This window comes from Prionailurus viverrinus, chromosome B2, assembly GCF_022837055.1.
Source record: "Prionailurus viverrinus isolate Anna chromosome B2, UM_Priviv_1.0, whole genome shotgun sequence".
NCBI lineage: Eukaryota > Metazoa > Chordata > Mammalia > Carnivora > Felidae > Prionailurus > Prionailurus viverrinus.
Genome location: NC_062565.1, coordinates 7972001 through 9125433, shown reverse-complemented (window position 1 = coordinate 9125433; position 1153433 = coordinate 7972001). Strand labels below are relative to the sequence as shown.

General features: G+C 42.0%; 3 protein-coding genes, 1 long non-coding RNA gene, 1 other non-coding gene and 1 pseudogene across 15 annotated transcripts; 2 read left to right on the top strand and 4 right to left on the bottom strand.

Annotated features, from left to right (window-relative positions):
* Window positions 1-30114: 30114 nt before the first annotated feature.
* MBOAT1 (membrane bound O-acyltransferase domain containing 1) lies at window positions 30115-142889 on the bottom strand. Of its 3 annotated transcripts, XR_007152088.1 has the most exons (14): window positions 142615-142889; window positions 83563-83708; window positions 82286-82363; window positions 76554-76649; window positions 63541-63596; window positions 61036-61090; window positions 59364-59547; window positions 56798-56990; window positions 51069-51172; window positions 48379-48443; window positions 45783-45915; window positions 43485-43636; window positions 37741-38537; window positions 30115-30125 (listed from the first exon to the last, which is right to left on the bottom strand). XR_007152088.1 is itself a non-coding variant. In XM_047858253.1 (13 exons), exons 1-13 carry the CDS (start codon window positions 142708-142710, stop codon window positions 38411-38413), a joined length of 1485 nt encoding a protein of 494 aa, XP_047714209.1. In that variant the 5' UTR covers window positions 142711-142889; the 3' UTR covers window positions 37366-38410. The 3 variants fall into 3 exon arrangements, 2 of the variants coding, with proteins under 2 accessions (XP_047714209.1, XP_047714210.1); XM_047858253.1 differs by lacking the exon at window positions 30115-30125 and having other exon boundaries at window positions 37366-38537; XM_047858254.1 differs by lacking the exons at window positions 30115-30125; window positions 142615-142889 and adding an exon at window positions 84671-84691 and having other exon boundaries at window positions 37366-38537.
* Window positions 142890-319931: 177042 nt separating this feature from the next.
* Window positions 319932-322984, bottom strand: LOC125166007 (uncharacterized). Its single transcript, XR_007152310.1, has 3 exons — window positions 322863-322984; window positions 321906-322755; window positions 319932-320326 (listed from the first exon to the last, which is right to left on the bottom strand). It is a non-coding gene; the product is annotated as an uncharacterized LOC125166007 (long non-coding RNA).
* On the top strand, window positions 322747-400691 carry E2F3 (E2F transcription factor 3). Of its 2 annotated transcripts, none has more exons than XM_047859591.1 (7): window positions 322747-323216; window positions 386840-386951; window positions 388683-388884; window positions 390400-390558; window positions 393810-393924; window positions 395628-395763; window positions 397044-400691. In XM_047859591.1, exons 1-7 carry the CDS (start codon window positions 322827-322829, stop codon window positions 397304-397306), a joined length of 1377 nt encoding a protein of 458 aa, XP_047715547.1. In that variant the 5' UTR covers window positions 322747-322826; the 3' UTR covers window positions 397307-400691. The 2 variants fall into 2 exon arrangements, with proteins under 2 accessions (XP_047715547.1, XP_047715546.1); XM_047859590.1 differs by having other exon boundaries at window positions 388665-388884.
* A 40148-nt stretch (window positions 400692-440839) lies between these two features.
* Window positions 440840-1152937, top strand: CDKAL1 (CDK5 regulatory subunit associated protein 1 like 1). Of its 8 annotated transcripts, none has more exons than XM_047858501.1 (16): window positions 440840-440935; window positions 441703-441746; window positions 460770-460944; window positions 462321-462433; window positions 554136-554220; window positions 618753-618903; window positions 635082-635130; window positions 669211-669331; window positions 748459-748562; window positions 844405-844571; window positions 878619-878764; window positions 939091-939271; window positions 980677-980739; window positions 1067215-1067298; window positions 1070208-1070372; window positions 1152739-1152937. In XM_047858501.1, exons 3-16 carry the CDS (start codon window positions 460775-460777, stop codon window positions 1152754-1152756), a joined length of 1617 nt encoding a protein of 538 aa, XP_047714457.1. In that variant the 5' UTR covers window positions 440840-440935; window positions 441703-441746; window positions 460770-460774; the 3' UTR covers window positions 1152757-1152937. The 8 variants fall into 8 exon arrangements, with proteins under 8 accessions (XP_047714457.1, XP_047714455.1, XP_047714449.1 ...); XM_047858499.1 differs by lacking the exon at window positions 1152739-1152937 and adding an exon at window positions 1101842-1102954 and having other exon boundaries at window positions 618753-618849; XM_047858493.1 differs by lacking the exon at window positions 1152739-1152937 and adding an exon at window positions 1101842-1102954.
* On the bottom strand, window positions 639474-640700 carry LOC125165220 (40S ribosomal protein S3a-like; annotated as a pseudogene).
* Window positions 717583-717694, bottom strand: LOC125166872 (U6 spliceosomal RNA). The gene has a single exon (XR_007152581.1). It is a non-coding gene; the product is annotated as a U6 spliceosomal RNA (small nuclear RNA).
* Window positions 1152938-1153433: the final 496 nt, after the last annotated feature.

Here is a 1153433-nt window from a genome sequence, read left to right as displayed (position 1 = left end):
TGCCTGAATTAATCTATTAGTTCTGATAGCATTTAGTGGAATCTTTAGGGGTTTCTGTATATAGTATGATGGCATCTGCAAATGGTGATAGTTTTACTTCTTTGTTACCAATTTAAATGTCTTTTATTTCTTGTCTGATTGCTGTGGGTAGGGCTTCCAATAAATCTTAGTGTTGAATAAAAGTGGTGAGAGTACCCACCCTACTCTTATTCCTATCCTAGAACAAAAATTTTTTGGTTTTTCACCATTGAGTATGATGTTAGCTGTGGGTTTGTCATATATGGTCTGTATTATGTTGAGGTATGATCCCTCCAGATCCACTTTGTCGGGCATTTTTTTTTTTTGCCATGAATATATGTTATACTTTAAAACCCTTTTTCTGCCTCTATTGAGATGATCATATGGTTTTCATCTTTCCTTTTGTTAATCAGATGTATCACATTGACTGATTTGTAATTATTGAACCATCCTTGCATCCCTGGAATAAATCCCTTTGATCATTGTACATGATCCTTTTAATATATTGGCCTGTAGTTTGTTTTCTTTCTTTCTTTTCTTTCTCTTTTCTTTTCTTTCTTTCTTTCTTTTCTTCTTCTTCTTCTTCTTCTTCTTCTTCTTCTTCTTCTGTAGTGTCTTTGTCTGGTTTTGGTATTTGGGTAATTCTGGCCTCATAGAATGAATCTGGAATTTTTTCCTTCTTCTGTTTTTGGAGTAATTTGAGAAGAATAGGTAGTAATTCCTCTTTAAATATTAGGTAGAATTTATCTATAAAGCCATCTGGTCCTGGACATTTTTTTTTGGTATTTTTTTAGTATCAATTCAATTTCATTACTAGTAAGTGGTCTGTTTAAATTTTGTTTCTTTATGATTAAGTTTTGAATATTGTATGTTTCCAGGAATTTATCAGTTTCCAGGTTGTTAAGTTTGTTGGCATATAATTTTTCATTCTATTCTCTTATAATTATTTGCATTTTTGTAGGTTGTTATTTCTTTTTTTCATTTGTGGTTATATTTGAGTCCTCTCTTTTGTTTTTCTTGATGAGTCTGGCTAAAGTTTCATCAATTTTGTTTATCTTTCAAAGAATCAGCTCTTGGTTTCATTGATCTTTTGTAACTTTGTAAGAGTCCATTTCATTTATTTCCACTATAATCTGCATTATTGCCTTCCTTCTACTAATGTTGGACTTTGTTCTTTACTAGTCCTTTAGGTATAAGATTAAATCATTTATTTGAGATTTTTCTTGTTTCCTGAAGTAGTTCTGCATTGCTATAAACTTCCCTCTTAGTACTGTTTTTTTTGTGTGTGTCCCAAAGATTTTGGAGTATGTGTTTCCATTTTCAGTTCTCTCCAGGTATTTTTTATTTCCCCTTTGATTTCTTCATTAAACCATTCAATTTCAATATCATGTTTTAAGCCTCTGCTTGTTTGTGTATTAGTTTTTTTCTTATATCTATTTTTATACCATTGTGGTCAGAAAAAAATGTTTGATGTGATTTCAGTATTCTTAAATTTATTAAGACTTGTTTTGTGACCTACCATGTGATCTATCCTGGAGAATGTGCTATGTGCACCTGAAAAGAATGTGTATTCTGCTGTATGGAGAAGAAATGTTCTGTGTATATCCATTAAGTCCATCTAGTCTAATGTGTCATTCAAAACCTGTTTCCTTGTTGATTTTCTATCAGGATGATCTATCCATTGATGTAAGTAAGGTGTTAAAGTCCCATACCATTATTATATCACTGTCAATTTCTGCCTTTGTATCTATTAATATTTGCTTTATATATTTAGGTGCTCCTATGTTGAGTGCATAGATATTCATAATTGTTATATCCTCTTATTGGATTGATCCCTTTATGATTATGTAATACCTTCTTTGTCTCTTGCTACAGTCTTTGCCTTAAAGTCTATCTTGTCTGATATAATATTGCTACCCTCGCTTTTTTTCCCACTTGCATTTGCATGGAATATCTTTTTTCATCCCTTCCCTTTAAATTTGAATGTGTCTTTAGATCTGTAGTGTCTGGTATGCAGCATTATAGAAGGATCTTGTTTTGTTTTTCGTTTTTTACCCGTTCAGTCACCCTATGTCTTTTGGTTGAAGCATTTAGTTCACTTACATTCAAAGTAATTATTGATAGGTATATACTTATTGTCGTTTTGTTAATCATTTTTTGCTTGTTTTGTCATTCTTCTCTGTTCTTTTCTTGCTCTTTTTTCTTGTGGTTTTTTGCCTTTCTTTAACGTTAGGTTTTGATTTCTTTCTCTTTATTTTCTTGTATATCAAAGGGTTTTCATTTTGGGTTATCATGGGGTTTATACGTGTATAGCAGTCTATATTAAGCTGATGGTCACTTAAGTTCAAACACATTCTGAAAGCACTAGGATGTGCCTCCCTTCATGTTTTTTGTAAATGATGTCATATTTTAAATCTTTTTATTGTTTGTTTCCCTTGACTAATTTTTGTAGACTAATTAACTTTACTACTTTTGTTTTTTCACCTCCATACCAGGTTTATTAATGATTAATCTACCTTTACTGTATATTTGCTTTTTTTAACGTATGAATTTTTTCCTAATTTTATGCTAGTTATAGCCTTTTCTTTCCAGTTATAGAATTCCTTTTAACATTTTTAAAAGGCCAACTTAGTGGTGATGAACTCCTGTAGTGTTTGTTTGGGAAACTATCTCTCCTTCAATTCTGAATGATATTCTTGGTGGAAAAAGTATTTTGGGTTGCAAATTTTTTCTTTCAGCTCTTTGAGTGTATCATGTCACTCCCTTCTGGCCTGTGAAGTTTCTGCTGAAAAATCAGCTGATACCCTTATGGGGTTTCCCTTGTTTGTAACTGTTTTCTTTTCTCTTACAGCTTTTAAGATTCTCTCTTTATCTTTAGTTCTTTCATTTTAATTGTTATGTGTCTCGGTACGAACCTCCTTGGCTTTATCTACTGGGCCCTTTGGTGGAGCGGGCTTTCTGGGGAACATCAGAGCAGGGCATATGGTGCTAGCAAGGTAGTTGGAGAATATTAGAACTGGTTCTCACAAGCATCTGACTATTTAGGCTGAGGAAGGCAGGAAAAATTGCACCCACTAGTACTGTTGTTCCTAGAGAAATCTGTAGTTCCTTGCCCTTGTGGCACATGTCCCAACATTAGTCCATAAATCTAAATCTCTTGCATGTATACTCCAGGCACTTTTCAAACGGTGCTTCTGGCCTGTGTCTTCTGCAATTACTTAGCATGCCGGCTCTCTAAGGGCAGAAACTTGATTTCCTATAGCCCTCCAGCTCACCTGGAGTTAAGCCCTGCTGAGTTTCAAAGCTGGACATTATGTGGACTTGTCTTTCCAACGCAAGTCCCTAGGGCCAGGGATGCCCCATGTGGGGTCAGATCCCCTTGCTCTTCTGTACTTGTGATGTCTCTCCAGTTTGTGGTTAGTCAGTCTTGGGGTTTGGTTCCTAAGTATCAACACTCCTGCTCTTTTTGATATGGGCTTCTCTGCAAGTTTTCCATGGACTAGCTGTTCTAATAGCCTTCGGGTCATTTTCAGAGTGAGTTATAATACGTGAGTACTTGTTTTGGTGTGTCTTTCGGGTGAAATGAGTTCAGGATCCTTTCACTGTACCATCTTCGCTCTATTTTAACTCTTAAATGTTTGATCAGAATTTACCTGTTATCTCTGTTGCTTTCAGGTAAATAAAAATAAAACTTTTAAATAAAAAGGATTTATCTGTGAAGCCATCTGGTCCTGGACTTTTGTTTCTTGGGAGATTTTGACCACTGATTCAATTCTGTTATTAGTAACACGTCGGTTCATATTTTGTCTTTCTTTTTAATTCAGTCTTGGAAGATAGTATGTTTCCAAAAATGTACCCAGTTCCATTTTTCATACTATTGTCTTATAATCCTTCAAATTTTTGTGGTCAGTTGTAACTTCGGTTTCATTTTTAATTTTCTTAGAGTTCTCTTTTTTTTTTTTTCTTGACAAGTCTGGCTTCAGGTTTATTAATTTTGTTTATCTTTATAAAAAACTAGCTCTTAGTTTCACTGGTCTTTATTCTGTTTAGTCTTTTATTAATTGCCACTCTAATCTTTATTATTTTCTTCTACGAACATTGGGCTTTCTTTTTCTAGTTTCTTTAGGTGTAGGGTTAGATTGTTTGATATTTTTCTTGGTTCTTGAAGTAGTTCTGCATTCCTATAAATTCCCCTCTTAGAATTGCCTTTGTTGCATCCTAATGATTTGGAACCATTGTTTTTCCATTTTCTTTTGTCTCCAGGGATCTTTAAAAATTCTCCTTTGATTTTTTCATTGACTCACTTGTTGTTAATAGCATATTGTTTAGCTTCCATGTGTTTGTGGTTTTTCCAGCTTCTCTCTTGATTGATTTCTACTTTCATACCGTTGTGATTGAAAAAGATGCTTGAGGGGTGCAGTGTGCTTAAATTTTTGCGACTTATTTTGTGGCCTAACAGCTGATATATCCTCGAGAAATGTTTCATGTGCACTTACCTACACTTTTTCTTCAGTCTCACCTTACCCCTTCATTCTCCCTGCCCAAATCCACCATTCCTTGGAGTTCTTCCTCAGAGAGGCTTTCTGATGTCTCCCTTCTCTGAACTTACAGTGGTTGATATCTTTCTTACTCATTTTGACAGTTGCTAACAAACTTAGTGTTACCTTTTTCAAGTTACTTTTTTCAACCTTTTCAAGTTACCTTTTTCAAGTATGTATGTATTTTCAGTTAGCCTATTGTAATATCTGGAGATCTCATATGTTTAAACTTATTTTTATGGCTCTCAGCATGTTGTATGGTGCCAGAAATGTGAATCACAGATACAGAAAGAGCAGGAGTATCTGTGTGGAGGATATGGCAACTGCCCACCCACCTCCTCTCAACACTCACTTCCCTTGGGCCCTGTATGGCTATGTCCAGGGCCCTGTATGGCTATTAAGGGCCCTGTATGGCTATTGAGCAGGACATGCCATTGTGCTGGGGAGTTGTCTCAATGACAAATGACATTTGGTCCACCAATACTCCAACTTCTTTTCTCAGGTGGGACAACTCTGGGGTGTGCTCTACATAGTCTCCCAGAGATCCCCAGCAGACCGTGCCCCATTTGCCCACAGTGGTAGTCTACTAATTAATGCATGTTGTATTATCTTCTATCCTTTCCCTGTCTCCCACATTCCAGGTCCTTCCTCTATCAATTCCCAAACAGATTTCTTTTACTTAAAGTGAAATCCCCATCTTAGGTGTGTTTCTGGGAGATGCCACCCATGCCCGTTTACGGACATTTCTTTGTCTCTAAACGGATCATTCTTCATTCAGAAATTAACAAGGCTTAAAAAACCAAATAATTACAATTTATTCAAACTAATAGCACAAGAAGATTTGTTTCATATAATTCTCAAAATTAGCTTACACAGTCTGGTGATACAGACTTCAGTCTAAGAAGGCAGCTCAGTGTTCCAGTGCTGACGTCATCACTCCCTGGGTGTGTAGCCATGGGAAAGTCGCTCGGCTTCTTCAGATATCAGGTTCCTAACTTAAAAATGGGTGGTAATACCTTGCTTTTGTTTGTTTTTTCTAAGGTAGAGGACAGTGCAGCATTTGACCCTGCAGGAACACAGTCATCAATATCTGACCTTTACTCCAACAGACTGTCATTTACTCTTTAAAAAACAAACACCAGATAGGTTAAAGTAGCAACTATTAAGTATTAAGAGTGTGAATGAATGAACTAACCTACCAAGGAAGGAACAGTAGGAGGGAAAAAAAATGAATGAAAACTTGGCTTTGCAATGCAATATGAGCTCCCTGCAATTACCTGAAATGTCCACAAGATGTCATTACTTTCCACCAATTCAGAAAAACCATCCTCATTCAAGTCACTTTTAGATCTTTGAACAGATATAATTGATCACTTGTAATTGAAAGAGGTTCTGTCATTTCTAATGTCTTTTGACTGCTTCCCTAAATCTACCTCAAGAAATACTGTAAAACCTAGACTAAGGTTTGAGACTGAATGCTCTAATGCTGGGAAACATGAAGAGATCACCCTAGTGGGGTCCCCATGTGACTGAGTGTAAACAACAGAAAGACGGGAGACCTTGCATCAAGCCCTTAACCTGCTCAGTTGCAAAGCTTCTCTCTGCACTTTCTTGTAATTTTACCACCTTCGCTGCTTCTGACTCATGGGAAACAGTGATTCTGCAACATCCAAAAGGCAACACATTGGAATTGTAAATTGTGCTTTCTTCTTGAAATACTTCTCGCACTTTCCCTCACCAGGACTAGTGTTCAAATCACCGTAGTGAGTTTATGTGTGTGGTGTATGCGTTCATCCAGTTTGGAGCAGTTCTATGCTTATTGGGTTTTTTTCCCGTAACATAAGCATTGTGTTTGCAAATCATTATTGCAAGTTTTTACACATTTCAAAAACACCAAAATCATGTTAACCAGGCTCAATATTTTAACTTCAGCTATGTTTAGTATTGACATACCTTAAGTCCAATTGAAATACTGTATTCATGCAAGATCTAATGCAAAATATGCTTATGGATTGAAGGTTTTTAAAGGTCCCAGATAATTCTGAGGTTTTGTATCCTTTATTACTGTTCTCTACTGAGATTCTTTCTCCTAATCTTTTTTATGGACATTGGGGTAAATTATCTTTATTAATGGCAATTCAAATCTGGTGAGGCAGAGAAGGCAGGGAACTCACTCTGTTATAACAAAGAAGTTTCTTGGTAGCTTTTCAGAAGATCATTCAACTTTATAGACCAAAAGAGTAGTTTTGCTTTAAAGGACCGTATTTCCTATACAGACACATCCAACTTACCAAGAGGCCAAATCAAGTCACTTAGGAAGGTGGCAGGTTAAATGGGGCCTCGGAGAAGCAGACCTTAGCCTTGTGTTCTAATGGATTGTGAGATATAACTAAGTAATCTAATGTAGTTATTATCGAAGTATAATTGATATGCAATGTTGTATTAGTTTCAGGTGTCCAACATATTAATTTGACGATTCTGTATGTTACTCAGTCCTCACCACGATAAGTATAGTTACCATCCATCACTGTACAACATTATTATGGTATTATTGACTGTATTCCTTATGCTGTGCTTTTCATCTCTGTGAATTAATTTTATAACTGGATGTTTGTAGCTCTTAATCCCCTTTACCTAATTCACACATTCCCCCAATCCACCTTCTTTCTGGCAACCACCAGTTTGTTCTCTGAGTCTGTTTCTGTTTCATTTTGTTCATTTGTTTTGGTTTTTAGGGTTCCCATGTAGTGAAATCATATGATATTTGTCCTTCTGTCTCTGAATTATTTAACTTAGCATGATACCACAATACCCTCTAGGTCCATCTATGTTATTGTAAATGACAAATTTCATATTTTATGTGGCTGAATAAAGTTCCATTATGTAAATGTGTGTGTGTGTGGTGTGTGTATATCACATCTTCTTTATCTGTTTATCTATCATTGGATACTTAGGTTGCTTCCATATCTTGATTATTGTAAATAATGCTACAATGAACAGAGGGGTGTATATATCTTTTCAAATTAGTGTTTTTATTTTCTTGGGCTAAATAGCTAGAAGTGCAATTGATAATATGGTATTTCTATTTTTAATTTTTTTTACACCTCCATATTTTCCATAGTGCTTATACCAATTAAGTTTCCCACCAACAGTACATGAGTGTTCCTTTTTGTCCAAATCCTCATCAACTCTTGATGTTTCTTGTCCTTCTGATTCTAGCCATTCTGATGGGTGTGAGGGGATAGCTCATGGTGATTTTGATGTGCATTCCATGATGATTAGTGATGGTGAGCATCTTTTCGTGTGTCTGTTGGCCATCTGTATTTCTTCTTTGGAAAAGGGTCTTTAGACATTTTTAATGACCATTTTTAATTTTTTTTTTTCAACGTTTATTTATTTTTGGGACAGAGAGAGACAGAGCATGAACGGGGGAGGGGCAGAGAGAGAGGGAGACACAGAATCGGAAACAGGCTCCAGGCTCTGAGCCATCGGCCCAGAGCCCGACGCGGGGCTCGAACTCACGGACCGCGAGATCGTGACCTGGCTGAAGTCGGACACTTAACCGACTGCGCCACCCAGGCGCCCCTTAATGCCCATTTTTAATCAAATTATTTAGGGGGCTCTTTTTGGTATTGATTTGTACAATTTCTTTACATATTTTGGATACTAATCCTTTACAGATATATTATTTGCAAATACACTTTCCCATTTAGTGGCTTGCCTTTTTTGTTGTGTTAATGGTTTCCTTTGCGCAAAAGCTTTTTATTTTGGTGTAGTCCCAATAGTTTATTTTTGCTTTCGTTTTGCTTTCTTCAGGAGGAATAAATAAATAATATATAAATAAATAAATATATTACTAAGCCAGATGTCCAAGAGATTACTGTCTCTGTTTTCTTTTAAGAGTTTTATGGGTTCCATTCTCACATTTAGGCCTTTAATCCATTTTGAGTTTATTTTAAAATGTGTATAGTGTGAGAAAGTGGTCCGGTTGTATTCTTTTACATGCAATTGTTCAGTTTTCCCAATGCTATCTTTGAAAAGACATTCTTATCCTTACTGTGTATTTGTGCTTCCTTTGCCATAGGTTAATTGATCATGTAAGTGTGGGTTCATTTCTGGGCTCTCTATCCTTTTCCATTGATTTATATGTCTATTTTTATGCCAGTACATTCCTGTTTTGGTTACTACAGATTTGTAGTATATCTTGATATCTGGGATTGTATAACTCCAGCTTTATTCTTCTGTCTCAAGATTGCTTTTGCTATTTGGACTCTTTTGTCATTCCATGCAAATTTTAGTATTATTTGTCCTAGTTCTGTGAGAAACGCTGTTGGTATTTTGATGGGGATTATGCTGAAACTGCTGATTGCTTTGGGTAGTATAGACATTCTGACAATACTAATTTTTCCAATCCCTGAGCATGGTATGTTTTTCATTTTTTGTTATCTTCAGTGTCTTTCATCAATGTCATAATTTTCAGAGTACAGGTTTTATCTCTTGGGTTAAATTTATTCCTAGGTATGTATTTTACTTTTTGGTGCAACTTTAATGGGATTGTTAACTTATCTTTCTGCTTTGTTGGTATTAAAAAAAATGCAGCAGAATTCTGTGTATGAATTTTGTATCCTGTCACTTTACTGAATTAATTTATCAATTCTAATAGTTTTTTGGTAGCATCTTTAGGATTTTCTATAATAGTATTATGTCATCTGCAAGTAGTAACAGTTTTACTTCTTCCTTACCAATTTGGATGCTTTGTATTTGTCTGTCTTCTCCAATTGCTATGGCTAGGACTTCCAGTACTATTTTGAATAAAAATGGAGAATGGATCTGTATTTTGTTCCTGATCTTACAGGAAGTGTTTTTCAGTTTTTCATCATTGAGTATGATGTTTGTTGTGGGTTTTCATATATGGCCCTGGTTATGTTGAGGTATGTTCCTCTAAATTCACTTTATTGAATGTTTTTAACATGAACGGATGTCCTATTTTTTCAAATATTTTTTCTGCATCTGTAGAAATTGTATAATGTTTATCTTTTCTCTTATTAGTGTCTATTAAATTGATTTGCAAGTGTTGAGCCATCCTGCAACCTTAGAATAAAGCCCACTTGATCCTGGTGAATTATTTTTTTAATGTATTGTTGAATTTCCTGTGTTAATATTTTGTTGAGGATTTTTACATCTATGTTCATCAGGGATATTGGTTTGTAGTTTTATTTTTTTTGTAGTGTTTTTGTCTGGTTTTGATATTTTGGGTAATGCTAGCCTTGTGGAACAAATCTGGCAGTTTTTCTGTCTCTTGCATATTTTGGAATAGTTTGAGAAGTAATAATTCTTCTTTAAATGCTCAGTTGAATTCACCTGTAAAGTCATCTGGTCCTGGACTTTTGTTTGTTGGGAGTTTCTTGATCACTGATTCTATTTCATTACTGGGAATCTGTCAAATCAAATTTTCTATTTCTTCCTGATTCTGTTTTGAAAGAGTGTATGTTTCTAGGAATTTATCTACTGCTTCCAGGTTGCCCAATTTGTTGGCATATAATTTTTCATACTATTTTATAATGTTTTTACTTATGTGTGTTGTTATTTCTCCTTGATTTCTCACTTTGAGTCCCCTCTCTCCTACTTGATAAGTCTGGCTAAACGTTTATCAGTTTTATCTTTTCAAAGAACCAGCTCTTGGTTTCATTTGATGTTCTTTTAGACTGTGTTTATTTCTGTTCTCTTCTTTAGTATTAACTTCCTTCTACTAACTTTGGGCTTTTCTGTTTGCTCTTCTTTCTAGTTCCTTTAGGTATGAGGTTAGATTACTTATTAGATATTTTTTTTGTTTCTTGAGGTGGGCCTGTATCACTAAATCTTACTTCTTAGTACTGCTTTTGCTGCATCCCAAAGATTTTGTATCTTTGTGTTTCTATTTTCATTTGTCTTCATGTATTTTTTTTATTCCTCTTTGATTTTTTTCATTAAACCATTGGTTGTTTAGTAGTTTGTGTTTTCTATTTTGTTTTTTTTTTCCTTGTAATTGATTTTTAGTCTTACATCATTGTGGTCATAAACCATACTTGATACAATTTCAGTCTTCTTAAAGTTATTGAGACTTGTGGCCTACCATGATCTATCCTGGAAAATAGTCCATGTACACTGAAAAAGAATGTATATTCTGATTTTGGGGGAGATGGAATATTCTGTATTTATTGGTTAGGTCCATCAGGTCTAATGTGCCACTCAAAGCCTGTTTCTTTGTTGATTTTCTGTCAAAATGATCTATTTGTTGATGTACATGGGATGTTAAAGTCTCCTATTATTGTATCACTGTCAATATCTCCCTTTGCATCTATTAATATTTGCTTTATGTATTTAGGTGCTCCACTGTTGAGTGCAAAGAAGTTTATAATTATTATATTCTCTTGTTGGATTGCTCCCTTTATTGCACTATTGTTTATTGCTCCCTTTATCCTCACATAATGCCTTTGTCTTTTGGTGCTTTTGTTTTAAAGTGTATTTTTTTCTGATATAAGGATAACTACTCTGGCTTTTTTCCCCACATTTATTTATATGTAATTTTTTTTTCATCCCTTCAATTTCAGTCTGTAGGTGCTTTAAGTTAAAGTGAATCTCTTACAGGAAGCATATAGATGGGTCTTGTTTTTTCATCTATTCAGTCACCCTTATCGTTTGATTAGAGTATTTAGTCCATTTACATTTAATATAATCACTGGTCCATATTAATTTGTTGCTTTTTTCTTTTTTCTTTCATGTTTTCTGGTTGTTTTTGTAGCTCTTCTTGGTTTCTTTGTTCTTCTCTTGCTCTCTTCCCTTGTGGTTGAATGTCTTTACATAGTGAAATGCTTGCATTACTTTCTTTTTATTTTTTGTATATCAATTGCAGGTTTTTGTTTGTGATTACCACTGGGTTCATATATAACATCTTGTGTGTACAGTGGTCTATATTAAGTTGATGATCTCTTAAGTGCACATATAATCTAAGAGTCTATATTTTTACCCCTTTCCATGTTTTGGGTATATGATGTCATATTTTGCATCTTTTTATTATTTGTATCCCTTGACTAACTTTGGTAGATATAATTGCTTTGGCTACTTTTGTGACTTGACCTTCATACTGGCTCTATAAGTGATTAATCTACTACTTTAACTTTATGTTTGCTTTTACCAGTGAAAATTTCTCCTTTCATAATTTTATTCTAGTTATTGCCTTTACTTTCCACTTAATTCCCTTTAAAATTTCTTGTAAACTGGCTTAATACTGATAAACTCCTTTAACTTTTGTCTGGGAAACTTTTTATCTCTCCTTCAGTTCTGAATGATAATCTTGCTAGGTTGAGTATTCTTGGTTGTGGGTGGTTGTTTTTTGTTTTTCCTTTCAGCAGTTTCAATATATCATGCCACTTCCTTCTGGTCCACAAAGTTTCTGCTGAAACATTACCTGGTAGCCTTATGGAATTTCTCTTATATGTAACTGTTTCCCTTTCTCTTACAGCTTTTAAGATTCTGTCTTTAATTTTTAAGATTTTCATTATTATATGATTTGGTGTGTGTACCTCCTTGAATTTATATTGTCGGGAGCCCTCTGCTTCCTAGACCTGGATGTTTATTTCTCCTAAAGATTAGGGAAGTTTTCTGCTATTATTTCTTCAAATAATTTTCTGCTCCCTTCTTTCTCTTTTCTCCTTCAAGTGTCCCTATAATGTGAATGTTATACTTGATGATGTCACAGTGGTTCCTTAACCCATTCTCACTTTTTTTATTATTTTTTGTTTTTGGTGTTCAGCTTGGTTGCTTTCCATTATCTTATCTTCCAGACCACTAATCTGTTATTTTTCATCCTCTAATCTGATTTTTTTTATTCTCTTGATGTATTTTACATTCTACTTACTGTATTCTTTACCTCTGACTCGTTTCTTTTTATATTATCTATCTCTTTTTTGAAATTCTGAGTTTATCTACTCTTTTCTTTAGTCCAGTGAGTATTTTTACAATGGTTACTTCAAACTGTTTATCAGGTATATTTTTTTATATCTGTTATGCTTAGCTCTTTTTCTCTGATTTTTGCCTTGTTCTTTCATTTGGGACCTATTTTCTGTCTCCTCATTTTGTCTACTTCTCTCTGTTTTTCTCTTTGTATTAGGTATGTTATCAAAGTCTCCTGGTCTTCAAAGTAGTGGTCTGTTGAAAAAGGGGTCCTGTGGTGTCTTGTAGAGCAATCCCCCTGGGTCACTAGGACCAGACATCCAAAGGTGTTCTCTATGTGGGCTCTGTGCCCACTACTGTTGTGGCGTAGACACAATTGCCACGGGCATGGTGGTGGATGGGTCTGGCCTTCAGCCCAGCTGGCTGCTGTAACCCACCTCATATTCTATGGGCACATTGGCATGGTTTGCTCCTTGTTATAGTGTGAGGCCTGGATGCAGCCACCATGAGCTCACTGGTGGGTGGGCTGGCATTCAGCCTAGCTGTTTGCACTTAGTCTCTGTGACAGCTGCATGTACCCCACAGGGTAGGACTTCCTCCTTGCACAGCCTGCTAAGGCTCTGCTGCAGGAACTGAAGTCATGCCGTGTGGTGTTATCCCATCACCTCCTCAGTACAGGACTTGCTTTGGAGTGATGCTGATTTTGGTTGGAGCTACCTGCTTTGGCAGGATGACTAGCTGGGGTAGGAATTGCTTTGGAACGATGCCTGCCCCAGTGGCTAGCTTGGGTTGGGACAGTTCTGCAGGGAAATGCCAGAGTGGAGCACGCAGTGCCAAAAACTTAGATGGAGGGTGTTAGAATTGGCTTCTGCAAGCAACTGACTAAGCTGGGGGTGATGCAAGATAAATGACACCCACTAGCACTTTTGTTCCCAGAGAAATATGCAGACCCCCCACCCTTCCAGCACATGCCTTAAGATTAGTCAATAAATCTCCTTCACACATATGCCACATATTTTTCAAACTGCTGCTCTATGTTGTATCTCCCACTAAGTTATTTATGATGCTGCCTCTTGAAGGGTGCAGACTCAGTTTCGTATCACCTCCAGCTCTCCTGGAGTTAAGTCCTGCTGATTTCCAAAGTTCCCAAAATTAAGGCCCACTGATTTTCAAAGCCAGTGTTTTCCCAGTGAGGATCCCCACAGCCAGGGGTACTTCATGTGGATTCTCTTCCATGCTTGTGGTGTCCCTCCTGTTTATGGTTCATTGTGCTGAGGGTTTGGATCCCAATGGCATCTCCACTCCTCCTACCCTTTTTAATGTGCTCTTTTCTCTATGGAAGATCTGTTGGGCCAGTCTTCAGGTTGTTTTCAGAGTTGTTGCAGAGAATGTAACTGTTGCCTCAGGGTGTCCAGGTGAGCTCAGCATCCTCATATTCTGTCATCTTCTCCCTCTCCTGTCAATGTAATTTCTTACTGATAGTAATTTTAAAAGATAAAGTTGACGATAGACTTTTAAACATTTTAAAAAATTATATACCATGTCCAAGCCAACCCCCATCATGGCCTCACTGGTTTTCGTTCCTCGATGTACTCACGGGAGCAGAAGAGAAAGGTATGGAAGATTTTGATCACTTGGGGCATCCTCACACTGCAAAGTTAAATAAGAAAAAAAAAAATTCGAACTCTGTAGGAAGTATTAGATTTTTGTAAAAATAAGTGCCTATATAAGGAACTAGAAAACCTCTTAAACTGCAAAAGAAAAACTAGAAATACAATAAAGTGTTAACAGTTACTGAGATTAAGGATGCCTTATCCTCCTCATGAACTTAAAACTTTCTAAAAGGATTTTTTTTAACTGAAGCGACAATCCACGTCCAACAATTAGAAGGGGGTGTTTTTCAAAACTATGGCACATTATTTACAAAATAGAATGCAGCTATTAAAAAAAAAAACTTTTGGAAGATGGCGGCGTAGGAGGACGCTGGGCTCACCGTGCATCCTGCTGAGCACTTAGATTCCACCTACACCTGCCTAAATAACCCAGAAAACCACCAGAAGACCAGCAGAACAGAGTCTCTGGAGCCAAGCACAGAGGAGAGGCCCACGGAAGAGGGTAGGAAGGGCGGCGAGGTGGTGCCCGCTCCACGGACTGGCGGGAGGGAGCCGGGGCGGAGGGGCGGCCCACCGGCCAAGCAGAGCCTCCAAGTCTGGCTGGCAAAAGCGGAGGGGCCAGACGGAGTGTGTTCAGACACCAAGTGGGACTTGACATCTGGAAGGTTATAAGCTAACAGCTCTGCTCGGAGAATGGGAGGGCTGGAGGACAACGGGAGGGAGAGTCCTTGAGCCCCAGACGACAGAGCTCAGCTTGGCGGGGAACAAAGGCGCTCGCCACCACCATCTCCTTTGCGCATCCCATAGCCAAAATCCCAAAGGGAACCAGTTCCTGCCAGGGAACTTACTTGCACCGCACAAACACCCAACGCTGTGCTGTGGAACCATCCCTCCGCCTGGCTGCGGGTCTGACTCCCTCTCAGTGCTGCAGGGCCCCTCCAGAAGCGGATCACCAAGGATAAGCAAGCTTGAGCCTGCCCCTCCCACCCCCGTGCACCTGGCCAATCCACCCCAGCTAATACGCCAGATCCCCAGCGCCACAAGCCTGGCAGTGGGCAAGTAGCCCACAGGGGCCACGCCACCCCACAGTGAATCAAGCCCCTAGGAGAGGGGAAGAGAAGGTATACACCAGTCTGACTGTGGCCCCACGGTGGGCTGGGGGCAGACATCAGGTCTGAGGCCCCGCCCACCAATGCAAGCTATTGGAGACAGCACAGGGGATGTGCCCTGCAGTTCTATCCAAAATGACGAAACAGAAGAATTCCCCTCAAAAGAATCTCCAGGAAATAACAACAGCTAACGAACTGATCAAAAAGGATTTAAACAATATAGCAGAAAGTGAATTTAGAATAATAGTCATAAAATTAATCGCTGGGCTTGAAAACAGTATACAGGACAGAGAATCTATTACAGTGATCAAGGGACTAAGGAACTGTCAGGAGGAGCTAAAAAATGCTATAAATTAACTGCAAAATAAAATGGAGACGACCACGGCTCCGATTGAAGAGGCAGAGGAAAGAATAGGTGAACTAGAAGATAAAATTATGGAAAAAGAGGAAGCTGAGAAAGATAAAAAAAATCCAGGAGTATGAGGGGAAAATTAGAGAACTAAGTGATGCACTAAAGACAAATAATCTATGCATAATTGGTATCCCAGAGGAGGAAGAGAGAGAGAAAGGTGCTGAAGGTGTCCTTGAAGAAATAATAGCTGAGAACTTCCCTGATCTGGGGAAGGAAAAAGACACTGAAACCCAAGAGGCACAGAGAACTCCCTTCAGACGTAACTTGAATTGATCTTCTGCACGACATATCATAGTGAAACTGGCAAAATACAAGGATAAAGAGAAAATTCTGAAAGCAGCTAGGGATAAACGTGCTCTAACATATAAAGGGAGACCTATAAGGCTCGTGACTGATCCCTCTACTGAAACTTGGCAGGCCAGAAAGGAATGGCAGGATATCTTCCATGTGATGAACAGAAAAAATATGCAGCCGAGAATCCTTTATCCAGCAAGTCTGTCATTTAGAATAGAAGGAGAGATAAAGGTCTTCCCAAACAAAAACTGAAGGAATTCGTCACCACTAAACCAGCTCTACAAGAGATCCTAAGGGGGATCCTGTGAGACAAAGTACCAGAGACATCGCTACAAGCATGAAACCTACAGACATCACAATGACTCTAAACCCATATCTTTCTATATAACACTGATTGTAAATGGACTAAATGTGCCAACCAAAAGACATAGGGTATCAGAATGGATAAAAAAAAAAACAAGACCCATCTATTTGCTGTCTACAAGAGACTCATTTTAGACCTGAGGACACCTTCAGATTGAAAGTGAGGGGATGGATAACTATTTATCATTCTACTGGAAGTCAAAAGAAAGCTGGAGTAGCCATACTTATATCAGAGAAACTAGTTAAATTAAAGGCTGTAACAAGAGATGAAGAAGGGCATTATATAATAATTACAGAGTCTATCCATCAAGAAGCACTAACAATTATAAATGTCTATGTGCCGAATACAGGAGCCCCCAAATATATAAAACAATCGCAAACATAAGCAACCTTATTGATAAGAACGTGGTAATTGCAGGGGGCTTTAATACTCCACTTACAGAAATGGATAGATCATCTAGACACATGGTCAATAAAGAAACAAGGGCCCTGAATGATACATTGGATCAAATGGACTTGACAGATATATTTAGTACTCTGCATCCCAGAGCAACAGAATATACTTTCTTCTCGAGTTCACATGGAACATTCTCCAAGATAGATCACATACTGGGTCACAAAACAGCCCTTGATAAGTATACAAGAATTGAGATCATACCATGCATACTTTCAGACCACAATGCTATGAAGATTGAAATCAACCACAGGAAAAAGTCTTGAAAACCTCCAGAAGCATGGGGGTTAAAGAACACCCTACTAAACAATGAATGGGTCAACCTGGCAATTAGAGAAGAAATTTAAAAAATATATGGAAACAAACGGAAATGAAAATACAACAATCCAAATGCTTTGGGATGCAGTGAAGGCAGTCCTGAGAGGAAAATACATTGCAATCCAGGCCAATCTCAAGAAACAAGAAAAATCCCAAACACAAAATCTAACAACACACCTAAAGGAAATAGAAGCAGAACAGCAAAGGCAGCCTAAACCCAGCAGAAGAAGAGAAATAATAAAGATCAGAGCAGAAATAAAAAATACAGAATCTAAAAAAACTGTAGGGCAGATCAATGAAACCAAGAGTTGGTTTTTTGAAAAAATAAACAATATTGATAAACCTCTAGCCAGGCTTCTCAAAAAGAAAAGGGAGATGACCCAAGTAGATAAAATCATGAATGAAAATGGAATTATTACAACCAATCCCTCAGAGATACAAACAATTATCAGGGAATACTATGAAAAATTATATGCCAACAAACTGGACAACCTGGAAGAAATGGACAAATTCCTAAACCCACATGCTTCCAAAACTCAACCAGGAGGAAATATAAAGCTTGAACAGGCCCATAACCAGCAAAGAAATTGAATCAGTTATCCAAAATCTCCCAACAAATAAGAGTCCAGGACCAGATGGCTTCCCAGGGGAGTTCTACCAGACGTTTAAAGCAGAGATAATACCTATCTTTCTCAAGCTATTCCAAAAAATAGAAAGGAAAGGAAAACTTCCAGACTCATTCTATAAAGCCAGTATTACTTTGATTCCCAAACCACACAGAGACCCAGTAAAAAAAGAGAACTACAGGCTAATATCCCTGATGAATATGGATGCAAAAATTCTCAATAAGATACTAGCACATCGAATTCAACAGCATATAAAAAGAATTATTCACCATGATCAAGTGGGATTCATTCCTGGGATGCAGGGCTGGTTCAACATTCACAAATCAATCAACGTGATACATCACATTAATAAAAGAGAAGAACCATATGATCCTGTCAATCGATGCAGAAAAGGCATTTGACAAAATTCAGCAACGTTTCTTTTTTTTTTTAATTTTTTTAATGTTTATTTTTATTTTTGACAGAGATGGAGACAGAGCATGAGCAGGGGAGGAGCAGAGAGAGAGAGGGAGACACAGAATCGGAAGCAGGCTCCAGGCTCTGAGCTGTGGGCACAGAGCCCGACACGGGGCTCAAACTCACAGACTGTGAGATCATGACCTGAGCCGAAGTCAGACACTCAACCGACTGAGCCACCCAGGAGCCCCTCAGCAACCTTTCTTAATAAAAACCCTCGAGAATGTCGGGATAGAAGGAACATACTTAAACATCATAAAAGCCATTTATGAAAAGCCCACAGCTAACATCATCCTCAATGGGGAAAAACTGAGAGCTTTTTCCCTGAGATCAGGAACACGACAGGGATGCCCACTCTCACCGCTGTTGTTTAACGTAGTGTTGGAAGTTCTAGCATCAGCAATCAGACAACAAAAGGAAATCAAAGGCATCAAAATTGGCAAGGATGAAGTTAAGCTTTCACTTTTTGCAGATGACATGATATTATACATGGAAACCCGATAGACTCCACCAAAAGTCTGCTAGAACTGACACGTGAATTTAGGAAAGTTGCAGGATACAAAATCAATGTACAGAAATCAGTTGCATTCTTATACACTAATAATGAAGCAACAAATAAAGAAGCTGATCCCATTCACAATTGCACCAAGAAGCATAAAATACCTAGGGATAAATCTAACCAAAGATGTAAAAGATCTGTATGCTGAAAACTATAGAAAGCTTATGAAGGAAATTGAAGAAGATATAAAGAAATGGAAAAACATTCCGTGCCCATAGATTGGAAAAATAAATATTGTCAAAATGTCAATACTACCCAAAGCTATCTACACATTCAATGCAATCCCAATCAAAATTGCCCCAGCATTCTTCTCGAAGCTAGACCAAGCAATCCTAGAATTCATATGGAACCACAAAAGGCCCCGAATAGCCAAAGTAATTTTGAAGAAGAAGACCAAAGCAGGAGGCATCACAATCCCAGACTTTAGCCTCTACTACAAAGCTGTGACCATCAAGACAACATGGTATTAGCACAAAAACAGACACATAGACCAATGGAATAGAATAGAAACCCCAGAACTAGACCCACAAACGTATGGCCAACTCATCTTTGACAAAGCAGGAAAGAACATCCAATGGAAAAAAGTCTCTTTAACAAATGGTGCTGGGAGAACTGGACAGCAACATGCAGAAGGTTGAAACTAGACCACTTTCTTACACCATTCACAAAAATAAACTCAAACTGGATAAAGGACCTGAATGTGAGACAGGAAACCATCAAAACCCTAGAGGAGAAAGCAGGAAAAGACCTCTGTGACATCAGTTGTAGCAATTTCTTACTTGACACATCCCCAAAGGCAAGGGAATTAAAAGCAAAAATGAACTACTGAGACCTTATGAAGATAAAAAGCTTCTGCACAGCAAAGGAAACAACCAACAAAACTAAAAGGCAACCAACGGAATGGGAAAAGATATTTGCAAGTGACATATCGGACAAAAGGCTAGTATCCAAAATCTATAAAGAGCTCACCAAACTCCACACCCAAAAAACAAATAATCCAGTGAAGAAATGGGCAGAAAACATGAATAGACACTTCTCTAAAGAAGACATCCAGATGGCCAGCAGGCACATGAAAAGATGCTCAACGTCGCTCCTCATCAGGGAAATACAAATCAAAACCACACTCAGATATCACCTCACGCCAGTCAAGAGTGGCCAAAATGAACAAATCAGGAGACTATAGATGCTGGAGAGGATGTGGAGAAATGGGAACCCTCTTGCACTGTTGGTGGGAATGCAAACTGGTGTAGCCACTCTGGAAAACAGTGTGGAGGTTCCTCAGGAAATTAAAAATAGACCTACCCTATGACCCAGCAATAGCACTGCTAGGAATTTACCCAAGGGATACAGGAGTACTGATGCATAGGGGCACTTGTACCCCAATGTTTAGGCAGCACTCTCAACAATAGCCAAATGATGGAAAGAGCCTAAATGTCCATCAACTGATGAATGGATAAAGAAATTGTGGTTTATATACACAATAGAGTACTACATGGCAATGAGAAAGAATGAAATATGGCCCTTTGTAGCAACGTGGATGGAACTGGAGAGTGTGATGCTAAGTGAAATAAGCCATACAGAGAAAGATACCGTATGTTTTCACTCTTACGTGGATCCTGAGAAACTTAACAGAAACCCATGGAGGAGGGGAAGGAAAAAAAAAAAGAGGTTAGAGTGGGAGAGAGCCAAAGCATAAGAGACTCTTAAAAACTGAGAACAAACTGAGGGTTGATGGGGGGTGGGAGGGAGGGGAGGGTGGGTGATGGGTATTGAGGAGGCACCTTTTAGGATGAGCACTGGGTGTTGTATGCAAACCAATTTGACAATAAATTTCAAAAATAAATAAACTTTTAGAAAGTTTATTTAATAACATGGGAAATGCTTATAACATTTCTGAAGGTCCAGATGCAGGGTACAGAATTTCTCTGAAAGACTGCACACAAAGAAGATAAAAGTGACTGCCTCCAGGGAATGAACCAAGATTGCTGAAGACAGACCTAGGAGGCAGAATTACTTTTCTCTGCATATCTTTTAACACTGATCAGACTGGCAAAAACAAAAGTCTGGTAACACCAAGTACTGATGACAATGTGGAGAAAGAACTGTTACACATTGCTGGGCAAAGGGGAAATTCCTATATTCATTTGGAGAGCAATCACAGCCAGGCAAGCTGAAAAATCCATTCCTTTATTGAGATCCTGCAATTCCACTTCCCCACATGTAGCTTATCACCCCTGTGTGCAGAGAAATACAAAGGGTGTTCTTGCTGCCTGGCTTAATACCATGGAAACAGTGACAACAACCTAAAGGTCTGTTGTGGACTAAATCATGTGCCCCCCAAATTGTTATGTTGATGTCCTAAATCCCAGTACCTCAGAATGTGACTATATTTGGAAATAGGGTCTTTAAAGAGGTAATTAAAATGAAGTCATTGGGGTGAGCTCTAATCCAATATGGTATCCTTACAAGAAGAAGAGATTAGGACACAGGCACGTACAGAAAGGAGACCGTGTGAAGATGGAGAGAGATGGCCATTGACAAGCCAATAAGAGGGGCGTCAGAAGAAATCAACCCTGCCAATGCCTGATCTCACACTTCGAGCTTCCGCAACTGTGAGACAATGACTTTCTGTTGTTGAGGCCACCCAGTCTGCGGTGCTTTTCTGTGGCAGCCTGAGCAGATGAATGCGAAGTCCATCAGTAGAAAATGGGTAAATAAAGCCTTGGTTATGCAGACAGTAGTCCCACTAACCACCAAAAGTGGTAAAAGATGAGGGTCCCAGCAATATGGAGTCCTGTGAGTAGACAACCCCCAGGAATTTAGTTGAAGCATGTTGATCTTATCCAACCTGAACTCCAGTGGCCAGGAGAGTTTGATCTAGCATCATATCCAAAGGAAAGCCTAGATGGTAGAGGAAAAGGCAACATGGTGCCTTTGGTCATTACAAAGGAGATTTATAGGGCTGATCTCTAAAGACAGAGGACGGAATCCCAAAGCCAGCCTGCGTCTCCGGTATGCCCCCTCTAGCTCATTCCAGAGGAATGATCCTGCCAGGGCGAATGGAATTTATTCCTTCGGTCATTTGTTCCACCAGCACTGACTCAAGTACCCCTTTGAGCCCAGTGCCTTGCTAGGTATGAAAATATAAAGCTAAACACAGTTTATAGTTGTCAGGTAGCTGGCTGGGGAGAGACAAATGAAGTCAAGTCACTACACAAGGTATTACTGGGGACCTATGAGCAGAACCCAGAGGTGAGTGAAGATGTCACAGTGAAAACGGCGCCTTGCACATTGTATTTTCTCTGCCGGAAAGGCCTGTCTCTTTCACTTTGGGAAGTGTCTGTTCAAAAAAGACAGGCCTTGCAGGCAGCAGCAAAAAGTGCAAGGGCAAAAAGTCACAAATGCCCCAGGCTGGCTGGGGCAGGGCTCTAAGCAGGGCAGCTGCATTGCCTGGCATGCGGCATAGGAACCAGGCTGGTCAGGGTAAGAGGGGAAGGAGGTGGGTTTTAAGCTGTAGATAGTAGGAGTTAGACAGATTTTTTCTGAAGAAGTCTGGCCTGATGGGCTGTCCAGGAAGACTCTCTGGCAGTAGTTTGCGGAAGGACTGGAGGGAGAAGGGACTGGTGGCCAGGCAGAAAACCTGTCCCGGCATCTGGGGCTTTTCCAGGCTGGTGCACACAGAGATAGTTGTGACTCAGGACTGCAGCTGGAATCGCTGAAAGGTTATTGTGCCCGTGAAACACAAGACAATAGACAGAGGGCCCAGAATGAATGGATGTGTGTAGCTGGCAATTGCTTAGACCGTGTATATTTTAATGTCAAAAGTGCTTATTCCGTATGAATTTTCTTTGAGAACAAAAGGGCCATTTGATCCTCGGGGCTATGTGGATCCAGAAAGGCATAGAGAAAAGTGCTGTGCTATCCAGAAAAGTGTTCCCCATCTGCCTCCACTGGTTGGATCAGCAGTTCTGAAAAAACTGAGAGGTTGACATGATGCTGCAGCATGTAGAAACCAGCTGGTACCCAGGTCATGCAGGTGTCCAGGCCACTGGAAAACCCAACCACTCACCTGTGCTCCCATTCTCAGGCCTTAGAAGGGCATGCTCATCTGAGAAGGTGTCATTAAGATTTAGGAGGCACATCATAGACCCGTGTGTCCATGAGGTGCACTCTGCCGGGTCAAAGAATTTGTTTCTACCCTCAACTCCCCTACAGAAGAGCTCTGTGATACGTGGGGCCTCAGTTTCCTCAGATGTGAAAATATGAGATGAAGCCAATTGTTACCAAACATGGCCACACGTCAGAATTACAAGGGGAGTCAGTTAAGACTAATGGTCCCTAGGCATAACTCTAGACCAATGGAATCGAGGTATGTGGGGAGGGGAACTCTGGAGACTGTTCACGACCAAATATTTTTTAAGGCACCTGTTACCTGCCTATCTCCAAGGTCCCTCACTTTATAAGATATTCTTGTACTTACAAATTCAAATTATAGGAAGCATAGCACCACCCCTAACCCTATGGCCAATATTTTGGCCAGAATTCAGGGCAGTTCTCACAGGAGGCTTAGGTGACTCCTGGACATACCTGCTCCAACCTCTAGCACTTACTATATTCTCTATCTTGCTGGGTCTGTTGCTTTCTCTTTTCCAATGCCAGTCAAACTTGAACTGAGCCCACTGTCATTAAGATTGAGTGTCTAGGGGCGCCTGGGTGGCGCAGTCGGTTAAGCGTCCGACTTCAGCCAGGTCACGATCTTGCGGTCCGTGAGTTCGAGCCCCTCGTCAGGCTCTGGGCTGATGGCTCAGAGCCTGGAGCCTGTTTCCGATTCTGTGTCTCCCTCTCTCTCTGCCCCTCCCCCGTTCATGCTCTGTCTCTCTCTGTCTCAAAAATAAATAAAACGTTGAGAAAAAAAAAATTTTTTTAAAAAAAAGTGTCTCCAGCCATGGTGGTAAAAGACAAATAGTCCATAACAATTCAGCTGACCAGTTCACCCATGGGGATTTCCCCTTCCCCACAGGTCCCAAAGTTGTCTCTTGTCACTCTTCTCCTGAGCAGTGTGTACCTAATTCCCCCCAAGTCCTGTCCATTTCCCCCATGAGGCAGTTTGCCCCACACAACCTGCATCAAATGCTGAAAATCTCGGCCAACCTTTGCTTATTTCAAAATGCACTAAAGAGATTGCATTAAACCAAAGGTCTTTGAGGACCACAAACACTGACAGAAGATTCAAAACACCTCTTGAACAGAATCAAATGATTTACTTTGACTCTCACCTCATGGGTTTGTTCCTTCCCCTAAGCAGCAGAGAGTAATGGCAAGGTAACATTACCTTCCCTTGATATTAATTCTGCTGCTTCCCTTAGAAGATGGGAATAGTGGCAGTTGGCACTTTCTCTTCAAGAGCAAATCAGTCTGTCTCCCCACTCCTTGCATGTTTACTAACTCCCTAAGTGTCCAGTTCCAATACTGTATTTGGAAACCGCTGGACCAGGTGAATGATACAGTTACCTTCAACTTTAAAATTCCTGGTCTCTCTGAAAACAGAGGTGCTTCTGCACTTGTGAGATGGATTTGGAAGATCCACTAACTAGCTGGGCGATCTTGGGCAAGTTACTTCAAGTCTCTGAGCTTTGGCTTCCACATTTGCAAAAAAGAGAATGAGAATACCAAGTTCATGGAACTGCAGGAGGTGACATTAGATGGGATGGGAACCCACAGTACTGCTAGCTTTCATCTTCCTAGCATCTGGTAGGCAAACTTGCAGAAGTTTAGGAATTAGACAAAAGCTTAGGTGGGATGAGTTTTCTCTTTGTCAATACATCTTCTCCCGGACCTCATGAGGTCATTTACTGAGTGTGGGACCTTTACCAAATATCCTTCCAGATGGGGACTAGATACCCCACTACGCTCTGGACAACTGTGAAAGTACAGCCTGCTGCCCTGGGTGGTCACTGCATTAACAAGTACTGATATGCTGCAAGGTCAACATCTAATTTCAGGACAAGGGCAAGCTCGATTCTGATAGACAGGACAAGACTCCTGGACATGAGGCTGGAAAACAGCAATGTTGCTGTGCTGGGCGGCCATCAGGCACCATGAAATGATGTGCTCCAAACTTCTAGGAAAACAAGGGTGGAAGGCAACCAATCACTGAATAATTGTGGATGCTGGGGTTTTCCTGGACACTCTTACCTGCAGCCTTTTTTACCTGCCATACCTAACAGAGTACCAAGCCCATAGCAGACATAATAATAGTTAAGAAATTAAGTGAATGCTAGGACACCTGGGTGGCTCAGTTGATTGAACTTCTGACTCTTGATTTTGGCTCAGGTCATGATCCCAGAGTCATGGGATCGAAACCCATGTCGGGTTCCATGCTCAGGATGGAGCCTACTTAAGATTCTCTCTCTTTCTCCCTCTCCCTCAGCCCCTCTCCCCTGCTCACACTCTCTCTCACTCCCTCGTAAAAAAAAAAAAGAAAAAGGAAAGAAGTGAACGTGTTCATTAATGGATCAGATAGATGGATGGATGAGGGAGTTTTAGGCTATGTAAACTGCCTGAGTGGTTATTTCACGTAACAGACTTTCTGAATCCCCTGAGAACACAAACCTTTATTTCAAAAACTCGTTCTGAAAACCAGAAAATATGTTTCCCAGTGTAAAAGGGACTCCATCAAAACTGTCAGTTGCAATGATGCATTAAACTAATTCATTCGATACTTCATTCATTCAACAAACTTACTAAATCATTACATAGCAGGCATTATGCCAAGTGCTGAAGGCAAAAAGAGAAATAAAATGTGGTACCTTGAAGGGGCTGAGCACCTGGTCATTTTTTTTTTTTTTTTTTTTTTTTTTACTTCCTATGTGGTTCTGTGCAGCCAGGGTGGACAAATGTTGCCTGGGATAGCTGTCTTCCCAGAGCCTGCACAATAATGGAGGGTGCACCCACACCAGTTCTCAGACCACCTGCCAACCCCTCTTTCCTCCTCCCCATTTCCCAGTCTTCCCAATTTCCATCTTTTTCTCCCTTAAACTGTAAAAATGTCACTGAATTATTTATTGCTTTTTGCAACTATTGAATAATGGTTACCTTAAAGAGAAAAAGAACCCCCCCCCAAAAAAAACACTTTAGACTTGGCTTTTTGAAAAACAAACTATGAAATGGATTTTTTTAAATTTTAATTCCAGTGTAGTTAACATACAGTGTTATATCAGTTTCAGGTGTATAGTATAGTGATTCAACAATTCCATACGTTACTTAGTGCTCATCATGATCAGTGTCTTTTTTAATTCCCTTCACCTATTTCACCCATCTCTCCACTCACCTCCCATCTGGCAACCATCAGTTTATTCTCTCTAGTGAAGAGTCTGTTCCCTGGGTTATCTCTTTCCTTTGTTCATTTGTTTCTTAAATTCCACATACGAATGAAATCATATAGTATTTGTCTTTCTCTGACCTATTTCACTTAGCATTATACACTCTAGATCCGTCCATGGTATTGCAAATGGCAAGATTTTACTATTTTTATAGCTGGATAATATCCCATTGTATAAACATACTACATCTTCTTTATCCATTCATCAATTGATGTACACTTGGGCTGCTTCCATAATTTGGTTATTGTAAATAATGCTGCTATCAACATAGGGGAGCATGTATCCCTTTGAATTAGTGTCCCTGTATTCTTTGAGTAAATACCCAGTAATGCCATTGCTGGATTGTAAGGTAGTTCTATTTTTAATTTTTTGAAGAACCGCCATACTGTTTTCCACAGTAGCTGTACCAGTTTGCATTCCCACCAACAGTTCATGAGGGTTCCTTTATCTCCATATCCTCATCAACTCTTATTTCCTGTGTTTCATCAGGACTAAAATCTGTCAGATTTTAGCCATTCTGATAGGCGTGAAGTGATATCTTATTGTGGCTTTGATATGCTTTTCCCTGATGATGAACGATGTTGAGCATATTTTTGTATGTCTGTTAGCTATCTGGATGTCTTCTTTGGAGAAATGTCCGTTCATGTGTTCTTCCCATTTTAAATTGGATTATTTGCTTTTTGGGTGTTGAGTTGTATCAGTTTTTTATATATGTTGGAGATTAATCCTTTGTTGGATATGTCATTTGAAAAGATCTTCCATTCAGTAGGTTGCCTTTTAGTTTTGTTGATTGTTCCCTTTGCTATGCAAAAGATTTTTATTTTGATGTAGTCCCAATAGATTGTTTTTGCATTGGTGGTTCAGTGGTAGAATTCTCACCTGCCAATAGATTGTTTTTGCTTTTGTTTCTCTTCCCTCAGGAGACATATCTAGAAAGATGTTGATACAGCCAGCATCAGAGAAATCATTGCCCGTGTTCTCTTCTAGGATTTTTATGGTTTCAGGTCTCACACACACACAAAAAACTGGAAGTATCACAATCCCAAATTTCAAGTTATATTACAAAGCTGTAGTAACCAAAACAATGTGGTGCTGACACAGAAATAGACACACAATGTGTAATGGAACAGAATCAAAAGTCCAGAAATAACCCCACAAATATACGGTCAATTAATCTTTGACAAAGGAGGCAAGAATAAACAATGGGAAGAAAGACAGTATCTTCAAGAAATGGTGCTGGGAAACTGTATAGCAACATGAAATAGAATCAAACCTGACTACTTTCTTACACCATATACAAAAATAAACCTGAATTACTCGGCAATCAAAAAGAATGAAATCTTGCCATTTGCAACTACATGGATGGAACTGGAGGGTATTATGCTAAGTGAAATTAGTCAGCCAGAGAAAGACAAAAATCATATGACTTCACTCATATGAGGACTTTAAGAGAAAAAACAGATGAACATAAGGGAAGGGAAACAAAAATAATATAAAAGCGAGGTGGACAAAACAGAAGAGACTCATAAATATGGAGAACAAACTGAGGGTTACGGGAGGGGTTGTGGGAGGGGGGATGGGCTAAATGGGTAAGGGGCACTAAGGAATCTACTCCTGAAATCATTGTTGCACTATATACTAACTAATTTGGATATAAATTTTAAAAAATAAAATTAAAAAAATACTTAAAATGTATGTCTTTTAAACTGAAAGCTCATTGATCCAAAACTGTTTAATGTATTTTTAGGACAACTTGGATCTATAAGGCAATAAAAATAGTTCCAACTTTCCATCTAAACTTTGGTCCTAAATTGAAACTTTTTCTATGTATGAATCGTTCTCATGGGGAAAATGCTGCTATTCACCCTTCTAGGAGTTGTCTGTTTAGTACAAGAACACCTCAGAGATATTTCAGATTTAGTTCTAGACCACTGCAATAAATACTCTAATATCTATTGCAAATATTGCAATAAAGTGAGTCAAATGAATTTTTTTGGTTTCCCAGTGCATATAAAAGTTACATCTACATATGCTGTCATCTATTAAGTGTGCAATATTATGTAAAAAAAAAATGCATACCCCTTAATTAAAAATATTTTATTGCTTAAAAATGCTAACCATCATCTGACCTTTCAGCAAGTCTTAATCTTTTTGCTGGTGGAGGGTCTTGCCTCAATGTCTTTGGCTCTGGACCGATCAAGGTGGTGGTTGCTGAGGTCAGAGTGGCTGTGGCAATTTCTTAAAATTAGTCATCAGTTAAGACTGCTGCATAGATTGCTTTTTCATGAACACTTTCTCTGTAGCTTGAGATGCTGCCTCATGGCATCTCACCCACAGTAGAACTTCTTTCAAAATCAGGGTCAATCCTCTCAGAACCTACACCAGGCGTAGATTTCATTTCAAGAAATCAAATTACGTTGCTCCATCCCAAGAAGCCAACTCTCTGTCCATTCAAGTTTTATCATGAGATCGCAGCAAGTTTATCACATTTTCAGGCTCCGCTTCTAACTCTAGTTCTCTTCATGTTTCCACCACATCTGCAGTTACCTCCTCTACAGAAGTCTCAAACCCCTCAAGGTCATCCATGAGGGTTGGGATCAACTGCTTCTGAACTCCTGTTCATACTGATTGTTTTGATCACATCTCATGAATCACAAGGGTTCTTCATGGTGAGTCCTTTCCAGGTGGGTTTTTTTTTTTTTAACTGATTAATTTTTTGTTGAAGTATAGGTGGCATAAAATGTTACATTAGTTTTCACAAATGTAACATAGTGATTCAACAAGTGTATACAGTATACAATGCTCACCACCAGTGTAGCTACCCTCTGTCACCATACAATGTTATTACCATTGACTCTACTCCCTGTGCTGTATCTTTCTTATCTCCATGGTTTATTCATTCCATAACTGGAAACCTGTGTCTCCCACTTACCATCACTCATTTTGCTTATCCCCCCACCTGTTCCATTCCTAAAACCTTAAGTTTATTCTCTGTACTTATGGGTTCTTTTCTGATTTTTGTTTTGCTTTTTAGATTCCCACATAAGTAAAATCATATAGCATTTGTTTTTTTCTGACTTATTTCACGCAACATATACTCTGTATACATAGCCATCCATGTTGTTGCAAATGGCAAGAGTTCACTCATTTTTATGACCAAGTCATTCCATTGTATATATTCATCCATTCAGGGTATATAGCCATATTTTATCCATTCATCTATTGATGGGCATTTGGGTTGCTCCCATATCTTGGCTTTTGTAAATAATAGGGGTGTACATCCTTTTTTTTTTACGTTAGTGTTTTCATTTTCCTTGGGTAAATACCCAAAAGTGGAATTACTAGATCATATGGTATTTTTATTTTTAATTTTTTGAGGAATCCCAATGGCTGCAGCAATTTACATTCCTACCAACAGTGTACAAGGGTTCTTTTCTCTCCTCATTCTTGCCAACACTTGTCATTTCTTGCTTTTTTTTATTCTAGTCATTCTAACTTGTGTAAGATGCTATCTCATTGTTGTTTTGATTTGCATTTCCCTGGTGACTAGTGATGTTGAGCAGCTTTTCATATGTCTGCAGGCCAGCTATAAATATTCTTTGGAAAAACGTCTACTTGGGTCCTCTGCCCATTTTTAAATCAGATTATTTGGGTTTGGGGTATTGATTTGTATAATGTTTTAATATAATTTGGATATTAACCTCATCAAATATATCATTTGCAAATATCTTCTCCCATTCCGTTGGTTGTCTTTTTGGGTTTTTGATGGTTCCTTTGCTGTGCAAAAGCTTTTTGTTTTCATGTAGTTCCAATAGTTTATTTTTGCTTTTGTTTTGCTTTCCTGAGAAGACATAGCTAGAAAAATGGTGCTAAGGCTGAAATCAAAGAAATTACTGCCTATGTTTTCTTCTAAGAGTTTTAGATTTTCAGGTTTCACACTAGGTCTTTAATCATTTTGAGTTCATTTCTGTGTGTAAGAAAGTGGTCCAGTTTTCATTCTTTTGCAGGTAGCTGTTCATTTTTCCCACCACAATTTACTGAAGAGACTGTCCTTTCCCTGTTGTATATTTTTGCCTCCTTTGTTATTGATAATATAAGCATGAATTTATTTCTGGCTGTCTATTCTGTTTCATAGATCTGTGTATTTGTTTTTCTGCCAGTAAAATCTGGACTATGATGCTTCCAGCTTTTTTCTTCTTTCTCAAGATTGCTTTGACTATTTGGAGTCTTTTGTGGTTCCATACAAGTTTTAGTATTGTTTTTCCTAGTTCTATGAGAAATGCTGTTTATATTTTGATAGGGATTACAGTGACTCCATAGATTGCTTTGGGCAGTATAGACATTTTAACAATACTAGTTCTTCTAATCCATGAACATGGTATATATTTTTATTTGCTTGTATCAACTTTCATTTACTTACTCAGTGTCTTATAGTTTTTAGAGTATAGGTCTTTCACCACCTTCATTAAGTTTCTTCCTAGATATTTTATTCTTTTTGGTGCAATTACAAATGGAATTGTTTTCTTAATTTCCCTTTCTCCTACTTCATTATTAGTGTAATGAGATGCAACAGATTTCTTTATGTTAATTTTATATCCTGCAACTTTACTGAATTCATTTATTCCAATAGTCTTCAGATGGAGTCTTAGGGTTTTCTAAGTGTAGTATCATGTCATCTGCAAATAGTGGCCATTAGTAACATTTTTCTTACTAACTGGTATGACTTACATTTCCTTTTCATCTCTGATTGCTGTGAATGTAACTTCCAGTACTGTGTCGAATAAAAATAGTGAAAGTAGTAGACCTTTTTCCATTGTTTCTGATCTTAGGTGAAAGACTGTTTTTCACCACTACGATGTTAGCTGTGGGTTTTTGTATATGGCCTTTATTATGTTGAGGTATGTTCCCTCTAAACCCACTTTAGTGAGAGTTTCTAACATGAATGGTTGTTGCATTTAGTTAAATGCTTTTTCATTGATTATATTTTTATCCTTCATTTTGTTAATATTGTGTATCACGTTGTTTTGCAAATGTTTAGTCACGCTTGCATCACAAGAGGTGAATAATCCATTGAATGTGGCTTGCTAATATTCTGTTGAGAATTTTTGCATCTATGTTCATAAGGGATATTGGTCTACAGTTCTTTTTTTTGGTTGTGTCTTTGTCTAGTTTTGATATTGGGGTAATGCTGGCCTCAAAGAATGTATTTGGAAACTTTCTTCCATCTTCTATTTTTTTGGAATAGCTTGAGGAGAATAAGTATTACATCTTCTTTATTAAAAACATTTTTTTAATGTTTTATTTATGGTTGACAGAGAGACAGAGCATGAGCGGGGGAGGGGAAGAGAGTGAGGGAGACACAATCCAAAGCAGGCTCCAGGCTCTGAGCTGTCAGCACAGAGCCCAATGCAGGGCTCGAACTCACAGACCCTGAGATCATGACCTGAGCCAAAGTCGGATGCTCAACCGACTGAGCCACCCAGGGGCCCCTAAATCTTCTTTAAATACTTGGTAGAACTCACCTGTGATGCCATCTGGTCCTGGACTTTTGTTTGTTGGGAGTTTTTAGGTTACTGACTTAATAGGGTTATGACTAACTGGTCTGTTCCAATTTTCCATTTCTTCCTGATTCAGTTTTGGAAGATTGTATATTTCTAGAAATTTATCTGTTTCTTCTACATTGTTCAATTTGTTGGCATATCATTTTCCTTACCAGTTTATTAAAATCCTTTTTACTTCTGTAGTGTCAGCTGTCATTTCTTTTGTATCTGAATTTATTTGGGTCCTCTCTCTTTTTTTTTCTTGATGAGTCTGGCTAAAGGTTTATCTATTTTAAGCTTATTTATTTTTGAGAGAGAGAGAGCACAAGCAGGAGAGGGACACAGAGAGGAGACAGAGAATCACAAGCAGGCTGTGCGCTGTCAGCACAGAGCCCAACATGGGGCTCAAACTCATGAACCCGTAAAAGCATGACCTGAGCTCAAATCAAGACACTTAACCAACTGAGAAGCCCAGGCACCCCTTTTCTTGTTCCTTGAGGTAGGCCTGTATCACTATAAATTTCCTTTTTAAAATGGCGTTTGCCGTGTCTCAGATTTTGGCCATTGTGTTTTCATTGACCCATTGGTTGTTCAGTAGCATGTTGTTTAGACTCTACATGTTTGTATTTTTTCCAGTTTTTTCCCATGATTGATTTCTAGTCCAATCCCATTGTGGTCCGAAAAGAGGAATACGATGTCAATCTTTCAAAATTTATCAAGGCTTGTTTTGTGGCGTAACACGTGATCTGTCCTGGAGAATGTTGCATGTGCACTTGAAAAGAACGTGTATTCTGTTGGTATTTTGGGGATGGAACATTCATACGTATCTGTTAAGTCCATGTGGTCTGTTTCATTCAAAGATACTATTGTTTTTTTATTTTCTGCCTGGATGATCTATCCACTGATTTAAGTGAGGTGTTAAAGTCCCTGTCAGTTTCTCCCTTTTTGTCTATTAATATTTGCTTTATGTATTTAGGTGTTCCAATGTTTTGTACATAGATATTCACAATTGTTATATCCTCTTGTTGGACTGATCCCTTTATCATTACATAATGTCCTTCATGGTCCCTCATTACAGACTTTGTTTTAAAGTCCATTTTTTCTGATATAAATATTGCTACATTGGTTTTTTACTTTGTGTCTTTAAATCTGAAGTGAGTCTCTTCTAGGCAACATATAGAAGGTCTTGTTTTTCTATCCATTTAGTCACCCTATGTCTTTTAAGTGAACCATTTAGGCCATTTACATTTAAAGTAATGTCTTTTAAGTGGACCATTTAGGCCATTTACATTTAAAGTAATTATTGGTAGATATGTACTTGCTACATTTTGCTCACTCTTTCATTTTTTTGTAGTTTTTCTAAGTTTCTTGCTCTCTCCTTATGACTGCTGACTTTCTGTAGGTGTTATGTTTTTACTACTTTCTCTGTATTTTTTGTATATATATTCTAGGGTACCATGTGGTTCACATGTAACATCCTAAGTACATAGCAATCTATATTAAGTTGATAATCCCTTTCTCACTCCCCACTCTACATTTTATGTATATGTTGTTCCATTTTACATCTTTTTATTTATAGTTTTCTCCTAATTATGTCCTTTTATTTTCCATTTAAAGACGTACCTTTAACATTTCACCTAAGGCCAACTGAGTTGTGATGAACATTTAAAATTGCGGTCTGTCTAAGAAACTCTACCTCTCCTTCAATTCTGAATAACTTTGCCAGGTAGAGTATTCTTGGTTGTAGGTAGGGTTGTTTTTTGTTTTTTTTTCCCTTTCAGATAGGCTTGGATTGTTCTGGGATGCTTTGTGACTGTATTACCTTGGTGAGATGGCTAAAGCTGTAGTTTGCGTGGACTAGGGGTGTCCTGGTATGTACCATGCTGGAGCCACCTTGGTGGGATGGCTGGGGCTGGTGTGGGCTAGGTGCCTGGGGCTCACTGAGGCAGTAGGCTGGCTAGGGTGGTCCAGAACGCTGCTCCTACCCATGCTATCAGGGTGGAGAAGGAAAGTTAACCAAGGTGCTCATCAGCCTCTGTGACCTCAAGAAAGTTCCATCAGCTCCCCTTCCATTTGGCAGTGTTCTAGGGCTAGCTCCTTTATATTCTAGTTGATCCTTCAAGCCATGGCTTTTTTTTCTGTGCCGAAGGGTATCTGCGGCTGGTATGAACTAGGCACCCAGGGCTCACTGAGGTGGCTGGCCAGTTGTGGTGCCCAGAACCTTCCCTCCATCTACACTATCATGGTACATGGTAAACATAAACCATGGTGCTCCCCAGCCCCTCTAACCTGGATAGAGTTCCAGAAGATCTGCTGTTTGGAAAAGGTCTAGGGCTGGATCTCCTCCATTCTAGTTGATCCTTCAAGCCATGGCTTTTTTTCTGTGCCCCAGAGCATCTGGGGCTGGTGTGGGCTAGGGTCCCAGGGCTTTGAGTCGGTGGGCCAGCTATGGTACCAGAACCCTGTTGTCATCTGCACTATCAAGAAGGAAGGAAAACAGTAGTGCCGGGTGGCTCTCTCAGTTAAGCATCTGACTCTCGATTTTGGCTCAGGTCCTGATCTCACAGTTCATGAGTTTGAGCCCCGCGTCGGGCCCCTCACTGGCAGTGCAGAGCCTGTTTGGGATTCTCTCTCTCTGCCTCTCTCTTGCTCATGCTTGCTTGCTCACTTGCTCTCAAAAATAAACTTATTTAAAAAACTTAAAAAAAAAAAAAAGGAAGGCGAACATGAACCATGGTATTCGTCAGCCCCTGCAACCCGGAGAAAGTTCCAGAAACTCGCCAGCCATTTGCAGGGTTCTAGAGCAGTTCCTTTATATTCTTATTCTAGTTGCCCTTTTAAACCATGGCTTTTTTTTCTGTGCCCCACATCCCATCAGATGAATCTGCTCACGATCCCTCAATACTATTCCTCCCCACTGCTGTCTGCACCATTGGGGATGGGGGGTTCCCTTCATTGCCATGTCTCCCATCTCTCTTGCTGTTCTCTACATGGCTTCTCTTTACCTGTGCAAAACCTGCTTAGCCCCTAGTTCTTCTTCAGGAGGAACTACTCTGTAAATAGGTGTAGATTTGCTGTATCCATGGAGGAGGGGAGGAAGGGGGTCTTCCTAGGTCACCATCTTGGACGAGAACCCCAGAAAGTTTTCAGTTTACTTTGCCTGGATCCTTCAGAAGAATCATTATCTATAGCAGCTATACCTTAGCGGATGTATTAATAAAACGTAAAAATCAAAATTACCCCTTAATCCATGGGCTACAGAATGGATGTTGCGTCAGCAGGCATGAAAACACCATTCATCTCTGTCCATCTCTATCAGAACTCTTGGGTGACCAGGGGCACTGTCAATGAGCAGTAATATTTTGAAAGGGATCGTTTTTTCCCCAAGCACTAGGTCTCAACTGTGGGCCTAAAAAATTCAGGAAACCATGTTGTAAACAGATGTGCTGTCATTCAGACTCTGTTCTTCCATTTATAGAGGGCAGGCAGAGTAGATCTAGCGTCATTCTTAAGGGACCTAGTATTGGCTTCAGCTTGAAGTCACCCACTGCATTAGCCCCTAACAAGAGCCAGCCGTGCTTTGAAGCCATGCATTGACTTCTCTCCAGCTCTGAAAGCCTTACATGGCATCTTCTTCCAGTAAAAGACTGTTTAGCATAGCCACCTTCATTAACTACCTCAGCTAGAACTTCTGGAGAACTTGCCGAAGCTTCTACATCAGCACCTGCTGCTTCACCGTGAACTTTGATGTCATGGAGATGGCTTCTTCCCTTAAACCTCACGAACCAACCTCTCCTGGCTTCAAACTTTCCTTCTGTAGCTCCTCACCTCTTTCAGCTTTCATAGAACTGAAGAGAGTTAGGGCCTTGCTCTGGATGAAGCTTTGACGTAAGGGATGCTGTGGCTGGTTTGGTTTATCCAGACCACTAAAACTGTCTCCAAACTGGCAACCGGGCTCTTTTGCTTTGTTATCATTCCTGTTTCACCGGAGTAACACTTTGAATTTCGTGCAAGAACTTTTTTCTTTGAAACACAGCTTGGCTGTTTGACGTAAGGGGCCTAGCTTTTAGCCTGTTTTCAACATGCCTTTCTCACCATGTCTAATCGTTTCTAGTTTTTGATTTAAAGTGATAGATGTGTGATTATTGCTGTCACTTGAACACTCAGAGGCCATTGTGGGGTGATTAATGGGCCTAGTTTCAATATTGTGTCTCAGGAATAGGGAGGCCTGAGGAGAGGGGGAGTTGGGGGAACAACTGGTTGGTGGAGAGGTCCGAACACACACAGTTCTCAATTAAGTTTGTTGTCTTATATGGGTGTGCTTCATGGCACCCTAAAACAGTCACAATAGTAACATCAAAGATCACCATAAGAAATATAAAATAACAAAGATGTTTGGAATATTGTGAGAATCACCAAGCTGAGACAGACACGAAGTAAGCAAATGGTGTTGGAGAAATGTTGCCAACAGACTTGCTCAACACAGAGTTGCCATTAATCTTCAAATCGTAAAAACAACAACAAAAAACGCAGTATCTGCAAAGCACAATAAAGTGCCTGCACTGAATAAAGTCCCACAATAAGAAAAATGTGCCTAAGAGCCCAGCACTGTCTGACATAAGGCCTCGATGAGCCCAGATTCCAAAGGCCTGACTTTGACTCCATTCTGTAATGAATACTTGATTCTCAGCAAACACTGGAGGGACCAAATGGTCCAAGTTTGCCCACGACTGAGGGGTCAGTAAAGTCACTGGTACAACAGGATGGTCACCCTGGTGATCACCCCTCCTCTTGTTACCAAAATTCTTCTCTCAGAAATGAAGATATTTAGATACAGTGAAACTTGAATATAAATCATATTGCCAAGTTCAAAGACTTTACTGTAATATGGATTACTCCAAAGACTTTGGGCCCACGGTGACCTATATCATTTTTACTGGTGTGCATTTTTCTTGGTCTTGCACCTCTAAATGTTCCTGTTGGAAAAAGACTCTGATAGATTGTAAGTACCCATATCCCCTCTCCCCTAACATTCCTTGTGGACCAGCAAGGTGGTATTGCCCCAAGGTTACCTGGTTAAATTGGGGTGAGCCTCAAACACCGGCCAAAATGTGCTATTTCTTAACTTCCATTATCTTACATATAAGGCCTAGAGTTTAAGTTCTAGTATTCTCCATGAACACCATACAAACTCTTCAAGGGACAAGCACATCATTTCACATTTCATTGCCCTAAGCAGCAGCAGGGTACCTCCTGGAAATTACAAACTGTCCAAAGCTTTGGAATTTGGATTTTAATCTCTGCTCCTTCACTAACTCTGTGGCTGTGGGGGCACTTAGCAAACCTCTCCCTGATTCTCTGTTTCCTCGTCTGGGAAAGAGGGTTAATCCTACCTGCAAAGTTGGGAATGAAGATAGGAAATCAAACCAAAAACCAAAACCTTCCAAGTACCTGATGTAGAGGACAAATTGAACAGGTCATAAAAGGTCAAATTTTAAACAAGTAAAAACTGGAACTTTGTGCATTTGTTAAAACTTAAGAGAAAAATCTGAACTGTGTGCATTTGTTAAAACTTAGAGAAACACACAAATATAAGGCACGTGCTTCAGAAGGCTGAGTCACCCCTCACAGAAACAAAAAGCAATCATTCCATTCAGGAATGCTTCCTTTATATAGAAACACAGCATTCATTTGGTAAAAAACCAATTGGGGGCCATGTGATTGGAACAAATTCTCTATTACTTTAGGGTACACTGTTGTAACATATAATTTATTATTATCAGTTTCATCATTTTGCACATTTAATACCATGTTTCTTTCTCCCACATAGAATATTATCCAATAGAAGTCCCCGAAAGGAACCACAGCACATTCATAACAAGGATAGAAAACGGTCCTCCATTTCTGCTCTCCGATACGATGATTCAACTAAAATCGTCAAATTTAATCAACCGCAAAACCAGAAAAGTGAAAATCAGCTGGTGTGTGTATCATAACCAAGATCATGAACACCTCCACGAAATGAGGTGAGAAAAATGCTGCTTCTTAACAAGCTTCTACGGAACTTTACTTTTTTAAAACAAATTACTTATTTAGAAGGCTTATTTATTCTGCCTTTGATGGTACAAACATTTGGGTATTTTCTCAGGGCCATCCCTGGGCAAACAGATGGCGTGTGTGAAATGGAAAACAGTAGCCCTTCCTAGACTCCTGGAGTACAGGAGACTGATTTCCAATCTTGGCTCAGCTTAGAAGGAAAAAAGGGAAGAGTTCTATCTCTTGGGGAAAAAAATGCAGCCTACTTTAGGGCATGCCTGACTTTCCATCCACTCAAGTGTTCACGGCAAGTCCTCCTGGTTCTTTCGTGCCGGCTCCTTCTCCTCCGTGGTCTTCTGAGTGTCGTCACTGTGGTCAAAGGGTCTGGGGCTTCCCAAGGAACAACCATATCTGGGTATATTCTGGAAGATCAGCTCTGTCAGCAACCACCTTCTGCCTTCCGGAGCAGATGTATGGGCTCCCGTGGCTGGAAATGGTGCCAGAGAAGCAAAGACCCAGCAGCCCAGACTGCACGGTCTCTGGCACATTCTGCACATACCTCCACACCACTCAAATGTCCCAGGAAATACTAAATCAATTGGACATGGCTGACTTAAAAAGGCTTGATAAAAATTCTCCCTGCACTTAAAAAAAAATGCACGTAAACATTGCTTCTAAGTCACTGGAGAACCCTTGAGCCTTTTGGTCTCAACTTTCCGATGTTTTGCAGTTTTACAAGCTCAGCTTTTTCTTGGAGGTATCAATCTTTTTTCTTCTTATTAACGGAGTTCAGAGTCTGAGGCTGCCTCTGAATATGAGCATGGGGTTTGACTGGCAGAAATAGTATTATCAGAAGACTTATGATGTGTAAATAAAAGTACATGGACCTAAAATAAAACACAAAAATTATATTTCGCACAAGGATGCAAATGGGAAAAGTCACATGGGTGTGATTATGTCACCTGCAGGCCAGCAAGTGAAGGCACAATTTTGGGCAGTAGCCAACCCGTCTGTATTCCAGTTTGCCTTGATCCACCCCAAGGTGGGGGGGTGGGGGGGGCTCCTTCGGTAGGTGAGCAGGCCAGGGATGGACCAAAAGCATAGAACTGAACACAGCAAACCCATCAGCCCATCTACAGATAGATACACAGTACTGTCCCCCTGCCCTGATCAGACTAAGAGCATTAATCCCGTAACAGCCAGAAACCCCTAATGATTTGAAATCTAAGAACACACAGGACCCAATTCAAACCCTATACTCTGTTCCCTAGACACAAACGCACCTTACACTTTAACTGATACGCTCAAGTGTAAAGAGTTGTTCTTGTGTGTGTTAGGAGCCAGACGAATCCAGATTTTCAAAACCTGCTCTATAACTCTGAAAATCGCTTTCACCCAAACTAGTAACAACAAGTGCTGCTTTTTCAGTCCGTGCATTTCTATTGTGTAAACGTGGCATTCAGCACACTGAGCACAATGTAGACAATAAATATCTGTAAATGCAAGTAATTAGAAACAGCTCACATTTCTACAACTGTTCTATAGCCTTTTGGAAAGGCTGAACTTAAACGTTCTCCAATGCTTCTGGAAGATCAAAGGAAAATAATATCAAGAAACCCAGAACGGATTCATGTATCCTTCTCAGACACGTTGGAATCAGGTTAATTCACATATCCCCTAAATAAGTTTCCCTGAAAGCATCTACAGAATAGTCAAGAGTTCTAACAGAAGCAAATACATCTTCACTTATTCTTTCAATAAGCATTTACTGCTTAGGATGTACAAAGCATTAAACCAGGACCTAAAAAAAGGCAAAGCCCTTCCTTCCTTCAGGGGAATGGGGAACAACAGGACTATAGGAGTGAGGGTACCACAGATACCTCCCTCCCACCTTAGCTGGAGGACTCGGTCCAAAAGCCCCAAGTAGATGTCTGAAACTGTGAACAGTACTGAAACCTATATATACTGTTTCTCCCTATACAGACCTATGACAGTTTAATTCATAAATTAGGCAAAGTAAGAAATTAATAGAACTACAACCATGTACTTTAATAAAAGTCATGAGAATATGGTCTCTCCTCTCTCAAAATACAGTACAATAGTACTGTACTCACCCTTGTGATGATGGGAGGTGATAAAATTAGTAACATTAGGCTACTACTGACCTTTTGATCACACATCAGGAGGCGGATCATTTGCTCCCAGAGAGTAATTGTGGGTAACTGAAACCATGTAAAGCAAAACCGGGGATAAGGTGGCTCCTATAATTTAACCAGCCCCGGGCAAGTAAACAATTAGTTTATTGTCTAAACCAGGACACTGAGAGTGAAAAAGAGTTCTATAGATAGACACACTGGCTCAACAGGCACTCCAGCCACGCTTTGTTCTTGCAATTTCTTTAATCTTTCACATGTGGCCGTATCTACACTGGAACAGTTATGTTAGATAAAAGCCAATTATTTTGGAAGTCAAAAGGAAAATATTTCAATCCCCTCCCAAAGTTTAGTGACCTATTCTGCCACTCCATATTTTTCTAAAATTTTAAGAAACACTTCATCTCTTTATTATGGAAAAACTCAACATCTGTTGAGCACCCTAGTTCCGAACCAGGTACCCCAGATACACCGATGAATGAGGCATAGTCCTCACTCTCAAGGAGATGCTATCTGCAAAAGATGTCTCTACCTGGCATCCTTACACACTGAATTTAAGAAAGTGTCACTGGGGCACCTGGGTGGCTCAGTCAGTTAAGCGTCCGACTTCAGCTCAGGTCACAATCTCGCGGTCCGTGAGTTCGAGCCCCGCGTCGGGCTCTGGGCTGATGGCTCAGAGCCTGGAGCCTGCTTCCGATTCTGTGTCTCCCTCTTTCTCTGACCCTCCCCCGTTCATGCTCTTTCTCTGTCTCAAAAATAAACTTAAAAAAAATTAAAAAAAAGTGTCACTACTGGGGAACCTGGGTGGCTCAGTCAGTCAAGCGTCGGACTTCGGCTCAGGTCATGATCTTGCAGTTCATGGGTTCGAGCCCCTGTGCTGACAGCTTGGAGCCTGCTTCAGATTCTGTGTCTCCTTCTCTGTCTGCCCCTCCACTGCTTGCTCTATGTCTCTCTCTCAATAAGTAAATGTTAAAAAATATTTTTTAAGTGTCTTCTACTTAAAGAGAAGTTCGTGGATAAGGATTTGCCTTTCAAAAGGAGTTCCCAAAAAGGTCGAGCCATGGACCAAAGGTGCCCCAACCTTCCAATTCATGTATTGAAGCCCTAACTTCCCAAGGGATGGTATTTGGAGAAGTGGAGCTTTGGGAGGTAATCTGGTTGGGGGGTGGGCCCCGTGATGGGATTAGTACCTTTATAGGAAGATAAAGTGAAACCAGAGTGTGAGCTGCCTCTCCCTGTGTGGCTCTGCCACCCTGTGAGGACACGGAGAGAAGGCAGCTTCCGTAAACTTGGAAGATAGCACTCACCAGAAACCAAATCTGCCAGCACCTTGATCTTGGGACTTCCCAGCCTCCACAACGAGGAAAATGTTTGTGGCAGAACTCACTCGGGCTATATTTAGTCATAGTATCCTGAGCTCAGACAGGTTCTTTCATAATACATTTAAGTGTTTACTTGGGATTCACAACTTAAAGATTAGACGGGAATTTAAAGCTGAGATGGGAAGTCACCATAGATTGAAAACCGACTAGACCTAAAAATTTAAATGTTAAGCAGTGATGGAAGTGCGGGGAAGTGATTTGCATACAACTGCCATTCATTGCCAGTCACCGAAATTAGCCCCAAGTGAGGAACAGATCTGGAATGCAACCAGACCCACCTCCGCTAAAAAAAAAAAAAACAAAAAAACAAAAAACAAAAAACAAAAACAAACCAAAAAAAACCGCACAATTTTCATTTCTTTCATCAGGTTCAGTGATTCTCTTAAGAGATGCTGAAAACACTTTGTGAGATGCAATCTATGATAGCCGTTGGCAACACGTGGCTGTTACAATTCAAATTAATTAAAAGTAGATAAAATTGAAAATTCAGTTCCTCAGTCACCGCAGCCACATTGCAAATGCTCAACGGCCACAGGTGCCAATGACTAACACACCGGATAGCATTTCTATCCTGTAGAAACTTCTGGACAGAGCTGATCTGGGCAGGGAATTATTGTTTTTGTAAATACGTGGAAATCTACTTGGGTGATCTGGCTTGGTAGCTATTTGCTTTTCTTCCTCTAGAGCCCCTGAGTGTAGGAATCAGCACACTTTAGTCGGTTAAACGCACGTTACCTCCAACACATCGCTATTTAGCATGATCTCCAACCAGTAACATTCTGCCCGAATAGCTTGTAAAGACATTTTTCGTGACTGCGCTACTGTTCTTGCTATAAAGGAACTCCAGGTCTGAAACTCAGGTCGAGGTGTGTGAGTTTTGTTCAATCACCCTCTCTGAGCTTCCACTTCCTCTTACGACAAACAGGGATACTGATAGCTACTCTCTCCCCTCAGCTCACCGCTATTTACCATGGATTCTCGGTTCTGCCAACACTCAGGTCATTTGGGGCTTCAGTGCCCAGAACCTCCTCCTAGCACAGGGGGCCTTTTCAGTGCTGTTCCCTGTGTCTGGAGCACAGTCCCTAGGGTGCTCCACCCGGACCATCACCCTCACATCCCCACACACACTATGTTTCGCTGCCCCCCATGCAGCCTCCAGGTCTTAGCTCGAACGCCACTGTCACCCAAAAGCTACCCTTGATGTCCGGTCTGAGTCCGATTCCTGTTACGTGCCCTCCTAAGTCTCGGTACCGGTGAGGGAGCATTAAGGCAAGCTGAGGGCAAAGTGCAAGCCAGCACCCCCGCCCCGCCCCCAGGTGGGATATGTGCCATATTCCTCAGACACTCCTGGCCGCCCAAGGACCAAGGAAAGGAAACAAGCAGTTAATAGAGATCCCAGTCATGCGGGACGGGAGTCCCCCTCAGTTCACAAATATCGTAAGATGGCCTTTTTTTGGTAATTTATTATCAACAGACTCCTCTCCAGTTATCTCTAGACTCCGTTTCCTGGAGCCCCTGGTATCACCTTCCTCTCCATAGGGATATGGGGAACAAAGGCAAGAAAGAAATAGCAGGTAAAATTAAATTTCTTTACAACCTGCAGCCCATTGATAAATACTTGAGGCAAATACGGAGTCGAACATTTCCTCCAGGAACCCCTTCCCATCCTAACGTAAATGCCTTACTAGAGGAAAAACAACCTTTGCTTCACAATAGCAAGGCCTCAGGTATCCTAGGAGTCCTCTTTAGCAGACCAAAGGCCTTCTGGAGGCCTCCTTTTGACTCTACCTCCCCCAACTCCAGGGTATATAACTAGTCACTCTTCACAACCCCAGTAGAGCTGTTCCTGCCCACCAGTCCTGTCCATGTGCTTTGATAAAATCACATCTTGCAGCAAAGACATCAACAATTCTTTCTTGGCCATCAGCTAGCAACCCCCACCAGTCCAAAACCTCATCAGTATCATTCACTCTGAGTACATTCTTAATGCCTGCTGCCTCTATCAAGCTATCCCCTCCATGGGACCAGGAAGGATTTCTTTGATTTTTCTCACCATTTTATCCCTAACTTCTAGGACAGTGCCCAGCAACCAGAAGGTATTAAATGGTTTTGAGCTGAATGCAGACATTCCTGCTGTAAGTTGACACATATTTCACATTTTGGCAGTTTCCGCCACTTAAGATACGTGGAAGCCATATTTAGAAATTCTTAATACTGATGGATTCAATTTGCCAACTCCCAAGCCAAACGCAGAGAAGACAAGTTTATGAAGCGGCAATGGAGAACGACAGAAACTTACTTGTATAAGCTGATGGTTGGTTCAACTGCTAACATAACGAAGGGAGCAACGGTGTAGGACACGGCCAGCTGAGTGACCGCCCAGGTGACCACATCATATGCAACCTTGAGGGCTTTCGAGGAAAGGAAGTAATGTCTGTAGTTGTTCCTCATCTGCAAGCCAAGGAAGGCAGAGCCAGGGATAAAAAAATAAAAACAGTTTTTATTCCATGCATGGGGGGCAGTATACCTTGGGAACACAGGTGATCAAAAATGCCATTATGATTTTTATTATTGTAAAAACATATTTATGTCCACTGTTGACAAGTGTTCAAAGAACTAAGCAAAAAAGAATTTTATCTTTTGATATCTCCCAGCGAAAAGCACTGTTTATAACCTTGGCACATATCCTCCCAAGCCTCTCGCTATGCATACACATCCACATTTATATTTTCACTGATGGCACGGATTTATTTTCTAGGCTATTTTTTTTTTTTAGGATTCTATCGAAAACCATATTCCATGCTGAAAATATTAATCTGTGATATAATATGGAAGAGCTAACTTTTCCATAATTAATTTGTAGGTCTTTTAATAAATGGGACTAGATTTGCCTCCAGAAAGACATGTAATTCCCAGATCCAAGAACCAAAGGCACAGCTGGGACAGTGACTGGCTTACAGGTAGCTTAGCCCCAAAGCAGGAGAGGCTTCCTGGGGGCCTCTGGGTAAGCTAAAGACTCGTTCTTGGCGAGTTCAAGACAGTCAGAGCTCCACCCCCTGGGGAGCGTAAGCAGTATCAGAAAGCAAACTCCTGAGTTCCTTCTCCTGGGAATACTGTTCTATCAACCCTCTCTACCCCCTACCTACCTCATTTGTGAAAAATGTGTCCAGGCCACCCAAAAGAAAGGCTTTCCATAAATCAATGCTTTGATACCAGTTGAAATCACAGAGCTAAAGGCATTTTCAGGAATAATACTTTGGATATATAAACGAGCACAATTCCGGTCTTTGTTTTAGCTTGTCCTGGCCATCTGTTCTGTGCTTTTATAATATAAGGGGTATGTGAATGGGAGAAAAGACACGGCGTTCCTTGTTTTCCACTTACAGATATGTGGCATATAGACGTTACTACTCATGCTGATTAGTGCACTTTTAAAATAATCAATTATTCTTGTTCACACGCATATTCCAACCCACATTCATCGAACTAAAACAGGTATTCTGCAGGGAAAGGACTCTTGCTCACTGCGGGATTCCAGTGCCTGAAACACTCACAGGATACATGAATTAAAGAAAGCGTGAATAGCTATGCTGGGGCTCCTGAATTCACATCCAAAATACAGTTTAACAAATGTCATTAAAAATCCATGGCACCAGGGGCACCTGGGTGGCTCAGTCGGTTGAGCATCTGACTTCAGCTCAGGTCACGATCTCACGGTTCATGGGTTCGAGCCCCGCGTCGGGCTCTGTGCCGACAGCTCGGTGCCTGGAGCCTGCTTCGGATTCTGTGTCTCCCTCTCTCTCTGCCCCTCCCCTGTTCATGCTCTGTCTCCGTCTCAAGAATAAATAAACATTAAAAAAATTTTTTTTCTTTTTAATCCCTGGCACCTAAATATGGAAGGCCACAATCATTATCAAAGGTTGCGATTAAATCAAATGCAAAACTCTACTGCACAATCAGCACACCCTGATTTACAATTACTCACATACGTGTTCATTTCGTTCTTTACGGGCAGGCAGGGTTTGTGTTTCTTTAGCATCCTACTCTACAACCAGCACAGAGTAGGAACAGTCCAGGACGAACTGGAGGCTACCCAAACAAATTCACAAAGAATTTCACACAAACTAACTTAATCGGATCAGGCATGAGCATGTGAAAAGTTAGAGTGATCTCTAACAACACGACTTTACTGGCTGCACAGACTTGGTGGATTGTTTCTCAGCTTACGGTAATGAAATGAGAAAATGAGTTGGGTACAAGCAGAACGAAGCCTGTGGGGCCTCAATTACGAAGGCATCGTAATTGGGAGACAGCTTAATGATTAAAAATGTTTTCATCTCTTAAGGTACGAAACATTCATTACTCCTAAAATTCCTTGTTTTGCAAATACCATCTGTAAATAACAGAAAAAGAGTTAATCACTTGGCCAAAAATTCCTATATATTAACGTATTTCTCTAAGAGGAAGACTTCTGTTGTGTGGTGAGTTTTCAAAGTATCGCTCCCATCTCCCCCACCTACTTCTGAGACCGGAAGGTAACACACATAACGGGCATCAGATTATTGGGGAAAAGATCCTACAACCAAAGGAAGCTTACCGTTCTGGCTGCTACTGTGACAAGGGTTCCAGTTAAGAAGGTAAAATAGTATCCAGGGTAGACACCATGCCACAAGGCAGACAGGACAAAGGTTAGCACCGTGGGGTACCAGGGAACCCGCTCATAGCACACTCTATGAAAAGAGGAAGGTACAACAAAGCCATCAGTCAGAGGAGCAGGAACGTCTAACTACACTTGGGCCTTCAGACCACACAGAAATCATCTGACCCATGACGGATGGCGAACATGCCTACCCCTATCAGGGCTTTTCAATGCATTGCCAGCTGCCTGAGCTCCGTTTCCTGAATGCTACCAGACAGGGAATTCGTAGTCCAATCGTCTGGGGAGTAGAATAGGAAGTTTTAAACTGCACGGAACTCAATGATCTGGGCCCCGTCATACGAGATCTAATAAAAGTCCAAGCGGTCACTCCACCCAGCAAGAGCTCCTGCCTCATAGAAGCACACTCCACCAGTGCCCTGATCTACCGGGAACACTTATGGATCAGTGCCACTGGCACTAGAACTTTTCAGATCAGGATAGCGTCTTTCAAAGTGGGTATCTTCCTTCGGTCAAAATGAATCCCAACCTGGCCTCCGTGCCATCTACCCAGCCAACGCTGCAAACCTTTTCATCTCTCTTGGCAAGGACTCCAGCACAAAATCAAGGTGTCGGTTACACGACTTTTCAGCACTTCCAGTGTCCCTTTGGATTTCAATCCACGAATTCGCTTTAAAGAGGGACACTGAGAGGACTTAGAAACTGTCAGCAAATACCCTGGAGATCTCGGACTTCTTGGTTGATTAAAACAAAGTGATGGGGGGCGCCTGGGTGGCTCAGTCGGTTAAGCGTCCAACTTCGGCTCAGGTCATGATCTCGCGGTTCGTGAGTTCAAGCCCCGCGTCGGGCTCTGGGCTGACAGCTCAGAGCCTGGAGCCTGCTTCACATTCTGTGTCTCCCTCTCTCTCTCTGACCCTCCCCGTTCATGCTCTGTCTCTCTCTGTCTCAAAAATAAATAAAAACGTTAAAAAAAAAAACAAACAAAGTGATGGGGACTTTCTCCCAAATCCAATCTATAAATCGCCAGTGGCAGTATAAGGAAACCACTATGTGCTTTACTAAACAATAGAACCCCCCCCAAAAAATAAAATAGAAATTCAAACAGTTAACACCAATCCAGCTCTGTATGGATTGTCAAACGCAACAGAAGTGAACCCAAACTAAGGACTATGGCTTCCTTGTCACACAAAGAAAGAGAATGCATTTGGGGAAAGAGACATAGAACCTATGTTTCTTTGAAATGGGCTAGTCTTCACAGGTATTTGTTTCTTACCCTCTGTATCTTTTTGTATGAATAAGATACTTTGTTTTCTAAAATGATTTTTTAATATTTGTTACATTTTTTATGTGCTCATTATGTATGTTCAGTCATCTTAGAACATAAATTCCCAATGGAGATATTGGGATTACCTGACATACAGAAATAGAGGTTTAGGGGCACCTGGGTGGCTCAGGTGGTTGAGCATCCGACTCTTGATTTCAGCTCAGGTCATGATCTCGCGGTTCATGGGATCAAGCCCTGTGTCACGTTCTGTGCTGACAGTGCGGAGCCTACTTGGGACTCTCTTTCCCTCTCTCTCTGTCCCTCCCCAACTCGTACTCTGTCTCTCTCTCAAAATAAATAAACATTAGAACAAAAAAAGAAAGAGGTTTATGCTAAGTTTACTGGTAAAATTAATAGCAGCAGTAAGTACAAATTCCCAAAATTTGCATGTTCAGGTCAATTCTCAGATGGTGCTGCTTGAGTTTACTTTGGAGTGTTACCGTATATTGTCTCTTACCCCGATGTTGGGACCTACGAAAAATGCTACGTATCGGAAACAGAATCTACAGCTTGATAGTTTCACACTCTTCTTGCACTCACATGATCGGAGTATTCGCTAGCTAGGGTTTTTTGCTTCAAGGATAGCACGTTACTAATTCCATATTAAGTAACGTTTCCAGTTTTGGAACGTGTGGGGAAATAAACGACAGAGAAATATGAACAAAAATGTGAGGTTAAAAAAACATAAATCTTCAAGGTGCCATCAAGCTGTTAATGCTAGGGATGAATGGAGATCTTCAGTGGTTTGATGCTGACATTGACCTTCCTTGACCTAATCTCCTATAGGTAAGAGGCAGCAAAACACAGAGGTTTAAGAGCCTGGCTCTGGAGAGAGTCTCTTTGGGCTCTTATCAAGTACTCATTAGCTGTGTGACTTTAAGCGAGTGTCCTAACCTCTCTGTCTCACTTTCCACATCTGTAAAGTGGAGATAACCACCATCTCCTATGGAACTGCCCTGAGAACTGCACGAGTGGCTGCTGGACAAGAAGGGCACTATTAGGTGTCTGATACACTAAAATAACCATGCTACGCCGTGACCCTCTCACATTATCTCTACTTTTCCATTTACAGGGCAGAGATGTTAATACAAAACAAAAGTGTCAGATGACCCGTTACTCCCGGCAGACTACTGCTCATCTGGCGACGCCCATCTAAACATATCCCAGTGCCACGAGCAATGAGGTCATTTTTTTTTTTTTTATTTTTCTTACCGCTTTAGCCAAGTAGCTGTCTGAATATTCCAGTTTTCTAAGTACATTTTGAAACTTGTGGCAGTCTAGAAAGAAGAAAATAACACCTATCATTAGCTTCAAAAATTCCCCAAGTAATGGAAAGTCCTCCCCAGAATTTCCCTGGCGGCAGATTAGATGTGCATAGAGACGACTCCATCCAGAGATCAGTGGTTCCATCCTACACAGTACAATTTCCTGGTGCTTAGACAGTTCGCTTTGCACTAAAACTTGGCTTGCAAAGTCTTCATTTCCCTCAAAACTTATTTTCAAATTATAGGAAAATTGAAGGAATGTCTTACAGGTTTTTCTCCCACTCTGGTTAAAAAAAAATTTTTTTAAGTCATCTGAGTTTAAAAACTAAACACTCTAAAGGGGGATTTGCCATAGGAAAAGTTTCATCATGTCGATTTAGGCTTTTCTGGAGACAACCTAAATTTAACTGTCATCTTTCCCTATGTGGCCATCGATACACTAGGTCAGTCTTGTGAAGTGATTCTGCCAAGAGCTGCACAGGTTCAAGGGCTTCCAGCTGGATTTAGAATAGGGAGAGATTTCACGCATGAAGGAGTCTCCATACAAAAAAAGAAAACAAACATCACCCAACTGGCAACGACACAGGTGCCAAGGAGAGAGATTCCAAAATACTCCATCAATTGGGTTTTCTCATTAAAAAAAAAAAAGAAAGAAAAAAGTCCTATCAAAGGCTGGTAGTAGAAACCATGAAGCAAACTTTCAAGAACCAGAATTCTTGGGGTGCCTGGGTAGCTCAGTTGGGTAAGTGTCTCTTGATCTCAGTTTAGGGCTTGATCTCAGAGTTGTGAGTTCAAGCCCCACATCATGATGCCTACTTTAAAACAAAACAAAAAACCAGAATTCCTAATAAAGGCAGAGTATAAGTGGCACTTTTTTCTACGCCAGCCCTAAGGACATCTTGGGCCACACATTGGCCTAATGTAGTATGTTTGGAGGGAAGGTGAGAGATGGTAGGTAGATAGATTAGACAGAAAGATAATTAAATACATAAGTAGATATTATAACTTTTTAATTCAAAGCCCTAAGGGGTTTTATTTATGTTGTCTTTGGCTAATACAATGCTATATGTACAGCTTCGAAGTGCCTTAACTAAATCAGACTTCCTTGGGTTTCTTCAGCTCTTTGCTCTAGATCAACTCTACTGAGAATGCAAACTTCTGCTTTCTGGTTTTCTAATAAAGATGTGACTTAACAACTTAGCGCTTCACCCTGACCACACACCCACAACAGGAGGGCTGTGTTTTGGGCATACGGCTGAGGGGACTGGTGAGCAGGCCAAAGGGAGCTGCTATAAAGGACGTGCACCCGTAGCACCCCAAGGCAACCAGCAGTGATCTGAGATTTTTGAGGAAGCCAAGAACTTGAGTGGGAAAAGGGAATGAAGTCCCGATGCGACTCTCTCGGACGTCATCTGTATAGAAATGGGAAGCTTGCAGATGATCTACGCTGCTTTTCCAAGCATGACAAAGGTCGTACTGGAGGCTGCTGCTTGTCCATTAAGAAGAAGAGAAGCCTCGGGCATTAAGAAGGTGGAGAACATCGGCCATGTCCCCTTTTGTCCCCTGGTGTCCACCTAACAGGGAGCAGGCGGTCAGTCTCCACATCCCTGGTTTCTTGCTCTACACGCACATCCTCTTCTGCTCAGACTCTCCCGTGGCACCCTGCCTGCCCTGTGGTGGGTGGGAAACCAGAACCGACAGCAAATATGAGTCACCCGGCTAGAGGACCAACCCTTCTGTAGGTCGAGAACCGAGCCCTTACTCCCACTCAGCAGCCAGGAGGAAAGGCTGCTCTGACCGCTCACACAATGCCAGGAAAACCAGGAATCTCATGGCCCCAACAAGACCACCTCTGAAGATAAGGACATGTCGAGAACCGAACCGTGATCCAAGAACAGAGCCAGGGAAAGACCAAAAACAAACAAACAAACAACAACAAAAACCCACGCTGATTCGAGTGGCCTAAAAGCCACGTGCCATGACAACGCTTCTTAAAAGCAAATGTATTAGAAATGTTTCAAAAGGAACCACAGAGAATGCCTGCCATACAACAACCTAAACGCAGGAACTTCCAGTCTGTATTCTTGACTGAAGAAAGCAGAATGTGAAATGAGAGAAAATGACATCTGTACTTTCTGGTAGAAAGAACAGGACTGTAAACAACAAAACGATTTTCCTGGTTCCTTTTCAGATTTCTACACGTCATTCCTTGAGCCATGCACACTGTCAAGAAAGTAGGTTATCTTAAAAAAAAAAAAAAAAAGTCCAAGGGGCTGCTCGACTTAGAATTCCCTGATCCCTGGGGCGCCTGGGTGGCGCAGTCGGTGAAGCGTCCGACTTCAGCCAGGTCACGATCTCGCGGTCTGTGAGTTCGAGCCCCGCGTCAGGCTCTGGGCTGATGGCTCGGAGCCTGGAGCCTGTTTCCGATTCTGTGTCTCCCTCTCTCTCTGCCCCTCTCCCGTTCATGCTCTGTCTCTCTCTGTCCCCCAAAAAATAAATAAACGTTGGAAAAAAAAAAAAAAGAATTCCCTGATCCCTCGGAAACTCTGAGGAAGAACTTCCAGGGACACCACACTCAAAGCAAATCATTTGCTCTATTTGCGACGGAAGCTTGATGCAAAAGCATAATAGACTCACCTCAATTTTCCAGATGTTTAGGTTAGAAAGCAGATCCCAACAGAAATTTCCATTCTTATCCACTCCGCTGAACCCAAAGCCCGCTGCATTATTCACCGCATCAGCTATGGTTTTTAAAACAACACATTAGGATATGGAACAAAAGTCACGTTGCTGCTTTATAAGATATTAAATGTCTGTCTAGCTTTAAGATTGAGAGAGAGGCAGTGGTCTCTCCTTTGGGAAAGAAACCAACACAATTTAAAGGACCTGGTACCTTCATAAATCACAGAAACATCAGTGGTTCTTTGGTGGCCTTAACATTCACGGACTCATTTTTATTCATTCGCTAGCATTTAGTGAGCACCTGCGAATAATAAGAAGGCACTAGACGCTCACAGAACACAAAATGGAAGTAAAAGAGAAATGAATCAGAACAAAGCAGCAAGGATTTAGTGACCAACTTGATAGAAGGCGAGACAGGGAAGAAGGTAAACACACATCTAAGCTCAGAAGCAGAGGCCAGAAGAAACCGAGGACCCAGGGGACTCAGGCCCGAGAGTTGTCATTCAAGATGGCACAACGTGAACTGACAGCGTTAGTTCTGAAAGAGAAACCGGAGCTCATTCTGGACACATTCAGGGTGACGTGCCAGTAGGTTTCAGCCAGAGCTGCTGAGATACAGTTAGAAAAGCTCAGAACACAAGACAAAGAGCTGAGACAGAGAGACATGAACCTGGGGCCAGCAGCCACGGAGACCACACGTGGACCCCATTACCAAAGCGTCCTACCCACAAAGTCAGTCTGAGAAAACGCCCGTTTCCATCTTTATTTCACTTCACTGAACTGTAAGAAGATGTCCCCCTGCGGTGAGTGCAACATTTCTGATTCCTTAATTATGCAATTTTGTAATCAGATAGAGACCTGATGAAATCAACGTAGATGCCGACCAAGAGGCTGGTTTTCTCTTTTCACTTAGTTCAATTCTGTCAGACTATTTTCTTTAAAAAAAGAAACTTCAACACCCCGCCCCCCCCCAAAATAATAGTCCAGATAAAAAATGGGCAGAAGACACAGATATTTCTCCAAAGACAACATCTAGATGGCCAACAGACACATGGAAAGATGCTCAACATCACTCATCAGGGAAATGCAAATCAACACTATAATGAGATATCTATCACCTTATTACTTGTCAGAGCGGTTAAAAAACACAACAAACACCAAGAGTTGGCAAGGATGTGGAGAAAAAGGAATCCTCATAGACTCCTGGTGGGAATGCAAACTGGTGCAGCCACTGTGGAAAACAGTATGGAGGTTGCTTAAAAAGTTTTTAAAAAGGCCTACCCTATGATCCAGTAATTTCAATACTGAGTATTTACCCAAAAAATACAAGAATACTGCTTCAAAGAGATACAGCATTATTTACCATAGCCAAACTATGGACACAGTCCCAGTATTCATCATTGATGAATGGATAAAGATGTGATATGTGTGTGTGTCTGTATACACACATACACACAATGGAATATGATTTATCCATAAAAATGAAACCTTGCCATTTGTAACAATATGGATAGAACTAGAGAGTATCATGCTAAGTGAAATAAGTCAGAGAAAGACAAGTACCATATGACTTCGCTCATATGTATTTAAAAAACAAAACAAATGAGCAAAGGGGGAAAAACACAAACCAAGAAACGTACTCTTACTTAACTCTAGAGAACAAACTGATGGTTACCAGAAGGGAGGTGCATAGGGGGATGGGTGAAAAAGGGTCTGGAGATTAAGGAGGGCACTTGCTGATGTATGGAAGTGTGGAATCACTATCACACACCTGAAACCAAATACAATGCCGTATGTTAACTCTACTGAAGTTAAAATAAAAAATAAGTCACAGCGCCGTCTTAAGATCTGGGGAGATCTTAGAAAAATCTTTCTTGTAGCTCTACTCATTCTTTTCTATAGGAGTTCAAGGCCAGCTCCAGAGTGACTTCTGAAGAGTTACTCTAAAGAAAAACAGCCCGTTCTGGGTTCGTCTCCTTTCCTTTTGGCAGGGCTGATGACTGCTTTACCACCTCCAGGTTGGTCCTCTAGCCGGGTGACTGTGTTTGGCCTCACTGGGAAACGATCTGGCTTCTTTTAGAAGGAGGGAAGAGAAGTACTGAGCGCTGATAGGTCACTCTCCCAAGCTGACTGGATGGATACTCAGCGGACAAGGAGAAGAACAACAAAGCAAGGGTGTGCCAGTTAAGAAACAACTGGGTGTGCCAGTTTAAACGGGCGGGAAGACACTGAACGACAAGACAAAGAGAAGAGGGGCAGTTGGGGTCGGTATTGGAGACTAAAACAAGGGCTGGGACCCGCAAGGCAGCCCCTCACTCAGTTCCTCCGCCCCCTCCGGTCTCATCTAAAACGCAGATTAACAACTTCTCTTTCTGGTTCTCGCTACCTTTCCAGGATTGTAGAAAGCTCTCTCTCTACAGGTGTTCTCCGTCAGTGTTCCCAGCGGTGCGAAGATAGTGGCAAGGGTGAGCTCCAAAGGCAGAGCCCCTGGCTTCCTGCCCCCCATCGAGCAACACCCTGAGCGTATGGCCTCAGGAGAGCTGTCTGACATCTAGACACCCATTCCCTTGGGAGGAAACTGGGTAGAAGAATGGTATCGAATTTAAAGCCATGTGGAAAGAATTAAACAAGATATGAGTGAGCACAAAGCACGGTGCCTTGCCTGTGGGCGCTCAAGAAATGTTAGCTGTTGGGGCGCCTGGGTGGCGCAGTCGGTTAAGCGTCCGACTTCAGCCAGGTCACGATCTCACGGTCCGTGAGTTCGAGCCCCGCGTCAGGCTCTGGGCTGATGGCTTGGAGCCTGGAGCCTGTTTCCGAGTCTGTGTCTCCCTCTCTCTCTGCCCCTCCCCCGTTCATGCTCTGTCTCTCTCTGTCCCAAAAATAAATAAAAACGTTGAAGAAAAAAAAAAAATTTAAAAAAAGAAATGTTAGCTGTTATCACAGTGTCCGTCTTGCCCAGGCTTAGTGATGCTAACATTCTCATCACGCAGGTGGTCAACAATGCCAGACTCCGAATGCTAGAAGAAATTCTGATCCCACAGCCTGAGCGGCTACGAGCCACCCCGCCAAGACAAATGAAGGACCAGAAATAGCGACTCTCGGATGCTACGTCTCTATAGAGGATGGGGGGACCTACCGGGTCCCCCTAGTGCATTCCGCCTCCTCTTAACCGAAGACTTGTTTTTGTCTCCAAGCGGAGGTGGGTGCTAAATTCACCAGCCCCAAACTGGCTTTACTTGTATTGCCTACTGTATGATCATAGATAAGTTGGATACCCATATTTTGGAGGTCGTGATCCTTGGAACACAGCCTGGGCTGAAGTTGAGTCTCGCTAATTAGTACTAATTAGCAAGGGAAAAACAACCAGGATCGTACATGAAGTCCAAAGAAAACAGCTTTAATTATTTCACTGTAAACAGTAACGAGAAAACGAGGCTAACACAGTGCAGCTCAGCTGAGATCCATCAAGAGGCCAGCTTTAAGGATTAAATTTATAATCACGTATAATTAGTGCATCAATTATATGTAAATGACGTTTTAAGGAGCTGGATAAAACAATTATTTGGTAAAGCAATTTAAGCATTCCCTGTTACATTCTTCATTGCTTTTTTATTCGTAACACAAAGGTTAATTTCAGACCAGCCCAAGCAATCTAAACTAACAAGGTTCAAATTGAGGCCATACAAATTAATGAAGTGTTTCTACTGAAGCTATCAAAACCAGATAAAGGGAAGAGGGTATAGAAAAGAGCCAAGTCCAAAGAAAAAGCTGCCCACGGGAAAGACTACTTCTATACTCCCAGTATCTGGGGCACTCCCGAAAGGGCAGAATGACACCAGACACCCCGTTCCCTAGAACCCCCTCCCCACCCACAGCCCCACCAGCACAACCCACCTCGTGTTAGACTTTCCCCTATGAGGCCACGGACTGGCCTTTCTTTCCTCCTAAAGCAGGAGCTCATTTAGTCCAGAAGCCAGCCCGTAAGCCCTAGGATACAGAATACAGGAGAGGGAAAAGTAGGGAGGGGAGAGAGAAAAGGAAAGTAAGTGAACAAGCAGAAGGCAGAAGAGGGCGTGAAAGAGTATTAGCTCTTCCTCTCTCACTCATTCTCTTACACGCCCACGTGCACACACACACACACACACACACACACACAGACACACCCGCAGGCTAGAGCAAAGTGAAGACATTAAGTAATTCACGTAGAAAACTAAGCCTGGTACTCCGAGCAGGGTTCACCATAGTATGCGTCACGCCTACCTACAAGAAATTCTCCTTCTCAAGTAACCAAACGACTACAGAAAGAGGAATAGGACTTTTGAAGCCCCAGCCCATATTCCTCGTCCCCTCTGTACTCCTCGCCTGGGGACAGCTCTCTCTGTGTCCTGCCTGGATGGGGTGCACAATTCTGTGCCCACACAACGTAACCATCTTGACCACAGACCAGGGCTCTTGTCCCCCCTTTGCGTTCCCCCGAGCACAGCACCCGGTCCTCGACAAAAACTCCCTGAAGTAACCAAATAGGACAGACACAATTTCCCATGCTGCAAACTTGTTTAAGAGCCTTAAGTCAGATCTTTCTGGCCAAGTATTACATCAATACTGCACCGGACTGAACTTATCCCTGAACATCTCGACCTATGAAAATCATGTAGACCAGGGGCCGGGGAGAGGGAGGAATGAGGAGAATATTACTTTTTCTAACGGGTACAGCATTCCTGTTTGGGGTGACGGAAAACGTCCTGGAGACAGATGGTGGTGATGGGCGCCCAACACCGTGTATTTACTTAAGTCCAGTCTATTGGACGCATAGAGATGGTTAAAATCATAAATTCTACGCTATGTCTATTTTACCACAAAAAATAAAAATTCAGTAGCTACCAGCTTTAATTTGGAGATAAAAACTTGGGAGCATGAAATGAGAAAAAAGGAACTCAATTAAGTGCTATGCCTTCACCACGGAATATGGGCGAAGCACCAGGCACTGAGTTTAATCATCTGTTTCGCTTAATAAACCAAATCACCGCTCCCTGACATCAAGCCCCAGGTCACCCTCAGCTAAGAAGTCAAATTTCCCTTCCTGAAAGGGTCCCAAATGTGAACTAGACACAGCCGCCGTGCCTTATCAAAATCCCTTACCATGCCTGGTAAGTAAATAGGACTCACGGCTCACTCCAGCAAAGCTTTAAACTTTTCCAGTCTAAAATTGTTTGAAAGGAAAGACAGCAAAATCAAAGTAAGTTGAATTTTCTACCTTAAAAAAAAAAACACACTTGAAAAAAGTCTTAACCAACCATTAAAGCAGCATAACCTCAATCAGCACGTGCATCGGTAAATTATTCAAGCATGTATCCTCTATTATGTACAACCCAGAAAAACGGCCCGATGACCAGCTCATTCTGGAATTTTCCCCTAACTTTCCGCTGTACTGAAGGCCAGTTCTGACTGGTGGAGGAAGCTTCCAGATTTGGACATCTGTTAATAGCATTGAGTTTAAACGAGAGGCAGGATTGCTTTTCTCTTATCACGGGTGATTGAGTTTATGGATGGCAGGAGACAGAAGTGCTGCGCGATAAAATACAAAATGATACTGGCTCAGCCACCCCCATTACGTATTGAACTCTGTTTTGATTAGGTGATCCCAAATGCTGTTCTGTCATGCAGGGCCATTCCATCGAACGTACCCAATGTCCAGGCAAAGTAATACTTGGGCTTCGAGGCTTGCATGACGATATACAAGTAGCACAGTCGAGTCAGAAAGTTCGCTTTATGAACAAACCAGTCATCAACCAGGCAGGTGACAGGGAAGGTCTTCGTGAGTGTCAAAAACAGAAGGAGAGACACCAAGGTCATGTACAACTTGCGGATCACAGCTCCCTGAAACAGTGGAAAAGAATCGGTGTAACCATTCAAGATTCCAGTATGAAGAAAAACAATTTGAGCAAGGGCACATTAAGAACAAAGCTGTTCCAAGAGCCGCTTTGGCAATAGGCCCTAGAAGGAGAGGCACGCCTAGGACACAAATTGGATGCTGGGCATATGGGCTACAAGTGAAGAAAGAACATACCTCTGACCCTTGAGGATTGAATGTATCTAAAATGGAAGACCATGATTACCAGCACATTCTACTAATAAAAAGTAGGCATCTTATTACCCAAAACATAAGGGAAATAACATTATAGGGTGGCAGTCTTCTATCAGAAAGAACCATTTCGCTTGTCTTCTACTTCTGTCACCAGCAGAGCCGAGGAAATGGGTTTCAGTCACCACAAGGACAGAGGCTTAGGTAGGAAGGATTCTGTGCCAGTTTTCAAGGGCCTGAGCCAGGACGTGAGCAGGTAATGGAAAGCTTTAGGAAGCCTTCCAGGATGGTTTACATGTGGTCTGCTCTGGCCTTGAGATGTGCTAGTGGTTTTTTGGCTTTTTTGACGTTTATGTATTTTTGAGAGACGGAGAGCATGAGTGAGGGAGGGGCAGAGAGAGAGGGAGACCCAGAATCCGAAGCGGGCTCCAGGCTCTGGGCTGTCAGCACAGAGCCCGATGCGGGGCTCAAACTCAAAAACCGTGAGATCATGACCTGAGCCGAAGTCGGTCGCTTAACCTACTGAGCCACACAGGGGCCCCATGATGTGCTAGTGTTCTAAATGCCTCTGGACCAAGTGATTTCTGTTCAGTTTCCCTGACATTCCAGGCAATGTCAGTGAACACCAATAGGATTCTGGTTCCCAACTTAAAAAAAAAAAAACAAAAGGGGGCCACTTTCTCTTTGTAATATGGGGACAGCAGGACAGCAACAGCACCTCCCTCAGCTTGAGGGTTAGGTGAGTGAGTGTCTGCAAGGCATCCAACGGCACCTGGCTCCCAGTCGAGTGCACGCCACACTTAGCCAAGATGATGCCAACACACTGGGGAAGCACCAGCTCGTGAGGGCCACCCTCTCCCACCGATGTGTCTTCAGCCAAAATACCACCTCCCTGCTTCATGCTCTCCGTGCACAAACATGCAAGAGGCTCCCTGGAGAGTGATGTTAAGACTCTCTGAGAATATTCTCTACGAGCACGTGCAACATAAAAGCAGTACTGTGCCAGACCCTGCCAAGAAACACCCGCGGGCACCCTGATGTCTCGTGGCCACGGTGACCTCACTGCTATGTTGTTTCGATGCCGCAGCGAGAGCGGAGACAGTGGACGGACCATAAACTGTCAAAGACCCGACAGCACCGAAACTCTCTGAAAACGCATGCTCCAGAAGTCACTTAAATTTTCAAATAATTAACTTTGCCTAGGTTGTAGCATTTACAAAATATTTAACTCCAATCTCCCGGTTTTCTCCTCTTTCCAATGTTCCCTATTCCTTCAGCTAATTACAAACGTCCCTTAAATACAGGCCATGTGATCTGAATAAATGCAGCGTTTTTGTAAAGTTCAAGAAGCGATCCTATTGTTGACCACTTTGAAATGAGCAAAATGCAAATTAAAATGAAAGTATTTAAAAAAAAAATTTTTTTAACGTTCTATTTATTTTTGAGACAGAGAGAGACAGAGCATGAACAGGGTGGGGCAGAGAGAGAGGGAGACACAGAATCGGAAGCAGGCTCCAGGCTCTGAGCCATCAGCCCAGAGCCCGACATGGGGCTCGAACTCATGGACCGCGAGATTGCTGAAGTCGGACGCTTAACCGACTGAGCCACCCAGGTGCCCCTGAAAGTATTTTTTAAAAAGCCATCTTAAACTCTCTCGAAGTCAATAAAACCAAGCTTTAAGCGTGCCCACGTAAAACTGGTTTCCCACATAAGAAGTGGGCTCTGAAATAAAAATCGCATTTATTCTGGTTCCCACCCCTTCCCATCCCCCCTTTCCCGATATTATCTTTGGGCTGGATATGAATTTCTATCCCTAAAGACAAAACACTCATAAATCCGAACGTGTTAACTAGCACAGGGCCGAGCACACTGTAAGCATTAAATATTGGCTGACTGACTAATGGACGAATTGCCTTAATATTTCCAGCCAATGAGCTCCTCTGTGCAATAAACATGTGGTGTTCCAACATGGAAAACTGCTGTAAATAAATACCAATACCGGTATTTTCAGTGCATAGGGGTGGTGGGGGGGGGGGGGTTATTGGCCACGCTTTTTGGTGAACTGTTTGGCTTTTTAATTAGAACAATTACCAGTGAGAGTCAGCCCTGGAAGCAGAGCTCTATTTTTCTGGAGCTCTGCGTAAACACTCTCGGCACTAAAAACTTACAGTGGGAGAAGGCTCTGGCAGGCTCTGGAAACCTCTCTGCTTCCAGTTCACTTCCAGCAACTTCATGTGCGTATGTCTCCCCTCAATAAAGGCTATGTAATCCTTGAAATTGTTGCAAGGGCCAGCTATGACACTCATGAAGTTGAGAAGATAGCTTAAGTATTGCAAAAAGGAGGGCTTTACCCTGTGAAAATAAACAACAAGTTGAAGTCTTCGGTCTTTGGATTTTTCTTTTAGATCCGCAAGCAGGCCAATCCTAAACACAGGGGTTGTCTTTGTAGATTACCAGACGTGAGGTGGTCTTTCTGGGTTCCGTTTCTCTAAAAATCCACCCAAGCTAGAAACCTGGTTTGAAAGGGCAGGTTAAATCGGGGAGTGGCTCGGGGAAGGCGCAGCGCTCCGTGGCGCCCTCTCCTGGCCGGCTGCGGCTATGGACATGGAGGGTGAGGTCCAGGGTAAAGGAGGCTCTGAGGCTGGGAAATGCGCTTTCTCATCACCCTTGGTCGCCCAACAAGAGAAGAAGGAAGGTAATAAACATCAGGCAGGGTGGGAACCTGACCTAATGTTAGCTGCTCGAGATGCACTGAAATGGGAAAACTCCCTCCCGACTGCCAAAATAAATACAAAACAAATGATGGGTGGAACCAGTTTCCACTAGAAGAGGACACACAAAACCACCCCTGTGCAGCCTCTTGTCTGCTCTGGCATCCAGGCACGAGGTCCTGAACAACAGACAGAAGTAGCGGCAGGGAACAATTCTGTAGAGACCAGTTCTGGGTAGTGTTTTAATGGCATTTAAAAGGGCACGATGGTATTGTGGGGACAAGGCTCCCTAAAATGCCCCTGGTAACCCGTCACTGGAATATACCCTACAGCACCTATGCCCTCATAACACTGAGGGCATCCAGAGAGTTGGATTCATCAGTCTCTTGCAATGGGTCTCCATTTCTTCCAAGTCCCGATCCCTTCGTGTGAAAATGGGGCACTCCGTCTCCTGACCACCCAGGACCCTCTCTTCCTTACCCTGCCTCCTACAAGTCTCTGGCAGGAACCCTCCACCACCATGGCTGCACCACCTTCCCCGACGTGCTACGCCACGGGCTCTTTCCACTCCCCATCAATGCTACTCTCCTCCGTCAGTCTCCCTTCCTCTCCAACACCCACACCAGCCACAATCTGTCTTCAGCCTGCTTCCTGCCACCTGCCTCCCATCCCCCAGCCCCCAGTCCTCTCTGTCCAGCCCTTTGAGTCCGTTTCGTGCCAGCATTTAATCCTACTGACGGGCACCGACAACTCTTTCTTGAGGACCCTCTGACACAGGCCCCGTAAAAATAACTCGGTAATAACGGACATAACAACCTCCGTGAAGGAGAATCTTGCGAAACAAACAAAACTACAGATCCATTTACTCTCCGGCCCAGCAGCCCCGCTTCCGGGAATCTGTCCCACCATTATACCCAAACTTGTTTAAAATGACCAAGGAACAGGGTCATGCATCACTGACTTGTAAAAGCCACAGACTGACAGACAACCCCAAGTATCCATCAACAGCAGATTCATTAAACAGACAGTATTACCTCCATATAATGCAGTGAATATGCAGACACTGAAAAGAGGGGGATTTCTGGACACTGATACACCAAGGCCTAGAGAACATACTGTGAAAACTTACTTCACAGCAAGTCGATGTTGCTCAGCAGAGAGGTCTTCAGCTCTTCGACCTAATCCTATAAAAAAGAAAAAAGTTAGAAAGAAGATGTGTGAAGCAGAGAACTCACTCTAAAAGAGGCTTACAAAATTCATTTGAAGAAAGTGATTTATGTCATATTTCACTAATGTTGCTTCAGAAATCATAAAAGGGTCCTCCTCTTCCTTTTTTTTTTTTTTTTTTTTTTTTTTTTAATGTCCCGGATTCAAGAGCTACCCACAAATACGTGTGTGAGGAGGAAAGTCTCTATATGTTCTTGTGAAGAGGGGAGGATTCAAGGACTACTATTGAATCTGCAGTCTGTCATGGATCCCAGAGAAGCCCCACATCTCCTCCACTCCTTGCCAAAGTGCCTCTGGTTTCACCGGCACACGAGAGAGAGAAGCCGGCCTTTGCTGCCCGCACCAGCTTAAGTACCTCCCTGAGTGCACTGGGTGCAGACACCCAGTATTGGCTGAGAACATGGGTGTGGAATGGGGAAAGGAACAGGGGACTTTCCTCTTCCAAAAAACAGGAAATGGAAGCCTGAATGCGGGGAAAACAGAGAAGAATTATCAGGTGATTATTCTTTTAAAACTCATCCAGGGGCGCCTGGGTGAGTCAAGTCGGTTAAGCATCCAACTTCGGCTCAGGTCACGGTCCCACGGTTCATGGGTTGGAGCCCCGCGTCGGGCTCTGCGCTGACAGCTCAGAGCCTGGAGCCTGCTTTAGATTCTGTGCCTCCCTCTCTCTTTGCCCTTCCCCTGCTCGTGTTCTATCTCTGTCTCTCTCAAAAATAAATAAACATTACGAAGAATTTTTAATAAAATAAAATTCTTCCATGCCAGAAAATCACCTTAGTGCTTCTCATAAAATTTAGATGTTAACTTATACTCAAACTGAAGTGTCATAAGTTGACTTTAAAACTGTATATTCAACTAAGACTGATGACCACCGATCACAGAGGCAATTCAGAGACATGTCTAAAGGCAGGCAGAGTGTTTCTGAATTTTACTTGTTGCTCCCACGCACAAGAAAAAAAGAAACGGCAAACAAACATCTTGCTGCATATAAGGGTTGTTCCAGAAAATCGGGTATACTGAGAATGCTTTAAGTAGTAAATGTAGGCAAAAAGCCTATTAAAAAAAACAAAAAGGCAGTATTTAAAAAAAAAAATCACACTTTCTTCTAAGATCTCAACAATACATCTCTGGCAATCCTAGAAATTAAATTGATTTTAGTTATTGGTTTATGGTGCTAATATTAGTCTATAACCACTACCAAGTAGACTTTTAGGTACAAAAACATTCAGCAACTCACCCCCGTTTGCCCAGGACTTACCCAGTTTGGGTCCTAAAAGTCTCATGTCCTGGGAAAGCACTCAGTCCTGGGCAAACCAGGACAGATGGTCTCCCTAGAAAGACCCCATCCTTGGTATGAAATTACCCAGTTCTCTACACAGTGATTAAATTGCCAAGTATGAACTCGGAATACCCAGGGTCAAAATGAAATTAAATCGGTTCCCAAGCTTTAAAGAAAAATAAGACTAGCTGACAGAGATTGTAAATCTACTCAACTTGTTGGCACATAAAGAAGCTTCAACCGTCCGAAAGCGTTTGCCAGAGCAGTACAAATCCGTAGAATATACTTTTACTAATTGTACCTGACACCTCTTAAGCCCATATTAAAATCTTCCACCCGGCTGAAAGTGCTGTACTCATCCCCTGGAACCAGGTTTTAATCATGTAAATCACACTTTCTTGGCCATTTGCAGGAAGGGCATGAGCAAAGAAAATGTTCAGTTTTATACAATCAGAAGGTTCTTCCTTCTTCTAGGACAAGGGTCACGCTAATCTCATTAGATAATTTTCCAAGCCAAGCAAAAACAAAAACACTAAGCTAACAAAACAAATTCAGCATGAAAAACGATTAGCCAAGGGCACCTGGGTGGCTCAGTTGGTTGAGCGCCCGACTTTGGTTCAGCTCATGATCTTACGGGTTTGTGACTTCGAGCTCTGCGTCGGGCTCTGTGCTGACGGCTCAGAACCTGGAGCCTGTTTCGGGTTCTGTGTCTCCCCCTCTCTCTGCCCGCCTCACCCCCCACTCACTCTCGCTCTCTCTCAAAAATTAAATAAACATTTTTTTAAAAAGATTAATCAGCCAATACTATTTTTTATTACCTTATGAGCACCTCAGATTAAACCAAAGAAAAAATCAACAGATTTAGAAATGAAGGGCAGAGCGCACCATACATTTAAAATGTGGTATAAACAAACAAACAAAAAAAAATCTTCTCGGTATAAAGACTTCAAATGTAGACGGCAGATTCAGCAGGAAAAGTGGTAAATAATAGCCGAGAAAGTAAAAAGCTTTGATTAAAGAAGCTTGCAAATTTCTGACAAGTTATAATAAGACCTGGACTGTGGATATAGTCTAAACGAAGGTCTCTGTCAGGCTCACTCTCAGAACCAAAAGGAGAGTTCTTCTCACCATCATGAACTTGGAATGCCAAGGTCGTGATCTTCTGTGTGACAATCATCAGAGGCCTAAAAGGAAGACAGAAGATAATCCATTGGCAGAAGGGCCACTAGAAGAAACTTTCATTCTATTTCCCTGAATGGTGGTGTTTTATCCTGAAGGTTATTCAATAAAATACGAACGCACTGGATATGAAGAACACATTTTTTATTTCCTTTCCAAATCACTTTAAGTAAGTAGATACAACAACACTGAACGAGATCACACCAGAAAGCCTCTCTTGCACTGTTACTCAAAGCCTAGAATTCCAGTACCGGCACCGACTACGTTGTCTGGAACTCGTTAAAAATGCAGACTCGTACACTTCGTTCCAGAACCAGAGAATGGAAACCTGCATCTTACCAAGATCTCCAGGGAACTCAGATGCACAGTAACATATGAGCAGCATCAGTTTGGGGGATACCTAAATCCAGTGCCCTGCTTCCGCCTGGATGAGGTACATATTCTGGCTTCTTCATTCTAGTATCTTCTGCCATGTGTTGTTCTAGTAAAGGCAATTCTTGCACGTACTTTTTCCGTAGTAAAAGATTCATTTGTAAAACGCAGCCACCTGTCCATAAACCGTTTAGTGACAAAAATAACACCAATCCTAATCTGAAAAAAGACCTCAAACAAAAACTTGCCTAAGAAGTGGCGTCATGTCAACAAGGATGCCAAGATAATTCAATAGAGGCAAGAACAATTTTCTTAATTAGTGATGGCACAACTAGTCACATAAAAAAAGATACAAAAGTAATTAAAACTGCATCGAATACCTAAATGCAGGCTAAAACCATAAATCTCTTAGAAGGAAACACAGGCATAAATCTTTATGACCTTAGATTGGGTGATGGTTTCTTTTTTTTTAATAATTTTTTGAGACAGAGAGAGAGAGAGAGACAGAGTGTGAGCAGGGGACGGGCAGAGAGAGAGGGAGACAGAATCCAAAACGGTTGCCAGGCTCCAGCTGTCAGCACAGAGCCTGGCGCGAGGCTCAAACTCATGAACCAGGAAATCATGACCTGAGCCGAAGTCAGATGCTTAACCGACTGGGCCACCCAGGTGCCCCTGGGTGATGGTTTCTTAAATGCAACGCCAATAACCTGTAACTTCACAGGTAACAAAAGAAAATTATAGATTAAATGGGTATCATTAAAACTTAAAATCCTGTGCTTCAAATGACACACACCATCAAGAAAGTGAGAAGATAGTTCACAGAATGTTTTGACTACATGCGTAAATCACACATCTGATAAGGGACTTGGCACTAGAATATATAAAGAACTCTTACAACTCAATAAGAATAAGACAGTAATATAATTTAAAAATGGCCAAAGGATCTGCATGGACATTTCTCTAGAAAGGATATACAAATGGTAAGAAGTTGCTCTGGCCGAGGTATAAGCAGATGAAAAGATGCTCAACAATAAACAGCCATCAAAGAAATGCAAATCAAATCATGTACCCCTTCTCAACCACCAGGATGACTAGAATCAAAAAGACAGATAACAAGTATTGGCCAGGAGTTGGAGAACCCTCATACACTGCCAGTGGGAATATTAAATGGTACCTGCTACTTTATTTTTTATTTTTAATGTTTATTTATTTTTGAGACAGAGACAGAGTGTGAGCAGGGGAGGGGCCGAGTGAGAGGGAGACAGACTCTGAAGCAGGCTGCAGGCTCTGAGCTGTCAGCACAGAGCCCGATGCGGGGCTCGAACTCACAAACCATGAGATCATGGCCTGAACCAAGGTCGGACGCTTAACTGACTGAGCCACCCAGGCGCCCTGGTATAAGCTACTTGAGACAGTCTGGCAGTTTCTCAAAAGGTTAAACGTAGAATCGCCATATAACCAAGCAATCCCACGCCTAGGAACATACCCATGAAAAATAAAAATACACTTACACAAAAACTTGGGCACACATGTTCAGAGCGACATTATTCGTAATAGCCCAAAGGGAAATAACCCAAATGTCCACCAACTGATGAATGAGTAAATGAAATGTGGTATGTCTACCCAATAGAGTATTATTCAGCAATTAAAACAGTGAAGTCCTGACACATGCTATAATACAAATGGTCCTTAAAAACATTATGCTAAATGAAAGAAGCCAGACACAAAAGTCATATATTGCACGGTTCCACTGACATGAAATACCTAGGACAGGCAAATCCATAGAGAAAGGAAGTGTTGCCCAAGGCTGGGGCAGTTGGGAGGAAATGAGGACTGAGGGCTAATGCATACCGGTGTCTCTGGGAGGGTGATGAAAATGTCATATAATTAATTATGGTAACGGTTGCACTCTGTAAGTCTACTCTGTGACCACATTCAAAATCACTCAATTGTATTCTTCAAATGTTTTTTTAATCTTTAATTTTCTAAAGTTTATGTATTTATTTTGGAGAAGGTGTGCATGGGCGGGGCAGAGAGAGAGAGGCAGAAAGAGAGAATCCCAAGCAGGCTCCACACTGTCAGCGCTGGGCTCAGGCTCCAATGGTGAGATCATGACCTGAGCTGAAATCAAGAGTCGGACACTTAACTGACCGAGCCAGGCAGGCATCCCTGAATCGTACTCTTGAAATGAGTGAACTGTAGGATATGTGAATTAGATCTCACCAAGAGGAAGTGGAGTTAGAATCCTCCCACATACTCACTCTTCTATGCATGTAAGGAGGCGTGCCATATGCTCTTGCTCAGAAGCCTTCCTGTCTCAACATTTTTCATTGATCCATTTATTTAAACTTATGAGTAGATGAGATGCCAAATTCAGAATGCCCAAGTTATGAGATTTGAGAGTCAAATCCGTAAAGTTACTGACTTAAAAGATGAAACTCAAATACCATCCATGTTGTATTTCAGTCAAAACCCAAAATAGTCCAAGACATGTCTGATGATGATTGGAACTCATGCTTACTTTTTGCAAAAATGCAAAACGCGGCACACACGAGCAACTACAAGTACAGGAAGGACGCAAAAAGGCTCCTTGATGCAGCCAACGAACTTCCGCAGAACAACGAGGCCTTAAAACTTGAGTTGTACTCGGATTTTCCACCGCTGAGAAGTGCGCCTTGTGCTGGGGTTTGCACGCACTCACCAGTAGCAGGCGCTGCCCTTGCATCCATGGGAACCATCCGGTCAACCTGAAATCAAGGTTTGAGTCCAGCGTGGTGGAGGCAGGGCCATTTCTCTTTTGTCCGATAACATTTTTCATGATTAAGAAATAAAAAAGATAAACAGGCCAACTTCTGGGGAAGATGCTAAAATAGGAGGATCCTAAGCTCACCTCATCCCATGGATACAGCCAGACAACAGCCACATCGGTGTAGAGGACCGAAACAAGGACCTGAAGACTGACAGAACTGGGTCACCACAGCTAAACGGAGAGAAGAGGCCACACTGAAAAGAGTAGGAAGTGTGCAAACACGGCTGGGAACCAAACTGACCCATGAGACTATCTGTGGGAAGGAGGGTCACTGCGAGCATGGAGAAGAGCGGACCCCACACCAGACACCGGGAAAATAAATCCCCCTCACATTCTGCTTTGAAAACCACAGTGGCTTAACGCCAGCAGTCCTTAAAACCAGCGGCACGTAACACCTAGAACCTTAAAAACCAGCAGGCTCAGCTCTGGGACAGCTGGAGCTTGATAGGAAACGGAGTACTGGACCCTAAAGAGACAGCATGACAAACAGGCGTGCTGAGATACAGCACAGAAGCAGCAATTTGAAAAATACCTGGGGTATACTGTGGTATACAGGAAGGAGATTTACTAATCTCAGAGCATGTGCTTAAGAGGCAGGGATCTTTAGGAGTCTTCTCCAAACACAAAACAGCTGGCGGGCACCATTTCTCTCCCCTACATCCCTGCCTAAATAGGACACCGGTGGGAACCGGCTCAAATACTCTCCAATTAGCTTGGTAATACCGCACAACCCCCACTCTCCTGCCCCATCTAATCTGCCCTTGGCAGGAGTCCATCCAAAGCAGCCCCACAAGCTGGCATTGTGCAAGCAACTGCCACAGGGGCCAGCGCCACTCTAAGTGACTCCTGCCTTGGGGAGGCAGGTAGAAGAAGATAACCAGACACACCAGTTAGACTCTGGCCCCAGCAGTGGGCTGGGGCAGACATCGGGTCTGACTGCAGACCCCACACACCAACTAGAGCCTGTCAGGGGACAAAACAGGAAGAGCACCCTGCAGTTCAGTGTGACCACAGCTCTGAAAAATTCCTGGTCTGACCTGACTCAAGCCCGAGGTAGCCCAACTGGCCCATTAGACACATAGGGACCAAATCCTGCCCACAACGGGCAAAGAGAGCCATTGCAGACAACTGGTCTGAAGGCAAATGCAGCTCAGTCACAACAATAGGGTGCACTCAACACACAGAGGAAGCAAAACCATAAAGCACCAGGTTCTGGTGAACATGGGACACTGCACTGTAGGGCACTAAGGGACCCATTCTTCATAATGCCACTGCTTTCAACAGCAGGAGACACTGCTGACTTTCCTAGCACAGAGAAACAGACACAGAGAGTTAGACAAAATGAGACAGAGGACTATGTTCCAAATGAAAGAACAGGACAAAAATCACAGCAAGAGAGCCAAATGAAACAGAGGTAAGTAATATGCCTGAGAGAGAACTTAAAGTAATGTTCATAAAGATACTCATGGGACTGGAGAAAAGAGTGGAGGATCTCAGTGATATGTTCAACAAAGAGAAAACATAGAAATGAGCCAATCAGAGATAAAGAACTCAGTAACTAAAATTTATACAGGAAGGAATAAATAGTAGACTAGACTAGAGAAAGCAGAAGAATGGGTCAGTGAACTGGAGGACAGAGTAATGGAAGCAATCAAGCTGAACAGGAGAGAGAAAAAAGAATAATAAAAAATAAGAATAGACTAAGGGAACTCAGTGACACCATAAAACATAAAAACACTCACATTATAGGGGTCCTGGAAGGAGAAGAAAGAGAAGAGGGGGAAGAAAATTTATGTCAAGAAATACTGGGTGAAAACTTTCCTAATCTGGGAAAGGAAACAGAACTCCAAATCCAGGAAGCCAGAGAGCACCACCCAAAAATCAACCCAAGGAGGTCCACACCAAGACATTAAAAATTAAAATGGAAAAACATAGTGGTAAAGAGAAACATTTTACAACAGCAAAAGAAAATTATTACATACACAGAAACCCCACAAGGCTATCAACAGATTTTTCAGCAGAAACTTTGCAGGCCAGAAGGGAGTAGTACAATATATTCAAATGCTGCAAGGAAAAAATCTGCGGTTCAAAATACTCCATCCAGCAAGGTTATCATTCATAATAGAAGGAGAGATAAATAATTCCACAGATAACATCAATAAAATTGATAAACCATTAGCCACACTCATCAAAAAAGAAAGAGAATTCAAATAAACAAAATCAGAATTGAATGAGAAGAAATAACAACCAACACCACAGAAATACAAAGGACTATAACAGAATATTATGAAAAATCATATGTCAACAAAATGGACAACTTAGAAGAAATGGATAAATTACTAGAAACATACAACCTCCCAAAAATGAATCAGGAAGAAATAGGAATTTTGAACAGACCACTTACCAACAATAAAATTGAATCTCAAGTCCAGGACCAGACAGCTTCATAGGTTAATTCCACCAAAGATTTAAAGAAGAGTTAATACCTATTATTCTCAAATAATCCAAAAAAATACAAGAGGAAAGAAAACTTCCAAATTTCTTCTATGAGGCCTGCACTACCTTGATACCAAAATCAGATAAAGTCACTACAAACAAAGAAAAAAAAAAAAAGACACTACAAAAAAAAAGAGAACTACAGGCCAATATCTCTGATAAACACAGATGCAAAAAGCCTCAACAAAATATTAGCAAACTACATCCAACAACATGTTAAAAAAATCATTTACCACAATCAAGTGGCATTTATTCCCAGAATGCAAGGGTAGTTCAATACTCACAAATCCATCAGATCAATAAGAGGATAAAAGTCATGTGATCATTTCAAGATGCAGAAAAAACATTTCACAGAGTACTATATCCATTCATGATAAAAAACTCTTAAACAAAGTAGGCTAAGAGGGAACGTACCTCAACATAATAAAGGCCACATATAAAAAACCCACAACTAACATCATATTCAATGGTGAAAAACTGAGTTTTCCCCCTAAGATCAGGAACAAGCCATGGATGTCCACAAAAGGGTCCTACCACTTTTATTCAACATAATACAGAAGGTCCCAGTCACAGCAATCAGACAAAAAAAAAAAAAAAAAAAAAAAGGAATAAAAGGCATATAAACCAGTAACCAAGATGTAAAACTTCCACTATTTGCATATGTCATGATACCATATATAGAAAACTTGAAAGAGTCTACCAAAAAACTATTTGAACTGATAAGGAAATTCAGGAAGATCGCAGGATCCAAAATCAATGTACAGAAATCCGTTGCATTTCTATACACTAATAATGAAGTAGCAGAAAGAAAATTTAAAAATACAATCCCATTTACAACTGCACCAAAAATAACAGAATACCTAGGAAGAAATTAACCAAGGAGGTGAAAGACCTGTGCTTTGTAAACTATAAAATATTAATGAAAGAAATTGAAGACAACAGAAACAAATGGAAAAATATTCCATGCTCACAGATTGGAAAAACAAATATTGGTAAAATGTCCATACTATCCAAAGCAATCCAGAGATTTACTGTACTCCCTATCAAAATACCAACATTTTCACAGAACTAGAATAAAGAATCTAAAATTTGTGTGGAACCACAAAAGGACCTAAATTTCAAAGAGAAATCTTGAAAAAAGAAAAAGCTGGAGGTATCACTATTCTAGACTTCAAGTTATATTACTAAGCTGTAATAATCAAAATAGTACGGTACTGCCACAAAAATAGACACATATTTCAATAGAACACAAAGGAGCCCAGAAGAAACCCGCAATTTTATGTTCAATTAATCTTTGAGAAAAGAAGAAAGAATATGCAATGGGAAAAAGTCTCTTCAGCAACTGGTGTTGGGAAAACTGGAGAGCTACATCCAAAAGAATGACACTGGACCATTTTCTCACATCATACACAAAAATAAACTCAAAATGAATTAAAGACCTAAATATGAGACCCAAAACCATCAAAATCCTAGAAGAGAGTACAGGCAGTAATTTCTGTGACATTTTTCTAGACAGGTCTCCTGAGGCAAGGGAAACAAAAGCAAAAATAAACTAGTGGGACTATATCAAAATAAAAAGCTTCTTCACAGCGAAGGAAACCATCACCAAAACTAAAAGACAACCTACAGAATGGCAGAGAATATTTTCAAATGACATATCCAATAAAGGGTTAATATCCAAAACGTATAAAGAACGGATACAACGCCACACCCAAAAAACAAATAACCCAATTAAAAATGGGCAAAAGACACGAACAGACATTTCTCCACAGAAGACGTGCAGATGGCCAACAGACACATAAAATGATGCTCAAAATCACTCATCATCAGGGAAATGCAAATCAAAACCACAATGAAATATCACTTCACACTTATGAACGTGGCTAAAATCCAAAACACAAGAAATAACAAGTGTTGCCGAGGATGTGAAAAAAAAAGGAACCCTAGTGCACTATCGGTGGGAATGCAAACTGGTGCAGCCACTGTGGAAAATCATATGGAGGTTCCTCAAAAAGTGAAAAGTAAAATTACCATATGATCCAGGAATTCAACTACTAGGTATTTAACCAAGGAATGTAAAAACACTAATTCAAAACAATATATGCACCCCTGTTTATTGCAGAATTATTTACCATGGCCAAAATATTAAAGCAGCCCAGCGTCCATCAATAGATGAATGAATAAAGAAGATGTGGTATGTACATATACATGCAATGGAATATTGCTCAGCTAGAAGAACGAATGAAATCTTGCCATTTGCAACAACATGGATGGATCTAGGGAGTATAATGCTAAGTGAAATAAGTCAGTCAGAAAAAGACAAATACCGTATGACCTCACTCCTATTTGGACTTTAAGAAAGAAAACAAACGAACAAAAACTTAAAAAGAGACAAACAAAAAACAGACCCTTAAGTACAAAGAACAAACTGATGGTTATCAGAGGGAGGTGGGTGTGGGGACGGGTAAAATAGGTGAAGGAAATTAAGACTATACTAATCATGATAAGCCCAGAGTAATGTATAAAATTATTGATTCAGTATACTGTACACCTGAAACTAATATGACACTCTACGTTAATTATACTGAAATTTTAAAAGTCAACAGAAGGAAAAATTTATACATGTATAAGGAAAGAAAATCACTTTTTTTTCTGATTATGGTTCCAATTTGGAGACAGACATATAGGGAAAAATGAATAAGGGAAAACAGGCAGATGGAGATGTGATTAGGGTAGAAAGAACAATGCCACTCCCTCCAACACACACACACACACACACACACACACGCGCGCACGCGCGCACACACACACACACACACACACACACACACACACACACACACAGAAAATCAGTGACTTCCTACAAACTCCGGGCAATTTACCAGAAGTGGTACCCATTCGTCCATGTCTATTTTCCATATCAACTCCCACCAGAAAATAACCTGTCTTCTAAAACATTAAACAGAAACTCAATTTTGAACAACATTCCAACAAAACCTACCTAGTTTACCTCACTCTTTGGAGCTAAGGTGGTTAAGTTCTCTGTCCTGGAAAAACTGAGATGGGGCAATGATATAAAGTTAGCTGGCCAGCATCACGCCAGATCTGACATTCAAGCATCTTATTTCCTCCAACAGGTAATTTTAGATCCAAAAGAGTGTATTTTGCATTTTCATTACTCTTTTCTTTATAATAAAAGTCCTCTTTTATTGTAATATTGTAATACTAATATATTAGGAAAGCAAAGAGTCAGGCAAGCCTAAGTTAGACAGGGTGGGAGAATAGGAATATGACAAACTTTCAATCAACGGCAACCTAGGCTGGGACTGCCATCTTGTACAACCAGGGGCTCCAAATGCAACGTGAACTATGCAACTAGTAGCCTTAACTCAGCAGCTGAGGAGCACAGGAGGCTCGGACAGTACTCCCTCATCTCTGTTGCTTCTGCCCCACTGGTAACCCCCACTCCCTGGATTACCAAAGAAGGAGGTGATGATATGACAACTTCAGTAGAATGTTACCAAACTCCTATCAACTCTTCCAGCATCAGGAAGAATATGGAGGGCTCCAGAAGTCACAGCAAACAAAACAGATGGTTCCATCAGCTCCCCAGGACTACAACCAAGGGTAGCGGGAACTCTTCTCCACTTAGTTCAAAGTTCACCGAGTATCTGTTGGGAACCATCCAGTGGTCAATCAGAGTAGAATAGGCTTACCCTTCACATTAATCTTTCCAAAGTTGTAATCTCCACACTCTCGCACTCAACAATAACAGAATCATCAGTTCTCCATTCTGATAGGCACCCACCAAATATACTTACTTGGTAGAATTTATACTCATGTCTGGGAATTAAATTCCAAGTGACTATACTAGTTATCAAAGAGCTGACAGAAGCCCGAAGAAGCACGAAATAAGCAAATCTCCCTGCAGACATCACTTCTTTGCCCATATTATAAAACCCAATTATTTGCACATACTGAGTCGGTCAGGTGGAGGGGCCAGGACGTCATAAACCAAGAGAAGAAAACATTTCCCAGACAAATGATCATCTCTAGCAGCAAGGGGTGCAGACAAGTGATATTTCTATTATGCCCCAGTAAGGTAAAAGGAACACAAAGGCTATTGTTCTACTCCTCTAGACCATTTCACCATAATATGCATGCATATGCATACTTGCAAATATATTTAAGTATTATTTATGATTTCTCATTATAATCATATAAAAGAATAAAACAATTATTAAAATCACCAATAAAGACCTCCCAACAGAACTACTGTCTCAGCATTTTGATTATTTCCTTCCAGGCCTTAGTACGCATGTCCACGTTCATAAAAATGGGAATCTTTTTTTTTCTTTTATTTTTGAATGTTTATTTTTATTTTGAGAAAGAGCACCAGCAGGGGAGGGGCAGAGAGGGGAAGACAGAATCCCAAGCAGGCTCCATGCTGTTAGCACAGAACCCGAGGTGGGGCTTGATCCCATGAACTGTGAGACCATGACCTGAGCCAAAACCAAGAGTCAGATGCTTAACTGACTGAGCGACCCAGGCAGGGACTGAGCGCCCCTAAAAGTGGGAGTCTTAAGTCACGTATTAGTTTTGTGGATTTGATTTTCCATTGTATTGTAAGCATTTTCCAGTGTCCTTAAACATTCTTTGAAGACAACATTTTCAGTGGACACGTATTAGTACCATGATTTAATCATTCACCTCTTTTGGACCATTTAGGATGCTAACAGCTTTTCACTATTGACAACAGCTGAACACCCTTAGGAATACATTTGATTTCCTTAAGGTGATTCAATTCCTAGGAATTTCTCCTATCATAGAATATGAGCTTAAAAAAAAAAATTCCTGCTTGAAATTTTATGGCTAAATTGCCTTCCAGAAGGGGACGGTACCAATTTGTACTCCCACTATCAGTGTATAAGCGTTCTTGTTTCAGACTGTTCTCAAAAACACACGGGCAACTCAAATTGCCAACATGATGGGAGAGCAATTAGCTGCCTGAATCGGCCGAGCCTGCAAAGAGGAAATGAGGGTTCTTCTTTCTGCTTCCCTCAGAAATATCCATTTGTACCCTTCTGGGAGCAAGACAGAAGAATGAGCTCACTTCCACACACTTCAAAGGAATCAAGTACCCGCTTTATTACCAGCCAACTGTTGAGCGTCCTGCAGGGGAACAGTAAATGTTCTGGTATTTTTAACAGCCCACATTCACAGAGAAAACACAAGGATATTCGCCACTAATAAAAGCGTGTCGTCTGTGGTATCCTCGCCATTAACAACAGTCCAGCCCACAAAAACCTGATTACTTTCAGAAAGTCAAATAAAATGCCACGCCCCAGAATAATTTAAAGTATGAGTTTAGCTGTTACTCCCAAGTTAAAAACATATACATGTTGTTTGGCACAAATGCTGATCTCCTCTAATCCCACTCAATTCCTGTCTGTGCTCTTATCCTAAAGACGTTTATAGGGGTGCCTGAGTGGCTCAGTTAAGGTGTCAGCTCAGGTCATGATCTCACAGTCCCTGGGTTCAAGCCCCGGGTCGGGCTCTGACAGTGTGGAGCCTGTTTGGGATTCTCTGTCTCCCTCTCTCTCTGCCCCTCTTCTACTCATGGCCATGCACTTACACTCCCTCTCTCTCTCTCTCCCAAAAAAAAAAAAAAAAAAAAATTAAACAAAGATGTAATAAAGTATGTTAAGCTCTTCAGTTTGGAAGCATGCTACAAAGGGAACAGCTATCTCGTTAGGCTGTTTTAAAACACCAGGTTCAACTTCAAGACAGAACTTTAGGAGCACCTGGGTGGCTCAGTCAGTTGAGCATCCGACTTCGGCTCAGGTCATGATCTCACGGTTCACGGGTTCGAGCCCTGCATCAGGCTCTGTGCTGACAGCTCGGAGCCTGGAGCCTGCTTCGGCTTGTGTCTCCCTCTCTCTGCCCCTTCCCCGCTCATGTGCTCTCTCGCTCTCTCCCTCTCTCTCAAAAATAAACATTAAAATAAATTAAAAATTACGTTTAATGCTGTAACTTCCTGGCTGTATCATTATCTTTGTTGCTCCCGTATTTTCCACATGTTGCTAACGTGTCATTAAAAAGTAAAAAGTTGTGAACTTGTTTCAGAAAAACTCAACAACAACCGTGCTCCACAACATACAGGGAGGGAAATGCAGAAAGGAGACAAGTCAGAGAGAAACGTAAAATCCCAGGAACCCAAGGATAAGAAGAACCAATGCATGAAAGACCAAACCACAGTCACAGAAACTTCAGGACACCGGTCTTTGTGGCCAAAACCAACACTTCTGGCTTCCCGAGCCTCTTCAAGGTGGGACAGTTAAGTCGCAAAATTTGCAAAGTTCGCAGAACTGAGCTGTGAGTTGCAACACCTTTATTTCACTACCTCCCCTCCAATAACTCATGAAAGGAAGTGCAATTCAACCGGAGGGGAGACCCCAGGCTCTGCCTGACCTCACGCTGCTGCAGAGAACAGACCCAAATTCCCCAGGAAGGAACATGGTGAATATATAATGTGTTAGGAGGAATCACCCTGCTTCAGTGGCCGTTCCTCAAGATTCATAAACAGCTGTTCCTAAACAAACAGCGACAGAGTATAGAATTTTCACTTATCTGCCCACAGTCATCACCAGGTGACCATCAGGAGAGGGGTGGCCCAGCAGGTTAAGGCCAAGAAAAAACTTTTGCAGCCCAGCGTGGAGACCCTTGCTGTGCTGGGTATTACCTTCAAGTCACTAGAAGCCTAGGGAATCTGGGGGAAGGGTCAGGACGGGAACCATTTATCAGCTGGGAGCGAAAATTTTCTGTATTATTAATTAGTAGGAGATAAACACCAAGTCCATGTTAAGAGCATTGTACCAGAGGACTGGAAACGTTTCCTTTAAAGAGGAAGACAGTAAATACTGTAGGTTTTGCAGGCGACATGGTTTTGTCATGACTATGCAACTCCACCGCTGTAGTGCAAGAGAGGCCAGAGACAACACGTAATGACCCGGTGCCCAGTTGTGTTCCATTGAGACTCTACAGAAACAAGCGGCAGGACAGACATGGCCCACGGGCCATCGGCTGCCACCCCAACCTTACAACACAGCAGGGCCAACAGTCCTGCAGAGCAATCAAACCTTCAGCCCCAACCTCATTAGCACAGTCTTACCAACCGACTGAACCAGCACCAAGGAGTCTCCTGTGCAGCCTTGATCTTTACAGACCCCGAGAGACGGAGTGCAAGTCTGCAGTCGGGCCCTCCCCCCCAAATTAATACACTCACCCAGAAAAGTCTGTAGTGAGAATTCCATAGTGGAAGATGTATATCCGGCTGATGTGGCATATTGTAAGGTATCCCATTGCTACAAAGAAGGAGTATCTGAAAGCAGAAGAGAGAAGATCGGATGATTACGCGTGGCAGTAACACGATCGGCTTTCTCCTCTTCCTCTCCCTCCCTCCCCACATATCGTCAGTCACAAAGTCCTCTCTGCTTGTCTGCAACCCAGCTGATCCCCTCCGCTCACTTTTGCATTTCTGCCTGGGACCCTTCATCTTTTCTTACCTGCACACAGCACCATGGAGTCACCCAGAGGGCTTTACAAATTGCCGATGCCTGGGCCTCACCCCTGCTATTCTGGCTTAACTGGTACAGGATACACCCAGCAGGTGTTAATTTCATCGTGCAGCCAGAGCTGCGAAGCAAGAACCTGCAAGATCTTGCGCTCAGATTCTCCTCCTCAGAAACCATCGTGCCTACACAACGATCTTTGTAAAATACAAACCGAACCAGCATGATGCCGCCGACCCCTCCCTTCCTGAAATACTTTGTTCTCTTGGCTTCTCTTCTCCGTGACTGCTTCCCGCCTCTCTGGTTAATGCTTCCAAGGTTCTTGCTCAGCTTGTCTTCCTCCACTTACTCCTTAGGTGTGAGCATTCCCAGTGCCCTGCTGGGCACACCCCTGCCCAAGCCTGAGGCTTCAGTTACCACACACCAAGATCACGGCCTGGCTTCCTTCCGACACCTGCCACGACCACCGGGGTACGAACCAGCAACACAAAGACAGACACACACACACACACACAAACACACACACACACACACACACACACACACGTGCATCATTCAGAACATTCATCAATTTGTAATCACACATACGTGACATTAAAGAACAAAAATTCAACTGAGTAAACTTTGAAGATCGAATTATCTTTATTAAGCGATTTGTTGACCTGGCTGCACCCCACTTAGCAAATAGAGGGGTGCTCCGAGGAGTTGCACAAAATGGAAGGTTTTTACAGGAAGGAGGGTGGCACAGGGAGATGACTAGGAAAAGAAGGGATTGTTTCAGGCAAGGCCACTTTCTCTTAGGAGGAAGGGTCTCCTCACGCAGATGACCTCATGTTCCCTTTGGGGGATGGAGAGGGCCCATGGGATAGACTCCAGAGGCCAACAGTGCTGACCAGAAAATTCCTGGCTGACTGGTTAAGACTTACATTTCTGGGGCAGTTTGAAACTGCCCTAAGCCCTAGTTTGGTGAGTTGGCCTACGTGACTCCATTTTGGGTCTGTGGTCTTCTTTTTCATCATGATCATCAAATTAACTGTTGTCTCCCTTACTAGACCATGAAGGCAAGAACGTCTTGTGTGTTTCACTCACAAGAGTGGCCTCCTGGGTGCTAAGTGAACAAAAACCAAATAAATATTATTTGTCTTAAAAGTCTCCAATGGCTCCCACTGTCCAGTCACATCAAAACTCCTAAACGCAGCAGGCGATGTGCTCCTGGACGGAGCTCTACCTTTCCCTCGTGGACTCCTCTCTGAGCACACCCCACGTCCACTTATGCTCAGACGACACCGGCCGCTCTCTCTCCACAATTACAGCTCCAGGCCAGATGTCTTCTGCACACCCCTTCCTCTGCCTGCAACTCCCTCCTCCGTCCTCCAGCCTACCTAGGAACTGTCTAATTACCAGGTAAGGCCGGGCTCCGGGTCAGTTCCCCCCCCCCCCCCCCCCCGCACCGGCTTGCTCCACCCCTCCCCTCCTACCCCCAGCACAATTCACTGTTCCGCTCCTGGTATATCTCCAGTGCTCCATGCCAACCTCATCATTATGATGCTGAAATTATATGCATGTGTCTGTTACGCCAACTCACCATGACCTGGAGCACCCCAACCCTTGGCCATAGAGGGGGTTCATGTATGGTTAGCTGAAAGGCACTGAAAGGAGCACATTCAACATTTTAAATGGTGCAGGAGCCCATTAGAAACAGACATAAATTTAGAAGGTATAACACTGAAACATGGGTCATAAAACAGAGATGAAGCATATTCTCAAATTATATTGAAATTCATGAGTTCATGTTAAAATAACTCATGGAGACCGAATGGTGAGGGAAGAATCATAAAAATGCACTTGGTAGCAAGAGAGAGCCAGCTAGTGGGCGTGAAGCAGTTCTGTAAACTCTAAAGCACTACATAACTTTACGTTCTCTTTGCAAACAAAGACGTCCTGACACAAAATAAGACTTTCCCTGCCTCGGGTTCATCCTTAACCCTTTCCCAAACAGAAAGACGATGAACAAAGCAGGACTGAGAGAAAACAACTCCCTGAAGGGCTGAGCAGAAGCAGAATGGTGCTAGTTAGGCCCTTCTGCCTCCAGCCTCTGTGTTCTCTCTCCAGCCAGTTCGTGAAGGTCAAGGCAAAAGCACGAGGCAGATACAAAAGACAAATTCTCCCACGGCCCCCTTGAATGCAACCATACCTGCTTCCTCTTTCTCCTTCACAAGAGCTAGACCCATACCTTCCCCTGCCCCCCAGCCCAGCGAAGAAAGGGACTTCAGCTCAGTAGTTATAACAAGTACTGTGTCCCGAGACAACAGCACAATGCATTCATGCTCTGGACGCACCTGAAAAATCTAAGGAATCCAGGAGTGGTAGAGAGACTACGCATCATGTTCTGGAGACAGACCAACAGGACTTCAAAGCCCAGCAATGGCAAAGCTAATGTGGGAAGTTTAAATACTAGCTATTTTTTGAAGGAAGGATGTGGCAGAGACTGGGGCATGAGTGATGGTAACATTCCCCTGCTGACCTGGGTGGTGGTAACATGGATGTATTCATTTATGAAAATTCCCTATCTGTATACCTATTTACCTCTCTGAGCATTCATTTCTTCAACCTGTGGGGAGGGGGGGAGTCTGTATCCCAATTAATTGTCCTAGAGAGAATATATTTGTAATAATGACGTGAAGTATTAAATATATTACATGATATACTAAGTAAGAGTTTATAGATTCAAAATAATGAAACAGAACTATTTTCTGTAATGTTTTTGTTCTTATTTATGAGAGAGAGAGCGAGAGCATGAGCAGGGGAGGGGCAAAGAGGGGGAGGGCACGGACAGAGGATCAGAAGCAGGCTGTGCACTGATAGCAGGGAGCCCGACGCGGGGCTCAAACTCACAAACTGTGAGATCATGGCCTGAGCCGAAGTCGGACGCTCAACCGACTGAGCCACCCACACACCCTGAAACATATCTATTTAAAAGAGCATGGCTTGGCACCTGGCACAAAGCAGGTACCCCAAAATTGGCAACTTATCATCATGTTCTCACAGAGGCGGTCTATCCTAGGAGATACAAACTATATTCTGCTCCAGTCGGTCTGGATATGATCAATTAACACCTGTGATTTCTGCCCAACACAGTGGCTTAGGAAGGAAACAGTTGGCACCCCAAGAAATCTGTAGACAAAGAGAAAACAGTATGTCTAGAAATCGGTTAACTCCCCATAGCGGCAAAGCCTGACCCTCCCCGACTCTCCCCAGCCATGTGACGGAACTCTTGTAACTGGCTCGGCAAGGGGAAGAAAACGATTCACAAAGAATCACGAAACCCTGATCCTGAAGAAACCTTAAGTTCAAACTATCACACACGCCACATTTTATAGGTGGGAAATCTGATGTACAGAGAGGCTGCATGACCCTTCTGAACTCACACTGCCAGAGAGAGCCAGATTTCCAGTCTCATGTTCTTTCCCTGCATCAATAGGAAGCAATTTCCCTCCGTCAGGAACCATGAACCACTCCCTCCTTCCGCAGTCCTGGCAAAGAAAGAGCTTGTGCTGGAGTCCTTTTTGGTCTTATGACCCGGGCCTCTGCTACCACAATATTACTGTGGTGGGACAGACACAGCCTGTCCGTAAACTGCTCGGCTCAGCCAAGGCTGGAGTGTTCCATTCCTGGCCAGAGGCTGACACTGGGCCCCGCACAGAACAAGCATGTGCATGCAGGTTCTTGACTCTCTGAAAAATGGTCCACACCGATCGGGATCACACGAGTGTGGAGAGAGCTGACAAATCACAATTTGTAAGGTAGTTAAAAATATGCTACAGAGATATACCCAATTCTTACTAACTGTTGAATGGCTTCCAAACTCAAGTTTGGGGAAAGCCAGACATTTTCACCGCCCACTGACAACGGCATTTTGTCATAATATGGAGCATTCCCAAAGCCCATTCTTACCAAATCAGAAATACAGATTTCCTATTTCCCTTCTGAAGGAGTGACACTATCCCTTTCAAGGAGGGCATTCAGAAGGAAGAGGATGGCCATTCAATTTTTCAGAACTCATCCAGACACTAAGTTGGGTGAAAATAAAATTTTAAAGCATACAAAAGTATTTTCCCTTAAAATTTTTTTCCCTCGGAAACAGGAAATTTATCGTAAGTAATTTACAAGATTATACATTAAAAAGTGAAATTTCAATGATTTGCAGAAGGAAAACTATTGTGCTAATAGTCTTATTAATCAGAGTTTTCAGGGAGCCTGGGTGGCTCACTTGGTTGAGCCTCTAGGGCTCAGAGACTCTTGATTTCAGCTCAGATCACGATCTCAGGCTCATGAGATCGAGCCCTGTGTTGGGCTCTACACTGGGCTCTATGCTGGGCATGGAACTTGCTTGAGATTCTCTCTCCCTCTCCCTCTGCCCCACCCCCACTTGCACATGAACTCTCTCTCTCTCTCTCTCTCTATTCTCTCTCTAAAAAAAAAAATCAAAGAGCTTTCTGAAACTAAAATAAGGCATCTGCTTTTTCAGGGAAGCCATCAGAAAAGAACTTACAACAGGACAAATGTCTTTTCAAAGGTATTCATTCATTCCGTAAATATTTATGGAGACTTTACTTGTGACAAATACCGTTCTAGGCTCTGTGGACACAACAGTGGACTGTGTTTTCACGTTTCAGTGTTACAGAAAGACAGAACGAATGCTGGGGTTTCACAAAGACCACAGGAAACACAGACAATGCTAAACAGATACCCAGGTGTCTGAATCGATTATCCAAGCACGTTGCCTTCAAGGCAGAATTAAGTTACTTCTCTACTTTCAAATCAAAATAGCACAGTAAGAATATTTCTTCCTCTTTTGACCGTTTTAGTATACATATTTGAAGTACACAAAGTTTTGACACGGGTCCACGCCTGGAAAGCCACAGCCAAATTCAAGATAACAGACATATCCGTCACCCCCCAAGTGTCTTCCTGCCTCTCCGATCCCTGTCACATCTCCCTGTGCCGCCCCACCCCGGGGAGCCTCTGATCTGTTCTCTGTCACTTCAGATTAGTCTGCATTTTCAAGAATAGAAATGTGTGTGGCTTCCTTCCTTCAGCACATTTACTTTGAAGATTCATCCATACCATCGTGTGCTATTAATCCTTCGTTCCCTTTTCCTGCTGAGTAGTATTCCACTGCGGTGACCATCTGGGCGGTTTCCAATTTGTGGCTACCATACAGCTGCTGCTCTTCTGACACGAGGGGCTTGCCACCCTTTTCACAAAGCTTCCTCTGACTGCTCCCAGCACTTAGGGCCCCCATGTCTCCTTCTGATATCCCAGAGAACTTAGGATACGCCACTTGTGACGGGCACGTGGGGCAAGTGCCCCTTGACCCTAGAAACACATTTCACAGGTCATGGGAAAAAACCTCACCTTGCACGGCTCACTCCCAGAATCTTACCTGTGGATAGTGGATACGCTTGCCGTGACCATGATCCCGTAGCACATTAACACCAGCACAAAAAGATGCACAGAGTACCTTTAAGACATCAGGGAGAGAGAAGGAGGAGCGTTGAGTATATTCCAAATGAACATGCCTACTGGACACGCACACTGTGCTCCGCCTATGCCCCCACCAGAAAGCACATGATCTGCTAAGTCATGTTTATGCAACAGAAAATACATCAAAGAGTTTTGCTCTGTGTGATTAAGGTACTAGACTAGATCTTGAAGCAGCAGGAGGAAGTCATGACACAGTCTGTCACCTGTGGTGCCAGTAATGTCAGGATCCATAAATGGAAGGCTTGCACTTTGGCACACATACAACTGAGAGTCCAGAAGAGTTCTTTCTCTCTTTAGAACTTTTTTTTTTTTTTTTAATTTTAAAGCACCAGGACCAAAACTGATCCTCACCAGATACCAAGACTTTTACCTGGTAGTTGATTCAACATACTCATCATCTTTTCTCAAATTTTTACTGAAGGAAGAACAGCAGTATTATAGTATCCTGAATGAATTCACAAAAGTCCTTAAGTTGTATTTCTCGAAATGTTGGTTCCTAAAACTCTTTCCCCGAGAAGTGCCACTCCCAGGGTACTTGGCCAGCTTATCTGGTAGAGAAAAGAGTCATCCGCAGGCTCTCGCTGTTGAGCAACGACTCACACTTCCTAAGACCAGCACTAAAACTCTTCTACTTTACGCACAGGACTAACATCAATTATTATTGTCATGCAAGAAAAACACCAATATCTACAACAGGTAAGAAAGGTTCCTCATCCGGAAAATGAAACCTTATAGCATTCCACTTGCTTGACCCAGGGTAACATCAATGGAAGCACAATTTCTAGAAAAAATTCACCGAACTGACTTCTAATGGATAGTCAGTTTATTGGTTCTAGGTTCTTTACAATAAATGAGATTCCTAGAATATACAATAGTAGTGTGTGTGTATGTGTGTGTGTATACACATGTAATTGTGTATGTGTGTGTATATATATGTATGTGTATATATATATATGTGTGCATATATATATGCGTGTTTATATATATGTGTGTATATATATGCGTGTGTTTATATATGTATATATGTATATATATCTATTAAAAAAACAATAGGAGTATATATATATATTTTTTACAATAGGAGTATATATTTCATTTCCTGCCTGGGAAATGCCAAGAATGTTGCCCCAACACACCCAAATGATAAATACTAGAATTTCTGAGGCTCATACTCACCAGCCAAAACAAAAGATGACAAAATAGATGCCAAAAATGGTGGCAAATGCGTGCCGGACATCGGGACTGGTTTTACCAGGACTTAAGTAGATGCGGAACCAGAAAGCGGCGAACAGGGCAAAGAGCTGACATGCTACAAAATTCACCTGTTTGGGGGGAAGAGAGAGAGAGAGACTCAAAACCTTTATTTATCCTTCTGCCTGTGTGCGAATTCTCTCCGGTCTTTTTGGATTTCCGCATCTGGGTGCATCTGCAACTTGGACTTTTTCCTCAGCACAGTGTTTGTTTAGAAAAGGTTCAGGAGACTGACCGGGTAACCAGGCACTCATCTGATGTGAGAAGTGAGAAACCTGAGTTTCGTTCTCAAATTTTTTTTCATTTTTTATATACATATAATTTGTCAAGTTAGCCACCATACCATATAGTGTATACAGTAGGCTCTTGATTCTGGGGGTAGATTTCACGTCTAATTTTTCAAGACTAGCCAAGCTTGCTTTCTCACCCACAACACAGAGGGCTTTTCAATGTAGAGGGCCTGTGAGGTCAGTTTGCCGGGTCTCTTTCCACCGCATCCCCAGCGCTATCCTAAGATAAAGCACGTGTTCTGTAAGAGGCACAAATGAACTAAATCCGTGACGCGTCCCTCATGAAATACCTGAGAAACTAAAGGCTTCTCTCCAAAGTCATCATCAACTGTTTGACTCTAATTTTTCTCATTTTAACTTAACACCAAATGAAAAAAATAAAATAAAAACACATGAACACCAAATGAACAAGAGGACAGCTCAAGTTCAAGGACTGGCACTAAAAAGCCACACACAAAAAAGAAACACCCCCACCTTACACTTCCAACGCCACCCTATCCAATTATTTAAAATAGGCAACAAATTTCCTTAGAAAAGTCTCATTCATCTATCTCTCAAAAATATAAAATAACTCCCTGATACCCCGGGGAAAGACCGGCTGATGTAACACAAAACCCAAATGCATCAAGTGATGTAACCATTAATTACAACAGGAAGAGCGGTTCAAACTTTTCAGAGTGTTCGGAGGGAAAACTTAGCTTCTAGAAGACACTTAACGGAAAAAGGATCGAGGATATAAATACCTGAATAGAGCCTCAAATTCAGCCTCCACAGTTTCTCACACGACAAAAAACTGTAGCTGCTGGTGAAATTCATTAGGGCTGTCTCCCGGCGGGGGCGGAGGCAGCAACATTAGCTCCTCCTGAGCTCACTTTGTTTTCCCGATAAAAACCAAGATGACTTGGGGCCCCTGGTAATTCACAGGAAGACTTTTCAGAGAATCTTCTGTTTCGTTTTGGAAAACTGTGCTGAGTTTCCCCTCTGTTTGGAGACCACTCTTCGCGGACCTTTCCAAACACCGATCCCCGCTACTGCCTGCCCTGGCTTTCTACCCTGGAAGACAGAGAGGAGGTGAACCGTGATTCTGGTCTGCATGACGCGGTCCTATCATTTCGTGTAGCCTAAACACGCCACCGCCAACTCTCTCTCTCTCACACACACACAATGGAGAGAAGAATAATCACCTTAGTGAGGGTCCAAATGTAAAAGAATTGGCAACTGGAAAGTCAAAGTTATGATCATCTGTAGGTGATCAATCACACGTTCTTTCATTCTCTCGGCCACAGCAGAATACGGTCCCCCAGGCAGCAGAGCAGCTCAGGGGAAATTGGTTCCATTCCTTGAGGTTTGCCGGTAATTACCGAGCACCCCTGCACGTGAGGAATGATCCAAAGGGTAGATCGTGTTCTCACGTGCAGTCACGGGACCAGCAGCCGCAGCTGGAAAACCATCAGAAATGCAAATTCTCGGGGCACCTGGGTGGCTCAGCCGGTTCGGCGTCCAACTTAGGCTCAGGTCATGATCTCGGAAAAATTTTTTAGAAAAGAAATGCAAACTCTCGTGCCCCACCTGAGACTTAACTAAATTAGACCTTCCCAAGGTGGGTCCAGCAATCTGTGCTTTAACAGCCCCCCAAGAAATGGGGGTGCACAGTCACTTTGAGAAGCCCTGGGATACAGGAGAAAGGAGGCACGCTGCCTGCCTAGCAGACCTTATACTCTGAGAAAGGAACACAAGAACCCACAAGTAATTGTAAAGTAACATTAACATGGCTCGAAGTTAGTACATGATTATTATTCTCTTACGTTACACCCTCTTTAGATCCGAAGTAAATAATGAGAAGTTTCACAGTTAAGGAGGGATGAGACTCAGGCTGACAACTAGGAAAAAAACTGTTGAACTAGGTAAAAACTGAGGCGCGGGAGCAGTTAAAGACATGAAAAATACTGCTGCCTGGGGCACCTGGGTGGTGCAGTTAAGTGTCAGGCTTCGGCTCAGGTCATGATCTCGCGGTTCGTGAGTCTGATTGAGCCCCGCGTCGGGCTCTGTACTGACAGTGTGGAGCCTGCTTAGGATTCTCTCTCTCTTTCTTCCTCTCTTTCTCTCAAAATAAATTAAAAAACGTTAAAAAAAATACTGCTGCCTGGATCCTATCCCCAACCATTCTGACATAACTGGCCTGACATCAGGACTTTCCAAGGCGTTCAGGTGGTTCTGATATTCAGGCAAGATGGAAAGCACCTGGTTTAGAAGTATAATAAGAAAGACCCTCAGAGGCACCCAGGAGGAACTAGACTTTCTCATAAAGAAGAAAAGCACAAATAAACGAGAAGGAGATTGGTGAAGGTCGTGCGGCAGGGATGAGACAACAGATTTAAGCTCAATGGTCGTCACTCAGCCGGCCCAGGCATCCTCAGCCTGCTGAGAGTCTCATCAGCTTGGCTTGTCTTAAGGAAGGTGGGTCCTTCTAACCCACCTCCAAGGAAGAATAAGGGTCACTGTGGGGAAACTACCTCTGATCTCGTCACCCTCGTGATCGATAAGGAGGAAACAAAGACTCACTGGGCCACTGAAGCAATCTGCCCTTTTTCAGCCACCATGATCTCAGGTGTAACGAACTGGATATCCTAGTTCTGACTCTCGGGTGTCAGCTGGGTGAGCTTTGGTAATTCATTGATTAATTCTACAAACATTGACTGGCTGGTGCTCTATGCCAGATACTGGGTACAGCGGGCAAGATATTGTCACTACCAGCAAGTTAAGAAAAGAAGACGCACATGCTCTGGGTGTCAATTGCTTTTTTCGGGGGGCGGAGGGGGGTTCCAAAACATGTGCTTTGGGAGACCTAGTCTGTAACGGTCTCTGATCCTAATCTAACTCAAATCCTTTCCCTTAACTGGTAGTGGTTAATGCCTAAATGCAAGACCCTTGGGACTAAAAGCTTCCTCCTACACACAGACACAACCCACACCCCCATCCTCTTCCCGGGAGTGAGTCATGGATGGCTGGATGAATGTTCCCTGGCAAACCGTTCCAAGGCAAAAGTGGAAACACACACACACACACACACACACACGGAAACACACACACACACACACACACACACACACACACACACACAGCAACACCACTCAGTTCTCGCAGGAGGCTCCTAGCAGGATTGCTTTTCAGCCACCAGATGTACATCTTAAAAGGCACAAGCTGAACCACAGTTAGCCACCTCTTCACATCCATTAGGATGGCTATTTTAAAAACAAAATAATAAGTGTTGGCAAGAATCAGGAGAAATCAGAACCCTTGTATGCTGCTGGTAAGAATGTAAGATGGTACAGCCACTGTGGAAAACAATATGGCGGTTCAAAAAATTAAAAATATAAGTACATATGATCCAGCCATCCCACTTCTGGGTATTTACCCAAAAGAACTGAAAAAAGGGTCTTGAAGAAAGATCTCTCCACCCACGTTTGTAGCAGCTTTATTCACAATAGCCAAAAGGTGGAAGCAACCCAAGTGTCTACCAATAGATGAATGGGTTAAAAAAAAATGTGGCAAATAAATACAGTGGGATATTATTCAGCCTTAAAATGGGGGAAATTCTGGCATATGCTACAACATGGATGAACTTCAAGGGCATTATGCTAAGTGAATAAGTCAGTCACAAAAGGACAACTATTCTATGATTCCACTTAAATGAGGTACCTAGAATACAGTAGTTAAATTCATAGAGACTCAAAGTAGGACAGTGATTTCCAGAGACTGAGGGGTAGAGGGAACCGGCTTATTATTTAGTGGATACAGAGTTTCAGTTTTGCAAGATGAAAAGAGTTCTGGAGATGGGTGGTGGCATGGTTGCACAACAACGTGAATGTTCTTAATGCCACTGAACTATCCTATATGCTTAAAAATGGTTAAAATGGTTGTGTCTCCCTCTCTCTCTGCCCCTCCCCAACTCTCACTTTGTCTCACTCTCTCTCTCAAAAATAAATACACGTAAAAGGAAATGTTTTTAATGGTTAAAATGGAAAATTTCATATTTTGTGTATTTTATCACAATTTTTTTTTTAAGTATAGGCAGAAGCATGACACCAATTTCTTTGCATTTGCTACTTCTGCGGCCAACGGTGACGGGCTGCCATGACAACAGTTCTTACAGGAACAGAATGAGATCTTGGCTCCTTTCCTCTCTATAGGGCCAACAAAATTGGAGGCATTGTTTTTCAGAAATGCATCCCAAAGTGGATTGTATTTGATGTATAGGATCTGCTTCCAAATAACCTTGAAGGGATGGGTAGAGTGGACTGAGTAGAAATCAGTGCTTCTCAACTGGGGACGACTTGCCCCCCTCCCGGGAGACATTTTTGGTTGTTATAACCAGAAATGGTGGTGGGGGTATGCTCCTGCTATCTACTGGGTAGAGGCCAGGAATACCGCAAAACATCCTAAAAGGCAGAGGACAGCCTCCCACAACAAAGAATTTCCCGGCCCAAAATGTCGGTAGAGCCGCTATGAACAAATCATGGTATAGACGAAACAAGATTGGCCATGAGTTGAAAACTGAGTGCTGGGCACATGAAAGAGGTCATTCTACTAATCTCTCCACTTGTGTGTATGTTTGAACTTTTCCATAATAAACCGGTTTTAAAAATTATACAACTCTGGAAAGCAAATCACTGGCCTGGGATGATACAGATATTAAACTTTGGTGACTACAAGCAGCTGAAACTGAGAAGGCCTCTTTATCCAAACTGGAGAAACACTAAGTTAATAAAGTAATATACATAAGTACAGAAACAAACTAAAACAATAAAGGGATCGCATCTTCCTAAATGGGGGGGGAGGGGGGGGGATAAAGCCTTTTAGGAAATGATCGAACCCCTGTTAAGAAGAGAATCAAATTACAATTACAAGAGAACAAAAGACCTACCTTCAATAATAATAATCAAATGCAGTACTTGATCCCATCCCACAACCAAGAATGGACTTTGTGGTTCCAAGAGTCAACACAGAGCCAGAATACCCTGCTACACAACCAGGATCCACCACTTACTGGTTGAAGAGTTACACCAGCTTGCTGCATTTTGGCTCTTAGCTCATGTGACAGGGGTAGGAACAGTGGTACCATTTGACAGGGTTGTTGGGACAAAAGAATATATAAGACTATTTGAAACAGTGCCTGGCACTGATAAGCACTTACTATTAATATCATTCTACATCTACTAAGTTAACATGCAGACTGTGGGTAGAATAACTCCATACACCGCAACTACTGTTGAGCTATTAAGAGCCGGCGTCCCCAGTCTCCTCCTTGCTGCCTTTGTACCGATTCCCTTTCCCACCCAACGTTCAGGCAGCCGCCAGAATTTTCCATGTGTCCTTTCTTCCACAGGGAGAGGCAATGCAGCTTCTGACAAAGAGCCAATCTCTGGGTTTTCCAGCTCCCAAGCGGGGTTTTATAAACTAAAAGCAGAGATCAATCTGAATAAATCAAAGCGGTCTACCAATGTTGAAAAGATAGGTTTTTTTTCTTTTTAAAATTCTAAAAACTTGTCTTTATATAGATCAAGAGCAAAATGGAAGAATTTAAAGCACGAAGTTTCTACTACAATCGTGGAGGGAAGAAAAGTTCTTAATGATGAAAGGGTTATTTTTCTGCCCAAAAAAAGGAGATCGAGTTTGGCCAGTGCGTTGAAGGAGGGATTCAGCGGAGCGGGACTAGCAACTTGACATGGGGTGGGAGTGGGGGGGGGGGGGGGGGGTTGACAGCAGAGGCGGTGGGACCTCAAATCTTGATGGGATCCTGGAGAAGTCCGGAGGAATGACACAGGTTATCACTGTTGGGAGATTGGCTGTCTGGCTTCCCAGGATGCAGCCCTGGGAGATGGGCCAGCATTGCTTCCAGAAGGCCCAGAGGGTGATGAAATACATGGGTCCAGGGCATCTCTCAGGCCCCTCTCCCAGGCTCCAGAACAGCAGACAGGCCAGCTGAGAACTGGTAGGCCCGAGAAGGTCTTGCGGTTGCATTCAGGAGAATGTTGAGTGTGAACCTGCTACCAGGAGCCATGGAAGATGCTGCAGCGAACAGCAGATAAACCAGCAGCAAGAGCCTAATGCCCAAGACCACAGGGAGGGGCTCCACTCAAGCAGAAGCCAGCAAGACCCCAACGGCACAGGGACCTGAGGCCCTCACCCAGGCTACAGAGGTCTGTAGACCCCTCAGGGCTTACCTGCTTCCCAGCCGTAGAGGGAGACAAACCTCTACCATAACCGGCCCAAACAGAAGGAAGCCGCTTATAACTGGCAATGTAGCGCGAAAGCTAAATTAAGTTTAGTAGGGACAAACTTAAAAGTTACAGTTTTTGCACATCTATCTCTGGCTGAAAATTTTCAGCCCGTCATTATCACCACGATTAGAGATGTGCACAAAAAATCTCCACAAAAAAATATTTAACTCTGTGTTAACTTCTCGAAGCAAGAAGAAGGGACCTAAAAGTTCAACAAAATTAGTAAAGACATTGGTTAACACATGAACAACTCAAGGACACACCCTGAATTATAATCCTTTTTGAAACGACTGTGGTACTATTTGCCGTAAGCCACACTTCCAACCGAATGGAAATCTTTTCGTTGGATGACCAAAAAGCAGAATGCTAAAAAAAAATGTTAAGGCATTATTTACAAGACAGAATGACATAAGATTTACCTAATCCTAGGACAAGAGGATAGTAATTAATGGTAAACCTATGCAACAGAACAGTATTCCAGGGGTGCCTCGGTCGGTTAAGCCACATCATGACTTAGGCTCAAGTCATGATCTCGCGGGTCATGAGGTTGAGACTTACATCAGGGCCTGTACTGATGGCTCAGAGCCTGGAGCCTGCTTCGGATTCTGTGTCTCCCTCTCTCTCTGCCCCTCCCCGGTTCATGCGCACATTCTCTCTCTCTCTCTCTCCCTCTCTCTCTCTCTCTCTCAAAAAGAAATAAACATTTAAAAAATAATAATAAAATAAAAAAAAAAATAAAAGTGTATGTATGCCTACACCTGTGTTAAAAAAAAAAACAACAGTGGCATTAGGAAAAAGGCAAACATAACACGTGAGATGGAATTCGGAGGTTTTGTCAGGGTGACGGGAATCTGAGCAAATTTTTTGCAAAAATTCTTTTACAATTTATAGTTGTAAATGCCACGTGGAATTTCTCACACACACCACACACACACGCGCGCGCGCACACGAGCACAACCATGGCAATCTAAGAAACTCTAAAAAATCTGTATTTAATTCTACTTATGCTAGCCTCAAGGCTGCATTTATTAGCACCTACCACAGCTAACTTTTAGGAAGGAGTTAGGCATAAATAAAAAAAAAAATTAACCTGTAAAAAGTTTCCTCTTAAAGAAAAACATGTCTTACAGGCAGTAAAATGTCAAGGGTAACAGTGTGGACAGCCAAAGAGAATAGAAATTATGTCCCATGATGCTCTTGAATAAACCCTTCACATTTAGAAGGAACATGTGCGGATGTCTTGACTTTGGGGCTGGCGTACCCCCTCCCGAGCAGAAAAGAAAGCTGTGCTTTCATCTGTGATACACAACAATATGCTGTGCACAATTAGAGTATTGTGTGGGTCCTATGCCTAAGGAAACAGCAGAGCACAGCGGTTTTGATCAGACTCTCAAAACGCAAGCCTGGCGTACCTCACGTTAACAAGAGCTCGGTTTCCACGGCTCTTGCAAGATTTCAAAGTCACGACAAGCAAATAAAACACATGCCCAAGGCTGTGATTCCCTATTTCACCAAAGCACAGTGAAACCGTACTGCAATGTTCAAGCGCACGTCTTCAATCTTTCTGCTGTAACGTGCTGCTGGAAAGGGGGTTTATTTGGGGATTTCTGTGCCTCGGTCTTCATATTCTTGCAACGAGCAACGAACTCTGCCAGGGGCGAGAAAGCACTGCCTTCCTCCTAATGAAGAGATGTAAGCAGTCTATTTTTAACAAACAGCAAATATTAACGGTCCAAAATTATTTCCTCCATGACAGTGGCTCAGCAATGAGGTGCAGGCGACTGTCCAGGCCTGGAATGTTTCTCTCAGCAACAGTGCCTTATATGTTCCCAGACAAAACCGATCTAATTAAACAATTCCTTATTTAAAGGCAAGCCATTCCCTCCTCCACAAACAGTGCTCTTTTGCATTGCCTCCTACGAATAAATGTGGCTGGGGGAGACTACAAGAAATGCTATTCCCTTCTGCACCACGGAACAAAAAGTGTTTGTGCCACACTCTTCAGCTACTTTGCACTTTCAAAGAGAGCCTTGTTACACTTCTGTTCCAACCTCCTTGGAATGTCAACAAGAAATGCTTTTTTTTTTTCTTACTTGTTTTTTAATGTTTATTTATTTTTGAGAGAGAGAGACAGGGCGTGAGCAGGAGAGGGGCAGAGAGAGAGGGAGACACAGAATCGGAAGCAGGGTCCATCCAGGCTCTGAGCTGTCAGCATAGAGTCCGACACGGGGCTGGAACCCACAGACCAAGAGACCATGACCTGTGTCCAAGTGGGACACTTAACTGACTGAGCCACCCAGGCGCCCCATAACATACAAGTTTTAAGTAATAATAATAGGGATGTATTGTGCATGTATATTTACTGAGCTCAACAAAACCCTGGCTGTTACTCTACATGCTTCACATCCATTACCGCATTTAGTCTTCTCAAAGAGCCTCACTGTCCCACTGAGGAACCTCAGACACAAGGCGAAGGGCCCCAGAGCCGTCAACCGCTGGGCAGCACCACGACTGGTTTAGAGACACTCAGCCGGGGGCGCCTACATGGCTCAGTCCATTAAGCATCCGACTTCGGCTCAGGTCATGATCTCGCGTTTGTGAGTTCGAGCCCTGCGTCAGGCTCTGTGCTGACAGCTCAGAGCCTGGAACCTGCTTCGGATTCTGGGTCTCCCTCTCTCTCTGCCCCCTCCCCTGCTCACGCTCTGTCTCTCTCTCTCACTCACTCTCTCTCTCTCTCAAAAATGAATAAAACATTTAAAAAAATATTTAGAGATGCTCAGCCATTGCCTACGATTGTCTCTCAAGACCTCGATCTTGTAGGGTGGTGGGGCTGGGGGTAGGGGCGGACCTGAATCAGGCTGCCAGGCTCAACATCCTGTCCAACAACTGTTCTCTGAGGCTCACCCAGACCTTTTCTCTGGAGTTTGTATACTCACATCAGAAGCTTCCTTCCCTCAGTTCAGAGTATGTCATCCAGTTCCTCTGGAGTGAGATAATGCCTCTATTAATTCTCAGGGGAAAAAATCCTGCATTTTGGTTAGTTTAGACTTGTGGCTACCCTATGCTGTAAATATCATGTCATGTATTAGTTATGATTTAGAATGAAAACCCTTTAAAAATGAATTCCAGAAGATACAAGGGCAAAAAAATGTTTATGCTGTTTAGCCATGGCAGACTGAAACCTTAAAATATGTGGGTGACATGTTTTATAAGGGTCTGCCTCCAGCTTGCCTCCCAGCCCACAAATCATTTCCTTCTAATCCTCGGCCAAGGAGGCAGGGAAGACTGAATAGAATCTGGGACCATTTGAGGAGTGCTGAAAACACTGTCCACAAACACCCACCCGTGTCCTCTGGAGATGTGATCTCCCCACGAAAACCACCTCCGTCGTTAGCCACTTGAAAGCGACAACAAAGGGGTTCCTGGGTGGCTCGCCACAAAGCGTCCAACTTTGGCTCAGGTCAGGGTCTTGCGGTTTACGGGTTCAAGCCCCACATTGGGCTCTCTGCTGTCAGCACAGAGCCCACTTCAAATCCTCTGCGTCCCCTCTCTCTCTGCCCTTCCCCTGCTTGCTTGTTCTCTCTCTCTCTCAAAAATAAATATTTATTAAAAGAAAGTGACAATAATAACACAATAATAATAACTAACAGCAGGACGCATACATCACAGGCACTGCTCTAGGTCCTTCTGAGTAACTTCTTCAACATTCACAACTCTCTGAGGCTCTTCGAGGCATTCATTTTAGAAAAGAGGAAATTTTTTTTTTTAATTTTTTTTCAACATTTATTTATTTTTGGGACAGAGAGAGACAGAGCATGAACGGGGGAGGGGCAGAGAGAGAGGGAGACACAGAATCGGAAACAGGCTCCAGGCTCTGAGCCATCAGCCCAGAGCCTGACGCGGGGCTCGAACTCACGGGCCGCGAGATCGTGACCTGGCTGAAGTCGGACGCTTAACCGACTGCGCCACCCAGGCGCCCCATAGAAAAGAGGAAATTAAGTCGCAGAGAGGTTAAGAAATTTTCCCAAACGTCACATACCTCCCGGATCCTGCTTCCAGAGCCCATCTGCTTAGCCAACCATGCATGATTCATCTAAATCTTCACCTGTAATTCCAACATCTCATTCTCCAGGCAAGGAAAGGTGGAGACCAGAGATTGGCAGTGACTTGGCCGGGGTCACACAGCCACGGAATGTCAGAGCTGGGACGAGAACTAAGGTGTCTTGACCCTGGTCCAGTGCACCTGCCTGCAATCCTTTACCAGCCGTGGAGGTGGGATGGAAGTAAGACAGGATGCAGGTCAGAGAGGACCATGCCAGGGTGAGGTCTGAGGGAGGAGTCCCAGACGGCCAGCGGGAGGAAGGGACACACACGGCAGGAGAAAGCACCACCACACAAGGAAGTGCAAGGTTTGGAGCGACTTTATCACCTTTGGTTTTCTTCTTATTAAGATATAATTGACATGTAACATATTAGTTTCCGGTGTACAAAAGAATGACATCTGTATATGTTATGAAATGATTACAATAAGTCCAGTTAATACCCATCACCACACATAATTACACACTTTTTTTTGGTGATAACTTTTTTATAAGTTTGTTGTGAGAGACAGAGAGAGAGAGAGAGAAAGAGCAGGGGAGGGGCAGAGAGAGAGGGAGAGAGAATCTCAAGCAGGCACTACATCGCAACACAGAGCCTAACGTGGAGCTTGAACTCACGAACTGTGAGATCATGACCCAAACCGAAATCAAGAGTGAGCACTGAACCGACCGAGCCACCCAGGCACCACTTTTGGCGATAAGAGCTTTTAAGATCTATCTCTTAGCAACTTTCAAATACACAATACAGTACTGTTAACTACAGTCACCACGCTGGGTATTACATTCCCATGACTTACTTATTTTATAACTGGAAGTATGTACCTTTTAACACCTACACCCATTATGCCCAAGCCCCAGCCCCCACTTCTGGCCACCACCAATCTGTTCTCTGTTTCTATGAGTTCTGGGGTTTTTTTAGATTCCGCGTATAAGTGAGATCACATGGTATTTGTCCTTCATCTTATTTCATTTAGAATAAAACCCTCAAAGTCCATTCATATTGTCACAAATGGCAAGTTTCCTTTTTTTCCTGAAGTTTACTGATTTATTTTGAGAGAGAGAGAAAGCGTGAGGGAGAGACGGGCAGGGAGAGAGGGTGAGAGAAAGAATCCCAAGCAGGCTCCACGATGTCAGCACAGAGCCCAACATGGGGCTCAACCCCATGAAATGTGAGATCGTGACCTGAACCAAAGTCAGATGCCCAACTGAATAGGCCACCCAGGTGCCCCTATTTTCCTTTTTTTATGGCTGAATAATATTCCATTGCATGCACACACACACACACACACAATTTTTTTTTAGTTTATTTATTTTTAAGAGAGAGCACAAGCAGACTCCACACAGAGAGCAGAGAGAGAAGAGAGAGAATCCCAAGCAGACTCCACACTGTCACCACAGAGCCCAGTGCAGGGCTTGAAATCACAAACCATGAAATCATAACCTGAGCCAAAACCAAGAGTCAAATGCTTAACCAACTGGGCCACCCAGGCGCCCCCACACACACTTTATCTATTCAACCACCAGTGGACATTGAGGTTCCTTCTACGTACTGGCTACAGAAAATGCTGCTACAACGAATATAGGGGGGCACGTATCTTTTCCAGTTAAGAGTTTTCATTTCTTTTGGATAAATACCCAGAAGGGGAATTGCTAGTTCTATTTCTAATTTTTTGAGGAAGGTGCATACTGTTTTCCCCAGTGTCTGCACCAATTTACATTCCCACCAGTAAGGCACAAGGGTTCCCTTGTCTCCACAGCCTTGCCAACACTTATTATCTCTTATCCTTTTGATTCTAGCCATTATGACAGGTGTGAGGTAGTATCTCATTGTGCTTCTGATTTGCATTTCCCTGATAATCAATGATGTCAAACACCTTTTCATGTGTCTGTTGGCCACCTGTAGGTCTTCTTTGGAAAAATGTTTATTTCGGCTCCTCTGCCGAATTTTTAATCAGACTGTTTCTTGCTATTGGGTTGTATGTGTTCTTTATACATTTGGGATACTAACCCCTCATGAGATTTGCGGTCTGTAAATATCTTCTATTCCACAGGCTGCCTTTCGTTTTGTTGTGCAGCTTTTTAGTTTGTTATAGTCCTACTTATTTATTTTTGCTTTTGTTGCCTTTGCTTTGGGTCTCAAATCCAAAAGATCATTGCCAGACCTACGTCAAGGAGCTAACTGCCTACGTTTTCTTCCAGGAGTTCTATGGTTTCAGGTCTTAGAGTCAAGTCTTTAATCCATTTTGAGTTAATTTTTGTGTATGGTGAAAGCTAGTGGTCAAGTTTCATTCTTTTGCATGTGGCTGTCCAGTTTTCCCCCACCATCTATTGAAAAAACTGTCCTTACCCATTACATACTTTTGACTCCTTTGTTATACGTTAATTGACCATATCCGCAAGTGTTTATTTCTGGGCTCTGTAGTCTGTCCCATTATTCTGTTTTATACCAATACAACAGTATTTATGATTACTACAGCTTTGTAATATGCTTCGAAATCAGGAAGCATGATGCCTCAAGCTTTGTTCTTCTTACTCAAGATTGCTTTCGCTATTCAGGGTCTTTTGCCGCTCCGTACAAATTTTAAGACTGTTCGATTTCTGTGGAAAATGCCATTGACATTTTGATAGGGATTGTACTAAATTTGCAGGTTGCTTTGGGTAGTATGGGCATTTTAACAATATTCATTTTTCTAATCCATGAACATAGAATATCTTTCCATTTACTTATGTCCTCTTCAGTCTTTCTCATCAGTGTCTTACAGTTTTCAATGTACAGGTCTTTAACTTCTTTGGTTAAATATATTCCTAAGTATTGTAAATTATATAATTATGGAATTATAAATGAATTATTTTAATACATCTTTCTGCTAGCTCATTTTTTGTGTACAGTAATATAACAGATTTTTGTACATTGATCTCATATCTTGCAACTTACTGAATTTGTGTACTAGTTCTAAGTTTTTTGGTTCAGTCTTTAGGGTTTCCTATATATGATATCATGTCATCTGCAAATAGAGACAGTTTTACTTTGTTCTTTCCGATTCTAATGCCTTTGTATCTTTTTCTTGCCTAATTGCTTTAGCTAGGACTTCCAGTACTATGTTGAGTAAAAGTAGTGAGAGTGGGTACCCCTTGCTTTGTTCCTGACTTAAGAGGAAAAGCTTTTACCTCTTTGTCACTGAACATGATATTAACTGTGGTGTTATTATATTAAATAGCCTTTATTATTCTGAGGAATGTTCTCTCTATACCTACTTTGTCAATTTTATCATAAATGGATATTGAATTTTGTCAAATGCTTCTTCTGCATCTATCAAGATGACCATATGATTTTTATCCTTCATTTCGTTAACATGTTGATTGGTTTGCAGATGGTGAACCGTCCCTGCATCCCTGGGATGAATCTTACATGATCACGGTGTCTGATTTTTGTCATATTGTTGAATTGGGTTTGCTAATATTTGTTGAAGATGTTTGCATCTCTGTTCACCAAGAATACTGGCCTATAGTTTTCTTTTCTTGTGGTGTCCTTGTCTGGTTTTGGTTTCAGGGTAACGCCGGCCTCATGACATGAGTTTGGAAGTGTTCTCGCCTTTCTTTTTTTTTTTTGGAAGAACGTAAGAAGAACTGTTATTAATTCTCCTTTTCAATGTTCAGTAGAATTCACCAGTGAAACCATCTGGTCCGGGACTTTTATTTGTGGGAAGGTTTTTGGTTACTGATTTTGGTTATGGCTTTATAATCTCGACCAGGGCCTGGGTATAGACAGAGATCATCACCAGAAGCAGGTATGGGGGGGGTGGGGTGGGGCGGGGTGTACATGTATAACATACATTCAATATATAATCTACGTAAGTGTGTTTATATGTACACATGTGTGTGCACGTGCGTGTGTGTGTGTGTGTGTGTGTGTAATTTTTCACGTGACCCAAATCACCCAGCTGGGTCTGCAGCTGCCTTCTCTCAACTGGGTTCCAGAGTGAAAAGTAACCTCCACTAAGAGTCTCCCACCACCTACAAGGTTATAGGACACAATAACAACATCTGCTTCACAAGATTGTAACGGGCACTAAATAAGAGGTGAAAGAACCTTGTGTATTAGGTGAGCTACAAACTGTCCGGCCAGCTAACGAACTGCCACACAGACCACTTGCTGCTGTGCTGCCCACGACTCAACTACCGCACAAGACCCCTCTTCAGTCAGTGACTCTCAACACTAAACACTGGAATCAACCAGGGAGCGATTTTTTAAAAAACAAAAAATAGAAAGGACTGATTCTAAGGCCCCACTCTGACTCTGGGGCGACAGGTGTGGGGGAAGGCCAGTCATTTTAGTTTTTTTAAGGTTCCTGGCTGATTCTAATGTGTCGCCCAGGTCTGAGAATGAATCACAGCTTCAACTTATCATATTGCTCACAGGGAGGGAACAAGCAGTTTAATAAGCGTACTTTAGGGGCACCTGGCTGACTCTGTCCGTTAAGCATCTGACTTCAGCTCAGGTCATGATCTCACGGCTCGTGAGTTGGAGCCTCGCGTCTGGCTCTGTGCTGACAGCTCGGTGCAGCCTGAAGCCCGCTTCAGATTCTGTGTCTCCCTCTCTCTCTCTACCCCTCCCCAGCTCGCACTCTGTCTCTCTCTCAAAAATAAATAAACATTTTTAAAAGTTTTTTTAAATAAAAATAAGTGTATTTTAGAGTAACCAAAGATTTAAAATCAGGCATAAAATAGACAAGAAAATTTTAGGCTATTAACAATTATCTGGTGCAAGCTTCTCATTTGGTGGATAAGGAAACTGGCTCGTGGGGGGAAGAAATGGGGGGACTATGGCTGGAGGTTCCTAACTCTCTAGGCAGATCTCCTTCCGCCTTATAAATGGATTCAGAACCCCATGCCCTGTGCGACTTATGACATCCTTATTGATACGTCATTGACCTATGCGCTGGCTGACTAACTCTGCCTATGTTTTGGCTCCTGGCACTCACCACCCCATCACAGAAGAGCTTTCTCAACTGGCAAAAGAACTACTCAAAAGGTCCAGCGCACTGTATACCTCACTCTTCTCGGAAGGTTTAAAAATGAACAGGAAAACCAACTGGTTCATACAAAAGGAATGAAAGGCATCCAAACGAGTCAAACTACTATCCTCCATTGTGAGGACTCAATGAAACACATCAAAAGAGCTTTAGATCCTTCTTCCAGGCATCCAGCAAAACTACACCTGAATGAAGTCAACTGAAAGATGTCATGGTGGTTCCTTTTCATCCAATTTTATATTCCTATAAAAATTAACAAATGCTCATTTTAACAACTGAAAGATACAGAAATATACAGTGAGAAAAGTTCATGGTCCCCCCATCCCCAAGCTTCTACACACAACACCCACCATTCTCCATTTTTTAACACTTTTTTCTATATTTATAAAGCATACTCATACACATTGGTTTCTCCTTTCGTTTAATACAATCGTGGCATAAAAATTACCCTGTAACTCAATGTTTCATTTCACAAAATACCATCGACATCTTTCCAAGTCCATTCACGTTGAGCTAGTATGTACTTTTCAAAGCTGCGTGATATTCTATAACATGAGTTGGGGTGAGAATGTTTTCTATTTTCCACAGAATGACTTCCATAGAAATAAGATGATTTCCACAGAAGTAAGATAATTTCCACCCCATTCCCTCAGAGGGAAAATATGAAAGGTCTCCACCCTGACCGGCTCAGTCCCTCCTCCCCCGGGAAGAAGGAATGACTTAGCCACCTGCTGAATTTGAGAAGAGACACTGAGCATGGCTAGTCAGGCCTTCTGGGATCTCTCTGTGGGGGCAGGTCTGCATTTAGAAAGAGCCTTTCCTGCTCCATGCTCTCTGCCTTGTCCTTCCCCGGGGGTCTTGTATGGTTGCCCCGCTCCCAGTGATTGCGGGGGGGGGGGGGGGGTAAGTCAGTCAAGGGTAAAGAGATAGGGAATCTGTTGTGGTTAATCAGCTTTATCATTAATAAAGATAATATTCTGATCTCCCTCTGGCTGTCTCTTGGGTTTTCTTTCCAAGTTGGTCCACATCCAGGAGGGAAGCAAAGGGTCTTCTTAAGCTTTCCAAAACTTCAATATTATGTACGTGACATAATTTCCTCAAGCACTTTCCAACTTCCAAGTGGTTTCCAGGGTTTTTTGGGGGTTTTTTGGGGGGGCGGGGGGAGGGGGGCACTGCAAATAGCACCATAAAAAAAAAGTCCTTGTACATATACTTTATGTACTGGGTATTTTATGTTTGTAAGATAAATTCCCAGGAGTTCAGTCAAGTGGCATATTTATTTAAAATTTTAATAAAGATGACCAGAGATTTTCTCTAAAAGTTGAAGCCATGTTTTACTCCCACCATCATATATGTGTATGTGTCCTTCACCCCTCACCCTTGCCAGCCAGCACTGAATGCTGTCAATCTGTTTAATTTTTTCAATCAGATGGAAAAACACTGGTATCGTAGTAACTCAATTTACACTTTCCTGACTACTAGTTCAGCACCTTTTCATTTATTATTGATCTTTGGCCAATGACTTTATTGGCCAACAGATTAATATTTTTAGGTTATTTGCTATAAAAAGGGAGAGTACAGATGAATTCATACAGATGAATTAAGCACCCAGATTTAATCAATAGTGACGAGAGCCAGAACAGAGTTATAAAGAGCACAAGCTGTGAAGTCAGACTGCTGGAGACAGATCCCACCCTAACTCTAACCTCTACCTGGACCACCTTAGCCAAGTTACTTAACCTGTGTCTTAAATTCTTCCAAAAACTAAGGATGATAATACAGATACCCTCATACAATTAAGTGAGTTAATACATGTAAAGTGATTTAGCACAACGCCTGTCCAGCATGAAATGCTCAGTGCGTACTAATCATCTCTTTTTTTTTCCCATCAAGCTGTTTTCAAACAGTAGCAAGGAGAAAAGCTCAAACGTACTAATTATAGCTGACCAATTTCTCTACACATCCTTTAGTAGAAAGCATATAAATGATGAAACACCCCCACCCAAAAAATCGCTGCTGGCCTATGAAATGCATAATATGCTCCTATATAGTCAAAGACCTTTCCCAGATGAAAAACACAATTAGCCCATTCTTTTGGGGCGCCTGGGTGGCCCAGTCAGTTAAACATCCCACTTCGGCTCAGGTCACGATCTCACAGTTCGTGGGTTCCAGCCCCGCATCGGGCCCTGTGCTGACAGCTTGGAGCCTGGAGCCTGCTTCGGATTCTGTGTCTCCCTCTCTCTCTACCCCACCCCTGCTCATGCTCTGTCTCTCTCTCTCTCTCTCTCTCAATCTCTCTCTCTCTCAAAAAAAAAGAATCGAATTTACATTTTTTTCAAATTTCATTATTTATTTTAAAATTCTTAGGCATACATTCAAAATAGAATTAAGAGACATAAGCCCAATCAGCATGAAGCATGAGTCAATCATAGGATACCATCGTGTCACCTTTCTTAGAAAACAGTAACTGTACCCACACGCATGCACGCGTACACGCACATGTTGCATTTGGTTGTTTCACGTCACTAAGGAGGCAGTAAGTACAAACAGCATCAGTGTTTTCCCAGTGGGCAAAGTGGGGAGGTTAAATAAGGTTATTTAACGCGAGAGAAGGAAACAGATTCCCAACTTGCCTCTCTCCCCAACAACCTATGTTGCCTCCTACACACACACAAAAAAATCTGACTTGAACAACTTCTTTCCTGGTGGACTTAAGTAACAACTTTACCACTCTAAAGACGATACCCTCCATAGACATGGACACTTTGCTGTCACCCATAATATTACTTGCTATTTAAGATGCTACTCTGAGCGAGATCTATGGGGACAATGGAAAATGCAGAACCAGGACTGTATGTATTTTCTTATGCAATACCCTAGGGTGTGACCAATTGTCTGAGCGTGTTATGCAATTCTCCAAAGTCGCACGACAGAATTAATTTTTTTCATTTAGTTTACACCGAAAATAGAAGACATCACCATTTACCTTTTACAAAACAGAGACCTTGTGGGGCCACAGGGGATACGACACAGATATCACAATTCCAAGAGTGGAGAGCCGCAAGGGCTGCTGGCCCTTGTATAACGGGGGACCGTGATAAGAGGAAAATCTGTGATTTTGCCTGGTCCCCAGGAATGAAGCTATTTTCAGCTCCTATTATGTAATCATGTTCTCTAGAATATGTGTTTGTAACAAAAGGGAAACTCTGATGTGGACTGAGAGTCAAAGAAACCATGCATCCTACTTAAAAAACAACAGCAATACCTAAGCCTACTCAACAGCAAACTATACACAGTTTTCAAAGGTAGGAAACAAATCGCCAGCTGTAAGTTAAAAAATATTTTTCAAGTAGTCAGCAAGCTTTTTTTTTTTTTGGTGCCTATTAATTCTTCCACCTATACATTCATAGAAGTAAAGGAGGGGAAAGGGAATTTATTTTAAAAATTAAACTCCAAAGAATCCTTAAAATCACCCTCCAATTGTAACCTCCCCATCATGCCATAAACCAGGCCATATCCCTAACACTCCACAACTGCTTGCCCAAGTCACCACCATGTCCTTGTTTGTCAAAGCCAAGGAACCACATCCAGTCTTTGTCTACCTGGAGTACATTTGGCACTTGTACTTTATGGCCTTTCTTCTTTTTTTATTTTTTTATTTTTTTCAATGTTTGTTTATTTTTGAGAGACGGAGAGACAGAGTGCAAGCTGGGGAGGGGCAGAGAGAGAGGGAGACACAGAATCTGAAGCAGGCTCCAGGCTCTGAGCTGTCAGCACAGAGCATGACGTGGGGCTCGAACCCACAAACCACAAGATCATGACCTGAGCTGAGGTCGGAGGCTCAACTGACTGAGCCACCCACATGCCCCTCTATGCTCTTTCTTCTTGACTCCCTACCACCACATTCTCTTGGTTGTCTGTACCTTTCTGATCACTCCTTACCTCCTTCCTGAGAGCTGCTCCCCTGTTGCCCATTCCTGCTAAAATGGTGCCCTTCGGGGGGCCATCCCAGGCCAGCTTTTCTTCTCATGCCACATTATATGCCAAGGGGCCGCTCTCATTCCTGTGCCTCCAATACCAGCTGATGACTTCCAAATCTTTTTCTCCCGCCCAGATGTGCCCCCCTGAAATCACAACCATCCCACGCCTACTGGAATCAATGCTTAGATAAGCCACAAACACCTAAATTTCCATAAGCTCCCAACAGAGCTCATCACCTGCCCCCTCCATCAATTCCTCTTGCTAGGTCTCTGATCTAAGGGTGGGACCCTTCGACCACCCAACCGTTCAGGCCAGAAACCAGAGAACTCCACCTCTCTCTTGCATACCCTCCAAATAGAATCAATCTCCTCACTCTATTAATTCTACCTCATAAATCTATCTTTAATCCATTCGTTCCCCTCTCCACATCCACCTTAATTCAGACTACCATTCATTTCACCTGGACAACTTCAACAGCCATTTACTAATCTCCCTGCCTCTGACCTTGCCCAATTCTCCCTCCCCTCCTCCTCAGTCCTTCGGATCTCAGCTTAGAGGTCACCTCCTCCAGAAAGCCTTCCCTTCTGCTGCTCCCACGGCACCTTCAGCTTCTGCAATCACATCACTCCTCGTGCTCTGTTATTACTGGACCAATAGCTTCGAGAAGGCCACATCTATCCTTTTGATCAATGTACACACAGCGCCTGCTATATATTAGGTTCTCTATAGTGCAATGAATGAATGAATGAATGGCATGCTAAGGGCAAGGAGTTAAGTGGTCAGCATGTCAGGAGAATAAGAAAAGGTGGATAAAGAAACGCAGGGCAGAGAAGAGGTAAGAGAAGGCTCTGGAGACTATGTTTACTCTTTATTCTATAAGGAACATAGTTTCAGACCTCTGCTAGGCATTCAGAAAATGTTTACTGAAAGACATTTTCAGATGCAAGAACAGACTGTTTTGGAGCCTTCAAGGATTCCAAGTGTTACTTCTTTAAATAATCGAAGTTATTTCATGTACAGCGATTTAGATGTGATTGATACAATCCACACCCAATGGTCTCTCCCGAATCTAACCTTCACCCCCAACTGCAATGGGAAACAATGCAGTTAAACCTCTTAATCCAAACCCAGCAGCATCACCGACAGCAGGAAACTCTTTTACATTCTTTCACACAAGAAAAACAAAAGAGAAGATAATAAATATGCTGTGGTCTCAACTACTACGAAAAACTGATTCCTAAAGATGGCTGTTCTACCTACGAAAATCGAAGAAATGTCTATGGCCTTGCCTTCTCCACTTTTGCTCTTACTACCAAACAGAACGTGAAGTCAGCCTTATTCACCTTTCTAAATCCTAGTTAGCAAGTGCCCTCTGCGCCTAAGTTTCAGTTCCAAAAAAAGTCAAAGGCAAACGACAATAAAAAGTCCTGTAAACACCTAAGTGTAAAATACACATATGCATATATGACCTTGATATATGCATACAGATCATCAGTAGTGTATTAAACAAACATTTCAACATAAAAAGATACATAAAAACATAGGAGGGGGCAGGCAAAAAGGGCAGAAATATATGAACACGGTTTAGCTTCCTCAGAGGGACTCTGAAGAAAACACACGTTCCTCCCCACGTCACACAAAAGTGGAACTTTAGAGTCTCTGAGTATAGAAAGCTAGTATTTTCTAGACCTCGGCTCCCACAGGAGCAAAATACTTCTGAAAGTTCATCTAAAATTTAAATCTTAAAATTCCATAAAATAATCACGGAGACTGAAACAGGTTTTTACAACATACTACGACTTAATGGAAACATGTCACCCGAAATGATTAATGACTGATTTTGGAAAATATCTGAAAGAGTCAAAATACATTTGGCTGTTCACAAACAGGAGGACACGAGGGAGATTTAAAACTCCGCTTGACTTAGAAAGAGACAGACCAGAGATCAGACAACTGTTGAAGCCTAAGTACTCTGCACAGAGCTAGGCAGCGCCAGTAAATATTTTGGAAATCCTGGGTTTAAAATACAGAGAAATGATAAAGACAAAAATGTTGGGGAAAGGAAATAAATAAGAAGGGAAAAGACACAAAGGATACCGTAACAGTCGCTTCTTACGATGCCACTACAGAACTCGGATGAGATATCAGAATCGATGGCACAATTGAGACTCTGGACCAAAATCTCTAATTGTTCTTCCAATAGAATGTGAGGGTCTCGTGGACAGAAACCTACTGCCTTGTTACCCCTTGGATCCTGGCACCCAGTACAGTGCCTGGCACGTAAGTATTTAATCTCTGTAGAATACGTGAATGGAAAAATACATAAAGAAGAAAACTGAAATAAATCTAAGGGAGAAAGGGGGACTGCTCAGCTGCAACAGGCATCGCTCGGTGGCACCCACAACTGGGGGCTCCAAAGAACGATCCCAGCTAGTTCCTGTTGCTTTACGGTAGGTCACGTGCTATTTGGGCAACGGCAAAATTATATCCGGGCTTTACTGACTGGAAGACTGTTTCTTTTTTTCTTTTTTTTTTCTCTAGAGTTGAAAAGCCAAGACAATTCTACCCTGGTGCTCTTACCATTCCAGCCACCTCTTCTCAATGCCCAAGGGACAGCCCTCCGCAAACACAGCGTGGACCAGACAGAGGTGAAGCCACTGCCTTCCTCATCCCGTGGGCCAAGCTCCAGAGGCTGCCTGGCTGACCCCAATGACCTTGAGCCAGGCATTACTGGGGCCTCAATGAACTCTGATGAAAAGCACGACTAATAGTAACTGTTGGGTTTTCTGTAAAGGTTTATATGTTTTACATAAAATACAGAGTTTGAAGGAACCTTTAAAAATGATAACACACTGGGGCGTGTGGGTGGCTCAGTCAGTTAAGCGTCCGACTTCGGCTCCGGTCATGATCTCGTGGTTCATGGGTTTGAGCCCCGCGTCGGGCTCTGTGCTGACAGCTTGGAGCCTGGAGCCCGGATTCTGTGTCTCCCTCTCTCTCTCTGCCCCTCTCCCACTTGAGCTCTGTCTCTCTCTCTGTCTCAACAATAAATGTTAAAAAAATACATTTTAAAAAATGCTAGCACACTAACTGAACAAATCTGTGATGGCACCAACTGCAACTCTTACGGTACATTCCAGATCCATCGTGGTCCAAGGACTACGTATATGTGTGTGCAGCACGCCTGGATGTCAGGGGACCACGTCCTCCAGGTGGTGGGGTTACACTTGCTCTTGTCACAGATAAAAGGTGACCTTCAGGATACAGTGCAAAGTTGGTGGGTATGTGTGGAGACAAACGAAGACACCAGAGGGGAAGTGGGGAAAATAAAGTATCAGGCGCCCGGTGCCCAGGCCACCAATCTACAGACACTCCAGACAGCCACTGCTGTGGCTGGACTCGCGCACAGCACAACTACACTGCTGCGGGCAGCCTGGTGAATCGGGCTCAGGAAGGAAGAGCTCCTTCTCATGAGTCGCTTCAAGAAATCACGGGTACCTGCAAACAGTTCCACTCACAGGACCCACACAGAATAAAAATAATATCAAGGGCACCGGGGTGGCTCAGTCAAACATCTGACTCTTGATCTCGGCTCAGGTCACGATCTCACAGTTGGTGGGATCAAGCCCCGCGTCAGGCTCCTTGCTGACAGTGTAGAGCCTGCTTGGGATCCTGTCTCTCCCTCTGTCTCTCTGTCCCTCCCCCTGCTTGCACGCACTCTCTCTCTCCAAATAAATAAACTTTAAAAAATTAAAATAAAATAAAAGTCCTTGAATTTCCATTTTCCTGTCTGACATGATGGGTGCATGGCAGGAAAGAGGTGGTAATATCCAAGAGAGGCAAATTAGTTCACCCTGGATAGATTATTTACTAAGACAGTCGAGAGAGTTATAGCAAAACCACTGGCTGTTAAGTTCTGAAACACAGAAGGAAGACTTCCATAGGCAAGCAGGGGAAACAGAGTATCAAAACACCTTCCCCTCCCCTAACAGCCGGCTCCCTTTAAGAGGCCCCAAAACACTTTTCCTTAATTAATGAAAGTAATATAGTGAGAAAGGCCCAAGGCGAGAAACGATCTTTAGCACAAGACACTGTTTGTTTCCTCTTAAGTGGAGAATTTTAAGTTTAGGCTCTTCCATGAAATTTTTATTTTCCTTTATAAAAGAAAGTCTAGAAAAAAATACTACCTGCTGGAAAATACATATTCACTTGCAACACATTTTAAGCAGCCCTACAGCACTGTAAGGGTTGTCTGCAAAGAGTTCTTCGGAACTGGGTTGTGAGGGCGTGTGAATTTTTGGTTTTGTTTTAGGATTAATACACTGCAGTGTTGGGGCACCTGGGTGGCTCAGCTGGTTCAATGTCCGCCTTCGGCTCAGGTCATCATCTCACGGTTCATGGGCTCGAGCCCCGCCTCGGGCTCTGTGCTGACTGCTCGGAGCCTGGAGCCCGCTTTAGATTCTGTGTCTCCCTCTCTCTGACCCTCCCCCAATCACACTCGCTCTCTCTCTCTCTCTCAAGTATAAATAAACATTAAAAAAATTGCTGTTAAGTAAAAAATTTTTTCAAAACTATGCTGCAGTACTGTGGTAGAAAGCACAGCCAAGATCCAAATTTTGGACTCACACACTGCTTACTACTGTCTTCATCTACGTAATAGACATAACCCTACCACTTAGGGTAATTGTGAGGTTTTAATGAATTAATATATGTAAAAATCAATACTTAGAATAGCTCTGACAAAAGCTATCTAAGGACTAAGGGCTTATTATTAATTATTTTTACTTCAGAAATAGCTTTATTTATTTTTTTAGAAACAGGTAATTTTTTCAAAGGTGAGGATTTAAACAGAAAATACAACCTGAAGGACATGAGAGCTTTTACTATCAGCTTTTACTCCATTTCAAAGATGATAAGGAGGCCTGGCCTCATAATTACTAATTTTAAAAATGGGCTGAACTGGACAGTTTAACCAACAGTTAAATATCCAACAGTTATTTCATACATATTAGAAACACTAAAAAATTTTTAACCGTCGAACCTGCCATCAAGAATTACCTGCCCACAGTCACCATCCAGATGAAAACACTAATAAAGACCCAAACAGCTGGTCTTTCAACAATTAAAAAGTCACCTTTCTCCAGGGCGGCTGGCCTCTGAACTTCAGGAACTTAAATATTTTCTCCCGCTTCATTATTTTAAGTGGCAAACAGTATCCCTGCCTTGGGATACTCTAAAAACCAATACATCTATTTAAATTTCTTTGTTAATGTTTCTTTATTTTGAGGAGAAAGAGACAGAGCATGAGCAGGGGGAGGGGAAGAGAGAGAGGGAGACACAGAATCCCAAGCAGGCTCCAGGCTCGGAGCTGTCAGCACAGAGCCAGACGCAGGGCTTGAACTCACCAACCATGACCTGAGCTGAAGTCGGATGCTTAAGAGACTGAGCCACCCAGAAGCTCCCAAATACATCTATTTAAAAAAATCCACCACGCTATGTAGATATGGACAATAAAGGAACCACAATGGTTTTTCACAAAACTTGGCAAATGTTTCTAATTACCCTAAAATGCCTGCTATCGCTAAAACTTCACATTTTCTCATTTTTGTTTTGTTCCCTCCAAGTGCAACTGACCTCCCCCCACCTCTACCATGCCACCTCACTTCCCTCCTTCCCTTCCCTCTGATACCAGATTCTCTAAGTCCCCGATGGCAGGAATGACAGCTGGGCAGATTAGCTGGCATGGAGTGCCACTCAGGAGACTCATGTCCTGCGAGCGCACAGTTAAGCATTAAAGGGATTCTATCTCAATATGGAGGGAAATGTCCTCTGGGTTTTATGTATAACCTCCCAGTCCTATAGAGTATATACTTTAGTTTTTGCAATGGTGTAAACTTTAAAAAGGAAATCTACTCACTTTGCAACCCCATTAAGCCAAGATGCCACTTCCTTTCACCTGTTGTGGTTTTTCTGTTCTGTTTCCCATGTGAATTGCACCATTCCACACTACAAGGCAGAAGTTACTGCCTGTTGCCACCAGTTCTCGAGGGTATAAATTCTATGGGGAAGAGGAGGCTGAAGGGTACCCACGCATAATGAAACAGGGAAGTTCCTAAAATCTGTACATAACGTGCACATAGTCATGACTTGCTTATTCGATGAATCGACTTCTAGGCCACCTCAAATGACACCATCTGCCTCTAGAGAAAAAGCTGGTCTTGCTCTGGCTACCTACTACTATGAAGAGTCCATCGCTGCAATCTTTAGCAAGTAGCTAATGCCACAAAAACATGCCAGGGTTAGAAAAGCATCACAGAATTCTGGGAAGTAAGTATTTAAAACTTAATAGTCATTTTAGATGTGATGGCCCTTCCAAGTGCACCTGGCATCAGAGTCAGGTTGTCCATTCCCCAACCCTGGGCTGAACGCTGCCTAGCTCTGTGACAGGTTCAACGTGGGATACAGCAACATCTGTTACCTGTGGAACATCAGGCAACTCCTGTCATCACTGAGGACCTAATAAGGTTTCTAACTGGTGCCATCGGGAGGTCATATCAATGATCCATGAGTTCCCTTCTAACTCAGAAATTCTTTTTTTTTTTTAGGATCTAACTCAGAAATTCTTATAAACATTAATAGTGCCTTGGCTGTGACCAAATGACTTAGCCAAAGAGAGCAGGCAGATTGGCACCTGCCAGCTAATGATGAACTGATTTACTTCATGTGAACTCACTGGTAACCACACAAGACAGCATGGGAAATTCATAAATGGTACTGGGTGGTGCAAGGTTATCCCACCAGCCACTCTTCCTCCAAGTTCAGCTCACCAAACATACACTGGGTGTCCAGTTGGTAAAAGACACCTGCCAAGAGTTGGATTAAAAAAAAAATTATTATAGATACATAGATATAGATACAGATATAGATATAGATACAGATATAGATACAGATATAGACATAGATAGATATAGGATCTCACCCTCCCTCTGGCAGTCACGGCAATCGGCTCATGCTGGCCAACTGCACCCACCACAGCGTGTGATGTGGCCAAAGTATCTGTGGACGGGTCATCTCTGCTAGTAGACTGTGTCCTCCTTGAACAAAGGAGCCCTACCCAGTTGACCTCTGCATTGCCCAGAAAACACACTCCTTGGGCTGTCTCAACAAACCTCCGAGGTAAACTGATGTCCTCCAACCCACTTCAGTTTTCCCCCATAGTCCTCTCCCAACCACATCCCACTACCCTTGGTCTCCCCATCTCCCCAGATGACCTGTCCATCATTCCCCACACGGCCCTGCAATATTCCATCTTTGTTCACTCCCATCATCTCTCTGAGACACCCCAGCACACACTCTCTGACACACCCTCAGGGGCAGCTCCCTAACCTCTTCCTGCTCCAATGAACACCACTGGCTGTGGATTGTGTACACCCCACTCTCCCACCGTCACAGAATCGGCTCCTCTAGTTTTTTGGCTAACGAAACTCAAGAGTTGTCTGTACTTGGTGTATCTGCCAACAAAATTCCACCCTGAATTGTCTTAAACATGGTGTGAATTTCTGGCCTTTAAATATGGCACCCACTCTCCCTCCTACCATTTAACAAATACCAATTATTTGGGTTGGTTTTTTTTCCCATTTCAAAGCATAGAGTATATCCATGGACAAGTGAATTTAATGAAAACTTCATTTAATAAATGGCATCTCTTATTTTGTAAACTCATAAAAGGTTTTCAAATTAGAGGTATAGAAAGGCTTCATTAGAACTTTTTTTTTTTTTTTTTTTTTTTTTTTGCAGTGAAGAAAGGTAATTTATTGGTATGGCACCACCCAGGAGAATGGGGAGCTAATGCTCAAAAGTCCCAGAATCCCTGATGGCTTGCAAGTGAGGGTTTTGGTTTTTTTTGTTTTTCTTTTTGGTTTTGTTTTTTTGCGGTTGTGGTGGTTGTTGTCTCTCATCATGATAAGTGTACTCTTTACTCCCCATCCCCTATTTCATCCATCCCCCTACCCACCTCCCCTCTGGTAACCATCAGTTTGTTCTCTAGAGTTAAGAGTCTGTTTCTTGGTTTGTCCCTTTTTTTTCCTTTGCTCATTTTTTTTGTTTCTTAAATTCTACCCAAGAGTGAAATCATAGGGTATTTGTCTTTCTCTGACTGACTTATTTCACTGAGCAGAATACTCTCTAGCTCCATACATGTTGTTGCAAATGGCAAGATTTCATTCTTTTTTATGGCTACGTAACATTCCATTATTATATGTCACTTGTTTTTTGTTTTTTTTGTTTTTTTTAGAGAGAGCAAGCAGAGGAGAAGGGCAGAGGGAGAGAGAGAATCTGAAGCAGGCTACACACTTAGTGCGGAGCCCAGAGCACAATCCCACGACCCTGGGATCATGTCCTGAGCTGAAATCAAGAGTCAGATGCTCAACTGACTGAGCCACCCAGGCACATAAATTAATTATTCCATTAATTTATGTGTCCATTTTTATGACAGTACCACACTGTTTTAATTACTACCATTTTGTAATACAACTTGAAATCTGGAATTGTGATACCTCCAGTTGTGTTTTTCTTTTTCAAGATTGCTTGAAGGTCTTTCAAGGTCTTTTTTCATTCCACACAAAATTTCCAATTGCTTGTTCTAGTTCTGTGAAGAATGCTGTTGGCATTTTGATAGGGATTCCATTAAATGTGTAGGCTGCTTTGAGTAGTATAGACATTTTAACAATATTTGTTCTTCCAACCCATGAGCATGGAATGTCTTTCCATTTCTTTGCATCATCTTGAATTTTTTACATCAGTGTTTTATAGTTTTCAGAGTAGACATCTTTCACCTCTTTGGCTTATTCCTATGTATCTTTTCTGACCATAATGCTATGAAACTAGAAATCAACCCCAAGAAAAATTCTGGAAAGAGCACAAATACATGGAGGTTAAATAATATGCTACTAAACAATGGATGGGTCAACCAAGAAATCACAGAAGAAATAAAAAATTACATGGAAACAAATGAAAATCAAAACACACCAGTCCAAAATCTTTGGGATGCAGCAAACGTGGTTCTAAGAGGGAAGTTTATAGCAATACAGGCCTACCTCAAGAAGCAAGAAAAATCTCAAACAACCTTACATCTAAAGGAGCTACAAAAAGAATAAACAAAACCAAGCCCAGCAAAAGGAAGGAAAAAGTAAGGATCAGAGCAGAAAGAAATGATACAGAAACTAAAAAAATAACAGAGTAGATCGATGAAACCAGGAGATGGTTCTTGGAAAAGATCAACAAAATTGATAAATCTCTATCCAGACTCATCAAAAGAGAGAGAGAGAGACTGCGCACAACAGAGGACCCAAATAAACAAAACTGCTAATGAAAGAGAAGAAATAACAACCAACACCACAGAAATACAAACAAATGTAACAGAATATTATGAAAACCTATGTACCAACAAATTGGACAACTTAGAAGAAATGGATAAATTCCTAGGAACATATAACCTACCAAAACTAAAGCAGGAAGAATAGAAAATTCTAACATACCCATTACCAGCAATGAAATTGAGTCAGTTATCAAAAAAACTCCCAAAATACAAAAGTCCAGGACCAAATGGCTTCACAGGTAAATTTTACTAAACATTTAAAGAGTAAATACTTATTCTTCTCAAACTGTTCCAAAAAATAAAAGAGGAAAGAAAACTCCCAAATTGATTTTATGAGGCCAACATTACCCTAATACCAAAACAAGACAAAGACGCCACACAAAAAAAGAGAACTACGGGACGGTATCTCTCATAAATATAGACACAAAAATCCTCAATAAGATATCAGGAAACCAAATCCAACAATGCATTTTAAAAAACCATACACCACAATCAAGTGGAATTTGTTCCTGGGATACGAGGATGGTTTAATATTTGCAAAACAATCAACGTGATACATCACATCAATAAGAGAAGGGATAAAAGCCATTTATCAATCACTCCAATAGATTCAGAAACAGCATTTGACAAAGCTCCTGAGCAAAGTAGGTTTGGAGAGAACTTATCTCAACATAATAAAAGCCATACATGAAAAACCCACAGCAAACATCATACTCAATGGTGAAAAACTGAGTCTTTCCTCTGACATCAGGAACAAGGCTACTCTCACCACTTTTACTCAACATGGTGTTGGAAGTCCTAACCATAGCAATCAGACAACAGAAAGAAATAAAAGGCATCCAGACTGGTAAGGAAGACGTAAAACGGTCACTACTTGCAAATGACATACTATTATATATAGAAAACCCTAAAGACTCCACCAAAAAACTATTAGAATTGATAAATGAACTCAGTAAGATCACAAGATATGAAATCAATGTACAGAAACCTGTCACACGCCCACACGCTAATAATGAAACAGCAGAAAGAGAAATTACGAAAACAATCCCGCTTACAGGTACACCGAAAACGATAAAATATCTGGAACTTAAAATTTAAGAATTAAAGTTTAATGTAGCCAAAACTGAGTTTAATGAGACCTATAATTAAAAGAGAATAAAGTAGCAAATGATTACCTTGGGCCAATCAGCTTTAGGCAGTGCTAACAGCATGCTAAAAATAGAAACCAGGTGGATTTATTAACCTTGCCTCTTGCCTACCTGTCAGCCGCCAAAGTACTTGCCTGTTGAGGGCATTTCCCACCTGGGTGGCTGCTGCAGATGAATTATGAGTGACACTCTGGCGACAAAAGAGGCCTCCCTGGCCACTGTTGTGGTGACGCCTTCCTCAAGTTCCGCCAAAGACAAGTGTTGTCAGAGCCTCCAAAAAGGGAGAGGACCGTCTCAGCTAGAGGAGGCATAATATCCTGGCCCGTGTCAAATGCCCACCATGCAACCTCTCCTTTCCTCTTCTTTTTAAAATGTATTTTCCTGGGGCACCCGGATGGCTCAGTCAGTTGAGCATCCAACTCTTGATTTTGGCTCAGATCATAATCCCAGGGTCATGGGATCAAGCCCCACATCTGGCTCCGTGCTGAGTATGGAACCTGCTTGAGATTCTCTCTCTCTCTCTCTCTCTCTCTCTCTCTCTCTCTCTCTCTCTCCTCTCTCTGCCCCTCTCCCCTGCTTTTGTTCTCTCTCTCTCTCAAAAAAAACCCAATAATAAATAACTAAATAAAATGTATTTCTTATCGCCTCCCTTCTGTCCTCTCCTTCTTCCCACCCCACTTAATTCTACTTTCTCTTTCTGGCCTTCTCTCTCCATCTAGTCCTCCTCTCTTGCACGCTAAAGTGGATCCAGACATTTATTCAATTGAACAAATAATCCCACAGAGCTTGTGTGGGTTCAGGCATTGTGCTACATGCTACACTTGGTAGGAAAACAGCAAGTGCCTTGGCCCCCGCCTTCTTGAGAAAGGGGTGAAGCGAGGCCAACAGACAACTCAAGCAAGAGGCATCGCTGATCCTCACACATGGGAGACACAAACCTTATGAGCATCAGAGAGAGCTCACATCTGCATGGGAACGAGAAGTTAAAGAAGCAGTCATGCTAAGAGGACACTGAGCATGTAGAGCACAATTAAAGGGCACAGGTACATATATTTACCATCTCGTGCCTTGGATTACTAGGAGATTAGTTTACAGCCACAGTGAATTTAAGGAAGGGATAGCAGCACAGGCAACTTCTCATAAACAAGTTGGTGTGATAGGATATAGCCTAGATTTTGAGTCAAAGGGACGTGGATTTAAGTCCCTGCTCTCTTCCACAGACCTGGGTGACCCTGAACAAATTACTCCAATTCCTCAGTCATAAGACGGTAGTATCGACCTACTTTTAGGGTTGCTACAAGAATTTGAGTATTTACTCAAACCAAAGGTTATTCAAACCTTTCCAGGCCAATAACCTTTCCCCCTGGGCCCACACATAATCAAAGACTTTTCCTTGCTAGAACACTGGGCAGAAACCCTCTCCATTTTCTCCTCCCCTCACTCAGTCTGCCCAAGGGAGGGTATGATTGACACTAGGGGGACCCTTGCTTCCTAGAAGGGAGGGAGCAGTGCCTTCAGAGTCTGGACTCTCTCCTGAGATGCCTTCCCGAAGGCTGCTCAGTCTTCCACTCCTCTTCCCACCATGGGGCAAGCCCCCCAGGCAGCTGCTCAACCTGCCACTGGGATAGATCAGCTCAATCCAGTTTTGTGGGAGCTTTTCGTTAGCCCCAGAGCCATACTGACATCTCCAGTTTAGCTTTCCCGGTATCAAAGCTGATATCCAGCAGCCTGAGACCTAGGAGTATTTCTCAATTGATTCACAGCCCATAGGAAGGGGTGAAAATGGAACGAACCCTCACATCCCAACCGTTATTGTAACTCTGGAACATAATGGAGAAGTTATCATTGATGGAGGAAAAACTCAGAAAACACAATGGAAAGGACTGGTGCGACATTTACCAAAACAAGTCGACATACAGCACTCTTCAGTCGTTAAAAGTCCCCTGGCCTTATCATTCGCTCCTCTCCAGAGAGGTGAGGCTATGACTACAGCCAAAGAGAATTCCCTGTCCTTGCTCCCCTTCGTTACTCTCTCACTCAAGGTATCTGGCAGGCAGCCCTGTCCTTGAGGCTGGAATGTAACTAAAATAAACGATAATTTAATCCACGGTACTATGACCTACCCGGAAAAGATAATGTGTTTACAGAAAGGGGAGGTCTGCAAGGATTCTACTAAACAACAAAAGAAAAAGAAAAAAATTTTTGAGTACGTGAATACGCTATGGGTGAACAGGTACCACAAGTAGGTGGCCGAGGTACCAAGTATGATGCAACTGGGTCCATCTGACTAACATGGCTCGATCACCATGACCATGATGCCCACCCAACTGACTCCCTTTACTTCTGATTATACTTGCCATTTGTAGGAAAAGTTTCCTACATGGGATGTGAATGGAATGACTACCCAACATCAGGATTTCTGCCCTGCGTGTCAATTGTATTAGCCACAGTGAACGAATAAAAAGGTATTCTGTTTGGTTGGCGTCCATCCCTGAGTCCCATAAAGTCTAAGTACCCCAACAAAAATCAAGACTCTAGACTAACTAGCAAAGTTAAGAACAGGACCCTGAAGAGCTGTGACTCCACCAAGTTATTGCTGTTCCCCAAAAGGCTTGCCACCCGGCTCCAAAACCTTTGCCATTACTTGCCCTAAAATCAAAAGGTACTTTAGGAACGCCGGGGGTCTCCAACCAGTAACTCACAGCAAGATGTGCAGGAAGAGGGCCACCGGTGAGGGCATGCTAGGGGGCTGTTCAGGTGCTGGCACTGACAGGAAGTCCAGCCTGGCCGGCAAAAGCCAGGTCTGATGATCACAGCATCCCCGGTCATCCTGCAGATGGTCATCTTGCAGGGACAGGAGGAGGATGGGACACTGTCTGCAGTGAAGCCATCCACAAGAAGTGGACAGAGACAGGGTTAGAAGCCCATGCTGGCAGAAAGGCAGACAAGGCAACGCCCCCCCCTGGAAAGCAGGACCCTCGTCACTTAGCCAAGGCTGATGGCCGGGCCTCAATCGCTAGATGGTAAGCAGCCCCCACGTGTCTGTAATTATTTGTTTGTGGGCCCATATTCTGGCTAAGTTTGAGTTCTCTACAGGCAAAGAGGAAGTTTTACTCATCTTTGTAAGCCTAGCACCTAGGACAGTGCCCAACAGAGAAAGAGGGGTAACCTGCCCAAGGCGTCCCAGGCAGTTAATCCCAGCTCAGTCCTGGCTCCCTGTCTTCACCTGCTGCTTCACATCCATAAGTGATTGGGAGGAAGGAAATGGGGGTGAGAGGGCTGGCATTGGTGGAAGCTTCAGCACCCACAGGTACTCTATCTTCACCACACCCCTCCCTGCCCCCAGAACAAGAGTCAAAAGCTTTTCCATGTGATTGAAGACAAAATCAGCTTTTCTTGATTTGCATATGAGACCATACAGTATTCGTCTTTGTCCGACTCATCTCCCCTAGCAGAGTGTTCTCAACATTCATCCATGTTGTCACAAATGGCAGGATTTCCTTCTCTTTTGGGGGGATGATATTCCACTGTATGTATCTTTACAGTGGAATATATATATATATATATATATATATATATATATACACACACATGTATGTGTGTGTGTGTGTGTATATATATATATATAATCATTATCCATTCATCCATCAATGGACACCTTGGTTGTTTCCATGTCTTGGCTATTATGAATCACGCCACAAAGAACATGGGGGTGCAGTTATCTCTTCCAGACAGTGGTTTGATTTCCTCTGTGTATATACTTGGAAAAGGGATTGCTGGATCACAGAGTAGTTCTACTTTTAGGATTCTGAGAAATCTCCATACTGCTCTCCACAGTGGCTGCACAAGCAGGTAGTCCATTTTCAGTGGTGCTTCCGGTCCCATTCCTATTGTCCTCACCCTCCAGTCCTAAGCACTTAAAAACCCATGTGCGCTGATTTTCGTCACCATTCCTAAAACCCAGGGTGAGGGAATGAGAAACAGAAAGAGAGGCTAAGGAGGGGAGGGGAGGGGAGGGGAGGGGAGGGGAGGGGAGGGGAGGGGAGGGGAGGGGGGAGTAAAGGAGGAGGGAAGACAGAGAGGGAGGGAGGCAGGCTGTAGTGGGACTATGTGGAAAGATAAGAGCTTGATGTTTGGAATAAGTTTACTGCACAAGCTCTTCCCCGGCTGGCCACTGGCCTGAATCAGGACTCACAGACACCAGCCTAAACTCCCATGGCTTTGAGGCAGGGCCTGGGGCAGCCCTTGAAGAAGGAGCACAAACAAGAATATTCTATCAAAGGCACATCGTAAAGGGGTTTAAACTCTAACTGGGTCTGGGACTTAAGAAAACCACATGAGAAAAAAGTCACTGACTTCTGAAAGTACATAAACTAACCAGAAATTGAGAAGAAAACCACAGAGACTAGAGTTATTCCCAATGATCGATTTCTAGTTAATGAACAAGTTCCACATTTGGAAATGTGGAAAGAAAGGAGAAGCCATTCAGCTTTAAGCAAAACCTTGCGACGTGTAAACATGGTTATAAAACTATTTACCAAGTTGTTTGGAAACACTGACTTCAAACTTAAACATCTTCCGGATAAAAATAACCTATGTTTATTCCTCTGAAACATCTCTGGCCATCACGATTTGCTCATTTCAGATATCAACCATAAAGTCCTCCCAAGGACATAAGACAGGATTCCTAGGGCGTCTGGAATGTTTCAACACCAGCAACTCCATTTGCAATAACCATTTAATTCAAAGGCCTAGCCTTCTTATCGTGGGCACATCTTATTAATTCTGAAGCCGCGAACAAGCTAGTAAGCATGCCACAGGGGAAACTGGAGACATTGGTATGAGACAACCAGTTCTGCCACTAGCTAGCTGGGTGTCCTTGGGCAAGTGATCTAATCTCAATGAGCCTAGCTCTGGTCTACCAAATGAGGACGGGAATAAGATTGTCATTAGGATAATTCTGAAAATCCCATGACAAAATTATATGTAACATATTTTTTGCACACGGCCAAATGGCTCCTCCATGCACACTTAATGGGGAGTGTTCTCCAGGTTGAGTCTCTGCTCTGGGGTCCTGCAGAGCACCCCTCTCCTTCTCACTTCTCCTGTGAAAACAGTTCCAGATTCCTATTTTTACAAATTTAAAATAACGTACAGGGGCGCCTGGGTGGCGCAGTCGGTTAAACGTCCGACTTCAACCAGGTCACGATCTCACGGTCCGTGAGTTCGAGCCCCGCGTCAGGCTCTGGGCTGATGGCTCAGAGCCTGGAGCCTGTTTCCGATTCTGTGTCTCCCTCTCTCTCTGCCCCTCCCCCGTTCATGCTCTTTCTCTGTCCCAAAAATAAATAAACGTTGAAAAAAAAAAAATTTAAAATAACGTACAAAACCAGAAGAGACTCAGCAACCTCCATCTCCAACGCAGACGAGAAGAAAGAAAAGAGAGTCACATCACTAAGAGGGAGACTCCTGGATTAATTCATACAAAGCAATAAGCAGAAGCAGAATCATTTCCATTGGTCAGGGCAAGAAAGGAAGAAACTTAACAGAACGCTGGTTTTCTTCCTACATTTAAAAGTGAAATGGGAACACCATATGGAGCATAAGAGGCCACCCTGAGAACCTGAAGAACACCCAGAGAAAAAGGACGCGGGGGGTATTCAGACACGCCTTGGAGTTGAGTTGGAAGGAGACATGGCAGGCTAAGAACAGTAAACACACGCATACCCGCACACACGAAGGCTGGCTCTGCCTGAGAAATAGTAAGTTGCCCGATCACCAGGGGAGACTGAAATTCCCAAGTGCGCAAAACTTCACAAGTCCCTCAAGGAGCCAATGCTCAGACGAGCCTTCACACAGTACTCAAGGCTATTTACGCTCTGGAAAGTCACGCTTCCTCCTCAAGGCAGCCAGCATATCCCCAGCAGCTCCTGAACGGTACATGGAATCTTTAAATTCCTAAGAGTCCCAGACGAGGACTTCTTAGGAAATTCTGACTCCGAAGGATCAAGGGTGGGACCCAGGCATCCCTGGGTTTCAAAAGCCACCCAGATGGTTCTGATGGTGACTGCTGGTTAGGAAAGAGTGCCGTAGACCACGGACACTCTGGACCACCGCGGATGCCTTAGGCTCGTTGGATGTGCCTTTCGGACACACTGAGCCCAATCCCAACCTTTTGAAGCTCCCATCCACTTCACTCTTTCTGAACAATAAACACCGATAAATTAGTTTCCACATTTTCACCCAAAATCCAAAGCCAAGGCTATTCAGCAGGAGCACCCCACCTTCTTCCCATCTCCACGCTGAAGCAAGTCAAGTCCATCCCTACCTCCTGGGTGGAGGGCGGACCTTCTCTCGGGGTCCTCAGCTGACCAGGGGTTTGACCTCATCCCTCCCGACATTCAGTCCACTCTGCACCACCACGTCTGTCAGCTTCTTCTCCCCAGGTTTCAACTTCACTGCTGTCTTCAAACAAGGACAACTCCCCTCTGTCTTAAAAAACAAAACCAAACTCCCCTTGATCCTTCCCGCCATTGTTTCTTGCCTCTCTTCTTCAAAGTCCCCAGATTTCTCTCTTGAGTGGTCTACACAGACATCCATTTCCTCCCACCTCGGGCCCCTGTAACACCCTCCCCCGCCCCTCCCCCATCTCCAAGCTACTTGGCTCAATTACCTTTTCCTGGCTCCCCAATGTGCACGGTGCTCAGCAGGATCACTCGCCAGGGCAAACTGGGTCTCTGTGGTCTCAGGTCACCCCCTCTGCCCTCCCCCAAGTTCACACCTTTTCTGGCTTCATCTGCCCCCAGATGCCAGTGATCTCCAAACCTCCAACTTCTCAGCTCTGATGGCTCACAGCTCGTTTTCCCTTCAGGACATGTCCATTTTGAAATCCTGCTCTCATCTCAACGTGGCCCAAGCAGAAGTCACATTGTAAGTCAACCTCTATTTCCAGTTTCCTCATTCCTGTCAAAAGTAGTCCCATTTGCCAAGATACTCAAAACTCCAAGTGCATAACAGCCCCGTCTTCTTCCTCTTCTGACATCTTCCTCTGCAACCCTATTGGGTTCACAACTGGGTGAGCCACAAAGTAACCGCCACATCACCCGTCATCTTGCACAACTACGTCATCCCTATGGGTCTTGAAGCTCTTTCCTTTTATAGATTTTAAATGCCAAAATACTAGGGCTGTTAAAACACACACACACATACAGATGTAAAATTTTAAAGTTTCCTTCACCCTTCCCAATAATCTGGATGATTATTGTGAGGGTCAAGGCCACTGGGATGAGACCACTAGCTACATTTTGGTAACTATCATTCCAGAACTAAAGACAGAGAGAAAGAAAGAGCATATTGATTTTTTTTTTAATTTAAATGGGAGATGGGATCATAATATACATGCTGTTCAGCAACTTGCTTTTACTCAGTGTGATAGATATCTTTCAATCTGCCTTCCTTCTAATATTTGTATATGGTTCCATTAAATAGCATAATTTAATCTGTTCCTCTACTGCTTAACATTTAGAGATCTTATGATTTTTTTTTTAATTTTATTTTAAAAAGAGAACACAAGTGGGAGAGAGGGTAAGAGCTGGAGAAAGGAAGAGAGAGAGAGAAAGAGAGTCTCGGGCAGGCTCCACACTCGGCACAGTGCCTGACACGGAGCTCTAACCCACGACCCTGTGATCATGACCTTGAGCCAAAATCAAGGTTCAGATGCTCAACCAACTGAGCCCCAGACATCCTGGGCTCTCATGATCTTTAAATGCCTACTGACGGGGTGCCTGGGTGGCGCAGTCGGTTAAGCGTCCGACTTCAGCCAGGTCACGATCTCGCGGTCCGTGAGTTCGAGCCCCGCGTCAGGCTCTGGGCTGATGGCTCAGAGCCTGGAGCCTGTTTCCGATTCTGTGTCTCCCTCTCTCTCTGCCCCTCCCCCGTTCATGCTCTGTCTCTCTCTGTCCCAAAAATAAATAAACGTTGAAAAAAAAAATTTTAAAAAAAATAAATAAATAAATGCCTACTGAGAAACTTTGCTCCTCAAACCACTGACTTATTTGGCAATTAATACTAAAACAAGAATCACGTGGAGTGGCAGCTGGACATGAAACAGAACTCAGGACATGCATGTAGGGACGTCAGGAAAGGAAGGGTGTAGTTCCTGAAGACAGGCACCATCATCATACAGCCTCTGCTTGAATCCTGCCAGGGATGGGGACTCATGAACTCCACTGGTCATCAATTCTTTTATCTACGCAACTCACAGCAATAAGGAATTTTTGATGAATTGAAACCCACCTCCCTAAAGCTTCTGTCCCATGAGTTTAACTCTGCTAAGGACACAGAATAACTATATTCTTCAAATATCTGAAAACTGCTATCCTATCATTCCTAAGGCTTTTAACTTAAACACCCTGCTCACCTTCCGTCAGCTATGCCTCAGTTTTCCAGTATCCTTCTTAAAAGCTAACAGCCTTGGGGAGCTGTGACTACACCACACAACATGATCTGCTGTGACCACCTGCTCTTGCACAGGAGAGCAAGACATGTCTCCTGGGTCACTGTACCCCACTGCACAAGCCAAATGGGGCAGCTGCAAAATTGCTTTGTATTCTATCTAGTTCATTCCCAGATTTACCAAATATTCCCCTAATGATTCCTGCTTTGAGGCTGTGCTCCATACCCTTAGACATAAAATACAAGAGTGGATAAGAGTCCAGGGTTGGAACCCTAAATTCCTGCATCAAAATCCATGGGATCTTACACAAGTCACATACCCTTCTGTTTTTTTCTGGGAAAATATTATCTACCACATAGGGTTGTGGTGTGGCTTACACGAGATCGCTCGTGCCGAGTGTTTAGCACAGCATATAGGAAGCACTCACTGTAAAAAGTTTTATTTAACGCTAGATAAGCATGACGACCAGAAGCTGAAAGGAGAAATAATGCCATAAGTTGGAGTAAGTATACCTATGGCCCACACTCCCTCGGGAATCAAGCTGCATTTTCCTTTCTATCAGAAGAGAAAGAACTTGTATCTTTTATATACCCAGCTGTCTGATAAATAAGCAAAAAAACTGCGTCTCACTGTCTGCTTTAGAAGACAGCTGATTTTCTTAATATTCCCACATGCAAAGCCATGCTGGTGGCTGTGAACACACCCCAACTAACAACCCCAGCATTTTCAGATGATAAGTAATGTTTACCAGATAAGAAGTTCTTTCACACTTCCTAGGTACACGAAACCTACTCACATATCAGCTTAGATCTCACGGTCAAAAAAAAAAAAAAAAAAAGCTTTCCTTCCACCCGTCACTGTATCTTTACTCACTCCTCCCTCCGCCCCATCTTTTCTGCCTTGAAGTACCCTAAATTCCTTCCTCCCCAGCACCTGCAACGGCAGGTCTTTTCTTCCATTCACCGGATATTAGCCGAACACCACCCACACCCATCTCGCCAAAGTTCTGTGCTGTGACACTGGCATCCCTATTAGATTCAGAAGTGTGATGGAGCTGGCGATGGGGAAATGACAGCAAATGACACCTACCTGTTTCCTGACCGGTCTGCAAACCCGTTCCCAGGGGATCACCTACCTCACCTGATATTCACAACAACCCCTCACTGTAGATATTATTGGCTTGTTTTACAAACCAGGAATCAGGCTCGGAACGTCTAAATAGCTTGTCCAATACGTGTCTAATAAATACTGGCTCTCAGCTTAGAACCCAGCTCCCCCACCTGCTATTCCACCTTTGTTTCTACTCCCCTAGAGCCAGGTGAGTTCACAGGACAGATCTCAGAGGCAACCCCAAACGTCAATTGCACAGCATGTGTCTAAACTCCAGTCTCCTTTTATACAGCTAGCATTCCATCGTTCCTTATAAGATTTTTGCATGGATTCTTGTGGCTTCATCGATATGTGCTGTTTGCATGGAGAAGTGAGTAGCAGAACAGCATTTCCAAGCAGGAACTATCTCAGTGAGCAATGGGCGAGTGCATGGAGAGCTAGGTTTGGGGTGGTTCTATTGTCTGATGTTACAAGAGAAATATTTATCTTATGAAACAACTATTCATTCGCTAAAGTCACCTGATTTGGAGCCTGAGGAGTCAGGATGAACCAAAAATCCATCCCACCTTTACTGAAAGTGACTTAGACACATGCAAAGATGTTCATAAATCGAACCTTACAGTAAAAAGTAATTCTAAAGCACGAACATGGACCAGCAGAACTGCACGTTTTCTTTCCATGTTTCTGACTAGGAAATTTTCTAAAAACATACTGGTCCCAACTTCCATTTCTGACAATATGAGGAGTTCAACGTTCGCAGTGACAGCACAACTAACAATCCTACTTTAAATACAAAAAGCATCCGGGTGGGGGGATGGGTAAAAAAGATGAAGGGGATTAAGGGTACACTTATGATGAGCACCGAGGAATGTACAGAACTGGTGAATCACTATACTGCACACCTGAAACGAATACAACGCTGTATATTAGTAAGTAAAAAAAATGAAAAGCTGGGGTACCCGGGTGGCTCAGCTGGTTAAGCCCCCAACTCTTGACTTCAGCTCAGGTCATGATCTCACAGTTCATGGGATGGAGTCCCGAATAGGGCTCTGTGCTGACAGCAGATTCTCTCTCTCCTTCTCTCTCTGCCCCTCCCCCACACTTTCTTTCTCTCTCTCTCTTTCTCTCTCTCTCTCTCTCTCCCTCCTTCTCCCTCTCTCCTTCCCTCCCTCTCTGTTTCTTCCTAACTCTCAAAATAAATAAAAACTTTTAAAAAACCTGATTTTGTTTAATGTTTATTTATTTTTGATAGAGAGCGTGAACAAGCAGGGGAGGGGCACAGAGAGCGGGGGACAGAGGATCTGAAGCGGGCTCTACGCTGACAGCTTCAAGGCTGATAGTAGTGAGCCCAACGCGGGGCTTGAACCCACAAATCACGAAATCGTGACCTGAGCTGAAGCTGGATGCCCGACTGACTGAGCTACCCAGGCACCCCGAAAAAAAGCATCAGTTTTTAAATAGACCTTATTTTTTTAGAACAGTTTTAGATTTACACAAAATTACAAAGACAGTACAGAGAGATCCCACACACCCCGCAGTTTCCCCTAACATCTTACATCGTATGGCAATTTGCCACAGTTAACGAACCAATGATGATACACTAGTATTAACTAAAATACATACTTCATTCAGATTCCCTTAGTTTTTACGTAATGCTCGTTTTCTGTCCCAGGATCCCATCCAGGAAACCACATGACATTTCATTGTCACGTCTCCTTAGGCTCCTCTTGGTTATGACAGTTTCTCAAACTTTCCTTGTTTTTGATGACCTTGACACTTTGAGGAGTACTAGTCTGGTATTTTGTGAACTCCCCCAACTCATGTTTGTCTGAGGTTTTTCTCATAATTAGAAGAGGGTTATGGGTTTTGGAAAGGAAGATCGCAGAAATAAAGTGTCACTTTCCCCACACTGTATTAAGGGGAACATGCTACCAGTAAAATTATCACTGTGGATCCTGACCTTTGTCACATGGCTGAGGTCATGTTTGTTAGGTTCCTGCACTGTACATTTACTCTGCCCCACCTTCCCTTTCTACACCATCCTTTTGGAAGGAAGTCACAACGCACAGCCCACACTTGCAGAGTGGAAAGTTACACCACCAGTATCATCTGGAATTCTTCCGCAAGGAGATTTGTCTATTTTCCCCCATGTATTCACTTATTCAATTATTTTATATCAGTAGGAACTCACTGATGCTCATTCTATACTTTGGCTTATCATCGACAGATGATAGACCTATAACTTCTACTTCTTGATACTCCTACAATTGAAGCCTTCTTTACTTTGTTGCTCAAATCTTTCCACCTCTAGTCATTCGGACCTCTTTCAGTGGGCTCCTATGTCAATTTGACACATTCTCACCACGAGCTTTTATTCTGGTTTTGGAGAAAAGTACCAGAAACCAACATGTGGGTACAGGTGTCCTCACCGCTAATGGAGTGTCACTGCCTGCAGACCCTTTCAGCTGAAAGCACAAGGAACTATGTGTATACACTAACTCTGGAATATACACACATCTATAAATACTCCTACGTGCAGCCATCTATATTTGTTAAGCTAAACATGAGCTCATATTGCCACGCTTGATCATTTTCATGCACAGCTGAACTGGTGGGAAAATTCCTCAGAAGCCAGAAATGCAAGAAAGCAGAAATCAGACGTGTAGGATATCTGGCATGTGCTCCAGACAGTCCAGAGCTTGGGCACCAGAGACCAGGCAGGCAGGCTGAGAACGGAGAGACGGGAGGAAGAACTGGAGACTCGGCAAAAGGTGAAGACGCGTCTTGAAGTCAGGACTGCTCCGTAAGTCCTGAAAGGCAACGGCTAACTAGGGAAAACCGCCCTCCCCACAGCCAAGACAGTGGGGTGTGTGTTCATAGGGGTGCGACTCCCGGTGGAGAGCCGAAACGTGCAAAGACTCCCGTGAGAATGAGAGTTTGGAGGCCTAAATTTACATGCCCTGTATGGCCAAAAAAAAAAAAAAAAAAAGTCCAAAGCAGAAAGTACAATTTAAGTGAGCCTGGATTGGGAATACTCCCAGGTGTCCCGGCAGAAGGGGAACCCAAATGTTTTTTAAAAGGGCTGCACTCTAAATCCGGGTCTCAAAATATTCCCACAGTTAAAGTACAACAGGGCAACGACGCATGAGCACCCAATCAAAAATCACCAAAGACCCTTGAAAAGTGAAGAAGCCAATCACAAAGACACATATTATATGACTCCATTTACAGGAAACAGCCAGGATAGGTCAGTCTATAGAGAGAGAATGTAGGTTAGGGGTTGCCAGGGACTGGGAGGGGCAGACACGGAGAGGCAGGATTTAGGAAGAAACAGGAACTGCTAATGACATGGGCCTTTCTCTGGGGTGGGGGACAGAAATGTTCCAAAATTAGCTTGTGACAATGGTTACACAACTCTGTGACTATACTAAAAAACATTTTGAACCGTATACGTTAAATGAGGGAACTGTAAGGTACAGGACCCTGGAATAAAAAGAGCGCGTGAATGGAAAATTTGGTGAAATTCAAAAACTCTGGAATTTATTTAATAGTTATATATTCGTGTTGGCTTTTTGTCATTTTGACAGATGTACCACGTACGATGTTGACGCTGGGGAAAACTGGGTGAGGCATACATAAAAACGCCCTGTGCTATCGTTACAACTTTTCTATAAATCTAAAATTATTCCAAAACGGTAAGTTTTTTTTTTTGTAATTACCAAAGAATGTGACCCATCTATTACGAAGCAAAGGGCCATCTTTAAAAGATGTGCAAGTCTTTTCTTAAAATACTGCTAAGACCTTGGTACCTTTCACTTGAGTTTATGAGGGCTGATTACAAAATAATCCAACAAAGGCCACCGCATTCAAGGCCTTTGTGGGGAAACGAGGTGCCTTAGTGGTACACCCCACTTATCGTCACCTACCCTGCATTTTAAGGTCTTCACTGATGGCCCTCCATGATCTGTGGCTTTGGCTATCCTTAGTCACTTTTTCACCTGAGGTTATTTCCTTCTGTGTAGCAAACTTCACGTGATTGTCAAGTTCAATTGTTCTTAGAACCATTTTCGTTGCTCTTTTCTACCTTCTCCAATTCTTCTGGAAACTGCAACAGAGGACCAAAGCTAGACACGCATTAGTCTAATAAAAGTTTCAAGGCTGCCAAGTACACAAGCTCTGGCTTTCCAGCTCTCATGCAAACTTATAAGGGGTCAGTTTCGAAATAGTTTCATAGCCTACTACCTGCCTTAAAATTCTCTCCGCGGTTTCAGCTCTCAAAGGGGCACACTCATAATTCCTCATTCGTTGGTATGAAGAAATTGAGCCCCAACCTAAATCCTGAGGAAATGATTTTTAGTTTACGGCCACATTCTGCCCTTCCTTTAACCTAAGATAGCAGAACTGGCAATCAGATAAAGATATGTCTAAAGATGCTCTAAATGCTTCAGTAGAAAGATAAACACCACATAAGTCAACTTCAGTTTTGCGGCTTAGTAAAGCGAACTATAAAACTGAGGTAAATGTTAGCTCAATGAGGCTGAGATTACAAAAATAAATGTGAAATAGTCTACCACTATACTCTTTTGTAAACTCCACCATTACATTAAAAACAAAAAATTAAAAATCATTTTGTCCTTTCCTCCACATAAACGGACTCTCGGAATATAGTTTCATAGAAATGTTGGTTTTCTCCCCTTCCGTTAAATAATCTGCAGGCAAATGAACATGCATTGTTTGGAGAAGAATGGAGAAGGGAAGAAAAACAGCTCAACAAGCCCTAGTAGACAAGAAATAGCCACGCTGCTTTACATGATCTTTTTTTCTAGAGTAAAGCACCCCAATTCCTAAATTCTGATTTTACACTAAAAAGGGGTGCAGTGGTCAGGGTCAGGCCACCCCAAGATGGGGCCACTTTGGTATAAAGACTGTTTTGACTTAAAAGCAATCCAAACTGCAGATGCAGAAAAATCTCCTTCCCTCCCCCTCCACTGTGTAAATTTACATTGGAAAAGACAGCTAGCATGAGAAAGAGAGCTATGAACAGAGATTCCTCTTTACTGAAGAAATTTATTTGCATAGCAGGACAACCTTTGTTTTCTAAACATCTCCTCACCTTCCTGCTAATGGTCATCCTCCCCTTTGTATCTCCAGATCTTACCCCTCTCCTTAGCTCAGGAGGTCAGAAAATAAGCTTTATGTGGCCTGAGTGTCTTCGGAATTTTCATGTCTGTGCGGATTCCTCATACATATGCTATTAGATTTGATTTTCTCCCGTTAATCTGTCTCATGTCAATTTCATTCTTAGTCCAGCTAGAAGGACTCTGAAAGTCATAGAAAATTTCCTCCACCTCAACAGATGAAAGAAGAGAGATGATTCCAGAACCCCAAAGGCTAACTCAATTCAGCCAACATTCACCAAAAGGCACACATTACATTTGCAGAAATAAAAAAGGAAAATATACATGTAGAATCCTATTACCTACAGCCACCAAAAAGTGGAAAATAAAGAGTCTTGGTTTGTGGGCTTTATCTTCAAAAAGTGTTTCTTTACAGGGCACCTGGGTGGCTCACTCAGCTGAGTGTCTGACTTCGGCTCAGGTCACAATCTCACTGTTCATGAGTTCGAGCCCCATGTCGGGCCCTGTACCGACAGCTCAGAGCCTGGGGCCGGCTTCAGATTCTGTGTCGCTCTCTCTCCCTACCCCTCCCCCACTTGCACTCTGTCTGTCTCTCTTTCAAAAATAAATAAACATTTAAAAAAAAATTTTTAATAAAAAATTTTAAAAAACAAAAAACAAGCCTTCCTTGCTATTATTGAAGATTCTGGAAAAACAGAATTTTAGGGCTGAACAGGTTTTCAGCAGATGGGCATACCAAGAGTTCTGACGAGGTACAGCTGACACCAGTTAGAGACAGAGCCATTTTCATCCCTGGGACTTGAGTATTGCAGGGGTCTTTAATATTCTTATACCTCAGTCCAGAGTGGATTTCTCTCCATGTGAGGGGAAACTGGAAACAAACCCCAATTTCTCTCCCCACCATGTGTGCTACTGGAAAGGGACCTCGGTGCTCCCCATTGTTAAGCAGAAGAGAGCAGACCCAAATTGGGAGTCACTTATGCTAAGCCCCAATCGGCAAAGACTTAATACCTAGCCTAGCTGTAGTTTTGATTACCCAGGAACGTAAAAAAATTTTTTTAAGTTTATTTATTTCAAGAAAGAGAGAAAGCGAGCAAGCAGGGGAGGAGCAGAGAGAGAGAGGGAGAGTGAGAATCCCAAGCAGGTTCTGCACTATCAGCACAGACCCCAATGCGAGGCTCAAACTCATGGGGCTTGAACTCATGAACCATGAGATCATGACCTGAGCTGAAATTCAGTCAGGTACTTAGCTGACCAAGCCACCCAAGCGCCCCCCGCCCCCAGGAATATAAGCTTTAACTAATCAGCTCAGAATTACCTGGTCAGCACCAGTGCAATAATCCCACCAGAGAGACTGTTCAAGTCCCCTTAGGAAGGGGACCTTGCCTGGAACAATGCATTCTTTGCTAATAATTTCCTTTTTCCGCACCCTTTTTGCATTTAAAAGTCTTCCCTTGGGTAGCCAGTTGCGTGACTCTTGATATCAGCTCAGGTCATAATCTCACAGTTCACGGTGTCAAGCCCCCTGTTGGGCTCTGCACAGCCTGCTTGGGATTCTTTCTCTCCCCCTCTGTCTCTCCTCTCTCTCTCTCAAAATAAATACGTAAACATTTAAAAAATTTTTCCTTTTCTACAGCTTGTCAGAGCTCCTTCCAATTGCTAAATGGGGTGCTGCCCAATTCATGAAAGGCTGCATAAAGCCAATTTGATCTTTAAGTTTACCCAGTTGAATGTGTGCTGTTTAATACCACAGTCCTCGGGAATGAGAACATAGGAGGGGGCGCCAGCGTGGGAAGCCCCGTCCCCGACCTCCTCTCCCACCATGACTGGCACCCCATGCTCTTGCTAAGGGGCAAGGCAGTTCCTGGAAACAGAAACAGAACTCTCAGAAAAGGCGGAAAGCAAGTCGAATGTCACAGGAGCTCTGTATATACAGATACAAATCACTCCTAGGAGACACTGCTAAGTTAAAAAAAAAAAAAAAGGCAAGGAGTGGAAGAACTGTCTACTCTCAGAAAAACAGACAGAGATTCTGCACACACGTATGCACAGCCCATCTCTGAAAGGACGTCACTGGCTGCCAGTGGGGAGGCGATCCGGGCAGCTGCAAAGGGGCAGGGGGAGTGTGGGAAGGGACCCTTCATTATATCCTCTTTTCTGCCTTGTGCTTTTGATACTAAGCATATAAGCTACCTAGGCAGAAAACTAATTTTTTTTACTGTACTTTTACAATATAAAAACCACAGGGGCGCCTAGGTGGCTCAACTGGTTAAGCGTCCGACTTCGGCTCAGGTCATGATCTCACAGTTTGTGGGTTCGAGCCCCGCGTCGCGTTCTGTGCTGACAGCTCAGAGCCTGGAGCGTGCTTCGGATTCTGGGTCTCCCTCTGCCCCTCCCCCGCTCATGCTCTGTCTCTGTCTCTAAAAATCAACATTTAAAAAATTTTAAAAATGAAGTAACATAAAAGCCACAAAATTAATTTCAAATAACTTTTAAAATTTAAACAAATAAATAAAATTAAATAAAAACAAAGGGTAAAACATAATGCCAGAAAAAAAACACAAAAAAAAACAAAGAAGTTTTAACTCTATGACATTCATAATGAAACCACTTCATGAAATTTCACAGAAGGACTTTTGAATTTAGCCAAAGTTCCTCTAGACCTAGTTCCTCTAGGCCTTAGCAACCTTCTGTTGTCTACCTTTGCTGACAAATTAGAGCTACAGAATGATGAATGCGACAAATCAGGGGCTGGGAGGAGATGAACTACAGTCTTTGTGATTTTAATTACTTGTTTGACCTCAGAATTTAGAACCACGGGGACAAAAACTGTTCAAAGGTTACCCCTCCCTCGATCTTTCTCACGTTAGACCTGAGTTCTGTGCTGGTGTTTGGTAAACAAGCCTGCGAATGGACTCTTTGTAATAATAAGATGGTTGGGAAACCCCCAGCACTATCAGCCCAGAAATCTGAATTCAACACTTAAAACCGCTTTCATGCTGTTATGGGCTTTGAAAACCAATTTGGAGTCCGATTGATTACTAACGCATAAGAGATGAACCGCTGACAACTTGAGGAAGTTGTAACCACAGCCCCACTGTCACAAGGAACTGGATATCTGATTCACCAAGGGCACGTCTTCGGGAGAACCAGAAAGCACATTACAAAGAGGTCAAAGAGTTCATCGTGGGGGAGATGGTCACATTTCTTAAGCCCAAAGGGACAGAGGTCTTTTCATAAAGCACATTTTTCAGCTGTACAAACTACCTGAAGGTAACTTTTCCCACCGAGTATTACACTGATCCTTGGCAAAATTGCTAGAAATAGCCATTAATACGACCACAGCAAGTTTCTCCTTTATCTTGTTTACTGAAAGGGTTGACTTACTTAAAATAGAAAGCTTCTGGAAGGCACACAACCAAGTTCTGTTATTAAATTACACATACTGAATTCCTTTTACAAGTTGCTACTACAAAACATAATTCCAGATTGTCTCTCCTTAGAATCTTTTTCAGAAACCTTTCTTTATAAATGTGATTCGGAGGCCATGCTGCAAAACACTTGGGTATAGGGCATCTTTTACACACGACACCTGATTGTAGGCTACTGCGGGAAACTTCCACATTTTGCCCACACAAATCTGAGAAAACGGGCCCAAAACTGATATTAATAATCCCAAGGAATGCATACCTCAACCCCACATAATACAACTGGGAAGGGAGAATTTAAACAAGCCAAGGCTAATTTCAAACTATCAGCAACCGGGCCCTTCATTAACTTTCCAATCAGATATCAGGCCTACGAATCTGAAATGCAGGTTCCAAGTAACAAACAGACCTAACCAGTTGGTAAAAAGAGCTGGCTCCCAAGTCCCACTGAATTTACTCATTCGTTCCGATGCAAGAACGTAAATAAAATTCCGGTTCAACAAACATTTATGAAGTTCCTGCATTGTACTCAGCACACCGAGATGACGAAGGTTCACCCTCAGTCACTGCCCACCAAGAATGCTGGTCTTTTCTCCAATCGAGTCTCAGTAGCTTTGCTCAAACAGCTTCCTCTTCCTGGAAGATTCTGCAGGGCCCATCTGGCCCCAGCCCAGCACATTCCCCTTCTTGTCCTAAGGCCGCAGCTCACAGGGCGGCTGCAGAGGCCTGGTGGCCCCCGGGTAGTGGCACGTGCAGGGACTCCTTGAAGCATGCAGCACGTTGTATTACAAGGGTTCACATGCAATACAGTGGTTGAACAAGCGCGTATGGGTTTGTCGCTTGATTAAGGTACACCCTAACCAATCTCCACAGCCCCATTCCAACCCAGTTATTTGGCCTCCCACAGTCAGGCAGGGCAGAAAGACCAATTAATATCTAAGACGTAAGGTAAGCCCCGCAATATGGTATGCAAAATCCCGGGGAGAAACAGAAAAAATGAAGGGACCTGTTTGCCCCTGGAGCGGAGGGAGACAGCAAGGCCAAGGTTACAGAGAGCAGGTGGAGATGAAACAGGAAATGAGAACTGGGAAGAGGACGAGGTTCAGACAGAGAAGGAAGAGTGTAGGCGGAAGCTGGCAGGTGCGAAAGGCACACGGCATTTGAGGCATAGGAAATAAACAGTCCCCTGGGATGACAGCACGGTGCACAGGGAAGCAAGTGGTGGCTGCCATACTTCCTGGAAGCACAACAATCAGACAGTCCTGGGCTCAAGTCCTGCCTCTGCCCCTTTCCAGCCTCTGGGCTGCCGGCAAGGCACTAAAGCCCCGTAGGCCCACTGCTTACATTGAAATTTGCGGCATAAATTTCAATGTTGTCACACCCGTTAAATGAGATAATGTACGCAGAGCAGCTGACTGAAGGCCTGAGAGCACATGCACTCAATATAGAGAGCCGCCGGTATCATTAAGCCAGAAAGGTAAACTGAGGCCAAGCTGGGAAGAATCCACTCTTGTTCCATGACAGAAAGGTTAAAGCTCCAGAACCCACTGGGCCTCTGCTTAAAATGGCAGGAAGTATGTGGTCACGCCTGCACATTCTCTGTCCTCTCTTCAATTATTGTCAAGTTAAGCCACCAGATTGCGACACCAGTCAGCATTTTCCAGACGGGCCAGCCTACCTCCTGGACTCACCCAGAGTCCCCCCAGATGGAGACAGCTCATTCTCCTGCTCTGTGTGCACAGGCTCCCTCAGGGCCACGCCATGGGGCAGTCCCCAACTCCACCAGCCCTGCCCTCTCGACTCTATGGAATTCACAGCCTTGCCCTCAACACATCTTATCGCTTGGTATTCGCACACTGTTTCTGCAAGTTGAGCAATCTCTTCGGAACCACAAAGGAACTTTCCACCACGTTTCTGTGCAGCCCCAGGAAACACTGCACTCCATGTTCAAGGTCGGTCACTGGCCACAGGCTTATCAGGACTCCGGGACCCCAGGGGCCCACGCCCACTGCCCAGAACCCTGCCATTCATTCTGATTCCCATGCCCAGCCACCAAGCTCCCCTTTGTCAACTTGCAGCCATGTGCCGCTCGGACTTCCTCCTCCTCCGTGACTCATCGTCCCATGCAGACCTCCTTCCCTCTGCCGACCTCCTCAAAGCCCTCCCTCTGCTCTACCCCAAACCCCAAACTGCCTTCCCAGCTCTCTCCCTTCCCTCCCAGCCTTGGTGGAGAACTATGTGCCAACAGGTGAGCAGAGACAGGAGCATCACTACTTTTCCAAATTCCCCTCCCCTTTGCTGCCTCAGCCCACTTCTCTTCCACCATCCTTCTAGAAAAGCTGTGCTCCCTCCAGACTCAGCCCAAACTCCTCCTTTTATGAAGTGAGATGGTACGGGGATGGGCGGGGGACGGGGGGAGAGGGGAGAGGGAGGCTCAGTCGGTTAAGTGTCTGACTCCTGATTTCGACTCAGGTCATGATCTCACGTTGGTGGGATTGAGCCCCATGTCAGGCTCTGCACTGGCAGCACAGAGTCTGCTTGGGATTCTCTCTCCTCTGTCTGCCCCTCCCCTGCTCGCACATGCGTGCATGCTGTCTCTCTCTCTCTCTCTCAAAATAAACAAACAAAAAAATGAAGTGAGATCATGCACGCAGAGCAGCTGACTGAGTGCCTGACAGAGGGTGGGTCTACCCTCTCCGGTCTAGCCATATGCTCTCGGAATCTACCAGCCTAGAGAGCTCAGTTACTGCCCAGCCTTTTCCTCCGCCTCCGGCTCACGTCCCAAGTCCACCTGCTTCAAACTTTGGGAGGAAGTCTGCCAGATCCCCCCCCCCCCCAGTCCACGGGGGTGGCTGGCTAAACCCAACTGTCACCCCTACCATACAACCACACCCGGACTGTCATCACTGCCCCGAACAGCTTCTCTAGGAATCTTCCACTCACTAGGCCAGCCCCCACCCGCCTCCTTTCCTCGGCACCTACCCCTCAGTCCCTCCAAAACTCTGGGTGTGTCCCCTGCCTCTCCCATCACTTCCAAGTACTTGTCGGCATCTTTCAACACCCCTTCTTCTTAACTGCCTAGCAACCCTCTCTGCAAACGCCCAACGGTTTTACTTCTGCTCCTAAAAGGAGCTGCTCGAAGACAAAAATCGCATATTGGCACAAACTCGTGCCTCTCAAAATTTGTGGTTTTCAGCCCGTCGATTACACTCAGCAGCCCGTTAAATGGACCGTGCACACCCCCTTCTCCACATCCCAGAAAGACAACGCTACGCCTTCTCCCATCCTCAAAGGCCCGCCCTCCTCCATCCCTGCAACCTGCGGCCGTATGACTCCTGCCCTGCTCCACAAAATTAAAATCTTCCCACACCTTATGTCCGTCACTGTCTTCCCTTTGATGGTAGCACTGGTGCCCAGCTTCAGCTGGCCGGAGAATCACCTGGGGAGCCCCTCCACCCCAACATTTGATTCACCAGTTGGGGCCGGATTCCTGAAACACACATGTCAGTAGATTCTGAAGAATGTCCAGGCATCAAATTTTATGGAAAACTCATCTCTGGCAAGGGTCTACAAAATCCAATCCTCGGCCAATCCCAGCCCACTGCCCGTTTTCTGTGTGGCCTGCCGGCTAAAACAACGTTTTTTCTCTTTTTTAAGGATTGAAAATAATCGAAAGAAGAAAATTTCCGGACACGTGAAAAATTATACAAAACTCAATTTAAAACTTTTTTTAAACGTTTATTAATTTTTGAGAGACAGGGACAGAACAGGGGGGAGAGAGAGAGACAGCGAGAGAGAGAATGAATCCGAAGCAGGCTCCAGGCTCTGACTTGTCAGCACGGAGCCCGACATGGGGCTCAGGCTCATGAGTTACGACATCATGACCTGAGCCGAAGTTGGACACTTAACCGACTGAGCCACCCAGGTGCCCTCGAAACTCCAGTTTACAAGTATCCGTAAATGAAGTTTCCTGACAATGCGGCCACACCCAATTATGGATTCACTATGTATTATGTTATTTATTCTACTTTCATGCAATGGCAGAGCTGAGTAGATGTGATGGGCTGCAGGGCCTGAGGCCGAAGATACTGACCGCGTGGCCCTTTATAGAAAACGTCCGCAGAGCTCCAGTCTGTAGGATGAGGTACAGACACGCCAGAGCCCATCGGCTGCCTCGTGACGTGACCCCTGCTCTCTTCCCCAGCCTGGACCCTGCGGTCCACTCACAACCTGCAGCCCACAACCCACTTCAGCGGGTTCTCAGCTCCCAGAACTGAGCGGTTTCACTCGTCCACACCTATGCGTGTGTTCTTTCTACCCACTTTGCCTGCTAAACTCCTCCTCATCCTGCAAGACCGAACACGTGCTACTCCTCACCTGCCAGAGGCTGACAACCACGCCTTGTCCCCTCGCAAAGAATAGATCTTCCCCTCCACTCTGCTTGATTAATTGGGATCCCAGTGTGCCGTGCGGAGCAGTGGTTCTCAGACTTCGGGGTGCCTCAGCACCCCAGGGAGCTCATTAAACCACCCAGGGCTGTGCCTGTCCCCCGAGCAGCAGATGGGGACACTAGGCAGAGAACGGACATTACTTTTTATTTTCTCGTTTATTTTTGAGACAGAGACAGCATGAGTGGGGGAAGGGCAGAGAGAGAGAGAAGCGGACAGAGGGTCCGAAGCAGGCTCTGCACTGACAGCAGCAAGCCTGGGGCTCCGACTCACGAACCGTGAGATCACGACCCGAGCCAAAGTCGGACGCTCAATGGACTGAGCCACCCAGGCGCTCCTGAGAATGTACATTTCTCACCAGTTTCCAGGCTGATACCGTTGGTCCAGGTCACTGCACATGAGCAACACCGGTTGACGTATGTGTCCCTGCCTCACCCAACAAGATTTTTGAGGATGGGCCCTATTTTATTGCTGTTTGAATCATCACAGCCCAACAAACCCCAAGGAATTCTTGGGGAACACGGGAGAAACTCAATACTTGTTGTCTGCAGTCTAACCAAATTATTTTCCTCCTGTTTGCCAATCATTTTCGACATCAGAAGAAGGGGGTATCAAGGGGAGTGCAGACCTGACTTTGCAGGAACTACTGAGGCCAAAAAAGAAAACTAAAGTAGCACTCTGCAGGGCTGATGTTCTCTGGCCTGCCATATGCCCACACCCATCCTGAGCTGGGATGAACTGGAAAGTCCCAAGGTGAAGAGCAGATTGTTCAAGTTAGAGACCCAAGGGTACAGCCTGGAGGCGGCATCAGTGGGGGGTGTGGAGGGGGTGGGCCAAGCAAAGGACCCTTCTCCCAACAAAGGCTGATCTGCTGTCCACTTGGTTGTAAACCATGTTAAAGGTAAATAGTAACTTCTACAGGAATCCAACATCTCCTATGGCTTTGCCTTCTCTGTTCCACCAGGGCACCGTCTACAAACTTCTGTCAGCACCTGCACAAGTCAGTGAGTACACAGTACTTGTATACTTACATGGGTCCTTTGTCTCCTCTACTGGTGTGCAAGCCCTTCCAGGACAGGGGCCTTGATGCTTTTTAGCCTTGTATTTGTACCACCTGGCCAGGTACCAGGCACTAACAGCATTAAATAAATATTTAATTGGTTTAATACTGACTATGGAATGTGAGCTGAGCTTTTAACCAAGGGCAAGATCTAGATAAGAAGAGACTTGCAGGTTGGGCTTTCCAAGATTGGACAAGGGAAACAACGGGTGACTAAAAGCTCCAGGCAAGTAAAGAAACCTCGCGGTCAGAGGCCCCGGTGGAATAATCGAAACTCACTACTGGAATCACCATTCATCAAGAATGCCAGGTCTTTAGAGCTGGTCTTCATTCACCCAGCCTTTTAAACTATAACACAAGCTTATGTTAATTGTCCTAAACCTTTCCTGCTTTAATCTCAAAATCATTTCCTGGATTCTTATGTCCTGGTCTATTTTTCCCTTGACCCTTTTTCTGATTAGGTTGGGGTTTGGGAGGGGAATGAAAGCCAGGCAAGGACTTCTAATTCAACAAAGAATTGCTACTTTATGCAAAAGTATACAAAGTCTGGTAGGACAATCGATAAAAACAGCCTTGGCCCCCAGAGCTCCCCACCACCAGAATGGAAATTCCTTATAGTCAGGAAACCATTTCTTGCTCAGCTTTCAAAACTCCTTTCAAAACAGGCGTTTTAACAATTAACAACATTGATATCCAATGCATCACGCAATTAACAACATTGATATCCATCCATCATGGTGGTTAAATCAGTCTTACAAACTGTGACAGTTATGTTTAGTTTAGGGGCACCTGGGTGTCTCAGTTGGTTAAGCATCGACTCTTCACTTTGGCTCAGGTCATGATCTCTGGTTCTTGAGTTCAAGCCCCACATCAGGGGGAGGGGGGAGGTGACAGCATTGAGTCTGCTTGGAATTTTCTCTCTCTCTGTCTCTTTCTCTCTCTCAAAAAATAAATAAATAAGCATTTAGAAAGAAAGAAAGAAAGAAAGAAAGAAAGAAAGAAAGAAAGAAAGAAAGAAAGAGGGGTGTCTGAATGGTTCAGTTGGTTAAGTGTCCGACTTTGGCTCAGGTCATGATCTCACCGTTCGTGAGTTCGAGCCCCGCATTGGGCTCTGTGCTGACAGCTCACAGCCTGGAACCTGCTTCAGATTCTTTGTCTCCCTCTCTCTCTGCCACTCCCCTGCTTACATTCTGTCTCTCTCTCTGTCTCTCAAAAATAAATAAACATTAAAAATTTAAAAAGAAAAGAAAAAAAAGGAAAGGAAAGGAAAGGAAAGGAAGAAAGGAAGAAAGGAAGAAAGAAAGAAAGAAAGAAAGAAAGAAAGAAAGAAAGGAAAGCCACCCTTAGTTTAAAGGCAGATCAGGTCACATTCCACAACCAAAACCAAGTGAAAAAGAAACAAGCAGATGACTTAAAAAATAAGACAAATACTCATCCTTTGTTCCCTGATTCACTCTAAATGAGGAAGAAAAGTTCTTACCTAATTTATCCCGGGCAAGTGAAGCTTTATATCTAAATAATCCTACTAGCTGTCGGTGCTCCACACTTGCTATACACAGTGACCCACTGTTTTAGAAATCCAATTTTCACACACTCACCTGTGACACACCTGTGGAGGGTCCTACATCATCATCCATTTCCTACCCTCTGCATCTGAATTCTTCTGTACTCTACTTGTTTCTAATTAAGTAAGATGATTTTACATTTAACATCTCTAGGAAGATGTCAGACTAGTAAAGTCCCTGGAAATTAAAATAATAGACGTTTCCTCACGATCGATCGCCCGCAAGCTTCCCTGGGGAGTTAACAGAACAGATAAATGAAAGAATCAAATGAAAAATGAGTTCTTCACTCGCACAGTAGAATGCTCAACAGATATTTTAGGTTTTTTGCAAGTAATAAAATACCTGACACAGGGACACCCAGAAGCCAAAGACATTCTCAGATGTACGTTCAATGCAGAAATTACGAATACAAGCATGAAATGCTATGAAATGCTAACACGGGGAGGGGGGAAGAGTCAACGTCTTCAGGTGGCCTATAAGGAGCTATTTAAGTAACACAAGGGACATGTTTTGTCACCTCTAGCATATTGCAGGCCAATAAAAAGCCACTCTCCGGTGGGACGAAGCAAACATTTATTGAGGACTATTCTCTTATTCCTGGATTGTCCTCCACCTCTGGCTCTACCTTTCTCTTCCAAGTTCTGTGCCCAGAGTGGAGCCCCTGCAGACCGCATCACCCAGGCACCCCAGGCCGTCACCCTTAGATGTGATCTGACCACTGCGGAGATGGGCAAGAGACGGAAGGACTGTGGGTGGAGGGAAGGAAGGCTGAGGCTCTCTCTCTCTCTGTTTCCGCCTGCGGGGGTGGATACAGCTCTCACTGGGCAACAGTAACAACACATCCTCCCCCTTCCCCTTCCCCTTCTGCATCCAGGTCTTAGTACCTGAACCTCCGCATGTGGGTCCCTTAATGCTGCCCACATCCCTCCATGTAGTTCATTAAAGTGTCTCCACCGCAACCCACTGAGTTGAGTTTCCTGCCAGGACCCTGTGTGAATGAAGGACCTTCCTGATGTAGAGCATGTTATATCTGCCTAAACTTTCTCCACTCTAAAATGCAGATTTTTTTTTTTTTTAAAGAGAGAGAGAGCGCACAAGCAGGAGAGAAGGGCAGAGAGAGAGAGAAAGAAAGAGAGAGAATCCTAAACAGGCTCCATTCTCAGCACACGTGGGACTCAATCCCACGGGCCTGACATCATGACCTGAACTGATCTCAAGAGTCACACAGTCAACTGACTGAGCCCCCCGGGTGCCCCCAGAATGCAGAACATATTGCCATTTCCCCTTTTACCCATGGGGGCATTTGGAGCTCTAGGAGGCTGAATGCCAGCCAGCGGTCACAGAAGCACTCACAAAAGAAGTCTGCTGGCAGAGTAGGTCAAGTCTGACATCTAAGACCTTAAAAAGGCCTTGAAAGGGTGAGGGAGAGGGGTGCCCGGGTGGCTCAGTCGGTTAAGGCCCGGACTTCAGCTCAGGTCATGATCTCACAGTCCGTGAGTTCGAGCCCCGCGTCTGGCTCAGTGCTGACAGCTCAGGGCCTGGAGCCTGCTTCGGGTTCTGTGTGTGTGTGTCTCACTCTCTGCCCCTCCCCCACTCCCTCTCTCTCTCTCTCTCTCTCTCTCTCTCTCTCTCTCTCGTGCGCTCTCTCTTAAAAATAAATAAAAAATAAACATTAGAAAGTGTGAGGGAGAAAAACACACCAAGCTTCCAAATTCTCAAGCCACAACTTAGCCTCAAACCACATTATTTATGGTTTGCGATTTTCATCAGGCCTTAAATAAGTGAGCTGGGGCATTGCCCTATATGTAGTTCTTCCAGCAAGAGTCACTCAGATGTGACCCTGCTGGAAGGTGGCGGGGCCATCCAAAGATCAAAGACATCATGGGGGGGGGGGGTCCCTCCTTGCCCATGGCCCACTTTTCTTTTTCAGTTTATCCCAGAAATCCCCTTCTCCCAGCCTTAAACATCCTTAAGCCTCTTTTATTCTTGTTTATAAATTAAAAACAGGGTTCCTCTGACAAACCCAGGAGGCTGGGGATGGAGGCAGATGAGTTAAAAAGCACCTAATATCGTACCAGCACCTCTCAGTCGTAACTTGTCAGGGTTCCTTAACTATCCCTTTCCATACGAAAATGCTCCCCAGATTCCTCTCTCTAGCAATGCCAAATAACTTAAAACAGAAAATGCAACTAAAATAAATTCTGACGGGGGTTGGGGCTGGGGCTGAAGGGTAAGTACAAAACACATTCCGCTTAAGGAAAGTCAGCTATGAGTTATATAGCAGTTTCAGGGCAAAAGAATCTGTTAGTATCTCTGCCTTTGCCTAAGTCCCTGGGACTCTCCCATCTTCATTACAAATCGAAGACTGATTTACAAAAGCACAAGTTAGCATCTAATACCGCCCCCGATTTGTTAACTTTCTGGATTTTGCAACTGATGAGAAGGCAAATGGCCACAGGAGGTGGAGCTCTGAATCAGATCTTTGGAGGCAGCCAGGTAGAAGGGTGGCTCAGTAAACAGTATGTGAATAAGGCAAATGTCCAGGTCTCACTTCCTCATTGCAGAAGGAATGTGAGTGGAGAGGGCAGCAGGTATACTCCCGTTTGAAGAAGAAAAAAAAAAAAAGAAGAAGGGGAAATAAAAAAAGATCAGTAGTGAAAAACAGAGGAAGAAACCTGGGGCAAACCTCGGTATGAAACTAAACTAAGGTGAATGGGCGGTCCCCCAACACACTTCATTCCACTTAAATCAACATATATTTACTGACTCTCCACGAAAGACACGGCAGATCTAGCCTGCAGCACCTGCAGACACAAGAAAATGAGTAAGGCAGCCTCAACCCTCAGGCAGATTTCCTACGAGGAATTATATTGTTCTTTATTGCCATTTTCAGTTTTAACGGGAGCAGACAGTTCCTGGACAGTCCAAGTAACTTCTCTGAGCCTCTCTTCTCCCACTATCCTAACTCACTCGGGAGCCTAGAACCTCAAGAATGAACCCATTGGATAAACTGGAGCCCCTTGGGAAACCATGGCAACCTTGTGTAACTCCTCCCTTTCCGATGGACATCACACCTGGCACAAAATAACTGTCCCTCTGATCAGGCAAGTCTCACCACCCAAGTCTAAAACCCAGGTGTCTGTTCAAGCAACAGGCTGCAGAAACAGACCAATCCGGCTTATCTTTTAAGGACAGAAATCTAAATTAAAAATAATCAAGCTTCGACTACACGGATGGGAAAAAAAAACAAAACAAACACCTGATTCATTTATCAGAATACCTTAGAACTTCGTGACAGGAAACGAGGCAACCCAAAACCTCAAGAAGAAAAAATATATGTAGCATCTGAACCCGTCTTTCAGGGTATACCGATTTTTTTCACACTTCGAGGACAAAAACGTTGTCAGTAAAAAAGCCCACCTGTCGAGTCTGTGGCTGTGAAATCTGCTATAGGGGCTGGGGGGTGGGGGGGAGGACCGTCGGTGGCTAACGCATGCCCGCAGCCCGCACCCCCCGCGGTGGCCCGGGAGGAGGGTCCCTCGCTGCGCCCACGCCCCGGCCGCCCGTTACCTGGTCCAGCGGGATGCCCAGGAGCTCGCTGAGCGGGTGCAGGCAGGTGGAGCCCGTGGTGCGGTACGAGAGGCTGGACGGCGGCTCCGCTGCCATCCTGCATCTTCGGGAGGCGGCTGCCCCGGCCCCAGCCCGCGCCACCCCGCTCCCCGTCCCGCAGCCCGAGCGCTCGCGGGCCGCTGCCCCAGGCGCGCGCGCGCGCACGGCCGCCTCGCCCGCGGGGACCGAGCCACCAGGCCGGGGGCCGCGCGAACTCCCGGGGCGCAACCTCGGCGTTGGCGCGGCGGCCCCGGGGCGCGGTGGGAGGGCCGCGCCGGGCGCGCTCCGCTTCCCGCTGCCCTCCTCTCGGCGCTCATTGGCCCGGCCGCCCGGGACGGCCCCGGGAGGAGGGAGGGACGGAGGGAAAGTGGGGAAGCGGAGCGCGGCCCCGAGCGCCGCCCGGCCCGCCCACCGGGCCAGAGCCCGGGCCGACCCGGGCGAGGGAGAGCGACGCCGGCGGGCGCCGCCGCCCTGCCCTGCGGCCGCTGGCGGGCAGCCCCGGGGGCGGGAGGCGCCCGTCCGCTTCCTTCTCCCGAGCTCGCCGGCCTGCCTCCCCGCACCCCGCAGAGATCTCCATCCCGGCCACCCGGGCGGGCGCCTCTCCCCGGGGAGCACCCCGCGCCCCACCCTGTTTTGGTCTCGCTGCAGTCTCGGCTTCCTCCCCGCCCCCCTCCCAGTCCGCGCGCTGGCTAACATTTCCTTTGGAGCCTTCTCGTTCCCAGTCCTTGCTGCAAAGGGTTAATCTGCTAGGGGCTGGAGGCCCAAGGAGACACCACCCCCCGCCCCCCCCCCCCACCGGGCTGCAAACCAGCGCCCCGGAACCCAGGCTCCCTCTCTTCTCGTTCCTCTGCGCGAGACCCCGAGCCGTGTCACATCAGCAAATGGAGGGATCCTTTCCCCCCCATCCCTTTGGCTGGGGAATTCTTTTACCTCTGTAAGAAGCGGTGCTTCTGTTACGTTAGTGCATTCTGATACACGTTTTCACGCACGTGTTCTCAAAAGGGAGACACTTCGTCTCTGTCCCCAGAGGGAGCCAAACGTATCACGGGCACTCAGAGAATGGTTTCAGTTGATTAATCGGTTTGGAGAGTCCGGAAAGCCTTGAACTGCTGTATGCCAGCTGATGAAGCAAGCTTTACAGGAAAGCAGCGCTCTGAGCTGATGGGCATAATAAATCCAGGGAAAAGGGAGCTGATGCGGACCCCCAGGATACACGGGGAAACCAAGCCCAAACTTTTGCATCAGCAGTTTACCTGGGAGTTGTTACTGAGCCAAGGAGAATCCAAACGGGCGGGCAGGGACGTTCAGGCAGACGTAATATTGTTGTCAATGTGGCCTCCATCTTCAAATTCACCCGCAGGCCTGCCTGACAGACACTGGTAACAACTTCTCCCCAGCTCAGCCCTCACGCTTGCGTTCTCCAGGGGTTTAATCACCAAAGAGCCACCCCAAACTTTGTAATGCCACGCCAGAGTTTCTCAACCTATGATCCCCCATTCAGGGGTGGGAAAAAAAAAAAGTCTCTACCTCCACTCCCCTGCCCCACGGAGATGTTATAGGAGGTCATTAACAGCAGATGACAATCTCTGCTTTATTCACACCACACCCACATTCACACTCACAGAGGCACTAGGCTAGACAGGTTCAACGGATATCACACGGTTCTGGAAACTGACCAGAACTGAAGCTGTGTTCCTCTTACCCTGAGCAGGATGACAGCCTAAGGGAGGTGGTTGAGGGCAGAAGGGGCTTGGAAGCCTGTTTAAAAAATAAAGTAAAATCAAAAAAATCAATACTTAGATGTGAACTCCCAGGAAGGAAGAGGAGGCCAGTTTGGGTGGTATTTATGAAGCGAGTACTCAGACCACTCATAATCTTCTACAAACAAATCCATGCTCCTCAAGTTCAGAAAATGGGTCTTTGCACTGGCATAGATTTAAAAAGAAGAGTAGGGGTGCTGGGGTGGCTCAGTCGGTTAAGCAGCCGACTTGGGCTCAGGTCATGATCTCACAGTCTGTGAGTTCGAGCCCCACGCTGGGCTCTGTGCTGACAGCTCAGAGCCTGGAGCCTGCTTCGGATTCTGTGTCTCCCTCTCTCTGCCCCTCCCCCGCTCACACTCTGTCTCTCTCAAAAATAAATAAAATTTAAAAATTTTAATAAAAAATTAAAATAAAATGACAAGAGTAGCCATCTACAGATTTTCTTCTGCTCAGCAAAACACAGGTTATAATCTAGTCTAAAATTTTCCCTTAAAAATGCAGTAACTATGCTCAGATCTTGAAAACAAAATGTTACAGGACTTAAATCTTAACAGTTCTATTCTAGTGATACTGTAGTACAATTAATGCTAAAAGAACGATCAGGTGCAATATCAAGAGAATGGAATAGCTCCATGATTGATTAATCAAACAGGCTACTAAAGAATGGACTATAGGGGCGCCTGGGTGGCGCAGTCGGTTAAGCGTCCGACTTCAGCCAGGTCACGATCTCGCGGTCCGTGAGTTCGAGCCCCGCGTCGGGCTCTGGGCTGATGGCTCGGAGCCTGGAGCCTGTTTCTGATTCTGTGTCTCCCTCTCTCTCTGCCCCTCCCCCATTCATGCTCTGTCTCTCTCTGTCCCAAAAATAAATAAACGTTGAAAAAAAAAATTTTTTTTAAAAAAAAAGAATGGACTATAATTCTAAGACGTATGAGAGATTCACCATAGACACGTCACTCCCCTTTCCTTCCCATTTATCTCTGTTCACATCCTCTGTCAACTGTAGATTTGTAATAATTATTATTTGATATATTAGCTACAACTTTACAAAAGTTGTTTCATTTATCAGTGACAATAGCCCATGTGGCAGTTACTATAATCAATATTTTACAGAGGAGAAAACTGGAGTTTATTTTTCTTTAATATTTATTTTTTGGGAGAGAGAGAGAGAGAGTCTGAGCACGGGAGGGGCAGAGAGAGAGGGAGACCCAGAATCCTAAGCAGGCTCCAGGCTCCTAGCTGTCAGCACAGAGCCCAATGTGGGGCTTGAATTCATGGGCTGCGAGATCACGATCTGAGTCAGCGTCAGACGCTTAACTGACAGAGCCACCCAGGTGCCCCGAGAAAACTGGAGTTTAGAAAGTTAAGCATCATAGTTGTGTTAAGGGAGGTTAAGCCAAAAAAAAAAAAAAAAAAAAAAAAAAAAAAAAGTCTATCTGATCCAGAACCTGGGCTTTCAGTCATTATCCACATTGCCTTCTCTAAAACAAAGCATTTCTCTATCAAGAGGCCCGCCCACACATGTGACACGGGCCTGTCATTCCTGTGGACAGAAATTACCTTTACTGTTCAAAAATGAGATGGCAGGGGTGGTGCTACAGGCAGTCAGCCTTGCCTGTGTTCTGTCTGCAGAAGAATGAGTCTTGATGTCGAGATCACTTGTTTAATCTCCCATACAGAGCCATGCTCAAATGGTGAAGGCCAGACAAAAAGACCTGGAAATCTTTCTGGCATGTTTCAGGAAGGCAGCATGATACTATGGACTGATAGAAACTCAAGACCAGTCACATGAGTGGCCAGAACCAACCAATGCTTCTCAAACAACAAAACTGAATTCAAACAGTCCTCATGGGGCACCTGGGTGGCTCAGTCGGTTAAGTATCCACTCTTGATTTCAGCGAGGGTCATGATCTCATGGTTCATGAGTTCAAGCTCCACATCAGGTTCTGCAATGACAGCACAGAGCCTGCTTGGGATTCTCTCTCTCCCTCTCTCTCTCTGCCCCTCCCCCTGCTCTCTCTCTCTCTCTCTCTCTCCCCCTCAAAATAAATAAATAAAACTTAAAAAAAAGAAATTAGTCACTGATAACTGAATGCAGAAATAAAGCCTGCTGACAAAACTCCATCAGCTAAAAATACTCAGAACGATATTTATAAACATGATTTTGTACGACTTCTAAATGTCAGGACTGGAGCCTAAAACCTAGAGGAGGCACAGATTAATTAACAAACTAATTAACTCTTCTCAGCTGAAGCTTCCCTTTTACGAGCTGACATTTTATTTTTAACTTTAGTCTTTTGGGAATGAGAGCTTCCCCAAATGCATCCCTGCATACTTAAGTGGACTTAGCGATCACAACTGAATTTTTATTGGTGAGTCGGGCATTACGGTGAATATGAACCCATTCCAAAATGCAGCAATGTCTCTGAGTCCAATGATGCATCAAGGGTTTGTCCTCACCCTACATTATACCCAAAGAAGTAAACTTTCTCAATTATTGTGTCTACTTTCTAGTTTTTCAGTCTTCTCTTCTGCTCTCATATTCTGGTTGTCGCTGCCTCAACCTGCCATTTTGATTCTCCTGTGATCTTGTGAACTCCATAGATTGCCTTCACGAGGCTTTGGCTGAGTGCCAAAGGAGTTCTTGAAGAAGTGAAGTATTTCAATTTTAAGCAAACCCATACTGTCTATCTTGGATATTCAAAGTCTCCCCCCCCCCTTATTTCCTGCATCTTTGGCTATGTTCCAAATACTCCTGCCAAAGAAGTGTTCTAAGAATGATAAAGTGTGATTGAAGACAATACTTGAGGCTATCTGGTTATGGTAATGCTGTCAGGATTCTCTGGTTGGCTGCAGTAATAAATAAATAAATACATACATACATAAATACATAAATGAATGAATAAATAAATAAATAAACAAATGCCAAGTAGGACCTAGCCCAATGGCTGGAGCCCTTGGGTGTGCTGAGATGCTTGGCTCCCACTCTCTCCATCCCCCACCTCAGCCTCACTGTGGGTGTCGCTGCTCAGGCTACTGTCATCTCAGGCCTCAGAGAACTCCACAGCATTAACCCATGTGTTAACCATGAGCCCTTGTGTTCATCTTGGAGACCATTTGGAATATCCCTCAACTCTTGAATTTTTCACCTTCCTCTTCCCCTTTCTGTTCTGTGCCTGACCCAATGATAGTGCCAAGCATAACCATATTTTGGAATGAGCGGATAGATGGTTCCCTGGCAGTCAGTGCAGCCAGCGGGACTCATGACTATCTCTTTTCTTCCAGTTGAAGTCCTCATGACCCAGCTTGTTGTTTGGAGCCTCTGAAGCCTTTGATCAGCACATTAGGCTGGCCAGCCCTAAATGCTGACAGTACAGTGAAGTTTGTTATTTATAGAACCGAAGTAGGTATTTGCCCCTGTCCCCCTAGTTCTATTCCTGTACTCCTAATGTGCCATTTCTGCAACTTGAATTTATTTCTAAACATTTTCCCATCATTATTGGTCACTTCTCACAGAATAGCCTGTAAAACAAGCTTAGATTTTCGCAAAAATATACTAGTAGGCCATCAAGTCAATTGTCTGTCTCCAAGAAAAGGACACCAAGCTTAGTTGACCACAGGATATCTTTTGTGTACAAGATGCAACCTTCCATATTAGCACTCCCCAGATTCACGTGGGAAACAGTGCTTTCTCTTGTGAAGACTGATTCAACATTCAGCAACTATTTATTAAGGAGCCATTATTTATAAAGCACTATTCTAGGTGCCTGGAATACACATCAACTACACACAGACAAAAATCACTCCCCCCAATAGAGCTTACATTCTAGCAGGGGAAGACATTAAAAATATTTAAAAAATAATATGAATATTCCAGAAGATGATGAGTACATAGAATAAGAGTACAGCAGGGTAAACAGAGTCTACACATTGACGTATTTAATGGGGTGGTCAAGGTAGGCCACGTTGAGAAAGTCACATCTGAACAAAGATTTGAAGGAATCTAAGGATTTCTGGGCACAGAACATTCCAGAAAGAGGAACTGTCTAGAGCAAAGACACTAAGATACGAATAGGCCTTGCAGGGTGGAGAAACATCAGGCTGGCCAGGAACTCTGGAGCAGAGTGAGTGAAAGGAGAGAGAGAAAGGAGATGGGCCAGCACAGTGTAGGGAACAGGCTATGGGGACCTTGGAGGCCATTATCACAACTTCAGCTGTTTCTTTGTTGCAATGGGGAGCCATTGCAGGGATTTGAGCAGAGGAGTGTCTATACTCTTTAAATAACCATTCCTGGGGTGCCTGGGTGGCTCAGTCAATTGAGCATCCAACTTTGTCTCAGGTCATGATCTCACGATTCGTGAGTTGGAGCCCCGCGTCGGGCCCTGTGCTGACAGCTCAGAGCCTGGAGCCTGTTTTGGATTCTGTGTCTCCCTCCCTCTCTCTCTGTTGCTCCCCGGTTCGCTCTCTGTCTCTCAAAAAATGAGTGAACCCTACTCATTTAAAAAAAAAAAAATTAAATAACCATTCCCTTTTCCCCCTCCCTCTAGCCCTTGGTAATCACCATTCTACTTTCTATTTCTGTGAATTTGACTGCTTTAGGTATCTCATACGAGTGCAATCACACCATGTTTGTCTTTTGGTTACTGGCTTATTTCACATGGCATAATGTCCTCAATATTCATGCATGTAATAGCATGTGACAAGATTTCCTTCCTTCTTAAGGCTGAACAATATTCTATTGTATGTAAAGACCACATTTTTCTTTTCATCCATAAGTGGACACCTGTTTCCTTTGCTATCGTGAATAGCGCTGCTGTGGAAGTGGGCATGCAAATACTCTGAGATCCTACTTTCAATTCTTTAGTGTATATACCCAGAAGTAGAGTTGCTGGATCATGTAATAATTCTATGCTTAATTTTTTGAGGAACCATCATACTGTATTCCATAGTAGTTGGGCCACCTTACATTCCCACCAACAATGCACAAGGCTTCCACTTTCTACACGTCCTCGCCAACACTTGTTACTTTCTGTAGGGTTTTTTTTTAATGTTTTTATTTAGTTTTGAGAGAATGCAAGTTCGGGAGGGGCACGGGGTGGGGGGGCGGACAGAGGATCTGAACCAGGCTCTGTGCCAACGACGGTGAGCCTGATGTGGGGCTTGAATTCATGAACCATGAGATCATAACCTAAGGCCGAAGTCAGATGCTTAACCGACTGAGCCACCCAGGTGCCCCAGTAGTTGTTTTTTTTTTTTTTTTTTTTAACGTTTATTTATTTTTGAGACAGAGACAGAGCATGAACGGGGGAGGGCCAGAGAGAGGGAGACACAGAATCCGAAACAGGCTCCAGGCTCTGAGCTGTCAGCACAGAGCCCGACGCGGGGCCCGAACCCACGGACTTCGAGATCGTGACCTGAGCCGAGGTCGGCCGCCCAACCGATTGAGCCACCCAGGCGCCCCTGTAGTTGTTTTTTTTTAATAGTAGTCATCCTAATGGGTATAAGATGATAGCTCGTTGTGGCCTTGATTTGCATTTCTCTGATGATGAGTGATGTTGAGCATCTTTTCATGTGGTTGTTGGCCATCTGTGTATCATCTTTACAGAAATGGCTGTTCAAGTCCTTTGCCCATTTTTAAGTCAGGTTATTTGCTTTTCTCATTGTTGAATTATAGGTGTTCTTTATCTACTCTGGATATTAACCCCTTCCTTTTCAGATATATGATTTGCAGTTATTTTCTCCCATTCCATAGGTTGCTTTTTCACTCTGTCGATTGTGTCCTTTGATGCACATAAGTGTTTAAGTTTGATGTGGTTCCACTCATCTCTTTTTACTTTGTTGCATGTGCTTTGGATGTTATATCCAAGAAATCATTGCCAAGTTCAATGTCATTAAGTTTTTACCTTATGTCTCCTTCTAGGAGTTTTTCAGTTTCATGTTTCAGTCTGTAATTCATTTTGAATTAATTTTTGGTTATGGTGTCAGATAAGGGTCCAGTTTCATTCTTTTGCATGTGACTATCTAGTTTTCCCAACACCATTTGTTGAAGAGACTGCCATTTCCCCACTGAGTGGTCTTGACACCCATGTGGAAGATCATTTGATCATATATGCAAGGGTTTATCCAAATCCCTTTATTTTGAATGTAAAATACTGAATTTTCTCTTTGCTTACCAAGTTCTTTAAAATCTAGACCATAAAGGGGCTTAATTATTTTCCTACATAAAGATAGTTCTCTCTCTGAGATGAATTCTCCTGCCAGCTATGAAAATGTTATGTTCTTTCCCGCTGTCACACTGTGTGAACCAGACTACCATCATCTTGGACAAATCTACCATGATGGCCTTTCTGTGACCTGAAAACTTCTTGAGCGCAGCGCCCCTCACCCCACATTCTTTCCTTTTGTTTAACCACATCCTTAAGCGCTCCCTAGGGGCAAAATGTCCTCCATCCACCTCGGAGATACACTATGACATGCACCTGTTCTCAAACATTCTCCTCCTGGATGCTCCCCGCATGTATTTCCAGCTTCTAGGGCTATAAAAGTAGGTCGAGCAGGGGGTGGTCTTGTGAAGATCTACTCCTGTTGCACAGCCCAAGACATTCTTCTGTCCGTAAGTCCCCTTAAAAAACCATTTCTCGGGGCGCCTGGGTGGCGCAGTTGGTTAAGCGTCCGACTTCAGCCAGGTCACCATCTCGCGGTCCGGGAGTTTGAGCCCCGCGTCAGGCTCTGGGCTGATGGCTCGGAGCCTGGAGCCTGTTTCTGATTCTGTGTCTCCCTCTCTCTCTGCCCCTTCCCCGTTCATGCTCTGTCTCTCTCTGTCCCAATAAATAAATAAAAAACGTTGAAAAAAAAATTAAAAAAAAAAAAAAACCATTTCTCACAAAGCTAGACTTATTGACTTTGTCCTTCAGTCTTCCAGCTCCTTTGGAGGTCATTTTGCACATATCTCCCGTTCAGGGAACACACGCCTATTGATGGCAGGCAGGCCAGGTCTGAGGACCCGGGGGGGGGGGGGGGGGGTCCCATAGGACCAACCAAGAGGGTCCTTGGCTTCGCACAGGATGGAAATCAAGCACGAGCCAGGAGGAGGCAAAAGAGTTTGTTGAAGGAATAGAGAGAATACAGGTACAAAGAGAGTGGGAGACTCATAAAGGAAAGAAGGGAGTCTCATCTTTGGGGTCTGGGTGTTTTTCCTGAGGACAGTGATCTGGTGTCTGTATCACCTCAGGCATCCAGGAACCAGAGGCCCAGGGGGCCTTTGTCCTTGGAGCCAGGGTACCTCGGAGTGAAGATGTCCCGTGTCAGTGGTCTAGAATATGCATATGATGGCTTCATCCAGTCATTCTCACCTGATCCTTCTTTGGATGTCATCTGTTTTAAAGACATCATTAACCCCTTGCCCCTTATAAGGAGGACATACACTGTTTGCATTATGAGGCATATTTAAAGTGGGGTAGGGGTGCAGGTCCTAGCAAAAATGGAAGCAGAAAAAGGAGCCAAAAGCAGATTTTTACGGAGTCCTTCAGCTTCCTTGTGTCACTATGAACCCAATCTTCCTGGGCTGCAGTTTCCCTGTGTTTGGGGGGGGGGGGGGAGTGGAGGGGGGGAGGAGGGAAATAAAACTGCCTGAAAACATGGTAGATTTCCAAAACTACATTTATAGAAAGATATATCAAATGTATAAATGTAATTATATATATATATATATATACATATATATATATATAATTTAAATAAAAATAGTCAAGTAAAGCAGGTATGCACGTTCCCTCAACCCATTTTAAGAAACAGAACACCAGGAATACCATCAACACTGCTCTTCAAATGGAGACGCAACCCCCCCACCCTTCGCCTTACCCCTCCACCCCCACTCAGGTACATAAGGAGTTTCTGGGGGTACTTAAGCACCTACCAGTTTCAGGAAGTCTATTTCTCGATACCCAAATCCCATATATACTCTTCCTAAAGCCAATTTGCCTGAGAACTCTTGAGTTCACAATAATCCTTCCACGTGACCAGAGCACCCGTGGCAAATCTCACAGTGGACCACTGTCCAGGGGTGTGAACCCTCTCATTCCAGATAGCCAGGTCTCCTGAAGGATTAAGCAAGGTACTGTAAACCCACAGAGCTTGTGTTGTTTCCCATTTTGTACGTATTTCTGTTAAGAGTAAAGCATACATTTTAGAAATGAGTATTTTAGCTCCTGTGGAGATGTGCTGAAACCAGATCTATGACGGTAATAAGGAAGGGGAAGAAGCAATGGTGATTTTTACCTCTTTCTTCCCTGACCCATTTTCAAAGAATGGGGAAAGGTCCCAGGAGGCCAAAACAAAGAGAACGTGGACGAGCAACATTCAACACTAAAAACTTGGGCTTTTTTTTTTCATATTTAAAAAATAAGCATTTATTTTCAGCTATTCTCAATATTCTCTCCTAGGCTGTGTCATTTGTTGGAAATAAAAACATGTGGATCAGCTGAAGAAGTAGAATGATTCTGATTCTTTTCAATGTAACTGGAATGTTTTCTAGGACTGCCAAAATTTTCAGGATAACTCTGGGAAAGATCCAAAGATAAAACTTTTATATAATTTTGTTCCATTTTGGTATGTGGTACTGAATGCAGTAATTAAAATCTATTTTAATGATTATATTATTAATTTCCTCCTCTTATTTCATCCCATAAAATGCCTATAATTTTTTATCTCCTGTTTTTTTTTGTAGCAACCTTTACAGCCAACATAGGGCTCAAACTCACCACCCTGAGATCAAGGGTCACATAATCCACCGACTGAGCCTGGCAGGTGTTCCTCTATCTTCTATTCATAAAAATTTTTTTAATTTTTTTAAATATTTATTTATTTTTGAGAGAGAGACAGAGTGTGAGCAGGGGAGGAGCAGAGAGAGAGGGAGACCCAGAATCCGAAGCAGGCTCCAGGCTCTGAGCTGTCAGCACAGAGCCTGACGCGGCATTCGAACTCAAGAACCGTGAGATCATGACCTGAGCTGAAGTCGGACGCTCAACCGACTGAGCCACCCAGGCGCCCCAATTAATAAAAATTTTTAAATAAATGAACTGGTAGTCCTACCAGCTCTTACCAGTATAAACCCTTGTCTTCACTAAAAGCATAGAAATAAGATCATGATTCTTATAAACAGATGTATTTCTAGGAAATTTCGCTTTTTATATTAAATGATTATCAATATTTATAACACACTTGAGTTTGATCAAGTGTATAGTAACAATTGTAAAACATAACTCCATCTAGAAGAATTTTTTATCTTAGAGCCTTATAATTTCAGGAAATTAGATGCATGTCAAGAATTACCTTTATATGCGTTTTGTTTGGGAAAATCTGAAAGGTAATCAGTAGAGGACTTTCAAGCATACAAATGTATCAGGACAAAGGTTTGTGAAAGAAATAGAGGAGAAATAGGATTCAAAGAGACAAAAGGGAAGATTTACACCTTTTTTTAATGTTAAGAGCTTGTTCACGTGTGTTTGAAACCGTTGGTTGGTGACAATATCAAATTATTACCATTTTATATTCCACTGAGTACTTTTAAAAGCAAGATATAGCAGTTTTATTTTAAAATGTCACTGTTTACCACATGCTCTTTGCAACTCTCTCAACTTATAATGGAAAACTTTTGACGTTCACTTTAAAATGGAGTAAATGCATGGTTTTTCAAAATTCTTTTCGGAAAAAAGTGAACAAAATATTTGAAAGCCAATGCCTTAAGAAGCCCCGTGTGCCCCCTTCTCAGTGCATCACAAAGGTAACAATTATTTGAATTTTATTTGTTTTAGTTTTATAGCTTTATCTTTTTTTAAAAATTTTTTTTTAAAGTTTATTTTTGAGAGAGAGAGAGAGCACAAGCGGGGAAGGGGCAGAGAGAGAGGGGGACACAGAATCCGAAGCAGGTTCCAGGCTCTGAGCTGTCAGCCCAGAGCCTGATGCAGGGCCTGAACTCACAGACTGCGAGATCATGACCTGAGCAGAAGTTGGACGCTCAACCAACTGAGCCATCCAGGCACCCCTATAGCTTTATGATTATTATTTTTTAATTTGAGTATAGTTGACACACACTTAGTTCCAGGGGTAAAACGGGTGATTCCACAACTCTGTATGTTTTCTGCTGCACTTGTAAATCTTTCTTCCTTCCTTCCTTCCTTCTTTCCTTCTCTCTTTTAAGTAGGCTCCTCACTCAGCACAGAGCTCAATGCAGGGCTTGCACTCACGACCCTGAGACCGTGACTCACTCAAGACCTGAGCTGAGATCAAGAATTGGACGCTTAACCCACTGAGCCACCCAGGTGCCCTGCAAATTTTCCTTTTTTACATTACCTGCCCTGTTTGCTGCAATTTACTCTTGGAATTGATTCATCATCTGACAAATGGCAACCTTTAAAATTTTTATTATTAATTTGATTTATTTGTATGAAGATTCTTTTGAGTTTTCTATATAGATAATCACATCATCTTCCTAAAAAAGTTACAGTGTTTTCCTCCTTTCTTAGTGTGCTATTTCTATTTTTTATTATCCTATTGAGCAGGCTAGAACATCCCGGTACCTGCATATGGGGTTTGATAAGACAAAGTCCTCCATGAAGTGCCTTTGGGGGGTAGTTAACACATCAAGATGACACAGTAGGACAGGACATATGACATATGATGGGATAGTTCGTATAAAGTATATGGAAACTACACGAGGCCACATTTAATTCCTTCTTAGTAGAGTCTAGGTCCTGCTAAGCGCATACCATTGCAGCAGAAAAGTATAAATTATATTCTGCTGACTTAAGTCAATTATATAAATTCACAAAGTCTTAAGGCAGGTAGAACGTTGTTTTTGATGTGAGCGCTTTAAAAAACCAACAACCATTTTACCCATACATTTATTCAATGTATATCATAACACTCTTACCCAACATTGTCTCAGATCACGCAGATATAATGAAGCACAGATCGACACAGTCTACTCTCAGTCATCAACTGGAGGAGGGAGAGGAACTGTGCTTAAACAGTGAAAACATGGGGCACACCTGGGTGGCTCAGTCAGTTGAGCATCCGATTCTTGGTTTCGGCTCAGGTCGTGATCTCAAGGTTCCAAGGATCAAGCCCTGTGTTGGGCTCTGAGCTGACAGCAAGGAACCTGCTTGGGCTTCTCTTTCTCTCTCTCTCTCTGCCCCACCCCCACTCACATGTGCACGTGTTCTCTCTCTCAAAATAAATAAATGAACTTAAGAAAAAAAAAACAGCAAAAACACTGTGTCAACTGATTCTTCTAAGAAAATAACCAACATATGGGGTTCACATGTAGCCCACAACAGACAAAATGGAAAAAACACATTGTCTAAAAATGTTGCTCATGTTGAGTTAAAACCTGCCTTTCTGAAACTCTTAACCACTATTCCTAGTTCTACCAAAGGAAAGAAAATGATAAAATATATTTTCTTCCAACTGACCTCAGTTAAGGTCTGTGTAAAGTTCCCCTCTGCCCCCCCCCTCCTCTAAGCCTTTACTTTCTTGGCTAAACTTCCATTCCTTCAATAATGTTGTGATTTTAAGATCTCAACCTATCCTAGCCCCCTTCCTCTTGAGACCGTGTTCTTTGTCCCTGTGTTATTTAAAACCCATTTCGCAAAACTGAAAATAATCTTCTAAGTGAGACATGGCCAGTTCAGTGTAGATGGGACCTATCATCAGCTTTTTCTAGGGGTTAATAATATCCCTGCCGTATAGAAGTAAATTTACATTTCATTTGGTTCCTCAGTATAGAACTAAGACTTAATATTATGTATTTCAGGAAACCAGATCTCAACTAAATATGAGTAAGAATGTCCACTAAGATCCTTTTCCATGCAAATAGCCGTAGGCCCTGTGTCCCAATCCTATACCGATCAACTGGCTTTTTTAAATCATATTTTCATTTGTTTCTTTTAGTTGCAAGGGCCAGAAATCTCATTTCAAGTATCCTTTCTCAATGAAAACACACAAACAAAAAACAGGTCAGAGATTTATTGTCTCACATAACTAATTAGTCACATAACTGAGAAAAATCTAACAGTAGTCGCCCGGCAGACACATCTAGATCTAGGGTCTCCGTGTTTTCAGGACTGCTCTTCTGCATTGTCTAAGCTTTGCTTTTCTCTAGGACGGCTCCAATTCTTGGGCAAAGTTCCCTTAAGATGGCAAGATGGACATCCTCTCGGTAACCCCAGTGATTCTGTCCTAACAGTAATCCCAGGACTGAGTCTCACCGGCTCCGGAAGAGTCACTTGGTCTCCCCTGCACCCAGCAAGGAATGCACCACTCTGATTGGCCAGGCCTGTACCACGTGCACATCCGTGGAGTTGAGGCTGCATTCACTGCACTCAACACAGATTGAAAGTGGAGGTTAGGGGGTGGGGTGGGGTGGGGTGGGAGGAGAAAAAAAAAGTGGGAAGAGTAATTTTCCAAGAAAAAAAATTAGGGTTCTCTTACCAAAAGAAGGGACAATGGATATCAGACTCTTAATAAAAACAAATGCCCACTTTAGCTCTAAACTTCAGATGTATTTATCCCTGTTAAGTTGAACTCATTTTTGTCATTCTCAAATTCATGTCTCTTCACCAACTAGCTGCCCAGGTTTGGTTTAATTACTCAACCCCTTTGAGTTAATTTGTTGATTGCAAAATGAGGGAGAGGAGGAGGTGACAAAAATCACTGAAACTAATTCCCTCATTTCCTGAGACCTATGTTAAGTGACTGGAGGAAAACAACACTTTAAAATGTATTGTGGGGAGAGGGGGCACCTGGGTGACTCAGCCGGTTGAGCGTCCGACTACGGCTCAGGTCATGATCTCCCGGTCTGTGAGTTCAAGCCCCGCGTTGGGCTCTGTGCTGACAGCTCAGAGCCTGGAGCCTGCTTCGGATTCTGTGTCTCCCTCTCTCTCTACCCCTCCCCACTCGTGCTCTGTCTCTCTCTGTCTCTGTCTCTCTCTCTCTCTCAAAAATAAATAAACATTAAAGAAATTTTAAAAAATAAATAAATAAAATAAAATGTACTGTCAGGGTGTCTGGGTGGCTCAGTGGATTAAGTGTCCGGCATCAGCTCAGGTCATGATCTCGCGGTCCGTGGGTTCGAGCCCCGCGTCAGGCTCTGTGCTGACAGCTCAGAGCCTGGAGCCTGCTTTGGATTCTGTGTCTCCCTCTCTCTCTCCCTCCCCCCCCAAAAGTAAATAAGCATTAAAAAAACTTTTTTTTTTAATTTTTTTTTCAACGTTTATTTATTTTTGGGACAGAGAGAGACAGAGCATGAACGGAGGAGGGGTAGAGAGAGAGGGAGACACAGAATCGGAAACAGGCTCCAGGCTCTGAGCCATCAGCCCAGAGCCCAACGCGGGGCTCGAACTCACGGACCGCGAGATCGTGACCTGGCTGAAGTCGGACGCTTAACCGACTGCGCCACCCAGGCGCCCCAAAAAACTTTTTTAATAAATAAAATATATTGTCAAATGAAAGCAACGATAAAATTAAAATTCCTGTGGCTATACGGTTTGTCAAATATGCTGGCTCCCTAGGAATCCCTAAATTAAATTCCAAAAATCTTCATCAACTGTCTACTATCAATTAATCAGCAAGTACTCCTCTGAATGCAAAAAGGCTCTTGGGATATGTTCAAGAGAGGAATTCTGATTTCATAATTGCAAATGATTGCCAAAAGAGGTAGAGATGGGAGGTGGCGGGTGCAGTGGGGGGGGGGGGGGGGGGGTTGGTCTAAAGAAATGGTTTCAATTGCAGGCTCTATTTAACTCAAATTTTGTAAACGATATTCAGGAAAGGTGAATGAAGGAAGCAACCAAGCACAAACAAAATCTGACATTGACCTGTAAGAGGTAACAGGAAGTCCAAAATCCAGAATCATTTGAGGCCTGCCCTGTGAGACATGGCGTGGGGTGGAGAAGGAAAACATGGGCCCTTGGATTCAGACAGAACTGGAGGCAAAGACCAGCTTTGTACTTACTATTTGCTGGTTTCAGGCATTTGAGCAACTTGCTGACCTATCTATTTCCTTATCTGTAAAATGGATATAATGATCTTTTTCTCAAGAGAATGGGATTATATCAAATAAAGCTGCTGGCACCAAGAATCCCTCAGTAGGTTTCCCTTCTTTGTCCAACAGGCCTGACCTTAAGAACACTGTTACCAATCGCTTGTCCGAATTCATGGAGACATTCACTTGATATCACAAAGGACATGAAATGAAAAGAATAGGAACTGGATGAAAGTCGGAGGCCAGAAAGGTTTCTCACTACCTTGCTATGTGATCTTTGGCATTTATTAAACATTTGAATCTGTTTCCCCACTTGTAAAAGCATCGTTTAAACCAGTGGTCACTCAAGGGTGCCATGATTAGATGTGCAAGTGGTGAACTCCACCTAGGGCTGCTTTGAAGGGGGCGCCCTTCACTTGGGAGACATCCCGGATCCTTCAGACATGGTGAACAATTTTGTGAACCGTGGCAACAAAGTGCCTAGTGCTACCAAACTGGCACACTGTCGTGACGATTTTCCAACCGAGGAAAGTAAAGTACAAACCTTGAAAAGAGGTAGTCTTTTTTCCCATTTGCACAAAAGCACTTTATAGGCTAGCAGGGTTCGTGTGGCTATTTATTCCAATTAACTCCAAAGACAGACTAAAACTAGTACATAGAAACCGGGGGGACGACTGTAACAACAATCGTTTGGAAGACGAAATGAGTGGAGTGAGCTCTCTGTCACTCAGGGTATTCAGGAAAAGGCTGACTCACCATGAATGATCTACCAGAAATCCTTAGATCAAGTACAAGCTACGAACGAGCATTTCTATAGGAAAGAGAATTCACGTTCACTAAGCATCAGCTATGTGTGGGTACTGTGCCCCAAGTACACATACTGTTGTCTCACTAAAGCCTGATGAGAGTCCTTCAAAGTTTGTGTCATTATGCCTGTTTTGAAGATGAGGAGGTCACGTAGCTTGCCGAAATTCTACAAAACTCCTAAGTGGCGATAAAGAAACTGTCAGATTCTATTAGTTTTCTATCGTGGCTGTAACAAATTACCCTAAGCTTTGTGGCTTTGAGCAACAGATATCTTTATCTTACAATTCTGGAGTTCAGAAGTCCAAAATGAGTTTCACCCAGCTAAAATGAGAATGTCAGCAGGGCGGCCCTCCTTTCTGGAGACTCCAGAACATCTACCTGCTTGCCTTTTCCATCTTTTAGAAGCTTCTCACATTGGCCATGATCCGTGGGTCCCCTCCGTCTTCAAAGTCAGCAATGGCCGGTCAGGTCTTTTTGACATCTGGTCACTCTGACACTGACGCTTTTGCCTCTGTATGTCGAGGGATCCTTGTGAGTATATGAAGCCCACCCGACTAATACTTTTCAGCACACCCGACTAATAACCTTAATTCCAGCTGCAATCTTAATTCACAGGTTCTGGGAGTTAGGATGTGCACCTAACGTCCTAGGTTTGGGGAGGCCATTATTCTATCTGTACAGACTCCCAAGCCCATGCTCTTTCCTTTACATTATACCTCTTCCTGCTGTTATCTGTAACATCCTTCTCCATTCTCTCTTTTTTAAATAAACTCTACCCCCAACGTGGGGCTCAAACTCACCATCCCGAGATCAAGAATCGCGTGCTCTACCGACTCAGCCAGCCAGGCGCCCCCATCCTTCTCAAATCTCAACGAAGCTTATGGAAAATAGGGTGAAAAAAAAAAAATAGAAGACGCGGTCCCTGCTCTTCAGGAGCTTCCGGTGAAGTTGGGACAAGACCGACTTGCATAAAGTGCAACGGCCAGTTTGGGCCTGTGAGTGACAAAGCCCACAGCTGTAACTCAGTTTCCCAAATCTCTGGCCGTGGAAGTCCCTGTGCTGCTGTTTAGTCCTGTCACGGCTGTGCTCATAAAAACAACTCTCTAAATGTCTTGAAGGTAAATGGCGAGGGCATGGAACTGATTCTGGGGCTGGGCAGCACAGAGAAAGGGATGTCCCATCACTGCTGAAGAAGTGGCAGGGGGGAGCCACAGAGGCAGGTGGAGGGGGCGGCAGAAGAGGAGGAGCAGAAGAGGCAGAACGACATATGTGTCGGGGAAGAACCATCTCTTAGTGGGGACGCCTCCTGGGCCGGCCAGAACCTGGAGCCCCTCTAGTGACATTTCAGACGAGAAGCCGGCTTCCGTCTCATTCGTTGTGAGGGTGGCAAGTCCAGAAGAGGGGGGACATCCATGGGCACCGAAGCGGTCCGCCACACTCTCAGTGAAGTCGTGAGAAGTGAGAAAGGAGGATTGTTAGGGCAGCTGAGAGAACAGAGAAGTTTCCATAGGACAAGCAGCTGGAGAGAGAATGGGCAGCCAGGAGAGACTCTCACCACTGTCTTCCGTAAAGGAGGACATGCGGTGACATATGGTAGAGGCCCTCAAAGCCACAGGACGAGCAGGACACATTATCAGACCGGGGCTACTTCAATGGAAGATTCGGGAGAAAGGCGCTGTGAACCGAGCCAATACGAATATGTTGTGACTTAAGATGATATAAACTGCAGAGAAGCACTTTTAAATAAAACTTCAAAGAAGTTTTGTTTTCCAGGTAAACATTTGGGCCTACACTACCAGCTACCTCATAAATAATTATGTTTCTTTAAAAAAAGAAAAAAAAAAAAAAAGAACAACAACGCGGACTTGAGGTCTTTGTGTCAGAAAGGCTGGAATTGGGGACCAGGCATCTTGGTCTTGAACAAGGTTCTCTGCGGGCGTGAAAGTGAGGCCTGTGCTGGCAGGTGGCCTCGTTTCCTTGGCCGTGAGAGAGAGTCACCAGCAGGGGAAGGTAATGAACTGGGGCAAGAGGAAGGAACCGTGAAGAAAAAGACTTCTGTTTGCCCTCCTGGGGCCACTGCAGAAAGCAGCCTGGAGAAATGGATGTGTTGTCACAAACATCAACTTTCCCCAACTGTTTTCACACCCAAACTCTGGTGGTGCCAGCTACGCGGTAAGCTGTTGGAGGTAGACAAAGGGCTGTAATGTGCTCTGAAATGGTATTACTTTAATATTTCTGTCATTTCTATCGGTACGAATACGTATTCATTGTAGGGGTGGCTAGAACCTTTAAAGAGAGCAGATATCCCCTCAAGCATATATTCACTAGTCACCGGTGGCCGCTCTAAATTATAGGGAGATTGTAAGAAATGTAATAACGGCAATGCTCACTGGACACAGCTAAAACGTTTTTCGGTTAAAATAACAAAAACATGGTGGCTCAGTCGGTTAAGCGTCCCACTCTTGATTTCAGCTCAGGTCATGATCTCACGGTTTGTGGGTTCAGGCCCCACATCGGGCTCTGTGCTGACAGTTCAGAGCCTGAAGCCTGCTCGGATTCTCTGTCTCCCTCTCTCTGCCCCTCCTCCACTCATGCTCTGTCTCTTAAAAACTGAATAAAGGTTAAAATAAATAAATAAAATCCTTTAAACCTTCAACACGTCTTCTCATCACCACCCGCATGGAGGGAATACTTTCACATTCTTACACTGCACCACGCCTGTCTAGAGTATTTGCCTCAAGCAGGTATAGCCACAGCAGCACCAAAGTCTTGTGTGTGTGTGTGTGTGTGTGTGTGTGTGTTGAAACCAAGTGAGAATGCTGTAGCCAGAGAGCAATTCTTTCCATTCTTTGGAGCTTCATCAAGATTAGTTGAGATACTTTTTCAAACCGAGGCTTCCACCTCCTTGGATGAGCGTTTATTCATATAATTTATTTATTTATTTTGAGATAGAGAAAAAGAGAGCCTGAGTGGAGGAGGGGCAGAGGGAGAGAGAGAGAGAGAGAGAGAGAGAGAGAATCTTGAGCAGGCTCCACGTTCAAGGCAGAGGCTGATGCTACTCTGACACGGGGCTCCATCCCACGACCACGAGATCATGACCTGAGCCAAAATCAGAGTCAGATGCTTAACCGACTGAGCCACCCAGGCGCCCCAAGGATGGGCATTTAATAGAGACTACTGTACCAGGCCACTAAGTGATTCCTATTTCTCATTTCACTGCTGTACATTTCATTTCATGATCCATTTCCTTCGAAGATCCCACCTATTCTTCAAACTTTTAAGCCAATGCTTGCTTGAGTTACACACTGTCCAAGAATAATTTTTGTTTAGATGTGTCTAGCTTTAAACCAAAGTTCACAACCTTGGCTATGCATCAGAATCACCTGGCCGGGGGGGAGGGGGGGTGGTGGTGTGGGTGTCGCTTTTATAAATTACTGAGGCCAGGGCTCTATTAAAGACGAAGTGAATCAAAATTTCCTGAGGTGATCTCTAGGAAGACATAAACAAGCTTATTCTAAAACTTATATGGAGGGGCGCCTGGGTGGCTCAGCAGCTTTATCATCCAACTCCTGATGTCAGCTCATGGTTGGTTTGTGAGTTCGAGTTCCACATCCGGCTCTGCCCTGACAGTGCGGAGCTTGCTTGGGACTCTGTCTCCCTCTCTCTCTCTCTCTCTGTACCTCCCCTGCTCACTCTCTATCTCTCGCTCAAAAAATAAATAAAAATGAACCTTAAAAATAAAATGTACACGGGAAAGGCAAAGGCCCTAGAATAAGACAATTTTGGAAAAGAAGAATAAAATGGTAGGACTCACTCTACCTGATATTAACGCTTCCATAGCTACAGTAATCGATCAGTGTGGTGCTGATGCAGGGATGGGGAACAGAAAAGAAAACCTAGAAAAGAGGCCCACATAAATATGCCCAACTGGTTTTTGACAAAGATGTTAGAACCACTCAGTTGAGAAAGGACAGCCTTTTCAAGAAACGGTGTTGTAGCAGCTGGACGTGCATAGGCAGAAAACAAATCTCAGGCTACATGTCATACCTAATACACAAACTAACTCGAGATCCATCACAGATGTAAATATAAAATACAAAACTATACAACTTTTAGCAAAAAAAAAAAAAAAAAAAAAAAAAAAAAAAAACAAGACCAGAATCTCTTTAGGACCTAGGTCTCAGTGAAGAATTCTTAGAGTTGATGCCAAAAGCATGATCCATAAAGGAAAAATTGAAAAATTGGGTCTCATCGAAATCTAAAACTTTTACTCTGTGAAAGACACACATGGGAGAATAAAAAGACAAGCTACAGAGTGAGAGAAAATATTTGCAAGCCATAGATCTGACAAAGGAGTTGTTTCTAGAAGGTACAAAGAACTCTCAAAAATTCGTGATAAAATCTAAATTTGAATTTAACAATCCACATTAAAAAGTGGGCAAAAGCCATGAAGGGACATTTCGCCCAAGAAGATATAAAGGTAGTGAATAAGCACATGAAAGGATGTTCAGTATCATTAGTGATTAGGGAACTGCAACTTAAAACCATAAAATTGTGCTACACACTTATCAGAATGGCTAAAAAAAAAAAAATAGCGACACCACCAAATGCTGGCAAGGATGAGGAGAATCTGGATTACTCATACATTGCTGGTGGAAATGTACAGCCACTCTGGAAGAGCGTTGGCAGCTTCTTATAAAACTAAACACACACTTGTCAAATGACCCAGCAATGCCACATTTGGTCATTTGTGCCAGAGAAATGAAAATCTAGCTCCACACAAAAACCTGTTACGTGAATGTTTACGGCAGCTTTATTCGTAACGGGCCCAAACTGGAAACTACCCAAATACACCCTCCATGGCTGAGCGGTTAAATAAACCGGGGTACAGCCATTCCATGCACCGCTAGGGAACAAATGTTGATACGTGCAACAGTTTATATGATTCTCAAGGGAATTATGCTAATCTCAAGATGTTACGTACTGTATGATCCCATTTACATAACATTCTTGAAATACCAAATTATAGGAATAGAGAACAGATCAGTGGTTGCCAGATGTTGGGGGGGGTGGCGGGGAGTGAGGCTTGTAGGGACGGCACAGTTCTGTATGTTGATTGTGGTGGTGGTCACATGAATCTACACCTGTGGTAAAACTGCATAAATACATACACACACACACACACACACACACACACACACACACGAGCGTGTGTAAACCTGAAATCTGAATATAGTCTGCAGAGTGACATTTTCTCGGAATTGATATTGTTCTACGGTGATGCAAGATAATCACTGGGGGACGCCGGGTGAAGGGCACCTGGGCTTCCCTGTACTTTTTTCTTTTATTTTTTGTGCAGTTTCTTTTATTTTTGTGCAGTTTCTTGTGACTTTATAATTATTTCAAAGTGAAGCTTGGAAGCAAAAAATACATAAAAGCACACTAATAAAATACTGATGCCTGGGCCCTGTCCCAGACCAATTAGATAAAAAATCTCCTGGGGCGCCTGGGTGGCGCAGTCGGTTAAGCGTCCGACTTCAGCCAGGTCACGATCTCGCGGTTCGTGAGTTCGAGCCCCGCGTCAGGCTCTGGGCTGATGGCTCGGAGCCTGGAGCCTGTTTCTGATTCTGTGTCTCCCTCTCTCTCTGCCCCTCCCCCGTTCATGCTCTGTCTCTCTCTGTCCCAAAAATAAAATAAACGTTGAAAAAAATTAAAAAAAAAAAAATCTCCTGGGGTGGGACAGTACATCAAAATTTTTAAACCCACTCCAGATGATTCTAATGGGTGTTCAGGGCTGAACCATCACTTAAAGCAAGCACAGATTTCAAAAAATATGTAAATTAGAAGGTGATAACTTGCTTTATAAAGAATATTTGCTCTAAAATACAAAACTGGGGACACCTGGGTGGCTCAGTCAGTTGAGCATCCAACTCATGATTTCAGCTCAGGTCATGGGATCGAGCCCCATGTCTCAGCTCTGTGCTGAGTGTGGAGCCTGCTTAAGACTCCCTCTCCTTTTCCTTCTCCTTATGACCCTCCCTTTCTCGTGCTCTCTCTCTCCCATCTCTCTCTCTAAAATAAAAATTTTTTAATCAATTAAAAAAATAAAAGATACAAATAAAGTAAAAAACAAAATTGACCAACCGTGAGTCCTGTAAATCACTCAGGAAGTCCAATTTGCACATTACCTTTTAGGAACACATCTATCTATTGTTCAGGCTGAACACGTGACCGGTGATAAGGAAATACTGCCATAAAGACAAATGAGTAGTTTTAAATAGATATGTCTCTGCAAGTGAGTGTTGTCCTTAGTGGTCATCTTTGGAAGCATCACCATTATGATGGCAGTACTCCAAACAGGATTAGAATCTGTTTGCTCTAAAGCCCCAGACCATGCCTACCATTCACAGAGCCTGGGGCAAGAGTTTAAGTTGAGACGCACATATCGTATGGCTAAATAATTAAAACTTATAAATCAAACTTACGGTTGAATAAAGTATGTCCCATCCTTCTCACTTGACAAATATACCTTCATAATAAAAGGCGGGGGGTGGGGGGGAACACTATGTGAAAGTTTTGGATTTTGTATGGCTGGAAGTCAGCAAAATATCAAAGGCAACTGAGTTTAATTATTATTTCATAAGCTTGGATATTTTGCTGATGGGTTGGCAAACTTGGACGGGTAAAACATTAAAACATATAATTTATAAATTATTTATTTCAGAACATTTCTTTTTCTTCCTATCAGTAAAAATCACTGGTTATGTTGTACTAATCAAGATTTGCACATCATTTGTGCTGTATTGATGGTAACAACTTAAAAGATTAAAAAACGAAGTGAATTTGTAATCGAGGTATATGTAATTTAAATGCATTTTCATAAAAATGTAAAGTAACAAATTTAAAAACTAAAGTTATTTATATATATACTTTCCAAAGAAGTCATTTTTTCCCCAAACTTTTAAAATCATCTTTTGATATAAACGGCAGATTACAAATTATAATTAGCGAATACTAAAATTTAAAGCAAATATTTGAAGTTGCAAATTTTTTTTGAGATTTTCATTAAACGTTATTAAATATTTCTAAAAATAAAGCTACTCACAGTGTTAGTCTTCAATGTCCATTTGTAGCTACTATCAAACATTAGAATCATACTTCACACACGTTACATCGAGACCTACACATACATTTAAAAGTAACACGGGGCACCTGGATGGCACAGTCAGTCAAGCATCCAACTCTCGATTTCGGCTCAGGTCATAATCTCAGGGTTGCAGGATCAAGCCCCACACTGGGCTCTGTACTGGGTGTGCAGCCTGCTTAAGATTCTCTCTCTCCCTCTACCCCTGCCCTGCTTGTGTGCATGCGCTCTCTCTATAAAAACAAAGAAAGAAAAATTAAAAAAAATAAGAGTAACGTGAATCGCTTAATACTTAATATTGCAAAATCATTCTCAGGCACCATGAACTGCCTCCTCGATCACAAGTAGTAACATGAAGACATGGGTGAAATAGACAGACGCTAACTGGGAGATGATACTTCCTGGAGTAAGAAACCATTGCATTCAGCTCTCCAAGACAACGCATTGGACTTGCTTATTGATCTCTGTTTTCTTGTATTGAGCACATCTCCTGCTCCAAACCCGCTGTCTCCAGAGCAGTGCAGGCAGCAGTATAAACCCACAGCATTGGCGTTTGTCTTTGGTTTCAAGGACATCAAGGGTATTGCACAGAAATTGTCCAGAAGTACTTCCCTGGGGCCAGAACAGAATAACTCGTGAGGGCAGATGCTTTAAGGATGTGAGTTGTACTGCACTGTGCTTGCTCTAGACCCCGAGTGATCGACGGTCCACCTGCTCTTTTCTTTTTTAATGCGTGTGTCATCTATGCAGGGCCCTCTAAGTCATGGGCCAATATCGGGACACTCCCTTACCTGGGACTAAGGGCAGTATGGCACCCATCGCATAATATAAATCTCACTTTATTGTTTTTAATCTCAATTGTGCGTGTGACCCATATGATTACCAAACTTAGTTACCATTCTGGGCTCAAAGTAATTTTTACTCTAAAAATTACGCCTGCCCACAAACGGTGGTCTTTTACCATGGAAAGATTTCCAAAGAATATGCCGGAGACTCAAAAGGAGAATCCCAAACAGTTTGAACAAGGGGAAGCGTCCCTGGAATATCGGTATAAATCCTCAAGGTAAAGTGTCACAAAATTAAAATAGGGATGCATTTATTATTACACACCGCGCACGCGTAATCTGAAAACCTTATCTTGAAAGCTCACAAGTGCCCAGCCACTGCCTTGCAAAAACCGGATGAGGCTCAGAAAGCTTTGGAGGAGACAGGGAGGTCTGAAGGTTATTACAAACTGGGGCTTGAGGATAAAGAGAAGGAAACAGAGCTCTGAGAGATCTAACCACAGACACAAAGCCCATCAGAGAGGCATTCAGAAGCAGGGGAGGGGATTTGTATGGTGGTGGCTTGGGGTGACCAAGTGCCCTCACTGAGAGACGGACAAGCAGGTCAGACGAATGGACCACAGCCTGAGGTGTCCACGCATGCTAGAAAACAGCCCTCTCAGGAGAAGGCAAACACGAGGACAAGATAGATTACACCCAAGTTGGCAGGGACTAGGGCTGAGCTCACCGAGAGGCTGACAGTCACGCTGGAAAAGACGACTGATTCAGAAGCCGAGCTGAAATGCACCACAGAGTCGTGTCTAAATGCAGAATGCCGGGCCAGACTTAACCCCACCTCCTTCCAGCACTCAGCTGCCCTCTGCAGACTTCCCCTGAGCCTACACGCCCAACACTGCTCTTTCAAGCGAAGGCTGACCTTTACCTGGAAGGCTGCTTTCTTCTCCTCTGGTCCCAAATTGTCTGTGCCGCCCTCCTCAGAGATCCCAGCTGGGGTCTGGGCCGAACACGCCTGGGAATAACATGTAAGGGAATGTGAGCAGCAGAGAAGTGTCTTTAAAAACACGTGATGTGCACATTTGCAGTTACCTTTATTGACGTTCTGTGTAAAACGTTCCAGATCATTCTACAGCTCTTAAACTGTATCTAAGCACTTCTTCAATTTAAGAAGGTAACTTGGGGCGCCTGGGTGGCGCAGTCGGTTAAGCGTCCGACTTCAGCCAGGTCACGATCTCGCGGTCCGTGAGTTCGAGCCCCGCATCGGGCCCTGGGCTGATGGCTCAGAGTCTGGAGCCTGTTTCCGATTCTGTGTCTCCCTCTCTCTCTGCCCCTCCCCCGTTCATGCTCTGTCTCTCTCTGTCTCAAAAATAAATAAACATTAAAAAAAAAATTTTTATAAAAAAAAAAAAAGAAGAAGGTAACTTTCCAGCCCTAATGCATGCTGGCACCTCTCTCCTTATCAGAGCCGAACATAGAAATTCCATTGTTTCATACCAAGCACCACCCAAACCAGGAAGATGATTCCAGAAGGAGTCTGCACACCTCAGAAAGAAAATCCCCAGGCTTACAGCATCTGAGGGCACGTTTTTAAATTGTTGGTTATCCTCCAGAATCACTGTCACCTCCAAGTGACTCAGCCAAAAGCAATCCACATAGTCTCAACTTCCTGGAGCCTTATTTGTTTAGTTTGAATTGTATTCATTCTTCGGTTCACATCACATCAAAGGCCAGACAATCTGCCTGCATTATTTAGAAGGGGGCAAGCCCAGTTTCTGCCAGTGCACCAGCCAAGAACCCCTGGCCCAGAGCTTTACTGCATGAGAATAAGAGTCACCAAACTTGGCTGCGATAACAGTATCGTTCTTCAGCAGGTGATCTGAATAGATAAAACAAAATAGAACATAATTTTAAATGGTAATGTAGGTTCAGGAGACACTGGGTTAAATCAAGTTAAAAAAAAATTTTTTTTCAGGGAGCCTGGATGGCTCAGTCAGTTAGACCTCTGAATTTGGCTGAGGTCATGATCTCATAGCTCGTGGGTTCAAGCCCTGCATCAGGCCCTGTGCTGATGGCTCAGAGCCCGGAGCCTGCTTTGGATTCTGTGACTCCCTCTCTCTCTGCCCCTCCCCAACTTGCACTCTGTCTCTCTCTCTCTCTCAAAATAAATGAAAATTTAAAAAATTTTTTTTCTTACCACATATTGCAATGCTTTCATTTTTTTTAATTTTTTAAGTTTATTTATTTTGAGAGAGGGAGTGAGTGCATGCAAGCAGGGGAGGGGCAGAGAGAGAGAGGGAGAGAGAGAGAACCCCAAGCAGGCTCCACGCTGTCAGCACAGAGCCTGACATGGGGCTCGAACTCATGGACCGTGAGATGATGACCCGGGCAGAAATCAAGAATCAGATGCTTAACCAACTGAGCCACCTGGGTGCCCCTGCAATGCTTTCAATATGCTAAGTTACATTGTGAATCTCCAATAAAGAAATAAAATACTCATCACCTCCAAAACTTATTGGACCACAAACGCTTTTTTTTTCTTTTAGAAACACCTGATTCATATTCTCTGGAACTCACTTTCGAAAGTACTTCTCAATAGTCGTACGATGGAGACAACACACGTGCATTTTGTTTCACGTAACCGCTTTTTCATTTTTCTCTGCCTCAGCAAATTGTAATGACCGTTCGCTGTGAAATTGGTGATCTACCTCTTTCCAATATGCTTTTCAGCCCTGTTCCAGTTTTAACACTAGCTTCTATGGCTCTACTCCATTTTGCATCAGTACTATGTCTTCATTTTATTTCATTTTATTTTTTAAAGTTTATTCATTTATTGGGGGGGGGAGGGGGAGGGGGAGAGGGAGAGAATCTTAAGCAGATTCTCTTCTCTAGCAACATGGAGCCCCACGCCAGGTTCGATCCCACAACCCTGAGATCATGACCTGAGCCAAAAATCAGAGTCAGACGCTTAACTGACTGAGCCACCCAGGTGCCCCAATGCTTTCATTTTACACTTAAAAGTTTTCCATACTTAAAGATCTGCTTCTTAAGATTCTCAATGTTTAATAGAGGGTGTAAGATTTATACACAAGTAACTATAACATCGACTGCGAGAAAAAAATGATTTAAAGATATTGTAATTAAAATAATAATATTTGAAGGTACTGACCAATTATGATTCACTTAAGCATCACTGTAACTTGGGCTTTCTGCATAAAATATTCAAATAAACACATTGCAGTGTTACACTGTACAGGTAAAAAGGAATTCAGCTTGACTCCATCCACTGACCAATTAGATAGGTGATGTATTTATGTTAACATTAGATGATACATACTCACACAATGCATGCACAACAACACAACGGTAACCTACGTAATGCAATGTTTAAAGTGAAATACAGATCTGCCAAAAACGGTAGACTTGCATTTAATAGGAAAATAGTTTATACTGCTTCAGTTTTTTACGGTAAAATGAAACTTAATTAAAATTCATTCTGGCTTAGGTCGCCTGAGTGGCTTAGTCAGTTAAGCATCCGACTTTGGCTCAGGTCATCATCTCACCGTTTGTGGGTTTGAGTCCCACATTGGGCTTCGTGCTGACAGCTCAGAGCCTGGAGCCTGCTTCGGATTCTCTGTCTCTCTGTCTCTCTGTCTCTCTCAAAAATAAATAAGATTTAAAAATTTTAAAAAATTCATTCTGGCTGGCTCAGTCAGAAGAACATGAGATTCTTGATCTCAGGGTCATGAGTTTGAGCCTGTACATTGGGTGTAGAGATCACTTAAATAAATAAAACTCAAAAAAAAAAAGGATGACAAATACACTTCCTCCATTACACTGACCTTATGCCACGTACACACCAGCTAGTAGATGCCGTATCGGGTGGCAGGTAAAGGGGGGCTTCTCGAAAGATAAGGGAGACCTGCACACCTGAGGCGACGCTTGTACACTGATGTGGATGGAGAGTGGGTTCCACACAATGATGCACAGTGTCCCCAAATGTCCCCAAGGAGATATGAGGACATAGGATCCAGAGGGACCAACTTGGAGAAGAGGAGGGACATCTTACTCCAGCCCTGAAGCTGCCGCTATGGTCTTCTGCTATGTTTCCATATACCCCACCCCCATCTCTAAAGAAAGTCCTTAGGGCGCCTGGGTGGCTCAGTCGGTTAAGCGTCCGACTTCGGCTCATAGCTCATGAGTTCGAGCCCCATGTCAGGCTCTGTGCTGACAGCTCAGAGCCTAGAGCCTGCTTCGGATTTTGTGTCTCCCTCTCTCCCTGTCCCTCCCCTGCTTGTACTCTATTCTCTCTCTCAAAAATAAATAAACATTAAAAAAAATTTTAAGAAAGTACATAAAGTAAGATTAAAGTCTCCAAGGATGAGCATGAAGAAAGGGGAGGCAGTCTGGGTTATTTTAAGAGATCATAACCTATGACAGCAGACAGATCGGGGTTCAAATCCTGTCTCTACTGTGGACCAAGTGACTGTTGTCAGGTTACTTGAACATCTTAGCCTATTTCCTCATAATCAAAACACGGAAGAAACTCTGTATCTTAAAGAAAGGTGCGAGTTAAATAAAATAATGCACACAAGGAAGGAAACGCTTAGCATAGTAACTATCTCATTAGAAGCACCCAGTGTTCGGATATCAAGAACACTCCTCACCTAGATTACAAATTTCGCTGAAACTATACCTGACAGCTATGAGGACACCCAAGCCTGGCCCACAATAAATCGTATTCAGCAGAATCAACTCACAGAATACTAGTGTTGGGCTGAGAACATCCTGGAAGATTTGGACACTTTCTGACGTGCTTTCCCTCCACCACCATGTTTTTAGGCAAGGCCGTCTTCAGCTCAGTCTCCTGCCCTCACACCTAAACCACACTATGAGACAGAAGAAGGCAGTTATAAGCGAAAGAGGGTCAGGGATCCTAGTTTAGGATCCTACAGGGCTTCCTTCCCTGTATCTCTGAAAATCTAAACTCGACGTGAAATTTCACACAGTAATTGAGAGGTCTGGCGGGTGGGACACCTTTCCGAGACCCTTGGAAAGGCATTCTTTGGTTCCCTCAGAAGGGGCCCAGCAACTCCCAGCAGTGAGGAAACCCACTCTGAGGGCGGGGGAGGACCCCCATCTTTCTCTGCCCCGCCCCCACAGCGTGCCTGCCCACAGCACTGCCACCAGCAGCAGAGGCCTTCCTGCCTCTCCAAATTTTCCACTCCCACTGGCCGCTTTCCTTACCTCCACTAAGTGGTGGGAAGTTCTAGTCACTCTCCGGTGTCACTTCTGTGGTGTGGTATCCCCAGCGGTGACTCAAAACGCCCCTATCAGAGTGGGTGTGCGGAACGATCTGGTGACTTATAAAAATGATCACGTCTTCCTAAAGCCCGTGGGCAGGGGTTTTATCCTGAGACGTTCCCAACAGACAATAAAAGAGGGAGAGCAAAATACCGGGCTCTTCGTCACCACGATCGTCATTGTTCTCATCTCCCCCACGTTTACTTCGGATGTTTCGGAAGCAATATAATATCGCAGATGCGGCTGAAGTCCTCTGTGTGCCTTTTCTCGAAGTTGTGGTTATTATGATTATTCTTTTAACTTAGACACGAGGCTGTGAGCACAGTGATAATACATCTGAAGAAGGCCTTCAAAAGTAACAATTTTCTTCTCATGTTGCTACCGGCTTTAACCTAGTTGGTCTTAGAGCCTATTTCCCTTCTCACTCGTAGTGCATTTCTTTTTCATTGTTCCAAGAAACTCAAAACCAGAATTAGAATTCTCCAGGGTGTTGGGTTGTGAACAACAACAACAAAAACATCTAAAATTGCTTTGAAATTCTGACCTGCCTTCAGTCTAAGTAATTTACGTTTAAAACGCGCAAAGACGTCATGAAGATCGAATTTCACCAGATATTTGATTCTATATTTTATGTTCCCATAGGACAGCCATTTAGAGCTGTAAATATCCCGGCAAAAACAGTGTGGCCCTGGGGCACCTGGGTGGCTCAGTCAGTTAGTTGAGCGTGCGACTTCGGCTCAGGTCACAATCTCATGGTTGGTGAGTTCGAGCCCTGCATCGGGCTCTGTGCTGACACCTCACAGCCTAGACCCTGCTTGGGTTTTGTGTCTCCCTCTCTCACTCTGCCCCTCCCCTGCTCGCACTCTCCCTCTCTCAAAAATAAATAAACATTAAAAATTTTTTTTAAAAAACAGGGTGGCCCTTGCTCAATTGAATCTCTTCCTATTCAACTAACTTTTCATTCATTTCCATAAAAATTTGAATGTTTACTTATGTACCAATTCATTCAGATTTACATAACGCAAGGCGCAAGCTCAGCAAATGTAATAACTATATATTTTTAGTTATTAATTACATTTTAGTTAGCTTATAAAAATTTTTACAGGTGAGAAGCCTGGACCAGAAATTCAAAAGTTTTTTTGTTATTTTCCAAGGGCCCATTTGGAAAATCCAATTTTCCTCATCTTTCCTGCTCATTAATTCAAATTAGTCTTTGATAAAGCGCTACCCCCCTTCTCAAAGAAGAAAACCTCCAGGAGCATGTGCTCTTTTCCCCCACCTACAGGCCAAAAAGTGAAACAGCTCATGATCTTTGCAAGTTATTTTTTCTCCCCAGAACTCTTAAACCTCTTAAACTGTACTAAATTCTCTTATTTTCTTCCAATACAGGAGTGCCTGTAACACTTTGTACTCCTGGTCATTTCTTATGACATTCTATCTTCTACGACAGTTACTTGTGAGCAAGTGCTATACCCCCTTTTAGGCTCTGGCTATCTTAGGGGCAGGTCTGATTGTCACCCATTTATCTTTGATAGCACTCACTCCGTGTTTTTACACAGAGAAGAATGAATGAAGAAACAAATGACCACGGAGGCAAACTTATCAACTTGGGGCCAGATTGTCATTCATCCCCATCGGGTCTTGGTTATACAAGCAAAGACGGCAATTGTAAGAAAATGCTCCCTGGCAGCACGGGGTGCAGAAAGGTGGTGGAAGGTATGGCGGGAGTATGGGACAAATGTGACCTTCGGGATCAGAGTCTGGCTTTTCCAAACCCTAGTCAGGAAATCATTGGCCAAGTGGCATTTTCTCTTAGCCTTGTTCTCTCTTTCTCTAAAGATAACAATACCTACCTCACAAAGATGTGTGAGTATCAAGCGGCATAGCATAAGAGAAAGTGCCTTGCTCTCGTAATCAATCAGTAGTAACCACCATGATTGTTCCTGGGGAGGGCGCTTGCCCGTGGAAAGACGGAAGATTGAGACTCCAGGTCTGATTCCTCCACAGGCTGAGTATGTCATTCACCCTCTCTGAGATTCCCTTTTCTCATTAGTCAGATTGAAAAGTTGTATGTATAATCTGTGAGGTCTCTCCCGGCTCTGAGACTTAGAAAATACATATTGGACATATGAACTCATTATCATGCTATATCTGAGTTAAGGAACTCCATAATTCCCTTTTTTAAGAAAAATAGCAGCATCGTTGACAAGTTTATAGTAACTACAACTTCTAAGTTTTGTTTCCCCATGAGAAAATTAAGGATCTGACTTAACAAAAACAAACTTACCCATTCAGAAAACAGTACTTAATTGTCTTTATATACGACACCACCATCCATTAAGCATATTTTTGCTTCAAAATGAATGGATGAGTAATGCCTTAGTGGGTGTTTGCCAAAAGTTCCATGAATAATAATACATATTCACTACTAGGTTGGATGCTCTATAGACAGCCAGCTTAGCCTTTTCTTTTTCTCCCCAAATTGGATTTGAGTCACTTACATGATTCATACCTTGAAAAAAACAGGTTGAACCTGAAATTGCCCCAGCAGGAAATGATCTAAGTAAGGAGCACAGTACAAATGGAAGGGAGATGTCCCCCTCCAGAAAAAAAAGAAAAGAAGATAGTTCTTCTTATCACTTGCTAGTTCCCAAGATGAAATGAGAAAATGCCAGCAAGTAGCTTTATTCTCATCTCTCTGATTACATTAGTAGAAACAGTAAAATCGGATGCGAAGTCCAGAGTAACTAAATCCCCAGGATCCACGGGGCACATTTTTTTAGGCATGGCTGGCCTCCCCACTCCACCCTCAGATGAGTCATTCAACAGGAGATAAGCCCAGGGGGATGAGTTGACATTCTGTGGGCAAAAAGGCACATACCAGGATTCGGGGAGATCCAGACCACGTCTTGACCCACAAAGAAACACTGATGTCAGACAGGGTGATACCAAGGGCAACAGCTAAGAGAACCATTGGTTGAAGGTCAAGGTGATACGGGGCGAGCAGGCCTGCTGGCATCCTTCACAAGGAGGAGCACAATGTATGGGCGACATTGAGGAGGGAGGCCTGACATAAGGAGTCGATGGGTTTGCTTGTTGCAGAAAGTTTGCCAAGTTGAAGAAATATCCTGAAAGGTAAGAAGATGGTTTCAGTTCCCTGCTTCCAATATCCTCTCTGCAGCCCAAACTTCCAGTAACATCTGGCAGCCACTTGGGCTATTTTCCTGTGGATGATGGCATAGCCCGTGTTTGTCCAGAAGCTTATAAATACAATTATTCTAGGGAGGTAGACAAGACACTCTGGGAGAGAACACTGTTAAATAGGAGTGGGGTGGTCTCAGCCTTCGTCAAGTGCAAAGAAGTAGCCTAGTACTCACCCTATGATGTGGGCCAGATAGGCTCCTATCCTGGATCCCATACTTTAGAGCGTCCACTCTTGCTCTTCTCTAGACATGCCCTCCCTTCACGGCCAAAGGGATATACCAAACGGGTACCCGTGACCTCTCATCTAGATAACACTCCAGGTACCCAAGATCCTGGAATTCCCTTAGGACCCTGAGCCCCCTTCCAGGGCCTGTACCGGCCTCTTCTCTGGGTCTGGCCCAAAGGTGGAAACCCCACTCCTAGCCCTGCAGGTGGCCGTGGCCAGCTATTGGGGAGGTGGCAGAGGGCGGATAGAGCTCGTAAGTGCAAGGCGAGGGTGTCCACATGCGCCATGTTCCACAAAGCCCTGCCGTCCAGGATGGAGCTGCTGGTGGGAAGAGAAGAGGGGTGGCCCGGGAGAGGGCCTGGCCCGGGAGTTGTGGGCATACAATACTAAGTGGTCCAAGAATTCTACATTTGACCTTGCCTTCTGATCATGAAAGTACACTTGTCGATATAGAAGGATAGAACATACTTTGTTTAGCAAGTTGTTAGCCTGGCTTATCACTTCCAGCCCTATGGCATGTGGGCCTCTATTTGTATGCTTTTCTGGGCCCTGCAAATGTTGGAAGTGGGGTGAGTACAACATGTATTTCAATCCAAGGTAGATTACTTATTGCTTTTATGATAACAAGAGCAGTATGACTTTGGTCACTGGTGGAGGGTTGTTTTGTGTGTGTGTGTGTGTGTGTGTGTTTTTGATACATATCAGTTTTTCAGTCTGTCAAAGAGATTGCTGTGTTCTATATCCTAGAGTAATTTTTAGCCTCATGTCAATAAATCTTGACAACACCAGAATTTGAGGCTATAGTTTTTAGTGCAAAGGAAAATTAAGGCGTCAGGTTGGATTATGGTTTCAAAAAGTTACTCCAGTGACGGCTGCTCATTTTATTTAAATCTGTAAACATTTTTTTCCTAAGAGTCTTTATAAAAGGAACTCATGAAATCTGAGTGTTTAGCAAATTAATTAATTTTCTGTATTTTGATTTATTTTAGAGAGAGCCCTATCAGAATATTTAAACATCTTTAATTTTAAAAAAATGTTTAGTAGATCTACGTTGGGCTGTCAGGCTCACTTGCCTTGCTGCCTTGAGAATCATAAAAATACCAAATAGACGCTGAAGTCTTGTCAAATGCATCCTGACACAGTACAGAATTCTGGTTTATAGTCTGTTTCTAACACCGTTTAAGGTGCTTAGTTGCCAGGAAACCTTGTTATCACAGGATCCTGCCTGTGCTCCCGTCCCAACAGCAATCTTGGGCAAAGGCATCCTTGTCAATGTCAGCAACCATGAATACAGATGTTTCAAAAGTCTTTGTAAAAAGGGGGTAGAATATATTTGACTTTTCTTAGTTGCATCATCATATTATTTGGGCTTTGTACATTCCATTAATGATTTGAAACAAATATTAAATTCCATCGTCTTATTGGTTTGATCATACCAAGTATGATGGTAAAAGAACATCCTAAAAAGAACACAAGTTCAGGGGCGCCTGGGTGGCGCAGTCGGTTAAGCGTCCGACTTCAGCCAGGTCACGATCTCGCGGTCGGTGAGTTCGAGCCCCGCGTCAGGCTCTGGGCTGATGGCTCAGAGCCTGGAGCCTGTTTCCGATTCTGTGTCTCCCTCTCTCTCTGCCCCTCCCCCGTTCGTGCTCTGTCTCTCTCTGTCCCAAAAATAAAAAAATTAAAAAAATAAAAAAACGTTGAAAAAAAAGAACACAAGTTCACTCACTATCCAGAGGAGATGCTTTAAGGACAATTCCTTTCCAGTAACAAACATCCACAGCCCAATCCAAAGTCTTCGGACGGAGGGGACAGATCCCCGCTCGCTTGTCCCCTTCCAGAGGAGTGCATGTACCCTCGGTAAATCATTCCATTCAGGCTGTTCTTCGTTGGCCTCAGGTGCTACGTTGCTTTTATTCTCTCTGCAGCCTCCCTTGGCTGCTAGTTGCCTTGCCTCACCAGTGTCATGGCAAGCTGGCACTTACTTCCTGACTGATGGAACACAGTCATCACTGTCACAGCAGCACAACAGACGCTTCCCTGACAATGACATTTCTCACCCTGACCCTGCCGGCCGTCACTGATTCCACCACCACTGCCTCTGTTTGTTCTCTCACCATATTAGTTATGTGGAGAAGCTGGGAAAAGCAGGAATATCTGGGCTCTAGACTCCCTGTTGCCCAGTGCAGATCCTTGACATGACTCTTTCTCTGGAGCAGAAGGAGTCAAGGCAGCTGTCTATCTATCCTTCTACACAGATGGGCTGGACGCTTCCATTCACTTTCTCTGGTCGGGAAGCTACATATTATCCTCTCCTTCAGGATGGGTTGGTATTTTTTTTAGCATCTTCAAGTCCCTTACCATGAGACTTGTCTTTATCTCCTTATTTCTTGTCCACAAGGGCAAGGGACTTGCGCACCCACGAGGGTGGGGATCATCTCTCTCTTGCCAACTGTTATGTTTCTAGCACCTGTTCCTGCCACATGATAAATACCCTTTACATGTTCCTTAAACCAAACTGAACCTGAAAGGCTTAAAGCAAAAACTGTGCAGGTACCTTTCAACACTACGGTGTCTGCCCACTGACCGTCTTCCCCAGGCTTCTGCCATCTTCCCAGCCCAACCGCCCCAAGTGATGATCAAAGAAAACCTCTTATCACCCAGGTCTTCAGGCTCAGCCTGCCAGGGCATATGCAGCTTGTTCTGGGAGGCTGGGTTGTATTTTAGTCTTCGTGCCTGAGATTTTAAAACAGCTACTCTCAGGGTGTGACTAGGAGAGGAAAGGAAAGCATGTTCTGTTTGGATTCCCAAGGGACACGGCACACCCTCCCTGCTGGGGAAGCCAGCCTTCCCATTGTAAGGGTTTCAGCCTTTAAACTACGGTCCCACTGCATCTACTCACCTGATATGGTTGGCCGGTAAAAACAGAACCAGGAGAGACAGGGTTACTACAGAAATGGTATAGAAGAACAAAACACAGGAGAAGTATGCGTCCACGCTCGTTCTTAACTCTTATTCCAATGAAGACATAATTAACTACGCTACAACTTTATTATCCTCTAACAGAGGATAATTCTAACTTTCCTTCTGACATTTGGCATTTATAGGTAATACTACTCAGAAAAATTCTTATCTGGGCATAAGATACGACTCTACCCACCAAGGCAAGCCCAGCCATCCTGCCACTCTAAGGAGATATAGACAGGTCCTTGTTTGGGGCCACAACTGCCATTGGCCAAATCATCATGATTGTTTATAAATTAGCCTCTTTGACAAAGAGCCTCTGTGGGTCAGGCTGCCCCCTCCTAACAACCTCAGGCTCAGCCTTCCCTACGGGGCTTAGAAACCAACAAGTTGCACCATTTAAAAGATTTCGTAAGAGGGTACTTCAAGTTTTTCTTTTGCGATTCAACTTGATGTACTATAGTTCACAAGAAGGAAACTAATGATATTTCCTCACTGACAATTCATTTCGATATAATTCAGCGTTGTGATGAAGCCAGAGAAAATGGATGAGATTCTACTGAGATAGATGGAAAGACAGGGACCCTCAGGTTGTAGTTCCACCAATACTTCCAGAGTATATGGCTGGCCTGATGCTAGGTGGTAAGAATATAAAATCACATAGATCGTAAGAAGACATGCACCCTGGTCTCCAGTGGCTAATAGTTTAATGTGGGGAAAAGGCTCGAGTAAGCCAGCAAGTACAGCAAGTTTATCTGGCAAATGTTCTGACAGAGCTACATTTGGGTAGAGACGAATAGTCGCAGCACAAAAAAAGACATCCAATCAGATGGGGAGGTGGTGTCAGGAAATACTTCCAACATAAAAAACAATTTTTTTTAAAGGGGGGGCACCTGGGTGGCTCAGTCGGTTGAGCGTCCGACTTCGGCTCGGGTCATGATCTCGCGGTCCGTGGGTTCGAGCCCCGCGTCGGGCTCTGTGCTGACGGCTCAGAGCCTGGAGCCTGCTTCGGATTCTGTGTCTCCCTCTCTCTCTCTGCCCCTCCCCTATTCGTGCTCGCTCAGTCTCTCTCTCGCTCTCTCTCTCTCTCGAAAATGAATAAACATTAAAACAATATTAAAAAAGGGAATACTTCCAAGATTTATGCTTAAACTGAATCTTGAAGGCCAAGTATGATATGGAGAAAGTGAGGGAGGAAGGAGAGAGCAAGGGCATTCTGGGGAGAGGCCCCTGTACATGCAAAGGCACGGAGGTACAGAAGCTTGGATATGTCTTCAGAACTGCAAATACGGCTAGAGAAATGGGCAGGTTGGGGATGGTGGAAGGTGGGACTAAGGACATGTCTGAAACTGGACCATGAAGGACAAGTAGATTAAGCTCAGTTTAGAGGATCGCAGGTTGGATTAAGCTGCCCATTGTACTATAGACGCCAAAGAGGACAGAAAACATATCCTCCTTGTGTACTTCTGTTTCCTCAGTGCCTGGTACATGGTAGACTCAACACATGTGTGTTGAATATTAGATTAATTAATTAAATAAATCCTATCACTGGGAAGGGAATATATTTTTATCAATGACAAGAATAACTTGTTTATAGTAGCATATAGTTACTGATGAATGAAGACAAATGATTTAAAATAGAAAAGAGGGGCGCCTGGGTGGCTCAGTCGGTTAAGCGTCTGACTTCGGCTCAGGTCATGATCTCGTGGTTTGTGGGTTCGAGCCCCATGTCGGGCTCTGTGCTGACAGCTTGGAGCCTGGAGCCTGCTTCAGATTCTGTGTCTCCCTCTCTTTCTGCTCCTCCCCTGCTCACGCTCTGTCTCTGTCTCTCAATAATAAATAAGCGTTAAAAAAAATATTTTTAAGTAAATAAAATACGAAAGAGACATTAAAGATAAAAATTTTTTTTCTTTTTTAAAAGATGAACAAAATTGACCAACCTTTAGCCAGACACACCAAGAAAAAAAAGAGAGAGAATGCAAATAAAGAAAATGAGAAATGAACGAGGGGACATTACAACTGATACCTCAGAAACACAAAGGATAAGAGACTACCATAAAACAATTATATGCCAAAAAATTGGATGACCTAAAAGAAATGGATACATTCTTAGAAATATACAATCTTTCAAGACTGAATGATGAAGAAATAGAAAATCTGAAGAGGCGGGGCGCCTGGGTGGCACAGTCGGTTAAGCGTCCGACTTCAGCCAGGTCACGATCTCGCGGTCCGTGAGTTCGAGCCCCGCGTCGGGCTCTGGGCTGATGGCTCAGAGCCTGGAGCCTGTTTCCGATTCTGTGTCTCCCTCTCTCTCTTCCCCTCCCCCGTTCATGCTCTGTCTCTCTCTGTCCCAAAAATAAATAAACGTTGAAAAAAAAAAAAAATTTAAAAAAAAAAAAATAAAAAAAATAAAAAAAAAAAAGAAAATCTGAAGAGGCAATAACTAGTAAGGACATTGAATCAGTAATCCAAAAGACGCCCAACAAACAAAAGTCTAGGACCACTGGTAAATTCTACCAAACATTTAAGGAGGATGAAAACCAGCTCTTCTCAAACTCCTTCCAAAAACTGAAGAAGACAGAACACTTCAGAATTCATTTTACAAGGCCAGCATTATGACCTTAGCCGGCCGGTCAGGAAATGTTTCTTGCCACCAGCTCCAATGAGTCTGTCACCTGGGTCCTCTCCATCCCCCAAAGAAAGATGAGGTCATCTGCATGATAAGACACCTTGCTTTTGGCCTAGCAAACAGCCTTCTCTGGAACAATCCTTTTCTTGTACTGATAACCTTCTTGCGCCTGTGCCCTGTCTATAAGAACCTTCCATTGTGTACAACTCCTTGGGGTCCCTCTCTACTTGCTAGATGGGGTGCTGCCCGATTCAGGAATCATTTAATAAAGCCCGTTAGATCATCAAACTTACTTGTTTGAATTTTGTTATTTCACTGATTTAGTGGCAGTGACGGCATTGGAAGCAAACTTCCAAGAAGCATTGGCGACAGTGAGAAACACAAGAATGGTACCTGCACACTCTGAGTGCCCTGTCTTTCTCACACTTTCTGGGAACTAGTCTTAAGCTCCTCTCTGTCTGAATTCTCCTTTTTGGCATTTGAGCTCCCAATCTCATTGGCTTTCCTTTACAGAGTAGGTCAGCTTAAGCCTCAGTAAAGTCCCATGGGAATTGGTGGTGGTGCGTGTAGGGTCTACTTGGGTCAGGATGCAGTGCTGCTAATATATTAAGGTGCATAACTGTTTGTCTTGTTTTTGTTTCTTTGTTTTTTAAAATTTTTTGTAGCATTTATTTTCAAGAGACAGAGAGAGACAGAGCATGAGCGGGGGAGGGACAGAGAGAGAGAGAGGGAGACACAGAATCCGAAGCAGGCTCCAGGCTCTGTGCTGTCAGCACAGAACTGGATTGGGGCTCAAACCCATGAGCCATGAAATCATGACCTGAGCTGAAGTCGGACGCTTAACCGACGGAGCCACCCAGGCGCCCCATCGTTTCTTTGTGTTTTTAAAGTAGGCTTCACGCCCAGTGCAGAGCCCAATGCGGGGCTTGAACTCACGACCCTGAGATCAACACCTGAGCTGAGATCAAGAGTTGGACATCCAACCGACTGAGCCACCCAGGCGCCCCTGTGTGTCTTGTTTTGTGTAAATAACAGGCTATTGCTAGCAGGATCTCGGAAGCCAAAAAGCACAAAATCCGTAGGCACAGATCAAGCATTTAAAGGCTGTTATGGTGCTCCCCACCTCAAGAAGATTCCTGTGATAGGATAAATTGGTCACACACCAGGTTAGATTGATACTCCTTCACCTGCCAAACTCAAGAAAACTTCTTTACAGGGTACACTGTAATATGTGCACATCCCCAATCATGAGGCATACCCCTTTTAGGTTATTCGTTGAGCTTGGAGAAACCCAAAGCCTTAGCTAATGGGATCTTTAAGTTCTAAACAGCACACAGCTTTCCAGCACACCTACTTATTTTATGTCTAAGAACCAAAATCCCTGAAATTAAATATCTTTAGCGATAGAAAAGAAATTATTAAAAATAACTTAGAATTACAGTGGCCATTATAGGGAATGTTCCAATTAGACAAGATTGTTCATTTAAGAAGTGCACTTAAAAGCGAAGGCTCTTAAATAAACAGAATGAGATGCCTACCTTAATTGGTATGCAGAAACTCCCAAAAAGCTTCCAGATGCCAAAATAGTCTCATCGAAAGATTCATAACAAAAGGCTAATGAAAGAATTAAAACATAAGAGGTACCTAAGACAAAAGGCTCTAAGACTGCTGGGTCCCAACTCCCCTCCATCCTTCTTGCCTGAGTACTCGGCGTACTTTCTGTCTGAAAGGCCTTTCCACTTGTTAGAGACAATTGACCTTTTAAAATAAAATCACCTGACGTTACAGGTGACCCTCCTCAGATATCTTTCCCTCCCTAGTCAAAAACTAACTAAGGGCCATAGTTAATTCCTTAAACCTAAGGAGAATCCTCAAAAGTTTCTTTAAAGATAGATTACCGCCTGAGCCCAAATGAGAAAGATAAATAAAAATTCACGTCATTGCTGGGACATCTGGGTGGCTCAGTTGGTTAAGCGTCTGGCTCTTGATTCAGCTCAAGTCATGATCTCAGAGTTCATGGGATCAAGCCTCATGGGATAAGGCTCATGGAGCCTGCTTGGGATTCTCTCTCTCCCTTGCTCTCTGCCCCTCCCCCACTCACTCACTCTCTCAGAATAAACTTTAAAAAAATTCACATTATTCCTTCCTTTCCAAATCAAGACCCAATGGCTATTGATCTTTTTCTCTTGGGAATAGCTGTTTCTTCATTGCTCATCTTGTTGTACATTCTGAGAACATGGCTTGGCTTTCTGCCTGCCTCGGTTCTTTCTTTGGCTCTCTTTGGGAGTGGTTCTAGATCTTATAAAAATAGTATCTTTTACACCCTCTTTGAGGATGCCTCTTGGGTCCATGAGGTTGTTATATACTGCCAGAAATCTTTACTGTTTGTCCCAGCTAAAACCTAACAAGATATTTTTAAAAGAGTTCAAAACTCTGTAATCAAAAATCTGGCCATTTTAAAAGCTGACATTCAGAGCCTGATAAAAACAATTTTAGGCCTCTTCCCCCAAACTAAGTGTACCCAGAAAAAAAGAAGACTTTCTCATTGGAAGATGGATATATGAGTCATTTGATATGTTTCAGGCAACGGCCCAATTTTTTGAGAAACCAAAAACAGCCATCCATGTTTTACAAATCTAGTCTTTACAGGACCAGAGGTGTAGTTACAAAAATAAGTCAAAGACCAATCCTCTTTACCAATTCCAAAACCTCCCTTATATATCTCAAAAAGCTTATAAACATTGTAAAAGTTCTGTCCTTAAGAGAATAAAAGTCCTTCTAGAAAGTGCTTGCTTGGGGTGCCTGGGTGGCTCAGTCGGTTGAGTGTCTGACTTCGGCTCAGGTCATGATCTCGCGGTCTGTGAGTTCGAGCCCCGCGTCGGGCTCTGTGCTGACAGCTCAGAGCCTGGAGCCTGTTTCAGATTCTGTGTCTCCCTCTCTCTGACCCTCCCCCGTTCATGCTCTGTCTCAAAAATAAATAAACGTTAAAAAAAAAATTTTTTTAGAAAGTGCTTGCTTTTCCTCCCCCTCCCCCCCCATGCCTTTATAATGTAAATATACATACAGTGTTTTGCCAGCGTTTGGTCATCTACAGGAATTCTTTATCTAGCCCGTCTTTTTAAAATTCAAATTCCCGGGAGATAAATCTTATCAAGTAAAAAAAGGGGGGAAAGGCTTTTTAAAACTTGACCTGCCAAGAAAAAATACAAATCTTAAATGTTTTTGCACATTTTTTTAAAAGCATTAGCCATCTAGATCAATAACCTTAACTTATTCCATCTACCAGAAAAACAAACTCAGATTTGGCATTCATAACTCGTAAATTCTGTACCTATTTCATGGCAGTAATTTTAAAATAGAAGCACAGAAGTAAAATAGAAGTATTTTTAAAATAAGGGGCACCTGGCTGGCGCAGTTGGTAAAGCACACAACTTTTGATCTTGTTGTTGTAAGTTCAAGTCCCACGGTGGGCACAGAGACTACTTTAAAAATAAAATCTTTTAGTAAACAAACACATAAAATAGAAGCTATAAATTCTGCACCTATCTGTATGTGTGTCTATGTGTGTAAATGTGTTTTCACCTCTGGATGGTATTGCTAAAATTAATTTTGAAAAGCATTCTATTTAGTTTGTTTCATGGCAAATGCTTGTAAGGATTGGGCATTCAAAAACTCAAAAAGATACAAACTAACCCAACTGCTTGTCAAATTCATGTGATCTGGAAAAATATTTGATACAAAAGCTAGCTTGAGATTGACGGTTTAATCAAAATGTTGGTGGGGGGAGAATCTCATCTGTTCTTCAAGACTCTTCTAGCTGAACTTAGAATCACATTGACATGAGACAGATTTACAGGAGAAAATAAAAATTAATAGTGTATGTCCAGGAAATCCACACAGACATGGATATTCTGAAAACAGGCAACAAGGCTTATGTGAGATAAAGAGAGGATTAGGGGGTCCGAGGATACAAAGGGGAGAAAGACCACTAGCAAGAAGGTGAAAGCAGGTGTTTGGAAAACAAAGGTGCCATATTATGCAGATAAGTTTCTTAGGTAAAGAAGAATCTTTGTTAATAGCTCTCTACCTAGGAAAGCAGGTAGTTGAAGAAGAGGTAAGAACTCCTTCTGAACTTACAGGTTTTGACTGCTTCTAACTCAAAGTGATCTTTATGCCAAAGTGGTCCATCTTGGGGCTGCCTGCCCTTGGCCCCTACACAAATAAATATGCCTTCAGAGTTATTGACACTAAATATAAAGCTTTCATTCTACGTGAGTTTACTAGCCAAATAAGTTTCTGTTATCTCTTACAAGATTTATCAACAAAAAATAATAGCTTAGAATGATGACTTTGTTTCATGTTTAATAAAGTTTTCCTAAGTAACCTAACAATAGTTGTCAAAAACAAGTACATTAAAAAACAAAGTTGTAGGTAAATTTTCCAAAGTGTGTAGAGGCCAAGGGTAGACCACTTCAAGATGGGCCACTTTGGCATGAACAATACTTTGAGTTAAAAGCAGTCAAAACCCAGCAGATTCAGGAAGAGTTCTTTATCTCCACCATCAACTGCCTGCCTGTACCAGAAAAAGAGATATTAACAGAGACTCTTCTTTAAGAAACTTACCTGCATAGCAGCACAACGTTTTGTTTTCCAAATTCTTTTCACCTTCCTCCTCATGGTCCTCCTTCCCTGTGTATCCTCAGACTCCTACTCCTCTCTCTGGCCCAAGATGTCCTATTAGCCTCATGTTGCCTGACTTTAATGTTTCATATCTATGTAGAGTCTCCACATGCAGGAAACTAAATTTGATTTTCTCCTGTAAATCTGTCTCATGTCAAATTGATTCTGAGTACAGCTAGAAGGACCTTAAACAGAAGGTACAATTTCTTCCTCCCCAACACTAGTTTTCCCAAATCTTTTTAGTAACTTAAAATCTTAGAAGTTTTGCTAAGTTAAATAATGAGTTGAGTTAAATTCATTAAATATCAAAATCATTTCCAAATAAGACAGAATACTAGAAGACTAATTACTAAATATAGGTTGATCTACTTTTGGCTTCTTATTACAGAGAAACTAAAACTATTTGGATATGCTAATGTTACATTAAAATAAATTAAAAAGACATATGCTTCTAAATATTTTTACATGCATTCTTAAATTTGCAATTTTAAAAAATATTGATATAACAGACTGTTCCCAATTGCTTAGTTTTCCCTAGAAATCAAGATTACTAAGGGTTAAAAATTCTAATTAATATGTAATCAAAACTACTAAAAGTAGTAAGAGAAATATCTCCATATGCCAGGAAAATGAGAAATGATAGATGTAGAATAATAGTAATAACAATTTTGCCTTAAAATAAAGCTGGCTTAAAGTGAAAACAGGGCACCTGGGTGGTTCAGTCAGTTGAGCATCCAACTCTTGATTTCAATGTGAGTCATGAGCCCAAGGTCATGAGCCCGAGGTCACCTGGTTTCTCACCATTAAGTATGATGCTAGCTAGGGGAACCTGGATGGCTCAGTCAGTTAAGCGTCCGACTTTGGCTCAGGTCATGATCTCACAGTTCATGGGATGAAGCCCCGCATCGGGCTTTGTGCTGACAGCATGGAGCCTGCTTGAGATTCTCTCTCTCTTTCTCTTTCTCTCTCTCTCTCTCCCCCCCTCTGCCCTTCTCACTTGTTCATGCCCTCTCTTAAAAAAAAAAAAAAGTGAAAACAGAGGACAAAATCAGAATATAGAAAAAAAATTTGAGATTTATAAAAAATGTTTTAAATTGTAATGTTTGGTCGAGCTGGCTAAAATTAAAGTAAGTTTTAATATCCAAATGAAGCTGGTGCAAATGTTAGCTAGGGTGTACTCAAATCAGAGGGCTGAAAAAATTATGAGCAGAAGGGAGGAGGAGGAAGAGACAGAGGCAGGGAAAGAATGTGCTTTCTTTGGCAAAACCAGCATTTCCCATCAAGGAGATGCCCAGTGAGGCTGGTTCATCGGATAGTGCCTCGCTAGGTGTGTCTTGCCTGGCAGCCCCTTAGGTGAGCCCGTGTGACTCAGTTTGGAGCTGGGGACCCATGCAGAAGCCCCCCTGAGTCGTCCTGAAGTTACTTTAGCTCGGTATAATACTAAGTTTCTGCTCCTTTGGGCTGGGCTTTCTGCCATTCTTTGAACAGGTGATGTACGCACTGGCATGTTGACACATAGGCATGTCCAATTGAGCTGAAGTGCCCAAGTAATAGAATACGTGTCACTTCCTAAATATAGATGCGAGCCCCCATCCTTGATACACTGAATAAAAGCTGCGAGGGCTAACTTTGTGGGGAGACAGTGTTTTGAGAGCCATCTCCTGTCTTCCTACTTGTAATAAGTAATAAAAAGTTCTTTGCTTCCAACATTTCCTTGGGTTGTGTTCAATTTAAACCACCCTAAGCAGCCAATTCCTTGAGTTCAGTCGACAAAATTCAAGTTTGGTGTTCTCTTTGTTAAAAGAACAAAGTTTTCTTGGACGTTTGGTCTGCTTTTACTAAGGTTATATAAGTTTCTTTATCTTTTAAATATTAATTTTTATAATGATCTATGATCCTATTTAGATAAGTGATTTAAAACCTTTTCTGATATTTTCGACAAACTTCCCAAAATCAAATCCTAACAACAACAACAAAATGTCTTTTGCATCTGGAATATTCCAAAAGATTTGTTAAACTAGTTAGGCTTATTTGATATGTAAATTACATTGAAAATATTATCAAAGAAATAATATTAAGCCTTTTAAATGTTTTTTTTTAATTTTTAAAAATGTTTATTTATTTTGAGAGAGAGAGAGAGCATACACATGAGCAGGGGAGGAGCAGAGAGAGAGGGAGAGAGAGAATCCCAAGCAGACTCTAGACTATCAGTGGGGGAGCCTGCCGTGAGATCGTGACCTGAGCCAAAATCAAGAGTCAGACACTTAACCGACTGAGCCACCTAGGCGCCTTTCTATTAAACCTTTTTCAAATTATATTTGTAAAATCATGGTACATATACACAAAGTCTATTCCGCTTCTACAAAAAACTGGCTTCTCATTAGCAGACTTTTGTTATCCTAAAACCACTGTGACATGGCAACAGTCCGTTTCGGGGAAAAAAATAATATAGACAAATATTGGTTGTAAGTTCAATAAACAGAGCCGTGAGAAGCCCGAGATCATCACTTGGTTCTTCTTGGCTCCCTGACAAACCTCATTTATTGGTTTTTGCATTCCTTCCCTCACCAGAGCACACTTAAGACGACTCCAATTATGAATAGACATTGGTGTAGAGACGTCTACGAAATTTTAACACCTGCATCTGAACTTAATTAAACTGCCATTTAGTATGAGTTGTTAATATGTTCCTGTTATTGTACATGCATTTTCTGGATGGGTTAAAGCCTTTCCTTGTCATTAGGTAGGTTGATGTCCTCACAGTAAAAAAAAAAAAAAGAAACAAAGAAAGAAAAGAAAAGAAAAGATCGAAAATATTGTTTCCCAGTTGGGGTGTACTTTCTACCATCTCCAGTGATCAAGGCAGCACACCCACCCCACTGGATAAATCATGTGAGTCTTAACAAAAACCTTGCAAAACTCTTGTAATTCTACCGGTATACAACCTTCTGCTGATCCGTTATTGTCCCCTGCTAGCATGATGAGCTACTATAGGTCTCTAAGGTTTTATGCTCAAGGTTGTCACCAACAGGTTAAGAAGCCTTCCCGGATCCTAATTCAAAGGAATCTGTCGGTCACAGTCTAGAGCCTGGTGACTAGTATTCTAAACTATCATCAGAGATGGCATTAAAAGGGAGCTTACAATGTGCTCCTGACCACTGACACTGGCTGCAGAACTAAAAGATGCTGGAAGCTTCCAAATTTAACTGACAAGGGAGAGAAGTGACTGACATGGAGGTAGCCTGCTTCTGTCAAGATGCCAGATCAAGACTTTATCCTTTAACTCACCATAAAATCCTTTCTCCTTTTCCTTTTCTTTACTCTGACATTTGCCTAGAAGGATGGCTTCCTCATCTCCTAGGCCACTGCTAAGCAGAGGTAACCTCTTTTATTTCAGGCTAGGAAAAATTCTAATTGTGTCTCTTAACTTTTCACAAGCAAAATAAGACATCTCATTGGTCCCTCCCCTAAATTCCCATTGTAGAGTCCTTAGACTCTCTGGCCAAAGTTGTTCTTGGTAATAGAATGTCTCTTGATTATCTGTTTTTTTAATGTTTTAATGCTTATTTATTTTTGAGAGAGAGACAGAGTGTGAGTAGGAGAGGGGCAGGGAGAGAGGGAGAGACAGAATCCAAAGCAGGGTCCAGGCTCTGAGCCATCAGCACAGAGCCCAATGCAAGTCTCACACCCACAAAACACGAGACCATGACCTGAGCCGAAGTCAGACACTTAACCAACTGAGCCACCCAGGCACCCCATGATTATCTTTTAACTGAGCAAGGAGGTGTCTGTTCTGTGCCTGACACCACGTGCTATGCCTAGATTAATGCTTCTGGGGAAGTTAAAATTCAATTACATAAGAACAACCTGCTTGGTTTTAAAAAGTGACTCCTTCCAGGAGGCATTTCTTTGACTTATCTGATTTTGAAAGGTTTAAGTCTTGGGGACCATGGCTCTAAAGTGCACTCCAAAATAAATAAATAAATAAATAAATAAATAAATAAATAAAGTGCACTCCAAATATTTGAAGTTATCCTGCTTAAAGTAATCATAATAATCTCCCTGGTGCATTGCATTCTCTCAAAAGCTTTAAATGCAATTTTAGTCACTAACCCCCAAGCAAGTGATCTCCCTAAGACTGGAACATCAAAAGAATGAAAAAATAATAATGATAATAATAATAATAATAACCAACTTAAAGAATGTGAGCCAGAAGCCATGACTTATGAATATCACAGAAGCTAAGTAAAAACCCATAGATACCACAGAAAGGAACAACAAAACCGAACTAGAGTGGTATCTGAGAGTGGTCTTAATGCTTTAAAATTTGATCACATCTCTCAGTTAAGCTGAGAATCTGGTCAAAAGGAGGGAATTGTTAAGAAAGAAAGAAAGAAAGAAAGAAAGAAAGAAAGAAAGCAAGCAAGCTGTGGGCCAAATTGGTGTCACTTAGACTGAGTCCCAAACATCGACTTAACACCCAATGTAACTACAGTTTCAACCACCCCCACCCCCCCAAGAAATGTGTCCTTAACTGGTCAGGCAGGAAACTTGTCTTTCCATCAGCACCGATGAGTCTGTCACCTGGGTCCTCTCCATCCCCCAAAGAAAGATGAAGTCATCTGCATGATAAGACACCTTGCTTTTCCCCTAGCAAATAGCTTTCTCTGGAACAATCCTTTTCTTGTCCCCACCCCCTGTCTATAAAAACCTTCCATTGCGTACAACACCTTGGGGTCCCTCTCTACTTGCTAGATGGGGTGCCACTTGATTCATGAATCATTTAATAAAGCCAATTAGATCTTCAAATTTACTTGTTTGAATTTTGTTCTTTAGCAGCAGTTAGTCAAGAAAAGAAATAAAAGGCATCGGAATTGGAAAGAAGGAAGTAAAACTGTCTCTATTTGTAGATGACAAAATATTTTATACAGAAAACCCTGAAGACTCTGTCAAAAAACTATTAGGACTAATAAATGAATTCAGTAAAGTCGCAGGGAACAAAATCAACATACAAAAATCAGTTGCATTTCTATACGCTAACAATGAACTATCAGAAAGAAAAGTTAAAAAAAATCCCATTTACAATTGCATCAAAAAGAATAAAATACTTAGGAATATATTTAGTCAAAGAGGTGAAAGATCTGTACACTGAAAACTCTAAGACATTGATGAAAGAAATTAAAGAAGAGGCAAATAAACGGAAAGATATTCCATGCTAATGGATTAGAAGGACGAATATTGTTAAAATGGGCATACTACTCAAAGCAATGGACAGACTTGATGCAATCCCTATCAAAATTCCAATGGCATTTTTCACAGGAATAGAGCAAACACCGTTAAAGTTTGCATGGAGCCACAAAAGACCCTGAGTAGCCAAAGCAACCTTGAGGAAGACAAGCAAAGCTGGAGACATCATCCTTCCTGACTTCAAACTATATTACAAAACTATAATAATCACAGTAGTATGGCATTATATGACTTCACTCGTGTGTAGAATCTAAAAAACGAATAAACCAACAAAAAGCAGCATCAGACCTGTAAATATAAAGAAAATTGATGGTAGCCAGAGGGAAAGGGAGCAGGGGTATGGGCAAAATGGGTGAAGGGGAGTGGGAGATACAGGCTTCCGGAAATGGAATGAATAATCCCTAGAATGAAGAGGCGCAGCAGAGGGAATCTAGTCAGTGATGTTGTAACAGCTGTATGTCGATACAGGTTGCTACACGTGTGGGGAGCACAGCATGATGTATAAACTTGCTGCATGTTTATAAGCTGTACATCTGAAACTAATAATGTTGTGAGTCAAAAAAAATTAGAATATAAAACAGAAATAAAAGGATTAACAGAGACACCTGGGTGGCTCAGCTGATTGAGCATCTGGCTTCGGCTCAGGTCATGACCTCATGGTTGGTGCGTTCGAGCCCCACGTTGGGCTGACAGTGCAGAGCCTGCTTAGGGTTCTCTGTCTCCTTTCTCTCTCCCCCCTCCCCTGCTCACGCTTGCCCTCCCCCCTCAAAAATAAATATACATTTTTAAAATTTTTTTAAAGAAAAAAGGAATAACAATACATTTCTATGAGATTTCAAAAAAAAAAAACCAACAGTATGGTATTGGCATAAAATAGACACATAAATCAATAGAATAGAATCAGGAGCCCAGCAAAAAAAATCTACATACATATGGTCAATTAATCTATGACAAAGGAGACAGGAGTATTCAATGGTGAAAGGACAGTCTCTCCCACAAATGGTGTTGGGAAAACTGGGCAGCTACATGCGAAAGAATGAAACCAGACCACTTAAACCATACATAAAAATTAACTCAGAATAAAGATTTAACCACAAAAGGTGAAATCAAAACTCTTAGAAAAAAGCATAGGCAATAAGCTCCCTGACATAGGTTTTGGTGATGATTGTTTTGGATTTGAGACCAAAAGCAAAGTCAACAAAAGCAAAAACAAAACAAACAAACAAACAAAAAAACAAGTGGGACTACAGCAAACTTAAAAAAGTCTTCCTTCATAGCACGACATAACAATAGGCCCTCTTTAGGGATTACTCTGTTCTTGACTGATTTAACTGCCTTCAGCAACTAATTACAGACCCTAAATGCTGAGAGGTTTATCTGATTCATATATCTCTCATTTAAAAGTATATGAAGAATTACTTGAAAACTCATGACTACAAATGCAACAAAAAGATTAGTTGAGAATAATGAAGCCATACCATGGAATTATTAACTATAGACATATAAATAGATAGACACATAGATAGATAGATAGATAGATAGATGATAGATAGATAGATAGATAGATAGATAGAGTCAAATACATATAATCCCTTCCCAATTGTAATTTGCTCCCACACAAAGTTTTAATGCATGGAGATTTATTTATTTATGAACACATTTTCAACTAAGATAATTTTATTTCCAGTGTTAAAATGTGTATTAAAAGTTGTGATTCCTAGGGCACCCGGCTGGCTCAATCAGTGGAGCATGTGACTCTTGATCTCAGGGTTGTGAGTTTGAGCACCACGCTAGGTGTAGAGATTACTTTAAAAAAAAAATCTTGGGGCGCCTGGGTGGCGCAGTCGGTTAAGTGTCTGACTTCAGCCAGGTCACGATCTCGCGGTCCGTGAGTTCGAGCCCCGCGTCAGGCTCTGGGCTGATGGCTCAGAGCCTGGAGCCTGCTTCCGATTCTGTGTCTCCCTCTCTCTCTCTGCCTCTCCCCCGTTCATGCTCTGTCTCTCTCTGTCCCAAAAATAAATAAACGTTGAAAAAAAAAATTAAAAAAAAAATCTTAAAAAAAAATGATTCCCTCTATCAAGGAAGCTTACAAAGAGAGAATTAAAGGCAGAGAAAAGAAAAAGGAAATAAAATGAGTGACACCGAGCATAATACCTGGTATAGAGAAGAACAACAAACAGTGTTTGCTGAGTTGGACCAAGATTTGTTGGACATAAAGATTTGTGTGATGAAATGAAGAAAAACATTAAGAAAGAAGAAAGAGAAAAGAAGAAAGAAAGAAAGAAAGAAAGAAAGAGAAAGAAAAGGTTAAGGAAAAGTGAACACACTATTAGGCTTTAGAAATGTATTGTTAGGAATGAGAACTCTGATGGGTAAAAGAGTGTCTGATGGCAAATTGATTAACATGAAGCCAAGCCACCAAGGGCAAGAGGAGCCATTGTTTCAACATGGAGGGAGGCTGTTCAGAATTATGGACCCAACCAGGTCAAGTAAGCTAAGCAAAGGTCACACAGCTTTGTCCACTGTGGGCTTTCAAGTGAGGCTTTATCTCTGATAAAGGACTCTACAGTAAGTTTATTTATTTGAGATAAGAGGTATTGGATCATAAAAGAAGGAAGTGAGGAAAACACTCAGATTTGGAAGCCTGGAAAGACCCAGGGAAGCCTCAGAGCCCCACTGAGCATCTTCTAGTGAGCAAGATAATGAACAGAAAACAACTTCACAGACCTCGTGGTCTATAAAGGGCATGGAAGATATTATGAAAGGTGCCCTTGTTTAGTGAGTTGTCTTTATGGTTTTATTGTGTTAGTAATAGTGACAACTAAGCATTCACATTCCAGGCTTGTGTTAAGGGTTTTACATATCAGTCATGTAATCCTGTCAACAAACCTATGGAGTTGGTCCTATTATTTTTTTCATTTTATAAACAAGGAACCTGATGCATACAAAGATGGCTTGGCCAGTAAATGGTGGAGTAGCCATTTGAACCTAGTCGTCTGACTACACGTGCACACTCACATACTCCAGGGTGGGGTTCTCATGGTAAATGACCATCCCTCCTGAAAGGTTGTGTGACTGTCAGAGACTCGACGTAAGGGCTGTCTAACGGAAACACATCCGTGGTCACGTCTGTGCTAAGCCACTATCTGGTACAGAAACTATTCACTCTCACCCAAACAAGAGAACATGATCCAAGCTGGGTCAACAGAGAGCCCACCTCCCAACTACAGTGACAGTCCAGGAGGTAGGAGTCAGAATCCAATCTGGACAGTCTGAGCTCTTTCCTAGGATCTTTCCAACTGCAATCCAGTGATGAAAGACATCTCTGGTTACCAATCTTTCAGGATGTGACTCTGGCACCTGCTGAAGGCCACTGTTCCTACTAAATAGAGAATGCCCATTGTCATCAGCAGAGAAGGAAGCTTAAGTGGAGAAGATCAGAGAGAGACAGAGAGAGAGAGAGGAAGAATGCACTGGGTTCTTCAGATAGGTCACTCTGTTCAACCTTATTTGGGTTCATTTTCTGTCACTTGTTGCTCCAGGTGTCCTACCTGAACACTCATTCCTCATTATCCAACTCCATCCACCTCCGTCCGGGTTCTTGGTCAGCCGCTGAGGTGCTTCTGAACCCCACACAGACCACAGGCTATGCCAATCCACATCCCGTGCTGATTCTCATCTGTCTACACCACACTATCTGCATTCTGATCCCTGTATCGGAGAGGAGATTCCACTCACTTGTACCTGCTGTTTTCAGAGTTTGGCCTTTCCAGCACACATGTTTTGTATTCATATGGCCCTATCTCTAGATATCCCCATTTGAATCGCCACCGCACAAGGCCAAGGAAATGGGGAAGGGCAGGACATGCTCCAAAACTTGGGTGCTTTTTCTTTCCAATGATGAAAAGCCTTAGTCCTTGTCTTTAAGCAGAAAATGAGTATGTTACAAGTAAAAGGTAGCAGGGAAAATGTTTCCCTGGCAGTGTGTCCCTCTCTGATTGATAGTCTCTGATTGTCATAGCTGGGGTTAAAAACTAGCTACCTTCTTCAGAATTTTGTTTTTTAACTCTTCTGTCTCCACCACTTGGGAGCCACAGTGTGAATAAATATTTCACCTACAACACACGATTGATTAGCATATAAGCAGGTCTTCTTACCCTCAGTTTATGTGCTGGTAGAAACACTCTCTCTCAACATATACACAAAAATCAAGGTCTCGAAAGTATAAATTAGTGAGTCGAAGACAACAACCAAGAAAAGTTGAAGCTTAACTTACCAGTATTATTTCTCACTGTAGTTTTGAACTAAGAGCTAAATCTTAGATGTCAGCCAAGTTCCATCTCATTCGGTTTTGACTCTTTCTTGTATGGCTTTGAACACAGTGGCCTTCTCATAATGGAGACCATGTCTTTAGCTCAAGGTGCAGGGTTCTCCACAGGAACACAGCAAGCTCCCAGTCCTTCCCTCTCCTGGGGGCTCTGAGGACAAGCCTGCCCATCAGTCTGGAGAGTGATTCCATTTTCTGGGTGATCCAGGAGAAAACCTCTTCTAATAACTTAGTTAAGCTCTAAGTCAAGAAGTCTTTAGTGAGAGCCACCTTCAGGACCTTCAGGAAAGAAACTAATGCCAGTGGCAACAGAGGAGGCCAATGTCATGAGGGTTAGCTGCATGAAAAGCTTTAAGTAAAATTGCACAATGGGAGAGATTTATCTACCCTCTTCTCTTCTTATGGTCTCTTCTCCACTCCACCTATTTTATTCTAATATCACCAGTTATGGCACCCCTAGACCTGCCATTCATTCATTCCTACATGTTCATATTTATTCACTCAATAAGCACATATCTTGGGTACCCACTACGTACTAGGTGCTGTTCTAGGCAGTGATGATATAGCAGTGAATAAACAAAGTTCCTGACCCTTACGGAGCTTAGATCCTGGCCTTCAGGGAGCTTATATCCTAGTGGTGGTAGATGGGAAGACAAATACATAACAGATCAAATGTTGACTAGTGCTGTGGAGAAGTATAACTAGGTTAAGGGCGACAGCGGGTAAGTCTGTGTGTGCTATTTTTAACTTTATTTTGACTTATTTATTATTTATATTCTTAAATTTCATTTTTGGTTAAAGGAGGTCCTACTGAAAATGGGATATTTGGGCAGAGATACAACAGAAGTGAGAGGGCAAGCCATGTGGATACGGGGTCCTGGGGTAGGAAGTCTTGGCCAGAGGAAATCACAGAAGCAAAGACTGTAAGGCAGGAGAGTGCTTGGAATATTGTGGAAACAGCAGGGAATCAGTGTGGCTGTGGTCCCACGGGTGGGGGGGGTGGGGAGAGATGGGAGAGGAGGAGCAGGTCAGATCCTGATGGCAGGGGAGGAGAGTTTCAGCTCTCTTTGTTTGAGATGGTAGTTGCCTGAGGATTCTGAGCAGAAGAGTGACAGGAGGTGACATCCGCTTTAGCAGAATCACCTGGTCTGTGGTGTTGAGGAGAGACAGAAGCGCCCAAAGACAGGAGCCAGGAGATCAGGGGGAGGTCACTACCTAATCCAGGCACAAGATGGAGATCATGTTGAAGATCTTGAGAAGTAGTCAGATTTTGGTTACATTTTGAAGGTAGAGCCCATGGGATGGGCTAATGGAGGAGAGAACCATGCATGCATTATTCTGGTGAGATAATAATTACTATGGAGGAGGTTTACAGCACACAGAAGAACCATGAGAGAATTTGTGCCTAGATCTTGCTAACATATTAAGTTCTACACTGGAATAGAAACTCTACTTAACACTGTGACCTAAACTTCTAGGGAATGGCCTGGTATGTAAAAGGTGCTCAATAAACGTATATTGAATTGAATTCAGTTGAGGAAGTCAGGAAAGCTTCGGAGGAGAACGTTTTTGAACCGAGACTGAAAGAATAAAGGAGGTTTGTAGGTGACGCATGTGCCATGGGCTAAATTTATTAACAATCCTGACACCTCTCCCCTCTCCCAAATTAAAATCATCTCTCTCTACGTAGTATAAATTTGGGGAAGGGGCAGAGGATTTAAATCACAGATCTCAAAAAAATTAAGTACGTATCCAAGAAAGCGTTAAGAGAAAATGGCAGAATATATTTTTTACCTCGGGTTTAGGAAGAAGTCCATGGACAAAACCCAAAGTCATAACCATAAAGAAGAAAGTAATCTCTTGGGTATATGGAACAAAATGGCCAAAGGGAAAAGATATTTAGACTCTAACTGAAAAGGGATATATAAAGATGTCTAATAAATCAATGAGAAAAAAATAACTACATATAAAACGAGCAAAGGATATACCATGTCAGTACCCAAGAAGGAATTCCAAATGGTAAATAAATAGGGACAGATGCTCAGTTATTGGTCCTCAGGCAGATGCAAATTTATACAGCGCCATTTCCCACCCATCAGACAGGCAAACATTAGTTTGGTCGTACCAAGTTTTGGCAACAACCCCCAACAGCAGAGACTCATGATTCGTTACTGATAGTGTGCCACGGGAATTCTGGAACCCAGTTTGGCAAAATCTCTCATAAAGCCGAATAAGTCACCCCTGTGCTCCAGCACTCATATAACCTTCGAGAAATTCTACAAAGATTTGCACAAGGAGACACGACCCATAATGCTGGTAACAGTATTAAGAAAAAAATGAATCTGAAATGCCCGGAATATCCAATAGTTAAATGTGTAAATAAACTGTAGAGTTTCTAGGGGCGCCCGGGTGGCGCAGTCGGTTAAGCGTCCGACTTCAGCCAGGTCACGATCTCGCGGTCCGTGAGTTCGAGCCCCGCGTCGGGCTCTGGGCTGATGGCTCAGAGCCTGGAGCCTGCTTCCGATTCTGTGTCTCCCTCTCTCTCTGTCCCTCCCCCGTTCAGTCTCTGTCTCAAAAATAAAAAATAAATAAATAAACTGTAGAGTTTCTATTTACAGGAGGGTAGCCATCTAGATGTTCTAAAAAGTCATCGCACTGAAAAACACTCAGATACTGGGTCGATTACCAAAAATACTTTTTAAATGCACTGCTAAGTCGTGAAACCTAAAAGTAATCTCCAGCCCCCGCCCCCATCCCAGAAAATAAAATGCACAAGTTTCTGAAACTGGAGAAGTATGAGAATACAAAAGTTGGGACTTGCTTGGGGACAAATGTTAATTCCAGAAATGTAAAGCTTTGAGGATCGGCCAACAGCCAGCAGCCTCGGGCCCAGGATGCTAGGCCACGGTCTCTCAAAGGTAGCTTGAAGGGTTCTGAACCTGGGACCCTCCACACAAATAAATCTGGGACCTTGAGCAGTCCCTGCGCTCTGTGAAAGTGCAGACCAGAAGAAACACTACTCATAGCAAGGAGAGTCGACAAGAAAATCTATCTCCTAAGAAAAAGGGGGAAAAAACAAAAACAAACCCTCCCATAAGCTTATCTACATGCAGATCTGGGCTTTTCATTTAAATATTTGTACAGATGCTAAATCACAAGTTGAAGAATGAAAGGAAATGGTCCCAGGTTATACTACCACCCAAAATCAAACTAAACAAATGCAGATCCTCTTGGAAGGAAAACATCCTCCTACCAAGCCTCCCCAAATTCCCACAGATTAATTTCGGTCAAATATGAGTTCAGAGTCAAAATGCATGAAACACCTGAGGGAGGGAACCCCACAAACAAGAGTCAGTGGAAACAACAAACGAGGGGCGCCTGGGTGGCTCAGTCAGTTAAGCGTCCGAGTTCGGCTCAGGTCATGATCTCGTGGTTCATGGGTTCAAGCCCCAAGTAGGGCTCTGTGCTGACAGCTCAGAGCCTGGAACCTGCTTCGGATTCTGTGTCTCCCTCTCTCTCTGCCCCTCCCCTGCTCACATTCTGTCTCTCTCTCAAAAGTAAATAAACATTAAAAAAATATATAAACAACAACATGGATATGTCTTAAAACAATATGCTAAATGAAATAAACCAGACTGAAGGACTCCATACAGTTTGATTCCGTTTATATAATATCCGGGAAAGAGCAAAAGAAGAAGGACACATCAGTGTGTGCAGAGAATGTGAATGAAGGGAAGAAATTTAACTGCAAAGAGGACTAAGGAATTCTTGGAGATGATGAAAACATTCTATACCTAGATTGTGGATGGCTGATGAATTATGCATATTTGCCAAAATCCATAGAACTTCATTTTTTAAAATTCTTTTTAACATTTATTTATTTTTGAGAAACAGAGAGAGACAGAGTGTGAGCGGGGGAGGAGCAGAGAGAGAGGGAGACACAGAATCCGAAGCGGGTTCCAGGCTCTGAGCGGTCAGCACAGAGCCCGACACGGGGCTCGAAGCCATGAACTGTGAGATCATGACCTGAGCTGAAATCAAGAGTCAGACACTTAACTGAGCCACCCAGGCACCCCACCTAAATTCATAGAACTTTAAATATAAAAAGGGTTTTATTGCATTTATATATTATATATAATATTATATATAATATTATATATATTATATTATATCATATTACATTAATTATATTATATTATACCTGACTTTATTTTTTTAATGTTTATAGAAGGTGGAGAAAACATCCAGAGATAAAAGACAGATCACTGTGAAGGAATTAAAATTATACTGATGGCAGACTTCTTAACAACAGGAAAATCCAGAAGACCGTGGGGAAAAAAAATGCTCAGAGAAAATAACTGTCAGCTAGAATTATGTATTACCCCCTAAAAAAATATGTTTTGCAACTGAAGGTAAAATAATTTTCAGATTTAAAAAGTACCACATGATGTGGTATATATATATATACAATAGGATATTACTCAGTGATCAAAAAGAATGAAATGTTGCCATTTTCAACAATGTGGATGGAACTAGAGAGCATTATACTAAACGAAAGAAGTCAGAGAAAGATAAATATCATATGATTTCATTCATATGTGGAATTTAAGAAGCAAAACAGATGAACATGAAGGAGGGAAGGAAAAATAAGATAAAAATGACACATTCCCTGCACAAAAGACAGAGGGAGATTCTTAAATATAGAGAACAAAGCGAGGGTTGCTGGAGGAGAGGTGGGTGGGGGATGGGCTAGATGGGTGATGGGCATTTAGGAGGGCACTTGTGGGGATGCGTACTGGGTGTTACATGTAAGTTTTGAATTACTAAATTCTACTCCTGAAGTCATTATTACATTCTATGTTAACTAACTTGGGTTTAAATAAAGTTTAAAAATTAAAAATAATACAATAAAATGTTAAAATAAAATAAAAATAAATAAATAAAAAGTACTAGAAGGAATTGAGAGATACATGTGAGCAACTCCGCAGGCCGACGCCCCCCCCCCCCCCCCAGCCAGCAAAATTCGTTGTTTTTTTTTTAAACTAACCATTTAAAATCTCTAGAAATGGACCAAAGAGGTACAGCAACAAACAAACAAACAAAGACAAAAAAAAAAAAAAACCCATATACTCAAGAAAAGCTACTAGAATTCAGAAAGAACCGTGAGATTCTATGGTATTTGAACACAGCCTCCTTAACCTATCCCAGCTCAGCAAGATGGGAACTCCCCTCCAGACCTGCGCCACCAAGCACATGGAGCTCACTCTTGCCCCAGCCCCCAGCCAGAGGGCTCCCCTCCCAGGGGAACAGGATGTCAGCGTGTCTCATGCTGTCCCCAGCTATGTGTAACTGAAGCAAAGTTCTAGACAAAAATGATTGAGAAGTGAGGCTCTCTTCTTCTACCCAAACCCTGTTTGTGGGGTGGAGGCCCCACGCTGGGTGTAGCGCTGCTGAGAATACTGGGACCCCGGTTGCCTTTGACTCAGCTCTTAAGGCAGCAATTCCATGCCGGGACGAGCTAACGACACTTGGGGCTACCGTCCCCCCCTCCACCACCAAGAAGTCAGTTCTCAAAATGGGAGCGTCACTCCGAGAGAGGCAAGCCATTGCCACCAACCCTTTTATCCAGAGCCAGCCTCAGAGATTTGCAGAGAAGCAGGCCATAAAACAGATAGCTCTTAATCTCTTCCTAAAGGTACTGCGGGGGGGTGACAGTGGGGGTGGTCCGGAGCCAACGACCAAGAAAGAATTCTTGAAGACACGTTTTTGCAAAAAGAGGTTTTATTAAAGCACAGGGACAGAACCCATGGGCAGAACGGGCTGCACTGGGGTTGTGCAGAGTGACTGGTTATATACTATGGAGGTGGGGGAGGTAAAGTCAAATGGGAGGCCTCCAGAAGGACTTTGATCTGCTAAAGAGGACTCCAAAGATACCTGAGGCCTTGCTGTTGTCACCCTAAGGTTGTCTCTCCCTCTAGCAAGGCATTAACATTAAGATAGTAGGCACTTCTAGAGAAACATTTTGCTCTGCCTGCCTCAGTATCCGTCCACGGGCTGCAGGTTATAAGGAAATTTAATTTTACCTGCCATTTCCTTTTTGTTTTTGTTCCCCAGATCACTCTGGAGGGGTGATGTTGGGGTTCCAGGAAACTGAGTCTACAGGTTTCTGGAGACTAGGCTTTCGATAAGATTACCTTTTTCTTGTAACTTACTAAGATATTTGCAAACTGATAGAGACTCCTGTTCTGTATGACTGTGATCTCTATCAGTTAACCATTTGTTTCCTTTCCTTACCTTTGTTTCTGGGCAGCCAGCAGTGCCTGAGGAATATCACACATATCCCATGGGGTAGGGGCTGTGCTAGCTTGTACTTTGTCCTCAGCCTGCTTTATGCTCCTTCATCAAAACTATTAGAACTAATAAATGAATTAAGTAAAGTTACAGGACACAAAATTAATATACAGAAATTGATTGTGTTTCTATACACCAATAATGAGCTATCAGAAAGACATTAAGTGGGGCACCAGGTGGCTCAGTCGGTTGAGCGTCTGACTCTTGATTTCGGCTCGGGTCATGATCTCTCAGTTTGTGGGTTCAAGCCCCACACTGGGCTTCATGCCGACAGTGTGGAGCCTGCTTAGGCTTCTCTCTCTCTTCTTCTCTCTCTCTGCCCCTCTTCTGCTTACTCTCACTCTTTCTCAAAATAAATACATAAACTTAAAAAAAATGATCAATAGGTAAAAAGATACACACACACACACACACACACATACATACATACATACATACTGTGGAATACTACTCAGCCTTAAAATAGAATGAAATCTTGCCATTTGCAATAACATGGATAGACCTAGAAGGTATTATGCTAAGTGAAATAAGTCAGGCAGAGAAAGACAGATAGTATATATGGAATCTAAACAACAAAACCAAAAAACTAAACAAAACAGAAATAGACTCATAGATACAGGAAACAAACCTTTGGTTACCAGACTGGGAAGGTGTTGAGGGATGGGCAAAATAGGTTAACGGGGTTAAGAGGTATACACTTTCAGTTATAAAATAAGTAAGTCATGGGGATGAAAAGTATAACATAGCAAATATAGTCAATAATATCATAATAACTTTGTATGGTCAAGGATGGTAACAAGACTTATTGTGGGGATCATTTCATAACGTATAAAATATTGAATCAAAACACTACCAACATACACAAAAAAACCCAAGTCCAACTGGTTTCTCCAATGAAATCTATCAAACATTTAAATAATTAATATCAATTCTTCACTGTTTTCCAAAAAAAAAAAAAATAGAAAAGAAGGGAAGATTTCCCAACACATTGTATGAATCCATTATTAACCTGATACCAAAACGAGGCAAAATATCAAAAGGAAAAGAAAACTAAAGACCACTGTGATGCCATGATTTTGAATTTAAAAATCCTCAACAAAATACTAGCAAACCAGATCCAACAATATACAGAATGAGTGATTCACCATGGTCAAGTAGGATTTATCCTAAGAATGTAAAGTTGGTTTAACATCTAAAAATCAGTTGATGTGATACATCATATCAATTGAAAAAAAAAAAAAAGAAACACAAGATCATCTTAATAGATGCAAAAAAAGCATGTGACAAAATTCAACACAATATCAGAATTAAGGGGAAAAACTCAATAAATTAGGAAAATAAGAGAACTTTCTATACCTAATAAAGGGCATCTATGAAAAACTTAGCTAAAATTACACTTAATAATGAAAAACTAGGCTTTCCTTCTAAGATCAAGAACAGGACCAGGATGTCTGTCCTCACCACTCTACTCAATACAGTGCTGGAAGTTCTGTATTATTATCTATTTTGAAGCGGGGGAGAGGGGCAGAGAGGGAAGGAGAGAGAGAATCCCAAGCAGGCTCCACACTGTCAGCACAAGAGCCCAAAGCAGGGCTTGATCTCACAACTCATGAGATCATAACCTGAGCCGAAATCAAGAGTCAGACGCTTAACCAACTGAGCCACCCAAGCGCTCCAAATTCATCATTTAAAAAAATTCTTTTATTTACTTTTTTATTTTTTGAAAGAGAGAGAGAGGTGGGGAGAGGCAAAGAGAGAGGGAGGGAGAGAATCCCATGACCCTGAAATCCCATGACACAGGGCTCAATCCCATGACCCTGAAATCATGACCTGAGCCAAACTCAAGAGTCAGACACTTAGCCAACTGAGCCACCCAGGTATCCTGTACTGGAAGTTTTAGCTAGAAGGTCTACCTAGTTCCAGGTAAGAAAAAGAAAAGGCATCCAGATTTGAAAAGAAGACGTAAAATGATCTCTTTTGGAAGATGATATGATATTGTATATAAAATCCTAATGACTGCACTAAAACCATATTGGAGCTAATAAATGAGTTCAGCAACGTGCATAATACATGATTAATATAAAAAGTCAACTGTATTTGTATGTTATTGCAATAAATAATCGGAAAACTTAATTAAGGAAACAATTCCACTTACAATGGCATCAAAAAGAATAAAACACTTAGGAATAAATTTAATAGAAGAAGTGTAATACTATATTCTGAAAAGTACAAAACATGGTTGAAAAAAATTTTTAAAGATCTAAATAAACGGAAGAACACCTGATGTTCATGGATCGGAAGACATAATATTGCTAAGACGACAACCCTCCCCAAGTTGATCTATAGAGTCAATGCAATTTCTAATAGAATTCCACCAAACTTGAATTCATAAGTTGATTCTAAAATTTGTATGGGACTATACATCACCCAGAATGGCCAAAACAATCTTGAAAACGAACCATAAAGTTCAAAGCCTCACACTTACTGATTTCATAACTTAATCAAAGCAATGATAATTGATACCATTTTTACAGCATAAGAATAGACATAGAAATTGATAGAATAGGGGTGCCTGGGTGGCTTAGTCGGTTGACAGTCTGACTTCGGCCCAGGTCATGATCTCACAGCTTGTGAGTTCGAGCCCCATGTCGGGCTCTGTGCTGACAGCTCAGAGCCTGGAGCCTGCTTCTGCTTCTGTGTCTCCCTCTCTCTCTGCCCCTAACCCACTCTTATTCTGTCTCTGTCTCTCTCAAAAATAAATAAACATTAAAAAAATTAAAAAAAATCTAAAAAAAAAAAAGAAAAGAAATTGATAGAATAGAACTGAGAATTCAGAAATGAAACCATGCAACTATTGCCAACAGATTTTCAACAAGGGCACCAAGACCATTCAATGGGGAAAGAATATTCTTGTTAGCAAATGATGCTGGGACTACTGGATAGCCACATGCAAAGGAATGAAGTTGGACCTTTATCTCACAATATACATAAAAATTAACTCAGAATGAATCAAAGACCTAAATGTAAGAGCTATGACTGTAAAATTCTTAGAAGAAAATATAGGAGTAAGTCTTCATAACCTTGGATTTGGCAAAGGATTCTTATATAGGACACAAAAAACGTGAGCAACAAAGATAAAAATAGGGTAAATTGGAGTTCAAAAAAAGTAAAAAACATTTGTGTTTTGAAGGACACTATCAAGGAACTGAAAAAACAATCCACAGATGAGAAAAAATATTTGAAAATCATATATCTGACAAGGATTGTTTACCTATAATATATCAAGAATAGTTAACAAGCCAATTTAAAATTGGGTGAAGGACCTAAATAGACATTTCTCCAACAAAGATACACACGTGGCCAGTAAGTTCATGATGAGACACTCAACATCATTACTCATCAAGGAAATGCAAATCAAAATGACAATGAGATACCACTCACAACCACTAGGGGGACTAGAATCAAAAAGTCAGTAACACATGTTGGTGAGGTTGTAAAGAAATTAGAACCCTCATTCACTACTGGTAGTGTGTAGTTATTTTGGAAAACAGTCTGCCAATTTCTCAAGTATTTAAATGTAGAGGTATCATGTGACCCAGCGATTCCACTCCAAAGGATATACCCAAGAGAAATGAAAACATGCCACATGAAAACTTGTACACAAATGTTCATAGCAGCATTATTCATAATAGCCCCAAATTAGAGAGAACCCAAATGTCAATCAACTGATGAGTGGATAAGCAGAATATAGTATACCTTTAGAATGGAATATCGTTTGGTCATAAAGTGGAATGATGTGCCGATATATGCTATAATATGGATGACCCTTGAAAACGTTTAGTTAAAGAACCCAAATACAAGATGCCACATATTGTGTGATTCTATTTAGATGAAATGTCCAGAATAGGCAAATCCAAAGAGATGGAAAATAGATTAGTGGTTGCCAAGGGCTGAGAGAAAAGAAAAATGGGAATTGTATCCATTTCATAACAAATTACCACAAACTGGCTGGCTGAAAAGCCACATAAATGTATTCTCTCACAGTTCTAGAGGCTAGAAGTCAGAAATCTAAGGAGCCATACTCCCTCTAAAGACTCTAGGGAAGGATCCCTCCTTGCCTCTTTCTAGCTTCTGGTGGCTGCAGGCAATCGGGGGCATTCCTTGGCTTGTAGCTGCATCCTGTAAGGTGCCACCACCTCCACATGGCTTTCTTCTCTGTGTTCATCCCTATGTGCCTTCTCCTCTTCTTAGAAGGTCACTAGTATTGGATCTAGGATCCATGCTAACTCATTATGACCTCATCTGAACGAATTATATGTGCAAAGATTTTATCTCCAAATACGGTTGCATGCTGAGGTTCCAGGTAGACATGAATTTTAAGGAACACCATTCAACCCATGATAGGGAGTGCCTGCTAACAGGTACAAGTTTTCTTTTTGAAAATGCCCTAAAATTGACCGTAGTGTTGGCTGCATGTATTTGTAAGTATATTAAAAACTACTTAATTATATACTTTAAATGGGAGAGCTATATGGCCCATGAATTATATCTCAAAAAAATGTATATCTAAAAAGCAAAAAGAATTGATTCACCAAACTTTTAGTAAAGGAACTTCTTTTTTTTTTAATGTTAATGTTTATTTATTTTTGAGAGAAAGAGACAGAGCGTGAGAGGGAGAGGGGCAGAGAGAGAGGGAGACACAGAATCTTAAGTAGGCTCCAGGCTCTGAGCTGTCAGCACAGAGCCCAACGTAGGACTTGAACCCACGAGCTGTGAGATCATGACCTCAGCCAAAGTTGGATGCCCAACCAACTGATCTACCCAGGCACCCCTCAGTAAAGAAACTTCTAAAAGATGTGCAGAAAGAAGGAAAGTGATCCCAGAAGGAAGATCTGAGATGTAAGAAGGGACAGTTAACTTGAGCTGGAAGTTAAGTCCCTGAAGATCACGGACTTTATTTTCTTCACTGCCTTAGTCCCTAGACTTATGGTAGGCCCTATATTCCCTAGAGCTAAGAATATGTGTTAGATAAATGGTTGTGGAACAAATTAGTAAATAGGGGCATAAATTAAAATAAACATTTTCATTAAATAACAACATCAAATTTTTATAATTAAAACAAATAACCAGTTCTCAGAAGATGGAAGAGTAGGAGGATCCTGAACTCATCTCCTCTCATGGACACAATGGGATAACAGCCACATCGGGGCAACTAACTTTGGAAATACCTAGACTGGTGGAAGAGACTTTCTACAGTTAATCAGAGAGGCCACATTGAAAAGGGGGCAGAGATGTGGTTAGGAACCAAATCCCTGGCAAGACTAACCACAAATGGGAGGAACACCACAAGCACAGAGAAGTAAGAGTAACACACCCCATATCAGGAACCCCAGGAACAGAGGACCTGTACTGGGAAGATGAGTCCCCACGTGTTTCGGCTTTGAAAACCTTCAGGGCTTCACTCCTTAACTTCACAAATTTTTATAATCCGTGGGGCTTAACTCCAGCTACTTTAAAAATCAGTGGGCTTACATTCAGGAGAGCTGAAGGCAATAGGAAACTAAATCCCTGCCCTTAAAAATACAGCATAGAGGGGCATCTGGGTGGCTCGGTCAGCTAAGCATCTAACTTCAGCTCAGGTCGTGATCTCATGGATCATGAACTTGAGCCCCATGTCGGGCTCTATGCTAACAGCTCAGAGCCTGGAGCCTGCTTCAGATTCTGTGTCTCCCTTTCCCTCCACCCCTCCCCCACTCACATTCTGTCTCTCTCTCTCTCACAAATAAATAAACATTAAAAAAAAATTTAATACAGCATAGAAGCAGCAGTTTGCAGAACACCTGGGGAATACAAGATGGGGATTTATTTACTAATCTCAGAACATGTGCTGGAGGAACAGGGATCTTTAGGAGACTTCTCCAATAACAAAAGAGCTCATAGGTACCATTTCTCCCCTAACCCCACCCCCAGCCTAGCTCGCCAGACACTTGTGGGAGCCAGAACAAACACTCTCCACCTATCCTGCTAACATCACATGCCCCACTGCTGTGTTCGCCCGTGGATCCACCCCATCGAAGCCACCCCGCTCTGTAGGTATCCCTCCAAAGTGACTCCTGCGCAGCATAGGCTTTAAGCAATGTCACTAGGGACCAGTGCCACTGCAATGTGACTCCTGCCCCGGCAAGAGGGGAAGATAGCCACACATCCCACTGTGCCCACAGTCCCAGCAGCTAACCTTATAGATGCCAGTACAGAGAAGGTGCCTTACCAATCAGTGTGACTGCAGCCCTAGTAGACAGACTGGGGGCAAGCATCTGATCTGACTGCCAGGCCTGCTCACCAGTGAAAGTCTCTGGGTGGACAAGGCAGGCCCGTGTGACTGCAGTCCTGGCAGATGGGCTGAGAGCAGGCATCTGGTCTGACTGTTAACACCACCTAACTACAAGCCCATGGGCCCAAATAGGTCCCTAAACAGCACAGGGACCAACCCCTACCCGGTGCTCCTACAACAGGCAAAGTGAGCCATTACAGCTGAGTGAACTAAAGGCAAACACAGTCACAACAGTAGGGTGCATACAACACACATAGGAGATACCCCTGAAGCACCGGGTTCTGGTGAACGGGGAACATTGTGCTATCAGGCAACACAAGACCTCTTCTTCATAAGGCCACTACTTGAGATGTAGCTGACTTTCCTAATACATAGGAGATGTAGCTCACTTTCCCAGTACACAGAAACAAACACAGAGAATTTGACAAAATGAGGAGACAGAGGACTATGTCCCAAAAGAAAGGACAGGGCAAAACCACAGCAAAAGAGCTAACTGAAATGGAGATAAGCAATATGCTTGGTAAAGAATTCAAAGTAATTACCATAAAGATGCTCACTGGACTTGCAAAGAGAAGAGGTCCTCAGTGAGACGTTCAACAAAGATATAAAATATTAAGGGCGCCTGGGTGGCGCAGTCGGTTAAGCGTCCGACTTCAGCCAGGTCACGATCTCACGGTCCGTGAGTTCGAGCCCCGCGTCGGGCTCTGGGCTGATGGCTCAGAGCCTGGAGCCTGTTTCCAATCTTGTCTCCCTCTCTCTCTGCCCCTCCCCTGTTCATGCTCTGTCTCTCTCTGTCCCAAAAATAAATAAACGTTGAAAAAAAAAAATTTAAAAAAAAAAAAACAGATATAAAATATTAAAAAAAGGACCAGTCAGAGATGAAGCACTCAAAAACTGAAATAAACAACACCATAGAGGGAGTCACAGCAAATTAGAGGATACAGAAGAACAGGTCTGCAATCTGGAAGATGGGACAATGGAAAGCAATCAAGCTGAAGAACAAAAAGAAAAAAAGACCAACAAAAATGAAGAATCGGTTAAGAGAACTCAGGGACACAATCAAGCATGATAACATTTGCATTGTAAGGATCCCAAAAGGAGAAGAGAGAGGAAGAGAGCAGAAAATGTATCTGAAGAAATAACAACGGAAAAGTTCCCTAATCTGGGGAAGGAAACAGACATCCTGACCTAGCAGGCACATAGATTCCCCCAACAAAATTAACACAAGGAGACCCACGCGAAGACATATAATTACTAAAATGGCAAAAAGTTATGAGAATTTTTTAAGTAGCAAGAGAAAAGAAAACAGTTATATGCAAGGGAAATCCCATAAGGCTGCTGCTTTTTCAGCAGTCGCTTTGCAGGCCAGAAGGAAGTGATATGATACATTCCAAGTGCTGAAAGGGAAAAACCTGCAACCAAGGTTATCATTCAGACTGGGAGAGAGAAAGAGTTTCTCAAACAAAAATTAAAGGAGTTTATCACCACTAATTCAGCCTTTCAAGAAATGTTAAAGGGAATTCTTAGAGTGGAAAGAAAAGGCCATAATCAGGAATAAGAAAATTATGAAGGAAGAAAATTCATAGGCAAATGCAAACATATAATAAAAGTAGTTGATTAAGCACCTATAAAACCAGTATGGAGGTTTTAAAAAAGCAAGAAAATCAATTACATTCACATACACACACACACACACACACACACACACACACACACATCTCCCTTAGTCAAGAGATTTCCAAGATAAAAGGATATAAAGTATAACATCATGTACATAAAATGTGAGGAAGGAAGTAAAAATTTGGTGCTTTTACAATGGGTTGAAACTTACCCATCAACTTCATATAGACTGCTATGCACAGAAGACATTATATATGAACCTAATGGTAACCACAAATCAAAAACCTATAATGGATTAAAAAAATAAAGAGAAAGAGAGAAAGGAATCTAGTCACAACACTAAAGAAAGCCATCAAACCACAAGGGAAATGAGCAAGAGGAGAAAGAAATAGAGAAAAACTACAAAAACAATAGTTTTTACTATTGTAACAAAATGGCAATAAGTATATACCTATCAATAATTGCTTTAAATGCAAATGAACTAAATGCTCCAATCAAAAGACACAGGGTGGCCAAATGGATAAAAAAAAGCAAGACCCATCTATATACTTCCTACAAGAGACTCAATCCAGGCCTAAAGTCACATGCAGATTGAAAGTGAAGGAATGGAAAAGCATTTACCATGCAAATGGAAGCAAAAATAAAGCTGGGGTAGCAATACTTATATTGGAGAAAATAGACTTTAAAACAAAGACTATAACAAGAAACAAAGTAGAACACTACATAATGATAAAGGGAACAATCCAACAAGAGAATATAACAAATGTTAAGTATTTATGCACCCAGCATGGAAGCACCTAAATATATAAAGCAACTATTAACAGATGAAAAGAAAGAAACTGATTGTAATACAATAATAGTAGGGGACTTGGCACCCCACTTACATCAATGGATGGATCATCCAGACAGAAAATTGAAAGGGAACAGGTTTGAATGACACATTAGACCAGATGGACCTAACAGATATATACAGAACACTGCATCCAAAAACAGCAGAATACACATTCTTTTCAAGTGCACATGGAACATTCTCCAGAATAGATCACATGTTAGGCTAAAAAACAAGCCTCTGTGAATTCAAAAAGACTGAAATCAGGTCACACATCTTTTCTGACCACAATGGTATGAAACTAGACATCAATTACAGGAAAAATTCTGGAAAGATCACAAATACACGGAGGCCAAATAACATTCTGATAAATAATGAATGAGTCAACCAAGAAATCAAAGAGGAGATAAAAAAAGATACAGGGAGACAAATGAAAATGAAAACACAATGGACCTGGGGCACCTGGGTGGCTCAGTCGGCTAGGCATCCAACTCTTGAGTTAGGCTCAGGTCATGATCTCATGGTTGTGAGATTGAGCCCCGGGTTGGGCACGATGCTGGATGTGGAACCTGCTTGAGATTCTCTCTCTCCCTCTCCCTTTGTCCCACCCAACTTGTACACACATGCTCTCTCTCTCTCTCCCTCTCAAAAAAAAAGTAAATAAAGAAAAGAAAACACAATGGTTCAAAATCTTCAGGATGCAGCAAAAGCAGTTCTAAGAGGGAAGTTTATAGCAATATAGGCCTACCTCAAAAAGGAAGAAAATCTCAAATAAACAACCTAACCATACACCTAACGGAGTTAGAAAAAGCAGAAAAAACAAAACCCAAAGATAGTAGAAGGAAGAAAATGATAAACATTAGAGCAGAAATACATGAAATAGAAACTGAAAAAACAGTAAGACAGATCAATGAAACTGGGAGCTTGTTCTTTGAAAAGATCAACAAAACTGATAAACCTTTAGCCAGACTCACTAAGAAAAAAAAAGAGAGAGGACTCAAATAAAATCAGAAATGAAAAAGGAGAAATAACTACCAACATCACAGAAATACAAAAAATTTTAAGAGAATATATTTTTAAATGTTTATTTATTTATTTAGAGAGACAGCATGAGCAGAAGAGGGGCAAAGAGATACGGACAGAGACAATCCCAAGTAGAATCCACACTCTCAGTGCAGAGCCTGATGTGGAGCTCAATCCCATGAACCAGGACATCATGACCTGAGCCAAAAACAAGAGTCAGACACTTAACCGACTGAGACACCCAGGTGCCCCTTAAGAGAATATTATGAAAAATTACAAGCCAAAAAATTGGACAGCCTAGAAAAAAATGAATAAATTCCTAGAAATATATAATCTTCTAAAACTGAACCAAGAAGAAATCAAAATTTTGAACAAACCGATTACCAGCAATGAAATTGAATCAGTTAACAAAAAAAAACCTCCCAACCAACGAAAGCCTAGGACCAGATGGCTTCACAAGCGAATTCTACCAAATGAATCCTACCAAACATTTAAAGAAGAGTTAATACCTATTCTTCTCAAACTATTCCAAAGAAGAGAAGAGGAAGGAAAGCTTCCAAATTCATTGAAGCCAGCACTACTGTCACACTAACACCAGATAAAGACACTACAGAGCAATATCTCTGATGAATACAGATGCAAAAATCCTCAACAAAATATGAGCAAACTGAATTCAACAATACATTAAAAAAAATCATCCACCACAATCAAGTGGGATTTATTTCCAGGATGCAAGCGTGGCTTAAGAGTCTCAAATCAATCAACATGACACATCACATTAACAAGAGAAAGGATAAAAACTATACTGTCATATCAATAGATACGGAAAAAGTACTTGACAAAGTACAACATCCTTTCATGATAAAGACTCTCAACAAACTAGGTTTAGAAGGCATGAACCTCAACATGATAGAGGCCACACGTGAAAAAAACCACAGCTAATATCATGCTCAATGGTGAAAAACAGAGCTTTTCCTTGAAGATCATCAGCAAGGACGTCCACTCTCACCACCTGTATTTAACAGGGTACTGAAAGTCCTATCATAGCAATCAGACAACAAAAAAGCAATAAAAGGCATCCAAATCCATGAGGAAGAAGTCAAACTTGCAGATGACATGATTTTTATATAGAAAACCCTAATGATTCCACCAAAAAAACTGCTAGAACTGATAAACGAATTCAGTAAAGTTGCAGGATACAAAGTCAATGTACAGAAATCTGTTGCATTTCTATACATCAATAATGAAGGAGCAGAAAGAGATATTAAGAAAACAATCTCATTTATAATTGCACCAAAAAGAATAAAATACCTAGGAAGAAACTTAACCAAGGAGGTGAAAGATCTGTTCTCCAAACACTATAAAATATTGATGAAAGAAATTGAAAATGACACAAACAAATGGAAATCTATTCCATGCACATGGATTGAAAGAACAAATATAGTTAAAATGTCCATACTACCCAAAGCAATCTATAGATTTAATGCAACCCCTATCAAAATACCACCAACATCTTACACAGAGCTAGAACAAACAGTCCTGAAGATTTGCGTGGAACCACAAAAGACCCCGAATAGCCAAGGCAATCTTGAGAAAAAACAAAGCTGGAGGTATCATAACCGCAGATTTCAAGATACACTACAAACTGTAGTCATCAAAACAGTATGGTACCGGCACAAAAGCAGACACACGGGTCAACAGAACAGAATAGAGAGCCCCAAAATAAACCCATGCATATCTGGTCAATTAACCTATAGCAAAGGAGCCAAAAACATACAAGGGAAAGACAGTTTCTTCAATAAATGACTCTGGGAAAACAGGGCAGCAACATACAAAAGAATGAAACTGGACAACTTTCTTACACCACGCATAAAAATAAACTCAAAATGAATTAAAGACCTACATGTGAGGCCTGAAACCATAAAACTCCTAGAAGGAAGCATAGGTAGTAATGTCTTTTACATCAGCTATAGAAACATTTTTCTAGATCTGTCTTCTCAGGTAAGGGAAACAAAAGCAAAATTAAACTATTGGGAATACACAAAAACGAAAAGCTTCTGTACAGTGAAGGAAATCACCAACAGAACAAAAAGGCAACCTACTGAATGAGAAAAGATATTTGCAAATGACATCTCTGATAAAGGGTTAACATTCAAAAAATATAAGGAACAGATACAACTCGACACCCAAAAACCAAACAATCCAATTTAAAAATGGGGCAGAAGACACGAAGAGACATTTCTCCAAAGAAGACATACACATGGCCAACAGACACCTGGAAAGATGCTCAACATCACTCATCATCCGGGAGATGCAAGTCAAAACCACAACAACATATCACCTCATACCCGTCAGAATGGCTAAAATCAAAAACGCAAGACACAACAAGTGTTGGCAAGGATACAGAGAAAAAGGAACCTCATGTACTATCGGTGGGAACAGAAACTGGTACAGCTGCTGCGGAGAACAGGAGGTGCCTTAAAAAATTTAAAATAGAATTGTCATATGATTCAGTAATTCCACTATCAGGTGTTTACTCAAAGAATACAAAAACCCTAATTCAAAAAGATCTATGCACGCCTACATTTATTGCAGCATTACTTAAAATAGCCAAGTTATGTAACAAATTAAGTAACCCGCGTGTCCATCGATAGACGGCTGGATAAAGAAAATGTGGGGTATAAATACAATGGAATATCATTACTCGGCCAAAAAAAAAAAAAAAGAATGGGCTCTTGCCATTTGCAACAACATGGATGGAGCTGGAAGGTATAATGCTAAGTGAAATAAGGCCGAGAAAGACAAATACCATATGATTTCACTCACATGTGGAACTTAAGAAACAAAACAAATGGACGAACAAAGAAGAAAAGACACAAACAAAACATCAGACTCTTAACGATTGGAATAGACTGTTAGTCGCCAGAGGGCATGGGGCAGTGGGTGAAATCGGGAAGGGGATTAAGAGTACACTTTAAGGGGCGCCTGGGTGGCGCAGTCGGTTAAGCGTCCGACTTCAGCCAGGTCACGATCTCTCGGTCCGTGAGTTCGAGCCCCGCGTCAGGCTCTGGGCTGATGACTCAGAGCCTGGAGCCTGTTTCCGATTCTGTGTCTCCCTCTCTCTCTGCCCCTCCCCCATTCATGCTCTGTCTCTCTCTGTCCCAAAAAATAAACGTTGAAAAAAAAAAAATTAAAAAAAAAAAAAAAGAGTACACTTTAAGTGGTGAGCCCAGAGTAAGGCACAGAATTGCTGACTCATTATATCGTACCCTTGAAACTAATATAACACATACGTTAACTACACTTCAATAACAAACAAATAAACAAGATAAAACATAGAGTAAAAAAAAAGCACATAAGCTGAGAGTGTGTTCAGAGAGCAATGAAATGTTCTGGAATTTTTCAGGCATAGGCTGAAGACATTAATTTTGGACTTTGTAAATTAAATATGCACGAAACTATTTCAAAAGGAACAATTAAGAGATAAAGAGGGTATAACTCCTAGCAAATTGAGCAAAAACTTGGGAAAAAAGAGAAAGGGATGGTCAATTAATCCAGTAGAATTCTGGAAAGGAGGTGAGTACATAGAATGCGCGACAATTAGAAAGCAAAATAAATGAGTCGACAGGAAAAAAAAATCCAAATACATCAGAAAAAGATGTAAATAGATAAAATCTTCCATTTAGCTATTTTTTAATGTTTATTTATTTTTGAGACAAAGAGGGAGCATGAGCAGGGGAGGGGCAGAGAGAGAGGGAGACACAGATCTGAAGGAGGCTCCAGGCTCTGAGCTGTCAGCACAGAGCCTGACACGGGGCACGAACTCAAGAACCACGAGATCATGACCTGAGCTGAAGTCGGACACAACCGACTGAGCCACCCAGGCACCCTGACAAAATCTTCCATTTAGAAGACATTATTACAGCAGCTTGGAAACAAACCCAGCTAAACTCTACTTAAAGATACACATCTTAAAGATGTATATATAGAAAAAAAAATGTATATAAATGCACACACCTTTAACCCAAACCCTAAAAACCCTAAAACCAAATGTGTTTCCAAATTCAGGTTAGTTTTAATTTCAGAAATCCGTATCGGTCATAGCTTATATTTTACATTACACTCTCATTGGGGTTTGAGGTATCGCCTCTTAATCACACACAGTAGTATTCCGAAGGAAACATAAATGCTCACACTAAGAGAATAAGACGATAAATAGCTTCACATCAGCATAGAACAGATTTTGCTGTCAAAGGAATCACAAGAAAAACTTGTTTTCCGAGCTCTTTGGTTTTCAGAACGGCAGATACGTAATTACAGATTTAAACCAAGCACATTTTAGCTCGAAGAACTCTCATACCTGTGGCAATGTTGAACAAAACAGGCTCCAGGGGCAAACAACATTATTAGGGCAACCAAACAAGGATCTTTTTTAAAGCTTCAGTGTACCAGGAAGATGTAACAATCCTAAATATATATACACTCACTGAGACAGCCTCCAAACATAAAGACAAATGGGCAGTACAGTAAGGGCGATTTGTTGTACGCCTCAAATAATTCTCAATTTATTATACCCTGTCTATCCAGTATTTTAGTGTGTGTCTTGTCCCAACCGGATTACAATAAATCAGGACTGAGTGGGTGTTTTCATGGAGGAATGACTTCCCAGTTGAAAGGCGCTAAGTGAGGCCCTGTATGCTCATGACCTCCTTTGACCCTACAACATGGGGCTTGGTGTCTCCCTGTGGCAACAAGGGAGATGGAAGAATTTGCCCAAAGCCATATTGCTAAGTACCAGAGTTTGGAGTCAAACTTAGTTCTGCTGGACTCCGAAGACGCAGGACCTTTTCAGTGTATCATGAAATAAGCCCGAGGCATTGTCCCTTCATTTATTGGCGTTAAAACGGCAGCCATGACATAGGAGAATTAAAATCGGGACAAGGGATCTCTATATACTATCTGTTACCATTTTCCAGGAGGCATATTCTCAAGCATCCATGCGTGAGAGACACAAGGATTTGCACAATCTTCATCCTCCTGCTTCTCCCCAAATCTTGCCCTTTTCTCCCTGACCTTAGGACATCTTTGAAACGAGAACTCGCAATCCCAAGACATCCTGAAATTTCTCAGCATGACATTCATATCATGCTTTTAACAAAAAAAAAAAAAATGCGAATTGTTTGGGTAAAGGACGAACTAATAATTTAAAATGTAGAGACTTTTTAAACCGATTTCACATGTTTTTCTACTCTCATTCACCAATTCCCCTCCATAAAATGGAGAAACTAATTATAACTAAAATCGGTCACAGTAGCAGCAGTTGGCATACAAACACACAGTGAAAAATAAAGGCTAGAAATAAAAACGTCGTGTTTGCCCTTATGGTTAAAGAACACCAGAGACCAACCGACAATTACCAGGGATAGAGATCACAGAACGATCGCGACAAAACTCCGCTCATGGCTCACATGAACGGACGGAGACGTGCAAACTCACCGTCCACCGCAAGAGGGCGCGCGTCCAAAGGGAGTGAAAGGTCATCCTGCCCTAAATCCGCACCGGAAGAGTAAATCCCTGTCCAAAGGGGTTAGGAATATTTTTATAACCGGGGCCTGCTGCCAGAGTTGATAAAGCAAGGATCCAAATTAGGAGTTTCCTCCAATACTACCATTGTGTTGTCAATTGCATTTCTATAATGAATTCTATATAAAGAATGGTAAATGCGCCTGTCTGTATGGTAAAACAGAAACCAAATGAATTGTTCCCATAGAACAGTTCCAGTAAGTGTCAGCATTAAGTGAATCTCATTTTTGGCGGACTTGGCCAAAAACTGGCGGGTAAAGAGGATTCAGCCTGCACTTCCCCTTTATAAAGGAAGGAAGGAAGGAAGGAAGGAAGGGGGGAATGTATGGATTTAAACCTTGTATCGCTTATAAACCACGGAAGAGTGAAAACCTTGAGTTCAAATTCCAGTTTTATTATCTTTCGAAAGTATGCACGGCAGCTGTCTCAGCCTGTCTCTCTGTATCACTGGTACAGGGTGTCGCTCGGATATCTCAGTCCTTCAAACGGCTTCAACTGTCAACTCCGCCCTGCAGATCTGATCTGTCTACCAAGAACCTGCAACACGGCCAGGTACTCACCAGTGAGGAGGCGGTGTGAGTGTTCATGGGCCAGATGCAGGCTTTGGGGGCAGGCAGTTCGGTGTTTGGACACCGGCTCCACCTCTTACTGGCTATATGGAACCTTGGGCTAGTCTTGGAATCTGCCTGAGCCTCTGTTTCCTTATCTGTAAAACAGGAATGATAATAGGACCTACCCCAGAGGGTTAAGTCTTCAGTGAAATAAATAACGTAAACCAGGTGGTAAAGTGCTTAGTCCCAGCATGTGCTCTGTACATGTTCATTATTATACTTTATTTATTCACAGATATTTACTGAACACCTACGGTGTACCAGGTACCATTCTAGATGCTCGGGATGCATCCGTGAGCAAAACGGGGAATAATCCCTTCCGCTGTGGGCTTGCATTCTAGCAAGGAAAGGCAGACAGCAAACAACAGACATCCCAAGTAAACAACGGATGCTAAAAGGCGAGAGCTAATACGTGCTAAGAAAAAGAAAAGAAGTAAGCAGAAAACCAGTTACCGTTTTAAACAGGGTGGTCAAGGTAGGCCTCATTTAGAGGTGCGGCTTAAGTAAAGAATTGGAGGGGGTGTGGCAGATACCCTGGAACTATGGGGGCGGGATGGGGCGGGGCGGCAGGGCGGAGGAGTTCAGGCAAATGAAACAGCCAGTTCAAAGGTTCGGCCACCGAAATACGCCTGGCTTATTCCAGAACAGCAAAGAAGCCCGGGGCTAGCTGGAGCAGGAAGAACATCCGCACCCCCAAATGGCCCGTTCTCGCATCAAGCTACACGAGGTCCAAAGCAAAACTCAGACTCTAACATTCGTCCAAGATCATAACTTGGAAGTCATTTTTTTATGCCTTCTCCCCTACATTCCTTACGTGCTATTATTTTTTTTTAATTTATTTATTTTGGTGTCTTTAGATTTACCCTTTTCTTTCCATCTCTTGCTGTCCTAACACAGAGAAAGGTTACAGCTTGGCCCTAAGACTAAAAAATGTATGGTGCCCTTCTTTGTAAGTTGCAAAGGTCTGTGAAATGTTATGAAGCTGGGGGGGGGGGGGCGGGTTCTCGATTTTAGTTGTCCCTGCTCTGTCCCTCAGCACGTGTTTAAGCTGCCTGGCCGTATCCACAACTGCCTTGCACCTGTCTGAATGCTTACCACCCACTTTACTTCTAGGTTAGTTCAGTTTCTTTTTTTCTTTTTTTTAATTTTTTTTTTTAACGTTTATTTATTTTTGGGACAGAGAGAGACAGAGCATGAATGGGGGAGGGGCAGAGAGAGAGGGAGACACAGAATCCGAAACAGGCTCCAGGCTCTGAGCCATCAGCCCAGAGCCTGACGCGGGGCTCGAACTCACGGACCGCGAGATCGTGACCTGGCTGAAGTCGGACGCTTAACCGACTGCGCCACCCAGGCGCCCCAGGTTAGTTCAGTTTCTTAACTAGTCTCCCCCTTCAGTATCTACTAGCTATAATCTGTACAGTGCAAAACTTTCTGATTGACCTTTCTAAGATGTTACATTCATTAGTCATCTCTATACTTAAGGACTCATAATGACCATTTATTACTTACCAGATAAAGTCTAAATTGCAATGCCTGTCCTCCTAATTATAAACAACTTGACATCAGAAACTTAGTTTTAAACTTCTATTGTAGTCCAAGAAATGCTTAGCATGGTGAGTGATACATTACTGAATTGATTGGAAAAGAAAGGGAAAATTGAAAGAAAAGATAAAAAAGCGAAGTTTACATAGTGCCAAATTCTTTCAGTTCTGAGGGCCATATCGTGTGTGTGTGAGTGTGTGTGTGTGTGTGTGTGTGTGTGTGTGTGTGTTAATCAGGTTCCTTGAGGTATAATCTACATACAGAAAGACTTACTCCTTAATGCGTATATTCTCTGAGTTTTGACAGATGCATATGGTTGTGTAACTACCATTGCAGTCAAGATCTAGAATGGTTAGAGAGCACTCTAAAACATTCCCTTGCACCTTTGTGTTCAACCCTTCCCTCTGCCCCGGAAATTATTGATCTGTTTCTCTCTTGTTCCTATACTTCTCTCCTTTTCCGCATGTCACATAAATGGATTCATCCAGCTTCTTTCAGTTAGCATAATGTAATTTGAAATTCACCATGTAATTTGAAATTCACCATGTTGTTATGTCGTTGCATGTATCAATAATTTGTTCCTTTTTCCATGGTATGGATGGACCACAGGTTGTTTATCCATCTACCAGCTGAAGAACATTTAGATCGTTTCCAGTTTGGGGCAATTATGAATAAAGTTGATATAATTGTACAGGTTTTTGTGTGAACATTTGTGTTCATTTTTTTCTTGGAAAATACACAGAAGCGAAACCGTCGGCGTGGGGTACGCTTACTTTTTAAAGAAACACCAAACCGTTTTCCAAAGTGGCTGTAACCATTTTTCATTCCCACTAGCACTCCAGGACGGTTCTAGGTGTTCCAGACTCTCATCAGCACTTGGTATTGTCAGTTTTTTTATTTATCATTATTTTATCAAGTCTAACAGGTATACTTCACAGTGGTTTTAATTTGCATTTCCCTAATGACAATGTGCTTGCTTGCCATCTGTATATTTGGTGAAATGTCTATTTGAATCTTTTGTTCTGTTTTTTAAAGGATTTTTTTTTCAACGTTTATTTATTTTTGGGACAGAGAGAGACAGAGCATGAACGGGGGAGGGGCAGAGAGAGAGGGAGACACAGAATCCGAAACAGGCTCCAGGCTCTGAGCCATCAGCCCAGAGCCTGACGCGGGGCTCGAACTCCCGGACCGCGAGATCGTGACCTGGCTGAAGTCGGACGCTTAACCGACTGCACCACCCAGGCGCCCCACTTTTGTTCTGTTTTTAATTGCTTTGTTTTCTTGTTACTGACTTTCGAGAAATCATTGTCATTCTGGATACAAGTCTTCTAACAAATATATGTTTTGCAAATATTTTCTCCTAGTCTGTAGTTTGTCTTTTTTTTTTTTTAATGTTTTAATGTTATTTATTTTTGAGAGGGAGAGAATGAGAGAGAGGGTCAGGGGCAGAGAGAAGGAGACAGAGAACCTGAAGAAGGCATCGAGCTATCAGCACAGAGCCGGATGCAGGGCTCCAACTCACAAGCCGTGAGATCAGGACCCGAGGTGAAGTCAGACGCTTAACTGACTGAACCGCCCAGGCGCCCTTGTGGTTTGTCTTTTTAAAAACTGCGTACAATGGAACTCACATTGGTGTACAATTCTGAGTTTTAACACATGCACAGATTCTTGTAACCACCTCCACAAACAGGATACAGAACATTCCAGTACCTAAAAAAATCCCTCATGTTCTCCCTTTGGGCAGACCCTCTCCCCAACCCAATCTCTGGCAACCTGTTTCTGTTCTATAGTTTTGCTTTTTTCAGTATCTCGAATAAATGAAATCTTATAGCATATAATCTTCTGGGCCTGGTTCTTTCACATAGTATAATGCCGAACAGTAGTCTGTTACACGGATGTACCACAGTTTATCTACCCGTTTGCCCACTCAAGGACATTTAAGTTGTTTCCAGTTTTTGGTAATAAGGATTTTTGGAAAATAAATTCAATGCTTATGATGAATAAACACAAAATATCAGACACTCTTGAAGACAACAGATTGAAGCAACATTGTTAAGTTTGAGAAAATCAGCGAAGAAGGGTTATCAGCAAAGTGGACACAGAGACCATCATGGGACCAACTCAGGATAATGTACCCTCGGGGAACGAGGGGAACCCAAAGTCTGCCCGAGGAGCAAGGTGAACCAGAAGAACAGTCCAGGTCGGGGCCCCTGGGTGGCTCAGTCGGTTAAGTGTCCAACTTGGGATCAGGTCATGATCTCGGAGTTCGTAGGTTCAAGCCCCGCATCGGGCTCTGTGCTGACAGCTCAGAGCCTGGAGCCTGCTTCAGATTCTGTGTCTCCCTCTTTCTCTCTCTCCCCCTCTCTCACTCATGCTCTGTCTCTCTCTGTCTCAAGAATAAATAAATGTGGGGGGGGGGGATGGGTATTGAGGAGGGCACCTTTTGGGATGAGCACTGGGTGTTATATGGAAACCAATTTGACAATAAATTTCATGAAAAAAAGTTTTTACTATAGACAGAAAATAAATAAATAAATAAATAAATAAATAAATAAATAAATAAATGTAAAAAAACAAATTTAAAAAAAAATCCAGGAAAATAGTCCAGGTCAACACAGGACCCTGGCTTGCAGTTAAATGATGCAAGAGAACTATTGGTAACATTATGAAGCTACAATTATATTAAACATTTTCTTAGAGTTTTATAATTTCTCTTCCCTACTTCTCAGAAAGCATTAGAACAATAATGAGAGGTCTGTGCCAGAACAGCTAAAACCTAAATAGGAAAGAAAGTTCAGGGGGCGCCCGGGTGGCCTAGTCTATTAAGCGTCAGGTTCAGTTCATCTCACGGCTGTGAGTTCGAGCCCCGCGTCAGGCTCTGTGCTGACAGCTCAGAGCCTGGAGCCGGCTTCAGATTCGGTCTCCAGTCTCTCTGTGCCCCTACCCCACCCACAGTCTGTCTCTCTCCGTCTCAAAAGTAAATAAACATTTTTTTAAAACGATGTTAAAAAAAAAAAGAAAGTTCAGAAGCCTGTTGAGGAAGAGAACAAGGAAAAAGTCCAGCTGAGAACCTTAAAAAAGATGCTTTTTTTGTTCTCTGAGCTTCCCCTATATATTCCAGGGGTGGGGAGAGAGGAGATAATTTTTATTCTTTTGGTTGTTAATTGAAGGAAATTCAGTTTTTTTTGAGAGGAAAACTTTTTCCTGTCACTCAGGAAATTCTCAGATAAATTGGTCACATAATTTTTTTTATTTTCTTTTTTTTTACATTTATTTGTTTTTGAGAAACAGTGAGACAAAATGTGAGCAGGGGAGGGGCATAGAGAGGAGACACAGAATCCAAAGCAGGCCCCAGGCTCCGAGCTGTCAGCACAGAGCCCGACGCGGGGCTCAAACCCACGAACTGTGAGATCATGACCTGAGCTGAAGTTGGAAGCCCAACCAACTGAGCCACCCAGGTGCCCCTCGCATAATTTCTGATATACAAGACCCATAAGAAACACTGAATAACATCATCAAAACAACAGTTTTGCGAGAGATGTGAAATTTTCTTCAGAGGAAAGTGCCTCCCATCTACCTTCAGCATAATCTGTCGGACCACAGCAGGTAGGAAATTTTGATGCATTCACATCTAGTTTCTCAAACGTGGTCGGTGCTTTCACCTGGATCAAAATCTGTTAGGTCTGGGGCGCCTGGGTGGCTCAGTTGATTAAGCGTCCAACTTCCGCTCAGATCATGATCTTGTGGTTCGCGAGTTCAAGCCCCATGTGGGGCTCTGTGCTGACAGCTCAGAACCTGGAGCCTGGAGCCGGCTTCGGATTCTGTGTCTCCCTCTCTCTGCCCCTCCCCGACTCATACTCTGTCTCTCTCTGTCTCTCTCTCTCTCAAAAATAAATAAACATTAAAAAAACAAAATCGCCTGGTGCTATTTGACACGTGCAGATCCCTAAGCCCTATCTCAGACCAACTAAATCAAAACTGGGAGGACAGGGCCCAGGAACCTGGGACGTGAAAGTCTGAGAAACGTTTGTAGAGAAAAGTACGGCTGCTTTTAGGCCAGGCAAGACTGCAGAAACAGCAACGGAGAGATTTAAGAAAATGAATAATTAACATGTCCTTCAAACTGCTTCTCTGGATATTAATTGCTTCCGCTGTGCTTTTTGGCAACCAATTAAGAGCGGAGATCTTTGGTAAGTGCCTGGGGTGCACACCTTCTCTTTATTGACTAGACCTTTCTAATTGAAATACTTTGAAGTGTGTTTCCCTGCAAAAGAAGTTGCACGGCGACTCCTCTCTGTAAAAACTCTTGATAAGCATATTAATAAAGAAAAGATGTTGATCACATTGTCGTTTCCATTGGTCCAATCTGCTTGAAGCGTGTTAGCGCTCTGTTAGTGTCTGCACCGTCCATCACAAATGAGACATAAACACAGACCAGGAGGTCCTTGGCTTGGAAACACCTTGCCTGCCGCTCTAGTTTACATGTGCCTGAAAGTCATAAACTGCAGTTCCTAAAAATACTCTCAGGTCTAGATTGTGCTCCCACAGTCAGGGGAGGTGACCGAAGTGTTAGACTATGTTTCATGAATCTCCTTATTGTTATTTCAGGAAACCACTAGAGGATTTGACCATTTTCTCTTTAAAAGCAGCATAAATAGAAGAGGCTAACCGGCGAGACGTAAGTGGAAGTTTCAAGTCAAAAAACATATTGCATTTATCTTTTAATCCCACTTATGCTTAAATCTAACATGTCCCCAGAGATCCGGATATACATATACTTCCTAGGAGAAGATGCCAGCCCGTGTAACAATACCCACGGTGGCTATCTGTGCCTGGCAGCAAATAGTATTTGTTAGGGCCTCGTGGGCATGTGTGAAACCCTGGATTGTTTACAAAGCCTCTACAAGAGTTTACATTTTAGGGGGGAAAAAAATAACACCAGATTAACATTGAAAGATGTGTTCAAATAACTTGGATTTCTAAAACCCAACAGAACAGTAGGACGCATACTCCCATCGAAAACACGATATGGAACCTCCAATCCATAAAATTTAAAAACACCGTTTTGCCTATCAGAATGCACAAAGAAAATCAATAACCACCACCGTTGTTTGCTTTGGAAAGATGGGAGAAACAGAACAGATGAACATTATAGTTGATTTACTGATTATATTTAACTTTCACTTCTGTTTAACCCAATCCTTTTGGTCTCGTGGGCTGAAAATTTCTGATTGTAAGTTTCTCATTCAAGACCACCCGTCCCTCCTGTCGCCCATCCCACCTTCAACTCTCAAGGAATGTATTTCCTAGAGGAACTTTATGATCTACGCTCTCATTTCTGCACTGTACATGGTATTATGTATACATTCAAATACATACTTTGTGATGATTGCCCTTAAAGAGCTTTGGTTTGGCCGGTTACCCTAACACTTTGCATGATTCCTTTCCAATCGTGCAGTTGATAATAGTTTGCAAGTCCCCTCAGCGTTCCCCAATTTTTAAACATTAAATCTTTTAGACTCATTCTGGGCCATTTCCTTTTCTAGTCCTTGACTCTTTCTCGAAATGACCCCTTTTAGTTCAGCCAAATGTAAACAAAATGGAATTTTAGCTCTGCTCTTACAAGAGCTGTGTTTAGACTATGATTTGCTTCAGGCCAATGCTTTTCAAAGGGAAGATTTTGATCTCCGGGAATCCTTGAAGGTGAAAGATGCCAGGGATCGGGAAGGCGGATTTTAAAATGTATATATTTATCATTCATAACTTATGTGAGGGAAGAGAAAAGGATTTAGATGCAAGTAAAAAGCATCTAAGCATGGTGGGCCAGTTGCGTAATTCAAAAACGCAAAATTGCCTTATAACTCATTAAAGTGTTTATTTATATGCCCATCTTTTTTCAAAATGGATGTGATTAAATGATTCCATTTATATGAAATGTCTAAAATAAGCAAATCCATTGAGACAGAATGTAGACTGGTGGTTGGCTGGGGCCAGGAGGTGGGGGTGGGGAGAAGTAGGGAATGGCTGCTAATGCTACCGGGTTTCTTTTTGGGACAATGAAAACATTCTAAAATTAGATGATGGTGATGGTTACACAATTCTGGGCATATACTAAAAAACCACTGAATTGTATACTTCAGAAGGCTTAGTTTTATGGTTATGTGCATAATATCCCAAGAAAGCTGTTATTTTTAAAAACAGATTTACATAGTTCCCTTCCATCAACTAGAAGATGATAAACAATCCAGTAGAAAATGGGCAAAGGATGTCCTGGAAGGTCACCTAAGAGGAAACACAATTAGACAAGCAAGTATGAAAACAGAGTATCACCAGTGCTTGGGGAAAACGCAAAACAAAACAACAATGGGATATTTCAGCCCATTATGTTCACAGAAATGGAAACCATTCCCGATGAGAGCAGGAGGTAAGAGTGAGAATCTCATACAGAGCTGGCAGGGACATAAATTGTTACAACACTTTGGAAGGCAATTGGACAACCTCTCAAAGCTAAGAATAAGCATAGCCCCGTGGTTCCATTTCTCGGTGCCCTCTCATGCACCAGGGCAAAGATATATATGCACAGGGACATCCATTAGCATTGTCTGTAATAGGGAAGAATGGAAACAATTCAAATACCTATCAATAAAGGGGTTGAGAATTAACCTATAGTGCATATATATGGGATACTGTATAGCACCAAGTAAGTAGATTGGATTCACCGGAGGGGTGGGGGAATGCATTTACAAAACACATGCACAGGATTTGTCTGAAGGGAGGAGGAATAAGAAAAATAAGACTGAGCTAAGGGTTTTATGCACAGAATGAGGTTTGGCTCACCTGCGAGCACTGGGTCACATTTGACTCGTTTAGACACCAATGCAAAAAGGGAAATCTGATCAATTACAGAATTAGACTGTGATGGAAAAATATACATACAACTATTCCTGACGCTAAAATCGGAGAGAAATTTCCTCCAGGGTTTTCAGGAAAAGGCCACCACATAAAGTGGGTAATAAGCAATGTCCTCACTGTCATTGTCTTGTCAATGGAACTGTCATTTCCGCAAAGACAAATCCCAGTGCTGCAATCTCCCAGTGTCTGGCTTTATCGGAAGACTCGTCTTTGAGAGCGGGGAATCGAAACTGGGGTGCTGAAGTATTCTGCTCAGCCAGCCCGGTGGTCAAAATTTTAAACCTGAATGACTTCGGTGGGACATACACTCCTTAGAACAGCACCACTGAAGAGAACTTTCTACAATGATGAAAATGTTCTATATCTGCCTTGTGCAGTATGTTAGCCAATAGTCACATGTGGCTACCTACTGCGTTCATGAAATGTGGCTAGTTTGATGAAGGATCTGACTTTAAATTTTATTTCATTTAACAAGTTTTGATTTAAATAGTCATGCAGTGATCCTACTGCCCAGGACTGTACAAGAGGAGCTCTGGAAAGCCACGCCCCCCACTCTGTCTATTAAGCTCCCACACTCAGCATCAGGAAGTTGTGTTATGTGGCCCCTGGGGGTGTTTTCGTTTGTAACTCATGTTTCAAAGCACTGTGTCTCGAGGAAAGGACAGATTATAATTTTATTGTATGTCCACCTTTGTTCATTTATTCAATAAATACTCTTTCCACTGGGAGGTAGGTAGTAGGTCCGTGTCAGACACAGCATCTACCGTGTCAAGGGCAAGAGTGAGGTAGGGCAGCGCTTAAGGATGGCCACGCATATGGTAGGCAAGGCAAGGTCCGGGGGAGCACACAGGATGGAGGTGTTAGAAACCTAACCTGAACTTGGTGGGCTGAGAAGTGTAAGTCCTCAGGGGAATTAACAATAAGCACAAGTCAGCTGGGGTCGGAGGTCAGTTCTCAGAAGAGGAAACCACGCGGCCTGTTGCAAGGATTCAAAGAAGTTCGCTAGAAGTCAGAAGGTGGATGTGGGGACTTTGAGAGTTGGGCGAGGACTACACCGTGTGGGATGTTTGAGCCACGTTCACCTGATTTCGGACTTGGTCCTGGTGGCGGTAGAAAACCACTGAGAAACGTTAAGGAGAGGTGGAGGTTCCCATCCTCCGCCATTGAAAGAGACCCACAGAAATTACTCCATGATCCTGCAACTCCACCTCTGGGCGTCGACCCAAAAGAATCAAAAGCAGCGGCTTGAAGAGATCTTCATCCACCCACGTTCACAGCAGCACCATTCACGCGTGTCCGCCAACGGACGAATGGATGAACAAACGCTATACACGTGCAGTGGAATATTATTCAGCCTTAAAAAGGAGGGCAGGTGTGAGACGTGCCACTACATGGAGGAACCTTGAAGACATTACTGCTAAGCGACCACGTCAGAGACAAAAAGACAGATGTTATCCAATTCTCCTTATATTAGGGACCCAGCATGGTCAGATTCACAAAGACAGAAAGTTGAATGCTGGGGAGGAGAGAATGGAGGGTCAGTGTTCAACAGGGACTCATGAGTATTTAATGAGTTTCAGCTTGAGAAGATGCAAATGTGCCAGAGACGGATGGCGGTGATGGCGGCACAGCAGTGTGACAGTGTATAAGGCCACTGACCTGGACACTTAGAAGTGGTTAAAATAGTAAATTTTAGATTATGTGAATTCTACCACAATAAGAAAAATGAAACAAATCCTCCAAAGCTATGCAAAAGCTTACTAACTGATCTCGCTGTGACCATTCTTGATCCTTTACAGTTAATTTTCTACACAGCAAAGGTTATTTTGAAACCTCAGTGTGGGGGCGCCTGGGTGACTCAGTCGGTTAAGCGTCCGACTTCAGCTCAGGTCACGATCTCGCGGTCCGTGAGTTCGAGCCCCGCGTTGGGCTCTGGGCTGATGGCTCAGAGCCTGGAGCCTGCTTCCGATTCTGTGTCTGCCTCTCTCTCTCTGCCCCTCCCCTGTTCATGCTCTGTCTCTCTCTGTCTCAAAAATAAATAAACGTTAAAAAAAAAAAAAAAAGAAACCTCAGTGTGGGCACCATGTTCCCTCCCTTTCCCCCCCACTGCTCCCCCCCCCCCCGCAGAAATTTTTCAGTGGCCAGTCAGGTCTCTAGTAATTTGGTCCCTTGTCACCGCCGGGGCCTCATGTCCACTCTGCCCCTGTTTCTCTCCACTGACACTCCACTGGCTTCCTTACTGCTCTTTGAATTCACCAAGCAAGCCCCTCCCCCCCTCCTCCCAGGGCTTTCTCACTCTGGAACATTCTTTCCCCTGACAATCACCTAGTTTGCTTTTTCACTTCGTTCCCACCCATTATCACCCTGCAAGTATCTTCCTTGACCACCCTATCTAAAGACATTCCTCTCATGATTTTCTTTACAGCACTCACCCCATCCATCGCTTTAGTAATATATCCATTTGTCCATTTACTTACAGACTGCCTCTTCTGTAATGTAAGTTCCACAAAGGCGAAGACTTTATTTTGTACACTACCGAATCCCCAGGGACTGGAACAGCGACAGTCCTGTAGAAAACATTCAATAAATATTTGCCGAGTGAAAGAATAATTACATTTGCGTTGGAGGAAGATCATGTGAATGGCTCGCAAGGCTAGGACAAACCAGCTGGGTGACTGCTGTGGCAATCACATGAGAGGTCAAGTTGGCCAGGATGGTGGCAGTGGGGGCAGAGAGAGGTTTAGGGACACGGATACTCAGAAGAGAGAATCAAGAGGCTGAATGGAGAGTTCATTCACTGAGCTAGAAAACTCAGGAGGAGCAGGTCTGCATGAGAAGTAGGTACCATTCTCAACCACGGAGGCAGTGCCTGGGTGGCTCAGCCAGCTAAGCATCCTATTCTTCGATTCTGTTCAGGTCATGATCTCACAGTTTTGTGAGTTCAAGCCCTCTGTCAGGTTCAGAACTGAGAGTGTGGAGCCTGCCTGGAATTCTCTCTCTCTCTCTCTCTCTCTCTCTCTCTCTCTCTCTCTTCTTCCCCAATTCATGCGGTCTCTGTCCCTCTCTAAATAAATAAACAAAATTTTTAAATAAAAGCAAATAAAATAAAGAAATTCCTGCAGCGGATTATCCCCTATGAGACGCTCGGGGGTCAGCTACGTACGTTCAGCAGAGAGATCTAAGCTAGAAATGTCATTTCAGCACTTCTTAAGTAAAATTTTGTGCAAACTGGCTCAATTTTAATCGATGATATCCAAACCATAAGCCGTATATTCTGTACTCCATCTGATTAGTCAATTAACGTTCAGCCTTCAGGGGAACCTCATTTTCCTTCATATTTAAAACAAAGATCGCCGAATCCAGCGTCATCGTTTCCCGTATGTGGAAATAAAACCCCACAGACACTACTGACTTGCCTACGGTCACACAGTTGGACAGTGGCAGAGTCAGAAGTAGACTGGATCTCCGCCTCTGCTGCGTCAGTTGTTCGTAATTATGCACAACTGTTTTGATTTCTGTTTTGGTCTATCCTTGGAAGGACTCCTTCAGAATCTCTCATCACAGGAAGACAAATGCCATATGATTTCACGCATATGTGGAATGTAAGAAACAAAACAAACGAAGAAAGAGAAAAAGAGACAAAAAACCAAACCCTTCACGGCAGAGAACGTACGGGGAAGGGGGGGGGGGGGATGGTGACACAGGTGAAGGGGATTAAGAGAACCCTTATCAGGATGAGCACTGGGTAATGTCTAGAAGTGTTCAATCGCTGTATTGTACACCTGAAGCTAATACAACATTGTATGTCAATTACACTGGCATAAAAATATAAACAAATAAAATGCGCAAAAAACCCTGCTCATCATGTCTGCACTGAAAAGAACAAAGCTATCTGGATAGCCCCCAGGCACACTTTACTCCACCCAGCGAAGCTATTGACAGACACTGAGTTTTCTCTTTTTCACAGTTCAGCACAGTTTACCTCCCGGTTAAACATGTGGTAGAACTGCTTGAGAATAAAGATTTGATCTCAAGAATTCACATCCCAAAAAAGTATAGCCATTTGTGCCTCTAGATATAAGGTCCAGGCTTTCATGCCACCCACAGACTCCCCTTGAATGAGTTTATTTCATGGAAAAGCATTATTAGATGGTGTCCCCAAGGACCAAAATTTAGCAGCCAATCCCTACAATGCAAATCTTACATTAGAGGCAGAATAAGGTATCACATCAATGGTGATAGTCAACCAGCCAAAGCTGGTTGTTTTTCTCGCCATTCTAGCAACTAACTGTGGCAGATTCATGGAATGGGTACCCCAACCCTTCCCAACGTCTTCTCCTTGTCCCCTCTGGCTATACATCCTTCCTTGCAGCTGGAGGCATCCGAATGACCCAGTTCAGACCCAAGAAGCAGAAGCAGAAGCCTTCCCAGGCAGCTGCTGGAAAGCTGGCATGCCCCAGTTCCCCGTCTCCTTTCCCGCCGAGGGGCAAGATGGCACACTATAGCCATTGCCTTGCGTTTATGAAGGAAGGGGCCAAGGGCACCACCCTGGGCAGACCCTGTCGTGTCTAACTGCTGAACCAAACCCACCAGCTCCACATTACTTATTGCGTGACAAAATCATTCTTTTTCTGTTTAAGCCACAGTAGATGTATTTTCTGTTTCCCACATCTAAGTGCAATCGTAGCCAAAATACCAATGAAATAACTCAACTTAAAAGGATTGGGGGATGGGATGGGACAGATCAGAATATTTGTAGGTAGAGCCCAGTTATATTATAATTTATATATTGTGTAAAGATATAATATTTGTGAAGCCTCCAGTTTTATATGTTTTTATATACATATTTTATATATATAATATTTATGGCTGGGGCTGTGTTTTTTTATATATATAAAATAGTCCTCAGCACCTCCTCTCCCAACTGGGAACTACTTGTATAAGTTTTTTCTTAATCAGTTCAGTTTTATAGACACAATCTATGAGAAAAAAAAAAAAAACGAATACACTCATGATAAAGACCTTCAACAAAGTAGGTTTAGAGGAAACATACCTCAACATAACAAAGCCCACAATGAAAAGCCCACAGCTAACATCCTACTCAATGGGGAAAAACTGAGAGTTTCTCCCCTAAGGTCAGGAGTAAGACAAGGATGTCCACTTTCATCACTTTTGTTCAACATAGTTTTGGAAGTCCTAGCCACAGAAATCAGACAAGAAAGAGAAACAAAAGGCATCCAAATTGGTAAGGGAGAAGTACAATTTTCAGTATTTGCAGATGACATGATACTATACATAGGAAACCCTAATTCCTCCACCAAAAAACTACTAGAACTGATAAATGAATTTAGTAAAGTCACAGGATACAAAATTAATGCACAGAAATCTGTTGCATTTCTACACTCTAATAATGAATTAGCAGAAAGGGAAATTAAGAAAACAATCTCACTTAAAATTGAACCAAAAACAATAAAATACTTAGAAAGAAACTTAACCAAGGAAGTGAAAGACCTGTACTCTGAAAGCTGTAAAACACTGATTAAAGAAATTGAAGATGAGGGGCACCTGGGTGGTTCAGTTGGTTAAGTGTCCGACTTCAGCTCAGGTGATAATCCCACGGTTCGTGAGTTCGAGCCCCGCGTGGGGCTCTGTGCTGACAGCTCGGAGCCTGGAGCCTGCTTCGGATTCTGTGTCTGCCTCTCTCTCTGCCCCTCCCTTGCTCGCACTCTGTGTGTGTGTTTCTCTCTCTCAAAAACAAATAAACATTAAAAAATTTTTTTAAAAGAAATGAAGATGACACAAACAAATGGAAAGATATTCGATGCTCACAGATTGGAAGAGTAAATATTGTTAAAATGTCCATACCACCCAAAGCCATCTATACATTTTATGCAATCTCTATCAAAATACCAATAGAATTCTTCACAGAGCTAGAAAAAATAATCTTAAAATTTGTATGGAACCACTAAAGACCCCAAATAGCCAAAGCAATCTTGAAAAAGGAGAGCAAGGCTAGAGGTATCACAATCCCAGATATCAAGATATAGCTGTAGTAATCAAAACGCCATGGTACTGGTACAAAAATAGACACATAGATCAATGGAATAGAATAGTAGAGCCAGAAATAAACCCACAATTATATGGTCAATTAATCTTTGACAAAGCAAGAAAGAATATGCAATGAGAAAAAGTCTCTTCAACAAATCGGGTTGGGAAAACTGGACAGCTCCATGCAAAAGAATGAAACTGGACCACTTTCTTACAATATATACAAAAATAAACTCAAAATTGATTAAAGACCTAAATGTGAGACCTGAAACCATACAAATCCTAGAAGAGAGCATAGGCAGTAAGTTTTTTGACAGTGGCTACAGCAACTTCTTTCTAGATGTCTCCTGAGGCAAGGGAAACAAAAGCGAAAAGAAACTATTGGAACTACATCAAAATAAAAACTTGTGCACAGGGAAGAGAATAGTCAACAAAACTGAAAGGCAACCTAGAGAATGGGAGAAGATATTTACAAATGGCATATCCAATAAAGGGTTAGTATCCAAAACATATCTAAAGAACTGATAAACTCAACACTCAGAAATGAAATAATCCAATTTAAAAATGGGCGGAAGACATGAATAGATAGTTCTCCAAAGAAGGCATCCAGATGGCCAACAGACACATGAAAAGATGCTCAACATCACTCGTCATCAGGGATATACAAATCAAAACTACAGTGAGATCTCTCCCTACTCCAGTTGGAATGGCTAAAATAAAAAACACAAGAAACAACAGGTGGTGGTGAGAACTCGGAGAAAAAGGAACCCCCGTGCACTGTTGGTAGGAATGCAAACTGATGCAGCCACTGTGGAAAACAGTAGGGAAGTTACTCCAAAAGTTCAGAATAGAACTACCCTATGAGCCACTAATTGCACTACTAGATATTTATCCAAAAAATATGAAAATATTAATTCAAAGGGATACATGTACCCCTATTATCATAGCACTATGTATAATAGGCAAATTATGGAAGCATCCCAAGTGTCCATCAACAGATGAATGGATAAAGAAGATGTGGTGGTGGCACAAAAACAGACACACAGACCAATGGAATAGAATAGAAACCCCAGAACTAGACCCACAAACGTATGGCCAACTCATCTTTGACAAAGCAGGAAAGAAGATCCAATGGAAAAAAGACAGCCTCTTTAACAAATGGTGCTGGGAGAACTGGACAGCAACATGCAGAAGGTTGAAACTAGACTACTTTCTCACACCATTCACAAAAATAAACTCAAAATGGATAAAGGACCTAAATGTGAGACAGGAAACCATCAAAACCTTAGAGGAGAAAGCAGGAAAAGACCTCTCTGACCTCAGCCGTAGCAATCTCTTACTCGACACATCCCCAAAGGCAAGGGAATTAAAAGCAAAAGTGAATTACTGGGACCTTATGAAGATAAAAAGCTTCTGCACAGCAAAGGAAACAACCAACAAAACTAAAAGGCAACCAACGGAATGGGAAAAGATATTCGCAAATGACATATCGGACAAAGGGCTAGTATCCAAAATCTATAAAGAGCTCACCAAACTCCACACCCGAGAAACAAATAACCCAGTGAAGAAATGGGCAGAAAACATGAATAGACACTTCTCTAAAGAAGACATCCGGATGGCCAACAGGCACATGAAAAGATGTTCAGCGTCGCTCCTTATCAGGGAAATACAAATCAAAACCACACTCAGGTATCACCTCACGCCAGTCAGAGTGGCCAAAATGAACAAATCAGGAGACTATAGACGCTGGAGAGGATGTGGAGAAACGGGAACCCTCTTGCACTGTTGGTAGGAATGCAAATTGGTGCAGCCGCTCTGGAAAGCAGTGTGGAGGTTCCTCAGAAAATTAAAAATAGACCTACCCTATGACCCAGCAATAGCACTGCTAGGAATTTATCCAAGGGATACAGGAGTACCGATGCATAGGGCCACTTGTACCCCAATGTTCATAGCAGCACTCTCAACAATAGCCAAATTATGGAAAGAGCCTAAATGTCCATCAACTGATGAATGGATAAAGAAATTGTGGTTTATATACACAATGGAATATTACGTGGCAATGAGAAAAAATGAAATATGGCCTTTTGTAGCAACGTGGATGGAACTGGAGAGTGTGATGCTAAGTGAAATAAGCCATACAGAGAAAGACAGATACCATATGGTTTCACTCTTATGTGGATCCTGAGAAACTTAACAGGAACCCATGGGGGAGGGGAAGGAAAAAAAAAAAAAAAAAGAGGTTAGAATGGGAGAGAGCCAAAGCATAAGAGACTGTTAAAAACTGAGAACAAACTGAGGGTTGATGGGGGGTGGGAGGGAGGGTAGGGTGGGTGATGGGTATTGAGGAGGGCACCTTTTGGGATGAGCACTGGGTGTTGTATGGAAACCAATTTGTCAATAAATTTCATAAAAAAACACAATTAATTAAAAAAATAAATAAAATAAAATAAAATAAAAATAAATAAAAATGTCAGATGTAGGCTTGGGAAAAAAAAAAAAGAAGATGTGGTGGGGGGGTGGCGTGGTGTGGGAAGGTGGTGGAATATTAGTCAGCCATAAAAAAGAAAGGGATCTTGCCATTTGCAACAGCATAGATCGATCTAAAGGGCATAGTGCTAAATGAAATAAGCCAGTCAGAGAACGATAAATACCACATGATTTCACTCATATATGGAATTTAAGAAACAAAACAAAAGAACAAAGAGACCAACAAAAAAGCCGACTCATAACCATAGAAAACAAACCAATGGTTCCCAGAAGGGAGGCGGGTAGGGGGATGGGTGAAATAGAGGAAGGGGATTAAGAGTACACTTATCACGATGAGCACGGAGCTGTGTATCGCATTTTGAATCACTATATTGTACCCCTGAAATTAATGCAACACTGCATGTTAACGATACTGGAATTAAAACAAACAAACAAGAAAAAAGAATGACATCAAAAATAAAAGGAAAAAAAAATCCTAGAACGTTGGTATACAAAGACAACTTCCATACACATGAAAACTCTTCTAATTCGGTGAGCTCCGAATATCACCAAAAGATGGCAGAAAATATCCTAGGAGCATGAAATCATACAAAGCATGAGAGACTCTCGTAGAGAATTTTGTGAAGCTCCATAGGGCTGCACCCCCCGTGACTAAGTGCTGAGGAGATTAGGGGAAATCTGCTTAGTCCAACCAGGACTCAGGCTCCACTCCTGTCCTCACACGACCCTGTAACAGCCCATTTCCTCGTCTGTGCGGTATGTGAAGGCCTCAGCTGACTAAGCAATTGCAAGCGCTGGGCTCTGTTGCTATTAGTGCCTTGGCCACATCCCTGTAAACCATCTGCTGGCTTCGCCTGCATCCATCACTCTGCAAAGATCACGGTGCAGTCTGTGCTGCCACGCCGAGGCCAAAGCTCCCTGATGGACAACGTGAGTCAATTCAGAAGTCGAGATCTTGCCAACGACAGGTTGCCTCTCAGATCATCTGCGGTTTTCCTCCCAGTCTTACAAATAACGTTGATAGAGGGCCTTTGAAATCCGGGGGCATTTCCTCAGTTCTCCCAACTTTGCGGGAAACCGGGGCAGATGTCTGAACAATATTTTGTCATCCTTCTCAAATTTACCACGAGCCCAGGAAACACTGTGAAATGGGTGAGGCTGGCTTTCTCTGACTCTCTGTCCCTGTGAGAACATCCCTTACCACCCCCAGAGCTTCCTCTTCTCCCAGCTGCCACCTGGTGACCCTCCGCCTTGCCCAGAACCACCCTCTGGAAGGTCTATAGGCATGGGTTCCCCAGTCATCTCCCACATTGGGGAATGGGACACCTCACGAATAAGCTAGGCTAGACTTAAGGTTTTATAAAGTCCACGCACTGGTCCTTTAATAACCAAGCTGAACCCAAAGGAACAAACCCGGTGATATTATTTGGGGCACCAGTGATGGGCTCCTGGAAGAGGCGGTACGTGGCAACCCCAGCCCCAAGCAAGCTTAGACCCAGCTCGCCTCCATTAGGGAACCCCTGCGTTCTCGCTCTTCTGAGACGTTTTGATTACTCCAACACTTGAAAATAACAAGAATCTAATCTGTACATGTTTTGTTTGTCCTCTTTCTACTATCTGCTATTTCTTAAATCATCTCTGTTTGTTGATCACACAAGTCAGAAAATGGTGTCTGGGGCGCCTGGGTGGCTCAGTCGGTTAAGCGTCCGACTTCGGCTCAGGTCATGATCTCATGATTTGTGAGTTTGAGCCCCGCGTGGGGCTCTGGGCTGACAGCTCGGAGCCTGGAGTCTGCTTCGGATTCTGTCTCACTCTGTCTGCCCCTCCCCTGCTTGCACTCTGTCTCTCTCATTGTCTCAAAAATATATAAACATTTAAAAAAGAAAGAGGAAAGGGAAGGGAAGGGGAGGGGAGGGGAGGGGAGGGGAGGGAGAGAGGGAGAGAGGGAGAGAGGGAGAGAGGGAGAGAGAGAGAGAGAGAAAGAAAGAGAGAAAGACAGAAAGAAAGACAGAAAGAAAGAAAGAAAGACAGAAAGAAAGAAAGAAAGAAAGAAAGAAAGAAAGAAAGAAAGAAAGAAAGAAAGAAAGAAAGAAAGAAAGAAAGAAAGAAAGAAAGAAAATGGTGTCCATGTGCTCTTGGTAGAAATCAGAGAAGCTAGTTAAACCGGTTGACCTGTGCCATACCACCATAACCACACGTGGGAATACTTTTTGTCAAAACAAGCCAGAAAAGCAGCCTGTTGGGTCACTTTCCTTCAGATCAATGGTTCTCTCCAGTGGTCGCTCAAGGTCATCCAGCTGGTCTCTCAGAGCATGGATTTTCTCTACTATGACCTAGTCTGTATTTTTGTTTCATGAATGAATTTCTTTGTCTCTTTGGCCTAATACAAATGAAATAAGGAACACCTGGTTCTTTTCTCACTGCATGCCTCACTCGACTCCCCCACCAATTCTGCAAATTACTTTTTTTTCAGTGGTTCTTGGAGGCTGGCAGAGTAAGCAATCTGTTGTGCCTCTGCCCTGTTGCAGTGGCTTCTGAAGGAAAAAAAAAAAAGCATGACAATGACAACAGCAATGTTCTGAGTACTTCAGCCCGGGGTCATAACTAATCTCAAAAAGTCCTTATAATCACAATCACCTCCCATACCTTCTGCTAGATCTTTTGGGTCCTTTAAAGGAGCCTCTAAAATCATGGGAAGTGTATTCCAAGTAATTTAAGAAAATAAACTTTACACCTTTGCAAAAATAGCCCGTTGGGAATTACTGGTGTCAATTTCCAACCCCCCACAGACTGCCTGGTGTGAATTTCACCTGTGGCTTGTTAGTGCCCTGGGGCTTGATTAAGGGCAGCCTGGGAAGTAAACAGAAGGCTTGCAGAAATATAATTAGAAGGGAACCCCTTGTCCCAGGAGTGTTTTTCTATTCCTTCCTTGCTCTCTGTACAATGGACTCCAAGCCTAAAACTGCTGCTTCTTAGAAGAAACCCACCAAAGAATGGGCAAATGCACTCTTGTCTGTGATGCAAATCGGGTCCATGCTGTTTGATCCTATGGGATAAAAACAAACCAGTGGGGGAACAAAATGCATTACCCGGCCTGCTCTGTCATGGATGGAAGGCTGCATTTTAGAGGCCCTTCTATCAGGTGGTGGCCCTTCAGTCTTGCTGTGTGCCCTTCTCTCCCCCTGTGTTTTCCTGGTGAGACTTCAGAGGAGGTCTCTGCTCTTCCAGGTGTGGAACAAGCACAGTGATCACCTCACGCATCAGGGGTGCCAGCGAGGACTGGCCCCAGAGCCATGTCACTATGTCTGTGTCACACCACTTGCTTGTGCCTGTAAGACTCACTTGGAAATCTGCAAGGGGATCTCTGTTTCTTTCTCTGTCTTTATCACAGCCTCTTTTCCTATTCTGTTGCCGATGCTGTCTCTCTAGTTCTGCTAACTTCCATCAGGCTGCCAATTCCTTCCCACAAAGCCATATGGAATTACAACCCAATGCCGCACAGTTGGGATGTGGGGACCTACTTGTCTCATGCATCCTGTCTGTACTTTGATAAAATGCGAATCTTTGAACATCATGAAATGATGATTACCTTTTAGTGTTACATGTTCAAAGGTCAAAAGAAGTATGGAGGGAGAATCTGATCCAGTTTCTTTTTTTAAACTGTAGGCTTCCAATCAAACTAATGGGATTGCATAGTGACTTCGTGTAAGGAGTAATTTTGCATTTATTGCCTGCTAATCCAGAGGGAAAAAAATAGGGGGAAGGCAGTGCTAGAACACAGCAAATTCTCTCAGGCTTACCACGTTCCTGCAGTGACTACTTTGTTAGGTAAATGATGTCCCCAAATGCTTTAGGGATCAGAAAGGACAAAAATGGATCAGTCAAAAAATATCACTCCCCTGCCAACAGTTTTCCTTTGACTTCTGGAGGGAACTGGACCCGGTATTGATTTCGTGACACATTTTTTTAAAGCTAGGATCAAATCATTGCTGCTCACAGAATGTTTGAGAAGTAATACAAAATATCTAACAGTATAATATTTAGAGGCAGTGTTGTCTGGTAGAAAGAGCAGACCAGTGGGGCTGTCGACTGACGTGGGTTCAAATCCTGCCTTGGTTGTCCACCAGCTCTGCGAACATTTTCTCGTGTGGAAAAAGAAGAACAAGAGAATGTTTGTGAGATGAAAATGGCTCTGTGTACGTAAAAGAGGCTAGCCTAAATAGTAGGGTCCCCGACTTGGGACCAGAGCCTGGCACTGTTATTTACCAGCTACGTGACTTTGAGCAGATTGCATAACCTCTCTTAGCTTAAGTGATACTATGCTACATACCTTATATGGCTGCTGTAGGATTAAATTAGACTCTGTACAGGGGTCAGCAAACCTTTTTTAAAAAAGCAAGATAGTAAATATTTTCGACTCTGAGGACCGTATGGTCTTTGTCACAAATACTTAACTCTGCCTTTGTGGCACAAAATGTTTAAATGAATGGGTATAGCCCTGTTGCCCTAAAATTTAGCTCACAAAAACAAATAATGAGCAAGATTGGTCGAGAAGCCCTAATTTGTCAGTTCCTGATGATAAATGATAACATTCTAATAAGGAACACAAATTTGTAAAAAAAAAAAAAAAATCTCTTTTTGAGTAATCTCAGAGCATCCGGGTGGCTCAGTCGGTTGAGTGTTCGACTTTGGCTCAGGTCACGATCCTATGGTTCGTGGGTTCGAGCCCCACATCGGGCTCTGCGCTGACAGTGCAGAGCTTGCTTGAGATTCATTCTCGCTCCCTCTCTCTCTGCCCCTCCCCTGTTCATGCTCCCTCTCTCTCCCTCAAAATAAATAAACACACTTTAAAAATTTTTTTCAAAAATAAAAGTAATCTCTACACCCAACGTGGGGCTTGAACTCACAACTTTGAGATCAAGAGTCGCATGCTTTACTGAGTGAGCTAGCCAGGTGCCTCAGAAACATAATCTTTTTAAATGAAGGTAATTGATACTAGATGAGAGCTGAAGGAAAATATTGAAGATTCCGATCTTTCCCGCAACATCAGTGTGTTTTTATACAATTACTCCACATTAGATATCACTATGAATTCGATAAGCAATAGTGCAGGTCATTTCTTCTGACAAAATCCTTAAAACACATACACACAGGGTTGCCTGGGTGGCTCAGTCGGTTCAGCAGCTGACTTCAGGTCAGGTCATGATCTCGCAGTCTGTGAGTTTGAGCCCCATGTCAGGCTCTGTGCTGGCAGCTCAGAGCCTGGAGCCTGCTGCCTGCTTCGGATTCTGTGTCTCCCCTCTGTCTATTCCCCTCCCCACTCATGCTCTGTCTCTGTTTCTCAAAAATGAATAAAACATTAAAAAATTAAAAACACACATGCACAGTTACAATTTCTGGGGTAAAAAGAAAAATATGGCAATAACAAAAACAAAAAAGACAAACTTCCAAAACCACAAGCAAATCTAAATTGAAAAAAAAATTTTTTTAATGTTTATTTATTTTTGAGAGAGACAGAGACAGAATGTGAGTGGGTTAGGGACAGAGAGAGAGGGGAACACAGAATCCGAAGCAGGCTCCAGACTCTGAGCTGTCAGCACAGAGCCCGACGCAGGGCTCGAACTCACGAGCTGTGAGATCATGACCTGAGCCGAAGTCGGATGCTCAACTGACTGAGCCACCCAGACGCCCCTCAAATCTAAATGTTTTAACAACAAAAATCAAATAAGAAGAATGACAAAACTGAAGGGGAAGGCAAAATCACAGAAGACAAATTATGCACAATGGTGGGACAGGCGATACTCCCCAAAGATTCTAAGATGAGAAGAAATCATCTGATACTAATGAGGCTAAGAGAGACAAAGAAGAGCGAGGCTCATAAGTAAATGCTGACACAACAAGACAGCTCCATGAATTGGTAAAGAATAGAATTAATGGAACATTGATGGTCCACAGAGAAAACAAAAATCACAGCTAAATAATACAGCAATTGATAAGAATAAAAAATAAAGGGCAAAGCTAAAATAAAGACTAAGATCCAACTTAATAGTAAAAAAAAACCACTAAATAGACAAGACCATAATGGAAACCACTGTGTGTCAGACACGGCTAGTCACCAATCCCTTGTGAGCCTTGAGGGAATCATGAGAAAGCCATATGCTGGGAGAAGGAAAAGAGACAGAACCTGGGTACTTACTGGGAACCATGACTGAGGACATTATAGAGCCGACAGACCATCCCAGGACTGCCTGCCTCCATGCTTCTCAGCACACGAGGAAAATAAACTATATTTGGTTATGCCAGTGGAGTTCAGTCTCTTTTACGTGGAACTGAATATAATCCCTAACTGATGTTCATATATTATCATATCTAGGATGCCATAGAGTGTAAGATGCACCATTATTTTGTGCACAACTTACTAAGAAAAAAATATTGCCAACTATACTATAACACAATGCTGTGACAGCCCTATTAGATATGTGAATTGTTCATACCTCTCTTTCCTGCTTTGAAATCTCTTTCACCTGTTCTGAAGGATTTTCCAGCCTTTTCTGCTTATGCATTCCATTATAAAAGGAATGATAAGTGATCCTTTTACACATAACTCAGTGACTAACCCAAGGCTACTTGTGGGTATCTTCTTTTCTGTTGTCCCACAAAGCACTTGGTTGATGCTTTTCAAGGCCACTGTGTATGGTTGTGTGGTCTTTGCTTTGCACAAAAATACCTGACCAAGTGGGGTAAAGGAAGGCCGAATCTAGCCCAAGCTCTAATATTCTGGCACGTGGCTCCCACTAAAACAAGAGAGAAAAACCTATTGCCTGGAGAGGGGCCTTTTTCTGATTGGCACAAAAGTTCAGTGTGTATTCACTGCAGCCTTTGAACTGGGGATATGGTAGAAAAAAGGAGAGACATGGTTCCTGACTTCCCAGCTCTTGAAGTCTTGTGAAGAAGAAGGACAGCAAACAATGATGTGTGAAGATGGGGGTGAAGGAGAATATCCAAGCTCTGGGAGCACAGGACAGGGCCTAGAATGGGTTCAGATTTAAACAACCATCAACTTAACACGGACTGCCATATGCAGAAGAGGTTTTACACACAGCTGATAATAACCACAAACCAAAAACCACTAATAAACATGCAAAGAACAAAGAGAAAGAATCCAAATATACCACTAAAGAAAATCAACAAAGCATGAAAGACAAGAAAGGATTGGAGAATATCTCTAGAAACAACCAAAATACAAGTAATAAAATGGTAATAAATACGTATCTATCAATAATTACTGTGAATGTAAATGGAGTAAACACTCCAATCAAAAGACATAGGGTGTCAGAATGGGTAGAAAACCAAGGTCCTTCTATATGTTGCCTATAAGAGACTCAGTTTACCCCTAAAGACACCTGCAGATTCAAAGTAAGGAGATGGAGAAGCATTTATCATGCACATGGATGTCAAAAGAAAGTCAGAGTAGCTGTACTTTAAAACAAAGACCATAAAAAGAAAAAAAGAAGGGAACTATATAATAAAATAAATATTATATAAAAAAATAAAATACAACACAACAAGAAGATATGACAGTTGTAAATATTATGCCACCAACATGGGAGCATCCAAATCTATAAAACAATTAAGAACAAACATAAAGAAACTAATAGATAATTATACAACAATAATAGGGCACTTTAATACCCTACTTACATCAATGGACAGATGTTATAAATAGAAAATCAGAAAGGAAACCTTGGCCTTGAATGGTACACTGGATCAGATGTACTTAACAGATATATTCAGAAAATTTCACCCTAAAAGAGCAGAATATACATTCTTTTCAAGTGCACGTGGGACATTCTCCAGAATGTTCTCCATTCTCCAGAAGAGATCACATAATAGGCCACAAAACAGGCCTCAACAAATACAAGAAGATTGAAGTTATCCCATGCACCTTTTCTGACCACAATACTATGAAACTAGGAATCAACCACAAGAAAAAGTCTGGAAAGACTACAAATACATGGAGGTTACGTAACACAATGAATGGGTCAACCAGAAAATAAAAAGAGAAATTAAAAATGGGCACCTGGCTGGCTCAGTCATTAGAGCTCTTGATGTTGCTCTTGATCTTGGAGTTGAGAGTTCAGACCCCACATTGGGCCTGGAGCCTACTTCAAAAAGGGAGGGGGGAGAAAAATACACGGAAACAAATGAAAATGAAAACACAAAAGTCTAAAACGTTTAGGATATAGCAAAAACAGTCCTAAGAGGGGGGTACATAGATACAGGCTCACCTCAAGAAGCAAGAGAAATCTCAAATAGACAACCTAACGTACACCTAAAGGAGTCAGAAAAAGAACACCAAACAAGGCCTAAAGCCAGCAGAGGAAGGAAATAATAAAGATTAGAGCAGAAATAAATGATATAGATGTTAAAACAAAACAAAACAAAAACACAACCAATAGAACAGATCAATGAAACCAGGAGCTGGTCCTTTGAAAAAATTAATAATATTGATAAACCTCTAACCAGACTTATCAAAAAGAAAAGAGAAAGGACCCAAATAAATAAAATCACAAATGAGAGAGGAGAAATAACAAACACCACAGGAATACCAGCAATTATAAGAGAATATTATGGAAAACTATATGCCAACAAATTGTACAATCTAGAAGAACAGGTAAATTCCTAGAAACACGTAAACTTCCAAAACTGAACAGGAAGAAATACAAAACTTGAACAGACCGATAACCAGCAATGAAATTGAATCAGTAATCAAAAAACTCTAAAAAGGTGGGGCGGGGAGGGGGCAACCTGGGTGGCTCAGTCAGTTCAGTGTCTGACTTCCGCTCAGGTCATGATCTCGTGGTTCATGAGCTCAAGCCCGGCGTTGGGCTCTGTACTGACAGCATGAAGCCTGGAGCCTGCTTCAGTTTCTGTGTCTCCCTTTCTCTCTGCCCCTCTTCTCTCTCTCTCTCTCTCTCTCTCTCTCTCTCTCTCTCTCTCTCTCAAAAATAGACATAAAAAATATATAAAAGAAAAAAGTCCAGGACCAGATGGCTTCATAGGTGAATTCTACCAAACATTTAAAGGAGTTAATAACTCTTCTTCTCAAACTATTCCAAAATAATAGAAGGAGAAGGAAAACTTCCAAATTCATTCTATGAGGCCAGCATTACCCTGATACCAAAACCAGATAAAGACACCATAAAAAAAGGGAACTACAGACCAATATCCCTGATGAACATAGAAGCAAAAATCCTCAACAAAATACTAGCAAACTGAATCCAACAATACTTTGAAAAAAAAAATCATTCACCACAATCAACTGGGATTTCTTCCTGGTTTGCAAGGGTGGTTCAATATTTACAAATCAATCAACATGGTGTGTTGCATTAATAAAAGAAAGGATAAGAACCATAGATCATTTCAATAGATACAGAAAAAGCATTTGACAAAGTGCAACATGCATTCATGATAAAAACCCTCAGTAATGTAGGTTTAGAAGGAACATACCTCAACATAACAAAGCCCATATATGGAAAAGCCACAGCTAGTATCACCCTCAATGGGGAAAAACTGAGCTTTTCCTCTACAATCAGGAACAAGTTAGGGTTGCCCACTTTCACCACTGTTATTTAACATGGTACTAGAAGTCCTAGCCACAGCAATCAGACAAGAAAAGAAATAAAAGAAAAGAAATAAAAGGCATCCATATTAGAAAAGAAGAAGTCAAACTTCCGCTATTTGCTGATAACATGATACTCTCTGTAGAAACCTGAAAGACTACCAAGAAGTGTGAGAACTGATACACAAGTTCGGTACGGTTGCAGGATACAAAAGCAATGTATGGAAATCTGTTGCATTTCTATACCAATAACGAAGCAGCAATAATGTAAATGAAACCATTTACAATTGCACCAAAAATGATAAGATAACTAGGAATAAGCCTAACCAAAGAGGTAAAGACCTCTATACTCTGAAAACTAGAAAACACTGATGAAAGAAATTGAAAATTACACAAACGGAAATACATTCCATGCTCATGGATTGTAAGAAAAATATAGACATTATAGACATTATTAAAATGTCTATAGTACCCAAAGCAATCTACACGTTTAATGCAATCCCTATCAACATACCGATAGCATTTTTCACAGAGCTAGAACAATCCTAAAATTTGTATGAAACCACAAAAGACCCTGAATAGCCAAAGCAATCTTGAAAAAGCAAAGCAAAGCTGGAGGCATCACAATTCCAGCCTTCAAGTTGTATTACAAAGGTGTAGTAACCAAAACAGTATGGTACTGACACAGAAATAGACTCACAGATCAATGCAACAGAATAGAAAACCCAGAAATGAACCCACATTTATATGGTCAATTAATCTTTGACAAAGCAGGGAAGAATGTCCAATGGGAAAAAGACAGTCTCTTCAACAAACGGTGTCGGGAAAACTGGACAGCAACATGCAAAAGAATGAAACTTACAACATACACAAAAATAATCTCAAAATGGATTAAAGACCTAAATGTGGGACGTGAAACCATAAAAATCTTAGAAGAGAACACAGGCAGTAACTCCTTTAACGTCAACTGTAGCAATGTCTTACCAGATATGTCTCCTGAAACATGGGAAACAAAAACAAAAATAAACTATTGGGACTACATCAAAATAAAAAGTTTGTACACAGTGGAGGAAACAGTCAACGAAACTGAAAGGCAACCTAGAAAATAGGAGAAGATATTTGCAAATGGCATATCCAATAAAGGGCTAGTATCCTAAATATATAAAGAACTGATACAACTCAACACCCAAAAAATGAATAATCCGATTTAAACATGGGCAGAAGACATGAACAGACATTGTCCCAAAGAAGACATCCAGATGGCCAACAGACACATAAAAGATGCTCAACGTCACTCATCAAGAGAGAAATACAAATCAAACCACAATGAGGTATCACCTCATACCTGTCAAAATGGCTAAAATGAAAAACACAAGAAACAACAGGTGGTGGCGAGGATGCAGGAAAAAGAAACCCTCTTGCACTGTTGGTGGCAATGTAAGCTGGTGCAGCCACTCTGGAAAACAGTATGGACTTTCCTTAAAAATTCAAAAATAGAACTACCCTACGATTCAGCAATTGCACTAGTAGGTATTTCCCACAGAATACAGAAATCCTGATTTAAAGGGAGACATGCATCCTGATGTTTAAAAAAATGTTTTTAATGTTTATTATTTATTCTTGAGAGAGTTAGAGAGACAGAGCACGAGCAGAGGAGGGGCAGAGAGAGAGGGAGACACAGAGTCTGAAGCAGGCTCCAGGCTCTGAGCTGTCAGCACAGAGCTCAATGCAAGGCTTGAACTCGTGAACCACAAGACATGACCTGAGCCAACAATCGGACACTCAGCTGACTGAGCTACCCAGGCGCCCCACACCCTGATGTTTACAGAAGCATTATTTACAATAGCCAAACCATGGAGGTGGCCCAAGTGTCCATTGATAGATGAATGGATTTAAGTAGGAGAATGGCACAAACAGATTTGTGTTTCAGAAGGCACCGTGGCTACACTGTGGGTAATGGATAGTCCATGTTAGTTAGGAACCTGTCGCACAGCCCAAGTATGACATGACAGTGGTGTGGACAGGATTAGTAGCAGAGGGGGTGGAGAAAAGTGAATACACCTGAGAAATATTTAGAAGGTACAGATGGCAAAGTAATGTTAGGTTGGCTTCTGGAGACAAAGAGGCAGAGTACCAGCTGACAAGAGAAGTGGGTAGATGGTCACATCATCTACCAAAGTAGGGAAGAGGAGTAGGCATGATTCAGGGACACAATATTTCCATTTTGTACATGGTGAGTTTGAGGGACCCACGATGCCCAAGGAGACCCATGAGAGCTTCCCACTTCTCAGCTGCCCACCTCCCACCATACTCCGCTCACCCATTTGTCTCCCTTCCTTGTTGCCTTTACTCCTGAGCTTGACGCCTGCCTGCTTGGTCTCCAATTCCCATCAGAGGAAGCATATAAAGTTTTTAAAAAAGAAGCATAAGAAACAAGAAGGATTGATATTGTAATCCTCCCTAGCAAAGACATTTAGCAATTTAACATCAGAGTCTTAAGGCATCCACTTAAGTTGGATTATGTCCCCTGGACCAGAGGTTCTCCAAAATGATGGTTGGTATTCCTCTTGTAGCAGCTGATCAAAGTCCATCTCCAGGGGGATCTTTCTCAGAAGATGGCAAGAGAGAGAAGCACTGAAAGATGAATTCTAACTTCTTTCCTTAGAGCCACCAGGGGTCCCACTTACCCGGGTAGATATACCACCACATAACGGAATTAGATCCATGATTGTTACATGGTGTTGAGTTGTGGAACCCTTGTCTAAGGAATCCTTTGGTCTAGAAATGGAACCTGAGATGGAGATTCTTGTGTGAATGGTTTGTGGAGGAAGTGGTCCTGGGGCAGAGGAGTGGGGGAAGCAAGATAAGGCAGGGTGCAAACACTGAATAAGTCGTGGTCGCAGCTGGACTCTGGCTTCAGCCTCATCCCCAGGGAGCCCAGGGGCCAATCTACACTTCAGAGTCCAGCACCGGCTAGGCAAGGGGCCAGCCTTTTGTATCCTATCAGTTGGCCATTGGCTGAGGGCTGCTGAGTGGCTCCAGGCAGCCCCATGCTGAGGGCAACTCTGCGGACAAGAGGGCAGCTGTGGGTCAGAAGCAGCCTAGGTTCACAGGCGCTGGGGTATGGGTGCACCAGGCCTGGAAAAGAGAATGTAGACAGAGAACCGATGGCTTTCTTCAAATAAAATCTTACCCAGAAGCCTGATAGATGTAAGGGAAAACACACACACACACACACACACACACACACACACACACACACAGCTGAAAGATGGCACCTTCACAGAAAACTTTCTCACTTCTTATCACCCCCAGGAAAGAAAGCTCACCCGTTTGTACGAGAAACTTACAGAAGTAAACACCATGTTAAATAATTAATGTCTAAAAATGTTAGAAAAGTAACCAAATTAGATAAGATCATCATCACCATCATCATCACCTCAAGAAGATACAGAGTTCAAAGCACACTTTTTAAAACCCTATGAATGGGGGCGCCAGGGTGGCTCAGTCGGTTAGGCGTCTGCTTTCGGCTCAGGTCATGATCTCACAGTCCATGAGTTCAAGCCCCGCGTTGGGCTCTGTGCTGATGGCTCGGAGCCTGGAGCCTGTTTCGGATTCTGTGTCTCCCTCTCTCTCTGACCCTCCCCCGTTCATGCTCTGTCTCTCTCTGTCTCAAAAATAAACATTAAGGGGCGCCTGGGTGGCGCAGTTGGTTAAGCGTCCGACTTCAGCCAGGTCACGATCTCGCGGTCCGTGAGTTCGAGCCCCGCATCAGGCTCTGGGCTGATGGCTCAGAGCCTGGAGCCTGTTTCCGATTCTGTGTCTCCCTCTCTCTCTGCCCCTCCCCTGTTCATGCTCTGCCTCTCTCTGTCCCAAAAATAAATAAACGTTGAAAAAAAAAATTAAAAAAAATAAAAATAAAAAATAAAATAAAATAAAATAAACATTAAAAAATTAAAAAAAATAAAACCCTACGAATGAAAGCAAAAAAGAATAGCAAAAACAAAAATACATTTTACAAGGAGATACAAAAAAAAAAAAAGGAGTAAAACTACCTGAGTTATTGGACTCAATGAATATGGAGTTAAAGATTTGTTGAATTGAACACACGGAACTGAATAGCCTCCCCAAAACATCATAAACTGAATGTTTAACTTGTTAAATTCATATGTTGTAGTCCCAACACCCAGGACCTCAGAATGGCACCTTATTCGGAGGCAGGATCTTTAGAGAGGTAACAAGTTAAAATGAAGGTTAGGATGAGTCCTAATCCAATCTGACTGGTGTCCTTATAAAGAGGAGAAAGTTGAATCCAGATGCACACGCAGAAGGAAGACAATCTGAAGAGACACGGGGAGAAGACAGACATCTACAAGCCAGGGAGAGAGGCATGGAACAGATTCTCCCTACAGTCCTCAGAAGAAATCAACCCCATCGACACTCTGATCCTGGACTTAAGCTTCCAAAACTGTGAGATAATACATTTCTCTTGTTCAAGGCATGCAGCCTTTGGGACTTTGTAATGGCGGCCCCAGGAAACCAATACCTCTTAAGGAACATGCTTGGGGCAGTACCACAGAAGGGGTTGACATGGTTTGCCTGTTTGATCGTAAGTAAGAGTGGCTATCTCACTGTCCGATTTCAAAGTGAAACGAATAAAGTCGTTATATAATAATAAAAGGTGTCATTAGCAACAAAAGCCTTAGAACACCAGAACACCATGCAAGGAAAAAAACAGGCAGAAATTAGAATTGTACTTTGAAATGTCAATGTTCTGCATGACAAATTAGTAGGACCTGGATTTAATGAAGAAAGTATGGAGTTGATGAGTATAATAAATTAGGTGGAATTAACACACATGTGGAACCATAGAAGAAGTTAATACATTTTTTCCAGTGTAAGGGGTCATCAGAAATATCAGTCAAAGAAGGCACAAAATATTTCATTACGTGAAGAAAAAAAGAGGGGTGCCTGGCTGGCCCAGTTGGAAGAATGTGCAGCTCTTGATTTCAGGATCATGAGTCCGAGACCCAAGCTGGGTGTAGAGATTACTTAAAAAAAAGGAAGATATTTTTACATACTACATTCCCAAAATAAAAAGGAGTGCAATTTGAAATAAAGGCAATAGAAGAATTGATTCAAATTTTATTTTTTTATTTATAAACATTTTAATGTTCATTTACTTTTAAGAGAGAGACAGAGAAGGACAGAGTACAAGCAGGGGAAGTGCAGATAGAGAGGGAGACACAGAATCCGAAGCAGGCTCCAGGCTCTGAGCTGTCAGCACAGAGCCCCATGCGGGGCTCGAACTCACGGACCGCGAGATCGTGACCTGAGCCAAAATCAGATACTCAACCGACTGAGCCACCCAGGCGTCCTGAGTTGATTGAAATTTTAAACTAATCTCTTAAATAATAACCTACGTCAGATGAAATCTACTACATAATTCGAATATATATATTTTATTTTTTAATGTTTACTTGTTTATTCTTGAGGGAGAGCATGGGCATGAGGAGGAGAGGGACAGAGAGACAGACAGAGAATCCCAAGCAGGCTCCGCACTGTCAGCACAGAGCCTGATGCAGGGCTGAACCCAAGAACCGCAAGATCATGACCTGAGCCGAAATCAAGAGTCGGATGCTTAACCGACTGAGCCACCCAGGTGTCCCTCCAATGTATTTTAAACAATATATTCTCACTGTATAATACACACACATGATCAACAATATATAAAGTTGTACATACAGCTGACAATTATGTAAAATATACACAAGTAACTGCATCAAAATAATCATAGTTGTCTTTGGTTTCTGGGACTGAGCTATAATTTTTCTTATTTTATTAATTTTCTAAATTATCTGCTTTTTAAAAAGAAAAAAATCATGAAGAGAAACTAAAGAAATGGAGAACTAATAAACTAAGCATAAATAAGGCAGAAAAGGAGCTGTAAAATCAATAATAGGTTTGCTGACAATTTTTGATAAGTATTAATCATCGAAATAAGAGGAAAACCCACACTAGCAATATTCAGCGTGAGAAAAAAGCAATTACAATATGAGCCAAAGTTTTTTTTATTTCACTGAAATGGAAGAATATTCTTTTCAACTATATGTTAAAATACTTGATAGCCAAAATGAAATGGACGAGTTTTCTAAAAATATAAAATATATAAGCAAAGAGAACTAGCAAGAATGTAGGCTTTCAATCCCATTGGCACAGGCTCCTGGAGAACATCTCAAAAGGTTTCCCCAGAACCTCTTTAAGAAGAGGTCTACGGGGGACGCCTGGGTGGCTCAGTCGGTTGAGCGGCCGACTTCACCTCAGGTCATGAACTGGTATGTGAGTTCGAGCCCCGCCTTGGGCCCTGTGCTGACAGCTCAGAGCCTGGAGCCTGCTTCAGATTCTGTGTGTGTGTGTGTGTGTGTGTGTGTGTGTGTGTGTGTCTGACCCTCCCCCACTCTCACACTCTGTCTCTCTCTCCTTCAAAAATAAATAATTTTTATTTTTATTATATATATAATAAATATATAATATATTTATTAAATATATATTAAAATAAATATAATATATATAATATATATAATAAATAAATTTATTATTTATTATTATTTATAAATAAATAAATAAATTTTTTTTAAAAAGAAGAGGTCTACAGGCACCAATTTTCTGTTATTCCACCTTTGGGTGAAAAATTAGTGAGAGGAGATGATTTATTATACTAGACTTATTATGGTTGAGGGGAAAAAGGCCGCCAGAACTATCTAGAAAAAAAATAGGAAAAGCTGTTACAACATAATGAAAACAAAGGAGGAGAAAAGTCACCTGGCTTTGCCAGTCTTTCAACCAACAATTAATTCTATCACGTGTTGTTTCAAAAAACCAAAAAAGACAATACATCTCTGAACTGATTTCATAAGTTCAACATGGATTTGTTTCCCTAGCCGAAGGCCAATATCAAAGAAGAAAATTATAATTATCAGCATAGGTGCAAAGGAAGAAAGGGAGAAAAGAGGAAAGAAATGGAGGGGAAGAGTGGAAGGGAGGCGACAAGGGAGGAAGTGAAGGTAGGAAGGAAGAAAGAAATGAGGTCATTCCCAGCATCTAAAGACACATTGTCACCAATGAACAAGGTTTATTGACACGGCTGCAAGGTTAACATGACACATAGAACACTATCGAGGTGATTCATTGTATTAACAGCAAAGAATAAGGATCACATAACAGTATAAATAGATACAAATCTGATTAAATATAAAATATTTTCTTGGGGCGCCTGGGTGGCTCAGTCGGTTAAGCGTCTGACTCCCAGTTTCAGCTCAGGTCATGATCTAGTGGTTTCATGAGTTGGAGCCCCGAGGCGGGCTCTGTGCTGACAGTGGGGAGCCTGCTTGGGATTCTCTCTCTCCCTCTTTCTCTACCCTCCCCCGGCTCATGCTGTCTCTGCCTCTCTCAAAATAAATACATACAACTTAAAAGATACCATAAAATAAAATAAAATATTTTCTCAGTTAAAGGGAATTTTTCTTAATTTGATAGATTGCATATTTAAAGTTGACGGTAACTATCACACCTAATGCAGAACATTAGAAACGTTCAGCTTAAAAATAGGAATATGCCAAATTTCCCTTTGTCATGAATCTTACTTTATACTGTACTAGACAAGCTGTCCATCACTGTTTTGTTTTGTTTTATTTTAAGTTTATTTACTTACTTTGAGACAGAGAGGGAGCACGGGAGGGGCAGAGAGAGAGGGAGAGAGAGAGTCCTAAGCAGGCTCTGCACTGCCAGGACAGAGCCCGATGCAGGGCTCAAACTCACTAGCGGTGAGACCATGACCTGAGCTGAAATCAAGGGTCGGACGCTTAACCGACTGAGCCACCCAGGCGCCCCAATTGTTATTTTAAATAAAATCAAAGAGATGCAAATATAGAAAAAGGAAAAAATAATATATTACTTTTTATGAAATAAGTATGAGCCTCATGAAGAAGCAGGTTATGGTGAAGATCCGTACATATTAATCAAATTGTCATGAATTAGTGACATACCTTAAAAAAACAAGGAATGGAGTAGATGTAGCAGGCGTTCGCTCTAAAAACCAGAAAATAATGATGACCGAAAAGAACACAAAACAGGAAAGGAGTCATTATTTAATGAATATTATTGGCACAACTAGATATCAATACAAAAATTATGTGAATGACGACCTCTGGTGTACAATGTAATAAAGCCTATTTTAAAAAATTAACCTGGGGTGCCTGGGCAGCTCAGTTGGTTGAACATCCAACTCTTGATTTGAGCTCAGGTCATGGTCCCAGGGTTGCGGATTGAGCCCCACATTGGGCTCCATTCGAAGCATGGAACCTGCTTAAGATTCTCTCTTTCTCTCTGCCCCTCCCCACCACGTGCACTGTCATGCTATCTCTTTCTCTCGCTCTTGCTCGCTCTCAAAAACAAAAACACAAAAAAACAAAAAACTTAACCCATGAGAGTTTGATAGCTATGGAGGGTTGGTACTCACTATTTGCAATCAAAAATAAGGTATCTGAAGAGATGAACAAATGGCCTGAAAAAATCTAGCAAAACAATACATACAAAATTCACGGGCTTACCATTCGTTATGGAAATCAAAATTCAAATAACTCTAGGATCCACCTTTTAAATTAGCTAAAATTGATCTATAAATAAAAATCCGGTACATCAGAACGATATGCAGAAAGGGATACTAACAACGGCTGGTAAGCTATACAGTGGCATTTCCAGAAAGCAATCTGACAACATTTAAAAGCATTATGAAATTGTTTTGCATGTTGACAAAATAGTCATGACTTGGAAATATGGCCTCATTTCCCTCAACCCCCCAAATTTTTTTTTAAATTTTTTTTAACGTTTATTTATTTTTCAGACAGAGAGAGACAGAGCATGAATGGGGGAGGGACAGAGAGAGAGGGAGACACAGAATCGGAAGCAGGCTCCAGGCTCTGAGCCATCAGCCCAGAGCCCGACGCGGGGCTCGAACTCACGGACCGCGAGATCGTGACCTGAGCCGAAGTCGGACGCTTAACCGACTGAGCCACCCAGGCGCCCCTCAACCCCCCAAATTTTAAAAATAATAATTTATTTATGAATGTTCGTGACAGGACTTTAAATTTTTTTCATGTTTATTTATTTTTGAGAGACAGAGAGTGAGCAGGGGAGGGGCAGAGAGAGAGAGGGAGACACAGAATCCTAGGCAGGCTCCATGCTGTCAGCACAGAGCCCGAAACAGGGCTTGAACCCACAAACCGTGAGATCATGGAAGCCAGACGCTTAACAGACTGAGCCACCCAGGAGCCCCCGTAACAGCACTGTAATAACAAGATATTCCCAACAGCCTGAATGCTCCACAGTAGGGAGATGGTCAAGCAGAGGCTGGTCAATGCTATGGGGGTCACCTCCTTTCTCTTGCAAGCCCCTCTCTCCAGGAATGACCACACCACCCCACAGTAACCCAACAGAGAAAACTAAGACTTCTTTCTTTACTTTATTCCAGCTCTTCCCCCACGTAGAAGCCTCCTAACTGGTCTCTGCCTCCAGTGCCCTCCTCCTCCAACTCATTTTCCTCAGTGGTGCCAGGGTACTGACTCTGAAACTTGAATCTACTCCTCCCTCTCCACAATTGCCCATAAAAATAAAATCCAGGGGCACCTGGGTGGCTCAGTCGGTTAAGCATCCGACTTCAGCTCAGGTCATGATCTCACGGTCCGTGAGTTCGAGCCCCGCGTAGGCTCTGTGCTGACAGCTCAGAGCCTGGAGCCTGCTTCGGATTCTGGGTCTCCCTCTCTCTCTGCTCTTCCCCTGCTCATGCTCTGTCTCTCTCTCTCCTTCAAAAATAAATAAAAACGTTAAAATTTTTTTAAAAAATAAAAATAAAAAAAATAAAATCCAAACAGCATAGCAACCAAAGACCAAGATCTCACCCTACCTACCAGTGTCTTTCTTCCCTTGCACACACTGCATTCTCTAACCATCGGGATGATTTTCGGTTCGAGTCCATCACGCTGTGGACAACCCTGTGCCCCTTTGCCTAGAATGCCCTCCCCGACCCTCCTGGGAGACACTCCTCATCCGTTAACTTTAATTTAAATTTCCCTACAAGCCCTTCCTGATATAGCAGGAAACGCATGCGCTTCAGCTCAGATATGTAAAAATCCTATGTTTATCTTCTCTGTATTCCATTATTTCTGCTAATGACAGGAGCAGTAGAGTGGAAGCACCCAACTTGCCAATGAAAGGTAATGCAGTCTCTTTAGGTTTCAAACCAATGCCTTCATGGGGCGCCTGGGTGGCTCAGTCGGTTAAGCATCCAGCTTCAGCTCAGGTCATGATCTCACAGTTTAAGTTCGAGCCCCGCATCGAGCCTGCTTCAGATTCTGTGTCTCCCTCTCTCTCTGCCCTGCCCCCCCCCCATGCCACGCTCTGTCTTTCTCTCTCTCAAATATAAATAAACATTAAAAAAAATAAAAAATAAATAAAGCCAATGCTTTCAGGAAGATATGGAAGGTTCCAACTCCTCATCAGACGATTTCTTTCCTTTCAGAGGAATTCATACAACCCCCAGCACTTGCCAAGATGGCACCTGCATGCAAGGAAATATGGGAGGTGACATACCTCCGTCTCCTCCCTACATGTGCTGAGACGTCACTCGCCTCAGTAGGCTTTTGAATGTACTGAACTGGTAGCTGCTGAGATATGGCTTGTCCCATTTGGTTTTTTGGATGCTATGAGGATACCAGCTGCAGAAATCCTTGACCTCTGGCATTGTCCCCATGTTCTGAAGCTGCCTCATTCTCAGCCCAGGGGACCTTATCAGTTCCTTGGATTTGGGGCCCTTTTAACAGCCTTTCTCTGAGGCACGTGAAGTGTCTGGGTGTCCTCGGTGCCATGTGCGGTTTGCAGGCCCCTGGCCACTGTCTCACCCTCATAAATTTAGACCCATCCTCTGCCAATGCTCTTCTATTGTTCTTGCGCCATATTGGACGTGACGGTGTGATGAACTGCCCCCAAAGAAACAAGGAATCTGCCCCAATATTCGCGGTTGCCACAATACTGCCTGGCTATCCCGACACCCTTTGCCAGCTCTGAAGACAGAGTCCAACACTCACCGCTAAACTTTTGTCCTCCTCCTCTCCTCAGTGCCTTCTCTTAATGCCAGAATGCGTTTCTAATTCCCCTTCCTGACTTACAGGAGTTGTCTACACCAGTGCTTCTCAAAAGTTGGTGTGACTATAAATCACCTGGGGATGCTATTAAAATGCAGATTCCAGTTCAATGGTTCTGGAACAGGGCCCGAGAGTCAGCATTTCCAACAAACTCCCGAGTAACGCCAGCCAGGCTAGCCGATGGATGACCACTCTTGGAGAAGCAAGTCTGATCAATCATCAATCACTGGATTGGATGTGCTTCCCCACGCCACTCCCCTGGGACAACAATAGCAGACAAGGTACAGGCAGAGAAAATAGGTGAGCAACGGGGAAAGAAGTCGGGGGGTATCTCACAGGTTCTCTCTCAGTCACGCTGACGGCCACCGCTGTTTCCTCTCCCACCTGAACCCACTGCTTCTCCGAGACTCATATGCTATCCACACTTCAGCCATGACTTCTGTATTTGATTATATGTGTTTCTCCCTAACTGCACTATAATTTTCTTGAAAGTGTACAGCAGAATTCCCAAACTGGTGGTGACAGGCTGCATATGGCCCCACAGATGTTTTGTTTTACCATTACAGTGTTTTTAAAATATAGGAGTCGGTTGCCAAATGCAAAGCGCCGATTCTCAACCCCAACTGCACGCCACAATCTCCTGGGAACACTTTCCAAAAAACGTCACTGCCTGAGTCCTACCCTCTTGGCGATTCTGCTCTAATTGGCCTGGGAAGGGTCTGAGACGTCAGAATCTATGTTTAAAGTGCCTTTGATTCTAGAACCGTTTGAGAGTCACAGAATTATTGCAGATAGTACTAAGTATCCTCTTACACCACACAGCCCGTTTTCCCTCTTATTGTCTTACATTTCTGGGGTACGATTGTTACAATTAATGAACCGCATTAATCCAGTATTACTATCGAATGCCGTGCGTTATTCAGACTTCCCTCGTTTTTTCCCTAGTGATTGTTTTCTGTCCCGGGACCTCATCCAGGTTACCATGTCACATTTAGTTGTCATGTCTCCTTAGGCTCCCCTTGGTCATCGTGGTTGCTCAGACTTACCTTGGTCTTGGTAATCTTGCCAGTCCTGAGGAGTACTGGTCAGGTATTTGTAGAATGCTCCTCACTTGGGATCTGTTTGATGTTTTTCTAATGATTAGGCTAGAGTGCTTTATGTTAAGATTTCTGGGTTATTCTAATGTCTAGTTAGTGTTTAAAAAAATCATTGATTTTGAGGCTCCTGGGTGGCTCAGTCGGTTGAGGTCGGCTCAGGTCATGATCTCACAGCTCATGAGTTCAAGCCCCATGTCGGGCCCTGTGCTGACAGCTTGGAGCCTGGAGCCTGCTTCAGATTCTTTCTCCTTCCCCCCCCTTTGCCCCTCTCCCACTTATACTCTGTCTCTCTCTCCCCCTCCCTCTCAAATATAAGCAAACATTAAAAAAATTTTTTTAAATAATTGATTTTAAGAATGTGAAGAGTCCTGGGGCCCCTGAGTGGCTCAGTCGGTCAAGCGGCAGACTCCTGATTTCAGCTTAGATCATGATCTCGTGGTTCGTGAGGTCAAGCCCCACATCGGGCTTCATGCTGACAGTGCGTGAAGCCTGCTTGGGATTCTCTCTTTCCCTCTCTCTCTTCCCCTCCCCCCACTCGCACTTGCTGTCTCTCCAAATACACAAACTTTAAAAAATTAAAAAAAAAAAAAAAAAAAGAACGTGAAGGATTCACATGAAAGCTTAAATTCTGGCTTTTGACATGTGGAAGGTGTGAAAACTGCAGTCCTTCCCAGAAACAAACAACCGGCAGTGAGAAGGCATTGCCAGCACCCACCAACTCGCCACAACCCGCTTCCCTCTTGTCAGCCCCAGCCTAAAGCTTAACTTCATGTCTTCTGCAGGGCACCTAGTGCAAGGCTGACACAAAGCATGCCCTGAATAATGCTGATCAAGTAAATAAGTAAATGAGCAAGTTCCTAAAGGAGAAGACACGCACACAGTCACCGAACATGGCAAATTTGTGGATTATACGACCAGCTCACACTATTGGGGCAAATATTGCCCACTGATTTACTCAACATTTGTTCTAACCTCCTTACAGGAAGGATTTTTATAGGAAGTGAGACTCCCTCACGGGACAGTAATCCGGGCATTCTCACTTTGCCAAACTTGCAAGGAGGAAAGAGGTCACAGAAGGAGCCTACCCAGGGAGAGGGATTTTTTTTTTCTGGCAAGCACAGCGGTGGAGACATTTGGTTATGCCGAGACCCGGAGCATCCTGATTGGTGCAGAGACAGAGCGGTCTGGGGGTCTCGAAGCAGCAGCCAGCTAAGCAGGCCAGTCCTGCAGTGTGGCTCTGGGACTTGTTCCCTACGCACGGCCTCCTCAAGCCCGATTTTTCATCCTCCCAAGAATGTCTCCACAAATCTACGGGATGAAGTCCGTGATCTTCTTTTACTTGGTTTGATACAATAATTGGTCAGAGACTGCTAATTGCCTAGCCAGTATTCATTGTCTTCTTCACCAACTCCTATATTTGGGAAGTGTAAATACGTCATGCTTTAAAAACATATGTTCTATTATCGCCACGTTCCCTTGCAGAACGAATGGCCAAGGACATGAAATGGAAAGCTTGGCCCAGGGTTTTCGGGAAAGCTCTTTCAAGGCGTCTCCTCGGCTGGCAAGTACTCCTCCGTCCTCTGTCCATCCTCCGACTTACATGTGATCTTTTTAGCACCCTCAGGCTCTTGTGAAGGTGGAAGCCACATGCTAAGGGTGGCAGAGAAGAAAGCCAGGAGGATGCCAGATATCGATGCCGTTGTGGAACTATCTCAGCCCTTGACCACCCGCCTCCAGCCTTCTTATTCTGGGAAAGACAAACAAAATTGTCTCACGTAAAATATTGTTTGCGGGGGTCCCAGCTCCTACGAGTTTAAAGCAGTTCCTTAGTAATATAAATATAACAGAACGGAATATCCAGCCAGAAATTAAATGTTTTGAGGGCTGTAGCTCTAGGGAAAGGGGTACTGAAAAGTCACCTTGGCCTTTTCATGTGCCCAGTCTAATCTCTTTTGAGCCACCAAAGTATCTCTCTCCACCTTCAGAGCCAGTTGAAGATCTCCAGATGCATAGGTGGGTTGCCAAGCTAAGAAGGTGAAGGATAGCCCTAGAATCTGGCAAAGGGATTCCAATCAGCCCTTACACATTTTTCCAAATCCAGACAGAGCCCTGGGGGAGACACTGAGAAAGGGAAGCCAGTGAGGGTTCCGGATTCATTTGCTCACACAGTGCTTCCTAAAGATTCATGGTGCATCTACCTTACGCCATGGAACCGTCTAGGCATTGAGAGCAAGCAGTGAATGAAAGATCATGTCTCTGTCCTCAAGGAGTATGCACTCTAGTCGGGCCTCTGCGAGGAAGCTGAGCTGTGCCACAGAATCAGCTGAGAGCAGGTGCAGGTGACAGCAGAGAAGCAGAGAAGAAATCTGCTACCTGACCTCAGCCAGGGAAAGTGGGAAAGTGGGAAAGTGGGTCTCTCCCAAGCCAGCCATCATGCTATATAGTCTACCCTCCCTGCTGGGATCCCAGCTGGACACATGGCCCATCAGTTTCCCTGTTACCATAGAGGTCACGGAGAAGAATTTACTCTGGGGAAAATAGCCCTCGTACTTGGGGAATGGAAAAGGGTAAGTTGGGGCCCACTGAACTTGAAGAAGGAAAAGTAGAGGTCTGGTTAGAAATTTACAAAACCTGGGTTTTTAGGGGCGCCTTGGTGGCTCAGTCGGTTGAGCATCTGACTCTTGGTTTCGGCACAGGTCATGACCTCACAGTTTGTGGGATCGAGCCCTGCGTTGGGCTCTGCGCAATCAGCCCAGAGCTTGCTTGGGATCCTCTCTCTCTCTCTCCCTCTCTCTCTGCCCCCCCCGCTCACGCTGTCTTTCTCAAAATAAATACATAAACTTTTCTTAACAAAATTTAAAAAGTTAAATTAAAAAAAAAAACTTTAAAAATCTTGGCTTTTAGAGACAGGATTCAAACAATACACATAATGATTCTAACCATTTATTTCGTCATGAATGTGGAAGGGGGCAAGCAGTGTGCAAGGTCCCGTCCAGTCTTCACAGGAACCACACAGAGTGAGCTATTATCTTTCTTTAAGACTGTGATGAACGTTCACAGAAGTTAATGATCTTGATTGGGTGTGGTAAGAAATCAAAATAGATCGGTCTGACTCCAAGGTCACATTCTCTCCGCTTCACCGTTCTGCCTCCTCCACGCCAGCCTCGCAAAGACGGACGTCGTGTCCTAGAGAACATCGCCAGTCCTTATCAAGCAAATCTTGCAAATCTAAAACACAGCTACAGAAGTCGTTCCGCAGGAACTGTTGCCGAAGGCTGCAGTAGACTGTCCAGCTTGCAGGAGGGCACAACGGCTGGATGGATCCAGGAATTCACTGGTTTTCAGTAGTATGTCCAAGATTATATCCAGCCATAAGAAATGTTTGACAGCTCAGTAAGTCATGCTTTATTGTTAGCGGTCGTCATTTACATGACATATTCTTGCCTTGGGTGGGGGGGGGTGCTTAATGCCAATTACCGCTTCCCTAAAGAAAGAAAAATATTTTCTCTTGTCATTTTCAACAGCACAGCCTTTCACTTGCCCATAGGGTCTTCGGCAATCTCCACCATTTCCCTTAAGGGAAATGCACAGACTAGGGGAAAGTGGAGAAAAAAGGAGTCGCCAGAAATTCTTTCCAGACCACTGGACCCTCCTAGAACTAATTAGCTTGAGGCATGCAGGAAGAGAGAATGAATGTCTTATGGTCAGTAGGAGTGTAGGCTAGTCACCAACTGTTCCCATCCCCAGGGCGCGGGAACATCCTCCCCAGGCAGAATCAGCTGCTCCCTCTGCTGTACCCCCCACGCTGGGAATGTGACTCTAAATTTGCACTAACCATAGGTGTGCAGCCTCAGTATCAGGCATGATGTCTTTTCATTTATGGCCCTGTGTCAAAATTCTTTCAGTGTTGGTGGCAAAGGACATAAAAACTAATCCAAACTGGCTTAAGCCAAGGAGGAGTTAAAGAAAAAGGAAACCATTGGCTCATAAAATGGGAAAGTTCAGGGTTAGTGCCAAACTGATTTGGCCCGGATCCAGAGGTTCTAATGATATCTTCAGAATTCCATTTTTCTCCATCTTAGCGCTGCCTCCCACGATGTAGGTTGGGTGCTCTGCGGTGGGTCCTGGCAATTCCAGCTGACTTCATTCTTGCTGCTAGAAATCCCAGGAGAAAAATGTCTTCCCAGTGCTTCCCTCTTAAGTTCTGGGTTTTTTTCTGATTGGAGGAACCTGAGTGACTCAGCCATCTCTGAACCAATCACTAGCCATGGGGACTCAGTGTGGTGATTGGCCAGCCCTGAGGCACCTGCTCTGTGCCCAGAGCTGGGGGTAGAGACTCTCTAAACCATGTGGCCTGAGCAGGGAATGGCTCCCTGAAAGAAATTCATAAGGTTATTACCAGAAGAAAAAGGGGATTGGATAGTAAGTGGCCAGAATAACACAGGATCCTCACTGCCTAACACGGCACTTGGCACATAGAGGAGCTCAGAAGTCTTTACTCAATTTATTGTTGAAGGAGCGGGTGCTGCCTGGGGCAGACTTGGGCTTGGAGCAGTGCCCCGCCTCCGGCACCCGGTGGTATTGGTGAGTGATGCCCGTCTTGGATTTCTTTTCCCTTGGCTCCTCTCCTCTGAGGTCTGACTCAAGCCCAGTAAGATGCACATGATCCCTGATAATTTCCCCTATCTCCACAACACACCTTCTATTTTCCAATCCTGACCAGTCTACCCTCTTTCCACCGAGGTAGAGCTCTTTACAAGGCAAAGCCCATTGCCTGGTCCACACAACTCAACTGGACCTGAGCTGTCCTGAGTGAGTCACTAATGGGGATGGGTGCACTGCCCAGGATGGAGGACAGGAAGTAAAAAAAAAAAAAAAAAAAAAAAAGCCAGACCTGAAATTTTATCTTCTAGATGCCCCACTCCATCCTTTATCCCAGCAGTTCACGGCCTCTTTTCCATAGTTTATCTGGCTGATATCCCGAGAGTAGGACCAGTGATTTTTCAAGATGGCAGCAGTTTGTGTTTCAATAGTTACAGCTGCACTGAGAAAGTTTCATCTTAGAGTACTTTACTAATTGACCAAAAAATATCATGCCCTGGAAACAGGAAGTCAGTAGCTACGCCCTGTAGAGCGTCTGTGAGAAGACACTTATTTCTAGGCTGCTGTGGTTTTGCAGGCAGGGTTCCACTACTCCCTCCAAAACTTGCAGCTGAATGAATCTCCTTATATTATAAAACTCATATGCCAAGTTAGCGTAACAGGATGCTAGCAATCCTCTGTGTTTTCCTACAATAATTAATGTTTCCTACCTTCCTAATCAATGCACTCGTTGAAATTTTTACACCATGGGGCACCTGGGTGGCTCAGTCTCAAGAGCGTCCAACTGTTGATTTCAGTTCAGGTCATGATCTCACAGTTCGTAAGATCAAGCCCCCCATTGGGCTCTGTATTCACAGCACAGAGCCCACTTGGGATTCTCTCCCTCCCTCTCTCTGCCCCTCCCCCACTCACTGTCTCCCTCTCTCTCTCTCAAAATAAACAAGTAAACTTTAAAAAACCCTTTACATTGTATATGGGGTGCCTGGGTGGCTCAGTCGGTTAAGCGTCCGACTTCGGCTCAGGTCATGATCTCGCGGTCCGTGAGTTCGAGCCCCGCGTCAGGCTCTGTGCTGACAGCTCGGAGCCTGGAGCCTGCTTCGGATTCTGTATCTCCCTCTCTCTCTGACCCTCCCCCGTTCATGCTCTTTCTGTCTCTGTCTCAAAAATAAATAAACATTAAAAAAAATAAATAAAAAGTAAAAAACCCTTTACATTGTATATAACAATGATTGATCTTTATCATAAAAAGTGTGCTCTGCAAGATAAAATATCCAATTTCCTATTTTCACCACCCGTACCCTTTTAAATAAACTTGAAATTGAACACACTAAAGGTAGACATGTATTCCAGTTCAGGCAACATGCACGAACCTTGGAATAACTAATAAACTTTTGATTTCTTTTTTTTTTTAATTTTTTTTTAACGTTTATTTATTTTTGAGACAGAGAGAGACAGAGCACGAACAGGGGAGGGGCAGAGAGAGAGGGAGACACAGAATCCGAAACAGGCTCCAGGCTCTGAGCTGTCAGCACAGAGCCCGACGAGGGGCTCGAACCCAAGATGTCACAAGCTGTGAGATCATGACCTGAGCCGAAGTCGGACGTCCAACCGACCAAGCCACCCAGGCGCCCCTAAACTTTTGATTTCTTATGCATTACAAATAAGAACCTGAAGAAGACAGTGGGGGAAGTATTTACCTAAGATAGGGAAATTTGAAGAGTGCCTGATGATCTGTCTTAGAATGTGACTTCAGCACACCGTAGTCAGAGGCCACTGGAGGTGAAATATGGCGTAGCTTCTAATAACAGATGTATTCCATGTCTGTACAGTGCGTTTCATCAGAGCATTTTGTAACCCTTATCTCTGTCATCTTTATAACCACAAGGGGAGTTAAGTAGGCGGTCAGTGACTCCATTTTACAGATAAAGAAATTGAGGTACAGAATAATCGGGTTTCTCAAAGTCACATACATCAGAGAAAATGCTGGAAGTGAAGTCCACTTTTAATTCTCAGCCAGTCCAGAATTTCGCCTATTCGTACTTAGAGAAGCTAAGACTCACCCAGCTTGGTTATTAACCTTTATTCTACACACTGTCGCTCTTTGTGTCTTCCTTGAACTCCTGTCGTTTCCTTCCCGGATGTCAATTCTCTTCCTGACACCAGAATTCTGTTTTCCTGATCCTTCGTTGTCTCTCAGTATCAATCGGTTTCCTGTTTGTGTTTCTGAAGCTCATGAGTGCATTTATATTACTAGCTAAAAGACATGAGCCAAAATTCTTGTGACATACATTGAAATGCAGTTAAGTGGGTAAGTGTAGCACAAAATGTTGCAAAATCAAAACACAAAGGTTTATGGGTGCCCGGAGCACGGGTTTGATGCGAGTCAGCACTGTACCTACCCTACATCGATGTAAGCCTAACTTTGAGAAATTTTGTTTTCAGCCAGTGTTAAATAGCTATTAATTTCCCAGGAGTGTAACTTCCCTTAGGGGTTATAGTGAAACGTCTTTACAGTACTCTGTCACGGTGAGGCAAGAGAGAAGTTGAATCTTGGGGTTTTAGATACGCTTTTGACAGGCAATGAGTAAAATGTTCACAATGATGCCTACGGCTTGCACTAAATACCACAAATTCTTTCTTGATCATACCATTTGTTCTTAAACATATCACAACTTCCAAGAGGGGAAGCATTTCTCTCTTTTTTTTTTTTTTAAGTTTATGTATTTATTTTTGAGGGACAGAGCAAGCGAGCAGAGGGGATGGGCCGAGGGAGAGGGAGAGAGAGAATCCCAAGAATCCTGCACTGTCAGTGCAGGGGCACAAACTCACGAACAGTGAGATCATGACCCAAGCCAAAATCAAGAGTTGGATGCTTAACCAACGGAGCCGCCCAGGTGCCCCTGGAAGATTTCTCTAGCATTAATCGCCTTCTAGGATGTAGAGTCTTCTCAGTGCTGTCTCCCTAGTCAAAAATGTATCATGAAAATCAAGTTCTGAGAATAAAGAATCAATATTTGATTAAACCTTTGATAAGAAAGTACAGCATGTTGCTTAGGAGAAAGAGAGGGTGCTTCATAAACACGTGGATTCAGAGCTTAGCTCTGCTGCCTTAAGAAAGTCACTTGGTTTCCTGCGCCTGTCTCCTCACCTAGGAAGCGGTGCTGATGATAACCACTTCCTGGCATCCAAGCTGAAACAAGATGAGGTACAGCAAGGGCTTATATTCAACGAATGGCAACTATTTGAAGGTATGTTTAGAAACAAATAAGGCTGGGGCGCCTGGCTGGCTCAGTCAGCAGACCATGCAACTCTTGATCTGTGGGTTGTGAGTTCAAACCCCATGTTGGCTGTAAAGAATACTTAAAGGGGCGCCTGGGTGGCGCAGTCGGTTAAGCGCCCGACTTCAGCCAGGTCACGATCTCGCGGTCCGGGAGTTCGAGCCCCGCGTCGGGCTCTGGGCTGATGGCTCGGAGCCTGTAGCCTGTTTCGGATTCTGTGTCTCCCTCTCTCTCTGCCCCTCCCCCGTTCATGCTCTGTCTCTCTCTGTCCCAAAAATAAATAAAAACGTTGAAAAAAAAATTTTTTTAAAGAATACTTAAAAATAAAAAAAAAAGGGGCACCTGGTGGCTCAGTTGGTTGAGTGTCTCTTGATTTCGTTTCAGCCTGCATTGGGCTCTGTGCTGACAAGTCAGGACCCTGCTTGGGAACTTCTCTCTCTCTCTCTCTCTCTCTCCCCTTCCCTCCCACTTTATCTGCTCCTCCCTACCTCAAAATAAATAAATAAACTTTATAAATAAATAAATAAATACATAAGGTTATTAATGGCCCGTGTGTGAGTATTCAAGGCGATTTGTCGATGATGATTGGTGACAAAGGGACCTCTGCAAAGTGCTCTGTTCATATACATTGGTATATATCAGGCACTAAGTAGCAAGTGTCCGTTTCTAATTTGAATGAGTACAGACAGTCTGGTTCTCTAGTCTGCATGTGGTAGATCTTTATGCTTCTGTAAGAAATGAGAGAATTGATTTCCTATCTTCGCAAAGAGGAGGGAGACAGAGTGCCTTCTACACCCTCCGGGGTCACAGAAAGGTGGTGGTGTATCTTTGAAGATTAGAGAACTGCACTGGTCACCTTTTTTTAAATGGAAACTCTTTGTAGGTGGGATGGAATTCAACTTAACTATTTTTGCAAGTGATCTAATCTGAAGCTCCAGGGTTAAACTGCACACATGCACACAAACACACACACACAGACACACACACACACACACACACACACACACACCTCTAAACACTGAACTAGCATTGAAGCTTATTTTTTTTAAGTTCATTTATTTATTTTGAGAGAAAACGAGAGGAGGAGGAGCAGAGAGAGAGAGAGAGACAGAATCCCAAGCTGGCTCCTCACTGTCCGTGTGGAGCCAGATGCGGGGCTCAAACTCACAAACCCATGAAATCATGACCTGAGCTGAAATTGAGTTGGGCACTTAACCGACTGAGCCACCCAGGTGCCCTAGCGCGGACGATTGTTATGTGTCATTTGATAGCACTGTGGCCTCAGACAGCTGAGCCACAGGGGTATGGACACAAATGTATCCAAAATGTATTTGGGTGTACATGAGGGCAAAACAAGTCAACTAGTATATAATAAACAACAACTTTGATCACGGTATTGAGTTGGATGTGGTTGGAAATGCATTAGAAGGGTCTAAATTACACCCATCTTTTAAGGCCTGACTCAATTACCGTGGCCTCTAAAAGCCAACCAACAGAAGAAGATCTTTCCCTTCTCTGACTGTCCATTCTATGTATTGTTTACCAAAAGATTTCATGCTTTTCGTGGCCATAACTCTACCGAGGACAAAAACCCAGCAGAAGCCAAAGTGGAAACCAGATCTAAGCGGAGGGACTCTGGTAAAGTCCTTGTCTGTCTCACGTACTTGGTAGTTCACTGACATACATTCTTTTGTCTTTTTTTTTTTCCTGATTCTTGAACATTAGTTACTAGATTACAAATTCCTACAGGGCAGAGATTCAGATGAGAGACAAGAGAAACAATGAGGGCTGGGAGTCAGGAGATGGAGGTTCTGGAGCCAGCACGGCCACCAGCCAGAACTTGCATACGAGCCCGCTCAGCGTGCTGAGCCTGCAAAGGCCAAGCTAGGCCATATATGAGAAGTGTGACATAATTCCCAGGTTCTCCCGAGGCTCCTGCTTTACACTGGCTATAGACCAGTTAAATTATTTTTAGGACCCTTTCACTCTCAAAGTCTCCCAATTTGGATGATCAGTCATATGACCTCTTTACATATAAGGCACTTTCCTTCCGTCCTTCCTTCCTTCCTTGCTTCCTTCTTTCCTTTCTTTCTTTGTTTTTTCTGTTTTGTTTTTACAGAAGCACTTTATGTTCCTTACCCAGCGACGCTTTGCTGAGGCCTAATGTTCTCACACGACAGTAGAAAACCAAAACTTGTTGTCATCTCTTAAAGAATTGAGAACTATGTCCAAAAAAAAAAAAAAACCAAAAACCATGCATCGATTAAAAGGATGAATAAACTTGCCGTTGTAAATGCAAACCGTGTTCCAACTCAAGGCAACTAACAACCCACAGTGTTCTAGAAGGAAAACATTGAGTAAGAAAGGAAAGTGGGTCCTAAGGCTCAGAAATTCCCAGCCCCGTCAGACCAGCAAGACAACTGGTTTAGGACTCTTGTCCAGTCTCTAGAGAAATCCTGAAATAGCTCTAATACATTAATACCCCGCATGGATCAGAACCTGATGGTCTTGCAGATTCTCAAACCAGTGGATTTCTCTTCCATACACATGTTCTCAGCCTCACCCATGAAGCGACTGAGACACATGTACCAAGGGTTTAAATCCAAGATATGCACGAGGTATTGAACATACATCAGGGAAGCAGTGAACTTGGATACAAGGTCAAGATCAGCAACAAGCTCTACCATCCGGAGCCGATATCAGACACAAACTTCAAGGACAAATGTCTTTTCAAAGGCTTATTCCAGGTATAAGGCCACTTGTTGATTCATGATTCTGTTCTGTGCTTACCCCGCCCACTCACCCCCACCCTAGGACCCAGCACAGGGCTAAGGACACAATAAGAACTCAATAGACATTGAATTAGGTCGGCATAAAACACACTTATGAACCTAAAGGAACTCCAAACCTAATTCAGGAGATGATGTACACATATGAAGCCTCTGGAAGTCTCTAGAAGCCCGTGTGTGGAGCTGTGCCCCGTGCTGCAGGCAGTCGGTCCCTTCATAGCAACTGGATTTTAAATATCAGAGCCGGGGAGAGAGGCCAGGTGAGGAACGGCCAGGACCAGACAGCAGACAGACTGGTGCGTGGAACACACGATCGGGGCAACAGGGGTGACAAGGCAGGGAGTGTCAGGGAGGCAGGGGCTGGGCCTGGCTGGGTGTCTGGCCAGCTGGCGGTGCTCCGAGGGGGTGGGGGGCATTCGGCAGCACTCCAAGCAGGCAGTTGGTGTTAGCGAGGTCCGTATGTGGACGGACTGACAGCAGTGAGGGCAGCGTGGTAGGGAAAGCCAGGTGTTGGGTCCTGGCAAGCCCATGCAGTCTGTAGCTCTAGAGAAAGGGGGTCTTGGGGCAAGAACAGGGCACAGCAGTGTAGGTGAGGACTCTCTGAACGTCGGGGGAAAGTGGGCACTATAATTTGGGCTGATTTGGCTACTGGGCATGCTAGAAGCTCCATGGTGGGTGAGCACTGGAAGAATGAGCTGAAAACTGGCAATAGCCAAGCAAGAGGGATTAATGTGGTTTTGGGCATGGCCCCAAGGAGAAGAACCGGCTGTCCGAACCACAAACTAGGGTCTGACATGGGTTGGTTATAGTGTTCAAATCTGCCAGCAGGAGGCTGATCCCCACCTCCTCTGATAGGCAGAAGCCAGGGAAAAACACGGGGGCAAATCCCGCAAATTATGGTAGATCACCGGGGCATGGACGTCGTCCCCAGCCGTGGTTACGGTAGGTGAAGTTGAAGGCAGAGACTGGGAATCGTGTGACATCTTAGAGAGTGAATCCAAAACAGGGTCACAAAACAGGAGTTTGACTGAGAATAGGTTTTAAGTTAAAGAGCCCAATGGGAGTGATTTCACTCATATGTGGAATTTAAGCCACAAAACAAATGAACAGAAGGAAAGGGAAGCAAAAATAATATAAAACAGGGAGGCAGACAAAACCTAAGAGACTCTTAACATAGAGAATGAACTGAGGGTTGCTAGGGGGGTTGTGGGTGGAGGGATGGGCTAAATAGGCAAGGGGCATTACGGAGGACACTTGTTGGGATGAGCACTGGGTGTTATATGCAGGGGATGAATCACTGGATTCTACTCCTGAAATCATTACTACACTCTATGCTAACTAACTTGGGTGTAAATTTAAAAAATAAATACGTTAAATAAACAAATAAACAAACAAACAAACAAATAAATAAATAGCAAGCCCCATGGGAGATCACGAAATTATGGGAAAAAGACGTGAAAAGTGGGAAGTCGGGCACACAGCACATCTCTCATAGCAATTTCATGCCACAGTGCAAGTCCCTATGGTAGCTTTACCTGGAGCAGTCCCAACGTGCACTGACATACATGTGCTGGAGCCATTTAAAAAGGAGCTGATGGCTCAGGCAACAACCATCTCCAGGTAGAGATCACGAATGCAGTCAAGCCGGAGGCTTCATGGGTCACAAGACTACATCTAGCAGCTGGAAGGAACAGGTGCAGCCTTGGGGGGCAGGAGGTAGGCAAGCTCTTGGGGCAGGATGTAAGGGTCTCAGTGAAGTAGACTGGGGTCACAGTGAACTTCAGTCCCAGGAATAAAAGTCAGGGTCGAGGACAGAAGCAGACAAGGCACATGCACGCGAGGCAAGAAGGGAAGCTTGAGCGTGTTGGACCTACCCAAGCCCTACCAAATATCGGCCAGCATGGCAAGAATGTGTGGTGGTGGAATCTGATGTATACTCTGGACTCGGACTCATGGGGGTCTTAATCTTGATCCCACCACTTGCTGGCCATGAGATCGTCAGCTAGTTAATTAAGATCTCTGAGTTGTGGTTGCCTCATCGTTAAGATGGGGATGACAACATGCACTTAGCACAGTCGTGAAGATTAATGACGTAATGTATATGAAGCACCACGCTCTCTCGGTGCCTACCACCATTACAGATGCTCCATAAACAGAACTATTACTACCATTAAGACTCAATCCAAACCACACCTATAGGGAGGAAGGCAAATAGAAATTTAATACGCTGCCAGGCTGGCCCGGATTACCAAAGGGAATGGGTGCTGCTCAGCCTGCAGGTTTAAGAGCTGGATGGTGTTGAGAAAGGCAGGAAAGAAGAATGGGCTTGGTCCTATGGAAAAAGTGAGGACTCGATTTCTAAAAACAGGAGTTCAGGGGCACCTGGATGTCTGACAGTTGGGGGAGGGTCTGACTCAATTTCAGCTCAGGTCATGATCTCTCACAGTTCTTGACTTGGAGCCCTGCATCAGGCTCTGCAAAGACTGTGCAGAGCCTGGTTGGCCTGCTCTCTCTCCTTCTCTTTCTGTCCCTCCGCTGCTCGTTCTTGTGCGCTCTCTCTCTCAAAATAATAAATAAACTTTTTAAAAAAAGAGTTCAGGTTCAGAGAAGGACCAACTATGAGGTGTTGACTTACTGGCCTCAATTTCCAGCTCAAGAAACACTGAGCCTACAAGCAGGGTCCAAACAATCCTTGCAGAAAGAAGGAAGGGACGTGGGATTAGGCAACCAAGCAGCTCACTACGCTGAGAACCCCCGGATGCTGTCATCCAAAAAATATCCCCTCTCCTGAATGCAGGATCAATGGTACCTAAAATTCCACCATTACATGTTTATTTCTTTGAATTGAATATCCTTCTCCCCAGGCATAACTGTTGAAAATGTAAGCATTGCAGGGGGCGCCTGTGTGGCTCAGTCAATTGGGCGTCCGACTTTGGCTCAGGTCATGATCCTGCAGTTCGTGAGTTCGAGCCCCACATCGGGCTCTGTGCTGACAGCTCAGAGCCCGGAGCCTGCTTTGGATTCTGTCTGTCTGTCTGTCTCTCTCTCTCTGTATCTCTCTCTCAAAAATAAAAAAGAAAGAAAAATAAACCAAGCATTGCAGGACTTGGAGCCCATTGGGTCACTCATAATTCATATACGCAGGCCTCCACCTGCTGAGAGCCTGCAACTCCCCCAGGGACTCACGTGGGCACTGGCCTTCCCCAGACATGGGGCATCTGTGGCAGCCGGCATGAGGGAAGGAGAGGGACCATTTTTAGGACTATGAAGCCTTGGGAATGAACCAGGAAAAGGTGGGAGCTTACACAGTGTTTGTCTTCTTCTTTCTGCTGACATGGGGGTTTCACGGGAGCTAGTTTAAACATCCAGTTCTTTCCGTGGAACCGAGGATTCTAAGCAGGAAGCATGGGGACTACAGGCATCTAGGGAAGATAGTCTAGAAGGGTAGGAAGAAGGACACTGCATGCACAATTTCCTCTTCCTGGGGCCCAAAGCCCTGGGACCTTCTTCCTTCGGTCTCCAGACTTCCCCAGAAGAAGCTAGTACCCGCACGTGTTGGACATAAGGCTGGCTAATGCAGCTTTGAACTTTGAACTTAGGCACCAATAGTACATTGGAAAGGTATGTGTGTGACTGGCTTGCAAAGTGTTTGACCAGCGCTGTGGGATGTATGGCGGCCCCTAGCTGACTGGGGCTCCCGAGCCCTTAAAATGTGACTGGTCTGAACTGAGACGTGCCATTGGTTTGATTTGAAGGGCTCATGACAAAAGGGAAAAAGAATGTAAAATGTCTCTTTGATATTTTGGGCGTTGGTTACATGTCAGAATGATAAGACTTGGGATATGTTGGGTTAAATAAAACAGATTATTAAAAGTAATTCCCACTGGGACACCTGGGTGGCTTAGTCGGTTAAGCATCTGACTCTCGATTTCAGCTCAGATCATGGCCTCACGGGTCGTGAGTTTGAGCCCCGCCTCGGGCTCTGTGCTGGTAGTGCAGGGCCTGCTTGGGATTCTCTCTCTCCCTTTCTCTCTGTTCCTTCCAGCTTGTGCTCTCTTTCTCTCTCTCTCTCTCTTTCTCAAAATGAATAAATAAAAACATTAAATAAATTTTTAAAAGTGTCCTTCAAAGAGAATGCTTCTTCTCCCTTGCCGGACTTTAAATTTTTTTTTTCAACGTTTATTTATTTTTGGGACAGAGAGAGACAGAGCATGAACAGGGGAGGGGCAGAGAGAGAGAGAGACACAGAATCGGAAACAGGCTCCAGGCTCTGAGCCATCAGCCCAGAGCCTGACGTGGGGCTCGAACTCACGGACCGCGAGATCGTGACCTGGCTGAAGTCGGACGCTTAACCGACTGCGCCACCCAGGCGCCCCTGGACTTTAAAACATAATAATAAATTTAAAAAAATAAAAATAAAAATAAAATTCATTCCACTTAATCTTTTTTACTTCGTAATACGACTACTAAGCATTTTCGATTCCATATGTGGCTCACAGTATATTCCTATTGGTCGGTGCTGTTTTAAGCAAATTGATGGGTCCATTTGTTCAAAGAATCCCAGCTCCTGAAGGTCCAGCCACCCCCACTGTGGTTTGTCAACTGGCTGGGGACCTGACCTCTGGCTGATCACAGAGGAGTCAACTTCTGTGCTGAGAGGGAGGGTGATGGCTTTAGGCGAAGATAATTGAACATTCCCTTCATCCCTCATGGGATCTGTTAGGGAACTCTCTTCTCTCTTCTTCCCAGACACGTATCCTCACTTCGGCAGTAGAGAAGCTCTCCTCGTCCTTCCCCACCCCCGTCGCCACCTTATGGTTCCTCCCTTTGTCGAGAGCCAGAAACTCTTAACTCCCTGTGTTCTTCCCCAGCTGGCACCATGGAGGGATGGGGTCTCTGTGAAAGCTTCTTGAGCTTTTCTGTCTTAGTGAGCTCTGAACTCCGTGTTGAGGTCCTCTCCTCTAGATCAAGACACCTGTTAGGGCTCTACCTCTGACAGTAGAAAGTTCGTCCCTTAGTAAGGACACAGCTGCACCTCTCTCTGTAGTCACTCAGTGCATATTTGTATGACATCTACACGCCCAGCACTGAAGAGAAGAGCTAACAGAACCGACATCTGGCTCTGTCTGCCACATTTGATGAGCCCCTGGCTCCTTCCTTCTGGGAAAAACTTGCTTCACGTGGCCCCTACACATGACTTTATCTTATTTCTTCCCCTTTTTACTGTCTAGTCCTTCATCCTCTTAACTAGCTCCTAGCAGCCCTGATCTCTGAATATTGGCATCCCCTCAGTCTGCAGGCCTTGTCTTTTTAATTGTCACCAAGTCCCCACGTTCTCGCTCTGTTCCAATGGCTATAAATATAATCTGTGCACTGACAACAGCCCCTCTTCGTGACTTGGCCTGGTCCTAACCTCTCACTTGGACCCCAGACTGCCATATCTGTCTCTCTCGTCAACATTTCCACTTGGATGTCTCATGGGCATCCCCAGTATCACATACCCAAAGCTAAATTCTGGTTTCTCCTCCAAAATCTGCTGCAACTCGGAATAGGGAGAGAATGCATCCTTCCAGTTGTTCAGGTTACAAGAACATTGGAATCGTCCTCGACTCCACTTCCTCTCACATCCCACTCCTAGTGTGGCATCGAACCCTATCAGCTGTACCTCAAAATATGCCCACGTTCTGACCATCCTCCTCATCTCAGCCCTACCCCTTGGGTCGAACCACTGTCTTCGTATATGCGGGATTCTTGCACCAGTTTCCTCATGGGCCGCCCCCCCCCCCCTTCTGTTCTCCTTGCCTTTCCAGGCTGTCTATTCTCAAGTCAGAAGCCAGGGCAACCCTTGAAACATGTAAGCTGTAGCAGATGGTTCCAGTGCTCAGAGCCCTTCAACAACTTCCATCTCTCTCCAAGAATTTATTGCATCTGCCAGGCCAACCACGTTCTGCCCTGCTGTCTCCGGTGCGGCCACGGCTTTCCTTAAGCACCTGGGCCAAACGGCTCCCATTTCTGAGTCTTTGCATTTGTTCTTGTCAGAAAACTCTTCTCCCAGACATCTGCCTGGCTTGCTCCCTTACTCTCCTCAGGTTTCCGCTCAGATGTCACCTTCTCCAGGAAGGCTTCCCTGACCACCTCGTTAAAAGCAACACTCTATTGGGATGAGCACTGGGTGTTGTATGGAACTGATGAACCATTAGCCCAAAAACCAAGAGCACAATTTACATGCTGTATGTTAGCCAATTTGACAGTAAATTATATTTAAAAAAAAAAAAATAAATACATAAATAAAGAGACAAACTATATCCAAAAATAAATTAGGGGCGCCTGGGTGGCTCAGTCGGTTCAGCATCCGACTTTGGCTCAGGTCAAGATCTCGCAGTTTATGAGTTCAAGCCCCGCGACAGCTCGGAGCCTGGAGCCTGCTTCGGATTCTGTGTCTCCCTCTCTCTCTGCCCCTCCCCTGCTCATGGCTCTGTCTCTCTTTGTCTCAAAATTAAATAAAACATTTTAAATAAATAAATAAATAAATAAATAAATAAATAAATAAATAAATAAATAAATACAAGAAAAAGCAGTGCTCTGCACCAGGCTGTTATATACCCTCATCCTGCTCACTTTTTTCTCTGTAGTGCTCATCACCACCTGGTACGTTGTATATTCACTTGCCCATTTATTACATGCCTCCCCCAGGAACGGGAGCTCTGTGACGATAACGATGGCACCTTTTCATTCATTGCTGTCTCCCAGCACCCGGTACGGCCCCCGACACATTGCGAGTGCTCAACAAATACTTGTTGAGTACGTGAAATCAGAGAAATGGTTTTCCTTCAAGAAGATTAGAAGATTACGAGACAGCCACTAAATAAGTGTGAGAGTAAATACGTGTCATTGCAAACGGTAACGAGTGCTTCGAGGAAGCTAGCTGGCCCAATGATGGAGGACCTACTTTAAATAGGGTGGCCAGAGAGGATCTTCTGGAAAACAATGACGTTGAGGGCAGGATTAGAAGGATGAGGTAGGACCAGCCCTGCCCATGTTGGGAAGACCATTTGGAAAAACAAACAACAAACAACAAAACAAAAAACAAAAACACCCAGCACATCCAAAGATCCTGAAGCAGCACCGAGCTTGACATCTTCAAGGAAAGGGGGCCGGTGGGTGGGTAGTGAGAAAAATGATAAGAAGTGATCTTGAAGAGGCATCCAGAGGCCAAATCCTACACGACCTGGTGGGCTGTGGTGGGGATTCGATCTTACTCACGGTTTTTTTCTGAGGCCCAACATGTTAGTAACACGTGGAGGGCAACGTCTGAGGTGGCGTCCAGAGATGGCATTTAGGCACCTAGACCATTAAGTGAAGCTTCTGCATGAGGCTTCTCAGTTAGGAATGGAGTGGCCTTTGCAAGGAGAGAGCAGACCGGTCCTCCAACAGCAGGCTTCTCCCTCTACCAGAAGCAGCCCTCAGCTGCTCCAGCTCTTGTTATCTCATCCCTCTTTGATTACGTAGCCAGTCTGAGTGCCCACTATGACAAAATACGGGGGACATTTCCAGTCCCATCGGCCTTGTCTCCATTCTCTTCCCTACATCCTCACACCTGCCCCGGGCCTTTGCCCATGCTGTTTCCCTGGAAAGAAATACCCCGTGCCTCATCTGCGTAGCCAAAACCCAGCTCTACTCCTAAAACAACCACGAGGTCAGATTTATAAGCCAGAGTCATGATTTTAAAATTACTTTGTTGATTACTGCAGTAGGCTGAATAAAGCCTGAACCCCCCAAAAAGACACCCGCACCCTAATCTCCAGAACGTGTGGCTGTTACTGTAGGTGGCAAAAAAGAAGATCTCTGCACGCGTATGAAATTAAGGATCTTGACATGGGGACATTATCCTGGACAATTGGGATGGGTCCTAAATGCAACCACATGTATCCTTATGAGACAGAAGCACAGGGTGAAAACACACACACAGAAAAGGGGAAGGCGGTGTGATCGTGGAGCCGGAGATGGGAGCGATACAGCTCCCAGCCAAGGAGCAGCAGCCTCCAGAAGCCAGAAGAGGCAAGATTCACCCCTACAGCCTCCGGAGAGACAGGGGCCCAGCTGACACCTGACCCGGTGACGCTGATCTCCGACTTCCGGGTCTCCGGAACTGTGACAAAATAAACTTTAGTTGCTTTAAACTCTCACGTTTATGGCAATTTGCTACAACAGCCACGGGAAATTAGTACGTTTGCCTTGCTCTCTTCACCTGGGCCTCTTGTCCCTCAGGCCCTCACCGCTTCCCGGTTGGTTATTTCTGGTGAATCGCTACGGACCCCTGTCCGCCTACGCCTCTTGCTGCTATACCCACGCATATTGATGGCAGACGACTTCACAGGTCTGTGGAGCTGTTTTCTTCTTCCTGCCCCCTTCATCCTAAAGCCACATGATCAAGCCAGCCAGTCGCCAGGAACATCTCCAGGGCGACCGTCTCGGCAGGCCCGGGCTAGCTGGGAGGCTAGTTCAGTAACCCGCAAGTGAGGTGATGGGGTGTGGGCGAGTGGGTGGCTGGAGCCAGTGAGCTTGTTTTGTTTTTTGTTTAACTTTGACAATGCCAGGTGCCGGCGAAGAGGTAACAGCCAAAGTCTCTGGGCATGATTGTCTTGTCCCCAAGGCTCTGGGGACCTCAAATGAGAGGTGGGAGCCAACAAGACCCAATGGCGAATGGCTCCAGGGGGTTGAAGAAAACAGAAACACCAGGTTTTACACTCAAATCGCTGGGGAACTGAATAGTAGTGCTATACAGCAGGACGGGGGAAATTAGGAAGCAACGTACGTTTTGGAGAGAAAATTATTAATTATTTATTCAAAACGTTGGGCCTCCGGCAGGTGCAAATGACCACAGGAAGGTCGTCTCCTGTGGAAAGTCCCTTCCCCAACTCCGGTGTTACTCTTCCACCCCCCTCACGTCTGTGAGCTCCTGAAGGGAGGAGATCATGCCTTACTGTATCTCCAGCACCAAACACACACCAGTAGATGCTAAATACATCCATTTTGAAGGAATTAATGAATGGAATTGGACTCAGAGAAGAGGTGCAGGCCGGAGAGGACAAGCTTGGAGGATGCAGGCCGCTTTCAGAGGTGAGAGTTGAAGCTTTGAGAAATAGTACAACTGAGGCGGGTGGCCGTCCGATCTGCCATCGGTTGGATGCCACGATAATAGGAGGCAGTGCTAGAGAAAGACAGTCAAAACACTGTTTTTAAGATTTTATCTTGAGGGGCGCCTGGGTGGCGCAGTCGGTTGAGCGTCCGACTTCAGCTCAGGTCACGATCTCGCGGTCCGTGAGTTTGAGCCCCGCGTCGGGCTCTGGGCTGATGGCTCAGAGCCTGGAGCCTGTTTCCGATTCTGTGTCTCCCTCTCTCTCTGCCCCTCCCCCGTTCATGCTCTGTCTCTCTCTGTCCCAAAAATAAATAAACGTTGAAAAAAAAAAAAACTTAAAAAAAAAAAAAAGATTTTATCTTGAAGCGATCTCTGCACCCAGCGTGGGGCTCAAACTCACAACCCCAAGATCAAGAGTCACGTGCTCTACGGACCGAGCCAGCCAGGCGCCCCTGGTAAAGCACAGCTTTAATCTTTGGCCTAACATTCAGGTGTCAGAGATCATGATGATCAAATAAGGAAGAAGACAGGAGTCTGAGACATTGCCATCCATCCAGGGCTTTCACAAAATGAAAAGTAATTTTTCATTTGCCAGTCAGTTCAAGGTTCACTCACCCTTATCACAGTTGTCACGCAGCATTATAATAGGCATCAGTCAGGGACATAAAGGTATTCTGTGTGTGACGTGTCTGACTTCTGGGTACTGGTAATTATATTTTATGCCATATCAAAGATCTGGTCTACAAGGAATATACTTTTTTGTTGGGTATCGCTACTCTTAAAAAGCTGCTAAAAGCGTGGAGCGTGCTTCAGAATGCATTTCGGGGCGCCTGGGTGGCTCAGTCAGTTAAATGTCCACCTCCTGATTTTGGCTCAGGTCATGATCTCACGGTTCATGAGTTCAAGCCCGGCATCGGGCTCTGAGCTGACAGCACTGAGCATGCTTGGGATCCTCTCTCCTCCTCTCTCTATGCCCCTCCCCTGCTCTCTTTCTCTCTCTCTCAAAAATAAATAAACTTTTTAAAAAAATGCATCTCAAGTATGATTGTAGAAGGCTGCCCCTTAAATTTCCAGCAAGATCTTTGTTTCACTTCCTGCCAGCATCAGGATATGGGGGTCAAGTTCTTCTGAATGCCAAGAGATAGATAATAATCCTGGCTGTTTTTTAGACACTGCTCTTACCTTCATAGCCTGGACCTGTAATTGAATTACCCTGGGAATTTTATGACATATTGATTGAACCTAATTAAGTCAAGGACCTGCTCTCTATTATCTGCCTTTGCAGCCTCTACACAGAACTATTCGATTCAAACAACATTTACTAAGCTACTAAGTACAAAGCCATGTGCTGAGTCTCTGCTAGACACAGAGATAAATAAGACAGAGTCCCTGTCGTCCCCAGTCCTGGAGCAGTTAGCGTTTATATACAGATACTCTTGCACAGGAAAACTAAGATAAATACTGTAGAAGAAATGTGGAGAGCCATCACGACATTTACCATTAATTATTGGGTTGAGATGGTAAAGATCCAAACTATTTGTTTGAAATAGTATTGCCTCTATCCACAGATTGGCAAACACTTGTTCTTAAAACAGGCCATAAGGAATACTGACTCACCTGGTCTTCTGTACTTCAGTTACTTCCTTCATAATTAACCCTGACACGTCCTCCTGGAAAGCGTCATTCCTCCGCTTCTGGATCCCTCGTCTGAACGTACACATTCATCACCCCAGCGGGGGTTATCTCCTAGGGAAATGCAGGAACGTCTTTAGGAGGACCCTGGGTAGCCTTCCTTCCTTTACTTACAGAATCCCTGGTGCACATCCTGATTCCTTGATGTCCGGTCTGACTGCTATGGTTCAGCATTCCCGTGTGTGGCTCTCCCAGCACCTTAGCGAAGACTGTGTGGTGCTGAGCTAACACCTGCCCAGCTCCTTCTTCAGGAGACAGACTACTGTTCTTACATGCCTGCACCATGGCCGCGGCTATAAGCCAGGCGTTCAAGAACTGGATGAAATCACCTTTTCAAACAGACATCAATCTACCCTCACTTTAGAGAGAAAATTATGTTTAAGGAAAATCATAGCCATGTTTGTAGAATACCGTTTTACATAATCCTGTCAAATAACTTCCAGGTAAATGGCACCTGGTTTGATACATATTTCTATGTGTGTATCTGTGTGTGCATATCTTAATGCCTATATGTATATAATATTATATATATTCGATGTGTGTATGTAAACTTGTAATTTTAAACTTCATGGTTATTTTCAGAAGCTGCACCCGCAATTAGAGCCAAATCCAATCCAAGTAGGCAGTAAGTGCTTTGATTGCATCACACAGACTTCCAGACTTCAACTGTATGTGTGGTTAATTTAAAAAGAAATTACCATGCTTTCCTCCACATATTAGCCTGAACAAGTCACTCACCCTAAATCTGAGATACTTTTGCAAAATGGCAAATCTGCCCTTCTGAATCTTCAAAGTGGTTATGAGTAACAAATAGAATGATGTTGGGAAAACCACTTTACATGAAACAAGGCAGTCAGGATGATTATTAGTCAAAAGTATCTTCTGGACCTCTGGGTCTTTCCTTTGCTGTCTGGCAGCCACCAGGCAATTTAGCTATTGTTGATACTGAGGGTGGACTTCTTTGTGTCTTTCCGTTAAAACAACTCATGGTCTTGGACCCCAAACATCTCAGTCTGTAAGTTATTCTACTCAGGAAATTCTAGAACCTGACCTGTCATTTCTTTTTTTAAAAAAAATTTTTTTTCAACGTTTATTTATTTTTGGGACAGAGAGAGACAGAGCATGAACGGGGGAGGGGCAGAGAGAGAGGGAGACACAGAATCGGAAACAGGCTCCAGGCTCTGAGCCATCAGCCCAGAGCCCGACGCGGGGCTCGAACTCACGGACCGCGAGATCGTGACCTGGCTGAAGTCGGACGCTTAACCGACTGCACCACCCAGGCGCCCCAAAACCTGTCATTTCTTCAAGAAGGGTTTTATTAAATGTTCCCCTGTGCCCAGCATAGCAATAGACCTTGGAGATGCTAAGACAGATAATTCACAGTCCCTGCATATAAAGGGCTTGGAACATAGCCGAAAGAAACAAATGAATGAATGCAGTAAAAATTTTATAGGTGCCATATAGAAGCCTGCACAGAGAACAAAGAGCAGAGAGGAGGGAGTAGTTGAATCTGGCGTGGGCGGGAGTGTGACAGACCTTGCTGACTGCCTACCTAACAGTCGTGCCTTCCCCTCCCCACACCAGCTTCCACTAAATAGACTTGAAAGTCAAATGCTCTCTTTCTCACCCTCCCTACCAACTAAGCGCACATGTGACCTAGATGGGTTCAAAGAGATAAACTGCACCTTTGCCAGGTGGTTTCTGCGAAAGTGTTGCTTTCTTAATAAAAGGGTTCGTGGTAGATTGTATTTTTCAAAGACGGCCACAATATCTCCCACCCAGTGTGCTCTTCTTAATAACACGACTGTAAAACGCCTCCCATTAAGAGACAGAATCAATGTCCTCCACCCTTGACCCTGGAATGAGTTTATTTTTAGTCTTAGCCAACAGGGTGCAGTGGGAATGGCACTGTGACATATGAGGGTAGATCATGAAAATGCTATGCGTTTCCACCTATTCTTTTGGTATACGTGCTTCTGGAAGCCAGCAGCCATGCCGTGTGGAAGCCCAAGCTAGCCTCTGACAAGAGACCTCACGGAGAGACTGTGTCTAGATGTTCTGATGACAGCACCATGGAGGTCCCAGCCAACAGCACCAACCACGAGACACAGGAGGCAGGACATCTCTCAGTGACGGTCCATGACTGAATCGAGACTTCAAGTGTTCCCAGCTGAGACTTCAGACATTGTGGAGTGGGACAATCTTTCCCCATCTAGCATTCCTCTTTCTCCCTTCTTCCAGCCTTGATTCTAGGAGCTGAGCAGGGTGGGAGTAGGGGAAATCTTACAACCATGTGATAAAAGCATGATGTTGAGCGTGACGTTGTTGATCTGTTAAACCAACACCTGCAACTGTCTATCTCCAGACCTCCTAGAACGTGAGAAAAGTTAACACACCCTTGTGGGTCTAGGACACCGAATGCCAGATTCTCTGTTACTTGTAGTTAGAAGCACCCCTAACTTACACATGTGATCCCTGCTGGTAAGATCTGGTGGGTTCGTGGGAGATTAAAATTTGATTTAAAAATGCGGATGTCTGTCTAATCAGAATAAAAGTAGACATAGCAATTGTAGCCTGGCTTTCTGAGAAGTTTGGCTGTGAAGGAAACAAGGGAAATGAATTGGTGGCTAGGGGGAGCCTATGGGCAAATTTTATAGTCCATAAGGAAATACCTAGTAAAGCCATAGAGATTAAAAGCAGGAAACAGGGGCACCTGGGTGGCTCAGTCAGGTAAGCGTCTGACTTTGGCTCAGGTCATGATCTCACGGCTTGTGAGTTCGAGCCCCACGTCAGGTTCTGTGCTGACAGCTCAGAGCCTGGAGCCTGCATCGGATTCTGTGTCTCCCTCTCTCTCTGCCCCTCCCCCGCTCATGCGCTCGCTTGCTCTCTCTCAAAAATAAACATTAAAAAATTCTTTTAAAAAGAAGTTAAGAGAATAATGTCAGCAATGATTGTTACAGTTCAACCCTGTTCTCGCCCTCTCTGTCTTCAGCTAATCTCAAAGACTCTCTTGGGAATTTTTAAAACAGAGCTGGCTTCACGGGTGTGCAACCTATAGATTCACAAGGGCCTCATGCTTAGAAGGTCTCCATGTTTGACTTAATGCTCTACAGTTTCTGTGTTGAAAGTCTTAATACATTTTTTTTTAATTTTTTTTCAACGTTTATTTATTTTTGGGACAGAGAGAGACAGAGCATGAACGGGGGAGGGGCAGAGAGAGAGAGGGAGACACAGAATCGGAAACAGGCTCCAGGCTCCGAGCCATCAGCCCAGAGCCCGACGCGGGGCTCGAACTCCCGGACCGTGAGATCGTGACCTGGCTGAAGTCGGACGCTTAACCGACTGCGCCACCCAGGTGCCCCGAAAGTCTTAATACATTTTGAACAAGGGGACTTGTTTTCATTTTGCACTGATTCCTGCAAATACATAGACGATCCTGCCTAAGAAAGTTTTCTGTTCCCGGGGCGCCTGGGTGGCTCAGTCGGTTGAGCGTCCGACTTCGGCTCAGGTCACGGTCTCGCGGTTTGTGGGTTCGAGCTCCGCATCGGGCTCCGTGCTGACAGCTCCGAGCCTGGAGCTTACTTCCGATTCTGTGTCTCCCCCTCTCTCTGCCCCTCCCATGCTCATGCTCTATCTCTCACTGTCTCTCAATAATAAATAAACGTCTAAAAATTTTTTTCTTTTAAATAAAAAAAAAGTTTTCTGTTGCCATTACCCACTCATATGCAGTGCTAAGAAACAACTCGGACTTTTATTACCCATGGATCTTTAAGGGCAGTATATTCTGTTTTTATGCAACATGGACACATCCTCAGACGGCTATCAAGTCAGTGGTCTTTTCCAGGTGGGGAATTTTCCAGCCCCGTGGAATCCGCAGAGACTCCTACAGATCCTTATTAAAACCCTGCCAATTCAGGTCCAGGGGCCCTCCGCCCAGCACCTGCACCAACACGGTTAAATGTGCTAGCAGACCTGGGAAGCAATTCCTCAAGAACTATACCACCTGTCACCCAGATGACCGGGTGGTTTAGTGGCCCACGGCAGACTAATACCTTCCATATGACCCGCTGAAGTATTCCTTCTGCGGCAATTATGAATCCTCTCGTTCCTCCTCCCATCTACCCCGGAACTACAACTGTACCTGTAGAATAAACTCCGGGTCAATCTTGGGGACACACTTCATGGAGCAAAGGCTTGGTATGAAGTCTCTAAACACTGCAGCCAGTTAAAGGGGCTCCTCTACAGATGGCATGACCTTCGTTGCCACACTCTATCTTCAACCTGAGTGTAGTTGCCATGTAATGTTACATTAATTGCAAGTGTATAATACAGTGATTCAACAATTCTAGACATCATGCCATGCTTGCCACAAGGGTAGCTCCCATCTGGCATGTTACAACGTCATTGACTATATTCCCTACGCTGTATCTTTTATTCCCATCACTTATTCATTCCACAGCTGGAAGCCTGTATCTCCCACTCCCCTTCACCCATTTTGCCCATCCCCCCACCTACCCCCAGTAGGTAGGCAACCTCCAGTAGGTAGCCTCCAGATGGCTGTGGCAACCATCCGTTTGTTCTCTGTATTTAATGGCCTGATTCTGTCGTCTGTTTATTCGTTTGTTTTGTTTTTTAGATTACACATGTAAGTGCACCTGTAAGGTACTTGTCTTTCTCTGCCTGACTTCTATTTCACTTAGTGTAGTACCCTCTAGGTCCATCCATGTTGTCATAAATGGCCAGGTCTCATTCATTTCTATGGCTGAGTGATATTCTATCGACGGACACTTGGGCCGCTTTCATACCCTAGCTAACGCAAATAATGCTGCTGCAAACACAGGAGTGCAGGTATCCTTTTGAATTAGTGCTTCTATTTTCTTTGGGTAAATACCCAGTAGTGCCTATCATGTTCCTATTTTGAATTTTTTGAGGAACTTCCATACTGTTTCCCACAGTGGCTGTAGCAATTTGCATTCCTACCAATAGCGCACAGGTGTTCCCGCCATACTCTTTATATTTTCTCTCTCTAGCCGCCCAGAGCACTTCAGGATGTCTCCCTGGGGTCATGGATAGCTAAAAAGAGTCAAGCAAGTGATTCGATCAACTCTCACTGCTGTGGATTACCAAAACCCCATTCTCTCTTTCCTGTCTACACCGACACTGTCAGAACCTGGGACTTCAGCCACTGCTCCTCACAGATACTCCGTGAAGTGGGGCCAAAGGGACAACAGAATGTTCTGTGAAGCTGTCATTTTCAAGCCATCAGGTATGTGCCACATCTATAGGTCGAGAATTCCGGAGGCAGAGTTCACTCCCTTTATAGATACAGTCATGGCGACCGGGTTTCCAATCAGCTGAGTGGCGGGCCTACCACAAAACCCAGGCAATTTCTTAAAAACCAGGAATGGGAGCAGAGGTTCTGTTGGTTACAGTCAGGGTTCGGGGACGTAGCAAGAGGGCCTGCAATGGGTGCCTGTGAAGGTGTCCATGGCCGCGTCACCCCAGAAATAAAGCAGCAGACTACTCCCAAGTGCCCTCATCCTCCACCACTGGGTGGTTGGGGAGCTGGGGACACACACCACCTGACCGGACCCTAACTGGCTCAGGGACTGGTTGCGGGGAGGCACACAGTCCCTTCTGGCAGGCAGAGGTGGGTGCTGCTGACAGACGGGGCCGGTGAAGGCGGGAGCTGACCTCCTCTCCCCTTACCTCTCCTGTGCTGAGAGAAAAGGCCAGGACGAATTTATGTTTCCACTTTTATTAGCAGGGCTCAGTAACCATTAAAAAAAACACAAATCTAAGCATTTGTTTTTAATTACAAATGGAGAAGTACTTAGCAGGAAAGCAGAAAGCAGAAAATGGAATTTTATCCACCCAGAGGAAAAGCCGGTAAAACACACACACACACACACACACACACACACACACACACACACACACACTTGGGTATTTGATATATATCTGTGTATCTTCAGGACCTGTTTCTGTGTCCACGACTGAGAGGCCCCGTGGTTCAGTGCCTGCATATCACAGCAGCCTGACATAATTTCAGCCCGAATACCTTGAAGAGGCATGTGGCCCCAGGCAGACTTTTCCAAATCCCATTGTCCTTTCCACCCACCATCCCACAGGCAACGGCTCACCTCTCCTTTCTCAAAACCCTGCACAAAATATCCTCCCAGCCCCAACCACCATGCCTCCCGACTTTCTCCCCCTTTTCTTTCCCTCTCAGCTCCCATCGCAGAAGCCCAAGAAGCTTCGTCTGGCAAGGCAGGTCCTTCCACAGAGAATGAGGGAGAAGGGAAAGAGACCTAGAGGCCACGGTGAGAATTCTTTGCAGGTGACGACAGGGAAAGGCTGAGATTGTAGACACCGGTGACCATTTTCTTGACTTACATGTGCAAGTCCAAAAAAATGCATGGTTTTCTACATCAGCAATATTCTAAAATGTAATTATTTTGAACATCTTCCTGGTATTCCATGGTATAAATAAGCTATAATTTCTTTGACTGAGCCGCTAGTAGTTTATATGCAACTTTCACATAAGGTCTGTGATAAATTTCACTGTTGCTTAAATCTTTACATATATCCTCAATTACTGACTGAGGATAAGTCTCTAAAAGTAGGGATTCTGATGCATTAGTTAGGATATTTCGGGCCACATGTGTCACATGCTGTGACTTAATTAACATACATGTATTTTTATCTGGGATAAAGTCAGAGCTGGTATGGTGATTTTGCTCTGTGATGTCAAGGACCCGAGTTCTTTCTATCTTGTGGCTTTGTCTTCCCTAGACAGTGCTCTTGTCCATATGATCTGTATTCCGGACAGCAGGACAAAAAAAGGGGGTGGACGGGGAAGCAAGAGACCTTACATCTGTCCTTTTGCAGCTCAATCTGGAGGTCACCACATCACCTCTGCTCTCAACCCACTAGCCAGAACTTAATCACATGCTCATTCTTAGCTGTGGGGGAAGCTGGGAATATAATCTTTATTCTGAGTAGCCCAGCTAAAAATTTTATTACCATGGAAGAAGACATTAATGAGCATACATATTTTTAAGGGTTTTGATATATGCTACTTATCGGTCTGCAGAAAGACCATAGCAATTTATATCACCCTTGCCAACACAGGACATTTTAAAATACCTCACCAAATTAATAACTGAAGAAAATGATCGTTGTGCTGTTTTATTTTGCATTTTCTTAATTCCTGGTGATGTCTGCGCCATTTTTTCCTGTTGAAATACATCTCAAAAGTGGCTTCAGCAACTTATCCTAAATGCAGAGCGAAGAGGGAAGCCCAGATTTCAAGATTATAGAGTCTCAGTAGGGCACACCAGCTTGCACCCATCTTCCAGGTCTGTTTTGTTGCAGACAATTCCAATCCTGGTTCTCAGGGGTGGTCCTTTTTTTTCTTTTTTTTCCCACCAGGTATGGACCTACTGTTGCCAAGTAGGTCTGCCCTTGGGTTTTATTATTTCAAAGACTTTCATGGCGCAGGGAGGCGGCCCCTTTGAAGCTAAGGGGGAATTGGGGGGGAATTACTCCACTTGAAAGGATTGTTCCTTCTGGGAATTCTAGTTAAACTGAGTTCACTGTTACCTTTGTTCATTTGGCGTTACAGCTCACCCAGGAACCCCAGTCCTAACTCAGTCTAGATAACCTGTTTCGGGGCCACAAAAACTCTTTGCTGGGTCTGGGAGAGGTTCGCTGTATCTGTCAGATTATGCTGAGGTAATAAACAGTCCCAAATTTCACTGGCTTAAAACAACAAAGTTTTTTTCATGTTTACATTCCTGTCTATCTTGGGTCGGTGTGGGGAACTGTGTTCCAAATCACCCTTATTATGGGACCCGGGCTACCAGAATGTAGCCCGTGTACAATGTATACAATCTGGAACACGGCCGGTCACTAACGTAGAAATTCATGCACTTGTTCATAAAGACTTTCTCAGGAGTGACATACGTTACTTCTGCTCAGATCTTATGGGCCAAAGCAAGTCACATGGCTGCTTTTGACTGCAAGGGGGAGGGAAGTTCAATTCTACCATGTGCTCTAAAGGCAGAGAACCAGAAATACTGGGGAGTGGCACTAATGACCACTGGACTCCTGCTCCCATGGAAGTGGGGGGTGGGGAGTGTACTTCCAGAGTTACCTTGGGTGGCTCCCTAAAGGGGTCTGTTTCCCATGGTCCTTCTGAACCTGTAGTCTTCTTAAAGACAAATCTTGCCCTGCTTGGTTTGGATCCCCAGCAACTGGCACATCTCTTGACACATGGCAATTTCTCAACAAATATTTATTGAACAGGGAATGAGAGGGAACACTATGCCTGGAATAGCTTTTATATTAAAAGTACTGGAGAGCATCAGGCCAAAATGCTAGGGAGGGAGGCCCATTGCTTGGGGACATGAAAGGAGCCAGAAATAACATGTTCATGTATAACTAGGAGGTGTGGATGAAATGGTGGGCGGCTAGCCAGAATGCAAGGATATTGACCCGCCTTTCTCACCATCACACACCCAAGCCCGTATCACCTTGACTCACCCACTCCCAGTGTGTCCGAGTCCGCGTGTATATCAGCTTAAGTTCCAATTATTACACAACACCAAGTGTGTCCACACAAACATGCACACACCTCCACCCAGCACTAGCTGATTATAAATGTCCTGTTCATTCTTAAAAGAAGCTTGGTAATAATCACAACCAGCTTGAAAGAAGCAAGAATGAAAAGCCAAAAAAGTTTCCATGACTTAACTCTTCGTGGGCAAGAGGACAAAAACAAATTCGCTATGTTTTCTCTCATTAATCTTGTAAACTAAACAAGCAATACGTGTTGCGTTAGTAAAAAATAATTTTGTTGCAAGCCCCCGAATCAATTCAGGCTAACTTAAACCAAAGACAAAATGAACAGAAGAAACTGCATACCCCTAAAAGCAAAGTAACTCCTAAAGCCTCAAGAAAGACAGAAGCTGAGAAGCCTGGGTGGCTTGGTCAGTTGAGTGTACAACTTTGGCTCAGATCGTGATCTTACGGTTCATGAGTTGGAGCCCACGCCCGGCTCGCTGCTGGCAGCATGGAGCCCACTTCAGATCCTCTGTGCCTTCCCCCACTCACACTCTGTCTCTCAAAAATAAACAAACATCAAAAAAAAAAAAAAAAAGAAATGCAGAAACCAAAGTTCCAAAGACTCTTTTTTTAAACCTTGCCAACAGATGATACAACTCCACAAACCATCCTATGTACCTGTGTGGAGATTCAGATGCCAGGAGAGTATCTGACTGGCCAAGTTCGGATGATATATATCCACTTTTACCCTGGGTGGGCTGGGGAAGGGCCAGTAGGAAGGGAGCAGGTCTTAGTTCCCAGGACGTCCAAAATCACATGGACTGAAGGCAGGGAAGTTACCCGAAGGGATGGACACTGATGAGTACAAAAATAATAGATGCTTATGGCATGTGCTTATATTTTTTACGTAAAAAATTTTTAAGTAGAAATGTATTCCCATTACAATTCATATTCTGGTATATAGCCTTCCAGACATTTAGCTAATCATATAGAATTTTTTCCTTGCAAAAACTAAGCCATACTGTGTACCCTACCATGCAATTTGCCTTTTTATCCTACTTAAAATACCTTGTGGGAGCCCCTGGGTGGCTCAGTCAATTGAGCGTCTGACTTTAGCTCAGGTCATGATCTCGCAGTTCATTAGTTCGAGCTCCGTGTTGGGCTTTGCGCTGACAGTGTGGAGCCTGGAGCCTGCTTCAGATTCTCTCTCTTCCTGCTCCTCCCCTGCTCATGCTCTCTCTCTCTCTTTCTCTCTCAAAAGTAAATAAACATTAAAAAAAAATACCTGGTGAAAACTTTATATAAATAGTGACAAGATTGAAATATAACTTTTAATTCAGAGAAAGGAGATTCAAATGAATTGTAACCAAAGATAGTGACCAGTAAACTAGTTAATCAATGTTAGAGTAGGAATTTTGAAGTCATGATTCCTGGACTTCGTGTCCTACCCATGAACAACTACTATCAGGATATCTGATTTTTTATCTCACCATCGGTATATCTGTCTATCTGCATACATACCTATCCATTAGCTAGTTACCTACCTATTTAACTTACAGATTAAGTTATGCTCCAGTAACAAACAATGCTGAAATCTCAGTGGCTTCTTAAGTGTATTTCTCTATCCTGCTACATGTCTGGTGCAGGTTGGGGACACTCTGCTTATCCATGCACTTGGGACCCAGGGTGACAAAAGCCCATTTCAACCCAGCAGTAGAACAGAATACCACAAAGCACACCCCATTTCCCAACGCTTCGCCCAGAAGTGATACATCTTCTCACTTCTGCTCACAACTCATTGGCCAATGCAAGTCTCACGGCCAAACTATCACCAAGGCAGCGATCCTACTATGCGCCCTTACCATGTCTCCAGAAGAGCTAGAATATTTGTGAGTGGCAAGTAGCAAAGATGACCCTTGGCCTCTTTGAGTTTATAAACAATCTAGTAGTCAAAATTGGGCTGGGATGGAGAATAAAATCTTTCCCGATTTGCAAATCCTTTAAGAGGATCAAATGCTTTAACCATATTACTCTGAGTTTGCATCATAAACCATTTCCCTTTCTATCCTAAACTATATTTCGTCTCTCCCTCTAATCCTCTGTTCATAGAACATCAAACAAAACAGAAAGTAAAGACGTCGACAGCTGGTGCTGGTAACTCCCACGGAAGACGATTTTGTGCTATGTTAAAAAGCCCAATGGTATTAATTCTAGGTAATCTAAAACAAAATAGGAGTAGTTTTGATTGCTTAAACTGTTTTTAAAACTATCCTAAGGAATTTAATATTAATATGAGAGCACTATTATCAGTGAGTCAGACCAGGAGACTATTACGAAAATAATACTGGTAATAATATATACCTTTGAGCCAGTTTATTTCAAGTGTTGCCTAGTGAATATAGTAACTGATTAAATGTTTGAGATCTTTTTATTTTTTTTAAATGTTTATTTGTTTATTCTTGAAAGAGAGAAAGAACCAGCACGGGGGAGAGGCAGAGAGAGAGAATCCTGAGTCAGGGCCCCATCTCACGAACGGGGAGGTCATGACCTGAGTGGAAATCAAGAGTCAGACACTCAACCCACTAAGCCACCCAGGTGCCCCATGAGATCTTTTTAAACAAGTAATAGATTATATAGATTATGGGAAACTGTAGGGGCACCTGGGTGGCTCAGTTGGGTGGGCATCTGACGTCAGTTCAGGTCCTGACCTCACGGTTCATGGCTTCGAGCCCCGCGTCGGGCTCTGTGCTGACAGCTCAGAGCCTGGAGCCTGCTTTGGATTCTGTGTCCCTCTCTCTCGGACCCTCCCCAACTTGTGCACACACTTGCTCTCTCTCTCTCTCTCTCTCTGTCTCAAAAACAAATAAATATTAAAAAAATTTTTTTTAGGTTTATAGGAAACTGTATCCGGAGCCACATTGCATGGTGGGACTCAGGTATATCATTCGGTTACTTTTATTGATGGGTCTCAAGGGGCTGTAGCCCGGGGGGGAAGAAAGATGGCATAGGGTATCACCGGAGGCTCACCTGAGCCAAGGACAAGTTGGGGACAGCTGGAACCGAGTGTACAGTCATCTGACTTAGGTGGAGGCCGAGATGGGAGCAAAGATAGCCGAGTCGGTGCTACTGGGAGCTACAGATTTCAGGCAGACAGCCTCCAGGAAGGCCCTCGGAGGAGGCCAGAGACAAACGCTCGCTTATAACCAATCTCATCGTCTCACTGGTAAAGGTGCAGCAGACGTGGAGGGAGTGACAAGGGAGAGATGACAGGACTCCAGGGGCAGCGGTCGGCAGAGCAGAGGACTCCCTGAGGCCCAGGGAAAAGCGTATGAGGACCCGGGCATGGAAGGATCTCTGCCCATGGAGTAGCGGAGGAGGATGTGTTCTAGGGAACAAGCTAGAAAGCCCGACCGAAGAACCGAAGTTCATTGCAGAGGAAACTCTTAGCTGGGGGTTGGGGGCTGGGGTTTAGCTTCCTGGTGCTGTCTTCCGCTCACTGAACAGACAGGGAAGGTGCAAATGTCCTGTGCCACACACACTCTCTTCCACAGACAAGTTCTCTCAGTCCTAAAAATGGAGGGGATAAGGGTGAGGGAAGCGGCATGGACCGGGCTAAACTGGATTCAGAAAAACGCCGCCAGTCCCGCTACTGTTTAGTCCATCCCCCTGTTGGAGCCCAGAGGGTGTACGTTTGGTGATATAAATGCAAGTTTTCATCAAGTCAGCAAGTATTTTCTCAGTTTAATATAACAAGCAAATTGGTTAAGAGTCACAATTTTTTTTATTGCATCCAATAAATCAGATTTTTTTTGTAATTACAAAAGCAATACATGCAAATTGCAGAAATTTTTGGAAAGGCAGAAAATGCCAAAGAAAAAATTTTAAGGGCTCATAATCTCACTGCTGGGAGATAGTTACCGTTAATATTTAATATGTTTCCCTCTTGTCTTTGTCTATGCAATTTTTAGCAACTTAGACTTTTTTAAACATTTTCGATTAAATTTATGTACAAAATGAATCCTACGTTTATCACTTTAAATTTAAATATGGACACTTACCCTGTACTAAAAATACTGGCACTGTCACATGATCTTTGTGGTTCACCAACATTTGTTTATTCTTTTTCCTATTGTGAGTCATTAAGTTTATTTCTAGGGGCGCCTGGGTGGCTCAGTCAGTTAAGCATCCAACTTCGACTCAGGTCATGATCTCATGGCTCGTGGGTTTCAAGCCCTGCGTCGGGCTCTGTGCTGACAGCTCAGCTCGGAGCCTGCAGCCTGCTTTGGATCGTCTCTCCCTCTCTCTCTGCCCCTCCCCTGCTCGCACTCTGTCTCTGTCTCTCTCAAAAATAAACATTTAGGGGCGCCTGGGTGGCTCAGTTGTTAAGCATCTGACTTTAGCTCAGGTCATGATCTCAAGGTTCATGGGTTTGAGCCCCACGTCGGGCTCTGTGCTGACAGCTCAGAGCCTGGAGCCTGCTTCGGATTCTGTGTCTCCCTCTCTCTCTCTTCCCCTCTCTCACTCAGGCTCTGTTTCTCTCTCTCAAAAATGAATCAACATTTAAAAAAATTTTAAAAATAATAAACATTTCTTAAAAAGTTTATTGCTAATATTTCATTATTGTAAATTAAACTGAAATATATATATATATTTGCACACAAAACTTTGTTCACATTTCGAGTGATTTCATTAAGATAAATTCCTCGGAGGTAAAATCTGGGTCATAGACATAAACACTGAGGCAGTTCTGACTCATGATTCCCCCAGGCTCTCTGGCACTCTTCCCATGGAGCGCTGGGGTCTATTTCTCTTCTCCTTGGATCTGAACAGACTTGTGACAACACGAACCAGCAGACTGAGCAGAACTGATGCTGTGTGACCTCTGAACTTCGATGGCCACAGCACTCGCATTTGGAGCCCTGAGCCACCACAGAGACAACCAGACGACCACAAGGCCACCAAGCCGAGAGGAGGCCAACCCACGTGGAGGCCCAGAAAGGCACCCCCGGAGACAGTCCTAAGGCCAGTCCAGGCACCAGACTTGGGACTGAACACACCTTCAGAAGATTCCAGCTGCCCAGCTTTCAAGCATCACCTGCTGAGGCCGCACAAGTCACAAAACAGACTATCCATCACTACATTTTTTTTTTTTTAATGTTTATTTTTGAGAAAGAGAGAAAGAGAGAGAGAGAGACAGAGTGTGAGCCAGGGAGGGCAGAGAGAAGGAGTCACAGAATCTGAAGAGGCTCCAGGCTCTGAGCTGTCAGCACAGAGCCCGACGCGGGGCTTGAACTCACGAACGACGAGATCATGACCTGAGCCGAAGTCGGCTGCTGAACCGACTGAGCCACCCAGGAGCCCCGTTTTGTTTTAATAATAAAATGGTGTTTTAAGCCAAGTTTCTGGGTAAGTTTTCATGCAGCAATAGTAACTAGAACAAACATTTTCAGGGTTCTAGATCTATCCTGTCAGACTGTTTTCCGGGCCTCTTGGCACACCGTGGCCTCCCACCCAGATCTTACGAGAGCTCCCAGCTCACCGCACATTATCCACACTGACTGTTCACCTCTTGTTTTGTCTTTTAATTTTTGAAATGCTTATTCATTTTTGAGAGAGAGAGAGAGACACAGAGTGTGAGTGGGCGAGAGGCAGAGAGAGAGGGAGACACAGAATCTGAAGCAGGCTCCAGGCTCTGAGCTGTCAGCACAGAGCCCGACGCGGGGCTCGAACCCACAAACCGTGAAATCATGACCTGAGCCAAAGTCAACACGTAACCAAGAGAGCCACCCAGGCGCCCCTCTTGTTTGTTTTTAAATTGTTACTATGGAAAACGAATATGCACAATAGTGAGAAAACGGTATGCAAACCAAACGCCCATGTGCCCATCACACAGCTTCAGTGCTTCCCACTTTTATTTCAACTCTTACCCTTCCCACTCCTATCTCTACCAGCAGAGCGGTTATATTGCTACTTCACTCTTCCTCAATTAAAGTATATTTGCTCCCTTGGTCACTGAAGACCATTGCTGGAAATAGCTCAGTGAGACAATCAACGACAGAGCAGAAAAAGGTCAGGGCTACTGCATATACCAAAGAGTTACCATGAGCGAGGCACCATTTCGTTGAATTTCCTTTTTTTAAAGTTTATTTATTTCTTTAAATAATCTCCATGCCGAACACGGGGCTCAAACTCAACGACCCTGAGATCAAGAGCCACGTGCTCTACCCACTGAGCCAGCCAGGCGCCGGAGTTGGGCGCTGTTTTAAAACCCATCACCTATAATCACTCATTTAAGCTTCACAGAAACTCTAACAGGTAAGAGGAATCATCATCATCCCATCTTACAGATGAGGAAACAGAGGCACAGGAAATTAAATGACTTGCTCCAGGCTGCACAGCTAGCTACAAAGGGGTAGAGACAGAAGTGGAACCCGGGCAGTGCGTCTCCAAAGCAGGCTCTCATCACTGCTCTTGAGAGAGACTAACTTCTGTGACTGATTAGAGCCAGTCAGTTCGTATGGCATAAAAATGATTCTCTGCTCCACCATTACCCCAGTCACCGGGGAGAGATTTGAAAGCTGGAGATAATACATGCTGCCATTTGACCAGATGGCTCAGACCAGACGGGTTGCTGGTTTACGTGTAGGGCCCCGGAAAGAAAAAGCCAGGCCAAAAAAGAGACAAATGTGGCATAGCCTAACAAGGTCAAGGTTCCTACTGCATATGGAGTAGGTCTTGTTCATATTAAAAGGGAAAAATACGACTTCTGGATTACCATGGAGCATGAGGCTGCCTCAGAGATCATTCCTCAGGAAATCATCGAAAAAAAAAAACAAACAGAAATTCACGAGCAGCAGTCAAATGAGGGAAGAAGCACGTTCCGATACCATAAACCTCAAAAAGGTGGTCCAGGAAGGACACAAGACATGGGAGCCAAGCAGGCCGGCATCTTGGGAGGCTTGCTGACCTCCCTCCCAGCTCCTTCTTGCAGGGGTCACGAAATGCTAAGCACTGGCATCAACACTCAAATCTGCAAAGAGCCGGTCTGTGTGGTTATCTTTATCTTTTCTGATTGCAGGGAAAGAAACTCGCTGCTGGGGAGAAATTGGGTGAGACATTCCACTGGAAAGCCACGGATGGGAAAGCTTCAAGGGCCGCCTTCTGAATTGCAGAAGGGATCCCAGGCCTGTGGAAACGGAGTCCAGCAGGTGGAATGAACTCTCTGAAATAGCAACACGCACAGAGCTCGGGGTTTCTGATGAAGAGGGCCCACAGCCGCAGCTGAGCCCCCCTACCATGCCCACGGGGCGCAGAAAAACAGGAAACACCCAGCCTGCCAATTATAGCACTTTGGGGAAAACAAACTGGTCTCAGATAAGGTGGGAAGGCAGTCACGAAGTCACCCACACTCCATCAGAGCAAATAGGGGGTTTGACGGAGCTGCCCGAACTTGAGCAAGATGAAAAGAATCAGCCCTGGCAAGGAGGCACCGGTGCCTGCGGGGCTGGGGGTGGAAAACAACAGAATCTGATAAAAGACACACACCACAGCCTGCATGAACGCTTAACTCCAGGAAAAGAAAGAATCTCCCTTACCAAAGTCTCAAGGACAAGACAGAACTGCCCAGCGATCCACAAGAGAAGACCACAGACAACAGGGATAGAAAGAAAAGAGCAAGTGATAGGACACCCGTGTGAGACATCCTCTTAAGGCTCAGCTCAGGACGGCTGAGACCACATTCCTTTGTGTGGTTCAAGCTCCAGCCTTAGGAACCTGGCTGAACCCTTCCGAGAGAAGGCAGCTATTTGAGTGCCACTGTAAATAGGTACCAGGTTCTTTTAATGGATTAAATCGTTTAATCCTTAGAGCAACCCTATGGGATAGACACTACTATCACCCCATTTTACAGCTAGGGAAACTTCGCCCAAAGGCACACAGCTAGCAAGGTGGTCGGGATCCAGATTCTGTCCTCTTATCTATCGTACTACTCACCATCGTTTACTCAAAGAAAGAAAAAAAAAAGTTTTACTCTTCCTCTAGATCTGGAGAAGCCCATTTTGTTTACCAGGTAGAACTCACCACAGGCTGCCCTGCCTGGAAGAAGAATTCTTTCATTTTCCTCTCCACTCCCAGAGTAGCTGGGAAGGAGCAAGGGGCCTGCCATGTGGTCACATTTTTTTTTGCGCTAACCTTACTTGACATGTAAATAACCAGTTGAAATTAACCTGATTTCTATTAAGTGTTCAGCTCCGTCTCTTAGGTAAGTGAAAATCCCTTCACCAACAGGTTTGGCTTCCTAGGCTGTAGACTACACCCATACATAAAACACCCACACGGGCACACACAGCTTGCAGCAGTGTTTTAACACAGATACAATTATGACTCACAAACAAGCATGGCTGGAGCATAAAGCACTCAACCAGAAGTTACATAAGCATGGATGTCATTAGATGTCATTCTATTAGAGCACAGTAACATGATGCATCATGGACTGGAGATTCAATTAACAGAAGGCAGAATAGGCCATTTATTGTAATGAATTCCTGAAGGGGGGATCCGTCTTGTAATCACTAGTTTACTGTGGGGAGTGTCATATTCCACCAATTAACCATAAGCTCAATAATAAGCCCAAATATTGCTTCCAGAGAGCCATCTGGTCTACAAACCAGTGATTTAGAAGCTTTCTATCTGGACTCAGTGTCTTGTGTTCTAGAGCTGGCTACCCTTAAATAATTCACACATGTGAAGGATGAGGGATTTTTTTTTTTTTTTGATAGTTCCAAGAAAGTGCCTAAGTTGTATCAAACTCCGGAAAGAAAGGCAAAGACAGGACGTTCAGCTCAGGAACTGGAGGGAAACATGAACCATCTACAGCATGCAGGGCAGCAAAAGCATTTGGCCCAAATGTGACATTCTTCTTCCTATTTAGGCCCTCTATCTTATTTGCTTCTTGATCCTTTTCTAAATTTTTAATGGAAGCATGTACAGAAAACATGTAAGAAGAGGAAGGGTAGAAGTTGATTATGGTCCTACCACCAATGACTTATGACGTATAAATATGTATTGTTTATTATGATTATGTATTATTAATATTATTGCTTTATCCATGGCACACCCACCTGCTGGTTCATGTAAAGGTGTTAAGTATGAAGATAAAAAGGTGGGGAGTCCAAGTGCCCTCATAGGGAGGGTAGTGGCTGCAAGCTATATGGGCACAGGTAGAACTCCCTCCCCAAAGCATGTAGGCTTGGAGCAAGAAATGATCTCCCGTCCTGGGAGCCTCTGGGGCCATCCCTGAGGCAGCCTTGAGTGTTTAGATTTAATTTAGAGCAAGTCAGTAAGAACTACTACTATTTAGAAACATGATGGGTCTATAAGCACGTTAGGTGTGCACGTGTTTAGGGGACAGAAGATGGAGGTACACCCGATTGCCAAACTCACCATTTCACTATCTTGTTTAAAACTGTACAACTGCTGCCCATCATCCAGGGACACTATGGGACCCTAAGTGCCCAGCGATGGAGAAATGGGTAAAGAAGATGTGGTACGTACGCACGATGGAGTATTACTTAGCCATGAAAGAGAAGGAAATCTTGCCATTTGTGACAACATGGATGGATCTAGAGGGCGTTATGTTAAGTGCAGTGTCAGAGACAGATAAAGACCATTGATCTCACATGTGGAATCCAAAGAACCAAGAACAAAACCAAAACACAAGCACAGTGATACAGAGAACAGAAAGCAGGGGCGGGGGTGGGGGGGTGGAGGCAAAATGGTGAAGCAGGTGAAAAGGTAGAAACTTCCAATTATAACGTAAATAAGTCATGAGGATGTAGTACAGTGTGGTGACCATAGTTACCACATTGCACTTTTGAAAGGTGCTGAGAGAGTAGATCATAAAAGTTACATCACAAGAAAAAAAGTGTACCTACGTACGGTGACCAATGTTAACGAGGCTTACGTCGCAATCACTTATGTTTTACACCTGAAACTAATGTTATAGGTCAATTATATCTCAGTGAAAAAAATGGCCTATTTGCTGCCCATCATCCATTAGATACAATTTATATGGGCCCTCCATCATCCAACCTCTGCCTTCCTCTTCAATACGGCCTTAGCGCCGACTTCCCCAAACTCAACAATGAACTTCATGAGGTTCCAATCACACTATTTTATTTCTCTGTATCTCTGCTCTTGCCCCGTTCCTAAACCCAGCCTCGCCCAACTATCTCAAACCCAAACTTTAGGACTCATCTCCACCTTGCTTTCCCCCAAAAAACTTACCTGATCCTTCCAGACTAGATTCCCGCCCCCCCCCCCCCCCCCCCCCGCCCCAGTACCTTGTACACTGTAGGGTTTTTTAAATCATGCAGGTAAAATACTCAGAATAGGGCCTGGCATATAGTAATCACACCGGCGTATGCTATGCAGCTACCCCATCACATCCCATACTGTATCAGAAGCACCTGTTTTTATTTCTGTTAGCTACTGATCTCCTTGAAGACTGACAGGATACCTTTTATTTGCCCATCTGGGTCCACTCTACCTTTCTCCTTCCCGCTCGGCTCCAGGAGGCTGGCATATACACTTCACCAAGTGGCTTCCTCCCCGACTGGCTTCCGAGTGATTGGAAAAGGGCACCGTAGGGTAAGGAGAGTGAGGTCAAGGTATTGATTCCCCAGCTCCCTCCTTGCTAGATTGCCATCAGCTGACTAATGGCTTCAGGACTGACTTCAGCCCTTGACTGAAGACCACAACGTCAGGAAGCATCTCTACATAGCTTGCTAGTCCTTCTTGTTCTCCCATGTTCCAGCAGCCATACCTCCCCGCCTCACCCATGTCAGGGCTCAGGATACACATTCCCACTATCACCAGCCTCAGGGGTCTACGCTATCCCATGTGGTTTCCCTAAACTCTGACTACGTTCTCCTCAAATGACCCAATTTGAAGCTCCGTCTATCTTCTGCTGGGGTCCTAACTGCTACGAGGACAGATTCTTATGTGTCTCCGGAGCCTCACATCCAGCACAGCGCTTGGCATACAGAAGGTGCCCAATAATGGTTAAATGCATGAATGTGTCATCTTGGCAGTGTGCCAAAGTCAGGCCCAGCTATGTCTGAGATAACAGAATGTGGTGGTAATTAGCTGAACCTAGGCTCACGGGGAGAGAGAAGGAGGTGCTTCCAAAAGCACAGGTAGGGAAGAGTCTCATCAGACTGACTCATACATAATTGATTAGGACTAGAGAAAAGAGAATAGGGTCTGAATCTTCCTGGTGAATCTAAAACGGAAGTTTGCCTTTGGAATGTGAAGAAGAAACAATTGATGTGAAAGATAAGATATGGAAGATACAAAAAGAATTGTCAGGGGGGCGCCTGGGTGGCTCCGTCAGTTAACTATCCGACTCTTGATCTCTGCTCAGGTCATGATCTCAAGAGGCCGTGAGACTGAGCCCCGAGGGCTCTGTGCAGACAGCACGGAGCCTGCTTGGGATTCTCTCTCTCTCCCTCTCTCTCTGCCCTTCCCTGTTCATGCTCTCGCTCTCTGTCTATCAAAATAAATAAATAAACTCTTAAAAAGAAAAAAGAACTGTCAATTAACAAGGAAAGTGGAGTTGACGTTAGGGTTTTTTTTGTTTGTTTTTTGGGGTTTTTTTTGTTTTTTTGCATCTTCACATATTTATGTCAGGGCAATAATTCTCTGACTTGGATGCACGAATGGAATTCAAATAAGCATTGTACTGAGACTTCCCACGTGTCAGGCATTGTGGTAGGATCTGGAGTCCTAGGAATGATTGAGACACGATGTCTGTCCTTGCAGAGAGAGGAAGATGAACACACAACCAGGTCTTTAAGGCCACCTGGGAAGCATCATAGTCTGTGGAGAGTGCAGACAGACACAGGAAGGGTTACCCAACCCAGTCTGGAGGAGACAATGTGAAAGAAATCCAGAAAGACGTCCTGAGGAGGTGAGCTCTGAGAGGCGTCCTGAAAGACAGCCAGGTGAAGAAGGGCAGCCTAGATTAGGGTGTAATTACAGCCAGCAGATGACAGTGTCAAAGGGGTGAGAAGCCCAGGACACACACACTGACACCAAGCCCGAGATTCAAACACTACGGCCTCTTTGGAAACTGTTGTGTTTCACCATAGTTTTCATTACAAAAGATAGCATTAAACCACTTTATAAATAATCCAAAGAAACCAAAAGAAGCTTTCAGAGTGAAAATAGTCTGCTTTTGCCTTACTATCAACCTCCCTGTTCTTCAGAGGTAAATCCCACTAGCGTGTAGAATAACATTTTGATATATTAATCAGTGTGGTTCTGTCCTCAGTACTCGCTGTTGATATTTCTGATGGTTTTTTTTTCAGTTTTTTTTTCACTTTTTTAGTCATACTCCCGACATACACACACCATTAAAGCAAGACTATGAGGCAGGGGCATTACAGGAATCAACATGGCACATGGCCCAAGCTGTGAATTCCAAAGACCTGTACTAAAAGTATGCTTGGGAATCCCAATTCTTGATGCTATGTATCAAAATCAAAGCCCTGGCATATTTGCAGCATAAACAGCAGCCTGGAAATCGAATGCATGAGGAAGCCAAGTTCTTCGCCACCAGAGATAGCTAGGAAGTGGAGTAACGGAAGGGACGTGACATGACAGAGGGTCTGTGTGAGTCAAGATGAGGGCAGGACAAGAAGCAACCCCTCATACAAGAGGAGAGTCCACCCTCCTCCCTAGTGAGCAGCAGAGCCACCGGGGACCAAGGCAAAGTCTGCAGAGGGCCATTTGAGTAAGCAGAGCCAAGGAACACTTTAGTTGCTCTTCGGGTTGTCCTCCGGCAGGGACTGTCTATAAACAGCAGCCAGTTGGACAGCCATCAACTGTCCAGCGGATACGGTGGCTGTTCATGCCTTAGAACCTTGTTCTTTCCAGAGGTTCAGGTCATTTATAGACCCCCAAGATGGAGCCAGGATACATAAGAAGTGTTGATGTGGTAAAGCAATCCTCTGCATCCACACTGGGTGGCCTGAAGACAGCCAGCTCGAGACCTCTTTACCGCCTGGCAGAGGTGACCACAGCCCAGTAGACATTTGTACACAGGTGCAGATTATTGTTCAACACCCATTGGTCATACTATGTAGACTATTCCATGACTTAATAGTTTTAACTTTCAGCACCTGGACCAGTTTGGGCAAAGTAAGTCCCCAATAAATATTTGTTGAATAAATGGGCAATCTAGGAGTGATCTTTCCATGTAGAAGGTACAGACTTCCATTATGCTTTTTAAATGGCTGCACAGTACTCTACGACATGAGGCAATCTATTTAACTATTTCCCCACTGAAAAACATTCTGGAAAGTATTTCTGTAGGTTAGATACAAAGTACAACTGCTGAGCCAAGTACATAGATTTTTTGATAGATATTGCCAAACTGTCCTCCAGTAAGGATATACCAATTTATACTCAGCAAAGTTAAATGATATGATAGCAAATGTTGACTGAGAGTTTACGTTACCCAAGGCAACTTCCCAAATATTCTGCATGGGTTGCTTAGGTTATTCTTTAAAACAGCCCTTTAAGATAGGTATTTTTTGTCATCATTTCACATTTTAGTTAGAAATGGAAGCATAGAGAAGTCAAGCAACTTGACCGAAGCCATGGATTAGTGGACTGGACTCCAGAGCATATGTCCTTAACCATGTGCCTCTCTCAGGAAGGGTATCTGTTTTCCCACATCATCAGTGATAATAGGGGATTATGCACTCTGTCCATCTCTTATGAGATAATGTGGGTGAACATACGGGATGAGCTCAAACGTGGACGTAAAGGATAAAAGATTAGAGAGTTGATTCCATGTGGTTACTCCTCTAGTAGACCCAATTTTTACTATTTTTGTGACTAAACAAAAAGTTCTAATGTTCTTGCTGACAGCGTGAGAGTATCAGAGAGGGATCTGAGCAGCAGACAGCAGAATCCACGCTAGCTTATTTCAACAGAAATGGATTTATCATTTGCTATCTGGGCTTACAGAATTTCCAAGAAGACCAGAACCGAGTTTGGTGGCCACACGGCCAGGAACAACGCCACTGCGAGAGATACCCAACCACACTAGGTGCCTGTCTGATGCCAGGAAACCTCTTTTCTGCTGCCTGGAGCAAGGGGCATGACGCAGGTGTGTTGGCAAGTCCTGAAAAATCAATCTCCACTGTGGGACCCTAGCTCCCCGTGGGCTGCCGCCTCATGTTGTTCACCCCACCTTCCGAGTCTCTCGTGGACGCTACTTGCAGAGGAGCCTGGGAATGGACCGTCAGCTTGCTAGCTTCTGAGGTATAATCCAGAAGTGTTTGGAGTCCTACACAAATGGCAGATCCTGCTACGAGCACACGTACTTTTTCTCCCTAAGCATTCAATGAAGTTTTGCCCTCTGTGAATAAGGGGCGGGGGAGGTGATCTATAAATATCTTTATTTTTCCTGTATTTTCACTTTTGCAATTTGTCCTGAACATGAGGGCAAGGCCATGAGTGGCTCCAGATGGGAAGAGAACAAAGAGCGGAAGTGGACCAGTGAAGATTTAACATCCTCAAAAGAAGATCATCGATTGCCTATTAATATAGATGTAACAATGGTGGCTGTTAGTGGCATTCATCCTCTCCCCACCCCCCAGAACTGACTTCTGTGCACTCTCCACCATCCCTCCTGTCTGCACGGCTACTATAGGACCTTTCTGATTCATGCATTCTCCTTAGGAGTCTTTCACAACTACATTTCCCCCACCAAATGGGACTGATCTAGGGATGGGCACCTGACCCAAACTAAGACAATGAGTGCCTTGACTGGTAGCTTTGAATTTGTGACTCAATTTGTGGAACCCAGAAGATATGTAACTGAAGTGCCATTGGCAGACCTGTCTCTTGCATGTAGAGGAGGAAGCCAGTCTGCACTGAAAGAAATGAAGCCAACCCAAATGAGGAAAGATGGTCAGACAGAGAGTTCCAGGAGGGTTTGAGCTTCTGGTTCAAGTGCTTCCTGAGACTCAACTGCATTATGGCCTTCTTGTGATTTCCCATATCTGACCAAGTTTAAGACACCATCGGTTAAGAGATGCACCACCTTGTTCGCATGTATTTTATGTAAATACACTTGCAATCAAACCATAATGTGCTATCAAGTGTTAGACTCATCTTATTTCAGAGATATTTTTAAAAATTGTAATGCAAATTTTAGAATCAATGAAATAGTTATTCAACTCTTCCTTGGAGTCTAAGCAAATTCAAGTTGGCTTGCTTGAGTTACAATCACAACTAATATATTATGGACTTACATAAGTGAGTGTAAGGCAAAGATAAGTTCTGACCCGGGAACATGAAAAGGATATGGAAGTAAGTATTTCTTAAGGGAAAACTTATTTCATGCAAGCGTCATAAAGAGCATAAATTACCCTGGAAGTAATTGCGATCGCCGGTGTCTTCGATGTCCTCATCTGCTCCTCCCGTGTTACTTAGAAGCACCGTAGTGACCCATCTTGAGGTGAAGAATGACTTACAGTAACAACACTTTCAAGCAAGTCAATGAAGGTGTTTTCCTATAATTATTATTCATAGATACAATTTTGAATATTGGTTAATATACGTGAGCATCTTCTCAAGGTAAAAGTTAGAAAGTCCTCAGAACGATCCTCCTAATAGAATTAAATTGTTTTGTAACAACTAGTGATGAATGAGTGATTCAAACTGAAGAAAGCTTTGAAACTCCACAAATAAGCAAACTCTTCTTTGGTAACAAAACAATTTGGAAACTCAGATTTACCTTCGTCAGGGCAGGTAAAAGAGGTCCTCTCTGAAGGCTAGGGAAATTTACAAACTATTAAAGATGGTTGCCCCGCCAAAAGGAATTTCTGGAGCTAAAAGAGAATTCATTCTTACAGATCCAACTGTCCCGTAGCCCACTTTTACTTTAAATTTGGCTTGTGGTGTTGCTGCAGCCGTAGTGTGAGCTGTGAACTTGCACAGTGTGCCAGATGGCAGTGGGGAGCCCATTAGGTATGCATCACACATCCCGATCAAAACTGAAAGAAATTATGCTCAGATTGAGGAGAGACACTCGAGAGTAAGGCAATGATTAGAATTTTCTGTATTTTTACAGAAGATTTCACATAATCATTGTCCATAAATAAACTCATTCTTATGATCCTGCAGACCCAAATCTGGGATAACTTCCAGAGGAGCTCCTCTCGTGGTTTGGGTCAGAACGTGCACGTCCTCATGATATTCATTAGAGAACGCCATAGAACTGATGCCCTTTCAAGGTTATCTCAAAGAGTCTGAGACTCAGAGTGGAGGCTAATGCATTAAATGTTGTGCCTTTCAGAGGAGGGCTGTTCTTTGATAGGTACTGGAGAGGAAATAGAGGAATTCAGTTACAAAGGAAGCTTATTAGAATCTTTGAGAGAACAGGCTTGATGAAAATAAATGGGAAATGCAGTGCACAAATACTGCTGATAGGAAAAGTCTAAGTAGTATTTTGAAAGGGGCTGAGGGACCCAAAGCGTATAAAATAACATTATCTGATTGTAAAGTTTATCATCTCTGAAATAAGATCTAAGATTGTGTTTGTCGCTGAACAAAATCATGAGATTGTACCATAATCATACATTCCCAGTTATCTGCGGAGTAGAAGACATTTATATTAGGGCTTGTTCTGATGTACTCTCGGGAGAAAAGATCTTCCTTTTTGTTGCTTAAGGAGAGACCATCACTGTCAATACGTCCATGGAAGCCAGTCCCAGCTCTGCCCTGAGTTGCCTTTTTGGCAAGGAGTAAACAAATACGTTTTTCTAGTTCTCGGTTTCCCCATCTATAAAAGAAGGGGGGGGGGGGGAATGCTCGTCTGTCCCCACCCACTGGGATGCTGTGAAAACAAATGTCAGAAAGAGACATTTCAAAGGGGGAAATCTCTGTCTCAGATGAAGGGAAGAAAAACAATTCTTTTCTGCCCTATCCCCAAATTTTCTGCGAATGCTAGACTAAATAGTGTGAGTCTAACAGTCTTTGGAGTCCAGAATCATCTCTGAGGGGAACCTGGAGGGCTGCAGACAAGCGGCTGCAATAGCAAAAGCACGGAAAATAGTGTTGGTGCCTAAGGTGAACGTGGCCCTCCAGTTGTGAGGGATAGGGGGTGTGTAGACTCCCTGTTCTTGTGAAGCATGCGGTCTAGTGCCCAAGGGAGCCCTGGAACTGCGCTTTCCAAACCTGCCTCTGCATCAGGATCACCTAGGAAGCTTCCCCCAAAACACCCAGATCTGCCTCTCCCCAGGTCTAGTGAATTAAAGCCTCTGGAATGGAGACGGTAGACTGGCAGAGGTGATTGGAAGACATCGCTGGGCTTCCCATTTGAACTTGATTCAAGGGTGGCTCTGCCATTATTTATGTTCAGCAAGATGTTGCTTGAACAGAGAATTCAACTTCTAAAGCAAAACAAAGCAAAACAAAACAAAAAAACCCTTTGATTTAAAAAAAACCATAGGTCTGATGTGTTTCCTCAGAAGCAGGAAATTATTTCCAGAGTTTCTTTCGTCCATTCAACAAATATTTATTGCACGCCCGTTGTGGCCCTAGGGTCTCATTCTACACCCATTTCTAACGTGGGGGAAAAGGAGTTCAGCCCCCACCCCGTCCCTACTTCAGATGCCCATGGCGAGCCCAGCTTGTTACCTGTGCTTCTGACCAACCAGCTTATATATACATTGGAAGTTCCAATGACACCCTCCTTGGGTCTCATTAATTTGTTAGAGTACCTGACAAACTCAAGGAAACATTTTACCTACTAGAATACTGGTTTATTATAAAAGGGTGCAACTCAGGAACAGCCAAACAGAAGAGATAGTTAGGGGAAGGTGTGGGGAAAGGGCACAGAGCGTCCATTCCATCTCCAGACCCAGCATTCTCCCCACATCACATCTCCATGGGCTCACCAACCCAGAAGCTCTTTGGTTTTCTACGAATGCTTCACTACTTAGTCATAACCGATGAAATCATTGGCCATTGGTGGCTGATTCAACCTCCAACACTTCTCCCCACCCCAAGGTCAGGGGGTGAGACTGAATAGGAGCTCTGCACCAGAAATGGGGACGAAGACCAAATATATATTTCTCATTATAAAGAAAAGGACAAAGTCCCAGTTCTTCTGAAGCTATCATCAACATAAACTGAATATCCAGGCCCGCAGGTTGTGTTTTTCTAGGTTTTATTCTTTAACTGAACCAGATGTTCTTCTCATAATTCTACACATTCTTTCTTACGCCACCCCCTTCCACCACCCTTTCTTCCCTCCAGAAAGTCATTTCTATTTATTTGCAAACACAGATTTTAACGTCTGCTCATCTGAAGTATATTAGTCCCTGCATATCTCTGCCATTGGTTCTGAACCAGGCAGTGCATAAAGCAAGTACGTCTGCATAACATGTGCTTGTTCCCTGGCTTTATTTCCTTCTGTTTTATATTCGATATGACAGGTCAGAAATATGTCTCAGAGCAGGATGTTTATATGTACATACCTTAAGTAGATATGATTTGATGGGCGATGTGGACGTAATCAATCAATCGACAAATATTTACAGAGACATTCCTGAATGTATAAAACAATGTCCTCATTCCCAAGAAGCATATCGAGCTTCCTGTGAGGGGCAACTCTGAAATTATAGCAGAGACCTACCCTCTCCCTGCAGTCATCTGAAAAAAGAAGGAAGGATTTTAAAGGTGAAGGGCAGATTATCTCCTCTTGTAGCCCAAAGCCAAAATGATGACTGCCGCATAGTGAATAGTTCGACATCAGTGTGTGTGTGTGTGTGTGTGTGTGTGTGTGTGTGTGTGTGTGTTGCAAGAACAGAACTAGTGGGTTCCTAGAGGGATAAACTCTTCACTGCTCCTGGTGGATATCTCACCAGCTTTGGGCAGGATGAAAGTGGTTAGCTCTAGATAAAATCAATAAAAGGGAAGGCCGTCCTCTGTCCTTTTCACCTTTGTTTTTCCTGCTCCCTTTCAGCTGGGCTTTCTCATTAGCACTGACTCCCATCTTCCTGGTCCCAGAACACTGTTACTCAAGGCCCCACTGTGCATCCTCCCTCCTTACCAGGATATGAAGGTAGTGTTTGTACCCACCCCCACCTCCACTCATCTATAGGGTGGTTCTACTTGCTCCTTGGTGGATGGACCTTTATTCCTACTTGTTCCAGAGCATCACTCCTAAAGCTGGCTAGCCCAAGGGAGAAGATGACCTTCCTATAGAGAGGAGGACCACTGTCCAAGTAAGAATGCGGTCCAGGTAAGAATGCTGTCCATCTAAGGACATTATCTACATAAGGACATTGTCCACATAACAAGTCTACTGGTTTCCCCAACAACATTCCAAGCTCTTATTATTGTACTTTCTTTACCACCAAATTTAGCCTCTCCAATCCAGATTCTTTGACATTGCTGGTAAATTTTAGCAGATCAAGTAAATGATTCCATGCAAACCAGCCAATGGGACAAGAGTCACAGAGAATTTAAACACTCATCTTTTGTCTTAGGTGTCTGAATTATTACAGTCTCTAAAGACAATCTCCCCTCCTTTGTTCTCTAGCGCTAAGAAATGACTCTAAGGGGAGGAATTTTAGGTTAGGGTAGTAAGGATAGGAGATATATTAAAATTAGAAGGACCTTCACCTCATACTATTACATATAGGTCATCCCCAGCACAAAACTAGCTCAATGAAAAAAATTCAGCCACCTTCTTGCAGGTTTCTTCTGCAAGGAGAGAAAAAAATGCTTCAAGCAGCATTCATGTTTTCTAAATTTTCTACCAGAGTTTAAGTTGGAAAGGTTCTCATACAACAATAATGTGTAACTATTTCTCTGTATGTTTCCAACAAAATAACTTCAGAGTTAAAAAAAAATTTATAATAGAATCTTGAGGGATATAACTTCAGGGATTAAATATTGACTATTTGCTCTTAAACCAAGGACATATTGTTTTTCTTTGACCTCTTAAATCCTCATTGAGTAACCAAAAGATAAAAATCGTAGTATTTCTGGCATTTCAGAAAAGCTTCTGTTTTGTTTTGAGCAACTTAAGATATAAACAGAAAATGTCATTCTGACCAAAAGCCTATGATCATTTTTTTATGAAGAAGTTGTTAGCAAAGGCATATACCTATGGTATGTAGAATTTACCTGGTATATTGGTGTCCTGGGACTGCTGTATCTTCATGGCTTAAAAGCAACAGAAATTTATTGTCTCACAGATGCTAAAGGTCTGGGATCAAGGTATTGTTGGGACTGTGGTCTTTCTTAAAACAGTAGGGAAATCCTTCCTTATCTCTTCTAGCTTCTGGTAGTTTCTTGGCAATCTTTGGCATTTCTTGGCTTGTAGCTACATAGTCCAATCTCTGCTTTCATCGTCAGATGACATTTTCCCTGTGTCTCTGTGTTTTCATATGACCATCTTCTTATATGACCACCAGTCATATTGAATTAAGGGCCCACTCTACTCCTGTGTGACCTCTTTTTTAGGGGGACACAATTTAACCCACAACACTTGGAATCTGTAATTTTGTTTGAGAATGACTTGGAAACCCGGTATTGTTTTCTGGGGAAACTGGCTACTTTGAAAGTGGTCCACTTTCAGAGCTGTGTGGATAGGCCACTGGGCTCCCCTTTAGAGCGGCATGGGTTTCAGAAGGATCCTTGAATCAAGAGTGTGAACATCTGAGTCAGAAACTCAGCTTAGCCATCTAGCACGTATGAGACTATGCTTGACATTATATCTCTGTAATCCTCTGTGTTAGAGAGGGTAAAAATACCTAGGTTTTTCAGAAGATTAAAGACGCCAATGTATTACAGAGGGCAAAAGCACCTAGTCTAGCTGTGTATTGTAAACACATATATTTTAAAAATTCTTAAACAAAGTATGTACCCATATATTACTTGTAAAGTTAAAATATTTTAATGTAAAAGCATAAGGCTTTATAATCTATGAAGTACTCACAAATTCAGATGTTTTTACATTTGATAAATCATATCCAATGTCTTAAAATCTTTAACATTCCATCCAAAGTGCCTGCCACTCATCTTAGATTCCGTTTGTGCAAATTAGTGGCATTTCAGGCAACTGTCCATCACACTGCTGTGGTTCCACATTCTACCTCTTTCTTTTCTTCCTCTTGCCTTCTACCTTTTACATTTGCTGTTCTTTTACTTTTCTTGTTTGTTTCTCTGAGGGCTTCTTCTCCACCCAAGGGCATTCCCAAAAGCACCAGGATGCTCTAATCCACCTGCCCACATACAAGAACATGTACCGTACAAGAACAGGACTAGTGAGTACCTAGGGGGATAAACTTTCACTTTTCATCATGGATATCCCTCCAGTTTGGGGCAGGATGAAAGCAAGGTCAACTTTAGGCAATACTAAATGAAGGGAAAGATGGCCCTATGAGTTTCCAAGTATTAAAAGCAAAGACTTAACTAAAAAAGGCTTGCTGGACAGGCCTGAGTCACAGTGCCACCCCTCGAGTGGGGGTAAAGGGGCTCAGCTTCAACTAAATCACAAGGTTCCTGGCAGCAGGCAAAACAGCAGATGCTTTCTGTATATCTATACGTGAGTGTCACACACATATAAACCCACATACATCATTTATCCAGCAGACATTTACTGAGCAAGTACAGCGTGCTAAGTACCGAGAGACAAGGTTAACTAAAGAAAAATATCTGCTCTGAAGACGTCCACAGTTTCATGGAAGAGAAAAAAAAAACCAATAAGAAAGCAATAGATTACCATCATAATTCACATGCTGTGGAAAAGAGGAGACATCTACATCTGCCTGGGTAGCCTGGTCTAATTCACTATGATATCTTACTCAGATCAGAGGTTGGCCAACTTATCCTGTGAAGGGCCAGATACATATGTTCAGCTTCATGGGTTCAACTGTGTTGCAATGACTCAACTCTGCCCTTGTAGCCCAAAAGCAGCCATAGACGATATGTAAACCAATGGGCTTGACTATGCTCTCATAAAACTTTATTAACAAAAACCAAGCTTTGAATTTGATTTACTTTTTCATGTGTCGTGGGATACACTCTTCTTTGGATGTTTCTTCAACCATTCAAAAGTGTAAAAAGGATAAAAATCATTCTTAGATCACAGGGTGTATAAAAACAGACCATGGGCCAGATTTGACCTGGCACATGGTGCGCTGACCTAGATTATTGCCATAGTCCCGGCCCCTCCAACACATTCCTCATTCTGCGGCCAGGAGTCCTTCTTAGACCAGATCTTACCACGTCATACATTGTCTCAATGACTTCTCGTTGCCTTTAGGATAAATTCCAAATGTCTCCATACTGGTTTATAAGGTACTCCACAATCCCCTGCTGAACCACTTTCATTTTTTTCAAGAGGCCATGCATTCATGTTCCCTGCTCCCATGCTATATTACCTGAGCAATTCCTATTCATTCCTCTATTTCCTCCTCCAGGAAGCCTTCCCTAAATTCTCGCTAAGCCCAGGTGAGGTGTCCTTCTGCAGTGCTTTAAGAGCCTCAGGTATTGCCTCACATCACGGCACTTATTATGTATGATTATTAAATATAGCTATCACTATGTCATTATTACTATTCCCTACTTGCGAGTCTCTGTCTTAAGCTTGATCAAGACAACCTCTAAGTTTATCTGCTTCTCACTTACAGCCGCAGTTTCTAAATTGGAGTCTGACACAAAGTACATGCTCAGTAAACACTCCCCGGATGAATGAAAAATATTGCAGGGGGCGGGGGATGTGATCTGAGGAATCTACACGGAGGAGGTGTTCCCTGAGCTGAGCTGAGCCTTAAAAGATGAGTAACTGTAGAATTTTGACAGACAGTGATGGGCATTTTCAAGCAGAGTAACAGCTGTAGCAGTAACGGAAGTGGGAGAGACCATCTGAGGAACTTCAGGCAGTTTGGTATGGCTGGAGTCTTGTTGCCTGTTGGAAAATGATGGGAAGTGAGACGGGAGAGAGAACCTGAGAAACTGTAGGCTAAGATCAGGAATTCAGTCTTAAATCCTCAGGTCACGGGGAGTCTCAAAAAGACAAAGTTTGTCAGATTGACGTTTTAGCAACTTCACTTAGATCTCATTGCCCAGTAGATAGTCTAGATCCAATTAAAGTGTCTGAGAGAAAGTAGACAAGATCATTTTGGCAGCAGACCTGGCTGGAGTTTGATGCCAATTTCACATTACGAAATAAATTCAGATTCTGCAGCAACAGTTCACAAAAGAAATAAAGACACGCAAATCAAGGATATGTTCGTGAAAACACAGGGGAAGTTTCATACTTGAAACTCAGGAAAAATGGCCAAGTCGGAAATACAGAATTAGAAAAAGTCACAGCCTCTAAGTATATGTCATCTGGTTCACTAGCCCACATGTGCCTTTTTTTTTTTTTAACATTTATTTATTTTTGAGAGACAGAGAGAGACAGAGTGCAAGCAGGGGCGGGCAGAGAGACAGGGAGACCCAGAATCTGAAGCAGGCTCCAGGCTCTGAGCAAGCTGTCAGCCCAGAGCCTGACGCGGGGCTTGAACTCACGAACCATGAGATCATGACCAGAGTGCAAGTCGGACGCTTAACTGACTGAGCCACCCTGGCGTCCCCACATGTGCCTATTTAAATTTACTAAATGGATGAAGGGGGTCAGAAGGTAAACATTTCCAGGTATAAAAGAAATAAGCCATGGGGATGTAATCTACGGCATGGTGACTATGGTTAATAGCACTGTGTTGCAAAAAATAGATCAATCTTAAAAATTCAACTTAATTAATATATTTTCTAAATTTACATGCTAGTTAGCATATAGTGCAACAATGATTTCAGGAGTAGATTCCTTAATGCCCCTTTCCTGTTTAGCCCATCCCCCCCCCACTCCCTCCAGTAACCCTGTTTGTTCTCCATACTTAAGAGTCTCTTATGTTTTGTCCTCCTCCGTTTTTATATTATTTTTGCTTCCCTTCCCTTATGTTCATCTGTTCTGTGTCTTAAAGTCCTCATATGAGTGAAGTCATAAGACTTTTGTCTTTCTCTGGCTAATTCCACTTAGCATAATACCCTCCAGTTCCATCCACGTAGTTGCAAATGGCAAGATTTCATTCTTTTTGATTGCCGAGTGATACTCCATTGTATATATACACCACATCTTCTTTATCCATTCATCCATCAATGGACATTTGGGCTCTTTCCATACTTTGGCTATTGTTGATAGTGCTGCTATAAACATGGGGGTGCGTGTGCCCCTTCAAAACAGCACACCTGTATCCCTTGGATAAATATCTAGTAGTGCAATTTTTGGGTCTTGGGTAGTTCTATTTTTAATGTTTTGAGGAACCTCCATACTATTTTCCAGAGTGGCTGCACCAGTTTGCATTCCCACCAACAATGCCAAAGAGATCCTCTTTCTCTGAATCCTCAACATCTGCTGTTGCCTGAGTTGTTAATGTTAGTCATTCTGACAGGTGTCAGGTGGTATCTCATTGTGATTTTGATTTGTATTTATGTGATGCTGAGTAATGCTAAGCATTTTTTCATGTGCCGGTTGGCCATCTGGATGTCTTCCTTGGAGAAGTGTCTATTCATGTCTTTTGCCCATTTCTTTACCGGATTATTTGTTTTTCGGGTGTTGGGTTTGATAAGCTCTTTGTAGATTTTGGATACTAACCCTTTATCTGATATGTCATTTGCAAATATCTTCTCCCATTACATTGGTTGCCTTTTAGTTTTGCTGACTGTTTCCTTCACTGTGCAGAAGCTTTTTATTTTGATGAGGTCCCAGTAGTTCATTTTTGCTTTTGTTTCCCTTTCCTCCGGAGACATGTTGAGTAAGAAGTTGCTGCAGCCAAGGTCAAAGAGTTTTTTGCCTGCTTTTTCCTCCAGTATTTTGATGGCTTCCTGTCTTACATTTAGGTCTTTCATCCATTTTGAGTTTATCTTTGTGTCTGGTGTAAGAAAGTGGTCCAGGTTCATTCTTCTGCATGTTGCTGTCCAGTTTCCCCAGCACCACTTGCTGAAGAGACTGTCTTTATTTCCATTGGATATTCTTTCCTGCTTTGTCAAAGATTAGTTGGTCAAATGTTTGTGGGTCCATTTCTGGGATCGCTATTCTGTTCCATTGATCTGAGTGTCTGTTTTTATGCCAGTACCATACTGTCTTGATGATTACAGCTTTGTAATACAGCTTGAAGTCCGGGATTGTGATGCCTCCTGCTTTGGTTTTCTTTTTCAAGATTGCTTGGCTATTCGGTGTCTTTTATGGTTCCATACAAATTTTAGGATTGTTTGCTCTAGCTCTGTGAGGAATGCTGGTGTTATTTTGATAGGGATTGCATTGAATATGTATATTGCTTTGGGTAGTATTCACATTTTAACAATATTTGTTCTTCCTATCCAGGAGCATGGAATATTTTTTCCTTTTTGTGTGTGTCTTCTTCAATTTCTTTCATAAGCTTTCTATAGTTTTCAGTATATAGACTTTTCACCTCTTTGGTTAAAAATTCAATTTATTAATCATAGTAAGCTACATTTCCTACAATCATTAGCCACATGTAGCTAATGGCTACTGTATCTGACAGTACAGAATTATAGAACATTCCCATTATTGCAGAAGGTTCTATTGAACAACACCATCTAGACTGTGTTGAAATTACAGTTAAAGTCAAGACTGTTCAGGAAGTTCCTCAAAAAGTTAACCATAGAACAGCCCTAGTACCTAGAAATTCCACTACTGGTTATGTACCCCAAAGAACTGAAATCACGGACTTGAACAGATATGTGTAGGCTAACATCACAGCAACATTATTTACCATATCTAAGAGGTAGAAGTAACCCCGGAGTCCATCAATAGACAAATGGATGAACAAAATGTGGTATATACATTCAATGGAGTATCATTCATCCATAAAAAGGAACAAAACTTTGATATCTTGTACAACATGGATGGACTTCGAAACATGTGAAGGGAAATAAACAAGACACAGGACAAACGTTGTATATACTACTTGTACGCGGTACCTAGATTAGTCAAATTCGCAAAGACCGAAAGTAGCATGGTGACTACCAGGGACTGAGGGAAGGAGGGGGGGGATGGGGATGATTATTTAATGGGTACAGAGTTTCTGTTGGGGATAATTAAGAACTTTCCGGTATATATAGTCACAATGGTGACACAACATCGTATGTGTTTGATGCCACTGAATTGTCCACTTACAAGTGGTTAAAATAATAAATACTGTGTTATATCTATTTTACTATAATAATTATTTTAAAAGTATCATCCAGGGAGAATGTATAGAACAGGAGGAGGAGAAAGCTGAAAAGAGATTTTTAAGAGAATAAGTAAGAAAATGAAACCATCGAAGAGTCCCACAAAGTCAGGAGGGTCGAATGGGAAACCAGAGGGAATGCTGTCCAGGAAACCAAGGCGGAAAAGAAAAAGCAATTTTCTAGCCACGCACCCATTTGTGATGTGCTACAAACAACATTCCCTATCTAAAGCCCCACAAGAAAGAGGTACAACCAGACTACCATGTATGCAGAGGCAGCTTGTATTCCTCTGCCTCCTCCTGTTCTAGATCTCACGGGAGTCACTGCCTAAGTAAAATTAAGTATCTTGACTCCACTTCTCCCTCTCAGCTCATGTTTTCAAGTTCTAGCTGATAACCTGGAAAGAAAACAGCTCATAACTTTCCTTACTCTTAACGCTTACAGAAATGTGTGCTTGCATGGCATTGTTTTCATGACAATCCAATGTGGTGGACTCAAAATAAATTTGATTAAAAGGAAAGGTAAGAGGGGGGCACAGGGCGCCCGGGTGGCTCAGTCGGTTGAGCGTCCAACTCTTGATTTTGGCTCAGGTCACGATCCCAGGGTCGTGGGATCAATCCCTGTGTCGGGCTCTACGCTGAGCATGGAGCCTAAGATTCTCTCTCTCCCTCTGCCCCTCTCCCCTGCTTGCTCTCTCTTTTTCCTCACGTAACAATAATAAAAAAAGGGGGGGGGGAAGTAAGGGTGTTTACCCAGAGAATACAAAAAAAACCCACCTAATTCAAAGGGACACATACAAGGGCACCTGGGTGGCTCAGTCGGTTAAGCATCCGACTTCGGCTCAGGTCATGATCTCACAGTTCGTGAGTTCGAGCCCCATGTCGGGCTCTGTGCTGACAGCTCAGAGCCTGGAGCCTGCTTCACATTCTGTGTCTCCCTCTGTCTCTGCCCCTTTCCCGCTCATGCTGTGTCTCTCTCTGTCTCAAAAATAAATAAACATTAAAAAAATTAAAAAAAAAAACAAAGGGACACATACACTTTTATGTTTACCACAGTATTATTTACAACAGCCAAACTATAGAAGCAGTCCAAGTGTCCATCAGTAGATGAACGGATAAAGAAGGGGTGTTATTACGCACAATGGAATATTAGTCAGCCATAAAAAATGAAATCTTGCCTTTTGCAACAACACGGATGGAACTAGACAGTATTATGCTAAGCAAAATAAATCAGTGAAAGAAAGACAAATACCACGTGATTTCACTCATACGTGCAATTGAAGAAACAAAGGAGCAAAAGTGCAAGAAAGTGAAAGCGAGAGACAAACAAGAAACAGACTGTTAACGATACAGAACAAACTGACGGTTACCAGAAGGGAGGGGATGGGGGGGGGGATGGGCGAGGTAGGTGATGGGGATGGTTGCGTTACCGTATTGTACGCCTGAAACTCCTATAACGCTACGTGTTAACCCAGCAAAATTAAAATTAAACCCTAGAAAAAAAGGAAAGGTAAACCTGAAGATGGTGATGCAGCAGCATTACTCTTCAATCTCTCTTTACCCTCGCATGAAAACAGAAAGGACACCTAGATAGGAAAACCAGAAACCCACGAGCGATGTCGATGACAAAATTTGGTGACGGAGCAACGCCGTGAGTCTCAAAATACAAACGAGTGGGAACAAACCACCAACAGCGGTTAGGAGCTGCGTGGTACCAGCACCTGCGTCTGAGAGAGAAGGAGAGAACAGAGTAGTGCCTGAGGCCCCAAACCAGGAGAAGCCCCCAAAGAGCCAGGAGACCTTCACGGGGCTGCGGGCGGGGTGACATGGGAATGGCAGCTACCCCCCCAGGAGCAGCTGAGAGCAAGAACGCTGGTAGGAAGGTCCGGAGGGACCGGAGCCGGCTGGCCTCCCCCTCTCAGGGCTCCCCTCTGAAGATAGGAGACCCTGAGCCGGGGATGCTGGGATCAGATCAAAACCGACCAGGACAGGGACAAGACAGAAGAAGGAAAGGGAAGCTCTAGGCTAGGGATGGAGGAAATCTCGGGAAGTGAGCCGCCATCGTCACGACAACCATCGAAGACGAGCTCTGTGAAGAGGGACAAGCGTATCCGAACCCTTCTCATTCTTCAAGACGAGAAAGCGATTTTCACATACAGAAAAGCATGGAGGACAAATATTGCGGGAGTGAAAGAAAATAAGGAGCGCGGGTGATCGCCAAGATCACAGAACAAGGGACAAAATGACATCATGTGCCTCGGGTTTGCCAGAGGAATCAAACCTGTGTCTGGCCGGTACTGCGGATCCAGCTGCAAATCTGCAGGAAATGCAGGAGACAGAGGAACACGGTTAACGGCACCAGGAGTGTGCCTTCTGCCAAATTCAGGTCCTGACGTCTAACGGCCCAAACTCTTTGAAAGAGTTCCTGGAGCTGCTGTACAACAAATGACCACACGCTAGGTGGCTTAGAACAACAGGAATCTATTCTCTCCTAGTCCTGGAGCCCAGAAAGCTAAAATCAAGATGCCAGCAGGGCTGTTTCCTTCCGAAAGTTCCTGACGCAGAATCTGCTTCATGTCCCTCTCCTAGCTTCTGGTGACTGCAGGCAACCCTTGGTGTGCCTTGTTTGTGGGCCCGTCACTTCATTCTCTGCCTCCTGCTTCCATTTCTCCTCTCCTCTTGTAAAATAACGGACATTGGATTTAGGGTTCATCCTAACCCAAGGTCATCTCATCTTGAGATCTTTACCGTAATTATTCTGTGAAGGCCGTTTTTCTAAACAAGGTCAGAGGTCTAACTCGAAGGTTCCAGTGGACATAGGGAGGGACCCCCATTCAACTCACTACATGCTTCAAGGTAAACTGTAAGGAAAATAAAAGGATAGAAAATGAACCATAGATTAAAAGAAACTTAGGGGTGCCCGGATGGCTCAGTTAGCTAAGCGTCTGACTCTTGGTTTCGGCTCAGGTCATGATCTCACAGTTTCGTGAGTGCAAGCCCCGTGTCGGGCTCTGTGCTGACAGTGTGGGGCCTGCTTGGGCTTCTCTCTCTCTCTCTCTCTCTCTCTCTCTCTCTCTCTCTCTCTTTCTCTGCCCCTCCCCCACTCGCACTCTCTCAAAAATAAATAAATAACCTTTAAACAATAATAACAAAAGAGACTTTAAAAACATACCAACATTTTTTTAAATGGACAAGATGAAACTACAGTTCCTAAAGATGCATATTTGGGTGACAAAACTTTGAAAAAAAAAAAAACAGGGAAGTGAAGACTAAAAACATCAAGCTAATGGTTACTTTTGGTGGGAGGCAAGGGGCTGTGACATGAATGGGACTTCAGATCAAGTTCCAGTTCGTGACCTGGGTGGTGGTTACAAGGGTGTTCACCTGATAGTAACTCATTAATCCACACATTTGTGTTGTCTGGTTTCTGTGTCTGTACTTTTTGTTTCAATAAAAATCTGTATTGAAGAGGCAAGGAAACACACACACCTTTGAGATCATACCTTTCTTTTCCACTCATCTAATTTGTCTCCATAGCATTACTTGTTAAGTGACCAGAAGAGCTTTTGTAAGAGGCAATTTGCAATCACAGTACAGTCTAAATAAATGCTTATGCTAACAATGGTAACATTAGCTACTCAAAAGATACTACCTACAAGGGAATTTTCTATGCCACAGTTGCCTAAGAAGCCAGTTTATAGGGCAGAGATTGCTAGGTCATGGATGGATGCCCGTGTGGCTTTCTCCAAGTGCGTTCAGTGGACCACCTGCATCACAATGGTCCTGTTTGTAAGGCACATCCCTGGACTCCAATCAGAGATACAGACTCAGTAGAGGGGATTGACGACCATGGTCTGTGCCTGAAGTTCATCCTAGATTTATTTAAAAATGCAAAAATTCTATCCAAACAGTACCTTCCTGCACAAAGAGCTGAAGACAAGAAACTACACAGGTATCTAAGCCACAATCTATAATAAATATAATGGTCAATTTTCTAGGATAAGCACCTAGAAATTTTGTTATTAATGTTTGATGTGGTAATGGCTTCAGGACACGTTCCTCTTCCTAACCAGGAAGATAAAAACAGAGAAGCTTATTTCTCTATGGGCAACTACCTGAATTGCACTACAAGAACCTTAAATTCTTAAACTAATCTTCTCCAGACCCTAAAATTTAAAGCCATACACTCTAAATCCAATGTGGTAACCAGACTTGCTTGAACTGGAATTAGAGGCACAATTTCATTTATTTTTTTTCTTTTTAATTTTTTTTAGTGTTTATTTCTGAGAGAGAGTGTGAGGGGGAGAGGAACAGAGAGAGAGAGAGGGAGACAGAATCCAAAGCAGGCTGCAGGCTCTGAGCCATCAGCATAGAGCCCAGCGTGGGGCTCAAACCCACCAGCCACAAGATCATGACCTGAGCTGAAGTTGGACGCTTAACCAAATGAGCCACCCAGGCACCCCAAAGAGGCACAATTTTAAATGTTAGATGTTCCAAAGATTTTCTGGGCTTACGATCAGTTTCTTTAATTTCCTGAACCTACAATTTTTTAATCTGAAGACTTAATAGTGAATTGTCACAAAACTGTTTAATAGTACTGTTTCCTGGATATTATATATATCGATCTTATGGATGTTGGCAAAATTGTAATTTGAAATTGAAAATGAAGACTTTTGGGACACCCGGGTGGCTCAGTCAGTTAAGCGTCTAACCGGCTCAGGTCATGATCTCATAGTTCATGAGTTCGAGCCCCGCATTGGGCTCTCTGCTGTCAGTGTGGAGGCTGGAGCCTGCTTCAGATTCTCTGTCTCCCTCTCTCTCTGCCCCTCCCCCACTGGTGCTTTCTCTCTCTCTCTCAAAAATAAACATTAAAATTTTTTAAAAATGTTTTTCAATGTTTATTTACTTTTGAGACAGAGACAAAGCATGAACGGGGGAGGGTCAGAGAGAGAGAGGGAGACACAGAATCTGAAACAGGCTCCAGGCTCAGAGCTGTCAGCACAGAGCCCGACTCGGGCCTCGAACTCACGGACTGTGAGATCATGACTTGAGCTGAAGTCGGATGCTTAACCGACTGAGCCACCCAGGCGCCCCCCAAAATTTTTAAATAAAAAAGAAAACAAAGACTTTTAGAAAAGATTGTAACATCAAACTTTATATATAAAGTACCAGCGTGTGTGTGTGTGTGTGTGTGTGTGTGTGTGTGTGCACGTACGCGTGAATGAATAGGAATTTAGTGCTCGTTATGTTAACTGGCAGGATGAGAAGGGCCACGAAGATGACAAACACCCAACAAGGCGTTTAGACACAAGAATGGCAACTCCAGCTGTAGCTAGAAAAGGAAATAATGGAAAGAAGTCCAAAGTCATACAGCTGACTCTGGTTCTCCATCTCTAAGGCTTGAAGAGATTACCTGGAGGGTCTTGTTAGATAAGATTCTTGGGCTCTGCCTCAAAGGACTCTGACTCCTTAGGTTTGGGTAGAGCTCAGGAATCTGCATTTTTATAAACTCCTTAGGTCAAGTCTGGAACAAGTCATACTTTGAAAGATCTTCAACGGGGGTTACAGCCCAGGCTGACACTTAGTGTCACTGGTGTCCAGCAAGGAACGGTATCTTAGTGGCGCCACAAAACAACGTGAGTAGCAGCTAAGAGGTCTGAGACTCAGGTAGGCAGGCTAACAGACTGCATTAGTTCCCCAGGGCTGCCATAATAAATTACCAAGCTGGGTAGCTCAAAACAGTAGAAACGTATTCTATCCCAGGTCTAGAGGCCAGCAGTCCACAATCTACAGGTTGGGCGCGGGGGGCTGCTCCCTCCAGGGGCTCTGTGGGAGATGCTACCCCTTGCCTCTTCCAGCTGCTGGTGGCGGGCGGCATTTCTTGACTTTCATTCCAACCCTTGCCTCCGTCTTCACAAAGCCTCTCCTCCTCTCCGCACCTTTCCTCTGGGCGTCTCTTGTAAGGATACAGGTCATTGGATTTAGGGCTCACCCACATCATTCGGAACGCTCTTACCTTGAGATTTTTGACTCAATTACATCTGTAAAGATCCCTTTTTCCAAATAAGCTCACAATACAGGTTCCAGAGATTAGGATAAAGACGTGTTTTTGGTTTTGGTTTTGTTTTGGGGGGCCACCATTCAACCAGCTACCCAGGCCAACTCTGCAACAACCAGCTGTTGGGGGCGACCGTCAGAGCAAGAGGAAGGCGAGAGCTGTCTGGCTCTCGTGCTGGATGAGCCTAACCTTCAAGGGAAGGTCAGGAAGGCTCAGACTTCGGAACCAGCCAGAAGTTAGCCACTAACAGATGAAGTGGGTAGTGGGATGAGCGGCGGAGCTCACTTTATTTTATTACCCGGAACTTCTGAGTCAGGATGCTGTAATCCCTACTAATCAGGACACGACCGTGCTCCCACTCGGGGACAAGCCACGCTGCCGCAGCATGTGGACGTCCAGGGACAACAGGAAGATTGGAGGCTGGGAGTCAGACTGGACGACACAGAACTGCAAACCGCACCATTAAGTAGAAGCATAAATAGCTACCACTTACTGAGCACCTGGTATATGCCTGGCACTTCACATTTATTATCGCCTCTTTTCATCGTGACCTTGTAATATGGGTCCTGCAATAGGGGTTCCCACTTACCATAGGAGAAAACAGGCTTTTAAAGATTAAAGTTATAGAACCAGTAAGTGGCAGAGCTATAATTTAACCCCACATCACTCTGGCTCCAAAGCCCATTATCTTTCTATGAAAACATGCTGCCTCTCCGCAAATCAATAGACCTACCTCTAATTTTCGCGTCTCGTTTTCCAACACCTTCTCTTCTCTCTTCGGACCCTTCTCTCTACCACTTCATCCTGGGGTTCACCCCATGTTGCCATGTCAAAACGTTTGTTTTCTACCAAATGCCCTGCATTAAAAAATATAACTTGGCTAATGTAGAATAAGTATTTCAAGGCTTTCTAAATGAGAATCACAGGTGTGGCTCTGGATTGGGAACGTTTGCTCCTTTGTGATCGGGCCGTATTCATCTTGGCGTGACCACCCGTGGGGAGCTCTAGCAGGGATTTTGGCGCTCAGTTCCAAATCCGGGGCTTGTCTCTAATCTTAGAACTGCGGGTCCCCTCTTTCCCACCACCGAATGCGTGCCACCAGTGACGTTTTACAGGTGGTATTATCTGAGTAGTTATAGCACTGGGTTCCTCAGCAGGGACCCACAGTGGAAAGCTACAATGATGGAACAAGGTCGAGGAAGCTGCTGATAACACTACGCCTCTCGTCCAACCAGGAACTGATGCTCTTCGAGTACCACCTAATCTGCCCTAAAGGTTTTATGAAGTTTTATGAAAGAGCATCCATGGATGTTTGAGTACTAGGCCGTGTCCTCCACTAGCTTGCCTCCTTGCGCACCTGAGCCGGGGGCAAGCTTTAACAGTACTTTTTAGCTCATTCTGTTTCAACCTAGGTAACAGGACTGAAAGTTTTAAGAAAGTCCTAGCCTGGACTGACAGATCTAGTCAGGCCTTTCCTAAGACTGAGTATGTGAGTTTCTGTAAATTCTTATTATTAATAACAATAATAAAGTTTTGCAGATGGGCTTTAAGGATCTCGGCCCTCATCACCCCCTGAACGCCAGCTTAGCAGCTATTTTGTACAATTCTCAGCGACTGGAATCCTAAACGATGACTAACTGACGGGTACACCTTTCCCCACAATCCTGCAGGCGTTCCTTTTCCTGTCCTGTCTCACAGAAGCAGTCTTCAATTTTAAGACCCACGAATAGTTGGCATCAGTACAGAAGTCCGTTTGACAGTAACTTAATAGACTTCTGGTGACAAATTCTAGTTTACTAAAAAAAAAAAAAAAAAAAAAAAAAGAAAGAAAGAAAGAAAAGAAAAAGAAAAAAAAAAAAAGAAAGAGAGAGAAGAAAAAGAAAAATCTTTTAAAATGTTTCCGAATAGGTCTGTGTCGTTGCGTTTGCTTTTAGTCAGAGAACTTGGTAGGAAACCGAGATTGTAAAGCGCTTGGTGGTGCCTGGGCGTGCAGCGTTTGCTGGGAGTAAGACGTCATCGTGGGAAGCGTGTACTTCTTCGGATTACTGCTTGGCGGATTAGAAACCTGCAGATCAGTCCCAGGTTAGCCTTGATTAACTGCCCTGGGTGCTTCTGGGCCAGTGGGGGGCGGGGAAGGGAAGGGGGGTGTCTGCCGGACTCAAAACCCATACTCATGGTAAGCTTTCGCTCAAAACATTTCAGAGTTTAATTTTTACTTAAACCCAGTCCCGGCTAATAATGAAGCTACCAGGAATCATCTGGAATGCTAACTAAACTGGTGCCCGCAGTCACGTCAGTCGAACCTTCTGCCCCCACGATCCCTGTCTGCCCACATGCTTCTGTCTATCAGGCTGGGCCTCGGGATCAGCTCTCGCGGCGGCATTGGTTGGATTTCAGGAAAAGAGAAACCCACGATTTAAAGGGCTCAGTTCCCACCTGCCAGGCATCGTCCGCATGGTCCAACTTGCCTTTGGAACATATTTGGGAGAATCTCCAGCTTTCGTTCATCTATTACACTGACTGGCCAAAGGGAAGAGAATTCCCGCAAGTGTCCCCTTGGTCACCTTGACAATTTCTAAAAGCGAAACTTGCGCTCCAGACCGTATTGACACTGAGTCTGCGGGGCGCTGAGCGCCTGCCCAGGTCAGCAGCCCCCGCCCGGCGTGCGGGCGGGGACCGGGCGGAGCTTGGACAAGGCGTGGCCTTCCGTGGGAGAGAAGGAAAGGCTTTTGCCCCACCTCCTAAAGACCCTGCTCTCCCTTAGCCAATCAAGGAGGTCTATGCAAATGAGGCCCCTGTCGCCCCGGTAACCGTGATGCAAGACAGCCAATGGAAACCAGCCAGCCGCGGCCCTGCGCCACGATTGGGACTTAAGTAAGGAGCTAGAGGCCCAATGGGCTGTGGGAACGGTCCTCGGCGGGTTGAAGGGCGGGGATATGCAAATATGGTTTGAAAAGCCGGCGGGAAATCTGAGTTTCGCGGGAGGACCTTGGCGCGTAAACCGTATCCCTTCATTCATTGTCAGCAGCAGCTTCCTGGAGCCATTTTTCAGCTGCCGGCCGCAGCACCCGGGCTGCCGCCGCCGCCTCGCAATCCGTTGCATCGGCCGCCCCCGACGCCTCCATCCCCCCTCGGGGCCCGATATCCGTGCGGCCGGGACCCTCCTCTCTCCAGAGCCCCGATTATTTTTGGCCCCCGGTGCCCGTGCGGTGCGGAAAAATAAAAAGAAACGAGACAGAAGGGGCTCGGAAGCGCCGGGCGGGGAGGAGAGACTTGGAAACTCCGACTGCAAATAATAAAAGAAATTGAAAACAATACATTAATATACCATAGCAATAAAAAGAGCAGGAGCGAGAGATGAGAAAGGGGATCCAGCCCGCCCTGGAGCAGTACCTGGTGACCGCCGGGGGTGGGGAGGGGGCGGCTGTCGTCGCCGCCGCCGCCGCAGCAGCCTCCATGGACAAAAGGGCACTGCTAGCCAGCCCCGGCTTCCCCGCCGCCGCCGCCGCTGCCGCCCCGGGCGCGTACATCCAGATCCTCACCACGAACACTTCCACCACCTCCTGTTCCTCTTCCCTCCAAAGCGGCGCCGTCGCCGCCGGCCCCCTCCTCCCCAGTGCCCCCGGCGCGGAGCAGACGGCCGGCAGCCTCCTCTACACCACGCCGCACGGACCCTCCAGCAGAGCCGGGCTGCTGCAGCAGCCACCAGCGCTGGGACGCGGCGGCGGCGGCGGCGGCGGCCCTCCGGTAATGCCCTCCGGTTCCCACCGTCCCCAGCCCGGGCGGGAGGTGGGCTCGCACCGCGCGGGGTGGTGGGCGCGCTGCGGGCCGCCCCGGGACGGCGCAGGGCCGAGCGTCGCGGGCCTCGGCGGCCGCCCCTCCAACGGGGCTTTATTGTTAGCCTCGTGCACTGCCCCCCTGCGCCCGGAGGCCGGGGGGCTCCGCCAGGCGCGCGGGGCAGCGGGGATCGCCTTGGCGCGGACCACGTCAAACACTCCGAAACTTTTCGCGGTCCCCCCTTCTTTTCCTGCACTTTTCCCTACCCCCACCCTCCCTTCCCCTCCAACTCGAAGCTTCCTCTTTCTCGGGCGTAGGAAGGGGTCACGCCCCGGATGGAGAAGGGGGTGGGGGGGGAGGGAGTAGTGAACTGGGGAGTGGGGGACTCTGGGGGCTGGAAACCGGGGGGACAGTTGGGGTGATCGCCCCACCCCCTCCGCCGGCCTCAGAGGCCCGCTGGCGGCCGGGGGTCCCTGAGGCGTGCTCGGGGCGCAGGGGCTCTGCCAGGCTGCGCTTGACACATTTTGGGATCTGGAACTCCCGGCAACAAAGGGGTGGGGGAGGCGGAGAGGGGCGGCGGGGGAGGTGGGGCTGGAAGCCGGGTGCGAGCTGGGGCGTGGGCTGTCTGGGCGCGAGGGACCCGCGGGCAGGCGACCCGGCCTGGGCGCATCCTGGCGGTGGCAGCGGCGGCGCCCGCGTGGCCCGAGCGCCCGGGCCTTCCTCGCCGGGCCCCGGGCCTGCCCTTGACCCGCCTCTCCCCTTGCCCCTTCCTTCCCCGCCCTGTCCCCCTCCCCGCCCCCCGGCGACGGAGGGCGGGGGCAGCCGTGTTCCCGTCCCGCCGGCTGGGTCTGTCCCTCTCCCCGGGACCCGCCGGTGACGTTTCGCACACGTGCGCGGAGGACGCGCCTGTGACTGGGGAGGAGGCGGCGGCGGGAGGGGGCGCTGGAGGGGGAGAGGGGGGCACCCACTTCCTCCTGCTCGCCGGCTCCCTGGCCTGGGACGGTCCCGGCGCCCTCGCACCCGCCCCCGGCGCGGCCACCCTCCCTCTGCTCTCCCTCACCCCCCCCCCCACCACGGGCGCCCGCCCTCGCCCGGCGCCGCCGGTCTGCTCGGCCCTCCGGGCCCCCTCTCCAGCCGGCCCCCCCACCTCCCCCGGAGCCAGGCTGGTTTCGGAAATGCCCTTACAGCAGCAGGTTAGTGACCGGGACGGCTCGGGGGCTGCCGCCGCCGCGGGGGGCACCGGATTCTGTTAGGGGCTGGAGCCGTGGGGGTAGGCGGTTGAGCGGGGTTTTGGAGTGGGAACGGGGGGTTGGGTGCTTGAGGGAAATGAGTAAGCAAGAAAAATCTAAGTAAGTAAATGCCCCGGCCTCCGGTTCTAGGAACCTCGGGCCGGGAGTGTCCGCCCCGGGGGGTGGGTATGGTGTTTACATGTATCTTTTTCTAGGGGGCCGATGGATGGGCGATTGAAAACCGGAGGGGGGGGGTGCTTCTCGCCAATGGCCGAGTTGAGCTCTGTTTTCTGTCTTCTTCCCTTGTGCTGGAGGGGGAGGGGGGCGGGTCAGAGGGTAGGGTGTCTGTAGGATTCCCAGGCCACCCGCCACCCCCTCCCTTTGTCCCTGTAATTTATAAAGCGCCTTTGAGAGATGATTTAGGTCAGTATGCGGCTTCTCTTTTTGTTGATACTCGAAAGAAGTGTGGCCCGGAGGTCTCTCCCCTTTCTCCTTTTTCTCCTGCATTCCCTTCCTCCATGGCTCCTGTCTTCACCCTCGTGGTGAGGCTTGGCCCTCACGAGGCTGGCAACCAACGAGAGTCAGATAAATGGTTGATAAATACCAGTCGTTGACCTCACCTTGTGTCAGTTCCAAATGGGTTTGTTTTTTGGAGAATCAAGATTTTGCAGGGGTCTTTAAGAAAGTCAGCACATAGGCAGCACTTGGGGAAATGAGACGGGTCTTGGAATAACGAAAATTTCTTATTCCCATACTCTTTCCAGTTTCTCCCATGGCTGGGTCTTAACTGCTTTCCAGCCCCAGAGATACTTGCTGAGGATGTGTGATAGTCTCAAAGAAGCTCCTGGTTTTTAGTGACAAGGGTCTGCCAGCAGGGGGGAGATAGAGTTCAGTACCTACTTAGACACACTGTATCCAGTATGCTGGATCTCAGTCACAAGAATATTCCATGCTTTTGGCGTTAAATACTGTTACTTGACCTGACCTAAACATGTTTGGATATATTTTAAGCATATTGGCCCCTTACACAGTCGTGTTACTATATCATAAACTTAACCGGAAACAACCAGCTATTGACATAATTCTTGCATTGGATTCAGACTTATGGGAGAGTACTTTTGACAATGGGAAGTTATGAGACCACCACCAGATTGCTGGTGGGTTTTTTTTGTTGTTGTTTTGTTTTTTATTTTGACTCTTAGCCTGATCTTGGAGCCTCCAAAACTTGTCTAGCCAAACTTCCCTGGACTTCATTGTATTGAAAGTGTAAAAATTATCCTCACTGGCTTCCAAGTTCTTTCAAAACTTTATCTTTTTCGCCATGAGATTATTATTCCAAAGTCATGGGCATTGAACGTGAAGTGTGATTTTCTTCTTATCCAAATTGTATTAGACTGTGATTCCAGTCTTGAAATTTTGTTGATCTTCTTTCCCTAAACCGGGAATGACAGCATGGGGATGGCTGAGTGATTGGCTGAGCACAGAGACCATTCAAACACTTTGTGTCCAAGAAGAGGTTGAGAATTCTGTTCGGGAGGCCAGAGTTGCAGACCCAGCTGGTTCTAGTTCTCAAGAACATCTAAGAACTTAACGGGAGCAGATCCTCACCTTTTGGGGAAGAAAATAGGAGTACTACCTTCCTGGCCAAGTCGCCTCTTATCACTTACAGGTTTCGTGCTCTTAGGCAAGTAACTTAATTCCTCAAAACAGTTTTCCTCTTTTGTAAAATAGGAACAACAGCAATATTGCCGTTCGGGTTTTTTTGAAGGGTTAAATATGAGAATCCGTGTAAAACGCTTAGCATAGTGCCTGGCGAATAGTATAGATGCCCAATAAAACTATGATCCAGAAATAGTACTTCTTTTATAACTTAGAGCAATTGTATGGGACCTCGTGTACAGCCCTCCTTTGTTGACATGTGTGAGTAAAATGGTTACGAGTTTTCTAAAGGGATAGGTCATTCCTTATACCCAATTAGTCTGGGTTTTTAAATCCACAAAACATGGCTGTCCCAGCAACGGATAAAACGGGAGCATGTCAGTAGGACAGGAATATATAGAGATGGTGTTGAACTGCCTGAGCATGATCTTGTGCCTTGGGTCGTGATAAATGTAGATCAACTCATCCCCACTTTTTTTTTGCCTGGGCTCCGCTCCTCCCGTGACGCCACGGACCTGCTCACTTTTGGGTGCAGTCTTTGTGTGGTGGCGTTTGTAGGACTGAGCTGTCCGTCGTCACCAGGTCAGAGGCACGCTCTAGGTAAATTCGTGTTCAGATGGTGAACTGTTGGAAATGGAAGAACTGTAGAGAACCACAGAGGAGCTATTTTCTGGAGCAGAAAGGACTTCATCATTTTCTCCCTCGTGGATGAAATGATTTCATCCAAGGCCTAGAAAATTTGGGATATATTAATGCAAGAGACAGTGGCCTTTCACATCTGATTTAATTTAATCCAGTCACAGCAGCCTGCTGATTACACTTTGGGAAAGAACCCACATGCTTGAAATTTCTGTGTAAGAATGGAGGAACCATAGACCATGTATATAGCCGGGACTGGTTTTTTTCCTGTGCAAGTATAAAAGAAAAATGCTGGGTTCCTGTGGTTCTATACTCAATAATCTTGCTTCTGCTGAGATACATGATTGATGCCAAGTTTAAACTAGGAGAGAATTTTTAGTCGCTACATACCCCAAAATGGAAGTTTTAATATAATGCGGTGCCCAGACGCGGGCAGTGCAAATAGCTCCACTATAATCAGTACCAAGGGCACCACTCTAATCATCCTCTGAGACAAAGCACCCTCAACTGTGGCCCTGTGAGCTAAGGAACCCAAGCTTGCAAACAGGGAAGGATTTTTTGTCGTTGTTGTTGTTTTTCTATAAGTCGTCACCTTGGAAGAGTAGATTCGGAGATTAATGCTGCTCTGTGTAAAGCTGCCTTGAAAACAGAAAATAATACTCAAAGCTTAGACCTGAATAAAAAGCAGCACCTGCAGATTTAGAGGCTGTGAGGGGAAAGTTGCTTTTATTCTTGTTTTTCAGAGGTCTGATGCAGTAGTTTCCTTTTAACTCTTCTGTCTTTATTGCCTCCCTAGAGATCTACCACCCACCCCTTTAACCCCTTTCCACAGGACTGGGATCCATTTGGCAAAGCTTCAGATAGTCTGCGTTCATTTTCTGGCTGGTTTTCTGATTTCATGGGATTTCCTTGTCTTCCACTTAGCCGGGCCAACCAGCTCCCGTTCCTTCTTGAACCACCTATTTTCCCACCAACGTTTTGAAACCAGGATGAGTGAAAACCAACACTGGCTCGCGCTCATGATACCCAGTCCTGTGTCGGTGCCCGCGAAATCACCCCCAAAGTGTGCGCAGCACAGAAGTAGATTCCGGTTCTTAATCAGATTCTCTGTTTCCATTCAGTTTTTAAAAAGGAACTTTTCCTGAATTCCTTGAGGTAGGAAGTATGCGGTTTAATGCATATTTTCATGCTTGTTCTCAGCTTAAAAATTGTGTTGTAGGGACCATAGTTACAACTGCTAAGAAGCCTTTTTTTCTACTAATCATTTTTCATGGGACCAGGAAGGGACAATAACTGGGAAAGCAGTAAATATAGGAAACCACTAACGGTATCTCCTTCCTCCTACTCTGATCCTCTCGTTGGCTTCAAAGAGTGACTTGGAAAATGTATCTTAACACCAAGAAAAGTTACACAACAGAAGGGCTTGGAAAAGCAACAGCAGAGATGGGGACGGGAAGCTCGTGTGTGTGTGTGTGTGTGTGTGTGTGTGTGTGTGTGTGTGTGGTGGGGGGTGGGGAATACAGAGGGATAGTGCACAAAGGTTTGCTCCAGTAAGAAGGAAATTGGTTTATTTTCTGTTGTCACTTTCGCTTCAAACACTTCCCTCCCTCCCCGCTCCCTCCACAAAGCAGTGTGTTTTTAGAACTAGAAGAATGTACAGGTTACAAGATTGCATTCTCAGCCTTCCCCGAGCCCTAACGGGGGGCAGTCTTGGGGCCATGGCGGCCACAGTCATCTACAAGACCGCTTTGAACAAGAAGAGATAACGCCCATTGGTTGCCAGAGTTTATCATGAGGCCCGTGCGCTGTGCTTTGCTGGGGAACCTGAGCAAAGCAAGAAGCTACTACTTAGATTTGTAAACTAAGGCAGGGGTTTATGTCAGCTGGAGGGTGATGGGAGAATTGACAGCTGATGGAACAAGGAGAGGATAAAAAGTTGACCCTTGAACAGCTTACACACACACACACACACACACACACACACACAGAGTAAAAAATCTGAGTAGAGCTCTTGACTCCCCAAAAACTTAACTACCAGTGGCCTACTGTTGACCAGAAATAACAACAGTTAACACATCTTTTGCATACATATTGTTCACAGTGTTACAATAAAGTAAGCCAGAGAACAGAAAATGTTATTAAGAAAATCACAAGGAAGAGAAAATACACTTAAGAGTACTGTAAAAAAAAAAAGAAGAAAAGAAAAACCAAAAAAAAATCCCTCATACAAGTGGACCCGTGTAGTTCAAACCTGCGTTCAAGGGTCAACTATACTCTACTTCAGTCTGTTTTCTGTTGCTGTGGCCCAGCTGTCTGGGGCTATCTGTAGGGTCTAGGCAATATTCTTATAACTTGACAGTCTCTAAGACTAATGCTTTAGGTTAGCATAGGCAACAACTGACAACTCCTGAGGTCTTGGTGTGAGTCATAACGCTGAGAGCTGTCTGACCCAATCTGCTTCGTTTTGCAGGTGAAGAAATTAAGCCCCAGCGGAGTTCAGTTACTTTCCCAAGGTCACAAGCTAGCTAATGGCAAAGCCAGGACTGAAACTGGAGACTTTGAATTCTTAGAGGAAGCCTCATTCACCAAGAGAAAGTTAACCGCGTCTCATGTGCTCTAGATGGGGAAATTGGGATGTGTAGAAAACTCCCTTTTAGGAGTGGTGACATTTTTTTTTTTTTAATGGGCATGCATGGAAGTGTCTTTTGAACAGTGGGTCTTGGAGTAACAACCCATTCTCAAAGATTCAGGATAAGCAAAGCTATTTTAGATGTTAAATGAAAGGGAATTTTTTTTTAAATTTTTTTTTTAATGGAAGGGGTGACTGGCTTATATAAAACATAATATTTTTAACGTTTTGTTATTTACAAGTTTGTTCTCTGTGTACGTGACGTTTTTCTGGCACTTAAAAGGTGAAAGATGGACTTTACAGAGAATAGAACCTAAAAGGATTTCTGAAACTTTGTTCAGGACAGGGGCACACCGTGGAGCTCTGGTACTGGAAGTTCTATCCTGGGCCATCCGCACCCTCAGTGGCTTGGAGTGGCTTTCACAGGTCCCCAGGTACTTGGCCGGTGACGCTGGATTAGATGCTCTTCCTGCAGCAAGACTTCTGGTTTAACAAAGTGACTGGCCTGTTAATTCTTGGCAGAGGAAGCCACCGTCCCCTAAAACCCAGAACTAATTTCATTAAAATGTCTTCTTTTACGCGTGGAACCGAGAAAGCTTAAAAATAGAATCCCTTCAAGCCCTGAAGCCTAAAAGTGAAACATAATCTGAGGTGGCTGTGGTTCCTCCACTCGTTAGGGGCTCGGATCTGTGGCCTGTCTGTAATCCCCAAAACAGAGAGGGGCCGTGGATAGAGATGGTCTCCCAGCCAGCGAGCAGGAGGCAGCACGATGCTGGCAGTTGTCATCAGTGAGACTCCTTTTCCCAGAAGAATGTTTCGGTAAATGGAGCCCGTCTTTCAGGGAGCAAGAAGCTGAATGCCCTTGGTCCTCCGGGCCAGCTCCTCCTGCCTGGCTCCCCTGGAGATCCTTTTGGCTCCTCCGGCATGCTCCTGCCCGAACTTGCTGAGAAGGGCTTCTCCACGCTCTGGTTTTCATGACCCCAAGTGCTGTGGCTCCCGACGCCGGAGTGAACTCCTAGCCTTTTGGGCTCACCCCTCCTTTGCCCTCTGCCATTTCTACTCCAAGGCTCTAGAGATGGAAAACCAGAGCTGTAGCCCCATGGCCCCAAACACCATCCCTTTTGAGCCCTTCTGGGTCTGGCAGGCCTTGGGAGAGAGGGGGGCCCATGCGTACAAGACCTCACCCTCACCTAAAAGATGAAAAGTGAAGGGTCGGACGATGGAGTCTGGAGCCAGAGTGCCTGAGTTCTAATTGTGGTTCCACCTGCCGGCTGTGTGGCCTGGGGCTTACCACCTGCTCTGTGTCTTAATGTCCTCACCTGTAAAATGGGAGGATCGTAGCACCTACCTCCTGGGGTTGGAAGATGGACCACCAGCCTGTGTTCGTTTACACCCAATTCCGCCTCCACAGATGGCGGCGATGGGCAGGAGGGGTGAGGCACGGGGCTGCTTTCTCCTGACGTAGCTGTTCGGATCTGTGGCTCTTTATAAGCTGTGCACTGACTTGGGAGAAGGAACAGAAAAATAAGCTCCTTATTACAATAGAACTAGCAGTAGTAACAGCATCGTGACTAAAATCTTTATTTCTGTGATTAAATGTGTTAATAAAGTTGTACTGTTAACATGATTTCACTTTTGCACAGTAAACCACGGCTTAAGATTGAACGGCAGAAATTGGGGTGCCTGGGCGGCGCGAGGCCCCAGTGTAGGGGGTAGGAGGGGAGGGCTGTGTTGCTCTCCAGAGTCAGGGAACCGGCCTCTGGGCCTCCGTTTCCCCTTCTCAGCTTCCTCTCGACCCTCGATTTTTGTGTTAGGTCTCTTCTTCGCCCTCATCCCTCACCTCTCCCTCTGCCTGGCTTCTAGAAGGATGCCAGAATTGCAGCCTTCACTGGCTGCTTCCGTGACGTACTAAATTAATTACCACCTCGTTCGAGGTACGGTGAAACCTCGCCTTTCCCGTTCTGCCTTCCCTTCCTCCCAGCTCGGGTCTGACCTGGCACGTGAGAGGCTGCAGGTGTCCCTCTGGTGCATTCACTTGCTCGTGGGCTCTTTCTCCTCCCACTCCGCCTGGCCTCTCTTGCCGCCCTCCTCACCGGCCCATCAAGTGCACCTGCCTGTAGCCCCATCGTCGGTGCCCTTGACTCCCTCCTCCAAACCTGCGAGCTCCAAGAAGTCGGTCTCGGTCGGTCAGTGGTTTCATCCTGTACGTCCCCACAGTGCCTTCTACCCCGGAGACTCAGATACTTGAGAGGCGTGCGTTCGTTAGACACCCGCAGTGTGCCGGCCCCCCGGGTCCGGTTGGGGATGCAAACGAAGTGTGAGGTGTGACCCGCCCACTCGCGAGTTTACAGCCTGTGTGGGGAGACAGGCTTTAAGCACAAGGTGATTCGCAAGCAAGACTAAACAGGAGTCAGGAGCGAAACAAGACTCTTCTAGTCCTCGGTTGTGCGGTGCGGAAGAGGACGAGCCCGCTGGCCGTGAGAGCGGGGAGGCCTGGCTCCCGTGGTCAGCAGGCTCGGGGCACACGAGGGTGCACACCTGGGTCATCTGGGCATTTCCCCAGAAAAACCCAAACTCGGGCTCCGCCCAGATTAATTAGAACCTGTGGGGGTGGGATCCCCACATGGGTATGTGTCCCAGATCGTTCTCCTGTGCATTCTCAGGCGGAGCCCCGGTGCTAGGTGCAGACAGAAGATTGAGGAGATTGTTCAGGGCTAGGGAAGCATCCCAAGGCAGAGGTAGGGAGTAGAAGACAGGTCACAGACAGAGAGACCGTTTGGACTGAAGGAGAATAGAACCTAACGTTGGATATGTTGGTAGAATTGGTCGAGAATAGAGATTGGCCTTGGTAGGAGGGTCAGGCAGGGAGTTCCCTGCGGGGTAGTGGGGTGGGGATCGTGATGTGCGGGCTTTGCTTGAACAAAGAAGAAACGCCCTATCAAGAGGGGGCCGTGGGACCCAGCCCTGGGCGAGGTCTGCCAGAGGGTAAGGCAGGCCCTGCCTGCCGCCCGTCCTTCAACCTTAAAATGCCAGAAACCTACCAGTTTTAAAATGTTGGCTCGATTAAAAAGGAAAATGTGCAAGCCAAACAAAATAGGTCTCTAGGACAGATTTGGCTTAAGGGCTACCACTCAGCAGTCTCTGGTCTATGGGATAATAATAGCTAATGTTTATCGAGTGCCCGCGTGTATGGAGGGCACCAAATTGAGTGCTTCACGCACATTAGCCCACTATCCGCATAACAACCTATGAAGTGGGCATTATCATCATGCCTGTTGACGTGGGAAGGACTCGACAGCCAGGGGTTAGGGGGCCGGCTCAGGGCCCCCCTGATGAGTGGGGCCACCTAAACCTGGCTACAAAGTCTCCGCTCATTCCTGGATGTTCTCCTCCTTGGTCTCTGACGCTGTATTCATTCTACAGTAGAGACTCGAGACCCCCGGCAGAAAGAAAGAACCCAGTGTTTCCCCGAGCTTCCCTGATAATAAGAATGGCCCGTGGCACTCATTCCACGCGCCACCTCTACCCTCTTCAGTGAGAGAAATACCGAGATCTGATCTCCGGGGACGTTGGGCAAACACCGCCGTGGGTCGGGAAGCACGGTTCTCCGAGCTGGAGCCGGCCGCAGAATCCGCGCGCTGGCGTGAGGCTGGCCTCCACTCGCGCCTCGGTCGGCGGGACTAGCCCGGAGGCCCCGGGGAAGTGGGGCAGGTGCACTGGTCCCCGACGCCCGCCCCCTTCCGGCGTCCCTATGTCCCTGAAGATGGGCGCAAAGCGGGCGAAGCGTGAGGGGGCTCCGGAGGCCGGAGGACCTCGGTCGGGAGCGCCGAGTGGGGGCTAATGCCGCACCGAGGCCTGCAGGGAGCAGGTTACCGAGGGGACAGAAAGCCAAGAAATCTCCCCGGGAAGGGAACCGGGTCACACCCTCTAGGCTCTGGGCGCCGTAGGTTGAACGAGCCGGAAGGAAGACTTCAGACTGTCCGCGGGTTTCAGTCCTGGGGCTGCCGGGACGGCTGCGGCGGAGCGCGGCCTCGGTGAGACGGTTATTTGGTAGGAGTTGGTTGTGAGTGACGCCGGAGGCCTTCCAGCCTTCGGAGAGGCGAGGGCGGCGCACTGGAAACGTGGCTTTGGCAGAGAGGTCATAGTGCAAGGCTTGATGAACGATGGCGAACCAAGAACTGGTCTCCCTAACTTCCAAAAAAAAAAAAAAAAATTAATGTGGTGCCACAAAAACCTTTGTGTTGTTTTCACTTCTCGCTGTGCAATATGAAAACGAGACAGATCCATCAGGTTGATTTGGGGGATCGATACTGCCAGGGCTCGCAGAGACGAGCCATCAGATGTTATTTATTACATGCTTTACCAGGTCCGGGCCTGGCTTCTGGCGGCTTCGAGAAAGCCAACGGTTTGCAACCTGTCAGAGCCCAGAGCCAGCTAGAGAGTGAGAGTACTGTGCATAAAGAAAGGTCACATAATTCCGCCTTGAACTAAGATGGCTCTTTGGACCGTGATTTCCTAGGCTCTCTGATTTTGCTGGTTACAAAAACCAAAGCAACAACAACAAAACTTGAATTTTCTCAGGCTCTCGCACATTAGCCTTTAAAAATCAGTCTTCGAGTACTCCTCTGGAGGAAAGACTCCCTCTCTTTTTCTGTTCCTCCCTGGCTCATACTCTGTCTCTCTCTCAGAAATAAATAGAGATTAAAAAAAAAAAAAAAAGACGATCAAGGTTGCCTCTGGACATTGCCACATGTCTCCTGGGGGCAGAATTGACCCCCACCCCCGTTGTGGACTAGTGTACCAGACCTTGAAGAAAGAGCAGAAACAGGGAATCACGGAGATGCGTCTTCTATATAAAGTGTACATTAACATTTTGAAATAACAGTAGAGACTTTCAAAGCACATGGTTTCTCGTAGCTGGACTTTAATTTTGGCATGCCTAACCCCCGGTGGAACCCCGGAGCTGTGCTCACCCTCTTGGTCGATGATACAGAGAAAACGTGCTGTGCACAGCCTGGTGAAGCTCTGTCTGGTTTATGGTCGGGCATGCTGTGAATCGGCCACTCAGAGCTTCCCTGTCACTTGGAGAAGAAAGGATCAAAGTCTGCAGTTCAGGGAAGGCCTAGGAAGTGTTGGCATTTATCATTTACTTACCTGGGTGATTAAGACAGACCTGCTCAGGACCTACTTCTCGGCATGGTTGTTGATCCCAGCGGGACCACGTCGTACTTTGATGATTTGGGCACACCACTACCCTCCCCCCCCGGCCCCCGTTTCCCTCACCGGAATTGGGGTTCCTACCTCAGTCCCTGGGAAGGTTGAATGCCATAATGTGTGTGAAGTGCTAAACGCGCTAAACCCTGAAGTGTTTGCTGTCGTTGCCTATCTGACTGTCGCGAGTGGTGCCTTCATCGTTAAGTAGAGCTTGCCTTCCAGCCCACATCAGCTCTTAGCAAATAAGGTGAAGTGGGTTAAGAGGTACAAGTTTCCAGTTATAAGACAAGTCAGTCACCGGGAATGTAGTCAATAATATTGTAGTCACTTCATATGGTGACAGATGGTCACCTCACTTACTGTGGTGAGCATTTCGTAAGGTGTATAATTGTTGAATCACTATGTTGTACACCTGAAACTAACATCATACGTGTCAACGACACTTCCGTTAAAAAGAAAAATAACAACAAATGCGCAGGAGAAAATAATCGTAAGTGTATACATCAAAAAACAAATTAAAAAGGTGAAAATTTTTAGAAAAATAATGGCAATCGTCTGCGGAGATTGAAGAAACATCTGTTAGTGTATTATTAAGAAACTAGCAGAAATGAATCAAATTCAACTGAGAAGCATTACTTGGTACGAAATACTCAGTAAGAGAAGAAATACGTAATAAACATTATTCATCATATGTAGTAATTGTGCATTCCAAACATTTTGAAATACACCAGTCAGCCGGGAAATTTATATATTGTTGAAGACTAGATTGAATTCATAAATTAAGGGGAAAAAAATTTTTTGCACCGTGTTTATTATCGTTTGCAAGTGACGATATTAACTGTGGTACACACAGAAGCAGGTAACAGAAATAAATCAGTTCTACCTCCTTTTGAAGTGCCACAATTTGTTCCTTTCTACTAACCTAAAGAAAATGGATGCAGAATTAATACTGTAGTTCAGACTTCCATTCACACCCGCGTACTAAAACATGGAAAATCTGAGTTTTGAATGTTCAGAATTAGATGATTCGGAAGGAATATGTGGGTCATTTACCTTGGATTCTAAAGAAGCGTCGACAGGGCGCCTGGGTGACTCAGATGGCTAAGCATCCCACCAGCTCAGGTCGTGATCTCACGGTCTGTGAGTTCGAGCCCCGAGTCGGGCACTGTACTGACATCTCAGAGCCTGGAGCCTGCTTCAGATTCTGTGTCTCCCTCTCTCTCTGGCCCTCTCTTGGCTCACATTGTCTCTCAAAACTAAACGTTTAAAAAAAGTCATTTTTAAAATAAAGCAGTGTTAGGCTGCAGGACCAGAAAGACCTGAATATGCCATGCGGAGGGCAGCTGGGCAGCCCTGGTGTGGACTCCCAACATTTAGCTGCACCCGGGGGTGTGTGGAGACCTTCCACCTGCTCACAAGAACCACCTGTGCTCCTCTCTCCCTAAGTCTGCAATCAGTGATGCCAGGATGGTAGCTTGTAATCGACCTTGGTGGAAGAATTTACACCAAGGAAAATGGCACATGCAACAAATTAAGGCTTTTTTTTTTTTTTGCCCCTCCCAAAGATCTGGTTGTGAAATACTTAAAAATGTATTCTGTTGTGACCATGAAAAAGAAAAAAAAAACTGTTAGCGGCCTGGTGCGAATGCAACCACTCTCTCTTGCCCACTCCCACCCACGTGGGCCAGTTTCCACCACGGAGCCTACGGATTCAGTTGACGTACCTAGTAGATACGTACAGCACACCAGGTACGTGCCAGCCCCCGTTCCAGACGCCGGGCACCCAGCAACAGACAAAATTCCCTGCCTTTGTGTGGCTCAGGTCGCAATTGATAAAGATTTTGCCACGTAAAAAAATGCAGCCTTGTCTTATCTTCGATGGGTTCTGGTCTGGTCTCTTAGAATAGTGGTTCTTCAGTATGTGGTCCCAGACCAGCAGCAGCACTCGGGAGCATGTTAGAAATGCAGAATTTCCAGTCACACCCAAGACCCAAAGAGTCAGTAACTCTGGGGGGGTGTGGGGAGGGGAGGGGAGCAGCAGTAGTAGGTTAAACAGCCCCTACCCCCAGGTCATTCTGGTGCACCAAGTTTGATAGGCACCATTTGAGAAAAGATCCCTCTCAGCGTGAAAGGGCTGGGGGAAAGCTAAGGCCTTAGCTGTGCTGCAGTGTTGCTTCTAGAAGTGCAATTCTAGTAACAGAGCTTATAAGCGATAGTCTTGGGTGTATCAAGACAGTTCACAGCTGGCAGAACCCCTTGATCCCTTCCTGCGCCTGGCGTCCCTCCCTGAAACCAGAGGACTCCGGGAGGATCCTGCACGCCAAAGCCCAGAACTCGGTAACAGAAATTCTTAGCCTTCTTTGGGCTTTTCATCATCCAGCAAACAGGGAAACTGCTTCCCTCCCTTTTCTCCAGAGACTGTTGACATGTTTGCCTGACAAATATTTTCCTCCTTTTAATTCCTTCTCTCTTACGGTCCTCTTGTCTAGCACCATTAAAAATCTTTATAACCAAATTGCCAGCCAGATGTACAAGACTTATCTGGAAGTGAAATGGTCAGTCTCCTCACATGTCTGGTAATTTGGGTATTTAAAGATATTGTGAGTAGCAGATGAAATGAGAGACCACGGGAAAGCGTCCAGCCTGGAGCTGGGCACAGAGTGGCCAGCCACTCGGTCACTGTCCGTGCGGTTCCTGTCCCCTAGCCCCAAGAAAGGCCTTAAACAGATACCACGCTTCTTTGTGCGAAAAGCTCGTGACTACCCACAGTTTGAATGAGTATGAAGAACCATCGTATAAATTATAATCAAAATCACGGAATCAGAAATTCTGATTAGTTATGACTTTTATTTACAAGTGTAATTACACTTAGAAACTAGGGGGAGAAAAAGGTGTTAACCTGATTCTTTTTTTCCGTGAAGAGGAATGAAAAAAAAAAAAAAAGACCCTAATCAGAATGGCAGAAATTTTTCACTTCTGCACCAGCCCAAACCCTGGTCTGCTCCTAAGCAACCTAATTAACTACTACCATGTTAAAAGGAGTGTTTGGGACAGAACGATAGTTTCTTGTGATGGAAGGGCTGTGTCCTGAAATGCATGTGGAAGATTATGTGGCTTTATTATGGCCCAGGTTCGTCTTGGTGGTTCTTCTAAAAGCGTCTCTCTAGCTATCTGGTGGGCAACTCCACCCCCTTTCCGTCCACCTTCAGCCAAAACAACTTCTGGTGACCGTGACAGTTAAGTTGGCCATTTGCGGTTGATGAGATTACAGAGGTCGAGAAAATGAGGCAGGCGGTACTCATTTCTTGCTTCCTGCTTTGCTGAAGAGTGTGAGGATCAGCCTTTCTAAGCCCATGACTTCCGTCTGACGTTTGCTGCTCTGTGTCACAAGTGTGGCCAAGGTGTGGCCCTTAAAACGTCCGCCACCTCTGAAGGTCTAGCATGACTCAGCTACTGCCATCCTTCCCCAAACTAGCTCTGGGTGTGGTCCTCCCGTCTTGCCTTATGGAGTAAAAGAAGTTAGAAAAGAGCCATGCCGCCTGTGTACCGTAGTTGAATTTTATAAATATTTTTTAAGATGGATCTAGACACACATTGTCCCATTTGACCATAACAAGTGGCCACGTGAAGAGCTCTTTTGGGTCTTGCTTCACCTTTTGCTGTTAATACAGGACTAATGGCGTTGAAACGGTCAGCCCGTTGGCTGCCCTTTTTAGGTAAGGTAGGTCTCCTTCGATTTGTGCACCTAAGAGATCTCCGTAGGAATACATGTTGGCCCCAACTTGGTGTGATTAGGAACCCGGATCTATTGCTCTGGGGGACTTTTTTGTGTTGTGTAAGGGTTCTGAAGACTGCCGAACCAGGATGCGAACTTCTTAATACACCCCAAGAAGTGTAACTCACGGTTACGGATACTGCTGTTGCCTTCCATTCCCAATCAGATCGGCAGGTTATGAGTGGAGCCAGGTTCAAGGTGAACGATTCTGTTAGTGTCCAGCTGTAATAGCTCCTCTCTGGGGCATACCTGCAGAGGTGGGGCTTCTGCTGGCTGTTGAAGGGGCACCGTGGACACTGTCATCTACTCAGGTGCCCACTGAGGACTGTTAAGAAACAGTGACTTCGTTGCCTTTTTTTTTTTATTCAAAAAACATTTTCTTTTTGATGTTTGTTTATTTTTGAGAAAGAGTGTGAGCAGGGGAGAGGCCGAGAGAGAGGGAGACACAGAATCCGAAGCAAACGCCAGGCTCCGAGCTGTCAGCACAGAGCCTGACTCAGGGCTTGAACCCATGAACCGTGAGATCATGAGCTGAGCCAAAAGCAAGAATCAGATGCTTAACCACCTGAGCCACCCAGGCGCCCCTACCGTTTTTGTTGTTGTTAAGAAAATACTTGTTTTTAGTACATGCTTGCTTATTTAAAGAAATCAAAGACCGTCAGTGGAGTAAAGTTTAAAATACTTGGTCCTCCCACCTAGTCCTGCTTCCCTTCCTAGACGTAACCACAATAACAGCTTGGCCTTTCCCTTTTTTGTTAATTTGCAAATACATGTTTTATATGAAGGTGCAAATTGTGGCTTGCAGTTTGTGCTTAGCAAGCCGTTGGACGCATTTCCACCCTGGTCTTCATTCTGTCGTGGCTGCACTCTGCCCATTATATGGATTTGTCAGAATATAGTTAGCTCTCCTATAGTTAGCTCTCCCCATGCCATTGTGGTTTCGGTTATTTCTAATTTTAACTGTCCTTATACATGTTTTTGTACACCTGCGTCTTTCCATAGGTGACATTTCTATATATTGAATGCCTGTCACAGGGCACAGGGAGGAAAATGCAGGTAGATGAGGCCAGATCGCCCTCCAGACAGGCCGAGCCAGTCCTGTCCCCATGTCCCCACTGCCAGGGCGGAGCGGATGCCTGGTTTCCTGTACTCTTTCCAGTATTGGATAACATACGTCCTTTTATGGCTTTGCTACTGATGCTAAATGATGATCTCTGATTTTTAGTTTGTGTTTTTCTTGATCCTTGTTCCCACCATCACTGCTGCTACTGTTACTGCTCCGGACTGATGTTTATCCAGTGTATTTACGTGCCAGGATTGTTTCAGGCACTTCGCATGGAATTTACTGATTTTGAACTTCAACATCCCTCTGAATTTGGTACGATTACTGTCCTCACTTCACACACATAAACGTAAACATCTCTGACCCGATTCGTATCTCTGTGACTTGCCTCTTTGAATCCTCTACCGTTTTTGTTGACAAGGCTATTTATAACTTTCCTATTGAATTATTGGTACTTTTAATGAGTTTCAGATATTGGACTTTCTCTGGTGTGTGCATGCATGTGTGTGCCTAGTAAATACTTTTTCCCCCTCTGTCATTTTTCCATTAATTTTATCTATGAAATATGTCTCTCTACCAAAGTTCTGCTCTTTTTTTTTTTTTAAGTTTATTTTGAGAGAGACTGAGACACTGTGAGTGGGGGAGGGGCAAAGAGGGAGAGAGGATCCCAAGCAGGCTCCACCCAGTCAGCAAAGAGCCCCACTTGGGGCTCTGTCTCAGGACCAGGAGATCATGACCGGAGCCAAAACCAAGATGCAGACACTTAACCGACTGAGCCACCCAGGTGCCCCCATTTTTTAATATATAAAACTACAATCTTAATAGTTTATGAAGTTGGTGGCTTGTTTTGGGAGGGTCTTTCCTAATCCCTAAATTATAACAATACTCTGTATTTTGGGGAGCCTAAGCATCTGACTTCAGCTCAGGTCATGATCTCACGGCTCGAGAGTTCAAGCCCCACGTTGGGCTCAGTGCTGACAGCTTGGGGCCTGAAGCCTGCTTCGGATCCTGTGTCTCCCTCTCTCTCTGCGCCTCCCCTGCTCGTGCTCTGTCTCTCTCTCTTTCTCAACAATAAATAAACATTAAAAAAAATAACAATACTCTGTATTTTCTTCTCCTGATTTAATAATTTTATTATTTTGATCTTTCTTAGTCTCCTTGGAAAGGTGTGTGTGTGTGTGTGTGTGTGTGTGTGTGTGTGTATGTGTGTGTTACAGATCTAACTTTGTATTTTTCCTAGATGCATAGCCAGTTATACTAGGGCACTCTGTTGAATGGCTCAGCCATTCTCAAGACTCATGATTTTGAAATGCCACTCTTGGGGCATCTGGCTGACTCAGTCGGTACAGCATGAGACTCTTGATCTAGTCGTGAGCTCAAGCCCTACACTGGTAGTAGAGATTACTTATTAAAAAAAAAAAGAGAGGGGCGCCTGGGTGGTGCAGTTGGTTAAGCGTCCGACTTCAGCCAGGTCACGATCTCATGGTCCGTGAGTTCGAGCCCCACGTCAGGCTCTGGGCTGATGGCTCAGAGCCTGGAGCCTGTTTCCGATTCTGTGTCTCCCTCTCTCTCTGCCCCTCCCCCGTTCATGCTCTGTCTCTCTCTGTCCCAAAAATAAATAAAAACGTTGGGAAAAAAAATTAAAAAAAAAAAAAATAAATTAACCCTAAACCTTCCAAGTATTAAAAAAAAAAAAAAAAGAGAGAAAAAAAGAAATGCCACTTTAGTCATATGAAAGAGTGTGTGTGTGTGTGTGTGTGTGTGTGTGTGTGTGTACATGCACGTGGATCTGTGTTGGTTTCATTTTGGACCTTCTACTCCGCTCCACTGATACCTATGTTTTCTCCTAAGAAAATAGCACACTGCTTTAAATACGGTAGCTTTACAGTATGCTTTACAGCTTTACAGTTTTGCTGTATGTAGGGAAGATCCTGCCCCCTCTCCTCTCATACTTGTGGTGTTTTTTTTTTTTTCTTCCATTAAAATTAATTTTCAACATTGTACTTTCTTGCAGTTTTGCAGCCTGGGGCTCTGTCTCCCCATCCACTGTGAATTTAGGGCAATAAACGTACCGTCCGCCTATTGGATGGTTTTGTACACCAGAAGTGGCAGTGAGCGTCTCACATATATTGTGTCATTGGACACAGCAGCCCTCCGTCTGTAGATGAGAAAAGTGAGGTTCAGTGCTCACGCACTTTGTCCCAGGCTACACTTCCAGACGGTCAGTGAGAGACGCAGGAGTCCAGACCAAGTGATTCCCAGCCTCCTTTTTAACCACGATGGTAGCCAGGCAGGGTTCCCCCACCCCCCCCCCGCCCCAAGGTGTTTCCAGGGCCTTTGTCTGGGATGGGTTATCAGGTGTCTCCATGTCCGACTGGTGATCAGTGGCATTTATAGAGCGGGTACTGTGTGAAATGGAAGGACTGACAAGAGCTTTCCTGAGGACTCACATCTTGGGGCAGCAAGGGTTGAACATTTCAGCCTTGCTAAGGGTATCTGTTCCCATTTAGGACATGGGTCAAGGTGGGACCACAGAGTAGAATACAAAGGAGAGGGGAAAGAAATGGTTCAGCAGATGCTTCTTAGGCCAGAAGTTTAGCCGTCCCTCAGCTCTGGGAGCAGCAGCAGGACCGGTGTGGAGTGCAGCCCTGGACCTTCTGGGGCGTTCTGGCGGGAAAGGCCATAGTTACAACACTGGGAGCTTCTAGCTGTGTAGAACATGTGCGAACACAGCACACGTGTTAGCTCTCTGGCGGAGGAACAAAGGTCTTGGTGGGTCTGGAAGCCCGTGGCTGGAGAGGAGCATTTAAAACTGTGTCTGAATCCGTCTACCTGCCAGGCTAAGCTTTCCCTTTGCAGGGAAGTTGCCCCTTGATTCGATTTCTCTCGGATGCCTCCTGTTCTTGAGGGCGAACGTCAGGAAGGTAATTTTCTTTGGAGAACTTCGAAACGGCCTCCCAAACACCCGTCCAGCTGAGCGCCCACCGGGAGCCTCAGAAAAGTAATCCTGTTTATTAGTAGGAGTCTATTGATTCCGTGTGTAAAATGGACCCAGAGGCCTGTGACAATGAGTCCATTTGAAATTATAATTTAAGACATCTAACAGACTAGCTGCACTGAAATACTACTCCAGAATATAAATGATGAGATGCTTAGTGAATTTCTCATGTACACGTAATTAAATTGGCAATTGGTAGGTCAAGTTTGTTTTCATATCCCAAATCACTTCATTTACCTTTCCTTCAGCAATCACGGGTGGTAAGGGTGGGAAAATCGCCACTAAATCTTACGGGCCTTCCTAAAAATGTGTCATTGTGCCTCGTCGTTCATTTATTTGTTTAATCAGCCCGCATTGCCTGACCTCATGTTAAAAAACAGAAGGCACCTCATCAGAGAAGTCTCCTCTTGCACTGCATAAACTACAGTCTTAATTTTGTGAAAGCTGGCAAGGTTTCCTTCCAGATTGAGAGGTAAATGTATAATCACTTTATTATTTATATAGCACAGGCCGCACGGCCTTGTTTCTTATATCTGCAGTTATGGCTGGTGCTCCTTCCCAGACCTCCCTGTGCCAGTGTCTCTCTCTGATCACCACCCAGTGTCACCCTGGGACTGTGGCCACAGGTGGGCCTGCCCGGGCAGCGCTGGTGGTGACCGCCATGCTGGAAACTGTGGTGTCCTGTCCGTGGCTTCACCTCGGCTGACCTGGTTTCTCTGTCCCTCCCAGGCCCAAAGCTTCAACTCTGCCCACTCAGGTAACAGTTTCTGTCCACATTTCCTTTAAAACGTATTTTCACTTCTTCCTTCCCACCCACCCCCCTCAATACAACGTGACCCCGGCATCCTGGGTTTTTCCATTCTTGACAAATGATATGTCCACTGTAACTGTACCTCTGCTGTGCTGATATCTGTTGAAATTAGACCCAGAATCTAAATGTGGCTTCATGAAACGGTGGGTGGGACATTTTTCTCTTGGAATAGTCTGTGGTCTTCTGGCCCCCAGACCACCCGACTGTGCCTTCTCTGCTGTGATGTTGGGGGAGAATGGGGTAACAGGTGTCTGGAAGTGATTTAGAATTAAAAGTTCTGTATAAGGTGCGGCATTGGCTGTTTCTGCATCAGTGATAAATTAGAGAGATGTTCACCCTCCCCAGGCCATAGTGACCCAAACTGCAAACTAATTACATTTCTTACAGAAAAGGAATCCAGAACCTCCCTAGGTTTGCTCCGACAGCCACTTCTTACCCTGATGAGACTTTGTTACCCAAAGATTAAACGTTTCATTTCGGCTTCATGGACTGAGTTACCGAAACACTTTGTATTTGCTCCTTTTTCTCTTAGAAGTTTCCAAAGCATAATTTGGTCCAGAAAGTACGGCAAAACAGGCAGGTGACAAACGTGACTCTGTGCTGGAGGTGAGGGCCAGAGTGCGCGGTGAATACTTCACCCGGAACATGGGGGGCTGTGCAGGAGGGAGGGTTTAGCCAGGGCCTGGGCCGCGGCAGGTTTGCTGTGTGGTCAGACTCAGGGCACCTGACATCTGGCAGAGGTCACAGCCTGGCTAGACAAGGTCAGTTCTTTGACCTGTAGGCTCCAGATCCCTATCTGTCAAAATGCAAGTGATCTTCATAGCCTCCTTGTACTCAGACCTTCAGTGATTTTGTCCACTAAGCCACAGGCACCCAGCACCGTGGCCCCTACGTCTTTGGGGGCCTCGGGGAGGCTTCGCTGCTCCAGGTGGCGACGCATCTGCCACCGTACATTTGGAGCACCCCTGGAGGTGACTCAGAGCTTGTGCAAGGAGGGAGCCCCAGAGTGCCAGTCACCTCCCTCCCACCACTCGCCACACCCCTCCCCTGCCAGACTTGATATCTCTGACTTCTCCACTTTTCAAAGTCCTAAGGGTTAATTATGATGTTTACTATTTACACCGACGTTCTTGATAGTGCTGTTTCTTTTTTTTTTTTTTTTTTAATTTTTTTTCAACGTTTATTTATTTTTTGGGGAACAGAGAGAGACAGAGCATGAACGGGAGAGGGGCAGAGAGAGAGGGAGACACAGAATTGGAAACAGGCTCCAGGCTCCGAGCCGTCAGCCCAGAGCCTGACGCGGGGCTCGAACTCACGGACCGCGAGATCGTGACCTGGCTGAAGTCGGACGCTTAACCGACTGCGCCACCCAGGCGCCCCGATAGTGCTGTTTCAAAGTGAGTGGCACCAGTTCATTTTCAAGTGTGAGTAGATCTCAGACTCAGGGCGTGGTTCTCCTGGCCTTTGAGTTGGGCCCCGGCTCCAACGCAGTGAGCCTTAGGTGAATGTTACACTCGCCCAGAAGTCGCTGAATATCATGGCTCACTGGTGGCCAGGACTTTGGTCCTTTCCCTCCCACAGCCCAGTAAACCGCCTTCAGGTTCTTGCAACAGTTCTGAGAAATACTAAGAAATGTCATTTCCAGGTGAGGAAACAGAATGAAGGTCAGAGGCATTTAGTGACTTTCTTTTTCCCTCCAAGCTGAGAGAGGTGGTTAAGGGGTTGGACTTTGGAGTTACTTAGGTTGAAAATCTCATGAGCTTTGGGAACGTGGGCAAGTTATTTCACTTTTCAGGACCTCTTCGTTCTCTCATCCCCAACGTGGGGCAATGAACGACCTACCTCCCGGGCTTGAGATGGAGGGACTGAATGGGAATGCATGTGTGGATCACAGAAAGTGATCAGAAGGGTTAGCTCTTACTCTGTATGGCGAGCAAGTTGGAGAGACAGGTTAAAGACCGGTCTCGGGTCTAAATCTCCTTCGTATTAGCCTACAACAACTATCTGTATACAGAGATGATAGATAGACCTATTTATTTTTAATTATACTCTACATATATTCAGGACCATTTTGATCAGCATGGCTTCAGTGCAGATTTTGTTGGGAGTTCTCTCTCTCTCTCTTTTCCTGTCTTGCCCTCCCTCCCTCTTTCATTATTCTAAGCCCAGCACTGGTATTTTAAAAAATTGCTGGAACTCAGGACTGTACAATTGCCAAGGAAAAGAAAAAGCCGAGACACTAAAGGTTCTCTTTGGCCAGGGGATCTCAATGGGGGACAATTCTGCTCCCATTTTTGGTTGTTATAACTGAAGAGAGGGAAGGAGGGAAATGCTCCTGGCCTCTAGCAGGTAGAGGCCAGGGAACGCAATTAAGCAAACAGGAAAGTGCCCCCTTCCCTGCCCCCCCCCCCAACCAAGAGTTCCTGGGCCCAAAATGTCCATCGTGCTGAAGTTTAGAAGCCATGCTCTCAGGTGATGCTGTCCTCCCATTATTGCAAAGTCCTAAAAATTCCAGGACCATTTTCTCAAACCGTAAGTGGAGGAGGAAACTGGAGAGGAAATTGTTTAGTTCTTCCATAAAGCTTGAGGTATAGGAAGCTTCCAGATCCAGTCAGAAATCTTCTCAACAGCTTTTTGCGCGTGTGTCCCCCCTCCCCATCCCCAGTGCCGTTGATACATTTAATTTTTGTGAGCACTAAGTAAACAGTGGCAGGCTATACAAATAAAAATGTTCTTACTTTTTTAAATTCGTCTTTTTCATACAAATAATACAGGAGTTTTTGTTCTTAAGCCCCTGATTTCTAGGGGAACTTGAATCATTTGTTTTTGAACTTTTATTTCTTCCATATTGAGCTACCCTAGTTGTTCGCATGAGCCATCACTTCTAAAAGAATCCTGTCTGTTAGAATAGCGGCTTGTTCTGACTAGTCATGCTTTGAATGGTCTGCCGTAGTTTATCAGAGTTAAAACAGGAAGTTCATATTTTAAATAGAAATTCTACTTTTAAATTCTAATTTTGCTAATTTTCCATTCTGGAATATTAAGAGGGGCAGGACTGCCACATAAAACATAGGATGCCGAGTTCAATTTCAAATTCAGATAAACGACAGAGGCTTTTAGTGTAAGTATGTCCCGTGCATCATTTGAGATATACTTACGATGAAAATTATTTGTTGTTTGTCTGAAACTACAATTCAGCTGAGTGTTCTGCATTTTTATTTGCTAAATCTGGCAACCCTAAAGATAGGGCTCAGAGGACTGGAAAATACCAGGAAATACCACTCATGTCTGGCATCTCCCTGCATAACTTTATCTTGGATGTTGGACTTTACAAAAGTGTTCAATAATAAATCTCAGGCGACTGTTTGCCAAAAGGAAAGAGAGAAATTTCTGAGGGTAATTTAGAAACTTTGTTCTGCAGTCACATTCCTTGGTCTCTGAAGGTGGCTCGAATACGAGTTAGAAATCTCTTACCTGATGTACAGAAGTGCCCTTTATTTGACCTAAAAACTCGGTTCCGGAGGCGAAAACTGGACGGGAGAGAGAATCCTTTTTATGGTTTGGCTTCCAGGCCTTACCTGAAACTTAAGTGAGAGTGTAGAGTATCTAAACTCACTCTGTTTGCATCATTGGTAGGTTCATCTTAGAGCCCAGAGGCCAGTTACAATAATGGGAACAGGCTGATTGTAAAAGAATTAGATTAGCTTTGGAAAATAGCAAAACAAACAAACAAAAAAAAAGCCCAACCCAAGTTCTCATTAAAAATATAGAATTTGGGGCGCCTGGGTGGCTCAGTCGGTTAAGCATCCAACTCTTGGTATCGACTCAGGTCATGATCTTGGGGTTTGTGGGATCGAGCCCCGCATCAGGCTTTGCACTGACACTGTGGAGCCTCCTTGGGGTTCTCTGTCTCCCTTTCTCTCTGCTCCTTCCTCTCTCTCTCTCTCTGTCTCTCTCTGTCTCTCAAAATAAATAAACTTTTAAAAAATTTTTGCAAGAGTCTGCTGACAGTGAGCATGCCCCAGTGAGTGTCCCTCACCATTCTCTGGTGACGTCCATGTTTACCTTCTGGGAGGAAAGTGGCCGTCACGGATGCCCATCTTCACATATGTGGCCTCAGAGTGGCTCCATCACAGACTCTTGCTGCCTCCAGCTGCCTTATCCACGTTCTTGCCTTCTGGAGGAAGAGCCAGCCCGTGTCAGCTGAGGTCAAGTAGCTGTACATCCCCTCTGGTCCCACATGACATCGCTGTGGCCTGCCTCTCTTCGCAGTCCCCTGTGATGGCATTGGCCAGTGTCAGATTCTCCTCCCCACTCTGATATCTTGCTTCAGGTGAGTGTAGTATCACTTTTTGCTTCCTCCCAAGGAGCCTCTCTCATACCACCGTGCACACACGCTAACCTACGAGTCGAGGGAGTTACCATCCCTGGAGGCGACCCTGTGCCCTTTTGGAATGGAAGAAAGCCAGTGGATAAATGTCCCTGCCTTCTAGAACAATTCGGGGGGGGGGGGGGGGCATTCTGCAGGCCACAGCAGAATCGAGCCCCTGTGATCCATAGCCATGACCTGGTTCACACGCCCTTAAATCATGCACCTGCCTCCTGCTCTCTGCTCCCAAACTCCTGCTTCCCGGGATCGCTTCCAAATAAACTACCTGCACCCAAGTCCGTGTCTGGGTCTCTGCTTTGGGGAAGTATCTAATTTGAGACACCTGTCCTATTAGTTTGCTGGGGCAGCCATAACAGAATGCCGCTGAATGGGTGGCTTAAACAGCACATTTATTTTTCATAGTTTTGGAGGCCAGGAAGTGCACGATCAAGGTTGGGTTTAACCAAGGCCAACAAGGGTTGGTTTCTTCCAAGGCCGCTGTCCTTGGCTTGCAGATGGCCGCCCTCTTGCTGCCTCTTCACACGGTCCCCTGTGCGTGTGCGCCCCTGGTGTCTCCCTGTGTGTCCAGATCTCCTCTTGCAAGGACACCGGTTTCTATGGACTAGAGCCCACACGAACAGCCTCATTTCAACACGGTCTCCTCTCCGAAGAGCCTGTCTCTAACGAGTCACATTGTGAGGTATTGGGCTTAAGGGCTTCCACATGCGCATTTTGAGGTGGGAACAAATTCAGCCCCTAACACCCGTGGAAAAAGAAAAACTCAATCTAGGATACAGGCTACCCCGTCATAGGTCTCCAATTTGTAGCTATTTTCACAAAACCTGTGTGTCTTGTCTCCCGGAGGGCTTTGGAGAGGTGGATCTGTGAACTTGGAGGGGGATAATGACGTTAGTTGGCTGTCTTTAAATTTACCTAGCAGGCTGTGTCTCCACTTCCACTCCACACGTTTCTGGAGAGGGCGACGGCGAGGCAAGGGTGTCGCTAGCCTAAAGGAGCTTGCAGGCTGAATAGGAAGACAAGACTGTTAGACATACATCAGCAGAGGCCAAAAGTCTGTTTTAAGACCAGCTGTAGGATGCAGACCGTGAACTTGGAAGTTCAAAGGGAGTTCAGTGTCCTGTCACTAAAATGGTCAGATTATTAGAGGTATGGTTGAATTCGGTGATTTATGGACCATCCACCCTGAAACCCTGTGATGGAGAGCACGCTCTGGCCTGGGGTACGAGAAAATGCGAGAGACGGAAGGAAGAAGGGAAGGGTCCGTGAGAAAGGAACACAGCCTCTTCCAGGGTCTGGAAAGAGGCCAGAGGGTTTGTGTGTGGGAGGGGGAGGGAGTAGTGAACCCGGTGTGGTATGGTCAGGTGTGATGAGGAATAGGGAACTTTTTGTATGTTGGAGCCGCGGGCCCATCGCACAGAAGTGCTTAAGGAGGATGGACTGGGCGGCACTGTGTAGGAGGGGACCCGGGGACCCGGGAGGAGAGGAGCACTCCGGAGTAAAAGGAGTCAGGAGGTAGGAAAGGCCTGTGCCGAGAAGGTTCTTCCTCCTGGAACGGCCCCGTGTCTTCCCCTGCGACCCTGGCTCCTTCCTTGTCCTCACAGACCCCGCTGACACTCCCGAAGGGCCCTTGCCACCATCCAGTCCCCTCCATCCTGTTTCCGTGTTTTGTTTTCCTAACACTTATCACCATCTGAAGTTAGCATCGTGTGTCCGCCCAGTGCCTAGAATGGTGCTGCCTGTGCAGAGCTCCAATGGTGCAGAGCTCACTAGGCGCTCTGCGGATATTTGCTAAGGGAATGAAGAGGTTGAAGTAGGCCGGCCATCGGTGGACCGGCTGAGATTTGGAGTTTGGAAGGTCACCCGGTAGACAAGTCAGACTTATCTATTGAACCGGCTCAAACATTTACCGAGTGCCTGTTTTGTGCTGTGCCTCGAGCTCATCAGATCTCAGGGGTCATGGATGAGTAGGACCTTATGGGGATCTTTGTCCAGCGCGTGGTTCTTTTTTCAATCAATTTATTTTTAATGTTTATTTATTTTTGGGAGAGAGGCGGCGCAAGAGGGGGGAGAGGCAAAGAGAGGGGGAGACACAGAATCCAAAGCAGGCTCCAGGCTCTGAGCTGTCAGCACAGAGCCCGGCGCGGGGCTCAAACTCACGAGATCATGACCTGAGCCGAAGTCGGACACTTAACTGACTGAGCTACCCAGGCGCCCCTGTCCAGTGTGTGGTTCTTAGCCTGGGTCCTGATTGGATTCTAGATCATACTTATTTATTATTACTCCCTTCTAACTGGAAGTTAGCATTTCCTTCCACTATGAATCCACATTCCCTGGAGCCTGCTTCGGATTCTGTGTCTTCCTCTCTGCCCTCCCCCACTCACTCTCTGGACCTCTGTCTCTGTCTCTCTCTCTCTCTCAAAATTAAATAAACATTAAAAACAATTTTTTTTTAATGACAGTGGTTTTTTTATACCTGCCACTGAATCTTTTTATTTAATGCATTAAAAAAAAGTACAAAGATGACTGTATTATAAATTTCTTTTTAATGTTTTGAATAGCCATGTTTCAGTACAAAGTGTTTCCTTTGTAATCCTATGTGTTTTGTTTTAGGTGCATAAAAACATGAGTCTGAGAAGATACCTATCTGTAGTTTCACCAGAAGGCCTAGTCCGTGGCACAGACACAAAAAAAGGTTAAGAGCCCTGGTGGAATTGTGTAAAAATAGAGGTCCTATCACCTTGGCTTGTATTATATTAGTGAAGATTCCTATCAACAATGATCCCATCCCTTCTCTGGGCCTATTGATTGCTTTTGAATCTCTTTCTCCTTTTCTCCACCCGCTCCCCCCCCCCCCCACCCCCCGGTCTTTTGTAAATTTTGGGATGACTTTCTGTGAAAGATTCTTTCTGGTTGCCAGAGGCACTCGCCTGGTCAGGACTGTAAGAGGCTGTTACAAGCCTTGAAGATTGAGCGCAAGATCTCAGGACAGCTGGGCAAAACAAGCCCGTCCTGCCTTGTGGGAGGGACAGAGGTTTCCAAACGATCTTTTGGGTAGGATCTTAATTAAAAACAGCCTAAATTCACTGCAAGAATTTATGAAAGGAAAATACCCGGGAGCACGTCCCTGTTGTGGTATAAAGAAACGCTCTTGGGACACCTGGGTGGCTCAGTCAGTTGAGCATCCGGACTTCGGTGCGGGTCATGATCTCACAGTTTGTGAGTTCGAGCCCTGCATCAGGCTCTGTGCTGACAGCTTGGAGCCTGGAGCCTGCTTTGGATTCTGTGTCTCCCTTTCTCTGCCCCTCCCGTGTTCATGCTCTGTCTCTCTGTCTCTCTCTCTCTCAAAAATGAATAAACATTAAAAAAATTTTTTAAAAAAGAAAGGAGCACTCTCGTGGGGGCGATCAGGAGGCTTGACTTCTGGTGAGCTTGGCACAAAGGAGCCAGGAAACCTCCGACTGGTTCCCTCTGTTTGTGATTCATCTAACTAGGGCATGGAATGGTCACTAGGATCTAAGAATCTCTGAACTTGAGGACACTGTGATTTGTGGCATAATTAGATGCAGTTTATACTGTGACGTCAAGGTGTCGGAAGAAAATTTACAAGTAATGCATCTGTCTCACTTCTCCTGTGCCGCTTACGTCGTTAACCCACTGAAAGCATCTAAATGCCTCAGTGGATTTGTCAGCATCACCCCAAACACATTGCTTGCTCTTTCTCTACAAAGTCTGTAGAGAAACACTGGTTTCTTCCAGAATGCCTTTATTAAGTTTAGCTCTTGTACCTTGGAGCTTCCCTTCTTTGTTTCGTTTAAGACCAGAAGGGGGTCTAGGAGCTGAATATCCCTTTCCTGCCCACCTGCCCCATTTACTGCCGCAAGCTCTCCAACGCTTGATGTGAACACTGGTGATTACACCACGGGCAGCACTGAGCAGAGCCAGTGGCTTCTTTCTGCCCTTCCAGATCAACAAAGGTACAGGCATAGAATCAGAGCCAGGCAGATGAAGAGGGGGAGGGGGAGTCTAGACAGTGACCAGTTCCAGGCACAGGCAATGGAGGGATGAGTACAAGAAATGGCGCCCAAGAATAAGGCGCCCGAGCCACAACAGTTGGCCCCCTGCCGTGGATGCCCTGCGCAGCACGGGTGTGCAGAGGGGTGTGGCCTTGGATGAGCGAGGTGGTGATGGACCATTTCAGAGTATTTCATGGTCGTTTTTATTTGTTCTTCCCACTTTGAAGTCGGTCATGGTGTATCCATTTTACAGAGGAAGAACTTGAGAGCTGGGTTGGTTATAACTTGTGTGTAAAATTAACAGTGAGCCCCAAGTATGTGGTAAGTTGAGTGTTGCTTGGCCTTTGATTTGATAGTGAGACCAGCCCACTGGAGTGTCATAAAAGTAGAAGTTTACCAAGCCAGTTTGTTAAAAAAAAAAAAAAAAAAAGAGAGAGAGAGAGAGAGGGAGCAATGAACATTACTAAAATTCGTTGAATTGCTGAAGACCAGAATTATAAAGGGATATAAGAAGTAAGAAAAATGGGCTCCTTTTGGTTTTTGAGAGCAATAATAATAATCATAATAATAATAATGGCTATTACTATTAGAGGTCTTTCCTTAGTCTCCTTTTGCTCTCCGCCTCCCCAAAGATAACTTTGTCAAACTCAGATTGTATATCAGAGGATTGTCTTCATAAATAAGGAGTGTTTGGGTTTTTCCTATTATGGTAAAATGAAGATTCTAGATCTTCCTCTTTCTCTGTACATTAGATGCTTTCCCGCGGTGGTAGCCGCTTTTCCCCGCCTCTCTTAAACAAACGAGAAAGTACCAGAAGGAAGAAAGCAGGAAAGTGAAGGAAACACGTGGCCCATAATTTAAGCCCTTGAATTCGAGTAAAGTTCAAACACAGATATGTATGAAAGTGTGACAGTTAAGTCCATTTAGGGACTGGGAAAGCCTTTCATACCTTTTAAAACCTCAGAGGTCAGTATTCCCGCGTGGGGTGTACTACTGAGAAATAGAAGTCTCTTGGTTGGACCTAGCTTGTGTGGAAAGTAAAACGTGTCATTGCCAATTACAGGTGATTGGTGATTTTGAATAGAATTTATCAGCGTTTGAAATGGCATCCATTTCAAAGGAGTAGTGTTTGTCTCTAGGGAAGATCATTCTTATTCCAGCTTCCACCACCCTTGATCTGTGTGAAGAGTCTAACAATTGATGCGAATCAAGTTTGGAAATGCAACTAACACAGTCACCTCCAGACAACATTGAATAATTCTAAAACTGTTGTCTATTGCTTACCTCTTCTATTGGGCAAAAGTTGGTAAAGTGCATTTTAGCCTACCCTGTTCCTGTAGTTAGGGAGGGCGGAGAGCCATTGACTTGGAAAAGTTTCTAATATCCAGGAGGAGGAAAGAGAGTTAACACCAAACTCTGAGTAGGTGTGAACAGAAAAAACTGAGGCCACTCAGTTTTCTAATCAGCCTGATGTTGAAGGGATTTAGGGGTTCTCTGCTCAGTCTTTACTGATTAGGAAACTGAGTCTAGAAACAATCCCTCTCGCCCAGGGTCAGATGGAACTCGTGGAAAGCAGCCTTTGTCCCACTACTTTCCTGCACAATCCATATCCTCAAGCTGTGCCTGGGGATAAGATTTATTTAATGGCATGTGTTGACTCTAAGTCTGTCCGTGATGTTGAATACCACAGATTTGACTGGGTAATCTGATCTTTTTTATTTGCGTTAAGTTAACTTGAGCCTTTAGCACGGCGTGATGCAAAGGGCACTCAACTTGGACCCAGAAGCCTTGGGTTTAAGTTTCAGTTTTGACATTAGCTCTGCTTCAGCAAATTCGAGGGCCCTGCTTTCTTAATCCATACAATGGGAATGACACCATTCACCCGACTAACCTTACACAGTTGTGAGGAGTAGTGGCGGAGGGCCTGGTAAAAAAGCACAAAGTGCTATGTAAGCGTGAGAGTTAGTCTCACACTTTGGTGATAAGCTAAAAGGCACACTTTCAAATTTTGGCGAACTCGAATCTGCATAATCTTGCAGATTCTTTCCCTATTTTTACTCTGAGTGCTTTTTTCCCTTTAGAATTTCTTCACACGAAGCGTTACAGCATCTCTCCGCATGCGAGCCTTGTCTCAAGGTGTATGAATTTAAGGCATTCCCCCCAGTATCCTTTGTCAGTTTGGGCCTATTGGAAATTTTCGATACTCTACTCAGGATACGATGACTGCGTCCTACAAGAACATAAGACACTTCGGGATGTGTTCACATTTAACATTGTGAAAATCCAAGCGTGCTCTTCACTGGGGGAAAATGGAGGGTTGGGTACAGTTCGTGATTGTCCTCACCTGGGCACAGCCTTAGCAGCACAGATTGGAAGGAGATTTGGTAATTACGCTCTTTAGTTCTTCTGCGAATATAGCCAGTCTGGGCAATTTGGGCCCCAGAGTGAATTTTTAGGCATGGATTATCTGGTTAAGTTAGCCAGATAATTGCCAGCTGTCTCCTCTGCCCTCTGCTCTGTAGACCCCGGCCTGAATAATTGTCTTCTACTTAGTCATGCGAGCAAGTTGCTGGTTTCCATTTTCAAACAAAAACGAACGACATATTAGGATGGTATTTTAATTGAGCTATTTTTGCTGCTGATTCAAAAATACTCCACCCCATCTGGAGCTGCCCAGATCAGGACCCGTTAATTTAGTTGATTTGGGGGGGGGGGGAGCTCCCTTGTTGACTTGGGGAAAGACTTAGATATAATGGGGTTCTGTGAAACATTCAAAACTTATCTCAAATTCTGACCAAACATTTTTCTTCTACTAATTTTCCTAACTAAATGGAAACTCCAGCTGTATAAATAATGATTTTTGTTTGGAAATATTTCTTCCCTCGTTTTTAGAACCATCGGGGGAATTAAATTATAAATAAGTAGCAGCAAAGAACTGCTCTGTCAATGTGGAACAGAATGCAAAATTGCTCAGATTTTGATCTGAGTTCTAGAATGTAGAGACCACCCTTTAGCATGGGTTGACAAAGCAAGCTGTCCTTTGGGGAGGAGGAACAGGCTTATTACTCACGTGTTCCTTTTTGTTTGTGTCTTTATTTCACGTCTTAGTGTATTTGCTCATTTCTCTGTTGGATCTGATTTTAATAACTGCGGTTCCTTCCATATACTCATAACTGATTACAAATGCAGTGACGTGTCCTTCTGCAACCTTTTAAGAAAGGAAAAGGAGGAAAAAGAAACAAGAGAATCCGCATTTCATTGACCTCACAAACCATTGTCTTACTTAAGCATACATAATGGGAATGCTTAAGCTTATGACCAGCACTGATACTTTTCTTTCTGGATGTGTCGGCTTGGATTCTACATTCCAGTGGAAAAGGCACTGGCCCCTCAGCCTAGCCACGGTGCTGTGCATACCCCATTATCTCCGCATCACCCGGTCCCTTCGCCGAACTTCCTTGAACCCCCATTACTACATACCACGGATTTACCCCATGTTAATACCCTATGGACTTCATCGTAGTTTGAACTCCTCTTTTGTTTGAGGGAATTGTTTTTACTGTAGCCTTGATTCCGCGAGTACTTAACCCAATGCGTGTGTCGTGACAGGCATATTACTGCCAAAGAAATCATAATTATGTAAATCGGTTTTCTAGAAGAGTCACAATAACTTAGGTTAATAGTGTCAACATTATCTGACATTGAACTTTTTTCCAGAATTACTCAATGGAAACAAATGGCCGCTGTAAATTTTTACCTTGGCCCCTGCCTACTTCTGATCAAGGCATTTATAACTAGCAAAGCATATCCATCGGTCCAAAGAGGAGAGGAGAAAATGTGGCACCCGAGCTGGGGAGAGTGAATGATTCACTCACAGGCACTTGGGAGTCTTGGCCCCTCTTCAGTCTCCCTGGCTCATTGGTAGAGAGGCAATGAGACCAGTAGAAAAAGTCCACTTTTCCTACTTAGGATTTGCTCTGCTTTCTGGAACCTACTAGGGAAACTGGAGTTTTCTTTCCACAATGATCTTGGGGTGCCTGGTGGCTCAGGTAATGATCCCAGGGTCATGGGATTGAGCCCCACATCAGGTTCTGCACTGAGTGTGGAGCCAACTTAAGATTCTTTCTCTCTCGCTCTCTCTCTCTCTCTCTCTCTCTCTCGCTCTCAGCCCCTCTCCCCCTTTGCATGTTCTCTCTCTGTAAAATTAAAATTAAAAAAAAAATTCAAAATGGTCTTAAGTGTTGGTAGTGACAGTCTATGTGAAAACTCATAAGCATGATTTCTTTTCCTTTGGAAGGGGAGGTCACATCCTGGAGCTACCAGTGGAATGAATACAGGACCAAGGATCATAAACCTCCTGCTTTAAGTCTGGTTTCCAGATTTATTGGAGCCTCCTTCTGCCAGGAGTAATTTCCGTGGCCAAGGAGAAGGAAGGGTGATCAGAGAGGCAGGCGTGGGAAGACCCTGCAATCCAATGTAGACAGGCAAGGGAGGGGACCTGCAGGGGTGAGGGCCCCCTTTGAGAATCCTTGCTTTGTTTTATTGTGGTAAAATACATATAAAACTAATCACTTTTAGATATACACTTTGGTGACATTAAGTACATTTATAATGTGGTGCAACCATTGCCAGTATCCATTTCTAGATTGTATTCACCGTCCCTAACAGACACTCTACACTCATTAAACAATAACTCTGCACTCCCCTCTCTTCCCAGCCCCTGGCAAGCCCTGTTCTACTCACTGTCTCTATGAATGTGATTACTCTATGTGCTTCCCGTAAAGGGAGTCAGAGTATCTGTCCTTTTCGTGTCTGTCTTATTTCACTTAGAGTATCTTCAAGGTTAATCCCTGTCATAGCAGGTGTCAGAATTTCATTCCTTTGTTTGCTTGTTTAAGTTTATTTACTGAGAGAGAAAGAGAGAGAGAGAGAGCACTCATGCATGCAGGGGAGGGGCAGAGAAAGAGAGAGAGAGAGAGAGAGAGAGAGAGAATCCCAAGCAGGCTCCACACTGCCAGTGCAGAGCCCAAAACAAGGCTCAAACCCACAAACCGTGAGATCATGACCCAAGCCAAAACCAAGAGTTGGGCGCTTAACCTACTGAGCCACCCAGGCACCCCAGAATTTCATTCGTTTTTATCAGCTGAATAATATTCCATCCATCTCTCCATGGGTTGTTTCCACCATTGGGTTACCGTGAAGAAAGCGGCTCTGCACATTGGCATAGAAGTATCTGTTTGAGTCCCTGCTTTCAATTCCTTTGAGCATAGACACAGGAGTGAGATTGTTGGATCATATGGTATGTCTGTGTCTCACTTTTTGAGGGACCACCCAACTTTTCCACAGTGGCTTTGCCATTTTACGTTCCCACCGGCAGTATGCAAGAGGGAGATTGGGCCCCTCTGAAGGTCCCCCAACCCTGATTTGCTCACCAGGCCTCATTCTCTCCCATGAATGACTGTTTTTGCTCTCTGGCGGGTTGGCTTTGGTCGGGGAGAGGGGCATTTTTGCTTTGCCCTTTACTGGTTGAATATGGCAGCCTGTTTAGGAGGTGCAGGAAGGCTTCCTGTGGCTGTGGGGTCCGAGTGGTGCTGTTTGTTCATGCCTGTAAAGGGAGCCAGCATTCTGAAGTGCGTTCACCCCGCCTCCTCCAGAAACAGTCTGCCTGGGAGTCTTTTCATTATTCTGGTAACCGGCTTCTTAATAGCTGCCGGTTCATCTAAATGAAAAATTTATCTTGTGCTGCTTACCAGAGGAAAGGCTCCTCACATGTCAGATATTATTTTACCAACTATCTTGGAAACTTCTGTCCTGTTTTATTTCTTAAAGTTCAGAGTTATTTGAGTTTCTGTAACATTCAGCTTTTTATGCCTTCTTATCATCACGTAGTAACAATCAATGAAGCGGAGTTTAGAATTATTTGAAATGCTGCAGCACCTTCAATTGTATGTGTGTTTGTGTACATGTACATGTACATACCCAGACACGATTCCTTTCATTGACCACTGTAGATAAAGCTTTTAGTTAACATTTAGGCTTCTCGATTCATCATTTTTATAGAAATTGCACATCTACTCTTTTACTTAACCTCCGAAACATTTATGTGAAGCAGGTGGCTCACGGACACCATTACCTTCTTTTGACAGGTAAGGGAACCCGTGTGTCAACAAGGCGAGTCGGACTTGCCCGAGAAGCCCCACTGGGGTGCAGTGTGGGAGGGGCAGTGTAGACGGGACAGCATTGGAGCTGCCTGAAGTGGGAGCTCCCCACTTGCAGAGGTGTCTGCTCTCTTCTCCGGGATGTCTCTCCACAGACATGCTCTTCTCTGGACCTCGTTCTTTTTCTCTTCATAGACTTACCGTGTTGGATATGTACACAGATGCCCGGCACCCTAGCTCAAAGCCTCACCAGACCATCAGCAATTCCCAGAGTGTCCACTTTGTCCATCTGAAATCCCCAGCTTGGCTGTTGACCACATTCCCTGAAAACTGTAGTGCTTCAGGTACTGCGTCTGCCTGTGGGGATTCCGGTAGCTTTATTGCCAACGGGAATTAGGTGACAGTTAAGTGCATACGCCGATATTCCGTGTCTCCCATCAAGTTGAGGGTTAATTCTTTTATTTACTTTACTTCAATTTCCTATCACTATTTTATCATTGCTTAGCTTTCAGAATGATAGAACACTCTTCCCGGCTAGATTTGGTAAGCTTTTTTAGAGGTAGAAATTGCATATTAGGGTCTCGGTGGTGTCTCCTGCACTCTGAGGTCCACCCCACACGTTTATGATTTGATATGGTGCATTTAAGCAAGGAGATTTTTTTATTAATGTTTATATATTTATTTTGAGAGAGAGAGAGAGAGCACAAGTAGGGGAGGGGTGGGGAGAGGGAGGGAGGGAGAATCCCAAGCAGGCTCCACATTGTCGGCACAGAGCCTGATGCGGGGCTCAATCCCACGAACCGTGAGATCATGACCTGAGCCGAGATCAAGAGTCCGATGGTCAACCAACGGAGCCACCCAGGTGCACCTAGGTGCACTCATGATTTGCAACAAGCTCAGTCTTTGTGAAGTACATTCATTCGAATCCTTGAGACGCCCCATTTTTTCAGTAGAGCTTCACAGCTGACACCTCGAACAGACGAAAGTCTTGTCTGTTTCTTAGTTCCCTCACGGAAGGAGAGCACGTAGCATCTTCTGGGATCCCCAGTGGGCCGTCCACCTCCACCTGAAGTCACGTTGTGGACCTGTTCCTCTGGCTTCTGTTGTATGTCAGTTCCCTGCCGCAGGGGTGTCCAGACCCCAGAGCAGGAGGGCAGCGTGCAGGCGGCTGACCCCACATCCCCACCTGGAAGCAAGGTCCTGGGAAAAGAAAGGTTACGTCAAACAAACAAGAACAACAACAACAAAACAACAGAAAACACATTTCCTTAGCCATTCAAGACTTTACTATAATTTTTTAATGTGTATTTATTTTGAGAGAGAGCACAAGCCTGAGTGGTGCCGGGGCGGTGGGGAGGGGCAGAGAGAGAGAGGGAGACACAGAATCCAAAGCAGGCTCCAGGCTCCACACCATTAGCACAGAGCCCAACACGGGGCTTGAACTCATGAAACGCGAAATCATGATCTGAGCCGAAGTCGGTCACTTATCCAACTGAGCAGCCCAGGCGCCCCAAGACTTTATTGTTAAGTCTTGGGAAATGTCGCAGAGTCCGTCCAAAGTTTGCAGGAAGTGCCCCCCTCCATCCTGGGGGTGGATGGAGGGTATGTGGGACTGGGCTGTGGACCCTTGGCATTAGGACCGCTGGGCTTTTGTTCTGAGGCCAGGTCCCCAAGGGCAGGAGTCACACTGAGCCCCAGTCGGGGTGGGGAGTGGGCCGCAGGTCACAGGGAGGTATTCCTCTTGTGTAGGAATCAGAGCGTTTCCTCCATTTGCTGAGACCTACATTTCTTTTATGCCCACACGCATCTTACCGTTGGTCTCTCTGCATTGGTTTATAAAACCGTGGTACAACTTGCAGTCGGTAACTTCTGCAAGAGCCAAGGACGTTATTTTCACATCCCTCTCGGAGACCAATCGGGTATTGGAAAGACAGGCTCGGGTCTCCACTCTGCCGCTCTCTAGCAGACGTTCAGTTTTCTCATCTGTGACTTCGAAGTTTGGGGGGGATGAAATAACAGTGCCCGGCAGGGCAAATCTGACTCTGAACAGAGGCCCAGCACATACTAACGCCAGTCGTTTTGCCAAAAGGGTAAGGGCTTACAGCTGAGGGCTCGCGCAGCACCTGCTTGACAGGCATAGATGGCTCTTGTGTCACAGCCCAGGCGGCACCGAAGGTCGGAAGCATTCGGACAAGGTCTTTGCTGACCCCTGTTTCTGGACCAGGAAATGAAAAATGGGATGGGTCACCCACCCTCTGTATTATTTTTGCCTGGATAGACAACACAGGCAGTTAGAGGGAAACTGAGAAGTTAGAAGTTTTCAAACAGATAAATCTGATTAATAACAAAAAAAGCCGTTTCCTGTAATGTCACTGTTCTGCTGCACCTTTATAAAGAAATGCGGCCACCTCGGACCCAGAAGATGACAGTCTTTTAAATTGTCTTTCTTGGGTAATATCAGGAGGCAGTGTAATAAGTTAGATTAATGGATTAGCTTGCGTCTTCTTGTCGGGCAAAATAGGTTGGTCCACAGAGCATAGAGGAGAGAGGAACCTCCCCGTGATCCTGTTTAATGTCACTTTGAAGGGAAATACGACCAGGCAGTGCCTGGTGTCCTGCAGCTTTTGACAGATGTGGGGGAAGGGCACCGCCTCTCTTGTTTCTTGCCCAACGGACAGATGAGCTAAGCAGTACTGCATTATTGTGTGTGTATGTGACACACACACACACACACACACACACACACACACACACACACACAGGCAGAGCCAATAAGTCTTGCCATTTTGCTTTGTATCTGACAACCCACCGCCAACCCTCAGCACAGAAATGTAATCATAACCCCAAGCTACCGCTCTGTGTGTTTGGGCCTCTGAACTCAAACAGGGCCTGGAGGCAGTTCACCAATGCACCGGATTGAGACCCACAACCATCTTCTGGGATTTTTTTTTTTTTCCTTCCCCAGAGCGTGAGTGATTTGCACTGATCCGGTCTCCAAGGATAGGGGGGACAGGAGGAAATAGAGAATTTATTTTTTATATTATGTCATCTTGTGCCGAGACTGCTGTATAATCAGGAGCCGGAAATCTAAAGGATTAGGCTGCGAAGTCACTTTGTGCACGCGTTGGGTTACAGCACATCCATTCGCTGTCAGCAGTCACCCACAGAAGAACCCACAGTCATCGACATAATTTGTGCTTGCCACTACACTGGGTTTTCAAGTGACAGAGGCTGCTGTCCGAAGCAAGGCCCCTCGAGCTCCGGTCTCTGCACCGCCCGAAGAGACCTTTGCAAGACCTCGGGTACCACCGCCGCCTCTCGGGGCTGAGCAGATGGAGGCCCGGAGAGGGGACGTGACTTGCCCAGGGTCACACAGTGAGTTAGGTCGAGGACTGGAGGACTGGTGCTTCTGGATGCTCTGTCTCTGGGTCTTTTCCACTTGACTTCCTGGTGATACGCTAGCTAGGATTTTACTCCAGGGTCATTCCTGAGAGTTGATGGGAAAAGTTTTTCACTCGTCCCTCCTCATTACCTTTTTCCAGGTGGATCCCAGGTGGTAACTCTAGCTAAACGGAGCAGAGGATGTGCAAAGCTAGTTTGCGTGGTGGGCTTTTTTTGGTTGGGTTGTGTCATGAGTGCTGTCCGTGCACGAGAAACACACCAGGGCTTGGAAACACGTCCAGAGGAATGATAATCGGCTCTCCAGGGAGTTAGTGCAGACTGGCATGTTCCCGGCCCACTGACAGATGTCCTTCTGGAAATCCCGGGCATCGAGAGGCATTGGTACAGGGGAGGTCAGCGCACCGGTTTTCTTCTGTTGATCTGTGGCAGACAATCATAGAACTGAGAACTCTGGAGCCTTGGCATGTCCCCAGAGTAAGTTAAGTGCGTGTGTCTTTATTTAAAAACATTTTTTGTGGGGCGCCTGGGTGGCTCCGTCGGTTGAGCATCAGACATTGGCTCAGGTCATGATCTCGAGGTCCGTGGCTTCAAACCCCGAGTCAAGCTCTGTGCTGACAGCTCAGAGCCTGGAGCCTGCTCCGGATTCTGCGTCCCGCCTCTCTGTCCCCTCCTCTGCTCACGCTCTGTCTCTCTCTCTCAGAAATAAATAAACATTAAAAAATAATTAAAAAATTAAAAATAAATGTAAAAAAACTGTCACATTTATATAAGGTTTATATTACATTTTTGCAAATTTTCTATAACAGTCTAAACATAGGGAATGACTTTAAAAGTATGATGTTTTAGGAACTATGTAAAAGCTGACATCTTTTCTGGAAAACATGGAGGTACCGAAAACCCTCAGTTATTACTATGACTAATTTGTGTGCCCCATGTGGTGTACTTTGTACAGTATCTAAAGGTGTTGCCTCATCTTTGGGTTAGATAAGACGCAGGCTTGAGACGTGGGGGAAGGGTGGATTGTATTTCTTGTCTGATCTGGGGAATTGTATATTCCTGAAGTCCACAATCGGGCGCTGATGTTGACTGCTTATTTATTAAAACAAAGGTGGGGGGAGGAAAGTGCCACAAAGTGAAAAGCATTCTGGGGCTAACATCTGAGCTTCACTTAAAAGCATGGGCTCCAAAGAAATGTAAATTCATTGGCTTAATTGGAAGAGGGTATTTATAGAAATTGAATGATCCAGTAAGACTAAAAGCCTGGCTTCTTTGATCTCCAGAGGCCTGCTGTAGTAAATGCTGTTCTGAAAAGCCCTTGCATGTAGAGTGGACTTTGCCATCCAGTGTCTGGCCTCCTGGAGGTCAATAAGTTTGGCCAAGCCCTATCACTTGACTGGTATTTACTAACTACTGTGTGTGTGTGTGTGTGTGTGTGTGTGTGTGTGTGTGTGCAGTGGCTTTGGATTGTGCTGCAAACATGCAGAGAAAAAAATAAAAGTTCACGTACACCGAAGTTTCTCATTTATGACATAGTTGACAAGTTGATTTCAATACCTATTATAAAGGAACTTTTATAAGAAGGTACGCTTGAAAATCTTGCTCTCAAGCCTGTTCCCACCCCCCACCCCCCAGCACTGTCCTCCAGTACCTTTATAGGTCATCGTTTCCCATAGCTTGTTGTGAATTCTTCCACTGTTCATGCAAATTCAAAAAATTATGTATTTTTTATTTTTTGTCTTTTCTTAGAAAAGATAGCTATAGGTTATTCTCCACCTCGTTTTCACATTTAATGATACACTTTAATGAGTTTCCAGAACATACGTAACTGCCTGTTATTTTTTATATTCTGTTGTATGGATGTGCCATGGTTATTAAATCAGTCTCCCATGAACAGACTCTTGGATTCTTTCAGCCTTCACCTGTTACCAACAAAGTGGCACGTGTATCAGTTCGTACAGGCGCAGGTGTTTCTGTAGTTAACTGCAGGATGGAGTGGAATTTTGGCCAGAGGATGTGTGCGTGTCAATTCGTAGTGGTGTTGATTGCCTTCCTTAGGGCTGTGTCCTTTTGCACTCCTACCATCACCCATTGATGACCAGGAGGTCATCACCCATTTGGTTTTTTGCCAATCTGATATGCAAAATAAAATATCGATACGGTTTGAATGTGCCTCCTTTTTTTTTTTTTTTTAAGTGTGAGGTTGGGCATCTCCTATTTAAAGCGCATTTGTTTTGTTTTTTTGCAAACTGTGTGTTCTTGTACTTATTCTTCTATTGGTTTGTTGACCTTTTTCTTATTGGTTTGTAGGGCTCTTTATATAATAGGGAGGTTAATTAGTTCTGAGTCCATGATATGATCTCCAAAGGCTGTTCTCAGTTTGTCATCTTCTTAGTCTTTGAGGTTTTGTGTACCCCATACAGACATTAATTTTCATGTAGCAAGGTTTTTTCCACTTTTTTCTTTTATGGCTTTCAGACTTTGAGTCTCTTAGAAAGCACTCCCCATTCGTGGATTCAAGCCCCACGTCAGGCTCTGCGTCAGGCTCCGCGCTGACGGTGCAGAGCCTGTTTGGGATCCTCCCTCTCTGCCCCCACCTCGAGCACTCTCTCCCAAAATAAATAAATAAACCTCAAAAAAATGAAAGAAGAAAGTATTCTCCACTATTCCCCTCCCGCACACACATAGAGAAGTTGTCCAACTTGCGTGTATGTTTTTTGCAGAACTTCTATGGGTATTTTTTTTACATTTAAAGATTGGCTCCATTTGAGATTGAGCCTATGTTTTGTAAAGTAGGCTTCGACATTATTCTTTTTCCAGATATAACTCAGTGGCCCCAACCACTTAGTTATAAAGCCTACCTTTGCCTCCCCTTAAATGCCACATTATAAACATTTTATAAGTGAAAAATAGCCAGTATTCCCTTGTGAAACAAACCATGGGTGAATTATTTTCTGGAAAGAATGTTTGGGTCCTTCTCTTTTAAGGCAGCCCTTCCACTTGCTCCTCCGAGGGTGACGTTTACTCATGAGTGAATGAATAAAGTTAACCGAACTCCTCCTAGGAGGAACTTGCTGTTTAGGAGAATGATAACATTTTGCCTCCTGGCATCTCGAGATCCTAAGACAGGGCCTCATTTTCTCAAGGTAATTTGTCTCTTGGTCACAAAGCCTGAAGCAGGGCAGAAACATTTCTTAATGCCACTCAAGAATCACGCCATTTGCGAGCCCTTGAAAACGGGGGTTCTCCGTGTGGTTCCCAGGCCAGCAGCCTCTGCGTCGCCTGGGAGCTCATCAGAGAGGCGAATCCCCATCCTCCACCCTCAGATCAGAGACCCTGTGTGGTGGCGTGTAAGGAGCCCTCCAGGGGACTCTGAGCTTGCCCAAATTTGAGAGCCATGGCCTTACAAGTTATATTTAGCCTCTTAATGGAAAATTACAACCCTGTAGTTCTGCCTTCTAGGTGGATAGGGTTTGGGCCTTATCTTCTTGATACAGAAACATGTAAAGACTCGCCCCAAACAATGTCTGTCCTTTGACGGTGGTGTTCTTTGAGTAGAAAGCTCCCCTGGGTTTTTCCAGAAGTCCCAAAGATATCTCAGGAATACTTTGGGCTCGAACATCTGACATCCAAAATTCTTCGATTGGGTCAGTGATTCCCTTTGTCCTATAATAAAAAACCAGCAAAACTGGTTTCTATAATATGCTAAGAAGTCTTGGAGCATTGAAGACTTGTCTTACCTCTACAAAAGCCTCATTGTTCCCTCTCGTCCTTTGCCCCTCTGCCTTTAAAAATAATTTGATATCAGAACAGAATACATATTTACCCCTGATGACTGTCGGCCACACCATAATTGTGCTTATTTATATTTGGCAGGTTAAGGCGGACTTCCCATAAACAGCAGCGTCTTTTGGGCCGAAGGGTTCAGCTTACAGCTGTGATTCTGACACCCGCTGGACTTTAGAATCAGCTGGGTAGCGTTTAAGAACCCTGCCACACAGACCATACCCATCCACCTAAATCAGTATCTCAAGGGTGGGGACCCAGGCATCAGACTTCTGAAAATTTCCTAGTCCGTTCCCAGTTTGAAAAGCAGGACTTGTGACAAGGACTGTAACCAGGAGCAGATACCGCAGGCGAGAAGGTGGTCCCAAAAATGACAAAGGCAATCAGAACGAGAAATCTGTAGTTGAAATTGCAGCTTGCTTGCAACTTAAATCACCTCCTCTTTGGGTGACTTTCTCATCTTCCAAAGAGCCCATTTCTCTCTGCATCCTCTGTATTTCATTGTAATACACTTGCTGATTTTGTTAGCAGCTGGCAAAGTGACAGGGGGTCCGGGTCAGCATCGGGCTTTCCCAGTGGCTCTGCTTTGATGCATTTAGCAGGTTGATTCGAACCCCCTTTGGAAACTTTTGACCCCCAGAAGCATCTGCTATCTAAGCCACCGTCCTTTTTAGACCTTTTCCCACCTTTCTGCCATCAGATAGTGTTTTGTCCACAGCAGTGGTTAACTCTGCCTCCTAGAAGCCCCATGATTTTATTAACTGACCCCCTGCTGCACAAGTTTCCTTGAAGGGAGTCATAGTTGGCTAAAAAGGGAGATAAGGATGGAGTACAAAACTTTCTAAGCATCCTGCTTTCCCTGAAGACAGGGCACAGCTCGTAATAAAGTAAGTGTTCTTTCGTGGTGGCCCTGGGGCAAGGGTGTCCCAAACGCTTTTGACCAGGGTGCCATTTGGTCATAAACCATGTGGTAATAGGGTGGGGACAGAAAGAAATTCTCTCATCCCTTTTACGACTCCAGTCAGCTCTAGAACCAAACCCTTAGGAGCCCAAGGGAAGAGCTCAGGAAGGATCCGAAGGATCTGGTGGGGAAGCATGTGCCTTAGCCACACCTCAAGTTGAACAGTTGCAGGAGCTGGGGAGGGAGCTTTGTGTTTGGCTACAAAGTCACAAATCAAGAGACCCTGGATATTAAATTTTTGCTTAGGATCCTACGATGTTGTTTTTTTTTTTTAATTTTTTTTTTGAATGTTTATTTTTGAGAGAGAGAGAGAGAGAGAGCACGTGAGTGGGGAAGGGACAGAGAAAGAGAGACAGAGGATCTGAAGCAGGCTCTGTGCTAACAGCAGACAGCCCAGCGCAGGGCTTGAACTCACAAGCTGCGAGATCATGACCTGAGCCAAGTCAGATGCTTAACTGACTGAGCCACCCAGGCGCCCCCACGATGGTGTTTGGAAGTATATTTCCCTTACCTTGTGTTGGTAACTGTAAATCAAGTCAAATACGTCTGGTGAACTTAACACTTTCCAGGTGCTGGTCACTACACGCTGGGGCATCTTGCTCAAAGCTGGTACACACAAATGAACAAAAGAGGTGAACTTATTGGTGGGTGAGGCTTCAGAGACTCTCAGGGATTCTTCTGGCCTTCTGTTCACTTTGTACGTGTGAGCAAACAGACCCAGGGAGGCTCTGTGTCTTGACCAAAGTTTCTTGCCATTACTCTACAGCCTGCCAGTTTAAAAAAGTGTTTTTAAGTTCTAGTTTGCAAACTGACTAAAAGAGCTATATACTAACAGGGTGGAAATAACACTCATTTTAATGTATCTGTCCCTAGAGTTTATTTTGGTCGCTTTTGTAAACCGCTCTGAGAGTATCATCATAAAAAACATTCTCCTAAGTTGGAACTTGATTCTAAGAGTCCTGTCTCTCATGCTCCCTGATTTTTATGAAGTGACTGTCTACACATGCATGCATTTTAGTAAAGCCATACAATCAGTGTATGAGTACAAATAGAAATCAGTTTTGTAAAAGTCTGTCAGTCCATTAGTTGAGAAAAGTGCCAACGTAATTACAAGATGCATTAATCATGTTTAATAAAACTATCGGGGCTTTTCCTTTGGATTGGTTAGTTTTAGTTTACAAAGCTAATGTTCTCAGATATGTAAGCTTCCGATGATCTGTAGAGATCTTGAAGTTTTATTTATCCCACAGATAAGTATTTGTGGGTTTTTTTTTTGTTTTTGTTTTTTTTACTAAGTAGGTACTTGTTTTGCATTGGTGATGATCAACTGCAAAATAGTTAAATTAACACTGGCCATGGGAATCTCTAGATGGATTCTCAGGTGAGCCCTCACGTGGCGTCCTTTGAGCAGGGTTGTTCATCAAGAAAGCAATGCATTTCAGGTTTATGAACTCACTTTGCCCACAGGTTTATGAACTCACTTTCTGCCCAGCGGGAGAATCCTATGTATATAGTGGCTTCAGAGATGAAGACAGTCTCTCCTTCGTAAACCTCCATCCCTTGCCTACATCTGGAAATAAGTACAGATTAGGGAGGAATTGTTCTCCCAATCGTCAGGTTCAAGTGGAGTACTTCTTGAGATCCTTATGTCTCTGTTTGGTCGCCCTATTAACAAGTATCTGTTGAGGTAACATCTGATGCCTAGAACCATTCTAAGGTACATAGGCTAGAGTTGGAAAAGGTAAATAGCTAGGAAAAAACGCGCTTGTGAAAAAAGGACGCAGGCTTTGGAGTGGCCACCTGTCTGTATGCACCACTCATTCATGTCCCCCGAGAGAGCTCGTGAGCTCCATGTGAGCTTAAGACCCTATTCAGACAAATTGTTGCTTTTCCTGTAATCGTGGAGCTGCTGGGTGGAGTCCGGTCCTTGATAAACTTTATCGTTTTGTTCTTGGTTTTATTATTAAAGGTTAGCATTATCAACATCCCTTTCCTATATCGCACTAGACCAGCCTTTTTTTTTCAAAACTCGTTTAAAGAACATTTTCCTTTGTCTACTTGTTCATTGAATTCAGTATCCCAAAGTTTGTATATCTTCAGAGCTATTGTATCACCACTACTGCATCCTACATTTTTCATAGCATTTATTCCTAGTGTATTCTTAGGATCTTCTTACATGCATTTGGAAAATGAACACGGTTCATACACATTCAGTAACAATCTCTGCCGTAGGCCTTTCTAGTCTGACTTTTCTTCTTTGCCTCAAAGGTAGTGGCTCATTATAAAGTAGAAAGTAGCCGGGGTGCCTGGGTGGTTCAGTAGGTTGAGCGTCCGACTTCGGCTCAGGTCATGATCTCACAGTTTGTGGGTTCGAGCCCCGTGTTGGGCTCTGTGCTGACAGCTCCGAGCCTGGAGCCTGCTTTGGATTCTGTGTCTCCCTCTCTCTCTGCCCCTCCTCCACTCATGCTCTGTCTTTCAAAAATAAACATGAAAAAAAGGAGACAAGCCAAGATCTTGTCCTGAACCTTCCGTGGGTAAGTCAGAGGCTCCTGAGTCATGATCTCTATCAGAATGCTTGCCCAGGTTAGCCCAACAGGGAGTTAACACCTGATTTCTGTATCAGAACCTGGGGGCTCATAAAATCGCAGGATGTAAGTGGAGGAATTTGACTCCTTTCAAAGAGTGGTAGCTTCTGTTTTGATGGCGGTCTCGCTTTGCCCTTACGTCAAGAGGATGTCGCAGCACCTGGGTGTCCCAGTCCGTTAAGTAGCCGACTCTTGATTTCGGCTCAGGTTATGATCTCACGGCTCGTTTGTGAGCTCGAGCCCCACATGGGGCTCTGCGCTCAGCACGGAGTCCGCTTCAGATCCTCTGTCTCCCTCTCTCTGCCCTTCCCCCACTCATGTGCACTCTCTCTCTCAAAAAGAAATAAATGTGAAAAAAATAAAATTTAAAAAAACTTAAAGAAAGATCAAGAGGATCCATCTCTGTGTTCTCTACGTTGAGGGGTCTTTAAATCCTAGAACAAGCAGAAGCAGGCCCGACTAGAGCGGGACTCACTGAAGCCAACACAGCCCGTGAGCCCCCCTGCCTACCTACCTGGCCTGGTCTGGCTCCTCTCCGAACCCTCCTCCTGGACCCATTCTGTTTCCTCCACTTGAGAAAGCTCATGGGTGGTCCCTTTTGGAGGTAAATTTCTACTCCTCAGTTTTACGACAGTTGAAGTCTCATCCTAGGGCCAACACGTATCTTATCAGTGTAACCGTATTCACCTGCCTGGGACTCCATTCTATCCTTCAAACTCTGGGAGATTTCTCAACCTCAGGGTCATAGGCCTGTTGGTAAAACCCTCCATGACAAAGGGGCAAAATTTCCTTCTTGTGGAGCTACTGCTTTTTTAATATTCTGTTTCCTGGAAACAGGGCTCTAGGATGCTTCTCTGGAAGTTATTGGGAGAAAAACAATGGAGATAATGGAGGGTCCATCATCTGCCCCAGTCTGGGTGTTTGGGGGTGATTCTCCCACCTCCAGAGCTGCTTAATCCTTTATTTACCTTGTTGAGGGTCACATGAATTGGGGTTCTAAGTCAGATTTTCCACAGTTGTTTTGTTCTTCAGTGATCCCACAAGGAAGAGCCCCAGCGAGAGCAGTGAACTCGCCGGGATTATTGGTGGGGACTCACTGACCCCAGTGACACCAGCTATGAAAACCAAGTATCACTCACACCAGTAGATGAAGAGACTGTTCTCAGTCCTCCAGTTACCAAGACGCTATGTGAAATATGCTTCTGAATAGTCAGTGTGTCTGAGGATTGATGTCACTATGTTTACATTAATTTTTTTTTCATTAAAACTTTTCATCCTCAGGACTTAAATTTATTTTGTAACTGGAAGTTTGTACCTTTTAATATCCTTCACCTATACATTGATTTTTTTTTTTTTTTAGTACAAAGACATTATCATCTTAACAAGTTAAAGGTTTGTTAGAGGACCCACTTTTCTGTAATTAAAATAATCTACAGTTGACCCTGTGCAGATCAACTCTTATGTGGGTTTTTTTCAATATAGTATGGCACTGTTAAATGTACTTTCTCTTCTTTATGATTTTCTTAATAACATTTTCTGTTCTATAGCTTACTTTATTGTCACAGTATAGTACATAATACACATGATATACAAAATACGTGCTGATCAACTGTTTACGCCATCATTAAGGCTTCTGGTCAACAGTAGGCTATTGGTAGGTAAAGTTTTGGGGAAGACAGAAGTTAATACGCAATTTTTGACTGTATAACAGGTCAGTGCCCCGACCATTTTGTTCAGAGGTCAACTGTATATGAAAGTACACAGTAAGCACTGGATAAATTTTAGTTTTCCCTTCTAAAACTTTGGAAGTTACCAAACTACAGGGAATGTGTAGAGAATTGATACTATAGAAACAGCCAATAATTCTAAAATCTGAAGGCTCCCTTCCTTCCTTCCTTCCTTCCTGGCATCCATTCATTCTTTCATTGACCTTTGTCCTTTGCCATTCTCCATGGAGGCCCCCTGCACCCTAGCCCCCAGGAGCCCACCCACCATCTAAGAACTTCTGGCCTAGCTGGCCCCACTCTTCCTACCTTTAACTTCCGGTTCCTCTGATTTCTCATAATTTCTTTGGTGCCTAGGCTCTTATTGTGTTCTTAACATGTGTTTGTTTTGTTTGTATTCTGTTTTCATGAATTTAAAATGAATTACAGAGACACTGTATTCTGGCACACCTTCCATCAGTAGAGGGCCCTGCCTTCCTCCAGCCTTTATCTTCCTCTTCACCGACAGACTTCCCTCGAGGCCTTCTCTATGTATCTGTCAACAGTGGCTGTTTTTGGAGACCATACTGCAAATACAGTTCTGACTTGCTTTTTTTTTTTTTCTTACTAGATAAAGCCAAAGGTGGACCTCACTGTAGAATACTGTGGCCTCATAATGTTCTGCAGTGTGGGTGTATATAATATAGAATGGTTTACCTAACCATCCCCCTGTTAATGGACAATAGACATTTAGGGATGTTGCTGTTGTTGTTGTTGTTTTTTTAAGTCCCCCTTCCCCCGTTAAATATAATGCTATAACAAACATCCTCATATGTATCTCTCTCTGCATGTTTTTAGTATTTCTCTAGGATGAATTGATTTCCTGAAGTACGGTTGTGGGTCAAAAGGTGTTTACGTGTTTAAAATGTTAATAATTTTGCCAGATTACCCTCCAGGTGCTTGGTCACATACCCATAATTCTGTCTTTCCAGCTGACTCCTACTTGTTTTTTAAAATCAACTATGTGAAACATTTCAGATACAAAGGATAGAAAGAATAGCATCGTGTGGTGACATCAGGAAATGCAGTTGAAGATTTTTGTTTCCTCCCCAATTGCTTTTTCTCTTTTTTCTCTGTATTTCCTGTTTCTCACATACTTTTCTGTATATGGCTTGTGTGTGTATACTCATATTATATATGTAGTACCCTAAGGCTATTTAATAAGGTCTTAACTGTTTTAAAACTTTATGTAAGGACACCATGTTCATTCTGTGGTGTTTTTTGTTTTTGTTTGTTTTGTTTTGTTTTGCTCAGAATTTGTGTGATTCATCGATGCCAATAACTATAGCCTGGTACAATTCTTGTTTATGCTTCCTTGTGCATATGTGCAGGAGTTTGTGGTGCATGCTGAGGGGTTGATGGTTTTCACTAAGTACGGATAAAACTTTTTTCCAGGGGGTTTACAGCCCCAGCTAGTGCACAGCACTAGCAAGATACAACAGTTTTGCATATTTGCAACACCTGGTATTTTCAGACTTTGCAATTTTTTGCCAATCTGATGAGTGTGAAAAGATTATTTACTTTAAATTTACATTTCCCCGATTATATCTTTTACTATTTTGACCATTTAGTGCCCTCTTTTGGGAATTGCCTCTTCTTATCTTCTATTTTGCTCGGGTTATATTCCTTTTTCCTACCAGTTTCTAATCCTATATCTTTTTTGGATAATAAATTCTTAGGAGGCTGTGTGCATCACACATATCTTCTCATAACCTGTCGCTTGACTTTATTGTGGTCTTCTGATGACCAGAGTCAATTTTAATGCAGTTTTTCACAGGTATTATTTGTGTGTCTCTTTCTTGTTTAAGAAAAAAATCAAAGCCAAATATTTCCTTTGTTTCTTCTCATCACTGTAAAGTTTGGTCCCTTCATTTAGATCTGAAGTTGAATTTTGTGTGTGGTTTGAGGTAGGGATCCACTTTTATTTATTTTTCTTCTTAGATAAACAATTGTCCTGGCACCATTTGTGAAATAGTCATTCTTTGGTATCTACACTTGTGGTGAGCATAGCAGAATGAATGGGGTTGCTGAATCGCTGTGTTGTACACCGGAAACTAATGTTGTGGTGTGTGCCAACTGGACTTCAATAAAAAACCAAAAACATAAAACAAACAAAAAACAGTCATCCTTTCCAGCAACCTGCAGTGCTCCATTTGTAATACATGACATTTCCAGGTACATGTGGAATTGTTTCTGGGTTTCCTGTTCTGTTCTCTTGGTCTATTTTCCTATCCCTTTGCCAGTACACATTTCACTCATTACTGTAGTTTTAGCATACAAGTCTGGATATCTGGTAGGGCAAGTCTGTCGACCTTGTTCTTCTCTTCAAAGTTGTCTTGGCTGTTCTTGGCTCTCTGCACTTACCCCTACTCATTCTTTAGGTATGCTTAAGATTATACCACTTACCTTACGATAATACGGTTCCATTTCTTCCCTTCTCGCTAGTATGCTAGTATGCTAGAATATGCTAGTATTCTGCATTTTACTTATACCTATGTTATAAATTCCACAATATACTTTACTATTTTTGTTTAGTCATTTGTCTTTTACAGAGATTTAAATATAAGGGGGGAAGAAGTCACATATTTGCCATGTAGTTACCATTTTTGATACACTTAATTCATTTGTGTAGATCCATATTTCCAGCTGGCATCATTTCCTTTTGTTTGAAGGTCTTCCTTTAGTATTTCTTCTATTGTGAGTCCCCTGGTTAAAAAAAAAAAATTCCTTTAGCTTTTATATTGTGGGAAAAGTCTATTTGCCTTTGGATTTTGAAAGCTATTTTTGCTGGGTATGAAATTCTAGCTTGATAATTTACTTTCTTTCAGTTTTAAAAAGATGCTGCTGTACTGTCTTCTGGCTGTATTATTAAAAATGAAGAATCTCAGTTTTATTTCTCTGCCGCGTATTCCTCCACCCACCCCCACTAGCTTTGGAGATTTTTCTATCAGTGATTTTGAGCAATTCGATTGTGATGTGCCTTATTACAGTTTTCTCCAGGTTTTCTTGTGTTTGGGATTCATTGAACTTGTTGAATCTATCAGTTTAAATCACTGATCCCTCCACTTAGCTTTTTTAACATGTGGAATGCAGTCACATTAACTTTTTTTATGTCTTATCAGCTGGTTCTACCATTTGTGTTGGTTTTAGGTCAGTTTTGATTGATTGATTTTTCTCCTAATGTCATTATGGTCATATGTTCATGCTTTCTTGGAAGCCAGGTAATCTTCAGTTGGATGATAGTCATTATTGGGTGCTGGACACTTTTGTATTTCTGTAAATATTCTTCAGTTTTGTTCTGAGAGGCAGTTAAGTTTCTTAGGAAGAGTTTGATCTTTCAGCTCTTGCTTTGTAGGATGGGACCAGAGCAGCATTTATTCTAGGGCTACTTTTGCCTCACCAATACAGCAACAGCCTTCTGAATACTCTACCTGTGCCTCTGAATTATAAAGGCTGCTTTTTGTTTTGGTTTTTATTTTTTTTCTAGTTTGTCTGCTAGAAACAATTGAAAGAACAGTGTGCTCACAATTTTATAGTTCTAGGCCCTATGGGAGCGCTAGGCACTCTTTATTTTTTATTTCTTTCAGGCATTTGTTTTTCCTGGCCTTGGGTAGTTTCCTCACATCCATACACTGTATTCTGCCAAATTCTCAAGAGGGACCTTCTGAAGACTTCCAAGATTCTGTCTCTGACCAGTTCTCTCCTTTCAGTGCTCTGTCCAAGTTTAAGCTACTTCGACCTCCGTGGACTCTCCGCTTCATCTCCTCAACTCAAGGAATTTTTGGCCTCCACCCAGGTTCCTCCTTACTTTGTTATGACCCAAAAACTCCCAACTCTCATATACAGGAATTTAACTTGACCACTAAATGAAAGTTGAGTGAATGGGAAAGTAGCACCCTTTGATCTTCGAGTCAGTTGTACAAGCATTGGATATTCCTGACATGACACAAGGCTACCAGATGTCTGCTTTCTGTTCTTTGCAATACTTAAAGTAACACTTTATTATGCTAAGTAAGGAAGTTCTTCATTTAGTTCTTAGGTTCATAAATCTTTCAAAAGTGCTCTTACTTCTTGGAGTCCATTTATCATGCTCCTGTATGGGGACAGTTTGTGAAACTATGTCCACCCAGGACCAAGTGTCCTGTCCTTTAGAACCATGGTAGTCATTAAACACATGCTGTTTTCCTGAGATTTAAGATGCTTGCACTGTGCTGCAAGCCATTTTACCAACTACATTCTGAAGTCATTCTCTGTGAACTCACTGGTTGAGATTCAGAATAGTTACTCTGATGTTTCTACAAGAACTCAACGGGAGAAAGTTTGCCGAGAGATTTTTTTGGTACAAGTCATGAAGAAATTAAATTAATATTATCTAAAACTGTTGTGTCAAACCCATAGTAAGAATTTGTTTACAGCTCTTCATTAAACCTATAAGTTATCTCTTTAGCTATAAATCGTTGAGGACGCAAAAAGGAGTATCTTTGTGTGTTTAATTGTCATTGTTTTCTATGGATGGGATGAGGTTCAGCTATTCAAATGGACAGCTCAAATTTGCTTGTATTTTTAATACCTCTTTTTAGTCCTTATGTATAACACCAAGCAGGACAGAGACATAATTCCATTATCCAAAAACATGATTGGCTTATTTCATAAAATCTCAGTATTTGGTGTGAGCAATGTAAGTATCCTTTAATAAAAACATAAATTGTAGGAGGATAATGGTTTATTGCATGAGTCCACACACTGTGACCCATGGGCCAGATCTGGCCCCGGCTTATTCTGTAAATAAGTTTTATTGGAATACAGCAAAACCCATTTATTTATGCATGATGGCTGCTTTCCTGCCACAGAAGTGTTAAAGAACTCAAACAGGGCCGTGTCCGACGAGGTCTAAAATATTTACTACCTGGCCTTTTGCAGAAAACGTCAACTCCTGGTGTATTCCTTTGGTACTGAAGTGAGGTAAAATCCTAAGACCAAAAATGAGGAGTTGAAAAGGAACATCAAGATAAACTGAATAGTACTCCATGTAGAGTGTAGACCTGAAAGGGAATAATTAAGCTTGAGCATTGTGTGGGGGATTCAAAACCTTTTGCCCTCTCCATTTGAGAGACCACAATGGTTATTATAGAAAAGGGCATCCCAACATTTTTTATTATTAAAAATCTTGCTTATTTCCTCTTATTTCATTTGCATGACATTAAATCTGTGTCATTTATTAACCAGGCCCTTCTCTTGGGCTTCTTATTCATTTACTCTTAATTTGGTATAGATACAGACTTAATCTGTAAAAGGTTTTTAGGGTTTTTTGCTTTTTAAGATCAGTATTCAATTATTGGGGTAGTTGGGGCGCCTGGGTGGCGCAGTCGGTTAAGCGTCCGACTTCAGCCAGGTCACGATCTCGCGGTCCGTGAGTTCGAGCCCCGCATCAGGCTCTGGGCTGATGGCTCAGAGCCTGGAGCCTGTTTCCGATTCTGTGTCTCCCTCTCTCTCTGCCCCTCCCCCGTTCATGCTCTGTCTCTCTCTGTCCCAAAAATAAATAAACGTTGAAAAAAAAAAATTTAATTATTGGGGTAGAGACTTGGGTAGGAAGGGTATTAGGGCTCCTGCTCCTCCTCTATGCAAAAGAAACCAGTGCCTTTGTGATGGAAGTGCCTGGCACCATGCCTTACATATGGTGAGTAGTCGGTATCACGTGCTGATGAATGAGAATTAAATACACAGACACATCTGGTTCAGAAAGGCAGATTGTTGGGGCGCCTGAGTGACTCAGTTGGTTAAGGACCGACTGTGGCTCAGGTCATGATCTCATGGTTCGTGGGCTTGAGTCCCACATTGGGCTCTGTGCTGACAGCTCAGAGCCTGGAGCCTGCTTCGGATTCTGTGTCTCCGTCGCTCTCTGCCCCTTCCCTGCTCAAACTCCGTCTCTGTCTCTCAAAAACAAATAAACATTAAAAAAAAAAGTGTGCGTGTGTATATATATATATATATATATATATATATATATATATATATATAAAGAAAGGCAGGTCGTCAAACACAGTTTTCTCCTTTCCCTTGAAACCCTACGAAAATAATAGTAAACAGTTTGTCATTGTTGTTTTTCATTATTCACAATGAGAGTGGGGCTTTTAGCAGACCAGATCATTGGGCAGATTCCTGGAAAGCGGGGAAAGATTGAGGAGTAGCGGTCAGTAAAGTAGAACAGGAAGCTATGGCGGAGAGAGCGTGGGTCTGCCTTGGAGAGCCTCAGGAGTCACAAAAGCAGAGGCAAAAAGGATGTTCCCATGAAGGACTTCCTTTAAGTAGGAAAAGAGGACAATGGAGAAAATAAACAGGAAACAAAAGAAAACTTCAAAAGAAGCAATTAGTGGTGAAGGAGAGACGCTCCTGGTCATAAAGAACAAGATGCTATAAAAAGGGATTGATCAGAGAGCAAAAGCAAAACAAATACTCTTGGGGATGAAAAATCTAGTTGCCCAAACTGAAACAAAACAAAACAAACAAACAAACAAAAAAACGTAGTGAATGGAAGTTAGGTTTGATGTAAGGGATGACAGAAAATAGGAGCCTTAGAGGATCCCTCTAAGAGGAATAGGAATTCCCAGAAAATGAGAGAAAACGAGAGGGGATGATTTACAACATAAATATTTCTTCTAGCTCAAGGCCAAGCCGGTAGCTTCTAGGAGCCCAGGAGTCCCTCACACAGTGAGTGAGAAAAGTTGCACACCTGAACAGATGTTATGAAATTTTACAATAAATGGAAGATAGGCCAGGCATCTCTCAGAGAGGTTAGAAACCCAGTAGTTCCAAGGGAATGAGGATCAATGGCCACAGGTCTCTCACCATCACCACTGGATATAAAAAGCACTAGAACAGTGGCTTCTGAGTGCTGAGGGCAACCCTTGTTCAGCCTGAAATTCTTTGCTTACCCAGCCTATCGAGTGTGAGGATGAAATACACATTTCAGATATACAGGGACTCAAACGTTCCCTTCCATACTACTCTTCGGATGTGTCCCAGGAAAGCAGTCAACTAGCATTGGGCTCGGGAAACTGACTCTGTCGCAGGCAACAGAAGGCAACCCCAGCTGACTTAAGCGGCGAAGGAATTTATGGAAGGATATTGAGGATTAGAGAACCAGGCTCGGAGGACAGGCAGGAACCAGCAAGGACCAGCAGACAGAGCCACAGCCAAAATGTCAATCCACAGAACGAATCCAGTGGAATCACAAATCTAGTGATTTCTTCCGGGCTCCAGCAGCCATCGCCAGCCGGCCCGCTGCTCTGCCAGAGCCCCTCCGGGTTCTGGGTCTGGAGTGGCTGCATGTGTCTGTCCTCCCGCTGAGGTAGCAGGACTGGTCCAAGCTCTGGGGAAGCTGGGAAAGAGCACAGGGTGTCCTCTACTTCCATGATAGAAGGGCAGCTATGCCTCCCGCATAGACTGATCAAGTGGGGAGTTTCCTAAGCCTGGGTGGGAAGGTTCAGAGGCTGGGCAGTCAAATAAAGGGACAGATGTCCCCTTCAGGCTTCCACACTGTACAGTGAGTGGAAAATCACAGAATGACAGCTTTGCAACAGGCTCACGGAACTGTCCGTCTAGGGTCTAGACAGCAGGAGGTCCAAGTGTTTCAGGCAGGAGAAATACTGGGGACTTGATAGAATGGGTAATACAATGGAGAAAAAGATGTGACGGATATGAAAAGGTGAGGTAATCTTCGGTTGGATGATAGTCATCGCTGGCGGGCTGGACATTTTCATCCAGAAATAGCTGTGCAAGCTTATTCCTTACAGATGCAGAGGTGACCACCAGGAGAAAGAATAAAATTGATTCCCCTGGGGAGGTAGCCATTATAAGCTGCCTGAACTAGTGGGTTTTTAAAAATCATGTGCATTAATTTCTTTTTAAATTGTCTTAAAGTATTCTGTTTTGTTTTGTTTTGTTTTCTAAGTAGGCTCCATGCCCAACTTGGGGCTTGCACTCGTGACCCTGAGATCAAAAGTTGCATGCTCTACCAACTGAGCCAGCCAGGCACCCTGTCTCAAATTCTTCTTTTTTCTTTTTTCTTTTAATGTTTATTTATTTTGAGAGAGTGACAGTGTGACTGGGAGAAGGGCAGAGAGAGGGAGAGAGAGAATCCCTAGCAGGCTCCACACTGTCAGCACAGACCCCGGTGTGGGGCTCGAACTCATGAAACCGTGAGATCATGACCTGATTGGAGATCAAGAGTCAGACGCTTAACCAACTGAACCATCCAGGCGTCCCTCAAATTATTCTTAAAAACAAAACAAATGTCTGTAGAAAGGGAAGCAATCACCAGTTCATCAGTAAATGGCTTCGATTCCAGAAGTTCTGCCCTTTAGAAACATTCGTATGTCTGTGCTTAGATTCCCAGACCAGTCTGCAAACACAAATTATAGTGAAGATATCCTAGATCTGTAGTTTAAAAATTAAAAAAAAAATGGCCAAGTTTGGGGGCGTTCTAGGTACCCAGTGATGGGGAAATTTAGCTGGGGCAGGGAAGCATGGGAAGGAGCACGTCTGAGAGAAGAGAGACTACTCTCCACTGGTGGTGGCTGGGATGCGGGATTTAAGGGGAAATCTTCACCAAGATAAAATGCACTCTTCTTGTTTCCACACGCCTCCGTCTGCGTTTCTGTTCAGTTCCCCAGTTCCTGGGAGACAATTCGCTTTCTGATTAGGCTTTCTCACCTAATAGCTCATAGAGACGCTGCTCCTGTCAATTCTGAACTTGACCTGGCTGAGGAAAGCCGGGGAGGACCTTAGAGCTCTTCATCCTGGGTAACTTCATCTCAAGGAAAAGGGGACACTGAGTGTGGTTTATAACCACATGGCACGGAAGGGACTGTGATGTGGCCCCTTCTTCACCCTCTGCACCCAAGCCCCTCCCTACTCACCAGCACCTCTGAACCAGAGTTCTGGTTCAGCCCCTCCCAAGTCCCTGTGCTTCTGCTTATGCCTAGACAGCCTTCTGGAGATCTGACACCCAGACCTTTCTCTGCAGGACAGAGCCCCTTGCCTTCCAGGATGTGGCTCAAACACCGCCAGCTCTTTCCACCCTCTCCAGACCTCCACCATCTTCTCCATCCAGCCCCCCTTCCTGCCTTCCTGCCCCCAGCCATGGGCTCATTGTGGCATTCTTCATGCATTTCCCATTATTTGCCTGGAGCCTCTCTTATAGCAGGGACCACCATGTTGCCTTTATAATCACCTGTCTGTGCAGGGCTGGGTACACAGCAGGCACTTAATAAATATTTAATGGATTTTTAAATGGTTAGCCAGATTGTGTTAGTATGTAGTCACAGCTGGAAACTGGGAATTCCTTTCTTGAAATCCTCCTGCCCTAACCTACTGACCTAAGGATGGCCAGAACCCAAGTGAGATTCATCTGTGGTCTGGTCTCAAGCTAGAGATTCTCTCCATTGGATCATTCCGCTAAGGAGCTTAACCTGGCCCTCGTATCTTTTTAGCCTCCATATTTACTTCTCTTCGTCCTCTGCTCGAAACGTCCTGCCTCGTCTTTGGCCATGAAACAAAACGTTTCATGGATCTGGTTCTTTCCTTTGCCCAGGTCTCTTATTAACGGGGGTAAAGGGAGTTTATTTTAGGGTTCGGTTTGTGAACGACAGCAGGCCGTGCCTTTTTCTTGATCTAATTCTTTTCCTGTGGCTCAGCCAAATGGTAGATAAGAACACCACTTCCCTCCCCGCCGTGAGGGGGGATGCCCTTCTGTTAGTATGGCCCATTTCTGCTTTGAACTCATACCATACCTACTGAATGGTACAGAAGATTTTCAACAGTCTGAAAACCAAACCAGCAGCCTTCTTTTGTTTAACCTCCAATGGAAATTTTTGTCTTGTTATGCAAGAAACCCATGATCACTCTTAAACGATTTAGTGTATAGCCTTAGATATCGTTTCTTCCTATGTGTATAATTTCCCTACAAAAATAACATTTTACATTCACACCTACTTTTCTTTTAAACTTACATATATAGATGCATATCATTAATTGCACAACCTTCCATTATATAAATGTACAATAACTTACTGAACTTTTCTTCTGATTGGGCATTTATGTTGGACATAGGTGGAAAAATATAAATATTCAAGAAAACAGCTGTGCTGTTTTAAATAGACAAATCCTAGAAACAACATCAATGTTCTCAGAATATACTCCAAAGAATAGAATTGCTAGGTATAACTTTAGTATGTATAAAGACACATTGCCTTCGGGGCGCCTTGGTGGCTCGGTTGAGCGTCCAACTTCGGCTCAAGTCATGGTCTCAAGGTTCGTGAGTTCGAGCCCCACATTGGACTCTGTGCTGACAGCTCGGAGCCTGGAGCCTGTTCAGATTCTGTGTCTCCCTCTCTGTCTGCCCCTCCCCTGCTCACACACACACTCTCTCTCTCTCTCTCTCTCTCTCTCTCTCTCTCAAACATTAAAAAATTAAAAAAAAAAAAGACACATTGCTTTGTCAAATAAATCTTACAAACTATAAACATGAAGTCATTACCCCATATTTAATTTTACTTCTCAGAGATAACCTCTATTAACATTTGATGTGGGTCTTCCTCTATGGATACATGGAAAATTTTAGAGCGAAGTCTATATTTTATAGTTTTTTTACCCTTATAAAATCTTCAGATGTGTCCTTCTGCAACTTTAATTTTTCCCCCATATGTTTCTTGAAAATCTTCCCAAATATGTAGCGATTAGTCTCCAGCATATGTATGCGTATGCATGCACACGTATGTGTGTGTGTATATATATGTACATTCCACATACATACATACAAACCTTACAGGTTTGTGATGTCAGAGCTTTGTGCCTTACCTGCCAAGAGACTTTGGGAATTTATTCCTTGGTTCATTCAAAATAAATAAGTGAATTTGTCTGAGTGCATGCCGTGTGCAAGGCTACTTGAGAGCTGAGCTCATGGTCCAGGGAGGAAGCTTGGAGCATACACGTGCGTTGTGATGGCAGTCAGGCCGCGGTAGCCCAGAAGTTGCTATGGCAACAGGAGGGCCATTTCCATCAGTCCAGGGAGGTCGTGGGCTCAAATCCTGGTATCTGACTCACTAAGGTAAACCCTTTCCTTCTCTGCCTCAGTGCAAGGTGGGCATAGTGATACCCACCCCACAGTGCCATCATGAATGCTTACAGTAGAAGAGTGCTGACTATCCATTAGCAGGTATTTGGTTAAGTAAACAAGTTGTGGCATATTAATGAATCCGGCATTATGTAGCTATGAAAAATAAGGTCATCCTGTGTTAATAAATGCATCATTGGTGTACAGTTTTTTGTAAAGTGCAATGGTCTCTGTATACATACTTATATTCACATAGATTGTCTAAAAGGAGATCAAAGGAACTTAATAGTCTTGCCTTTGTGGAAGGGGATGGGATCAGGAGTGGGAGAAAGAGTTGCTTTCCTCATAGACACATTTGTGCTGTTTGAATTTCCATATTCCTTTTATTGTGTAAAGGAAAGTTTTTTTTAAAGTCATGAATAAAATAACTTGGGGTGCCTGGGTGGCACAATCAATTGTCCAACTCTTGTTTTTTTTGTAATTTTTTTTTAACTATTTATTTTTGAGAGACAAAGTGCGAGCAGGGGAGGGGCAGAGAGAGAGAGGGAGACACAGAATCCGAAGCAGGCTCCAGGCTCTGAACTGTCAGCACAGAGCCTGACGCAGGGCTCGAACCCACAAACAGTGAGATCATGACCTGAGCTGAAGTCGGTCACCCAACCAACTGAGCCACTCAGGCACCCCGACTGTCCAACTCTTGACTTGGGGTTCTCTCTCTCTCTCTTGATAGATAGATAGATAGATAGATAGATAGATAGATAGATAGATAGATCTGTCCAGACCCCACTCATGGTCTTGCGTGCTGTCTCTCTCTCTCTCAAATAAATAAATAAAGCTCTAAATTTATCATAAAGTAAAATGGCATCAGTTTAATATAACTTTTCAAATATTTTCATGTGGCAGTTTTTCACAATCCTTAAAGTGGTTATAAGCATGGGTTTGGAGTAGGCATATTTACTGACTGCGGGATCTTGGAAAAGTTATTTGAGCATTCTAAACCTCCGTTTTCTCCCGTAGAATGGGAAATAATAATAACAACCACCTTGTAGGGACGTTGTGAAAAGGAGATAACATAATCAAGTGAAAAGTAATTACCATGGTGCATGATACATTATGAGCACTCAAATATCCCTTGAGTTCTAGCTAATGCTAGCATGCTAGATCTATCGGGACTCCAGGCTGCAAATAATGGTCACCGAAGTCAGTTTTCTTCTACGGAAAAAGGGAATCTGTTAGTTCATACAAAATGGAAGCCTTGGGTAGACCTGCCTTTGATCATGGCTATTTCTAGCACCTCACTTGAAGGCATTGGGACTCAGCCTCTCCAGCTCTTTACTTCCATGTTGGCTCAGTTCCCAGGTAGCCCCAGGCGGACTTCCTACTAATAACTCCCAGTGAAAAGAACCCAGTACTTTCCCCATCGTTTCTAACAAAAGTCCCACACTGGCCGATTCTCCTGCTTTGATCATAGGCCCATTAGCCAAGGGATACTGGAATACGCTGATTGGTGGGCCCAGGTTACAAGACTCACCTTTGAACCCTCCATGGGAAGGACCAGCCTAAGATGTTGAGCAGTGTCAGGGTTTTTGCTCATCAGGCTTAGAGACAAAGAAACCACCTGAACTAAGAATTGTGGAGAAGTTTCTTCCCCGAAGGCAAAAATAGGGTCCACAGATGCCAGATGGGCAGAACTATGGTTGTTCCCCCCCGCCCCAGCCCACTGCTTGGCTGCCTGACAGTTATTACTAATATATATATAATTTTTTTTTAATTTTTTTTTTCAGAAATTTAACATTACAACATCTTAGTTTGGGTTGACGTTCTAAAATTAGCACCTACTTCATTTATAATAAAAGCCACACTTGGTAATGCCTCAGAAAGATGCCACGTGGGCGATCTACGTAACCTCTCTCCCGTCCAGCCTTTATTCCTACTTGGGACCAGATGGCTGGGCCTTCCGCTGAGCACCAGATAGATGAGTTGCTTTACTGATAGGGGCCATGTGATATGAGGATCTCTTTATAAACAGAAGAACTCAACAGTTCAGGGAGATGGTCACACTCATAAGAAACAAAAATTGAGCTGATGGGAGAGAGATTTCCATCTGTCCTGGTGTGAGCAGAGACCGCCCGTACTGTTTAAAACCCCCTATGTAGTTGTTTGTTTGTGTGTTTGTTTTTACCAAGCACGTGCGCCTAAATTTGTTAAGGTAATGTTGCTCCATGATGTATCAAATGTTCAGCCAGCTCTTTCCCCAGAGAGATTCCAGTTAGTGTGCAGTGCCCGTCCTCAGGTCTGCGACCTATAAGTCCTAAGGACTACTGTGTGTTCATCTCAGATCCAGTTCAGCCCCTTCCACTACAGCGTGGAGGAATGCTAACAGGATAGGCTGGCAGAAACGTCCATCTGGAAAAGGAAAATGACGCAGTGATCACCTCTCAAAGCCTGTCACGTCTACTCCGCAGGAATAGCTCGTGTAGCCGATATGACCGCCCCCAATTTCTACCCTCCAGGAGGATTTGCTGGGGCTTCCCTTCTTCCTCAGCTCATTTCTTTTTGGCGTAGATGTATAGGCTTGGTGATCTATCCCCTTAGAGGCTGAGATCTCATAGATTGTGAGGATTCTAGGACTTAAGGATTCTCTGGCAGTAGAAGTGCCCTTAAGATTTAGTAGCTTTTCCATCAAGTATTTAGATTGGTTCAACTCTCCAAAGTCACACAACCAGCCTAGTCCTGGTCCTTGAAGTTAGATCTCCGTTTCTTAGCAACAGATCTCTGGGAATTTCCCCAGCCTACAAGCTTACTGCTTTCCATGGGTCTTCGCCTCAAAGCAATTTGGAACAGTAGCCTGGATGGGGGAGGGAAAACTAATATGCCCCCAGGCCCCTGGCCAGTGAGCAATTCTTTATTGTGAGTGTTCAGGAAGAGTTTACAGACTTAGGAGCCCAAGAGTTCTGGGTCTCCCATTTGACTCCCTGCTGGGGACCTTAACATGGAAAGAATACAGCGGTGTACCTCTTGGATGGCTTTCTATGGAGAGAAAAAGCCTCCGTAGCAAAGCTGTTCCCCTCTCTACTTCTACGTGAGCCTCAAATGGAGCTTGCCTCTATCAGTGGTAACGTTCTGCAGGCCGCAAGAAGTGACCCACCCACCCTGCCGCTCTGCACTGAGGCTTTGATTGGCTAATGCCACTGAGAAGTCTGGGGAAAGACCAGCTGTTGTCCCCAGCATATGACTTGATTCAGAGTTTTGAGTGATGGCCTTAGACCCCATTCTCTCCGTGTCTTCACTCCACCTTCCCCTCTAGAGCCTCTGTTGTCAGGTAGTTTCTGGCTACTGTCAACCTTACTGGGAAGGCACAACCCCTTCTTGCCAGTGGTTCCAGAAAAATTCCCGAGTTGGCCTTTGTTCACCCAGGTTTGGTCATGTGCCATCCGGCCCAGTCACTGTGGGGGAGGGGAGGATGGAACACAAAGATCAGGCAGGCCCAGGTCACCAGTGTGCACAGATGTGCCTGTGCTGGCACAGGGAGGGGGGTGCTCCCCAAAGACAATCAGAGGCTTTTACCTAACGAAGAGAGTGTTTGCCAGGCCAACCAAAACAACAGGCCCACACGAGGATTTGACAGAATATTTGGGAGGGGAAGATGAAGTTAAGAAATTTACTGAACGTCGTTCCTAGTCCTTGAGAGTGAACTTCAGCCCAGCATTGCCCAACAGAAAGATAACACGTGGGGCGCCCAGGTGGCTCAGTCGGTTAAGCGTCCGACTTCCGCTCAGGTCATGATCCCAAAGCTCGTGGGTTCGAGCCCCGCGTCAGGCTCTGAGCTGACAGCTTGGAGCCTAGAAACTGCTTTGGATTCTGTGTCTCCCTCTCTCTCTGCCCCTCCCCTACTTGCGCTCTGTCTCTCTCTCAAAAATAAATAAACGTTAAATTTAAAAAAATAGCATTTTTCAATTATTTTTATTTTATTACTTAATTAGTTAAAAACAAACATTTAATTTAAAAAAGGAAAGCTAATATGTGCCACAAATGCAAGCCACATAGTAAAAATATATATGAAACAAAACAGGTGAAATAATCATTTTAATACTGTCTGATTTAATAATACTTTAGAAAGCCAAAATATCATTTTGGCGTGTAATCTATATAAAAACAGTTGGTGATAGATTTTGCCCTTTTGGGGGGTGGCACGTTTTCAGAATCCAGTGTGCATTTGACACCTAGAGCACATGTTGATTCAGATGAGCCACACGCGGCTGTGGCCACTGTAGCGACCGGAACGAGATGAACTGATCACTTTCTACAGAGAAGCCGGGGAAGCTCTTACTTCTGTTTCTATGTCGTGAGGAGTTCTGTGAACTTGTGCATCTCCTCATTAGGAGGATCTGCCCCAGAAATGAGCCTAGAGACACATGGCCCTGTGGGGTGTCCAGTCGGTACCATTCCTGTCTGGACACCTGTCACACCCAGACGTTGGCACACAATAATTACTTACTTCGGTGATCTGTCTCCTCTCAGACTCTACGCGCTAGGGAGGCAGAGACTCTTAACCTATCTTGCTTTCCCCTGCGTGCCCTAAGCCCAGTGCCCAGTCCGTAGACACTAGGTGGATGTTTTTGTAATGAAATTAGATCAAATTAAAAACTTGAAGACCTCCACGCGTCAGGTGTGATGACAGAATTGGAGACGGTAATACCAGGGGCATTTGCAGTATTTGTTATTCCGGTGAATGACCATTTGTAGTCTGTGACTAGTTGTGTTACTGTTCAATCACTCTCGCATTGAATATAAATAGAGAGAGAGAGAGTGATTGAACACCTACAGAAACCCAGGCTCTGTGCCAAGCACTAGGTATACAAAGATAAGTGGGAAACGGTCCCTGCCTTAAAGGAAATGAGACACAGAGAAGTAAAATAACCCTTCTATGCAATAAGTGGAGGATACAAATAAACAGAGTGTTTGCGGGAGCACAAGGAAGGGGGTCCTGCCCAGATTAGAGATGAGGTCGGCGGCAAAGTTTTGCAGGGGAAAAGTGAGTTTATGTTCCGCGATGCCTGCTGTCGTCTTAGTGTCTTGCCCCACGCCTGGCACGTATGTTGAATGAATGAATGGATGAATGAGCGAGCAAGCGAACGAACGAACAAGGTGGCTCCTGATCCTAATCCTAAAGGACCACTGGCTATGTCGTCCATCTGATGGGTAATCCGTGGCAGGTGAAGAGAGTTGACGTGATAGCCCGGCCCCCGGAGCCAGAACCTGGCTATGGGGCGGGCCAGGGCCCCGAGTGCGGCAGAGCAGAGGCCTGAGAGCTGGCAGGTGCCCGCAGCCCTTGGCAGGGACAGGTCACAGACAGCCCCGCTCCTTGTGAGTGCCCAGTGACCAACGCTTGTGGTTTCACATTGCAGGCCAAGCGAAGGCTGGAGCTGGGAGAAAGCGGTCATCAGTACCTCTCCGATGGCTTAAAAACCCCTAAGGGCAAAGGAAGAGCTGCACTTCGAAGTCCAGATAGTCCAAAAAGTAAGGATGCTCTCATCTCGTATTCTCCTTGGTGTGGGCTTCCCACCTTTCAAAGCTTGTGGCCGAGAGGATGCCAAGGTGTGAATAACGCTGGCATGTTGTGTCCTTTTTCACCTCTCTGTTCCTATCCAGAAAATTAAATACAGTGTCTGCAGATGCCCCGCAAAGGGTTTCGAGTCACTTTGGGACCTGAATACTGATTCCGGGGGGCGGGGGGGAGCCTCTTTGAACGTGTGTGGTTTCACTTTTCTACTTGGAATACAGGTTCTTTGTATTCTGTACAAATTTAAATTCTATACCATTCTATAATCAAATTTAGTTTTAACTTCCCTTAACAGACATGACTTTGGAGAGCAGGCTTAACTGGGGCTAGACAAACCGCGCCAGGGTCGGGGATGTCTGCACCAGCCTGAATCTCTCTAACTCAGCGGAAGACAGTGTAAGAATTGACCGACACTAATACACTGCAGCTAGTTTTCCTTTCCATCGATTGCTTTTTCTGGGAGAGAGAAAAAAGTAGGTTGAAAACAGCTAAACAGTCCTTTATGTCTTTGGCATTTAACATAGATGCTAAATTAGATTTTGTTCGCTCCTCTCATGGAGTTTATGAATGAGGCAGTCCACAAACGGTGTGTAACGCTCAGCGAAAGCCTTGACCTGGGCACCTGTGAGAGAGTAAACACGATATTGAATAAGGACATTGCATTCAAGAGGGATGGGGCGATTCCACTGAAAGGCAGTTTCAGTATTCTTCATCCACTTGAAGCATTATTTGAAAAAGTGGTGAATAAGTCACACACACACACACACACACACACACACACACACACACACACAGAGGAGTCTGCAAAGCCAGTTAAATTGAGTCTGTCTGAGCCCATCATGTCACACACACACACACACACACACACACACACACACACACACACGCAAAGCCAGTTAAATTGAGTCTGTCTGAGCCCATCATGTCACACACACACACACACACACACACACACACACACACACACACACGCGCAAAGCCAGTTAAATTGAGTCTGTCTGAGCCCATCATGAAACGCTGGGGAGACTTTTCAGCCTGGCCCCATCAGGTTAGGCTCTCCATGTGCTGCTCCCCTGAGGCTATCACGCTTTTTCATTAATTCAACAGATATTGTTGAACACCTACTATGTGTGGGATTCTTCACTAGACCCAGAGAGTAGGGGAAGCCAAAGTAGAAACTCCCAAGAAATTCACAGTAAAATGCTTTATAATCAAACAGGAACTTGTCCTGTCCCTTCCTTTTCTTTTTCTTTTTTTGTTTTTTAATGTTTATTTATTTTTGAGAGAGAGAGACAGAGTCAGAGTGTAAAACAGAGAAGGGCAGAGAGAGAGGGAGACACAGAATCCGAAGCAGGCTCCGGGCTCTGAGCTGTCAGCCTGGAGCCCGATGCGGGGCTCAAACTTGTGAACCACGAGATCATGACCTGAGCCCAAGTCGGATGCTCAACCGACTGAGCCACCCGGGCGCCCCCTTCCTTTTCTAATAAAGCAATTTCATAGCTTTCTGTAACTTACCAAAACACGACGGCAACAGCTTTGCTTCAACACTAATACTTGGGCTGCAGCGGGAAAGAGGGCTTGCCTACCTGCAAAGAAACCCTTCATTTCTTTACCTCTCCCCCTTCCCTGTCCCCCCACCCCCACCCGCTCGGCTTTTGTTTTTCTTTAAGCTCCAAAATCTCCCTCAGAAAAAACACGGTATGACACATCCCTTGGTCTGCTCACCAAGAAGTTCATTCAGCTGCTGAGCCAGTCCCCTGACGGGGTCTTGGATTTGAACAAGGCAGCGGAGGTACTGAAGGTGCAAAAGAGAAGGATCTATGACATCACCAACGTGCTGGAAGGCATCCACCTCATTAAGAAGAAGTCGAAAAACAACGTGCAGTGGATGTGAGTACGAGCCACGGCCCCGGTCCCAGGTCTCACTCCATTTCCGCGGTCCCCTTCTCCCCGCCCCTCAGGCAGGTCCTTTGTCAGAAGTTCAGAGCCTCTTTGCACAGAGCCCTTCTCTTTAGATACTTTCAGACGAAAAGCTTGATTAGCCTCAAGCCAGGGGATCCTGGGATTCAGTGGGGGGGGGGGGGGGGGGGGGGGGGCTGCAGATGTCAAGTAAGATGCCGTTCATCTGCTGTGGCGATGCCCACGTGTGTGCTCCCGTGGCAAATCTAAAGGCTGCTCACGCGTGTCGTTGGCTCGTCTGTAACAGGCGTTTGGAAGTGAACGACCGCTGTGTTAACACATCCGTGTGTATACACCATTGCCACATTGTCCTTAGCCGTGGCTCGACCAGCAGGCCACCTCGCTTTCTGAGTAAACTGAGGCAAGACTTAGTTGCCTCGGTTCCTTCTGGAAAGCAGGGATGTTAACACTTGCCACCCACACGTGTGATTACATGTATGATCATGCCGCTCGTGAATTATTAGACGGGGCGCCTGGAGAGCCTCTATTTTAGAAGGAACTTTGAAAGCGTTGTGGGGAGGAACCAACCTCTTAGAGGGTAGCTTTGGAAAAATAGTACCTCAGACACGATAAGATGAGCGGGTAACTTTTTGTACTTTTTTGGAATTTTGTGACGACTCGGTGACCCATTTTGGCCTGTTGGGTAGTGGCCTTTGTTCTCCCATAGAGCACACGGATCCGTTCCCTTAACCTCCTTTTCCTTGTCGGTGGTTGGTATAAGGCCCTCAGAAACTGCCTAGGTCTTTTGTACTTTTCGGATGATATTTTGTTGAATTTTGAACCACTCCTCATCTTTTCTTTCAAATTTTTCTCGCTATGTCTCTCCATCCTTCTTCCCCCTCTCTTTCTCTTTCCCCCCAGGAGGCATGTGGCAGGGAGGAGGCCCTCTTTTCGCCCTTTGAATTGGAGCCTTCTGAAGAAACAGGCCTCCTCTGGAGAAAAGAAACCTGAAAATAGCAGTGTTGGATTTTGGGTTGTTGTGTTTTGTTGTTGTTGTTTTTTTCCCCACTTAGTTTCTATGGTGTGAGAGGTGAAGGACGGTGTGGAGAAAAAAAAAAATAGGTGTATAAATGCTCTGATTTTAACAATTGGCTAACAAGCAGCGTGACCTTCTGTGTCAAGAGGAGACATTTAGGGCCGCCTGGGTGGCTCAGTCAGTTAAGCGTCCAGCTTCAGCTCAAGTCATGATCTCACGGATCATGAGTTTGAACCCTGCGTTGGGCTCTGCACTGACAGCTCAGAGCTGGAGCCTGGTTCGGATTCCGTGTCTCCCTGCCTCTGCTCCTCTCTCTCTCTCTCACTCTCTCTCAAAACTAAATAAACATTTTAAAAAATTTAAAAAAAAGAGGAGACATTTACTCAAAAGACCACTTCTCCCTTCCCTCCCTTCCACCCCCACCTCTGGTCCCCCCAGCAGCCATGATGAGTCTGTGTTTCGGTTTCCAGGGGCTGCAGTCTGTCTGAGGACGGGGGCATGCTGGCCCAGTGTCAAGGCCTGTCGAAGGAAGTGACCGAGCTCAGCCAGGAGGAGAAGAAATTAGATGAGCTGATCCAAACCTGCACCCTGGACCTCAAACTGCTAACCGAGGATTCAGAGAATCAAAGATATCCTTTGTGTCACCTGTTCCTTGGGGGTTAGCGCCTTCTAGATTACATCGAGAGTTGACAGGCTGACTGTTAGGCACAGGTAGAATTTTACTCTGGTTTCACCCAAGTCCATGTATGTGTGTGTGTGTGTGTGTGTGTGTGTGTGTGTGTGTGTAAATCCACTTATGTTGGTTTTAGAACTCAGTATTTATGGAAAGATAGTCACTGGACAGTATCTTCTCCTATCTATTTTGATAGCTGGGTGGTGACTGTGGTTTTGGGGGTTTTTTTGTTTTTTTAAGCATGTTATTTATGTGTGGTTGGGACATATGGACACACTCATAGCGTAAGGCAGCACTATTATAAGACATGTAAGGTGTCGGTGTTAATATTAATGACAACACCCAGCAGATTCATCTTTGGCTCCCCAGATTTCTGGTGGGCGTTAGCTGTCATGTTGGGGTTCTCACATTCTATTTTCTTTTCATCAGATATTGGAGCGATCGGAATTTGTTGAATCTGTCTGGGCTACAGCTGAAGGAATAAAGAGAGTAGAGAAAAACCACACAATAACTTCTCCCATGCGTTAATGCTGATTCATAGCACCAAGATTTCAGAAGCACCCCCCGCCCCGCCCCACACCGCCCCCACCCCCACCCCTGGCCCCAAGGCCTGCAACATCTCAATTTATCCATTCATCTACAGACATTAGTCTCTGGAAGTAAAATTTTTTAAAGCCAGTTCTTGTCAACTGGCTGACAATCTGTTGGCCATCATGGGAAAACTTACTGTTCATCATCCCCCCCTTCCAGCAAGAAGGGAGAAAGATTACTTCATTATGTTGACAAGAAGATTTTGCAATATTCTGAGTTTCTAGAAGAAGACAAAGCCAATGTTTTAAGACACCCCATCTCTAATCTGCGTTCCCCACTTGTGATCATTCCACATTACTCTTTATGGCTGATAAGCTCCCCCTTGGAGGGTGTGGGGACATATATTTTCCAATTCAGGCAGTATTTTGCTACTGTGATTGTTCGCTTTCTGTTGACCGAAAGATTCATGTTGTCAGCTGATGATTAGTGACATGGAGAAGAGGTGTGATGATTTGAACCCCCGGTGGTGGCCAGAGTGGGTTTATCAGGAAAGAACGCAGAATAACTCTAGTGGGGCTGCTTCCTTCATTGTTTAGTCGGGAGCCCCGTGGAGGAAGAGACGGGTGGTTGTCCGTGATTGACAGCTCTCTGCAATGTGTAGCTTACGGTATGGTCCCCTACATTAGCTTTCTCTGGGGCCATTGTTCCGGAAACTGAAAGCTTCCTTGCGGGGAGCTGCTAACCCAAAAAAGCAAATTCAGGAGGGAGCCACAGCGGAAGTACTTTTAAATTTGTAAGATTAGAAAATGCGTTTGCACAATTTATTTCAATTCGCCACTCAGTTCCGAATGTGGTACAGCTTGTTCACAAATGTGTTGAAACTTTCCTTCCTGCAGCATGTTGAGTAATTGTAGATGAGTTTTTAATAAGTTCTTGTCACACAGCTTTTTTTGACAGTGGGCTGTGGAATAGGTACCTGGCTGTCAGTTCCCCCAGCGTTGTCGGTAAAAATTCACAACAGTCAGTTTGCTTCCTTGATGAAATAAATGGGGACCTAAGACCTGGACTCCCACGTGAGCTTGTCCCATCAAGCTCAGCACCGAATTAGCCGTTGTCTGAACCGTTCAGACTTAAAGAAGATAGTCTATGAAGATGCCCCTAAAACGATATACAGATATGAAGTGAATGTGCTTTACTCTGCACAGTACGTTCCTTAGCTTCCTTCAATTTCTAATAAAAGTCCACTGTTCTAAGAGGCATTTCCTCCTGGCTCTCTAAACCCTATTTCTGTATTAAACATGTCAGATCATTGACTCTATGTGCTGTATTACATTACCTGCAGAAAGGCCTTCATTGAGTTGTGATTTGCTGTTTTATCCTAGGCATTTTTTGTGGGCTAACATAAAAAATGCAACAGGCTAGAAGACATTGTACATTAATTATGTCACTCCGTGTGCCTTATAGAAGAGAGCTACGTGAGTTCTTTTACTGCCGAGTAAGAACGTGTCTCTCTAGGCAACTCGCGTGAATACTTTTATCATGTAGTAAGTACCATATTCTTTCATGATATCCTCTCAGGTTTGCCTGCCAGGGCACTCAAAAGAATTGTTCAGTGAGTAGAAGTCATTAGCAAGGGTACTGAAATACTGTTGACTCTGTCTTCTAACGGCAGTGTTTCTCAAGTTTGTTCAGTAGCAGAGCCTTGGGAAGCTGCTTTTCTCCTCCTTGTGAACACTGAAATATTGACAGTTAATAATATCCTACAAAGGATGATTTTTGTAACAGAGGAATAATGACAGTCTTATCAATGGGCAGTGTATAATCACCCACAGCCCGGGTGCCCTTAAGAATACGGGCTGTCGGGGCGCCTGGGTGGCGCAGTCGGTTAAGCGTCCGACTTCAGCCAGGTCACGATCTCGCGGTACGTGAGTTCGAGCCCCGCGTCGGGCTCTGGGCGGATGGCTCAGAGCCTGGAGCCTGTTTCGATTCTGTGTCTCCCTCTCTCTCTGCCCCTCCCCCGTTCATGCTCTGTCTCTCTCTGTCCCAAAAATAAATAAACGTTGAAAAAAAAAAAAAAAAAATTAAAAAAAAAAAAAAAAAGAATACGGGCTGTCTGCCTGAGCAGTCTTCTGAATTCTTCCGCCAAAAGATCTGTTTGCTACTCACTCATTCATTTGGGTGGCTGCTGACATTTGCTAATAGTCAAGCAGCAGATAGGAGTTACCGGAGTTTCAGAAAATATATGGGTATTAGAACTTACTTTTTTTTCCCCCCCTGTAAATTGGGAACTGCCATCACTCAGTTTGAGTGACAGAACACTTTTCACTGAAGCGTATGGAATGTCTGTGCTCCAGAGGAACCTGGCTAGGAAATCCCTGAACAAATTGGGTTTTGGTTTTCTTTGGGTGGTTTAAGTATTCCGTTTCTGTATTTAATATTTTAAGTAGCCATGGGCTTTTTAGAAATGGGCAGGAAAAAACTGTATTTGTCTTGTGTAGAATATCAACCAGAAGATTCACGGGAGATCCCATATATTTAAAGATCTAGACGGAGATGCTGATATATTCTTCCAAGTCATAAAATACTTTATAAAATTTTTCCTTGCATCTGTTCTTTTGTCTTCTAAATGGTTACATCTGAGGCAGTTCACTGGAAGATTTCCTTAACACTCCCTACGTTAGCTTACGTTACATATCAAGATATTCGAAAAATTAGTGGCCTTAAAGACCAAACTGTTATAGTTGTCAAAGCCCCTCCAGAAACAAGACTTGAAGTGCCTGACCCAATAGAGGTAAGGAGATAACATCTTTGTTCATCTGCAGAGATCTTTCTGGAATGCTTGAAGTTAAGGAATCGTGGAGTCGTGGACAAAGGGTGTATCCTCTGAAAAACTGGATACTTCTTTCCCATCTATTTTACTTAACCCGAACTTTAAAAAACATTTCAACAGTTCATTATGCATGGAGTCCCCCAGAAATCAAATTTAACATAGCAGCATTGAACTTGGTGTATGGCTCCCTGTCCCTCTTGTACTTTCTGTTTCTCTATTATCTGGTGGTTCTGACTGATTTGAACTGTTGGGGAATTTTATGTTGATTGCCCTGGACCCACCAGGAGTAGAGGCATTAATGCTTTAATGTATCTCCCCAATTAAAAAAAAAAAAAAGTAACCCCCCCAACATATCTTAGCACATTTTCAGAATTTATCTTTTATAACATGTTTACTTTTAAGAAACCACATAAGGCTGTGGCTGAATTGATAGACTAGAATATTAGAAGAAAGTAGGGAGCATGTTTTTCTGATTAGTTTCAGATAATCTTCACTAATATAGGCCGGGACTGTAACTATAAGATAAAGAAATGTAGCAAAAAGGAAATGCATAGAAAATAAGAGAATGAAATTTGCAAGCTCCCATCTAGGGTACAGTTCTCACCTTAAATGATATTAATAGCTCTGTGACCCAGATGAAGAAGAATTTTAGATGTTAGTGTGCCGTATTCTCTTATTAAACTCTGCTCCTATCACATAAGAATGCTATTCATCCAGTGGTTATTAAAGTTCACATGAAAAAGCCCTGCCAGGGGCATCTGGGTGTCTCAGTCGGTTAAGCGTCCGACTTCAGCTCAGGTCATGATCTCGAGGTCTGTGAGTTCGAGCCCCGCGTCAGGCTCTGTGCTGACAGCTCAGAGCCTGGAGCCTGTTTCAGATTCTGTGTCTCCCTCTCTCTGACCCTGCCCCGTTCATGCTCTGTCTCTCTCTGTCTCAAAAATAAATAAACGTTAAAAAAAAGAAAAAGCCCTGCCATATAGGAAAAACAACATGGAAATACTGTCTATGGAATATTTAAAAGACCTTTTAATAGTTTGCATAGAAGCAATATATTTAAAGAACACAGTTCACCTCCTCTAGGGCAGGGGTCAGCAAACTTTTTCTTTAAAGGATCAGGCAATAGGGCGTCCGACTTCAGCTCAGGTCATGATCTCACAGTTCGTGAGTTCGAGCCCCACGTTGGGCTTTGTGCTGACAGCTCAGAGGCTAGAGCCTGTGTACCCCCACCCCCGCCCCTTCCGCACTCGTGCTCTGTCTCTGTTTCTCAAAAGTGAGTAAACGTTAAAAAAAAAAAAAAAAAAGGTAAAGGATCAGGCAGTAAATATTTTTGGACTTGTGAGCCATAAGTCTCTGTTGGGACAACTCAACTGCACGACTCTGCCATTATGATAGTATGAGGGAAAAAAAAAAAAAAGCCAGAGGCAATCCATAAACCATGGGAATGGCATGATTCTATGCCAATAAAACTTTATTTACAAAGCCAGTTGATGGGCTGGATTTGGCCTTCGGGCTGCAGTTTGCTGGCCCCTGCTTTTGATCGGAGTGGGCTACCAGTGAAGAAGCAAAATAAAGAATGAAAATTACCCTTACTTTCCATTTTTAGATGCTAATTACTGTAGCTTTCATTTTTCAGTTTGGACTTTTCTCACTTCTTCTGTTTATAGAGCCTACAAATACATTTGGCAAGTACCCAAGGGCCCATTGAGGTATATTTGTGTCCAGAAGAGACAGAAACACACAGTCCAATGAAAACAAACAACCAAGACCACAATGGGAATATCCCGAAACCCCCTTCCAAAGGTAAAAATCCAGCTTTTTCATTTGGAAACTATGTTAAAAATGAAGGTGATTGGAAGGACCCTGTGTCAGAACCACACGTCTAGGCAAGAAATGAAAACTTTTGTTATTAAACGTTATTAAGGTAATTTTTTTTAAGGCATTGGGACTGGTTACAGAATAAAATAATGATCTTGAGCAAATGACTCCTCCACCCTCGAATGGAGTCCCTCAGGCTTTTGCAATCAGAAACCATTTGCTTAGTGTTTTAGAAAACCAACTCAAGTGCGGAGTGAAGCTGTGAGCTGTTGGGGTGAATCATCAGCGACACTGAAAGGCAACAAGTTTGGAGAGAAAAGCCTTTTGTCGACAGAAGTTGTAACTGAATTTCCACCCTCCCTCCCCGACCCCAGTGTGATGGGGACAAGACATGGGAGGAATAACCCCGGGGGGAGTCTAAGTTCTCCCCTCTTTTCACAGACTGGGGGACGTGTATTTAATTTTTCTTCCTACCGTTTCCCAGTATAGCAGCAAGAATAGGAGTGATTTACGTGAATAGGTTCTGATCTAATACTGAGCAAAAAACAAAAAACACAGCACCTCAGAGGGTAAAACGAAAGACCCCCCCCCCTTTTTTTTCAGAAAAGAAATTCAAAGAGGATATGTCTTATTACATGTGTTTTTAGAGGTATCTTTAAAAAGTTAGTTGAAAAAGGCTAAGTTAAAATCAGTGAGCCCTACCAGGAAGCCAGTGTTTCACTATTGATATTTTGTTTTGTTTTTCCTTTAAATAGTGACTAACTGGGGGCACCTGGGTGGCTGAGTCCGTTGAGCATCCGATGACTCTTGATTTTGGTTCAGGTCATGGTCCCAGGGTCGTGGGATCAAGCCCTGCATCGGGCTTCATGCTGTGATGCGTGTGGAGTCTGCTTAAGGTTCTGTCTCTCTCCCTCTGCCCCTCTCACCCACTCAAGATCTCTCCCTCTCAATAAATAAATAGTGACTAACTGATAGCAGAACAAAGTGTTGGAACTTGTTAGCCTGTAATCTTTGAAATGACTTGTAGTCTCGTTTGCTAACAGTGGACGTTTCAAAAGATGAATGAGTTAGACCAGAACAGAGAAAGGCAGCCTGTCGCTGTGAACAGTTAGCACGAGATGGTCTGGACCGCAGTGTCGTTCTGATCAACCTTAGCAGAGGGCGCGTGCTCTTATAACAGTGACGTGCATATTCTTCTAAAAAGTCGATTCGATTTGCTCCTAATTTATTTTTCTGTTTCCCCCATTTCTTTTTCCCCCTTTCAGACTTGGCTTCAACCAACTCAGGACATAGCGATTGTTCAATTTCTATGGCGAACCTTTCTCCTTTGGCCTCCCCAGCCAACCTCTTACAGCAGACTGAGGACCAAATTCCTTCCAACCTGGAAGGACCATTTGTGAACTTACTGCCCCCCCTGCTCCAAGAAGACTATCTCCTAAGCCTTGGGGAGGAAGAAGGCATCAGCGATCTCTTCGATGCTTACGATTTGGAAAAGCTCCCACTGGTGGAAGATTTTATGTGTAGTTGATTATGCATTGTGTGAACTCCCCTCATAAACCAATATTTTTTTATTATGGAACCAGAACATCTGTCATGCAGTGTTGTCCCTTCCTGCCTTCTTCCTCCGAGATAGTATCATGAAGTAAACTACAAACTTCAGAACAAAGCTGACATTTTAATGAATTTTAAAAAAAAATTTTTTTTTTTCGTTTATTTGTCTAAACGCACAGTCGCAGGCGCCCTTGGGAAAGCCCTGCTTTGCCCCAGGCTCCAAAATCTCCTGGATGCGTCAGCAAGTGAGAAAATGTGCAATCAGGTGTCTCTCACCCGTATTTTTCTTCCCCCACCCCCTTCCCGGATTGGCTTGCTGTCCCTGATGGATGGGCTGTCGAATGGGGTCTGGCCACCTGGCCCACTCGAAAACAGCAATCTTCCTTAATAGCATTTCAAGCCGTGCCTTCTCCGCAGAATGCATGTCTTTGGGGTCTGCTAATATGGAACGGAACGGCAGGAACTGTAAACTTGAAGTCATGCAAAAAGTATGAAATGGATTTCTTCAGCTCTTCTTAGGAATATTTAAATTACTGTCATAATTCAGTGTAAGCTATGGACCGCGTGTCCCGCCAGGAGGTCGAGAGAACCCGCACAGCCTTTCGGATGAAGAACTCTGTTTTCTACTATCTGTTGCAAATACAGAGGAACCATAGCGTTCTGCCACTCGAAGCTGTTGTGGATTTTCCTGACTCCGTTAACCACTCCCAGTCCCCCGCCCCCAACGTATTTGTCAGTTTAAAGTTGATTTGTAGCAAATGCTCACTTAGAAGTTCTTTGTGGATTGTTTTAGGCTTTTAAAAAAGAATTTTTTTTTTTTAGCCGCCATTGAAGCATTCCTGTGGCACCCATCACCATTTCAATTTAATTGTTTACTTTGAAACGGTTTTTTGCTCATTGGAATGATTTAAGCAGAGGTAGAGAACCTCTACTGATCAGAGCATCTAGACGCGTGGGACTGCAGGTGTAACAGCTTTGGCAAGAAGCACCAACCCCTTCTCGCTTCCCTTCCTGGGAGCGAGGGGGTCCTGGGGCTCTCGGACACCGGTGGCCCATGCGAGAGGAGAACCAGGTCAGATGACAGAGCAAGTCCCAGGGAGCCGCAGGTGTGGATCCCTCCGTCCTCGGGCTTCCCTCCTTCCCCCCTCCCCGGGCCCCGAGAGTGGGGCAAGGGCTCTCTTACACTGCACTCAGGGAGACCACTTCTCAGGATGGGGTCAGATGGAGAGGCCTCCGGGGACAAAGACATCCCCGCCGTGTGAGTGGCATTCTGTGGGCATTCACTTAACGCTGGCGAGACCGGGGCACCCCCCCCCCCCAATGCCCAGGGGGGCTGCAGTCGTCCTGGCCAGAGCCCGGTCCCCTTCCTCCATGAAGGAGTAAAGTTGAACCAAGGGAAGCCGGGAGGTGGGAAAAGAAGCGATAGAATGCCGGGGCGCCTCCCGCTTTACTCTCCAGGGATGGTGTCCCCCAGTTGCTGGAGGCTTCGTGTCAGCCGCACATCCTCCCAGGTACGTCCAAGAATGGCTTTCCCGTGGGCCCCGGGAGCGAGCCTTCTCCCCCCCCCTCCCCACCCCCCCCCCCCCCCGGGGCAGGTGGCCTGGTACCTCAGATCCATTCCTTGGATACTGAAGACTGCAGGAATGAGGGAGTCACATAAGAAACAAACAGAAAACAAAACCCTCAAGATGAAACAAACGGTTAAATTGAAATGCTCTGTGCCTGACGCAGTAGCACTCGATTCCTATGTTGAAGTGACTCGAGACCATCCCTTGGGAAAAACACAAAACAAGACAAAACAAAACAAAACAAAAAACCACGAAAGCCCCAGCCAGTTTACTCTAGGTAGATTTCCACAATATGCAAAGTGGTGGTGGGGTCAAAACAAATGACACCAGCACTTTAAACTCTTTGTGTGGGTATGCGTGGGTGTATGTTTGGGAAGGCAAACAAAGGTGCAGATTATCCTCGTTTTTTCTTCCTCGGCCTCCGTCCCCAGCCTCCTCCCTCACACACACTGGATTTGGTACAAATAGCGGTGTGGTCCGTGATGAAGCCTTGGGGTGGGGGAGGGAGGGGGAGCTTTGTGTCAAGTGCCTACTGGAAATGCACTGTGGGGTGTTTTCCTGTATGGGAAACCGTTTATGCCAAGCTTTCCCCCATTTCCCATATTTATCTCATCTGGTTAGCTGCCTCTGCTCCCAGCTTTGTCTCATTCTCTTTGCCAGCTGCACAAAGCTGATTTTTTTCCAAAGTCTAAAGACTGAGCTCACCTGGCTAGGTTGCTGTGTGTTCTGTTGACTTTCTCGCGAAGCCTTTGCGTGATGTAATGATGCCGTATTTATTGTTTTTAAAAGAGAAAGGAATACTAATAAGTCTTAAAGAGTTCCTTCACGCGTAAGATTTTTTTTTCCCCCCAGTTAGTGGGCTTAACTGGTGTACCTTAATTAGATGTCCGTGCTGTGTTCCATTTGCATTAGTCCTTTTCTTTCTGACGTAGTATCTGGCGTACCCAGCGGGTTAGTACTACGGTATTTGTGTTACTTTAAGTACTGAGTCTGCAGGTTTTCTGGTACCATTGAGTTGCTGCTATTAACGCTCACACATGAAATGGCTGAAAGTTACAAGTGTGCAAATTATGACTGCGTGAGCCTTACAAAATAAAGTGTATAAAGGGCAACACATGAGCTGTCAAACAGTGTTAGGTGTGTGTTCATATGTACAGATCTGTGCATAGCGGTCGTTTTATTTAAGTTGATATGTAGTCTACTCACATTTTCATTATCTAGCAATTTTGTACAAAAAAAAAATAGCAATTAATTTGTAAACACTGCCAGAGTATTTTCTAGCTGGTTTGTAATTTTTTAAGAGTGTCATACTGCGTTTTCGTTTTTCGTCGTGGTTTCTGTTTCCGTTTTCGTTGTTTTCGGTGTAGATCTGTAAATAAAACTGCAGTATTTAAAGCTTTATCTTTCAGGAAAAAGAGAGTAAGAACTCGAGGAGTGCATGACAGCCTGTGTGTGAGAGGAAGGGTCTGAAGGAAGATGGCTTTGCAGTGGTATGGCAAGTCCGATTGTGGGAATTTCTTTTCCTACGGGGTACGTGATTTTGTCGAAAGGAAGTATCTCTCCCACAATTGGGAGTAGGCAAACTACTAATCGGTTTAGCTTCGTGTTGTATGCTAGTTTAAAAAAGAAAATATGTAATATAATGTAAAAAAAAAAAAGCTTTTATGATGGATTTTGTAAATAGATTTGTTACAGGGTAAACCTGTTCTCTAGCTGTGATCTTACCACTTCAAATGGGTGTAATTTGAATAAATTTTGTATGGTAAAGGATCAATAAAATGATTTTTTTTTTTAAGAGTTCAGACTTGTAAATGGCTTTTCTTAACACCATCTCGTGTTCCTATGTTAACTTCAGTTTTTGGGATGCACTTTAACAAGGGGAAAGGTTGCCCAGAAGCTGAAGAACGTCACACGCCTTACCCTTTATTTGGGACTTGGGGAGCACGGGACATCCTTTTCGAGCACCTGTAGTGTGCTTAGCACTTAGAACATGCTGTCCCTCTGGCCACCTGCAAAAACCACTTCCAGATATTGAAGGATTTTTACACTATGGGACAAGTCCAGTTTTATTCATCATAAGAAGTATGAAGCCAAAAGATTTTAATTCTCAAGATGGATAATTACCTCCCTTGTCCAAGATTCTGTATCTCTTGTAATACTGCCTAGGAGCAGGTTAGGAATTTTGGATGGCCATCTTATTATTATTATTTTTTTTAATACTTATTTTTGAGAGAGAGAGGGAGACCCAGAATCCGAAGCAGGCTGAGCTGTCAGCACAGAGCCCGCCATCGGGCTTGGACCCACAAACGGCAAGATCATGACCTGAGCCGAAGTCGGACGCTTAACTGACTGAAACACCCAGGCGCCCCATCTCATATCCTTCATGCTCAGCTTATCATCTAAACTCCCCAACTGTTGTGTCTTGTACATATACACACGCAATCAGTCAATCAATACACAAGGGTATAAAGTTCAAAAACAAAACCATTCCTGCCCCTTCCCCCAACCTATTCACCCTAGAGGAAACCACAATTCTCAATTTTCTGATGCATATCCCTCCAGTTGCTTCCCAGGCAGATATACACGGGTGTGCACGTGCATGTGTATTTTAACATAAATCCTACCACGTTCCCTCATCTGCAGCTCCTGTTGTGTCCTCGCTGTAAATTCAGCCGTCTTTCCAAGTTTGTACTTACACACCACGTTCACGCTCTTCAAAGCCTGCATAGCATTCCAGTGGTTAAAAGTGTATTTAATAATTTTGTTTACCTAGGTAATTTTTTAAATTTACTTTTAAATTTTTATTTGTTTGTTTGTTTATGTATTTATTTTTAAATCGACCTCCAAGTTAAGTCTGCAGGTTTTCTGGTACCACTGAGTTGCTGCTGTTAATGCTCACACGTGAAAAAGCTAAAAGTCACAAGTGTGCAAATGATGACTGCAGTAATGATTTCAGGAGTAGATTCCGGTGATTCATCCCCTACATATAACACCCAGGGCTCATCCCAACAAGGGTCCTTAATGCACCTTACCCATTTAGCCCATCCCCCCCACCCCTCTAGCAACCCTCAGTGCATTCTCTGTGTTTAAGAGGCTCTTATGTTTTGTCCCCCTCCCTGGTTTTGTATTATTTTTGCTTTCTTTCCCCGATGTTCATCTGTTTTGTATCTTAAATTCCACATACGAGTGAAGTCATATGATTTGTCTCTCTCTGACTGACTAATTTCACTTAGCATAATCACCTAGGTAATTTTCTATTGGAGAATTTGGAAATCTATTGGAGATTTGTGTTCATTTTGCTATAAAGAATAACATGTTAAGTTTTATTGAGTACTTACATTATGCCAGGTACAATTTCTTTTTATGTGGTAAAATACACATAACACAAAATTTAACATTGGTGACATTTGTACATTTACAGTCTTGTGCAGTGAGTTCCAGAACATTTTCAACATCCCAAAAGGAAACCCCATGCCCGTTACCAAACCCCATAGCCCTACTCCCAACCCCCGGCAACCTCTCATCTGCTTTCTGTCTGCACGCGTTGGCCTGTTCTGGATATTTCCTATAAATGGAATCCTACAATAAATGACCTTTCGGGTCTGCCTTTTCTTCACTTAGCACAATGTCCTCAAGGTTCCTCCGTGTTCAAGCCCTTGTCATTACTTTCCTTTTATGCTTGAGTAATGTTCCGTCGTGTGTATATGCCACATTTTGTTTATCCATTCATCAGTTAATGGACATTTGGGTTGTTTCTACCTTTTGGCTATTGGAATGCCAGATACTATTTTAAGTGCTTTCTCTGAGTGCTCTCTGTTTTCTCAAAGCATACATCACTAGCTAAAGTATGTATCTGTTATTTCTCCACTTCTAGAATGTAAGCTCAGTGAGGAGAGGAACTTCATGTTGTTCTCTGCTGTGCCCCCAGTTCCTAGAAGAGTGACTGACATATAGTAAGCACCTAAGCCATATATGAGTGAGTTATTCCTATTTTGCAGATGAGTCTGGGGTTTAAAAATGTCACAGGGGCGCCTGGGGGCTCGAGTCAGTTGAGCATCCAACTTCAGCTCAGGTCATGATCTCACGGTTTGTGAGTTCGAGCCCCCGCATCAGGCTCTCTGCTCTTGGTTCAGACCCCACCCAGGGTCCTCTGACCCACCCCTCACCCCTACCGCACCCCCACCCCTGCTCTCTGCCCCTTCCCTGCTCTCGTGCTCTTTCTCTCTCTCCCTCAAAAATAAATAAACATTTAAAATATCTAAAGAAATAGGGGCGCCTGGGTGGCTCAGTCAGTTGGGCGACCGACTTCGGCTCAGGTCATGATCTCGAGGTCTGTGAGTTCGAGCCCCGCGTCGGGCTCTGTGCTGACAGCTCGGAGCCTGGAGCCTGCTTCCGATTCTGTGTCTTCCTCTCTCTCTGCTCCTCCCCCACTCATGCTCTGTCTCTCTCTGTCAAAAATAAATAAAACATTAATTTTTTTTTTAATCTAAAGAAATAAAAATGATACAAACAAAACAAACACAAAGAGCCCAAAGACAAGGCATTGTTGTGAGCTTTTCGTCTGTGCTGTCTGTCCTCTTTTTCCTCAGTTTGTACCTTGTACTGGACTCTTCCCCCCCCCCCCCACATTTTTGCATTTCATCTGCTTTAGTTCTTGAGTCCCATTTTCCCAATTTGGTTGTCTGACCTGTCATCCACCATAGCTGCTACCCTACCCAGGCGCCTCCACATTTGGTCAGCAGCTACTCTGTACTCAAGCCAGCGGTAAAAGCTGAACAAAATGATACAAAGATATAGTCCTTCCTCCAGGTGAACTGTTGAAGGCAGGGGTAGAGGATCTAGGGAATAAAAGAAGAATTGCCTGTATATAAAAGCACTTGAAAAAATGTAGACAAGATACAACTAAATCAATTGTGTAGGGCTACATCCTTTTTTTAAATTATTTTATTTTAACGTTTATTTATTTTTGACAGAGAGAGAGAGACAGAGCATGAACAGGGGAAGGGCAGAGAGAGAGGGAGACCCAGAATCCAAAACAGGCTCCAGGCTCTGAGCTGTCAGCACAGAATCCGATGCGGGGCTCGAACTCACAGACCACGAGATCATGACCTGAGCTGAAGTCGGACGCTCAACCGACTGAGCCACCCAGGCGCCCAGAGCTATGTCCTTTTAAAAGGTGAATATAGGGGCACCTGGGTGGCTCAGTTAGTTGGTTGAGCGTCCAACCCTTGATTTCAGCTCAGGTCATGATCGTGGGGTGGGGCGATCCAGCCACGTGTCAGGCTCTGTGCTGAATGTGGAGCCTGCTTAAGATTCTCTCTCTCCCTCTTTCTGCCCCTCTCCCCCACTTGTGCTCGCTCTCTCTCTCTCTCTCTCTCTGACATAAAATAATAAAAGAATAGAATAGAATAAAATAAAATGGTGAGTATAGGGCTGGGATGTGTAAATATAATTCAAAACCTTGTCTGAATATTGTTTTAGAAATGGAGTGTCCTCAAGAGAATTTAGAAGCCAGTCTCGGCAATATTAAGAGATAAAAAATAACAGAAAAGCTCATTGCATTCCCTCACACGGTGTGTCCATGAAATCATTCATTGATTCATTTAGTCACGAAGGATGTCAGGCGCTGTTGTAGTTTCTGGAGTCCAAATAGAAAAAGGCATAGTTCCTATCCGCAACAGGAAGCTTAGAGTCTGGTTGGGGAAGAAACATGTTTTAGCTGGAAGTAAACAGTGGGGGCCAGATCTTAAATAAGCAATTTTTCTTTCTTTTTTTTCAAAACTTTTTTAATGTTTATTTTTGAGAGAGAGATGGAGCGTGAATGGGGGAGGGGCAGAGAGGGAGACACAGAATCCGAAGCAGGTTCCAGGCCCCGAGCTGTCAGCACAGAGCCCCATGTAGGGCTCGAACTCACAGACCGTGAGATCATGACCTGAGCCGAAGTCAGATGCTCAACTGACTGAGCCACCCAGGCACCCCAAGCAATTTTTCTTTCTGAAGCCATATTTGAAAGACTGGGAACAGCAGGTGATTAGAGGCAGAAACAGAAATGGAGGGAGGCCGCAGGTTTCCTACCCAATAGCTTTATCAAACAAGATTCTGACCTGGGTAGTGTGGAGCCAATCCCCAGTCCCGGGCCCGGGCCCGTGCATGTAGGTGCAAGAGGGTTTGTAGAAGATTGCCCAGGTAAGCATGACTCAAACATGAATAAACCAATGGATTCATTTTCTAGGATCTCAGGAACTGGGGAGCCGCCACATAGACCTGGACTGCAACCCTGATATCATGAAGGAAAACGACAAGTTTAAACGGTAGGTCATGCACTGAGACCTTTAGTGAGAACTCGTGCGCTGGCTATTGAGAATGCGTCCGCCAGGAGTCCGTGAGGAGTTAAAAGAAGTAGCATGTGTAGCTGCCAGTTGGGATGACCTAGAGAATGCACAAAGAAGGCTTTTCATTGTGCCTTTAAGTCCAGGATGGAATGGCTGAAAGACAGAGCGATTTATGAAACTGTTCTGAAATGTCTACAACACTAAAAATTACAATTATGCTTTTCGTGTCTGTGAAGAGTACTGTCGAAAAGTTCTGGAGTGCCTTATGTTGCAGTGTCTGCGAAGGGCTGTGGAAAACAGGGGGATCAAAGTCCCGCGTTACCAGGAGTGTGGCTCAGGAACAAACACTAGAAACTCCAACAGTGCTTCCTTTGGGAGGTTTCAGGACTTGGGTATATACCGCGTAACTGGATGGTTGGAACTAATTCTCGGGGAGACCGTGGCGGTGTCTCCTCTTTCCTACACCCCCTTCAGGGATTGCCTGCATACAAGCCGGCAACGCAGAAACATGGGTATTAGAACCCAGGGAGTTAAGAGACACAAAGCAAACCACTAATCAAGCCTGTGTTTTTCAAGTCAGACAAAGCCACGTCAACTGGTGATGATAAAATCACAGAATTTGAGCTGGAAGGCCACCCCATAGCAAGGAGCTGCTTTCATCATGTGACGGTTTAGCGATCAATTCTTTTTTCATCATCAAAAAAAAAAAAAAAGTCTCCAGAATCCTAATCCAACAGTCTCTCTGCTATATCCATAAGGTTTCTCAGTTCTCAGACACGCACGGAAATCTGCCTTTTCCTAGTTTTAGCCCTGGAACTGGAGCCCAGCTGTCATGGTTAATTCATCATTTTGAATTAACATAGCTTCTAGAAGTTCCCCATCCAGATTGTCCACTAGCAGCGTAATCTCTTCTACTCTTCCACACCACGTTTCAGAGGCGGCCGCTTCTACATAGGAGGTTCCATTTCCCCCTTGAAAGACTCAGTCATCTCTTCCTGTGCAGACCGCTTTTCAGCTTCAGAAGGCTTTCAGATGGCTTTTTCCCCATGAGCAAAGTCAGGGGCATTTGCCTCAGCTGAAGCCTAAATTATGCTATGTATTCCATCCCTGCATAGTCCTCAGCACTGTACAGGGCTTTGTAGTATACAAAGCATTTTCATATGCCTTGTCTGTTCATCTAAAGCCATTTGTAACTGATGCCAACAACTCCAGAAGTCACTTATCAAGCTAAAAATGTCGGAACAGTATACGGGCAGTGATGGAAAGCGAGGAAGAAAAGCATTTAGCTGTAAGCCACACTCTGGAGCCCCAAAGAGCAAGAAAGAATAATGTTGTTCCACAGGAGTGACCTGAAATAATGACATTAGTAAATGGAAATTAAACCATGCCAGCAAAGAGATCATGTTTAAGGGGATTAGGACTGAGAATGGAGGTTGTGTGTATTCAGAAATGGAAGGAAGCAGGACACCCAAGATGCTTGGAAAGAGCCACAGCTGAATTCTGTCCTTGGCAAGAAACCAAAGAATGGGTGTTCCTTTGGTCAAAGAGAAGACCATCTTTGTTGACTTTGCAGTTGGGTATCTGTTAAGGGGATTAAATGAGTGCTGAAGACAAGGGCAGGCACAGGGCTGTACCAAAGGAAAGGAGAAAGTAGACAGTGTGGAAATAGTCCTATTACCTGGTCCTGGGGAGGAAATAAACCAGCAAGTGGGGGCAAAAATTAGTCATAAGGGCAGAACAAAGAACTGGATAGGACTTCTGCCCTGGCAATATGGCAGACTAGATAGCCAGGAAAGCCTCCGGTTAGAAAACATCAAGATTGCATAGAAAAAAAAAAAATTATGTTGTTGTTTTGCTGAGATTACGGGAAATTCCCAATGGCCAGAAGAATAAAAAAGAAAACTGAGCAGAAAAGAAAGACTGAAGAACACGCACAGGGGACGACAGGTGTGCCTAAAGACAGACAGCGCTTTAATTGCCAATATTGGTGCTGCAAATGAGGGCAAGAAGTCTTGGGCCAACAGAGAAAGAATGAAGTATTGAACCTCAGACTGCCAGATTAAGCCAGAGAAATTGGAAGAAGGCTCTAATGCTTCAGGTGATAGTCATCTCCCTGGCTTTCAGCAGAGCAAAATCCTCTCTGGACGGGTCTTTCACGTAGGACCACAGACTTGATGCTCCCACATGAGCTCACAGTCAAAGATCATTGGATACATAAGGAAACTAACCAGCATCAGTAGCAGAAGCAGCAATGATCAGATTTAGACCTCAAAGGTACCGAATATAAAATGAATATACATGAAATGCTTAAAGAAATAAAAGATATCAAAAACATGAGTAAACAGTAAGAGATGATCAAGCTAAGGAGGTCATTACAAACTGGGAAGTAAATCTGACACAATTACCAAGAATGTAGCACAGAGACAAAATGAGATTTAATATATATATATTAATCTATATATATAGATCTATATTATTATATATAGATAAATATATATGTGTATATATATATATATATATATATATATATAAGTGTATATATATTAAAAGATAGGAGGGATTGGATTATTTTTTTCTGTAAAGAGCCAGGTAATACATGTTTTTGGCCTTGTGGATCTTAAGGTCTCTGTCAAAACTACTCAACTTGTCTGTGCGGCATGAAAACACCCCTAAACAGCATGTAAATAAGTGAGCATGTGTATATTCCAACAAAACATAATGATTGATTCTAAAGCTTGATATTCGTGTAATTTTTACTAGTCACAAATACTATTCTCTTTTGATTTTTTTCAGCCATTTCTTTTTTTTTTTCAGCCACTTCAAAAATGCAAAAATTGTGTGTTGAGCCCGACCGCAGATCTAAGAGAATGCTGGCTATTAGGAAATGCAAGCATTTTGGACTAGGAGGCCATAAGAAGAGAAAGGGCCAGGTGATGCGGATCTAGGCTTCCTATTTTGTTTTACTTTGAAGACACTAAACTCTTGAGGTTATGTTCACTTCAAAAAATAATAATAATAATATTAAAAAATACATAAATAAAGCAAACATTGTTTTTAGCTCACAGTTGTACAAAAAAAAAGGTGGTGGGTGGTTTCTGGTCCAACATGGATAGCGTGGAAGTTGTCTCTCCTGTCCTCGCAGCAAGAAAAAAGCTGAACAATGTGAAAATCAACAACTCTCCTTGGATTCATCAGAGAATTGAGATCCAGGACAAACCCCTCCCCTGAAAACTGTATATATGGAAAATGAGAGCGTGTCTGGAGCAGAGCTGGCCCCTGGAACCAGCAAGTAGTATGAAAGTCTAAATTTTTAAAAAATGTTTATTTATTTTTGAGAGACAGAGACAGAGCACGAGCAGGGGAGGGGCATAGAGAGAGGGAGACACAGAATCCAAAGCAGGCTCCAGGCTCTGAGCTGTCAGCGCAGAGCCCAATGCGGGGCTCGAACCCACAAACCGTGAGATCATGACCTGAGCAGACATCGGTCGCTTAACCGACTGAGCCACCCGGGTGCCCCATGTTGTGTGAAAGGCAACATGTCTAGAAAGCAATCGGCTAACTGTTGGGGTCTGAACGTTGAGGATAAAATCCCCCGAGGACCCTGTCTCAGGAGGAGCCCTCACATGTACACCAGTTTTTCCTTCAGGACCTCCACCAGGTCCTCAGAGGGAAGATCTAAGAGTATTTCCTTCATGCTTCTAGCAGGGGGAGGGGGAAACTAGCTATTTTGAAATATGCCCACAGTGTTTTGTTCTCCTAAACAAAGGCCCTCGAGGAAAACGATTTTGCCAGATATTAACCCACATGGATTTGGTCAGAGCCTAAATGATGTGGGGAAAAGGACATACCCAATTCCAATGACTTCTAGTCTTCTTGCCCCAACAGTCGCAAGATCACGACATGAGCAGAAACTAAGAGTCCGATGCTTAACTGACTGAGTCACCCAGGCGCCCCTAAAATTTTTTTATAGAGAAGTACAATTGATATTCTAATAGAGGAGAAAGACATAGAATCATACAAAATGTTCAATTAAAATGAGAGAAGAGAAAAAAGTGGAGGACAAAAGAAAAAATACTGAGGGCAGCCAATAGACAACAGTAACAAATATGGTAGATATATTTTTTTCAAATATAGTAGATATTGTTTCAACTACTATCCATAATCACTTTTAGTGTCAATGGTTTAAATACACCAGTTAAGGGGAGTCTGGCTGGCTCAGTCAGTTAAGCATCCGACTTTGGCTCAGGTCATGATCTCACAGCTTGTGACATCTTGGGTTCGAGTCCCAAGTTGGGCTCTGTGCTGACAGCTCAGAGCCTGGAGCCTGTTTCTGATTCTGTGTCTCCCTCTCTCTCTGCCCCTCTCCCGCTTGTGTGTTCTCGCTCTCTCTCTCTCTCAAAACTAAGCATTAAAAAAAAAATTAAATACACCAATTAAAAGAGACTCTCAGAGCAGATTAAAAAAACAAGACCATGTGTTATCTATAAGAAATCCTCTTTAAATATAAAGACAGATAGATTAAAAGTAAAGAGGCAGAGAAAGATATACCAGGCTAACACTGATCAAAACAAAGCAAGAGTAGCTACATTAATTTCAGGCAGAATGGAAAGTTATCAGCAAGGAAAGTTATCAGGGATAAAGAAGCGCATTACATAATGATAAAGAGGTTAGTACTCCAAGAAGTGTAACAGCCCTCACTGTGTATGTGCCTACCAGCAGAGTGTCAAAATATGTGATGTAAAAACTGATAGAAATGCAAGGAGAAGGGGCGCCTGGGTGGCTCAGTCAGTTGAGCATCCATCTTCGTTCGGCTCAGGTCATGATCTTATGGCTCGTGAGTTCAAGCCCTGTGTCCCGGTCTGTGCTGACATCTCAGAGCCTGGAGCCTGCTTCAGATTCTGCGTCTGCCCTCCCCTGCTCATGCTCTGTCTCTCTCTCCTTCAAAAATAAATAAACATTAAAAAAAAAAAAAAGAACTGCAAGGAGAAATAGACAAACCCACTATTGTAGCTGGGGAATCCAGTACCCCTGTATCACTAACTGACCAGGCAGAAAATCATTCAGACACAGCTGAACTCAAATGAACCATTAGTAAGCTAGATCTAGTGAAAACCTCCAAAAAATCTCATCCAACAGCAAGCTTACATGGAACATTCACCAAGGTAGACTACTTTCTGGACCACAAAACACATCTTAAGAAATTTAAAAGAACAGAAATCAAACAAAGTATGTTCTCAGACAACAGTGAAATTAAATTAAACAGTGAAACAAAACACATCTTAAGAAATTTAAAAGAACAGAAATCAGACAAAGTATGTTCTCAGACAACAGTGAAATTAAAGTAGAAATCAAGAACAGAAAGAGAGGTAGCAAACCCTCAAATACATAGAGATTAAACAACAGACTTCTCAATAACACATGGATCAAAGAAATTTCAAGAGAAATTTTTAAATGCTTTGTAATAATCACAAGTAAAAATGTAATTTACCAAAAATTGGGGGTTACAGCAAAAGCAGTGCTTAGAGGGTAATTTATAGCATTGTATGCATATATTAGAAAAGAAGACAGATCCAGAGTAAATAATCTAAACTTCTACCTTCGTAAACTAGAAAAAGAAGAGCAAATTAAATACAAAGTAAGCAGAAGAAAAGAAATCATAAAAATTAGAGCTGAAATCAATGAAACCGAAACCAAAAAAACTTTATAGAGAAAAGAGAAGAAAAGAGCATAGGCCTGAATGGAAAATACAAATCTATAAACAACATGAAGATGACATAGAAGACAATCTAGGTCATCCTGTGTTTGGTAATGATTTTTGACATGCGACACCAAAAGCACAATCCACGAAAACAATTCTGATAAGTTGAACACAGTTTGATGCAACCGTATTGGTGCCTCATACTTAGGTGGTGAGTTGACGGGTCTTGTTTTACTGTTATTCATCAAAACTTTCATGCCAGTATCTATTACCACACAATTTAAATTTTTTCTTTCCTTTTTTAAAATTTTTAATGTCATTCATTCATTCATTCATTCATTCATTTGTTTAGAGAGCACGACCCAGGACAGGGAGTGAGAAGGAGAGAGAGAATCCCAAGCAGGCTCTACACTGTCAGCACAGAGCCCAACGTGGGGTTCACGAACCCTGAGATCATGACCTGAGCCAAAATCAAGAGCCGGATGCTCAAGCGACTGAGCCACCCAGGTAACCCCTAAAATTTTTTTCTTAAGGTTGGGCCCCAAAATGCCCAAGAAGGAGACAGGTAAGGGTTTAACAGGCTCTTTGATGGCAAACTGGTCTTCGGAGTACCAAATGTGATCTTTTCGTCGTTTATCATATTGCTAATTAATTATAGAGGAATAACGCACCGCAGGTTGAGGTCATCTTTTTTTTTTTTTTTTTCTTGCTGTGCACTGCAGGAAAGGCCTCGGACTTAGAGGTAAAACTCGAGAATTGGGTAGCATAAAGAGAAGGGCAAAGCTTTACAATTCATTATTTTTTTTAAGCCAAGAAACAAATCAGAAAACAAAAAATTCCAAAGAGAAGCAAGGAGAGAGAAAAAGGTCATTTTGCCGCACCAAGACCACAGAGTGCTTTGCTTAGCTCTTCTTTGAAGTGCTGATGTGTGCAGACAGAGTGCCAGGAACCGCCCTTGATAAAAACTGCTTTTCCTCCAGGCCCCTTGTCCAGCTGTGTCCAGTCACATCTCAAAGGCCCCGGGCACGACTTGCTCCTAGGTAGGTGACAACGGGAGACAAGCTGATGAGAGCAGGGGTCTCCGCTGCTCCTGTGCTATGTGCCCTGCAGCTTCCATAGTTCATTTCATGCAAATACCGGCGGGGAGGGGAGACCCGGAGCGAGGAAGACCGTTCGGAGCCGTGGTGCTGCTTTGCTCCTTCTTGCCTCTGTCTCGCCTCCATATTCCCTGGCTCATTTCCCATCATCTTTGCTTTTCTCTTAGTCCTTCGCTCTCTGAGGCCCACTGTGTCTCAGGCTATCACAGCCTGTGCGATCTCGGCTTGGATGCACCTGCCCTTCACCGCGCGTCCGCTAAGCCCAAATCCCCTCCGACCACCCAGCGCTAGTATTTGGCATCGCGGACCTTACTCTTCCCGATCTGGCTATCGCAGCACGCACCTCATGGAAGAACAGAGACGAAGCAATATTCTATTAAATATTTGTGGGGGCGCCTGGGTGGCTCGATCAGTTAAGCCTCCGACTCTCGGTTTTAGCTCGGGTCGTGATCTCGCGTGGGTTCGAGCCCCACATGGGGCTCTGCGCTGATAGCTCGGCGCCGGCTAGAGATTCTCTCTTGCCCTCTCTCTCTCTGCCCCTCCCCCTTGCATGTACATGTACGCTTTCTCTCTCTCTCAACATCAACAAATAAATTTAAAAATATATATATTTGTGGAAACAGGCACCCAACTCCGTTTAAAACCTTCCTTTGGACTCTGCTCCTTTTTACCCTATTTATTGTACTTTGGGGGAAGATAAATATACCTCATAGATACTTTTTCATCTTTTGATTATTTAGCCTCTTAAAATTACAAAGATACTCTTCATGGGAAAGTGACCAATTTTTTTCTCTCCTATTTCTTTTGGCAATTATCTGGCATCACGGAAACAGTACCAACCTTTTAATGGAATTCTACATCATTTATGAAAGCTTCTCTTAGTTTAGGATGGTTATTTTCCTTACCAGGGCAAGGGAGTGACATAAAAGCAAAGGAAATGGAGACCATCCTCTGGCCTCTTCCTATCACTTAAAGCTGCCACACCCAGGGCCGCTTACTTGCAGGAGGCCCAGTGAGCATAATGTGGAAAGCCTCCACTCTCAGGGATAAGTTTTTTTGTTTTGTTGTTGTTGTTTTCATTTTCTTGAGACCGAGATAGAGAACAAGCAGGGGAGGGGCAGAGACAGAGGGAGACAGAATCCTAAGCAGGCTCCACACTGTCAGTGCAGAGCCCCACGTGGGGCTCGAACCCACGAACCGGGAGATCATGACCTGAGCCCAAACCAAGAGTCGGATGCCTAACCTATTGAGCCACCCAGGTGCCCCCACAGATATTCGGTCATGAGATCATGACCTGAGCCGAAATTAAGAGTCAGACGCTTAACTGACTGAGCCACCCAGGCACCTCCAGAGTTAAGCATTATAATAAAGTTTCTGTTGCTTCAGTGATCAAAAATAGAGTAGTTTCAGTGTAACCTCCCAAACATAATTATACAGTGGCATAATTAAGGAGACTTTCCAGACTATTTGGGAAAATTCTAATGCTGCCATGTTTACTGCAAAGATTCAGATATCATTACCAAGACCCTTCTCCTGGCTCTGTTTTGGCTCTGAGTGGCTCTTTCTTACTTTGGCTCACTTTCCATCTCTACCACCACTAGACAAAGGGCCTCTTCTAGAAGTCAATGTTTTTAGAGATCTGAGGAAAACAGTATACATTTTAACATGGTAGAAAAAGAACAGTTTAAGCTGGTTTAAAAAAAAAATGCCTAGAAGTATTTTAACAATATATTGCAGCATCGAGCACTTGACTCACATTAGGCTTTGAATGGTAAGAGATTGATATGTGCTGAGTTTCTCCTAAAACGGTAAACAGGAATGCCAGAATGGAAGGGACGTGGGGATCAGATCATATGATGATTCTTAAAAATATATCAACTGCTCCTTTCGTAATCATTCAAACTGAAAGATGTTGATCTTGATTCTGTGAAAAGTAGATCAAGAATATTTCAAGCGTTTGCTTCCTTTCCTTACTAATTCATAGTCTTTCCATACAGTGCTGTTAAATAAAATACGCTGGAAAACAAATTAGTGAGGGGAACCCTTAGGCACTGCTGGTGGGAATGTAAATTGGTGCAGCTGCTATAGGAAACAGTATGGAGGTTCCTCAAACAATTAAAAATAGAACTACCATATGATCCAGCAATTCTGCTTCTGGGTATTTATCTGAAGGAAATGAAATAACTATCTTAAAAATATATATGCCTCCCATGCTCACTGTAGCATTATTCATAATAGTCAAGACATGGAAATACCAGAGTCCATTGAGGGATGCATGGATAAAGAAAATGCGATCTACATTCAGCCATAAGAAAGAAGGACATTCTGCCATTTGCAACAGCAAGGATGGCATTTGAGGGCGTTATGCTAAATGAAATAAGTCAAATAGAGAAGGACACACAGACAGCAGAGTGGTGGTTGCCAGGGAGGGGGGTGGGGAGGCAGGCGAAATGGGAGAAGGTGGTCAAAAGGTACAAATTCCAGTTATAAAGTAAATAAGTTCTAGGGATGTAACGTACAGCATGTGGACTGTGGTTAAGTCACAAAACAAATGAAAAAAAATTAATGAGGCAATTAAGAAATGAAAAAAGAGGCACTTGTCTGGCCCAGTGGGTAGAGCATGTGGCTCTCTCTTGATCTCAGGGTCATGAGCTCGAGCCACAGTTGGGCATAGAGATTATTAAAAAAAAAAAAAGAAAGAAAGAAAGAAAAAAGAAAAAAAGGAATGAAAGTTGTCTTAAAGATAACATGTAGATAGCAATGAGATTAGTGTGCTGATGCACCCAGGGCACTATTTGGTAAAAAAGAAACACTAATTCAATTCCAACATTTTTAGGTCCAACACGAAGAGAGAATTATGATCAGTTACATGATTCAGGATTTATCGGATAAAACAAGCCAGGACTCATGAGAAGCCCTAGCTATTCCTTGGTTCTAAGATCCTGAAATCACCATTTCTCTGAGAATCTTCATAGAAAGAACTCTGTTTAAATGTAGTAAACATCAACATTTATTCAATTGGCACATTCTTTTTTTTTTTTCAAAAAATGATTCAATTTCCAAAACTGATTCAATCAGTAAATTATTATTTGCTTATTAGTTAATAAGCAAATTTTTATTGAGCATCTATAACGTGCCATTAATTTTCTGTAATAGCTTGGCTGGGCCATGGTGCCCGGATAAGTGGTCGGATCATATTCTGGATGTTTCTGCGAGGATGTTTGTGGATGAGATTAACATCTAAATGTGTGGACGTTGACTAAAAGCAGATTGCCTTCTGCCATGTAGGTGGGCTTTGTCCAATCAGTTCAAGGTTTGAAGAGAGCAAAAGACTGGTCTGTGTATACATGGATATACACATTCTTTTGGTTTTGTGTTCTGGAGAACTCTGACTAATGCAGCATTAGGTAGTAGAAACTTTTCAGTGTCTGTCCATCCTCCAACTGTCAAAGCTCCCTAACAAACTATAGGGTCACAAGTGGGCCCTCTTTTATTACACGATCCTCACTTCCTAGACTAAGCTGATTGAACACAGTCTCTTCCCCAGGAACTGGAATGGAGGTTAAGAGAAATTAGTGTCTGTCTCCTGAATGGAGGAGATGTAACCATTCTGGAGGGCATCCTCCCCATGCACCGAGTAGCAGAGAAAGTCACAGCAATTAGAGAAGAGGAAATTCCAGGTTGAGGGAAGCAGGGATAAGAGAGAGAGATGAACGAGTTCCACATGCTTCCAGAAGCCAGCTGCCCGGGAATTCTCTTTATAATAAATTCTCCATTGCTTAATTGGACTTGAGTTTGCTTGTTCCTACTACTTGCCACCTTAAGAGCCTAACGAATATGACCTAATGTGTTACACAATGTGTCGGTCACTAAGGATACGGAGATAAAAAAAAAAAGGCTCTGAATGCCACATCCCCACCCCACTAACTCCCCACCAAAAAGTGACGTGGTCCCTTTCTGTAAGAAACCTCTAATACCAAAGGAGAGGTACACATGAAAGCAGATAAATCCCATACAGTGTAACAAGTAAAGAAATATTTAATGTTGTCCGACTTGGAGAAGAAAATCAAGAACAGGATGCCTAGGGGCACCTGGGTGGCTCAGTTGGTTAAGCAGTTGGTCTGACTCTTGATTTAGGCTCAGATCATGATCCCATAGTTTGTGACCTCTGTCAGCATGGAGGCTGCTTGGGATTCTCTCTCTCCCTTCTCTCCCTGCCTCTCCCCCACTCTGTTTCTCCCTCGCTCTCAAAATAAATAAATAAACATTTAAAAAACAAGAAACAACAACAACAACGAAGAAACAAACCAGGATGACTGGTTTAAATTTGAATTTCAGATAAACAATGAACCATTTTTTAGGAGAAGTGTTCCTCAAGTATCTTATCTGGCGACCTCAGAGGTAGAGCGCATACAGATGTCAGAGAAAGGGGAAGCTTGACCCAAAGTGAGGTGTCTCAGAAGTACTGTTGCTTTTAGTCAGTGAGTTGGTTCATTGGAGAAAAGAGTGCTTTGGGTTGAGTTTTGAACGATAAGTAACAGTTCAGATAAAGAAAGGTGGTAAGAGTTTTTGAGTGAGAAAGAGAAAACCACAAGGCCAAAGGTGTGGAAGCATGACACAGCAGTGTGCGTGTAGGAAAATTCACCATCTTGGTGTTGCTAAAGCTGACAAGCTCCAGGCAATGAGATGAAAAAATGTCAGTAAACATATTGGGATTAAGATACTATGCTAAACACAAACAACGATTTCCCTTCCTGTGCATAGGCCTGTTGGAATGTCAGGAAAGATATGTTAAAAGCAGTAAGTCATGACACTAAAAATCTAGAAGGGCTGTAGGCAGCAGATAAAAGAGGTGAAGAATTCCTGGAAAATAAAACACCAATAGCATCAGATTAGCAAAGAAATCACATAGAGAAACTATAGCCAACACACATAGACAGGAGAAAGTTATGTCAGTAATATCTCAAGGGTAAGAACAGATTTTCCTAAGAAACCCCAACTTCATGGTCAATAAATAGGAGAAAAGGGAAGAGCCTGGATGCATCATTATGACAATGATTGAGAGACCTGACCTGGAATGGGAGGAATGGTTGGATTTCCCTCACTGCCCCAAGTACTAGGCAATTGTTTGCTTCCAGAATAAAGTCCTGAGGATGTTTTTTGCTAACAATGGCCAGGAAGGGTCAGAATTAGAATTGCCATATATATTTGGATCAGAAAGCAAAGAAGGAGCCATTGGTGACTCCAGACATTGGCCAAGACTATGGTGGGGCTGGAGGTGGGGTGGGGATTCCAAACTAAAGTCATGAGCACTACTCTATATAAAGAGAATTGTGTTTCAGGAGATAGGTAGAGGGTCCCAGGTAAGGGGAAGCTGCCTCTATAACCACAAAGCAAATGTGCACTCTCTCTCTCTTTCTCTCTCTCTCTGTACTTCTGTATGTACACGTGTGTGTGTGTGTGTGTGTATAGACATGTGTGTATATATATATATATATATACACACACACACACACACACACACACACACACATATACACGTGTCTATATATACAGACATATATACGGATATATATATGTGTGTATATATATATACGCGTATATATGTGTGTGTGTGTGTGTGTGTGTATAAAATCTTTCTAGCTTGACAAATACTCCTGCATAACAAAATATTTTGAAGTATCCAGGGGTGCCTGGGTGGCTCAGTCGGTTGAGCGTCAGACTTTGGCTCAGGTCATGATCTCGCGGTTCATGGGTTTGAGCCCTGTGTTGGGCTCTGTGCTGACATCTCAGAGCCTGGAGCCTGCTTCGGATTCTGTATCTCCCTCTCTCTATGCCCCTCCCCTGCTCGCTTGCTCACTCTCTCTCTCAAAAATAAATAAACTTAAAAAAAAATTTTTTTTGAAGTATCCGGAGCCATGGTTTTGCAAAATATCGACAATGTCTGACTTTAATTAGTATTGCACTTGTCTGGATATTCTGTTGATGTGTGAGGAAAAAAATTTCAGAATTCATACATTAATATATATTTATTCCGTAACATTTCTTTTCCTTGACCATTTTAATGAAATCACTAGCCACATTGTTACAATCAAGATTTTTACATAATTTGTCTTTTATTGAAAGTAATTACCCGAAGAATTAAAAATAAAATGTAATATTTAAAATGTACAAAATTTAGGGGTGGCTGGTGGCTCAGTTGGTTGAGTGTTCAACTCTTGATTTTGGCCCAGGTCATGATCTCACGGTTCCTGAGTTCGAGCCCCTAGTTGGGCTCTACACTGACAGCGTGCACTCTCTCTCTCTCTCTCTCAAAATAAATAAGTAAACTTTTTTTAATTAAAAAAAATGTACACAATTTATATTGCTTTTATCAAAATGTTTAAATTTAAGTAAACGTCAAAATTATTTTTCATACATGTTTTCAAAATGCTATTTTTGGCATGCCTGGGTGGCTCATACAGTTAAGTTTCTGACTCTTGATTTCGGCTCCGGTCATGACTTCACAGTTAATGAGTTCAAGTCCTGAGTTGAGCTCCACACTGTCAGTGTGGAGCCTGTTTGGGATTCTCTCTCTCTCTCTCTCCCTCTCTCTCTGTCCCTGTCTTGCTCTCTCTCTGTCTCTCTCAAAATAAAAGTGTTTAAAATTTTATTTCAATATTGTTAATTTTTAAATGAAAACACTAACAGCTAGTTTTTACTGTCCATCTATTTGCCAAAAGTAAGAGTCAGCATTGTGCTACATGTCTATTATCGTCTGTTAGTGTACAAATTTAAAAGTAATATGAATTATTCAATATCGCAAAATTTTATTCAGCTGTCATGTACAATTGTTTCAAATATCGAGCTAAGTCAGGAGAACCTCCAGATCCACAAAGGCAAGCAAGAAAATGGATGCTCAGCCTTCTTGGAGAATAATTCTTCATTATGTAAGAAACTATTGCATTCATCTTGAGAGGAAGGATTTGTCATGATAATTAATTTGTATTTTCTCTTCCTTCAATGATTCTGCCTCTCAAATCCTCCCTGCTGAAACAATACCTACTTCTCAAATCGATAGGGCACAACTCACAAACCTTTGTGTCATTTGGACAGGATTGTCTCTTTTTCTTTCCAGGTCACAGACGTGAGCCGAGGAAAGCGTTTCTCTGGGGTTTGAGTAGTGTTAGCACGAGAGTGTATGTTTAGGGATGCACATCTCACTGTTCCAGAACTGAGTGCCTAGCATGAGTGGAAATGGCACATATGTGTTCTTTAACCATGTATTTTTGTGCAGAGCCTTTTATGTCCAGCTCTCAGAGTGTGAATGCCCCCACACTTCACCTTGTCACATTATTCAACCCTCACCTACAATCACCAGCATCAGTTTTCTATGATCAAAACTTGAACGCACTGATAGGTGTGACCAGAGAGCCTCATTTGGGCATGGAGGTAAGCGGTTTCATGTAACAGCAAATATTGACAAGAAAGAAAAAATAAAACAAAGCAAGAACCACCAAACACCTAAGAAAAATCAACACTGCGAAAGAGACACCAAGTGGAACAAATAGAAAGACTGACTCCAGGGGCGCCTGGGTGGCTCAGTTGGTTAAGTGTCGGACTTCTGCTCAGGTCATGATCTCAGGGTTAGTGAGTTCGAGCCCGGCGTCTGCGTTGGGTTCTGTGTTGACAACTCAGAGCCTGGAGTCTGCTTTGGATTCTGTGTCTCCTCTCTCTGCCCCTCCCCTACTTGAGCTCTGTCCTTCTCTCTCTATTAAAATGTAAAAATAATAGTCATAACAATAACAGCAAATAATGATGGATGACACTTACTGAATTTCTACTTTATGCTACTTATGATTCCATTTCATTCTTTATTAAAAAAATATTTTTAGCATTCTTTTATTTTTGAAAGAGAGAGAGAGAGAGGCAGAAAGAGGGAGACAGAGGATCTGAAGCAGGCTCCATGCTGTCAACACAGAGCCCTGTGCGGGGCTTGAACGCATGAACCGTGAGATCATGACCTGAGCTGAAATCAAGAGTCGGATGCTTAACCAGCTGAGTCACCCAAGCACCCCAACCATTTCATTCTTTAAACTAACTACACCTATTGTTCCCATTAATGCTCTGAGCATTTTGAAAAATGCATACTATTAGTCTCTTTTGACAGGAAAAAAAAATCTGAGGTGTAGCCAGGTTAACTAAAACTCACAGGCAGTACCCTTGATAAACAGTGTTATTGTCAGCGTAGCAAATAACTTACCAGGATTGTTCTTCATAGTGCCTGCTTTGATTTACTGCTGCCTAAAAAAATACCAAAATGTATTGGTTGAAAGCAACAATGAATGTTTATCACACCATTTCTGTGGATCAAGAATGTGGGAGTAGCTCAGTTAGGTGGTTCTGGCTTGGGATGTCTCATGTGGTTGTAATCAAGATGTCAGCCAGGGCCTCCCACCATTCGTCCCCACAGGGGGGAGAGAGAGAGAGAGAGAGAGAGAGAGAGAGAGAGAGAGAGAGAGAGAGATGTCAGCCAGGGCAGAAGTCATCTGAGAAGTCATCTGAAGGCTTGACCGGGACTAGAGGATCAACGCCAAGATGTTGCACTCTCATGGCTTGGAACACTGGTGCCGTGATTGGCAGGAGGCCCCAGTTCCTTCCCACGTGGACCCCTTTGTAGGGCTGCTTGACTGCCCTAATGACGTGGCTGCTGCCTTCCCCAGAGCGAATGATCTGAGAAAGAAAGAGATGAAAGTTACCACATCTTTGATGTCTTAGCCTCAGGAATCACACACTGTCATTTCCTCCACGTGAGTGGGTTATACCCATCGACCAGATTCCGTGTAGGAGAAGAATGTAGAAAGGTGAGCATCACTGGGGTCATCTTGGATACCAGCTGCCGCGTGTCTCTCAACTTGACCTTGTGGCATTCAATCCCAGCACCTTTCAGCAGTGCAGACTGACTCAGCAACTCCGATTTAAGCCACGGATAGATTTTTAGAGACAAGCATGCACTCCATACCCTTAAGGCAACCCTTTATTAATATTGTACCTGTCAACCAAGCTTTAGTCAATGTTGAGCATCAGGAAATGTGACACTGTCATCCGCAACAACTTCCCTGAGGATAATAAACCTCCCTTGATGGTTCACGGTATAGAAGGCCTAGCATAGCTGATCTCGGTCTACTTGGAAACCTCTACCCAGGCCACTGTCTGTGCATTCATTCATCCCAGTCTTTCTTACACATATTCCCACCTCAGAGCGTTTGAAGTTACAGGCGTCTCTGCCTGGAATGCTTTCCCTTGCTTCCTCCCACTCTTTCTCTCCCTTGGCTTCCCATTCTGGACTGCAGCTTACTTGTCATTACCTCAGAGAGAACGTCCCTGCTTACATGGGACTCCATGGGAGCAATGGCCTCTCATCCTTGGGGTCCCTGAGCTATGTTCTGCCATGAAGCAGGAGAAAAGTAATCTGTTCTACCTGAGGAAGGCGGTTACATTAGCACTCTCTTGGGGGAAGAAAAGGCACCATTTGTTATGGTTGTCATGAATAATCAAGACAATTATTGCTACCGTTTGTCATGTCTTAGATAGCAGTTGTGCCCTAGTCCTTTTGTCCTTCAAGAATCCACTTGCATAACAACAATAGTGAGTAAAGGGGACTTTACTAAAGATGTCAAGGGAAGAACAAGAAGTAGACAGTCTGAAAAACAATCTCCCTTAGATATCCCTGTTCCAAAGGAACGTTCTTTACTGCTCTGACAGAGATCTTTCCTCCACGGTTGTGCCGTATGCTTACTAACTAGGTCTTTGGGAGGTGGGAAGGGCTCATTTGTAGAGTTGCCAAGTGCTGTGGTATAAATATTCTCACCATGGTTAATTTCACAGCCCAAACACAGAGCTGGAAGAGATACCAACAATCAGCCCTAGGAAGCCAATAGGTACAGCTCAGCACATCCAAACACCCCTTCAGCACCGACCTCTTCAATTCTTTGATTCTTCCTCAGATTTACCCCATCTTTCAGTTCCTAACCGTCAAAAAAAGCAAAAGGCCTTCCATTAGCAGGATTCACCCTTCCTAGAAGGCAGTATATTTTGATAATAGAGTGTGACTCTTGGGGTCTTGGGACAAAGAAACCTATCAAAGTATTTCTTCTAAACTCATGTGCTAGAGGGGCACCTAGGTGGCTCAGTCGGTTGAGTGTCCAACTCTTGATTTCAGCTCAGGTCATGATCCTAGGGTCGTGGGATCGAGCCCTGTGTCGGGCTTAAGCTTCTCTCTCTCTCTCTCTCTTTCTCTCTCGCTCTCTCCCTCTGCCCCTCTCCCCTGTTTGAATGCTCTCTCTCTCTAAAAAATAATAAAAATAAGCAAAAAAACCTCATATACTAGATCCCAGAGTAATTTAAGAGAATGTTATTTCCTGTTTCTCCTTATACATACATCATCTCCTTTATCATCGTTGTAACTGTCATTGGGGATATTATTACCTAATTTTCCAATGAGGAACTTGAAGTGGAGGGATTTTAAGTGACTTGTCCAAATTCATTGAACTAGGAAGCGTATACTAGGATTTGAAGCTAGCATTGTCTGAGTCCATGTCTGTGCTCTGAATCCTTACCTTATGTTATATGCACCTGTGAACCCAGGCTGTGTCCTAGAGATCTGACTGGGGAGCACTGGATACAGTTGTTTCTCTGTTAACCACACAGCCTTCCCAGGATGTTGCTGGAGAGTTACGGAATAAATGCTATAACTTCAATGAACGTGAGGTGTTTTTTTTTTTTTTTAAGATTTTGTTTTTTAAGCAATCTCTGTACCCAACGTGGGGCTCAAACTCACAAACCAGAGATCAAGAATTACATGCTCCACCCCTGAGCCGGCCAGGTGCTTCCAAAGTGAGTTTTAAATAAGAAAATTCAGGGGCGCCTGGGTGGTGCAGTCGGTTAAGCGGCTGACTTCAGCTCAGGTCACGATCTCGCGGTCCATGAGTTCGAGCCCTGCGTCAGGCTCTGGGCTGATGGCTCAGAGCCTGGAGCCTGTTTCCGATTCTGTGTCTCCCTCTCTCTGACCCTCCCCCATTCACGTTCTGTCTCTCTCTCAAAAATAAATAAACGGTAAAAAAAAAATTAAAAATGGGGCGCCTGGGTGGCGCAGTGGGTTAAGCGTCCGACTTCAGCCAGGTCACGATCTCGCGGTCCGTGAGTTCGAGCCCCGCGTCAGGCTCTGGGCTGATGGCTCAGAGCCTGGAGCCTGTTTCCGATTCTGTGTCTCCCTCTCTCACTGCCCCTCCCCCGTTCATGCTCTGTCTCTCTCTGTCCCAAAAATAAATAAACGTTGAAAAAAAAATTTTTTGAAAAATAAGAAAATTCATAAAACGTGTTTTTAGCATGTGTCAACAATGCACAAAACACAGAGCCAGGTAGAGTTGTAGATATATACCTAGGACCTGGGGCTTCTTCAACATCTATAGAAAAGAATTGAGTAAGCTGCTTTAGGCCAAGTCTTACGGGGTGCTTCATGTGGGGGACAACCCAGGAGATCAATGTTGACTATACCAAGCTTTACTATGCCAGGTTGGATCCTTTGAAAATAAGTTCACACTACCTAAACTCAGTTTTTGGTGGCTAGAATCCATTTACCCTTATTTTAATAACAATTCTTTTTTTTTTTTCAGTAGGCTTTATGCTTAGCATGGAGCCCAATGTGGGCCTTGAACTCACAACCCTGATATGAAGACCTGAGCTTGGTTCCCCCAGTGTCTATTTTGTTTGGGGATATCTTTCCTCCCCAATTTTCAGTCCAGATGCTCTAGGTGGTATTTATTCTGTGTCTTACTTCCAAAGGGTTCATTTCGGGTGAACTTTATGGTATATGAATTATATTTCAATAAAGCTGTTATTTAAAAAAACAGAATTCTTGAGGCTCAGTCTGGCTAATTAGAATATTACATTCTCCTGGCCAGAGTGAATGTGTTCAGGGACAGTTATGTAACCCAATCAAGATAATAAAAAAGAAATGAGACTTTTGCTGAGATTGTTGAAAGCACACCTTAACAAATTTTTTGACTGAATTGAACTGGGAAGATGATTCTACAGTCATCTTGTTACCTCCTGGAATCAGAGAACAAGCCCAGCTTTCTCAAGACAAGACATTTAGAATGGTATTTCCTGATGGCATTTTTGTTTAACTTTCCTCCCAACCCAGCCTTTTGAAGCGAGATCTTAATTAAGACCTTTCAGTACCATAAGCCAATACCTTATCTTTGTTTAAGCCAATTGGGGTTGTGGTTTTTGTTATTCGCAACTACAAAGAAGTCGTAAATGATGACACAATTCATACCAAAATGGGAGTGTAAAAGACACTCAACTATAGAATTATCTACGTTAAGATAGTTCCAGTAAGAGTGAAGACCCGTCTTTTCTAGACTGGAAAGGTGGTGACTCTTCTAACCCTTAATATAAGGTAGGGAACAGCTGGTCAGATGACTAGGATGTTGTTTGTTTGTTTGTTTGTTTAGACAGAGAGAACACACAAGCAGGAAGAGGGGCAGAGAGAGAGAGAATCTTTTTTTTTTTTAATGTTTATTTATTTATTTTAAGAGAGAGAGTGCGTGGGGGAGGGGCAGGCAGAGAGGGAGAGAGAGAATCCCAAGCAGGGATTCTAGGTTCCCTGAGACAGAGGGAATCTTATGCATTGTCCACGTGGGATTTGATCCCACGACCCTAGAATCATGACCTAAGCCAAAATCAAGAGTTGGATGCTCAGGGCACCTGGGTGGCTCAGTCGGTTAAGTGTCCGACCTTGGCTCAGGTGATGATCTCGTGGTTTGTGAGTTCGAGCCCTGTGTTGGGCTCTGTGCTGACAGCTCAGAGCCTGCAGCCTGCTTTGGATTGTGTCTAGCTCTTTCTCTGTCTCTCCCCCTCTTGTGCTCTCAATTTCTCTCAAAAATAAGTAAACATTTAAGAAAATTAAAAAAAAAAAAAAAGAGTTGGACACTCAATCTACTGAGCCACCCAGGCGCCCCTGATGTATTTTATCTTGGGACTAGGACTATTTATTGCCACAGGATGGAATGTTAAAAGATACAGTGCAACAGCGTAAGAATTTTAGGGTGTGTTGGCTGTTTCTCATGGCCGATCTTCTGGTGCTCCATAAAGGAGGGCTTAGGTTGAAAGCGGCTCATCTGATATCTAAGAGTGAGAATCAGTATTTTTAAAACACCCCTGATCCCACAGGTCTCATCCAACCAGCTGTCTTAATGTACTTCTGCCTGACGATGTGGGCAATTACCAATTACAAAAATGTGGCAGGAACACAGGCCTGGAGCAGATTAGCCTCACCTACCTGCCCAAGAACATTTTGAATTTCTCAAGACAGATGTAGAGATGAAGCCATTAAGCTAAGGGTTGTAGAAGAACAGAGCACTGGAGCCCCTGCTGCTGAGAAACAGAAGCCCAGAGGTCCAGTTCTAGACTCAGCTCGTTGTCTGGCTTTGGTTATTAGCTCAGAGAAGTGCCCGGAAGCAAGCGCTAACTAAACTCCAAGTCTGGCAAAGAGAATAGTGATTATTTCCCCTGTAAGTCTCTGGTCGCACCATTAGTAACTGAAGAGGTGCAACCTCAGGAAGGGAACCCCTTCCCAGAGTCCACCTCAAATGTGGCCTTGGAGGAGACGGGGCTGTTTTGGCCAATTCCTTCGCTTCCAAGATTGGGAACCTTGCCATTCCTGTCTAGCGGTGTATGATGCACGCTATGGATTGTGAGACAACTATATACTTAGGTTGCCATTCTTCTTTCTTCCAGAGAAGGGTTGATGGGGGCTGGGTAACAAAAAGAAAGAAGATGGACAGATCACTACTCTGCTTTTATTCTTGATTCTGTTCCCCTGATTCTTTGATACTGGGTACAGGGTTATGTCGGCTCTAGTCTATTGGAAAGCAGATGCTGATGAAGGTAGAAATGAAAAAAGTTTGGGGCGCCTGGGCAGCTCGGTCGCGTAAGCATCCGAATTCGGCTCAGATCATGATCTCGTGGTTCGTGGGTTCAAGCCCCGCATTGGGCTCTGTGCTGACAGCTCAGATCCTGGAGCCTGCTTTGGATTCTGTGTCTCCTTTTCTCTCTGCTCCTCCCCCACTTATGCTCTGTCTCTCTCTCTCTCTGTCTCTCAAAAATAAACATTAAAAAAATTTTTTTAAAAGAAATGCAAAAATTTATTAGGGGGTGGGGAGAGAATCCACAGGATTCTCAGCATTATGCTACTCTAAAAAAGAGATTTCTCAGGAGTAATGTCCGTGAAGGATAAAGGGGGAGAAGGTTGGAGTGAGTAGGCAAAGCCTTCAGTCGGCAATGCAGATCATACAGTCTCAGTGCAACGGATGGCTGGAGAGCACACTTACGGTGGTCTGCATTGCATGGAAATGGCTAGGTATGAATAAATCCCTCATGCTAAATCATCGCCCGGGAGGGTTGCCCAGGAAGAACATGGCCTCGGCCGAGAAACAAGGTGGTTCCTAAGGTGCAGCTCATGAGGCTGTTGGCCAGCTGCACTCTTCACAGCTGAGCGGCACGTTCTTTGGTGAGAGCAGACCTTATGGTTGCGCTTCCGTGGCCAACAGAGTCTCGGGTTCTCTCATTACCCCTATTGGGTATGTTTCTGCGTGCCTGTGTTATTTTTATCGTTTAAGTCGGGCTTGGCTGGATTTTACGAAGTCACCCAGAGAACTTGGGCAAGTTTTTCCACGGAGCAACCAGACCGAGTTTGAGTTGTCTTATTTTAAGGATGGAGTGCTAGTGTTTTGGTTGCATATGGTATTCCAGTATGGAAGTGTGGGCATGCTTTAAAGCATATGTATGGGAAGAAGGTGTGTGGGAATGTTGAGCTGCTAAAAGAAATGAATTAAATAGTGAAAATCCGTTTTGCTACTCAGAACCCATTCAACATTCCTCTAGAAAAGTATCCCAATTTTCCTCAATGAAACCATTCTGTGCTACACCAGGAGCCCAGATGCTAGAGAGCACTTATCCACTCTTGCCTCCAGGGGTGGACATGGTCAGCCTTAGCCAATCAATGCATTGCATTCTTCTGGGCCATAGAGATAATAGAAAGAGCCACAGCAGACCCAGCCTGAGCCAATGATAGGCAGTGAGACCTTTTTTGGGGGGGTGGGGGGAGGGGGTTGTTGGGTGAAAAGTAAATTTATTTATTTTCTTTTGGACTTGAATCTGGAAATTGTCCTTGAAGCTAATGACAGCCATCTTGACACTAGAGTCTGAGAATGAAAAAGAAGTCAAGAAGAATGATAGAGTCAAGAGGTTGAGAGAGATGGGTGCTGGCTGGAATTATTTAAGGCTCTGAACCCATTTTTACCTGAGGCATGATCCCTGCTAAGATTTGAACATGTTTTACTTAAGAAAAGCTGGTATATATACATGCATTGTATATACACATTTGTATTTACTTTTATATACACTATCGTATATTAAAAACATGTTTATGTACTGAAATCTCCAATTCAAGTCCCATACCGCAGGGTTCATTCTTATTTTCCTGTTTAAGTCATCTCTAAACCCAGCGTGGGGCTCAGACTCAAGACCCTGAGATCAAGAGTCACATGCTTTACCAACAGCCAGCCAGGCATCCCTTATTTTCCTGTATATAATTCTCTTATTTGATAGTAAAACAAAAAAACCCAAAACAAACAAACAAAAACTTGGCTCCTGTTATGATCCATATATTAACTTATAGGCTTAATCCTCCTGTTTGTAGCCAATCTTTCATTGTGACCCCCATGTCTCCTCCCCTGTCATACATGCCCTACTCACCCCAGTTGAAATATGACATCATCCCCACCTTAGCAGATGCTATTTTTACCATGCCTGGGCTCTGATACTTTGCACCAGGCTGGTACTGGTGCTGGACTACGTGGATATCCTTTGCACCCAACTCTGACTCTGACACCCTACACTGGGTCACCACTGCCGACTAGTATCCATAGTATGGATGTGCTATAGTATAACCATTCACTTATGGAAGGTAACATTGGTTATTTCCAGTGTGGGGTATTACAAATAAAGCTATTGTGAATGGTTGAGTATGTTGTTTTTTATGAACACAGGTTTCATTTCTTTGGGATGAAGGTCCAGGAATGGGATTGATGGGTCATACGGTAAGGGCATGTTTAATATTTTAAGAAATGGCCAAACTCTTTTCTAGAGTGGCCCCACCACCTTATGCTCTTGGTCTAATGACTTTTTCACCAAGTTGTTCAGGAAGGGCAGGACAATGAAGGGGAGAGAAAGGAAGAGAAGGGAAGGAAAGAGGAAAAGGAAGAGTTAGTAATAAACTATTATCTATATTTATGTCCATGTCTAATTTCGTTAGTTTTTTCTTTTTGTTTTTTTGTTTGCGTTTTTGTTTTGTTTTTATTTATTTTTGAGAGAGCACAAGCAGGGGAGGGATAGTGAGAGGGGGACAGAGGATCCCAGGCAGGCTCTGTGCTGACAGCAGAGAGCCCCATGCGGGGCTCAAACTCACAAACCCTGAGGTCATGACCCGAGCTGAAATTGGCCGCTGGACCGAATAAGCCGCACAAGTGCCCCTCTAATGTTTTCTTTTGATCTGGATTTCTGCTTTTACCCCTTTGACACATCATTTACATTTTTATTGCTAGGTGTTATTTTCTTATAAAAGCACTTTTTACCTGTTTTTTTTTTTTTTAGCGTATTCTTTACTATTTTCTCCATTAAAAAATGTAAGAGCCAGGTTATTGACGTAAAATATGCATACAGTAAAATTCACCATTTTTCACGTACAGTTCTAAGAGATTTGACAAATGCATGGAACCATGGAACCACCACCACTATCAAGATACAGAACATTTTCAACACTTTAAAACATTTACCTTTGCCTTTCTTTCTTTTTTTTTTAAGATTTTATTTTTTTTATTTTTATTTTTTTTATTTCTTTTTTTTCAACGTTTATTTATTTTTGGGACAGAGAGAGACAGAGCATGAACGGGGGAGGGGCAGAGAGAGAGGGAGACACAGAATCGGAAATAGGCTCCAGGCTCTGAGCCATCAGCCCAGAGCCCGACGCGGGGCTCGAACTCACGGACCGCAAGATCGTGACCTGGCTGAAGTCGGACGCTCAACCGACTGCGCCACCCAGGCGCCCCAAGATTTTATTTTTAAGTAATCTCTATACCCAGTGTGGGGCTGAAACCCGTAGCCCCAAGATCAAGAGTCACAGGCTCCACTGACTGAGTCAGCCAGGTGCCCCTTCTTGTATGTTTATCATCAACCCTTTCCTTCCCCCAGTTCCTGTCAATCGATGATCTGTTTTCTGTCCCTGTAGTTTTGCCTTTTCCAGAATGTGATACAGATGGAATTATATGGTATGTAGCTGTTGAGGTCTGACTTTTTTCACATAGCATAATGTATTTCAGATTCACCCACATTGTTGTTTGCTTTAGGGATTCATTCATTTTGCTTGCTGAATAATATTCCATTGTATGTATGCATCATGCAGTAACTATTTACTGGTTAAAGAACACTGGACTGTTTTTCAGTTTTTTCTGGTTTTTTTAAAACCGAATTTGATGAACATTTCCTGATTTCTATATAAATTCTGTTGCAGTATTAATCATTTCCCCTTATAATTTTATCTTCCTTTTGATTTGTTTGCCATAGATGCCTTCTTGTTTCTAGTTATTGTTTTTTCTCTTTACTGTGTTATATCTGTCATCTGTTCATTATAGTAATTTCTTTTAAAAATCAGCTTTTGATTGTATTTGTCAAGTGCATTTTCAGATTCTAATTTACTTACATGTGTTTTAGTTTTATTTCACTCAGGGTTTACACATTTTCTAAGATCTTAAATTGAATGTTTATTGAGTTGTCTATTAGTAATAAAATACTTTAAAAGCATGAATTTTTCTTCTGAGAAGAGTTTTTCTGCATTTCGAAGCTTTTGAGAAGTACTTTGTTATTGTTATTTTCAATGAATTACATAATAACATTGCGAGTAGGTATTGAAGTCCTTTTAATATTATTTTAAAATAGACTTTTAGTGTGTTCTTAATTTTCTCCTTAAAAACTCTATTATTTAGGAAAACTTAAATTTTTTTCATGTAATTAAATTTTTTGTTTTATATTTGCATTATTAATTTCTGTTTTTATCACAAGTGATGGCCTAGAGAGCATTTTGTATGTACTATAAATAAATAAAGGTCTACTTCATTTAATTGATTCCAAATATCAATTAATTCTATATTTGAAGATGTCAGGACCTTTGCACAATGCTTCATCCACTCCGTCTCTCATTATTGACACAGGAGAATTAAAATCTCCAATATAATTTTCATCCTGTCAATTGCCTGTATTTCTAACAAACACATATACATCAGGGCTTTGCCACTTGGTTCACGTTCCCCTCTATCTAACTACTGCCAGTCTCCTAGGCAAATTGTACATTCCATTTCTTACTGCCAGAGTTCCTGAACCTCTACTCCAACTCTTCCTTCCTTTCCACAGCCTCATCCTGGACCTTGTTACAATTTGGGACCCTTCTACCTTTGGTAGCTCAGTTTCAGACCACATCGTTTCTCTCAATTCCTGACTCCCACAAAGCAGCAAACTCACTTAACCCTGCCCTCCAGCTCCCCAGTCTTTCCCATTCTTCTGGTTGGGTCTGGCCACTTTGGATTCTCTTTCTTCTCAGATCCCACTTGACCCTCCTTTTCAGGCACTTCAACTTTACTTTCATTGGTACCTTTAGTTTCCTTTCCCTCTACTCTATCTGTCCCACAAATTCCCAGCCCTGGGTCGACATATTCATCTACCTTCCCTGCTACTTACCTTCAGAGACTGCAGAATTATTAAAGATTCTTGATTGACAAGGAGAAACCAACCGGGACTAGCTTCAAAGAAAGAAACTACCATGAAGATTCAAATTTGTACCTTCAGAGAATCAAAGGTCAAGAATGTAGCCTGGCTTTGAGAGGACTGAAATCAGGACTTCTGTTTTCATTTTTCATCTCTGCTTCTCTCTTCCTGATTGCTTCTTTCTTCTACAAGGTTTTCTGTTCTCCCATAGTCACATGGAAGCCCCCTAATATACAGTTCTTCTGTTGAAGAGATGTCAAAACTGATACAGGGCTTTCTTAGTCTCAATTTCAAAATCATGGGGAAAGAGCTCTGATTGGCTCAATTTGGGACAGAAGTCTACTCTAGATCCATCAACGAGGGCCAGAAGTGCATGGTCATATTTTGTAAAAATGGCAGTTGGTGACTCCTAGTGGGTGACCATGTGCTCATCCATGAGCCTATGGCCAGGAAGGATAGGATATGCTGCTGAGCCTGGCCAGAGTTTTATGTATGCATGAAACCCAGTACTATGGTCAGAGGAATATAAGGTTCTGATTGAACTGGTCTTACTTGCCCACTAGTAGAGGCTGAAGTAGTCATGGAATTAGAACCACAGGGAATTAGAGTAGGTTCTTCCGGCTAAGGAAAAACAATGACTATCTGCCATAGTTGCCAAATGATAGATAAGGAACCTGAGAAACTTCTTGGTGGTTAATTGCCATCTACTTATTACAAATGTAATTTGTGCAGGGCCAGCCTATGAGCTAAATAAGGTTTTACTCAGTATGTTTTCACTGCTTTATTTGAAGTTAAAAAAAAATTAGAATGTTCAAATTTTCCACGTTCATGGCTAAATATGAATTTTATTGAAATTTTTGAAAAAGAAAGTCAAATATAAAAGACTTGATTATTTTGGATTAACTACTGCATTGTTTCCCCCCATTAGTTAAGGTAATCAACAATCAAATCAATTTATAAAACATCTTTTAAATAAACTTAAAAAAATAAAAGTAAACATATGTTTCTTTTGTATAATAATACATCATAGTTATATAAAAACAAAACTTCAAGGAGTGTAGTTTTGCTTTGAGCAAATTCATTTAGGATATGAATTCTGCCTGTATTTATGCATAAAGTAATTAAATCTGCTTTGAAAATAAATATTGTAATTATTCACTGAGTGCCTTTTTACTAAACATTTTTTCTGCCTCCTTACAAATCATTTATTGAGAAATCATAGAGGATAAATATAAGAACACAACAAAAAGTAAGACAAAAAAATATTGTCTCCTTTATTTTGTCCAGGGTTAGGTTTTCTTTTTCTCTCTCACTTATTCTCCTTGAATGAACAACAACCCCAAAGGGGGTTTTGAGAAATTTAGAATTACCAAATCATCTAAAAAACTGAGTAAAACAAAATTGAATACCCCTCTTCTTCCTCCCCTCTTGGGTATTTCAACTTAAACTTGGTTTCTCTTGCAGCCTCAGAGAGTAAAATTCTCATAAAATCAGGCTCTGTTCTGCTCTCTGGCAGAGAGAGTTTCTGAATAGCAAAGCACTCCGTGGCCTTTGTTATTTCTACCATTCACTCTCAGAGAGATTCGTTCTCGGGGGAATTGCAAATCTCTGAATTTTCCCGATAGATTTATCACTAGTAAGAAAATATTTGGAAAGAAGCCAGTGAGAGATGTAGCTAAAAGAGAGCATTAATGAATGCATTTTTTTTTTTTTTAACAAAAGTCACAAATGTCCTATGGTTAAAGAAGAAAAAAAAGATTTTCTCTTTCCACATCTTCCTGGAAGTGACCACGTTCTGATACTTGCCAGTGAAATAGATTTTTAGCATAATATTTTAATTGACTTTTTAAAAAGTTTTATTTATTTATTTATTTAATCTCTACACCCAGTGTGGGGCTCAAAGTCACAACCCTGAGACCAAGAGATCATGTTTTTCTGACTGAGCCAGCCAGGCTCCCCTATTTTAGTTGATTCTTTTTTTTTTAAGTTTATTTATTTATGTATTTTTAAATAATCTCTACCCCCAATGTGGGGCTCAAACTCAAGCCTCTGAGATCAAGAGTTGCATGTCTTCCAACTGAGCGCACCCCTTGTTGACTTTTGATGGTCACTGCTAATGAACATCTCATTAGAAAGCTCTAGGTTTTTTTTCTTTTAAGTCACATTTTCTTAAGTTTGAGTTTTAAAATAACATTAGCCAGATGCATTTGAAATGTATTTAAAATGTTGGGGGGAGGTGCAGAGGGGTAGAGGGAGAGAGAGAATCCCAAGCAGGTTCCACACCTACCGCAGAGCCCGATAGGGTGTTCGATCTCATGACTGTGAGATCATGACCTGAGCCGAAATCACTAGTTGGATGTTTAACCGACTGAGTCACCCAGGTGCGCCTGTATCTGATTTTTTAAACTAGGTGAACAACCTTTATTTATTCTCCAAATATTTATATTTCAGGTCCTATGATATGATGCTTAGAAAATAGTCGCGGTCTTTCCCCAGGAATATCATTTCAATAATTTCTACCTCTTTGTACTATAGCATCAATTTCTCCATCTCCATGGGATTGTTCTTAATTAGCATAGAACAATCTTATTTCTCCTATCTTCCAATAACAGTCCCTCTTTATTTTTTAAAAATGTTATCTTTATTCCAGTATACTTAACACACAGTGTTATATAAAGTCATTCTTTATCAACCCACTTTCTCCGCTGCTACAGTCCAATATTTCTGCTGCCCTTTGCAGCAAATCTGCTGAGTTGTCCATACATGCTGTCTACAGTTCTGTTCCCTCCTTCACCCTTAAATCCACATCATTTACCTTCTACCCACACCATTCCACCAGAATTGTCCTTCCAAGTTGGTCAATCCAATGATTAATTTTCACTCATCTTACTTGACCTATCAGCATCATCTGACACTGTTGATCACTCCCTTCCCTGTGATGCACCTTCATCATTTGGCTTCTGGGATACCATTTTCTTCCTACTTTGCTGGTTGCTCTTCCTCAGTTCTCTTTGCCGGTTATTCTTCTCCCTTACCTTTTATTTATTTTTATTTTTAAAAATTTTAAATGTTTTATTTTTTTTTACATAATCTCTACATCCAACGTGGGGCTCAAACTCACGACCCCAAGATCAAGAGTTGCATGCTGTACCTACTGACTGAACCAGCCAGGCACCCCTTCCCTCATCTTGACATTGGAGTGCACCAGCCCTCAGTCTTTGGTTCTCTTCATTATTTACATTCCTTCTATAGCTAATCTCATCTAGTCTTTTGGCTTTATATGCCAGCTATCTGCCAATGACTCGCAAGTTAACATCTTCAGCCCAAACTTCTCCCCTAAACTTCAGAATCATCCACGAACTGCTGAATTAACAGTCCAGTTGGATGTCTAATAGGCATCTGGAGTTTAAGAAGATTAAAACTGAGCTCCTAAGGCAATGACACTCATTAGTAATGAGCATACCTAGTATTCATATCGGGTTGTGAATATTACTTCTTACTAAAAGGAACCATGACTCCTTGAAGAATTGGCTGATTTCAAGGGGCAGAGAAAGAGCAGGATGAGCCTGGAAAATCTTGTGGTTCCAAAAAATAAGAAGGTGCTAAAAAACAAACAAACAAACAAACAAACAAACAAAGCAGACTTGTCAAAAGAACACAAGCCATCCCAAAGACCAATGGCCACATCTGGGATAATTGAAGCAACAAAATAATGGTAGTAATGGGTTATAAACCATAGAATAAAATATATATCTATGAGTTCATAGTAATATGAATAAATAATTGGACAGATAAATAAATGATGGGAAGGAACAGCTCATCTAATAATAAAAGTAGAAGGAATGATGGCAATGGAAAATTATCATTTGGCAAACACCATAGTATTAATTTTTGCTTACAGGAATCATTAAGGCATACTAAAATTAGTGGATGAATACATGCTGAGAAACAAGACACTTATACAATCTCAAAGTGTCTTCACACAGGCACTTACTAATAACAAAGGGAAAGAAAGTAACTTTCCATTGAAGAGATCAAGTGTTCAAAGTACATCATGGGTAATGAGACATTTCAACATCAGGTGCCTCTTTGATGTGATGGGCGGAGAGGGCCACGACATCACTTCTGTGGTGGTACTTCTAATACTTCATACCTGAATTTAATCATGAGGGAACAGCAGACAAACACAAATTGAGGGGCATTTTACAAAATAACTGATCAGTATTCTTCAAAAGTGTCAAGGGCACAAAAGACAAAGAAAGAATGAGAAACTGTCCCGGATTGGGACAGTTCATACTACCCAGAGTCAATGTGAATTTCTTGGTGTCGATGATTGTACTTTGGCTATATAAATGTTAACATCTGGGGCAGCTGGGTGAAGGTTATGCATAAATTCATTGTACTATTTTTTGCAACTTTAAAAAGTGTTGAAGTTATTTCACGTGATTTCATTCACTCTCTGACCTCCTTTCTTATTATTCATGCATTTACACACTCACTCCATTCAAACCACTCTGATCTGCCTGCCATCTCTTGAACATGTCAGGTGAGCTCCCTTTGCACTGGCAGGACCCCTTTTCCCTGAATGCTCCTCCCACCCATCCATCCCCGCCCCCATTCCTTGGCTAACCTCCTCGTCTTTTTCAAGACTTTGCTTAAACATCTTTTTCTCAATGAGCCTACTCTGACCACCATCTTTAAAAAAATGCCAGACTTCCCTCTCAGTTATCCCTAATTTGCTACAAATTTGGGGCCATTTTTTATCAACTTTGAACACATATAAAATTTTTACTTATGTCATTTTTATTGTGTATCATCTATCGCTACCAGCTAGCATATAAACTCTTAAGAGGGCAGGTTATGGTCTTTTTTTTTTTTTTTTTTTCTCTGAGCATTCAGAACAGTCATTGTTAGGGTCGCCTGGGTGGCTCAGTCGGTTAAGCTCAGAGCCTGCAGCCTGCTCCAGATTCTGTGTCTCCCTCTCTCTCTATCCCTCCCCCACTCATGCTCTGTCTCTCTCTTTCTCTCAAAAATAAATAAACCTTAAAAATAATAGCAAAAGAACAATCATTGTTACTCAGTATACAGTATATATACGTATTACTGAAAAACAGAAAAAACATATGCTTCTTTCCGGGAGCTATTTATAAGTAATCAGGGAGTTAGACAAAAGATATAAATTACTATTTTTTAAATCGAGACACTATGGGAGCACCTGGGTGGCTGAGTCGGTTAAGCATCTGACTCCTGGTTTCAGCACGGGTCATGAACTCGTGGTTTGTGAGTTCCATCCTGCATTGGGCTCTGTGTTGACAGTGCAGAGTCTGCTTGGAATTCTCTCTCTCCCTCTCTCTCTGCCCCTCCCCTACTCGCTCTGTCTCTCTCCAAATAAATACATAAACTTAAAAAAAAAATCAAGACACTATGTAAAGCTAAGAAGTTTAGGAGTACTCTTTCAGTTGCAAGTCAAAGAAACCCAGTCAAGTTAGTTTAATAAATAAAAAGGGGGCATTTACTCATTCACAAAATTCAACAGCCCGGAAGTAAACATAGGTAAGCTGGATTTAGGGAGGCTCACGGTCATCCTCAGAATTCCCTGATTTCTCCCTTCAACTTTCAGATCTACTTTCGTCTGAAACAGCTTGAGCCCCAGGCAGGTGATCTCCACCTGGTAGTTTCCAAAGCTCCAGCTGCGGGTTCTGGGGGCTGACTGAGAGCAAGAAATTCGCCCCCGCCTAGCGTGGGTCACCCGCCCTGTGGCTCCGCTGCTCTGGCCTGGCCCACAGGCACAGCCCCCACACCACTTATACGAAGGGTGGAAGAATCAAAAGATAAAATTAATTATAGAGTTGAGCCAAACCTATTTGTGTAACCCGACAGAATACATATGGCCACTGTTGGAAGTATAGCACTCTGACCTCTGGTGGTTAGAAGCCATGGAGAAAATTCAGCATTAGTTCAAAGACCACAGCAGTTTAAAAAAAATTTTTTTTAAATGTTTTTATTTATTTTTGAAGGAGAGAGAGACCGAGGATGAGCTGGGGAGGTGCAGACAGAGAGGGAGACAAAGAATTTGAAGCAGGCTCCACCAGGCTCTAAGCTGTCAGCACAGAGCCTGATGCAGGGCTCGAACTCTCAAACTGTGAGATCATGACCTGAGCCAAGGTCAGACACTCAACCGACTGAGCCATCCGGGCGCCCCTCTAAGATTTTATTTTTAAGCAAGCTCCACACCCAATGTGGGGCTGGAACCCATAGCCCCAAGATCAAGAGTCACAGGCTCTGCCTTTTGTTTTTCCTCTTCACTGTTTCCGTCTATGTGAATTTTTGCATTTTTAACGACAGCATATAGTTTCTTTCTTCTAAAGTGTTCATATAAAGTTGTTAAAAAAAGACCAAAATAGGACTACTTAAGCTTCAGTTTTCTTCTCTGTAAACAGAGCATAATAAAAGAATAGTAATGGTACTACTAATTTATAGGATTACCTATAGAGTTATTGTGATGAATCTGATAATTCAGTGAGGGCTTAATGTGGTTACTGACACACACTTCTAAGTTCTCAAAAACTGTGAGCCTTTACTATTATTTTATAGATTCACTTGCATTTTTAGTGTCTTTGTGCACACAAATTGGCTTGTCTACCACCAAACTTTTTTTTTTTTTTTTTTTTAACTAGGCTTCATACCCAGAATGGAGCCCAACGTAGGGTTTGAACTCACAAACCTGAGGTCAAGACCTGAGCTGAGATCAAGAGTCTGATACTTAGCCGACCAAGCCACCCAGGTGCCCCACCACCAAACATTTACAAAACATTTAATATTACATTATGGGCTGAAAAGCCAGTAATAAGTGTCTATTCTTATGAAGTTGATAGTCTAATTTGAGACTCAAAGCAGAGAGATTTAAACTTTATAAACACAATGTGATATATACATATGATGGAATGTTATTCAGGCTTAAAAAGGAAGTCAATTCTGACGCATGCTACTATATTGACATGTTTGAAGACATTATGCTAAATGAAATAAGCTAGATACAAAAGGACAAATGTATGATTCCACTTATATGAGGTACCTAGAGTAGTCAGATATATACACTCAGGAAGTAGGACTATGGTTGCCAGCAGCCAGCTGGGAGAGGGAAAGGGAAGTTGTTTAATGAGTACAGATTAGTTTGGGAGGATGAAAATGTTCTGGCGATGGATGGGGTATGGTTGCCCAAAACTGTGAATGTACTCGATGCTACCGAACTGCACATTTAAAAATGGATAACATGGTAAATTTTATGTTACGTACATCTCACCAAAACTTTTTTTTAAGTATTAATATAAAGGAAAATCAAAGTACTACAAAATAACAGACCAGTAACTATAAATTATCAAGTGCCGTTTGAATTTTATTCATCAAATGTGTCTTTATTTTTTGAATAAGTAGTACATGTCCATGGTACAAAAATAAAAGTTACAAAAGGGAATACAGGAAAAGCAAATCTTCCTATAGTCAACATATACATTTATATACGTATATATTGCAATAACTATACTCAGACACTGTAAACACTGTTGAAACTTTCTTTTTCCGCTTAACAATGTCTTGGGTAGTACATTAAAAGCAACCTTGTTCTTTTTTTAAAAATTAAAAAAAAATTTTTTTTAACGTTTATTTACTTTTGAGACAGAGAGAGACAGAGCATGAACAGGGGAGGGGCAGAGAGAGAGGGAGACACAGAATCTGAAACGGGCTCCAGGCTCTGAGCCATCAGCCCAGAGCCCGACGCGGGGCTCGAACTCACGGACCGTGAGATCATGACCTGAGCCGAAGTCGGACGCTTAACCGACCGAGCCACCCAGGCGCCCCTTAAAATTAAAAAAAAAAAATTTTTTTTTCAACGTTTATTTATTTTTGGGACAGAGAGAGACAGAGCATGAACGGGGGAGGGGCAGAGAGAGAGGGAGACACAGAATCGGAAACAGGCTCCAGCCTCTGAGCCATCAGCCCAGAGCCTGACGCGGGGCTCGAACTCACGGACTGCGAGATAGTGACCTGGCTGAAGTCGGACGCTTAACCGACTGCGCCACCCAGGCGCCCCAGAATTTTAAAAAAAAGTTTTATTTATTTATTTTGTGTGTGTGTGTGAGAGAGAGCGAGAGAGCATAAGGCACACTTGTTGTTTTTAAAGAGCTGTATAGATACCATAAATGTATTTAACAAATCCCCACTGAGAAGCCAGAGAGGGTTTCTGTATTTTGTTATTACAAGCAACATTTCAAAGAATCATCTGGCACATACGTCATTTTGTGTAACTGTGAGCATTTCTGTCAGATAAATTCCTAGAGGTTTGGTCACCGGCTCTTCAAGTGATTGATGTTAAAAGCACCCCCCCCCCCCCCCATTCCCATTTCCCCATTCCTCGCAGCCAATGAGTCCATTCAGGTTTTCAATATTTATTCATGTCTGAAGTGTTGTCCTCAAACCCACCCTCCAGAAAGAATAATCTGCTCAGACACTTTCGTGCTACCTAATACATCCAGGATAAGGTCTAATATCTTTATTTTGGCAAACAAGGCTCAGCTTCTGGTCCCTGCATTTTCTCTATCAACCCTTCTGTACCTTCATCACCCACTTTAACTCTTTTTGCTGATGTAAGAGTTTACAGTTTCAGGCCTCCATGCATTTGCTCTTACTATCTCCTTGGCCTGGCCTACCCTCCTCCATTTCTGTCACTTCTGTTGTGGGGAGTCTAGACCCCCTCATGCAAAAAGAAGAACCTCCCCCTTGGGCTCCACTGGTCTGCGTGCATTCATCTTCCTCAGCCATTGCTCTTCTCCACCGAAACTGTATCTGTGGAGGAGCCTGAAATAGTGGTAGGGGCTTGTCTCTTTTTTTCCTTTCTAGTTCTGCAACCAGCACAGTGCTTGAGATCATGTGGTGTGCACTCAATAAAGTCTCTTTACCTGAACTCAGCTAGATCTTGGGGGGAAAGGTGTGGAGTCATTCATCCATTCATTCATTCAAGGTATGCTGATGGAGAGGCCATTAAGTGCAAGGTTATGTGCTAGGCAGTGGGATTACAGTAAGAGAGATGGGACAACATAAACATGCAATTCTAATTCAGCTGGGTAAGGACTGCAGAGGACTCTAGGTCACAGTTTAGATTTTTTTCATGGAAATGGTGAGCAGAGGGTGGTATTGTAATTAGAAGGAATCACACTAGAAACAAAGCTCATGATTTCTGACTTCTTGCTCATGGCGAATTGTCTTCATTTTTGAAAGAGGAGATGCTCTTCTGGTAAACAAGGTCAAGCACAGTGTCCTGAGTAAAACATAATAACGTGAGCTAACACTTACAAGGGAACTAGGTCAGAATCAGTATACTCCACGAAAGTTCTCTTTCTCTGCTAAACTGCCTTAATATTTGGCGCTACACTGTCTTCTAACGGATAAAAAAAACCCCTTCTTCCTTGGTGTTAAATGATCTATATTGTTTAATCAAATTGTTCTTTGTCCTATTCTACTCTCCTCTCCAGTATGACCTCATTTCACAAAAGGTTGAGGAAGCAAGTAAAATGAAATGAAAATAGCAGGTTCTTTCAGAGTTGAATTCAGCACAGAGGATTGCCACTACTAGCAGAGTAACTTTAGGCAAGTACTTACACTCCCTGTTTCCCCTTTTGTAAAATACTACTACTACTACTACTACTACTAATTAATAATAATAATAATAATAATAATAATAAATGCTAAGAGCTTAATATGGTGGCTGACACATAGTAAGAGCTCAGCAGAAGATAGCTGTTAAGCGATTCGAAGAACCTGAGATTCTGGCGTCTAATTTCGCTCTTGCAACCAAAAAAATTCTAACTGTAATCTTTACCCAAGCAAGTTAGACCTGAACTCGCGCTTTCAGCGATGAGGCAGTTTGCCCTCTCCCGGCCACCGTCTTGGAGCATGCGCAAATAAACGTGGCGGGACGTAAGTGTCATGGCGAGCTCCATCTAAAGTGTTTCCCGTATCCGCAGAACGGCGTGTGGATCCTCTCACTTTGGACTGGTGTGTTATTCCCTGACCTCTGGGTAAGGGTGGCGGGGAGATCAGTGTGGGGCGGAGTGTGGCTAGAGCTCCTTTAATGGCGGAACCTGGTTTCCCCCGTTTCGGCCTTTCTCGGGCCGTTTGCTGGCTTGTTTCGTAGTTGAAACGGGACTTGCCAGCTGGGGTCAGGGAATTGGGAGGCGGGGAGCGCTGCCAGAAGTGAGGACAGAGTGGTTGGCGTTGCGTGCTGCAGGGCTGCGAGGAATATTTAAAGGAACTCGTCCCTTATTGTCAAATCTAATTTCATTCGTTTTCCTACTTGCGCTGAATTTGTGTGATGGATGGGGACGAGGCGTTCGCAGTTCGGTAGCTTTCACAGAGCTGTACCTCAAGAATTGAAACAGAAGTTGGCCGGAAGAGCCAGTGGCTTGATTTTTCACTCTTGTTCCCTTTTATACTCATAAAACCTCTCTCTGAATCTCGGGACGCCACGTGTTTTTCTGGTGGAAGGTGATCTGGATACGTCCCTCACTGCCTAATCCCTATTTTGTAGGCAGTGTTTATTACTGTGGCCAGACGCTGGGTCACCATCGTGGCAAATTCGGTGGATGTAAACACACCTGACCCAGTCAGTAAGGAGGTGGAAGTAGTGTGGAACATCATTAACTTGGCTGTAGAAAGCTCTCTTTTATGACGTCTAATCCCTTTTAAGTAGTTTTAAAGAGCCCTTATGTGGTTTTGTGAACTTGTTGGGAGCTCGCTTTTTCTCATGAGTTTTTATTTTCCAGACTTCTCTTTCCAGAGGATTTGAGACTGATTGCAGATAATCAAGGTACTTATTTATTTCAAACCTTCTATGCTTGAATAAAGTGTTCCACATTGGAATGTTCACAAAGGCAGTCTAGCGTCTCAGTAATGCTGTCACCATCGTTATCTGGAAATGCCATCGTCTCCATATCATGCCAGATCAGTAAATCTAAGAGACATTTTCATTAATTTCAGCCTTTTTTGTACATTCAGCAGCACAGACCTTGTTGGCCTCTTTGACATGCTGTCTTCCTTTGCCTTCTATCCCCTACTGATTTTCTCCTTTTCTGGTTGCTGCTTCTTAGTCTCTATGATAGGCTGGTTGTCTTCTTTTTGGCAGTTAAATTTGGAGTTCCTCAAGGCTTGGCCCTGTATTCTTTTCTCTTTCTGGATGATCTAATATATATTCATCTTTGCCAGTGCTGTTGTTGTTATTATTTATTTTAGCCATCCTGGTGTGTATGAAGTGGTATCTCATTGTGGTTTTGATTTGCATTTCCCTTATAGGTAATGATATTGACATCTTCTCATGTGCTTATTGGCCATCTGTATACCTTTGGAGACCTGTGTACTCATTTCTTTTGTCATATTTTACATTGGGTTGTTTGTCTTTTTATTGTTGACTTGTGTACTCACTGTATTCTGGTACTAGATGTTTATCAGACATGTAATTTCTAAATACTTTCTCCCGTTGTATGAGTTTTCTTTTCACTTTCTTGCTGGTGTTCTTTGAAGCATATACATTTTTAATTTTGCTGAAGTCCAGTTTTTTTTTTTGTTGCTTGTGCTCTTGGTGTCACAACTAAGGAAGGAATAATGCTTAATCTAACATCACGCAGATTTACATCTATATTTTCTTCTAAGAGTTTTATTGTGTTCGCTTTTAAATTTAGGTCTGTGGTCCGTTTTCAGTTAAGTTTTGTATGTAATGTGAGGAAGGGCTTCAGCTTCTTTCATTGCATGTGGATTGTTCTTTCCCCCCATTAAATTTTTTTTTGGCACCCTGGTTGAAATCAGCTGATGAGGTAGTATATTTTTGATGAACATTCTCGATGATTTTTATGAAAGAGTAACTCTAGGATAAAGATTTTCAAACTTTAGTGCACATCAAGATCACCTGGAGGCTTGTTATAGATTGCTGGGCTTTACTCAGAGTATCTGATTCAGTAGGTCTGGCGTGGGGCCTGGGAATTTTCATCTCTCCCGAGTTTCCCAGTGGTGCTAATCATGCTGATCTGGGAACCACGAACTATGAAAACTACTGGTGTAGGACTTTGGTTCACAATGTGGTTACCCATGTAAGAATTACTAGAAGGTTTAAAAAATAGTATCAATCTCCAGGCTCTGTTCCCCCATTTTTTTTTTTTTTTTTTTTTTTAAAGTAATCTCTACTTCTAGCTTCGGGCTTGAATTCAGGACTGTGAGACCAAGAGCTGCATGCTTTACCTACTCAGCTTGCTAGGTGCCCCTGTTCCCCTTGATTGATTGAGTTGCCCTGGGGCTCAGTTGCCGGTAGGTTTCAAAAGCTCCTCAGGTGAATGCAATGAGCACTCAAGCTTCAGAATCTGTGTCTTCCCCTCTCTCTGCTCTTCCCTGTTTGAGCTCTTTCTCTCTTTCTGTCTCTCAATAAATAAACGCTAAAAAAAAAAAAAAAAAAAAAAAAGGTTGGGAATCTCTGGGAGAATGATGGTTCTCAATCAGGGATGTGTAGTGGAATCATCTGGGCAAGCTTTAAGTTAATGTCTTTATATTCCACTCCTTGGAGATTATAATTCAGAATGAGACCTGGGTATTTGATACTATAAAAACTCTCCTAATAAATCTCAAATGCAAATAACACTACTATAGGATATTGCTTTATATATTTTTCCTAACATTTTCAGTATCTCTCTTTTCACTGACGATTTATATTCCCTTCATCAAACTTGAATTCCTCAGCCTTTTGAGAAAAAAACTGTATGATCTGTTGTTTCCTTTCAATGTTGTCTTGTTTCTTTTTAGTCTCAGACTTTCGTTGCCTTCTTACTCATTTACAAATTTCTGAGGGCTAACGGTTCTACCAGTTTGTTGGAAGGAAAAGCTTTACAAATAGTGATGAGATGGTTCAAGTCCTTATGCAGCCAGATTTACGATCCTCTGCTTTATATTTGTTCTCCTTTGTTTCTCTAAATTGAATTTCTAGAAATGGAATTGGTGGATCACAGGATATACTGTATATGTCTTGGGGAGCCTGGGTGGCTCACTTTTGATTTTGGCTCAGGTCATGATCTCATGGTTTGGGAGCTGGAGCCCCATGTTGGGCTCTGCGCTGACAGCATGGAGCCTGCTTGGGATTCTCTTCTTTTTCTCTCCACTCCCTTATTCATGCGCAAGTGCGTGTGTTCTCTCTCTTAAAATAAACATTTTAGAAAAGGGTATATATGGTTTAAAGTTTGATATGTATTGCTAGGAAGACTTCTGGAAAGAATAAACCAGCTTTACCATGCTTTCGGTCAACAATAGGGTTTTGTCCGTCTTTTTTTTTTATCGGTGGGGTAGACAAAAAAATAATTTATTGTTTAAACACTCACTATTAGTGTGCTTGAGCGTTATTTCCAGTGCTTATTGGCTATTTGCATTTCTTGAAGGCCTGTTTTTCCTTTGCACCCCCCCCCCCTTTTTTTTCCTGGAATATGTTTATTTCTTCGTATCACATTAGACTTTTGCGTTGTTTGGGCTTTGCCAATGAGGCAGAACTATAGTTGGGGGGGCTTGGCGTTGAGGCCTGGCTTCTAAATGTAACTCTGTTGGTGTGCACATCTTTTTGCTTCTTTGGATTTCAGTTCTATAAGATGAGAGGCTTAGCAATGTTTCCTACTCCCCGTACTGCATGATGTTGTATGTCTCCTCTCCTCTTTCTTTCTCCATTCCTTTCCCTTCCTTGAATCAATACACAGGGCTATATGGGGTGTAAAAAGTGTAATTAAAAAAGTATGGCTTTTAATGTGTCCTTTAATTCACAGTCCTTCACTAGTTCTTTAGTAACATTTGAAGGCAGTACCTGTCTTAGCCTTTCTCATTTAGCCTCTTTATTTCATAGACTAACAGTGGTAGAAGAAACTCTGAGGGTTATTAGGTGTTTGCTTTAGATCCCAATCCAGTATAAGAAAGATGAGCTAAATTTACCTTACGCATCTTATTCATTCATTCATTTGGTCAACAGATACTGTTTGTCTGCTCTGTGCTGGGCATTGTTGTAGGTGTCACAGAGACAGTGGTGAAAACGAGGTAATGCCTTTTTTGCTGATGGAGGTGACTGTGGTGAGAGAGATGGAGTTCTGTTCAGCAGTTACGGTGTCAGGTTAGAGGTCAGTGTGAGTGTGTGTGGATGCTTGGTCTCTGTGTGGTTGTCTTCGATGTGGTGGTTAGGAAAGGTCTCTCCCAGGAGGTGTCATTTGAATAGAGAAGTGGACAGCAAGCCATACAGCTATTTGGGGGATGATATTCCAGGCAGAAAAAAAAGCCAAGTGTGGAGCCCTCAGAGTCAGAAACTAGTTTGGCATACTCACAGAATATGGAAAAGGTTTAGTATAGTCGGGACAGAGCGGGTAGCCTCAGGCCGTCTCTTGTTAGACTGGGTCATCTACAGTAAAAAAAAAAAAAAAAAAAAGAAATATATTGAGAAGCTGCAATGTGCTAGATGTAGTTTGAGGCACCAGAGGGGATAACACAGTGGACAGAGCACACAGAAACTTTTACCTTTGTGGAGTACCTCTTCTAGTAGAAAGAGGTAGATCTTAACCAAGTAATGAAAACATCGAAGCAGGTATGAGATGCTGTGGTCGAGGAACAGGGTGGGGAAGGGGAGTAGCAAGTGTGTGTATATGTGATGAGGTGGGAGTTGCCTGGGAAGATTTCACTGGTGGTCTCTGAGCAAAGCCCTGAGGCATCCAGGCAACACTGAGACCCTGGGATGAGTGTACCTGGTGGCTGTGAACTAGTAAGGAGCCCATGTGTCATGCAAGGAGAAGAGGGGATGGTAGGAGATAGAGGCAGAGAGGTGACAGGAGGCCGATTATGTAGGTCCTTGCAGGTCTTTGCACTGATTTTGTTTTTTTTTACTCTCAGAGGGAATACCATTGGCAGGTTTTGATCTGAAGCTTGAGATGAAGTTAGGTTTTAAAGGATCCCTGGCTCCTGGGCTGAAAATGTCCTTTGCGAATTAAGGATAGTAGCAGGGAGACTACCTATGGCAGTAATCCACGCAAGAGTGGATGTTGGTTTGGACCAAGAATGTGGCAATGGGTACAGTTAGAAATAGATTCTGAAAATATATTTTATTAGTTAAAAAAAAATTTTTTTTGATGTTTATTAATTTTTGAGAGACAGAGACAGAACATGAGCGGGAAGGGTTAGAGAGAGGGAGACACAGGCTCTGAAGCAGGCTCCAGGCTCTGAGCTGTCAGCACAGAGCCTGATGCGGGGCTCGAACTCACGAACTGCGAGTTCATGACCTGAGCTGAAGTCCGCCGCTCAACCGACTGAGCCACCCAGGCGCCCCAGAAAATATATTTTAAAATAGAGCCAGCAGGATTTTGTTGGTGCATTGGATGTAGGGTGAAGGAAGGAGTCAGGGATGACACCACGATTTTTGCCTGGAGCAGGTACAAGGTTGGGATTGCCTTTAAATGAGATGGGGAGAGTTGTGAGAGGGTCTGGTGTGATGGTGGTGGTGATGACGGTGATGTGTGTGAGATGATGGTGGTGGTGGTGTGCGAGGTGGCGGGGTGTGATGTGGTGGTTGTGTGTGCGGTTGGGTGGGGAGAGTCAAGAGTTCTGGTTTTGACTTAGGTTTGAAACAACTATTCGACATTATCAGGCAGGGGTGTGGAATTGAGCACGCAGCTGGACATTTGAGTCTAAAGTTCAGGGGAGGTCTGGGGGTGGTTATAGAAGCATCTGCAGTTGGTATTTCAAGGTCATGGAACTAGATGAAATCGGATGGGGTGGTCCCCAGATTCATGGGGGCATTTCGACGTTGGGAAGTGGGAGAGAGGAGGAGGAGCCAGCAAAGGAGACTTGGGGTGTGGCTGACGTGGTAGGAGAAGATCCCACAGATCGTGGGGTCCCGGAAGTCAGGGAAGAAAGTACCGTAAGGAGAGAATGGTCAGTATGCCAAGTGCTGCAGAGAGGGTCCTATAAGATGATTGAATATCTATGATTGTATGTATCGTTGGAAGTCACTGACATCACGACAGGCAATTTTGGTGTAAAGGTGGGGGTGAAAGCCTGGTTCATGAGATAATGGAGTGGGGGGGTGGGGGCAGAGATCAGAAACTATACGTGTCGACAGCTCTTGCAAGGTATTTTTATTTTATTTTATATTTTTTGAGTATAGTTGACCCACAATGTTACATTAGTTTCAGGTATACAACTTAGTGATTTGACAGGTTTATACATTATGCTATGTTCACCACAATTGTAGCTACCGTCTTTCCCGTTACTTGGCTTATTACGGTGTCATTGTATTCCTTACGCTTTTGCTTGTCTTCCATGACTTATTCCATAACCGGAGGCCTGATCTCCCAATTTGCCCTTCTCCCATCTTGCCCAGTCCCCTACCACCTTCCCCGCTGGCAACCATCAGCTTGTTCTCTGTGTTTATAGTTCTGATTCTGCTTTTTGTTTATTTATTTATTTTTTAGATGGAATTTATGAGTAGAATCATATGGCGTTTGTCTTTCTCAGGCTGACTTATTTCACTTAGTGTGATACCTGCTAGGTCCATCCATGTTGTCTCAAACGGCACAATGTCATCCTTTTTATAGCTGTGTAATATTCCATCGTGTGTGTATACTGCATTGTCCTTGTCCGTTAGCCTACTGATGTACACATAGATGGCTTCCATGTCTTGGCTGTTGTTCATAATGCTGCAGTGAACATAGGGCTGCACATATCTTTTCGAGTTAGTGTTTTCGTTTTCCCTGGCTAAATACCTGATAGTGGAATTATTAGATCATGTATTTTTAATTTTTTCAGGAACCTCCATACTGTTTTCCATGGTGTCTGCACCAATTTACATTCCCACCAACAGCACATGAGGGTTCCTTTTTCTTCACATCCTTGCCCACACTTGTTGATGCTTGTCTTTTTGAGTTTAGCCATTCTAACAGGTGTGAGGTGATATCTCTTTGTGATTTTGGTTTGCATTTCCCTGATGATTAGTGATATTGAGCATTGTTTCATGTGTCTGTTGGCCATCTGTATGTCTTTGGAAAAATGCCTGTTCAGGTTTTCTGTCCATTTTTAATTGGATTATTTTTTTTCTTTTTGGTGTTGAATTGTAGTTTTTTATATATTTGTGTTAACCCCGTATCAGATATATCATTTGCAGACATCTTCCCCCTTCAGTAGGTTGTCTTTTTGTTTTGTTGACAATTTCCTTTGTTGTGCAAAAGCATTACATTTGACATAGTTCCAGTAGTTTGGTTTTGCTTTTGTTTCCCTTGCCTTTGGAGATGTATCTAGAAAAATGTTGCTTTGGCTGATGTTAGAGAAATAGCTGCCTGTGTTGGCTTCTAGGATTTTTATGGTTACAGGTCTCACATTGAGTTCTTTAATCCATATTGAGTTTATTTTTATGTATGGTGTAAAAAAGTGGTCTAGTTTCATTCTTTTATGTGTAGCTGTCCAGTTTCCCAGCACCATTTATTGAAAAGACTGTCTTTTCCCCATTGTATATTCTTGCCTCCTTTGTCATAGATTAGTTGACCATATAAATGTGTGTTTATTTCTGGCATCTCTATCCTGTCGTGTTGATCTATGTGTCTGTTTTTGGGCCAGTACCATACTGTTTAATTATTACAGCTTTGTAGTACCTCTTAAAATCTGGAATTGTGATAACTCCAGTTTTGTTCTTCTTTCTCAGGATTGCTTTGGCTATTTGGAGTCTTCTTTGGTTCCATACAGATTTCATTGTTATTTGTTATGGTTTTGCAGAAAATGCTTTTGGCATTTTAATAGAGATTGCATTGAATCTTTATTAAATTGCTTCGGGTAATATGGATATTTTGACGATATTAATTCTTTCAGTCCATGAGTATGGAATATCTCTCCATTTGTTTATGTCATTTTCAGTTTCTATCATTAGTGTCTCACAGTTTTCAGTGTGAGACCCCTTTGTATACAGGTCTTTCTCTTTTTTCTCTTCTATGATTTTAGTGTAAAGAAATGCTACTGATTTCTGGTATTCATTTTGTGTCTTGCCACCATACTGAATTCGTTTAGTACTTCTAGTAGTTTTTTGGTGGAATCTTTAGGATTTTCTGTGTATAGTGTCATGTCATCTGTGAGTAGTGACAAGCTTAACTTCTTCTTTACCAATATGGATGCCCCTTGTGTCATTTTCTAGTGTGATTCCTGTGGCTGGGACTTCCAGGACTATGTTGAGAGAAGTGGTGAGAGTGGATGTCCTTGTCTAGTTTCTCACCTTAGAGGGAAAGCTCACAGTTTTTCACCATTGAGGATGGTGTTAGCTGTGGGTTTTTCATATATGGTCTTTCTTATGTTTAGGTATGTTCCCTCCAATTCCATTTTGTTGAGAGTTTTTATCATGAATGTATGTTGAATCTTATCAGATACTTTTTCTGTATCTATTGTGGTGATCATATGATTTTTATTCTTTGTTTTGTTGATATGGTTCATGATGTGAATTGGTTTGTGAATATTGAATCATCCTGGCATCTTAGGAATAAGTCCCATCTGATCGAGGTGAATGGTCTTTTTAATGTATTGTTGTATGAGGCTTGCTAATATTTTGTTGAGGATTTTTGCATCTCTGTTCATCAGGAATATTGGCCTGTAGTTTTCTCTTTTTGTGGTGTGTTTAGTTTTGGTATCAGGGTAATGCTGGCCTCATAGAATGTATCTGGAAGCTTTCCTTCCTCTTCTATATTTTGGAATAATTGGAGGAGCATCGGTATTAATTGTTCTTTAAATGTTTGATAGAATTCACTGGTCTTGTATTTTTATTTTTTGGTAGTTTTTTGGTTACCAATTCAATTTCATTACTTGTAATCGGTCTATTCCTTTCTTTTTTAAATTATCTTTTTTTTTTTTTTATTTGAGAGAGAGAGAGAGAGAGAGAGAGAGAGAGAGAGAGAGAGGATGTTAGTGAGGGAGAGGTAGAAGGAGAGAGAGACAGAGAATCTCAGGCAGGCTTCATGGTCTGCGTGGAGCCCAACACAGGGCTTGATCCCATGACTCTGGGATCATGACCTGAACCAAAATCAAGAGTTGGACACTCAACTGACTGAGCCACCCAGCCTCCCTAGTTTATTCAGATTTTCTATTTTTTCTTGGTACAGTTTTGGAAGATGTATGTTTCTAGGAGTTTATTTCTTCTAGGTTGTTCAATTTGGTGCCATATAATTTTCATAGTATTCTCTCATAACCCTTTGTATTGTGATATGAGTTGTCACTTCTCTCTCGTTTCTCATTTATTTGAGTCCTTTCACCTTTTTTTCTTGATAAGTCTGGTTAAAAGTTTTTCAGTTTTATCTTTTCAAGAACCAGCTCTTGGTTTCATTGATTTTTTTCCTATTGTTATTTTAGTCTCTACATCATTTATTTCTGCTCTAATCTTTATTATATCCTTTCTTCTACTCATTTTTGGCTTTGTTCTTTTTTTAGTTCCTTTAGGCATAAAGTTAGATTGAGTTTTTTGTTTCTTGAGGTAGGCCTATATAGCTATATATTTCTCTTTAAGGACTACTTTCTGTGTGTCCCATAGATTTTGGACTGTTGTGTTTTCGTTTTCATTTGTCTCCATGTATTTTTAAAATATTTTTTCTTTGATTTCTTGACCCATTGGTTGTTTAGTGGCATGTTGTTTAGTCTTCGTGTGTGTGTTTTTTCCAGTTTTTTTCTTGTAATTTGTTTCTAGTTTTATACCATTGTAGTTGGAAAAGATGCATGGTATGATTTCAGTCTTTTTAAATTTACTGAGGCTTGTGTTTATGACCTATCCTGGAGAATATTCCATGTGCACTTGAAAAGAATGTGTATTCTGTTATTTTGGATGAAATATTCTGTGTATGTTACATCCATTTGCTCCAGTGTATCATTCAAATACATTCTTTCCTTACTGATTTTCTGTCTGGATGATCTATCCATTGATGTAAGTGAGGTGTTAAAGTCCTCTACTGTTGTATTACTGTTAATTTCTCTCCTTATGTCTGTTAATATTTGTTTTATCTATTTATGTGCTCCAGCGTTGGCTGCATAGATACTTACAGTTGTTATATTCTCTTGCTGGATTGATCCTTTTATCATTATGTATATAATGCTAGTGCCCTTTTTTGTCTCTTTAACAGTGTTTGCTTTAAAGAAGTCTATTTTGTCTGGTAAGAGTATTAGTACCCTGGCTTTTTTTTTTTTTTTCTTCTTCTTTTGCTTCCATGTGCATGGTGAGTGTTTTAGCACTCCTTTGCTTGTAGTCTGTGTGTGTCTTTAGATCTAAGGTGAGTCTTCTGTAGGTGATGTACAGTGGGTCTTGTTTTTTTTGTTTTTGTTTTTTTTAATTTTTAATTTTTTAATTTTTATTTTTTGACATTTATTTATTTTTGAGACAGAGAGAGTCAAAGCATGAATGGGGGAGGGTCAGAGAGAGGGAGACACAGAATCTGAAACAGGCTCCAGGCTCTGAGCTGTCAGCACAGAGCCTGACGCGGGGCTCGAACTCACGGACCACGAGATCATGACCTGAGCCGAAGTCGGCCGCTTAAGTGACTGAGCCACCCAGGCGCCCCTGTTTTTTCTTTTTAAACATTCTCTGTGTCTTGATTGGAGCATTTAGGCCATTTACATTTAAAGTAATTATTGATAGGTGTGTATTGCTATTTAAAAATTTTGTTTTCTGGCTGTTTTGTAGTTCTTTGTTCCTTTCTTTTGCTCTGTTTCCTCGAGATTTTGTTTGGCCTTCTCTCTCTTTATTTCTTGTGTATCTATCATAGGTTGAGTTTGTGGTTACCATGAAGTTCATTCATATATAGCATGCTAAGTAAAGAGCAGTTCGTATTAATTTGATGGTCATTAGGGGCGCCTGGGTGGCGCAGTCGGTTAAGCGTCCGACTTCAGCTCAGGTCACGATCTCGCGGTCCGTGAGTTCGAGCCCTGCGTCGGGCTCTGGGCTGATGGCTCAGAGCCTGGAGCCTGCTTCCGATTCTGTGTCTCCTTCTCTCTCTGCCCCTCCCCCCTTCATGCTCTGTCTCTCTCTGTCTCAAAAATAATTTGATGGTCATTTAAGTTCAAACACATTCTAGAAAAAAACAGAGACGGAAAATCTTTTTCCTTTTTCTTTTTCGCCTTCTCTTTTTACTCCCTTCTGCACATTTTCTGTATATGTTGTCATATTTTGCATCTTTTTCTTATGTCTAATTGGCCATTTCTTTTCCACTTAAAGAAGTCTCTTTTACGTTCTTTGTGAGGCTGGTTTAGTGGTGATAAACTCCTTTAACTTTTGTTTGTCAGGAAAACTCTGTTTCTTTCCTTTCAATCTGAATGATAATCTTGTTAGGTAGAGTATTCTTGGTTGTGGGTTTTTTCCTTTCAGTGCTTTGAATATATCACGCCTTGCTCTTCTGGCCTGCAGAATTTCTGCTGAACAATCAGCTGATAGCCTTATGGGGTTTCCCTTTTAGGGAACTTTTTGTTTCTCTCTTGCTGCTTTTAGGATTCTCTCTTTTTTAACCTTTGACATTTTAATTATTATGTGCTATGTTGTGGACCTCCTCGGGTTCTTCTTGTTTGGAACTCTGCTTTTTGGACCCGGATGTCTATTTCCCTCTTTAGATTAGGGAAGTTTTCAGTTTTTACTTCTTCAAATAAGTTTTCAGAACCTTTCTCTTTCTTCTGAGACCCCTGTAATGTGAATGTCTGTTTGCTTGATGTTATCCAAAGATCTCTTAAACTTTTCATTTTATAAAAATTGTATTCTCATTGCTGTTCAGCTTGTGTGCCTTCCATTACCCTTTGAGATTGCTGATATGTTTTTCTGCATCCTCTAACGTACTGTTGATTCCTTCTAGTGTGGTTTTTATTAGGGTTGTTGTATTCTTTATGTCAGATTGGTTCTTTTTAATATTTTCTATCTCTTTCTTGAAGGTCTGACTGAGCTCTTCCAGTCTTTTCTCCAGCCCACTGAGGACCTTTACAATAATTGCTTTAAATTCGTTATCAGGCATACTGCTTAAATCCATTGCATTTAATTCTTTTACTGAGGCTTTTTCTTTTCTTTTATTCTTTTAGAACATATTCTTCTGTTTCTCCATTTTGCTTAACTTTTTGTGTTTGTTTCTATGGATTAGGCAAAATGGTTATTTCTCCAAAAGTTGAAAGACTGGTCTTGTGTATGGAGACCCTATGCAGACTGGGTATGCTTGCTGACTTGTGCTGGCTGGAGCTGTGTCCATATGTGCTTAGTTACTCCTTTAACTGTACTCTTTTAACTTTAGCTGTACTCTTTCACTCCTTTAAACTGTGGCTTTTTAGGGACACCTGGGTGGTGCAGTCGGTTGAGCGTCTGACTCTTGTTCTTGGCTCAGGTCATGATCTCACGGTTTGTGAGTTCGAGCCCTGCATTGGGCTCTGTGCTGACAGTGTGGAGCCTGCTTGGAATTCTCTCTCCCCCTCTTGCTGTCCTTCCCCGACTCGTATGCATGCTTGCTCTCTCTGTCTCTCTCTCTTTCTCCCCCAAATAAATTAATAAACTTAAAAATTTTAAACCATGGCTTTTTTTTTTTTTTAGTTTTTAAATGTTTGATTATTTTTAAGAGAGAGAGAGAGAGAGAGAGAGAGAGAGGACACAGGCAGAGGAAGGGCAGAGAGAGAGGGGGAGACCAAGAATCCAAAGCAGGCTCCAGGCTCTGAGCTGTCAGCACAGAGCCCGACGTGGGGCTCGAACCCACGAATTGCAGGATCGAGACCTGAGCCGAAGTCAGATGCTTAACCTACTGAGCCACCTGGGTGCCCCCAAACCATGGCTTTTTAAAGAAAGATTAAAGAAAAAAGAATTTAAAGAAGAAAAAATAATCAAAGGAGAAAAGAAAAAAGAGAATAAGGACAAAACCAAAAAGAAAAACATAATAAAGAAAACAAGACAAATTTTAAAAAGTTAAAAAAAACCCAGTAAAAATTAAAACACACATAAAACACAGAACTGTAGCTTGTTTTCTTTGCCCCAGTAACCTAGGACGGCTGGTGTGGGCCTGTGGGTCCTGGGCTTGCTGAGGTCACAAAGTCCCTGTGATGACCGCTCCCACCAGTTACGTCATCCAGACCCTTCAGTTTCCATGTTGGAATCTGCCTCTGAGGGCAGCCAGACCCTTCTACGGTCTGGTGTTTTGACGTGGAGAGGGAGAGAGCATTCCCACACTTGGTCCACCCTTTCAAACCGCGGCTTTTCTTCTAGGGCTGGTGTGGGCTCGCAGACCCTGGGCTGGCAGAAGGCACAGGCTATTGGGAGAATTGGACCTGCCTGTCGTGGTGCCTGACCCTGTTCCAGTCTAGGCTTTTTAGGTGGGGTGGGAGCATTAATGTGTCGTTCTCCGTTCTCCAGTCCCTCTGTCCTGGCGCTTTCCTGCAGCTTTTCTGCAGCTCTTCTGCTGCTTGGCGGAGGTCTGGCGTTGCCTCTCTTATATGCTAGTTGCTCTGTTAAACTGTGGGTTTTTTTTCCTGGGCCCAAGGACAGAAGGATCTCCTGGTTTCTCAGTACTGTCCTTCCCCACTGCAGTGCACGGTGTCGGGGGTGGACATTCCCTTTGTCACCGTATCTCCGTCTCTAGCTGTTCTGTCTTTGGTTGTTGTGTAGCTGCTCAGTCAGCCCTCAGTTCTTCAGGAGGAATTGTTCTATTAATAGGCGTAATTTGGTGTGTTCTGTGGAGGAGGTGAGTTTCAGAGTCTTCCTACGTCATCCTCTTGAATAGGAACTTGCAGGACTTTTTCTTTCTTTTTTTTGTTGAGTTTTTAAATTTTTTTAATGTTTTATATTTGAGAGAGAGAGCGAGCGAGTGAGCACGAGCAGGGGAGGGGCAGAGAGACTGAGACGGAATCTGAAGCGGCCTCCAGGCCCCCAGCTGTCAGCACAGAGCCCAACGAGGGGCTCGAACTCCCGAGCAGTAAGGTCATGACCTGAGCCTAAGTGGGACGCTTAACTGACTGAGCCACCTAGGTGCCCCTCTTTTTTTGGTTAAGTTTTTGTTTTAATTCCAGGATAGTTAACATACAGTGTAAGATTAGTTTCAGGTGTACAGTGAGTGATTCAACACTTCCACGACACCCTGTGCTCAGCACATGTGCTCTCCTTATTCCCCATCTCCTGTTTCACCCGTCCCCCACCCGCCTGCCCTCCGGGAACCATCAGTGTGTTCCCTAGCATTAAGAACCCGTTTCTTGGTTTACCTCTTCATTTCTTTTCTTTCCTTTTGCTTTGTTTCTTAAATTCCACGGATGAGTGAAATCACACGGTATTTGTCTTTTCTCGGGCTGACTTGCTTCGCTTAGTATAATGCTTTCTGGCTCCATCCACATCGTTGCCAAGGGACAAGGAGTGTTTTTTTAAGGGAGAGAAATGTGAGTGAGATAGTACATGGAGGAGGTGGGTTCAAGATAAGGTTTTTGTTTTTTCAGTGGGAGAAATAGCAGCATGTTTGTATCTAGGCAGTAATGATTGAGTAGAGAGACGGTGACGATGCCGGAAGAGCGGCCACTGCTGGGCTTCTGTGCTTGAGGAAGTCAGAGTGGAAGGGCTGTTCTTGGGAGGGTGGGCTGTTCATTCATAGTAACATTGCTGGGCAGAGTCCATGGACCATCTCCCTGTAAAAGAAGGAAGTTTTCCATGTGTGCAGAGTGGGGGAGAGGATCTGAGGGCCTGCTTCACTCAGGCCTTCTGTTTTTGGCACCATCTTTAGCCTCATGAAGAGGAGATCTATGAGAAATTAATTTTCAGAAAATTCCTAAGATAAATGAGTTTTAGTTTCTTCACTGCAGTTTTTCAGTCTTTGACCTAATGCATACTGGCAGTCTGTAAGGAAGCAGAATTTCCTGAATTTTTTTGACCACAGAACGATTTTTTCACTGGTAGATGGTCTTTCAAATAAATAGAACCCATTGCAGAAAGACTAACCTGGTTCATTTTTCCTTATCTAGTTTGCTGAATTGGGCAGGGCTCTTGTTTGCAAGAGTGGAAAACCCAGTTTAAACTCATTTAAGCCACAAAGGGAAACTGACCGGCTCACATGACGGGGCAGAGCAGGGCTTTGAACCAGGCGCGCAGATAATGTCAGTGTGGCTCTTTCTGTCTCCAGCTCATGTTAGGCTTCATTCCCTAGGTCGTTTCTGCCCTGTGGCAGGCAGCATGGCCCCTGGCATCCGCAGGCTGACGTCCTCCCCCCCTTGGCCACTTCAGTGGGAAGGGAAGCCACCTCTTCTGTTGGCTCTGGCACACAAGTCCTCCTGATGATCCTCATGGTCTGGGCTTGTCATGTCCAAACCTGAACCGGTTATGGTGGCCAGGAAGATGGGTTACTCTGCAGGCTTGGGTCACGGGCCCCATTCCTGTGTCTAGGGAAGGAGGAGGCCTGTGATTGACAGCCTCACCTTGACCATGTCCTATCCTTGTTAACTGTAGCTCAGCTGGTCTTTATCAGGTTAGATTATTTCTGATCTTTTGTTATGACTAACGATGTAAAATTGGCTGAGCTTTGAATGGGGGTTGGACTTACTGGGCATAATTCGTCCCAGTTGTAAAGACCTCACTGCAGTAAAGGGCACAAAAAGATCCTGCCTGGAAAGCTGGTCTGTTAATTGAAAGCTGTGCATGGAGAGATGGGGATCTGGCAGGTGGGAGAGGGGAGATTCTTTGGAGGGGCCTGAGAGCAGCGGAGAGTATCGGGATCCTGACACTGGTTTGGGCGACCCAGGTGAGGCACCGTGGTCGTCGCTACGTGAAGTCCGCAGCAGAGGGCTGCTCAGGCCACGGGCTGGGGCTCGTTGGCCTGGGATTGTTGTTGATCTTGGGGTGAGCGAGCTTCCGTGTGCTTCCTGGCTGTCTAAAGGGAGGGCGGTAACACCACCAGAAGCATGAGTTGTGAGTGGTCAGTGAGGTGACCCGTGAAGCACTTGTTTCATGCCTAGACGTGGTAGAAGTAGCAGCCGCACTGTCAGTAAATGTACTCGAGTGTACATTCCTTTTTCTTCCCAGGTGATTTTCTCCCCCCTTAATCATTGTATTTTAACATAGTTACAGATTTCCTTACAGCAGTAAAAGTTGTGTGGATATGCTGTATGGCTGGTCCAGGTTTCCCCAGTGGTAACGTCTTGCAAAACTGAGTATCACACCCGGGATACGGACATTGATCTGGTCAGGACGGAGGACATTTCCATCTCCCCAAGGACCTCTCCTGTTGACCGTGGCTAGTGGCCTTCCCTTCTCTCCTGCCCCATCCTCTCCTCAATCCCTGGTGACCTCTGTTGTGTTCCCCATTTCTGTAATTTTGTTATTTCAGGCTCAAGGATGTTATAAACATGTAACCATAGAGCCCATAAGCTTTCGGGAGCGGCTGTATTCACGGCAGCATGATTCCCTGGAGATTCGTCCTGCCTGTTGTATGTATCAGTGGTACTTTTCCTTTTTTTTTTTTTTTTTTTTATCGCTGAGTAGTATTCCCTGGTGCAGCCGTACTGCGGTTTAGGGCATGTGGGTGTCTGCAGGTTTTGACAAAGCAGTTGCTGTAAGCATTTGGGTTTAGGTTTTTGTGGAGATGGAAGTCTTTATTTTTCTCGGATAAACCCTCAGAAGTAACATGGGAGTCCCATGGTTAGTTTTTTAAGAAGATGCTGAGCTGTTTTCCAGAGTGACTGTGCCGTTTTATATTCCCCCTAGGATTGTAGGAGTGGTCCAGTTTCTCTGCATCCTTGTCAGGGTTTAGTGCTGTCACTGTTTTTTTTATTTTATTTTAACCATTCTGATAGGTGTGTAGTGATACCTTATTGTGGTTGGAGTTTGTTTCTCTGGCGGCTAGTAATGCTGTGTGCTACTTGCCTTCTTTATATCCTCTCTGGTGAAATGTCTTTGTCTTTCATCCATTTTCCAATTGGATTTTTTTTTTTTTTTTTTAAATTTTTTTCTCAACGTTTCTTTATTTTGGGGACAGAGAGAGACAGAGCATGAACAGGGGAGGGGCAGAGAGAGAGGGAGACACAGAATCGGAAACAGGCTCCAGGCTCCGAGCCATTAGCCCAGAGCCTGACGCGGGGCTCGAACTCCCGGACCGCGAGATCGTGACCTGAGCCGAAGTCGGACGCTTAACCGACTGAGCCACCCAGGTGCCCCTCCAATTGGATTTTTTTTTTTTTAATTTTTTTTTTTTTAACGTTTTTATTTATTTTTGGGACAGAGAGAGACAGAGCATGAACGGGGTAGGGGCACAGAGAGAGGGAGACACAGAATCGGAAACAGGCTCCAGGCTCCGAGCCATCAGCCCAGAGCCCGACGCGGGGCTCGAACTCCCGGACCGCGAGATCGTGACCTGGCTGAAGTCGGATGCTCAACCGACTGCGCCACCCAGGCGCCCCAAGGATTTTTTAAAACTGTGTTTTGAATTCTAGATACCAGTCCTTTGTCAGATAAGTGGTGGTTTGCAAAAATTTTCTCCCACTCTGTAGCTTGACTTTTTCTTTAACATTTTTTTTGATGTTTCTTTTCACAGAGAGAGAGAGGGAGAGGGAAGGAGAGAGAGAGAGAGAGAGAGAGAGAGAGAGAGAGAGAGAGAATGGGTGGGGGAGGGGTTTATAAGCCTGATGTGGGACTCGAACTCATGAACCATAAGGTCAGGACCTGAGCCAAAGTCAGACGCTTAACTGACTGAGCCACCCAGGCGCCCCTGTAGCTTGACTTTTTATCCTCTCTTAAACGGGTCTTTTGCAGAGCAAAGGTTTGAAATTTTCATGGTGTCTGGATTGATTAATTTTTCTTTTTATGGATCATGCTTTTGGTATCCAGCCCAAGAATTCCTCACCTAGCTCTAGGTCTAGAAGATTTTCTCTTACAGTTTTTTCCTAAAAGTTTATAGTTTTACGTTTTACATTTAAGTTCATGATACATTTTGCATTAATTTTTGTATAAGGTGTGAAACTTAGATTGGGGTTCAGTTTTTGTCTGTAAATGTCCCATTGCTCCAGCACTAATGGAAAGGTTATCTTTCTTTTACTGAATTGCTTTTGTACTTTTGTGAAAAGTCGCTTGAGCATATTTGTGTGGGTCTCTTTCCGGTTCTCTGTTCTGTTCTGTTGATTCATACTTCTGCTCACCCACCAACACCGCACAGTCTTGATTATTCTAGCTGTATAATAAGTCTTCAAATTGGGTGGCTCAATTCCTCCCACTCTTCTTTTTTCACAATTGTTTCAGATATGTTACTTTTTTTTTTTTTTTAAACGATTCCACATAAATTTTACAACAATCTTATCTATGTCTACAAAACATCTTGCTTGGATTGTGATAGGAATATAACTGTAAACTTGTACATCAGTTTGGTCTTGACTGACTGTGGTGGGGTGGGGGTTCCTTACTGTTTGGTTGGCTGGTTGGCAAGTCCAGGGTTTCTACATGGCCTCCACTGGTTCTGCCCTGGTGGGGTGGGGTGGGGTGCCTCGTTATAGCCTCATAAAAGTAGAAGTTAGGAGGTGGGACTGTAGTTTTGTGTTTTGTGGGGCTTTGTTTTGTTTTATGGGGTAGAATGGTTGTCTAAAAGTTTTGTCTTGCTAGACTGTCCCTTTTCTGGTTCTTTGAAAAGAGAACAGGTTTTTTTGGGGGGTGCTTTTGTTGTCTGTATCTGTTGGCAATTCTGGGTTACTGGCTTCTTCAGCTCCAAGTCTGGGATAGAGGAGGCGAAAGAAACCCCAAGTAACTCACCATTGTGTTGTTCCTTGGGTTCCAGGGTCCCCGGTCAGTCTGCCTTTTCTCTACCTCTCAGAGTCTTCTGATGTTTATTTTATATATAATGCCCATAGTTTTCATTGTACTTAGTAGGATGGATAAGGAAGAGGACATCTGTTCTATCTTCCTGAAAGCCGTGTCCACATTTTCTTGTCTTAATGATAAAAATTTTGAACATTCAGGAAAGTAGAATAGGATAATGAACACCAATATATGTGTCTTAGATTTAAGACATGTAAGGTTTTCCTGTATGTCTTATCCTATTTTTATTGTTTTAAAGTAAATTATAGACATATTTAACGTCCACGTATTCAATATTAATCTCTAAAAAGATTTTTAAAAAACTTTGTTTGAGAGAGAAAGAGCGAGCATGCGCGAGTCGGGAGGGGTGGAGAGAGAGGGGGAGAGAAAATTCCAAGTAGGCTCCACGCTGTCAGCAGGGAATCTGACATGGGGCTCGATCCCATGAATTGAACTGTGAGATCATGACCTGAGCTGAGATCCCAGACGCTTGACTGACTGAGCCATGCAGGCGCTCCATAAAAAGATTTTTAAAAAATAATGAATAAAAAGTAAAATCACGTTTATGATGTCAGAAATAAGATTTTTAAACATGAAGACAATACTTTATATCAGTACTTTGTATCTAATGATTTACAGTAATATCCTAATATTATCTAACACCCACTTCATATTCTGATGTCCGTATTTGTCCCCAAAATATCTTACAGCTGGTTGGACAAAGTGACATAGAGTCAAGAGCATGAATTGCATGTAGTTGTTGTGCTTCTAACGCATTCACTGTGAATAGTCTCTCTTCGGTTTTTTTTCTCTGTGAGACTGACTGTTGAAGAAATAGTTCCAGTTGAACCTTGGGATGTCCCATTATCAGTAGGATTTGTCTCATTGTTTCCTTGTATTTTTTTATCTTTTGCGTTTTCTGTAAACTTGAAGTTAAATCTGAACTCTCTATTAGATTCAAGATCAGCAAGAACATTTCGTAGATGATCCATGTGAAATAGATTTGTGAGGGACTCATATGCCTCTGTCGTTTATTACTTTTTTATGTAATAGAGAAGATGCCTTCTGCCTCCTGTGATTCTCTCCTGGACGACATAGAAGATATTGTGTCACAGGAAGATTTAAAGCCACAAGATAGGCATTTTTCACGGAAGCATGTTGTTCCAAAGGTGCGAAAGCGAAACACCCAAAAATATTTGCAAGATGAAAACAGCCCACCGAGCAATAGGTAAGCTCTTGTTTTGAGATTATATTCAGCATCCTACCAAGGAAGAAACTGGTGCTACTGATACATACTGGTATATATCAGTGTGTGTGTGTGTGTGTGTGTGTGTGTATGTGTATATATGTGTATATATGCATATATGTACATATATATACTCATATATATATGTACGTATATATATGTATATATATGTGTATATATATAGGTGCTGTTTCTAAAAATCTTTTGGAGAGGAGATATTTTATTTGGTTTTAAACTTAGCAAAGTAATTGGTTAAAAAAAAAAAAGATGTCAGATGGCATGTTTCTTGAAGACTGGGTCAAGGACAGTATTTGGCATAAATATAGGAAATGCTGCCCCTGCCCCATATCTGTGTCCGCCACCCCAGGATCTCTTTGGTATCTCTGTAGTTGGTATGTAATTTTGTGTTACTTCCAAATGAGGCATTTTACTGCATTTTGAAATTCTTATGAGACTGGTGGTTTGGGTATTTGATTTTTCTTAGCAAATTTACAAATACTTCTGGATCAGCTAAAGGCATTGGCACAAAAAAATTATTGTGTCATTTATCATATTAGGTCTGTTGTAGTTCTGTGAAATTGTAATACAGCCTAGCCAGAAAGGATTATGCAGTTGTATAATTTTAACATGCTTATATTTGTTTAGATAGTAAATTGTTGAAAGTTTTAATGCATTCGATGGTTTTATTTGTAACACTTTTTAAAGTCTGTGAATTTAAACTTCTCATATTTTAATGACTGAAGTTTATTGAATTTGCTCTGAATATGTCTTTAAGGTAACTTCTATTTAAATTTAAATTATTAGTGCAGTCTGAGTTGAACGACTATTTTTCCCTTTCTAAAAATACTACATTTTTATAACTATTTTTACATATGGAGTACTTTTAATTATGCTGTAGGGTGATGGTTTTTCTGTTTTGATTCAGTTATTTGTATCTGTAAGTTATAAAGATTGTAATTGTTATATAGGAGTCAGTGAATGGGTGATGTCCTTAGTTTTTCTTTATTTGCTTCTCTTGCTAGAACCATTTTGTTTGCTATTGTTATTTGTATTTACCTCTTTAGGAGTTTAACTTAGTGATAGTACTTTAGTACTGAATTTAAAATGCAGAGAAAAGGGAAATATTTATATGGAGAGAGTCATAACTTAGGTTTCTGTAGTTATTTTACTTTGATTTTAGACTTTTGGTATAACAGTTGATTATGGATTTAGTTGGTGCGTTTCATGAATAGATTGCACATGGGTTGCCGTGAGCGTATTTTTGCATAATATGCCCAGAAATCGAGTGATTTTGTTCTAAAAAAAATTCCTAAATGAGACTTACTTTTTTTTTTTTTTTTTTATTGATTGTTTAATAGCACTATTCCAGGCATACAGAAAATTTGGATGCGAACATGGGGTTGTTCTCATAATAATTCGGATGGAGAATATATGGCTGGACAACTAGCTGCTTATGGATATGAAATTACAGGTAATGGGATCTATAGTGTATTTTATTGGTTAGGTTTTTCAGGGCTGAATTCTTTAGAGATATATATTTTAGCTTCAGCAGTTAGAGTATATTTTAGCATGACTTAATGATTTTAAGGCAAAACAAAATGATAACTCTTATATGTTGTCTAGATAACTATAGATACATTATTATACAAATACTTTAAAAAAACTACTTTGAAATAAATTTAGACTTACAGAAAAGTAGTAATATGACAGTTTGCATATGTCCTTTACCCAGTTTCCTCTAGTACTGACATCTTACATAATTAAGCTAGAATTAATAAACTAGGAGGTTAACATTAGTGCAGTACTGTTACCTAAACTGCACATCTTGTTTGATTTCTGCCGGTTTCCCCACTGACATTCTTCTGTTCCAGGATCCGGTCTAGCATCTCACTTTACATTTATTTGTAATGGCTCCTTAGTCTCCGCCAGTTGATAGTTCCTCTCTTGTTCCTTGTCTTTTATGTCTATAGACTGCTGAGGAAAGCTGATTAACAGTTATTGGTTGTTTTCTAGAATGTCCCTCAACTTGGGTTTGTTGGGTGTCTTCTCCTGATCAGAATCCGGTTATGTATGCATTCTTGGCAAGAAGAGCACATTGAGTTCTCAGTGCATCATATCCGGGAGTCGATAATGAGTTGATATGTCTTATAACCAGAGGGCCACGTCTGCTAGACTTCTCCACAGTCAAGTTACCGTTTTTTTCATTGTAATTAATAGATCTCCTGTTTCCCCCCAACATTTCTCTGCTAGTTTCAGTGTCTGAAAATTTGTGTCCATGGATCGTGTCTGCAGCAGTCATTACTGTTTGTTAAATGGTGATTCACTGTTTCTTCCTTTCTTATGCTTATTAATTGGAATTCTCCTGTAAGGACAACCCTTTCTCCCTGGTTTTATTTACATATATTGACATGGATTTACATGCTTGTTTGTCGTTCCTGTGGGTTGTAGTCCAATACTGTTGTTATTTTGCCGCTCGTCTGTTCCAGTTTGGCCGTAGGACCTTGTCAAGATGGCTCCTGTGTTTTCTCAACAAGCCCCCCCTTCTTTCTATTGTCTGCCGCCACAAGATGTGCTCGTCTCATATTTTCCCTTCCCCAGCCTTGGAAGCAACCATTTTTCCAGGGAGTCCTGATCCCTTTCGGTAAAAGAATGGTGTTTTGAGCCAGACGAGCTTTGTGGGCAGTAGGTGAGCTCATTGCCACTGTGAAGTGTCCATGTGTCTAGGAGCTGTCAGTGGACGGAGCTAGGAAGTATGTATATGTGGAAACCGGCACATGTCATGTCTACATTACTGTGTCTGTCAGCATGTATATTGAATGGGGCCATGATTTGATATTTTGTGACAGGCACTGGCCTGGTGCCTTATGTATGTCACCTTGCTTAGCCTTTGGGAGATGTGGAAGTATTGGCATCCTGACTTGACTATACAGACGAGAATGGAGAGGTTGTGTCCTACCTTAAATCACACGGACAGTGAAGTCTCTTGTCACCCCAGAACACTGCTCTTGACCACTGTTGCCTATGCCTGTGTGATTGGCAAAGTCTTAGCCTCAAGATGGCCTGTGAGGATATGGGAAGATTGGAAACTTCTTTCCTAGTGGTGTTTCCTTCAGCAACTCAATGATCCTAATGTCTTAACTCTGAGTTTTTGATAACTTGTCCTTTAGACCGCAGAATCAGCCTTAATAATTTTGTTCTTTAGATAAAAGTACTCAAAATGTGTTTTTAGAATGATTTCTCAAAAAAATAAAAGGATTATCCTTCTGGATTCGTTAGTAATTTTTAGTATAAGTTACATGGGTTTGCCTTGATACATTCTGATGGTGCAGAATATTAAGACAATAGTCTGTAAGATAATTTCCTAAAACATTAAAAAAAGATGAGTTTGACTTCTCCTAGGTAGTGTTAAATATCTAACACATTGTAATTTTAATTTTAGTCCATTAGAATTTTGTATTTGATCTTATTACAGTACTGTTCTAAGTGATAAAAAGTAAAATAGTCCTGATGCATTTACACAAGAATACCAAGTTTTGTTATGTATATCCAGCTTTAGCCTTTTTTTAATTTTTAATTTTTTGCTTTAAAGAGAGATTGCATGTGAGAGGGAAAAGGGGTAGAGGGAGAGAGAAAATCTTTTTTTTTCTTTTTTTCTTTTGAGGGAGAGAGAAAATCTTAAGCAGGCTCTGTGCTCAGCGTGGGGCCTGACATGGGGCTCGATCCCAGGACCTGGGATCATACTTGAGCTGAAATCGAGAGTTGGATGCTCAACCCACTGAGCCACCGAGGTGCCCCCAATTTTAACTTCTTATTTGGGAAATAGTAAAAAGGGAGAATAAATTGAAATTTGTTTCTCTTATTAATGTGGTGTACTACTTTTATATAGTTTCATTACTTGTATGTATTTGTACTAACTTTATGTCCTGTTGATTGTCCCCACTTTAGAAATTTATAGTCTGTGTTTAATTCTAGTCTGGCTTGCCTGTAGTGGACTATAGAGTCCCTTTTCTCACTGGTCAGGTGCTGTAGGCCCAGAAAGTATGAACAATAGTAGCTGCTGTAAAACATTTAGAAAGGAAATCTCTGGGGCGCCTGGGTGGCTCAGTCAGTTGAGTGTCTGACTTCGGCTCAGGGCATGATCTCGCATTTGGTGAGTTCGAGCCCCATGTCGGCCTCTGTGCTGACAGCTCAGAGCCTGGAGCCTGCTTCAGATTCTGTGTCTCCCTCTCTCTGCCCCTCCCTCTCTCATGCTCTGTCTCTCTCAAAAATGAATGAACATTAAAAAAAATTTTTTTTTTAAAAAGAAATCTCTACAGATTTTATACTTATATTAAATATATGAGATGAATGATGGGTGGATTGTTTGTGCTAGCCGTCGTCTTTCATTATTGTGGAATAGTGGGAGTTTATATAAATTATTACTGCTAAATAATTTTAAATGTTTTATTAATCAAATATAGACCTAAAATGTTTTTTTTAACTGTATAATTGATGCAAAATAGGCATAAGATATAGATCATGTAAAATGAACACCGAGATTACTGAAAACAGTATACAATAAATTCGAAATTAGCTCTCAGTTACCGGTAGTAGATATTTTTACTATTTGGAGACAAGAGAGATTATGTGGGTATATACTGGAAATTGCTTTTAACTGTGTGAATCCAGGAATATAATTATTCTATAGTAAAATCTCAAAGAGGCTTACTCAGAGCAGTTAACTCTTGTTCATTGCTTCTTTCAGACCCTTTTTATTTTGAGAGAAAAGGTGGTTCATAACTTACAAAATAGTGCCTGCTAGTTTTTCATTTCAAAGAATGAAGCCTACTGAGGAGAATTGATGTCATTCCCTAAAATTCAGAACGGTCGGTTGCATCATGGGTACATGGATGCATGTATACAGTTAGCGTCATGGAAAAGGGTGAAACTGTCCCTATAGACACCATGGCTTTTAAAAGAAATATGATTTGAATGCATACATTCCACGAGTGTTGTTTCTTCAAGTAAGCAGTTTCTGTAGACTGAACTTTTTTCCCCCAGTAAGGCTGCCTTTGGTTAATGTTCTTGGATTATTTCTTTGGAGATGTTGGGAAAGTATTTTCAGTGTCCTCATTCGTGGCAGATCTTCATTATCTTCAGAGTGCATTTAAGGTTAGAATGGTCACAGGTCATTTGAAGCCACTAAGTAATAAATAAAGTATGTGATATGATGTTGAGCCATGCTGTTTTAGTTAAAAGTAAGGCATTTTTTATCTTTATTGATTCCGAAAACTGTTACAGAAGAGTTTTCAAAAATGTTTATAGCAGCGATATGTACACTTTTTGGATCGCTTCAGACTCTCACAACTATAATTTCATCAAAGAATTCATAACCAGTTGCTTGTGAATTCCAGTAGTGGAATAAAGGCATGGTCTCCCAAGGTGATGACTTTAGGGACAGCTCTCATTTAGGTAGATCTGTATTAGAGATATTTTAGATAGAGCTACATTGGAGGGAGAGAGAGATGCTGGAGAGAGACGTTGTTTACTTTGTAGCTGTGCTTGCTGTGAATGAAAGTAGCGTGTGCTTTTTCGTTTAGTGGAAAAAAAGTCCATTGCAAGGCCCTTGACTGAAGTTTTAGTTCATAGACAGATGAGAATAATGTGAGTTATATGTACGGAATATTTGTGATAAGCCTACATAGTTCAGAATAGAGTGTGTAGCTTGGGTGCCCCCAGTTTCAGAGAAATCATTTTTATTTCATTTCACTTTTTTGAAAACAGTGCATGTGCATCGTATGTATATGAATGTGGGAGTGGGAGAGAGACTCTTAAGTAGGCTCTGTGCCCAGTGTGGAGCCAGACACAGGGCTCAATCTTGTGACAGTGAGATCACGACCTGAGCCAAAGTCAAGCGTTGGACACTTAACCAACTGAGCCACCCCGGTAGTCCAGAGAAATGATTTTTAAATTAGGTTTTACAGTTCTTGATAGTTCCTTTGTATATTTGTATACCATTTATTCATTCAGCAAGTGTTGTCTGAACATGATGTGTGTTAGAGGCTGTGGTGCTAGGACATATGAAGACATGAAAAAATGAAGTATACATGGATTCCAGCAGGTGAGAAATTCATTGTTTTTTGGCAAAGGAAAAGCCTTCATATCGTGTGTTACATCTTAGAAGCTGTTTTAGTAAGTGGCCAAGCTGTTAATGTATTTTAGGACCTGCTTTATTAAAAGAGCTTTTACAGTTTATATTTTAGAAATGCTTTGTGATAATGTCAGGTCGGAATAACATTTATTTATTTTTTATCAGGCTAAGTGTACTCTTTCATCCTCATCACCTATTTCACCTATCCTGCCACCCACTTCCCTTCTGGTGACCATCAGTTTGTTCTTTATAGTTGCGTCTGTTTCGTGGTTTGTCTCTTTCTTCCTTTTTTTCTTCGCTCTTCTGTTTTGTTTCTTGAATTCCGCATATGAGTGAGATCATATGGTGTCTTTTTCTGATTTATTTCGCTTAGCATTATGCTCTCTGGCTCTGTCCATGTTGCTGTAAATGGCAAGATTTCGTTCTTTTGTATGGCTGAATAATACTCCACTGTAAGTATGCACCACCTCTTCTTTATCCATTCATCATTTGATGGACACTTGGGCTGCTTCCATAGTTTGGCTTGTGTCAATAATGCTCCAATAAATGTAGGGGTACATGTATCCCTTTGAATTAGTGTTTGCATATTTTCTGGGTACATACCCAGGAGTGTGATTATTGGATCATAGGGTAGTTCTGTTTTTAAGTTTTTGAGGAACCTCCACATTCTTTTCCAGAGTGGCTGCACCAGTTTGCATGCCAACCAACGGTGCAGGAAGGTTCCTTTTTCTTTCCATCCTCGCCAACACTGGTTGTTTCTTGTGTTTTTGACTTTAGCCATTGTGATGGGTGTGAGGTGATAGCTTATGTCATTTTGAGGTGCATTTCCCTGATGATAAGTGATGTTGAGCATCTTTTCATGTATCTCCTGACAGTCTGTATGTTATCTTTGGAGTAATGTCTAATCATATCTTCTGCCCATTTTTTAATTGGATTATTTGTTTTTTGGGTATTGAGTTCTATCAGTTCTTTATATATTTTGGATACTAACCTTTTATTGGAAATATCATTAATCTTATTCCATTCTGTAGGCTGCCTTTCAGTTTGCTGATTGTTTCATTTGCTATGGAAAAGGTTTTTTATTGATGTAGTCCCTTGTTTATTTTTGCTTTTATTTCCCTTGCTTCAGGACATCTATCTAGAAAAATGGTGCTATGGCTGATGTCAAAGAAATTACTGCCTGTACTCTCTTCAAGGATTTTTATGGTTTCAGGTCTCACATCTAGGTCTTTCATCTGTTTTGAGTTTACTTTTGTGGATGGTGAAAGAAAGTGGTCCAGCTTCATTCTTCAGTGTGCTGCTGTCCAGTTTTCCCAGCACCATTTGTTAATGAGACTGTGTTTTTCCCACTGGATATTTATTCTTCTTTTGTTGAAGATTAGTTGACCATATAATTGTGGGTTTAATTTCTGGGTTTTCTGTTCTGTTCCATTGGTTTATTTGTGTATATTTATGCCAGTATTCTACTGTTTTAATTGCTACTGCTTTGTCATATAACTTGAAACCTGGAATTGTAATACCTCCAGTTTCATATTTATTTTCCAAGGTCTCTTTGGCTTTTGGGGGTCTTTTGTGGTTCCACACAAATTATAGGATTGATTCTAGTTCTGTGAAAAATGCTACTGGTATTTTGATAGGGATTGCATTAAAGCTGTAGATTGCTTTGGCTGTAGCCAAATCTGTAGATTGGTTTGGACATTTTAACATTTGTTTCTCCAACCCATGAGCATGGAATGTCTTTCCATGTCTTTACGTTGTCTTGAATTTTTTTCATCCGTGTTTTATAGTTTTCAGAGTACAGATTTTTTTTTTGCCTCTTTGGTTAAGTTTACTTGTACATACATTATTGTTTTTGATGCAGTTGAAGTGGGATTTTTTAAACTTTGTCTGCTGCTTCATTATTAGTGTGTAGAAATGCAACAGAGTTCTCTACGTTGGCTTTGTATCCTGTGACTTCATTGACTTCATTCATCAGTTCTGGTAGTTTTTTGGTGGAGTCTTCTGGGTTTTCTCTATAGAGTATCATGTCCTCTGCAAATAGAGTTTTACTTCTTCCTTACCAATTTGCATGCTTTTTATTTCTTTGTGTTGTCGGAGTGCTGTGGCTAGGACTTCCAGTACTATGTTGAGTAAGAGTGCTCAGTGAGCACATTCTTGTTTTATTCCTGATCTCAGGGGAAAAGCTCTCAGTTTTTCAACATTGAGTATGATGTTGGCTGTGGGTTTGTCATATATGGACTTTATTATATTGACGTATGTTCTTTCTAGACCTCCCTGAGAGAGGGTTTTTATCATGAATGGATGTCGTACTTTGTCGAATGCTTTTTCTGCACCTGTTGAAATGATCACATGATTTTTATACTTGCTTTTATTGATGTGACATATCATGTTGATTGTCGATTGTTTTCTGAATATTGAACTACCTTTGTAACCCAGGAACAAATTCTACTTGATTGTGGTGTATGATTTTTTAAAAATATATTAGTGGATTCATTTTGCTAGTATTTTGTTGAGGATTTTTGCATCCATCAGAATATAACATTTTAGGTTTGAATTAAGAAAATGAATCTCCTTGTAGAAATAAGTAGTAGTTTATATGGCATAGGAGATAATATTAGAATTGAATGTCTGAAGTATAAGCATATTTCCTGGACCTGGTCGTTTAACTTGAAATAGTTTTTTAGGAGCGTCTGGGTGGCTCAGTCGGTTGAGCATCCAACTTCGGCTAAGGTCACCATCTCACGGTTTGTGGGTTCGAGCTCCACATTGGGCTCGCTGCTGTCAGCACAGAGCCTCCTTTGGATCCTCAGTCCCCCTCTCTGTACCCCTTCCTGGCTTATGCTCTCTCAAAAAACAAAAACAAAACAAAACAAAAGAAATAGCTTTAAATTTTCAGAGAGATTAATGGGATATGTTAGATTCATCTATGCAGATGTTTGTGTCAAGAATACATTCAAGGGCCACACTTGAGGGTCAGTAGAATTTTAAGGACATTAAAGCTAGATTTTTGTGTTTGTACTTGGAGTTTTTGGAAATCACATTTGTACAGAATTAAAGTATGAATGCACATCAAGTTTCTTTGCCTGTTTTTTGTCTGTTTTAAGAATTGGGGTGCCTGGGTGGCTCAGTTGGTTGAGCGTCTGACTGGCTCAGGTCATGATCTTGCAGTTTGTGGGTTCGAGCCCTGCGTCGGGCTCTGTGCTGACAGCTTGGAGCCTGGAGCCTACTTCGGATTCTGTGTCTCCGTCTCTTTCTGCCCCTCCCCCACTTGTGCTCTGTCTTTCTCTGTCTATCAAAAATAAATAAAATGTGAAAAAAAAAAAAAAGAACTGGTTACCATGACATTTCACATTAATATCTTGAGCTTATATATATGTAATAAAAGATATTAAGATAAGTAGACTAATTGTGTGGGATTCTGAAAAAGCAGACCTCCACCTTCGTCAAGATGAAACTAAATGAAAAGTTTATATTTTACTTCTCTTAGAATTAGTCAGGGGCACCTGGGTGGCTCAGTGGGCTAAGCATCTGAGTTCGGCTCAGGTCATTATCTCACGGGTTGTGAGTTCGAGCTCTGTGTCGGGTTTTTTGTGCTGACAGCTCAGAGCCTGGAGCCTGCTTTGGATTCTGTGTCTCTCTTTCTCTATCTCTCTGCCTCTCCCTCGCTTGTGCTCTGTCTCTCTCTCCAAAAAAAAAAAAAAAAAAAAAAAGGCACAAAATATTATGTCACCTATGTGAAATCAGGGTTTTTGTACACATTTCCAGGCAAGGGGGTTGAATTGGTTGAAAGTGTACTGTGTTAGGCATTTCACAGACGTTATTGCAAATATCAGATGGAATAACTTTGGTGGGAGGTGACTCCATATTTTAAGACCAGGAGATTGAGGCTGGGAGAAGGGAGACGTGATCTATACACCTTCACCCAACTGATGTATGCTAGAGTGGACCTTGAGACATGGCTGCTGTCAGCACAGCCTCTGCTCCTGTTATACTGTGTAGTCTCTCAAACTTGATACTTTATTTTATTTTTTTCTTTTTCTTTTTTTTTTTTTTGAACGTTTATTTATTTTTGGGACACAGAGAGACAGAGCATGAACGGGGGAGGGGCAGAGAGAGAGGGAGACACAGAATCGGAAACAGGCTCCAGGCTCCGAGCCATCAGCCCAGAGCCTGACGTGGGGCTCGAACTCACGGACCGCGAGATCAAACTTGATACTTTAAAGGCAGGTCAGTGTGGAAACCTATTATTAGGTAGGTTTTACTGGGTGTTTTTTATTTTTTATTTTTTGCTGCCCAGCATTTTAATATTTCTCCTGCACGACTTTTAGGACTCTTTTAAGTGCAATACTGTTAGAAGGCTGGTTTTCTGTCTGTCTGTCTTTCTTCCTCTTTTTCTCTTTCTAGAGGTGAGAGAAAGGGGGGATACGTACCACTGGAATCCATACCGCAGGAGTATGCTCAGTTTCTTAATTTCAGTGCAGTGGAAGTAAGCTGTTACTTGAGTTAAAGATGGCACTGGGAGCTGAGAGCCATGTGGCCCGGGTCCACCTCCTTTATCATCAGTGTGAAGTCACCCCCCAGGGGGAACATAAATATGACATCATCATCTTTTTGCTTTTCTGTTTTGATCAACAGCAGTAATTACCTAGGTGCATTCGGGCTTTACCATGTGCTGGGCCCAGGCCAAGGGCCTTCTCTCTGTTCCCTCATTTAATTGTCACAGTAATAGGGCAAATACTGGTGCTCCGTTTCCAGAAAGATTTTTTAAAGTTTTAGTTGGCACGCATGTTGCGTTAATGTCAGCTGTACAGCTTAGTGATTCGATGGCTCCCTGTGTCCCGCTGTTCTCAACACCAGCGTGGCTCCCACCTGTCACCATACAACGCTGTTACAAGACCATTGACTGCGTTCCCTATGATGTGCCTTTCCTTCCTGTGACCCACTCAGTCCTTAATGAAGCCTGTATCTCCTCTCCCCTTCACCCATTTGCCCCTCTCCACAACCACTAAATAAAACACTCGATGTTTCTGTTCTAGAATCTCTAGTGGAACTCATCAGCTTTCTTAGTGTACAACTCTTGCCTCTTTATTTTTTTATTAAAAAAATTTTAAAAAATATTTATTTTTTGAGAGAGAGAGAAAGAGAGAGCCAGCGTGAGCAGAGGAAGGGCAGAGAGAGAGGGAAACACAGAATCTGAGGCATCTCCAGGCTCTGAGCTGTCAGCGTAGAGCCTGACACGGGGCTTGAACCCACAAGCCGTGAGATCATGACCTGAGCCGAAGTCAGACGCTTAACAGACTGAGCCCCCCGGGCACCCCCACATATACCTCTTTAAGGTAGCCTTCTTATTCCTTAACCATCACCACTGCTGTTTATATGTGTACAGTGTGTTATAGCTCATAAAACATGTTCATGTCTGTTGCTAATTTTATATAGATAGTACCTGAAGATAAAAAGAGAACAAAGACTTTGTTTACCAGGCTTTTAAAGAATTACTTAAAAATATCCTGACATTTAGGTTTCTGACTTAAATTACACATACTGGTAACGAGTATTTACAATGAGGTATTAAGTTATGTGCTGAATAGGACATTTTTCTAAGTGTTACCTAGAGTTTCCTTGGAGGAATTCTTTATCCTGTAGCCAAAGGTGATGCCTTTTATCCGAAGATTCTGAAGTCTGTCTGGAAATTATAGTGAAAATAAATTCTGTTCTGATGATTTGCAGACTGTAGTACATACAAGGGTTACCATCAGCTTATGGATATAGTTGAATCTTAGCGTTATTCTAAAGCTCAATGTTAAACGTAGGGGTTTTTTTTTTTTTTTTTAAGAGGAAAAGGGGTCTTTTGCACATTAAAATCGTAACTATATCTGTTAATCTGTTAACTTTCCTTCTCATGTGGGCATTTCAGGCTAATTTTATAAGCTTTAACTTTTTATATGTATCCCGTATGCTGGAAAACTATAGGCTTAAGGTAATTATTTAAAAGAACTTCCTCACCTTGCCAGTAATTTGCAGTTTTACTTTCCCTGCCTGGTTACTATGGACATATTCATGTATTAGGTTATTTGCATGAACCACTAGGGGTATTCTTCATAAGTCTTAATATTTTTTGGTTATTTTTGCCAATATTCACATAGAAAGTTGAGAATTCTAATGGCTGACTTGGTATGAGGGATCTGACAGCACAGCGTCTAAGTCAAGATGTGACTTCAAAAAAAAATAAAGGAGACTTCCCCTATTCTGGAATGGATGACTGTTGTTATTGGAACGCAGAGCTGTATTCTTTCTACCGAATCTCCAAAAAGTTCAGCTTTCCAGGGTAGGAGACAACAAAACCGAGCAACTCTCAGTGTTAGGATTTGACACGAGAAAGGAATTTGGAGAGAGCTGAGTGTGAAATGAGACCTCCAGGCACAGCCTATTATGTATCATGAACAGTGGGCTGTTGATTGGAACCGTAAATGTCCGAACTAGACAGCCTCTTTTTGACCTGACCTCGTGTTCTAGGAGGGTGAAATTTTGGAATCCTGTGCTTGGTGTTCTGGAATGGCTGGCTTGAGCTAGGAAAAATTGTCTTCTGATCTCAGAAGGAACGGAGTAAAGATCTGCCCTTCACACATTTCCCTTTTGTTAGACAGTGGACTGGGAATGCCAACAAAGTAAAAGACGCACTGATCCAAGTTGGGGAAGAGGAAGAGCAAGCCAAAGGAGTTAAAACAGGATTTTGAAAGTGGGAGTAGCTGAGAACTGATTTGAAGAGAATTAAAAGTGTAAGAGAAATTAGCCCGTGTGGGGTGCGTGTTTGTTGTACGTACATATTGACGAAGAGACTCCATCACTTGGAAGGATGTGGACAGATGGAACGGAAAAACCATTCATATGTAATTTAGTCTCAAAAATGCTTCACTGTGAGGGCCATTGATACGTATAATTGATTGCTGAATGTTATGTATAACTTGTCCCCTCTAGAAGGTTATGTCCCCTGAAAATGGAGCCCAGTGTGTGTACCTCTTAACGAAAGCATTGTGGTGAAGATACTGTTTAGCTTACATGGCATATTGTGATCAATGTGTGTCCTATAACTTTTTTTAAAATTTTAAACAAATTTAAAGTAGTATAACTTAGATTTTATTTACCCGTACTATTTACTCATTTTACCCAGAGGGTCTTGTAAAGAGGTGGTCTTCATTTTAAAATGAGTCCAGGACGACTAATTACATTACATTTCATTACGTAGGGAATTATATTATGCTTTATATTCTAAGAACTGAATAGCATTCTCTGCTCAAGTCCCTGAAACTTTAAATTTTTTTTTTAAGTTTTTATTTATTTTTGAGACAGAGAGAGACAGAGCATGAGCAGGGAAGGGGCAGAGAGAGAGAGGGAGACACAGAATCTGAAGCAGGCTCCAGGCTCCGAGCTGTCAGCATAGAGCCCGACGCGGGGCTCGAACTCACGGACCGCGAGATCATGACCTGAGCCGAAGTCGGATGCTCAACCGACTGAGCCACCCAGGTGCCCCTAGTCCCTGAAACTTTAAATTTGATATGCTAACAGTTTCTGATGCTTCCACGAAACGTAACATTTCAAAACGATGTTTTTAATACATTTTAACAGGATGTTGGGACTCCTCATCACTGTGATAAAAAATAGAACGCATGCTAATTTTTATGATCTCTATGTTCTAGTGTTTTTTTCCCTTCTTTAAATGGGGCATGGAGATCTTCAGTTTCTGTTAATTTTCATCTTGTTGGCCCAAGAATCTCTTTCATTACGTGAAGCACAAAAACTCCATGTGTTTGAACCAACAGTTTACTAAGTAGCAGCACCGTCACTCGTTTTGATCTTGTACTAAACTGTGGATTATCTATACAGATTAAGTAGTGACAGCTTTTCTTTAATCCCAGATATTATTTCCCTTATTGAGAGTGAACGTGCATGGTTGATTAGAATCTTCGCCTTTTAGACAAATGAAGAGAAAGTCTAGCTCATTCTTGTGCGTTCTACAATGTATTGGTGCTAGGTCATAATTTTTCTTAGCCTGATATCACATCTGAAGTGAAATACCAGTAATAGTTAAAAACTCATGTGGTAACTTATTTTGAAAAAAATTTAAACTCTTTCTCTCAGTTTTCTTTGTAGTAGATGTGGGAAAGGTTTATCTTTTTAATTGTCTTTGGGAACTTGAATATCCTGTTTCCTTCTGTTCCACTTTTGAATTTTTTTTTTTTAATGTTTATTTTTGACAGACACACACACACACACACACACACACAGAACATGAGTGGGGGAGGGGCAGAGAGAAAGGGAGACACAGAACCTGAAACAGGCTCCAGGCTCCAAGCTGTCAGCACAGAGCCCAACGCGGGGCTCGAACTCACGGACCGCGAGATCATGACTTGAGCTGAAGTCGGACGCTCAACCGACTGAGCCACCCAGGCGCCCCAACATTCTGTTCCACTTTTGGCCTGACCTTTCCAAGTTACTTAGACTTCTTGTCTATATAGACTCTTGTCTATATGTTACTTCTTGTAACATGTAGGTGTTACTAATACTTCATGTGTAGTTGTTTTTTTGTAAACAGACTACTATGAAGTGCTGAATTGTTTTAAGAAGACTAGTCTTTAGAATTGCTGCTGTTCTGGTATTAAAAATTTTTTTTCCCCTACTTTTAATATTTTAGACTTTTTTAGGAGAGAAAAATCAACATAGGCTAGAGATTTTCAGAAATTTCATACTTGCTTAATTGTTGTTCAATGATTCACATTACCTTTTGAGATTTTGTAAAACTGTTTTTGGATAGTGTATTCAGAAATAGTCTGCTTAAGTTTTAGTTTTCTCTTTCTTTCTCTCTTTCTCTCTCTCTCTCTCTGTCCCTCCCTCCCTCCCTCCCTCCTTCTGTCCTTGCCTTTCTTTCCATCTTTCTTTCTCAAGGGTAAATGATAAATTACCTGGGAAGCTACACTTAAAAATCTGTTTTTTGTGTTACTGTTCTTGACTTTTGGGAAGAACCTTTTTTTGAGATGTTGACACTTGAGTGTGTAAAATAGTGTGGGCTCTTTTGGGCCTTTAAAAATTTAGTGAGTTTGGATTAAAGATGTGATGTATTTTTAGCTCTTGGACAATAGATGGCAGTATTATATTACATGATCACTGCCCCTATAATACATATGAAAAGTGATTTTCATGTTACAAATAGTCCTCTTATAAAATTATTAGAAGTTATTAAATTTGTTAACACCTTATTTTTTCTGATTTACTACCTTTAAAAGTGTGTAGTAGTGTTTATATAAGAATTGGACAAGTTGACCTTCTCGGAGGCAGCACGGATCCTGTGCAATCTGCTTGCAACATGTATGCTGGAGACCAGATGTGAAATGACTCATTCACCGACTCATTGCTTGACATCTCCATAGCTCTCTTGCCCTGACTGTGCTTGTCCTAGAATGTGGTGGTTGCCCTCTCGCCCACGGGAGCCTGCTAAGGTGGGAGTTTTTGCCTTTGAGGACAAACATTTGTTACCTCTGCCATTACGTCGCTTGCGTACTTTCTCAAAACGAATCTTTGCGTGAGATGCATCTTGAGGAGCCCATTAATCCTCAAATTAATCCTCAAATCTGTTAACATATTTAAGGTTAATGAGGCTTAATGTGAAATGAGAAGGCAGTAAACTACAGCCCTTTAAAATTTCCCACCGTTCCCACTTGACCCACATGTGTTTGATGGTTAATTTCAGCGGAAGTGATTCGAATGTCTGGGCAATCTGCAGACTTCCTTCTGGTCCTTCCTCTATTGTAGCCTGGTGCTTGTCAAATTTAAGCGTTGGTAAGAATTTTTGTACATAGATTCATGCAGGTGATATATATGGGTGACTTAAGGGCTTGTTTGTGTGTTTGTGTGCGTGTGTATAACAGTCGTGACCCTGCATATTAGATCAACTAACTTGATCATTTCGATCCTGATGCCTGTATTTACCCTAAGTCTGCTTGCACTGCTGCTGGTATGTTCCCCTGGCTTAGAGGCAGAGAGAAGTCCCTCTGTTAGTTCCTTCTTAGGGTAATTTGTCTGTTTCCCATGTCTCTCCCATAGTGAGTGAGTTCCTCCTATCTTAGCCATCTTTACCTTTGACATCTCAGAGACAACTGTCACTTAATTTTTAGGAGCAGACAGTAGCCCCTATTATCATTGGCTAGACTGTAAGACCCGGCTATGGCCATGGATTAGCTGTATGACTTTGGACAAAAGACAGTGTCTCTGTACTTCAGTATCTGTCTGTACTTAATGAAGACAACAGTAGTTTTCCCCCCAAAGATTAAATGTTAGCATGTGCAAAGTGTTCAGTGGATTATCATTATTACCATTAAGCACAGGACCTGGCACAAAATAGGAATTCAGGTGTTCTTTTAAGTGAATTAGTGAACAAATAAAAATGATATTTTGGCTATCTCGAAGTAAGTTTATTAGTCTTCTCTATATAGCAGAATAAAACTTTAAAGTATATTCTAAAGGTTAAATAAATTGTGTGTGTGTGAGTGAGCGAGCGAGCGAGAGAGAGAGAGAGAGAGAATCCTTTGAGTTTTCAGTACAATCCTATTTCGGTGTCTGTCAACTCCAGTCTGCATAGTCTTGGCAGGTCTTGGATAAGATCCTCATACTATCACTTTTCCTGACATGGACACTACAAATTATATCGAATCAGAAATCTAATTTAATCCATCCTGATGAAGCTGCAAGCAGTAATTGCCTTCAATGTAATGGGATTGGATTCAGTGTTAGAAATGCTGATGTTCCCGGGGCTCCTGGGTGGCTCAGTCGGTTGAGCGTCTTCATCTTCGCAGGTCATGATCTTGCAGTTTGTGAATTCAGGCCCCGCCTCAGGCTCTGGGCTGACAGCTCAGAGCCTGGAGCTGCTTTGCATTCTGTCTCCCTCTCTCTCTATCTCTGCCCCTCCCTTGCTCACACTCTGTCTCTCTCCCTCTCAAAAATAAACATTAAAAAAAAAATGTTGATGTTCCCTCAAATCTAAAATTTGGTTCTCTTTATTTCCAAACATTTGTGTGTATACAATATGAGACTTGTAGAGAGACACCAGTGACCTTGGAGTGCTGCTTGTATTCAAATGTTGAGTTCCTTGTGACAGTTGGTAAGGGTGCAGAGTATAAGGATGGCAGTGAGAAGGGTACTTTCTCCTCCTTTTCCCCCTTTTTACCCGGAACTAAAGCAGAGAGAAATAAAACTAAGGGCCTTCAAAATGGGCTTTTTTCATCCGTTCAGAAATAGAGGAAAGAAATTAAGAGTCTCTAGAGAAGATGCAGAATGTTGTTTACCCCTGAGGGTGAGCATTTAGCCCTTGTAATATGGCAGAAGGCGCCGTGGGGTGAAGGGAAATCCTTCTAAAAAGCTTACTCTTAGCGTGTTTTGACTTAATCCTTCCCTGTGAGTCATTTTTAGAAGTAGCTCAGTTTACCAACTTGCACGCCTTACACTTGAATACGTCGTGAGTAAGGGGTGAGGTTGATCCACGGACTGCGTTTGTGCGCTACGGTCTGACTTGCGCTGGGTCATGGGGTCATGTTTAATCCTCTGCTGTGACTCTTTCAGGTGTTTCTGGCAACCATTTTAGCCGCCATCTTATTAGCCGTTGCCTTGTCGCTGTCTTTTTAATTGAGTTGCTGTAATTTAAGATGGAATCCTATTAACTGTGATTTTGAAATCTCTGTCAAGAGCTCCTTGAGTGAATTTTGAGGAAAATTCATGGTAACACACGAATCAGAGACAAAAAATCATTGGGAATATTTTCTGCTTTTCATGTGACAGCCGAGTTAGCTACCTTAGAAAAATAAAGGAAGGGACTGGTGGTGGTGTTCTAGAATACATACGTTATAGTCTAACAACACCATACAGGAACCCGTTGAAAGATGTGAGAACAGAAGACATTGAAAATGGTATACAAACCTCTAAATAGGAGGTCAAATTAAGGCAAAGAGTCTTTAGGGAGAGTATTTGAAGCTTTTCATTTCCATCTCTTTTGCAGTAGCTTTTAATCTTGTGATTTAGGTGAGTTGCAAATCAAGCACAAGCCATAAACAAAGGCTTTCTTTCCTGGGGCAGGGAGGGGGGAAACGGGGCTTTGCAGTTTTGAGTGAAGGTTGATCTAGTAGCATAGAGACAGGAAGGATACTGTGTTAGGTGAAGAATTGTTGGTTGTCGTGTTTGTGGTATGTGAGCTGCAGCAGGAGTGTAGTCAGTGTTTGTGCCTTCTTCATGTAGGAATTTAAACCTAGATTTCCAAATGTATACAGAAAACATTGTAAAAACAAGAACTGTTTTGCAAAATTTTACACAGCGTAGAAATGTGTGCATTAATTGTGACACCGGATAATTCTAGGATTTGACTTATTATATGTTTTAGGAATTCATGTGGGAATATAAAAACCAGCAATTTCGAGCCGGTGATGGCTCAACCATTCTTAACTGAGGGATGTTTGGATCAGTCATTAAAACTTTCTGAGCCTCATCAGGTCTTTTTTGTTTTTTCTTTTTTGTTTTCTTTTTAATGGAGTGATGTACTACAAACCTCATGAAATTGAAATGAAAACATGTAACCATGAGGTAATGTTTTAGTTCTTGAAAATATTTATGACTTAAAAGACAAATAATATGCTTATTTATTAGGCTTTAATGTTATTAAACTGTAAACCGATGGGCTTTGAATTCCTTGCTATACTCTTTTCATCTGTGTTGCATTAAAGATGTTTTTGTACAATTTAGAAGCCCGATTCCTAGATATACCAAAAGGTGGCACTGTTTACCTATGTCTTAATATTTTTAATTTGCTTTTTGATGAGAACATGTGTTGGATGTTTTATCTGGAAATGTATTAAATTGAGGTTATATTTTTTACATTTAATTTTCTGTTTTGTAAATGGATCTTTAATTCACGCAAGGTTTACTAGGACCAGGTTTCATTTTTACTTTGAAATGCCTTGGAAATTCAGATATTTAGCAGTCAGTTTGTAGATATAAACTCCTGTATAATCCAGTATAATTAATAAAACCTTGTATTAATGTGACAGCTAATGTTTCATGGAAAACACAGTTGCTTTTGTATAGCAGGAACCATTAATTTTTTTAAGCCTCTAAAAACAATCCAGTGATTAAAACATAACAGCCATAAATAAATGATTTGTGTGGCTTTCAGGTCACACCACGTAGGTTTATCCATTCTGGAATGTTATTTTATGTTAAAAGTACCTTTGAAAATTTAGCAAAATCTGTCATTGCTTGAATTTCCTGCTGGCAGTAATGTGATGAAAGGGGAATCTGGTAGGTTCTGTGAATAGCTTCTCAGGTGAGAAATGCAAAAATTAGATAATAGGAATGTGATTTGAAGTGAGGATTTATATGCAGCAGGATGTGGTTCATACACTTCCCATGCAGTTAGGTGAAAACCTCCTGATTGTTCATTCATGGAGCATAATGCATCCAACACAGTGTACGACCCGAACAAGAGAATACGAGGAGGTTATTTTTATGTCCAGTCAGAGCTATCTGTCCTTGGTTTGTAGCATAAACAGAATTTGTCAATAATTTTTACTGGAAGTGGAAACGCACAACACACTTCTGTTACCAATATTAGAAAAGGTTTGACTCTTGTTTGGGGGCAGGGTTAAATCAAAGGCAATTGGGGGTGTGCTTCCATGGTTTCCTTCATTTAAAACTAGAACATGTTTCAAGTTAACATGGCTTGTACATTTCAATTTTTGTTAATTTTCCTTAAATACCACTTTTTAAGGTACAAGCCTTAGAAATATAGAGTTTGCCTCTTTTTCCATTAAAAAAAAATCTTATAACTCTGATGTGACTGTTTCAGTTACTCATTGTGTGTCGTTTAGGGGAAGTGAGGACACACATGGCAGAGGTTTGTTTTATGTTCATGAGAGTGTATGTGCTTGTATTTAAATGTTCACTCTTGTTGCTGCCTTTGTTGATGTTAGTAATATGATACATATGTGATTTGTCTGATTTGTTTAAAAATGCATAATTAAAGGAGGATTTGATTATTCAACAACTGTTCCAGTAGCTAAAGACTATTATTTAGATATTTTCTTCCAGTATTTGACAACTGTTGTGTGAGCTATGAATAGTATGAAAAATAGAATGAATGTACTATGACACTTTAATACTTCAGACCCCATACTCTTAGGATACTATTATTGTAGAGATTAGAACACCGTGTTTTCGTTATTTAAAATAGTGAGAAACTGATCTACTCTTTCCCCTTGTCTGCGTGTGTGTGTGTGTAGATGTAAAATTCTGTGGATTTGGTAAATGACAAAGGTTTATTTTTGAAAATGACTTTGTGTTTTCAGATTTTTATAAGGAAGTTAGAAAAATGTACTCAGAATGACTTCTAAAAAAAACCCTCAAATAAAACAATTTGTGAACAACAACAACAACAACAACAACAACAACAAATAAACCCTCTATTTCTGCAAAAATGCAAAATGGAGAAAGACAGCTAAGTGTCCCCCAAATGGTTTACACAGAATTCCCCTTCTCCACCCTGCCCCCTTCCCCGACCCCACCGCACCCAGGCTCTCACCATAATTTCAGATTTGCTTCTCAGGGAAGCTGACATAGTAAAATGTGATGTTTTACAACCAGTACTTTTCCTGCAAATAATAGTTGTGATTAAAATAAATCAAATCAAATAGCATTATATATTTGTTATGAAAAAAGATGTATCCTGCACAGTTTATCTGGTTCCTGTAGATGCCTTATAATAATGTGCTAATTTATGCTGATGATCTTACCTTATGACACTTCTGTGTGGCCTAGATATGTTAATATGTTCCAGCTTTTTAATTTCAGTAATCTGTGTTGGTTGAATATGCTTGTTAGTCCATGGTACCCCTCACCAGTCTGTGTCAAGGACTGGAAAAGAACAAGAAAATGCATCTCCGAATAATTTTCTTGAAGCATGCCTTAGTAAGGGAGGAAATTATAAAATAGACATAATTTTAAAAGGACTGTCACATCTGAATATTCACTGAGAGTAGTAAGTACTCCAAATACTGTCAGCTTTTAATTAGGAGAGTTGGGTCGTTGGTATTATTAAGCAAGGCCTTATTAGTAACCTTTTGATTTAAAACAAAATTAAAAAAAATGTCAATGAGAAAATATTACAAGAGAAATAGATGTCATAAGCACTTTTAAAGAAGTAAACCATTTTATTACAGCTTCTTTTCTGTTCTGTTCTGTACACTTCGAGGGTTATGTGTCTAAAAATCCCCATGGTAGGAAACTACTATTATGTGGTTGAGAATTTCAAGACCTTGTGGTAGAAAAAGGGGTAAGGATGATCAAGACCTAAAACATATGGGAGAATTAAAATACTTTCAAAAAATTTCTTAAAATAAAAATTTCAAAGAAGGAAAATAAAAATATTTATGACTTAAATTTAATTAATTTATTTATTATCCTTTTTCCCAGAAACTCTTGATAAATTAATTATTTTTATCCTTTCTAGAGAAAGTACTTATCCTAAGAGGGGTTTTTTTACTTGTATTTAGCCCTTGATCTGCAAGTGTAATGGTCCTTTATCTTTGCCTTGAAATTGGGTCTCACTATTTTTGGGTCTCACTTTGATCTGAAAAACACTGATCAATTCAAATGTCTGAAAAACCTGGGGTAATTTTTAAATTAGCATGCGTGGCATAACTGAATACATAGTTCTCAAACCTCTCTGAGCCCGTGATTCCTAATCTGTAAAATGGGTTCAGGGGCTGTTGAGAAAATTAATAAATGGTTGATAAGGATTGGTATTATTAGGTATTAAAGAACATTCATTTTTATATAGAAATGTTTTAAATTTGGATCTCTGAAACAAACTGGAACTTCAGTTTAAATATGCGCTTAATTCATTTTAACCCACTTGGTTTTGTGTGTCTCTCTTGTACACCTTTCTGATGCTAAAGTGTTAATTAGGAAATGAGGCAAAATAGGATATTGAGGTAACATATGATAGTTGGCTTCTTCGGGGAACCAGCAAGACAGAGTGGAGTGATTTCATAGAAGGAAAAAGGGATTAGCAGTTGGAAGATTTGAAGTCTTGCTTCAAAGGTGACATTATTAGGGAACTTACTTACCTTTTTTTTTTTCCAGTGAATTTATTTTTTATTTTATTTTTTTACTTCTCATTTTGACATTTTGACTGTTTCCAGAAGTATGAGGGATGGGTCGTGTTTTTTCACATACTTTGGAATTGGTAAAGTACTATGTTAAGAAATGTCAGGTGTGAATCTTTAAAAAAATTTTTTTTTTTTTTTTTAAATTTTTTTTTTTTTTCAACGTTTATTTATTTTTTGGGACAGAGAGAGACAGAGCATGAACGGGGGAGGGGCAGAGAGAGGGAGACACAGAATCGGAAACAGGCTCCAGGCTCTGAGCCATCAGCCCAGAGCCTGACGCGGGGCTCGAACTCACGGACCGCGAGATCGTGACCTGGCTGAAGTCGGAGGCTTAACCGACTGCGCCACCCAGGCGCCCCAAAAAAATTTTTTTTTAATGTTTATTTATTTTTGAGAGAGAGAGAGAGAGAGAGAGAGAGAGAGAGAGACAAAGACAAAGTGGGAGTGGGGGAGGAGCAGAGAGAGAGGGGGACACAGAATCTGAAGCAAGTGCCAGGCTCTGAGCTGTCAGCACAGAGCCCGATGCGGGGCTCCAACTCACAAACTGCAAGATCATGACCTGAGCTGAAGTCGGACACTTAACTGACCGAGCCACCCAGGCGCCCCGTGAATCTTTTTTGAACACTTCTAACTCTGCCCCTCCGTCCCCTCCCCTCTCCCAGTCAGGCTCTTCCTTAACGCAGTCTTATGACCGAGATGGTCTTTATCTCTGCTTATAGCACTTACTAGATTCCGTTGGAATTACTTGTTCACAACTCTCTCTCACTCTGTCCTATTAGACTGGACTTGAGTACAACTTTTCTATTCATACGATCTCCTATCATATTTGGCCTATAATGAGCACGCCATGTTTGCTGAATGAATTCATATCTATATTTGTCTCATTCATGAGAAACAAGTAAAATGTACTGAATGATTATGTACAGAGTGGTTTCTCATTTGTGTTGCCCTTCTTTTTACTATTAGGTGTAAATCACTGATCATTTCTTACCACCTGAAAGAATTAAATGTCGCATTTTTCTAGTTCAAGTAGTTCTTTTGTAAGTTTTGGGGACTTTTTAATGAGCCTGACTGCAGTTAACGGCCTTATTTGTGCTTTACAAATGTTGTGATTCATGGGGACTGTAAGTGTACATTTCTTGCTTAAAGTGCCTAAATAAAATGGGCACATTGTTCTTTGTTAGTTTCTTCAATTGGTTCTTTTCATTTTCCTGTTCTTACTGGTGATACCTTAAGGCATCTGGCCAGTGTTGAGTATTTCTTCCTGACTCATCATTCCTTCCGCCACCTGCCAAAGAAATGCTTTTTCACTTTGGTCAAGAACATTTGGAGTTAGATTTCATTGTGGGTATAGGTCATGGGCCATCTGATAAGTCTCAGCATGTCATACTAATTAGCATTGACTGCCAGCCACTCGAATGCTTAATTCTGGTGCTATGCTGTTTTAAACCTAAGGTATTATAGAGGATGGAGAAATTCTTTATCTGAATATGAAACTAGCTACCAAATTTGAAGGTTCTTCCTCCACTCCCATTACAATTTCCCTTTGTGTGAAGTTCCAGTAGATTGCATTAAGTTGATGTTTATTTAATCTTTCAGGGCCATTAGATTTTTTCCCCTTAGGTATATTTAAATCACCCCCTTTTGAGATAATTTAGAAAAGAGGAAGTTGAGGGTTGGGAATTCAAAAGGAAGAAAAATGGCTGATAGGTCCTATGGTAGAGGTTTTAACCTTTCAGCAGGGAAGACATTTCTGGGCCCTGGTATTTGCCATCTTGTGTCTGAGAGCCAGGAGGAAGTTGAGATCTGTGTTGGAGTGTTCCTGGGACTTTGTGGGGCCCCAGAAACATAGAAATCTATTCCAGTAAGAACAGAATCGGTTGGACTATAGATACAATGAAAACATCTTAGAATGTATTTTATCTGTTACAAGTCAAAAGAAAATTTTCTCACATTTGAATGAAACTGTAGAAGATCCTGAATTCTCTGAATTCAGGGAGATCCTGAATTCTCTCAAAAGCAGAGGATGGTTAGCAGCCTTAAAAATGCAGTATTCGTTATGAACTGAGAGTAAAATGTCACTTAACAGTCCTTTCTTTTGGTGTGATATCTTTACTGCAGTAAATTAAAAACTTTTTTGATTGGGGCTTCCATGGATTCTTTTTCTCCTTTTGGTCTCCCTATTCTGTCCTTCTCTGAGATCTTAAAATTCCCTCCAAATAGATTCTTCTGCTATGGGAATTTTAAAAAATTAGCCCCCTGATTGGGAAGGGATTGCGTCCCGTCTCTATTTCCATAAGGGGGAACCTACGTAAATCTCTAGAAAGTGGGTTGTGTTGATCTCAAAGAATAAGTACTATAGGTGGGAGAATGAATAAGAAAGAAGTTGGTGTTAGAGTGCTATCTGTTGAGTTAGCCACTGGGAGGTTGACCATCTTGCCTAGTGATCTTAGCCAAGCCATGTAATATTTCTGAGCCTCAGTTTACTTCTGTTTTATAAAGTGAGCGAGCTCAACTCTAGTCTTTGCTGTTCTTCATAGATTCATTTTTTCAGTAGATCTTCACCAGGTGCCTGTGGTGCTGTGTATTCAGCAGTGAAAAAGACAGATATGGTCTCCTCCCCGTGAAAATACTCCTACTTCGCCTGTCTTTGTTGACCTGGCCTTCTCCCTGTTCTGCCCTTATCTGGTAATTGGGTGGATAATGAGGAAATGAAGCAATGTGAAATGATTAATTACAAATTTGGGGGCCCCGTCTGCTTTTATGTACAAAGTGAATCAGGGTTTTTGGGAGGAAAAACACACTTGCACAAAGCATAGCTTATGTACGTTAAAAATGTTATTAAAATGAAGAATTATCTGCTAGTGGAAATAATTGGGTGACTTGGGAGGGAGAGAAATGAAGGTCTGAGCTGGAGAATGATCCCACTACACTGTACCAGGTACAAACACAGAAGATTTATCCCTGATGCCGAAAAACAATTAAAAAGTATTTGAGCTTTTGGTGGTGGGGGGTGGTGGTGGGGGGTTAGTTACTCATGCTGTTGTATATGTTGAAGGTCAGATATAATTTTTTTTTTTTTTTTAATCTGGGGCAAAAACCTGTTTGGTATGTCAGCCTTTAGTCTGGAGAATTGAAATTTATTGTCTCACCAAAGTGGAAAATAATTTGAATGGAGTTAATAAAAATGGAAGGAGTAACATTTTACTTCATTGAGAAATACGGCGAGGCATCCAAAATGAAGACAAGTCCGTCTTGGGCTTCAGGGCTTAAAACGATCCTCCAGTGTGTGTAGGTTGGTTCAAGAGCATTCAACTCTGTTGGAGGCAGCCAGGTTAGCGGTGTATAATTTAAAACTCTGACTTCTCCCAAGATACTGATGAAAGCAAGTAAATTTATTGGTTATTAGGTAGCAAGAGTAAGTTCAATTTTCTCCAGACTTGGCGACAATTAGAGGTTGGTTCTGGCATATCTAATGCTTAAGTTTCAAGGCTCCCTCTATTTGAGAGCTGTTTTGGGGAGATAACCTTGTAACACATACATTTTAATGAGTTCATTACTTTGACCACTTGCTGAAGTAGAGTTGGAGTGACTGCTGACCTGGAGTGAAGGCCCGCGTTCAATATTAATACGGCACGTCCGCATCCAGACAGCAATCTTTCATTCTGACATGCACATAGTCAAAGTAAATTAATGTTCAAAACCCGAACACTTTAAGTTCAGCCAGTGTGTGCATTCCATAATAATCCTTCAGAAGCAGTTTACACAGAAATGCTGAGTGCTTTCTTATACTTTATTTATCATATGTATGGGTCCACATTGCAGTATTTGTAACAAGATTTACCCGGTGCTATTTTCGTGACTCCTTCGTCTTGGGGTGGCTAAAGAAATTAATTATTTTAGGATTTAGTCTGTGCATGTTTTAAATAAAATGGCACTCTTTTTATATATTCATGCCTGGTAAGACAGTAGCCTAATTTCAGTTATATTATTTTTAGATAATTTTTATTAAGCTAATTCCTTATTTTATCTCTGCTCAAGAAATCACAAGTTTTTGAAAGTGTAGTACTAATTTTTAATAAGCTAGGCCTGGAAATAGTGTGCATCTGTGGCTATCTCTGTAACAAGGGTACTGCTGGAGGATTTTTCTTTCCTTACGTACCATTTTCTAACTTGCTCTTATTGGTGGAAAAAGCATTCATGGCAGATGTAGTAATGGGGAAATTATATTAACATTTAAGTATTAAATTAGCTTTTAGCCAGAGTCTCCTACTAATATGATGACATTTAGTAAGTTCAGGATTTTAAGGACCACGTGGCACAACACTCATTGTTACACGTTTCCTGTTTGCCTCTTAAAACATGTTAGATCTACTTTTTCAGACTGCAGATTTCCATTGTGGATTTCAGCGCTGTTACTATTTTCCTTTGCCTGTCAATGTTGGTTATTCACGTATCGGGAGTGTGTGTATGGCGACCATGATGAGAATGCCATGCGGTCGTCGCCATGTATATAGCAAGCTGGTTTTCATAACACTTTTTACAGTTTAATTCCAAAGAAACATCTACCTATTAGCGAGCGTATTTCAACTGGGGAGTTTTCCATTCTCCAAAAAGATGGCAGATGAAAGTGAACCTAATACGTGTTTAAAGAAAATACGCTGCACTTAAATTATATCATCAGCATGACGCTTTACAGTTTGTCTTAGAGTTATCTTCAGTGCCATACTTCTGCTGTAGAAAATCAAAATTAGATTCCTTCTATGATAGAATTTATTTTCTGTCCGGAAATAAATAGAGCATTTGGTGTAGCATATAGACCATCAGATAACAGCTGTAAGACTATGTTTAATACGTTTACAGTTTCCTGAATCTTGGCCGTCCCTAACAGAAAAATCGGTGCTTTACCCCTGGTACAGTGGATTGAGATCGGATTTGGAAACGTTGTGCAGAGAACACCCATTGTTTCCACTGAATGATGTGTGCCCTACGGAGGTGAACTTTTTGACCCACTGCTCTGCCAGGAGTAATGGATTTACACTGATTTGAGCGTAGTCTCTCACTTGGTCCCGTTTTCAGTTCTCATGTGTGATGACCGGCTGGCAAAATTAAACATCTGCTTTGTGGCTGTGGAAGGCAGCATAACTCGCTGGCTCATGCTTTAAAATTGACAATGCAGGCTTGATTAGTGCTATGTTATCACCACCTGTATTAACTGGCCGTGGATAAATTGTCTGTGTCATATGAACATACACATTTTTGTTCAGTATGGGGACTTTTTGTTCTCATGGAAAATTTCATAGAAGCTTATGTGAGCGTGGATTAATTAGACAATCAGCATTTTAACACCACCTCCCCACCCCCAGTCAGAGACTTTGTGAGTGGTTTCTACAACAAGAGAATATATAAGAGATTGTATGATTGAATCTTTTATTTGTGATCTGATTTTAATTTGCTTACTTTTATAATTCTTCCGCAAAACCCAGCCATATTGCACCTCTAGAAAGATCAAGGAGTTTAGCTGGAATGTGTACACATGTAGGTTTTTATGGAGACGTCTGTACATCTGTACAAACACACTGTAAAATACGTGCATTTTGCTGAAGTAGTAAGACCTCTTGGGAAGGGAGAGTTGCTATGGAGTCCTCAGAGGTGTTGGGCTATTTCGACGGAAGCAATGCCTGTACCTCCACTGATAGAAATATGACGAGGCAGACATTTTCTTTGGTGAAAAGTAGTGCACAGCAGACTGTGAAGCTCCGCTTCTTGTAGCTTTATGGACTTAGTTCAGAGGGCTGGTTACTGAGAGCAAAATATGTGCATGATTACATATAATCAAGGTTAATTTTTATCAAGGGTCACCATGTTTTCGCTATGGTCTGACAATCATGACCTACATTAAAAGAGCCCTGTGGGTCTGTCTGGTATATTTTTGCTTGATGTCTGGGTAGTTTATTTCAGATGCTTGTCAGTTTCATTATATATTATCGTTTGGGGCTCTTGCTGGATCTTCAGGTATACCATAAAAACAGTGCTCTTTGCAATTAGGTTGTCGCGAGGGAGCTTCTGTTTTATGGTGTGTAAACATTCTTTAATCTTGAAAGATGAGTAATTTGGGGGACATTTTCCATTTGGTTTTGCGTTGTATTCAATTGATGGAAGATTTTTAAAATGGAATACTTCTTAGCCCTACAACTGAGGTTCTGGATTTGGGTCAGTTAATCCAGTCTTCAGTTCGTTATTCTTGGGGAAAATATTTTAGAGTTTTTAATTCAAATGCATTTTCCTTGCTTAAGAAAAATCCAGATGAGCAGTTTATTTCACAACGTAGCAACTAAGTAGGATTTATAAAGACAGAAATTTACAAATATTTCCTCCTTTTGCTGGTACAAAAGGAATGGTGGGCAGTGTTTAAAAACCATGTGAGTTAGGACATTTTGGTAACTCAAAGACAAAACTTAATGGCTGTTAAAACTGGCTATTTGATTTTATAGTTTTGAAATCATATTTAATTTTAGCCACATCTGTCTTGGTAGTTTAAAGGATAAACAGTTCAAACAGTAAGAAAAAAGCAGTTTATGTTTTGTCAGTTTTCAACTTTAGATATCAGTAAATCATTGCTGTAGCCTTCTTTATCTTTTGTTTGCACAAAAAACCTGTTAGAATTATGTCTGGGGGGACCATCTGCTGTGGTTCCCAGTCTTGTCAGTGTGATAAGGGATAAGCTGTATAAACAGGGGCACCAGAAAAAAAAAAAAAAGAGAGCGAGAGAGATTGAGAGGAAAGCAGGCTGCTTTTAGGAAGGAAAAAGTCTGATGTGGATTTAATTTTACAGTGTAACCTCAGAAAGTCATAGGATTTTGCTCATAGTCTATCAGGATTGACACTTTCATATATTTATTTAGAAACCACAGGTCCAATGGTTTATCTTCACATTAATATTATACCCCCCCCCCCTTTTTTTTTGATTATAGGGTTCCTGGTTTGGAGGTCGAGCCTTTAGAAGTTATTTGAAAATATATCAGTATAGCACTTGACATTGCAGTATTTTCCAGATTGTCTCTTTAGTTTTTGAATTCTTTTTTCTAGCTATTAATTTTTTTCTCAGTTGAATCCTCAGAAGTCATCCTTTTCCTTTTTCATTTGCAATGAGGTCACGGTGCTTCATAAGGAACAAGCCAGTCATTTCCATGGCAACGCACTCTATCAAAACATCACAAATCTGTCTTGTCCCTTACCTTTCAACTCTCAAGTGCAAGAAGTGTGTAAGCAGCACTGTTGTTCGTATAACATATTCGATTATAGCAGGATTGCAGAAAGGAGAAGAAAATCAATTAAAATAAGTTAATTTCAAAAGTACCTTAAAATCACTTAGCTATATATATATGTGTGTGTGTATATAATTTGTTTTATATTAAAATATATTTTATATTAAACATTTTTTTTAAGGTGGAAAATAGAGATCTCAAAAAATTGATCTGAAGAGTGGTCATTTAGCATTAGTGAAAGAATAATAAGTAACTGAGCTGTGTGGTACATATGAACATATTACACAATTACTTCCATCATGAGACGTCCACCTTTGCTTGAAGGCATTAACACGTTCCCATCAGTCATTTTGGCTTATGGCAGTGTTATTTTGGCACAGTAGTGGCACCTTGAACTTTAAATGAGTTCCAGAATTTTTTTTTTTCCTATTAGGAGATGCTAGTGAAATGATGGGATTGCAGTCTTTGAACATCGCGGATTTGAACTGGGCAGGTCCACATATACCCAGATTTTTGTTTTTGTTTATGTTTGTTTATTTTTGAGAGAGACAGAGCGTGAGCGGGGGATGGGCAGAGAGAGAGGGGGAGACAGAATCTGAAGCAGGCTCCGGGCTCTGAGCTGTCAGCACAGAGCCCAATGCGGGGCTCGAACTCACGAACCATGAGATCATGACCTGAGTGGAAGCTGGACGCTTGACCAACTGAGCCACCCAGGTGCCTCTGGTTCTCCCAATGTCTTGTCTTGTCTTTTCTTTTCTTTTCTTTTCTTTTCTTTTCTTTTCTTTTCTTTTCTTTTCCTTCCTCTTCTTTTCTTTTCTTTTTAAAAAACTTTTTTAGGGGCGCCTGGGTGGCGCAGTCGGTTAAGCATCCGACTTCAGCCAGGTCACGATCTCGCGGTCCGTGAGTTCGAGCCCCGCGTCAGGCTCTGGGCTGATGGCTCAGAGCCTGGAGCCTGTTTCCGATTCTGTGTCTCCCTCTCTCTCTGCCCCTCCCCCATTCATGCTCTGTCTCTCTCTGTCCCAAAAATAAATAAACGTTGAAAAAAAAAAAAAACTTTTTTAACGTCTTACTCATTTTGAGAGAGAGAGAAGGAAGGAGGGAGAGAGAAAGAGAAAATGAGTGGGGGAGGGGCAGAGAGAGAGGGAGACACAGAATCTGGGGCAGGCTTCAGGCTCTGAGCTGTCAGCACAGAGCCTGATGTGGGGCTCGAACCCACGAACCGTGAGATCATGACCTGAGCCTAAGTCAGACGCTTAACCAACTGAGACACCCAGGTGCCCCTACTCAGATGTTTTCTGATACGTATAGTACAGCACAGTAAGTGTATTTTCTCTTCTTTATGATTTTCTTAATAATCCTTTCTTTATTCTAGCTTACTTTATAGTAAGAATACAGTATATCAGCAAATATGTGTTAATTAACTGTGTGTTATTGGTGAGGCTCCTGAAGTGGGCTGTTAGTAGTTACGCTCTTGAGAAGTCAAAAGTTAGATGTGGATTTTCAACTGTGCAGGGGTGATCCCCCTTAAGGGGGGATCTGTGCCCTCAGTCTCTGCACTGTTCAAGTGTCAGACTGAACTTGTTTTTTTATAGGAGAGCAATTGATCATAATTCCTGAAAGTTTCATCCCCTTTAAGATCAAGTATTATGGAGTATAATAAAATTAGTTTTTAATAATTAAAAAATTTTCCAGAATACATTTTCTTGCCCCGTGTGTATGTTGCAAACTTTCCATGGATTGTTGGCATGCGAAGATGGTAGGTACACTTTGCAAGGCTTGGTGCTTGCTATTTGCCTGTGCTCCCTGCTGTGCACCTGCTTGGTCCTTGAAGAGCCTCTCAGTTCTGCAGAGAGGAGTGGGCTCATCTGACTTGCTCCTCCCCTTTGGCTGTTGGAAGTTCGGACGCAGGCATTTTCTTGTCCCTGTCTGTATGTGGCATGGAGCACATGTTCAGTAAGTGTTTGTTGAGAGAATAGTGATCAGAATGCATGCAGTCAGTTATTGGTGATAAACTGTATTTTTCTGTGGCAGAGCCGTATTCTAATTTTTTTTTCCTGTGTGTGTTAACAATGAAGTTGGAATATGTTCTCCATAATCATTTTGTATCTGTTTTTATTTCACAGTATGGTTTGGTACCTTGGGCCCATCCCCTTGTGCCTGCCCAGGCCTCATCCTTAGCCATCACAACAGAACCCCTAAGCCCATCTCTTCCCATTTATCTTCACTTCTGACGAGCTAACGTGTGGCAATTCTGAGCTATCTGTTGTGGGAGAAGTAGCTGGTGGTGCGGAAGGTTCTCAGAGGCTGTAGACACTGTGTGATGGACTGCATTCAAGTGTTTTAGTATGAATTATTTGATAGAGAAAGGGATTAAGAGAATATGATAAGGAACAGCTCTACACTCCCTACCCAGATTCAGAAATAGAGCAGTATGGATACAGCTGAAGCTACCTTCTGTATTGAGCGGAGGATAGGTGGGAGATACTTTTCATTCTCCCTTTCTCCCTCCTCACTCCAGGAAAGCTTTGGCTGGCAGAGGAAATCTTGCTCTCTTCCACTTTCACAGTACCACCCCAGGCCCGTGTGTATTCTTGAACCTGCCAGTGTGTGACAGCCATCTGTTGAGATGTCTGCCACCTCGACCAGGCTGGGCTTCAACTTTGTGTTCCCAGCACTGTGCACATGGCTGGGATGGAGTAGGTGCTCATTAAGTGCTTGTGGCATGAATGAATGAATGAATGAATGAATGAGTGAATGAGTGAGAATGAGTGAATGAGTGAGAGTGAGTGCATGAATGAATGAGTGAATGAGTGAGTGAATGAATGAGTGAGTGAGTGAATGAGTGAGTGAATGAGTGAGCAAGTGAATGAGTGAGTGAATGAATGAATGAATAGGTACAATTCTTTTCTAGCGATCACCATTTCAGCGTAGGATTCTGTTGAGCAAAACGATTTCCTTGTCTGGCCCATAGTTATAGGGCCTTGCTGCACTCATTTGAACAAATTGAATTAAACATAAAATCCTGTAGAACAGACGCATTTACAAGTCCCTGCTCACACAGCTGCTGGTCTCTTTAATAAAAACATTGCTGTTTTGATTGAGCATTCATAGTCTTTCTTTTTGTTAACTTTGTTAGTGTCGTGGTGTAAGCAGGGTCTACAGACCGACTCCGAGATGAGTGGAGGACAGGCCAGTGATGAGAATTGTGACCGTGGGAGATGGTGAGATGGATGTTAAAGGGGCAGAGAGGGAACAGGTTTTATTCTTAGGTGTAGTTTTTTTTTTTTTTTTTTTAATTTTTTTTTTCAACGTTTATTTATTTTTTTTGGGACAGAGAGAGACATAGCATGAACGGGGGAGGGGCAGAGAGAGAGGGAGACACAGAATCGGAAACAGGCTCCAGGCTCTGAGCCATCATCCCAGAGCCTGACGCGGGGCTCGAACTCCCGGACCACGAGATCGTGACCTGGCTGAAGTCGGACGCTTAACCGACTGCGCCACCCAGGCGCCCCTCTTAGGTGTAGTTTTAATAAAAAGAATAAATATGTATACTTGTCCTCCCTGGACCATAACTTGTAAGTCTTTGACTCCATATTTCTCAGGCAATTACTCTAATCTTCCCTGTCCTGAATCACCCGTGTATAATGTTCCTACTTGAAATTACCAAGAGTATATATAGATGTATTCGTTTTTTTAAAGTTTTAAAAAATTCGGGCATGATTTACATCCAATAAAATATACAGGTCCTAAGTGTTCAGTTCAATGAATTTTTTCCCCCATTATATGCATCCATGAATGCCTCACCCCCAAAGAAGATAGAGAATATTTCCATCAGCCCCAGAAAATTTCGTTGTGCTGCTTTCCAATCAATCTTCCCTTCCGTTTTCCCTCTGCCAGCAGCTACTTTCCAATTCTGCCCCCTCTTATTTGTGGAAGTCCTGTAATCGGCATCACATGGTGTGTATGTCCCCTTTTGTTTCTAGCTGCTTTCACTCGAGATGGTTTTGAGATTCATCCGTGCTGTTGCACGTGTAAGTTTCATTTTCTTCTAACAACGCAAGTGTATATACATCAGCAACCAAATACAAATTTACTTTTACCTTAAAGGTGAGAAATGGAGGAGTGCTTTTTCAGTTTTATTAATTGAGTTCATGACAACAGCTCACATTTATGGAACAGCAGCCCCTATGCCAAGTGTTTGACCTGCATTATCTTAGTCTTGTTCTGCAGTGATCTGTTTACTAAGTTCTTTGTGGCAGACGTTTTTGGTGAAAGTCTTGAGATCTGATGAAGGACTTGATGTTTGCCAAATGAAGCTGTCCAGTGCTGTGAAATTCTGATTGTTTTCCTCAGGACTAACCACTGTTTATGGCAGGGATTGATGAGCTGAAAGTGGAAGGGCACATTGGGGAGAAAAGCACTGTGGTAGTTCACTTCAAAGAAACAGCCTTTGTACGTAGGGCTAGTTATGTTGACATTTTCAGAGATGCTTATAACAATGCAGTGCCCTTGTGTGTGTTCAGAATTCTGTCCAGCCTTGGATTTTTGTGTGTAGATTTGTTTTACTTGCTTACATAATACCTACTGTGTTCCAGAGACTCTCCTAATAACTGCTTCACATATGCTAATTCTCATAACTCTGCAAAGTACAGATTTTTTTCTGTAGAATCCCCGTTCTGCACAGGAGGCCACTGAAGCACTTAGAGAATACAGCGCCGGGCCACAGTCACGTAGGCGGGAAGAGTGGAGCTGAGATGGTCATCCAGGCAGGCCGATTTGAGGGCTTTCCCCACCACCTTGGGTGCCCACATTCCTTACTTCTTCTTGATCCTGGTGATGATGCTGCAGGGGGACCGGGAGGGGGGTGGGGGGGAGGAAGGGTCGGGGGAGGGGCGTGTGTCAGCAGGGCTGGTCGGGATTGATAATGTCCAAACAGATGCAGTGTAGTGACTGAAGCTTACTTTTATGACTTGTAGGATTCAAGAAATAGGTCTTGAAATTGCATAGTTTTTTGTTGTTGTTGTTGTTTTGTGCTGGGGAGGATATTTAGGAAGGAACTATTCATATTTGGAATCTGCACAGTAATAGAGTGAGCACTTTAAGCCTCAACAAAACTAATCTTGGAGCCAACATTGTGCTTATTTGAGGCCAGTGCATATAGCGGATCGATGCCTCTCTGTGAGTTGTCTGTAGACCCTGGGGGTGGGGGACTTACCAGATTTATTGCAAGGAACGTAGTATGTGTTGTGTTCGTCATTGGCAGTCGGAAGTATTGTATCACCATGTGAGGGGTCCTTGTGCTCAGATGGAACACACCTGCACTAGGTCCTTGACATTTGTGAAGTTAGCATTTGGGGTTTCAGTTATTTTTGAGCACCCAGAAAGTCCGGGACATTTAGTAGTTTGTTAGGAGAATATCAGTTTAATACAGCGGTGGGGTTACGAGAATGAATAAAAATAATGTATGCAGAAATCAGCTGTCAGAAGACTGGAGCATAAATACTAGTCATTTGGCTAGTGAGTGAGTCTAGCAGAGGTTCCTGCGTGTCGGTTTCACCTGGGATGCTCAGGAATTTGGGAAGGTCTCAACATGTCCATTACCGTGTCAGGAGGGCACTGGTGTTGCTGTCCGTGTCTGTGCAGGCCTGCGAGGCCTCCTCCCTGGACTTGGGCCTTCCCTGTTACTTTGTTCTTTTGTCCTTTATGGAGAGGTTACCCTTGACTTCTGTTTGGTCTTTAAAGCTGAAGTTCCTTTATATTATCGACTCCCCTCCCCAGGCTGTAACAAAAGCTGTTAATGGCAGTTACCTTTCTTAGCTATGGGTTAAACATTCTGGGATGTATTCTTTTATTGCTGTGTCATAACCCTTGTGTGTCTCCCCTCAACTCACGGTGAGGTTGGTTTCACTGACACTTTTTCTACCTTTTACTTTATTTCTTTACATTTTATTATAAAATTTTTTTAATGTTTGTTTTTGAGAGAGGGGGAGAGAGAGAGAGAGAAAGCGCACGCAAGCAGGGGAGGGGCAGAGAGAGAAGGAGACACAGAATCTGAAGCAGGTTCCAGGCTCTGAGCTGTCAGCACAGAGCTTGACGCAGGGCTCAAACTCTCGGACCATGAGATCATGACCTGAGCTGAAGTTGGATACTTAACCGACTGAGCCACCCCAATTTTTTTTTTTTTTAATCTTAAAATACATTATTAAAATTTCTGGGAGAGGCTGAGATGTTTTTACAGCTCAGCCTCCAGAGCCTCACTCAACCTTTGATGCATTAGATCACTTTGCCTCCCACTAACTTGGGGCAGTGGCTGTTGTGAAAAAAATCTTGAATGGGGTTATTGTCACACACTTATTGTTTTTTAAGTTTATTTTTGAGAGAGAGGGAGAGAGTAGGAGCGCATGTGTGAGCAGGGGAGGGGCAGACAGAGAGGGAGAGAGATTCCCGAGCAGGCTCTGTGCTGTCAGCCCCGGCAGGGGCTGGGGTTGGAGGGGGCTGGTTAGGTCTGCTGTGAGGTCATGGCCTGAGCTGAAATCAAGAGTCTGATGCTTAACCACTGAGGTGCCCCCAACACTTGTTTTTTAAGTTAGACTTCCATTTTTACTGTGCTTTACTGTAATTTGAAAAAATGGGTTATCATATATTTGTATTTTAGCAAAGATACCGTATTATCCTCTCATTGGTAAAGGTTGCTTTATTTTATTTTATTTTTTTTCCAATATATGAAATTTATTGTCAAATTGGTTTCCGTACAACACCCAGTACTCATCCCAACAGGTGCCCTCCTCAATACCCATCACCCACCCTCTGCTCCCTTCCACCCCCCATCAACCCTCAGTTTGTTCTCAGTTTTTAAGAGTCTCTTATGCTTGGTAAAGGTTGCTTTAAATACATAGTTCTTTGGTAAAGGAGTGTTATTCCCATATACTAGTTCCTAAGATACGTTGTCTGTGTTTGGTTTAGTAAGAAGCCTTACAATTCTTTGAATTTCATAAGGAGCCGTTTTCATGGGGCCTGTTGAGTGTATACTTACCATGTAAAAGACACTGAGTTAGATGCTGTGGGGGACACAGAGATGCAGCTCTGTTCTTCATTCTTTTTCTTTTTCTTTTTTTAGAGTTTACTTATTTTGAGGGAGAGCGCATGCATACACATTGGGAAGGGACACACTGGGGAGAGAGAGAGGGAGAGAGAGAGAGAAAATCCCAAGCAGCCTCTGCACTGTCAGTGCAGAGCTGGGCATGGGGCTCGATCTCACGAACTATAAGAATATGACCTGAGCTGAAATGAAGTGTTGGACGCTTAACTGACAGCCACCCAGGTGCCCCTGTTTTTCATTCTTATAAAGCAGTCATCCTTTTAAGACTCTTGAAGGGTGTTAAGCTAACGGTTTGTGCAAACCAAATACAATTGCTGTTGTTAGAGGTTAGGTAAATATTTGAAAAAAAATATTCTGTACTGTGTGAAAATCTTAATTTATCGCAGCTCTCATTAACCTTTATTTTTTTAAAATGCTGTTCCTTGTGAAATGTAGGTATTAAAGAGATCAAAGTAATATGACAGCATCATTAATGATGGATGCTTTAGCAGGCTACAGAATTGAACAGTAGGAGATTTACAGCCAATACAGAGTGCCTGTGGTAATCGTTAAAGTATGATCTCCAGTTTCGGTATTATTTTACATATCTGTGATTTATAATAAATACTGTGAAATTGCAGGTTTTGCCTTTTGCAGTAACATACAAGTCCGTAAATAATGTTACAGCCTTTAACACGCTAGTTTTTGGCTTAGCAGTTCCTGGTAATATCTGGGCATTTTTCTGAGTGCTTACATATATTAACTTCATGCTAAGGATTAAGCATGGTTTTCAAAAATGAATGCTAAATCCTTTTGGAAAAACACAGCAGGGCTGTCTTCCAGACCCTCGGTTCAGAAAGCCCAGTCCCCACCTCCACCCGTTGTTAAAAACAGAGAAGTATGTTTTCAAAAATAAACAGCAAATTCATAATTACTTTTTACAGAGGAAGTGTTTTCTTCACGTATCTGACCCACAAAATACTGTTTCATTCACAAGATGTTTTACAGAGACCTTTTCACGTATGTGAAGTAAATTTTAACATGTTGTTTAACTATTGAACATAGCGGGGATATGGTGCTATGGGCTGAAGGAAATAATTTTAAAAATGAAAAGATTTGGTACTTATTTTTATTTTTTCAATCACCACATGGGGCAAAACATGGATGATCCCACTAGACAATGACCCTGTTTTCCTAGTGAGAAGAGAAACATGTTTGATTAACTGCAATATATAAACTTCGGGATGAAGATGAAATTGTCAAATGAAATTGTCAAATATGCTTATATTTTGTGAATTTATGTACGCATAGTTAAAATTGCATCCTATGAAATCATTTTAAAGTTGTTGCTTTTCCAGCTTTTCCTCTCTAGAATCACTTTTTGACTTGTCTGACACAGTTTTCTAGACTTCACTTCCATTTGATGTGTTTGGAATTCAGCATATCTTGAATCCATCTGTGATGTGGTCTCTGGAAATTTTCTCCCAGGCGCCTGTTCTCATAATTAAAGAACAGTTGGTTTTGTCTTTACTCCTGTAGAAGCGTATATGTTGATCTCTACAGTGTACCCATTTATTATAATGCTTTTAAAAAAATTAATCTTTGAGGGGCGCCTGGGTGGCGCAGTTGGTTAAGCGTCCGACTTCAGCCAGGTCACGATCTCTCGGTCCGTGAGTTCGAGCCCCACGTCGGGCTCTGGGCTGATGGCTCAGAGCTTGGAGCCTGTTTCCGATTCTGTGTCTCCCTCTCTCTCTGCCCCTCCCCCGTTCATGCTCTGTCTCTCTCTGTCCCAAAAATAAATAAACGTTGAAAAAAAAAATTAAAAAAAAAAAAAAAAAAGAAAAAAAAAATTAATCTTTGAAAGGCTTGTTACTGTGAAATGCAATACTTGCCAGTGTGAAGTTACATCCCTAGGAGTTAAATCAGGGTTAAATCTCACTGCAGCTGTTTTTACTGGTTCCAGTGACTTCTCTAGGCTTCAGAGACCCTGTTGCTCAGGGTAGTATCTTCTCCAAGTCATGGTCTGTTATTCAAAATAAGGGAATGGAGAGAGTAAGGCTCCTGGTAATAAGGAAGATTTTGCATAGACTTGATTGGAAATATGAAACAGTTCCGTGTTTTCTGAGGGATAATTTTTTGGGGGAAAAATAAACTGTGCCTTACATTTGAGCATTTGCTTAGTAGCCAGCAAATCTGTCTCAGGGAGTATAGGTAGGTGGTAGTTTAGCCCATTTTTCCCCTTGGGATCCTGTGACCTTTGCATACTGCTTTTCCTTGCTGTGAATTTAGCTCTTTTTACCTGTTTCTTCATTTTTACATTTCTCTGTTTCATATTTTCTTGTTAGAATTTTCCCCCCACTTTAGTCAAATGAAGAATATTTATCACTATTGATGTCTTCAGTGTCATAAATATCTGTAACTCTTATTTAGAGGTGAGAGTGATGTCCCGATGGCTAAGAGTCTACCACATTGACCTCCAGTACAGATTGATGTGTTTCTGGAATGAATGTTTCAGTGATTCTTGCTTGCAGATTAAACTTTAATATTTGATATCAGACCTGTGTACTGTTGAAAGATAAAATACCCTGTTAAAAATATTTGCATGGTAATCTAAAGAACAAAAACATTTAGTAGGAGTGGTGGTAGAAATGTTTCCAGGATCAACACTTGAATGCTATGGAAGAGCATTTTTTTTTTTTTTTTTTTTTAATGGCTGGCAGGTGGCAGAGTTGAAAAACAGGTTTTTATAATGGAAATGCTAAGAGTGTTAGCTGTAGTGGTGTGAATGGTATTGTCACAATAGATATAATAGATGTGTTGCATTATCTTATCTAATCAGACACTTTTGTTAGAAAAAGCTCTCTTCCCCATTAGTTTCCCCGTGTCTATTGGGAGAATGGTTCTTTTTGAAATAATTTTAGCTACTCAAAAAATTGTTGAGAGGCTAAGGATTTTTTTTTTTTTTTTAATCTTGGTCAAATTTTAACAGATTTAATAAGCCTAAGTGTATTTTATTAAAAATACTACTTTAAGCTAGGAAAGTAAGTGTAGGAAACAGCCCAGATGTATTCCGGATTAGAGGATATGACTTTGCCCCTTTAATGAGTATCAGTAATGTTGGCAGTGTTCTGTTATTTTTTTTTTTTAATGTTAGTACTCATATTTCACATTTGATTTGTTTTCAGTATCCTTACTCTTAGCAAGGGGCTCAGGAAATTGAATTACATTTTGTATATTTAGTTTCTAATCTCATTCTTATTTTAAAAATCCTTACAATTTCTACAGGCTTTTGTACATAGGGACCTGTAGTATCTGTAAGTCTGGGAGGCTAGGAGGGAAATACTACACAGGAATTGGGTTTGATCCGTGTGGGGAAGGTGCTCCATCGACTGCTTAAAGGAAAAGGAAGTCAATTATATGCTAAGAGTATAACCAGTTGGTCTGTTCTGAGTAAATAGTGTCTGAGGGGGTCAGTCAAAATCAAGGTGGATAGTTGCCATTTGGGGACTTTAATCCAATGGGCAGGAAGCACTTTCTGCCCATGTGGGCCGGACACGGAAACATGCTTCCCACCCTATCCAAGAGAAGCTGGGTGAAGAGTGGGGACGGGTGGGCTGTGGTTGGTGGGAACCGCGGTGCCTTTTCTTCTGTGAGGTGTACAGAACGGACCTAGTAAGCCCTCCCTGCACATGTCAGGGCGGAAGCTCCGCCCCCTGGGTAGTTAGGCAGTTTGAATGTATTTGCTCAGTGGAACTCTTGAATGATTTAATGTGTGCCAGTGCCAGTGCTAGAAGTCCACAGATGACCAAAATGCAGCCTGTTCTTCTGAAAAGCCATCAGTCCAGTGAAGCTCACAGCTACTTAGAACCACTGGAAGAGAATACCTTCGTATGCCCGGTACCCAGTCTACCTGCCTGCATGGATTTGCTTCACGAGCCACACTGTGGTCCCTCCACGGCACCCGATGAGTGGTCCATGCTCCTGAGGCCATCTCTGTCACTTGTCCACTGATCCCCCCTCACTGCTCCAGGATATTGTTGCTGAAGTTTTCTCCTTTCTCTGTGGATTATCTCCCCTCTTTACTGCGGGATTCCTATCATCAATCATGCTGTGATATATCCTATCTTTTTTTTTTTTTTTTTTTTCCAGTTTATTTCTTAGAGCACGGGAGCAGGGGAGGTGCAGAGAGAGAGGGAGAGAGAATCCCGAGGAGGCTCCACACTGTCAGCGCAGAGCCCGATGCAGGGCTCAAACTCATGAACTGTGAGATCATGACCCGAGCTGAAATTAAGAGTTGTATGCTTAGTTGACCGAGCCACCCAGGCGCCCCATCCTATCTTAAAATGATCTTCTTTCACACCATATTCCACTCCAACTTTTACATTTTTTTCTTCCTTTTTTGTAGCAAAACTCCTAAGCAGTTGTTTATACCTGCCGCTTCCCCTTCTGTCTCTAATTTACTCCAGTCAGGCACCTTTACTAAAATTGCTCTTGCCAAGTTCATCAGTGACTTCTGTAAGGCCAAGTGCAGTGGTCACTTCTGAGTCCTTGTCTTACAGTCTTTATCTGTCAATATTTGACATAGCTGATCACTCTTTCCTCCTTGAAATACGTTTTTACCAGGCTTTCTGGATACCAGTCCCTCTTGGTTATTAGCTCTTTTACCATTTCCCTGGCTGCTCCTTCAGTCATCCTTGCTGGTTCCTCCAGCAAGGATTAGGGTGTCTAAATGTTGGAGCCCCCAAGGCACTTTGTTTTACTTCTCTGCCTGGACTCACTCATTTGGAATTTTGCAGAGCTCCACAGCTTTGAAGTACTCTGTATGCACACAGTTCCCAAATAACATTTTCCAAATCCAATCTCTCCTTTGAGCCCTGGACTTTCTGCCTATGTATCATCTGAATTTGAATTTTTAATAGGCATGTCTACTCAACATGTCTAAAAGTGCTAATCTCCGCCTCAGATCTGCTCCTCTGTAGGCTTCCTATCTCAGTAGAAGGAATCTGTGTCTCTAGCTTGGGGCAGAATTTGGAATCAAGACTACTCCTGTTTCCATGTCTCACATAGAATCTGTCAGCAAACTCTGCTGGCTCTACCTTTAAGACATATCTTGGGTCCTGTCATTTTTATCACCTGCATTTAATGGGCACCACCTTGGTCTAATTCAGCATCATCTTCTTGCCTAGATTATAATAGTTGCCTGATTTATCTTTCTCCTCCCCACCCCTGTATCTGTTTTCCACTTAAATTCTTTGAATACCTAACCAGATTATTTCCCTCTTCTCAGATTTCATTCACAGTGCTAGCCAGCCAGTGGAATTTTCTGCAGTGATGACCATGTTCTGTTTTGTACTAATATGGTAGCTGTGGCCCTATATGGCTGTTAAGCACTTGAAATCCAGTTAGTGCAAGGGGGCAACTGAATTTAAAATTTTATTTAAGTAATACAGATTTTTTTAAATGTTTATTTATAGTTGGGAGAGGGAGAGAGAGACAGAGTGTGGGTTGGGGAGGGGCAGAGAGAGAGGGAGACAGAGTCTGAAGCAGGCTCCAGGCTCTGAGCCATCAGCACGAAGCCCGATGCGGGGCTCAAACCCACGAACCATGAGATCATGACCTGAGCCGAAACTGGACGCTTAACCAACTGAGCCACCCAGGCGCCCCCAAATTTTACTTAATTTTAATTAATTTAAATATAAATAGCCACAAGAGTGAAAGCCAGTTTTATCATGACTTGAGAGGTATTAGGCAACCTGAAGCCCTCACACTTCTCTGACTCCATTTCCTGCTACCACTGTTCCCCTAATCGTCTTGCTGTTCTTTGAACATCCTCAAGCATGTGTGAATACTTGCTGTTCCCTCTGCTTGGAATGTTCTTCCTCCAGGTTCCCTTATCTTAGGTCTGTGCGCCCCTGTTACCTTACCAGAGAGCTCTTCCCTGACCACCCTGTGTAAAATAGCACCTTCCCTCACTTTCTGTCTTCGGCCTTCTTTACTTCCTTTGAGTGTTGGGCACCAGCTGACGTTCCTCATCTGTTTCTTCCCCCACGAGACTGTCAGCTGCAGGAGAACAGGAGCCTCACACAGCGATGCTGTTGTCGCCCCGGAGCCTAGAGCAACTGCCAGCCTGCAGTAGGCACTCGGTCAGTGTTTAGTAATGGATAGTGGTTAGAGTCAAGGTGAAACACTTTGGTGTGTGGATGAAGACTTCTTGTAGTTACAGAGGAAACAGTAACCCCATCACCTTCAGGATTTGGGCAAACTACAGAGAGGCGATGAAGTTCGAATTAGGCCTTGACTAGGCCTTGAATAGAAATGTGTCTCATGTTAGTAGAGAGATTACAGTTACGTGACTTACCTTGTTTTTAGTTGTACCCCGTTTTAAATGATGCTGATGTTTAGAACATGAATTCTGCCGTGTGGTCGGCACTATGTGGGCCCTGTTGATGCGAAGAATAATAAGTGAACGAGTTGCCCTTGCTTCCTTCAGGGAACTCTGAGTACCGGATATGATAACGTATAGTGTCTGCTGATGGGAAATAAAGTGGTAAAAAGTTCACGTGCAGCTCTACTTCCTTTAGCGTTGTAAATGGTATGTTTAACTATTCAGTAATGAGGAGATTGCTAGGTAAAAAATGTATCAGTGGAAATGGGTGTTTGCTTCCATCAGCCCCGCAATGACCGTTCCTCCTAGTACTTGATTTGCTCCAGGTTTTTGTTGAGAGGGATCAAATTTTTCCCCTCCCACCTCCCTCCTTTTTTTCATTATTTCATTTCTGCAGAAAGCTGAGACCATAAAATGTCATTAATTGTCGGTAAATTTTCAAAAATTACAAATCTGAATTGTTGAGATTTTCATTTGGAAAGAGAAGTGCTAACCAGGTATGTATGATAATTTTGGACTGCTCCCGAAGAGACACTGTATGAATACTTGATGAGCTTATGCTGTTAAATTCTAGTAGAAATGAACTTGACACTGTGCCTTAGTTCCCTTTTCGTTATGGGTTGTTGTTCATTTAGGTGTTGTGGGTGATACATGAGCTTTACAAAATTACTCTTTCTTTTCTTCAACCCACGGAGTATGTTCTTCAAAGCCACCTTCCACATCCCTCCCTCACCCGAGAAAATTTGTCTTTCCTCCTTGCCACCTGTGTTACTCTTCCTTCTTTGAGCCCACCTTTGAATTTAGGACTTGTAAAATTATAAACGTTTATAAATGTTTGATCTCTATGTCCATGGAACAGCTTTAAAAATCTTCTTTAATCTCCAAGATGAGGCAGTCAAGAATAAGGCATCTTCGATTACAGAATCTCTTTGAAGTTTTCTTTCTATTTCAGTTTTTCCCTCTAGCGTTTCTACTTTCAGTGGCTCAGAGGTGTTGTTGTTTTTTTTTTTTTTTTTTTTTTTTTTTTTTATTAAAAATATTTTCCCCCTTTTGCTTAGGTCTTTTTGGCAGTCATTCAAAAATTCAGAGGCAAAATTAGTAAAATTACACTTAGAGTTTTGTTTATTGTTTTCAAGCTCTGCTTTTCTACTTAAGATAGTTGTTTGGGATGGAAAGAGATCTCCTTTTAAAATATTTTCATCCATTTTACATTTTATTGCTGCTTCTTGTAGGTATAATAGTTCTAAGAATGACCTGTTACGTTCCTTGACTAGAGTACAAAGCTAAAATTAAGATGTCCTGAGTATAGTTTAGCTACTACCCATTTTTGTTTTAAAGGATTATATATTTAAGTTTTGAAATGAAAAATTGCAAGTCTTAGAATGTGGACTTTTATTTTGTGGTTTTACATGAATCAAAGTCTTGGTTCAGGCAATAATATTAAAAATATCAGTACAGAAAGAGGGTTATCTTGTTACTTATTTCATTCAGGTTGTCCTTTGTGAAATTATTGGTGGTCTTTTTGTCTTCCTGAATATCCATTCTGCTATGTTGAGAAATTTGCTTTGCCTTTTGTTATCAGATTCACATACTACGAATGTTCAGGCTAGATAGCATTAGAGCCATTAAATTACATGTATCACAGCATCTTGTGTATTTACGTTGGGCTTTTACTTCAGTGGTGGGTTTGCTGTTTTCTCTTTTATACTTAATATTACACACACACACACACACACACACACACACACACATACATTCATGCTAAATAGAAATAGTTTCAGATTGCCTCCCATTTGATTTTAGATGTAATCGAAACTCTTAGTGAAAGCCAATGAGATTGAAAGGCTTAACTTTGTGAGTAGAGTTTTTGTTTCTTTAACTCTGTAATTAATAATTATTGTTTCTCAAGTTTCCTTTGGTGGGTATTCTCGTGGAACATTCTAGGATCCTGTAATACTTGTTGTTTGATTAGAAAATTATTCATTACCTGCCTCCCAGCTTTTCAGGAGAGCAGGGCCTCCTAATTGACATTGGTGGGATTGAATTTCAGGACAATAATATAATAGATAAATAATAGATGAAAAATACTTTTTAAATTATTATATTGGGTAGTTTTTCTCTTATTTCAATGAAATATTAAGAATAAAGTCCACATTTATATTTTTAAGTTTCACAGAGTTATTTGTTGACCGTAGAATTGCATTGCTTTATATTAAGCATTAGAGACGTGTTATGGGAAAGCAGGTAAGAGTGTGTGTGGTGGTACCAGACTGCATAAAGTGCAAGAACCAAGAACCATTTCATTACTTGCTGTGTGACCTTGAGTAGGTTGTTTAACCTCTCTGTACCCAGTTTTCTTGTCTGTAAAGTAGATAATGATACCTATTCTGTATGGCTGTTATGAGTAAGAATAAGAATATTCTTATGAATAAGAAATGAATTTAAATTATTTAAGATAGAAGTGTTTAGAAGGATATTGGGAAGAAACGATATAATGGTACCAGACAGCTGCCGCCATGATTTCGTTAGTGTTCGTTTGTTCGTATTGGCAAATAAGTCTGTGTTTGAATGCTTGCTTTGCCATTTAATAGTTATGTGACTCTCCCGGATTGCTTTACTTGGAGTCAGATTTTTCATCCTGAAAATGCAGATTGTGTAATGTACCTAATAAGGTCATCATGAGGATTAGAGATGGGGTATGTAAATGACCTGCTATGGGCAGAGTAGGGGTGCCATAACTTTACTCATAATACTTATAGTTTTTATATTTTTCCCCCTTGAAACCCCTGCCTGAGAACTGTTTTCCTCTTTCCTTGTAATATTTAACTGTGCCTTACTAAGTGGATGTCTAGAGAGTTTCTAGGAGGAGGAACTCTTTTGGGATTCTAGGGCTTTAGACCTGAGAAAAATAGATGTCTCTTAATTGCAGGCCATGAGAGAAACATGGTGGGGACCATTAAGGTTCCACCACTGAGTTTAACAGGATGTGAGTGCTGAGCCAATGTTTTCTTCCTCCTCCGTCTCCTGTCTCCTTCTGTCTGCCCGTTAGTATCTGTTGCGAGTGGTTATGGTGGTGGGGTCACGGTCCACACGCTGTAGTGCCCGTGTAGGAATTGCAGGCCTCTGCTGGAGAGTGTCGGCGTGGGGCTCCCGAGAGCTGCGCAGGCATGGATGGGTTCACAGAGCTTCAGAGGCATCGCCGGGAAGATGAAGTTGAATTTCCTTCAATTCTTATGTTTGTAATGGTCATAGTTACCAAAAGCATCGGCATAATTTGGAATCCGGGGAAGGCTGTGCTGTGGGCCAGCTTTGTAATAAAGTTTGCTGTTGCTAAGGTCACATACTGATTGTCTTTTTGCCAAAAGGCAAAATTGTTCCTAAACTGAAACCTCAGCCTAACTGAGCCTAATAATGATTTTGAAGGCTGTATAGTGATGACAGAAAAATAGGTTAAAGCCATTTTTGAAGAGAAAATACATTTGAACTTTTACATTAAGTGTGTGGCATGTGCTACATGTCTGACCCAACTTGCTAAAGCAAGTCATTAATGACGTGACCTCCTGTCATGAGCATAGACACATGTTTTAAATTCATAAAGGACAGCCTACTGAGAAATGTCTATTGTGTTCATTAAAATATACATATGAAACTAGAGTCAAATTAAACATTTCAAATAGCCAATTTTATCAACTCTTAATAATTAATTAGCTTTTAGCATTGAGGATAAAGGTAATTAAAATAGACTTACTATATGCTATACAATTTCAGCCTCAGGAAGATGAACAGGGACATTTATTTTTCATATACTTAAACAGTGGCCTTTCTACTCCTGTTCTCTCAGGGTTTGTATATAACAAAAGAACTTACTGAGGTTTATTTTGTTGTTGTTATTGTAAAACTATAATTATAAAATATATCCAGTGCTTTTTAGTTTGCCTCAATTTAATTGCAGCCTGTTGGAAAGTTAAAATTCTGTCTTCAGCTTCTGCAGTTCAGTAAAAAAGTATTTTCTGCTGTGGTCACATTATTTTATTTACATTTTTATTAATTTGATCTTGAGAGTGGTTTATAGCCTCACCTGGTTTAAAGTACCTAAAATATAAAAAGATTTACAGGCAAAAGTTTTGTTTCTGTCTGAGTACCTTCTTTGCTCAATTCTTAGATCCTCTCCAGGTAAAAACACTAGTTTCTTGTGTATCAGGCCATGGTTTCTAAAAATGCAAACAAATGCAAATCTGTATCTTTATTTTCTCTCCTTTGTTACATTTTAAAAAGTAGAAGTCCAGGAATAATAAATAAGGTCACAGGTAGTAAATGTTCGACCTTAGATAAGACCTTGGAAAGAACAAAGTCACAGTATTTTTGTACCTGGAAATCAGTTCCTTCAGTTATGTATCCCTCCCCTTCCCTGTTACTTCAGGTGGAGTGTACCTGTTTGCTTCGTCTTCAGAAGAGAAAGTTCCTGCAGAAGACCTACCCTTTCTGGAACTGTTTCTGTTTGACCCATCCTATGCAAACTTACTCACTCATGCAAACACTGGGTGCTTTATACAAATATTACCACCTGTACTTTTTATTTGTGTTTCTCAAAGGAGTTTTTGGTAAAATTTGCATAATGACTTGGGTCATTTAGCTTTGTGTATTGTTAAGAGTTCAAATGCCGTGGATAGGAAAGATGATAGCGTGTAGCAGGTACAAAGCTTCTGCGACAGGCAGCGTTCTCAGGATAACTCTGTTTTAGGTATTTAAATCTAATTTGCATATTGGATCGACACCTATGATTATTAAACCTAACTCCATTTACAGTTGATGAAAATTTGCATAAAATTGGTCTTGATAGCTTAAGGTAAAGTGAGCAAATGTTAACTCCCTGTGTGCAAGCCTCCAGTGTCATGGTGAAAAATTAATGTAAGCGCGTTTGGTATACTGATAATCTTCTCTAGGAATTAACTGTGCTATCATGTCAGAACGTCAGAAACATGCCTGACAGTTTGCCTTTCTGTACTGGAGATGATGGGTAGTATATTTCGCATCCTAGCAGCTGTGCAGGATCACATTCTCTCTGTATGAATCTCATTCTTGGTAGGCACGGCATTCAGGAGGATCTTGTGTGTAGCTTGTGACTTGTTTTATGATTTTGAAAAAAATTACAGTAGTTTTACTCATTTTATGTTGGTTCTTGCTTTATTGTAGGCTTTCTTTTCTGGCTTTAACTCGTAACTTCCCAGTTATTTGGTCTTTACTTTTCTTTTTCTTTTTAACTTGTTTGCAGAAGGGGATTCTTCTTATTAAATACTGTGTGGGTGAATGCATGTATAATGGTTTACTGGGAACAATGAGTGGGTACAAACCTCCTTTTCAGGTGAAGTTCCTGGCCATTTACAAAAAGGCTGATTACTTCTTAGAACACTGATTGCCTTAGATTTGCAAAAGCAGAGGAAAATCACACCTCTTATTTCACCTTTCTCCATCTATGGTTAAACTTCCTGTAATTATATCGGTAAGGGTGTTAGGCCATTGATTAGGCCTCTGTATCTGAACAGTTTGATTCTGTCAATTTCATTGAAGTCATTCTTCTTTGTTAGGACCTCAGGCTGATACCACTTTCAAGCTGGTGACTGAACAAACATCAGTCCTTAAATAATATTAATTTCTAGGGGCATCTGGGTGGCTCATTCAGTTAAGCGCCTGGCTTGCTTTCAGCTCAGGTCATGATCTCACAGTTCATGAGTTTGAGCCCCGCATCAGGCTCCATGCTGATAGTGCAGAGCCTGCTTGGGATCCTCTCTCTCCCTCTCTCTCCACCCCTCCCCTGTTCACACTGTCTGTCTCTCTCTCTCTTAAAATAAATAAATAAACTTAAAAAAAAATGAAAAAAAAATACTAATTTCTATTAAATTTTTTCTTTTGGGGCACCTGGGTGGCTCAGTCAGTTGAGTGTCTGACTTCAGCTCAGGTCATGATCTTATGGTCTATGAGTTTGAGCCCCGTGTCGGGCTCTGTGCTGACAGCTCAGAGTCTGGAGCCTGCTTTGGATTCTGTGTCTCCCTCTCTCTCAAAACTAAATAAACATTAAAAAACAATTAAAAAATAAAAATTTTCTTTTATAAGAGCAGTCTGTGCCTTTTAAAATAAGATTTTAGTAAGATAGTAATTAATACTCAAGATATTTAATTTTACTAATAAAGTTTTGATTGCCTTAAGCAAATCTAATGTTGTACAAAAAAACCTGGATTGAGAGTATATATTTTTAAACGGTACTTACAAATTGTGTCTGGCTAGCGAGCACCCTTAGTGCATTTAAAGTATTAGATTTGTAAAATTCACTTTAGGTACAATGTTAGATTAGGATGTGTGTTATATAAAGTAAGGCATTCCTCTGTGAAATCTGGCATGTTTTTTCGTTCCCAGATTCTGTGGTGTGGTGAAAAATAAATAGCCACGTCCTTAGTCTGATTGATCCCGGATCCCTTGAGGGAACTGGCAATTTCCCTTGGATGGCATTGCTAAATTTTCAGGTTTCTCTCTGCATTGTTCTCCCTGTGGCCAACACTTTGGTTAGATTACTGAAAAAAATCAGTGTTACTGATAAATGCTTTGTACATAATTCCAAAAGTCTCAGTACTTCTGAGAAAGAGCAGGAACACGTAATTAAATGCAAGTGGTGGCAGCTTGTTTAAATTTGAGTTAATGTAGATTAACCCACTTGGAGCAGCACTGTCGGGGGAGTCCATAAAGATCATAATGATGCTTGTTTTTGCTTTTAGGTAAAATAATGCTTGATGATAATAAGGTTTTTTGTTTCTTGATGATAAGGTGTTTTGGTTTATTTTGGGAGAGAGAGCGTGTGTATGGGGCAGGGGCAGAGAGAGAGGAAGAGAGACCATCCCACGCAGGCTCTGGGCTGTGCGTGCAGAGCCTGACACGGGGCTTGGTCCCACGAACCGTGAGATGGGGACCTGAGCTGGACGCTTAACCGACTGAGCCACCGAGGTGCCCTGAGGATAATAAGTTCTCATGAAGTTTTAACAAGAGATTTTTTTGGAGGGAGAATGGTAGGTGGTGACTAAAGTTTTGCGTTGAATGAGCGGAAGGAAAAAAAATTAAACTGAGAGTTGATTTCTGTGTGTCCTTGGAGAATAAGGGGTCTGTGTTCTCAGAGCTGCTTCCCTGGTGGTGAGCTGGTCGTGGATCGGGGTGAAGATGATGATACAAGCAAAAATCTGGGAGGGCCAAGTACTGGTATACTAATAACGCAAACCTTAAAAATTTTCCATGCATCGCCCTGTCGAATTGTATTCGAGGGGAAACACTCTTGATGGCGCTTCCCTCGACTGCATCTTGTAGCTACGAAAACCGAGGGCCACGTAGAATGGGGCACCTTCACCTTTGCCAAGTTACTGAACTCATTAGTGGCGGCCTGGAATCCAGATCTTACTTGCTCGGCCTGGCACCTTGTTCTTCACTCTTCTCCTTCCCGGTTTATAGCTCATACAGAATTTTTGCTGGGTTACCAGATGGTTAGGTATGATTGAGACAGGAGGTGGGAAGACCTGATGCAAAAATTTCTTTCACAGTTTTGCTGCAGACCGAGGCTGCTGACCTCCAGTTAACCGTAGTGTCTAATGTGACACTCAGGGCTTGCTGTAGAAGACGCCCTGTGCCAAGAGGTTTACGTGCACCTGACGTGTGATTCTCAGAAGCGATCTATGCGGTGGGGAGCATTGTTTACTATTTCGGGGATGCACAAGCGAAGTCTTAGGTGAAGTAACATGCTAAAAATACATACCTACTGAGTGTGGGAGCACAGATTTGAAATCTCATATCCCATTCTGCTTCCTCCTGTGTGTCATTTTAGCATATAAGGCAGGGCCTTCGAACACATCCAAAGCCCTTTTTAACTCTAACACCCTGGGACCCCTGGATTGTAATTCTTTTTAAAAAAGATTTTCTTTTGAGTTACGATGTGGTGAGTTAGCTAATTGGATTTCACTCTAGAGGGGCAGACTTCTTCATGTGGTAGAGTTCATTCTGGAAGGTCTACCAGCTCTTAGAAAGAAAGAATTAAAGTTAGCTTTGCCATTATTTGGTCCTCAGGATTTCAGGCTTCTCCCCACTGGCTAGTGATTTCTTTCTGTAGTGGTTTTGAGCCATCTTTAACATATAATTGTAGTCCTTTGAGGATGGGTGGCCAAAGGCTAAGTTACCCAGTTTACCTTACCTTGGAAAACTGGAATGCATGCCTCCCTCTTGTGTTTCCATAGTTTCCATAGTCTTTCTCTGGGATTCCTCAGAGATTACTGATAGGTCCAGCAGCTGTCCCTGCGTCCTTCTGTCATTACCCTGGGATATCAGTTACCTGGGCTGGATTTAGAACAGTGAGGCACTTAATTCTTCTTACTCATCTTGGCCTCTAATCCCCTTTAACCGTATTTATTGTGTTCTTTTCTAATCTGAAGGAAATGGTCACATCCAGTTCCTCAAGGCAAGGAAGAAAAAGTCACTGGTAATCTTTTCTCCGGGGCTCCTTTATTATTTGGGACTATAGCCCTATCATAGTGATCAAATCTCAGAGGGGTGTAGATTTAGGGAGTGGCATCCATCTGTTCCCCACTGTGTTTGGGAACACGGAGGATATTGTGAGCAAAGGTGGTATTCTGTGGTTCCCTGCCCCCCTCACCTTTTTGGTCTTCTCCCTATTATTTGTCTGTGGCATCTACCGATAAGAGAGTCACAGTGCAGTTCTCAAGGAATTTGGGGCAAATCTATGTCCTCTTCTGCAGATAATGATTTTTCTTTTGAGAAACAGCTCGTGGCTTGTGTTGGGCCTCGTTTGAGACTGAATACCCAATTGTGAGCTATCCGGTGACCATGTGGCCTGAGCTTCCCCTCATGAATTGGGTGTTGTCTGACCCATTTTGCCATAGAGTGGGAATGAACAGCCTCACTCTGGTACCACGTGGAGACAGTACGTAGGAGGCCAAACTTGGCTGGCCCTGGAACATATAGTTAGGTTATATGAGCAGGTGGTTCAGAAACCTTTGAGGCCAACTTCTGCTTCATTGTTTCCTTCAGACCATGCCTGTAGCCTCCTGGGAGTTGCTTATGACCAGTTGGGCAAAGAAGAAGAAAACTTGAGGCTGGTTTACAAATGAGTCTGTATGACCTGCTGGTATCGGTCGAAAGCAGATATTGCAGCGCTAAAGCCCCATTCAGGACTGGCCATGAGTGATGGTGATGAAGCGAAATCCAGCTTGTGGGCAGAACTTTGAGCATTGTGCTTTTTTGCCTCCTATATTTTGAGTAGGAGATGACTAGAGATAAAGATCCATGTTGATTAACGGGCAGTGGCTCATGTTTTGTCTGGATGGTCAGGGACTTGGAAGGAAAAGGATCTGAAGATTGGTGACAAGGAAGTCTGGGAAAGAGGTGTGTGGATGGACCACTGTGAATGTCCATAGACTGTGAAGATTGTGTCCCCTGTGAATGCCCATCAAAGGGTATCTACTGTGGTGGAGACTCTTGCTAATGAGGTGGGTGTCAGTCTCTTTCTGTAGTCACATGAGGGCTTACTCAATGGGTTCATGAAAAAGTGGCTGCATTGGCAGGGCTAGAGAGTTCATGGTTCAATAATATGGACTTTCCCTTAACAAGGTTGACCTGGCTAATGCTATTGCCAAGTGCCTAATCTGCCAGTAGAGAGTGTAACATGGAGTCCCTGATATAGCCCCGTTTGCAAGGGAACCAGCCAGCCATCTGCTGGTTGTTGACTGCATTGGACCTCTTCCATCAGAGAGAGGGCGAGGATGTAGCCTCACCGGGATAGGCACATATTCTGCATGTGAATTTGGCTTTCTTTACCTGTACCTATAATGCTTCTGCTAGTACTGCCTTCTGTGCCTTCACAGAGTACTTTATCCACTGTCCTGGCATTCTGTATTGCATTGCTTCTACTCGGGGACTGACTTCCACAATAAGTAAAGTGTAGAATGGGCTTACGTCCTTGGAAATTTATCGGTCTTGCCATGTACCCCATTATGTGAAAGTGGCTGGCCTGATTGAAAGGTGGAACAGCTTACTCAGTACTTTGTTACAGCACCAGTCGAGAGACAAAATCACGAAAGAATGGGGTCTTGTTTTACAGGGCGCAGGATATGCTTTGAATTATATGGTGCTGTCTCTCTCATAGTCAGAATTCATGGTTCTGGGATTCAAGGGTTAGAAGTGAGTGTTTTTTCTCACTATTCTACTTAATAACCCACTTGCAAAATTTTGCTGCCTTGTCCTGAGAACACTGGGTTCTGCTGGTTTGGAGATCTTCGTCCTCAAGGGGAGTGTTTCCACTAGGGGGGACACAACAGTGGCTGCATTGAACTAGGAGATGAGACTGCCCCTTGGCTCTTTTGGGGTCCTTATGTCACAGAACAAACAGACAAAAAAAAAAAAAGGCTGATTTACTCGGTGGAGTGATTGATCCTGATCACCAAGGGGAAATTGGGTTATTGCACAGTGGAGTCAAGGAGACAAAATCTGGAATTCAGGAGGTTTTCTGGAGTACTTTTGAGTACTTCCGTTCCCAGTAGTAAAGGTTAATGGAAAACTACAGCAGCTCAGAAAGAGCGGAATGATTAATGACCCAGATCTTTCAAGAGTAAAGGTTAGGGTCATTTTGCCAGGTGAAGAACCCACTGCAGCTGATTCAGTTTAAACTCTAGTGTATCAGTTTGGGTCTTTTTTTTTTTTTTTAAATCTTGCAGGTCTGTGCTTAATTTTCTGAGCATATGTAATTTAGTTATAATAATTTGTTAATGTATTTATGTTCTAATTCAAACATCTCTGTTAATTCTGGGTCCATTTTGATTTACTGATTTTTCTCTGCGTTGTGGGATTTTATTTTCCTTGTTTTTTTACGTGCCTGATAATTTCTGAGCGGGTGTTTGACATTGCAAATATTACCTTGTTGGTTGCTGAATAGGTTTCTGTTCCTGTGAATATTCTTGATCTTTGTTCTGGGACCCAGTTAAATTCCTTAGAAGCAGCATTTCAAGAGCACCTGCTGGGGAGTCTCTGGAATTGATCATTCTGAGCATGAGCAGAGCCATGGGTTCTGTCAGGCCAGGGCTGCTACTGAGGCATTACCCTTTGGTACCCTACCCAGCATTCCATGAATTGTGTTTTCCTGTCTGACCGGAGAGAACAGACATTACGTATTTCCAGCCCTGAGTGAGCGCTGGGCACTGTCCTCTCCATTCTTTTGATGTCTTTCTTCCCCTAACTTTGGGTAGCTTAATCACAAGTATGCACTGATCAAGACTCAGGTGAGTATTTAAAAAAAAATTTTTTTTTTACAGCTTATTTATTTATTTTGAGAGCTACAGAGACAGTGCGAGAGGAGGAGCAGACGGAGAGAATCCGTAGCAGGCTCTGTGCTGGCTGATGTGGGGCTTGAAGTCATGAAACTACGAGATCATGACCTGAACCAAAATCAGAGTTGGGGTCTTAACCGACTGAGCCACCCAGGCGCCCCAAGACTCAGCTGAGTATTTCAAGAGTACCCGCTGGAGGTCTCTAGGATTGCCTTGCTGTGTAGCTCACTTGTCTCCAGTACTCTGTCCTGCAAACTGTGAACTCTTCACTCTTGTCTTCTCATTGTGGAGTTCTGTGGACTGTCTCGGTCAGCTGCAACGGAGACTGGAAACTCTTTCAAGGCAGTAAGCTGGGGCAGTTGTAGGGCCCACCTGAGTTGTATCCCCCTTTCAGGAGTCATTGTCCTTCACTGTGTGATGTTCTCTGTCTTAAAAACTGTTGTTTTATATATTGGCACATTTTTTTGGTGGTTTCAGATGGGAGCTTTTAGGATCATGTTTTAGACAACCTACTTGTGTAACGGTGAGCTAAGATTAAATAAAACCATGTTGATTATTTAGAAAGTTAAAAGGGAAGCTTTCATTTCAGCATAATGGGAGCCTGTTTTTAGTAATGTATAACCACTTTATGATACAATATTTCATTTTTTATTGAAGATTTGTGTCTCTTCAGACTTCTTCCTTGTAAGTTGTAGAACAGAGAAGAGACAAAGCAGATAAGATTGACCTGATTGCCTCTGCGGGTTTGTGTACACGGAGAAGCTGAATGTGTAGAATTTCAAGAAGGTAATAGAGAAGTCTGGGAGCAGTTTATCTGAGCACCAAAGAATCGTTTGTAAATAAATGCAGATTGAGAAAAGCAAAGAATGAAAAGAGAAGCTTTTGAAGCACAATATGCCAAAGTCTTGTCATAAGGATATATTTCTGTGTTTGTCATTTATTGATTTGAGGTCTGCTTACTGTATGTTGGAAAATTTATCAGGGTGAAGGAGTTGATCCAAAAATGCTACAGCAAAGTTGGATGTGCAATGGGAAAGAAAGTAAACTTTCATGAAACTTTTCACAGAATCTGTTTGAATTCTGGGCAAAACTAAAACTGTGTGTCTCACACTGAGGTTTTGAAAGTTGTTTGTATGAGTTTTATGAAGTGAGGTTTCGTTTATTTGGCTTCTGTTTGCCTTACGCTGTGCCCGTGCTTCACGTGTATTATCCTATCTTGTCCTCCTGACCAATTCTGTGAGGTGTGTGGTGTTAATCTAGTTTAAAGATGAAAGCTTGGAGGTTTATAGGCTTTGGATAGTTTGCTTAGGGTCAGTGCTAAGGAAGTAGATAGGGACCACGCCTGGGATACTGGCTGCTAAGCATCTACTCGATCACTCATCAGTGCCTGGGTTGTGTCTTTGTAGTTGCTTTTTCTGAACTTTTCTTAGGTTATTTCTTTCCTTGAGTTAAAGAGCAGAGACTGAACTGAAAGTAGTTCTTAGGTTATCAGTTTCTGTTTCGAAGGAACAGGGAAATAGACCGTTACAGGGAAGTAACGGAAGTAGAGACTGACTGGCCTGTCTCACCTTGGTTTTGCATTTTCCCGATTGCTGTAACATCATGTTTGTTGAAGTACCCGTACATATTGTTGAAATGGTCGTGTTTCTAAATAAAATTGTTACATATTTTAATTTATCTTTTTTTTTTTTTTAAATTTTCTTTTTCAACGTTTATTTATTTTTGGGACAGAGAGACAGAGCATGAACGGGGAGGGTCAGAGAGAGAGGGAGACACAGAATCGGAAACAGGCTCCAGGTTCTGAGCTATCAGCCCAGAGCCCGACGCAGGGCTCGAACTCACGGACCGCGAGATCGTGACCTGGCTGAAGTCGGACGCTTAACCGACTGCGCCACCCAGGCGCCCCTTATTTATCTTTTTAAAAAACAATTTAATGTTTATTTTTGAGAGAGACAGAGAGAGAGACAGAGTGCGAGAGGGGGAGGGGCAGAGAGAGAGACACACACAGAATCGGAAGCAGGCTCCAGGCTCTAGGCTCTGAGCTGTCAGCGCAGAGCCCGATGTGGGTTTCAAACTCATGAACCGTGAGATCGTGACCTGAGCCAAAGTCGGATGTTTAAACTGATTGAGCCATCCAGGCGCCCGTAGTATTGTTACATAATTTTAAATGCATATTTTAATCAGTTAATTATGCCTTCTTGTTAAATGATCCATAGGCTGTTGTAGGTTTTTATCATTGGATGGCACTTGGAACCATAATGTTAGTATTCAAGAAGAAAGATTCAGAGTACCTCTTTCTCTGGTAAAATCATCTGATCTCCAAGCACGGTTTAAATAACACTATAAAAGTAGGGCTCTTAGGAGAGGGGTGGTGGCTACAGGTGTTTGGCCCTTTTTTCTTGGAGTGAGAGTGGTTAGAGGACCCAGAGAACACATTCAGTATCTGGGTGTGTGTGCTGGTGTCTTGCTGTTTGTTTCAGTCTGTTGCATTAAGAAGAGTGTTCAGTAACGGTGTGCGGAGGCAGCTCTTCCTGGATGGCTCCTGGTGCTTCAGATCTAGGCGTGTTCTGTTGTTCCTGTTGTAAACCAGCATACGCATAGTAGATTCTAAGGTACCGTTGTTCCTGTTGTAAACCAGCATACGCATAGTAGATTCTAAGGTACCATTTGGACAGATAGAAGTGTCCTGAGGGAAAGGAAGAGAGAAGTTCAAAGCCTGCCATGTAAGTGATCATGACTTCTAGCAGTGTCAAAAGCCTGTGGCCAAAGTTGAGAAAGTTCTTAGACTAATAAAAATAACGTTCATTAATGGTGAGATTGAAATCGGCATATTGTGTACGTTTGCTTTCTCTGGTGTACCCCCGTATGTTTTAGGAGGTTGAAAAACCATTTAAGAATTTGAAGGTCTGTTCCTGCTTTTTTAGCACTTTTCAGGTTTGTTCCTGGTTCCAAGTTAGTATCAGTGTGTACAACTGCATCGTACTATGTTTTCATCTCCCCAAAATAAACAAGTCAACAAAATCCAGTGTGTTCCATCCTTGACAAGAACACTGTTTTGTTGCTGACATATGGTTAGTCATTAGTTGTATTCAGCACTATACTTTCCTCATTTAATGGCACCATCTGTTAAAACTATGACTGATACCAGTAGAGAGAGGAAGCCAATTATTTTTTAGTTTGCGAGCATGGAGTAAATGAGAATGTGCCTGAAGTTGCCTGCAGTCAAGTACTTTACAACTGGTTTAGTCAAACAGTTGGAACTAGCGCTACCTTGGGAAACCAGATCTGGAAAGAACATGATAATGCTTGTTTAGCGCCTTTCTCTACTCTTACCAAGGGTAATGTTTTATAAAGAATAAATAACACATAATTAAGTTATTCAAAAAGATTTGCACAATGTGCTTGTCTTTAATGCTATCAAACTACTGGTGTTTGTGGTTTGTTACTGCAGCTAGCATAATGAAAGTTGGAAAAGGTGTTTTTGCAGTGAGGCACACAGCTTTACAAGAATGATTTTTCAGAGGCTTTTGGATTTGGGACGATTTTGTACTAATAACATAAACCAAAATTATTAGACATTTATAATTGGTTCTTTTTCATGTCCGTGGCCTTGTGTGTGTTGTGCAATGATGTTTTGCATTCCATGTATAGGAGTGCAGCATAATTACTGGCCTTGCTGGGGTGTGGGTAGTTCTTCACAGCCTCTGTATGTGTGTGTATCTGTGTGTGTGTGTGTATTAGTAGGTGTGTCTGCTGTCATTTTTTGCTATCTCTGCCTGAGCTCTTAAAACACTTATTTTGGAAAAATAGTTTTGACTTGGAAATTATGTGTGGTTGTCCTCTTTACCCCCCCTTCCTGCCTAGAACTCATTATAGGACCAGTAACTGATACTCAGAGTTTTCCTTCCCTCTCTCTCTCCTTCTTTTTCTATTTCTCTGTTCTGTGAGTAAATCTTATCCACACGATGAAAACAAAAATTAACAAGATACCAAAGGGAAATATGTCAACAAAATTCAACTTTGACTTAGAATCTGTCTTGAATAATTGTGTCAGAAAAGGTCTCTGGTAGTAAATTCTCTGCTCATGCATGACTAAAAATGTTTCCTCTTTGTTGGAATGGGTATAACTTCCTAGGTTGAAATCATTGTTCCTCAGATCTTTGAGGCTTTTCTTTTAGAATTCAGTCTAATAGGTATGGAGTCTGATGGCAATCTGTTCTTGTCTTTCTCTGTAGTATCTTTTTTTTTTTTTTTTTTTTTTTTTCCTTTTTAGAAAAATGGGTAGGATCTTAACTTTAGCCTCAGTTTGAAGTAGCAGAAGGGTATTTCCAGGTGTGGATGATTTTTCAGTTACCATGTTTAGCAGTCTGTGGATTTTCATTGAGAAGGTTCATGCCCGACTTCTAGGAAACTTTTTTATTTTGTTCTATATTTCCATACTTTTTATGTTCTCTCTCTCTCTCTCTCCCTCTCTCTCTCTCCCCCTCTCTCCCTCTCCCTCTCCCTCTCCCTCTCCCTCTCCCTCTCCCTCTTCCTCTTCCTCTCTGGTATCCTGTTATATATGGTAGCCTATATGGTACCATATAGTAGTGTGGTACCCTAATAATGGTCATATGGTACCATATGGTAGTCCTCTATGTCTTTTAACTTTCTCTCATATTTTCTGTTTGTCTTTTTGCCTAACTTCCTGGAATGTCCTTCATAATGGTGCATTAAAATATACATAGTAGTGGTTAATTTTAGTGCATATTTAAAGATCAATATGTGCATTAACTGTACTTAAAGAAATATGTATTCAGCACTTCATGCTTTCATGCAGATTATTAATCTTGCTCTTTTATATATACATTTACATAATATTAATTGTGTATACTAGGGTGACCATCTTTTTATTTTATCATCAGTAACTTTCTGGGCTCATCTTTTATGCCTCTCTGGAGTTTCCCCACATTTCTCTGCTATAGATTGCCATCTTTTGACTACTTAACTGCCTTTTACTTTTGTTGTCTCCTTTCTGGCAGAGAAAGTGCATTAGTTCACATCAACCCACCCCAGAATAATTTTCTTTCCGTTGTGATGATTTCATCTTCTTACTTCAGTGCAGAGAAAAATTGCTGGCAAACTATTGTGTCTTGGTAATCTGGACTATTAAATATGACGGATAGAGTTGCTAGCTCTTAAGATGTAGAAGGGATCCTAATGTCCTCAAGGAGTGCAAATTAGAGATGAAAGATTATTTTAAAGTGATAATATTTGCAGGAGGCTAATTCTTTCGTTAGTATATTTTCGGTAGGGAGGGCTTTTTCTATGACTCAGGACCCAACACATCTGTTATGTATTTCAGTTTAAAATTGATGGTGTATGTAACCAAGACTTATGTTTACAGTTACTGTTGTTCTTTTGGATCAAACTAAGAATATTGGAAATTTTTTGAATGGATAATTTATTCACGTGGTACACACTTCTAAAGGAACCAAAGGGTAAACAGTAATAAGACCCCATCCATCTGACCCAGCTACCAGATCTTTCTGGAGAAACCCAGTATTACAATTTGTCTTTCTATGAAGAAGGATATAGATTTATAAGAATAAAGGTATATATACAATCGCACGCATGCACACATATGTGTGATTTAGTGATCATTTAATACCATTTCATTAGAAATTTCCTTATTCTTTTTTTTAAAAGCAGTAGCGTATGGATGTAAGATGATTTATTTAGCCAGACCTTTCATTCTGGACGTGGATGTTGTTTCTGTTCTTGTCTTTGGCTGCTGCCCACGTCTGTGCTGCAGGGGTACCCACATCTCTGTGTGTGTGCACCACTTTACACATGTATAGGTATAACAAGAATAAATACCGGAAGTGTGATCACTGGTTTAAAAGGTGTATAAATTAGTAATTTTGACAGATGTTGCCAGATCTTTTCTGTAGAGATTTTACTAACTTATACTTCCATTACCAGTGTCTGAGCTTGTTAGTTTCCCTAGAGCCTTGCCAACATCAAGTATTATCAGACTTTTTTTTTTTTTAAATCTTTGCTAGTCTGATGAATGAAAAGTGGTATCTCAGTGTCTTTTAATTTGCATTTCTCATAAGAGCTATCTTTATTTCTTTTTCTGTGACCCATCCATATCCATTTGTTATTTTTCTGTTGCATGATGCTTACTAATTTGAGGCACTGTCTCTTTGGGAAAGTAGCCCTTTGTGATAGGATTTCCTGATTTGTCTCTCTTGGTTGTATTTGTCATTTATGGTTTCTTTGGCCATGAGGAGAGCAATTATTTTTTATACAGTTGACTTTATGAATGTTTGGTTTTTACTTCAAGGTGATGATCATAATTCTCTGATTATTTCTGCTGTTACTTTACTGGTTTCATTTTTTTATATTTAAATTGTTGAGCTATCGTCAATTTATTTCGCTTTATGTGTGATTTGTGGACCCAGCTCTTCCTCCCCCTTCTCAATGACTAACCAGTTCTTCTGATACCATTTATTGAGTCATTTACCTTTTTCCTTTGATTTGAAATGCCACCTTTACCACACAATAAGTTCCTATACTCTCTTTTCATATTTAAAAGTTATGTTTATTATAAAAAGCTCAAAGAGGCACACAGGAATAGGGAATAGGTGAGTGAGCTCCATGTAACTATCAACAGACTGAATAATTAAGATTTATTCCCTTCTCTTACTCTGTTTTTGCTGAGGAATTTTTTTTTTAATGTTTTTATTCATTTTTGAGAGAGAGACACACACACAGCATGAGCTGGGGAGGGGCAGAGAGAGCGGGAGACACAGAATCTGAAGCAGGCTCCAGGTTCCGAGCTGTCAGCACAGAGCCCGATGCAGGACTTGAACTCACGACTCATGAGATCATGACCTGAGCTGAAGTTGGATGCTTAACAAACTGAGCCACCCAGGCGCCCCTGCTGAGGAGTTTTAAGACAATCCCAGATACCATGTCATTTGACCCTTATATCACTTCTGTATGCAGCTCTAACATTCAGGACATTTTAAAAGTTAAGTTAAATATTTGACTTTTTATTCCAAATTCAAGAGAAAAAGCTTTTTGGGGCTGACATTCGGTGTTGCTGCATTCTTATTAATTAGTAATCAGTTGCTTCAGAAGGGTGATGCCATAATATTCTTTTAGCTGTTTTAGCGTTGTGTCCTCATAAAGCTTTCCTCCTGCACTTGTCTCTGTGTAACCTGGGTATTACAAGGTTTTATTCGTGTAGAGGTGTCCAGTTGACTTCACTAGTGGGTCACATAACGAGGAGTCTTGATGGAGGCTTCAGGAATCATAAAATTGCAAACAGTGGTTACACAGAGCCAAATGTATAGATGGAGGCAGAAGAATGATAGGCAGTTCAGGTATCGCCTAATCTATTTTTTACTGTGTAATAGAAGGCTTCATGCTAGAAATTAATATCCTGATTAAATTCATGACTGTATTCTTGAGAATCAGGACGTAGGGCATATGTCCTGTCTGTAGAATTGTACCATTACAATTAGTGCTCAATTTCCCATTGTCAGTTTCATGTGAGAAAATACACTTCCGCGGTGCCAAGTGGGCACAAACATTTTACACGACTATACATTTCTGTGTAGTTTATATTTATCAATTAGATTGCACGTATAGTATATTTCCTTTCAGCTTGATCATCTTAAAGCTGAGCTAACCTCATAGGGCTTGTTCTTGATAATTCTGTTATATCCTCAGATTTGTTCTCCAAAGACAGCTTAAAATATGGTTCAAATTTTTGTGCATCTATTAAACTCTTTTGAAAATGAGAAATTATTTTAATTAAATAACCTTGGTATTCACCGGGATACACCTTGCAGTGATAGAAAACGAATACAGATTTTAGTTACCATTTGCAGAATTTATAAAACACATTTGGCTGGAAATTTCTCATTTTTTGAACAATTCCACAGGTCCCTGATTTTCTCCTGTTTTAGTGTGTTCATATGCCTGTTAAATTCTGTTACTGTCTAGTGAGTCCTGTTGATATTTGACTGGTTAGGTCTTCCTGAGTCCTGCTGTTCCAAAAAATGAGCTGGGGAGGTGGTTTTTTATTTCCTTGATTTTTACTATCTACTCATTTGAATGAATTGCAATAAAGTTTCCATATCCTGCTTTAGCTTTTAAATATCCCCCTAACTTGCCATAGCAACTTCTTTCTAGATGTGTCTCCTGAGACAAGGGAAACAAAAGCAAAAATAAACTATTGGGACCTCATCAAGATAAAAAGCTTTGCACAGAGAAGGAAACAATCAAGAAAACTAAAAGGCAACCTACTGAATTGGAGAAGCTTTTTGCAAATGACATCTGATGAAGGGCTAGTATCTAAAATGTATAAAGAACTTACAAAAGTCAGTAACAAACAACAAATAGTCCAATTAAAAGTGGGCAGAATACATGAATGGACATTATTCCGCAGAAGACATCCAGATGGCCATCAGACACATGAAAAGATGCTCAACATTCACTCATCATCAGGGAAATACAAATCACAACCACAATGATACACCACCTCACACCTGTTAGAATGGCTAAAATCAATAGCACAAGAAACAACAGGTGTTGGCAAGGATGCGGAGAAAGGGGAACCGTCGTCTTACACTGGTGGTGAGAATGCAAACTGGTGCAGTCACTCTGGGAAACAGTATGGAGGATCCTCAAAAAGTTAAAAGTAGAACTGTACTGTGATTCAGCAATTGCACTCGGAGATATTTACCCAAAGGATACAAAAATACTGATTTGAAGGGATACCTGTCCCCCAGTGTTTATAGCAGCATTATGTATAGTAGCCAAATTATGGAAACAGCCCAAGTGTCCATTGATTGATACAATGGATAAAGATCAGGTGTGTTTGTGTGTGTGTGTGTGTGTGTGTGTGTGCACGCACGCACACATATTTAGTGGAATATTTCATACACATACTTTTACAATGGAGTATTACTTGGCAATCAAAAAGAATGAAATCTTGCCATTGGCAATAACATGGATGGAGCTAGAGAGTATTATGCTAAGTGAAGTAAGTCAGAGAAAGACAAATACCATGTGATTTCATTCATATGTGGAATTTAAGAAACAAGATAAGAGAGCAAAGGGGAAAAAGAGAGGCAAACCACGAAACAGACTCTTAAGTATAGAGAACAAACTGATGGTTACCAGGAGGAAGGTGGGTGGGGGATGGGTGAAGTAGGTAACGGGGAGTAGGGAGTATACGTGATGAGCACCGGGTGATGTGTGGACGTGTTGAATCACTATAGGTACACCTGAAACTAATATAACACTGTATGTTTACTGGAATTGAAATAAAAACTTAAAAAAAATACCATAAACTGGCTTAAAAAATAAGTATCTCCTTAAATTCTGTGTGTGTTCAACTGACTTGAAATCTTTTAATGGGTGATTTACTAGAAAGCCAGTCATATTTCTCTTCTTTGACTTGAATAAACTGTTAAAGAATCATCTTTTCTCCTTGTGTTCGAAATAAGCAAATTATCCGTGGCAAGTTTACTCAGTTTTCTCATGTTAGCACTTCTCATTATTATTCTGGTAGGTTTTCAACTTTATTGTTAGTTCATATGTGCTGGCTAAATAGGTAAAACCAAGTTGGGCTTATTTCCCATATGTAAAATCTTATTTCCCATATGTAAAAAACCATAGTTTATATTTGAGAAACAAAAACCCCCTCAATCCATTGGAGGGAGATGATAAAATCTGGAACAGTATTAACCAGGCAGTATGTATTTAACTAGATAGCTAAAAGACCTTGTGTTTTTATAAATTTAATTCTTTTATAAATTTAGAACTGTTGAAAATAATTATTTTTCCAGATTGTTTTAATTTTATTTTTATTTATCTATTTTTTTAAAGTAGGCTTCATGTCCACTCTCCAACCCAATGCTGGGCTTGAACTCACAACCCTGGGATCAAGACCTAAGCTGAGATCAAGAGTTGGATGCTTAATCGACTGAGCCACCCAGGTGCCCCTATTTGTCCACATTCTTAAAGAAAATTATTTACTTCTAAAATATTTTATTTTTATTTTATAAATAATTTATAAAATATTTTATTTCACATGGGGCTTGAACCTATAACCTAGAGATCAAGAGTCGCAGGCCGTACCAACTGAGCGAGCCAGTCTCCCCTCTTGAAGAATTTTTTTTTTTTTAAGTTTATTTTGGGAGAGAGAGAATCCCAAGCAGGCCGTGCACCATGAGTGCAGAGCCAGATGTAGGGCTCGAACTCACGGAGCTGTGAGATCATGACCTGAGCCAAAACCAAGAGTTGGACGTGTAACTGACCGAATCACCCAGGCACCCCCCTCCCTTGAAGAATTTTTAAAGAATTTAAGTGTTTGTACCAATTGTTAAGCTTCTACAGTGTGCTAGTTCTGACCTATAGCAACTTTATGTAGATTATGTTTAGTCTTGGTGACAAATCCACAGATACTATCCCCACATCATAGATGAGGAATGTGAAGTCCAGAGGTTAAGTGCCTGACTACTGTCCCATTGCTAGTATGTGATGGAGTGAAGATTTGAGGCTACATTTCTGAATACGAAGTCTTCCCCCGCACCCCCCTCCCCAACCCTGCCACCAAATGTTCATGGATACTGTATTTCCTAAGGTCTTACTCATGTTTGAAATTGTATTTTTCTAAAATAAAAATCGGGTTCTATCAATGAGATGTTTGCAGATTTTCTTACTTTCCTTTTCCTCCTCATAGTATTGCTTTTGGATTTTGGATGGCTATTCTGGGCAAAGGGAGTGAAGAACAGGATTGGGTTGACTATCGAAATATTTTGTTTTCCTTTGCATTTGTTTACCGTGCTTCCAGGTGACATTTTTCAAAAGTTTATAGATTAAGTCTGGCCTCTTCCCACATTAGAACACTTGTGTTTTTCTTTGCTAATTTTATTTCTTTTGTTTTAGTTCGTTGCGGTTTGAAAAACAGGTTTGTGCTTCTGTATTATTCTTTCACTTTGGTCAACACGTTTTGCCCCCAGAGTTCATGTCTACTCTCCCTTACTGCCTCCTCAAGTTTACTATTTACAGTTAAGCACAATTGTAATATAGAAACGTTATCTTAGCTTTTATCTAATACAACTTTCATTTTATAAAGAAACTTTTAGTTACTGTTTGCATTAGAAACTGATATACTGAGGGGCGCCTGGGTGGCTCAGTCGGTTAAGCGGCCGACTTCAGCTCAGGTCATGATCTCGCAGTCCGTGAGTTCGAGCCCCGCGTCGGGCTCTGTGCTGACAGCTCAGAGCCTGGAGCCTGTTTCCGATTCTGTGTCTCCCTCTCTCTGACCCTCCCCCGTTCATGCTCTGTCTCTCTCTGTCTCAAAAATAAATAAATGTTAAAAAAAAGTTAAAAAAAAAAAAAAGAAACTGATATACTGATACATATGTGTAGTTTTTTTTTACTATTATGAAACCAGGAAACACTTGGACTTGCTAGGCTTCTTTCAATAAAATGTTTTTGTGCTTAAGGATATTTGAGGGGACCAGTTATATTGGTTTTGTATGGAATTTTGGGGGAAGAAAAGTATATTAAAAGGTTTTTTTTTGGAGGGGGTAGGTAGTGAGGCAATGAAATATAAACCTGTATATTTCCATGGTATATAAACTGTTGTAGTCAAGTTTTCCTTGCAGAAAGCCCATTCACTTTTTAGTAACAGAGTTTAAAGTTATAGTGAAATCTATACCCTTATTTAATAATTTCTGAAAAATCTTAAGATAATCAATACACAAGCTGACTTTGTAAGATAATCAATACATAAGCTGACTACATAAACTAGTAAGTTTATGCTGTGATCCATTTGGAATATGGGGAATGGGATATCATATAACATAGCTTGCCAGCTTAGACTTACTTTATGTCCTTAACATTATTCAGTGTATTAATAGTTTTAAAATGGGATCCTTTACAATACACTTTACCAAACGCAGGGGGAAAGGGAAATTGCTATGTTGTGTTCAAATCTTGTTGAAAGAAAATCTGTTGCTGTAGTTCATAGAAGAAGTAGTGTACCACATCAAAAATTTTTCATTCCTTGCGAGATGCTTGCTATTTATGTTTCACAAAGTAAAATCAAGGGGGAGGTTAGTTTTTTAATGGGTGGGTTTTGTTGGTTTCTTAGCCATGGTGACTAGCATAAAGAAAAATAGTACTATGTAACAGACCCTTATTTTATTACTGAAATGTTTTGATGTGCTTTTAAATATATTTGACAGCAGTGGTGATGAAGGTGGCAGAGTTTGTTTGCAAGTATCTTCTGCTATTATGAAAGTTGCCTTTTAGTTTTGTTGATGGTTTCCTTCACTGTGCGCAATCTTTTTATCTTGATGAGGTCCCAATAGTTTATTTTTGCTTTTGTTCCCCTTGTCTCAGGAGGCATATCTATCTAGTAAGAGGTTGCTATGGCTGATGTCAAAGAGGTTACTGTCTGTGTTCACTGTATCTGATAAGGGGTTAATATCCAACATATATAAAGAACTTAAAAAAAACTGAACATGCAAAAAACAAATAATTCAGTTAAAAAATGGGCAGAAGACATGAACAGATATTTCTCTAAAGAAGACATCCAGATGGCCAACAGACACGTGAAAAGATGTTCAACATCACTCATTATCAGGGAAATACAAATCAAACCACAATGAGATATCACCTCACACCAGTCAGCATGGTGAAACTTAACAACACAGGAGACAACAAGCGTTGGTGAGGATGTGGAGAAAAGGGCAACCCTTTTACACTGGTGGGAATGCAAACTGGTGCACTCTCGAAAACAGTGTGGTAGTTTCTCAAAAACTTAAAAATAGAACTCCCCTATAATCCAGCAATTGTTCTAAGCATTTACCCAGAGGATACAAAAATACTGATTTGAAGGGATATATGTACCCTGTTGTTTATAGGAGCATTATCAATAATAGCCAAATTATGCAAAGAGCCCAAATGTCCACTGACTGATGAATGGATAAAGAAGATGTGCACCCCCCCCCACAGGAATATTACTCAGCCATAAAAAAAAGAATGAGATCTTGTCATTGGCAGTGATGTGGAAGGAACTAGAGAGTATTGTACACGAAATGAGTCAGAGAAAGACACGTACTGATGATCTCACTTGTCTGTGGAATTTAAGAAGACAGATGAACGTAGGGGGTTAAAAAAAAAAAAAGAGGCAAACCAGGAAGTAGAATTTTAACTATAGCAAACTGAGGGTTCCTGGAAGGGAGGTAGGCGGAGGGATGGCCTAAATAGGTGGTGGGTATTCAGGAGGTACTTGGGAGGAGCACTGGGTGTTCTGTGTGGGTGATGAATCACTAAGGTCTACACCTGAACTAATATTATGCTGTATGTTGACGACCTGGAATTTAAGTAAAAACTTGAAAGAAGAAGGTTGCAGCGTCTGGAGCTAGATTGCTAAAGCCAAATTCCTGTTTTACCATTTGGTAATGTGTGACCTTGGTCAAGTTATGTAAACTCCAGTTCCTTATCTGTAAGGTGAGGATAACCTGTCTCATGGAATTGTAAGGATTGAATGAATTTATGCATAAAAAGTTCTTGCAGGCTGGCACAAAGGAACATGCTTAATATGTGGTAGTTACGATTATGTATGTATATTTAGGGAATATTGGCTTATTGTGCTTTTTTTGGGGAACTGGAGAACCTTTTACACGCTGCTTATTGTGGAGTTCTTTTCTTGAGACGAGATAGTTGTAGTTTGGGAGACTTCACTACCTCATTCAAGGGGTCTGTTTCCAGTTTACGAGTAGGTATCTGGTACCACTTCAGGGGTGACCGCTGAGATGAGCTGGTGGTCCGCTCTCGGCAGAGACCATTCTGCAGGCGTGTGTAGAGCTGAGGTCCACGGGGGCACTCCTGCCACCCCACACAGCCCTTTACTCCCCATCAGAGAACTCATTAGAAAAACTCCACAGGTTTTCGCTGGTTTTTGCCCAGACTCTTCCTCCTTCCTGCAGATGCAGCTCGTTATCTTCTGACCCAGAGGCTGGCTGGGCACTTACCAGGGTGTCCAGTTACTTGCCTCTCCATCCGGTGTTTACAGTTCAGAAGACCTGCCTTTGATGGGGTTGGATCCCTGCTTCCCTTCACCACCTTGCTGCCACCCTGAGACTCCCACAGACTCCTGAAACTGGGCTGCGATCTCACAGATTAGATCTGAGGGCTAGAATTAATTTAAAAACATCCATTTCCACCAGTGAAGGAAGTACTGGGGAGGAGAGTGAGACACACAAATTTGAGAAGTATTTCAAACTGTAAGATTACTTAGTGCTAAATTTTTTTACATAAGCTTTTGTATTTCATTCTCTATAACACCACGTTTCTTCAGAGTATATGGAAGCCAATTTTTGGTTTGTTTAATTGAATTTATTATATTCACATCCACAAATGGTATTAGAGTAGGGTAGGTAGAGAATAAAAACTCTCATTCTTTATAATTATGATTTTGTTAAAGCCGAATTTTGTCTTTATGCTTCTATGCTTTTTGGCATAGATCTGTAATTATGGTTTATAAGATATTCTCACTTCCTCTCTTCCTCTGTTTTCTGAGTAGTGACATGACTTCTCAGAATACTTAACATACTTAATACAAAAAGACAGTATTTGTTTTTGCTCTGGTTGCAAAAAGATACAACAGAAGGATTCTGGATAAAGATAGTACAGATCGTTAAATCCTAGGAAAAATGATTCTGTTTTACTTGAAGAAGGTATAAACTTTTGGTAAGAGTAGACCATAGATGAGACTAGGATCTTTTTTGTGTAATTGTAATCTAGAGATAGTTACATATTCTGTGCTATTTCAGCAAACTTGAATATATTGTGAAACTCTTAAATTACTTACCTGGGTTCTCTTGTCTATCAAATATAAAAATGGCCGTGAGAGGAAAATTTACTGGTAAATGAAGTTAAAGTGTTCAGTGTGGATGCATCTGTCTTACCTTTTCTGCGTTGGTTACTTGGACACGAATTCCAGGGGTATGTGCATTAGGCTAGTACGTTTCCTTTCCACAGTCCTCACCGGGGAAATATGTGAAATTCACTAAATCAATTGAAAAGTTTTGAATGTCTTTGTGGCTTATGACAAATTCCTAAAAACTAGGGCTTTCTGAGTTCCAGTTGTATAGGTAGTGTATAAAAACTCAATATATTGCTATAAGGTACAGTTTAATAAGCTTTTAGACATATTTGGTTCACACGTGTTCTGTGTATTTTAACCCTCTTAAGTGATTTGTAATATTTAGATCTGTTTTCCCTATGGGGTTAGGTAGAAGTAAGGTCTTTAGAGTCAATGAATTGCTTCTGGGTAAAGCTCAGCAAAAACAGATTTTGCTGTAATGAAGATTTTGAAATACCTTCTTAGAAGGAGATGTGGACTGTTAACGTTAAAATTAAGTCGGATTCTATAAAATTGTAATTGGGAGACTCTATATGCCTTTGACCAATTTAAGCTTATCAGCCTTTCTTCTTGGTTTATCCTTAAAACAGTAGCCCTATCTCTGAGACCTGCCTTAATTGTGTTCCCCTACCCCCAACCATTAAAATCAGATTTAGGATTGATGTTTTCTTTGCTGTCCTTCTTTTGGTTGGGGGGCTTGAGGATGTGGTTTGAGTATGCTTTATTTCCTGTACTTCTTTTATTTTGTAATTATTTAATCCATACCCCCCACCCTTCTTCAACTCACTGAGTTAGCATGGGCTCATTCAGAAGCCTCTTTACTGCATTACTTCTCCCCCTCCCCTCCAACCCCCCGCCATTATATACCAAATTGAACTTCATTGCCTCTTACCTGTTGTTAGGAGACAGCACTTCCCGTCAGTTGCATTTGGCAAATAAGTTTCTTGCTAGAAATTCAGCTGGATGGCATGATGCATAGTAGACACTTTAAAATACATGTCGAATGAGAGAAAGGAACTGAGGTCTTGAGAGGTTAAGTGAAATAATACACGGGAGCATTATAACAGATACTATCAAATTGATACTCAATATGAAAGTACTCTGAGAGGCTCCAGAAATATTAGGTACAACAGTATTAGAAATATTAATATTCATGTAATAGTAAATCACTTTTTCTATTTTAAAAATCTATTATGAAATAACATACCCTATATTAGTTAGGGATAGTATTTATTTATTTATTATAAAAAATATTTTTTTTTGAGAGAGACGGAGCATGAATGGGACAGGGGCAGAGAGAGAGAGAGAGAGAGAGAGAGAGAGAGAGAGAGAGAGAGATGGAGCACGAATGGGGCAGGGGCAGAGAGAGAGAGAGACAGACAGACAGACAGACAGACACAGAACCTGAAGCAGGCTCCAGGCTCTGAGCTGTCAGCACAGAGCCTGATGCGGGGCTCAAACTCACGAGCTGTGAGATCATGACCTGAGCTGAGGTCGGATGCTTAACCAACTGGGCCATCCAGGCGTCCCTGGGATGCTTTTTATTGTTGAAGTGTAATTGGCACACGTTGTTAAGTTAGTTTCAGGTGTTCAGCATAGTGACTTGACTTCTCTCTCCCTTATGCTGTGCTCGCCACAAGTGTAGCTACCATCTGTCACCATGTAACACCACTACAAGATCATCGACCTGTGGCATGTATCTTTGCTGTACCTTTTATTCCTGTGACTTACTCATTCCATGATTGGAAGCCTGAACCTTCTGTTTTCCTTCACCCATTTTCCCTACCCTCTCACTCTCTTTCCCTCCAGCAACCATCAGTTTGTTCTGAATATTTATAGGTCTGTTTCTGCTTTTTGTTTGTTTTGTTTTTCAGATTCCACCTATGAATGAAATCATGCAGTGTGTTTGTCTTTCTGTTTCTGACTTATTTCACTTAGCATAATACCCTCTAGGTGTGTGTATATAAATGTATATACACACACACACACACAGATATGTACACACATACATAGTTAACTCTTTGGTTTTTTGAATTCCACATATAAGTGAAATCATGTAATATTTGTCTTTCTCTTTCTGACTTATTTCACTTAGCCTAACACCCTGTAGGTCCAACCCCCCCTCCCCCCCATCTTTATCTGTTCATCTATTGGTGACACTTGGGCGGCTTCTATTGTTGGGCTGTTTGTACATAATGCTGCAGTAAACATAGGGGTGCATGTATCCTTTTGAATTAGTATTTTCTAGGGATGCATTTTATTGTATGTAACAGAGGCTTAAACTCATGAGGGTTTATTTTTCTCATGAAAAAAGAAATTTGGAGGTCGGTGTCTGTTGACCTTGGTTTAGCAGCTCAACAGTGTCAGGGCTGTTGTTTGGTCATTTTCTTGGCCTTTCCTTCGTGGCTGCGAGGTGCTGGGGTCATTACCTTTCTGTTTGAGGCACCGTGAAGGGGCATCTCTCTTCATTTTACATTTAAGGAGACCGGAAGCCTTAGAACATCACTTCATTTTTCCGGGAAGCCGAAAGCCTTTCTCGAAGCCTTGCAGGCCAGCCAACGTCCCCTTAGGTGTTAAGGACCAGCTGTTTCACGTGGCCACCCCTCACTAGAAGAAAGGCTGTGAAAAGGAGATTTAGCTCCTCCAGCCTCTTAGTAGAGATGGGGGAAGGGAGAAGGAGTTTGGAGATAGGGGTTGGGTTCGCTAACGAACAATACCTACAAAAGCGACCACTCTGGCTAGTCAAAATCCAAACAGATCCTTTTTCTCGTGAAAACATTTTAGGGAGTTACAGTCACCAGCTTTCCAAGGCAGTCGGTACCTGTTCTTAACCATGCCTGCATCTCCCTCTGAGTCCACGGTGTCTGCTTGATGCACAGCTTTCTGCATTAGGTTTGGTCTTAGCTTGTTCTCTGGTGACCCTAAAGCTAATCGAGAAAATCTGTGCTCCCGGTATAGCCAGTAAAGTACTGCGGATAAAGGAACAGGATAACTGTGAAGAATCCTCCCACTTAGAAAACGGGAGAGTTAGAAACAACTGGCATCTGGTATACAAGCACAGGATACAGGGGAGGATGTGAATGTTGAAGGTTTCCTGTTAATGGCAGTAGATCAAATTCCTAGTTGGCCAGTCTGTTGTTTACATTCCCTGGATCTCCCCCTAGTCACGATTTGTTGACTACCATAGGTCTATAAGAAGTCTTGAAATCGGGTAGACCAGTTCCTTCCACTTGATTTTTCCTTTTAGCTATTTTAGGGAGTTTTCCATTCCATATAGATTTCGGAATAAGTTTGCCTGTGTGTGCCAGAAACCTTTCTGGAATTTTGGTAGGAATTGTGTTAAAACTTACAGAGCAGTTTGGGGAGAATTCACATCTATACCCTGTTGAGTCTTCAATCCAAGAACATGGTGAGTCTCTCCAGTGAAGGTCTTCTGTCCGTTCTGTCAACAAAATTTTGTAATTTTCAGCCTACAGATCCAGCACATATTTTCTTAGATTTATACCAAAGTGTCTCATTTCCTTTGGAGCCATTGTAAGTGGTATTGCTTTTTTGATTTTGATTTCACTGGTTGGTTGTGAGTATATACAGATGTGGTTGATTTTTGTTTGTTGATCTAGTCTGCAACTGTGCAGAATTCACTTATTACTTCTGGGTTTTTTTTTTGCAACTACCTTGGGATTTTCTACATAGATAATCATATTATCTGCAGGAAAGAGACAGTTTTCTTTCTTTCTTTCTTTCTTTCTTTCTTTCTTTCTTTCTTTCTTTCTCTTTCTTTCTTATTGGTATGCATTTTGTTTCCTTTTCTTGCTTTACCATGCTGTCTATACCTTCTTGTATTACATTGAATATGAGGTGAGATTAGACATCTTTGCATGGTCCCTGATCTTAGGGGTCAAGAATTAAGTCTTTCACTGTTAGGTATGATGTTGGCTATAGGATTTTTGGTAGATGTCCTTTTTTGTGTTTGAGGAAAATACCATTTTCCCCTACTTGATGAGTGTTTTTAGCATTGAATAGGTGTTGAATGTGTTATTGATATTTAAAAATATTATGAAGGAAACTGGGTTTTTCTTTTTTAATTGGAAATAGGGTAGCATGTGAATAGTAAAATGTTAAAGCCTGAATGTTATCTAATATATATAGTACTAAAGGCATCAAATATTACTGGCTCTGAATCAACTTCACTTATTTCTCACTTACAGGGAAAGATTTATAAAAATCATTATATGTGAATATTCTTTGTTTCTCTTTGACTTTTAAAATAAATATTCCCTTCAGCACTAAAAAACCACACGTTGTCAATATCTTTATTGGTCCTGCCACTGACATTGTTTCCTATGAAGGAAAAAATACCTCCATTGGATAGAGAGTCCTATTCCTTATTTTATAGTGCTTTCCATTCTTTTGCAATTTTTGTGTGTGTGTGGCAGCTATATCTTCTTATATTGCCAAGCAGCCTGCCTATCCGATCACCTTGTTTCAAAAGTAAAACAAAACAAAAAAAAAAAAGAAAAAAAAAGAAAAAACGATGTTTACAGTAAAGTTGCAGAAAGAGCATTACTGAAAATCTCTTTTTCTTTAAAAAAATTTTTTTTTTCAACGTTTATTTATTTTTGGGACAGAGAGAGACAGAGAGAGAGGGAGACACAGAATCGGAAACAGCAGGCTCCGAGCCATCAGCCCAGAGCCCGACGCGGGGCTCGAACTCACGGACCGCGAGATTGTGACCTGGCTGAAGTCGGACGCTTAACCGACTGCGCCACCCAGGCGCCCCTGAAAATCTCTTTTTCAAAACCATTTGCGAAGAAGCTGTTCAGTCACTGCCTCATCACCCCCAGATTCTTTTTTTAAAAAAAAATTTTTTTTTTAACGTTTACTTATTTATTTTGAGAGACAGAGTGCACAAGCTGGGGAGGGACAGAGGGAAGGAGAGACAGAATCCCAACCAGGCTTCACACCGTCAGCACAGAGCCCGACGCGGGACTTGAACCTACAAACCATGAGATCGTGACCTGAGCTGAGATCAAGAGTCAGAGATACCCAACTGACTGAGCCACCCAGGCGCCCCACCCCCAAATTCTTTAGAGTCTGTTTTCTGCAGAGTTGTTCTTTTACGAAACCACAACATGACCATCCAAAAGGGGAACCAACACTTGGGGCGTCGCTGCCACCTAATTGTCAGACCTCGTTCACGTCGTTCACTTGAGTGCCCCTTACAGCAAGGGGACCCACTGTGTGATTATGTTTTGCATTGAGTTGTCATGTCTCTGTAAGACTCCTTTAATTTGGACAAGTTTTTGTCTCTTTCCTTGCCTTTTCATCTTTGACGTTTTTGAGGAGTGTTGCCAGTGATTTGAGTGATTGTCCCTTGATTTGTGTTTGTCTGGTGTTTCTCACGAACAGGTTCAAGTTTTGCATCTTTGTCAGGAATATCTTCTGGAAGCGATGCTGTCTTCCTCTCTGTGCATTCTGCCCTGTGGCACTTGACTTTGATTTGTCCCGTTATCATTGATGTTAATTAACTTTGATCAATATGTTAAGGTGATGCCTGCTGAGTTTCTATGCTGTGAAGTTACTTTTCACCCTTACTGTGTATTTTGTGAGATGGTGTTTTAGGAGTATGTAAATTCCCTGTTGGTCATGAGACCTTTGACCTCCCCGGGACTCTTACACTCTTGCACCTCGCTGCGTTTTTACAGGGATGCCTGCTTTCCCCTCCTGGATTCCGGCACATTCTAGGCACGCTCCTCTACAGCTGCACGGGGCCATCCTCCTGCACGTGTACCCACAGCCCTCACCCTGTCTATGCTCTGACAACAGGCGCTGCCCCATGTGCATGCCCTCGTCACTTCCTTTGGGTTTGACACCCCATGCCAGGCTGCCCTTTGGCGCACATGCCCATCTCATTGTAGGGTAGCCCCGACAGCCCAGGCGGGGCCATCCCCTGTGGACCTGCCTGTCTCGCTGTTCTCAGGCTCTGAGGCCCTGGGCTGGCCTGCCTGCCTCGCTGAAGCTCGCCCTCTGCTCGGACTGTGACACCTCATGTCAGACCACTGTCCTTTCTCACCATCTCCACCCTCTTCATTTCTTGGGCACTGATGCCCCACGCCTTCCTCATCCTGCTTGTGCCCTGACACCCTCTTCCCTGTGGAGGGGCTCTGGTATTCCTCCTTAGACCACCCCTCACCTTCCCCTAGTACCACTGCCTGCCTGGTTCAGCCCCACCGAATGGCTTTGTGGTGAATTGGTTGTAGAGAAGGGTAGGGAGGGTAAGGGGAGCTGTTCTCTTGGTAGTTCTATTCTTTTAGTTGTTTTAAAAAAATTTTTTTTTCTTAAAAAAATTTTTTTTTTAACATTTATTTTTGAGACAGAGACAGAGCATGAACGGGGGAGGGTCAGAGAGAGAGGGAGACACAGAATCTGAAACAGGCTCCAGGCTCTGAGCTGTCAGCACAGAGCCTGACACGGGGCTCGAACTCACGGACCGCAAGATCATGACCTGCGTAGAAGTCAGACGCTTAACTGACTGAGCCGCCCAGGCGCCCCTTAAATTTTTTTAATGTTTATTTTTGAGAGAGAGAGAGAGAGCTTGTATGTGTGAGCAAGCAGGGGAAGGGCAGAGAGACAGGGAGACACAGAATCTGAAACAGGCTCCAGGCTCTGAGCTGTCAGCACAGAGCCCCATGTGGGGCTCGAACCCACGAACTGTGAGACCTGAGCCGAAGTCGGATGCTTTAACCGACTGAACCACCCAGGTGTCCCTCTTCGTAGTTATATTCTTAATCAGTCCTGTTTGCTTTCTCACCCCTCCTTTCTACTTTGTAGCTCTTTTCACAAGGAGTGGCGATCATTTGTAACATTCTCAGTGTAAAATTCATTTTTCTTAGGGAAAACTTGGTGAGTATAATGCATGAATAGAAATGCGTGTGCAGAGTTTAGTTGTTTTAGGCATCGTGAAGGAAATCATCCTTGTGCATGGGAGTGGAGACAGCCCACATCAGAGCACCTGTCCTCAGACGGGAAGTCGGTAGTGCACGTTCAGAGTGTTTCAGCCCAGCCTTTAGCGCCAAAGATCCACCCTGGCCCTACCTCCTGGTTTCCCGCTTATGACGCCTTTCTGCAAGTCACGACATTTTTGTATGTCTGTTTCCTCATCCCTAAGATGGAGATCATAAATAACTTACCTCATGCGACTGTTGGGGAGCTCAGATGAGATAATGTGTTTAAAAATGCTTTGCAAGTGGTAAAATGCAATGCAAATGTGGTTATTTAGTTCTAATTTATTGCCTAGTCAAATTGAAATCTGTAGGAAATTAAGTCAAGCATTTTAATTGCACTTGTAACTTCTAGGCAAATTCCCTCTGATTCATAAGGCGGAGCGGAGGTCAGCATAGTGTTTGTTCTGTGCTGCTGCTTTTGGTCCATTGTTCTGTCGCCATTACTCAATCAGGCAAACACACCTCTTTTGAAGTCCTGCCCACTCACTGTGCCCGTGTGACATATTTCTGTCTTCTTGATGGTTTTCACCCCTGCCGTGCACCCGTCTTCCTCACCCCATTGCTTGCTGTCTGTCATCCTTGGTGACATCATCATCGTTGACCTTCCAGGAGTTCGTTCGTGCACTTACCGTCACTGGTGGCACAGCTGTGCATGGCGTGTATCTCCGGATAGGCGTCTTCAAGTGAACATGTCTCGTGCCCGAGCTACACCCTCCTTCTCTGACCTGCATCTGTGCTACGGGGGTCACTATTTCTGTCCCCTGTCTAGGTTAGAAATCTTGAATTCTTCCCTCTGTCATTTCCCATGTCTAGGCAGCTACTAGCTGTTTTATTTTTACAAAAATCTCTTTCCTAATCGAGCCTTTGTTTTCCCATAATTAATTAACAGTCTACCTTTGGCCCTTATTACCTAATCCCTGATACTTTGAAACAACCTCCTTCAAGGCTAGCATTAGAACCTTAGCTTGTCAGGTCCAAGCCTGGGCCGCTGCTGAGTAATTGGATGAAGACTTTCGGGGTCTGAGCCAATTCTCCGGGGAGCCAGTCCTCAGATGAGCTAGTCAGATGATAGAGAACATGGCTCTAGAGCCCCATAAGAACCTCCAGATGGTAAAGATCAGGCTTGAGGAAGAAGCTCTGCCTTCTCAGGCCCAAGGTTGTGTGAAAGCCTCTGGAATCCAGGAAGACCTGATCTCTGGGACAGACTTCCATTATCTAAATAGCTGCTATTAACATTTTGGTACATTTCCTTCTAATCTATTTTTAATGCATAGAGTTTTTTTTTTTCTTTTACTCTTCCCATAGTTATTACTATATGTGTAAACAGCATAGTACCTATTATGTGAAAGTAAACATTTTCCATGCTATTTTTGTAAGTGTAATTTTTTAATGGGTATATAGCATCCCGTAAGATTGTGTGGTCTTTGTTCCTTTTAGAACAATAAGCTCCCCAGGGAGAATACTGGATTCTCTGTCAGAGCTTGACAGCAATGTCTCCTGAAAGTATTTTTCTAGTGTTAACTTTTGATTGCTGACATGAACTAGTCTGTTGCCTCTCATTTGGTATTGATGCTTGCTCATTAACAGGGCTTTCTGTGTCCTTGATTTTTGCTTTTCCTTCCTCCCTCTCTCCCTCCCTCCCTCCCATCCATCCATCCATCCATCCATTTGCCCATCTACCCACCTACCCACCCACAGTGAGAGCATATTCTCTTCTAAGTCCTAAGTCGTAAGTTTGGCTCTGGGGATTTAGAATGGATGGTCCATTGAGAGTCTTATCCTGGGGGAGACGTATGTATGAATCTTAGCTAGGATGTGCCATAGCTAGTTGGGCACAGAGGAAGCAATGCCTTACTCTTTCTGAAGAGGGTAAGGAGGGCCTCTTAGGGGAGGTGACATGTGACGGAGTTGTGAAAGTTGAGTACGAGCTTGCTGGGGGTAGACTGTGGAAGAGACATTGAGGCAGAGGGCTCAGAAATGAGAACTGTGATGGTGTGGCTCAAGCTCATCTCTAGTGGGTTTTTTTGGGTACTTTTATTTTTAATTTAATTTATTTTTTTAAATAAACTTTGTCAGAATTTACCATTTAAAAAAAAAAGCTTATTTAGGGGCGCCTGGGTGGCTCAGTCAGTCAGGTCGTGATCTCGTGGTCTGTGAGTTCAAGCCCCACGTCGGGCTGTGTGCTGACAGCTCAGAGCCTGGAGCCTGTTTCAGATTCTGTGTCTCCCCCTCTCTCTGACCCTCCCCTGCTCATGCTCTCTCTCTGTCTCAAAAATAAATAAACATTAAAAAAAAAAAATTAAAAAAAAAAGCTTATTTATTTATTTTGAGAGAGAGAGCCTGCCCAGTCAGGGGAGGGGCAGAGAGAGAGGGAGAGAGAATCCCAAGCAGGCTCTGCACTGTAAGTGGAGCCTGATGTGGGGCTTGAACTCACAAACCATGCCATGATGACCTGAGGTGAAATCTAGAGTTGGGTGCCCCGGTATTATTTTTTAAATATTTTTATTATAGCTATCCTAGTAGATGTGAAGTGATATCTCACTGTAATTCTGATTTGCATTTCCTTCATGGCTAATGATGTTGACCTTCTTTTCATGGTTACTTGTTTATCTTTGGAGAAATGTACATTTACATCTTGTGCCCATTTTTAATTCAATTATTTGCCCTTTTATCATTGAATTGTGATAGTTCTTTATATTGTCTCTAGTTTTTTGAAGCAAAATTGAGACTGGAATACATTATTTTTGATTTTGTCACTAGAAAATGAATCAATCAAAATAAATTTGAAATTACCTACACTAAATGAAATTTAAATCGGAAAAGTAGATTTGGAGTTAGAGGATATTAATTTTAACAGGTGGTAACATTAATATATACCACAAATCAAATTCAAGTTAAATTATTTTAGTCGTTTAAGATAATTTTCTTACCTATGTATATTAGCGTCAGATAACTAAATATTTCACTCCTCATCACAAGCTGCTGTGACAGATGAGCAAGGTTTTTAATAGTTTCTTCTTTCCTAAATAGTTCTCTAAGGCAGTATTGTTTCTTCTCTTTGTTACTACTTATTTTTTGCCTGAAATTGGTAAAACTTATCTGTAATTTTAGAAATCTTGAAATGGCTATTTTGGGGATATTATTTATGAATATCTGTCCATCAGTTGAACAATTATTGGATGCCTGCTAGGTAGACATACAGCCAGCTTGTTTTGTTTCTCTCCAGGGGTCGCATTCAAAATATCTAACGTTTTTGTGGCATGGACATTGACAGATCAGAATGGACACTGGCCTTAAAGTACTTGACTCAGCACATTGTTTCATTATTTCATTCAGCGATCTCTGATGTTCTTCTTTGCACTTTGGAGTCTAGCAAACCTAGGTCTCGTCCGTAGCTTTATGTTTGGCGTGGATCTTTCCTGTGTTGGCAGTTTCCTCTGGGTATTTTTCTTTGGATTACCAAATTGGTCATCGTTTTGATCCAGTAAGTTTGCAAAGTTAAAACCCAGAGGTAGCTCTTGTATTAGAGATGATACTCAGGGTACAATATAAACTTCACTTCAAGGAGATACTTCTTTACTCTAGAATTTGTCCTGGAAATTGGTCATTCGCAGCAGATGACTCCACTGATCTGTGCTAAACTATTGAGAGTTTGTATATCATTCTGAATGAAAACCAGATGCTTTGCAATTTTGGTAGTGAGTGGTTTTTTCAGTTATGATTTGCTCCTTGGCTAGATAGAACTCTTTTCAGCATATTGCTGTAGAAATACTTGAATGAGGAAGGAAAGTTCCCCTAGAATACTTGAACGTAAGGTTACGATGGACCATCTGCCCTGGAAAGCCATCCTGGCACCGTTCCTGGCCCTGGCTCCCTGCTGGTGGCCTCTGCCCCTCCAGCGCGGACTCAGGCAACCCTGTGTCACCACAGTCCCCAAACTCCGGCTTTCTTTTTCATCCGCTGCATCGGGTCACCGGCGTGCCCCACCACATCAGACGGGGTCGTGAACACGGTGCTGAGAGCACCACCCAGGACTTACAGGACGAGAAGGAAGAGGGTGGAGAGTGGAAGGTGCGTAGCTGCTAGTGGGAATGCTAATGAGGAGGATGGAGAGCAGGAGGCCTCCGGAGAGGTGGGCCAAGAAGGGGAGGGGCGTGAGGGCAGCAGGAGGATGGAGGTGGTTCCGGCAGAAGACGATGAGGAGGACGATGTCAACACCAAGAAGCAAAGACTGATGAGGAGGACTAGGCAGGGGGACAGAAAAGACCGCTGTGACCTCCACTTCTTGTCCCAGAATCTGAACGTGGTCACGCGTGAGTAGAGGGCCTGCCAGGGACAGTGCCTGTCGAACGTGACACCGGCCTCCGCCTGCAGCCAGGTCTACGGCCTGGCTTTGCCGCAGGGGAGGGAAAAAGAACCCATGCTCCCACGGCCCTGCTCTTTTCCTTAAAAGTACTTTAAAAAGGGAAATTTGCGTTTTGATTTACATTTTATATTTTCTTTCCTCTTGTGAGGGGCCAGCCATTTTTAATGACCTCAGAAGATCGAACCAGCTTACAGCCTTCTCTGGTCTACTTCTGACTTGACTTGTGCTGTGACTGTGTTCATTATGCTGTCAAAGGAGAGAAGAAACCTGGTAAAAAACAACAGATCTTATTCCCAGCATTCCTATAGCTTTTTGTGTATGTATTTAGCTGTACTGTAAGTAGTTGGTTTTATGAGGTGGTTAAAAAGGCCAAAGGTAAAAAGTTCGTTCGTTCGTTCGTTCGTTCGTTCGTTCGTTCGTTCCTTCCTTCCTTCCTTCCTTCCTTCCTTCCTTCCTTCCTTCCTACCTTCCCACCTAACTACATTCCCTCCCTCCCAGCTGCTGTTTATTTTTTGGGTCTGTTTAAGTGTGAAACATTGTTCCACAATAAAGTGGAATTGTATATTGCTGAGTTCTTAAAAAAAAGATACAATTGCATTTTTTAATAACTCTTTTTTTGTGTGTAGTAAATGATCAATAGTGACTTATTTTCTCCCTTACCAAAATGTGGTTTCCACTAGCTGCCAGTAGTATGTATCTAATTAACCCAGTTTTCAGTGATCCAGGTGTACAGATTACCCATGACTGTTAAAGCAAAAGCTCTTGCTTTCCTTTGGTTCCTTGAGAGTTTTCTAAGGTGCCTAATTGCAGCCATAGGGAGGCAGGAGACTGTTCCGGGGGTCTGGGGAGCATCCTGATGCATACAGGGGTGATGGCAATGGACAGAAATAGACATTCACATTAGTTTGGAGGTGAAATCCTTCGGGAGGGGTTGGATGTGCTGCAGGGGATGGTGATGGAAAAGGAATGGTTAAAGGTGACTGTCCGGTTCCTGGTTTTAGCATTTGGGTAGATGGGCCCTTAATAGAGATGGGAAGGACTGGAAGAGGTAACACTTAGTCGCTTGCCTGTTGGCTCTCAGCTACGATCTGCCGACTGTCCTCCGTCCCGGTCTGTATTGTGTGGGACTGCATTTCGCAGTCTTCTTTACCTTTCGGCTTTTGTGGGTAGGAGTGGCCAATGAGAGGCACTGAGGGAAGGCTGGAGGATTGGAATGGGGAGAAGGTAGGGCTTTTTGCTCCAGGTTGTGTCCCAGGGGACCAGGCAGTTTCATTCCTGTGGCTCAGCTCCTACCAGACAGCAACTCCCTCGGGCAGCCCCAGCTCCCGTCGGACAGCTCCAGCCTGAGGTGTAGCCCCTGCCGCATGATGGCAGCTTCTGTCTGGGCTCTTACAACCCCACCTCTTCTGGTGGGTCCCTCCAGCCTTTAGGCTGCTGATGGTTTCTTGCTGTTACTCACGTCCTGGTTGCTCCCCTGTTTCCTGTTTGGTGTCTTGGCTTTTCCATCGCCCATGGAACCACATTTCTATGTTTTTCTAAAATGTCTGGAGTGGTTTCCTCACTAGAATGAACCTGATGAATACAAGGGTGAAAATTTGAGAGTCCAGTTTCAGAAATGGTTTTTGTCAAGTTTAATATTTCTGTGATGCGTTCCACTGGAGATGTTATGGGTGAACTGGATAGTGGGCTCAGACGGATGTCTGATCTGAAAGTATAAATTCGGGTGTTGTTGCTCAGCATAGTGGTAGTATTTTAGACCATGGGAGGACGGGTTGGGCTCATGGAGTGAACAGATGAGAAGAGAACCAAACTCTAGGACGTCAGGAGGTCTACTCATGGAGGGCAGAAGGGGAGGGATAGGGGGGTCAGGGGATAAGAGGAACGGGAGTGTCGTGCTGTTGACACCGACAGGAAGGGGGTGTCGGGCGGCTGCGTCATGCTGCTGCAGCATGTGGCGTTAGGTTGGTGCAAAAAGCGTTCTTGTGAGATGTTTGGGAAGGGACTGAAGAAATGGGAAGATAGCAAGATTCAGACAAGCTACGGTTTTTATAATTGCTTTTTTTTTTAGTTTCAAATGCTTAGTTTTTGAATATGCAAGGAAGTCTTCCTTTTCCCTTGTCTCCTGTAAACCCCATTTCTGCTCCCTCCATCCAGTTCCAGCCGTTGCCATTTATTTCTGGCACCCGTCCCGACGCTTTGAGGCAGATGCAGGCACTTGTGGTCACGGAGTCTAGATTTTACCCCGTGGCCCCAGTGGTAGCATACCGTGTGCATATTTTAACATCTTCTTCTTGGGGGAATGTGTCCTGGTGGTCTTCCCATTGTAGGATTTAGAGGCCAGTCAGTCATTCTGCTTCTTTCGTGAGCAGCCTTATAGCAGTCTCCCTTCCGAATGTACTTGGAACGCCTTTAACCAGCCACCTTGTACTGTTGCAAATAACGCTGCAGTGAATGACCTTGCACGTGCATAAATATGCTTGTAAGTAGGCTAACTCCGTAGACGCAGGACTTCTGGGTCAGAGGATACGCCTCTGCCCCTCGAGTGGATGTGGCCCGAATCGTGTCCGTAGATGCTGTGGTGGTTTACGCTCCCACTGGCACTGCCCGAGAGTGCCGGCTTCTCCATGGCAGCGGCAGCACAGCGTGTTGTCAAGCTTTTGACACTCCAGTAAGTGAAGCACGGCGCGCTTGGCTTTTCTTCATGCGGATTTAATTTTCATTTATTTCAAGATGGGATTGGGGCACCTGGGTGGCTCAGTCAGTTAAGCGGCTGACTTCGGCTCAGGTCATGATCTCTCGGTCCGTGAGTTCGAGCCCCGCGTTGGGCTCTGTGCTGACAGCTCAGAGCCTGGAGCCTGTTTCGGATTCTGAGTCTCCCTCTCTCTCTGACCCTCCCCCGCTCATGCTCTGTCTCTCTCTGTCTCAAAAATAATTAAACGTTAAAAAAAAAAAAAAATCAAGATGGGATTGAACATCTTTTTGTACGGTGAAGACCCATAGGTGTTTCCTTTTTGTGTGAACTCTTAAGTTCGTATTCTTTGCCCCCTCCCTTTTTTTTTTTCTATTGGAGTTTATTCTTCTGAATTTTTGAGTTTTACTCATGAGGCCTGTGGGCCCAAAAGCTCAGAGTGGCGGGAGTAAGAGCCTGCAGGGTAGGCCGATGCGCCGTGGTTCCGGACGGAGGGGTGGCGGCCGGATTGTGAAGTGTTCGCCCGGGTCCGTTTGGTTCGTACATCGACCCTTACTTTATGAACCTACTGAACATACAGAAATCAATGCCCTGTTAGGGATTCCTTAGATGCAGTGACTTCTGAGCCAATTATGTGTCAGGATCAACAGGGCAATTTAATTTGGAAAGATGATGGGGAATATTCGCAATGTTCTCTCCTACACAGTAAGGCAAAAGGGTCCGTCCTGCACTCTGATTTTGATTATGACCAGCCCTCCTTAGCTGTGTAATTAATTTTCAGTAGTTATTGGTAGAATTTTGCCAGCTTTTATTTCTCATTTAAAAAAAAACCTTCTTTTCCTTTCATACACTAAACAGAGTTCAAGCTGACCCTTGGCTTCATCTTATTTCTGTGAAGCACTCAGCGGGACTCGTTTTAAAAGAACAAACTTATTATACGAGCAATCTCTAAGGATAAGTGCTTCCCCGTAGGAGCTCCTATGTTCTGCTTTGCTCAGAAACACACTGAAGAGTCCCCGATACTCTACAGGGGAGGGTCACTTCTTGCTCTGAGTGTTTCAGACTGGGAACTGCCTGGAGACGCTCCGTCTCTTTCTTTCATTTCTGCTCTCCTTCTCTCTCTTCTTCTCCCCCCTCCCCCCTCCGCCCCCCCCCCCCCCTCCCGCCCTGCTTATTCTTCCCATCCCCCCCACCCCACTCCTCCCACCCTAGCTGGCTGAGGGCAGAATACTTTCTCACAGATCATTTCCATTGCTTTTGTAAAACCGATTTTGAAAACATGGTTACTCCATTCTGTTTACACAGCCCCTACGGAGAACAGTGAATGGAACAGAGAAGAAAAAAATGAATCTGCTGACCAGAACTCTCATTTTGCCTTTTATTGGTTTTTAAGAAATTACTTTATAAACATGCACCTCAATGGTGCTTTTAAATTCTCCTCCTAAAGCATATTCTCTGACTGTGTGGTAGGCACCCAGTGATTCGTATCGCATAAATAAACTCCCTGGGTATGGTTAAGCGTAATGGACATTTAAACTGTTTGGACTTGCCTTCCAGAGTTCCATAGTAAAGAAACTCCCCCAGAAGGCTTTGGGGTTTAAGGCAGTCAACTTTTTTCCCCCTCTTTGTTTTGTTTTTAGTGAGTTTTTATTTGTATCATCTTAACTGCCCTACTTAAATCTATGAATAGAGCCCTCTCCCTGTCCTATGCAGCTGCTCTGGTGGACTTTCAAATGGAACAGTCGCGGAAGATAAATGTTTTGTTCTGAGTGGTGCTGACTTGACCCGTGCCCATCTCTTCTGTGATGCCGCCATTGTGCGGAAGCCTGCAGGGTGAGAGGAGCCGGGTGGCTGTGAGAGTCAGCCTGTGCCTTGGACTCAGGATCCGGCACTCATTATTAATTCTCTCTCTATTTGCATGTCTCCTACGGATTACAGAAGGCCAAGAGCTGACACGTTCAGGATCTTGGAAATTTTGGAAATAGCCAAGCGGTTCCTTTTGAAGCCTGATTATTAGTCTTCTTAGAAATACCGTGAGGCAGTCTTACAGCCATGCAATACTTCTTTGTTTTGTTTTTAGATATTGTCTGTATTATTTTTGATCAAGAGGCAAAAAGCCACTAATGAGGCATTCTAATTTCCTTAAGTTTATAGTCTCTGGAGTCAGTTTGTCTGGATTTCTAATCCTGCCCCCCACCCCCCCTTGCTGTGTGATTATAGGCAAGTTACTTTTCCTTTCTAAGTCTTAGATTCTCTCTCTAAAATTAGAGTAAAAGTGAACCCACCTCAAACTGGGAGGATTAAGTCGGGAAAAAAATGAGTATGATATGCTTGGCTCATTCCACTCGATGCATAATATATACTCAGTAATGCTAGTTATTAGCAGTACTGCTACTCAGATTTTTATTCCTTTAGGCTTAAAAGGAATTTATCTAGCATATGTAAAGAAATAGTTTAGAGAGAGTAATGCTTTTTGATTAAAACAAATAGTAGTTTGTTTCTCTCTCCTCACACTCAGAGTAGGTGGTGTGTCAATGACCGTCATTTCCTTGGTTCAGTGAGTACAAAAGCTTTTAGCCGCGAGGAGAGAAGTCCCTCAGAAAATGTATGTCGGGTTACTGTTTTCATGATGGGTCTCAGCAGGAAAATAGTTTTTATATTCTCACCTTAAAATGAAAGAACGCTACTGATTCTAAGCTCTCTGGAAAAGGAAACTTAAAAAAATTTTTTCTAAAAAGCTTTGATTCATTTTCTTAAATGAAAAAAACAATAGACACTTAAAAAAATTGAAGTAATACAGATGGATATAAATTAAATATTAATGTTTCCTGTCTCAGGATTAAACTCTATACGGTTATACAAGTAAGGACCATAAAAACAGAAAAGAGAAAGACCATAAAAGGAGCGTATGAACACCTCACTCCCAAGGACAAACACCTCAGTTTCATGTATGTGTTTTCAGAAATGCTCTTTACTTAGAATGGAATTTGCCTTAAAAATTTTTTTTTCACGTTTGTTCATTTTTCAGAGAGAGAGAGAGAGAGAGAGAGACAGACAGACAGACAGACAGACAGAGTGTGAGCGGGGGAGGAGTAGAGAGAGAAGGAGACACTGAATCCGAAGCAGGCTCCAGGCTCTGAGCTGTCAGCACAGAGCCCAACGTGGGGCTCGAACCCATGAACCGTGAGATCATGACCCGAGCCGAAGTCAGATACTCAGTTGTCTGAGCCATCCAGGTGTCCCTGGAATTACCTTTAAAAAAAAATTTTTTTTTAATGTTTATTTTTGAGAGAGAGAGAGAGAGAGAGCGAGCGAGCAGAGGAGGTGCAGAGACAGAGGGAGATACAGAATCCAAAGCAGGCTCCAGGCTCTGACCTGTCAGCACAGAGCCCAATGCGGGGCTCAAACCCATGAACTGTGAGATCATGACCTGAGCTGAAGTCAGACGCTTAACTGACTGAGCCACCCAGGTGCCCCTGGAATTTCCCTTTTTAAAAACCAAATACAAGACCTGCCCTCTGCACCTTCCTTTTCTTTCACCTGATGATTTAACAAAGATAATTATAAAATAGCATTTATAGCTTTATCTTGCTTTTTAAGCTGAGTGGTATTTTAACAGTAGTCTCATTTATTTTCACAGTTTCCTTATAATGGATATGTAGGCTTTCTAGGTTTTTTGCTTTGTCAGTAATGCTTACTGAGATTTGTAACATTGATTACTTGTCTCTCTCTATGTATGTGTGTATAGGTGTACGTGTGCATATATGTGTGTGTATAAATACACCCGTGTGTGCTGCAAGTAGCCCAGAAGCGTGTGTCAGAGAAACCCTAATGCACATTTAAATTTTTGAGAGCAGTTCTACATTGCATTCCAGAGAGTTTCATCCGTGTAGACTGCCGTCGGCAAAGTGAGGCGTCGGTGTCCCATTTGCTTTGCTAGCACTAGGTAGTGTCGTAGGTTTTAATAGTTTCCAATTTGAAATGAGAATATAAGATCTTACTTCATTTTGCATTAAAAAAATATAGTGAGATCAGTGCATATCAAGATAAATTCCTACCAGATCAAAGATCTACACGTAAAACCATACGTGTGTTAGGAGAGGACATTGGCAAACTCCTTCGTAATCTGGGAATAGAGGAATCTTGTTAATTATGACTCAGAATCTAGAAGTAATAAGAGGAGAGGTTGATGAATTTGTTATCTTAGAAATAAAACTACATGAAGACGGTCTGTAAGAAAGTAAAGTGACAAAGTGGGAAAGAATACTGGAATATATCATCGACAGAGAATTAATATTCCTTGTGTGTATTTGTGTATATTAGTAATTAAAACAAGATAAAAATGTTTAGCCTGAGTAGGGGGGGAATGGGCAAAAAGACATGAACAAATGGAAAACATTAAAAAACATTGCAAACAGCCCTTAAATATATGAAAAGATGCTGAGCTCCTTCATAACAAGAGAAATACATACTGAAACCTCCCTGGGACCCAGCTTCCCACCAGATTGGCATAAGTACAGACGTTTGATAGCACGCTGTGTGGGGGTTGATGTGGGTCAACGGGCAGTCTCACGCATTGCTCATGGAAATGCAAGGTGGTGCATCTTTTATGGATAGGAATTTCAAAGTATGTAATGGAACGACATAAAAGTTTATCCCTTGACAGCAATGCCACTTTTTGGGGCTTGATTCCGAGGGTAATCTGGGAAGCATACAAAATGATACAGGCACAGTGCTTTCATTGCAGCCCTGTTTTCAGAATGAGAGACTGAAAATAATCAGATCTTGACAGCTAGATCCCATCTGGCTAGTCTGAATCTGGTTCCCTTCCAGACCAGTCCTGGTGTCCCGGCTCTGGCGTTGGCAATATTTGACTTCTGTGTAGATGATTTTCAGCTGCACGTCAGGCGTCGACTGCACTGGAGGCCACATCTCAAGTAGCAATCTTTCTTGGATCCTCTCCAAGCCTGTGCCTCCAAGCTGGCTGCCTTCTTACTGCCTTTCCCTTCCTGGGTTCATTCTAGCCCATCTACCTAGTCCTTCTTTCCCCAAGTGGTCTTCTCTAGCTGCTCCTCCTCCGACACTGGAGGTGTTGGTGACTAAAATGCTCCGATGGAGGCAAGACTGTAAGGCGTTAACTGTCTCTTTGCAGACATTTAATCTAATAACCAAGTCATCCACTAGCAGTGCCATGTTTGAACGTTGACTTTATTTTGGGAGATGGGTTCCTGGAAAGGCAGTTCTTCTGGCATTTCTTGATTCTTCTAGAAGGTGGACAGCGATAATCTGGTTGATTTCTGTTTCTGATGCCATTCACTCCTACCCTGCTAGTGTTAATGTTTGAAGTTGGCATGTATCTTCAAATTGATAAGAACATGACTACAGTTTTCTGCCCCTCTTGAAGAGCTGTTACACAGTTGATGGTGTTTCTGACAGTTGCTGGCATCTTAGAACCCAGAAAATGTGTTTATAAGGGGGCAAATCATGTGGAATCTGCATTCTTTATGGGCAAATCACTCCCATTTTGTAGTGAGTTTTTTTCTGTGTTAGTTGAAAAAAGGAGGGGGGGAATCTTTGAATGATTGTGGGTTGGCACAGAGATACAGAGATTCAGAAACCTTTCTTTAACTCTTAGCATTTAACATAATTGATTACCCCTTTTTCAGATAGTTTTTTTCTTTGGATTTCTGTCACACCATGTTTTCTGTCTTTTATCCTCTTATCTTGCGTGCTGTGCCTTTTCAATGTCCTTGTCCCTCTCACCTTCTTCTCCAGACCTTGAATGACCTGGTGTTCTGCCCTCTACTTCTTTCTCTCTCCTTTCTCTTTTTCTCCTGTAATCTCGCCCATTCCTGTAAATTCTGACATGTTCTGTAGGGTTTTGATTCTGCTATTTGTCCAGGCTGAAAGACTCCCGCGAGTTTTGGTTTCTTTTATACCAATAGCTGCTCAGTATTTCTAGTTGGAGATTTAATAAGGATTTCAAACAAAGCACGGCCCCCTAAAACCCCTATTGATTCTTTTAGTCCCCAAATCTCTTTTTTCCAGCCTTTCCCCGGCTCAGTAGATGGCACCACAAACAACTGACGATCAGGTCCAAGTTCCTTCCATGTGCTGAGGAATCCTACTTGATTCCTTCTTGCACTATTCCCGTCTCATCTACCCGTGAATTCTTTTGATTCTACCTCCGAAATAGCCCTCCTCCATTTACTTCTTGCTTTTGCCATCGCTGTAATCCCAGTCCAGTTTATGCCGTCCTTTTCACTTAGTCTTAGACCAGTGTGTCAGCTTCCAGCTGGGTTTCTGGACTTGACTTTTTTCCCTGTTTGTAGTCTTCACAGCACTTCTGGAATGGGCTTTCTGAAGTAGAGATGAACTGTTTGAAACCCAGTGGTGACTTCCCGTTAACGTTTACAATGCTGTGTCAAGTAACGATTGGTTTCTGCCTGCCTCTCTGACCTTTCTGTCCCGACTTTCACTGTGTCCAGTCACACTGTTCTCTCTGGTACTGGAACGTGACAAGTTCAGTCTTGTCTCGTGGCCTTTATTTTACACTTGCGGTGTTTTCTTCTTGAAATGCTCTTTCTTCTGGTCTTTGCATGCTAGGTTTCTTTTGTCACTTAAGTCTCAACTCAGATTTGAGTTGAGGTCTCTGAGACCTATTTTGGCCAGCAGCCCCCTAATTATTCTTTGTCTATTACTCTTATTCTCTTAATATCACTGGCCAGTACCTGAAATTACCTTGTTTTCTGTCTTTTTTTTTTTTTTTTTTTTTAAATCAGACTTCCTTCTCAAGACTTAAACTCCTTGAGGGTAAAAACTCTTTTCACAGCCATATCTTCTGTTCCTAGAATGGAGCCTGGCACATAGTAAATCCTCATTGTGTTACTGTTGTGTACTGACTGATTTGTGCTTGTAAATAGTGTGTTTTGACAATATTAAGTAAGATGTACTAACACAAAACTGAGTTCAGAAATAATTGGATAAGAGACTCTCGTGTTCATTGGAGAAGGGACATTGTCTTTTGAGGGGTGGTTAAAAAGTTGCGCAATTTTGTAGGCATTTTGGTATATTCATCAGGTTCCTGTTCATTGCAGTTAGATCATTGAGCGTAACAGTCACCTTATTCTGAGAGTCCGTACATTCTGCCACATTTCAGACGGAGTGGAATAATTTGCCTTATTTATTGCTGGAGTTCTTCTTGAGATGTCTTTTGTTGCAGTATGTAGGGTGAGAGATGGCTTTAAGGTGACTGAGTAGAAGAATGTGCCATGATACAAAAGCTGGCATCTGGTGCAGATAGTTCTGTCTTTAGGTGTTTGTTGATTTTAGATAAATGCCTAGCCTTTATTTATTTATTTATTTATTTATTTATTTAGTCATTAGCTAACAGACACCCATGACCTTTACTTATCTGTATAATACATTGCTTGGAGTTTAGGATTGTCTTTAAAATTCACCATTCCCCCAGTACATACTTAATGGGTATCTCCCACGGACCAGGTGTTGTAATAAGTGTTGGGGGTATAACTGTGAATAAGATCAGGTCTCAGCCCTAAGTGTTTGTTAAACAAATTGCTGAAGCTTATTCACGAACATGAGTCTCGCCTTCAGAGCTTTAGCAGAAAGGCGGAAGTGCCGTATGCATGTGGTTCCGCGCTAGCGTCTTCCTTCTCTCTTCTTGAGCCTCCTGGCACATTGTTCAGTGTTGCATGGGTGTTTGAATGTTCATTCTGTGCCCATCGCTGTATTAGGCCCCGGACGTTCAGAGGGCAGCAGATAAAAATGCTGTCTTCAGTATGTCTTACGTAGCAATGAAGACAGGCTGGGGGGATGAATTCTTTTCATACGGAATGTGAAGTGCGGGAATAGTCTTGGCGCAGTCTACCATGGGGTGCAGAGAAGACGCATCTGCGGACCTCAGGCTGCACCTGAAAGATGAGTAGGAGGTAGCCAGGTAGGCAGACGAGTGAAGCAAAGATACTGTAGCCTGCTAGAGTAGTGCAGGCTTTAGCAATTACAACCGGTTTGCTGTGGCTGGAGGGACAGATGAATGTAGGGAGAAATTCATACTGAAGTTGGGGAGGTAGCTAGATCTGGAAAGGCCTTGATCACCACTGGAAGTCATCAGACGATTGGTATTAGAGGGAGGTCTTTCAGGCGGCATCGTGGAGAATAATTAGGAGGGGACACGGGCAGGTAGGTAAATACTCATCATTTCTGACTTTGAACAGGGAAGTGACATAACCAGATTTTTAAAGTAAAAGGTCACTCTGGCTGTTGGGAGGGAAAATAGACCATGAGGTGTGGGAGGGGGATACGGATGGAAGGAGTGAGACAGGGAAGGAGGGATCGTAGCCTTCAGCTGATAAACAGGTAGAGGCACCTTGTCTTTAATCGATTCAAGAATTTTTTGGTCTGGTGTCTATAAAAATATTTCATCTTTTTTATAATAAAATATTTGGGGAAAAAAAAGTCTTTGCCAATTTGCCAGAAGCTTTGATGTGCTCGCCATCCCTTTGACAGAATGCTGTCACTTGAGGTTCCCTTCCTGGGTGGAGAATGTGCACACTGACATCGGCTTGTCCTTGTGGTTCTTCATGTCATTACACCTTAGCTTCTGGTATTCCAGTCATATACGTTGTGGGTGCTACAGTCTTCGATTTCGGATTTCTTTTCGTTGTGGGAGTCCTGTTTCGGTGTGTACGTCCTGTTAGACAGCAGGGTAGCCGCAATAGCATCAAACACCGTAGGCATTTACAAACTCGCTTCATAAGTTGATGGGTTTGGATTCTTGGTTGCATTGCCAGTGAGTTTGTCATCGTACGGGAGTCCCCCCTCCACAACCCCAGCCCTCATCGGCTGTTTCGGTGACCCGTGGTCAGTCACAGTCCAGCAGCAGGTGGTGCTCCTTGTGGCGTATTGCTAGAAGGTCAAGTAGTAGCCTAACGCTACGTCCCAGTGCCTGTGTGTTCACCTCCTTCATCTCCTCACGTGGACGTTTTGCCGTCTCACTTCGTCACTAGGGGAAGGGTGAGTGCAACACGGTGAGATACTTTTACAGAGAGAGACCCGTTCACATAACTTTTGTTGTACCATACGAGTATAATTGTTCGATTTTACTATCAGTTAGTGATTCTCTTACTGTGCCTGATGTATAAATGAAACCTTATCACAGATAGGTATGCACAGGAGAAACCACAGCATCTATAGGGTTCAGTAGTGTCTGGTTTCAGGCATCCCCTGGGGGTGTTGGGACATGACCCTACCCAGGATGGGGGGGACCACATACATAACAATATTGGATCAAACTGGTGAGAGGCATGAAAGGCTCACTTTGACGTAAATGATTAACTTTTTCAGGGAAGACAAATTATAGTTTTAACAGCATCTCAAGCTGCAGAATATTCAGTGTATGATAATATCTCCGCCTGGAAAATATTGACACGGTCCAAAAAGGGGCAGTTAACTGCATATTCCACTCAAGTGTTTGGAAGTTTTTAAGTAAGGGAAGAAAATGCTTATTTATACTTTTCACTGAAAAGATACAGCACAGGTTCTAAATTTTTGTATTTCTCACGAATATTTCCATAGTCTGTAGAGCAGTTAGGGAGCGTGATGCCATTGACAACGTACCTGACTGTCCACTGCGTCTGTCACCGTGCTGTCGGGGTAAGCGTTTGAGTGATTGTGAATGGTTAAATGTGATACTGAAATTTCTTTTTTATATCTGTTTTTTAATAGAAAATGCATCAGACGCAGATCTATGGCTCCTGAATAGTTGTACTGTAAAAAACCCAGCTGAAGACCACTTTAGAAACTCCATAAAGTAAGTGGAAGCTGTTTTTTCCCTGTTTTTAAATAAGTGAAGTAAGAACTTCAGGAAATCAACTTCTAAAAAATTCCCTAATAATAGGGGTGCCTGGGTGCCTCAGTCGGTTAAATGTCTGACTCTTGATTTTGGCTCAGGTCCTGATCTCTCCTGGTTCGTGGGTTCGAGCCCCGCATCAGGGTCTGTACTGACAACGTGGAGCCTGCTGGGGATTTTCTTTCTTCCTCTCTCTCTGCCCCTCCCCTGCTTGTGCGCACTCACTCACTCTCTCTCAAAATAATAAACTTAAAAAAATAAAAAGTTCCCTAATTTTATACATATATATATAGTATATTTATAATATATATTCATATATACATATATACATGTATGTAAATGTACACATATATATGAAATTTAGTATGTATCAAAAAAAGTATGAATTGGAGTTTTAAGATTATACTGTTTTGACTTTACGTGATAAAGAATGTAACTTTAATGTGGACTTTTCCCATGGGTGATTTGAATATTTGTTGAGTAGTAATGACGTCTTCTTCTCAGGGAACCCAGTCTACACTTGTTGGATCAACTCAACACAGTCTTTCCCTCTTTTTTCTTGCCTGCCCATTAACATTGTTCTCGATACTAATGATGCCTGGCCTTGAGGGGAGTGAAGTTCAGTGGAGGAGAAGGGCATCTAAGTCCTTCTTTCTTTTGTTCCTTCACGTTCAAGTGAAAGAAGTATCCTTTTGCATATGTGCTCTATATCTCCTCCTGTTCACCTTCTTGGAAACCTTGGCTTATAAATTATGTCCTCCTTTTCCTATATTTTCAATGTCTCTTCATCTCACTGGTGCCTTTCCATGGGTACTGAAACCTCAGGTCTGATTAGTCCCAGGGCCCCCTTGTAGCTATCCCTGCCCAGGACTCATTGGTTCTGGGGCCCCCTTGTAGCTGTTCCTGCCCGGGTCTCATCGGTCCCGGGGCCCCCTTGTAGCTGTCCCTGCCCGGGTCTCATTGGTCCTGGGGCCCCCTTGTAGCTATCCCTGCCCAGGACTCATCAGTCCCATGGCCCCCCTTGTAGCTGTCCCTGCTCTGGTCTCATTGGTCCCGGGGGCCCCTTATAGCTGTCCCTGCTCGGGTCTCATCGGTCCTGGGGCCCCTTGTAGCTGTGCTGCTGCTTTCCTTCTTGTCTTTCCAGCCAGACTTCTTACATGCTCCACCTCTCCACATCCCGTTCATACTCAGCCCCTGTGGGTTTTTCTGTCAAATACATCAAATGAAATATATCAGACATTTATGAAACATGTACAGTTTACATAATAATAAACATAGCACCTATATAGCAACCACTCAGTGTAAGAATTACAGCATTGCCAAGACTTTAGAAACCACCATGTGTCCCTTTTTTGTATCCTATCCCTAAGAAGTAATCTTTACCTTGACTTTTGAGTTGTTCCCTCACTTTTATTAGTAAATCCACATTTAGGAAGAGTATAGCCCCAGACAACGTGTGGTTTAGCTTTGTCCTGTTTTGAACTCCATTTGTTGGACTTACTGATGTTAGAGATTTGCTTCTTTTCTTCAGCAATAGGATTTTAGATTTATCCATTTGATGGATATAAAATAACTGGTCCTTCTTACGTTTCACTGGATGGATTTGTCACCGTTTGTTCATCTTATTATTGATCGAGTACTGAGTTTTCCCAGCGTTTTGCTTTTATGAACACTATTGCTCTGAACATTGTGAACATGTTTTCTGGGGCACACGGGCAAGCGTTATTTTAGGATATGGACATAGGAGTTGACCCACTGGGTCACAGGTGAATGTGTATTCAGATGTCAGTAATGTCAGACTCTTCTTCCTGAATGGATGTACCAGCGTTCACTGCCTGCCGTAACGGGTGTGCGCTACGTTCTTGCCAGTTCTCCATATAGTCAGACTTCTAGGTGTTTGCCAGTCTCGTGGGAGAGGTGATGGCTCACTGTGGTTTTAATTTGCATTTCCTTGATTGCTAATGATGTTGAGCATCTTTTTATATGTTTATTGGCCATTTGGGTCTATCTTTTTTTGTGAAATGGCTTTTTAAATATTTTTTCCTGTTCTTTTTTTTACTGTTTGTGGGAATATATTATATGTATTCTCTATACTAATCTTTACATGTTGTATAGGCAGCAGACATCAATTGTAGCTTTTTTTTCCCCACTTCCTTTAATGGTATCTTATGATGAAGAAAAATTTTGGATTAAAATTTATTTTTTTCCTTTGGGTCTGTGCTCTTACTATTTACGAAGCTTTTCTTTACCTCAGAGTTAAGGTATTCTGTAATATTGTCTTCTAAATGTCTCCTCTTATACTTTAAGTTTATAATCTATCTGGTGTTAATTTTTGTTGTATGGTACCAGGAAGGGAGTCCAGTGTCCTTTTTTCCCCCCATGTAGAAAGTGAATTTTTTTCAATATCATTTACTGTTTTTTAAAAAAATCCATTCTTTTCCTTTTGTGTATGTATTACTCACTCTGATGTTGAGTGTCCATAGATGTTTGGGTCTGTCCCTGGGATCTCTGTGTGGTTCCATTGATCTCTTTCTTTCTTTTGGTGCTGTTCCACACAGTGATTGATACAGCCTTATATTAAGTCTAGATATTTGATATCTACCAAGAATATCTTGGCTTTTCTTTGCCCTTTGTCCTTCCACATAAATTTAGTATCAGATTCTAGGTTCAACAAGGAAGAAATACTGTTGAGGTTCTGATTGTGATAAGATTGAATCTCATGGTGACTTTGAGAGGAGAATTGGCATCTCTACATTTTGAGTTTTCCAGTCCACGAGTAAGGTACCTGGGCCTTCTTTGACTCTCCGGGAATGTATAATTTCTTCGTATAGTACCTGTACTTGTTTTAGATCTTTCCCCTTAACAGTGTAGGGACAACCACATTATTCCAATATCATTTATTATTATATAAAAAAACATGTTATTTCTCCTTGTACCTGTACAGTATTTTTATACTACTGTACAAGGTATTTTATTTTATTATATTTTATTTTTTTTTTCAACGTTTATTTATTTTTGGGACAGAGAGAGACAGAGCATGAACGGGGGAGGGGCAGAGAGAGAGGGAGACACAGAATCGGAAACAGGCTCCAGGCTCTGAGCCATCAGCCCAGAGCCTGACGCGGGGCTCGAACTCCCGGACCGGGAGATCGTGACCTGGCTGAAGTTGGACGCTTAACCGACTGCGCCACCCAGGCGCCCCAATACAAGGTATTTTAAAAGAACTATTTTTCTAGCCATGTTTGCTCCCTTGGTCTCTCAGGATTAATTCTTGCAACAGTGGGAAGGATGGTTGGGCGTAAGGACAAGTACAGCTCAGGAGTCCATGGAGGGCAAGAGTTGCAATAGTTTAGGAGCCGATGACCTCATCTCACATGGAGGCGCTCGGGTAGGGAAGGAAGGAGTTGACTTAAAAAAGAAGAATTCTTTATCCTTTCAACATTGATGAGTATGACTCTAAGACCACTGGCTAGAGTATAATGGGGAATGCCAGACGGGGAGTTCAGTTGGAGGGAAGACATGTTTTGGTTTGGAACAGGCTGTATTTGAAGTCACAGCTATAAATACTCTAATAAAGTGATGATCCTATTTGATCTTTATTGAGTGCCTTCTGTGTGCTGGGCACTGTTTGGAATGCTTTGCCTCAGTGGGATATCACCTAGCTTAATTTTTGCAGTCTGTCACTGAGTTGTGGCTTACAGCTTTATTCCGCTTTTCCAGATGAGGCAGCATCTGTTTTCCAGAGGAAGTTCTGTAAGGCCGTTCAGTTCCCAAATGGTGCAGTTGGGATTGTAACCTAGGCAGTCCGACTGGAGTCGCTGTGTTCAGTCATTTTCTTACTGTGCCCCCCAGATAGAGCTGTCAGGGAAGCGTTTGTAGGACTCAGGCAGTCATCAGGGGGACCAACACTAAGAGACAGAGTTTATACTTTTTGCACAGAAGTGATAGCTGAATGTGATGGTATACTCAACTCAGAAACTACAGGAGGAGCGGGGGGTGGGGGACCACTTGCGCTGCGGTGGGGAACAGAGGAGGGTGGTGGAGATGCAGGGTGGCGCGAGGGAGTGGAGTCACGGTGGGGAGCAAGCCGAAGATGATGATTGCCAGATGCTGCTCGTTTTCAAAGTATGCTTTTCATTTTATGAGAAGTCGGTCGTGTCCCCAGGTTATCTACTCTTTCCTTCTAGGAAAGGTAAATAAGATGTAAGGGTATTTTCATGCTGTGGATACCCCCTCCGTGCAGAACCCAGAGGATTTGGTTTCTGTGATTCTGTTTTGTAATGTAGCTAATGGCTGTGCTCCTAGACTGTTTGTAGACTCAGATATAACGTGTGTCAGTGGGTTTTGTCGTATACATGGCTGTGTTGTGAATGTGGTTCCCAGGAACGATGCGGTGTTGGGATGATTAAATGAAGTCATCCCAGGAGAAAACCGTCTTTAAACACTGGTGGCAGCAAGCCCACTCCTTTAGTGCACTCTTCTGCTCAACTGAAAGAAAAACGTAAAAACAGTATTGGAGGTTATTAAGTAGTGTTGTTTTTTTTCTTTTAATGGCTTTAAAGGCTTTTGGTAATCACAACCAGTTCTTGTTAACATAAAGCCTATGCCAGTATTTGATTTGTTTCCAGAATAAATATAATCCGGTAAAAGACACAATAACAATGCTGAGGAAACGTCAAATTCAAGTGACATTTTTATACATGGAGAGACTCTCAGTGATGTCCTGCTTGTGTCAAGCCTCGTGCTTTACTTTGCTGCTTCCTCCCTTGTTGTCACTATCTCTTAACAGAGGATGGGAGATGAATACTTTACACACTCTGCTACACCTTGAGTCGTCTACACTCTCCTTTACACACTCTGGTACACCTTGAGTCATCTACACTGTGCACTGTTACACCTTGAGTCGTCTACACTCTCCTTTATGCACTCGGGTACACCTTGAGTTGTCTACACTCTCCTTTATGTACTCTGTTACACCTTGAGTCGTCTACACTCTCCTTTACGCACTCTGGTACACCTTGAGTCATCTACACTCTGTGCACTGTTACACCTTGAGTCGTCTACACTCTCCTTTACTCACTCTTACACCTTGAGTCGTCTACACTCTCCTTTATGCATTCTGTTACACCTTGAGTTGTCTACACTCTCCTTTACGCACTCTGGTACACCTTGAGTCATCTACACTCTGTGCACCGTTGCACCTTGAGTCGTCTACGCTGTCCTTTATGCACTCTGTTGCACCTTGAGTCGTCTACACTCTCCTTTACGCACTCTGGTACACCTTGAGTCATCTACACTCTGTGCACTGTTACACCTTGAGTCGTCTACACTCTCCTTTACTCACTCTTACACCTTGAGTCGTCTACACTCTCCTTTATGCACTCTGTTACACCTTGAGTTGTCTACACTCTCCTTTACGCACTCTGTTACACCTTGAGTCGTCTACACTCTCCTTTACGCACTCTGGTACACCTTGAGTCATCTACACTCTGTGCACCGTTGCACCTTGAGTCGTCTACGCTGTCCTTTATGCACTCTGTTGCACCTTGAGTCATCTACGCTCTCCTTTACGCACTGTGTTGCACCTTGAGTCGTCTACACTCTCCTTTGTGCACTCTGTTGCGCCCTCAGTCGTCAACACTCTCCTCCAGTCTCCTGGCTTTGTCCTTTCCCTTTCAGTGTCCTCTCTTGAATTCATTTTCTTTTTTTCTTCTTCCTTTCTTTTCTTTTTTTTTTTTGATGATAGTGAGACGACATTTAAATTCAGGAGAGTCCAGTAGGTTTTTCCTTCTTCCTGTTCTGCTTCACTTAATCCCTTCTGCTCAAATTCAGAGATTTACAAAGATGAGCTGAGGCCTATTTTTTTAAAAATCTAGATCTTGTACGAATAACGATTGCTTCACTTTGCCGCTCATTCCTGAATGTGATCATTTCTGATCTTCTGCTTTTGTTTCTCTCCCATTGTATTTTTGGTATTTAATAATTGTTTGTCTTTAATTACTCATCACCTCATATTTGTCTCTTGAGTCGCCGAGGCAGGAGTAAAGAGAGATAACTCTAAGGGATTTATCTACTGTCTTTTATGTTATTAATACCATTAATATTAAGATTCATGAATCATTGATCTCATTGATTAAAATCCATGAATTGTGAAATCCTAATGAGACAGTGGTAGACTGATTTTTTTTTTCCCCCTGGTGGTGATGGTCAAACTTCACAGTATTGTAGGCAGTGTTATTTAATGTTGGTCAGAGAGAATGTGGCTTAAAATTATTTGAAAGTCTTCATTTTATAAGCTAGTGCTGATAATATAGCATTTGATCTTTAATTCGTTAATCTAGTTAATGTACCCGATACAAAAGTGCATGTCTATATTAATCTGTAGGCTGTGCTGCTCAGTACTTTATACTGGCTCTCTTCTAGTTGATCTAATTATTAAGGTTTTACAGTGTTTGTGTTACTGGTATTCAGATTGATAAGCGAGTGGGAGTTTTAAGTAGCAAAAATGAAGTCGAGTGATTTTGGTGGGGGGAGGCTGCTTTCTGAACTTGAAATCTTAAATGCTGTTGCCTTTGCTGGTTTTGAAAAAAATCACTAATGAGCCCCAGGTTTTGTGATAGCAGCATATTGGATGTGTGCACTTTCCTCTTGAGCATTTGCTAGTTGCCCTGTCCTTGTTTTATTCATGACACCAGTTTGATTTAGACAATATGGCCTTTAACTTGAGGGGCTCTTGAAAAAGATCAAAAGTTTCAAAAAAATAAAATTTGCTCTTAATGAGAGTATCAAATAAGAAAACTCCTTTGGTTAATGCTTTATAGAAATGTGGGATCTTTTCTATGCCACCTAAAGGAGGTCATTCAGAGGCTGGTGAAAATAAACACATCTTGTGTGTTCTATATAAATGACAGAAAGAATAGCCAGCTTGCTTTGATCATATGGGCTGTCAACCTCTTTTTGACCTGGTGCATGATTAACCCAAACGGGCAGTGTGGTTTTAGCCCTGCTGATAGTGGATAGACCAGAGTCACTGGTTCTTTGAACCACCTTTGCTATAGAAATAAATGGTAATGTGGAAGGGAAGGTTTAGATATCTGAGTGAAATTACTTGAGAGAACAATTGGAAATTTAAGAAGGAATGAACAGAGAAGAAAACGGTTGAGACAGAGGCTACTTACTTTGTATAACATCTTTTTGTGTACAGGACAGCTCCTTATATAGCATTCTGTTGATAGAACACAGAAGTTATTGGATGGTCATTCCTATCATGAAGTCATTTTTTTGCTCTACGTAGATTTAACTTGGAGTTCTTCTTCATAAAGTTGGGGACGCAGCATAGTATTGTTTGAACATGAATTTGTACAATGTTTTAAAAAAGCTAACCTATTAAGAACAGAGAAATGCTTGGCCTTTCAGTTAGTAATTATCCAGTTTATAAGAGAATAAAAAGCTTGACTGATTGTGTTGTTAACCTAGATTCACTAGTAATCAGGTTATCTTTTGGAAGAGAAAATTAACAGTAGGTTTTAGTTTGGCCTTACAGAAGTTGTTCTGTGAAACTTAATTTTTGGAGCGCCAGGGTGGCTCAGTCGTTAAGCATCTGACTCTTGGTTTCAGCTTAGGTCATGATCTCACACTTTGTGAGTTCAAGGCCCGCATCAGGCTCTGTGCTGGCAGCATGGAGCCTGCTTGGGATTTCTCTCTCCCCCTCTCCCTCCCCGGCTTGCATGCTCTTTCTCTCAAAAAATAATAATAAATAAGCATAAACTTAATTTTTAATACTGTACATTGTCTATTTTTTTTTTTTTTTTTAGCTTTGGTGTTTCAATTTTGGCTTTTCTAGTTGTATGCAGTGGCTTCAGTTCATTGTCAGTTTTATGTCCTTAAACTGTCAGTGGCAGCTGCCTGAGTATAATTTTACCAGGCATAGTCTCATTGCTTCAGTTTTCCTTGCTCACCAGCACGTTTCCCTCCATATGGAATGTTAGTTCAAAAATAGTGGACTGTTTGACTTCGTATGTCCTGGATCAGCTATGGCCTCGTGAGTTTTTTGTCCCTGAACAGTGCCGTGCTTAGTATGAGCTGACATTTCCTCCTCCCATTTTCTCATTTCCTTCGCTTGTTCTGATACCGTCTGTGTGCCGATGACTCTCACATTTCTGTTTCTGACTCTCCTCTCCCCTTCCAGGATCCAGACGTGCATATCTGACTGCTTCCTGGACTTCTCTGTTGACATGACTCATTGACCCCTCCAGTCATCATGTGGAAACCCATGTTATGTACCTCACCTTCCCCCCGGCTCCCCCACGCTGGTGTTTGCACTCATGCTGTCTGTCTTGTTTGCTTGCACGGTCATCTTCCAGATAGTCTGTGAGTTTTCTTTGATTCTTTTCCTTCTAGAATATCTTTTCCTTTCTCCTTTTAACCTTTCTTCCTCCTCTTTTCTTTTTTCCTTTTTTAAAAAAAAATTTTAACATTTATTTATTTTTGAGAGAGAGAGAGAGAGAGAGAGAGAGAGAGAGAGACAGAGATAGACAGTGACAGTGTGAGTGGGGGAGGGGCAGAGAGAGAGGGAGACCTAGAATCCAAAGCAGGCTCCAGGCTCTGAGCTGTCAGCACAGAGCCCGATTCGGGGCTTGAACTCTCAAAACTGAGCCGAAGTGGGATGCTTAACCATCTGAGTCACCCAGGTGCCCCATCTTCTTTCTCTTTACTTTCGCTCGCTTTATTAGTATTTTTATTCCTAAGTGTTCCTCTTGGAACCGGCAGTGAACCACTGTGTTCTCTTCAGGAGTCGTCAGATTGCCGCGAACTAGACACATATCTTTTGAACGTAACCCTCTCCCTCCATTCCTGTTGTTAATGCTGTAGTTACTGTCCTCAGTATCTCTTGCTCATAATTTCACAGGAAAATTTTAACTTGTTTTCAGCTACTTTTCTGGGCCAGTCCATGTTCTCCTTTCCTTCACACCCCGTAGTGGTTCCATCCCAGCTATAGGGTGAAGGTAAAATTTCTTAGTGTAATAAGGTCTTTAAAAAAAAATCTTTCTTGCCTCCCTCTCTAGCTTGTTTTCTTGTGGCTCCTTAGAATTCTACTTTTCCTGTACATTATATGATTTTTTAAACACATCATGTGTTTGCACGTTTTCTTCCTTTCCCTTGAAAATGCTCCCCCTTTCTCCCAAATGCATGCGCGTGTGCATGTGCGTGCACTTGCGCGCACACACACTCACACACCCACACACTCATGTAATCCTGCCTGGCAACCTGTTCTTTGTTTGGAACTCCTATCAAAGGCAGTATCATCTGGAAGGTCATCTCCCTTCTAACTGCCCCCCTTACCTCCAAGTTCCACCGAGTTAATCACCCTCTATTCTCTGCTACTTCTTTATCCCGTACAAACATCTATTGTTGAATATTACATTTTATTATTTGTTTACATGTTTGACATTCTACTAGATTGTGAGTCTTGAGGTCAGGTTATTGACCTCAGGAAAATTCTTTTTTTGGAGTTTCTGACCCGCTGACTCTACTGTGTAATGATCTTCCTTTTCTTGGGACACAGAAACCATTAATAGACTGCTTGTCAACTCTTCTAAGAATGGTCCCCCAAGGCCTTTGTGAATCTCTTGTTGGAGACAAGTCTGTATATTTGCAACAAGGGGAAAGAAAATTCTAATTTTCGAATATCCTGTTAATGGACCTTCTTTTTAAGAAATCATGCTGTTTTCTTTTTATGTTTTCCTTGTAAACTAGGAAGAAACCTGCCCCATGTCAGAAGTGAGGTAGGAAACTTGTATTGGTCACTGTTGCTGCATGGTGTCTTTCCAGAGAGAGTAGGAAAGGGGGTAAGAATTCTTTTGTTTTAAATTTCAAGGTTTTGTTTAAATTACAGTTAACATACAGTGTAATATTGGTTTCACGAGTAGAATTTAGTGATTTACCACTTACATACAACACCCAGTGTTCATCACAAGTGTCTTCCTTAATGCCCATCACCCATTTAAGCCATTCTCCCACCCAGTACCCCTCCAGCAGCCCTCAGTTTGTTCTCTGCAGTTGAGAGTATGTTTAATGGTTTGCCTCTCTCCCTCTCCCTTTTTCACCCCGATGTTCACTTACTTTGTTTCTTAAATTCCATATATGAGTGAAATCATATGGTATTTGTCTTTCTCTGACTTCTCTTAGCATAACGCACTCTGGCTCCATCCATGTCATTGCAGATGGCCAGATTCATTCTTTTTATGGCCATTCATCAGTCAGTGGACATTTGGGCTCTTTCCATAATTTGGCTATTGTTTATAATATTGCTATAAACATCCGGGTGCATGTGTCCCTTCAAATCAATATTTTTGTAGCCTTTGAGTAAATACCTAGTAGAGCAATGGCTGGATCATAGGATAGGAATTCTTGGAGTAGTCACTTGGTCAAGCTGGCAGAAGTCCACCTGTGAATGACAGGACTTTGTTCTTCTTGCCAAACTAAGCTGGGCCAACTTCAGGACCTTGACCATTGGCTCAATTGAAGCATCTCATCTTGAGTCAGAGGGTAGGAAAGAAAGGTGTAGATAAAAACCTGGTAATGTTTGGTCTAGAGTTTGACACACAATTGTAATTACTCGATACATATTTGTACAGTTAGGTCGAACTGATTCTTTTTGGGGAAGAGAGGTTGGCATCATGCTGTCTGTGCATCAGCAAGTCATTGTTAATGTATTTACTCTGGTTAAATATATAAATTATATAGCTATATTAATACCATGGCATATATTTTGCTTTTGAGTATCAAATTGTTCAGTTTCACCAAATGAGCAGGAAACAGATATACCACCGAATTAAAAAAACAAAACACAAATCCACATGGCTGTTGCAGGGGAGGAAGCTGAATCGTTGGTAAGGTTGACTTGAGAAAGGACGTTATGAGAGAGGTCAAATAGTAAGATGTATGTGCATGGGGATACTGGTACAGACCACATTTTTGTGGATACGTTGTTGTTTAGGGGTTAGGCCTTATCATCGTACCACGTGTGGATTTGTGCTATTCAAGTCCTAAGTCATGGTTCTGTTTAGTCTATTTTCTGTTGTTGCAAGGACTTTATATTTAGTTTTCCCCATCAGCGAGTCTGGGGTTAATAATGGTGTTGGAAGAACATGCTTTCTGGAAACATAAATGGAGAACTCTCTGTTGATTCCTAAAGATTTTGACCAGTTCCTCGTTACAAGGTTTATGTTACTTGTCCCCTAACCAAAGAAAAACATGGAGATGAATGGGAGTTCAGGGATATTGTTACGTGGTATATCCCAGTGAGAAACTTGATTGGAAATAAAGGAGAACGTGTATTTTAGTGATGAACTTCTTCTGGTAGACTTGAATAAGGCAAAATGAGGGAATAAACACAGTTGAAAGATTAGTCACTTACTTTGCAAATCAGGAACAGAAAAAGCAGTTTAGATGTAGTAGGTCATTTTAAAATGCAAAACTGAGTTTTTGTAGTTATCTACAATCTTTTTGGAGAATAGTATTTTGCATATTTCATGATTACTGTTACATCAACAGTTGCTTTGTTTTTGCCATTTTAAGCAAGAGAGTAAGTGAAAGAGGTCAGTGTATTATGTACTGGCAACAGCTGGCTGATAGCGTTGAATACTTACGTAATTAAATATATGTGTTGGCTGTTGTCCTAACAGCTCTGTAGGTGGAGGCCCCAGAAAGCATGCAGAAACTTGCTTTAGCAGGATTAAAGAAGAAATCAACATGATCTGGGCCGGTGCTTTCAGCCAAGAGTGATTTCCTATTGTTTTGGTTTCAAAGACATTCTACTTATTCTTGGTGTGTGTGTTTATACAACAGAGAAAAGGACTCTTGTGTATTTTTTTCTCTCCTTATTCTATGCTCTAAACGTAAGAAACATAATCTTTTTTACATTTTAGGCACTCAATGGTATTGTTTAATAACTGAGAATAAATGAACTAAAAAAACATAGGACCTTTAAACCTATAAACAGGATATTAAAACATCACGTGTTAACTGTTGTTGTCCCTTGCTTATGGTTGCACTCAGGTTTAGGTGTGCTCCGGGCCACTTTGAAGGGTTACCTCGATTTTAGACTATATGAAGGCATGGTTGTCTGCAGTCATGGAAAATTGGAGAGAGTGGTTGTGAAGGGGAAACAGGATCCATAGGTAAAATGAAACTGCTTTTAGCTACTAGCCTTATCTGTGGAGGCAAATCCTATTCAAAGTGCCCTATGTTTATTTCTCTTACTGTTTTTATAGCTCAAGGGCTGAGGCCAGTCCTTAAGGCACTTTTGAATACAGGCTTTGATGGCTGGATAGCAGCTCTGTGGGTTATTAGACACAGTGCTTGTAGACATAGTCTGGCATGGCTGTGTGTGGCTGTCCCATATGAATAATCCTGTATTTACCTATCTCTTGATGTGCCTGTACTCCGTTTCAAAGTTCCTTAGGGGTAGCCACTATGTGTTTTATCTGCATCCTGACACCTACTAACTGTGGTTGACCATGATGGTTGAACAAATGAATGAACCAAACCATACGTTTTGCTTTCTCTCTAGGTTTATCCTCCTGACCCCCACCACCCCCTGCCTCTGTCAGAACGAGAGTGTTCCCCTGTAGCTTTTCATAGAACTTTTTCTGTATCCCTGTTTTCTATTAGGTTGCCTTACTTAGAAATTAAGTTTGGCTGTATGTCCTAGAAAACTAAAAAAAAAATAGAGGCTTACATAAGATGGGGGATTTAGTTTTCTTCTCTAATACAAAGTCCACAGTTAGGAAGTTGCTGGCTTTGGTTTACCAATTCGAAAATGGAAGTGCCAGGTCCCAGCAGTCTTAGAGATCTTTCCATTATGGTGGAACGTCAGTGCTCCTCTGCAGCCATTATATGTGTTTTCTAAAAAGGAGGAAGGAAGTACCGAATGGGGGGACAGTGCCACTTGACTTTGTCCCTCCTTTAAAGGGGCTTTGTAGGAAGTCCCACTCAAAACTGTGTGCTTTATCCCAATGGCTGGAACCATATCAGATGACTTCTCTATTCATAAGGGAAGCAGGAAATATATTTTTATTTATTTCAGACTGGTCATTGTTGTTCCCAACAGAATTGGGGTTCTGTTGGTAGGGGAGAAAGGGAGTACTTTATCTGGGGGCTAACTTGATGTCACTGCTGTAGATGTAATCTTTGGGGCAAAATACATATTTTGTTTCTTATTTGTCTGGATCCCTGTATTAGATTATGTTCTCAATATGGACAAATGACCCTTCTTTCTCCTTTTTTCTTTATTAAGAACATTTAAGAAGCAGCATAGTTGCCATTTGAGAACTTTTTCTCTTTTTGCTTACCCGGACCTGTTTCTGATGATGTAACAACAAAATATACAGGAAAGAGCTCATGGCTTAGATGTTTGCACACACTAAGGCTAATGATAATGATGATAATAATGATAATGAGTAATTGAGATTTTCAAATACCTTCTGCTCCTAAGATGTACAGTTAGCATATTTGAAATGGAATCTATAAGGACAGTATCTCGTTGTTCCAGAGATTCAGTTTTATGATATAGTAATTCTAAACCTGTTTTAGAAACTAGAGAGTTTAAAAGAATTTAGTAGAAAACAAAACTAGTGGAAGACAAAAGTAGGGTCAAAAGTGGAATATCACGGAAGGTTTTAACCAATTGGAAGCCAGGTTGAGACTGAAATTCAGTCTATAATTAAATATTAGAAAATGTTATTTTATATAATTCTAAAAAGTTTGTTTCAGCTGAGAACAATGCTGCTTTTCAGTAAAATGGAAATTCAGTGTTTTACACCTAACATGAAAAAAATGGAGAATTAGAAGTAACCACTGAACATCTAACCAGTGGGATGAGTCCAATAAAACTTGCTATAGATTTTCTGTAGTTTGGTGCCATTGGATGTTAGAGGAAAGTTAAGGGTATCAAATTCTTCTCATGGAATGCACCCGAACATTGTGCAACAGTGCCTTTTTGTGTCCCTGCACAGATACACTGCTGAACCATTGTTATGAACTGCCCAGACACAGTTACGTCTTGATGGCCTATTCTTCAGTGTTTTTCTTCTTTGCTGAATGTGTGCGTGCGTGCGTGTGTGCGTGCGTGCACACGTGCGTGCTTGTCTCCTCAGTAGATACGTGGAGAAAGAAATTGACAGAATCACATGATAGAAACTGCTCTGGGAAAACTACAAATTAATGTGTATGTCAAAGATCTCTTTCACAGAATGTTTTAGAATCAACAGCTCGTCCTTTGTGCCAGGCTGTGATGTGTTTTCTAGCTCGTAAATTTCTTTTCTCTTATATGAGGGGTCAGATAAGAAAGTTTATGGCAAAAGTAAAAAGTTTAATTTGATGCTTTCCTTAAACACATGTCAATATTGTATGATAGTTACCAGAGAAAGATTTGTTTTTTCTTTGAATGAGAAAATGTTTCGAGTCAACGTATTTCATACTTTTTTTTGGTCATCCATGGTTGAAGCATAGATTAATTTACTGTTTTGACGTTTTTACCACTTTACTAAATAACAAAGGTTTTGGTATACTTGATCAAGTGATTTTTAAAATGGTAATTAAAAAATATGAAAATAGAACTGATGGGTATTCCATTGAGCATATCCTGGGCACATGGCACTCTGAGTATTCTTTTCCTCTCATTGTCCTGTTGCCTAAGTAGCTTCAGTTAAGCATTTGAGCCTGAGAACTGGATGTCTGAGGAGAACACTGACGTGGCTGAGACACCAAGTTTTAGGAACAAGGTTCACTGCATAATGGACATTAGAGGGGGAGCCTTATCTGTATTGCTAGGGGTGAAGGAGAGGAGGGTCAGAGGCCTGGAATTAGGGGAATCTTTCCTCTCCTGTAATCCTAGAGCAGTATTTCTGAACCTTTTCAGGCTCTGAGATCCTTTCGTTTAACAAGTACGTTGCACTGTACCCTTTATTATTCTGAAGTGATATTCACAAATAATATAATTTACGTACACACACAATAACAAATGACGGTGCTCTGAATACAATGTAAGGGGAGAAACCAAAAATTGGTAAGGTAATAGATACGTTTCAAAATGGAAATGTTCAGGCATAGAGGCACCAGGAAATGTAAGAGATGAATGTATATAGAATTACACTGAATGTGAGGGTAGTGAATGTGGCATGACATCTGTGTGGCCTTAATGGCTTAAATGCCAAGAATGGCCTAATCCTAGTGATGGGCCTTTCTAGACCAGATGACGACTCTTGGTAAAGTTCTCAGTGCAGCAAAATGTGATTTTTTTTCCTTCCCTCCATTTTCATAAAAGTTGGATTCCCGAATCTGCTTAAAAAAATGCGTTGTGTTTATATGTGAAATAGAGTTAGAATGTAGATATTGTGAATATGTTTTTTACCTACATGAATGTTCAGAAGGACATTTAAAGCTCATGCAGGACGTGTGGACTTTTTCGTGCCGGACAGACCTGTTCTTAATGAGAAGGAACCAGGCACCTGTGACTTCCACCCACTGAGTGGCCCTTGCAGTCTCCAGTGTCATAATCACAAAGATTTGATTGGTTTCATGGCCTAATGATTTAAATTTCTGTGTAGCCTGGGAAACACCCAAATCAATATCTAGAAAAAGAAAACCCATAGAGGTTAAAAAAATATAATATTATATCTGTATACATGATTTGTATTTATATAAATATATAAAAAATCATGTATAAAATCATATATGTATATACACACACACATGTGATGTGACATCAGTAATGTCACAGGTCTCCTTGAATGAAACCACTTAATTGAATAGTTTCCAAAAAGTATGAGCAAGCAGTTTATGGAAAGGACATGCAGGTAAACATCAAAGAGTTTCATCCTTCCTGGTGGTCAGAGAACTGCAAGTTAAAATGAGATACTATAGGGGCACCTGGGTGGCTCAGTTGGTTAAGCGTCCCATTTCGGCTCAGGTCATGATCTCATGGTTGTGGGTTCAGGCCCAATGTTGGGCTCTGTGCTGACAGCTCGGAGCCTGGAGCCTGCTTCCTATTCTGTGTCTCCCTCATTGTCTGCCCCTCCCTCTCTCGTGCTCTGAGACACTCTCTCTCTCTCTCTCTCTCTCTCTCTCAAAAATAAGTAAACATTAAAAAAACATGAAAAAAAATGAGATACTATATTTTGCTGAGTACGTTGGATCCCCTCCCCACCCCGCCCCATCCTAGGAGATCCTGTGCTCCTAAGATTGTGTGGAGATGTTTACTCTGATACATTGCTGGTACATTCAAATATATTTGAATTACTGCAGTCTTCTTGACTTAGCAGTTCTGTGTTTTGTGGCCCTCCCCTACAGATGTGAAAACACTTGTCTGCAGGGACAGGGATTTAATCATTCATTGCATCGTTGGTTATGGCAGCAAAAGTGTTACAACAGCTCTTAGACCTCCACTTTCCCCTGCCTTTCCACTCTCCGTCCTCTCTCTGTACTTTCCTCCCTTCCTTCAAAGGTATATCCTGGAATAATTCCTTGCAGGTAGATAGAAAGCTTCCTTATCCTTTCATTTATGGATTTATAGAATACTTTGTGCTCGTACTTATGGATTCTATTGGTTCTATTTTGTGTACAAGAGAATTTTATTTAACCACTTACTGATGGGCATTTAGTTTTTTTTTTTTTCCTAACAATTGGCTGTTAAAAGTATTGTCCCTGAACATGTTTTGGCTGGGACTTCATAGAGTATCAAAATTTTTGTAACTTGCATCTCAAAATGATATCATACTTACTGAAAAGTTGCAAAATAGTGCAAAGCTTTACCGTAGATCTTTCCCTCCACTTCTATAATGTTCGGATGTCTTACATTACCAGGATGCAGTTATCAAACCAGGAAAAAAATTCTGATCCGATATGATTAACCCTTGTACAGATCTTACTCACATTTTGTCTTTTTTCCTCCTAGTTTAGGGTCCCACTTTGGCTCTCACACTGCTTTTAGTAGGCATATCAGCTCTCTTTCTGTTAGGGGGACAACTTCTCAGTCTGTTGTTGTCCTCATGACATTGGCACTTCTGGAGACTCCTGGTCATTTATGTTGTAGAATGTTGCCTAATTTGAGCCTCAGCCGTGTATCTTATCAAGCCTACAGGAGTGATAGATCCGCATCCTCGAGGGTCACACCAGCGGGGTTCTGCACATTGCCTGCATCTCTGTTGAGTTAACTCTAACATCCAGTAACTAGGGGTTAAACTTACTTCATTAAGGCGGTAACTTTTGCCTTTCTCCACTCACTGTGAAGTTATTATTAAGTATTTGGTGACGTTTTTGCTTGGTGATACTCTGTCATGCTTTCACCATTAATTTTAGCCACTGATTATTCTTGCCTGCAATAGTTAATACTATAGTATTTATCAGGTGGTGATTTTTCTGTTCCCATCACGCCGTCTGCATTAGTTAATTGGAATCTTGCTGTGAGGAAGAGAGTGGACTCCTATTTATTTATTTATTTCATTTCATTTTACGGTCAAGGTTATTTATTCTGTGGGGCATAATCTCTCATTGTCATTATATTTTATGACTCAGAGTTTTAGGGATTTGGCCAGTGGAAGCTCCTTTCTGAACATGAGCTAGTCCAGGCTTATCTTGTCCTCTCCTTGCTTCAGTCCTGGATTGAGCCATTTCTCCAAGGAGTCTAGGTTCCTGTCATTGGTGAATGGTTTAAAGACACCTAATTTGAGCACTGGGTATGCTCTTTGCTACTGAGATGCCATCACTTCTAGGCAGTGTTAGTGGACAGAGTTAGGAGATGTATATAGGTGTACAAACATCTGTTTCTGTTTATTTGTGTTTATCTGTATCTGTTAAAGAGCATGAGGTCATACCAATCTCTTTGATTCTACTTCACCTGCAGGGGATTTATTTCTAGCCTTCTCGCCTCTTATATGCAACTCCATTCTGTAGCAGGGAGAAACACACCTCTCATTTTCCATGGTGTACATGTTACTTGTTCAGTCCTATGAAACGGGTAGCACAGTTTTGAATTCCTAACCCATCCTCCTGTGAAAAAGACATTTTGCTTACTAGCATATAATGTTTGAGCCCTTTTTTGTCTTTAATATTACAGTATGTACTCAAAATGATGCTTTCCAAAGTTAGATTCAGTGTGGTTATGTTACTAATTTGTGATTCAATTAAGTTAATTTGAAGCCACTCATATTCCATTGTGGATTCTGCCCACTTCCTGTCTGGTTTTAATTTTTTTTTTTTTTTGTATTTTTGTTTTTTGGGTATGTGAAACATTAGCATGATTTTCAAAGGCAGAACTATATACTAAGTCATTTGCTGAGAGAAGGATCAGTGCCCTGTCGCCCTTTTCACCATCCACATGACTCTGTTCTTTTCACCCCCATCCCCCGGTCTCACAGTAACATCTGGCTTACTCTTCCTTTTTTCCACATACAAGCACCAGTCACGTTGTGAGTTTTCTATCATGCCTTTTGTATTTATTAATTGGAATTTTACTCAGGAGAACTGTTTTTTTTTTCTCCCTACTTATTTGTTGAATTATTTATTTCAGTATGGACTCATGGCCACTTATTCTGTGGGCCATAATCCCACAAAATAAATTACACCGAATTCTGTATGCAGAGTCCATGTACTTTTTAAAAATTTCTTTTTGTTTTCTCCTTAACTGATAGCGTGCTCTAGATACTCTCTTATTCTGTAATAGAGCCTAGGAACTGTACATCAGGTGATGGAGATATTCCTTGCTCTTTGGTATGGCTGCACTACGTACCTCACTTAGTGACCCTGTCATGGTTTATTCAAGTGTGTCCTGTGTGTGGACATTGAGGGCGTTTCCAGTATTTCGCACTTCCAAGTAGTGCTGTGCTTAGTTGGGTTTTGCACGTGGATTTTTATGTTGTCATTAGTGTATCATCAGGATCCATTTCTAGGGTGGAAATGGCTGGCTTAAAGGTGAGTGCATATAGAGGTGTCACCAAAAGGGTGGTGCTGATTTGCATTCTGAATCGAGTCTATGTGAAACTTGGGCATTTCCACGGCCCCTCAAACAGAGCATTGTTGTTATCATGCTTTGTTAATTCTACCGTTCAGCAGGGAGGATGGGGTCTCAGATTGTCATTTTCATCTCTCTCCTTCTCTAATTCTTTTTATATGTTTGGCCATTTTTATATCTTTGTTAGTTCACATCTTTTTCTTATTTCTTATCAGTTGTCTCAGCGTTTAGGAGGGTTTTTTTTAATGTGTCATGGATATTTGTCTATGATACATAGCACAGACATATTCAAACTGTTTTCCAGTTATCTTTTGACTCTGCTTATGGTGTTTTAGTGACATATAAAATAACTTCCATCATTAAATTTATACAATGTCTTTTTCCACTTTCTCCTGGATTTTGACTCCTAGTGAAGTCATAGACTTTCTGTACACTGAGAGTAAAGAGAGGCTCGCTTATGGTTTCTTCTAGTCCTTGTATGGTTTCATTCTTTGACATTTGCATCCCTGATCCATTTGGGGTGCATGCTTATGTGTGGTGTTGGGGTGCTGGTCTGCTTTCATCCTGTCCAGATGGCTACTTAATTGTCCCAGCACTCTTTATTAAGCATTTTATCTTTATCGAAGTGTTTTTTAATGTTTATTTATTTTATTTATTAATTTTTTAAATTTTTTTAATTTTTTAAAATTTGCATCCAAATTAGTTAGCATATAGTGCAACGATTTCAGGAGTAGATTCCTTAGTGTCCCTTACCCATTTAGCCCACCCCCCTCCCACAACCCCTCCGGTAACCCTCAGTTTGTTCTCCATATTTAAGAGTCTCTTCTGTTTTTTCCCCTCTGGTAACCTCAGTTTGTTCTCCACATTTAAGAGTCTCTTCTGTTTTGTCCCCCTCCCTGTTTTTATACTTTTTTTGTTTCCCTTCCCTTATATTCATCTGTTTTGTCTCTTAAAGTCCTCATATGAGTGAGGTCATATGATTTTTGTCTTTCTCTGACTAATTTCACTTAGCATAATAGCCTCCAGTTCCATCCACATAGTTGCAAATGGCAAGATTTCATTCTTTTTGATTGCTGAGTAATACTCCATTGTGTGTGTGTGTGTGTGTGTGTGTGTGTGTGTATATGTATATATATATCCACACATATGTATATTTATATACATATACATATGTGTGTGTGTATATATATGTGTGTGTGTGTGTATATATATATGTGTATATATATATATATACACACACCACATCTTCTTTATCCATTCATCCATTGATGGACATTTGGGCTCTTTCCATACTTCGGCTATTGTTGATAGTGCTGCTAGAAACATGAGGGTGCATGTGTCCCTTCAAAATAGCACACCTGTATCCCGTGGATAAATGCCTAGTAGTGTAATTGCTGGGTTGTAGGGTAGTTCTATTTTTAGTTTTTTGAGGAACCTCCATACTGTTTTCCAGAGTGGCTGCACCAGCTTGCATTCCACCAACAATGCAAAAGAGATCCTCTTTCTCCCCATCCTCAACAACATCTGTTGTTGCCTGAGTTGTTAATGTTGGCCATTCTGACAGGTGTAACGTGATATCTCATTGTCGTTTTGATTTGTATTTCTCTGATGATGAGTGATGCTGAGCATTTTTTCATGTGCTGGTTGGCCATCTGGATGTCTTCCTTGGAGAAGTGTCTATTCATGTCTTTTGCCCATTTCTTCACTAGATTATTTGTTTTTTGGGTGTTGAGTTTGATAAGCTCTTTATAGATTTTGGATCCTAACCCTTTATCTGATAATGTCATTTTCGAATATCTCCTCCCATTCTGTCTATTGCCTTTTACTTTTGCTGATTGTTTCCTTCGCTGTGCAGAAGCTTTTTATTGTGATGAGGTCCCAGTAGTTCATTTTTGCTTTTGTTTCCCTTGCCTCCGGAGACTTGTTGAGTAACAAGTTGCTGTGGCCAAGATCAAAGAGGTTTTTGCATGCCTTCTCCTTGAGGATTTTGATGGTTTCCTGTCTTACATTGAGGTCTTTCATCCACTTTGAGGTTATTTTTGTGAATGGTGTAAGAAAGTGGTCCAGGTTCATTCTTCTGCATGTTGCTGTCCAGTTTCCCCAGCACCACTTGCTGAAGAGACTGTCTTTATTCCATTGGATACTCTTTCCTGCTTTGTCAAAGATTAGTTGGCCATATGTTTGTGGGTCCATTTCTGGGTTCTCTATCCTGTTCCATTGATCTGAGTGTCTGTTCTTGTGCCAATGTTTATTTATTTTTGAGAGAGAGAGAGAGAGAGAGGGACAGAGTGTGAGTAGGAGAGGGGCAGGGAAAGAGAGGGAGATGCAGAATCTGAAGCAGGCTTCAGACTGAGCTGTCAGCACAGAGCCCAACATGGGGCTCGAACCCATGAACTGCGAGATCATAATCCTGAGCCAAAGTCGGAAGCTCAACCGACTGAGCAACCCAGGTGCCCCCATACTGAGATATTTTGAGATGCCCCATTTATCATATATTACATTTCCAGATTTATGTAGGTCTAACTTGGGCTTCCTGTTTTATTCTGCCGGTCTGTTTGTTTACTTGTGTTCTGTCTGCTCTTTTTTCTATGGAAGTTTTATTTATGAGTTGATATCTGGTAGAATTAATCTCTCCTTGTGTTTTTTTATTTTTCATGTTTTTTTTTTTTTTACCTTGGTGTTCTTGTATGTTAGGTTTTCAAATGAACCTTACTATCACCTTTCTAATTCCATGACACAAGTAGTTGGTACTTTTACTAGTAAATAAAAGTTAATCATAAATTACCTTGGGGTGAACTGACATTAAAAAAATTTTTTTTTAATGTGTATTTTATTTTTGAGAGAGACTGAGAGACAGAGAGCAAGCGGGGGAGGTACAGAGGGAGGGAGACGCAGAATCCAAAGCAGCCTCCAGGCTCTGAGCCTGATGCGGGGCTCGAACTCAAAAACTGCGAGATCATGACCTGAACTGAAGTCGGACGCTTAACTGACTGAGCCCCCCCCAGGTGCCCGGAGAACTGACATTTTGTGATGTTGATTCATCCTATCCAAGAATAAGATATGGTACATTGATTCAGTTCTACATCTGTTTCTTTTAGGAGTGTTTTAACCTTTTCCCCAATGTAGGTTTTGGATATGTCTTGTTAATAAGTTTATTCCTGAGAATTTTATGGTTTTTATTGCTCTCTTAGATGCTTTCTGTACGTCTGATGAAGATTCTATTGTTTTTCCCCACATTGGTTATTGTTTGTGACTGTCTGCAAAGGCTATTGTTACTTTATATTTTTTTATATTTATTTTTATATTTTAACCGATTTTTTTAATTGTTATTTTTTCTCATCAATTTTTGAAAGGATTTTCTAGGTGCACTGTCATTTCATCTGCAAATAGTTTTCTTCCTTCCTTCTTTTTTTTTTTTAAACCAATTTTTATCTTTTATTTCTCTTAATTACATCGGCAGATGCCTGTAGTACAGTGTTGAGCAGTTTTGGATGTTGTGGATAATCTTACCTTGTTCTCTGTCTTACTGAAATGACTCTACTGTGTCTCCATTTAACTAAAAATACTGGCTTTTGGATTTTATGTATTTGGTCATGTTAAGAAACTATTCACAAATTTGCATTTTCTTAGAGTTTTATTGAGAATGGATGGTGAGTTTCATTGAAAGTTGTTTCAAAATAGATTTTATTCCTCTTAGATGTATTAATGTCTTGTACATATTATTACTGGGTCTCCTAATACTGAAATAACCTTGCATTTCCAGAGTGAATTCCACATGGTGTGTTTATTTTTGTATTGTTGCATTGAATTTACTGTGCAAAAATACTAAAAATACTAAAAATATTAGCAGTGATATCCATGACTGGTAGTGGTCTGTATTTTATATTTTTGAACTGTCTTTATCTAGTTTGGTTATCTGTTACTTTGTTTTTCATAAAAAGAATTAGAACATTTTTCTTCATTTTCAGTACTTTGGAATACTTTATAGATTACCCGAAGTATCTGTCTTTAAAGACTTGGTAAGAAGTGAGAAAAAGCCCTGTGAATTCATCTGGATCTTTTGATTTTTGTGGGATGGCTTCTAAATAAATTTCTGTATAATTTCTATGGAAATTGGTCTACTTATTATTTTTTTAATTTTTTTTTTTTAATTTTTGGGAGAGAGCACAAGCAGGGGTGGGGCAGAGAGAGAGGGGGACAGAGGATCCAAACCTGATGTGGGGCTTGAACTCACAAACTGGGAGATCACGACCTGAGCCGAAGTTGGATGCTCAACTGACTGAGCCACCCTGGCATCCCTGGGAATTGGTCTGTTTAAAAAGCTTTCTTCTCTAATAGGTGAATTTTTTTTTTTTGTAATATGTGGTCCTGTAAAAATGTATCCATATCATCTTGCCTTTCAAGTTTATTTGCATAGAAATCTGCAAAAGTGAGCTCTGTAATTTTAAAACAGTTTTTTGGTTTTTATGATATTTTTCCTTTTCATTTTTTATTTGGTATATTTGCATTTTTTCTTTTTTGTTTACTTTGTTCTTTTGTTTTTGAGCTAGGTATTTAACTCTTTTATTGTTTCATTTTTACTGATAACTGTTCAGTACAAATTTTCTTCTCACTGCTTAAATGTATTCCAGAGATTCTGATGCATCATGTACTCAAGATCACTAATTCTCTAATTTCAATCTGTATTTCCCTTTTCACCCAAGAGTTGTTCAGAGGAAGATTTAAAAAACAATTTTGAGATTTATTGCATTATACTCAGTATTGTTTGAATTTTTCTACTTTAAAGAGCTTACTGCTACGATACTTTCTTTGTGATTTATTATGTCATTGGTTTATGTGAATGTTCAATGAATGCTCGAGAAGGTGTGATTCTCTATAAATAGGCATAGCATTCAATGTAGATCTATAGGGTGTACCTTACTAATTGTATATAAGCCTTCAGCTACGTTTGTTTGTGCATGTGTATGTGCTTGATTTTTCTTATGTGGAGAGTGTATTAAAGTCTCACATTCTCTGTACATTTCTTCTAACGTCAGTCTAAATTAAGAGGCAAAGTGAGGCAAGCTCAAATTACCAGAAATTAAAGTTGTCTGGGAATAGCAGAGGAATTACAGGTTGGCAAATGTATGCTGCAGCGAGCTGTAGGCAGGTTCTCCTACAGGGTGGGCTGTATTTATAGGCAAGGAGTGCAGAGAGGAGGAAGTCAGGCCACAGTCCAAGCAGTATGTTCATTGGTTTGAGGATCTGGAGAGATTCTTGGAGGCTATTCATTGGACAGGAGATAAATCTGTGTTTTCTGTAAATCAGGCGTTTACTGGAAATGTCTCTCAGCTCCCTTTTTCTGAGGGTTCTTTAGTGACATTCTCCATTTCACATCATCTGGTGCCATTTTTATTTTATTTTTTTGTTTATTTTGAGAGAGTGGGAGGGAGGGAGAGTGTGCATGCAAGTGAGATCAGGGGAGCATCAGAGAGAGGGAGAGAGGATCCCAAGCAGGCTCAGTGCTGTTAGCGTGGAGCCCGATGTGGGGCTCGATCTCATGAACTGTGAGATCATGACCTGAGCCGAAACCGAAGAGTCGGACACTTAACCGACTCAGGTGCCCCCATCTGGCTCCGTTTTAGATTGAAATCCTTTCACCCTTGCAACTTGTGTTTAGTTTCATGAGCGTAGTTACAGCATTGTTTGGTGCATGGATATTTGTAAGTGTTAAAATTTCGTTGTCAGTTGTGGTTTTAGAATTAAAGTGCTCTTTTCATATTTAATCCTTTTGGCTTGAGTTCTGCTTTGCTCTCTTTTTCCTGTTACACCATTTATATCCCTTTAATTTCAGCCATTCTGAACTATGCTTAAGATATGTCTCTTGTATGTAGCATTGATATCTTGTTCCTTTGTTGATACTACTGGTAAATTTGGTCTCAAGTCTGTGGTGATAATTTTTAAGTATATGTTACTTGATATTTGCTGTGTTTCCCTATGAGATGTATACATATATTTTAATTAATAACCTGTTATTTAGGAACACTTTTATTATTCGGTGGTTACCTTTGTCTTTATACCTTTTAAATGGCTGTATTGCTCTGTTATATATTTAATCATTTACCCTTTGTCATGTTAGTTTAATGGTACCCTTTAACTTCTGACTTTTGGCAACCAATGAACTTATTTTTCTTTCTCACCTCCTTTCCCATTTCTTCACTTTTTTTTTTTTTTTGCTTTGTTTGTTTTATCACTGCCTCTAACATTTGCACATTAATCTTCCAACTTTCAGAGCTTAACATCTCCACCTTTATTTTAATCTTCAATCTACTGTTATGTGTACAGATGGCCTTCTCACTCTTTTTGCTGAAATTTCCCTAGTCATTTGTTGGGTGGATTAAGCCCAACCTCTGGTAGATTACTCAAGAAGGGATAGTGATTCTTATATGTTTAAAACTGTTTTTAAAAGGCACTCATACTTGAAGGACAGCTTGGTTGGGTATAAAATCCATTATTCATACTTTCTTTCACTGAATTTCTAAAAACAGTGCTGTTCTGTTGTTGTCTTGCATTGTATTTTGCTTTAGACAACTCTGATGCCAGTTAAATTTGTTTGCCTCTGCTCATTATTTTATCTTTTTTGTTTGTTTGTTTGTTTGTTGAGATTTTCCTTATCTTTGAAGCCTAAGAGTTTTCTGTGTTTGGGAGCGATTGTTCCAGGTGCATTGACACTTTCAGTCTGTAGATTCAGATCTTCTTTTATTTCTGCAAATTTTTCTTGGATTATAGTTTATTTATTGGTTCTATTCCCCCCTCTTTTTTTTTTTCCTCTTTTGCTCAGACTCCAGTTTTAGGAATGTCATTCCTTCTTTCCTGCTTTCTAGTTCTATCACTTCTCTCTGACATTTTTTTCCTTTTTTCTTTATCTGATTTTCATTTTCTTGACTGTTTTGCTGCATTTCTTCAATACTCCCTGTTAAATTTTCATTAGAGTTTTAGAATGGATCTTTATATTTAGATGGGATCATTTTGGGGTAGGCTGGTCGGGAGGGCTCTTTGAAGGCATAAGTCTAACTCAGATGAGTTCTGCAGTATTTACTCATAGTCATTAAGAGACGAATATTCCATACATAGCAGAAAAACACTAAAAATTCTATTCTTACTAGTAACCACCATTCCATTTCCAGCTCTGTATCAGGCAAGACCTAGCTTATTACTAGGAATGGAAATTATACGTGGGTAATGTTTTGTTCTGTTTGGAACTAGATCCAAGGTGGTGGATAGAGTAAATGGATTATTTTCCAGTTAGTAACTTGTGGATATGAAGTCAAATGAGACTGAGTGGCATCCTTGTCTGTGGTCTACGCCACCTTGTAGAATAGACTACTATGTGGGGAGATCCTTTTAGCCAGTTTTTGAGCAAATGTTGCCACTCATTTCTTATGCATTGGACACTATGAGAGGCACTGGGGCCATAAACTCCGTCCTCAGCTGACAATAAGCCTCTTGAGAGGAGATCTTTAAATAGAGTTCTATTCTGTGTTAAATGGCTTATAGGGAGACTGAGATGTAATTAAATTGCATCGTTGCTGAAAGATGAATGAGTATTGCTGTTGAAATTTATTGGAGGAACATCTTTTAGAATATAATAATATTATCAATTCTGTTGAATTTTAAAACCTTTTTATTTTGGAATAGTTCTAGTCTCCCAAGTATTGGTGTTTTTTTTAAAAAATATGACATTAGGGGTGCCTGGCTTCCTGAGTCGGTAAAGCATGGGACTCTTGATCTCGGGGTCATGAATTCGAGCCCCACATTGGGCATAGAGATTGCTGAAAACAATATGACGTTATATTTGAAGTTAGTTTTCTTACAAATACTTGCCAAATGAAGAAAAAGTGAGGGTGAATTTCATGCCAGTAAACCACTGTTTGCAGTGTTTGATTCTTTACACTCCTTGCTTCAACCATGACTGTTCTAGAAGACTAGTCTTTTTTTAAAGATGGTTAAAACTAGGACAGGTTGTCACTTGTCTGGAATTGTTCTTTTAATAAGCAAGACTTCATGAAGACTGAATGTTGTCTGTCACTGTCTACATCGGTAATTCTCTTTATTCTGATTGAAAGAAAATCTTTACTTCCTGCAAGTAGCTTCATATAGAAATCTGGCACAACAGAACACTTTGGGATCAAATCTCATGCCTTCAAAAGCATTGAAAAATGTAATTTAACAATGATTCTGTTCAGCAAGGTGAGGCTGTTTATAACAGGGCAGCATTTAAACCTGTGTTTCTTGTTGGCCCGTCTGCAAAGAGATAGCTTGTTTTGTTACCAGACAACATCGGGATGTGATTTTAAAGAAAAGAACAGTTTTTGATACTGATGGTACTGCTTAATACCTTAAATGAACAGTCAGCATTTTGTGAGAAATGGAAAAACAGGTTAGGAAGGGGCACGGTTTCAGTTTGTTGCATCACATTGGTTGGAGATATTTCGTTCAAGCCTCTTTCCTGGTGGCCCACCTCAGCTCAGTTTTTTTTCGTGTTGTCATAATTGCACGTACAGTTCTTTGAAAAGATGGCCTCTCTGGGTAGACGAATCCCTGTAAGGAACGTTACAGAAAGTTGTTAAAATAACTCCTCTAAGTGTGATCTGGAGTCTGAACTGTTTCTAGGTAGCAGCTGACCTTTAGGAAATCCAGGGTGCTTATTTGTGTGTCTTCCTCGCTTCCCCTCCCCCCCCCCCCAACTCTGTCACTGGGCAGGCTCGAATCAGTATCTGCCTGCATCTAAATTTTGTGCTCTTTCCATTTTATTATGCTTTGCAAATTTGTTGAATTCCTCCTCTGTGGCTGACATTGTGTTAGAGGCCAGGCATTAAAAAAATACTGTCATTTACTTGATGGGAAAGACGGTATGCCCGTTACAGTTAAATGTTTCTCTGCCCCAGATGCGACCTTGATGGGACCAGAACCTGACCCTGTGAGAGTTCTCCCTTGTTAGCCGCTGCAGTATTAGCTTTGTCAATAGAGGGCGCTAGAGAGAAGTTGAAAGGTGGGAGCTGTGGGAGAACTCCTCTCTGGGTTCCTTTGCTCCTTCCTTTTTCCTTCCCTGCAGGAGCCTGCGGTGGGTGCGTGGAAGGTCTGGGGTGGCTCAGGGGACAGCATCGACCCGCCTCCTTTCTGTGATACTGCAGGCCACATCCCTCAGGAAACTCTGGTTCCGGCTGCACAGTTCCATTTGTACCTGCCTGATGTTCCATTCCTTCTCTGACTGGATAACGTTGATTTTTTTTTTTTTTTTTTTTTTTTTAATCATCTAGATCTAATAGCACTTCTCTCTTAGAGTCTTCCTTAAACTTCCAGCCCCAGTTTCATTTCCTAACTTGTACTTCTTTAAAGAAGCCTATATGTAAATGGCGCCTGGGTGGCTCAGTGGGTTAAGTGTCCTACTCTTGGTTTTGTCTCGGGTCATGATCTCACGGTTCGTGAGTTCGAGCCCCGAGTGGGGCTCTGTGCTGACAGCTCAGAGCCCGGAGCCTGCTTTGGATTCCGTGTCTCCCCCTCCCTCTGTCCCTCCCCTGTGCACTCTCTCTGTCTCAGAATAAATAACCTTAAATAAAGCAGCCTATATTTACCATAGCTGTATTATCCTTTTAGAGCGTATTCTAATTTTTAGTTGGCTTGTATTTTTCTCTTCCTGAAAACTGCCAGCTCTTGCTTATTTCTGTATACCTGCTGTGTGGCATAGCCTCTTGAATGCTCCCTGAATGGATTTAAATCCTCTGTTGCACTCTTTACTGCTTGCTTCTGCCTAGTGAATGTTGTTTCTGAAGGAAAATAATAGCTCTCCTTTACTGAGTAATGGGCAAGGCATGTCTGCATACTCTGTCTTATTTAACCTTATTTTATTTTAAACTTGAGAAACAGGTGTGTTTAGAGGGGTTAAGTATCTTGCCCCCAGGCTTACATGGCTAGGAAGTGATGGAGTTGGGGTTTTTTTTTTTTTTAAACATGGGTCTGTCCCACTTTAAAGACCCTTAAATGTAAAGAAGATGTTAAAATTCAAACAAGTTTTTATATGTTTCTCTCTCTCACTTTAAAAAAATTTGGTACGTTCCTAATGTTTATTTTCATTCTGGTTGGCCTAGCTCCATTAGAGTGTCACACAGTCCAGCATTTAACAAATTCCTGGTTTTATCTGTACTTAGAGATGCATCTGTTCGCAGAAAGTTTCTTATGGGTAGTGTCTTGTCCTCTTCAAAGTTGGAATTAATAAAATGGTTCTTTCAGCTCTCACAGTTATTTTTAGGGAAAGACTATCGCAGAGGAAAAAAACCATAATGTCCGTTTTATGACTGTTGTATAATTCCACCTGGGGATAAATGGTGTTTTCCGAGTCATTGATTGTTGTCTGTTAAAGGTTTATGTTGTGACGTTGATTTTCCAAGTCATAGATACTTTATCCAGGAATCATTCAAAATTGAATGATAAGAAATACTGTTTTTATTGTGTAAGGCTTGTGTTTTATAAAGCTAGTCTTAGTGTTAAATAGTAGCTGATTTTTTGAAATATCGTTGGTTGATCCATAGACTTTAAAAAATATATTTATTTTTTTATTTTTGAGACAGAGAGCAAGTAGGGGGAGGGGCAGAGAGAGATGGAGAGAGAGAATCCCAAGCAGGCTCCAAATTGTCAGCACAGAGCCCCACATGGGGCTCAATCTCATGACCATGAGATCATGACCTGAGCTGAAATCAAGAGTTGGTCGCTTAACCTACTGAACCACACAGGTGCTCCAATCCATAGACTTTTTAAACCGTTTTTCTTCCCAGTTATAAAATAGTAGCTTACAGATGGTAGAACATTTGCAAAATACAGTTTAAAAGTCACCTAAACTCCTTATGTGGAAGTTACTATGGTTAATGTGTTGGCATATTACTTCCCAATCTTTTTTTTTTTTTTTTGTACTGGTTTCTCTTTTACACAGATGAAACTGTTTTTAGTACTTTTGTATCCTACTTGAAAAAAAAAAACAGTTGAGTGAGTTACATGGTACAATACTAATTTTAAATGGCTACATAATGTTTCATCTTACAGATCTGTAATGTATGTACATTTTTTTTGGCCAGGGACTTAGATTTTATCTAGTTTGTCACTTACAACAATAAATATGTTATAACCATCAAATAAACAACATGTTTGGTTATATGTCTCTGTGTTCATTTCTGGTTATTATATATTTTGAAAGTAGATCAGATTCCCAAAGGTGGAACCTAAGTTCCACCTAAGTCAATGTGTGAGCTTTTTAAGAATTCAGGATACATTTTGTCTCATTGTTCTCTAGACAAAATGTATCAATCAGCCTCCTACCAGTTGTGTATCAGAGTGAGGGGGGAGATGCTTTTCCCTTCTGTGTTTTTGGAATTACAGATTTTGTCTTTGCTAATTTAATGGGAATTGGGATGATAGCTCCTTGTTGTAATATGTATTTCTTTGATTATCAGTGTAATTAACATGTTTATATTTACTTGGGTTTGTTACCATTTACCTCGTGTTTATTATAGACGATGTTTTTCAAGTGTACTCCTGTGAGCTTCTTGTATGTTGATAATCAAGTGTAAGAGGACTTCTAAAGTCAGGACTTCTTTACCGTGCTCATGAAAACAGTAATCAAGAATAAGTTTTACCTTCAGATCTTGAGAAAAGGTTATGCAGATCTGATGTGAATTCATTTAATGATATTACAATGTGCCCACCATTGTCTCCTTTAGTACTTTCATCAGCTTATTAAAAAAAGTCAAGATCAAATATGTTTTTGAAATAAAATGAACTATTTACTTCTCCAAGGGAATAGACAGTAATGACTCGAATTCTTTAGGAACTACGGGTGAGTAAGATGCTTGATAACCACCCCAAGAGGTTTTGTGGTTCCCATTTGTGAGCTGTGTTTGTTGTGCTGTCTCTTGTCTCGGGCTCTCTGCAGCTCTTCCTGAATCCTTGGACAAGTTCCTGCAGAAAATAGGCGTTCCTAGTGGTGCCCTCTGGGCCGGCAGATCGTGAGCAGGCCGCGCTGCGGAGCGCAGATGCGCGTGCAGATGGCGTGGTGGGGCCAGCCTGCCTTCTGCCGGGCGCTGCTGGAGAAGGTGATTGATAATGCAGCTGACTCCGAGTAATGGTCCGAGGCAAGGGGAGCGGGAGTCCCAGGCTAAGTGAAAGTCAGAGCTGGCGAACAGACTTGCACACTTGATGTGATCTGCAGTCTTAGCGAACTTCCTCACCAGCACTCTTAGCCCCTGGCCTCAGCGCTCGCCGTCTTGTCTCCCGGCCTCCTCTCTGGCCTGCATCTGCATTCAGAGGGAGGTGACAGTCCTAGCTCTAGAAGGGGCTGGACGCAGCCATCCTGAGTTAGAGGGGGTATTTGGATGCTGACACGGTGGAGCGTGGGCTCCGAGTCTGTGTCCAGGTGGCTGATTATGTGCCTCAGTCTTCCGTTTCTTCTCTTCCCTCGTAGCGGTCTCCAAGATGGGGTGTCATACCCAGGAGTCCATGGATAAGAGCACTGGTTTTGCTTACTGTCAGTACTAGGACCCTGGGACAGGTACAGAGGATTACTGTCTCCCTATTAGGAGTTTTTGTTGTTTTCTTTTTTTTTTTCTCTAAGTCAGACTTAATAGAGTACATACAACGGCATGAATCTGAGGACGGTTCACGCTGTTTCTTGGCCAGGGTTTTACTCTGAATTTAAAAATGTCAAAATGACTGAGGACTTCAGGAGTGGCTAGCCGCATAGCATCAGTCTGTTATTTAAGCTCAGAGTTCTCCTGGAATTCTGTTATCTGTTTTAGGCAGTTTTCTGTTTGGAGTCCCAAACATCAGGAGATCTTGTGAATTCTGTCTGCAACTAATAAATAAGTATAATTTGTGTCTGGTTTTCTTCACCTTCTTTATTTATTTGCAAGTTGTATTTTACGTGAGCACAGTAAAGGAGTAGAGAGAGAGAGACAGAGAGAGAGAGAGAGAGAAGAGAGAGAGAGAGGGAGGAAGGGAGGGAGGGAGGGGGAGAGAGAATCTTAAGCAGGCTCCATGCCAGTGCAGAGCCCGATGCGGGGCTCAGTCTCACGACTCTGGGATCATGACCTGAGCTGAAATCAAGAGTCGACCACCCAACTGACTGAGCCACTTAGGACCCCTTTCTTTACTTCTTTTAATAGCTTATCTGTAATGTCCAAAACCGTTCTGGGCTTTTGATTTGGCATTCTGCAGAATTCCGTCTGAGTCACAGAGGGGTGAGTTATTTTTTGGAACTCTGAGACCTCACGATTCTTATGGTTTGAAAATCCTGAAGCCTATGGTGAAAACCACTTTGGAAAGCTCACTGACCGGGAGTATCAGCTCTGAGACTTGATGGTGATGATCGTTGTTGCATCCCCCCCCCCCCCCCCCATTAGGACAAATTATTTTTTGAAGCTTCAAAAAGTGGTGGTGTTTTTAGCAGGCCAGAACATGAGTCGTTCTTTAGTGAAATCTGAATAAATCTGGAAAACCAGTATTTTGAAGGGTCACAATGAAGAGAAAGTGGGAGCTGCCAGCGGTGTTAAGAAGTTACAACAAAGCCAGAACTTTCCGCAGAGCAAGGGATCAGATCTCCGTGGCCATCGGAGGCTGTGGCCCTTCAGATTCCCAGACAGCCTCTCACTTGGCGTCCTCTCTTGTCACTTCCTTGACAAATATTTTAAGTGTGCAACTACTTATGCCTTTTCTGGTTAGTCTGAAATGCTGACCATCCCCGATAATTTATCCACTTGAGATAAGGTAATTCTTGTCACTCAGATCAGGTCACTGAAATCCCTGAGACTGAACGCGTAGAACTCTCTTCTAGCTCTTTGCCACATCTATCATGAGAATGAACACCAGTCTCAGCAAGGAGACTGTCAGCATCACTCTGAAGGGCTGCACTGTTGTTGTGACAGGCCCCAGGGGAACCCTGCGGGGAGACTTCAGTCACATCAGTGTAGAGCTCAGTCTCCCTGGAAAGAAAAAGGAGGGGCTCTGAGTTGACCAGTGGTGGGAAATAGTGTGAACAGTAGCCGATTCGTTCCTACCTGTAGTCATGTACAGAACGTGGTCAAGGGCCTTACTCTGGGCTTCTGTTACAGGATGAGGTCTGTGGATGCTCACTTCCCCGTCAACGTGGTTCTTCAGGAGAATGGTTTCTCCTGTTGAAATCTGGAATTTCTCAGGTGAAAAAATGCATCTCTGGGGTTCAGATGAGGCCAAGGTGTTGCTTGTTCAGTATCTCAAGCCCAGAAAGATGAATTAATTCTTGAAGAAAATGACATTGAGGTGGTTTCAAACTCAGCTGCTTTGTTTCAGCAAGCCACAACAGTTCAACACAAGGATACCAGAAAATTTGTGGATGGCATCTATGTTTCTGAAAAAGGAGTTCAGCAGGCTGATGAGTAAGATCTAAGCCGTCCGGCTACAAAAATAGCAAGATGCTGGATCAATTTCAGACTTTGTGATACTTTAGACATGCAGTGAAAGCTGTATTGATTGCGGCTTTTTAAAAAAAATTATTTTTTTTTAATGTTTGTTTTTGAGACAGAGACAGAGCACAAACAGGGGAGGGGCAGAGAGAGAGAGAGAGAGAGAGAGAGAGAGAGGGAGGGAGAGGGAGACAGAATCTGAAGCAGGCTCCAAGCTCTGAGCTGTCAGCACAGAGCCCAATGCGGGGCTTGAACCCATGAACTGTGTGTGCAGTCATGACCTGAGCTGAAGTCCGAGGCTCAACCGACTGAGCCACCCAGGTGCCCCAGGGCTTTTTTCTTTTTTTAAAAAAAAACCGAAACAAGTAACAGAACTCTCAGCTATTTAATCTTTGTGTGTGTTTTATCAAGAGAAAGAAGAACCACTGATTTCCTCTCTCCCAGAAACACAGAGTGAAGAACTGGACAAATGACCAAATCATCTTTCCAGATAGATGTGTTTCTTCCAGGAGCAAATGTTCGGTACTTACTGCTTCTTCGTCAATGCATCTCTTGTCGATGTGCTCCTAGCACGACATGCACCTCTTTCCCGTGACTTCCTGAAAGGTCAAGGCCACAGAAGTAGTATCGCCTCCTCTTGTCACGTCTCATCCATTTGATGAGGATGCATGAAGTCCAGCACTAAAAGCTTTGCATAAGACCTAGTTAAACTTGAATTTGGAGGTGCTTACATCAGAAAAGTGCCTTGCTTAATTGACTTGGAAATAGTCCTGCTGGGCGCGAGTCTTGTTTGAGAACCCACAGCTACTTTCCTAGGAGTCCCGGTTTTGAGAGCTCTGGATGCAGGGAGAGCCCCTTCAGGTGCATAGAGGAGAGGAGTGGGCATCTCCACCTGTGCATCAGGATGCCATTCTCTGAGTTGTGCAGAGAAGCTTCACTCCCACATCTTGTGCATATTCTCCATGTTTCTATTAATTTGTTGCTGAGCATCAGCTGGGCAGAGGTAACAGGGGCCGTACTCATGTTGACGCCGTGGCTGGAGCTGTCCCTTCGCCCTTGCTCCAAACAGCTCTTGGAGGTAATGAAATGTGTCCTGAATCCTTGTGCTGAAATACAGAAAAACCAGAATGAAGGCCTTTTTCAGCGCTTCTCACCTCTGGTGAAAAAAGTAGGAAACGTTTTTAAGTCCCAGCTTAATGGAGAGCTGCTTCTTTCCTGACCAGTAATTTTGAAAGATGGAGATACATGGTGTGTGTTTTTAAGGACAGTGTCTGGGCAAACATCAAGTTGTCCCCCGCCTTCAGAACTGGATGTTCTTATGCTTCTAGACACAATTTGATACTGATAGGAATACCTAGACTTGTTTCTTAGAAGGTATCTACGACATCTAGCCGCCTGTCCGGTGGCCCTTTAACACCTGGGCATAGGGCTCCCTCTCTAAACCATCCTCCGGGACTCCTGCAACGATCAGTCCGTCCATGTGTTCGTGACTACACACGGTTTTCTTTTGGAGCTGAGCTCAGCTGTCAGGTGACAGTCGAAGAACATGGTGTTTCTACACCAGAGGGGGCTTCTGTGTCTTCGTATCTGCTAATTCAGGTGCTCCGTCTGGTTTCCTGACCGTCGATCCTGCTGCTGCTTCCACCATTTGTTTGTTCACCTGTGTGTTCTCTGGCCGTGCACATATGTACCATGGATTGCCATGCGCTCTGCAAGATGCCGTGCGCAAGCCTTCCTGGTTTCCAGTGATACTTTATTGCGATGAAATATGCATAACGTACCATCGACCAATGTAACCGTTTTTAAATGTACATTCAGTACATTCACATTGCATCACCACTACCCACGTCTGAAACCTTCTCATCATCCCGAACTGGAACTCTACCCATTGGACAATGACTCCTGATTCCCCCCTCCTCCCAGTAATCCCAGTAATCCCTGTAATCCCTATTTTCTATTTTCTGTTGTATGAATTTGACAGTTCCACATACCTCAGATAAGTGGGTTCATTGATATTTTAAAAATAGATCTGAAACAGTCATGCCACGTTTCTCAAATTCATGGCTTAACTTGCCAGTTGAGTTTGTATTTCTTCTTGCAGCTGTGGCCCTGAAGGCACTCCTCATTGGCCAGCCAGGCGCCAGACAGAAAGACCTGGGGAGACCCCACAAATGATGGGCCTTCCTCCTTTTAAGGAAGATTGATGCCGAGGAGTCCTCTGAAAGTGACATAGCATTCTTCCCCATAGTTGTTTATCTCTTGTGACAGCAGTATTGAGCTTACAAAAACGGGGAGGGTTTCAGGTTACTCGGCTGTTACCTATGCCCCAAGGCAAGGCTCTGAGAGTTCTTAAGGGTAGACTGGGAATTCTTTAAGAAATCAGGCAGCTAGGGGCGCCTGGGGGGGTGCTCAGTTGGTTAAGCATCCGACTTAGCTCAGGTCATGATCTCAAGGCTCATCGGTTTGAGTCCTGCGTCAGGCTGTGTGCTGACAGCTCAGAGCCTGGAGCCTGCTTCGGATTCTGTGTCTCCCTCTCTCTCTGTTCCACCCACGCTCGCTCTCTTTCTCTCTCTCTCTTTTTTTCTTATTTAAAAAAAAAATATTTATTTATTTTTGAGAGAGAGACAGCATGTGAGGAGGGGAAGAGCAGAGACAGAGGAGATACAGAATCCAAAGCAGACTTCGGGCTCTGAGCTGTCAGCACAGAGCCTGATGTGGGGCCCGAACTCTTGGACTATGAGATCATGACCTGAGCCGAAGTCGGACACTTAACTGACTGAGCCACCCAGGTGTCCCTGTCTCTCTCTCTCTCTCTCTCTCTTAAAAATAAATAAAAATGAAAAAAAAAATCAGACAGCTAACAGCATCTGAAATTACTGAAGGAAACAAAATCCATTCTTGAGAAAACAAAAAATGAGGAGTTAGCTGAACACCAAGGACCTCTTCCTTTGGTTGTCTCTAAAGCTAGTACACAGACATTTTTACTTTGAACTCTCTTTTTATCTCTGTCCTTCATTTCATGCTTGGATTAAGGGAAAAATACAGAGTTTTTATTTTTTTTAAGTGTTTTAAATATTTTAGCATTATTTAAATTTTGACTAGATAGCTCTAAAATGATTTCTCATGTAAGATCTATTAAGTTGAAAGATATTGTCATGAAATAAGAAATTATACGGCATTTGAATCGGTAGTGTAAACCTCTTATTAACTTCTTATAAGTAATCCATGATCCTGTCTGCTGCTCGTTTTCTTTCCAGCTTTTCCTAGTCAGGCCCGGACTCAAACATTATGTGTTGAGGAATGTTGTGTATGATGTGAGCACCCATTCATAGTGTTCATTTGTAATAAATGACAACATGTTCCACGTTGGCTCGTGAGGATTAAAAAGAATTGCTGTGTATTGCTGTATCAGAAGTTGGACTACTGAGGTGATAAGTCTAAGCTTTGGCAGCATTTCCGGTGACTGTCTAGAACGTTATTTCCTTGTACCAGTTCACTCAGGATGAAGAAATATGCACCAAAGAGGCACAAAAGGAGGGAAATTGGTCCCTCTCTTCCAGGGCTGGATGAACTGGAAACTAGGTGACAGAGTACGAACACTCGTGTGAAGGTCCTGGAAGACGTGGCTGAAATGACTGACTTTGTTTAAAAAAACAAAACAAAGCAAAACCAAACCCCACTGAGATGGACACATCATTCAGTCTTTAGGTGGAACGGTTTGTCATCAAAGAAATGCACCGTGCATCGTTGTTTGAAAATAATGGCTTCCCGAAGAAAGTTTTGGTGTCTGTTTTGGGTGAGATGTTTGAAGTGTCAAGCAGATTGTATTTCCTAATAGTTACGTTTCCAAACCAGATAAAATTGCATGTGGTGTTTAAGATGAAACTAGAAGGCTGCTTTTTCGGGGAAAATACAAATTGTGTAACTCAGAGGAAAACTGATTTTAATCGGAAAAAAGCAGTAGTTGGTTGACTGTTGTTTTCTCAGGGCTATGGTTTTAATGAGTTTTGAGTCACAGATTATCTTAATGATCTTACAAAACCCAAGGACATTCTCCTCCTACTGGAAAGAGGCACATTCACAAACGTGTGAAGTTTTCATACAGTTTCAGTTACATTTTTGGAAGGCCATACATGGATATCAAGTTTGAAACTCTTTCTTCTTCTTCCTTCTTCTAATGTTTATTTATTTATTTTGAGAGAGAGAGAGAGAGAGAGAGAGAGAGAGAGAGAGAGAGAGACCCAAGCAGGCTCTGTGCTGTCAGTGCAGAGCCCGAGATGGGCTCCCACAACTGTGAGATCATGACCTGAGCTGAAATCAAGAGTCGAGGCTTAACCGACTGAGGCACCCAGACGCCCGTTGAAACTCTTTCTAGAAGGGCTGTGGTGAATTGACATAAGTCAGCTTTGTCATTCACAACACGTAGTTTTTGCCAAACAAGTTCAAGGTGGGGGAGGTACCTCTCTGCAAAACTCACCATATTCTTTTCACACAAAGATATCTGTTAATCATTCGCCAGTGAATCTAGCTCAGACAAATTAATACAGCTTGCTACGTAAGCTTGATGAACATTCACATCTCTGTGCTTTTAGGTGCCTTGACTACCACTCTGTGTGAAAGGTTTGTCTAGGCAGACACAATGACGTTTTACAAGTAGGATTCTGTTACCTTGATGTTCAACATTAGGCAACAGAGAATCCCCCTAAACTCATGACTGGGCAACAGGACTTTTAAAAGATTACGTTTTGGGAGCCGTCTCTAAGGGTAAAGGCTTCTTAGGCTGTGTTCATTCAGAAGTGTGTAGTGTCGGAGTGACTCAGTCGGTTAAGCATCTGACTTCGGCTCACGTCAGGATCTCATGGTTCGAGGGTTTGAGCCCTGCATCGGGCTCTCTGCTGACAACACAGAGCCCACTTTGAATCCTGTCTCTCTCTCTCTCTGCCCCTTCTCTGCTCACTTTCCTTTTCCAAAATAAAACAAACAAAAAAAGTATGTAATGTCTCTGAATATTCTAGTCAGTCTTCATTTCTTGAATACTGTTGTTTTCAGTAACCGAAAATCGTTTCAGCAAGAATCCTGCCAGACGACAAGCTACAGTTTTTACCAATAAAAACTCATTTAAGTGTCCGACTTCAGCTCAGGTCGTGATCTCACGGTTAGTTGGGTTCGAGCCCCGTGTCGGGCTCTGTGCTGACCGCTCACAGCCTGGAGCCTGCTTCGGATTCTGTGTCTGCCCCCTCTCTCCGCCCTCCCCTGCTCATGCTCTGTCTCTCTCTGTCTCAAAAATAAATAAAAAACAATTAAAAAAACCCCTCATTTCTGATATTTAGTATACTAATTAGCAAACGTAAGCTGTTACTTGAGATATTGATAACAGAAGTATTCATAGCAGCTATTTCTGGAATTGGGATTCTGGTTAGATTGCCCTGGTCTTTGTATTCTTGAGTAGGGCAACTGAATGCCCTTAGACTTGAAGTTTGAACTATACGATCATCCCCTATTTTATGCTCAAGTGTTTTATTTCATTTATTTTTTGAAGCAGTGCATTTTATTCTCTTTTTTAGATTTCATTTATTTTTGAGAGAGCGAGCACAAGCAAGGGGAGGGCAGAGAGAGAAGGGGAGAGATAGAGAATCCCAAACAGGCTGTGCACTGACAGCAGCAGACGGGCTCAAACCCACGAACCGCAAGATCGTGACCTGAGCCGATAGCAAGAGTCGACGCTTAACTGACTGAGCCACCCTGGCGTCCCGATGCTCACATATTTTAAAGGAACAGACATTGTAATGGATAATGATTTATATTCTCTGTAGCAGTGAGGCACCGTGTTTCACACCCACCTGTTTTGAATCATTTTCCTGTTAGTCGTGGAGTTGAGTCTCACTTTCGTGTTGTCCCGCTGACCCTGTCTCATGGTGGGGTCCCCGGGCATCGCATCGTGTGTGGTTGCATATAGCGACTGATCGGCGAATTTTGGTGGAACAAGTGAACGTTCGGAATCCCCACTGAATACATTGTAGACAGTCTTTATATTTTTGAATACTTTGAGCTTTACAGAGAGGTGGCAGAGACAGAGTTCACGCATACGCTTCACCCAGTTTCCCCTGGTGGCACCTGTTGTGTCAGTGAAGCACCTTTGTGACAAGTGAGAAGTTCACATTGGTTCATTACTGTTAACCAAACACCGTCCTTGATTCAGATTTCGTCAGTTTCCCCTCGTGTCCTTGCTCTGCAGGAGTTCGTCTCGGGTCCTACACTGCACGTAATTCTCTCGAGTTCCCAGTATCCACTGGTCTGCTGTGGTTTCTCACACCACTCTCGTGTTTGACAGTTTGGAGGAGGACAGTTTTGTTGGAAGGTCAGCTCTTCTGTCGACTGCCCTTCAGTTTGGGTTTGTCGGATGTTTTCCTCATATTTAGACGAGAGTCATAGGTTTCTGGGACGAGGTAAAGTACCATTCTCGTTATACTGTATCAGAGGTACATAGTAAGCAATTTTATTTCTCACGTTTCCATCTCAGCATGGAGAGATGGGGAGAGCAAGAAGGTGGGATTTAAATCGGTCAGTTTTTGTGGTAAAGACAAATGAGGGAACTAAATTGAAAAGAAAAATTTAAATTTATCTGGGGAAATTCAGCCCTTGGTATTCTTGTCATGTGTCACTTTGGAGGTTTGTGAGCTGGTAATATTTACTTTATATAAATGCTTGACTGATGTAAATCAGACAAATGAAAAGGCCAGTGGTTTATAGATACACATTAAGGCAATAATGTTTAGAAGTCTCTCGACCAGTTTTTGAAGTGAGAAAAATCCTTAATTGGATTTTTTTTTTCTTTTCCTCTGCTACTATGTTTTTCCCTTCCCTGTGTTCTTTTGCTTTTGGGTTTATGTTTTTCAAGCCGACTTAATGTTATTGAGAAACATTTCAAAGCATTTGTCACTGGAGTAGTTTATCCCTTAATTAATGGTGAGGCTGTTTCGCAGACAGGTGATACACTTTAATGTATTACAGAGAGTTGTTGGTTATTGATTACTGATGAATAAATTACTGCCATTTTTAATCATCAGAAAACTTCTTTTGAGGATAATTAATCAGATTCATGCATTTCTTAACCAGTGTAGGATTATCATCTTTTTTTAGTTACAAGAATGAACCTGCCTGCCTCTGCCCTGGGTAAATTCAGGAGAGAGGAGACAGGTTTCTAGGTTTGTATTTTGATCTTTACTTTTATTAGGCAGATGAAAAGTGTACTTGCTTAAAAATTACTTCAAACTGCCTTTCTTGTTGAGTAGGTTTTGAACTACCTGCTTGACAGATGGTGTTGGAAGTAATTACTGAAATCATGTGTTTACCTGCACGTGGACATGTGTTCACCAGATGCACCCTGTTTACCCAGTGCTGCTGATTTCTTAAAGAAATATGCACCTTCTGGATAGAGTTGCATAACTTAGGAGAAAAGCTCTCTGCCAGCCAGAGCCCTCAGTCTCTCTCGGTTGCAGAATTTTGCAGAATCCATTGTGGTCAGAACCATTTACCTCTGGTAGAGTGGTTGGTGAGGATAGGCCATAGAAACACTTTTGCAACATTGTTTCCCTTTCCTTCTTTTGATTTCCTTCCTCTACAGAATCATTTAAGAAATGGTCCTACCCCCCTATATTGTATATTCAACAGTAGTCCTAGTGATCAATCTTTTATTATGATGGTTATGGTTCAGTGTATTGTTGTATTATTTGTACTCAGTATTTTTAGAAATGCGTTTTCCAGATCACATGCTAAAGATATACTCATCCTTCCCATTTCTAAATTCTGATTTTGGAGGTCTGGCTTTTTGGATTAAGTGTTGGGTGTGTGTGTGTGTGTGTGTGTGTGTGTGTGTGTTTTAACAACTCATGGGTAATTCCTGTATTCGTGAAGATTGAGAATAACTGCTTTATTTTATTTATTAACCATCAAAACCTGATTTATGTTTTCCACCTCATTTCTCTTTTACTTCTGTTAAAAAAAAAAAAAGCTAAGAAAAAAAGATAGTGCCCCCCTTTGAGCATGTATGCCTTGAGTGTTCAGTTTTGAAACAGTACATTTAACTGTCTGTAAACCCTGAGAGACAAGGAAAGTCATTGTTTGAAGATTTTGACAGGTGCAGAACTGTAATTACAGGCCTGGGCAGCACAGCAGCTGGCAGGCCTGACCTGTGACAGGTCTGACCTGAGTTTAAGGCACCTAAATTTCATGGCAAGCTCAGATTTGTTTTATAGTATGAAATCCACCTTCTGCCACAAAACGTTTCTACTGATTCAGACTAGATACCAGCTGCAAAGGGAGGCATAGATGCAGAATATTGAGAAAGAAAACTTGCCATTGAGCTACCTTTTGTATGACTTCGGGACCAGATGGAACTTGTATAGGTGAATTCTAAAATTGATTTACACATCGACTGAAATAAATCACTCAACACCCAGTGGTACATGGCACTTACATGTGAGGAGGGTGGTCTGTTGGCTTTTTTTTTTTTTTTTTTTTTTTTACTTTTTATGTTACCTGTTTCTAAAACATTAAATTTTGTTTTAAATATTTATTTATTTGGGGGATAACTCAATTGGGGGAGAGGCAGAGAGAGGGGAACAGGATCTGAAGCGGGCTCTGTCAGCCTGTCAGTACAGAGCCTGATGTGGGGCTCGAACCCATGAACCACAGGATCATGACCTGAGCTGAAGTTGGACTCTCAACCAACTGAGCCACCCAGGCGCCCCTAAAACAGTTTTTTTTTTAGTCATGTGAGTATATCTGACTTTCGTAAAGAGTTATGTCTGAGTTGTATTTTTTTAGGTCTTCATAGAGAGTAAAGCAAATCTGTAATGAGATTTATCACCATCGGGTTCCGTTAGGCAGCCAGGCACCTTAAAAACACCAGCTTTGTTGCTGACCTGTAAAGTGTCCTGCTCATGGCCAGCAGTCTTCGCCTCCACACCCTGTGTTTTCCCCTGGAAAGCGGCACTTTGGAAAGCACAGGCTTTTGCTAGAGCAGAAATAAAAACACGGTGATTTGTGGGCTCAATGTGACCCATAGACGAGTTTTCTTGCTTGTACAGTGTTTTAAAATTTTGACCGTTTCTCATTTAGCAATCTGTCTTTCTGGCTTTCCTGGAAGCACTGACGATGCACAGTCCCGGGCCTGCATTCCTGTGGGTGGGGGAGGCGAGTACCAGGTGCCCCTTTCCCGTCCTTTGGATTGCCCTGGTCCTTTCCTTCCTGCTGTTTGCTCGCTTCTGTTACCTGCCTGCACACGGCGAGCTGACGGCCCTTGTACTAGAAGAGGTGTGGGCTTAAAAGTGGACACACATGAAGAGGAAGGACAACATGAGCGATTTCTGGAACGTTGATCCAACTAACGGGCTGGTTTGTCTCGTGCTCTGTTCGCCCCGTGCTTATTCCGTTACTCCCCGTCATGCTTGCATTGTTTTCCTCTTCACTGTTATAAGAATTGAACTACTAGGAACTTTAAAAAAATAAATGCTTATTTACTTCGAGCAAGCGTGAGAGAGAATCCCAAGCTGGCTCCGTGCTGCCAGCACAGAGCCCGCTGTGGGACTGGATCCCATGACACTGAGATCACAACCTGAGCCACAGTCAAGAGTCAAACCTTTAACCGGCTGAGCCACCCAGGTGCCCAGGAACATAGACGGTTTTAAAGTTCTGGGCATCTCGAGAGTTAGGGCAGATCCTAGTAGAACGCCATGGTGGGTGACTTAAGTGAGAGCAGCACCGTGGTGCCCTTTACAAAGTGGACAAGAAGGAGTGGAAGGATCCCAGAGATTAAAACTGTTCTAGAAAGGAGAGAAGAAATGGGTCTCTTTTTCCTTCTCTTCATACTCCTGTACTGTTTGGTGTTTTGGCTCTGTGGTTTTTCTTTGTCTGATTAGGAGGAGAGAGGAAACCTGGGGAAGAGTTGAGTTTCATTTATCTACGAATCTCACTTCTACAACATATGGGGGGAAAACCACCCCCACTTCAGGTCGACTGGTGCATAGTGGGCTCATACACCGGGTCGGTCGGAGTTTTGTTGATTGAAATTAGTACAGAAGGAGTGCCATAGACTAGGAGTTGAGAAACGGTGGACCGGAGACAGATCTAGCTTGCTGCGTGTTCTTGTAAATAAAGTTTTATGGGACAGACACAGTTGCAACCATTAGTTTATATACCGTCTGTGGCTGTTTTCGTGTTAAAAGGATTGAGAAGTTGTGACTGATACCGTATGGCTTGCAAAATCTAAAATATTTATTATCTTGCACTTTACAGGAGAAAAAAATGTGATGATTTTTATGTAGAAGGTTATGTTCAAAAAAGAAGAAAAACAGCCCTTTTATATGGTGTAAGTTATTTTTGTTGAAAACAGGGAATTAGATGTGTGATTGATTTTCAAAATTAATACGGCTTTTTGGTGATTTTGCAAATGTTTTGTATAGAGTTATTGTTCTGTTTGAATGAAGTGAAAATTTTATGCCAAGGACCTCAGTGGGGCTATGATTTTATGATGTCATTTACAGCAGCTGTTTCTGGGGAAGATTATAATAGCTGGTGGGAAGACATGAAGTAAGACAATTAGTCAAAACGCGATATAGTATTAGCAAAAATTAGTGAAATAAAAATTTGGTTAAGTTTGGGCCACAGCTTTTTTTGGAGGGAAGAGTAGAATGGCAGTAAGTATGGAAGCATGATGTTACTTAATTAGCTTCACACGTAATATTTTCAGGAGTATATTTAATGCGCAGATGTGGACATATGGTCTGTTATGGTGTTAATTGAAACTTTGAAAGTTTTAGTTATTAGGGGAATTGTGAACGTTCATCTAATATTCACATTAGACATTAATAAACTTACGTCTTTAGTGTTGTTTTCAATTTTGAGAACATTTAAAAATGGCAGGCCTGTATTGTGGGATTTGTTCACCATGATTATTGAGTGTGTCAAGAATGAACACTGTTGTAGGCACTAGGATTTCAGCACTGAGTAAAATAAAACACTAAATAAGCACTTCCCATTGCTGTTGTGCAGGAAAAAAACCCTAAAGATACTTCTGAGCTTCCATGGGCGGGGTGGCGGGGAGGGAACAGATAAACATTCATCAAGTCAAGTATTTCTTGAGCTGTACCAAGTGCTCTTTTAAGTCCTGAGGGTATAAGCGTTAGGAAAGCAAATTTTTGTCTTTCATGTAGCTTCTGTTGTAGTTGGATAAAAGGGGTACCGTAGAAGTTGGGTAACAAATGCTATGAAGGAAATGAAAGAAAGGTCTTGGGGATGTTATTTTGGTTGGGGTGGTCAAGAAAGAGTTCTTTCACAAGGTGATGTTTCAGCAGGCACCTGAATGAAATAAGGTAACGAGCAACGGGCACATTTGAGAGAAGAACATTCCAGGCAGAGGCAATAGCAACGAACAAGCACTGGGATAGGTGTATGCTTGGTTGTTTAAGGAACAGCAAAGAGAAGTCATTGTGGTTGGTGTTGAAGGAGCCAGAGGGAGGATGCTGGGAGATGTTTTGTTTTCTACTCGGTGCATAGCTCTGAATATATATCAGAGGTGAAGTTCCACGGGACCACGCTAAATCCTTTATAAGTCTATATGACAACAGTTTGAAAGGAGAAAATAAGGGTCTGTGGAAGATGTCCCTAGACCAGAAGTCAGGAAATAATAGAGTTAATTTGCTCATTGTTCCTCAAGTTAAATCTCACTTCTGTGAATCTCTTTGTGATTTACTCTTTCAAAATGGAATTCTACACGGTCCAGTCCAGTGCCCTGAGGCCTGTGTAAATTGTTGAATTTATGGAGTGCCAATACCCATTACAGGGTGGCCATCCAGTGAATTTGTAACAAAGAGTGTGAGGCTTGAATAAATGGGTCAGAAAGCCTGACTCAAACGAGAATAACAATTCACATTCAATTAAAATGTGCACAGCCTGCAATAATTTTTCATTGCACCAGGGTTAAGGAGAAAGTGGAAGTAGGAAGATAATTAATAGTTGTAAATTTAAAAGTCAGCTCTATTCCGAGTGTTAATTTTTTCCTGGAAGTGTTTTACAAAATGGTCAAGTTCCTGAAATTGTAGAAACACTGATCATGGTATTTATAATTGTGAGGCGTGCTAGGTAGCTGACCTCAAGTGTGAACTAATTAACTTAGGGCTTGTGTAATATGCTTTAGCAAAAGTAGATATTTAAAAATAATTGACTTGTTTTTTTTTCATTTTACAAATGACAATATTTAAGGTGCTTTAATTTATTTTAATATCACCGAGCACATTTTTATGGTGATTCTTTCAACTTTAATGCAGGTAGGTATCAATAGATGAAACTTTTTTCTGGCATAATACGATCATTAGGCTTATTCACAAAATATATGTCTTATAAAGAACATCATCATTCACAAGTATTTTAAAGCTACTGTATTTGAAAGAGTGCAGGTTTTCGAAACTCAGCAGTTGTAATGATTATTGAAATGCCAAAGACGAGACAAATGTGTAGTGTTGGGAGAGGTATTTCTACTGGGAAGGCAGGCACCCACATGTCAACAGGTTGGGTTAAAAAAGTTCTTTTGCAAAGACTTGCTGGAATTAAGGACTCATTTTTCCTGAAGAGTAATAATGTATATGGTAGTTTGATTTTCAGGCAAACCCAGAATGTATTAGGAATATCTATCTGTTTCATGCATTTTCACAGGACTCTGGTACTAGTTTTGAGCAGACCTAATTTCCAGTAAAAAGCTACAGATTTTCTTTCTCTTGGTGTACATGATTCGGCAGCATACTCCCTCTTGAGTCTGTTTAGGATTAAACACACTTTTCTGTTTGCTGTTTACCCATGTGGTGGGTAAGGTAGTCTGTGTTCATAGAGGAGTTGCTTTATGAGTTGGGTTTACAGGTGAGGCGCTGAGGCTCTTACTGACATCCTCAAACATGTAATCAGCTCTTTCCAGGGCAGCGAGTCTTACCCATGGGTCTCCACGCCCATGATGACCAGCCACAAGAAGAATGAGATAATGGGGAGGGCCGTGTCCCTGACCACCCATTTGTTCCCCATTTTCTCAGATGGTGGTTGATGGCGAAGGCTGGACACAGTGGGCTGGGATAGGTGGGCCCTCTCTGCTTCCAGCCCTATGGCATGTCCTGTGAAGATCCCTTTGCCTAATCCGGATGCTTTATCAAGGGATGCCCACCCCCTCACTAGCTGTGCCTGGTGTGGGGAGGCGAAGCTGTTGGGGCAGAACCTTGGCTGGAATGCTGTGTGGTGGAGGGGAAGGGGAGGAAAAATAAATCACTCAGTCTAACTTCTTTTGCTTTATTACGCTATGCTTCCCCCAGCCCCTTTCTGGTGAATTTGAGGTAGTTTTCAGATGCCCGTGGGTTGACCCAACCTACTTCTGACTCTTCAAATTCTATGAAAAGTGTCCTACAAGACAAATTTTAGTGAAACTAGGCACACTTTTCTCCTTACTCCTGGCTTTATTTCAGATTCGTAGCATTTTACCTTTATTTACTCAGACCAAAGTATTCATTTAATTCAGCCCCCTCATTTTACAACAGAGGGAATGGAATACCCTCAAATAACTAAGTATAAATATATATGTGTCTGTCTGTGTTTGTGTATATTATTGATCTGTGTTATACAAGTAATAAATAATCCAGGAGTACAGCGTCTGTCTTACCTGCTGTTCTCTCTATGATGTGAAGCGATGAGTCACATGAGTAATTGTCTTACTTGTGTAAAGTACTTGGAAGACAGTTTCACTTGCATTAAGTCCTGTGCTGCATGTCATAAAGATGAAAAGTTTGAGCCATCTGTTACTTTAAAAAAAAACACACAACAATTTACCCTGGTATATACCACCTGGTGTTTAACTAGGCCTGGGGATCTGTTCCAGTTCTAGCACTGCTTCATTGTACAAATATTGGGGTGAGGATGGGGAGGGTATGGTGATAGCTTCTGTGACTTGGGAAGGGCCTCTTTCACTGAGTCTCGAACAATGTTATTTGGATCATTGTTATTTCCTATTGTGGCTTGCCTGTCATTAAAAACAATTTTGTCTTAATTTTGAAAATTGGGTGTGAGGAGTAACATTACACAAAAACAACATTATACAATGATGGAGATAATGTTCTGTGCAGCATGATTTAATTTGGAGTCGTGGATGGCCACCTGCTGGGCCTTTGTTCTTGGGGCAGTCTGGCCGGTGGCCCCAGTGTTTTGGGTCTTCGGTTGGTCACGTGGCTGTTGAGATCTGCCTGGGTTAGTTGCAAGCCATTAATCTGGTAGCACAGGACGATGGGATATTTGACTGCTGGGTTTTTGAATTAAGAAAACAAATCCCTTTTAAAGCTATTATTCAGCAATCACAGAATGCTTTTAACATGTTGATAAAACATCAGAGTCTTTACATTTTATCTAGGGGTAGCCTATTCTTATCTACAACATAAAAAAAAAAATCCAGTACTATTTGGCATTATGGTAACTAGCTACCATATAGCACCTGTCTGCTTACCCACTGTGGTGGAGTTACCCTGTAATTCAATGACTAACCTTGGGACACTTTTGAGAGTGACAGCCACTAATATTTATGCTAGGATAAAAGGTGAAGACAAGGACATATGGTCACTCTGTTTATAAGGCTTGGTCATTTTTTACTGTCCTCTGTGATCAGGAATAACCAAATATTCCATATGTATTTAAGGATAATTCTTATATTTAAATTGCATTAATTGTGGCTGATATGGTCCTTGAGACAGAGAAGGTACTCAAATCAATATTTTCAAATTGAATAAATGTTTACATTTTAAAAAATTAAAACTTCTGCCAAGTATCTTTAAAAATGTACATTTTAAAACAGCTTTTGCATAAGACTCTTCTCTGGTTTCCTGATATTCGGGTTCAGTCTCAGGCTTCCCTATAGTGTGATATTGTCTGTTGACCTATGATGTGAACTCTGAAATCGCTGTAATACATAGCATCTTAAAAGGATGGGCAAGCACTTAAAAATTGTAGTTGCCTGTTCTATCTAAAATAATTTAAACTGCATACTAGTAGAGGGAGCCATTTGGTCAAGTGCTTATTATGACTTGTCCCAGTAACTTATTTACTTTTTCTTATTACTTGAAGTTGTGAAATGATTCATTGGCTACCTAGCAATTCCTTAAATTTCTTCTGAGAAAATAGGGCAGTCAATCCATTTAGTTGTCTGATAGTATGTAGAGATTTTCATAGTATGGAAAGATGGAGATTTCGGATGCTTTTTCATGCTCAGCTTTACTCTTGTGTTTATCACTTTGGACACTTTCAACAATGTTCTCTCTCTTCACGAGCCCTAATGCATTACACATAAGACATAGGAATTTCTCTCCTTTTTTAGATGAGGTAATAAAAAAGGTGTTTGTTGCCCATCTGCCCATCTCGTGAGATGGATTGGATTTAACTGAACCCTGAAATGTGGGTTGCAGTGTTGGGGGGTTTTGGAAGTCAGTTGTGGTTTAGAGGGACTCTGTGATGCAGGGCTGGGAACTTTGGTGTTTTCTTCTGGTCCACGGTAGGTGTTTTTAAGAGAGCTGTCAGAAGATCTTGGGTTCTCGACCATGTGAATTGGTTGGTTTAAACATCCCATTTGTCCTGGTCTCCCTGTTTCTAATATGAAAGAGTTGAAACACGCTATTTAGACCTCCATTTCTTTATCCTTTGTGTGTGCACGTGTGTCCTGAGCGTTTCATAGGCTTGTTCCTTTTGTATCTTTCCCTATTGCTGTCTACCACTCTGGTCTGATTTCTTTCTCTTGATCTTTCTGTTTTTTTTCTTCTTGTTCTCAAGCCTTGCCTTTTTCACCTGAGTAAAAGAGCTCACAAAGTCTTCTTTATCTCTACCCTAATTGTTCCTAGTATTCAGATACTGGTCATGACAGAACTTGCGTGGGTCCCTCATGGTTTTTATACAGTAGAACTGAATTCACGAGGAAGATGGTTATTTACTTGTTAATTATCTTTTCATTCTCTGTGGCAGGAGAAGCTTCAAGGGCAGGCGTGCTGTTTTGTTTACAGCTATATCCCCAGAGCCTGGAGGGATGCTGGGTGCCCAATAACTGTTTTAATAAAAAGAATAGATTAAAAAAATAAAAACAAAACAGTGAAAGAAAGGGACACCTGGCTGGCTCAGTCAGTAGAGCATGTGACTCGTGATCCTGGGGCCAAGCCCCATGTTGTTGGGGAGGGGGAGGGGAGACTGTTCTTAAAATAAAAAAAAATTAAGAATAGAAATGCCATAGCTTTCCGATAGTTTACCAAATCAAATATTATTTAGGAAGAGTCATGGAGTTCCTTTGCTTTATAGAAACTGTCTTGAACTTTGGCTGGCACTTGAACCATTTAATGAGGGAGAAGTTACTTTGGAGTGATTCTTCATGTAATAATGCAGGTGTATAGTCTCTTTCCTTTCTAGCACTTGTAGTCCCTAGACTTGATTTGACTACTTTTATTAGTTAAGATCCTTTTTGTTGGAAGTAATAGAAATCTCAGCTGAAACTCACATAAGCAATAAAGAAGTGGCTTATTCTCACAAGTCTGAAGAAGGCTTCAGAGTGGGTTGCTTTAACTTGGTGTTGTCATAAGAGACCCAGTTTCCTTGGTTCTTTTTACTCTCCCTTTTGCTACCTTTGCTTCACCCTTAAAGCTTGTGCTTTCTGTGATTATGAGGACAGGAGTGGCAGGGGAGTCTTTATTTTCCTTGTTTGTATCTAGTTGGAAGAAGGCTGGCTTTTCTTCATTGAAGACCTGAGCAAGACTTCTTCGTGCATCATTGGTCCGAACTGACTTTGGACTGCTCTCCCTGAACACGGGCAGGGAGACGGAAGTACATTTGGCTTGGACTAATAATCATCTCAAGTGAAATAGATGTTGGTTCCAACTGCGCTGCTTACGAAAATCCCATGTGAATTAACCTTTATAAATACGTTTTTAAAGACTGTTGATTTCCTGAACTCCAAGATAAGACTTCCCAGAGTAATTAGGTTCATAACCAAGAGGATGCTGGGTAAAGTCAACATTATCATCATAATCACTTCATTAGGGAAATTACAGCATTTAAATTTAAAAACGTGACAGTTTTTGTTCTGTCTTCCCAAGTTTATTAAATGTGCCACATTGTTTTTGTAAAGTAGAAAGTAGGTTTTTGTAAAGTAGAAAGTAGAAATTGGAACTATGACTCCCCCTTAAGTGTGTTGGCACTGATAACAATTGATATGTTTAAATTATTTAAGTAAAATGAAATCTTGTTGACCGGAAATACCTGGAAAAAGATAAGTAGGACATAGTGAAGCTTACTGAAAAAAAAAAAAGTCAATATATAAGGTAACGTGCATCTGTTACCTTAACTTACTAAAAGGTTTCTGATTTACTTGGAGTTATGGTAATGGATTATTTTCATTTGGAGAAGAATTCTTAGTAAATGTCTTTACTAAGCAGCATGGAAGCGTTATGATATTGTGGAGGAAGCCCTGAATTAGGAGCTGAAACCCAAATTTCTCTCATTTTCCCACTGACACAGTAGAGAGGATGGTCTCAGGTGAGGTCACTCACCTGTCCTGTTGCGTCTCATCACTTCCAGGACTTGAGAGCAGTTGTGTACTCATCCATGACCGAGTGAGGTATCCCGGCTTGTGAAAATCTAATGGCCTACCACTCTCATGAAGTGGTGATACTGAGTGGAGATACTTTTTTGCTTCAGGTTTTAAAGTGAAGTAGTCGGGGTGCCTGGGTGGCTCAGTCGGTTGAGTGTCTGACTTCGGCTCAGGTCATGATCTCACGGTTCGTGGGTTCGAGCCCCGCGTCTGGCTCTGCTCTGACGGCTCAGAGCCTGGAGCCTGCTTCGGATTCTGTGTCTCACTTTCTCTCTGCCCTTCCCCTGCTCATGCTCTCTCTCTCTCTCTCTCTCTCTCTCTCTCTCTCTCTCTCTCTGTCTCAAAAATAAACAAAACATTTAAAAAATTAAAAAAAAAAGTGAAGTAGTCATCCTTCTCCTTCAGAAGGTAGAACTCTCCCACAGGCGTTCTGATTTCTGTGAGCACACCAAGTGTTTCTTTTTGCTTTAAATAGTGGAAACCAATGTGAATTCGTCTCTTATTCTTTTCCTTTAAGTTTATTTATTTATTTTGAGAGAGAGAGAGAGAGAGAGAGAGAGAGCGCGCGCTCATGTGGGAGGAGCTGAGAGAGAAAGTAGAGGATCCCAAGCAGGCTCCACACTGTCAGTGTGGAGTTGGATGCAGGGCCCAAACTCATGAACCGTGAGATCATGACCTGAGCTGAAATCAAGAGTCGGACGCTTAACTGACTGAGCCACCCAGGCGCCCGAATTCGTCTCTTATTCTTGTATTCCGTTTTCCAGCTCACTTCTCTGAACCTCATTTTCCTAGTTTGTAATGTGAGGCTCTCTCCCTTAACACTTAGATTCTTCTTGAGGGTTGCATGAGGCAGCACATGATGCCTGTGGAAGTTGCTCTGGAAAAATCTAAAGCAGAATAATTTCTAGAAACATGGACAGTGAGCTGCACAGGACCACCCCTTAGGCTCCCATCTTTTGTCTTATTGAGACTTTTGTCTCTCCCCCGCCGCCATTAGAGACTTAGGATAGTGACTTGGGTATTCAGGATCTTGATGTGTGGGGGTTGAAATTTGAACCCTATAAACTGGAGGTGAAAGAATGTATTGCTTGTTTTTTAATAGTTTATTATTCTAACATGCAAAACCCACAAACTTTCCCTTTTATCACCATTTTACAAGTGGATGTATGAAACAACTAGAATTTAAAATCGGAAAATGATTTTTTCCCTTAACATTTGTATTTGCTAATTTTCAAATCTACTGAAGTTTCTTCTCCTATCAGCTGGGTGTAAAAAAAATTGCACATAGATTGCAGCTTTTTGGGGGGGAGTTTTCAAAGAAATTTTACTTTTTTCTAATAAAAATGTAAATATTTGGAAAAGAAAACTTTTCTACTGATGTATTTGGTATTACCCTTGTGGAATTTTGGTAGGAAGTACTACTTTTGGGGACAGATAGTTCCTGCCATAGTCACAGACTCTTAGTGCCAGAATCGGCCTCAGGGTTCGTGTTGTTTTACCATTTTCCTGTCTGTGTGAGAAAATTAAGGCTCAGAGAGGAAGATTTGTCTTCCTGTCAGTTATGGCACAAGCCGGGCCGCGAGTCGAGGTCTCTGGAGCGTCAGTTTGGGGTTTTGCTCCTTGAAGCGGCCTGCCTCTCAAAGCCCCGCTTGTGTTCTCAGGAAGAAGGGGTGCAAGCGTGCGTGTGCAGGGCGGCCCAGCAGACAGACCTGGGTCCTGGGCGCCCTCCGCGCTTTCGACGCTCTGGCCCACGCGGTGGCCGGCCGCCGCCACGTACAGCAGATGCACAAGTCCTCTTGGGGGCCTGTCTTTGAACCCTCACGAGCAATTCTGAATGACTGGGTCTTTTCCCTGTCGTTCTAGTGACCTGTGACAGGGATGGCCGGAGGATGTGTCTGCAGACCAACTGTAGTCTTCAGCTAACTGTGACATCCTGTTTATACACCATGGGTTAAAACCACTTTCATGTGGCTTCTGAGATATATAGGAAGGTTCACAAGACTTTAGAGACAGCTACCACAGTTGTACTTTTCTTCCCCTTTTTGTGGACTGGGAAATTTCTGGTTATTTAGCGCTACAGTATTTTTTTTTTTTTTTTTTTGTATTAGATATTTGTCTTCTGTTTAACTCCTTCATTATAAAATACGGTAAGAAGTTTAGAAACCACAGAGAAGTGTACAGGTTAGTGAATTATTTTAAGTCAGACATCCCTGTAGCTACCACCCGGTTGCTTAGCCACACTGGAAACCCTTCGATGCTTCCTGCCACGGCTGCAGCTTTCTCCCTGCGTCCACAAGTGACCAAGCGCTGCCTTGACTTTTGTAATAATCACTTCTTAGATGGCTTTATCACCCAGGTTTTCTGTTTAGATGATAAAGTTCAATCTTGCCCATTTTAAAAAACCTTGTATGTATTTTTGGAGCATATATATATATATATATATATATATATATACACTTCTGTGCATTGGTAAACTGTGGAGTTACTTAAAGGAGAAATTGACTGATTTCAGTAGAATTCAGAGAAAAATTTCTGGAGGGAAATGGAACTTCAAAATTAGCCACAAACATTGCCTCTAACCTTTGTAATTAAAAAAACCCCCTGGGGCGCCTGGGTGGCTCAGTCGGTTAAGCCTCCGACTTCAGCCAGGTCACGATCTCGCGGTCCGTGAGTTCGAGCCCCGCATCAGGCTCTGGGCTGATGGCTCGGAGCATGGAGCCTGTTTCCGATTCTGTGTCTCCCTCTCTCTCTGGCCCTCCCCCGTTCATGCTCTGTCTCTCTCTGTCCCAAAAATAAATAAAAAACGTTGAAAAAAAATTAAAAAAAAAAAAAAAGCCCCCTGAGAAGGACCTGTTTTGTTTGTAAGGTAAAGCGAAATGGATAATTGATGGGATTATGTAGTTAAAGCAAACCAAATCTTCTCTCTTCTTCCTTAGCATGTATAATTTTGCATCCGGAATATTTCACACTTGCTACATTGAGATCGTTCAGTAACTATTCATTCATTATATAAAACATCTTAATTGTGGCAGTCCTGTGTAGCATCTTCCTGTGCGCACACAGCTTTTCGGTCCTCCTGGTGACACTGAACACAGCCTCCGAGGCACCATGAGCACATTCTCTTCTCTTACGTGCCTCTCGGAGGGAGTACGTGGTCCCTTTTTGTGTGACTGCTGAACTTTCGTGTCTTCACAGTAGATGGTGGTGGGAATGAAGAAAACCTATTTTCTAGTGTATTACAGTATGGTTTCATGTGTTCACGTCAAATTGCTAAATGGCGAGTGCCGTCTGCTGGGTCATTTCACTCGATCGCTTCAGTTGATGTTGGTGTGAGTGATATTAGCATGATGGCAGCGTGAGTGTGGTCACATTTGTCCTTTGGCTGGCACTGCAGAAGTGGAAGCTTGGTGGCACTTTCTCCCACCCCCCACCGCCCACGCCTGCCCACCAGTTGTTGGTATTCGCGTGTTTTCACATAGAATGGGGGGGCCGTGTCTGTTTCGCTGAGGTTTTGCTTGCTGGAACTAGAAGTGAGCCCTGTCGCTCCAGGATTCGTCTGGGCCCAACTATGTTAGGTGCTCTTGTCAAAGAATTTTTTTTCCCTCGTGAAGTTATAAAGTAGTTGCATTTATTATAAATACTTTTCTTATCTGAGGTCAGATTAATCATAAGCAATAGCTGTATTACTTTTGTGAAGATGTAAATAGAATTGTATTTTTTACGAAGGAGTGAGGGAAGGGACAAAGTAGAGAGTTGAGGGGAAAGTTGTGCTGCTTATAATCAGTAAGAAAATAATTCTTAAGAGTATGATAGTAATTCTTATGAATTGTTTATTTGATCTGTGAGAGTGAAAATCATGTTAGGATTTACTATAAAATTCACGTGGAAATAAGTGGTGTTGGCACTGATCACATGTAGTTCATCTGATTGGATCATCTGTTTCTGACGTTGAAAAAGATTCCTGTTTAATGGTAGTTTTATTAAATTTTAAGAGACATAAACATGGCTGTTAATCACAACTTTAGTTAATGACTCATCCTAGTATTATTTCCTGGTCTTAGATGTTCTTTCAGAATTTACTGAATTGCAAGAAGGGGTTTTGTTTTTAAGTTTATTTATTTAGTTTTGAGGGAGGGAGAGAGGGGGCAGAGGGGAGGGGCAGAGAGAGAATCCCAAGCAGGCTCTGAGCTGCCCAGAGCGACTGAGCCAGCCAGGCGCCTCCCCGCCAAGAAGTTTTTTGAAAATGTATTCTAAGGTGTGTAAAGTGAATCACATCTAGGCATTGCCCTCGAGGAGCTCATAGTTTCGTAGGGGGAGACATGTCTGTTGCAGGAATTACAGTTCTAGAAGTCAGTGTGGATGTTACAAATCATTTGTTGTAGGAACAAGTACATAATTTAGGACAGTGATTTTTCTGAATTAGCTAGTTCACTTAGAATATGTTAAAAATGAGTTGTTTATGGTGCCCTGATAATATTCTCTACCTCTTGTCCCTCCGGTGAAACCTCTTGATTATGCAGGAGTTAAAGCTTGCTGAAGCCCAGTTAAGGCAGGTTTGAAGAAAGTTTCTCTTCTCTTGCCTCTGTTCTGTAGATGGGGATTCCATATTCCATTACTGTATGGATTAGTCAAGGAGACAACTCTTACTTTTACCTGGGCATGAGTGTCTCTTGGTTAGCCACTTTTTATTGTATTTTAAATTAAGAAAAAAAAAAATTTTAACGTTTATTTATTTTTGAGAGAGACAGAGACAGAATGCTAGTGGGTTAGGGACAGAGAGAGAGGGAGACACAGAATCTGAAGCAGGCTCCAGGCTCTGAGCTGTCAGCACGGGACCCCATGCGGGGTTGGAAATCGTGAGCTGTGAGATCATGACCTGACCCGAGGTGGGGCACTTAACCGACTGAGCCACCCAGGCGCCCCTTATTGTTTTATTTTAAATAACAAAGTGCTTTTCTGTTACCCCCTCCAGAGGATCAGCTTTTTACATTAACTAATGCCTCTTTGGATAAGTGACTTTGAAAAAGGCACGAAAGGCTTGGAAATCTTGTTTAGGAACTTTTTATAAGTTTCTGGTATTTTTTCATTCAGACTGTGTAGCCAGTTCCAAAATCCAGTGGATCTCCCCCAGAAACCAGGTTGGGATCTAATGGTGCCCCAGCTCAACTTGTATTCAGGATGGACTAGAAATAAGCCCATGTGTGTGCATTTTCCTTCTGAACTTTGATTCCTTTAGTTCAATTTTTAGTTGGAATCAGAACTGTATACTTCCCTATTCGTTCCTCAAAATAAAACCTAGATTTCTGTTGTAATTTAATTTTTGTTTTTCTTGGTAAATGTGATAATTAAAGTACAATGAGATGTGCAAATTGGACAGTGAATTGAATAAATGTAACAGCTGATCTCTTTTCACTGTCAGTTTTTAAAGGTCTTCTGATACACTGATAGACTCTTGAGATTGCTTTCTTTCTTTTTCCATTTTCTTCTTTTGTTTTTTTCCTCTGTCCAAGGGTATTACCATCTAAAGTGTTTGCTATGAAGAGTGTCAGGATATTGATCTTGGGGGAGGTGAACTAACAACAGGTTTGCTTTTTCATTTTATGAAATGAATTCTCCATAATAGGAATACATCTGTCATAACTTTAGGTTACTTTTTGTGTTGGTCCTTTTAAGGAAGGAGTGTCTTACTTACTTTAATTTAAAAGCTTAACAAGAAGGAAATGATTGATTTGAATGGTAACTGCTGTGTAAGTCTTAAATGCAGTTTTAAAGGTGGTGAAGTATCATGTATATAGTGGTCAGATTTTCTGAGCTTCACTCCTCTTACTTTTTCTTGGATCTTGAAGTTACAAGGTACAAATATCATTGAACCTTAAACTTCGTAATGTAGGGGAGGAAAAAAAAACAACCTTTGTGTGTACTTTCTTAGGTTCATCCACTGGGGCTTGGGAATCAATCTGATAAAAGATGGATTAACAGGGGGGAAAAACCAAATTTAGGTATGCAGGGGTAGTTCATGAGGACACGTGACCTAAGGAGGAGGTTGCAATTTGGAGATTGTATGCCATCTTAACAAAGGGGTAAGAGTAGAGAGGAGCTGAGATGAAGGAGAAGGGGTTTGGGGTTCCTTGGAGAGAGGGAGTTTATGGTAAGGTGATTAGAAATACGTGGGAAATGAGGGTTGTTTAGTAGGGTTGGTTATGCAGATATGAGATGGTTTGAGTTGTCTCTGGAGTAGTTCTCTTCCTGATACTGGAGAGAGTGATGCCTTCACACATGGAGATTTATGTTCTTCATTTAACCCAATTGTTGGGGGGTTGGGCTCTTTTCCTGAGCCTGCTATTTCTTTTTCCTTTTTTCTTTTTTAAGTTTGTATATTTTTAGAGAGAGAGAGAGAGAGTGAGAGTGTGCATCAGTGGGGGAGGGGCAGAGAGGAGGAGAGACAGAATCCCAAGGAGGCTCTGCACCATCAGCACAGAGCCCGATGTGGGACTTGAACCCTGAGATCATGACCTGAGCCCAAATCAAGAGACATATGCTTAACTGACTGCACCATCCCGGTGCCCCCTGAGCCTGCTGTTTCTTAATTGCTTTTTGCTCAAAATAATCTTCTTGTCAAAGTGCTGCATTTTGCGGTGGCATATTCTGGCCCTCTTCAATGACTAAACAAAGTTCTGGGTGACTTGTAGCATTGTACCAGATTTTAGGAGGCTTACTTAACCTTTATTTGAGCCTGCATTAATGTCTTCCTGTTTGAACTCAGAACACTAATATTCTTTTGAAGTAATTCATCAAAAATCCTAGTATTAAGGTATTTTTTAATAACATACACAACATGTTAGTATAGTACTACATGTGTATGATTTATATACAACTGTATGTATTTATGTATCTGGGTTATCGCCCTCTTTTTTATGCTGATGAGTTCTTCGATTAAAAGTTTTGGTGGCCACTTGATATCTGACGAGCCTCTAAGCATAGACTGCACACACATTTCATTAACGAATTTGTGAACATCATATATATATCAAGTGAGGCTGTTGATGGTCATCATTTATTCCAGAGGTTTCATAGATCCATTGTGTAACAGTTAGAAGTGGCGGTGGGTGAATTGAGTAGACAAGCTAGAAATGACATGTTGAGAGTTAAGAGCCAACACAAAAGGAAGAGAAGAATCCATCTGTGTGGCTTCCCGAGATTATTTATCACTGGGCCGCACGGCCTTAAGATCTTGGTAACCTTTGGCTACCGACATCATTATGTTGACGCAAAGGGCAGTGATGGATGACTGTCAGTTCTGTCTTTACCTTGGGCAAGCTATTTCATCTTTCTGAGCCTCTGTTTTCTCTTTTATAAAATGAAATCACAGGGCTAGAAAGTTTGGGGTGTCTCTTACAGATGTGAAATTCTCTGCCTGCAGTGCTGAAGGCAGTCAACTGCGGGTACAGTTGGAGTCACCATATTTTGCACCAATAGGAAATGCAGGCGTGCCATACAAATATTTTAGAAACATTTCCTTTGGAATGGTTACCTATTTTTTTGACCATACATGGTTTGGGATGTAGGCCAGTGTATGGGATAAGGCTTCAGGAGGTGAAAGAAGGCAAATTTGGGTGAATAAGTGGGAGCTAATTAACGGGCAAAGACAAGTGTTCAGTGATTAAAAAGGCAGACTTGATGGGGTTTATCAATCTTGAAAATCACCATCCAAATGTGTATTCAAATATGTAACTGGGGATAGATACCTGCAGACATTCAAGTCCAGAGTAACTGGGGTTTCGTCTCATGATCGCGAGACTCAATGTTATTTTAACTAAACCTAGTTACGTCACCTGGAAAGCCAGCTTGACATAGCATACATTTCCATTGCTCGAAAACTGAAGCCCCAATTCTGTAAGACAATTAAGCACCCCTACTATCTGGTTTCTAAAGCTAGTGGCTTAAAAGTTGTATCCAAAGCACTAAAAGCCACAGGTTTTTTCTCTGATTCAGAAATTCAGCATCAGGACTCTTGGGCAGGATAACGGTAAGTCAGTCAACAGCAAGTCCATTCCCCCAGTTGTTTTTCCAAAAATTGTAGAATAATTCCTAATACATCTTGTTCTCTTGCATTCAGTCCGTCAGCAAAATCCGCTACCTGTACCCGGAAGAGTGCCCAGGTTCCACCCACTTTTCACAACCTCCGCTGCTACCTCCTAGAGCATGTCTGCCCGGTCTCCTTCCACCTCTGTCCCCTCATGGTTTACTCTCAGCACAGCACTCAGAGTGATCTTTGTAAAGCGTGTGCCAGAACAAAGCACCCCTCTCCTCCTTCCTCGACTGCTTGTTCCAAAATTTACAAGAGGCATCATGGTTGTTGAAGTATATCATGCATACAGATCCTTATTTGCTGAGATATTTTTATGTTTCACATGGCTACATGTCTAACTATAAATACTTCAAATAGGTGTTCCCTTAAATATTTGCAGAGAATACTCAACATGCAGAGACTGAAGACTGTGCTTGCTTTGTACAGAAACAGATTGATTTGACTCTCTTTTTAGTGCTGTTGTGTGGAAGTTTTTATGAGTATATCCATGTGCATTTAGAAAGGTGAAAGATTATGGGGCACCTGGGTAGCTCAGTCGGTTAAGCATCCGATTTGGCTCAGGTCATGATCTCATGGGTTCAAGCCCCATGTTGGGCTCTGTGCTGCAGATTCTGTGTTTCCATCTCTCCCTCTCTCTTCTGTCAAAAATAAACAAACATTTAAAAAAAGTGAAAAAAAAAAAGAAATGTAAAAGATCAGATATATATCTAAGAAATACTTTTTCATGAAAGAGAACTTTGGTTGAAGACCGAGTCATTATTAGGAGTATTGTATCGATTAAGCATCACATCGAAGGGGAGATGGGCGTAATAGGAAAAAAGAACACGGAGAGAGAAGCAGCATTTCCTCCCTGCCTGCTTCTTGTGAAGAACTGTGTTTTTCTTGATTTTATTTCTTGAGTGTATTACTCTGCTATGAGATCGTTCACAAAAAACAGAAAAACAGGAACTGTCGAATACTGTTTCTACTTTGAGGACCTTCGGTACATTATAATCCCCATAAATTTCTGTGTGGTTTTAATCAAGAAAAGTTTGCTCTAATTTTTATTACACGATCGAAACCCAAGTTGGATTTCTATTCTGAGATCTGGTGTGCAAGGAACAGGGGATCTTCGGTGCCCATCTGAGCACCAACTCAACGTGTGAACATTGGGCTTCAGTTACTGCATCTTCTTGACTCTCAGTTTTCTCATTTGCGAAATAAAGCAAATGATATTATGTGATCTTCATTTTTTACGATTTCTGTGAATTTTAAGGTTCTGAACAAATTATCTCTTGTATTTAGTAGTTGACAGAAAAGAGGGAAAGGTTTCTTTATGTTTTCTGCATCACTCTAGTGCTGTAGTCAAGGATATGTCTCTAATTTTAGAAGTGTGTTTCAGGAAAATAAGGATGATTATAGTGAATTAGTTTTACATGTAATTTTTATTTTAATTAACATTTCAAGGCTATCTAAAATGAAAACATGGAAATTCATGCTACCTTAAACTTTCTTAAGGTATTATTGTTACCAACGTTCATATTTTGAAGGATAAAAGGTTTTAAAAATGTGTCTGTGCTGAGTACTTTCTAAAGAAATTGTTTTATTGGCTTTTATTAACCGGAACAAAGCTCACTAAACAAAAAGAACAGGATGTAAGAAGGGAATGTTTAGAACAAGAGGACTCAGAGAAATTGTATTCAAGCCTTTGCTGCTTTATTTGGTCACATATAAAATGAGGCATTAACATTCCATAATGGGGCTGTGATTTTTGCTTTGATTCTAATTCTGGTCTACCCTAGCATTTTAAGTCCAAATTCAATAAAAGCATGAAATAATATTCTAAATAAATCACTTGTTCAAGCATCTCTGTTTTGAACTTTTCCTCTTAATTTTCTGGTGTTGTGCTTACTCCCTGAAAATCAGCCTTGGACTGTTTTATGACCTGGTTTAGTGTTTATAATGTCACTGGAACATTTTCCCTAGATTGTTGTACATATTGGCTGTACGGTTTTCAAATGTTACGGAGCTAACTGCATAATGGTTAACCCGATGAAGTGCCGTGGGAATGCCGTGTAAGTGCTGATCCTGATGATTATTGTTGTTAAAGTATAGCTGTTGGTGGTGATGTTACCTCCTTTTTGTTTTCCACACTAGTATTTTTATCCTGTGGAAATGTTTCTATAGCTCTAAAGAGCCTTAAAGTTTTGTACTCAACCAGATTGTCTCCACACCTTTCGGGACTATTCTATCCAGGGTTACCAACCGTCACATTAGCTTCATTCCCAGCTGGCTGATTTGAATGTCTGGAAACCTGATAGGCATTCGTGGAACCTCAGATTAAGTGTGTCCTGTGTGAACTTGTTGCTTTCTGTTCCAGTCCTCAGCCAGCTGCTTCTTTGGGCCAAATCTGACCTGCTTCCTATTTTTGTAAATGAAGCTTTATTGGAACAGACACACACACACACACACACACACACACACACACACACACACGTAATGTTATATATGATTGCTTTTACATTAAGGTGGCAGAGTTGAGACTCTTCCAACAGAGACCTGTGAGTAGCAAAGGCTAGGGTATTTACTCTCTAGCTCTTTATATAAGATGTATGCTGATCCCTCTTAGACTCAAAACCTTGGCATCACTTTGGATTCCTCCTTGGGTTTTCCCCAAATATATTTAAGAGGAAAACCCATCTCCTTTCCTTTAATCTTTCTTTTTTCAGATCTTTCACCTGCATTCAGGTCCTCACATCCTTTAGCCTAGAGTATTAAATAAATTTCCCCACCTCTTGGCTCCTTCTCCCCTTATGTTTCATTTTATGTCTTGCCATCAGCATGATGTTCCTAAGATTTGGTGCCACTCTTTGTCCGCTCTGCCACCAGAACACTTCCCCATTCCCACTAACTTCAATAGAAACTCCCCAGCCTCTCCCTTAAGGTTCCTTCCATAATATAAGCTTTGCCAGTCTCCCTCATACAGGAATTCTGTAGTGTAACACTTTCCTCTGACGGTCTTGTCTTCGTCCATGCGGGAACAGCCGCCTTGGGCTCTCTGGCTCCATTTTCCACCTTCTCCTCCTACCGTCTGCCCTAAAAACCCCCTCAAGTTTGTTTGGAAGTGTTTACTGTGTGTTTCTGTCTGCATATTCCTTTTCCCTCCCTGATACATATATGTATAGCCTGTGCCTCTTTCTTCACTAGTGGCATTTTATTTGATGCTGTGTTGTTGATGTCCTTTTACGTCTCATCCGTTATAAACCAGAAGCTTGTTGAGTGCAAAGTGCATGTGTTCCCTTAAACTCTCAACGTCATGTCTTAGGCGTGCTTAATAATTAAGTAATTGAGTCACATTATAGGAGGCAGGCCTTCTAATTTGAATGTAATTATTGGTGACCTCCCAGACTCCCTTGGATGTTTGCAGTGATTCTGGGTGTTAGAGGGAATTCTTGAGGAAACCAGATGTCACTTCCTCATGTAGATTGTTAATGTAAATGGAAAGATTTTTTTCGTCTGATAAGGTATTTCACATTTACCGCAAGAAAAATGTTTGTGTGCGGTGATGTGTATGGTGCTGATAAACACAAGTAGAAGCAGCAGGCAGAGCCAGGCAGGAATTCTCTTGGATGTGGTAAGCAATCTACCAAACTCAGATTTTTTTGATTCCATTAACACGTTCCCCCCAGCCCCACCCCCACGATTCCAAGAGGAAAAATTATACCAAAGCACTCTAATAAGTTATTGAAGTGAAACCCTTACAGATGATGTTAGAATAGTCTTTTACACTCTGCTTATCCGTTCATTCAGTCATTCCCTGCATTCCTCCCGGAAGGTTTTGATGCGGCTGTCAATTCCAGATAGCTGGTTCTGTTAATCCCAGGGTTTTTGGGGGGGCCTCCTGTTCTGAGTTTGTTCTCTGGAAAAAGTTGAGAAAAACAAAATAATGTGCCAGGTGTAGAGACTTTTCACTTCACAGTGGTATGTTCCCGAAACTGGGCTGCTGATACCCTTAACTTCCTCAAATGGTTTTAGAAACAGAGATTGCCAGGGGGCGGCCAGGAAGACAGTTTGGTGTATAAAGCGTAGTACCCAAGCATGTGGCAAAAAGGAAAAAAAAAAAAAAAAAAGGAACAAAGCATCACTATATTCCAAAACCCACACACTTGAAAAAGAATTAAAGACTTGAAAATGTGATTTTAATTGGGCAAAGGACATGCATAGTTTCTAGGAAAAGATATCCGCTCTGCTGGGTTCACCACTGTTTTCCACTGTTTTCTAGCACATAGTCAGTGTTTGCTGTATACACGCATGTGAGATAAATGAGTAACACAGATGCATAAAATATATCCCAACCTTCTTCTAAGTAAAGAAATGCTTCATAACTGGAAATGTATGCCTTTGAATTGGCATTTCTACTCTCTGGAATTTATTCTGGGGAAATAATTAGCATAGATTTCACATTTATGTTTCCATAATCGTGGAACACTTTCTCAAATACTCAAAGATGTCTATCTGTCCATCCACATGTATATGTACATATGTTGTTAGCATAAGTTAGCATAAGCACTTAAGCTTATGCGTAAGTCTCCAGGGAACAAAACTGGGAGATACATGAATTCCCAGGATAGAAAGGGTATTATACCTTCTATTTCTTTAACTTTTGTTTGATTTTTTTAAAAGTATATTTTATTTTTATACTGATCAAAAGACTGAGAAGTTACAGAATGAGTTTTAGGTACATTTTCATTAGTAATTAAAATAACTTATTTGAATGGCTAACTTGTCTGTCTAGAAAGTGTGTTTTTTTAAGTTTGTTAATTTTTAGAGAGAGGGAGGGAGGGAGAACAAACGGGGGAGGGGCAGAGAGGAGAGACAGAATCCTAAGCAGCCCAGAGCCCAATGTGAGGTTCAGACTCCCGGACCGTGAGATCATGACCTGAACCGAGATTAAGAGTCAGAGAAACTCAACTGACCACGCTGCCCAGGGGCCCCTAGAAAGTGTGGTTTGTAAGAGTGCTTTATATTCTTGAGAATTCTGTGGAAGTACATTTTTTGGTTTTGTATTGGGACGGTAACGAAAGACATTATCAGGTTGGAGTGCTGTTGTGTCCTTTAATGGTGTGATCAATGGATGCACAGTTCAGAAGTCTTACAGTGTTTTCTTGCAGCGGTTGTAAGAAAATCCAGCTTCTTGGTAGAATGGCTTCTTATGATTTGGAGAACTTATATGCACTTACATCAGTTTCCAAGGATATACTTGTGAGCAAAAGAACGACACTGTTTTTCTCTTCATCTTTCTAGAAAAGCTCAAGAGGAGAACAAGAAAATTGTGCTAGCTGGATGTGTTCCTCAAGCCCAGCCTCGGCAGGACTACCTTAAAGGACTGAGTATCATCGGGGTAAGCTTGTACCTGACGGGGAGGACAGAAAATCCTAGGTTGTTGAAACACGTGGTAGGTCCACATTTGATTTGCTCTTTCTGTGTTATTGACAAGCTCTGTTATGCTTCCGGCTACCTGTCAACACACTTCCCCTGTTGCCGCTGAAATTTTGTCATGTCTGTGTAACTTTTTCACCTCAGCACAAAAGAATGTTCCAGATTTTCTTGTTGAAAACACCAAACATTACGAAGCCATAGTATGGGATTTAGGTCCATTACTAACCCCTGGCCTTTGCCTGCCTGTCCCGTGCTGCGATTTGCCATGGTGTACGTATCATTGTACTTTTCCCATCCCACGGACCCATGTGTCATCCCTCCAGTACACGGATGCCTTTTTCTGGAACGCCCCACTTCTGCTCCCTCTCACATCATGACTGCAACATGATTCGTTCCATTCAGCCTCCTCTGACCCCTGCGCGGCCTTCCGCACTCCTGTGCCTCAGTTCCTGGGTCGCAGCTCACTGTGTGGTTACCTGTCATCTGCTCTCTCATCGCAGCATTCCACAGAGGTGTGATTTTACCTTGACTCTGAGAATTTTTTGATTAAGGCCACCTTTCTACTTAAATCATTAACTTTACAGGACAGCTTTTCAGTCTTTTTTAAAACTCTAACCATGTTACTCCAGCCTTTCCCATGATGCCTGACATACAGTAGGCACTCAATAAGTGCTTGGTGACCGGCTGAAGGAAAGAATCTTCCTACTGTATTTTGGTCATTGGCATGCCTTCTTCCCTGTGGGGCACTTAGCATTGTGAAGTCAGGACACTTCCTGTCTGTTCCCTCTCTCATTCTTTGTGGCCATCACTGTTCACAAAAGGCCCAAAGGTAGCTGGCCTTCAGTCGGTATTTGTGACCACATGGTGGTACTTCGTCCTCCTCACCACCCTCCAAGGGCTGTACTCAACCTGCTCAGCAATCTTCTTTTAAAGTAGGCTTTGTTGATTTTTTAAAGAAATATAAAAATTCAGTATGCGCATAAAAAAATCACATGAATAATTGGCACCTGGAATGAGGTTTATTGGATTTTTATTTATTTTCTATACTACTGACAAGTTTTGTTTTCTTTTAAGATTTTATTTTTTTAAGTAATCTCCATACCAATGTGGGGCTCGAGCTTAAAACCCCGAGATTAAGAGCCGCACGCTCCGCCAGCTGAGCCAGCCAGGCGCCCCGTTATCGACAACTTGTTATAGTGTGTTCTCAGTGTAATGAACTTGTTTTCTGCTGTCGAGTCCTTGCCCCACTAGCAAATTTAATAATCTGTGAGCAAACATTCTCGTGTTAAACAGAACCTGAATGTTTGAGAAGTTTAGTTTGTTTTCACCATTTGTCTGTTTACTTTATGATTTCTCCTGGTTTAAGGGATGAAATGAATATGGACTCCCAAGTTATGTTTTCAGGTCAGACTAACTTTCTCCATAAACATAGTCCTGCTGTGTTAGGGAAATAGGAAACTCGTTAGAATTCGGATTCAGAGATGGAACGTGGCAAAAACATAGGATTCCTCTTAGATTTCACCTCAAGGAATTCAGTTATCGGAATAGCATAATTTCTTTAGTATGACAAAGCCTCTTCTCTGTGTACAGTTTGGTACCATTTTCCTGAACTCTGCTGTGTGCAGTGATGGGCTCAGAATATGTTAGGAGGTAGGGGGGATTCTAAGGGAGGATGCCCGGTGCCGGCAATGGGGAAGATTATCTCAGGGGTGGTATCGTCTCATGGCTTTGGCGACTAACGTCTCCCCCTTCCCCATTTAGTCCAGTATCTTTTGCGTTCTGTTTCCTAATCGCGTTTAATTACCTCAGAAGTTCTTAAGACTTACTTATTTTGCTCCTTTATGAGAATGGAGAAATAAGGTCACATGTTTTAAAAAGGGAATGCAAGGAATATTCATAATTCCATCCCTGAAACACAGTAAGTATAACTTTGCTTATCCCCTTCACTTTTTTCCCCTCATTGTGTCCCTCGTCTGTTTTTTAATGTAAGCTCTGTGCCCAACGTGGGACTTGAACTCATGACCCCGAGATCAAAAATTGCATGCTCTACCGACTGAGCCAGCCAGTCACCCCACCTTTAGACTCGTGCACATTTGACTTACCGTAATCTCCAAACCATTTTTATCCTTATGTCTCCATGAGCTTTTAAACCACTTTAAATCTTGTGCTCTCTTTGGTGTTACATGTACTAAACCACTTTAAATCTTGCATTAGCACTCTATTGAAGGATATGCCATCATTTACTTAACTATTCTTGTTGGATATAAGGGTTTTCTAGTTTTTAGGAAGCATACATCATATATCGATGTCCACAAAGGGCTTTTTATTTTAATTGCAAGTCAGTATATTGTGAGAAGTTTCCGAAAGTGGATTCACACTATTGGTGACATTGTTTGAGTTGTAAGTTAATTGTGTCTTCAGTAGTTAGTGTTCCAATGAAACTATGAGATTCGACTACTCTTTGTAAACATTTTCAGAGCAGTTGTTAAGTGGCAGCATGTATATAACATGTATCATAACTGGCTGTATATGAAAACCTTGTCCATAAACTGAGGGTTGATGGTGGGAGGGAGGGAGGGGAGGGTGGGTGATGGGTATTGAGGAGGGCACCTTTTGGGATGAGCACTGGGTGTTGTATGGAAACCAATTTGACAATAAATTTCATATATTGAAAAAAAAATTAAAATTAAATAAAAAAAAACAAACCTTGCCCATAGAACCTAAACTTTAAAAAATCTGGAGTAGGAAACCAAAATCATCTATAACTGGTGTTTGAAAAGACCTGTTTCTGAAGATAATTGTTAGAATTGCTACAAAAATAGAAACCTTCTGAGATAGAGTGAGTTTCCCTGAAATAAAGAAATGAATTAATTGATTTATACAAAGAAAAAAATTCTGAAGTATAAAAAAAATATGAAGATGTTTAAGTTCATTGACTCAATAGGAAACTAGTTTTTGAGGGTGTTTGGGATTGTATTGCTCAGTTGATTTACAGACCGAATGAAAACTGATATTCCTTAACAAAATTCCCCTTACAGAATATCTGTGATGGAAGGGCTTTAATAGAAGGGGAAGAAAGAAGCCTTGTAACTGCAGTAGGTGTTTTTGTCGTCTGCTAGGATTTGTCTGTGTCACTGTGCAATACAGGGAGGACGTGTTGATTCTTTCGACCAAGTGATTGAAATAAAAAGCTGCCTTTAAGTGGGGATCAGTGGGTGAGCAAGCTACTTACTGTACACCTGAATTAAAAGGGCACGTTATCCTCGTGTTTGCAAGTACTCGTGGAGTAAGCAGTTAGGAAGATATGTAATATTTAAAAAGGATATTACTACTGTTGTAACGTGTGAATTTCCATCCGTATCACCCTTTAGAAATGGTGCATTTAATTTGTTTTCATTATCAGAGATAGCAATGTAGTGAGGGCACTTAGTTATCAGTTGTTTGACCCCTGAGTGTTTTATTGTCATCTCTCCTACTGTCTCCTGAAGCGATCTAGTTGTAATTAATATTATTTATGTGGTGGTGAATGAAGAGAAGATAACAGAATATATCAAAACCTACCAACCTCTGGGTCCATAAGAATGTATTTCAGTGGAAGTAACCGCTAAACTGATCTCATTCTGGAGCACAAAAATGTCTAATTTTTTTACATTGGGAGAGGAGAGAGAACAGATTTGAAAACATACATGTCTTAGATAAAAAAGTCTTTTTTTTTGTAACCAAAACTTGTTTCATAGCATGATTAAATGAAATGTATATTTTATATCTAGAATATATGTATTTACAGGTAACCAGTATGGAATCAAGATCTTTTTAATAACATTTTACCTGACAGTGAAAAATTTTCTGTCCCCTGGTTGGGGGGGGGGGGGGGATAGTTATGGTTAGCCCATCCACCTTGGAATGAGTTTTCATGCAGTGCCCCTCTTGTGATACCTACTGAATGCTCCTTTCCTTCTCTTCAGCTCATGTATTGTCAGGAAAGTTTCTTTTAGATTAGTCAACCAGAAAGTAGACTGTGCTCTGTTAAAATCTGGTAAAAAAAAAAAAAAAAGAGCAGACTTCAGGATTCCAGGATTTTCAAATCACAGGGGCCGCCCCATCATTTTTCTCCAGCAGGTACTTACTGAGAGCCTATTATGTGGCAGCACCTGGAACAGGTATGCCGCCGCATGTACGATTATCAAAGATCACTTCCCTCTTGGAGCCTATGTTTCAGTTCTTGGATAACTGGTGTGAGCCTAGAATGTCTCTTCCCCAAGAGAATGTGGTGGGATGGGTTCCTAAGACCATAGGGAGATTGATTAGTCAGGAACCTCTTGGTAAGGCTCAGGTGTACTTTGAGAAATATACTTTGTGTCCGTTAGTTAGAAGTTGTGTTAAGAATAGGTACATGAGGGGCGCCTGGGTGGCGCAGTCGGTTGAGCGTCCGACTTCAGCCAGGTCACGATCTCGCGGTCCGTGAGTTCGAGCCCTGCATCAGGCTCTGGGCTGATGGCTCAGAGCCTGGAGCCTGTTTCCGATTCTGTGTCTCCCTCTCTCTCTGCCCCTCCCCCGTTCATGCTCTGTCTCTCTCTGTCCCAAAAATAAATAAACGTTGAAAAAAAAATTAAAAAAAAAAAGAATAGGTACATGAAACAATATTTGCTTGAGTTCTTCTTCAGGCAGTGTTATCTCTCCATTATTGCAGTTATTATTTATAGGTGTGACGTTTATTAGGAGGGTTGGTTTTGAAATTTTTAGGAGGGAGCATGTTTACAGAACTGTACATTTTGTGTTGATTTTCTGTGCTAATTAATAAACAAGGACTGCATTTGAACGTGGTGTTGATTCATTAGGCTTATCTTTGTAGTTGTATACTATCTCTAGAAATCCTAAATAAAATGTGCATTTTAGGTTATAACATTTGGAAACATGCAGTTCATAGCAGGATATATAACTTGATGTTGAAAATTTGTAAATGACAAAACTTCCTGATTTGCCAGCTGTGAGCCCTGCAGGCAGGTGCACACTTTTCTTTGGATAGCTGAACAAAAATGTTGTTCAGCACAGGTGTCCACTTATCTCAGGGACTATTAACCAGGTTGATTTGCAGTGGCTTAAACATCTTTTCAGTCAGCCTGCCCTAATACTGAAAAGTCAAACAGCACGATGAATATTTCCAATGTGGACACTTTAATTTTGAAAATTACGTGTATAAATACAGCAGCATTTGAAAGAGACTCTATCTGAGAATATTTCTGTCCTATATCTTATTGCAAAAGGTAAATGAATTCATGGAGTGGAGCAAAGTGTCACGGTAATAGCGGCATTGGTATCGAGGGCAAAGCGTGAGAAATTGTGTCCTTCTGGTTTGTCTCTGCTTCAAAGATGTATTTCATCTTGTTATATTGCTTTTTTTTTTTAACTTTAATTATTGAAAAGGCAGTATCATACCAGAATGACATGTAAATTTAAAAGGCCATTCGTGTTTGTGCCTTTGTTTTCATTTCTTTTGTGGCCTCTTGTAGTTTTTCCTGTATGTGTGTATATTCTTGCGTCGTTCACATATTTTAAGAAAGTAGCACATATTAGTAGTTAAGAGTGTGGATTCAGGAGCTAGATTGCACAGATTCGTATCCCTGATGCACCACTTACTTATTAGCTATGTGGCTTTGTACAAGTCATTTCACCTCTCCGTGCCTCAGTTTCCTCCCCTGTAGACGGGAGGTAATAATAGAACCTAACTCTGAGTTTTGTCAGGGTTAAACCAGTTAATACGTGTAATGTGGTGAGCACGGTGCCTGGCACTTGGTAAATGCTCTGTCTGTATTAGCTTTATTATTATTATTTCTTTAATTTTTTTTTTTTTTTTTAATTCACTTAACTAATAGAGTCAACATCGAGCAACATACGCTGTGCCTGGAGCAAGAACTCTTTGCTAGAGATACGGAGCTGAATAAAATGTCTTTCCCCTGAAACCTGTGAAATCTGAAGAGAGGCACAAATAATCATGATGAATACGCAGAGGCGATAAAGTCCCCTGTGGGGACACATGTTGGATGGAGTCGTCCTACACTTGGGCCTCAAAGCCAAGAGTAGTGATTGGATGGAGAGAGGAGAAAAGGCTTTTAGCAGAAGCCACAACAGTTCTAAAGAAGAACATGTGGCCTTACGGGTGCCTGGAAGGCAGGGGACTAGCAGGAAGTGTAATTCAGAGAGGGTAGTTTAAGAGGTGTAGTTTGGAGGAATGCAGATGAGGAATAAAGAGGGCCCTGTGAAGGTGGAGAGAACGGGTTTGCATTGCACGAAGTGCTCAAGTGAGACCCAGTAGGACCGGGGGAAAGACTGAGCAGTAGCACAGCCTGGAAGAAGTGACACTTATTATAATGAAGCGGTATAATCGAGTGGTTGTTTCTCTATGCCCTGTACTGGCTATTTGTTCATTATCTTCTTGTATGTTATTTATACTGGTCCTTTTTCTTGCTTTAAGACAGATTCATTGAGGCATAATTAACATATAGTGAAATTTATCTTTGATGAAGTGTGACAAACGTACTCTGTTGTGTAAGCACGATCACAGTTAAGAAACAACATTTCCATTGCACCAGAAAGTTCCCTGTGTCCTCTTGTAGTCAACCCCCCACCCCGCAACCTAACACACATACCCACGGTCCTTGGCAACCGTGGTTCTGATTTGTCTTACAGTTTTGCCATTTTCAGAACGTCCTAGAAATGGAATTACATGTTACTTTGTTTCTTGCTTTTTTCACTTTGTGTAATGCCTTGGGTATCCATCCCTGTTGCTGTGATTATTACTAGTCCGTTAGTGTTTGTTATGTAGGATTTTTTCACTTTATGGGTGGACAGTTTATCTGCTCACCAGTGGAGGCAATTTGTGTTGTTTACAGTTCTGGGCTATTAAATAAAGCTTCTGTGAGCATTCATGCACGGATCTGCGTGTGGCACTGTTTGCACCCTCTCGGGTAAATACCCAGAATGGTATTGCCTAGTCATATGGTAAACATCTGCTCAGCCTTTCCAGAAACTACCAGAGTATTTTCCAAAACTGCTGTACCCTTTCATTCTGTAGCAGCAGTTGACTTGCTTCGCATCCTGACCAAAAGTTGGCATTGCCGGCTTACAATCTTAGCAGTTGTACTGGGTGAGCTGTGGTAGCTAACTGTGGTTTTAATTTGCTTCTCTCTGTTGAGTGATGATGTTCAGCATATTTTCATGTGATTATTTGCCATCGCTGTGTCTTTGGTAAAGGGTTGAAACCTTTTACCACCTGCCCCTCTTTTTTGGTGACCTTGAGCTAGGAAACTATTTCTTAGGATGCCTGGGTATGCACACGCATACTCACATGTGCACACACACGGACACACACGGGCACACATGGGCACACACGGACATGGACACAACTGTTTCTTAGGACTGAAAGAAAAGAAATTGATAAATTGGACTTTGTCAAAAGTAAGTACTCTTGCTTCTCAGAAGATGTTGTTAAGGAAATGAAAAGGCAGGCCACAGACTGGAAGAAAATATCTGCAAATACATGATCTCCTAAACAGTTTGTATCTAGAATATATAAAGGACTTCTACAACTGAACAGTAGGAAATCAGTCTCTCTTAACATGGGGGAAAGATTTGTCTTTTTATCACTTTTCATTGCCTTTAAAAGTTTTGATATAGTAGAAACTTGAAAATTTGGATGGGAGTAGTGATGAGTGGATAATGAGGTTTGAAACTTAAAATGTATATTCCCAGGATCTCAGAATAGGTCTGATAAAGTATGTATTTCTGTCTCTTTTAAAGCCCTTCTTTTAAAGTAAGAAAAGGATTTATTCAACTTTTTAGTTTATTTGTTTACTCTGATGGACCCTCCTTGGGGCCAGGGACTTTGTTTATTATTATTTTAGATTTTTAGGTATTTTACATTACTTTCAGTGCTTATTAGTATAGCATCTAGTGAATGTTAAATACAAGGTATGCATTTAACTCATTTTTTTTCTGTATTGTTCTCTTTTTCCTGCAGCATTTATCTTTAAATTTTTCTTGTCCCGTTTTATGCTCTCATATTGGCCTCTTAATTAGTGCATTAGTTTTGTATGCCACATGACAAATGACCACAAAAATGCTTAACACGACGTGTACTTACTATTTTATAGTCCTGGAGATTGGAAGTTGGACGTGGATTTTACTGGACTAAAATCAGGGTGTTGATACGGCTGCATTGTTTTCTGGAGGCCCTGCAGGAGACTCATTTTCCTTGCCTTTTGCAAGGACTTGTGACTGGTGGCCCATTCTTCCGTGGTTCAAGCCAGTAGTGACTTCTCTCTCTTACCTTTTTATCATTGCCTTTCTCTCTAGCCCAGAAGGGGAAGACTCTCACCTTTGAAGGACTCCTGTGAGGAGATTGGGCCCATATTAGGTAATCCAGGTTAATCTCACCATGTCAAGATCCTTAATCTCATCACATCTGCAAAGTCCATTTTCCAGGGAAGGTAACATTCATAGGTTCTGGGGCTTAGGAGGTAGACATCTTTGAGAGGCCCGTATCCTGCCGATGACACATATACCATTATTTATTACCTGATGTTTTACATCTCTAATGTGTATTTGTGTTTGGTTCTATTACTGCCCTCTTTTTAACTTTAGTGTCACTTTAAAAGTAATTTTTTACTTCGTAGTATTGTCCAAAATAACGTGTCTCTATACAGTTGTGTTTTTAGCATGTTGAGTTTTGTCATAATTGCAGAAAGAGTTGTTTTTGTCCACCAAAGAAAGTTTTAGGGGTATTTTCATTGGATTTAAGAGGAAGAAGTTTCTGGTACGATACTGATTTTGCTTGGCATCCATCTAGCCTGGCCTTATCTGTCTGATAGTAATTTTTATGTCTTACTGAGTGTTAGTCACTCACTGGTACCATTCAGGTGGAAAATACGCTTTTAGTGATGTGTGGAATGTGCTGCCATATCAACTTCTGATGAAAGGACTATTTCTGCCATCGGGGAGAAATTTTTCTCAATGAAGAGATGCAAGAAGATAAAACTATGCCAGAAAATGAGAAGGTTTTGTTGAAAAAGTTAAACCACACGTAGTGTCCACCATTCTTTGGTGTATCTCATTAGCAAATTTGTTCACAGGCTTGTGAATTCAGTGATCTTTCTAGTAGGGTTGGTTTAGTGACTACTATGGACTTCCCCACATTTCAGAGGTTTGGACATTGAGCTGTCTTGCAAAACCATGGATAGAGGTAGGGACTTTTCCTTCACAACTTGGAGAAAACTTTTGGGAGAAAAATGCCTTTTGTTTTTGTTTTTGTTTTTTTTTCAAGAGAGAAGTCCATATTGACCTTTAACCTATCAGATGCTGATTATTGAATCAGACTCCCCTTATGGTAAAAGTGAGAAGTTTTTTATAGTATAGTTCTTAACAGAGAAAGAAAGGCTTTTTTTCTTTTTCTTTTTTCTTTTTTTCTTTTCCTTTTCCTTTTCCTTTTCCTTTTCCTTTTCCTTTTTTTTTTAAAGGTTGATAGGGTGTATAGGTGATTTTGAAGTTTTGGTCTGGTATTGGTATTTTTAATTAGAATGGTAATGACAGGACAGGTTGTCCTAGTTTATTTACATACAGTCAGTTAAAGGAGACAATGAGAGAATTCCTTTGGATCTGTGTGAATATGTACCTATAACGTATTCACCTTTTTTCTGAAAGGATTTGAGGTGCCTCGGGATGAAGTCTAGAAATAATAAAGCCCCAGCCAGATCCGTGCAAGTATAAAAGCACTCATACCAAGTAATAGAGAAATATGGGTACATTTTCAATAGAATTAGCCTCAGTGCTGCTGTTGAGGGGGTTCTCTTGACCCCACACTGACGTCCTTGTGCGAGCAGAGTGGGATCTGAACAGCATAGCATTTGGTACAGCGTTTCACCGGGCCTCCCCCACCCAACTATCTGACCGCCTCCCCTGTCGCTCTGCCCCTCACTCACTGCCATTTTGTCTCTGCCCTGGAGGTTCACATTGATGCTCCTGTCATATGGTTCAGGTCCCAGGGTTAGTGCTGCCTGTTGAGACGTTTACTGGACCACCGTGGCAGAATCGCCCTCTCTACGTCCTGCCACTTCCAGATTTTATTTTCTTCGTGGTATCTGTCATGACAAGAAATGAACATTTTCAGTTGTTGAACGTGTTTTGCCCCCCGTCCCCTCCCCATTAGAATGTAAGGCCCATGAAGCAGGGACTTTGTATTTTCCACCATTGTGTCCCCAGTTGCTAGACAGTGCTTTGTGTTTAGCTGGTGCTTAATAGATACTTGTGAAGTGAGTGCATGCACGCCAGTGGTGATTTGTGGGCAGAGGTTGGGGGAATAGTTGTTACCGGGGTCTCTTGAAAGTCCAAGTTCAGTCGGGTGGCATTCTGTGATCCTTTAGTGATGGCCTCCACGTGCATAGGAAAAGGAACAGTCATGAAACGTACCACCCACGTCCCGTGTGCCACTCCCGGATGAGATCTGCCAAAAACACCTGGCCAGACTTTCGCCGGGTACCCTTGTGCCTTGGTTCCTTTAGCCTCCGAAATAACAGTAGTACCTCCTGCCTAGGAATGTCTGAGGATTAAACGTGATAGAGCATGTGATGTGTTAGCGCAGAGCCTGGGACGTGGTAATTGCTCAAGAAATGTTAGCTGTCACTGTGCCATTACTAGTCATTAACGTACCTCGTGGCTCGTTGTTCGGGCAAAAGCCGCTAGGGCAAGAGCCGCTGACCTCCAGACGGTATCAGCCTGCTCCCTGACGGGACTTTTTTTAAGCCTGGCTGGCAGAACTGTGTCTGAGGTGTGTCGAGAATTGCCGCAGGTTGGGTGGCTGGCCGAGCCACACTCTAAACCTGTACTTTCTGGTGTGACCTGCCAATAGCTGCATCTGACTGTTGGAGTTAATTCACGTTGAAAGCTGGTCGGTCCCAGTAGCCACACTTCAAGTACGCAGTGACTACAGGGGGCCGTTGGCTGCCACGTTGGGTGGCACAACATAGAAACGCTTCCATCGGTGTAGAGAGGTCTGTCGGACGGCACCGCTCTAAACGAAGAGCACTTTGATTTGCTTTAGGTGACTTTGTGTAAGTTTATTTCTTCCGTGTGTGTTTAGTTATAAATTTGGAGTAGTTCCTAATAGCTGAATAAAATATTTTGATGGATTTCTTTTAAAAGTTCTGCAGCAGAGTGACTCGTTAATGTTATTTATGAATTGTTTGTTCACTAACTCCTTTCTTCATTGTCGACAACATATGGAGTCAGTAATAGAACATACTGCATGCCTTTTTTTTTCCTGTATATTTATAACTAAGTGCCTGAAGGACACGAGATACTGTTTTATTTATTTTATTTGAATTATATGCCAGAAACTAAGCTCTTGTGTATTCAGGGCTACAATTTATAGTATTAATTAAGAACAGCTTTCCTTTTCTCTCCAGAATGAATTCAATATATTCTTCATTACCTTACGTGGATCTTGAGTTTGTTCTCTCGTAATTGTTTTTTCTTCTCTCCCTGCCTCCCACGTGTTGGTGGTTTTTGTTTTTGTTTTTTGGCCTTCTAACTCCCCTCTCCCATTTAACTGCTTCCCCCCACCCCCCGTCTCTTCTCTCCCTTCCTTCTCTGCTTCCCCTTCTTTCTTTTTGTCCCACTGCTTCCTCCAATATCCACCTCACTAGAAATGGAAGCAACACAGTATTTTCTTTAAATCGCTCACTGAACTTTCTCCCTGCGTGTTTGTAATCAAGTGCTGTTTTTATTTTCTTAATGTTTGGTAGACGCTTCTTTTTCAAGTTCTAGAGGCCCTCCACGCACCTAGTGATTAAATTATGTGTAGGGAACATTGATTTTTCTGCCATAAAGCAAATGGAATTAAGTCCTTCTTTGAAAAGATGAGACAACAGGGGTGCCTGGGTGGTTCAGTTGGTTAAGCATCCGACTTCGGCTCAGCTCATGATCTTGCTCCTTGTGAGTTCGAGCCCTGCGTCCTGCTCTGTGCTGACAGCTTAGAGCCTGGAGCCTGCTTCACGTTCCATCTCCATCTCTCTGCCCCACCCCGGTGCGCTTTCATTCTCTCTCTCTCTGTCTCTCAGTATAAAATAAAACATAAAAATAAGATAATATATTTTCAGCTGTGTACATACATTCAAGCAAATTCTGTGCGACTATCAGCATAAACAAAAATTCTCTTTATTTGTTCAACATATACATACGCACACACATATATTTTAAACTTTTATTTTGACATAGTTTCACACTGACAGGAAAATTGCAAACAAAAGGAATTACCATATACCCTTTACCCAGATTCTGCAAATGTTAATATTTTAATACATTTGCTTATAATTATCTTTTTTTAAAAAATGTATATATACATTTCTTTCTGATTCTTTGAGAGTAAGACATAGATGCGATGCCTCTTTACTTCTGAATACCCGTATATTTAAAAAATGAGAATATTTTCATACACTCTTAGAGTATAATTATAAAAATCAGGAAATTAACATTGGTACACTGTAGGCTTATGTGAAGACTGTATTCAGCTCTTGCCGGTTGTCCCAGTAATGTCCTCGATAGGAAAAGAAAAAGCCCCATATTTGAAGTTGCATTCAATTCTCGGGTTTCTTTAAGCCTCCTTTAATGGGGAATATATATCCTCACTTTTTCCTTGAGGTTCATGACCTTGGTATTAGAACGTTTGACCGCCGTCAGCCTGTATTATTATTATTATTATTATTGTAATAGCCTTTTTGAGATATAATGGGCACAGCATACAGTGCTGTCATGAAGCATGTATAATTTAATGATTTTTAGTATATTCAGAAGTACGCCACAATCCACCAGAGTCAATTTTAGAATATTTTCAGCACTCCAAAAAGAAACCCAGCCCTCCCTGGCAGCTTCTCTCATTTCTTTTACTGCCGTTCACAGGCACTCAGTGATCTACTTTGTCTCTGAAGATTGTCCTATTCTGGCCAGTTCATATACATGGAGTCGTACAGTATTTGACTAATTTGGTCTGGCTTTGGATTGGCATAATGTTGTAGCATATAGTATTCCCCTCTTTATCCATGGGGCGGGGGGATGTATTCCAAGACCCCCAGTGCATACAGAAACTGTGGATTGCCCTGAGCCCTATATATACGGTGTTTTTTTTTTTCCCCCTATACATACATACTTATGCTAAAGCATAGTTTATAAATTAGGGACAGTGAGAGATGAGCAACAATTACTATTACTAAAACAGAACAGTTATAGTCATATGCTATAATAAAAGCATAATGTGATGTAATGTATTACGTAATCTCATGCGTGAATGTGATCTCTTTCTCACACTATCTTAATGTACTGTACTCATCCTTCCCATTGTGATGATGTGAGATGATAACATGCCTACGTGACGGGAATGACATGTGCACCGTGACGTAGGATTAGGCTGCTGCTGACTTTCTGATGATATGTCAGAGGGAAGGTCATCTGCTTCTGGATTGCAGGTAAATGAAAACCGTGGAAGGTGAAACTCCTGGTCAAGTGGGGACTACTGTCTGTTACGTTCCCCTTTACGGTTTAATGATATTTCATTGTATGGATGTTTACCCTTTTGTTGATGTCTTCATCAGCTGATGAAACTTGAGTTGGTTCCACCTTTTGCTTATTAGGAATAATGCTGCTTTGAACATTTGTGTACTAGTTTTTGTGTAGGCATGTATCTTCATTTCTCTTGGGTGTATACTAAGGACTGGAATCCTGTTGCAACTCTGTTTAACTGTTTGAGGCTCTGCCTATTTTCCAAAATGGCTGCACCCTTTTACCACATTCTCACTAGCAATGTAGAAATGTAGAAACGTTCCAATTTCTCTGTATCTTCGCCTACACTTGTTATTGTCTGCCCTTTTGATTGTTTGCCCAAAACTATGTTATTGTCTGCCCATCCTAGTGGGTATGGAGTAGTATCTCATTATTATAAAGTATATATAACATTAAATTTACTCCTTTAAGTATTTGTTTTTTTCGTTATTGAGTTGCAGGAGCTCCTTATGTATTTTAGATGCAAATCTAAATCCTATCGTGTTTATGATTTGCAAAAATGTTCTCCCATTTTCTGTGTTGCCTTGTTACTTTCTTGATGGTGTCCTTTAATGTACCAAGAGGTTATAATTTTGTTTTATCTTTTTTCTTTTGTCATTCATGGTTTTGGTGTAACGTCTAAGACACCAGCGTCCAACCTAAGGTTCACCTACGTTTATGGCTATGTTTTCTTTTAAGAATATTACAGTTTTATCTTACCCTCAACTTTTTAATGTTTTAACTGCTTCTTCTACAGGTTATTCTGACTCTCTTTCTCAGTCCATGTGCTTCCGGGCTGGGTGCAGTGGTCCCTTTGAGCGATTAGGTCTCCACCTGCGTAGGAAGGCTTCTGTGTTTTCATTCCACCATTGGATCATCTCATCTTGCGTTACTTTTATTCTCTGTCTTGTATCCTCATCTGATACACCCACATTCACTGGGAAATTTGACCAGCTCGTGTCTCCTCTTCTTTCTATCCATCTGTCTGTAGAGTAGTCTCTATTTGCTGTCACTGTTTTTTTAGTTGTGATTCATTACTGCTGAGCTCACTGCTTCCCCTAAGTTCATCGATTCCCTCATTGTTAAATCAGGCATACGCATTCCAGTCTTTATGTTAACTCACTATCTTCGTACCATTTGACCCTACTGGCTGCTTTCCTCTTCTTTGAACTCTGATATTTTGACTTTGATCACATTCTGTAAGGAAGCCACATGAATTCTCTTCATAAAACCAGAACCTGGTGGTTCCAGCAAGGCAGGTTTGTTTGGGACTAAAGATCCAACAGAGATTTACTTTGCCTTTGGCAATTTCTCAATAATTATTGCTACTCCTACCACTATGCTGGGCTGAGTGGTCAGAAGCAGAATCAAGTTCAGGTGTGTTCTCGCAAGTCTTTCCTTATTTCCTGTAAGACACTGAGGCCAATGGAATATTCAAAAGAGGGTTGCCATTGCACTTTTTATTAAAGTCTTTTTAGAAGGTTCTTATCTCATTTGAGTTCATTGCAGCATCTTTGTATAATGGTGAAAGAAATAATGTAAGGGTCCATCAGTTGGGGAATGAATGAATGCATTATGATAGATCTCTACATGAGATACTAGGCAGCTAGTAACATAAATGAAGTAGACCTTATGTATTGATGATGTATAGAGGCAGGATTGTTATTTTCACTCTCATCTATCTGTGTACCTATTTATCTCAAAATTTATAAGGAAAAAAGTACAAACCAAAGCTATATGTAAATATTCTGTACTGACAAATGTCTTGGTATCTACTTATTGAACTATTATGAATGATATTATCTTAGGAGAAGAAATGGAGGGTGTAGGTTGTTACAGGTTACTTTATTTCCTTTTTGCATTTCTGATTTGTTTGAATTTTTTCGATGAGCATGTATTCTGTTATAAAGTTGTAGCTTGAGGATTGTGCAAGGTGTAAGTAATATCAACTTATGATGTTTTCCTTTTTGACTTTCTCCCTTCCCTTAGCTTCTTGCAGTAAGTACAGTCTTTGCTTTTTTCCATTTTCCTTCTACACCCTAGCCACTCTTAGAGTCCCCTTTGGTTCTCTGAGATGCACTCTTTGACTTTGTATTCCTTTGACCCGAGCACAGCGCCTAGCACATGGTAGACATTCATTAAGAGGTGTTTCAGTGTTAGAGTAATAAAGCATAGAATAGGGGGTAGATCTCACTACCAGCATGTCCTTTTGCGTAGGTTGTCATTGTGTGCCATTTTTCTTGAAGAATGAAAAGAAGAGAATGTGTGTGTGAAGAGACATGTTTTAATTAAACTTCAGTTTATGTCCCTGGATCTGTTGAGTTGATGTTGATAGGCTAGCTAACAGAACGCCAGGAGGTTCATTTAAATGTATTATTATTTCTTCAATTATCATGGGAGGACAGGAGAATGGTAATTTCATACTTCACTGTAACATAAAACATTAATACACAATTTTTTTTATAGTATCTCCAAATGCATGAATTAAAGGAAACCTGAGTTCGTGGGCTTAGAAAAATGTGTTTCATTGACTCAAGCAGAAGGGTCAACACTAATTAATGTTTCTTGTCTCATGTAAATAGCTTATCTAACCATTTGTTTTCTTTTCAGGTTCAACAGATAGATCGAGTGGTAGAGGTTGTGGAGGAAACCATTAAAGGTAATTGTTGCGAGTGGGATAAGCAGATGTATACAGTAGTCCCCCTTTGTCTGCAGTTTTGCTTTCTGGATATGGTTAGCCACAGTCAGCTCATGTCCGGAAGCAGATGGTCCTCCTCCTGACTACCATCAGAAGGTCAGTGGCAGCCTGACCCCTCATCACATGCCTGCCTCGTTCACCTCGCGGCTCATCTTACCATCATAAGAAGAAGGGCGAATACGGGATAGGAAGACATTTTTTTTTTTTTTTAATTTTCAAATGTTTTGTTTGTTTGTTTGTTTGTTTTTGAGACACAGAGAGAGAGAGAGCATGAGTAGGGCAGGGACAGAGAGAGAAAGGGAGACACGGAATCCGAAGCTGGCTCCAGGCTCCGAGCTGTCACCACAGAGCCCGATGCGGGGCTCAAACTTGTGAACTGTGAGATCGTGACCTGAGCTAAAGTCAGATGCTCAACCAACTGAGCCACCCAGGTGCCCTGAAAGTAAGATACTTTGAGAGAGAGACCATATTCACATAACTTTTATTACAGTCTGTGGTTGTAATTTTTCTATTTTATTATTATTGTTGTTAATCCCTTACTGGGGCTAATTTATAAATTCAACTTCATCAGAGCTCTGCATGTGCAGGAAAAAACAATACATCTAGGGTTTGGTACCATATATATATATATATATATATATATATATATATATATATACACACACACACACACACACACACACACACATATGGATATATGGAGATATATATCTCTATACGGATATATATAGATATATAGTGTCAGGCATCCACTGGGGGTCTTGGACCATATCCTCTGGCTGGTAAGAAAGGGAAGCTACTGTATTGTTTGAACTATATTATAAAAATATCACTTAGTTAACATTTATTTAGATATAAAGTTGTAACATTTTGTCCTTGACTACTTCGTCCATTGACCAATCTAATGCAGGAGGCATATATCTGATTGGCTTATAAATGAGTCAGGTCATAATCGTTTTTTAATCTCATTTTTATTTTTCAGCAAAATGGGTTTTGAGTTTCAGATCAGGAAGAGATAATTTAACCAATTTTAAGATAAGGAAATGATTTATGTGTATTTTTTTGCCGTTTTATTTAGATATAGTTGATGTTATTTGCAGGTTTTTATATCACCTAATTGGTTGTAGTTAATGATTTTTAAAGGTACTTTTGGGGTGCCTGGATGGCTCAGTCGGTTGAACGTCTGACATTGGCTCAGGTCATGATCTCACAGTTGGTGGGTTCGAGCCCCGGGTCGGGCTCTGTGCTGACAGCTCAGAGCCTGGAGCCGGCTTTAGATTCTGTGTCTCCCTGTCTCTGCACCTCCCCAACTCATGCTCTGTCTCTCCCTCTCTCAAAAATAAGCAAACATTAAAAAAAGAAAAAAAAAAAAAGGACTTTTAAGGGCCCTGGGTGTCCTGGTTGGTTCAGCGTCCAGCTCTTCTTGGTTTCTGTTGAGGTCATGATTTTACAGCTTCGTGGGTTCGAGCTCCACATCAGGCTCTGTGCTGGTGGTTTGGAGCCTGCTCCTTCTCCCTCTCTCTCTGTCCCTCCCTCACTCGTGTGGTCTCTGTCTCTCTCAAAATAAATTTTAAAAACTTAAAAAAAGAAAGTACTTTTAAAAGTAGTATTCAATTTTGATACTGTCTTGTGTATAATTTTTGTAGTTACACTAGAAAATAGGATCATGCTTTATTTTGTTAGTCACTGTTCTTTGAACCAGATTCCTTTTGAAGTCACTGAGAAATAAATTATCCTCACTTATATGGTTTAATTTTTAAATACTCATAGTCTATTTTCCCCTTTTAGATTAGTACAAATAAAAACCAATAATATAATATTGAAATATTAAATGAATTGAGCTTTTTCACTTAAAATTTTAATTGTTTTATTACAAGTGGGGATTGTGTGTTTAAAAAAAGAAAACACCGCTTTCACCAAGTTGAGATTTTAACCCCATAGTTTTCCAGCTGGCTTGTGTCTGCTACCTTCCACATGCTGTTCCTCATTTATTTTGACTCATCGATTTATTAGATAACCAGAGAATAGGAGAATCAGAGTCTCCCTGAATCTTCTTTGAAATTTCAAAATAAAATGAAACATCATGATTAAAAAGCAAACTGCATGCCCACGTCCCGTTTTGAAGAATGCAGAAACAGAAGTGCTGGTGTGTATTGTGCAGGTCAGGGGGCAGGCTGGGAGGGACAGGCTCCGTGGGACAGGCGCTAAGCGCATCATATGCCTACGCCTTTCATCTTCACAACAGCCCTGTGAGGTGAAGTGGCTATAAATATTCTCCCCATTTCTTGGTTGAGGAAGTTAAGATCCAGAGGCACACGGCTGGTGAGCGCAGTGTTGGGATTTGTATCCAGGCTGGCCTCCTCTTTTGCCTGTGCTCCTAAGTGTGATCCTGCATCCACGTGACTGTACCCTGACTTCCCTGACCTCTCCCGCTGGAGACTCACTGTGTTAGCGGTTCTTTGATTGAGCTTCTGAAAGCAGTGCTTCAGGATGCTTGAGGGTTTAATCGCCTTACTCATCCTCTGTCTTAAGTACCAGCTGCATACTGGCCACTCCATATATGTACACATACATATGTATACGTATATATGTGTATATATACGTGTATATGTATGTGTATATATGTACACATATATACGTATACATATGTATGTATGCCACGTATGTATACGTATATATATGTATATATGTATATATGTATACACACACACACACACACACACACACACACACACACATATGTATTTTAATTAATGGCGAAAAAGATAGCCCAGAAGAAAATGTATGTGACCTGGGGTGTGGATGGCTTTTGTAGATGCAACAGCAAAGGCTTGATCTGTGAAAGAAAGAACTGACAAGCTGGACTCCATTAAAATTAAGAATTTCTCCTCTTCAAGAGAAGACTGTCAAGAGAGTAAGAAGACAAGTCAGATACTGGGAGAAAATGTTTGCAAAAGATAAATCTGATGAAGGAATATTATCTAAAATACATAAAGAACTTTTAAAGCTCAAGAGTAAGAAAATAAAGTACCCAGTTAAAAAAATGGACTAAATACCTCATCAGACACTTCACCAAAGAAGATACATGGATGGAAAATAAGCACATGAAAGATGATCCACCTCATGTGTCATTAAGGAAATGCGAGTGAAACAAGGAGATACCACAACACATTTACTTGTATGGCTAAAATCTGGACCGCTGACAACCCCAAATGCTGATGAGAGTGCGGAATAACACGAACTCTCCTTCATTGCCGGTAGGAGTGTGCAATGGTGCAGCCATTTGGGAAACCAGTTTGGCAGTTTCTTACAAGACTAATGTACTTTTAGCATATGATGCAGCAACCATGCTCTTTGGCGTATACCCAGAGGACTTGAAAGTTTGTGTCTGCACAAAAACCTGCACACAGATGTTTATAGCTGCTTTATTAACCATAATTGCCGAAAGTGCAAGCAACCAAGATGTCCTTCCATGAAAGGATAAACTGTGGTACATAGAGGCAATGGGATGGTAACCAGTGCTGAAAAGAAATGAGCAATCAAGTTATAAAATGGTATAGAGGAAACTTCAATCTCATTACTGAGTGAAAGAAGCCAATCAGAAACGGCTACACATTGGATGATTCCAACTCTGTGGCTTCTGCAAAAGGAAAAAACAGAGATAGTAAAAAGATCAGTGTTGCCAGTGTTGGGGAAGAGGGGAGAGAAATGAATAGGCAGGCTACAAAGGAATGTTTTAGGGCAGTGATACTATTCTGTATGATACTATAGTGGTGGATACATGGTGTTACACATTTTTCCAAACCCGTAGAATGTTTAGTACCATGAGTGAACTGTAATATGGTCTTTGAGTTATAATGATGTGTCATCATAGGTTCATTGAAGTAACAAATGTACCATTCTGGTGGAGGATGTTGATAACCGGGGACAGCTTGGTGATGGGGTGGTATATAGGAACTCTGTTCTGCTCGATTTTGCTGGGAATCTAAAACTGATCTGAAAAATAAAGTCTAATAAAAAAAACCCAGTAATATTGTGCTCTGAATGTGGTCAAATGGCTTGCAGGGGTATAATTTCTATAGGAAATCATCGAAGGTAAAGATAAAGTACGTTTTTCTATAATGACAATACTTGGGGCACTGAATATGTAGGTTTTCTACACAAAACAATTTTTGTTATTTAAATATCACAAATCATTTTTTTTATTTGTCACCATTAAATGTCAGAGTTTTAATTTTAGTATATGTGCTGCCGAAGCGAGCACTAAATGTCAGAGTTTTAAACGAGATTCTTGGACCAGGGGCTCACATTCCATCAGCTTGTTCAACTTTAGCACTGGTGTCATCCCCAGGAGCTTTTCCAGAACCTTCACCATGAAGCTTAATCAGTTTTACCAGTTCATACTTCCCAATGCTTTTTCAGCATTTTTACTTTTCTGACAGAGACATCATGGAGTGGGTAAATAGACTGACAAGCCTTTTCTGATGCCATTTGGAGTCTATTTATCGACCACTCTTCTCAAGTCATTTGTCTGTACCTCTTGGGTCATGACTTCCATCATCTTTTTTGGAATTTGGCAGACCTATTGGTGCTTAGCATAAGAGGTCTTCTGAATATGATTGTTGCATTTTTAAGTAAAATCAACACAAAATAGATGAAGCAAATGACCATTCCTAGTCATGGCATCAATGTGAGCTTCAGTCATGGTCTGCCATTTTTGACCATGGAGCACCATTTGTCAGTGGTAAGATCCATGCCATGGAACTTAGACAGGAAGTTTTTGCGCTGAACATCCTCAATAATTAGCTTGAATTTTCTAAATGTAACTCCATTGTTCTGCAGATCAGCAAAGCTCACTTCTCAAACACTGTCTTGGAGGCCATCAGATGCAATTTCAATTCCTTGAGTTCTTGTGATTAGTGTTTTTTCCAATATTTCTTAAAAAAATTTTTTTTTTGGGGCGCCTGGGTGGCGCAGTCGGTTAAGCGTCCGACTTCAGCCAGGTCACGATCTCGCGGTCCGTGAGTTCGAGCCCCGTGTCGGGCTCTGGGCTGATGGCTCAGAGCCTGGAGCCTGTTTCCGATTCTGTGTCTCCCTCTCTCTCTGCCCCTCCCCCATTCATGCTCTGTCTCTCTCTGTCCCAAAAATAAATAAACGTTGAAAAAAAAAATTTTTTTTTAATGTTCGTTCATTTTTGAGAGAGAGAGAGAGAGAGAGAGAGAGACAGAGCACAAGCAGGGGAGGGGCAGAGAGAGAGGGAGAGAGAGAATCCCAAGCAGGCTCCAGGCTCCAAGCTGTCAGCACAGAGCCTGAAGCAGAGCTCAGATCCATGAACTGTGAGATCATGACCTGAGCCAAAGTGGATACTTAACTGACTGAGCCACCCAGGTGCCCCCTCCAATATTTCTTCTATTGAACATAGTTGGTGCTTTTACATCCTACCAATCTTTCTTAGAAAATGGATTAGCCACTTTCTTCTTGCCTCCCTTTTTGCCCCCTTTCATAATGCACTTGTTTTTCCCAACCACCATGGTGTTGCTCAGGGAATCAAAAGGGCTGTACTGAGCAGTTTTGACATGAACTGTCTGGAGTTAGTGTAGACCTCATAGGCTAAGGGCTCAGTTTCATTAGACTACCCACCACTCTAGATGTCCATTGTAAGAATTGTCACCTATACTTCTGACCAACTGTAAATTTGGTTCCCATGACCCCCTACTTAGGTTTGATGACTTGCTTATAGAATTCAGGAAAACCTTTTACTTATTATTACTGGTTTATTGTAAAGGATACAACTCAGGAACATCCACATGGAAGAAATGCACAGGGCAAGCTATGTGCTAATGGAAGTGGAGCTTCCATGCCCTCTCTGGGTATGCCACCCTCCCAGCACCTCAGTACATTCACCAACGTGGAGGGTTTCTGTGGAGTCTACATTACCTAGGCATGATTGTTGAAATCATTGGCCAGTGCTGCTTGAACTCCCAAAGTGTGGGGTTGGGGATGAAAGTTCCAACCTTTTAATTACATTGTTGGTTCCTTTGACAACCAGCCCCCATCCTCTTAAGAGTTACCTCATTAGCATGAATCCAGATATGGTTGAAAAGGGCTTATTAAGAATAACCATAAATGCTCCTCTCACCCTTATCACTCAGGGAATTATAAGAGTTGTAGGGGCTCTGTACTAGAAACTGAGGATGAAAGCAAATATATACTTTCTATTATATCACAGTATCACAGAAGGCCTATCACCTGTAGGTTGAGTTGACTGGATATGGCCTCTCACTGAAGAGTTTTTCCTTGAGTGCATTTGTTGGGGAGACTGAAATCAGATTTAATTTGAGAGTTCACAGCCAGGGATGAGTTGAAGATGAAGTTGATGGGGATGTTCATTGGCAGATTGACTTGAGGGTGGCAAGGCTGATGAATTAAGTATTAGTATTGCAACAGGAAAACTTTAGAGATGGAAGAAATAATTTTGGTAGGTGCTCTTAGTTGCAGATAAGGAAGGTGAGCTAGGGAAGAGGTCAGGTGACTCATCTGAGATCTCCTGGTTGATGGAGCTCTGGACCTGTCAATGAACTTCTGTTTTTCACTTTCTGTTGCCAGTATTTCATTTAGAAAGCACAAGTTGGTGAAATATTGTGGCATTTGTAATAGCTAATTAGTTCTGGGTTGACTTTCAGCAGGTTACTTTCTTTTTTCAAAAATATTTATTTTTGGGAGAACGCAGGTGGGGGATTGGCAGACAGAGGGAGACAGAGGATTTGAAGCGGGCTCTGTGCTGACAGGCTGACAGCAGAGAGCCCGATGTGGGGCTGGGACTCATGAACTGCGAGATCACAACCTGAGCCGAAGTCAGAGGGTCAACCGACTGAGCCACCCATGTGCCTCTCAGCAGGTTAGTTTTCTGAGGCTCAGGTTTCTTAGTTCAAAATAGAGAGGATTAAATGGATATGCTTTTTTAGATACCCAGGACATACTACGGGATCAAGTTTTGTTACTGTTTCTTACTACTTCCTTAATACCGAGGCTGCTGGAATCATCTAACTGCTAGAAGTGACTCTTCTTCCAATCTGACTGTATACACTGCTGCCATTATCCTGGGATTATTTTACCTTCCTGCATGTGTACCTTCAAACTGTGACTTCTTAGTGTGATCTTAATTATCTTTTATTCTACCCTGTCATTTTCACTTTTTCTTCCATTGATTCCATATATACACCTTCTGCTCCAGCCAAAATGTGCTGTTTGATGTTCCTGGTATATTATTTGTAGCTTGCTCTATGTTTGTCTTGGGGTCCTGCATGAGTGGATAACTTCCGTTTACCCTTACAGACCCATTCTGTACCTTGACGTGTGCCCAGAGAGGCTGACCTGTGTATGTATTGCATCAGTAGGTTCCTTACTGTTTGGTATCTAACTGGATTTTTTCAGCTGGAGGTCGGAGGCTTGACTAGAGTGTGAGATGGGAGCATTTGTTAACACTTCCTCACTCTCTTCTTCTCTGCTTAGGCTGGTTTTGTGCTTCCCTCAACTGCGGCCACAGATCCTGCCAGGTGGCCCACTCTCTTCATCTGTTTCTCCAGGTTCTTCTAGTTGTTCCCTTCCTTTGCGTTTTCAGGCCCAGGGGTGGAAACAGCACCCCATTGTTGCAAGCCTGAGAGTATTGCATTGTCTCTTGTTGGTTTTCCTAACCTTGCCAAACCTTAGTAAATAGTCCCTTTATTAAAACCTCTTCAATTATGCAGTGTACCATCTGCTTTGCTGGGACCCTGATTGATAAATGCTCCATGGAGAAGCAAGTCTTTGCCCAGAAAGGCCAGATGGAATACTGCCTGACAAGAGGATTGTGCCATAACTGTCTTGTTTCCACATTTGATTCCTGTTGGGCTCTCTTCATATGTCTTCCTTGAAGGGAGTTTGGACATACAGCCTCTACCACAGCCTGTTGGCATTCTTCTTACTGCTTATGTTATACCAAGTAATGTTTTAAAAAATGAATTAATAAGCTACATTGATGCCCAAAAGCATTTAACTATTATAATTAACATAAAACCATATAAAGCATATTCCATTTATATCTGTCTTGGTTGGAATGAAATGGAAAATTTCAAGTTATTCTGAATGAATCTTCACTATTTTAATAGTGGCCTGAAAATTCCATCCGTTTATAGCGTTTACTTTAGGAGAAACCAGACTATAATGAATTTAGGATTTTTTCCATATCATCTCGGTAATTCAACAAGGTATATAACTGATTCTGAGAGAAGAAGTACAGTGTTTGAAGTATTTATATTTATTTATTTATTTTAAAATATTCATGTACCTTAGTCTTGGTTTACATGGTCGTTAAAAAAATTTTTTTTTTGTATGAAATCTGTGAAGGGAATATAAATCTGTATTTCTTCTCATATGTGTTCATTAAGCCCTCCAAACAAATAAAGAATCCTTTAAATTCTTCTCTTTGTAAAGGTAGTCTACTGGATAACGTAAGACAAATGATTGCAAATAAACATTGCCTATTGAAGTTAGAAAAATGTTTTTAGTATTAAGTCATGTTTCTTCCCCTCTAATATGAGAGGCCTCCGTTGTTAATAATACGTTTGCTGGTATTTCATTCAGTCTAATTCCAAATGCCTCCAGTGTTGGTAATTCAAGACTTTCCCAATATGGCACAATCTGCAAGTTTAATTGATTTTCCGTTTCCCTTAACTTCTCAGTAATTGATGCAACCTTGGATTAGACTGACCTAAATTCCCAGGGTACTTCGCCAAATAGCTCCTCCCTATTTAACACATTGCTCTTCAGTGTGTCAGATTTTGTACTTTGCATTTGATACTAATTCAAAGTATAAACTTGTCATGAATTGAGACTGGAAGGCAACACTATTATATCAAGCATGGTTTTTATCAGTGTTAATAACTGAGTAACCTCCCAAAAGTCCCGTGGAGATTTACTTGAGGATGTTTTCCAAACTTAATGAGTAAGTGAATTGAGCTTGGATACGTAACATGGTCCATCTGGCATGGTGTTGGTTGGACCATAAAAGCACATCTACTTTTTTCAGGGGTTTCCAGTAAAATCATTTTATTCATTTTCAAAGTATGCTTTCAAAAGGGACACTTCTGTGCATCCTCTCAGTGTGTGTAATCGCTGACACAGTTATATAGTTGGAATGTGGTGGAAAATGTTGCACATTGGTTTTATATATTGGAAATACTTCTCAGTCTCACTGGTATAATTAAGTGATAACTTCTATCTCGTAATAACTAAAGAAGTCAGGAAATTATTGCTGTTGTTTATTTAGTTTTTTTTTTTTCCAATGAGCCTGTTTAAGTTTATGTACCTTGTTAATAAGTGGTTATAGTTTTGCAATCATTGTATTTTGCTACCTTCTTAAATGAGTCAGTTTATGTTTTTTCCTCTCTCCCCCTCTTTTGGTCCCTGAGATTAGCAATAGGATTTTAACTTATTTGTTCTCTATCCTTCCATGTCCATTATTTCTAGAATGGATATTTTTTATCCATTGTATCTTTCTTAGCCTTTTCCAAATCATAATAGTTTTCAAAAGATGAATCGGGAACAATTCCTTATGGTCTCCAACAACAAAGTTCTACCACGAGACTTTAAGTTGGTTTCTCATGTCACTTTATTTTGTAATGGCTGGTTTGGAATAATGACTGGAAAGGACCATCTATTAGAGAAACCACCATGTTGTATCTTGTCTGTATTTTTCTAACTTCATTAGCTAAATTATCAGTTCTATTTCCAGCCACACATACATAGTTGAGCAGCCCTAGCTGCAAAGTATCCAATAGATGCTGATAAGGATCTTCTTTAAACATTATAAATGGTCATGTTGACCGTTTTGAAAAAAATGAAAATCTAGTTAAATAACTTTCATTTTGTCTAATATTTTTCTGCCGTTAAAGCTTTTAAAACTAAAATAAATGCTTTCCTGTGCCCCCCTGCCCCAGGTGGATTCTGCGATTTTATGATACCTTCAGAATTGTTTTATATGTTTTTGGTTTGTCTTCAATTACACTGCTTTAGTGTGTTCATCATGTATATTTCCTTTTCTGTTCAAAGACTCATTTTCTTATGGTTTGAACCCACCTTTTTTTATTAACAGATTTAATTTTTATGAAGTCTTGGGTATTTCATTAACTTTTGTTTCTTCATTCTGGTGGTAGGGCTACATGGGAGGTACATGGGGTTGAATAGTTTGTTAGTTTGACAGTCTTACCGGAGTTTTCACATAATAACACTGTTAAAATGGTTCAGTGGATTTAATTGTTCAAAACAAGAAAGGAAATTACTTTGAGCTTGAACCTCTCAGGCTTCCCATGACCCAACCCTCCTATTAGTGGTCCCACTGATCTGTCTGCGAAAGTAGCCCCGTCCTTCCTTGTTTAAATATTAACAAGGAGTTGCCTACTGTGGAAATTGGACTTACACATTAACTCTTGCAATTTTGTGTTTTTTTTTTTTTAAACACAGGTGGGACCATGTCTCTCCTTTACTTCCGTGGTGTCCCCCCCCCCACACTACCTTACCTCACTCAGAGTAAAAGCCAAACCTGTACAGTGGCCTCTAGGGGTCAGTATGAGCTGGTTCACCTGCAGTTTCACTCCTCTTCCCTCCTTCAACTCTGCCCCCTTTTCATTCTGTTTTCGAGGCATTAATCTCTCTGATGTTTCCCTCCCCCCCCACCCTTCCAGTTTTATGGAGAGATAATTGACGTACATCACTGTATAAATTTAAGATGTACAGCATGATGGTTTGATTCCTATATATTATGAAATGAATACCACACTGAGTTCAGCTAACCTGCACCTTCTCATATAGATACCATCAAAAGGAAAGAAGGAAGAAAAGAACAAAGGGGAAGATTTTTTGCTTTGTGATGAAACTCTTAGGATTAACTCTCCTAACAGCTTTCCTGTATGCCATACAGCAGTGTTAGCCACAGTCACCGTGCTGCGCTTTACATCCCTAGTACCTATTTATCTTCTAACTGCAAGTTTGTACCTTTGACCGCTTTCCCGCAATTCCCCCTCTTCTCTCCTTCACCAGCCCCCTTACCCATAGTAACCACAGATCTGATCTCTTCTACTATTAGTTTGGTTTTCATTTCCTCTTCCTTCCCTTCTCCATGCCCCCCACATAAGTGAGATCACACAGTATTTGTCTTTATTAGTTCAGCAGAATGCTTGCAAGGTCCACATGTGTTACTGCACATGGTAGGATTTCTTTACTCTTTTTTTGTGGCTGAATAATATTCCATTGTGAATCTAAAGCACAACTTCTGTATACATTCATCCATTGATGGATACTTAGGTTGTTTCTATATTGTAGCTGTCATAAGTAATATTGCTTTAAATATGGGGTGCAAGATATCTTTATGAGTTAGTGTTTTAATTACCTTTGGATATATTCTTGAAAATGGAATTGCTATATCATATGGTAGTTCTATTTTTAATTTTTTGAGGATTCTCCATAAATGTTTCCCATAGTGGCTGTATCAGTTTACAATCCTACCCGCAGTACACAAAGGTTCTCTTATCTCTACAGGCATACTATCATTTATCTGTGTGTGTGTGTGTGAATGCTTATTCATTTTTTGAGAGAGAGAGACAGAGCATGAGTGGGGAGGGGTAGAGAGAGAGGGAGACACAGAATCTGAGGTAGGTCCCAGGCTCTGAGCTGGTCAGCACAGAGCCTGACATGGGGCTTGAACTCATGAACTGTGAGACCATGACCTGAGCCAAAGTCAGATGGTTAGTCAACTGTATCACTCAGGTGCTCCTATCTCTTGTGTTTTTGATGATGGTCATTCTAACAGGTGTGGGATGATATATCATTGTGGCTTTAATTTGCTTTTCCCTATTTACTAGTGATGTTGAACATCTTTTCATGTACCTGTTGGCCTTTTGTATATCTCCTTTGGAGAAATGTCTCTTTATGCCCTCTGACCAGTTTTTCATTGGGTTATTTGTTTTTTTTTGTTTGTTCTGTTTTTGTGTGTGTGTGTGTGTGTGTGTGTGTGTGTGTGTGTGTGTGTTTACTATTGAGTTATATGAGTTCTTTATGTGTTTTGGATATTAACCCCTCAACAGATAAGATGGTTTGCAAATATTTTTTTCCCATTCTGTAGGTTTCCTTCCTTCCTTCGTCCATCTTTCCTTCCTTCCTTCCTTCCTTCCTTCCTTCCTTCCTTCCTTCCATCTACCCTCCTTTCTTTCTTTTCTTTTCTTTTCTTTTCTTTTCTTTTCTTTTCTTTTCTTTTCTTTTCTTTCGATGGTTTATTTTGCTCTGCGGGATTTTTAGTTTAATGTAGTCCCACTTGCTGATTTTTGATTTTGTTGCTTGTGCTTTAAGTGTCATATCCAAAAATCATTACTAAGACCCATGTCAAGGAGATTTGTTCCTATTTTTTCTTCTAGGAGTTTTTTAGTTTCAGGTCTTTAATCCGTTTTAAGTTAATTTTTGTGTGATGTAAAATGTGGGTCCATTTTCATCGTTTTATGCATAAATATCTAGTGATCCCAGCACCATTCATTGAATAGATTGCCTTTTTTTCCATTGAGTATTGTTTGCTCCCTTGTCAAATATTACTTGGCTCTATAGGCATGGGTTTATTTCTGGACTTTCAGTACCATACTGTTTTGATGACTATATAACTGTGTAGTATAGTTTGAGACCACGAAGTAGGATACTTCCTGCTTTATTACTCTTTCTCAGGATTTCTTTGGCTATTTGGGATCTTTTCTAGTTCCATATAGATTTTAGAAGTGTGTTTCCTACTTCTATAAGAAAAAAAATGCCTCTGTAATCTTACGGGGAGTGCACTGAATTGATGGATGGGTTTTGTTAGTATTGACATTTTAACAACATTGATTCTTCTAATCCATGAACATGGGATACCTTTCCATTTATATATGTCTTCTTCACCTTATTTCATCAGAGTTTACAATTTCATTGTAGAGGTATTTTTTTTTAAGTTTATTTATTTTTGAGAGAGAAAGAGAAGGCATGAGAGAATCCCAAGCAGGCTCCACACTGTCAGCGTGGAGCCCAATGCCAGGTTCAAATGCACAAACCATGGGATCATGACCCCAGCTGAAGTTGGACGCTTAACCGACTGAGTGTGCCTCCACTGTAGAGATCTTTTCCTCCTTAGTTAAAATTATTTCTAAATACTTTATTGTTTGTGATGCTGTTGTATATGGGGTCAATTTTTAAAATTTCTTTACAGAAATTTTGTTCTTAGTGTACAAAAAATGTTACTGATTTTTGCATGTTAACTTTGTATCTAACAATTTTACTGAATTCATTGATTAGATCTGACATTTTTTTTTGGTTGAGTCTATAGGATTTCTATATATAAAAGTATGTCATCTGAAAATAGACATAATTTTACTTCTTGTTTTTCAACTCATATATGTTTTATTTCTTTTTCTACTTTGATTGCACTATGTAGGTCTTCTAGTAGTATACTGAATAGTAGTGGTAAGAGTGGGCACTCTTGTCATGTTCTTGTTCTTACAGGAAAAGCTTTCCTCCTTTCACCATTGAGTATGATATTGATTGTGGGCTTGTCATGTATGACCTTAATTGTATTGAGATATTTTCCTAATTAAGAGATTATGTGCCTAATTAAGAGAGATATGTGCCTAATTAAGAGTTTTTAATCATGAAATGATGTTGAATTTTGCCTAATGCTTTTTCTACATCTATTCATAGGATTATGTGATTCTTTTATTGTATTTTATTAATGTGATTTATCACAGTGGTTAATTTGCTGATGTTGAGCCATCCTTGCACACTAGAGATAAATCTCATTTGATCATGGTGAATAATCCTTTCAATGTGCTGCTGAATTGGTTGTCTAGAGTTTCATTGAAATTTCTTGCATGCGTTCATCAGGGATATTGGCCTATAGATTTTTTTTTCCTAGTAGTATCTTTTTCTGGTTTGGTATCAGGATACTGTTGGTTTTATAAAATGAGTTTGGAAGTATTTCCTCCTCTTCAGTTTTTGGAAGAATATAAGAAGGATTTATTTTAATATTCTTTAAATGTTTGGTAAAATTCACCAGTAAAGGCATCTGCTTCTGGAATTTTGTCTGATGGGAGATTTTTGATTAGTGATTCAATCTCCTCACTAGTAATTAGGCTATTTAGAATTTTTCTTTCTTCCTGATTCAGTCTTGGTAAGTTGCATGTTTCTGAAAATGTTTCCATTTCTTATAGGTTGTCAGGTTTGTTGGCATTTAATTGTTAATAGTAACCTCTTGGGATCCTTTGAATTTCTGAGATATCAGTTGTAATTTTTTTAAAGTGTTTATTTTTTGAGAGAGACAGAACTCAAGTGGGGGAGGGGCAGAGAGAGAGAGAGAGACACAGAATCTGAAGCAGGTTCCAGACTCTGAGCTGTCAGCACAGAGCCCGATGTGGGACTTGACCCCACAAACTGTGGGATCATGACCCGAGCCGAAGTCATGCACTTAACCAACTGAGCCACCCAGGTGCCTTCTGAAATATCAGTTGTAATGTCTCCTTTTTCATTTATAATTTTGTTGATGTGGGTCCTTTTTTTTTTTTTTTTTTTTTTTTCCTTCCTCTGGTTAGTCTAGCTATGTGTTTGTCAAGTTTGTTTATCTTTTCAGAAAACCAACTTTTAGTATGGTTAATCTTTTGTTTTTCTCTTCTCATTTTTAATTATTTCTGATCGAATCATTATTTCTTCTAATGTTAAGTTTGGGCTTTTTCTAGTTGTTTAAGGTTTAGAGTTAGGTTGTTTATTTGGGATGTTTTTTGTTTCTTTTAAATTTTTTTTTCAACGTTTTTTATTTATTTTTGGGACAGAGAGAGACAGAGCATGAATGGGGGAGGGGCAGAGAGAGAGGGAGACACAGACTCGGAAACAGGCTCCAGGCTCCAAGCCATCAGCCCAGAGCCTGACGCGGGGCTCGAACTCACGGACCGCGAGATCGTGACCTGGCTGAGGTCGGACGCTTAACCGACTGTGCCCCAGGCACCCCTTTTGTTTCTTAATGTAGGTTTTTATTGCTATAAACTTTGATTTTAGAATAGAATTGCTTTTGCTGCATCCCACATGTCCCAATATGTTTTATTTCCACTTTAGTTTATCTCATGAAGCTTTTTTATTTTCTCAATTTTTATCATGATTCATTGGTTCAGGTGAGTGTTGTTTAATTTCCATGTGTTCGTGACTTTCCAATTGTCCCCTTGTTAATTTCTAGTTTCATACCATTGTGGTCAGAGAAGATACTTGGTGTGATTTCAGTCTTCTTGAATTTGCTAAGACTCGTTTTGTGACCTAACATGGTTTCTTCTCTTAAGTGTTCCACGTGCACTTGAGAAGAACGTGTACTCTGCTGTTGTTGCGTAGAACATTATGCATATATGTTAGGTCTGTTTGCTTATAGTGTTGTTCAAACTTGCTGTTTCCTTATTGATACTCTGTCTGGCTTGTCTATCTTTTGTTGAGAGCAAGTTATTAAAAGCCCCCAACTATTACTGTATTATTTTTATTTCTCACATTAGCTCTCTGATATATAAAATATATAAAACTTTTTGCTTTATATATTTGGGTACTCTGTTAGGCATATAAATCTTTATAATTCTACATTTTTGATGTATGACCCCTTTGTCATTTAATAATGGTATGTTTGGTCTCTGCCATTGTTAATTTAAGTCCATTTTGTCTGATACAAGAATGGATACTTTTATTTTTTTTAAGGCTAAAGTGAAGTCTCTTATAGGTAGCATATTTTTGGATCTGTTTGTTTGTTTTTGTCCATTCAGACATTCTGTGTCTTTTGAATGGAGAATTTAATCCTTTTACATTTAAAATAATTATTTTTGGGGACATCTGGGGGGGGCTTAGTTGGTTGAGTATCTGACTCTTGATTTTGACTCAAGTCATGATTTCATGGTCATGGGATCGAGCCCCGTGTCAAGCTTACACTGGGCATGGAGCCTGCTTAAGATTCTGTCTCTCCCGCTTCCTCTGCCCACTCAGGTTCATGCACGTGCTCTCTCAAACTATTAAAAAAAAGAAAGGAAATAAAATAATTATTGATAGGCAAGGATATACTGTTTCCATTTTGTTAATTGTTTCCTGTTGCTTTGGAGGCCTACTGTTCTTTTGTTTCTTACTCTGTTTTTGTGTGTTTTGACATCTTTTTGTATCAGGATGCTTTGGCTTCTATATCTTGGTTTCTTGTGTTATTACTACACAGTTTTTTTCCTTGTGGTTACCATGAAGCTTACATAAAATATTGAAAACTTTTAACACTCCATTTTAACTGATAATGACTTATCTTCAATAAAATTTGTATACTTGACACTTTTATTTCTTTTCCCTATCACATTTTAGGTTATTGCTGTTAGAATTTACATGTTGTGTTGTGTGCCTAAGAAGAAGTTGTTGTACTCATAGTTAACATAAATTTATGGTTACATTCCTCTTGTTTTTTTAACATTTAGAGTTTTAAGTGAAGTATTGCATCACTGTTACCATATTGCAGAGTCTAACTATGACCTACATTTACTGTCTATTATTAGTGTGATTTATCTATCTTTTTGTGTTTTTATGTTAATTAGTGTTCTCTTACTCCCACTGAAAGAATTCCCTATAGCATTTTGTCTAATGCGGGTCTGATGGTAATGAACTGTCTCATTTTTTGTTTGTGTAGGAAAGTCTTTATTCCTTGTTCTTTTCTGATGGATGGCTTTGCCAGGTACAGAATTCTTAGTTGAAAGCAGTTTTCTTTCGACATTTTCAGTATGGCCTCTCAATCTCTCCTGGCCTAAAAAGTTTCCTTTGAGAATATTATGGGAGTTCCCTTATATGTAACTTCTCTCTTTTCTCTTAGCTGCTCTTAAATTCTTTTTTTGTCTTTGATTTTTTAAGTATGTATGTATGTATGTATTTATTTTTTTTGAGATAGCAAGTGGGCATGTGCTCCCATGAGTGGGGGAGGGGCAGAGAGCATTCCTAGCAGGCTCTGCAAGGTCAGCTCAGATTGGGACATGAGGCTCTATCTATCTCCTAAATCTTGAGATTGTGACCTGAGCCAAAATCAAGAGTTGACACTTAACCAACTGAGCAACCCAGGCACCCCTGATTTTTAAAAATAATTTAATAATAATGTGTAACCCTCTTCTGGTTCAACTTACTTGGCATCTTTTGGACCTCATTGATCTGGATGTCCATTTCTCTCCCTAGGTTTGGGAAGTTTTCAGCAATTTTTGCTTTAAATTTATGTTTTGTCCCTTTCTGTTTTCCTTTTCCTTCTGGAATTTCCATAATGGAAATATTGTTTCTTTTCACTGTGTCCCGTAATGTGCATAGGCCTTCTTCACTGCTTTTTATCCTTTTTTCCTTTTTGCTCCTTGGGTAATTTCCAATGTCCTAGGTCTCTGATTTTTTCTTCTGCATGGTCAAGGCTACTTTTGAAACTCTCTCTCTTGAATTCTTCAGTTATTGTATTTTTCAACTCTGGGATTTATGTTTGTTTTATTTCCACCCTCCCCCTTTTTTTAGTGACTAAGGAAATTAGTGCACATATATAAACACTGTTTCATTTTTTTAAATGTTTATTTATTTTGAGAGGGAGAGGGAGAGAGACAGAATGTGTGTGAGCGGGTGAGAGGCAGACAGGGAAAGAGAATTCCAAGCAGGCTCTGCGTTGATAACGCAGGGGCTTGATTCCACGAACTATGAGCTGAAATCAGGAGTCAGACTGTCAACTGACTGAGCCAGCCAAGTGCCCTGTGTTTGCTTTTTCTTAACGGGTGCTGTTTCCTTGTAGAAATTCTCCTTTTGTTCGTGCATTATTTTCCTAATTTCATTTTTCTGTTTTCTTATAGTTAACTTCCTTATGAGGCTTATTCGCAAATTTTTGTCTGACAGTTCATAAATGTCCATTTCTTTAGGGTCAGTTATTAGATCTTTATTAGTTTTCTTTGGGGGTGTCATAATAACCTGACATTTTGATCCTTGGTTTCTTACATTGCTGTCTGTACATTTGAGCAGCAGGCCTTTGCTTCCATAGTTGACACGTTTCCTTTGGCAGAGAGAGTTCGTCCCCAGTCAGCTGAGTTTGGGTATGTGGGTGTGTTTGCTGATAATGTCTTTGGGCAGTTGTGAGGCCCGCTATTCTGATCGATTTTTGGGTGAGACAACTCTGAGGATGGAGATGGGGGGCTGAGAACACGCGGATAGGACTTGGCTTGGTTATCTACCCAAATGAGGCATCTGTAGGAGGGGCTCTGTTGTTGCCTCAAGTCTCTGGTAAGGCTTACTAGGTTATAGATGTGGCTATGAATTAGCTTCACTGCTCCGGCAGAGGGCAGAGAAGGGCCTAGGACATCTATAGCTCATTGCTTGGGGGCCCGAATCAGGCCCGAGTGGACAGTGAATTTGCTGGGCAGGTAAGCCCACCGATTTTGCTCTGCAGGTGGGCAGAGCCCTCTGTGCTGTATTCTGTGTGCGACTGTCATTTTTCACAGGACTTTTGAAGGGGCCATGCAGCTTCCGTGTGGCCTGGGTAGTTTCCGTGGTTGGACAGGCTGAAGCTATATTCAGCAATGAGAAAGGCTGTGAATTAGGTTCCCTGCCCAGGCACAGTGGGAGAAGCAGCTCTAAAACCGGGAAAGCTTTTTGTTTTTTGCCTCAATTCAAGCTGACTCGCAAGTTCCTGGCTGCGCAGAGACTGGCTTTGCCCCACAACCTCTGGGGTCTTCCTGCCCTTCTCTTGGCTCAGGGCTACTGGCCTCATGGCTTCCAGGTCTTGTCACCAGCCCGTCTGTTCAGGTGGGACTGGGAGGCACTCTCCATTCCAAGTCAGTACCTTGCCTGGTCACGGGCAAACTGGATCTAGGTTCTCAGAATCCCTCATTTGAGGTCGGGAATTAGGTAGACCCGCATGCACGTGGTCCCCTTGCGCAGTGTGCTGCGGAGTTGGTTCAGTAGGTGAGCATAGCTGCTTTGTGGAATTGCTGCGTGGGCATTGAGGGTATGAATTCGGGCTGCCAAAATTCCTGGTCGTTGTAAACCCCTGGCCCCCCTTCTCTGTCACAGTCAAGATTCCCTGGGACTGGGCCCCACAGATTGTTCAGCAATCCCTGTGGTGTGAGACCAGAGTAGGGGCTCCCACAAATGACCCACGATATGGGGGAGGTTGGTTGACCCCTCGGGGTTCTCTTTAACCACTGGAGATATGAGAGGCTTGGGGAACCTCTCCTCTTGGTGCTGTGCTGAGTGAGGGAGGGACAGTGCAGTCAATGTAAGTCAGTCTCTTACCTCTTAATGCAGTCTGGCTTGGTCTTTGATGTGCATTGGGGTACTTCAGCCCCATATTCTAGAATCATCTCAATGATTTCTTGCTCTCGAATGATTGTTAGTTGTTCTCGTGAGAGGCAGTCAAGTCAGGAGCAGCTGATGTCGCCATCTTGGTGACGTCACTTTCCCACTCTTGCAAATCTTTGTAGTGTCTTAGCAGATTGCAGGAAGGTCACACCACAAATATTGTTGAAGTCTCTAAAAGTGTATATAGTGTTGTAGTCTAGATTTGGTGACACCATTCATGCACAACAGGTTTTAAGTTTGAGCATCCTGATTTTTCTGTTTGAATATTAATCATTTTTGTCTCAAGTATTTGGTGTTCTCAGGTATACCAATTTCTGAATCCCAAGGTTCTGATGTCTATTTACTGTAATAGGATTATTGAGCAAAATATGCCAAGGAGATGAATTACTCTTCTTTTGAAGCTCTCATAGAAACATGGCAAATTAATACAGTTTTTAAAAAACTTGAGGTAAAAAATTTTCTTCATGTGATGTTCTTTCTTTAATATGATTAACTTTTAAGAGAATCAGCATGGAGCACACCACTTTTATACCCTGCATGCATAGCATATGTGCTTTATATTCATCCGGAAACATTTTAATCTTCATTTAAAGAATATGCAGTTTTTGGTAAAATGTAGGGAGAATCGTTGAGACTATAAACTTAAATAATATTAGCAGCTCCATTACATTTTTCACATAGAAGAGGGTGAAGTTGTAGGTAGGTTAATTGTGCTATTTTTCTGTTTTCTTAACACAATAGTAAGCTGTATTGGTAATTCTCCATTAGTACTTTATGGCTGGCTTCCATAAAAACGGAGATATAAAGTGGAAACCAGTAGAAATGTAAAGTAGAAGCCAGGTCATGTTAGAGGTGTATTAGAACTTCAATATCCAAATAAAATATATGTAAAAATCATGATCACCCTTGAGAAATGTATTAAAAAACATATATATAATATGTATATTATATATATACATACATATGTATATATATGTATTATACATACATATGTATAATATATACGTATATATGTATGTATAATATATGTATATATAGTCAAATGAAAGCACTGGAAAGTTTATAAGTCAGATGTGAGCACACAAAAAATTTAAATCTGATTTTCTCTTTTTCTTAAAAATTTTGTTTGACAGGAACATTGATTTAATCAGACAGTTGTAAGATGTCGTTTGTTAGGTAATGCCGTCGACCTTTCCCTGGAAAACCCAATATCGGTGATCACTGGCACAGAGAAAGCTGCTTCTCGACTTTAACATTTTGTATATAATGTTTGGAGATACACAGTTTTAAAAGTTCATTCTGTAACACTCTACAAAGCATGTACCATATACATAGCAGTTCTGAGACTGAGAGAATAAATATCAGTTTCCTGTAATTATCAGTTGGGTGGGGGGAAAACTCATGTGCAGAATCTCCAGTTGGAATGTGAACTATGCATGGATTTTTAAGAAGAAGTTTATCAGTACTACTGGCTTATAACAAACCCTACCTTGTATTGAACACTAAGGTTGTAGTAATTGAAATGTTTTTATGAAAGGGGGCTTCTGACACATGAGATCTGTAACTCCCAATGTGCAAGTGCACCATTCCTTGACGTCCTGCTGCAGTTGGCCGTCGTAAGGGGTAAGAATCCTGGATTGAGCATGTGATGAGCTGTGTTGAAATATCTCGCTCTCCTGTTAACAGTGTCCTGTTTAGAAATGCACACAACCTTATTGGTTCTGTTGCTTGAGTTGTTAATGGTAAGACGTGGAAAGTCCCTTCCACTCTGAAACTCTGGCGGTGTTTGAGTCTGTAATATAACACCGACTCTCAGAGTCTATGGTTAGGATGAGATACTGACATTTTGGACAGTGATCTCTAGCCAAATTTTTTAGAATGTGAAAAGCTTTTTCTCGCATCCACATATCCTTCTGCCGGATTCTACTTTTTCTTTCCCTGTGCCTCCCTACTTAAAAAAATGAGGTTGAAATGTTTGCAGTGGACCTACCATGCATTTTGCTTTTGCCAATCTCTGTATTCTGGAATGAAGAGGGTCTGGAATTCATAAAGCACAGTTCTCTGACTCATTTGCCTTTACCTCATTCATTGTAATGGCATCCTGGGTGGTGATGGACAAGTGTACTTCTTGCTGTTGCTTAGGAGTTTTCTGCTTCTTTGAAGCAACTTTCATTTCTACCCTGGGGCATGTTTGTTTTCGGGACTTTGAGACAGGCTGCTTTAGTCTTGATGACTAGGATTGCTGGAGAAAAAAGTAACTTGAGAGAATTTCATGTAAGGTGAAAACATTACCTGGAGCAGGGATTCTCAAGGGTGTTTGCCGAGAGGGGAATTGTTTGCTGAGAGGGGAATGGTGGCTGAGAGAGGAACAGCTTGCTGAGAGAGGGAGCTGGCAGACTGGTTTCTCAGAACTTGGGGAGGCTGAGGGTTGGAGGTTCTGCCATATGGCCCTTCACCTAGATTCATTGCCCTGTTGCAGCCTGGCAAGGATCCTGTCACTCAGGTGTCCTGGGCTGGGAAAACAACACCGTTCTCTAGGCATATATGCTGATATTTACCCAGGATCCTGTGCAGTTCCTGGCACGACTGCTTACACTTTCTTCCTCTCCCCTCATATTCAAGAAATGGTATCAGGATGCGAGTGAGCGATTTAAGAGGAATGACCTTGAATCTACTTTAATTTATATATTTAAAAAAATCACTCGCAAATTTGATTATCATTATCCGTGCAATTATTTGTGACCTATTTCCTAGCCCTCCAGAGCTTAAAAAATAAATGGGATCTGACTTTAAGTGTGTGAAAGTTTTGAAAATCTCCTTTGCTTTTTGCTTTTGGAAAACGTCATTAGGGCCATAGATCTTGATAGGATTACAATTGCATTAATTACAGTAGCAACCGTAATGAACTTATCCCTCGCTCTGTGTAGCTTACCCTTTCCGTGTGCGTGAATTCATCTGTACTCTGGATCACACAGCCAGGCAGCAGTGTGTTATAATGCGAACCCTCATCCTCCAGTCTCCTGTTCTTTACTTCCTGTTAAGCTGCTTACCTTGAATAGAGGGGAGTGAGAAAGTGAGGTGCGTGTATTACTTCCTTTCCTCGCGCCTATTGTCGAATGTCACTGCTCACCCATTTCTGGTTCCCTTTCTTAATGTTGCCTTAACACATTTTGTTCCTTCACGTTTCTTGGCTCCTCTGTGATCAGTTTTCCTCCTCTCCTCCCTCACTTTTACAAGCTATCCCATTTTGTGCCAAAGGGGTTTTTTTTGTAAGGAGGGCTTTTTTTGTTTTGTTTAAAAGGAAAAAAAAAAGCCTCTGAATAGAATATTTGAGTCTTACCTTGCTTTAAAGGTGCTTAATTTAGGAAATGAGAGAATGGAAGTATACCTTAACTGTAAGAAGCCAATAAAAAGTTGATCTACCCAATAAAAAGCTAATGAAAAGTTTTTACAGGGAAAATTCTCTTGGGTGTGTTTATTAGGGGTAATTTTCGAAGATTTTTTTTTTTGAGATACACTTTATATAGTTTTCATTCTAAAATGGTTAGGTCAGGAAAATCCTTCCATGTTTTTTAAGGATATGGGCTGTGATTTCTATCTCAATTTTGTATTTAGCCTAGATAAATAATGAAGCTGTAAGCAGGAGGATTTCGATGTAGTTAACTTCCAGTCTTTAGTACTTCATAATGAACATTAATTGTAATTTCCTAAAATTAAGTTTTAAAACTAACGTTTTATCACTCTGAATTGGAACTAAAAATGTGTCTCAAGCCCATATAACTTCTACTTCATAAACCACACTTAGAAATATTTTCATTTTTGAAGGTGTGGTTTTTCACAGTGGGGCTCCTTCATGCCAAGTCTTAATAAATCTTTCCAGTGAAATCTGCTTTTAGCGATAGGCTCTTAACTAGATTGGTTTTAAGAAGTGGAAAATGAGCACCGAGCAGGAATTCTAGCAAAAAAAGTCGCCTTGCTGTGTTGGTAGTGTTATGTCCAAGTGTACCGTGAAATACGCATAATTGTGTATTTGAGTTGTATGACGCTTGCCCAGCACCCCCACACCTGGCCACCTCTCTTCGAAGCCTTTCCTCATCTTTCTTGGGAAAGTGGACCCTCTTTCGTGGTGTCCCACTGTTCCTAGAAACACCTGTCAGACCTTTTCTGACACTTCATTCCAGGTACTTGTTTGCCAGTCTGTTTTCCTCGGGACCTTACATCGCTTTAGGACAGAAGTCAGTGTGGTGACTCAGGACAGAATAGGGTTTTTGTTTTTGCGTGTGGGAGAGGTAGATATTGGAAATCTTTGTGCATATTTTGGAAGCATGTAATATTGATAAAATAATATTTCATACATCTTAAAATTTTTTTAATGTTTATTTAGTTTTGAGAGACAGAAACAGAGCCTGAACAGGGGAGGGGCAGAGAGAAGGGAGACACAGAATCCAAAGCAGGCTCCAGGCTCTGAACTGTCAGTACAGAGCCTCACATGGGGCTTGAACTCATGGACTGTGAGATTATGACCTGAGCTGAAGTTAGATGCTCAACTGACTGAGCCATCCAGGCACCCTTTTTTAAGTTAGTTTTGGAGAGAGAAAGAGAGAGAGCACATATGAGCAGAGGAGGGGCAGAGAGAGAGAGAGAGAGGGAGAGAGAGGGAGAGAGAGGGAGAGAGGGAGAGAGGGAGAGAGGGGATCTGCAGTGGGCTCTGCGCTGACAGCAGAGAGCCCAATGCCAGGCTTACACTCAAAAACCATGAGATCATGGCCTGAACTGAAGTCAGACGCTTAACCAACGGAGCCACCCAGGCGCCCCTCATACATTATTTTAAAGCTCACCTGTAACATGGAGCTTTTGTTTCTGTTGTGAAGACACATTAAGGTATTATGATACAAAATGCACATCTTCTTTGTTTTTCTTATCCCTTTGTGCTTAATACATTGCCGTCATTTTCTAGAAAGGCAATGCTAACGCCTGTCACAAGGGGCTGAGGACTAAGAGTGGGTCAGTGTAAAGCCAGCCCCTGGTGCCCTGTTTCCTACCTTCTCCCATTTAGATTGCCTTCAGACGGCCACAGTGCAAGTAGGTATGTTCAACTCATGATGAGAGGTGAAATGCAGACAAAGTGTGCTTCAAGATCCATAGATGGGACAACTGTCCAACTTACTCGGCTTCTGGTCTCTCTTCTGTCACACTCTGTGGGGGCTTGAGTTGAATAATAACAGGCGAAAACTTGAAACTTTCATTGGTGATTCAAAGTGGGACTTTGAACTGCAGTGTTCAAAAGTTCATAAGGGGCTTGTGGCTTACAAGTTCCTTATGTCTGTATTTTACCGTTCTCATTTCCTAGCGGCCTGAATGCTGTGTATTGTAAGGTCTGCGATTTCTGCTTTCGTCGCCTGGTGCAGTGATTTTCCAAATGTAGGTTTGAGCGTGAGCAGTGATTAAGTTCTGTATTGCTACCATGGATGTTTACATGCTGAAACTGAAGCATTCGTAGCTTTATTGCCGTAAATACTAAAGCCTTGGAGCTATTTAGCAAATTATAGTTCAGAAGAGCCTAGGATAGCAAGACAGTCAGTGACCTAAGGAGTTCATTTAAGGGTTCTACTAATGTGGAGTCACTGACATGGGACTGCCTTCTACTCTTGAGCGTTTTGATGTACGCTTGATTTACATTTGGAAAAATGAATCGGCACTACGCAAATCTCCCACTGTCATAAAAAGTACATCCGTTTGTAAAGGATTTAATTAAAACATAAAATTAAGTGCTTATGGGAATTTGCCCCCAGAAGGTGTTTCCATTAGGGTAAGAAGACATTTTGCTTATGTGGATTATTTGTTTTGTGTGTCTTTTGTTTAATGTGATGACCTTAAACTAATTGTCATCATCAGTTGTGCCAGTAATGCTGGGAAAATGGAAGAAAAAACTGTCTTAAAAAATGTTCCATTGCAGCGAATGCTTTCATCTTTCTGTCTTACATAGTTCTAGATCATACATAAAGTTTACATTGTTGTAATTACAGTGTAGGAAGGAACTCTTTTTGTGCACCAAGGTGTTAAATAATCCTCAGACTTCTAGGGATTTGCACTTTGTATTATGACCTTATCTTAGCTTCCTCTCCGACTCACCTGCGTGTCGGGTAAGATGCAGGCTTCTTTACACCTTGTCCCCCTCTGGAATACACGCTGGTAACTGTGTGCCTCCGTAGGCCCTCTCCGCCTCTGTTCTGATTCACGCTTCGAATTCTGCCTCTTAGGACACTTGAGTCTTACTGTTCTTTCCTTATTTTGATATCTTTTTCTAGGTGTCATTGTTCTAGTTAACGTTTAAAGTTTTCCTACCTATTCGAAACCTTAAAAGCTAAAATTTGTGCTTGAATTGGGATAATTTTGGGTGTGTGAGCCCCTTCTGGCCCTTTGTGTAAAGTTTTCCAGCTTAGGTGTGGTACAAAGCTGCTCCTTCCACTTAATCACACTTTCTAGTTTTACTTCGCTTTCTTCTTTTAAAATGAAATCATTTCAAGGGAAGGTCACACTTGAGTGTGACTGTCCAGTGGTTCTTTCTTGTTGGAGTGGTGCCTGCCTGTGAGGAATGACGTTGAATTGAGCAGAGTCACATTTCTGGCCACATTTTTGTTTTTCTTCATGATAAAGCAGTTAAAAGTGCCTGTGCAGGGAATGTCAAGTACGAACTCCAAACGTTTTGTAGAAGAACAGATTAAATTGAGCGTTCCTTTGTAATAGTCTTAAATAATATTCAAATGGATGTGACTACATTTCCATAAGTGAGAATCGGTGTCTGTACTACATTTATTCTCTTTTCTTTTTGCTGGAATTTTCTGCCAGTCTTCTCCTAGCCTCTGCCCCTTGCATCTTGGTGGGTTGCTTCACCAGGACGTTTTCCAGCAGTCTGACCCAGAGCTTGGGGTTCAGACAGGTCTGTCGAGTGGGTAGTTAATAGGACTGAATTTGTGTGAAGTGAGAGCAGTTTGGCACGAGACCTCTCTGGTGGTGGTGGAAGGTGGGCGGTCACACATGAAGGAAACGAGGGCCTTTGCAATTAGATGGGGTGAATAAAGTATGGAAGGGAACTCTGGCTGGTTACGGAGCCTTTAGAAGAACAAGAGAAGTTAAAGAGGGGGAAATACACGATCGGAGTCCACATCGCCAGATCACGGGTGCTTCTGTGATGTGTCATGATATTCCAGAGCTAATTTGTGACACCCACTTGAGCTGTGTGAGAACCAAAGGAGAGAAGATTGGTTTGTGAGTAGAAATGTAATTTAATTAGTAAATATGCATTTGGTAGGCAGTCCTGTTGTCTGTCACTCAGTTAAAAGATGTGCTTATAATCCAGAGGCTCATCCTTTTCTATTTGTAAATGACCATTATAATTGCCATTCTGACACGTTGACAGGCTGTCTTTCTAGTGTCCACGGGTAGAATGTTTCCCCTTGATTTTAATAATGTTTTCAACATTTGGCACTGTGGGATTTGGAAAAGACGTTTCGCTCTCGAAGATCCGTAAACAGCACTGAATGTTGATTGAGCTAATAGAGCACTTACTGTACATGACTGTTTTTCTCCCACATAGATTTTCTCAGTATTATGAATTTACAAATATGCATGTAGTAGTGGATTAAATTTAAAAATTAGCTTTTGGTTCAAAATTTGATAACGTGTAATTTTAGCCAATAAAATGGTTTAGTGGATTCGATCGAATGTAAAAACCAGCACAGAATCAAGGTTTTATAGCTGATTTAAAAATAACTGCTGAAAGCCTCAGGCTTGAAATTAAATTTGGTTTTAACAGGGCTGAATTTTATGTGACATTTGTAACAACGTAGGGAGATGTTTATTAAAGATGGTTAATAAACTCACTGAGACACATTTGACCATTATTTATAGGAGATGAAATGTAAATTTACATATAAAATGGAAAAGATAAAAGATCTCAGAGATTGTGACTTTGAGTGTGTCCCATTCTACATGTTAAGGCAGTTTGGTTTTTGTTCTTATCCTCAGATTAAAATTGCTTATCTCTGTTTTAATCACTTCACATCATTATCACTGACTCCTCAGTGGTCTCCTGTTGCCATCTGTAGATCTGGTCACACTGAGGATTATTCTACCGATCCGTTCCTGTTAGTTCCTCTTATAATTTCGGAATAGACGTGTGATTGAAATAATGTCAAAACTGGTATTTTCACACTCCCATTTTTCTTTCAGACTCTGTTGTCCTGATTTCCTCCTACCCCTTTCTCTCCTGTCTAGCCACAGAGGGTGCTGAAATTCACAGTAGTCACAAAATAAACCAGTATTCCTTGAATGGCTCTTCTTTTCCCATCGTGGTGTGAGGCATCAGTGGCCAGAAGGGATCACACAAAGGAGCAGTGTGTGTTGAGTGTGTAATTGGGCTCCTTGCTCCATGGTCCCTTCATAAGTGTGGTGTGTTCATTTCCAACACAAATTTTCCCAAATTTTCCTTTTTTACCTTTCATATCTTTATTCCCTGAGCCTGTTTCCCTGTTCCAGACCCCTTGTCTCTTCTTCTTTTCTTCCCAAAGACATCCCCTCCAGTTTATTCTTTAGCCTGTCAAGTTTCAGTTTATTTTAGATGGTTATAGTATTGATAACCACACATAGAACAGGTAATGATTTGCAGTGTATGTTTTTATTCTGTGGTCTGTGGATTCAAGGAAATAATCTGAAACGGCAGCTCTGTTTGAGAGCTGGTTTATAACAAGTAAAAGTTTTATTCCTCCAGTCCATTAAAAAAATATTGTTCTGTGGTTAAATTTTCTTTTTTTCATCTTTGGCTGGGTATAATGAGGGACTTTTATATTATTTCCTACTTTGTCTTCAGTGTACTATATTTTTCAATTAAAAAAAAAAAACCAGGCTATTGTTAGTTCTCTCGCTCTTTAATGAATCATTGGATTGGAAAATAACTCATTATATAATCAGGCAGAGATATGTTCCTTTATTTGCATGTAGATAGTGAAGATGAATAATTTATCAAATGTTATTAGCGCAGGCTGCGTATTACTGAAATCTCAGCAGGATGTAATGGAATTTGTCTCGTGCTAGTATGAAGATAGCATGCCCTTGCCTAGTCATTATTGAACTTGTGGCATCTCTCAGCGAACTATTATGTTAGCACTCCACTCTTGCACACCTCTTCATTAACTGGACTTTTGATTGAAGAGTTGAACTTATCTTGAAAATCTGAAATCTGGCATGCCAAATGCTTGCTTGACTCTAGCTATGTTTTTACAGCACAGCAAGAATTTTCAGAATGAATGAAGGACTTAATGTTTCTTATTAAAGTGATTAGTGCAAAAAGGCTATGACTGATGGTTTTATTACTTCTGGTCATGAAAAGCTGTCTGTACAAGAGACGTTGAAGCAATGTATTTTTCTGAAACGAAGGGTGATGGAACATGTATATAATTGCCTTAGAATCTTATGCCTGTACTAATTATGTATTTGAAGTTATTTTAAATGATTGCTTTGAAAAAGTTGGCTTTGATTTGCTTATGGCATGATTGCACGGGGAGATCAACAGATCTCACAAGCAACAGTGAAGCTCTGGACAGTCAAAAAAACAATCCCAGCACTCTGGAAATTGACTAAAAGTTTTCAGCAAACTGAGAAGTGTTTCTTCCCGAAAACAACTGAACTTTGGGTAAGAACAGTGTGAGTCCATGGCATTTGTGCCTGGGGCTACTCCCATTTTCCTTCCTCAGCTCTTCTAGCAAGGTTGTTCAAGGCAGAACGGGCTCTGAATACCAGGGGCTTTGCTGCTGCTTCCAGGACAGCTCAGTGGATTTGAAGAACTCTCAGTTAAAGTGGAGATTTTGATGGCAAGCGACAAGGGAGCGTGTGTGACTATACCTGCCCGAAACTGTGGGACTGTTCTGTGTGGACAGGTGGACTAGCCCAGGGATTTAATGGGGACTTGTGGAAGTGATTGGAGGCTTGCTAAGTCCCCATAGATGGTTAGTTGACCTGAGGTTGTGCACTTGCACAGCAGAGACAGGAGTGGCCTCACCACCCACACGCATCTGCCTGCTGGAGCCTGCATGCGTGTCCTGAGAAGGTGGCAGAGAACCTCAGAAAGCACAGGAGGAAGAAAAGGCCGGGGGAAGCGCACTTGGAAATGTCCCTGACTCTGAATAACCTCACTGGCTCATACGCAGTTCCATCAGCAGATAGAAATCTTAAAGGTTTATAGGGTTTGAACGAATGTGTAACTAGTCTTTCCTTAATAAAAAGGTATGCAGATACAGGGTTGACCCGGAGGAAGTCAGGCTTGGTGGTGGGGGTGGTGGAGAGCTAAGAAGTGACATCAGTAGCCCTTCCTTGTAGAAGAGATAGACTTAATAGATTTAGTCCAAGTAAGCTAAAACAACAAAAACAAACAAACAAAAAAACCAATCCCTGGTGGGGGGAACCCAAATGGAGAATGTCAGTATATAATCTAAAATGTTCTGTATTCAACAAAGTATTATGATTCATGCAAAGAAACTGAGTATAACCATATTCAGGGGGGAAAAAAGTACACATTATCTTTGACCAAAAATGTTGGATTTGACAAAGACTCCCAACTACTAAGCGAAACCGTGTTAAAAGCCTTTAAGGAGGAGTGTCTGGGTGACTCAGTTGCTGGGCATCCGACTTCGGCTCAGGTCACGATCTCACAGTTTATGGGTTTGAGCCCTATGTTGGGCTCTGTGCTGACAGCTCGGAGCCTGGATCCTGGATTCTGTGTCTCCCCCTTTCTCTTTCTGCCCCACCCCCATTCACACTGTCTCTGTCGCTCTCAAAAATAAATAAAAATGTAAAAAAAAAAAAAAACCTTTAAGGAAAGGATGATGACATTGACTTGAATGTAGAATCACAAACAGAAATGATAAAAAAGAACCAATGGGAAATCTGTAGTTAAAAAGTACAATAACTGAAATAAGATGTTCATTCAAGAGGCTCATTTGCAGGTTAGAGATGGCAAAAGAAGAACAATTAGTAAATTTGAGGATAGATCAATAGAAATGATCCACTCTGAATAATGAGAAAAATCACCAGGAACTCGAAGACCTGTGAGACAACATCTGGCACACCAACAAGTATGTCATGGAGCCACAGAAGAAGATACAGAAAAAATGCTCCCAATTTTTTTTTTAAAGCATTACATGAAAACTTCCCAAACTTGATAAAAAAATTACTTTATAGAGCCAAAAAGATATGTGAACTGCATGTAGGAAAATCACAGCGATCCACACTTACATACATCATTGTCAAACTGTTGCAAAAGAGAGAAAAATCTTGAAAGTGTAAGGCAGAAGTGACACATTATATACAGAAGAACAACATTAAGATTGACAACTGACTTCTCAGAAGCAACAGAGGTCAAAGGTGTGGAGTGCTATGCAGTTGACCCCCGAATGACATGGTTTTGAACTGTGTGGTCCACTTTGACGTGGAGTTTTTACAATACAGTACTGTAAATGTATCTTCCTCATGCTTTTCTTAACATTTTCTGAAGCTTGCTTTATTGTAAGAAGTACGTAATACATATAGCATGTAAAACACTTGTTGATCAACTGTGTATGTTATCAGCAAAGATTCCAGTGAACAGTGTAAGCTATTAATAGTTAAGTTTTGGGGGGGGGAGCCAAAAGTTATACATGGATTTTCAACTGTGTGGGGCTTGATTCTGCTCAAGTCTGCATTGTTCAAGGATTAGCTGTATTCACTGCTCAACGAAAAAGCTGTCAACTGATAATTCTGTGTCCAGCAAAGGTATCTTTCACAAATTAAGCAAAATAAAGACTTGCCCAAGTAAGCAAAGAATCTGTTGCTAGTGGGTTTCCTTTACAAGAAATAATAAAGAAAGTTCTTCAGGCAGAAAGGAAGTAGTATCAAATGCTACGTTGAATTCTTAGGAGGAAACGAGTGCTAGAAATGGTTAAATATGGTGGGTAAATATAAAGTCCTTTGTAAGTCTATATTTTTCCTCTTTTTAAAACTGTATAGTTGTATGAAACTAATTACAGCACTGTTTTGGGATTTATGCAGCTCTGTGTTAATATGTGTGACAGCAATAGGACAGAGAAGGAAGATGGAAAAGAAATGGCACTTGGACAGTTGAATCCATATGAAAAAATGAACGGAGCCCCTTACTACACACAAAAAGTAAAAAAGTGGATCCTAGACTTAAAGATAAGAGCTAGAATAGTACGACTTTGAGAGGAAAATATAAGAGAACTCTATGTGCTAGGGCTAGGCAAAGAGTTCTTCCATAGAACGGTAAGAATATGAGCTATAAAAGAAAAAAATTGATCAAGTGCACTTTGTTAAATTGAAGAACATTTACTTTTTTTTTTTTTTAATGTTTATTTATTTTTGAGAGAGACAGAGACAGAATGTGAGCAGGGGAGGGGAAGAAAGAGGGAGATACAGAATCTGTAGCAGGCTCCAGGCTCTAAGCTGTCAGCACAGAGCCTGATGTGGGGCTCAAACCCATGAACCGTGAGATCATGACCTGAGCCGAAGTTGGATGCTTAACCGACTAAGCCACTCAGGCGTCTTGAAAAACATTTACTTTTTAAAACATAATATCACAAAAGTGAAGCTATAAGCTACAGACTGAGTAAAATATTTAAAAATCACGTCTGAAGAGGGTTTGTAAGCAGAATAAAGAAATCTTATAACACAATAAGGTAGTTACTCCAATTAAAATATCGGCAGACTTCTAGAGTAGACATTTATATCAGCAAACGTTCTCCAAAGAAACAGCCAGTAGTAGTGTGTGTGTGTGTGTGCGCGCGCACGTGTGCACGTGAGTATGTGTTCAAAAGAAATGTATTAAAAAGAATTGGCTCATACCATTATGGAGACATGATGGAGATTGAGAATTCCAAAGATATGTAGTTGGCAAGATAAAGACCCAAGAGCATTTGTGTGGTTCCAGTCCAAGTCCAGAGGTCTGAGACTCAGAGCTGGTGGTGTTAGTGTCAGTCTGCACTTGGGCAGAAACAAGACCCAAGAAGAGCCTGTGTTTTAGCCAGAATCCCAAGGCTGGGAAAGAACAAGGACCCAGCTCAACAGTCAGTCAGGAACTGTTCCCTCTTAGCTTTCTTGTTCTATTCAGGCCTTTGATTGGTTGGATAAGGCCTACCAGTGTTAATCTGCTTTACTCAGTCTACTGATTCAAGTGTCAATCTTTCCCAGAAAGACCATTGTGGAAACCCAAAATAATGTTTGGCTAAATGGCATTCTGTGGCCCAGTCAAGTTGACACATAAAAATTATTACATTTACCAAGCAAGACATACATTTGGCTAATGTAAAGGCACATGAAAAGGTGCTCAATGTCATTAGTCATTATGGAAATACATAATTCATTTGAACCACAATAATAAATTACTTCCCCCTAGGATGGCTATTGTCAAAAAAGTTACAGTGTGAGGTCTTGGTGACAATGTGGGGAAACTCAAACCCTCATACGTTGCTGGTAGGATATAAAATGGTACCCCACTTTGGAAAACCGTTGTTTCATACAAAGGTAAGTATAAATTGACCACATGACCCAGCAATTCCATTCCTAGGAATCTATCCAAGAGCAGTAAAAACATATGTCCACATAAAGACTTGGACGTGAATGTTCCTAGAAGCATTATTCTAATAGGTATTCATTGGAAACAGTTCAAACATCTACCAGCTGGTCAACAGATTAACAAAATGTGATATATTTTGGAATGGGAGCAAGGGTGGAGTACAACTAAGCTTGGGACAATTTGGGGGGTGATGGAAATGTTCTAAAACAGGGTTTTGTGAAGACGGTGCAGTTGTGTGTGTTTCTTTAAAAGTCATTGAGTTGTAGACTCGTCATGGGTGAATCTTATAGGATGTTAAAGTTATAAAAAGTTACAGAAAATACTCTGTGTAATAGGCAAAGGACAAAGTAAACATGGAGAACAGTAATTGGAGAATCTGAAGGGGATGGGAATTCTTTGTACTGTTCCATATTTTCTCAACTGCAATTCAGACTTTCCAAGTTATAAAAATTTTTGACTCTTAGAAATAGTCTGATTGTCTTTTGTTATATTAAAAAAATCAGTTTAAAAACTTGTGTTTGTTTTTAAAAAAACCAACCCTGAAGTGTCATTTTATCTCAGCTTTTTAATTCTTTATTTCTTGGATTTGCTGTTTGCTCTCAGCAAATAATCTGCTTTTGCATTTTTTTTAATCCCCCAGCGGTACAGTTGGCTGGCAGGCACAGTGCTCCCTGAGCCCTCCCTGCTTCATCCACGCGTGTGGTTGAGGCTTGAGGGCGTGCCTACCTTGCGGAATGCCATCCTGAGGGTATTTTTGGTTCTGTCATCTGTGCAGTAGAAAAAGGTGCAGATACTGTAGGCAAAGCACTTTTGATGGCAGGGTATGCACACAGCTGTTTTTCTCTTTGGCATTATTTCTTAGGACAATGATCATATCTTGTGTTGTTTTTTTTTTTTTTTTTTTTGGTGTTTGTTTCATAGAGGAAGAAGGTAAATTAATACATTTATTGAGAGCAGTAAATGAAAGTGAAGTTCTGTGACCCGTGCTAATGTGTGTTTATATGCTTTGTTTGAAGGTCATTCTGTGAGACTATTGGGTCAGAAAAAGAATAATGGAAAGCGGTTGGGTGGAGCGCCATTGGATTTGCCAAAGATCAGGAAGAATCCACTGATAGAAATCATTTCCATCAATACTGGGTAAGTGTCTCTCAAACTTGCTCATAAAATATTCAGTATACTCCATCCACAAATTCAGGTTTTTTTCCTACCGGACATGTGACAGAGTAAAGCAATTGAACGTTTTCATGGGGAAGAAAAATCAAAAATCTCTAAACCACATGAATGTAGTTCCCGCTAAAAGATGTTCCCAGGGTATAAATTACACTTATATTTCAGGAAGAGTTTAGGTTTTTGATTAATATTATTCTGACTTCTTTTTGGTAATAGACATGGATTTCGTTTTCTAGCCATGCACCCGGGTTAAAATATTTTTTAATAGAGTGTTTTGGGGGTGCCGTGTGGCTCAGTTAAGCGTCCAACTTGGCTCAGGTCATGATCACGCAGTTCATGGGTTCCGGCCCCACCTCAGGCTCTGTGCTGTCAGCACAGCTCATCGAGTTATATGCTTGCAATGGGTGAATCTTACAGGATGTTAAAGTTATAAAAAGTCATAAAAAACATTATGTATGTAATCGGCAAAGGACAAAGTAAACCTGGAAAAACAGTAATTGGAGAATCTGAAGGGGAGAATCTGTGCTGACAACTCAGAGCCAGGAGCCTGCTTTGGATTCTGTGTTTCCTTCTCTTTCTGCTCCTTCCCGCTCGTGCTTGCTCTCTCTCTCTCTGTCTCTCTCTCTGTCTCTCTCTCTCAAAAAATATATAAACATTAAAAATATTGTTTTTTAAAAGAGTGTTTTGTTGTTGGAATGGTTAACATACCCAATCATCTTTGTTTTTTTTTTTCAATAGGGTTATAAGTAAATAATACCCAAGATACTAATCATGGTTTGATTAATAATTCTCTGAAATACATGTTTGAAAATGTTGCCCTTTTGAGCTTTAAACTGAAAACGAGCATGGTAACTGAATATTAAGCACTCTTAATTTCCACATCTTTGTCTGAAGTTCTTCTCCCTTACTGTAACTCTTGGTGAGCCCATTCGTACTTGGTTTTATTTGCATTTACTGAATCTGCAGTCAATGTTAGTGTAGTCTGAAAGTCTGATGAGGCCAATTCCCTCCTCCATTCATAAAACTTCCTCCCACAAAGGCAAGCTGTCCTGCTCCTCTTTGAGTTCAGCTTTCTTCCTTCCTTTCTAGAATGGTTTTCCTTGTCCTTTGCTTCCTTCATGCTCCTTCCTGTGGAGAGCAGGCGAACTTGTCTCTTGCTTCTCCATCATTTTCTACGTCTCTCTTAGCAGTTGCCTTCTCTTCCTCCCGCACAGTTACAGCTAATGTTGTTGGTCATCTTTCCTCTAGTTTTACCACCTTCTGGTTAACCCTTCCCGCCGCTGCCAAAGATCAGGGAAGGTTGAAGAAGTCATTTGGTTTCTCCTAAAAGGCCCCATGGGGGTCAGTTTCATTTGACTTGGTGAGTTTGTCCTGGACCAGCATCTGGCCTTTGGGGTGGAAGATTCAGAAACCTGCATTCATCGAGCTCATAGAGTGATTAAATCAGAGTGGAACAGTGAGAAATGCAGTTATCGCATTGACTAGAGTATCTAATCTATTCTCTCTTTTGAGCCTGAGCCAAATTATAAACATAAGGCTGTTTGCTACTCCCTCTGTCTCAATTATTCTCCTTCCTTCAGATATTGCAGGTTTTTCTTTTTATTCCCGATTTCCTGCATAAAACTCCCATATCCCTACATTCCCTGTCCTCCATATTTGCCTTATTTTCCTCTATAACACTTCTCACTATTGAAACATATGGGAGTTCGTTTATATTTTAATTGTCTCCCCTCATCGGTGTGTAATGAGCTCCAAGATAGTGGGGAATTTCGACTCTTATCTACCACTGTAGCCTTAGTATACAGAAAACTGTACACAGCAGGGATTTAATAAATATTTACTTGCTGAATGAATGAATCATTGATTTTTATAATTTGAAAGTTTAATGGGTTTATGCTAAATTCTCTTCACAGTACAGATGGCCTTGCCAGTTGGACAGTAATACTTGGAGTTTGCTAAGCATGCTTTCTCCCGAACAATGCCTTTTAGAAGGGCAAAGTCAAGTGTTCCTGAGAATCTCTCTCTTTTTTCGGTAGAGAATTGATCAACACCTCTTTGCCAAGACAAATTTCTTTAAGTGTGTTGATGGTTTAGGGTCTTTGAAATGCTCTCATATTTAGATCCATTTGGTCTCTTCGGGGTGACTTTGCAGCTCTAGACGACCTACTGAGTGTTGCTTCTAGCTGTTTGTTTTCGAAGATGCTTTGTTTTTCTAGTTTCTCTGTACTTTTTCATTTTGTCACTCCCTGCTTCACCCTCCCGTGTTCAGTGACACTGGACTACTCGACACGCAAACTCAGGGTTCTCCTCTGTCTCGGCTGCAGGCCCCTGTGCATGCCATCAGGTGTGCCTGGCACGTCTTAGCTTTCCCCCGCTCATCTGGTTGGCAATCCTTCCCTATGCAGTTACGTGCTTTTTTGGGGGGCAGGGGTGGCTTCTTCTTCCTCTTTCCATGACTGAGCTGAATACATCCCTCTTTCCATGGTGCATTTACCACGTTCCCTTGTCTCATGGTTATGGTACCTTCACACCGGATAGTTTATATTTCCCAGTAAATTGTAAGCTTCCTGGGCTCTGAAAGCATTTCAGTTATCGTTATATTATTATCTCTGAGTTCGGTGTCTAGTACAAAGTGAGTACTCAATAAATATTTGTGAATACATGTTTTAAGGCCATCACTAGTTTTCACTGCTGTAAGAAATTTTAAGAAGTTTGCTTTATTTTATTTTATTTTATTTTATTTTATTTTATTTTATTTTATTATTATTTTTAATGTTTTTACTGATTTTTGAGAGAGAGCGAGCGTGTGAGAGAGGGAGGCACGGAATCTGAAACAGGCTCCAGGCTCTGAATTGTCAGCATAGAGCCCGACATGGGACTTGGAGCCACGAAATGTAAGATCATGACCTGAGCCGAAGTCGGATGCTTAACTGACTAAGCCCCCCGGGTGCCCCTAGGTAGCCATTTTAAGTGGCATTATGTTAAAATTTTTCACATATTTGGAGTTTCCCTTTTCTTGGATTTATTATTTCTTAAAATGAGGCTACCTTGTAAACTTTTTAATCCAGCTCCCTGGATATTGGCTGTCACTGTGTCACTTCCTATCCCCGATTGCAGTATAGAACTCACCCTTAGTAAGTAAATTAGCACATACGCCCCGCATGTTAGGAGAAGTCAGTCAATCTGTCTCCAGTTGAGAGAAGGATTTCTAACCTTCCTTGACTACTAGTCACTTTCCCGAATCAGGTGTGGCCTTATCATCTGCTGTCCGGTGAGAGCATCCCGTGAGCATTTGGCACAGTATCACTCTTAACATCTTAGCTTGGATTTTATTTCTGACCTCTGGTGGAGCTCATTGCTTTTTGTTTTGTTTTGTTTTGATTTTTTTTTTTTTAGCTTACATTTAAATGTTTTAAAAGCATTCTTCCCATAATTATTTCTTACAAGAGAAAATGATCCTTCTCATCAAAATCTTGACAGAGTTTTTTATTGCTTTCAAATTAAATAAGGACATATTAAATTTTATATCAGTTTTTCATTTGGGAAAAAGCTCACATTTGCAACACATTTTGTTGTATGTTAGTAAATTGTTGAGGTTACTAATTAGAGTCTACAGAATTGTTCTGATTTCTTACATTTCTATAGGAGTATAAGGAGTACATTAATTGCTTAACCAATGAAGAAGTTAACATTTTCAGGTCTTGCCAGATTCTGGGTGATCTGAGAGAAGATTATTTGAGAATGCCTTTTATTTATTTCTTTTTTTAAAAATTTTTTAAAGTTTATTTATTTTGAGAGAGAGAGTGAGACAGTGTGAATGGGGCCGGGGGCAGAGAGAGAGAGAATCCCAAGTAGGCTCCATGCCATCAGCACAGAGTCCGATGTGAGGCTCGAACTCACCAACTCCGAGATCATGACCTGAGCTGAAATCAAGAGTCGGGTGCTCAACTGACTAAGCCACCCAGGCGCCCCAAGAATGCCTTTTATTTCTTCAATAATGTTTTATCTTCTCTCCTAAACCCTTTCTCCAGTGTTTGCTTACTCCTTTTTCGTTATATTTGTTATGTTGAGTATATAAATGTTGGTCCACATGATTCATTGTGCGATTTTCAGTGCTCTTCTAGTTTTCTGAGCTGAGCTGTTTCAGCTTCACTGCCGCCTGTCTTAAAAGCTCTTATTTCCAGACGGTCTCTTGGGTGGTAGAGACTCCCCGCAGGGGAAACGTGAATGGCACATGTCTGTCAAATATGGTGATGAGATAGCTATGTGGATGTGATTCCGAAAAACAGGTGAGAATGAAGTTAACAATGATTGCTAATGCATATTGAGTGCTTCATGTATGCCAAGCACAGTGCTATGAAATGTATATTCTTTCCTATATTTAATTCTCAAAACAGCCTTATGAGATTTTTTTTTTTAATAGATGAACAAACTAAAGTGCAGAGAAGTTAAGGAACTTTAGTTGTCATGTAGCTGGTGGTTAAGACCAAGACTTACCTATTAAATCCATCAGATACTTTTGTGGGTTAAGAGAAGCAAGGAATCCTATCCAGTGTAGTTGGCAGAGAGGGATCGTTTGGGAGCAGAACAATCTTTGCATTATAGAGACTTTTGAAATGGGCCCTGAAAGACAGACAGGTAGAGTGTGAAATTACATATGGAGGTGTATTCAGTTTCAAATTACCACGAACTGGCTGGCTTAAAACTACACACATGTATTATTTTATAGTTCTGGAAGTCAGAAGTCTAACACAGATCTTTTTTATGCTAAAATCAAGGTGTTGGTTGGACTGTTTTCTGTAGGCTACTGGAGAGAATCCATTTACTTCCTTTTTTCGGCATCTAAAAACCACCCATTTTATTTGCCTATGGTCCCCTTCTTCCCTCTTCAGAGCCTGCAACATTGCATTTCTTTCTGTCTTTTTTCCCTCGTCTCATTTCCTCCCACCCTGACTCTTGGTCCCACTTTTAAATGATTCCACAGTAACCACCTGGATAATCCAGGCTACACTCTCTAATTTAATGTCGCCTGATTAGCAACCTTAACATCAGCTGCAACCTTAGTTCCCATTTGGCATGCAAAGTTCCAGGGACTAGGATAGATATGATGAGAAAATTGTAGGGAGAGAAAAGAATGAACAAAGCCATCTAAGTGGACCATGTAAGTTGTTGGTGAAGAAGACGGTTTTCTCCAGGCAGTCTGGTGTTTCCAGTGTATATAAGGAAACGTGGGATTAAATTATCATCTGTGTGAAAAATCGAGTTGCCCCAGGGTGAGAAATTACACTTAATTCAGTTGGTAAAGGAGAGTCACTGAAGTCTAGAGCAGCGGTGAGAAGTAATCATAGCTGGGCATCAGGAAGATGATTCTGGTACCAGCTGATAATGTGGGTTGGTGTTGGAAGACGGGTCCAGGGAGACTTCTTCTGAGGCCGTTACAGCAGCCCAGCCAGCAAGGAGTGAGGGCCTGAGTGGTAGTTTGAGGAAAAGCATGGATAGCAGAAATGTGTCATAGTTAAAAAGATGGGCTTTGGTTGGGGCTCCTGGCTGGCCTAGTCAGTTAAGTGTCCGACTCTTGATTTCGGCTCAGGTCACGATCTCACAGTTCGTGAGTTCAAGCCCCACATTGGGTTCCGCTCTGACAGTGCAGAACCTGCTTGGGTTTCTCTCTCCCTCTCTCTCTGCCCCTCTCTTGCTCTCTCTCTTTCTCTCTCTCTCTCTCAAATAAACAAACAAACAAAAAAAAGAAGCAGATGGGCTTTGGCATACTCCACTGGAGTTGTTTGTAGATGTCGATTTGGGCTTTGCCAATCATGGTTGGAGATGGCAATACAAAGCCCCCAAAGACGCCTTAGTTGGAGAGGCATGAGTGAGTGAGGTCACTGAAGGTGAGTGGGCGCTGCGTGTGTACGGGAAATGGGAGGAGTCCTCTATGAACTAGAAGTAGGCAGAGACGAAGGTTTATGAACATGGTGTGTCGTACTATCAATTGCTTCAGGCCCCTTCCAGAGAAAAAATGTTGGGACAGGGAGCTGTTTCAGGGGAGTAGGAAAATTAGAAACCAGATTCAGAATTAGTTTTGATCCAGGAAGATTACTCTTTTGAGGAGTTTAACTATGAAGGAGAATAGAAAGATTCTTCTGTCTGAGCCTGTTTAGAGGCAGAGGGGTAAGGAGGAGAAATAAATTGGCGGGAGAAGCTGGTTCAGCAGGATCGTGTGTACGGATGGGAAGGTAAGCCTTGGCAAGGGGGTAGGACACTTCTGTGCCTCCCTGGATATAGCAGTGAAGGATGTGAGTAGTGTCAGAGTGTAGAACTTAGTTCTTTTTCTTAAAGGTCTTGACTGGTTTATGTATTTGTTTATTTATTCATTTTTGAGGGAGAGACAGAGAACGAGTGGGGGAGGAGCACAGAGAGCAAGGAAGACAGAGAATCTCAGGCAGGCTCCACACTGTCAGCTCAGTGCCTGATGTGGGCCTTGAACTCAGAAACCATGGCAATCATGACCTGAGAAGAAATCCAGAGTCTGACGCTTAACCCACTGAGCCACCCAGACGTCCCGGATCTTGGCCAGTTTCACGTACGGACAGTGTTTCAGTTCTTTCGTGCTAGCAAGTGAACTAGACAGCAGTGTGTCAGTGTTCTGTCCCAGTACGTTTTAGTTACTGCACCACAATCCTGTGATGGCCCTGACTTGGGATACAGCCAGTTCTCGATTGCAATTCCAGCCCCGTCCCCAGGACTTGTCAGTGCCCTTCGTCCCTCCCTTCCTCTCCTTGGTGTTGGTGTCAGTTGTTCGCCTACACTGTGTATTTTCTACAAACCACAAGTTACATCTCATGATAGATTCTAATGAAATCTCCAGCCAGAAATAAGCCAGTATCTTAGGTAAAGATAAAAATTTGAAGATTCATGCCAGAGTGTTTGATTTTTCTCATTAAATGGTGGAATGGAGTCATAGTTCTGAAATAACAATATATGGAGATTCATGTAGTTCTATGTGGGCATATGAGGATATTTATATAGATTTAACAAAAGGATCACTCCCGCGCTGTAGTCCCTATCATACGGAGTCTACGTGTGTATAAACAAAGAAGTGAGCTGAGGTTGGAAGGCTCCGGTTTTGTTAGAGGACCTCATTTGTGTGATTGCCTTATTTTTTCCCTAGTACTGAGCATGGAGATGGAACCTAGGTAGTGTAAAGACGAGAGGTAAAAATTGGGAATTGGGCCATAAAGAAAATCTGTGCCTCATTTTTGCCTTCCCTGTCACCTGCTTCAAAGTCATCAGTTTTGACAATTTCTTGGCAACCGTGTTCTTCCAAAGCCAAGAGTTGGACGCTGGGTAGCAGTTGTGATAGAAGTTGTATCATCGTTTAGGTACTACTATCAGATTATCCCTAGTTTGAAGGGATAATCCTCCCCTGGGCTAAACACATCTGAGAAAATACTGTCTGACCCTGTAATATTTTACTGATACTTTCTCTTTTAAGATTTATCTCATTTTTCTTATTACTTGCCATCTGTCAGACATAAAATGATGGTATATGTGAACTTTTAAGGGGGGGATCTAATTTTCTTTGAGATTATGTACTTGAATTTATTATCATTTTTTAAAGTATCTGTTACTTTTTCCCACCTATAACATCATATCTTTGTGAAAAAAGCTAACTTGTATTTTTTCACTTTCTTTCTCTAATGTCCAGATTTTATCATGTCTGTCTATTCCAGTGCTGGATTCATAAGTGTGCTCAATGTTTGAATGAATGAATGAATGAATGAAACAATGATAATTTATTGTGTATAAGTGAAATTATTTTTAGAGAAATATAATCACAGTAACAGTTCTTTTTCTGGTTCTAATGATTAAAACATGAAATAGTATTAACTAGACATAATCATAGTACGTCTGAAAATAGAACTATGCTGAGCTTACCACATTACCAGGTATTGTGTTAGGTGCTATGATACATACAAAGGTAAACATTTCCCAAGTCAACAGGTAACTAACATTGAATGGACTAATCCAAAGCGTGCAGCTCTAAACACGGTATTAATTGCAGCTCCTCTCTGGGGAAGATTTGGATCTCTTTCTATTCTGTATTCTGGGGAATGCTTTTAGATCTCAGCATGACTGTCTTTCTAGGGGCTAAGGGAACACAGCAGGGACTCCTTAGACCTCTGAATTTGAGCTGTGGGTTACTCAGACATTTTCTTACTGCCTTTCTGTGAGATGCTGTGGCAGCAACACAGTTAAAAAGTTTCCATGGCCTTGGACATCAAATAAGACTACTGCCATCATGAGTACTTGGTGGAAAACAGAAGCAGCAAGTATTATCTTTTTATGTTACCCTTAAGTTACAGCTTTCAGAAAATTACATTGCGTAAAAAAAACCCAAAAAAACAAAAAAAACATTTTTAGAGGTATTTAATTAGAAGTGCTCTAAAAAGTTTTTAATTAAGGTTCCAAGGAGATCCTGTTAGCAGTTTGAGTATCTGTGGTTTCACACTCATACTAGGGTGAATCTTTTTAATATTGTGGGAGAATAAAATTTTGGAAATCTTATCATCTCTTCGAAAATGACTGCATATTTTAACGATTTGTTGAGTTCTTATATCTCAGCATCATGTGAAGAATAAGCTGTTATTTTTGTAGTTTATGCTAGACTGTTGTTCAAATGTCCTGATTATATAAATCATGGCCGCCTTCTGATGGTGCTGTCTTGAGAAAGCTCCTTCAGCTTCGGTGCCCTCCTCAGAGACAGCTGTTAGAAGGTCCTAACACCTCTCTCTTCCAAGAGGCAGAATCCCAAGATAAAACACTTTCCAGAAAGGATTTGGCGGACTATATATAGTCATTCTCTAACATAAAAATTGTGGGTCAGTATTGGCTTTTTATATATCCGCACTGATGCTGCGAATCAGCCTAAGCCAATTTTGTTCTGTACAACTAACTCTTAGGGGTTTTTTGATCGACAGCAGTCGCTACCAATAGGGATTAGTTGTTCCTTATAACCCAGCTGTCAGATTATAATGAAAGCAAGTCCCAGTCCAAAACCTGTAATAAGAACTTATTAAGCAAGCTGGCACAGTCCAGCTGTTCTTGTAAGCTTTGTGAAGTTCTATCTCTCGCTCCTTTTGGGTGATTAAATCACACCTTGCGTGAAAGGTTCGCTGGAGCCCGATGAGACAGCATGGCCAGCTTCCATCCACCAGAATCCGCTACCAGTGTCCGAGCGCCGGCTGAGTAGGGGCCAGGCCAGACAGTCTCCTTAATGTTCAAAGCCAGGGCTACAAAGTGTGATTCATGGACCAGTGCTGGGTCACCAACTACTGATAGCTGGTCTGCGACAAGTGTAGAAATTGAGAGCAATCATTTTAGAAACTTTTAAAGCCGTTTAACATTGCTGCAATGTCTTGGAATCCATTTTCATTGTATTTCATAAAACTAGCGGTTTATAAGAGGTTGGCGATCAAAATCCTCATCTGTCACTGTAGTTTGAGAAACACTGGTCTCAGCCATTATGTTGCAGGATCCTTCACCCTGTTGTGGAGAATATTTAGCCAGTCCACTTATCTTGAGTGCCACTGATGTCGCTAATTAGATGCTGTTTCTGCTGTCTTTTATGCTAGTAGCTAACCACTTGTGCTTACTATAGTAGTTAAGCACTACTTTTACAAATGCAGATTTATTTCTGTCATTTATTATGCTAAGTTGCAAAGCCTCTTCTGTCCTCGGAAGATAAAAAGCTAAAACATTCCCGTAATCTCTGGAAGGTAGTCTTTCTGATTAAATAACTAGAAAAGAGAGACTTTTCTTAGAGTTGTAGCTTAAAATGACTCACACATTTTATATAATGCTCTCTATGTTAAATTCTTTCAAAAATAAACTATTGTAGTCCTAACGTATGGTTTCCACGAAACTTGAAGCTAGAGATTGTAACCGTTCTTTTAGCATGTCCCCACGATGAGCAGAGAGCTGTTATTTTTCTCTTCTTCTGTAAACTTAGGGAGGCCAGGAACCTATGTCTTGATCAGGAACCTGGAATGTGACTCCGACTTATTCTGGAGAAGGCACTGGGGTCTGTGGCACGTTGGAGAGAGCGCTGCACTTGGGTCTGGAGGCATAGACAGTTATTTTCTGGCTTTGTGACTCAGGTACATTAGAGACCTCTTAGAATTGATTTCTTTTCTCATGTGGACATGTGCTGCCTACTACATGTGTCACCTGACTTAGTATGGGTACTTTAATAAGTGTTTTCCCTAGAATTTTGATGTTGTTTTATCCTCCACTCTACCAGCATTCTCCATGACTCCTTCTCCTCTTCTTTTCTCTTCTTCCTTTGTACTATTTATGCAAGATAGTTTCTGGTACTAGGATTTAAAGTTCGGAGCTTGTTCATTTCATCATCAGCTTATCAATCTCCTACTTCACTTGTTCAGTGTTAAGTGAATGACAAACTTTAAAAAAAAGTGAGGGCGCCTGGGTAGCTCAGTCCAGTAAACATCTGACTCTTGGTCTCAGCTCAGGTCTTGATCTCAGGGTCGTGAGTTCAAACCCCATGTTTAAAAAAAAAAAATTAATCTTCTTTTCCCCTGTAGCTTGTGTCTTGCATAAATTCACTTCATAAATATTTTAGTATTTTAGTGACAGCAGTGTTACTTAAATGCAGAAAATTTTTTTCTGGCTGGTGTATAATTCTAATTACTTCTCTCTTGCAATAGATGATTGTTTTGTAGAAAAAGAGAAAATGATAATTTGGACTATGAATGAAGTAAAACTTACTCAAACAATTAAATGTGTGAAATTGAAGTATTTATGGCAATTTTGAACTTGTTACATTTTTACTTTTGTCCAAAAACTAGCTGTCCTGAAATTTGCAGCTTTTTTGATATTTTCAATGAAATCACCAAATACTTTATTTCCACTTAAATACATAGAAATGAAATTTTAAAGTGATCTTATTTTTAGTGGATTATAAAACTGTATTTGGGAAAGATCATTCATAAGAACAGTGGATGGCACTGTTGGTTCATACCCGCGAAGTAATTATCACTAAGGAGAACTTTTAAATGCTGGTTAATAAATGCCTTTAAACAAGTGGCCCAGTTAAAAATTTTAGGCAGTATTAGAATGGGGATTTCACCTCCAATTTTGTAAATTCTTCTTTATGTAATCATTATTTTATATAAACTTTGAAATGAATATATAACTTTTTTAGTAATGATATATAAAGAAATGGTTGGTTTTAAAAAATCCTTTCAAATTCTAGCATGTACCATTCTCCTAACTAAAAAGTGTATTTTGCTTACCGCTTTTCTGATTCAACAAAGCTATTTAACTTGAGGAAGGGAGAATAAAAAACTGAAAATTTAAAGAAACTCAAATTTAGGCCCAGCATTAAGGGAACCTTAGGTTGCAGTTGATTGAGTAGAGTGGTCCACACTTTGTTCAGGTTAGTTTGTAGAGTCTGTGGTGAGAGGATGTACATTAATTTTAAATAGTTATAGATGCTTTCACAGTTTTATAAAGTTTCTTTTTTTTTTTTTTTTAATTTCATGTGTGAAAGTATCTTATGCTTGTTCATTAAGAAAACCAAAGAGCCCCCAACTGGACATTTATTTACTCAAGATATGTGGTTGAACACCTGTTAAGTGCTGAGGATAGATAGATGTGTTCATTTGGTATTGGCATCTGCCCTTGAGAATCCCACAGGAGAGCGAAACAAGCACAGAACAATAATAACATTGTGAGTAGGACAGAAGGGGTGTAGACAAAGTTAATTGAGGACCACCAATGGATTGTTTGGATGGATTAGGTAGGGCTTCCAAAGAAAGTGGGTATTTAGTCTGAATGTCGAAATTTATCTCCTAGGTGGGTTCATAAGGCCATCTAAGCAGGTGGGGAATCACCCAGACAGTGGTTTTGAGTTGTCTCACATAGGGAATGCACACAGGCTGTGCCCTGCACAGGGAATGATGAATTGGTAAGTGGTGGTGTTTCAGATGAGGGTCTAGGAGAAGAGGGGTGAAAGAGGTGGCTCAAGATTGCTTAGGTTCAGACCTTGGCCTCATCATTTCATCATTTGCTGTGTGACTGTGGGCCCTAGAGTTTTCAAGAGAACGGGCTGCCAGCTGGAGGTTCGGAAGAGTCTAGTCATGCACTTGTCAGGTGCCTCTTAAGGTGCATTAAGTTCATCCATTGGAATGAGATTTGAATTCCTTGTTTTGATGGTTACCATTTGGGACTGTTAAATCATACAGATTTAGAGTTAGAGGACTACTGGATTGCCTGTCTTCTCCCCTTCCTTCCCGTTCCCGTTCCCGTTCCCGTTCCCGTTCCCGTTCCCCTTCCCCTTCCCCTTCCCCTTCCCCTTCCCCTTCCCCTTCCCCTTCCCCTTCCCCTTCCCCTTCCCTCCCCTCCCTTCACCAGTAGTTAAGTAGGGTGCGTGAAAGTGAGTGGCCCTGGGAAGGGCACTTTGGGAGTGGATGATTGGCTGTGTCCAAAGAGCTACCATCTGTCAGTTTTCCTGTTGCTTCAGGAAAACTCATTTTCCAACCCTTATCGGGAAGGGGAAAAGCCTCCAAAACTTGTCAAGTGCAACTTTAATTAAGGATAATTGGATACACACATGATTGGGGATAAAGTCTTTTCAGTTTTTTTCAACACGAAAATAGTACATATCATATTTATTTCAGAAATGACTTGAAAAAATTCTTCTTGCTACATCTCAGCATGGTAGCCCTGGTTGTCTTATTTTTTCTAACCCTGACAAAGCAGAATGTTTTGTTTAGCTTTTTAAAAAGGCAATAGTGCATGTAGTTACGACCTCATTTACTTTATCTGATGAAGCAGTCTCTGAGGAATGTCTCTTTTTCTGTAAATTGACGAAGGAACCTGGATTTAAGGCAAGGTCATTTTTTAAAGTCCTGCTTTCTGTTTCCAAACAACGTATGTGGCTTTGTGAATTGTAATGTATATTTTATGGTTCTTTTTAGGTTCTCCTTGAAATGGCTATTAATAGTGAGAGGTGATGTGGGTTTAGGAAGATCTTTTTACCTTGTAAAGGACATTTTATGTGTTGTTCCATTACTGTTCTTGAGGAAAACGTAAACTGCCTGAAATGGGATTTTTAGTCTGTTCTCTTCCTCCCCCAACTCCTTTCCCCATTTTTGATGTTCTCTGCCTGCCCACGTGCCTGTACAAATTTATGGCAGTGGTACGTAATGATGGACTTTTTTTTTTTAACGTTTTATTTATTTTTGAGACAGAGACAGAGCATGAACGGGGGAGGGGCAGAGAGAGAGGGAGACACAGAATCGGAAGCAGGCTCCAGGCTCTGAGCCATCAGCCCAGAGCCCGACGTGGGGCTCGAACTCGCGGACCGCGAGATTGTGACCTGAGCTGAAGTCGGACGCCCAACCGACTGAGCCACCCAGGCGCCCCAACGATGGACTTTTTTTATTTAGGACCTGTAGCACCTTGTGGCTGGAAGATAAAAAGATTGGTGGTCTGCTTTATTTATTGGTTTGTTCATATCTTCATGTACTCATTCACTCATTTATGCAACAAATATTTTCAGGATATCTGTATGTATCAGATACTCTTAGTGCAGTGACAGAAACGAGGCTTGCTTATTTCATCCCTGCCCCTGAGAGTCCCAGTCAGGTTTAGTTAACTGGTAAATAATTCTGTTTTGGTTTTCACGGAGTATAATAACGGTCAGTTCTTTTTTATTACGTGTGTGGCTTAGGGTTGTATACCTAGAAATGACCACAAATACAGAGATTGTATAAAATAGGACTTGTATAATATATGGTGACTGAAAATGGTCTTGTCCAATTTCATGTTCAGCATGTGGGATGTGAGAGCCTGTGGGACCCTCTTTGGTAATTGATTACCTTTGAGAATTCAATCACCGTGGTTACCTGCTGTCCTCACTCTGGAGTTTGGGCAACGCATGATTCTTCGAATGTTGATGTTCTGATTACTCTGTTAAACTCAACGCTCTGATTTTACTTCCAAAGGGTGAAACTGTTAAGACCCCTTTCTGTTTTACCTTAATCTCTTTCTCATTCTTGCTTCTACCTCTTAGGTTTATTTGTTTATTTTCCTAACTTAATTTCCAATTATATGCAACGTAAGAAGCAAAGCAATAAAAATAAAGACGCTGTGTCAATAGCAGCACTGATGTTGACGTGTTGAACTGATAAATGGAAACAAGACGTCTGTCTGTTTCAGATTCCTTGGGACGGAGGGCTCTCGGTGCTGCTGCTGCGAGGTTCAGTCGTGTGCAGTGAAGCCTAGTAGAGGGTCCTCGGTGGCAGGATATGAGTCCCTTACCTTTAAATTCTAGTGGTAGGTTATCCTAGGTGAATGATGGAAGAGGGCATAACGTGGGTGTTTCCAGGTTTACTTTGTGTTTGATTTTTAAGTTGCCTTCTTCTTTCACGCCATAATTTAAAATTGTGCAGTGATCACGACAGGAGGTTTTCCAGATGATACTCCACAGTGCTTTGTAGCAGCAGCATCACTATGCTTCATTTCTTAGTTCCCGTCCTTAACCCAGTGTTGCTTGACTCATCTCTCAGTGGTTTCTGGACGACTTCAGTTGAGTGATGCTGCCATATCTGTGTTTCCTGACTTAACTTGCAGTCTCTTTATCCTCTTTAAATCATTACTTAGTCCACTATTCTTCCATCTTTGTGTATCCTGTCTATCCACAAGGGGCCATACCACCACTGTGCTGTTTTCTTGTTTACATCTGCTATAGAATGATTAGTCGTGTGTGTGTGTGTGTGTGTGTGTGTATTTTTTAAATTTCTTTTCTTTTAATATTTATTGTTAGAGAGAGAGAGAGAGAGAGAGAGAGAGGCAGTCACAGAGAGAGAGAGAGGGAGACACAGAATCCGAAGCAGGCTCCAGGCTCTAGGCTCTGAGCTGTCGGCACAGAGCCCGATGTGGGGCTCTAACCCATGAACCGTGAGATCATGACCTGAGCTGGAGTCTGACGCTTAACCGACTGAACCACCCAGGTGCCCCAGTGTGTGTTTTTAGAGTGATCATTGGAAGAGTCTTTTTTCCTGAATTTAGATATACTGATAACAGCCAAAAAGTAACTTTAGTAAAGCTAAACAAGATATCTATTCCTTTCAGAATACAGTTCTTCATAAATTTACCCTCGTCTTTTTATTTTCTTTTCTGATGGTTTTAACTGCAATTACCGTTAGCATATGTAACATATTCTACAGCAGACCTTGAACAAGGCAGGTTTGAACTGCACATGTCCACTTGTATGTGGATTTTTTTAAATTAAATACACATACAGCTCTGTAAGTGTATTTTCTCTTCTTTGTGATTTTCTTAATAATATTTTTTTTCTCTACCTTAATGTATTGGAAGAACACAATATATAATACATATAAGCTACAAAGTATGTGTTAAGCAACAGCTTATTTTACTGGTAAGGCTCCTGGTCAACAGTAGTTAAGATAAGGCTCCCAGTTAACAGTGGTTCAGTTTTGGGGGAGTCAGAAGTTTTATGTGGATTTTTGACTATGCAAGAGGTTGGTACCCCTACCCCTATGTGTTGTTCAAGGGTCAACTCTATACTAAAAAGCATAGATTTTCAAATATATTTCATTTGGATGAGTTAACAGAAGCAGAATTATGTCGGAGTTAAGAACCATTTTATGGGTCTTGGAATATAAACTCAAATTCCTTTCTACAGGCATTTTTTTTTTTTTTTTTAAAGTAGGCTCCACCTTGGGGCTTGAATTCATGACCCAGAGATCAAGAGTCTGCTGACCGAGCCAGCCAGGCGCCCCTCAAATTGCTTCCTATAACATTGCCATTTACAGTGCTGACAATGAAGAAGATGCCTACTTTATTCCACTATAAAAATTGTCCCCATTTTATGGAAACTGAGGTTGAAGAGATTAAATAATGTGATACTGTCTTAGCATAAAAGTAGCTAAAAAGTGCAGCCTCATGTACTCAGTGTGAGAGGCCATTTGGCCTCGTGTGAGGAGCGTGATTCTGGTGCGGAACTGCTTGGGTCCGAACCCTGGCTCCACTGCTTATTGTGTAACCCTGCATACGTTTTTTTATGCAACAGTTTTCATCTCTCTGGGAATATTAATAATAATAACAATATCTGTTTCATAGGCTTGTCGTGAGGATTGAGTATATCTGTGCATTGCTTAGGATAGCATCTGGCAAATCAGTAATTATAAGTGATTGCTGTTATTATCATCCTCATTAATTAGATGACGTTCTCTTTATTTTTTTTTTTTAACCCCCATGTATGTTTATTCCTTCTTTCTAAAACAACGTAGGCATTTTGGGTAATCAGGTTAGTGGACCACTCAAACATTTGAGTGAGTGAGTGAGTGAGTGAACGAATGGATGAAATAATGCCTGGAACCCACATCTTTGACTTTTATGTAATTGTGACGTTTTATTACAAACCTCCTCATTTTGGTGTCGTAGGTGAGAAAGAACTCTTTGAATTTATTTATTTATCTTAAAGTTTAAAAAATTTATTTAGAGAGAGGGGGAAGGGCAGAGAGAGAGAGAAAGAGAGAGAGAGAGAGAGAGAGAGAGAGAGAGAGAGAGAGATCGAAGCCCAAGCAGGCTCCACGCTGTCAGCGCAGAGCCTGACCGGTGATTCGTTCTCACAGACCGGGAGATCATGACCTGAACCGAGATCAAGAGTTGGACAGGTTCAATTGACTGAGCCACCCAGGTGCCCCACAACTGGTTGATTTAAATAAATCTACTGCAAATAGGTGGATTTGTCCTTTGTAACATTTCTTTGACGAATGTCTAGATTACTAGAGTAACATGACACTTTGCGTCGTGGGCAGCAGGTTGGTTTAAGCTCTTCGTGAATGGGTTGTGCTGCCTGAGATCTCTCGCCAACTAATGAGAATGGTCTGAGGCCTTTCTTACAAAAGATGGGGGCGGGGGAGAAACCCTTTTAATTAGAGATAGACTTTGCAAAACTATTTAATAAGTTCCTTTATTATTTGTAGCCCTGTGGCCAAATACCAACTGCCCACACACCTTCTTAATACAAATCTATTCTTGGATTAATTAAAAACCCTTTTGGCAGATTCATATATTCAGAGACTCTTGGAGCCAGAAAGGATTTTAGAGATTAAAATTTTTCTTTTCATAGATGATGAAACTGAGGCCCACTGGGCCTAACAGCCCAGAGTTCGGTGGCCCTGCATATCGCACTCGCTTGTAGGAGAACTGGTTTGTGACAGACAGAAGGAGGCTACTCTGACAGGTGATGCATCTTCCCCTTCAGGATTGTAGAGCTTGGCGGAAGGATTAGAAACTTTTGTGGTCTGGAGACCTCATAACAGTGATACCGTATGTTACCTTGTGTTGAAGTATATAGGGGTCAGAACAGCAGAAAATGGTATCACGTGGGCCATTCATGCTTTGGTGAAGGAACAGTGGAACACAGCGAACTTATGTTTGTATTCAGTGCCTTGAATTAAATGGGATAAAGAGTCTATTGTGACTTAAGGCTTTTCTTTTGATGTGTGAGAACCGTCACAAAACTCTAGACTTTGTATCTCCTTGTGTTCCTCTTCTGTTCACCCATAATTTGCCTTTCCTGCCTGTATTTCTGGTTCTACTCTTTACTTTCCTTTTTTCCCTAAAGGCTTGTGTGTTTGTGTCCCTAGCACCTAACAGTGACTGGTATATGGAAGCTTTCAACAAAAAAGTTTTTCAGACTCAGTTTCCAAATGCTAGGTATGTTTTCATTCAGAATTTTCTCTTGCTGTTTGTTTCCTCAGTATGTATTTCAGTCTTTCTCAGGCTGTGCTCTTTGAGAGAATGAAGTCTGAACTTAACACCTGAATGTTCGATGGCATTTACTGTATAAAATGAATTCGCTTCTTTCCTAGGCTTCTAGATTGGTAAATATCTGTTTATCATCCTTGGGAGATTAGAAAATAATCACCTAGATTATTTTTTGTGGTATTTAATTATCTCGGAACGCTGATTGAGAAAGCCTGATTTATTCGCTTTATCGGACTTCTTAATACCCTTCTTCAAGCTTACTTTCCTAGGCAGCGTTGTCACTGATTGACCTCATTTTGATGTCCGTTGTGTATTTTCCCCACATTTCCTTACGTCGCATAGACTTATTTTTTACTATAGGTTGTTGCTAAGTTTGCATTATGTTGCATAAGTTACAGTTGGCTTGGCTTATTCTTTAAAGAGAAATGCAAGGAATAAGTGTATAAGAGAATTCTGACATTGCTGTATTGTTCTCATGTCAGGCGTACACTACTTGAACACCAAACTTGCCATTGCTTGTTGGGTTTGTATGTGAGACATGCTAGCACCATGGCCACACAAGTTCCAAGGGCAAAGGAAGGAGACTGGGACGAGTAGATCAGAGTATGGTTAACACTGACTCGGCCACCACCACTGACCCTGTTTTAGGCATGGCATCTAAGACTGGCAACCATCTGAGTTCTTACTTCCAGAGGAGTCCGTGTTAGATGTGGTAGGGCACAGTTCTATGAAAATAAAAGAAGAAATAAAACCAAACCTGTTCACAGATGACATGATTATCTACATAGAAAATCCCATGGAATCTACAATGAAACTGGAACTTATGAGGGAGTTTGGCAAGAATGCAACCTCAAGCCCACAAAAAGCAATTGTGTTTCTATGAACTAGCAATGTACTATTGGAAACTGAAATTAAAAAAAAAAATTTTTTTACATCCGAGCTCCAAGAAAAATCACTACAAATTGTATTAGGATTTGTATGATGAAAAATACACAGTGGGAGAAATCAAAGAAGATCTAAAAAAATATAAACATGATGTTTATGAATTGGAAGACTCAACGTAGTGCAGGTTATCAATATGGGAAGCCATATTCATCTCTAGATTTAATTTCAATATAAATTATGGTTGGATTTTTTTTTTTAGTTCTGGCCAAGCTGATCCTAAATTTTATATGGAAAGACTAGTGAACTAGAGCTATCTAAAATAGTTTAGAGAAAGAATAAAATTGGAGAAATCACACCACCCTAGTTTATAACCCATTCTAAAGCAACAACAGTCAAGAGAATGTGAAGGGATAGGCCCAGAAGTCATTGGAAACAGAACAGCAAGTGCAGAAATAGACCTCCACAAAATGGCCAGTTGACTTTTGACAAAGGCACCAAGTCTGTCCAAGGGGAAAACATCAGCTTTTGCTGGAGTGGTAGTTATCCATGTGGAAAAAGAAGAACTTTGACCTAAACCTCACATATATGATAATTCACCTCGGAATCAGTGATCCAAAAGTAAAATTTTAAATTCCAAAAGTCGTAGGAGAAAACACAGGAGAGGATCTTTGGGATCCGGTGTTAGGCAAAGAGCTCTTTGACATGGTGTCTAAAGCATGGTCTGCAAAAGGAAGAAGGATGGACGTCACTAAAATGAACATGTCGCTCTGTGAATGATGCCATCAAGAGAATAAAGAGCAGGCTGAACACTGGGAGCAACTATTTACATACCCAACCAGAGGGTAATATCCAGAATAACTCTCAAAACTCAGTATTCATGTTCAGTATGAAAACCAAAAACCCAGTTAAAAAAACGGACAAGAGGCTTGAACAGACACTGAGCTAAAGATGATATTCCGGTGGCAAAGAAGCACATATAAAGTTTTTCAGCATCGTTACTCTGCCACTAGTCACATATTAGACTAGGTAAGATTATGAAATACTGACAGTCCCAGGTTTTGGCAGGGTTTTGGAGCATCTGGAACTCTTACATGGTGGGGTAAAATGATACAGCCACTTTGTAAAGAGTGTAACGTCAGCTTACCATCTGACCATTAATCCCACTTGTGGGTCTGAGAGAGGAGAAGACTTCATTTCATAGGAAAACGTGTACACGAGTGTTTCTAGCAGCTCCTCTCCAAATCATCTCAAACCAAAAACAGTTCATACGTCCTTCAGGGGGTGACTGGATAAATAAGCTGTTATATCCATTCAGTGGGTAGTGAGCAATAAGAACACGAATGAATGATTGCTACCCTAGCATCCTGGATGAATCTCCAAAGCGTGATGCCAAGTGAAGAAACTTAGTTCAGAAAGGTTATGTACTGTATAATTTATTTATATGACATTCGAGAAAAGAGAAAATGATAATGATGGAGAAGAGACCAATGATTCCAGTGCTTAGAGGTGGAGGGAGAATGAGAGAGGGGATGTAAAGGGAGAGCGGGAAGAAATGTGTTGCGGTGATGAGGTTCTTGTATCCTTATTGCCATGGTGCTTGCATATATCTATTCTATATGTGTGCTGTAATTCACAGAACTAAATCGTATACACCCTGCAAGAAATTCATTGTAGAAATTACCATGTGGCAGTTATTTTAAAAATTAATTGATCCTACAAAGAAAAAAAAATGTTAAATGTTTAGGTGGAGAACCGGGGGAGGGAGATTGAAGTTTTTGGAAAAAAAAAAAAAAGTGTATACTTGCATCTAAGTAGGAAGCGAAGTCGTCTGGACAAAGAGGGAGGTGGGTCTGGGACTGTATATTTGAGAAGAACATAGTTTTGGAGCAGTCTCTGAGTTTAAATGAAGCCTTACTGCATTTGTCCTCGGCAGTGAATGGAATATTGTCACCTCAAGGTAATAGGAGATGAATAATAGGACAGTGAAATGGCAGCTTTTTGTCATGATTTGATTTATTAAATAAAACTTTTTAATTGCCTGCTGTCATTTCCCATTAAAGAAGACTCTCTTTCATTCTGGCGGCTCCTGCCAGTCACCATTTGTGGGTCAGAAGACAACTTGCAGAAGTACTGTCTTGTTTGCTGCTGGAGGTGAGAATGGAACGGATGGAATTTGGTCAGGACAGAGATGTCAGTCACAGAGGAGACGGTTTGGCTTACGACCAAGCCGATGTCTATGTGTCTCCGTTGCCTCTGTGCACACGTGCACACCAACCTTGCCACTTCTGCATAAAGGAAGAAGTTGTTACTGCTTTGGAACTGGTGCCTATAAAATTGCAAAAGTTGGGGCGCCAGCCTGGCTTGGTGGGAAGAGCATGGGACTCTGGATCTCAGGGTTGCGAGTTCGAGCCCCATGGTAGGGGTAGCGATTACATACATACATATATAAATACATACATACATAAATACCACTTTGTTTTATTTTTATTTTTTTTTAAATGTTTGTTTATTTTTGAGAGCGACGGAGAAAGGATGCAAGTGGGTTAGGGGCAGAGCGAGAGGGAGACACAGAATCCAAAGCCGGCTCCAGGCTCCGAGCTGTCAGCACAGAGCCCGACGCGTGGCTTGAACTCACGAACCAAGAGATCATGACCTGAGCTGAAGTCAGATGCTAAACTGACTGAGCCACCCAGGTGCCCCCATAAACACTATTTTAGAAAAAGCAGAAGTTTATAATCACTTGTTTAAATTTGAATTTTTTTGTTTGAACAGATACTGTAAAATCAGGTTCTCATATTCACCATGTGATCATCTTAAACATATTTTGGAAGAATTGCCAATCTCCTTTTGCAGAGGCTATGAAAACACAAAATGGTGGAAACGCAGTCGCATGGATCCCTTATGGCCTCTAAGAGCATTCAGCCGTGCTGACACTGTGGGACTAGCATGTACCCACCAGACTGTCGCAGCTGCAGTTTTTTTTTTTAAATCAAATGATCACAGAAGCTTTATTTGTAATAACCAGAAACCAGAGTCATCTCACTGTCCACCACCAGGCGAAAGGGCAAATTGTGACACAGGCATACAAAAGAGTACTACCCAGCAAAATAAAGGAATTAGCTTTTGACACCTAAAAAGCCTGGATGAAACTCAGGATAACTGTGCAAAAGAACTCAGACAAAACCATTACACATGGCAATATACCATCTACATAAAATTAGAGAAAATGTAGACAAGTCTATATTTAAAGAAAGCAGGTCAGTGGTTACCTAAGGCAGGAGGGTCCTGGAGGGGGAAAGGGAGGGATCACACAGGTACACAAAGAAACTTTGTCTTTATTGCAGTGTTATTTTCTTAAATATGTGAAACACTTCTCAAACTACTATGACTGGTTTCTTTAATCCTTTTGATAACTGATAGAAATTTAAACATGTTTTAATGATACCACTCTTTTCTCCCTTTTTCCCCTAAAAAATTTTCTGTGTTCCCCTGCCACCTTAGCATCTTCCTGAAAATATAAAGGAAAGAAAAATCAGAAGGGACAAAAAAAGGGAAGAAAGTGAGGAGAGAGTATAAGCTAGATCCCATTTTGCTAGGAAGAGGCTACCAGAGAACACCTTCATTTGGCTTCCTTGTTTTGGCCGTGTGTGTGTGTGTGTGTGTGTGTGTGTGTGTGTGTGTGTGTGTGTACATGCATGTGTGTTCATACATGTTCTATGGAAGTTTGTGTAGCCAAGCCTCTTGGCAGTTATTGGCACATGATAGGCACCTAGGGCTGATATCTGTGGTTTTCTTTTGTGAATCATCTAACTTCACACATTAACTGACTTCACAGATAACTTTCATAAACTAGTTTGTGCTCTGTAATGTTTGTCACATGGTATATAAGTAAGGGAATGGAAGGTACAATGTGGAAAATTACTGTTTCAGGCATTTCAGCCTGACTGGTTTATCAACAGGGAGTTACTAGTGTCATCCTTATAAATAGCTTATTACATAATAAACCTACATCTTTGAACACATTTTGGTCGGAGATTTTCTTTTCTTCAGAGAAAAGAGAAGGACACAGGCACATACCTGTTTAAATGCTTTTGTATAGTTTGGAGCGTGTGGGTGGCTCAGTTGGTTAAATATCTGACTCTTGATTTTGGCTCAGGTCATGATGTCATGTTTGTGAGATCAAGCCCCACATTGGGCTCTATACTGGCCATGGAACCTGCTGAAGATTCTGTCTCTCCTTCTCCTGCATGTGCGTGTGCTCTCTTTCATAGATAGATAGATAGATAGATAGATAGATAGATAGATAATACATAAGATAACACATACATACATACATACATACATGGATGGATGAATAGTTTCATGGGGTTCACAGAATCCTTGAAATCTCTGACTCTATATCCTTAGAGATTCAGGGACACATATTAAAAACTGACCTAGAAGGTGATATTTATGATGTCCTTCCTCTTCCACCTAGTCCCTATTTCCTCTGGCCAGAGTTTTAAGCCCACAGATGATCCATACTTTTCACTTCTGCTGAAGGTTTGGTTCATTGGGTAGGCTTGCCTGTGAAAGATCCTCGCGGTTTCCTGTCAATTTTCACCACCAGACACAGGAATACAAAAGGTGCAGTAGAGAGTCCCTTCCCCCCCAGGCCTCCGCTTGTCCTGTCCCTGTGACAGGAAGGCTCAGTCTCCCTCGGCTAATACCACCCCCTTCTCCGTGCATTCCCCGAAAGCATCAGGGGCTTGGCTGGGCTTCAGTTTAGTGGACACACTACCGTCACCCCTGGTGGAGTGACCCTCTGTAGGTATTAACTCTTGCAAGTTAATTCGGACTCACAGGGAGTTTTTTAAAAAAACGGTTGAAGTGGGTCATCATTAGGGGCACTGCCCCGCTGTTATCTCTGGGTGTCCAGATCTGTGTTTGAGGCAGCGAGGGGAGTATGCGCCACGTCCTGCAAGATGGGCCTTTAGGCTTCCTTACGAGGATCTGCAGATGCCGCCTCAGCAGCCTGGTTTACATTGTCCCAAAATTTTATTATGAAAACGTCAAATAGCAATGTTGCACAAATTTTATAGTGAACACCATGAAGCGTCTGTCATTAACATTTTTTTTTAAAATTTTATTTATTTTGAGAGAGTTTGTGAGCCATGAGTGGGAGGGGCCGAGGGAGAGGGAGAGAGAGAATCCCAAGCAGGTTCCAATCTGTGAGCGTGGAGCCCAACACGGGGCTCAAACCCATGAACCCCAAGATCATGACCTGAGCCGAAATCAAGAGCCAGACCCTTAACTGCCTGAGCCACCCAGGCACCGCATCATTAACATTTTGTGATCCTTGATATTTACTCCTCTCTCCATTTCTGACCATCCATCACTTCATCCTGTCTTTTTCAATACATTTCAAATTAAATTGCAGACATTAGAACACTTCTAAGTGCTTCATCAGACATGTCATTAACTGGAGGTCAGTATTTGTTTATAGTTTTTACATAAAATTTAGAAACAATGGGTTACGCACATCTTACAAGCGCATTTCCTCAGTTTTAACATAATACACCTGTGTAACCCCTATCTATTAAAAACTGTGCTTAGATATTATTCACATAATATTCACAATACAAATATAGTAACCCCCTTGCTTTATAGGAAAGTGTTGCTAAATATTCTGTATTCACTGTGTCAAGAAAAAAGCTATAGGGGCACCTGGGGGGCTCAGTTGGTTAAGCATTTGGCTTCGGCTCAGGTCATGATCTCGAGGTTCATGAGTTCAAGCCCCATGTCAGACTCTCTGCTGTCAGCACAGAACTTGTGATCCTCTGACTCCCTCTCTCTGCCCCTCCCCTGCTTGCATGAGTGTGCTCTCTCTCTCAAAAATAAACATTTTTTTAACTTTTATTTATTTTTGAGAGAGAAAGAGAGACAGAGCATGAGCAGGGAAGGGGCAGAGAGAGAGGGAGTTACAGAATCTGAAGCAGGCTCCAGGCTTTGAGCTATCAGCACAGAGCTCGACGCGGAGCTCGAACTCAGGAACTGTGAGATCATGACCTGAGCCGAAGTCAGTCGCTTAACCGACTGAGCCACCCAGGCGGCTGTAAACGTTTTTTTAAAAAGCTGTAAATTTTTCTCTCTCACTCTCTCTCCCCATGGACTGAAGGAAATGATAGGTTATTTTAGCTAGTTTTGTGGCGTCGTTCTTAACTGTGTTATGGACTTTTAAGTGTGCTATTACACAACATACTTTTAGTAAGGTATTTTCTTTAAAGGTATTTTCTTACTGCTGTAGTACTTGCTGTCAGTCCTTAAATAGTATGAACGAGTTATCTTTAGCAAATAATTTTCTTCATTTTATTTTAAAATACTGAAAACATATTCGTGTTTTGTACACAACATCCTATACATCCTATATCATAAACAGCAACCAAATGAATAAATAGAAAGAAGAAAAAATTTCTTCCTGAAACACTGTCATGAGGAAGATAGGAGAAGTTTTATATTCAGGATAAATAACTGTTGGAGAAAGAGAAACCGAATGAGAAGCAAGGCTCTTCAGTGTAGAATACGTTCCTGGTGCATATGGGATCAAGAACATAGGTGGAAGTACTTAGAAGGATAAATTATCCTCAGAGGCAGGAGGGTATTAGGAAAAGATGAACTAATTTCAATTTTTCAGACCTGTTTTGGGGGGGGCGCATAAAATGTGATACTTAGATCCTTTATGAAATGATTTCCTAAGATCATATTTTTATTCTGTTCTGTTTATGTTTATTGTATTCTGTTACATCTTTGAATAGAACCATTTTATAATGACCACAAACTTGGAAAATACCTTTAAAATTTTCTTTAATGTTTATTTATTTTTGAGAGAGAGAGAGAGAGAGAGAGTGAGCGAGTGTGGGAGGGTCAGAGAGAGGGAGAGAGGGAGACACAGAATCTGAAGCAGGTTCCAGGCTCTGGGCTGTCAGCACACAGCCCAACTCGGGGCTCGAACCCTCGAACTTCCAGATCATGACCTGAGCCGAAGTCGGAAGCTTAACTGACTGTGAGCCACCCAGGCGCCCCTGGAAAATACCTTTAAAAGTTTAGGAACCGCAACAACCCTATTACGACTATCCTGAATGCGTACTATATATCAGCTACAGTGCTAGGCGGAAGAATGCACTGCTGGGTGAAGAAATGTTGTGAGTTGTCACAATTCAGGAAAGAAATACATAGCATGAACTCGGAGGCAAGAGGAAATGGGACTGAGAATTTAGGTGATTGGTCAGTTCAGACATTAGACAGCTGCAGCTTGCAGGCCAAATCAGCCACTGGCTTTTTTGGTACAGCCTGTGATCTAAGACTGGCTTTCGCATTTTTAAAAAATTTGGGGGGGGGGGGAATCATAATATTTCATGACACATGAAAGTTACATGAAATTCAAATTTCAACCAACATAAATAATGTTTTGTTGGTGTGTGTGTTGCCAAAGTGAGCACTAAATAAAGTTTTATTTGGAAACAGCCATAATCACACGATTTGCGTTGTTGTTGTTGTTGGCTGTGACCGCGTTTTGCACCGTGGTGGCCGAAGTGAGCAGTTATGCCAGAGAATACACGTGGTGCCGTGCAGAAAAGAGTTAATGCAGAAAGTCTTGGGTTGTAGAAGGGCCTAGCTGGGGCTCGGGGCATGGAGACTGGGACCGACCCTTTTGTGGCATCCGTAAACGTGGCTGTCGACTTCTGCGTAGGTTGATTAAACTGTGGTTGTGACCTAGTCCCTGTGCCTCCGTGACCAGCCCCGAGTGCAAATTCTGCAGGCTGCGTCTGGAGCAGGCTGCGTCTGGAGCAGGCTGCCCGAGGCTGCTGTACTGCCCATGGGAGTTCCTAGATTCCTCTGCCAGAGAGAGGAGGGCGCTCCGTGCGGCCCCTCCCGGGAGGACGGCCGTGAGAAGCCGCACACGATTCCTCCAGGCTTCACCTGCTGCGTCCTTCTCTCCTGCTCACTGGCGTGCGAAACCGTAGCCCTGAGTGCAAGTCTCCGGAATCCTGTGAGTCCTTCTGCCCGGTCAGCTGCCCAGTGGGTGGGTGGTCTCGGGTGCCCCGAAAACAAGGGGCCGTCAGGAAGAGAACGGAAGGTACGATGCTCAGCACGTGACAGACTGCAGTTATAACTAATTCAGCAGTGTTTTGAGTAGACCTAGAGTGCTTTTTACAGTTTTTACTTTATTTTTTATTACCATCATTCCCAAACAGAAGAAGACAAAAGTGTGCTTTGAATGCCTCACTTTTAAGGCACAGCGGAGTGTGAATGACATTGTTGTCCAATTAGATGGCAAAGCACTGGTTTTATTTTCTGCAGTGACGCTCTGTGCTAAAAGAATACAGTCTGCCTTGACATTATCAGACTCAGCACTCATCATAGTATTCCCAGTTCCCAGAAAAGCAGCAGGTAGAAATATTAGACAATTCCAAATGGAAGATCTGTGTATAGCAGAATTGCTTTACAAAAGTCACAAATGAGGAAGAGGCTACAAACTAAATTGTCTCTGATCGGCACTTCTGTGAGCCAGGCAAGAACTCCTTGTCAATACTGACGTAATTTAGCGTGTTTGTAGCAGCTGGAGAAGCGTGTCCAGTGAGAATAAACTTGTTTAGTATACACTAGGTGAGGGCGGTTGCCCAATGAGTGGAGAACACGAGGAGCTGTATCAGTAGTTAGTTCAAAAACTGGAGAAATGATTTCAAGTGGTTTTCTTTGGCTCTGGATTAGTCAGTAAATGTGTCCAGGATCATTCAGTTGTCGATTAGAAGAGCCAGCGAGGAATCGGAGGTGGTGGAAGGATTAGCTTCTCGGCATGGCCTGTGTGGAACGATTACAGGTGGGAATGTTTACAAGGAAATGAGAAAAAAACCCCACGGATCCGGTACAAGCTGAAGTGGAACCCGCCAAGATGTGTTGCAGCTGGTGATGGTGAAAATATGTGCGCAGGAGAAACCTTAGATTCACAGACTGGGAAAATACAGGGTGTTCAAAACGTATAGCTGCTTACTTTTTACCAGCACACACTTTGAGGAAAATACCTGAGTGTGTTGCGTGTCGAGCCAGTTCAGTGGTGAATTTCTTTCTTCCTTTTTTTTCTTACAAATTGAGCTTTTCTTCTGTGACTTTTTGTCAGAGATTAAAGCTAGAAATCTGGACTTGCCCTACTGCATAGCAGTTGGTGACTTAGCAGTGGCAAAGTTGTACCGTGATTTTTTTTGAGGTTGGGGCTGGAATTGAAATTAAAAAAATTTTTTTAAATGCTATTTATTTATTATTATTTTTTTTTAATTTTTTTTTCAAAGTTTTTTATTTATTTTTGGGACAGAGAGAGACAGAGCATGAACGGGGGAGGGGCAGAGAGAGAGGGAGACACAGAATCGGAAACAGGCTCCAGGCTCCGAGCCATCAGCCCAGAGCCCGACGCGGGGCTCGAACTCACGGACCGCGAGATCGTGACCTGGCTGAAGTCGGACGCTCAACCGACTGCGCCACCCAGGCGCCCCTGTTTTTATTTATTTTTGAGAGAGAGAGAGAGAGAGAGAGAGAGAGAGAGGCAGACAGACAGAGTGTGAGCTGGGGAGGGGCAGAGAGAGGGAGACACGGAATCCGAAGCAGGCTCCAGGTTCTGAGCTGTCAGCACAGAGCCAGACGCGGGGCTCGAACTCACTAATTGTGAGATCATGACCAGAGCCAGAGTCGGACGGACTCAACCAACAGAGCCACCCAGGCGCCCCTGGAATTGAAATTTTACTGAATGAGAAGAGCCACTCTCACCTGCTCTTACTGAACACTAAGAGGCTTTGAATTAGTTTCTGCTAAAGATTTGATGATATTTTTTAATGAAATTAAAATGAAAAGTTGTGGGCGTCTGGTTGGCTCAGTCGGTAGAGCATGTGACTCTTGATCTCAGGGTGGTGAGTTCAGACCCCAAGGTGGGTGTGGAGCCTCCTTAAAAAAGAAAAGTGCTAAAGGGACTTCTGTGTGAAACTCCTACTGTAGGAGAGTCATTTTGATAGCAACTAATGTTTGCATCACAAGTAATGTTGGGCTACTCTCCACGCTTCACGTGCTGTCCAAACTCACACCAAGAATGTGCTCTCCATTCCTCCCCAGATTGGTAGCAGATTCGTTTTCTGAGCTCAAACTGCAGTTAATTCTAGCAGTGTGTTTTGGACCTCAATGCCAGAGTTGAGGAAACTTCCATGCTTGAACATCTATTTAAGTGTGCAGAATGGGACTCCCCCCCCCCCCTCCAGCCTTCATTGGAAGTGATGAATCTGCATTGTATCAATGTGATCAAAGACAAACATCAAGAGTAGAACTGTGTGGATGCCTTCCAAGTGATGAATTTGCTCAATTAAATTCGCATGCTATCAGTATTTGCCTTTACCCATCTGTGTGAAAAGACGTTTTCAAAGATGAAATAAGTAACATCTCTTCGTCTCTTCATGTATCAGTATTAACAGATGAATATTTGTAACCAACTCTGTTGGTTGGGGCCATTAACTTTGAACCCAAATTAAGCAAAATATTTTCTGTCACAAGGAAAGAATTACATTCCGCTTCTTAGGAGGTCCCAATTACAAGAAAATTATATCTGTTATTAATACCTTTTGAATTTTGTCAAAAGCTTCAGGAGATTCGTTGTCTTTCATCATAAAAGTACATACATAACAACTTTGATTGCCTTTTGGCTTGGAAGGGCTGGCCTGGAAAAATGTTTACTTTCTGTGCCTTTACAAAGAAAGTTTGCTACACCTTTGTTAGTTGATTGAATGTGGAAAGGGGTGGTGGTGGTGATGGAAACAGCGAGAGATGATGCCCACGGTTTCTGGCTGGGACATTGTGGTACTGTCCCTGCAGACAGGGAGTTCCAAGAACTGTGTGTGAGATGACTGTGGGATATTTTCAGCAGCCAGTTGAAAACCGGGGTCTGACTTTCGGGAGAGAAACTGGGGCGAGATGTGCTGTCATCAGGAGAAGATGGTAATAGAAACCTTGGGTGTGGTTTCTAATGTAGTCTGTGTTCCTTCAGAAAATGAATCCGTTTTCCTCCTGTGTTTTCTGTTAGGAAGCAAGACTCATTTTTTGACGAGTTCGTAAATACAGACTGGTCACTAAGTAACTTTGATTTCATACTAAGGGGAATGTTGCACATTCTCTTCTTGACTACATGATAACGTTCTCTTTCACTGTGTGTAACTTTAATTCTGAGCTACGGTACTTGAAGTACAGTCCACAAGGTCCTTTTTGAAAGCAAAAGCATACATGCATTTTGGCTGCATCAGTGTTGCTTGCAGAAACCACAGTGTTTTTATCAGGGGGAAAGCAAAAACTTGTTTACAGTGGAAAGCATAACAAAATCTGTGATCTTTTTGCCTGAGGGCTCTTTCCAAAACAACTTACTGTACCAGACATCTAAGGTCAGTATTTCCTAATTAAGACGATTCAGCTGCAGCTGGGGCTCCCAGTCCTAACCATCACTCATAGGGCTGTCCTTACATGCACGCACGCGCGCGCGCGCACACACACACACACACACACACACACACACACATACACAGACAAACACACGTACGCTCTCCTTAATACATTGTACCTTTCAAGTTACTAGTTAGTATCAGGAGGCTAGGCCTTTTTAGCTTAAACTAATATGAGAGAGAAAGATGTTTCATTTCATATCACTAATAATTTTTACCCGTTTTTTTTTTTTTTTTTTTTGCCTTTTTCTGAAACCAGATTTGGATATCCAACATGACAAATAGGTATATCTCTTTGTTAGCCAGCTCTGAGCCGGGGATTTAACGTGTCGGTATTTTACTGTATTAGTAATGACTTTGTGTCTGCCGTACATGGGGGATAGGAACATTGGCCTGAGGAGGCAACATTCTTCTTTCCGTTCTTGCTTGTTTTCATCAGAGTGCTTCATTCTAGTGAATGCTCAGTAAATATTTGTTCGTTTGAACTCAATTAAATGAGCAAATTGGAGGGTTAACAGTTGAGGAATAAATACATTTAGAAAGGAAGCAACACTTGAAGATGAATTGCTCTAGTTCTTGAAGAGTGTATTGAGTGGCAGAAATTGGGGATTGATTGGGCTCATCCTTTTTATTGTATTCTTAGCTGATTTTTTTTCTCTTTTAAGATATGTAACTCCTTGGAGAAAGATATTTTTAATTTTGTGGTCTTATGAATAGAAATTGCTCAGGAATGTACACCATGTTTCATATTCCAGTTTTATAACATGAATAAAACTTAATATAGGAAAGGAAGCATCCAGTCAGTTTAAAGATGTATGTAAACTTATGAGTGGACACATTCTTTATTTTGTATCCTGTTTTTCTACCTTTTAGCGTTTCACATTTCCTTTATTTTTTTAATTATGGGGAACTTCAAACAGAAGAGAGAGGCTAGCATAAGGAAGCCTCAAATGTTCACCAGGCTGCAATAATTATCAACTTTGGAAATACATATTATTTTATCTGTCATGCACCTTCCCCTACCCCTTTCCTGACTCAGCACAACTGGATTATTTTGAGCCAGATTCCAGAGATTGTATTATTTAATTGGTAAATACCTTAGTCATCTATTTCTAGAGAAAGAAATCTTACTCTTTTTTCTTCTCTCTGTGGAGGGGGAGGAAAAGGGAAAATGAGAAACCAACCCAAATACCACTGTCATACCTAAACTAAAATTAATAGATTTTCTCGTTATCAGCAAATGCTGTCAGTCTGAAAACTGACAAAACAGAGCTGATGCTCTTTTTCATCCTGCCCGCCACCCCCCCTCCCGCCCCCACCACCTTTACAGTCAGCTCTTTTGAATCAGGACCCGGAGGGGAGCCACGTATTCCTTTCGGTTGGTATGTCTACACTACCGCATTGTTGGTTATGTGTCCCAGGTTGGCCATCAGACTCCAGAGACGAAAATGATGTTAAATACCTCTTTCATTTTAATGCACTGAAGGACCCAGGGCAGAAGATGTAGCAGTTCCAGCATCTCTGTCTCATCAGGAAGCCTCGCCTGCCTGCCCTAATGTACAGGTGCTGTTAGCTCTTCTCTGGAATGAGCCTTCTGTCTAAATGCCACGGGCCAGAGTCACGATGTGCAAAGGCACCACTTTGACACAGTGAAGAGCCAGCCTTGATTTGTCACTAAATTTTTAATTTCTTTTAATGTTTATTTTTGAGAGAAAGAGACAGCGCACAAGCAGGGGAGGGGCAGAGAGAGAGAGGGAGACACAGCATCCGAAGCAGGCTCCAGGCCCCGAGCTGTCAGCACAGAGCCCGACGCGGGGCTTGAACTTGGAAACTGCCAGATCGTGACCTGAGCTGAAGTCGGACGCTCAACCGACTGAGCCGCCCAGGCGCCCCTTCACTGAAGTTTTAGACCATTGTATTAAGTGGGACCAAGACCTACGTACCCCTTCACAACTTCCTCAATCCAATGACAGTTCTCTACAGCAGGTGAAGCAGACACCTGCTGGGTTTATCTTACCTCTGAGGTTTCGAAGGATACAAGTGTGAGAAGAGGGACACTGAAGAGATTCCCAGGGAAGTCTGCATCAGCCCAGGCCAGTGCTAACTTTATATTCACATGGTCCCTTAAGTATTTTTTCATTTGTTGTTTGGTTTTTCTATTTCTCTCTCTGTCTCTTTCTTTCTCTGTCTCTCTCTCTGTCTTCCTTCCTTCCTTCCTTCCTTCCTTCCTTCCTTCCTTCCTTCTCCTCCTCCTCCTTCTCCTCCTCCTCCTTATTATTGATTTTAGGAGATCATTTCACTTGTCCTGGAGCTTCTCATATTCCAGAGTCTTCTGATTGCATCCTCACAGTGTTATTTAATATATTTCTTTATCCTGAGTTTCTGCTGCAAAGTGGAAATTGGATCTAGGACTTGATCAGAGTTCAGAATTTTGGCAAGAATGCTTCATAGCAGGTAGTGTGTCCTACTTGTTGCTTCATATCAGAAAGCTCACGTCTAGTCATCTTACTTCTGGTAATCTGTGCAATTTTAGTTCACTTGGGCTGCTGTAACAAAATAGCACAGGCTGGCCAGTTTATACACAACAGAAATTTATTGCCCGCAGCTCACAAGACTGGAAAGTCCAAGGTCAGGGCACCAGCCAGCATGGTCACGTACTCGTGAGGGCATTCCTCCTGATTTGTGGCCATTGGCTTCTCTCTCTATCCTCACATGGTTGAGGGGCCAAAGTTTTTCTCTGGGGCCTCAAAATTTTGAGACTGATCTCATTCATGAGGGCTCCAGTTGCTTTCATTTCTTCTTGGGTAAATGCCTAGGAGTGGAATGGTTTGCATGGATGGTACCATTTTATATTTCCACTAGCCTTTGCTGCGGGCCCAGTTCTATATTGTTGCCAACACGTGATGTAATCAGTCCCTTTGAGCCATGGTACTGGGGATATAATTACATCTCAGTGTGCTTTTCATTGTTTTTTCTCTCGCGACTGATGATGCTGAATATGCATGTATCTTTAGGTCAGGTGCCTACTGAAATATTTTGTGCTTTCCTATTAGCTTGTTTGGCTTACTCTTGAGCTCTTTGTGTATATGTGTGTATATATATATAAAGTTAGGGGCTGTTTCTTTATCGGACATATATTTTGCAAATATTTTTCATCCATTATATATCTTGTCTTTTTATTTTCTTAACCTTGTGTTTTGAAAAGCAACAGTTTTAAATTATGATGAAACCTACTTTATCATACTTTAGAATATAATTTATACCTTTTTGTGTTCTAGTTAAGAAATCTTTATCCAATTCGAGGCTGCTAACATTTTCTCTTTTCCCCCTAGAAATCCTGTAATTTACTTAATTCATTCATTCTTACATTTAGGTCTACTCTGCGTGCATTTTTGATTCATTTTGAATGTTGTGTGCGGTAAGGGTTGAGGTTCATTCTTTTGGATGTACAATTGTTCTGGCACCATTTGTTGCAAAGAGTCCTTTCCCTTTGTCTTGGAATCTTTGTCAGTAATCAGTTGATAGTGTATGTGTGTGTCTCTTGCTGGATTACCTATTTTGTGTCACCAATATATGTGTCTACCTTAGTGTCAGTTCCACACTGTGTTGATTGGCGTTGCTTGAAATCGCATAGCTTGTCTTCCAGCTTCTTTCTTCTTTTGCAAAGTTTATTATGCTGTCATAGTTCATTTGTATTTTGATACGTTTTAAAATAATCTTTTCAGCTTTTAATTAAAAAAAAAAAAAGCCCGAATCAAATTGTAGTAAGTGTATAGATGATTTTGGGAGCACTGACGTCTTTAAATATTGAGTTTTCTAATCTATGAGCTTGGTATATTTTTCTGTTTAACTAGATCTTTAATGCTGATAGTGTTTTGTAGTTTGATTAACAGATGTTGTATGTCTTTTGTTAAATTTTCCTTTAAGTATTTTAGTGGGGGGATAGTATTATAAATGGTATTTGAAAAAATTTCAACTCTCAAATGCTCATTACTGTTATAAAAAACTTTGATTTTTGTATGCATCCTGTCATCTTGTTAAACTTACTTAGTAGGTCTAGTAGTTTTTTGTGGATATCTTAGAATTTTTTATATAGATAATTCTTTTGTTGGCAAACAAGATGGTTTTACTTGTTTTTGGTCTCTGTGCCTTTAGATTTTTTTTTCTTGGTTTATTGCATTGGCCAGGACTTCCAGCCTAATCTGGAATAGAAGGATAAGGATGCTGGCATTATTCTGATCTCAGGTGGAAAGTATCAGTCTTTCACCATTTAGGATAGTGTTAATTGTGGGTTTTATGTGGTTGAGGAAGTTTGATTCCATTTCTGACTTGCTAAGTGTATTAATCACACATGGGTGTTTAGTTTTGTCAAATGCCTTTTCTGCATTTATGCACATCTCTTCTTTTTTAGTCTTCTGAACTTAACATGTTGAATTATATCAATAGATTTTTAAATGTTAAACCACCTTTGCTTTACTGGTATAAATCCCACGTGGTTATGGTGTATTATAATGAATTTTTGGATTCAGTGTGCTAAAATTTTGCAGAGAATTTTTAAACCTGTGTTCGTGAGTAATTTTAGTCTGTAGTTTTCTTGAAATTTAGCTTTTATATCAGGGAAATGTTGACTTCATCTTTTTTATTGGTAGTGTTTAAGTGGTTTAAATGTAATGTGGTTATTGGTATGTTGGATTTCTTGTCCCATTTTGCTGTTCAATTCATCCCATGTGTTTTGGTTTCTTTTTTCCTGGTCTCCTGCCTTCTTTTGTGTGAAATGTGAATTTTCATTATTCTGTCTCTTTATTTTGGTCCCATTTTCTTGCTAGTTACACTATAGTTTACGATATTTATATTTGAGTTAATACAATTTACTTCCAAGTTCTATCACTGCAGATTTAAGAACCTCATAAGTGGGATGCTGTTACATCCCCCAGTTGTCGTCCTGCATTTTATTTTTTTCTGTAGCCTGCGTTATACATACGATTTCCTGTCACTCCATCTTGTCCAGAAACAAAAAGTCTTTTTGCTAGTGTTTTATTTAGCATTTTTTTTGCATTGATATTCCTGAAAATGGTTATAGCTTTCTTTTTTGGATTCTTTGTGAGCTTTTGGAATTATTGTCATGTTTGTTTAGTAAGAAAAATATCAGATAATTATCTTGTTTCTCTGTTTTTAGGAATAGTTTATATAGAACTTGTAGCATTTGATTTCCTGAAGGTTCAGTAGAGGAGAGGGTGCTTTAGATTCTCTGTCTGTTCTAGTAATGGATTTTTTTTGTCTTCCTGTCTTTTCTGGGGTCAGTTTTGCTAACTTGTATTTTTCTAGAATATTACCCATTTCATCTAGATTTTCAAAATCATTGACATAATTTTGTGCAAAGTAGTCTCTTATTTTTAAAATTGTTCTCTGTTTTGATGGTTACTTCTTCTGTGTCCTTTCTAATTTTGTTTTTCTCTTTATGCCTTGGTACATGATTAGTGTAGTTTTTTATAGGCCTCTTTATTGGCTTTTATTCTTATTTTAAAAGTAAAAATGTTTATAGAAAAAAGGGTTAGAAAATTTGGATGAAGCACAAATAATAGGATGAAAATCAGTGACTCCACCACGCAGAGATAGGCATTGTTAACAATTTGCTGACATTTCATATGTTGCTATGCATATTATGGCTTGTTAATTTAACACAATCGAGATCAGTTTTCTACACATGTACTTGTATTAGTTTCTTAGGGCTCCTATAACAAGTGGCCACACACTGGGTGGCTAAAAATAACAGAAATTTATTTTCTTATAGTTCCAGAGGCCAGGAATCCAAAATCAAGGCTGTGGACAGGGCCATACTCATTCTGAACGTAACTCTAACCTCTGCATTCATCTTAACATGGCCTTCTTTCCTCTGTGTCTATGTCCAGATTTCCCTATTCTTAAAAAGGCCGCTAGTCCCTAGATGAGGGCCCATCCCCATCTGTCTGACCTCATCTTAACTTGATTGTACCTGCAAAGATCCTGTTGTGCAATAAGAACCTTCACAGAATTTGAATAGACATGGGTTTTGGGGGTACACAGTACAGTATTGTTATGTTCCCTTCTGATTAGTTCGAGGCCTTCTTTGTACTTTCATTTCTCTCCAGGAATTTTAGGGTCTGCTGCTGAGCGAGAGAAGAGCATCGCTAGAGTGTGTCAGCACTCCGAAGTGCTAGCGGCCAGCTAGCCTTGTGGTTGAGCCATAAACACAGATTACCATCATTACCTAACAAAGCGTCATCATTGAAGAGAGAAGCAGAGCTTATTACATTTCTTTAGAGCTCACTTCTCAGTTAATTTTAGATGAGGATGCTCTTTCTCAGACCGTTCTTCAGAATTATTTAATTGCATCATAAATAAGTGAATAGAATGACAGTGATATTTTTACAACCCAAATTAAGAATCATAAAAAGCAGGTGGCGTTAATAAAACTGTATCATCAGAACACTAAAAAACAATTTTTAAAAAATGGTGGCGTGAACGTTTTATTGGTGGTGGCGGTCAGTTTGATCAGCAAACCATTCAGGACCCTTTTCATGACATCCACCCTGGTTCTCACATTGCTTGTGACACTCTCTAGTCCTGCTCCATGCTTCTTTAACAAGTGTCTTTCTGCCGTCCCTGCTACTGTCCCTGTATATCTAGTCGATGGCTGTTCCTTGTGATGATGAATTAAGAAGTACTTATGGCCATGGCTTTTTAACACTTTGCATTTTAATTGGTCTAAATATGGGATAGTGGGGAGCAGGGGGTGGGCAAGGACCCAACAGTCTTTGAAGATACTGTGTGTGATGCACTGTGTGGTGCGTTATATGTTATTTTTGTTCAGTCCGCCAAACTGTCTGAAACGTAAGTATTATACCGGCTTTAAATACCAGAAACATTGATAGGCTTGGAACTAGAATTTAGGCCTTAGTGTCCACAATTTTGCATACAGCTCTATTTCTTTTTATTAACATATGTACTTACAGACTCCATTGTAAAGACATGTATAAACATCCTCTGTGGAGCCTTGTATAAGGCAACCTATTTTTAAGAGTCGAAGTGGAATTTTTCTTAATTAGTTTTTTCCTTTTAATAATTTAAATTCCCAAGTCCTACATGAGCTATTTGTAGTAATTATAGGTCTAGAAAAGTTCTCTATTTGTCGGAGGGTCAGGGAAGGTAGATGTCACGCTCCTTCTTAAACTAGTTTTATTTAATGCTACTTAATTTGTCTTATGTTATTGGATCAAATAATAGGGGTCTGCCTAAGAAGAATTGACTTTTCATTGTTGTTTGAAGGGTAATACTGATATAAAGTTCCCCTTCATCTCCAGCAAGGACACAGACCCACCCTTTTTCTTTTTTTAAGTTTTTGAGTTTATTTATTTATTTTGAGAGAGGGGTGAGGGCGAGAGGGAGAGAGAGAATCCCAAGCAGGCTTTGCACCGCCAGTGCAGAGTCTAATGTGGGGCTCAAACCCACGAGCCATGAAATCATGACCTGAGCTGAAATCAAGTGTTGGACTCTTAACTGATGGTGGCACCCAGGCGCCCCCAACACACCCTTTTTCTAATCAGCTTGTGACCCAAGAAAGCACAGATTTCTTATTTATTATTATTATTAAGACTGTTAAGGGTTTTTATGCTTTACAACATCAAGGGTCTTAACCATAGAGCTTTTGTGAAAAAATTGCTTTGTGTTATGGAATGCTTTATGAAAATAATGGAAGATTAGATGAACATGATTATAACCTGAAGTGCCTGCCTCTCAAAGACACTTCCTGTTCCTGAAGAAAGGTCTTTTACTCTTTTCTGAGCCTTGCTGCCCTATTCTCCATCCCCATAAATCCTCTTTACCGAGGGCCATTTACGTTATTGTTGCTGTTGTGGTGTCAGTTTTTCCCAAACATGCTCTCCTCAAACAAGTGACTCATTTCTACGATGATGGCTTATTTCAGAATCTTTCACAATCTCTTGTTTGGTCCTGTGGGACCACATGTGCTGTCACCATCAAGGGTCAGATGATAGTTTCTGATAACATGTATCAACTAGAGTTAACAGTTGTTAACTGGAGCTGACAATTTCTTCACCTGAGGAGTGTTTCTGAATTGAATCCTGTAAGCTGTTCTAATGATAGTAATGTCGTGTGTCTTACATTTGTGCCTCCGTCATTACTCACATATGATGGAGCGATAAACTCAAAAAAAATTTTTTTACATTATCAGATGGTCAGTATTACAAATAGCAATCCAGTATCGACCAATTATCTTTTTTTTTTTGCCTGAGTGTTTTATATTTAAGAAGAGTGGTAAGGTTCTCTTCATTAAAATTGAGCTAATGCTACTTTTCTGTCTCCCATAGGCGAAATCAATTACTTAAAGACAATTATAGATCTATCTTATGAGCACTGCAAGTAAGAGCGAGTACGTAATTCCCCATTCAGGGCATCAGCTTTATAAGGTTTCATTCAGAATTAAAGGGTAGGCTGTATTGGAACAGCTGTGGGACATTTACGTAAACATTGAAGAATTCATAGTAAAATTCTTAAAAATATGTTATGCTGTACCAGTGTGTGTGTGTGTGTGTGTGTGTGTGTGTGTTTGTGTGTGTATAGAATATATATTATATATAAATATTACATATAACATGTTACATATGTATAATATATATGTAACATGTTTCACATAACGTATAATATATAATACATGTTATATATAATATATATTTATATATAATATATCTATAACAAATATATTTAATATGTAATATATAATATACAATTATAATGTTATATAATGTATAATATAATCAATATATAATTTATGTAATTAATATAGAATATAATATATAGAATATAATATTATGTATATATTATGTATGTATATTATGTCTTATGTATATATGTAAATATTGTATATTATATATATTACATACATATGTAAATATTATATATATATATATAAATATATATAAATGTGCAAGTGTGCTGTTGCTGTGAAATCACAGCGAAATGATGCAGTACGATAGGGAGTAGTGAGAGAGCTCTTTTGTCCACCCTCTTGTGACATATTTTGATTATTGCATGTGTTTAAGATTTTGGTTTTATAGAATGTTTTAAAAAAAAATCTCTTCATTGTCTGTTAGTAACTGACATAGGTGTGTTTTTTTCAGTTCGTGAATGATGCACAGGCTTGGTTGATTTATGCTTTATATGAAAAGAGCCATTTGGTTGAATGAGTTACTTACTCTTGTTACTCAGAACGGTTTCTGATGGTGGTTTTCAAATGGTGTTTTCCATTTTCCCCCTCGTGTGTAGCTGGCGTACATCGTGGCAACGTTTGATTTAAAGGTGTGCTGTCTGGTTTTGCCATGTTTTGTGTGCCTAAGATGTTTGGGGTACGTATCTCTTACCTATGTGAATGGGTAGTTTGGAGGAGGTGGCAGATGGCCTGTTGGGCCGTACTGTGAAGGTTGTGGAAGGCAACGGGCAGGCATCTCTTTCAACTGGGTAGGCAGTAGAATTCGAGTGCATGTCTCGAGTGTCTGATAGGTGTGCCTTGTAGGTTTCTTCAGACTCTGAGTCTCTGTGAATATAATGATTTTTAAATTTTTTGCAGAAGTGGCAGTGCATCAATTGACATTAGCAAATTTATTTTTGGTTTTATTAATTTAGGACTCACTCTGTCTCCTGTATTCCTAGTGGTCAAACTGATGCCTAAACTTTGCTTCATGCCTTTAGTTGACAGAAAACACCCACCTAGCTAGATGCCATGCTAAGGTGACCAGGTAGGCAGGCACGAAGTGGTGTAAAAACCATGACATAACATTCATCTTAGACCATAGTGAACGTTTTGATCACTAAACAAATGAGACTCTTCTATATTTGAAAATACAAAGTGTGAAGATGTTTTACATGCGTGTGAGCATTTTCCTTCGTGTTCTGCTTTACAAATGGATTTCTGTTATGGAAACAGGAAGGTAGTAGCTACGATGTCGAAAAATTTTAGTTCTCCTTCTTTGTTCAGTATTTAAGAAGGTGTCGTATGGGCCCCTTCCTCGGGTAGAGGTGTCACCTGCACCTTTCGGTGATGCCTGGCACAGGATGGAAGCGGCCGAGTACCCCTAATCACCCCGCCTGGAAGAGGCCTTCTCTACCTGGGGGACACCACTGCACAGGGCCCAGTCTAGCTTGTAGCCTTTGGTGGGGGCCAGTGGATTCCTTTTGTTTGTGCTTGCTTTCTCTCGGTGCTCCCCAGAAGCGTGTCACAGGCCTAAAGCCATGTGGACAACACTGTCCTCTCTCATGGCTCCTCACAAGCCGGGGTTGCAGTGGTGCTGGCAGAAGAGGGTGTAGGCTTCTGACGCTGATCACACCTCCTTTCGCTGTCGGCGGTCACTTCAGTACATTCAGTCTGGTTGAAGTTCGGTTTTCGGGCCTGGAAGCCGTGCTGCTCTTAGTGGCGATGGTGATGGTGGCAGTGGTGGTGGTGATGGTGATAGAGGATGAGGGACCTTTGCCCACTGTTGGTGGGACCGTAACTAGGTGCAGCCACTAAGGGAAATAGAATGGAGGTTCCTGAGTAGATTAAAAATGGCACTATGATGCAGCACTTTAACTCTGGGTGTTTATCTGAAGAAGGCAAGATATGGAAATAACCTGAGTGTTTGTGATGAATGGATAAAGAAATTGTGGTAGAGATCTATCATGAAATATTACTCAGGCATTCAAAAGGATGAAGTCTTGCCATTTGTGAAGACGTGGATGGACCTCGAGGGCATCATGCTAAGTGAACTAAGTCAGACAGAGAGAGAGACCATAGTGTATGATCTCTCTTATATGTAGAATCTTGAACAACAACAACAACAACAACAACAACAACAACAAAAGCTCGTAAGTGCACAGAACAGATTGGTCATTGCCAGAGGGAGAGGAGTGGGAGAAATGGGTGAATGGGGTATAAATTTATTCTACAAGAAAATAAATAATAATGAGTACCTATGCAATTCCAAGGCTTTTCTAAGTAAGTTACAGGTATTAACTTGTTTATTCTTGCTAGCAGCATTGTGACATTGGGACTCCAGTTATCCTGAATTTAAAGAAGAGGCAAAGAACGAATAAGGGATTTATTTGCTTAAAGTCACGACGATAGTAAAATACCAGACTGATGTCCCCAACCACAAGGACAGCCAGCTGCTAAGGTGACTTGGCCCCATCTATAATGCGTACATTTATTATTGACTTCTGTCTTTCCAGTCCCACAAGGACACGCCTTAAGAGGCTACTGATGAGGAGTGTGGGCCCCAGTCTCCAACTGTCTTAAACTCAAGTTCTGGCTTGGTGGCGTGGTCGCCCTTTCACTGTGAGCTTGGGAAAGCTCGACACAGCAGCCCTGCATTCGTGCCTCCATTCCAGAATGTGCACTGACAGCCTACTGTGTGCCAGGCACTGAGGTGTGAGGGATGTCACACTGGGGACAAAATCCTTGTCTTCATGGAATTTCTTTTCTAGTGAAAGAAACAGACAAACGGGTAAACAGAAGATACCATGACAATCGTAGGAGAGTGGTGAGTGTAATGGGGAAACTCCAGGCTGTGGAGATGTAGAGGTTACAGAAGGGGCTGTTTTGGACAGAGGAGTTTTGGGGGCAGCCTGTGAGGTCGTGCTCTTTGATCTGAACTATGAAGACGGAGAGTGAGCCACACGGGTGTCTGGGGAAGAGCATGTCAGGTAGAGGCGGAGGCCCTAGATGGAAGGTGCATGGCATGAGCCTCAGGGAGGCCTGTGTGTGGGTCTACTGCTTTTGCTAACACATAAGTTATATAGTTTGTAGTGTGGGTGCAGGTGTGTGAAGCCTCTTGATTCTCTGTCAGAAACACCATGTTCTTCTGACCCTCATTGATCATGTAAATAGATGGCTTGACACTTCTAAAGGCCCTGCATTAGTTATTGCTGTATAACATATCCCTGCAAACATAGCCACTAAAAACAGCATTTGGTTATTACCTCACCGCGTCAGAAAGGCAGGAGTCAGGGCCTCGTTTAGAGTCATCTGAAAGGCTGTGATCATAGTTGTGTCTATGAGGGCTGAGTTCTCTCAGAAGGCTTGACCGGGGAAGGGCCCCCTCCTGAATTCTCATAGTTGTTGAGAGCATTTGGTTCCTTACAGGCTGTTGGATTGAGGGCCTCAATTTCTTGCTGGCTGGCAGTTGGAGGCCACCCTCAGTTCCTTGCCATGTGGCCCCCTCCAAATACTGATTTACAACGCGGCAGCTTCCTTCTTCAGAGTTATCAAAGGAGAGAGTTTCCTTGTAAGACAGGTGTTATTAACACAAGTGACATCCTAACATCTTTGCCATATTATTGGTTAGAAGCAAGTTAGAGATCCGGCTTACCCTTAAGGGGAAAGGATTACAAGGGCATGAATACTGGGAGGCAGGGATTTTGGGGGCCACTGTACAGTCCGTTAGCAAGAGGCCCATACAAATAACTGGAGCCACCCATTGGGAATGCTTGATATAGTGTGCTTATCTCTATTTAACAAAACTCTTCGCTGTTCGGCGCCTGGCTGGCTCAGTAGAGCATGCGAGTCTTGATCCCAGGGCTGTAACTTTGAGCCCCATGTTCAGGGTGGAGATTACTTAAAAATAAGATCTTTTTTAAAAAGCTAAAAAAACCCACAAAAAACTATTGAGTGTTAAAATGCTATGGGTGTTTGATAATTAGTAAAAAGAAGGAAGGTTTTTAGCTCCTCCAGGAGATAAGTTGTAACTAATTAGGAATTCCCGCTGAACTTACTTTTCTATTTCTGTCTCCTACCAGCTGTTCTTCTGAGTAGGGCGGAGACAGCACGGGTCAAATCTTGACCTCTTGATCAAATCTGAAATTGTTGATTCCTTCTTCCACCTTTAATCCTCTTTTCCTTACCTTCCCGGCAGCCCCTCCTGTGGTTTGTCTTCTTCCTTCGCCTTTGTTCCTTGCCATTCTCCTCTTCTGGAACATTTTCTGTTTCGCTGTTGCAGCTTAACCTCTTTGTCTTCTCCACGTCCCTTTTACATGCTCAGTAAGTGTGTGCTGACCATGTCCCCTAAAAGGCAGGATGCCAGGTTTGAATTTGACTTAGTAGGCAGAGGTTTTCAAGCTGGGTTCTGATGAGATGGCAGGGTTCTCAGGGGCTATAGGTGACAAGGTAGGTCGGCGGATGTAGAACTGTCACTCGCTGCTGCTTGGCGAAGGACCTGTTACTAGTCTGAGACCAGATGCATACAGAAATAGAGAGTCCGTGCTGAGACACCTTTGATGGGGTTTTACGTTTGTTTTTCTGGTTTTGGTACTTCAGTTGGAAGTAATACTACTTTGTGTCATACCCTATGCCTTTATGACAGCTCTCATGGACTTTTAAAGTATGGCTTGATTCTTGCTGGCAGTACCTGTGACATGAACACATATCCCTTAGTAACAGGCTGTATTTACAGGCTGTATTTGCTGTAAATACTTGAAAAACTGTTGCTGACAATTCAAGGCTAATTAATGAATTTTTGGATGGTCCCAGTTTATTGATAACCCAAGTTGATTATTAGTTGTTACTTAATGAAACTATTGCCAAATGGCACATATGGGCAGGCAGGCTACAGACAGCCCGCCTGTTCCTCTGCAGTCTCTGAGATTTCTTTGTTGGCTTTGTATCTCCTCTCCGTTCTGTTTTGTTTAGATCATTTTTGGAAGATTAGTACATCACATCACATTACGTTTTGGGGAGATGACTTTGTTTTCTACCCAGAGATCAACCTGAATTTGGTCCTGGAAGAGGTGTTCTCGATACATGTAATTAGATAATGTCCTCTTCCAACAGAATCCATATGCAAATAGATGTAGCATCCTTCGGTCTTACCTGCAGTCTTTCTCCTTCGATGTAGAAACCAGAGTTTTGAGCAAGAATTTTTCCAAATGGAAGCCGATCCCCTAGACCAGTGGACTCAACCTAGTCAGCTTGAGGAGAGAGACGTTGGCCTCCTTGAGTTCGTGTAAATAAAAATACAGGGAGGAGGGGAACCTGCTGAATGAATCCGGTCAATGTGACAAAGAGCTATTCCTGTAAGATATTTTGTCCTCGGACTTATAAAACTTCCTTTTTGTTTTTCTCTCTTGCTTCTTTTGTGAAACTTGCTATTTTCAGGTGTTTTGATGTTTGGGGGAAGTTATAAATGGAATTGTGTATTTCAGAGAAGGTCAGGCTTAGGAGTCATCACTCATCACATGCCTATCTCTCTTTTTTATTTTTAAACGGCACACGAGTGTCTGACTTGCACATGGTATTTCTTGCTTGGCAGGCTGGTGCCAGACTCCGTGTCTTTTGTTTTTAAGAGATAAATGTCTGGTGGTTTTTGTTTTGCCGTGAGACACATGTGAGTCATACATATCATGAACCAAGTCCTTCCCCCAAACCTCTAATTGTTTTGGACAACTTACCTACACTTCATCATCTAGAAGCTAATTTATTAAAAATTCCAATTGCATGTCCATTTATAAAAGTTCGGTTAGTCATCTACACTTTATCGTCGATATAATCATTTCTTGACCGAGGGAACTACCAACCCTGTTGGCACTAACTTTGTTTTTGTGCTTGCACGTTGATCGTAAACTTAGAAAAAGATTAAAAATGAAGATGTAGGCCTCAGTCTCTGTGACTTCCTTCCTTCTTGGTCGTGGATAGCACCAAAAATCTAGATTTTACTAGTGTGTTTAATCCTGTGAATGACACTCTCTAATGCAGTTGTTAGTGTTTTGTTAAGAAAGCAAACAATACTATGATCAAAAAGAGACTGAAATATTTTATATTACATTATTGAATAACTTGCTCAGCGTTATCAAAATGATCTTTATTTTCTCAGCGTATTATGACAGGTACTATGTGTGACAGTTAGAATGGATGGCAGAGCCGGACTGTCCGGGATTTATGTATTATCTCTACCATTTAACTGGTTCCGTGATGTTTGAGATATTTGTCAAACAACTGGGTCTCTCCATGCCTTTGTTATGTCTTTGTAAAATAGGGAATAATAGTAGTACCTACTTCACAAGGTTGTTTTCAGGATTAATTTAATTAATACATATAAAGTGTATATGTGAACAGTGCCTGGCATTGCCTACAGGTACACAGAAGTCTTAGCTATCATTGGTCACCTTTTTGATTGTATTGGTCACCTTTTTGATTGTCTAGTTTTACAAAGGTTTGTTAATAACAACAGAAATGTATTTACCATATATTAAAAGTATGTACTAAGATTTAAGTGTTTTTAAAACTAAAAATTTCCAGTAGAAAGCTACTTTTTATCTATAACTCTTAAGAAAGAATAGTTGGATTGAAACACTCCATTATAGGGTTTGTTGCAAAGCAATGTTTTAAAACAAAAACAAACTTAAAAAAAAAAAAAAAAGTCTGTCCATGGAGTTGAATGGGAGACTCAGTGATGTGGTTCTGCCTTTTTTTTTTCAGCATTTTGTTCTTTTAACATTTCCTAAGTTCCTGATTGAAAAAAATAAAGACAGGTGATTTTCAACAAAGTAGCTATGTCGTCTTTATATGCCTTATATCTAGAACTTAAGTTTGTTTGTTTTTTTTTTTTTTGACTGTGGACATACTTCCATATTATTGTTTTAAATAGTCTTTTTTTTTTTTTAATTGGGAACATTTCCTTGAACATTCACATAGAGTATCAAAAGAAGTTTTTGTTTGTGGTTGGAAAAAAATGTCTTTAACCTGCCAACAGAACTTAAAATTGCATAAGAAAATGGGTGTTGATGCAGAGGAATGGTGTGTAGGCAGCAGATCTCTTGTTCTGTCTGAAAACAGTGATGAAATACAAACAACCAGTGTGGAACTGCTGTTGCTCTGTTTCAGTGTGGGAAAGACAACTTCAGAGGAGGAGAAAAACTGCTGTTTTAATGCTTTTATTATATTTTAGGCATGGGACTTTGTTGGCAAGCATTACAGGGATCACAGAAAGCTGAGATCTATAAAAAGTACTATGGTGCCTGTTTCAGTCTATTTATGTTGAACTTTAGCAGGAGTTTGGGATTCATTTTTGATCTTTAAGTGCTCCTGTGAACTCTTGAAATTATTTATAGAACTTTGCTTTTTTTTTTTTTTTGAAGCTTTTATGATGCCTTGTTGTCATTAACCAGTGTTTTACTCTTTTGTTTTGGTTTTGGTTTTTACTGTAGCAAAATATACATAACATAAAATATACCGTTTTAACTATTTTTAAGTGTCACATTCAGTGGCATTAAGTACAATCCTATTTTTGTGCAGCGGTCACCTCCATCCACCTCTAGAACTTTTTTATGGTGCCATCCTGAAACAGTGTATCCATTAAACAATAACCCCCAGACCCCCCTGCTGTGGCAACCACTATTCACCTGTCTGTCTTATGAACTTGACTATTCTAAGCACCTTATGTAAGTGGAATCATATAACATGTGTCCTGGTTTGTCCATGTTTTATCAGAATTTCACTTTTTTTTAATGTTTATTTCTGAGAGAGAGAGAGAGAGAGAGAGAGAGAGAGAGAGAGAGAGAGAGAATACAAGCGAGGGAAGGGCAGAGAGAGAGGGAGACACAGAACCTGAAGCAGGCTCCACATTCTGAGCTGTCAGCACAGAGCCCGACGTGGGGCTCGAACTCACGGACCGTGAGATCATGATCTGAGCTGAAGTCGGACGCTCAACCGACTGAGCCACCCAGGCACCCCCAGGATTTCATTTTTTAAGGCTGAGTATCAGTCCTTTGTATCTGTATACCACATTCTATTTATGGGTTCTCCCGTTGATGGGCAATTGGGTTGTTCTACCTTTGGCTATTGTGAATAATACTGCCATAAACATTAGTGTGCAAATATCTGTTTATGTCCCTGCTTTCATTTATTTTATGTGTATATTGGAATTGGAATTGTTGGATTACATAGTAATCCTGTGTTTAATATTTTGAGGAACTGGCATACCGTTGTCTACGGTAGCCACACCATTTTATACTCCCACTGTCTGTAGAATCTTGTGGTGTGTGTGTGTGTGCGTGCACGCGCGCGTGTGTGTGTGTATACAAGAGTCAGTCATAAGATTTCATCAAAAACTCAAGAGTGTGATCTTTGTATTTGGTCTTTAACAGATTCACTTCAATTCCTGCATACTTAATACAATGAGTAGTGTAGTATAGATATTAGTTATATTAGGTCTATCCACTTGTTTTCTCATTCCACTGAAACTTCTGTGGGTTGATGAAATGCAAGGAGTTACCCTTCAAGTTTAGTTACATGTGTTAACACCAAATAGGTAACCATCGTTAGGTAGAGTCTTATGTTCAAGTGTCTTGATAAACAGTATTCGTTCTCAGGCTCAGAAGATCGAGATGTCAAAACACAAAAAGTAGCCTTCAATTCTGAACTGAGTAGGGTAGCAGATTGGCATTAATAATTTTGATTTCTTATCTGTACAGAAGAGATTTGGCTTGTAGGCCAATGACTCTACTGTGTGCCTTTCAGTACTTGGAGAGACTATTTTCAGTGTGAATATGATAATGGATTTCTTTATGTAAATAGATGTTTAAAATAGGTTTCTGGTCTATTTTAAAATGGATTATTATCAATCAACGACATTATCATAACTTGAATTTTTTTCATCTAACTTTAGAATGATGACTAGCAAAAATATAGTAGAAATATGACTCGTTTTCACTTCCTTCAAATAAATAAAATAAACCCAGTGATAGAAGTCCAATATTATGTTTTGTCCTAGATCCCCATAACACTTTAAAATTATATGAAGTTGAGCAGGATAATATGAGCTACTATTCAAGATTCTCTTCATTCTATTTTATTTCTTAAGGCAGAGGATTTGTGTCATAAAGGAGTTTCCTTCCTTCGTTCCTTCGTTCCTTCGTTCCTTCCTTCAACTTCCTTCCTTCCTTCCTTCCCTCCTTCCTTCCCTCCCTCCCTTCCTCCCTCCTTTTTAAAATATGGAACACTTCACGAATTTTTTGTGTGTCATCTGTGGGCAGGGGACATGTTAATCTTCTCTGTATTGTTCCAATTTTAGTATATGTGCAACTGAAGTGAGTGCAAGGATTTTTTTTTAAAAAATGAATTTTAGAGTCCTGTATTTTGGAACCAAAATTAAAAATCCAAAACTGGGGCAACTGGATGGCTCAGTCGGTTAAGTATCTGACTCTTGACTTTGGCTCAGGTCATGGTCTCATAGTTCGTGAGTTTGGGCCCCCACATCAGGCTATGCTCTGACAATGCAGAGCCTGCTTGTGATTCTGTCTCTTTCAATCAATCAATCAATCAATCAACCTCTCACTCTCTCTCTCTGCCCCTCCCCCCTTTCAAAATAAATAAACATTAAAAAATCCAAAACAAACCAAAGAAAATTGCATATAACTCTAACATAGTAAGACTGCAATAAAAGAAGTTGCCCCTCCCAAATGGAGTGATGCTCTGACACCCTACCTCTTCTCTCATCTCCTTTCATTCAGGATCACTTTGTGGGTATGACTGGGGCAAATCTCAGCACTGTCTTTGGGCAGGAGAAGAGGTTGAGAACAACCAGTTCTGAAGTATTAGATTACATTTTAGAAAACCTGGTTTTTGTTTCTTCAAGTCAATTAGCTGAATCATTCGGTCTCCATTTCTTACTCATGTTTTTTTTTTTTTTTTTTAATTAAAAAATTTTTTAAAGTTTGTTTTAAAAGAGAGAGCAAGCAGGGGAGGGGCCAGAGAGAGGGGGAGGGAGAAAGAATCCAAAACAGGCTCTGCAGTGTCATCACAGAGTCCGATGCGGGGTTTGATCCCACAAACCGGGAGATCATGACCTGAGCTGAGATCAAGAGTTGGACGCTTAGCTGACTGAGCCACCCAGGTGCCCCTCCATTTCTTGTTTGTAAAATGTTAGGCTTGAACTAGAAGGATGTACTTTTTGAGGGGGTGTGGGGTGTGTGTATGATTCTGGAGTCTTACTTAGCAACACTCAAACTTCAGAAACCCAGGAAATTCCCCCAACAGTCTCATAGAGTTTCTATAATGTCCTAACCCTAGAATTCTCTTCTAGTTCGAAGGAAAGGACTGTCTATCTTGTGATCCTCAAAATCTCCCAGCACAAGGCATTTCTCACAGTTGGCACCTAGAGAGAATGCAAATGCATAGAAAATTATTCAGATTAAGGAAGGTACAAATTGTCATGGCAACAAACACTATTTAATTGGTTCTTTGAAGCTCTTAATGGGTTTGGTGGCCCTATTCGTTATGTGGATCCATACATTTTGACTGTAGATCGTAGAAATCCTAATGATAATGAGATATAGTGACTTGTAGAACTCAAAGTTAGGAGACACACCTTAATCCGGTGGTGGTGTCTGCATTTTTCTGTGATTTCTTTGACTCTATCTTCCTTTGGCTTTAGCCTTAAGGTCAAATGGTCTTTAGTTCATAATCTGTAAAAGGAAGGGGTAATATTTTAAGAGACTATTTCCCCCAAACTCTCAGTGTATTTCATTGAATTTTATCCTTGTACAAGTATGAACTAATTCTTGGTTCCTTGAGAAAGCCGTGCATTAATTGGCTTAGGTCTGAGTTCCTGGGCTAACCGTTTATGAGAGGAGGAAAGGAATTACTTCCCTTTGATTAATCATGCCCTAGAATACTCTAGAATTGAAGACATAGTGAGTTCATCTTGACCTGAGAAAGGAGGATGACAGGAGGGAGGGGTCCATTCTTGAACAAAACCAGTATTCTTTTAGGACATGGAATGGGACCAAGTCCAGGGCGGGGTATACCAGCGTGTCCTGTCATTCACCCCCATTTCCACTCCCAAATAGCCGTATACATTTTTCCTCTTACGCGTGTTCTTAATGAAAATTTGCCCTTAGATGAAACGCTCTCACTGCCTCCCCAAAAAAGGACTTTTCCAGGTCTCATCTAGTTCCAACAGCAGGATCTTTAGTGATGTATTGTCTTCTTTCTCAAATCTGAGGGAGCATCTCATGGTCTTGCCCCCTGTGGCTAAAGAATAACATGTCTATCCATAGTGCTCAAGCCAGACCAGGGAGATTGCAGTAGACGTTCCCATGTTTAAAGGAGGATACTGGAAAAGTACACACAAGGATCAGTGATCACTCTTTCCTAGTCCAGGAGAGTTGAGTGCCCCTGTACTGGGAGAAGGTTAATTTCTTAGTGATTTTTATCTCTGAGAGTGTCTCCTTTTCCCTGGTCTCCCATGGCCTCTCAGGGGTGGCCTTTGAGAAGGACTGAACAACCATTGGAAACTGCAGCTGCACTAACTCTCTCACCTCTTGTGGGGAATCGGGAGGGAGGGACCTCAGGTTGCCTCAGATCTGTGGTTCTCAGTGTGGTCGGGACCAGCCACATAGCAAATTATGGGCTGTCACCCCAGACCTAATGACTCAGAACAGGGGCTCCAGTGGTATGTCCTTCAACACTACCTCCCAAAGCATCAAGTGCGCTTTCTAGTTTAAGAGCCATTGACTTAGACGTTTAGCGTTTTTTTGTGGTTTCTTTGGCAAATCAACTCCCTTAAAACTAAGTGGGCTACTAGTTGGTTTATGGTCAGTTCGATTTGCAGGAATCGTAGTAGCAGAGACCCTGCCTGGTCATTGTCTCTGAGCCTGTCAGAGCCTGCTCCTGCCCTGTCTTGGCCTCTGCTTGTTCCCTGTCTTTGTGCTGCACCTTAATCGCACTTTCACAAGGAAGTGTATTGTCATCTTTGTTAGGCACGGGTATGCCTGTTAGAGGGAGGTGCTTGGGAAAGGACCCTTGTGGGGGTAGGGCAGGTGGCTTCCAGGCTCCATTCTGCTCTCCTGGGAAATTTCTAACTTCACAGCCTCTGTTTCCGCTAGCATGGCTTTTTGGTTGGTTGGTTGGTTGGTTGGTTGGTTGGTTGGTTTGTGTCTGAACCGTACTGGAGTCCACATTACTGAACTTTGAGCTTTTTTGGGTTATAGAGGTGGAGAGGGCCTCTCATATCAAAGATCTGTTTCTCCCCTCCTTGCTTTCAGCCTGAGCTTATCTTTATCTAGGCTACAGGAAGCAGGCAACACATTTCTTCCGTCTTCATTTTTGTACCATTTACGTTTCTTTTTCTTGAAGCAGCCATAATAAATACTTGGAGCAGATCGTGAGATTTAAGGTATTGGCTCTTCGGTTAAGAGTGCTGATGTTAAACTCTATCAGAGTTAGAAACTGGTGCCACCAACAGATGGGAAGCAGATAAGGAAAAGCAAGTCCTTTCTCTCCTGTCTAGCCTTTCCATCTCCCGCTTTTGACCCATGGCCTCACGGGGTCAAGCTGGCAAAACATGGAATCCATGGAACAGAACTCAGCAATAAAGAACAATGCACTGTTGATACGCTCTACAGTATGGATGAAAGCGGTCAGACATAAAGGAGTGTACACCTTATGAGTCTATTTATATAAAACGCTACAAAACTAGTTTATCATGAATACTAATGGTGAGAGAAAGATGGGGTTCTGGCTCCTGGGCTGGAGAGGTGACAGACTGGATGGAAAAAAACCAAACGGACACAAGAAACCTTCGGGGTTGATAATTTCACAGATACATTCGTTTATCAACTGTCATCAAGGTGCACATTTTATTTTTCAGGGAGAGAGAGCACGTGTGCGTGCAGGGGAGGGGCAGAGAGAGAGGGAGACAGGGGCTCCAAAGCGGGCTCCGTGCTGACAGCAATGAACCCAATGCAGGGCTCAAACTCAGGATCCGTGAGATCATGACCTGAGCCCAAGTCGGAAGCTCAACCGACTGAGCCACCCGGTGCTGCAAAGTGCATCTTGTAAATATATGCAGTGTACTGTATGTCAGTTTTATCTCAGTAAAGCTAGTCAGATTACTAATACATTTCTCCATTACGATAATGCAGATGAAGCAAACAGTCTCCCCCTCCAAAATAAAACAAACCAAAACAACCCCTCGAATCTTTGTTACTGTAAGTAAAAAAGAGGTGGGTGCCTACACTCTTCCTGGCCCTTAATTAGTCTGCGTCCTGTAAATTCTTCCAACTTGCGTCTTCTTCTCTGAAAACCAGAGCCCCTACCACCTGTCTCAGGGATACCTCCCAAGGAGTCTGTGCACATCAAAAATGAGGTGAGAGAGTGTGTTATGTGAGTTAACACCATTCCTCCTCACAAGATCCCTCCTCCTGAGCATTGAAAAGATCCTTCAGGAGCTTCGATTTGGCCTCCTTTTCCTTCTATATAGATGCAAGGAGAAAGAGTATATGTCCCACAGATACGCTGTACCTGCATTTTTTGGTAGTGAGTTAGTTGGGTAACTGTGTCATTAATTTGAAGCTGTCTTCAAGAAATGGCAGTGGGAAAAGATACGTCTTGAAGCAAATCAGGCTGATGATGTGTGGCAAAGGCTGTTTGATTTTCTGAGTTTCAGTTATTCTGTTACCACACATGTAATAGATTGGTATATTATAAAAATATTTTCTCAAAAAAACCCCACAAAAAACAAAAACAAACAAACAAAAAAAAACAAAGGCCGGGGCACCTGGGTTGCTCAGTCAGTTAAGCGTCTGGATTTCAGCTCAGGTCATGATATCATGGTTCATGGCACTGAGCGTTGAGTTGGATTCTACACTGACAATGGGACGCCTGCTTGGGATTCTCTCTCCCTCTCTCTGCCTCTCCCCTGCTTGTACACACACGCTCTCGCTCCTCTCTCTCTCTCAAAATAAATAAATAAACTTGGAAAAAAATAAAAGCATCAAGAGGTAATCATATCTAGAAACTCACCTTTACACTACAGCTATCCCGTGGCAAGTTGAATGAGACAAGAAAGAGATAATCTTATTCCTGGCGTAAATACTCCGCTGGAGTGTGCATCTGGTGACTAGTGACTGTGCAGGGTTTATGGCTGTTTCATGTTAACATTTTTGTAGCTGACAAGTGACTTTTTTTTACAAATAAGAGAAAAAGAAAGTGGTTGAGTTTTTCCAGCAATGAAAGGATCCAAAAATGTCAATAGAATTTCTTTGAGAATTGACCGTGTGTTATATATGTTTTAGTTGCTTTTACTGATATCTTTCTTTTGTAGTGATGAAATCTAGATGACTTAGGATTCACCTTTGGTCATGGATATCAGGAGATACCAGTGGAAGCACTGTGCGTTAGCGTGGCAGTTTGAGTCTATCTTGAAGCAGCATGGTCTGGGGCGTCTTCGTTTCAAATCCTAGTCCCACCACTCATTAGCCTTTTATAAATTACTTAGTCACATTCTGTCTCAATTTCTTTATCTGTAAAAGAAGGGCAGTAACAACGCAGACCTCATGAGGCTGATTAAAAGGGCTCTAATATATGTAAAGTGCTTAAAATAGTGCCTTCCACGCAGTAAGCATTGTGTAACTATTGGCTTACTATTTATTACTATGCCAGCAAGAGTGTTTTATTTTTAGGACTCCATACTCGGAAAGATTTTTTTTTTTTAATACGGTGTATACAAATTGAGCATTTTTTAAAAAAATTTTTTTTCAACGTTTATTTATTTTTGGGACAGAGAGAGATAGAGCATGAATGGGGGAGGGGCAGAGAGAGAGGGAGACACAGAATCAGAAACAGGCTCCAGGCTCTGAGCCATCAGCCCAGAGCCCGACGCGGGGCTCGAACTCACGGACCGCGAGATCGTGACCTGAGCTGAAGTCGGACGCTTAACCGACTGCGCCACCCAGGCGCCCCACAAATTGAGCATTTAAACATGAATGTTTGTCAGAATGGAAATAGAGTTTTTGGGGAAAATACAGTAAGGCTTTTAACACTTGTTAGCAGGTTTGTCTTCACAAGAGTTAAAGCAATTTTCACTCCTATCAGCAATCAGTAAGCCTCCCTAGAAGTGGTATTATTAAGCTAAATTAGAATGTCTTTCTCTAAAAAAAAAAAATCTTAAAATGAACCCTTTTTCCTGATTTAATCTAGGGGGAAAAAGTAAAATAGGATAGGAGGTATTTGGGAATATAAGGAAGAATTATCCTATGCAATCTACTGAAAAACAGGAAGAAAAACCATTTAAGGGTAGGCAAGGGATCTACTCTGGGAAATGCCAATAAACAGCTTTCCTGTTAATTTGTTTCATACTGTTTGGGAGCTGTGGGCATTCAGGCACCTGGCTTGATCTATAATATTTGGATAAACCGTTGTACGTATTGCATCGGTTGATTCTTTTTTAAAAAAGGAAACATTCCATACCTTGGTGTTTGCCTGTATATCGAGGTTTACTGGGGAGACAGAGGTGTCCTACGACTTACTTTGGCCTCCTTCGGAGGGCAGCTTCCTTAGGGTTATGACCCGCCTTTTGGGAAGAAAGTTCTCAACTGGTATATTATTCATCTTGAAACTATTATTCTTTACTGTTCCTGTTCCAGTTCTTACATTTACGTTATTCCCTCCATCTGAGGTGTAAAATCCCTTTTGTGTCCTAATGTTTCTGAGAAACAGCATAATAGTTCTTTAAAAAGGATTAAATTCTATACTTAATAGGGGTAGCTTTTCTCTCTCCCTCTTCTTGCCCCAATAAAGAAAAAAAGGAGCTGTCACTGAATTGAGAGGGAATCCTACAGTCTTTCAAGGAAATACGGTGTAATATGTATGAAGGAGAATTGCACCAAAATATTGTGCAAGAGGCCTGAGTGGGAGACGCTTTCCTCCCACGGAGGTTTGGGTGGGACAGTTAGCTGTCCTTTTAGGACCTGCTAGTTCCCTCATTTTATCTCCAATAACTGATTGTTGTTGTGATCCTGCCTTAGTTTATACTCTCTAAAAGCTAGAGATGGACAATTGAATTTTACTTAATTTAGTGCTAACTAGAATTGAAATATTCAAATTTGGAGAATTTGTTGAAATTGGTGGGTAATTGCATAAATGCTTAGGCATTACTTTTCCATTTTGGCTTAAAACACCTCCTCTCTCTTCATTATGTAATTACACCATTATTTGACCCAAACAATTTTAAGTTATTTTCCCACACAGATTAGACAATTATCTGACTTTAGCTTTCTAGTTTCAACACAGTGGAAATAAAAGATTTTTTTTTCTTATCCCAGGATGTTTTGACCCATGTTAGAACAATACCTCTTATCCTAGGCGCCAAAATGTGGTACCTGTTACAAGTTATAGAATTAACTTCAGCTAGTGTTTCCTGTGAGATTTCACCCTGGCAGACGTCAGCCTCCAGAGCCACTGAGGAAGCAAAAACAATAAACTCTCCTTGCTGATATTCCTTTACTTTTTAATATATTCTGAGGTCTGTTATTCAGGGCTTGTTGTGGTTGTTGTTGATACATTCATTGCGAAGCCTTCAGGAGGTTAACCCCGAGGTAAGTCTTGGCTACAGATCACTTCCCACATATTGTCCTTCAGAATATTTGGAAGTGAACGGTGTGCCTGGGTGGCTCAGTTGGTTAACCATCCGATTCTCGACTTTGGCTCAGGTCATGATTTCACAGTTCATGGACCTGAGCCCCAGGTTGGGCTCCACGCTGACAGCATGGAGCCTGCTTGAGATCCTCTGTCTCAACCCCTCCCCTGCTCGTGCTCTAAATAAATAAACTTAAAAATAGTAAACTTAAAAAAAATTATTTGGAAGTGAAGCTTTAGCGTTCCTTAGTTCAATAGCAGTTAAATGTTAACTGTTAAGCCACAGGAAGTAAATAAAATGTTGTTTCTGATATCATTATGTAAATTTGCCTTCAGCTTTGTTATACGATAATGATACTACTTTTTACACGTACAGATTCCTTGGTTCCATGCTTGCATGTTCTGATTCAGTATGTTTGGTAAGGAGGCCGGGTATTTGTACCGAAAAGTCAAAAACCCAAACTAAAAACCAAAAACAACTAACAAGAAAAACACCCTCCAAGATGTTGAGAACATTTAATGGTGGAAATGGGGAAACTGTGTGTGTGTGTGTGCATGCGCCTGTGCACTCACACATGCTTGCTTGTATGTTTGTGCTTTTTATACATCCACTTGGCTATATATATATTTAAGTTTACTTCGTTATTTTGGGAGAGAGAGTGTGCATGCGAGAGAGGAAGGGGGGGGGGAGAGAGAGAGAGAGAGAGAGAGAGAGAGAGAGAGAAGGGGGGGAGGGAGGGAGGGAGAATCCCAAGCAGGCTTCATGCTGTCAAGTTCAGAGCCCGATGCAGGGCTTGAACTCATGACCAAGAGATCAAGACCTGAGCCCAAATCTAGATTAGAATGCTTAGCCGACTGAGCCACTCAGGTGCCCTGAAAGAATAAGTCATATATATTTGTTATTTACAAATACACATGCCTTGATGTGATCACATATGGCTATTCAGGATTAATACACACAGCGGGTAAATAAAGTCTACTGTGGTAGGAGATACATAATTGCCTTCAGGGGCCCTATTTTGTTTTTAGTTTGGATATTCATAAGTTATTTCATGTCTGTAGTAGAGTCAGGTTGTACCTGTCTTCCAGGTCAGCCTGGAAGACCTTTAATGGTCAGCCAGGTATTTTTGCTTTGCCAACGAGTATAATTTGGTGACTGTAAGTATCTTTGGTGCTGTCTTTGAATGGTGCAGATACTAGCTCAGCATTAATCTTTTGTACTGGTTTCATTGTTGTATGAAACTAAAAATAGCATTGTAGGTGGGGTAGAGGAAACATTTTGGGAAACTGTGTGCTTTATGGTTGACAGAATGTCATCATCTTCCACCATGCTATTTTGGTAAACTCATTAAGAAAACAGTTGTTGCTAGTAGGGGTGTGGGACTTTGTCTCCCGGGGAGTGAACCACTAGCTGCAAATAGAACATACTGAAAATCCAACTGGAATTATTACTGTTACTGTATTTCTATATGTATCAGTTGGTGTGTCATCTGACTCAGGATAATATTCAGTGAAGCCTTTTTTTTTTCCTTGCTATTTTTTATCTGTACGTCTTCAGTTGTAAAGATTATTATAGAAATGCAAGGAAACTTAGATAGATGACATAGAATGATCTGCAGCAGTGTTTTTTGTAGACCAGCTTGGATTTTTGCTGGTTGCTGGTGAAATGAGAGATAGGAGGAAAATCTAGTGAACTTTTCCTGAAGGTAAATGTGTGATCCTTCGTCATGACACTCCTACTATTTTAGTGTCAAGATAGACTACTTTTAATTAAAATAATGACAGTACAGAGTGGTTTAAGTTTTTTTTTTTTTAATGTCTTGTCTCCATACTGTTTTCCAGAGTGGCTGCACCAGCTTGCATTCCCACCAACAATGCAAAAGAGATCCTCTTTCTCCCCATCCTCAACAACATCTGTTGTTGCCTGAGTTGTTAATGTTAGCCGTTCTTACAGGTGTGAGGTAGTATCTCATTGTGGTTTTGATTTGTATTTCCCTGATGATGAGTGATGTTGAGCATTTTTTCACATGTCGTTTGACCATCTGGATGTCTTCTTTGGAGAGGTGTCTATTCATGTCTTCTGCCCATTTCTTTACTGGTTTATTTGTTTTTTGGGTGTTGAGTTTGATAAGTTCTTTACAGATTTTGGATACTAACCCTTTATCTTATATGTCGTTTGCAAATATCTTCTCCCATTCTGTTGGTTGCCTTTTAGTTTTGCTGAGTGCTTGCTTCGCTGTGCAGAAGCTTTTTATTGTGATGAGGTCCCAGTAGTTCATTTTCGCTTTTGTTTCCCTTGCCTCCAGAGACATGTTGAGTAAGCAGGTGCTGCTGCCAAGGTCAAAGAGGTTTTTGCCTGCTTTCTCCTTGAGGATTTTGATGGCTTCCTGTCTTATGTTTAGGTCTTTCATCCATTTTGAGTTTATTTTTGTGTATGGTGAAAGCAAGTGGTCCAGGTTCATTCTTGAATTAGATTAGTTGGCCATACGTTTGTGGGTCCATCTTTGGGTTCTCTATTCTGTTCCATTGATCTGAGTGTCTGTTCTTGTACCAGTACCATACTGTCTTGATGATTACAGCTTTGTAGTGTAGCTTGAAGTCTGCGATTGTGATGCCTCCTGCTTTGGTTTTCTTTTTCAAGATCACTTTGGCTATTTGGGGTCTTTTCTGGTTCCATACAAATTTTAGGATTATTTGTTCTAGCTCTGTGAAGAATGCTGCTATTATTTTGATAGGGATTGCACTGAATATGTAGATTGCTTTGGTAGTACTGACATTTTAACAATATTTGTTCTTCCTATCCAGGAGCATGGACTCTTTTTCCATTTTTTTGTGTCTTCTTCAGTTTCTTTCATCAGCTTTCTTTAGTTTTCAGTGTATAGATTTTTCACCTCTTTGGTGAGATTTATTCCTAGGTATTTTATGTTTTTTTGTGCAACTGTAAATGGGATCGATTCCTTGATTTCTCTGATTTCTGTGTGTTGATTTTATATCCTGAAATTTTGCTGAATTCATGAATCAATGCTAGCAGTTTTTTGGTGGAATCTTTTGGGTTTTCCATATAGAGTATCGTGTCATTTGCAAGGAGTGAAAGTTTGACCTCTTCCTGGCCGATTTGGATGCCTTTTATTTCTTTGTGTTGTCTGACTGCAGAGGCTAAGACTTCAATATTGTGTTGAATAACAGTGGCAGGAATGGACATCCCTGTCTTGTTCCTGACCTTAGGGGGAAAGCTCTCAGTTTTTCTCCATTGAGGATGATATTAGCATAGGGTCATTCATATATGGCTTTTATGATCTCGAGGTATGCTCCTTCTGTCCCTACTTTCTTGAGGGTTTTTATCAAGAAAGGATGCTGTATTTTGTCAGATGCTTTCTCTGCATCTATTGAGAGGATCATATGGTTCTTTCTTTTATTGATGTGATGAATCACGTTAATTGTTTTGCAGATATTGAACCATCCCTGAATCCCAGGTATAAATCCCACTTGGTCATGGTGAATAACCTTTTTAATGTATTGTTGGGTCCAGTTGGCTAATATCTTGTTGAGGATTTTTGCATCCATGTTCATCAGGGAAATTGGTCTATTTTTCTCCTTTTTAGTGGGGTCTCTGTCTGGTTTTGGAATCAAGGTAATGCTGGCTTCATAGAAAGAGTTTAGAGGTTTTCCTTCCATTTCTATTTTCTAGAACACCTTCAAGAGAATAGGTGTTAACTCTTCCTTAAATGTTTGGTAGAATTCCCCTGGAAAGCCATCTTGGCTCTAGACTCTTGTTTTTTGGGAGATTTTGGATGACTAATTTGATTTCTTTATTGTTTCTGGGTCTGTTCAGATTTTCTGTTTCTTCCTATTTGTTTTGGTAGTGTGTATGTTTCTAAGAATTTTTCCATTTCTTCCAGATTGCCCATTTTATTGGTGTATAATTGCTCCTAATATTCTATTGTTCTTTTTATTTCTGCTGTGTTGGTTGTGATCTCTCCTCTTTGATTCTTGATTTTATTTATCTGGGTCCTTTGCTTTTTCTTTTTGATCAAACTGGCTGGTGGGTTATCAATTTTGTTAATTCTTTCAAAGAACCAGCTTCTGGTGTCATTGATCTGTTCTATTGTTTTTTTTTGTTTTGTTTTGTTTTGTTTTTTTGGGTTTTTTTTTTTGGTTTCCATAGCATTGATTTCTTCTGTAATCTTTTATTTCCTGTCTTCTGCTGGTTTTGGGTTTCATTTGCCATTATTTTTCCAGTTCCTTAAGGTGTAAGGTTAGGTTGTGTATCTGAGATCGTTCTTCCTTCTTTAGGAAGGCCTGGATTGCTATCTAATTTACTCTTATGACTGCCTTTGCTGTGTCCCAGAGGTTTTGGGTTGTGGTGCTATCATTTTCATTGACTTCCATACACTTTTCAATTTCTTCTTTAACTGCTGGGTTAGCCCATTCATTCTTTATAATAGAATGTTCTTCAGTCTCCAAGTATTTGTTACCTATCCAAACTTTTTCTTGTGGTTGATTTCGAGTTTCATAGTGTTGTGGTCTGAAAATATGCATGGTATGATCTCAATCTTTTTGTGCTTACTTAGGGCTGATTTGTGTCCCAGTATGTGATCTATTCTGAAGAATGTTCCATGTGCACTGGCGAAGAATGTATATTCTGGATGAAATGTTCTGAATATATCTGTTAAGTCCATCTGGTCCAGTGTGTCATTCAAAGCCATTGTTTCCTTGTTGATTTTTTGATTAGATGATCTGTCTATTGCTGTGAGTGGGGTGTTGAAGTATCCTGCTATTATGGTATTACTATCGATGAGTTTCTTTATGTTTGTGATTAATTGATTTATATATTTGGGTGCTGCCACATCTGGTGCATAAATGTTTACAATTGTTAGGTCTTCTTGGTGGATAGACCCCTTAATTATGATAGAATGCCCTTCTGAATCTCTTGATACAGTCTTTATTTTAAAGTCTAGATTGTCTGATATAAGTATGGCTACTCCGGCTTTGTTTTGTTGACCATTAGCATGATAGATGGTTCTCCATCCCCTTATTTTCAATCTGAAGGTGTCTTTAGGTCTAAAGTGGGTCTCTTATAAACAGCATATAGATGGATCTTGTTTTCGTATCCATTCTGTTACCCTATGTGTTTTGATTGGAGCATTGAGTCCATTGACATTTTAACATGAGTACTGAAAGATACGTGTTTATTGCCATTATGATGCTTGTAGAGTTGGAGATTCTGGGGTGTTCTCTGGTGCTTTCTAATCTTTGTTGCTTTTGGTATTTATATATATATATATTTTCATCTTTTCTCCCTTCAGAGAGTCCCCCTTAAAATTTCTTGCAGGGCTGGTTTAGTGGTCACACACTCCTTTAATTTTTGTTTGGGAAACTTTTTATCTTTCTATTTTGAATGACAGCCTTGCTGGATAAAGAATTCTTGGCTGCATATTTTTCTGATTCAGCACGTTGAATATATCCTGCCACTCCTTTCTGGCCTGCCAAGTTTCTGTGGGTAGGTCTGCTACAAACCTGATCTGTCTTCCCTTGTATTTTAGGGACCTTTTTTCCCTTGCTGCTTTCATGATTCTTTCCTTGCCTGAGTATTTTGTGAATTTGACTATGATATGCCTTGTTGATGGTTGGTTTTTGTTCAATCTAATGGGGGTCCTCTGGCCCAGTTGGGCAGGGCTCAGTGTAACAGCTCTGTTCTCCACTAGATGGCGCTGCTAGCCTACTGGGATGGATTGTTGTGGCGCTTGTAGGTACGTATGCGCATGCGCGGGAGTGGTGAAAATGGCGGCACCCAGCTACCCAGTCTCTAGTATTGGAACTCTGTTCTTCCCATCAACAATTGTGCACCTGTCCTTTGTCTTCAGCTTTCCTCCACTCCCCACTTTTTCACTGTCCGTGACCAGGCCCCAGGCAGTACCTCTCTCCCAAGTTTTGTCTCAGATGCGGCTTTTTTCCCCGGCCCCTTACTTCTGGGGGACTGCGGCTTTCACCCGTTCTGCCCCTCTGCAGGAGGGTCTCATTGAGCAATGGTCGAATGTCGACTGTACCCAGGAACGCTTGCTGGACCCTGCTGCTGCCGGTGCCCCGAGACTGCGGCCAGGTGCCAGCCCACCCTAGAAAAAGTTCGTGAGACAGTGTAGCAGCAGCTTTTCAGGGATTATGGAAAATCACAATACACATCTGGCACCAGGCTTCATCCTTCACAACCTTGTTCCAATACCAGCAAATGTGGCCATTTTTCTGGGGTCTGCTGGGGCCAGGTGGCCTCAACAGTCTCTAACAAATGTCCTTCCAGCAGTGGAACTGCTTTTCCCCGTGTGGCCTGAGAACGTCCGGATCCCTCTCTGTTCCTGGGGATTTGCCCTTCCCACCAGAGCACCACCAGGTATCAAGCTGTGGAGTTGCAGACTCTACGCTCCCCTTGTTTACAGTCTTAATGGAATTTAAACCCTCTCCTTTCTCCTTTCTCCCTTTTTAGTTTAGTCCCTGTGGCTGTTTCCAATTTTCCACTTTCTCTCCAGCTGCTTTTGGGGAGGGGTGCTTTTCCCATATCTCCCCCCTCCCCTGTCTCTGTCCTCTCTCTGCCAGCAAAAGCACCTCTCTGCCCTCCGTGGCTTCTCTGTCCCCAAGTTCACCTCTTTGCACCGTGTACATGCTGAATTCTGTGGTTCAGGTTGTGCAGATTGTTGTGTTAATCCTCTAATCATTTTTTTAGGTGTGCAGGATGGTTAGTGTTGGTCTGGCTGTATTTCATGGACGTGAGACACACAAAAAACTTCCATGCTGTTCCCAAGTGTGTGCATTTTAAATTTGACACCTCAGGGTCTGGGAACTGCAGATGGAAAATGTATAGACAGGTGCATTGAAAATGGATGGTTTGATGAATATTCTGGCTCTTTGATTTCTTTTACTGGCTAGTAATATTTGGCGTGGTGTACACATTGTATTGTGTTTATATCCTGTGTGTGGTCCCTGGGCCTAGAGTGCTTAGGCTTGGAGGTTCCGTTTCCTGTTCCCAGCTGCCTGACCTTGAAGACGAATGAGCTGGCTGATCCTTTGGCTTGGCGAGATCCATATTATCTCCTTGGGACTTCTCCATTCCCGACTTCCCTTTCCCTGCCTCATTGTGTATTGTGCTGGATTTCTTTCCCGGAAGATCCAGTTGTAAATGCCAGCTCACCTTTTTGCTTAGCCCTGCTTTTGGCTCTGTAACCAGGTATTGGCTTGACAGCTGGTCTGGTTTATTATGAAATCACAATAGCTTTGAGTATCGATACTCTAATTGTATACAACACACTGTGTGAGATGTTATGACATTCAGTAAAATGAGTAAAGTATATACCTGTTCCTTAAGTAAATTCTAAACCACGTAATCATGTATATGGTTTTCTTCCTTTTTTATGTTGTGGTAAAATACACATAATGTAAATTTCACCAACTTAACTAGCTTTTAAGTGTACAGGTGACTGGAATTAAATACATTGACATTTTTGTGCATCCATCCCAACATCCATCCCCATAACTCTTTCCATCTTGTAAAACTGAAACTCTGTACCCCTTAAACACTAACTCCACATTCTTCCCTTCCCACAACCTCTGGCAGCCATATTAGTGGACTCCATACAGCATTTGTCTTTTTGTGACTGGCTTATTTCATTTAGTATATAATGTCGTCAGAATTCATCAGTAGTGTAGCATATTGCAAAAATTTTCTTTCTTTCTATGGGTGAATAATATTCCATTGTGTTTTCCTTCTCTGTCCATTTTTCCACGGACACTTGGGTTGATCCCAAATTTTAGCTATTGTAGGTAATGTTGCTGCTATGAATATGGGTGTATAAATATCTCTGAGACCTGCTTTCAGTTCTTTGGGGTATATACCTAAAAGTAGAATTGCTGGGGAATTCTTTTTTAATTTTTTGAGGAACTGCCATATTATTTTCCACGGTGGCTGTGCCATTTTCCATTCCCAGCAACTGTACACAGGGCCCCAGTTTCTCTGTATATTTGCCAACATTTACTATTAGTAGTGGCTGTCCTAATGGATTGTCGCCGTTGTAATGGGTGTGACATGCTATTTTATTGTAGTTTTGATTTTCATTTCTCTCATGATTAGTCATGTTGGGTATCTTTTCATGTGCTTATTGGACATTTGTCTATCTTTGGAGAAGTGTTGCAGTTCTCTGCCCATTTTTGAATTTGTTGTTGGTTTTGTTGAGTTTTAGAATTTCTCTGTATATTCTACCCATCTCTTATCAAATATATGATTCGCAGTTACTTTTTTCTGATTCTGTGGGTTGTGTTTTTACTCTGTTGATAGTAAGTGTCTTTTGGAGAAAAAAATAATTTTTTAACTTTTCTTAAAGTCCCAATTTATCTGTGTTTTCTTTTGTTGCCTGTGCCTTTGGTGTCATATCCAGGAAATCATTGCCAAATCCAAGGTCATGAAGCTTTTGTTGTACGTTTTCTTCTAAAAGTTTTATTGTTTTTTGTCTCACATTTACCTTTCGATCCAATATTGAGTTAAATTTTTCATATGGTGTTAGGAAAGGGCCCAAGTTCATTATTTCGCATGTGTATATACAGTTTTCTTAGCATGATTTGTTGAAACAATAGTCTGTATCTCATTGAATGGCCTAGGCACCCTTGAGAAAAATCATTTGACTATTTATGTGTGGGTTTATTTCTGGGTTCTCTATTCTATTCCATTGGTCTGTATGTCTGTGTTACACCAACACCATACTGTTTTGATAACTATAGCTCTGAACTCAGTTGTGAAATCAGTAGTGTGAACTCTTTAGTTTTATTCTTTTTCAAGTTTGTTTTGGCTGTTTGGGGTCCCTTGAGATTCCGTTTGAAATTTAGGATTTTTTTTTATTTGTGCAAAAAACCTCATTGGGATTTTGATAAGGATTGCATTGAGTCTATATATCACTTTGGGTAGTATTGACGTTTTAACAACAATCATCCAATCTGTGACCATGTAGTGTATTTCTATTATGTCTTTTTCAATTTCTTTCAGCAGTGTTTTGTATCTTTTTTAAGTCTTTCACCTTGGTTAATTGCTAAATATTTTACTTTTTCTTTTTTAAAAAAATTTTTTTTTTAAAAATTTTTTTTTTTTTTTAACGTTTATTTATTTTTGGGACAGAGAGAGACAGAGCATGAATGGGGGAGGGGCAGAGAGAGAGGGAGACACAGAATTGGAAACAGCCTCCAGGCTCTGAGCCATCAGCCCAGAGCCTGACGCGGGGCTCGAACTCACGGACCGCAAGATCGTGACCTGGCTGAAGCCGGACGCTTAACCGACTGCGCCACCCAGGCGCCCCTAAAAATTTTTTTAAGGTTTGTTTATTTTTGAGAGAGAGAGAGCATGAGTCGGGAGGGGCAGAGAGAGAGGGAGACACAGAATCTGAAAGAGGCTCCAGGCTCTGAGCTGTCAGCACAGAGCCTGACGTGGGGCTTGAACTCATGGACAGTGAGATCATGACCTGAGCTGAAGTTGGACGCTCAACCGACTGAGCCACCCAGGTGCCCCAATATTTTACTTTTTCTGATATGGTTGTAAATGGAATTATTTTTGTAATTTGCTTTTCAGATTTTTCATTGTTCGTGAAATATAACTTTTTTGTATATTGATTCTGTATCCTGACACTTTGCTGAATTAATTTGTTCTAAGTTTTGTGTGTGTGTGTGGGGGGGGGGATTTTCAGGATTTTCTACTTAGAAAATCATATCATCTGTAAACAGATAATTTTACTTCTTCCTTTCCAATTTGGGTGCCTTTTGTTTCTTTCGCTTGCTCAGGCTACAACTTCCAGAACAATGTAGAATAGAAGTGGTAAAAGTGGATATCCTTGGCTTGTTCCTAACTGTAAAGGACAAGATTTCAGTTTACCTGGAGTGTGATGCTCACTGTGAGTTTTTCCACTTACGGCTTTTATCATGCAAGGAAGTTTTCTTCTATTCCTAGTTTGTTGATTGTTTTTAGCACAAAACAGTGTTAAATTTTGTCAAGTGCTTTTTCTGCATCATTTGAGACAATCATGTGTTGTTTTTTCTCCTTAATTCTGTTGATGTGGCATATTATATGGGTTGATTTTTGTATATTGAACTATCCTTATTACATTCCAGTAATAAATCCCACTTAGTTTTAATGTATAATTCTCTTAATGTGCTAATGAATTCTGTAGCTAGTATTTTGTTGAGGACTTTTTGCATCAATGTTTATAAGAGATACTGGTCTGTAATTTTCTTTTCTTGTGGTGTCATTGTCTAAATCATAATGCTGCCATTATAGAATAAGTTAGGGTGCATTCCCTTCTCTTCAGTTTTTTGGAAAAGCTTGAGAAGGATTTGGTATTCTTTCTTTCTCTTTTTTTAAGTTTATTTAATGATTCATTTATTTTGAGAGAGAGACAGAGAGAGAGAGTGAACACATGCATGCACGTGTGAGAAGGGAGGGGCAGAGAGAGAGAGGGAGAGAGGGAGAATGGGAGAGAGGGAGACAGAGGGAGAGAATATCCCAAGAAGGCTCTGTGCTGTCAGTACAGAGCCCAACTTGAAGCTCTATCTCACGATCACGAGATCGTGACCTGAGCCCATATCAAGAGTCCTGTGCCTAACTGACTGAGCCACCCAGGCATCACAAGGATTAGTATTCTTTAAATGTTCGGTAGAATTCATCAGTGAAGCCATCAGGTTTCAGGCTTTTTTTGTTAGGAGATTTTTGATTACTGATTCACGTTTTTGGTACTCACATACCTATTTAGACTCCCTATCGCTTCATGACTTGTTCTTGGTAGGTTTTGTGTTTTCAGGAATTTGTCCATTTCAACCGGCTATCCAGTTGGTTGATACACACTTGTTCATAATATTCTCTTATAATCCTATATATTTCTTTTGAATTGGTAGTAATTGGGGTTCCTGGATGGCTCAGTCCATTAAGTGTCCAACTTCGGCTCAGGTCATGATCTCACAGTCTGCGGGTTCGAGCCCTGCGTCAGGCGCTCTGCTGACAGGTCAGAGCCTGGAGCCTGCTTCGGATTCTGTGCCTCCCTCTCTCTGCCCTTCCACTGCTCACTCTTTATCTCTCTCAAAGGTAAATAAACTCTTAAAATGATAATAATTAAAAAAAAGCTAAAAAAAAAACTAGAATTAGTAGTAATGTCCCACTTTCATTTCTGATTTTAGTAATTGAAGTCTTTTTCCTTAGTCCATCTAGCTAAAGGTTTGTCAGTTTTGTGGATCTTTTCATAGAACCAGGTTTTTTGTTGATTTTCTCTGGTGTTTTTCCATTCTCTATTTCGTTTATGTCATCACTCATCTTTATGATTTCCTTCTGCTAGCCTTGGTTTTAGTTTCTTCTTCTTTTTTCCTTTTCCTAAGTTCTAAATTTGGGTGTTGATATGAGATCTTTATTTTTTTGGTACGTGTTTATAGCTCTAAATTTTCTCCTTAGCATTGCTTTCTGTGCCTCCTGTAAGTTTTGGTATTTTGTTTTCCTTCATCACTGTGTTCTCCTTTTCCATTGGTTGTTTAAAAGTGTATCGTTTAACTTCCACAGTTCTGTGAATTTTCCAGTTTTGTTGTTGATTTCTGATTTCATTCTTTGTGTTCAAAGAAAATACTTTAAAATCTATGGAGACTTAATTTGTGGCCTCACATATGGTCTGTCCTGGAGCATGTACCATGTGTGTTCTGTGGCTGCTGATAGAGTGTGCTGTTTGATGGCTTTTATGGAGAGTGCAGTATTAAAGTCTCCAACTACTTTTGTACAACTGTGTCTTGTTTCAATTCTGTCTATTTTTGCTTCATATTTTGATGGTGTGTCACTGGGGTATAAATGTTTATACTTGTTTTATCTTCTTGATGTATTGAATCTTTTATCAGCTTATCATGTGCTTCTTTGTCTTTTATAACTTTTTTTATTTAATGCCCCTTGTATCTGATATTAGTATAGCAACCCCTGCTCTTTGTAATTGCCTGGAATATTTTGTTCCATCCTTTTACTTTCAAACTATTTGTTTCTTTGGATCTAAAGTAAGTCTCTTGTAGCCAGCATATAGTTGGTTCATGTGTTTTTATTAATTCGGCCAACCTCCATCTTTTGATTGGAGAATTTAATCCATTTGCATTTAAGTTAATTACTGATAAGGAGGGACTGACTTCTGTCTTTGTGCTGTTTTCTACATGCCTTATACAGCTTTTGCCCCTAATTTCTTGCATTACTGTTTTCCTTTGTCTTTAGTTGATTTTTTATAGTGAAAATTTTAAGTAACTTCCTCATTTCCTTATATTTATATTTTATATCTGTTTTCATTATGGTTACCATGGAGATTGCATTCAACATCCTAAGATTATAACACTAATTTGAATAGATACCAGCTTAACATCAGTAACATACAAAAACTGTTCTCCTTCACAACTCCAGCCCCACGTCATTTGGTTGTTGATGCTGAATCCCTCTAGTGAATTTCTCATTTTTCTTAACTGTACTTTTCAGCTCCAGAATTTTTTTTTTTACTTTGTGTTCTTTTATTGACATTACTATTTTTTATCCATTGTTTTCTTTTTTTTTTAATTAAAAAAAGTTTTTTTTAATGTTTATTTTTGAGAGAGACAGAGAGAGTGCGCATGGGGGAGGGACAGAGAGATGGAGACACAGAATCCGAAACAGTCTCCAGGCTCTGAACTGTCAACACTGAGCCAGATGTGGGGCTTGAACCCATGGACCATGAGATCATGACCTGAGCTGATGTTGGACGCCCAACTGACTGAGCCACCCAGGTGTCCCCCATCCATTGTTTTCTTGATTTTTACATATTTTAATTATTTTTTGTAACATCTTTAAAACAACTTTTTAAAAAAATGTTCATTTATTTATTTTGAGAGAAAGTGCACATGTGTGAGCGGGAAAGGGCAGGGAGAAGGAGAGAATCCCAAGCAATCTCCATGCTCAGCATGGAGCCCGATGCGGGGCTCTATCTCACAACGGTGAGATGACCTGAGCCAAAATCTAGAGTCAGATGCTTACCCAACTGAGCTGCCCAGGCACCTTTAAGACAGTTACTTTGTTTATTATTTTTAAAAATTTTTTTCCTTTTTTTTTCCCTTCAATATTTGTTTATTCTTGAGAGAGAGAGACAGAGTGTAAGCAGGGGAGGGACAGAGAGAGAGAGAGACACAGAATCCGAACTCAGTCTCCAGCTGTCAGTAGAGAGCCTGATGCAGGGCTCGAGCTCATGAACTGCAAGACCATGACTTGAGCCAAAGTCGGACACTTAACCGACTGAGCCACCCAGGCGCCCCGAGACAGTTGTTTTAAAGTCTTTGTGTAGTATATCCACCATAGATCTCTTTTAGGGACAGTTTCTGTTGATTTATATATATTTTTCCTGTTTCTTCGTATGCCTTGTGAATTTTTTTCAGCACCTAACGTTTGAATCTAATAATTCAAATGGAAATCAGATTCTCCCCCTTCACAGGTTTGTTGTTCATTTGTTATTATTTATTTTTTAATTGTTGTAGGTTCTGTTTGTGCTGAGAATCAGCCTGAGGTGGGAACCTAAGATCTTCTCCGTTCTTTTCTGATCCTTCTTCTGGTCGTATGTGGTCACTTTCTAATTTGCACATACGCGGAGTTGTTTCTGAGTGTCCTAATCTTTAATATCTGCTTCCCCATAGGGGAAAAAGTGAAAAATGAAGGGAGAAGTAGGGACGAGGAGTCTTTACATCTTCCAGCAGTCACTGCAGTTCAGCTGGAGAGGCGGGGACTTTGAAAGGTGTGGGGAGGTGCAGCAGTGTCTTTTGCCTCCCTGATAGGAAGCAGCGATGGGAGCAAGAATCCTGATAGCTTGAGGGCAGGGTCCTCCCCCGCACCCACATGCTGTGTGCGACCTGTCTCTGGGTGAGGCATGGGTAGGGTGGGAGCTGCTACTGTGCTACCGGCTGACCTTATCCGCAAGTTGCCGTCCAAAGTTGTGGGCCTTTCTCAGATACCAGAGTCCTGAAATTGTTACATGACGCAGATTGTGCTAGTGCAGGTTCTTATCAAGGTGAGGAGCCGGGTTCCTGGAGCTTCCCAATCCAGCATCTTCCTAGAATCCTCTCCATCCATCATCATGTTTTCTTACGCAGAGTAAGTTGCATCTTAAGAGAAGTAAGGTACCATCGGTGACAAAGGAGTTTCAGGTGAGATAGGTTCATCTTTCATCAAATCTGGGTAACCTCCCGTAAGGTTCTTGATCTTTTTCAGCCTCAGTTTCCTCTCTGAAAGTTAGGGATAGTAATACTAATAGCAAGACTTCTGGGAGGATAAGCGAAACAGTGTAAAATGCATGCTTGAGTGTCCAGCATTCAGAAACCATCTTTTACTGTTATTAGCACCAACCTCCCCCAAGTGATTTTAAAGGCTGTGATGATTTTTACACAGGTCAATGGCTGATGGTGATAAGGGTAATTCTTTCAGGTAAAGTGATGGAGAAATAAGAGTATCGTTTAAATATGTTGGAACAACTTTTTGAAGCAAAGGATGTGGCATAGTGGTTGATGGAGGTGGAGTAAGAGAAAACGTAGCCAAAAGTGTTTTTGAATTCGGTATCAGTAGGAGAAAGTTGGACTGCTGCCACCTGCCCCCCCGCTTTTTCAGAACTAAAAGCAGCTTCAGAAAGGGAACAGTTGAAAGAGACCATAATTATTAGAGTAAGCTTTTGGATCTGGGGGGAGAAGGTAGAATCGGTAACCCTGGTGGAGAGATTCATTTTAGGTTGGAGAGTTCCTGGCCATAGGAAGCTTAAAGAATTTAAGATTTTGTGACTATATTTTGTTAGTTTCTAAGTACGTTATTTTTCCTTTGTTCGGGATTTTGATCTTGGCAAACAGGGATCATATTATCATTTGAAGATCTAATCAGATCCTGCTGATAGAGGAGTATCTCTTACATTTGTTTTAAAGGATCAAAAAGTTTGTCATACTTCTGGAAATATTTTTAAAACCAAGATGAAGGCTCCCAATATTTAACATTTCCTGAGTTTTTGGTTTTTTTCTTTGCTTCATGGTACTTGAATATGGAAGGATGTGGCTGGCCCCCAGTATGATTTTTGTAAGGTGTAGCTCTGTAAAGGGCTTATTATTTTGTACAATTGAAGCTTTGAAGAATATTGTACTTTGTCACCTGATTAAAAGTAATAAGGTTCTTGAGTGAAACAGAATATGCTGGTTTGAAGTGTAATGTCTGAGTCTACAATAATTTTAGCATACTTATTTTTGACCCAAAAGAGCAGAGAGAAACAGAATTCTGAGTCACATGGGCTTTTATTCTTCCCCCACAAAAACAGATATCAGTACGGGTTTTTAAAAGTGTAACTCTGATTTTTAAATTATTTCAGAACTTGTGATATTTAAAGATGCTCTTTAAAAGAAAAAAGTGAATACAGTAAAATTTTTAGTTTTCACTTGCTTTGTGTGGTTTAGGTATCAAATTTGACATTTTGTTATGCATTTGAGCCCTTTGAAATATTTTAATTTGTGAAAATTGTTATTTCATCTCTTCGGTTTCCATACTTTAAAAATTTTCTGCCACAGATGCTTTTGAGGAGTTAAGAGTTCTGCTAAATTGAATGCCCAATCTGTCTGTGCTTTTGAGGTGTTTTCGTTCCTTCCTGGCCTGTGGCCAGATGACCACCTGTGTACAGATCAGTAGGTGTGGTGACCCAGCTGTGTTATTCTGTCATGCCAGTTGTGGTCTCTCCAAGATTTTCCATCTTCCTTGGATGGCCACGGCCATTTCTTTCTGGTTTTGGCTTGCACCAGTCGGCCTTCAAAGATCTTTTGTTTTCTGACAGTTGAAGAAATTGGTTGGCGTTCTTACCTTTAGACAATTATTTAATTGTTTACAGATAACTGAAAGTATCTACCAAAGGTTTCTAATGATGATTCCTTTTATTTTGTTGGAGCTTTGTCATATCGAAATGACTGGTCATTATAATTCCTGGTGATAGAATTGTTTTTAACCCAAAGAGCGTCAAAAGCTCATTCTTTCTTTTTGGATTTTTTTGTTGTGCGTATTTTTCCTGTGTGTTATGACAAATCTCCCTTTTTAACTGTAAGGCATAGTAGATTTAATGCTTGAGATCGTGCTATTATAACGTTCTTGGAGAAATATGCTTTATTGAAATTTTCACTTTATCAAAATAATACAGAGCATTGTTTTGATAACTGCAGATAAAGATGAACCTATCTTATACAATATTGAGTTTAGAACTTCAAACACATATCACATCAACAATCCTAATTAACCCCGGGGGAGCAGTTTAGTGAAGAATATTTTGAATTCTTAATGTGACATTTATACTTACTGGCTTATTTTGATTATTATAAATGTTTCTGAATATCACCTGGTTTTATTAAAATGTTTTAGTGAATTTTCATGAGTGAGTTTTCCATGGGGGTTACATTTCCACCTTTCTGAAGTGAGCCAGTAGGAAAATATGACTTGGTTTCCGCAGTTGATTTAAGCCAACCTCTCAGCAGCACATCTGGTCCATAAAGTTAGGTACACCTGGAACATGGATAATGCATAATTATTTCCTCACAGAATTGTTTAGAGCAGTCACATTAGACAACCAGTGGCCGGCACTTAGTGTTCACTTACTAGGTACAGACACTGAGTCCTTTACATGTGTTAATTCGTTTATGTTATAAATGTTTCAAATGCGCGTTTCCCTTTCCTTCTTTTCTGTCTTCCTTCTCCTTCAGGCGGGTGTCCCTCGAGAGAGTTACTTTTAAGATACAGCCCAAGTCAGAAATAGTAGTAGCTTTTATTAAGATTTGCCACTTCAGGGGCGCCTAGGCGGCTCAGTTGGTTACGCCTCTGACTTCAGCTCAGGTCGTGATCTCGTGGTGCATGGGTTTGAGCCCCGAGTCAGGCTCTGTGCTGACAGCTTGGAGCCTGGAGCCTGCTTCGGATTCTGCGTCTCCCTCTCTCTCTGCCCTTCCCCCGCTCGCTCTCTCTCTCTCTCTCTCTCTCTCTCTCTCTCAAAAACAAACATTAAAAAAAAAAAGTTTCTCAGTTTCATTTATGGAGCTCTCCATTGGTGATAGAAATAAGGGAAAGGGGTCAGGTCAGGAGACTCGAAGTAGTATCAGGAGGTCCAGAGAGCAGACCCCCGGCAAGAGCGCTGACTGACCCAGACGAACGCGCGTCGTCGGGGGTGTAACCGGGGATGGAACGGTAGGGCCTGAGCATGTCTTGGTGCCACTTGAAGAGAAAGGCAGAGAGGACCCGAGCAGTAGAATATAAAAAGATGTGGCAAATCACACGAGTTGACATAAAAAGATGTGGCAAATCACACGAGTTGACACATTTTGCCCCTGAGCCAGTAGGAGGATGAAAAACAAAATTTGTAAACAGAGAGGAGATAACTGGTGTGGGCTCGTGGATGAAAAAGCAGCTTAGCCTTAGGTTTCCAAAGGATAAAAGAGAGACACACATGTTTTAGAGAAATAACTTCGTGTACAGGACCATAAGGACTGGCCACATTACTTGTACGCCACGTCAGCTGGTTGATGGTTTTATTGCTTGCATCCATACATAGCTAGGATGTTTGACACACATTTATTCTGGGGAGTCAGATTGGTATGGAAACAGCATGAAGTTCGAAATTCAGCAGGCCTTGAGGCGCCTGGGTGGCTCGGTCAGTTAAGCGTCCGACTTTGGCTTGGGTCATGATCTCCAGGTTCACGGGTTCAAGCCCCACATCAGGTTCTCTGCTGAAAGCTCAGAGCCTGGAGCCTGCTTTGGATTCTGGGTCTCCCTCTCTCTTAGCCCCTCCCCCGCTCATGCTCTGTCTCTGTCTCTCAAAAGTAAACGAACATTAACAAAATTTAAAAAGAAAGAAAAAGGCCATTCGGCAGCCCTAGATTTGAATCTCAGCTATGACATGTCTTGAGCAAGCTACTTAACCAGACTTCCCCCCTACCTGCACTCAGTTTTACTGAGACATAGTTGACATATAACATTTAAGCTCAAATTATGCAATGTAATGATTTGATATATGTATATATATGAAATGCTTACTACAGTCCCTTTAGTTAACCTATTTCACTTCACATAATTCTTTTTTCTTGTGATAAGAGCTTTAAAGATCTAGCTCTCAGAAATTTTCAAATATATGATACAATAGTGGCAATTATAATCACCATTACACCTGTGGAACTTAAGTATCTTAGAACTAGAGGCTTATACCTTCACATTACCTTCACCCGTTTCCCACCCACACTCCCCATTTCTGGGAACCACCAGTCTCTTCTGTGTTGCTAGGAGTTTGTTTTTGGGTTCCACCTATAAGTGAGGTCATACACTATTTGTGTTTCTGTCTGACTTACTTCACGTAGCATAATGCTGTCAGTGTTCATCCATGTTGTTGCAAATGGCAAGATTTCCTTCTTTTTTATGGCCGAATAATGTTCCATTGTGCATGTGTGTGTATACACACACACACACACACACACACCATATTTTTTATTCATTGGGTTATCTGTCGGAGAAACTTAAGTTGTTTCCATGTCTTGGCTCTAGTAAATAATGCAGTGAAAATGAGCATGCAGATACCTCTTTGAGATAGTGACTCCCTTTCTTTTGGACATATACTCAGAAGTGCAATTGTTGGATCATGTAGTTGTTGTATTTTTAACTTTTTGAGGAACCTCCGTACTATTTTTTTATAGTGGCTGGACCAGCACTGGCCACCCACAGTGGCCAAATATTTCCTTTCTTTTGTCTACATCCTTGCCAACACTTGTTATTTCTTGTCTTTTTGATAATAGCCTTTCCAAAAGGTGTGAGGTGATATCTCATTGTGGCTTTGATTTATGTTTTCTTAACGATCAGTGCTGTTGAGCACCTTTTGAGGTACCTATTGGCCATTTGAATATCTTCTTTGGCCATTTTGAATTGGATTATTTGTTTTCATTGTTGAGTTCCTTATATATTTTGGGTATAAAGCCCCCATCAGATATTATGGATCTCTTATTATGGAATGATAATCAAATATTTAAATGAACTTATTAGGAATTAGATATGTGGTTTGAAAATATTTTCTCCCATCTTGTAGGTTGCCTTTTCATTTTGTTGATTATTTCTTTTGCTGTGCAGAAGCTTTTTAGTTTGATGTAGTCCCACTTGTTTGTTTTTGATTTTGTTGCTGTGCGTAAGTATCACATCTGAAAAGTAATTGCCAAGACCCATGTCAAGGAAGTTTCTTCCTGTGTTTTCTTCTAGAACTTTTATGGTTTTCTACAGTCTTACACTTAAGGTTTCAGTCCATTTCAAATTAATCCTTGTGAGTGGTATAAGACCGTGGTCTTGTTTCATTCTTCTGCGTGGGAGCATCCAGTTTTCCTGGCAACATTTATTGAATAGACTAACCTTTTCTCCATTGAGTATTCAGTGAATCAAGTACTAGTTGAGTGTATACACATAGGCTTACTTCTGGGCTCTTCATTCATTTCCATTAGTCTGTTTGCCTGTTTTTATGCCAATACCAGGCTCTTTTGATCACTATGCCATTGTAATCTTGTGTGAAATCAGTAAATGTGATGCTTCCAACAATGTTCTTCTTTCTTGGGATTGTGTTGGCTATTAAGAGTCTTTTGTAGTTCCACACCAATTGTAGGATTGTTTTCTTTTTCCTTAAAAAATGCCATTGGATCTTGATAGGGATTATGTGACGTCTATAGATGCTTTTGCGTAGTATGGACATTTTAACAATATTAAATCTTCCCATCCATCGGCATAGGACATGTTTCCAATTATTTGTATCTTCTTCAGTTTTTTCCATCAGTATCTTATTGTTTTCAGCGTATAGGTTTTTTTTTACCTCTTTGGTTAAATTTATTTCTAAATATTTTATTGTTTTTGGTGTTGTCATAAATGATATTTTCTTTATTTCTTTTTCAGATAAATTTTTGCTAGTGTATAGAAATGCTAGCCTTTTTTTTTTTAATTTTTTTTTTCAACGTTTATTTATTTTTGGGACAGAGAGAGACAGAGCATGAACGGGGGAGGGGCAGAGAGAGAGGGAGACACAGAATCGGAAGCAGGCTCCAGGCTCTGAGCCATCAGCCCAGAGCCTGACACGGGGCTCGAACTCACGGACCACAAGATCGTGACCTGGCTGAAGTCGGACGCTTAACCGACTGCGCCACCCAGGCGCCCCAATGCTAGCCTTTTTTGTATGTTGATTTGGTATTCTCTAACTTTACTGAATTCATTGAATAGATCTAACACTTTTCTTGGTGAAGTTTTTGGGATTTTTTTAATGTGTATAAGATCATGTCATCTACAAATGTAATTGTACTCTTCCTCTCCAATTAAGATGCCTTTTATTTCTTTTTCTTGCCTAATTACTCTGGTAGGACTTAAATCACTGTGTTGATGGGAGTACCATTCCTATTTAGAGTGGATAGCTTTGTCTTGTTTTTGACCTTAGAGAAAAAACTTTGAACTTTCACCATTGAGTATGATGTGGACTTTTCACATATGGTCTTTATTGTGTTGTGGTACAGTATTCTACACCCAATTTGTTGAGAGTTCTTATTATGAATGGATGTTGACTTGTGTCAGATAGTTTTTCTGCATCTATTGAGATAAACATATAATTTTTATCCTTAATTCTATTAATGTGTTGTATCACATTTATTCATCTGTGTCTGTTGAATCATCATTGTTTCCACGGGATGAATTCTACTTGATGATGGTGTATGATCCTTGTAGTATATTGAATTTAGTTTCCTAGTATTCTGTTGAGATTTTTTGCATCCTGTATTCATGAGGGATATTGACCTATAGTTTTCTTTTCTTGAAGTGTCCTTATCTGGCTTTGATATCAGGATAATACCAACTTTGTAAAATGAGTTTGAGAGTGTTCGCTCCTCTTCTGCTTTTTAGAAGAGTTTGAAAAGAATTGGTATTCATTTTTTTAGGTATTTGATAAAATGCAACAGTGAAACCATGTGCTCCTGTGCCTTTTGATGGTAGGATATGATATGATCTCTTTACTTATTATTGGTCTATTCAGATTTTCTGTTTCCTCATGATTTAACTTTTGTGGGTTGTATGTTTCTGGGAATTTGTGTGTTTAAGATTGGCCAATTTTTGGCCTGTAGTTGTTCATAGTATCTTAAGACTTGTATTTCTGTGGTATCAACTGTATTGTCAGACAGTTTTGAAGTAGATTCTTCATCTGTAAGATGGAGATAGTAACATTCAACTCTAGAATGATGAATGAGATAATGTGTATAAAACATCTAGAAAACTATCTGATGCTTAATCAAGGCTAAACAAAAGTGAATTAGTCTTGGGGCGCCTGGGTGGCTCAGTCAGTTAAGCGTCCGACTTCAGCCCAAGTCATGATCTGGCGGTTCACAATTTCGTGCCTGGCATTGGACTCTGTCCTGACAGTTCAGAGCTTGGGAACCTGCTTCTGATTCTGTGTCTCCCTCTCTCTCTGTCCCTCCCTGGCTCACACTCTGTCTCTGTCCCTGTCTCTCTCTCTCAAAAGTAAATAAACATTAAAAAAATTTTTTTTTTTTTAAAAGTGAGTTACTTTCCTAGGGAGAGGCCAACAATAATTTTCTCTTTTCCCTTCTCATGAAACAGATGGGAATTGAAAAGAGAAGACCGATAGCAATTGGGAGACTAGAATTTGTGCTAATAAGAAAGAGGCCATGATCTGTGTTTTATCTAAAAACAAAACAAAACAAAAAAATGGCTTAAGAAAAGAGGGTTAGTTTTTTAAGATTATATAATTGGATAAACAGTAAAAATCATTTCAAGTGTATGTGTTACTTAAGAGTGCCATGCAGGGGCACGTGGGTGGCTCAGTCGGTTGGGCATCTGACTTTGGTTCAGGTCATAATCTCATGGTTCCTGAGTTTGAGCCCCGTATTAGGCTCTGTGCTGTCAGCTCACAGCCTGCTTCAGATCCCTTGTCTCCCTCTCTCTCTCTCTGCCCTCCCCACTCCCCACATACTCTCTCTCAAAAATAAGAAAACAATAAAAAAAAAAAGTGCCATGCAAAAATTACCAAAAATTAAGCATTACATATTTGGCCGCTGAGTACAGTGATTCATATATATTTATAGTCAAATATTAACAAAATTACACATTGGTCAGGTTCAATTATTAAAAGTTCAGTTTTCCTCATTTTGAAATTTTAAAGCATTTGTGTGATGATGGTGTTTTAAACCATGATACTCATTGTAACAGTTGAATCAATGAAGTTTTTTTTTTTCGTTTGGTTTTGTTTGGTCGTGTTAAGCCTTTTTGGTGTAGGACTGTTCAATTATTAAAAGTTCAGTTTTCCTCATTTTGAAATTTTAAAGCATTTGTGTGATGATGGTGTTTTAAACCATGATACTCATTGTAACAGTTGAATCAATGAAGTTTTTTTTTTTCGTTTGGTTTTGTTTGGTGGTGTTAAGCCTTTTTGGTGTAGGACTGTTTTATTATGTTGTAGCTGTTTCTTTTATTTTTTTTTAATTTTTTAAATGTTTTTATTTATTTTTGAGACAGAGACAGAGCATGAGCAGGGGAGGGGCAGAGAGAGAGGGAGACACAGAATCTGAAGCAGCCTCCAGGCTCCATCGATGCGGGTCTTGAACTCACAGACTGTGAGATCATGACCCGAGCTGAAGTCGGACGCTTAACTGACTGAGCCACCCAGGTGTCCCGCTGTTTCTTTTATAATAACAAAATTTATTTAAATTACATTAAAAAATTATGAGAGTAGAGCCAACATTTTAGTTTTTCAAAGATAATTCTCTATCATGTCTACAGAATATTGGGATTTTTTTTTCAAAACTAATATGTTCTTCTCCTTGTTTAATTTCTCTAATATAATCTTAGGGAGTATTCATTGGACTTGTTTTAATATTCATTTTTTTCTGACTTCAGGAGTGAAAAATACTGTCTTAAAATTTCTAAGGCTATGGTGTATTTTTTTGTGAGAATGCTATGTTGCCTCTTTATTCTTATATCATTAGTTACATGAATATGCATTATCATTTATAAATAATACAGTATACATAAGCAATACTACATTTTTATTTTTATGATGGCCAAGCAATGTCAGTGGTTTAAAAAAATCTTGAATTTCTTTTCATTAATCATTGTAAGTATTTATAAACTTTGTTCCTCATGGATATGTTCATTTGAAGATAATACTATGTGATTTGTACAACCATTTTTGAGTAGTTGAAACTTAAAAGAATTGCAAATTGAAATTTCTTTGCCTGGTGGAAATAAGTATGAAGTATGCCATATAAAGTGGCACATGTCACTAAGCTACCATTTTGGTGTATGTTTTGGGTGTTTTTTTCCCATGCTAAGTATGTACTGACTTTAAAAATTGGAGCTTCATTTATTGCTATCATTTGAACAGGTGTCTCAATGCTTGTACCTACTGCAAAACTAAACATGCCAGAGGGAATTTGGCGAGTTATCCAATTGATGAACTAGTCGATAGAGCCAAACAGTCTTTTCAAGGTAAGAGTTTCTAGAATTATGTGCTCTTTGACCACTCTTCTGTCTCCGTATGATGTATCTTGAACTTTATCACCCATTTTCACTTAATAGAAAAGACAAAAAAAAAAAAATGATTGACCATCTGAAGTGTGTTAAGACTTTTGTGGACTGAGGTGAAATACTTTTCAAGATTTCTGCCTCTTTCTTTGGTAATTTTTGGACCATTTAGAAAATAGAGTGAGTAAGTGTTTCCAGGAGTGTTGGAAAAGGTAGATTCTACTATCAACTAATAAAGTTAGCCCTCTTTATCTGCAGGACTGTTGGACCAGTGCAGAATGGCGCTGGTAGAGAGTCCTAATGAGAATAATTCCTTGTGTGGGTGGCCAGTTACTTCTGAATCATCAGTTGCTGGAAAATGTGATTGTTTAGGTATCTCTCAGCATATAATAAGACTTATCTTTAACATGAGTCACGGCTGCATTGATACATAACTGCTTATTAAACCATAAACTCCCTCTTTTGTCTTTGTTTATAGTATGTGTGTATAACATTGGTGTTTCTTTACGCCCAGCGTGATAGAATCTATTGTCTCATAATCTTGTGGGTTAATAGTTATTGGCGATGTACTTTCCCTTTTAACACGTAAGTCAAATGCTGCTTTTAGTACACCCTCAAAGTCATAGTATGAGTTCTTTATTTAAATAGTACTTTAAATAAAGTGAGCGTTTTTTTATTTAATCTATGTAAAGCTTTTGTCAACGTGAATTTGGAATGCTCTTTGTAATAGAAAAGTACCCTTGACTGATTAACATCTAACAATTTTTTTTTCCTTCATTCACATTCCACTTGTATTGAACAAGAAATAAAAGGCAACACACCGACTCTTACCAATATTCTGTTTCAGAGCCAGGTAATTATCTTATCTGAAGAAGAGTCTCAGTGATTGTCTTCTGTACAACACGACTATGTTAAGGCTTTTTCAGAAAGGGCATAAATTTGCACAGGAACTTAATCTACTTGAAAAATGATGCCTTTGCTGGTATTCTGAGTTGGTGTTTATTTTTCCCCACATCTGTCAGATAATGGGGATATTAAAACTCTATGGTGTGTCCACCAAACACTGCAAATTGGTAGGAGTATGATTTAGTTCTTTCAAAGGACTTTTCCAACATTATGCATTTCTAACTGCAACTAAATATAACTGGAAAGAATCTTCTGTTTTTACTCTGACAGTTTATTTTACAAACGTGAAACTGTTCAGTCACCGTCTAGAAAGTGAATGTATTCCCTTGGCTCCCTTGTATCTATCCCCCACCTATAACCTATACTGACATTTTGACGTGATTGCTTCGTGACTCAGCATGGACACATTTATGTATTACATTTGACTTGAGGTAAAAACCAGAAAGGAATAATCCTAGTTTTTATAAACTATAGAATTTTGCTAAAGATACCCAGCTCAGCTCTCTGACACATCTTTAGAAATGCCCCCTGAGCAATACAAGTACGGTTGTGTGACTGCTGCAGACTTTAGTCGTCACTGACCATCGTCACATCCAAGTGGGTTGGCCAGTTATGGTGAATGTTTCAAAGTATATGTCAGAGGTCAGCAGTGACTTAGTGTTTATTTATAGACCAAGTATTAGAAGAGATTTACTTAGTATTGCTTTCATCCACATGAGTATGTGTGTGTGTGTCTGCGTATGTGCCTTTTGGTTCCTGACCGTGGAATGTTGCCAATGTAACCTTTTTCTATTGTCTTCTACCTGTATAGTAGAGTCGAAACGAATGCTACTTTCTGGACTGGTGAACTCATTTGGTTGACGTATGGTACTCTTACTAGAATATTGAGATCATAACTTCCTAGGCAAGCCAGTGTGGTTAGGAAAACTTTGAGTCATTAGCTATTTGATGTGCTTTGCCATAGGAGAGTTGGAACTGGAAACAGTGTTCTGCTGCTTACCAGCTCCTATGGTCTGAGGAAGGTACTCGGCCCCTCCAAGCCACGGTTTTCTCATTACTGTGACACTTAGCGCTGCTGGTAGTTAGAATTCCATATAGCTTCTACGAAGTAATTGCCTGTGTTCTTTTTATGAAGCAGACATGTTACTTAAACTGAAGGAATTTAAAGTGAATCCAAGAAGTCTAATTTTGAGTGAGAATATTGGAACATCTATAACAGACATTAATGGCTAGAGTCAAACGACAGGTTTTCTTTTGCTGTTAAAATGTGTTTTATGAAAAACGTCTCTATAAATAGAAACTACTTAGTGTGACAGTTACCTCTCGTTCTCTTAATTTGAGAAAAGCAGATTCATGCTGAGGACGGCCTTACAGTCTTTTTCCACTCCAGGAACTGTCCGTTGCTAACTTACATTTTAGACACACTGAGTTAGTTCATTATCTTTCTTTCTGCAGAAGACGTTGGGATTTTACTGATCTGACAGCATTTCTGTGTTTGAGCTTTAGAATTGTAAAGCATAATTATGAAGGTAAATATAATAGAAGAAAAACCTCTTATCTCTGGGACTCTTGCATATTTAGTTCTTTAGTAATCCAGGTGTTAGGAATATTTTTTGAGCTAGAACCCCTGAAATTCTTCACTACACCATTATTCAGTGGTCCTGTAATTAATAATAAACAGTACAGTTCTTTGAAAAGCTACTTTAAGATGAAAACTCTTAAGTATGCTGTTAATAAATTTTAGTACGAGGAAAGTCAGTGGAAGTTAAAGGAAAAGTACATGTCCTTTCTTTTTCTTAAATTTTTTGACGACTGACTGTGTATGAAAAATACAGAGTGATTTATAAAAACTCTGAACAAATTGTAGAATGGGGATAGGTCCCAGGTTGCCTGTCAGATGATAGAATCAGCACAGCACGGTTTCTTTCTGAATAGCATATTTATGAAATATTTTATATTCATAAAAATTTATTTCTTAGAAGTTTATTTCTCAGTAGTCTAATGAATGAAGAGACTAAGGGTTGACCCAACGGCAAGGGAGCATTCAGAAGAGGTTCTGAAATAATCATGAAATCATTCTGAATGTACAGTGGTTTCCCAAAGAGCTAAAATTACACTGACTATACATTTCGGCTGCCAAAAAACGAGAAAGAGAGCTCGTTGAATTTTGAATGGATAGCATTAAAATCAGAATTACTTATATTTTAAAATAGAAACTTTACCTTTTACCCCCCCAAAAAAATACATATATATTATTTAGTTTATATTTAGTTGGTTTCCTAGCTTTGTGTGGCTTTTTTTTGTTTGTTTGTTTTTGTTTTGTTTTGTTTTTCTTTTTCTCTCATCCTGGTCCCCTTGATATTTTCACCTTCTCAACATGTTTATCATTTTTGTGGCCAGTTCTGAAAAGAAGATTTATCAGGTAACGGCAGCTTCTTAATCTCATTGTTCTAACAGACTTGGGACACCTTCCCCCTCACCTCCTCATCTGGGCTGTGATTTAGGTTTTAAAAATTCCTAGACATCACAGTCTGGGGGGACTGGGGTTTGACGTGGTTGCATTTTAGATATCTAGAAAAACATGTCAAGCTATGACCAGGACTTTGTTGGGGCCAGAATGAATTTACAAGCTAGTGTTTTCTAGGATATTCGTATTGATTTTTCTCTAGCAGGTAATCAATCAGTTTGAGTTGTGTAAGTGATGGCGCAAACCTTTTTAAGTGTGCCGGGTGAGTGGTGTGGAAACAACACCTTTCACTGCCGTCTCTGGAATCAAAATGTGGAGATGATGGATGAGCTATTTTTATAGCTATCGCGTGCTTTTCTAGATCTCATTTGTGTGTCGGTACTGTTTTTTTCTTCCTCATAAATTTAAAAAACCCTCGCAAGAAAGTGGCCTAAACCTGTTATGGAAAGGTAAATAAATTGAGATGAAATATTCAAAGCAGGGAGAAAATTTCTTGGTGCTCAGTGATTTTAATATTCCTGTTGAAATTTTTAAAAAATGAATTCTGTTTTATTTGAGACTTGCAGAGATACTGTCTGCTGTGTGTAGGATTAATTATGAAATGCAACTGGAAAACATTACTTCCTGACCTTTTGTATAGGAAAGGATATGAGCAATATTTGATTTTTGGAAGAATGAACTTAGATTGTTGAGTTACAGCGTATATCAAGCCACATTTATCTCATCACCTTTAGCAATGACTACTATATATTGATTTTGATCAGAGATCAAAAAAGAGATCAGTAATTGCATCCTGTTAATTTATGTGGCAGTTATGAGCGTCTCTTTTATTCCTTTATCTTTTCATTTGTGCCATGTTCAAAGAGAGAAATTTCTTTCTTCCATAGGATTAATAATGTTAATTTGAATGTTATCCATTTGGAGGATTTTAGGCAGCTTACATTAAATGATGGAGCATGTAACGGACCCTGAAAATAAAAGCTGTATAAAATATGTTGTGTTTACAAAAAGGGAAAGTAATTCTACTAACTGGTGAATCCTGGCTCTCCAGAAGAATAAGGAAATATGATTTATGTACTTTGACATGAGTGTGAAAAAGGAAGTATATAGTTTATAATGAAACATATACATGTTTGAGGCTGTAGACACTAAGAATTATGTTCCTTTCCTAAAAGACATTGAATAATGTAATAAAAATCCTTTAGCTGGTAATATATAGAAATGCCAGGTATAGCCTCTACATGGTGTTTTCTCCTGTTGCTTCTTTAAGAAAACCAAAGTATAATATTAAATGGTAACTTTACAAAGAAATTTTAACGAGACACCTACATGCCACGTACATAATACATGTAACTTGGTAAGGGGACCTGATGCCTAAACAGGTATTTGTCCGATATCTGATCTAAATAAGCGAGGTTAATCACTTTGATTTTGAAGAAAGCTAGTTAAGGCTGTCCATGGCAAAGCAGAGTGTAATTTACCTGGCCTCTGCCTCTTCAGATCTCTGAGTTTCTAAGTCAGCGGGGTTCAAACCTTTTTTTAGCAATAAAGGGAATCCTTTCTTCAAATGAAATTTGAAAAGTAAGAGCCAAGGTATCATGGTTGAAGCAGAGGTGAGGCCCTGTTTAATGAGCCCTAACCTCAGAGTCTTTCCTCAGAACATTTAGAATCCAGCTGAATAGTCTGGTGTACAGGTTTTCCCCGCTTTCCGAAAGTAGAGCATCCCTGTGAAATATTTTGAAAGCCCAAGGGGCGTAGAGCAAAGGAGCAGTTACCATTCATTCGTATGGAAAAAACTTTGAGTATTTCCCAGACCCCAAAAATAACCTCTCTCAGGTTTTTTTGATACCTTAGGACACATCTTGCCAGTAGGTCCACAAAATAAGCTAAATGAGCTAAAGCACAGAGGCTCGCAGACACGGTTCAGAGCTGTGGCCGCGTGGTGCTGAGATGCTGAGCGTGGTCCCCAGGGGAGGAGCTCCGAGGGGCCACCCTCGCTGCCCAGGCTGCGCTCTGCCTCCTCCTTCAGCGGCGTGCCGCGAAACATGCTGATGCTGTTTTCACTTTTCGCCTTTTTTCATAAAAACAAAAACCTCTTTGGATTCCTTTGAGTTAGCGGAAAACAGGTAGCAACATGAGTCTTTCATAAAAGCAAAGTGGCCTAAATGTAAACTTGAGAACAATGGGAGATGCCTGTGTTCCTCAATATGCCAATCCAGGTGTGGCAGATGTTTTCCTAAAAGGGCCGGGTGGTAAGTTCTTTAGGCTTTGTGAACCCTAAGGTCTCTGTTGCAACTTCTTTTCCGCCCTTGTAGCATGAAAGCAACCACAGACAATACATAAATGAATGGGTGTGGCTGTGTTCCATTAAAGCTGTATTTGTGATTGGAATTATGGATGAGAGGATTCATTGGTCAGCTTTGGGGAAAGCTAACTTAAAGAAATGAGAGAACAACTCTCTATGGCAGAACTTCCTGTTGTTTCCAATATGCTAATATTTGCCATAAATCCCTGTGAGAGGAGGATGTGGTCTTTAGGGCCAGAGGTTGCTCTCAGGTCAATCAGTGTTCTCCGTCTGGCTGCTCGTTTTAGTCACTCGGCAGTTATAAAACCAAAACCAAACTTCTGTCTGTGTCCCCTCCTGGCAAGTGCACCACACTTCCTGTGGACGGGTGGCCCTGCATTTTCTAAGGTACAGGTCCCTCTAATGTATACCTGGAGCTGAGAACTAGGATTGAGAACCATGAGTTTAGGCAATGTTTGCTGGAAACTGTAAAACAAACCGACCCTTTCCACCTCTGTTGAGAGGGATCTTGAAGAGGAAACCCTGGCCAGTTAGTAAGGAATGAGCTGAGTTTGGGAGGTTGGAAGGACGGCCCAAGCGTTGTGCATTTGCTGACATCCTGGAGTGGTGTCAGAATCCTAAGGTGCTTATTTAAGTTTAAAGGGTACATTGGGTTTTGTTATCCCCAGGGTATCACAAAAGGGTCAGCTGGCATTTACTGAGTATATACTGTGCTGTATTAGCGACTAAAAAGATGGAAAGAAAAAAAAAAGGCAAGGTTCTTGTCTTGTAGGGGCTCCTCCTAGTTTATATTTAAAAATTTTTTTTTAATGTTTATTTATTTTTGAGAGACAGAGAGAGACAGAGTGTGAGCAGGGGAGGGACAGAGAGAGAGAGGGAAAGACACAGAATCTGAAGAGGCTCCAGGCTCTGAGCTGTCAGCACAGAGCCTGACACGGGGCTCCAACTCACAAGCTGTGAGATCATGACCTGAGCCGAAGTCGGGCGCTTAACCAACTGAACCACCCAGGCGCCCCATCGTGCTCCTCCTAGTTTAGAAGGACAGGGTGGCAGGTTGGGCTGATGAAAATTAAAGTACGCAGACCAGGGAGCAGGTCTTCAGATAACAAAAATCACCGAGCCTTTTAACATAAATAAGCACCTTTGGATTTTGAAAACTCCCATCGTCTGTCTGGGGCTGTGTCCACAGATAGACCACACTTGCGTTACCTGCCCGCCTTCCCTGACCCTGGGCCCCTTTCCCTGACCAACCAGCGTTTCTCCTCAGAATCCTTCTCAGCACAGGGCTCTTGTCAGCCACCGCCGTTGGAATACACTCAGTATCCAAAATCGAATGTACTTGCCATTCTGAATCTTGAGGTTCATGTGATGCTAGAGGTCCGTGAAGGGGAGAAAACGAGCAGTGACACCTGGACTGAAGTCACTGTTAGAACTATATAGCTGTTGTTTTTCCATTCATCCAACAAGTATTTACCAGCATTTGTCAGAGACAGTTCGTGTTTTAGCTGGTGGGCACATGGTTTAGAAAAATGGGCGTAACAATACATTATTATCATCAGCCTTTGATGACTTCTGCCAGGAGGCCCCTGGATAAGGTTTGCTGATAACTGAGCAAACAGCTTATTTTGCTGGGAAACAAGGATGCGCTTTGAGGCTGTTCAACAGAACGGCATTTGCTCATAACTCGCTGAATTTTCATACTTGAGGGTGCATCGTACAAAGTACGAAAGTACAAAGTAGAAAGTACATACAAAGTACGATCCTGTGCAAAGCACAGGAAACTGGGAGCTTCCAGGAATGCCTTTTTATATCCCTCCTCAGGAAATCTAGAGTGTAATCAGTCCCCCACTGTTATCGGTGAGTTTTATTTTATTGCTCCATTGTGTTCTGCGAAACAACTTGCAAATACACAAGTGTAGAAATGTATGTAAAATAACGAGACCCTGGGAAAACCTGAGAAAAAAGTCCAGTGTCGATGTGGAGTCGTAACATTGAAGGTAGGCCGTGGTCACATATGCAGTCGAGACTCTGAACTTCTTGAGATCTTATTGTCCATAAGGAAAAGAACGACAGCTTGGCCTTGGATTTGGAGATTTTCCCCTGGGAGTCTGTGTGGAGCCGACTGAGAGGTGTAGTACATCTCCACAGTGTCCCCTTAACACTCAGATTCGCATACTGGTTTCTTAAAGTTGCATATTTTTGACATTCCTTGTTAAAACGTAGAGCCGAGCCCTGGAAAGCCTAACACTCTGAAAGGCTTTCTGGGGAGGCTAAGACAATACATCCCCAGTAGCTGTGACTCTGTGGTGACTTGGTCCCCCTTGTGAGTCCCGAAGCTCGGGACTCCGTGCACCACAAAGGAATCCCACAGGAGAGGCTAACCACTTAGGGGTTTGTGTACGCTCGGTTGTCCTGCAAGATGGTGTATCGCAGTGCCGGAAGAAGATACGAAAATTGGTGTTGACTTGTATGTTCTCACCCTTTGGCTTTGTCTTTTGCCTGCATTTCATATTGTACAGAATAGACCAGCAGTGCAAAAATGCATGAGTGTGGCTGATGATCTGCACCTGTGGTGGCACATTCCTAAATTTTCCGATTGGAGAAAGTGACTTTTCAAAATGTGGAGACCATGGATTTAGAGAACACACGGCCCATCTCGCAGGTTAAACGTAGCTGTTCCAGCCAGACATTTGGTCTGAGTGGGGCAGCCGAGTTCTTTGCTCTCGGTCATGGTCCGTAGGGGCCCGTACCCCGTTTGGCTTGAGTGCACATCCTTCTGTTGTTGAGGTCAAATAGGCAGCTGATGAAGTCGATGTCGTTTGGAGGAAAACTAAAGCACCTGAAGAGGACTCTTGCCCTGCGCCTCTGCTCAGAGACAGACTCCTTCTCGTTGTTAACACCTTTCCCCTCTCCTTCCATCTGAGGTCGAGGCCGGAAGACTGAGCCCAGAGAGTGCGGGGTCGGGCGCGTGTGGCAGCGCATAGTGGTTTAGTAGGTGCTCAGTAAATGCAGAATGAATGTCTGATCCTTGAATTGACGACGCCTTATGAAATTCCGTATGTGACTTGGAACCAACAATGAAAACGTAGCCTGGAAAAACTAAATTTTACAGTGAGCAGGAGATCCTGCTTAGTTTCAGCAGCTCTTCAGGCACAGTTGAGTACTGTGTCCTTACAACACAGGCTTAGTTTTGTAACACCAGCTATTTAGTGGGGGTGAATTTCCAGTATTTGCAACAGAGAAATAATTTACTTTTGGAAATTATTTCCTGATAGTTAACGGGTACCTACCATTTCACTGAGTATTTCCACTTAGGCGCACATTTTCGTTATAAATAACTATATAGTTGCATTGAGGGTTTATTATTATTATTATTATCATTATTATTATTATTCTTTTACTAAACAGAATTCTGCAAAAGATGTTTGGTGACGGGGGACAAAAGTTAACCAAAGGTTTGCTTTCCCCGTTTGAACTGAGGCTGATCTGTCTCTGGGATCGTTTTGGTGAACTTTAAAGGCTGCAAGTTAGTTTTGGAAGGTTGTTTAATGGAATTTTAATAGCCTTGGAAAGATGTGAAAAGTGATACTGCTACCTGGTGGTTTGTAAACCTGACCTTTGTGAGATGTTTTCTGGGCAAAAGTACTACTTTGTGATGCCAGTAGCTTTTATTGATTCTCCGGAGTCTGCAGTTTTCTGACACTGGCTGTCAATTCATTCCAGCTGAAAAATTATTAAATTTCTTCTCCTGCTTGTGTGGATATTAAATTGCAGTAAACATACTTGCACAACGTCAGGTATGGCAAGCATAATTTTCTGCATGAAAAAAAAATATTTGTTAGTGGGACCTTGGCTGTTCTACAGAGGTTATAAATTTCTGAACTTCTTTTTTATTTGTTGCTCTCAGTAATATTTATTTCTCTTGGGGAGTTCCAGCACATCTCTTGGTATTTGTAGTGTAAGAAAGAAAAGTTTGATTTAGATCACCGTCTTTAAAAAATAAGCCCCTTAGTTCAGCTTTTCTGGTTCTGTCAACAAAAGAAGGATGAGAACCTGGGGGTAATGGGGCTTAACCCGTGAAAATATAATTGGGGAAGAATGGGCACGATCTGGTGGAAGAATGAATTGAGTGAATAAGGGAAAGGTGAATGAATAAGATGACCATACACTCTACATAGAGCTTTCTGATTTGTTCAGTTCTAGTTAGGAGGGTGAATGCTGGTATGATAGTAATCATGTATAAAAGCGGATCTCCAGCTTTACTGTCTCTGCGGATAACCCTGGACCTCTGGGGTATACATTTAAATTCAGACAGGTGGCCAGATTCCCAATTCAGTAGGTCTGCCCTTGGCCTAGGGATTTGCATTTTCAAATGAATCGTTCAAGATGACTCAGACGCATGTGGTAAGGACCACTTCTAGAAACTTCTATCTAGAAAACTTTCTTGATTAAATAACTATACCGAGTCATTGAATCAAAATACTCAATGGAAGTGGAGAAGAAACCTACATTTATGTGAGGAGATAAATAAAAATCTGCTCTGTTTTTCCCCACGTAATAGATGCCGGGTGTGGAGCCGTTCCATTCTTCCCATGCCTGGCCTTTCATCAGATTATTGTGTGGAGCTTAAAAATGCAGATTCCTAGGTGCCACTTCAAAAGATTCAGATTCTGTGAGCTAGGCTAAAGCTGGGGAATCTTTATTTTAAAAGTTTCATGGGTTTGGGATTCACCACCTAGATTTTGTTTGTGGTCTAGTTCTGTTTGATGTATAAGTTTGTGTTGATTTTTCATTCTTCAAATATTGCTTTTTGGTGTAGTTTGAGTTGAGCCTTTCAAAGCAGAGTATCACACTGTCATAATTAGAAGAACAAAAGGGCATTTAACTCTCATTTTAGAAAACAAATATATGTGTATCTACTGTGTATCAACATGACTGAAGTAATTAGCTAATTTGTTTTTACAGGTACACAAAGAGTATGTGCATTTGTGTAGTTTGTAAATTATCTTTATTTCCTTGAGATAAGATGTGCCTTTCTTTTTCTTTATCTGAGAAGAATAAATTTAAGAAATGCTAAATCTATATGGTAGTTGCAATTTCTCTAGTTTGGAAAGCGCTTAATTCTTATATACTTGCATGATGGAGTATTACACAGATGTGAGTGTTAATGTTTACAAAGTTGACAGTAACCTGGAAAGTGTTGTTTCATAATCATGTTAAAAAAACATGCTGTAGATGTCCTTTACAATCACAACTATTTTTAATAAGCAAGCAAAAATAATTGAGTACAGAAAAAGGAGAAATTAAACCAAGATGTTACTTTCATTGGAGAGACAAAGAATGTATTAAAATTTTTTCTGCTCTTAATATTTTCTGTAAGTACATACCCCTTTAGACTACAAAAACAAAACCTAGACCTCAACTTCATTTTTAAGGAATTGCATATTTTAAATTATCAGAGTTTTTCAGTGTAGAAAATTAAATCACACATATTTGAAATAGAGTCACTTTTTATTTCCTGTCTAAGATACGGGAAACAGAAATGTGACTGTTTGGAACAGTTGTTAAACTGAAACTTATTTGTACCTAACTTTGGAATTGGTGGGTTCTGTTTGACCATAGAACAGCCTGATATCCTGAAGATTTACTTTCCACAAATAATAAACTATGTGTAATGAAGACTTCTTCAGGAGAAATCTGAAAGCTGTGTGGCTTAACCTATTCTGTTTCCTGCCCAGCTCTGTGGTTGAAACTGCAATTCTCTGAACCAATCAAAGAACAGGCTAGGGAGGAAACCTCTGCAGTGGTCTTTCACCCTTCACTTTCAGATGAGCACAAGGAGGACAGGGGACCTCCTAAAGCTCCCGCTCACTCCTGCAGTTCTCTTAACCACTGTACTCGGCTTCTTCTGTTCCGTGGAACAGCATTAAGAACATCTTCTTTGAAAGACAATTCAGAGAATATGGGGGGAGAAAAGACACGTGAGTAGGAGAAGTTTAGGGAAAGGAAGGTTGCCGGCCAGAAGACTAAGTGGTAGCTTCTTCAAAGAGGAGAGACTTGGGTCCGCGGAGGGTAGTTTGCATTTGGGAGGAAATCCGATTGAATTTGGGATCAAAGCCCAGAAGGCCCATGTGATCTGGCTGCATTCTCCACTCCACACTCCTCTTATCCTGCTGTCTCTCTAATGTGCTGTCACCCAACTCTCCTTCCTTAGTTCCGTAACACAGCGCTCACTCTTCCTCTTTGAAAGGGTTTACCTGTGATCTTGCCCGGCTGTCTCTTTCATGTTAAAGTATCAGCTTCAGTGTGACCTCTTCACGGGGTCCTTCTTTGACAGCCCTGTTTAAGGGGATCTCTTACTTCTTCATCTCCGTCATATCGCACGTTTCCTCCAAAGCACTTAACTTTTGCACTTCATACCCAATTGTTTATACATTTCTTTACTTATAGTTTGTTCTGAGAAAGTAGTGAGGGTGCCTGTTCTATTCATCCCTGGACTCAGAGTTTGGCATAACGTATGACCTATCGTAGGCACATAGTAAATACTTGTTGAATGGATGCATGAATAAAAATTATACATTAATAGAATTCTATTTAGAACTATTTAAAAACATTTTTCTTAGTGAGGCATGCTATTTCTTCCTTTAAAGTTTTTTTTATTTATTTTTGAGAGAGAGAGAGAGAGAGAGAGCGTGAGCATGTGAGTGGAGGAGGGCCAGAGAGAGAGAGAGAGAGAGAGAGAGAGAGAGAGAGGGAGAGAGGGGGAGAGAGAATCCCAAGCAGACTCTGCACTGTCAGCTTGTAGCCTGATGCCTAGCTCAAACTCACGAACCATGAGATCATGTCCTGAGCTGCAATCAAGAGTCGGATGCTTAACCGACTGAGCCACCCAGGCACCCCTGCTATTTTCTTTTTAGAGCAAAGTATAAACGGCATAAACTGTATATATGGGTGTGTTGTCATCTTATTAGGAAAAACACATTTGCTTTTTCTAAATACCCTCCCAGGCGGGTGTGAAGTGACAGGATTCAACGGTAGGAGTAGAGACAGTAGCAGTATTTCATGAATCGTGTCTGATAAAGGATTTGTGTGTGCGGGCACATGTGTACCAGATATGCAGAACTATCACAGCCCAGAAATGTGGAACACAATGTTCAAACTCAGAAGGGTTGCCCGTAAAGTCATCAAAACAAAAAGATGGGAGTTGGAGATCAAAGCCAGAGTATGAAACCAGAAAAGCGGAGAGAAAAACAAACCCAAGCACATGGAGTGTAAATGGGAGAAAGTCCAAAGTAGTTAATTAGAAAGGGTCGTATGACTTGCCACTTGCAGTGTGTTGTTGGACTTGACTCGGGGTTTAAAGACTGCATGTACAGTGGACAAAGCCCACTTTTGTCACAAAACCTATTTGAAGTGTTTAACAGTTTGTATTTTCTTCTCCCTAATACCATGTGGATAAACTATTGAAACGTTCTAGTAGGCTGTTACTTGGGGGCGCCCCCACTGAATCACACCTTTAATATTCATACTTCGTGTAGATAGACACCTTCCCACGTTGGCTGTCAGCGTGGCCACCGTTGACTGGCTTTGGCCAATGGAACCAGGAAAGCATAATGCAAGTAGACTTTGTCCTGTACGCTGGGGCTTGTTTTTGTGGAAAGTTGCTTGGAGCCCTGAGCCACCTTGTTAGGAGGTCCGACTACTCAACTGGCAGTATCGTATGGACAGAGAGATGGATAGCCATCTTCTAGCTTCCCAGCTGAGACTCAGACATGCGAATGAAGAAGCCATGTTGAAGGTTTCAGCTACTACATTGATCAAAAGCTAAGCCTAGCCCAGATTGCAGAATTGTAATAATAAATTATTATTTTAAGCCACTAACTTAAAAAAAATTTTTTTTTTTTACTGTTTATTTTTGAGAGAGATAGAGACAGAGGTGAGAAGGGGAGGGGCAGAGAGAGAGACAGAATACAAAGTAGGCTCCAGGCTCTGAGCTCAGCACAGAGCCCGACGCAGGGCTTAAACTCACGAGCCATGAGATCATGACCTGAGCTGAAGTTGGACGCTTAACCGACTGAGCCACCCAGGTGCCCCTTAAGCCACTAACTTTTATAATGCAGTGTGTTGTACAGGCATAAGTACGTTGTGGTAGATATTTTTAAGAATGTATTTTAATATAAAAATTGCATAATACCTTTATTATATTTACAACACCTTTTAAGATTAGCCAGCTATATCCAGGATTGCTTTTCATTAAGCTAAATATGGTGGTAATAATAGGATTATGGTTTAAACAATTACTGGTTTATGCTGGGAACTGTTAAGCATAGAGAGAACTAAAAATCAGCCTCATAGTTTATAATGTACCGTCTAAGATGTTAGCCGTTATATCACTGGACGATAAGACCAATGATTCAGATAATCACAAGATTCTGTGGCATTTTGGTTAAGAACAGAATAGGTTAACTGCTGTTTGTGTAGTTTGTTAGTTCTGTGGCCTTGAGGAAGCTGTTTGGTTTATTCTCTCTCAGACTCAGTTTTCTGATCTGATCAGTAGGGGAAAAGCATACTTATTAGATAATCAGCATGAATATTAACCAAGAGACTGTAATGGTAAGTCTGATACTTTGAGAATACTTAATAAATGGTCACTAATACCATATTGTTCTTGATGATACAATAAGCCGGCAAGAAGGAGGAAGAGGCGAAAATAAATCGATACCTAAGAAAGCTGTCTTGCCATTTTAGTTTTGTCTTTCTGATTGTATTCTCTGTGTGTGTTCATACACCCGCCTGCCTCACATGCCTGTGCTTGGGCTGCTTTTCAGAAGCGACACTGGACCCTACATGTGCTTCTCCCATCTTGAAGTGCATGCGAGTCACTTGTGCATTTCGTTAACCTGCAGGTTTTGTGTCTGAAGGTCTTGGGTGGGGCCTGAGACCCTATTTTAAGCTCCCAGGTGATGCTGGTGTTGCAGGTGCTTGGAACACAGCAAGTAAAAAGGGCCTGTAGGATGAGAGGGTATTCCTGACCCTCACAATCCTCTTCAGTCTCCTCTCCAGCCACCGGCTCTCAGTATTATGTACCATATAGTTTGTTCTTCAATCACAGAACCTTTTCTTCAGACATCCACGATAGTGTCTACGAGGTTTACTTAAAGGGGTTTGTTTCCATCTTTTACCCTCCACCTCACCTCCTCTGAAATAGCGACTGCATGAATCTCGCTTATCTGTACATCACAATTAATGTTTAATTAATGTGGTTTGCATGCATGCACGCATGCCCTCCGATTCTTGTAAGTGCAGACTGGAAACTTCATGTTTTGCCTCACCAAGCGCGAGCAGTGAATGCTCACAGAACCCTGCAAGTGTCCGGCTATGGATCCTGGAGTTTGAAGAAACAGTCAGCCAGTGCCCGTGATTGGTAATGAGGGAGAAAGATGGATTGTTCACAGATGTGAGGTAATTTACAGAGGATAATGCGGATTGGGCAGTTAAAACGACTTTTTTTTGTGTGTGTGTGAGTATTAATGTATACCCACACTATATTATATTAGCAAATAATGGCAAACTAGAGAACATTTAAGATAAAATGAATGCCTTACATAGGAAATGTGGAAGAAAACTGGAACGAAAAGGTATTATCTTTGAAAGGTTTTCTTTGAACAACTTGGGTCGCTGCATATTGTATACGAGCAAATTCATGTCTTTTTACGTCTGTGCTTACTCTGGTTATATCTAGGCTTTATTTTTCAGACTTGAAATAATTTCCATGTAACAGACTGACCTTCATTTACAGTTGTACTGACTTGAAGATATAATGTACTGTGTAATTAGTTTTAGTAAAAAGAAAGGAGGGGGGATGGTGGGGTGGGAGAAACTTGGCACTGTTAGGTAGAGAATAAATTGAATCGATTTTAAAAATAATGTCTTTAAGTATATTAGCCTAGCATTCAAATGTTTCCAATTCCAATTTGTATGATTTCTGTAGCTAAGTTCTCAAGTAATAGGTGCTCTTTGCAAATTCATAAATATTGCAATTAAATGAAAATTATACCACCCATGAATTTGGAAATTTTGTAATGTTTTTGCTCAGATTGATTAATGTTTTGCATTTTACCGTATATTTCTTGGCTTACAATAATGACATTTAAAGTAGCTTACTTTGAGTAAATACAAGAGATTGGTTGAGATTTTTCCCCAGCACATTAGCCAAGGTTAGTGTGCAATTTAATCTTAATTGTTTTTGTTATTATTTATTTAACAGACGTTTGTCAAGTACCTATTAAGTGGAGGATTTGTGATGATGAAATGCTGTATACATTTCACATATTCTGTAGTGGATGTTAGAAGGTAATTTGTAAGTATGGCTTGATAACAAGTTAAAAAACAAATATGTGTTTTTCTTCACTAAAACACAACTTGCTGAATTCTAAGGTGCTACTTAAAGATGAATGGCTTGTTCAGAATAATTTAAGTAAAAGGAAAACTAAGTAGAAACTCAGACCAATGTATTTTAGGTAAGACAAGATGAGTTTTCAAGTTGGGTGTCAGCTAATTGTTGACATCTAATCACGTATTCAGCCGCCATATTGCTTTTCATTCTTAAACATGGACTCCAGGAAGCAAAATGGCTATCACCATGTAAATAGAAATTCATTTTGTGTGCTGCAAAATATTTATTCTATTCTACCACCAGAACATAAAATGGACTCTTTGCACATCAGTGGTTTTATTCCCAGTTTTATTTTCATTCTTGTGACAGTGATTTTTTTTTCAGTGAATGCAAGTGTGATTCTAAATACAATTCAGATGTTATGCCGTTTTGTGAGCCCCTGTATTCATAAAATTGTCTACGAAATGGGCATCAAATAATTTTCTTTGTGCTTTTACATCTGGCCTTTCCTCGTTACTTTCACCTGGTGAATTATAGGTGCTGGTGCTCTTGTCCCTGTTTTACTGAAGCACAGAGAGGTTACAGTGCACATCTGAGCAAGAGTACTAAAATGGCAACTTTCTGATTGATGGGCCAGTGCACTTCGCATGATAGCATGCTGCCCCTCAGGGAGAATGTTGTCCTCAGATAGTTGATATTGCAAATGCATTGCCTGCTATAGTGCAGTTTAGTTTATTATGATAACTGGGGTCATTTCATCAGTTGTGATCATTTTGAAGGAAGCCCTTAGTGGTATTGCAGTCATCACGTTCTTGGATGGTGGTACCGACACAGTTTGCAGGTCTTCAGTTTCATTGGCCGTGACTGTTTCAAAAAGATTAGATACCTGTTAAGAACAACAGAATGCGGAAAGTCAGATACAAGCAATAATTTTGGGCTCTCGGAACCTTAAGATACTAAGAGAAAGGGTTTGAATGTTTGTTAGTAAATAAGACTGTATTTAAGTACATTCATTAAGTAGTTCAGTAAGGTACATTTAAAACTAACTCTGCTTAATTTGTAAAAATACTTCTTTTCAAGTTTGGAGATTAAAAATGTTTAAAAGAACATTATGGGACGCCTGGCTGGCTCAGTTGGTGGAGCGCGTGATTCTTGATCTCGGAGTCATGAGTTAGAGCCCCGTGTTGGGGGTAGAGTTTACCTGATTAAAACCGTAATAATTAAAAAAATAAAAGAAAATGCTGCATTTCATATTTCAGAAATATACATGAGTCTAGTAATGATGTTAATGGTACAGAAAGATCAATTCTGCTCCGTGTACCTTTGAACCTGAGGCTTGGGATCCGTGAAGACACTTGAAGCTCCAGTGTACCCATCAGAGTAGCTTGATTGCCTAAAATCTGTGTTCCCTTCATGCCACAGACCGTCATTGGGTGTGCTGTGAATGCGAATTTGAAATGTATTTGCGAGCCAATTCCTATTTTTTATTTTATTTTATTTATTTTATTTAAAAAAAATTTTTTTTTTCAATGTTTATTTATTTTTGGGACAGATAGAGACAGAGCATGAACGGGGGAGGGGCAGAGAGAGAGGGAGACACAGAATCAGAAACCGGCTCCAGGCTCCGAGCCATCAGCCCAGAGCCCGACGCGGGGCTCGAACTCACGGACCGCGAGATCGTGACCTGGCTGAAGTCGGACGCTTAACCGACTGCACCACCCAGGCGCCCCTCCTATTTTTTTTTTTTAAATGTGGGTTTAAAAAAATGGGTTTATAGCCAGACCGGGTACCTCAGAAATGCTGAGCAAATCCAGTTCTTCCGTTGCCAGTTGTGCCTGGTTTTAATTTTAAGCAAATTGCATTTGTGACCGACTCTTGTTTTGCTTTACTTTCTGAGAACCCGTGCTCAAAGAAAGAAAAAATAAACCCACTTTTGTTCCTGGTTTATTTGCAAACCAGGTCAGACGCCCTTGATTAGCTCTCAGTTGGAGGATAATTTGAACCTTGACAGATTGAACCCAAACAGCAGGGTTTCTCTAGTCTGGCCAACAGATAGAAAAAATAAAATAAAAGCTAATTCCAGTTCACAAGCATACAACAGGACTGAATAAATGTGCAACTGTTAATGAATAGCTATTTCAAATATTTACAAAAGGCTCAAGGAAAAAGAAAAGATTAGCATCTTAGGCAGCTGTTCTAAGGAAAACCTATTAAAAATAAACATGATAAATGATGCTTGAGAGCTAATATATCTGTCAAATATCAAATACACTCAAAGAAAAAAAAACACCGTTTCAGGAAAACAACAATAACAACAACAAAAACCAAAGACTGTGTTGGGCAAGCTCTCTTGCTTTGTGGTTGACACCAGAATTTTTTTCTTACTCTTTTAAATTTGTCTCTTCTAATCATGGAATATTCATACAGATAGTGTTTTATAGATTGTAGGTCATGGGTAAGTGAATGGAATCATTAGAGTTGTGTCTGTTGTGATTAAATTGGTTAGAAACTTGAAAATTCATCCATATATCATTTGAATGAAGACATACTGTTAATTGTTATTTTATGGGATTGCAGATGATATAATGGTTTGAATATGATAGTAATAACATTTTAGCATCATGGCAAGTGTGCTAGGAAATGCTACATAAAAATGGAAATTATTGCCGAGGCAGTGAGGTGTTGGCTCCCAAAGCTGATTACAGGCACAGTCACTATTGCCTGCAGGGTTGGTATCAGGCCATCCTAGCTTCTTCATGGAAACAGTCTTTTTTTTTTTTTTCTCACTTTAACTAAAATTAAAGCAAACTGTATTTGCCACGTATTGGTGACTTGTATAGTGGACCTTTAGCATTCAAGACTTACCATTTGTGTTAACTGTTTCTTGATAACTTGAAAATCTGTGGAAAGAAGCAATTTGAAATTTCTGAGGCTTGAATTTGTATTTGAATAGCTGTATTCTGAGACTGGAGTGGAGATCAAGTCATTTGTCTGCTCAGTGAGTGTAGCCAGCACTTAGAACTCATATCTCAGGGTAGTGTAGAGTGAGCTTCTTGTGGGTTTTTTAGTTGTAAATTACTAAATCTTTGTTTTGTGTCCGAATGTCACCGGAAGGAAAGCCAGTTAATAACGTACAACCTTTGTGAATTAGGAGATTTGTGGATGGTAAGGATCTACTGTATTAATCATTGAATGTTTGAAAAGTTTAAAAATCCTTAGTTATTTTGATTTGAGGTTGTTTCTAATCCCGTTGTTTGCAACAGTGGGATTCTTTACCAGGAGTGTGGGTCATTCCATGGAAGTTCAGAAAGTATGTTCATCAGCTTAAGTGTGTTCTGTGTAAAGAGGGACGTCAGTGGTGCAAATATTAAGCAATTCGGTCATGATGTCAACTAGAAGTCAGGCCGATTGTGTGGACTGATGTGTTAGTACACCCACTGTTTCAGGCTAGTTTCAGCAGGTGTGTGGCCGTCTGGAGCCCTTTCTAGGGAGGATGCGTATTGTCAGGGAGACCGAGGTGAAGGTCAGCAGAGTCTTGGGACCTGAGGGTTGGGCCCTAGCCCGTTGCTCCCACCTCACATCCCATTCCTGTGCAGGGGCACACTAGGCCTCAGCAGTGTCTTCGTTGATCCATTTCCTCTGTCCCCACGCAAATGGGCAAGATTGAGCACTCCGTAATTACCTATCACATGGAATACGCTTTAATCACCATTAATTCATTTCTGCCCACTAATGGAGAGGTTAGAAAGTGGAAGGGAAATGACTAAAAAAACATAAAACTGATATATAGAAGGGGCATGAATGAGTAAGGAGTAAGGGATAAGGAAGAAAGCTAGCCAATTTAGTCTTGTATGCCACTTGTGGCTTCTGTGTAGCAAACAATGTTGTTCTTATATTTCTGTTTAATTCTTCAAAATACACACACACACACACACACACACACACACACACACACACACACGAGGGGAATTACATTATGATTTATCCTTACCGGAAGAGCCGCATCGGCACTGTTGATATTTTTAATGATGACTTTCTATTTCTGCTGTGTTGAAAGGGCACTGAATATCACCCCCCGTTCCAAAAGTGGCTTTAGCGAGCCCTGAAAGGGTCTGTTTCTTATTTGGAAAATGGTTTGGTTCGGGCTCCATTGATAACGCTAAGTTTTCTTGCTGTTGTACAGTTATATGAGACCCTTAAACTTAGACTCCCTTTGTAGTTCATCATTGTAATTTACACACTGGGTTGGTACATTCTCTTCAAGACAGTTTGTCTTGTGCTTCCAGCTGCTCCCCAATAGCCATTGTGCTGAATAAGCACTTACTTCAGTCTGTCCTTGATACAATTAATGCAGGCATCTGCAGAAGCGGCGGCCGCAGCGGCAGCTGCAGAGCCTTATGGAAGCCAACTTGTGCTTAGCATTGTGATAAAAGAAATAGTTTTGAGCTGGAAGCTAATGTTGGCTTATTTTTAGCATAAAAAGAGTTGCACCTGCCAGGGCTAGCAGAGGACTGAGGTTTGTTGATTACACGTTCTTGTTAGTGCCATTGTTATTGGTAAAATGGGGATGATGTCATCCTTATCAAACTGAATTGGCACCCTGCAGAGTGACAAATAATTTACCCTCTGTGGTTTTATCAGCATGGGCTGCGTGTTAGAAGCTCCTAGAGTGCTGAGTTTTCACAGTTGAATGCTATGGAACTGCAGAGGTGTGTGAAAATGAAAGGGATTGATACTTGTAATCAGTGCACATAGTAATGGCCAAGGTGTAATGAAACATAAGTGCACATTTAGGGTAATTACGCTGCCACCAGGTGGGGCCCTGGGGCTTTGCATGTATAGAAGCTGCTTGAGGTGGCGGGTGTGCAGCGAGGACTCCTGCGGCACCATCTGGTAGATTCTCATTTTCTCATTAATTCTTCTGTCCCCTAAGTCTGGGCTACATTGACTTTGAACGGCACTTCATCTGTTCAGTATCTCATCTCGTTTTGGTGGGGAGTTGCTTTCAGCGGTGGTATTGATATGATGTAACTCACGATCTCAGCTGTGTGAAATATATTAAAACAAACCATTCAGTTGATTTTTTTTTTTTTTTTTTTTTTTTTTTTTTTAGTAAAACTGGCTGGCTTAGTAATGTCCACATGACCATCTCATTCTAAATGTTTCACCACTTATGTTGTTATTTTAAGTAAAATAGTTTGAAAAGCCAAACGCACCCTGTCCTCCAAGACAATTTGTAAATAACAGCGTGATACATACCCAAAAGAGTAAACAGTGACAAAAGTGCATTTTCTTTGGTTGTTTAAAAAAAAAAAAAAGTATGTTTTATGTCTCTAGGCCGATTTCGTTTTTGCCTCGAATATAACAAAAACTTGTTTTTCAGTCAAGCTCAAGAACAAGAAATCATGAATATACGTAACATCCCTGAGCCGTGCACCAAAGACTGTTACGGTAGTTTCTAGAGAAAAGAATAAGAAAATGATATTCAAGGTTGTATATTTTGGAGGAAAGTAAAATGCTTTAAGCCTGCTAAATTGATTTTTATGAATATTTTCACACAATGTTAAGGATAATGTAGTTAAGGTACCTATCGGGATGTTTATAGTTCACAAATGGCTGCTTTCTTTATTAATACAAATATTAAGATCATGGAAATTTTTAATGGAATCTAGAGTATATTATTTGTATAACGCAAATAGTAATAGTAAGGTGACATCTGATGGACACCTTTTTTACGCTCCGTATTTTATAGCAGAATACAGCGTGTCAGAATAATTTGGGCCATCTTCTGGAGCCTGTGGTTGCATATAGTTGCCATCAGATTAGTGATTTCACAATCTCTTTCATAAACACAAAATAGTATTTGTGCCGTCTGAGTGGTTCTTTAAGAGCTTTGTATAAACAGTAAAAATACCCCTACTAAAAATTTCCACCGAGAGAATCCCTGTGCATCTTGTCATTTTATTTCCACGAATTTTCCTAAAATGGAAATTGAGAGGGGAAAAAAACACATTAGCTTCTTCCACAACCGACGCAAACGCCCCCAGGGACGTCCCGGGAGCGTCAGAGTCGTGGCCCGGAGGCCCGAAGGGCTTTCCTGTCCGCGGCTGTGCTGCCGTCTGGCAGCCTGGTGTCCACACACGTCCACCTCCGTGATGGGAAGGAGTCAGAAGCGGTGTAGCGCGTCAGGAAGCCCGAGTACTTTCTCCTCACGTTTCCCTCGAGTAAGGTTCCTAAAAGATTCCTAAGGTGGTTCTCGCTGTCCCCTCCTTTCTGTCAATGTCAGTTCACTTAGGGCAGCCAGTGAGTGGCAGAAGGTAGTGACAACTCCGGACTTCTTTCTCGAGAGGGTCACTTGATTATGATCTGTTGCATCGTGTGGTGATGGACAGGAAGTATGCCAGCAGCGCTTGATTCCTCTCCTGGAGGTGACTCGTTCACGCTCGGAGCATTAAAATACCAGGATCTCTTTTCTTTTCCTCATGCATTCAACAGACATTAGTGAGATTACCTATTTCCCAGGCTGTGAGCTCAGTAAAGGCCTAGGCGGTGAGGTCACACTTGTTCGAGTCCCGGCTTGGCCACGAGCCAGGTGTGTGACTTTGAGCAAGCAATTTAACCTTTCCGAGTCTCAGCCTTCTCCTCTGTAACCTGAAAATGCTTATGCTCTGCCTTGCATAGATTGTGAGAATTCATTATAATGTCTTCCTATCACAGGGTCTGCGTGTGGGCACTCAGCAGATGGTTGCTGCTGTTAGGGTTATTTTTATCGACAACTATGATTAAGCATCTATGCTTTAATATTTAGTTGACAGAAACTATTACACAGGAAAACACAGGAGGAGGTCATTACCCTGTATTCTCCAGTACTGCCTGTTCCTCGAAGGCAAGGACGGGCATACACCTACACAGTGCCAACATAGTTACTAGACTTGAGATGCCAAGCGAAGGGCACTGATGAATTAGGAGAAATACCTATGTAGTGCTTCTCATGATGACATTTTTAAATGCATAAAAAGATACACGGGATTATAAGAAAACAGACTACACTGAAATAGCATTATCAGTATACAGAAAGCACAGTTTTGTGATACGATAATATATGTGTTGATCAATACATTAAATAAGATGCAGCTGTGTGTTCTAATAATTGTCAACATTTCATGTTGATATTTCAAACAGTTTCAAAATATCTGGAGTAACTAATGTGATGTGAAACTATAATTTCTTATGGACAAAATCATAGGTGCTGAAGATTCCTGTAACTTCTTGCATACATTCATAATTGTAGAAATGCCAAATTTTGGCAAGAGATTAGTGAAAACTGATGTGTGTGTGTTTCCCATCCAGATTCCGACATTCTTCCCCCTACCCTCATGTCTGTCCAAGAATACGTTCAGGTTTCTGGAGCCAAGATAAGAAACTCCTGGTGGAGTAGAGATAACTTTCAACTTGCCTTCTTAATGAAGGCAAAGATATACACAACAAGGACAGAAGCTAATAAATGCACAAACCAGCAGGTTTGTGTTGTATTGGCCGTTGGCCAAGACCCCTGGTTGGTGGGCCCTTCAATTCTACCTCTGTTGATCCCCTCCTGTAAGATTAGCTATGTCTTAAAGTTTTATACAAAGTAGTTCCTTGTTACTTAATTATGATTGAAAATATACTTACTGTTTTACTTCAGTTAGAATATCAATTTTGTATGAAATATCATTTCCTCTTAAGTCTCTCTGTTGTGTCAGTAGTAAGTCTATCTGTTGGGTCACGGGTCTGTAACATTCCGTTAGTTTACAGTGGATCTGTCCCTTGACCTGTGAATGAAGAATGCTTAAGAACATGGTAGGTTTGGAATTATTTTTTTAAATGTTTTTTAAATAGTTTTATTTTTGAGAGAGAGAATGTGAGCGTGGGAGGCCAGAAAGAGAGGGAGACACAGAATCCCAAGCAGGTTCCAGGCTCTGAGCTGTCAGCACAGAGCCCGACATGGGGCTTGAACCCACAAACCATGAGATCGTGACCTGAGCCAAAGTCGGACACTTAACCGACTGAGCCACCCAGGTGCCCTGGTTTGGAATTCGTGAATAAAGTGACCTGAGATGCAGTATATGTCTAAATTAAAATGTTGATTTTAAAGGCTAATTCATTACTACAGCTTTGTTTATCAAAATTGTCCTCAGAAGTACGTAAAAATAACAGTAAGAATCATCAGAGTGCAGAGAATGGTGCTGGTTTATAGAGGAGAAGTACCTTTAAGCTGAGTTTCAAAGGACGTGTAGGATTCAGGGTACCTGAGTGACTCAGTCATTTGAGCATCTGACTCTTGGTTCTGGCTCAGGTCATGATCCCAGGGTTGTAGGATCAAGCCCTGTGTCTGGCTCTGTGCAGAGCATGGAGCCTGCTTAAGATTCATATTCATTCTCTCCCTCTCCCTCTCTCTCTCTCCCTCTCCCCTTCCCTCCTTCCCTCCCTCCCTCCCTCCCTCCCTCTCTCTCTCACCCCCCCCCACTCCTGCCCCTCTGCCTCTCTGCTTGCACGCACACGTGTGCACTCTCTTAAAAATCCAAAAACAAACAAAAAACCCCAAAACAAAGGATGTGGTAGGATTGGGTAGATGGCAGTGTGGCAGGGGCACCCCCATTGTGGCTGGAGAAATAACACAAGCAAATACTGAAAGAGGTGGGTGTGCACGTGTTAGCCAGGAGCACCAAGCCGCGGGGATCACTGGGTGCATGGCAGGATGTGCTGAATTCTATAAAGGCCGAATTGTGGAAGCCTTATGTCCACTGCTAAGGAGCTTTACCCTCATTTTTTAATTACTGGAAAGAAATCAAGGATATTTTAGAGTATGTATTTTGAAAAATTCGAGGATGAGAAAGCACACACACAGTCACCAGTGACTGAGACTTGTAACCTGAATGCCTGGAAAAGGTCGTCTCAGTGATGGAAACTGAGATCCAAACAGGGGCAGCTGGCTTTAGAAGAAAGGAAACTGTTAGGCTTGGGCTTAGTGTAGCGTTGGAAGTCTTTGTAGAAATTTATGGCTGTCCATTCCTAATTCTCATCTGAGTCTGTCTTAAAAAGTTTAAGTTTCGTTGGGGCGCCTGGGTGGCGCAGTCGGTTAAGCGTCCGACTTCAGCCAGGTCACGATCTCGCGGCCCGTGAGTTCGAGCCCCGCGTCGGGCTCTGGGCTGATGGCTCGGAGCCTGGAGCCTGTTTCCGATTCTGTGTCTCCCTCTCTCTCTGCCCCTCCCCCGTTCATGCTCTGTCTCTCTCTGTCCCAAAAATAAATAAAAAACGTTGAAAAAAAATTAAAAAAAAAAAAAAGTTTAAGTTTCGGGTACCTGCTAGCTCAGTAGAGCATGCAACTCCTAATCTTGGGGTGTAAGTTCAAGCCCCACGTTGGGTGTAGAGATCACTTAGAAATAAAAATTAAAAGTTCAAATTTACATGAAAATTTGGGAGTCAGACATTGGAGCAGACAGCTGAAAAGGTGCCAGCTGTTCTGTCGGGGCTGAGTAGGATTAAGAAAGTATCATCGATGTGACAATTAGGAACTCATTGGTCATCTTGAACAATTTCATCCGAGTCATCATTTCCAGACTTCAGTGTACATATCAATGACTTGGGAAGCCCATCAAAAATGTAGATGTGGGTGGCACAAAAACAGACACATAGACCAATGGAATAGAATAGAAACCCCAGAACTAGACCCACAAACGTATGGCCAACTCATCTTTGACAAAGCAGGAAAGAACATCCAATGGAAAGAAGACAGCCTCTTTAACAAATGGTGCTGGGAGAACTGGACAGCAACATGCAGAAGGTTGAAACTAGACTACTTTCTCACACCATTCACAAAAATAAACTCAAAATGGATAAAGGACCTAAATGTGAGACAAGAAACCATCAAAACCTTAGAGGAGAAAGCAGGAAAAGACCTCTCTGACCTCAGCCGTAGCAATCTCTTACTCGACACATCCCCAAAGGCAAGGGAATTAAAAGCAAAAGTGAATTACTGGGACCTTATGAAGATAAAAAGCTTCTGCACAGCAAAGGAAACAACCAACAAAACTAAAAGGCAACCAACGGAATGGGAAAAGATATTCGCAAATGACATATCGGACAAAGGGCTAGTATCCAAAATCTATAAAGAGCTCACCAAACTCCACACCCGAAAAACAAATAACCCAGTGAAGAAATGGGCAGAAAACATGAATAGACACTTCTCTAAAGAAGACATCCGGATGGCCAACAGGCACATGAAAAGATGTTCAGCGTCGCTCCTTATCAGGGAAATACAAATCAAAACCACACTCAGGTACACCTCACGCCAGTCAGAGTGGCCAAAATGAACAAATCAGGAGACTATAGATGCTGGAGAGGATGTGGAGAAACGGGAACCCCCTTGCACTGTTGGTGGGAATGCAAATTGGTGCAGCCACTCTGGAAAGCAGTGTGGAGGTTCCTCAGAAAATTAAAAATAGACCTACCCTATGACCCAGCAATAGCACTGCTAGGAATTTATCCAGGGGATACAGGAGTACTGATGCGTAGGGCCACTTGTACCCCAATGTTCATAGCAGCACTCTCAACAATAGCCAAATTATGGAAAGAGCCTAAATGTCCATCAACTGATGAATGGATAAAGAAATTGTGGTTTATGTACACAATGGAATATTACGTGGCAATGAGAAAAAATGAAATATGGCCCTTTGTAGCAACGTGGATGGAACTGGAGAGTGTGATGCTAAGTGAAATAAGCCATACAGAGAAAGACAGATACCATATGGTTTCACTCTTATGTGGATCCTGAGAAACTTACCAGGAACCCATGGGGGAGGGGAAGGAAAAAAAAAAAAAGAGGTTAGAATGGGAGAGAGCCAAAGCATAAGAGACTGTTAAAAACTGAGAACAAACTGAGGGTTGATGGGGGGTGGGAGGGAGGAGAGGGTGGGTGATGGGTATTGAGGAGGGCACCTTTTGGGATGAGCACTGGGTGTTGTATGGAAACCAATTTGTCAATAAATTTCATAAAAAATAAAAAAAAAAGCAAAAAAAAAATGTAGATGTGGGAACTCTTTATCACAGGTATCTAGGATGAGGGCAGGGCCTAGAAGTCTGCTTCTGTAAGCACCAAGGTGATGGTGGCAGTGGTAATGATAATAGTGACTGAGATGTGTATCAGAGGGAGAGAGAACGAGAACTGAAATACATATGCCAGTTACGGTTGTATGTCCATTATGGTTATAACCGCAGTCTCCTAAGAACCCTATGAAGTACATACTCTAATTTTTCTATTTCAGAAATGAGAAAACGGAATCAAAGAGATGATAAATAACTTGCCCATATTTATGTAGCCCGGAAATTGTTACTGTGCAGCCCATGATCTTGACCTCTGTGTTACTCCCAGTGGGTGCCAAGAATCAGCACCTTAGAGCAGGGCTGGTCGGAGGTAGGCACAGGAGGGCTGTTGGTCCAGCCCCCCTCCCCCACTCCATATACCAAGGCCCTTAGTCATTGTATTTATTTCCGTACATGTTTTAAAAGGCATTGCTTTGTTTCATGTTACAATTCTTGTAACACCGTTTTGACCTTGTGTAATTTTTAATATTGTTTGAACCTTAAAAAATGAAAGTGACCAGGAGTCTCTTAACTTCCAAGAGGCCGTTGGTGAGGAAGCTGGATTGTGGTGACAGGAGTAGCTAGAGGGAGGTGACTGGGGTTTGGAGGTTAGGGAGGAGTGGCTGGTCCAGAAATCTATGTAGAAAGCCCTTAAGGGTGGCCGTCCCAGGTGGGGGAGCTGTGGTTTTAAAACAAACACACCGATTTCCCTGGGAGTTATGTTTATTTGTACTGCCTTGAAGGGCATTGGGCCCAAGATGCAGAAGGAAATAATTGGGGTTTGGAGTGGTGTCAGGGGGAGATTGCCAAAGCCCTAGAGAAGCTACCCTTTGGTGCCCCCAACCATGGAGAGAAGAACAGAACAGATATGGTGTGGTAAATGAAGAAATCCTGTGATGGGAATAATACTTTCACTTTAGGGGCTACGTATGTGTGTTTCTAGATGACCAGGAAGTAGATTTTAATTTCCCCGGAGAGATGGTTCTCGTATGATGGGAGAGTGGTTTCAGAGGAGGTGGGAAGGGACAGACTGTAAGGTTAGATGAGCCCAGAGTAGGGACGCTTCCTACTCTCACACAAAAAAGGGGAAAGGAGAGTTCAAGTAAAAAAAAAAAAACAAAAACAAAAAAAACAAAAAAATCAAACAAAACCCCAGAAATTTGGAAGTGATGGGAGGAAGTTTAAAGACGTTCAGAATGAATGGTTCTCTAGCTCCCTTAATGAGTAGCTAGCAAGGTCATCGCCCAGGAAGCCATGGGGATTTGAGGAGAATGGTTGTACATCACTCGATAATTATATGTCTTTGTAGACCTTTGAAATTGATAAGAGAAAAAAATAATAGAAGCTCTTAGAATAGGTTTCAGTATTTACATTTAAAACATTTCATCTTCACTATTGTTTGTGAGTTGGGGGGGGGGGGTTGGAAGACTGTTTCCAGGAGGGGGCAGCAGTGCTATAAGCATTTTATTTGGGTTATTTCCTTTCTCTGTTGACTTGGCTTTTAAAAATCAAGTCATAATGTGTTTTCTGTCTCTGTTACCCTAACTAATGAAAAAATACAACAGGTTTTATAAATCTATTCAATAATCTTACAATTTATTAATTTATTAGTTTCACATTACTAAACATAGCAATTGTGGAAAATGCAAAGGTACTGAAAATTATCCTTATATGTAATAGTTATATTTGAAAATTTTTGATTTGATTTGGCCTAATTTTGTCCTTCTCTGTGTGTGGCTTGTATAGTAAGAAATTAAAAAAAAAAAAAGGCTTACCAGCTTAAATAGCTTTTAAAATATAAACTGTGGGAATATAGGACTAATTGGGCTCGTTGAAAGAATGTTTAACATATAAACATTAATTTTTATTGAGCACAGACTGAATTGAAAAGGCTAAACTTACATGTTAAAATAATTTGGCAATCTAACTGCAGATTCAAAATTTCTGAAAATGTAAATAAATTAAAATGCAGGCAGTGTTTTGCCATCTGTAATGAATTAGCATTCCATTTTTACCAGCTGCTGCTGGGGTTTTTGAAGCTGACTCAGGATCTAAACACACTGGTGGGTAGCTGCTGATAAATGTACGAGCCTGCGGTTTCCACTGACAAGGCTGCACTGGTGGTTAGAACAGGCTTTGCAGGCTTAAGTAGTACGGATTCTTCCACTGAGGGCAGGAAATAAGGATGTATTCTGCGTACAGATGTTGACGGCACAAATGAGGAGGGTTTGCTGCTAAGATGTCGGAACATTCAGGATGCCACTGCTGTTGGGCGTGGGGTCATCCTCGAAGGAAAAAACTGGCAGGAAAACTGGAAGGAAAAAACTGACTAACGGTCTCTTAGCTAGCAGACATATTTTTTGGCTCTGTAGTAATATTTGTACATTGCTGGGAGATTTTATACTCTAGATTAAGTTCCTTACTATGTTTTCTTCCTGTGTTTCATTTCTAAGGCTTTTTCATTTTTGAGCATAGAGGAGATAATGACTTCCTGTAAGGAATTTGAACTTTGAAGTCAGACATACCTAGACAGAATTCAGGCTCTCTCACTTGTTAGGTGTGTGATGTTCTCCAACGGATTGCTTAGTTTTCCTCATCTGTGTGAGTTTTCCTCATCTGTGATGGAGGGATAATACCTACTGCTAGAATGGTTAAGACAATTCATACTCCATGGAGAACCACCTCAGTCTGATACTGTTCTTATAGCCCTGAAAATAAGTACATGAAGGGAGGGGCAAAAACAAAACAAAACAAAACACCAGTGGCCCATTTTTGGTCACTATACATTGCTGAGGGAATAAGGCTTAAGCAGGTGATCTATTGATTTCCCATACGATGATAAGATCTGTGATACCTTGAGTAGTAACTGAGAAATAGATGTGAAGGCTTACACACTGTGTCCAAACGGTAGTATGTTCATTTCACAGATAGGAAAATACCTTTCTTTTTAATATGCTTTTATTCCACTTTTTTTCCCTTGGTGTAGACTTATCAAAAGAACAGAGTTTTAGGGAAAGAGTTTTGTTTCAGAACTGAAACATTTTGGTATCCTTCCATTGTCAGTGTCATGTAAACTCAATATATTCTGATTCTGTAGGTAGTAAGAAAGAGATCTGGAAGGTGTGTGTGTGTGTGTGTGTGTGTGTGTGTGTGTGTGTGTGTGTCCGTCCGTCCCTCATACCTCCTTATTGTCAATCTTCTTCTCACAAATTAGACTTCCGGATGTTAAAAATTTACATTCTAGCCAAAGCCAGCTAAAATCAATACGTGTATTCAATCAACACATTGATTTCGTGTATAGCGTGTCGTAGGTGTTGGACGACATAGTGGTGAGAGCATGACTCTGGCCTCATGGAGCTGCCATAACGATGGGGTTGGAAGGGAGTTGATGCGGACTGTTGTCAATTCAGAACAAGCAAGCCTCACGTGATGTGGTCCATGCTGTGACAGGGAAAACTTGTGTGGTCAGGGAAGCTTCCCTGCAGGCAGTGGCACAAAATACGGAACACTTTACCAAAACTGTATTTGTGGCAACAGTTATGACTCAGGGATAGGAAAATGCCTCAGGTGTTAAATGAGCATAGAGGTTTTTGATTCTGACAGCCCGTGTGTGTCACATACAAACCTTTGCAATCTTAAGACCCAACCAAACTTAAGGAATTTTTAGTCAATTATGGTGAAAGTATCCTGGGAGTTTTCAGACCTCTCATGGTCTAAAATCGCTGTCCTGCTTCCCCCATCACAGAATTGTCAGGTGTCGTCACAGGCTGACCCGGGACCAAGATGTACCTATCTGGCCATTACCCGGGCCAGCCTGAGCTCACTCCCCTAGGGCCAAGCCCTGTGTCATTGATTTGCTAGTGACTCACCATGTATCACTCCAGCTGGCCCTGACTCTGCTTCCTTAACTGTAGATCAGTGTGAACTCAGAGAACCTGTTTGTGACCCTAAATTGGTTCTGTGTGCATTTCTTAGTGTTACTCATCCACCCATGACTCATGGCTCAGTTCTCATTTTCAGTGTGTGCGTTAGGGTCACTCTTAATTGAGGCATCCTTCTCTTAGAAGCTGACTCTCTTACGTTGTATTGACTCAGCCTGGACTATTTGAAGTTGTGTGTTTGCTTCTGTATGGTTATAATCCTAGCTTCTCAGCCTGGAGATTTAGGCCGTTTGTGGTCCCAATTTCCAGCCTTCGTCCTAACCACGTCACTTCCTGCTGCTCCTGTCCCACTCACCTACGTGTACTTTTCCCATGTGTGTGTCAGGCTTTTCTACCAAGATGATGGATCTTTGTTGCCCTGGTTTCCTTCATTTTTTTCAGGCCAAGCTCAAAATTGCCACATTGGGTTTGGATCTCTTGCAGTGATTTCTCCTGCTAGAAATGTCTCCCTATCTGACCCAATTCCACTTTGCCTTACAGTTAGTAGTGTTATGTCTTGTCACCGCTACTAGACCATTAGATGATGTTGTTGGTATCCCATATCGTATCTCATTCATTTAGATTGAGTTAAGTTTCGCTAGTGGAATGCAGTGGGGGCTCAGACTTGAGAGACAGCAGACAGCAGCCCTCTCTGTGCTGACCCACCCTGCCTCTGTTCCTGTGCGCAACAGCTTTTACACTGTGGTCTTTGGACTCCTTCACCGTTAAATCAATAAGTCTTTAAAGCCAACTGTAACAACCCTATGTATTGATTTATTTTTAAACAAATCTCTCCCATCAGTGATGGTTTCACCACTGAGGGGATAGGGAAGTACCTGCATGGTTTTAAGATTCATGTTCAAGTGGACTCTCTTCCCATTTCTGAGGAGCCAGAAAGCCGCTAGCACCGCTGATGAAGCCAGGCTCCCTAAAAGCAGCAAACGATTGGTAGTAGGAGGAAGGTGGAGTACAAGTCTCCGACTGGGTATTTTAGAGTATTGGTGCTCCATGGTCAGGAGGAGCAGAATAATACACCTCTTGGGTTTAAAACTGCTCATATATGATTTTTAAAAACTCAATAATATTTCCTGTCTGTTACATATAAGGCACTTTAGCAGTTTTTAGGACCTTTAACCTTCAGAACAACTTGTTTGGGCAAACATTTATTCCTATTCTGATAGATGCAGAACCTGAGATTCAGAGAGTCACGTGGGAAGCAGAAATGTGTGTCGTGGGGGCAGATTTACTGTGGTCTCTACTGAGTGTTTGGAAGTTTAAACTTCATTCTCCGTCAGCACTTCCTTCCTGTCCTCCTGGATTTCTGAGACTTTCCACCTCTGACCACCTCTGACTTTACTTCCCTCTCTGGTGGTAAAAGTCATCCCGGATTCCCTGAACTTCTGGTTCTTATTCTGTTCAGTGATCCCTGCTCTTTGCTGCCCACACCCCGGAGTAGTGTTTGGTAAGAGAATCCAGCCTACCAAAACCAAGAGGACGACCAAGAGTTTATGGAGAGCCTTTTCCGCACAGTCAAGGTTTACCTCTAAAAGGTTTACCCTGACTGTTCGTTTTTTAATTCACTATGAAAATTTGATACTGATTATCTTTTTTCTGTTTCCGACCTTTCTTAATATTTTGTTTCACTGAAAGGGTGCCTGGGTGGCTCAGTCGATTAAGCATCCAACTTTTGATTTCCGCTCAGGTCGTGATCTCACGGTTCCTGAGTTCCAGCCCTGCATGAGGCACTCACAGTGCGGAGCCTGCTTGGGATTCTCTCTCTCTCCCTCTCTCTCTCTGCTTCTCCCCTGCTCGTGTGTGGACTCTCTCCTCTCTTTCTCAAAATAAATAAACTTAAAAAAATAAAAAACATGCAAAAAATATTTTGTTTCACCGAATTTTAAATCTGCCTGCCTCTTCCTCAGCTTCGGGCCTCTCGGGGTGTTTATGAGTGGGATTGTCTGCCATGTTCTCACCATTATCCTCCTGTCAGAAGACATTGTTTTGTGTGCCAAGATAGTAGTTTACGTTTTTTCAGAGGTTGTGACTTTAGTAGTTGGGTTATTTTATATGTAAAATATATACATATGTATATATATATATACACACACATCCATACGTATGTATGTATATGTATTTAGAAATAAATTTTGTGTTTTACACATCACCCAAAGAAGCAGTCAGGCATATTTTATTATATTGGCATTTCTATAACTAATCCACTTCTACATCAACGTGAAGAAGCTTGCCAAGGGCTCCAGAATACTTAGAGTAGGAATGTGAGGTAATACTAAGCAGTTCTACATATGTTTTTTTAACCCTATCAGAGAAACTAAATTCTTCTAGTTTGTACAGTATTTCACTATAAAACCAAGATGGCATAAATATATTATAATAATACTGATTTTCTGTTATATATACATTTCTCTGTGGCCTATAACTAATGCAGTGTATACATTAAGCTCCTGAATTCATATGTAATGTGGGTCTGAAAACATATTTGAAAATTGATTATTCATTAAATAGACCAGTGCTCCCCCATCCAAGTGTGATCCTAATCCAGCAACATCAGCATCTTGGTTCTCAAACTTTAAGGGACATCATGATCACCAGAAGGACTGGTTAAAAACGCAGATCGCTGGGCCCCATCCCCAGAGCTATGGCCTAAAGCTTGAGTATTTGCATTTCTTTCAAGTTCCAAGTTGATAACGATGCTGCTGACCCGGGACTACAAGAAACCTGAAAAAAGACCTTTTCTCCATTGGCATGTGATTTCCTTCTTCACTTATAAGCGTATATTCTGTTTCTATGGCATGTAAATTTATAAACCTTCATTTTTGATTCTGTATCCTGTAAATTCCTTACGAAGACTTTACTGTTAGCATACTCTTCTTGTGAATGGACTCTCCTTTTCTGTTCTATTTTCTAATTTTATCACATGTAGATGGGCAGGCTATTGATTTTGCTGTATTTATGTAGACACTTGATTGAACTTTCTTATTAATTATTAATCCTATAGCTTTTTAGCTGATTCGTTTGGGCGTTCTAGGTAAACAACCATATCATTTCTGTTCTTCATTTTGATATCCACTTGTAAAATGGCTCTCCATGAAATGTTTTTCCTATCTGCTAGCGCGTTGCTGTTACTTTTTTGTTTTTGTTGTTACGGTTTTATTTCTTAAGTCTGTCCTCAATTCATTTTTATGTAATCTCAAATCTCCTGTTTCTGCCTCTAAAATGAACTTTTTAAAAAAAATGTATGCACTGTAGAAGTCATTCCTTTTGGAAATTGTAACTTCCACTTCAGCCAAGGTCCCAAACTGTTGTACCTTCTGCAGAAATGTTCTCCTTGTCACTTTGTCGTCAGACCCTCTTCTCACTGCAGGCCCTGGGAACCACAAGTTTGTTTTCTGTTCTTTTCCTTTACTTTTGCCTTTTCCAGAATGTCCTGTGAGTGGAATCATGCAGTATGTAGCCCTGACTGAAGAGTCTGACTTCTTTCTCTTGTCATAATGTATTTGAGATTCGTCCATTACTGTTGCCTTCTCATTCCTTTTTATTGCCAAAGAGTATTCCACAGTATGAATGTACCACAGTTTGTTTATCTGGTCGCCAGGTGGATGAAGGGCCTTGGATTGTCTCCAGATTTTGGTAATTATGAATAAAGTCATTATAGACATTTGCATGCAGATCTTTGTGAGAACACTTCCAAGGTAGTTTCTGCTTTTCTTTACCGGTTTTCAATTTTCACGTAGTCTCTATTTATTGTGCTGTATTTTCTTTTCATAATGGCTTCCTCTGATTTCTAGAGTTAGTGCCCGTTTCTGTGTTGTTATTAGGAAGAAGTTTCAGAACTGAAAGAAAAATTTCTGAATTTAGATTCCATATTGTGAGAATTAGTCTCTTGTGTTACACTCTGATTTTTCTCTTTTGCTGATGAAAGTTTTATATGCTGTGTGTTCTTTTGGCTCATTCTTTGGAGGAGAAAAATCTACAATCATTTGTGAGGTATGGACAAAATGAGATAGTTCAAATATTACATGAGTTCTGGCACAGATTGGCGTAGGGCTTCACCTATGACTCCTCCAAAAGAACCTTCCCAAATCCATGTTGTAGGAAACGACAAAACCCAACGGTCAGTAGGTGGCTGGACGGGAAATGGAGCAGTGAGGAAATGAATTGGAGCTACAGGCATGTGCCTCTTCTCACATTCCTATGAACGTATTTTTCCATTTGTTGGATTGGAGTCAAGACAAGTCTGACCAATTCCAGGCATCTGTCCCTTTCTCACATGTGGCAGGCAGAGTTGAAATGTGGTCCCCAAGATTTTCACCCTCTGTTCTACATGCTTTATGTAATTCCCTCCCCTTAAATGTAGGCAGAATCTGTGAATATGATGACATATTCCTCCAGTGTTTTTGTAGCCACTAGCCACATGTGGCTGTTGAACATTAAAGCATGGCTAATATAGCTGAAGAACTGAATGCTTTTATTTAATTAATCAGTTTATTTACTTAACTATAACTAATTTAAAAATAAATAGCCACATGTAGCTAGCTAGAGCCAGCTGAAGTTGATAACAAACTTACTGAAATATTTGGAGTGAAGTGTACTGATGTCTGCATCTTACTTTGAAATGCATGAAAAATGAGATGGACAGTTATGTGGCAAATAAGTGTAGTGAAATGTTTATTGCAGAATCTAGGTGGTTGTTATATGTGGTTCATTGTAAAATTATTTCAACTTTTACTGTATGTTTGAAAATTTGTATAATAACACAATGGGAAGAAATCCTTAGAAGGATTTTACTGAAAAATCAATTACACCCTGTGAAGAAAGTCCAAGACCAATGGCTTCACTGGTGAATTATACCAGAATTTTTTAAAAATTTATTTATTTTAAGAGGGAGAGAACATGACTGAGGGAATGGGGGAGAGAATCCCAAGCAGGTTCCATGCCGTCTGTGCAGAGCCCGACATGGGGCTCAGTCTTACCTGAGCTGAAATCAGGAGTTGGACACTTAACCGACTGAGCCACACAGGCACCCCATGAATTCTGCCAAACGTTTACAGAAAAATTAACACCAATCCTTCTTAAACTTTCTTTAAAGAGTAGAGGAAATAACTTTTTCTAACTCATTCTCTGAGGCTAGCATTACCCAGATATCAAAGCCAGATAAAGACATTAGAAGAAAAGAAATTACACACCAATTTTAGGAATATAGAGGCAAAAATCCTCAGCAAAAATACTAGGAGATCAAATTCCATAGTATATTGAAAGGATTATACACCATCACCAAGTGGGACTTATCCCAGGAATACAGGGATGGTTAAACCCCCGTTTAACCAAAGTTAAACATAGAAAATTGATCAGTGTAATACACCTAGGTATAGGAATAAACATAACCAAGGAGGTGAAAGACCTATACTCTGAAAACTTTAAAACATCAATGAAAGAAACTGAGCATGACCCAAGCAAAAGGAAAGATATCCCATGTTCATGGATTGGAAGGACCAGTATTGTTAAAATGTTCCAATCTACGAATTTAGTGCAATCCCTATCAAACTACCATCAACATTTTTCACAGAACTAGAACAAATCATACCAAAATTTGTATGGATCCTCAAAAGACCCCAAATAACCAAAGCAATCTTGAGAAAGAAAAACAAGGCTGGAGGTGTCACAATTCCAGATTTCAAGATGTACTATAAAGCTGTAGTAATGAAAGCATTATGGTACTGGCACAAAAATTGGCAGAGATCAGTGGAACAGAGTAGAGAGCCCAGCAATAAACCCACGCATACATGGTCAGTTAATTTATCACAAAGGCAACAAGAGTTTACAGTAGGAAAAAGATAGTCTCCTCAACAAATGGTGCTGGGAAATCTGGACAGCAGCTCGATGCAAAACAGTGAACCTGGACCACTAAAAACCAGTTGTAGGTGACAAGGGCAACACACAAAAACCAGTTGTTTTCTATGAGCTAGCAGTGAATAATCCAAAAAAGAAACTGAGAAAGGAATTTCATTTACAATAGCATCTAAAAGAACAAAACATTTGGGAAAAAATTTAATCAGGGAAGTGAAGGAATTGTACACTGAAAACTTAATACTGAAAGACCTAAATATGGGAGATATTTGTGTTCATGTATAGTAAGACTTAATATCAAGATGTCAGTATTACATCTTATTCCTTATTACAAATGGCCACAAAAGACTTAAGAATGTTTATAGCCAGTTTATCCATAAATTTTATCATAGCGGTCTACAGATTCAGAACAATCCCTATTGGTATTCTAACAGTTACTTTTCCATAAATGGAAAAGCTGATTCTCAAGTTCACATGGAATGGCAAAAACAAACAAAACCCCCTAAACTCAAACAGCTGAAGCAGTCTTTAAAAAGAGTAGAGTTGGGAGACTAACACTTCCCAATTTTGAAAGCTGCTATAGAATCACGGTGATCAAAACAGTGTGTATCTCCATAGGTATGGATATATAGATCAATGGAATATAATTGGCATTCCGGAAATAAACTCATATTTTATGGCCAACTAATTAAAAAAATTTTTTTTTAATGTTTATTTATTTTTGATAGAGAAAGAGAGAGAGAGACAGAGCATGAGCAGAGGAGGGGCAGAGAGAGGGAGACGCAGAATCTAAAGCAGGCTCCAGGCTCTGAGCTGTCAGCACAGAGCCTGACGCAGGGCTCGGACTCACAACCGTGAGATCATGACCTGAGCCGAAGTTGGATGCTTAACTGACTGAGCCACCCAGGCGCCCCTGTGGCCAACTAATTTTTAACAAGGGTACCAAGTCCATTCAATGAGGAAAGAATAGCCTCTTCACCAAATGGTACTGGGACAACTGATTTTCACATGGAAAGAATGAAGTTCGACCCTTGCCTCATGGTATATATAACATGAGTTAAAACAATAACGCTCTTAGCACAAAACATAAAGATAAATCTCCTTGACCTTGGATTTATCAGTGGAGACTTAGATATGTCACCAAAATACAAGCAGCAAAAGAAAATATGGATGTTGAAGTTGGACTTCATCAAAATTTAAAACTTTCATGCATTAAAGTACATTATCAAGAAACTGAAAAGACAATCCTCAGAATGGGAGAAAATATTTTCAAATCATAAATTTGATGAGTTTAATATCCACAATATATGAAGAGCTCCTACAGTTCAGCAACAGAAGGTTGACCCAGTTAGAACATGGGCAAAAGACTTGGATAGGCATTTTTTTTTTTTTTTGAAGAAGGTAAACCCATGAAAAGCTGCTTAAAACATTGGTCATTAGAAAAATGCAAATTAAAACCACATTGAGATATCGTCTCACATCTGCTAAGATCGGTAGTTTTATTTTTATTTTTATTTTTTTTTAATGTTTATTTATTTTTGAGACAGAGAAAGACAGAGCATGAACAGGGGAGGGTCAGAGAGAGAGGGAGACACAGAATCTGAAACAGACACAGAATCTGATGCAGGGCTCAAACTCATGGACCGCGAGATCATGACCTGAGCCAAAGTCAGAGGCTTAACCCACTGAGCCACCCAGGCGCCCCAAGATCAGTAGTTTAAAAAAAAAAATGGAAAATAACCAGTGTTGGTGAGAACATGGAGAACTTCTAACACTCAGACATTGCTAGTGGGAATGTAAAATGTGGGTCTTCCTTAGTAGGTTAAATGTAGAATTCCCACATGATGTAGCAGTTTTAATTCTGGGTCTATACCTAAAGGAATTGTAAACAGGTACTCAGGTACTTGTTTCCATGTTCACCGTAGCATTATTCACAATAGCCAAAAGGTGGAAACACCCTAAATGTCCATCAGCATATGAATGGGCAAAGAAAGTGTAGTGTATACCTACAACTTAATATTATTCAGCCATAAAAAGGAATGAAGTTCTGACAGAGAGTACAGCATGAACCCTGCAAGCATTATGCTGTGTGAAATGAGCTAAATTCAAAAGGACAAATATTGTATGATCCCACTTATATTCAGTGTCTACGGTAGACATACTCATTAAGGCAGTAAGTAGGTTAGAAGTTACCAGGGGCTGAGGGCGAGGGGAAGTAAGGAGTTTTTGCTTTGGATACACAGTGGCAATAATTGCACAATGGCATGAATGTAATAAATGTAATAAATGTCACTGAAGTGTAAAATAAGAATTAAAAACACTTAAAATGAATAGTCAAGCCATAGATTAGGAGAAAATATTTACAGTACATTTATTTGACAAAGGATTGGCATCCAATGATATCAAGACAAGTAAATTTGGAAATAGGCCAGGGGCGCCTAGGTGGCTCAGTCCAACTTCGGCTCAGGTCATGATCTCGCGGTTCGTGGCTTCGAGCTGCAGTTCGTGGCTTCAAGCCCCACATCGGGCTCTGTGCTGGCAGCTCAGAGCCTGGAGCCTTCTTCGGATTCTGTGTCTCCCTCTCTGTCCGCCCCTCCCCCGCTTGTGCTCTCTCTTTCAAAAATCAATAAACATTAAAAACAAAAATTAATTAAAAAATAATAAAATAGGCCACAGATTTAAATCGGTATTTCACAAAAGAAGACCTACAAATGACCAGTAAGTCCTTTAAAAAGTGTTCAGTATCATGAGTCGTCAAATTCTAATGACAAGAAGATACTGCTGTATATTCAGTACAATTGCCAGGATTTAAAGGATTGACAACACTAAACGTTGGAAAGGATGTGGAGAAACTGGAATTTTCATAGCGGGAATTGGGGTTCCCAACCAGTTAGAAAGAAGTCTGATGGTTTCTTATAAAAGTAGAATGTCTGCTTGTCCTGATGATCCAGCCTTTCTTCCCATTTGACTGAAGAGAAATGAAAACAAATGGCCACAAAAGACTTAAGAATGTTTACAGCCATTTGATCCATAATAGCCAGAGAAATAGGAAGTGGTGCGTGTGTCCCTCCACAGAAGAACGGATAAACAAAGTGTAATTTACTCACACAAGGGAATATTATTTAGCAATTAAAAGGAATGAATAAGAATAACCAGGATTTATCTCAGAAAACATGCTAAGTGAAAGAAGCATCACACACAAAATACACTGGGTGTGATTCCATCTCTGTGAAACTCTAGAACAGGCAAGACCAATCTATGATGGAGAAGTACTCAGTATGTTTGTTGCCTCAGGGATGCGGAGGGAGAGGGAGTAGTGGAGATCGATAGGTAATAGGTTTACTTTTCAGAGGATTGCTAATGGTCTGTACCCTGAGTTTTGGGTTGTATTTGCCGAAACTCCATTAAAATCTGTGCCTTCATTTTATGTAAAATTTGCATCAAATAAACTCTGGTTAATGATACAAAGAAAAAATTTATAAGCTTCGACGATAGTCACGCAGTGGCATACAACAATGACATGTGTCACGGCACTGTCACCACTGGCCTTGGGCAGTTACAGCCTGATGTTGTACGATGTACTCACTGTGTATGTGAATAACTAGCGCTTGAAGCTACATCTTGCTTGATGTTTCTTATTGCTTAATTATCAATTTGTAGAGTCTAAGCAAGATGCAGAAATGGTGTTTATGGAAGCTTTCCTTTCTCCAGAACTTCCTCTCTAATGACAAAATTGTTGGTGCCCAGATTGGAACATTGTGAGCAGTTGTTTATTTATTCTTAGATGTTTATTTATTTTTGACACAGAGAGAGATCACAGGAGGGGCAGGGAGAGAGGGACACAGAGGATTCGAAACGGGCTCTGCGCCGAGAGCAGAGAGCCTGACTTAGGGCTCGAATTCATGAACCGTGAGATCATGACTTGATCAGATGCTTAACAGACTGAGCCACCCAGGCGCCCTGGAAGCAATTGTTTAAAAAACATAATAATGCTTAGCAATATATATGGACGAAATAGTGTGCAGTAGATAATCTGATATATTTTCAGGAATTAGAAAAATCACAGTTTTCTATTAATGTCCATTGCAACTTTGAAAGCAGTCTGACAGAAAATATAGTTGTATTCATAACCTTCTGGTGACATCCAAATTTTTCTTCCCTGAGCTCTACAGTGTTTCTTTTACATTGCTCAAAACAAGAATTACCTGCAGTGTTGGTTCAAAGTTTATTTCCTACATGCTCCTCCTGGAGATTTCTGCCTCAGTGGGGAGGGTTGGAGATCATGTAATTTGTCCTTTTGACAAGTGCTTCAAGTAAATCGTATCAAATTGGGAAACGTTGCTTTCAGTTGTTGGTAAAGGTGTTAGACAAGAAGTACTCTTGTAAGCCTTAGTGGTGACCAGCAGTCGCTTAATTCAGTATGACAATAATAAAAGCAGTGTAGGAGGAGGGCCTCGGTGGCTCAGTCAAGTTTCTCACTTTGGCTCGGTTCATGATCCCACAGTTCGTGGGCTCGAGCCCCACGTCAGGCCCTGTGCCGACAACTCAGTCTGAAGCCTGCTTGGGATTCTGTGTCTCCTTCTATCTCTGCCCCCCCCCCCCCAATAAATAAACATTTCAAAAATTAATAAAAAACTAAAAACAATATGCGATGTTATTGAATATCAGTGACTGTTCCGGTCACTCTTGTCAATTCTGTTTGTATTAATTCCCCTGTTCATTGCTCACAAAAGTGGGAGCTGCTGTTATCTCATGTTACAGGTAAGGAAACCGTTTCAGAGAAGAAGAATGATTTGCCCTCAGTCACAAAGAAAGACAGTGACAGGGTCAGGCTTGAAACCCAGAGATTCTGGCTCCAGAGCCCCTGTCTTTCCTGGTAATTTACTTGGCTCCAACACGGGTTAAGGGCGGGAAGGAGTTTGCTATAGTAATGAGGTGCGGTGGTGGTCCCGTGCCTCAGTCTTTCCTCGACTTACCTGCTTACCCGCTGTCTAGCACTTGCGATCTTGAGCTGCAGAGGGGTTGGAAGGCTTCAGCTTGAGCTCTGATGGGATCATTTGTTAGCAGGACCACGGGCCTGGTGCGGCCTGTTCTCGGCACGTCAGTAACGCTTCCGTGCTGTGCGGAACAGGGAAGGCGATGCCGAGTGGGGTCAGGCATCCTATCCTCCACTGCTTCGCTGCCCATCCTGCTTATTTCCCGCGTGGTTAGGGGCTCACCTCCTTGTAGGTGGTTGTCTGTTTTCCTTTTTAAAATTTATTCTTACCCCCCAGAGAGGTTTTTCCTACTTTCCCTTTTCCTACTTTAACTTACTATATCCTTCGAATTTCTGTTGCTTTGTGTCTTTCCTCTTTGTTAGCATTTTTGTGACCTATGTTTCTTGTGTACCTCGGTTAAAAAGAATTGTTCCCACATCACCACCTATGAGGAAACCTTACCCAAAAGTTGAACTCAAGTTTGACGAAGTAATGCAGAAGACACGGGGACATGCTAAACTCCCCTTCAGGGATGCACTGAGTCAAGTCCACATGTGTGAAACTTGACAAAATCAAAGACAGTTTCTTCATAAAGAAGTGGTGGGTGGGTCCGGGGGAAGGGGGTGGGGGGAGAGATGGTAGGAAGAAAAAGAGATGGATGGGTAACCTCACAGATGACAAGAGTTAAAAGAAAATTGCGGGGGCCCCTGGTGGCTCAGTCAGTTAAGCGTCTGAATCTTGCCTTCAGCTCACATCGTGATCTCACGGTTCATGGGTTCAGTCTCCACATTGGGTTCTTTGCTGACGGTTCAGAGCCTGCTTGGCATTCCCTCTCCCTCTGTCTCTCTCAAAAATAAATAAGTAAACATAAAAACAAATCCATGGCAGGGTTAGATGTGGGGTGTGGGAGAGGGGCTGTGGACTGGTGGCCCTGCGTTCTAGTTTGTTGAAGCTGGTTGATGAGTACATGACAATTCATTATACTATACTGTCTACTTGTGTATATATTTGAAAGTTTTAAGGTAAAAAGTTACCATATGTGCTTATAAACCCTTCTTCATCTGCACAAACCTCCAGAATCAATCAGTAAAGCAGTTCTTAGTTGAAAATCGATCTAAGATGTTATTTCCCGCGTAAAGCAGTTCTTAGTTGAAAATTGATCTAAGATGTTATTTCCCGCGTACGAACTAGCCATGTCTCCCTTGGCCTAAGATTTGTCCCCATATTTTCTGACAGGGTCTTTCTAGACAAACCAGACTTTCAGGAAGCAGTTGCCTTAAGCATCTGTGTTAATAGAGTCTCATCATTTTGGGCACTTTGAGCGAAATTCAGCTGAGGCAAAGTCAAGTGGATGAGACTCTCCAGGTGTTCCACTAAACATCTGCTCTTGGCGACAGGCTCACAGAGGTCAGCCGTCCTGATTCACCGGAGTTGAATGTGAGGGAGCAGGTGTGCAGTCCTTTGCTTCTTTTGTCCTGCACCTGCCTCACCTCAGGTGAGGAGAAGCAGCTGTTGAAAGCAGAATAGCATTACCCTGTGGGTGGGTCTGGAATGATCCCAAATATGCAGCTCTTTGTGCGGCCTCAGTTTTAATAGCTGATATTTGGGACTTGGCATCACAAAAGGAGCACGTTAGGACATCTTAATCAGGTACTAAATTCTTTGGTATTCTGACTGGAGTCCGTAAGATAATCACGAAGCATTCAGGTTGCTGCCAGTGAGGCGTTTGCCGGCCTTTGGCTTGCCTCAGAGCAAAAGAACCATAGGGTTCAATGCACCTGCCTCGACACTGGTAACTCAGTGGCTCTTGGCATATTCAATTTCGATCTCATGCTTGTAGCAATTGTTTTTCAATAATTGCGATCGAGAGTAAAGGACATAGGTAATGTTGAGGCCGGATTATTAGAGTGGGGAGGGCCCGACCCTGGGGGAAAAATAATGTCCCCTTTAAAGCGGACTTGCCAAATCGCCTAATTTTGTGCCATGTACGTAGCTGCATTCATCTTTATTGTTTCCAGGGTTTTCTCTTTGGTAGTATGTAGATGCTGTAATGGTTCCAAGTACTTGACTTCTGCAGTCAGGTGAATCACTGTTGTCCTATTTGCTGAATCTGTATGACTTTGGATGAGTTATTTAACGTCTCTCTTCTCAGTTGCTTGTCTGCAAAGTGAGGATAATGACTGAACTAACTTCACGGAGCTGTTGTGGGAATCAAATTAAAAAATGTATGGAGACGGCTTAGCGACAGGCCAAGTGCTACAGAACTGATGACGTTGACCGTGAGGAAGAGGAGGAGGAGGGGGAATGGTATAGTAGCATGTGAGCAAAAAGATTGGGTATAGAACTTTGAACATTTCTTACTAGAGCAGAAATGAACATAATTTCTTGCTAACAAATACAGTCTTTGTCAAAGCATTCAAGTGATGGGATCAGAAATGAAATGTAAATATGAAAGGAACATGTTTCAAACTCCTTGACATGTGATTGTGTACTGAGTACATTTTAATCAAGGGGAGAATTCAACTGTTGTCAAGGATATTGGTAGTTAATTTGCTTATTGGCTGTCTACTAAGTATTGAAAATGCTATTTTGGAGTCAATTTGATGATAAATTTGCAGATCAGGGTATTATTGAGCTCAACTATTTGATTCTTTAACAAAAATCAGCCTAACTTTTTCAGTAAAGTATTATTTTGTAAATCAGTATGGATTTTCAACAAAAATTCTTTTGTTCTTACCATACCATTCAGGTGGTCTTCCTAAATCAACAGTGATAAAATTGCTAGCATTAGAAATTTGGAGGGGCACCTGGATGGCTCAGTTGGTTACATGTCTGACATTGGCTCAGGTCATGATCTCCCAGTTTGTGAGTTCGAGCCCTGCGTAGGGCTCTGTGCTGACAGCTTGGAGCCTGGAGTCTGCTTTGGATTCTGTGTCTCTCTCTTTCTCTACCCCTCCCCTGATCATTCTCTCTCTCTCTCTCTCTCTCTCTCTCTCTCTCTCTCTCTCTCTCTGAAAAAAATGAATAAACATTAAAAAATTAAAAAAAAAAAGAAATTGGGAAAATTTAGGGGCACCTGGGTGGCTCAGACAGTTAAGCATCTAATAACTCTTGATACTGACTCAGGTCGTGATCTCACAGTCTTGAGATCAGTCCCTGTGTTGGGCTCTGTGCTGAGCGTGGAGCCTGCTTGGGATTCTCTTCCTCCCTCTCCCTCTGCCCTTCCCTGTTCTCTCTCTCTCTCTCTCTCTCTCTCTCTCTCTCTCTCTCACACACACACACACGCACACACACACACACACACACACACACACACACACACTAAATAAAAAACAAACAACAAAAAAGAAATTGGGAGAATTAATCTCTGATTTTGCATTTTATATATTTTTTGCCTTTCTTTCTTTCTTTCTTTCTTTCTTTCTTTCTTCCTTCCTTCCTTCCTTCCTTCCTTCCTTCCTTCCTTCCTTCCTTCTATGCTTTCAAACATGCCATACAGAATTCTTCAAGTAGTTACATGGGAAAAAACACTAATGCCTTAAGTTTTTAAAAAGTCTTAAATTTAAACTGTTTGTTTTTTAAAGAATTGTGCATGATGACCTTCTTTGTAAAGGTTACTCTCTCTTTTGAGTCAGAGATTTTTCATTTAGGAAAGTTTGAAGAAGGTATTTTATTTCATATTTGAGTGTAACACATGTAGTAACTGACCCCACATTTATAGAGGTAAACCATTGATTTGCAGAGATGACAATTCTTTTTATTTTTACACCAAGTTGTGTACTTCCTAATTTTAGTTTTGACAAAAATAACACATAAAATACATAATGCAATAGAGCAGTACTGGTGAATCTTCCACAGAGAATGATCAAATGTTAGTATCGTCACGTTCTCTAGATGAAAGTCCCTGTCATCTCCTGTCAGGGTTTATTCTCCTGTTTCTCTGCCAGAAGTAACTGCTGTCAAGAATTGGGTGTTTATCTTTCATGTCTGTATGTGTGTGTTTTGTAAGTTTATAACATTAGAAAATAGTTTCATACTCAAATATTTTCCTAACTTTTTTCCTCCCAGTCAACGTTTTGTGTTCTAGAACTATCCGTGTTGGTCCATGTATCATTGTAATAGCTGTAGTGTTCCATTAAATACATGGACACTTCGTTCGTTCATCCGGTGATGGACGTGTGGGCTATTTCCCGTGACACACAGTGGAATTGCAGTGAACGTGGTAGTTACACTTACTGCCTTGCACACACATGTGCGAGTTACTTCAGGGTATATTATCTCTAAGTGAAATTTTGGGTTAATGAATATGTTTATTTTCAACTTTGCTGGATATTACCTAAATCATCTTATACAGTCCTTCCAGCCATGCGTAAGTATTTCCGTTTTCCCACATTCTTACTCAGCTATCCGCTTTTAGAATTTAGAATTACAAAATGTCTATCAGAAGGATGTGTGTTTATGCGTGTAAGATGATACATACATATGCTGACATCTCAGAGCCTGGAGCCTTCTCCGGATTCTGTGTTTCCCTTTCTCTCTCCCCCTCCCCCTGCTCACGGTCTGTCTGTCTGTCTGTCTCTCTGAAATAAATAAACATTAAAAAAAAATTTTTTTTTAAGTGGGGGGTGGGGCACCTGGGTGGCTCAGTTGGTTAAGCGTCTGACTTCAGCTCAGGTCATGATCTCACGGTTCATGGGTTCAAGCCCCACATTGGGCTCTGTGCTGACAGCTCAGAGCCTGGAGCCTGCTTCAGAATCTGTGTCTCCCTCTCTCTACCCCTACCCCGCTCATGTTCTGTCTCTCCCTCTCTCTGAAATAAACATTAAAAAAATTAAAAATAAAGATGATACGTACATACATAGGTGACTAGACAGACGGTTGATGCATTCGTTCAGTACGTATTTAGCATCACTGTGTTGATCATTTCCTGTAGGATACTTCAGAATTTTCTAGTAATGTCTAAAGTGGGCAGTTGGGGGGGGGGGTCTGTCACTTTAGCTTTAATTGCCACTGTTCGTAATCATTCCTGGAAAGAAAGGAAGTGGCTTTCCATAATAACCTACCCTCACGCAAGCACTACAGCGCCCACATACACATTCGGGTGCATGATTGCCTTGTGGAAATATGTGTGTCGTGTTCCTCTACTTTCTTGACCCAGTGGCTCCTTTGAGGAAGTTAAAAGTCTTATTTCCCTCTTTCAATCCAGCTTCTGAGAGGCTGCCGCTTGAAGTGTGGACTCCAGTATCGCGGGAAAATCAGCATTCTGGGCAGTGAGTGAGGGGGAGCACTGAAAGATGAAAATTAAGAGATTGGGATTTAGAAGTAACTTTTTTTTTGTAGTCATTTTATGAAATTTAAGAATGGGATGTGGGAGAATAGATAACACGGTCTCGGCAAAAACAATTAGTAAGTAAAATATTTACATTATGTCCATTTGGTATAAGATGCATATTTTTACAATTGCTTAGGTGAGTGTTTTCCACTGCTAAATAAAATAAAGAGTCGAGAATACCGTAAGTCAGTAACGAAAGCCATGGATTGGGTTTTGTGGCCGACAAGTAGTTGGTTTGATTTGTGAACTTATCAAATTAACATGGTTCTTTTATTTTTTACTTAACAGCCCAATTTAAGTTAGGCTCCTGTACCCCTGTTGGAGATTGAGACTACTAGATGTTACCAAGTTGGATACAGAGTGTGGGGGAGGGAGGAATCACCAGGATGATGATTCTCTAACTTTCTCGGAATAAACCTGTCTTCTCAGAGAGCTGTGGCCTTGGGAGTCTATATTATGTGCAACTCAATCAGGTTCAAATATTCCTGAACTCAGAGGCTGGTCTCAGAAATTATTTTTTACTCAGACCTGCTACCTCCAAAGGAAAATAAAAAGGACTTTAGACTTGGAACTTCTGTTGGTAGAAGTGAATTAAAGAAAAAAAAAATTCTGTTTGAAACTGACGTTTAATGGATGAGTATGTGATGTGACCTGCCAGGTAGAGTGCTGAGAAGTGGGGCTGTCTTGGCTAAATGTATCTAATAATTCAGAAACTAATTTTTAAGTTCTGTTGTTTTCAGGATTCCTACACTAATTACATTGATCTGAAATGGTCCCGGACGATTAATTTAAAGTGTCAGACACCGAGCTTTGCACAGGAGACATTCTCTTTATGGAAAAGACGACCTTCTTAGACCAAAACTAACCGAGATATAAAGGGTGAGCAAGGATGAAGGCGGGTACAGTATTTTCAGTCTCCCAGAGTCTGGAGAAAAGAGGGGGAAACAATGTAGGTTACTTTATATTGTTGGCTTGAGCCTTGGTTTCCAAGAAGACCCCAGTGTATATAGTCTGTATACCCTTTAATTAAAGACAAGTCAACTGTGGGGGACCTGGGTGACTTAGTCGGTTAAGCATCCAACTCTTGATATGGGCACAGGCCATGATCTCGCGGTTCATGAGTCTGAGCCCCTCTTCGGGCATGAAACCTGCTTGAGATTCTCTCTCTCTCCCTGCCCCTGCCCTGCTTGCACTCTAAATCAATCAATCTCTCTCTCTCTCTCTCTCTCTCTCTCAAAATGAATAAACATTAAAAAAAAAAAAAGGTGATTCAACTGTGGAGATTTGTTCACAAATGAGGTGAGTCAGAAAGGGCCCTACAAGAAGGGTACTGTGTTTCCTGACCTCCAGTTGAAATGAAGAGTCCTCATGGGGTGGGAAGACGCAGGCTTAGGGGGAATTGATCCAAGGGGCGGCTGTCCACCTTGCCCCAAACCAGACTGAGAACGAGGCCACATGTCATTGCCTCTTTGACCTTGGGAATCTGGTGCCAGATACAGGCAGGTACCTCAAACAGCAGATATCCACATTATAGGAAAACAAATATCTGTTAGGAAAGTGTTCCAAAAAATAACTTTTAATTTTGTGTCTCCTCCATACCAAATCTTTTATAATCAGATGATAAGTCAACTTTTATAGTGAGGGACAATCTTATCCCAATTGTTTAGGGAAAGAAATGGTGTCTCTGTGCATAAAAAAAAAAAAAAAAAAAAGACTGGATTGAAATATCTAAGTGGTTATCTCTCAATAGTGGGATTTAGTTATTTTCATTTTATTTTTATTTATTTATTTATTTTTAATTTTTTTTCAACTTTTTTTTTTTTTTTTTGGGACAGAGAGAGACAGAGCATGAACGGGGGAGGGGCAGAGAGAGAGGGAGACACAGAATCGGAAACAGGCTCCAGGCTCTGAGCCATCAGCCCAGAGCCTGACGCGGGGCTCGAACTCATGGACCGCGAGATCGTGACCTGGCTGAAGTCGGACACTTAACCGACTGCGCCACCCAGGCGCCCCATATTTTCATTTTATAGTGTATGGAATTTTTTAATGGTGAGTGTCCATAGTTTTTTTCCCTATGATTAACATGAATCAACCACCCCCACCCATTATAAAATAATTAAAAATACTTAGTTAAAGCACTTGGTGGTTTTGAGGCTACACAGTGGGAGGCTATGTTGGTGGCTGTTACTGTTTTGTGGTTTATTTATTCATTTTTCAGTTAAATGGTTTCATAACTAATACATCAATCTGTTGAAGATTGGATTATATGACTCAGTCAAGGTCCGCTGGATTGATGAAATTAAGTTTCCGAATCTATAGAGAATTCCATGAAAATGTAGCCGCTCTTTAGGGTACAGCCTTGTTAATCAACACATTTTTCCTCATTTACTTCCAGATGGGAAAGACTAGCCCAGCTCCTCTTGGATACGTTTTAGCCCGTGACACCTGTGTTCTGCAGCGGGGGACTTGGCGGGCTCCTTTTACTGTTTCACATAGTCTGAGCTTTGTTTCGTTCACTTCTGCGTGTCTCTGTCATTTTCTCTTGTTGATTCGTATATGTCTTCCTGTCCTGCTTGTCTTTCTCTGTATTGGTCTTTCCAGGTGCATTCTCTCTGCCCATATCTCTGTCTCTGTCTGTCTCTGTCTCTCTTTTTTCCTGCCTCTCCTGTTGTTCCTTTCTAGTCGGCATATTCCGAATGCAGTTTTTAGGCAGACTGGCAGACTGGACAAAAATGACTACAGCAGATTGACTTAGGTATGACTGTCATTCTGAGAGCGGTCTCCTAGTTAGGGTTTCCTAGGTTCTGCTTAGGAACGAACTCATTTTTACACAAATGCTGTGAGTGTTCAAAAGTGGCCTACTCTTGATCAGTGGCTGTTTTCCTTGGCATTTGCAATCTAAGGCATGGAAACCCAATGTCTCTTCCTTAGTACTATGGATTCAGTAGGATTAGGAATACTTACTGAGAGCAGTGATAAACTAAACAGTATTTGAATGATATCATCATGAAAATGGTTGAATAAAATAATGTTTTGTAAAATCAATCATACATACATATTTTCTTACTCTCATAAACATAAGTCTCTGTATTTAGAATAATCCTTTGATGAAACTCTTTATTAAACAATTTCCTCCTAATAGATTTTGGCTTAGAGTGACTTATGCTGAGTGAGATTAGATGTGGCTCCCAGAATTCCCCTTATACAAAATACTGGTGCCAAGGAGTACTTTGGAGACGATCTTACTCAACTCCACATTTTATTTGTATAGAAATTGAGAGCAAGAGAGGCACGTTCTGTAACCAGTGCATCCGATGCAAGCGAGACACGGTCTCCTGGATCCCTTCCTCTTCCAGTTCTCTGGCCGCCACATCACACTTCACCCTCCTCACGGCACGTTCTTTTCAGGGCAGGGGGCATCCAGCTCCTGTTACAGTGAATCTTGTCAACAGAATGACGCTGCTTTTCAAAACCATTTACGAGGGATACAGTGACTGCGGGTACCTGTTGTTCCATGAGTCTTTTACATTGCATTAATTTCAGTTGTATTCTCCCAATAACCCTTCGAGGTTGTTAACAATGTCAACATTTCATTGATGAGGAAACTGAAGCAAAGGCTTGGGAGATGTGGCCAACGTGACACGTTTACCTCTTATGACCATGCTGTGTTAGCTTTAAGCACTGATAGATTTTTTAATGTGTATTTCCTTTTTGAAAGAGAGAGAGAGAGTGAGAGCGAGCATGAGCGGGGAAGGGGGAGGGAGAGAGGGAGACACAGAATCCGAAGCAGGCTCCAGGCTCTGAGCTGTCAGCCCAGAGCCCGACTCGGGGCTCGAACTCACAAACCGTGAGATCATGACCTGAGCCGAAGTCGGACGCTTAACCGACTGAGCCACCCAGGTGCCCCGGGAACAGTGTAAGTTAGACTTGACCTTCTCAGTATTCTAGTCCTTAAATGTTACCTGCAGTAACTTTCATTCACAGAAGCTTAAGCGTAAGCGGCCCCCTCCCCCTTCAATTTATACCCACATCGAATTTGGCATGCTGCTCAGACAGCGAGTGTTTGGCCCAGTACTCATGGAAGGTGGGAAGTAAACACGTACCTAGAATCATACCGAAGCAGTTTTCCAAGACAAGTAGGTAAAATGGTGCCATGACAACAGTTTTTTTATACCTTGTATTTAAAAGAGAGTCTCCCGAGTGCTGAAGTAACACACTCCCGTGCTGATCTCGCTTCTTTAGTAAATTGTGAGGAGCTCAAGGCTTCTCCCCTAATCAGCCCTGTGACATGGCCTCCCGTGTTTTCACTTTAAATATCGCACGCTCTGATGCCGTATGCAAATTAAAGCACCAGCACCGTGAGCAGATCTTGCTGGTGGCACATCATATATAGGGTGCTTGAGTGAAAAAGGCTGCTGTTAAATTTAATGATGAGGCTGAGTGTCATTAACTGTATGCTTATTCAAAGAGCTTTCCCTCTAAACATCTGCTCCCTTGTCAGAACTGTCACTTTTCAATAACACCTGTAGGGTAGAGTCATTTCCAACTTCCTCCTCGTGGAATCCCCTTGTTTTCGCTAATGGATTTCTTGGTAAAAGAGGAAAACAGAAACTCTCTTTTTCATAATCTCGCTGTTGTGTCTCTGCTTGAGTCACATGCTGTAAAATGGAAGAAAACGGACAATATTCCTTAAGGAAATCACTCACGCACATGGGATAGAATATTTTATCATTGGTTGTAGTGGGTTTTTTTTCCAGGAAGTTAAATATTAAAATTAAATGAAAAGTCATTATCCTGAAGGGTTTGTGTAATTTACAGTAGTGTTGGTTGCAGGCGTCTCCTGAAAATCGGTGGGGTGTGTGTGTCCTCCTTCATATTCCTTGCGAGGGAATGTCCATTTGGGCTCATGGATTAAAATATGAACATTGAGGTTGCCTTTGAAATGCAGAGATGACCGGCTCACTAGTGCCTGCTCGGCGTAGGTGGGTCTGAGGGAAGGAGGGCGGACTAGTGTGTGAACCGACTGCTTTCTCAGAGCTACGCATGTTAAGTAGCACTTGTAGTGTTGTACAGATAGGAAGGTGGGGTTTTTATTGGTGACTGTTACCTTTATTTGCAGTCTTCCCCTCCCTGGGATTTTTGTTCTAATACTTTTACTCGTGGAACATGTGTGCCACAAAAATGCACCAATCCTGAGGGTCTAGTTTCCTGATTTTCACAGTCTGAAAGCAAGAAACTTGAAACACAGAACCAGCACCGAGATTAAGAAACTGAGCATACCTGGCAGTTCAGAAACCAGTTTCTTCTGCCTCAGTCGCCCACCCAGAGTGACCACTGACCTTACCTGTAACACTCTGGATTAGTTTTACCTTTATAAATGGTTACAGATTCAGGATTTTGACCTTTATCCTAAGAACAATGGGAAGTTTTATCAAAAGGCTTGAGGCAGTGAAATGACATCATCTGATTTGCATTTCTAAAAGATGAGGACTGGAAGGGTGGAGAACATTTTGCTGGGGTCCAGAGGTTGAGTGGAGGGACCAGGTTAGAGGCTTATTGACGAAATCATGTGGTTGTTAGACCTAGTGCCTTAGCAATGAAGATGGAGAAAAATGGACAGATTCGAGACACACACCCATTAATGCTGAATATCTTAATTTTTATTTCAAAGGTTTTCTAAGGATATTAGTCTTTGAAACACTATCTCCTTTAATCTTGCCAGGCATCATTATTTGGAGATGTGTTCTCGAATAAAGTGCTGCTGGAGTTGGTAAATGCACACTCATTACTTTACTCAGGCCAAGTTCCTTTGAGATTTTATAATTGAGCGTTAGTACTAGGCGTCGTCGTAGAAGTCTTCAGAGATTGGGCTTGATGTTCCCTCTTTTAGCCGTGCTGCTTTTATAGTGCCCTCGTAGATTTATTGGAAGAGATGAGATGATTTCCTGCTCCTATATGTTTTAGTTTGATCGCTCAATCATGATTGTATTTTCCATATACTTACTTGCACCAGCAGCTGAGAAGAGAAAATTCTGGTAACAAAGGTGCTTCCGAACAGAAAATGGTTCGTTTGAAAGTGCTTATTACCACCACCCCCCACAAGGAAGACATGAAACTTTAAAGCCCCTGTGTATTCATATCACAGTGCTGAGTTTGGCTTGCTTTATTTTGTCATGAAAACATAAATCCTTTTAGGCTTAGGAAATGTATACTTAGAAGTGACTATGAAGACAAAAATAGTAATGGGGGGCGGAAATCCTAGGCTAATCCTCTCACAATGGTGGTCTCGTAGGTATGTGTATCAGTCAAGGGGTCAGAGAACCATGACCACTGTGTGTTATGGGATAAGGGATTCATTACAGGAATCGGGGCTTCCACCGGGTGGGGTGGCGGGAGCTGGGGGGGTGTTGGTGGTGGGGGTCCAGGCGGGGGTCCGAGGCGCAGTGAGTCAGATGCCAAGCACGGTGGACGGTGAAGGGGAAGGTCTTAGAGGCTCTGGGGAGCTGGGCCCCTGCGGGTTTGCGAGCACACATTCGGTGGTGGGCCTCGGGCTGCTGTTGGTCAACAGGGTCTGCTCGTCCAGAGTCTCTGGAAGCAGCTTGGGGGAGACTGAGGGTGAGCCGGAACCGGCCGGCGTCTCTGCCTCTTCTGTCCCCACTTCCGATCAGGACGACCTTCGTTTAGAGTGTAGTGTAGTGCTTCTCTCCTGCTTCCAGATCTCCTGTGCTTTCCTCCCTGGGCTTTAACTCAGACCCACCCTGAGGAGAGCCATCTGAGGATTCTAGCGGGGCCGTTGGACACAGAACAAACCATCACATACAGAATCTGAACAGCAGGGGCTCCTAAAAGTTAGCACTTCACGTACTGGAATTGTTGAATGGAGCCAAGAGAAAGGCTAATGTATTTTTCACTAGAAGGCAAACGACTGGGTTATGTAAGATCAACTAAATAAGAATTGAATACTGTCTGTATTTATTAGATTTGGATGAATCTAAGTATAATTACTTGAAAATATTTAGTATCGATTAAAAATGTCATAAGATACATAGGAATTATAAATACAAATTTAACTGAATGATTACGATGGATCCCTTCTTGAATCTTCATTGGTAACCAAATGAAAAGGCACGCTCGACTAGACATCAGTATATGTAGATTTTCATACTGGCTGTGTCATGAACCAGCTATGTGACTTGATATAAATATTTAATTTTCCCGTCCTTACATTCTTTATTCATGAAGATGAAAAGAAATAATGTATGTGAACACTAAGCAGCATTGTACCATCTTCAGATATTCCCATGTCCTTCAGGAAAAAAAGGTTTCCTCCAATTAGCAAGAAGTTAACTTATATAATAAACATTTTTATTCTGAGCAACAATCTAATGAATTAGATTCCCTGCTTTACACATTAAGTCTGATTCCACTGAAATCTGTCTCAATGCAATTGTAATGTGACAGAATATTTTTATTAAAATTTAAATACTCTTCGGTCTCGGGTATTTTTCTACGAGGAGTCTTCATTTATATTTTCAGTGATAGTGCTGCAGTCCTAAGAATATTACTCACTTTTCTCACAGAAATTATACCCTTGGATGTCTCGCTACAGTATATCTGAATGGGTATTAGATGCTGGATCTGTGTTAATAAATTTTCAAACTTTCCGGTTGTTTCCCCCCTTGTTACTGCATCCTTTTCCCATAAAAGTACATGAAATAATAAGTCAGACGCTGTAAGTGAAAGTCCAAAAGCTACAGTTAGCTGTAGCGTGATGAAAATGTGCGTGTCTGTATCTCGTGTGTGATTTGTGTATATGATGTGATATATACACAATGCTCTTGTTGAATTTAAGCGTCCGTGGGACAGAGTTCAAATTACGCAGAGCTCAGAAATCATCCCCAAATATCTAATACAGGAACAGATTGGGATTAGGTAATCAGAATTGATGAAGGGACCAAAAACGGGTCAGATTGACCAAAGGATATATCACAGTTCAGCAGCTTTTAGAATGAAAGAAATCTTACTCACTACAATTAAGTTTTGTAAACGAATGACACTTTTCTTAAAAAGGCCTGTAGTCATATCTAAGCTATTATTTCCTGTGCTGTCAGTGAGATATATTTAAATGCTTTAGGTGCTTCATTAAATCAACTTAAAACACAGATTTTATTTTAATGTGGCATTTGCCCTGGTTTATGCTTGTTATATTTTTCCTCCGTGTTTGAAACATGGTTCAGTACTTTGAGCTGCACCCAGACCACCCACAAACTAGGTAGAGTTCTGCCCGCAGATTCCCCACTTTAGGGAGAAAGATGATCTCCCTGTGCCCGGGAGGCAGTGGGCACACAGTCCTGGGCAGGTCTCAGGCAGAGCCAAAGGCAAGGTCCCAGGCGGGCAGACCAGCAGCTCCTCGTTTCCTCCAAGTGGAGGACTTGGTCCCTGGCGCTCTGGGTTTAGCAGGCTTATACCTGGCAGGAAACGCCCAGAAGAAAACAGTCTGACTAATACCATTATCATACCCACTCCCAGCTCCCCCGGAGGTAAGCATTAATTACTTGCGGTTACCTACTCCTATTAACTACATCCTCATGTTCTAAATGAGAAAAATGTTTATTATTCTCAGCTCTTTATTTCTAGATTTTGTTTCTGTTTTATCATTCTTCCTTGTAGCTCTTCTAACAGCTCATCCACAGTCCTTTGTCCTCCTCACATCCAGTGTTTCCCAAATGTCTTTGGTAAGACTCAGCTTGGCTGCGGGTTAAACCTGTAGCCTCCCAGACTCTCTTCATGGAGGGTCTGATTCTGTGGGTCTGGGGTGGAGCCTGGGACTCTGTGTGCATAACAGGTACCACGGGTCCTTCTTGTCAGGAAAGGTTAGGCAGAGCTGCCTGACCTTGAGAGCCCAGCTCAGTGCGGCCGAGCACCAGCAACCCAACAGTGGGTAGAGAGCCAGCTTTAGTAAGTGAAAACACCAGAGGATCATGGGACATGTTTATGCTGAAGTTATTCATTGTTGCCTGAAACTCACACTTAACTGGATGTTCTCTCTGGCAGTCCTCCCTATGGGGAAAATAGATTTGTGTTGCAGAAACTACCATTTGAACTGGCACAGGTGTCTATAAATTAGAATTCTCTTGGACTAAAATGTAGGTGCCGCCTCAGACTCTTTAAGTGTCTCCTGATTTCCAAGCTCTTTTGATGAAGCATGGTGTAACGGGTTAGGTTGTGTCCCCCGGAGGTTCATATGTTGAAGTCCTGAGCCCCAGTCCCTCAGAGTCTGACAGATTTGGTGATGCTGTCTTCACAGAAGTAATGGGCCTTAATACAGTAGGACTGCTGTCCTTATAAAAAGGGGAATTTTTGTTGACAGACACGTGGCAAGAATGCCACGTAAAGATGGAGGCAGCTATCGGGGTGATGCTTCTGCAAGCCACGGAACCCCAAAGATTGCCAGCAACCCACCAGGGCTGAGGAGAAGTGGTCTCATGTTCTTGCTCACAGATCTTGGAAGGAACCAACCATCCCAACATCTTGGTCTTAGAGAACAGGACTTTCTTTTGTTCATGCCAGGTGCTACTTTGTTCCGTTAACTCTGGAAAACTAATAAACATAGCCATACAGAAACTGGGCTGTTGAACTCTGTGCTTCGTGTGGACAATCTGTAGAATGTAGGCTAGACAAATTGCATAATCTCTGTTTTACAGATATAAAAGCAGAAGCTCAGGGTGATTAAATGACTTAGCCCAGCCGACACAGCATGTCCTTGATTAAGAGGTGAACATTTACCAACATGTATGAACATAGGAATATAGAATGTGCGGAACATATAAATACGGACTGTATATGTGTATAAATATTCTTAATGATAATCTTTGCAGGGTGACTATCATCTGCCAGATGCTCCGTGTGTATTATCTAATTTGATCATCAAGACAACCAGTGAGTTAGGTCCTATTGATCACCTCCGTTTGACGAATGAAAACTGAAGCTTCGTAAGAGAAATTGTCTTGGCACAACCAAATAGTATCTACCAAGGGGTGGAAGTGAAAATCGAGCCCAAGTCATCTGGTTCCAAGCACTGTTCTTTACTATCAGACAAGAGATGCTAGCTGGTGATATAACTCGACAAAAAACTAGATGAGAGAAAGGAGGCTATTGTGTTGGACTTTGTTTTTGCCCTAGAATTATATATTTTGGTGTACATGCTAATTTCACTTGTGTGCATGTGAATCAGTCATCTTTTATGTATACAGGGTCACCCAGAATGTCTTTAGTTTATAAGTTTTATCAAGAATTGAAAGAATTTGATACAAGTAAGGTTTTCATATCATTACAGACATTTTTGTTTATGCTCTCTGTGTTTTACCCTTGAACAAAATAGACATAGTCAAATGTAATCTCTGGGTTTTATATTTTTATTAGTGCTTGCCCGTTTCCCTGAAGGATTGCTGGCAAGACAGTCTTTCTGACGTGTGGAGTAATAGGTTCTGCCTCCCTCTTCCTCCACTTCCTATATCTTTTCCGACCCCTGACATTTGTGGTGCAGACTTGTATTCCTTCGGGTTTTCACTGTAGTGTTTCTAATCCCGCATTTTAACAGTTAATGTTTGCTTACTACATTGGAAAAGGAGATTTCTCACCAGAGGTGATTTCTGGCCTGCAGAGTGTGTGGCTTCTGAGATTTATTATTTTTACAGGGTGGAGAAGTTTCTCCAGGCTATTTCTGTGAATGAGAGATCAAAGTCTGATGGATCTGACAACTTTCCTTTGAGGAGGACCACCCAATAGTCTGATAGTTCTTGCGTTTTTCTCCCACATGGTGATCGATGTCCCCGTGATCCACTGCCATCTGGTTCTGGAAGCGAATGAAGAAGCTCCCGTTTCTGCTGTTGGTTTTTACCAGGAGGCAGTTAGGCCATTTTATTATTATTTTATTCAAATTCATAAAATTTCCAGTGTTCTTCTCCCCCTAGCCCCCCACCTTCTATTCACTAGTGCTTATTTCTTTTTCCTTCATGTGAAGTGGAGTTCATTTAAACCGATTTGACTTTCCTGGCCTGGGTGGGGAAGCAGCAGGCTTTTTTGGACTGAGTCCTTAGGGAAAGGGCCAAGCTTCTCTTGGGGTGAAGTTGGTCCCCTAGTTCCAACAGATGAGTAGTTTTACTGGGGAAGTGGTCTGTTGGTCAGGCCTTCAGTTCCTAAACGAGGTCAGACATGCAGGAGTCTAGATACATGAGCAGTGGGGATCCTGTTCTCTTTCAGAGAGAGCTGAATGAGGCAGGTGTTCAAGAATTAAGTCAGAGGCACCTTACGAAACCTGGATAGCCCAGTAAGCAGGAAATAAGCTGGAGACTCAAGTGGTCGAATAGGGGAACAGAGGATCAACCTTACTAGTAGGTTTCTGAAGACTCTCTGTCCATCTTCTCTTGTGGGGGGTGACTCCTGGGTTTCACCTAAACGTCACCCTCTAGGAGCATCTTCTGTGATCATCCTCTCCAAAGTAACACCTACCACCACCCATGCTTCCATCTTTTCATTTCTTATCTTGTTACTTTTCTTCATAAGAATTTATCACAATATCTTTATTATATGTTTGTTCATTTTCTCCCATTGCCCCGGCCCAGCCTAGTATAGATTCCTTGAGCATTTGGGGTGAATATTTTCTTTATTGCTATGTTCTTAGTGCCTAGAACTTAACAGACACTGTTAATGACTGTCTTCTTGTCAGAGATATTAAATTTTTTTAATGTTTATTTTTGACAGAGAGAGAGAGAGAGAGAGAGAGAGACAGAGACAGAGACAGAGCATGAGCAGGGGAGGGGCAGAGAGAGAGGGAGACGCAGAATCCGAAGCAGGCTCCAGGCTCCGAGCTGTCGGCACAGAGCCCGATGCGGGGCTCGAACCCACAAACTGCGAGATCATGACCCAAGCGGAAGTCGGACACTCAACCCACTGAGCCCCTGAGGCACCCCTAGATATTAACATTACCTATCTAGTCTGGCATCATTTTCTAAAACACTACTGTTTAAAGCAGGTTCTCAAAATACTCTGCTTCTACTGCGTAGAACGTATAAGCTTTTCTGTAGTTTCATGGAGCCCCCTAAAAAGTCTTTAGTAGTGTTTCCTTACGTCCTTAATGGGTAGATTTTCTCAAAGCTCGTGTACTACTCTGACGAAATTTGCCTATCGTTTATATATATAAGGTATTGCTCACCTCCAAACTCACATAATATGCCTGAACATGTTTTTTACTTAGTTTACCACAGTGAGTAAAATTGGAGATAGGATAGTCTGTTTTATCCCTTCTTACAGGTTGCTGAAATACTAATGGACTTTACAGTAAGTTGTTCTCACATCATATTTACCAAATCTCCATTAAATTCTTAATCCTAGGCTAGCCAATATGCAGATACCTGATAAATGTACTCATTTATTACAAGTTGATTTCTATTTTGAAAATCACAGATTATTAACTATGGGGAAAAGAGTAAAAGGAAGTGATGAGGACAGACAGCCTTTCCTACTTCCCAGTCTTAGGGAACTGTATCAGAGTTGTCCCAGGAAGTGGAACTAGTTACACGCGCACACACACATCTATATACACATGCATACACACATATGCAGATTGGTTGGTTGGTTGATTGATTCTAAGGAATTGCCTCACATGATTGTGGACACTGGCAAGTCAGAAATCTGCAGGGCAATCTGGAAATTCCAGCAGGAGTCAGTGTTGCAGTCTTGAGTCTGAAGGCAGTCCGGATGCAGAATTTCTTCCTCTCCTGGGAGCCTTAGGCTTTTGTCTCAGGGCTTTCAACTGATTAGAAGAGACTCACCCACGTTATGGAGGATAACCTGCTTTACTCAAAGTCTACTGATTTAAATGTTAACCACATCTAAAAAAATACCTTCACAGCAACGTCTAGACTCGTGCTTGACCAAACAGCTGTGTACTGTAGGCTAGGGAAGTTGACACCTAAACACCACAGGTAACATATGACCCTGTAGTCTCACTCCTGGGTATTTAGCTTAGAGAAATGAAGATTTAAGTTTACACAAAAACCTGTAAAGTAAGGTTCATAGCAACTTTCTTTGTAATAACTCCAAACTGGAAATGACCAAAATGTCTTTCCATAAGTGAATGGATATGCAAAGTGAGGTGTATGCATACAATGGATTACTGCTCAGAAATAAAAAGGAGCAAAGTATTGACATATGAAATGGTCTCAAGAGCATTATTGAGCATTGAGTTAAAAAACAAATCAAATGATTACATACTATGAGAGTCTATGACAGAATTACAGAAATGGAGAACAGGGTGGCCAAGAGTTAAGCATGGGAGGAGTCATGATTATAAAGGGAGAGCATGAGGGAGGTTTTTGATGAAGCAGTTCTGTGTGCTATTTTGGTGGCTACATGAATCTGTACATGCAGTAAAACTTACAGAACCCTCCCCCACCAAAAAACAAGCAAACAAACAAACAAACAAACCCACAGTAAGTTCATTGACAACTGGTGAAATCCAAATAAGGCCGTATAGTTGAGTTAGTAGGATTGTAATAACATCACTTTTCCTAGTTTTGGTCGTTGATATGGTGGTTGTGTAAGATGGTATCATTCAGGGAATTCGGGTGAAGGGCTCAAGGGGACTCTTCTAGTTTTGTAACTTCTGTGTGAATCATGAACCGTTTCAAATGTTACAAGTTGTTTAAAAGGAAGAAAGAAGGACTGAAAGATCTTTAGATGTTAGTCACTGAAAATGGCAGATAGGTGGGCAGAGAGGCAGAGGGAACATGGAGTAAAAGCCTGAAGTTGTGGTGAACACGGTGGGTGGTGAAAGGCAGTGAGGAGAAAGGCTAGTGAAAGGGTTTTTTTGTAGGGAACCACCAGATGCAGAAAGTAGGGACTGTTGTAGAAAATCATGTGCTTCAGGCATTTGACACCTTATCTCCAAAGGACGAAATAGGGCACTTCCCTGGGATTTTTCACAAGGTCCAAATCAAGTGGAATTTAGAAGGACATTTGTCTTTTAGGTCTGATTAATGGAAAACATGAAGCTGTGATGCTGTGCTTCTATAGAAGGGTGTCACTGAAGTCTTCTAAGAGCATTAGTCCGTTTGTGTCTTTTTAAAAATATACTTTCGGGGCGCCTGGGTGGCGCAGTCGGTTAAGTGTCCGACTTCAGCCAGGTCACGATCTCGCGGTCCGTGAGTTCGAGCCCCGCGTCGGGCTCTGGGCTGATGGCTCAGAGCCTGGAGCCTGCTTCCGATTCTGTGTCTCCCTCTCTCTCTGCCCCTCCCCCGTTCATGCTCTGTCGTCTCTCTCTGTCCCCCAAAATAAATAAACGTTGAAAAAAAAAATACTTTCTATATACTTTCGTCCTAAGGTAGGTTTACACACGGTCACATAATTTTTTGAAGGGAGGGCTTCTGGTAATAATTCATACAGTGGGACAAACAATACAGTCAAATGTCTTAGAAGCAGCAGGCTTCAGTTTACGTTCATTGAACTGATCAGGAAGTAAACGTTTATAGTACCGTGTATATTTGCTGTATAATTGCTCAGAGTTACATTTTTACCACATGTTTTAGAATTTTAACTTAATATTTTTGTGACTTCAACAGCACATAGTTGTTCCTCACAGTTCTGAAGCTACAGGTTCAAGATCCTTCCTCCTTGGCTTGCAGATGGGATTTTCTTCTGTGTGTGTTCACCCTTGGCACCTGTTCGTCTAGATTTCCTGTTGTAAGGACACCAGTCAGGTTGGATTTGGTCGAACCCTCAAGACCTCACAGTGACTCAGTCGCCTTTTCAAAAAAATTTTTTTTTTCAACGTTTATTTATTTTTGGGACAGAGAGAGACAGAGCATGAACGGGGGAGGGGCAGAGAGAGAGGGAGACACAGAATCGGAAACAGGCTCCAGGCTCTGAGCCATCAGCCCAGAGCCTGATGCGGGGCTCGAACTCACGGACCGCGAGATCATGACCTGGCTGAAGTCGGACGCTTAACCAACTGCGCCACCCAGGCGCCCCTCAGTCGCCTTTTCAAATGCCCTGTGTCCAGATAGTCACATTCCGAGGTGCTGGGGTCAGGACTTCAACATGTGTATGGAGGAGTGGGGGAGGCGGGCACAGTTCAGCCCCTAACAACTGTCGTACTGTCTGCACGTACATGCTTTTTCTTCCCTCTCTCATTTTGTTTCTTTTTCCTGCCTTACAGTACCAGGTAGGGCTACCAGTAGAATGTTAAGTAGAAGTGGATCAAATATCCTTGACTTATTCATAGTCTCTTAGGTGGAAAATTATTCAGCTTCTCTCATTAAATATCACGTACACTGCAGTTGTTTTGTGAGTCATTCCGAAAGTAAGCCCTGTAAGTCAGGTTAAGAAAGTTTTCTTCCATTCCTAGTTTGCTGAGTTTTGATCATGGATGGGGGATGGCTTTTTCTGTATCACAATCTCTAGTAATATACTTTTTCTGAAATCTACCTTTTCTGATATTTTTATACCCACTCCAGCTTTCATTTGATTAGTGTTTATATATCTTTTTCCATCTTTTTAAAAGTCTTCATTTCTTCTTAGGAGACGTTTCAGGTTTACAAGAAAATTGAGAGGACGTTAGAACTGTCCCCACACATGCACAACCTCCCCCAGTATCAACATGCCCACCAGAGTGGTACATTTGTTACAACTGATGAGCCTGCATTGACACGTCATTATCACCCATATCGATAGTTTACATTGTTGTTCACTGATGGTGTACATTTGTGGATTTGAACAAATGTATCCTGATATGTATCCATCATTTTGTTATCATAGGAGTATTTTCACTGTTCTAGAAATCCTCTTTGCTCTTCTGATTCATCCCTTCCCCCATTTCCCCCTACCCTTGGCAACCACTTATCCTTTTGGCCTCTGCAGAGTTTTGCCTTTTGCAGAATGTCACCTGGTTGGAATCACGTAGTATGCAGCCCTTTAGGGTTGACTTCTTTCACTTAGTAATAGGCATTTAAGGTTCCCACATGTCTTTTCATGACTTGATAGCTTATTTCTGTTTTGGGCTAAATAACATTCCATGGTGTGGATGTACCACAGTTTATTTATCCATTCACCTACTGAAGGACCTCTTGGTTGCTTTCTGGTTCAGGCATTTATTAATAAAACTCACGGAAACGTGTGCAGGTTTGTGTGTGGACACAAACAACTCCTTTGGTGTATGCCAAGGAGCACAACTGCTGGTAATTGTATATTTAGTCACATGAGAAACTGCCAAGCGTATTTCCAAAGTGGCTGTACTATTTTTCAGTCCTACCAGCAGTGTATGAGAGTTGCTGTTGCCCCACACTGTCACCAGCATTTGGTGTTGTCCGTGTTCCAGATTTTTGCCACACTAATAGGCGTGCAGTGGTATCTCATTTATTTTAATTTGCATTTTCCCGATGATATAGGATGTGACGCATCTTTTCATGTGCTTGTTTCCCATCTGTCTGCTTTGGTGAAGTATTTGATAAGGTATTTGGCCCATTTTCCACTTGGGTTATTTTCTTATTGTCAAATGTTGAGTTCTTCGTATGTTGTGGATCATAGTCCTTTTTCAGATATGCCTTTTGCAAATATTTTCTCCCAATCTATGCCTTCTTATTCTCTTGACAGTGTCTTTCACAGAGCAGAAGTTTTTAGTTTTAATGACATCCAACTATCAGTGATTTCTTGAATGTTGTATCTAAAAAGTCATTGCCAGGGGCGCCTGGGTGGCTCAGTTGAACATCCGACTTTTGATTTCAGCTCAGGTCTTGATCTCGCGGTTGGTGAGATCAAGACCCACATGGGTGTCTGTGATGACAGTGCAGAGCCTACTTGGGATTCTCTCTCCCCCTCTCTGTGTGCCCCTCCCTTGCTCGCTCTCTCTTTCTCTCTCTCTCTCTCTCTCTGAAAATAAACATCAAAAAATAAAAAGACATTGACATATGCTAGGTCATCTAGGTTTTCTCCTTTTTATCTCTTTGGAGTTGTATAGTTTTGCATTTTACGTTTAGGTCTGTGATCTGTTTTAAGTTTTGGAGAGAATGTAACGACTGTGTCTAGATTCGTTTTTTTGCAGGTGGACATCCAGTGGACATCAGCCCCATTTGTTGAAAAGACCATCTTTTCTCCATTGTATTGCCTTTGTTCCTTTGTCAAACATGAGTTGGCTAATTAATGTAGGCCTAGGGCTCTGTATTTTTTTTTTTTAATTGCTCTTTTTATCTGTTCTGTTACTCATACTGCACTAACTTGACTCCTGCAGCTTTAGGAGGTCTTGAAACCCTCCCGCGCTGTTGTTCTTCTTCAGTATTATGCTGGTCTTCTTTATCTTTTGCCTCAAAATCTCAGTACCATGTTGGCTATTCCTTATGTTGTGTTTCTGCATATAAACTTTGGAAACAGTTTGTGGGTGATTTGCTGGTTAGTCATACACATTTTTATTTCCAAAGTTTACTTGTTCATTGATGGCTGTGTTTTGTTTTGTTTTGTTTTTTAAAATCTGACCTTGTGTCCTGTAGCATAGCTATGATCATATATTAATTTCAGGAAGGTTTTTCTTTTGTCATTGATACTGTTGACTTTTCTACATAGACGATCATGTTGTCTGTGAACAAACGTGAACAAAGGTAGTTTTATTTTTTCTTTACTAATCTATATGCCTTTTAATTCCTTTTCTTATTGCATTAACCGGTAGTTTTAATATGGTATTGAAAAGGAACGGTGAGAGAATTTGCTTTCTCACTGCTCACACGTATTTTAAAAGGGGTTGATTATGCCTTTCAAATATCAGAAGCTTTTACCTGATTGAAAACTTTCTCTGGGATACATGCTTGCAAAAGTATTATTTTTAAATACTTTTATTTAAAAATAAAAAAAATATTTATTTTTAAAAGGAAATGAGAGTCCTAATCTTGACTGAATTAATTTGGGGAGGGGAAGATATAATTACAAGTTACATTTGGGGGACTGTACTCCAGAAACACACCTACCCGTTTTCTTCCCTAACAGGCTCATTCTTGCCCACACGGACACACACACAAAAGCACAAGGAAGAATAAAATGTGCTTAAATTATAATTTTACCTAGATATAAGGCACTGTGAAATTTTTTGTGTGTCCTAATCATTTTTAAGGCATAGGAATGCATATTGCTTGTTTTTGGACTTAAGATCGGAAGTGATGATTCTCTTACTCCCACTTCTTGGTCTTGTTACTTACTCATATTCCTGTGCCTACCTGCGGTTTACGTAAGGAAGGCCACATAGAGTCACGCTGTGTTATGGAGCATTAAGAAACAGTGATCAGCTCATCCTCATTGTGTTTATCCATATGTGACGGCTGAGGTAAGCAGGAATGCCGGTGCTTAGTTTTCATGAACATTCTTACACTCTCGTATCGGCCAGTAGCAATATTGTGTATATCGGATCCTGGAATTCTGCACTTTCTGAGTCAGAGCAAAGTGTTCATATTACAGAAGTGCTTTTACTTACACAAATGCTTAACGATGGCAGTGGTTTTCTGTGGGAACTGGGCAAAAACAAAATTGTCAGTAATCCTTGAGTTGCTAAAGGGGAAAGGAAAGGGAGGAATGAGGGTGACAGAATTAGCCAACATGTGACCGAAGTCATCGCAGGGTCTAAAGCTTCTTTTTTGCCTGTACGACTTGCGTAGGTTAAGGATAACAGGAAATGTCAGCACTGGGCAGTTAGGAACCGTGTAAAGTTTTCGTCTTCGTTACTCATGGTGGACTTGAATCATGATTAGAGACACTGCTGTAGCCAAACCATATTTGTCTGCAATGTTTACAGTTTTGTTATTTGCTTTAAAACAAATGTCTCTTTTCCCGGATGAAGGGATAAAGACTATTCGTTTTCTTTATGTGGGTGTTTATGTGGTTTTAGCAATTAATGACCCTGTACGGTTGGCATTCGTTGTATTTTCTGGCTGCCCAGCACCTGTTGAACGGTCTTGCCATAATCTAGCATGTTCCCAACCTTGGGAAAACCACCTCCTCGAGACAGAGCTCAGAAAACTACCCTCCTTTGCCGGAGAGCCAGAAATGTGACCTAGGTTCCAGTAGCGCCGAGCTCCAGAGTGAGCTGCTTGAGGATGGCGTGTCCCAACCGTGGCCCCTTTCGTGTCAGTGGGAGTAGCAGCGTGGCGGCCTTCCCTCACAGGTGCCAGGGCTCCCAGGCTGTTGTTCTTGGGGCAGCAGAAACAGGGACTGCTTTCGCAGTAGGCCTCTTCGCTTTGTGTCATGCATCGTTCCTAGAAGCTTAATGTTGAGCCTCGTTCTTTTTTAAATTTTTTTTCACGATTGTTCATTTTTGAGAGACAGAGAGAGATGCAGTGTGAGTGGGGGAGGGGCAGAGAGAATCCGAAGCAGGCTCCAGGCTCTGAGCTGTCAGCACAGAGCCCAACGCGGGGCTTCATCTCACGAACCGCGAGATCATGACCTGAGCCCAAGTCAGATGCTTAACTGACTTAGCCACCCAGGCGCCCTGAGCCTCATTCTTAATATCCTTTTAATAAACTCGTGTTCTGTGTGATTACTCAGAAGCAGCTGCTGTTGCTTACAACTAAAAGCTGAAGGCTCTCCGTTCTCACCTGGCACCATGGAACATCTCGTTGGGGCTCTTAGACGAAATTTGGTCTGGCTGTGTTTCAGTGACCGGTCAGGGCAGAGGGCAAGACCTACGCTCCAAAACTTGAGTGAATGATAGCGGTTTTTCGACTAGCCCTAGAAATGTAGGCCCATAACTGCGGAGTGGAGATTTAGTTCGAGATAAAGTCTGACCCTACAATGCGCTGAGGGTAAGGGATCAAAGTCATTGAAGTGATTAGAATTACTTAGACTCATGTCAGATTGACAAGTTAAAGTATATGTAATTAATTATTAGATGGTTTTAGAAGATTTTAGGTTTCAGTATCATTTTTTGATTCTGAGTTCCCTTTGTCCTATTTCTAAGATTGTAAGTCTTAAAAAGTTTCAGAGAATCAGGTAGTCAACTATATACAGGAGTGACTAAATCAAAATCATTGTTATTAGGATTATGTACTCCCATCCACAATTCCATTTGGTTACTATTAAAACAATGATACTAATTTTCTAATAGTTGGTGAGCAGCGTCCCTCAAGAAGGCACTTACAATGAAAATGTTCTTCCAGAAACTACGTACCTATGAAATTGTTATTCAGATACTCTTAGTTTAGCAGATTTATTCTCATATTGAGAATTTCACTTACCCTTTACGTAAAGAATTACTGACTCATTGATTTAGGAGTGTGGCAATCAGGAGGCAGTGTTACTTTAATAATAGAGTTCAAACTGCTACTTGCCCATTTTTCTTGAGATTCAGATGGCTGTCTTAGTTAACGCCCCTCTCATATAGAACTGCAAGTTTCTTTCTCACAATTTCTTTTTCAAAAATAAAAAGATAATCTTAATAATAGCTTCCACTTATTTAGTGCTGACTCCAGTCATTGTGTTAGATGCTTTACATAAGTGATTTTTAAGCCATTCAACACCCAGCAAATAGTTTACCCGTATCTCGTGAAGAAAAGAGAGCTTGGGGAGGTTACGTGACTGTGCTCTCCAGGTCTGTTTTAAGGTGATGTTTCAGAGTAATTTTAAATGAAACCAAAGGAGCCTGAGGTGTGCTTCTTAGGAATCATTAATTGTTACTTATCCTGAACGTGATGGAGTCTAAGCAGAATGGCCCCATGGCCCATCCTCAGAGAATTGTTCTTAACCCCTGGACCACTCTGTGGTTTGATTTCACAGGTTGTTTAACTTGTAGCAGCTGGCAATGACTACTGAGAATCACTTCATTTCACTCCCTCTTGGTGAAGTAATTTTTCATAGATTTGAGTTTTACTTTCTCTGGTTTCCATTCTTCACACTCATTTGCCAAAACAGCAAATGAGTAAGAGAATGCTCTGTGGAGAATTTAAACCCCCTTTGACCAGTTTCTCCATAATTGCAGATAGCTCTACAATTGTCCTGTTTCAGGCAGCAGGAATAAGTCAAAAGTTTTCAACTTTTCCTTTCATATTGAGAGATGCTGGGCCCGATTTGCAACCAGAGGCCCTAATAATATATTTGTGTGCTGTAGCTGGGAATGAATTGCCTCAGATAGATTTTTCCAGAGCTGCGTACATAAAAGCACAGAATATTTTTGAATAAAGCATAACAGGATATTTGAACAAAATTCAAACTGGTTTTGTAGTGACAAAGGCAGACATTCTGAGGCGGTGCCAGAGAGAAGAATCCTATCCAACGTAGGCAAATCCCCTGGTGCTATTTGAGGGAAGGACTTTGTGTTTGAGTAAATCACTGCCCCGAGAACATTCAAAGGGTCTGCTGTAGTTGCCATAATTAATCACATATTCAAAATGCAGACACAAAAGGAAGCACCGTAAAAACTTTTTTTGTATTTTAGGCTACAAAGAAATCCCAGTTTTGAAGTTTTTCTTTCTTCACCCTCTTTCAGGATCCCCGAGGGCTGGGAAGTTGGTGTGGGAGCGAGGGAGGAACTTAAAACAGTGATCTCGCCTGAGAAATACAGGAGCCATCAAGAGGGGACAGCATCTGAAGGTTTTGAGTCTTTATATATCCAGGAGCGTGTGTGCACGTGTGCACACTAGTCTGTGGAAAACGGCAGAGGCGAGCTGCTGCAGAGACAGAACGGCTTGGGTAAACTGAGGACGGCTCAGTTTCCATGTGGATTTCCGTGTTTGAGTCAAACAGTTGCGTGCTTTATCCCCCAGAACAGCAGTCTGCGGATCAGATTTGACTTAACACTGGACTGAGAAGAGAGAAGTAGGGATTGGATCTCGGAGCTTCACTTTATTGAAGCGATAACTCTCCTGTAGGCAGCCTTTGTTCGTTACAAAAATGGGTTGTTTCAGTTAGTCGAAATAATGCAAGGAAATTTCCAGCATTTACCAGCTGGTTTGTAGTTTAAACTGCATCTGTATATCATTTTTTAAATATTTATTTTTGAGAGAGAGTGCATGCACAAGTGGGGGAGGGGCAGAGAGAGAGAGAGAGAGAGAGAGAGAGAGAGAGAGGGAGAGAGAGAATGCCGAAATCAGGAGTTGGCTGCTTAACCAACTGAGCCACCCAGGCGCCCCCGCATCTGTATATTATTTTGAGTTTATCTAGTAAAATGAATGAATACCCTAACTTATGTTTAAGGCGTATGTCTTAAGTTGAGCACTAGGCATGAAGAGTATTGGGTAGAGTAGTATTTAACTTAAAAATGTTTTGTTAAGGCAGATTAGAAGTTATAAAAAAAAAAAAGAAAAAGTGATTTTGAAAAGTATTTGGTGGGGAAAGCATGTTCCTAGAAACTCTTAAGTATTTGTTCAAAATTCTAATAAAGAAAATTGGTCAACATACTTGTTACGTTAAATAGTTAACACTCTAGGTTACATTATCAATACTGTATTAGTGATGTCCAGAAATGTACTTACTATGAGATATAATGTCACAACAGCAAAAAATTATAACATCTTGTTTAATAAATTTTAGGGTGCATTGATTTTTATACTTAAATGAGGATAATTTTACATCCAAATGAGAATGTACGTCATAACCATGGGGATTTCATACTTATTTGGAAATATTTTGTGTTTTTCCCCCTTAAAAGTACGTTTTGTAATGTAGTTACATTTTTCCAGATTTATTGTTATATAATTGATATGTAACAAAAAGGCATTTTATAATGTTGATGTCTAAGGTTTCATTCTATACTGTAATCATCTTTTAAGTAAACATATCTATAAATCTTATAATGTAAGAATTGGGAAAATACTAGAACCCGCCCCAACCACTTGTCAAAACACTAAGCCATTGCTCTTGGTTAGTAAGTACAATGATCCTTTGAAGAATACCGCCAATCAGTTTTGTTTCTCTCTTTTATGTTCGAGTGATGGCCTCTATAAAAATGGGAAAGAAATTAACATTAGCTACCTAGAGATAAATGAAAGTCTTAACAGTTTCCAGTATGTTTTTACTGTAAGAATTTTAGGAAATTGAGTTCACACGTGTTGAAAGATACCCTACAGAGCTCCTTTAATCGCCCGAGGATTGTTTTCTACAGGTAATATCATTAGCTTGGAACAATAATGCATTTTTATTTAATAAATGGAATGGAAAGTATACAAAGGATACTGATGCATGGCATCAATATGGGATAAACATCAAGAGCATAAAAGAGTCTAAATTAACTGTGGGTGGTTTTGTCAGAAATATCAATAGATACATAGTATGCTGAACCATATAGAGTTGTTTACGTAGAGAATTGAAGCTTGGCACTCACCCTTCAGGGGAAAACATCTGGGCAGCACCTCTCAGAAAAATTAAAAGAAATTGAAATTGTTTGACTGAAACAGAAGAATCTAGAGATGAGGAGAGGTACCAACTGTTCCGCATCTCTGTAAGAACAAGCGGATATTAACGAGAGCAGAAAATATGCAGGTTGGTTGTTGTGAAAGTAGCAGAAAGAAAAGGAGCGTCTTTTCTTAGGAATTTTGAATGCAATATATAATTGCATCTGATAATAATGGTATAGTAGTTTCCATGGGGGGTACATTCCAAGGTCTTCAGTGGCTGCCTGAAACTGTGGAAAGTACCAAACCCTAGGTGTACCCTGTTTTTCCTATGATAAAGTTTACTTTACGTATCAGGCATAGCAAGAGATCAACAACAGTACTAAAGTAGGACAATTTTAACAGTATGCTGTAATAAAAGTTACGCGGATGAGGTATCTCTCTCCCAAGATGCCTGATTGTACTCTCATTCACTCTTTTGCTTGTGATGATGCGAGAAGACCACATGCCTCTGCGACGGGACAGAGGGAGGTGGACGGCGGCGTAGGCACTGTGATGTAGCCTTAGGGTACTAGCGACTCTGACGGCGTGTCAGAAAAAGAGCCATCTGCTTCCAGACCGCGGTTGACGGCGGGCACCCGCAACCAAAGAAAGCGAAACCGTAGATGAGAGGGAACTTCGGTGTGGACTCAGCCAATAAATCTGTACTGCGTGTCTCCTGTAACCTAGGCTAGTGTTAGGTGCTGATTCCTGTTTGAGTGCAAGATTGGACGAAACCAGGGACTAGATACAAGGTTTTCCTCCTGCTTCTGGGACGTTCATGAAAGTAGTTGGCAGGCTAAGTGAAACTTCTGAGAAATGGAAAACCCAAAAGGCACTCTTTGAGGAGGTAATGTACCAAGATGTTACATAGAGAGTCAAAAATAGAATGACTCTATAGACTTAGTCACCCTTTGATGTCAATTAAGCTGACCTTCACATCTAAGTATCTTGAATATTCCTTAAGAAATGTCAGGAGAAGCAAGAGAGGGTTAGCAATGCTGCTCATATTTTCCTTGTCATTATTTACCGTTTATTATGTACACAATGTAATCCGTCAGCCAACTTTAATTTCATAAGCTATTCATTGTGTTTAAACAGTGCCTCTCTTGTATTAAATATTTATGGCAGTCTTTGGGAAGAATACATTAAAATGGCAGATGGGGGTCATTTTAAACATTTCCTTGATTGAAGGAAAGGGACCCCCTTGTGAATTTAGAGTCTGCTTTCAAAGAAAGTTCACAATGTCTGATAATAACCCAAGGAGGCAAGAATTCCACCAATTCCCAGCACTGAGATTTCAAAAAGCAGTGGCCGCAACCCGTCTTCATGCTTCAGCACCTCCCATTTTAAAACTGTTTGCAAGGGCACTGGAGAATGGTGAGCAAAAACGTTCACAGTTGTATTGCCTATTAATAATTCAATAGGAGTACACCACTTTTGCATTAATATTACCTTCTCATCGATTTGTAGCCACAGTAGCAAAAATAAAGGGAAAAATCAAAGTTTTGACCTGTGCTGGGCAGGAAGATAGGTCCTAGACTCTAGCATTCTGGAACTTGACAATTACATTGGGAGTCGTATCGTAGGTGTCCTGAAGGAGGGATGTGCTTTTTTGCTTTCCTGTTTGTTGTTTGCCTTGGTAAGTAATAAGCCTGAATCCGGGAACAGTAGTGATTTTTTTTTCCCCTCAGAGTAGTGTCTTCTCATTAAACTTTAGAAGAACTGTACATCTTTAGTTACATGACCTTCTTTGGTAGTCACCGGAAAAGCTACTCTTTTTAATAGCTACTCTCTTTTCCTGAATATAAAAATTGAATCTGTGAATGCTTATTAAAATCTTGGAAGATTATTTATTAATCTTCATTTGTATCATTTGACTGTTGGTAGTTAAGATGCTTCCTTCCTAACCAGTCATATTCTGTTTTTCTCACTGAACACTTGATGTAAAAGGGAAATGAGTATCTCTGAAAGTTCTGTTTCAGAGATGGTTACTTTTTCTTCCTGCTTTTCCAGCATATTTTTTAAGTTTTTAATTTTCATTCCAGTAATGTTAACATAAAGTATTATATTAGTTTCGGGTATACAGTATAGTGATTCAGCACTTTCATGCAATTGGCCCTGTGCTCATCAAGACATGGGCACCCCTAATCCTCATCACCTGTCCCCCCCCCCCCCACCACACACACACACACACACATACACACACACACACACACACACACACACCCACACCTCGGCAGTCATCAGTTCCTTCTCTGCAGTTAAGAGTCTGTTTCTTGATTTGTCAGAGACAGTTGCTTTAAGCATCCATTTCATTCATGTTTGGAAAGAGCTTTGAAAGCCTCAAGCCAGAGAAATTATGGCTCTTAGAGTACTTAAGTTACTTACTAATCAATAGTGACCATCCTTGGCTGATAGAGTGATTATTTTACAATTTTATGAAATGTATGGGTCTGTGCGGCTGCCTTGAGCAGCCTGATAATTTCAGAGTCCCTTTAAACTTGTCTATTTTTCAGGTAATTGTTCAACAGTTAAGTGGGGAAGTGAAGAAACTGATTTTCCAGTAGTAAAAATTATGCATCTTTAGTTTCAAAAATGGTTCGTTATACGCACTGACTATAGCATCACATTTGAAAATGTAGTTCAGGAATTTTTCCACAGATGTGCTTCTAAGATTCTGTGAAACCCCTGATATATCAAGAAATATGTTGTATGTGGCTTGCATTTAGAAGGGGATCCTTAACTTCCATCAGTGTCACAGGGAATCTCTAATGCAGAAAAGTTGAGCTAAATAGCCTGATCTAATCTCCTTATTTTCCAGATGAAGAACCCGAGAGCCAGCAAAGTCACATGACATTTAAAGTGAGGCAATATTGGAGGGACTGCCGTTAAAATCCTTCCTCCTACTGTAGACTGTCTCCGAGGTTTCCAATATTCTTTTAGAATTTAGGTGTTTTGAACCGAGAATTGAAAGAAGAATTATGAACTGTTTCCATACGAAAATTGAGTCAACCCAAAATACATATGAACTAGTGTCCGGGATTCCCGGTAACTAGGGCATATTGTCTCGAGTTCCATCTTAGCTTGGGAATAGTATTTGTAGAAGCCAGCAAGTATTCACTCCGTCTTAGAAGTGAAAGTGATGCCTCCCACTGCCTCGTTTTAACCTGATGCGGTCGAAATGTAGCGTTTCCTCCTTGTGGCATTTGTTCGAATAAATCCTGGTAGTCCCAGACAACTTGGAGGGTTCCCAGTAGACTTTGAGAGAATGTTGACTTAAGGTCCAAACTTAATGGGATAACTTTCGTGAGCAGAAAGTAACGGCAGATGGCCCGAATGTGTGCAACCACTTGTCTGCTGGGTTTTCTTTGGGGACGGGGTACATAAAAGCACCCCGTTCTTCTGGCAATAAAGGCTGGCCTTCAGGGAAGAATAATAGTCTCCAGTGCAGTACGATGTAGGGGAAATGGAAGGAAGAACCCAGAGGAGCAGAGATGGTCCCCGGCAAGAGCAGAAGTAGGAAAAGTAAGATCTAGTCAAGAAGGCAGTGATTTTCTAACAAGGGTGGTTATTCATGAGGAGGGAATGATGGCAGATTGGATGTTTCCTTTTACTCTTAATCTGGTTTAATCTGTTTTTTAAGTTTATTTATTTATTTTGAGAAAGAGAGCCCACAAATGTGCAGCTGGGGGAGGCGCAGAGAGAGAGGGAGAGAGAGAGTCCTACGGGGGCTCCAGGCTGTCAGCACAGAGCCCCACACAGGACTCGATCTCGTGAACTGTGAGATCATGACCTGAGCGGAAGATCAAGAGGCAGCTGCGTAACTGGCTGAGCCACCCAGATGCTACTTAATTTTTTAATAATCTTTTTGTATTTTGTATTAGTGGCAGTGGGTTTTTTTTTTTTTTTTGGCCTTTTATTTGGCTTATTCTTTTATTTCTGTAATCATCAAAGTAGGGGTTTTGTGGGAGTATTTTTTGTTTTTGTTTGCTTCTTTTTATAGCAGGCATGGCATGGGCTGATTTATTGTTTTTATTTTTACTTTTTGCCTGTGGACACCAGCCCTGAAGACGTGCCACTGTCCACCTCAGAGGTCAGTGGCAGGTGTATTCAGGCTGTTGAAGGCTCCTTGTGTCACATCATCTAGGGACCAACTCGTGTCCACGTCTGCTCCTCAGAACTCCAGAATACAAGGAGCCAAGGCTCAGATTTGACACATTTTTTTTTTTTTAGGGTGTCAGCTCCTGGTATATGAGTTTAGTACTTGTCTAACTACTCTGAAACTGTGTTTCTATTTCCTTTTAATTTTGACTCATTTTCATAAAGTTGGTTTAGAAGAAAATTTCTGTATCAAGTCGATTTGGACTTTCTGAGTCAAAAGTGTAAGTGATTTCTGGACTTTGCTTTTGACAAAAAGTGCCGAGAAAAGCCGCATTAAAACAACAAATCTAATTTTAAAAACACTTAATGAGTTAAAAAGTAGACTCAAACCAAACTAATGAAAGCTATTTAGGAGGAGTCAGTTGAAGTGGTTTTAAGCATTTATTTCATTGCTTTTTTAACTCCTTGACTGTTAACACTATAAATGTGAATTTGAGAAAAATTAACTTGTTTTTGAACTCTATAAAAAGTATTTTTTTTTCTTTTAATTAACTTTATTGTTTTTAAAGCCCTGTATCAAGCTCTATTTCTGTGCTTGGGTAGTTCCCATTTGCAAATGGGGCAATTTCTGCATATAGGTCTGAACAGGCTATGCCACAATTATCCTTTTTATTGTAACTTTACTGACAGGGAAGTAGTTTTCTTCTCCAAATGGAAATTCCAGAGTAACTCAAATGCCTTAGTAAACATATTGTCATTTCCAATTTCCAAAGGCAATGGCCCCTGGTCCAGCAGACAAAACCCATGTCAAGACCTGGAATGGGTCCACATCCCCTCATTGTTACTTTAGTATCTCGCATAATAATAACAGTTGCCAGCATTGTTGTTTACTCTGCTGCGCCGGGTGAATGGGAATTGTTTTGTGTGTGTTATCTCATGTAACCTTGACCTCAGCCCTGTGAGGTGTGAGTATAATTTTCTTCCATCTCAGAGCTGAGGAAATCTAAGCTCAGAGACATGTAGTTAACTTACCCAAGGTTACCTAGCGAGTAAACGGTAGAGCCAGAGTTCTTATACAGCTTGCCTCTAGAGCTTACTCTAACATGTTCCTCTGTGCTATCCTGATAAGCAGGGATATACATTCATTAAGATCAATGTAATGTTTTCTAGTTACAACTCAGTTTGGAGTCACTTCAGCCTAGAGGAGAAACTGTATATGATCATTGGCCTCGCCCCAGGTCTCAGGTCCTGTGCAACCTGGAAAATTTTCCTGGAAAATCTGCTGTTGTTGAATTGTAACAATCCCAAGTCCCTACGCCCATTTTATGGACAAGGCATGGGAGATATTAACGATCTCGGGGCCACCGGCTGGTGGTCCTGGCTCAGGCTGTCTCCAAACAAAGCTGTTCTACCATTGGTGGGTGAGAACTCCTTGGGCCAGCTGCCTAAAGAGGGTTAAGTGCGATTAAGTTCTTTTTTTTTTTTTTAAAGGTGGGGGTTGTATTTTTCTCAGTGGCATCCGATCTTCTTTAGAACACTTGCTAGGAAACGATTTCCTACCCACAGGAATAGGGGAACATTTTTGTTTTGAAATTTGCTCTTGCCTAGAAAGTTCATGTTTGAAGTATTTCCCTCCTTTCTTGCCCATCATCGCTTGCCTTCCCTTAGCAAATACCAGTTCAGTACTTACCACCTCGGTAGCCACTGCAAGAAGAGCTGAGAGGCACCTACGTGAACACAACACGTTCCATCACCTGAAAGGACCTCCAGATGTTTTTTGCACAACTGCCGTGTTCAGCTTGCTTTGAAGTTCACAGATAAAGGAGCACAAGTTCACAAAATCTTCAGGGGGTGGATTTTGTAGTGTAGATTATCTGCGTGCATTCACTATGCACCTCCAATGTTGAGTTCTTTGTGCCGCAGTAACCCACACATAGCCGTAAGATCTCTGCCATCGTGTCCCATACCTCCCTCTCCCAGCTCCGTGTTTCTTTCTGTACAGCACGGTGACATACAGACCATTTGGCTCTGGAGCCTGTATTCCTCTTGGGGATTAATAATCAAGAAATATGAGATCGTAGTGTGAGTGTTAATTCAAGGAGGGAGCTTTAAAAGTCTTGTAAAGGTGTGAAATCTTTTTCAAAATCTCTTTTAGGATTTTGTAACTAAATGTATGTAAGTTGTTCTGTATACTCTCAGAGCCCTACCCTAGCATTTCTCTAAGTGTGGTTATCAGGACCACCAAGGTACATGGTCTCAGACATCTCAGACCTACTTCATTAGAATCTTGCCCACCCTTCTCCCTTGATTTTTTAACATGCTTTGGGTGATTCTTAACACATTAGCACTTGAGACCTAATTTCTTGTTGATTCTATTTGTACTTAAGCAGAAGAAATTCTAACTGCAGGTCAAAAAAAAAAAAAAAAAAGGAAATTACAGAGGGATTCCTGATACCTTGTAGTCCCTAAAGAAAGCTTCCATAGATCTCTGTGAATTGAGTCGACAATATGCCGTCTGGCCCAAAGACCTTCTACTCTTAAGAAAAGGGAGTTTCTTCAATGGCTGTAAGTAGGCCGAGGCTAGATCCCCCTCACTCCAAGTGCCAGTCTTGACAACTCTCACTTCTTAGAGAATCTAATTTCCCAACCAACACTAAAAATGTTCCCCTAAAGGGGCGCCTGGGTGGCTCAGTCGGTTAAGCGTCCGACTTCAGCTCAGGTCACGATCTCGCGGCCCGTGAGTTAGAGCCCCGTGTCGGGCTCTGGGCTGATGGCTCAGAGCCTGAAGCCTGCTTCAGATTCTGTGTCTCCCTCTCTCTCTGCCCCTCCCCCGTTCATGCTCTGTCTCTCTCTGTCCCAAAAATAAATAAATGTTAAAAAAAAATGTTCCCCTAAAAATGATGGGAGAGTGTTTCTACCTAGTTCCAAAGAGATGCCTTCTTCTGACAAATTCTTATACTCTTCACAAGCTCCTCTTGGGGGAACCGAGCCAACAGTGTTAACTTGCATTATTCACTTCCTATGAGCCAGACCCTCTACGAGATATTTTTTTGTGTGACTGAATTTAAATTATTATTGAATTTAATAGTTATGGGAAATTATGTGAACTGATTATTATTTATCCCCAGGTCAACTTGAGTCAGAGGAACTAGGAATCAAACCTTGGTTGGCCGAATTCAAAACTATATACGTCTTCCTAAGGAGAGACAAATAGAAGACCATACTTCCCACTTTAGGTCACAAAAAATCCATCCCATGAAACCACCATCTTTCCAACATAAAATCAGCAGAGTAGCACTGAATGAAAGGACTTTCTTCATCTATCCTGAAGGAGGGTCATCTCCTTTCTGAATTTAAGTGTCTACCCAAGAGAATATAGTGCCATTTGCCTTGGGGCAGTAAGATAATTGTTTGGTCTTTCCTTCTGAATCTTACAGGATTAGAATAAACAGAGGTGATGTTTATGTCAACAATGTTATTTAGCCAAAAGGTGACACTGTCAGTGTGAACCAATGCTTGATGGTTGTCGACTCTCAGAAAGTGATGAGATATTTATGAGCTAAAACTGGTTCAAAATTAAGAATGCCTCTGTAACTGTAACTTTAGCACATTCGCCTGAATGTTATAATGTATTCACTGTAAAGTCTAGAAGCCTTATAAATATATGACTGGCAGTTGCCTCAGGCAGAAATCTTTTACTGATGCAATGAGATAAAAGTAATTAAGCTACATGTAGACTGATGGGTAATTAAATCCATGTGAAGCATTTTGTAACTAATTGCTATGTTCTAATCACAGATTGCTTTCTATTTGTCAAGGTAAGTGTATATAATTACACAGTCCTTATTTTCTTTAATCTGAAATCATCCCAGTTGGGTGAATATTTTTAAGCACTCTGAGTCTTAGAATATTTGGTACATCTCTTGCATAAAGGTAATTTGCATATTTTATAATTTGAGGGCCTTTTATAGTAGAATAGCTTTTAGTGTCATAGCAATTCTGTGGTCAATAACGATTTCTACAATCTAGGTTCATTGTTCCATTTTTATTATTTTTCTTTAATAGTAAGGCTGGTGTGTTATTTACTGAATGCCAGTGTTGTTCAGAGCATTATATGGACTATGGTACTAATCACAGTAGTTTGAAAAGACCAAGGATCAAAAGTAGATTTAAAATAGAATATTTCAAGTAACTCTGGTAAAATAAATAAATAAATAAATAAATAAATAAATAAATAAATAAATAGCTAGCCAGCTAGCTAGCTTTCGGGATGGGAGAGTGTGTATATCGGAGAGCAGTGTGGCCAAGATATGGCTATAACTGATTGGCATATCAGAGCAGGTATGACAGGACATTTCTGGAATTGGGCCTGGAGGGCATTTCATCTCTTGGTGGGAGCAGAATTACAGATATAGACACCCAGTCAAAGCTTGTTTTGCTTTGTTTTTAATGTTTGTTTATTTCTGAGACAGAGACAGAGACAGAGCATGAGTGGGGGAGGAGCAGAGAGAGAGAGAGAGGGAGACACAGAATCAAAAGCAGACTCCAGGCTCTGAGCTGTCAGCACAGAGCCCAACGTGGGTCAGACCCACAGACCGCGAGATCATGACCTGAGCCGAAGTCTGATGCTTAACCGACTGATCCACCTAGGCGCCCCAAGCTTGTTTTTTTTTGTTTTTGTTTGTATTTTTTGAATGTAAGTTGCCTCTGTTGTTACATGACACTAGACAGTATGCTTTTTGGATGCAAGGCTAATTAATCAAGTAACATTGATCTTTTTGAAGGGTATGTACTGGCCATTTATCTTCTAGAACCTCTCTTAGTTTGGGTTTATGTGTCGTATTCATCTTTGTGTTCAAGGCAGAGTGCCTGGCACATGTTACTCAGTTAATATTTGTGGAATTACTGTGCGCAACATGTTGACCAAGAGGGAATCGAAGATCATTTTCTGCAGATTATTTTCATTTGTGAACTTCCTTTTCCCATTCTCTACTTGGATAGACCTTTAAGGCATGTTATAAAGTTATTGCAATTAAAAAAAAAACATTTAATTCACTTTTTATACATACTTAAAAAAATGTTTATTTTGAGAGAGAGACAGAGCGAGAGAGTGCACACAGGGGAGAGCAGAGAGAGAGGGAGACAGAATCCCCAGCAGGGCTCTGTCCCACAAACCATGGGATCATGACCTGAGCTGAAATCAGTCATCGGGCGCTTAACCAACTGAGCCACCCAGGCGCCCCTGTATATACTTGTTATTAGATTAACTGTGTAACGTCTTTTTTTATTATTGCTAATGACTTTTAATAGCCCTGTAATTTGTAAGGAATATTCTTTAATTTTGGTCTTCTCTCAGTGATAACTATTCTGAGAAATACAGTTTTCTAAGGCTAAATTGTAATATATTTGATAGGGACCCAGACACTTTTCCCCCTCTTTATTGGCATATTTTCCCTCCAGCCGCTAAGGCTGTCCTTCATGGTGTGCGGAACTGGACTCTTCAAACCGCACACGAGACCTGCTTCCTGACCCCTTACGTGGAACGGCGTGTTGGCAGCCTGCCAGCAATTTGATTCTTTTTCAGATATAAATGTGTGTTGATTCCTTTAGACGCTGTATCTCATCCCATCGTTTCTTTTTTGTATTAGTGCATATGTATAACAAATATAAATGTAACATATTTTATCTTTGTTACATCTAAGTTTAATACCTCAAAAAAGTATAGAATATTCTTTGCCACTGTGTGCTGGCATTACCATTTTCAAATCGTCCTGACCACTTCCTTATGGTTATACTTGCCTATTTTGTAAATATTTAACTTACAATTTTTCTTTACATTTATTTCCTCTAATTGCCTTCCATAGCTGTGGCATCGGTTTTGTCTATGTGTGGGGAGTGCTTAGTAAGTACTGGCATGTAAGTACTGGCATGTAAGTACTTAGTAAGTACTGGCATGGCAGCCCCACGACCTTCTCAGAAGGTGGTCTTGTCTAATTGCAAATACAGTATATACCTTTTTTTAATGTAGTGTGTGAAACTTTTTATTTGAAGAAGAAAGTGTTTATTTGATGGATTTTTAAATAAAGTGATCGTTTTAAAAAAGCATTCTGAGGGGCGCCTGGGTGGCTCAGTCGGTTGAGTGTCTGACTTCGGCTCAGGTCGTGGTCTCGTGGTCCGTGAGTTTGAGCCCTGCATCTGGCTCTGTGCTGACAGCTCGGAGCCTGGATCCTGTTTCAGGTTCTTTGTCTCCCTCTCTCTCTCTGCCCCTCCCCCACTCGTGCTCTGTCTCTCTCTGCCTTTCAAAATTGAATAAATGTTAAAAAAATTTTTTTTAATAAAAAAACAAAAAAGCATTCTGACATTAGCTGCTTTAAATGAAGAAGCTTTACTCAGTGCTGAGGGAAATAGACTCTTGATTTGGATTTGACAAAGACTGGCTTGGGCTTGACCTACTTAAACTTTAGCTGAGGAGTCTGCAGTAAAGTTGGTAAGCTAAGGTTTCACATATGCAATCTCTTCCCCTGGTAACCAATACCCTGCTTCGATGTTCCTCCTTATTAACTCTTACTTTGAAATACAGACTCACAGTAATGTTGCGAAAGTAGTACAGAGTACCCTTCATCCTCCTTGCCCAAATGTTAATATCTTACATGAACCTCCTACAATGATCAATACCAGAAAACTAACACTGATATAGTACTACTCTGTAATCTGCAGACACTATTCAAATGTTACCCATTGTCCCACTAAAATCCCTTTTCTGGTCTAGCATCCAGCCAACTGACATATGGTTATCATGTCTCCCCAGTCTCTTAAACTCCAATCTGGAACATTTCCTTGTCCTTCTTCATCTTTCAGAACATTTTTGAAGGTTATGTGCTGGCCATTTATCTTACAGAACCTCTCTCAATTTGCGTTTGTGTGATGCTTTTGCATGATTAAATTCAGATTATGTATTTTTGGAAAGAATACCTCTGAAGTGGCGTTGGGCAGTTTTCAGGTCCTTGAGGTACATGATGTTGAGATGTCTCATTACAGATGGTTTTACTTTTTATCACTCAGTTAAGATGGTGTCTGCCAAGTTTCTCCCCTGTGAAGTTATTATTTTTCTCAGTAAGCATCTAACGGGGATAAACTTCCAGACTACGCAATTACCTTGTTTCTCTTCCGTTCTTACCTACCATCTTGAACATGCATTGATGATTCTTACCTCCAACAGTTATTACTGTGGTGTTCGCCAAAAGGTGATTTTTCTATCTTTCCTCCTACGTTTAGTAATTGCAATTATATTATCAGGAAGATGTCTGCTGTTTCATTTATTTATTTATGTAAGTATGGGCTCATGGATATTTATTTTATTCTTTGCTTCAAATTCCTTTACTATCATTATTTATATCATTGCTCAAATTGTACCACATTGGCCATTGGGCAGTGTCTCAGACACCATTCTGCTGCAGGAGGTACATCAGTGAACAAAACAGATGAAAATCTCAGTTTTATTTAGCTTTCATCCCAGTTGGAGAGGAGGTGGAGAGACAGTATAGAATAAGCATTAATTAGAAATAACTTATATAGTAAGTTAGAAAGAGATACTTCTCTCCGTTTTTGATTTTGCCTGTTCCAACCTCCTGCTGCATGCCCTGAGCAATTTTCTCTGGTGGATGCTGGTAGACCTCCTTGAAACAAACTATGAGGAGACCCTCTCTGGGACCTCCCTTTCTTCCATAACCAGCTGAAGTCACATGAAATAACACGAAAGAATGAGGGAATTTCCGATTATAGGATAAATAATTTTTTCATGAAGGTTTCGTAGAATATTTATTTCAGTGAACTCAGGTTGGAAGTATCCAAATGGTGTTTCCTGGGAGAGATTGCCAGACTTAGTACGGGTAAATTAAAGCATTTAAAAAACATAACCAGTATACTTAAAAGAATAATAATAATCTTGCTGTAATGGGCTGAGTTTGGGCCAGTGTAATTACCACAAGTACTCTTTTCCTTTTAAATCATTTCTCCACAGTTAGAAAATACCACGGTAATATGTGGTTGCAGGAATGGAGGGAAAGGTGGATAGTTTCCTTGTAATGGTTTCATGGAGAACTACCAGGGGATCGTAATGTTAGTTTTTATTAAATTAATGTGAGTCCTTTGGTGATGATATTTCATTTTTTCTCAGAGAAGAAAAGTTATGTAAATCAGACTTGGAAATTAGGAGCTTTTTAAAAGTTTCCTATTCAACTCATGTGCTGGTTAACAATAGACAAATCACATATCCTACCCATTTTCTTTGTTTCCTCATTTTAAAGTTAGGAGATAAATATTGGTTTACAATTGGAGGCAATTTGTAGATCTTTGAGTGTATAACGCTTGGGAATATTATTTTCAGTAAAAACCACATTATACTAACATATATATTACTACATACCTACTACATATATTTTAGTGGTGAAAGTTAAGGGTTCAAGGAGCTTTGAAGTATAGTTTTAAATAGACTAATGATCTTGGTAAATTTTGAATATTGTGTACTGTATAAAACGTGCAAGTCAATGATGACTTCAACATAACACACAAAATTATTATATAATTGAGATTTCTTTATGGTATTTTTTATTTATGAGCTTTACTATTTTTCAGTTTTCATTAAACACAGCAACACAATCAAGTAAGTAAAAACAAGCATAAGTAATGAAGTATAAAATATATAAGGTATAGCATTCTATCTATTAGGTTATTTAACTGAAGAATTTTTAGTTTTTCTTGGTCATTTAGGAGAAAGTATAATATTTTTGAGAAAGTAAAATTTATTAATAAAGTTCATATTCTTTTAGTTCTTCATTGTAGACTGTTCTAATAGTCTATATAACAGTGCTGTCCAATCAAAATATAATGTGTGCCATGTATATAATTTAAAACTTTCTAGTAGCCATGTTGAGAAAAGTAAAGAGATACAGGTTAAATTTATTTCAGAAGACATTTTAAGTAACCCAGTGTATCCAATGCAATCATTTCAACTTATAATCAATATAAAAATTATTCATATTTACTGTCTTTTTTCATGCTGAGTTTTCAGAATTTGTACACTTACAGCGCATGTCAGTCTGGACTAATTATATCTGAAGTGTTCAAGAGCCATGTATGGCTGTCGGCTATCATATTGGATAGTGCAGGCTTAGACTCTTAGTGCATCTCATATGTTATTTATGCATTGTTTTGGTTTTCTTCAGTCATTTCTTATTTGTAATGCTACTAAAGCCTTTTTTCTTTGAGATTTTAGTTGGTACTTGTCATGTTGCCATAATTATAGTCAAAGTTGTATAGGTGTTGTCTTTGAGTCACTGAATTGGCATAAAAAGTATTATGTTCGAGTTCCTTCCTTGGAAGTTAAGAGATTAATTCTTATCCGTGCTCTCCTACTGGTTATTGTATAACTTTGGGCAAGTCCTCTTAATCTTTCTGATCTTCAGAGTCTTTGTTTGTAAAACAAAGTGGATAAAGTCTTGCATTTTCTAACTCGACAATTGTGATTTTTACAGTTATCTTTTGTGTTTGTTATTCAAATACATTGATTAATTGCACTAATATGCATTGTGTTAGGCATAGTACCCCAAACAAAAAAAGATGTGATGGAATCTGTTTTCAGTGAGTGGCCAGTTGATAGACCATGACAAAGGAGAAAAGTGACCTTAATCTACTCTCCAGTATAGCATAATTAAAGTCTTACATCATTTCTGGGTACAAATTAGAGAGCCCTGAGTTGGAATAATTGGGGCAGGAAAAGGATGAGGTCAAGGGAGCTAGCTGTTGGTTTGCTGTTTTCACCAGTGTCACCAAACAACTGTATTTTATCTTTCTTTGAAAAGTGGAATTACTGATGGCAAGAAATTATCATTTTTTTACCCCCTGTGAGGTAGTATTTTTAAATGGCAGTCACATTTTCCCCTTAGGCTAGAGGAGAGTTTTTTAAATACTGAACATTAGCTGTCTAGATTAGCCTCACATAGCAGAATTTAATAAAGGTCATTGCACTTGATTATGCTTATAGAACCACTTAAATTAAGACACACTGACTTCATTGGTTGATTTAGCTTCTTTCAAGTGTTTTATAAAACAGAAAAAGATGGACTTTACTAATATTTATTTAATCTCAGGGACTATTATTTGTCATTCACATTTTAAATTATAAAACATTTCCAGAATGTATAAAACTTATCACAGTTAGAAACTAACACAGTTAAAAAAAAATTACTAGATGTATCAAATTTTAACATTTTATGTTCAATTCAGATCTTTTTTTAAATAAATAATTGAAGAGAATATTGAAGCCTTCCTCCTTTGTGTATCTTCCCAATAATCCCATCAATAGTTCATTATCATCCCCATCTCTTTCTCTTCCTTCTCTTCCTGTTTTCTGGATTGAGTATTATGATTCCATTTTCTCTCCATGAATGCCTTGTAAGCTATACCTCTGATTGATTGCTTGTAAGTTGCTCAAGCATTCAAATATACACGTTTAACGTACCACAACCAACCTTCAAATTTGGAAATAATTCAGTCATTATTTCAGGGAATTTAATTATGTGTGTGTTATTTGGCTTGGTAGTATTCTGCTCTGTCCATTCTCATCCTCAGCTCTTTCTCTCTTTGCTTCATTTTGAATATTTCATGTCACTAGGTCTTCAACTTCATCTTTAGAAGTTTCAGTAGGGTGTTTTTCTAATATCTTCAGTTTATTTTCTCATATTCACAATTTATGAGCACATGGACCACATTTACAATAGCTGTTTTAATGTCCTTGTCTGCAGATTTCATCATCTCTGTCTTTTATGACTCTGTTCCTATTGATTGTTGTTTCTCCTGGTTATAAACATAGTATTTTCCTTCCTGTCTGCATGCCTGATGGTTTTTGTTTGGATGGTAGGCGTTTTGAATTTCATGTTGTTGAACACTGGATTTTATTGTTTTCCTTTAAAGAGTTTGGACTTGTTCTTTCATAGAGTTAAGTTATTTGAAATTACTTTGATCTTTTGAGGCTTTCTTTTAAGGTCTGCTGGTTTAGGTCTAGAGCAGCTTCTGGTTTAATGCAAATTTTTCTCAACCATGAAAGCAAATAGCCTCCTAAGGACTCTGTCCAATCACTCATGTGTTCTAAAATCCTCCTTGGCTTCTAGGAACACAAATCGTTCTTGGTCCTACATGACTTCTAGGACTTGTTTGGCTTACAGCTTTCTTGGGGTTTAGTTTCCTCTCCTGCATACCCAGGTAGTACTCAGCCAGAAGCTTGAGGAGAGCTCTCTGCTGATCTTTGGAGCTCCATCCATGTCTCTGCAACTCTCTCCTCCATAATATTTAACCTGTACTATAGTTTTCTGAGCTTCAAGCTCTCTCTTCTCCACTCAGCAAGATCACTGGGCTCTTTTCACTTTCCCCCTTTCTGCACTGTGGCCTAGAAAATGCCTCCAGGAAGTAGGGGTGCCTGGGTGGCGCAGTCGGTTAAGCATCCGACTTCAGCCAGGTCACGATCTCGCGGTCCGTGAGTTCGAGCCCCGCGTCGGGCTCTGGGCTGATGGCTCAGAGCCTGGAGCCTGTTTCCGACTCTGTGTCTCCCTCTCTCTCTGCCCCTCCCCCGTTCATGCTCTGTCTCTCTCTGTCCCAAAAATAAATTTAAAAAATAAATAAAAATAGAAAATGCCTCCAGGAAGTAAGATGGGTAATCACAGGACTCACCTTGTTTGCTTCTCTCAAAAATCGCAGTCATGAACTGCCTGTAATTACTTGTCTGATGATTGTTGTTCCATACATTTGGTCAGGTTTTCTGGTTCTTTTTGCACTGAGGCAGTTCCTTTAACAGTTAACCCTTCATGTGTAGACATGGAAGGCTTCACTGTATTTTCTTTTTAAAAATTAAAAAAATATGTATATTTATTTACTTTTGAGAGAAAGAGCATGAGTGGGGGAAGGGCAGAGAGAGAGAAGGAGACACAGAATCAGAAGCAGACTCCTGGCTCGGAGCTGTCAGCACAGAGCCCAACGCGGGGCTCTAACTCACTAACCATGAGATCATGACCTGAGCCGAAGTTGGTCCCTTAACCAAGAGAGCCACCCAGGCGCCCCTGTATTTCCTTTTCATTAAAATTTTGTGTTGTTGTCAGTACGACCAGGTCCACAGTTTATACTGGATATTATACATTCCTCCACTGAAACACCTATTGGTAGATATAATTTTGATTGCCATAGCTTGGTTAACTTATAGAGGTGGTTATTGGTGTACATGTTATTTTATTGTAATAAATATTAAAATCATGCTTTATTAATAGCACCTACAAGTGTTTATAGTGCTTTCTTTTTCGAAATTTTAAATCGAAGAGGTAGCTGATCATTACGTCTTTGCTATATGGGGTATGTATCAGCTCTTCCTACTCTGATTATTCTTTTCTCCTTAAGGCACAACTACCAGCTTCTCCACAAAACTTTCAAACTTTTAAATACTTTTCTGTCATAGAATTGCCCCTTACCCTTTCATTACGTAGAAACGGTGCTCACCACCCCCACCTCCCCACCCACCCTTTTTTACTTTCTCTTCACCAGAAAAAAAAAAAAAATACCCGATCTCGATGATATGAGACCTGGAAAGGGCACACTTAAAACACTTACAAGAATATTTTAACTAACCCAGTTGCCAATTATAGTAGCTGAAAAGAGCCAAACTGTTCTGAATTATGCTATTTATCATTATAGTTACTTGGTGTGTGGTTAGTAGATTCTTGAGGGTGAGCCTATTTTTTTCTTTAATTAAGGAGAAATGAATTCTTCCTTTCCTTTTCCTGCCTCATAAGAGAGGATTTTATCTTACTTATTCTTGTTTGTCCTTCCTTCTGAAATTATAGCAATGATTCAAACTCTGAAGACTGTCTGAGTTTGTGGCACATGTTGGTTTGTTGGACATTAGTGTAAGTGATGCAGAATGAGGGCTCCTTCGTGATACTTCAACTCTGTTGAAGGGAGAAGAAACAGGAGAAGAGATAGGATACTGACACCACTTCCGTTCCATCCAGGTGCTACCAACTAAAAAGTAAAAGTGTGTTATGGTCTCAGATTCCTTTACTTGTTTCTATTTAAATTTGTGAGTCTGATTTCATGCATTTTGGTCAATTGTAATAAATTCTCCCTCCAAAAAAAAAAAAGTGAAAGAAAGGAATTTCTTTTAGACAGACTGGACATTGACATTATCTGTTATTCCTTTTCTTATTTCTTCTTATATACCAAATATAGTGATTTGAGAATTCTGAAATGGCACTGAATATTCATGCGCTTAAACATGAGAATATCTTAAAACACAGAGTTATTGAGAGCTCTCACTAGCAAGTATAATATACATATTGCATATTCATTGCGTATGACAGTGAATAGGTTATCAACATGTAATTTTTGCCTCCTTAGCTCTGCTCTGTGAGCTTGAACCTCTTGCAAGAACTTATGTCACCACTGGCTCCCATCTTATAATTCTTTTTCACCACGAACACCTCACTATGCCACCACGTCACCCCAACCACACTGACCTCTTTGTGGTTCGTTGGGAACTATAAACATGCCGAGGCTGGATCTTATATTCTCTCTGCTTCAAATGCTCTTCCTCCAGAAAGCTGATGCACGTGGCATACTTAACTACCTTCGTTCATTCAGGTTGCATGTCCTCTCGAGTCTTCCTCGGCTGTTCCTTGTCAAAAATAGTAATGTCCTGTCCCAACCAGTCTATCATTCATTCTTTATCCTGCTTTCAAACACCTTATAGCACTTACTTGTACTTGACAATGTATTATTTATCTTTTAGTTTGTGGTATCTCACTTGAATATATGTCGTGAGGTCAGAGACCCTGTCTTAAGATCTAGAAGAGTGTCTGGCACATAATACTACTCAACAAATACTTGCTACAAGAAGGAATGAATGAATGAAGGAGTGAATGGTGTTTTATTTGTATAAGATCTAGATATACACCTGATGCACCTTCAAACCGAATATAAGAATGTGCTGGAACATAGAAACCTATACATGCTGTTTAAGTACTTGAAATTATTAATTCATGAGTTGTGTCTTCAAAGTCAAATTTCCCTTATTGTAACTACAGAAATTCGGGTCCTATTTGTAGATTTGGTCCTTCTGAGAAGGACCTTTAGGACCCTAAAACATTAGTCATAAAAATTCTGCCCTTTTACAATTTAAGTTCTGTTTGCCTTTCATTCTGTAATTGAGTTCACTGACCCAAAAAATGCAAAATGCTTTGCTTCTAGTTTCCTTTATGCTCTAAACTATTCTGTAATTCGTTAACTTAGTCTTGGAGTCTAGGTAAATTTCTATCCACCACCCCGATCACCTGATATTAATGTTTTCTGAGAACAAGATATTGTGTTGTAGGCATCTAGTTATTCTCTTTTTCTCTTCTTCCCACTTCCTTCCGTGTCTGTAATGTTTGTACTGTTGGGAGTTGAGCCTGTTGTGATTTTTTTTTTTTTAGAGGCAATATAATATCTCCCCACATATCCTGCTAGAATATCAGAGGGCCCATCCATAGACCTGGAGGTCTGTATTCCCTCCAGGGGTATTAGAAAAGCCCATATATGGAACAAAACACACTGTGGTATTAACAGGATAAACTTAATCTGCCTCTATGAGGCTTATTGCCAGTTTTGGAGCCTGGGGAGTCAGATGCCTTGTTTTCAGAAAGCGTGTCATCCTTTTGTGGTGTTCAGTTTGTTTTTAGCTTTCCATTATTTCCAGATTCTTACAGAAGTATGAAAATAAACAGGGTTCTCTCTGATTGTGACCTTTCAAAAGAAAGAAAACAGGTGTTTTTGTGTAGTGACAACATTATCAATTTGTGTTGACAACTTCTTTTCTGTGTAGCACTGTAATCACAGAGGTCATGATGCTCTGGAAATACTCTGTTAGCTCTTGTTATTAAAGCAATAAAAAAGATCATTTTAAAGTTTAATTGTTTCATGGATAACTGATCTATCTGAACTTACCTATGTGGGAAGTCTCACTTCTAAGTAAAAAAATAGTTTGTATTTACTTGCAGTGCTGTCCAGCTATCATGATAGGATTATAGGGAACTTTGTTTTTAAAAATGTTTATTTATTTTGAGAGAGAGAAAGAGAGCTCTTGTGCATGTGTGCGTGAGTGGAGGAGGGCGGAAAGAGAGGGTTAGCGAGATTCCCAAGCAGGCTCTGCATGGTCAGTGCAGAGCCAGACACGGGGCTCCATCCCATGAACCGCGAGATCATGACCTGAGCCTAAATCAAGAGTCGGAAGTTTAACCGAGTGAACCATCCAGGCACCCTGATAATAGGGCTCTCTAATCAAGACTACTAATCTTATGTGAAGTTAAGAGACCGTGCAACGAACTTCACCACATTCAAGCTGCATTTCTGTATTGTCCAAAGAAAATTTAATCTGGCATTTCCTTAATGCTTGATACAGAACCTAGTATACTCCTTTGCATGCAGTCTATGTGTGTATATACATGAATATTCATGTATATATATGTTTATGTATGTATATGGAACCAAAATTTATTGAGTGCTTCCTATGTGCCATGCACTCTAGTAGGTTCTAGGCATCTGTGTATTAGTAAGATTTTTTCACCTCTTCCTGGAGATGCCTACATCCTCTCAAGGAAACAAACAAATCAGTCCTTATAATGCATCGTGATACAAAATTTTGCACCAGATGCTTGGGAGCACAGGAGAGGAGCTTCTAAATTAGTCTGGGTGATCAAGAAAATTTCCCGTAAGACTGTATTCATTATGCAAAGAAGACTGGAAGACATTTTAGACAGAGGGAACAGCATGTGCTGAAGCACAGAGGCCTGAGCTGCAGGGCCCACACAAAGAAATACAGGTGACTCAGTTCTGTTACAGTGGGAGCTGTCCAGCGTTCGGTTGGCCAAGAGCAGTGTGATTATGAAGGAGAATGTTCTTGGTCTTAGAAGATACATGGTGACATATTTAGATGTAAAGTGTCACAGTGTCTGCACCTAGTTCTCAGGGAGAAAACAAAAACCATGGGGTTTGTCCATGAGGAGAGCGGAAAGGGTGGGGAGCTCACCAATGTGGCAAAATGTTCCTGAGTCTGAGTAGATGTACTAATTCGATGTACTACTACTCTTAAAACTTTTCCGTAAGTGTAACGTTGTTCAAAATAAAAAAGTAGCAGAAAACACCTTCGTGTCACTGGTAACTTTTTAAGTTTGCAAAAGTAGTATACACAGTGATATAGTTGAAGAATTAGGTAATTAATACCTGTTTTTTATGGTGGTCTATTCATTGGATCTTTAATGGTGATACATCATTGTTATATAAAAGATAGACATGTTATGGTGTTGTCTTTAATAATCTTGTTTTTCATTTTTATTTATGTATTTTTTTACTGAAAAGGAAATCCAAAGCCCTTGAGCATCGAAGGGACCAAACAAATTATAGTGTCTAAATGGCTATGAAATGAATAGGTTAACTAGGTATGAGGCTGCCTATGTATATTTTTATTTCGAAACATCACCTTTGAGGACATTTCCGTGACCCTTCAAATGCTTAAACAGAGGGTCCTATTTATTTCTGAATTTTCTAAGATTTGCTTTAAGAAGAAAGAACCCATAACAATCTAATTAATATGCCCTGTCACCCTTAAAAGAGAGCATCAGCAGTTAAGAGCAGAGAATTGAGTACATATGAAATAAATACAACATAATGTATGTTTAATTCATTATCCACGTTAGCCTTTGAAGATGGAGATGAAGTAGGGGAGGAATTGAAAGGAGGGAAAAGTCCAAGCTCGTAATGTAGGGAACAGGACAGAAGGGGAGAGAGCACGCGTTTCTGAGGAAGAAACACGGAGCAGACTTTGAGGTGACTTGTTTTTGTTTTTTTATTTAACTTTCGACCCTGTTAATCACTGTTTACAGTTTTCCTGTTTCTGTAGTCCTTACTTTTGGAGACTCTCCTCCCAGTGGAATAAATGAGATTTATTTGTATGGTAGAGATTTTCGCCGACCATAAAACAGGAGCCACTGGAGAACAAAAATCACTTCTCCGATCAGATGAAGTCAGTCTTCACCCATATTTTCATTTCTTACCATGGGGCTTATACACTGGACCAGTTATAATGAGTCATAATGTTTTGAAATTGAGTTTTGGCAAAGTTTGATTTTTCAAAAAGGGTTTTCTTTGTTGTGAGACTCTTTTATTGAGCATATTATCTTTCTTTTATTGTTAACCTCTTATGTCTTCTCCATTTTCGGTCCTCTGCCATCTCAGATTACTGTGGAGCAGAGATCAAAATCCAGCTGTGGTGGTGGCTCTCCATTCGAGGGGAGGGGGAGAAACAACAACAATCCTATGTGTTTCAACTATAGACTCATCAGGAATTACTTGGGTAGAATGATAATGGATTCTAGTAACTGGACTTTTGAAAGATTTTCCCTGGTGAGACGCATTTCATTTCTTCCTAGTATTTGCTCTTTTTTTCCCCAGAAGTAACAACCACAAAAGGATGGTGGATGATCTGAAGAACCTAACGTTCATTAGAAAAGGCAGAAGGAATAATTTAAGGAAAACAAACAAAAATCAAGATAGATGAACAGTTTTAGGAAAAAGTAAAATTTCTCCTCGATGCTTATGAAAAGCTAATTTCTGTCTCCCACTTTTCCACCTACCACTTTCTTTTTTTGTGTGTATTTATTTTTACAGGCCTGGGAGTTTTTACTGGGCCTTTACTTTTCTTATCTCCGTTCTTCCTGCTTGCGTCTCTTTTTTATTTTCACATGTTTGTGTTTCTGACATGTATTCATCAAAGTCCCTGCTACAGTGCAGACTGGGCCTATCTCATTGGGGCTGACATCATCCTCACTTGGAGCCAGCCCAGTATGCCTCTCATTCTGGTTTCTGAGGCTGTGTTCTTTGGCGCCCCACCCCCTCTGCCTCCACCCCCACCGATAGGCACGGTTGTGAAGTTCCCAGGGTGTCTGTTCATGTCCCCTTGCCAGCTCCTGGATAATAGCCAGCGTTAGATCCCAGAAGTTTGATGATGAACCCTTATCTGCCCTGAGCCTGAATGGATGCTGGGCACATAGTGGGTAAGGGCCTAATAAATGTTTGATAGACCAATAAAGAAATGAACGTGGAAAGGAGTATAGCTCGTAACTGAAGTCCTTACGGAATGAAGCTGTTTAGGCGAGCCCTGCTGTCCATAAGTGTAGCCAATTAAGTGTGCAGACAGAAGCGCGCATGTGTCCCCGTATCCATTAGTGATCGCAGACTGCAGCCTTCATTCTCCCTCGTGAATTCCTGTGCAAGCTGGCCTGGCAGGAACCACTTGCACAGGGAGCAGTCCACATGACTGCCCAGAGACAAGGATGTCAGGCCGGGGATCCTGCTTCACCTTTAGTGGGAAATGACTTTCTGAATCCTCACGTCTTGAAGGATCAGAACTCATTAGAATTCTTGAAATGTAACCTTGTGAAATCGGACTTTCTCACTTCGATTAAGAGCAGAATCATCTTTGACAAATGTCTGGATCGAACTGGCAAGGCCCAGCCCTCCCAAAGTCCAGGCATCTCCCGTTTTGCACATGTTCTCTCATTGTGTGTTGAACCAGGTTGCTATTACAGAGAGCATTTTAGCAGCCTTGATCTTGGAGACATCAAGACCATTATTCCTGTTGTTGCTGATTTAGTGTTACAGCTGCTTCCTCTTTATGTGATTTAATTTGAAGTTTCAGCCCACCAGGGGGCTATTGGTCCCCACCTATGCGGCTTTAAGAGCTGGCTGCTGTTTTCTGCATGGATGTTATTTCCATTCCTATTCATAGTGATTTTCCCCCTTCTATATTCATCTAGCAACAGCAAGGCACTGTTCCAGGAACTCGCTCTCTCTACATAAGGCGTAACACGGAGCCATTTGGATGGAAAAATTATAAATTAAAATTATTCTGTTCATTTTAAAATATTCATATTGTGTTGCTCAAGTGCCAGTAACTGGAAAATCATGGATAATGTCCTGTTTTTATAACCTCTTTCAGAGTGTTTTAAAATCCGTTTATGTTGTTACTTAGCCATGTCTTTCCCTGGAGTGGATTTTGTGATAAGATTAAAAACAAACAAGCAAAAAAAAAAAAAAAGGTTGTAGGAGTCCAGTGGCTGATGGCATATGTGATATTAAAATAAAGATGATTCCACTAATTGCAACCCCTTATTCTTTTCAAAATAAAAGGGAAAATTGACTCCCATGTGCAGAGAATATTTATACAACTGTCAGACTACACAAAGGTAGCCTGTGAACACGGCAGAATGTTTCTTTTGAAGAGAAAACCTTTTATTAAATGATTAAAACTAAGCAAATGTTTATTGATTTCTGGAACTGCACATTTACATTTAAGTAAAGAAAACCCATATATTCCTAGCACTACTGATTTGCAAATACTGAAAACATCTCCAACTTTTAAAATAGAGTTGGGCTTTTTGGTTTTTGGTGGGTTTTTTCGGTTTGTTTTTTGTTTTTGATACCTCCTGTTCTCTATGCTAAGTTATTGATTCTTTAATTTCAAGAAAGTAAAATTTTATTTCTTTTCTTGTATTTTCTGTGTTGTGTGGGTGTGAATGAGGATGTGCCTGTCTCAGAAAGATAGACAAATAGAGAAAAGTGAACATGTTTTTATATGGTTTGGCTAGCGTTTTGTTTTGTTTTGTTTTGTTTTTTTACAAAGTAAATCTATCTCTTACCTTAAGGAAAGAATAGTTATTGGAGATCTCAACTTCATGTCTATCTGTCCATTTCTGTGGAACGCATTAAAGAGAGGGAAGATCTTTACTCTTTCCTGTAAGTTTGTAAGTTCACATTTACCTAAAAGCCGTGTGTCTTATTTTTTGTTGCTCTTGGCTCGGAGTATTTAAATGTATTTTTGAAATTCTTCTCTTCTATCAGCTAGAGACAATTTAAGTGATAATTTGAAGGCTCTTTCTAGACATTTCTATTTTCAGGTCAGGCTGTAGTATTTCTGGGCCTTGTGTATGTGCTGAGGTATGTTCTGAAGCAACAAATCACTTTAGCATGAGCAAATTTCACAGGGCTATTTGACTGTTGGTCTTAGCTTTGTGAGAATCGCTTGGCCTTTTAAAATAGGCTAATCCTTTAATCGAATATGCTTTCAGAAAGGTTCTGAAAACCTGGGTGGCTCCTGCTAACTCTGTTTTATTCATTTTAAATAATACTAGGTTATCCAGATGTGTTTCTTTTTGATTTTTGGGAGGATGTTATTGCAGGCCATAATATTTGAAGTCAGGATTCTTTATAGTAACAATGACAACAAAATATATATACATTGTCCACATTCTCCTCAAGTCTGATTGATGGAAAATAGGATGCCAGCTGTCAGTAAACAGGTTTTTCGACCCAAATACTTAGTTTATACAGCAACCAACTTCTTTGAATGCAGCAATGCAGTGCACTCTATTCTTAATTGAATAAAGAAAACAAATCAGAATAGTTACTGTAGGATAAATGGGTTGTCTCATAATTAATAATTTGTGAGTTAAACCTGAACCACACTTGACGTTTTTCTTTGGGCTGGTCACAGACTGATTAGTGAGTTCAGTCCTGCTAGTGCCCATTCTGTGGAGTGACTGTTTCAGTTCCAAGGCTTACGGTGCTCCATAAAATAGGTGTCCATTGTGATGGGATTGTAGCTCTCGTCCTGATCAAAGTGCTTTGGAGGAAGCCCGGTTGAACTGATTGGCTGTGAATGTTAATCACTCCATAGGACGCACTGATAATTTACAGCCTTGTTGTAACTCTCTGGTGTTCAGAAAATGAACTTAATAACCCAGTGCCACCACGGGGTAAGCTGCTTTTTCTCTGCAGTTGAATACCCAGACTGCCTGCATAATGGTGTTGAGTAATACTGCATTAAAAAGAGTGAGCAGCTGTATGATGAAGGAAACAGATTTGTTAATTATCTCCTTTGATTCACAGAGGGCGTCTGTGAGATATGGTTGACCAGTGAAGACACGGGGGCTTATGGCAGAGACATTGGCACCAGTCTCCCCGCACTGCTGTGGAAACTGGTCGAAGTGATCCCTCGGGGAGCAATGCTGAGGCTTGGCATGACGAATCCCCCCTATATTTTAGAGCATCTGGAGGTAAGGAGAAGCACCCCGTTTCCATGCTGACACAGACACGAACCAGTCCAGACAATGTGGCGGCATCAGCATCATCACATGGGTTACGTTGAAAACGTCTTGCATGGTTTTTGTTTTTGGTTTTTTTTTGTAGTCCCACATTACTAAGAATGAGTTGAGAATTTCAAGTCCTCTTCTTTGTCAGTCTGCACACCCCGTTTTTGCTCGGCTTCTCCAGTGCTTGCCATCTTGTCAAAGTTCTTTGTTTCTTCTTTGCAGTTCTTCAGTCTTCCATCGCATAAATTTGCCTCGGTTCCCCCACTCGGTACCCCGGCCTGGTTCTGGGGTGCTTATACGTTGCATTAATTCCGCAACCTGTCGCAAACACGTTATCCGAGCTGCTGTTAGGCACATCAGGAAGGGGACTGGGCTGGAAGTCTGAGGATGTTTTAAATCTCCTCCCTTTGTCTGGAGATAGTGAAGGGATGGAATAGAAACAAAGAGCGACAGAGTTTGGTGTTCTTTCCCTTGATTCTTTTGTGGTCACTGTGGAAAAATAAGGGGTTGGGGTCATGGGGGACACCTGGGTTCACTTGTATCCCTTTCCCTGGGTCAGGTGCTCACCCTCAAGGAGCTTACCGTTAAGCTGGAAAAATGGGCATATGTACTGCTAGGTGGTATCTCAATGACAAACGCCACGGTAAATATGAGCAAGAAACACGGACAGGCAAACAATCATTTAAATGAAAAAGTACATGCTAGGATCCATGACGGCTGTTTGAGAAATAAAATAATTATATCGGACCCAGAGTTATGGATAAGAAATCTAATAACTGCTGTAGGAAAATTATGTGCAAAGTATAGAAACAAGTCACTTATATTTTTATCGGTTGTGTTCTTTGCAGTTAGTTTGTACAGAAAAATAACATTCCAAAAATCTAAAAGCAAGTATGGCTGCTGAAATTTGATGCATAAATCCCAATGAATATTCAGCGATTCAAAAGATTGTTTTCTGTTGATTTGCTTCGAAGCCTATACTTGTTGAAGTTGTGCTTAAAGAGCCTCCCTAATACCGAGAATGTGTTTTAGAAATTCTGAAAACAGATTTGGTAGCAGTCTGATTGTTAATTATAAATATTTAATGAAGAAATTTAGCAATTTCAATTTTGTTATTCACATATTTCTAGCCATATCTTTCTAGTAAAGGTATACGATTTATAGGTTAACTTTGGTACTTTGGACAGTGTGGGACAGTTAAGATTTGCTACTTAAAGATAAATTGCAGGCATGTCAATTTATACGTAACCCTTTGACTCAACACTTGAAAAAAAGCAAGTGGCTCTCTGTAAAGATCAAACATGGTAACAGCTGTAGCAATAAATGTGAGGTTTTCAGTAAATGTGAGGTATACACCAAGCGATACGCTAGATGTGTGCATTAAGGAGAGTCTCATCAAGAATTAAGGGAACCATAGTAGCTACAATCAGGGAAGTTCATGCATGAGGGGGGATATCATGTATTGGCTCCGAGATGACTAAATAAAGTACCTCTTGGAATAAATTCAGTACTTTAATTAATTTCAAGGTTGCAGAAAGGAACGGTACATTTATAGCAAATCCTAGTGCTTGATATCTAAAGTAGTGCTGTAGTTGATCTCCAGGTAGATGCTCCAGGGCAGTGTCTAAAAATCGACAGGAGGTGCCGTGAACATAGCTTTACACTTTACTGGGGAAAACACCAGATGTTTAGTTCATAGATTATAGTTAGAGTGTTAACAGGTTCTGATTGTCATGGTGTTTCCTTTTTAAAATTCTTGTCATGGGTGCCTGGGTGGCACAGTTGGTTAAGCATCTGACTTTGGCTTAGGTCATGATCTCATAGTTGGTGAGTTCAAGCCCCGTGTCAGGCTCAGTGCTGGCAGCTCAGAGCCTGGAGCCTACTTCGGATTCTGTGTCTCCCTCTCTCTCTGCTGCTTCCCGCCCCCTCAAAAAAACAAAAACAGAAACAAAAATGGGGCACCTGGGTGGCTCAGTTGGTTAAGCGTACAACTTCGGCTCAGGTCATGATCTCACAGCTAATGAGTTGGAGCCTCACGTCAAGCTCTGTGCTGACAGCTCAGAGCCTGGAACCTGCTTCGGATTTTGTCTCTGTCTCTCTCTGCCCCTCCCCCACTCATACTCTGTCTCCCTCTCTCTCTCTCTCAAAAATAAACAAACATTAAAACATTTTTTTAAAAGCATTAAAAATAAAATAAAATAAAATAAAATAAAATAAAATAAAATAAAATAAAATAAAATAAAATAAAATAAAATAAAATTCTTGCTTTAAGCGATCTATAGTGTTGGCCTTCCCTCCTATATTGTTATCTTCACAAGGCAAGGACTTTATCATATCCATGCCTGGATGTACCCTGTCCAGTGGTGGTTCAATAAGCAAGCAAATAGAGAATGAATAAAGGAATGTCCTTCTTCATAAAATAAATTATAGAGCCCACTCTGTAGCCTTGAACTTTCAAGTCTTAACATTCTGGTCAGAAGAGGCCACAGAAGATGGCAAAGTAAATGAACTTCAAGGGTGAAAGTTTATCCCAATGAGAGGTACTCCCTCCCGTGCACGTGATAAGCTGGGAGTAACCCAATCATATTGGAGCATACCAAGGGAGAGAGCAATCCAAAGGAAAATAGAGCAAATGAAACAGAGGTGTGCAAGAATCAAAGACCCATGCCATCTGAAAATAAGAGCTCTCAAAGTCTTCCTTTGACACTTTGACAGGGTCTTTTCACCTTGGCTTTGGTGGTTCTTCTCATCTCCTTGAGTGGGAGAGCCCAGAGCTTGCAGTATTCTCCAAACACATCGTCCATTATGTAACAGGCAAGATAACTGAGCTGTGGAGGCTTCTCAGGCTTCACAGGGTGAACTAGGACCTCTAGAAGAGGAGGCCAACCTGGGGAGCCTCAGCCCCTGAGGGCTGATACATTGTATGTCCCCATTTTCCTCACGGTAAGCCTGGGGTGTTCTGCTGAAATCACAGAACTTACCTAAAGAGAGTTCTCCAAATAAGAAAAAAAAGAGAAAACAAGACAAAAGATGGAAACAAAAAATAACACCAGTGAATGACAGACAGTGATGTCATTTAAAACTGTGTTGGTAAAAGAAACCCACTCTTCAAATAACTACTCAGATGCCTTACTGTCCCGACAGTAATGTTTCCTTGAGAATTGTATTTGTAGGACCACGCCTTCTTATGTTTCTGGAAGATGCTTCCTGCTTCAGACTTCAACTGTAGAGCGCTTCGCTGGGCTGTTTTCTTTCCCCATTGTTCCGTTTACTTCATATTCTCCTGACTCTTGGGCAGTCTTTCTTAAAACCCTTTTTACCAGCTTGCTTGCTTGCTTGTTGCTTGTTGGTTTAAACAATTTATTTATTTAGACTATTTATTTATTTAAAGAGGAAATCATTTAAGAGAAAATATCAAAGTTTCCATCATTATTTAACAGTATGATGTGGGGCCGCCTGTCTGGTTAAGTCAGTTGAGCGTCCAACTTCGGCTCAGGTCATGACCTCATGGTTCATGGGTTCGAGCCCCGCATAGGACTCTCTGCTGTCAGTGTAGAGCGCACTTGGGATCTTCTGTCCCCCTCTCTCTTTGTCCCTCCCTGCTTGCGCGCTCTCTCTCTCTTAAAAATAAATAAACATTAGCGGTACCCGGGTGGCTCAGTTGGTTAAGTATCCTGCTTCAGCTTAGGTCATGATCTCACCATTCATGAGTTCAAGCCCCCTGTCACGCTCTGTGCTGACAGCTCAGAGCCTAGACCCCACTTTGGATTCTCTGTCTCCCTCTCTCTCTGTCCCTCCCCTGCTCGCTTTCTTTCTGTCTCTCACACTCTCTCTCTCAAAAATAAACATTAAAAAAATTGTTTTAAATAAATTAAATAAATAAATGAACATTTAAAAAATAATCTTTTGAAAGTGTGGTGTGGAAAAATAGATCTGTTGATATTACTTCTTATTTAGTCTCCATAGGAACAGAAGATGCATATTAGAGTTAGCATAGGGTCCACTTATAAGGTTTAATCAAGAGTCTAGGGATGCCCCTGGCTCAGTCAGTAGAGCATTCGACTCTTGGTCTTGGGGTCATGAGTTCAAGCCCCACTTTGGATGTGGAGCCTACTTTAAAAGAAGTTTAGTATCATGTGTAACCCTTTATATAATAGATGTTGAATAAATGTGGGTGAATAAAAGGAAGGGAAGGAGAATTCTTAATCCTTAACAGGCAGGCAAGTAGTGATGTGTTGTTTGGAACATCTATAAGCCCTAATTTTAGCTTATTGCTGCCATAAAAAAATAATATGAGATGAATTTTAAACAATGATATAGCAAAGAGATACCTCAAACATATATACATACACATATGTATCTTGGAAAAATACCCTGATTGAAGAAACATAATTATAAGCTTATGTATTACTTACTAAATATAGATATGAGGTCAAAACAATAGATTAAAAAATGGATTGAAATCTATCTCACCTGGTCTTAAAGTCTGCAGTGCCTGTCCATTACCCACAGGATAAAGATACACTGTGCAGCTTGACATACAGCATCCTTAAGATGCCTTCTTCCAGGGCTTCCCCATTGTCTTGACCCCTTAGTACCCTGTGATGCCTCCTGTATACTGTGGGTTTTTCATACTCCTGAAATTTTTACTTTTTCTCATTCCATTCTTACCATGTGATGACAGTTGGTAATAATGAGTTAATCCGGGTCTCCTGGGTGTCTTGGTTGAGTGTCCGACTCTTGATTTCAGCTCAGGTCATGAATCCAGCCCCTTGTCGGGCTCCTTGCTGAGCATGGAGCCTGCTTAGGATCACCTCTCTCTCTCTCTCTCTCTCTCGATCTGTCCCCCCTCCCTCTCTCCCTCTCTCTCTCTCTCCCCCCTCCCTCTCCCCCTCCCTGTCTCCCTCTCTCCCTCCCCCTCTGCCCCTCTCTCCTTCTTGCTCATGCTCTCTCTTTCTCTAGAGTAAAATAAAAAAAAAAATGAGGTAATCAGATGTGCTACTGTTTGCTACTGCATGTGCTGGCTAGTAGTATATTGCCTCTATCATGGCAAATAAGAGATATTTTCCCTGTGTGTTTTCTTGCTGATTGATATTGCTAAGGTCATAACCCGTGCATATTCTTCTTGAATGAACTCTGACCTTCCAGAAAGCAGTGTGGCTTGTGAATTTGACCCCTCTTGAAACAGCCTATCTTAGTGTTGCCTTCCTGGTTGTCGGGAACCCACAGCTAAGGTATTATAATTCAGACAACATAATACACGTGAACCAACAGGGCACAATGAGCTCAATGGCGGTGATACAATGGCTACCACTAATCAGACACCAGAAATAGCTGGTGCTTTTTTTCAAGACTGCATAATAATAACATCAGTGCAATTCATCAAGGGCTCGTTATTTTCAAGAAACCACGCTGATTGCCTTATACACATTATCTCTTTACCTTCTTAAAATAAGCTACCTATATAGCTTATTATTGGCCTCAGTTTATCGATTTAAAAGCCAAGTCTTAAAAAGTTTAATTATTGGTCAAATTCTATAAGTAGTTAGCAGCTTAACTGGTTTCGTATCTTGTCTGATTCTAAAATGCTTTCTACCACACTGCATCTTTCACAGAGTCTTTCCAAATGCTTCCCAGATTCCTTCCCTGCTTTGTCGGACTCCGTCCAACGCATCTCTGAGGGCTCACAGCATGGTGCTCTCCGATGATGATGACGTATTTACCTGCAAATCCAACAAAACTGTTGTCCTTTTTGGGGAGAGGCTGCCTTGTTCACGTGTTTGCTCTTCAGTGCTGGTGATAACATGCACCCAATGAACGTGTGCTGAATGGTGTGGTACCTCCACGTTCCTTGACTGCACGTCTCACGTCTGTTGAAGTATCTTCATATCCGTGCAGAGCATCTAGTTTTAGAAGACTTTGTGGATGGTTGTTACCTGTGTGCCTCACTTAACGTGTCACTTTTCTGTGAGGGGGTACTAGATGGTGAGGGAGAATCCATCCCGGGTGCAGTTTATTTCTTTGCCCTGCTAAGAGATCAGAATGTTAGGTAAGCTCTTTAGAACTACCTGGAGCAGATGAGCTCACTGTATGATTACTGAGTTTGTAGACTATCTAGCCTCTTAGCTTCTTTCTTCTCCTTCCTGCGTCTTCCCTTTCACTGATGTTTTCTAATCTCCATCAGAGAAGTCCGCAGTGGATGGTCAAGGAAGAGAAATTAAAATCAGGCAATTTGTCTTGTTTTTCATTTTATGGGTTGGCTGCTAAGGAAAAGATGTGAAAGCTGTTGACTGGTAAGGAATCTATGGATTTTATTTATCTAAGCTATTCTGGTTCTCCCTGGGTTAGGAATAATTTAAAATAACCTTAAGATTCCTGTATGTCTTAAAATTGTATCAGACTTTTAGTACATCACTTACAGCCTGGTCCAGAGAGGGTAAGTTGATGGCTCTGGAGTGCAGATGCTTGTTATTAAGGACTTTCCTACGTTCAAAGTATGAACACATCAAGCTACTTATTCTTCCATTTATATTATTCTGTAAAATACCGCTAAAAATAGAGTTACATTCACAGGATACTATCCTACCTTTTATTTATCTTCAGTTAAAATGTGTAGATTTTTAAAAGATTTACATTTGGTGTATTTATGTTATTTAATTACAATGTTATGTAAGATATATCATAAATAAGTGATATTTAAAATGTTGCATCCGTGTTTGGTTGAGAAGTCTTGTAATCACTAACGAATCTGTTCTCTGCTATCCTTGATTTTTGTATATTCTACTTCAATGATCTTATTAGTCTAACCTAATTGTATATTTATCAGAATTAATTTATCTGGTAAAAGACAGTAAATATGCCACATAGTAATTTATGAACATTAATTAACATGTTTGGCCTGGCAGACTTTTTAAAAATGCCTCCTAGTTTCAAAATAATGTAGCAAACTCAGTACTTGCTGTATTTCTGTTTCATCAAAGCAGAGCAGAATTTCCAAACTGAAGTCAGTAATTCACATGGGGACCATTAAAGTTATTTTTCCTTAAGGCTTATGCTTTTCAACATAATAGAAAAATATGCAAATAGACTTTGTGCAGTCGTATCAAGATATTTCCCCCCTTTGACAAATGGAAGGACAGGCTAGATGATTTGTTTTGAGCAAGGAAATGGAAAGGAGAAATCTATTTCTGCCATCCACAGTTAGCTTTGGGACGTCAGTGTGCAGTTTGATCTGACTGTTGACACCCGTTTTCTGGCCAGTTATAATCATCGGCACTTTACTTCATTCCTAACCTGGCTTTTGCGAATTTCAAGAGGTCAGTGACACCTCTGAAACTGGAAGCCAAAGTTTGTTACTGTCTGAAAATCTGGGGGTGGGGGGTGGGGAACCTGCATTAAAAATACTAAAAGAATTCATATCCAGAATAAAAAGTTGATCTGGCTTCCCCTGGAGCCTAATTCAGAGAGCCCCTCTGCAGGGGAAGATAAGGATGGAGGGCAGGCCCCAGCTCCCTTTGCCGAAGGACCTGACCACTTGTGATCGAAGATGAAATTAACTTGCTGCTCTGCATAACCATGATGGCGGGCCCCTCCCTACTTCCAGTTCTGTAGCCTCCGGGACATGCTGGGTCTGCACATCGGCAGAGTTTCAGTTGGGCCTCAGACACTTCCATCTCTGCCCACACCTGTGTCCCAGCCTGTTCGTTCCTGCGATCCTCATTTGTTCCCGTGCCAGGTTTCAGCCTCGTAGCTCCAGGCCTGTGTAAGAAGCCTAAGCTTTTCTTGAACCCAGCAGCCCCTCAGAAAAATTTCCATAGTTTATTGCTTCTTACTACAGTCTCAGTCTATAATATTCCGTCTGGGTGATTAAGCCTCACGATTACATGCAGACCCAAGGACCCAGAAAAGAAATGAACTCGTAAATAGATAGACGTGATCTCAACAGACGACTCTTTGTTGCTGCCCTCATAGCGAACAGACTCCAAAGGTTTCATCAGGAATTTTATTTATGCTTATTGTCCCAGGTTTTCAGGGGAAAATGAACTATTTTGTGGATGAATGAATGTTCCTCGTGTTGAAAGTATTGGCTACCTCTGTCTTCCTGGGAAGCACAATGGAAAATGCATTGTTTAAAAATTCTATTTATGTGGCCATCAATAATGTATAGAGGCCTACACTGTGGACTTCACTGTGGTTCTCATTTCTACCTTCTGAATTACCAGATAGCAGAGGTGAGAGTCTGGACCCACTGTGGAAATGTATATCATCAGATCATTTTTGGTTACCATAAGATGCTTTCATCGATTGTGTAGTAAAAGCTATCCGTATTTCTCATTCTCTTATCTCATTTTTCCCCTTGCCATTGGCCTAAAATTGTGAAGATTGCTCATGAAATCCAATGACATGTGCATATTTATTCCCAAAAGAGATGATCATTTTCCTGAGAGGAGTACGTAAACGTAAAACACGTGTCATGACAATAAGTGAACGGGTGTCTGGGTGGCTCGGTTGGTTAAGCATCCAACTCTTGGTTTCTGCTCAGGTCATGATCTCCCACATTGGGCTGACAGTGTGGAGCCTGCTTGGGATTCTGCCTCCCTCTCTCTCTGCCTCTCCCCTGCTTGCTCTCTCTCTCTCTCCTTCAAAAATAAATAAACATATAAGAAAAAAAAGATGTTAAGTGAAAAGTCCCCAGCAAATGCTTTATAATGAAACTGATGCCATTGTCAAATATATGGAACCATGTGTCTATGTATATATATCTTTTAATAAAGCAAAATAGTTTAAAACATACATATGTACATACATAAACATACATTTATGAATGTACATATTAGAAATTATATAATTAGATATATATCTGATATGTTAGATATATATAATATGTTATATGTTATATATTGTATATATTGAAAATTATATACAGTGGAAATTATATATACTAAATACTTTCCAGAATACTTCTAGAATATTCTAGAATACCTAAGAAGCCTGGAGATTTACATATTTCAGTTGTGGGATACAAATATTCCCATTCGCTCTTTTTAGTATTCCTGTGTACATTTCAGTTTATAAAGGAGGGCATTAGATATGTATGTGGTTTAATTTGCATCTTAAAAGGCATTTCACATTGCCATTCCCCTGAATCCTTAATTTCACAGGAGTAGCTGAGAAGGCTTCCATGTCACCTGTCAAAATTAGTATAGTTCAAACTGCACAATACACCATCTGTGGGCTTTATCTTCCTCATTAATTTAGGAAGTCACTTATGCTGAAACCGTTGAGAAAAGCTGCCTTTGACTTTCCTTTATAAGCACCGAGAACAGCTAACACATAAGGCAATCAGTGGACATTCCTTTACACTTTCGTTTTGATTCCAGGATATTTCTCTATTGATTTCTTTGCTCTGATAGCCTATGAAAGGCTACCTTAGGCACTTGCTAATTCAGCACTTAGTAAAATGAAATCCTCATATTTTATATCAGGTGGGTAATGGAATTTTCAGATGATTCATGGTGTAGAACAGAAAGGTTGGTAATGAAGTTAATGGTTCATGGAATAGTAGAGTGACATTCTGCATATTTTTCAGAAAGCAAAGTGCAGTTTCTTAGTTTGCTGCTATTTATTTCTAGTTTACTAAATTGTGTGTTGCTTCCCGGTCCAGAATGCATCTGTTCTTTTTCCCCACGTCTTCCTTTGCGTACCACAATAATAATTGGTGTGAAAATGTTAAGCTTTCCAGTTGAAGTCTCCAATTCTGTAATGTCATTTAACAGTAAATAATGATTGTGCCCTAATTTGGAAATGTAAGGGTTTTAAAGTTACTATTATTATTAAGCACTACTTTATCTGTGTGTTACATAGCAAAACTCTCAGGTAGATTTAAATGGGCATCAATAGTCCACGTGTGATGAACCATTTTCAGGATTAGAGGTATTGCACGTGGGACGGAGAAAATCAAACTGTAATGTTGAAAGTAATTTTGAATTAATTGTTCATCTATTTAAAGGGAAAAATCTATTCTGTCTCTTTTTATGGTATGTATTTTTGTGTGTTTTTAAAAATCCCTGGAAAGTTTGCCACGTGTAAAGCAATGTTTGATTACAGAAAATACTGTTGAATAAGTCTGTCTCTAATATATGGCAACAAAGAAATAACTCTCCTAACTACATGTTAAAATATATCTAGGGGCACGTGGGTGGCTTAGTCAGTTAAGCGACCATCTGACTCTTGATTTCAGCTTGGGTCATGATCCCAGGGTCCTGGGATTGAGCCCCACATCAGCTTGGAGTCTGCTTGGGATTCTGTCTCCCTCCTCCCTCCCTTCCTCCCTCTCTCTCTCTCTCCCCCCCCCCCCAATAAAAAAAATCTATTAAAAAATATAAATAAATAAAATAAATGTAAAAAGCAAACTTTATATCAACTCTTAATATACATTGCCATGTGCAGTATCAGCCTACATTCTGATCAACTGAAACTTAAAACGTTAATCTTTTAATTAATTTATTACTATATTTTCAGCCTTCCTTTTTTTTTCTCTCTCAACAAATTCTTGCTTTCTGTTCCTCTGTTCTATTACTGCCCATGTGTTAGTTTCTTAAAGTTGATGGAACAAATTACCACAAACGAGGCTGCTTGAAATAACACATATTTTTTCCCCTCACGGTTTTGGAGGCCAAAGGTCCAAAGTCAAAGTGGTGGCAGGCTTAGTTCCCTTCTGGAGGTTCTGAATTGGAAATCTGTTTTCTTTCTTTCTCCTGTGGTGGTTGCTGGCAGAGTTGGGCATTCCTTGGCTGGTAGACGCATCACTGCAGTTTCTATGTCATTCTTTGCATGGTCTTCTCCTTGTGTCCGAATTTCCTCTTAGAGGGACACCAGTCATCGAATTAGGGCCTACCTTAATTGTGACCTCATTTAAACTTGATTACATCCACAAAAACCCTGTTTCCAACTAAGATCATATTCACAGGTACTAGGGGTAATGACTCCAATATATCTTTTTTGAGACATGGTGCGATCCACAACAGCCTTCTTTTGTGGTGAACAGACATTCTGTAGTGTGCCGTTTTAATGCCCTTGTTTGATTTATATAAATCTGTGTGTGTGTGTGTGTGTGTGTGTGTGTGTGTGTGTGTGTATTTTCTTAGTGGATGCCTTCAGATTACAGTTAGTATCTTAATTTATAACAATCTATTTGACTTAATCCCAACTTTATACTAGTACATAAAAAATTTCACTTTTATGTATACCTGTTCCTTCTCCCCTTCTGTGCTATTGTTATCATACAGATTATATCTTTGTACAAGGTATGTTCATCAGCACACTTCTAATTAGTGCTTTGTGCAAGATAAAAGCAAGAGTTGCAAATGAAAACCACGTTATACTGTCTTTTATATTTATTTACCTTTATAGTTTTTGTTCCCTGTGCTCTGTATTTTTTCACATGGGATGTGGTTTCTGTCTAGTGTCTTTTCATTCCAGCCTGAACTTTGTTTAGTCTTTTTCATATGGGTCTGCTAGCGATGTATTGTCTCAGTTTTTGTTTATCTGGGAATGTCTTAATTTTTTCTTCTTTTTTTGGAGGATGACTTCTATGGATCTAGAATTCCTGACTAATGGTCTTTTCCTTTCAGCCACACTTTTATGTCCTCCCACTGCCTTCTGGCCTCTGTCATTTCTGATTAGAAATCAGCCGTTAACCTTATTTAAAGCATTGCTGATACATGGTGAGCTGCTTCTCTCTTGGCGCTGTCAGGATTCTCTCCTTGTCTTTCAACAGGTTGATTGTGCAGTGCCTACGGATAGATTTCTTTGAGTTTGTCCTACTTATACCTTCTAGAATGTGTAGTTTTTCTTCAAAATTGTGAGACTTTTTGCTATTATTTCTTCAGATATTCTTTCTGCCTATTTCCCCCTGTCTCCTTCTGGAATTCGCATTATGTGTATGTCGGTATGCTTAATGGTATCCACAGACTCCTGAGGCACTGTTGATTTTTATTTTTATATTTATTTTTATTTTTCTCTTCTGGAGACCAGGTAATCTCAACTGACCTGTCTTCAGGTTTGCTGATTTCTTCTTCTGCCTGCTCAGATCTCCTGCTGAGCCCCTCTAGTGAATTTATTTCCATTCTTGTACTTTTCTTACCAGAATTTCTATCTGCCTCTTTTAATTTCTATCTCAATGTTGATATTTTTTATTTGGTGAGACATTATTCTCAAGCTTTCTTTCAGTTCTTTCTTTGTTTTGTTTTTTACTTCTTTGAATACATTTAAAATGATGATTTAATGTCATCCAGTAAGGGGGGACCCGGGTGACTCAGTCAGTTGAGTGTCAGACTTCAGCTCAGGTCATGATCTCGTGGTTTGTGAGTTTGAGCCCTGCATCGGGTTCTGTGCTGACAACTCAGATCCTGGAGCCTGCTTTGAATTCTGTGTCTCCCTCTTTCTCTCTGCCACTCCCCCGCTCATGCTCTGCCTCTCTCTGTCCCTCAGAAATAAACAAACATTAAAAAGTTAAAAAATAAATGAAGTCGGCCAGTAAGTACAACTGGGCTTTTGCCAGGACAGTTTCTATTGGCTGCTTTCTCCCCTGTGTTGTTTTGCATATTTTATAATTTTCTGTTGAAAGCTAGACATTTAAACAAACATTTAAATATAGTGTGGAAGCTCTGGAAATCACATACTCCTCTTTCCCCACGGTTTGTTGTTGTTTGTTTTTTTTTTTTTTATTATTTTTTTTTTCAACGTTTATTTATTTATTTGGGACAGAGAGAGACAGAGCATGAACGGGGGAGGGGCAGAGAGAGAGGGAGACACAGAATCGGAAACAGGCTCCAGGCTCTGAGCCATCAACCCAGAGCCCAACACGGGGCTCGAACTCACGGACCGCGAGATCGTGACCTGGCTGAAGTTGGACGCTTAACCGACTGCGCCACCCAGGCGCCCCTGTTGTTGTTTGTTGAGTGACTTTTCTTAATTCAGTAAAGTCTATACTTTTTGTCATGTGTGAACGGTGGAAGTCTCTACCCGATTAGGTTATCCATCAGCTGATGGTTAGAGATTTTGTTAAGTGCCTAGAACCCATCAGTCTCTGTCTTCAACATGGGAGAATGTTGTCGCATGTCCTGTCAGCTCAGTCAGGGTGCTTACATCTCTCTCTTAACCTTTATTTGCTGTTTGTGCAAAACTTGAGGTTTAGGTAGAGGTGAGAGCTGAAGGGCTTCTTAGGACTTCACTGAGCACATGCACAACCTGGACATACACATAGTCCTATGCATGCATATGGCCTTCTAGAATCCCCATAATATGTTAGGATTTTCCAACGCCCCCTCTGGACATCACATTCCCTGGCTTTTCCTGTTAAGCTTTTTGGTTTATTTATTGTTTGCCCTAACTTATTCACAGCCCCAGGCAGCCCTGATGTTAAACAATTGCAGCTGATTATTTTTGACAAATGCCCCTGGGAAAAAGGCTATTTTCACTGGGTGAGTGCCAGGTCAGGTTAAATAAGCAAGCTGAGTGAGTAGAGTCTTCCATAGAACCAGTAGACAGATCAGATAATGACAGTTTTCTTGAAACAAGGCTTTGAAGGAGCTCCAACTGTCTTTTGTCCCTTCCAGTGGCCGCCCGGCTGCTGCTTTTCACCATGATTAAAGGCTGTTGGTTTTCAAGGCTACTTCAGAGCTGGGGAGTGGGAGATAAGAAAAGGGCGGGTTTAAAATGCCTCATAGTTCTCTATTCTTACCAAGAGTCCTCCATTTTTCTTGAACAAAGGCTACCCAGATTGCTACAAGCCTTCAGTTAATTTCTAGAATTCTGAAAAAAGTGATTTTTGACCATTTTGTCCCTATCTTCATTGCTTTCATGGAGGAGAGGATTTTCAGAGGTCTTTACTCTGCCATTCCTTCTGATGTCCATAAATATTATTTATGCCTTGAAATGGACTGCCTGTATATCTGGCAGGCCATTAGTGCGTTGGGTTAGTCCATTTTCTTGCTTAATTTTTGTGTTCCGTGTCAAAGGTGCCGTCAATCACTTACGGTGCCATCTGCCCTCCTAACGCTTTTGAGGAGGAGCTCATGTCATTAGTAAGTTATTGACAGCCAAAGATCACTATTAATTGAGTCTCTCAGTGGCCTGTAACAAACATCACCCTCACGGAAAGCACAGAGATAAAATGTATACCTCATTAGACACTCGTAGCTCTGGGCACCACATAGAAGGTAATGTGGCATACATAGGCTGAACTTGACTGTGATGGTTGGTTGCTTCTCTCTCTCTCCCTTCTTAATTGATTCTTTTATTAGAAATCATATCAAATAGTATTTTGTTATTTCTATTCTAATAGATAATTCAACTTCCACAATCACGATCTTGTATGTTGTTGAAGTTGCAGTTGGTCTTGATCCATAAAAATGCTTTCTTTTCTTGATAATGATGCCCCTTCACAACACTGTCATGTTCCATCATCTGTGTAGTCTTGCAGAAAGCTTTGCATATCAATTGATTAGGCGTTTGTTAATCGACAAGAAGATGTTTGCTGTTGATGCAGATTTACTAAACTAAAAAGATACGCAACTGGCAACTAATAGCTATAAACTCTGGAATTTGCAGTAAGCCCCCAGAAAATACAGGTAATCCAGAGGTAGTTAACTCCAGGAATTAATGAGTCATTTAAAAATGTGCAGTGCATTGTTTTACGGTCACAGTACACACAGATTTTAAAATGCCTCGGTTGTATTCCCGACATTTTTGTTCAAATATCTTTGTGATGTTTTTATTTATTATTCTTCCGACTTGAACGGGTTGTGATTGTATTGAAGTGCTCACACGAGTAGAAAAACCTGCACCTGGATCCGTGTTGTCATTAATGTGGCCCTTTTGTTGAGTCTCGAGTCTTTCTGAAAAGGGAACACCACTTTGAGGGGATTGCGCTAAACGAGACAGATTTAAAATTTCCATTTGGTTTCTAATTCTGAGACTTCTAAGATCTTTTCAGCGTCATTTTACTTGATGTAAGCTAAAACTTAGAAGAACAAAAATGGCATTTAAAAAGTGCCGTTTCATTATCTGGTGCGGACTGATCGTCTCAACACCTGGTTCGAAGTTTGCGTCATATGTGCGGAAGCCTTTGTCCATGAGGCCTGGAACACAAAGACTTCCTGCTTCTGTAACAAATGTGGGGACTCAGTTACCTTGACTTGCACCCTCCACCCAAAACCCGAGGGAAAGAAACATTCTTTTGGATCGCATGGCCCTCCGCACTCGTAAGTGCTTTTCATATTGCAAATAACACAGTGTGAAAGTGAAGCTGACAGAAAGCCGTATCCCGAACATCTCTGTTGCTCAAGAGATGATCACTCTGCAGATGGACTCCACTTGTCCCCGCACCTGTGGCCCTGGAGAAGCACCAGGGGCCGTTTTGGTGGCCGGCACCGTGGGGCTTCAGACACATTCCCTTGAGCACTCCCTGCCAGCCACACCGGGCTTGGGGCGCACTCTGTGCCCTTAGTGAGCCTCTGTCTCTCGAGGCACCGGCCCCTCTTTGGTTTACTGTCAGGTGTACCGTGGGAGCCCCGAAGTTTCTTTAGTATTTCTCTTCTTCTCAAAGTCCTTGCTATTTCAGCAAAGCAGTTGTCAAAAGAAAACACGATAAACATAAACCTAGTTCTGTTCCCCTTTCTCTTACCACCGGCCTAGCCCACCTTCGCTTCTGTTCGTTTCTTCAGTTTCAGGTGTATCTCCTGCTTCCAGCATGTGTTGCCCATGAATTAATACGGGGACCTCAGTGTGGTGTATCTTATGGGCCTCTGTTCTCTTGGCTCAAGCAGGCATTCCTGATTTTAGAACTCAGAGGCAGTCCTGAGTGTTGCTGATCGGCAGGTGTCGGGGCCATTCTTGGACATGGTCCCAGATGCAGTGCTGATTTGAAACTTTTACATTTCTCCAGGTTTTGATGCTTTCACTTATCAACAGGGGCATAATAGCAGTCACCCTGTACAAAGACTATTAGACAATGTACCAACAGTGCTTTGTGGGATACTATATAAATGTAATATTTTGTTTAAGCCTGGGATACAGGAACCTCGCTGGAGCAATGGAGTCTTAATGAACGTAGAATGCTTAGGACAGTACCCAACACAGGAAGTGCTCAGCAGTTATGAGGTGGTGTTATTATCTTCTAGGTATTGTTATCTTCTAGGAATTTTGGTGGTATTATTATCTTCTAGGTATTGTTATCTTCTAGGAATTTGGGCATTTTACCTTTAAAACAATGCATCAGATCTGAAAGTACAGAACTTATTTTTCATTTTCCTGAATGAAGGTGGCTTTTGGATCAGGTGTTCCCACCTTGTAAGTATTTTCTCTTCAGAAACTTTGTGATTGACGGAGTGAATTGAATTCTGGAGCCCTCCTGGGGAAGGAGAAAGCTGTCTGTGGAGGGAGCGGAGTGGGACTTGTGAGGGCAGTGTGAGGCTCTCCAGGGGCCACGGTGGGAGGACTGGTCCCCAGGTGATGATGAGTCACTGTAAGCAGAGACCGAGGTATGCCAGTATTCGCTGGGCCTCCTCTGTGTTGCCGCCATCTTGTCCTTTGACCAACAGCATGTCTGGGAGAGGCATTCGTGTTGCCATGTGTGTGGGGAGTTTGTTTCTTTCTGTTGTCATGTCAATACACCACATTTTTTCCCCCGCCATTCTCCTGTTGAATATCAGGATGATTTCTGGATTTCAGCTATTATGGGTAAAGCTTACACGAATGTTATCATTTGTGCCTTTTGGTGGACATATATGCTCATTTCTCTTGGGTTTACACTTGAGGAGTGGAATTGCTGGCTAACATGTGTTTGGCTTTAAAAAAATTGCCAGCCATGTATGAGTCTTGCCACTTTTCTCTTACATAGATTTTGAATGGGACATAATAAAGACCCTTCAACAAATGACCCAGTATTTAATCCTCCCCTGCGTGCGGAATTGTTTGGGATTGGTTGTGAGTTGCTGCCTTTTTCCAGTGTGTGGTTGATGCAATGCCTATTCAAGAGAATGAAAAAAATTGGAATACAGAGTTTATATTTATATTAAATATATCTTTACGATGGCAGAGTCAATAAGCCACACTGTGAGAATGCATTTTGGTGTAATTTGGTTAAGTCTGTAAAAAAAAAATTATTAGGAAACCTATCATAAATTTTAACTTGTAAGAGTTGTATTTAAGAAGGCACTCACTGTTCTGAAAACCTGAAGGTGTTGGTTCTAACCCTTATTCTAGCCCTGATGAACGGTGTGACCTTCCACAAATCCTACAACATCTGTTAAATCTTTATCTTTGCCTGGAAATGGTAGTCTAGGAGAGCAAGCAGTTTGATCTCCTAGTTTTCTCATTCTATGACTTTTTAATAAGTCCCTTAAAGTTATTTATTACTTTTACATGTCTAATTAATAGATTAATAATCTAATAAATTCATCTGTACTAACTCAAGGAAGAGAAAGTAGTTACAAACTCAAAGACATGGAAGGGAGTAAAATTTTAGACTGGGGAGACAGTATAGGGTTTACTAAACCCAGTGTATGTTCTCGAAATACTAAAAGCTTTACTGGCAGCTGCTTTGGTTTTGTAATGTATCACAGATGTGGCTACTCAGCTACTACGTAATCAGAATCCTAAAGGACATTCCACATATAATGTTGCAAAGGTTCAACTTTGGACTGGGTTTTGTAAAGTCAGCTTGAAACGGATTCAGCCAGTCTGTGGCTCTTCAGATCCTACGCTGATTCAGAGTCTCACATGTGGCTGGTGTTTTTCTTAACAGTTATTAGTAGGTGGCACAGTGTAGGAAAAAGGACAATCAGCTGTTTCTGTTATGATTAAAGGTTGAGTTTTCCCTTCACAGTCCTGCCACTTCAAAATTCGATTCCTTTATTATATCCAGATGGGACTGAAGGAGGCCTCGTATTGTACTTTTTCATTCTGTAGAATATATAATTATATCTAGTAATACAAAATACCTTGTGAAAATAGAAGCAGGAAATAAATGTTACATTAGGCACACAGATGACTCTCAAGTTGAGCTGCATTTGAAACCACCCGGTTTTCATATTCTCTTTAGGCTACAAGTTAACTGTTTCATTACTGACTGATGCAATATGGTACATTTCTTTTGGAGTGGACTATGGGAATTTATCGTGTTGCACATTTTAAAGTTCAGTTGAAAGAAATGAATTTAATCATTTTATTATTGGTTGTTGATTTAGAGACATGAATAGTAAAATGTGCAAAATAGTGAATGTGGATTTTTTTTTTTTCTGGAATGTGGAGTTTTCATTTGTTTTAAAAAAATCTTACTTTGGACAGCAAAAGTGAGGTATGATTGAACACTACCATAGCACTTGGGCAGTGTCCTCTGCCCTTCAACGGATTTGACCTGTCATGTGAACGCCTTGTATCTGGATTATCTTAAGAAACAGCTTTAGGCACCTAGAATTTAGAAATAGTTATAGTTAGTCCTTTATATTTGAAACGATGACAAATATTTTTTGGTTAACTGTTCATTAAAATCTCTCCTGTATAAAAAGTAAGATATCCTTGGAGGGATGAATGGATAAAGAAAATGTAGTGTATGTAGATACAGTAGAATATTATTCAGCTATAAGAAGAAAATCCTGCCACTAGCAACACTCTGGGTAGATGTTGAGGACATTACACTAAGTGAAATAAGTCCAACAGAGAAAGACAAATACTGTATGATCTCACATACACGTGATATTAAAAAATAAAACAACAACCACCACAAAAAAAACGAGCTCATGGATAGAACAGATCGGTGATTGCCAGAGGGGAGTGGGAATGAGGGTTGAAGGAGTTGGTGAAAGGGTGAAGGTGGCCAAAAATATAACCTTTCAGGGGCGCCTGGATGGCTCAGTAGGTTAAGCCTCAGACTCTTGATCTCAGCTCAGGCTCAGGTCATGATCTCATGGTTCATAACTTCAAGCCCTGAGTCAGGCTCTGTGCTGACACCGTGGAACCTGCTTGGAATTCTCTCTTCTCTCTGCCCCTCCCCTACTCGTTCTCAGTCTCACTCTCTGTCCCCCTCTCTCTCTCAATATAAATAAATAAACTTAAAAAAAAGCACAAACTTTCAGTTATGACTAAACAAGACATGAAAATGTAATGTACAGCATGGAATGTATTTATGAGAACTGCATTGTATGAGAAAGTTGCTGAGAGAGTAGATCTTGAAAGTTCTCACCATAAGAAAAAAAACTTGGTAATTACGTCTGATGAGGCATGTTAAATAGATTTATTGTGGCGATTATTTCACAATATACATAAATATCAAATCATGATGTACACCTGAAACTAATATAATGTTATATGTCAATTATGTCTCAATTTTTAAAAATGAGCTCAGTATTTCCTTGCCAAAGAATTACAACCTTTTCCTGCTTGGTTACAGAGTTTCAAAATCGGTGAGTTTCCCACCTTCGTCCACTATATCCGAGTAGTTGCTGTGTGTTTCTTACATTAGTCAACCCTTAGAAGTCTCGGACGCTTTGCCGTATCTACCTCCTACACGTAACTGCACTGTCGAGGTCACACTTTTTTCTTCCAAACCACAGTGTTAAGTGTGCATCTTCCAATGGCTGGACAGTATATCTGGATAAAAACCAACTAGTAGGCGAGGGTCACTTAAAAACGAATCTATTTCCAGATCTTCATTTTTCATTTGTACCCTTTCCTAAAACTGATTTGTCTGTAGTGAAGGTTTCACGCTGGGTCTCCTGTCACACCTCCCTCTCACCTTTATCCAAACACCCTCAGGCCACCAAACAAAGGACTTCTGAAACTGCCTTTTTCAAAGCAAGGCATAAAGAGTTCCCATGCCTGCTTCCCTCACCATCCATTTCATCAAAGATTGCCGTCATAATAAATTTTTACATTTATGCTAAATAAATATTTATACTGTTTTGATGAATTGTGTACGAGGAGTAATTTAACAACAATTCGATTTAAAAATGTTCTTTAAAAATGCTTAGAGCCTTGAGGTCACAATGTTTTTATTTTAACATATACACAAATTTTGATACAGAGAAGGATGGTTAGAATCTATCAATAGAAGACTTTAAAGCTTAAAAATTATTAGATAAAATGCTGTGGCAGAATTAGAAAGGAAATTCAAAGTGGAGGGGAAAAAAAAGGATGCCAATTTTCCTATTTTTTATATCTCATTGAATACGTTTCAGAGTGTGATGTAACAGTTGTATTTCACAGTCCCATATTTGAAATATGCCAGAGAGTACATCTTCTGCAACTATTTAAACTCCTCGGGAAAGATTTCAGTGTCAATAAAAAATGTATCAGGTGGCTCGTGGTTTTCAGAGAATCATTTTGGGGTAATAAATACCAAGCAAAAGTTTCAATACCACTCACTTGTCTGCAAAACAAAATCCCACACCCTGGTCTGGCACTCTAGCCCTCCAGGACTCAGGCGCCTTCCCGGTCTCCTTTTCCAGTGGTGACTTTCCTCTCTCCCTCTAACATGTATCAGTTTTCAAGTAACACACTTCCACTTTGAGCAGACCTACTGCTTTGCCTAGAACGTGCTCTAGACTTTTCACCCTTGTTCAGATGTCACCCACAGTCTGAAATGCAGCCCCCCCCCCACCTCCCAGCTACCCTGTTTACTAAAAATCCATCCATACTTTATCAACCCCTCCCCCGCCCGTCTTTCCCAGTGTACACAGAGGGTTAATAATTTATGTTGAGTCCTTAGAACCCTGTACCTTTACTAGGCAATTACCACAGACTCCATTCTCATTAGCCCCATGCCCCTACCGCATTCACCCACCACATCATATATAAAAAATAGTTGGCATCTTTTATTTAGCTTTTATTAGCAGCTAATTTTACCAGGGGGCAATGTATTTAAGTGCAACAAACTCTGTTTTGGTATACACAGTTCTTATTTTGGCTTTTTCAGTGACCTGGTATACGCCTCTAAGCAAACATCAACTTTAGATACTTTATACCTAAATTTCTGCATTTTAAGCTTGAATGTTATACTCTTATGTTTTAAAGTATGCAGTTTAAAAATAAAAAATAAAGTATGCAGTTTGACGATAATTTTTAGTAAATTTGTGTAGTTGTCCAACCACCACAATCCAATTACCACAATCATTTTTAAAATTGAGATATAATTGACATGTAACATACTAGTTTCGTGCATTCAACATAATGATTCGATATTTGTATATATTGTGAAATAACCCCAATAAATCTAGTTAACAATCCTCACCACACATGCTTAAAATTTTTTTTTTCCTTGTGATGAGAACTTTTATGATCTGGCTTATTTCACTTAGCATAATGCCTTCAAGGTCCATTCAGACTGTTGGAAGTGGCAGGATTTCTTTTTTTTTTATTTAATGGCTGGATATGTTACTGTGTGTGTGTGTGTGTGTGTGTGTGTGTGTGTGTGTGTGTGTGCGCGCGCGCGCGCATGCAACAGTATATACCACATTCCTTTATCCATTCATCTATATAAAGTTCGTTTTCAAACTTCATTTAGGGGAGCCTGGGTGGCTCAGTTGGTTAAGCGGTTAAGCATCTGACTTCAGCTCCGGTCATGATCTCACAGTTTGGTTCGTGAGTTCGAGCCCCGCGTCAGGCTCTGTGCCGACAGCGCGGAGCCTGGAGCCTGCTTCGGATTCTGTCTCCCTCTCTCTCTGCCCCTCCCCTACTCGTGCTCTGTCTCTCTCTCTCTCTCTCTTTAATAAATAAACGTTAAAAAAATAATAAAAAAAATTAATAAACTTCATTTATATAGCCAGCAATTGTGGAAAGTCACTCAGAAGTCTGTTAAGGAAAAAATAAAGTTAAACACCCGGATGGGAGAATCCCATTTGTTTTTAGCTTTTAATGAGTAGTTTTAATGTGTAATCCTTAAACCTCTAAAGTATTGAATTCTCCTTCCTTCATTTCACTCAGAAGACATTCCAGAGTGTTAATTTTACTCATGGGATGCTTGGGATACATTTCTTCATCTGGAACGTGTACTCCTCTTCTTGATAACCTTTCAGAGTAATTCCCGGTTCTTCCTAGATGTCCTCTGAACTGTGCCCTTTGGGTAGTTCTGTGGAGAGATTAGAGTCCTGTGAGGATGGGAACAGAGAAATGATTTAACATTAGATAGACCTTTCCCCTCCATCCTGGGTCACTCCAGCATATTCCGCATTTTGTTAGACTTACCTTTGACATAGTTCTTTCTTTTCCTTTCTGTCTTCTATATTCTCGATCTCTAGCGAATTTTGACATATTAAGGAGAAGGCAGAGTACTTGATTTGGAAATCATTTCTCTCACCTAAGACAGAAGAAAATTCTTAGCATGTAATCTGGTGCCTTAGCATCTCCTGAACCATTGTTACCTAGATCCATGTTACTCCACTTCTGAAGGTGGGTAAACATAATGGGTTGATAATATACATTCAAGACCTGTTTGATCATTGGAAAGATGAAGTACAAAGCCTGATTGTCATTTTGTTAAAGTAATTTCGTCCAATAAAAATGGCAAAATTCAAGATCTGAAAACACTTCTGTATCAAATTCTATTCTCATGAGGCAGAAACTTACAATAAAGGTGCAGCCTATTTTTTGCATATTTGTAGAGGCACAGGCTTTGACAGAAGATTTTGATAAAAATCTTCATTTTCGTCTCTAATTTGAAGAAATCTTATTTCAATCTCACTGAATTTTAACTTCCATTTGATTAAAAAATAACAAAACTTTGGGATGTCTGAGTGGCCCAGTTGGTTAAGCCTCCCATCTTCGGCTCAGGCCCTGATCTCACGGTTCATGAGTTCGAGCCCCACGTCGGGCTCTCTGCTGTCAGCACAGAGTGGCTTTGGATCCTCTGTCTCCCTCTCTCTCTCTGCGCCTCCACCCCACCCCCACTCCAAAGTAAATAAACATTGAAAAAATTAAAAACAAAACAAACCAGTAAAAAATTAGCTCAAGTCTTAAAAGGTGAATTTGCTTCATGAAAGAGAAGCTTTTCCTGATCTTTATGTTCTAGACAGTCTGTCTGGTGCTGTAACGTTGGAGCCACGATGCTTAGAAAAGCAGCGGGTTAGAATAACAGAATATTCTGACGGGGTGTTCTTCCACAAGCCAGCCCACCCCGCCGTCACTGCAAATGCTTTCAGTTCAGCTCCAATTAAAGAACTGATGTGCGAAGCCAGATTTACCAAGTGAAAACAATCAAAGTGGAACCAGGAGGAACCAGGAGGAGCCCTGCCTTGTTGCCCTATAAAAATTATATACCCACTTATCAGTTTGAATTTAGATTTCATACTGCTCAGTAGCAAAAGACTGCAAAGATCCCATTTATTATCATCTAATTTCGAGTAATGTGATAGGAGCTATTTAATTTATGCATTTTGACACATTTGAAAAAATCCATACATTTCTAATAAATCTGATATAAGGAAAAATAGGCAACTTAAAATTTAAATCCACTTTAATATATATTTATATATATATATATATATATAGAGAGAGAGAGAGAGAGAGAGAGAGAGAGATTTAAGTCTTGTTTTAGAGAGATCCCTCTTCAAGGCTTCTGTCCAGCCCCACGCCCAGAAATTATTGTTAACACCTTCATGTGAGTTAGTTTGTGCTGTTCCTCAAGAATAATTTTAGGTTTAGGGAGAAGCACACATTGGTCTGCAGGAACGATGCTTTTGTGAGGCACTTTTGATGCAGCAGTGCGTAGGGGAGGGGAAAAATCTTTTCCTCCACCCATCCTCGTCTCTCTGGGAGGGGTTCTCTCTCTGGGAGTGGCCGAAGACAGATTAGTGAGAGTAAAACAGAAGTCGATCAACAAATGCATCATCATGTGTGCTTGTGGAAGCACCTGACAGTCACCAACCCTGTGTTTGGAACTTGAGTCTGTATACCATCCTGGGCTGAAACAAAAGGGATTTGGGGCTTTTGTGTGAGGGAGACCAGTTAAAAGAAGGTGGCCAGGAAAAGTAAACAAGGATTCCTTAGGAAGGTTTGCAATGCAGATCTAAGTTTACTTTTTGTCTCCCATGAGAATCGTTAAATGTTCTCCTCTTCCTGGTCCGGAGTGTCCATATTTGTATCTTTTTCTTTTTTCCAAATTTCCGTCTTTAAAAATGAAAATTTCCTTTATAAATAGAAATTGCCTTTACAAAAGGAAAACAAAGGCCCTGTGTTTTGGTGCTTTTCCTGGGTCTGCTGCTTCTCCATTGCCTTTAACTCGAAATGTCTCCTATACCAAAGAGGTGTAGTTCTGGTGGCATATTCCGGTTCCAGGGGCAGGGTGCCAGTGTTTCCAATCCTGTTCTGCCAGTGTCCCTTGCGCAAGGTCGTTAACTTCTCTCAGTCTTAGATGCAGTAAAACTCATTCCTAATTTGTTCAGAAGTTTACATTTGAGGCATGTGACTTAGCACAGCCTCTAGTACATGAGGATGCTAACTGCTATATTTTTCACATCACCATCACTATTATTATTACTATAATAATTATTATTATTATTGTTACTATTAACTACTGCTGCTGCACCACTCATGGCATTGTGATTGCAGAGGGCTGAGAACGTTTTTTGGTGCCCCTGATAATCATTCTAAATAAATGACTGCCGATGATGCATGCTTTTAAGATCAAAGGTCTTGAAGATCTTTGAAGAGCTCCCTCGCGTTACAGTCCCTTTGGGAGTGGGGGAAGGACTGCCCGTCTGTCCCTCTCCTCATCTTTTACTTTCATTCCCATTTTTATGTTCTTCTTGAACAAAGAGATTTCTTTCTTATTTATTTTGTTCACTCTCTCATTGTAGCTCCCTGGACAGCATTGTTCTAAGGGTAGTAACTTCTTCCGGAATGATGCTAAGGTGTTTTGCTGATTGTTATCTCTGATTCTCCTTTGTTTGTTGTTCCCATATTCAGATTTCTCTCCTGTTATGCTAATGTGGCAGCTTTATGAGCCCCTGGAGTGTTAAGTGCCTGGGTGATTTGGACCCTGCCTAGAAGAAAGGTTTTCTTTCATTTTGGAAAAAATTGAGCTCACAGGAATGATGTTTTGTTAAGGAATATTATTAGCTTAATATCTTGGTCTTTGAAAGTCATTTCACTTCTTCTAAACCCCCCTGGGTAATATCGGATATAATTTTATAATTTGATTGTTTTAAGATGATAATAAGAGTAATGTTTCTCTTTTTTAACAGTGATTGTTGTAACTATCAGTTTTTCCCATTCTATTTTTCTGTTTTCCAAAAATCTCAAAAATGAATACGTATTACTTTGATAATACAGAAAAATATTTTTTAGTGTTTATTTTTTTTAAAGTGGGTTTTTAAAATTATTTTATGTATGCTAATTACTTTATGCATCTTTTTTCCAAAGGTGTGTAACGAGCACAGCTTCATAAGATCTATAAACCAAATGTCTCAAGTGAACAATTCCCTCTTTAACACGATTTCAAGAAAGAATGTTACAATCGGTATACCTGATAAAAGGGTAAATAGGTATGGAAACCTTAAGTGGTCCCCAAGTGCATTTCTTATTTTTCTCAAATGTACTTTAAAAGACATAATCGATATTATTAGGCAAAAAAAAAAAAAGCGCAATTTATATAATAGGTTGGTAGATTATTGTACAAAATATACAGCTTTGTGTCTCAAGACAGTGGGATAGGTTATGTGTTACCACTTGCGGTTTGCCTGGAAAATTTTTATCCTTGAAGATTGAACTCCATTTGGAATGAAATCTTCTGTTGCCCATGTAACGAGTTAATTTCTTCCTCCCCTCTTCTCTCTTTGTAACTGATTTATAGTTCCATCCCAGTATTTATTGAAAATTGCTTAAGGAAAAGGACTTTGCAGGGGTGCCTGGGTGGCTCAGTCTGTAAAGCGTTGAACTCTTGATTTCAGCTCAGGTCATGATCTCACGGTTTGTGGGATTGAGCCCTGCCGTCCAGTTCCGCACTAACAGCGTGGAACCTGCTTAGGATTCTCTCTGTCCCTCTTCTGCCTGTGTGAGCCTTCTTTCCCTCCCTCCCTCTCTCTCTCTCTCCCTCTCTCCCTCCCTTCCTCAAAATAAATAAATAAACTTTATTTTTTATTTAAAAAAAGTTTTTTTAACGTTTATTTATTTCTGAGAGAGAGACAGAGAGAGACAGAGCATGAGCAGGGGAGGAGCAGAGAGAGAGGGAGACACAGAATCTGAAGCAGGCTCCAGGCTCCCAGCTGTCAGCACAGAGCCTGACCCGGGGCTCGAACCCACGAACTGTGAGATCATGACCTGAGCCGAAGTCAGACACTTAACCGACTGAGCCACCCAGGCGCCCCTGAACATATTATTTTAAATGTCTCCAAATGTTCTTTCCTTCATCCATAAAATGACAGTGTGGCAGTGGGATGCATGAGGTTATGCTGTATGACAAATGATCTCAAAAAATGACACTGTCTTATAATGACAAAAACGTATTTCCTTGCTCATGCTAAATGCCTGTCAGGGACTGACTGAAGCTCTGTTTGAGCTGTCTCTACGTCCGAACTTCGATCGTAGAAGAAGGGGGAAATTAGAGATGGAGAAACCCTTCTGTCCAGAAGTCATACCTGTCATTTCTGCCCACATCTCATTGGCCGTTCAAGTCATGTGGCTACTCCTGAGTTTAGGCAGAGATGGTAACATCCCCATAGGGAGGGAAGCCACTTCAGGAGATGAGGGGTCAGAGGAGATGCATGTAGGGCCCACCCCCCGCCCTGTGCTCATCTGCAGAGGACGCAGTTTTGTGTGTGCACGTTTGTAAGATGCCCAGGAGTTTGCTGTCCTTCTCTGCATCCCCAGTCCCAGAAAGTTAGTTTCATGTTGACTAAATACTTGCTGTGAGCAAGTCCATACCAAGCAATTGTGACTGGAGCGATTAAACCACAAGAACATTCTTCTTAGTATGCCACCTAACACTTGAAACAGAAGTTACCTGAAGTTAGCCTTTGAATGATGAGACCATAAAGAAATGAGAAATATATCTTCAACCCCTGCCTCCCGGTCGCAGTCCTTAATTATTTGTGTCAGGTTTGAGAGAAGCCGATAGGACAGCCTTTGCTGAGTGCTCGGTGTAATCAGACTGCACTTTCCCCATTAAACCCATCAAGTATTGATTTGTTCTTTTAGTGTTTAGAAGACTCAGTGTTGTTTTGTTTTAATAGAAAACAAGGCAACTATATGTATATTGTTCGTTTCTTTTTTTTAGGCTATTACCTGTTCATGTTACATGGTGTTTAAAACACAACAAATTGTGGGGCGCCTGGGTGGCGCAGTCGGTTGAGCGTCCGACTTCAGCCAGGTCACGATCTCGCGGTCCGTGAGTTCGAGCCCCGCGTCGGGCTCTGGGCTGATGGCTCGGAGCCTGGAGCCTGTTTCCGATTCTTTGTCTCCCTCTCTCTCTGCCCCTCCCCCGTTCATGCTCTGTCTCTCTCTGTCCCAAAAATAAGTAAACGTTGAAAAAAAAATTAAAAAAAAAAATAAAACACAACAAATTTTACTGTGAGTTTTCCTCTTTGCCGTTTTGTCTTAAATTTTGCACAGTAAAATTGACTTAGTCATGTATGTTCAAGTTTTCATGAATTTTCACATACATACAGATTCATGAAACCATCACTACCACAGGATATAAAAACCCCCTTGATGTCTTGGTGACGGCAGAGCGGAATGATAATTATGAAATAGAACAATGGCAACATCAGTTGAAGACAAATGTGTGTGTGATTACAACTCTTAGCATTCTGACATTAGTATTCATATACATTTTTATCTTTGTAATGCAAAGTCTGATTATTATTGATGACCCTTGTAATGGTGAAGGAGCATTGAAGTCCTTTTAACATTTCTGTGAAGGCTAATTAGAACAGAGGGCTCAACTTATATTAATGCAAATACTGAAAACGTTAACTCTTTGCAGTTTGGAAGTGAATTTCCTGTTATAATTAAGTTATAGATCAAATGTGAATTAGAATCTGTTCACAATATCTAATCCTCCTCACTTGGGACATGCGGATTGGAAATGTTCTCTTCTTAGGCTCCCTCAATTGTCTTACTGCTGCTATTAAATGATAATTTATTTTTAGATTGCTGAGAGTAAATGTAGGTGCTGGTAATTCACTTAGTGGCTGTTACGGTGTCATTAATGAAGTAATGGATGACATATGACTCCGGTCTTATTTTATCTTGACTTACATGACTTTGGGAGTATTGAAGGTGACTCCGGAAATAGGATCTCCTAGAACACAGGCATTGCTGTTTTGACCTTTACCTAGAAGTCTTTGTAGGACTTCCTCTAAAATAATTCATGTTGACTAATTAATTGGCTCATCGAATCATTCGTTCATTCAACTATAACTTAGGTATTTAAGGGCCAGGCATTAGCGAGGATATGGGGAGATGCAGGGAATAAATAAGATACATCCTTGGGGTGTGAGCATGTATGGCAGAATTACAGGACAGGGAACTAAGTGCTGATAGGAGCCTGTACAGTGTGCTCTGGCATTGACAGTGGAGCACCCAGCTCCTTGGAAAAGAGATACTTAGAATAGCAAAGTATTGCTACAGCAGGGTGAGCGTAGAAGATGTTAGGCCAAGTGAAATAAGCCAGACAAAAGGGACAGATACTGTAATGATTTCACTTATATGAGGTGCCTAGCAGAATAGTCAGGTTCATACACAGAAACTAAATGACGACTACCAAGGGCAGGGGGAGGGAGGCATGGGGAGTGATGTTTATGGGTACAGAGTTTTCAGTTTGGGATGATAAAGTTCTAGAGATGGGTAGTGGTGATGGCTGAATATAACATCATGAAAGCATGTTAATGTCATGGAATCATACATTCAAAAGTAGTCAAAATGGGAAATTCTATGTTACATATATTTTGCCACAATGAAACAACAACAAAAAAATAGGAACCAAAAAATAATCAGTTATACTCCCCACCCTCAGTTCTTCTCTTTTTAAGGGAAGTTTTTTTAAAGAATTTTTTAACATTCCCTCTCCATCTTTTGCATCTGTTGTAGTTTTTCCTAAAAAGATTTTATATGTAACAGCTAATCTCTGTCAGATTTATGCCATTAGATTGTGTTGCAGAAGTCCGTAAGTATGGATGAAACTTGCTTTACTACCTTTCAAGCTAATAAATATTCAGAACGTTTGAGGTACTTTTGTACGAAATGGCATATTTAATAAATTCTACATCCCTATATTTTATTTAATTGAAAAAAAAAAGCCTACGTACTTCAACATGAATGACCCTTGAGAACGTTATAAGTGAGAGAAGCCATTTCCAAAAGACTGATGGTTCTATTTATATGAATTGTCCAGAGTAGGCAATTTGTAAAGCCAGAGAGTAGACTGCTGGTTGTTTCGGACTGGGGGGAGGGGGTTGTGGAAAGGGGAAAATGGGAAGATTTGGGATTCGTTTTAGGGGGAATGAACCAATTCTAAAATTAGATTTTAGATGGCTGCACCATCCTGTGAATATACTAAAAAACACATAATTGCACACCTTTTTTTTTATAGGTCAATTGTATGGCACGTGAATGATATCTCATATAAGCTTTGTTTGCAATGCTTAAAGGAATGGTTTAATTTATCTTTTTTTGAAGTTTTTTTTTGCTTTTTGCTTCCTCATATGTCTTAGGTTAGTTGAAAACAATGTAGCACTGTCAAGATTAGCTTTTTAAATATGCATATGCTTTCTAACAAAGCTACAACCTGAGCAGACTTTATGACTGGTAACCATCAAAATGAATGCACAGACATCTGAATACAAGTATTAGTACATTTTGTGCACTCACACGCTGAGTGACTTTGTTAAACTGGTAGTGCACATATTTAAAACCAGACAGAATATTGATGATTCATTTGATGACTGCAGAGCAACAGAAATGACACATTTCTTTTAAAGATGTACCCGTTATAGGATTGCTTTTAAAAATGGTCTGTTTTTGGGGCGCCTGGGTGGCGCAGTTGGTTAAGCGTCCGGCTTCAGCCAGGTCACGATCTCGCGGTCCGTGAGTTTGAGCCCCGCGTCAGGCTCTGGGCTGATGGCTCAGAGCCTGGATCCTGTTTCCGATTCTGTGTCTCCCTCTCTCTCTGCCCCTCCCCCATTCATGCTCTGTCTCTCTCTGTCCCAAAAATAAATAAACATTGAAAAAAAAATTTTAAAAATAAATAAATAAATAAAAATGGTCTGTTTTTGTCAAGTCATTACGTTTTCTTTGCTTTTTAATTTCATAAAAAAACTAACAAACATTGAGACGATTACCAGCTCGTGAAAGGAGAGCTCCAAAGAAAAGCACTGGGTGGAAATACTGTTTCATTGATTTGGTTAACCATTCTGTAATCCCTGCTTCTAAAGTAGTCACCGTCTAGATGTTAAGCAGCCTTGATACATTAGCCCTTAAAGTGTAAGTGACCTTATATTAAAAGAGATACTGTTTCCGTACTAGTTGCTACCACAGCTCCTCATACACACACCCCTCGTGTGCCCACATACCAACTCGCATACTTGCCCACCTACTCCGACTCACAGCCAGCTCAGAACTCAGGGTTTGCTCATGGCTGCCATTTTTTTGTTAGCCACATTTTGAACTAAGTGCCCCCCCCCCCACTTATTCCTTTGGTTAACCTGGGCCCCACATTTATAATTAATTTATAAATTAATTGCATTTATAAACTACTTGCCTAAGAAAACGCATTGTGATTCCAACCTAAAGCTGCAACTGATTTTTAGATATATAACCCAATGGGGAGGGGGTGCTACCTATGAAATGCCTCATTTTTACTTTATATTTACTTATATATTAACATAGAATTTTTCACTTCCAAAAATTAAGGCTGGCCAATCATATGTTTGTTTACCTGCTTGAGTCCAACCATTACTATTTGAACATTTGTCTTCCTATCAAACAGCACACACATTTTAAATCTCTTTCTATGGGTGCGCCTGGGTGGCTTAGTCGGGTAAGTGTCCAACTTCGGCTCAGGTCACGATCTCATGGTTGATGAGTTCGAGCCCCGCGTCGGGCTCTGTGGTGACAGCTCACAGCCTGGAGCCTGCTTCGGATTCTATGTCTCCCTTTCTCTCTGCACCTCCCCAACGTGTGCCCTGCCTCTCTCTCCCTCAAATGAATAAACACTTAAAAAAATTTAAATCTCTTTCTATGTATGTTCATGTGGTTTTAACCCATATCTATATTTATATGTTTGGTCGTATACCTAGCAGTAGCCGTTGTGGGGATCCAACGAGAAGGGCAAGATAGTTATTTCCTCCTCTCAGAGAGCCTCCCTCTTGGAGATCGATGACCGTGGTGCAAGGTGGGACCAAGAAAGCACTTGGGTAACAGCAGGAGCAGTTGCTGAGGCGTCAGAGAGGAGGAAGTAATCTCTGGCTCCAGAGAACCTGTGACAATAAGCTGAACCTTAGAAATAAGGGAAGAATTTTGAAAGGTGAAGAAACCAAAAGGTCCTTCACCAACATGCAGAGTTCTTGAGAAAAGGAATAGACCTAAAACCAGAACAGAAAATATCTACTCTGTCTCTTCGGGGTACATGAATCTGTGAAGTCCTGATTCTTTCAGTGGGAGAAATACAGACTTTAATTAAGGGGTAAGTTTATTTTGTGTTCTGGCGCCTACCATTCTAAAACATTGCTGGGCCTGTTGCATGAAGCTGAGGGTAATTACTCCTGGGCCGTCTTACTTTGAGAGCCCACGGGAAAAACTCACCGCGTTCATCCTCCTTGTTTGCTATTAACGTTTCAGTTTGTAAGTTGTCATACTGCGACAGGCCAGTAGTTCACCCGGAGCAGGGTCCTGCTTGTAGCAGGCCACCCTGAGGGTTTCCAAGAGAAACTGCACGCCCCTTTCTGGCCCAAGGTCATGTTCGCTGGGAACCGCTTTCTAATTTATTTTATGCACATCAGCACAAGTTAAACCTCCTTCACTTACTAGTTACAGGGACCAGCTCATTGAAGCTATTCCCAGGTCCCCATTAATCTGGATGAAAATGTGTTACCAGGAACTTTAGAAACTATTCAAGGAAGAAAGAAGAGTATTAGATAAATTGGTCTGTTGAGGGCTTACATGTAAACACATACTGAATTATTTTATTTTCCCAGTATCCCTAGAAGGTGGGTCGGCCACTCTCCCTGTCTTACAGATAAGAAAACCGAGGCACCGAGAAGGAGAGTGAAATTTCATTCCCTGCATTATGTTCCTTGTTAAAGTGTCACTTTTTATCACAGTAGGTATGTTGAAGGTTGGCCAACGCAGGGTCCTGCCCCTTTAGGAAACACACACTTTTGTTACACTGTGGATCTTGATGTTCAGCCCCAAAAGACCTGGCCAGCAGAGAAGCACAGCAGAAGGCCAGCCTGTATGCGGCAGGGTGTGTGATGATTAGCGTCGCCTGACGCGGCCTCCTGTGCCGCTCGTGCTGAAGAGCCTACTGGCTGAGTACCCAGCCAAGAAACATGACAGTTTTGTGAACAGATAATATGTTAGGCATTCGTTTTTCTGTTGAATAAGAAAGTCTTCAACTCCAGCTCTAATGTATATGTCTCTATGGACACGTATCTAGCTGTCTTTCCAGATAGATAGAAGACAAGGTGTGTATACCTATTAATTTCTAGTAGAGAAAGTATGGATAGAACATTCCAAGGAGTCCTGTTATTTGGCTATTTGAATTTCTTGGTCCAAGATGATTTTTTTAAACGACTAGGCTGCTATTAAGAAGGTGACCGATCCGAGTCCATTCCTAAAAGCCCTGATGTTCACAGTTGGTGGAAAGAAAGTGGAGACACGCGGGGCATGGTTAATACATATGCATGACTGACCCCTAAAGAGCTAGGAGGTGACTCTACAGAATTAGCTGGCTCTCAGACTCCATAGATCCTCAAAATACTGTTGTAAGGACGAAATGAAATAACACATAGGAAAATGCAGTATTTCGAAAGCTAAAAATCACTGGTTGCCTGCAGGTTATCAAGGAGCAGCTCCTTTCTCAACATTTTTACTTCTTGGTCTCTTTGTACACGCCCTCTCCCCCTGCGCCCTCTTCTCTTTTCCTCTTCTCCTCTTCTCCCCCTTCTGCCAGGCTCCAGTTGATGAGCCAGTGGCAGGGGGCAGTTGGAGAAGGACTGAATCCGTCTCGTGTTCTTACTGCTTTTGTAAATGGTCACATTCACGCAACTTTCCTTGTATCACTCTTTTCCCTGCCCACCTTTGTATCCTCTGAGGAATTTTAAGACACTCTCTGCGCTTCCTAATTTGCTTCGCTCCATTTTGCTCTACCTTTGCAAAATTGGATCATCTTCCTGTTCCTCCCTTCTTACACACTCTACGTCTAGCTATCAGCCGGTCAACTGGTTAGCTTCATTGTGTGATGCTGTGTCTTTTGCATAGTAGATACTCAGAAAATACGTGTTCATTAACTAGCTGAAAAAGAAACAGGTGAGTTACATATTCCCTCTTCTCTTTTGGTATTAAAAAAAAAAAGAAAGTGTTGACTGGCCTTAAATTTGGAGGTTTTATCCAAGCCCACAGGATTGTAGAGCCTCAACTGTTTAACTCTTGGTGTTTTTCCTGCTAATGTAGCAAGGCAAAATAATAAAACTTCTTTGAGGCAAGAGAGTGTTTATTTTGAAAGACTCAAAAGTATCTTCCTCTTTAGGCATCCATGAGTTTACCTTTGTTTCGTCACCTAACAGAGACGATCAACATGAGGAAGCCACGCTTGCGTGGAATCCTCTGAAAGTAACATTAAATTTCCAAATGTCATCAGAGAGTATTGCCAGTCGACACTCGCTTGAAGAGCCTGGGTGATTGGTCTGTTTTCAGCTGTGTTGATTTGATTGCCCTTGTGAGTGTTGATCTGAAGGGAACCATTACCTGATTCCTTAAAATGATTAATGTTTTCTCCTTCCATTTTTTTTTTTTAAGGAAATGGCAAAAATCCTTAATCATCCCAGAGTCTATGCTTTTCTGCACATACCGGTCCAGTCTGCCTCTGACTCTGTACTCACGGAAATGAGAAGAGAATACTGCGTGGCCGACTTCAAAAGAGTGGTGGATTTTCTGAAAGAGAAGTAAGTCTGTTAGTACTTAAGAAAATAACCATTTCTTTTTTTCTTTCGAAAGCATGTGGCAAAAATGCACTTATTGTAGCCACAATTAAAGGTACCAGAGGGAAGGCGAGAGTTTTGAAGCTTTCCGAGCCTTTAAGTTTCCTTAGGGACCCTTGATGTGGTTTCTTCTTATATCCACCTCCCATCTGTTCACAAAATACCATTAATTTGTGTGAGATTGCCACAGTCTGTCCAAGGTAACACGCATTGCAATCATTTTTCTGCGTGACCTCGTAGATGAAAACTGCGTTGGCTTTGCTTAAATCTCCTTTAATGTGGCTTTTTGAGGTTGTGAGCTGGGCCCGATGTGGAGATCGGCCAACTCATGTCACCGCGGAGTAGATAATTTTCTCCCAAGTAGCATTTTTTGAAGAGTATCTGGAACGTTCTTGCTTTTACCCGCTTATCCCTGAAGATCACTTGGAGAATTGTGATGTCTAAGGTGGTTTTGGGATTCTGTGTTTTTAAAGTTGAAATTGCTGTTGACCAAAATTAAGGCATATTTACACAATCTTAGACATGAATGATCATTTTGTTTCCACAGAAAACACTTGCAGCCCATAATTATATTCTTCAAAACCCTACTTCTCATCATCACCAAACGTTGACTGCCTTCTGTGATTATACAAGGCAGGAAATAGCAGGGCTGGCCAAGGTCATACGAAACCTTCTCAAGTCTGGGGCACTGCTCTCCCCTGTGGCGATATGTCATTTATCGGGGCGTATCTGTGGCATGCGTCTTCCTACTTTCCATAATTTTTTTCCATATTTTTTTCCTCTGTTGTTTCTCTTAATTAAGATACAACTTTTTGTTTCCATCTTCTTGTTTATAATTATATACCTTTGTACCATGTCGAAGTGCTACATGGGTATGATTGCTTTATACAAACTGTGAGCAGTTATTTTTTCCACCTTCAATTAGTGACTTATCCTGACTACATAGAAATCTTTTTAAATCTTTTTTCTTGTTCTATTTACTTTCTCCTTCCTCCCTCATCTTTCCTTTATGTCTTTCTAATTTTTTTTTTCCACCTCTAGGCATTTCTTGATTATCCTAACCACTAGAAATAAAGACCCTTGTGTGCATTGAAACAAACACAGCTAATTGTTCGAATATTCAAATCAGTGAATAGAAGGCATGTTTATTCTAGGATTTCGTAATTGTAACCGTTAAATATATACAGCCTTCAAAGTAGAAAGCAGAATAATGACAGATCTGTACCATCCATAGTACTTCCTGCTCTTGAACAGAATGGAGGTCAAGGCTGAAGTGTGAGAACTTTTATGTTAGGTGTCTGTTAAGTTCCCCTGTATCTCTCCTTTGCGTTCATTCTAGCTTATTGTAGGTAAACTTGCCTCCTGTGAGAGAGTCCTTTTGGGCACGTTGGCACTGGTGAATGGAATGTTTTCAAAATTGCAGATAAATTGTTGCACCTGTGAAATTTCTTGCCTCTTGCTTATTACTAGGGCAGTGGCAAATAATGTGTACGATTCATACCTGTTGCACAAGATTTTGCCAAGTGGAGACATGCATCCTGTTGTGCAGAATAGACTAGAACACTTTCCAAATAGTTTGTTGCATTAATGTGATTCAGTGAGGTTAAGGAATCAACACCTCTCTTTCTCCTCCACTTGGGTGAGTGCTGACTCAGTGGTTTGGGGAATTACTGTGGCTACCTAACTGGGCAACAATTTCACAATAAGTGCTAGCCTTTTATGTTGTTACAAAGGTGGCCCTCTTAAATCTGTTGCATCTTGAACAGTTTCAACAGCATCCATGAGGTGTAGAGAGGTGAAAAGACGATCACATCAAAGTGTTAGAGAATAGGCTCTTGCCTTTATTCATGGGTTAAACTCATTGTCCTTTTTTTGGATTCTGAATTACCCTGAGGCATCTTTGTAGCTTTTCTAGAACTACCCTGCTGTCGGAAAGATCCCAGAACGAAGTACTCTGCCTGAGGATCTCTAGTGTTTCCATTGCTGGAAATTTCAGAGATCCCTGGAGAGGATATTGGAGATGCCTGGAGAAGACGCCCCCATCCCACACCCATCCATCCACAATGTCAGTTTCAAGTAGTGTGAATCACTGAAATGGTAGAGTATGGGTCTAGATAACATCTCTGAAACGTTTTTTATTAAAACTCTGTGTTGTATATGTACAGCGAGGGCAGAAGCAACCTCGGTGTACAATTTCATACTTAGATTTTAACTTACGAGATGTATTGGAAAAATGTAGAAGGCAGACTGTATGGTGCCCTGATACGGAGAGCCGATGACTGAGAAAAGTTACAGGTACTCTTCAGAAAAAAAGAAGAAATCAACCCCCACGACTAATCACGTGATCCTTGCATGGTTTTACACAGTTCATCAGAACCATAAAAGTGTGTATTTTGTCCCTTCTGCCCTGTTGCTTGTGAAGAAGCATACAGCACTCTCTCCTGCACGGACAGTGGGGTCCACCTGTGCTGCGTGGTGAAAATGTGTTTCCTGTCCTTTCGGGAAGGTCCACCCATCCAGGGAGTACTTTTCAACTGTAACAAATATTTAGAAATAAATGAAGTAAGGGGATTCTTCTGTGATGTTTTGCTTATTTTTCCCTGTAAAAACGAGATGGCTTTATGCCAAGTAGAGGAGGGCCTGTTGGAAATACCAAGTCTCAGGGATTTCTGTGGCACTGCTGGTCTGGATAATTGATCCGGCACAAATTGCTTTGTCCAGAGTTTAATCAGAATTCAATAAAATATTGTCTTTTTTAGAAGGAGGACCTCACACTGTCATTTTGCCATTTTGTGCATTCACAAAATGACTGTGACTTAAAATGACTTGTTTGGTGCTTTCCTCTTGAAGCTGCTTTTTAAGCTCCTCTATTAATGTCTTCTTTCCTCTGAAGCTTTTGAAGCCCTTTTTTTCCCCAGTGAGCCTTTAATAGATGAGAATCTTGATTTTTTTTTTCTCCATGAATATGAATCTTCTCATAAATTCATGTTACGAATAAGGAACGGAGCACATCCTAATCTGTCTCACCAAAAAAAAATCCAATTTTTTAAAATTTTTTATTATTTTTATTTTTTTAACATTTATTTATTTTTGAGACAGGGAGAGACAGAGCATGAACAGGGGAGGGTCAGAGAGAGAGGGAGACACAGAATCTGAAACAGGCTCCAGGCTCTGAGCTGTCAGCACAGAGCCCGACGCGGGGCTCGAACTCATGGACTGCGAGATCATGACCTGAGCCGAAGTCGGCCGCTTAACCGACTGAGCCACCCAGGCGCCCCAAAAAATCCAATTTTTAAAACAACCTCTAGCATTTCAGACAGAAGTCCAAACTGTTTAAGTCTACCTGAAGCTACGGGGGCTTTTAAACTACTAATTCAGCGATATTTACGACTCCCTGTTTCTGAAACACAGGGAGGTGAAATCTCTTTAATTAATTTTCTTTACCATTGAAACCGGCCCATGTGATAGCTGGGAGCAGTAGAAGTTTACTTGTGAGCCAGCCTGAAGTTGATTCATTATTCTCTGCAGTTGTTTGAAAGTTGGCAACTGTTCTCCTAACAGCAGCTGGATTGGAGATAACCTGGTGGTGCTGGCACGTGCTGAGGCATATGGGAATTTATTAAATCACGCAACTTTTGCAAAGAAAAGTGTCTAAACTGCTTAATATACTAATTTAAAACAGCTGGTCGTGAGCAGACGCTCATATGACTTAAATTATTCTATTCAGATTTATTAATCCAGTTGGAAAATTAAGTTGATGTTTTTATATGAATGGGTAAGATGATTCCTTGAAATGTGTAATGGGATTTGGAGGGATACGGAAGCAAACTACACCACCAAGGTGCCATTCTGGTTTCAGAAAGATTGGTGTCTTCATGATTTTCAGTAAGTACCTCATGAGTTTTATTCCTTTTATTAATCGGCACTGAACTGGTTTTTCTGTTACCTTTTTAAGATACTGCTGGAATTTTTTCAAAAAGCATAAAATTGTATTTTTTCATGTTATTTTGAAAGAGTTAACTTCCTAATGAGAGGGTTTTTCACTTTGGTATGTTGAAGGTGATATACTTAGGGTTCCTAGGGCGTTGGGACCTTGGACACGGACTTTAATTGGGCCCCCCTCCTTGGAGCAGTAAACTCAATCACTTCCCCAACATAAAACCGTATATTCACATATATTCACAAAATGACAACACATAGAATTCTTCTCTCAGGCATATGTTCTCGTGCTGAGGAAAAGAATCTCTGAGTCCTCAAATTCACACATTAAAGTGTGAAAGAAGATGAAGGAATGTCCTGTTGATAGATACATTTTAAGACATGAAAGAGTTTATATGTTAAAAGATCTCTTTGTTTCCACAGATTATTTTGTTGGAGGTCCAGGGGCCTTTTGGTTTATGTTAACCAGACCTTAAACCTGGGAGACCGGGTCCATCTCCCTTACCCCGTGGATGCATTTTGAATGAATTAACGACCAGTTATGTTTTCACCTGCTAGTTGCATAGATCTTAAGTCGTACCTTCCTGTAGCGTCTTTGTGTTGACTAAAAATGACACGATATTATCCATTCTCGGAATTTGCCGTAATCATTTGTCGATGTGCTGTGTAATTCTGGGCCAATTCGTCATGTTGCTTGTAGAATATTAACCCTTTAGCATCGTGATATCCATTCGCACCCCTGAGCTGACTCTACCCAGAGATTGCCCAGTGAAATGCCATAGCCAGTAACCAGTGAGCACTCGGGGTACAAGGGAACCTTTCAGCAGGGAGGACTCACCAGAGGGGAGGTACAGCCTTGCAGGGAAAGCTCTGTCCTGCCGTCTCTCTGCTGTGGACTCAGGCAGCAAAGGGGCAACGAGGGCACAGAGCCGGGGTCACTTTGGCAGGTTGGTTTCTGTGAGTGAGTCACAGAGTTGTCTCACACTGGCCAGCCTATCCTGTGGCCTACTTTTCCAGTCTGTCTGAAGGGGGAAGACAAAAACGAAAACAAAATGATGCTAACTCATTAACGTCTTGAGTCCCATTTCTTTCTTTCGTTACTCCCAATCATCCATGTGTCCACACTGGAACACAGTCTGATGAAAGAACGTTGCGCTAAATTTGTATTTTATTCCGGTTTTTATATCTAGCTTTATTCCTGGTGGCTTGGACACCTGAGCAGCAATATCTGTCAGACTAGAGGAAAAGAAATTGCGGAAAAAAAAAAAAAGAGAGAGAGAGATTCGGCAAGGACTAGGTAATTAAGTTTTCTTCCACATGCATTCCCAGATTCCCAGATGTGTTTCTATTCACTGAATAACTGCCTCCCAAATAATTTAGGCAAAATACTTCCCTCAAAGTTGTTTTCTGACTTTATTCCATCATTTCTAGTATCTTTAACTGGGTTGTTCTCTTGGGTGTCCGTGAGACCTTGTTCGCTATTTTATCTCTTGTCGGACCTCTTTTTGAAATAGTGACATTCTGTTGTCTTCCTCTCCCTCCCTTGCTACTTTTACATTTTTTCAAAAGAATGAATAAGCATTATTAGAACAGTTATGTAGCAAGAAAACACTTTTTCTTTTTTTGACATGGTATTATATTTACATTTGGAAGATCCTGACATCATGTGCTAAATACCGCATTATTGTAGGATTACTCTACACGTGATTCATTGGTTTGAAAGTAATTACATCTTCTATTGGTGCTTTACATTTTCTGTCTAGCCTGGTCAGGAGAGAAATCTCATCATTCCTAACCTCTGTCTACCTTCTATCGTTCCATTACAATGCAATCGTGTTATTCCTTTCAGAAATAACACGGAGAAGAGAAGCTTCTTTCCCTTAATCCTTTGTACATTCTCTCTACCTCAGTGTTTTGTTGTAAACGTAAGGGTCGAGTCGCATAGTATGATAACATGTACTGATAGTAAGCATTTTTCCTTTCATTGATTTTCATGTTCCCCAGGGCTCACATGTTACGTCATGATGTAGTCACAGAAGTATGTAAGATAGGTATTTTTAGTCTCCACTTTATTTTTTTTTTAATGTTTGTTTAATTATCTTGAGAGAGAGAGCATACAAGCAGGGGAGGGGCAGAGAGAGAGAGAATCCCAAGCAGGCCCCGTGCTGTCAGCACAGCGTCCGACAAGGGCCTCGATCTCACAGACCTTGAGATCATGACCTGAGCTGAAATCAAGAGTCAGACACTTAACCGACTGAGCCACCCAGGCGCCCCTAATCTGCACTTTTTAAAGTGAGCATCAGAGTTCAGACTGGCTAAAAAGACTTGGTGAGAGCTCACAGTGATTTAATGCATAATAAAGTAGGTCTTCAGTTTCTACTGCACAGCAATCTTCCTAACAATAATATTGATCCAATCACTCATTTTTCTTTTATTTATCAGTTTTGTTCTCAGCTCTGTAATAAATGCAACAATATCAATACCAATAGTAATACTTAATATGGCGATAATAATAAAGCCAGTGGCTAATATTTTTAAGTTGTACTTTTGTGCCAAGCACTGCTCTAGGGCAGTGACATATGTTCGCTTATTTAATCCTTAAGTCCCAAGGATGTTAAGTAATTTTCCCATGGTCAGGCAATCACTAATCAGTGATAGAAACTCAGTGAAAACTGAGATCCTGTGATGCCTGAGCAGCTCAATCATTGTGCCGTACTGTTGTGCTAATCTAAGGCACAGTGCTCTAGCGATGGGAGACAGTAAGGTGGACTCGACAAATAATAATGAAGTAAAATTTACAGTGCTTCTAAGGGAAGGTGAGAAAGGTATGCATGAGTGTCAAGGATGGTGTTTTATCCCAAAACCTAATAGAAGAGGGAAAATGAGAGGTAGGAAGAATTTGGATAGAAAAAATGAGTTTGGTTTGGGACATACTGAATTTGCAATACCTGTATAGAAAATCCAGGGGAGATGAGAACTGGGTGGCTCAGTCATTTAAGCGTCCAACTCTTGATTTTGGCTTAGGTCGTGATCTCATGGTTCATGGGATTGAGCCCCACGTCAGGCTCTTCGCTGACAGCATGGAGCCTGCCTGGGATTCTCTCTCTCTGTCTCCCTTTCTCTGCCCCTCCCCTGCTCACACGTGCACTCTCTCCTTCTCTCACTCAAAATAAATGTTTAAGAAAAAAAAAAAAAGAAAGAAAAGAAAACCCAAGGGAGAGCCCCTGTAGACTATACAAAAGGTGGGCTAAGAGCCAAGGAAGGAGATGAGGATGTAGAGATACATGTTTGTGAGTAATTAGCTTTTGAGTGGCAGATGAAGCTGTGGGTGATGAGATCATCCAGCAGAAAGAAAATGGAAGGCTAAAAACAGGGGATTCCGGAAGAGTGGCATTTGGGTGATAGAAAAGGTGAAGGGATCCTGTGATGAGGGTGAAAAGGCAGGGTCAGGCCCATGTAGGGGAAGACGAAGGAGGAAATGGCACCATGGAAGCCAAGGGACGTAGCAGTTTTAGGAAAGTGAAAATGGTAAGGGTCAAATGCCAGCTAGAGTTGCCTCTTGGAAGCGGGTGCTGAGCTAGATGCTCTGGAGGAAAAAATAAATACTTCTTAGATTATTTTCTTTCCCCAATATCGTAAGTGCTCAAGAGCTGTTGAGATGTAGTAGTGTCTCTGTGGTCCTCTGTTGACTGCATGCCCAGTTCTGAGCACGGTGCTCAGTTTGTCCTCCTTGACCCCTTGACCCCCATTTTGCTATGCTGTGTGCACAGCATCCAGGGCCACAGGAGCAAGAGGCGGGGATAATACATATTGGCTGAATGCATGGTGTGTACTCTGGAACCAGAGAGGTTAAGGCTTAGAGTACTACCTCTCATTCTATTTTAATTAAAGTTCTCTTTTCATAAACAAGAAAATCTCCTGTTCTTTGCAGAGAAACTGATCCATTCCCTTTGGTAGAACAGAAAACTCTTTATTCTTAAAGATTCTCTGTTCTGTGAACTCCTGCTGGCTTATAGCTAACAATAATTATAAGGCGATATGTATTCAGTGTATAATATGTCGGAGGCAATGTGCTAAGTACCTAAGTACTTTATGTGGATTGACTCATTTAATTTTCACAATGGCTCATACCAGATGGGAAAATATTATTACCCCCATTTGACAGGTGAGGAAATTGAGGCACACAGCGACTTGGCCAAAGTTACTGTGCTGATACCTGCCAGAGTTCAGGTTCACGCTCCAGCCTGCGAACCTCCACGTGCTTTTCATTGCTGCTGTGGCATCTTGCCTTTCCAGATGGGGTCTTTTTTAAAAACATTAGGGGTGATCATAATTTTCTAATTGAGGGTTGCACTGTATTGTTAGAAAATTTCAGGTTACACATACCTTCTTCCAAAACTTTACTACACCTTTCTCTAGTCAGTATCCCCTCCCTTTTGCTCTCACTCCCCAAGCAGGTGGAGAGCCTCTGCATGACCAGATGGTAAGCTGTGTTTGATTGTGAGCACAGGGAAGAAGAAGTACAAGGAGATAATGACCGGTTGATGTGTCACAACATCTCTAACTATGAACTGCAGAGTGTGTTCATCAAGTGTGTGTACAAGTCAAATAAAATGCTGTACTAATGGCGAGGTGTCACAGAGCTATTGTCCTGCGTAATCTGCTGTGTGGCAGAAACTTTGTGAGGCCTAATTTCTGTGTCCTATTTACCCTTCCTTCCTAGAACCAAATGTATTCGGTGTCCAGCTCGAACCCCTGCCCGTGAGCAGTCTCTGTTCCTAACACTGATCATTTCATCACTTGCTGCTGGCACAGGGGGATCCGTCACTCTGATTACTCTGACTTCCCATCCTCATCCTTATCATCGTTCTCTGATGGACGTTTCCTGAACCCTCATTATTATCTAAGACCTTATGTTCTTATCGAAACCCAGGAAGAAATCAGAGGAGCATAGCATATGCAGTGCGTGTAATTTGGAATGTTGTACTAGACTTGGCAGGATTATCTGAAAGGTGCCATCACTAAGTCAGCAGCAAACAATGGGAAAAAGAGAGAGTGATGTAACCCATCATTGTTTTTAAGGATTGAATTTCAGACTATTAGGATCTGACCAATTTAAATTCTGGAAACAGGACCAAAAAGTCCATTGTGAATTGATGTTAATTTCAAAGGAGCCAAAGACTTGCATTTATTCAACTAATATTTATTGGATACAGACTGTGTGTCAGACACTTGTTGGGTGTAGAATATTAAGAGCTTGGTAAAACCCGATGACTGTCTTCTAGAAAATGACATTCTTTTTTTTTAATGTTTGTTTACTTTTGAGAGAGATTTACAGACAGAGCACAAGCAGGGGAGGGGCAGAAAGAGAAGGAGACACAAAATCCGAAGCAGGCTCCAGGCTCTGAGCTGTCAGCGCAGAGCCCAACGTGGGGCTCGAACCCACGAACCATGAAATCATGACCTGAGCCGAAGCCGGATGCTTAACCAATTGAGCCACCCAGGCACCCCTAGGGACTGACATTCTTAAATCATGGTTAATATTATACACATACTTAGAGCCACTGTGTTTGGTAAGTATAGTAAAACCCCAGTATTAACTCTGGTATAGGGGGGCAGAGCTTCAGTGTTGATTATAGGCTTTCCATGGACAAGAAGGAAACACTGAATTACAGGTCTTACAGAAAACCAATCTCCTTTCTTTAGACAAGGATACTTTACTGGTTTGATTTTGTTGATGATATAAAATCTATAGAGAAAGGGTTTACCTAGATTACACACGTGTACATGTGTATATTTGTATGTATAAAAGTTATAGTTCAGTTGTCTGAAAGTGACAGAAGAAAGTGATGGCATAAAGAAAGTGGAAGTTTTTCAGTCATGTAAATGAGGTCCAGAGCTAGGCAGTAGAGCTGCGTAAAGTTCCAGCATGTCAGGGATACAGGATATAGCTTTCATCTCATGGTCCAAGATGGCTACTTAAGCGCCAGCGATCAAATTTACATTCCAGTCTGTAGGCAGGTGAGGGGCAAAAGAGGAAATGTGTTCTTCCCTTTTAAATACTTTCCCATAGTTACACATGTCACTGTGATTTTATCTAAATAGTCAGAACCTAGTCACATGTCTGCACTTAGCAGAAAGAAAGGCTAAGCAATGTAGTCTTTAATTTGAGTGGCCTTGCACCCATCTGAAAACGTCGGGGTCTGCTGAAAATAAGGGCAGATGAGATAGTGGAGAACAATTAGTGTTCTCCCACAGTCTCACTCTTTTGGCCACTCATTGCTATGTACAGAGTTGACCCACCCTAGCCCCATCCAGTTACCCTGTCCTTTTGTATGTCCATGGTTTATGGTCGATGCTGTCCTTTTCAGAAGGCCCAAATGCAGCTGCAAAGTCCCCAAAGTCCCCATTTAAAATGGAGTAGAAATAAGATCATAAATTTTTGAAAGTCCCATTTAATATTGGGGGAATGGGAAGCACCTATCAGCTATTATTCAGTGGAAATTACTGAATCCTGCTTTGTAGAATCATGACAACATTTCTGCCCTAGCACTGAAGGACATTCTTTGTTACCTCATCTGAAGAACCGTGACATCCCTCTGGGAAGGGATGGACCTTCTAGCTGATTGTCCTGTATTGCTCCGGTCTGCAAGGCCATATCTGGGTTGGGCATTAGAGAGAATGCTGTTCTGGCTGGATTCTAATACTTCATGCCTGCTTCCTTCTGTTGCTGATTTCAGATCTGGAAGTTGCACAGATACGTACTCTGCAGACCGTCATGGTACATCTTTTGCAACCCTTTTCCCTTAAAAATTTAGTATGCTTCTGATCTGTTTATTTCTTGTCAGTTCAATAAACAAGTGGAGTCAAAAGCATGTCTGGGCATAGCATTGAACCTGAAGACTCTATATTTTATTTATTGGCCTCTATCCTATGCCCTCCTCCCCCAACTCTGAATTTAGTGATGACTCCCTAGAGGCCATCTGAGACACTCCTAATCCCACTGCTTCCAGGAAACTGGGCAAGTATATGGCGCGGCACATAATCTGTCTTAGGTAGGGATGGCATTGTAGCCAGTTCCTATAATTGGTTTGCTTGGCTTTTGCAAACTTGCAGACCTCAAAATCACAGGATTCTCAGTCAATGTAGATTATAATTCAAGGGAGATTTTTCTTCAATCTCAGTTTACAGTTGGTCACTCCTAGTCTGAGTTCTTTGTTGCTAAGAGCGAAAAGAAGGAGCAGGCTGATACTTCACATTCTGAAATTTGTTAGCACTTCTGCTGCTGTAGACTGAGCAACTATTGGTCTGTCTACTGAGGTTCAGCAGTTGACTCTTTGACCAAGTATTTTGCTAACATGTAACATTAATTAGCTTTCCAGTCTGCAGTAAGAGTACTTCCTACCTGCTGCACAGCTAAACTAATGCCATCCTTCTAGGTACTGTTACTTGTAGAATTCAACTTTAGGTAAATTTTGTCTGGGCTGTGAATGACCAAAAACAAAAAATAATATCACAAATAAGGGAGGTGTATATTACTCCATCACATAGGAAAAAATATATTTAGTAGGTGGTCAGTCATCTGGTGCTGGTGAGACGTAGCAAGGACCCAGGATTCTGTCTTGGTGCTCAGCTATCCACGAGTTCTGTGTCGTGGTCCATGGTGGCTGCTTAAAATCCATCCACTAAGTCTGCCTAGTAGCTAGTAAAAAGGAGAAAGAGAAAGGTGTATCTCTCTCTCCTTCCCTGTCTTTAAAGCTCATCTTGGAGCTGTATGTGACACTACCACTTACGTCTCTTAGAGCAGAAGATGGCCATCTCGAGGTGCAAGGGAAACTGGGAAGTAATAGTGTTTCTTCCAGACGTCCGTGTATCTAGCTAAAAATCTGCTTCTGTGGGAGATGAAGGGAATGGAAATGGAGGGGACACCGACAATCTCTGCCACTGCATGTACTTTTTAAAAAATTTTTATTTATTTATTTGAGAGAGAGATAGAGCGTGAGTGGGGGAGGGGCAGAGAGCAAGGGAGAGTTTCCACGCTCTCCGCTCACAGGGCTCGAACTCATGAATCGTGAGATCATGACCTGAGCCGAAACCAAGAGTCGGAGGCCTAATCGACTGAGCCACCCAGGCGCCCCTATGTGTACTTTTAAAAACATTCTCGTGTTCCAGTTTGAGAACTTCCCCTAAAGAAGAATTCAATTTGTAGTTCTAATTCTAAGCATCGAATTTTTTTCTCTTGGGTATCATACCTGGTTTTGCACATGAGCCGGTTATGGTCTTTAGTTTTTATTGTTGGTGGTGGTGATAGTGATTTCAGTTCTGACTTAAGGTTTTTAGCTTTGTATCTGCTGACACAGCCTTATGAGCTAAACCATATTCGGACATAGTATCAGTTGTTTTCAGCGATTATCAGAAAATACCATTTTATGAAAGACTTAAAGAAATGCCTGGGGCGCCTGGGTGGCTCAGTCAGTTAAGCAGCCGACTTTGGCTCAGGTCATGATCTCGCGGTCCATGGGTTTGAGCCCCGCGTCTGGCTCTGTGCTGACAGCTCAGAGCCTGGAGCCTGTTTCAGATTCTGTGTCTCCCTCTCGCTGACCCTCCCCTGTTCATGCTCTGTCTCTCTCTGTCTCAAAAATAAATAAAACGTTAAAAAAAAATTTTTTTTTTAAAAAGAAATGTTACTTCTAGGGTTTTGGTTTTGTTTTGTTTTGTTTTCTTTTAATACCAAACAGGAGTCCATTTCACCACAGTTTTTTTCTTGTCCTCAGTGTCCTTTTTGTATGCACGTGGCAATGGCCTCAGCCTCGTGGAGAGCATTTCTTGTGTTTCTGTACCATGTGGGGCATCTCCCACCACTTAACTGCCTCCGTCACACTAGATCACAAAATACGTGCAAAGTCTTACGTGTATTTCTCCTGTGACCCTCCCCAGGTCTAGATGCCCAGAATGGTGGACGTGGCATTGCCAGAATTACTGAGCACTTTCATGTTACAAGAAATAGAAGAAAATGAACATTTTTCCTTTATTTGTGCAAACTTATTTCCCACCCGATATTTGCTCTGATTTGTGTGGGGTCCATGGCATGATGTGTCTTTGCTTTTATTTATTTTAAGTGTCTGAGATTCTTACAGGAATTTCTCCTGATAAATTAATCTATTCTGATCAATGAAATCAATGGTTTCTCATTAATAGGCTTTAAAATGAACAGATTTTTCTTCCTGTATTATTTAGAGAAAATTGGTTTTAGTCTAGCCATGTTGATAAGACCAAACATTAAGCTTTTTTTTTTTTTTTAGAAAATACTGTTTTAATTGAACTGTGCAGTAATGACTCTTTTTCATATGCTTTCTCCTAATTTATTACGATTCAGTCTTTTTAATTGTATGATTGGAAAACACATTATTCTTCTGAGTTGTTTTTTTTTTTCTGGAAAAAAAATGTCATTGTCCAGTTTGTTCTAACTCTGATCAACTGTTCTAATGGGTTGTATTCTTTTTTCTCCATTTTAAACAAGTTGTGCTTTCAAGAATCATGATATAATTAAATTTTAAAGAGTTTTTCTACTTAGAAAATAGTCAGATTACATCTTAAAAACTTTTATAGTATAATTCCCTGAATTTTACTTAAGATGATTTAAAAAAAAGCTAAGTTTAATAGAAACCTCTTGAGAACTTTAAGTCTCCTGGTACACGGAGAGCTGAAAAAAAAACAAAGCAAACCCAAAACAACTATTGATTAAATTTCAGTGAGTTTTAAAACGATAAAAGACATAACATTTTCCAATTTTATTGGCTAAAATAAATCCCCATTTTTTCCAAATAAAGAAAAAACAACAAAAATACGCAAATTAACAGCCCTAGCGTAAAAATATTTACCCTGAGAGTCATGATTGTGTGTGTGCGTGTGTGTGTATGTGTATTAGTGCTAACTTTTTTCAAATAATATTTATATTATTTACTAATACTTGTTCAGCATTTAGAATGTTCCAGTCACAGGGCGCCTGGGTGCCTCTGTCGTTAAGCGTCCGACTTTGTCTCGGGTCATGACCTCACAGTTCATGAGGTCGAGTCCCATGTTGGGCTCTGTGCTGACAGCTCAGAGCCTGGAGCCCGCTTCGGATTCTGTGTCTCCCTCTCTCTCTGCTGCTCCCCTACTTGCGCTCGGTCTCTCTCTCCCTCTTTCAGAAATGAATAAATATTAAAAATGTATACATTAAAATGTTCTGAGAAAACTTCCAAACTCTTTCTATGAAGCCAGCATTACCTTGGTTCCAAAACCAGTGGGAGAGTTAGTTCTCCCACTAAAAAGGAGAACTATTGACCAATTTCTGTGATGAACATGGATGCAAAAATCCTCAACAAGATATTAGCCAACCAGATCCAACAATACATTAAAAAAATTACACACCACGACCAAGTGGGATTTATACCTGGGATGCAGGGCTAGTTCAATACCCACAAAGCAATGTGATTCATCACATAAATAAAAGAAAGGGCAAGAACCACGTGATCCTCTCAATAGATCCAGAGAAAGCATTTGACAGAATACAGCATCCTTTCTTGATAAAAACCATCAAGAAAGTAGGGAAAGAAGTATCATACCTCAAGATCATAAAAGCCACAAATGAACAACCCAATGCTAATATCATCCTCAATGGGGAAAAACTGAGAGCTTTCCCCCTAAGGTCAGGAACAAGACAGGCATGTCCACTCTCGCCACTGTTATTCAACATAGTATTGGGAGTCTTTGCCTTTGCAATCAGACAACACAAAGAAATAAAACGCATCCAAATTGGCCAGGAGGAGGTCAGACTTTCACTCTTCGCAGATGACATGATACTCTATATGGAAAACCCACAGGATCCCACCAAAAAACTGCTAGCATTGATTCATGAATTCAGCAATGTTGCAGGATATAAAATCAACGCACAGAAATCGGTTGCATTCCTATACACCAACAATGAAGCGACAGAAAGAGAAATCAAGGAATCGATCCCATTTACAGTTGCACCAAAACCCGTAAAATACCTAGGAACAAATCTCACCAAAGAGGTGAAAAATCTATACGCTGAAAACTATAGAAAGCTGATGAAAGAAATTGAAGAAGACACAAAAAAATGGAAAAAGATTCCATGCTCCTGGATAGGAAGAACAATATTGTTAAAATATCAATACTACCCAAAGCAATCTACATATTCAATGCAATCCCTATCAAAATAACACCAGCATTCTTCACAGAGCTAGAACAAATAATCCTAAAATTTGTATGGAACCAGAAAAGACCCCAAATAGCTAAAGTGATCTTGAAAAAGAAAACCAAAGCAGGAGGCATCACAATCGCAGACTTCAAGCTATACTACACAGCTGTAATCATCAAGACAGTATGGTACTGGCACAAGAACACACACTCAGATCAATGGAACAGAATAGAGAACCCAAAGATGGACCCACAAATGTATGGCTAACTAATCTTTGACAAAGCAGGAAAGAATATCCAATAGAATAAAGACAGTCTCTTCAGCAAGTGGTGCTGGGAAAACTGGACAGCGACATGCAGAAGAATGAATCTGGACCATTTTCTTTCACCGTACACAAAAATAAACTCACAATGGATGAAAGACCTAAACATAAGACAGGAAGCCATCAAAATCCCCGAGGAGAAAGGAGGCAAAAACCTCTTTGATCTTGGCCGCAGCAACTGCTTACTCAACATGTCTCTGGAGGCAAGGAAAACAAAAGCAAAAATGAACTACTGGGACCTCATCAAAATAAAAAGCTTCTGCACAGTGAAGGAAACAGTCAGCAAAACTAAAAGGCAACTGACAGAATGGAAGAAGATATTTGCAAATGACATATCAAATAAAGGGTTAGTATCCAAAATCCATAAAGAGCTTATCAAACTCAACACCCAAAAAACAATCGAGTGAAGAAATGGCTAAAGACATGAATAGACACTTCTCCAAGGAAGACATCCAGATGGCCAACCGACACATGAAAAAATGCTCAACATCACTCATCATCAGGGAAATACAAATCAAAACCACAATGAGATATCAGCTGATACCTGTCAGAATGGCCAACATTAATAACAACTCAGGCAACAACAGATGTTGTTGAGGATGCAGAGAAAGAGGATCTCTTTTGCATTGTTGGTGGGAATGCAAGCTGGTGCAGTCATTCTGGAAAACAGTATGGAGGTTCCTCAATAAAAATAGAACTACCCTATGACCCAGCAATTGCACTACTAGGCATTTATCCATGGGATACAGGTGTGCTGTTTTGAAGGGGCACATGCACCCCCATGTTTATAGTACTATCAACAATAGCCAAAGTATGGAAAGAGCCGAAATGTCCATCGGTGGATGAATGGATAAAGAAGATGTGGTGTGTGTGTGTGTGTGTGTGTGTGTGTGTGTGTGTGTGTTTGTGTATTGTATATATACATATTGTATTTATATACATATTGTGTGTATTGTATATATATATATTGTATTGTATATATATATATATACACATACACACACACACATATATATATAACAATATATATATACATGTAGATATATATACAATATATATACATATATATACATATATACAATACACATACTGTATATATATTGTATATATACATATTGTATTTATAGACATATTGTGTGTATTGTATATATACATATTGTATTGTGTATATATACATATATATATACATACACACACATATATATACTATATATATACATATACATATATATACTATATATACATATACATATATATACATATATACATGTATATATACATATATACAATATATACATATATACATATATATATATACAATACACACACACATACAATGGAGTCTTACTCAGCAATCAAAAAGAATGAAATCTTGCCATTTGCAACTAGGTGGATGGAACTGGAGGGTATTATGCTAAGTGATATTGGAGAAAGACAGAAATCACATGACTTCACTCATATGAGGACTTTACAAAACAAAACAGATGAACATAAGGGAAGGGAAACAAAAATAATATAAAAGCGAGGGGGACAAAACATAAGAGATGCATAAATATTGAGAACAAACAGAGAGTTACAGGAGGGGTTGTGGGAGGGGGGGATGGGTAAATGGGGAAGGGGCACTAAGGAATCTACTCCTGAAATCATTGTTGCACTATATGCTAACTAATTTAGATGTAAAAGTAAAAAACATAATAATAAAATTAAAGAAAAAAAAATGTTCCGGTCACTGTTCAGATTGGTTGGTTTGTAGAAACTCCTCTAATTCCTACAGTAGCCCAGAAAGGCATGCTACTGACATCCACATTTTACAGATGAGGACGCTGACACACAGTCTGGGGTGAGTGTGGGTAGGTAGCAGGTGGTAGAGAATTTGAGTCCAGGTCACCTAGTCCTCCAGCTGGTGCCGTTTAGCTGCTGTGCTGTCCTGTGACACACACTGAGCTGTAAGTACTGCTCCAGCAGTGGCTTGTAGACCAGTGCCCTTCTGCAAACTTTTGGTCCCCGACGTACAAGGTTATTACTGAAATCAAAAGTGAGCACTTAGAAACTTTTAAAGTAATTCAGCATTCGTGAGACATCAAATTTACGATATGTTTTCAAGTAATTCATTTCAGTAGTTGTGTTTTTAAAAAGTATCTGTCCATAATGAATTGGAGGGAATTATTTCTTAATCAGAAATCATTGAAGAAGCACCGCTCTAAGTAGAGTGCCGTTTATGGTGCTTTAGGTTCTTTTCAATTCATAATTATATTTAGCTCTCACAATAACCCTGCAAAGTGCAAGGTGCTATTTTCATGTCTAAGGTTGAGAAACTAAAGATCAGAGAAGGTATACATGTGGTAGGTCTGGAATTCAAAGCTTCATCTTGATTCTAGAAAATATAGAAATTAGGAACTTTTTTTTTTAATGTTTATTTTTGAGAGAGAGACAGAGCATGAGCAGGAGAGGGACAGAGAGAGGGAGACACAGAATCTGAAGCAGGCTGCAGGTTCTGAGCTGTCTACACAGAGCCCAACGTGGGGCTTGAACTCACAAACTGGGAGATCATGACCCGGGCCAAAGTTGGATGTTTAAACCAACTGAGCCACCCAGGCACCCCTGGAACATTTTTTTTTAAGATTTTTTTTATTTTTTATTTTTGAGTAGTTTCCGCACTCAACGTGGGGCTTGAACTCACAACCCGGAGATCATGACTCGCATGTTCCACCTACTGAACCAGCCAGGCACCCCCATATTGGAACATTTAATTGCCTATGTAAATCTGTTAAATTTTTTCAAGACCTTTTCATATTTGCCAGTTATCTTTATAAAGGAGAACTTAGACTGAATAAGTATTTTAAAAAATTTTTGAATACTCCTTAACCCTAAAGAGAATAATACAGCATGGTCATTTATTAGCCCTTTGTTCAGATATTATTTTTATTGCCACTCATGAGAGACAATTTTTAAAATGTGTATCAGCAACCCTAATTAGCAAAGCTTTCTTTTTACTGCTCTTCTGATTGTCATGGCAGAATATGAGTTAGCATTTCCTCAGTTTCCTCATCTGTAAAATAAAAAGGATTAGCTAAACGATTTTAAATTACATCCTAACTCAAAAGTTCTGTGATTTTGTTCCTCTTTTTTTTCCTTAACTTTCTCTGGATGAGTTTTATTCTTTCCTACTTTTCAGTAATTTATGTTCTCTAGAGCCCTACCCGCACCACCCCCCCAGCCTGCATTTACCTCTGCTACCTCTGTACTTTATTGTCCCCATGGCCCACTTTCTCTGTAGAACCATCTCCCCTGCTGTCTGCCTCCACCTTCCCCACCCTCCTTCTGCTCCTTGACCTTTCCTACTTCCTCTTTCTGTCCCGCTCTTTACGGTAGGAAAAGGCCCCACTATCCATCCACCCAAATCAGAAGCTTTGTTTTGGGGAGGTTTTTTTGTTTTCTGGGCTTCCTCTCACTTTCCTCCACCCAATCTAGTCTGCCACCAGGTCCCATGAATTCTATCTGCATGAGGACTTGTGTCTGCCTCCTCACCCCCTCTGTCACTGCCACGTTGAGGAAGGTCTTTTGTTTTTGTTGATGTTTTTTAGTTTATTATTTATTTTGAGAGCGAGATTGAGAGCAAGCAGAGGAGGGGCAGAGAGAGAGGGAGACAGAATCCCAGGCAGGCTCCACACTGTCAGCACAGAGTCCGCCACGGGGCTCAGTCCCACGAACCATGAGATCATGACCTGGGTGGAATTCAGGAGTGGGATGCTTAATTGACTGGGCCCCCCGGGGCCCCTGAGGAAGTTCTCAAGGAGATTGTGCTGCCTCTGGAATCCCTTCCCTAACTCCAGGCTCACACCCTACAGTCCACACTTCACTTCATTGCCAGAAGTGTTCTTTCTAAAATACAAACCATATACACACACACACACACACACACACACACACACACACATGTATATATTTTTTACAAAAATTCTCCCATAGCTCCCCCATTACTTCTAGTATAAGAAAGGATAACAGTCGCACCTGGGTGGCTCAGTCAGTCAAGTGTCCAACCCTTGGTTTTGGGTCAGGTCATGATCTCATGGTTTATGAGTCTGAGCCCCACATAGGGCTCTGTGTGGACAGTGAGAAACCTGCCTGGAATTCTCTCTCTCTTTCTCTCTCTGCCCCTCCCCTGCTCATGCCCTCTCTCTCTCTCAATAAATAATCTTTAAAAAAATAAAAAAGAATAACAAAGGCAATTATACCACCGACCACTGATTTATACTGTCAGGAATTTTGCAATCTATACTACATGTATAATCTCCTTGTAGTTAATCTCCATGATGGTGCTTAGCACGTTCTCTGTGCATGGGTCTCCCCACAAGAGACTCCCCCTCCCCCACATAACTTCATGAGGCTTTTCATGTGTATGTACCCTCAGCACCTAATACGGTGCCTAATACATAAACCCCTTACATCTTTGTTGGATGATTTCTGTTGTGGTCATCACAGGACTAGCTCATAGGGTGTGGAGAGTCTCCTAGAATCTTACAGCAGAAAAGACCACGGGAAGGACAGAAGAGGTTTTGCTGGTCTGGGAAGAATGTAGTCCTAGGTTAGGTCAAGGGAGCCACAGGTCCCATTACCCAGCACAGCCACATCTCTCCACTCCCTAGAAGGCATCGGCATCTAGATAGAGCAGGACTCGGGAATGGGCGAAAATGATTGCCTTCCTGGTTTGGCTATTTTGCAGGTAGCCAGCCCACTATTACAGCCTATAACTAGCAGCCCCACACCTGCACGCGCCATATTTGAAGACAAAATCATTGTACGCCACAGAAGATAGTCTTAGAAAGTCGGTTGCCTCCCTAGCCCCGGTTTGTCTAATTCTTCACTGCTTACCCTTCAGTGAAAGACAGTGCTTATTTCGTTATTATTGGAAGACCACGTTCTCCCATGCTATCCATATTTCTTAAATTATCAGCTTTCACACAGCATGGTATATCCTGTGTTTAGGAGCAGAAACTGTTCTTTTTAATTCCTTTTCCTGGGTGTTTAATTTAAAATATATAACATTTAATGTAATCTCTCCGCTTCTGAGATGTTTTAAAGGGTGTAAACTGAGGTTACGAACACTTTGGGTCAGGTTACCATAGGAATTTGACATTTATATGAATAAGAATAATACCAAGAGTTACAAAAGCTAATATAGAATTGCAAGGGCTATCAAGCTCTATGCTTAAGGTCATAAATTGATTGCCAGCAGGGGTCAAACAGGAGTCTCTGCTTTCTCTGCACAATCTCCCTTGGGTAAGCCACTGCCAGGATTTGGTGCACCAGCAGAAAGGGCAGAGTGAATTTACACCTTCTTCCAATAAATTGCCGGAATATTCACTGCTTACGAGATCTGTGGATTAATAGAACTTCTATTTAGACAGCTAAACACAGAACCCAAGATTATTTTTCCAGAAGTAATATCAGCCAAGAGAAATAAATCAAGTAATTTCGTCAAGCATATGCGGACAGCCTCTGTTTGGTCCACACTATGTGTTTTAAGGTAGGGTTTCATATTAGTGTTTTTTGCTAAAGGGCTGCCGAGAAAAATAAAGGAAAGATGATTCCAAATGAACTCATTTGGTGCTAATTCTCCAAAACAAAGTGCTAAAACCAGAGTTGGTCATTACAGTATAAATATGTATATGTTGCAATGGTGCTCATGTCTATTCATTTTTATGTTGTCTTAATAGAGTGTATTCTTATAAAAATGGAATTCTGCATGTTTATTAAGTATGGAATAAGCTTCTAAGTGCTATTTAAATATAAATAGAAGGATTGGCTACCTTTTTGCAAATATTATGACATTGGATGCTTTGGGTGGGTAAAGGTTACCTCTTAGGTCAAGCAAACATTTAAGGGCCTACATTTTGTTTTCAGGCATTACTTTTTATTACTCATTATTATTTTTCTTTGTGAAGGTAGGAAGTGAACTCTGTTCTGTAGTCCATTGTAGGTTATTTACATGAAATCATATCCACAGATAAACTAGCTGCATCTACTTCTGGCGAAAGGGAGGTTGTATCTGGCTCTGTTTTATCATCTGTCATAACGCCTTGTTTGTTAGTCATTTTTTTTTAACTAATTGGTTCCTATTGTCACTATCATTGAGTTATTCCTTTTCTCTTCTCTCTCCGTTTTATGAGAAACTATTTCTACAGGTGCCTGTTTGTTATAGCACCATGAAAATATTACATTTCCCCCCATGTTTAGATCCCACTTGGCATTCTTTCTGCTGTCCCGTCCGGTGCTGTAGGAACAGGGTTCCTAAAGGAGTTTTGTTCTGCATTAGAAAACATACTGGAGGCCAGGCAGCATAAATATCAGTGATTGAGACTGTGATTAGATACAGGAAATTTAAATAATACCTCAGCCAGGAGCATTAGAAGTCACTCAGTGGGACACGGCCTGTGGCTCTGCTCTTGGGAATGAATGACTGCTGTCTTGTGCAGTGCACATTATGGGGATCTTTAAAACATTTTTTTCTTACTCAATTAATTGAATATAGCAGTCGTTACCCATACAACAGAAAGCAGAATATAAGCTGTGAATGCCTGTTTTATAAATGGTTCATATGCCAGCAGGCCACTAGGAGATGCTAAATAACAATATGGCTATTTAATTTACTCATTTCAACCTGCATGGAGGAAAGAATCGTAAAAAGTTGCTTCTAGCTTAATTTTAACCTTTTTTTTCAAACCATTGTATTTATACAGTAGCCATTATCTCATTTTTTTTTCCTTCTTTAGCCAATAGTTTATCTCCAAAGTAAGTAAGTAAGTATCTCCTTTCTTCTTTCACTCTTTCCTGGGAGGGAGGGAGGGAGGGAGGGAGGAAGGAAGGAAGGAAGGAAGGAAGGAAGGAAGGAAGGAAGAAGGAAAGCTAGGAAGGAGGGAAGCAAGGAAGAAAAGGAAAAGAAATTAAGGGATGAGATGTGAGAAAAAAGTTAAAGGATGAGAGTTTAATTAAAACAATAATGCACATGTGGCACTAGAAGACAGCTTAAAAAATCATAGTCCTGCCTGCCCTCATTTTCAGCCAAAGCCCAGAAAAGTGAATTTTTCCCCCGCATGTATTTAATGACAATGTTGGTCTCTGATTTTCCTTGGCACCATCCGGCTGCCATGAAAGACTCATTTTCTCAAAATGTCAGACATAAATATATGAGTTGCTCCTTTCAAAATGTCAGACAGAATTATGTAAGTTGGTTGGATTGAAGATAACCCCACATCTTCAACTAATTTCTGACTTCAACAATTTTTGACAGAAAGAAAGTCTAGCAAATTCATAGGTACTGTGGTGTTTAAAAGGAGGGGGAGGGGGAGGGGGAGGAGGAGGAAGAGGAAGAGGAGGAGGAGGAAGGGGAGGGGGAGGAGAATGCTCCAGCTTAAGGATTTTGTGAACTCAGCCACTTTGGTGGAGATACTAAGTGAGGTACTGTCATAATTTTCCTCCAAGCAAGAACTTTTGTGTGGGAGTAATCAAAGTCAGAGCACAGATAATCTATCGAGACTTTAATTTAACCCAGTAATTGAGAGCACAGGTGTAAAGTCAGATAAACTGGGATGAAATTCTCTCTAGCTTTGTGATGTTGACTGGGTTACTTAACCTCTCTGACCTTGGTTTTCTTATCTGTAGAATGAGGATAATAATGCCTCTCTCTTCAAGGCTGGTGGGAGATTTAAATGAGATAATGTGAATTAAGGTAGAGGGGATGGTGCTTGGTACTCATTACATTAAATGATTGCTGCTCTTTTTTCTTCCAATAATAACAATGACAGCAAAAACACACCTACAACACAGAACACAGTCATTAAGCAATACTTAAAAAAGTAATTTAATACATGTTAGCTAGAAGCCAATGCACATGGCTTATATTTAATCTTAGATACCTAGAAAATCAGTTTGGTGGAAGAAAAACACACTGAAAATAGTTTTCTGTTTTATTTCCTTTCTGCAGATTTTTATAAAATGTCTCCGTAGGTTAAAAGTATAGTTCAGTTGGCAGAACTCATCCAAAAGATTGGGAGAACTTTTACATATTAATCCGGGTCCATCTAAGAGTGATGCTATCAGTCGGGGTCATCAGGGTTGAAATTAGACATTTTTTTTTTTCAGGACCAGAGTTATCATCACTATTTCTAGACTTTTCTTCCTTTATTCACTCCACACCCGAATTCAGCCCCCAACACTGCCAATCTCTTTGCTTCCTAATGTTTTATTTTAGTCTTTCCTCTTCCTTATAAACCTTTGCTTTCCTGCAATTCCTCACAGTTCTTGTCACTGGTGCTCAATCCTATATGAAGTCCTTTCTCTTGAAGTGTCTTTGGGTGATAATACCCTTAAACTTCTTTCCTAAATAAAAGGAGCATTTGGTTGGGGTCTTTGATGCCTTAAAGGAAAAGAAAGAATGACAGAGAACAGGTTAGGGACTCTGAAGGGCCACCGTGCAATATATTTTGTTCAGAAAGAGATTTCGGGACCTGTCGCCCCTGAGCAGAAGTTGTATGTTTTTGTAATGGACCTACCGACACATCTTGGGAAAGCTACCAGTACATAGAATGGTTCTGATTCCCAGCACTGCCTCCCCTATTCTTGGTCCCCAGGTATGAAATTTTGTCGCCCTGAAAGTCAGAATTAATTTCCTAATCTTCGGAGAGTATGAAACGTTATCTCCTTAGTAGGTTTAAGAATAAAAACATAAAGATGTTGTCTGGCATTGTTCCACAGGTACATGCCTAGTGCCAGAGGTAGTTGTGAGCGTTATTATGTTTAAGACTCTTCTGGCCTGGCTGCAGCCCAGAGTCCTGGGAGATGTAATCAGTTGCAGTTCATTCTAAACAATAGATGTTGGCGGGAACTCGGGCAAGTGGCACCCAAACTGTTGACTTAAGTTGTCAGGAGAGCTTGACTCATGGTTAGGGTTGACACTAGTTTGGGTCAGCTGGCTCAACGGTAAACCACTACCAGTAAACCAGGCTTCTTTGGTGCGTGAAGAGGGAGGGAAGGACCCCTCTGGCCACCTTCCCCCTCCTGCTCACAACAGCCTCCACAGCCTGGCTCTGAGGCTCTTTCTGACGTGTGCTGTGCTCAGACTTTAGCTTCTTCCTACCACTCCTGCACAGCCCCAAGCGGCCAGCTACGTGCCTCAGCGATCACCAGCGTCCCGTGTCCCTTCCATTCATTTCTGACTTCTCTTGGTGGTATTTAGCTCTGTAGCATTTCGTGGTTTTCATGGGAACTCACAGCTGCCCAATATATTTGAGGCTAGAGCAGGGCAGGAGTTACACTGCATTCTCACCTTTTGATTAGATCATCCAGGTGAGATCGTGGTTGAAAGAGTGATCTAAGGTTGAAAGCCTGAGGAGAAATGTGGGCCAAGTGTTAGCAGTTTGTTTAATGTGAGTTGTTTGTTTTTAAGTTTGAAGGTAAAAGTTTCTCAATACATAATTCAATTTTTTCTGCCCTTAGCCTTTGAAAATATGTAGGAGCAATTTAAAATTTAGACACACACAAAAATCAAAATGTGTTACCCCTTGGGTACCAGTTAAAATGCGTTTACTCTGAGTTTGTTTCAGTAGGCCCAACCAAAGAATACCTTAATTTAATGGCGAAGTGCTATGAGGAAGTGAATCTCAGAGGGTAATCCGGCAGGGGGCGGGGGATGGCTATCACCTCACACCCTCCTGTTACTGCCCGGCTCTGAGTCTCAGGAGACCTTGAGGGGCTGAGTTCAGACATGGATGCCCTTTTTGTTCTTGCTGTAAATTAGTTCTGGGCATGGAAAGCCAGAAAGCTCAAGCCTTTTAAATATATAAGTCAAGTTGATTTTCTTCTTTCATACCCTTATCAAGCTTGGTACCCTTGTCTCTTCCCTATTATAACTTGGGAAAGTCTTCAAATCATTTCAATGACTTGCCTCTCAGTTACAGATCTTCCGTTTTCTGAGGCCTAGAACTTTGCCATCGGGAGAATGTCTGCTAAACGTTTCCCTGGTTCCCATTTTACCTTCCAGTTTAGTTTTCATTCATCTTAGAACAGAGTGAAGATTTTTCGCGAGAATAGAAACAGTCAGCGGAATGGTGCAATATATTTTTATTTACCATTGATCGTATCCATTTAGCTTTTCTGTGGCGAAGTGAGAACACATCCGTCATGGCTCTTCCATCGTTTCCTCCCGTGGGATTCCCTGTAACAGCGGTACGTTAGTTCCTCACACGGTGTGACGTGGGAAAGGAAACTTAAAAATTGGTTTTCTGTGGTTGGCATGGTGTCCTTACATGAGGGAAACTGTCCTCACTTGAAGAAGGTCTCATGAATTTTAGTCTGTGGTGTTTCCTTTTATATTAATATGTATGTAAACAGTAACTTGGCAGTCATATTTTTACCAAGAAAATAGTAAGACATTTTTTCTTACGTTGATACTTGCTGGGTTTTACTTGACTAGTATGAGATGAGGATTAATTTGAGAGGATGAGTCACTGAAAAGTTTAAACATCAGAAGTAGTTTTCTTTTCCTGGGACAATGTATGGAACAGTTTGATACGTGACAGGAGTCTGTGTGATTTTAACATGCTAACACAACTCATTTATTTATACCTGCACATGGGAGTTGAGTGGTTTATAGAGAAATGTGTGAAATGCAGGATTTTTTAAAACGCATTTGAGGAAATCAAGAGAAAGGAGAAAATTAATGTAGAGATGACGAGAAAATAAGATGATGCCAATGGTGAAGTTATTATCAATAATATATCTCATCTAGTCACATAAGCTTACGTGACTTGCACTGCGTATTTGTCAACAGGCTTTTTAGAAGCCAGCGCAAAGACAGGAATATTATCAAACAATTTACACAAAGCATATAAGGTTGAAAAGTCTGTGCTCAGGAACATAGCTGATTCCTGATATTGAGAGTACAGCAAAAATTCTGCCTGAGACCCTTCTCATCATGTGTCCTGTCCTCGTCAGTGGCCCGGGGAAGCTCTTTTCACTGGGTAAAAGGATGCCGGTCACAGTTCAGAAAAAGCCCAAGTACAAAGTCCTCCCACCATGTGGCTTCATGCAAGAATAAATTTAGACCTCGCAGATGGATAGAAGGACCCCACTCCCTGTGCCAGTCTCTGCCGTTACTCCCAGCTGTGTTTTCGATAAATAACGGATTGCAGAAAAGTTAGCGTTGTATTATCTGGACAATACATGGAATAAAGATGTATTTTGTTGCCTCTTAAAGACAGATCAACAGGCTTTCACAGTCCCCTTGTCTGATAGAACTTCAACCCTTACAAACTTGACGTGAAAGAAATCCTTTTAAAATTGGTTCTGGTTAATTGTCAGTTGTACAATTAGTCACCCCGCTCTTTCCCCTCCCCAAAAGTCTTCTTTGCTTTTTGGATTATAAAGCTGGGCTGAGATAGTATCTTTTTATCACTGTAATTAATAGACACACTTTTCCTGATTATTCTTCTCTATATGCTTTTCTATGTATTTTCAGTTCGGTTTTTCTTAAAGTCATACTTGGCTGCTTGTGTTATTTTGTTTTGATTTGGCTTTACTTGTTTTATTATAAATTTAAGGAAGTTTTAGAGATATGTAAAGGTGGATGAAAATTCTTCCTCTTCTTCCTCTAAAACTTCCAGGGAATCCTCCCACCAACGCCCAACTTCTTTCCCATTTGGAGACATAGAGACATGGGTTTGTTTGGTTATTTGGAGGATGGGAAGGTAATGAGCAATGTAATGAAGATGAACAAAAGGAATTGAACCTATTATCTTCTCTAGGGTCTGGAAACTAAAGTTTTTAGGGCATTCTTCGAATATTGAAGTGCTCTAATCATCCTCTTTGAAGTAAATAGTGAAATGATTTTATAAACCCCTGCCTCTCTTTCTAGCTGCAAAGAAATTCATCAAGAAGAAAGCAAGCTTCATTCCAGACTTCCTTAGCAGCTTGCTCATTTGTCTGCTTGCTTCTTGTTGGTTTATATTATGGACATAGAACAACTCTATAGAAAAAATACATATATACAGTGAAGGTTAATATTCAACTATATTTTTCTCTGAATTTGCCGCCAGGCACCTACCTATTAATTTCTATTCATTTTCCTTTCATCGTTATTTTGAATACACATTTCTGTGATTCTGTGTTGTCCTTGTATTTATCATTTTTTCAGAGCTTGTGTAAAACATTTCATTAAGTTTACATTCCCGTCTTTGCTTAGTTATTCCTCGTTGTTAAACATTTGGGTTGTTTTCAATTTCTATCATGTAAAAATTTGGCTAAGAATTCCTTTTCCTTTTTTTTGCAGCAGAGAGCACAGAAGCAAGTTAAAATTCTCTGTATCTATTTGTAGCTAATATTTTAATGTGAGATAATGCAAAACTGCGATCCAGTACGGTGGTATTTTTCTGTTCTGTAGATTCACCGTAAGTAAATTGTGTGTCCTTATATATATTCAGAATGTCCTGTACAGTGTATCACTTTGGGAGATTCTTTTGAAATAGGCTGTGCAAGCATTTCTGTGATTGGGCATCAAGAAATAAGTTTGTTGTGCGAGTTTTAATTGGAATCTCATCTTTTGAATGAAAGGAGTAGGCAACACAAACTCTAGCAGTCACTTTTGCTCTAAAATCCTTCATTGTAATTACTTGGAACATGTTTACTGTTTTAAATGGTTATACATGTTTATTATTGTGTCTCTGCTGTTATGATTTATTCCAGGTCTTACCTCTAATTAATGCCGAGTCACAACCGGGAGGGCAACAACCCATGGTTTTATTGTTCTTATGAAGAAAAAAAAAAAAAAAGGCAGACTTTTATGATGCATTCTCCAGGAATTTATTTTGGAGAAAAGTGCAGCCTGCCCATGTGTGAAACCAGACATATATGCAGTCATAATTAAGTTGCTATCAGAGAAAATGGTTTCATTTCTGGACACTTCTTTCTGTGTTGTTGGGCACGACCTTATGCATTATTTTGTCTCCTTCCAGTGATGGCTGGCAGTCGGCAGGTGTACTGTAACTCACCAGTGGGTTTCAGCCCTCTCCTGTTCTCTCTTTCTTGTTCTTCATCCATGTCATGAATGCCCATTGCTTATTTCTCCCAATTCTCAAATCTTCTGGGATTTGAGGTCTTGTGAAAATAGCTTTGCATTCCTTTGCTTCTAGTCCTGTCCGCCCCCCCCCTCCCCCCCAGTGCTGGCCCCACTGCTAGCCCCCTCTCTCCCCAGCTCCGTTGCTAACTCTGCCTCTAGAAGCCTGGCCTAAACTTACTAAAGGATCCTATCATTTATTCCCTGTTGAGCCCTCCTTGCCGTCCACATGTCTGTTTTCTTTTTCAAACTGTTCCTCCATATTCACACTAGCCATCGCCCATCTTTTCCCTCCATTTCAAGTATAACACCCCAGCTTTCGCTGGCTCCGCAGCAGCACGGGGCCTCCCAGCCGCCACCTCCACCCCCCGTCCCTGCCCTGCTCAGCATGCAGTGACATGCTGGCCATTTTCCACATCCTTCCTGCCCAAGGATGTGCCGCTTGTGTCTTCCGCCGGACTGACGGGAACCCTAACAGAGAGGTGAGAGGAAGTTGCGTGTCGCCCGTGTTCTGGAAAACAGAATCGGTGGGGAAGGAGCCTGGGCAGAGTCAGCCGAAGGCTTTGGCCCACCGGTCTGAGGTGGAGATCGCTAGGCCCAGGGTGCTGAGTTAGGCCAGAGAGGTAGAAATACAAGTGGGCTGCACACAGGAACTGAGGGTGAGGTGGGGAATCCAGGAAAGCAGCGGGTGGACCCAGAGAGAAGCAGGGTGGGAGGGCAGAGTAGAGTCGTCCCTGTGGTAGAGGTAGAAACCCACGGCGTGTCCGCAAAATATCTGGTCTGCACTACTGAGTGAACTTTCTCGTAGGTGTCTTTTCTGATTCTGACTCACCTCCCCCATGTCCACTGGGAGTTGGCTCAGTGCTGGGCAGCGTCGCGGGACTGGGGAGACGTTAATCTCATTTCACTGTCCCCACATACGGCTAGTCAGCTGTTCCTCTCAATTTGTAGGCTAAAACACAGAGGCTTGAAGAGGATTCAGACCACACAGCTTGGTACCAAGTACCTGCTAGCCTTTTTATCTTTTTTTAAAATATTTTAAAAATGTTAATTTATTTTTGGGAGAGAGAGAAAGCGTGCGAGTGGGGAAGGGGCAGAGAGAATCCCAAGCAGGCTTTGCCCCGCCACCACACACCCCGATGCAGGGCTCAGTCTCACGAACCATGAGATCAGGACCTGAGCCAGAATCAGGAGTCAAACGCCTCACCGACTGAGCCCCCGAGGCACCCCTAGACTTTTAACCTGGATGTCCCACTGACGCTTCAAGCTCAGCTTACCACAGAAGCCGTATTCCCTTCACCACGCCAGCCTCATTGCTTTTGGGTTCTGTTCTTTCTCTTCATTGCACTTACGCTTTCAGAGTTCCTACGACTTAGGATGTGTTGACACTGAACACAATCTCTTCTTGCTCCCTACGTCCAGTGTCTAGCTCCTTGTCACAAACTCCTTTCTCTTTTTCTTTTTTTTTGTAATGTTGATCACTCTCTGAATGAACAAGAGGGAAGGAGATAAGAGGAAAGTAACAGGACAGAGTGCTGGGAGTCAGAGTGATGGATTGTTCTGGAGAAGCCCTGTCTCCTTGGAGATTCTCTTTGTAATCGGGCCTCCTATAGCCTAAGTGGGTTGATCTGTGGGTTGATTGCTGGAACTCCATGGTTGTAGGCAGGTTGAAATATCAGTTTGCCTTTGGATTCCTTCTTTTGATTCTTTTCCCTGAATCATCTGCTGATACGTTGCGATGATTTTTATTTTCATTTATTTCGCAATAGGGAACATGAAAAAAAATTTAAGTACAAAGGGGATACACTGAGAAGTGAGTCTTACTCTGGCCACTCAGTTCTTCCTTCTCTAGGGTGTTCCTAACTGGGGGAAGAGTTGATTTAATTTTTCTTCTGGCACATTCTCTTTGCTCTGAAGCTGACAGAGAGGCCTGGTAGATGTCTAGTGCGTCCCTCATTCCATTCTCTATGTGTTCATTTTCTGTTACCATGTGACAAATTACCATAGACATAAAGACTTAAAACAACCCAAACTTATTTTCTCACAGTTTCTGTAGACCTCAAGTCTGGTACAGTAGGACTGGGTCCTCTGCTCAGGCTCACACCAGGCTGAAGTCCAGATGTTGGCTGTGTTCTTGTTTGCGGCTCAGGGTCCTGTTCCAACCTTAATGGCTATTGATGGATTTTATTTCCTTGCAATTGTATGACTGAGCTCCCTATATTCCTGCTAGTTGTCTAGGTCCTATTCTCGGCTCTTAGAGGCCACTCACAGTTCCCCCCGGGTGGTTCGTAGCGTGGATGCTTGCTATCTTCCAGGCCAGCCAGAGCCCTTTTCTCTGACTTCTTTCATCAGCAATGGCAAAAGCTCTCTCTGCTTCTGTTAAAAGGTGTCTGATTAGGTCAGGTCCATCAGGATAATCTCCTTATTTGAAGGTCAACTGATTGAGACCTTAATTGTATCTGCAAGATCTTTTCGCAGCCAAACCTAGTTTAGTGTTTGGCGGAACGACCAGGAGAAGCTATCCACACACTAGGGCTGGGGAATTTGGAGAGCATCTTAGAATTCTGCCTACCATGCTCTAGCTCAGGCTTTGTCTTGGGCTTTGAGGGCTGGGCTTGGCTAGGAGATAAGGTGGAAAACAGCATGAGAGTAGAAGTCGGGATTGGAGGCGGGTGAAACCCAGTGAAATGGATTACTTCCATAACTGAGTCCACTCTGTGCTGTAGAGATCAAACAGAACCTTTATCTCCTGTGGTTTTATACCAAGGTCTAATGCCTTTCAGTGCACTATTTGCGCGGCTTTTGAATAGTATTTGGAAAATAGTGTAATGACCAAGGTTTCCTGAAGGTGTGGGGTCCGCTAGCCGTGCTTCCTCCAGTACCTGTGGTCACCTTTTTCTTTATTTGCCCAGGATCATCCTGGTTTAGGCCTGCCATCCTAGTGTATTTATTAATAGCACCCCACTTTCACTCAACAGTGTCTGTGTTTGGAGGATGAGTGTAGACACACTATCCATACCATTTAGGTTTCCACAAGTCCCATCTTTCTTAGCTGCTTCTTTCTATCATCCTAATGCTGTTTACACACTGACAACCCATAGACCTTAAGCTCACCCCATCACATCAGTTGTCAAATGAACGATGAAAGAAAGGATGATTAATAGTGTCAAATACAGTAAGTAGGTCAAGTGGAATTAGGACAGAAAATAACATTCATGGATTTGCCAGTGATGAGATCATTTCATTCACTGGGTTGGGGTAGCAGCCAGCTTATAGAGGATTTACCAGGAAGTTAATAGGGAAGCAGCAGCAGCAGCAGCAGTGATAGACTGTTCTTCCAGAAGCCTGGAGGGGAAGGAAGAAGGGAAAATATTTGGAACCAGTTAGGGAAAGGGTAGGGAGGAGTTAGGCAAGACAAGCTGAGTTGAATTGTTCCTTAGTAGAAGTGAGCCCCGGTATCAGGAAAAGTATGGCCATGCTAGAGAAAGAGGCAAGTATAAAGGACAAGAAAGCCCATCAGAAATTCTAGAAGAATGAAATCTGGAGCACAATTATAAAGGAAACGGCAAGTGTGTTCCTCAGCATCTGGGAGGAAAATACAGAAAATTAAACCAAACTACAGGGAAAAATGTGAGTGAAGACAAAATTCTGATGCTGCCAGATGGTCTCCATCTTCTGCGTTAAGGAGCCAGTGTTATCTTCTGTAACTCCTTGTTGGCTTTCTAACTCTTACTCATGATTATAAGTTCCCCAGCTTTACCTTTGAGCCATCATTGTTTTATCTCTAGAGATTTTTACATCCCTTAAGTCTTTTCAATAAAATATATATATATATATATAATAAACATAAATGTCTGGAATCACACCTGCTTGATTTCAAATAAGTGGTCAATTAAAGCAGTTCATAGATGAGCTAGTCTGATGGGCTTTGTTTTACGGAGACGAATACAGTTTGGTAAAGAACACATGTAGCTTGATCCCAAGGCTGTTCGGTACCTAATAAAGCTAGTGAAATCACTGAGGAAAACATCTGTTTTGTTATCAGGCCACGACAGACTGCCTACAAGTTCACATGAAAGACTTGTCCGTGTGAACATAGGATCAGTTTCGTACAACTGTTCGTTCATCCAAGCAAATGTGGCCAATCTAATCTTAGGAAATTACTTCTGTTGTTATTTTTAGAATAAGCAATTTTGGTTCAACTTGATAAACCTGAAGAAATCAAATATGAGCAATTCATGAATGACATTTTCCCTATCTACACAAAAGGCCCAAGGGCACAAAATTTCATTTTAAGAATTTTATTTGTGAACTGTACACTCAATTGCTTTCTAAATCTTTTCATCTATAATTTTTGCAACATGGTGGATCGTCTCTGCATCACATGTAAATACATAATGTGTTTTACTGGCACTCATCTTAATGAAATAGAACAAAATCGAAATAGCATATTAACTTTTTGTATTGAAATCTTCTGTTATTGTTTGTGCATTTGATGTTTGTGCTTGAGACTCAATATGGATTTTGTTTCAGCATCTTTCTCTCCATCAACATCAATTTTAGGCAATCACAGGAACATATAATCACAGGAACATATCCTATTTAGTTAACATTAAATATTGCCTCAAGAGTTCTCAATAGGCAGAATTCTGAGGCCCATGATTGGAGATTGGGCTTGTTTAAAATCCACTGAGATTTTCTTTATGGAATTTTTCGGGGTAAAGCACGGGCAATCCGTGAGACAAGGCATATCTTGCCTAGCGTCCTGCTGGAAGCACCTGTGCTCGGATGCATTTCTTGACTATTAAAAAAAAAAAAATGCAGCAGCCATAGGTTTCCTTTTGAGCATAACTCACATGTGACAGGAAAACTTTACTTTTATCTGTATTTTAAACTATCAGAGTCATTAAAGAAGCATCTAATCTAGGGGTCAGCAAGCTTTATTGGTAAAGGGCCACATAATAGTTAGACTTTGTAGACCAAGAAACAAAATGAAGGATAAAATGTCTACCCTCTGTCTATAAGGAAAACAAATTTTTGCAAAATTTTTATTGATAAAAATATAATGTAGTGCAATATTTAAAATACAGAACTGGGGCACCTGGGTGTCTCAGTTGATCGAGCGACTCTTGATTTTGGCTCAGGTCATGATCTCAGGGTGGTGGGATCAAGCCCCCATGTTGGGCTCTGTGCTGAGTGTGGAGCCTGCTTAAGATTCTCTCTCCCTCTGCCTCTGCCCCTCTCCCCCTCTCACATTCCTTGTAAGTAAGTAGAGATAGATAGATAGATAGATAGATAGATAGATAGATAGATAGATACATAGGTACATAAGTACATAAGAACATAAGTACATAAGTACATAAGTACGTAAGCACGTAAGTACGTAAAGAACATATAGACCGACTGGTAAAAAGACCTACTTTATTTGGATAACATTTCACTAATTGGGGTTCGTGATTTAATGTTCTCTGTCATCAAAACCAGTTGCTAATGTGCATTTGTCAGTGCTGATGTATAATGAGATTTATGTATTTTTTTGAAAATGTCCTTTCATCACCCAGGTACGCAATGCCAAATATTGATAACAATTCACGATGTCAGTTTATCATGGCTTGAGCTGAACGTTTTTGTCACTCGCAAAGGATTTATAGAATTGTATTAGATCCTTTACTTGATATTTGCTTTTTATCAGATCAGTCACTTCCAACTGAAGGTTTGGTTGAAACTCCTCAATTACAGAGCTAAATGAGCTTTTAAATATAGACATTTCCTTTGCAGTCATACTGAGACCTGAAAAATGCTGTAGTTTGAGCTCAGAAAATAAATCTGCATATTTGTGTGGGAATGGAGACCACACTTAACGCTTTTAAGTTTTGACATAATGGTAAATGTGTAACAGACCTTCACATTGCTTGTGATTTAAACAACCTAATTGTGAAAAATGACCTGACTGAAGTATAGGTTTTGCGTGAAAACATTATTTGCCATGTAATACTAGGTTGGATTCATTAAGAAATCTACCAAATCTATTTCAAAAGCTAATTTTCAAGACCATTCAGTGTTTGATAATAGTAGTTGAAAGTGGTTCTTCTCATAAAGAAAAATTTTAATGATCAACCCTGATCTCAAAAAATTCACAATATAACTTGGCCACTGCGAAGCCTTAGAAGTAAGTAGAGCAAGTCAAAATACTCTGCTTCTGTTTCTGACAAAAATGTGTGGAACTCATCAAAGTTAAGTGCCCAGGAGTGAATGAAGTTCACTGTGGACACTACCAGCTCCATCTCATGGAAGATTGAAATATTTCAGCAAAGCACCTGCATGAATAACGTCACAGGCTTTCATTTTCAGAAGCTTGTTGGTGTGTGTGTGTGTGTGTGTGTGTGTGTGTGTGTGTGTGTGTGTTTCGCACATAGTTTCAGCCGGCATCAGTTGCAACGCATCGTGGCAGATACCACTTCAAGTTGTAATGAGTTAGTGTTGTCTCGCAGTCTTTGAAAGTGTCCCTGCCCATCGTTGCTCCATGCAGACTATTCTGTAGAGGCTAATTTTGGGTCACTTCAGTTGTGGCATTGGCTCCACAAATGAAAATAGCAGTATTGGCAATATCTCTTGATTCATCAGAGCCACGGATCAGTGCCCAAAAGCATTTGTTTTCTAATTGACCGTCGGGTTTGGTCCCGATACCCTCAACGCAGTGTGGTTAGAACATTGTAGTGACAGGTGAGACCAGAGGAGTTGGATCATGACGGGCTTTACTTGGCTGCTGATCATAAAGGCTGGAGATGAGTCTTGCAGGACATCAGTTACTTGTTTTTGTTGTTGTTGTTGTTGTTGGACTTCTATTTAGTTTGTTTGCTTGACCTTGTAGTCCTTTATTGAAAAAAAATCATAATCTCAAATGGAAACCCAGTCTTTAACAGTTAAATCTGAAGTGGCTTCGGTTGAAGACTCAGGAGGCCTGACACCCCATAGGTCTGAGGTGCTGCTCAGGCCCTGTCCCCTTAGCCTTTTTTGCAAAACAGTCTGAAAGCCAGTGTTTTCAGCACAACTGAGAAACAGGTGGTACAATGGCGTACTTTGAGCAAAGGTAGGAGCGTGTCTGGTCACCTGTTATGTATTTGACCTTTTTTTCAGGTTTATTTATTTTGAGAGAGAGAGAGAGAGAGAGAGAGAGAGCGTGCGTGCAAGTGCGTATGAGCATGGGAGGAGCAGAGAGAGAGGGGAAGAAAGAGAATCCCAAGCAGTCTCCGTACCGCCAGCACAGAGCCCAATGTAGGGCTTGAGCTCACAAACTCTGAGATCATGACCTGAGCCGAAAACAAGAGTCAGATGCTTAAATGACTGAGCCACCCGGGTGCCCCTGAGCTAAGTCTTTTTAAATGTCTCATTTGATCCTCTTCGCAACATAATCAGTAGGTATCATTCCCATTTTATAAAATGAAGAAAAGATCCAATTATATAGTTATTATTATTTTTTTTTAGTACTGTTAATTACAAGATCTCAACTTTCTAGAATGGCTCAGCGAAACTTTCTGCAGTGATGGAGATGTTCTGTATCCGTGCTGGTGAAGGTGATAGAAAGTTGCTGGATGTGGTTATCGAACACCTGAAAGGTGGCTAGCGTAGATGAGGAACTGAATTTTAAATTTGATCTTACGTTTAATTCATTTTCATTTTAATAGCCACAGCAGATAGCATTTATTGTATTGGAAAGTTCACATTCTAGTGTAACAGTCTCCAAGTGGTTCTGGGGTTTGTTTGTTCTCCAGTGATTCTGTCTCACTTCACCACTTGCTTTGGGAGATTATTATGTAGTTTGTCTTTCAATATTTTGTTAAATGTGTCACATATTTGATTCCACCTACTTCAACCAAGAAGTTGACAATCAGGTCTCAATAAAACTTACGTATGGGATTTAACTTTTCCTTCTTTAAAAGGGGAACTAATGAGTCGTTCACTGACTCATTAATATTTATTAAGCACCTCCTTTATGTCAAGCACTGAGCTGGACCCTGGGCATGTAGCATGCCAGCTGGACACAGTCACTGTCCTCAAGGAACTTCGTAGTCCCAGTGGAGAAAACAGAAACAAGCAGCAATTACAATAGAATATCGGGCAACAGCAGTGTTGGGGAGTTCGGGAAAGGCACTGAAATAACAGCACAAGTCCAGGACATGTTTCCTGGAGGAAGTGCTCTTTAAGTAGAGGCCTAAATTGCGAGCAGGGGTTAGCTGTGCCGGACGGACTTGGAGGAGGAGTGGGGAGAGTGTTGTGTGTGTCATGAGTACAGGCTAGATAGAGAGTTGGGGCTTCAAGGAAGGGCCTGGAGTTCGGTGGGGCCAGACTGTGTGAGACTTGGAGCCTGCAGGATGCACTCTGTAGGGGTCAGCCTCTGGGGGGCACCGCGGGGCAGAGAGGGCAGGGCGCTGCTGGGGGCTGGGAGCGGGTGAGGAACAACAGAATAATTAGCACAAAGTATAAACCTAGAAGATATTTAGGAGTTTAATAAAAAGAAAAAATTTTTTCACGGTGATATCACTGCACTTCTTACTGGCCGCGCTTACTTTCATTCCTATCCCTTGGTGAATTAATTCAGGCTGCGGAGAATTTTCTGAGTCTATCAGTGAGAAGAACTGTTAGTCTCCACCTTTAAGAGACAAGATGTACTCTGAAAAAGCTGATTTCCTTTTGCATTTCAGAGGTGCTTTTTCTGAAACAGTCGTTCCTTTTTTTCTTCAGCTGCCCTCATATATTATAGTACCTTGAAAGGTTTGTTTCAAAGATGGCCAGTGTATAAAGTGTTTTTCTTCTGCTGGTTTTATATGTAGTTTTTACTTTCCTAATCAGTGGGTAAAGAAACTATTAATTCTCTAGTGTATTTATTTAGCACTGGTTTAGGTAATAATACTACCTAAGAATGAGTATTCACAAATGTGTGTTGCAGACTTATTCTCACATTCAACTTCCTCGGTGAGAGCCGAGTCTGTAGAAGCAGCTGTGGAAAACAATATCCATCAATTTGATGGTTGCTGGTGATATCACTTCACTAGGAATTTCCCTCAGCAATTAGTTTTCTTCTCTTTCTGCTGTTCATCTTGTGGAGAATGGGCGTTACTCTTTGTATCGATAGTTTCTGAAAAGCCAAGATTCTGAAATTGGCCACGGCTGTCCGGGTGATTATGAAAGGTTATCTGTCAAGGTAGAAGAATAGAACATATTTGTGTGTTCACCTGACTTACGACGTCAACATATTTGTACCTGGTGCAATACAGAGACTGAGATCTGTACCTTCGTTACTTGTGTTTCTCTGTGTTTCATTTCTTGCTAAGCATTGATGGACGTCATAATTCGAAAAGGATTCAATTAATTGTAATTTTTGAAAGCATTTCTGTAAGAAATGGGATCAGAGCAGTGTTATGCCTGCAGAAATCACTCAGATGTTTTTTCTTAGAGAAATGCAAAGTGTGGTTGAAACATGGGGGACTGAACCATACGAACCAATGTCAGTCAATAGACGTTCCATAGAACTTTCTCCGTTGTGACGTCCGCTTTTGCATTTTTTTCTGTCCATGCATGACAGTTTTAATGTTTTACATGGAGGAGTTGTAAAAAATTAGTTTCAGTGGCTGATTTTGTGCAGCAAACATTAAGTCAGTTCCCATGAACAGCCCCCTGGTTCAAAACCCTTAATAAATGCAAACTTTATTTTTAGTAATGACCTTTCGTAATGTGAGCCTTGATCCATTGAGATGCTGTTCACTTTTGATGCATCTCCAAATCCCTTTTTTTATGCATTTTAAATCAACACACGCTTGCTCTGAATTTATGCATGTGGATAGACGGAGATGTAATTTAAACACATCTGTTCAAATATGCATTTCAGATCAACTTGGTGCCGGTTCTCATAATATGATGGAGTTTTTGACGGGTATTATATCCCTAAAGTACACAACAGATGGTATTTATTAGAGAATGAATAGAAATGAAGTTTAAGGATGTTGAGCTTTTTGTCTTAAGTCACTCATTTTTTAGTCATAAAACAATAATGGTCTGACGTCCTGTGCCCCTATGTGATCATTCTTTGTGTGAGACTGTTTTCTTTCAGATGAGTGTCTCTCAGTCAAATTGAGATTAAAAATATCTTTTTGTTGCATAGCCACCATCATTGAGAAGACTCAATGAGAAAGAGAGAGAGTAAATAATAGGCATTAACAATTAGATACTAACTACAATTAATACTTTATAAGTCATATAGATAATGGATTTTAAAAGATTGAATAGCCTCACTAAAAATCTTCATTCACTCTTAGGAATATGTCAGTGCATAGTTCAGATTTATTAGAAGTTATTTTTATATACTGGGGTCATTATTTCAATGCCTAAAATAAAATTTCTTTACTCATCTTCAAAGCTTACCTCCCCCCCCCCCAAATCCTTGTACTAAGAATGACATGATATATCTATGGTAAGTTGACCTAAAAGTAATATTCACTGCCTTTCAGATTTACTATTTTCAGTTATGAGCTGTACTTAAGTGGTTGTCCTTTCAACAACTATAGAAAAATATGACAAAAACATGTACCGCTCTTTCCCTAATTCCTCGCCCCCCTTCCACTCTTCCACGCACTGCACCCCCGTGCACCTTTATGCCCACACCTGCAGATAGGAAGCTGACAAGATTGCAGTTGCCCTTGTGCTGACGAACCCTTGATGGGAGACCAGTGACTGTTGCATGGTTTTGAAAGTGGTAATAACAGGCTTTTAGCACTTATTTCTTTCTCCTGAATTTATAACACGGGGAACCATTTCCAAAGAGCTGGATCAAGGATAAGAAACAAAATCTATATATGCATGCTTTTTTCTTGCATTTGATAGAAGCTATATTCTCACATCCACAGTCAGAGGCAAAGAAGCCAGACCGACATGACTTGTGAGCTATTACCGACTTCTGCAGACACCACCACAAATAAGTCTTTTTCTCAGAGATTTAGACAGAGCGAGTGCAAAAGGAGAGCGATGATTTGTGAAGGGACCTGCAGGTATGTTAGTCAGTAATAGAAAACATTTTAAAATATTTGAAATAATATAATTGCTTTGCACCGGGAACACGTACATGAATAAAAGATGTGAGCAGGTGTCCTGCTAGTATGGAACCTCATGCTGTTGTATTTATTGGAAATATGCACGCCATCAGCAGATTTAAATTTGTAAAAAGTAATCGAAACAGAAGGCTTGAATAAAAACTCAGGCTTAAAAATCGTGTAACTCCCTTAAACTGCATTTCCAATTTAATAAAATACAGTTCGTGCATCAAATTACCTTTCTATCTTAGATTTTTCACTGTAACCCTGAAAATCATACTTTTCTTGGTATTTCAGGTTTTTTGCACTAGCACAACATATAATCCTTGCCTGTAATGTTTGGCTTCCTGTTGCATAATCTGTGAAGGATTTTTGTAGCATTTAAAATTTTTGATTAGTAGAGTCCTGCTGTTTACTGTATCTCTGGGTTGTAATTTTTATGGTTAGTAGCATACAGATGTGTAATATTTATTATTATAGTCAATGTACAAAGACACATTTCCTTATTTCATGTTCATCAGTGAAATCGGTTTTAATACAATTACATGGATAACAGCGTTAACTTTATTTTTTTTTTTAATGTTTATTTATTTTTGAGACAGAGACAGAGCATGAACGGGGGAGGGTCAGAGAGAGGGAGACACAGAATCCGAAACAGGCTCCAGGCTCTGAGCCATCAGCCCAGAGACCGACGCGGGGCTCGAACTCACGGACCGCGAGATCATGACCTGAGCCGAAGTCGGCCGCCCAACCGACTGAGCCACCCAGGCGCCCCTAACAGCATTAAGTTTAAATAAGGGAATGGTCACCTAGAATTTCCTTTGCCTTTTGGTGAAGGTGGTTTTCTTCCTTTTGTTTTGTTGTATTTATTTGTTTGTTTGCTTGTTTGTTTGTTTCACACTATTTTTATCCCTTTTATGTTTTTAACTACCAGGGAAAATTTAGTCAAAGTGCTCGAGTTTTAATCCATCTTAAGTCTACTGTGGTTTCCTCCCCAACATTTCTTATAATTTGGTCATCTTACTTATTTTTTAACCTTAAGCTTACTTCCTACCCACCCTACTCTACCCCCATTCCCACCATTCACCCCATCCCTGCTCCTCTACTAATGAACACATTTTGAGAACCTCACTATGCGTCAAACCCTGGGGAGATAAAAACTTGCTACAACCTGGCCCCCACCCTCACTGTACTTAGGGTCCATCAGTTACACAACGAATGCTTTTCTGGTGACGCTGGATACTCCATCGGTAGGTGTCTGAATTAATGGCCTGTTCTCCATCCTTTCTCTTCCAGGCTTCACATCTAGAATCCTACTGACTTCCTTTATTAGCAGCTCTACCGCTTTTCACCAACACATGCCTCCACCCAAGTCAGCCGCCTAATCAGTCACACTTTTGATGATTACACAGTTTGCCACGCTCCTTCCCCTCACCATCCCCAGTCTCGCTGTCCTAGCGAAAGCCATCATTATCTTGTGCCCTGTCATCTCTGTGTCTTCCGAGTCATCCTTAGGGTGCTGCTAGAATCATCTCACGGAGGCACAGCTTTCAAGCATTCTCCTCCCAGAAGCCTCTGATAGTTCCTTTTCGCCAGGCTTGTGTATGTTGTTCCTATCCTCCTCTTTAGCTGAAGTTCCGGTACTCCTCGTCATGCGTGCCCTGTCCTGTGGTGTTTGTTCCTTCTTTTTTTTTTTTTGCCGGAATGCCTTTGCTCTTGCTTCTCCTTCTGTTGAGAGTATTCAGGCACCTTTTCTCTATCTGTGCTGTTCCGTGTAGGAGCCATACGTGTTTGCTGAGCACGCGGAATGTAGAAAGTCCAAACCACCATGTGCTGTAAGTGTGATCTACATAGCGGCTTTCAAAGACTTCATATGAAAAAAAAGCGTAACATATCTCGTTAATGTTTCTATTGATTGCACGTTGAAATGGCAATAGTTCGTGCGTTTTTGGGTCACGTATTTTTAATTTCACCTCTTTCCTTTTGTCATACGACTGCTAGGAATTTTGCAGCTACATATGTCCCTTGCATTCTAGTCCTGCTGGACACTGGTGCCCTCTACCATCTGCCTGTGTCCTCTGAGCCCCTTTCGCGAAGGCTTCCGGCGTCTCTGTCCTCTCCGCATCGTGTTACTGTACCTCTTCTTTGCCCCGCTCTCGTAGCGCGTGATCACCGCGCCTCCGCTTGTAGTTATTTATGAGGAGGTGGTGTGGCCCTGAGGTCAGAGCTCAGAAGTGGCCACCACGATGCCTGCGATCCACGTCACCGTCCTGCCGCTTACTGACTTTAGGTCCTGGGGCCGGTCACTCAGCCCTACTGAGCTTCGGTTTCCTTTCTGTAAAACAGCCACGATGTGAGTACCTACCTTACAGGAGAACTAAGGGATTAGTTGAGTCAGCATATGAGGAGCACTTAGAGCAGTGCCTGGTGCAAAATGCAACGGGGATGTTTTCCGCAGCTACTGATGTTACCGCTGCTACTACTGCTGCTTCCTGGTGGACCCCTGACGTATCTCTGACTGAGATCTTCAAAGGCAGGGATGGCACCTTACCGTCCTGTGGCACGGGGCCACGACATGGGAGGTCCTCCTCCTGTGATATTGATGATATTGAATGTTGATTGGATGCATTGTCGATTTAATTGATGCTGTTGATTGTGTTGAATTTTCCTTGAGGAGCCATCACAACCCAAAGTGAGTGACTCCTCTGCCAATGTTAAAAAAAACAAAAAACATTTAAGGTTCTTTCACCTTCCCCAAATATGTGTAATAGTGGCTCTTTATTCTATTTTCCTGTCCTCAGAGGTATATCCTAGGCAGTACTCATAGAAATATCTCCAAGACTGCCCTTCCTTCCTTTCATAAAGCATATTGGCCTCAGCGAAGAGCATGTCCTGTCTGAACGTTCTCAGCACTTGTCGCCCTCTGGAAACGGTTCTGCTCACCGTCCCTACCTTGGTGCCAGGACGTGCCTTCACGTTTCACTCTCCGTGTCATTTCTTTGTGATGTTCTGTTGCAGTCGGCGTGTTTGTGTTCACATTTCATGCAAGTGTCATCATGCGACCGAAGACAGTTCTTGTTCAAGCCTGCCTGGAGCACGTGACTTTGCCTTGAGGGCGACACGGCTTTGTGCGGGAGGCCTGTTGTTCCTGACTGTGCGGCCCTGTCTTAGACACTTAGCTGTGATGAGAGAGCCATCGGTTGTCTCTTGCCACCTGGGGTCTCTCCATTTACTCTTCTGATCAGGATTGGTTCTGTGAGAGCTGTTTGCCGAGGGAAACTGTGTGCTGTAATTGGAGCTCTGAGGTGGAATATGAATTCCGATGACGTCACACTCTGTTCCGGTGAACGTCAGCGGACTCTGCGTTAGGAGGTGGCCGTCTGGGGCCCTGTGTACCCAGTCATGTCCTCAAATCTCTGCATTTTTTCCTCGTTGCTCCTGCCCCGCACCCCACCTGAGCCCTAATTTCATCTCCTTTGTGGCTCATAATGCCATTTATTCCACCACCCCTGCTTACCCCACGCTTCTCCCTTCCGTGGTATTGAACCTGACACTGTGATCACATCACTGTCTACCTCAGCCGGTGGCTGGGAATGACGCACAAGCCCCAGCGCACAACCTGTGCTTCTGTTTTCCTGGCCCCTTAGTTGGAGGTACTCGATGCGTGTTCGCTGCATTGAATCAGATCATCTTTAAACCGCCCAGTAGACCTTGCCTAGGCCGTGTCACACTTGCTGCCAGCATTGCTGGTCACAGACGGAACTCTTCTCCTTTACTGCTCTCTCTGACATCACAGCACCCAAATCTTTGGCGTGGGCTGTCCTTCCCGAGAATTATTCAGGTTAGCAGGTTGGAGAGGCTGCTGTTAGGGTTGGAAGCCCGACTCCTCGCTTGCCAAGACTTCCCCTCTCTAAACCTCTGCATGGGAAACCTATCACTCCTTCCTTCTCACAGGGTTGTTTGGATGTCCGTGAAGTAGTCTAGAAAAGGAGTATCAGCGTGTGACCCTTCGTGGGTCTTTGCAGCCATTACCTGCATCTGAATTACAGGCAAGACAGAGATGCTTTGGCTTCTGTGTCAGGCTCCGAACCGTTCAGGACCTGGTGTCGAGCATAAGCTGAATATTCCTCTGATTCTTTTGCCAAAAATGATGTAATCAGGACCGCTTTCTAGACCTTGCGTGGCTTGGGACATGATGCGAAGTGTTAAAAATTAACAGGATTTCTTGTTTTCTCGCTGCCTGCCTGAGCCAAAGGCTAGTTATGTCTATTAATGTTTCTAGTCTCCTGGGGTCCTACCTCTTCCTCTCATTTTGGCACCACTGAAAATGTGTGTGATAAAATCTGAGCTGTCGTGAATCTTTTTGTTGGCTACTGGCACAGATAGGATATTTGGTAAGGATATTTTTTTCTACATTTCTTTTCACTGGCCGAAAGGATAAGTGCATGAGTATTGTTTTAACATGAGAGTAATAATTGGATAACTGAGGACCGAACGGGAAGATGATGCTAAGTGGGTGTTTTTGCTGCTTAGCCGTGGTGAGGTCATCTGATGGCACTCATGCTTCTAGATGAGAGCCTCAGAGAAGTTGCTGTGTGAGGATACCTGATAGTTGCCGTTTCTGAGAAGGGAGGCCTTTTGGAATAAGTGTATCTGGCACTGTTCATATTCTCTGCCCAACATGGGTGGAGGCAGTTTGTCGTTTAAGGTCACAGGCTCTGAAAGCAGACAGGATTCGGATCCAGACTCTGCTGCTGACTGCTGTGGGACCTTGGGCAGTTTACTTAATCTCTCTGTGCTCCGTTGCCACGTCTATAAAATGGGAATGTACTACGTACCTTTGAACTGCTTTGAGGATGAAATGAGTCAGTATCACGCCAAGCACTGGCACAAAGTGCTCAGTAAGTGTCAGAGAGGCGGGTGTCACAAATGCCACAGTACGCATCAGCCTGACATGGAGTTCACGTACGAGTAGTTCATGAATGTTTTTTCCCCTAAACGACGACTTTGGGGGTTGCTGTAGTTTCCTGATGTCCCCTAATGTAGCGACTTTGTTCTTGGGGTTTGAAGTGCTTCTTGGTTGCGGATCAGCTACCACCTGTGTCACAGCGATGCCCAGCATCCCACCACTGGTGACCCAGGTGTCGTAAGAGGCAGGCTGCCCCCCAGAGGGCTGTTGGGGCCTGCGCTGAGCTGGGTTACACACGATTGGGAAGAGCCTCAGAGTGTTCTCAGGATTGCTGGAATGTGTCTTAGGTGATACCGTGTGGCTGTGCCGACCACCAGCCAGGCCCTTTTGGAGGGTGGAGATTTGGGCCAAATGGGGACCCAATAGGCAGTGTCGTGGAAGGTGACGAGCCCTCCAGGTAGAAGCGGCAGCACCCACTGACCAGGCACATTTCATGTGTGTTTCATACGGAAGGGACCCGTGGCCACCTTTTGCCCCAGCAGCCCTCACAGATCTAGACTGTCCAGAACTTTGCCAAGAGCATATCATTTCGTCAGTAAACGATGTTTGAATGATGGGATTTATCACCTTCAAAAATAGAAGAGAACAACTGTGAGGCAGAATTAGAATGAAGCCTCCTTTTCCGTTTCGCATCCACCTTCAGCTTCCGGGATTCCAGCGTGAACCCCTTTCTCTGCAACTTTAAACGGAGGGTTGCAAATAAACTTAGGTCATTTATTGATTTGTTTTTCCAGGTCATTTAAAATAAACATCGATCCCCTGTCAGTATTTTAGTTATTTCTATAAATAGAAATATTGAAGGGGAAACAACTATTAGCTAGCTAATACTTTTTTTTTTTTTTCCTTAGTATTCATTTGAGAAAGATGTCCTTCCTTGTAAGCAGGACAGGTCAGTACCAATGGCCAGGATCCTGGTACCAGTGGCCTGGACCCCAGTGAGAGGCTGCCACTTCCAAAGCCCCCTGCATTGCCTCTTCCCTCCCCCTGCCAGATGGGTCAAGGCTAGAAGTTCACCTTTAGGACTTTAAAGTAAAATACTATGATGGATATGAGATAAAACGGGAATTAATCACTAATAGGTATGAGGAAAGCCTGTTGCCTTACTGACTTCATTCATTCATCCCCCTGTCTTTTTTGCCCCATTCTCCCTTCCCCGTCACCTTTTAAGCCACTGAGCAGCTCTGTGTGCTGAACTGTGTGTGCTGTCCCATTACTGCTGAGTGTAGGGATATGAATATGACCCCACCCTTGACCTGCAGATACTAATGGTTTACTTGGAGGCGTAAGACAGGGATACATGTGAAAGGTACTGGGCAGATCATAACAGGGCCACCAGAGGTCTGAGGTGTGACCTTAATTGTGTGACTGAACTGAGATGCAGAGAGAAAATCAGGAAAGACTTCATCAGAGAGGTAGGCTTCAGGGGACGATTGCGCAGAGAGAGAGTACTCTGATTTGAGTTGTGTCAGTGCATATTTAGCGACCGTGGAAAAGGTTGATTGGGGCTGTATTTTGGAGAGTGTCATATGCCCACCATCCTCTCATACTCACCCTGGAGTGTCCCTGGGAGTACTTAGAGCAAAAATCAGAGTCGTGGGCTTGGTTGGCTAGAGTCTCTGCAGATAATAAATATTTTTGGCTTTGTGAGTCATACCATCTCAGTGGCAACTGTCACAGTTACTCAGTTCTGCTTTTGTAGCCAAAGCAGCCTTAGACCGCATGTAAATGAGTAGGTGTGGCTGTGGTCCAATAAAACTTTATTTACCAAACAGGTGCTGGCTGAATTTGGCCCTTGAGCCATAGTTTGCCATTCCCTTGATATATGATATTTAGGGTAACCTGAATTGAAAACCAAACAAAATGAGAGTTCAAGTAATACGGAATAAAGGATATCGTTGTGAATAATATTCTACTGTGTTCTGATTTGGTGGCTTCTGTTGCATGCTTGCCCTCTCCGTGTGTATGTATTTTTTTCCGTATTATTTATTATGCTGCTACACGAATTGCATTTTAGGATGGCGTAAGTCTTGAAATGTGGAATCTCTGAGTGCCATTTCTTGATGATGACAACACTTCCATTAAAAGCAAAAATTTGCCTGATTTCTTACTTATGATGGGCCGAATATTAGAGCCAACTGCATTAGGACCATATAATTTTATAAATTATTCTCCCTGAGACCTGATGGCTAGCTGCCTTCCAATTGTGCTTTCCTATTAAAGAATGCTGTGATCTGGGTTTGACTCTCTAAAATTTCAATAAGTGGGTTTTTTTTTTCAAACTGTAATTTTAAAAGATTTAAGAAACTTGTTTAACTTTATAGTTTTTGCCCTGTCCTGATATTCATTTAATTGGTTCTGCTAATGTGAATGCCCTTTCAAATATGAAAAAAATAAAGCAGGAAGGAAAAGTTGATTATTTCTGTAATTGGATTTTCTCTTGAATAAAATGATTTCGCCCACGTTATCTTTCTGACTTAAGGGATGGGGGTGGGGGGACCAGTTTTCTTTCACATTATAGTCAGAAGCAGACAGAAGAAGGTATAGTCTGTTCCAAGGTATCAGAAGACCATATTGGTTTTGGTTGTAATTAATTACTGATGCTGAATATACTCTGGCCCCTGCTTTCATTCCCAAATCTAAATTTCCACTGTGTGCAAAATAATTCCATCCAGGAAGAATTCTAATTACTTTAGTAATTATCATCTTATCTCTAAATGGAATTCAGACATTTGCTGCAGTTTATGAATGTTGGAAATGTTTCATTTCCTTTTCACCTTGAATAACAGAAAAATACACATTACTGAATCTGGCTTCATTGAACCTTATAATTCATGTTACCATAGAAACAGAAAAACTCATATAAGAATTGTGTTAACAGTACTGTAGATAGTAAATACCTTCACTTCAACCAGCAATATCATAAAATGATTTTAATAACAGATGTGTAAAAACTCTTTGAGATTTAATATGGTTCCTTTTAAATATTATAACAATATTACTCAGTATGCTTACTTACACTTTTTAAAGCAATATCTTTGGTCTTATGTAAGGCTTTGTGCTTATTCCAAAATATTTGCTGTGGAATGCAGGCATAACGTTATGGGATAAAAAACTTACTTAACACAGTATTTACTTAATTTTTAGTTAACAGTAGTGATTCATTTGGTTTTTTGCTTGAAGCCAAACTGTATATTCATGATTTATCCTGGGTTTAGGAACATAGTGGATGACACTAAATTCTTTGATGTCCTCTGCGCCTGCTTGGCACCCCTCCCTTTTTTGCGCCTTTTTTTTTTTTTTTTTTTGTTAACTACCTTTTTTATTCCAGAAACTAAAATTGTACCAAATTTAAACTAAATAAGCCATCTGGATTTTTATTTAGCATATTAAACGTAGTTTTATTGGGATGCCTGGGTGGCTCAGTGGTTGAGCGTCTGACTTCGGCTCAGGTCATGATCTTACGGTTCATGAGTTCGAGCCCCGTTTTGGGCTTTATGCTGACAGCTGGGGGCCTGGAGCCTGCTTCAGATTCTGTGTGTGTGTGTGTCTCTCTCTGCCCCTCCCTCTCTCTCTCTCTCTCTCTCTCTGTCTCTAAAAATAAACATTAAAAAAATGTTAAGTAGTTTTATTGATTTTGAAGAGAGGTAATAATTAAAAAAAAAACCTAATTGCTACTACATTTTTTCCCAGAAAGAGGCTTTAAAAGGCTATCTTGGATTTTAAATATCACTTATAATTAGTATGTGAATTACCAGCAGATTTTGGCTAATATTTGAAAACTGTCTCTTCAACCAAATTAGATGTAAACTTCTCTCTAACATTCACAAATTTTGTGTTCTGCTTTGAAGAACATACATACTCATTTATAGGAATACATCTATATTCTTTGTATTCAGTGTGCAAACAGAGTTGAGGCTTTACTAGCCCTATCATCTATTACTGTACCCCAACACAATGTGGTTTGTGTAAATGTAACTTCATTAAGGTCGTAGAATAGGACACTGGTGAGTTTGATTGTTTCGATCTCGGCCCAGTTAGAAAGAAAAACTATGCAAGGGTTACCTATCAGAAGATATTTAGTACAAGGAACTTAGGACATAGAAGTTAGAAGGCTGGAAAAGTAAAGGTGGGGAGATGAGATAACCAGAGGGTAATAATTACTGAAAGCAGTTGCTGCCAAGAGGGCTGGGGGAGCAGAAGGGCAGAGTCTGTGTTACTGGGTCCTGGGAGCACCGACCCCAGGGGTTGCCACCTCACCAGCAGGAAGTGACCACTTTGAGAGGCACCGAAGTTTCTCCCTGCTTCTGATCTCCTGTCACACCTTCTTTCTCAAGACCTAACAGGAGGCCAACTGCCAAAGGAATCAAATGTACTTTTTTGGACTCTGGCCCCAGTAATACGATTAAAAGTAGATGAGTGTGAGGCTGAGATGTTAGTTAGAGTAACACCAGTTTTCATCATCTCCAAAATAATATAATAACTGACTGGGTGGGGCCCATTTTATATCGCTGACTTTATATTAGGTTAAACTTTATGAAATTGGCAGTAACTGACTATTTTTAATTTTCAAACAAAACAAATGAAACAGCAATATGTAACTCAGCTTCCAGATTATACTAAATCTACTACTGCAGAGATGATGACTTCACTCATTGTAGTCAGATGAACCTTTTCTCTTAGGAAAAAAAATAAATGTCTCTTACATACACTGTGTCATTAGGTCAAAAGTTGCTTGTGTTTTTTTTCTCCCCCTAATAATTTTTTGGCTGATCTGAAAGCATTCATAGAAGTATCTCCTAACCTTATTTGGGTCACAGAAGACTTTTAGAATCAGAAGAAAACTGTAGTCACTTCTCCCTGAAATATACACATAAAAATTTGCATGCAATTTTCAGGAATCCACAGACTCTGAGAGAAGAAATTTTAGAATGGCGTAAAGAAAGGGCTATATTGGCACTGGCATTTCTTTGACTTTTTGTTTCTTTACCTCTTACTCATGATCAGCATGCCTATCAGAAATGCATACTGCAGACACCCACCAACCTCTCATGAGTTTAACATCAGAAGAGTGATTCTAGGTACTTAATCAGTGAACACAAAAAAGAGAAATGGATGGATGGATGGATGGATGGACAGGTGGACGGACAAATGGATGCACGGGTAGACAGATATTTATTCATTTGAGGAGACTTCACCAAAGAGAAAATTATCTACAGAACTGCTCATGAAGCCATTTACTTTCTAAGTAATTTCTGAGCTGTTTTTATTTATTTATATTTAGTAGGTTTAAATTCTCAACTAGTATTAACTAGTTTTTCATTTGTGCACTTTCAACATAATTAAAATTCCAGAAACAAGCTAAGCAGTAGTATAATTCCTTCATTAGATATTTTAGGAATTTTGTCAAGCTGCACCACAGCCAGAATATTATTCACATCTAGAGCATTTGGGTTTTTTTTTTTTTTATACTTTACACATAAATCAATTCACCAAATGTTAAGGTCTTCTAATTTTTTTTTTCTGTGATAAAGAATATCAACCTGATCGTGTCATGCAAACTCTGTTTGTCTCTTAAACGCTCCTCAGTTACTCCTTAGATCATTTTCTGCTAGTACCGATCTACGGCACAAAGTACAAAAGAAATGCGAGCAGCAATTATGGGCCATTGGTGTACTGAAAGGTGGAGGAGTCCAGGTTCAAGGTATTTGGTAGAGTGTTGTTGTTCCTCACTTCCGTTCATTCCTTAAGGGACACAGAAGCAAGTTGACATCTATTAAGCATCTGTGTGCCAGCTGCTATTATAAATGCTTTATATTCATCACATCACTTGATCTCTCAACAGCCCAGGAAGGGATGTGCTCTTATCCCCGTTTTGTAGAAGAGAAGGACCTGAGGCTCAGAACAGTAACAACACTTGTGAAAACGTGACTAGAAACCAGGGACCCAAATCCAGATTTAAAATCTCATTTCTTTCTACCGATACTGTTGCTGCTTCCTCTCTCTCAGCCATCTGGAGATAGGAATAATTATATCTACCTGCTTCTTGATGAGTGATGATAATGATAAAAACAAGAAAATACCTTATGAAGAATAAATTTAGCATATAGCCATTTAGGTTTGAAATGCCTCCGTATTCATTGAGGTACATTTGTGGAAAGAGCACCAACCAGGTGGAAAGGTTTGGGTTTGAATTATGATTCTTCCAGCAATGGCGTGGTGACCTTCGGTAAATCATTTAACCTTTGGAGACCACAATTACCCTCTTTAAAACACAATTCTGCAGATAGAGGCAAGTTTTACTTGCTGTAGTAAATTGCTTTGCAAATATTATTACTGAATATTTTTAACATAAACTCATGATCAGCCACTGCTTCTAGTACATCAGTTCAGTGAGCACCTCAGTGACGCGGGTGGAGAGAAGACTGCCGTATCATCTAGTGATTCTGCAACTCTGGGCAATTTACCACTCAATCTTATTTCCCTGAGGGTACTTTCCCTGTGTCTCCCAGAGGTTAAACTAGAAGTTACCTAAGTTGCTAACACATTGCCTGGCACTTAGTATCATCCAATAGATGGTAGTTGTTGTCATTTCTTTGACAGGGTTACAGTAATGATAGCTAAAACATAACAGGCAGTCTGTGGCTGGCACTGTCCATAGCAATTAGTACATGCACTACCTCCTTAATCTTATGTAGGAGTACTCTTACTCTCCCAGTTTTAGAGAAAAGGAAACCAAAGCCTACCAAGGCTAAGTAATTTGCTGTAGAGCATGCAACTCGTTAGTAAAAGAGCCTCTTAGTTATATACGCAAGGGGAGATTTTTCTCCCAGATACCCATATGAAGATGAGGGTCATCCAGAGGTACGCCGGTCTGTCTTTGTCTTAGTGACTTACGGCTTTTTAACCCTTATGCTGATGTATAGGCGCTTTTTCTTTCTCAGCTCATGTCCTTTAAGATTTGTTGTTCAGGAGCGCCTGGGTGGCTCGGTCAAATCTGTTAAGTGTCCCACTCTTGATTTTGGCTCACGTCATGATCTCACAGTTTGTGGGTTCAAGCCCCGTGTCAGGCTCCGCACTGGCAGTGCTGAGCCTGCTTGGGATTCTCTGTCTCCCTCTCTCTCTGCCCCTCTCCTGCCCCCCCCCACCTCAAAATAAATAAACTTAAAAAATTGTTTTTCATAGAAGTGTGAAAGTAATTTTAAAGCTGCTGACAGTTTTCTCAAATTTACTTGAAAATGTCATGCTGTTTCTCCTTAAATTTCCTTTTTTAGGATGAACAGAATGATACCTTGTTGTTGTCTGTTGGTAGCTGGGACATAGTCCTTCTTGCCGTCCTGCTCAGAACATAATTTCCTTTCGACCTTGACCTTAACCTTTTTTATCTCTGCCCTTCCCTCCTATTTGGCCATGTTTAATTCTTTGGCTACATCCTGTCGAAAGTTCAGTTGTTAGGACTCTTTGGAAGAGAGTACCTAATGGAGGTTTCCTGCTACCTTTCTGTCTTCAGAAAGGCTTCCTCCCCACCCCACCCCACTTTTAACAGGTTTATTATGGGTATAATTTAGATACCATGCAGTTTGCACTTAATGTAAGTTATAGTTTGAAATTCTTAGTAAATTAAGAATTTGTGCAGCTATCATCACAGTGCAGTTTTAGAATGCTTTACTTACAAGAAAAAGTTTCTCAATGCCTACTTGGAGTCAATCCCTGCTCCCCCCCTGAGACCCAAGCAACGACTGATCTGTTTTCTGTCTAATTTTGCTTCTTATAGAAATTTCATATAAATGGAATTAAACAATAAGTAATCTTTTGTGTCTTCCTTCTTTTACTTCAGAATGTTTTTCAAGGTCCATCTGTGTGGTGCACGTATCAGTAATTGGTTCTCTTTTCTTTGTAGGTAAATTTTCATTGTTCATTTTGTTTATCCATTTACCAGTTGACAGACATTTGGACTATTTCCAGTTTGGGGCCATAATGAGGAATGTCACTGTAAAAATCCACATAAAAGTCTTTGTGTGGACACACGTTTTAATTTCTCTTGGGTAGATTGCTAGGATAGAAACTTTCTTAGTCGCAGTAAGTGTTTCACTTTTTAGGAAACTGCCACACTGTTTTCCAAAGTGACTGGAAAGTTTTGAATTCCCACCTACAACGGATAAGTGTTTCTGTTTCTCTAGATGTACATCAATGTCTGTTATTTTTTTAGTGTTTTTTTGTTTAATACAGCCTTCTCCAACTGAGTGTGTGTGCCATCTTAACACGGTTTTAACTTGCGTTACTCTGCAAACTAATGACGTTGAGGCAGCTTTTTATGCACTTATTAGCTATTCATCTGTTTTCTTCAGTGAAGTGTTGGTTAAAATCCTTTGCCCATTGTACAGTTATGTTGTTTGTCTTTTTATTAGTGACTCATATGAGTTCTTCATATATTTTGAATACAAATATTTTCATCACATACATGATTTGCAAATAATTTCTTCCTGTCTATGACTTGTCTTTTTGTTTTCTTTATGGCGTTTTTCCAGTAAGTCCAGTTTACCCAATTTTTTTTTTCTTTTATTGTGCTTTTGGTGTTAGCGTTCTAGCTAAGAAGTCTTCGCTGAACTCTATCGAGGACACAAAGATTTCTTCCCATATTTTCTTCGGGAAATTTAGTAATTCCAGTTCTTACATTTAGATTTAGTATTAAAAGACTTTCTGTGCATACCATAAGGTAAGGGTCCAATAAGTTCTTTTTGTTTGTTTGTTTACTTTGCGTATGGTATCCATTTGCTCTAGCATCGTTTATTGAAAACATTGTCTCGACCTCATTGAATTGCTTTGGCGGTTTTGTTGAAAATTAATTAACCATACAAGTATATTTGTTGAAAAGTAATTAACCATAAATGTATAAATGTATGGGTGTATTTTGGGGCTGTCCGTGTTCCATTGCTGTGTCTTTATCCTAATACCACACTGCTGTGATTACTGTAGGTTTATAGTAAGTCTTTAAGTCAGGTTCATCCATTCCACCAACTTTGTCCTTTTTTTCTCTGGCTACTCTAAGTCCTTTGCATTTCCATACAAATTTTAGAATCAGCTTTTCAATTTCTGCAGAAAAATGTGCTGACATTTTGGTAGCAGTTGCATTGAATATGTGTATCAGTTTGAAGAGACATGCAATCTTAACCATAAAATATTCCAATCCATGAAAATTATATATTTTCTATTTACTTAGATATTCTTTAATTTCAGTAAATTTTAAGAAAATCTCTTTAAGTCCTGTTTCTAGAGTGTAGGTCTTAGACTTCCCAAATTTATTCTTAAGTATTATTTATGCTATTGTGAATGGAATTGTGTCCTTGGTTTTTTTTTTTCTTTTTATGTTTATTTATTTATTTATTTATTTTTGAGAGAGAGAGAGAGAGAGAGAGAGAGAGCAAGTGAGAGAGAGGCACAGAGGGAGAGAGAGAAAATCCCAAGCAGGCCCCACACTGTCAGTGTAGAGCTGGACGTGGGGCTCGATCTCAAGAACTATGATATCATTACCTAAGCCCAAATCAAGAGTCAGACACTTAATCGACCGGGCCACCCAGGTGTCCCGACCTTGATTTCATTTTCTGACTGTTCATTACTAATATAAAGTGTACAGGTGATTTTTATATATTCATCTTTAGCTCTGCTAAACTGGCTTATTCTAGTAGGTTCATTAGATTCCTTCGAGTTTCCACATACAAGGTCATGTCATCTGCAAAAACCTATATGCTTTTCTTTTTCTTACCTTTCTTGCACTGACTACAATCTCCATAATATATTGAATTATAGAAGTGAGAACAGAAATCCTTGCCTTTTTACTAATCTGAGCGGAAATGCATTCAGTCTTTTACCACTAAAAATGAGGGGCACCTGAGTAGCTCAGTCGGTTAAGTATCTGACTTCTACTCAGGTCATGATCTTGTGGTTTATGGGTTCAAGCCCCGCATCGGGCCCTGTGCTGACAGCTCAGAGCCTGGAGCCGCTTGGGATTCTGTGTCTCCCTCTCTCTCTGCCCCTCCCCCTCTCATGCTCTGTCTCTTTCAAAAATAGAATAAACATTAAAATTTTTTAAAAAATTAAAATTGGTAATTGCTGTAGGGGCACCTGGGTCGCTCAGTTGGTTGAGCGCCCGATTTTGGCTCAGGTCATGATCTCGTGGTTCATGGGTTCGAGTCCTGCATCAGACTCTGTGCTGACAGCTCAGAGCCTGGAGCCTGCTTCAGATTCTGTGTCTCCCTCTCTCTCTGTCAAAAATAAATGAACATCAAAAAAAATTTTTTTTCAGTGATAATTGCTGTAGACCCCTTATCAGGTTGAGATAATTTTTCTCTATTCTTTGTTTATGGAGAATTTTTATCATGAATGGGTGTTGGATTTGTCAAGTTAGTTTTCTGCATTTACTGAGATCACCATGTGGGTTTTACCCTTTATTCTTTTAATAGGCTTACTGCATTAATCAAAATTTGTATGTCAAATTTGCATTCTTGGAATTAAAACTTGATCATGATTGGGGCGCCTGGGGGGCTCAGTTGGTTGAGCACCCAACTCTTGGTTGTGGTTGAGGCTGTGATCTCGCAGTTCTTGGGTTCGAGCCCCACTTTGAATCCCTGGTTGGGATTCTCTTTCTCTCTCTCTACTCCTCTCTCACTGACTCTCTCTGCCCTCTCTCAAAATAAATAAATAAACTTAAAAAAAAATAAAAACAACTTGATCATGACAAACAATCCTTTTTATATGTTTCTGTGCCCATTTTGCTAATATTTTGTTAAGTGTCTCTGTTTTCATAAAATATATTGGTCTAGAATTTATTTCTAATCTCTTTCTCTGGTTTTTATATCAACTGCTGCTGGACTTATAAAATGAGTTCCTTTTTCATCTATCTTTAAAGTAGTTTCTATAGAATTGGTTTTATTCTTTCTTAAATGTTTCATATAATTCACCTGTGAAGCCTTCTGGGCCTGGGTTGTTTCATATTGTTTTCTTTTGGTGGCAAGATTTTTAATTTCAAATATAATTTTTCTAATACATAAAAGGCTATTTTGATTTTCTGTTTCTTCTTGAGTCAGTTTTAATAATTTATGTCTTTTTTTTTTAAGAATTTGCTCATTTCAGCTTAAGTTTTTAATGTCTCTGCACAAAATTGTTCATAATATACCTTTAGTGTCTTTTTCTTTTTAATGTTGGTAGCATCTGTGGTGCTTTCTCCTCCTTCATACCTGAAGCTGTCATTTGTTTTCCTTTTTCCTGTCAGTCTTGCTAATAGTTCAGTAATTTTACTGTTTTGTTTCAAATATATACCTTAACTTTTATTGATTTTTTTCTCTATTTTCTATTTCACTGTTTTTTTTTAAACCGTTATTTAATAATTTACTTTTTAATCCTACTTTGGGTTTGATTTGCTCCTCTTTTTTAGCTTCTTGAGGTGGAAGCTTAGACTATTGTGTTTACCTCTTTGTGACACAGACATTTCAAGTCATGAATTTCTAAGTACTTCTTGAAGCTGCATCCCATATATTTAGATGTGTTTTTACTTTTATTCAGAACTAAAAACTGTTTCTTGGGGTGCCAGGGTGGCTCAGTCGGTTAAGTGTCTGACTCTTGATTTGGGCTCAGGTCATGATCTAATGATTCGTGAGGTCAAGCCCCACTTCAGGCTCTGTGCTGATAGCGTGGGGCTTGCCTCCCCCACTCACACTCACTCTGTCAAAATAAATAAATCAACTTTAAAAAATATTTCTTTTAGCTACATGTTTGTTTATGCATAATAATTTTAATAGATCTGGTTCTTTTTTTGGTTATTTTTATTTCTTTCTCTTGAAATAAATAGAATGTGTGCATTAGTCTTAATTTTTCCACATATGAAATTTGAAGCTCATCCTTTTTCCATTTTTTGCCAGTAGAACACCAAATTGCAAGTGAAAGTCTTGAGATGATTAAAGTACAACATTTTAAGTGGTATTTCAAATACACTATGGGGTGTGTAAGTATGTGTTTATTTTTACTCAGGGTAAATAATTAAGTCTTAAAATATTTGGGACTCTCTTAAATCCTAGCCTCTGGCCAGCAAAGAGGTCATGCTCTCCTGATACCCTCCTGATTGATAGATTTGCGGAACTGATCATAGAACCAGTTCTGCCACTGCCGATGTGTAATTAGAATCTTTCTCATTAATTCTATTCCCAAGCTATTTAATGAACCCATTTTGCCGGTAAAAAGCTTGTATACGCCAGAAAAAAATAGTGGGTCAAAATGTACCTGTCAATTAAGCTAAGAGAACATTTTCATCTTTCTTTCAGACTTATTTTCTCATACTGCTATGAAAACATAAATATAGAAGGTCTTTTAAATTTTAAAAACATAGAATACCTAGTAATTATATTCATTAGGCTTACAGCTTTCAATACATATGTGGAAATGATCATTTTTAAAAATTTTAGTATTTTGAAAATTCATTGCTTTTCAAAAACAGCATTCGCTGGTAATTAGCATATTAAATATTTGGATTAATGTTCTATTTTACACTCCTTAAATTTCCTCATAGCCACTTAATTAATTTAGAAATTAGTTCACTTCAGACTTACTTGATTTTCTTATGAACTGAAGAGAATTATTTACTAGGTAAATTAACAGTATAAATATGAGGGTTTTTTTTTTAAGTTGGTTCACCTAAAGAGCCTAATTATTTTTAAGAAACATTATTTGCATGTATAAAATTAACGTATAGATGAGCCTCATCTAACATTAAAGTGTAGTCTTTACTTTAGAAACGTTTTATAGGCAATCAGTTTATATTCTTACATCCTTAGAAACCAAATAAACTGTTTTTACTTTTATATACTGACTAACATAGGTCTTTTACAAATTCATAGTTGGCCTGTCCTCTCCTTTGTTATCAGTCAACTTTCTGTGTAGATTTTCAAATATATTCACACATTGGACATCCCCTTTTTTAACATTTAAGAGGACTCCTGGAAAGATTTCTCTTTTCTCCTTCACTGTGGGCCTTAATGCCAAAGTAAGCAGGTGTTGCATAATACTGAGCTCAGCTATCCGGGGTCAAGGAGGATTGGGGGAGGGGGAATCAGTAAGGTACTTTCCTTTGGGAATACCCCATAGTCGAGTGCCAAATTCATTCCAATTCACAGCCTACGACAATAACCAATTGTCTTGGTTTCTACAGTATTTCACAGGCAGTTTCTAAGATTTTTTTTTTTTAATTTATTTCCTAAGGGAGATAGACTCTTCTCTGTCATTTCTGCTGTGATCTATTACTTACAGTTTTAGTTGTGGATTTCTTTTGTTCAGTAGTTATAAGTCAAGTGTAAACATTTGCTAATTAAACTTGTTGACATACTTTTTCTATTCAACATGCTTTTAGTAAGTCTAGAAAATGGTCTTTTTATCTACAGCTTACTGTCAAAACATGTTTTTTATGATTTTCAAATGTAATTTTGATAATCACCTCTGAAGAAGAATGTTTTTATATCACCATAAAAATCAAAAAAATTGCTTTTCAAATATGCTCTGTTTCATTTTTCTCTGTGCACATTATCTCTTTTTCTGTTTACCAACACAGAGAAAAGTTCTAGCCTTTGGAACTTACCTCACTAATTCAGGGTCAGCCAGATTAATAGCTGGATGAGACCAAGTAGAACTCAAGAAAGAAATATTTTTAAAAATCAATGCCATTCTTCTTCCACACAGTAATTAAAGTATTATCCAAACAAGATATGGAAAGCCAATGTTTTTACGACGCCATTTGTATTTCCCTTTCCTCATGGTTATATCCTTTGTTCTCTCTTATGCCCCCAAATATCTAATATATTTAAATGGGATAAACTGTTTTATTCATTCATATAGAACTACATGTAGGGAATAGAGAAATTGATATAGTTAGGTGTCTTTTGGTTTGTAATGTTTGAGGCTGTTTTTCCCATTTTGTATGGATCGAGAGTAATATTGGAGCTTTGAATACTGTCCATGATATTTTGGTATTGTTATACTGTTAACACACAGTAGAATATTGTAGCACACTCTGGGATAGACTCCACCACAGAGAAAGGACATTCAAGATGTTAACATTTGGGCTCATCAAAAACAAAGGCAACTTGTTATCCAGTCAATCTCTGATGAGAAGCTTTTGATAATTTATTCTTAATATGAAAGGGCAGAGTCACTCTTTCTTGATGGCGAGTCTCAGCCATGAATGACAGGGAGCAATATACAAGAACTTGGAGGAAATGGAGAGCATTGCAGTGATCAGAGGAAAACTTATGAAAACCTTTAACTGATACCTTTAGGAAGAAGAGATGTTGCATCTCTAAAACAAATGATTAAGTGATAATATAAGAAAATTTGCTAGACCTAAAGACCATGAGTGTCCCGATTGTGCCCTTTACAAAGATTTCATGCCTAATCCAAGGTCTATTATCATGAAATTTAAAAACATTGAGAAAAAATTAATATCCTAAAAGTTTTCAAAAAGAATGTAGGGCATATATAAAGAAGTTAGAGGTTTACATCAGAGTGAATCAGGACATCTCATCAGCAACTTTTCCAGGTTAAAAAAAGAAACAGTAGACAATTCTGATGGCTAATATTTTTCATTTTGGAGGGCTGTGAACAGCCACACTATCAGTCAGTTGTGTAGATTAAGACGTGTTCAGATTATGCTAAGACAGTAACAGAATTTCTCTGGCATTCTTTTTGATGAAGCTTCTGAAAGAATGCTCCAGCAGAATTAATCAAGAATTATGAATATAGGATCAGGTAAAGGGGGGGGGGGGAAGAAAACCAAAGAGCAACTTTCAAGGACGACAACTGGTTCGTTATGAAAACAACACATACCAGAGAAAGTAGGAGTGGCATTTCCAGGGGGAAGAAATTGAATAAGTGAATTCTATACAGTACCTTGAGTGTTTAGAAAATAATATTGGTTTTTGATCAATCTGAGCTTGTGGAAAACATGGACACAGGTACCTAGAATAGGAAGCAAAAAAAAAAAATTTTTTTTTAAAGTTTTTAACTCTGGGAAAAATTAAAAGGTGGCAAAAGAAAACATGATGGTAGTGTATACCAGTTGTCTGTGAGCAGTACCTTTGCAGTTAGGCTCCTGGAAATACGACTAATTTAACTAAAAACTGTGCAGTGATATTACTGAGAAGGATGGGATAGAGTAGTTTAAAGGGCTGCCTCAGTGGAGAAGCTAATAAGTATTGCCTGAAAATCAAAAATCTAGAAATAGCAGAATCAGCATCTATTTTAAAATACAGAAAAAAGAACAAAGAAACATTCAGAACAATTAAAAAGGAATGGCTCTTGAGGAGGACAGGGGCCCCTGTTGTCCATAAACTTTTAATATTTAGGACTCTCTAAAACTATTTGCTTAAATGTCCCTTTCCTAAAAATAAAATTTAGTTTCAAAACATAGGCATTTAAAAGATCGGAGAGGGTCACCTGGGTGGCACAGTCAGATAAGTGTCGAACCCTTGATCTTAGCTCAGGTCTTGATCTCAGGGGTGTTAGTTCGGGCCCCGTGTTAGTTCGGGCCCTACTTAAAAAATACAAATTTAGAAAAGAAACTGTCAGAGAAATAGAATAATAATGGATGGCATTGAGTTTTTTTCCATTTTTGTCTTGTTATTTTCTAGAGTTCCTGGAATAACTCTTGCCACAGATATCATCTGTGGTTTTCCTGGAGAAACAGACCAAGATTTTCAAGAAACAGTGAAACTCGTTGAAGAGTACAAATTCCCCAGCCTCTTTATTAACCAGTTCTACCCGAGACCAGGGACTCCTGCTGCAAAAATGGCACAAATTCCAGCACAAGTGGTAAGAGACTTCTCTGGCAAGGAAGGTGCTAGATTTAGCCAGCAGCTGTAAAAATGCAGCCCCGCTGTCTATCTTAACCCAACGGGCTCATGGTATAACCTTGAAGTTAAAAAATACAGGGAGGTGGGGAAGGGAGGGGCGGTGTCTGGGTGGCTCTGTTGCTTAAGCATCTGACTTCGGCTCAGGTCATGATCTTGCAGTTTGTGGGTTCGAGCCCCGTGTAGGGTTCTGTGCTGACAGCTCAGAGCCTGGAGCCTGCTTCGGATTCTGTTGTCTCCCTCTCTATTTGCCTCTCCCCTGCTCGCTCACTCTCTCTCTGTTTCTCTGTCTCTCTCTCTCAAAAATAAGAAAACATTAAAAAATATTTTTTTTTTAAAGTTTGAGACCCAATAATGGCAAACTGTTTTCCAGAATGCCTCAGAAATTAATGTTCTCAAAGTAAGTTAGTTTCTAGATTTATTGGCTGAAATGGGAAAATGTTAATAAGCTTGAAGAGGAAGTCATATGTTCTTAACTGAAAATTTTCTGTTTTGTTTGAAATAACTAATACAAAATTGTGCCCTCCCATTAATTTTCCTCAAAACTTACATGAAATACTAAAAGGAATAACCCAGAACTTGTTATTTTTTCTATTATGCCATATGTAAATATCAAACATAAAACATACAGAGTTCTTATTTGAACATTTGGTTGAAAAAACATATTTTTATTTGTATATACAGATATATATATTTAATATATTTTAAAGTCCATTTTCCCCAGTAAAACTAAAGTGACTATCATTCCTTGTTTTCTCAAAATTTTCTACCTTTTTATTTCACAAATTTCTGTGTATACAAAGGTAGGAAAACATTTTCCAGGTAGACCATATAATTTTATTTCTAACTTAATCAAAGAGAAAAGCACATTTCTCACCACAATCGACTTTCACAACTGTAAAAGTAAGTTGAATTAATCCATTATTTTTATATCTAAGTTATAATAGACTTTATTGCATAAGACAAAATTCACCTTTTTTGGTCTACAGTTCTTTGAATTCTGACACATGCATACATTAATTTAACTACTACCGCAGTCCAGGTGTAGGACACTTCCGTCAGCACCCTAAATATTCCCTTTTATTTTTTTGTGGTTCTCTACTCCCTCCATCCCCTCATCTCTTGTCCTTATAGTTTAATCCATTCTTTTTCAAACTTTACCTCTTTCATTAATAAGAAGGAAGTTTTCTGAGCTGTAACATGCCTGAAGACGTGTGTACAGCTGTACATTTCTCTAAAGTGGATACTTCCGTGCACCCTGGGCAGATCCAGAAGCAGAAAATTGCCAGCACCTCAGAGGTTCCAGTCATGCCCTCCCCGCCACCCTCTCCCTTTCCCCGACAGAAACCGCTATCCCTCGTTTTAACACCATACATTAGGTTTGACCTGTTCTGTACTTGATGTAAAGGGAAGAATTCATCAGTGTTTGAATGTTTGGCTTTTTTTTTTTTTTTTTAATGCGGGGAATACTTTTGATTGTTTCTGTTTTTCAGTAAAATTAATACTTGCCACACAGTCTTGCCTGAAGTTTTAAGTTAACTGTTCAGCATTAACAAGAAGTGGATTCTTCAGGGTGCCTGGCTGGCTCAGTCGGTAGAGCTTGTGACTCTTGATCTCATGGCAGTGAGTTCAAGCCCCACTTTGGGTGTCAAGATTACATAAAAACCTAGGCGGCTGGGTGACTTAGTTGGTTAAGCGTCCGACTTCAGCTTAGGTCATGATCTCACAATTGGAGGGTTCGAGCCCCACATCAGGCTCTGTGCTCACAGCTCAGAGCCTGAAGCCTACTTCAGATTCTGTGTCTCTCCCTCTCTCTCTTTCTCTACCCCTCCCCTGTTCGTGCTCTGTCTCTCTCAAAAATAAACATTAAAAAAAAATTTACAAAGAGAAGATTATATAGAAAAATAAAATCATTTTAAAAATGGATTTTCTAGTAAATTATAACACATTTAGCTTCGTTAAATAATTTTTCATCTTTCTCTTCATTGTTTATTATTATACAGTTTGGGAGGCTAATACAGCTATCTCAAATTTCACATCTGAAAAATCACTACATCTCTGTCAGGAGTTGAACCTATTGCTTATTGAGATTGTTGGTATTTCAGGAATTGTTACAATCTCTCTGATCTGTCCTAAAATAGTGAGGCATGAACTGTCCCTGGGTGCCCACTCTGCGCACCTCCCTCAAGCCCCCAATTTTCACTTTTTTTAAACAAGATTATGTTGCTGAGACTAGTCTGTTTTTGCAGGTAGCTCTTGCTCGTCTATTTTCATTTCTGTACAGTGTTCCACTGCGTGCTCGCTTAGCCACCCTAACGTGAAAAGAGAATTGGGTATTTCAACATTCCACTGTTAGTATCGCAACTGAGGACAGGTGTGAGCATTCTTGTCTGTGACTTTTGTTTGACTCATCTACATAAACTTCAAAAAAAAATTTTTTTTAACGTTTGTTTATTTTTGAGAGAGAGAGAGACAGCGCGCAAGGGGTGGGGAGGGGCAGAGAGAGACCGAGAAACAGACTCTGAAGCAGGCTCCAGGCTCTGAGCTGTCAGCACCCAGCCCTATGCAGGGCCTGAACCCATGAACCACGTGATCATGACCTCAGCTGAAGTTGGACACTTAACCCACTGAGGCCTCCCCTTGATACTATTAAAGTGACTGTTTTTCATTTTTTTAATTGTTCCTGCTATCTAAAAATATAGTTGATTTTAACATACTTATCTTGGGGTGCCCGGGTGGCTCAGTCGGTTAAGTGGCCGACTTCGGCTCAGGTCATGATCTTGCGGTCCGTGAGTTCGGGCCTCGCGTCGGGCTCTGTGCTGACAGCTCAGAGCCTGGAGCCTGTTTCAGATTCTGTGTCTCCCTGTCTCTGACCCTCCCCCGTTCATGCTCTGTCTCTCTCTGTCTCAAAAATAAATAAACGTTAAAAAAAAATTTAAAAAAAAATATATAACATACTTACCTTTCACTGGTCAACTTTGCTAAATTGACTTAGTAATCCTAATAATTTTTCTGTAGATTTTTCTTCAGAGTTTTCTATGTATATAATTCTGTCATCGGCTGATAATTGCAGTTTTGTTTCTTCCTTTCCAATCCTCATAACTTTTACTTCTTGTCTTATTGCACTGGCTGGGACTTAATAGTATGCTGTTGAGTAGAACTGGCCATTTTCTCTTCTTCCCAAACTCAAAGGAAAAGTCTTCCGAATTTCTCCATTCGGTATAAAAGTTGACTATAATTTGGGGATTACAGAAGTTCCTTTCTACTCCCAATTTACCCAGAGTTTGTGTGTGTGAACACACAAGTGCACGCTTGCACTTGTTTTAATCATGAATGATATTGAACTTAATCACTTTATCTTCATCTATGGAAATAATTATATAGTTTGTTTTAAGTCTGCTAATATTGTGAACTATACTGAATGCTTTCAAATGTGTAAAGCAACCTTGCATTCCTGGGAGAAACTTCATTTGGTCATAATGTATTACTTTTGATACAAAATTGCAGTTAATTTGCTAAAATTTTGTGAAGAATTTTTACGTATTTGTTCATGGAGGATTTTGACCTGTAGTTTTCAGTGGTATCTTCTTCACTTTGGTATGAGAGTGATGTTGGCCTCATATAATGAGTCGGAAAGGATTTCTTTCTCTACATTTTTCTGGAAGAGTTTGTATAGAATCTATACTATTTCTTCCTTAGATGTTTGATAGAATTGTCTAATGTGGTAAGTAGAATTCCAAGATGGCCCCACAAACTCCTTCACTCCCCTCCCCTGCCAGAGTGCACACTCTAAATCTCACTGTGATCTCACTCACTCTGATCTCTTTGATCAGCTTTGGAAAATGTCATCCATTCTCTCTTCAGGTATTTCTTGGACTCCATTCTCTCATCCTGTCTTTGGAGATTTCATTTATATATGTTAGCCATTTTGATCATTTTCCCCATTGTCTAAGCTATCCTTTTTTAATATTTTTCTTTCTTCGTTCTCTTTGTATTTCTAGATTTTTTTCTCCTCACCTGTTTTTTTTTTTTTTTTTTTTTAGTTTCTTGATATTTGCAGCAGTCACTGGGCCATTGTCACGGTGTGGTGCCTGGAGAAACGCAGAGTGCCAGACGCCACCCCAGACCTCGGCAATCCTAGTCCGCATCTCCAAATGATTCATGTGCGCATTAGCGTGCATGAAGTGCTGTTCTAGTTCACTAAGCCTCTCTTCATCTGTTTTTAGTCAGCTGTCAAGCCCATCTATGGAATTTCTAATTTTAGTTAATTTGTTTTTTCTTCTAAAGAATAATTTGAGGGACGCCTGTGTGACTTAGTCCATTAAGTGTCTGACTCTTGATTTCGGCTCAGTTCATGATCTCACAGTTCGTGGGTTTGAGCCCCACATGAGGCTCTGTACTGGCAGTGCAGAGCCTGCTTGGGATTCTCTCTCTCTGCCCCTCCCCAGCTTGTACACATGCACACACATGCACGCATGCTCTCTCTCAAAACAAAAAGAACAATTTGATTTTTTTCTTCATGGATTTCAGTATTCTAGTGAAATTCGTCTTATTTTCCTTTGTATTTTTTTAACATTTTTAAACTCCGTTATCTTAAAGCTCATTCTGAATTCTCCAATATCTGGTTCTAATGTTGGTTCTTTCTGTTGTCTTTTTTTTCTTCTCGATTTTGATCATTTGTCTTTTGTTTTTTCCATGTGCCTGATCATTTTTATTCAATGGTGACCATCATTTGTATAAAAAAAAAAAAAACAAACAAAATGAACCTAGAGATACTAGTCAGTGAAGTATCGTCTTCTGGGTAGAATTAACTTGCATCTGCCAGGCTCTATGGTAAAGCTTGGTTATTTTGATTGATCTGAGAAATTTAATCGATCTGCAGAAAGTGGCTCCAAGTATGGAGCTTATGGGCTTCTCTCCTCTTGGGGATCTTGGTCCCTCAGGTTCTCACTACCTTGATAGTTTTTGATGTTGAAACAGGACATATTATACATTTTACTCACTTTTTCCAATTGTTCTTGGCAAGATTGCTGGTCTGATAGAAGCTAGTTTGCCTCAGCCAGAAGCAAAACTCATTACATAAAATCAGCTTTCAGGTGCTTTTTCTTTTCTGCTGTCTTTTACCTTTTGAACATAGCCCCTTAACATCTTCCTTACATTTTTAGATTTTAATAACCTGGTCCTGGTTTAGCAGAACCTTTTTTTTTTCTTTACATGGTAGAGCAGTTTCAGGTTCACAGCACAGTTGCGAGGGAAGGACATAGAGTTCCCATATACTCCCTGCCCACACGTGCACAGCCTCCCCCAGTCTCAGCATCCCAACATCAGAGGGGTACCTTTCTACATGGATACATCATATCACCTACTTTTATGTGAATACTCCTTTAAATGAATACTAGTATTAATATAAATATATGCCAGTTTTTAATGTTTTATAGTAGAGCTCTTAATAATGAACTAAATTATATGTATTTCTTAATCATTTAAATCACCAAGTGGATAAAGCCCGATTGAGTTTTGTATTTGCATAGGTTGGTGGGGGGCAGTTCTCCAGTCTTTTATTGCCTGCTGAAAAAAGAGTATAACTCACTTAAATTTATAATGGAAATAAATTAGGCAGTGTATTTTCATGAACAAGATAAAGTAAAATTTATTTTTCTCTTAGCTTTTGCAAGATGATTAATGTATAAGAGATTTAATAGTAAGATCACCTAAGCTAAATGAGAGCGACCTTAGACTTTTAGATGAAAGGTCAAATTTGCATGTTTTTATTTTCTTTTCGATTGAGTCTTCCTTCATTAGTCTTCATTAATCTTAAGTAACTCTAATAGTGTTTTCAAATTGTCACTGAGATTCTTAGTCTGCCTAGAAAAGGTCACTTAAGTTTTAAAAGTCTTTGGATCCTTGTCTGTCAATTCCAGACTTTTTTCTTTTTAAGAAAATTTTGATAAAAAATAATGACGTTGGGATGAAATCTTTAAGAGGCCTATGACTTGAAGAACAATCTTGAGGTGACAAGAGTGGCTGTTGGAATGTTCATATTGGTTTGAAGTATTAAATTGTGACATTAAATCCACCTGCTTGCCTGTCTCACTTTTGGAACCAGAGAGTAAGATCATGTCTTTAGATACATGTCAGCATAAAAGAATCATAACTCCCTTAGCTGCAGTTTCTAGAATATTTACCCTGAGGATAACGAGGCCATGGTACTCTTCTTGACTCAGCCCTGAGGAGTGTGGGTACGTGTGCCTGAGAGACGTAGAAGGCCACCTTGGGACAGACAGAGACAGCTTTGCTGAAACTGTTCCCAATAGGTTTCCCTGTCAGGGACTGGATTTTTGTGGAGGTATTCAAACCAAGGCAGGGTGGCCACTTGGAGCAAATGTTGGATGAGGAATTGTTCTTCAGTCACATACAGAGCTTCTTCAGTGACACGTAACGGCTCTCCCAAATTCTAGCTGCGTAAGAGTGCAGAGCATACTTTTATTATTTTTTTTAATTTTTCAATGTTTATTTTTGAGAAAGAGAAACACAGAGTGCAAGTGGGGGAGAGTCAGAGAAAGAGGGAGACACAGAATCTCAAGTGGGCTCCAGGCTCTGAGCTGTCAGCACAGAACCCGACGTGGGGCTGGAACGCATGAACCGTGAGACCATGACCTGAGCCGAAGGTGGCTGCTGAACCGACTGAGCCACCCAGGTCCCCCCAGAACATACTTTATTTTAAAAAGCAAAACAGAAATATAGAATGCAGCTTTGTCACTTTTTCTAAATATTTCTACAATTTTTTGTTGGAGTGCATCAAGTTGTCTTCATGGAAAGACACTTTTACTTCCTGGCACTTAGACCTTACTTCATAACATGATTACATTACTTACAGAGTCTCGTGTTTTCTTTCTTTTTTTTTTTTTTTTGAATGTTAATTTATTTTTGAGAAAGAGGGAAAGTGAGAGGGAGAGAGTGCACGAGCGGGGAAGGGACAAAGAGAGGGAGACACAGAATCTGAAGCCGGCTTCAGTCTCTGAGCTGTCAGCACAGAGCCCGACGCGGGGCTCTAACGAACTACGAGATCATGACCTGAGCCAAAGTTGGACGCTTAACCGACTGAGCCACCCAGGTGCCGCCACAGTCTCCTATTTTCAAATTAAGCTTTTTTCTTTGGGGGAAAGGTAAAAATGTTTTTAGGAGTCTTTGTACTCTAGATTGTCTAGTAGTCTTTATTCTAAACTGATTCCTAAACACACTTGGGGAGACTCTCCTTTTCTCAAGGCCCTTTTCCTTTTTACTTCTTTTATTGGTTTTTTTTTTTTGCTTTTACAAGGACTCTTCAGATTCTTCTGCAATTAATTGTATTTGATCCCACCACATACAGTTAATCTTTTAAATTCTACTTTTCTGGATATCATTTCTCTTTTGACTTCCATTTTGGATAGAGTTTTTAGCCTAACCCTAGTTTTGTTCTATGGATTTCAGATCACTTAACGGTACATCATGAAGACTGTAGTAACAGCAGGTTACTATATAGGTGATCTATACCCAGAGAGGAAGCTGGGAAACCTTCTACCTTGTGTGAGCTTTTATACAGATGGCATTCATTTCACAAATAGAAAATTGAACTAAATGATCTCTAAGACCCCTTGAAGTTCTTCATAATCTTTGATTCTCTCTCATATGGTTATAAAACCATAAACTATATTTTAAACTATATTTTAAAACTATCCTTTAAAAATCTAGGTGCTTTCTTTTTGTAGATCATTGGTATGTAATCTGCATTTCCCAATCCTTCCATCTTTTACTTTGTTATGAATCTGAAAACTTTCTGTCTGTATGCTCAGTTAATTGACTGATGAGGACTACTAAAACACAATAATTAAATTAGTTGTTTATGGGGGCTCCAAATGGCAGCAGTGGGACCAGCTATGCTAGAGAGAATAATAGGCCCCCGAAGATACCCACATCCTGATCCCCAAACCCATGGATGTGTTACTGTATGTAGTACAAAGGCCCTCGCACATGTGATTAAGTTAATGCCCTTGAACTGGCACATTGTCGCAGGTGGTGTGGGTGGGCTCTGTCTTCACAAGGGTTCTTGTGAGAGGGAGGCGTGAGGGTTAAAGTTAGAGGGAGGAGAGTGGAGGACACGCTCAGAGGATCAGAGCAATGTGCTTTGAAGATCAAGAAGGGGACCATGAGTTAGGAACGCAGGCGGTCTCTAGAAGCTGAAGAAGACAAGGAACAGATCCTCCCTTAGATCTTCCAGAAGGAACACAGCTCTGCTAACATCTTGGTTTTAGCCCATAAGACCCCTGAGACGTGTCACTTCCAGAACTGTAAGATCATAAATTTGTGTTGTGTTAAGCCACTAAGTTTGATAACTTGTTACTGTCACAGTGGGGAATGAATATGCCAACAGTGGGGTTGTTTGAACTGAGGGCATCGTCTAGCTCTTTGAGACAGGGAAATTGATTGCTTTCAGCCTTTATGCTACCCAGAGTGTGCTGTGCGACTAGATGACAGCTGTTTGCTCCTAGATCTGTGAAAACTTACCCCGATGCTACCCACCAGGCACAGTAATCTATAGGCCTAATCATAATAACGTCCTAACAAAATAACAGTAAGAATTAGCATCCATTTAGCCATCAGTGTATGTCTGACATTGTTCTGAGCCCTTTGCGTGTATTATCTAATTTCATTCTCACAAGTTATTACGGTCATTTTACACAGGAGGAAACTCAAGCTCAGAGTGGTGAGTTAACTTGCCCAAGCTCACACGGAGAGAGAAGGTCCTGCCCTTCTCTCTCTACCCTGAGGCCATGCACTTCCTTCCAGTAATCTTCATGCGCCCACAACACCCGGCTGCTGGAGATCCCAGCGTGCACCATGTTCATTTCCTCTGCGTCAGGCTCCCTGGAGGGAGCAGCACGTGGAGAGACCTGGGAATACAGAAAACACGGGACATTTAATGAGCCTAAAGTGCTCAAAATGCATGATATTTAGGACAGTAAGGCACGTTGCAGTCTTTGGTTGGGTTTGGTGGGGTCTGCAAGTGTATGAGCTCCATGAATGAGCCAGGAGCCACAGGCAAGCCCTGGACAAACCAGGCCTTGTCAGCCGTGCTGGGTGGCCTCGGACTGTCCTGTGGGCACTAGGGAGCCCCTGAATAGCAGTTATCACGTGTTTGTTTTTGAAAGCTCATTCTGTGTGCCGTGCCAGGAAGCCCAGTTAGGAAACTGTACAAGGCAGGTTTAGAGACTAATAGGTGAGTTTAAGAAATCTCAAGGACTTATTACTGAGACCTTCAATCAGTATTTTTCTTTTGGACCTAATAACTGCAAGCATTAGACTTAGCTACATGTCAGCATAGTTATTCTGTGTCCAGTGGAGAATATTCATTTGCTGTACTGAAGGTCACTTAGTTGGCCTTTGATTGATTCCAGGCTCACGGACAAATATTGGTAGGCCAGAACATTTTCCAAGGACCCTTGAACATGCCACGAATTTAGGGCATTACATCTCGTTTCTGCCTTTGTTCCTATTGGTGCTGTTGGTGTTCTGTTTCTTAATGGTCATGAGATTGCTCCCTAGACCAGGCCTAGGCCTCTTGTACTCAGAAGGAGAAATACCAGACCCCGCCAGACCCCTACCCTTGTCTGTTTCCCATCCCTCCCCCCAACATGATTTTATCTCCTCCCAAACTCTGTCTACGTGGCAGTTACAGGACTGGCTTTTCCCGTGTAGCCTCTTTATCATCTTCTGTGTTTTTGTTCTAAGTGCCATAAGATAAGCTTATCGCCCGTGCGTGCGTGCGTGTGTGTGTGTGTGTGTGTGTGTGTGTGTGCGTTGTGAACTGTGGAAAACTCTGGATTTGGGGGCATTTGAAGAAACTGGAGCTCTGATTGGATCGTTCTTTTTTAAATCCTTTTAAAACTCAGTGCTTTTCCTTTTCCTCTTATCCCACTTTCACACTAAAAGAGTAAAGGAAACTGGTGATAATGTTTGGAGCTTTGAAGAATGTGAAAATGACAAGAATTGTTTAGCCTCAGTTGTGTGGAGGGAAATCTGCCACCACCACTAATACCGTGGCCTTGCCTATACTAGGAAGCCCTTTGGTTGTCTACCATCTTGAAATTGAAGTGTTAGAGAATTTACCAAAGGTGATTAATTTGGAGTGAATAAAAGCAGAATGTTTTGTCAAGGTCTCATGAAGGAAAGTAAGTGCTGTTTCTCAGAAGAAACTATTCTTGGGGGTATAAAAAAGATACATGGACATGGAATGATACAGCAGACTTATGCAGGAACTCGCCATCCAGGAAGCTGTCCAAGGGACCCAGTGAAACAAACACCTCAGGAAAGAGGTATCACTGGTGAGATCTTTATTAGTGTTCTCTGCCATAAGTGACTTTTGAAGAATAATCATGCTCCTGATTCCTCTCAGCCTGACTCGTTCATTCTTTCAGAAAACCGCAACCTTCTCTCTGTGTACCCTTGCTGCTCCCCTTAACTTTCTGCCCTCTGAATCTGACCTCTTGCCTGCCACAGAGCACTGCCTGACTTTTCATTTAGTCCTGATTGACGTTGATGAACTGAATTTCATTATCATGCGCATATATCAGTTTTGTGTGGTGAGACCCACAGGACAAGACATGTACTAGACATGTGTAGACTATAACTCCAGGATGGAGCCATGTTTCTGTGGAATTGTTTTTTGGTCAAGATGGTAAAGATAAGGCAAGAAAGACACATGTTTTTGTTGATATCTAAAGTCCTTTCATATGTCCCTTCTGTTAATTACAAGCCATTGTAAGAAAAAAATCAGTGATGAGTATATTTTGGAACCATGGTTTGTCTTGGTATTTCAGGTTTTGTAAAATAAGTCAACTTTAGGGCAACGAAGAGTCAGATATGATTTGAGAGCCTTGAGTTCGATGGTAACAGTTTTTTGTGCTTTTGTAGTCAGCTTATAGAAAATCATTAAACAAACAAAAAAATCAAAAAAACAACTTCTGGGATGCCTGGGTGGTTTAGTTCAGTTGAGCATCCGACTCTTGATTTTGGCTCAGGTTATGATCCCAGGGTTGTGGGATCGAGCCCTACGTTGGGCTCTGTACTGAGTGTGGAGCCTGCTTGGGATTCTCTCTCTCTCTCCCCACCTCTTCCCTGTGCATGCACTCTCTCTCTGTGTCAAAAAAAAAAAATTTTTTTTTTTTGAGAAAAAAATACCCTCATTTTGTTTCTTATGATTGTTTAATGTTTTGTTTTCCTTTTGGCATTTATTTTTGTCTTGTTTCTCTTCTGAATTTATAATTACGACGAAACAGTAGGAGGATATGTCGTTGTAAATTTTTCTCTCAGATGCTGAATGGTGGTAGGTATTACGGTTGAGATGGACAGAGTGAATTTTCATTAAATAAAGAGAATATAAACTCTATCCTTTGGAAAGTCATCTTTATTATATTTTAGTCTAACGTTTTTTTGATGGTGATTACATGCCTTGTTTTATGTAAGTTTCAGAAAAAATTGCACGGATCTACATAATTCTTTTATGCCTTTTATATGAACTTGATTTATTAAAATTGTAATATTCAATTTGAATTCACTTTTTATTAACAACTTTAGAAGTGAGTAGACTCTTTGGAGTAACTTCTACAGATAAAGAATCTTATAATGACCTATCTTATTTTTTTATCTTATTATTTTTCAGTGATAATATGGTTCATTAACAACTTCATATTTATAACCTTCAAAGGGACCTATAAGTGTAGTTCTAAGTAATGGAGCTAATATTAAATGCATATGTAGGTCAACACTATATATTTGGTAATTTAACATAACATGCTTTTTAACTCCTGCCTCTCGGAACCATGTTTATATCACAATTAAGGAGTAAACTATCAAATATGAGCAGATAAGCATTCAAATGGATAACATATACTATACTAACTGTGTCCTGATATCTTATAATCTAAGATGAATGTCCTGGTTCTTTCTGTTTGCTACACCCAATAACGTACCTGGATAGAAATGGTCTATAAAATGAGAAGTTATACAGGCAGGGAAAAGAAACATAGTCTATGCTTTTCATGCACTTTGTCTCAGGTTATTCTTCCAACAATACTTTTAGGTATTATTTTTTTACTTTGCAGATGAGCCCGCCGAGGCTCAAAGGAAAGCAGATTTGCACAAGATTTCATAACATTTAAGTGACAGTGCCCGAGATGTGGGTTCTTCTTTCTGACTCTGCTCCATGCTCTTATGAACCATAAAATAAATATTTATCCCAGAAATTCAAAATAATTTTAGAACATTTTGACCAAAAAAGTACTGGTTTCCACAGTTTTATTTTTCTATTATAGCAGTGAGTTTTTATTTATAGGTCCTAGAAAAATTGTCAACTTCTTAAAATGATTTTTAAACTTACAGAGAAGTTGTAAGAATAGCACATCTCCAGCATAGTGAGGCCTTCGCCAAGCTTCAACACTTTGCTAAATTTGCTTTCTCTGGAGAGTTGGCTAGACAGACATACAGACAGACTGGCTGATATTTATCCCCTGAACAATTTCAGAGTAGATTACTGCTTAATAGTTAGTGAGGGTTTCCTAAGAAGGAGGATCTTACATAATCATTAGTGTTGTTAACCTTAATCAGGGAGTTTAACATGGATACAATACTTTAACCTACAGTGTTGATTATAGTTTGTCAAGAGTCCCAGCAGCGTTCTTTGGAGTCACTGTTTTCCGATCTAGGACACAGTTCGGGATCAGGTCTTGACTTCGTTGCCACATCTCTTTAGTCTCCTTTAACCTAGACACTAACTCAGCTTTTCTTTACCTTTCATGATATATTGACAGTTTTTGTTTTTTTTTAAATTTTTTTAACGTTTATTTATTTTTGAGACAGAGAGAGACAGAGCATGAACGGGGGAGGGACAGAGAGAGAGGGAGACACAGAATCCGAAACAGGCTCCAGGCTCTGAGCCGTCAGCCCAGAGCCTGACGCGGGGCTCGAACTCACAGACCACAAGATCGTGACCTGAGCCGAAGTCGGCCGCTTAACCGACTGAGCCACCCAGGCGCCCCGATATATTGACATTTTTAAAGAATACTAGCTTGGTGCTTTATAGACTGCCTCTCATTGTGGGTTTCATTTTCCTCATGAGTAGGTTCCTGTTCTGTGTTTTGCCCTCTTCACCTAGATACATGATGTTCTGTTCTCAGTATATCACATCTGGAGGCACATGGTGTTCTTTCGTCCTTATTGGTGGTACTAATTTTGATCACTGGATTCAGATGATGTCTGGTTTCTCCACCATATAGTTATCGATTTTTTGCATAAGACTTTTAACCCCCAGTATTTAATAGCATCATAAAAGAAAGAAAAAAGAGGCCTTGAAAACTCAGAAATCTTAGGTGGCGTAGTTCACACTTTCCATTTTTTAGTGAGTGGACCTCCACCGTTACCTAGTCTAAAAGACTTCTCATTCCTAAGTTTATGTGTGTGTGTTTTAAATTTTTTTTAATGTTTATTTATTTTTGAGAGAGACACAGAGCATGAGCAGGGGAAGGGCATAGAGAGGGGGACACAGAATCCAAAGCAGGCTCCAGGCTCCAAGCTCTGAGCCATCAGCTCAGAGCCCGATGCAGGGCTCGAACCCATGAACTGTGAAATCATGACCTGAGCCAAAGTCAGATGCTTAACTGACTGAGCCACCCAGGCACCCCTTTATCTTAGTTTTAATTCATTTTAAATCTTTGAATTATTTCTAACAGTTTTTAATTCTTAGACTATTCTCTGTTTACACCAGGTACTTCAGAAGGAGTGTGCAGTGACAGGAGAACGTAGACTAGGAAAGGCAGAAATTTATTTCGTTGCAGTGCCTTGTGTGTTTACACAGCAGGTGGCACATGTACGGTTTTCATCCTCAGAAATGGAAAACTTGTGTGGGTCAAGAGGAGCTAGAAAAAATTGTGAGTGAAATATCTTTAATTTTTACGGGGAATTCCTGGCCCTGAGTGAAACGCTACTCCTGAAATGATATGATACTAACTCATCAGTTCTGTCTGGATATCACTGAGTGTCAGAGACATTCTGTTGGAATCAGAGGCACTGCAATGGCTCAATCACTTGAGTGTCTGACTCTTGATTTCGGCTCAGGTCATGATCCCAGGGTCGTGGGATTGAGCCCCATGCTAGGCTCTGTGCTGAGCATGGGACCTGCCTAAGATTCTCTCTCTCCCTTGCCCCCTTCCCCTGTTTTCACTCTCTCTAAGAAAAATTTAAAAAATAAATTCTGTTGGAATCAGAAACACTTTCCTTGTATGCTACATCCCTTTATAGCCTTTCCTCTCAACCTCAGTTGTCAATGAAATCACAGAGAATCTCTGCAACCACTTTCTGGGTGTTTTGAACTTGTTTTGTTATGACAGTCAAATACAAAAATGTGAAGGAAGAATTCTACAGGTAAATTCCAGTTGGTTCTGTAATCAAGGACAAAAGCATGTGATTGATATTACTAGGGCCATAGGAAGTTAATGTCAAGTAGTAATGGATGGATCTCTTCCCAACTAACTTGATAGTAAGTCTTCACAGGGGGCCCCAGGAGCCCCAAAGCCCCCAGAGAACAGCCCTCTTCCTTCTTCTTACCGACTTAACCCAGAATCAGTCAGATGCCATTAAAATGACAATCAGTGTGTTCTCTAAAGTTTTTAAAAGGTTATCCAAATGAATAATTTGTCAGGTACCTGAAATCCTATCCCAGTGAAGAACATAAAAAGCACTGTGAAAACATTTAATTTGCTTTTACCTTCTGATAGCAGGGGCAGATGGGAGGTGACACGGTGGCTCTCTGCTGATACTTCTCACCGCCGTGCAGTGACCACAAAGTCATATGGATGGTAACGCCCCAAAATGTGGCTTTGGGGAGCAGTTGAAGTCTCTTGATCACTTTGGCCATCAGAACTACTGGTATCTTATTAAAAATTACCGTTAAAACAGCAGTTAGGATAGCATTAAGTAATATAGCTAATATCAAATATACCTACTATCAAATGATGACATAATATCAAATAGACTTCTGTATGCAAGGGACTGGACTGGGCACGGCACCACATATCAGGGTGACTTCTGAGCGTTCCTCACTCTCAAGCAGCGTATGATCCAGAAAGGAGGCGAAGGATGACATAAAGGCAGACTATACAAGGCAACGTGTCTCCACTGCTGTAAAAGTGATACAAAGGGCTGTTAAAATGCAGGGCCTGATGAGTGGGATGGTTGAAGTCACTGTCAAGAAAAAAGGGGGATATTTAAGCTGAGCTTCTCATTGTACAAAACACATTAGGAGTGCAGTACGAGATGTTTCTAGAAAATGATGAGAAGTTTCGTCCTTCTAAAATGCAAGGTTTGCAGTGAATAATGGGAAGGATCCTTTTGGGAAGTGGTTTGGGGCCAGTCAAGGGAATTTTGACTCTGCAATCACACACACAACCTGGTTAGCCCTTGAGACCGCTCCTAGAGAAAGATCTCAAGCTGAGCTGTCAGAAGTACATCACCCGTACTCCATAGGCAACACCCACCACGTTTGAGTAGAAGAATGAATGGCACAGTTGCAGCACGATTTCAGTAGTGCTGGAGGAAACGGATTAGAAGCCCTATGTAGGATGCATCAAAATGGCGGAAGGCCTCAGGCAGGAATGGAGATGGTGAGGAAATAGTGTTGCCATGAGATCAAAGAGGTTGGCGGTGGCTACAAGAATAGGCAGACGGAATGAACCAGAGAGACTTTGAAGGGAGAAGCTGGCGTGTACCTCGTGTGATGCTCACTGTGTACCTGACATGCCTGGTGCTTTACATACATTGATGTGTCTAATCTTCACAATAACCCTAGGTGATGACTGCTGTTATCCCTTTTTACATTTGAGGAAACTGAGGCACAGAGAGCATAAGTATCTTGTTCAAAGTCACACAGCTAGTAGTGGAGTTGGGATTCTTAATTTTTTTTTTTAACGTTTCTTTATTTTTAAGAAAGAGAGAGAGAGAGAGCGAGAACATGAGTGGGGGAGGGGCAGAGAGAAAGAGAGAGAGAGAGGAAGACACAGAATCCCAAGCAGGCTCCGGGCTCTGAGCTGTCAGGACAGAGCTTGGCACAGAGGTCAAATCTCCCGACTGTGAGATTATGACCTCAGCCGAAGTTGGACACCTAACCGACTGACCTACCCTGACTCCGCTGGAGTTGGGATTTTTAAACCAAACGTCCTGGCTCTATACTCTGCTTCCCAACAGTTTTCTCGATAATAAATTACAGTGGCCAGGAAGAAAGAAAACACAGTGCCAAAAATAAAGCTTTGAGAGACTTAATTAAAATACAGAATCCTTGATTTCTATTTTAAAGACAGAATTTTAGAGCCAAAATCTTCCTCATTTAAAGGCAAAGTGCCTTAACCAGGATGGCAACTTGAAAGGTGTAGGACTCTGTGTTCTCTGAGTCTTGGTGAGGGAATATTCTCGACCCAATGCCTCGTCCATGGTAAGGCCACAGTGAGTGAATGACAGGGGCCACAGGCAGACAGCAGTATTGCTCTGGCTGTACGAGGTGTATCTGTAAGCATTGAGGGTCAGGTTGTGGCATTGAGTTTCATCCCTCACCTGCCGCCCCACTATTTGCCATGTTTTCTTTCACCCCAAGACCACCTTCAAGTAAGATCCAGGGCTTAAGTTCTCCCTTGCTGGGCCCACATTCCTTTTATACTTTGACTTTTTTGGTAATCTCTGTTGGAAACAAGTGAAAACCAGAATGAAAACGTTGAGGAAATTTACAAAAGTTAAAAACCACCATAGTCCCTCATCTTCAACCCTTTATTTCATTAGGTCTAGGTGTCATTTTAAAATATACATATTTTTCAGGAAACAAAACATTTATGTACCAAGCATTGATTAGGATGGTTTCCTAAAGCTCTGTGGCCTACCGAGTCTCTTGCTTATTAATTAATTAGTATGGCGTTCTCTAATTTGACCACGTCTGTCTGCTTCTCCTTCCATAGGTCTTGTGGACTCTTCCTTTTCAGCATAAAGGCCTAACAAAACAAAATAGTATAAACTGCATGAAATTATGGGCCAACTATGCGCCTGGTACTCTGTCAAACCCTGAGCAAGTGATGTCAGACATCACTGGAAATAGAATGAGTGGGGGAAAACAGTTTTCTACTGAAACTCTCCTAGGGGAGTAGACTCTCTGTGGGTTGTAACTAGAACTTTGAGAAGCCACCTGAAATGAAGCTTCAGACTCCCAAAGATGTGCTTGTATAGCTGCCTTCTGAAGAGAGAGCCTAGGATGGGTATCACTGCCTGTGTCACTGTTTTCTGCTCCTTCCCATGTAGGTCTCAGCCGGTCCTCTGACAAAGTCAGGTGTTTAAAGATCATTGACTTCCATGGTCACCAAAATAAGTAATTTGTAAGAAACCTTCACCTGTCCCTAATTCTAGATCAATGGTTCTTCACAGGTTTTGAGAATTTGATTACATGTGGTATTTACTATACACACATACATATGCACTCTTCCCAGAAAAACAACAGCAACAACAGCACAGATTTACCCGAAAATGTTAATATATTTTTGAAATACCCAGATATAACCATCCATGGCCTGTAGGAACCATGTGCATGGTGATTTGTATCACCTGATGAGCTTATTCCTGCCTCAGTTTATGTCCTGTCCACCGTGGGACAGCCACCATAGGACATTTCTCATAGATGGCCGACACCTACAGTGAATGTTTGTTGAATGAAAGGTTAAGTGCAGGCTGACCACATCATTGCTGATAAGGCCGGATAAAGACACTAACTTCCAGAAATAGGTTCATTTGTGAGAACAACACACAGTGAATATGCTTCATATAAACGTAACAGAGAAAAACAGATCAGAGACAAAGACAGTACTTTCAGAATCTGAGCTCGTGGAAATCTGGGACAGAATGAAACACAGAGCACTGTCAGATTAGTTCATCTGGCCCGAAGGTGCAAGAGAATTCAAGGGAGCAGTTTGTAAGTGGCACTGAAATATAGTGATCTGCAGGTGAAATCATTGTTTGGATGTTTTGTTGTTGCTATTACTGTTTAGGGTTTGGGGGGTTGTGGAAGTTCTCCCAGAATATAACCATCATTTATAATGGAAAAAACGCAGCCCAGCCCCAAACAGCCAAGTGAAAAAGCTATAGGCCACCACTTGTTTAAAAGTTCGGAACTGTGTTTATATTTCACTAATTTATTTTATTAATACTTGGCTGTACAACATGGTATTTGTCTTCAAAGTGAAACCATGTTACTAAGAGTCTTGAAAATCAATATGATATAAAGGAGTGTTAAGTGATCCCTTCTACACGGTCATCTGTGGTTACTAAATCAGCACCATGAAGCTTTGTAGTATTTTGTGTTTCGGAGAGTTAAAAGTGTAGCATTTACTTTTCTTGATTTTTAAGACATAAAAAAGATACACTGGCATTCTCGATGACGCCAGTAGGTAGTAAGTTGAATGTTCTAAAATTCCTACGCCTTAAGGAGATTCTAAAGGGAATTAAAAACCGAGCGGGAGATTCTTGATCTGAGTTACTACATCCACAGGCTTCAGAGGATCTGGAAACCAACTAAATTGTGTAGAAAAATGTAAGAGTCTGTACATAGTCCCCCCACCCCAGGGGAGGGACTCAGTTGGTTTTCATCAGATTCTTGAAAGAGATCCTTATTCCACAAAAAGTTAAGAACCAATTATATGGATTTAATGTCTTCAGTTTAAGAAAACAAATAAAAGGGCACCTGGCTGGATCAGTAGGTAGAGCATACAGCTCTTGAGCCTCGGGGTCATGAGTGTGAGCCCCACATTGGGTGTAGAGATTACTTAAGAGAGAGAAGAGAGACCTATTCAGCAGCAACAACTAATTAGGAAAAAAAAAAAAAAGGAAAAAAGGAATTAGAAAAAAAAAAAAAGAAAACAAGAACAGGCTGTTTGTATGTGTATATCTGTACACACATACAAAAAAAACCTGTGTTTAAAAAACAAATTTCGGGGCGCCTGGGTGGCGCAGTCGGTTAAGCGTCCGACTTCAGCCAGGTCACGATCTCGCGGTCTGTGAGTTCGAGCCCTGCGTCGGGCTCTAGGCTGATGGCTCAGAGCCTGGAGCCTGTTTCCGATTCTGTGTCTCCCTCTCTCTCTGCCCCTCCCCCGTTCATGCTCTGTCTCTCTCTGTCCCAAAAATAAATAAACGTTGAAAAAAAAAAAATTTCACCTGGGTAGAATTTACAGCTCTTAATCAACAGCTTTTAGTCAACACCTCGTGAATGTGGCAGCATCCCATCCAGCAGATAGAAGGCAGCTCTGAGGAGCCGTCCAGAATGAAAGGCAGAAGGAAGCGGGAACAAGGGAGTTATACTGGACAAGAATGCAGGTTGGTTCCAGGCTTACTTCCCCTCAGGAGATGGCTGGAGTCTAATGAGGCAGATGACCGAGACCCCGGGCTGCTCTGGCAATTCCCGATTGACTGGTTTAAGAGTACGTTTCTGGGACAGCCGGAACTCTAATTACATCTTCGTTTGGTGATGTGGGGCTTAGCATAAGTCACTCTGTTTGGGGCCTATTGCCTTTTTTTTTTTTTTTTTTAGCACCTGTTTAATTGTTCAAATCATCAGTGTTTAGTTGTATTTTAATCTTGGCCTGGATAATTAACAGCTTAAAAATTTAACCAAAAATAAAATTTTTAAATGAACTTTTACTTTCTGGTTACTAGAAGGAATAAAATTTCATTACCGTAAAACACTGTGTTTTCAGGCCCAGTATTCCTTGGTAGGGCCCATGTCAGAGACCCTCCAAGCCTGATATAAGGGACCAAAGAAACTGTACCTCAGGACTTTGAAACTTAATTGTCTCCCATATTAAACAAAAATTTTTTTTAATGTTTATTTTTGAGAGAGACAGACAGAGAAGAAGCAGGGGAGGGGCAGAGGGAGAGAGCGAGACAGAGAATCCAAAGCAGGTTCCAGGCTCTGAGCTGTCAGCACAGAGCCCAATGCAGGGCTCAAACTCACAAACCATGAGATCATGACCTGAGCTGAAGTCGGAGGCTTAACTGACTGCAGCCCTCAGGCGCCCTCCCGTATTTTTTAAGTGTGGGATTAAAGTTGGGTTTTTTTGCCAACCTTATGTCATCATGAGGACTGTCTTTGTGATCTTTCTTTTTCCTTCCTATTCATTCAGCAGATACCTAGTGAGTGCTCCTAGGTGCCTGACACTGTGGTGATGGGCAGCTTGGGTAAGGGCTCTCTTCTCATGGAGCTTACATTCTAGCTAGCGAGGGAAACAGCAAACAAACAAACATCAGCAAAATACCGGAGAGTATGTTGCACGTTAATAGATTAATATACTAAATAATGACTGGGTGGATCCTTTGTGTTGATCAGCAAAGACCTCTCTGCAGAGGCGATGTCTGAATTTTGATAAGGATGAGGAGCCAACCTTGGCTTTCACACAAAGACCTTCAGAACGGATGAGCATGGAGAAACAAAAGGGAAGGCAGTATGGCTGAAATCTCTTAGGAAATGCAATAAGGCAAGACAAACAAGGGTCAGGGCAGGTCAGACTTTATAAGCCAGAGTAAAATCTGGGGAGCAGCATAGGCCGTAAATGTAATGCTAATTCTGTAAGGTTTGAAGATACTGGAGGGTTTTGGCTTTTCGTTTTTTGGTTTTTGTTTTTGTTTTTGTTTTTTTTTTTTTGCTTTTGAATTTTTGAAAATGTATAGATACAAGCAATTGAAATGGAAATTTCCATATGAACCGAAGCAGTGGTTAGAAATCATCAGCTTATTGATGTTTTCAGATGCTGCTCTACAGCATGAACGCCATCATCATTCTTTGACTTTACGGAGACACACATCTGGTCACTTATGGAGAAAGTTTACAAGGGTTCCATCTTTGTAACTATAGCCGAATAGACACCTGTTAAGTGTTAGCTTGTGATAAGTTGTGATAAGATAATGAATACAAGTGATACTGTTGAACTGTTCCAGAGTTATGTTCGTGAGAACATACAAAGCACACACGTTGATAAGAGGAGCTAACGTTTATTGAGTGACTACTGTGTGCTGACACTGCCAGACATTTTGCTGACCTTTGGTCTGATCTCTGTCCTACGAAAGGGTGGCATGTACATCAAGGCTGTAGGTTAAGCCAAACTCTAAGTGCCAGCTTGGCCAAAGGGGTAAGCCCAACTTTGACACCTTCGATTGCTTTTCGTAGCTAGAACACTTGGTCCCTTCTGTCCTTGAGCACAGTCTTCAGAAAACACAGAATCTGTTGTGTTTGGGGAAAACAAACGAAAAAGAGTTGTAAATGCTACTTTCACAGTGCCTTTTGCTGATAGAGACTGATCTTATGCGTTACTCTTAAATAGCCTCCAGAACAAAGGGATGCTGTGTGTGTGTGTGCATGTGTGTGTGTGTATCTCTTAAACATGCACAAACAGAATACGTAAAAATAAGTTTTATCCCAGAATTCTTCACTCTTATACTGGGGGTTCTAACGTTAGATTATCACTTAACTTTATTCTTTAAAGTGATTGTTTTGAAAGATAAACTTCTAAAATTCCAGATGTGTAACATGTGAGCTAAGTGAATTAAGAGATTTTTTTTTTTTTAAGAGTACTAACAGTTGGTCAGAGAATAAGTTCGGCCTCAGGTTTGAACAGAAAGATCTAGATAGATCAAATTTCGTTCTCTTCCAAATCCTACTATATAAAACTACAGTGCAGAGGTTTTTATTACAGGCTTATTAACCTGCAAGGCTAAAGAAAACAGAAGAGGAAATAGCAGCAACAAAGCTGTGGTGGCAAGAAAATAGATGGATGGTTGACAGCGAGCTCACCTCCCTAGAGTATCCTAAACACCAACGTGGCAGTGCAGAAGAGCCAAAACCGAAACCGAGAAGCATCCTTGAATGGCCCAAGAATCAGCTGGCGCCTCTGGAAAGAGAACGAGGCAAGAAGGGAGAGGACTAAAATAAGGAAAAGGGTAAGAAGAGGTTAGATGTCTCCATTTCCTCCCCAACTCGGGCTTCCAGGCGATAGCCCCTCACTCCCTGACAGAAGACTGGAAGCTTGTTCTGAAGGGCAAACGTACAAGAGATCTTGAGAGAAAGAGGGCCAGTAGGATGTGCACGTGTACATACCCTCATGCGTATAGAGAGAGAGAAAGAGGCAGGGAGGGAGGGAGGGGCGCTGAGAAGTCCCAAGATTTGTCAGCAAGCTGGAGACTGGGAGAGCCATCATATGGTTCTGGTCCACATCCAAAGGCCTGACAAGCAGCACAGCCAGTGATGTAAGTTATGGTCCTAAAGCTGATGGCTCTAGACCCAAAAAGAGCCAGTGGTACAGTTCAAGTCCAAAGGTCAGAAGAGACCTGTGCCCAGCTCAGTCAGTCTGTCAGGAGGACTTGCCCCAGACTCAGTCTTCGGCTGATGAGATGAAGCTCTCTCACACTGGGGAGTACAGTCTGCCCTATTCAGTCTACCAGCTCCAATGTTAATCTCATCCAGAAACACCCAGGATATTAGGCCAAGTGTCTGGGTACCCCATGGCCTAGTCAAACTGTCACAGGAATATATAAGATCACAGGAATATATAAGAAGGTCCCTGGACTGGAAGCTGCTGGGCATGGCTGAGGGCAAGGGGGATTTGGTCCACGTAGATACGGATACCTCTTGCTCTCTTTGTTTCTTCATGCAGCTAGGGCCCTGGCGTTCATGCCTGCCTTTACCTTCCCAGCAAGAGTTTAGAAGAGTTTTTTGGGAAACCCAGCCAGTCCAACACTGAAAAGATGCTGGCATAAGAGTTTCCAGAATTAGTCCAGCCAGGTCACTCTATAGTAAGGCCCATATTGGTAAGCACAGCCATAGGTAGGCTCAGAACTTTCCATCAGTTTTAGTCTCTACATTGGTCTCCTGGGGCAGCCGTAACAAAATACCACAGACTTGTGGTGGCTTAAACAACAGAAATTTTTATCTTACACTTCTGGAGGCTGAAAATCCAAGATCACGATGCTGACAGGGTTGGTTTCTGGTGAGACCTCCCTTCCTGGCTTGTAGATGACCTCCTTTCCACTGTGTCCTATCATGGCCTTTCCTCTCCTGAGTGCACAGTGAGAGAGAAGGGTCTCTGATCTCTCTTCCTTTTCCAGTCCCACCCTTACAAATTCATTACCCATAATTACTTTTGTTGTTGTTGTTGTTGTTGTTGTTGTTAGAGTAGGACTCATGGCCAATGTGGGCCTTGAACTCACAATGCTGAGATCAAGAGTCATATGCTCTACTGACTGAGCCAACCAGCCCCTCCCCTTAATTACCTCCTTAAAGACCTTATTTGTCACATTGGGAGTTAAGGCTTCTACATATGAATTTTGGGGGAGACAGAGTTCAGTCTGTAACAATCCCTTACCCTTAAACTTGAATAGGCAATCAAGGATTTCCAGAATCCTTTCCTTTCTGCGGAAAACCACCAAATAACAAGAAGGACTGGGCCAAAACCAACAAAAGAGGGGGGATCGGGGTGGTGGAGAAACAGGACTATTCAGGGAAAAGAAAACTTAAAAAAATATATCTTTGATATTCTCAGAGAAATGAGAAAAGGTATATTCATAACACAATATCAGGATACCATAAAAAGAATGATTTAGAGAACAAAAGCAATACTTAGAAATTAAAAACTTAGTAGCAAAATTTAAAAATTCAGTGAAGTTGGAAGATAGAGGAAATCTCCAGGAAACAAAAAAAGAAGAAATTACATAGAAAATAGACAAAAAAGGGAGATTAAAGGACCAATTCCAAGAGAGCCCAACATTCAAATAGCAGGAATTCCAGAAAGACTGAACAGAGAAGGGAGAGACTGTCAGGGAAATGATTCAAGGGCATTTCCTGTGTCTGAAGGACATGCCATGCCAGATGCAAGCAGTTACACTGGACCCAGCATTATGGATGAGAAATAAACTGTACATCAAGACAAGAGAGCATGTCTGGCCACATTTAAAGGATCAACAGTCAGAATGGCTTCAAGTGACAAGTGGGTGATGCCCTCTCAATTCTGAAAAAACTAAAATGCTTTCTGTCTTAGAATTTAATATCTTACCAAAGCATCAATCAGCATGTTCCTGCTCAGGAAGCTTTCTTTTTAAGTTTATTTATTTTGAGAGAGACAGAGTGCACGCACGCACACGCCAGAGGGCAGAGAGAGAGAGAGGGAGAGAGAGAATCCCAAGCACTCCACACTCAGCACAGAACCCAACGCAGGGCTCGAGCCCACAAACCGTGAGATCGTGACCTGAGCCAAGATCAAGAGTCGGTCGTTCAACCGATTGAGCCGGAGACTTATTGCCTGTCTGGGCATCATCAAAACAAGAGAATACACTAAGAGAGAAGATCTAAGATAAAGGGAACGAAACAACACAGAGGGGTGAACAGAGTCTGCAGGATGGCGGTGGAAGGGAGAGCCATTCGTCAGTACTTTAGAGCAACCAGACTCCCTCAGAGCAGGCTTGAAAGCTCTGGGAGAACCTTCTTCAAGAAAATGAAAAGGATACGTATTTAGTGGGAATTAGCTTCTTGAAAGTGATTTGGGTCAGTGGAGGAGAATTTGAGGTTGAATTGGTGATAAACACACAGACAATTAAGCAAATAGTAAATGAGGTGTTTTGTTTTTTTTAATTCCAAGGAAAATAAAATAGACAGGAAAGGACATATAATCACAGTTACGACACAGCTGAATTCCGACCGGGATGTGCGTGGTGTTGCTGTATTGGGCAGTGGGGGTGAGCAGGCAGGGCAGGGACTAGAAACTCACTTGCCATAGTGGGAAACCAGTCAATGGTATCTAGTGCTAAAAAGTTTAGGGGCGCCTGGGTAGTTCAGTCAGTTTAAGCGTCTGACTTTGGCTCAGGTCATGATCTCACAGTTCATGAGTTTGAGTCCCACATCGGGCTCTGTGCTGATGGCTCAGAGCCTGAAGCCTGCTTCAGGTTCTGTGTGTGTGTGTCTCTTTCTCTGCCCCTCCCCCACTTGTGCTCTGTCTCTCTGTCTCTGTCTCTCTCTCTCAAAAATAATTAAAAACATTTAAAAAAATTAGAGTCACCATGAAGACATGTTATTTAGCAATATGGTGACAAAAGAATATACCAAAAGAATAAACTCAGAGAGTCAAAGGGGAGTTACTTCTAAGGAAGCAGAAAGTGGAAAGGGAAGCTGGGAGACTGTTGTGCGGGTTGACCCTTTTAGATTCAATATGTGTTGCAAAACCAATTATATGAAAAAAACTGACCAATCTCCTCTTCAGGGGGTTAGGATTAGCAGAGTTACTAAACACAGCAACAAACACGTGGAGAATTCCCAAGACAAACACCAAAGCATACTCTCCAACCTGGAAATGTGTTGGAGGTACCCAGGAGTATAAGAGCTAAGAAGATGCTGTAATTGAAGGAGAAAGAAGTAAAAACAGCACAGAGCGTTTTCCTACAATTAATAGGTTGATAAAGACCTTCCAACGTTGCTGTGAAATAAAAAAAGAAGTGTATGCTTCTTGGCTCTTGGGGAACCGAGAAAGCCAGTAGATGGAGTCACTGCTTGAAGGAAGGGGGCTGATTGCTGATGAAAACGCACGGAGCAGATATTCAGTAAATATTTGAGTGAACGAGTGCTTATCATTAAAACATAGTTGCGAGCACTTTGAAAATAGAAACCACTATATAAATGTCAAAAAAAAAAATGTGTAGACTCTGAGATTGATTAAAGTTCATTTAAGCATAACTCTTTTAAAATCATCACAGGCAGGCAGTTGATTGAGCTTTTTCCAAGGTACTCTTGCCATTTCGCATCCCAAACTTGCAGGGATGTTAGATCTGGAGGCCTTTTGTCCTTTTGTCCCCTCCCAGTGGAAAAGCAGAAGGAACAGGATATGCGCAGTAAGTGGATGGTGGGGTCCTTTCCTCTCTGAAGAGGGAAGGGAAGGAAAGAGGCAGGGAGGAGAGCCGGGCGCTTACGGGGAGGCAGCATCCTGAGGCCGAGCGGACAGGCCCGCGCTTCGCCTGCAGGCGATCTCTGTGGCAGACCCGGCCCCTCAGGGTGGAGAGGGAGTTTGGCAGATGGGACGGCGATGCTTCAGCTGCCGTGCAGTCTGTGGTGGTCAGCGTGGTCAGAGTACCCCGTTTGGCCTGTTTCCTCAGGCCTTAAATGGTCAGGACGGTTCTTTGGAACCAACCGTCTGGGCATTTTTTCCTATTTGTGTGAATATGGGTTCATTTCTACGAAAACTTATATAACACGGATTATAAATAACTGGGGTTCTTTGAGGTGTTGGACTGGGCTCAAGGGAAGCCTCGTTTTTCATGTTCCTCCTGCCTTGCCCTCGCTCTAGTTTCATAGGCCCTCAGCCGTCACCCCTGCCCCCTGCTCCCACCCACTCACATACGTACCTGTGCCTTCTTTCTGGTGAGGACGGAGCCAGCCTCAGAGATTGTCCCCGACTAGCTGCCTGTGCAGGAACCTTGCTGTACAGTATGAAAAGGAATCCACTGAAGTCTGAAGTGTCATGAGGACGAGAGAAGGGAGAAGATTGAACTGTATATTAAATTGTCTTGTGGTTATCAAATAAAGACTCTCTGATCATAAAGGCCAAAGATAAAAAAGAAAATGTGTGTGTTCAATATACAGAACAAAAATCCGTCTATTTTTGACATCGTATGCGAGGAGAAGATAGGTCAAAAAGCCCAGCCACCCCTGAAATGAATTTTAGACTCTCCTTATTGGTGTGATGGGGCAGGGAGAGATCTCAGTGATGGTGCATGGCTGATAGAAATGACTTTTTACAGTAGGTGCTAAATTAGATGTAGAAAGTAGGAGAGTTATCAACCCTACATTGTCACGTCTGACCTTCCAGGTCCCAGTCGTGGAATCATAATAAAAACGAGTCGTGGGTTTCTCTGGAGATGCAGCAATAACTGACATAGAACAGTTTTCAAGCTTCTCTTCAAATGGGGTGACACCAGGGGTTATGCAGGGTCATGAAGGAGGTGCATTGGTTTTGATCAGTTTTTAGAACTATACAGCAGCTTATCTGTAGGTCAGAGAAATTTAGTTTTCTCCATTCTTTTTTCATCATGTTCCCCCCCTGGGTGCTATGTGGATTAGCCTCTGGAAGCTGGGGTGAGGCTCTGAGTGTTAATAGAGTTCGCGCAGATCCAGACTGCCTAACTCTGTATTTCACGACGTTGGGCTTCCAAAAGCATTCTCGTGGAATGTTCGAGTCAGTAAAGGCACATTACCATCTCTCCACAAATAAGAGGAAGAGAGATATGTGATGACAGCAGAGAAATACAGACAGCTCCACCTTGCCTGTGTCATAGCCACCTGCAGAATAGTACTCTCACACCATTCCATCTCGGATACGACTTCCTGTTGTTGCTTTTTGCTTAATTGTATACTTTGTCCCTACTAAAATAATTTATAGGTACCAGACATTATTATTAAGCAGGTAGAAAAAAGTTAAGCCATTTGTCCCCAGCCTCTCCCTAATTTCAAATAATTTATAACACAGTGAAACTGGAGACAAAAACATTGTAGGACATAGAAGCAGACCTGTGGCCCACACTCTTTGCTGGATCATGATAGCGGGAGGGGCTCCCAGAGTTTTAACACTGTAACTGCTGATTCTTCTAAAATACCACTGTGAGGGAAGTTATCTTGTCATGTGTTAAAGGAATGTTTTAAATTCTAAAAGCCACAGTGAGGAGCACCTGGCTGGCCTGTGTGTGGAGCAGAGCATGAGACCCTTGATCTCAGGGCGGTGAGTTTGAGCCCCAGGTTGGAGTGTGGAACCTACTTAAAAAAAAAATAAAAATAACGGTGAAACCTCTTCATGCAGGAGTAATCACTAGACCGATGAGTCGGTCTGTATCCCAGTAAAACTATGAATTAGTCTAAATACCAAAGTTGTGTGAAAGAAGATTTTACAGGAATTAGATTGAAAGCTATTGTCTTTGCTTTGTCAAACTAGTTAGATTCAAAGTAACCAGAGGGAGGAGGAATTTGGTGGGGGGATGATATTTATTCTTGTGTTATAAGGTGTTTGGGTATGTTACAAACCTAGTGTCTAATATACGTCACTTATCTGACTACTGATCAGTATATTCTGAAATGTTATCGATTGTTACATTTACTGATTTATTTTTAAAGTAAGGGTATTCCATGACATATAACTGTTGATGTTGTCCTTCCCTAATATTTTTCTACCCAGCAAAAGATACTGGATGCTGTCATTCCCCAGTCCTGTGTATAACTTGTCAGAGAAAGGGTTAAGAAAGCAGAGTCCCTTGGGAAACAAGTTTCGAATTCTGGAGTTTTTACAATTATCATCTTGAACTACATTTATAGTTATAAAAATAATTCCAACATAAAATAAACTTGCCTTTAATAATCTATGGAAGAATCATAAACAGGTCATTTATTGGCATAGCCACTTGGTGTGAGCAGTGTTAGTACCAAATATGAACACCCTGTATTTCTTTTTCACTCGCTCAGCAAACATATGTATTTACTGTGTGCTTGGTTCCCAGTTAAGCACACTCACTGTTTCTCCCCTCTAGTTTCTCAAATCCAGGGGCCTCCTCTGGCTTGCTTTCTGTCTCACCAGGGCTTAGTATGGTCCCTGCAACGTGAGGGACACACAGTAAATGTGTCAAATGAATGAATGTGTCATTCAATTAGTAACTAAGTTTTAGAGGTGGGAGAATGTATTTTTTATTTTTTTTAATTTTTAATGTTTATTTACTTTTGAGAGAGAGACAGACAGAGTGTGAGCTGGTGAGGAGCACGGACAGAGAAGGAGACACAGAATCCGAAGCAGGCTCTAGGCTCTGAGCTGTCAGCACAGAGCCCGACGCGGGGCTCGAACTCACAGACTGCGAGATCGTGACCTGAGCCGAAGTCGGATGCGTAACCAACTGAGCCCCCCAGGTGCCCCTGGGAGAATGTATTTTAGATGTAGAGGGTGAGAATAGAGACAGGAAGAGTTTGTGGGTGGCTCTTACGAGGAACACGAAGAGCCGCAGACTGGCTCCTCGCAGGGCAATGAGCAGGGAGTACTAGGAGGCCTCCATCCACACACAGTCTCCGAATCACTCAGGACACAAGCGAGCGACCGCATCAGTGGAGGGCAAAGGGTGGGCAGACAGAGGTGACAGAAGTTGAAGTGTTGTGTCATGAATTGAGATCCTGCAGGAAATTGGTGACCTGAGTGTTGGGTTTGAGGGACTAGACGGCTCAATGAAGCTCAGACCCAAATACGAGGGACTAAGGGGATGGCAGTGTTTGCTGAGTGGCTCCCATGTGCAAGCAATTTAATAAAGTCTTGTGGATGGAAAAGGGCCTCCCCGATGACCAACACGCAGTTTCTGCTCTCCAGGAGATGCTGACGCACAGTAAGTGCCAAAGGTCTGTGGGAGCACATAGTTAGAAAGATTCTTTCTGGGGGCGCCTGGTTGGCTCAGTTGGTTAAGTGTCTGACTTCGGCTCAGGTCACGACTTCATGGTTCATGGTTCATGGTTTCGAGCCCCGCGTCAGGCTCTGTGCTGACAGACAGCTCAGAGCCTAGAGCCAGCTTTGGATTCTGTGTCTCCCTCTCTCTCTGTTCCTCATCTGCTCATGTGCCCTCTCTCTCAAAAATAAAAAAGATTTAAAAAATTGAAAGAAAAAAAATTCTGTCTGGTGGGTGGAGGTGGGGATCCGGCACAGAAGTAATCTTTGAACGGGGCTCTTCAGGATGAATGTAGTGCATGGAGATAGTAGGGTAGGCGTTCCAGGGCAAAGAGAACAGCGTGGGCAAGATGTGGGCTTGATAAAATGCAGGTCTGTCAGGAACGAGACGTTGTCTTTGGTGTTAGCCGGGAACCTGAGGCAGAGCCCTGATGCGGTACTTGGTGCTTGATTCTCTGAGCAGCTGGGCGTCCTTGAAAGTTGTTAAAGGGGAGAGTGACCTCAGATGACCGTGCATTCGGAAGTGAACTCTGGCCTCTATTCAGAGGTGGGTTAAGCAGTGGCTCCAGACCGTGGCTTCACATTAGCATCACCTGCAAATGTTTGCTAAAATTCCAAATCCCGGGCTGTACCCCAGGTCGTTACATCGGAATCCGTGGCGAGGGGGTCCAGACATGGTCGGTGCAGCCGGGGTTGCGCACGAACGGTTTGGAGCAGGGATTGGCAAACTCTTTCTGTAAAGGGCCAGATAATAGATGTTTTTGGCTTACAGGTCACACGGTTTCTGTTGTAACGCTTCTCCCCCACCACCGAGCGCAAAATCAACCGCAAACAACGCGAGAACCAATGAGCGTGGCTGTGTTCCAGTAAAACTTGATGGGAATTTGAACGATGTATGATTTTCACATGTCACCAATATTCTTGTCCTTTGGTTTTTGTTTTTGTTTTGTTTTGTTTTGTTTTGTTTACTTCAGCCACTTAAAATTGTAAAAACAAATCACAGACTATACACAAATTGGTGGCCAGGCCAAATTTGGCCTGCAGGCCATTTTCTGCCAGTTCTTGATCTGGAGGACGAAAACTGGACCCGGAGAGTCCAGGAAAGAAAATATTACTACAGTAATCCAGATAAGAAGTAAAGTTAACTCTCTTTTGTGGTCGTTAGAAGGTCAGACTGAAGATAAGTGGTATTGAATTGATATTTATAGCAGCTCATACTCTCGTGTGCTACTTCTGAGCGCCAGAAGTTCCCATACAAAGGAACCTTGAGTGAACCATTGTGTGGTATGTAGTATTTAGGACCCTTTGACTTCTTTTTAATTTTATAGGCGTTTTATTTATGTCGCAAGGCTGTTTCTCTTCTAACTGCTTGAAATGGCTACACATTTTGGCAACACCAATCCTACCATCGCAGAACAGTTCAGTCTCCTTCCCTTTCTCCTGTGCCAGGCACGCCTTTGTCGCCAAAGAATGACCTTTCCTTGCGAACAAATGTTCTCTTTAGAAAATAAGGTGAGCTTGATATAAGAAGATATGGCCACTGATATTTTATCAGCTGAATTAATGCGGAATTCCCTTTTTAGACTTTGCTCTAGCATGTGTTGCCTAGTTAAGGAGCTCCTTTACCACGCCCACTGTGAAAATGAGAGACCGGTTATCGCAGCCACAATTCCACTGAGGTTATTTGAGAAACCACAAAGCCAAAAAGAAAAAAAAAAGCGTTCCCTCTGATACCTGCTGTGCTTCAAAATCAGTGGTACGTCTCCACATTTGGCTGGTTGGCTTTTTTTGAATACCATTAACAATGGGTGAACTCACTGGCTTCCCTATTTCCTAACTCCCACTCTTTGAAGTCTGCTGTTTCCTCTAAGTGTCTTCTGAGACATGCCTACGCCGTGCCCTCCACTGTGGGGACTCCAGACTCTAAAGAACCTGAAATTCTCCTTGAATTTGCTGTAACCAGAAGCAGAGAAGGAAATTCAAGAGCATAGACAAAGTTGGGTCATCTCTGTTACCTTCCAGATCGTAGTAGAAAGTAAGAGGTGAAAAATGTGTGTAGGCTTAGAGCAGCCTATTTTTCTTTACTTTCCCCACCCTCCTTACTGTAGCCATTTATCACAGAACACAAAACTATTACATATGTGCCTTATGAAGGAAAAGCAGATGAGATTCTGAAGAGTTTGTTTTCCTGAGTGTTTTGGGTGTCTTTGATCACCAGACCTATTTCACATCACTAATGTTTTTTTTTTGTTAAACTAATTTTGAATTCGTTATTTTAGATTCCAGGGACCTGTTCTTTCTTCTTAGTGATCTTGAGTGATTATTATCCTAGGGACTCCATCCAAATATGTCCAATATAAAGAGTGAGATTGTGATTGAGTGCTGATAACGTCAAGTGCTTTTAATTAAGCTTCTGATGTTTTATACATTGATAACAAAATAAAGTTTCAGGTTTATTAAATTAGCCTCCCATTAATTTTTCAGAAGCACTCACCAAGGGAACTAGATATATAGCAGTAGCCTATTCCCTGCAGCCAAAGCTTCGATGTGCCCCTGAGGAATTCCTGAAGAGAGTTCATTCTTGAGTCAAGGAAGAGGTTGGGAAGTAAAGCAAAGCTGCTGACGGAATATCGACATTAAGAATGAAAATGCTGTTTGAATTCAGAACCCAGAATGCCAGAAGCTGAAGGCCAGCGGGGAACCCACGTAGAAGACAGAGGCTGACAGCTAGGAGAGACCTCAGGGAGCATATCGGCTGGTGGTCCTCAACTTTGACCGCACGCTGGAAAACCCGAGAGCTTTCAAATAGATCCCATCGTGCCAGTTAGCTCAGTGCCACTGGGGATCTAGACCAGAGCCCTGGTAGATTTTAAAGGTTCCTCACTGGTTCCAACCTGCAGCCAGGGTTGAGAACCACTGAGAACCACTGGCCCCTCATGTCACGACGTCCAGAGCGGATTCCTCGCCCAAGGTCAGAGAGCTGATTTGCTGAGATGTTAACGTCCGTCTTCTCCTCTCAACTTCTTGCCTCCTTTATTCTGTATGCTCCCCGTGTGATCACATCCCCTCTTCTGCTTTATTAACTTACACCTGTAGGCTCATGACTCCCAGATCCATGGCCCCCATCTCTCTGCTGGCACCAAACCCTTATGTCTCACTCCCCCATTATCTCCCAAATGTATCACGGCCAGCCGCTCAAACATGTTCTGTTCAATCTGAATCCCCCACCCCACCGGCCACCCTCCACCCCTTACCCCCCAAAAACTTACTTTTTGCCTGGATTCCTCATGTCAGTGCAGGGAGCGCTTCCCTTCCCGTCGTTATCTGAACCTGAAATCTTAGAGCCATCCGCGTCCTTCCCTCTCTTGTGCTCCTTCCCTAACCAGTCACCAAGAGCTGTAAGGCCTGCGCCCTCCCTCTTCCTCCATCCATCCCACCTCGTCGCCCCACCTAGCTGAACCTGGGATGGGGTGCTGTCCTTTCCTCCGAACCATTGCCACGTCCTGTCGTGCCACCTTCAGCCTCTAGCCTGGCACCCGTGCTCCACCTCTCACACCATTAGGAAGCCCCTTCTGAGACCTAGATGTGATTGTCCCCTTTGCAACATTGTGTGCTCTAGTCCTCTAGCCATCTCTCTGATTCCACAGCACCACCTCCTTTCCTTTCTTTTCCCCTTGCGCTTACATCCAGCCTACTTTCTTACAAATCGTAAATGGCACAATCTATCTATAGACTCCGTTCCTTTAGTTCTTTATCAAAACCTGAACTCTCCAGTAAGCTATAATCTTTTCCCTCTTCAACCAAATGCTGGCACGTTGCAGACTGAATTTAATAAGCCTGGCACTGCCCGCGTCCTGACGACTGGAGCCTTGAGCCTGCCCCCGGCAGGAAGTGTGGTAGAAGGTCCCAAGGCAGACAGGAGACCTACCTTACCGTCAGACCACAGTTGTGGTTGCTAGCACCTTCACTTACCTCTTAGCATTTCCGAGCTGCTTCCATTCTTATCCCTGACTTTCATGTCCTGGGTATCCTTGCTAAGCCCTGTCCTCACTTAACTCTCCTAGTTCTTGCAAGTTTTACCAAGAACCCCTTTGACCCTCAGTCATTTGTTTTTAATCTTGCACATCTTGGCTGGTTTTTTGGCCCTTTTGTCTCAGGATGTGGTTCTCTGACTTCCCTACCGAATGCGTGTCCCCAGCAGGCACTAACTGACCAGTCCTTGTCCCCTGGCTTTTATTACATAGAATTTTGACTCCAGTCTCTTTGGGGATTTGTTTAGAACCTAACACTCCCAGACCCTGCCACCGTCATTGCCTTGTGCGCCTGTAGGACACAAAGGTCAGGCAGGGCCTGATGAGTTGTCTTGGCTACTTCTCTTCTGTTTCTCCTTGCCAGGGCTTAACTACTTCTCAGGCTCTCTGCCAACAAGGGGACAAGAAAAAATAAGTGGCTTTAAACTCTCCTTTCTTACCATATCACTTATACTTTGTTTTGAACCTGTGTTAGTGGTTTGCCATAGAGTTGGCAATACATAGTTCCAAACAATCCAAGCAAAAAAAAAAAAAAAAAAAAAAAATCCAATTCCATGTCCTATGATACTACTGTAGGGGAGTGTGAGTACCTTATAATAATAACACAGTCATCTTTATTTCTTCCTGTCATGCCTTGTGTCATTGTCATTCAGTTCACATACACAGATCCATGCAAAACCAAGTACATTGTTGCTGTTACTGTTTCGAATAAACTGTTATCTGTTAGATCAGTTAAGAATAAGGAGAATAAAATTTCTTTTACCTGCACTTTTTCCCCCCACGTACTCAGTGCCCTTCCTTCGGATCCAGATTTCTGTTCTCTATCATTTTCCTTCTCTCTAAAGAACTGCTTTTAACGTTTCTTGCAAATGAGATCTACTGGCAACAAATTCCTTCAGTTGTTGTTTGTCTGAGGAGGTTTTTATTTATTCATCTTTGAGGGATAATTTCGCAGGGTACAGAATTCTAAGTTGATGGGTTTTTCTTCTCAGCACTTTGAATATTTCTTTCTCGCCTGCATGGTTTCTAAGCTGTCAGATACAGTTCTTATCTTTGTTCCTCTGTAGATAAGAAATTCCTCCCCCCACCCTTGGCCTCTTTCAGGAATTTGTTTTTGATTGACTATAATTTGAAAATTATAATAGGGGCGCCTGGGTGGCTCAGTCGATTAAGCATCCAACTTCAGCTCAGGTCATGATCTCACGGTCCATGAGTTCGAGCCCCGCATCAGGCTCTGTGCTGACAGCTCAGAGCCTGGAGCCTGCTTCAGATTCTGCGTCTCCCTCTCTCTGCCCCTCCCCTGCTTGTGCTCTGTCCGTCTCTCAAGAATAAATTAGAATAAGAATATGTAAAAGAATAGGTTTTCTTGTCATTGTCCTTCTTGTGTTGTCTGAACTTCCTAGATCTGTGGTTTGGTGTCTGACATTAATTTGGGGAAATTCTCAAGCATTATTGTTGCAAATATATGTGTTCCTTTCTCTTTCTTCCCCTTCCGATGACCCCATATGTTACACTTTTTTTAGCTGCCCCCACAGTCCTTATATTCAATTTTTTTTTGAAGTTTATTTATTTATTTTGAGAGAGAAAGAGAGAAAACATGAGCCAGAGAGGGGCAGAGAGAGAGAGAGAATCCCAAGCAGGCTCCTTGCTGTATGAACCAAGAGATCATGAGCTGAGACTAAGAGTTGGATGCTTAACCGACTCAGCCACTCAGGCGCCCATGGATATTCTCTCTTTTTTTTTCCCCCCCACTTCAGTCTTTGTTCTTTTTTCATTTTGGTTTTGAGAATGCTGTTGATATGCCTTGAGCTCAGAGATTCCTTCTTCATCCATGTCCAGTCTACTGATGAGCCTGTCAGAGGCATTCTCCATTTCTGTTAGTGTTTATATTTAGCATTTGGGGTGGGGGGGATGAGTTTGGGGGAGGCTCATTCTTAGATTTCCATCTCTCTGTTTGCATTTTTCATCTGTTCTTGCATACTGTCTACTTTAGCCATTAGAGCCCTCCACATATTTTAAATTCCCAGTCTGATAAATCCAGCACGCTGCCATGTCTGGTCCTCAAGCTTGGTCCGTCTTCAGATTGAGTTTTTTTGTCACTTGGTATGTCTTGTAATTTTTCTCGATAGCCAGATGTGATGTGCTGAGCAAAAGGAACTGCTGAAAATAGGCCTTGAGTTACCTGGTGTTGAGGTGTGAGGACAGGGAAAGCATTCCAGAGTCCTGTGATTAGAGCTCAGTCTTTTAGTGACTCTGTGCCCCTGGACTGCAAACATTTTCTTAGTGTTTCCCTCCTTCCGTGGGTGGAACAGGATGGCTAAGTGGACTGAGGTTGGGTATTTCCCTTCTCAGGTTAGCTAGACTCTGGTAATACCCAAGCAGTTTAGAGTCTGGTTAACTGGTTTCCCCTGAGGGCAGGCCTTATTAAGAACGGAGTGTTCTGGCTGGTTTCACAATGCTGCTTTGTCCCCTCCCCATGCCAGAAACCACAGGAGATTTTTCTCCCATATTTACCGTGGGAACCTGGTTGAGCTCCTGGAGGTAAATCTCTCCGTGTTGTGGACCACCTGCTCCCGTCCCATGACTGGATCGCCCCCAAGCTCCTAATAGTCACCTGCCCTGAGCCTCCCGCAATCCGTCAGTTACCCTTCCGGTTTTCCTGCAGTGCTGGTTCCTATGGCAGCCTCACACTGCAGGAAGCCACACCCCCCGTGTCGGCTTCCTGGTCCCTCCCAGTTCTGGGGGCAACACTTTCTTCTGTTATTCCCTCCCTTATACATCCAAAAAGAGTTGTTGGTTTTTCAGTCTGTTCAAGCTTGTTACTTGCCGTGAGGCCAGAGTGGTGACTTTCCAAGCTCCTTACGTGCAGAAGAGGGAAACAGGAAGTTACTACATTGAAGCCCAAACCTGCTCTTTCGGCTTCTTACCACTAGGTTTACTGAGACATTTATATCATAGTATCTACAAGTAGACACTGAGCACAGAAAACACGGACTTCGTGCGGGGAGCCCAGGAGAAGTTAAACTGGAGGATATTGGTACAGTTTGATTGGTTCCATAACCTCACCTTCCAAGTCCAGATTCTCATCATATGTGGTGCTTCTTTCAGATCTAACTCCTGTGTCCCCTTGATGAAAATGGAAATGATTACACTGTCTGGAAACCTGAACTGTTAAAAAAAAAATGCTCCATTGGGGCTTTTAGTTTGGTGGTTGTGTCCAAAAAGGAGTTTAAACTTGGACACAAAAGGAGTCATCGGTGTTCTCTGTTCTTAGAGAGTGAAATACAAAGCAGTTTAGGAAATACCTACAGGTTGGGGTTCTCAGAAATCTACAAGCTTTACCACGGTTTCAGACTGCCTTAAACCCAGCTACCTACGCAGCCTGCAAGGCTCAGCACACAGTCGCTTGTCATCTCCCTCTCGTCTCTGCAGCCTGGACCGCAGGATTCGGGATGCAGGTGACGGGAAGGTGCCTCGTACAGTTGACAGAGTTGTTGGGCACCCTCGTTCTAAGCACATCACACACCTTGTTTGACATGTTTACTTTTTACACACCCGGAGAATTAGCAGGTGCTTGCATGACTGCGTTGTTTGTTTTAACAGGCTAAAAAGTGGGAGGTAGGTTAGACCCACACGATGATGCAATAGGAAAGTATCTAATTATTCCATTTTTGGCTCAGCGTTCAGTTTCAGTTAAAAGTGCTGATAGCAAGGCTCAACAAGTCCTGTAGCCTAGTACCCTTAGCATTGTCTGCCTGTGAGAAACCGGCTTGCTACCAAGCACGGCCGCGCGTTAGCCACTTGCATGTAAGATCTTCCATGTGGCTAGAATTTAGCAAAAGATCTCAGAGTTCCTGCAATGAGGCGTTACAGTGTGGACGCAGAAGGCTCTAAAAGCCCCATATCTATTTCCGCACGCTCAACGAGCCAACTTGGAATATTGTGTCTGCACATAGACTGTTCACAAGTAAAATCCTGAGAGCCAGACAGCTCATGGTTGTTTGGACTGGTATATTCATCCTGACGTGTCAGGGTGTAGGTTACAATTGGTCCTTGAACCGTCTTCATCGAGTGGAAGGAGCAAGGTTCAGGGTCTGGGAACTATCGCTACAAGTAGACGTGGTCCAAGGCAGAGATTCGAGATCTGGGGTGACTAACTGTTTCTGTAAAGGGCCAGATAGTAAATACTTGAGGACTTATGGGCCATGTGATCTCTGCTGTAACCACTCAACTCTGCTCTCGCAGCGTGAAAACAGTCATAGATGATACGTAAACAGAAGCGTCTGGCTGCGTCTCGGTAAATTTTTGCTTACAAAAGCAGGTGGTGGACTGGGTTGGCCCATGGGCCATCATTTATCAGCCCCTGTCCTGGATCCCAGAACGTACACCACTGGGCTATATGATCCTGACCTCATAGGAAAAGTAGTGGTAGTTTTCAGTTAACTGAACCAATACATATAACTTTCAGTACTCATAGCCAAGACTTCACTGTATTTGTATATAATGAATTTGTTGTCAGAAAGAAAAGCATTTTTCCTCACTGGCTGCTTTGGGTGCTAATCCGAATTGTTATTTACTTGTCATTTATACCCCACTTCCTTCCCAGAATAATTTGAGGTAAAGGCATGTATAGATTTTAGCTGTCAAAATAGAGATATAAAACCAAAACCGCATGAAAAGGTCACACAAAACAACCTCTGAATATTCCATTTCCACCGGCCAACCCAAGCTAGTCGTAGCTCAGCCATTTGAGGACTGAACAGTCTTTTGGACACCTCCTAAATTGAACACTGATACGCTCCATATTTTGTCTTTCCTAGCATCATTTCCTTTCTGAAAAAAAATGTCCCTCCACGTTTTATAGTGAATCTTGTACCAAAGGAAATGTTAGTATCCGTCATTTTTCTTCTGATTGAAGCACAAGCCAAGAACTGTTACACAACTGAGTGGGTACATGGAAAGGACAGAGAAAATGAGAAGCTAAGGAAAACCTTGGTGGGCAAGGTACCTGTACAATACAGATTTTAGGGCTCTTCTAGAGCCAAGGGACTATTTCCAATCAGTTAGAGGCTCATCCTTGCCTCTCCATGGAAAAGGAGTGTTGAATTACTTTAGAGTTTAGTGGTCGGAGGGCCCTCTTACGAGGTGAACGGAGGAGTGAGGGTTTGGGCTGGTGGCAGGGAGGGATGACTTTTAGCAGGTGTCAGAACGTAGAAACAAAGCCGAGTGACTTGAAGGACTGGCAAGTGGAATTGTGTCCCCAAAGACAGTGCGGAAATAGGAAAGCTGGTCTATAGGAGTGCAATGAGTGTGTACAAATGACTCTAGTGCAAGATCCTGGTTAATAGCAGATTCAACTCCTTAGCCAAGTGGCTGCAGAAGGTCATGTACGACCCAGGCCAGAAGGTCTGCTTACGTACGTCACTGGCATAGGAAGGTGTGACAGACGTGCTCACGCAGACCCTGGAGTTGGAGGAAATCGGGAAGTACTTCCCAAGAAAACATGGATACCAGGCAAGGATTCATTCACAAGTGAAGACCGAAGCAGCCAGGAACCTGGTAGTCCGATTAACAACAGCAGAGGGGAGTCCGAAGCAGGGTGTGGGCTGGATCAAGGACAGACCGGCCATGCTTGTGCCAGAAATGTAAGATGCGGCAGGGGGCTAGCTATGGCGAACACTAAATAAACGTAAGAAAAAAATTAAAGATTTTTTATTTTAATGTTTACTTATTTTTGAGAGAGAGAGAGACAGAGCGTGAGCAGGGGTGGGGCAGAGAGTGAGAGGGAGACACAGAATCCGAAGCAGGATCCAGGCTCCGAGCTGTCAGTGCAGAGTCCAATGTGGGGCTCTACCCCATGAGCCATGAGATCATGACCAGAGTTGAAGTGGGGTGCTTAATGGACTGAGCCACCTTGGCGCCCCAAAGAAATAAATTCTATAATTGGCATCTGAGGACATGGTCAGTATCTGTCTTAAAGATGTTTTATCTGCTCTGTAAATTGAGAAGTAATTTTTGAGGTACCGAGCTGGTTCAGTCAGTTAAAAGTGCCTGACTCTTGATTTTGACCCATGATCCCAGGGTCTTGGGATCAAGCCTGAAGTTGGGCTCTGTGCTGACAGCATGTGGAGGCTGCTTGGGATTCTCTCTCCCTCACTGCTCCTCCCTGGCTCCTATTCTCTCTCTCTCTCTCTCTCTCCCTCCCCCCTCCCCCCCCCCCCAAAATAAATAAATAAACTTAAAAAAAAGAATTTCCAACTTTCGCTTCAATCCCTTCTCGTTCACTCTCGGTGAGACGGCAAGTTGGGGCAGCGTTTGGCCTCATCCATCAGGGTAACCAGCGTGGCATGCTATTTGACTCTGTATCTGTTCTTCGGTACTTTATCTTTTTTAAAAAAAATGCACACTGTCAAGCTGGCAAAGATGTTTGTGCAAAGGTGACCGTTTTATTAAAGAACTAAAATGAGTTACAGAAAAGAGTTCAGCTTTCAGAAGTTTTTGGATTTCAGTACCCCGTTTAAGGGGTTGCGGATCTGGCTACACAACTCTTTTAAGTTTGGCAGGGACAACTGTGGAGTGGAAAAAGCAGATTTTAGGGTAGTGTGTACAGAATGATCTCCTTTTTTTTTTTTTTTTAGTTTTTTTAATGTTTATTTTTGAGAGAGAGAGACTGACAGCATGAGAGGGGGAGGAGCAGAGAGAGAAGGAGACCAAGAATCCGAAGCAGACTCCAGGCTCCGAGCTGTCAGCACAGAGCCCGACACGGGGCTCGAACTCACGGACCGCGAGATTGTGACCTGAGCCGAAGTCGGACGCTTAACCGACTGAGCCACCCAGCAGTCCCAGATCCCCTTTCTTTGAAAGTAATAGTTGTCGATAAAAATATATGCACAGAAGATCTAGAAGCATACACAAAATTATCTGTGGTCGTTATGGTGGGTGGACAGTGTGTGAGAAAACAATCTGCCTCTTACAGTCAACGATAATAGAGAACTCCACCCTCTCTCCAGGGTCACAGACACTGGGGGAGCAGGAGGTGGAGACGGTTCTCAAGTAGTGGGTTCAGCTTGAGAAAAACATATCATTAGAAGGTAAAAGAGGTTGTCTTTTCATAACGATATATGAGGCTTGTGTCATCATTATAGATGCTTACAGTTAAATGCCCGTCTAACTCAGGCGTATTCATTTATTCATTAATGTCGCAAATACGCGTTGAGGGCTTACTGTGCGTGAGACACCGGGCAAGGCACTTGGGCCATACAGCAGTGACAGGACAAAGGTGGCCTCCAGCATACAGCTAGAGGCTCAAGCAGACAGACCCAAGCTGTGACTAGGAAGCCAGATGAAGGTATTTTGTTTAAAAGGATGCCTAGCAGTGCCTAGTTCAGAGTGACAGCGCTTGGTATTACAGTGAAATTGCACACCCTCAAATGTGAGTTTTCTTCCGCTTCAGTTTTTTACTTCATTTTACTGAGTTGTGTGTTTAAAAATAGAGGTTTTTTTTTTGAGGATGATTCGTGTTTCAACTAGGAAACCTCTAGGAAAGGTTGCCTGCCTGGTCTGTGACAACCACCCACATAACCGTCAAGTGGCTTTCGTTTCTAATTGCATCCCTGTGTCCCAGGTTGGCACTGTGGCCCCTTGGTTTGCACAAGGAAGAATCTCTAAACAATATGTTAATGCAGGTAGATGGGTAGAAAGATGGAGATAGGTAAGTCTGCATATAGATACATATGCCTGTATATATTTTTGCCACCTGTCCACTCAGATGTTTGTGTTTTCTTCCACAGAAAAAGCAAAGAACAAAAGATCTCTCTCGGGTATTCCATTCTTACAATCCGTATGATCACAAGGTAAGAGAAGTATGTTATTCGTGTATTGGATAGATGTCTTTCTGAACATAGAGCAGAAGTCTCACTGGTACAGAGCGATTCTGAAGTACATTTTCCGGTTATGTTTACATTTCCATTTTAATTTGCCAACTCTTTATCTCTTCTAAAGAAATCAGAAAATCGTTATTTCCAAACTAATGTCATTCTATTTTATTCACATTAAAATGCAGTTGCATATTGTCACTGAAATCTCAAAGTCGATGGAAAGACAGATCTGGGGGTATTATTTATTTGGTTGGGTTTTTTTTTTTTCCCCTTCCAAACACTAAAGTGATGCACTTGACTTTTGAATTGGTAAAGATCGTTGAAATAGGAACTGCCGACTGTTGGTTTTCCATTGCTCCTGGTAGAAAGTTATTTCTTTCTAAATAAACCCCCCAACAATGAGCAGTATATCGCATAATATCTGAAATACCCCCTGCCAAAAGTTTTGCCTTCTAGAAGACCAAATAGCGTCACGACTCCTCCGTGTTTGTGCCCCAGCTTTATAGACTCATGGCCAGTCTTGCTTCATTTATATCCCATGTTCTGCGCTCCCCATATTTGAAGAATTCCCGAATATCTTTTTACTTATAAGCATTTCACCATATAATGGTAAAAGATAAGGGCTCTTTAAAACACACACACACACACACACACACACACACACACACACACACTTAACTGTTTCTGAAGAAAATGCTCCACACCACATCATCACAGGGAAATATATTACAAGATTTCCGAGACTTGTGCACAACTTCTATTTCATGTAAGGTTCCAGTAAATCTGTTAATTCGAGGTGATTTCAGAAGCGAACAAAAAATTTGCACAGTTGAAATGCTAATATAAACTTAAATCCTTATCTATGAATTTACAAGGAGACATGTGGCGGGGATTTTTTAACTAGCCAAAATAAGTAGTGTGAAAACTATTTTCCTCAGTTGAGAATACGGGAGAAGTCTGGATTCAGGAGGAAAAAATTGTGCCAGTTGTTCATAGAAGTTGAAAGATTTTCAGTAGCTTCTGGTGTTTCTATAGTGACCAGTTGACTTTAAGCACCAACAGTTTGTGAACGAGGTGTTTCTGCTTCATGTGACCATGGCAATATACGGTACTAAAAATTATATCATTTCAAATTACATTTTTCAAGTTAAACCAGTCGCTTTGCAGAATGTGGCAATTTGTTTGAAAGACATGGAGAGAGCTGGGAGTGCCTGACAAAGGGGAGAGAAGGTGCAGGCTGATAAGTAATACACCAGCAAAGGGAACGAGATTCCTGATGGGAAAGTTGCATTTTTTCTTTAAGATGAAGCCATTTAACATAAATGCAGCAGTGGGTAAAGTTAACATTTAAGAACAATAAAAGGCTGTGACAAATCCAAGGTTTTGCCTGACTTGTCTGAATTTTGCCCACTTCTAACATTTTTTAATTCACAGTGTAGGGAAATTCCATTATTCTTTTATTAGAGCTCTTAATGGAACTTCGCCATTTGCAGCCTCTACCGGCTTCCTCTTCATATCCTTTGTGGCATTGTATCAAAGTCACCTCAGATTATTTTGGCTTCCCTTGTGAAGACTTCATTCCTCTACAAATTAGTCACTGGGCAATGAGGAATTGAATATATAAATGCTAGATGGAGTGTTCCTTTTGATCTTTGCTTTCAGATCGGTAATAAATTATTGTAAGGAGCTAGACTGCTTGATGAGTGATTTTTGAAGTTCCAAAGGTTTGGCCTGTTGGCATCCTGCTGTATTCTGCATGTGTAGTGACGGAAAAGGGGAAAGTTTCCAGGCGGCTCCTGCCCCTTACTTGCCGCCTCCCTTTTCTCTGGGCTCCATCCAGGGCAAGTCTACCCTGGTCACATTTAACCTGGTCTCCTGTTGATGGGTGTTTACAAAGACTAGCATCACAGGGACTGAGTAACAGACACTGCTTTCTCAGTCTTAGAATGTACCTTTTTTCCCCACAAATAAAATACAAGGGGGTTGCCTTTCCAGTTACTTTGTCATTTTAATTACCCAGTTATATTCAAACAAATTAGCTTTCTAAGCAGATAGGTTTTAGCTAGAACATTTTGTAAGATGTGGTTAAGGTTGGCTTAAACACCTCCTGTTTGGTGAGATTTCTGTAGTGATCTTTGGGTTAAATACATACATGCATTGTAAATGAAAGCTCGTATAAAATAAAATATAGGCTGTTTGCGATTTACTTTAAAAAAAAAAAAGGCAAGGCAGGGGGTGGGTAGGGAGGGTACAATAAGATTGGCCACGTGTTGATGGTTATTGAAACTGAATGATGAGTTTATGGGGGTTCATCATGCTATTCTGTATATATTTTCTTTCTACATGTTTGAAATTTTCCTGGGAGTGAATTTTGTGGTATTCCTTTCCTCTGTAGCTAGATTCCTTTTATTGTTAATTTTTCCCTTGATGTACATTTATACCAAAGTAGGAACACTCGGCGTTTCATTGGGTTCATCATGCTGAGTAAACTCAGCAATGCAGCTCATGTTCTAAAGTTGGCATGACTTCCTGGGGCTACATCCCAAATTATAGCGGGTCACCAAAATGATAGCCTTGCCCGCTAGAAACTGTTAAAACAGTTGTAATTACAAAGCGTAGTTAGTACAACTGTTCTGTTCTCAGTGAGTCAGTTACATTGCTCTTCTCTCCTCCCTGCCCCCCGCCCTCCTCGACCCAACCCAGATTGCTCCTGCCTGACCCCAGACACCGGAAAGTCACCGGGTTAAACAAATGTGTTGTTTGAGTGAGGCCAGGTGCATTTCTTAATCATACTCTGAAGCCATTGTTCAGGTTGTAAATGGTCAGTTGGTTTTCTCTTAAATGCTGTTGCAGAAACTAACAAAACTTAGAGCAAAATGTACACTCAGAATGAGTCTTAAGGAAAATACCTCATTTATTTTTTATACTCTTAAGACAAATTTTTCTGGAGACTGGAAGAATTTCATTTTGGACTATTATCTCTGGTTCCATATCCATTTTTAGAAATTGTTTTTAGTTCTTCTAATGCAGACATATAAAAAGGCTTAACCAAAGCTAAATCCCATTCATCTGTCCTAATAAAAGGGGACATTGGTAAAGACAGTCCAAAGTGGCAGGTAATCTGATTGCATTTTGTGCATGGGATGCTGTCCACTGTTATTTTAATAAACACGTAATAAGCATAGCTTGTAATTTCTGAAAACACCTCATATTACCTACCAGGAAAGGTTACAGGTCCGGAGGCCTTCGAGGTCACTGAAGTTGAATTTTTTCTTTGGATAAGTTATGGATAAGTAGAGTAGGCTATAATCAGAACACTTTTCATTAAAACTGCATAGTACCATGTGCTTTCTGTCTTTGGCCTGAAAAAAGTATTGCCATGCATATAAAAGATCTCTCTCTCTCTCTCTCTCTCTCTCTCTCTCTCTCTCTGTCTCTGTATTTCCTTCCTTTTTTCTTGTTAGATTTTATCAGAGTTATGTGTTCAAGGGGAATGTCTAAGTTTATTACCTAAACACAGATGTTTATAAAGTGCTAATGTAAAAAGCTATCAAAAAATACAAAAATGCGTGGAAAGAAAAAGTACAAAATTCTGTTTAAGTCTGTAGTGGTTTTTAACATCTGCATAGTTGAGTAAGTTTCTAAACATAGTTAATCTGCATAAATTAATATGCATTCCACCATTAAAAGTGAGTCTTTAACAGATTACCACTATTACAGTTTGTGTATTTTACGAAGTGGGCATCTCATGTGCTTTTAGTGACTATAATTATTTTAATAATTATCTACACTTATAAACATGAATGAATAGGCACACATGAGAAGAAACATTATTATAAAGCCATGTTGGTGGAGTAAGCTTTTGTTTTTTCTTTCTTTTTTGGTGACTAGTGTTATTTCTACAGACACAGATGTATATCAGTTAAACTATAAACAAATTCATATGTGCCCCCAAAACGGCTTTGTATGAATACGCTTGATGAGTTAGCGTATGAGTAGATAGAAAACAAACATTAGCGCTTGCTTCAGCCAGAGGCCTTTTGTGCAGGCTTCTCTGCTCTGTAAAACCCAGCTCAGAATCTGCAAAGTCTGCCAGTCAGGACTGTCAAAATCCATGTTTAGTTCTCTCTCCTCACCTCATTACTTCTTCAAGTCCCCCTGCCCCCCATCCACACACAGTCCACTTTTAAAAAGACTGTTTCCAGCAAATATAGATGTCTGGTTTCCCAAATCACCGTCAGCCCTAGCAGCAGTTACAAAGGGGGTGGTTATTGCTTCAAGAAGTCAGAGCTCCACTAAAACGTGGCGGCATAGTAAAAATGAAGGCCAGGACAAGGCCATAAAGACGCTAGGTCATTAACAAAGGAACTCTAAGAAGTGCAGCTGCCCAAGACCACTTAATTTGGACCCAGACACCCAAAGATCCCTGCACATTTTAGTTGTCCCAGAGTAAAACGATCAGGCCTAAAGTACATCAAGAAGCAGATGTTTTAAAATAGTAGAGATGTGTGTAGTCTATTTTTAGAAACAGTGACATTTTAAGGGTAAATATTATTTATCTTGAAACCTCTTAGGAAAGCTGGTTTCTGAAGGTTGGGCAAATGAAGTATTACTATAGAAAGTGGCTTAACAACAGAGAAATAGGAAAAGAGTGGTTAAACGTGTATTGGTAGTTGGGTTAAAGGACCAAACGAATGTGTTGTGAGCAGGAAAAATGAGGGTAGAATCCATATTCCACCCCCCCAATCACTTATTTATATAATTAGATCCTGTAAAAATATTAAAGGGTAAGGTATTTTTATCTTAACGATTATGCGAGGCGTGACTTGAATGGAATAATTGTAAGTAATATATCAGTACAATGCCTCTTTAAGGACAATATCAAATATACAAAAAAGTACTGTCACCTATTTGCACAACCCCCACTTCCTGAGACTGCCTTAAGAACTGCTATTAATGCAAAGACATCTGGGAACTCATGTCGACTCCTGTACAGTGAAATAGTGTTTAATAAAAAGTGTGAAATGTTGTCCGTGGCTTCATGTGGACAGAAGCATACAGCAAACATTTATCTTCAAAGTCTTGGGTAGGGGGTGGGGGGGAGTCTTTGGGTTAAACCGTGATCCTTTCCTTCTTCCCTAAGAGACTGTTAGTCTCTGTGACGTCAAGTTTTTGTAAATGCACATAACCTACCTGAAGCAAAAGGGACAGTTTCACTTTAGAAATGCTGTGTTGATTTACATTTCTCCATTCATCAGATTTGTCTAGTGATTGAAGGTCACAAAAGTCACTTTCCCCAGCTCTTTATGTCTGAAGAATGGTGGCCATTTGACTCGGTCCCGAGGCAGCTACAGTATTGGCACGGCTTCATCATCCCCTGTGCTTTCAGTTCCATAATGTAGCAACAGAGTGCTTTGAGTGGTTCTTCTAGAGAGGGAGATGTGAATTTGGATCATTGCCTGCTGGCCCTGTTGAGCTTTGAGCTATCTGCTGTCTGGAAATAGCATATTCAGTTTTTAATGGATACGGCACTCTATGATAGCCAGATTTTCATGGCACATGCGGATAAAGAAACAAGTTATTGATTTGGCATGTTTATGCCATGCTTAAAACAGTTCTCCGCAGCAGATTGTCCAAAGCCATTTGTGCACTTAACTCTCTTCCCCATCTTTGGCAAAGACTAAAAAATGTTTTAAAAGTAATTTTAGGGATGTTGCTAAATATCAGGAACAATGGGATACACGTCTAATTGATCGCGTTGCCTTATTGTGGTTACACGTGCCGCACTTAAAACCGTGCTCAGGTTCCGGCCTTGAAGCCCAGGGAAGCGAGCACGTCGGTAAATGGGAAAACCATTTTCCTCGGCTCCAGAAACTCCAGTCCGAAGCCAAAGGACGAACTCAGCCTCAAAATAATGGACGTAACTAAAGAGCTCTCTTGGTATAAAATCTGTGCTTCCGTTTGTTAAAATGTCTCTCCTCTCAAGGTGATCGTGTAATTGTTACCAGAGACGCACGCAGAGTTCAGCTGGTTCTTTTACTTCAACAGTCAACATCCCTGGCTACCCCGTTGCTTCCTGATCTGTGCCAACCTGACCCAGAAGCACTTTCCTGGTTTTTAACCCTCCTCAGCGTGTGATTCAAGCCGAGTAACTCATCACGTTTCCTCGAGCCTACCTTTACCACTGTACCTACCTTTGTGTTTCTCTCTTTTCCTCTTGAAGTGACATTAGATCTAAAAGTTAAACAGTTTTTTTTAACATGTTAGTTTACGTTGTTCCTCGGCAGGGATGGGTAGTACGGAAGCGTGTGCAAATGGCAGAGATTTTAATGTTGCTAAAATGATACAGCCATCACCCGATGGATGTCAGGATTCTGATTTGCCCGTCACCCTGGAGTTTGACAACGCGAATGGAATCTCAGTGGACCTATCTGGTTGGTGGTGGTGTTATGACTGTGATTATGATTACTACTCAACTATTTAGAGCGCACCCTGTAACTGGCACTCTCCTCATAGCTTTACACACACAAAACTCACCTACTCCTCATACCTTCTGATTATCCTGTTTTACAGTTGGCGAAACCGAGACATGGAGAGACTAAGTGATTGCTCAAGGTCACGTAGCTAGTAAGTTACAGAATAGTCTAGCTCCAGGGTCCAGGCCCATCACCCCTGCACCACAAGTAGCTGAAAAGCCACAGTGTAAGATGCTCCGATAAAAGGTAGATTGACGGCTCAAGCTCAAGGTCAAACTGGGCCTTCTTACCTGCCTCTCTCCTCTGTTCCCAGTCTAAATTTAAAGGTCAACTCTGGGACTGCCTGGGTGGCTCAGTCAGTTAAGTGTCCCGCTCTCAATTTCGGCTCAGGTCATGATTTCGCCGCTCATGAGATCGAGCCCTACATTGGGCTTTGCGCTGACAGTGCAGAGCATGCTTGGGATTCTCTCTCTCCCTCTCTCTCTGCCCTTCCCCTGCTTGCACTCTCTCTTTCTCAAAATAAGTAGGTAAACTCTGTTAGAAATAGATGTGTAAGAAGGAATAAGAGAGACAGAAGACAGAAGTAGGGGGAGACCAATGACCTCCTTGTAAAGCAGCCAAGCCTGTCCTAAAAACCACTACCTTCACCTTCACTCTCTCCCCACTTCCCCAGCCTCCCACACACCTGATTCAGGTACCATCAGCCTGGGGCAAAGTCATCTTGAATAAAGCTGGACATCAGAGACTTAGCGGATCGGGCAATGCCTGCACTCCGTTTCTCATAGAGCCCTGTCCAACTTGCTTTCTTGCCTGACTCCTCCCTATGGGCGTGGGGGCTGGGCAGATAGGCCTCACAGGGGTTCTGGCCAAAGGCTTTGGAACTCTTTAGGACCAGTACGGCAGGTGTCCATGCCAGAGAAACAGGGCAAGTCAGATTCTAAATCACTTGAGAAAGGTGGAGGAGAAAATCAACTGAAACCCTGACGCATAGAAATAGGAAGACGGCAGCAAGGCAGCTTAGAAGCAGGTAGAACGCTGTCCTGTTCCATTTATCAAGACATCAGCTGGCATTTGTGACTTCCTTCCACGGGCAGGTGGAGTCCTGGGCAGAAAATGGAAACCCCTCCACCTCTCCACCCAAACACGCTCAGGAATGTTAGTAACTGGGGAAGAGCAAAGTTCATAATGAAATCCTTTGCCAACATTCAGTATAAAAGTATTGATAAAAAATAACCAAAAGAAGATCTACATAGTGGATCTGTGTAGATGGTGGTTACTGTGTTTTCAACTTATTTATCAAACGTAAAAATACCTCCTAAAGACCTAAAAGTTTGTACTGCCATTGGTTGTATCCTGCCTCCACGATATTTACTACCATCAGGAAGAGACGAGGACAAGGCAGGGCCAGGAATCATGTTGTCCCAAGGGCTGGGGCACGGTACTACCCTTGCCTCCCACAGCCCCACTGGTCACCCCCTCTTGTCCTCTGTCATCAGTGTTTGTACCCTGCCCCGACCATGTTCTGTGTCTCGTCGCTGCTGTGCACTGTCATCTACCAACCTTTCCCACCCCCACCAGGACGGCACGCTATTCACTTGATACACTGGGGCTACCAGAATCAGCAAATGAAAATACAGGACCCCCAGTTAAATCTGAGTTTCAGATAAACCGGGAGTACTTTTTTCTAATACAGATGTGTCTCAGGCAATATGTGGGATGCATTTTTATTAAAAATGTATTCATTTATCTGAAATTTATATGCAGCTAGGTATCCTGTTTTTATCTGGCAGCCCAGGTTGCAGGTATATGACACATTTCGCTTGGGCAAATTGAGATAGAAAGGTGGAAAGAAAAGAAAACCCAACATGGAATGGAATTTAAAAGAATTATTTTAAAACCTCCGCTGCGTGTGTGTGACGGGCGTGGGGAAATGTTTACTCCTGTTCCTCATCCCATCCTTGTGTCACATGCCTGGTCTACTCTCAGAGGCTGACACCTATGTGAGATAGACTTTTGCCAACATTTACCATTTTAATTAAGAAGCTACAACTCACCAGGGGCACCTGGGTGGTGCATTTGGTTAACTACCTGACATCTGATCTCGGCTCAAGTCATGGTCTCATGGTTTGTGAATTCGAGCCCCACGTCAGGCTCTGGGCTGATGGTGCAGAGCCTGCTTGGGATTTTGTTTCTCCTTCTCTCTGCTCCTCCCCCACTTGTGCTCTCTAGCTCTCTCTCAAAATAAATAAAAAATTTAAAAAAACCCAGAAGATAAAACATGCCAGAGGAGAGGTGGGCGGGGGGGGGGGGGGGGGGGGGATGGGGGAAATAGATGATGGGGATTAAGAAGGGCACTTGTTGTGACAAGCACCGGGTGATGTATGGAAGTGTTGAATCACTCTCTTGTACTCCTGAAAATAATATCACACTGTACGTTAGCTCACTGGAATTTAAATAAAAAAAGAAGATAAAACAACTTACTCATTTGACCTTAGTTCTCTAAAATCTTGTAACAACGTTTTAACCTGGGAAATCTGGAAAATAGTGTGGAAGACACAAACAGAAGTTAAATTAAAAAGTGCCCATACCTTTTGCCCCCACCCTGAAAAGCACACTTTGTTTCTCAGCAATACATTTAAAAAAATTATTTAATGTTTTATTTGTTTTTGAGAGAGGGACAGAACATGAGCAGGGTGGGGCAGGGTGGGGGGGCGGGGAGCAGAGAGAGAAGGAGACAGAGAATCGGAAGCAGGCTCCAGGCTCCGAGCTGTCAGCACAGAGCCTGACATGGGGCTCAAACCCATGAACCGTGAGATCGTGACCTGAGCCGAAGTCAGATGCTTAGCTGATTGAGCCACCCAGGCACCCTCTCGGCAATACATTTCATCATAAAATCTAATTAATGACTTCTTTGTAGCTGAAGTTATTTTTATTGAAATGTACCGAGAAACATTAATGCTAGTGATGTTCACAGCAACCAGTGTAGGCATTCACTAGAGAAATGAGGAAGCTGTTACTGCCTTTTTTTTTTTTTTCTTTAGCTCTACTGCTCAAGTTTTAAGACTGTCGGGAGTCCCGTGATTGGTGGGCTGTGGGTTGATACCGTTTTTGGAATGAGCTCCCCAGGCCTGGCCTGTGTCTTCCTCAGCACATTATTTCAGTGGCTGAAAGGCCCCAGTGTGTGTGCCTCTCCTATGATTACCAACCTGCAATACAGATTCTGACTTGCACAATTTCCAGAATTTTGTTGCCAAAGAATAGTGAAATGCAAGTGTTTCCACAGGCCAATAATTCATCCTCTCAGGGGTTTTTGTGCAAGATTAAGGAGACAGGATTACAGTTAGGATTTGCAGTGTTTTTTCAGTGTATACATTAACACTCTTATCTTGAAGTTGGAAGACTAGAATGTTAGCATCTGGGGAAAAAAATAAGATAACCAGCTTCTCCTAATGACTGTTAATATTTTCCACTATTCAACACTACCTCTGGGTGCCTTTCAGAATTCCGGAGGTATTTTAAATGCACACTTGTCAAATAAAGGAATTTGAAAAACCCAAATTCTTTTTAATTTACCTCCATTGATATGTGGAACATACATGGGTAAGAAAGGAGAATATTCTACGTTTAATTACTGTAAGGTATAATAATCTAGCTACTGTGCATAGAACAGATCTCTCCAATTCACTTTAGGATGTTTTTCTTTTAAAGAGGGATGCTTTTTTAATTTTTAATGTTTATTTTTTTGTAGAGAGACAGTGTGTGTGTGTGTGTGTGTGTGTGTGTGTGTGTGTGTGTGCATGTGTGTGCGTGCGTGCACACACACACACACGCAGAGGAGGGCCAGAGAGAGAGGGAGAGAGAGAGAATCCCAGGCAGGCTCTGTGCCATCAACACACGGCTGTACACGGGGCTCAAACCCATGACTTGTGAGATCATGACCGGAGTCGAAATCAAGAGTCTGGACACTTAACCCACTGAGCCACCCAGGTACCTGTAAAGGGGGATGATTTTAAAGCTGCTTGTTTGACTTTACTCTTGACTTTTTATTTCTTATCAACACTTTCTTCTTCAGATTTAGTTTAAAAGTTTCAGTAGGTGTATTTAAGGTTTTAAAGTGCCTTTCCCCTCAGCACTATGCCTGCCTGGGGCATTCTGATGTTCTCCTGGTTTGTGCAGTGTCTCCTTTGCAAGCTGATTATCTTCCTCTGTCCAATTCTTTGTGCCTCTATTTTCTTACCAGTCCACTTTTTCACTTCTCCACACAATGTGTTAGATATTCTTGCCTTTTGCACTCCATTATGTTTCTGCTTGGGGGTATAATTCTTGGGATCTTCAACATGGTGCATTCTGGTACTTTCCTGCCATTGACGATAGTAATGTGACAACTCAGCACGGGGGTCTGGCATCTCTTCATGTCTCCCTAAACCATAGGGCTGGGCAAGCCTTTATGGCTCTTGTAATCCTGCCACGCCCCATCCCACCTCTACCTCTATAGGTAAGGAAAAGGCTCCTTTGTCCTGTAGGATTCATCCTTCCAAACCCAGTTTAATTTCACCTTCTTTGCATCTTTTCTGATGCACACAGGAAATCGTCCTCATGCTTCCACTCTGACGCACGTATGCTTTGATTATTTGATTTGCCGTGCTCTTAGAATCCAGTTCCATTCAGTAAATGGGAGTTTTTCCCTAGGGGACAGGCACAGTAATGGGGGTAAGATGCTTCTTATCCTACGGGGCAGTAGAGAGAGATGGTCACAAATACTGCACTTAATTACTTTGCCCTGTTACGTATTTACCATTGACACAACCCTTCCACTCTACTATGCTGTGACTATCACAGGACAGGGATCATGTCTTGTTGGGTTTTTTTCGCCTCTCCAGGAAAAGGCCCTGAATTATGGGCTAGAACTTAATGTTTTGCATACATGAAGTGTGTATATTTTACTTTTCTTTTGATCTGCATACCATAACTATGCAAAGCACTTACTTATCGACCCACAGAAAATGCAGGGTTAAAACCCAGTCTCTAAACTCCCAGTTTGACGCTTTGTCCATGTCACTACATAATTGGAATGTTCCGAGTAGTAATGGCCACAGCTGTAGGAGAATGTACTAAGTTTCTTCTTGGTTTTTAATTATAAAATTGATAATAAAATGCTGAATACTGTATTCAAAGAAAGCCTTCCTCCTAACCCTTACAGACCCCTGTTCCCCTCTCCAGAAGCAACCACTGTTTCTGGTTTTATATGTGTATTTCTAGAGTTACTTTTGCACATATAAGCACATGCTTACCTGTGTGTTTTTGTGTAGATACATGCTTTTTTAAATTTAAATGTTAACGTACTACAAATTCTTATGTTTCTTTTTGCACTTGATAACCTATCTTGGAGATAATTTCAATCACTACATAAAAAGCTGCCTTGTTCCTTTTTCAAAAAAAATAAATGTATCTATTCTATACCAGATGTTGACCACATTTAACTAGACTCTTACTGATGGATCTTTGGGTGGCTTCTGATCTTTTGATCTTACAGTCAGTGCTGCAGTGTATAATCTCACAAACATGTCACTTCATGTATGTATAAATATTAACTGGCTGATAAATTGCTAGAAATAGAATGGCTGTATCATACCTAGGTGTGCACATTTTAAATTGTGGTAGGAATTGCAAGATACCCACTAAACAAGATGTTCCAGACTACATTTCCATCAACAACGTAAAACAGTGTTTCCTCACACCCTCCCCTGTATACTATGTCAGCTAACATTTAAAATCTGTTCCTCTTAGGGAAAAAGTGGTATCTCACTATAGTTTTCATTTGTATTTCTCTTTTGAGTGTAGCCACTTAGTCGTCAGAAATAGTCACAAAAAAAGAATAATTTGGTTTTTGATTTTGCGTATTTCTACACTCAAAACTTTATTTATTTTTAATTAATTTATTTTGGGGAGAGTGCAAAAGGGGGAGAGGCAGACAGTGGGGGACAGAGGATCTGAAGCAGGCTCTGTGCTGACAAGCTGTCAGCACAGAGCCCAATGTGGGGCTCGAACTCACAAGCCGCGAGCTCATGACCTGAGCCGAAATCGGTCACTCAACCGACTGAGCCACCCAGGTGCCCCTACATTCAAAACTTCTAGGGGCGCCTGGGTGGCGCAGTCGGTTAAGCGTCCGACTTCAGCCAGGTCACCATCTCGCGGTCCGTGAGTTCGAGCCCCGCGTCAGGCTCTGGGCTGATGGCTCAGAGCCTGGAGCCTGCTTCTGATTCTGTGTCTCCCTCTCTCTCTGCCCCTCCCCCGTTCATGCTCTCACTCTCTGTCCCAAAAATAAATAAAAGTTGAAAAAAAAAAATTAAAACTTCTAAATTCTAACTCCTATACCTACCAGCAGTAGGACCTTGCCAAGATACTTAAGGTTTTTTTTTTTGTTGTTTACCTCTTTCCTGTGTGAAATGAGCATAAAACTGTTAAACTATTAATTTTAAGACTTGCCATTAATTTATAGAACACTCAGAAAGGAAAGAGGCATCGCCCATTATAATGTTGAGACACCATTGATTAGAAGACACTTCTCAAACTGAGAGATGCTAAAATGTAAAGAAATGTGCAGTTTGAAATTAGTGAAATTTGCCCGTACCTGCTTTATAGGACTGTCGTAAGGGTGAAATGGAAGGCTTCTAGAAGAGTACCCAGTACACAGTAAGTGCCTAATAACTGGGCATTCTCAGTAACTGGTCCTCTTGTCATTATTGTTGTTGATGCAAACTTAAAGTCACTAGAATGTAAGAGGGATTTTGTCCGTTTTATCTAAATCTTTTTCTTCAATACCTAAAACAATGCTTGGTACAGGGGAGGCACTCTGTAAATATTTGTTGATTGAAGAAATTAACCTGTTTCCTCCTCCAAAACTCCTGCAGAAGTATACGTAGAAATCTTAATTTTTCCTGAGTAGCAGGTGCCGTGGCTGTTGATCTCAGGGTTCTATGGTCTTTTACTTCCTTCTGCCTACCCCCATACTCGCTCACACCTCCAGACCTTATCACAGACCTATGATTTCATCAAAAAACAAAACAAAACCCTGAGCCGCATGGAGCTTGGTGTAAAGCACCAACCTTTATTTATAAAGCCAAAAACCTTGATAGAAAGGAATCTAAATTGAGGATATTGTTGGTATAGTTTCTTTTTTTTTTTCTAAACACTAGTCAAAGTGTACTTCATGTAATCTGTATAGGTTCCTAATAAAAATCTGAGATTTGTGTAAGTCCTACATTTTAGAGTTTGCATTTTAGAAATACAATATACTGGGGCACCTGGGTGGTTCAGCTGGTTAAACATCCAGCTCTAGATTTCTGCTTAGGTCATGATCTCTTGGTTCCTGAGATCAAGCCCCACGGTACTGGCCCTGTCCTGACAACATAGAACTTGCTTGGGATTCTCTCTTTCTCCCTCTCTCTGCCCCTCCCACACTCACGTGAGCATGCGTGCACTCTCTTTCTCTTTCTCAAAAAATAAATAAACTTAAAAAGAATACAATATAATGTTTTTACAACCGATTTACAGTATATCCACTACAGAAAGAGTAAAGAAGTTAGACCTGTTATTTTGAAAGTACCATATTTTGTTTGTTTGTTTATTTATTTAATGGGGGGGGGGGGGTACAGGCAGAGAAAGAGGGAAAGACAGAATCCCAAGCAGGCCCTGCGCTGCCAGTGCAGAGCCCAATGTGGGGCTCAAACTCACAAACCCTGAGATCATGACCTGAGCCAAAATCAAGAGTCAGATGCTTAACTTACTGAGCCACCGAGGAGCCCCCAAAATACCATATTTTCTTCAATTGAACATGAGTCCTGTGCAAAGCCTTTTCTTCCTCAAGGCTATAAAGATGTGAACCTCGGGATCCCGAAGTCTTCATTATGACATAAAGTAGATATCCTTTACACTGTGCTTTTTTGAAAAAAATTGTAACATTTATTTATTTTTTGAGAGGGAAGGATAGAATGCCAGCTGGGTCAGGGCAGAGAGAGAAGGAGACACAGAATCTGAAGCAGGCTCCAGGCTCTGAGCTGTCAGCACAGAGCCCAACGCGGGGCACAAACCCATAAACCATGAAATCGTGACGTGAGCCAGTCAGATGTTTAATCAACTGAACCACCCAGGTGCCCCTGCTTTTTTGAATTTTAATATTTTCTCATTCCAGACAGATTAATCTGATAGACTTAGCTTTATTTAACTTGGTTACCGGAATTAGAATATTTTCATGCAGCATAGGTCTGTTTTAACCCTTCCAGAATTTAAAATGTAATATTGATTTAGTCACTTTTATTTATTTTTTATTTTTTTTTTAATTTTTTTTTAATGTTTTTATTTATTTTGAGACAGAGAGAGACAGAGCATGAATGGGGGAGGGGCAGAGAGAGAGAGGGAGACACAGAATCGGAAGCAGGCTCCAGGCTCTGAGCCATCAGCCCAGAGCCCGATGCAGGGCTCGAACTCACGGACTGCGAGATCGTGACCTGAGCTGAAGTCGGACGCTTAACCGACTGAGCCACCCAGGTGCCCCGATTTAGTCACTTTTAAAAGGGAGATGTGGGGGTGCCTGGGTGGCTCAGTTGGTTGAGTGTCTAACCCTTGATCTCAGCTCGGGTCTTGATCTCAGGGTCATGGGTTCAGGCCCCACATTGGGGCCTTAATAAAATAATAATAATTGAAATTTTTAAAAAGGGAAATGTGAAATACAGACTTTGAAAATGTGTTTTTATCAATATTTGTATGTACATGTATGTATATTAGATATATAAACATACGCAGATAGGTGTGCATGCCACGGCTAAAATAAAATCTCTGGCTAATATCAAGATTAGCTAGGATAACCTCATTCTCCATAAATAGCCCATGTTTTCCGGGTGATAGTATTTTCCCACCTTATTACTGGCCTTAAAATTCTTTAAATGGTTTCAAGTGTAGTCAGAAATTAAATGTGGGCGTTTTTACCGTAAATTGAGTCGATATCGTCCGAGGCAAGAGTCTTGTGGAAAATTCAGTGTATGCGCTAACTTGGTGTAGCGCGTCCCTGCTCCGGGGCCCCCGTGGAAGGAACAGAAGCACTCTTGCTCTTGTCCCAGAAAGCCCACATATATCACAGACCCATCCGTCTGCTGATGAGCGCGTCTGACTTCACAGTCCCTCCTCTCTCACCTACTTGAAGAAGAGAAGGCCAGAACCTGAAAGTTTGCTCACCGAAACTGAGGCAAACTTAATATCTCTACCAAATACTGTCACAATCTTCAGGGAGGCTTAAAGCAGCAGGATGTCATTCACTCTGTGCCCCAGCAGGTCCGCAGCTGCTGACACCCCAGGTCTGTCTATCAGCGATACCTCCGGAGGCCTGATCAGTGATTCAGCATTCCCTTTTGGTACTCGATAGGCTTCAACAAACATTGACCAGTTTCCCTTTAGTCCCGACACGCACATATACTCATTTTTAAATAAAGATGAATGGTTTCAACTCATGGATGGAAAGTCTTATTCAAACGAAGTATTCATAGTAACAAATTTTGAGTATGTAACAGATGTGCGTTTCAAGCTTCCCTTGAGGATTGCAAAATGCTTACCTGAGTTTATAATTTCATAGTATCCGGGTAAGAAGTTCCTAACGCTATACGTGCATGTGAGTGTATGATCTCTACCAGGGTTCCTCACCCCTTCCCAGCCTGCCCCTCCCAGCTTCTCTGGATTGCTGCTCACACCAGGGTGCTGTTCCTTGAGCACCTGCAGCCCCGCCCCTGCATCGCAGATGTCCAGGCAGCGGACTCTGGGGCATTGCTTTTTGGGTGGTGCCTCCACAGCGTGGGACTGTGCGGGACTGGTCCTCTTCTCTCTACGACCTTGATGCATATGAACACATCCTTCCAGCTTCTCCCTCTCCCTTCACCCACTACTTTTGGTTGGTCATATTTTTCCAAGTCTATGTGTGTGATTCCTGTAGATGGAACCTCAGCGTCTTCGCTGCAGCTGCCCCGGGGCAGGCCTCTGGCCTTTTGCTCCTGGATCTCTTCCTCTGTCTGGGCGGATTTCTCTGTTTCCATCCTCACCGTCCTCCCAAACCCCAGTCCGTTCTCCCACCGCTTTGCTGGGAGTACTTGCAAGATGCAGTGCACGTTGTGTTAATCCCCCATGGAAAGTACTTTCACAGCCTTTGGTCACTTACAGAATGAAAGCCCCCGGTGTAAGGCCCTTTATGGCCGGTAGCTCCTTCCCTTTTCCCTTGAGCTCCAGCCCTACCAAATTATAAGCTACTGGTACTTCCTTCCCCATCTCATCTCTCCCCTTCAGAACGCCCTCTGGGAGGAAGACTCCTGTCTTCCTCTGCTGCCCACCTGCTCCAGGGTGAGGTGTCCCTTTAATGTGCTCCCCCAACCTCATTGTCCTTCTGCCTCCCCTGGGTGACTGTGGGCGTTTTGAGGACCGGTACTGTGTCAGTCGGGGATGTCACCCTGAGGGATTAGCACAGTGGCCAACACACAGTAGATGTTCAGTAAACATTCGTTTAAAGAACGAAGGTGATATTTTTCCGAGGTCTGATTGCACCTTACACAGGTACCCCTGAATGTGTGTTTCTCAAGCATCTTCAGGCTGCCGTGCACACGTGGTAAATTAAAAAGCTTGTGTGAACAAGCAGTGGTTTCCGCTGGATTTCCATCTGTCATAATTAAAACACGTCTTTTCTTTTCTACCAGTAATTTTCCATTTATATAAAATTCAGGGGGATGGTTGGCAAGCAGGGCGTGCTTTCTTCTGCAGCTGTCCGAAGAGTGTGCAAGCGTCTCATGATGGAGTATGCCCTTCTGTCCCAGAGGTCCACAAGCCTCGTGGCACAGTAGGATCACCTGGGGTGCTTTATAATCTACCAATGCCTGGATCACACAAGCCTGCACAACTTGTGTGTGTGTGTGTGTGTGTGTGTGTGTGTGTGTGTGTGTGTGTGTGTGACATTGCTTCCAGATGCTCCGAGTGAGATGATGCTCGTTGGCATCATGATAAAGTTATGCATTGCCACCTCAGCTGAGGCCTCAACGGTAGTCCTTTTCTGCATCTGCACACAGCCCCTCTTCCCGTTTCTCCTGGCGCTTACCTTAAGCATTTATTACTTTTGTACCTCGCCCCAGCCTGTACTGTGTGTGTGTGCGCACACACACGAATACACACACACTCTCTGCCCCCCTGTGAATTGGTCTTCTGTTTATACAGCTCAAACAGAATCTACCATTTTGAATTTCTAGTTTTACCCAGATTGTACTTAATCTGATAATGTGACCTGTCGTTAAGGATCCTCACTAACTTACTGGATATTTTATTTAGGCCTGTGGTATGAATGACCCAACTCATGCTGGCTTCAACAAAGAGATAATTCATAGTTTAGTGGATTCCTTAATTGAAATCAAGATAGGGTGGGGAATGGGCTAGATGGGTTTCAGGAGGGCACTTGAGCCCGGGTGTTGTATGTAAGTGATGAATCCCTGAATTCTATTCCTGAAACCAATGTTGCACTGTATGTTAACTAACTAGAATTTAAATTAAAAACTTTTTAAATAGGGGTGGCTGGGTGGCTCAGTCGGTTAAGCGTCCTACCTCGGCTTGGGTCATGATCTCACAGTTCGTGGGTTCAAGCCCTGCATCGGGCTCTGTGCTGACAGCTCAGAGCCTGGAGCCTGCTTCAGATTCTGTGTCTCCCTCTCTCTCTGCCCCGCCCCTGCTCATGCTCTGTCTCTGTCTCAAAAATAAATAAACATTAAAAAAATTTTTTTAAATAAAAAAAAAACTTTTTAAATATGTCAAGATAGATTTTGCATTAAACAAGGCTTGATTCAGAGCTCAAAGGCAGTCTTTGATATATCAGCTATTCTCAGGCTCACTTCCTTGGAGTTAGTGACTACTCTAGCCCCTCTCATGGTTCCTCATGCTACCAAGTGTAGAGGGGAGAATAGACCCTGGAAGATGCAGCGAAGTCCCATCGACCCCGATTGATTTGGGTTGTGTGCACTTTACTGAAATCGGAGTTAGATTGACTTAAGCCAGCCAGGATTCTCACCCCAGGAGCAGGGGGTGCAATTTTGACCCACGTAAGCCACATCTGCTACCCGGTGAGGGAGGAAGCGGGGGCAGGGGTGTGTGGAGGGTGAGTTTCCCAAGGAATAAAGAATGACTACAGAAAAAGCAACCGGGGTGCCTGGTTGGCTCAGTAGGTTAAGCGTCCTACCTTGGCTTGGGTCATGATCTCTTAGTTCATGGGTTCGAGCCCCGCGTCGGGCTCTGTGCTGACAATTCAGAGCCTGGAGCTTGCTTCAGATTCTGTGTCTCCCTCTCTCTCTCTCTGCCCCTCCCCGCTCACACTCTGCCTCTCTCTCTCTCTCTCAAAAATAAATATTTAAAAAAAAGGCGACAAGTCTTTACAATAATACGAATTATCATAATATTGTCTATAAGGATTTCAGCAACGTTTGAGCAATGTGCTTTGAATTTGAAGTGTCACACACACATGTATAGTGAAATTGCTGGGTCATATTGGACCATTTTGAATCTCTGGTGAAGTGAATGCAACAAAATAGTTCTATGTTCTGCTTTTTAAGCAGTATATTTTTATAAATAATGTAAGAAATCACTGTCGTAGGATTTGTGAATTTAATATATACATTATATATATATATATGTATATATATATTTACAAATAATAAGACTCATTGCACTGAATACCAGAAGTATGGTAAATAGAGTCTGAAGAACTGACTTCAAGTTGACATTTTGTCACTTGACTTTGGAGAAGCTATTTTCTCTGACACTAGTTTCGTTACCTGCTAGGTGCAGATAGAAGTCATACCTGTCTTCTCTGACAGTTACTGTATCACATGAGATAATGTATGTTAAAGCAGACAATAAAAAGGCCCAGTTAATTGTTATTGACTATTTCACTGCCCCATCAGGTCGAGTTTACCTGGTCAAAGAAAATGTCATTATAACGAAAATGTAATTCTGTATTGCTAACGCATTGCTTCTGTTACTTAAAACCTGTTTTGTTTTTATTTTTGTTTTTGTCTGAGGCCTCAGACAAAAGTCCCTAATGTATGTAAAAAGTCCCTAATAGTACGTCCTCGTACAAAATAAGAAGAACCGTGTTGTTCACCCACAAAATCTGAGTCATTGCTACAGTGGAGGATAAAAGCCAAGTCTTCTGGGGAGCAAAGGCAAATAGGTAAACAGCCAAGTGCACAGCTTTTGTTTTGTAATAACGGAATGTATTATCATTCAAGAGGAGTGACAACCTTTTCTTAAGGCAGATTTCTAAATAGAATGTATCCCATCCATCTTGCTGTTAAGGGGCATTGAACAGCATAACGGGCCATTGTACCATACAACTTACAGAACTCAGTAAGCTTTGAAACTATTTTGGACAGTTTTCAATAGAGAAGCATTCTACCCAGGGTTTTAATCTGCCATTTTGTAGCTGTGCAACGTGGGCAATTTGCTTCACTTCTCTGAGCTAATCTCTAAAAGGGAGATTGAGAAAAATAGCGCCTACCCCCATAGAAGGAATTTAAAAAAGGAATATATGTTAAAGAGATGGGAACAGTGCTCTGCATGTAGTAAGTGCTTAATAAATGTTAGCTGTTACAGTTGTCTTTACAAACTCCATCAGTAAACACTTAGTGTTATAATTAGATATGTATAAAAGAGTATTAGCAGTGAAGTAACTTTATTGTGGTTAAAGCACATATGTGATTAGATACTAGAAAGTATCACCAGGGTCCTTCAACTGGATAAGAATCTAACCAGCTGGAAATCTAAAGGAGAAAAATGAAAATATTGTTCTGGTTCTCTCTGTGAGCCGATTAAATTTGTGTGTGTTTTTAAGTTGACTTACTTATTTTGAGAGAGACAGAGACAGCACAAGTCTATAGAGGAGGGGTGGAGAGAGGAGAGAGGAGAGAGAGAGAAAGAAAGAAAATACAAATGAGAGAGAATCCCAGGCAAGCTCCATGCTCCAGAGCCCAACTCAGGGCTTGAACTCACAAAACTGTGAGCTCATGACCTGAGACCAAGAGTCGGATGCTTAACCAGCTGAGCCACCCAGGTGCCTGTGTGTGTGTATGTGTGTTTTAACTTTAAAATTGTAGAATAGCACTGAGGCAGTTCAAGATATCCTAACAGTTAGTGAAAAGCCTGTGGAGGAAAGGGTCAAAAAGCTAACTCACACATGTGAACCCAAAGTGGACCTCCTGATTCACACTTGCCCTGACAGTAACCTGCACCTTCCAATCTGCTTAGATGCACGTCGACTCATCAGTACTACAGCCTGATTGACACGACCCAGCCTTCCCTTACATCAACAGGCTTGTCCTGCAGCAACCCCCCCCCCCCAAAAAAAAGGGAGAAAAGATAGAATAATATCTGATAACTGATAACTCTAGATATGGCCCCAAATCACATTACCTTACATATGCCAATATATTGGTAATAGATGGATTTTTATGTTTGTCCCTTAAATAGTCAAAGTAATAGAGTCTGTATGTAGAATCATTGAGGGGCACCTGGGTGGCTCAGTCGGTTAAGCATCTGACTTCGGCCCAGATCATGATCTCACTGTCGGTGAGTTGGGTCCCGCATCAGGCTCTCTGCTGTCAGCACAGAGCCCTCTTAGGATGGTCTTCCCCCCCAACCCCTCGCTCCTCCCCCACTCACTCTCTCATGCTTGCTCTCACACTCTCTCAAAAATAAACATTTATTTTTTTTAATATTTATTTATTTGGGGGAGAGTGTGAGTGGGGAAGGGACAGAGAGAGGAACTGAGGACCCAAAATGGGCTCCGCACTGACAGTTTGACAGAAGAGAGCCCAACGCAGGGCTCGAACTCACAAACTGCTAGATCATGACCTGGGCTCAAGTCGGACATTCACCCGACTTAGCCACCCAGGTGCCCCTCAAAATAAAAAACGTTAAAAAAAATAAGACTCATTGAATGTTAGCACTGGAAGGGATTGTAAGGTCAGCTTAATACAGCCCCTTCCTTTTTCGCTCTTTTCCATTTCAATATGGAAACCGAGGCCCACCGGAGCTAAGTTGCGCAGGCAGCTGGCTAATGAGAAAACTCTACCTTAAAATCAGATTTGCTCCCTCCCCGTCTCCCAGGCCTTCCACTTCACCACAAGATGTTTTTTGGTTTTCTGATCATTGTTGTTTGTGTGTGTTTGTGGCTATTGTGGATTTTCAGTATTTGCATCCTACAGAGTAAAAACACCTTTTATTTCCGGTTACTCTGCGACTCAAAACTCCGGTGCATCCCATCTGTTGGCAAACTGGGCTTAGCATTTTAAGCCCCCGAGGTTGATTTAAACTCGACTGGCTCAGCTCCATGTGACTTTCCAGGTTACTTGGTTTTGATCAGAGGCCAGGTATTCAGACCACAGAGGTTTGAGGGGTCTAGTAGAAGACAACGACCACTCTTGGGTTATGTGGACCCGTTGTGGATTTGCATCAAAGAAAGCAACTGCAGCTTGCCTGTTTCGCTCTTCTGCTGGAAGAAGGCCACAGAATGGGCCAGGCTCGTGGTCATTCCTTTACTCCCTGGCGGATAATCCCACACCCAGCGCCCGAGGAATTACAGCGGCGAGGGTTGGAAAACCAGGGTCGCAAGAGGAAGGTCGGGCAGAAGTCACCAAGTCGCCAGGATGAGAAGACCTGCCAGGGAGAACCGTATGTGATTGTCCTGTCACGGTCCTGTGGGTCTCTTAGCCGCGATTTTTCCCCCTGCACGAGCTGCCACACTGGAACGTAAGAAAGTGTTCCCGAAGACTGTTTGACAGTACAGGGTAGCCAGGGCTTATGGTACGCCAGAGTTCAATAAGCAGTCACAAAAGAGCCTTCAGTATAATGCCAACGTTGTGCGTCTGTGCTTCCGAATTGTTGACTTTTTATATGACAATTTCTATAATGTGGAACGAAGTAAATATTACTTTCCTTTAAACAGGCTGCGACTAGGCCAGAGGAAATTTGGATGACTCTGGATTTTTTTCAAAATCTGGTTGGCTCTGATAATTGTTTTTTAAGTGTATTATCTGTTTTGAATATAAACCTCACTGGGGCGCCTGGCTGGCTCAATTGGTAGAGCATGAAACTCGGATCTCGGGTTGTGAGTTCAAGTGAGTCACAGAGATTACTTAAAAATAAAATCTTGCCATTTGCAACAATGTGGATGGAACTAGAGTGTATTATGTTAGACAGAGTAAGTCAGTCAGAGAAAGACAAATAGCATATGATTTCACTCATATGTGGAATTTAAGAAACAAATGACCATAGGGGAAGGGAAGGAAAAATAAGATAAAAACAGAGAGGGAGGCAAACCATAAGAGACTCTTAAATACAGGAAACAAACTGAGGGCTGCTGGAAGGGTGTTGGGGGGTGGGGATGGGCTAGATGGGTGATAGGTATTAAGGAGGGCACTTGTTGAGATGAGCACTGGGTGTTATATGTAAGTGATGAATCACTAAATTCTCCTAAAACCATTATTACACTGTATATTAACTAACATGGATTTCAGTAAATAAAAATATAAAATAAAATATAATCTTTAAAAACCAACCACTGAATTTTGGAAATACCATTCTTCACGGCAGATGAGGTCTTTTGGGTGTTCGCTCAATAACGTCTAGTTCTAGAAAGATGCATGGTTTCTGTATCAGTTTAATTTTGACTTTCTTGTTGAACCATTTAATGGTGTGTTTGCATATGTTTTGATCACAATTACTTTTCGCTCATACCATGCCTCTTCATGACTTTGGTGAGGTCCATGTTATTATATGTATTTCAGAAAGTCAACATGAGCGAGGCCAAAGGAACTTGATGCTGGCCTCCTCAGTGTTCAGGTTTCGGTAGAAGTAAACCAGATACACATTTCATGGGAGGGAGGTCCTGCAAGGAGCTGTCTTTTTAGGGTTTGCAACACTGGAAACAAAGACCATAAAATCTCAAAGGTTACTCTAAAATGCTATTGCTCAGTTCAAAGCATTGAGTTATTTATGTTAAATTTTCACTGATTTGAACTAGAGTCAGGGGAGACCAGAAACTCCCTTAATCACATCCTGAACCAAGAAGGCACAAACATGTCTATTTCATACGTACCCCTAAATGAATGTAATGTCAGTTATTCATTCAGCTTGCAAATCAGAGTCATAATGTATGCAAGGTCTGAATTAAGGAAAAATATTTTTAAATATTTTAAAGGAGCACATTTCATTACTTCCAAGTAATTAAACAAAGTCAGTATTCGAAGGAGGACTACTTTGTGATTCTTTTTTACGAGGAGATAAAAATGATACTTTTCTAAGACATCATTAAGATTTTAAGAAGGAAGTAGTTGTTAGCTACAGAAAACGTCTTAACCTAGCTGGTTATTAAAATATTACAAATTTGGGGCGCCTGGGTGGCGCAGTCGGTTAAGCGTCCAACTTCAGCCAGGTCACGATCTCGCGGTCCGGGAGTTCGAGCCCCGCGTCAGGCTCTGGGCTGATGGCTCGGAGCCTGGAGCCTGTTTCTGATTCTGTGTCTCCCTCTCTCTCTCTGACCCTCCCCCGCTCTGTCTCTCTCTGTCCCAAAAATAAATAAACGTTGAAAAAAAAAATTAAAAAATAAAATATTACAAATTTAATTTACAGTTAAACATCATTTATATCTATAAAATTACTAAGGACTTTTTTTTAATGTTTTTATTTATTTTTGAGAGAGAGAGAGACAGAGAGACAGCGTGCGAGTGGGGAGGGGCGAAGAGAGAGGGAGACACAGAATCCGAAGCAGGTTCCAGGCTCCAAGCTGTCAACACACAGCCCGACGCGGGGCTCAAACTTGTGAACCGCGAGATCATGACCTGAGCCGTAGTCGGACACTCAACTCATTGAGCCACCCAGGCACCCCAAAATTACCAAAGATTTTTAAATTTAGGCTACTCAGTACTGGATGAGAACATAAATTGAAGAAAAAGCCTTTACGTTTTCACTTAGCTCAGCAAGTCAGCTTCTGAGAATCTGTTCTAAGGAAATAATCTTAAGACACAAATGCCACCTTTCACAATAACGTCCACTGTATTATTATTAATAATAGGGGAGAGAGAGCAGAAACTTAAATTAACGTCTACCATTAAGGAAGTCGATTATATGAGTCAGTCATAGTGTATATGTGCAGTGTAATGACACCCAGCCAATAAATATTATCTATACAGAATACAGAATTTATAACAATGTGGAAAATGCTCATATTTTTAGAGAAAGGATGATAACAAAATTTTACGTAAGTTAGCATGCCGGTCCTATTTTAAGACATGATAATGGAAAGGGGGAAAAAAAATGCCAAAAGTTTTAAAATCTCAAACTCAACCATTTCACTTAAGGTCTTATTTATGTTAATATGCATAGTCACTCCTGTTTTCATTATTGCTACAAGAGTAAAAAGTAGGCTGTTCTCTTTCCAAATTATGTCACATGTCAAGTTATACGGGCTATAATATAATTTTTATAGTAAAGCAGAAATATCTTTAGATTTTTCCAAATACTTTCACTTCCATTAGCCTTTTATATTTGTGGGTTTAATGTATTATTTATCTCATTTTGGCTACATCACTCTTCTGGAAGAAGTTTGTGTTTCCTGGAATTTTCTCCTTTCCTGCATATCTGTTTATCTCCCAAAACTCCACAAAATCAGAATTCCAAATGGTATTTCAGTGACTAGTAGCAATTAGAACCTATATATTTGTTTTAATTTTTTTTCCTTAGGTCCCACGGCACATGGGGATTATTTAACATTTTCTAAGTACACATGATCCATTTACAAAGACAAAGCACTTTGTGTTTCTCTAGTTATTTTTATGTAAAGCTATTAAAGGAACAGGAAACATCTTGGACCACCCTTCTCCCTACAACTTCCCCAAAAATAGTCATTAGTATTAAACATAACAGATTAAAATTGTTTCCCCTAGATTCCGTGGAGAAAGGCTGCAAAGTAACACTAAAGCATGTGGGGTTATTTGTAATAAAGCCTGTGCAGGAGAAACAGGACGGCAGCTCACGTTGTCAGGCAGACCGTGGCAGCTGCTTTGTGACTACGTGGCATTGTCCCATGCTAAATCATATGGGAAATAGTTACTGTTTGACAGATACTGTCATCAGTTCAAACATTATTAAAAAAAATTTAGAAGCTTCTAATTTTTTTTTTTTTTTTTTTTAATTTTAAGGACAGGCTGTCTGGTGTGCTCAGGCTTTCCCGGCTCCGCTGCTCAGGGCTCCAGCAATGAATGTTCCTGTGCCAGATTTTTTATCTAGCCAAGCCTGAGCTACGACTTTTTATCCCAGTGGGACAGTGTAGCTATGTTCTTGGCGTTTTCTGCCTATTACCAGTTAGGGTCTGTGAACAGAATCTCCATTTGTGAGAACCTCATTGTGGATAGCACGCAGTGGTCTTTTCATTTTGATTGATGGTTCTGGTTCTGCACCATCTGGCTTCTGATAGGCTGCATTAATCATATCCTGAACTAAGAAAGTGTAGACATGTCTGTTTAATATGTACCCATACATAATGTAACGTTAGTTATTCATTCAGCTTGCAAAACAGAGTCATAATGTATGCAAGGTCTTTATATAGTAAAACATAAATATTAATATGCGACCCATTAATGCTGTTTTTACTTGTACTAACCTCCCACTAGTACATTTGTTTATGAAGATTGAGGAATTAAGAGACGGAGGACCATGTGCACATTTACATGAACATATATAATTTCGCTGATGTCTTGTATGAATTTAGAGTGACGTATGTCTGTAATACTTACCTTACACATATTTACTTTGTATATACCTAATTGCCTCTTAAAATACAGGTTCAATGCAAGGAGCACAGATTTACTTTTTCTCATGTGAACTGCTTGCATCAAATGTAGGTCATCTGTTTGCTGAGGTCGCTGGGGGTGTATGTGACCCTGCTCTTTTGTGCTGCCTCCGGCTGGGTCCACTTTTGACACAGTGTGTCCCCTGCTGTGTAATAACATCCAGAAAGGAGAGGAGAGGAGAGGAGAGGAGAGGAGAGGAGAGGAGAGGAGAGGAGAGGAGAGAGACAGACCGACCAGGACAGACAGGATAGGAATTCACAAGTCAAACAAAGTTTACTCCAGATTTAGGACCATCATACTTACAAGTAGCTTCAGTTTGGTTTTAGAAATTTGCTAGGACCTTCTCCAGTTAAGAGAGATTTAGTGTGCATTAATCATAATCCTTTCAGTACCTAGAAGAGGGAGGGTAAGGGGAGGGTAATTCTCATGGGAAGTTACCTTGTGCAAAATTGCTAGAGCATATTTCTTAAGGTAGCAAATTAAAACCATAACTTCGTAAAACACATTCTATGTTTTATTAATTATGTTTTGTCATAACAGCACTCTATTCCTCTGTGGTTACATCTTCTTGTATGTGCCCCAGATTCAAAATATGTATTTTAATGAATTATACTATTGAGGAATGAGCGACGATTAATGCTTGCGTGTTGCCGAATGCAAAATACAGTCTACACTGTAACTGTAATCAATCATGGAATAATGCATGGGACGCAAGGCAGATGATCGTAGTTTTTGCTGAGAAATAAGTAAATTACAGCTTCTGTTTGAAACATCATTTCAGTGAGGTTTAATTAGTCACGTAAGCACCATGAGCGGTACCAATAGTCACTCCATAAAATGTAACACATGGGTCCAGGCTGACACCTTAACAGTTTAAGATATTAACAGAACATATATAAAGCTGGGAAAAAAATCATTTTAGGAGTAAAATGAGTAAAATTAAATATTCCATCCATTCATTTCTTATTTTTAAGGTATTTTTAGGTGTTTCACCCAATAATTTAGATCCCATTATTGCTTAATTCACCCTGTTCATTGGCTTTAAAAAAAAATACATTCACTACCAAGAATTGACAAACTAGAGAACAGAAAGTCTGTAATAAACAGGGCTTCTGACCATGAGAACACTGATTTAGTTCTGGCGTCTGTAAAAAGTAGCGATTTTGCTATGAGAAGGCAGGGGTTCAGGCCTTCCCTCCACCATGTGACTAGTTGGGTGATGTTGAAAATGGGTCCAAACTGCCTGGTCTGTCTCCAGATTAACCCTCCTTCTAAGATATAATAGCCTTGGTGAGCTTTTTATCTAAAAAAAAGTCCTATCTTTAATAACCTCAGACCTGATTCCTTATCTTAAACATGGAGATCATCCCTGCTCCATCATTAAGGGTCAAAAAAGATGGCCACATGCGTTATACACTTTTAAATACTATAAAAATCTAGGTACTGTCATTGATTGAACTTTCCTGAATTTCTTCTGTTCTGTTCATGAGACTTTGCGCTGGGATCCATTCTCTTTCTGTCACAGTAAATTGGAGAAGCAGTAAAATGATGAATACATGTGTTTCCTGCTGCTTAAGATCCTCTTCTTGTATAAATTCCCCCTAGAGTTTACGGCAGGGGCCGAACACTATCTTTTCCCCTGTACAGGACCATATGCTAGAGAAATACAGCATAATTTAATTTCCTTCTTTGGGCAACGTGTGAACTATTGGGCTGTGCTTCCTTAAAATTAAGGACATTCATTCTGAAGCTGGGACAGGACTGAAATGGGGCTGGGAGGGGGGACTTTTAAACCAGAACATTTTATTAGTTCGGGGACGCAGTGCCAGAACGACAGCTTTCAAAGGCCATGGCTCTACTTCCTCGTCGGAGAACGGGGGCCACGCAGGAGGGAGGGCACGAACAGATGGACAAGTTAGCGAACTAGACAACCTCTCCCTTCTTCTGCAGGTTGTCATTAGACTTGGATTCAAAGTGCACTGAACCCCCAGAACGATAAATACACCTCTTTCAAATGCATAAATACAAAAACATGTCATTTTAAAATCTGTAGCATTTTAATGAATCTATACTCTTGTGTCACGAATATATGAACACTTACATTATTATTGAATTTTAAGCACTTTTTAATGTTTCCAGCTTGTCTGAAGGATAATCAGACACGTATGGTTCTCCAAATCCAGCAAAATAACTTCCGTTCTAGACTGTATTTTGTGTTCCCTTTGACTTGAGGTGAAATCAGGTATCCCCTAAACACTGCACCTAGCATCAGAGAGCAGATTTTTGTGTCTGCAAACAGTGTAAGTCTTGCCCTGTTCCCAGCATTGTCAATGGGACTCAGTAGTCGTTGTATGAAATTTGACAGAAACTTCTGTTCATGTGATCGTTCAGTTACTGTATGCAGGGCACCTGGGAACCCAGAGCACAAGGTATTGTGCGCTCCCACGTGTCAACCTACTGTGTGTTGGGCAGAAGAGAAGCAAAGAGCTGGTTTTACTTCTAACAGTCCTACATAATGCCACTGATGCCGCTATTATTAATTATGCACAGAGATCTTTTAGAGGAACCGCGTTATAAAAGTTTAACTGAAGATCATTTGAAACTTTGAAAGCAGGAGGAAGTCAGTGCTATCATCACGCCTGAAAATGGTTACGGGAACCAAGACTAATTAATTATTTGATTCAGATAAATTTATTCCTCATTCCCCTCAGACCTAGAGATGCCCATGTTTCCCTCCCTAAAACATACATTTGGAGGTTTGTGTACCAATTCACCAAGGACATATGGCCCCAACTTACCTTCTTGGGTTTCATGTCTGACTTAAACTATAACCCAGAAACTGAGCACATACCTGTTCAAATAGCTGTCCAGTGCTTTGTCCTTAACAACACTGCACTGTTTTGACTCTATTTCAAATCATAAAGAGAATCCTGAGGAGTTACTTCCTAGCTATCTCTACTGCAATAAATGATTGTTAATAAGCAGATAAATGATTTGCCTGCTACTTTTCCCAAAGGCCTCCAAGGTTATTGATAGTCCAGACTGATGTCTACCATAGCTATGGCCTCACCACCCCACCCTTTCACGCTAACGCGTCCTGTCCCATATCTACAACCGTTGAATACACTGATTGGAATACAAGCAGGAAACCACTGGAAGGCGCTGGAGGGTGGGACAGTCATGCACTATGCAGAGTTTGTCAGCATTAATGTGAACAAAAGGTCACCAAGACTCCTCCAACTTATTATGGGGAGAGAACATTTGCTTTTCAGAATCCCTGGTCTCATAGTTCACCTGGTATGCCGCAGTTGCACGGTTGCGAGCTGAAGACCGTGTTCCTGCCAAAACTATTTTTAGTAGCTAGTTGATAGTTGATAGTTTAGTAGTTCAGTTGATAGGTGATCAACCTGTGTATTACTAGCTGTGAGTTATTTCAGTTATTTAGTCTGCACTCGACCTTCACTGCCAAAGGTGGGTTTGTCCTGTAAAGAAAGGAACTACCCCTTCTTTCCTTTTCCACAGCCCGTTACTATATTCAAAAGGTAGTTACGGCATGAAAACGCCTTGGAATGATAAATATATGAGATATTCTTCTAAGTATATGAGATACTTATCTTTTGAAGGAGTCTTTATTTTTATGATTTGGGATTTTTTTAAATAAAACATACAAAATGTGAATTGGTTTTCTTTTCTAAAGCAATAACTCTTCATTAAGAGAACCTATTCATGGGGTAAAATGGCAGCATGATTGCTGCTTGAGCTCATCATTTTCAGATGGCAGAAACATGGTATAATGAAAGGAGCGTCTCTCAAATGGTTAATGTAACTAAATGTTGGATGGGGTGGGAAGCTGCCTGTCAGGATCCAGCGGCTTACAGGCCGCGATGTCCATATTTTTCCCAGGAGCGGGAAGCCTTAACATCTTGGCTGCTCAGTTTTCCATTCCCCGCTTATTGTTCATAAGCATTTCTAGAAAAGTTCTCTAGGTAACAGATAACATGTGCCTGGTACCCAGCATTTTGTCCTTCCTTCTTCCTGTTTCTGATTCCAGTTGTATTCTTGCTGTTTTATTCATTTTCCCCTTCCTCCCTTGAACATTAGCAGAGCAGTTTACCAGGGTCATCTTTTTGTTTCAAATGATGCTTGTAGCCCTCCACCCCGAAAGATCTGGGTGGTTTATGCTTACCTGCATTTTGTTAGGCAAAAGAAAACCGTTCCTCCAAATACATTCAGTCGCTTGGCCATAGTAACCGGCACTACCCGGGGCGGGGGGGGGGGGGGGGGGGGGGGGAGTTGGGCACGCAAGCGTTCATGTGAGTTTGTGGAGACCATTCATTTTGTCATTTCAACCACAGGCAGCCACAACCCAGAGCTTTTGCAATGCCCATTCTGTAATGAACGTCATTTTATTTTCTAACACTTCGTAATCCAAATTTGCTAAGACATCTAGGTAGCATGGTGTGTATCAGAAAGAGCAGTTCAAGTGAATCTGGTGTGGAATGTGCATTGCCTCGTTTACCAGCTGCAAAACTTTGGGCACATTTCCTAATCTGTCTGACCCTCACATTTGTCATCTGGAAAAAAAAAAGGGGAAATAGTATCTCCTTTTTGTGAGAAATAAACCTCTGCGAACAACTGATTCATTGTAAGTAAATACTCATAAAGTCTCTTACCCATTTCCTTTCCCTTCCTTCTGAACAATTACTATTTAATATGCTCGGTAGTCTAGACACTTAGAAATACTGAATTATTAAATATTTTCATGTTTTATTTCTCACGTCATTTCCATGGCAGTTGAGAAAAATACATTCTAATGAAAACATACACACATCATGCATTAGCTCAGGCAAGCCCATTTTTATACATAAATTCAAAGTCAGATCCAACCCTGGAGAACATTGTGAAGTAAAGTTTGCCTCTTCCAGCAGTTGGTGTCTCCTTTACCCTTTGCATGACCTTTTCATTGCTGTGGCCTCGACAACCTCTTGCTGTCTCCAGTCATCCACGGTCAAGACCGCTTTCAGGAAAGAATGTGATAAACACTTCCATTACGAGATATAAATTATTGAGAAGGGTCAGTATGAGAATCTCCCCAGCTCTTTTCATTTTAAGACAAGAAAGAAGAATTTAAGCCCAAGTATTAACTACTAATTGTTGATTCTCACATATTAATGAATTTTCTTATTTTCGAACCTGCTTTTGGGAACTTGTCAATTCTAGTGTCCCCCAAAATTGTAACTTTGAATTGGCTTTTTCCCCCTTAAGACATTACTTTCGATGACCTGTGATCCCCATAAGGATCCACAAATCACTGGAAACTGTTCCCTTTGGGCAGAAGCCCATTACATTTTGTGACCAGGTAGTCCAGTAAAATGCATAGTGTTGTCAAGGAAGGGCATTGGGAACGGAGCAGAGGATGGCGGTTAGAGCACAGCTACTAGATGTAGGTATTTCTGACTGTCAGTATCTCCTACGAAAGACGTAACAGAGCCGGAAAAAGTAGAGAAGAGTAATTGCTGCCTTCAGTGCAAAATCAGTGTTATTGTGCCTTTCCTTAAAATCTCCACTTACGGAAAGCATATGAAACACAATGAAAATCTTATTAATTATTACAATATATATTATATAGGCAAGAATATTTTTGTTTTTCCCAAGTAAGTTAGAATAGTACTTTCTCCAGAATCTCTAATAAGGGGAACACTGGGAAGACTCACAGGCAGTCGTCAGGGATCTCAGCTCCCTGCTGACTTTCTCTGTCTTTCCGTGTTGTACTCTGCCGATAGAGGATGTGGGTCAAGATGCAGGAAAGATCAAGATGTCAGAATAGAGAGGAATCCACTCAGTTGCTTGGTATTCCCATGAAACCTATGGATAATCCACCGTCAAACACTGGATTATATACCGCCTCACGTGTTTGCCTAATTATGTCTTAACAACCAGGCTAACTTTCTCATGGGTACAGACTCAATCTTACATTTTCAAATTCCCTGAAAGGAAACTAGTCTAGTAGTTGACATTTCGTGGGTTTTAAATAAACACTTGCTGAGTGGAATTGAATTGATAGTAAAGTTACTTACAGACGTCTGATGTGATTTTCTTTGGAAAAACCTTGGACATGGCTGACGTGGTTTTCCTTGGAATACCTTTAGGAGAACACTTGATTTCAGGCAAATTGGTACCTCTGCCTCCTCCTAAGAGACTTGTCTGCTTTTGATGAAATCATCCATCTACCCAAGGTTCTCAACCGGGGTTGATGTCACCATCACAGTATACTGGAATTTCGTGGGCAGGGACCCGGGACGTTAAATCTCTCAAATGTGGCACAGTCCTTCACAAGCAAAAAATTGTTGTGCTCACAATACCACTAATACACCTCACCAAGAACTGTTGGATTCGTGGGGCACCTGGGTGGCTCAGTCGGTTAAGCGTACAACTCTTGGTCTCGGCTCAGGTCACAATCTCACAGTTTGTGAGTTCGATCCCTGCATCAGGCTCTGTGCTGACAGTGTGAAACCTGCCTTAGATTCTCTCTTTCTCTCCCTCTCTCTCTGCCCTGCCCCTGCTCGTGTGCTCTCTTGTCTCTCTCAAATAAATAAACTTTAAAACAAATTTTTAAAAAAGGAACCACCAGATTGCTTCTGCCCCTCCTAATATTCAGACCTCCTATTCACCACTACCCCTTGTACTGTATATTTAAGCTTCACTGAGCTACTTCTGGACCGTACCCAGCTCTATTTCTTTATCTTTGTAGATTTTGTTTCTTCTGCTTTTATCCCACTTTCTCTTCTAGTGAACATCTTCTATAATCTCTCAGGACTCCGCTTAGGCACCACCTCCTCCAAGAAGCTTTTGCTGGTTTCAAACCCAGACTGGGATAAGAGGCACTTTTATGTGTCTTCAAAGCAATTGCACTTCCCTCTGCCGTGACATTTATCCCAATGAACTGTGGTTGTCTGTTTACTTTCCATCTTTCCCACCAGACTAAAAACTGTTTAAGAACAAGTTGGATGTCCTAGGAGCTCATCCAGTCCCTGACACATACTGAGCACTTAATCAAAATTTTTTTGAATGAACGAATCAGTGACGTTTTCAGACAAGAATGAGTTCATTTGGCAAATATCAGTCGTGCGCTTTTCATAGCTAGGAAGAGCCTCGGCACGAGGCATGCTGGGATATTGGCAACACAGACACCGTGGATGGAGGGAGGTTGTGCAGGGGTAGGTGAGAGTAAGGGGAAAGGATGGGAGATTATCCCTATGGTGGGGCTGGCTCGGGCTCAATCCCCTCGGTAGCTCTAAGACCACGGGTGGGAAAGGACAGTGGGTGGCCATGGCCAGTGCGGTTCTGAGCACGGCCCCCAGACCCTGCCTGTCCCAAGGGAGACAACTGCAGAAGTGGGATTAAGATCTTGGAATCTGACAGAATAATTTTGTGTCTCTTCAGTCTTTAATAAAAAGTCTTTTTAACGTTACTTTTCTGGTCACTAATTTTTATCGTATTTTAGAAGTGAGCTGGTTGCTGATGCACCTGAGATATTTGTCAGAAGAGAAAAGAAGAACAAAAGGCGGGAACATTCTTTTTGAAAGCTGGTCTTCACCCCAGCTTTTTGAGTGTCAGTGGTCGAGGATAGCAATGACCTTGTTTCCCACCAGATTCCAGACTGGGTGCTGAGGGAAGCAGGAACGTAACTGCTGATCCTTTCCTTTCTTTCCTCTGCTCCTGGCACAGGAAGGGCTAACGAGAGAGAGAGAGAGAGAGAGAGAGAGAGAGAGACACACACACACACACACACACAAGTGGTGAGGATGAGGGTCCCCGCTGACTGTCTCGAGTTCTGGGTAAGACGGTAGCCCCAGACCAGAGCTGCACTACCAAGCAGAAAACCCAAAGAAGCCGACTTGCGTGGGTCGAGCCTGCCTGTGAGAAGTGTCCGGAGAGCTCCACAGAGTTGGGGTGCCCAGTGTCCCACCTCATCCAGCAGGGTTTGTGGTAGCACAGCTAATTCTAGCACCTGCCTCCTAGTGAGCCAGCGGCCATCAGTGTACTGCCACTCCAGCAGTGATGGGCTCCAGAACCAGGCGAGGCCGGCTGGGTTCCTAGACTGTGCGCCTTCGTGGCATTGGCCGCAGCTGAGCAGATTCTAGGCGGTAGTGGCCGACATGCCGAGGATGTGAGGAGCTCCGTGAGCGTGTTACAAAGACTCAGAGGCGAGCAGCTGTGTTGAGAATTGGAGCCAGAAGCTTAGGCAAGAACACAAATAATACAAATAGAACGTGTTAGGAGAAAAGGGAAGCACAAACTGTAGTAACCGCGGTCTTGAAGAATAAATATGAACTAGTTTGTGTGCAAACCCAAGCCAGAAACGTTATTTTCACAAAATTATTACGAGAAGTTCGACACGATAATGGCAGTGGTGCACTTATTGACTATTAAATAAGACACAGAATGGCCCTCATCAAGATTGTTTATGAGCAGCAGGGCTGAAGTGCCAATGAGCCAACTCATAAGCTTTACTTACTAGAGTTCTAACTAGGGTAGAAAAAATCCCTGCCAGACAGCACGTCCGCTTTGTTTGGAATAGAAGCATAAATACCTAATTTGCCTTGTTACGGAGAAGAATGCATGATCTCTGCCACATGTAGCTAGATAATCATTCCATCAGGCTCAAAATGTAAAGGACCTCATCAGTTTGCTGATTCGGCCTAATCCTTCTTCTCGGATGGTGAACCCAGGCTGTAAGTTCATATGTCATTTCATTATATTTCATCTCTAGAAGGCAAAAACACGGTTTTGCCAGAAGGTCAAAAATAAAAGCGACCAGAAGTACACATAGGTCAGCGTACCGTGATTTCGAAAGTTAAAAACGCACACAGTGATAAATTTCTAAAAGTTTGTGTCCCTATTTTGCGGGCTTATTATTTTTTTTTCTGGTTAAGTGTTCTATCACGGGGGCGCCTGGCTGGCTCAGAGGAGCCCGCAACCCTTGATGTTGGCGTTGTGAGTTCTAGTCCCACATTGGAGGTGGAGATTACTTAAAAATAAAATCTTAAGAAAAAAGCCAGTGTTGTCTCATCCAAGCAAGTGTGTCTGTCATGATAAATGCGTCTCATGAAGGCAGGGTAGAACCACATAAGCCTTAAATATTTTTCATTAGAAAAGCTCTTCTGATAATTTTTTTGTCGAGGAAAAATCATGAGGATGACAACTTCACACATGAGTTTTTTGTTTTGTTCTCAGCAAAGTTGGCTTGATGTTATTTAAATTAGAAATCGACATTTTATTTTATTTTTTTAATTTATCGGGCTTTTACTTTTTAGCTGCTGTCTTGCCGGCCAACTGCCATTCTTTGCGAGTCGTCTCGGTTTCTTGATGTATTTGTAATAAACAAAAGCAAATACATTTTTATTAAACCATAAAAATGATCCACTGTGCACCCTGACGTAGAATGCTCATGTGCAGTATAATTGTTTAATTCTGTTTTCTTTCCCCATTAAGTCAACCCGAGAGACTATTGATTGTGTCAGACACTGGTTCTTAATGCCATAATTCTCCAGACCTGTGTCTCCAGGGACTCTGGTCAGGAGGGTGATTGTGTAGCTGGCTGCTCTCGGTTGAACGCCCAGTGGCAGCCTGCCTGGAACAAGGCAGGTTGTAGAACAGTGCATCTCACCGTGCCGAATCGCCTCGTATTCTGGGAGAGAGGAGGAGCACTTCCTTATTTACAGCCAACTGAGGAGGGAGTTCGAAAGTGTAAAACACCAGAATTTTAGCAGGCACATTATGTTCAAAAAAAAAAAATACATATATATATGTGTATATATATACGTATATACATATATGTGTATACATATATGTGTATATATATACGTATATACATATATGTATATGTATGTATATACGTATATACATATATGTGTATACGTATATATATACACATATATATATATCCTTCTGTACGAAGTTTTTAATTTCACCCTAATTTCTGGAGCTGGGCCAGAATCCTGTTAATTACTTTGATTTATAGTACTTTACACAAAACATTGTACATAAAACATCTTCTCACTATTGTGCCGTATTCTCTTGAACCGGTTGGTCCCTTTCTGTGATCCTCAGTTCTCTGATGTGCGAAAATGGTTGTCCTATTAACCCCACAGTCATGGTCAGATGACGTAGAGCTTCCTCAAGCATTAGGTGCTTTTCCTCCACTAGAGTGAGGCCCCGTGTGTTCAGTAACAACTGTTTCTGAGACAACGTCCATGTGGCAAGGACTGTCCCGTGAGCGGGGGCTCAGAGTCACACGCTGGCAACAGATTCTGAGGGCAGTTCGGACTGATTCACCTGTTCTGAAAGGTGAAGGAGGGGCGCCTGGGTGGCTCTGGCGGTTAAGCGGCCGACTTCAGCTCAGGTCATGATCTCACAGTTTATGGGTTCAATCCCTGCATCAGGCTCTGTGCTGTCAGCATGGAGCCTGCTTGGGATCCTCTGCCCCCCCCCCCATCCTCCCCTTTTTGCTTGCTCTCTCTCAAAAATAAACATTTAAAAGTGAAGGAAATGAGGGGCGCCTGAGTGGCTCAGTTGGTTGCGTCCGACTCTTGGTTTCGGCTCAGGTCGTGAGTTCGAGCCCCCCATCGGGCTCTGCGCTGATGGTGTGGAACCTGCTTGGGATTCTCTCTCCTGCTCTCTTTCTGCCCCTCCTGCATCTCTCTCTCTCTCTCTGACAAAATAAATAAGTAAACTTAAAAAACTAAAACCAAACTAAAAAATAAAAGTGAAAGAAATGAGACGACGCAGGCTGGGGCTGAGGGGGAGGGGGAGAGCAGCGGAATGCCGTCACTTCCCATATTTTCTAAGACGTCCTGTTTTGAGTGTTCGTATTTGCTTTAAGACAGAGATTTGCACCATGTGGCTTCTGCTTCATCAGGTGTCCAAAATACTCATTGTGTTGCTAGGCGGGAGCACTGGGCGGTCATGTCCCCTTAGGTTACCTGGAGCCTGGAACCGAAAGGGTTTACTGTCCTCCGTGTGTTTCTATGAGGTCTGCAGGCCCGAGGCGGGGAGCTTATCTGCACGCACAGAGGACACGCAGCCTGTCATTCCAAGCAGTCACCTTTTCCTCCTCAGAACAATGTCCTGGCTGTTAAAAGTGTGCAGACTTTCATGTTTGTTCTTAACGATGAAGAGCAGAAAGTCTATAAAATTTTTAAATTAAAGTAATACTGTAAATGTCTTCATTTATCGACTGATCTTTTCACATTCAGAATAAATATCTCCTCTGTAGTACCTCTTAAAAAGAAAGGAGGAAAAAAAAATCCCCAGAGCTTTGTAACATTATTATTAGAAAGGATGTATATATATATTTTTTTTCTCCCGTGAAACTGTGTTAGCGACATCCCAGAAAACTGGAATTCTCTATTAACCCTTAGGTCAAGCATCCAACTTGACCCTCATCTCTTTTATTCCACCTCATTTATAAAGGAGCAGTTTATTCTTAACTTAATTCCTAGCTTCTTTTTAGGGAGCATTCAAAGCTAATCTCAACAAAGAATAGCAAATCAGACTTTGCAATCTGTGGTATTAGCGAATAGAATGAAATCAAGTAATTTTAGTGTTAGAAGGAATCCTGGCGCTCGTCTTGTCTAACCGTTTCGCTTTCCTACGAGGCAACCACAGCTGAGAGAAACTGTCTCTCCAAAATCACGCGGCTGATTTGTGGCTGACCCTGTGGTTCCGTACCAATGACACTAGGCCACACAGCGGTATCTTCTAAGAGTTATGGAGGCCTCAAATGTAACACGTTTCATTAGAATAAATGCATGTGAAAACTGGCTTCGAGATGCTGCGCTTCTCAACTGCTCGGGTCCAGACTTGCATCTTTCTGCTTAGTGGGTCTGCACCATGTGTCATAGGCGGTTGCCTCGTAAGAGAAAATTTATCACCAAATATTGCTTTGGGAGTCAGGGACCAGGCATTGGCCAGAGCTCCAACATGCACCTTCTGGGTCTTGGGTTTTTACCTACTCTGAAAGTAGAATAATCACAGGGCTGACATGACCGACCAACAGCTGCGTGGGGTACCATCCTTCCATAAAAATTACCCACAATATTGCTTATGTTCCTTAGCCCAGGAGGGAAAAAAAACAAACAAAACAAAACGATTTTGATCTCTGACCCTTAACCTTTCTAACCTGTCCTACCAATTCCAAGGAAGGCCCACCTGGAGCTCGTTGCCTTCGCTCTTAACCTTCCGAGTTTTGGAGTGAGGAGGAGAATATGTAGAAGCACTTGTAGAGCCTCTCGTGTATTCCTGGGAGGATAGTCTCGCTCTAGGATAGTGTCAAACTTACCTTCCTGTCCAGGGTTCCCTCAAGTCTCTGCCATTGTCCTCGCCTGCCCTTTCCCATCTGATGACCCAGGTCCACGTCTACATTTGTGGGAGCCCAGAGTTGCCCACGGCCCGTAAGCAATAATCACTGTGGATGCCGCGACCAAAGGCGCCTTGAGCAGGCACAGGCAGAGAGTCGATTGGGGGAAGTGTCAGTGCTCCACAGCCTGCCATCCAACCAATGGTTTTTTGCTTATGAGTGTATCACATGATCCAGGTGTGGACCGACGTGGGTTATTTTTCATGCATGAAGTCATTTTGTTGAGATGCTTCTTTTTTCCACCTTAACAGCTATTTCACATTTATTCTCATACTCTGATTAGCCGCATGACAGCTGACTATAAATATGTTGCTATGGATCAAAGTGCAGAATAAAGATCTATAGACAGCTCCCTACTTACAATGATTGTGTTTGACTTCTAACTTTCCTTTTTTTTTTTTTTCAAGTTGTTATTTAAATTCCAGTTAGCTAACAAACAGTGTGAGATCAGTTTCAGGTGCAGAACCTAGTGGTTCATCACTTACATACGACACCCAGCACTCATCTCAACGAGTGCCTTCCTTCATGCCCATCCCCCGTCTAGCCCATCCCCCACCCACCTCCTTCCATCAACCCTCAGTTTGTTCTCTCTAGTTAAGAGTCTCTTATGGGGTGTCTGTTAAGTGTCTGACTTCACGTCAGGTTATGATCTCGTGGTTTATGAGTTTGAGCCCCACCTCGGGCCCTGTGCTACAGTGTGGAGCCCGCTTCGGATCCTGTCTCCCCCTCTCTGTCTGCCCCTCCCCTGCTTGAGCTACTTCTCTCTCAAAAATAAATAAACATTAAAAAAAAAAGTCTCTTATGGTTTGTTTACCTCTCTTCTCCCCCACGTTCCCATACGTTCATCTGTTTTGCTTCTTAAATTCCACATATGAGTGAAACCGTGGTATTTTTCTTTCTCTGACAGACTTATTTTGCTTAGCATTATACCCTCTAGCTCCATCCATGTTGTTGCAAGAGATTTCATTGTTTTTTTATGGCTGAGTAATATTCCATTGTGTGTATGTGTGTGTGTCCTCTTGCTTATCCACTCCTCATTTGATGAACAAAGTCTGGAAAGCTTGGGTCCTCAACTTTATAGTGTATTGTTTTTCACTTTTATTCTATTTTTTTTATTTTGAGGGAGAGAGCGAGAGAACATGTGCGAGTGAGGGAAGGACAGAGAGAGAGAATCCCAAGCAGGCTCTGTGCTGTTAGCGCAGAACCTGACACAGGGCTCGAACCCACAAACCGTGAGACCTTGACGTGAGCCGAAACCAAGAGTCAGATGCTCAACCGACTGAGCCACCCAGGTGCCCCTGCTTTTCACCTTTTAGAAAGGCTTTTACCCTTTTCATCATGTGAAAAGTAGCACTACCACATGTATAACTTAACTCTTACCGGATTGACCAATAGAGCGTGATGGGGAGCTCTGGGGGCAGGAGGCCACTCGGGAGGCCCTGAGAGATCAGGCCACAGCACAGAGGCTTAGAGGTCAGGACAATAAGAATAATAAAGCCTCGCTGGCATCTCTTTCCACTGTCAGTTTACAGGAGCCTTGAAAGTTATGTAAACCAAGCTTTTCAGTTTTTCAGTTAGGGCCACGATGACCACCCTCTCTTCCTGTGGTCACGTGGGATTCTGTCTTCACTTTAACTTGAGGAAAAGCTAATTATGGGTTGATTTTTGGAAAGAATGATTAATAATCACTTCCATTTGGTGGAACGTAATCTGTGGAGGCAACATTAATGTTTTCAGTACCTTATGAACAACATAAGGAAGAAAGAAAAAAGAAAACCCTGTGTACTCTTTTGCCACAAGCTATGATATTATTTAATCTTAATAATTAAAGAAAAACATTTTTATTCACATAATGTTACAATCATACCGCTAATACCAGCTTAATACTTTTAAACTAATTCATTTTCTCATTTGTGGCAATCGAGAAAGGTTTATTAAATCTAATGACTGTTTTAGGATTAAGTAGGGGAAAAGCATGTTCTAATTACAGGGATGGATAAAAGCAAATTAATTAACCAAAAACGTGTATTTCCTCCCTCATAGATGTCTGGTCAGCCATATCCGAGATGAACTTGGGGTACCTAGCTCCTGAGTTTTTTAATCATGTTTTTAGATTGCATTTTTTACACCATCTGTACCATTAACATGACTGTAATTTCTGTCACAGTTGGAAGCTTTGGTTAATAAATGTTTTGTTTTGGAGGGGGAGGGAAAGGCAGACAAGAAGGAAGTGTTTGTGAATGAACCTGAGGAAGAGACTGCCTTCACCCATGGGCCATGAAGGGGGAAATGCTAATAAAAGTAATTGAAAATTTAGAGTGGACCTTCAGGCCTTTCTGAAGGTGACTGTATACGTGACAGGAAAAAAGTAAACCCTGGGAAGCTGGCTACATTCACTCTTTTAAGTGGGTCCATCGCATCTACCAATCCTGAAGTCCTTTGGAAATTCCGAATTGTGCGTCGCTAAGGGGCGCCTCGGGGGCTCGGTCGGTTGAGCGTCCGACTTCGGCTCAGGTCATGATCTTGGGGCTCGCGGGTTTGAGCCCCGCGTCCGGCTCTGTGCTGACAGCTCGGGGCCTGGAGCCCGTTCGGATTCTGTGTCTCCCTCTCTCTCTCTCTGCCCCCCCACCCCACGCTGTGTCTCTTTCTCTCAAAAATAAACACTGAACAAAAAATTAAAAAATCAAATGGCGCATCACTGAAATAGCGCATAGATACGTGTCTGAACCCCCCAGTTCAAATGAGTAGCAAGGATGCAAAGACTTGCGGCATAACTGCCCATTTACCGAACGGCACACCCTTCCAGCAGCAAGAAAGAAATGGGTGTTTGGTATTTGTATGCAGGGTCCACGGTGTCCTTACTTGTCGCGCTAAAGACCAGAACTCCTGATGATGCCCCGAGAGCACCTGTGCAAGCTTGCTCTCTCGGCCTTTGGTTCAGGGCTGTGTTTTCCAGCAGTGCCTTCTTCTCTACACAACTCCACCACCAAAGAGAATAGTTGGGCTAGGCAGTGCACCGTAACGAAAGCCGTAAGTCTTCACCTGGAAAACAAAACCCGGTCAGGGCGGTGAGGGCAGGTCTGGCGCATGCCTCCGCCAAGTTTGCTTGAAACCTGGCTCTCTGGCATCAGTCAGCCGAGCGCTCTTATCCGTAGGACCAGTGACCTTGGAATTGATCAGATTAAGCATTCAAGTCAACTTAATATTTAAAATGCTTTCAGATAATTGCCACAAAGTCTTATTAGGTCCAGCAGCCCAATCTCAAGGTCGTCCTATCAACTTCGTCCTGACAGGCCCTCCGTATCCCGCTGCTGGCTTTCTTTCGAACTCACTCTTCACCAGACTGAACCCCGAGTAATGAAAACAGTCAAACTGCTCATAAAATGTCACATTACTATGAGAGCACACATTATTTCTACAGATATTTTCTGTCAGTCACTAGATCACTCCTCACAGCAGTGCCTGCCTGGAACATGCCTTAAAAAATGACAATCCCGTTCTGTAAAGACTACTTGAGCAGTGAAATTTACTGATTTGTCCCTTTGATCTCAGCCCACAAAAGATACCAAATGTTACTCAGGAATAAATAAAACATTTATAGAAAAGGGGAGAAAAGGTTATATGCCTCATTTTGCTTATCAATGTCATTTCCAAGCCAACAATTTTATTAGGGGTAGGGGTATGGTGACGCTATTTTTAGTTTGTGGGGGAGAAATGTGACATTTAGAACAAATGTCATAGCATTTCTTCAATAAAAATCCATGCTGTCAGCCGCCTAGCTCTGGAGAATTAGAGAAAAGCTGTGCTAAATCAGAAGAGAAGCGACAATAACTTGACTCGTGGTTTAACCCCCTCAGACCCAGCCCCTGTGCGGATGGACAGCCGTAACAGTTGCTGTTTGTGCACAGAGCTCCGGGAAGCAGGCCTGTGTTTGCACAGTCGTTCTTAAAATCATCCGTGCTGCCCACCTAAGAAATGACCCTGTGCTCAGCCAGAGCTCTGTGACCTGTTTTGTTCAGTGACCCTTGAAGAGACACAGTTTTTTTCACAAACAGAAGAAGAACCCCCGATACCTACTAAAGTAACTATTCCAACGTGAAGGCCAGAAAATGACTTTATTGACTCTAAGCCGCAAAATAAACACTAAAAAAACAGTAGAGGGGAGCATTAATAGCATTTAACGTGGAAAGAAATAACACGCCCTGAATATAGTTCTTGTTGCAGAACGTTTTGCCCTTTTTCACTTCTTTTGGCATCTCTTCACATCCAACCATGAAATTTCTCGGGGTTGTTATTTAACTTTTGAGGGACAAGCGCCATATCTTTGGTTTCTCTGAATTCCCCACGGTGCCTAGCACAGTCCTTGATAAAACTATTGAACAGTTACAGCATTGCTGTGAGAAATATGGTTCGTATCTTTTTTTTTTTTTTAAGCTTTCTAGCTCTCCCTAGCATGCCCCCCCACCCCCACCCCAAACCCACATGATGATGATTCTCAGCCTTTGCCATTCTCAAGGCTCGGATCTTACGCACTCCAGTGGAGTAACGGTAATAGTCTGCCGGCAGTTACCCATGCCCTTCCTGAGGGTATTGTCCCCTTCGTTAAGTGAGAAGATGAAGACATCTGTGACCTTTTTTATTTGTTTTCAGGTTTTTTTTTTGAAGTTCTTTCCCTCCCCCTTGCGTGCATTTGTAGTGCTTCATTCATGATCTTCTCTACCTCAGAAGAGGTTCCTCTCTTCCTTGACAAAGCTTTGTCTCCTTTTTTTGGGGGGGTGGGAAGGACTCCTAACTTTCTGCCTGCAGGTGAGCATAGTAATAGTCTCCGGTTGAACCTGCTGCCTTCTCGAATTCCCATTAAATTGCTGAACATGAATGGAGCGCTCGGTAGGTAGCAGGTCTTGAGCAAGGTGATGGGGGGGGGGGGGTGTGTCGAGTAAGACAGGGTCCTTCCTCTTCGACAGCTGACAGCTGCTTACTCAACGCGTAACCCGTGCTACGTATCACCTCCGCAAACACGCATCCAGCAAACGTTGCCTGAGTGAGTTCAAGTGATGCGGTGACTCCTAATGGCAGGGCTTGATCTCGAGGAGCACGTAGTGATGCTGTGGCCGAGAGCCCCTGCCAGCAACCGCTCTCACTTTGAACTTGTACTTATTTCCTGCTCAAAATTATGAAGTATGTTTTATACATATCCGTAATGCTTAATGCAATTTTTCTTCAATTACTGTGCCACCGTTTTGAAGGCAAAGACTGTTTCTGAAAGAATGAATTACTCTTCATTTTTCATGGTCGTTGCCCAACAGAGTGCCCGACACACAGGGCCACCTCGTGTGGTGTGCAGTCCCTTGGGCTGTACATCACTCAGCTCCCGGGGGCATCAGACACGAGTCAACCTCGGTGGCCTTGCGTCAGTGCTCAAGAAATATTTTTGTTGAGTCTTAATGATATGAGCAATTCGTGAAGCTTCGTTTCATTTTCTGAAATTTATTTTTAAATCCTTTCTCCTACTCTTTTTAATCCCCTGTAGTATATAAAGCCACGTGAATAATTCAGAAGTCGGTTCAGAAGTAGGTGATGTTTTGGAAATTCATTTTCATATGAATTAAATCCATGTGATTTAGTAATTTGTATATGCCCCCAATTATATTCCTAGCCCGTTTTTGCTACCAGTGTTTTGACATGACTTTTTAACACTTGGTAAGTATATTGACAACCTCATTGACAGGATGGAGGTATGTGATTTCTTTTTATCGTTCAGCATTGTCATTTCTAACGATGGCTTCTCAAATACAAAGAAAAATAATTGCTCCCGTATGGATTTAGTTAAGACTTTAATGAATTAACCTGATGTCATTTGAACTCGGATTGCTTCTGTCTCTATTGTGATAAGTCAGTGAACATATGCCAGATTTGTTCTGTTATGGCAGCTACGTAATCATCAATAGCAATATTTTATAATAATCATAATATAGGATGTCTCACTTCCATATTTGTGTGCACATAGTGAGGGGGAAGGGTATCATTCTCTCAGCCGGCAACAGAATTCCTCTTAGGCAAGGAAATAGCGTTGTTTAGGAAACCGTCCTGATAAACAGTTTCATGGACAAAGTAAGAACCTGAGGCTGTGAGTTAGAAGGAAACAAGACCCTAGAAGGTAGAACTAAGTGCTCTGCAGTAGAAAAGTAGAATTTTTCTCTCAGTATAAATAAGAGAAGGTGGTAAAAGGGAGAGAAGTAGTGGGAGAATAACTAATATCCAATTTTAGGCGGTTTGCATTTTTTCCCTGTGTGCACTTACCCACGAAACTAAGTCAAGAGACCAGAAGTTGGGAGCTAGACGTGACCTTGAGAACACAAGTCCCTTACCCCTTGATGTTTGAAGTCATTTGGAGCTTTTGTCCATAAGACAAAATGTGGGAGGTTGGAGCCTAGAACTAAGGGGGCAGTGGGACCCTAGATGCCATCTGGATTTCATGCATACTCACGTCTGCCTTTAATCCCCAGCTCTGCCTTTTACTAGCCAAATACCCTTGGAAAAGATATGTCATTTTTCTGTGCCTACGTTTCCTCATCCATAAAATGGAAATAATACAAGTACATTTTCCCACTGGGTCATCTTAATGATGAAATAAACTAATGTAAGGAGTCAGAAAAACGCTTTCCATAATCACTGGATAAATGCTGCATGTATCACCCATACTCTTGCCGAACACATATGATGGAAGGCTTGGGTTTGCTCTTTATGTGTATGCTTAAAATTTAATTACAAAGAAGGTAACACATGTAAAACCGCTCTAAGGAATCAAAATCGATTCAGTATCCCTTCCCTCTGACCCCTCCATTTCTCCCTTAAATGCAAAGTGTCTTATACCTCAAACAAATAAGTGGTGCGTGATTTATTACCTTTGTACCAATATTATGTATTTTAAAAGACCAAAATGTTATCCAAGTCTAGATGTGTTTTCCAATCTTTATACATTTATTCCTTGAGAGAAGAAGTATGCTCTGTTTCTAAAGCAGACTCATTAGACATAATTTTTCTAATTGTTTGACTCTTATCTACATGAAATGGAAAAGTAGCATACTTTGTAGAAGCTGTTAGCTTCAGTGGTTGCTAAATGTAAAATATTAAAATGCAGGGATCGTGAAGTTATTTTGAGAATATAATTACTGTGTGTTCTGATTGCTTTCTTTTAAAACCTTTATGCCTTTTACTGCTGACCAATTTCAGTAGCCATTTACATTCATGAGGAGTGTTTGCTGTACTGATGATGATACATCGAGAAACTTAGTTCTGAAAAAAAACGTAATTCACATCTGCATAATGTTCTAGAAAAATACTTTTTGCCAAGTAATTGCTTTATTTTACCTACTTTTTTCTCCAGAATTATTCTGCTTTTAACCAGTGTGTATATATGTGGGGGTGGGGAGTTAAGAAGCTATTGTATTTAATTTTTTTTTAATGTTTATTTATTTTTGAGACAATGCGAGAGACAGAGTGCAAGCTGCAGAGGGGCAGACAGAGGAAGGCACAGATTCTGAAGTGGGCTCCAGGCTCTGAGCTGTCAGCACAGAGCCCGATGCAGGGCTCAAACTCACGAACCGTGAGATCATGACCTGAGTCGAAGTCGGGCGCTCAACCGACTGAGCCACTCAGGTGTCCCAAGAAGCTATTGCATTTAATGTAGCATTTTCTTTTATAGTTGAGAGGGGACTTTTGAAATAAAATATTTTGTTTCACCTCATTTCAAGCTAGAAATAAAAAATAGAAAGCGTAGGGAGGAGAGGGGAAAAGTTGTGGCAGCAGGAAGGGTGAGGAACTTGGTTTGAGGAGCTGCTGAGAAGCCTGACCCTGCCCAGGACATCTCGTCAGTCCCAAGACTCCATTCCACCACCACCTGCCTTGCCCATCTAGCCATTCTCCATCCCCATGACCTCCCGTTTCTGCACTTTTTATGGTTTACTGTTATTCCTTCCTTCATTTTATGTCTTGATATAATGAAAGCTGTATAAGACCAAGGATTGGGTCCACTTGCTATGTCCCTAGTCTTTAGAACATTTAGAAGGTTTGGGGGCGCCTGGGTGGCTCAGTCCTTCAGCATCTGACTCTCGATTTTGGCTCAGGTCATGATCTCAGAGCATGTGAGTTCGAGCCCTGCATTAGGCTCTGCACTGGTAGAGTGCACTCGCTCTCTCTCTCTCTCTCTCTCTCTCTCTCTCAAAAATAAATAAATAAACATTTTTTAAAAAGGACATTTAGAAGGTTAATGCATTTTGTTGAATGGCTTAGTTAATTTTCTTCTAAGTCACTTTGCAAGTGGCGACTCATTACGTTCAAGATACCCGTTTCCCATGTATTAGTACTTAGTACGTACAATCTGTGAGAAGGGCAAACTGACCATATCAAAGCCTTCCAAATGTACAGAGGCATATGTTATAAAGAAAAAAACCCGCTGATCTGAGTAAATATAAATATATGAGGATGTTCATTACAGCACTGTTTATGATAAAATTTTATAACAACCTAAATATCCAGTGATAGGTGACGAGTCACATATCCTGCATTCATATAATGTAATGTCATGCAGTCCCTGAAAATTGTGTTGAAGAAGAATATTGAATGTTGGAGGAAATGTTTATTGATAATGTCAAACATTGAAAAAGTATTACAAGATAACATATATACATGGTATCAATTTTATAAAAATAGTAATGATTATACATTTACTTAGAAAAAAGTGAGATTGGTAAAATATACACAATGATGTTAACAGTAGTTATCTGTAAGTGGCATAATTCCTGATTTTATTTCTGTGTGCGCCCTTCTGTATTTTCTTAAACGTCAAAAACACTGAGTGCTTTTGTAAAGAAGAGAGGGAGAAAGGGAGGTTTTCTAGCACCATTTGTGGAATGGCGGGACAAGCCCACGAGGAAGGAATGTAGGGAAAGGAAGATAGAGACAGGTCGGCTAGAGTGGCAGCCACTGAAGAATTTGTGTGGTGGGAGTGATCGAATGTAACCAGCTGGAAAGGTACAGAGAGATCACTTGACCCTGAGGAGCAAGATTGGTATGCCTGCCACTGTATCCGGCCATCTGAGGTAGACAGGAAAAAGAGCCCTGAATGGCTCGTAAGCTTTGCCAAGTGGAAGCCTCTACCGTCTGCCTGGGTAGGTTTCTAGCATAGGATTGAAGCACGTTTTAGCCATGCATTCCTTGGGCTCTTAGTATGTGTTTATTGATTTCTTTTTCTGCACTCTGTTCTTTGTTTCTGTGATGATATTTTTAGAGATGGTAGGTGGAGTGGGAAGAAGGATGGGCTTTTGAGGTTGGCAGAATTCAGCACGCAGGAGTTTGAGCCCTACTCTGTAACTTAAAAGCTCTAAGACACTGGACACATTTGCTTTGATGTTCTGAGACGGAAGTGTTAAAATGAGGCGAATAACAGTCCCCTTGCAGGGTTTTAAACAAGATAAATGTATGTGAAGTCACCAACTCAGTACCTTTCACAATAAGACAACAGACAGCCAGTAAGTGTTACCTATTGTTCTTAAGATTGTCTTTTCTCATCGTCCTTGATTACACAAGCGTGGTGTATAATTGCAAAACCATATGCTTGTGTTGATGTTTCGTTTTTGCTTTTATAATTTTTTTTTTTTACTTTAGTTACGTAGAAGTAAAACCAAGTAAAAATATTCACCAGTAAAAGCACGCTGTTTTGTTGGTTCTCAGTCATCCTGACCAAAATCAGTAGTTTGGCGGTATTCCTATTTCATTATGACATCTACCAGTCACCTAAACTGGCCTTATTGAAACAAAACAGTCTTTGAAAATGCAAGCACATCACTCAGCCTTGTTATGGAAAACTGGGAGACACCTGGATGTGCCCAGGGGGACTGTGATTTCACTTCTCACTCCATAAGCAACATCCTTCTGTTGTGAATTAAATCTTCACAGTCGAAAATCTGTGTCTGCATGTGCTTGTTTATTTGGAAAAGAAATGTTATTCGGAGGCATTTTATTTGTAATCGTTGTGGAGCGATATGATGTTAAGTGAGCCTGATGCCGGTATGCTGCTATTTCCACATTAAGAGTCCTCGTGAGCATTTGAGTTTCTTTCTGGCTCTGCTGTCATTTATTAGGCCAATGGTCGAGCGCTGTTGTGTACGTATGTGTAAGTCTGGTGTTCTGCACAGGTTTGTAACATGTATGACTATTGCATATATTCTATACGTGGGTTGGTGTAGCTACCTGAGGATATGCATGTTAATGAGCCAGTTTCTATGTATACAAGGAGGTTTCATTTTTCGGGTTTCACCCAGCCCTACTTTATTCAGGAGGCAAATGCTCTTCTTGGATCTCACATCCCAAGCAGGGTTCAGCATCTGGAGAAGCTTAAGGACCCAGTGCATCGAATTATCCTGCTCAAACTGTTGTTTATTGTAGTCCATTTCGTCCTGTCCCATTCCAGGGACAGAAAGTCCAAGCTTTTCTTTGTTGCCTTCAGCTTTCTGCATCTGCAGGGATCCGACGTGCTGTGCTTGCTTTGCTGGAGGTGGGGGCGGGAGGGGCCCCTCATGATCATCATGAGATTGCAAGCCCGATAACTACAGGCACTGGTTAACCTGTTTGCTAAAGCTCGGGATGAGTCTATGCTCCTCTGTTTCCCTTTCTGGAGCACCCAGCATGTGCTCCATTTTATGGATATGTGTCAGTTCCTCATGTATTTCCATTTTCCTTCTGCTGAGGCTTGAGCAGTCACAAGCAAATCGTGAATGGCGGTATTCATAGAAGTATTGACAGTTTAAGTCTGGAAACGTAGTGTGAATTTCATCGCTAACTACAAATAATGCCGTCTAGAATCTAAGCGGTTTAATTTAGGTAAATAGAAATATTGTATCCTTTAAAACAGTCCAGAATAACCAAACATGCCACAGGGATTTCCCATTTAACTTTTTAGATCGTCAGCCTCTAATCTTGATTTTTTTTCAATTAGAAACATTGGTGTACCTAATTAAGTATTTTTAGCTTTATATAATTGTAGTCCTATGTGTAGCTGCATGTGATCTGTCTTTCCAGGATAAAGTTTCATTGTGCCAAGAGATGCTTTCACTCCGAAGATACAGCACCACATCTCTTATCCAGAGAAAGGAAAATCTGCCAGTGAGCCGTACCACACTGATTACAGGCCAGGAAGCATTTGCCTGTTTCTACTTAAAACCGTCTCTGGCCTGGGCAACCCCCTTCTCTTGTGTGGACTATGGCAGTCATTTTCCAACTGGTCCCTCTGAGTTCATTCTAGTTCCCTCTCAGGTCTATTCACCTAAGGGAAACCAGCATGGTCTTTTAGGCCAAGGAACCTGATTATATCACCTTTCTCCTTAAAGCTCCTCAACGGCTCTCCATTCCCTTTAGGAAAAAGGCCAAACCCTTTGTGTATGTGTGAGGCTGAATCTCTCCCCTGGCTCCCCCTGGCTGTTTCTGCCCCGGGCACACCTTGCCTTCTTCTGCTTCCCTCAAGCAGTGCTGTTCCTTCCCACCACGGGGCCTTTCCATGCGGTTTCCCTGCCCAAAATGCTCTTCTCGTCTTTCACCCCATTAGTACCTGGTCACCTTGCCAGTTGTCACCCCCAGGGCTTCCTCAGGCAACCTCTCCCAGGCTTGTCTGACTAACCCAGATCACTGCCGTATACACTCTCATAGCAGCAGGTGACGCTGCTCTTAACAGCCATCAGTTACCTACGTGTATGATGATTTGATCATAGCCATGACCCTTACAAGATCATAGTAAGCTCCCAAAGGAGCTTGTCCAAAGGACAAGGACCGAATCTGGTTTTGCTCACTGAGATCTCCCCAAAGCCCAGCCCAGTGCCTGACGTGTGGTGCGTACTCGGTGAAGTCTTTTAGACCAAGGCAGATAACCGTATCTGTAATATATTCTGTTTTATGAGAACATGTCCTCAGTTGCCCTGGTTTACACATTTCTCACAGATAGCCACTCTACACAATGATGCCTAATCCACTTAATGACCACTCTGCTGAGATCCTGCCTCCTGGTGTATTTGTTTTGTGTCTTCAGTGTAGATCCCCTGCTCCAGGCAGAGTTTGAGATTCAAAAATTTCCCTCTAGTTCCACTGACCATGGATTGGGTCTGAGGATATGTTTACATATACACAAGACACGGAGATTACTGACTTCCTAGCTACTCTTAAGAAAAAGATCTTTGCAGTGAGTCCTGACTATTTTCATATTAGTGTATTTCCAGAACAAGAGATGTTAAAACAAACAAACAAACAAACAAACAAACAAACCCACTGTGACCCCACAGGTATAGGATTTGTTCTTGTGATTTGGGATTACTGTTTGCTTTTGTCCAATTGTGACAGTTCTCTGAGGAAGCACTCTGCTTATATGGGCAGGACGTAGCATATTCATGGCCTGCACATATTTTTGCAGACCCACGTTCAACTAAATATACATAGGTGCAAAAGCTTCAGTAACGACTGCTAGGAACCTTTTGGCTTTCAGATGGTGGGTGAGCTCTCCTACCTTTTTGTCTTCATTCCATCTTTTGCTTTTGGAGGGGAAGAACAATTTTATATTCGCTACCGTTTTTTGGACACATGTATATTTTTACTTACACAGAGGCTAATTCAAGGAAATAGCTACTGGAAATTTAGAAAATGCAAATTAAGGAAAAATGAGAGTCAGTTTTAGTGCAGGAAGCCCATTTTGTCGTCTTGTGGGGGCGGGGTGGGAGCGGTCAAGGTAGGGTCAAGGTATATAGGGAGGATGACCTAGAGACATCCAGCCTTGTACACGTGTCAGCAGGGAGTAATTACCCTGTCCTTCTGAGTTAAAGACATTGTGGAAACCTTATATTATATGGGTCATCTTCCTTAGGTACTTGACAAGGCTACATTTTCCCCCCTCCAGAGATACTGGATAAGATTGACATTATCAGAATAAAAATAATCTTGCTTGCAATATTTTCCTAAACAGCAGCAGATAAGCAAAGACCATTTTCCAAGTAACAGTGACTTCCTGCTTCATTAAAAGATTATTTATGTTCTGTAGAAAGACAGTATTGAAATGGTAGTTCCAACAAGCAAATTGTGGCTCTCTCTCCTATCAGCGTAAGAGATAAACTGTTAGCAATAATAAAGAGATGCCCACTGAACTGAGAATATACTGTTTTGAGATAAAGAACTTTTTGGTGGCTTTAATCACTTTTTGCCTTCCAAGAGAACTTATCCACTTAATATATTTATAGGAGCGATCTGTGTTTTAGATTTGTAAATGTTTCCGAATATATGTTTTTAAATGTATACATAGAAATTAAATTTAGAGGAAAGAGTTTCAAAAACCACTCTTCTGTAAAGCTAACATATAAACTCTGCTTCTGCATTGCTTTCTTTATGGGCTTGGAGTAATTAAGCAGACATAATATAACACATAAAGGAATTTATTAGGCTTTTATTAAGGCTTGATCATTTGAGTTTCAGATTTTAAATCTCAAAGGGCTCATAATTGTCATTTTCTGCTAAAAGCTACATTTTGAAAGAAGTTAAGCTATGGTGCTAAGGAAAGACGTGTTCAAATGGAAAGTACAAAGTGCTGTTTTCATTAATTCAGCATTTCAGTTCAAATGTCTATTGTGCCTATTGTGAGGCTTTTAATAAGTAATACAGACACAGCTTCCACGAGTCAATTTCTGCTGATATTTTCTTAAAACAATGTTAATTACAGGAAGCAGAGGTTTGAGATTGAGATAATGCCTTGATAGGAAAGGTCACATTGGTTTCAAACACCAAAAATGTGAGTGACTAATTTGCCAGACCAATTTAAATCTTAGAAAGGTTTTCAATTTGATTACTGACTCAAGAAACACACTCAGACAGTTCCAGGACTCAGCAGGGTGAATCCAGGAATGGTTTATGATGCTGAATAGCTGTCTTCAGGTTAAACACAGTGTCCTTTCTGTTTCAGCCTTTGTTTTTCAAATCCTGTCTAAGATGTATTAGTAAGTACAGTATCTTTGATTCTTGAGAATTTTTTTTTCCTGAATATTAAGTTGTTTGGTACTGAAATTCTTATGTCTGAGGTATTGAACTATACTGACCCCACGAAATTTTCTCAAATTTTTACCTTAAAAATAATCCCTGATTATGAACCTTAATTTACGGTTCTAGAGTCTAGAGAACATCCAGAAACACTTCCCAGTGGTCAGGATGACAGATTGGACACACCTCCCATCTTTTCTCCATATTGGCTCCTCTAATTCCCTCTAAGAGTTCATCTCGTTGGGATCATGAAAGTGAGCGTTTCTTCAACAGAAGCAACATTTTAAAATTTAACAGACCCTAGACCTGAAAGCTGTGCCTTTGACTCAAAAGGGGGCTCCGAGATGCAAGACCCGTTCCACAGCTTTGTCCGGCGCCGGCCTTGGCCCCAGGACTGAAGTTAGATGAAATCTGCACAGTAGAGAATTTGCCCAAATGTTGAAAATAAAAACCAACCCGACATGGCTCAGTCAGGTTTAGCATCCTATCTGTAGCTTCCCTGCCTCTCGTTGACTCTCAAGGACCTGGAATAAGACTGTCTTGATGTCTCATGTACTGGTGTCGCCCTGAGCCCGTCTGTTGTAAGCCGTCAGGGCACGTCTACCTCGCACACAGAATGGTACTACACAAGACAAGACAAGACAACACACACACACACACACGCACACGCAGAATTTGGCCTTAAATCCATGCCTGCTGTCTGAAGCTGCAAATGGTCCTTTTGGCCTCCTTCCCTCTCCTTACTCGGTCCTGCCTTGTGAACAGGTCACTTGTCTTGAGACAACTGAAGATGAAGTGGTGCATTCTAGGCTCTGGTCTCATTGGCCATCTTCCCGGGGTCTGTTTAATCGCCTTCGCAGACAGCATTTCCTGCGCTGAGCTGGGTCCTAGCCTCTCGTGTTCCCAGTAACACAGGCACAGAGAGAACCCTCCGTGGTCTGGGGATAGAGTGAGTACCTCTGGTGTCTGGATTTCAAGTCACTGCCGTTCCCTCTTTCCTCATGCTTCTGTTCCACCCTATTCCCCTCTCTTCCTCTCACCAGTGAGCCCACATTCTCCTAAACCACAGACGTTTGCTGGGTGAAAGTCAGAAGAAGGTAGATGCAGTTGAGCCCCAGAGCAAATCTTATGTTCAGCTTTGTGGTCATAAAATGAAGCTGTCTTTGTCATTATTACCTGGGCTCCCTGCCCCCAGCTTCATGCCTCTACCTCTGTCTGAATTACAGACCCAGAATGATCTGTCCCAGCGTTCCTAAGTGTTGCACTATAAAATGCTGGTCCAGGATGATGTTTTTACTAATCGGATGTGAGAAAAATAAAGATGAATCTTCACTATGCAAAACACAGTAGATGGAATAGGGCTTAGCTTTGAATAGATTCACCAAAGATAGCATGGTGGAAAATGTGTATCAATAAATAGGGAAAATTTCAAACCTACTGTGAATTATTTGGAATATGGATTTTTTAAATAGAGGAATAATAACTCAGAAGAAGCAGAAGCCACTGAATACATGGTACTCCACTCTATATGCCTCACCTGTTGCTCCTAAACATCTTTTTTTTTTAAGTTTATTTATTTACTTTTAGAGAGAGAGAGAGCATGTGCATGCATCCAAGCCAGGGAAAGGGGCAGAGAGACAGGGAGAGAGAATCCCATGCAGACTCCACACTGTCAACAAGGAACCTGACGCGGGGCTCAATCCCACAAACCATGAGATCATGACCTGAGCCGAAATCAAGAGTCAGACACTCAACTGACTGAGCCAGCCAGGTGCCCCTAAACATCTCCTTTTTTTCTGCGTCAGTGCTGGTGTGTTGTAAGGGACGATGCTCAACTTCTAGGGGACTCTGAGTGTGTCCCTCACCCTCCAGGGGCCTCAGCTTTCTTCTCCGTGTCTTGGAGGTAATAATACCTCGTTGTTGTGGGGAAGAGATGTGATCAAGAAGGTGAGGGCGATGTGAAATCAGAAAAGCGAGTAGCGACCCTGGTTTTTCCAGCTGTGTGTCTACTACGGGCTGTTTTAAGCTTTTGTTTATCCTCTCATTTTTATGACTTTGTGTTTAGTCTTAGTGGAATATTTGAGCCAGGTGAGAAGGAGTTTGAGTCATAATGCTGTGGAATGTCAGTTTTCGAGTTGCTTTTCCAAAATACTTCTGCCAAATGTACTGTCAAAAGTGCCAGCTGATTGACTTAATTACTTCTCATGAAAGTGCCACTGAAAGTAACTGTCACCTATTCATGTGAACTGTGGAAGGACTATTTAGTAAATATCGAAAAATACTAAATTATCGTAGAAACAATGACAGCAACTAATTTATAGGAGCCATGAGGACCAGGAAAGGACCAGCAAAGGTACAATTACACAAAAAAATTTTCCTCGTGTACAGCTATGTCAGTTAAGTATTAAAGGTTCTTCCCGATAGTGACTCAAAAGTAATCTCTCTGTAGCTTCCGTATGTTCCTTGTGGAGCATCTGCTCACATGAGTTGGCTTTCCAGGCTGGTTGACGTCTTAGGACCCCGATAACGATCCCATCTTGCTTGGATCGCCAGTGCCCTTGGAGCTCCATGCCCTGGAGCCGTGAGGACCAGCCATGAGTCCAGGCAAGTGCAAGAGCCTCCATATTCTCTTCCCTGACCTTCCTTTGACACCGTGAGGATACCCACTCTTGGGTGACCACTGCAAAGCTTGCAAACTGTCGAAGTGACCGAAATTCCAAGTATGTCATAAACGGGTGACCAGTCGACAGCGTCTTGTCTGACATACTCTTCATAGCCAGTGTTGTACATCAGGATCGTCATCGATCCCACTCTATTTAATTTAATAAAATTCATGTAACATGGGGCTTCAGAAGCCTTACTCAAGGAGACTTGAGGACCTGCAAGCTGATGTCAGAATATCTGTCCGAGCATCCAAGGCCTTCTTTCATGTCATTCTACAGATGGCTTTGGAAGCCCTCGAAACCGCTGTGTGCTGATAATGGACTCTAGACACACATACCCAAGATTACGAGCAGCTCTGCACAATTGGCAGAGCTTTATTGTTGGACAGGAGGAAGCCTGAGGAGGGGTAGGTGAGATTGCAGGCTGCATTTGGGATGCCCTCTATGTAGCCCGAGAATGCAGTTGACCGCAAGGGAGCAAAATGACTAGTGATGTGAATGCAAAAGCAGAAAATGAAATCAAGTCGATTAGTGTGTTCTTTGGGAAGGTGCCGCACAACTTGTGACACCCGTGAACTCAGCCTTCCACTCCTGGTGAGAACCGGGTCCACGCAGGTTACATCCAGGCGCTTGAGCTGTTTCGTCAGTGTTGTCGGGAAGGGCACTGGCGATCCAAGCAAGATGGGATCGTTATCGGGGTCCTCAACCAGCCCGGAAAGCCAACTCATGTGAGCAGATGCTCCACAAGGAACATACGGAAGCTACAGAGAGATTACTTTTGAGTCACTATCGGGAAGAACCTTTAGTACTTAACTGACATAGCTGTACACGAGGAAAATTTTTTTGTGTAATTGTACCTTTCCTGGGACTCGGAGCTGTTGTCTCACAAATCAGAAGATAATACACTACAACTAGGAAAAGGTGATCGGGGTAATTTCAAAATAAAACGCATACCATCTGTTCCTGCAGGCTAAAGGGATATTGTGAAATTCGCGGTAGTTTAAACAAACTATAAAAACAATTTCTTTTTTTTTTTTTAATTTTTATTGATTTATTTTTAGAGACAGAAAGAGCATGAGGGTGGGCTGGGGCAGAGAGAGACACACACACATACAGAATCTGAAGCAGGCTCCAAGCTCCCAGCTGTCAGCACAGAGCCCAACCGTGGGGCACCCCCACAGATGCAAGATCGTGACCTGAGCTGAAGTCAGACACTCAGCCAGCTGAGCCACGTAGGTATCCCAAAAAACTATAAAAACAATTTCTGAAGTATGCAGAGCCCAGGTAAAAAGCAGGTTTTTAGCAGTTTTCTGGTAACACATTTACCTCCGAACCAATGGTGCTTCAGTAGTTTTCTTTATCTCCCTCTTGCTTTGTACACCCATCTCTCTGTTTACCCCTCTCTTTTTCTCCTTTCTTCCTCTTTATAAATATTCTCCTTCAGCAAAACATAAATATGTAAAGTGTATTATTTTCTGCCCAAGACAGCCGATTCAATGTAGATAGACCTCTTAAGTTGTGAGACAGGTCACTCCAGCTCACTGCAGACTTGTGAGAAATTCTTAATTTTCACCAGATGAAAGGAATGCTGGAAGAAGCGAAATAAGATGGTCTGTAAGTTGGGGGCTCCTGGGTGGCTCAGTTGGTTAAGCACCCACCTTCGGCTCCAGTCACAATCTCGCAGTTCGTGAGTTCGAGCCCCACTTCGGGCTCTGTGCTGACAGCTTGGAGGCTGGAGCCTGCTTCGGATTCTGTGTCTCCCTCTTTCTCTGCCCCTCCCCTGCTCGCACTGTCTTTCTCTCTCTCTCAAAAATAAATAACGTTAAAAACAATGTTTTAAAAGATGGTCTACAAGTTGGACATTAAAAATATATATACAATTAGAATATTTTACAAAGTCCACCCCATGACAAGAACAGGGATGAGCAGATATTATAAATGCTATGCACCTGTGTCCCCACTGAAAACCTGTATAATTTAAAAAGTGATATTTACCGACTAGAGGAACCCTCGGTGGATTTGTCCGTTTTCTGACAGGATGAAGAAGAAAATGATAGAAAAGCCATCAAATGTTTGATGAATGTAGATGAATTCATACCTACCAGGGAGAGAAGCATAGTAATAGCAAGGACAACTAATGATCTCTGGGGCATACAGGTGAAGTTCAGTGCATGCTATCTGCAGCTCTGATAACATGCCTCAAGCATGCCATCAAGGTGATCACCGGGACCATATTTTATGTTAGAAAAGATGGTCCGATTAACTAGAAGAACGTCGAATATTATGTAATACTGGAGTTAGGAGGGAAGGTGACAAGGGTAGTTTTATTTGTCATCTTATTTCCTATTACCTACTCAGTGACTTTGTTTCCAGGTTTCCTTTTTTCTTTATAAAGTGAAGAGCAAAAATCATGACACGGTTTCTAAAACATTACTGATGCCATGAACATCTTTCGATGGTATTTTCATATGTAAGTAGGGAAAACCTCACACCATTTACAGAAGCTGAGAAAAGATAGAACCCTGACTTACCAGAGCAGATCACATTGCTTTTAGCCGACACTCTTCAGCTATGTAAGAGACTCCTCGTGTCGTTAATTATCAATATTCTTAAATTATCTTAATAAATGGAAAGCTGAAATAGTATTATAAGCAAAAATTATGACATGGGGAACAGTAGTTCTGATGATCCATTTGATTATGCACTTTTATTAGTAAGATACTTTAAAATAGGTTGTTTTCAATTTTATTTTATTTTTTAAGTAATCTCTACATCCAATGAGGGCTTGAACTCATGACCCTGAGATCAAGAGTCTTATGCTTCACCAACTGATCCAGCCAGGCACCTACTAAAATAACTCTCATATAATTGTTTTTATTTTTATTTTTAGAGGGAGTGCACAAGCAGGGAGGGGCAGAGAGAGAGAAAGAATCCCAAGCAGGCTCCGTGCTTAGCATAGAGCCCGACACGGCGCTTGATCCCACCACTCTGGGATCATGACCTGAGCTAAAATCAAGAGTCAGATGTTCAACCAACTGAGTCACCCAGGTGCCCCTACATCATTGTTTTTAAAATGTTTGTTATAAGGGCGCCTGGCTGGTTCAGGTGGTGAAGCATACGACTCTTGATCTCAGGGTTGTGAGTTCAAGCCCCACGTTGGGTGTAGAGATTACTTAAGTAAATAAATAAATTTTAAAAATAACATGCTTATTATAGAATATCTGGAATTTTTTTTAAGAAAGAAAGAAAAAAATACTAATCACCCATAATCTCATCACCCAGAGTTAACCATTCTGACATTTTTGGTATATTTCCTTTCTTTAGACTCTATTCATTTATTTTATTTTATAATGCTGGCAGCGTAACTTATTTTTAAAAACCATATTTTGAGCATTGTTTTGTGTTAAGTTCTCAAAAACCTGTTGTAAATGGCTACAGACTACACCATTGAATGGATGCATCTGTTTGTTAACTATTCCTCTATTGTTGGACAGATTGTTTCTAATGTTTTATTATTATAAATTACCCCATAAGACACATCTGTATAGACACATTTTTTGTTTCAATGGCCATTTTATTTATTTATTTTTAGTTTTAAATATAATTTATTGTCAACTTAGCTAACATACGGTGTATACAGTGTGTTCTTGGCTTCGGGAGTAGATTCTCATGATTCGTCACTAACATACAACACCCAGTGCTCATCCCAGCAAGTGCCCTCCTCAATGCCCATCACCTATTTTCCCCTCTTCCTCGCCCCTGCCCGCATCAACCCTCAGTTTGTTCTTTATATTTAATAGTCTCTTATGGTTTGCCTCTCTCCCTCTCTGTTTAAAACTATTTTCCCCTTCCCTTCCCCCATGGTTTCCTGTTAAGTTTCTCGAATTCCATATATGAGTGAAAACATATAATTATTTGTCTTTCTCTGACTGACTTATTTCACTTAGCATAATACCTTCCAGTTCCATCCATGTTGTTAGAAATGGCAGGATTTCATTCTTTCTCACTGAATGGCCAGTTTATTTAGATATATTCCTGGAAGCACAATCATTAGGTTGAAGAGTACAGATATTATCACATTAAAGGGTTTGTGATAGATGCTACCAAATTGCTTTCTAGAAAAACTGCCCTATGTACACCCTCATCCCAGAGTAGCCTTCAGTTTCAAAGATTTTTTTTTCTTGGTATTGGTGAATGTTTCTTTTAATGTGCTGTTGTATTTAGTTTGCTTATGTTGTATCCGATTTTTTGTTCTGCATCTATACTCAGAAGTAAGATTTGTGTGAGTGAGTCTTAATTTGGGGCGGAGGGGATGATTCATTTAAGAATCTCATCAAAACCGTGAACCTCCCTCTCAGAAAAATGAATCTACTGACGAAGTGCAACTTTTTTTTGCATATTTTAAGGGACCCTGGACCATCTCCCCTTAAAATATTGTTATATGAGACTAAGTATTTTAGATGGATTATTTCATTTAACCATCTACCTGGGGCATCACAGAGGAAAGTAACTCACTCAAAATGGTAAACCTGGAATTCAAAATCCAGGACTTGTCCTTTTTAGCCATGATATACACTATCTTAGGTCTTAACCCTTGTTTTTATTATTCTTTCTTCATGTTACTTTTTTCAGTTGTTTCCAGTCATGGTGATGGTGGCTTCCTAAAATCTAATGGAGTAGTCGGCCATATTTTTTCTTTTTTTTGCTTTTTAAAAAATTTTTTTTCTTTTTTAAAATTTACATCCAAATTAGCATAGAGTGCAACAATGATTTCAAGAGGAGATTCCTTAGTGCCCCTTACCCATTTAGCCCATCTCCCCTCCCACAACCCCTCCGGTAACCCTCAGTTTGTTCTCCATATTTATGAGTCTCTTCTGTTTTGTCCCCCTCCCTGTTTTTATATTCTTTTTGTTTCCCTTCCCTTATGTTCATCTGTTTTGTCTCTTAAAGTCCTCATATGAGTGAAGTCATATGATTTTTGTCTTTCTCTGGCTGACTAATTTCACTTAGCATAATACCCTCCAGTTCCATCCACGTAGTTGCAAATGGCAAGATTTCATTCTTTTTGATTGCCGAGTGATACTCCATTGTATATATACACCACATCTTCTTTATCCATTCATCCATCGATGGACATTTGGGCTCTTTCCATACTTTGGCTATTGTTGATAGCGCTGCTTTAAACATGGGAGTGCATGTGTCCCTTCGAAACAGCACACCTGTTTCCCGTGGATAAATGCCTAGTAGTACAATTGCTGGGTCGTAGGGTAGTTCTGTTTTTAGTTTTTTGAGGAACCAACATACTGTTTTCCAGAGTGGCTGCACCAGCTTGCATGCCCACGGCCATATTTTTTCTATGCTTTGGATTTGTTTCCTATAGCATTAGGTTATCAGTTTCTTAAAAGTGTAAAGGAGTTCACTGCTTAAAAAATGTTCTTGCCTGGAGTCTTTGGAAAAAAAAATTTAAGTAATCTCTATACCCACTGTGGGGCTCAAACTCATAACCCTGAGATCAAGAGTTATGTGGTCCACCTACTGAGCCAGCCAGGAACCCGTTTGCCTGGAGTCTTTGAAGAAGAAATTGCTTCATAACCTTTTAGATTGCTTGTATGTATATTGGTTTTCTTTTGTGCTTTTTTCTTTTTGCATCAATTTTTGTAACACATCTCTATAATAACTACACATTACATCAGTTTTCTTTTTCACATTTTTTAGCATAGAGTTGTATGCAATATTCTCTTGATTATTAGCATGCCCTTTTTGTTCCCCATTTTGTCTTTCATCTTTCTTCCCCCATGATTGGTTTTGCTAAAGTTCTGTCTGCTTTATTTGACTTGTTGTTGTATAGTGTTTTGTTTTGTTTTTCTGAGATCCTCCCATTCATACACACACTTATACATACACAAATATGCCGGCATGGTTAATTGTCCTTATTTTTGTGTTTTTTATTCCTCTTTTTAATTGAATTCCTTTCTTCTGTGTTTCGTGGGGTATGACTATTCTTGGGATGATCGTTGTTCTTATTTTTCTCATTGCTAAAGTGGAATATTTGTTACTTGTTTTAATCTTCTGAGTCTTAAAAAAAACATCTTCTGAGTCTTAGTCTTCTATCTAATAGGTAGTATTTTGATCATTTTTATTCTCAAGTTGACTTATTTGGAGTTTTTCTTTCCTCCTATATTCAGTGATTATTTAGAAAAGTGTATTTCATTTTAATTTGTGTTATTTTCATGGGGAAATTAATTATGAAGCTTTTGGGGTACCTGGCTCAGTTGGTTGGGTGTCTGACTTTGACTCAGGTCATGATCTCACAGCTCCTGAGTTCTAGCCCCGTGTTGGGCTCTGTGCTGACAGCTCAGAGCCTGGAGCCTGCTTCGGATTCTGGGTCTCCCTCTCTCTCTGCCCCTCCCCCACTCATGTTCTGTCTCTCCCTCTCTGTCAAAAATAAATAAAAACATTAAAAATAATTTAAAAAATATTATTAATTTTTTGGATAGTAGAATCCTAATTCCTTCAAGAAGTTTGACTGTTATAGGGAGAAATGAACATGTGTTGACACCTGTATATGAGAAGAGAAACCTGAATTTACATGTTAAATTCTATTCATTTTAGCAAATATTTATCGATCTCCCACAGTGTGCCAAGAGCTGTGCTAAGTAGTGGGAACACAGTAGCGTGAAAGGGCAGAAATAGTTTCTACTGCCATGAAAATTTTAGTCTATAGAAAATACATACAAGTATACAAACAATTACAGGAAATACAGTGGAATTAACTGAAAAAGTAATAAGATAATTGAGGATAAGCCAAGTATGAGATCCCATCAAAACTAAAAGTAACCAAAAAGAACAATTGAAAAGGACATACAGGTCAATGGAACAGACTAGGGAACTCGGAAGTAAACCCACACATATATGGTCACATAACTTATGACAAATGAAGCAAGATTATGCAAGGGGGAAAGACAGTCTGTTCAATAAATGGTGCTGGGAAAACTGAACGGCCACATGCAAAAGAAGGAAACGGTATCAGTATCTTTACACAAAAATTAAAGGGGATTAAAAACTTGAGTATAAGACCTGAAACCATAAAACTCCTAGAAGGAAATATAGGTGGGAAGCTCCTTGACATAGATCTTGGTGACAATTTTTTAAATCTGACACCAAAAACAAAAGCAACTGAAGCAAAAATAAATAAGCATGAATATCTCCAACTTTAAAAGCTTCTGCACAACAAAGGAAGCCATCAACAAAATGAAAAACAACCTCTTGAATGGAAGAAAATGCTTGCAAATCATATATGTGATAATGGGCTAATATCCAAAATATATAATGAACTCCTACAACTCAACTGCAAAAAGACCATTCAATTCAAAAGTGGGAAGAATATCTAAATAGACATTTTTCCAAAGAAGACATACAAATGGCCAACAGATACATGAAAAGATAATTAACATTACTAATCATCAAGGAAATACACTCAAAACCATATGAGGTATTACCTCTTACCTGTTCAAATGGTTATTATCAAAAGGACAAAAAGTAACAAGTGATGGCAAGGACGTAGAGAAAAGGGAGCCCCTTTGTACTTTAGTGAGAATGTCAACTAGTTCAGCCACTATGGAAAATAGTATGGAGGTTCCTCAGGAATTAAAAATAGAACTACCCTATGATCCAGTGATTCCATTTCTAGGTATTGATGTGAAGAAAATGAGAATACTAACTCAGAAAGTAGTCTGCACCCCCATATTCATCGCAGCAGTATTTACAGTAGCCAAGATACAGAAACAACCTAGATGTCTATCAATGAACGAACAGATAAAGAAGAGGTTTGAGTGTGTGTGTGTGTGTGTGTGTGTGTGTGTGTGTGCGCGTGTGCGTGTGTGTGTACACATATATACAGACAGACACAATGGGATTTTATGCAGCCATAAAAAAGAATGAAATCTTGACATTTGCAGCAACATGGATGGAGCTCAAGAGCATTATGCAAAGCAGAATAAGTCCGAGAAAGACAGTTACCATATGCTCTCTCTCTTATATGTGGAATCTTAAAAAACAAAAAAAACAAAAACTACGCAGGCTCCTAGATACAGAAGACAAGTCAGTTTGCAAGGGAGGGGGGTTAAGGACATCAAACAGTAAAGAAATCTGAGGAGGTAACGGGTAATACATGAAACAAGACTTGTCATGAGTTCATGGTTGAAGCTGAGTGACACTAAATTGGGTTCATTATACATTCTTAAACCAAAAACAACAACTATAGTAGTTCCCCCCCTCATATCTGCAGGGGGTACATTCCAGGACCCCCAGTGGATGCCTGAAACCACAGATAGTACCATATAACCAAGTTTTTTCCTATATACCCACACCTGTGATAAAGTTTAATTTACAAATCAGGCTCTGGAAGAGATTAAGGACAATAACTCATAATAAAATAGAACGGTCATAACCCTATATGTAACAAAAGTAATGGAAATGCGATCTCTCTCAAAATATCTTATTCTACTGTATTCAGTCTTCTTGTGATAATGAAAGACCAGCATGATGGGACGCAGTGAGGTGAAGGGCGTAGGCGCTGTGATGTCTCACTAGGCTCCTGCTGACCTTCTGACTTCCTGTTAGAAGGAGGATTATCTGCTTCCGAGCCAGGGTTGACCGCGGGTAACTGAAGCCCCGGCTCGGGGAGGGGGGGCCACTGTGCAGGGTTTACAGTGCAGCATAAAATTGGGTTGAATCAGGAGTGCTTCAGCTATTCATGGGGAGCTTCATGGGAAGCTTGGGTTTGGGGCTCCCTGATAAGGCCGAATGAAGAATTTGACAGAAAAAGTACCAACCTGGTGGTTAAGGAAAGCTGTGGAACCACTTCTTTTTAAAGATTCTACAAAATACACAGGTGACTTATGTAAGAGGCGAGATCCTGAAACACCCTCGGGTGATTTTCTGAGAGCTCGTTTTCTCTAAAAAGTAGACGCTGTCATTTACTGGAATTTGTAAAATCAAAACTATAAATTAGTTTCTCAAGGCGCCAGGGTGGCTTAGTTGGTTGAGCGTCCAACTCTTGATTTCGGCTCAGGTCATGATCCCAGGGTTGTGGGATCAAGCCCCACATTGGGCTCTGTGCTGAGTGTGGAGCCTGCTTAGGATCTCTCTCTCTCTCTCTCTCTCTCTCTCTCTCTCTCTCTCTCTCTCTATCTCTCTCTCTCTCTCTCTCTGTCTCTCTCTCTGTCTCTCTCTCCCTCTCCCTCCCTCTCCCTCCCTTTCTCCCTCCCTTTCTCCCTCCCTTTCTCCCTTCCTCCCTCCCTCTCTCCCTCTCTATCTCTCCCCCTCTCTCTCCCTCTTTGCCTCCCACCCTCCCTTCCTCTCTCCCCCCGCCACCCCCATGTGCTCTCTCTCTCTCTCTCTCTCTCTAAAATGAAAAGTTGAATTTAAAAATAAATTAGTTTCTCATAACTCTGGTTTCCCTTCTTTCCTCGTTCATATAATGCTTTACTAATCAAAAATTCAAAAACATTTCTACCTTGGCTGTCTTCTACCATCACTCCCTGATTATTATTTTTTTAATGTTTATTTATTCATTTTGAGAGTGAGAGCATGAGCAGAGGAGGGAGGGAGGGAGGGAAGGAGAGAGAGAGAGAGAGAGAGAGAGAATCCCAAGCAGGCCCCACACCATCAGCACAAAGCCTAACTTGGCGTTCTTTAATACATGATATATTTGTTTGCCTGCCTGAGAGACACTTAAGTACACGTTTTAATAAAAATATAGATAGATACATAGGTAGAAGAACATAACAGAAAAAGATTCATTCACAAAAGAAATTTAGCAAATACATATACCTATAGGTAAACCCAACAAAAAACCTACAAGATCTTCATGATCAAAACTGATTGTTTCAAAGAATATAAAACATATTTTATTCAAATTTCATAGAATTGTTTCAAAAGTATAAAATACATTTAAATTATGAAACATAACACATTCCTGGATGGGGCAATTTAAAATAATGATAATGTAGGGGCACCTGCGTGGCTCAGTCGATTGAGCGTCTGACTTAGGCTCAGATCATGATCTCATAGTTTGTGGGTTCGAGCCCTGTGTCGGGCTCTGTGCTGACAGCTCAGAGCCTGGAGCCCACTTCGGATTCTGTGTCTCCCTTTCTCTCTGCCCCTCCCCGACTCGTGCTCACTCTCTCTGTCTCTTTCTATCAAAAATAAATAAACATTAAAAAATAAAATACAAATAAAATAATGGTAATGTCAACTCTCTCCATGTTATTCTATAGAGTCTGTATAATCTTCATCAAAGACCCAGCAGGGTTTCTGGATAAATTTTACCTACAAAAGCAGCAAATGCTTCTGTATAATGAATGACATGATAAAAGATCAGTGGTAGAGACAGATGGTAACTACACTTACTGTGGTGAGCATGTCATAATGTGTGTAATTGTCAAATCACTGTTGTACACCAGAAACCAATGAACTGTGTGTCAACTATACCGAACTTCAAGAAAAAATGTAAGAGTTAAAAGATAAGCAACAAACTAGGAAAAAAAATAATTGCAATAATTGTAATTCAGTAATTACAGCTCAACAGAAAAATGGGCAAAGAGTTCAATAATACATATGAAAGGTGTTCATTTTATCTCACTGGCAATTAGGAAAGTGAAAATTGTAATAAAAATATTCACCTTTTATGCTAGCAGCGTCGTCTTTTTTCTTTTAATTGGTAATAGACAGTGTTACTGGGGGTGGGAAAGAAAGCCTATGTGAAAATCGTAAGTTTAAATATTCTTCCTTCAACCTAGTAATCCCACTTCTAGAGAAACACAAATGCGTCCAAAGAAGCAAGCGTTGTTGTTTTAATAGCCAAAAATGAGAAACAAGCTAAATGTCTATTAATAGGAAAGTAGTTAAATGAATTATGATATCTTCATCATATGGCCTCCTGTGCACTAATTTAAAAAAAAAAAACAGTGCTCGCTTCAGCAGCACATATACTAAAAAAAAAAACAACAGCCATAAGTAGGGCTTTATGTGGTAACTTTCCCCTGAGAAAAGTGGGGAGCCATTGTAGGATTTTAAGTGGAGATGTGACGTGACCAGGCATATCTCTCTAGGTGGATTATGGGGAATGGATCAGAGCACTGTCAGATAGAGGCCAGGTTCCCATGACGAGGCTGGGAATCCAGACACACAGTGATGGTGGCCCCGTGATATGGCAGAGCTGAATGGAACCGTTGTCATATAGGCAAGAACATTCTTATGTGGCAGTCCACTCTTGTCTTCCATTTTAATGTGCATTTGTTGAGCGCAAATTACTTTCCTAGGCAAGGATGATAAGACAGATTTCTTGACCATCTACTAGTAGATTAAAAGTATGAATCTAGGAGCACCTGTGTGGCTCAGTTGGTTAAGTTTCCGACTCTTGATCTCAGCTCAGGTCTTGATCCCTGCATTGGGCTTGGTGCTGGGCATGAAGCCTACTTTAAAAAAAAAAAAAAAAAAACAGAAGTATAAACCTATTGGTTTTATGAAGTTTGCTTTCCAAATGAGACCACCATCTCCCTGTTTGCAAACAGTGGAGCTCCCCTAGGGACCCATGCCAGTCTCTTGGTTTTGATGGTCAGGAAGCTCAGGGACAAATTCAGTGCTCACCTGCAGTGACTCTTAGGCTTGGTGTGTCCTTAGCTTCCACTTTCACCTACAGAGATTTAGTCTGTCATTTTCATTTCCAAAAGCTGCGTGGTTTATGTGTGTCTTTTATTGTGCACTGATTATCCATTAAAAAAAAAACCAACAGATCTGCTTAAAATTACTAATAAATAAAGGAGCATGCAACCACCCTCTTAGCTGCATAGTCCCTTTGATCCCTTGGTGACTTTAACGTTGTGATTTGACTTTCATCTCCGAAAGTCGTGAATATTCTATACTGGTTCAGCAAATAAGAAAGATCATTTTAACTCCAGAGCAGGCTACATGGTAGTTATCGGCTCCCCGAGATTAATTAAGCATCGGTAAAATCATTCTAACACTGTAACCTGACTTTAAAATTGAGGAGGCAGCATTATATGGTAGTTACGAACTCAGACTCTGGAGCCAGACCTCCAGGTCTGAACGTGGGCTGTGCCTATCACTTATGAGCTGGGAGACTGTCAGCAAGGGACTTGGTGCCTCTGGGTCTCAGACTCGTCAAGAGGAAGTTCCTGCCCCAATGAGGTTGTCTGGAGCATTGAACTGGCTAATATCTGTAAAGTGCTTGTATTTGTTAAGGAAAAAAAAAATGAAGATTCTCTCCTAGCATACATCTTGGGATGGAATAGACCTTTTTTTTTTTTTTTTTTTTAATGTTTATTTATTTCTGAGAGAGCAAGCAGGGGAGGGGCAGAGGGGGAGAGAGAGAGAAAGAGACAGAGAGAGAGAATCCCAAGCAGGCTCTGTGCTGTTGGCACAGAGCCTGATTTGGGGTTCCATCTCACAAATCGTGAGATCATGACCTGAGCCGAAATCAAGAGTCAGGCACTTAACCGACTGAACCACCCAGGCACCCCAGAATAGACATCTGTTTTATTTAAGACTACGATAAGGGAAGCATTAAAGCTTTAAAAGATTTGGTTTTGGTTTTTCGTGTGAGTATACTTCTAAAAGAAAATAACCGTTTTCTATACATCATCCAGTTGCAAACCACAGATTGTTTATGAGTGTTCATGCTGATTAGTGTGGCTGTTGAAAGGCCGCACAGCAAAACACGAGGAAGTGAAAAGGCTGTCATCTAGAAGATGCGCAAGTCAGGCGGGGGGGTGTGCTGAATGGATATGAAGCTCATCTCCGCAGTGGTGAAGTGTTTGAGCTGCCTGGGAGTTTTTTGTGAATTATAGTCTACATATAGGAGTCAAAGTACCACTTGGATTTCTTGTGTGTAGCTAGCCTCCCATACATGAACAAATGATGACACACATGTGCTAGAATGTGGCATCTTTTTCAAAATTTCTTAACATTTATCCATTTTTGAGAGACAGAGACAGAGCATGAGTGGGAACAGGGGCAGAGGGAGAGGGAGACACAGAATGTGAAGCAGGCTCCAGGCTCCCAGCTGTCAGCACAGAGCCTGACGCAGGGCTCGAACCCATGAACCGCAAGACTATGACCTAAGCACTTAAGTGACTGAGCCACCCAGGCGCCCCCTAGAATGTGACATCCTAAGACACACGGGACGGCTGAAGCAAAGGATCTCTCTGCCCTGTAGTCTGCACATGTCTCCACAGGATGAAGTTCGTTTGAGAAAAGCAATCCTCACCATCCCTTGACTATTAGAGAAGAATTATGATTTTAAAATCCCCAGCTCTGCTGTTCATTTGAATTATTTACATAAGCAAGGCTTCTCCTTCTTAAATTAAAATCGTACTGAAATATGCTTTTTTAGACTTTTGGGTATTCTCAGTTAATTTAGGCAGTCTTGAACAGAATGAAAATCTATAAAATACTGCATTGTTTTTAAAGTTAGACCTCTAACCTTTTACTTTAGAAGGTTTTTCCCCCCTCCACATTAATACACTGGCTTATTTCCATTTTTATGATATTTAGTTTTTATATATCATGATAATTATTATTTTGATGCATTGAACATCACCCCCAGCCCCCATGCACTTCATTTTCTAGAGAGCCTGTTATAAAATACAAGGACGATCTACTCCTAGTCTGTAATGATTACAAATTTTTCATAGATTTGATTGAACCACCTAATTCTGTTTGGAAACTTGATGTGATTTTTTTTTCTACCCTCTTTTCATTAACTGCCAAAAAGGATACATGAGGCAAGTAAGTGTTTTGAATAAAACCAGAGCACTTGATTTACAAAACTAAAGGCTTGATTTAAAGAGTGTGATATGATCTTTAGCCTGGCTAGGTATTATTAAAGGTTTTCATCTGATCTTTTTTTTTTTTTTTTTTTTTTTAAGTAGCAAAGAGATACATTATCTCAGACATGACTGCCGAATCTACTCAAACATTTGTTCTGTAAGGAAATTGAAGCATCATCACTTACTGATCCTATTTGATGATTTCCCAAAAAGATAATGAAAGCAAACACATAGAGTAATAGTTTACTTTTGATAAGAAGTGTTCTCAAAGCCTAGCAACCTACCCCGAAATGTTGAATAAATCTGTAGAAGTGAAATTTTAAAATGTATTCTGTTGTATTTTCACTGATATTTTCATGTGCTTTCTAACTCAAAGATAGTTAGATATGAGCTTCCCGCATTTTATAGATGGCGAAAGTGAATAACTTGTCCAAACAAAAGTCAGAACTCACTTGAACCCAACCTGTTTTCTCGCCCCTTGATACTCGGGGTCAGTCATTTACATCAGAAAATACACCTTAAGAAAGAAAGTAGCAACCCGTGTTGGGCAGCGGAGAAGATGAGCAGTGAGGACTGGAGGGACAGTCCTGTAGTATCCAAGGCAGGGGCAGTATGCTGGGGAAAGGGGGAGATAGATGAGAGGGGAAAAGGAAACAGCTGTGAAATTAAATTTCTTACCATCGCTCTGAACTACACCACAGTGGCTGTATGTTTCAGGATCTTCGTAACAGCATCATTTCCCAAAGCCCGCGCATCTGGTCTCCGTACGTGTATTTCCACTGATACGTCCGTGGACGAAACACGGACGTGCTGTTAATGTGATGTGTGCCCTGTGTAATTCTGAGCTCAGAACACGAAGAGGAAGCCATGTTTTTAGCTTTAAAAACAATTTTATTTATTTTGAGAGAGTGAGAGTGCGCTCGCGTGCAAGAGTGAGGGAGGGGCAGAGAGAGAGAGAGAGAGAGAGAGAGAGAGAGAGAGAGGGAGGGAGGGAGAGAGAGAATCTCAAGCAGGCTCCACACTGTCAGTGCAGAACCAGACACGAACTGTGAGGTCATGAGACCTGACGCTAAATCAAGACTCAGCCGCTCAGCCGAGCACCCCCAGGCGCCCCTGCCACAGTTAGTTTTACAAGTTCAAAGACTCTTATTTGCCAGGATCCCTGTTCTCTTTTAAACTAGGACATGGCACATGATAGGCTCATTGGAAGGGAAGTGATTCCTCTGCTGTTAGCAGGACACTGTGTCTTCCCCCACCTCTTTTCAGGGTGAGGAAAGGGAAGATACCTGCTCAAAGAAAGTGTGGAATTTTCCAAGAGAGGAGAGGGTTCAGAGTGCCTGCATTGGTTGGTGGGGAGGTAGGGGGGGAGCGGGATGAGGGAGAATGGGAACAGAACAGAAACATTACCCGAAATAGGCTTATAAAACTAATTGCCCTGAATCAACAATTCATTATCATGGGTTTGCTTCTTCATAATGAGATGTTTCCTTCATTTATCAGGCTGGGCCTTATTTAACCTCAGGACTAAGGCTCCACAAAGTCAGGTACTGAAGGTGAGGTTGCCTAGTTAGAGGCAAGCAAGTACTTCCTCAGGGGGCAGTGCTGGTGTTTTCTAGGAAATGCTGGTTGGGGGGAGGGCAATGAATAATTAGCATTAAATCCTTTTTTTTTTTTTTTTTTTTTTTTTTTTTTTTGCCTGCTAGCTTTCTGGCAAGCTGAAGAATTTGAAACTAATCATTTATTTATAATACCTCTTCATATTTTTTTTAATTAGGAATAAAATTTTATGACTGAATATTTTAAGCTATTAACTTTCACCTCCATACAACATTTTTATTTGCTGTATAATTCTGTTTATGTGTACTCCAAGTAATAGATTGCTATCACTTAGAATTTTAGAATATTCCAAAAAAAAAAATTATTCAGCGTCACCATTATAAACTCTGACTTCAACTGAGAACACATCAGTGGGCCTTAGTTTCGTGATCTATAGAGTGGGGGTGTTTGGTGAAGAAATAAAGGAAACCATTTCCTTCCCATAACGGAAGTAGGGATGATACCTGTGCTCATGTTGGTTAGTAGAAGTGATAGAATTAGATTGTCCTCATCTGATAGTTTAAACTGTATCACGAATCCTTCCTACCTACCTACCTCCCACCACCATTATTTGAAACAGTAAATCTGAGACCTTTAAGTTTTGTATCATTTGCCAGTCCTTGTGATTCCAAAGAATATATCACTAGTTATACACCACTGGGCTTGGTAAAATCCACAATTTACAGCTCCAAGGGTGTTTAGAATCCCTCAGCCTGTCTGCAATAACTGTTAAGAAAACTGGATTAACATTTTGAATTTTAAAACTTCTACCCACGTGCTTTTTTGCCTAGGCATGAATGATCCATGGGGCTACTGATTTGTGTTAACTAATTTTTCCTCATCTCGTATGTCCCCTAAAGAAACAAACAAACAAAGGCAACAAGTACATCTTCTGAACAACCTTTTGTGGTTCTTTCTTCTGTTTATGACCTGCTCTACAAGGAGCTCCCACACCGGCCTCTCTTGTTCCTCACACCTCTCATCTCTGGTGAAAGTCCGCCTTCATCTTTTACTTTTTTAAAAAGATTTTCTCGTTAGGCAATCTGCACCCGGCGTGCGGCTCAGAACCCTGGAACGCACAACCCGGAGATCAAGAGTCTCACGTTCTACCGACTGAGCCAGCCGGGCTCCCAGCGTCCCTTCATCTGGCTGACGTCAATCTTAAAGGCAGTTTTCTTAGCCTGCACTTTGACACTAGAAGCTCTGTTTTTGACCTAGTAGCCTAAAACAGAGCAGGCAATTCTCGGGGACTGTTTTGAGAAAATATTTTCATTGTGTTCCATCTTTATTGATGAGTGAAGGATGGCAAAAATTACCTTTCCATCTCCCATCTTTTTCTGCTTTACTGTGTTGTGTGCTCACTTTTTTTTTTCAAGTTTATTTATTTATTTTTTCAACGTTTTTTTATTTTTGGGACAGAGAGAGACAGAGCATGAACGGGGGAGGGGCAGAGAGAGAGGGAGACACAGAATCGGAAACAGGCTCCAGGCTCTGAGCCATCAGCCCAGAGCCCGACGCGGGGCTCGAACTCACGGACCGCGAGATCGTGACCTGGCTGAAGTCGGACGCTTAACCGACTGCGCCACCCAGGCGCCCCTCAAGTTTATTTATTTTGAGAGAAAGCGAGTAAGCAGGGGAGGGGCAGAGAGGGAGAGAGAATCCCAAGCAGGCTCCACACTGTCAGCGCAGAGCCCGACATGGGGCTCAATCCCACAAACTGTGAGATCGTGACCTGAGCCAAAATCAAGAGTCAGAAGCATAACCCACTGAGCCATCCAGGCACCCCTGTGTTGCCTGCTTACTACAGTACCTCTGTTTTTCTTTTTAAGATTTTTTTCTTTTTTTGGTGTTTGGTTGCAGACACCGAAAAAGTAGTAAAGAGAGGGTACGACATTGTGCAACTCAGAAAACACTGGGCCTGAGATCTGGGAGCTCTGTCCTGCAGAGTAGCCTTGAGCAAGTTACTTAACTTCTCTGTGTTTCTGCACTTACGAGTTGGAAACAACAAGAGGATACCTGCGAAATGAAAAATAAGGGAAGCTTGTCAACATGCCTCACAGGAGTGGTGCACTTGTAACAGTCAGTGAATTGACACATGGGTTGGGGAGGCTGTGTGTGCTTAGGGGCAGGGAGATGTGTGGGAAACCTCTGTGCCTTCCCCTCTGTTTTGCTCTGTAAAACTGCTCCAAAAAAATTAAGTCTTTTTAATAAAAATAAGTGAGGAACTATGTGAAATAAGATTCTCACAGCTGCTGTTTGTTACGGAGGTGGTAACTGAAAACTGCGTTTCTTCTCCAGCCCTTCAAATAAATTTCTGAATTAAATCCTTTGAGGGTAACCTCACAGATGATTTGATTTCAGTGTAGCAATGTTATTAAAAGTATTAACACATGACAGTATAACTACAAAAATATAACTATATACTCCTTAAAAATGCTGGCTCTTTCATTCATTCATTCAACAAATATTTATTGAGAACCTGCTAGGAACCAGGCATGGAGCTGGGCACCAGGGGTATAGCCACAAATAAAGGAAACAAAATCTCCAGTCTCATAAAATACAGAATCTTGTGAGCTTTCATCAAGGTCATTTATTTCCCTTAACATTTTTTAAGGTGTCAGCTTGCTCAAGGTGAGTAGGCTGTTTTGCCCTGCTGTAATGCCGTATGTATGAACTGTTCTTAAACTTCACACTGTTCAGGGTGCTGTTTTGTAGCAGAGAATTGTTTATTATTATGATTCTGATATGTTAATGAAGAGGTACTCATTTGCAAATAACTGTTTAATCTGTAATTAAAATCTGGCAGCTCTCTTAAAAATAAAGACAGTTAAAATGCGTAGTCACTGGCCTGCTATATTGAATATGCAATTGCAAAACATTAAGAAAGGCATATCGTATTTATCACTTTTAATGAATCTTTCACCCTGGTCCCAAAGTAAGCCCTTGATGGTATTCCTGTCATCCCGTCCATATGCTTCTGAGAGCATTAACTATTCTCGGGTCTGTGCATGCCTAAGTATAAAATCAAAATCTCTAGGGTTTTTTGGATCATATATAAGCAAGCTCTCTCTATATATATATGATATATATATATATATATATATATATCATATATATATATCTCCAACACATTATCATTACCATATCCTCATTAAGATGATGGGCCCCTGACCATATCCTAATGTTTGCTCAGCAATCTGAAATTCATGTATGCAAAAGGAATTTTTTCTTATCCTTTTGAAAGAAGAATGATAAATATTTATACAGCCTTAACTCTTTCAGGCAGGCATAGGATCATGTTTTAGAAATGACAAGAAGCTGCTGAGGATCTTTTTCAGCATAATTCATCTTTCCAATAGTTCCTGAACAAATGAGTTGTAGATTTATCAATATTGGACAGTTTTCCTCCTCTCTCCCCATTAAATATGCTTTGTCTTCCTTCTCTGAAATCCTTTGAGTCATGGCTTTGAAAAGGGAGCATAAGAGTTCTTTATCTCTGCTTCCCAGGCAGGACTGTTCCAGAGGGCTGGGGTCGGCCCAGCAGGACTGCTGACCCGGGCTCCTGGGGGCTGGGATTCTAACTCCTCCCGCAGACTTGGCTTCGTTAGCCAGTTTAGCATCAGTCTAGACTAAATAGTCATGTATCTGAAGTGTTGCTTTCTCAAAGTTATTTTGCTCTGAAGCAGTAATCGGATAGCGTCACAAGACGGTTCTGTACGTAAAATTGGAAGTCTCCCAGCTGCTTGAATCAGCATCTCCGGTAGGGGCTCTAGATGGGGAACTGAGGGATGTGTCTCAGCTCACAGGGCCATCTTCTTGTAGTAGACTGAAGCAGGAAATTCCAGAATTTGCTCCTAGCGGTAACAGGGCCACTGTCAGCTGTATTACTAATAGTAATCAAACCTCTCCACATACATGCTGACTCCCCAAAACTAGGTTACTAACCAAAAAATTCCAGACTCCAGCCAAGTTGTTTTCATTGTTTCTTTCACGTGGGTCAACCCGATCCCCGAATTGTTACTCCCAGTCATTCTGCACTGGTCCTTGTGCCTTGGCAAACACGAAGCCCAGACCGTGCGTCAGCTCTGGAAGAGAGAGGAAGGAGCCGGGGGTGTTGAGACCAGTCCCTGCTGTCAGGCTGGGGCGGGCCACCTGTCCCAGACCCCGGGCCCAGCAGAACCCTGCTGCCCGAGTCACTCACTGCGGGACACCTGGCTGGCGGTCCAGCCTTCTCCATGGAACTCCTAATTTAGAAACACAAGGAATGGCCTTACCCGTTACTGATTTCAAATCCCCCTGTTTTGTTTTTAGAAGAGGAAACTGAGGCCCCAGAGGGAAATGACTCGCTCAGAGTCAAACAGCTAGTTAGGAGCAGAGGTAGAACTGAAGGCCTCTCGACTCTCTGGTTAGTTCTTCTTGAGCTCTCATCCTTTTGGCTGGGGTCTGTCTTGGAAGGGAGGGAGACTGGAGGGGCGCCTGGGTGGCTCAGTCACTTAAGCATCCAACTCTTGGTTTCTGCTTAGGTCATGATCTCACTGTTCATGAGTTTGGGCCCCGCATTGGGCTCTGCGCTGGCAGCACAGAACCTGCTAGGGATTCCCTCTGCCCCTCCCCCACTCACCCCCTCTTCAAAATAATTAATTTAAAAAATTTTTAATTAAAAAACAGGGAAGAAGATTGTACGAGTATACCCAGAAACCTTTGGTAAGACATAAGGCGGTAGATGAAGACTGTGGCTGTTAGGAGAAATCTAGTCACTGGGGATTTAAAATACAAACCTATTGTCCTTTAAAATACGAAGCGGCATAGAATTCGCGATAATGCATCATCATATTTGCATGCCCTTTTAGGCAACATTTTAAGGTGGAAATAGGCAAAGAAGTAAAAACAAAAAATACAAGGTGATCTATGAAACAGGAGAAATTCAGTGGGAGAGAGGATTTTTAAAAATCCACCCTACCTATAGGAAGGATGATGGAAACTGGCTTTTGATTGCCGAGTGGTTCACCATGCAGAGGACGGCCTTTTCGTATTTAAGTGCTATCCCAAGGTTTATTTTAACTGCTCACCACCACGTGCAGTATAGCATTAAAGTGCCTTCCCCCAGGTCAGCAGTCTGTACTGTTGTTAATGGCTCCACTATTCAGGGTCTCTCAATTCCTGCAATATGGTAAGTTGGTGGCAGTCTGAAACATCCAGACCTACTAACTAGGTTCAGTAGGATTCTCTCAGCTACTCGGTGAGTTGGCTTTGGTTTCTGCTGTTTAGTCTTTGGTAACCATTGCGAGGTTCCTGTCTGCATACGTGATAAACGGCTTTTCCTAGAGCCACTCACAGACATGGCAACACTGGGGTTTAAGTAGACTATATAATATTGTGTTTGGCAGGAGAGGCCATTAGAAAAGAAATCAAAGCAACCCTCATAACTAGATTCCATTTTGAAAGGTGTTACTGACCAAGAAATAAAGCTCAGAATTGGCAATCGTTTGGATTAAATGACTGTGCCCTTTTCTCTTTCCTCCCCACTCAGCCCTTCCCCCAAAGTAGATTGATAGAAAGAGTACATGGGATTACTTGAAGCTTTCATCTTCCTTCGTGATCACTGTGGAAGAGGATTTTCTTTTTATTCTTGGTTTAAGTAGAATCTTTATTCCTGCTTTAAATTTCATATAAAAACTACCCCCCACCTGCTATACAAAAACTACCGTGTCCACCTGCAACCACAGTTTTTTAGGGTTGAATTTTATATATACTTTTTTCGTCGTGTATCACCGAGAGGAAATAGGGACAGAGGGTCGTTTTGAATCAGACTGCTCCCATTTAAGTTCCACGACGTGCACGTGCAGGCGTGTGCGCATGCCCACAGCTAATGACTGGTTGCAATAAAATGTGGTAAAATTTCCGTTTACCTTCATCACCTCTGAGACAGTGAAGTAACATTAAAGGGGAAAAACAGAATAGACAAAGAGAGACAAATAGATCAATTTTCTTTAAATAAAGACATTTTAGGGGGGAACTAGCATTCATTTTTTTGCTGTTGTTGTTTTGTTATCATTGCCATTCCTCAGTATTCTATATCTATAAACTGCCTAGCAGGACTTGTATGTGCTTGAAGAAGCTGCACTTTCACGGCAGGAGAGGAAATCAGAATAAATCAGAGATGCAGGTGCACAGTAATACAAGTAGGCTCTTTCCCCTGCAGCCTGAATGCCTGGCCCATAAAGCAGAGGCTCTGGAACTGAGCTCTCAGGGTCTCCCGGAGCTAAGCCAAGAGGTATGGGGGGAGCGGGAGAGAATAATTGTTATTCAGTCTTCTTTAATGAGATGTATTGCCCACTGCTGAAAGATTGTGGCAGTGTCTTTTGTTATGCTAATTAGACACCATTAGCGCTTGGCTGCCTTTGATTTCTGCTTAATCCTTTCTGCTTCCTCAGCCTCAATCCTGGCTGGCAAATGGGGGAAAGATGGTGGGATATAGTGCATGTGTTATTTATTACTCACGTCTATGCAGAGTTCTTCGGTAACAGGGTCGGTAAGGAAAGGTTTATCTTACTAAAGGTGGTATGTATTTCGGACATTCATTATTTGGCTTTTTTAGAAATGAATTTGAGAATGCTCGATCTCTGCCTTTTTAGTCGAAACACCATTGTTTTGTTTTGTTTTTATAGGGCTGCTTTCGCAGCCACACGAAATGGGAAATTTAGATGGCCTCCCCTTGGTTGCCTGGATCTCCCAAAAACCAAAACCAAAACAAAACAAAACAAAACAAAACAAAACAAACAAACAAGCAAGTTGGTCATGCCTTAGCTATGGGGGAGCCTGTGATGGACCAGAAAAACGGAAGCAAGAATAAAGATCAAAAAGAGGAATTTCCCAGTTCACAATTCCCACCTTTATAACTTATAGATATGTGTGCATTCTTTCCTAAAATTAAATTGTTGCATCTATATGATTACCAAAATTAAGAATGTTTGTGGTGAGTTAAAAAAATTTTTTAAATCACCAGTGAAATGGATTTCTGTTAAATCCTTAAAAATTACATAATAATGGTCTAGAGCAGCCATGTCCAATAAAAATGTCCTGTGAACCGCAGACCATGTTCTAAATTTTCTGGTAGCTACACTAAAAAAAGAAAGAAAACAGGTAAATTTTAAGAATATATTCGATTTGACTCAATCTGTCAAAAATATATGCATGTAATCAATACCAAATTCATGAAATAGTTTACATTCTTTTATTCATGTTAAATTTTTGAAATCTGCTGTGTGTTTTTTACTAGTGTGTATTTTACAACACCTCTCAGTTGGGATTTGCCACATTTTAAGGGCTCGTGGCCACTGTGCTGGGTGGTGCGGGTTTAGAGTTATTCAGTAACTCACTTGCCTAAAAACAATTGTCAGTATAAAATCCATTTTTCATGTGATGGATGAATATTACGGGCTGTATGACTCTGGCCATGTCACTTAATCTCTAATGAGCCCTAGTTTTCTCATCTATAAAATGATGTATTTGAACTAAATGATCTATTAATTCTTCCACCCATGCCAGCTCTAAAATTGATGATTCCAAAAATTCACATTTAGAGTCTGGGTGTACTAGAACTTATCCATCCTTGCCTATAACGTAGTGTTTGAAAAGAAGCCTTTCACCCCAGAGAAAACTGCAAGGTGTCCTGCAGACCAGGCCCGTACCGTTTTTCCTCCAAATGTCCGGAGCTTTCTTTGAATTCTTCTGAGTCTTACACTGCAGTCCTGTTTAAGAGAATGAAGTTACCTGGCTCTCAGCAGTCTTCAGGCAGTACTTCCGGAATGAGGTTCCGGAGGAAAGAGGTGAGGGCGAGTGGCAGGTAATCCCTGCACATCACTAGAATTACATAAACGCTAGATCTCTAAAACGCAGTGGCCTCTCTTTATCTGTGTCATCTGGCTAATTTATTGTGTTATCAGTGAAACAAAAATCCTAAAGAAACTTTCCTCCAGGAAAGGTGGTCTGTTAATTAGTTCTGAGCTGGTAAGTGTGACCATTTCTGTGCCTTTAAGAGAAGCTCATCAAAGAAGATTGACCCGGATGTGCTGAGGAATGACTGGGAGAGACCAGTGTGAAAAGATCAGGAAGGTAGAAGTGAATGGGATGGAGATAATTGTGCAGCCGTAGAATTGGACTATTAAATAAAAAAGGGTTCCACAGAATATCTCATAGTGGTCTCATTTAGTCATCCCATTAATAAGATCTCATGGATAGATATTACTGGCAACATCTGGCCTTGGGACTTGAGATAAGTTTTAAATGTTGAGCACTTTCCTATATTGCCTGGGCATTGTCGAGCTTACCTGGTGCAGGAAAAATAGATCTAACATACTTTGTTCCGGGTCTGCAACGAGAAAGGGAAACTCGTTCGGGTTTGTTAAGAGAGTGGATCTCATGTTCTATGTTTTTAACACAGTTTTTTTTGTTTCTGTTTTTTTTTTAATTCCACAAAAGCATTATAGGTAACACCTTAGAATGTTCTAGAATACCAAAAATGTACAGGTAGGTAGTTAAAACTTGGTTGTTTTTTGAATTGGAAGTTCAGTTAGCACACAGGTCTGCATTTCTAATGCTGGAAAGGGATCTGATTGGCATTTATCATGTAACTATTTGCTGTAGAGAATTATTTTAACCAGATCAATAAAGCACAGTTACTGTACTATGACTGTTGGCTCTCAGCCAGCAGGTGACAATAGCTCTGTTACTAAGAATGGGATTTTATCTCTCACTGGGAAGAGACTCCCTTAGATTGTCTTTTCTCATGGTAGAGTGGGCACATGGCTGGAAAAAAACCCAGCCAGGGACTGAAGAAGACAGGGCACAGGGCTGTTGTTAGAAGAAATGTCACAGTCTGATTTGATTCAAGAGAACCACCTTGGGTCTGATCTCTTTATATTGCATCACTGCTTTTGCAAAGAGCCAAAAATTGTTTTTTGCCGTTTTCTTCCTGTTTCTTCTGAAACGTGAAGAAGGAACGATCACATCGCAAAGATACTCAGGGTAATTAATGGATATGCATAGGTGAAATACTTAAAGGTATGGATATTCTACCCCAAGGGAACAGGTTTTTTCCCTATTGAATGTATTTTTTCCTACTAGTAAGTAGAGCTAAACAATATATGGTTTTTCACCTAGCAGATACCGCTTTGAAAAACTCTAATAGCGTGTATTTTCTGTCAGTGTCTAAGAGCCCGATATAAGTCAGCCCCTTTGAGAATAAACCGTCCAGCGTCTCTCAGGAATCTGTAAGTAGACCAATAAACTGATGGCAAGGATTTTGAGTATGATGGACTTGGAGTCTCATTACTTGTTTTCTGTGCTATCATCATTTTTGACACACATTCCTGTGTCGTGGCCCTTTCATTAGAGAATGGAACTGTTGAGTAAGGATGATATTAAATTTTAATGTTATTGCTATTATTACTGTCGACTGTTTTTACCATTAGTGTGCCTGGTTCTTTCATTCCAGCTTCTGCACGGCCAGAAAACAGGAGTGTGCATAAACAGTCAGGAAAATTACCGTATACCCTGGAGACCCGGCATCACATGCTCTGCCTGTTGTGAATGATGAATCAAACTGGAAAGGTTATCATTTTCATTAGCTAGGAGAGAACAAGACCACACTTTTCTCCAAGTGTAATTACAGTGGTTCGCTGGCAACATTACACTGCAGTAATTAGTCTAAAGGTGTATGTGAGGGCAGGCTTTTGCACAGACACTAGAAATATTATTTCAGAGTTTAGGGTCACAGCCTTGTGTTTAACATGTTCCAGGCAGGTTGGGGTGGGGGGTGGGGGTGGGGGGAACTAATTTGACTGGAGCTAAAGAAAGACATTTGACATTTTCCAGAGTCATGCATTCAGAAACCAGTCAGGTAGAAAAACTGTATTTCGTTATCTACAAAAAACAAGAAAACAAAGAAAAATAACAAAAAACCCTCAACAGCTTACCTGCAGAAATGGAATGTTGGACTCTTTCATAGGATAAACAGAGATAATATTCAGGTTTATTAGGAATGGTATATAAATAATTACGAGAGCTTTTGATAGATGTGTTCTAATCTCCTTTTTCCCCCTAAGGCAACTGGACAGAAAAATTAATTTCTGGAAACTTTTTAGAGGAAACAAAATAATTTCTTTACCTTCCTATCAACTGTTTCAGGAAATAAGTACTTCTTTTACAGTGGTCCTCAAATATATATTTGTTCTTTGTGAATGCTTTTTGGACCCTGAGCAGTTACACTGAAATATTGAGGTCTCTCTAACCTGACCCTCCAGTTAGGTTAGAGACTAGAATTGGAATTTCTTTTCCAAACCTTCTCTCAGGTTCTCTGTATAAAGTGAGATAGAAATGAGGGGGGGGGGCTAATAAAAAGAAATAAACTTTACATATAGTTTACACTTAAAGTCATATACAGGAGTTTCAAAGAAAGCTTTTACTTCTTCAAGTGCAGGAAATCCTTCATAAGTAACACTTCTTCCTGAGTTGCAGGGAAAAGTCCACATAGTCTAATGTCTTTGTTTAATGTTGTGTTGCTTGCCTGCCTTCAAGTGATTCTGTTCAGTGTCTCTCTCTAAATCCTGGAGGATTTAAAGCCCCGTAGGAACTTTCCAAGGACGAACGGAGACATAGAGCAGACTTGAATGAGCATTCACTCAGCAACCAAATTCTGTTGGAAACCACTGCTCTTCAATGCAAGCACGTGTTTCACGTGTGTCATCTGGGCATATGGTTAGAACTGATGTTTCTCACAACTTCAGGCACTTAGGAAAGTTTAAACATAGATGTGACACAAATAACACAGCTAGCCGATGATGTAACGTACTAAAAATTCTACCCCAAAATTGAATTTTAAAACCCTGCTTTTTGTTTGTCACAGATGTTTCTCTACCCAGGGGCAAGTCACACACAGCGGAATGAGATCTTTGACGTCGTCCCCTTTGTCCAGCTAGCACTTAAGTAGGAGGTACCAGGTAGCATGGCCTTCCGGTTCCAAGACTTCCTTTTCTGCTCTCTGTCCGAGCCACTGACCAAATCACCGCATCTCGCCGGCTCTTTCTGTGGAATCTGAGATTGTCAGACCTGCGTCCGGTTCTTACCTTCCTGGTCTATTTAGGGAACCTCTGCCTCTGTGGGTAAATAAATAAACAAATAACTCGGAGAACCTTTCTACCGGCCTTTCAACAAGGCCTGGAGAATTGTGCCTCTCGCGCGTTCCTTCACATCGGCTCTGGGAGATCGCCAGGAATGCAGGGTCTTGTGAGTCCTTGTTCTGTACCCATCCCTCACTTTGGTGACACGGTCTGTGAAATGGAAGAAGAATGGTTTTACGAGACTGTTCTTACAATTCACTTTTCATAAAACATCGTTCTAAAGTTAGGTTACAATGGACCAAGTTCTGCACACCCTAGGAATACAGCTTTCTATGCGGACATTTGATGAATACAAGACAAAATGGGCCCACTTGCGAGAGCAGGTGCCAGGACTGACGACAGCCCCTTGTACGAATGTCTTCAAGGTCAGACTTGGTAAAAGGAATCTGAGTTTCCCATAGAAATCCTTAACTTCCCAGCCCAAGTTCCTAGATTCTCAAATGTTGAAGAAATTAGGGGCACCTGGGTGGCTCAGTCAGTTGAGTGTCCAACTCTTGATCTCGGCTCAGGTCATGATCTCACGGTTCATAAGATCGGGCCCCACCCATGTCAGCCTCTGCACTGAGAATGTGAGCCTGCTTGGGAGTCTCTGTCTCTTTCCTCTCTCTGTCCCTCCCCTGCCCATGTGCTCACTCTCTTTGTGTGTCTCTCTCTCAAAAGAAATAAGCTTTAAAAAATAATTTTAAAAAAATGTTGAAAAAATTAAACGCACATTTTAATCAACTGTATAGATTATATACCTATAAAGAAAATCCGAGGCAAAAGCGTTGTCTTTGTTAGGATTATAAAACAAGGGCTTTGCTGGGAAGATTTTGCCCGGCTTCTTTAGACTCATGTCACTAGACAGCTTTTTGAGAGACTTTGTAACTATTTCTTTGGTGTGCATTAGAGATCACATTACTTTAAGTGCAGCAAGAAAGTAGCTGTAAATTTGCAGAGGGCCATAAGTGTATATTTACTTTAAGGAAAGCAGGCCTGGGTGTAGAGTTCGTGTTTCCTCCATCGGAAAGCTCTTGGGCTCACCAGGCCCTAGCCTGCCGATCTACCATGAAGAGTGACCTAGAACTTTGGAACTGAAAGGTCCTTTAAGTGTTATGACCCACTTCCTCATCAGCCTGACTCTCCTCTACCCACCTGCAGCCAGTTTCACCCACCCCTCCCTTTTGTGACAAGGAATGTGAAAACCCAAAACGTCACGTCTCTTTTATCTTAAAAAAATAATCTGCTCAGACCCCGTGTCTCCCCCCACCCCCCGCCCCAGCATCTACATGTGACCCTGTCAAACCTGTGGCAGCTAGTGTTTTTGAAAATCCCTCCCTGAGATGCTCTCTCCTAAGTTCCGCTAGAACTCTGCACCCCTGCTTCTCCCCACACTTCCAAGTGCCCCCTTCCCTCCTGTCCTTGCATGTTCCCCCCTTCTGGAAGCTGCCTCGGAACCACGCTTCGGGCTCACAATTTCACTGGCATGTTAATTTGCGCTACTGGTCACGATCTTTGTGCAAACATTTACTTTAACCTCTTACATATTCTTGATCGTTTCTTGAATAGCACAAGCCATCTTTGTGTTAAGTTCTTCTGCAGAAGACTGGTCTTAAGCCAGTGCCGTAACCTTGCATTCCTGTCAGTGATGGTGAGGTAGCCAGAGGAGAATATCAGAATGTCAGGTGAACGTAGATGTCGCAGAATTTCGGATGAGACACGGTGTATTCTCCATCATTCTCCGTCGGTAAAACACACGAATCCCTTCCAGTGGATTCTCTCTGCCTTTAGCACATTACATAACTGGGCCGTGGCTGTCCTCATGGCCTAAGGATATCTGTAGCTTTGCCCTTTTTCTCCAGATTCCCTGCTTCCCTGCCCTCCCCCCCCCCCCCCCCAACTTCTGCCCCAGACCGGGACAGCCTTGCTGGTTGGCAGAGACATTCTTAAGGCAAATCAGGACAATTACCCTAAATCTTGTTTGTTATATATGGGTCCTTAACCATGCTGCGTTATCCTATGAGGTTGGGGAGAAAACAGTTGGAAAGTAGAGGGCGAGGCAGCTCACTTAGAAAAAGATTTGAGCCTTATAAGCAAACCCTTGGTCCATAAGTTCCCTTATTGTCACCAAGGCAAAATTGCCTCTTCGAGGGTGTCCCGCCCGAACTTCCCTCCTTCCTTGGCGTCATTGGTGTTTTTAAGGTTCCTTGAAATAGTCACTTCTCTTAAAGGTTACATTTGCTATTCACTTCATTGCACCTTCATTCTGTGTATCTGTATTCTGTATATCTTCTTTATGTATGAGAGCATTTATTATCGTTTTTGTTGGTTTTTTTCAGGGGGTTGGGATAGATTACAGCAGCTTTTGATAAAAGTCTAGTTTCTTAGGCTCATTTTTTGCTAAGTATCTTCTGAGGAACTTTAGGAGCCTCACCAGTGAGACAGAATCTGTGGCCGGGGGGAGGCAAGGCAGAGATGTTTGCCGCCGTAAATCACTGCACGTAGCTGTTTCCCTGCATCCCTTTGGCGCATGATAGTTAAATACTCACCTACAAAGAGTTCTCTGATGGATGATCGAAAGCCTTTCCCTCTACTGTACAAACATAGCAAGCCTTTCAAGCTCTGTGTATGTATTGCTATCATTGTTAGTACCTCCAGGTAAAATAGAACAGCCCAGAGATGATGACTACAGCCATCCACATTCATACAAACAAGAGGAAAGAAGCAGCCTACGTTTTCAGTGACTCTGCAGTCTCATATTGTTGTTAATTTCCCAAAAACTTAACGTGAGATCAAGTGTAATTGCAGATTTCCTTAAGAACCATTGACAGATACTTATCTTAAGTTATAAGCAACTCACACTGTGAACTGTGTATAAACATTCTAAGTTTTCTTCCAGAAGAATATACTTCAGTGAAACCCAGTATCCATCAGTCTTTTTAAATAAACAGAGCCATTCCCATTCAACGCCGCAGTTGGGGAGACCTTCTTTTGTTGTGACTTGATTTTTAAAAGAGATTAATGTTGCAGCAACTTCCCATTCGTTTTCAGGGAGTGAAATAAGTCTTTGATAAGGATCATCCTCAAGACCTTACGACCTTTCGCTCAGGGGGCTACATTTTGAATGAGGTGGTAAAAAAGATAGTAAATTGCAGTGTGTTTAGGCATTGGCATTGTATGAGGGAGAGGGGTGTTTGGTGTTTTGTTTTGTTTCTAATTATTAGGTGGTCTGTTGAGTGCAGCTGTGTTTATGTTTCCTAAAAGCTAACTGCCTGAACATGGTGACAAGTCCCTATATCTGAGAATAGGGACTGCTTTTTAAAAATCTTCTTGTCCATGTGCTTTAATAATGGAGGGTTGTCTTTATCAAGTAGCAAAGGCAAAAATAATTTGGGGCACAGTCATTCAATCCAGCTAGTTTGCTACATCAGACGTTTTGACAACCTTATGAAAAAAAAAAAGAATTGATACTTTAAATGTTGCATTTAGCAGTGGAATAAACTTGGAAATGGTGGAAGTTTGTAGACTAGTCACATTTCTTTAACTGATGTTTTGGTTGATTTAACTTCTTGGTTATTAAAGATACACACTTAGATCATAAATGTAGATTGATCCTGTAGAGAATTAACAGTCCCATATTTTTTTTCTGTCTTTCTTAAAAAACAAACAAACCAGTGAGCATAAGGTCATGGCTTCAACAAAGAAGAAACAGTTTCTTAGGAGAGAGAAAAATGTATATAATCAGTAAATAGCTATACGAATTTAATCGGTAATTTCAGAATCATATGCAATGCGTGACATGTTTAGATGCAAGGACTTAATGATTAGTTTTTGAGGCATTTTCTTCAGTGTGACATCCGTCATAACTCAAATTAATGTTTATTACTACTCTTTACCATCGCGAAAATATTTTCATGAATTTGGATTAGAAGCAGCTTGTCCTGGCTTGTTTTGCAACTTTGCTTCAAGAAACAAAGTGATACTTATAAGACTTTTGTGTGTCTTAGACGCCTTAATTAACTTCCTCTTAGGTGGAAAGAGGAAGGTGAGTTTTGTTTCTTAGGTAAGAACATAAGATTGCATGCTATGTTCATTTTGTATTAGCGCATAGATAATAATGTCTTTCAGGAAAGGTGAATCAGTGCTTCCTGTATTAGCTGTTCAGTGAGTAGCGATCCGGAGTCTGCTTTCAGTCCGAGAGGACACTGCCTACTGATCCAGAACTCTTTGGGCGGGCAGTTTTCTTTGGGATTCTCAGGTTTCTGTCTTTACCATTCCTTTTTTTCTCCCCTTGTCTCCACAGATTGGTGAAAGACAACAAGTGTTAGTGACAGAAGAATCTTTTGATTCCAAGTTCTATGTCGCACACAATCGATTCTATGAGCAGGTGAGAGACACTTCTGCGTTAAGTTCTCAACGCTTTCTCCAAAGTGAGAAGGTTGTGAAGTAAACCACTTCAAGCAAAAGGAACTTCAAAGGGATGGAAGGTGGTAGAATCTTGTCACCGCAAGGCTGTTTTACAGCCTCCAGCTAGCTAGACTAACGGGGGCTATCTCGGTGGCTCAGTCTCCAAAACAACCTCCACAAAGGAGTAGCTGTGTTTTAGTCCTCATTACTCTTAGACGGGACCAGCTGTAGGCTGTGGGAGAGCTCGGGAGGCAGCTCCCCCTGCCAGAATTCCGCAGCCTGGCAGGGCACAGGGGAAAGTCCTGCCCAGAGAACGGGAAGGATGTCTGCACGGGCGACATCAGCCTGGAAGGGCCGGGATTTCCTCTCACGGTCCCAGCGCTCACTCAGGGGGTCGGTCGCCTGGTTGTTTTTTGAGTTGTGTTTAGTTTTAGTTTTTTTTTTTTTTTTTTTTTTTAATTTCCCCCTTGATAAGAATGCTGGGCAAAGGGAAAAGAGTCTGTTCCGTGGTTTCCACTCAAACAGTGTGACTGACTCTGGAGACCAGTATGGGGATCAAAACAGCTTCACTTTGAGAGTCGTCTTCGAGGGCCAGCTCAAAGGGCCCCCCACTCATGGGCTGCCCCCCCCCTCCCAATGAGCTGGCCTGCCTTGCCGCCCCCGGAGCCAGCCAGGTTCCTGTTTCCGCACTTGGGACTCTGCTTCCCCCGGTGGTCCTGGGAAGGGCCCAAAAAGACATGGTGTCTCCCCTCCTACATGGGACACTGTCCCACGGGCCTAGGGATTTCGAGGGTCCCTCCTGGATTGTGTTCACTTGTCTTAATATCAAATGGGTTTTCCTACTTTTTTTGTTCCTTTCTCATCAGATGAAGAGTGAATGTTCTTTTCTGTGGCTCATGGCTGAAATCAGAGCTCGGGAAGCCCCTCAAGGCCCCTGTGGGCAAGTCAGGGAAAGGGAGGCCAGGGAGGCCGGCTGCCTGTGGTGCAAAGCAGAGTGGCAGGAGCTGGAGCGCCCCCCTCCCCCACCTCCCCCTACTCTCCTCCCCCACCGCACCCATGCTCCACATGGAATAACCCCACCCGGGGCCCCGCAGCCCCCGGAGACTTGGGAGGCTCCTGTCAAGGCCCACGGGAAGCCTGTCCTGTTCTGTCCCAGGCCCGGCAGAAACTACAGCAAGGAGGTGTCCCCCACACTCCTTCCCCGTTTTCCATCTCATTAGTTGCCTCCAGAGAGCCGTTTTCCTATTCAGGCCAACCTGCTCAGCCCCGGGGAGGAACTCGATTGTATTTTTGGTCGCCTCTTCCCTCTCTTTTCTCTGCCATCTGGGTTTTTGCCTCAGCGGGGAACTTTTTTCCCCTTCATTTTAAAGGCAATGGCATGCCTCATTAGCTGTTTCCTCCAATTTAAAGCAGTCGGGCTTTTTCCAATTATTAAAACTGGAGGGGGGAAAAAAAAAAAACACTGAGCCCTTCATTCAGATCAAGGCAGCAGATCAAGGAGAGTTGTTTTTCCCCCGGAATAGCACCACATCTCTCAGAGACGGTTTACTCCAGAGATTTCCTTGTTTTATGAAAACCGATGAAAAAGGGCTTTCATATTCTGATACTGAAGCCTTGTAGTTCCTGGGCTTGCCGTGAGTCATTCAGCGCCCAGGTGACCTTTCTCCTATCCTCGGATGAAGCCGCATGCTCAGTGGTCATGAAAGAATCAAACCCGGAAAGACCGAGATCCCAGAGAAATTGGTTGGGGACCGCCAATGCCTCTGTGACTTGCTGGTGTCCACAAGGAAGTGTATCAAAAGATTTCACAGGCGTTCTTTTTCCGAGTGAGATGCGTTCCAGCAGGGGAGAGCATATCTAGATATCAAAGGATTGCTGGATTAGAATTTAGTCTATTTATTTTGGATCCCACCTTAAAAAGACTGGCACGCAGCTGTGGCTCTGAAATAGAAGCGTGAGGGAAACACACTGCGTGCAAACCAGCGACAGGTCCCCAAAGGAGCGAGGCATCTGCTCGAGGTAAACAAGTACTCTCCATCAGACACCTTCGACCGGCCGGCTGACAGTTTCCCGTCCACTCGAGCAGGGGATCCTGGATGGAGGTGGAACCTGGATGCATTTGATAACAGCGGGAAGGCAGGGAACAGGAACCCTTAGTTCCAGGAGTCATCCAGCCACAAACACCAGCGTTTGGGATATTAAGAAGGCCGCTTGTACACGTTCTTGCCCTGCCTCCCCCGCCCCCAACCAAAGCACACGCCCACGCGCTCGCACACGCTCACATCCACATAAACGTGCAGGCCTTTGATTTGAAGCGTCTACTCAAGCCATTCTTCTGACAGCTGCCTTGGCAGGTATTAAAAATATAAGGCTTTCATCAGTGTTGTCTCCGTTTTCTTCATTGCCCGGGACAGCCAAGAGCAGAATATCAAAGGCCTGTCCAAAAGTGACTGGCTGATTGCTGGGGGATTTCCCGGGCCTGCCTACCACATGCCTCAGGACAGCAGGCGTCCCGCAATGAGAGAGCATTGTCTGCCGCCCGGCAGGAAGCTCCTTCCAGAAATGCCTTCCTCGCCCGCGATCTCTAGGTCCTTGAGCAGCTGCAAGACGGAGCCTACTTGGGACAGGATCTCAGAGCGGGAAATAAAGGATCTTAGGGGACAAAATCTGAATAATACAGTGTGGGCTTCAGTTAACAGTGGCACATCAGTATTGGCTTGCTAATTATATGTCTTACTAGTGATAGGACACTCACGCTAGGAAAACTGGGGGCGAGCTGTACAGACACCCTCTGCCTTCTGGGCAGTGATTCTATAGATCTGAAGCGGTTCTAAGATTTGATGTTCACTTAAAAAAAAAAAGATTAAGCCTTCTGAACTTTTTTTCAAGGTTTTAGTGCCAAAGGACCCCACATTCATGGGGAAGATGATCGAAGTGGACATTTATGAATCAGGAAAACATTTTATGAAAGGGCAGCCGGTATCAGACGCCAGAGTATACACGCCATCCATCAGCAAACCATTAGCGAAGGGAGAAGTCTCGGGTTTGCCAGAGGTGAGTAAAAAGACGCTTTCCTCTCTACCCTGCTGGCAAAACAGCAGCTGTAGAAGCACCGTGACTCCAGCCCACGTTTCCGTTATCGTTTGGAGTTCCCTTTTTATGCATGCATGAGGCTTTAATCCTTTCTGACAGATTGAAATCTGAATTAGGAAGATGCATTTTTGCCGATGCCTCTAGCTCTGCCCCTCTGCCTGGAGACGAATAGCTGTTTCTGCTTCCGGGCCAGAAGCGGAGGGCAGGAGGCAGTATTTTCAGGTGGAAGATGGAACACTGAGGACCGTCTGACTGGTATATTTCGGTGTCAGCAGATCCTGAGTGGAAGGGGGTGAGGAAAGGGACATTTTTGTGCTTTACAAAGCTGTTTATCGCACAGTCAACAGGCACCAAACTGTCCATCCGGTGTGTGCGGTTAGGGACCTTTCTGTAGGGCGTCCGTTGAGTATCTGCTTTGGTCACGTGGAGTGAAAATTAAACCATTTTTTTTCTTTCTATAAAAAAGTAACCTGACCCCTGTTTTATACCTTGGTGTAAATGTGGCTGTTTGCCAACCTCTCTCTCACATTTCATTGAGCTACAGTTGTAAAAGCTGATGGAGTGTGAAATGAGAATGTGTGTCACATTTCCAAGCATCATTTGATGTCCTTTCTCAACACAATTGTTAAGCACTCCAGAAAAAATACGCAGCCATGACTTCACATGCGGAAAAAGGGAGAGGTGATATTTATCTGACCGTACAATTCCACAGTTGTTTAAGTACGCGTATTATCTTTCCCCTGAAAATAAGTCACAACGGCATGTTAATTAGACTTTGAGAGTAGTGACAAAGAGGGCCCTCTTATCCCCGTTCTCACTTAACGTGGTGATGGACTCTGGTGTCCAAACATGAGTGACACCTCTCACGAGCCTGACAAGTGTCTACGCACAGCCACCTGACCGATAATGGAGTGACGCACACCAGCCTCTGTCACAGCCCCGCCAACTGTGTGTCGTCCTCAACAGGGAGTGAACTCTAATACTGGATAAGCATAACCATGAATGTTTGCTGTTGTTAAAAAAAAAGAAAAAAAAATCCTTGGGGTTTGGGATGGATGACCCGGAAGGAACAGTATAATCCAGAATTTAAATTTTACTGCTAGAGAGTCGGCTTTTGATGTGTTAGCTAATACTTTAGAAATTAAAAAAAAAAAAAAAATTTTGATGTTTGTTTATTGTTGAGAGAGAGACAGAGAGTGAGTGGGGGAGGGGCAGAGAGAGAGAGGAAGACACAGAACCCGAAGCAGGCTCCAGGCTCTGGGCTCTAGGCTCTGAGCTGTCAGCACAGAGCCCCACGAGGGGCTGGAACTCACCAATCATGCACGACCTGAGCCGAAGTCAGATGCTTAACTGACTGAGCCACCCAGGTGCCCCAATACTTCAGAAATTTTTAAAGGAAGTTGGTCTGTGGTGGTTGTTGTTTGCTTTTCTACAGAGCGTGTATTACAAGGTTGACTTTAAAAATGGGGCGCCTGGGTGGCGCAGTCGGTTAAGCGTCCAACTTCAGCCAGGTCACGATCTCGCGGTCCGTGAGTTCGAGCCCCGCGTCAGGCTCTAGGCTGATGGCTCAGAGCCTGGAGCCTGTTTCTGATTCTGTGTCTCCCTATCTCTCTGCCCTTCCCCCATTCATGCTCTGTCTCTTGCTGTCCCAAAAATAAACGTTGAAAAAAAAATTTTTAAATTGCCACAGTGAGGGGCGCCTGGGTGGCTGAGTCGGTTGAGCATCCCACTCCTGATTTTGGCTCAGGTCACGATCCCAGAATCATAGGATGGAGCCCCACGTCAGGCTGTGCGCCGAGCACAGAGTCTGCTTGGGATTCTCTCTCTCTCTCTCTCTCTCTCTCTCTCTGTCTCTGTCTCTCTCTGCCCCCCTCCCCCACTCACGTTCTCTCTCTCTGAATGATAAAATAAAAATAAATAAAAATTAAAAGAAAATAAATTGCCACAATGCAAAGGACTTCACAGCACGTGGCAGTAGGGGGCAAACTATTATCTCAAAGACCCTGCCGGATGTAATCCCATCAACGTGTGTCCGTGGAAAAGGACAGTGTTCGGAAACATTATCATAAACCAAGAAAAGCAGTGCCCTTCTGTTAGTTCCTTAACTATACTGTTTCTTGCTAAAAGGGCAGCCCCGTTTAAATTCCGGGGGTGGGGGAGCATCCTTTTCCCCTCTGCCTTCCTCCCTGCCTCCAGCCTAGAAAATGTGTTGACATCTGTTCCCACCGCCAGCCTCCCTCCACCCTGGGCTGTCCGAGATCCTTGCTAGGATGTGCTGGCCCTCCTGGCTTTCGAGGAGCAGTCTTAGAGTATGCACGAAACCAAAGGGTTTGGGATTATCAGTTTGGATGCTTGCGTCGAGAGGAAATCAGGCAAGTCTTTCGTTACCGTGTGCGACTTCCTGGACATTAATGGGCATAGCTTTATACTTCATTATTTGTCAGCTTTTAAAGATATGCCAGGCTCGGGGTCCAGAAAGCCTTCTTTAATGAATTTGTCCTGATGTTAGAAATGTTGTTGCTGATGGTAGAAACCAAAATACATTAGGCAGGAAGAGAACAACCTACATTTTTGTAGAATTTAGAAGTAGTTGGTAGAGGTGAAAACCATGCTTCGGGCACTTGGAGCTCTGTGAGCACTCGCAAAGGTGCTGGAACTCTCAAATGAAAACATCAGCTCACCTGCGTGGATGAAGCATGGCCTTGGGGTCAGACGGACCTGACTTTGCATCTGGACTTGCCAGTTTACCTGAGCCATGCAACTCCCAAGCTTAATTTGGAATCATAATGCGTGGGAATCATAATGTCTATCTCCTAGGGGCCGTTGGAAGGAATACGTTCTGGAGTGCCTGTAAACCACCTGATCCTGTTCCTGGAACATAGCACACAGCTACCAAATGGTCGTTTCCCATTTCCCTGAAATCTAGTTGCGTCTAGAAAGAGCAAAACTCTGAAGATGACCTGGTACTAATAGTCGTGGTTTTGTTCGTTGTCCCAGCCGTTGTCATGCAGGACACATTTACGGAGGTCAGCGTGGGGGGTGCCTCTCTATATATTAGGATCATCTGTTCAGATCCAGAGGCCCAATCCCATCCGAATGGGTTTCTGCATTGTGTAGGCTTTCCTGAGTTTTTCTGGAAGGATGCCCCCTGCCATACACTTTGTAAAGAAATCCGGAAAGGTCAGAGCATTTAAAGCAGAACACTGTGTTAAAAAATTATTGTCCATAGTAAATGCATTACCCTAATTGAGAATTTGATAATCCTGTAAGTACTTAGCCCTATGCTACTTTGGAGTTGTTTTGTCTCATTTTAGGCCCTGTTGATGTCTTTTGATAAAACTGATGACAGGTACACAGACTGGGGGAAGAAACACAGAGTGGGTGGGCATCGTGAGATCCAGATTATAGCCTTCTGGTGTTTTCGGTAACAGGCTTTTGTAACCTTCTGTATTATCACTTAATGTTCTCCGAACCTCGGTTGTCTCTGAGATTCTGTGATTGAAATATTCTACTTGACAAAAATGGATTGAATGAATGCCTACCCTGTGGCAGGGCTTTGAATTCTATAAATATTAATAGAAATCAGGCCTTGTTACTTTCAGATAATAATAGGTAAATGCTCACACCATGGTGGAAAAGGAAAGCGATAATAAAGGCAAAAGGTTGCTGTCCTCTAAGAAATTTTATGCTAGTGGAAACAGCGTATGGTAACATCTTTTTATGATTATTCCTGTCTTCTTTTCAGTTTGGTTGGAGGAAGAGAAGATTAGAAAAAGGGGATAGGAAGGAGCCAAAATTAGTCTGATTGTTATTTGGGGAACATGGGGGCAAACTGCCACCTGTAGCCTAATAGAGAACATTTCTGAGTAAGTATCATTTGAAGGATAATTTCAGATAAAAAGGTTATATAATAATTAAAACAGTGGAAGGCGTCATGGAGTTCAAAGGGATAAATATAAATCAAAGAAATGGGAGATCATGAACTTTTTTATGGAAAGTATTAGGGGGCTTTGTTCTTAGGAGGAAGCAGGGGACACATATGCTTTCAGAGATGTTCTCGGATAATAATTCTCAAGTGTGGTCCCCAAATTTGCAGCATCCGCAAATCTGGGAACTTGTTAAGAAGGCAAACTCTCAAGCTTCAACCCAGACCTGGATTGGAAACTCTGAGAGCAAGACCCAGTAACCTGTTTTCTTAATAAGCTCTGCGTGATACTGATGCATGCTGAAGTTTGAAAACCACTCTCCTAAGAAAATAACTCTCAAGTGGGAAGGAGTGTTTGCTATTTATAACAGCAGTTTTAATATTTTAATGTAATCGTACCAAATTTTCACACTTCCAACTTCAGACAGTAGAGTGGAACAGCATCTCCATGGATGGAGAAGACTATCTCATCTACGTATTGATAATTCCTCAGGAGTGGGTTGTAAACACGATGGCGGGATTATGCGCATGTCGCGTGCGTGTAGAGAGGAGGTGTTTAGTGAAAGGGGCCGGAGGCATAGGAACCTTGAGCAGAAGCACCGTTTTAAGATGTGAAGAGCATGGTTATTTTTGCCACACTCCCTCATGGAAGCTAAATTTGTAGTAGCATGTCCTGTTCAATGTGATGATCTTTTTGTACCGTTGAAGTTTCCGTAGAAAGTTGCTTTGCTGTTCAGTCATTTCACCTGAAGAAAACCCGAGGGTAAACATGGCCCACTGTCACTTGTACCACATTCATGACCATGTGATAATACGAAAAATTATTTGAGAGCCATCACTGAAGATTAGGATCAATGAGTTGTTTTGTTTTAACTCTCTTAAGGAAAATTTTTATTAGAGAAAATTTCAAGCATACACAAAAGTAGAGAGAACAGTATAATAATCTCACATCCACATCACCCACCTTAAACATCTGTAACTTCTTTCTTCTACACTGAAAATACCAGGTCCCAATAACCCAACGTAAGTACTCATTGTTTTATCCTGGGATACTCATATAACTGTCTAACACCATGATTACCGAATACGGAGTTTCGTTGTGGTGGCGATGGTGGTGGTCCTAGTTTTGCAGCTGTTTTTGTTCATGGGTATATCCCTTGGGGGATGTACATGCCAATAGTCGTTTTAAAACTTGTTTTTGTTTATTTATTTTTGAGAGAGAGAGAGAGAGAGAGAGAGAGAGAGAGACAGAGCATAAGTGGGGAGGGGCAGAGAGAAAGGGAGACAGAATCCAAAGCAGGCTCCAGGCTCTGAGCTGTCAGCACAGAGCCCAACGTAGGGCTCAAGCTCACGAGCTGTGAGATCATGACCTGAGCCGAAGTCAGATGTGTAAGTGACTGAGCCACCCAGGCACCCTGGCCAATAGAGGTTTTAAAGTCAGCCAAAATCGTTCCTCTCTGTACAGCTTTCCCAACAAATGGATGCTCCTTTGGGGAGCATTTGTTCCACTTTGCTTTCATTTTTTTGGGAATTTTAAAATCTTAATTTTGTTTTAAAATTATGTAAGTTACTTTACAAAATCAAATCTACAGAAGTATGTTCTGAGAAGTTCACCTTCTGTCTTCTCCATCCTGTTTCTTCTCTTACCTATTTAAGGAATTTTGTTTGTTTCAGTTTTCAGTTTGTTCTTCCCATGGTTTTTTGTTTTAACGATATAAACAAATACATGCACATATTTTTTGTCACCTCCTTCTTAAATTGTAGACACTTTCTCTGTTTTTCACTTGACAGTGTATCTTGACAGTTACTGCCTTAGCAGTGTATAAAAATTCAATGAATGTTTTTAATGATTTTTGTTAGGCTTCTAAAGAGAATACATGAGAGTTTATATTGCTCTCGTACCTAAGTTAAATAATATCTAAACGAAACCCAACATCTTTTTGGTCGAAGAAAAGATAGGTGGAATTACCCCAAAGCCTCAAGGTAGCCAGAGAAACAGTAGGCCAGTCAGAGGTTAGGAATGGTCAGCCATGCGAGCACAACAAAGTCCAGAAGCCCAACACTGGCCGTGAGAGTGCATCCAGAAGAGAGGATGCTTTGGCCGATGGAGTTCAAAAACCCTGAAGACCATCCCTATTTGGAAATGAACACATCTAATTCCCTTAGCCTGGTACCATTATAAATTTGATTCATTTACTTCCCTTTGTGGAGTCCACATTTCACCAGGCAATTTTTCAACGTTTTTTATTTATTTTTGGGACAGAGAGAGACAGAGCATGAACGGGGGAGGGGCAGAGAGAGAGGGAGACACAGAATCGGAAACAGGCTCCAGGCTCCGAGCTGTCAGCACAGAGCCCGACGCGGGGCTCGAACTCACGGACCGCAAGATCGTGACCTGGCTGAAGTCGGACGCTTAACCGACTGCGCCACCCAGGCGCCCCCACCAGGCAATTTTTGGTGATAATGTGCCTTCCTATACAAATCTGCCTACAGGAAGAAAATAGGATTATTCAGTCCTCTTAAGTGTGCTGTTAATAAATTGGCATTCTAGTTTTATATACTGGTCTCCTTTGTCCTGTCCATGTGGTCTTTTCTGTAGGTGCAGGATAGTTTCTGAGCTTTCAAAGTTGTGAGGCCAGCCCTGGGCCCCATTAGATCCCACAAGGCAACAAATGCCACCTCATATGACATCTTAAGAGGCAACAAGGGATCTTTCCTCTCCTAATACTCATTCTGCCATTGGCTAAATATTCCGTGCCTACTGCTGTGACTCAAAACCAGCATTCGTGGAGTGCTTATTATGGACCAAGTCCTAGGCCAAATATCTTACCTGCACTCACTCATAACCCTGTGAGGAAGGTACTGTGATGATTCCTATTCCAGAGATAAGGAATCTGAGCGTCAGTAACTCCATAAATAACTGAAGTCACAAATTCAGAAGGTGGGAGAGGCAAGCCAGGATTTATGTGCAGTTCTTACCAACGTTCAAGCCTGCGTTCTTGTTTTTGAATTGTTGTAAGATATACATGTGATCAGTCTTGCCGTCTTAACCATCTTCGTGTACAGTTCAGAAGCGTTAAGTACTGTATATTCACATCGATGTGCCACGAATCTTCGTAACTTTTTTCCAGTAAAACTGAAACTCCATTCCCGTTAAGCAACTCCTCATTCACCACTAGCCCCAGCCCTTAGCCATCACCATTCTGTTTCCTGTCTCAATAAATGTGACTACTCTGGGTGCCATACCTTATACAGGAGGAATCTTACTATACTTGTCATTTTCTGACTGGCTTGTTTTACTTAGCATAGTGTCCTCAAGGTTCATCCACTATGAACCATGTCTCAGAATTTCCTTCCTTTCGAAGGCTGAACAATAGTCCATTATATGTCTGCACCACATGTTGTTTATCTACCTATCTGTTAGCGAACACTGGGGTTGCTTCCACATTTTGGCTGTTGTGAATAATAACGCGGGTGTGAATATGGTTATCCGAATACTTCTTTGAGACCTTTTGAGTATATACCCAGAAGCAGAACTACTGTATCATATGGTCGTCCTATTTTTAGTATTTTCCACAACAGCTGCACCATTTTGCATTCCTACTAACAGTGCACAAGGGTTTCTGCCTCTCCACGTCCTCACCAACACTGGTTATTTTCTGGGTTTTTTGGGTCGTGGCCATTCTGATGGGCGTGAGGTCAGGCCTGGGTCTTTAAGCCCAGGCTCGTACCACCTTCCCTTTGGAGTTGTGAGTCTCACTGATCACTTGTGGGCGGTAGTTTTCATATTCCAGTGCAGGCTCACACTGGATCCAGAGAGGGAGAAAATGGTCAGCGTTAACCATCTTCTCTGTGTTCTGTGAAAGATGGTATTCAAGTTATAAGTCTATGTTAGGAAGACAGGAGAATACCAACACTACCACCGCTTGACCAAGGGTAACTAGTTTCACTTCTGGTGTTCTTTCTAACAAATCACTTGAGTCCTACCTTTTTTTTCAAAATTTTTTAATGTTTATTTATTTTTGAGAGAGACGGAGCATGAGCAGGGGAGGGCATGGGATAGAAAGAGAGGGAGACACAGAATCTGAAGTAGTCTCCAGGCTCTGAGCTTTCAGCACAGAGCCCATAGCGGGGCTCGAACTCAAAAACTGTGAGATCATGACCTGAGTTGAATTCGGAAGTTTAACCGACTGAGCCACCCAGGCGCCCTGAATCCTACCATTACTAAGATTGACACTTATGAAGTCAGAGCCATTTTGTGCCTGGGAGAAAAGAGAAAAGAAGAAAATTCTCTGCCAATTCTAAACTCCTAAGTAGTGCGTTTTATTTCAAAGTTTTTCTCTTTCTGAGTTTATTCCTAGTAGCAAAGGATTGCCTTAAAGAAAGAAGAGGTAGGGTGGCTTTGTGAAAAGAGCTTGAGATTTGGAGTCTGTCATGTTTCGGCTCAGTCTGGGTTTACATGTGCCTCTGCTCTGGTAGAGCTTCCTTGAATCACATTTTCTTGGTCCGTAAAAGGGACATAATTGGTTCACAGAGGATTAAATTAGATACTGTGGACAGAGTGCCTGGTACATAGTAGGTATATTAATATTTGATTAAGGGATTAAGTGTAGTTTTAAAAATCAGTGATTTCCTGCCTCTTAATTTTTTTTTAATGTACTTTACTTTCATTCTACATTATTGTACAGCAGTTAAGGACATTGATTATGGGGGCGCCTGGGTGGCTCAGTCCATTAAGCATCCGACTTCCGGTCGGGTCATGATCTCGCAGTTCGTGGGTTTGAGCCCCGCGTCCAGCTCTGTGCTGACAGTTCGGAGCCTGGAGCCTGCTTTGGATTCTGTGTCTTCCTCTCTCTCTGCCCCTCCCCTGCTCACGCTCTGTGTCTCTCTTTAAATAAATGTTAAAAAAAATTTATAAAAAAAAAAAAAGAATATTGATTCTGGATTCTGATTACCTGGGGTTGAATCCTTGTTTTACCATGTACAAGAAATACGGCCTTGGGCATATTATTCTGCCTCTCCCCACCTCCGCCGTCTCCTCTGTAAGCGGGGTGATGATAGCACCTGTCATAGGATTTACATAGAAATGGTTTAACGGTCAGTAAAGGTTGGCTACTCTTCGTATTATCATTATTAATTTGTGACACATGCCGAGCAATGAAGCAATCAATGAAGGTAAACATTGCACGACCTTCTGTCACCGCAAAAGTTGTAATCCTGAGCTGTGGATTTCCTGCAAAATGACGGATAGAAGTGGACAAATTCGGAGGCTTCTGCACCTAATAAGAATAACAACTCAACAGGAGATTCAACAGCAAATCGTGTAGCATTGGCTGTTCCTCCTGACAGACATTTCTTTCTCTTTATGCCTCTTCAAGTTGCAGAGAGGGAAGGAGGCAAACCATAAGAGTCTCTTAAATACTGAGAACAAACTGAGGGTTGATGGGGGGTGAGAGAGAGGGGAAAGTGGGCGTTGAGGAGGGCACCTGTTGGGATGACCACTGGGTGTTGTATGGAAACCAATTTGACAATAGATTTTACGAAAAATAAATAAAATAAAGGAGAATATTCTAGAACAGAGAGCACAACCTACCCTTCTGTTTCTCACAAGTGATGGGAAGGCTGCCCCCGGGGTGCCTGGCTGCCACCTGTTTCTCATCTGTTGGGACTTTGATCCCAATGATGGATTCACTTGAGCAGTTAGATAGCTCAGCACCAACACAGCCGACTGCCCACGGAACGGAAGCAGAAGGGTGGCGTGGTTGGCCTTCGGTGCCCGACAAAGGGCCAGCAGGATATTCAGGTGTCCTGAGTTTTATGTACAAACTACGCTATATTTTCAGAGCTCTGACCCTTACAAAAGCACTCTTAACAGTGCTTTCCTCTCCATCTAACATTCATTTCCAAAACCACTGAAGTGAAAGGGTCTATTAGTTCAGGGCCAGATCTGAAAGCACATGCAAACTGCATTCATGAGGTTAAGAAATGGCTTAATAATTAAGTTAAAACAGTTGAAAGTGGGTCTAATTTCAAACAGATCAGCTAACCGTGTTAGACGCGAATGAGGATATGTCCCTTCCTATTTTCCCTTCCACCCCTCAGATGTTGGCCCCAACCCCAAGCAGTTTTTCTGGTTTCTTTTTTTTTTCTTTTTTCCTTCTTTTTAAATTTTATAGAAGATTGAATTCTTCAACTGCCCATATGTTAAATTGGTGTCACACGCAATGAAAACCCTAGTAGGTTGGACATTCAGTCTGTTTCTTTCATAGTGCGTTGAACTAGTTTCTTCTGCAGACCCGTCTGGACGTATTTGGGTCTCACAGTCTAGAGACGCAGATTTTATCCCATGCTGCTGAGCTGTGTGAAGTACATTCCAGCTGAGCCGGTGTGGTTACGTCCGTTCAGGGCGTGTTCCGTAGGTCTGCGGTCCCTTCCGTGGGCCTGTTTGAGTGCCACCCTCAGACAGGAGGCTCAGCAGTTGGCTTGCGTTCCACTTGCCTTGCGCGGTTGCTGCTGTGGAGTGGCTCCTCCTGAGGCTCGAACCCGGGCTCGGTGAGGGCAACTGCATGCGTCAGGGAGCCCGCTGTGCCTTCATAACAATAGTTCCTCCTGTTTGGCGATCCTCTACCACGTGCGTGGTGGCAAGGCTTTTTCCCCGTATTACCTCAGTAGTATTTCTAGCCCGGGCCAGGGCACAGGGGCCAGCACACATGGACGCTGCTGTGCACAGTGACCAAGAGCCACCACAGGGGCAGGCACTGGCCCGCCCTCCCGACCCACCGTCCACACCGTGGAAGGGAGGGGAAGGCACGGCGAGCTTGAGGTCGGAGGCATCTGGGCAGACGCTCAGAGCAAGGAAGGGCTGAGGACAAGAGGAAAGGTTAGTACCCCCGAGAGGAGACTGGTCACACCTAACAACATGCTGGTGATGCCTGGCTTCTCACGGTGTGTTTCAACATCAACTGACCGTAATATCATCTAGGATTGGACTAGATATCGGACAGGGAAATAACAAATGGGGCCCTGGCGAGGAGGGTTCCAGTCGGGGGGTTCTGGTAATGCTGCTCTTCTGGTGTGACCCCTTGTAGGCCAGGGTTGGGGTGAGGGAGAGGGTCCCGTGTAGGTGTACTGGCTGCCTGTGCAATGTCATTGCTCTCAGGGTTAAAGTTTTATGGATGATTTTTACTAGGTCCCCAGTGAATTCATCTAGAACAAAAGGTATTCTTCATCATAAAAGCATCAAATGGAAAAAGCTTTCTTATGAAAACCAAAGGGGGTATTTCAGCCACACCCAAACATGAAAGGTCACGTAAGCCCCACCTCCTGTCCCTGCTGACAGGGAGGCAGGGAGACTCCAGGAGGGTTTTAGCTCCTGTGATGATTGGAACTTAGGTGTCCTGAACTGCTCTCTCATGCTCTCACTTTGACTACGTTACACTCCCTTCAGATGTCTTTCCCGTTTTCCTTGGTCGGCCCTTATCAGTGCCAGGCATGACCATGTGTCTCAGTTTGTCTGGGACCATCTTGGTTTATGCCTGTTGTCCTGATGTGATTAATAACGGTCCCCTTTTTCCACTCCCCAAAATGTCCTGGTTTGGATGATGAATTATGTGATCATCCTGTCAATTTCTAAAGTAGATCCAGTACTGTGTAAGTAAGCCCTGCTTGGGGTGCAGAAGTCTGAGATGTGGTCTCTTGCCCTCAAGGAGGAGAAAGTCTAGCTGGGAAGAGAAGATACGTGCATATTCAACAAAGTGTGTAATCTATCAAGTGCTAAATGAGAAAAATTGGAAGATAGGAAGCCTCTGAAGGTTGGAGGTATCAGGGGAGGTGGGGGTCACATTCTTTGTAGACAACAGAAGAGTGTTCCTCTAGTTTAAACAGGAAGGGGTCTGCAGAGGGGCACAGTTCCCAGGACTCTTGGAAGGGCTGGCGAGTAGGTTCTGCTGGAAAGACAGAAACGACACCGAGAGCCACATGGAAGCTGCCGGTGAGAAGCGTTCCCTCTGCCCCACCCTGCACCCGAAGGCGGGCGGACCCAGGCCCCGTCTGCTTCCCCGTGAAGCTTACCTCACACTCAGCGTCTCGCCACGTGGCACCTGAGCGTGGAGCCTGCCAAGCTTGCAGCCTAGGGACGGAGGAGGATGGGAGAGGTTCTTTGGAATCTGCATGACTACGGCAGAACGCTCCGTGTGGAGGCCTGGCTGTGCGAGGAGGCTGTTCAAACAATTTGGACTCCAGAGGGTTTCGCGGACGTGGTGGGATTGGAACTGGACTTGGGGGGCGGAGAGGACCTCATCAGGCAAGTGAAGATGGACGTTTTTCTCCATGTGACAGGAACACCGGTCAGGTGACAAGGCGCAGGAACAAATCTGGCCTCGTTTGGGCATCCGTGAGCCGCTGTGGGCAGTTGGGAGGCAGCAGAAAGTGACATTCGCTGTGAAGCGTAAGACCTCTGGGTTTGAAGTCGAATAGAACTCATCCCTAATACGTGAGACATACAGCCCACGGAACCAGCCCATGAGAGGTTAGGCTTTGCTTCCGTAACCCATGAACTCGGAGATCTCAGGCTTAACCTAGCAAAGTCCTCCTTCCTGCATACCCTGCAACACATCTAGTACCTTTTAGGGGGCAGTTCGCAATCAGGGATCGTCTGTAGCACACAGTCCTGGGGCGCAGGTTGCTTGCAAGCAGAGGATGGCTGGGGAGCCCAGCTTTTTCCTGCCTCAGCACAGGAATCCCACATGGCGTTTCTGTTCACATCTACTGACCAGAATACTCACATGGCCCCACCTACTTCAAGAGTTTGGGAGGGACACCTGGGTGGCCCAGTCAGCTGAGCGTCCAATTCTTGATTTTGCCTCGTCATGATCCCTGCGTTCTGGGATGGAGCCTCCGTGCAGAACGTGCTTAGGATTCTCTCTCTCTCCCTCCGCCCCTCCCCTGCTCACACTCTCTCGTGCATGCTTTCTCTCTTAAAAAAGAAAAAATAAATGTTTGAGAAATACACACTTATGAGTAAATAAGGAGAAGATATGGGTGAATACTAGAAGTTTCTACCATGACCTGTTGGAAAGTTTTTTAAGCGTGAGCATAACAGTAAAAGTCACCCATGTGAGGAAAAACGCCACCCTGTGTGTCCTGTGTACCCACCAGCCCCAGGCCCTAGCACAGCGCCTGGCACGTAGCTGGTGCTCAGTACGTATTTGTTGAATGAACTTGGCTTTCAGTGACATGCAAGCTGGGATGGATAGTTTCTCGACCAAAGACAGGGAAGTTGAGAATCAGTTACTTCAACTTAGGATACCTCAACTGAGCCAGTTTAGTTCAATGGCTAAAAAGATTCTACTCATGCCCCACAGCCTGTTCTTGGAAGTCATCTGACATCTCGATAAACAGATTGCAAAAGCCCCCTTTTAAACTGATAACCATCTTGCAAATTTAAGTTCTTTCCATGGAAAGTGTAGGGATGAGTACTTTAGAGCTGGGCATGCTCCTAACTACAGATTTCAGTTTTCTTCCCATTTACTTTCTAATGATGAAACTGACAGCCTGTTTCTCTCGTCATACTCAGAATATTGACTGTGAGATGTGCCTCAAATGATAGAGCCATGGAGATCTCTGTTTTCTAATGTAGTTTGAGGTGTTGTAGATTTAAAGGGTTTTGTAGAAACAGATTTTCTGTCCCTGTGTCTCCTCAATGCAATTCTATAATATCACTGGTAAATATAAACATTCGAGCCATATGTCAGGTCAACGCTTATCTGGTAGGAAGTCCACCAATAAAAATAGGATGCGGTGCCCTTGAGATTTGCCACCACTCAACAGAGAAATCTAAAGGACCACAAAAGCAAAGAATCATCGCAAATGTAATTTATCATGATCAACACTTTCCTTCCAGAAGCTCCTGGCTCCCAGGGCTTCTTTCTTGCAGACATCCATTTTGAAAGATCGAGTATCTCTTATGCACATGAGCTTTGGAGTCATACAGTGTGGATTTGGACTCTTGGCCCTGTTCCTTATTAACTGCATGATCCTTGGCTGGTCACTTACTCCTCCCTAGGTGTGTTTCCTCTTTTATAAATTGGGGGTAACAGAGTCTACTTGGTAGGGTGATTTTGACAGATGAGATAATGCATGGAAAGCACTGAGCACCACCTAGCACGTAGGAAGTGATTGATGGATATGCAGTGTGAAATTGGGGGCCTGGTGATAGTCCGTGAAGATTTATCTGGGCCTAGTTAATCAAGATGCTCCATGGGCATGGGTTATGTTTTGCCCAAATCACGTATGTACCATCAGAAGAAGACTTGGTCATTGGTCTTTTCAGACACATATATCACCAGCGACAGCATTTGTGAAGTCCGGTTGCCTAAAATACTTCATGATGATGATTTAAGTTCCCCTTTTTCATTGACATTGAGTGGCTATTTCTTTTCTCTTATCCTGTCAGATGAGGTCAGTTCCTCTGAGCAATTACAGAACATCTATGGTCCAGGATAGTGTTATTTGCCATAGATCGTTTTCTTTTAGATATTCTTGTAGGAGGGAATTTCCTCTTCTGTGTTGTACTATTTTATCTGAAAATAAACACAATCTGCCTAATTGGTCTCCCTGTTTCTACCCTCTATATAAATTAGATCGTGTCTCCCTTATGCTTAAAACTATCAAGGATTCCATATGACCTAGCATATGTACCCCAAAATGGAAAGCAGACATTCAAGCCAATACTTGTACACCAATATTCATAGCAGCATTACCCACAATAATCAAAAGGTGGAAAGAGCCCCAGTGTCCATCAGGAAATGAATGGATAAACAAAATGCGATACATACACATAATGGAAATTTAATCATCCATAAAAAGAAACGAATTTTCGATACCTCTTGAATGTGGACACATCAGCTCTACTACCTTAGGAGGACCTTTCCACTTGCTGGGCCCTCTGCCTGGAAAACACTTCTCTTAGATGCCTATGTGACCCATCAGTCCTCTCCTTCATCAAGCGTCTGCTGAAATACTGCCTTATAAGTGAGTCCTTCCTGAGTAGCTCTCTATAAAATAGCTACCCCCACCATTCTTACTCCATTTTTCCCCATGGAAAATCTCACCAGCAGACACACCAAATATTTGTGTTTCTTTGTCTCCAGGTACTAAAATGGAAACCCAATCCCTAAGTGCTGAGATATTTTGCTTCATTCATGTCTTTGTATTTAATGTCTAGAACAGTGCGTGGCACGCCATAGCAAATGCTTAGGAGACGTCTATTGAGTGAATGAATGAATGTGTTTGTGTTGGAGATACACATAGACATGGACATGGGCATAGACGTAGACATCCTTACTAAAAAGGATTGCAGGACCAAATACCTGGTCATCTTATACATCAGTGAACTATTGCCACTATAAATGCCTCATGACACAACCTTAGAGCCACTAGGCTCATGTCATCTGGGCTTGCTCAGACATCTGCAGTGAGCTGTAAGGTGCCTAAGCAGCTCGGGGCTTCTGGACCCGACGGGTAAAGATGGCTTCATCTGGGACTCCTTGAGTGAATCAGCTCTATTCTGCATGGCTCCTCCTTTATCAGGCTAGCCTGGCGTCTTCTCATGGTAAAGGCAGAGGAAGAAGAACAGAAAGCAGAAATACAAAAGTACTTCTTGCATGCAAGAAGCAATACAAGTAGTACTTTTGCAATACAAAAGTACTTGATGCAGGCAAGCCGGGGCATGCATCATGTTTGATAACATCCCACTGGCCAAAGTAAGTCACATGGACAAGACCAGGGAGAGCGCTGTGAAGTGATGTGGCAGAAGGCACAGACACGGGGAGTGTGGAGAGTCGGGGCCGTTCGTGTATTCAGTCTGCCGCGCCCTGTGAGGTCCTGGCCTGGGTGCTGCTTACTTTCTCATCCTCTTTCTGTAGCCCCACCAGAAATCACATCCTGCTTTGACTCGAGATCTACTTCTTCTAGTTCTCCAACTCAGTGTCTTGTTTTTCGGTTGTGGTATTGGAAGGATGGGGACTAGTAACGACACAGAGCAAAACAACCCTCATTTTTCACACAGAGCCTCCAGGATAGTAGAAGTTAGTAGAAGTTAAAGGTCTTCCCGTGGTCTTCTATTAAGGAAACCTAAAGGACTCGAGAGTTTGGATGGCGTCCTCTGAAGTGTACGTACCCAACAACGCAACATCGTCAGCCTTGGAGCATGGGGTAGGCAGAATGAATAACTGTCTCCCAGAGCCGCTCAAGTCCTGACCTCTCTGTGAATGTGTTAGGTCGCATGCCCAGGAGGAGTTAGGTTGCAGATGGAATTAAATTTGCTAATCAGCCGGCCTTCAGATAAAGAGATTATCCTGCATTATCCAGGTGGGCCCAATACAATCCTGGGAGTCCCTACAAGTAGAAGGGCCGCAGGAGAATCAGAGGTCAGATCATCAAGAAAGCTGCCTTTGAAGGTGTTGGGGGGATAGGGGCAGGCAGAGGGCATGAGCCAAGGAATGCAGGCTGGAAAAGGCAAGGAAGTGGACTCTCCCCTAGCGCCTCTGGAAGTTGGACAGCATATGAGACCCACGTTGGATTCCTGAGCTCCAGAACTGTAAGATGATAAATTTGTGTCGTTTTAGCCATTCGTTTTCAGTCACGTGTTACAGCAGTGACAGGAAACGAATACAGGGACTGACTTTATCCTGTGGAATCCAAGCAAAAAGTGAGATGTGTACTGGCGACCGAGAGGCTGTTTACGTCTCCTCTATTTTCCACATGGGCCAGGAATTTTTTAAGAGGTGCGGGAAACACCTTCGCAGTGGAGAGGTGGAACAGGAGAAACGCTCAGGGGGAGAGGCAGGTTGTTGCTGGGGCCCATCAGAGAAAAGGAGGAGGTTGTGAGGGAGACACTTAGCTCACGTTCTCAGGAAGTCCTGGCCCCACAGCTCTGAGCCCCACCTCCTGGGGCTGCTTTTTCTACTTAGACCAACGTTTTCTCCTCCCCTGTCTGTAGCCCAAACCCTGCTAGAGCTCCTAACATAACATGTAAGCCAGAACGGAGACTGGAGTTTGGCAGGTAACATGCAGTGGTTGCCCTGGTCTGAGCGACGCACCTCGGAGCTGAGTCGGTGGATTGTCAGCTGTGTGTTGCTTCCTCTTTTCCTGATAACACGCTGCTGTGTCCCGAAGTAGCCTTGTTCGTGTACGTCATCACCAGCGGCATGTCGCGGGGGTCTGGGGTCTCTACATCCTCACCCACATTTGATACTGACAGGCTTTTTACCTTTGACAATCTAGTGTCTGTGAATCAGTGTCTCACTGTTTTTAACTTGTATTTCTCTAATTACAAATGAGGCTGGCATATTTGTATACATTTGTTGGATTCCTTTATTTATTTAGATTTCCTCTTCGATAAGGAGTCTGTGTAAGTCTCCTTTTCTTCTGTTGAATTAATACCTTACTGATTTTTAGGATTTCTTTATATTATAAAAGTCTAAAAGTGAGCTATCTGTGAAGCACGTGTCTTTTCTTAGTTTGTGGCTTGTCTTTTAACCTCTCCGTGGTGACTTTAGAATTTCATGTATTTTTGTGATCTAAGAACTATTTCCCTGCCTTGGGGGTTAGGAAGGTTTTCTGCCCATATTACCTGCATGTTTCTAGTTTTGCCTTTCCCAGGTAAATAATCTACCTGGAATTGATTTTTAAGGATGGTAGGTAGGGGTCAAATTTCATTGTTTTCTGTGTGTATAATCAGTTCCAGAAAATTGTATTGAAAGTCCATCTTTCCTAGTGGTCTGAAATGCCTCTGTTATAAAAATCACGTCTCAACACACATGTGAATCAGTTTCTAGCCCTCTACCAGGCATCTTGTTATGTTAGTTGTCTATTGCCGTGTGACAAATTACCTCAAAAATTAGCACATAAAACAAATATTTATCGTCTCAGAGCTTCTGTGGGTTAGAAATCTGGGCACAACTCAACTAGGTGCCTCTGACTCAATGCCTATTATGAGGCTGCCGTTGGGGGTGTTGACCAGGAAGGTAGCCTTAACTGGAAGGTCAGCTGAGGGAATACCTGCCTCTAAGTTCATTCGTGTGGTGGTGGCGATTCCGTTTCCCATGGGTTGTGAGACTGAGATCTTGGTCCTTGGTGGCTGTTGGTCAGAGGTCTCCTTCAGTGTCTTCTCATGCAGGCTTCAGCATAGGGCGACTCACAACATGGCAGCCAGCTTTCCTCAGAGCAAGCCAGCAGAGAGTGAAAAACGTGGAGGCCACAGGTTTTTGTAATCTAACTTCAGAAGTGGAAGCCCATCATTTATGTCAAGTGCCATTAATTAGAAGCAAGTCAGATTCAGCTCAGAGTCAAGGGGAAAGGGAAGAGTTACACGAGGATGTGAATGCCCCGAGGGGAAGATCACTGGGAGCCATCTTGGAGGTTGCCTGCCACACTTGTATAGCGATATAAATAATGAAGTCTCTTCGTATTAATCTTCGCTGTTATCTTAAGTGACATTTGGTAGGGCTGTTGTTTTTAACTTTTTGATAACTTTCCATATTCAAAATAGAAGGGGGAAATGAGAATGCCTTGGGATGGATTTTGGAACTTTGGAAGTGAGAGGAAAATGGAGATGTGAACTTTGTTCAGATGGCTGAGTTTAAATACATACCATGTAATTTTTCTTAACTAGTTTATCTGCATCTTCCAAGCTGAATCACCATCATGGTGATCTCTAGGAAACGTTTTACGTGTTAACTCATCGTTTACGAGATTCTTTGAGATAGAACAAAGCTCCTGCCATCGACTTTATTCCTTTCTTGCAGTTCATGGAACTCACTGATGCTCAAACCATATTCCCAGTATCAACGAAAGTGCTTCTTAGAACAGGGGAGGGTTGCATGGTGAGAAGTTAGCATCACACACGACTTCTTTGTCATTTTAAACACAAATATCTGTCAACACACTCTCACGGTTACCTAGTGGGAAGAAATCCTTAGGAGTAATTATTTTGAGTTGAATTGCTTGCTTAAAGATTAACTTTCATACACCTGATTGTTCCGTTTGTCAACACCCTCGTTCACGGCTTCCTGAGTACACTCGGTGGAAGGAGGGTTGGTTTGTGTTGTAGCTTAAGAGATGATTGGGGGCACCTGGGTGGCTCAGTCAGTTGAGCGTCCGACTTCGGCTCAGGTCATGATCTCGTGGTTTGTGAGGTCGAGCCCTGCATTGGGCCCTGTGCTATCAGCTTAGAGCCTGGAGCCCACTTCGAATTCGGTGTCTCCCCCTCTCTCTGCTTCCCCCCACCCATGCGCGCGCGCGCTCTCTCTCTCTCTCTCTCTCTCTCTCTCTCTCTCTCTCTCTCTCTCCTTCAAAAAATAAATAAAAACATAAGGAAGTCTTTCTGATCTTTTTTTTTTTTTTTATCAGTAAAGCATCTGGGTCCAATTCACCTGTCCTGTCTTCAGCTTTGATACACCTGTGGGGCAGCCTGAGTTTGCATGGATTCTGATTTCTAGCCAGTATTTCAGAATAGAAGGGTTCAGACTTCCACCATCGTCATGAACATTGTGATTACTGACTTCATGATTCTAAGGGCGCCTCTTGGTTCCCTCTTTATTTCCACCCCCGTGTGTGTGTGTGTGTGTGTGTGTGTGTGTGTGTGTGTGTGTACTTCTGTATACATCTGTGGCTGACACTTAGTTAACAAAAGAGAGACCTACATATATGTTCTAGAGTAATTGCCAAATCGTGACATTGTAAATAAATAGCTTGGTTTTTAAGTGTGGTAAGAAAATCTTCTCACGATGAATAAGAAGTAAAACTGTAAGTGTCTCTCCCGCTAAGATGCCAGACCTCAGATAACATACCTTTTGGCAAAGCTTGCAACCTCTTGGTTTTTGTAGAACTAAAGAGGTTATATGTAAACAAATGACAAACACCACTGTTGGCAAAGGCTTTTATACTGTGTTATTCTAGATCCGATTCTTCTGCCCTCACTTCACCCACTGATTTTGGTAAATGTAACAAGCCAGAATTAGGCAAGTGTAAAGTATTAGAATGGAAACTGGGTGCTAAGTGAAAGATTGGGAACTTTAAAGAAGATGACAGAATTCAGCTAGAACCCCACAACTGTAGGGCTGAGAAGGAATTACAAAGTCTGGGCAGCCACCTGTATGCATTCCTTATTTTCAGGGACCGGGGCAACAGTTTACATTGGAGATATTTACATTAAGAGGTGCTTCCTGGGGTGCCTGGGTGGCTCAGTCGGTTAAGCATCCGACTTCAGCTCAGGTCACGGTCTTGCTGTTCATGGGTTCACACCCAGTGTTGGGCTCTGTGCTCACAGCTCAGAGCCTGGAGCCTGCTTTGGATTCTGTGTCTCCCTCCCCCCCGCCCCTCTTCCCCTTGCCCGCTCATACTCTGTCTCTCTCTTGAAAATAAACATTAAAAAAATTTTTTAAGAGGTGCTTCCTTAAGTTTGTATTTTGGAATTAAAAGACAATCATGATAGAACTTTCAGATATGAAGATGATTTTGTATTTAAAGTAATCTTTACAGAATCAGATTTTGAGGTTCTTTTCTGACAGTATATTGCACCGCATCATGTATATTTTAACACGATTTGCTTGCATTGATCACATCTTTGGTTTCGATAGATTTTCTGCATAGGCCGTATGTTCAGGCTCAGTTGGAAAAAAACAAGAAGGTGCTTCTAAGCTCTAATTTATCTTGAGTTATGAGCCATCAAACATTTTTTCCTTCATCCCTGTTAACTTCCACTTGAAGCACTCACAGTGCCTTTGAGCCATGAGAAAAATTTACACATAATATTTTGAATCCATTAAAAGAAGTTCAGAGCTTAAGAGTTGTTTTCGTATCTCTCGAGTCGGATGAATTACGATCTCACAGAAAATAATAATTAGGTGATGGGTGGCTGCTGTGCTTTGATTTTTGGTATGATCATCCCTTTCTTTCATTTGCCTCAGTTCAAGCCAGGGGTTTGGACACCCTGAAAGAGAGGAGTCACCCAGACCAAGCAGAGGCTCATCAGAGCTCTCCCTTTGCTGAACGTCAAGGCAACATTATTCAGAATATAGTCTGAAATGCATTTGATCATACAGTACATAGTTTAATAATGTATCTTTGGCCCTATTCGCAAAGCCTCATATTTACTCTGCTGTCACCAAAACAAGATAGAAAACAAGATTGTAGTGATTTTGTGTGTGTGTGGGCATGTTCTGGTTTACGATTTTCCCTTTGCGATTTTAATGACCTGATAGCGATGACACATTTGAGGTGAGGGGGTGTGGGGAAAGCCATGTAAGAATAATATCTGATTCAGAATTGCCCGTGCCCAAAAGTGCTACAGGAAGGCTGACAGTACTGTGCTCTCATCATGTAACTCTGTGACAGAAGTGTTAAAAATGTAAATAGTCTCCCCTAAATAAATGAACAGGTGTAATTGATCTCAGGTTTAATTTGTGGATCCAGCTACAGGCCAGTGTACTGATGGAGTATGCATATAATATTCTTTACAGACTTCAGGAACTAGAGAATACAAAGACCTTTGGTTCGGAGATAATCGGGGACTCAGAACGATAGGGTATCAAGATGCTCCCAGTTTGAGGCATTGTCTGGAGGAGCAGTGGAGAGAGGTAGCTTGGCACCCGTCATCCGCTGTATGTCCTCGTATCTGGTGATGACACGGGGCTCGGAGGGGAGGGTGTCTGTCAGTCGGAGGAAGGGAGCTGGCACGTGGAGGGCACCCTGGCAATACCTGCAGGTGTCAGGGACAGAAGAACTCCCTTCGACGCTGCGCTGCAAGATGGGAAGACAGGTGGCAAGTCTCTTACAGGGGTGTCTTTTATTTGAGCAGAACCAGACCAACTGTTCCTCATTAAAACACATTTTGCAGCACGTCCTAATGTGAGCAGATCAAGTGTGTGTGTGTGTGTGTGTGTGTGTGTGTGTGTGTGTGTGTGCTTGTGTGTGTGTGTGTGTGCGCGTTCAGAGAAAATTCAGCAAGGTGCCATCTACAGGTCACACTTGAAGAATCTCAGCATGTGGTTCAGAACCGTAAGACAGGTAGCATGAAACGCCTCTACGAGACGGGAGGCTGGCTTTCCTGGAATGGCCATCTGTAGAGACACAAAATGTCACCAGTATCTCCATGAGATGCAGTAGTAAGCAAAATGGATGAAGTCTGCGGGTTGGAGTCTTGACCCAGACCGTCATTTTCTATGGAGCGCTTGGTTTTTCTTCCCATCGCATTATAAGGGCACCTGCGCTGCGTTACGACCAATGCTAAATTCACCATGACCGAAGCCAGGCCTCTCCTCTGCTTCGCCGGTATACCTGCTCTGTGTAAATTGGGCAAGCCGGGATGAAGTCCTGTGAACAGCTTCCCTGGGAATTGGGGAGGAAGAAAAGAATGCGTACGGAATCCTCGCAGTCCTGCCGGCCACATGGTGACCGATGCATTCACGCTTCTCCTTCTACTTAGTGTCTCTATGTAGAGGCTGTCGTCCCCCTGACCTCCTGGATCCTCATGCTTCTGGTTCTGTGGTCATATGTATTAATAACTTACAAATATTTTTGATAAAGAGGAGGAAATGCAGGAGAGGCCTCAGAACAGCACGACTTTGCATTGGAAGGCCAAGCCCACTCAGCTCCCAAGAAAAGGACAGGATGTTTGCATCTGTATAAAAATGTAAATATAGAATGCAAAGGAACACAAGTATCTTTTCAGAGAACGTTAATCAATTACGTCCTTCAGGTCCTTCTCTCTTTCGGCTGTAAGAGCCACGAGTAGGACCAACGTGGTGGCTTCACAGGTCTGTGTTGGCAGAAGGAAAAGACCTCAGCAGAGGCTGAGTCCTGGAGCCCCCCTCTTCCTCCTCCAGGAAGCTTCACGGCCAGCCAGCCATGAAGGGAGGTGCCCTGCACCCCTCTTCCCTGTAAACGTGGACTGCACTCTCTCGTGCAGCTATTCGGCACTGCCTGCACTGAGCTCACCTGGTGGGATAATGAGAAAATGGGGATTCACACGTGCCAGCAGTGGTGAGCACAATAACGTACGCACACGCGCACACACAACAACCCACGTCCTGATCCCAGCAGCCTGTGAATGTTGCCTGACGTGGCAAAAGGGACTTCAGGTATGGGATTCAATTAAAGGTGGTGATGGAGAAATTATCCTGGATTATCCCCATGGCCCAATGTAGATCACAAGGATCCTCATCGAAAAGCCGATACTACTGGCTTTGGAAATGGAGGGAAGAGGCCACAAGTCAACGGATACAGGCCGCCTCTAGAAGCTAGGTAGAGAGCAAGGAAACCAGCGCCCCTCCCCGTCAACGCCCCAGAACCGCCAGAACAACGCAGCTCTGCTGACATCTTGATTTTAGAATCGCTGACCTCCAGAATTGCAAGAGAATGAATGTTGCTAAAACCTGTGGTGCCTGGGGGGCTCAGTCAGTTAAGCATCCGATTTCGGCTCAGGTCATGATCTCGCCGTTCGTGAGTTTGAGCCCTGCACCAGGCTCTGTGCTGACAGCTCAGAGCCTGGAGCCTGCTTCAGATTCCGTGGCTCCCACTCTCCCTGCCCCTCCCCTGCTCGCGCTTTCTCTCTCAAAAATAAATAATAACATTAAAAAAAAAAAACACCTGAGGTTTGGGGGCGCCTGGGTAGCTCAGTCGGTTGAGTGTCCAACTCTTGATTTCGGCTCAGGCCATGATCTCAAGGTTTGTGGGTTCGAGCCCCATCTCAGGTTCTGAGCTAAGCATGGAGCCTGCTTAAGATTCTCTCTCTCCCTCTGTCTCTACCCCTCCCCAGCTTGCTGTCTCTGTCTCTCTCTCAAACAAACTTAAAAAACTTTTTTAAACCTGAGGTTTGCGGTAATTTATTCAAGTAGCAATAGAAAGCTAATATACCACACTCCTTCTCCACTGGTAAGTTTTTCCCCATTGCTACTATTTTATATTTATGCTGTGTGTATGGATAATGTTTGACCCCCTGTTCCATTTACCCAAGAATCTTATAAATACAAGAATAGGCACACGGCAGTTTGTATGGAAGACTGTCCGCACCTGTATAAAATGTGAATCCCCAGCACTGAGGAACAGGTAGAAATGCAAATACCCCTTCAGCTAGCACTGCCCCCCCTCCATGCTGGGCCAGGGCGCAATTGGAGAGGCCCCTTTCAAGGAGTATACACAGGATCACGCAGGAGTAGAGAGGTGCCACTGACGGGTGCCGTGGTGAGGGCCAGCCAGCAGGATACCCAGCCCCACGGAGGGAAGGACCTGAGTCCTCTGTCCTCTGGGGCGGGGCGATGGCTGAGAGAGCTTTTCCTACAGGGGCTCCTGTCTGACGGGGCCCTGGGAGAACAATAAGGAGGCAGGGGGAAGACCATGGGTGGGGGGGAGCTGGCTGGTTCAGGCTGGGCACAGAGCAAGGGCAAGAAGGTTGTATGTACCTCTGTGGGATCGACAGTGACTTTTTTTCCCTCGTTTTTAGATTCTTGGAAAAAAAGTTTATGACAAAATTAAATATCAAAGGAGAAAGCAGATGTAAAAATGGGCCCCTGGCACATCTGATGGCTGAATCCCGTGTCATAAATTGTGGAATTCGAGTTTCTTTTCATGTGTGAGATGGTTTTAGTTAAGAGCCGTTCCAGAAGGCTCATTCCACAGAGTAAGAGCCCAGAGGGGAAAAGATGCCGGAGCAAGCGAGGCACAGTCCCTCTCTTGTGGGTGAGTGCTTGAGGATGATACCCAAGGGCCGCACGTGTCCGTCTCACTTGGTACTTTTGCTCAGTGCTGGGGGAGGCTCTGGCCTTCCCCACGTCCCAAGTCCCACTGCTGGGCTGGGGTAAAATAGCCCTTTATCCAGACCTGTATCCCAGGCATCCACCAGGGCGCTGGGTGTGGTATTTTCCCCCCTTTCCACATCACCTAAAGGTAGATACTGAGATAGCTTTGCCTCATAGGAGAGGTAGCAAGGCTTAGGGAGTTTCCACTGCTTGCCCAAGCTCTCACAGCTGCTAAGTGTCTGAATTTGGATTCGGTTTCTGCCCTGTCAGAATTCGAAACCCATGCTCATTCGTTACACACCGTGTGTCCCCCGATGATGCGTAAGGGACAAAAGTAGCATAAATCAATTAATCGTATTTGAGAAATAGATAACATAGTGACCTTATCATTTTACAAAGAGAACATCTTGAGGCAGTTTGGTATTTGGAACCGCAAACTACCACGGAATATTGTTAATCTTGAGTTTTATGTGCTCAAAAACTGAATATACAAATCTCATTCGATCCCCGTAACAACCCCGTGATGTGAAAATACTAATAGTACCTCCGTTTTTTTAGGTGATTTTATGTGGAAACAGAGAGGATGAATCATTTGTCCCCAAATCCTCCAGTAGAGATGGGATTAGAGTCTGGGACCAGCGTACTTCCTGTCCCCAGAACTGGTGTCATTTGACATTGGTGCATGCAGTGTGACCGTGTGTGGGGCTCTCTCCCTTCCCTAGCAATGCCTGGGTAACCGCCCAAGGAAGGGATAATTCAGGATGGACTGTTGTCACCATCTGACTAGACTGAGTTTTGTCTCTAAAGCCTTCGTTTATCTCCACCCGGTTGATCTGATCTGTAAAGCTCCTGAACATCAACGTTCTTTTTGTTCGGCTTCGTTTTCAGAATATGTACTTGGTTCTACATTCACAGATTTCTTACATTAATAGGATTTAACAAACTAGACTTTTGAAAACTAGTAGGATACGTTAAGAATTAACAAGTATAGGAGTGCCTGGGTGGCTCAGTCCGCTAAGCATCTGATTCTTGATTTCGGCTCAGGTCATGATCTTGCAGTTCGTGGGTTCGGGCCCCACATCAGGCTCTGTGCTGACAGCTCAGAGCCTGCTTGGGATTCTCTCTCTTTCTGCCCTGCCCCCCCAGTAAATAAATAAAAACTAAAAAAAAAAAAAAAAGAAAGAAAGAATTAGCAACATGTTTAGAAATTAATCAAGGAAGCAGTGAGATTTACAAGGGGGGGAAAGAGCCCATGTTAATCCAAGTTAACAGTTTCTCAGACTTGTCCTTAGTTTGTTATAACTGGATAAATATAAGGATCTTTACTGAACAAAGGTCACATCCTACCTCCCTTCAAATTTCTGTCTGTTTCAAAAAAGGCATTTGTAAGTGGAGTTTTATTTCTTAAAAAGTGTAAGTTTGAGAGGTAGTGTTTGTTTAGTTTTAGTAAGCAGTAAAATTTCTCGTATTGGGTGTGTTATAGTTTGAGAGAGAGAAGTGCGTCTTGAACTTCAAGAATTAATAAGCTTTGGTAATAATGTTGTTTTAAAGATTTAGTTCTTTTTATTTTTTTTGGAGAGTGAGCAAGGTGGGGAGGGGACAGAGGAAGGGAGGGGGAGAGAGAGAGAGGGAGATGGGGGGAGAGGAAGGGGGGAGAGAGAGAATCTTAAGTGGGCTCCACACTCAGTGCAGAGCCCGACGTGGGGCTCAAGTTCACAACCCTGAGATCGTGACCTGAGCCAAAATGAAGAGTGAGACACTCAACCAACTGAGCCACCCAGGAGCCCCACTGACTTTTGGCAGTAATGTTAAAGAAGTTTAGGGAGGAATGGGACACCTGGGTGGCTCAGTCGGTTAAGCGTCTGACTTCATCTCAGGTCATGATCTCACGGTTTGTGAGTTTGAGCCCCATATCAGGCTCTATGCTGTCAGCTCGGAGCCTGAAGCCTGCTTCAGATTCTGTGTCTCCCTCTCTCTCATGCTTCCCTTCCCTTCTCCTGCTTGTGCTCTGTCTCTCAAAAAAATAATAATAAACATTAAAAAAAATGTTTTTTTAAAAAGAAGTTTAGGGAGGGTTTGAGCCTTCTGTCTACTTTCCAGAACTATTGACCATGCTAAGTTTTTCTCTAAGTCACTTACACGCATTGTTCTCTGCGTGCAGTTGTGCACGCGTGCACACGTAAACTTTTACCTCACGATTGGGTATTGATCGTCACCTCACCTATAAACACTTTTTATTTTAACTGCGTTCTAGGAATGCCATGTTATTTCCTCTTCGTGAATGCTCCTTCTCACTGCGTAGAGGTCTGCTGTGTTTGAGCATCTTGGACTTGATGAGAAAGTCCTTCTGTTTCCTGTATTTTCAAGTTTCTTTTCTTTCAGTGCCACAGCAATAGTGACAGCTGAAATACGCAGAGCTCACTGCCTGCTGATTACTGTCTTCTGAGAAACCTTTTTTTTTCAACCTTATATTTAAAAATACATCATCAGACTCTTTTAATCAAGGTCTTGAATCGGTAAAAGGTGAAGACAATAAAAGACGCACAGTGCGGTAGACAGACTAAATCTTCCTTCTCCTGCTGTGTTTTGATCTGAGGGAGACTGGCAGGTGAGGTGGGCTTCCAACTACAGCTGACCCACTATGGTTGTTTAATAAGTAACTTTCATATTTTGAGCAATTTTATGGCAAATGAGTTAGAAGAAGAAGAAATGTTGTGAAACTGTCAGAAGCCGAGGGGTTTTTTTCAGGCTGAGAGCACACGCACTGCAGCTTTGTGAAGCAGAATGTTTTATAAGCTCAACCAAATGCGTAAGGCTTTAAGACACACCTCGCCCTGCCCAGGTCAGCCTGACCCTTGCCCCAGCTGGCAGCAGCGATCACCAAGTGACAGCTCCTTGAATGGCAGGTGCAGCACCAAGGTCCAGCATTCAGAGCCTGGGGTGGAACAGAGGTGGATATTTCTAGAAGCTGGGAGAGGTTTCGTTTCAGAGCCTGTCTTTGAGGGCCCCCTTCCAGGGCCCTGTACTTAATTTTGTATTCATATTTTTTTCTTAAAAAGAAAGCTTCCGTCTCTGTGTTATCCAGATCTACTCCTGGGTGAGGGTGTCTGTGATCCTCCTGAGGTCGTACAGCGTGAAGCGTGATGGGGGGCTGCGTGCAGATGTGCACGGGGACCTCCACATTTCTCTGGGGGAACGGTCTGTAGTCTTAGTTATGGTCTTCTAAACCCAAACTGAAGAAGCGTTGATTTAATTTCTAGAGGCGAGGTTTTAGGATTCGTGTAGATTAGTTCCCTGAACACATCATAGGCCACGTCGGTTACCAGGGACACGGAAAGGCATCTTTCTGACCGGTTGGATCTCATCTGGATTACACACCCCCCATTCATTCATCCATTCATTCATTCATTCACTGATTCACTGCTAAACATTTACTGAGTCCCTGCTCTATACCTGTAGTTGTGCAGTTTCAAGAGCCCAGAGGTGAGTTAGACAGCCTCCCTGCGTTGGAAGAAGTCCCATTGTTGATGTCATTGTAGTGCATCCATATGAGTGCTGTCCTTGAGATAGTGAGATGACTTTTATTTTTTTTTTATTTAATTTCAGTTTTATTACTTTACTTTTAATTTTTTTAATGTTTAGTTTTTGAGACAGAGTGTGAGTGGTGGAGGAGCAGACAGAGGGGGAGACACAGAATCCGAAGCAGCCTCCAGGCTCCGAGCTGTCAGCACAGAGCCCGATGCGGGGCTCGAACCCACGAATTGTGAGATCATGACCCAGTTGAAGTCAGACACTCAACTGACTGAGCCACCCAGGCGCCCCAAGACTACTTTTAGTCAAAATAAAAGTTTGTCCACAGGTTCTTAACCCTAGCACATCACACAGAAAGCCGGATGCACAAGAGGATGGTCTTCTGGGGTGCAGGCAGGTTTGGGTGCACCTCTGTGCTCTGGCCGCCGCCCCCACTGCCTCCGGGGAGGAGAGCTCCATCTTTTGGGGTGCACGTCCCTTGTTGAGGGACGGACCACACAGGGCATCAGCCCAGGTACCTATGGGGCGCTGAAGTAAATAGCGATTCGACTGCCATTGGGTCGAGAGATTTATCCTTGTGGCTAATGGTTTCGGTGACTTTGCAGTTAGCCTCCTACAGTCAAAGCAAGAATTGTTGCACATCCGTCACATGCAAGTATTAGGCAGTGGAGGCTGGATTGTAAAGGTGATTTTTTATTTCCCCATTCCTAGTCTTGGCACCTCTCATTAACTCATCTGAACACAGGTCCTGTTGGTTCTCCACCCAAAGTCCACCGTCCATCCTATCCATGCCTCCTGCCAGCATCCTAACGAAGGTGTCCGTCACCTCCCACCTCAGCTTGTCACTGGACCCTCTCCTCTCGTTCTCTCCCCTCCCTTCCACAGACCCTGCCCATTCCTGCCTCTGTTCCTTTCCGGAACGTGCGGTTCCAGTGCCTCTGCTGGCCCGGCTGCAGCCCGCACTTCCCACACAGAGGACGAAGGTGTCAGCAGGGGGTTCTTGGGGAGCTTGGGAGGAAAGAATAAGCAAAATAATGTGTGCTTCTGTGTATTTCTCCACGCGTTCTTCCACGGACATGCCTTATGCTGTTCTGCCTCTGGGTCGCCCCCTCCTCCCCCTACTTTGTTCCTCCCACCCGTGCTCTTCTTCCCCACATCCTTCCCCTCCTCCCCTGCCCCCTCCCCCTCCCTCAAAATGTTGTTTCACGTTTCAGAAGGGGAGGCACCGATTCTAAAGCCTGTACACAAGGCGGAAGTCTTCTATAATAGAATTAAAATTACACTTGACAAAACCAGAGCCATCTTGAGAGCAGCCAGGTGCCTCCCCCCCTACTCCTCTGCACCCCCAGGAAGAAGCATCAGGGAACGGAGACCACCTAAAAAGCAGTGTGGTGGTGGCTCCTCACTCTTCGTGCTCCTTCTAAGCAGGGCTTTCCGACCTGGTCCATGCCTGGCGCACAGAGAAAGTGGTAGTGGCTACACTGCCCAGCGGAGTAACGGAGGGAGCCGCATGTGGAGGGCCCGTCCCTCTGGCCGCCGAGACCCCTGCAGACCCCTCTTCAAGTTTGGGGCAGCCCTCCTGCAGCAGGGCCCCGGCTGGAAATCTCCACCCTGAGGGATACGTTTGTGGAATCAAATGGCTTCCATAGTTTGTCCTCTGTCCTTCTTTTGCCGAGTGGATGTGGTTGCATCCCTAAAAGTTAACGTTTTTCCTATGATTCCACTCTATGTAAACGTTATGCTTCGTGCATTCTGCCTTGATTCTCCATAAACGCACACTCTGTCTCGTATATGTTGTGTATAATCTGGAAAATCATCAATTTGGTCTGACACTTCCAGGAAAGGAAATGTGATTTCCCCATACCTAACTTGAGGCCATCTGGCCCATGGTGCATGTCTGAATGTGTCTCTGTTGAAGGAGTAACTAAGTGATAGCTGCTTCTTACATCAAGCTAAAAAGCTTCTGCACAGCAAAGCAAACCATCAACAAAACAAAAAGGCAACCTACTGAATGGAGAAAATACTTACAAATCATCTATCTGATATGTGATAAGGGAATAATAACCAAGATATATAAAGAACTCCTACAAGTCGCTAGCAAAAAAAAAACAATCTGATTATAAAAGGGGCAGAGGATCTGAGTAGATATTTTTCCACAGAAGACATACAGATGGCCGACAGGTACATGAGAGGCACTTAAACATCACTAATCATCAGGGAAACGCAAATGAAGACCACAGTGACACCTCATGCCTGTTAGAATGGTTGTTGTATCAAAAAGGCAAGAAATAGCAAGCATTGGCGAGGATGTGAAGAAAAGGGCACTGTTGGTAGGAATGCAAACTGGTGCAGCCACTGTGGAAAACAGTCTGGAGGGTCCTCAAAAAATTAAAAACAGAACTGCCATATGATCCAGCAGCAGTTCCTCTTCTGTGTGTTTATCTGAAGAAAATGAAAACACTAACCCCCCTGTGTTCACTGTAGCCTTATTTATAGTAACCAAGGTATGGAAACAGCCTATGTGTCCATCGGTGGATAAATGGATGAAGAAGATGTGGGATGATATATATATATATGTATGTAACAGAATATTATTCAGCCATAAAAAGAGGGAAACATTACCATTTGCAACAGCATGGATGAACCTTTAGGGCAATATGGTAAGTGAAATAAGTCAGACAAGGACAAATGCTGTATGGGCTCAGTTACATGTGGAATCTTTAAAAAAACAAAACAAGCTCATAATTACAGAGAACAGATGGATTGGGGTGGGGATGGGCAAATGCCCGAAGGTGGTTAAAAGGCGCAAACCTCCAGTTATAGTGTGAATGAGCCCTGGGGACATACTGTGCGGTGTGGTGACTGTAGTTAACAATACTGAGTTGTATATTTGAAAGTTGCTAAGAGAGTAAATCCTAAAAGTTGTCACAAGAATAAAATTGTAACTATGCGTGGTAGTCGATGTTAACTAGACTTCTTGTGGTAGCCATTTTGGAACATACAAAACACGATGAGGTTGTACACCTGAACGATAACAATGTTCTGTGTCGGTTGCATCTCAATAAAGACAAAAAAGCTCCTTGTATAGGGACTCATTATTTGATTGACATCACAGTAGGGCTTGTTTGCATCTTTTAAATCTTTTTTTTCCCTCCTCTGTGTTTCCGTCTTCCTAGGAATTCAGAAATAGGCTTGGGAATCACCCGAGTTCAGTATCCCACACTTCTGCCGTCGGGCAAGACTTCGCGAGCTCCAGGATGGCCCTCCGCTTGCAAAATCTCCGTCGAGACCGTGCACTGAGGGTGTCCGTGGGCCTGGCTCTGTTGGCTCTTCTTCTTGCCTTTTTTTGTCCAAATCTCTAATGAAAACACAACTAAATGAAACATTGGAGAAGAAGAATAAGTTTCTAATTAAAATCTTCAATGAACAGAACAGCAATCACATCAGTACTCCAAGAGCCGTCATTTATCCTGGTCTCCCTGCCTCTACTCCAGCCACACTTTTTAATGAGGCTGATTGTGTCTCTCGTGGAGTTGGGCCATTGGTTATTTGACCTAAAACCTACTAACTGTTGCCATGGCATATCTTTTAAATTAAGCTCCTTTTGGTTTATTTGCGGCAAGAAATGCAAGGGGTTGCATTTTCTTTCAACCTCTTGTCTTCAAGTCAGAACCTAATTACACAGTCATCTTTTCCTTGTGTGGGAAGAGTTTTGAATTTCATTAAACCTTTAAAAATGTATCTTTCTCTCTCTGCTTTGTTTGGAGTCCCGGTGCTACGAACATCTTATTTTTCACAGCAGATGTGTTTCTGAAAAGTTTATAGACAAACCTGCATTTGGAAGCAAGAATTCTTTTGGAAGGCACAGGGAGAGTCGCCAGTTCCAGGGCTCTCGGCGACGTTTTTGACAAGCGCAAGGAATCCCCACACGTCTTCAGCACCCGCAAACTTTCAAAAACGATTTGTCTAAAACCAGCTGTGCCCCTTTTCTGACGTTTCTGATCGGTGACATCAAATATTTATTTCTACCTGACATCACTGGCCTTTACTAAATACAGTGACTTATTTCACTTACGTGAAAGGAGTTGACTTATTAAGCAATCTTACGAACATCAGAATTTAAATGTTACTTGGACGGTATGGAGTCACAGGGAAATCGGGTGCCCTCTGGTTACCATAGGACGCTTCGTCTTTAAACTCATACCCTGTTCAGCTCTTCTTTTTATGTCAAAATGTTTCAGCCTTTTATGTCTTTCGAGGCATCCAAATAAAATTTAATTATGTCATCAGTTGGTGAGTTTGGAAAACAAAACCGGTGTCAGTACATTTCTCCAAACCCAGCATGTGCTTCTAAGAGGAAGTCAGGTTTCAAATGCGGAGGACCTGCCCGTGTCCCTCCCAGGGTCCCCAGCGGAGCATGCATTTGGGCTCACCCCGCGCGACAGCCTGGAGACACGCGGTACGGGGCTTAAGAAGAACTTTGCGCCTGTCACTGACTGGAGACCAGAACGGTGCTCCTGCCCCCCCCCCCTTTCCCCACTCTCCTGCTGCTTTTTCTTGCCTCCACTCCCCTTCCTTCAGTTGTCCTTTCCGTGAAAGCATGACGGCCGGCCTGTAACAGCCCCAGCGCCCCTCACCAGCCGCGGCGGGGATTCTCAAGAATTGTTTCAGCCACACAGGGTGCCCCCCCTCCCCACTTCCACTGTTTCCTTCCCCCCAGCCGGGATGCAACCTCCTTCATCTCTTCGGTTCAGAAGGCATAAAAAGCCCTGCAGTGGGGACAAGACCGCACGTGATCTCGTTCACCGTCCTGGTGACCAGTTGGCCAGCGGGGTGGCTGTGGTCTGAAAATCCAGCTTGCGGTTTTTCCATGACGTCCTGCTGGAGGGAGGGAGGAGGAAGCGGGTGTGGTGGTCGCTGACGAGACCGTTCTCCTGTGGACAGGACGAGCCCGGCGGTGGAGGGGGGGGGGGGTGGGTTGCTGCAGGAGCAGGTTTGGACGGCAGGAAAGCTCTCACCTTTCCACGTCCTCTCCTCCCGGCCCATACGGCTGCCGTGCGTCTCCCATCGGCCTGGAGTTCAGCCTGGCCTCGTGACCGGCATTGGCCGTGGCCAAGGCAGTGGGAGCGGAAGGGTCGTGTCTTTGAGGCGGACGTGTTGAGCCGCCACGAGGGTGATTACAGGCACACGTGTCACGATGAGGTCCCCGAGGGAGTGCAAGGAGCAGGTGTAGACGTGCTAGACAGGTGTAGAACAAGAAAGGAACTTTTGTTGGCTTCAGCCACCGAGACTGGGAGTTGTCAGCATAGCATAACATAGACTGCCCCGATTCGAACAAAAAGTCAGCCACGGGGCCTCTGGGTGGCCAACTAAGGCTCACGCTTCTTGAGTTCGAGCCTCCGTCAGACTCCGCGCTGACGGCGTGCGGCCTGCTTGGGAGTCTCTCTACCTCTCTCTGTGCCCCTCCCCTGTTCGTTCTCTCTCTCTCCAAAGAAAGAAAGAAACTTCAAAAAAAAGTCAGCCACGATAGGACAGTCGACTTGCAGTTTGTAAGCATAGCCCCTGTTGTGCCTATTTTCATGTTTGCTTTTAGGACCAAAGTCTTTTTTGGGTTTTTTAATGTCATCCCTCCTGCCGAAAAGGAAACTCTGAAGGGATCCGTCTCGGTTCATTCAGGCTGCCGTTACCACCACCATAGACTGCGCGGCTTTTCACCAGCAGAAATCTATTACTCCTGATTGTGTGGACTGGGAAGTCCAAGATCAGGGCCCTGGGGAGATTTAGTATTTCGTGAGGGCTCACTTCCTGCTTCGTCGTCTGCTTGTGCACCTCCCGCGGTAGAAGGGGTGAGAGAGCTCTCCAAGTCTCCCATTTGTGAGGACTCCACCCTCAGGACCCATTCAGCTCCCAGAGACCCCACCTCCCACCATCACGCGTTTACATAAAGAAGATTTATTGATCAAGTTTTTTTTTTCCTTTCCTTTCACTCCCTCTCCCTCTTTCATTCCATCTTCCTTGGTTCATCAAGTGTAAAGTAGTCATTAGGATCATGTAAAATATTCTTTGGTGAAAACTTTGCTCTGTTTCTGGGAAAATGTGTCTAAACATCAGATTCCCATATGTCTTTCAGTCAAAACATGCTTTTCTGCCGACTTCAAGCCAGGTTGAAATTTTTAGTCATAAAGAGAGGGTTGGAGTTACAAACGAAGCTTTAAGAGGTTTTATTATAAAACAAACAGAGAAGAAAGCAAAGGAAGGGAAAGAGGGAGGGAGGGGAGGGGAGGAAAAGAGAGAGAGAGGAAAGAAGAGAGGGAAAAAGATATTCTTAAGATTTGCCTGGCCCCTGAGGCACCCCAGGATGTTTTAAAGTTTTGAGGGAAACACCGACGTCTGTCACATAATGTGCAAACTACTCGCTCAAAATGGTTCAGTTTCAACATCGGAGTGCACGCTTTTTGAAGGTGCCACCCTTAAGGCTGGATTTTAGGCAGTTGCTGTGACAAAAAGCAAGTATCAAGTGAAAATGTGGAACAAGAACCGCAGATGAGTCTGTTTCAAGGTTGGAGAAGTTGTGCAGTGCCCCATAGATGCACAGCTTCCATCAAGTAATTACGGTAAGTTTGGAATAAAAGAACTATGTATTTCAATATACTTGTATTTTTTCACACAGATTTTGTAAGATAGTAAGACACAAGTATGTACTAAGTTGTTAGTACCTACCTACTTAGTAAAGAGGATGGTTAGCTGTTTCTTTTGGTCTAGGGGTGCCATGAGTCAAGAAAGCTTGAGAACCGGGGCGCCCTGGTGCCTCATTCTGTTGTGTCCAACTTCGGCTCAGGTCATGATCTCACGGATCGTGGGTTCGAACCCTGTGTCCGCTCGGTACTGACAGCTCGGAGCCTGGAGTCTGCTTCAGATTCTGTGTCTCCTCCCTCTCTGCCCCTCCACTGCTCATGCTCTGTCTCTCTCTCTCTCTGTCTCAAAAATAAATGTTAAGAAAAGAAAAAAAAAAAGAAAAGAAAGCTTGAAAACCTCAGCTCTATGGGGCAACCTTTTTGGGATCCATGCCAAATTTATATTTAATCTGGGGTCCTAATTATTTGTCAAAATATATTTTTTTTAGTTTTTTAATTTATGAATAGCACGTGTTTGATGAATTTGCACTTGCCTTTCCACCGAGCTAGCATTTATGGTGTTGAAACTATAAAATTTGAGTTAAGAAACCATAAAGGAGTCAAGGATCTGAACCAACTAGGTTCAGACCTCAGTACAAAGTGGAGGCAGATAGTTTAGGGAAAGAGCGTGAGGTTTTTGACATCAGCAAAAGTTCGGGTTAAGTTGCAGCCAGGTCACTTTCTGAAGCTCATGTAAAATAGGGACACGATCCCACCGCAGGGTCATTGAAAGCTGAAATGGGATCACGTGTATCAAGTAGTATGTCCTTGGCACACACAGTTTTTTTCCCTTTTCATGATTACTTTAGCCATTTAAACATGCAAACCAGGGGCGCCTGGGTGGCGCAGTCGGTGAAGCGTCCGACTTCAGCCAGGTCACGATCTCGCGGTCCGTGAGTTCGAGCCCCGCGTCGGGCTCTGGGCTGATGGCTCGGAGCCTGGAGCCTGCTTCCGATTCTGTGTCTCCCTCTCTCTCTGCCCCTCCCCCGTTCATGCTCTGTCTCTCTCTGTCCCAAAAATAAAAAATAAAAAACGTTGAAAAAAAAATTTAAAAATAAACATGCAAACCAATCTTATAAATAGGGCTAGGTGGTTTTCAATTCTGATATTAACTCACGACCACCCAAAAGAATTATATATGGAATAAAAAGATTCTTGCCTCAAGGGACTTAAGCTCTAATTCTAACAAATGCAGCAAAGGAAGAAAAATTCAAAGAAAATGGATCACAGCTGTATTTGAGGAGATCAAATTAATGAACGGTGTGGGGCACAGATTTGGGTGGCCGATCTGAGATCAAGAAGGAGATTTTCTGCGGCCAAAGATGAAAAGAGCAAGCAGACTAATAGGAGACCCAGAAGTCATACCCTCCCCCACCCTGCCTTGGGGGTAAAAGGAAATGCAGACACTATTATTCTTCATTAGTTTTCTGTCAATTATTTCCTACCAGTACTGTTTCCTGGGGTTCCATAGCCAAAACATCCCAACTGTGTAGAGTTTGAAGCACAGAGTTTCATTTGGCCTCTTGCAGTCCTCCTGGTTTATGGACATCTGAATGCACTTATGAATATTGATGGGCAAGTGCCCAGAAAAAAAAATATGTAAATATACATATATATATGCATGCATATATATATATGTTTAAAATATCCACTTAAAAAATACATTTTACATTGTATTTTTAAAATACAATATACATTGTAAAAAATACAACCTTGGATCAAGGTCAGAGAAAACTTGGAATTCAGAAAAGCCTAAAGAACTACAAATTTTAACACCTAGGTTTATGTAATCTGCTTTTAATATGCCTACTTAATAACAGTAACTATAGATGTTATTCCAGACTGAGTCCAACATCCAAGCTTTTAACTTGTTTTTACCCCCAATTTCCATAAAAGGGAATAAGACACATGTGGTTTTTAAACAGAGAGAGAGAATTTCAAATAAATATAAAGCATGTTGTTTAGTTAAGACTTGTTATACTTAGGTCCAACCTTGGTGAACTAAAGCATACCATCCACATACTGTATGCATAAGTATTGAGGCTACTTACAAACCACAGCTTACTTTTTAAGTTGTGTTATCTCCCTCAGAGTCACTTTAGAATGACTCTGATGGCACTCACTCCTGAATGTAGTTCCTGGTGCTATCTTGTGAGTCTCTGCCCTTGCAGGATGAATTTGTGTGATGCCTTTACTCTTGCAGGTGTGATCTGTTTTGAAATAGCCAGAAGTAATGTAAACATCTGGTGAGTGAAGATTAGATTGAACTAAGTGTATTGGTAGGTGTCCCTGGGAAAATTCTTTTGTGGAACTCGGCCCTCTTAAGAAAATGCCTCGCAGCAGGACTTTCTTCCCTTAAACGCTAGACTCTCCCCTGAACAGCATGAACAAAAAAAAAAAAAAAGTCCAGGAGCAAATGGATTCACAAGTGAATTCTACCAAACGTAAAAAGAATAATTAACACCAGTACTTCTCATCCACTTTAACAAAATGAAAAAGGAAGGAATACTTTCTAACTCATTCTTTGGGGCCAGCATTACCCTGACGGTAGAGCCAAATAAAGAAAAGAAAATTGAAAGCCAATGGCCCTCATGAATATAAATGCAAAAATACTTCAAAAAATACTGAGCAGATCTGCAAGTTGATTTCAATGGCATATTAAAAGGATTATCTACCATGACCTAGTGGGATTCATCCCAGGAATGCAAGGGTGGTTCAACATAAAATCAATCAACATTACATATCACACTAATAAAATGAAGGGGGAAAAGAAACATTTGATCATCTCAACTGACACAGCAAAAGCATTTGACAAAATCCAGCACCCTTACATGACAAAAACCTCTTAGAAAACTAGGAGTAGAGGGTAAACTCCTCAACATAAAGGATATTTATGAAAACACAGCCCACACCATACTCAGTGGTGAAAGACTAAAAGTTTTCTCCCTAAGATCAGGAACAAGACAAGGGTGCCTTTTTTCACTGCTGCTGTAAAACATTGTGCGAGAGGTTCTAATGAGAGCTATTAGCCAAGAAAAATAATTAAAAGGCATCCAAATTGGAAAGGAAGAGGTAAAACTGTATTTGCAGATGACATGATCCCATGTATACCGAATCCGGAAGAATTCACGAGAAAGCTGTTAGACCTAATAAATTTAGCATAGTTGTAGATTGTAAGGTCAACACACACAAATCAGTTGTGTTTCTAGACACAGCAGTGAGCCATTTAAAAAGACGTCAGAAAGCAATTCCATTTACGATAACATCTAAAGAATTAAATACTGAAGAATAAACCTAACAAGGGAGATAAAGACTTGCATGCTGAAAACTATAAACCATTGCTGAAAGGAATTTTTTTTATGTCTAAATAAATGTAAAGATATCCTATGTTCACATCTAGAAGACTTAATGTTAAAATATCAACACTACCTAATGCAAGCTACAGATTCAATGTAATTGCTATCAAAACAGCTCCCCCCCCTTTTTGGCAGAAATGGAAAAACCGGCCCTCAAATTCATACGGAATGCAATTGCCGAAACAATCTTGAAGAAGAAAAATAAAATTCAAAGACTAACAAATACTTAATAACTTCAAAACTGACAATATGGCTACAATAATTAAAACAGTATGGTCCTGGCACAAGAACAGACATGCAGATCAATAGAATGGAATAGAAATCCCAGAAAAAAAAATTTCACTTATATGGTCAATTGATTTTTGACAAGACCAGTAAAAAAGGACGGTCTTTTCAACAAATCGTATTGGGAAAACTGTATATCCACATACAAAAGAATAAAGTTGGACTTTTACCTTACTCCATATATGAAAATTAACTCAAAGGGGCTAAATGACCAACATAAACTTAAGAGCTAAATTTATAAAACCTCTAGAAGACAAAACATTGGGGAAATTCTTCATGACTTTAGATTTGGTAATAATTTCATACGTGTGATACCAAAATACAGGAAACAAAAATAATTTGGGGCTTCATCAAAATTAAGAACTTTGTACATCAAAGGACACGAGAAAGCACAAAGCTATCAAGCTATCAAGAAAGCACAAAGCCTACAGAATGGGAGAGAAAATATTTGCAAATCCTATCTCTGACAAGAGATTAATAGCCAGAATATATATTACTCAACAACCCAAAATTAAACAACCCAATTAAAAGTTGTGTAAAGGACTTGAGTAGACATTTCTCCAAAGAAGATACACACGTGGCCAAGAAGCACAGGAAAAGATGCTCAATATGCTAAGACATTGGGAAAATGCAAACCCAAATCACAGTGAGTTATTACTTCGTACCTGTTGAGACGGCTGCCATCAAAAGAAATGTTGATGGTGTAGAGAAATTGGAACCCTCACATGTTATTGGTGACAATGTAAAATGGGTCAGCCACTGTGGAGAATACCTTGGCAGTTCTTCAAGATTGAAACCTGGAACTGCCATATGACTGGCAGTTCTATTCTAGTTACATACATAATCCAAAAGAGCGTAGGGACTCTAACGGATACCTATATACCAGTGTTCTTAGCAGCATTATGCACAGTAGTCAAAAGGTAGAAACAACTCAAATTTTCATTGATAGATGAATGCATAAACAAAATGTAGTACACAATGTTACCTTGAAAAGAAGTGAAATCCCGACAACATGCTATAACATGGATGAACCTTGAAAACATTATGCTTAGTGAAATAAGCCAGACACAGAAGGACTCATACTGTGTGATACCACTTCTAGGAGTTACCTAGACTAGACAAGTACGTAGATACAGAAAGGAGAATAGAAGTTGCCAGGAGCTGAGGGGAGGAGGAAAGAGGGAGTTATTGTTTAATGGGTACAGAGTTTATGTTGGGTATGATGAAACAGTTTTGTAAAAAGATAATGGTGATGCTTACATACACAAGCACTGTGGATTTATTTAATGCCACTCAATTATGCACTTAGAAATGGTTTCAGTGATCAATGTTTTGTTATGCTTATTTCGCCAAATTACAGTATAAAAGTGCACTGTGAATTTGAGAAAGAGTATAGCTAGATATTAAGAAATAAGCTCAGGTTGGGGTGCTTGGGTGGCTCAGTCAGTTAAGCGTCTGACTTAGGCTCAGATCATGATCTCATAGTTTGTGCGTTCGAGCCCCGCATCGGGCTCTGTGCTGACAGCTGGGAGCCTGGAGCCTGCTTCGGATTCTGTGTCTCCCTCTCTCTCTGCCCTTCCCCCACTCGTGCTCTTTCTCTCTCTCTCAAAAATAAAGATTAAAAAAAATTTTTTTTTAAAGTCTCAGGTCACATTTGTGAAGTTTTTTGATGCCAGTTTTGATGCAGTTCTAAGGAATCTAGACTTCAGCCGATAGTCAAGGAAGAGCCACTCCAGGCTTCTAAACAGACTTCTAAGCATTGCAGGCTCTGAAGAGATGCCTGTTTGGAAAGATACGCGTTGACAGCGTGGGGGACAGTTGGCTCTCCTGTTGATGCTCCAACCAGTGGGTTCTTCTGGTACCATATACGGACATTTTTGGAAATGCACAATGGAATAACCACTTTTTCAGGACCACGAAGCAAGGCTTCACCTTGAGTTTTTCATCTGCTGCTAAGCCACTACACTTGTCCATTTCCAGGAGAACTGAGAGCCTACCTCAGCTTAGTCAGCGGGTGGTGGTTCTTGTCACCGCTGTCACTGACAAGGGTATTGCTGATACCAGGGGTTGGTTGGTCTCACGCCTGTTGCTCTAACACATACCGCATAAGCAGATGTGGGGAGCCCATCGTTATTTTAACAAAGAAAATGCCTCAATAAGAGGCAGCCCCCTATCTTTGTAGTGCAGCATCTTTGAACCTTAATCTTTGCTTTGGCATTTTCGCGTCCAATAGCTTCCGGGGTCCCAGCGACCGTATATCCTCCAGCACCTGCTACCTTCCCTGTATATCTGCTGTGATTCAAGTGAGTGACTCCAGCTTTCTGGTTTTGATCTTCTGCATCTCAGATCCTGTTGATACTCCTGTTTAGTGAAGGATTCATATGCTCTCTTCTCGATAAATTTATGTGAAGACTTAACCCAAAAGCCACCTGTGATAACCATCTCAGGCTGTGATGCTTAGAGAACAAATATTCCTGGCTTTTTGTCTTGTTTTGTTTGTTTGTTTGTGTTTTTGTTTTTAGCCAGTATGACTTCTGCAGCCCTACTTGGTGTCATTTGAGATATAAGAGAAGGGCTTCTGCTGCCCACAGACACCAAGTCCTGGCCCACTACCCTCAGTTCCAACCTTCACAGGAAAAGGCTAAGTTCCTGATTATTGGCCCACTGCCATATTAAAACGTGTCACATCTATGAGACCAGAAAAACTGGACTATAATTTGGTCTCCGCTCCCTGTTTTGGGTGTAAGTAAACCTGCCCATAGCCCAGTCTCTCTCCCAGGACACAGTAGTGAATAGTCAATATCCTGTCTCATTTGGTTACAAGAGTGAAATCAGAAGTCAAATGGAAAATGAACCAAGAGACGGAGCTTATAAAGTCTGGGTCCCATCCAGTGGGAGTAAAGGATCTTTTGAAATTTACTTTTAAATTTTTACCTGGAGAGACATTCAGGATAGGTTGGATTTTGTCTCATTTAAGAGCATGATCTTCAAACCTTCGAAGGAACGTCTGTTGTGTCTGTCGTCCTTGACCACTTCCCACCTTTCCTGTTTTTATATCTTTTTTTGTCTCTGACTCTCCAATAGTTTTTCTTCTCAGACATTCCTTCTGTGTGTAAGATCTCTAACCTCATCTGCTCAGAACAAGATTCTAAAGTCTCCAATTAAGTTCCCTCTTCTCTCTTTCCCTCTTAACACAACACCCTCCAAGATGTTTGAAGTTAGAAAGGTCAAAAGTTCCAAAGCAGTCTTACAAAAGGCAGAAATTGGTCAGATGGCAGTCTAGAAAAATGTAATCTCATCAAACCAGATTGCCTCGGGCAATCAGAATTATACAAGCTACGAGAAAATCCAGTAGCTAAAAATGCTGCATTTCAGGTTGAAGAATATTTTTAATGCCTTTAGACACGTAAATCAAAAGGCAAGTTGGGGGGTGGGGGGGGGAAGCAATTTAACACCAGCTTTTCCTCATGCTGTGTGGCAGTCAGCCTGTCTATCCGGGGAGCTGTGGTAACTTCAATTAATATTAAAAGCAAAACCTGTGGCAACCCAACACTAAAGTCACAAATGTCAACTCCTGGAAACTCACCGCTGGCTGCCTTCTGGTAATCAATCTTAAACAGCCTCTGTTTCTCCCCAGTGTGGCAGACAATTTAAACTTTCGTACAGAAATACTTGAAATTTGAGTTGAGATTTAAGTAGGTTACATGGAAAGACGGCTCTTTCTCAGCGCTTGACAGAAGGAGATCAGTGTGTTTCTCTCGGCTTCACCGAGGACCTGGTTTTGCCTGAAATTGCCAGCGTGGAGAACCCTACAGATCAGCCTAGAATAAGGGCAAGAGGGGCTCATGGAAAGCATAGAGTTTGAAAAGACCCACTTATTTTATAGATGGAGACACTGAGGTTAGGAGGAGTTAAGTGACTTTGTCTGAGGCCATCTCTCTAGTTTGGAACTTTTCTAAACTGGCATCCCAAGTGATGTGTTTGGTGAAGAGATGCTTTGGGGTGGAACTCTGGACTTACCTGTGTCCAGAAATGTGTCATCACTGAGTGCGTGTCTTAAGGCTCCCGTCACAGCTAAGAATATCTCTGCAGCCCAGTGCCAGCTTGGGTCAGAGGTGTCCCCTGCACCTGTCTCCATCCCCTGAGCTCTTAGTCCCAGTCCCAGAGAGAAGGTAGCAGGAAGAGGTTGGGGGTGGGAGTCTGGGGGCACTGTGTGTGCACTGACCTAGACTGACTTTTGTTTCTCCACTGGAATGGGGTTATGAAAAGTTGAGTTATAGAAAGAAGCTTGAGTGGAATTTATAAGAAGGAATCTATACTCATCATACTGAGTTTATAGACTTCTTGTTACAACTGTGTTGTATTCTGTAATATACGGATCATTATCCTTGATTTCCGGAACCAGATCTGAAATCTCTGCCTTCTCTTCTCTGGAGCAGTGCAGACTTTCACCTTTTCCTCCTAAGACTGACCCAGGGGTGCTGTTTACTCTCTACCAGGTTTGGTAGCTTTGATTGGGCCGGATTTTCTGCCTCAGCCTGTGACTGTTCAGTGCACACAGGTTATTGGCCATCCACTAGAGTCACTTACAGCCCAAGGTCCCGGAATGACCCAGTGCTCCAGCGGCTGGCTATGTCACTCCACGACTCTGTTACCATAAGTGCCTCCTTTCATTGTGCATGACTTTAAGAGAGAAAACATGCTAACTCACCCTCTACCAGTAGGGAAATTTCTCGACTCTTGGTAGTTGGGTTTAAGATTTATGGCCTTTGTGACTGGAGCTAGGTAGCACTCTCTGAGGCAATGAGACAATGAGTCTAAGCCATAGGAGCTGGATTTTCTGTTCTTCTATTGGAACAGGAACAGGAAGCCAATGCAAAAATCCAGGAATAGGAGGACCTGGAATGGAACAGAAATAAGGAGATGGGTCCCGGGTGACCACTTGGGAAGAAGCTGAAGTCACTGTAGTTGGCCATTATTGGTTTTAGAAATCTCGTTCAAGGGTTGGTTGACACAAGAGTCAAGGCAAATAGAAGTAGTAGGCAAAAACACTTTTGATGTCTGTAGCCATAATATTATGAGTAACAGCCTCCTCTTCCTCACCTCTTCACCATCATGGCTGCCATTTATATAGAACCAGGTCCCTTCCCAAGCACTGTAAATATGTTAGCATATGTAACACCTTATGGCCATTCTGAAGAAGGAATGATTATTCTAGATGGGGAAGCTGAGGCACAGAGAGGTGACCCGTCAAGGTCACTAGCTGGCAGGTGGCAGAGCCAGGGTTATAAACCAGGCAGCCTGGTTCTAGAGTCCTGTTCTTAACCAGTGCACTTTACCGCTCTCAGGCTAGAGTCTGTGGGCCTGCAGTGTACCTTGGCTGGTGTCACAGAAAGGGGTGGGCAGGGCATCGGCAGATGTGCTGAGACCATGAACACAGGTAGCTAAGCTTTAGGAGATACTTAAGGCAATGTGAGGACACTGGGAGAAAAAGAATCCCTTCCAGAAGTGGGATGGAGACTTCTCAAGGGGAGGACAACTTGGCATGTGGTTGGCGAGTACTTAACTGTGTGCTAAGCAACTGTGCTTAGCACTGGGATGAAAGAAGCGAACAGGACAGACACCGTCCCTACCTTTGGGAAGCTCGGAGGCAGTTGTAATCCAGCTACTCGAGGTAGAAAATACAGGGAATTGTCTGAGCCCAGGAGGGACATCTAACCCAGACTGGGGAGGTCCACAAAGGCTTTCTCTAGGAAGGGTGAGCCCCATAAAGATGGAGGCAAAGGATGCTAAGTGCATTGAAAGGGCACGGGCAGGTGCCAGGTGGGACAAGCAAGGAGTAGAAAGCAGATTGCTCCAAGGAGTTGATTTAGCCAGGCAGAGAAGTGGGTGGAGATGTGACTGGGGCGGGGTGGTCTTTAAGAGAAGGACCTTCCAAGGGCAGGTTTTCTCTGATCGGAAAAGTGAAATCTAATACTTGATATCTGCCCTAAAAATCATCAAATGAAGACAAGTGAAGGCTTCATGTGAATTTTCTGTCATGACTTAAACAGAAAAGCGGGGCACCTGGATGGTTCAGTTTGTAAGCGTCCAACTCTTGATTTCGGCTCCGGCCGTGATCTCACGGTTCATGAGCTCGAACCCCTTGTCCAGCTCTGTGCTGACAGCTCAGAGCCTGCTTTGGGATCCTCTCTCTCCCTCTGTCTCCCACTCCCCTGCTTGCACATGCACACACACCCTTTCAAAATAAATAAAATTTTAAAAAACAAAAGGAAAAAAGCAATGCCACAAACTGTGTCTCTTTCCCTATAAACAGTTATGTTCAGCCCCTTCTTTTTCCTCTCTGACCGTCAGTAGCAAAAAAATTAATTTCAGAACCACTTAGGATACTTCGGAACCTCCCCCGTCTTCAGAAGTGGCAGAGAACAAGTCCTTCCCTTTGCAGATAATTTTCTCTGTCTCTCAATGTCTTGTAATCAGATGCGGTGGCTCCAAATTTTCTTTATTCCAAACATAGCCAGGAAGCAATTTCTCAGACAGTTTAACTTTGATGGCAGGTAATTTTAATCCATTGCGAACATCAACCTGACACGGACTTGCTATCTTCATTACTTTAATTACTCTTTTGGGCCACTCCCCGCCCCATCCATTCTTTCCAGGAAGGAGTGAATAGAAATTGGCAGCTTTCCTCTTACCGTGCCGTTTGGACCAGATTATTTTTTGCTTCACGATGACATCATTTGGCTGCATACCTTAAGTAATGAAATTTGTTTGTGAAACTCTTTATCGTAACCAAAAGAAGAGAAAAAGTTACCTTTTTTGATGGGAGGTCACCCACCCCTGTCACACCGCTGTCTGTGCTGTTCTGAACAGCTGACAGTTGCTGTTAATTTACTTTCGCTCCCCAGTTCGACTTCCCATATGGAAAGCTGGAGTGATTTTTGAATAACAGCAAGTAATATCTGATGTGGCAGCGACTGGCAACTCTGACATTGAGCTCGGCTGTGGCCATTACCCAGGATTCCTCGCTTCTCCTGGAGAAGCAATTACAATTTCACAGGCTGGAATTAAAACTCCCCGTGGTATATGCAGTAGGGCACCCACACTGTCAAAGTGATTTCAGGCTGCTAATCTCCTGCCGGGGTGCGAGTGGAAATAGAGTTCCTCCTCATGGAAACGGAAGTCCGACAACTTTAAAACTTGGAATCTTTGATATGTTTGAATCTGCACTGAGGTCGGTGGGCACAGCCCCCTCCCAGCAGAACTGGTTATAGATTGCGGAAGATGGGTGTTTTCATCAGGATGGAGCTGAAGCTCAGGGTCCTGGGGAAGAAGAAGCCGTGCTCAGCCTGGAAACGAAAGTCATGGAAATGGGCCCCAGCCCCTGTACGGCTCAAATGAGAAGGGAAGGAAGGAGGGGACAAGTTCTGATCTCTAACACCGGGCAGGTGCACATCATGGCCACTCCCTGGAAGGTCTTCTCAGAGGTCAGAGGGAACAGCCCCCGCTGTGCAAGGAGGAACCAGGGAGTAGTGTTTTTTAAGTAAGCCCAACATGGGGTTTGAACTCACAACCCCAAGATCAAGAGTCACATGCTCTACCAACCCAGCCAGCTGGGCGCCCTGAGAGTTAGAACTTTTTCGGTAGAGCTTTGGCCATTGGACCTGGGTTCAGATCCTGGCTTCTCTTACCATGTGATCTGACACAAGGGTGTTTAACCTCATGGACACAACTCCCTTCTGTTCAGTGGCACTCATGATACCCATCTCTCAGGGTTGTGAGGGGCCAGATGTGAAAAAGCTCTTTACAGTGGCCTATCCTTAGTGGACGCTGAATAAGGCATTAGCTGTCATCAGCCAACAAAAAGCTGTGTCCAATCTAGAACCCTCAGGAGTTTGTCCCAGCCTAGTACCCATGGCAGAATTGTTTATTCAGTACTTTGCCTCCAGTCAATTACTTTGCAAACTTAAATTTATCTGTTTTATTTATTTATTTATTTTATTTATTTTTTTAACGTTTATTTATTTTTGAGACAGAGAGAGACAGAGCATGAACGGGGGAGGGGCAGAGAGAGAGGGAGACACAGAATCCAAAGCAGGCTCCGGGCTCTGAGCTATCGGCACAGAGCCCGACACGGGGCTCGAACCCATGAACCGTGAGATCATGACCTGAGCCGAAGTCGGACACTTAACCGACCGAGCCACCCAGGCGCCCATGTATCTATTTTAAAGGAAAGTTTTTAGGGGCACCTGGCTGGCACAGTCCTACTAGAGCAGGCAACTATTGATCTCATGGTTCGTGAGTTCAAGTCCAGTGTTAGGCTCTGCAATGACAGTGTGGAGCCTGCTTGGGATTCTCTGGCTCCCTCTCTCTGTGCCCCTCCCCCACTCTCTAATTAAATAAATAAATGCATTTTAGAAAAGTGGAAAACCTACTTCACCAGCCATACAAACGTGGTTACCACTTAAAACAATGAAAAATAAAAAGTGTCCGAATCTACTTAGCATTGCTTGACGAAGCCTCTGGAGTGAGGTTCCAGCGGTCAGTTAAACAAAACAAAACAAAACAAAACAAAACAAAACAAAAAAGAGGAGACAAACGATGGAGAAGTGTTAAGGCCACAGCCGTCCAGGTTAAGCCTTCCTCACCAGCTGCCCCACCCCGCCCAACCCCCACCATACTTAGGGACCTGGTCCGTGTCTTAGGCCACTTGTCCTGTTTCCTGTAGCCTCACTCTCACATTTGAAAATGGAGACGCACCCAACAGAGAAGTGCATCGACCCCTCTGAGTTTTTCTTCATTTCATTCTCTGCACCCTGACATGAGTTTACAAGTGAAAACACAAGGGTGAAGCTCATTTTCTTTGTTTCTGGTGAAGAAATGTGTGACCCCCAGGAATGAGAGTTGGTAGTCATCCATTCGCACCCATTTCACCCCTGAATTTCTCGGTGGTTGGAGACCTTGATGGGGCACGGCCGGTGGAGGTTCCACCCCGGGCCCGGTGTCCTTCCCTCCTTCGCGAGTGCCCAGCTCTGCGATACAGGAACATGGAAGCTTCTCGTTCATTTTCGTCTTGTTACTTTTGATCTGGCCGGTTTGGGAGAGGAAAATCGTGAAGTGGGGCTTTTGTCTACATCCACTAAATGACACCGTGTGAGTTTTTCAGCTTCTAGTCTCCTCTTATGAAAGAGTTCTGCTAAGTGTTCCCTACTCGGCACACGTCCAGCCCGGGAATGAGGAGACCTGTTTCAGACTCCATTTTTAACACTCTAATGAAATGATCGGCAACAGGCAGAAATCCAAGGCTAGCCTGAGGCACGCCACATCAGTATTCCTGGGACAGGAGCGGAGGAATTTGAATATCTCCTGCAGCCTCTCTCTCTTGCCCACGCTGTCACCTCTCGGAATGTTCTGGCAGCTCACGCACCCCAGGTTCCCACCAAGGCCGACCCCTCGGAAAGTACCATCTGCTCATTCTCCATTGTACCATCCACGGTCTGACCCCAGAGTGAATCCAGGAGGAGAGCATCATGGAAAGGGATGAAAGTACTTATGACATTGAATAAAAATTAGTTTTAGGAAGGAAAAAAAAGGTTAATAAAGTTGTCCGCAGGAAGGCATACAGAGACAAAGAAGTTGCTGAGATGAAGGAGGAAATGGAATGTAGTCCTTGGATTCATCTTTTACGTGTGGAATGATCACTTTACCATCCGGTGGTGTCTTGGGCCAGTGGTTTCAGTAAGTGGGGAGGTAGGGCACCTTTTATGTTTCAGCTTGTTTTTTTCTTTTTTACTAACCTAGTGTCAAATTACTCTCCAGACTTCGGAGAAGGCTTATTTATGTCAAGGAAGGCATTTATGCTGACAGTTATCGCCACCCTACTCCACGATCTGACAGATCTAATTGTCAACCAGAATAATGATGTCAGTGATAATCTATAATGTATTAAAATTCAGTCTGATTCTGGGGATTTAATTCAATTAGGCCCCAACAGGAGTTTTTCCTAAGTAAGGACTCTAGACCCGAGTTAATATAATCACATGAAAAATTCCCCTGTAAGGAATCAAAGAAGCTAATTTCAGTAAAATGTTGTGTAGGCTTATAAAATATAGTGTCCTCTAAATGCTAAGGGTCATTTATTACATTTTCCCTTGATCACACGTCATTTCTGTTGGTCACGGAGAAAATGGCTAAATGTAGAGCTCCAGTTCGCTCGCTGATGTTTCCAGGAGGTCGTGCGAGGGACCCTGACTTTGCCCTTCAAAATCCTTCCTCCTGATGGTTAGAATTCCACCTTGCGTTTTTAAATTGAGGTGAAAGTCAAATAACACAACATTAACCATTTTAACGTGATCGTTTCAGTGGCGTTTACTGCATCCACAATGCTATACAACCACCGCTTCTATTTCCAAAACTTTTCCATCACGGAAACTGTACCCCTTACGCATGATCTCTTCCTTCTCACTTCCCCCAGCCCTGGGAACCTCTGTCCTACCTTCGGTCTCTATGACTTTGCCCACTCTGCACACCTCATGGACGTGGAACCATGCAGCATTTCTCCTTTTTTTGTCTGGCTTATTTCACCTGGAATAATGATTGTACCATGTATCAGAACTTCATAACTTGTACGGCTGAATAATATTCATGTCTGTGTGTGTGTGTGTGTGTGTGTGTGTGTGTACCACATTTTATTTATCCCTGTTTTCCACTCATCTGATGGATATTTGGGCTGTCTCTCTCTTTTGGCCACTGTGGCTAGTGCTGCTAAGAACGTGCCTGTACACGTATTTGCTTGAGTCTCTGTTTTCAGTGCTTCAGGGTATGTACATAGAGTGGAATCACTGGGTCATATGGTAATTCTATGTTTAACTTTTTGAGGAGCCACCAAACTGTTTTCCTAGAAGTCCATCTTTGGCAACTCACTCCGTTGGATTATGCATTCCTGTGTCCTTAGATCTTTTTAACAATTTACTATAAAAATCTCCAAACATATTTGCAAGTTTGGAGTACAACAAATCTCATGTACCTGTTACCCATCTTCAGTAACCATCGGCCATGCGGCCATATCTGTTTGGTCTATTTTCCCTACCTGCTGCCTCACTTTTAAATTTTTGTCAGAGAATTTTAAAACAAATATTAGACATCATGTAATGTGTACTCCTAAAACTAGGGAGGGATATCTTCTTACATAACCGCAATAAAACTTACATTAATTCTTTAATATCAACCAATACATAGTCTATATGTCCCCCATAGTCTTAAAATACTGGGTTACTTCTGACTTGCTTGAATCAGGAGCCAAACAAGATTCACTGTATTTGATTCATTTATGTCTGAAATGTCCTTTAAGGTGATGTTGATCTCTTTCCTTTTTATCTATGTCACTGACTTGTGAAAGAAACCAGGCTCGGTATCTTATGGAATGTCCCCATTTGAAATGGACTAATTTCTGGGGCACCTGGGTGGCTCAGTCGGTTAGGCATCCGACTTCGAACTCAGGTCATGATCTCAATGCTCGCAGGTTCAAGCCCCGCGTCGGGCTCTGTGCTGACGGCTTGGAGCCTGGAGCCCGCTTCAGATTCTGTGTCTTCCCCTCTCTCTGCCCTCCCCCGCTCATGCTCTGTCTCTTTCTGTCTCTCAGTAATGAGTGTTTAAAAAAAATTTTTTTAATGTTTATGAAATGGACTAATTTCTTCCTTGTGGTGGTGTTTACATCCTCTCGCAGAGTAAACATTCTATTTCTGCAGTAATGGCATAGTGCATTCATGAATAATTCGTGAGTTCTGGAAACTGAGTCAATATGAGTGTGACCCCCACCACCGGCCCTCCTCTCACGCCTCACACCTCCAACAGCACCAAGGGAAGTGGGTTCTCGTCGCTAAGGAAAACTTATTATTAAATATGTCTGTTATTAAATATGGCACACATTTAACATATAAATGCCTGAAGACATTTATATCAGAATGACCAAGGGAAGACAATAGCCCTGTATCACAGATCAATCGCAGTAGACTCACAGAAGACCCCCAGTGGTCCCTGTAGCCTGTTTAGCAATTCTATTAGAAGTCTCTTATGCTGGGATGAAACAACAAATCCCAAAGGAAAGATATTGGAAAATGTGGAAATGCTCTGCAGAACGGCCAGTGTTCTCTCAGCCCTCCACAATTTTCTCCAGAATGTGCACCCTTTGAGCAGTTACAGGACAAATCATTCTGTCATCTGCACACTGTGTGAAAAAATGTAAAAATCCAAAGAGAAGGAAATGTGTAGCACACGACACCCACAAACGATAAACGCTGTCAAGGAAAAAATACATATCCAAACTGGGAAGTCCAGTAGAAGTTCTTGTAGCAAGCCATGACTTAGTAGACACCCCTGACTGGCTCTCCTGCCCCCTGTACGCCATGAAACAGCGCTGGGAGCTTCTGTGCAGCATGCCGGGACCTCTGCCCCCAAGAGGCACATGGGTTGTTCCCAAAATGACATTTTACTTATTATAGCTCTGTAATTTATTAATGCATATATGCATTAATTAATATATTAATTATATGCATAATATATGCATATTATGAAAGTGGAATGTGAGTTGGAAAAGAAGGAGACGTGTAGTCATGATTTTGTTGGAGACTAAGTTGAAAGTTTTGGAAAGCCGTGATATAGGTGAGTGACGGAATGTCTCGGTGATTGACAGAAATGGTGAGCAAGATACCTGTAATAGTGTAAAAAAACGTGCAAGGGCAGGAGGACCTTCCACCCAGATTTCTTTACCACCAGGGACCAAAATTCTCACTCCTCTTTAAAGAAACAAAAACGGGGGCGCCTGGGGCGCTCAGTCAGTTGAGCATCCATGTGTTGATTTCAGCTCAGTCATGGCCTCACAGTTGGTGGGATGGAACCCATCATTGGACAGTGGGGAATGTGCTGACAATGTGGAGCCTGCTTGGGATTGTCTCTCTCCCTCTCTCTCCCTCTCTCTCTCTCTGCCCCTCCCTTGTGCTCTCTCTCAAAATAAATAAAAGAAACAGAAGCTGGAAACTGAAGGTGGTGCTTATATATGTGGTTTATACAAGAAAGATGATTCCAGTCAGTAGTCTCATGACCGAGGAAAATGCTCTGGCTATTTTAAAGTCATTTTTTTTTCACCTCAACTTTAACAATTAGCAAGTAACTGATGGAGTGCGAGTGGAGTGTGCTTCTATAATGCTTCCCTAGATGAACCAGAAGTAAGCACCCAGCATTCCTTGCTCTGAGGCAACGTTAAGGTACCCACAAGTTCATTATCCAATAAAATGGTTAAACTCAGGTCCCCCGCGGGCCTGCCAAAGCATTGATTTCCTCGCCTTGCAGGGTGTAGGGTAGGCCTGGGATAGAAGCGTGGGCTTACCTGGCTGCTTCATGCTGCCCATGTGCTGTGCCAATATTATAATTTTGTCTGTTTCTGTCATCTTTGCGTGTGTTGGTGTCAGATCGATCAGAAGGCCCTGGAGAGGGTGCTAAATCGACATGTGACGGACCAAAGTTGCTAACTAATTTTCGCTCTCATTCCCCATGAAAATAAATAGTAATCAATAGGCGGATTATGTTAATCAGTGTGGACAACGGATGCTTTATTTTGGACATTGGTATATATTCAGTGTTCTTGTCTGAGTGTTCGTAACTAGCAAGGGTAAGCAGTCAGTGGTCTGGGGGAGTTTTACATCTTTATGTCCATGTCCCAATAGTGGAAAAGTTAGCATTGTAACATATTCTGTTGACCTTTGAACAATGAGGGAGTCAGGGGGACCGACCTCCCACATAGTTGAAAATTGGGTATAACTTTTAAGTCCCCAAAGACTTAACCGCTAATAGACTCCTGTTGACCAGAAGCCTTACTGGTAACATAGGTAGTAGATTAATACATATTTTGTATGTTATTTATCTTAGATATTGTATTCTTACAGTAAAGTAAGTTAGAGAAAAGAAAATGTTACCACGAAAATCATAGGGAAGAGAAAATACATTTATAATGTTGTACTGTATCTATTGAAAAAAAAATCCGTGTATGAATGGATCCGCGCAGTTCAAACCTGTGTTGCTCAAGGGTCATATTTTATTATTTGGAGTATCTTAACAAAACCATATTCGTTATTACAAAGCTATAGTGTTAATTGCCTAGCAACTATTGTTCCTTCCTTAATTTATTAACTCATTGCCTCATCCCAAATTACCCACTCAAATAATTGTACTTAACAAACACTAATCTTATTTTTCTTCTTCCGTGAATGCATGCAGTATTTGAGCTCATGACAGCTTTAAAATATCTTTGGGGATAACTTTCAAATTACCAGTGGAGATTTGCTTTGAATTGCGATTCACTTGTCTAGGCAGAAAATTTATTTTGATAAGCTCTTAAGATTAATCAGATTCTCTAAAGTAAGTTTCCTTGGACATCAGAATTTATATTTTAGAGTCATATAGAAAAAGACCTAGGTTGGCATTTGCTATTACTGTCTAACCGTGAATTTTTGAGAAGTACTTCTTCTACCTACTTCCTAAAAGGATCTGGGGTTCTGGGGTCTTCACAATCCTCCAGGCGTTTTCAAAATAATGGACTTACTTCTTCTGTTCGTCACTAACTTCTTCCTAAGACTCTTCAATATCAGCACATTTCTGATGTCACAAGCCACAAAACACTAATTAAGGGAAAACGAGGCTGTCCGTTCACTGCCCATTCACATGAGGAAAACACAGGAGAGCGAGACCTGGGCTCACTGCCATCCAAAAAGACACGCCAGGACGGTCCCCTCACCGCTGTGAGCCTCTCCCTTCTCCCCACGTTGTCACTGACTGCAGCTGGCCATCTTGTTGTCAGAAAGGATTAGAGAAAAGGAAAGGATTGGAATTTGGGGGGGGGGGGCGGATTCCAGTTCACTGTTTAATTTCTATAATTGCTTTTGGAATTTGGAGTAACACACGGCAAGAGTAGAAGAGAGTATCTTAATGTGTCTCACTCCTCACGAGTAACTAATCAAAAGGAAGAAAGAGACCTACATAAGCTTTCTCATTTCCCCACGCACGAGAGTAGGCACTTTGCAGGAGTCTTTTCACTGAACATAATTGATCATCTTTAGGGTTATCAAAATTTGGAAATCGTTCACTACACAGAGTTGAGACCAGAACTACTAATATTGAAACCACGAAAAATGAAAGATGGCCACATTTTCTTTATGGAGACCGGTGAGCCGGGAGTGGCGACAGCCGTCATGCTGCGGGAGCACCTCGAGCGTCCAGGCTGGGTTAGGTGCGGGGGAGACAGTGGCACTCGCTGCTCAAGGGTGATGCTGCGTGGCCGAGAGCCCTTTGACCCTGAATCCAGCTCTGCTGTTTGCTGCCAGCCCGACCTACGGTGCGGGCCTCTCCTTCTCAGACCCTGTTTCCTCTGCACATGGGGATGGTTGTAATGTAACCTTCTTAGGACACTTGTGAGAGGCAGAAGGCGCTAGTGTGTCCCACGCACTTGGCACAGAGCTTGGCATATAGTAAGTGCTCAGTAAAGCTGCCTGTGTGGTCTCTTCAGGGGAGGGTAAAGCTTCTGCATGGGGACGGGGGCAGAACCCAGTCCCCACTGATGCAGGGTTCTTCTCACCCCCCGGGACAGCAGCCCGGGGCCCGGAGTCCCATGTGCTCCTCCCTGGTTACTGTGCAGGTTGGCTAGCTGACAGGAGGCTTGATAAAGCCCAGAGAAGAAACCTACAGTGGAGAGGAATTCCCATTACTCCATAATGTTACACTACTGTTTCCAAAGGGCCCGTAGGTAAGGAATCATTTCCTACACAGGCGGGATAACAAGACTGTCTTAAGCCAACTTCACCACCTAGTGGCCGGCACAAGAAGTTGTTTAAAAACTGTTCTGCCTTGAAATGTCCCCCCAAGGAAGGGTTCCTGTCCCCCTTCCTGACATACCTATAATTTCTCCTTCCTTTCTTCCATTTGATGGCATCTGTTATGTGCTAAGCTCCGCTAAGTCATCAGGATATGATGCAAAAGAGGCCTAGTTTCATCCTCAAGGAGCTAACAGCCTTCAGCGGAAAAGAAACCCACGTAAACGTACCATTGCGGGGGTGGGGACGGGGTAGAGAAATGTTCTGTGTTCAAAATGCATTCAAAGTGCATATGTGTTCAAAGTTCAACAATAGTTTCACTTTGTTTTAAATATAATGTACACATATTTTGGAAAAGTATATATATAATATATATATGTGATATATATTATAATCATCTATAAATATATATGATATAAATACACATTTTGTGTATATAATATACATATAAAATGCATATTTCATGTATTATATATTATGTATATAAGTATTATATATAAAGATCTTTCCAGAATCCTCCATGACTTCCACTTAAATCTCATTAGTCACAGATACATCGCACATCCGCTCATAGTTTCGAGAAGCTGAGGAATGCAGGGTTTTAAGTTGGGCATACTGTCACCAGAGCAGCACGGGTGTTCTGTTAGTAAAGAAAGGGCGTTGAGGCTCCTGGGTGGCTCAGTCGGTTAAGCGTCCGACTTCAGCTCAGGTCACGATCTCACGGTTTGTGAGTTCCAGCCCCGCGTGGGGCACTGTGCTGACACAGCTAAAGCCTGGAGCCTGCTTCAGATTCAATCTCCATCTCCCTCTGCCCCTTCCTGACTCATGCTCTGTCTCTCTCTCTCAAATATAAATAAAACATTGAAAACTATTGTTTTTTAAATAAAGAAAGGGAGGGAATGTGGCGGTCATACAGGCAGCCGGCCGTGGATGCCAGCAATGTGCTCGCCGTGAGTCCCGTAGATCACCCAGGAGAATTCTTCCCATTTTGCGGTATTCCTTCACGTGTCTCTGTCTCGATCTGCATCATCTCCATCGTCTTTGTTTGATCCCATTCCTCAGGGCTGCCCCTGAGGAAGAGCTGTGTCCCTGAGCATCTCCCGGGGCACTGTGGCCACTGCCAGGTCCCATGCCAGACCCCTCACATCAGAACCCCTAGCCCTCGACCTTGGCTGCACTCCGAACCGCTGAGAAGATTTAAGAACTATCGATACCTGATGCGCCTCCTGAGAAAAGAGGTTATTGGTCTGGCGTGCCGCCCGGGCACTGGGAGTTTGCAAAGCTCCCCAGGTGCTCCCAGTGTGCAGCCAGCACTGGGAACCACTACGTGAGGGCAGCTTCCTTTTTTGGGGAACAGGGGGGTTGGGACGGAGCCACTGTGGGCTGCCTTGCCTGTTCTTAACAGCTAGAACCGTAGAGTCCGTATCTCTTGGGCCTGTAGACAGGCCACGGAGAGGAGTGGAAGCTGTTCGGAGACAGTGATTAAGAAAAAGGAATAATTCCATCTTCATAGGCCGGCACAACACGAGTAACTGATGTAAGGGGTTTTCATCCTCCTTGGACATTTTTACATCTCCCGTCTCTTCTCACCCAACAGCTGGGTGAGATGTCACCTCTCGGTTGTGAGGAGTAGGGGAGGAGGGTGCTTGGGTGGGAGGAGGGAGCAGCCCTTCTGGGTTTAATCAGTTTCCTTCCTGGGGCCGGCCTGTGAGTCGTTCACACTCTTACTGGGGATTTTGTCTTCCGTGCATCCTTGCCTGTGTTCATACTATCCCGCTGATTCTGGAAGGGCAAAGAGAATGTGTTGTGCTCATGATCTGCCTGCTTTGAGTTTACGAAGAGGTCAGAACAAATACGAGATTATTTTTTCCACTCATCTATAATTAATAGCAATTAATAATTTAATATTATGGCTTCATTTCTGTTTGAGCTGGATGGTTTCACCTATGGCAGCACGTATCATTTCAGAGGACTTGTTAGTGATTTTGAAAATGCTTTTAAAAGCTTTTCCAGAGCTCAACCCTTGACCCAGAAGCTTGCTCATGGGTAGGCTAAGCTAAGGCCACTTTGGGAAACGGTCAGTTTTGCGGCAAAGATGAAAGAGAGAAGACTGGAGACCCTGGTAATTACTGTGAAAGGAAGTTTTGAAGTTGACAACCTAGATCTGGCTGTCAGAGTCCAGTGAAACCAAATGTAAGAAGGGAATTTTCTGGCTAATCCCCCACTTGTCACCCGGACGCATTCTGTACCCTCTGGTCCTTCTTAGAATTCATCCAGAGGCTTTAGAGATTGGAATATGAGAGTGAGTTTGTGATCAAAGTAGGTACCACGTATTAAGCACCTGTTTGTTTTGTAACAGGTGCTGTTCTTGGCCCTCTATGCACATTGTCTTAGGTAATCCTTACATCAGCCGATTTTACAGAAAAAGAATTGAGGCTTGGAGGAGTAAACTGACTTTGACTGAAGTCGTATAGCCAGTAAGTGACAGAGCCCAGATTTGAAACCAGGTCTCATGCTAAGGGATTCATTTAATTGCCTTCTTTCTTCGAAGAATGAGGAGGAGGGGCGAAAAGAGAAGGAGGAGGGAGAAGAAATCTGGGAAGGGGTTACAGAAACGTTCAACCGCCCAATGTTTCAAAATATTTTCATCTGCTAACTCCTCCCCACTTCCACACCTAGATAGAGAGAGTCATTTCATCAGCCACAGTGACACTGGAGCATTGTAACAGGCCTTCTCTAGGTAGGAAGTGAATGCTTGAGCGTGGCTTCTGCCCCGTCGCCTCAGCTACGTGGGGAGAGCCCGTGGGGCCATAATAGACGTGCTGAACCCCGTGTAGACCCGTGGCCAGCTAGCACGTGTGCGGTTTTCAGAGTGATGACTGAGGCGTGGGCAGCACCTGTAAGCACAGAGTGCTTGGGGAAAGGAAGTAACTTCTGTTTGGGTCATCAGGGAGCCTCCTATTTTCGGTGGAATGATCAATGGCACCTGAGGTTTGGAAAAGTCGTAAATGTGGTCTCATCACCTATTTTCGTGGTTCCTCCCTCCTGACTCTCTTTGAATTCATATTCAGTAGGAACTTATTTAGCGCCTTCTGTGTGTCCAGCGTTCTCCTGGGCATTGGGCATATCCTGACGGTAATTTTCAAACCAGAAATTTATCCTCGGTGTATTTCTGTTAAAAAAATCTTAACGCTAAAGGTGATTCTATGAATCGCTATTTGTTGCCAGTTGCTGAACCCATGATGTCTAAAACACCTTAGCTCAGCATACGAAGTTCTACAAGCTGCCAATCTACCTTGCCAAACTAACAATCCTTTGCCAGTCATTTTGATGTAAACTCATTCCGATGCTTCTGACATTTTCATTATTTTCTGGGTTGTATTTGGTCCACTAATGGTTCTGTGCCTTTCCATATACAATGTCTTCTGTTCAGAATACATTTTCCTTTAATCTATGTGAGGCACTCCTGTTCATCCTTCAAAACCCTACTCACACATACCCCCCCATCCCCGAAAGGCCTTCCTGATTCTTTTTCAGACAAAGTGAGTTCCTCTAGCTTCTGTTTTAGCAACTCTGTTCACACTTCTACGACAATATTTCCTACTGGAATTTCTCTGCCAGTGGAATTCTCAGGAAATGCATGGTTCCAAAGGCTGGGACTGTGTTTCATTTATCTGTGTCTCCTTCAGGCCTGCCTGTCGTAGGAGTTTAGTAGTAGTTTTGCTCCATAAGTTAATAAAATTGTGCAAAATTAAAACTGTCAGATAACTCAGGTAGTGAGAGTGTTTATAAAGGGCGGGAGAGATGTTGGAAAAAAATTTCATTTCTAAACATGCCACGTTTAATTATAGGTCTGGAGAGAGATGGTGAATATGAGGGAGATAGCTAGGGTATTTAAACATGTTTAAAATGAATATACTACACGGCATTTACAAATATAGAGAAATTCTAAGTAGAGCTGTGGTATGTAGTAACTCGAAATTATTTCTGGAGGCTCCATGGAGAAGGTCAATTTTAAGCCTATGCTTGAGAGGTGGGCAGGTCTCTTCAGTTGGTGGGAAATGGGCCCGGAAAGCCATTTGCACTGAGGAAAAAGCATGAATCCAAACGTGTGGCTAAGCTGACTGGCCGTTGGCAGGTCCTCAGTAAACGCATGATGTGGCTAGAAATTTGGAGTATCCACCACACATCCCTTGTCCACTTCAGCATTCAACTAATTAAGAACAAACACTACGGGTCAAATGAGGAGCAGAGATCACAGCTTCGTCACCCAAAGCATGCCTTTCCTGAAAAACTGTGGCCATTGTGCCCTCCTCCACTTCCTTAACCAAAGCCTAACACCTCAACCCCAAATGGACTTCCCGCTCCCTAAGACTCAAAGCTGGTGGCTGGTCCCCCTCTCTTGGAGAGCCGGGTCCGCAGCAGAGATGCTCAGCCAGCACAGAAAGTCACAATCACGTATGGAGCCCAGTCCATGAGCACAACACAGTGTGCTGGAGAGTGGAGGAGAGAACTTCGGCTCCCAAGGCTGCTTCTGGACCCCAGACCCAGGGCCCTGCACGAGAGGGAGAACCACGCAACCTGGAAGAAAGGCAGGCTCTCTGTCATCCTCACCAATCTGTGGGAGGACTTGAGGGAAAAGTGGGGACAGAGAGGTAGCTTCCTTCCTACCTTGGAACCAAAATGACCTCACCCACTGGTGCCACAGTAGCCTGATCAGATATGCACACTTCTTTTTTGGAGAGGTGAGCCAGGGTGTGGAAAGAGGGGCCCACCGGCGTTCACCCCACGCTGTAGTCTCCCTGGTGCTAGGGTGGATTCCCTTCCCATCTGCAGAAGTGGAGGTGAGAGGTGGAGTGGGTGTATCATTTCTGCAAAAGATGTGCTGAGCAGGTGTGCTTGGGGTGGAGGGCAGCTGTCCCGGGAGTGGCAGAGGCTGGTGCAGAATGATGAAGACACTGGGGCTGTGTGTGGCCTTGGGAACTGGAGGGGGGAGGCTGACTTTCAGACCCTTAGCTCTGGAGCAGCAGCCACGAGAAAGGGTTGATGTGTGTCTTGATGGCAGGATAGTCCTGCTTAGAGGCAGACAGAAATGTTTCCGAAGGATGCAGCAGGACCCATCAGAGGGTTGAACGGGTCAGTCCTGTGTCAAGTCTGAAAATAGCCACAAGAGTCTGGGCCGGTTCCCCCTTTATCCAAATTTGTGAAGGATTTCCCAAATGTAACCTGTCCACAGGCCCTCCAATGTTAGCAGAATTATAGAAAGGACTGGAAGCTTCTGGAAGGGACTCAGAAACCAATAATCCCAACCCTCTTATTGTCCCGATGAGAAGACAGAGGCTGAGAGGGATTCCATATCAGCCTTAGTTTGAATATACTCCCCCAAAACATCACACATGTCCACCTTCGTTCTGTGATGATTCTCAAGAAGATGATCTTTGTCATTTTCTAAAGATGTCAGGTTTCGGTCGTGGAACAAAAACCTTGGATTTACAAGCACACTTCTTCACGTTACAGCCCCTTTGGGGTTCATCACTGGCTGTTGAAAATTTAAGGTCACCTTGGTGTGAAAGAATTGTTAATGGGAGTGGGTTGTGCTAAGTTGAAGATCTGCAACCAGCTTCAGGAGCTGGTCAGCATCTTACTTTCACGACCTTGAAAGGCTGTTTACATAAAAGATAAGGGAAGGTCCAGCTCATCCGGCCCAGGGTACTCATGAGAATTAGTGGGAGGGGCTAGCAGGAAGGAATAACAGGAAGGGGGACAGACTACTGAGACAAGGGGCCTACAGACAGAAAAATTAGCACTTTCTTTCTCCTAGAACTAACTCATGTCGCTAACGTGGGACCAGGTTTCAGATGGAGGACACAGTGACTTTCAACTATTATTTCCCATTTGGTACGTTGCCTTTTCACTTTGTCGAAGGTTTTTTGTTTTGTTTGTTTGTTTTGTCTTTGTGGTACAGAAGCTTTTCATTTTTATTTATTTTTAATTTTTAATTTATTTTCTGAGAGAGAGAGCTCACGTAAGGGGGGGGGGCGAGAGTGAGAGGGAGGCAGAGAATCTTAAGCAGGCTTCATGCTCAGCACAGAGTCCAACGTGGGGCTCAATCTGACGAACCGTGAGATCATGACCTGAGCCAAAATCGAGAGTCGGACGGACGCTCAACCATCTGAACCACCCAGATGTCCCCAGTGGTTTTCAGTTTGATATAGTCCCACTTGTTTATTTTTGCTATTGTTGCCTTTGCTTTTGGTGTCAGATTCAGAAGAATCATCACAAATACCAGGGACAAAGACCTTACCACTTATGTTTTCTTCTAGGAGTTTTATTTTTTCAGGTCTTACGTGCAGATCTTTAATCCACTTTAATTCATTTTCACGTATGGTGTAAGATAGTTTCATTCTTTTGCATGTGGCTGTTCAAGTTTCCCAACATTTATTGAAGAGACTGTCCCTTCCTCGATGTTCATTCCTTTCTCCTTTGTTGTAAATTAATTGACCATATGTACATAGGTTTGCGTTCTCCATTCTGTTCCATTGATCTACGTGTCTGTTTTTAGGTCAGTACCATACTCTTGATTAATACAGCTTTGTAATATAGTTTGAAATAAGGGGGTGTGATGCCTCCAGTTTTATTCTTTCTAAGGATTTCTTTGGCTATTTGGGGTCTTTTGTTCCATACAAATTTAGGATTGTTCTGTTTCTGTAAAGAACTGAAGAACACCATTGGAATTTTGATAGGCGTTGCGTTGAATCTATAGATGGTTTCTGGTAGTATGGAAATTTTGACAATATCAACTCTTCTGATTCATGAACAGTGGGATATGTTTCCATTTATTTGTGTCTTCTCTAATTTCTTTTATCAATATCTTATAGTTTTTAGGGGCACCTGGGTGGCTCAGTCGGTTAAGCATCTGACTCTTGATTTCAGCTCAGGTCATAATCTCATGGTTCGTGAGTTCGGGTCCCACACTGGGCTCTGTGCTGATAGCACAAAGCCTGCTTGGGATTCTTTCTTTCTCCCCTCTCCCTCTGCCCTTGCCCTGCACTCTCTCTCAAAATAAATAAATAAGCATTAAAAAATAAAAAGTTACAGTTTTCAGTGTACAGATCTCTCATTTCCTCAGTTAAATTTATCCCTAAGTATTTTGTTGTTTTTGATGCTACTGTAAAGGGAATTACTTTATTTATTTCTTTATCAGATAGTTTGCTGTTGGTGCACAGAAATGCAACTGATATTTGTATATTCATTTTGTATCCTGTAACTTTACTGAATTTATTAGTTGTAACAGTTTTTGTTTGTTTTTCTTTTTTTTTTTTTTCAGGAGCATTTAGGATTTTCATATTCAAGATCATGTCATCAGCACACAAAGGCAATTTTACTTCTTTCTCTCCAGTTTGGATACCTTCTGTTTCTCTTTCTTGCCCAGTTGCTCTGGCTAGGACTTCCAGAACTCTGTTGAATAGGAGTGGTGAGAGTGGCAACCTTGTCTTGTTCTTGATATTAAGTAGAAAACTTGCAGCCTTTCACCATTGAGCATGATGTTACCTGTGGGCTTGTCACATAAGGCCTTTATGATGTTGCAGTACGTTTCTTCTATATCCGATTTGCTGAGTTTTTATCAAGAATGCATGTTGAATTTTGTCAAATGCTTTTTTCTGCATCTCTTGAGATGATCGTATGATTTTTATCGTTCATTCTATTATGTGGTGTAGCCCATTGATTGCTTTTCACATGTTGAACCATCCTTGCATAGAAGGGATAAATCACACTTGATCATGGTATACGATCCTGTAAATATGCTGTTGAATTTGGTGTGCTGGTAATTTGTTGAGGATTATTACATCCGTATTTATCAAGGACGTTGGCTGTAGTTTTCCTTTCTTGCAGTTTTCTTCTCTGACGTTAGCATCAGAGTAATGCTGACCTTGTAGTGCTGAGTTTGATAGTGTTCCCTCCTCTTCAATGTCTTTGAAAGAGTTGGAGAAGAATTGGTGTTATTTCTTCTTTAAATGTTTGGTTGGATTCACTGATGAAGCCGTTTGTTTGGGGCTTCTTTTTTGGGGGGGAAGCTTTTGATTGCTGATTCAATCTCCTAACTTGTTATTGATCTATTCAGATTTTCTAGTTTCTCAGGATTCAGACTTGGTAGTTTGCATATTTCCAAAAACGTATCCATTTCTTCTAAGTTGCCCAATTTGTCTGTGTATAATTTTTCATACCAGTCTCTTATGATCCTTTGTATTTCTATGCTATCAGTTGTAATGTATCCTCTTGCAATTATAATTTCATTTATTAGGGTCTTCTCTCTTTTTTTCTTGGTAAGCATAGTCAAATGTTTGTCAATTTTATTGATCTTTTCAAAAAGGAACTCTTAGTTTTGTGGATCTTTTTGATTACTTTCTATTCTGTTTCTTTTATTTCTGCTCTGGTCTTTGTTATCTCCCTCCTTCTGTTAACTTTAGGCTTAGTTTTATTCTTGTTTTCCTAGTCCCTTGAGCTATAAAGTCAGGCTGTTTATGTGAGATCTTTCTCCTTGCTTAATGTAGGCACACAATTATCACTGGAAATTTCCCCTTTAGCACTGCTTTTGCTGCATCCTGTCAGTTGGGGTATGTTGTGTTGTCATTTCATTTGTTTCAAGATACTTTTTTATTTCCCTTTTGATTTTATCTTTGACCTACTTGTTGTTCCAGTGTGCGTTGCTTAATTTTCACATACTTGCGAGTTTTCCAGTTCTCCTCTTGTTAGTGATTTCTAGTTTCATATCATTGTGCTTAGAAAAGATACTTGGTATGATTTCAGTCTTTTGAAATTTGCTGAGACTTGTTTCATGACCTTACATATGATCTGTTCTGGAGAATGTTTTGTGTGCACATGAAAATAAGTACATTCTGCTTGCTGTTGGGTGGAATATTCCGTATACACCTAAGAGGTCCTTTTTGTTTAAAGTACAGGTCAAGTCCAATATTTTCTTATTGATTTTCTGTCTGGATAAGCTATTCATTGTTGAAAGTGGTGTAGTGATATTTCCCATTATTACTGTATTGTTGTCCTTTACTCCATTCAGACCTATTAGTTTTTGATTAATATGTTTAGGTGCTTCAGTGTTGGGTGCATATATATTTAGTTGCTACATTTTCTTGATGAATTGAGTCCATTGTCAATATATAATGACCTTCATTGTCTTGTGTTATAGTCTTTGACTTAAGTCTATTTGTCTGGTGTAAGTATGGCTGTTCTTGCTTTCTTTAGTTTCTATTTTTGTAGGATATCTTTTTCCATCCCTTAATTTTTAGCCTGTGTGTGTCATTAAAGCTGAAGTGTATCTCTTGTAGGCAGCATATAGTTGGGTTTTGTTTTTTATACATTCAGCCACTCTGTGCCTTTTGATTGGAGACATTAATCCATTTACATTTAAAATAATCATTGCTAGGTACAGACTGACTGTTGCCTTCTTATTTAAAAAACAATTATTTTTTTAATTCCAAGGTCATTAGCCTACAGTATTGTATTAGTTTCAGGTGTACAAAATAGTGATTCACCAATTCTGTACAGTACTCACTGTGCATCATGATAAGTGTACTCTTAATCCCCTTCGCCTATTTCACCCATCCCCCCATCTACCACCCAACTGTTGCCTTCTCATTAATTGTTTTCTGGCTGTTTTGTAGTTTCTTCATTTCTTTCTTCCTCACTTTCCATCTTCCTTTGTGAGCTGATAGTGGTATACTTTGATTCCCTTCTTCTTCTTTTTTTTTTTTTTTTTTTTTTGAGAGCAAGAGAGAGAAAAAAAGTGCAAGCGGGGGAAGGGCAAATAGAGAGGGAGAGAGCATCTTAAGCAGGATCTGTGCTCAGCACGGAGCCCAGCTCAGGGCTCAATCTCATGACTGTGAAATCATGACCTGAGTCGAAATCAAGAGTCTGCCCCTTAACCGACTGAGCCACCCAGGTGTCCCTGCCTTCTTTTTATTTTGTGTTCTCTCGGTTGTGGTTACCCCATAGCTTACTTGAAACATCTGATAGAGAACAGTCTATTTTAAACTGATAACAACTTGGGGTGCCTGGGTGGCTCGGTCAGTTAAGTGTCTGACTCTTGGTTTTGGCCCAGGTCGTGATCTCATGGTTTTGTAGGTTCAAGCCCCACGTAGGGCTCTGTGCTGATGGTGCAGAGACTGCTTGAGATTCTCTGTCTCCCTCTCTCTCTGCCCCTTCCCCACTGATGCTGTCTCTGTCTCATCCAAAATAAATTTTAAAAGCTTCAAAAAATAAATCTGAAATAAATTAAAAACAAGATTGCCTTTAAAAAAAGTAATAAACTGATAACAACTTAACTGTGATCACATACTAAAACAGTACCTTTTTACTTCCCCTCCCCCCACATTTATGTTTTTTGATATCATGAGTTATATCTTTTCATATTGTGTATCCATTGTGAGATTGGTGTAGCTATAGCTGTTTTTAATAGTTTTGTTCCTTACTCTTTTTACTAGAGTTAAATGGTTAGCACACCCCCATATTATAGTATTAGAGTGTTCTGAATCCGGCTGTAAACTCTACCAGTGTATCATCTATTGGATTGTATTTTTTATATGTTTTCAAGTTACTAGCTAGTGCCCTTTTGTTTCAGCTTGAGAATTCCTTTCAGCACTTCTTATAAGGCAGGTCTGGCTGCAATGAACTCCCTCAGCTTTTATTAGGGAAAGTCCTTATCTCTCCTTCATTTCTGGAGGACATCTTTTCTGAGTAAAGCATTCTTGTTTGGCAGGTTTTTCTCCTTCAACACTTGAAATATGTCATCCCATTCTCTCCTGGCTTGCAAAGATTTCTGCTGAGAAATCTGCTGATGGTGTTATGGGTTTCCCTTGTATCAGAGAAATATTTTTCTCCTGATGCTTTAATTTTTTTCTTTGTCTTTGATTTTAGACCGTTTTATTATAATATGTCTTACTGAAAATCATTTTAGATTGAAATTTTGAGGTCCCCTTTGAACTTCTCAAACTTGGATGTCTGAATCTGCCAAGTTTGGGAAGTTCTCAGCCATTATTTATTTAAATAAGCCTTCTACCCCTGTCTCTTATTTTGAAACTCCAGTGACGTATAGATTGTTTCTCTTAATAGTATCCAGTAGTTCCCATAGGTTTTCTTCATTCCTGTTCATTTGTTTTTGTTTTTGTTTTTGTTTTTCTTTGGCTCCTCTGACTAGCTAATTTCAAGTGATCTGTCTCTGAGCTCACTGGTTCTTTCTTCTGCTTGGGGCAGTCCATTGTTCAAGGTCTCTACTGAGTTCAGTCATTGAATTCTTCAGCTCCAAAATTTCTGTTTGACTTTTTTATGTTTTCTGTGTTAACTTCTCATTTTTTTTCTTGTGTTGTTTCTTGATCTCATTAAATTGTTTACCTGTATTCTTTTATATCTCTCTGAGCATCTTTAGAACAATTATTTTGAGTTCTTTGGGGCAATCCCTGTATCCTTTTCTTCGGGATCAGTTATTGGCAGTTCACTGTTTCCTTTGACGAAGTCATATTTCTCTCCTGTTTCGTGATTCTGGGGCCTTGAGTAGGTGTCTGCACATTTGAAGCAACAGCCACCTCTAGCAGACTTTACGGACTGACTTCAGTAAAGAAAGATGTTTTCCTGTGGGTGGCATTGTGGTGGCGTGTGCCATGACACAGATTCTGGTGGGTCAAGGCGCCAAGTGCAGGGATGTGTGTGGCAGCTCTGGGTCTAGGGGGTGTGGTACCTCGTCAGGTCGGGCCGCCGGGATCCACAGCAGTCACAACTGCTTTGTCCTTGATGAGTGCTGGGAAGGGTCCAAAGAGGCTACAAGGACTGTTTAGGTCCCCAGCAGCATGTCCAGGTCTATCAGCTAGGGGTCAGGGCAGGCAGCGGTTGTGGCCAGAGCTAGCAGTGCACACACCTGGCTGTAGGGGGCGGCCCTAGGTTCCCATGTGTGGCTGGTATACAGACACAAACGTAGTGGTAGGGACCAGGGCAGACAGCAAGAACCAGGGCCATCTTCAGGCACAGTGTTGGCTGTGGGGGTGGCCCTGACTGTCAGCATATGCTACTATAGCTGCTGGTTCTTGCCATGGGAGCATAGCAGTAGAGGCCAGTGTTGGGAGTCAACCAGAAGCATGCAGGTACAGAGCCAGAGGGACTAGTTGCAGGTAAGTACAATACAGGCCTGTGACACAAGACAGGCTGGAACTGGGCTTACAGGTGGGCAGAGGTCCTGGCTGTCAGTATTTCCTCCTGCAGCTACGTGGTCTCCCCATGGGCGTGCACATGGCGGTGGAGACCAGGGACAGAGGTTGAGTCAAGGGTGCGCAAATGTTGGCTTGGATGGGGAGGGGATCTAGTTTCAGTTGAGGCTGGTGGTGGAGGCCAGTGACAGGAGACAGGGCTGAATCTGGGCCCACAAGCAGCCCACAAAGGAGGGGCTTTGGCTGTTGGTGTGCACGTCCATGGGGGCACGCCTGACAGCGGAGGCTGGTGATAGGAGTGAGGCTGTTGCAAGTGCAGGGTTGGAGGGGTTAGCCCCAGCACGCACACGGTGGTGGAGGTCAGCCACGGGGATCTGGGCTGGTATCTTGCATTTCTGCAGCTGCAGAGGCTTGAGGTGGCTGCTGGTCCTCACTGGCTCTGGTGGGGATGGGTGGGGAGGATGGTAGGAAGCCAGGAGGAACTCAGGGGGCTGGGGTCAATGAAAAGCAATACCTGTGGGGTGAAAACTAGTGAAATCTTTGGGGGGTTCTCATTGGGTAATTGGAGGAGGGAGAAAGGGTGAGAAGAAAGGAAAGAATGGCTCTAATCCTGTCCAGACTAGTAATCTAATAATAATGATAGGCAAGCTAGCATGTGCTGAGAACCAAGTACGTACAAGATGCTCTTCCTTTACAAATGTCAACTCATTTAATAATTATAATACAGTGATGTAGGTACAGAGGACAGAGAAGGGACTGGGTCCTGTATTCCCATGGTGGTGTCTGCATTCTCCTTGGTCTTTGCAGTGAAGTAGTTGGTCAGAGATGCTACCTGGCCTGGGACCCCCTGCCTGGCATAAAAATGGGTTTAGCTTTTCACCCGAAATGAAGGACCGTCTTTTTTTAATGTTTATTTATTTTGAGAGAGAGAGCGTGCATGAGTGTGAGAAGGGCAGAGAGATGGGGAGAGAGACAATCCCAAGCAGGCTCCACATGATAAGCACAGAGCCCAGTGTGGGGCCCAGTCACAACAAACCACAAGATCGTGCTCTGAGCTGAAATCAAGTCGGTTGCTTAACCAACTGAGCCACCTACGCACCCCAAGGACCATCTTTTTTAAAAATTAAGGTGACGTGGCATTATAATGCTCACAGACCCGTAGGATATGTTTGTGGGAAATGTGGACCCCAAATTTCTATTTCAAGCTAGGCTGAGGTAATAGAGATCTTCATCTGGAATTTAAGGATGAGGAATATAGCCTTCCTCTTGCAGAATTAATAATTCGTTAGAACCTGAGAGGTTGGAAGTCCAGGGAACAATGTCTTAGGATACTGAAGCATTTGCCAGTGAATGTCTGCCAGTAGAAGATGGATGTCAAATTTCAATTCAAGTATGTGAATAATAAGCCCCTTTGGCAAAGAGGCAGAGGCCACATGCATTCTTCATGACCAAACAAGAATACAGCTGCTAAAAATTGTTTCATCAATGTGTAGTGCAGTCCCCTTGGGTGAAATTCTGGCTAGAAGAAGAGCCACTTGAGAAGGATTGGTTCACACCTCCAGGAATCTCTTCAGAGTCATTCATAACTACCAATTACACTGTGTCTTGTAGTTCTAAATGAGATATGCAAAATGAGATGCAAACAAAAGCACTAGAATTTTAGCCACAAAAGAAGATTTATGCGTTTAATTAATTTGTGCACAGGGAGAAGGAACCCAAGTGTCCATCAATGGATAAATGAATAAACAAAACGTGGTCTGTCCATACAGCGGAATACGATCAGCTTTACAAAAGGCAGGAAATTCTGGCACATGCTACAACATGGATGAACCTTGAAGACGTTGTGCTAAGTGAAGTAAGCCAGCCACAGAAAGACCAATACTGTGTGATTCCACTCCTGTGCAGTACCAACTGCAAATTCACTGAGACAGGGTGGAGTGGTGGTTTCCAGGGGTTTGAGGAAGGCAAGAATAGGGAGCTTGATAGGGTGTTTCAGTTCTGGAGGCAGGTTACACGGCATCATGTAGATACTAACACTACTAAACTTTATACTTAAAAATGGTTATGATGAGGGGCGCCTGGGTGGCTCAGTAGGTTAAGCGTCCGACTTCAGCTCAGGTCACGATCTCGCGGTCCGTGAGTTCGAGCCCCGCGTCGGGCTCTGGGCTGATGGCTCAGAGCCTGGAGCCTGCTTCCGATTCTGTGTCTCCCTCTCTCTCTGCCCCTCCCCCGTTCATGCTCTGTCTCTCTCTGTCTCAAAAATAAATAAATGTTAAAAAATTAAAAAAAAATGGTTATGATGAGGCGCCTGGGTGGCTCAGCCAGTTAAGTGTCTGACTTCGGCTCAGGTCATGATCTCGCGGTTCACGAGTTCGAGCCCCACATCGTGCTCTGTGATGACAGCTCAGAGCCTGATTCTGTGTCTCCCTCTCTCTCTGCCCCTCCCCTGCTTTTGCTGTGTGTGTATGTCTCTCTCTCTCAAAAATAAAAATAAAAACATTTAAAAATTTTTTTAAAAAGGTTACAATAGTAAATTTTGTATTATGTGTATTTTACCACAATTTGAAAAATCACAAATAAATAAAACATTTAACCCATCGAAATCGAAATGTGCACTTAAAATCTTAATAACTTATTTGTGTGTGAAGGAAAATGCCTCCTAGAGCATTTCTGTAGCACCCTCGTAAGTGGTTTTAACACTTACATTTCTATAAACTGTGAAGCGCATTTGATTCCTCTCAAAGTTCTCTCCTAAGAGCTTAAAAAAAAAAAAGTTATTCTACCTGAATGAGAAGGTCTGTGTGGAAGTTCTTTGGTCTTGGCTCAGAGAGGCAGTGAATTCAGTAATGAAAATCTTATGGGTTTTTAAAATTAGTAATCATTTCAGTTTTCTTGACCAATTGAACATTCATTGTTGCAACATTTGTACTGCAGTCCATCTGTCTGCCTCTCTCTCCCCCCACCCCACCCCCCTCTCTCTCTTTCCCTACCTCTCTCTCTCTCTCCCCCCCCCCTCCCTCTTGGGTTGCTGGTCAACCAGTTGGCTTCAAGTTATTCCAGGGCCACACCCATCCCCTCTACTTCCTGCCGCATATCTGCCGTTCCTTTCGTAAGTCATGTCATGGGTCACTGGGCAGTTGGGTGAACGTGTGGGATGGCCACCCACTGTCAGGGCTCAGAATGCACATGCCCCATTAATGAGTCAGGGGATGAATGAGGCCTGAGGATGAACAGCACACCCATGTGAAGGCTGAGGAGTATTGCGGGCATGGAAGGAGGCCTCCCGCATCAGGTGCTAACTGTGTACCCCATCCTCACAATGCAGCACTCATGCTGGAAACGTCCAGCACCGACAGCTCCTCATTGGCCGTTCCTGTGGCGTCAACCTACCTCATCTCTCAGCAGGTGCCTGTAGGAAGGGTGTCTCCTCCAGACAACATCACCAGACGACTTGAAGCACTCTGCCCCTTTGATGTTCATCTCGGAGTTGAATTAAAGCAGTGAATTCTCTTCTTTCTGGGAGTAGCCTGGCGTTAGAGAGATCTATTCCAACCCCCTGCCCGTTTAGATGAACATCTTTGAGACCCCAAGGCTTAGAGTAAGGAAGTATTTTTAGAGATGCTAGGCTATTCCATTCACAAGGGCGGTGTTAGAGCTGCTTTAACAAATTACTCCAAATCATGTGGCTTAAAACAACAGCAGCTTAGTCTCTCTCGGTTCTGGTAGCCAGAAGTTGACGTGTTGGCAGAGTCAACGTGTAACCCCTTGAGTCTCTACAGGGGAACCGTTCCCTGCCTCTCCCAACTTCCAGCGGCTCCAGATATCCTTTGACTGGGGGATATAGATTCCAGTCTCTGCCTTGTCTTCACATGGCTTCCCCTGTGTCCGAGTCTCTCAAACCTCCCTCCGCGTTTCTCTTGTAAGGACACTTGCCATTGGATATAGGGCCCGCCCCAAACCCAGGATGATCTCATCTTGAGATCCTTAATTACATCTACAAAAATAATCTCTCTTCCAAATAAGATCCCATTCACAGGTTCCGATGCTCAGGACTTGGGCACTCTTCAACCCACTGCCGATGGACGTATTTCACCGGTGATGGGAGGTGAATGGCTAAAACCTCCCTGGAGCAGTGTTGGCCATATCCTGTTCTGCACTTCTCTGTTCTCTGGGCCCTGGGTCTCCCAACCTCAGCCCAGAAACCCAGGAACCAAGTCTCGTCCCTCCCCGCGCCCCTGTGCCCAGTCTCCCGCCTCCAGGCTCTCTCTCCCTTCCAAGCTGAAAATACACTTTTCACCACATGGGCGCTGAGAAGGGAAAAGCATTTTGCCAAGGTTACACATCGAGTTGGCAGAGGCGGGGCTGGGGTTCAGAGTTCCTGCTTCCGAATCCAGCGTCCTCTCTGAAATGGTTATTTTAAAATAGTATCACTGCGGCTATAAAGCACGGGGAGCAGAGCTTTCGAATGAGAACGTTGGGCTTCCTGCACTCCTGGCAGGCTTTCTAGGCTGTTTTCAAAGAAACTTCTCGGCCTGTCAACATTCTCACCAGCCCCTCTTACCTTCCGAGCGTCACAGGCACGACAACGTGCGGGCAGACGCGCTTCTCACAAGCTCCTCAGCCAGTAGCTCTGTCGGCAATTTTTCATGTCTCGTCTCCAAGGCATATGATGGCAGAGACTCTCCGGCAGCTGAGCCGCACGCTAGCTCTGTGAACTGGGCTGTCAATTTTTATTTTAATCCTCCTTTATTCACAGTTTGATTTCATTTAGGATTGGCCTCCCTTCCTGTTCAAATGCCAGGCCTACGGCCCCACACTCCCTGGCACAGCTAGATCTAGTCATCACTACAAAGAAAGAACTCTGCCCCTAGACTCTCGGAGGGGAGTTTGGCTCCCGTGTTAACTCAGTCTTCCTGGGCAGCTCTGAGTCCCGGGGCAACAGTCGGGAGAGAGCAACGAGGGATCCCTTCTTCACTTCCTGTTTCCTGGAACCACACCAGCTTGGAAGTGGTTTCTTTTCTTTTTTCTTCTAATACCCAGTTTGCTTTCCCATGTTCTTGAGGAGTAGGAATACACAGACCACGTTGTAGATCTCCGGAATGGTAGCCCTCGCGAAAAGGTTTTACGAGGGAGATGGTGAATATTCTGACTCTGGCCTTTGAGTGCTTATGAAGTCAGAAGATGCGTCCTTTGGTAAAAGGATTCATCTCAGGTGAAACACAAAGGCTCGGAGCTGATCCTTGAGCAAACGCCAAGTAGATATATGGTGTAGAAAACCAGAAAGGATGCCTTGGTGAGCATCCGGGACCGGCAGGAGCCCCATCTCAGCGAGGAAGGGCCTGAGTGCACCTTTCGGGCTGTCCCCTCCGTGAGCACCCCTGAACGTCATTCCCCTTGCAGCCTGTGTTCCCTGATTTGCTTGATGTAAACCCGCTCTACACGCCTGCCTCTTTGTAAAGCTCATTTGCAGTCAGTTTTTGCCGTCCTCATCGTCGTCGTGATTTTCTAAATCAAGAAGATTAAAGCCTAAGAAAAGTAGATGCAAACCTGAGATCAAGTTTGAGCTGACTTGAAAGCCCCCCTTTCAGGAATAGTTAGGGAATAAGGTGAACTAGAACCACAGTGCTCAATGCAGGCCCTAGCCAGCCGAGCAGAGGTCGAATGAGGTTCCGGTCTTCTGCTTCCCAACAGAGGGCTGGGAGCCAGAGTATGCTCCACCTCTGGGTATACTCAGATTTAGATCAGGCGGGTCTATAAAAGGGGGACATGTAGATTCCTGAAGTTTCCCCCACTTCTCAAGCTCAAATATTATCCTCTCAAAGTCTGTCCAGGTTTCCTCACCATATATTCCAAGTCATCAGTTTCTTCTCATGTACAGCCGGGAATGGGACTTTGTACCTTTTCTGAGGCCCGTGGAAATGGCAAAATTGAGGCTCAGAAATGAAGAAATTTGCTAACACTCACACAGTCAGGGTGACTCACAGCCAGGACTCAACACTAGGAATTTCAACTGTATGGCCGGTGTCTTTTCTCTATGTGGGGGAAGATAAGAAAGCATTTTAGGTACACAGAGTCTGAGCTGCCAACATGGCACCCGTTTGGGGATACACAACAGGTAATAATGGGTCAAGGTGGAGAGAAAAGTCTAGGCTAGTAATGTCAACTTGGAAGTCATTTGCTTGAAAGTTATGAGGCCGATGTGAATGAGGGAAGCAAAAACGTGATGATAAACCCCGAAAAGAATCCCCCAATTTAGGGAGTGAAGGACAAAATGTGAGTAGGCAAAGGACCTAATAGGAGCAGTCAGAGAGGTAGGGAGAGAAACCAGTAAGGGCTAGTGCTGTAGAAACTAAGTTAAGATGGAGTCATAAGAAGAAAAAGTGGTCAGGATGGTTTCATTGAAGATATCAGTTTGCGGGGCATAAGACCCAAGAAGTGTCCGTTGAATTAAATAGCTAGATCTCTTTTCTGAGTTCTATACTTGTATACTTGACATGTTTACTTGACTTCCCAAAAGCACCTCGAGTTGTAGATTCATATGTCCTGAAGTTCTGTCTTCCTCTCTACACTCCAGTCCCCAAATCTGATGCCCCTCCACCATTCTTATTTCAGTGAATGTGTCTATCATCTATGGGGTTATCCCAAAGTAGCCACTGGTAACAACTTCTTCCTCACCTACTGCATACAATCCAACATCTTCCTAGCTGAAAGGGAGGCTGAGAAATTGGCCAGGGTTGGCTTGGACCAGGGCTTGGGAAATATTTTCTGTACAGGGCCAGGTAGTAAATATCTGAGGCTTTGCAGGCCATATGCTTTCTGTTGCAGCTCCTCTCATCTATCCTTGGAGTATGAAAACAGCCATAGACAATAAGTAAGTGAATGGGTATGTCTGTGTTCCATCACTCTTTTATTTACACCAGCAGGTGATGGGCTGGATTTGGCCCAGGGGTAGTTTGCCAACCTCTGGCTTAGATGAAACACCGACTCCTTCTAAGAGGTGGGCACACTGTCATTTCAAACAGTCCTGATTCTGTGAGCAAGAAGTTAGAGGAGACTGGCTCTCGGTGGGCCATTAACGGTGCCCCTCTCCTGGTCTGCGACACCCACGTCTCAGACATGACAACTGCCCCTCCCGATGGCCGGCAACTACAAACTATTGGAAGTCTTTGTTGAATTATGGAAGATGTTTGTTTCGTGTTTAATAAAGAGTGCAGTGGAATGTTTTTCCCCCTGACTATTGCCAGTAGTAGACAGTCACTGATCAGAGACTTTTGGCAAAGGGACTCGCTAATTCTACAAAACACCAAATTATAAAATTTCTAAACTGATGCTCTGGCTCTTGAAACTTGATGGAAGGAAGAGTAGGGCTGAAGGCGCTGGAGGCTGGGGGTGGGAGGGGGGTTGTAAGGCCAGAGCACCTGTGCTGGGGTATATGTTAATTTGTTTGGAAATATTTATCTATGCATACATAGATGGTGCACTTGATGAGTAACTATATTTGTGCTGCACTTACATGCTTTTTCTCTGCCTTTAATGCAATCAGTGCACATTATGGAGGCATGAATATGCAAATGTTGAATAAAGCTTGAATTTTTTAATTAAAAAAGCTAAATCAGGGGAATTATAAGCACCCAATTTAACATTTTTAAATATGAAATGAAATGTTCTCCTTCATTCCCATTCATTGCCATGGATTTTGTTGATATTCAGCATGGAACTTGATTATTTTATGCCTATCTGTTTTTAAAGGAGTTGGCATGGATTTTGGTGAGATCAAGGAGAGTTGGGGGGGGGGGCTGTCTAAGGAGGGGAAGGGTAAGAGTGAGAGGGAGACGACTGTGTGAAGAATGACTTCTTTCCTGTCCTGCTTGATGTTGCTGGCACACGAAGCAGCTTATGGCTTGTATATTTTCAAAGAGTATCAGCATATAAATACTCCGTTGGGAATTAAATTTCCAAAAGGAAGCCTTTTCCCCACTCAATCTTCTCTTAATTTAGAAAAAATTACTTTTAAATTGATGTAACACAGCAGCTTATAACAGTTACATTATTCTCCCCCAGGAATAAATGTAGGCTTCTTTCTGTTTCCTTTTCACAGTGGCAAACAAATGCTCTCTCTTCGGGCTTCACCCTTTCTGAGAAGGAAAGGGAACCTCTCTACTGGCTCGGGGTTAGAGTCCACGTTGCAATCGGTTGATTATTTATTAAACACTTACTCATGTGGGATTCAGAATAGTCCATAATTATATTACAGAGACTCATGCCAGGCTCCTTGGCATTTAGAATCTTCCATGGTCTAAGTAGCCGGGTGATCTTGGCCAAGTGGCTGGTCATGATATCAATAGTCATTATCCTTTCTAATTATGCTGCAGTTTATTCACAGTACTTCTGCCTGTGTGTCCTCGTTTAATTTGAAAACTGTCTCTGGGCCTCAGGAGGAGAATGGGTCAGGCCCTTTTTAGGTCCCCTTTGGAGCTACCATTTTTGAGTTCCATAAGGTGTTTAAGTGGGGATTAAAAAAAGAAAGGGCTAGACTAATGATGACTGCCCACGTGTCACCCTAATTGAGATGCTAGTGTGAACAAGTAGTGGGAAAGCTAGTGTGCACTGGTGAAACAATGTTCAGTCCGTGCTCGCCAGTAAATGAACTCTCAGAATTTATAAAGCTTTCCACTTAGGTTTCCTGGTTTGGTCACTTTACAAGAGAAATCCCTCCTGTAGCTTATCTTACTCCTCACATTTTATACCAGTTCCATCGTCATAGTTCAAGACATGCAGTCTGAAATTCTCGAAAGAATGTGAAATTGTTTGAGGCACTTGGGTGGCTCAGTTGGTTAAGCATCCGACTCTTGGTTCTGGCTTGGGTCCTGATCTCACAGTTGGTGAGATGGAGCCCTGCATCACACTCTGTACTGGCAGTGGGGAGCCTGCTTAGGATTCTCTCTCTTTCTCTCTCTCTCTCTCTGCCCCTTCCCCACTGTGTGCATGTGCTCGCTCTCTCTCTCTCTCTCTCTCTCTCTCTCTCTCTCTGTCTCAAAAAACATTAAAAAGAAGAAAAGAGGGGCGCCTGGGTGGCTCAGTCGGTTAAGCGTCCGACTTCAGCTCAGGTCGTGATCTCGCGGTCTGTGAGTTCGAGCCCCGCGTCGGGCTCTGTGCTGACCGCTCGGAGCATGGAGCCTGTTTCAGATTCTGTGTCTCCCTCTCTCTCTGACCCTCCCCCGTTCATGCTCTGTCTCTCTCTGTCTCAAAAATAAATAAACGTTAAAAAAAAAGAAAAAAAGAATGTGATATTCTTCAAAGGCTGAGGTCCTTTCTACCACACTGGAGGAAATGAAGCGCTCAGTGAGTAACTGAATGATCTAATGAGTACTGACATCAAATTTGTAGCTATGACAAGATTTCAACGCATATCTCTTTATTATCTTGTCTTTTTTTTTTTTAGTTTATTTATTTTGAGAGAGAAGAGAGAACCTGCATGTATGAGTGGGGGAGGGACAGAGAGGGAGAGAGAAAGAATCCCAAGCAGGCTCCCCACTGTCAGCGTAGAGCCTGAACTCACAAACCGTGAGATCATGACCTGAGCTGAAATCAAGGGTTGGACTCTTAACTGACTGAGCCACCCAGCTGCCCCTATCACACATCATCTTTTCTGATGGAGGTGTAGCAAGATATTACTTTGGTAATACCCAGTTTAAACTAACTGTTGATTTTATTTATACCCAAGTGAGGAAATATATATATATATATATATTTTTTTTTTAAATGTTTTTAAATAAATTGTTTCTTTTGGAATAGTTTCTAGATTTACAGAAAATTTGCAAAGGTAACACAGAGAGTTCCCGTACCCCTCACCCAGTTCTTCCTAATGTTAACATCTTATGTTAACCATCATACATTTGTCAAACCTAAAAAGCCACTATTGATACATTACTTCTAACTAAACTCTAGACTTTATTTGGATTTCACCAGTTTTAGGAAAACATTTCTAAGTCTCAGATGTCTGAGTTTGTATATGAGGTCAGCTCAGCTGTTTCAAATTCTGTGAACCTGAGTTTATGGGATCAATGTTATTGGATCACAGAATGCCACATTAGTAAAGAATTTTAGAATCTACATAGTGCTTACACATTTTTTTTAAACATTTTTGTTTATTATTGAGAGACAGAGCATGAGCATGGGAGGGGCAGAGAGCGGGGGAGACACAGAATCCAAAGCAAGCTCCAGGCTCCGAGCTGTCAGCACAGAGCCCAGCGTGGGGCTCGAACTCACGAACCGTGAGATCATGACCTGAGCCAAAGTCAGACGCTTAACCGGCTGAGCCACCCAGACGCCCCAGTGCCTACACATTTTTATGAAGAAGGCAAATAAGCTCTTTGGGGAAACTAAAATTACACAGGCCGACATAACTAGTTATACATAGCACGCTCTACCCAATGACTCCAAATGGTGGTCACTTCACCGTAGTGAGAAAGAATCCTCGTATACAGATAATACACCCGTGCCACATCGAAATGAAAAGTTCCTTACGTTGTAACGTGTAGAAAGGTCCCAATTCTCACGGTCTTTTTAATCTACTCAAGGAGGAATTTTGTGGCATGAGCCATTGAAGAACAGACGGGTGGACTTTAAGAAAGGGATACGATTGAGGTGTATTTCCAGCTTGCGGTGCGTCCGCGGAGAAGTGAGTCATCCCCAAACCATCCGGGTTTCCCGGGGGGTAGGCATTTCATTTGGGCTGGCTGTGTGGATATGAGTTAATCCCAGGTACATGTAAGATGGTGTGATCTTACACGTCAACACAGCAAGGAGTGCAGGAAACACTCTGTCGACACGCATAACCGTGAGTCCGTCTACAGCTGATGCCTCTAAGCCATCTTATTGAGGAGCAGGGCGACCAGAATACATTTCGCCCTAGCAGTACAGATGGATACCAGGAAACCGAGCAGATGCATTGTGGCTAATCAGGCAGAGGCGCAGCAGGGTAACTGAAAGCTAGGATTCACATGCCTCCGTGAACCTTAATTAAAGAGCTCGGTGCCTCCTTTTGTTTTATCCGTTGCCAGTGTCTGGTCTCCTCTTGTGATAGTTTTTTGGGTTTTGTTTTTGTATGTAACTATCCATTTGCTGTGAGAATCTAACGGAGAGACAGCAGAGCGCTATGTCTCCGAGCGAGCAGCGTGATGGTCGTGGCTGCCCAAGAGTTAAGGAGATTCTGTTCCTGCAGCTGCAAACCGATGCTCGCAAGAGCCAAGCACAGAGGAGGCAGGAGAGGGTGGGAGGAATCCAGGCTACCTCCGAATTCATCCCGCGCTGTCTTACGCAACAGCCAACAGAAACCAAATGTACTTAAGGGAGAGAGAGCTAAATTATTGAGTAGACTCTTAACAGCAGGCGAATGGAAAAGACATCTGCAGATTTGTGTTTCACGCCCCAGTAATAAATACAGTGTTGAGAGAAGAAATCTGTCCTGGCAAACGTGTGGGGGTGGGGACAGACTCTGCTAACAGGCTGGCTTTTCCACCTTGATGAGATTTGAGGCAAAGGTTGTTGGCTGGGTCCAGCGTTCTTCCATGTGAGCTGGAGAAGGGAAAGAGGTGGGAAAGAGATACTGGGACTTGTAAATAACTAGGTTTCCTATGGTTGGGAGATTAACCCCATGGCCGTTCCAGAGAAGCCCTGAAGAAGTTGCATCCTGTGGAGAATGTATCTCCACGCAGGGGCTGGATTAAGGGGTCAGCCCTCAAGCTTCTTGAGGCCAAGAACAATCTCCATAAATGTTTCTTGGGCCTCATTTCATAGATGCCTCTCACTGGCACAGACTCACATATGTTGCTGGAAGGCCATGGAAAGAGATATTTCCTACTGGCACTTTGCATGGAAAGATCGATGGGTATCCTTGGAAAGAGCATTGAGTTAGGAGTCCGGAGTCCTGAGCTCTGTTTGCAGTCCACCTTTTAAAGAAGACACTTGTCAAAGGAACTTAACCTCTGTCGGTGTCGATTTCTCAGGACAATCCTATTTCGTGATGACAGAGGCTAAGGATGGGCTAGTCAAACTGCTGTGGGCTGTGTTGCCCCTTTACACTGTCATCATACCTTAACCGAGATAAATCCATATTTTTAGAAAACTATCTCATGCCACTACCCCCTTCCTTTATCCCCAGTGCAATGAACTCCAATTACGGGGATTAGACCAGAGGCATCTAGACATGAAAGTATTCAGATGGTTTGGGCAGTGGGCCTGGGTGTGAAATCACCCCTATTTAAAAAACCCCTAATGCGATGCCCCTTCAGAGCGTTGTGCTCACTCACTTATCGCTAAGAGCATACAATTCCAGTGACCAGGGCTCAGTGACCTCGTTCCCGCATCCTGCGGTGCCTGCGTGACCCCAGATCCCCACTCCTATCCCCAGGCCCTCAGACCATCTGGCTTCATATTCTGGATCGTGATATCGACCTCAGGTCTGCCATGTTCCGGTGACCCATTGGTCTCTTCCCAGTATGCTTCTCTGTAGAATACAATAGCTCCAAAATGGTGATAGAAATGAGTCTTGACATGTGTGGGTTGAAGCCTGGTGTTCAGTCAATTATAATTAGTAAGTTATTAAGTCAGGCCAGAAACAGAAGCATGGGTTGGTCTCATTGTAATCTTGAATCTCACAAGAGGCCAGCAGACACACTGCATGGGAGATTTATGCAGCCCACATTTGGAGAAACCCACCATGCATTTTCGCCTAGTAGAAAAAGACTGGGGAAGAAACCATCATGGCCCCCTTCTCCTAGTGTGGTAGCGGATTTTTCTTTAAAGCATTTATCTTTTGAGAGTACAAACTGCTGTATTATCCTTAGCTGAGTTACTTGTAAACCACAGAGTCTGAGGTTCATAAAAGAAACATTGACATTGTAATGAGTGAAGATTGATCAGTTGTAAATTGGACTGGTAGAAGGCACCTTCATTTTCCTTGAAATTAAATCTTGAAACATATAATTCCCCGTTCTCGATTTTTTTTTTTTTTTTACCTATACTGCAGGTCCGCGTGCAATACAGGGTGGAAAGTATGGATGTAGATTGCTCATTTTGACTGGAGACACTAGTTGACTGGCCTAGAGGCTCTTAGGCTTCTGGAAGCCTTCATTCTGCAGCTTGTGTGTTTATTTAGGTTTATCGGGCAAGTTTGGGTTCTGGTTCGTTATATCCCTGCACCCACTATCATTCACGTGTCTCCAGAGGGCCAGTGCTGACAGGTTCTCAAGAGAACATCTTGGAGAAGTGCACCCTGTGCGTTCTCATCAGCTCTGGAAGGGTGTTTCTTGCATTGGTTTGGGATTTGAGTTCTTGTGGGTGACTCAGCCTCGGAGGCTGAATGAGCACGCTGAATTTGCTCCGGGGCATTTTGAGAAGCATTGGGGTTAGAGAGCTGTTACAGCCCTTGCACTTTTTGCCTCTTGTCCTTATGATTCAGCCAGAGACAAAAATCTAACTCCCGTTGGTGGGTGCTATCATCTGGGAAGCTGAGGACAGCCCCATGGAGCGGTCATGGTCCAGTGCTGGAGAAGAGTGTAAATGGCAAAGAGAGAAGCTAAAACATGAGAGCACACGAGTGCACCCTCAACCAGCTATCTTATCGTTGCACTAACTGGAAATAACCTTTTCAGCAGATGGGCTCGGGGGCATTTTACCTTCACCTCGGTACAGCGTTCCATTTGCAACCATGTCTGTCCGGGTGTCTCTGCTTTCTAATTCATTAGGTGATTTTTTTTTTTTTTTTAAGTTGGTCAGTTAGATTTTGGCTACAAACACTCTGAATCCATGAATAATGTGACCGTCCCCCAGTGTAGGCCTCAGGATGCCATCACGGAACTTGAGACAACATGGAGGTGATGGAGCAAGGAACAGACTCATGATGAGTTACCCTTCACTTCTCCCTCCCTCACCCATCCCACCCAGCTCCCACACGGATGCCTTGGTGTATTGTATTGTATTGTATTGTATTGTATTGTATTGTATTGCATTGCATTGCATTGCATTGCATTGTATTGCATTGTATTGTATTGTATTTATTTTTTAAAGTTTTTATCTACTTAGAGAGAGCTTAGGCTCACAAGTGAGCAGGGAAGGGGCAGAGAGAGAGAGAGAAAGAGAGAGAGAATCCCACGCAGGCTCCACACTGTCAGCAAAGAACTCACAGACCATGAGATCATGACCTGAGCCGAAATCAAGAGTCGGATGCCCAACTGACTGAGCCACCCAGGCACCCCATGTATTCCTTATTTTAAATGCGGCATATTGGCGTTCTGCCAGAAAGGATGAATGTGACCACTGAAATGTGGTAGAAAGGAGCCGACCAGGCCCCAGGCCTCTGACCCCTCTTGGCCTTCCTACTGCCTGTCTTCAGTCCATATCTATGCCTGTCTAACCCCTTCTGACCAGATGCAATGCAGTCTCTTAGGAAATCAAGACCTCCAAGGCTTATGATGTGACTGTATCCTCGGGTTCTTTGGCTTTTTTCTTTCCTGATTCATTGGAAGGCCTTTCCAGCTTATCACCACAGCTGTCTTGAGGCCCCCACCCCTTTTACAGATAGCTCTGGGATTCAGATTCAGAACTCAGGCAACCATCCTTGGCCCCCTGCCTTTGACCCTCTATAGGGACAGCACAGTCCAGAGTTGTTTTAAACGTTCCCTAAAAGCTTTAAGGACAAGCAGACAAAACTGTATGCATCTCTAAAATGGTTTGGAAGGCCCAGGATGGGGCTGATTAAGAGGAACTTGGCCATGGGGAGGTCAAGGTTCTTGGCTTTCCCTTAACTCAGCTGGTCTTTAATATCTATGATGCTTGAGAGTACCCTAAACGGTGTGTTAAAACTTCCCCTTACAATAACTACACTATTGCAACTCCCAGATCTTGTCACACGAGCGGAGTGCCCATTTCTAAACCTTTCCCTTATAAATCTCTCAAATTCAAGGGTCTCTGAAGAGTTTCTGGGTAGTAAACAGAATCTCCTGAATCCAAACAGTAGCAGGTAGGTTAACCAGGAGAGCTCCTTAACTAGTTAGGGCTCTCAGATGGCTGTGAGTTAGCTCTTCATGGCAGAAGCAGTTAAAGCAAAAGCCACTGAGGAGTCTGTGGGGAAGATAAAAGGGTTTAATGGGCATAGACGTCAGGCAGCCTCTTAGATGGCCCCCAGGGACCCCACCTCCTGGTGTTCAGGCCCTTGTGGAATCCCCCCTTTTAAGTGCGGGTTGAACCTTATGACTTGCCTCTAATAAATAGAGGACGTAATGGGATATCATGTCTGATATTGTTATGGAACCAGGCTGGATTGCTGGAGGGGAACCACCAAACGACACTCAGAGATCTTGGCGGATCGGGGTTTTATTTCACACCAGCGGGCTCAGAGGAGATCCTTCTGCAGAGGTCTGAGTCCCGAGCACAAGCATGGGGAACAATTTATCATCAGTTACTTCTGCATTCCGCATTAGTAGTAATTTGGTGTATGCAGCAAGTGGGGCAGAAAGAAGAACCCGGAAGAGAAATCTCTAAGCTGGGGACTAGAGCTTATGTTAGTCCTGTCGGCCATCTTATGGTGCATAACTTTACTTATTTTCCCAAAAATGCTAGTTTGCAAAAGATGGTGACTTCTGTGTTGTTTGTATTCCTTCTCTTGTGCTCTTCTTTGTTGGATGAAGTCAGCCGCCATATTGTGAGCTGCTGTGTGGAGAGACTCACATTGGAAGGAACAGAGGGAGGCCCCCGGCCAACAGTTCATGAGGACTGACTCCTGCCAACAATCGCTAGAGTGGACTTGGAGGCAGATTTTTCCCCAGTCCAGCCTTCAGATGACCACAACCTCTGTCCCCCCACCGGGATTGCAGCTTTTCGGCAACCCTGAGGCAGAAGACCCAGGTAAGCTGCACCCAGATTCCCGACGGTTAGAAACTGTGAGGTTATAAACGATGCCGTTTCAAGCCAAGTTTTGGTGTCATTTGTTAGGTGGCGGTAGATAACTAATCCAGCATGTTGAATTGTTGACCTCTGGTATCCCTCCCAGACCTGGGATTTTACGAGTTCTCCGGGGTTAAAAAAAGGAATGAGGCTCAAAGGTATCAACTATATTGATGCCCACGTTGTTCTTTTCTTTCTCCTCTCTTCTTAATAAGCCCAATAAATAGTTGTGCTTATCTGTTGGGATTCATTTTTCCTTGCACTTCAGACTTGTCAGCTAGCTGAAATCTTATTAGGCTGGCCAGAGAAAGTGAACTAATTCAGGCAGGAATCTTCCGGGAATTCTAGGAAGTCCACCAGGAAAAGGAAGATACCATCTGGTTGCTAATGCAGCGTGCTTTGCATGTAAAATAGGACAGATCCCAGCTCAGATAAGCAC

What these genes read in the sequence shown, in the direction of transcription:
- MBOAT1 (XM_047858253.1), bottom strand. Translation starts at nt 142,710, where the DNA reads ATGGCAGCGGAGCCGCCGTCCAGCCTCTCGTACCGCACCACGGGCTCC. An exon ending in AGCGTATCCACTATCCACAG is followed by an intron (nt 76,650 to 82,285) that starts GTAAGATTCTGG and finishes TTCTGCTTTCAG; the next exon opens with ATACTCCTTCTTTGTAGCAA. An exon ending in TGCCAGAGCCTTCTCCCACT is followed by an intron (nt 56,991 to 59,363) that starts GTAAGTTTTTAG and finishes CCACTGTTTCAG; the next exon opens with GGAGCTGTGATCCGCAAGTT.
- E2F3 (XM_047859590.1), top strand. Translation starts at nt 322,827, where the DNA reads ATGAGAAAGGGGATCCAGCCCGCCCTGGAGCAGTACCTGGTGACCGCC. An exon ending in AAAAACAACGTGCAGTGGAT is followed by an intron (nt 388,885 to 390,399) that starts GTGAGTACGAGC and finishes TTCGGTTTCCAG; the next exon opens with GGGCTGCAGTCTGTCTGAGG. An exon ending in GAGGATTCAGAGAATCAAAG is followed by an intron (nt 390,559 to 393,809) that starts ATATCCTTTGTG and finishes AACACTCCCTAC; the next exon opens with GTTAGCTTACGTTACATATC.
- CDKAL1 (XM_047858493.1), top strand. Translation starts at nt 460,775, where the DNA reads ATGCCTTCTGCCTCCTGTGATTCTCTCCTGGACGACATAGAAGATATT. An exon ending in AACAGCCCACCGAGCAATAG is followed by an intron (nt 460,945 to 462,320) that starts GTAAGCTCTTGT and finishes ATTGTTTAATAG; the next exon opens with CACTATTCCAGGCATACAGA. An exon ending in GTGGATTTTCTGAAAGAGAA is followed by an intron (nt 878,765 to 939,090) that starts GTAAGTCTGTTA and finishes GTTATTTTCTAG; the next exon opens with AGTTCCTGGAATAACTCTTG.